Raw genomic sequence first — 1,090,788 nt, 5'->3', positions numbered from 1 at the left:
GTTGGGGACGTGGCCATCTTGTGCTAATCTCATCCGTTGAGGCATCACTCTAAGTTCAACTGCACTCACAGTAAGAATACAGATTGCCCGCCCCTGAAGCTGACATCACCAGTCCATCCGATGAGCACCACCTATTTTCGTGACATTCACAGCCAGCATAGCCAAACGTGCACAGTCATCACCCACGTCATAACGTTATCTAACGCAGAACCAGGAAGATAAACACACACATCCGATCACAGCTCTTCACTTTTCTTTCTTGTCCCCAATCTGAAACCTTATATTTCAAGAAAACAATTAGTCTGCCATGTAACGAGTGCTTTTATTAAAGAACGCTCACAAGAGAATATTAAGTTCACGGAATGAATGATATTCTTTTGCCGTAGAAGTAAGAGTCAGCGAACATCGAATGATTCGAATTTTGCGCTCAACGATCCATTAAGTCCAGTAATCAAAATCTTTTGTGTCCATGTGTCACACCTGCAAAACATTTGAATGACGATCATTGTCTGCACTTTCAACGGCAAAGTTTTCTCCTCATCACAATGTGAAATCGTGAATGCTGACAGGTTGCTCCTTGTTACTGGTAACGCCAAAGGGCACGTTGGTCCCTGTCGGTCGTCACACATGACAGTGACGCTTTAAGCGCTGTGGATGGTGATCCGCCACTGTTGATTGAAGAATCCATCTGACGGTAGCTTGAAACTGGCATATGCAGAACGGTACAATATATCTGCGTAGATAACAAAATAAAAATAAATTTTAGTCGCTGTTCTGTAATCGAATATAACAAGTTAACGTATAATTCAGATAAACGCCACAAATGTCCATCCCCGGCCCGTTAAACCAGCACCCCGACTTTATGGTGCCCAAGGAGGCAACAGAGGATGCAATGGTGGCAGCACACCTGGGTATTCCACTGGACAAAGGGGTTTAGATATCACTAGCCTGCATACGGGTTCTGGTTGTCGATCGATTTATCACTACTTGTCACAATATGATCCAGCGCACATCCCATTTCCAGGCTGATAATCAATACTGACTAATGAAATCTTCATTCAGCCCTCTTTAAACTATTGCTAGGCGGCGGCTGAGGGGGCTATAGCCCCATGGATTTTGTTTGTAGCCCCGGATAGAAGCTCAGGGGCAAACAACCAAAAGGCTGGCTAGCCCCGAGTCCCGACAATAGCATAGCCCCAGATCTTTTGCAGACTTAGCAACACCACTGCTATACATAAATATCAATCAATATTAGACAGATAGTCCGTGAGTTAGGCACTCGGTTTCTTAAAATGCACAATATAAATATAAATCGGCATAACACATCGCACTGTGTCCATTATTTTGTTTTGCTCTCACATTCGCACGTCGATGAATAAGTTATGCATCAAGCACAGGTGCAATTTTAATCGCAAAAACATTATGTAAAGTTGAACTCACATAATTTTGGGATATTCCATTTTCTAGATCTCTCCAAGTAACCGCTCCGAATAACAGCTCACAGGAATGGAAACTAACTTCCCGTATGTCCACTTGCAATATAGTAAATGTTATATTTTGTGTGTCTTTTGAGCAGTTGTAAACTTTTACTCACGGCCAAATAACAAAACGCTGCATTGTCTTTGGAGATGGAAGACAGAGACTGCTAGGTTTCGATTTTGTGAAAGAATGCTAAAAAACTAACAGGACGCCTCAGTTTGATAATGGTTCTGAAAGCCAAGGACAGTTACAAACCACTATGTACATTTTGTCTCATAACATGAACGTTTGAACAATTGTGAAAGGAATGTGTTGCTGATACCTCTGTGCATATATCATCTCTGTACGAAAATGTAATTGAAACCCATCCTCTCCCTTCTCCTGCACTCTTTCATGGGAGAAAGCGCAGAATGTGTTTGTCATTGGGAGTGTTTCTCCCACCCTTCACCCATGCAACATCTGATGAGCATTCCTGGTGCATTGCGCAGCGGGTTAGTAATAGACTTAGCATATTATCATGCTTTTCAAAATGTAACTTATGAGAGACCTGACAATCACTTCATGGATAGATGAGCCTGGCCGATGCACATTTTAATCTACAATCGGCCAAGAAACAAACCAGTTGTGGCCTGGCATCCCCTATGCAGCATGCTCATGTATACTGTCTAACCAATCAACTGTGCCGGCGTCAGACCCTATGCGTGATGTGATTACTGACGCTGTGGCCTCCCAAAAGGCACCAACATTCACTGCGGATTCAGAATGTTATAGAGCAGCAGAGACCATTGCTTTTTTGTTATTCTGTATGATTTAACCTTGGTTCACTGAAACAGGTGAACTTTCTGGACAAGGCCGACCAATCGATGTGGGTTGGCATGCGGTCAATACTAAGGGCCTGATTCACAGAAGTGCTTTATAATGATGCAATTACAATATGGAAACATTCTGTGAATTGGGCCCTTGGTCTGGGGAGGGTTGATACTGATCGCCTGCCCCGTTACTCCACATTGCAGTAGTGCTTGGATCTTCTTGGAAAGGCTGTGCAAAGTCAGGAAGGGGCTGTGGCGATGAAGAATATGTTCCCACTATTCGAGTAGGCTGTGCCCTTGGCGGAAAATCATTTCTCATGAGATGAGAATAGCTTGGGAGCGCAGGCCAACCAAGCAATTATCGAATAGCTTTACGGGATATTTGTGTGTCAAAGTTACCGTCATGAGTTGCAAGGGCTTCACTCATGTAGTCAATTAGAGCAATTTGATAGATTTAATACACGGAATGGCACGATTGTTAGCCCTTTGTACTAACCTTTGTTCCAAATTGTCGACAGCACGCACCTCCACTAAGTGCATAAATAAAACAGATACCTTATTGAAACAACTTATTGGGTTGACTACGGGGAGGCTGTTAGTGCAGTTTTTCTGAAGTCGAAAGAAGGGCTTATTGAAAGTATTCAACTAAAGCATTCCAGGGCACCAATTTTAATATAATGTTGTACCACTCAAGTTCAAGGTTGCGTAGGCAGAGCAGCCAGGTTTGTCGAAGGATGGAGAGGGGGCCGTGGAATTAGTTCAAGTGATATTGCAATACAAACATTGCAAAGAAACCCTGAAACACTATGTATTCAAAAAATAAATGGTTTATTGAAATCAGAGTAGGCCTAGTACATTCTCGGTGACCTCAGCCATAAATGCACAACATTCCAACTATGATTAGACACGCCTATGTGTGATATGTGTTACATTGTCAACCGCATCTATGTTAACATACGGCCACTCCCTCATTAACATAGCCACACAGGCTGGACCATAGATGCCACTTCTAGCCCATATGTGCCTTGCCATTAACTGTTGAACTTCGCCTATATGCGCCTTTCTTTGACTGCTAACTTTAACTTTTATGCGCCTCACCTTTGAAGGTGATTTTAGCCCATTTGTGCTCTGCCATTGAGTGATGATTTTAGCCCATTTGTGCTCTGCCATGGATAGCTGATTTTAGCCCATTTGTGCTTTGCCATTAGTTGATGATTTTAGGCCATTTGTGCTTCGCCATTGACTGTCAAATTTAGCCTTTATGTGCCCTACCACTGAAGGTGATTCTAGCCCATTTGTGCCCTGCCATTGATTGTCAAACTTAGCCCACATGTGCTTTGACATTAGCCGGCAAACCTAGCCTTCATGCGCTTTGACACTGATTGCTGAATCCAGCCCATAGGCACCTTTCCATCCATTGATTGTTGAACTCAGACCATATCTGCTATACCTAATTAACCATCTGGGGCCCTTACCCCTTTACCCACATACCAGTGCTGACCTAATATTAGAATACAGTTCCCTATACTGATACACCATGAGCATTATAATACTTTGCCTCTGGTCTATCGCCCTTCTAGCACACTCAACCGGCCTAACAGCTGACAATAGCCAACACCACATGTTTAAGAATCGCCAACTTACTCAATCTTGCATAGCTATCGCCTCTCTCATCACCATGGAGGAAGTTAACCCCACCATTAGACCAAGGACTGAAGCGATTATTGAACGCCCGAGCAGCCCACCTACCAGAAACTCCAGGCTCAGAGCAAGACTCACCAGATTATACGAGCCTTTGACCAGATCTCTCCTGGCCGCCAACAAAAGAACCATTACCCATCAAGTTAGCACTACTAATAGCAAAACTAAGACCGCTCCTACCCCCCACACTAAAACCAAAACCACCACTGCAGCCCCTCCTCTGAAAGGTGGTCTAATAAATGCCAGATCCCTAACAGCACATGCCACGGACATCTGCGAGATTATACTGTCCAACAAATTGGACTTCCTTGCTGTCACAGAGACCTGGCTGCATGAGGCGGCAGGACCCTTATCTCTAGCAATCCCAGACGGCTATACCATTCTGAGATAAGACAGAATTAATATGCAAGGCGGCGGTGTTGCTATCATCGCCAAAATCAGCCTAAATATGAGAACCACTGTCATTCCAGATTCCAACTCCTGCGAAGTGTGCGCTATCAAACTCCCACTTCATAACTCACAGACCTTGACCATCTACCTCATTTATAGGGCCCCGGGCCCGCTGGGCACATTTGATGAAGATACCAACTGCCTATTATCTATCAACCTTCTTCACGCAATTACTTATTCTGGGAGACCTTAACCTAAGCTATAACGACCCCTTAGACAAACATGCCTCCAATGTGGCTAATACCCTCACGGAATTGGGACTAACCCAAAAAATTGTGGAACCCACCCACAACAGAGGGAAACCCTCGATTGGCTAGCAGATTATAACTGCTCTGCAGTCATTGCTTCCATCTCCCCGCTATTATGAACGGACCACTACCTGGTCACCTTTGATTTATCCACCATCAGGCCACTCCTACATGCAGCCAATATGGCCCCCTCATGCCCGACCAGGAACAAAAGAGTATCACTAAAGACAAAGGGATCCCTGCTATTCTACCCACCCTGAACCAACTAGATGAACACCTTAACCTGGAGTTACTTGTGGAAGAGTATAACAAAACCTTACGTTCCACACTTGACAACATAGCTCCCCTCAAACTCAGACCTAGTAAACCAAAAAACCACTGCAATAAATGGTTCACCCCTGAACTAAAAGACCTCCGTCAACTCAAAAGAAGTTGCAAATCGTCCTGGAGAATCTCGCCCACAGAAGAGCATAAAAATAGACTTACCAAAATCTCCTCAGACTATAAAAAATAAATTGTCCTGGCAAAACAGAACCCTTATAATAAGCGCATAGCCACGGCCAACTCAAGTATGAGGGAGCTGTTTTCAATTCTAAAAGAACTAGTCGCCCACTCCCATTCCTGATATATGTACAAAAGGCAAAGCCTGGTGCACAGAGATACAACAAGCATTGACCAACAAAGTCACCATGCTTCAAAAGAAAATTGCAGCTAAGAAAGCTACTCCCAAACATACCACCAATACTTAACACCAACCCACCCCCACTGGAACAAAATACAACTAACCAATTCAGATTTGCCAAAACCTCTATCTATCCTGGAGGTGGAAAAAACTATCCTCTCTCTTCAGCCCTCCAATTGTCAAGGTGACCTGTGCCCGGCACAACTCATAAAAGATGCTGCCAGAGAACTTTCACCCTTCATATCTAAGCTCGTGCATGCCTCATTCACCTTGGGCATTGTGCCATCCAACCTGAAACAATCATGGGTACTGCCTCTACTAAAAAAACAATCCCTCGACCCCCTCATCCCACCAACTACCGCCCCATAAAAATAGTCCCCTTTCTGCTAATAATTCTGGACAAGATAGCATACACCCAAATGCAAACATTTCTAGAACAACATAAGCTCCTAGGAACAAGGCAGTCAGGCTTCCGCCCACAACATGGAACCGAGACTGCGCTCATCGACTTGAAGGCCCAAATTGATGAGTTAAGAGACAAAGGTCAAACAGCACTCCTTCTACTTTTTGATCTCTCAGCCGCCTTCGACCTTGTAGACCAGAAAGTCCTCTGCAACCACCTTAACTCTGCAGCTCACTTCTCCAAAGAAGCCATACGATGGGTCGAATCTTTCCTGAAGCGGCGGCGGACCCCCCCTCAGATGCAGCGGACCCTATCCCCATCCTGTGCGGTGTTCCCCAAGGCTTCTGCATATCCCTGACACTATACAACATAGTTACCAAGCCCCTTTTTGATGATCTGGACCTTCTTGGTATCACATACACTAATTATGCAGATAATACCCAGATTCTCCTCCCACTTTCCAGGGATTACAACAAGGATTTGGCCTTGGTAAATAGGGTGTATCTCATCATCCAGGCACCCATGGTCTATGCCTGAAGGATGACAAAACCGATGACAAATTCTAGGCACACACTCCACCCTCAAAAAACTAGGCCAGAAATATCATACCTTCGAGATCGATGGAAACACTATCAATGTTGCCAAGGAAGTGAAGACTCTTGGCTTTTACCTAGATGCCACCCTCTCCTTCAACAAACAGGTGAATTCTCTGGCCTCAGCCACAGTTTACACATGTAAGCTTATGAGAGCTGGTAAACACTTCATCTCTGATGAGAACTGTTTGATCCTAGCGAGAGCCCTCATCTTTTCCAGACTTGATTATTGTAATGCCCTATATATTGGGGCCAACAAATTCATCCCACATAGAATACACATTATACAAAATAATGCCCTGAGAGCAGCTCTTGGCATCCCTAAACGAACCCACATCTCCAAGACAAGGCGGAATAACAACTGGCTGTCGACCCAAGACAAAATCTTACTGAAAGTTGCCTCCCTCACTCTCAAAGCCCTGAACAACGCAGCGCCACCCTATCTCTCTGATAGATTCATGGAAAGAAGATCATCCAGACCCTCCAGAAGCACCTATGCCAATACCGTTATCATTCCGAGATTTAAATTGACTAAGGCCGGAGGTGCTAGCTTCCCCGTCCGGCGGCCCAAGTATGGAATTCACTGCCCCAAACTATACGTGCTGAGAAATCCTACCTTAAATTCAGAGCCAACTACATCAATCACCTGAAGCAATCGATCAACTAACCACTACCCCCTGCCATCCTCTTGCCTTTATTACAGATACAGATGTATACTGTAAATTGCTCTGTACTATTTTGCCCGATGCTACACTACCGGCAAGCATTACATAAATATCATATCCTGTATATAACTTATTGTTTCCTGTATATAATGTACTGCATTGCTGCCTATCCTGTCTATAGTATTTTCACCATGTAAAGTGTAACTTGTAACTATTGTAACCCTTGTAAGCTTTGCATACCCTGTACTGCTGCACCCTCTTACCCTCGGGTCTGGTGTGCATTATAAATGAATAAAACAAACAAACAAAACAAATAAGTAATAATTGATTATATACAACCACTTTTATAAAAGCACACTATGCTTCAAAGTACACAGACCGTAGGATACCACCTTATTTGGAACACAGAACATTATTTGGAACACAGAACAGCAGTTATTTGGTAGCCAGAACCAATTGTTACATTTACATTACTTTCATTAATACCAGGGCAGTCGACCATATCAGTTGCACATTGACGCTCAGCAAGAAATCACATACTACAATCAACTGGACAATATATTTCTCAGATTTGGTGAAACTCAGATAATAGGCACGGTATAAATCCAATTAGTCTTATTCAGTGTGTAACAGTATTTCTCTGGTAGTTGGCCCTCGGTAATGTTTATTTATAAAGTGTCTGTGTATAAAGCGTATGTGCAATTCGGTCACTGTGGGAGGGAAGACCAAGTGCACCAGGTCAGTGGATACTGTGGCAAGTGCAAAGAACCAGTAATGAGGATCTTGAATTTTATCCTTGCAAAAAAGGGGAGCCAGTGAGGGGATGTCGGCGCGAGAGAGATGCAGTCCATGGGCTTGAGGCCAAGCCCAGGGTAGAAGCTGGGAGGTTGAGCAAGAGGCCTATGGAGTATTACAGCCTAGAGAGAACCGGGGTACTGGTGACAGAGAACCGCTGGGGGAAAGTGAGAAACAGTAGAGTACCTCTGAGGAGGTGTAGCTGATAGTTACACTTTTTGGAGATTTCCAGAATTTTAGAAGAGAAGCAGAGAGTGGAGTTGAAGATGACCCCAAGTTTTATTAGCTTTGCCGGTGGGCGCTGGTCCAGGGCTCAGGGAGGCTAGCCAGATTGAGAGTGGGAAAGCGGAAGCAGGGGTCCCAATGCGAACAATCACAACATTGGGGTGTTATATTCAATTACAGTTTACTGTCAAATGTTTTTGCAAGCAGATTTCGAATACACCTACAAATCATTTAAATCTGGAAGTCAACCTTTCCACAAGTTCCGATTTAGGAGGACAAGGCTCATTTGCAATGTTTTGTGGCATTGTATGTGTCCTTGGTACAAAATCAGGATCAATTCCCTGAGTATGCATGGGCCAACACAGTCAATGTCAGATCTTTCACAAATTTAAAATCCATTTCCTGATAAATCGGCTTGGCCACCCATTGTTTCCCTCTTTTTGTAAAGGCCATGGGGTAATGAAGCATCCCGAATGTTCCTGCAGTTTTCGCTTGTTCCCTCCCAAAGTTTTTGTTATGTTCAAGTACAGCTAGTCTTGTTCTTGCCTCCATACCAGCTATGCCAAAATGCAACCTTTTGTGCCTGTACTTTAGGCACATATTATGGAACACTTGATGTCTTGATCTCCTCTGACCACTCCTCTCTCCTGGAGCGATCACTCCCTCCTCTCCTCTCATATCTCCCTCTCTTACCCCCAAGCCAAGCCTGCCCCAACACGGCCACCTACCTTCTCAGACATCCAGCCCATGAAGCGTGTGTCAGTTGAGGCTTTTGCCACCACTTTCTCCCCCCCCCCCCCTCCACCTTTGGCTGTCTGACATCCTGACACAGCCCTGTCTCTGCTCTACTCTTCAATTTCTGATACGCTTGATGCTCTTGCCCCTGTCATGAGGATCCGTTTGAAGTCCAAAGCCAAGTGCAATTCCTGGTATGACTCTGTCCTAGCTACACTTAAACTTATGTGTAGGGCGGCTGAGAGGAAATGGAGGACTTCCTGTTCATCCACTAACAAACTGGCCTGTCGCCTGCTACAAAGGCAATACCGACTCTCTGTCCTCACCAAGAACACAGTCCACATTCAAGCTCGTATCTCTGCGGCATCTAACAACTCGGCCGAACTCTTTAAAATCTGCAAGGAGCTGGCCAAACCTGCTGCAGTCTCTATCCCCCCTTTAGCGTCCCTGGCTCTTTGCAATGCCCTTGCCTCTCACTTCATTTAAAAAACCCAGGACATCCTGTCCACCCTCTCCACCCACACCCCCACCTCTCCCCTCTCCATCTGTGCTTGCTTACCCTCCTTTAGCCACCCCCTTACCATCCTTCTTGTCCTTTCCTCTTTTCTCCCCTGATGAGGTCGCTAGACAAGTCCGATCTATGAAAGCCTTGTTCATCCCTGTTCCTCTAAAACCATCAAGGAACGCATTGACACCCTCTCTCCAACCCTTGATGATTTTTGCAAACGGTCCTTTGCCTCAGGATCCTTCCCCTCCACTCTGAAGCACTCCTTTGTGCATCCTCTTCTCAAGAAACCCACAGCTGATCCTTCTTGTCCAGATAACTGTCGCCTAATTTCCATTACTCCCTTTCTGGGCAAACTCCTGGAAAAGTTGGCCATCTCTCAGCTTAACCTTCATTCCAATTCTGTTGGATGTCTGCATGACCACCAGTCTGGCTTCAGAGCTGCCAGAAGCACGGAAACTGCTCTTCTGAACATCCATGAAGATCTGCTCTCCAACCTTGACTCTAACATTCCCTCTGTCCTCATCCTCCTCGATCTCTCTCTTCCGACTTCGACACGGTCAACCATACCATCCAGCTCAGCCGTCTCTGTGATAACCTGGGTATCACTGATCAGGCTCTGGCCTGGCTGACCTCTTTCCTCTCAGATCGACCCTCCCAGGTCCAACTTGGGTCCTTCATTTCATCGATCTTCCTCTCTACCTGTGGTGTTCCCCCAGGGGTCTAACCTCTTGCCCTGGCTTTTCAACCAATACCTGGCAACTCTCGCCAACTGCATTGCCACTTTCTGCTCAAATTTCCAGTGCTACGCTGACACTCAACTCATTTTCAGGCTGCACTTTGCCACTGTAACGCTCACCTGATTCCCACGGAGGCGCAGGTCTGGCTTCGAGTGCTGATGCTTCTTCAATGGTGAAGCGCAGGACTCTGAAGATGGATAGGAAGGGCCCTCTACTCTGGCTTCTCCGGCTCGCAGGAATATTCCCCTGTGCGTGAAAAGGGAGTATTACCTACTGACTGAGTTATGCTCAAGCCTCCCACTCTCTTCCAACCCTCCACGATACCCTTCCACGATTCCCCGTGAAGTCTCACCTTAGGGTCTGAAAGGACGAGCTCTCCATCCTGCTTCTGACGCAGGGGCGCGTTGAACCCAGTTACTTCACTGGATTGAGGTTGGATGGGAGTTCAGGTAAGCTTGATTACACTGGTAAGGCGCTGTAAAAGTTTTGTTGCAAGCTCAAAAGTTCAAGCTTTAAATAATAATGTTCATTGTCTTTTTTCAGGTGATGAATGAAGATTCCTTTGGAGACTTCTTGCAACAAAGCGCTGACGTTGATGTCTTTTCCCCATAGGGGCCGGGGTTCGGAATGCCGGAGATATGGCGCCGACCCGAAGTGAAACGTGCAGTTCCAGTAAAGATCTGGTAAGTCCTAGATGAGCGCTCAGGTAATGTTTTTGCATTCGCTCATCTAATGTCTTTGTCTTTTTTCCCCATAGGGGCCGGGGTCCTGCTTGGAAGCAGCAAGACCCGAAATGAAATGGAAATGACCCAACAGGTAAGTCTTAGAAGGAAACTGAGCTTTTCCTAATCCCTTCCTTCTCTCACCTCTTATTCTTGTCTTTTTCTCTAGGCTCTGGGAAGTGGCTGTGTATCCGGATGATCGCTGCTGAAGATGGAGGAACCCAGGAAAAGTGAGTGAAATGCAGCGCTGCAGCGATTGTAACGAAATGCTTTTAAAAATGATGTCTTCCCTTTCAGGATCGTCGGTGATGTCTCCGTGGTGCAGATTAGCTGGTAGGTCTCTTGTCTCCCTTTGCAGGTGACCCAGGATGCTGACAGGCGTGGCTGAAGTCCAGATGCAGGAGCTGACACGGTGAGCGTCCAGCTGCGAGGAGCAGAACAACGCGAAGCGTGAGTTGCTGATCGGGTGTGGTTTAAATAGCTTTGGAAGAAGTTCCAAGTGTGTATCCTTCCTCCGATCGGGTATGTATCCTTCCCTGACCACACCCGGGTGGAAAGTAGTCCCACAGGGTAAGTAGTTCCTATTCAGGCCTCAAGAGGGCCTGGATGTGGCAGCATGGTCTGCATCAGGTAAGTGCACATTAAAACACTTGAACACATGTCTAGCTTTATGAGCCTGGCGCCTAAGGCGCCTAAAGCGCCAGGACAGAGGTCCAACATGTGCCTGGCACCTAAGGCGCCAGGACTGTGTCCAAAGGGCCCCAGCTTGGGCCCGCTGGCACTCCCCTGGGGGAAATGATGCCTGCCTCTGGGGTTGCTGGGTCGGACCTGGCTCCTTGGAGGTAGGCATCATGACAGCCACCTCCTCTCCCATCGCCTAACTGCCATTCAAGATTGGTGTGCCGCCAATGATCTTTGTCTGAATGCCAGCAAGACAGAGATCCTCCTCATCGGCACACCTTCACCATCCTTTCCCCTCACTCTCTGGCCGGCCTCCCTTGGCCCTCCTAAGAACCTCAGGGTCATCTTTGACTCCACCCTTTCCTTCTCCGCCCACATCTCCGAGGTCTCTAAAAAGTCAAATTTCCTACTGCACCTCCTCAGAGGTACACTGCCTTTCCTCTCCTTCCCCCAGAAGCTCATAGTATTGTCATGGCCACTTGTCAAGGGGCCAGTCCTTCCTCGTAACCATGGTCCTATTGGTCCTCTGGCGCCAGGCTCATGTAAAAGTGTGCTCTGCACACTCTATGCCAAGGGCGTGTGCAGCAGGGCCGGGCGTGGCCATAGAACAGAACTGGAAAACACATGCTACAGTCCCAAAGAAGGGCAAGGTGGAGTCGGTAGGAGGGGCTAAAGGGAGGTTCCTGAGCCAGCCTGTATAAGGCCAGCCCATCCACGTGCCTTCGCTTAAAGTTGTTCTGCTTTCAGCAGCGTAACGCTCTCCGCTGTGCTTACCAGCGCATCACTGGATTCCTGCAGCCCCACCCTGAAGATATTCCTGAGAGCGCTCCTTACCTGCAGTCTACCGCGACATCGCCGCGCGCGCCTTTCACCCCAATTACTCCATCGATGAGGGCGCGCCTTACCTGTTGCCAGTCGCTACATCGCTGGGCGTGCATCTTACCCACTGCCAGCCACTACATCGCTGGGCGGGCATCTTACCTGCTCCTAGCCACTACATCGCTGAGTGTGCTTCTTACCTGCAACTCATCGCGTCCGGAGCCGGACTCTTCTTCTTACCTGCATTCCATCACGGTCGGAGCTGAAGTCTTCTTTCTCACTGGCATTCCATCACGGTCAAAGCCTTCATCCTGCAACCGCAAATCTTCATCGAGAATCCGGACACCATTCTTCATAGTCGGCCTGGACCTACGAGGTAATAAGAACACAACAGGTTAGAACTCATATTCATATCGAACGCACGGCCGCATCATACAAGAGACTAGTTCCCTTTTAAAGACCAACTTACCTGTCACTGTTGAAACTCCATCAGCCTCTAAGGTCTTCCGGACTCTCTTCGGTCCCGATGTACTTCTCTGTACCTATGGAAATGGAATGAGATATTGCAAGAATTATTGTTAGACGAACTACAGATAGTCTAATCGAACAATATTCATAACAAAAGACTTACCTTCTAAGTGGATTGGCCGCTGCTGGTCTGGATCAACACTCCCACGGACCAGTGAAGTAACTTGGTCCGTTCTACGCGCCCCTGCTAGGATAAGCAGGACTGATAGCTCAACATTACAAAACTGCAGGTGAGCTTATATGGGAAAGCGCTTGCACACTGTATTTTGGCACGAAAGGGCTGGGGGAAGTCACGATATCCCCACTCCATTTTCATTGCCTCTCCTCTTCACCCAGGGGCAACGCCCATCTCCCGAGCCGCAGGTCCAACCGCTATCTGGAGGTAAGGCGATTCTGAGGAGTCAAGTCAAGGGAGGGCTCCAACCGTGCCCCAACGCCCCGCGGAGACCAGGTGAGCGTAACAGAACGCAAAGCCGCTCCAAATTTCCGCCTGGGCGTTAGGCAAACTTCTGAAACTGACCAGTTAGCCCAACTATTGGGAGAGCTAAGGGCCGAGGTGCATGCCTCAAGACAGGAGACTAACTCCCTGAGGAGAGACCTTAGTGTAGCCTGAGAACGAACAGATGACCTGGCAAGACAAATGCTTCAGGCACACGCAGGTCAAGTACCGTTACCCAGAATTACACTAACTCCGTTGCTGCAGCCCTCACCACCAGTACAGGTGATACTCCCAGGGGCAGTTCCACTTGCTCCACCCAAACGCTTTTTTGGCGGCCCGAACAAATACGCTGTGTTCATTAATCAGTGCCTCCTCCACTTTTTGTGTCGACCAGGAGCCTTTCATTAGTGGCTCAGGATGATCCCATACTTCAGAACTTTGCAGAATTCCAACGGGAATTGGAAAAACTGTTCGCCAGACACACTCAAGGGCAAGCATTAGACAACAAACTACTGTCTCTGAGGCAAGGAAACCATGACTTATTGACTTATATTGCCACCTTCAACCGCCTCGTGGCACAGACCAACTGGCCGGAGGAGAAAAGGACCACATTGTTTTACTGGGGGCTTTGTGGCAAGTTAAAGGACGTACTAGCTCAAGTTGTTAACCCACCCGAGTGCTGTGCAGACTATATCAACCTAACTGTGCAGTTAGATCACTGGTTACAAGACCGAAAAATGGACCGCACAAGAGCTGAAGGACGATCAGTCTACATAAGGCCTCTGGACACTCAGACCAGGGGTTATGAAACCCCTGAACCTATGCACCTAGGGGGATTACGGGCTCCCATTTCTAAGGCTGAAAGAGAAAAAAGAAGAGAGCAGTGGTTTTGTTTATATTGCGGAAAAGCTGGACATTTCTTACGGGATTGCCCTACAAAACCCCCCAAGAAGGTGGTAGGTGCCATGGACAATGACAACAAAGACTAGGAGCAGGAGGTGGAAAACTCGGACTCCTGGCAAGTGCAGAGGTCCACTTTTCAAGCGGAATCAGGAAAGTTGTAACAACCTCACACATGGTCATTCCAGTATTAATAGCCCACCCTCAACAACCATTGAGAGTACATGCGCTAGAAGCCTACATCGGCAGTGGTGCAGTGGGAAATTACATCGATCAGGGGTTGGCTGCACGGATAGGTCTTCGACTTCAGCGAAAATCGCACTTCGGAAAAAGTCACTGCTGTGGATGGCTCTCAGCTGTCTTCGGGGCCAGTAACTCAACACACCGACGAGGTAACGCTGACATGTCAGGATGGTCAGCGGGAAAGCATTTTGTTTGATCTCATAGGGGCCCCCCGGTTCCAAATGATTCTAGGAATGCCGTGGCTGGAAACCCATAACCCAAGGATCGACTGGCGCACCAGAAAGCTGACCTTTCCTCGCGAATGCACCAGCTTCTACTTTAAGGATGTGAGTTCATTACAACACAAGGAGAAACCCATCCTGGGAATGTCAGGCTCATTGCCTGCCGTATATCAAGACTTTGCGGATGTGTTCCAAAAGGTACAAGCTAACACCCTACCACCACACAGAACTTACGATTGCCAAATTGATCTGGTCCCTGGGGCACAAAGTCCCTGCAGCTCAATCTATGCTCTGACTGAGCAGGAAAATTAGCATCTATGAACATATCTTTATTCAGTATCTAGCTAATGGGTTCATCCGCCCATCCAAGTCCCCAGCATCTTCATCTCTCTTCTTCGTACCTAAGAAAGAAGGGGGACCTCAGGAGCTGCATAGATTATAGGGCGTTAAAACAGATTACTGTAAAAAATTGGTATCCTCTGCCACTCATTCCAGAGCTACTCGACCAGGTAACGAATGCTCAAATCTATAGATAGTTAGATCTACGAGGAGCTTACCACCTGGTCAGAGTGAAAAAAGGTGATGAATGGAAGACGGCATTCCAAACCATATATGGGCTTTTCAAGTACCAGGTTATGCCCTTCAGGCTGTGCAATGCACAAGCCGCATTCCATTTCTTCATGAACGACGTACTCCACAAACTGCTAGACGTCTGTGTCCTTGTTTATATCAATGATATCCTTATTTATTCGGCATCCAAAGAGGAGCATGTGGGCCATGTCAGAGCCGTTTTGGAAAAACTCTGTAAGAACCAATTATTCGCCAGACTAGAAAAATGTTTTTTCCACATTACAGAAGTCGAGTTCTTGGGCTTTATGCTTACCCCACGAGGGGTGCACATGGATACTCGTAAAGTGGAAGCAATTCTTCAATGGCCCTCTCCGACATCAAACAAAGGAGTGCAGAGCGTTCCCAGGTTTGCCAATTTCTATCGACGGTTTATTCCGGGATTTTTGCAAATCGTCCACCCTATCACCTCTTTGCTAAGAAAGAATAAAAAGTTTTCTTGGACCTCCAACGCTGAAAAGGCATTCCAGGAATTGAAATCGGCTTTCACTTCAGCCCCTGTTCTCCGGCATCCTCGACCCGATTTACCTTATGTGGTTGAGACCGACGCCTCCAATGTAGCCATGGGGGGCGGGGTCATCACAGAGAGACCCAGACACCGGACAGTTACATCCTATAGCATTTTGGTCCTGCAGGTTTACAGCACCTGAGAAGAACTATGCTATAACCGACAAAGAACTATTGGCAATCAAAGGAGCCCTTACAAACTGGAGACATTACCTCCTGGGGGTTAGGCATACTGTCACCGTTATTACGGAGATCGCAACTTGCAGTATTTAAAGACAGAAGGCCCAATCATCTCGTCAGCTTCGCTCGGCTCTCTTCTCAGAGTATGATTTCATAATCACGTACCAACCTGGAGTGCGGAACGGAAAAGCTGACGCTCTATCACGAATGGGCAATAACCAGGACGCATTTATACCATCAGAACCAGTACCCATTATTCCGGAGGAACAAATTCAGAACCACATTGCAGTAACCGCATGTTGGGAAGAATTCAAGACCGACCTCCAATCACAAATGGATCAGACTGCCCAACAAGAATGGTTGAATAAGGGAGATCAGTACTCTGTCATGGACAACTTGCCCTATTTTCAGGGGAGGCTATACATTAAGGATAAAGAAACCCAAAACAAGATCATCGCCAACTACCACGACTCACTAGTGGAGGGGCACCCCGGGATTACTAAAACACGGGCCAAGATCAGGAAGAATTATTGGTGGGCAACTTGGAGAAGGGATGTGGCCCAATTCATTGCGACCTGCGGAGTCTGCGCACAGCAAAAATCTCAAGACCAGTCCAGCAGGATTACTACATCCCCTAAGCATACCACTGGTTCCTTGGCATACTTTGTCCATGGACTTCATTTCAGACTTACTTCCTTGTGATGGCTTCAACACCATTTTAATAGTGGTGGACTTATTCTCTAAAATGGCACACTTTATTCCAATAAAAGGACTTCCTACTGCTGGAATCCTGGCCACTGTGTTCCTGGAACAAGTAGTCAAATTGCATGGCTTCCCCTCAGTACTGACCTATGATCGGGGGACACAATTTGTCTCAGCCTTCTGGAGGAGTTACGCAAATTGACCTCCGCCTTTCTACCAGTCAGCACCCCCAGACCGATGGTCAAACCGAAAGGACTAACCAGACACTAGAGTAGTACCTGAGGTGCATGCTGCAACAGAGCGAAGGATCCTGGAAAGATGTTCTTTGGCTAACGGAATTTGCTTACAATAACTCTATCCGCAATAGCACGGGACAAACCCCATTCTACATCATGAATGGTTGGCACCCCCGGACATCTTCCTTTGACGAGCTGGAAATGCCGGCAATTACCTCCCTACATTAAACTATTACTCAAACCCTCAAGGAAGCAACCAAGAGCTTAACTAAAGCCAAAGAACAACAAAATAAGTTTTCTGACCGGCATAAACGGGAAGCTCCACACTACCAAATCGGAGATAAAGTATGGTTAGCCGCCAGAAATATCCCGCTAAAAGGGCCTTGGGTCTTCCGCTCCAGGTATCTTGGGCCCTATCCCATCAAAGCCATCATCAACCCGACCGCAGTAAAGCTCGAGCTACCTGACAATTTGTGAATCAACCCTGTATTTCACGTTTCCCTTTTAAAGCCTGTGAATTTGGGAAGCACTTTTGGCAAGTGTTTTTGCCTGCTGTCTCGCTGGAGAGCTGGGAGTGTGGAACATATTCCATCTTTACAAATAATCAAAACATAACATGTAAAAAAAGGGTTTTCATTGTGGGCTCTAATATTAACTTTTTAAAAATTAAAAAAAACAATGGAGGATTGAGCCCTGTCTAGGAGCAGCCAATACAAGGGTAACAAGTATCTGATACTGCTGCTTTGATGCTTTACTGTGTACAAGTAATAGATAAGCACATTTTTTGAAAACTCCTTTAGAAAGCATACATTGTTAAGCAGCTTAATGCTTTTGTTATAAAGTTAAGTGTACTCTTGAGCAGACTAAAGTGTGTTGGTATCATATTATCATTTTACAGTGAAAGAGGCCATTTGGTGGCGCACATAAGTCAGTAGTAGGTTCTTAACCGTGTTAAAATGGAAAAGGGCCCATATACGTTGAAATCTGTTATGCCTGTTGTGAATATGTCACTGTTTAAAGAAGGAAACACTGTGAACCCAAAAGACACTGTTGTAAACCTGCACACGCCAATGAACCAACAGCCAAAAAAAGGTGATAACTCGCCTAGGTGATAAGAAAATGGTGAATAAAAACAGGAATCGTTTGACTTCAAAGGTGTCTGACATCTGCTTATATTAAAATCAGAGTTGGGGTCTGGGGATGAAGCCCGGCAAACGCATCAGATGGAAGGTAGTCTTGCAAGTCAAGACAAACTCCTTGAGTTGAATTCCCGACTTGACATTGAAGTAGCTGCGATTAAGGCCAACGTGCCAGCATTGTTAAGTTTGGGTGTTGGCAACATAATATCGGACACCACTATGGAGCACGAAAGTAAACGTTGTGAGGAGAATAAAGTACCGACACATGATACCCTTGAAAAGATCATTGAAAGTCCTCCCAAACTCTCTTCTGTGGAGTCGCAACAAAGACTACGGGAAGCCTACCAAAACTTGCATATATCAGGAAAAGTGGATGAGGAAGCGCTCAATTTCATGAACTTGAGCTCTGTCTCTGTCAATGAGGGGGAAGTTGTTTTTGTCCACTCTAACACAGGGGACCTAATGCAGGTAGATAACCTGTCCCCAATTCAAATGCAAAATCCCAGCAATTCTATCATGCCGAGATTTGAGGAGGAGAACGTAACAAACGGCAGTAAGTCAAAAGACTAAAACCTCCCTTGACTTGTCTGAGTGCTCAGAAGAGGAAGCATTTGTAAATTCACTCCCTTTTGTTCCCCCAACTCCCAGGTAGCCGAAAAATCCTTGTGAAGGATCTCGATCATTGAAGCCTGCTGAAAATTATGCAGAGGAGGCCATAGGCCAGGCAGATATGAGTATGACTCTATTGGCCATGAATACAGCTTTAGCCAAGTTGTACGAAGCTATGGATCAAAAGCTAAATTACCAGACTATACTATTAACCAAATTAACAAATCAAAATAATGGCGGCCAGGCAATGGGTGAAACAAGAGTGTCAGTCGGAGTATGAGATGTTTAGACACTGCGGGTCAAAAGACTCGGAGACGCAGACTGAATTCCTACATGAACAACGAAACAAGACATTACTTCAGTTCAAACAGTTTAACTTCAGTGGGGTAACTCCCCCAAAAGAATCTGTGGAAGCTGCATAATTATAGCCACAGATTGGTGCGAATGGTGATATTGGTAGGCAGCACACAAATATTATAAATACAGGGATAAGTATTGAGGATATTACCAGTGAGAAAAAACAAAATGGTGTGCCCAGTGTACCCCCAAAATCGGCGATAGGGCATAACAACCACACCGAAGAGAGGCAAGTACCGAAAAATAAGACAAAAAGGGCAATTGCCGCTGAGAAGGCCTGTAAAGTAAGGGCAAAAACCAGACAAATTTTGAAGATAAGTGCTGCAAAAGTAACTGCTGAAAAGCAAAAGGTGGGCAATGAAAGTAGTGGTCAATTGTTACTTCTGGTTGTAAGTAACAAAGATAAAGTTACCCCTAGCTAGTTCTACAAACCATTGAATGATCTAGTGGCTGAAGAAGCTGCCATGAGAGAGAAAGAAAGACCTCAATCCCAGATACCCCTTGTTGTTGAACCTGTGGAGCCAAGGTTAGGTGGGCTAACTGAGGCTCAAATGAGAGATGAAATAAACAAAACTTTAGAACGATACATGGCCAACAGGCTAAAAGAAAATACTCAAATTGTAATGGACAAGGAAGTTCAATAAAATCTGACACACAGTTCTTCAGTGGGAGGTAACTTGACAACCTCAAGTAGGAAGCCATTGGATACCGACAATACGAGGCAATCTTTGCAATGGAAAAAAAATATGAATACGATTGAAGATTATAAATTCAAATCAAGCGCAGTTGCACAAAATAACAACCATTGCTTCCTATTGGAATGTAGAGATCACCCATTCCATCAGTTTGATTTGAATCGATCAAGTGTCATAAACATCTGCAAGGAAATACCCCAACTAAGGAATATAACGACATCAGATATGGACAGAGTGGAGTTGCTGGACGATCAAGAGCTTTCTAAATCCCAAATCTCTGTCCGTTCGACCATCCTTGCAGATTTAATGTGGCATGCAAGGGATGTTCTCTTCCAAATGGGCTTTAAATTATATCAAGAAGTTCCGCAAACAGAAGGAGTAATGTTGGGATCCAAGAAGTGGACCCCGCGTATCTATGGCACCAACACTAATGGCCAAAAAGATGCAGGAAGCTACCAGTTAGCCCATGAATAACAATCCACATTAAAAGAAACAATCCAGCTAATATGTTGGAACACACGTGGATTTACGCACTTTACGAATGCACAAACAACAGAGCTTGATGGATTTAATATAGTGGTTTTGCAAGAAACCTGGCTTGTGCAGGCCCCCACTTGGGATGGTTACGAGATATTCCTAGAACCAGCCCTGTGCCTGCCGCGAGGCAGACCCATGGCAGGACTAATGATAGCAGCCAAAAAATCGAGGGGATTCAAAGTATCTATGTATGATTCTAATACGCCCTTTATCCAAGCCATCAAGCTGAGAAGTAATACACATTTGTTCTTAATTGTTAATATCTACTGGGGAAGGTCGCACTTGTCACTCGACTGCTTTTTTTACCTACTCCAAGAGGTTTTTGTTAGGATTGCCTCTGAAAAAAATGTTGATTATATGTTGCTTATGGGCGATCTACATCTTCACCTCTTGTCCATGGGTCAAAGGAAAGTAGCAGTGGAAGAGCATAGATGGTCTAAAGTTATGAAAGACATGCAATTATTCATGGTAAATGGCACAGTGGAGGGTGACATCCCAGCGTCCAGTACGTGGCATAATGGTTCATTTGAAGCAACATTAGATTACATATTTGTGAATGGAGCAATGATGAACATAGTCCAATCCATGACCATAAGGTCGAATGGCAAAAGTGATCATAGCCAACTTTGTCTGGCTTGGGAACTAGAGAAAAGCCAGTTAGAGGGAAATCGTGGCAATTACAAAGGTAACATAACCACAAATAACATGAGGAATCGAATTAAATGGTCCAGTACATCATTGAGCAATTTTGACAAACATTTATCTTTATGTCCAGGACTGGACTATGTTGCATCTATGCAAACATATGTGCATGTAAAGAACAGTGTACAAGGTCAGAGCTATAAACACACCCATGTTTTTGACATTGATGTTAAAATCAAAAAAGCTGACATGAGAAGGCAGATACGCCTGTTAAAATATTCAACACTGGAAGAGAAACTGACACAAATAAAGCATATACGTACAATCTATAAAAATTGGCTAAGAGGAAGGAAGGCAATATGCTACCAGAGGGATAGCGAGGATATGTTGAAAAAGATTGCATCCAAGTCCTCTGCCGAAATCTGGAATGTTTTGATCATATACAAAGATCAGGCCTCTGTTCAGGTTAACTCTATTCCAGCTAAAACCTGGTGCGATTACTTTCAGAAAATATACCAGACTCCAATATTGAATTACCAGGTGTCCATTAAGATTGAAAACTGGTATCACATGATAAAATTTGATCAAGAGGATGTGCTATTTTACATCTCAAAATTGAGCTCTTCTAGGTCCACAGGCCTGGATGGCCTTGATAATAGAATGATCAAGGAAAATGCAGGAGTCTGGGCTTCAATATTAATGAAAATATTTGAGGAAGTAATGCATGCAGGAAAGTTACCTGAATCATGGAAAAAGTCTGTACTGATCCCGCTGTTTAAGAAAGGGAACAGACTCGATCCTGCTTCCTATAGGCCGATTGCTCTCCTAGACTGTCCGGGGAAGATATTTGCTTGATTGCGTCTCCGTGAGTTCAATGCTTGGCTAGATAGAGAAAACTTGAGGGATCCATGGCAGATGGGTTTTCTTAAAGGCTTGGGCACAGGCATTAATTTATTGACGATAAATGCGATTATTGCTAAACATTCAAGCAAGAAACTACCTTTGTATGTCGCATTTGTCGACTTCAAGACTGCCTTCGACTCTATCCTAAGAGAACTACTCTTCATGAAGCTAATGAGGAGCAGTTGTCCCTGGAACATCTTAAAGTGGATCATTGGGTTTCATGAGGATACTTCCATGCAGATAAGGCTAGACAGTGATGGGTCGTTGACTGATCCCATTGATACATCAAGGGGACTTAAACAGAGATGTATACTTGCCTCAGCAATTTTCAATTTTTTTTATTTTGGATATGGGCAAGGAATTTCTTGGTGTCACAACTGATTCACCTAAACTCGGGCATCACAAGATTAAATGGCTATTATATGCTGACAACCTCCTTTTGCTATCTAAAACACTGATGGGGTTGCGTAATATGCTTCAGGCATTGGAGAAATATGTCAGGCTTAATCGAATGACCATAAACATCAAGAAAACAAAGTTGATTCAGTTTGAAAATTGTCAACAAAGAAACAAAAAATATGAGTGGCTACTAGACAACGCAACAGCTAGAATTGATGTGTGAGTACACCTACTTGAGTGTAAACATTAATAATAATCAAAATGATATCCCGTATGAGACCACTATGATGATGAAATGGAATGGTTTAACATCACAATCATAAATTATTAGTGGTAAATATTGTAAATTCACCATTGATAATATATTATAAGCAAAAAGCTCTCCCTATACTGCTATACGGAGCTGAAACAAGAGCATGCAAACCAAGCATATATTGGGATAAAAAAGAACAGGCTTATTGGAGAAACCTTTTGAAGCCCCCTAAATCTACACCTGTGGCTGTTATAAGGCATGAACTAGGGCTCATATCAATACATGCCATTTATAAATGGAAAGTATGCATGCTGTATAGGAAATGTGCTCTGGAAAATCATGAGGATGGGTTGGTTACGCAGTTAGCAAATTATGTGAGAGAGCCAAGGGACAGCTTCATCAAGCAATGGAAGTCGCAGGCGCAGGAGTTCATGCAGGGGGTGGACATAGAGGATGATCTGCTGTTACAAAATCCAGAGAAAGCAAAGAAAAAATGTGGGAAATGGACTGGATCAGGACCAGGGAACTGTGTCATCTTTATAAATGCTTTAAACAAAATCCTTTTGCCTTAGTATTTCTGAACCCCTGAAACGTATCTCTTAAAATCACCAAATGTCATGCATCGGGCAGGACTCCTGCGCTTGAGGCTGAATCAGTGGAAAACCAGAGAAGTTACATCGAAATGGATTGTTGATAATGAAGGAAATAACATTTGTCGGTTCTGCAATATACACAAAGAATCTTTGGAACATATCATTACTGTTTGCTCGGAATTGGAACCCTTAAGAATCAAATACTTTAAAAATCGTTTTAAACATCTAACACATATGGGGCCGGAAGATCTATGGAAATATGTATTTCATGTGTATTTGAGAACAGTACATTTTTTTAATTAACTAAAACTGGAAAATGACGATAAGAAAGGGGGAAAAAGCTGAAATTGCAATGGTATAGCTGCGGTGTAAGTTGCCTCTTATTTTAAGCTTGAGGTTCGCTTTCATGCAATTGGTTGATCACACTTTTCATTTGCTTATTTTCATAATTTTGGGCCGTCATTTTTATTTATTTTAGTCAGTATTTTTATTTAGGACACAAATGAATGTGCATGTAAATGTTAATTGATTTTAAAGAAAATGAAATTTTTGTTTAAATGTTTGCTCATATATGCCTATATATGTTTTATATTTGTGAATAATAGTAGAAATGATGTGTTTTGTATTGAAAGGTTGAATTTTTCAGCCAAATCAAATAAAAAAAAAAAATAAAGCCTGTGAAGCCTGAGATAAGAATTACACAACCACCAGAACCCAAAATTATCAAAGGAGAACCTGAGTATGAGGTTAAGGACATCATGGACTCTAAAATGGTGCGGTCAAAACTGTACTACTTAATCGACTGAAAGGGTTATGGACCTCAAGATCGCACTTGGGAGCCTGTGGAGTTTATCCATGCACCTCGACTAATCAGGGGGTTTCATCGCAATAACCCCAGCAAGCCTGGACCAGGGAGAAGATCACCTGTGAGAGGGGCCTTGCAGGGGAATGCTGTCATGGACACTAGTCAAGGGGCCAGTCCTTCCTCGTTCCCAGGGTCCCATTGGACCCAGTCCTGGCGCCTCTGGCGCCAGTCTCAAGTAAAACTGTGCTCTGCACACTCTATGCCAAGGGCGTGGCATTAGAACAGAACTGAAAGGCACATGCTACAGTCCCAAAGAAGGGCAAGGTGGAGTTGGTAGGTGGGCTAAAGGGAGGGGCCTGAGCCAGCCTATATAAGGCCAGTCCATCCATGTGCCTTCGCTTTGCGATGTTCTGCTTTCAGCAGCGTAACGCTCTCCGCTGTGCTTACCTGCGCATCACTGGATTCCTGCAGCCCCATCCTGCAGATATTCCTGAGAGCGCACCTTACCTGCAGTCTACCGCTACATCGCCGGCTGCGCCTTTCACCCCAACTACTCCATCGCTGAGGGCGCGCCTTACCCGTTGCCAGCCGCTACATCGCTGGGCGTGCATTTTACCCGCTGCCAGCCGCTACATCGCTGGGCGTGCATCTTACCCGCTGCCAGCCGCTACATCGCTGAGTGCGCATCTTACCTGCTCCCAGTACATCGCTGAGTGCGCTTCTTACCTGAAACTCCTTGCGGCCGGAGCCGGACTCTTCTTCTTATCTGCATTCCATCACGTCAGAGCTGAAGTCTTCTTTCTCACTGGCATTCCATCACGGTCAGAGTCTTCATCCTGCAACCGCAAATCTTCATCGAGAATCGGACACCATTCTTCATAGTCGGCCTGCACCTACGAGGAAATAAGAACACAACAGGTTAGAACTCATATTCATATCGAACACACGGCGGCATCATACAAGAGACTAGAGTTCCCTTATAAAGACCAACTTACCTGTCACTGTTGAAACTCCATCAGCCTCTAAGGTCTTCCGGACTCGCTTTGGTCCCGATTTACTTCTCCGTACCTATGGAAATGAAATGAGACATTGCAAGAATTATTGTTAGGTGAACTACAGACAGTCTAATCGAACAATAGTCCTAACAAAAGACTTACCTTCTAAGTGGATTGGTCGCAGCTGGTCTGGATCAACACTCCTACGGACCAGTGAAGTAACTTGGTCCGTTCTACGCCACCCCTGCTAGGATAAGCAGAACGGATATCTCAACATTACAAAACTACAGGGGAGCTTATATGGGAAAGTGCTCCACACCTTATTTTGGCACGAAAGGGCTGGGGGAAGTCACAATATCCCCACTCCATTTTCATTGCCTCTCCTTTTCACCAAGGGGCAACACCCATCTCCCGAGCCGCAGGTCCAACCGCTATCTGGAGGGGAAGGCGAGGGAGGGCTCCAACCGTGCCCCAACGCCCCTGCGTAGACCAGCTGAGCGTAAACGGTATCCCAAGCTCTGGTTCTCTCTAGCTTGGACTATTGTAACAGCCTCTTTCTAAATCTACCTGCCTCTACTCTCCATCCTCTGCAACTAATCCAGAACAGGACTGTGAGACTTGTCCTTGGCCTCAAGCCCTGGGATCGAATCTCTCCAGCTCTGAAATCTCTCCATTGGCTCCCAGTGGATGCAAGGATTAAATTCAAAACCCTCTGCATTGTCACAAGGCTTTCTGGGGCCTGGGTCCAAAATACCTTCAGCTATCCTTCCGCAAATACCTCCCCTCTCGAGCTCTTTGCTCCTCTACCACCAACTCCCTCAGGGTCAGTCATTTTTCAAAGAAACGAGCTGGGGGTAACTCTCTGTCTTCGGCTGGGGCCTCCCTCTGGAATAGCCTCCCTGCCACTCTAAAACTTGAGGAGAACCATCTCTGGTTCCAGAAGCACCTCAAGACTTTCCTCTTTTCTTCTGCCTTTGCTCCTCCTCTCCCCTGCTGATCTGTTCTCTCTTGGCACCGTGCACCTGGCCACCCTCTGTCCTCCGTGCCCAGGTACCTGCTCACCCTGCCACCCTCCCGCACTGCCTCGGGGCCACCCCTTGCACTGGGGTCTGAATCTGTACCCATACAGCCCCCCCTTTTCTACCCTGTCTGCTGCCTTAAACCGAGCACTTGCAAATTGCTGGCTGCACTACCACTGTTTGTTGCCTTTATTATTTATTTATTGTTATTTATCTGTTTCCCCTCTGCTTCGCACTTTCCACTTCTCCCCCCTTCCGTGCACTTTTCCCCTCCCCCATGCACTTGCGCATTCTCTATGTCACTGGGCCTAGTAAGATCGCTGTTTTGTTCTCCCCTGTTCCCCTCCCTTGACTTGTCGCGCTCTGAAACACTTGTGTACTAGCGTGATAGAAATAAAATATCAATGTCAGTATCAGCACCTCCAAATCTCCAGTATGACAGAATTCTGTCAGTCCCTTCAGGTCTCTTGAAAGTGTGTTGTCATACACAATCTTCTCGAGTGCTTTGTGTGGAGGGGAACATGGCACCAACCACTTCTTCTTGCGTTGCTGCTCCTTCGATAAAGGTCTGCGTGCACATTCGTGGAAATGGTGGTTTTTTTGTCCATGAGTGTACGTTGGAACAATGGTGCATCAATGAACGCCATTTTTCCAGTAGAATTTCAAAAGACCAATCACAAGTTTTGGAGGTCCACCAAAGATGGTTGCTGATAGACTGACACCACTTTAAAAGATGTTCGGAACCTTCTTTTTACCAGCAGCTGTAATTTATTTATTGATTGATTTTGCAACGTGCCATACATCATATTGCTGCCAAATGTGTGGAAACTGCTCTTGCATGGCCTTGGCTATAGAAATGTGCCGGTCAGTGGCTATCAGATCTATTTGCATTCCCTTGGATTCAAGACGTTTCGATGGATTAAATGAACGCATGTTTCTCCATGGCCACAAAAGATGTACATTCAGACACCTGCATGATCACAGAGCCGACAAATTTTTTTTTTTTTTTTTACTTTCCATGTGTTGAAAGTGGTATGTGCAGTACTTAGCGGAAAATCCTGGACTGTCACACTGTCTGTCGCCAGCTAGCCTGAAACGTTTGCCAGAGAATGTGCTCTCCATTGACATCTGTTCAACTTTCCAGGCTTGACTAATGGTGCGGAATAAGAATTCCCTTTGCAATTTGTAGTACTGTGTTTTAGCAAGGAACTCCTCAAGTCCCACAAATTGACAGAAACTGGAAATCTTACTGAAAGTCGATCCGCTGAAGAGTAAAGCTCCTGAACAAAGTAGATTTCCAGCGGGCACTTTGCCGAGCATCGGTTGAGCAGACAATGAATATGTATTATGGAGGTGGACACAGCTGGCATGGATTTTGAAGTTGGTACCTTGTAATACACGTGACACATTCACCAATGGCTCCCCACATTTGTTGCAGTTTAATGTATGATCACATTTCAGCATTTGTACTATCTCTAGCAGGCAGCTGTTGAATACAATGTATTTTTGCTCTTTTAATAGCCAATCATCTGGCAGTACTATGTTTTGTGACTCGACAGTGGTGGACAAGTACCCCAAACTAGGTAGTTGAAATCTTGAGCCAATTCATCAATTAATTGCATTGAATCTTCAGCCTCTGTGACTCCAGGCTGTGATATTTCCGCATGAATTGTAGAAACAGGTAACATTGATTGTTTGGTGGAACATTATTTAGAGGGTATTGATTGTGTGAAAGGTTCTGCAAGCAATTGCAATGTATTATCATTGTCTTCAGTTTCATCTGTTCTCGGTCGCACATAGTAGCAATGGTCCATGGTAACTTTGTACGGTTCGCAGGTGAGATTCCATTAATTTTCCGGCCACTGGACAAGTGCATCACAAGTCTGAATATTGACCTGCCCACGCTGCGCCTCAAATAGTAAATCAGTTTGGCAAGAGACATCTTTGGTTTCAGTTGTTGTCTCAGTCTTTATACTCCTCTCCCTTCTAGGCCTCAAACAGATTTATAGAAAAACATGCTTAATGTACAGCACACATACAGAAATACGATTTCCCTACAAAAAACTTAATATGACCAAAACATCTGGTTAAAAAATTCTCCACAACAAACTTTGGTTCTTTACCCTTGATTTCTTAATTTGCTTTGTGACCGTGGCCTTCTCTTTCCCGACTGCAACATCAAGCTGACAAAAGCCTAGGGTTGAAAGCAAGCAAATCTCAGTTGCACGCAAACATTCAATAGTACATAGTTACAAACAGAACCCTCTTGACAGACTGAAAAACATTACTACTTTATAAAAATGCATTGCTAATGCAATGTGATGCCCATTTCTATTTCATAGTGGGTTATATGTACCTCTGGTCCATGTGTCTCATCTATTTCCACATCTTGAGCACATTCCTTGAATGGAATAATCATTAAAAGAAAAAGTCAATCGTACTGAAAATTAAAATCTTACATAGCACAGAGCACTTCGCACAAATAACTCTACAATCGTTCTCCATATTCTACATGGATTGTTGTAGCAACACAAATCTAACATTCGTATGAACATACACTCCAAAAAAGTGTACGTGATTTGCTCGTAACATACATTTCTGATATCACCTGATAACCTTCAGTGATGACACATGGACCTGATCTGAGATCACCGTGTATAACATATTGATTATAATGTTGCCTTCAAAAGTTGTTGTAAAGTAGTCTGCTCTGTAATGTTTCCTTTGCAACCAGTTCTGCATTATGGAAGCGTAACGTTAGAACAAAAATCAGAAAAGTTTGATACAGTGCAAGGTTACATGCATTTCAGTCTCGCAGTATATCCTTGTAGTGTTCACTTTCATTCTAGCAAGTGAAGTGTAAGTACGCATACCTCATACTCTGGACCGGTTGCAAAGGAGGAAGTGATTGTAGTCGAAGTTCCAGTATCCCCCTATAACACAGTATATGTTTTAATATGGATGAAAAAGTGAAATGAAACTGAAAAAATGTGATGCAGATGATGGTACATACAGAGAGACACCCCTAACATGCCACTATTTATGTAAATAAACAATACTATGCATCATCATTTTTTTTACATTTTACAAAATTCAAGCATAACAAACACATGCACGCAGTTCAATCGCATATAAAGCACTAGTACAATATAATTACTTGATAGCCGGTTGAGGTTGATGTTGACTCCAGTAAAGAAATTGATGCAGAATGTTGATCCTTCATTTTCAGCACATTGGCCCTCATTACGACCCTGGCGCAAAGCGAAAAACGATGGCGGTAAATACCGCCATCGTCTTCCGCTAGGGCCGATTACGACCCGTGACCGTAAACTACGATGTCATTAGCGGCATCGTAGCTAACGCTGCCGCTGACTGCGCCAAGGGCGCGCGCACGCGAACATCCACACCGTACTTAGCGCCATGGCGGAAAGGTACGCGAATGTCGACCCAAGCGGACATGCCCCTAACGCCATCACCCAGCCCGTTAAGTACCTTACCGCCATGGTGCTAATTACGCCATCGCGAACCAACCGTAAAGGGCCATGTAAAGTGAATGCAGCTGCCACAGGTGCACAGAAACAGCACAGGTGAAGGCAATACAGAAGTACAAAAAGAGCACACCCCACCCCTTCCCACACCCAGTCACACTCCACAATGATACCAATAGGACCAGCAATGTTGGGGCTGGAGGACCTGATAGCAATGCGAGTGCTACAACAGCAACTACAACAACAAAAACAACAGGCTGCACAGAGGAGACGCAGGAGGAGAAGGAGGGCAAGGCAGGCCCAGCAAGCCCCACCAGCACAGCCAGTGCCACCACGCAGGCAGCCCCCAATCCCACGCATCAGAGCCAGCCCATTCAACCTCACCGCTGAGCAGATCCACACCCTGTACCGACTGGACCGGGACACCATCACCACCATTGTGGACATGATACACAACGACATCGTCAGCATGATTGAAACACCCGCTGCCACCCCCCCCCCCTACTGAAGGTAGTGTCCGTGCTCCACTTCCTGGCCACAGGCAGCTACCAGCACACAGTGGGGCACTTGCATGGCATATCACAACCATTATTCTCGCGTACACTGATGCAAGTGCTCGATGCCCTCCTCAAGCACACAGATGACCACATCTCATTACCACGGTCTGCCCAGGAGATTGGCAACACCAAAGTGGGTTTCCATGCACTGGCCGGCATACCTGGTTGCATTGGTGCCATTGACTGCACCCATGTTGAATTGGTGGTCCCACATGCCATGGAGGTACCGTACCGCAACCGTAAACATTTCCACTCAATCAACGTGCAAATGGTCTGTGACTCCAACAGGATCATCACACATTGTTCTGCCAGATTCCCCGGATCAACCCATGATTCAATGGTCCTTCGGAACTCCACAATACCACGCTACATGGAGCGACATGCAGGCCCAAGATCCTACATACTCGGTGAGTCTAATGTCATGAGCATGGAAATGCAAAGTGGGTGTTGAATGACGTACCAATGCATATTTCATCTGGCAGATACAGGGGGGTGATGCATACGTCACATGGGTGCAACTAGCAGTAGCCAGATCATTCCCTGTGGCAGCACTGACGTCAACAGAGTAGTGTACACATTATGCCTGACCTAATCATCCCAACATGTGAATGAAAGTGTATCCCAAAAACGACACAACCATCTGCAAGTGCATTGTGCAAATTGTGACCGCATTGACCCTAAAGAAAACCACCAACATGCACGTCACCATGCACCAACTACTGAAAGGCCTGTCCCCCACAACTGCGCACAAAGGAGGCACATGACAGACAGGAACATCAATGCACCACTACAAGACCCACAAACTGTCCCCATTGACACCAGTAATGCTCACTGGGGTCATAATGAGCCACACATCAATGTTGCTATCATGTGAGCTTCAAGCTCACAGGACACGTGCAAGGTCACATGAATGACGGCCTGAACAGACACAGTGGATGGCCATTCACAAGGCAATCGTCCCCCCTGCATTGTGTTTTTGCATGCAAAACAGTACATGAGAGCCATGAACACATACTGGTTGCACAGTGTAAATCCATTAGCACAACTCTAATTGGTGCACAGTAACAGTCGGAATCAAGGCATGGTTGTGTGTCATGTTCACAAATCAATCTCGTTCCTGACACATTCATTTCTCACATTTTACAGGTGATGCGGGCTATCCCCTGAAGAGGTGGCTCCTCACACCAGTGCGGAACCCATCGAACCAGCATGAGGAGGACTACAACCGTGCCCATGCACGTACCCATGTGGTGATAGAGCAGGCTTTTGGCCTACTGAAGGCACGTTTCCGCTGCCTCAGCAGGACTGGCGGGGCACTCCTGTACCGCCATGAGAAGGTTGCAAAGATCGTCAGGGCATGTGTCATGCTACACAATATGTGCATCAGACGAAACGTGCCTCTGCCCCCTGACGCAGAACCACAACCACCTGATGATGGGGATGATGGGGATGGGGCAGCACCTCAGGGAGGCAGCGATGCACAGGAGGGGCATATAATGCGTCAGTATGTCATTGACCGATACTTCTAGCACACACAGCGTGTGTGTAACATATGGATGGCACTTGGGGCACTGTGTGTGTCTGGTATGTCAACACTGTGGACTGTAAAACAATAAAGCACACATACGCAATGAGCAATGTCCACACATTTCGTTTGTGAGAAATGAAAAAGTGTATTGTTCTTTTGAATAGGTATAACAGAACCCCTCCCCCCTGAACACTCCAACAAACCCAATTCCCCCTCCCCCTCCCCCCTGAACACTCCAACACACCCAATTCCCCCCTTCACCCTCCCCCCTGAACACTCCAACACACCCAATTGCCCCCTCCCCCTCCCCCCTGAACACTCCAACACACCCAATTCCCCCCACCCCCTCCCCCCTGAACACTCTGCAAACATGTGACAGTGCCCGTGGTGAAGTGTGTATAGTTTTGCACACCATTGACTGCCCCCTCTCCCGGAACCTGGGGCCCCCCTGCCTGTGCTCCTCAGGGTCCTGGATGACCTGCGGACGGGAGTGGCTTGTGCTGAACTTGCAGCTGAGGATGTACCGGGCTGCTCAGTACGGCATGTGTCCACAATTGTCTGGATGAGCTGGCTCATCATCTGCCGCACTGCAGCAAGTTCGGTGCATATGTCCCTGCTGGCAGTTTGGATGGCAGACCTGATGCCATCAGCACTCCTCTCCATGGCTGCACTGGCACTTCCACATTCTGCAACATGCTGCGTGAGGAGTGTGCCCAGTACTTCCTGCCTGTTGGCAATCTGCTCCAGCGACAGCTGGAAATCTGGCCCAATGGAGGGTGCCAATGGGGGACCAATGGGACTACTCCCATCTTCCCCAACTCCCACTGGGCTTGGAGTTGCTGGCCATGAATTAGCAGGCGATTGGCCCTGGGTGTCATCTCCATGATGGCTGATTGGGGATAGGTGTGGTGAGTGAAGTTGCATGTTGTGGTCAAGTCCAGTGTCATCCTCCACATCACTATCGGAGCAGGCAGCGATGGCTGCAGTCTCCCCAACAGTACTGCTCCCTGTTGACACATTGCCCTCAGTGGGCAACAGTGGGTGTTGTTGGGCTGCAGGCGCTGTCACGACCCCTTCCTCGGGGGACTTTGCTGCCCTGGCCTCTTCAGCCTGGCGTGGTTTCGGCCTGGGTCCAGCAGAGGTGGATGCATGGTTCCCTTCTCCCACTTTCCTGGCCTTCTTGGCTGGGTGCTGGTGCTGTCGTCCCTGCCAGTGTCCGATTGCGAGCCTGTGGTGGAGCAGAGGAGGGTGACTGTTATTGATGGTTCAGCGGACATTGAGCAGGCATTGTGAAGAGTGTAATGGATAGATGGTGGAGTTAGTAGCCCGTGACATACAGGTTGCCTCCCTTTAGGTTCGGTTTTGCATGCAGGTGTGTGTCTGCCTACTGTACAGTGTACATGCTGCATGTGCGCAGGGTGTGGCTCATCTGCTGATGTGTTGCGCCTGCCACATTGTGATTGTCACGTGCAAGTGTATCAGGGTGTCTTGCAAGGCTGGATATGAGGCACCTACCTGTGTCTCCAGATGTCGGGGCCCCTCTCTCCATCTTGCCGACACCTTCGATGCACTCAATGCCAATCAGAGAGGCACATGTCTCCTCCCATGGCTGCATCTTCAGTGGGGAGTCTGCTCCCCCGCCAGTTCCCAGGGCCAGGTTTTGGTTGGCAGACATAATGCCCCGGACCCTGATCCGCAGGTCGTCCCACCTCTTGCGGCACTGTTTGGAGGTGCGTGGGGTGGTTCCAACAGCACTGACACGTTGTGCCACAAGTTCCCACACCTCCTTTTTGCGGCCTATGGCAGACCGGGTCATCTCAGTGGAGAACACAACATCGGCCTTCTCCTGGAGCGTGTCTGCAAGCATTTGCAGTTCCTCACGACTGAAGCACTCCTGCCGCTGCCTGTCACATGCCTTCTTCATAACTTTTGGCATTGGTTGGGTGAGGAAATGGGTGGGTTATGGGAATGACAAGGTTTGACGGTTGGTTGTGGTGTGGTTGGGTAGGATGGCAATGGATTGTGTTTTTTAAGATGTCCGCTGTGCTGTCTCCCGTTCCGCCGCGATTACGCTATTTCCGGTTCCGCCTAATTGCGGTCACCGCTAATTACGGTGACCGCTGACTACGGTCGGCGCAATGATGGGTGGCGGTAGGTCACCCTGCGCTGTTAACGAGGCCGGTAAGGGCTATTTACGGCATGGCGTAGTTTACTTTACCGCCATGGCGTAATGCTCGTGCGCGATGGGTCGTAATATGGAGCTCTTATCGCCATCGGACCATGGCGTTAACGCTCATTACGCCATGGCGGTAATTTCGATTACTTACCGCCTGGGTCGTAATGAGGGCCATAGTCAGAAAATAGTACAATGGAAAAGGTAAATTAGAATTAGAAATGTGGCCACAGCCTACACTCTAAAATATCACTTTGTGGAAGTCGGTTTGGCTCACCATTGGAATACTAGATGTGTCTGTGGTTTTGTCACTGGTGAGGGTCTGTGCTTCCATCAATGTGCACTATGTAAATGATATGTCAACCCACACATTGCGAACAGATTATGCGACTTTTATCGTTCAGTATGGTAGTTTTTACTAAGGGTTACATTCCAGTGAATTATTTGAGACTCCCGAAATTGGGGATAGATGAAGTAGTGTGAAGTGAAACATTTAAAAAGTCTCTTGAATCTGGGAACTATTGAAACTTGAGCAAGATAATGTAGATGTAAATAAACCACAAAATCTGTAAACCATTCATAACGTTACCACTATTTAAATAAAACAAAAGATCATAGAGAATACTTATTAATGCAGACCATCGTCCTAGACACTAGCAAACATAACAATTTCATTGTCCACTACTTACCTGAGCCACAGTGGGCTTAAATTTATTTGGAATTGCATTTGGAAGCAATTTACTAAGGATTCTGGGTGAATGCCTTTTTGTCTACTTTGATTGTTCATACATAAAATTGGCAAAGTGCAGGCTGCAGAGGCGAATGAATTGGACCTCACGTCGTCCTTGACAACCTGGGCTCTACTTCCAATCTTGTACGCTCGAAAACCGCAAAATGTAATCCATCTTTTGATTAAATCAATATCCTTCGGCAATGTATGCAGGACTGTGCCCAGAGTTTTGGCATGGCTCAAAGAAGGGCAACCGAAGACAATACACAAAGGCATTATTTCAAAAGTCTGTAAGATCTGTATAAAAAAATGTAATTAATAAAAAAAATAGTACTGAATGAGAATAAATGAATTATAACTATCTAAAAAAAATTGGGAAAAAAGAAAGAAAAGTTGTCTCACCTAGTCGATGAACTCTGCAAATTCTGATATTCCACAACTCGTAACGTGTTACTCGTCCAATGAACTAACTTTCAAGCATCAAAAGAAAACTTGCTAGCAAACATGGACCACAAAACATTCTATTCTATTACAATGCACAATGGTGCAATGTGCTATTTACCGAGATAAAAATACATCAAACATTCGATAATGGTGAAGTCTTTGAGATAAATGCACATTACAGTACTGAGTACATTAGGTGGAATTTTATACAAACTTGCAGAGCAGTGATCGATGAAATTAGAGAAGTAAATACGTGACCTACCCTTAGTTGGATGCACAAATGAGCTGATTCAGCAACCAGGGGAACAAGCGGCAGTGGAACAGGTATCCGTGTAAAAGGTAGCTCGATCACGTTATACCTTGAAGATCTCCGAGATGTTCTCCTGGTAAATGGCAAGGTGTTTATAAAGGCTTAGAAAAGTGGGTGTGTATGTGAATTTGTGATGTGTTCGTTAACACCCACTGCACCTCGATGCCAATCTTTCACTTCTGACACACCCACCCTTCCAGCACCTTTGAGACCGTACAGGCATAGACCTGCTCGTATACCATATAGGCCAATAGGTAGAAGGTTGAAACACAAATGCAAAAAGCTTGTGTGGGTGGTTTTTGTAAAAGGAAACTGACATACTTTTTTAGGACGTGCGTGCCAGTTTGATGAGTTACTTCAATATGAGGATATTAGTAGTGAACACTGTGGCTGAATATATTTTGTTTTAGATGCACAATTTGCATCACAATACCCACCATTTTGTAATGTTCAAACTATGCCCGAAAAGGAAGGAATAGTGTCTTCGAACAGTGTGCCACATTTTCATTGGTGCCTGAGAAAATCCTATGGCGCGGACAGACCCTGCCCATAGGTGCCAACTTCCATTGATACTAGGGAGGAGGATGGATGGGGACGAGGTGAGCCAAAGGGCCCAGAACACTGCTCAACGGACAAAAACATATGTTGATTGCAGGATTGGAGGTCTTGAAGCAGGGATTCTGGAGAAACTGGGTCTGGCCTGGCCATGTGGACAACGGATATCATAGGGCTGTAAGGAAGCTGCCAGCAACGGCACGAGATCTCATCAGACAAGATGTAGATCCCCAACACATGGATCTGAAAACTCACAATCGGGGCAGTCAGTGAGCTACGAAGGGCCACTTCCAGTTTCACGGTAGAAGTGCTAAAAAAGTACATGATGCCCACTAGTTGATTTGTGACAAATACATTAATCTTGTTTGGTTTGTTACTGTTATGTTTAGTAGACTCCACAGACTTTTGTTGCAAACATCAAAACAAAGAGTATGCATAATCTTATATGATGCGCAATGTATATTTTCTATGCTACAAAGAGGGTAGATATTGAACAGCTGGTGGCACCTTGTGCGTCCACAACAACTGCGCTGCCCTTCGACCGCATGTTCATAGGTGCAAACTGCCATCGATATTGAGGAGGTAGTGGGAGGAAGATGGATGGACTTGAAGTGTGGAGTCTGGAGACACCGGGTCTGGGGAGGCCATGTGAACAATGGTCCCTGTGCAAAGTAACCCTTTGGGGTATACATGGTGTTTGACAACTGGAGTGTTCCCACCCACCCAGCCCCTTTGGAAGCACACACACATAGGTGTGAACTGCCATTGATACTGGAGGGGGGGTGGAGGGGCATGAGGTGAGCGAAAAAGGCAGCAAACACTGCCATAGGGACAGAAACCTATGTTGATTGCTGGGGCGGGATCTTGAAGTGTGGAGTCTGGAGACACTAGGTCTGGGGAGACCATTCTAACAATGCACCCTGTGTGAAATAACCCTTTGAGGTGCACATGGTGTTTGTCCACTGGAGTGTTCCCACCCACCGAGCCCATGTGGGAGCGCTCAGCCATAGATGTGAACTGCGCATGAGGCGAGCGAAAAAGGCCAGGAACACAAACTTATGTTGATTGCTGGGGCAGGGTCTTGAAGAGGGGAGTCTGGAGACACAGGGTCTGGGGAGGCCATGTGAACAATGGACCCTGTGTGAAATAACCCTTTGAGGTGCACATGGTGTTTGTCAACTGGAGTGTTCCCACCCACCCAGCCCCTTTGGGAGCACACAGCCATAGATGTGAACTGCCAGCCATAGATGTGAACTGCCATTGATACTGGAGGGTGGATGGGTAGGCATGAGGCGAGCGAAAAAGGCCAGGAACACTACTGAAGGAACACAAACTTATGTTGATTGCTGGGGCAGGGTCTTGAAGAGGGGAGTCTGGAGACACAGGGTCTGGGGAGGCCATGTGAACAATGGACCCTGTGCAAAGTAACCCTTTGAGGTGCACATGGTGTTTGTCAACTGGAGTGTTCCCACCCACCCAGCCCCTTTGGGAGCGCTCAGCCATGGATATGAACTGCGCATGAGGCGGGTGAAAAAGGCCAGGAACACTGCTGAAGGAACACAAACTTATGTTGATTGCTGGGGCAGGGTCTGGGAGAGGGGAGTCTGGAGACACAGGGTCTGGGGAGGCCATGTGAACAATGGACCCTGTGCAAAGTAACCCTTTGAGGTGCACATGGTGTTTGTCAACTGGAGTGTTCTCACCCACCCAGCCCCCTCAGGAGCGCACAGACATAGGTGTGAACTGCCATTGATACTGGAGGGGTGATGAATGGGCATGAGGTGAGCGAAAAAGGCCCGGAACAGTAGTGAAGGTATACAAACTTAGGTTGGGTGAGGTTATGTAAACAATGGTCCCCTTGCGTAAGATCCCTTTGAAGTACACCTGGTGTTGGGGAACTTGAGAGTTGCTGCCCACACAGTACCAGAGGGGGGTTGGATGGGGATGAGGTGAGCGCAAAAGGGCACCAACCATTGTTTCATGACACTTATAGACGATTGAGCATGTTCTTGGCTCACTAATACATACAAACTACTATTCGTGTGTGCTCATTTGCTTTTTATTTAATTTGATGATGTTGATGGCACAAACCAACTACACATTGTATACTTGAGGTTGCAGCACAATTTGTGAAAATCCCCTGTACTGTTCGCTGTCACTGGGGAATTTTGCTTGAATTGCTCCGACTACACAGGCGGGTATTACTCGTCGAACGCGGAATCCAAGCCGCCCATAAAACCACAATCTAAACGAACGGTAGGCCACCAGCCTGTACCACCTGAGAAAGAAAAACATACATATTGTAATTAAATAAACCGGATAAGTGTACCACCTTACTTGAAAGTGCAGCCTAAATTCTATAGCATAGTTGCCCTTAGAAAAGTAACTTTCTGCAAAATTGACATTGGTTTTTTGAAGTATAGACACATTACAAAAGTGAACACTGATTCATGCCAAAACTGTTTGGGCCATAGAGAAATATAGATTTTTTGTTTGTTTAAAGTGAAAGACACGTAAGCGATGAACACTCTGATTCCCAAAAAGCAAGAGAAATGTATTTAATTTACACACTACATTTGATCGTCAGTGATCGATCAAAGTTCCGGCAATGTAGGAGACCAACATGAAATGGTAGTCATATCAGTGATCAAAATGACATAACATCTAGGGTATACTTACTTGTTAATTGGATTTCGAGGCCGAAATGTTGCGCGAAGTTCGCGCCTAAGCACCATCATAATCTTCAACACGGGCCTTGTGAGGCAGGCTGCCCTGAAGTCATGCAGCTCTGTAACGCATGACAGTGGTGTGCCTTCATCGGCTATGTAGGACAAGCATCCAGAGTTTTCTCGGCAGCAGCAGTTCTCTGCCTTGGTTGGCATGACCTCGCAATGATTGCAGGTACACCAGGTTGAAACATCTTCCATGCGACTAGGCTCAGACTCCTGCTCCGGGGATTCATCTTATCTTCCCAACTATCGTCTGATTCGCCATCGTTTCCACATCTCTCGTTCCCTTAGTTCCTCCTCTGAATACTCAGGCTCGTATTGGTAGGGCTGTATTGTTGCCATTATAAGACGGGTATTTAGATGAAATACAAGAAACGAGTGTAATCAATTATGCTAGTGCAAGTACCTGTTTACAGGGACTTTGTACAAGGCAAATAGCTGAACAGCGCAGAAACGATTACTAGGCGATCTAAACTAAATACAGTGAAACGATTGGCGTGCATTCGAAGTGGGCTTTTAAGTGGCTGTTCGGCTGCGGACGCCACATTTTGTTGATCCTGTTCTATTCTGCTGAGACGTGCTGTCGTGTTCCCGTCTGCAAGAGGAATACATAAAGCTGCCGCAAAGCGGACTTGCTAAATCAAGTAATAAGACATTGTTTTGTGTTTGGGAAAGTGTGATTAGTACTAGTAGCGCCGCGGTTTTACTGCGGCTCTTTGTGCCTCGTTCTGCAACATAAGCACTTACCAGAGTCCACCTTCTTCTCCTTCAACAGCGCCTTCACTTTTCTGCGCCCTCTGCCCCCCGACCGGACTTGACTCCGCCCACTACAGCCTCACTTCCTACTTCTAGACTGTGCGCGCGCATTCCAAGTGGGTTTTTGAAATGGCTGTTGGGCTGTTTGGGTGTGTGGGGGTGCGAAGGTAAGGGAGCCAAAGTCTGATTGAAGTGTGGTTAGTTGTTCCTTGGCTCTTAACACATAATGTGTGTTGCCCAGGTTAAATTCTGATATGGTCTCAGTGTATGGTTTAGATACAAAGCCTGATACTTTTTGCTTAGAAAGACACGTTGGCTAAGAATTGATTTTGGTTGATTGTGTAAAGTATTTACAGGGAATGATCACGTATCACATTAATGTTCTATTTAGGTGGGCTTATTTATATAAGAAAGTGTAAAGTTAGCTCTGTGATACAGGTGGTGGAACCTCATTATGGCGAACATTTACGTATTGGGAAACGCTGTTTGAAAAGTTCCCTTGGGACTGCAACTGAGGGCAATGCTTCTGAGGATGAATATAATGATGAGCAAATGAATCAGGTAAAAAAAAAAGGTTGTAATGTTGGTTCTGAATTATCTATACAAATAACTACTCAAGGAGGTAACGAGTTAGTTAACCCTGAGCTACCTAGTGGTTTGGCAAAAACAGACCCCACGACTCATTTCCTTGCCTCTTCAAAGGTTAAATCCCTCGTGCCTACTGATAGCATCACATACCCCAAGAACCTACTTTTGCAATGTACCAATTAATGATAATTCATTGCTAGGTTCTGTTAGTGATATTTCAACTTTTCCTGCTTCAGATACATCGCTAGTGGCTCCAGTTGTCCTAGCCGAATTACACAGCCGTACGAGACTGTCCAATGGTCCATCCACTCCTGCAGCGAACTCTCATGGCCTTAGAGAACAAGTCCATTTTCATGCTGCAATTGCATCCAATTTAAGACAATTTAAAGAAAACACGAAAATTGATGTGCGCTCATCCAAAACAAAATCCATCCATACGGCTAGCTCTCCAGCTCACGACTGTACAGTTACTCATGAGGATTTGAACCATCATCAATTGCCTATTTTAGGTATGTACCTAAATCAACAGAAAGAAAGAAATGAACACATACGTTTTCCAAATTCATCTCTACCACTTTATCCACTTGAGGATACGATGATAGACTTGAATAACCAAGAACTTCAAAATGTTCCTGTCTTCGCAAGAATCTTGAACTTGCTTGATAAAGGCCATGAGTATACACACGGAGCAATCCATGCCTTGAGTACTTCTAATGCTGAAATTATGAACACACTAAGCAGAATTGAAGGGTTTATGATGTCCCAGGAAAATTGTAATAATTTCTGGGCGTTGCAATTGCTGATTGTAAAGCATATGGAGAACAAATCAGAGAGGCAAACTTTAAATACTTATTGTAACAAATTTACACAAACTGAAGTAGGTCCTGATGCAAACACCAGCTGTCCAAACATACAACTTTAATCTGGTAATAGGCAGAGTTCAGTCCCTGTCCACGAGTACCTTGAGATTGCCAAGCTTCAACATGATCGCCTATTGGTCCTTGAAAACATCATAATGGCCGCAAACTTAGTACCTCCTGAGATAATTGAAAAAGATTGTCGAACTTCATCGGCAACATTGGAGGCTGACATTGAAAGACTTGATAGCCCTTCAGCACTAACCGATCTTATTGATCTCAATATTGCTAATCAATTACTGTTAGAAGAGCGAATAGAGACTAATGAAGTACAAAGTGATTTACAGCAATCCACGTTTTTCATGTCCAGGAAGGCAAAAAAAACTATTTGCAAGAGCTCAGAAAAGAAAGGGAACGACTACTACTCCACTAATTCCTGTAGTCATGCCCGAAAAATCAAAAAAGAATTCTAAAAAAACAAAAAATATAAAAACGTGTTGTCCTAGATCAGCTTATATTTGTGGTGGACAAAGGCAGTTGGATGACATGGGCATTGATTTAAATCAATTGAATAAAGAAAGTCAGTCACACTTAGAAGTGAATGGAGCTCAGGGGGAAGTTAATTTTCCCCAATCTCAGTCACTGGAAAAGAGGCAAGAAGTAGTATTTGGACCAAAAGAAGCTGTTACAGGAGGGTTATATGAGAACTCTCCAATGTTAATACAAACCCAAATGCAAAGATTTTTCGAGAAAATGGATAAGAAAATCATGTCTATGTCTGTTCAGGCTATGAATGTACCAAATAGTAGTACAGGCGATGTTGAACACAAAACAACACACAATGAGAGGGGCGACCAAAATGATAAAGCTGAAGGTGGTTCAGTGTTTACCTTGGATATAGTTGCCGGCCTATGAGAGTGGCCTTAGAAACATCGCAAACCTGCTCGGTCACAAATGAGAATATAAGAGATGTAGTAGAAAAACTGGAAATTGAGGTGCCAAATAAAGAAATCCCTCTAGAAATGAAATCAGTGATGGGATGGTGGGCCGACATAACAATGATTGACAAACCCAGCTTAAATCGTGCTGCTGTAATGAAAATCTTTCACCAAATTCCAGCTCTATGCAATTTGGTATCAAATGACATTGATTGGATTAAACTGCCTTTTTCACGTAACCATCGAATGATATGTAAGTTTCAATCACCTATCATTGCATCTTTAATATGGACCCATTACACAGACCTTGAGTTTCTAGGCTATAAGCTATTTGACTTTCACTCAATGGAAGATGTGACCAGCTTTATTGACTATCAAGAAGTAGAAGTACAGCAAACTCTGAAAAATGACCCAAGGGACACTCAAATTACAATGTTGCATGAAAAGGTAATGGCACAAGCAGAGTCTGTCGCACAAATCATAAAAAGTCTTGCTTGGTTAGAACCACTTATGACATCTATCTTTAAAGAGAATCCGGTGGAAAACAAATTATAAAAAAATGTCTTTACAGTAAAATCCTGGAACTGTTGCGGGTATAATAATTTAAAGGCATGGTTTAGGACATTATTAGGCCAAAAACAACCCGCAATTATTGTCACGATGCCTGCTCCCGGGGAGCTGGCTCAGGCCCTGCGTCCCTGAAAGCGGACATCAAGTCCGCGGGGAAGGTCCCAGCAACCCCTTATAGGGGCCCTTTGGACAGCGTCCTGGCGCCTATGGCGCCAGGCTCCTAGAAAACGTCAGTCCTGGCGCCATAGGCGCCAGGCTCATTATGAAAGTGTTTGGGTGCACTTACCTGATGCAGACCATGCTTCAGAACCCCAGCCTCCTTGAGGCCTGAAAGGAACTACTTTACCTGTGGGACTCATTTACCACCCGGGCGTGGTCGGGGAAGGATACATATCTGATTGGAGGAAGGACACATTCTAGGAACTTCTTCCAAGGCTATTTAAACCACTCCCGATCAGCCACACGTGCTTCGCCTTGTTCTGCATCTAGCAGCTGGACGCTCACCGTGTCTGCTCCTGCATCTTGACTTCTGCCACACCTGCCAGCATCCTGAATCACCTGCAAAGGAAGGGAACAAGAGAACAGAAGAAGGAAAAGGCCTCACCTGCTAAATCTGCATCCCAGAGACATTTCGCCGACAATCCTGAAAAGGAAGAAATTTATTTTTAAAAGCACATCGCATCGATCGCTGCAGCGCCGCATTCTACTCACCTTTACAGGGCGTCTCCATGTTCAGCAGCGACCATCCGGATTCGCAGTCGCGCCCCCGTGCCTAGGGAGGAAAAGACAAGAACAAAGGTGAGAGAAAGAAGGGAAAAGGGAAGCTAAAACTCCATGTCAAGACTTACCTGTTGGGTCATTCCCTTTTCATTTCGGGTCCGCGCCGCATCCAGGCATTTTCGGACCCCGGCCCCTAAGGGGAAAAAGACATCAGCGTTAATGAGTGAATGAAAAGACATTACCAAAACACTCATTAAAGTCTTACCTGATTTCCACAAGGATTTCACCGCTCACCTCGGGTCGGTGCCTGTTCCCCGGCATTCCGTACCCCGGCCCCTATGGGGAAAAAGACACTAGCATTAGAACATTAATGCATGGACACAAGGGGAACCACTTATAGAAAAACTTACCTGGAAGCCAAGCAAGTTTGGTTCTCACCCATCCGAAAATCCAGTGACGTAACTGGATACCAACGCGCCCCTGCATCAGAAGCAGGATGGAGAGCTCGTCCTTCCGGACCCTAAGGTGAGACGCTACGGGGAAGCACAGAAGGGTTTTGAGGAGGGTGAGAGGGGTAAGTGGGAGGCCGATTGCATTACCCCGCAGACAGTTTTCCCCCTATTCTCACCTACAGAAGGATACTTCTGCGAGTCAGACAAGCCAGATTTGGGGCCCGGTCCAGTCCGTCTTCCGAACCCTGCGCATCACCTTAGACGAGGTCACAGCAGCGCGAACCAGGCCAGCGCCTCCGTGGGAGTCAGGTGAGTGTTACAATTATTATGCTTCAAGAAACTATGGCCATCGCAGATATCTCTGTGGAGGGGTTTGCTGCCTTTTTTAGTCATGCTCAAAAAGGTCTAACAGGGCGTCCAATGGGTGGCTTAGCCATTTTTGTATCCTTGGCGTATAATGTAGAAATTAGGCAGATTTACTCATCCGAAGAAATGTTGGCCATTGTTTTATTGTCAAGCAGTATGTTGAATGTTCCCTTGTTAGTTATATCTCTATATTGGAACCCTAATAGAGTCTCTATTGATGGTATTCTTGAGAGACTGAATGCATTATTGGCGGATGTAGTGGATGACATGCCTAATGTTGAAATTATCCTGGGTGGGGATTTTAATTCAACTCTTTTGCAGAGTCATTCAGAACATGAATTTCAGTATGATCGGTATGCAATTTTATCAAATGAGAGAGGACAATTGTGGGTACGCTTTTTTGATGAATGGAACATGCAAATTATTCCTTTTGCAATCAAGGGGCGGAATATGACCTGGCAAAGAGGACCATATAATTCAATTATTGACTATATTGTCATATCAGACACTTTTGCTAGGACAGCCCCTCCTTGCATAATTGAAGAATCAGCTCTTAGTGACCACTTTTGTTTGGAATTTACACTGGAGCCCAAATTGGAGGTACATAAATTGTATACACCATTAATTTTACCTAAAATTGATAGACAGATGTTATCTTAAAGATGGGATCTAAATATGTGTCGACAACTGAATGGCGTAGTGAACCATGATATGTTAAAAATTTAACCCAAAAATGTTGTCTATGGCAGAATGTAGGTCAATAGACCTTAGAAATGAGGATATGATACGTAAACATCTCAATCAAATAGCCAGGGGGTGCAAGCAGGAGTCGTCTACCAATGTAGCTGCCGGCTTCGATCTGGGTATTGCGAGAAGAAAAAGAGAGAAAAATTTGGAAATCAGGGCCCTGAAAAGGGTTAACAACATCTCACTTGAACATGCAATGCTTAAGAAAAAAGCTATTTTGGTTAAGTATAAAAATGACATTAGAATCTTGAAATTTAATGCATATCTGAAAAAGAACCAAAAAATGATTAATTTAATGCTTGGAAGGAAAACCCTGGAGATCTGGGGAATATTAAGAGGCCCCATGGAAAGAACCCAGGCTCAGAAAGGCTCCACAGTGAGCGGGGCTGCATGGGTCGAGTTTTATCGGAACAAATACGCTTTGCCTGAACAGTTTAAACATCTCAGGCATGACGGAAGTGTAGGAGATTTACCGGACAGATGCCCATGGAGGGTCGAAGCAATTGAGTTAGTAATCACTAATCTTAAGTTTTCAAAAGCAGCTGGCCCTGACGGAATTCCACCGTATCTATTGAAGGATGATCCGAAATTTTGGGCTGCCTACTTAAATCGTTGTTATGATACCATCTTTATAACAAAAAAGCTTCCACCGTCTTCATTAACTGCTCTGGTTATCCCCCTGCATGAAAAGGGAGGAACAGCAGACCCAGCCAACTTTAGACCGATCACCTTGATGGATACCTCAGCAAAGGTGTTCGCTGCTCTAATTCTTAGAGAGCTGAATACCTTTATATCTGATACACGGATTCTGTCACGTTTTCAATCGGGATTCCGGAAAGGAATGGGAACACAACTAAATGCAACAATTCTTGCGCATTTATTGAAGAGCTCGAGGTAAGATTTAAAAGGTCCGATTTATATGGCATTCGTTGATCTGTCTTCAGTGTTTGACTGCGTTATTAGAGAAATTCTGTGGGATAAGATGCGTGAATATCAGATACCTGCTAATTTAATAACAATGATTGCCATGCTTCATTCTAACACTAGTTACAGGGTAAGAATTGATGATGCCGGTCGGTTTACTGATCCTATAAGTACTCACATTGAGGTAAAACAAGGGTGCAATTTAGCGGCTACTCTTTTCAATTTGTATTTATCTGATATTGAAAAGTTGTGGAAGCACTCTATATGTTTCCCAGCAAAATTGGGGGACCTGTGTACAAACTGGTTGGCATTTGCCGACGATGTAATCCTATTAGATCAGACGCCCTTTGGACTACAAAATAAAATACACTTGTTCTCAAATTTCTGTGAAAAACATAATCTTTCTGTTAACCCCAGTAAATCAAATATAATGATTTTTTCCAATAAAAAGAAAACAGTGTCATTTAAATGGTTAATTAATGGAAATTTGATACCTCGCTCTTTGGGGTTTATCTACTTGGGACACAACCTTACCAACTCTGACTCGCTGTCAAAATGGCAAGTGGCGATTTCAATCAAAGCCCTCCCATTGATCGCCCAGATGAAGATCATCCATGATAAGCTGTGTGAATTCTCACTTATTCTTGTTATTGAGTTCTATCTGCTTAAGGTAGAATCAATTATTTTATATGGTCTAGATCTATGCACATTATCGATTGGTCACATTCTAAACGCTCTGCAGGGTAGGATATGGAAAAAAGTATTACATCTACCAAACTCCATCCCGAATTCCATCATCATACACGAATTAGGATTGTCATCCCTAGCATCTAAATTGTTATGGCGTAGATTAGCAAATCTGGCAAAAATTTTACAGCCTATTGGTAATTCCCTTTATGAGGATTTGGCAGTAATGATGATGAAAGGTAAACCAATCTCATTAAAGAAGGTATATAATGAGTTACAACATGCCTTGGTTTTGATTGCGCAGAGTACAACAGACTTGGTTACTGTACCACAAATTGTAAAAAACAAACTATTTATTTATGATTGGGCAAATACTGCCGATTTGATTGGTCAATATAAAAGTTATACAGAATACTCGAAATTTCGCCACAAGCAGAGACCTTTACTTATGTATAACAGGCAGGTACCAAGCAAGGTGGTGAGAGTAATGTATATGCGTTTTAAATTTAATTTGTTAGCAACTAAAGATCGTATGAAATACTGGAAAAATAATAACAACGATCAGTTTGATGTAAGTTGTATATTTTGTATGACCGGTACAAGTGAATACCTGAAACATTTGGTACTAGATTGCAAATCTTTTGAAATAGACAGATGGAAATATTTGAGAAAGTATGCCTACTGTATTAATGGTGTTAATTTAGAATCATTGTGGGTTCAATGTATGTGGGGATTTAGGATATCTCTGGTAATTGCATTGGTTCCTCTTCTGCGATGCATTGACAAAAAACTTGAATTAGCAAATGTACAGCTGGTTTGAATTAAGTCGCAGATTTGCTTGGACACCGAATCAATCTGCCATGAGGTGAATTTTTGAAACAGAAATAGATCCACTCGTGTTGTAAACCTTCGCATAGGCTTGGATGAGGTTGAACCTATAACCTAGAAATATATATGGAATTGAACTTTTAAATGTTTTTAAGTGTGTAAAAAAAAAGGGACAATGTTTGATAATTGTATATAGGTAAAAGTGAAAAGGAATTTTGTGAATTTTTGGATATATGGCGGAAGTTTTGTATAATTGTATGTTGTAAAGATGTTTTCATCGAACACAATAAAAAAATAAAATGGCAAAGCAGCTCCAATGTTGTCTGATCTGAAAGGGTCTGTTTACACTAGTTGAGGAAAATGGCATCTCCATCGAGACATGTCAATAGCATGTGCATAGAGAACGTTGACACGAGACGTGCTTTGGCTTTGTGAAAAGATCCGTACGCGTCTAGTGATGTCAGGTTCCGGTGTGGGTGATCTGAATTCTTGCCGTGAGTGCACTTGAACTTAGAGTGATGCCTCAACGGATGAAATTAGCACAAGGTGGCCACGCCCAACCCGTTGTTTTCGCATGTGTAAAAGTGCGGAAAACTAAGGTAAGATGCATGGGAAAATGTTTTAGGATTGATTGCAGTATGCTTAAAAAAACATGCCGGAACGATCGGGACAATAATATTTTTGAGCGCACTTCCCCTTTAATGTCCGCCAATCTCCCGGGAGGTCCGCCAAAGACAGGGTGAACAGCATGGGTGCCAGCACACACCCCTGCTTAAGTCGCACAGAGGTGGAAATGTCCATAGTGCAGGCACCCATACTACTCAACTTGAGCACTGGTATTTTCATGCAATGTTCTAATGAATTCAAGGATGACCTTGTCCAGGTTACACTTCTAGGCCACGCATTGGTCACCGGCAGGCGAAGCCAGCCCACCAGCACCAAGGACCACAGAACAAGGACATCACCTTTTTTGCTACCTGTTTACTGCCGTGACTGCCATCTGCCAGACTCCCTGGCCGTTTCCCTTCGCCCTACCACAAGGTAACATTTGCAGCCCTTCTCTGCACTGTCACCGCATATGTTATGGGTCAATATTCACCACTATTATATCTCCACTCGCCCTTTTTTTTGTTATGATTCCACACTATTTTACATTACTCACCAGCGCTATACCGCCTTTGCAAATACGGTGATCTTCAAATTTCACTTGCTAAAATGCCATTATGTTGTTTCTAACCGCACCTGCTAAAATCACACTTAGGCTGCCTGTAAACTTGCATCGCTTAGAATTGCATTAATTTACTGCTTTGACTTCTTGTGTGAATATGCTGATTTCAACCTCGACTGATAATGTTGCTCCTAGTCAGCCTGGAATCTGGTCACCCCTCAATTGTTTATCCATGCATTTTAGCCAAACTGCTGCATCTCGAATTTAGCTGCTCACCCCTTGCATTTTAGCCAAATTGACTCCTCTTGAACTTAGTGGTTTATCCATGCATTTTAGCCAAACTGCTGCATCTCGAATTTAGCTGTTCACCCCTTGCATTTTAGCCAAACTGCTGCATCTCGAATTTAGCTGTACACCCCTTGCATTTTAGCCAAACTGCTGTATCTCGAATTTAGCTGCTCACCCTTTGCATTTTAGCCATACTGCTGCATCTCGAATTTAGCTGCCCACCCTTTGCATTTTAGCCATACTGCTGCATCTCGAAATTAGCTGTTCACCCCTTGCATTCTAGCCAAACTGCCACACCTCTAAGCTAGCTGTTTACCCAGGTACTGCGGCCAATCCGCTCTGCCCAATCTAGGTGCTACTCAATGTATGCCGACCTCACCATCTAGCATGTGTCTATTCACCACTAACTTGGTTGCCTACTTCCTGATTAGCCTCAATAATGCTTTACCAATCAAGATGGCTCCACACTCACCCAACTTGCCAGCCCCTTCCAGGTCTAACAACCAAGTGCCATACCTAAACCTAAATGACCCCCAGGTACTGCTACTGTCCAGTCACCCACGCACCACTACAGAAAGGAACCTAGGACTCAGAACCAGACTAGCAAAAATCCACAAGCCCCTTGCCCACTCATTGCCCTTCACTCAAAATTCTAGAACACCGCCATTCCGACCTAATCCCTCCACACAAACTAGTAACCCATCAGAAAACCTTCACCCTACACCCCTCCTTAACTCCCTCATCCAGGGCACTCCTGAACCTAAACAGGACAAGCGCCATACTACTACTTCAAAGAATTCAACCACTACCTCAAAAAACTCAGTTTGCCCTAAAATTAAGGGAGCCTAAATAATGCCAGATCGCTAGTAGCTCATGCTATAGAAATTGCTGACTTAATCCTCACTGAAGACCTCGACTTCCTGGCCATCACTGAGACTTGGTTACACCCAGCTGCGGGCCCTATGCTCGTGCTGGCAGTCCCAGACAATGACTCTATCTTAAGACAAGACCGCTCCAATTCCAGAGGAGGTGGTGTCGCCATCATCCATAAGTGCAGTCTCGCCATGAGACTAGCTACCTCTACTGATGCCCTCTCTTGTGAAACACTAGCAGTCAAATTAACACTCACCAACTCCCAAACTCTTAACATCTATCTGATCTATCGCCCACCAGGCCCCATTGGCACCTTCGAGGAAGACCTTAACTCGATTCTATCTAACAACCTCAAAAGCTCCACTCAAGCTCTTACCCTAGGGGACTTTAACTTGGGCTTTAATGACCCGGATGACCATCCCGCCAGCGCCATAGCTAACACTCTCACTGAATTAGGCTTCGTGCAAAGTTGCACGACACCCATGCACGCAAAAGGCAGAACACTCGACTGGGTGGCTGACCACAACTGGCTAGTGAAAATCACAAATATTTCACCTCTAGCCTGGACTGACTACCACTTGGTATCATTCATGCTCTCCACCGACAGACTTCCACCCCCACCCATCATTAAAGCCCCACCCACTCTCACCAGAAACAAGAAGAACATGACAGTAGAAAGACTTATCCCTAATCTACTCCCTACAGTTGGACCCTGAGTCACTGGACGAAGAATACAACAAGATTATGGCCTCCACGCTGGACCGCATCGCCCCCCTTAAACTTAGATCCAGTAAACCAAAAACACACCTCAACAAATGGTACACACCATTCCTCAACAACTTAAGGCAGAAAAAAAGAAACTGTGAGGCCACCTGGAAAAAATCCCCTTCAGTCTCTAACAAATTCAAACTCTCCAAACTAGCTGGACTCTACAAAAAAGAAATCTACCTAGCCAAACAAGCCTCCTATGACTCTCGTATATCCCAAGCCAAATCCAACATGAAAGAACTTTTCTCCATCTTTAAAGAAATAGAAACCCCCATAGCACCCCTTGACACGTGCACCAAAGACAAAAATTGGTGCTCAGAAATTCAAAGTGCCCTAGCGAATAAGATCTCCAACAAAAGAGCCACCCTGAATGACACACTCAACCCAAAAATTCTGGATAAGCTCATGCCCACAGACCCCACTCGCTTCCAGTTCTCCAAAGTCAACACCCTGGAAGTTGAAAAAATTATCCTGTCACTTAAACCGTCTAACTGCCAGGGAGATCTGTGCCCAGCACAGCTCATTAAAGATGCTGCCCGTGATCTCTCCCCTTTCATCACGAAATTGATTAATGCCTCCTTCGCTACTGGCTCCATCCCTACTAACCTAAAACAATCCTGGGTACTCCCACTACTGAAAAAACCCACACTTGACCCAGCCATACCTACAAACTACCGACCTATAACAACTGTTCCCTTTTTACTAGAAATTCTGGACAAGGTTGCCTATGTACAAATACAGAAGCACCTGGAAGAACACAACCTCCTAGGATCTAGACAATCTGGATTCCGGCCCCAATATGGGACTAAAACTGCTCTTATTGACCTGAAAGCACAGATAGATCTGCTCAGAGACAATGGACAAGCTGCCCTTCTCCTCCTCCTCGACCTATCTGCAGCATTTGATTTGGTCGATCACTCTGTCCTATGCTCACACCTCCACACTTCAGCTCACTTTTCCACTGAGGCCATTACCTGGATCACATCCTTCCTTAACGGCAGGACTATGAGGGTCTTCTCTCCCACGGCGGCAGCTGACCCTATATCCATCACCTGTGGTGTTCCTCAGGGGTCCTGTGTCTCCCCCACACTATACAACATATTTACCAAGCCCCTTTTCGATGATTTGGATCATCTTGGTATCACCTACACTAACTATGCAGATGATACTCAGATCCTCCTTCCGCTTTCTGGAGATTATGGAAAGGATTTGGCCTTGCTAAATAGGGTGTACATCATCATCCAGGCATGGATGGCCACTCATGGACTATGCCTGAATGATGATAAAACAGATCTTATCATCTTAGGTACGACATTCAGTATAAAGAAACTTGGCCCTGCATATAATTCCTTCGTGATTGATGGGAACAACATCAAAGTCGGACAGGAGGTCAAAACACTGGGATTCTACCTAGACTCCAATTTCTCCCTCAAAAGACAAGTGAGTTCTCTTGCAACTTCCACGGCTTATATGTGTAAATTAATCCGCGCAGCCAAACCCTTCCTGTCGAACTCCAGCTGCCTGACACTTGCCAGAGCTCTCATATTGTCTCGCCTCGACTACTGCAATGCCATTTATTTGGGATCCACCAAGGCCACCACCAGAAAATTGCAAACCCTCCAGAACAATGCTCTCAGAGCAGCTCTGGGCATTTCCAGAAGAGAGCACATTACAGGATTCAGCCAACAGAACAACTGGCTCTCCACTAGAGATAAAATACTCTTAAAAATAGCATCACTCACCCACAAGTCTCTTAACAATGCTGCCCCAACCTACCTGATCAACAGATTCCACAGACAGTCCTCCTCAAGACCCGTCAGAACTGCATACAAAGACTGTTTATCTGTTCCCCACTACAAACGGGCCACCATAGGGGGCAACAGTTTCCCGGTAAAAGCTGCTAAACTCTGGAACTCGCTGCCTCCAAACCTTAGAGCAGACCTTCCCTATCAGAACTTCCGATCCAAGGTAGTCTCCTGGCTGAAACTGGAGACCCATTAAGATTATGAAGTGCCCTGCGCTCTCCACACACGTTGTAACCACGTGTGCCTTCTTGCTTACCCTATATTACGGCCCTATAACATGACTGCTGACTTGTATATAACACTATGTACCTTATTTTTGTATCATGTATATTCCCTGTGTATTGTAACCAAGCTTCGAAAATTCTTGTAAATGCTGCACTCTGATACCCCCGGGTACGCTTGCGCATTATAAATAATAAAAACAAACAAACAAACTTCTTTAGCTTTTCCCACATCAAATTACTCTTAACGGAATCAAAGGAAGTCTTAGACAACAAATAAAATACACAATGGAGGATTATCATTTCGTAAGGCTAATGTGAGCTGTAGCAGAACCGGCTCAAAATCCCTTTAGACATTCACTGATGATGCAATTTGCTTCATTGAAGTTCCCGGAAAAGGAAGATTGCAAAAATGTGCTTGTAACATCCAGGAATAAAAACAATCGATAATTCCTGGGGTCCTCTCTGGCGTTTTTCTTGTGTACTGGTATTAATATAGATTTCTTCAATGAGTTGGGTATGATCCCTTTTCCACATATCTCGTTAAACAAAGTTGTTAATATGTCCGCCCATAACTCTGGCTCTTTTAACAATATGATGTTAGCTAGTCCCTCTGGCCCAGGGGCCTTGGATTTCTTAAGTCTCTTAATTATAGTCAGAACATGTCACGCCGAGATTACTGCGATGTCTATGGACACCTCAGTCCCCAAGCACCGGTCAGGGAGAAATCAAAGAATGCTCCCTAACCAGTTATTGAGACCACAGGTGCACAAGAGGCAGGAGCGCGGGTACCAGGTAGCTGCAAGGGAAGCAGGTTAGGAAATCGTGAGTACAAGGTCAATAATCACGAAGGGCAATAGTAGGAAGGAAGTAAGAACAGCACCTACCAATGTTGTAGTGTGAGGAGGGAGCGGGTAGTCCCCAGGTGGTGGAAAATAATAGAACACCCAGAGGAGGACGGGTAACCTGGTTCCCCTTGATGAAAGAACCTGAAGTAGTGCTCAGCGTTCAAAGGACAGAGTCCACAAAAGCAGAACGATATCCAGAGGCAGTCCTAAATCCGTGAGCCAAAGTTCCAAAATCCTGAGGAGCAAAAGTTCCAAAACGCCAATTCCGAGGTACAAGCAAAGGCAGTCCAGTAACACGAAGCACAAGGTCAATAAATCCAAGAAAACAGAGTTCCAAGCAACAAATCCAAGGGAAAAAACGAAAGCAGTCCAATTCCAGAAACTCAAGGTCTAATAGCCAGAAGAACGGGATCCAAGCAAAACGAAACGCCACTCGAACACTGTTGAACAGCTGAGAAGCGGAGTAGTCCATGATCAGTGTTCCTTTATGCCAAAGACCAGATCATGTGACTGCAACCCCATCAGGTCACATGGGCGGCATGGCGTGTCACGTGATAGAGAGGAGCAGGAAGCGGCAACGGGATTCGTTGGGCGAAATCTCCTAGTATCACGTGACCAGTATTGGATGGCACGTGACCAGGAAGTGGTGCCGGCGTTTCGTGATGCACCCCATCGCCATCGGGCCACAATCGCCAGGAGCCTGATTGATGTTTTCCCAGCGCAGAACTCCGCGCGTGATGGATTCTGGGGATGCGAATCCGTGTGGAACGTCTGGAGCAGGTATCAGGCGGGGTGGTCTGGATTGTACGTGTGGTTCGTGTGGGTGTCATGACAGAACACTAGCAGGTTCAAAGTTCATTTGCAAGTCACTCTGTGGTTGTTTGAGCATAAGCGGGCTCCTGGGCCCCATATTTCTTCACAATGTACTTAGCCCAGATTTCCTTACTCATAGCATTGGTCACCATACTATCCTTTTTACCCTTAACACTTACCAGGGTTTCCCAAACTTTCTTGTTGCTACCCATTGTAAGCGTAGCAAACAAACTCTGCCTTTGCATATTTTTGATCGAATACCTCCTTCTTTTATTCCAATTATTAGATCTATTTTTTCATCAATTGAGCCAGTTTTGCCCCAGGTGGGCAGGTATTCTAAATATGCCTTATTTCTGACGGAGATGGCACTTCACCCTTTTTATCTCAACATCATATATTGCTGAATTTGGCCTGCCACTGAGCACCTTCTAGGCATCCCCAACCACCGGCACAGACTCCACCAGCCCAGTGATCCACTGCAGAATTTCATTACCAGTCATGGACTGCAGTTGATTTAGACTAGATACATGATCGTGGGCCAAAAGGGTACGGAATGCAAACATTTTCTTATCAGTACAACTCAATCCTTTACCCCATTATTCACATACAAATATCGTACTCTAGCTTTAGGTTACTGCATTAATTCAATCTTATTAACCAGAAGCTGCCTAACCCAGTTCAATAAAGGTGTATTCACATACACTTAGTCCAATGTAGCACACTTACTTACATGAAACCAGGTATGTTTGCCCGGTATGTCAGCCGTAGTGTGCCCATTCAACATAGTATGGTTCCACTCTTCTAAAAATTTTGACCAGAGTTTCACTTTATTTAATGTGTGCCATAGTACTGCTGGACTTAACATTCACAGTTTCAACTATTGTGGTGCTGTTCTTACAAGCATCGAGATCACCACCCAACAGAATCATACCATTTTCATTTGACATCCACCATTTCATCAACAATCTGTCAATAACTTCATGAATGTTATTAGTACATGCTAAACCAGGCGGGTCATAGGCATTTAAAACCAAAATCTTCATTTCCTTATCCCCAACAGTTTTTAGTTCTACGGCCAAAACCTTGTGTGCATTACAAGGGGCCTTGAGTTCGGCGGCAGCCATATTATGCCGCTCTACCCAAGAGGCCTTCTTTGAAATATATCATACCCATCAAGCAAAAAGCAGTTGTCAACCAACATTCCTGTAAAAGGAATATGTCACAATTTGTAAGAAATGTATGTCCACAACTATTGCTAGTAAAATGCCTATGACCCTGTTTATTCCATACAAGCACGTTGTTTAATCATGGCCTTTATGTGGATTCACAAGGAAAAAAACGGACAGCCACCTCCAATCGTTGGCTTCCTTTTGCCCTTGTCCAGTACAGTTGCCATTGGCCCCCTGTCTGCCATCTTTTGTCATGGTGACTTTAACAGCACGTTTAGTGTCTGAGGCCTGCCCTATATCGGGCCTCTTAATGTTGGTTACGTGCAAATCGTATCCCATTTTAAAACATTGGGAGTATGTGCCATGATTAAATCAACTGACTCTCTTGTATAGCAATGAACCATTGTAGGTATTTCAGCGTGATCGACAAAATCAATGAAATTTATGTAGTGGAAAATAACAACCACACATGATTCAGGTAAATTGATGAACACTTTATTAGTAAAGCGATAGCAGAGACATAAATCAACATGAGACTGCAACACAAGTGAACCCCCCCTACCCTTCCGGGTCCAGGTATCTTGTACTCACAGGAATACATGAGTGTCAATGACAGGGGGAGGGAGGTAGTCTCAGCCTGGCGAAGTCACACCTTGCTACTTCATTGCTGACCTCATTGTACAGTCTTTCGATGTCGGCTGCACTTGACAGCACTTGTTAGTATTATCAGTAAAAGGAGCACAGTGCAAGGCATTTCTTCATGTGAATAGACTCCCTAGAGCTTCACACTCTCCGTGAGGCAAGCGAGAGGTCTAGTAATATGACATCCGCCAGCTAAAGCCGCCTTTCAGTAAAAGGCGAGAGCAATAAACACGCTTAGCTATGCCAAAACAGATATATGTTGGAAACGTGAACAGGTAAGGCGAGCATTCTTAAGTGGTGCTTGAAGCACTGTTCTAAGGGTGACGTGCATTGTACCATCCATCTTTCTGCAGGCTTTAGACAGTGGTTTAAACATGCTGTGACAAACCGCATATTGTGGTATATGGTGATCATATAGCAGGGGGGTACTTAACTGTGTTTACAGTATTACTTATTTTTCCTCCACAGTCCCCTCCTATGAGACCTTCAATCCAGTCTCATTGCACACTTTTGTTAATAGAGCAGACTTCACATGCAGGCATGTCGTAGCAAATGCTGTCTTCAGTAACCTGGCAATACACAACTTTAACAATTTGAGTGAGTGACATCTTGGCAAGAGCTGATTACACGTTGACAGAGGCATTTACAAACCATGGAGAGGCAGGACAACTGTAAGCGTAGGACCACAGCTATCAATTATCGCGCCTAGCGGTCCTAATAGCCTTACAATCCAAGACCCAAAAGACCAGGCAGACTCATTGCTGCTGTGTAGGGGGTCACGGTATGACAAATGTGCATGATGTCCACCCTTCCACATCTCTTTCGCAACTGTCCCATATTTTGAGTGAGACAGCTGATAAAATTGCTCCTCTGAGATTTGCACAACCACGTAGATTGCCATCCCAACCGTGGTTCTTGGACCAATTAAAAAGTATTAGGCTGAAAGTCAGACAAGCCGAACGTAAGTGGCGTAAATCCTATGATCCCCTTTATAAGGACCACAAGCCGAACGTAAGTGCGCAAATCCTATGATCCCCTTTATAAGGACCGCTATAAGGCTTGCCTTGCAGCTTATCACACAGACATAAAAGCTGCAAAAACTTTGTTTTTCTCCCAGAAGATCGAAGCTGCCCTATGCAAAACGAAAGCACTGTTTTCAGTTGTCAAGTCTCTCTCCTCATCTGATACACTGACAGAAAAGGTTAGACCCACGCAAAAACTCTGTGGCGACTTATCCCAATTTTTTTATAACAAAGATTGGTGACATACGTCGCATTATTGCCAGCACAGCTTCTATTTCCCTTAGCTCTACTAACCATCTTGACCATTCTATGCATACAGCTGAATCTGCCGAATGGTCCTCCTTTCCTACGTTCTCAGAGGACAGCGTCTTGGCAGCAATCCAAATGATTAAATCCTGCTCTCCATCAGATGCCATTCCAATTGACCTTATGAATTCCATCTCCCCTAATCGTGTGACAGTACTCACAGTTGCTGTGAACAATTCTTGTCAATCTGGTCTGGTTCCGCCTGAACTCAAAAAGGCTATAGTTGCCCTCTTCTAAAAAAAAAAAGCCATCGCTCGACTCCACCATCCTAGCTGATTTCAGTCCCATCTCTCTTCTTCCCTTTTTGGCTAAACTAATTGAATCACCCCTTTTCTCCTCATTCCTTGAATCCTCTCATCGGCTTGATCCAGCGCAAGCTGGATTCAGGCCTGACAGAGGCACAGAGAGTGTACTAGTTGCCATTCAGGACAATATGGCCAGGCTGGTAGACTCGGGAGTGGAGGGGGTGTGCAGGGTTTGGAGACCTGATATTGTTAGATCTGTCAGCGGCCTTCGACACTGTCATCCACCCCATCCTGCTGTCTCGACAGGCTCAGATAGGGATATCGGGCCAGCTTCTAGCCTGGTTCACCTCGTTCCTGGAGGATCGTAACCAGACCCTCTGCATGCCACCTTTTCTATCTGTTCCCTGCTTCTCACTTGTGGTGTTCCACAGGGCTACCACTTGCCTCCGATCCTATTCAACATATACATTTGGGCACTTGTGTGTCTCATCCGCTCCTACGGCATCAATTGTTACTCGTATGCCGACGACACCCTGATCCGGTTAGACCTTGATGAGGCTGCAATGTCGTCGCGCCTGCAGGGATGCCTGGTGGCCGTGGGCGAGTGGATGAACCACAACTTGCTTAAACTGAACGGAGACAAGACAGAGGTCCTGTTGGTTGGGTGTCCCCCAGATCCCACTCTCGGGATTTCTTCTTTTCGGCCATCCTCTCTTTGTACTCTCCCCACCCCAGAGAGTAAAGTAAAAAATCTGGATGTAGTTCCCCCGGCATCTCTTTCTATGGCTAATCAAGTCATGACTGTGTGTCAGTCGGGGCACTTCCAGTTGAGAATTTTGAAGAGGGTCCTTCCCTTAATTCCTGGGTCCTTCCCTTAATTCCTGGGTCCTTCCCATAATTCCTGCATCCCTGCACCCCTTTGCGGTAGCAGCGTTAATATTATCTCAGCTGGATTATTGTAATTCTTTGTATCTGTCCCAACCTAAGGGTCTCACCCAAAGATTGCAATGCCTGCAAAATCTGGCGGCTCGGATGGCAAGGGGGACCCCCTACGGAGTCGATATTGCTCCGGTTTTACGCTTATTACACTGGCTTCCTGTTGGCCAGCGTATAAGATTTAATGCTCTGTGTATATTGTACTGTGCCATCCATGATTCAGGCGTGGAATTTCTACAGGCCAAATTCACAGGCTATTATCCCAATCGTCAATTACGCTCAGCTACGGCGGATCTGCTTATCGTGCCACCCTATCGTCGCACGAGAATCGGTGGTAGAGTTTTTTCTATAGCCGCTGCTAGATTATGGAGCGAACATCCAGTCGCCATAAAGCAACTTTCAAATCATCTGGTCTTTAGGAAAGCGATTAAGACTTTTTTGTTTTAGCCAGTGGCTTCGCTTAGTGGCTTCGTTCAGTGATTCTTAGTGGATGTCCTTCTCTCTCTCTCTCTAGCTCCAAGATGCCTTGCGCGATAGTTCCCTCTTAAGAAATTTCTAAAATCAATCATGTCAGTAATATTGCTTGCGTAATTTGGTATAAAAGTACAAGATATACTTTTTATTTTTTTTAAAAATTGCATAAATCATTCTCTGTCTACTGCTTCCCCTTACCTCCCCCCCTTTTTGAGCCTACTCCACTTCGCTGTTCCCATCTACTTCTTCTGCAGGGGTTCCATTTCCCATGTCCTCGCCAGATTCTTGCTCGCTTGACCAATTCTGGGAGGGTCCGTATAATGTGGCCACTAAATTTTTCCAGGCTGACAAGGTTTCTGCCTCTTCTTCCCCACCTCTATTGCCCGCTTCTTGCCACACTGCTGTTTCAGCTTCAATCCATTTCTGTAGGTCTGTCCTCCAGGCTTCTATCCTAGGTCTGTTGCATGCTTTCCAAACCATGCTCCTGCCAGGTCTTTTGTACAGTTTCTTTCTAGAAGGGGTATTGCTCTTCCTTTCTGTTTAGCTTCCCCAAGTTCCCCTTTTCATTTGGGGTACGTGTATTTTCCTTCTTCCCCAACTACTGGCACTATAAAGGTTAGCCACGTTGCAAGCCACAGGGATTCACCTCCCACTTGTGCTTAGGAGTGCCTTCTCCCACTCACACCCAGTGCCCCAGCTTTCTACTATGGGCTCACTGGTGCTCGAACGGTTTCTGTAGCTTCTGTGGTCCCCTTTCGGGTCCTGCTTTGCGCCTGCTCTCTCTCTTTGGTTCGGACGGTTCAGCTCTGTGGCAGATGGAGTTCTGTGTGTCTCCCCAGCTTCCGTTGCCGGCACAAAGCTTCCTCTCAGTTTTGCGTCCCTCGTCAGCGTCTCTGGTACCTGTGGGAGGTGTGCCGCCAACACAGACGCTGCCTTTAGTTCCCTCTGTTCCGCTCTTCACCTTCCCTAGTTTCCTTCTTTTTCTCCATGGTACACTCGCATCTCTGTGCTCGCCTGTTCACCTGACAGCGTGGCTTACCTCGCGTAGGCTAGCCAGTAAGATCTCCCTGTGTTGCTCAGCTGTTCTATCTTTGAACTCCCGCGTTCAGAAAGGGAGATCCTTGGAGTCCTGGAGATGTTTTTTCAACAGAAAAAGGTTAGATTTTTGTTCCAAACCGAGCCTTTGTTCCAAACCGAGCCTTTCTGCTATTTTCTCAATCTGCCAATAGCGGAAATCCGTTGTTGCTGATTTCAGTGTCCCTCAAGGGCAAAGATCGTCAACGTTTCCAGAAGGCCATTGGGCCTACTTTATACCCTCTGACCATGACAGAGGAGAAGAAAGAGGGAAGGTCCCTCTTCAAGCCCTGCACTCAGTGCAGGCTATGGAACGTCTTTATGGAAGACAAGCACCTACAATACCTCTACTGCCTACACCCAGTCCATAAGTAGGTGGAGTGCGAGTTACGCCTCGGGTTCTCCAAGATGACGAGGGACAGGCACAGTAGACAGGCGGCGTGGCTTAATGCTAAGGCCTCTGCCCTGTTCCCCGAGCAGGGTCATGTCTCACCCAGGACCGGTGGGTCCGAGGAGCGGTCGTCTAAGTCCTTTGAGCACGCCTCATCCGTGAAGCCCAAGACAAGGTCAAGAACTGCAAGTCTGAGTCCACCGAGGTCACCGCGGAAGCGGGTCCCAAGGTGGAAAGGGCGCGATCGACATCACCCTCCTCCTTCATTGCCAGCTGGCAATCGAGCTCATCCTCAAAAAGGAAATCATCTACCCTGGTTAAACTGCAAGAGAAGTCTGAGAAGCTGCAGAAGGAGGAGAAGAAGGCCAAACTGCCCAAGCAGGTACAATCGGCGCAGGCTAAGACTTCGTTGACGATAGAATTGGTGACAGCTGCTCTCACGACGGCTAAGGGAGCTGACCCAGTGAAGGTAGCCCCCTGCGGCATAGAAGGTATCTTGCACCCTCGAGGCGACACCGCCACAGTGATTTTGGCAAAGTTTGCTGGCACGTCAGAAGGGGGAAAACTGGCTCAGGCCCCGGTTCAATCCTCACACGAGGGAAAAAGGGACGGACGAGGAGACCCCGAAACAGCCCTGCAAGGCCGTGGCTCAAGCCATGAAGGTCTCGTCCACAGACGAAGAGGACCAGGAGTTCTTGCACACGGTCCACGAGGATGTCGAAGAGGATGATGACAGAGACGATGTGCAGGGCCTAGTTTTCCCGATTCTGCCAGCTCAGCCGAGAGATGTGTCGCTGGACATTCTGTCAACCCTTCACACCTTGGTGTCGGAGATCCAGAAGAGGATTCCACCTGGCCTGGTTCCAGTGGTCCCCCAGGCCCCTGTCCAGCCTCCAACAAAGAGGAAGCATCATCTGACGCCCCCATTTCAGCCTCTGCATCCGTGTCGGGCCCCTTCTCCCCCAGACATGGGTACAGGGACGGAAACCGCCACGACTACAGGCGAAGACGCGAATATCGTCGCAGCAGGTGGCAAGTCTCTGTATTTGGATGCGCCACCTAGGGTGTCCCCAGCAGACAAGGTGGGGTCATTCCTCTCCATGATTGCCAGAGCCTCCAAGCTTTTTCAGCCTGTGCCCGAAGAAACCAGGAAGGAGGCTTTCTTGTACCAGAGGAGCGAGGCCAGGAGGAAGACAACCATGGCAGTACCCTTTCTAGACGATATGTGGGAAGAGGGCCTGGCCCTCATGAACCCTTGCATGGCTCCAGCCAAACGGGATAGGCTGAAGAAGTAGTTTCGGGTGCCATTCTCCGCACCCAAATACCTGAGGTTGCAGCCATCGCCGGATTCTGTGTTATCGGCAGCGGCAAGGAAATGGTCGGCTAACCCATTCTCGTCGTCTTCGGTCCCTACGGTCAGCAGGGGGAAGAAGTTGGACACCATGGGAAGGAAGGTGATTTACACTGCGGCATCCACTATCAAGGCGGCCAACACACTTGCGATCCTAGCCAGGTATGACAGGGAGCTGTGGTACAATCTGGGCCCTATTCTGGAGTTCCTCCCAGACGATAAGAGGATGGAGGCTATCACTCTTTTCGAGGAGGGGAAGTTACATCTGATCACACCATTACAGTGACGTTGGACGTCGCTGACACGGGGTTCCGGCAGATGGGGAACAGTGTCTGCCTTCATGGACAAGGCTGGATGAAGACCACACATTTCTGGTAGGAAGTCCAGGCAAAGGTGTTGGACATGCCCTTCGACGGAGACAACTTGTTTGGGAAGGTCATTGACGAGTCCCTTGAGGCCATCAAGGCGGACACGGAGACGATCCATTCCTTGGGCACTCTCCAACAGCAGGGCCCTTCTTTTCGCTGCTCCAGGGGAAAGTCGATCAGGTCTTCCAAAGGTTTCTCCTATTTGTACCGTCAGCCTTCCAGGTCCATGAGCCAGCAAGCCTACAGAGGCAGTTCCCAGGCCTAAGGTAGCAGAGGACAGCGTCGCCATCACTCGCAGGTCAGGATGCCTGCCCTGAAACAGACTGGAACCGGCACGGACGTCGGGCTCCCACACGTGCACCCTGGTGGGTGGGCCAGCTGACGAGGTTTGTCAGCGAATGGAAGAAGATCACCACCAACAGATGGGGCTGGACGCTCTCGCCCAGGGACACACCCTGGAGTTTCAATGTAGGTGTCTGCGGATCCCTCCAGTGTCCCGTCAGGAGCAGCACATCCTGCAGCTCCTGGAAGAGGTACGGGCCATGCTGTTGAAAGGGGAGATAGAGCTAGTTCCCCTACAACTCTGGGGCTCCAGAGTCTATTCCAGATACTTTTTGGTCAGAAAGAAGACAATGGGCTGGAGGCACATCCTAGACCTACAACTTCTGACAAGTACTTAAAGTCCCAACAGTTCAGGATGGTAACGTTGAAGCACATGCTCAGCCAACTGGAGGAAGGAGACTTCTTGGCATCGCTGGACCTGGACGACGCATATTTCCACGCCCCCATTCACAAGAAACATTGAAAGTTTCTGCATTTCAAAGTGCAGGGCCAGCACTACCAGTTCAAGGCCCTGCCTTTTGGATTGAAGTCGGCCCCTAGAGTGTTCAAAAAGTACCTGGCGCCGGTGGTGGCCCATCTACGTGTGCAGGGTATACACGTATAACCATACCTCGATGACTGGCTCATCCGGACCCGCTCGTGAGGGTTGCCCGTCGGACACACAGAGGCGACCATCCAGTTACTGATGGATCTGGGATTCTCCATCAACTATCCAAAGTCCTGCTTGACACCATTGCAGAATGCGGTGTTCATAGGACCCAGACTCAATACGGTATTCTACCTGGCGTCACCCTCAGAGGAGAGGGTAGGAGAGGGTAGCGGCCATTCAAGGGAAGGTGCAGTGGCTGTTTTTGATGAAGATGGCCACGGTGCGAACCATCAAGTCATTGCTCGGCATGATGTCATCTTGCATCTACCTCATCCTGCTCTGCAGGTTACAGATGCAACCTCTTTAGGAGTTCCTGGACGCTCGCTGGATACAGGAGTCTGGGAGCTTCACGGATAAGATCCACGCTGGATGACGAGTTCCATCCAGCGATAAGGTGGTGGGGCGTCTGCTCCAACATTGCCTGGGGCACCAGGTTTCAAAACCCTCAATACCAGGAAACGGTCACCACGGACGCTTCCCTGGGAGGCTGGGGAGCCCACACTGGACGTCTGCACGCCAGAGGCCTGTGGCTGCCAGAGGAGAAGGATCTCCATATCAACATCCTGGAGCTACGGGCAGTGTTCTGGGCCCTCAAGTCATTCTTTCCATCTCTGTAGGGCAAGGTGGTGAGGATCTTCACAGACAACACCACTACAATGTTCTACATCAGGAAACAGCGGGCACTCGATCCCCAGCGCTCTCCAAGGAAGCACAGGACTTGTGGCACTGTGCCAACAGACAAGAGATGTTCCTCTTCACCTAGCAGGAGTCATGAACACCATTGCAGACTCCCTCAACAGGGAATTGCGCTCCTGCCATGAGTGGGAACATCGGCAGGACCAGGTGGACCGCATCTTCATCAAGTGGAGCTGGCCCCAGATCGAAATGTTTGCGAGGCGGAAAACTCCAAATGCCAGATGTTTGCCAGCGGATTCCACCAACTGAGGAGCCAGGGGACGCGTTCTCCTTCCCATAGCAGTAACTGTTTCTGTACACATTTCCTCCGTTGCCTCTCCTGCTACGAGTCATCAACACAGTCAGTGCCAGTGCAGGATGATACTCATCGCCAAGGCAGATTTGGTACCTGGACCTTCTCAGCCTGTCAGCATCGCCTCCAGTCAAGCTGCCAGTGGTTCCAGACCTTCTCACCAGAGAAGGAGGCAGAATCCTACATCACGGTCCAGGATCGCTGAACCTGACGGCTTGGCTCCTGCATCCCTAGAGTTTGGAGGGTATGAGTTGCCAGCGGACTGCAGGGAGGTCCTCGCAAAGGCCAGGGCGTCATCAACCTTGAAGCAATACGGTCAAAAGTGGAAGCGTTTCGCTACATGGTGCCGGTCACAGAAGATTACCCCTTTTGAGGGTCACGATCTCACCGATCCTGCTGTACTTGCTATCCTTGGCAAAGGCCGGACTGGCAGACACCTCCATCAAGGTGCATCTGGCGGCTATCTCCTGCTACACCAGTTCACCAGAAAGGTCTTCGCTTTGTTCCCATCGACTCGTCAAGGAATTTCTCAAAGGTCTTTTCAGATCTTTCCTGCCGGTGAAGGCTACAGCCCCGGCGCAGGAACTCAACGTGGTTCTGATGAGGCTCATGGGTGCCCCTTTTGAGCCTCTGCATCAGTCTCTGCTCAAGATCCTCTCGTGGTAGACGGCTTTCCTAGTGGCCATCACCTGTGCCAGGAGGGAAGGTGAGATCCAGGGCCTATCCTACAAACAACCATACCTGACTTTCCAGGAATTGAGGGTGGTGCTATGTACGCACCTCTCCTTCATGCCGAAGGTTCAGTCGAAATTCCGCCTCAACGAGCCTTTGGTGTTACCTGTTTCATTCCTTGAAACCTTTGTCGCTGGCAGAAAGGGCTTTGCATTTGCTGGATGTTGCTTGTGCCCTGAAGTTCTATGTCACACGCACAAAGTGTTTTCGGAAGACTTCACAGCTGTTCGTGAACTTTGGTCCTGTGACCCATGGGAAGGCCTTGTCAAGACTTCCATTTCAAGATGGCTCTCTGGCTGCATCACGCACTGTCATCGGTTGGCTAACCGACCACTGCCCGGCGGTCCGGTAGCCCACTCCACCAGAGCGATAGGTGCGATGACGGCGTGCCTGTCTGGCTTGCTCCTGCTTGACATATGCAGGGCTGCTACGTAATAGCCAACTCACACCTTCACAAAATTCTACTGCGTCGACAGGGATTCCAGGGAGTAGTCCAGAGTCAGCCAATAAGTGCTATGCAACCTGTTTGCTTGAGGTGAGTCTGTTCCAGGGGTAAGTGTAATTGCTTCTGTCGAGCCTTGCCACCTTCCGTGTTTGTGTAATATACTGCTATGTAATAGTTATTCATGAGCATGTGAATCCATGCCAGACCCCATGCTGGAGAAGGAACAAGTTACTTACCGGTAACTATTGTTCTCCAGCATTGGTCTGGCATGGATTCACATGCGAACCCTCTCTCCCACCCCTCTGCGGATCTTCTTGCTCGTACTGCCCCTTTACGTGTTTATCAAATCTGAAGATGGCTACCAAAGGAGTGGTTTAGGGAGAGGACACTCATTGGATGGGGGCAATATATCCCAGAGGACAGTGATTGGTTTAAAGGGGAAATTTAGTTTGTAAGTGAAATTGAAAATGTTTTTTCTTTTACCAAGGATTTACAGCCTGACTGCAGGGAATTTTCAGCAGCATGTGAATCCGGACCAGACCCATGCTGGAGAACAATAGTTACAGGTAAGTAACTTGTTCCTTATCACTGCTAAAACAATTACCTTCAACACTAGAATAATGAATGCCAGCTCAAATTCTCAGGAGATCTTTAGAATCCTCAGAGTTAGAAGCACCAGCCATTCATGAACTTCAAAGGGTTTGATTGTAAAATATATGATACCTTCGGAGGATCCTAGGACGAGTTGATAAAGTTTTCAAGAAGTCCTATGGGGTGTTGGAAAAAGAGTTCGGATTCACGGCATGTTATGGTTCGAGGAGTTCAAGAAGGTGGAATTGGTTACCCCATCCTAGGGAATTACTGTAAGGTTTTCCTCTTTATAAAAAAATGTTTATCTTTTCTAATGATGATTGGGATCCGGTGCCTTGGTGGGTACAAATAGAAATGAAAATGTTGGAACCATACCATGTAAAGAGTTTATATTCCCTTGGAAAGCTATTGGGTCAAGCTATGAACTTGAAATCAATTGTCACAAAAGATGCACTAGTTTCACTGATAATAAACAATGCTCAAGGGCTATATATTTATAAAGATGAGTCGCTCTGGGGTAACCCAGGACTACAGGTGAATAATAGGATGTTAAATTGGAAGAGTTGGAGTAATAAGGGTATTCTAGTGATTGGTGATGTATGGAATGATGATGAAATGGTTTCCTTCGAGTATCTGAGAGAAAAATATGGACTGAATAGGTGGGAATTGAGAAGATATAAAATCTTGCAGGATTTGATTTCTGATAGGCAACAGGTGTTGGGAACACGAATTGTACAGAAAACAGATATTTGTAAATTATTCTCTGTAATGCAGCAGAAGGTGTCTAGTTTCATGAAGCTTATGCCTTTGGAAAGTCTCTGGTTAACATCATGAGAAAAATTAAGAATGACCTGGTCTGTGGAGTTGGGGAGGAGATTTTGGTGAAGGAATGGGAACACATTTGGAGAGTCCCGATAAAGGCAAAGCTTGACTTGAACTTACATTACATTCACCGGAGAATGTTGGGTAGGGTTTATTGGATCCCTGTCCGCATGTGTGACTTAGGGCTGGTAGAAAGTGAATATTGCTGGGGTTTTCGGAAGGAAAGGGGTACTCTGTTACACATGTTATGGAACTGTGATAGGGAGAAGGAATACTGGAAAGATGTGCTCGACAGAATTGATGCTGTTTGGAGCATCAACATTTCACGAAAGTCTTTGTTGGAGATCCTGCAAACCCCAATGTACGGCCACAATATTGATTATATTACAAGAATCTGGATTTGTAGAGGTGTACTTGTGGCAATTAAGCTGGTATTAAAAGTTTGGAAAACGAGGAAAAAGCCTCTAGCTGAGGAATGGCTCTATTATATGAAGATTCTTTCAAAATATGAAAAATGTTTGTTTTATAAACAACGCAAGGAAATAGTTTATGAAAATCTTTGGGGTCCGTTCAATGAATTTTATGGAAATTGACAAATGAATATTGGGGTGTGAATTGAGCATTTTGCCTTATAATATGGGGAGGGCTGTGGTTATGGGTATGTTTTTGTTGTCTTTCGTCTCGTCGTGTCTCTTTATGTTGTCTGTTTTGTTAAGTCAAGTTGTACCTTAAAAGTATCTGAGTTTGGTTTCTTTTTAAATAGTGGATATACTACTGTGATTTCATGTAATTTTGCTTGTACAAACTGGTTATTGTAACTGTACATAGTTCAAGCTGAATGTTTGGTTGTTACACAAGTTAATTGTTTAGTGAAAATCATAAATAGAGTTTAAAAAAAAAAAACAGAAACACCAGCCATTCACCCTACTACAATCCTCAAAGACGAAGCATGGTGTGTTGATATTCAAAATGCTATGCACTCCAAAATCACTTGTCTACAACTGAAAATAGAAAAGAAACAAGCCCTGATCACCACTCCTATCCCACACCCCCTCTAATCAGCGGAGTTACCCAAGGTTCCTGTACCGCTCCAACCCTTTACAACAGTGCCACGGTGCCCCAGGGCTGCTGCGCGCTTTATAAATGTTAATAATAAATAAATAATCACACAGTTTTTCCACTTCAGAGAAGTGTCAGAAGTGGAAACAGCCAATATTCTGAAAAAGCTCAAACCATCCAGTTGCAAAGGAGATACCTGCCCTGCTAACATTATTAAAGACTGTTCGGAAGACCTACTCCCGTTCATTACTAAGTTTATCAATGCGTCCTTCTCCACGAGCCAACCCACTTGACCCGGCAGTTCCCAACAATTACTGCCCAATTCCTATTAAAGATCCTTGACAGAGCAGCCTACGACCAAACGCAATTATTCCTTGATGCTAACCACAACCTAGGGATGTGTAATTCAGGTTTCCGGCCAGGTCACGGAACTGAATCTGCACTACTAGATCTGAAAAACCAGCTTGATACCATCAAAGACAAAGCCAAACCAGCCCTCTTACTTCTCCTGGACCTCTACGCTGCCTTCGATTTGGTAAATCACCAAACCCTGTGCAATCACCTTATTGATACCATCAACTTCTCCTGAGAAGCCACGACCTGGGTAGCATTATTCTTGGAGGGCAGATCCATGAGAGTCTTCTCAGCGATGGCCAGCGCCCCTCCTATCCCTACTCAGTGTTGGGTGCCACACGGGTCCTGCATCTCCCACTCTCTACAACATTTTCACCAAACCCCTCTTCGACCTTTTGGTCTCCCTCTGCATAGCCTACACTAACTATGCCAACGACACTGAAATCCTACTCCCTTTACTGGCATCTACAACTCTGACTCCCTCACGATCAACAGAATATACTCAACAATCCAAGACTGGATGGCTACCAACTACCTCTGCCTTAATGATAACAAGACTAAGATCTTACTAGTGGGTTCTCCTGCCATGCTCAAAAAATTGAGCACACAATTCTCAGCATTTACGATAGATGGTATCCACATTCCGGTCTCAGCCTCAGTAAAAACCCTGGGCCGTCTACCTGAATGCTTCCCTCACCCTCTCCAGACAAGTGAACGCTATTGCGACCTCTGCTGCATATACAACGAAGCTCATCAACGCAGCCAGACAATCCCTCATGCCCTCTAGCTGCCTCACCATCGCCAGAGCCACCATAGGAGCGAGAGTCGATTACTGTAATGCCCTCTTTTTAGGGACCTCAAAACAAAATATTAACAAAAGGCAAGTAATACAAAACAATGCCCTATGTGCAACACTGAACATACCGAAAAAAAGATCAAATAACAGCAAGAAAGGAGGTGCACTGGCTCCCAATCAAAGAGTGAATTATGTTAAAGCTCTCTACATTACACACAAATGTTTGGCGAATGTTGCCCCAGAATACTTGTCCCTGAAAATGGTGCGATCCAAATCCATCAGACCTGTGGGAGCCCTCCACTGCCAACGCCTCCAGCTTCCCGGTTATGGCAGTGCATCATTGGAACACTCTCCCTCCTGCCATAAGGGCAGAGGAATCTTACTGGCCTTTCCGTAAGGCTTTAAAGACTTGGCTCTTTGCCTAGATTTCTGGTTATGACAAGTACTGATACTGAATTGTCTAATATGTAGGTAAACTTTCTGCCTTGTCTATGTCTCTGCGTGTAACTGGTTCCTTACAGCGCCCTGATACCCGCGGGCTTAACTGCTTTACGAATGTAAAAAATAAATAAATAAATGTTCATATTTGAAGAGTTACAGTCTCCATCGAGGTAACAATATTAAACAGTTGAAGATATTTTAAAAGCATCTGTAAGTGAACGGAGGATAGTACAGGGGCAACATGCTGGTCTTGGAAGATTCGAATCCCAGATCCGTGCTTAGAAACCAAGCTCAGGCATGGTATTAGGCGCATTATAAAAAAACAATAAAAAAATATCTAAATATAAACAATGTTCACAGAGTAAATACATGAAGGCAGACCAGTGCACAAACAAAATAAGCTAAGGGTCGATAAACCAAATATTTTAAATGGCAGTAACATATTGCTGCAGGTTTACAAGACCAATCTATAACCACTGGCAATTATTTACCTCTGATCAGTATACATATTTTATGTTTATGAACTATAGACCTTACAGGTAGGTCATGGCGGTCTCTTAGGGCAGGGACTTTACCACACGATACAGCCCCGGTCCAAGCCTCCTCAGAGCTGCCATCATCCCTCTCCAGCTTGACAGATAAGTGTGCTTCCCCATGCCCCTGCATCCCATCCCCCCCATACCCGCTCCCTTTCCACACATTTCGGTCCCTCTACACTTAGCTTCGTAGTGTTCCCAGCGCAGCTCTTACATCCGAATGGCTGCCATGGAAAGGGAAATGGGACTACATGAAGTCTCTTGTCCCGGTCCATGGCGCCCATTTTAAATTTATTTTTTCGATTATTCCATCATTTCACAACTTAATACCATTATTATCCCGGTACAGCATGCTGGGATACTAACAGCAATAAACCCCTCGCTGGGTGGCCATTACTGTGTCAGGCAATGCTGTGGAGCTTCGTTAAGGCCCTCGTTTCACTCGCCCCTTTAACTGTGGCTCTGGAAAATTATCTGACGTGGTCATAAAGCTTGGGGTTTATTGCCTAAATAGAGCTTAAAAGTATGTTCCGATGTCATAAAGATAATGAAAGGCCATTTAATTTCTAGTAAAGAAAGAAAGTTATTCCTGATGTCATAGAAGGTCTGTTCCTTATTGTCATATCTATATTACCTTCTTATAGATGGCCCGCTTAGTGAGGTTGTTTAACTAAACATAATATTTAGAAGTTTCTTTTGCATATCCTGATAATACGGGCAGCAACAGCCCATCTAGTTGTGTATTAGTTATAGTTTATCCCTAAAAGATTGTTCAGCATTTTTCAGCTGGGTTATTTTTAATCTAGCTTCTCTTATGTTCCTACTACATTCTCTTCTCACCATTGTGAGCGTGAGACTTCATATTACAGTGCTTTCTTCCATTTATGCCTTTGCATCTAGGGATGGTTTGTTTGGAATATATTTGAGATATTAACAATTTGTATAACATTGGGATGGATATCTTCTGATCCCAGATACATTTGGAAGTAAGAACAGAAGAGAGTAGATCTTGGGTGATAATGCAAATGTTTTTGCAACATATCGTTGCAGTTGGAGATATCGCAGATATTCAGAAGTAGGTAATGAGAAGTGAAGACATTCTTGAAAGGACATTATCTGCTCAACTTCATTTAGCAAATTACAGGTTTGAGTTATACCATGGTCTATCCATATCGGCTAGTTTAGAGAGCAATTTTGTATTTTCAGAGCAGCATTACACCGGATGGGTATGCTTCTCTTTGTGGGAAAGAGTGCATTCCTAATGGTTTGTGTGTTCTTTTCCATGTCAACTTGTTTTAAGAATTGAGTGACCAACGTTGTATAATGGAGAGTGAATGATATATTTTGAGTACCATAGGTCTTTGATAGCAATGCTCTTTCAAACTATGTCCATTTGGGGACATCACTTGTAGTATATGGGAGTTGAAGTATTTGATGGATTTGAGTTTCTAGGAAATATACTTCTAAGTCTGGCATGCATAATATACCTGCAGTTATTTCTGCCTAGAATTTCTTTTCACTAAATCTCAGTCTAGATTTTTCCCAAAGGAGACTGTTGAGTTCCATATTAATCACTTTCCACAAAGAGGTTTTAGGAGAGATCAGAATCATTCCAAATCTATAATTTAATTTTCCAGTTTTTTCCATTTTAATATATCGAATCTTTCCCCAAAGTGAAATGCTTAGTGTCCCATTTCTTCATATGTAGGTTCACGTTCTCCCAAACCTGTTTCAAATGGTCTCCAATGATATCGGTTAGTCCTCGGTTTACTGTCATTCCTAAATATTTTAGATACTTTTCCACATTTAAAGCAAAAATGTGCAACCTGCGCTTTATCTGATCACACCAAAAGGGTGCTTTTATGTAAAGGAGAGGATGTTTTGTCCTGAATGAAGGCTCTGGGGGAGTCATGGGGGCTAGGTTCCACAACCCGCTATGTGATGTAGGGCACAGGGTCCCCAGCTCTTTATCAGTCTATGAGGTAATACTGCCAAAGAAAGGGCTACGGAACCAGAGAATGAGAATCACTGCGTAGGCTGGCTTCACATGATGGTGGAGACCATCAACAGCAACATGCTGGGAATGGTATGAGATGCAAGAACGGCCTTAGCCCCCTATTGTAAAGCAGCTTCTTGAAGCCATGCAGAAAGGCGAGGATCAATGTACAGTAGCTGAGGAAGCAAATTCGGGTAACCAGTCCAGGCACTCTAGGGTCTCTGCGCTACAGCAGAGCGGAGTAGGGACCGTATGGGCTTGAGAGGTGGGTAGACACAATTATAAAATCTTACCTAAATCCAAGGTGAGTGTGGATTTTGGATGGAGGTAAGTGGTGGCACTATGAGGTGAGGAGAGTGAGCAGGGAGTGATGGTTAAGCAACAGGGTACAAAATAATTTGAGTGTGGGGGGACAGAGCTGGTGATAAAAGTAGGGAACAGTGAAGGCAGAAGAGATCGGATAGATCTGTAGTGAGTGTAGAGAGGCAAGGAGGTAGAAACAAGTAGAGAGACCTGGGGGAAAAAGTAGTGGGCAAAAGCTAAAGAATAAAAGTGAAAACAGGGAGTACGGTGTGAAGAAGGGGGACAGTGGAAGGACACAAGAAGAAAGGAAGAGGAAGTCCGGGGACTGAGAGCCAATAAGAAGTAAGGCGAAGAGGTGAGTCCATTGTGGAGAAAGACCACAGCCACCCACGGGGGAAGAAGAGAAGTTAAAAGGGGAGATGACTAGGGTGCAATCATTACAGGGCATCCAAGAGGAAGAGTTGGGAGATTGAGGATGGGTCTAGTGAGGTCCTGTGAAAAGAGCACCTAATTATTGCATGCAACAACTGTGGCAGTCATTTGCCCGTTATTCCTGGGCGGATGTTCAATGCTCCCTATACCAAGTGAGATTTGGTGAAACGCAGCCCAGGTGTAGCAGCCAGTGAATGAAGCCCAAGCCCTTCGAGTCTGGCTAGTTGGGTCGACTGCCTTGAGCGAACTCAGCATCTGGACTCTGACAAAACCGACAAACCAAGAAAGGAGAGAGGACAATTAAAACCCCATTGACTATTAAGGACTTTTATTTTGCCTCCAGAAGATGGAGAGCCAGGGAAGTGAGGGATAGACTGATGGGCTACAGTTCTGAAGCCAGTTGGCATTGCTCAATGTTCCATTTCTTGGAAAACCGGCAGTCATTTACCTAGTCCATCCCAAGCCCTGGGAGTAATTGCTTTGTAAAATAAACCTAATTGAACCACATTTCTTGCGTCCTGAGTTGTCTGTTGACCCCTTAACCATGTCAACACCCGGTAATGGGTGTACACCTTATGAGTAGATGGTATTTATTAATGCTGTATATCGCTAGCCACTTCATTTGATACACCCTACACTTTTTCCTTCTCCACAGCTACACCACCAGCAAATTCAACACTATCCACCCCATCTCATTTAGCAATGGAGCTCAAGCTTGCCAGCTTCATTAGGGGAAAACAGAATTCAATCTGATCTCTGCTTCCTATATTTGAACACCTTGATAATTATGAGAAATGGAGGCAAGGCTTATATGCAGGGCCTTTGCCAGACAAAAGATAGTGTGCATTGTTCCAAAAGCCATTGGATATAGATCTTTGGAGTAGAACTGAGGAAACAGTATTAAGTATTTTCTACTTTGCGGCGAAGAGATCCATCATTGGAATCCTGAATAGCAAGCATATCTGGAGAAAACGCTTCCTGTAACAACCTGATGTTTAGGGAGCATTGAAAGGCATTGCTGAGTCTGTTGGCCACTTCCATCTCTGGAATATGTATTACTGACAAGGCTCCAAGTGGCACAGGCAAGCATTCATTCGGAAATGACCGATAGAGCTTTGTTAGGAGTTTAGTGGCAATTCCGTTGACATGATTGGCAAACTTGTTTACTGTCACTTTTGCAAGTAGTGGTAAATCTGTGTTATTCCCTAGTTTAGAACTTCATAGGAATTTTGTCTGAATTACTGTGAGCGGCAGTTCTGGTGATCTTTGCAGGTAAAGTGGAGGATTTACCTCGTTATATATTTTAATTTGGTTCTTTAAAGTATGTCCAATGTTGCCACATGGATGCTCTCTTCCCAAAGGCGTGACTTCATGATTAGCTTCTGGGCTGAAACGAAAACTGGTACGGCTGATGTTTCATCTAAATAAGGAAATTAGACTTTCTGCACCCCCGCCGTAACTCATCATTCCATTAGAGAGAGTAAATGGAAAAGGTGGAGTTATGGACTGGATTAGCCAGGTTAAGGATTTGAAGCAAGAACCAGAAACATATTAAGTTGGGGGGGCTATTATTCTAAAAAATGGAATAGGGAGATAAGCCACCATGGAAGGCATCATTGACCCATGAAGATTTTGACTTCGTGGGTCCTTGTCTTTAGTATAATGTATAAAATTGTATGGATTTTATGTGCAAGCTGAAGTCTCTACAGATAAAGCAAGTGGATGGTTATCGTCATTACCATCATCTTATTAGCCATGCCATATAGTCATGCCCTACAGCTGGAAGACGTGGGATTATAGTTTACATCCAAGTCTGGAATGTGTTAAGTGACCTGTTTCGGGTGGAATTGCATTTGTTCTTCCTTTCATTCTCAATGATATGGCTCAGCAGTAACAAGCAATACGATTTTAGAACAACATTTCTAACAGATCTGTTACAGTCGATAGAAATTGCTCGTAGTAATGCTATGCCTTCCTTTATGGTACCCTAGTGAACCTGGCCCTTCCCATAAGGGAAAGGGGACTATGAGGAGGTTTACTGTTAGAGGACATCCTGAATAAAAAGAAAAATGATTGTCCCATGGACTGGATAATAGAAGCGGTTGTGAGCTGCAGGCGATTACTGGAATGACAAAATGTTCCCTTAAGGGAGTACCATTTGTTAAGATGTTCATTACTTTGGAACCTCAATATGACTTCAAATAATTCTCAACCCAGCAGATCTCATTTGGCCACTGGCTGCTGTAATGAAAGTACAGTATGTGGATCAACTGTGTGTGCAGTGTTTCAAGGAAGTACGTGCTGCTCACATGGGTTGTACTTGAATACATGGGAGATAGCAACAATGGTGGTTAAGGTTTGCTCAGTAACAAAGTTCTTTGTGGAATGGTCTTACAATGATCACTGATTGTTTATGTTGGCATGAGAAATTTCTTCCAGCCATTGCTTCTCTTCTGGAGTCATGTTCTGGCTCTCTTTGCAGAGTGGCCCATGGGCTCCTTTGTGACAGGCACTAGACACTGAGAGTTGTGATGAATCCACATGGTTAGGATCAGCAAAAGGGGTTTAAGAGATCATAGGGTTTTGGGGAAGACCATCCGCTATGTCATGTTGACCTTAATCCCCAGGCACACCTTCCTCAACCTGGTCTCTAAATGAAGAGGAAATGGTATACCTTGGAAAGACTCACAACCATGCCATTGTTCATGGGAGTGTGCAAGGTCACCCCATAATCCTGGCCTGTGAACTTTGGGCCTCGTGATCTTACAGATATACAATTTCAAAAGAACATGAACCACATCTTGGCCCTAACTGCAACACCTGCCCACTGTGGTTTTGGCTATGCATAAGCAGAGCGCTAGTGATCAACATGGGTCCACCAGGGAACCATTCTGAAATACGGTGAACACTGTAATAGGGATCCTTGTTACACGTTGGAGTGGTGCACACATCTTTATGTGCTGGACACACAGAACTGTGCCGTGATTAGTAGCCATTCACAATCTTTTGCATTGCTGCTGGGGGCAGGGTGTATTAAGTGCAACTGATCACAAAGACAAGTTCAAAGGTCCCTGCAGGTACATACACATGTACCACACCCCATTATGGGGAGAATTAACATAGGCCTAACTTTAAAATGGAATCCCATGCAGGATGTGATGTAGGAGTTTGGTGGGGTACAGCAAGAGTGAAACAGATGAGGAGAAAAGGCGTAAGTTAAAGGGGACGAGAAAAGAGAACTGAGCCAGACAGTGATTGCTGTTTTAGGAGGACAATGGGGTCAGGCAGTCATTGCTGTCTCAGGAGAACACTGGGGACAGGCAGTGGATTATGTTTTAAGAGATAGAGAGGAAGCGGTAGTGGGGAAAGGGGGAGAGAAGGGAACACTAGAGGTAGGAAGAGGCTGCTGGTCCAGGAGGGGCTGAGGAGGCTGGAGGAGAAAAGAGTGAAAATACGAGGAGATAAGGAATGAACATGAGAAGTAGGCGGAAGGAAAAACACTGTCGGGGCAAATAGAAATAAGGAACCTGGCTGAGGAATATGAGTGGTCCTCTCCAGCCCAGGGAACAGGAAGATTTAAGTTCACACTCTCATAAAGAGGCTCCACCAATAGAAGGGGCAGTAGGTGCCTCCCCCAGATTTCACAGCAGCCCAGTGGAACCCCTACCTTGCAATTGTCATTCCAACCAGTGATTCCATTAGAGGAGGGACCAGGGAAACAGGATTGCTTCTTCGTGGAAAGGAATGTTTTTTCGGGGATAACAATATTAAGGGAGCAGGGCCACCAAATATCAATTTATAGTTCCCCTAACCTTTAAACAAAAATCTTAAAAACTGTGCATTTGCCTGTAAACAGGAAGATTGCTAAAGCAAGAGTGTTTTCTCATAGGATTCTATTGGCAAGGAGTCTATCAACTACGATGATGCTGTGAGACGTACCCCATTTGTCAGAAGACCTGAGTTTACCCGATTGAGCACCTTCCTATCATTGAAATACCCTTAGCTTGACAGTGGTATTATGGGGCCTCTCTCACCTTCCAAGGCCAAAAGCGGGTACATCTTCGTAATCATGCCACCCACAAGTTGAAGCGTTTCCCCTCAAAAACACATTTAGTGCCTTTTTTCACATGGGTTAGTTTTCCCCGAGAGATTCTCACAGATCACGTGCATGCCCAACCTCATGGAGGAGGTAAAGGCCATGCTGTAAATAAATACCACACACCTCTCTTTGCAGGGACCAAATAGATGGCTTAGTCCTACTGGCACAATTCAACCAAAGCCTGTACATCTTACCGAAGTTGGTGGTGAAAGACTCACGGAACTGGAATGATCTCTTACCACGAGCCCTGTCCATGGGATCCTCTCGCTTTGAACTGGTATGTGACCAAGAACCATGGGATGGGCTGGACGTTCTGCAAGATAGTTGGGAAGACCAAGGAAACCTAGCAGTAAACACTGCCTAGTTCATACAACGGACAATGGAAAAGTTGAACCTTGACCAAGAAATGGTCCATCAAAACCTGAAAGAAGCCCAGGATGAACAAAAGAGGACCTATGATTACAAAACCCAGCTATGGAAGTTGAAAGTGAGAGATAATGTCCTTATATGCCTTCCCACTTCAGTGAATACATTATTGGCCCAATGACATAGACTCCCTTTAACCAAAGAGGCAATTAATGATATAAACTACTAGTTACAACTAGACTGGAGGAAGCTGCCTCCGATATACTATTTTAACTGGCTCAAAGAGTAGAAAGAGAATGAAGACCCCCCCACCTGTCGACATCGCATAGCAGGTGGTCTTCCCACTCCACCGTTGAATACCTGGGTTTACAGGTTGGTAGCTGTCTTGCACAACTCTCATCCATTGAGGTCAAAGCAGCGGATTCCCTTGTCCTCCATGGAGCATTGAAGGCTTTCGTCAGTCTAGTAAGATATTGCAGAAGATTTGTTCCAGGTTTTTTTTAACTATTACCTGCCCTCATGCTAGCGTGGTGGGTTTTTCACAATCACAAAAGCAAGAACTACAAGATGTCATTACTCAATTTTCAGACAACCTCTCAGAGAAACCCAAAAAGTTTAAATGATTCATGGCTTTCATATGATTCCAGGTAAGTCTATTTCCCTAAATCCCTCCCGGATCTCAGAGGTTCAAAGTCAAGTGATTCATGAGGAAAACCGGAAGATGCTAGATCTCACATGATTGAATGTTCTCAGAGGCAATGGTCCTCCCCAATCGAACTGTTGGGGAAAATGTATGGCACCTGGGGATTCTGCTCTGATTTTAGTAAAGTCAATTAAATGTCCAATTTACATACATAGTCCATGTCTCACATCGACAAGGTGACTGAAAGAATTGGCGATTCCTCTTACATTTCTAAACTGGATCTCTCTAAGGGATACTGGTAAGTTCCCTTAGCCCAAGTAGATAAAGAGACAATAGCATTCTAATCTCTACCCCGTGGAGTCACTTCACGCTGCTTCCTTTTGGTCTACATAGGGGTTCAGAGGCTTTTTAGCAACTCATGGATCACATGATTCCCCTGCATCAAGAATATGCCGGAGTGTCTATTAAGGAGTCTTTATCCACAGTAAACCTGGATTTCAATGCAAGTCGCCTATATTTGATGGCCCACACCCTCTAGAAAGCAGGTCGTATGGCAAATCCCACAAAAGGTCTCTTACTCCAATCCACTGTTGAATATCTGGGTTTATAGAGTGATCAAGAACTCATCTGTATGTCTTGCTTAACAATGTTTGAGTTTTGAAATGCACTCACCCGAAACCTAATGTTACAGCGAAATGTAATTATGTTTGGCCGTTGTTGATGAGACGTGAATCGTTCAATAAAGAAAGTTTTTTAAAAAAGAAATAATACCTGCTTTTACAGGATGGTAGCTGTCTTGTGCAGCTCTCATCCATTGAGGTCAAAGAAGTGCAGGGGATTCCCCTGTCCTCTATGAAGAAAGCATGGAAGGCTTTCGTTGGTCTAATAAGATATTGCAGATGGTTTGTTCCAGGTTTTTTATTTTTAACCATTAGCTGCCCTCATGCTAACCGACCAACCAGATCCAACGGGAGCCATCAGGAAGAACATCTTTGCAAAGTTTGATTAGTTCACTTTGACATATACCTTTTCTTATAACACTGGACGGCTCACAATCCTTCATTTTACAGCCACCCTATCGATTGGGCTAGGAGCTGCAGTATCACAAGAAAGAGATATTAGCATAAAAATATTCCCCAGAGAATGAGTGCCTGGAAATTAAGTGGGCTTTGCATTGCTATTTGACTTGTCACTGGTTTAAACACTTTAAATAAGGACACTTACACCCAAACCATGAGCTGGCAGTTTGCCTCGCAACCATTCAACATTACAGTCCGGCATACACAGGGAAACATCATTCAAAGTACATTTTCCTAGCTGCTGCACCCTTCCCCACCCAGAAGAAAAATCTAGGGGAAGCCAAGTTGAAAGGAAAGGAGTTTGGGACAAAGTCACGTGGTTAGGAACAGGAAGCAGAGTTTACGAGACCCTGGAGACAGGGGTTGAAAACCTGCTATGTGGTGTCAACATTGAGGTGGTAAATGGAGTACCCTTCAGGGTTTCTCCTGACCACTAAAATTTGAAGAAAATGGTGGGCCTCAGAAAGCTGCAGAACTGCTCCATTGTTTTCCGGTTCGTGGAAACCCTTATGTTGAACCCACGATTGCAGGCCATGAACCTTGGACCCCACGATCCAAGATGAACGCACACCTGCACACACAACCTCATAATGGGGGCAATTAACCCAAGAGAAGGTTATAAAAAGGAACACGATTGAGGCAGTAGTGTGCGAGTTTTTAAGTAGCTAGCAGGAGTGAAATGGAAGTGAGAAGAGGGAGAGACAGGGAGGCTTAAACACAAGGATGAATGGAGGAGGTTTGTGGAAGAGAGGTCGCGAGATGAGAGAAAAGAAAACCTGAAGCAGAGTAGAGCGGAGGAGAAAGGTTGCAAGCAGAAAGAGAATGGGTAGAAGATAAAAGCAAGGATGGGATAAGATAAGGAGGAGGAGGGAGCAAATGTTCCCGCAATTAGCCAAGAGGCCAAAGACTAAAGGGGAAGACAGGAGCCAGTAGTTGGAGCAGTGGAGGCCAAAGTGGCGATGGATGAAGGTAGCCCGTGGAGAAGATTGGTTAACCTCGGCTGAGACTCAGTGGTGCTCAGACCTAAACACTCTTGAACAAACAGTAGTGCTGGTAGCCATGGGAAGGTTGGAACTGGTGGAATTGCAAGTCCACCAATGATACTAAAGAACACTGGGAGAGTGCAGAAGCTCCTAGATCACACTACCTTGATGGAGAAAGGTAATCGACAATCATCAACAGCACTTACTGCATCAAGGAGCTCTCACACGCTGGGAGATGACCAAGGAACAATGAGTGACTTTACATGGTGCTCCCTGTATTTCTATGAACACTTGTTGAACCTTTCCAATGGAGAGACTGGCTAAGTGTCTATTTATAGCTTTCCTACCTCACTGTGTCTTACGATTTATCCTACTTTACTTTCTTCTCCGCTTGTGCTCCTACCCTAATGTACAACTCAATAAATATGTACTCTTTTGATAAACATTGCTTTAGAGTCATTTACTCATCTTCTGCACTGCTACAGCACCCGTACATGGACACCGTCAAATGAAATATCCATCAGTGTAGTACCCGTTCTCCTAACCCAACAATTAAGATCGTTCCACATGTTGGACAACCAAATCTCATAAGGCCTACATTTCAATTGAACTCTCAGAAACCCTTTGTTTTGTCACTCGTCTGTAGAATAGTTTCTTTCATGTGCTTATAAACATTTTGCTTATTGACATTCAGATTAAAAATAGCTTCTGCATGCACAACATGTAAGTATCTGTACAGGACATACCCCAGTTTCTACATTCCTTTAAAACCACAATTATACAGTAAACAATCTCAGAATCAGCCAAGTAATGGTAGCACAATTATTTTTGTAGCCGGATGGTTAGTTCACAGATTAAGCCCTTGCCTATGCCCTGGAGCCGGCCTGAACTTCGAAGTTTGAATCCCACGTGGGTCACCTTCAGCATCCTTCTAAGGTCGATACATTTATTACCATTAAACTGGGGAATTAGCGACTGTTGTTACAGTACTAAATAGAATGGGGACCAATCAACGTAAAGTGCCATATAAAAACTGGATATTAATATTATTTCTAAAGACTATTTTTTAAAGGATATGGAAACAGCTTGTTGAATTTTGAGCAAGACTCAGCCAATTCAATCAGACGGTTCTATCTGAACTAGTCCTACGGTCCAATTTTATTCATAATTATAATTGTTCTTTTATAACGCGCTTAATACCGGAGACCAGTTTCTAAGTTCGTTTTCTTGCTTCCAAGACAACCATGTTGCCCCTGAGCTATCCCAGACATTCTGTGTTCTTTGTCATGGTCCATTTTACAGAACTCAAAGTCAAGTTTTTGCTTCATTGGAGCAAGTGTTCTCAGCTACTCAGGTTTTTGGGGATGAATTGCTTGCATTTCTGCAGTACCAGTAGGGTATTGCTGCATGTCCCAGGAAGAAAGGAAATATTTGACAGTATTGGTTAGTTTGTCGGTCTACCGGTAGGGGAACTTGGGACTGGTACTTATGCTTATCTGCAAAGGAGCACAATCCCAATCCTGGGGAAAGAATCACTATTCCCATCTTTTACTACTGTACTCAGGGCCGAGGGTTTCTTTCTCCATCCTGCTTCAACTTTCTCTTTCTAAGTATCCTCATATGTCTAGATGCTCAAATAGTTGAACTATTTTAGGTAATAATATGTGGGACTGCGGGCTGCACCAGCCAATAACAGCACGCCACCTGAGTTAAGGGCTGAAGTGAAGCTAGAGCGCATTACATTGGCTTAGCAATGCTGTAATCGGCTGGAATGGTCTTCCTGCCCCGACAGTTGCAATCAAAGGTGATTAATACAGATTTTCCATACTAATGTTCAGGAAAGTCATGATTATATTAAAGACACAGAGGCAAAGTAATATGCTTCTCTCTCTGTCATCTCAGAGTACAGAATCATTAAAAGTAACTAGTTAAACTCTCCACAAGACTACATTTCCCAGATACCTTTGCTGGAATGAGTCCTTTAATCAAACAAATAAACACATGACTGTCTCCTCCAATCACAGTCCATCTTCCCATATAATGTCCAGCCAACCAGAACCACTTCCTCTTTCTTTGAAGCAACTTCCTCTGCATCCATTCAACTAACACCATTCAGAAATTGAACTCTTGCTCCTCAACGGTCAACGTTGCAGTACTGTTCCTATTCCCCAGCGTTAAGCCCTGCTGCATTGTCTTCATCTCCATTCCTGAAATTAAGCCTATAACTCATAATTAAAATTGTGTGGGTTCTTCAATGTCATATATCTTAACCACTGACAATACGTTTCAGAACCTTCTTTAACCTCTCTATAATATCATTACGTTTTCATGACATTTAATTAACATATAACAATCATGTGCAAATGCCATTTTATTTATTTAACTTGGATCCACGGTGGGATAATATTTCACCTCCGTGTCTTTCATAGAATCATGACTTTCCTGAACGTTAGTATGGAAAACCTGCATTCTATGGCAAGCATGGACGCTCTTATTATATTCGCTCAAAGCTTACTTACCACCAACGAAGCAACAATCGGTTTAAAGTAGAACGTTTTAAATGCTGAATCCCCTGACGAGTCCACCGCCTTCATAATGTCTTCCAGTCTGGCACCTACCACAAAGGCTTTGTTGAGTGTGCACCGTAATCCTTGGTATCTACTCCTGCTGGCTTCATAGCCCACTTGACCCATCTCGCTACAGTAGCACAGGAGACTGTTTTATGCGGTTTAGAAAGACTTATTAGCAACAGTGACTCCACATTCAGCTTGAGCTGCCTCGTTACTTCTTCATAAACTTTGGGGCACCTAACAACGCACAACTTGGGCTGATCTGAGAAAGCTGTATATGCTGCGGTTCAGATATTCATCTTGGTTTTCCTCATAATATAAAACGTAACTCCTTCTGGAGAAAAACTCCTATTCGTTATCTCCAACGCTTTCACATCTGAATCTCTCTTATATGAGATCAGAGAAAGGAGCGTCGTCAACTTCGCTGCCACGGCTTTCCTAGACAGTTCCTCGTTGTCTGGCCAATCCTGGAAAAATCTCAACACTACATTCATGTCCCAGAGTAGGGAATGCCTATGGGCTGGCGGTTTCATGAGTCAAATGCCCTTCATCACTCTCTTTATGAAGGGATCCTCTCCCACTGGCGTTCCTTCGGTCATGGCATGTCTCGCTGAGAGCACTGACCTATAGACGTTGACTGTCCTGTAGGCATGCCCCTTGCTACTAGGCCTGCCAGGAAATTCGCTATTGCATCCACATCTGCCGTAATTGGATCAACACTGCTTGCCGCACCAACTTTTCCAACTATGCCAGGCTAACCTATATGACTTAGTCGTCTTGGAACCCAGGAACACTAAATGAATCACCTACCATCTTCCGAATGTCCTGGCTTTCTCCAGGCATCCCGGAAATCATCACCCGGCCAGGATCAGCGATCCATCTAGCACCATGGGGTGCAGGCGACCGGTCGGATCTTGCAACATCTGCTGCATCTGCAGCAGCTGAATTGGTATCTATGTTGAGAGATCAAGAAGGTTGGGGAACCATGGTTGTGTCTGCCACAAGGGGGTAATGGTCACTACCCTGACTTTGTTTCTGCGCACAAATGTGAGGGTACGACTGATCATGGTGAAAGGATGGAAGGCATACGCCTTTCCTGGTCCCAATGGCTACATGAAGGCACCCGTCGCTGCCGCCTCTGGGTTTGGTCTCCAGCAGAAGAACCTCGGCCGCTGACTATTGGTCCGTCTGATAAACAGATCTGTGTTGTACGGGCCCCAGATCCTCATCAACCTCAAAAAGACTTCTCTATGCCGCTTCCAATTGCTTGCGTCTGTCAAGAACATAGAGTTCCAATCTGCAACTGTGTTGGCTAGCCCTGGCAGATATTCCGTCATCACAGAAATGTTCCTTTCCAAACACAGGTGCCAAAAATACTCATCTAGCTATGCTAGGAGTCTCAACCGCCTCCCCCCTAGGTGACTTACATATCTCACCGCTGAGACATTGGGCCTCATTACAAGTTTGCCAATCCGGTAGTAACAGTGCCGGTAAGCTACCGTTACTACTGGACCGGCAAACTACGAGTTGTGATCGCGGGTGCCTTTCTGTCCGCCAGGTCTGACCTGGAGGGCAGACCGGCACCCGCGAGCACAACTCGATGGATGCACCGGCACCATTCATGAATGGTGCCGTTGCATCTGGCCTCCCCATTCCCATTGAGCCCTATTGAGCCCTATTGGGCTCAATGGGAATGGGGAGTAATGAATACCGGCACCCGGCAATGGGGATGGACCGAGTCCGTCGGAGCTGGAATGCCCCGGTACTTCCCCATTGCCGGATGCCAGTAATTTCACGAGTTTGGCGGCCGCCATGCCGGTTTTACTGGCACAGCTACCGCCAAACTTGTAATTAGGCCCTTTGTCCATCCAGAGAAGGACGCAGCACTACACTGGCCCTCATGCCGAGTTAGGAGGTAAGTTCCATTCATTACCGGCATGGTGGAAATAGTGTGTCCGAGCTGGCAGTAGACTGCTAAAAGCGCCCTATTACGAGTTTGCGGGCACAAGCTTTGCGCCATGCCGGTAATGAACGTAGTGGCATGCCGCAAAAGGGCCTGAAAAACCCCCTACCGGCATAAACGCACCATAGCTAACACTCCCGCCTTAGCGCAACGCAGCATTAGCGGTGACCGTAAATATCGGTCACCGTTATTTACGGTCACCGTTACATTACGGAACCGAAAACAGTGTCATCGCACAGGAACTGGAAGGAGCACGGCGGCCATCTTTAAAAACACAATCCATTGCCATCCTCACCAGACAGGACCCCTGGCAAACTTTCCACACTGTGGAAACATCCCATCATCAAGGAGGAATGCCAAAAGCACCAAAAAAGGGAGCTGCCCGCCTCAGGAAGGAGCGCTTCAGCCCTGATGAGCTCCAAGTGATGGTAGACACCCTCCGCGAGCATGCCAACACCATATTCATCAGTGACATGCGGAGGGTGACGATAATCAAGAGAAATGAGATCTGGGCTATGGTAGCGCAGAAGGTGAGAGCCGTGGGAAACACCCCCCCGTACCACTAAGGACTGTAGAAAACGGTGGGGTGACCTGCGGGTGCGGAGCATCCTCTCGTCCAACAGAAGCCAGGCCCTGGAGACAGGAGGAGGGCCAGGTTCCCCCATGAAATTTATGCCGTGGGAGGAGACGTGTGCGGCCACGACAGGCCCAGAAGCCATTGAAGGGTTTGGGGACATGGAGTGCGGGGCAACGTCATCCGCTGATGAAGGTGAGTGTCCAAAGTCAATACTGCAAACGCATTTGTTATGAAAGTCACTGGTAAGGGTTGGGCAAGTTGTCATGTCATGGTCGGCAACACCCCCTCCCCTTTTAAACATGCCGAAACAATTGAGACCCAGGCTAGTGCCAGGGGCAAGGCTGTAACCTATATGACACATACCACACGAAGAGGCCCATTCCGTGAGGCACACAGGGCAGTTCATGTAAACAGTGTGCATGTGAGCCAGCACAGTACCCGGCCAACATGAGTGACACAGACACATGCATGCATCTACCATCCAAGCATAGATCAATGTGCCGTTCACCACCCAAATGCCGACAACCCACTAGAATCTGATTGTGATATTGTAGGCATGTCAAAATGCTGACTCTCAAATCATCACTCATGCCGTCCCTCTCTTCCACCCCCAGAGGCACCGAGCATGACAGCGAGGACCAGGCAAGCAACCGGCCCAGCACCTCCAGGGGCCAAGTCAGGGCCCGCCGTCTACCTGCGAGCAGGAAATCACCTCAAGCCACACGACCGGCTCCAGCAAGGCCGTGGAGGGTGCACAACCCCCACCCCTACCCCACCCTGCACTGGCGGCAGACACATTTCCTACAGCCACGGGCCCCCTCGATTTCCCGACAGCCCCTCATCCACATGCGGAGCAACAGAGGAGGACACTTATGAGATTGTCCACACCCCTGATGGCCGAACCAACCCCCAGGTCTCATATAGTGACTCTGGTGAGAGTGATACACCTGGGTTTACGAGGCAAGGAGCAACACTGGAACATGCCAGTCCTGTGGCCAGTTCCCTTAGTGACGCACCAGAAAGACATGTGAGCCCGATTCCCGGCGGGCCATCCACATCAACCACATCAGCCATTGATGCAGAGCGGGCTCAGCAGCTCACAGGCCTCATGAATTAGTTCATGCAAGACAATCGGCAGGCCAGGGAGGAGTGGCGGAATGAACTCAGGGCACTGGGCAAGGTCATTACAGTCAGTACAAACCGGCTCTGTGAGGTCTTTGGCCGGATAGCAGATGCCCTGGAGGCTGCACCTCCTGCACCGACAGCCCCAGCAGGAGGACACACCTTCTCAATGCTCCTCCACCCAGACCAGCCCACTCCGTCGCTCCCAATGTACATTGCGCCACCAGGACATGGCTCCCCCTGGCTCTGGGAGCGCACAGTGACAATGCTGACATACACATGTGGCCTATGTGGTCCTTATGGGACTAGTGTGGGGTTGTTGTGGTGGGAGGGGGAGGGAGAGGGCGAGAGGGGGTGAGGGTGTGTTTGGGAGTTGTGGGGGAGGGGGATCAGTGTGTGTTTGGGAGTTGTTGGGGGAGGGTGAGGGGGAGGGTGGTGGAGGGTTTGTTTTTCACGTTTGAACCTTCTAATTCAATACACTGGTTGTTCATCAAAAAAACAACAGAGTAGACATTCATCATTGCGCATGTGTCATTAAATGTTGCACAGTACATAGTGTACATGTATTCCCACACCCAGTGCCCGATGTCCTGACATCCTCACACCCTCTGCTGACTTGTGTGTCAGAAATATTGTCCAATCAATGATTACCGCATGGCATGTCCCTTCTGTGCATCGGCACCGTGATGCTGTCCTGCCACTTCTTCCTCTTCCTCCCCTTCATCATCATCAGGTGGTAGCAGTTCCATGTCAGGGGGCAGGGGTACGTTCCGACGGATGCACATATTGTGCAGCATTACACATGCCATGGTGATCTTGGACTCCTTCTCATGGCTGTCGATAAGTGCCCCAGCCGACCAGCTGAGGCAACGAAATCGTGCCTTCAACAGGCCAAAGGTCTGCTCAATCACCACACGTGTACAGGTATGGGAATGATTGTAGTCCTCCTCGTGCCTGTTCTGTGGGTTTTGGACAGGGGTCATGAGCCACGGCTTCAAGGGATAGCCACCATCACCTGCATGAGAGGGGAATGAAGGTAAGTGTTCGTACATTCATGGCGGACAACTGTACTAGTCTTACATGGCAGCGGGTCATTTCTGCCCATATACACATGTTCCTGGATGTATTGCCCCCATTTCTGGGCCTGCTATGTGTCCTGTGCAATGGGATGATGGAGGGGGTAGCATCTTCAGGATGGGTTATGGTGTGTACTCACATCTTGTTGCACGTGCATTGTATATGCATGCTGCAGTGTTGGAGTGAAATCATTGATGTGTAGTGTTCTGTGCGATTTGGTAATAGGGAGTGTTGGCTGTTGTCAGTAACATATTCGTAATTCTGCACTGATCAGTACCATGGTGACTTGCAGCACTCCTATGGGTGTGCGGAACCAGTGACACGCTGTGGTATCCCTGCTAGTCTCAGTTCAATGCACTCCCAGGGATGACTGTCCGGTGTGGTGATATGCTGGAGGCAGCGACATAGTGCATATGAAGTGCATAGTGCTAGATCCCCTTACGGTGTGTGAGGGCCACCGATGAGTGGTGCATGTGTTGTGGGATGTGGCCTGGTCACCTGTTAGTCATGTAGTGTTAGGTGTCGGCCTTACTTCATCACTGTGGGATTTGGTAGTCATGTGCCTTTTCCTTGGCTCTGGGCCACAGTGTTTGGTGAGGTGCACATCGTGCACTGGCGTCAACATTTCCACCCAAGTGGAGTATGCATCTCCCCCCCCCTTCCCACCCAAGTGGAGCATGCATCTCCCCCCTTCCCACCCAGGTGGAGTATGCAGGCACCCACCTCACAACCCTGATGCACTGCCATGGCCCAGTCAGGCAACTCACCAAGCAGCCAGGCACGTCGTCCAGCATGTCGCTCCATATAGCGTGGTAGCATGGAGTTCCGCAGGACCAAAGAGTCATGAGTTGATCCTGGATATCGGGCACAGCAATGTGTGATGATCTTGCTGGCGTTGCATACCATCTGCACGTTGATGGAGTGGTATTGCTTGCGGTTGCGATGCGCCACCTCCATGGGATGCGGGACCACCAACTCCACGTGGGTGCAGTCAAGGGCACCTATACAATTTGCCATGCCTGCCAGTGCATGGAAGGCAACTTTTGTATCGAATATCTCCTGGGCAGTCCGTGGTAGGGCTATGTAGTCCCTTGTGTGCTTGAGGAGGGCATCCAGCACTTGGTTCAGTATCCAGGAAAATAAGGATTGTGACATGCCATGCATGTGCCCCACTGTCTGCTGGTAGGTGCCTGTGGCAAGGAAATGGAGCACAGACACTACCTTCAGTAGAGGGGGGATGGCGGTGCGTATTTCGATGAGGCTCACTATGTCGTCATGTATCAGGTCCACTATGGTGGTGATGGTGTCACGGTCAAGCCGGTACAGGGTGTGGATCTGCTCTGGTATTAGGTTGAAGGGGGTGGCTCTGATGCGAGGGATTGGGGGCTGCCGGCATGGTAACGGTGGCTGCACTGGTGGGGCATGCTGGGCCTGTCTCACCCTCCTTCTCCTCCTGTGTATCCTCTGTGGTGGGGGCTGTTGCTGTTGTTGTTGCTGCCTTGCAAGCAGGGCCTCCAGCTCCAGTAATGCTACTACTATTGGTGTCATCTTGGTGTGGGAGGGGGTGTGGTGTGTGGGTGTGCTCCTTTTGTGCTGTGCCAGATTACATTGCCTCCACCTGTGCTGATTGTGTGCACCTGTGGCTCTTGGAATCACTGCTCATGGTTTTTAACACCTTCTCGGAGATGTCGGTATTTACTCCATGCTGGTAAGGTATTTTTCGGGCTTCAGGAGGCCGTTATTTGCATGTCCGCATTACTTGGGATCAGCTCTGGTTTACGGCATGCTGCTAATATCAGCATGGTGTGCCGCGCGCGCGCCCTTAGACCGCTATTTATGGCATCGTACTTTACGGTGACGTAATTAGCGGTCTGGTTGGTCAGAATAGCCCGTAGCGGTAAGCGATGCCAGTAATCCTTTACCGGCATCGTTTTTCCCTTACCTCCAACCTCAGAATGACCCCCACTGTCTGCGGGGTCAGAGCCCTGATCGCAAATGAGCCCGCTAGCAGCTCCAGACAATTGATGTGCATCTGGAGTTCGTCGGGTGTCCACTTTCCTCCCGTGGTCACCGAACCACATTGGGCTCATCAGCCTGACCTGCTGGCATCTGATTCTATCACCACATCTGGGAAACGCCCGAAGATTGCTCTCCCATTCCAAGCCTCCATATGGTCTAACCACCAGATATTGCCCTTGTGTCCTCGGATATCAGCACTAGCTGGTCGTATCCCAGATCCTTGTGTAAGTGTGGTATGTTGAGCCATTGTAGGGCCCGATAATGCAGTGGGCCTGGGAATATTGCCTGGATCAAAGAGGCCAATGATCCCACCAGCCATGCTAGTTGTAAGGGAGTCATGTCCTCCCTCGCTAGCATCACTTTCATCTCTTTGAAAATAGTTTGCATTTTGTGTGCTGGCAAGCTGAGTGACGCTGCTACTGTGTTCAGTTGGAACCCCAGAAATTCCATTTTGTGAGCCGGTGTTAGCTCTGACTTCTCCCAGTTTATCATGAATCCTAGCTCTTGGAGAAGGGACACCGCTCTCTGGACTTGTGTGACCAAAAGCTCCTTGCCCTGTGACATGAAAATCATGTCATCCAGATAAATGATCATTCTGGTTCCTTGTTCGTGGAGCTTGGCTGCCGCAGACTTTAGGACCTTTGTGAAGCACCCCAGCGCTGAAGTAACACTGAAAGGCAGGCTAGAACCATGGTCTGTCCTGCCCAGCAGAACCGTAGAAATTTCCTGTGTGGCTGGAAGATCGGGACCACTATGTATGCGTCCTTCAGATCCAGCTGAGCTAACAAGTCCCCTGTCTGCAGTAGATCCCTGAGGAGGTGTATTCCCTCCATCTTGAAATGTCTGTAGAGTAGGTACATGTTGAGCGCTTTCAAGTTTATCACTGGCCTGGCCTTCTCCTTTCTCCGTACTAACAAAACGTTGTTGATAAAAACCGTCTTCCCGCGGGACTACTGCTTCTATAGCATTCTTTGCAACTAGCGCCTTTGCTTCTCTGTCCATCAGCGGGGTCTCTTGTGCTGCAAACCTGATCAGGGAGGAGGGCGCGCTTGATAAGGTTGCGTTAGAAATTCGAATTGCAACCCTTGCACTCCTTGGAGCACTCACACATCTGTTGTCAATTCTTGCCACTTTTCTACGTAAACGCTAGCCTGCCCCAGTCAGCCTCTGGCCCATACTCTTGCTCACCTGCAGGGGCTGGCAGCTGTTTCTGTCCTCTCCATCCTCTCTCTCCTCTTCACCTCCCATGGTAAGGGAAGAAGGGGCATGCGTTCCATTCTGTTTCTTTGTGACGTCCATGACCTCCGTGGAACCTTTGATGGGGAAAGCGGCTGGACAGGTGTCCCGGCATCGCCCAGCCCTGTCGAAAATCGTATTTCTAAATACTTTTTTCATGGATAGCAGTGCTTAATACAGAGTGGTTTAGGTACTCACAACGCTGCTCCTTTCCTTGACGAACGTATCGCCAAATAGCTGCCCTTCTGCTTTCTCCCTTGACTCCGAATTAGCCAATTCACTGAGTTTAGAGCCCATTTTTATCAGGATATGCCGATATGGTGCAATTTGTGTTCCCCAGCATGCACGTGGCCCTCTGGTCCCATCCCATGAGCACCACTGGGCCTATTGGCTTGCTGTGCTCTTTGGCCTCCCAGGCCATGTCCATGATTTTATTTAGAGGCCTGAAATGTGTCCATCAGCGGGGTCTCTTGTGCTGCAAACCTGATCGGAGAGGAGGGCGCGCTTGATAAGATAGCGTTAGAAATTCGAATTGCAACCCTTGCACTCCTTGGCGCACTCACGCATCTGTTGTCAATTCACGCTCCAGAGTTCCTTAAATATTAACAGTACAGGATGGAAAGGGCGCACTCTGGTTCCCTGCAGGATGGGATGATAGGATAGGTTCATACCAGGAGGAACTGGTGTCTGTGAGCGTTGTTTTGCATGCGGGAGATGGTTCGAAAGGCCCTGCATGTTGTAACCATACAGGTAGGACTTAGTGCCTTTGATCTGTTCTAGTGTTTGTGTTGGGTGTGTGTGTTGTATGATGTTGGGGTGAGGTTTGCGGTCATGCACACTGATTAGTTGTATCCATAAGGGGTCCAGAGATAACTGTTAGGAGTTTGATTGTATTGTGTTGGTGTGCATTGTGGACTATGTGCAGGTGTGTTCCCTCTAGTGTTATTTCCATAGTCTCAGAGAATTGGTTGGGTGGGGGTCGGTGTGTCTGTGTAGTGTGGCTAGTCCCAAGTCGTTTATAGTGGCATTGGTTATATTGGAGGAGCAGGAAAGGTGCAAATTGGTTAGTAAATCTGTTAGTTTGACCATGCCTCTGACGTGCGTATTTGGTTGCTGCTCGGTGGTAGATTCCTTACAGAGCCTCACTGCCTTGCGCGCCTCATAGATGCCACATTAGGTAAGTGATTCGATCTGCCTAGTGACATTATAGTGCGGTTCGACATAAACTAGATGCGACAGTGTGCATACCGCTAGACTCCATGCTTATGCAGCCGGACAATCCCTTGTAATTACAACTGTATTCCCCGGTTGACATCGCCATTATGCTTGCGCTTTCCGCAAAGTGGAACTCATTTACATGGACCATGCGCTCATGTTATGTTGATTTTGAAATGCATAGCAAAAAACCATTATGATTTAGTTCCGCGGGATGCCGCTATAAGAGTAATGACAAGGTGTATATGTTCACGCAGTTCCATGCGAATCTATTTCCTGACTGCTGACACTATACAAGAAAGCAGTGAATATGGATATATAAAACAACATAGTTTGCTAACTCACTGCCCTGATACAACATTAGAGGCTATGCACAGATGCTCATGTGGCTTTGTTGAAGTGTAGCCCTACACATTGCACGTAATGTAGTAAAGCAGTGTATATGCATATAGAATACAACATGGTTTCTCAATTCACTTCTTTACAGCTCATTGTGGTCAGGATTGAGTCCAAGTAAAAAACCAAGGAACATTATCCGTTCCCACCGTGCCTTTTGAAGAAGAAAATTTAACATCATAGCTGGAATGAACATACCCAGAGGTATTTCCTGCCTATTCTCGCACGGTGGCTAGAACACAAAAAACTATAAGCATGCCCGAGTCACTGATGCCCCTTCATTCTCCATTTTCTGTACACGATCACGATGTGGGGTTACATTTGAAAAAAGAAGGTGCACAAGGGAATTGCATGCACAGACCATTAAAAAGAACAAAAGATAAGGGTTTTTCTTTGCGCCATAGCCCTAGGCACGATGCACATACCCCACACCAGCTGTGTCGGGACTTGGGTTTTTAAATGCCTATAGAGCCAAAAAACGTTTGGAGCGGCAAAAAAGAGCATACATGCTCAAACTAATAGACATAGGTTGTCCTCCTGACCCGGCTGCTAAATAGGTCCGTTCTCTCCCTAGGTGGTTGGTGGCCCCGCTACTACTTGCGGATAGAAGATGCAATCTGAACAGATAAGAAATTGGTCCCGAAGAAGATGATAATATCAAGATATCATCGAAACTGGTCGGTCTGACATTCGACAGATGTCTTCAACAGAAAAGATACCGTCCAACAATAACTGACATTTTATAATGCCTTGTATCTAGACGATATTTAAGAGGCACCTCGGATCCATTCCTAAAGAATGCCTGCACCTATCTTGTAAACTGGCGCTAGATACATTGTTTTAAGGTTTCCACAGGAGTAATTAATACTTGAGGTATAACCATAGATAGAGGGGGGAAGCACACACCACAGAGGGTGAATAAAGCTGGAAAATCCCCCCCTGGGTGCTACTTCACCCCATTTTTTCTGTCTTTTAAAATTTCTAATTTTTAATTTTAACAATTTTTGGTGTGTTTTGTGTCCAAAGATAGCCCAGCCATCTTCTGGGCTCCTTTTGATCAACCGTCCATTGTAGAGCTAGGGTCAGTTCCCTCTCCCACCTATCCACTGTTAGATAGGGGGACCACCATACGCATCCTAGGGACAGTTCATCCTGCAGGGTCAGGGTGTTCTTCCAGTCAGGGTCACAATAGGTAACATAATTAAATTAGTCCTTGCTCTTCAAGTTGTTTGAAGCAATTATACTCAGTATGTTGGCCTACACTCTGTTTTGTGTGATACGGTGGTATCTTCCAACATTCTTGGTTGTGGTCCGTCGGTTAATCCCACCTCCTCTCCAAGCATGGGGGCTAACTTCCCCTATGGGTTTGAGGGTAGAGGGTTGGTTGTACCTAGTGTGTTCCTGGTTACTCTGTAGGGGTATAGTCATAGCAGTTGGGATTGGAACTGTTGTGCAGTGGCTGCTGAGTGGGTGTACAGTTGGTATAATAGGTTGAGGAAGCCGTGCATGACCGGTTATGTGGGTGATTCTTTAAAGTGTTACATGACTGGGCTTCCCGGGGGAATAAATTGTGCTTGGGTGTTCCCTAAGTCTGTCTATTGAATGAGCCACTACTCTTAATCGATCACTCTAGTTGTGGGGGAGGAGTGGAATGTGGCAGCAGGGTATCTTTCCTTGATTGTGCTGCTGTTATCTGTGACCGTGTCCCTTAGTATGTTTCTTTTGGTGTGAAATGTTTTTGCTATCATTGTCTGTTGAATAACCAGGTTTTATGCCGTTTCCTGAAGGTGATGTGGTCTTCTGTGGTTCTAGTGTCTTTGTGCATGGTGTTCCATAGGTTAGCAATTAGGCGGGAGAATGCTGTTCATCTGAATTTCCTCTTTTTGTACTGTTCTGTTTCTATTTGTAGGGTGTCAATTGATCTTAGGTCCCTTCTTGGCTGGTAGTGGCCGATTTTGGCCTGGAGGAATTCAGCTCATTGTCTGTATAATAATTAGTGGGCGATGCAGAGGACTTTGAATTTGATGTGTTTTTTTTACTGGTAGCCAATGAAGGCTTCTCAAAGCTGGAGTGATCCAGTCTCCTCGGTTTAATCTTAGTAGAATCCTGGCTGCAGTGCTTTGGACCCGTTGGAGTTTCTTGGTGAGTCTTTCTGGCATTCCTAGGTAGAGGCAGTTTGCGTAGTCAATTCTTGTTAGTATCATGGATATGATTGTAAGGGTCCTGCGTGGAAAGGAGAGGTATGGGAGCAATCCCCTGTATATTCTTAGGAGGTAGAAGCACTTTTTAGTGATTGCATTGACTTGCGGTTCCAGGGCTAGGCCGTTGTCCATGAGTACTCCTAAGCTATTTACTACATTAGAAGTCCCCAGCTGTGATCCCATGCCAGCAGGCTAGTCCAGTTGTGGGTTGGCTGAGTTTATTTCTGTGGGTGAGAACATTATTTCTGTTTTTGCCGGGTTTAGTTTGAGGTTTTTCGTTGTCATCCAGTTGTAGATGTCTGAGACAGTCGTTGAGGAAGTTGTTTGGTTCCTGCGTTGTGGATATCTTCAAAATCAGCCAACACACTTTTCTGCTTGCGGGGGAGTTAAGAACCTGGACATTATATTAAGATTCCCCCATTCAGATTGTATGGGTCTCATTCTTCTCCACAGAATCCCCATGTACATTATAATACAATGAGAAATGCCCTTCCGATCCTTTCACCGTCCATCAAAAAAACTGAGCGTACTCAATCCTCCATACCCAAAAATCAGCATTATTATCAATCAAATATGACAACCAACCCTTGTGAACTTCTTGACTGTACATCACTAACAGCTCAATACTGCTAATATGGCATAAATGCCTTTGAAACAATAACTTCAAAAATAAAACAGCTCTGTACTGGAGACACATTAGGTTTAAAATAAAAAATAAAATGAAGTATGGGTGGGTACTCATGATGCCCTGCCAATAGATTCAGATTTTAATGAAACTGCAACTTCCTGGAATTGAGCCATTGCAAAAATAAGGAGCCCCAAATTCCTTCCCGCTGGCCCTAACCCATTGCCTCAGTCAGATGCCAACCCCATCGCTATGTGGAAACCTGGATCCTGTCAGGGTCTTCATGTGGGTCCCTCAGCATCTCTGCTCCTTTCTCGCCTACTCCGATCTTTACAAGATCGTGGTGTAGAACAGTCATTTCTGGAGGCATTGTCCTCCTATCTTTCCATACACTGTAGTTCTGCATTCGGAATCCTGAGGGTCTTGATCGCTGCCTGAAGAGATGTGAACTTGAAGAGGGATGGGAAGCCCACCCCACCTCTCCCTCCTATGAAATTCATGACAAGGAAGAAGGCCAGGAAGCACTGCAATCACCCATTCTATTTTGGACCGATTCCCAGTGGTCCCATGATTAACAAGTATGTTGAGAGATACCCCCAGCCAACCATACTCCCTCAACCAGCCCTACAGACCAGGTACAGTGTGAATTTACCCCAGCGTGGACGAAGAGCCACATACCATGATCAAATACACTTCTATTGACAGCCTGGACTAAGCACCACAAAACCATATTACTGACATTGTTAGAGACACCACGATAAAGCAGCGTTAGTCATGAAGCACATGTGCCATCCACACTTCAGGACACAAACACCCACTCGAATACATGAAGAACACGAGCGTACAGTTTTATAGTTAAAGGACAGATACATATACATACTGTCATTACTTTTATTATTTTTACCATTAGCCAAATGCAGTATGCAAAAACCACAAGAAGCAAGAGATCCTGAACAAAGTTTGCAGATGCTTATATGAGAATAACCCCATGGAACTGCATGAGAAACTATGGGACCTGACAGAACCAGGTGTGACTAATCTATGGAGAATGTAGTACAGCATAGACACTGTACAACCTGCATTATAAGGGTTGGGAAAATTACAGCAGGCCTCGAGCCTCAGAGCAAGAGACGAACTGAGCCGATTCAGCCTGGACAAGAAGCAAGACGTGTGACACAGGACCCGCAGCCAAGGCCACGAGATAAGGATGACATTCCAATCCACAGATGACAAAGGCACCAGCTGCAGTAAATGCACATAATTCTTCAAATTTCAGAGCCACACAACTCAAATTCGTGGTCTCTGAACACGTGACGAGTCCGAAGCAGACAGTGGACAGCAACCAGCGGTGGGAAAGCGAGACGGTCTCAAGGCTACCAGACATAAGACCACAACAAATATGCTACAATGTGAGACAAGTGTTGCTCCGAGCAGGAGAGCACTCTCATAGACTAAGGTGGTATGTACAAGTTACAATGCAGACACATAGTCATTCTTATTACCCTGAAAAGATACACAGAGATCTAGGAATCTTTGCAGATTGCAGGCCTGGGGACCAATCACAGTTTAGTACCCTAGAGGTGGGTAGCAGTAGGCAAGAACTAATGGCAAACCCACCACACTGCAACATTGCTGTAGATAGTAACTTGGGGATGGACCAGGCCAGCCACCTGACATGTGAGGGCCAGTAGAATAACATGTATAGTGTCCACTATAGGTGGTAAAGTGCTCAACACTCAATCGTGGAGCCCGATAGGTTTTCTGGAAAAGGGCCCAGGTTGTGACACACTCTGACTGATGTAACTGTAGTGTAAAACTGTCCTGCAAGCCAAGGAAGAGCGAGTTGTGCCTGGATTTTCCTTGTCCCTCTGCTGATCCCTGTTGGTTTTGTCTGTAATAAACCACAGTTTGAACTTGCTGTTCACTGAGGTCCTCCATTTGCCTGGGAAGGAGGGAGTTGGGCACTCCTGCATACCTAGGAGTTCTTCCCAACAGGTTGGTAGCAGAGGTGATGGTTGGCTGTGCCAGCCAGGCACCAGGTCATCTCCTTCGCCGCCGAAACTGAGAGGCTGTGGGACCCTCGCATATTTCGAGAAGACAGGAAAAGGCCATCAGGAGCCTCTTGTGAATCATCCTGGCCGAAGTCAGCAAGTTGTCCAGGGATACCAGGGCGGGGAGGTGAGCACCTTGAGGAGGAGTCCGCAGCCGAGCAGCACCAGCAGACCTTGGAGTGTAACTATTGACCCAGTCAAATGGCAACTGTGGGTGTGGGAGGGTATTGAGTATTGTGAAGTATTGTTTAGTAGTGTTGAGTATTGTCAAAGTATTGTTTAGCACTGTTAAAGTAATAGGGACAGGAGGTGAGGTAGAAGTCCCTTTTCTATGTTTAGGGCACATTCGGTCTTAGAGGGAAAAGGTTCTGACCTAGACTATTGACTTGAGGGCTTGGATGCCAGAAGATATGTAAATAAAGGTATTCCGGTGGGTTGGCCGTTTTAGCTCGGATCATAGATGACGGTATTCCCGTAAGGGTTAGCAGAGGAGCTGACGTAGATTGCGTAAGGTGAGTTGACTGGTTAAGTATCCTGGAGTGAGACATTTTGCACGCTAGGCAATGCAGTGTGTGCAGTTCGACCACAAGAGAATATTGGTATACTCCGCCTGGAGCCTTAGAAGACAGCTGTGGGGTTTTTGTGTGGTTTGGGAGTAATGGGCTATTATACTGTGGGCGCTGTATTTGACCTTCCTATATTATCCTGTTAGCTTGGTAACATCACCCTTAGGTTTTCACATAGGACACAGAGAGCTTGAGATGGGAGGAGCTAGTATTGGAAACTTGGGTTTGGCAGATGAGGTGAACTAGCGTCGGTGCGCAGAAGGCGCATACGCAAGATTGTGGATGTGCCTGAGGAGGCAACAAGTGTGAAGGAGGGGCAGTGGAGATCGAGGGGCTCGTAGAAACTGGAAAAGTATTGTCACGATATTGTGCCTTTCTCCCTTAACAGCGGACTGTCGAAATCCTCGACTTGAAGTCAGCTAAAGGTACTGGAAAATGTATCAGGGAAAATGCGGGGGCATGCCCCTTCAGCACTTGTGTAAGACATTACTGCCTTATAGATAGAAAACTTGTAAATATAGCATAGAATGGTGCAAAAGTACAAAGAGGAAGTTGACAAAACCATGGCCACCTTAAGGAAGTTTCTCCAAAGACGCGCAGCAATCCCTACTGACAAACATACAGGGCACCAACAAGGGGAAGAAACTGACCAGGTGCATGGCTATATTCAAGCTATGGCGCATGTTTCATGAGGGTGAGGGAGGTGCAGCGAGGCGTCAGTGGATGCTGAGCCAGAAGGAGGTGAAGGATCCAGGCACTCATCCCTCTGCACCTCCCCCAGCCCCTCTGAGTGTAGCATCCGATGATCCAGATAGTGAACAGGGGATGTATCCAATGCAGGAACTAAGGGCAGTAGAGGGGTGTTCAATCCGACATATAAGCAGCCACCATATACAAAGGAGGAGAAGCCGGAAGGTACAGGGCAGCCATCTATTGACCTGGGTGCGAGCAGTGAGGCGCAGCAGGGCACAAAAGAGGGGCTCGAGGGCATAACTATGAACGAATGATTAGCAGCACAGGTATTCTTGAAACTTCAAGGGAAAACAAATGGAGAAGCAGAAGGGGCGACTGAAGTGATAGAAGGCCTGAAGAGGAGCAGCAAAGCAACAGATTGGGCAGAGATAATGGACGAGGAAGAGAGGAGGGAAAAGGATAGGGAGGAGAGATTAGAGCGCGAGAACAGGGGGAGAAGGAGAGAAGAGAATTTGGAAAGGGTGGATAGGGAACGAAGGAGGTAGGAGGAAAAGGAACATATGCAAAGGGCACAGGAAGAAAGGACCGAGAAAGATCTCAAAGAGATGAAGAGAGCAGAAAGAGAGATGAGGGAGAAAAGGGAAAGGGAGCTGGAACAGGTGGAAAGACGGAGAGAGAAAGCAGAGCAAGAAAAGCGCAAGTTAGCTGAGAGAGAGCAGAGGAAGTTACAGTTGGACAGACTGGCAAGGGAATGAGCAAGCAGGGAGTAGAACGACCAAAGCAATAAGGGCGGTAAAGACACAAGTAGCACTAGATGGGGGGGAAAGATAGACTTGAGAAGGACAGACGGACAGAGCCAGACGCCACAAACTCTTGGGGCAGGAGCACAACAGAAGAAGGAGGAGGAGGAGCAGGCCTAGGGACCTGGGCGCGGGAGGCAGTAGGTACGACCTGAGAGGCATTGATATCAGCATGAAGCCCAACACAGACGTCGCATCGAGGAGACTGAGTTTTGCAGATGATTTCCGTAGCAACATGGACACTGGATCTGAAAATGAGTACAAGTACAGTGGGACGAGAGGGGGGAGCAGTTTAATCCCCTCATTCTGTCAAAACTTGACTATTGTAATATCCTCCTGGCTGGCACAGCTACTAGCAGTATCAGAAAATGACAGGTCACTCAAAACAACACCTTACGGGCAGCACTAAACATACTTAGAAGAGAACACATCTCTGAAATCAGGCACAACGTGCGCTGGTTACCGGTTCAGGACTGGATCAAATTCAAAACAATGTCAAAAGCCTCCCTAACATAGCTCCTAAATATCTTACCAACCTTCTTACTCCAACCCAAACCACAAAACCCGCATGCATTCCTTCTCACATTTCTGAAATTCAAAAGAACCAAGGCTGGGGGACGTAACTTCCCAGTTGTGGCAGCCAAAGGCTGGAACGCCTTACCACTAGACATCAGGACCGATCCTTCTCACACCTCATTTTGTATGAAACTTAAGGCCTGGTTCTTCACCTCCAATGTGTGACTCAATGCTCACAGTACCTTCACTATACCATATGCTTCTGGAAATACTTCTGTTCTATGGCATTTGTAAAATATTTATGCTAATAGATTGCACATGTAAATATTACTGATTATTATACTTATGGGACCAATGTATCTGTAAATATCTTATGCCTGTAAATATGATATATGCCAAACTTATGTTTCTATCATTGCCTGTACCATATTACCTGCTCTCCAGCGCCCAGGTCCGACGCATATAGAGGGAGAAGGAGGGGGCAGTTTGGAGGAGCAGGTACAGCAGGTGAATGACTTTTGCACCTCACACAGCACCTATATCAATAGACTAAGGGATCTCCCAGGACAAAGGAGAGGGGAGACAGCCATAGCTTGTTCAAGGGGACAATTGACTAGAGTTATGATGACAACAGGAGAGTGCCCATATTAGAACCAAAAGATGTATGCGCAGGCATCGAAGAGCAAGAGGGTGGCCGTCAAGTGAGAATGATTGACCAGGACACACGAGGAGGAGGCAGCATTCACACAGATGCCCTTATTAGAGAGAGGAGGGGTGCGACCTCAAAATGTGCCATGGAAACACACAGACAAGGAGAATGTGAAGTGTAGGTTACGATTGTTGAGTGCAGGAGAGGGTAAGTGGATATATGAGATGGAGAAAATTACAGCTGGCCATAGGCTAGCACTGGGTGACGTAAAGGGACTTCTAGTATCGATCTTAGGAGATGCAGCTGATGACGTATGGAAGAGGGCTGGGTTCCCAGGGGTGACGACACAAAACACAGCCCATGACGGGCCACCATTTGCAAACTGCAGGGCAGCCATATGGCAAGCACTGAGGACACAATACCCAGACACATTAGACATTGGGGCCATTACGTCACACAAAATGAGGGAAGATGAAGACCCTGTGCAGTACATTCAGGAGATTCAAGAGCTTTGGCGCCTTGAAACTTGAGGGCCTTGGGACAAAATAGTAGCAATATTCTATCATATACTAGTGCAAGGGCTGCCAGAGGAATTGCAGAAGAGTCCAAGGAAGTTAGTAGAGATGGAAGCGAAAGGATGGCCAGAGATAGAGCTCACGATAGTCCACCATTGCAGGCTGTGGCAGGAGAAGGTGAAGAAAAAGAAAGAGGACAGGAAGGCAGATGAAGTGAAACTAGTACAGAAAAAACTATCGAAGTATACGATGGAAGGGGTGGTCATAACCAGCCCCACCCCACAAGAACAGCAGCCGCAGCAACAACCACAGCAGTTTGCACCGCCCATGGGAGGAGGGTACATGGGATGGACCGGCCCACAACAAGGGTTCTGAGTAAGGGGAGGCAGGCCTTTGGGTCAAAAATGCAACACAACCAAGAAGGTTCTCTTGGGGGGTTTCGGGGATATGGGCAAATGATGTAGCAGAACCCAGGGCATTTTTTGGGGGGGTTTTCAGGGGCAAGGAAGAGAGCCACCACAGTGTTGGACATGTGGGCAGATAGGACGCATTTCAAGAGTGTGTCTATACAGGAGAATGCAGCTGAATTGGGCAGAGCAGTGCCAGCAGCCCTACCGAGGACAACAGGATGACTATAATGCACAGGACCAGCAGCAGCAAGGGCAGATGCAGAGCATATATCAACAAATGGCACAAGCACCACCAGCACAGATGCAGCTACCGCAGATGCCAGCACAAGTACCACAGTATCAACAAGCACCACCGATTTGAGGGACCACACAGCAACTAGCACAGATACAGAACGAGGATGCACCAGCACACATGACACAGTAGAGACAGTACCCGTCAGATAATTGGGGGAAGTGACCCTGGAGGGGAACAACCCCTTTACAGGAAATGGGATGTCCTTGTACCCTCAATAGGACAACCCACAGACGAAATTAATGTGTCCCATCCTGTCGATCACACCCAACCCTGTGGAGGAACCTCGCATAGGGGTGGCGATAGGTGACGAGACGTTTTCATTTCTCATTGACACCGGGACGACTAGGTCCTGCACTAGGGAAATGCCATGAACACTAAAGGATTCTCTGGGGCTCGGGAAGGGGTTCCTTTCACAGATAATATCTCACTTTCTATCGGAGATCACGATCTATCTCTACCTTGCTTTACTCTCGACAGACACCTGTAAACATTCTGGGATGAGACATTATGAGCAGACGGAACATGACAATCTCATTCACAGACAAGGGAATAATATGTTCCACACCAAGAATACACATGTTAAAAGTAAGACAGATTGTCCAAGCATATTGTGGATGCACAGTACAGACCGGGGTGCCTGTGGACCCATAGATGTTCCAGTATGGAAATGACATTGCCATTGCATGGCTTCCAGGCATTGCAGGGAAAATGTGGCGAGTTCCAAACGAGTACCTATTCAGGCCAGAAACACCAATGGATGAGCCAGACGGAACAATAGTGCCAACAGAAATAAAGGCAGTAGTTGCAAGAGAGGATTGGATTGCAGTACATGTGATGGATGACACAGGACGGGCATAGAGAGCAGTGATCCCAGTGTTGGAGGGATGCAGGTTGACAACAGTAACAGACGACGAACATTTCAGAGAATAGAAGCTGGAAATAGAGATGGTGTTCGAAATGAGTGTGACCTACTGGTTACAGATTAATTACAGAGAAGTGCCACAGAGAATGGCACTGGTGCTGGAGGTGCCACCAGAATTCAGGGATGAGGACTTGACCAAGGTACCCAGCACCCTATGGACAACAAGTCCATTTGACATGGGTTGCATAAAGAGTATGCGGGAGTGAAGATCAAGCTGAAGTCAGGAGCAATTTTACCAAGAGTAAAGCAGTATACCCTAACCAAAGAAGCAGATGAGGGCATTTATGGGAGTATAACAGCCCTGATTAAGAAAGGCATTCTTTTACCATCAGAATCTTCATGTAACACTGTGGTGTACCCATTGCATAAGGCAACAGGGGGGTCATGGTGTTTCATCCAGGATTCAAGGCCTCTTAACCAAATTGTAGAAGCGGAGTATCCTTTAGTTGCAAATCCAACAACAATTCTGTGCAATATTCTGGCGGAAGCTGCCTGCTTCACAGTCATTGATTTGAAGAATACATTCTTCTCAGTGCCACTACACCCAGAATCACAAGACTTGATCTGCTTTATGAATAGAAATCAGAAGAGGAAGCCCACTCGTTTACCACAAGGGTACTGACTGCGAGTTACCATCTATCTTTAACAGAGTGATACAGATGGACTTGGTTCGACACCCAAAATAATTACATACTTTAAAAAAAGACACCTAAATAATGAAACAAGATACATTTCTTTCTTTTTAAAAACAAAATTGGGAGTCCCATCCCCAAGCTCCCCGTTTCTATTGCCTTATTACCCTCCCCTACCTCCCCACCCCTTTTAGTCCCTTACCCCACACCATATGTACTTTTACTTTAAAACCTGACTTTTTTTGTTATTTAGGTGTCATTTAAAAGGTTTGTCATTATTGTTTTTTATTATAAACACTAGATACCATGGACTTGAGCAACATACAGATGGAAAGCACAGTTTTGCAATATGTAGATGACATTCTTATTTGCAACATGACAGAGGACCAGTGTAGCAAGAAATCAGTTCACATGCTGACTGTGCTAGCTGACAAGGCGTACAAGGTGGACAAGGCCAAGTTATGGTACTGTCAGAATGAGGTGCTACACATTGGACAGACGTTATCCCAAAATGGCTGACAGATCACCCCACAGTGAACAGAGACAATACGCAAGACACCCAAGCCCACGACCGTGAGGGAGATGCAACAGTTCCTAGGGTGGTGCAACTATTGCAGAGCATGGGTCTTTGACTACAGCACATACACAAGGCCGCTATTAGGGGCACTGAATGAAGCACAGAAGGGACCACAGAGATGACTGAGGCCTTTGAGGAACTGAAGGAGGCAATAAGCACCACACCAATTCTAGGGATCCCCGACTACACAAAGGAATTTTTCCTATTCTCCCATACGCAAGGGTAGTGATGAAGGCGCTACTGACACAAAAGACAAGCATGGGCCATAAGCCAATAGCTTACTACAGTGGCCAAGTCGACCCAGTAATGAGAGGACATTATCTGTGCGAACAAGCTTTGGCAGTTGCCACATTCACAGTGGAGAAACCAACATCAGTGACAATGGGGTGCACCACCACTCTTTACGTGGAGCACAGCCACTTTGCAATACTGTAGAAGCCAAAAAACACACTGACAACACAGAGAGCATCAGGGTACGAGGTCATACTATGAAATGTAGGCTTGAAGATAATGAGATGTAAGACTGTAAACCCAGCAACATTTTTGGCAGATATCCACCAGGCAGGAGACTGTGCACACAACTGCACAAAGAACATAGTGATGTTCAGTAAGACATGCAAGGTAGAGGAGAACGCACTTGAGGGGGGAGATGTGCTCTACATTGACGGTTCTTCAACAATTGATGAAACTGATGGGGTCAGACCTATTGGGACTGCAGTGGTAAGACTGAAGGAAGACAGGACAAGTGAGGTGGTTGCAAGTGCATGACTACCATCCCATTATTCAAGTGCATGACTACCATCCCATTATTCAGGACAAGCAGCAGAACTAGTGACTCTAATACTAGCACTGGAAAACAGTGTTAGAGAGGGAAGTGACAATCTAATCTGACTCTGCCTACATGACGTCGACAGTACACTCAGGACTGGCACAATGGTTCAGGAGGAGGTTCAGGAGAGCAGCCGGGACTTCAGTGCAGCATGTACTATTACCAGACAGACTGATCGAGGTAATTGCTTATCCAACAGAAATAGCAATAGCGATGTGCCAAGCCCACACAAAAGGGAAAGATCCTATCTCAAGAGGGAATGAAGCAGCAGATTTTGAGGCAAAATGCGCAGCTTATTTCGGGGAACTATAGGAACTAAGAAAGAGAGACACAGTGCACAAGGAAGAGTGAGATGCATGGTGCTAAAGGTGGGTTACAATGTATTACCAGAGACGCAGAAGATGGAGTTGCAGGGAGCTGCACCCAAGGAGGAGAAGGAACTATGGGTGAGGAGGGATGCTCAATGTCTCTGACAGATGCCTTATGGTGACTGAACAACACATGAAAAGTGGTCATGCCACTACCACTATTGAAGACAGCATTAGCACAACTGCACTATCCCACACACATGGGGAATGAGGTCATTGCTACACGCATTGGAGAAACATGGTTCTGTCCTGGTTTGATAGAACATGTGGCGGAATTTGTAACTAACTGCTTGACTTGCCAGCAGTTTACAGCAGGTCATACTCTGAGAGTTGTGAGAGGAGCCGTACGAAGACCAGTCAGCCCGTTTCTGCATTTACACGTGGATTATGTGGATATGATCCAAGTCTGCCAAGGATACTGCTACATGATAGTGGTTGTCTGCCCATTCTCCAGGCGGATTGAAGCAGGTCCCTATTCATATGCTGATGCCCTTAAAGCGACTAAGTTCTTGGTTAGGGAAGTTTACCCGAGATGGGGCATGTGTGAGGTCCTGCGGTCTGACAACAGCCCTCACTTCGGCATCGAAATGTTTCAGCACATCACAGCACTGTTAGGCATTCAGCATAGGTTCGCCTATGTCTACCACCTGCAAGCAAATGGAATGTGCAAACGCCTGAATGGGTGGGAGTGCATAGCCAAAACAGGGCAAAGCACCAAGAAAAATTGGTTGCACTGCTTGCCTCTTGCACAGTTTGCATTGCACAATAAGCCAGGATCCAACCATCATTTAATTCCCCATGAGGTGGTGACACGACGGCGCATGCATCTTCCCCTGGCTCCTCCCACAAGGGCACTGAAAGACTGTGAGAGTAGTGCAGATGTGTTATGACAGGAAATGTATGAATACATCCCTTCTCTGGTGGCTAGCGCTGCTTTTATCTCTCCAGGCTCCAGGGGGGCCCAGAAGACAGTGAGGAGATCGACTGCGACAACGCACCATAAGACTTTGAACTCAAAAACACTGTGAAGGTTGGTGACATTGTCCTCTTGCGTAATTTTATTAGGCACTGGAACGTGCCCCGGTTCACCGGCCCACACATGGTCAAAAAGGTGGCAGACTGTGCTGTCAAGTTAGTAGGTATGAAGGTCTGGAACCACCTACAAGATATCAAGCCTTACAAAGCAGTGGCTTTGCCTGGCAACAAAGACTCTGTGACCGACAGGGCCAACGTTTAGGAACTAGGAGAGCTCCAAGTGCGTTCTGAACGTACATGTCAAAGGAGACCAGGACATCTCATGGTCACACGCTCCCAAGCAGCAGAAGAAGTAGTTACTTACCAACTGGTAACGTTCTTTTGACTGGATGTTCCTCCAATGTATCCCTCATCTATGACATGTAATGTCCCCAGCTGTGCTGCTTCGGAAATTCTTTCAGCATAGGGCACCCTGCGTCAATGGCGTTGGGTCGATGTTGGAATACGTTGGAGGAACATCCAGTCGAAATAACGTTACCAGTTGGTAAGTAATTTGTTCTTTGGATGGATTGTGTCCTCCAACGTATTCCTCATCTATGACAGACTCCCAAAGCAGTGTCTATGAAAGGAGGAGGGATAAGAATTTAGACATACCCAATCAAATGGCAGAGTAAAGCACTGCCTTTCCAAAGGCAACATCTTGAGCATGGAAAGTATCCAGGGAATAATGCTTAACAAACGTGTGGCTGGAAGACCACATTGCAGCATCACAGATGTTCTTCACTGGTACACGCCTCTGCAGGGCAGTTAATGTAGCAATGCCCCTGGTCGAATGAGCCTGCAAGCCCTAAGGAGGGTCCTTGCCAGGCGACCTGTAGCATTCAGAAATAGTGAGGCTGATCCACCTAGACAAGGTCTGCTTAGAAACAGGCTGGCCCAATCGGTGTCCAGTATACCCCACAAAGAGCTGGCCGTCCACTCGGATTCTGGATATTCAAGAAAGATAAAAGCTCAAAGCTCTCCTAGGATCCAACCTATGGAGTCTCTCCTCGTCCTTACTAGGATGAGGCGGAGGATAGAAGGCAGGGAGCACCACCTTCTGACTTAAATTAATACTGACACTACCTTAGCTAGGAATGAAGATCGTACTCGCAATACAACCCTGTCCTAATGGAACAAAGTAAAGGGTGGCTTAGAAGAAAGAGCCTGCAACTTGCTCACTCTTCGAACACATGTAACTGCAACCAAGAAAACAGTTTTAAATGTCAACAATCTCAATGGACAAGAGTGCAAAGGTTCAAACAGAGCACCCATCAGAAACTTTAAGGTCAAATTAAGGTCTCAGACCGGCACCTGGAAAGGCAACGGCGGGAACACATTCATGAGCTCTTTCAGAAACTGACTGATCAGTGGAATCTTAAAATAGAAACAGTCCTTGGACGAGCACTTAAAGATAGAAAGCACTGCTAGGTAACCTGTAATGGTTCCCACCTGAAGACCCCTGTGGGCCAAAGAAAGTAAGAAGGAGAGAACCTCCGGAATTGAGCACTGAAAAGGATCAACATTTTGTCTGCTGCACCAGTCGCAAAACTTACACCAACAGCAACGGTACAGGGACTTTGTTGCTGGCTGCCTGGCTGAAAGCAACACTTCCATCATGCTCTCTTGGCCCAATCCAGAGCAATGAGGATCATGCGGGACCTGAACTGCTGTAACCTCCTGAGAACTTGAGGAATGATGGGGATTGGAGGAAACGCGTACAGAAGTGGGAATAAACAATCCATGACAAACGCGTCTCCTAGAGCTCCTCTCGGATGAAATTCCCTCGAGCAGTACCTTTCGCACTTCTGGTTGGTTCCCCAAAGGGCGAAGATCTCTTGAAGGACTTCCTGAGCTAGTTACCACTCGTGGGAGACTGCACCCTGCCTGCTCAGAGCATCCGCCACCATGTTCTCTTCTCCAGCTAGATGAACCGCTGCTTGGGAGATCGCCTCTTTAATTGCCCAGAAACAGAGCTGCATTGCCTCCCGGTACAGAGGGATTGACCCTACACCTTCTCTCTTGTTGAGGTAATGTATGGCCACCGTATTGTCTGTCATTATCAGGACAGTCTTGCCCCGTACAGACGGCAGGAAAGCCCTCGGTGCTAGCCTGATTGCTCTCAGCTCCAAAAGATTGATTTGTAGTTTGGACTCCGATGGAGACCAACGACTGCTGATGGTCAGATCGTTGGCATGAGCCCCCCACCCTGTGAGGGAAGCGTCCATCACTACCATCACCTCCAGCCACGATTGCCAAAAAGGCTCCCCATTCATAAGGTTTTCCTTGCTAACCCACCACAGAAGATCCTGGGAGACCACAACAGGAACATGATGGAGATCTGACATCTTGCTGAGAACTGGGACCATTGAGTCCGGAGAGCCCACTGAAGAGATTGCATTCTCAACCGGTCCTCTGGCACCAGAAAAATGCAGGATGCCATGAGGCTGAGCAACCTTAAGTATTCGAAAGCCAGAAGACTCTGGGCTTGGTGAAATTTGGAGACCATCTGGAGAATGTGTTGAGCCCTCACCTTGGGTGGCGACCACATCCCCAAGGACGTGTCCAACACAGCCCCGGTGTACTGGAGCTGTTGGGAAGGTGTCATATGCGATTTCTTGAAATTGAGGGAGAGGCCCAGTTTGTGAAGGGAGTGGCAGGTGATGCTGAGATGATCCAAGGCTTGTTCTGGAGAATGCCCCCTGATCAGCCAATCGTCCAGGTAGGGGAAGACGTGAACCCCCCCTCCTGAAATACACTGCCACCACCATCACCATGAGCTTGGTGAAGAACCTCAGGGCGGAGGTCAACCCGAATGGCAAGACCCGAAACTGATAGTGCGAGCCACCAATTGTGAACCACAGGTATTTTCTGTCCTTGAGATGGATAAGCACATGAAAATAAGCATCCGGCAGGTCCAATGACACAACCAATCCTGAAGTTGGAGGGCTTGAAGGATCTGAGAAAGAGTGACCATCTTGAACTTGTCCTTCATGAGGAACTTGTTCAAGCAGCTCAAGTCCAAGATGGGTCTCAGTCCTCCATCCTTCTTGGGAATCAGAAAATACAGGGAATACCAACCCTTGTCCTTCTCTGACACAGGCACTGGTTCTACAGTGCCTTTCTCCAGCAGGGTAAAAATCTCCTGAACAAGGAGCAGATGTGGAACCCTCAAAGAGTGCTTCGCGGTGGATTGTCGCTAGGCCGTTGTAGAAAAGGAAGGCAGTAGCCATGGGCTATAGTCTCCAGAGCCCACACATCTGAAATAATGGCTTGCCACTCTTCTAGATACTGAGATAGCCTGCCCCCCACCGGTGAACAATGAGACAAGGCCTCAGAGCGGTTTTGAAGCGGCAGTGGCAGTGCCTCATGGCAAAGAGGCTGCTGCCTGAGCAGCTTTGGCACCTCTACCACGAGGAAACTTACATTGGCCTCTGTGACTGGCTATCCCTCACAATCTTCCAAATGAGGAGCAGTAGCGAAAGAAACCCTCCATTGCTGTCCGCTAGGATGAAAAGGCGGAGGTTGACAAACAGCTGCGCCCAAAGATTTAGCAGCTGCTTTGGATGTCTGCAACCTCTCAATGCTCTCGTCAGCCTTGCTGCCAAACAAATGCGACCTGTCAAAGGGCATGTTGAGAAGACAGGCCTGCACATCTGGTGCAAACCCAGACTTCTGCAACTACACAAACCTGTGCATCACTGTGCTCATAACCATGGACCTGCTCACACTATCCGCAGTGTCCAACCCAGACTGAAGGGATTCACACATGGCATCCTTGCCATCCTGCACAATAGCTAGAAAGCCATCCCTTTCCTCCCCTTCGGGAACATGCACAGCTGCTAAAGAGATGCAATTCCCAAGAGTGTGCGTAAATTTTGCTAAGGCACAGGTGGAGTTGGCCAATGTCAAGGCCAGATTCCCAGCAGAAAATAGCTTGTGTGCCCGTCTATCCATGCGCTTATCGTCCCTATCAGGAGGGATTGTAGGGTACGCCGCCTGCTTTGAAGTGGCCGTAGCCGCCTGGACCACCAAACTCTTTGGAGTGGTGTGTGTGGACAGGTAGCCGGGGTCGCAACTGGTTGGGTGGTATTTCTTTGTTAACAACTTGTTCATCGCCTGAATAGTCTCTGGGGTGGGCCAAGTAGCAGCCACCCTCTTTTGCAACGCCACATGAAATGGCAACACTGAGTCAGTGGACGGACCCTGATCCAAAATATCCGTAAGATCCTCTTGATCAAACTGCATCGGAGGCCTGGACCAGCCCAGGTACTCCACAACTCTCAACATCAGCCTCCGATAAGAGGAGTCTGCATGCCCCCCTGGATCCAGCTTGCCAAACTCCACCTCAGGGGACATGTCAAGGCCTCTGGCATCATGCAAATACTGACACAGATCCTCCATCTTACTCTTCTGAAACAAGTTCATCCGGAACACCAGTAGTCCCATACGGTAGACCAAAAAGCCCAACATCCTCATCGGACCTTTCTTCGTCCTCATAAATGTCCTGGAGGGATTTAAAGAAGTCCTTCGTTGGGAGAGGGGTAAAACTTTTTTCAGCTACCGGCCTCACAGACTTAGAAGTAGCCTTCCTCAGAGGGTCCACAGTCACAGGGACCTCCACTAGCAATCCCGGCCCAGATGGCACTGAGGGCATTGACGGCTCCGATGGCATCGGCGTCAACGTCGACAATGGCGCTGATGGCTGTGAGGGCTTGCTCGGAGGCAAAGACCTGACAACCTTCAAGGGTGTCGAGGATTTTGAAGGTTTTGACGATTTCGACGAAGACTGCGACCTGCACCTGGCACTTCTCTGGTGATCCCCCGATGCCTTGTCCGGACGGGGCCTTGAAGACTCCCGATGCAAGACCGTTCCCTCCCGGCTTCGTCAGAAGGCGTGGATGGAACTGTGCCTTGGGACTGAAACAAATGCATCATCTGCACCCGGAAAAATCCCTCTCCTCTGGGGTCGAGGATTTAGTGGGGCAGGTCACCTTCCTCGAAGAGGCATTGTCCGACGAGGAAGAGGAAGGCAAAGAGTGACGCCTCTTCTTGGACCGCCTCGACAAAGAGGACGAGTGGCGCGAACCACTGTAGGACATGGAGAGCATGGACCGCTTCCAACAAGGAGAGCCGCCCCTTGACTCATCGGTTAAAAGACCCAGGCACCACAGACAAATCTTATGCAGATCTGTTATCGACATCTTGGAGTCGCAGTCCCGATATTTCTTGAAGCCAGACAGTGGGGTCACCGGGGTAGAAGACATTATTCGGTAACAAAACAGTAACCACGAGGCACGCCGAGTTTTACAAAGCAAACACATTTGTGGAAAAAATGTAAACGAGGCTATGGGCGCCGTGCGTGCTACTTATAACATCCGATGACATCACCCTCAACGGAGGCCTTTCAGGGACATCGACCCGATGCCATCGACGCAGGGCGCCCTCTGCCAAAATAATTTCTGAAGCAGCACAGCTGTGGACATTACATGTCATAGATGAGGAATATGTTGGAGGACACAATCCATTCGAAGTGGCGACTGGAACACTTGTAGACATTGATTAAGGATACACTGTCTGTTTGTTATTTTTCTCTTCTGCACACACAGAGTCTACGCGAAAGCCGAGAAGACTGTACTGTTTGTGTATATTCATGTTGCCTTCTACCCATCACCCAGAAACATTCTCGAACCAGTTTGTCCACAATGTAAGCAGACTGAGCAGATTCCGTGCCCGGTCCCCTGGATTAGATTACCTTGTCTTCATAGAGTATTTGGCCCAACCATAACCACAGCTTGAGCACAGTGATCCCCCCCCCCAGTACTTGCCACTACAAGAGACCCATCAGTAAGAAGGCTGTGGGAAGAGGGGCTTGCTTTTGCCATCAGTAACTAGTCGGTCCGCGGGGCTTAAGAGTGTTTTACAATACTAACACAATAACGCATTTCTGTGCACATTTCAGGCGGGCAACTGTATCTTCAGGCTACAAGGATCAAGCAGCATAAGTGGAAATGAGGGAAACAATAAAGAACACTATCATTATGTCGTGTCGGTTACTTCCCAGTGGGTTGATGGGATTCGTATTCTGGCAATTACATATTGACCCAAGCAGGTGGAACGGTCATGTCAGGTGGACAAGAGAACACTGTTGATAAGGTAAGGAGAGGTAAGCGCTGGGTGGACACAGACATGAAGGGAGTTGACATGTATCTCACTGACACTGCTTGAGTGTCTAATAACATGTGGTACAAACACATGAGAAAAGTAGGTAAGGAAACCACTGGGGAGAGCGGTTATGTCTGCTCATTAATCCCCTATACAATGAGTGCCTCCAGGACATTCGTAGCAACTGAAATACCCACATCAAGAGCACAATGTCTGATGTACCTCTGAATGGTGCCAACTGAAGGAAGATTTCAAGGGAAGACAGCCACGCTGAGATGGATGTCCAAGGGGACATTCCCGAATGAAGATAATTACATAAAGACATTGGACATGATGAACAATTACTGGCAGCTAGATGAAGGGTTACAGTACATTACTAACAGATCCAAGAAGGGAGAAACAAAGACCATCACCTTGAAGGAACTGCCATGTCCCTGGACGAGAGTAAGGGAGACAGGAGAAGAACCAGGATGTTGGGAGAGACCACACATACTAGTGTATGGTCAAGTATACCCAAACGATGGATGGCAAGATGGAGTGCTGGGGAGCAAAGCACTGACACTAGCACAGTCGCCCATGAACAAAGTACAGGATGAAAATGACAAGTGCCTGAAGGAATGGAAGCTAGTGCGAAGTTGCTGACATGGGTGGAGAACAAAGCTGGTCCAATGCCGATAATACCCCTGAAGACACCAGCACTGTGCTATCAGAACAATGGCGGAGTTGAAGTTGGCGAGAACGTTGGGTGCAAAACAATTGAACAATTCGCAGCTATGAGGACGGGAACATTAGTGCTGATGGATCACTATTGGGCTTGTGGATCAAAGGTATACGACAAGCTGCCAACTGACTGGGGAGTAGTCTGCTCGTTGGTACACATCAACATGCCTTCGTTGGTCGTGCCCAGAAAGGATGTGAAGCTCGATGATTTTCCATAGATGGACAACAACAAACGAAAGAAGAGATCGATTTGGGTGGCCCCCACTGTCAAAGCAGAGGAAATGGAGAAGCAAGTGGGATTGAGCAGAGTAAAAAGAGGAGCAATTTACTAGATGAAATTCCAGCAGAACACACGCTGTGTAGCAGGACACAAATCTTTTTTGCATCAATAATACCCTCTGTGCAAATGTACACCAATGCACTCGCTGGGAGCTGATAGTAATTATTAATTTCACTGTGAATGGGTTCAACGCAATAAAGGAAGAACTGAAAGGAATAAGTGGGTGGCGCTCCAGAATAGGTATGTTCTGGATCTCCTCACAGCCATGGAAGGAGGAGTTTGCGGAAAAATAGGGAGTTCCTGTTGCACATTCATACCTGCCAATGATGAAGATAACAGGACCCTATCAGATGCAGTGGCACGAATGACGCAGATGCATGCCAAGATGGAAGATGAAGCAAGGGGAGCAGGGAAGGACAAGAGCTGTGTGGCGTACCTGTGGTCATGGATGACATCATGGCTGGAAGACGGACTGAAGGTGATAGCAGGAGCCCTCATGTTGGCAGCAGTATCAATGTGTGTGATCAAAATCTGCATGGCCAAATGCAAGAAAACGGATGAAGAGGCTATCGGAATGCAGATCCTGATGGATATAAACATAGGGGGAGCAAAGGACGAGATTGTTGCAGAAAGAGACAAGCTCAGAGAAAAAACTATTCCCAAAAGAATCCATGAAGCTGGACAACCCCTGCTATCCAAAGTACTATGGAGGGAAGGGGGTCTGGTGCAACCCCGAAGGAGTGTGCTGTTAAATGCACTGGTCGTTTGATGACCACACAAACTGCTATGGGCACCTTGGAGGAATAACAAAGATATGAAAGCCCAGAGCAAAAGGACTGCCATTTAAGGATGTGGTTGACAGGTCGACCAGAGGGGGGACTGAAGAGGGATGGGAAGCCTATGCCCTCCTCCCCCTCCTATGAAATTCATGACAAGGAAGAAGGCCAGGAAGCACCGCAATCATCCATTCTATTTGAGAACGATTCCCAGTGGTCCCATGATCAACAAGTATGTCAAGAGATATCTCCTCAGCCAACCATACTCCATCAACCAGCCGTACAGACCAGGGCAGGTGCAAATTTACCCTAGTGTGGACGAAGAGCCACAGGCCATGATCAAAGACACCTCTATTGACAGCCTGGACTAAGCACCACAAAGCCATGTTGCTGACGTTGTTAGAGACATCACGACATAGCAGCATTAGACACAAAGCGCATGTGCCATCCGCACTTCGGGACACAAACACACACTCATATACATGAAGAACACAAACGTACAGTTCTATAGTTAGAGGACAGATACATATACATACTGTCATTGCTTTTATTATTTTTACCATTAGCCAAAGGCAGCATGCATAAACCGCAAGAAGCAAGAGGCCATGAGATAAGGATGACATTCCAATCCACAGACGCCAAAGGCACCAGCTGCAGTAAATGCGAATAATTCTTCATAATTCAGAGCCCCACAGCTCAAATACGCGGTCTCTGAACATGTGACGCGGCCGAAGCAGACAGTGGACAGCGACCAGCGGTGAGAAAGAGAGCCGGTCTCAGACAACCAGACATAACACCGCAACATATATGCTACAATGTGAGACAAGTGTTGTACCGAGCAGGAGAGCACTCTCATAGAATAAGTTGGTACACACAAGTTACAATGTAGACATGTAGTCATTCTTTATTCCCTTGACAAGGTACACAGTGAGCTGAGAATCTTTGTAGATCCCAGGCCTGGGGATGTCAGCTCTAGCCAATCGCAGTTTAGTACCCTAGGGTTGGGTACCAACGGCAAGAACCAATGGTAAACCCAAAACACTGCAACATTGTTATACATATTAACTTGGGGATGAACCTGGCCAGCCACCTGACATACGAGGGCCAGTAGAAAAACATGTATAGTGTCCACTATAGGTGGTAAGGTGCTCAACACCCAATTGTGGAGCCTGTTAGGTTTTCTGGAGAAGGGCACAGGTTGTAACATCACTCTGATGTAAATGTAGTGTAAAACTGGCGTGTGAGCCAAGGAAGAGTGAGTTGTGCATGGATTATCCTTGTCCCTGTGCTGGTCCATGTTGTTTTTTTTCTGTAATAAACCACAGTTTGAACTTGCTGTTGACTGAGTCCTCTGGGTGTCTTGGAAGGAGGGAGTTGGGCTCTCCAAGTCCAAGGACTTCCAGTGTCCATATGGCATACCTGGGAGTTCTTCCCAACAAACTGATGTTGCACTCCCTCATTTTCGTATGATTCAAAAAGGGTAACACCACCAATATTGGACTTCTTTATCCGCCAGCCCACAATGTTAAAGGATTATTCTGCTTGCGCCCTTGAATGGTTCCTTGCACCAAATCCTGAAACAGCGTAATAGTACTGCCCCTAAACGATATTCCACGCAATGATCTGATCTTCTTGAATATTTGCACTTTACTTTTACAAACGTGCCCCCGTATAAGGACGTGTGGAAGTAAATTCTGGCACTTTTGGAAGTTGGACAACACTCTATGGATGCGGTCCAGTATAAGGTCAGACTCTGTTGCATCCCCAAGGATTTCAGCAAAGAGATCCTTAACATAGACCTCAAGCTCTCGGTCCACTACCTCACGAGGGACTCCTCCAATTAAAATGTTATTTCTGCGTGAGCGTTTCTCACTATCCTCCATCTTCTCGTCCTGGGAAGTATGATGCACCTCTAGTGCTGCAACCCTTCTTTCCAACTTGTCATAGTTGTGCGTGTGGTCGCAGAACGCATTTTCAAGATCCTGCAGTCTATTTTCGGCCTGCTGCAGATTGGTAGCCAATTCTTTAAATGAGCCCTTTAGTTCATGAACTGTAGTTGCCATTTTTGTTGTCTAGATTGGAACAATTGGGATGTCTCCTTTTGTGTCAGGCTACGAGTCTAAAGCGGCATCTGACACCTGTTCTGAAGCAACAATCCCAGCCACGGTGGGTCCAGCTGGTTGTAACAGGTCCTAGGCTTAATGGAAGTTGTGGACTTATCCTTATGTTTATTGGCCTTCATGTGGCTCCTGTATAAGATATGCACCTCTCAGGCTGGCCAACTGTTAGAGAGTTTTATGCTTGCCCAATATTGAGATGAGGTCTCCCAACAGCAATCGCACTCGCTATTTCACCGGGCTCATCAGACTGAGCCGGATCCACTGCTCAATGCTGATATCGAGACCCAATGCGTTGTGTGGAAAGAGCAGCTTTGGGCTATCCAGGCAGCAGCCCACTACCACAACTGCAGGAGTCTTCCACATTTCCTGGGGGTGGGGGGGGGAGACGGAGGTCCACCTCTGCTGCCAAGCGCAGTCTCACAATCCTGCTCCCATCCTACTCTGTCAAATACCCTTGCCGGCCACAGCGGGATTGGGGGGCAGGAGAGCCGTCAAACCGTCAAACAGTCTCAACGGCTCAGGTCACTCACCCCCCCCCCCTGCTCACCTGCCTCTTCTATTCCCAAGCCGAATGCCGGCTCAAACGACCTCCGCCTCCTGCGTTAAGGCATCTGCTGCTTTCGGAGCCCTGACAGCTAGGCCCGGTCTTGCTTACTACGGAGAGTGACTGCGTTAGGAGGCCATCTTGCATCACCACAGCACAGGCATCCGAGGGGTCTCCGGGCCACTCTCCTCAGCCGTTAGGTCGATTTCTTCAAAATGTCCCCAGCAGTGGCTACAGGGCCTCCGATATCATCCCTCGAAGTGCTGGGGCAAAAATCACTGCTCGCTCGTGCACCATGGAAGTCGCATGTAGTCAGGCAGGGCTGCGGAGCTCACAAGTCTCACGACTCCATCAACCTACTGCCAGGCCACACCTTCCAATGCGAGTCATTTTACCTGGAATCGTAGACGTTATGAATTTGGGGAATTTGTATATTAATTAGTAAAACCTGATATGTACAGTGATGGGTAATGATGAATTAGTGATATGTATTGGTTAATTAGATTGAATTTTAGAAACGTTTATATGTATTGTACATGTGTGTGATTTTACGATGCATGTGTGAACTAGACTGAATTTTAGAAATTGTTGAGATTTAGGGACCGATTCACAGAAGGGTTTTATAACGGGGCACTCCTATAGGAAAACACTGTGTGAATCGGGCCCTTCATCTGTTTGGAGTGATTTTATGTTGTTGTAAAGTGTCAGAATGACGTCGAAAAAATCAAATGTAAAAGTCATGTGTACCTTTTAATGTATTAAGTTTTGTATTAAGATGTGTTATAAGCCATATATACAATAACATAAAAAAAGAAAGAATAAAACTGCATTCTACATGTGTCTACACCTTTGAATGCTACACATTTAGAATAGTACACATTGCTGCATAAATGCACAATGTCTGGCTTCCATGAAGCCCTTCTGCAATGCGTAAATCTGCCGGACAAGACCCCAGGATCCTGCAGGTATTTGGCTAAATAAAGGCTATAGAAGATGATGTAAACAAAAATGTGAGTATGGAAGTGGTACCTGGACTTCACTGCCCTTTCTACTGTATGTTGAACTTAAAGTGCCTCTCAGCTGCTAGGAGGTGTGACAGTTGCAAATGCATGTGTTCCCTACGAAAACCACAATTGAATTCTACTGAATGCGTTTTTATTTTTTTAAACCCCATTAATGTGGACAGTTTTGTGAGGCAAACTGAATACTCTGTATAGCGACAGATACACCTACAAACCAATTAAGGGATTAATCCATTTACTCCTCTTGCCGTGCTTCTCTTTCCCATCTCTCTTTTGCCCCTTTTCCTTTAAGATTGGAAATCCAGATTCTGGGGTCTTGAGTCCAGCAAAGAACTGCTGAAGCTTTCATAATTTTCAGAATGTCCGTCTACCCAGGGCAGTGGTCGAAGTGCACGAAAAGTAGTAGTGGTACTATGTTGCCTGCTGGCCTGCCCTCCTGCCTCCCCCCAGCCCCTTCATTGCCACGCCCCCTGCCACGCGCAATCCAAACCCCCACACACCTGCAGTTTAAAGGAATTTTCAATGCAGTGCACTGAGGTGCAATTTGTGACTAATGTAGATTAAAAGTTTTTATTCTTTTCTTTTTTAAACAAACAGGAGCAAGAGTTTTGAACTGGGAGCAGTAGGAGGTCTCCTCAGCCAGCTTCAAACATGGGCATGTGATCAGTATAGCCAGCATTCTGAAATTGTTGATTGGCTGGTGACTGAGGTGGGTCACACTATTTACTGTTACTGTTTGATGGTAAGGTTTGAAAGAGCGACCTCAGAGATCCCGGGAGGATGTGTTTTGTGCGGGGAGGGGTAGGAAGTGGGTGGGAATGGATTTAGGGATTAGCATGGTCATCAGCAGTCAATGTGTGGGTAAATAACCAAACACCACCTACAATCTTTGTGTCTCTCCTCGTATTCAGTGTAGTAACTTTGCTGAAAATGTTGGGGGGGACAGGGGTGGGGTGAAGAGAGGGTGGGTGGTGGCTCTTAGGGATCGTTTCGGCCAAATTGTTTGATAAAATTTGGTTGAATGATAGATTTTACTGAATTCGGTCATCACCATTAGTTCAAAGCCGAAGATACCGAACATTAAGAGCTGGGGTTGCGGGGATGTCCCCCGCTCTCCATGTTCGGTATTTTTTAATTCAGCAGTGTCCCCCGCGTCCTCAGCTTTAGTGGCAAAAAAAGGGACCCTGCAGCGTCAGATCCGACCTGCGTTAGATGGATGGATCAGACGCTGCAGGGTACGGGAGAGGCGGCGGATGGAGAAATGGTAAGTGGGGGGGGTTATGGGTGCACTGCCAGTTTGGGAGGACATGGGTTTGGTTTTTTGTACCAAGGTAAAAACGTGTTCGCAGCAAAAATGAGTACGGTCAATTTCGCTGTGATTTTGTACCTTGGTCAAACAACCTAAATCCCTGCAGGATAACACTAGACTACTACACCACAAGAGTCCATTGCTGAAGCTCTGTTATAACTTTCATAAGACTGGTGGCCTATATTTAAAATTCAATTTGGCCCCCACACATCTCCAGCCGGCCTGCCATGCACCTAGTGACACAACATAACATTCATAAGATTCCATTAGAACATACAAACAATGCATTATTTATCATTCATTCAGACATAAAGGTCAACACACATATGCTTGCTTACACTCTCACAAAAATGCACCCATCACCTCCATTGACATAAACTGAGTGCACACAACAGTTGTATGTACATATACAATAACACATGGAAACAGCGGCGCAATGACCATTGAGCAGATCAGACTTTATCACCGCCTGATCCCTGACATTTTGGACTAGGTTGACTTGACCTAGCTGAACTATAAAGCCATGGCCAAAAGGAACAGATTCACTGGAATGTCAGCAATTCCCTTGATTTTTCCTTTCATTCAAAGGCAGAAGCCATCGGTTAATGTAGTGCAGTGGGTGACCAAGTATACTTGGTATCAATTTTTAAATGCCATATATCTCCAAACTTGGGGTCTACACAGCACCTTATATGTGTACGTGCTGATAGATTTTTTTCTACAAGATTCTGACTGATTAAAATTAAGGTATGTTTTCCTGTGTTCAAATGGCTCCAAGCAGTGGAGTACCAAGCGGGAGAGGCGGAGGGGCAAGGTCCCCCCCGTGGCTTTTTTAAGAGCCAGACTGGGACATTTGTCATTGGGACCCCTCTCCCATTCCGCACATCAAAGAGGGCGCCCAACGGCAAAGGTGTCCCGCTGGCAGGACAATGTGTGCTGAGCAATTCCTGCTCAGCACGCTCATTATCCTGGCAGCAGGACACCTTACCCGTTCTGACTGGTAGAACAATGTCTTAAGGAGCTCCGGGCAGCAGAGGGTCATTGCGTTGCTCTGTATTAACAGAGCATTACAATGTGAGTGATTAGGCACTGATGGGGTGGGGGGATACTATTAGCAGGGACTTTTGTCCATTTAGAAATGTGAATGGGAGGGAGTGATCAGAAGTGAGAAGGGTGCATAATGTTGCATGCTTTTTGAAATAATGACTATGGCTTTAAAACCCAAGGGGGTTTTGTTAGGCTCACATTAATCTACATGATGCTATTGTGACTTTGCATGCAGAATGGGGAGAATAAAACTAAAGTCATACTCCCATTACTCAACATATTTCTATGACAATGTATATAGTGTATGGTTAGTTTAATATGAAAGGCTAGTTTATTATATAATGTGGTTTGCTTCCAAGGCATTGCTATAAATAATTATTTAAGCACATGAAACGTAAAGCAAAACCTCAATAAATATCTATATCAACTAAACCTGGAAAGATGTGCGCGGTCACTTAAATTGTCTACATTATTCTAAAGTCCCTTCCATGGTGCCTCCAAGTATCAAGGACTGATGATGCGCCATTCAATGTCCTTTTTTGTGAAGTCACTTCTGTTGGTGCAATCCATATAATAATTAGGATGTTTGCATGTATTATGCCCCAGAGGGCTTGGACAGAGCTCTAATAGATGAGTTTCCTGCATCTGGAATGAACCCACAGTTTTATTTTTGTTGTGTGTTAAAATGCCATCTTCCACTAAAGTTACCAAAAAGGTAGATTGGGGCAGGGGTGGGCGGTTTGGGGGTGCCAATGAGACCATGTGGAATTCCACACACTGCATTTCGTTGCTACCCCCTAGCCCCCACTCTTACAATGCTGATACTCCCCGGCTTAGTTTGGTAAGTGAAGCAGTTTTTGGTGGCCTGTAACCTGAACCCTGACACCCATTTACTAATTTGGACCAAACCGTCCAGAAAATGTGTCTGCAAAACACAAAATACTTTTTGCCAGTTTGCGGAAGATTATTTTTGGCGGCAGAGGGAAACGTTATACAGGGCTCCTAAAAGTGTGCTTTTAACACAAAATTCCATACGGTTCCGTTTGCGCACCTAGAGAAAAAACTGCTTAGCAGAAGTTCACCATGTTTGGAATGCGTATAGCACTCAAATTAATTTCACAGAATTTGCAGAGTACGACAGTTTTGGGTCACAGGTTTTCTCAGCTTGACTCTTTCCACTCGGGGAGGGCACACATTCCGCCAACTTCTTTTTGAAATTAGGATGGTGGTGCTTTAGTAGCATCTGAAATGTGGCAAGACTAATTTTAGAGGCGTTGCACAGCTGTGGCTTGCCACAGAGAATGCACCATTTGTTATTGTTAGTGTGTCTTCATAGCTGGGGCCGTAATGTGTACTGTGAGCTCTGCTCACATTGTCCAAATGTGACACGCGCCCTCACTAGGGTCAGCCCGCAGCCCAGTCAACCAACAAACATACACAAACACAATTAAAAATTATAATTATCTTTTTTAATGTACCTATGCTCTGCTTTCAAATGCCGCCCGGGACACGTCTCATGTTACACTGACCTAACCTCTTCGCACTCACGCACCTCCAGACAGAAACCAGCAAGCTGAATGAGCTTCCTAGTTCCTGTCTGTGTGTCGCACGCACACAAAGCCGTAAAGCGATTCGCTGCGCCGCGGCGCCTGGAAGTGCTGCTGCTAGCGTGGCAGCACAGGCGCCAGGCCTGCAACACCCAGTTCAGCACCCTGGCTGCTGACTTTGAGACAGGCCAGCCAGGGTGAGGGACTGAGCCATGCAGGGCATCCCGGCCCTGAATGTGTTGCAGCGCGGCTGCAAGGCATCTCAGCATTATGTAATGAGACAGCGCAAGCTTTGCTGGGCACCCCAGCTGGGCTCACTCTGTCCAATTACATAATTGATGATTGTGGCCCCCCTGCCCTCCCTCAAAAAGTTGGGGGGACAAAAAGGAATGCCACAGAAGTTGGGGGGACAAAACTCCCTGTCCTCCCCTATAATTACGCCCATGCTCGTATTCCATTTCTCCATAGCTGCTCTCTAATGGAAAAGTTTCGGCTTAGTAGCCAAAACTAAGAAGTGAAAAAAAGATTAAAATGGTTTTAACTAATTGCCAGATACCAGATAGTAAAGCCATGCAAATAGAGGGATGTACTTCAATTGGGGTTGGCCAAAAAATAAAGGATCTAGCTGGTAATAACCTGCTGTCCAATTCACGGAGCGGGCATGTACACCCTGCGCGAATGGGCTGCCCACCATGCTGGGTATTACCGCCATTGCTCTCCTGGAACAACAAACAGTGAAAATGCAGGAAATCACTACCTTTGTCTAGCTTTCACCCCTCTAATCACAGGTTTGAATTATTTATTTTATTTGTACAGGAATTCCATGCAAAAATACAGAGTGTTGGGGCCATAAAGCAGGGAATACATTTCCCCATCAGAACACCAGGGAAGTGTCTTCAGGGGGAGAAGTGTCAAGGATGCAAGAGGTGCTGCTTTGGTGTTTGGGGTGTTCTCTTTCATAATGTAGACTGTGCAAGGGGCACATCATTTGGCGGCCTTAATGGATTTCAGCAATTCAATGATTTCTGGCATCTTAGTGAGTGTTAAGAATTTGAAAGCAGAGTTTGTTTCCTGTGAGGTTTGCTGATATGCGGGATGGTAGCCTGAGAACTTATCCTAGATTGAGTGGCGAGGATTTAATTCTGAAAAACAGTGGCAATTTGCTTTGCATACTCTGGTGTTCTGGATATGGCTTCTTTCCTTTTGAGGGTGAGTGAGTTGTTGAGATAGCCAGAATAATTATTTGGTCTTGTTGGGTGCCTCTAGTATCCTTTCAGAAAAATAGGGTTGTTTCCTTCACTATATATAGCACGTGTGTAGCCTTTAACATGGGGGTGGTAAGCAGGTTCCTAGTCGGGCACACTGGATAGGTTCCATTCCATTTCTAGTTGTCTGCCCTATCTTTTAAAGGTGGCAAGTTCAAGGCTGATCTACTTATTTCTTCTTGTATGGGGGCTAATATGTCTACAATCTGGTGCAGCCTCTTATGGATGTTTTAGGGAATGTTGATTGGTCCAGAATGGGTTGCTGGCATTAGGTTGTGCGGCATTAGGGACCTAGGCCAAGATGGCATCTAGTTGATGCCTGTCTTTGGGTGAAGGGATTGGCTACAGTGGATGAAGCCCAGAGAGGTCAATGAGGGGAGGGACTGAGATGCTGCTTTGTTTTGAGGGCATTCAAGCCACAGATTCAGCTCACCCATAATGATTTCATTTGATGCATTTTAGAGGTCAGTTATGAGGTCCTCTCATCGTTGTAAGTTTTACTGTTGCTTCAGTTTCTCTTTAGTCTTTGTGACTAATGTAGATTGTAAAGGGGCTAGCGTGGCTACAAAAGAGAAAAATCATTCAAAGACAAGTTTTTATTCTTTCTTTTTTTTCTTAAACAAAAGGGAGCAAGATTTGTGAACTGGGAGCAGTAGGAGGTCTCCTCAGGCAGCTTCAAACATTGCCATGTGCCGATCAGTATAACCAGCATTCTGAAATTGTTGATCGGCTTGTGACTCTACGAAGGTGCTAATGTCCTATTAGTTTTCAAACGGAGCCAGGACTAAACTTTTCAGAAGACAACTGATAGGACAATCGGTTCACGTTTATTGCCAAACCTGCAAAATAAAGGTCATTCAGTCATATTTACATTTTCCCCATTGCACAAGATCAATGTTGAGACAGATACAAATTAGGGGAAACATCCACTGCAGCAGAAAACAAAAAAGTAAAATTTCTCATGATACTCCAAATACTGTACATAGCCTAACACCCCAAGAAATCAAGACACAAAAGCTTACGGAATGCAAGCTTTAGCAGCAGAATACTCGATGTGAACTTAAACCGAAGTAATGAGGATGCAGGAAGCCAAAATAAGGCAAATGATTTATCTATCGTACAACACTGAGGCCCTTACCTGGGACCACTGTAGCCCGTGGCCCAGATAATAGGGGTATGTGCTTGTCCCCTAAGGGAACACCTAGAAATAAAGACTCAGACATCATGGGGGGAGCAGGGGGTCCGGAGAGAGGAGAGAGAGAGAGAGAGTACGTGCCCACTGATTGGATGGTGAAAAACATGAGGTGCGTCATATTTTTGGGAACCGTCGCCATGTTGGATGTCGCGGACAGCTGCCGGTGTCCGTGAATAGCACGGTGGGGAAAAAGCCTACAAAACACATTTGGGGTTATTTGGTGGCTGGAAAGGGTGGAGGAGTGGAATAAAGTTCATAGGGTGCTATTTTTATAGGTTTAAAAAGTTTTCTGGTGATGCAGAGTCCCTAAACCCGCATATGCCATCCAGGTCTTTTAAGGGGGATTAGCCAATAAGGTTTTGTGTGTCTGGAGGATGATTTGAAGTGTACAGGACTACAGAGTAGGAAGTGTTTTCTTTGTTGTGTTTAGTGAAGATGGCTATGGCTGTGAAGAAGCAGAGTGTGTGGATGGTGGGTGATTCCTGGATCCATTCATTGAAGGTTTATAGTGAACGTTGTGGCATCTCTGCTACTATTGGATTGGACGAAGTGAAAGTTTCGATGTATGCAGATTGTGGGTTAAACTGGGTAACCTTATTACCATTCTGTGAGAGGATGGCTCACTTTAAGCGTCCAGATATTATTGTTGTGCATTCTGGAGGCAACAGTTTGGGCTATGTGCCTGCAGGATCTTTGCAAGTTGCACTGAAGGATATGTTGAGAAGCCTAGTGGAACTGTTTCCAGCTGCAAAGATTATTATTTCTGAAATCAATCGAAGACAAATATGGAGACGTCCAAATTTGTTTTGTCCTCAGATGGAAGAAGGTAGACAGCTTGTGAATGGAGGTATACGTGCTTTTTAATGTGCTTTAGCAATGGCATCTTTTACAACGAAAATATCAAGTTGGATGATGTAAATATTTTTTGAGGAGGTGGAGTGAATTTGACTGATTTCGGAAACAGATTTCTTTTTCAATATCCATAATGCACTGAAACAACTTTAGTGAACTCGTGAAATATGTTGTGAAGTATTTTTTTAGTAGTTTTAGTAAATAAAAAACAAAAACAGATTAGAAGCAGTTTTTGGGAATGTTGGACAAAATAAATAACTTCAGTAGAACATTTGTTAGTTCAGCATATAAAACCCCCCCAAAAATACAAAAAAGGTTCTTTGAAGAGCCACCATTTTGGAACGAAAAACCATTTAAATGATTTTAATCCCCCCACCTCACTCTTGGAATTGTCCAGGTGTCCACAGACTATCGTACTGGCTGCGGACCATAAAGGCTGCTAAAAGTCCTGTGATTTTCTTTTTTAGTTCTATATTTTAACTGGGAGAGGTGGCTCCTAAAGGAACCTTTTTTGTGTTTCTGGCTTTTATACATTTGTTCGGATTTAGTTTTTTTTGTAGGTCACGCGAGGAGGTAGGGAAGAGAATCAACCATAGATATTGAAGTGCTGGTGGACGGTTGAAGATGTTGGGTTGGCCTTAAATGTAAGGTAGGGGGCAGTGTTTCTCGTGCTCCTTGACTGAACCCTCAAAAGTACTTTAAAACGGCTACGCCCTGTAGAGCAGTGTGTCACACTACATGCAGAGAGCTATGACCCTTGAAAGGTAAGGATTGACAGCCTCCTGTATGGCCTGCAAGGCAGGTGGTGGGATCCTCTGCCCCAGAGGAGTATGCTGTGTGGTGGCAGGAGCAGTTGAGGAATATGGGGTAGAAAACATTAACCGGCTTCTCACTGAGAAAGAAACAGCAGTTCTGAGAGCACCCAGCTGGTTGAATCTGTGCATGGAAGTGGTCTCAAAGGAGTACTGCCATGTTGTCTGCAACTGAGTATGACCCCACACTGAATGCATTAAACATGGGCAGCCCAAGCCTTTGGGATCCCCCCCCTGTGGTTTTAAAGAACAGCCACACCCATGACTCTCTCTGTGCGCTGGATGTAGGGCACTTCCTCTACCTATTTTTCGTGTTCTTCGTCATCCTCCTATGCATCACTTTTAGAAAGAGTACTTTTTGGCAGCTGATCACTTTGGCGCTATTCGACGAATGGTCACCAAACTTTGCAGAGAGGTGCATGCTAATTGGATGTTTGAAAACGTGAGGTCTGTCATAATTATTCAAACGGTGGCCATGTTGGATGGGCATATAATGGCCTTTTTCCGCGGACAGCGCTGTGAGGAAAAGAAGTCTGGAAAATATATTTGGGGTTATTTTGTTGATGAAAGAGGGCTTCGAAAGGGTGGGGGAGCGGAAAAAAGTTGACATAGAGCTGGTGAGAAAAAATCTGTGTAGGTGATGGTGTGTGCACTGTGAATGATTGTGTCCATGGAAGTTTTTGGAAATGGGGGTGACGGAGGGGTCTGGGTGAGTCTTGTTATTTGAAGGTGTATTGTACATACTTGTTATATGGTTTAATTGTATTGTGGTGGTTGTGGCCAATGGGCAGCTACTTGGGGGCACGGCCTACGGTCGTGCCCCCAAGAATCTTGCCACTGGCCACATACACTATAGTAATATGTGTATAGTTATTATATGTAGTATAAGGGGAGTATACTGTATTTGTAATATGGCATAGTGATATAATTGAAGTGTATATCGTACTTTTGATTGTAGTGCAATTGAGGATAGTGCTCCTTGATCTCCCCTCCCCCTTTGACACAGTGAACCATTATATCTTTATTGAAAGCTCCATGATACCTTTGGCATCAGAGACCGGGCACTGGATTGGATGACCTCTTTCCTGACTAACCGCCCTTTGCAGCTGCAACTGAGACGTGTGTCCACCACCACCTAATTTTCTACCTGCAGCGTCTCCCAGGGTTCTATCCTATCGCTGTGGATCTTTAATATGTATCTCGTCCCTCTGGCTCACTTCATCTGCTTCTTCTCTCCTAATTTCCAGTGGTATGGTGATGATACACAGCTTTGCTTAAACTTCCCTCTACTACTTTCTTATCTGCCTCTCTGATACCCGATCGTCTGACCGCCATCCATGCATTGTGTGCGGCTAACGATCTCTGTTTTAATGCCAGCAAGATGGAGATTTTTCTTATTGGGACACCTGTGCCCTGTTTCCTTCCTACTTTGTGCCCACTGCGCTTGGGCTCTCTATCCTCACCATCCTGTGAGGCCATCTTTAACTCCAGTTTTTTCTTGACTCCTCACATGTAGGACCTTTTGAAGAAGGGCAATTTTGAGCTTTACCTCTTTAAAGGAATTCTACTTTTCCTTACATTCCCTCAGAAGCCAAATGCTTTGAGAGCCCTGGTCTTCTGTAGGCTGTACTACTGCAACAGCCTCTTCGTCAACCTCCCCCTATGTGCTGTACGGCCCCTTTAGCTAATCCAGACTAGGGCTGCAAGAGTTATGCTTAGCCTGAAGGCTAGGGATCGTATCACGGCAGCCCTAACATTTCTACACTAGCTTCTAGTGGCTGTAAGGATGAAATTGCATCATCCACAAGGCTTTCTGAGGCTTGCGACCACGCTATTTCCAAATTTCTGTCCCTAAATACTCCCCTGCTAGAGCCTTGTGCTTCTTTAACTCCAATTGTCCGCTTGTGAAATGCTTCTTCAAACAGAGAATGTGAGATAGATATCTCTGTTTATCTGGTGCCTTTCTTTGGAGCAGTGTCCCTCCCCCTTTTAGACTTAGAGTCAGACTTTGTAAGTTCCAAAAACCTTTAAAATCTCTGCTTTTGTCTTCCTCTTTACCTCCCTCGTTTGTCTGCTTACTCATCCCACTGCTACTGACACTGGTGGCTTACTGCCTCATTAACTTCACAGGTTCGAGGCACTATACCTAGTTGACACAAGTACCTCCCCCCTTCAGCACGGCCTCTGCGGCCCACTGCCTGGCCGTTGTGCACCCCACCCTTGGGACTCTTCCGCCCCAGCACTTATATATTGGCCTCTCACATTGGCACCCATTTGCTCTTCGTTCCCGGGCTTCCATCAGAACTTGCCCATTCCTACTCCCCCTTTCATTAATTCACTTCTCTTACTGAACAATGCATATGTGTATTTATAGCACTACTGTGTACAATTTGTTTGTGGCGCGAGTTATGGTTGCTTAGATTTCGGTTTTACTTGTAACCATAACATTCTTCTAACAATGTTTTTTCACTGAATTGATAGGTTTTTATCAGTGCAACTTCACCATAACGCCCCTTTAACTACTTTTTTTCACTGAATTTCATAGGTTTTTATTAGTGCAACTTAACCAGAACATGCCTTTAACACATTTTGTTCACTGAATATTTATATGTATATATTTAAGTATTTTTAAGTAGAATGTTAAGTAGGGAAAAGTAGAATGGGGGTTTTATAGAAATGGAATGTATGTAGACCTAAATGTGAAGCAGGGGTAGGACATTAACTATATATATATATATATATATATATATATATATATATATATATATATATATATATATAGACATTAAGAAGAAAAAGGGGGTAGAAGGGAGGTACCCTGCCGTGAGGCAGGGATAGTGTAGCGGCCTGCCTGAGGCCTCCTAGCAAGATGGGACCACCCACAAAGGCCACTTCTGGCCTCACACTACATGCGGGTGGTACCTGAGTGTAGGTAAGGGGTCTGTTTTGTCAGACTCACCCTAAGGGTCCCAAAGACCCCTCCAAGGAAGGGTGAGCTGACGTAGCAGGTCGCCATTTAGTTGGTGCTCATTCCAGAGGGAATCCTATGGAATTGGAAATGGAACAGTATTTAAAAGTATAATTGTTTATCATAAATAAAGCGGGGTCCCTCGTTGGGATCCCTGTAACATTCACTCTGGTGTCTTTGTCCATTAGTCATCTAAGAACTCAGGGTATAGGCCATCTCCTGTACTAACACAATTTAATTGCAGGTTGCTCCGCACCTCACTGGAACAGCTGCTCTGGAATGGAAGGGTGGTTCCAGTGTGGTCCATTGGTGGCCCGGGGTAACCCTATTATTGTGCACCCCGAAGGCCAGAAAAAAACTGCACCACTCCCTCTTCCTTCAGCTCCATTGGCACAAAACCTTGAATCCTCCCAACGTTCCATCCATGTTCTTGGGGACGACCTTGTGCTAGTGAGATTCCAACTAAGAGCTAGCAATGTTCACCGGCTCAATAAAGAACACATCTGTCCCCCCTGCCCACCTCACCAAAGGAACTATTCCACAACTAGAGAAACAACAAAAGAAACAAAGGCAAAGAAAATATAACAAAAAAGAACAATACAAAATTTAACTTCAAAATATTTGATGAACCCAGAGCAGAACCCTTATCTCCCTGACACACTGCATGTAAGAAACGGTGCCACCTGATCCGTGAGCGCGTGTTCCTGCCTCTTGGTCCACATGGGCCTTGCCAAATCCCTCATTGAAGTCTGCAGTCCAGTCTCCTTTGACTCGCCTTCGCTCAAATTTGCAACATAACCAATCTGCCATTCCCCAATGCCTGCTGCTTGACGTTTTGTGGAACCTGCTGATACCCTGCTTTCCACACCAGTATTTCTTGCATCACGCATTCCCACTTGAGTCTAACCCATTCATCCCAACTGGCCTCCTTCAATCTCCCACTCATACTACACTTCTCCCATCTCACTACCCTGTTGATGTGTCGTACGGTGTCCAGTCAACTGGTCGACGACAAACTGGTCGACTGCAATTTGGTCGACACCATTTGGTCGAATGCCAAATGGTCGAATTATTTTTTTTTATATATATGTGTTTTGTGGGTTTTCGTGTGGGGAAAAAAAAGAAAAAAGAAAAAAAAGGGGGCTGGGGGGGGGACCCCCCCCAAAAAAAACAAAAAATGGGTAAAAAAAAAAAAAAAATTCGACCATTTGGCATTCGACCAAATGGTGTCGACCAAATTGTCTGTCGACCAAATGTTTTCGACCATTTGACTGGTAACCGTGTCGTACTGCTCCACCTTCCACTTGTGCAGCATTGCAGGACCATTTTTCTAAGTGGACAGGAGTAGAGAACTTGGACTGCACCTTTCCTTGGAACCCTACCTCACCTACATCCAGTCTCATAAACCTTCACCTACTTGACATCCGGGGAGTTTGGTTGCCTTGTCATAAGCAGCCTTGCTAATCCACTGCCCATGTTCTATTCTTGTCCTGAATGTCTGCAGGACCAGCTCTTGCTTCCTAACTTTGTCTACCCAGTTTAGGTTGAGATTGGTGTTTACTTCCCTTCCTCTACTCAACCTGAAGGGGTTCACCTGCGTGGGGCCATTGGAAAAGGTGTGAACGCTTCATTAGTTCTCTTCCACAGAAATTCTTACCTATTGCCTGCTTGATTGATTCACCAATAACTCTATTGAAGAGTTTCACCATAACGTTATGCTGGAAGCGGTACACAGACGAGTGGCACTCCTCTATCCCTTTTTCTAGGCAGTATTTCTTCACATGTTTGCTTGGAAATGATCACCTCTGTAAAGACTTCCCTCATAAATACCCCGCCCAGAAATCCAATAATTACAAGCCCAATAATCACCTCAACCATGACCGCCTCGGCCCACCTCGAAATGTGGTCAATCTTGGTGGTGATAAACTTTTCTTACATACATTCTCGTATGGACCCATGTTGGCAATGCCTTGTCCCTGCCAACTTCCCTCAGGTACAGTAACGGGACTGAGAGGCTTCCTTTCAGTTGAAGGCCTTTACCGGATTTGGGACATGGCCACCATTCCCTGATTGCCCTCTCCACCTTCATGTCCATCAGCAACTGGAGTGTGCCTCGTGTTTGGCCATTGAGATGCTGTTGATGCCCCCACTCAATGATCCTATTTCTTCAGGCTGCCAGAGTTCTCATTGTTTGCCCTGCGACTAGCACCCGCTTCTCGAGCGACAGCACGCTCCTTACCACCCAAAAGCCCCAGATCATCTTCAGGGGCACTTTTCCTACGGCAGTCCATTATATGCCCCTCTCTTCACCGCATCTAGAGTCCTGGTCAAGTTCAATTACACATTCCCCCTTGGAATTGCACCCTGACACTTAGATATCCCAGCCGCAATGTACTCCCCCCTCTGCCTTGGGGGATGCCATTCACCCAGTATAGGGAGGGGCATCTTAGAGGGGAAATCTTCAATACAGTTCTGCATCCCCGGGACGCAGTCGTGCACTGCATCTATATACTCATATTCTTGTAATTTCACACTTAATCTAGATTTGACTCTTGCCAGCCCTTTCACTGTCCAAACCACCATACTTGGTTTATGGTCAGTAGGGAATAGTTGTTCTATATTCACAAAAGTACTTTCCCCGAAGCAACATGCTTGCAGCTCTCTATTATGGAGTACCTTTACTCCGTCCCCATCCTCGCCCTCAAAGCGTAGGAAATGATCCTTTCTGCACCTTCAAACTCCTGGGAATGTATAGAACTGGTATTACCCAAATTGACCTTTTACAATTGACATTTTGCACAATTGACCTTATTATAGTGGTCCTAATTGACCTTTTGCACAATTGACCTTTATATTATTTTAGTTATTTTCTATATGTATTGGGTTGGTTTTGGAATATAAATAATCTAAGGGGATTGTGTGGGGGGTTGCAGAGGGTTTTGGATTGGGTGGGAGGGTTGCGGGGGGTTTCCCCCCCACATATATGTCCTAATTGACCTTCTAAATTAGGTCAATTCTCCCGAGGTCAATTGTGAAAAGGTCAATTAGTATACAACCATAGAACTCAAACACTTAATGCTGGTGTCAACTGTGATGATGGCTCTGCATTTGACCTCTTTTATTTCATGGAAAGGCTTCTGACATTCCTCCCCCCACGTGAATTCAACCCCTTTTCTCGTGAGCTGCCTCATCCCATACGAGATTGCTTCAAACACACCAATAAATCTACCATAACATTCTGTCAGGAAGGACCACAATTTGCCCTTGCGCTGTGTATCCGACAGTCAATGGTGACCTCATGACAATGAGATTCCAACAAAAAGTTATGAATGTTCACCAGCTCAAGTTGCAACATAAACCAGCTCAAACAAAGCTCAAAATGATTGAAATATGACACAGTCAAACAGCAATACATATTGCTATAAAATGGACAACAATGAAAACTCTGAATAATTCTGATTAAAAAAATAATAATACAAAGAACAAACTCTCGAAATATTAATGTATTCAGTGAGAGAAGTGTGAAACAAGGAATGCTGGACCCATAGCTACAATGTATTCAGAAAGGGGACACTCAAACAAAATAAAACACACAGTCAACACTTGTATCCTGGGATAGTCGAGAGGCACAAATTCTACTTTGGCCGGGACCCATAGCCAATGGTAGACTGGTTGGTGAAAAAAATGAGTCAAGTGGGGCCCCTGAATGACGGGTCTGATTAGGGCAGAGTCATCTGTATGTCAGACATGAGCTGATATGTGGCTAATTCTGTCCCAGGCCAAACAGAGACTTAGTTGTTCCATCATGCTAGCAAATTTCTAAAATCTTCTGACTGGCCCGCCTATTCTCAGGTAATTCAACAACTTTGGCATTGTACTTGGAAAAAACAGGCAACATTTTGGTGATGGTAGTCTTTAATTGTATGCAAGAGTTTTAATACACTGTAGGTTGGCGGTTTCTGCATAGGGAAGGGTGGGTAATTTAACTGTGTAAGCAGCCGCCATAGCGAGAACACAGTGTCCATTCTATAGTCCAGCTTGCCAGGTAAGGTTTGATCAACTGACACTTTAATGACATGAAACAGGCAGTATCCATAGGCCCACATCATGGTTTGATCCTGTAAGTGCATACGGACAATGCTGCCATGTCGCGGTCATAGATAGTGTACACCTTCTTGGAGCGCCGTGCCCTAAGTTTCTGCACTAGCAGTTGGCAGCTATAGGTGGATGATGTGAAGTAATACATGGCTGGGTTGAGGCAGGAGTTAAGGCTGACAAGTGCTAGGGTCACTCGGCGCAGCTTGTAGATTGAGTTGGCAATGGCACAGCTGGCAAAGAGCTCCTGTCGCATGAGAAAGTGAAGTAGGTGCGTAACATGGTAGGGCAAGAAGCAGATGATGGAGATGAGAAGAATGAGGTAGATGGTTCGCAAGGCTTTTTTCTTGTGGATGCTGGCTTGGATCTGGGAGATGCGTTTGGCAATCAGCGGGTAGCAGATGGAGATGATGCTAAAGGGGATGACAAAACCGAAGACCAGCACGCATATATTGAACGGTGCCATGCGGTCCTTATAGTCATGGACCGTGAAGTTCTCAAAGCAGGTGGTTCGGTTCCCATCTGTGTTGTGCAGAGGACCTCCCAAGACCAATGGAACCACCAACGCCACTGCCAAGGCCCAGACAAGCACAGTGATCACAATGCTGTAATGGCTGACTTTGATGCGTATGTAGGTCAGCGGATGCACCACAGCGATGTAGCGGTCAGCACAGATACAAGTGAAGAAACCAATACTCAGGTAAATGTTGCTATAATACAAGGTACCAGTGATGCGGCATGCAACATCACCGAAGATCCAGTTGTTGCCATTGATGTGGTAATGGATGCGGAACGGTAGCATGCACACAAAGATGGTGTCCACCATGCATAGGTTGATGAAGTAAATGTACGACTGGGTGGTGTTTTGCACTTTGCACGTGAGGATAAAGAGAGCTAAGAGGTTGCACACCAGGCCCACAATGAACACCAGGCTGTAGATGACAGAGAAGAGGTGGTATTGAAAGTCAGCATGCAGACTGCAGTTGGACCTGGAGATCGAATGCATTCTCCCATAAAGGGCTGAATGCCCAGTCTACTTCGATAGGCCCTAGTGTGACAGATGGAACTCCGAGAGATTTGTATTTCTGAAGGCACGCCCACTGGCGACCACAGGCCAAAGAAACACGATCGTCAGTTTTCACTACTGTTGACTCGATGTTCTCATGAAATCAAACCCTAAGGAACAAAAACAAATATGTGTACTTAGTCAACCGAATCACTCAGGCAAATATGCAAAAATGACAAGTCTAGTTAGACAGTTTCAGGCAGATGGTGTGTTTACCCCTAACTGCCTGGCAAGTCATTCCTCTAATGTAAGTGTAGTTTTTCTTTCTTACAACAATCATTTTTGTGTTATAATAGAGTCATTATTCAGACCTAAGGAATAGGGGTAAGCGGGAGCAGGCAGACCCCACTTTACATGGCATCAGAAAATAATATTAATTTAAGTGCTTAATTTTAAGACATTTGCTGCGTTTTAGAGCCCCTATGAAGAGCAAGTCTAGTTACACCCCTCAGTTCATGTAGGAAAATGGCCCTTTATCCCTCAGGAGCTCCTTCCATACAGATCGGATATGAATTGCTTATTATGACATCATAATTCATTTGTTTACCCTGTGCTGCTTCCACATTCCTGCTGCAAAGCCTTGTCGGCATTCATAGACGTTCAATATATTTACATGTTCCGCAAGTATATTGGCAAACCCAACAGGAGCTGTGGACTTGAGGCTACATTCTCAACTGTGGACTGGTAGTCCAGAGTTTAAATTGTGCTTCACACCTGACCACTTTGTATGATTCCAGGCAAATTATGTTTAGCCCACCCTTCATGAAAATCAAATTGACATATTGCACAGTGTGTGTGGTGAGTCTGTGGTAAGTCTGGAATGAAAGGTAGATGCTGTGTGTGGTGAATCTGGTATGAAGGGGAGATGTTGTAGTGTAGTCTTGTCTTGCCACTGGCCTGGGTGCTTGCTGTAGAATGTTGGTGCATGAATGTAGAATGTAGCTCATGAGAATGTTGGGTGGATCTGTGTGTGAATGTTCTGTGGGTGTCAGTTGGGGCCTGAGCTGGGTTGAATGGATGACCGGTGGGTCAGCTCCTTTATAAGTAATGTTATACCTTCCCATGTTCCTGTCTATGTCTACGCGTGCTGTAAATACAAGAAGAGTAACTGGAGTATTGTACATATTGTACATATGTGAAATAAAGCCTACCTGGAACCAATCTAGACTACAGCTGGTCTGTGATTCAGAAGTGCACTCTGGATGTCTAGCATTAAGGCTTTGCAACACACAGTATCTTACGGTCACCTTTTTTTTGGACAAGTTTCACTTGTTTTTGAACTTAGTGTAAAATGTATTTTAAAGTTTCCTCCTACAATTTAAATCATTTGGGCCCAGTAGCACAGTGGCTTTTTTAGGTCTAATTTTTCCCAACGGCATTAGAACTATAGACATCGCTCTGTATAATTCATCAGTCTCCAGTTGTGGCAAATTACCTTGCACAAAGAAAATAGGAATCCGTGACATGCAGTTATTGCCGAACATTGAATACATGAAGCCAGTGGCAGGTAACTTCTTTATTGCAAGACAAGTTGACTCTCCATTGGTCCTGGCACAGGCTCATCCACTCTCGCCGTCCCAAACATTGTCCAGTTACACTAATTGCCCCCAGCCGCCTTAAGGGACGCACACATACGTAGCACCTACATCACTCCCTCATTCGACAACATATAATAATCCATTAATAAAAGATAAAACACGTGTTAGATCAGGTAAACAAACTAATACTAACAGGCAAATGTAACATTATCTTAGATACATTGGGGGTCATTACATGGTAGGAGGTAACCATGTTGCTATTAGCGGCATGGCTGCCCCCTTGCCATGTACCGGGTCCGGGTTCCTAGAATGAGGAATTACCGGGCCATTCCGACCTTGGAGGACCCGGTAATTCCTCATTCAAGGAACCATCCCCATTCCCATTCGAGCCCCCATAGGGCTCAATGGGAGTGGGAAGGGTGCTAACAACGGGCCCGTTGTTAGCACCCTGGTCTGCTCGCGGGACCCGCTAAGGGCGCCTGGCAATACCAGGCGTCCTTAGCGGGTTCCCGCGAGCAGACTCGTAATGAGGTGGTAAGGGGTTGACGGCTCTGGCACCTTTCTGCTACTCTTCACCTCTGCTACTCTTACTGGACTTGTCAGCAGCTTTTGATCTGGTGGACCATGCAGTCTTATGCAACCACCTCAAGCTGGCTGCCAACTTCACAGGAGATGCTATAGCTTGGGTCCAATCCTTTCTAGCCAACCGGACTATGAGAGTGTTCTCCTCCACCACCTGTGCTGACCCCATCCAAATCACATGTGGAGTCCCACAGGGTTCCTGTGTCTCACCCACTATGTACAATATCTTCACCAAGCCATTGTTCGACAAGTTGGACAGTCTGGGCGTCACCTACACTAATTACGCAGATGACACCCAGATCCTCATACCCCTTTCGGGCAACTACGAAGTGGACCTGGCTCTGGTGAATAAAATTTACATCCTCATTCAAGCATGGATGGCCACACATGGCCTCTGCCTGAACGACGATAAAACTGAAATCCTGCTCCTCGGTTCAGACCACAAACTATCCAAACTCACCCCGGACTACACCTCATTTAACATTGATAGCAATACTATTAAGGTTATGCGCGAAGTCAAAACGCTGGGTTTTTACCTTGATTCAGCTCTTACCCTCAAAAAGCAAGTGAATTCCCTCGCCTCCTCAACCACCTACACGTGTAAACTCATCCGTGCCGCCAGACCCTTCCTGTCCAGTGCCAGCTGCCTCACCTTGGCCAATGCCCTTGTCATGTCCAGACTCGAATATTGCAACGCCTTATACTCAGGTGCCAACAAGTCGGTCACTGACAAACTCCAGAGATTGCAAAATAACGCTCTTAGAGCTGCTCTGAACATCCCACGCAGAGAACATATCTCCAATCACCGGATTGTAGCCCATTGGCTAAAGATAAAGGACAGAATCCTTCTTAAAACAATTTCCCTCACTTCTAAATGCCTCAACAATCAAGCACCCCCCTACCTAGCGGAAAGAATCAACTGGAGACCCTCTAACCGACTGACGAGATCTGCCAATACCTTCCTACTGGAAGTCCCCAGATTCAAACTTACCACAGCGGGCGGTGCAAGTTTCCCAGTTAGAGCTGCACAATCATGGAACACACTCCCACCCGACCTTAGATGCCCTTTACCCTACACAAGATTCAGATCCTACGCTCTCAAATGGCTGCACAACAACGACATGCAACGTCCCTCACCCTAGTGGAAACGGCACAACCTGTTATAATGCTGCTCTTTTTGCGTTTAAACTTGATATTTTATATGCATTGTATCACCTACTGTAACCAACCACTGTTTTTCTGTAATAGCCTGCGTCAGGCTTTGTAACTAAGTTTCGAGTCCTCTTGTACTGTTGCGCCCAGATGCCCACGGGCTCGGAGCGCATTACCAAATAAATAAACAAACAAACAAACAAACCTTTACCTCACTCATAACGACCCCCATTGACTAGTTTACCCCTGAGGTGGACAGTGAGTGTGATGCTTCTATGAAATCACATTTGTGCTCAACTCCTTCCCAGCCAATAATCTTTCAAGTGTTGCAGCGTGGTCCCATTTCTGCTTGTTTGTTGGCATGGCTCAGGCCCATGGGCTATCAACGCTATGCCAGTTTTATTTCCTGATTGCATAGCTATCTCGGAAATCACTACACTCCTATCACTAGGATTAGGTTGCATGTTCCATAACTCTTGTGACGAATCCTTAAGACGTCATTAATTCTCCCTGAGGGGATGCCCCTTCCCATGAGGCCAGGGAGGTGAGGCTGCTACCTGATAGTCCCACTGGGGGTGGTACTCAGCGGGCGGATCTCATGGGGAGAGACTCCCCTATGGGTACAAGGACGATCATCTAGGGTATAGCCCTGATAGAATACTCACGCCCTCACATATCCTAGCCTCTTTTCCATCTAATGACTTCATGACTAAAACCATACTGTTTTAAGACAGGGGATGTTACTCTTCTAAAAACTACTGGGACGAAGAAGAGTTAAAAGATCCGAAGGAGCACCAGAACATTGGAAGCATAACGAATGAAGCCCAGAGAGAACCAGAGCTGTATACAATTCCATGGAGGCAGGGCTTCCCGACCATCATAAAAACTAAAGAAGGCTCACGAGGAGAGCATCTGCCAACCAGGACGTACAGCCATGAAGCCCAGGAACTGCGATGGAGACGCCAGTTAGACACTCTGCTCCCAAGATCACGGTGAGACCGGAGCTCCTTTACCCTGTGACTTAGACGGAGTCCAGGAGAAGAGAGGCTGAAGGACGGAGGTGTACCGAGCAAGGGTGGCACCTGCATCTTCCAGAAGATAGCAGATCCTGAGAACGAGGGGAGACAGGCCGAGAGACACAGAGAATGCCACGGCACAAACCAAAGAGAAACCAGACCCTGGGAAGAATCGGCCAAGCGTCCTGAAAACCCAGAAGGTAAGGGGAGACAGTTTGAGACTGGCATTGGAAGAGGAACACGGAGGTCGAAACATAAGGAATTGAATTACCCTCCTTTTCATCGCAGTACTTTGCAACAGTGGGAACCACGTTTTATCCCACAAATAGAGAGAGAAAAAACAGAACAGAAACAATGGAAAATCAGAGGTCTAATATCCTCTTCCTCGTGGCTGTACTTGTCAGAAGAGGGAAACAAGTCTGCCAAGTTACCCAGACAGAGAAATACGGGTCTTGGACCCACACTCAAACAAGAAGAAAGAAGATTCCTCTAAAGTCATCTTCTTGGTAGCAGTGCCTGGCAGGAAAATGAACCAGGTCTGACAAAATTGAAGCCTGAGAAAGAAATGTCTCCTACTATTGTGAACTACAATAAGAAGATTAAGAAAGGCCAGGGGGAGGGAGACATTCTCCCTACTGTTGTGAGCTGCAATAAGAAGCCTGGGAAAGGCCAGGGGAAGGGAGACATTCCCCTACTGCTGTGAACTACTACAATAAGAAGCCTGAGAAAGGCCAGGGTAAGGGAGACATTCCCTCTACTGTTGTGAATTGTAACAAGAAGCCTTATACTATTGTGAACTGCAGTAAGTAATCTGAGAAAGGCTAGGGGAATGGAGACATTCCCCCTTGTATTGTGAACTGTGAAAGTAAAAACCAAGAGTGTGAGAAGAAAGCCAAATAAGGCCAGGGCAAGAGAGATATTACTGACATTATAAAGTGCAAACGCAAGTGAAGGGAGAGTCCAGGGGAAGGGAGTCATTCCCCCTGGCTGTGTGGGGAGAAAAACACAGAGCCAGATACCGGGAGAAGGGAGGCATTCTGCAGGAACCCAATAGTGAAGAAGCAACCATGGGCAATAAGGAATGTTGATGTTTCAGCTGGAACTTTGCCCATTGAATTTGAACGGAGAACTTTGCTGCTGGTTGGCATTTCAACCCAGAACATTGTCTTGTACTTTGCAAAGGGATAGAGACCTGGGAAGGGAGTCATTCCCACAGGTGAAGGTCCCAGCTGCACTTGGAACTTTGATCCATTGTCCAGAAGAATGGAGTCATTCTTCTGGACCAAGAAGATCCACTACCACTTTAGTTTAGTTACAAGTGTAAGGGATAGAAGAAGAGTATTGGCACAGGACGGTGGCCTCTTGAGCTACATGGACATCCTAACTGAATCCTTAATATTTTGGTTGAGGAAGGGAAAAACCTCTTAGAGTTAGGGAGAGATAGGGTTTCTCTTTATTTTACTGGTTATTAAACGTTTATGTCAACAACCATGTCACCCGTGTGTCAGTCTCCTCTTTCTGCACGCTTAGACTCCTTTATACATACTTGCAATCCTATCTTCCTTCTTTCAGATCCCGACGAATTTAGGATATCTCCGACCTTATCTAAGCTGCCATATTCAATCCTCACTGCATAGGGGAACCTTTCAATAGCTCTCTTTAGTTCTGAAAATGTTGACTTTCCTTTCTTACTCAATTCTTTTTCTTAGATCTATTTCTCCTATCGCTACTTCTTGTTTCTTACTTGGAATGTGTTTCTCAAACACTTGTTTGCACTTGCCTTGAGCCTTATGTTTCATTTGTATCACTTCTGCCTAGTCTATGATCTTGGCTGGTAAAACCTTATTAACAAAAGTAGGATTGAGTATGCAGTTTGGTTTCCGCCTCACTGTGTATTTATTGCTTGTTCAGTGGTTGCTGCAACAACTTGGTTGTATCGCTCTACCAAACCATTAGACGTAGGTGGTACACTGTGGTATATTTCCACTTGATACCCTTGCTCTTGGCATATTGACCAACTAACATACTCTTGAACGGTAGGTCATTGTCGCTCACTATCTCCTACTCGTATTCTTGTCTACGAAACACACCATTCAAAGATTCCACCACAACCTTCCCTGTTGCTTCTTGGAACTTTTTGACCTTGAGCGCATCTGGAATAGTAATCTGTCATTACCAGTAGAAACATTATTTACCTCCTTCTGTGTGATACTGTTCTATGTCAACGCTGTAGAGTACCACTCAACACTCACACCAGAAAAAAATACAACCGACTAGGGAAAAAGGCCCAGCACACCTCTTGCAAAGAGAAAAAGGTTTAATCTCACAAAAAATACAAGTACGTGCCAGCAAATAACTCTGCTATCACAGAGTGCTCTGACAAAAACAGCATAAGCAATGGGTTTTAAAGGTACACAGCATCACAGTTGACGTACATCACATAGGTTACAAATCCAGGTAGCTGGTTGGTGCGACCCTATACACATATAGCCTGCTCCATTCGGGATGCCAGGCAATTTGTCCCAGCATGTTCTGACCATCTCCTTCCACATGGGGATCTTCTTCTTCTGTCATCAATTACAAAGATTCTAATTGGCAATTTGGTTACACAATTCATTATTTCATAGGTCTACAGCGCACCTGTTACCAAGGACATGAGCGAGGAGGCTGCTTTCGAGGTTGTGATAACTTCTCTGAACTACACAAACTCCTGCTTCAATTCCAGACATGCCAGCACCTCCACAACCTTCCCACCCACGTTTTAAATTTGCTACCTTCTCGGGGGGCGCTGTTGCGCACAAGCAAGATGGCTGCCTGATTTCGGATCTCCCGCTCCACCGCAATATCCTGTGCTGATTTATCCGTCTGGGGGCTGTCTAGGAAGCCGGAAAGCTGTTCTGCTGATGACCCGTGCGCCTGGGCGCAGTCAGTGAAAATCCTGTTCCACTGCGATCTAGCACTGGCGAGATATGGCTGGGTAGAAAGCTTCAGCTGCTGGCACCTACCTGAGGCCCCGTGCCCATCGGATGACCGGTGCTGTTCTGGCTGCAGGGAGACGAAGGGGAAGGCACGCCTTGCCCTCCCGTGTGCGACGATCGGTCGGAGGTCCTGACAGCGACGGAGCAGCGCGGCGGGCACTTCAGCTCTCTGGCCCACGCTTGTCCCCTGGTGAGGTACTGTGGGTGGCTGGGCGGGGGTGGGCCTTCGTCCGGCTATACCTGGGTCTCCTGTCCTGGCCGCGACTGCCGCTGCAACGGCACTGTTTGCTGTCCGGGAGGGCCAGCGCCAGCGGGGTGAAAAACATCCTGTGCTCTGCACATTAGGGGCCGCCTCACGTCGGCGAATACAGCGACAGTCCACTGTTGATCGCACTGACCCCTGTTGGACACTGCCGGCTGCATCTTGATCATTTTGTGCAGGGGAGCCAAAACATTTAGATACCGCGGCCCCCTATTACCGGGAGGCGCGCGGGAATCGCCCCCACTGCCCTCTACCAAAGGGGGGGGGAAGAAACACCTGTGACACATAGGGACTCTGCAGTCGAACACTGCGTTTGTGGCCACAATATCCTGCAACATAGATCAAATACGTGTAAGAGCACAGTCCATTCATGCCAACAAGCTCCAGGGACGCAAAACGCAGAGGGAACACAGGCGCACTTAAAACCCCATTGCTATCCGGACAGGCGAGCCAGGGGGTGACGCTGTGAGCGCCTATAATAATTACTGCCATACCATACGGTGGGAGTGACACACGGTTCCTCGCTGTTATGGGGGAACCACATAAAGCAAGCAAGACATCCAAGACCCGAGGTGGCAAGAAAAAAGGCCCAATGGACACCTACACTAGCAGCCAAGGCCAAACCACTGCAGCCGAGGTACATTCGGAACCCCTGGTTTCGGGAGAACATGACGGATGGGAGCGTGAAGACAAACTTGCAGCCTGGTGCAAAATGGGGTCTTGGCAGTAAGTGTGAAACTGGATGAAATAGTGGCTACCATAGGGTCCATGAGGGCCAGGATAGATGAAGAAAGCGCACGTGTCACGGAAACTGAAAATAGGATAAGCGCTAACGAGGACACTATTGCTCACCACAGTCAAGACATCTCTCAAATTAAAGAAACGATGAGCAATCTGCAAAACGAGTGCGAGGACCTCGAATCCCGATCGAGGAGGAACAACGAGTAGTCGGCATAGCGGAATCCTTTGGAAAAAATCTGATGGAGAAACAACTAGAAGGCCTGTTCAATTCCCTATTTGGTCCTGATGCGTTCTCTGCCCATTTTCTGGTTGAAAGAGCACATCGCACGCTAGTGCCGGTGCCCAAACCTGGTTCACCACCACGTACAATAATCGCACGTCTCCTGAATTACAGAGACAGAGACACAATCCTTCGCCTGGCAAGAGAGGCTGGTATACATATATATCCAGACTTCTCCTCAACTGTGCAGGCCAGTAGACTATCATACGAGCCAGTTAAGAAACTCCTGAAAGCTCAACAGATCACATACGCCTTAATGTTCCCGGCCAGGATGAGGATTCACCATGCAGGAAGAGCGCACTATTTTGAAATTCAGACTGAAGCTTTAGCCTACATAGAATCTTCCTCCCAGAGGGGGCAGACCCGCGCAGAACAACAGATCGCATCCGGCAGATTGAGGTCTCGTACTGGCTGCGCATATGGCTTGGAGAAGGGACTCTTCTTTGACCCGTAACGAAGCTGGCGGCTTGTTGGGCGGCCCCGTATTGGACGGAATGGTGTGGCGGTGAGACCCGGAGTTGGTGGTCATGTGGAGCAACATGGCTACCCCTGGAATACTCCACAAGTTGGATTGGAACCATCGTCAAGTTGGGGGTGATGATGAGGGAGGGAGGGTGGGGGGAGGGTGTGCAATGTTGTGTTGTTGTTGTTGTTGTTGTTGGCATATGGACTCTTGTACCGAAACGGTGACTGGACCCCATGATATGGAGCCCCGTCAGGAATGGGACATGAAGGAAATAAGTTGTTTGGTATTCGTTAAATTAGTGGTTACACAGATGCTAGCACCACCCACAATATGCATATGTTATGGTGTCACGATACAAGATACAGGCGGAACATTGCCCCATGCAACACCGGTGACGGACTAAGTTAAACTGCTATTGTGGAATGTAAGAGGTCTGAATAATCGATTGAAAACTAAAAAAGTTTGCAACTATATCTCTAGACACTCCCCCCAAATTGTGATGCTGCAAGAAACACACCCAATCCAGGGGGGTCATTACTCTTATTTATCCTGGCATAGGGTTCAAACTGTTAGGCCAGAGAATTGACCAGCTCGGCAGATATGTATTGGTTTGGGGTGAAATTGCTGGTAAGGAGATGTTATTGGTTAACACGTATGGTCTGAATGTTGATGATCCTACTTTTTACATGGATATGTATCAATGAATTGTGTCAATTAATGTTACTACAATAATATGGGGGGGGGGATTTCAAGTTGGCCATGGATCCCGAGCTGGACAGATCCAGCGGTGTTGTCAGAGCTCCTGCCAAAGCTGCTGTCACTCTCAAACTCATTCTGTCACAGCTTTCCCTTGTTGACACCTGGCGCTTGCTGCACCCGGACAATAGGGCATACACATACTACTCCTCGGTCCATAACTCTGAGTCTAGGATCGACTATTGGTTTATCTCCCCGGATGTGGTTGCGATGCTGAAACATGCGAAATATTACCCCGCATATTTTCTGATCATTCCCCTGTTGCGATGGAGGTAGCGGTTGTTGATTCCCCTGGGACAATTAAAAGATGGAGGATGCCGGGAGGAAAGCTGGGAGACCCTGGGGTAGTGGAGGAATTGCACATAGAAATTGCAGAATTTTTTACAAATAACATTGGATCTGTCGACACATACGCCACGGTCTGGGAATCCTTTAAGACTTGGACCAGGGGCACTTTGATATCCAAATGCGTTGGTCTCCTTAAGGAGGTTCAAACTGAAATGACAACTGAACGCAAATTGGGGGGACTCGAAACAACCTACACACACACACACACACACACAAGCCAAGGCAATACTGGCTGAAATCCAGACTCAACTGCAAAAATACAACTCGTTGGCCGCCAGAGAAGTGAGCTATATGGCGGCGCCGGTCTGCGCCCACAGATATGGGGAAGGGAACAAGGCGGGAGAACACTGTCCAAACTACTCAAACAAGATAGGCACCACAACCAGATTACCAGTATACAAACATCACAAGGGGAGGTTCTTCTGGATGAGAGGGGGATCAATAATGAATTCACTAAATTCTACCGGGAACTACATAGTAACAAAGATACTAAAACAGAATCTGAAATTAAATCCTACCTGGAGGCACTCTCATTGCTTAAACTACCTGAAGAGGCCCGGCTGGCAATGGAACAGCCTGTGACCGCTGAGGTAATTGCTGAGGCGATTAAAACATTGGCGTCGGGTAAGGCTCCAGGGTCGGATGGATTGGGGGCCGAATTCTATAAAGAGTTCAGCGAGGAGCTGGTGCCAGTGCTCCTGCAGGTCTGGGGGGAAGCTCTCCAGAGCAACATACTGCAACGACAATGAGGGAGGCTGTAATAACCATCCTCCCTAAGCCTCCGTGACCCTCCCAAGTCATATCTTCCTATGGGCCCCTTTCCCTTATAAATACCGATGCCAAGATATTTGCAAAAATACTTGCCACTCGGCTTCTCCCAGCGGTCCAGACACTTGTCCATCCAGACCAAAACGGATTTATTCCCACAAGATCTACCGCCCTTAATCTCCGCAGGCTTTTCATCATCATGGCGCAGATAGATCCTGGAAGAAGCGCAGTGGCCATATCCCTAGACGCTGAAAAGGCTTTCGACTCGGTGTCATGGGTTTACCTGTTGGCGGTTCTGGAGGCATTTGGGATAGGCCCTAATTTTATTAGATATGTGAAGCTGCTATACACGGAACCTGGTGCTAGGGTGTTGACAAACAGATCCACCTCTGAATTATTCCTTCTGGGTAGAGATACTAGGCAGGGGTGCCCATTCTCACCTCTACTATTCGCACTCACGATAGAACCAATGGCAATCGCGATTAGACTTAGACACTCAGATAAAGGAATAAACCTTAAGGGTGCAACCCAACTAATCTCCCTATATGCGGATGATACGCTCTTATATGTGCGGGAACCAGAGAAAAACATCACACCCATAATGTCGGAAATCAAAGAATCAAAGAATCAAAGAATCTCAGTCCACTCTGGCTACACTATAAACAATAGTAAATCAGAGATATTCCCACTTACACCAGCAGCCAAATGTCCTGTTTCCCGGTGTGGCCTTAAATGGTCCGACCAGACTATCACATACCTGGGGGTTCTTGTCTCCAGGGACAGACATACATTGTACACAGACAACCATGAAAGCGCTCTGCACACATTAAATACCAAACTACTGATGTGGGGACGCCTCCCGATCTCATTGTATGGAAGAGTCGCAGTCCTTAAGATGATAGTTTTACCCAAATTACTATACCTTTTCGTGAATATCCCTATATGGCCGGGATGCCCCTTCTTTGATATGCTCCGTACAATGGCGGTAACCTTCCTCTGGAATGGGAACACTGTGTCAGGTCCCAGAGTAAATAGATGGGTAATTAAAACATTATTAATATTATGATATTATTTTAGTTTCGTATTATTAGGGTTAATGTTTTGAAAGTGTTCTTTTTTTTTTTTTTTAGATTGGTTTGACCGTAACCTTATTTTCAGAGTGTAGGTGGGACCCCAAGCCAAGATGGAGGGCAGAGGCAGGAGTGTTGATTGGGTGACAGAAAGACAATGATCAAATGCCAACATTCTAAACTGCCTTTCATTTGATATGTCTCCTGAGTAGGTCATGTTTTAGTCTCTCTCTCTCTCTGAGTATTTGGCCTAGAGTCTCTAAGAAGATCTTTATGAAGATACATAATCAAGATCAAGATTCAACTCTTTTAAAAAAGAAAAGATTGCTTAAAATAAATGAAAATTTATTTACAAGTCTTCAGCGGCAAGTTCAAAGAATAAGCTAAGTATTCTAGAAGTTGTATTCAGTCTTTTTGCTTCCCGTTAAATCTATTCATTTTAAAAGTTGTTAGCAAAAGTATTAAACCTCTCCCTGGACACTCTGCGGTTAAAATCTCCATGCTACGTGGGAAACGTTTTTAAGAAGGATCGTCACGTATAAATCAAAATGGCTGCACGCGTGCGTGTGTTTATTTAACTGAAAGTGTTTGCTTACCTTGTTAGTTGATCGCCGCGGGATAATCCTGAGAGTGGATGTCGGCTGCATTGCGTTTCAAGTTTCCTTTTAATGAATGTTTCCAGCAGCGATCGGTTTCCTTCGTGCCTGCGTGTGAAGTGAAGGAGAGGTTGTTTTCTTTCGCGCACCGAAGGTGCGAGCGTGTTACTAGACGAGCGTTCGCTGAAAACAAGGTAAGCCTTTGTTTATTTTTCGTTGCTCCGTGTGTTTTTTCTCCAGCTCCATATTTTGCGTGGTAAACAAAAGACTAAAAGTTTTGAACTTAAAAAGAAAACTATGAAGTCAGTGACTGCATCAATATGCTTATGAGAGACAATTCAAGTTCTACTTCAGCACTTGCTAACGTTAATTGAAAAAGCAATTTCAAGGTGTTTGCTGTTCTAACATACATGTTTCAAAGGAACAATTATCAGAGAGTGGCAGCACAAGCACATATGGTTTTTTTTTGGAACAATTTTAAGTTATGAAATCTTAATTCATAATTCTATTAGGAGCAATTGTCAAGGTTCTGAGGCAGCAATAACACGAATCTAAAGGTGGAACATTTCTTGCTCAACAATATATTTTTTTTTACTTTTATAAGTGTATAAGACTATGTAAATAATGTTTTTATTAACCTATCTTTAAGAAGACAGGAAGGTGCATCTAAAGTATTTGCTGAAGACATTTTCAATTGTCAAGAATGTTTATGTTTTATCTTTTGAAACTGCAAAAGAGACTCTTATTTTCACTCTGACATTTCTGAACTGCTTTAAATAACAAAAGAAAAGAGTTTGGTTTTGGGTCTTAAGAGTGCAAGGAGGCCATCAAATTGAACTCATGAAGAAAGAAGATCCAGTGTCTGAATTTATTATTTTCTCCACTTTCCCGTTTCCCCCCGGGGTGTCAAGAACTCAGCTGTTCAGTCCAGTTGTGAGTTTGACATCTTAGTGGGATTGTGGGACTCAGCAGCTCCTGTGTTGAATTTGAGAGCAAGATCTGGCACACTGCTAGAATAGGGTGGGGAAAAATGATTGAACCATACTCCTCTGGCGGCATAGCGGCGCCTGATTTCGAGTTGTATTATTATGTTGCCCAGGCTCAATTTGTGAAATACTGGTACGATGACACTAATTATCCACCCCATACATGGATAGAAGAACACGCATCCAACGAATATTCAGTCTGTAATTTTTGATACACGCTACAGAGATACATGCGATTATAACCCAGTGAGCTGCACGGTCAGAGCATGGAAGGCTGTATTCAAAAGACTGGGCATGGAAAACCCTTATAACCCAGAAGTTTCCCTATGGAACTATCCGGGTATACCACCAACACATGACAACAGTCTACGAGAGGCTTGGGATCCCAATGGGGAAATGAAACTAGGTGACATGTTCATTGAGGGGAAATTTGCGTCTTTAAAAGACATCCTGGGGGCATTCGGTAGGGGCCCACTTAGGACACTCCAATACTACCGCATGAGGTCAGCTTTCCAGAAGCGTTGGCCACTCTTCCCAGATGAGCCTGTCCCACATCCTTGTATACAGCTGGCAACTGCCAAAGACAACCTGGGAATTTCCAAGCTATACATGGCGGTCCAGGCACATACCTCTACGACTAATCTAGTCAAAGACAAATGGGAAAGAGACCTGCAGACCCCTATTGATGACAAACAATGGGAAAGATACTGTTCGCTCACCAAGAGGGTGTCCTTAAATGCTGGTCTGCGATTAATCCACTTTAAAATCTTAAACAGGTTACACTATACCCCGGCTAAAATAGCCAAATTCACGATGAATGGGCTGGGTGAATGCCCTAAATGCAGAGCGCCCCAGGCTGGAGCATTACATATGTACTGGGAGTGCCCGGTGTTGAGGGACTTCTGGAGGGAGTGGGCTGAGATGCTAGAAGAAATTACACAGGTTCCCCCGGTACTGACCCCACAGAAACACCTATTTGGCGATATAGGCAAGTGCTCCGAAAAGATCAGGAGATTGTTTAACATCTCATGTGCGGTGGCCAAAAAATGCATCTTGCAAAACTGGAAAAGTACTGGACCACCTACCATGAAAAAGTTCCTTCGGGAACTAACATATGTAACCGAATCGGAGGAGCAGTTTGTCCTCACCCGGCCAGCTGCATGCAGACCCAAGGATATATGGGGCCCCTTCAGAATGTACTTGTGTGACATGATTTCTGACAATGATGAGAAAGATTAAGCTGCAAAATTCAAATGTGATATGTATTGTATAACTGTTGTAACTATGAACGTGAGGTGATAAGTGCTGTGTACCTTTTGTGACCACTGATAATAATAATTTTTAAAGTTTTTTTAAAAAAAATGTGCTACCTTCTCACCTGGCACCTCCCAGCACAAATCACATGAACCAATGGTGGGGGCAGCTGGTCCCTACTCTCTGATCTTCCTGATTGATTGGCCATGTTCCAGCTTTATGGACAGGGGTCATGGGCTGGTCAGTGCACTGAAATGTTTGAGTGGGGCTTGGGGATCGTGGGCCTTTATAACTTAGAGATATCCTAAAACCCTCACCCCCCTTCTCGTGGGATAGCTCTTCAAGATCCACTGCAACCCTCTCTCGGCACTGCAGGGAATATTCCTTCTGGGTTACATGAACTAATGATAGGGCACAATAAAGAACTGTGTGCCTTTGGGAAATTAACCTTCTTCAGGGGTACCAGTGCTGTGAGCAGAAATCACACACACACCCTTCTAACCTTCGGGAAGGGATTGTAACCATACTGACATAGCTATGGCACTAGGCCTCAATTTCAAGATGGCATATAACATCTAAAATGGAGTTTCATTACATACGTGCTACTACTACCGAAATTCTCTTCATTTCCACTTCAGTCCAGCTTCTATGGGTGACATCCCTCCCCTCTCCATTCTCTTGGCACCCCTACAACATCTCCTTCTACAATACCTTGTCCTAAATCGCTGAGGGGCGAGGGATGTATGCCCCTGCTCCCCAACAATGCCTAACAGTTTGCAAATGCCTGGAGGGATAGTCAACGAAGAGAGAGGTAACTTATTAGTTCTCTTCCCCTTGGCCAAGTTCTGGTAAAACCAGCATTCTCTTACCTTATGATCTATAATGAAGCCAGTACCTTGCCACTAATAGTTTTCATGCACATTTATTTTTTGTGCAGGTGATCCCAGGATGCCCTTAATGCGAATGCAATATCAACTGACCTTGTAATGCTTTTGATAGAATTAACTTGTGTCCTTCGACTAATAATCCTTCTTCTACTGACAAGTCTTCCTTTACCTCGCAATATGGTCTTAATACATGTGACACTTTATCTTTATCCGGCCAACCCTCACACACATTTTCCAACATCAAGTTTATGTCTGCTCTTGCTTGCACAACCCATGTGTCCCATGAGATCATCTGAATGTATGGTGTCACTAAACTTACCACAATTTCTCTTCACCTTTTTCCTCTGTTCCTTTTTGTGTGCAAGCATCTGATGCAGAAAATTGCTTGCGGGATACAAAACCAGCAATCTTGCTTTGTGCACTGGAAGCGTATATGGACAACTTTTAAGACACTCGCTACGGAAAACCTCACTCCATTCTAGTATCCCTCAAGGCCACATCGTATCCAAAAGACATCCTCCCTGCCGCTGTACTCAAGAGACTTTCAGCTGAAGCACTCTGTCCTTATCTGACATTCATCAACAGCTCCCCAACTCAAGCCATCTTTCCCTCGACCCTCAAGACTGGATAAAGCCCACCCCTTACTCAAGAAACCAACACTGAACCTTGATGACCTCAGCAACTACTGCCCCATTACCCATCTTCCCTGCTAGGTAAAATCCTTGAGAAAGCAGTAGCCACACAGCTCCTCTAACACATTGAAGCCAACAACCTCCTTAAATCCTACCTTCGGACCTCGATGCAGCAGAGAAACGGTGACCATCAAGGTGAACGATGATGCCCTTAAAATCCTTGATGATGGCCATCCTTGCCTCCTAGCTCTTCACATTTCAGCAGCATTTGACACAGTAGGCCACCAGGCACTCACATACAATTTTCATCACTGCATGGCGATCAGTGAGATCGGCCTCAGGTGGTTCAAATCATACCTTTCTAATCAACACCAGTTTGTTCAAATAGATTCCTCGAGATCACCAGCTCTCCCCATCACCTGTGGAGTCCCGCAAGGATTCATCCTCTCCCCAGTGATCTTCAATCTTTTCATGGAACCGCTTGGAACCCTCCTCACTCCACACAAATTCCACTTCCAGCAATATGCAGATGATACAAAGCTCTACCTCTAGATATCCACCATTGAAGACATCCACAGGCTCAAGGCCTGCCTCTTATTGATCCCTTCGTGGATGTCCAGTGCTTTCCTGAAGCTCAGCCCCTCCAAGACTGAATTCCTACTGCTGACTAACACTGAACACCCGGACACCCAGAACTGGCTCTCTGCTATGCACACCAGTTGGTCACCTGCACCAGGTCCCTTGGGATTTACATCGACAGACACCTCTCTTTCAAACTGTACATAGCAAGAAAGATACATACTGCTTGGTACTAACATTCTTTCCTGTGGAAAAATCAAGCCCTTCATCCCAGAATACAGCTTCAGATCTGCTGTCCAAGCCTTGGTCCTGTCCCACCTGGATGATGGCAATGCACTTTTGGAAGGCCTGCTGGTGACTACCCCGGCTCCCCTGAGATGTTTCCTGCATGCTGCAACACAACTCATCAAAGGACTTTGCATATTCAACCATATCACCCAACCCTCATCACCAGATTGCTCCCACTGCAAGCCCCTATCATCTTCAAATCCTGCTGCATCATTTACAAGATTGTCACCCTGAAGTTCCCAAGCTACTTCACTGAGAAATTCAGCATCTCCGGAGGCCTACGATCCACCAGAAGTAAGGACATTTGCAGACTTGAACTGTGGCGATGCTGGAAGGAATAAACCAGAAGACAGGCCTTTTCAAGTCTAAGCTACAAGACTCTGGAACCTCCTCCCCATCATCATCTGATTTGTCCCCCTGCTGCTACAGTTCAGGGAGGAGCTCAATACCCTCCTCTTCAAGGAATGCTCCTTCCTAACACCTCAGTTCATACACGTCCACTCCCCACCATACCTGAAACTGGGTGCTCTGATCCCCACCATTTCCTCCCCTGGACACTTGTAGATCCATTTCTGACATTTGCTCTTCCTCCCGTAGTGTTAGATCACCAGTCCCTTTTTTCTCTGCTCCCTAACCGTGTTCTTCCCCCATGACTGTAAAGTGCTCCATGTAGGGGGGGCATGGTATCACAAGTATGACACTGACACAATGGGTACAATTTGTAAAACCTTTATTGAAAGTGTTGGGGTTGGAGATACTCCTATTCTGCCCTATATTTAAGATGGGAGTAGTCTCAACAATCAAATAATAAATAACGTAGTCCTAGTGGAGTCTGTCAAATCAAAACGGCCTATGCTAACAAAACCTAATGTCTGCCCTACCTCGTGTACAAAAAAGTGTAGAGGAGAAATGTGTGTAAAAGGAAAAGTCAGTGTTCAAATGAATAAAGATGATTGAACCAGCTTTACTTCCCATGTTAGACCTCACAGAGTAAGGCTGTCCCTGCAGGCAGGATGACACACTCTGGCTCGGCTTCCAAAACAAAAACAGTTCCAGGACATGGATCAAGGGTTGTATACGAATTGTTCGTATTACAACTCTTCGAATGACAATTGACCTTTTCACAATTGACCGAATTGTGAAGGTCAATTGTAACATACATGCAGGGGGAAACCCCCCGCAACCCCCCACCCAACCCAAACCCGCCCAAAACCCTATATATATATATATATATATATATATATATGTGCGGTCAATTGTGAAAAGATCAATTGTGACCCTTTAAATTCGGTCAATTGTTCATTCGAACAATTGTAAACGAACAATTTGGGTCATACCGGATCAAGGCCTGTCTGACCTTCCACATTTAAGTTTCTTTTCTCAACTTCAAAAGAATGTTTCAACCTAAATGTTCACAAAGGTCCCCCTATGTTGGGCTCAGACCTTTCACCACACAGTTCTCGTAGGTCCCCCTCAGCTGGGCTCAGACCTCTCACGATACGGTTCAACAAGAGCCTGCTGGGGGGGCTCCCTTCCCCAAGCTGATTTCACTTCAGGTTTCCGTCTGTCGGGCTGCGACCACTTTCGGATGTTAAAAACATTTGAATGTGCATGGTTTACTTTTCAGACCACTGTATGACCACTTTGACTCAAAGTTTACAGTTCAAATTTCACTCGCCCCTTCTCTAGGAGTTAAACCTCGCTATTTCACTTTTGCTGTTCTTTCGTTTTCTTGCTTCGAACAATTTACTTTTCACTGAGACTTTCGAGTGGGCTACTCTCTTTCGTCGGACCACTTCATTACTTAGTATTGCTGATTTTGCAGCTATCTTTTACTTCAACGTTCATTCACAGGTCTGCCTTTCCTCACGTCTCACTCACACGTGTGCAGACTTCACTTGTGATAAAATGTTGCTATTTCAAACTTTAACACACACCAGTCTCCCTGGTCGCTTGCCAACTCACCGGCTCTGTGCATCTTTTTCTTGGTTTTGTGATTCCCAATTCATAAGTCAAGGTTAGTACCACAGGCTTGGCTTCGTCTCCCCAACTCTGCCGTTCACCTAGGAGTGTCGCTGGCGTCCTTGAAACACAATGCAGTCTTCACTTGTGGGATCTGGCCTTCTCCACATGTTTTCCGCGGCATGTCAGAGGCAACGACCTCCAGTAGGGAACTCTTGGGGTTTTCAACCCACTGCTCTTGCCATTTGGTCCGACACTCTGCTCCAGTAGGTTTGCCTTTGTCCCGGAAGTTCTGCTCATACTCGTTCCGCCTTGCTCAGAGTGTGTCTTTGGGTTCTGTCCTTTATTCGTGTGAGGAGAGCTAACTGGTATCAGGTGTATGCACTTAGTTTAAAGTGCCCGACTTTGCCTGACCTGATTTACAGGACATGTCCAGTACGATGTGAGAGAGTTAGTGTGGTTACTCTCAGTCACCCTCTTACTCAGCCCAGTGTTTGTGTAAAAATGGGGGCAAGTTGGGACCTCAGAGCATCCTAAAACATAGGATGGGTTGGATAAACAAAATAAGGGGGAATATCGGCTATCTCACGGCAACTCCCCGAAGACCTCTGACCAAGGTGATCCTCCCATACTGGTCTACCCTCAGGATCTGGATCCAAAGGCGATGGCCGTGCCCTGGCCACTTGAGAGAGAGATCCCCGGGGACTAGCCGGTGAGACACCCTTTGGTTTCTTACAGTGGATAGAGGTCGGGGTGGCTGGATAGGTCATGCCATTAGTGACCAGGCCTGAGTGGATAGAGGACCGGAGGGTTGAGTGAGGTGCCAATGTCAACAAGGAGCAGGTAGGAGTAGTCTCCAGTACGAGACGTGTGGTGGTTTTCAGGAGGAGGACACTAGTAACACCAAAGAAGGGAAAGTGATGATCAGATGGCTTACGGAGAGTCTATTGAATGCCTGCAGGGGGCTGATGCAGGGGATTTAGAGACTAATGACCCAGAGAAGGAGGTTAGGAAAGATATAAAGGAGGTTGGTGACAGTAATAAAGAGATAAGATCTGGAAAAACCATCAAGAGAGGTTGAGAATAAGGTTGCTGAAGAAAATCAGGAAGGGCATGGTGGCAAGTTAAAGGAGATTAGTGGAGACACTAAGCAGGAGTATGGAAGCTATCATGAAGTTGGAAGAAGGCACCAGAAGTTTGGAATGCAAAAAGAGTCTTGTGCCCTTGGCAAGAAATGTGTACAGGAGGATGGGGGCGAGAGAGAGTGATGGAGGTAGTATATGATGAAGGAAGCAGGAAATGAAGGGGATGGCAGAAAGAGTAAGATGACCAGATCAGGCAGGTTCCCGTGGGCCCGGTTGACCCCTGGCAAAGGATAGAGGCAGTTAGAGAACCAAGTACCCAACGGTATCAGTCCATTATTGCGCCAAGGGAAATGCTGAAAACGAAAATACGGAATTGCGAAATGCACAATTCCATGCAATTATATGTGGGGATGGTATATGGTAATAAAATATATAAGGGGAGCAAGGGGGGAGGCTGTGGGATGTGTCTCCCGCATATAATTGTGGGGGGAAAAGCAAATTTGGCATTTTCGTATTCTGCATTTTATTTGCGAAATTATCACACAGACCCATACGCAACAAGCACTGGCGTAACGGGGCCCCACGCTGTTGTGCGCGGTGGTTGCCCATGCCAGGGGGGGGGAGCCCATATGACCCCTTAAGAAAACCTAAAGTGCGAGCTCCGGGGCTTTCTGTAAAAAAATAATATGAAAAAAGCATCTTTTAAATTTTTGTTTTCTTTCAGTACGGGGCGCCTGCCTTTCAAGAAGAGCTGACATTGTTCCCCCCCGCACTGGGCGCAGACTGAAGTCCAGAAGCAGCGTGTGAAGTTGATGCAGTGTTCGTATTGTTTGTGAATGTTTCAGACAGTCAGCCTCATCACGAGTTGGACGGTATCCCGACTGGAATACCGCCCAACTGTATTTGCGTTACCGCCCACCCACCTGACGGTATTACCGCCGGATCACAGTTTGGGCGGTAAACGTAATTCCTCATTCCCCACTTGGTCCATTGGACCCAATGGGGAATTTTCGGCGCAATTAGCACGCGTTAATAGCGCAGCGCTAATTGTGCCCGAAAAGTGCTATTTTTCCAGTGCGTTTACACCCAGCTCTGAGCTAGGGGTAAACACGCCAGACCCATGTTTGGGCCGACCCTTAAATACTGCAGTAATAGAATTACCGCCACATTTAAGGGCTACCGCCCCACTCGTGATGAGGCCCAGTGTATAATTTTGTGTAAGATTTGTTATGTATGTATGCATGCAGGCCCAGTTGAAGAAGTGCGGGGTCCCATTTAAATATGATAGTTGAGCCCTCCCCTTTGATCAGAGCGGGCAACAGGCACCAGTGTGTGCACTGGGGGTGGAGGGGGGATTCATTCAAACCATTCAAATTTTGATCAGCGCTAATGTTAGAGCCCCTTTCATTTAAGAAGGTTGAAAGGCCCTGATGCCGTCCATGTATGCATGTATGTGTGTGCGCGCACAGGGCCGGCTGAAGAAGTGTCATTATCCAATGTGGGCTGGCCAGTGCTTTAAAGTGTGCTATGAAAACGAGCAGGGCCTCTGAAAAGGGGGCATGGCAAAACTGGTGGGCATGGTAAAGGAAGGGAGGGCTTGGCATGACCACCACAAACTCTCATGCATTCAGTTTAATGGTGACAGTTATGGGTGGGGCGGGGGTGGGGGTTTGATAGCTGCAGATTACCATCAGCTGGGCGCTGAAACACAATCTGCAATTAATCGGTCATGGTCATCAAGGGGCTAATGTAAAGGAAAGTGGAGTGGAAAGGCAACTAGGTGATCAAACTCTTCCTGGATACGAAGAGAGGTAAAGGAATGTAGCCAATGCAGCACTGCAAAGTGCACCTTTAAAGTCCTGAATTAATGGAGCATCTTGTTGTCTCCTGGGACTGCTGACTGCCAACGCGGGGGCAGCTGCAGGGGTCCCCCTAAGTATTGATCCCATTTCAACTGGAAAGGTTGAAAGGCCCAGATGCCTTTCCTGTGTGCAGGCAGGGCCGGCAGCTGATGCATGCTTTAAATAATAACAAATAAAGAAATTAGACCTGTAATACATGCACCACTCCTTTATTTGGTTCATTTGTGTGAGGTTTTAATGTGTGTAATAAATATAAGAAGGGGGTTTAGCATTTGTTCTTAACTTCATCTGCAGAACCAGTGTTCTCACTTTCCTGGGTGAAAGCTCTTGCAGTCTGTACCTGTCACCTGTTTCATCATTTCTGCAAACAATTAGCAGCTAAATTAACACCAGCAAAACAAAATGTTTATGCAACTGAAGGCTATGCGTGTGAATATATACTAATGTGAGTGCAGGCGGGCCTGCGCCGCCACATATGCAGAGGGCTTTCTTTGTTTTTCTTTATACATTAGACTGTGTCCTGTTGTTAAATCAAGCTTCTGCAGACTTGAGTGAGGATTCAGTGAGGCTGCCTCTTTGCGGTATGAATTGATGGCCTCAGGCTTGGACTGCATTGTCCCCCTTATCAGGTCCACAAATCAGGAAACGACTGCTTGGCCCTGTTCATCATTTTGCCATGAATTTAATTTTAGTGGCCTATGTGTAGCCGCATTATAGTTTTGGGCGGCCCCATCCTTGAAGCTGGAAAAAAAAATGCAATGCACCTGTGAGGTGCTTATTATAATGGGGTGAAAAGAATGCAGCAAGAGGGTCAATTGCTGTAGATTATAAGGGGACGGACAGACAGCAGGGAGCTGAAATACTAACTGTTCACTGAAAAGGTATTAATCACTTTTTTGACAGCAGGGCACTAATGTAGAGGATACCAGAGTAAAACGGCAATGAGGTGATAAAAACATTGCTGGATATTGCAAGAGGCCTGCGCAAGGTGACAGCCTTCGGATAGCAGAAAAGGTAGTCTGAAACGTGAACGTTACAAAGCACACAATCAATTTCCTGAATTAAAGGAGTGTGTTACTGTGTTTTATGGCTGCCAATATGGGGCAGCTGCTATGAGCCCATTTCAACTGAAAAGCTTAAAATGCCCTGATGCTGTCCATACATGCAAGAGAGATACATGTTATGTTATGTTATTTTGCACTTATATAGCACCTTATATACCATTGGTATGGTATGAAGGCGCTGGTAGGTTGAACGCCCTTGGGAACCGAAGTTCAGGTCAGTAGAAAGAGTAGGGAGAGTCAACGGCGCGTGTGCGCACCGGGTATGTGTGCAGCTGGTGGGGTATTCGTTAAATAGCTGCTTCTTAGCGGTAGGTGTGGTGGTTGAGGTCAGGGGTATGTGTTCGTTCTGGCAGACCGACTGTGGCTGCGTTAGGCCTGAGGAGAACGCCTGCCTGGGGGGTGTGTAACCAGCAGTGTTTACTTAGATTGATGGGGAGTGAGCGGGAGGTGTTGGTATGAGAACAGTTATACCGAATGGTGTCATAGTATATCTGTGTTCTAGTTGAGTGGTGGTGTAAAGAAGAGAGTAAGCATGGGGTGTGATATGATGGGTTATATTCTCTTTCATACGTTCTCTGCATTCCAGACCATACTATGTACGTCACGCAGTTGTATGCGCTTCTGTCCGTTCTATGGACTTTTATTCATTCCATGCGTCCGCGTCAGTGCAACACACTCCGATATGCTCGATGCATTCATGCATTCGAGTCCGCTCCGCTTGCTCCTGACTGCCCCACGCATGCACTCCTGTCTGCCCCTCGCATGCACCCTGTCTGTGCCTGTACTTCGCTTTCACCCACCGTGCGCAGTCACCTGCTCCGCGCATTCTCCCACTCCCGGCACTCACCAGCTCCCTGCACTCACAAGCTCCGCACACTCATCCGCTCTAAGCACTCATGCTTTCCCCGCATTCCACATTAGTATGCACTCATCAGCCCCTTAGAGTCATTCGTTAGTACGCAGTAGTTCAGTTCTATAAATTCATTTGCTCTCTAACCTCATCCGCTCTCTAGCCTCATCCGCTCTATAACCTCATCCACTCTACACGCTCCACCACTCTACACGCTCCCCCACTCTACACGGCCCCCCACTCTGCACGCCCCCCACTCTGCACGCTCCCCCACTCTGCACGCTCCCCCACTCTGCACGCTCATACGTTCTGTACAATCTGGCTGCCGCATTTTGTGCCCTTTGGAGTTTATTCAGTTGGTACGCGTGGAGTCCGAGGTATAGGGGGTTTCCATAGTCCAGTCTTGACATAAAGATTGATTGGACCGCTGAGAGTCTGTTAGGAAAGGAGAGATATGGAAAGATGCGCCTAAGGGTTTTAAGGTGGTAGTGGCAGGATTTTGAGACGTTGTTGACTTGGCGCGAGAGTGTTAGGTCGGAGTCAAGGATGCATCCAAGATTTTCCACTGATTTGCAGGGGGTCAGTGAGCTGCCCATGGCGGGTGGCCCGGGTAGTGGTTGCGGAAGAAGCTCGGAGTTGCCACATACCATGATTTCAGTTTTGGAGGGGTTTAATAAGAGGTGGCTTTTGGTCATCCAGAGTTCTATGTCGAGGAGGCAGGAGGCCAGGTCAGGTTGGGAGTTGGGATTTGAGTTCATTAGTTTTAGAATTAGTTGAGTGTCGTCAGCATAGTTGTAACACAGGATGTTGTGTGAACGAGCTATTGGAAGGAGGGTGATCAAGTAGAGATTGAACAGGAGTGCAGATAGGCATGCTCCTTGTGGGACTCCGGTGTCGACTGGTCGGGCTTGGGAGGTATAGGTGAAGAGTATCGTTATTTGATACCTATCTTTGAGGAATGAAGCGATCCATTTAAGAGCGGTTCCACAAATTCCTAGGGAGTGGAGGTGGTCTAGGAGGATTGAGTGATTGATTGTGTCAAAGGCGGCAGATAGGTCAAGAAGGATTAGTACCGCACATCCCGCGGAGTCTGCTGTCATTTTAAGGTCATCCCAGATTGAGGTTAGGGTGGTTTCGGTTCTGTGACGGGCTCTGAAACCTGATTGTGCAGGGTCTAGGAGATTGTTGGCTTCGACAAAGGCATTCGGTTGGGAGTAGGCGGTTTGGTCAATGAGTTTTGCAAGGAATCTGGTGTTTGAGATGGGGTGGTAGTTTTTGGGCTGGAGAGGGTCGAGAGAAGGTTTTTTAATTAGTGGTTTAACATGAACCGTTTTGAATGAGTCAGGAAAGATACCAGAGGAAAGGGAGGCGTTTATGATGGATCTTGCGTGTTCTCCTGCGCAGGTGGAAGCGAAAATTTCTTTGAGGGTTGTGGCCGGGCAAGGGTCCAGCGGGGAGCCAGATGGTTTGCGGGCAGATAGAAGTTTGAGAAATTGCTCTGGTGATATTGGACTAAAGGATTCGAACGTTGGTTGCGTAGTGGTCGCAGCTGGGGGGTTGGCTGCTAAAGGGGGAGTATTGCCTGGTGGCTGTGAGAGAGCCAGTTTGGTGGCTAGAGTATTTGTTCTTTCGAGAGCCGTGGTGTAAAAGTGGAGGGAGAGTGAGTCACACAGTGATTGTGAGGGGGTTGGGACGGCCGTGGTGCATGCTGGTTTGGTGAACTCAGAGATGATTTTGTGGAGTTCCTTGCTTGGCTTTTTGCAGTTTACGATTCAGGAGATGTAGTGGGCTTTTTTTGCTTTCCGGATTTCGGCCTTGTACTGATAGAGGTGTCAGGCCAAGATGGCCCTGTTCTCCTTGGTTTTGTCTTTCTGCCATTTGCGTTCCATGTATTTATATAGTTGTTTAGTGGTCTTCAACTCAGGAGTGAACCATCTGGGGAAAAGGCCATGGCGGGATGATGGTTTACAAGGGGGTGTCAGCGGCATCAGAGATGCGTTGAGCCATGAGTCAAAGGCATCAGGGGTCAGTTGTTTAGTCAGCCGGTAGGTAGGTGGAGGAGATTGGATGAGTGCGTCGGCAAGGTCTGGGATGATTATTAGTTTTTTCCAGCATTTGCGTAGATTTGGTGGTTCAGATTCGAGTACGAGAGTGGGGTCGGGTGAGTGAATGGCGAAAGAGAGAATGAAGTGATCGGACCAGATGATGGGGGCGAGGGGGTTTAAATTAATCCGGGTGTTGGAGCTGAAGATAGCATCAAGAGTGTGTCCTTTATAGTGAGTCGGGGTTGGAGGTTAATTTCTTCTAAACCGTCAACCAGAGAGTGTGTCATGGGGTTGGTGGGGATGTCGAGCCAAATGTTGAAGTCTCCAAGAAGGGTGAGGCTGGGATGGTTTAGTTGAAGGGTGGCGATTGAGTCGCAGAGGTTGTTTGCGAATTGTCTATCGTAGCCTGGGGGCCCGTAGATTATTAGGAAGCTGTGCGAGAGCGATGGGGAGAGGGATAGTTTAACGAGGAGTGATTCGCAGGAGGGAATGGACGGTTGGTTGTCGATGATTGAGGCGTGGAAGAAAGACTTGTAGACGAATGCGACTCCCCCTCCTCTAGAGGGACGGTTCAGTGGGATGAGGGAGTAGTCAGGGGGGAAGGCTTCACTGACGATTGGTGTGAAGTCGTCAGAGAACCAAGTTTCGGTGATGAAAACCAGGTCTGGATTGTCAGAAGTGAGGAGGTCAAAGATGGAGAATCTGTTTTTTGCTACGGATAGGGCATTAAATGGGATGCAGTTCACATCGGCAGGCGAGGTTGGTCTCGGGGCTGGGGCGGAAGGGGGTAGTGGCGGAGAGGGGGGAAGCTGGAGAGGGAGGGGGTGGGTGATGATCAGTGGGAAGAGTGGGCGGGCAGAACGATTGGCGGGCTTCGGACGGGATTGGGTGGCTGCGTGTGCTCGGATGATCGGGGTTGGCTCGGGGGATTTGAATGTGGGGTGTGGGCGGTTAGGAGTTTCCATTACAGTTGATGAGAAGTCGATGGAGAGGGGTTTCAGGAAAGGCGAAGCTACGGGGGACGGAGGTGATTGGGGGAAAGTGGAGGTGGGTCGGGACAGGGGAGGTGAGGAGTGCTGAGGGGGACCAGGTGCGATTCCTTTTTAGTTTCCTTGTTGCGATTGGGGTGTGAGAGAGGGAAGGGGGTTCAGAGTGGGAGAGGGATGCGGCTTCGGTTCTTGCTAGGGCTAGGCGTGCAGTTTTTAGGGACAGGAAAGGGTGTGTTCGGGGGGAAGGTGGTGGGGGTTTGTGGGCAAGGCGGGGGGTGGATGCTTGCAGGGCAAGGTGTGCCCGCTAAAATAGTGAGGGGAGAGGGCGTGGTTAACGTGGGCTGGTCGGTGGAGGGGATCAGGGGAGGAGTGGTTTTAGGGTGGTTGGCTCACCATCGTGCCCCTCTGGCTTGGTGTTTGGAGAGTGGAATGGTAGGGCGTGCAAAGGGGGGTGGGGTGATTTGGGAAGGGGGTATGGGGCAGAAGGCATTGAGGGCAGTCCACGGTGGCCATTTCCCACTCCAACAGACTCTGTTGGAGTGGGTGCACTCATGCTTAGTACGAGCTGTTAGGAGTGGTCTCAATTGAAACTTAAGTTTATTGGACTTTAAATGTTTGGCTATATCACTGGCTGTGAGCAGTCTTGATTTCAGGGTGGTACTAGTTTATAGATATTAGGCTGTTTTGAGGTGTAGCTAGACCCTAGGCTATGGTAGTTAGGCAATCTATTTAGTTGTAGCTAGAGCACAGTTACGCAGTTGGAAGAGTTTCTTTTAGTAGGCTGGCATTCTTCTAATAAACTGGAATATGGGTAAGCTGTTTAAGGAGAAGTTGAATGTAGCAACACTCCAGGTATGGTTTTAGTTGGACGTTTAGGTGGAGTTTAGGAGGGATTTCTGATTGTAGTTCTAAATTCAGTTAGGTACACTTCCAAGTTCAATTTGCACAGAGATGATATTAGACTTTTGGGTGCACTTCTGGCTTCAACTGTACACGGAGATGATGTTAGGGTATTAGGTACTATTTAGTACACTTCTAGATTTGACTGTACACCAGAGGTGGTATTGGGTCTACCTCTAGATTAAGTTTTGTATAAAAGGGATTTTAGACTATTAGGCACAGTACTAGATTCTACATTATGCAGATGATATTAGACTATTAGGATATTGGGCACACTTCTAAGTGCAATTTTCTCAGAGAGGCTATTGTGCCCAACTTCTGAATATAAACGTAGGCTATTGGGTACACTTCTAAATGCAACTTTTCTCAGAGAGGCTATTGGGCCTAACTTCTAAATACATACATAGGCTATTGGGTACACTTCTAAATGCAACTTTTCTCAGAGAGGCTATTGCGCACAAATTCTAAATACACACATAGGGTCTTGGGCACAACTTCTAAATGAAACTTTTCTCAGAGAGGCTATTGGGCACAACTTCTAAATACACACATAGGCTATTGGGTACACTTCTAAATGCAATTTTCTCAGAGAGGCTATTGGGCACAACTTCTAAATGGAACTTTTCTCAGAGAGGCTATTGGGCACAACTTCTAAATGCAACTTTTCTCAGAGAGGCTATTGGGCACAACTTCTAAATACACACATAGGCTATTGGGTAAACTTCTAAATGCAACTTTTCTCGGAAAGGCCATTGGGCACAACTTATAAATGCAACTTTTCTCAGAGAGACTATTGGGCACAACTTCTAAATACACACATAGGCTATTGGGAACACTTCTAAATGCAGTTTTTCTCAGAGAGGCTATTGGGCACAACTTCTAAATGAAACTTTTCTCAGAGAGGCTATTGGGGCACAACTTCTAAATACACACATAGGCTATTGGGTACACTTCTAAATGCAACTTTTCTCAGAGACGCTATTGGGTACAACTTCTAAATGCAACTTTTCTCAGAGAGGCTATTAGGCACAACTTCTAAATGCAGCCTTTCTCAGAGAGGCTATTGGGCACAACTTCTAGATGCAACTTTTCTCAGAGAGGCTATTGGGGCCCAACTTCTAAATACACACATAGGCTATTGGGTACACTTCTAAAAGCAACTTTTCTCAGAGAGGCTATTGGGCACAACTTTTAGATGCAACTTTCTCAGAGAAGCTATTGGGCACACTTCTAAAATTGGACTTTTCTCAGAGAGGCTATTACACACATAGGCTATTGGGAACACTTCTAAATGCAACTTTTCTCAGAGAGGCTATTGGGCACAACTTCTAAATACACACATAGGCTATTGGTTACACTTCCAAATGCAACTTTTCTCAGAGAGGCTATTGGGTACGCTTCTAAATACACACATAGGCTATTGGGTACACTTCTAAATGCAACTTTTCTCAGAGAGGCTATTGGGTACGCTTCTAAATACACACATAGGCTATTGGGTACACTTCTAAATGTAACTTTTCTCAGAGAGGCTATTGGGCACAACTTCAAATACACACATAGGCTATTGGGTACACTTCTAAATGCAACTTTTCTCAGAGAGGCTATTGGGCACAACTTCAAATACACACATACGCTATTGGGCACACTTCTAAATGCAACTTTCACATGCAGAGGACAGAGTTTCTGAATGCATATATAATGAATTTACGGTGGTGATGCTTTGATAGATGAGTAGTAGGGCAGTATGGCCTGAAGTAGATGCTTCTGGCCCGCCCTTGCCACGCTTGCCACAAAAAATGCATGTTTTTTATGTGGAGGGTGAAAAAAGAAGTGATTTTTATTGACTGGTTTTGAAATATATTGTGCTTGCAGCTTAAGGAGAGATGTACAGTCACTACACTAGCATATATTGGCCCTCATTACAAGTCAGGCGTTAAGGGTTTAACGGCGCCGTCGGCGCCGTTAACCCTTAACGCCTGATTAAGAGGTCCCGGGTTTTAACGCCTGCTTTTTGCAGGCGTTAAAACCCATGCCGCAAAGTGACCTTGGTGCGAAGTACGGTGCCGCAATTTGCGGCACCGTACTTAGCGCCTTTCCCCATTCCCATTATGCCCTATGGGGCAAAAATGGGGAAGGGCAAATGGTGAACGGGGAATTACCGCCCCACTCACCTTGGAATGGGGCGGTAATTCCGCCATCCACCATGCCGGAGTCCGGCATGGACCATGGTGCTAATAGCACCATGGTCCACCGCCTGACTTGTAATGAGGGCCATAGTGTCCACATGTTAATGGAAAAGTGGTTTGACAGTTCCTATAGTGGCAGAATGTGTGGCCGCTTGTTCATGAATGTGATATACAGTCACTATACTGTCGTAGATCGTGTCTCCACCTTTCTGAAATGTATTCATAGTGACAGATACTGGCATAGATAGATTGTGGCCTCAGCTTCATAAAAGTGACTTACAGTGGCAATGCTCGCATACGTTGTGGGCACAGGCATCATGAAAATGTAAAATACTTCCCCTGTTCTGTTGGCTAAATAGCATCTACACAATTGTTTTTCATGTATTGTCCTAGAGAATAGTAAATTGCGTGGCTTTTTACCCCATTATTCTCAAGAATGTAGCCATATAATGTATCATTTCCAAACATGACTTTAAACATTTTCTCAGAGAGATCACCACCTATACCTCCTACATTACTACGGATCCCTCACTACGCTTGGTGGCTCACACCAATGAGAGATGTTAATGGGCCTCAACTCAAAACATTCACCTGCCAACACTGGGCTTGAAATGTCAGTGCCTCCCCTCTCCAGGATCCACCAACCCTCCCGACACCAAAAAGCAGACTATTAGCATGTGTATACAAATGTACTGGTTTGCGCATAGTTGTGGCTTGTACTTTTAGACACCAGGGGACAGAAGCCATGCTACTACCTTGTTCTTAAAGTGGGTGAATGATGTAGGGTTTGATTTTTAAAAAATGCACTTCTTTCACCAAGTGCAGTGCTCAGTGCCTCCCATCAGCAGCACAGTAATATGTGCTTTGCCATGCCGCCAGGGGCCCGAGGTTGGGCCCTGGAGTCTGTATCACTCCCTTTGCTTCTCTGTGAAGCTTGGCAGTGGTGGGGGGGGGGCTCAGCAGGGCTTTTAGGGGGGCCGCGCACATTGTGTTACGCCACTGCCAACAGGGAGGATATTCCAGGCTCATAGTGGCAGAGCAGTCGACTGAGAGTGAAACCCTGGGAAGAAGCAACAAAGCGATCTGAGATACTCACTCAGCCCTCAGGTAGACCAACCAAAAGTGCCCCCACCATGGCTTGGCTGCCCACCAAAAGACCACATTCTCATAGAGGCTGAAATATCAGAGCAGTAGCTGGGCACCCCTGTGGCAGTACAATTCTAGCACGACTTCTGCCTCCTGGAGGAGGCACAACAAGACCTACAGGCCGGGGACGGACCTGCCTGTAGACACTAATGTTTTCTTGTTGCTGGCTTTTTCTGTGCACTCTATTCTTCCGGGATAGGGGAAGCTCTAGAAAACCTGCAACCGCCAGACAATGGCTAAAACCTTTTGGATGGATCTTTCTTTTAGTGCACCATTTTCACTGCTATGCACATTATGAACTTTGGCTTTCCTTATATTTCAGTTACAGCTCACCAGAGCATCCTGACATCTTTGAGTGACAGTTCATGTGTTCCCCTGTTTGTTGTTTTGACACACCACTGTACTCATCTGAAAGAAATTACGTTGAACTAAGTTGAGGGAGTCTGGTTTGTTGATTCCCCCACTCCCTATGTGACAACCATAATTCTTCCATTCTTTGGGAAAGAGTTTATGGCTTGTATGGGAGTGGGTGCTAGAACCCATCACCTTATTAATATAGAATGGTGCCAAATCATACTCTGGAACGTCTGTTTGAGGGGTGAATGAAGTATGGCAGTGTGAGGACTGGTGGAGGGCAAACAAGTACTTCAGATGTCTGAAGTCCTCCTTGGTCGTTGTTGTCCATGTAAACCTGTTGTATATTAATCCTTTAAGCAGGTCAGTAATAGGTCCTGCAAGAGTTGACATATGTGGAATAAACCTCCAGTAATAACTGACTGGGCCCCGGGAAGACTTGTAGCTCTTTTTGTGGTAGATGGTGGAACCTTTTGGCTCACCTCAACCTTGGTTTTCAGTGGCTGAACAATGCCATTCCCTATCCTAAAGCAAAAGCACTTGACTGATGGTATTTCGGTATTTTTTAAAGTCTATGTAGGGCCTCATTATGAGTTTGGCAGTATTCTGGCAGTAAGTCCGTCGGCATACTGCCAAACAGAATTACCGTTACTGACACTTAGTCCTGTGGGTTAACCATGGAATTACAAGTGGTGGTAAGGCAGTGTTAGTCCCCATTTATGGAATACTATCGACTCCATTGGGGATTTTTGGCAGAATTACCACCGTCAGAATTACAGAGTGGTAATTCTGCTGATTTTTGGAGGAAAATTGTAAGATTTATCTCCAGCATCGAGCTGGATGTAAATGCTCCACTTTTCCTTCAAAGATCGGCGGAATTACTACTTGCTATTTCCGCTGGTGGAAATTCCACCTAATTTGGTGGTGCGGGAAAACTGTCGCAATGGAATTACTACCCCTTTTTTTACTGCACCACCAAACTTGTAATGAGGCCCTATGAGTCACAAGATACAGATGGTGCATGTGTTATGGAGAAGGTTCACTATATATCCCAATATCATCCAGCTAGGCCCTAGCATACTCCTGGCGTGGTTGCATGTTCCTGTCCAGTTGGAAAGTGGCTGGAGCCACATAATATCAAATGGAAATACTGTGAACTGAAACAGGGCCCCAGGGGTGGTAAAGGCTACTTTCTCTTGATCTTTTGGGGGCCAAAGGTACCTGCCAAATGTCTTTTGTTAAGTCAAGGTTTAATATGTAGGTGGTTGGCCATATTCGCTCCACCATTTTGCCCATAGGTATGATATGGCATTTATAACGCACCTATACACAAGTGTTTCAATGCGTGACGAGGCAAGGGAGGAGAAACAGAGGGAAGACAGAAACAACGATCCTACTAGGCAAGGTGACATTGAGATCGCGCAAGTGCAGGGGAGGGCGAGAGGGAAAAAGTGCAGGGAGGAAGGGGAGGGGACAGTGCAGTACATATACTTCAAATCTTGAGATGTCATTTACTTTTGAAAGAAATCGATGCAGAATCTCCAAGACCCATCTGGTTTGCCCACTAGGATGATCAGTGAGGACCAAGGACTTTGCAATGGTTTGATAAACTCTAACTCCAGCATACAGTTCACATCAGTCAGGACCAGCAGGCTCCTGGCATTTGGCAACCTGTTTAGGTAGAATCAGTGCGAAGATTCCGGGTGGTGATTCAATGAGGTGACCAAACCTGCTGGCGCTTCCTGTTTTATCCACAAATCTGTAAAATGTGTCAGTCCCGATGATCATTAGCGTGGGTATCCTTCACTGTGCAAGGAATGATTTTCAACAGGCTGATGTTTAATCTAGCTTCACTGTGCATCTCAAACTGGCTGTCAGTGTTTACTCAGTAGGACCTTTCCAAACCTTGAGCCACTTGATGTGGTGGTCTTTAAACGTTTGCCTGTTTAACACCATGTTGCACTCAGAAGTTGAAATCTCCCAACACATTTGTGACTTGGTAGAGAGTTTGTGCCATCACTCACACCATGAGTTTATTCTTGGAAGTAGGGAAAAACACCAACACCTGGTCTCCCACCCTCAATGTCCTCACAAGGGCTTCGTCGTCACACAACCACTCTGCTTGCCTTCATTTTTATGCAGTTGTTGGAGGAGCAAATCCCTTACCAATCCCAGCTGTTCTCAGGTGGTCTGCACAAACTGGGCGTTATTCTGCCCTCTAATCTTGATGTACTCGCACTTGCTTCAGCATATCCTTGGCGTCTCAAGGCTGCCTTATGTAAATCATTTAGAATGGGGAGAATCATTTAGAAGGTTGGGAACTTTTTCTTACTGCAAACAGGGTCCCAGGAAAATGATCATCCTTATTCCTGCCATCTTTGTCAACCACATTCTGTAGAAGGTTATCAATAACCCCATCAAATAAATAAATAAATAAATAAATAAATAAATGAATGAATGAATAAATAAATAAATGTGAAATTAGCGGATTATGCTTTTTTTCTATGCTGGGGTTTGGGTCTGGCTTGGAAGTTTAAGTGAGTCTCGAAGTGTGTTCACTTGATGTGAATGTGTCTCTGTTAGTGTTAGGTCTGTGCCCCTCATGCTAGTGGAAGGGCGTCTGTGATTGAACCTTGTGTGGACCTACATATTAGCATAAGGAGGAGGGTTATGAGTGTCCCTGTGACTACTTCCTTGCCGGTTCGGCAAATGGATACGGATGGTGGGGGGGGTGGGGGAGGTGCATATTCCTGTGCTTGCCCCCGAGTGTTTCAGCACATTGATAGGAGGGTTGGAGTTAGGCACATTCCTGTGGCTATCGCCCTGGATTTCCATCCTATCTCTAGGAGTGGAAGGGGTGGTGAGTATTTCTGGGACTGCCACTTGCCTTAGTACAGAGAAACAGTTGGGGTGGTCTGAGCATCCCCATATACGTACTCCCGGTCCAGGATCCATTAGCTTGGGGGCAGCCCTGCCCCCCTTGACCACCCCACTGCCAGTCCTCAGGGTCAGGAAGACCATTGCATCACACAGGGAATGGAATTTTATATGATCTGTGGAGTAAAGTTACTGCTCAACAGAAAGTCTTCCGGGGTTACAGGCAGCACAGGAAACAATACCAAGTACATATTGATTTCCCACTTTAAAAGGGCTAAAGGGTCCCATAATGTCCATTCCTAAGTGAGACCATGGAATGTGTGTGATGGGTAGTGTTTGCAAAGGGGCACAACCAAAATATATGCAAACGGTTTTCTACCTACTGGGACACTTCACAAAGGTGGCAGAGGTAATCTACTAAGAACCTGGCCCCAGGTCTTCGCAAAGTACCGATGCGCCGCGGCCAGATGGAAACGGCTGGAACCAGGACTGCTCTCCTAGAGGCGGTGGCACCAGCAGCTGATATCAGGAGTGCCCAGTTCGGTTTACATTGCTCCCTGCTCTATGCAGGCGGCCCTTTAGTTTTTGAAAGAGTACAGTGGTTTCTGCTCCTGCCTGCCTCTACAAAGATGTGTTTGGTCAAAAGCAGACTGAAGCGAGATCATTCCATTGGACTAGGGAAAACTGTGGAAAAATAGGTTAATGAGTTCTACCTCTGATTCTGTTCGTGGCAGGGGTGGGTGTTGACCAAACCCACCCCCAACACCCCCCTCTCAGTTTTATATGAAGCTCTGTGATTTCTTGTCACTGAGGCTTAAACACGATTTAGCAGGGTAATTGCCCAATCAGGTCTTCTTCTTATACCACATACATCGCCTTCATGTGGTTGAAAGTCAGAATTTGCACTGTTCCCTGTCAGTCTTCGTCCCAACATCTAGCCCAAACTTTACTGCAAGGCCTGATTTAGCCGCTATCCCCCATAGTTCCCGAGGGGATGCTGCACCTTTATTCCAATAGAATTAAAGCCCTTGCCTCCCGCTGGGATATCATCGCCATCAACTATGACATGGGTCATAGGCAGCCAGTCCTTGTGTTCCCTTAGAGCAGGGTTGTTGGTTGTCCAACTCCAGGCCTCGAGGGACCAAATCCTGATGGGTTTTCAGAATATTCCCTCATTACTATTCATCAGAAGAAATGTGTATACATTTAGAATTATTGTATGCAAATTTATCTCATGAATATTAATGAGGGGTGTCTGAAAATCCGAAATGTTTCCAGCCTCGAGGCCTGGAGCTGAACAACCCTGCCTCAAAGGGAAGCTTGGCTTGCTTAGCTACTGGACAAATCTTCAATGCAGGGCGTGATGGCACTTCTTGGTCAGACCCAACTAAAATAGAATCAAATAAAAGTAGCAACATGACTTATCCTTAAAGTTCAACAAAACACAAATAAAGTCCTTGGGTTCAAAATGGCTTGCAAGAGTGGCCCCTTCCCAGCAATCCTTGAGAGGTCCATTTACTCCGATTCTTAATTGTTGTGGTGCCCGCTGTACTTCTTTCCTTGACTTTCGAACTCTTCTCCTGTCTCATTGGCTGGCTTGGTTGTGGGGAACCTTTTCCACAGATCCCAAGTGCCTGCCATCCACACCTTGGCAGTGATTGGGAGGATGCTGGGAGCCACCAAGGCCATGCTCTAAAGGTTTCAGCAGGGCGATGGCTGCTCAGACTTGCTAGGTAAAGGTTCCCCTATTCCTGGCGTATGGACCATGTGTCTAGTTCCCAAGCTCTTCCCTTCTCCATGTTCCTCGCCACTCCTGAGATGTCATTCCTTGGGAATTCCTCTCTATTCCCCTCTCTCCTCTTAACACTCTGATTCTTACTCTTGTTTTCCTTCGCTCATTCCTCGTCCCCTCCACTGTCATCCACTAGGGTGGTTCATCAGAGGCTCATTCCTCGTCCCCTCCGCTGTCATCCACTAGGACGGTTCATCAGATGCTTATTCCTCGTCCCCTCCAATGTCATCCACTAGGGCGGTTCATCAGATGCTCATTCCTCGTCCCCTCCACTGTCATCCACTAGGGCGGTTCATCAGATGCTCATTCCTCGTCCCCTCCACTGTCATCCACTAGGGCGGTTCATCAGATGCTCATTCCTCGTCCCCTCCGCTGTCATCCACTAGGGCGGTTCATCAGATGCTCATTCCTCGTCCCCTCCGCTGTCATCCACTAGGACGGTTCATCAGATGCTTATTCCTCGTCCCCTCCACTGTCATCCACTAGGGCGGTTCATCAGATGCTCATTCCTCGTCCCCTCCACTGTCATCCACTAGGGCGGTTCATCAGATGCTCATTCCTCGTCCCGTCCACTGTCATCCACTAGGACGGTTCATCAGATGCTCATTTCTCGTTCCTTCCACTGTCATCCACTAGGGTTAGGACACACCTAGGGTTTTCAACTTCTCTAAGCCTTTTTAGGCTATTCCTTATCCCTGCCTCTCCTCCCCTAGATTTGATTCTGTCCTCTTTTCTCTGTCTCTCCACCTCCTTCTCAGACTCCCCTTCTTAGGTCATTGCTTCCAATGCCACTTTGTCTGATCTTTCAGCTTCTCCAGCCTCGTCTTTGCTCCACCTGCTGAAACTCCTCCTAAGTCCCTGCTACCTCAATACTGCTCTGTCTACTCAATCCCCTTTTATAAGGGACTAGCCCAGCCTCCTGGGATTATCAGCCTCCTGGGATTGTCTGAATACAACCGTATTCAGATGGGAGTTCTCTCTTGTTTTGGAATGGGACTGGTTAGCAAGGTCGTGGCCCAGAAGGATCCATCGTAATGGCATTTACGCCTAATGGGTTCCCTGCATGAAATGTTCTACTTTTGCAAAATGGAGTAATCACCATTACTCCCCGTTTTGTAAACAATGTAAATGCTACATGCAGATTACAATTTGCACACAGCATTTACAATAGAATGCAGATGCTAAACCAGGTGGATTCCATAGGAATCTATTTGTTTTATGTGTGCAAGAAAATCTCATGCAGACATGAAACTAGAGGATTTTGAATGTAGAGCAGCAGTGAAGAGAAAGCGTATTTGGTATGTCTCGTTTTACACTTATTATACCGCATTGCAGCTTTTAAAATAAACAAAAGTAAGTAAATGACCCTAATTCTGTAAATAAATCACCTATAAGAGAAGGTGAACGAATAGCACCTGGCTACTTTGCATACAAACATAGAGCATTTTGGGAACATAGTTAGGTGCTACAAATATTTAGATTTGACAAATAGGTCTTTTTGGCACCACTAAACGCATACAAGTCAAGGACAATTCAGTTTGTGGTATGTGTTACACACATTGTAAAACGGCTTTAAGACGCGGGATACACTTTTTGTGTGGTGACCAGTCAGAGACTGGAACTTGAATCATTGCTTGGTCGCGATTGGTAGGGTTATGGGTCAGTAACTGCACAAATAGAACGTCCAAAAGGTGGACAGTGCAGTTTATCGTGGAACGAACAGCAGTCCCGCTTCATCGGCACGAGTGCCGCTGTGTCCTTCAGAGCGGGTACTCGGGAGCTGTGAGGGGTGATCATGGCGCACCGACGGGAAGTGCCAGGGACTCGAAGCATGTAGACTGGGAGTGCAGGGAGCTTGGGCCACTTGGTGGGCATGTACTTAAAGGACAAGAGTGGACTTTGAGAACATGGAAAACGGTGTTATTTTATGTTACTTGGCATTTTTATATAGCGCCTTATGTATCATTGCCATGACTTCAAAGCGCTGGTAGGTTGAACGCCCTCGGGAACCGTAGTTCAGGTCAGTAGAGAGAAGCATGGTGCGTGGGTGCACCGGATATGTGTGCAGCTGGTGAGGTGTAAGGTGATTGAGGAGGACGGACAATGTGCGGAGCTTGCAGCGTGCAGGGCCTGCTTCCCATGCACAGAGAATATATGTCAAGCTTCGAAAAACGGACATAGAGGTGGGAAGCTGGTAGCACAGGGTACAGCTTAAGGGGGCGCCTGTGCCCCATGAACAAGCACAACATACGAAGCTAAAAGCACACGGGCAGTGTGAGGCATGTGCACTTAGGACTCTACCCTTCAGCACCCTCGGTGAGTTGACTTTAGTGAGCCCTCGTGCCAACGCATGATTCTCTTTTCAGCCTGTTACATGAAATCTATACTATTATGTGTGCCCTAGCTGTTGCTTCGATCTGTATCTGTACCAATCGGTGCCACCACCCACCTTGATTCCATTGAGCCTCTGACATGGCCGGGCATCCACCCCGCTAGGCCGGCGATATGGATTGATGAGGGATGATGATAAGAGCCTAATCTGGTCTCGGTGTTGGGGGCAGGGGTGTCACCGCATATAGAGGAGGAGAAAGAGGCGTGACCTATTCAATTGATTACATTGTTCCCTGTGGAAGCGACAGAGTTGAACACTCATCATGGCACCTCCAATTGACCAAAGTGTGTACTCCTGGACAAATCACATCAGCTCCCGATGCAACTGTTTCATTTATTGACAGCATTCGGAGTACTTAGGGGTCAGAAACCAGCTACCCCTAGATCAAAGTTACAGTCCAGTCCCACAAACCACCGGCCACTGCACGCACCATTCACTTTGCCGCCTACCTCAGGAAATCTAGCCGCCGCGTCAATCTCGCTGCGCAAATTCTGAGCTCACCTTACACCTGCCAGTCACCACAGCCTGCATCCAAGGCAGCATTCGTGCGGCTGTCAGACACCTGACCTGTGCAGTGACTGCACCTCTTCTCAAAGGAACTGTGCTGCAGTCATACCAATGACATCTGCACGCTAAACAGAGCACCTCTCACACATCTATGAGGCAAACACGCATAGGTATACGTGTAATACAATACGCTGTATCACTAGTGTATTTATTATTTCAAGTACAATGTTAGTTCAAGGCCTCACGAAGAGCGTCTTTGGCACATTGTCTTTCTGCCGAGCCAAGTTTGGAAACAGCTTGGCTTGTACATCAGGCACAGCCGGCGGACGGAGGGCGCCTGGGGTTCTGCAGCCAGCAACCAACCAACCGACCCAGCTAACACTTTTCGTTTGTTATCAATAGAGCCTTTCTTATGCGTGATGGCTGGGACAGTAGCAACTAAAGATCCCTCCCCCACACACACAGAACCAGTTGCTTAGCAAACCTGAAAATGGTAAAGCTTGTTTGTTTGTTTTATTATTTATAACGCGTGCCAGACCCGAGGGTATCAGGGCGTGGAAAAGAGGCAAGAACATTCTCAGCTTGGTTAGAGTGCTGTACACAAGTATACAATAGGGCGGTAGTCAGAGGTGTATACAAGAGTCGATAGAAATAAGAAATTATATACAAGTAGAACAAAATATTATACAACATTTGAAACAAGATAATAAATAGAATCGAAGTCTGTCTATGTACAATATAGGCTGATAAAGGTGGACGTCAGTAATGGAGCATTTGTGAGTTAGTGGTCGTTTTCTTTAAACCAGTTAATGATGTTCAGTCTGAAGTGTGGGTAGGTTTGGTCTGCTCTTAGGGCAGGGTGTAGGGAGGTCCACAGCTGGGCCGCTTTGACTGGGAAGCTACACCCTCCTGATTTGGCTCGTTTAAATCTGGGTATCGTCAAGTGGTTCGTGTTGGCCAGTCTTGCAGGACAGTTAGAGGATTGTCTTGTAAATCTTTCTATGATGTAACGCGGGCAGTGTTATTAAGGCATTTATGTGTGAGTGAGGCTGTTTTTTTAGAAGGATTTTGTCTTTGGTTGTGAGCCAATTGTTGATTCTCCTTGTCTCTGAGATATGAGCTTTTTTTGCAAAGCCCAGTGCAGCTCTAAGGGCATGGTCTTGTAGGATCTGGATTTTATTAATGATATGTTTGTTGGCACCCAGATATAGGGCATTGCAGTAGTCCAGTCTCAAAAGGATCAGGGCTCTGGCCAAAGTGGTAGAGCTGGGCGTTGAGAGGAAGGGCTTAGCTGCTCTGATAAGTTTACATGTGTAGGCCGTGGCAGAGGCCATGGAGTTGACCTGTTTAGTGAGGGAGAGGGTGGCGTCTAGGTAGAAGCCAAGTGTTTTAACTTCTTTGGCAACTTTGATTATGTTGCCATCAATGTGAAAGCTAGAGTGTTTGTGGCCGAGTTTACTGATATTGCGGGAGGCGCTAAGGATGATGAGGTCTGTTTTGTCATCATTCAGGCATATACCGTGGGTGGCCAACCATGCCTGGATGATGAGGTACACACTATTGTCCAAGGCCAAATCCTTGTCATAATCTCCCATCAACGGTAAGAGGATCTAAGTATCATCTGCATAGTTAGTGTAGGTGATACCAAGACCATCGAGATCATCAAAAAGGGGCTTGGTTAATATGTTGTACATGGTGGGTGATACACAAGAACCCAGAGACACTCCGCAGGTGATGGGAATGGGGTCGGCAGATGCTGTAGGTGAAAAGACCCGCATGGTCCTGTCTTTCCGGGAGGATTGTATCCAACTGATGGCATCCTGAGAGAAATGCGCAGCCGTGTCCAGGTGGTTGCAGAGGACTTTGTGGTCAACCAGGCCGAACATGGCTGACAGATCAAGCAGGAGCAGTAGGGCGGTTTCACCATTGTCCCTAGGAGCATCAATCTGTGCCATAAGATCTATCAACACTGTTTCGGTTCCGTGTTGGGGCATGAATCCTGACTGGCGGACTCCTAAGAGATGATTTTGTTCTAGATATTTTTAAATTTGGAGGTATGCTACCCTATCTAAAATTTTGAGCAGGAAGGGAACTGTGGTGATGGGTCTGTAGTTAGTGGCTATGGAGGGGTCTAGGGATTGTTTTTTGAGTAAAGGGAGTACCCAGGATTCCTTAAGGTTGTTAGGGATGGTGCCAGTGGAAAATGATGCGTTGGTGAGCTTCGAGATGAAGGATGATAAGTCTCTGGCTGCATCTTTAATAATTTGGGCTGGGCAGGGGTCTCCTTGACAGTTGGACGGCTTGAGAGTGAGGATGATTTTTCTCAACCTCTAGAATGGAGACTTTGGTGAAGTTGAAGCGATGGGTCGGTTTCTGTGTGGAGGTAGGTATGCTATGTTGTTGGGGTGGGTTCAGGAGGTTGTCTTTTTTTGTGGAAATTCTGTTCTGTAGGATTACTACTTTATTGGATAGTGCTTTTTGAATACTGGTACACCAGTTTTTGTCCTTCACGCAAGTGTCTGGGCCAGGTAATGGAGATTCAAGTTCTTTGAGTATTATGAATAATTCTTTTATGCTTGAATTGGCTTGCACGATTTTTTTGTCGCATGTGTCATGTTTGGCTGTAAGAATTTCCTTCTTGTAGAGGGAGGATATATTGGAAAGATTGATCCTGTTATTGTCCGTTGGAAGTTGTCTCCAAATAGCTTCACTTTTTCTTTTTTCTAGCCTTAGTGATTTGCAGTGTGGGGAGAACCAGGTGTTTAAATGCTTTTTAGGTTTGCTCTTTCTGATTTTTAGCGGGGCAATAGAGTTGAGGGCTTTGATCATTATTTTGTTATATTCCTCAACTAAGTTGGTGGGAGGGGTGGAGTCCGGAAGAGAATTGAGAGTAGGTAGTATTAATGGTTTTAATTTCTCGGCTGTGATTGTTTTTTATTCCTGGTAGATCTAGAGGGGGCCAATGGGTTGTTTTTGGGGGACAGTGTTATGGCTTCTAGAGAGAATGCTATGAGGTGGTGGTAGTCCAGGATTGAGGGTTGGTGGGTGTGATGGTAGCTATGCAATTGTGGTCAGCCACCCAATCAAGGGTTCTTCCTTTATTATGGGTGGGAGAAGTTACTTTTTGATTGAAGCCTAATTCAGTGAGGGAGCCAGCAATTAAGTCTGCCTGCTGGTCTTTGGGGTCATTGAATCCTAGGTTGAGGTCGCCTAGTAGGACTTGTGAGGAATTCTTTAAGTTGTCTGAGAGGATTGTAGTTAGGTCCTCTTCAAACTAGCTGATGGGGCCAGGGGGTCTGATTAATAAGTGGATGGTAAGGGTATTTGAGCCGGCGATAGGCAATTTGGCGGTCATGAATTCACAAGATTTAACATCAGAAGGAGGAGTTAGTCTCATAGCAAGGTTGGTTTTAGTTATTATGGCTAAGCCTCCACCTCTGGTCGTCGTTCTGTCAGCTCTAAGTATTGTATAGTCCTCTGGGACGGCGTGCATGATGGCTGGGCCGGCTGCCGAGTGAAGCTCCTGAGATAGCTGATCTTATACAATCAGAAAAATATGATTTCCTAGCCATCACTGAGTCAGCTGATCTTATACAATCAGAAAAATGTGATTTCCTAGCCATCACTGAGTTCTTATACAATCAGAAAAATGTGATTTCCTAGCCATCACTGAGTCAGTGATGGCTAGGAAATCATATTTTTCTGATTGTATAAGATCAGCTATCTCAGTGGCGTGTGCCACTAAAGAGCGGGCATTTATTAAGGCCCCCTTGAGATGTGGGGCGGTCTTTACTTTAGGTGGTGGTAGTGGAATATGAGTGATAGTTTTACTTTCGAGGAGTGCATTGAGTAGTGTGTTCTGTCGGCAGTTGATTAATGGGTGGGAGTTCCTAATATTAGTATTGGTAATGGACCTGGCAAGGGGTTCAAATAATTTAGGTAGTCTGGATCGGAGTCTTTGATTTCTAAATGTGATGCTACACGGGTTGTCCGTTTTGAGGTTGTGCAGGAGGTGAGTGTTAGGGGTGTGTGTCCTTACTAGATTAGCATTATTGTGTGGAGGTGGTGTCAGAGGACCCTTCGTGAGTGTTGGTGTTTGCTCTATCATGGCTGAGCAGGGTATGGGTGAGAGGTATGGTTGAGTAGTGGAGGTCATAGCGATCAGGTTGAAAATGGTCCTTACTAGGACTGTGTAAATACCTGTGACATACATATTGTTTGTTTGTTTGTTTATTTATTTATTTAATATGGCACACAAAACCCAGAGGTAACAGGGCGCAATAGAGAACAGGAAAGTAAGATTACATAAAAGCTTAGTTGCTGGATAAGGCACATGTGAGTATAAGGCATAGCATTACATTTCGTAAAGGCTGACGAGAGGACATATTTACATATATATATATATACAGTTAATTACATTGCAGTGGGTCAGTTAATGAATGTACATAAATACAGTCAGGTTCGCATGGTTTAGTCATGGGAATCATTGGATCGTAGCCAGGAGAGAGTGTTTCGCCTAAAGCTATAGTATGATTGGTCTGTTCTGATGTTGAGTGGGAGAGCGTTCCAATGTTGAGCAGCCATGACCGGGAAGCTACTGCCGCCCGTTCTTTTCTGTCTGAATTTGGGCACCTGAAGGCAGTAAGAGTTAATCATTCTGGTGGGGTGGATGGAATTTCATTTTACTATTCTGGCTGCGAGGTAGGGGGGTGCTGCATTGTTTAAGCATTTGAAAGTGAGTGATGCTGTTTTGAGTGAGATGCGGTCACAGATTTTGAGGCATTTGTGCTCTCTCCTTTTATTGGAGATGTGTTCCTTGGAGGGTAGGTTAAGGGCTGTTCTGAGTGCATTGTTTTGCAGTGTTTGAAGTTTGTCGGTTATGCATTTGTTGGCTCATAGGTACATGGCATTACAATAGTCAAGTCTGGATAATATTAAGGCATTGGCGATGATGATGCAGTTAGCTTGGGAGAGGAATGTTCTACTTGCCCTGATTAACTTGCATGTGTAGGCAGTAGAGGATGCTAGTGAGTTTACTTGTTTTTTTTGTGACAAGGCTGAGTCGAGGTGAAAGCCTAAGGTTTTTACTGTTTTGGTAACTGTGATGGTGTTGCCATCGATGTTGAATGCCTTGTAGTTGGAGCTGTGTTTTTTTAGATTGGCGTTGGAACTGAGGAGCAGGGTTTCGGTTTTGTCATCATTCAGGCATAGGCCATGTGTGGCCATCCATGCCTGAATGATGAGGTATATTTTGTTTACCAAGGCCGTTTCTGAATCAAAGTTGCCCAAAAGGGATATGAGGATCTGGGTGTCATCTGCGTAGTTAGTGTATGTGACACCCAGTCTGTCCAACTTGTCAAATAGGGGCTTGGTAAAAATGTTGTAGAGGGTGGGGTAGACGCAGGAACCCTGGGGTACACTGCAGGTTATTTTGATACGGTCTGCTGAGGCTAGTGAGGAGAAGACTCTCATGGTTCGATTGTCCAAGAATGATTGGATCCAGGTTATGGCATCATTTGAAAAGTGGGCAGCCGTGGCCAGGTGTTCGCATAGGATTGTGTGATCTACAAGGTCGAAGGCCGCCGATAGGTCGAGGAGGAGTAGCATGGCGGTGTTTCCTTTGTCATTGATCTCATTAATTTGGGTTTTAAGATGGATTAAGGCCGTCTCAGTGCCGTGCTGCGGTCTGAATCCCAATTGTCGGGTGCCTAGTAGTTTGTGAGTTTCTAGATATTGCTGGATTTGCAGGTATGATACTCTGTCTATTATCTTTAATAGGAAAGGTACCGTGGTGATGGGCCTGTAATTGGTGGGGATCGCGGGGTATAGATTTTGCTTCTTGAGGAGAGGCAGAACCCATGATTCTTTGAGATTACTTGGTATGGTGTTGGAGGAGAAGGAGGCGTTGATCTGTTTGGTTATGAAGGGAGCTAAGTCCCTGGCAGTATCCTTGATTATCTGGGGTGGACAGTTGACCCCTTTGCAGTTGGATGGTTTAAGTGAGGCGATGACTTTTTCTGTTTCTGGGATGGATATTTTAGCGAATCTGAAAGGGTTCAGGTCAGAACGATTGGTTGTTTCAGCATGGTTGCTAGGAGATGATTCGTTAGTGGTTAGGGAGTCTTTTTTCAGTCAGATTTTAGATTGGAGAATTTTGATTTTGTTGGTTAGAGCGTTTTGGACGCTGGTTCACCATTGTTTGTCTTTAGTTATGTTCTCTGGTGGGGGTTGTTTAGGAGTGGTATTGAGGTAGCACAGTCTAGAATACTGCCTGTGAGTAAGGGAACATGGATAGGTGAGGTGCGTTAGTTCAATGGACTAATGTGCAGGGTGGCAGAGAAAGACAGGTTCTAATTGCTGAGGTCAGCGACACAGTTTTAGCGGTGTAACCTAATTCAGAGTCCTGCTAATAGTAGATAGAACACAGTAGGCTAGTTCGGAATACTAAACAGAGTTAGCAGAACAGGCTGGTACAAAATGTTAGGGCTGGTCTATGGCACAGTACATTGCAGAGTAGGCTGGGTCAAATGCTAGGGCATATGGCACAGTACATTGCAGAGTAGGCTGGTTCAAATGCTAGGGCATATGGCACAGTACATTGCAGAGTAGGCTAGTTCAAATGCTAGGGCATAGTCTGTGGCACAGTGAGAGATGCTAGGGCATAGCAATAATGCGGGACATTGGTTTGGCAGGATAGGCTAGTTCAAAATCCTACTAATAGTAGAAGGAAGCCGTTTGCCAGAGTAGGCTTGTTCGGCGTACTTAAGCATAGTTAGCAGAACGGGCGGATTTTACAACGTAGAATTTTTTTGGCAGAATAGGCTAGTTCGGCCTTAGAGTGGGCAGTGCACAGTATGCAGAAGGTGTGGTAACAGGCAGTACCAGCGTTATCAATGAGGGCCAATAGCACTTTGTGCAGAGTTCTTCATGGTCAGGAGCATTGAGTGGCGTGAAAGGTGGAGTATGGATTGTTGCTAGTGGGGTGTTTCAGAGGTTGCTAGAGGTTTCACAAGGTGCGTAGTGGACCTGTGTTTTGGGATTGTACTTACGCTTGTGCGCGTCTCTGCCGGCGTCCCTCCGCAGACAGCTGCAGACAGTCCGTGTGCCTTTGAAGTCATGCCTTGGTGGGTCGGGCTGCTGGCTTTCGCCACCCCGTGCTTCTGGGTAAGGCAAATAGGCACTGCAGGCAAATCCGGAGCCTCTGCAGCGACAGAGGTGTGTCGTGGATGTTGCTAGGCAATGGAGAAGCCCCAAGGTGCGGCGGCCATCTTAGAGGGATCTCGTGGGTATTTGCAAGCAAACATTTCAGAGAGCTGGTAGAATGGAGGCAATATTTGTCTTTAGATTGCTGTAGGTGAATGTAATTTGGCATTGGGCAGTGCGAGGGGAAGGATTGCGCACTAGGCCTTACCAGGGATCAGGATTGCAGCGGGAAAGTGGTGATGATCGACGGCATGAGGCTGGTGAGGGAAGGCTCCTGCCCTCTTTCCTAGTCAACGGCATGCAGGTAATGGAGTCCAGGCAGACAGTCCGTGTCCCTTTGTAGTCGTGCCTTGGTGGGTCAGGCTGCCAGCTCTTGCCTTCCGGTGCTTCCGGCTAAGGCAAATAGGCCGGAGCCTCTGCAGCGACAGAGGTGTGTCGTGGATGTTGCTAGGCAACGGAGAAGCCACAAGGTGCAGTGGCCATTTTAGAGGGATCTTGTGGGTATTTGCACGCAGAAATTTCAGGGAGCTGGTAGAAGGGAGGTAATCTTTGTCTGTAGATTGCTGTAGGTGAATGTAATTTGGTATTGGGCAGTGCGAGGGGAAGGATTGCGCACTAGGCCTTACCAGGGATCAGGATTGAAGCGGGAAAGTGGTGGTGAACGACGGCATGAGGCTGGTGAGGGAAGGCTCCTGCCCTCTTTCCTAGTCAACGGCATGCAGGTAATGGAGTTCAGGCAGACAGTCCGTGTACCTTTGTAGTCGTGCCTTGGTGGGTCAGGCTGCCGGCTCTTGCCTTCCGGTGCTTCCGGCTAAGGCAAATAGGCCGGAGCCTCTGCAGCGACAGAGGTGTGTCGTGGATGTTGCTAGGCAACGGAGAAGCCACAAGATGCAGTGGCCATTTTAGAGGGATCTTGTGGGTATTTGCACGCAGAAATTTCAGGGAGCTGGTAGAAGGGAGGTAATCTTTGTCTGTAGATTGCTGTAGATGAATGCGATTTGGTATTGGGCAGTGCAAGGGGAAGGATTGCGCACTAGGCCTTACCTGGGATCAGGATTGCAGTGGAAAAAAGTGGCGATGATCGACGGCATGATGCTGGGGAGGGAGGGCTCCTGCCCTCCTTCCTAGTCAACAGCACGCAGGAAAATGTAACACAATAGTGCCGCATTCTACAGATTCGTTTTTACCCATGATGCCTACCAGCTTGACATGAACCCAAGGCAGGTTTGCTTTTATGTTGGTAGTCAACTGTTCTTAAGATCATGCAAAACGACGAGATGGACGTTTGTGACAAAGAATCTCCATAACCAAGTGTATTACACAACATACGTTAGTGTTCGTCTTGAAGTGCAGAAAGCAGACTAAATAGGGGATTTTTCAGGCTTGCATTGTGTTGCATTCTGGGACTTCATGCTTTCCATTCAGAATACTGCAAAAAAGTTGCAATGATGTTCCTTTGGCTTAACATATTTCTATAAGGCTGTCTATACGGTTTCACGTTAAGTGCTTTATGATGTAATTTGTGTTTTTTTTAAGTAAACTCTTGTTATAGGCCTTGAAATCCAAAACGTAAATATTTGTACCAAGTAAAAACAGGAAGGTATGTGGGTCATGTGGTCAAGTTTGAAAATTGCTGCTTCACTGATTGGCCAAAGTATGTGAACCGAAGCAAATCATTTAATCTCACTGATTTAAATGCAAAATGTGACCTCTTGTCAACCCCCCTGTTGCTGCCAATCAATGATGTTGGTTGGGCCATCCAGTGCTCTGCCCCAAAGGAGAAGGAGTTAAACTATTTTCTATGCCCTGCTATGCTATGTTATTGAGTCTTGCATAGAACGCCTGTCATTTTCATTCTAGTAACTTCAGGTTCTGCAAGAGGTTGGGTAGAGGACTGCAGAGCAAGGTTGTTTTGACCCAAAGTTTTTAAAATGTGTATTGTTAATTTATAACACGCTTAATACCAGCTAGAGTGGTTTGTAAGCACGGGATCGGGATTCAAACCTGTGTTGTGCCAGATTGTCTTGCTTCCAAGACAAACGCGTTGCCCCTGAGATATCCTTCCTCCCCAGTTGATGTGTCCAGATCGGAAAAGATAGGGCTCTCTCTGGGATGTACACTTTAGATATTTTGTGAGTTGCCTGGCACCGTTGTGTACTCCAGGTTGCTACGGTAATTGTTAGGGTTTCTGTCAGAATGGTACTTCAAGAGTTCAATGAGTTGTGTTGGTGTATATGAGGTGGAGTAGACTGACGTTTAGGAAGATTTAGTGCAAACACTCCCCTTCATGTGGTGTACAGTAGTGTACATTTCATTGTGTAACCTGCATTGCTTAGGTGGAAGAGTTGTGCGTTGAGATGGGTTGTCGGTTAGAGTGGGAGATGGAATGATTTTGAAGTGGTTATTGTTACCAGTTGTTCCTCCAACCTGTGCAGAATGTTGTTGCATGTACACACCATGAAAGCGTGGGAATCTGGGGCTTTAAATATACACTTTCGGCAGCAACAGCACACAGAAAAAAGGAAGTGTTTGTGTTTTGCTTGTTTTGCCAGTGATTAACCAGGAGCCAAGGACTACAGAAGAGTGACTCATCACAGCAGCCAAGGACCAGAGAGGCAAAGGAACGGAACCTGTAAGGACCACAGAGGCAAGTGACATGAGGAACCAAGGACCAGAGGAGCGACAGACCAGAGGAAATTGACTCATCATGGAGCTATGGGCTAGAGCGGTGACAGTTCAGAGGAGCAACTCACAAGGGACTGGGGCTGCCAGATGTCACGATGGACACGCTTCTCCATCGTTGACTTTGCTTTTACCTTTGTTTTCCACACCTCTAATTTTATTCAGTTGAAGTGACTACAGACAGAGGATTATAGGCAAATATAAAGTCTACTAGTTTTAAGATAGAGTTATGGGCTTGCTGAAAGCATTGCATTTCTGTTTTGCTCAATTACTGTAATTTATAAATACAATTATTTATTAAGAGAAAATGTTACAGGAATAATATAAAATGAACATTAAAGAGTCACCTGTCATACCTGGGTTGACTTTCTGCACTATTCATGTGGGTAAATAAAATGCTTTCCTACTGACACTGTTTAGAGCCCTGTGCAGTTCTAATTTAATGTCAATCACAAAATGTTTCAACTATGTAAATGATGACTCACAGACAAAAGTAATAAACATGCTCTAAAGAGATATGCGTTTATAATAGTATCATGTTTCATTTGCGTGCATAGTTGGATCAAAGATTTCTATTCATTAATATATTAAACCATGCCAAGCCTATTTCCCCTTTAGTGGCCTCTCACCTCAGTGTGTCAACGAGTCCTTTTACTCTGCTTGCTATCCCTTTATTTTCAAAATGGCAACAGCCATCCCTCTCCTAAGAAAGCAAGGGGCTGACCCTAACCTACCAGCTAACCTTCACCCTGTGTCTCTCCTTCCGCATTACTCTGCATGAAAGAGTTGTGTTCAACCGTCTTACCAATTTCTTCGAGACCCCCTACAAGCAGGTTTTGCTTCCGTCACTCCCCGGAAACTGCACTCATGATTGCTCCCAACTTCATTGCCTCTACTAAGCACTCCAACCCATCCGTTATCCTAATTCTCCTTGACCTGTCTGCTGCTTTTGAACACCTCTCAACCCACTCCTCCAACTGTTGGTGTTCTGCAAGGCTCTGTCTTGGGAGCTCACCTCTTTGCACTCTACACCTCTGCTCTTGGGACACTAATTTCCTCCTTTTAGTTATCATACCAACTCTTTATTCTTCTCTTTTCCTGAACTCCACTCCGATCTCTATCAAAATGTCCAACTGTCTCTCTGCCATTAAATATTAGATGGCTTGAAACTCTCTGAAGTTAAACTCTACCAAAACAGAGGTGCTCTTCTTCCCTGGCAAACACTCCCTCATCATCTCTTCCCCTGCCTATCCAGTTCCCACCCCACACACTCCCCTACACTTCTTCAGCAGGAAACCTCATCCTTATCTGTGACCCATCTCACACCTTCGCTATATATGAAGAAAATGAGGCACGGCCTTCCTTTCAACACTGCCAAGCATCTCTTAACCACTCGTCTTCTCTAAACTGGACTACTGTGCCAGCATCATCTTTTGTCTCCCCCAACTATGCTTTCTATCATCTCAACAAGATCATGAACTTCGCTACCAGGACTTTCTTTGAACACCCTCACTTTATTATTTATTTTTATAGGGTATTTATAATGCGCCTATACACAGAGTGTTTCGAGGCACAACAAGACAAGAGGGTGGGGGAAAGGGAGGACAAACAAAAGAACAAGTTACTTTCTTACCTGGTAACGTTCTTTCGATGGGATGGTCCGACGACGTATTCCATATCTATGACATATAATCACCACAGCTGTGCTGCTTCGGAATCTTTTTTCGGCGTTTGCGTCCTGCGTCGATGACGTCGATGCGCCGTCGTCGAGGACCTCCTCCGACGTCCGACGTCATCCGATGTGATAAGTAGGACGCACGACGCCCGTAGCCTCAGTTGTAGTTTTCTCCCCCAGAACGTGTGACATTAGTCAACTGCCAGTCAGACACAAAGCCTTGCGGAACGTAAGCTGCAATCGCAAAAGAAATTCTGCAGCGGGGAAGGCAGGGCGGGAGCGATATGGAATACGTCGTCGGACCATCCCATCGAAAGAACGTTACCAGGTAAGAAAGTAACTTGTTCTTCGAGGGGATTGGGTCCTCCGACGTATTCCATATCTATGACAGACTCCCAAAGCAGTACCAGAGCAAGGAGGAGGGAAAGAATTTAGAATCAAAATTTAGAATAGCCAATCAAATAGCAGAGCAAAGGACCGCCTTGCCAAAGGCCAGATCCTGTCCTCGGATGGAATCGAGGGAATAGTGACGTACAAATGTATGTACTGAAGCCCAGGTGGCTGCATCACAGATGTTGCGAATAGGAACACCCCTCTGCAGGGCAGTAGATGCAGCCATACCCCTGGTAGAATGGGCCCGCAAGCCAGCCGGTGGATCCTTACCCGCCAAACGGTAACACTCCGAGATGGCCAAAATAATCCAGAGAGACAAAGTCTGTTTCGTCACAGCTTGCCCCAAAAGCTTTCCAGCGTAACCAATAAAGAGTTGATCATCCACTCTGACCCGGGACATGCGTGAAACATAAAAGCTTAAAGCTCTCCTAGGATCAAGCCTGTGGAGCCTCTCCTCTTCCTTACCAGGATGCGGAGGAGGATAGAATGCCGGAAGAACAACCTTCTGGGCCAAATGAAATTCCGTCACTACCTTCGGAAGAAAAGAAGGACGAACTCTAAGGACAACCCTGTCCTTGTGAAATACAGTGAAGGGTGGCTTAACTGAAAGTGTATGTAACTCACTCACTCTGCGAGCGGAAGTAACCGCAACTATAAACACAGTTTTCAGAGTTAACAGCCTCAAAGGGCAAGAATGTAAAGGCTCAAACGGAGCACCCTTAAGAAACTTAAGAATAAGGTTTAAATCCCAACCGGGCACCAGGAAAGGTGACGGAGGGAACACATTAGTGAGCCCTTTCAGAAACTGTGAAATTAAAGGGATTTTAAAGACGAGCACTTAAAGATGGACAGCACCGCCAGGTAACCTTTAATGGTACCCACTTGCAAGCCCCTGTGGGCCAAAGAAAGTAAAAAGGACAGAACCATGGGGATGTCACATGCAAAAGGATCCATACTCTGAACTCTGCACCAGTCGCAGAACTTACGCCAACGGCAACGGTACATAGACTTTGTTGCTGGCCTTCGGGCCGAAAGCAACACCTCCATCACGTCTTCAGGGAGGTCCCAATCCTTATACCTCAACCTTTCAGAAGCCAAGCGTGAAGGTTGAGGGATCTGACCTCTGGATGGAGAACCTGACCCCCCTCCCGTGAGAGCAGATCGTCTCGGTAGGGAAGACGACGTGGAGGGCAGATGGACAAGTCGAGAAGGTCGGGGTACCACGTCCTCCGAGCCTACGCCGGAGCAATGAGGATCATCCGGGAACCGAACTTCCGTAACCTCTGCAGCACTTGCGGGATGACGGGGACTGGAGGAACGCGTACAGCAGCGGGAATGACCACTCCACCACGAACGCGTCTCCTAAGGCTCCTTTTGGAGGAAATTCCCGCGAGCAAAACCTTTTGCACTTCCGGTTGACACTGGAGGCGAAGAGATCCACTTGAGGGGTCCCCCAAAGGGCGAAGATCTCCAGGAGAATCTCCTGAGCCAACTCCCACTCGTGAGAGATCGCGCTCTGCCTGCTCAGAGCATCCGCCGTCACGTTTTCGTCTCCGGCCAGATGAACTGCCGAGATCGAAACTTCCTGCTGGATGGCCAAGAACTTGAGCTGCATCGCCTCCCTGCACAGAGGAAGTGACCCTGCCCCCCCTTTTTGTTGAGGTAGTGCATGGCCACTGTGTTGTCCGTCAGGATCAGGACACTCTTTCCTCGCACAGTCGGCAGAAAAGCCTTCAGGGCTAGCCTGACGGCCCTCAGCTCCAACAGATTGATATGGAGTCTCCGACGGAGACCAACGACCGCTGACTGTCAGCCCGTTGGCATGAGCTCCCCATCCCGTGAGGGATGCATCCGTCACAATCGTCACCTCCGGCCAGGGAAGCCAAAATGGAGCCCCCTTCATCAAGTTGCCTTCGACGGCCCACCACAGAAGGTCCCGGGCGACCGAGGGCGGCACCTGAACCGGGTCCGACATCCTGCTGGAGGACTGCGACCATTGCGTCTTGAGTGCCCACTGCAAAGATCTCATCCGCAGGCGAGCCTCTGGCACCAGAAGAATGCAGGATGCCATGAGGCCGAGCAACCTCAAGAACTCGAACGCTGGGAGCGTCTGGGCATGCTGAAACTTGTGCACCATCTGCTGAATGTGAAGAGCCCTCACCTGGGGAGGAAAACACTGCCCCAGGGAAGTGTCGAGCACTGCTCTGATGTACTGGAGCCGCTGTGTTGGCGTCAAATGGGACTTCTTTAAATTGAGGGAGAAGCCCAGCCTGTGAAGGGAGTGGCAGGTGACGGACAGATGATCCAGGACTTGCTCGGGAGAGCTCCCCCTGATCAACCAATCATCCAGGTAGGGGTAGACGTGAATCCCCCTTGCCTGAGATGCGCTGCCACCAGTACCATGAGCTTGGTGAAAGCCCTCGGGCGGAGGTCAATCCGAACGGCAGGACCCGAAACTGAAAGTGCGAGTCGCCAACCGCGAACCTCAGGTACTTCTTGTGCTTGGGATGGATCGGTACATGGAAGTAAGCATCCTTGAGGTCGAGTGACACCAACCAGTCCTGAAGCTGAAGGGCCTGGAGGACTTGAGAGAGAGTTACCATCTTGAACTTGTCCTTCCTGAGGAGTTTGTTCAAACCGCGCAAGTCCATGATGGGTCTCAATCCCCCGTCTTTCTTCGAAATCAAAAAATAAGGGGAATACCATCCCTTGTTCCTCTCCGCTACAGGCACCAGTTCTATGGTGCCTTTCTCCAGCAGGGCTTGAATTTCCTGTGCAAGGAGCGGATCCGGACTCTGCAAAGAGAGGTTCCCCGGTGGATTGTCGCGAGGCCTGTGCCGAAAGGGAAGACAGTAGCCGTGGGTTATGATCTCCAGAACCCACACATCTGAAGTAATGGCTCGCCACTCTACAAGATGCTGCGCCAGCCTTCCCCCAACCGGCGAACCATGGCACATGGCCTCATGCCTGAGTGGGAGCGGCTGCGGCATTACCTGAGGGCAAAGAGGCAACTGCCCGAGCGGCCTTGGCACCACGGGTACCCTGTCGTCCACCTCTGGTACCCCTGCATTGGCCTCTTTGACTGCCAGCTCCTCTCGCTTTACTGAAGGACGAGTAATAGTGAAAGGAACCACCCCTCCATTGCTGTCCCCTAGGACGAAAAGGCGGAGGTTGGCGAACTGCAGCGCCCAACGACTTTGCTGCAGCTTTGGAGGTCTGCAACCTCTCAAGGCTCTCGTCAGCCTTGCTGCCAAAAAGGTGCTCACCGTCAAAGGGCATGTTGAGGAGCCGGGACTGCACATCAGGAGCAAACCCCGACTTCCGCAACCACGCAAACCTGCGTATCACGGTGCTCGCCGCCACAGACCTACTGACGCATTCAGCTAAGTCCAAACCCGACTGAACGGACTCACACATGGCATCCTTACCATCCTGGACCATAGCAAGGAAACCATCCCGTTCGTCCCCTTCGGGAATATGTTCAGCCGCTAACGCAACACAGTTCCACAGAGTGTGTGTGAAACGAGACAAGGCACAAATGGAGTTGGCCGCCTGAAGCGCCATACCACCAGAAGGAAACACTTTATTCGCCCAGCCATCAAAACGTTTGTCGTCCCTATCAGGAGGGATGGTAGGGTACGACGCCTGCTTTGCCGGGGCCATGGCCGCCTGCACCACCAAACTCTCCGGAGTGGGGTGCCTGGTCAAGTAGCAGGGGTCGCTACTGGCTGGACGGTATTTTCGTGACAAGGATCTTCCCACCGCCGGGAGACTCTCCGGAGCAGTCCAAGCCGCCACCACCCTTCTCTGTAAAGCCATATGGAACGGCAGTACTGGGTCAGTTGGGGGACCAACATCAAGGATGTCCGTTAGATCATCCTGCACAAACTCCCCTGGGGGAGCAGACCATCCCAAGTACTCAGAAACCCTAGCCATAAGGCGCCGGTACGAGGAATCGGCATGAGAGCCAGGCTCAGGCCTACAAAACTCCACCTCCGGAGAGGTGTCCAGTCCACTGGCATCATGCAGTGACTGCCTCAAATCGTCAAACTGACTATGGCCCGAGACAATTTCATCTGGAACCTGACTAGGAACCAGGCCATCAGAATCCTCATCCGAAATATATTCCAGGTGGCAAAAAGAAGGCACCCGAGAGTGCTTGCTCTTAAGCAGAGCCTTCCTAGGGCGTTCCCCCGTGCCACGGGGTACCTCCGACACGAAAGGCTTCGATGGCGTCGAGCGAATCGGCGCCGGTGTCGAGAGAACAGGCATCGGCGTCGACGTCGAGGAAATCGGCGTCGACGTCAGATGCAGCGCCGCCAGCATCGGCGGCGTCCACACAGCCCTCGAAGCCGCAGCCCCGAGCGTGTCCTTCGACGACCTGAGCGTCGACGGCTTCCTCGGAGCCTCGAGAAAGCTTGTCGACGCCCTCGACGCCTCAGACGTCGATGTCTTCCTCGAAGACCTCACAGGTGCACACGGGCTCTAACGCGTCGAAGACAGGGACCTGGAACGGGTACGTCGAGAACGAGTCTCCTTGTCCGAACGGGACCTCTCCCGTGACTCGTGCCGACCACTCTTGCGAGCGGTGTCTCTCGACCTCTCACGACCGACCCCACTCGGGGGCGCGGACGGCTTAGTACCCTGCGACTCGAGAATCGCCAGCATTTTCTTCCAGAAGGAAGCCCATTCCTCCAGCGTCGCACGGCTGGTGGGGTAAGCGACGTGCCGGGCAGAGTCCACCGAAGAGGACCTGGAAGACGACCGGTGTCGGCGCTTCCGAGAATGCCTCGACTCATCCGTCGAAAGCCCCGCAGACTTCGACTTCCGGGGCTTGGACACCCGACCTACCGACAACTTCTTCTTACGTTCGCGTAAGGCTTTGGACGTGAGCGACTGGCAGTCGATACAGTCATCCGTGTCGTGGGCCTCCCCCCGAGGCATCAGAGGCAGGCGTTGTGCGAGTCCGTCACCGACATCTTGGACCCACACTCCCCGCACTTCTTGAAGCCCGGACGCGGGGTCGAAGACGAAGTAGAAGACATCTTCACACGAAGGATTTTCACAAAAACAAACAGGTTCGAAGAACCGAGAAGAACAGAACTCCAAAGAGTCGAGGCGTTAACCGAGATTCACGAAGCAACACGTTCGTGGAAAAAACGGAACTGAGGCTACGGGCGTCGTGCGTCCTACTTATCACATCGGATGACGTCGGACGTCGGAGGAGGTCCTCGACGACGGCGCATTGACGTCATCGACGCAGGACGCAGACGCCGAAAAAAGTTTCCGAAGCAGCACAGCTGTGGTGATTACATGTCATAGATATGGAATACGTCGGAGGACCCAATCCCCTCGAAACAATCTTACTAGGCCTTGTGACATTCGGATCGTGCAAGTGCAGTAACGGGAAGTGCAGGGGAGAGGATGGGTGGGAGTGCCAGTTAGGGCAGAAGGGCCTGTGAGAAAAGCGAGTGTCAGGGGAGGCCAGGTGGACAGAGCCAGGGGAAAGTAGAGAGTGCAGGTGAAGGAGGGTCCACAAGCTAAGTGCAAGGTAAGGGCCTGGAAAGGCTACAAGGGTGAAGGCCCAGCCAGGCTAGTGCGGGCAGATGGGCCCGGAATGGCAAGTGCAAGTTTATGGGAGGGGGGAGACAGGGCAGACCAAGTGCAGGGGTAGACTGGACTAGAGGGGCCTGGTGCCCTGTAAGACTCTGAAGGAACCAGGCAGCTAGTCAAGGGCAGCTGGGGACATTAGCAGAGGAGGGGAGAGGGAAGGAAGAAGAGAAAAGGAAGGTCTTGAGAAGCTTCTGGAACTTAAGTAGAACCGCCTCAATTCCGAGAGGGGCATGGAGGCCATTCCAGAAGGAGGCACCTGCAAAGGAGACAGATCTACCCCTCCAATCTGTACTTGGAAATGCGTCTGATCTGCAGAGAGTTAGAGCTAGACAACCTAAGGGCTCTAGCAGGGAGGTATTGAGGGAGAGAGAGATGGATGTAGGGGGGTCCCAGGCCCCAGAAAGCCTTGTGGATGATGCAGAAAGTCTTGAACTTCATCCTCGCAGCAATGGAGAGATTTTAGGGCTGGAGAGATGCAGTCCCTGGGTTTGAGGCCAAGGATAAGTCTTGAAGTCCTGTTCCGGATTAGTTGAAGGGGGCGAAGGGAGGAGCTAGGTAGATTGAGGAAGAGGCTGTTGCAGTAGTCCAGCCTGGAGAGAACCAGAGCTCTGGAGACACTGGGCCTCATTATGAGACTGGCGGTAGCCATGCCGGTAACACCGGCAATGCTCCGACGGTATAATTTTTTTTCCAGCACCTGTGAATGGCCAAATAGCGACTCATTGCGGCCCTGCTGGTCCTGGTAATTGCCCATTCACGGACACCGGAAAATAATGCTCCCCATTCCCATTTGAGCCTCATAGGGCTCAATGGGAATGGGGAGGTCGGATGCACTGGCACCATTCATGAATGGGGCCGGTGCATCTGACATGTTCTGCTTGCGGGTGCCGGTCTGCCCGCCAGGTCAGACCTGGCGGGCTGAAGGGCACCCGCGAGACAAACTCCTAGCTTGCTGGTATAGAAACAACGGTACTGTTGTTGCTGTACTGGAAAACTTATAATGAGGCCCACTGAGTTTCTGGGGGAAGGTGAAGAAAGGGAGAATGCCTCTGAGGAGGCTCAGCTGAAAGGGGCCCTTCTTAGCAAGGTCTGTGATGTGAGGAGAGAAGGAGAGAGCGGAGTCGAAGATGACACCACACCTACTTTGTTGTACCAGGCTGGATGGTTGACGCAGCAAAACAGTGCCAGATTTAAATGTCTTCCCCCGGTTCACAAATCTATCCGTGGTAAGGCACCACCGTATCTATCCTCCTCTATTCAACTCTACAAGCCTTCTCTTAATCCTCGCTCAGCCTCCTCAACTACACTTTTGGTACCTCACCATCCCTGTGTTTCATCTTGCTTCCACTCGTTCTCTCTTTTTGCTCCACTTAGAGTTCTCTTCCCCCATACATCCGAGAAACAGTCCACACAGATTTGTTCAAAACCAAACTAAAAGCCTACATCCTCTCCTCCAAGTTACCCTCTTAACCTAGCTCTCATCTGCCTTCTAGCTAACATTTCTTCCTCACCTTTAACCTGCCTCTGTCCCTCATTTTCTCTGCCTTCACTCTAGTCATCCAACAGGGTCACATCCCTAACACAGCTGGCCGTATCACCTACGTGCACTTTCAAATGTCTAATTTTGGTTGTCCTTAATCTATGTAGGTCCATCCATGTATTGTCCCCCTTGACTGTTACCATTTACTTCCCTCCACATCCTGGTCAGAACGTCACTTTAACTCACCCCATTCCAAGAAGCTCACTGCTTCCCATCAAATCTGATGTCTACCTATTGTATACTATCTTGTGGGCAAAAGAGCATTGTTGCTCCCTATGTGTAAAATTAATAAAAAAATATTTGTATTAATTTGAAGAACAGGTATGCCAATTTTGATCAGAAATGACTTGCAATAACACATTCATAGAGGGCGGGGAAGCTCCCTCTTTAGCAAGTAAGTGGAGTTTAAGCCGAGCTTTGAAGAGATCCACAGTTGGGTTGGCTTTGATTGTTATGAGCAGTGGGTTCCAGTGGAATGGGCAAGTAGAGAGAAAGAGTGGAGGTGAGAGGAGGCACAGGGAGGTTATGCGACAGTGAGGTTGAGCGCAAAAGATGATCAGAGGGAATGAGAAGGTGAATAAACTGAAATACAATCAGCCAGGTACTGGGTAGCAAGACCATTGATAGTTTTGTACACTAGGCGGAACTTCAAAAGAGAGTGGTCGTGCATGGGGAGCCAACCAGCATATGGTTTTCTAGCTGGAAGTCGGGGAGGATCTGGGTGGGTAGGTAGGAAGGAGTTGAGAGGAAGACCAAGGAGTATGCTTGAGCAATAGTCAAGTTTTCTGAGCATGAGAGTGTAGATTTGAGTTTTGTAGAGTGGTTAGGAAGAAAAGGACACATTTTCCAAGTGCTGAGGAGGGATGAAGCAGCAGAGGCAGGGATGAATGTCTGCAGTCTGAGGTCGCCAAGGAACCCAAGATTGTGGGTCTTAGATGAGGGAGTAAGAAGTTCAGGCAGGAAGGAGATAGGAGTAGGGAGATTAGTGATGGTATTGGAATCAGGGAAAAAGATGACTGCTGGTCAGCATGAGGCAGCGGAGAGCCATCCAGTGACAAATTGAAGTGAGACTGTTCGTAATCCATTCCAAGATGGCTGGGGTAAAGGAGGGAAAGGAAACAAATATTTGAATGTCATTAGCAAAAAGGTGATAGTGAACACCAAAGGATAAGCCAAGTCTTCCTATGGTAGACATAAAGAGGGGTGAAGAGCAGATGTCCAAGGACTGATCCTTGGGGGACAGGGAGAGGGGTAGGGTCAGAGGTTTGCTAGTTCCAACAGATTTTAAAGGATCAACCTTGCAGGTAGGAGGCAATCCAGGTAAGAGCAGATATGTGTATCACAAGGTCCTGGAGAGTGAGGAGGAGAGAGGAGTGGTTGACAGTGTTGAAAAAAGCAGAAAGGTCCAAAATATGAGTGTAGAAGAAAGTTTGGATTGTTCAGCATTAGAGAGAAATTTGGAGACATGTATGAGTGCTGACTCGATGGAGCGTTTGTTACAGAGGCCAGATTGAAGTGCATCTCCACGGTCATTATCCTCAAGGTACTTAGTGATTCGATCGAAGACCACCAACTCAAGGACTTTGGAATAATGGGGAAGAAGAAAAACTGGATGATAGTTTGCTGGGATGTTGGGTTAGCACAGAGTTTCTTCATTAGGGATAAGACAGTTGCAGATTTGTAGGTGGCAGAGAAGAGTCCAGCGGAGAGAAAGCTTACATGGATATGGGTAAGTGACTGAGACTAAGCCTTTGAGCATTTGGGGAGAAAAAGGGTTGATAGGAGCACGATTTGGGTTGGCACTGCGAATGATGGGGGCTAATGCAATAGGAGAGGTAGGGGAGAAGTAGTCAAGAGTAGAATAGGTTGGGGGTGTGATGAGACAGAAGGAGAGTTAGGGAGGAGAGAAAAGGGCTATGAGAGTGTCACAAAATGTTGAGATTTTAGAGGAAACGTGGTGAGCGAAGTCATTCGCTGAAAGGCAGGATGAGATGGATTTTGGCGGGCAGGTATGAGCAAAGATTGGAGGGTAGAGGACATTTTGTGGGGGTGATTGCAAAGAGAGGAGATAATGTTTGTGAAGTAGGAGGATTTGGCTAGTCCAGTGTAGAGATTAGGGCAGTAAGGCCTCCTGGTCAAATCACCTCATTTCTCTCTGAGTGGGCAGACCTCTCCTCCTCCTTCCTGGCCTCTACCACTCAACTCCTCGGTGACCTAAATATACATTTAGACTCTCCTTGCTCCTCCTCTGTACTCTTCTGTGACCTCTGCGACTCCCTCTCCCTGTCCATCCTCCCCTCTGGCCCGACTCACTCTGCAGGGCTCACACTCGATGTCTTGATCTCCTCTGACCTCCCCCTCTCCATCCCACTTACCACTCCTCTCTCGATCACTCCCTCCTCTCATCTCATCTCTCCCTCTCTTCCTCCCAAGCCAAACCTACCCCAACACTGCCACCTACCTTCTTGGACAACCGGCCCATGAAGCGTGTGTCAGTTGAGGCTTTTGCCGCTACTTTCTTCCCCCCCTTCTGTTAGGGAGAATTCTCTCTTTAGGCTGAATTTCCTAACCTAGTGAGTCTCCCCCCAGCAGCTTTGCTGGATTTCTGGAGTTTGTTTTTTTCCTCCTGCCAAGAGTGAGACTCTTTTTCTCCCACTCTTGGACATGATTTATGGTGTTCCTTTGACTGTTAATATGTTTTATGGGCTATGGGGTCCTTTACTCCATAGGGTCTCATGTGTTTTTATTATGTGTGTTACACAGCACCCTCCGTGCAGTAACACAGGGGTGTCATAGTGACCCCCCACCATAGACTCCATACCCTGGGACTGACTACTGTCTCCCAGGGCATGTAAAGTCACCATTGGCTTCACTAGTCCCAAATTATTAACAGAAACCAGTACAAACCATCATATTGTGGACGTACTGGTCCGGGCAATTCGATTGCCCCGGGGTCTGTTAGTCGAGGGGGCATGTCTCCGTCCCCCCTGATCGAGTTTTGGCTGGTGGCAGTGGAAACTACTTTTTATATTCGACCGTGAATATTTTCCTATGGGACTTTCCCATTGTTCGAGGCTACCAACTTTAATTATTTAATTCTCATAGCCTCGAACATACCACCGGTTTATTTATTTAATATTAATTCGCTGGTTGGTATTTTTTGCCAGGACTCGATTCTAAAATGGCGTTTGTGTTCTCTTCTGTGACTCCAACCCAAGTCGAGCCCTTTGTTCCACTTTTTGGCAGGCTTCTCCACAGAAGCCTCCAAAGGTGGTGCCACTCTGTCTAGGTACCACAGGGGGTGTGGGAGGGGGTTTAGGCACCCTGGACTGAGTTACCTTGGTAACTCAAGTCGCACTCTTGTGTGATTGGCCCAAGTGGTGAGCCGGCCGGCTCACCACTTAGCATGTTTGATTGACAGCTAGGCTGAGTGAATGGGGGTATGCTGCATAAAAGCAGGGCTTTGGGGACTGGAACTTCAGAAGTCGCCACAGGACCTGAGAATCCGACGAGGGAGAAGCTGAGCTGACCTACCACGACGACACCACCGGTGGAGCCCTGCGGAACCGACTCACCACTTCCCGACGACAGAGAAGATCTCCCGGCTGGAGAGGCTTCTTCCCCTGACTGGTGGGCACAACCAGTTTTTACCTTCCTTCTTCGCACCTCAGACCGGTTTGTGGTCGAACTGCCCGTGCCAAGCACCCCAAGTCCCTCACCACTGAACCGCGAATCAACGGACCGCTCCTTGTACCTGAGAAACTCTGCGGCTGGTTTCTTCCCTGGCAGTGCAACGGACTCCTGTCTTCCTCCACGAGAACCTCTCTTCCCCCGGACGAAGCACCGACTTGCATCCGCTGCTAGGAACAACTGCCCCCGCTGGAGTCTTCTCACCACTTTAAGGTACCGTGTCCGCCAGGTCTCCCTTTCTAAAGATTGCTACAAGGTAATAATAACTCCTTAACCTTCTGGTCTGGGCTGGCCGCCTTGACCCTCTAACTGGTCCCTTTCTTTGGTCCAACTCCTTTTTGAACCATTACAAGACTTTTGTGCACTGCAACCGTGTGACCTTGGACACATTTCGTTTGATCCCCTGAAAGTGGATCCGGCCTATTGAACTCTAACTTCACGGTTTTCCTTTGCCTTCCTCTCTTGTTATGTTCTTATAAAAGTGTTGAGATCTGTTTCAACTTGTTCTCTGCTTTTCTCTCCCTTTTAAAAATGAACTATTAGAGTGCCATCTACTTTAAGCGCTCACCGCTGTCTGAAACTAAGTGGGGCTTTACTTAAGACTTGCCTAATATTCTTTTAAGGGAGTGTATATCTTTTAGTGACCGTGTTTTTGAATTGCTTACTATTAGTGCCTGCGTGTTTTTCTAGATGTGGTTTTTAAATAAATCATTATATCTCTTTTACACCAAGCCCTGGTCAGTGTTTACTTGTTCTATTTTGTTCTCTTGACCTATTGTGAATACTCTGTATACTGCCTAACTCTTCTTGAGGGAAGTCTGACTGCTCAGCCACAGCTACCAAGTGAATATCTGTGGTACAGACTGCTACCAAGTGGGTTTACTGCCAAACACCTGTAGTCTTAAATCTTTTGCAGTGGTCCCAGAGGGAACTGCACAGGGATCTGCCTAACACCCTCCACCTTTGGCTGTCTCTCATCCTGATACAGCCCTGTATCTGCTCTACTCTTCAATTTCTGATATGCTTGATGCTCTTGCCCCTGTCGTGAGGATCAGTTTGAAGTCCAAAGCCAAGTGCAATTCCTGGTATGACTCTGACCTAGATACACTTAAACATAAGTGTAGGGCAGCTGAGAGGAAATGAGGACTTCCTGTTCACCCTCTGACAAACTGGCCTGTCGCCTGCTACAAAGGCAATACAGACTCCCTGTCCTCACCAAGAAGAGAGTCCATATTCAAGCTTGTGTCTCTGTGGCATCTAACAACTCGGCCAAACTCTTTAAAATCTGCAAGGAGCTGGCCAACCCTGCTGCAGTCTCTACCCCTCCTGTCCACCCTCTCCACCCACACTCCTCCTCTTCCCTCTCCATCTGTGCTTGCTGACCCTCCTTTAGCCACCCTCCCACCATCCTTCTCGTCCTTTCCTCTTTTCACCCCTGACAAGGTTGCTAGACAAGTCTGATCTATGAAAGCCTCTTCAAAACAGGTTCATCCCTGTTCCTCTAAAACCATCAAGGACCACATTGACACCCTCGCTCCAGCCCTTGCTGATTTTTGCAACCACTCCTTTGCCTCTGGATCCTTCCCCTCCCCTTTGAAGCACTCCTTTGTGCATCCTCTTCTCAAGAAACCCACAGCTGATCCTTCTTGTCCAGCTAACTATCACCCAATTTGCATTATTCCCTTTCTTGGCAAACTCCTGGAAAAGTTGACCACCTCTCAGCTTGACCTTCATTCCAATTCTGTTGGCTGTCTCCATGACCACCAGTCTGGCTTCAGAGTTGCCAGAAGCACGGAAACTGCTCTCCTAAACATCCGTGAAGATCTGCTCACCAACCTTGACTCTAACATTCCCTCTGTCCTCATCCTCCTCGATCTCTCTTCTGCCTTCGACACGGTCAACCATACCATCCTGCTCAACCGTCTCAGTGAAAACCTGGGTATCACTGATCAGGCTCTGGCTTGGCTGACCTCTTTCCTCTCAGATCGACCCTCCCAGGTCCAACTTGGGTCCTTCCTTTCATCTATCTTCCTCTCTACCTGTGGTGTTCCCCAGGGGTCTAACCTCTCGCCCTGGCTTTTCAACCAATACCTGGCCACTCACGCCCACTGCATTGCCATTTTCTGCTCAACTCATTTTCAGGCTGCCCTCTGCCACCTCCTCTGCCTCTCTCATCTCTGATTGCCTAACTGCCATTCAAGATAGGTGTGCCGCCAATGATCTTTGTCTGAACGCCAGCAAGACGGAGATCCTCCTCATCGGCACACCTTCACCATCCTTTCCCCTCACTCTCTGGCCGGCCTCCCTTGGCCCTCCTCCTAGCTCCACCTGTGAGGCTAAGAACCTCGGGGTCATCTTTGACTCCACCCTTTCCTTCTCCGCCCACAACTCTGAGGTCTCTAAAAAGTCAAATTTCCGACTGCACCTCCTCAGAGGTACTCTGCCTTTCCTCTCCTTCCCCCAGAAGCTCATGGTATCTCAAGCTCTGGTTCTCTCTAGCTTGGACTATTGTAACAGCCTCTATCTAAATCGACCTGCCTCTACTCTCCGCCCTCTGCAACTAATCCAGAACAGGACTGCGATACTTGTCCTTGGCCTCAAGCCCTGGGATCGTATCTCTCCAGCTCTGAAATCTCTCCACTGGCTCCCAGAGGATGCAAGGATTAAATCCAAAACCCTCTGCATTGTCCACAAGGCTTTCTGGGGCCTGGGTCCAAAATACCTTCAGCTATCCCTCCGCAAATACCTCCCCTCTCAAGCTCTTCGCTCCTCTACCTCCAACTCCCTCAGGGTCAGTCGTTTTTCTAAGAAACGAGCTGGGGGTAGATCTCTGTCTTCGGCTGGGGCCTCCCTCTGGAACAGCCTCCCTGCCACTCTAAAACTTGAGGAGAACCATCTCCGGTTCCGGAAGCACCTCAAGACCTTCCTCTTTTCTTCTGCCTTCGCTCCCTCTCTCCCCTGCTGATCTGTTCTCTCTTGGCACCGTGCACCTGGCCACCCTCTGTCTTTTGGGCCCAGGTACCTGCTCATCCTGCTACCCTTCCGCACTGCCTCCGGGCCGCCCCTTGCACTGGGGTCTGTATCTGTACCATACAGCCCCTCTTTTTCTTCCTGCACTTATCAGACCTACCCTGTCTGCTGCCTTAAACCTAGCACTTGCAAATTGCTGGTTGCATTACAACTGTTTGTTGCCTTTATGATTTATTTATTGTTATTTATCTGTTTCTCCTCTGCTTCGCATTTTCCACCTCTCCCCCCTTCCATGCACTTTTCCCCTCCCCCCTCTCCCATGCACTTGCGCATTCTCAATGTCACTGGGCCTAGTAAGATCACTGTTTTGTTCTCCCCTGTTCCCCTCCCTTGCCTTGTCGCGCTCTGAAACACGTGTGTACGAGCGCGATAGAAATAAAATATCAATCAATCAATCAATCAATCAAAGGTACATTTTGTAGGATAGGAGTAGAGTAGATGTCTGTAATTTGCACCAGCGTTATAAGTCAGAGGACATGTTTGTTTTGAGGGCCCTATTCCAGAGGTGATCCAAGGCTGAGGATGGGGAGAGGAAGGTGTGAAAGTGCAAGAAGAAGAGTGTTGGTCAAATGGAGTCATAAATGCATAGTGAAAGTCAACGAATGCACAGTCAATCATAGAGGTGCTCACATCATCATGGCAAGGGGCAAGAGTACCTTGCCTGAATTTCCTCTTTGTCATTGAATAGGAGAAATGAGGAGTAGATGGTGGAGTGACAGAGACGTTAAAGTGAACAATGGAGTGATAAGAGTGAGAGGGATCAATGGAGAGGTCAGAGGAGGAGAGTGAATTATAGAAAACGACATGGTCAAGAGTGTTCCCACTAGAGTGGGTAGGCTGGTCCTAGAGGGAGTGGTCAGATAGGAGTTAAGTTCAAGGTATAAAGCTGCAGAGGGATTGGGGAGGTTAAAGTCCCCCAGTATGGCACTAGGGAGGTCAGTAGAAAGTGGCTCAAGAAGAAGGGTCAGATCCGGGAAGACAAGTTGAGAGGACGAGGGGTCGATAGAGAGCCAGAACTGTGAGAGGTGGAGGAGGGAAGAGTTGAATAGTGGCACATTCAAAGGAGGAAAAGTTGATGTCAGAAGGGAGTAGAGGGGCAGCATTGCAGGCTTTATCGATGAGAAACCCAATTCTGCTGCCCTTCCCAGGAGGTCAGAGAGAGTGGGAGAAGGTAGTGGAATCAGTGTGGAGAGTTGCTAGGGTAGCAGAGTCATGAGGAGAGATGGAACAAGTTACTTACCTGTAACTGTTGTTCTCCAGCATGGGTCTGGCATGGATTCACATGCTCATGAATATTCCCCGTCGTCAGGCTGGGAATCCTCGGTAAAGAAAAAATCAGTATCAGTTTCGTTTCTGATCTGTCTTTCTTAGTAGTAACCAATCACTGGTCTCTGGGTCATACTGTCCCCAGCCAATCAATGCCCTCTCCCTAAGCCCCGCCCCTGGCAGCCATCCTCAGATTTGGTAGCACGTAAAGTGGCAGTATGACCAAGTGAAGAGCCGCAGAGGGGAAGGAGGGAGGGTTCGCATGTGAATCCATTGCCAGAACCATGCTGGAGAACAACAGTTACAGGTAAGTAACTTGCTCCTTCTCCAGCATGGGGTCTGGCATGGATTCACATACTCATGAATATAAGAATACATAGCAGTACACACATGCACAACCACGGGAGGTGGCAAGGCTCAACATTAAGCATTATATAAAACTCAACATTAAGCATCTCTTACCTCCTCACCAGGCCTACCTTAAAGGGATAGTCCAGTAAAAAAATGTATTTAAAAAATAGATAGGCAATATAAAAAAATAATACTAGCACTATTTTTTTTAAACTTTCTATAGAAAATGTTGAGCTTTCAAGCTCAAAATTCGCAAAAGCAAGCACATGGGCGCATCCATTTTGTGAAATGGATGCCCGCCTGTGCTGGCTTTTGCTGCACTAATGAAGGAAAAGCCAGCCAGCTGTAGTAAACAAAAGCTACCGCTCGGTGGCTTTTCCTTCATTGGTGCCGGGACTCGGAGGACGCGGACCGGAGACCAGAGCAGGAAAGCTGCAGCTGAATCTCGGTAAGTGCTATTTATTTTTTTTTAAAAATAAGCAGTAGCTGCGTTTTTTTTTCTCAGTTTTCCGGGATTGGAGGAGCCCGGAAAACTTAGAAATAAAATCGCAGCTTTAAAAATGTATTTATGTTTGCGGTCGCTTTTGAAGCGACCGCAACCATAAATACAACATTGTGTTTGAAAACGCTGTGGTTTTTCTTTCAAAGTTTCTCAGGCTCCTCCGGCTCGGAGGAGCCTGAGAAACTCAGAAAGAAAAACTGCAGCGTTTTCAAACATAACTGTGTTGTGTTTCTGCCTGCTGTGGCTATCACTTTGGGTCTCCGGTGCTCCAATAGGGGAGCACCGGAGACCCAAAGTGAAAGCCAAGGCAGGCAGAAACACAACATGGTTGTGTTTACATGGCGCAGTGTTTCTGCCTAAATCTGTTTTCCCATTTGGGGCTCTCGGGCTCCCCACGGGGGGCCCGAGAGCCCCAAATGGGAAATGCTAAATGCTGCAGTGTTTCTGCCTAAATCTGCCTTCCCATTTGGGGCTCCCGGGCCCCCCGTGGGGAGCCCGAGAGCCCCAAATGGGGAAGCAGATTTAGGCAGAAACACAACCGTGTTGTGTTTCTGCCTGCCTTGGCTTTCACTTTGGGTCTCCGGTGCTCCCCTGGGGGAGCACCGGAGACCCAAAGTGATAGCCACAGCAGGCATAAACACAACGCAGTTGTGTTTCAAAACGCTGCATTTTTTCTTCCCGAGTTTCTCAGGCTCCTCCGAGCCGGAGGAGCCTGAGAAACTTGGAAAGAAAAACTGCAGCATTTTCAAAAACAACGTTGTATTTATGTTTGCGGTCACTTCAAAAGCGACCGCAAACATAAATACAACGTTTTTAAAGCTGCAGTTTTATTTCTAAGTTTTCCGGGCTCCTCCAGCTCGGAAAACTTAGAAAAAAAAACGCAGCTAGTGCTTATTTTTTTATTTAAATAAATAGCACTTACCGAGATTCAGCTGCAGCTTTCCTGCTCTGGTCTCCGGTCCGCGTCCTCCGAGTCCCGGCACCAATGAAGGAAAAGCCACCCAGCGGTAGCTTTTGTTTACTACAGCTGGCTGGCTTTTCCTTCATTAGTGCCGCAAAAGCCAGCACAGGTGGGCATCCATTTCACAAAATGGATGCGCCCATGTGCTTGCTTTTGCGAATTGTGAGCTTGAATAGCTCAAAATTTTCCATAGGAAGTTTAAAAAAAAAATAGTGCTAGTATTATTTTTTTATATTGCCTATCTATTTTCTAAATACATTTTTTACTGGACTATCCCTTTAAGCGAACAGGTTGCGCAGCACTGCCTGGCCGACTCTGGACTCCTCCCTTGAATCCCGGTCGACGCAGTAGAATCTCATGAAGGTGTGCGTCGACCTCCACGTAGCAGCCCTGCAGATGTCCAGCAGGGACACACCAGACAAGAACGCCGTGGTAGCAGCGATCGCTCTGGTCGAATGGGCTCTCGGACGGTCAGGCAACGGTCGGTTTGCCAACTGATGACAGTGCATGATGCAGCCGGAGAGCCATCTGGAAATGGAAGCCTTCGAGAGAGCCTTCCCTTGGTTCACAGGTCCAAAGTTCACAAACAGCTGTGATGTCTTCAGAAAACTCTTTGTTTGGTCTACGTAGAACTTCAGCTCTCTAGCTACATCCAGCGAGTGCAAAGTCCTCTCGGCCGGCGACGAAGGTGAAGGGAAAAAGACTGGTAACACCAAGGGCTCGTTGAGATGGAAGTCTGATGGCACCTTGGGCATGAAGGAGGGGTGCGTCCTCAGCACTACCCTCGTCTCGTGGAAAGTCAAGTATGGAGGCTTGCAGGATAGGGCCTGAATCTTTCCCACGCGTCGTGCAGAGGTGATGGCCACAAGGAATGCTGTCTTCCACGACAGGAACTTCAACAGAGCCGAATGCAAGGGCTCGAATGGCGGGTCCATGAGCCTGGTCAGCACCACGTTGAGCTCCCATGCCAGGGCTGGAGCCTTCACCGGCGGGAACGATCGAAACAGTCCTTTCATAAACTCCTTCACCAGGCGATGAGACCACAGGGACGACCGTCCTGCAGTTCTGGTGTATCGGGAAATCGCTGCCAGACGTATCTTGATGGAAGCATGAGCTAGTCCAGCTTTTGCCAGCAACAGTAAGTATGGTAGCACTTGAGGGGCTGTAATCTGTAGAGGGTTAATCTTCTGTGCATGGTACCAGACAGAGAACCTCTTTCACTTGTGTCCGTAGCACTTGAGAGTTGAGGACGCCCTGGCCTTTGCAAGAACCTCTCTGCAGTCAGCCGGGATATCGTACCCTCCAAACTCTAGTGCTGCAGGAGCCAGGCCTGCAAGTTCAGCGACTCCGGGTCGTTATGAAGAATGGCGCCTCCTTCTCTGGAGAGAAGATCTGCGTCCGTCGACAGTTTGACTGGTGGGGACGCTGAGAAGTCCAGGAACCATATCTGTCTCGGCCACGCCGGTGCGACAAGGATCATCCTGCACCGGGACCTCTTGAGTTGGTTGATGAGCCTGAGCAGCGACGGCAACGGAGGGAATGCATACAGGAACAGGCCGTCCCAGGGGAACGAGAAAGCATCGCCCATGCTTCTCGGCCGGGGGAACCTTCTGGCGAACCTCTGGCACTTGGAGTTCGTCGCCGTCGCGAACAGGTCGATTTGGGGTTTGACCCATCGCCGGAAGAGTTGATCCACTTGATCCTGGCGTAGTTCCCACTTGTGGCACGAGCGCAGCTCCCTGCTGAGTGAGTCGGCGATGGTGTTTTTTATCCCTGCTAGATGAAAAGGTACAAGAAACATCCCCTGGGCAACGGCCCAGTGCCACAGATCCTGGGCTTCCTTGGACAGGGCTGGGGATCTGGTTCCTCCCTGCTTCTGGATGTAGAACATCGTGGTGGTGTTGTTGGTGAAGATCCTCACCACCTTGCCCTTGAGGAACGGGAGGAATGACTTGAGGGCCCAGAACACTGCTCGGAGCTCCAGTATGTTGATGTGGAGCAGCCTCCCTCTGGGAGCCACAGGCCTCCCGTGTGAAGATCTCCGGTGTGCGCTCCCCACCCCTCCAGGGAGGCATCCGTCGTCACCTGGTACGCTGGGGTCTGAAAGTCTGTGCCCGCAGCGAGATGCGCGCGGGTGCCCCACCATCGATTTGCTTGGCGGAATACTTCGTTGAGCGAGATCTTGTCCTCGAAGCTGCCCGTCGCTTGCATCCTCCTGTAGAGGACGCATCTGAAGCCTGCACAGGCGCACCAGATTGATGCAAGAGGACATCATCCCGAGAAGGGACTTGATGGACCTCACACTGGCCACGTCTGTGGCCAGCAGAGGCTGCACCTTGCCCAGGATGGCCTTCGTCCTTTCCTCCGACGGCAAGGCCAGTAGCGCCACTGTGTCGAGCTTGGCTCCCAGAAACAGTGCGACCTGCGACGGAACCAGGTGGGATTTTAGTGCCGCCCTTGGACTACGAACCTGAGAAACCTTCGGTGTCTTTTTAGGATGGGGATGTGAAAGTACGTATCCTCCAAATCCAACGACGATAGGAAGTCGCCTTCCTCCAGCTGGCCCAGCACGTGCTGGAGGGTGACCATCCGGAACTTCTGTGCCTTGATGTATTTGTTTAGCCGACGCAAGTCCAGGATGGGACGCCAACCTCCTGTCTTCTTTCTGACGAGGAAGTATCTTGAGTATACTCCGGAGCCCCGGAGCCTCTTTGGGACGAGCTCGATGGCTCCTTTCTTGAGCATCGCCCTTACCTCCAACAGCAGTTGAGGGACGTGGTTTTCCTTCCTGGCCACGGGAGGAATTCGTGGGCACTTCTTTAGAACTTTAGAAATTCCAGAGTGTGCTCGTGGCCAGGGCATCCAGCACCCAACGGTCGGTGGAGATGGACTCCCACACGCTGATGAACCTTGTCAGCCGGCCTCCCACCGGGGTGCTTCGGTGGGGGCCCGATGCGACGGGCGGTTCAGTTTTGCTTGGAGGCGGCCTTACCGCCTTGGCCTCCCTGACGACGACGGCGAGATCCACCTGACTTGCCTCGTCCCCTGTAAGCTTCTTGCGACGAGGAGTGGGCCGCCTGACGGTACGTCGAGGAGTAGCCGCTGAATCCTATGGAGGCACCTTGCTTGCCTTCGGAGTTCCGAAAGGGCGGCCGCCATTGCTACAGAAATCCCAAGGCCCGAGCCGTCTCTGTGTCGGTCTTGATGGCCTGCAGTGACTCATCCACTGTCTTTCCGAACAGATTGTTCCCGTCGAAGGGCATGTCCAAAACCTTGGCTTGCACGTCTTGGCGGAAATCCATTGCTTTGAGCCACCCCTGCCGTCGAAGGCAAACGCCATTGCCCAACTGGTGGAAACCGGTGTCGGCAATGTCCGTGGCCACAATTATGGCGTGGTCCGACGCCACCTCACCCTCCTGTAGGATCGCCAGGGCCTCTGCCCTCTTGTCGTCTGGGAGGAAGTCCAACAGGGGCGTGATCTTGTACCACAACTCCCTGTCGTAGCGTTAGTTGGCCGCCTTAATCGTCGTTGCCGCCGACGAGATGACTCGTAGTCCCATGGCATCTAGTTTCTTTCCCTCGCCGTCCGGTGGGGAAGTTGAAGCCAAAGCCCCCCCCCGCTTTCTTCTTGGCCGCTGCCGAGACGACCGAGTCCGGGGTCGGTTGTGCTCTAAGGCACATTGGGGCACCGTCTGGGACCCGGTACTTCTTCTCATACCGGTCCCTTTTGGCAGGCATCGTGGACGGGTTCTTCAGGAGAGCAAAACCCTCGTCCCAGATGTCATCCAGCAACGGCAACGCGAGGACCGTCTTCCTCTTGGCCTCGCGCCATTGGTAGAGGAAGCCTTCCTTCTTTTCTTCGGGGCAGAGCTGAAAAAGCTCGGACGCCCTGCCAATCATGGCGTGGAAGGAGCCAATTTCATCAGGCAGAGACGCCCGAGGAATCGGAGACAGGTCAGTCCCGTCGTCGCTGCCGTCTTCATCCGTCCCCGTCGTGGCCGTGTCTGTTCCTGTGTCATCCCTCGGGACCGGGGAAGGCGACGAAGGCTGAGAAGGCCGTGAGGGCTGAAGGGGAGCCGGATGAATTCTCCTCCTCTTGTTTGCAGGGCTTCCCAACGGACCCGGTTCAGCTGGGTTGTCCGTCAGGGTTAGGGGGAGTCTCGTCCTTATCTCCGTGCATAAGGTTTGGATTGCCGTCAAAATGGCCGCCGAGTTATCTTGTGGCTTGGGCTGTGACGGGCGTGCCGGGAGCGACGGTTGTTCCTCCTCCACGGGAACCGCGTCGTCGCCACCCTCGCTCTCGTCGTACCCCTCATCGGGATCCCTCCCGTGGGACCGGGCCTCTTCCAAATTTTCAGTCAGTTCCTCCCTGTGGTTGTGTCCGTAATGGCCACCGCCCCCCCTCTTTTTCCACCGGGGTCTTCACGGGGGTCTTCTCGATGGGCTTAAAAGAGGATTACCTCCGCGGAGGCAGGGAAACTCTGGGCCCCGAGGTCGCCTCCACTGGGATAGCCTCCACAGGCTTCGCCAGGGCCGCAGCGACTCCTTCAATCGAGGCCTTGGCCGGGATCAAGGCCTTCATCACCTTGGGTGTGCTTGAGGCCTTCACCTTAGGGGGAGGGTCACCGCCTCGCTCCCCTTCGGCCTGTTCCTTTGAGATCAACCGGGGCCTCTCCAGAAGCTTAGCCGGGTTCTCGGGTTTTCTCTTCCCCAAGCCAGAGCGTTGGCTCGCGGTTGATGACGTCGGTGAAGGTGCGCCCTGCCTGGCAGCCGAGGAGCCCGACCGTTCAGCGCTCCCGGTGCCCACGGACTCGCGGTGCTTTGCCTTCTTTTGGGCCCCTGTCGCTGGGGCGGCCTCACAGGATTTAGAAGACCGCTCGGACGACTTCTTCTTCTCACCTGCTGGGCTCTTGCCTTCAGCCAGTTGGAGAGACGCGACGATCCCTCATAGTCCGATCCGACATGTTCATGCAAAACGCACAGTCCTTCTCCACGTGTGTTTTGTCCTCATGGAGGCAGTAAAGGCATTTCGAATGCTTGTCCTCCTTGAACTCATTTTGTAGGTGGCATCCAGGGCAGATCCTGAACAGTTTGCCGGGAGTCGAGCTTCCCTTCTCCTGGGCCCTGTTCCTCTCGTCCGCGAGGTAGGCCTCAGAAACTTCTAGAATCCTCCAAGAAGCGTAACTCGACGAAAACTTCACCCTTGAGGGGAGTAGATACATCCGAAATGGGTCCCCGTTGATCGGAAGTAGAAACGGTGGAGCTTGAGGCTCGATTAAACCGAAAATGAGATAAATCTCTTTGAAAAAGCGAAAAACGCAGTAAAAGCTCGAGAGCTAAGCATGAGGACTCCCAACACTTGAACGTGCAGTAAATATCTGAGGATGGGCGCCAGGGGCAGGGCTTAGGGAGAGGGCATTCATTGGCTGGGGACAGTGAGTGGTTACTACTAAGAAAGACAGATCAGAAACGAAACGGATACTGATTTTTTCTTTACCGAGGATTCCCAGCCTGATGACGGGGACTATTCATGAGCATGTGAATCCATGCCAGACCCCATGCTGGAGAACCAGGTTTCTGTGATAGCAAGAAATGAAAGTTGAGGGCGATGAAGTTGAAGCGGCCAGTGATGTAGAAGACTTGTTGCAGAGGGATTGTGAATCCCAGAAGCCAACTGAAAGAGTGATAGGAGGTGGGGGAGAGAAGCGGGTGTTGTGCGGTAGGCGAGGGGAACAGATGAGGTTGGAGATCCTGTGAGAAAGGGAGCATATTATTTGAGGGGTGTCTGTACAGGGGGAAAGGAGAAAGATGGGGAGGCCAGAGAGTGATGCAGATTAAAGACCAAGTTGAGGCTGAAGGCTATGAGAGAAGGGAAGGAGAATAGTGAGCAGAAGGAGCAATGAAGTGCCGTCAAGATGCATGATAAGGGGTATAATAAATAGGCAAGTGAAGACAGTGAACAAAGGGTGCAGAGAGGGAGAGAGAGGGTAGGTGGGTGAGAGGAAAGGGAAGCTGTGGGTGGTTGACTGTGAAGAAGCGGATGTAGGTTCTGACTTAAGCTAGAATGGGGCAATAGGTAGCCAAAAGAGCAATGTTCCTTGGTCTGTGAGGTCACAGAAGCTATACGATAATGGATGAAAGGAACCCCATGTGTGGAAGCAGAAGTCAGGTAAATGGTGATCTCAGTGAAGTCATGGCTTGATCAGGGGTTCTTTGCAGCCCCCACAGGTACAAACAGGAAATTGCCCCTTGCTGCTTTTGGCCCTTGGCTGCAGACACTTGCGTTGGAAACCCAGGGGAAAATGAATAAGGGAGACAGTGTGTCACATGTTGTTTTGGGTGACAATCGCAGTGCTACAGATGGCTTGCATACTTGTAGGCAGAGTCCTGGGTGTTGCAGGCCCAGGGAAGCATAGTGTTGCATGGTTTCTGTATATATGTCGTGATGATGTTTCTATTGGATGATTCTGTTGCCAATTGTTATTATTCAAGGCATTGCCCAGTGAAGAGCTAATGTAACAAGAACCAATGAAGATTGTAAACCAAATGTCAAGCCCTGGTCTACCCCATCATGCCACTCTCCTTTAGCCCACTCCCTCCTTTCTAGATGCATCCCGAGTACCCCTAGTTCCTTTTCTCCACTTCCACCACTGCAAAAACATGCATTGTTTTTTTGTGCTGAGCGTGTAGACACCTCGTAGATGAAGCACGATTCGAAATCTGAGATATATAATAGGCTTGAGGCTGCAGGCTGAAGCGTCGTAGAGGGAGCACATCAACTGCTTGGTGATCAAATGGAAAGATTATCTAAAAACAGCTCTGTGAAGTACAACCATTTGCACATATAGTGGTCATGAAATATGAGCTTTTTTTCCATTAACTCTCACTTCACAAATGTTTTTACCCAGCTTCCTGACTATGATGTCAAGATCACTTTTTTCCCAAATAAGATGTTTTCAACCAGTAGTCTGTCAGATGCTGCCCACAAAGTCAGTCATTGACATGCGTAGAATGATATATAACATTCTTATAGTTTGCGCTCACTGACAGTGTTTCAGCTTTGTGGCCATGTAAATGACATGCATTATTATGGACCAGCTTAATGGTAGTCATTTTATCGATTTTGGAAGATGAAGGAAAAACTCAGATTCAAACCTATCACCTATTATGTACGTACAACCCAACCCCAACTATGCAAGCAGTAACCCACTGGACTACCTTGCTAAAGATAAGCTGTTCTTGCATTAGACTGGCGGTTCACCGGGTGTGCAGCTTAACATGGCAAATGTGCGTAATGTTTTCCCACACTATTTTTGATTGCTTCTTTTGTTGCATCTTCAAGCAAGAAAAGTGCACGATTCCTAACTGCATGTGCTACTGAAAATGCATTTTGCAATTTCGAAAAAAATCGTCTAAATGATTAGCATTTAATTTTCTCTTGCTTATCAGTGGATTGAGCACCCACTGTAAATATACTCAGACTTTCGCTCTTCCAAGGTCGGTCAAATAAACAGCATTGAGTTTGAAACGCTATTTAGGCGCCAATAGGCATTTCCGTCTGTGGTGTATGCTGGTCTGTACTTAGGCAATATAACCCGAGGGGCTGGGGCATTACCGGTAGGGTAATAGTGAGGGCTTTAATGAAGACCCGGGGGGCATTACCCTACCGGTAATCCCTCTGCGAGGGTTATATTGCCATTAGTACCCCGGCTCGTCGTAAGGGGGTACTAAGAGCAGTTTTTCTCGAGTTTAGAAACAGTGTTACAACCGTTTCTCGACTCGAGAAAAAAAAAAATCGGTCACATAGTACCTTCTCCCTTTCCATGGCGGCCATTGAAATGAATGAAAAAAGTAAACATACAAAATGGCCACCATGGAAGGGGAGAAGGGGATACACGTAGTCCCTTCTCCATTTCCATGCCGGCCACTCGTGGGAAAGAACTCTGTGACGCTGCAGCGCTCATTGACCCTCGCTGGGTACTAATGAGTAATACTCCCTGGGGAAACACTATTCCACATGACATAGGAGCAAGTTCGGACTGGCTTATAGGGCAATGCCCGAAGAGCACACCCAATATGCTAGTGTGGGCTCGTTAATTGGGTCAAAGTAGGCCAGTTTTATTAGTTACTTCACTGTGTAGCTGGTAATTTTGATCAATGCCACTAAACAAATATTCCTTAAAATTCACAATTTACAACACATTTTGCCAAAAGACTCCCCCTTGGGTATTACTCGAACAGTCTGTCACAAAAGGGAGAAATTGCCATTTGCGATTCTGGGACACTTTTTCATTGGTGCCCGAGCCAATTTCATGCCCCACATGACCCTGCATAGGAGTGTCGTACAGTAGGCTAACTATGGAGTTAGATTTCCAGTTAGTAGGATCATTCAATGACCGTAGCCAGAGACTTTCTCTCCCTCCTTTTTCTTCAGCCGCTTGCTCTATTTCTATTCAAGGGCTCTGCCTTGTCGCCAATGCTGTTTAACATCTACATATGGCCTCTTGCCCACTCCTTCGGCCTTCACGCTTACGACACCCAGATCTTGCTCTGTCTAGATCTTGACCAGGCTGAGGTGTCATAGCGCGTTAGCCAATGCTTGGCGGCCGATGGATTTACCACAATTGGCTGAAGCTTAATGGTGATAAGCCGGAGGACCTTGTGGTTGGTGCTCCTCCTTCCCCTTCACTGTGGACACACTCCTTCTGGCCTTCGTCAATCAGTGTTCTTCCCTCACCGTTAACGGTGGTTAGAAATGTAGGTGTTATCTTCTCCTCAACACTTTCCATGGATGCCCAGGTGGCTGCTGTCTGCAGAGCTGGACATTTTCATCTCAAGAATCCTCTACTTCCTCCTCATCTCCACCCTTCTGCTCTCGTGCCGAGTCGTATTGATTACTGCAATGCCTTGTATCTTGCACAACCCAAAAGTCTAATCCACCGACTTCAACTGCTGCAGAATCTTGCCACCCATGTGACGATGAATATCCCTTATGGAACTCATATGATGCCTGTGCATCATGCCTTCCACTGGCTTCTGGTGGCAAGAAAAATTGAATTCAAATGCTTTGTTTGGTGCATCGGGCCTTCTATGGCCTTGGTGCCAGCTATATACAGGATAAATGTGTACACTATCTGCCTAGTCGCTCTCTTCTGCTCGGCTGGCCAGGGTCAGTGGTCGTGCTTGTTCCGTGGCAGCAGCCACATTTTGGAATACTTTACCACCCTCACTGAGGAAAACTTCTAATCATCTCGAGTTCAGGCGTTTCCTGAAAACTCTTCTGTTCTGAACCACTGTTGTTTGTCTTACCTAGTTCTATCCTAGCACCATTGATAACTCTGCGTGATAGTGCGCTCTATAAGTCCTGATAACATAACATTCGCCCTCATGGAGAAGCCATGAAGTATGACTCTTGCTGGGCGGTTCTTGGTCCCTATTGTCTCCCCTCAACCTGCACCCACTGTGGGCTTCCGGACGGTAAAAGAAGAAGCGTACTCTTAGGTGGCTGGGAATTTTAAAGGCGCTCAGAGCAAGAAGGATGCTGTTAGCTGGCTTGGCTACGCCCCCTCCGATTCCAGCCTTCCCTCGCAAGGAGTGAAGGTGGAAAGGATCTTGGGGGCCAGAGGGGCTGACCACTATGCCAGCTGCCCCTCCATTGTCCTCTTTCGGGGGCTGGCCCAGCTGCTGATTATATCCTGGGGGTGCTTAACAAATCTTACCTGAGAATTCTGGCCTCCACACTTTACGGGAGTTCTGTGCCTCCCTTTCCTAAAACCGCTTTTCTCTACTCCTCACGTTCTGCCTTTCTTCTTCGTCCATTAATTAGATTCTGGCACTCCAGGGTGGGGGCACAAAACGCTAATTTCTCACACAAGTCGGCAGAGCTGCAAAACCCTCTAGATTGGGGCGCATAGTCGTGCCCAGGGAGTGGCACGTGCTACCCCTGGAATCCGATTAGCCACTCCATTATCCTAAACTAGTGTGTGTGTGCAGTAGCGGAGGTAGCTTTTGGTGCCGACCAATAGGGCACCAGGTGAGGCCGAGGGGGCGCCCCCGCCCCCCAGCTCCGCCACTGTGTGTGTGGTGTGTGTATTGGTACTTTATGCCACCCCTGCATAAATCACTGCCCCACTTTACTCACCCCAGTCAAAAGAGTCTAGACACGGCACTGCGGGAGAGCAGACAAAAAAAATCATCTTCAGGTTCGAGAAAGCGAAACAAAAAAAGGTTGATGGCCGCGTGTCAGATCTGATCACCCCTGCACATTTGCAAAAGTTGCAATTTGGACGAAGGAAGAGTGGGCCCAAAAAATAAATAAATAAAAGAGTTTGGTGATAATGTATGCACGCAACCATGACTGGTAAATGAACACTGTAATGAAGCAAAGGACAAAGTGAGTGTTTAGAGAAGGGAGATGGACTTACCAGGTGTTCTGCGTCCGATGACCCCCCCCCTGGCACCAAAGGAGACAGCTTGCGCGAATGGAGGAGAGCCGTCTGCAGAACTTTCTCCAAGATGTGACATTTGGTTGAGTTACACCACCGAGTTCGTCAGGTTAGCAGGAAGAGAAAGAGGCATACCACAAGATGCAGAGCTACTTGCAGCCTGCATCCCCACAACCACAGGAAGCAGCGCTGCTGATAGGCCCCGGGACCAAGCAGCACTGCCCCCCACCCCCTAGAGTTTCCGTGTGGGCCGCGCTTGCCAAAAACAACGACGCTCTCCATCCCACACACTGCTCAGAGTGCAGGAAGAAGCACGCTGTTTACCTACCTACTTGGGACTGCTTCTGTTTGTCCAGCCTAAAAAGGGGGCGGGTTTCTTCTGTGTGTGGAGAAAGACTAGGCGGTCACTCACGGAGACCTAAAGTTGCCCCGCCCTGTTACAAAATGATCAACTACATGCACCAGAATTGAATGTTTTTTCATCTTAAAAGTCAACATGTATATATTTTATTATTGTTGTGGTATGGTTTAACAAGTACACCTTTCACAAACATAAAAGACTGAAAAACAGTTGAAAGAACAAAAATCAGTACTCAACTAAAACAAAATACATTCTTCGTCAGTTGTAAAGATTAAAAGAATATAGCAAATAATGGCAACGAAAAGAACTCCTAGACGACCATATAAAAATTACAAGTTACTCAGAACATTAGACACATATTTTAGAGCGGCAGTGGTCCAGGGTGTGTTTCCTACTCAAAATACAAAGCCACAATCTGGGGCAGGTGAGAGTATCACTGTTATGCACAAGGGCAGAGAGATGAATGCCTAGATGACAGGGGCGTTTGGAAGGGGCCCCCGAGATCAAGCCCACCTGCAGAAGCTGAAGGCCTGGATGGGGCATGAGCGAGATTAAAGCATACCTGCAGGAGGTTAGGAGAGGTGCATGGGGTTGGGGAGATAAATGACTAGATGAAGGGGACGTTTGGCTGGGGTGGCTGAGGTGAAAGCCCACCTGTAGAAGCTGAAGGCATTGATGGGACATGAGCGAGATTAAAGCATACCCAAGGGAGGTTAGGAGGGGTGCATGGGGTTAGGTATATAAAAGACTAGATGTAGGAGAGGTTTGGCTGGAGTCACTGAGATGAAATCCACCTGCAAAAGCTGAAGGTCTTGATGGGGCATGAGCGAGATTAAAGCATACCTGCAGGAGGTTAGGAGAGGTGTATGGGGTTGGGGAGATAAATGACTACATGAAGGGGAAGTTTGGCTGGGGTCACTGAGATGAAAGCCCACCTGCACCTGCAGAAGCCGAAGTCATCAGTGGGACATGAGCACGATTAAAGCATACCTGCAGGAGGTTAGGAGAGGTGCATGAGTTTGGGGAGATAAAAGACTACATGAAGGGGAAGTTTGGCTGGGGTGACTGAGGTGAAAGCCCACCTGCAGAAGCTGAAGGTCTCGATGGGGCATGAGCGAGATTAAGCATACCTGCAGGAGGTTAGGAGAGGTGCATGGGGTTGGGGGGATAAATGACTAGATGAAGGGGAAGTTTGGCTGAGGTCACTGAGATGAAAGCCCACCTGCAGAAGCTGAAGGTCTTGATGGGGCATGAGCGAGATTAAAGAATAGCTGCACAAGGTTAGGAACGGTGCATGACGTTGGGGAGATAAATGACTTGATGATGGGGATGTTTGGCTGGGGTCACGGAGAAGAAAGTCCACCTGGAGCTGAAGTCCTCGATGGATCATCAGTTAGATTAAATGATACATGCAGAGATTTCAGACCTACTTGGGACCGGAGAGATGCATTAATGCACGCAAGGTGTTAAGGCTAGGCTCGTGTCAGAGCAAGGATGCACTGGGAACCAAAAGTGGCCCTGGAAATGTATTTCAAAACAGACCTATTTTAGAACATGTGAGCAAACACAACTCCTCTAAGAGGAGCAGAAAACAAGAGTAGCCTCACAAAAGAGGCCCATGGTACAGAGGCCCCATGAGAGATCTCCAGAGTTGCTTGTAGGCATGCCCAGCACTGGATCAGAGAGAGAAATCTCCAGATGCAGGGGGTGCCTCGGTGAGAGAGATGAGAGCCTGCATGGAGTCAGTGTTGAATGACTGCCTGCAGTTCAGTGGCCCTTTGGAATACGTAATTATTGACCATTGCTCTACTGAGTTACTTGATTCACTGTGCACTAGATGGTGAATCACTTTATCCGTCCCTTCACCAATTACTGAACAGCACTTAGCGACTTGAAGTGCCCCTTTTCTTCAGAGCACATACACATGAAAGGTGGGAGCGTATTCAAATGATTACAAGCTTTAATAAATACAACTTGTTCTTATAAAAGTTCTATAATCCTGTCTGCTTCTGCATTTACATTCCACTGTATTTTTAGCAGGGCACACTGCAGAGCTTAGAAATAAAGATTTGAAAAGTGTGCTATACATTAACTCCTTCATCCTTTTATATGAGGTTCAGCTGTATTTTAGAGGAATTTGAAAACCACCTTTGAGATAAAGAGCAGTCATTGTGAATTTTGAATACCTTTTCAAATGTCCCTCTAAGGGGAAGTGGTTGATGAGGGCCTATAAATGGGGTTTTCAACAGACTACACTGCGAGATCCTCGAACTCATATGCAGGAGAAATTAAATCCTCCTAAAGCCATAGTGTCATGGAGAGAAATCGAGCAGTGATCTAGTCACCAGTAAATGGTGCCCCAGGTTTATAAAACCTATCAGTCAAGACTTCAAGGCTCCTTTCCGGATCCAATTATTTGGGGATGACTCATTGGTCAATTCCATCATATTCCACGTTCTTCAGGAAGAGTCCGTCAGGCGGGGCCATGGCATTTCCAGGAAAAGCCGCTGTATCCCTGATCTCCAGCAGCTCTTTCACCTGAGATGGAGTCAGGCGGCCCTGGCCAACAGATACAAGAATGCCAGTCATCCTCCGCACCTGCAACGACAAAGTCAACAATAGGTGTCTTGGGAAGAATAACACACAAATGATACTCACTGGGGGAAATTGTAATTTGTATAAAGTTAAGCCCGCTAAGCCACACTGCATCAACAACAAACCAACAACACATAAACAGCACCAACAACACACAAGGTCTCGCCCCGGTCCAATACTTACACCAAAGCTCAGCGCACAGTGTATACCGAACTGAAGCCGCCAACAGCACACCACCTCTCTCACTCTCCTAATCCCTCTTCTCCCGACTAACCCAACCCCGCCCGCCTTCTTGTTTTACAGATCCGCCAGAGCACCTGAGGACCAACTGCGTTGGTGACAGTGTGCAATATAAATACCTTTAACATTTAAACATCAGGGAAGAATGGACTAGTTTGTGAGAACTCTATTGGTCACAGGAGTTTATCTACAGACAAGGAATGATGCTTGTATTTTGGTAGAAATACATGTTAGCTTTATCCCTTATTCATCATGTGTGGTGGTGTACAAAGAATCTCCATATTTACGCTCCAATCTTCTACTTCGAATTGTATAGTTTTTAAAAGAAGCTAGTGCAGAAAGCTACTTGTTAAAGGAACACTGGGTTCCACGAGGTAGGGGGGGTCTTTTTTTAATAACCTATTTCATTATGAGTTCATTACCACCCTGAACAAAAACATAAATACAGAAATTAAGAATGCATCACCAATTGACATTATCGTATTGTTGAGAGTCTCATCCCTGATTTCCTTTCCCCAGTCCCCTTCCCCTCTGTGGATGCTCCCATGTGTAGCGCTTTGACTTACTGCGCCTACAGACATCCAATTCTTTCGGGGCTACAGTAGATCAACATTTTTTAGGACTAACGGTTTGTGGTACAACTGTTCCCTGGCTTGTAATGCTGTAATTACTGGGAGCCAGGGTCCGTAAAAGGCTTGGAATGCCTTGTTTAGAATTGCAGTAATCTTTTCCATAACTATTAACAACCACACCCTTTGTGCAATGACCGGACACTCCTGTACCTTCCATGACTGTGCTAATGTCAGCCTGGTGGCCATCAAAAGACGCATGACCACTTCAGCTGTTGGCCCTCGTAGCGGGCATATGCCTTCCTTGTCAGAATCTGAAAGTGATTTCAATCTGGCACTTCACCTAAGTCAATGCCTAGCGTGTAATGCACAACTGAAATCCTTATTTATTTATTTGTGTCTAAAAGTTATTTTATTCTGAACGATGTATCACTTATATCACACCCCTCTCTTGGCACCTCCACCCCCCCCCCGTCACAATGAACCAGGAATCAGGCTGGTTTGCAAAGTTAAAATATTTATTTATATATTCACAATATAATCACACTATTTTTGATGGGAATACAATGATCACCAATGGGGTGATGTCACACTAAGCAATCTCTTTAATCGCAAGGAGTAATAATGAGCAAAAACAATGCAGCACAGCAATAATATTTTTGTGGTTGTGTGTTCAAATGAAATGGCAATGTGGTTACTATTTCCCCTTGCACACCCCTCAACCCCCCAATATGCAGTGTAGAGATATAGAAAGAGAGAGAACAGGTTTCAGGAATGCAGAATTCAAGCAAAAATATCAATCCCAATTTTGCCCCCCAGCAAACACACGAGAGAAACAGAATTGATTGGCAAACTGTCAAAAATGGTTTTAAAGTTGGCTTTGAATGGAATAGGTAAAACACTAAATATGGGTTAAATGACTGGAATAGTTTAAATTCTAATAGGAGCCGCTTTATCTGGTTGCAGACAAACACTAGCAATGATTTCAGCCTTCTAAGCAATGTGCAAACTTAATTTTGAGGTCGGGGACAATGAAAAGCTGTTTTACACGTTATAGAAAATTCCAAAGGCAAAATTTGCGGCAAACATTTCCACGCGCGGTAATCACGATCGCGGGAGAACTATAAGGATTTGAGATGCGGATTTTGGTTCTATGGAAAGCTTAGGATGTTAGCTACAAGCAGACACTTAAATTTGAAGACGTTATGGACGTTTTCGTGTAGGTCGTTTTTTTCAGATAGAGGCAAATTGGAAAACAAGGATGCGCTTTTAAAAGACAACAGGATTTCTTTACACTAGGGATGGACTATGGAGAAGCAAATACTACAAGACAGCACAGCCACCAGAGCAGGATATCTCTGGATCAGGTTTTTGCCTGCCGAGATGCTTGCCTTCTCCAGATGAAATATATCAGCGCAAAGATCGGTTTAACAATATTTTTACAGAAGGAAGATAGTAGGGATGAGATAGTAGTAGTAGGGATGAGATAGAGAGTTCAGGCCGTTCAAAAATATTCTGACAATGTAGTTTTCAGTATAATAGAGGATGGATTTAGATAGGGATTGCTATGGACAGTACATAGGCTAGTGACAGTCCTATACTAAGGATACTCACTACATATTCTGGTAAGTCAAAATCAGGGATTCTGGTCAGAAATTCTGCTGGGCACACCGGACTGGGACAGGCTGCTGGGCACACCGGACTGGACAGGGTCGGCAACTGCTCTGGTTCACAACTATCTGGTCACAGCACGGCACCATTGGGTTGGGTCTTTGGATTCTGGTGATAATTCTTAGCAGGAAAGCAGTACAGCACAGCACAGCGCGGCACAGGATTGGGTTTAATCGGCCCTGGTTGCTTATGAAGATAATTCTTTGGCAGGCAAGTAGTTACAGCACAGCCAGGCTGTTCTTTGGTTCCCCTTAGATGTCTGGGGTAAATTCTGGTTTCTGGAATTTTAAGGCCAAGCTGAGAACGGTTCAGCTATACAAGTGGGCCTTTCTGCTTGCCAAGTTTCTGGAGTCTGGACCAGGGAAGATGTCAAGTTCTCTCGCAAAGTGCTCCACCAGCAATCAGTTGGTGGGTGAATCCGTCTGTCCTTCTAAGTTCTCAGCTGTCTCTTTTTATGCATTTGGTAAAGGGGTGTGTATGCTGGATTATCCTAAGCGCGCCCCCTAGATTGGCAATAGGTTAGAATCTTCCCTGTCCCTTGATTGGAGGAGAAAACAGGGTGTCACCATGATGATGTTGTTTTATGAGTCAGGGAATCCTCCCCTTGCCTTTTGAACATGAAATCTACTTTTCGTATAATACATATTTACAATGTTGCAGACTTTATAACAATAACATATCTAGATCACATTTTTTGTGGAGCAAGTGCTCTTCCAAGCCCCGTCTTTATAGGATCTTGCGTCGGCTTTTGACAAAATTCTGCCCTTTTGGGCCATAACACAATATCTAGTTTGTCCAAAAATATGTACAACTGTGCGCATTGCATATGGGCATAAGTGTGTGAAGTTTCATACTTTGGACATAATTACATTTGCTATAAACCCACAATTTCAACAGTTACGTCTCAGAACATAGCACAGTTCTGGCTTCTCTTAAAATGTGCAGCCAAAATTTAGATTCAGAAGTCCGGGGTTTCCATATTTTCTACAATTATACACAGTAAATTATCAGTCTTTTTAGAAATATGCTTTTGGTCCATTGTGAATCAACAAAAGTTGTCTGTCCCCGCCTCCTTTTCCTGCTTACAGCTCAGGAGCAATCTCCGCCCCCTCCCATCTGGCAGAGGCCCTTTACAATCCTTCCTGATTAGCATCTCCTTGCCTGAGAGGAAGTCCATTGTGTCCTTCCCAGAGCAGCCCAAGTGCTCCTCCCATCTTAATCACCACAAGAATGTGAGTTCCTGGTCTAGAGGGCAGAAGGGAGGTGACTGGCCCGGTGGGGGAAGTTGTTTGTAGTTTTGGCTTTGGAGTCAGGCTTACTTTAAATGTCATTTTGTTACATCTTTTTTAAAATAAACTTGCAATTTTAAAACAAACATCTAGAACACTGATTCCAGGCTCTAAACCATGAAGTTTAAATAGTTACAACCTAGGTTACTCTTGATGACAGGCCACTTAGATTTTAGACATTAGATCTTAATGGTACAAGTTTACAGTTTTAAAACAGGCTTTTGAAACAGTCCTTCAGGCAGCCGCTGGTACTGCGCCCACATTTTGACAGATCTCATAGGCAGGCAAACTGGCTGTGGATGTTTTTGTGACAAATGCAGCTCTCCAGGATATTGCAATTTCCAATGATTTCTTGAATTCAGTAAAATATGACACCCAACAAGAAGATTGGATGTTTGTGGGTGTTTGGCACCAGCATTCTGTATTTTCAGCAACCAAGAAAAGATTTAAAATGCAAGATTTCGGATTTCTTCAGCAAGCACTGCTTTTCATGCAGGCTCCATTTTTCCTTGTCAGGCAGCCCAGTGACATGTTTCAGCAGTGTGGTCTCCGTTCCACCACTGACAACATGCATGGTAGATTTGGCGGCCATCTTTTTGTGCTTTGCAGAGCGCAATTTCCTTAGGTTTTGGCGTGCATAGGGCTTTTGCGGCCATTTTGATGATTCTGGTGCCACCAGCACACCGTGATGCCGCAGGGCAGATCATAAGTGGGTTAATACATCCCACAAAGCTCCCCCTTGCGACTTGACATTTGACCGCCCCTCAAGGGGAAGTCGGGAGATTGGGATGTTCAGTTTTTCTTTTTGGTCCAAGTGGAAAAATGTGTCTGCTTCTCCCATCAGTGCTGGATCGACAGGTTCTCCTCGCCGGTTCTGGATGAGAGTATGGAGCGATACCCCAGGCCCCTTGGGTCTTTCCTTCCGGTCCCTGAGTGGTCCTCCTTGGTGCTTAGCATCCATGATTTCAGTCCCAGGACGACAAAACAGAGCATATTTTTAGACATTTCCCCACCACTATTCATGTAGTGGGGCAGAGCATACCTTTGACATATCAATGACAATCTTTACCGCATATAATTATTACGGATTATAACAGATGGAATGGTGTTTTACAGTCGGAATTTTCCAGGGAGCTGGAATGTCCCCCTGTGGGTTTCCAGATGAATCCTCTAGTTGCCGCAGAGTATGCCTAGGATGGCAACACTTCAGCTAGTTGATGTGGACCCACTTATCTTCCCCTTCTGCCAAACCGCCTTTGGGGATACAGATTTTGTAGGCGACTGGTGAGATTCTGTCTACAATTTCAAAAGGACCCGCCAGCTAGGAAGGAATTTGTGCTGTTTGGCCTGGTTCCTTTGGAAATTTTACAAGTAGACCTGGCCCCTTACTTGGTATTCTTTTCTAGTTGTCTTCAGGTCATAGTGGGTCTTCATACTGTCTGCGGATCTTTCTAGATTCCGCTGAGCATAGGCAAAAGCATGTTGAAGGTGTTTTCTCAGATTCTGAACATACTCATGAGTTGTGGAGGCATTTATCAAGGTCTGCTCTTGGGTTCTGTAGAGCAGATGCTGGGGAAGCACCATCCTTCGTCCAGTCATCAGCTCAAACTGTGACATTTTTGTTGCAGAAGAAGGGGTAGATCTGATGGCCATCAGGACAAGAGGTAGTCGAATGTCCCAACTTGGCCCAGAATCTGCCACAAACATTTTTTAATATGCACACAATTGTCTTGTTGTATCTCTCAACTCCACCACTAGAGGCTAGCCGGTAGGCAATGTGTAGTTTCCTTTTGACCCCAAGTATCTCCCACATCTTTGTCATCACTTCGCTAGTGAAGTGGCTACCTCGGTCTGACTCAATCCTTTGGGGTAGTCCAAAATGCAAGAAGATGTGATTGATCATCAGGGCAGCTGCTTGGGGCCGGGAGACATTCCACCCATTTAGTGAACAAGCATGTCACGGTCAATATGTACTTGTTCCTCCAGAGGAGCAAATCACTGGCCCGATAAAATCGACTTGTAAATCTGACCAAGGCAGTCTCATGCCCCTCTTTTGGAGAGGCGCACAGTGTGTGAGTGATGTTGGATGAAATTGTGCACACACAAGATACCTCTTCAAGTATTGGTCGAGGTCCTGCCCCATGTGTGGCCAGTATGCAACCTCTCTCAAGATTTCTAGTGTTGCATGAAACCCCCGATGACCGGCTGTGGCCGCATCATGGGCGTGACTTAGCATCAGGCTTCAGAATTAGGTGGGGACCGCACCCCCCTCTCATGGCCAGCTATGGATCTCCTTACCAACAAACCGTCTTGGATTCAGAACATTTTTGGACATTTCATCAACTCTCTGAGGCCCTCTTTCCCAATGTAATCGGTATCCTTCAGGGGAAAGTTCTCAGGGTCCTCAATGTGTTGATAAAATTTACCAATTATTGGATCCCCTTTTTGAGCCGTAATCAAATCAGAATCTGGGGTCTCCTTACTCCATTGTGCAGTTGAGAGTTCATTATGAGCATTTGTCTGGGACCTAGTGATAGCAGTGACCTGGATTTCCACCAAAAGGGTTCGATCTCAAGTAGATCCCCTTGGATGGCTCTGGTTTTGGCCAGCTGGTAAGCTAGGTCATTTCCAGTTTTGTCTGGTCCCTCTACTTTAGAATGACCCTTGATCTTTTTCCAGTAGATGGTCATCCCATTCGAGGTGACCAGATCATCAATATTTTGAATTAATTTCCCATGTTTCAATGGTTTGTTATTAGCACATAGCATGCCTCTGGTTTTCCAGGTGCTCCACGAACCCGTTCCATACATAATCTGAATCAGTGATTATGACCAGTTCGTGGAGTTGGTGTTGGACAGCAGGGAGGATGGCTTGATGAACAGCCATCAACTCTGCCACTTGACTACTTCGGGGACAGATTTTGTACCCAGCGGAGGTTCTGGGGCATCATTCACTCATGCATTCCCTACGCCGGCCACAAGTTCTTTTTCCCCGTTGTTGTCAACATGGTAGGAGCATCCATCCACATAGACAGTGGGCATTCCCTCACACTGGTCTTCTTAATAGACTTTATGTGGGGAATTAAGGTATGCCTCCATGTTTCCCTTGATTTTAAGACTTTCGTCCTCGAGACAGTTTTCTCTGGCACAATCATGCAAGTCAGCCAGAGCTTGCGCGAGGGGACTCTTCTTGTTTTGACCATATCTGACCTCCACAGGAAAGCCTTGCATTGACAGAATCCAGGAAGTAATTCGGGAATTACTCACATTTCCAGCCCAGATTTTGTCACTTTGGAGATAATGCAGAGGCTGCTGTGGAGTCTCCACTGTGATGTGTTCCCCCAGGATAAATGGGCGGTAATTCTTCAATGCCCACACCGTTGCCAGGAGTGCCTTCTCACAATCGTTGAATTTTTCCTTCACCGAGGATAACGTTTTACTCGCATAGGAGATCACTTTATTGACCTTGTCATGCTTTTGATATAATACTGCAGTCAAGCATGTATTTGAGAACCCTGTCTCCAAGAAGAACTCCTTGTTTTTGACAGGCTAAGCAAGGCAAGGCGCTTGTGAGAGGCTTCTCTTTAGTTGTCTTACTGCCTCGGCTTGTTCTGGACCCCACTCCCACTTGACCCCCCCTTCAAAAGATGGATCAGCGGTCTGGTTATCTCTGCGTAATCCTCAATGAACTTTCTGCTGTAATTAGTTAGTCCAAGGAGGCTCCTTAGTTCCTGCAGAGTTGTGGGGCCTTTTATTTTCTGGAGTGCTTCCACTTTCTTTTCCTGGGGACAGAGACCCTGAGGAGTAATCTCATGCCCCAAGAAATGGACACGTGTTCTGCACCACTGTGCCTTTTGAAAGTAGAGTTTTGCTCCGGCAGCCCTCAACTGTGTCAGAACATAACGGATCTCCGCTATGTGTTCCTCCACAGTTGAGCTTTTGACTCAACATCATCTACATAGGGCAGGTTACCCCTTTCACCCAGGTCGGGCATGGCCTTGCGTAGAAAAATGTTAAATTCATTGCCGGAGTTGATGTATCCGAAGGGAGTCCGGGTCCATTGTGTACTGCTGCTCCCCGAAGGTGAAAGCCAGCTTTTATTGGTCCTTCCTACTGACAGGTACAGTCCAGTACCCATTGGTCAGGTCAATGGCAGTGAATACCTTTGACCCCTGGATGTGGGCCAGCCCTTGGTCTATGTAGGGAAAAGGCAATCGGGAAGTATGGACCCCTTTTGTTGAGCGACCTAAGGTCAGCACAGAGTCTCCACTGGCCGTTTGGCTTCAAAATCCCCAGCACCGGATTATTGAAGGTGCTGTGGACTGGACGAATTATCCCACGGGACTCAAGGTTCTTAATTATTTCAGTAAGGGACTCCATTGATGCGAGAGGCAAGCGATATTGCTTCACAAACACTGGAGTCATGCCAGGGTCCATGGGAATTGTTGTGTGGATGTGGGTGCGACCACAGTCATAGGAGTCCACCGCAAAGAGATCTTGAAAATCTAAGAAAACTTGTTCCAATTTTTGCTTTTGCTCCAGATTCTCAAAGGCATCGGCTAGGTTGACTCTCTCTTCAACCATCTGCTTGAAGCCTGGAAAGACGTCCGGTTTTGCTATCTCAGCGGCCTCCTCCAGTCCCTGGTCAAAGTGCTGATTTGGACTGGCGGCTTCAGGTGGGTAAGGCAGTCCTCGTGGACTTGGAAGATCACCTCATCCCTCCTGAAGTCGCAGATCACATCTTCTTTACCATACGGGCAGGAAGTGTACACCAGGAAATTCTCCCCATGCCGGGTGAAGATCCTGTCTGGTGTTGCGTCATCGCCGCTATCACTGTCAAAACAGTCCTTGGGGATGGGTCCTAACAGTTCATTACCTAAATATATGGAGAAATGTCAGTCATCAACCGCCATTCCAATAATGGTGCCTGCGGCTAGAGTGCTACTCTTTAAGTCGCTGTTATCCACCTCTATTGGAATGGTGTCATGTTCTATGTTGACTAGTGGTTTTGGGTTTACCCCCAACCTTTGCTGTTGGAAATGAGCATTTAGATGGACATAGGCATCAGAGTTTTTCAGTTTCTGTTCTCTTTTAACTTTCACTTCAGAATTGTCGGGTCCGTTCTGGGATGGTGACTTCCTCTCCAACCTGAATTTCAACTGCATAAGGCAGCAGCTGAGCTGACCTAAATGCTTTCTCTGGGTCATCAAAGTCCATGGGATTACCCGCTAATCGGGAACAGGCTTTGAAGTTTATTAGGTCCAAACTAATGGCAAAGCGATTAATGTCACTGCCTAAGTAAAATGCGGCAGGGGTATCTCGCACGACCCAACAATTATGGACTATGCTCTTGTGGCCTATGGAAATTTTGAGCATACACCTGCTAGGCAGGAGATGTTTGGTATTGGGTGTTTCCAGGTCCATTTCCCATTTGTCTAACATTTTAAATGTGGGAATGGCTGGATCTTTTGGGAGTTTGCGGAACACGGCTTCGCTGATGAAGCTCTTACTGTTGTTCACACACACTCGGGCGAGAACAGAGTCCTTCCCTTCATTTACCTGAATAGGGATGATTCTCCAATGTCTCCAATTTTCTGAATATCAGCCAAGCTTTTAGCTAATTTCTCATCTTTCTGGACTATAGGAGTGGGATTTTCAGATTGTGAATTTGTAAAGAATTTCAGAGTGTTTTCTTTCAGTGCGGAATGCCACCTTAGACTGGAAGGAAGGTTGATTTTCAGAAATAGGGAGGACCCACCATCACCAGTTTGTTGTCCTACTGCAATTACTGTCATGTCTGGGATTTGATTATTCTGGAAGTGAAATTCTATTTGGTCAGGTTTTTGTTCAACCATGTGGCATGTGCTGTTTAAACTAAATGGTTGACACTATGTTTCAATTTTATTGGTCGGCTAGTCTGGGTCCAGAGGACCTAGTTTACACAATCTATGAGGGGAGACAACCTACGCAGGATGTCATTCCCTAGTAAACAAGGTGTGCTCTCTGGAGTCACCACTATGACCGGGTGCTTCACCTTGTGTCACCCAATTTTAATGTCCAAATCCGCAGTGCCCTCGACGGGAATTTCCTTCCCGTCGAAGTTCTGAAGTTGTCCAGGAAGAGGGGTGAGAGGAATATGGTATTTCTCCCCCCCTCCCGAATTCAGTTGATGAAAGGCCCTTTTTGACAGAAGGGTAGCTTGGGATCCAGTGTCCACCAGTGCCAAAATTGTACATTGCCCCTGTATTTGGACCGGGGCATAGAATCTTCCCTCCTTCTCCTCAAGGGGGCAAAGATAATGTACATTTTTGGACAACTGGTGGGTTAGTTTCTTGGTTTTGGACACTGACAGGAAGGTGATTTGGGCAGGATTCTGCTTGGAGTCTTGGGAATCTGGAAGAAAAAGGTGACAGCTAGATATGGGGGAAGTTTCGAATTCCTCTGGTTCTGATTATGGGCTGCCCCCCCTTTTTGGAGGCAGTCGCCAGCATGGGTTTGAACCAGGGGATTTTCGTGCTGGTCATTCTGGGGTATGATGATGAGCGGTGCTAATTCGGTCCCCACATTTATCAGTCTGGATTTTTCTTTGGGAGGAGTTCCCCCATCTTTGAAGGAGAAGATCCTTTTCCCTGGATCCTCTGAGGACCCCTCTCCTTCAAACTGGAAGATTTGTACCCCCTCCTCAAAATCGGTCTTTTTAGGCTCTTTATTTCTCCTACCCCTCCTCTGCTCCTTGGGTTGCAGACTTTCAGGGGCAGGAGATTTTGGTTCCGGTTCCTGGGTTTCCAGGGGCTTTTTACAAGTGGGGAAGGAAGCTTCCTCCAAGGCTTTACACCCCCCTTCCTCTTGTGCCTCCTCCCTGGGAACCGGTGGGTTGTCAGGGTTCTTCCTCCGTCATTGCTCTGGAGCACCAGGTCCTGGATTTGAGGCCTTCTGTGCCGCCATGCTCATCTGAGGGTTCTGTTGAGCCCTCAGCATGCGACCCAGATCCTGTTGACCATGTTCTGGACCTGGCGCTCTAGTTGGGACACCCGCTTTGGCTGGTACGGGGTCCTCATGTCTCCCCTGGGTGGATCTCGGGAAGGGTAGCTATCCCTTCTCCCAAAATACCCAGGGTTGGGAAAGTTTGGGTACTCCTCCACCCTTGGCCTCCCCTCCCCCGGATTGGGCTGTCTGGGCTCAGGAAAGTGGGGAAAGCAGGATGGATTGTTTTGGGGGTTAAAGTTTGGCGGGTACCTTGGGAATAAATTCAGTCCGGTATTTGGGCGATTACTACCCTCCTGGGGGAAGTGAGGGGGGAAGTTCCCTGGGTTAGCTGTTGTCTGGTTGGACTCCCCACCCCCTTGGGCTGGAGGAGTCCACACATAACCCAGGATGGGTCTATTCCCCTTGTAGCGCGGGCTGATGTAGTCAGGGGAGTTAGGGTCCCATTCGTGGGATTACCTCCCTGGCTCCCTGTTTGTGATTGGCCTGAGGGCCTTCTGGGTTTGGGATTGTTTTGATTCTGTGCAGGCAGGTTTTTATGCCCCCCCATCTCTAAATCTAAAAGGGGGGCAACCTTCACCTCCGCCACTTTAGCAGCAGCAGGGGTGGTGGTTGTTTTGGAGCTTTTGGGATTATTTTTATTTTCCACTGGCGTTTGCACCTCATAAATGCGCGTGGCTTGTTCAATGACCCAGTCTAGTGATCTTTTCTCGTGAAAGTCCTCACTAGTTGGGTCATGATATACTTAGGGAGAGCATGGAAGAAAGTGTTTACAAACTGTTTGCTGTCAGTGCGCAGCCTTCTTGTGGTCTGCGCAAAGGCACGTTTTGACTCTTGAACAAATTCTTGTGGGGCCTGATCTTCCCCACATTGCAAATTATAGGCTGCCTTGCGAGCCTCCTGAGAATTCCTGTGAATAGAAAAATGTTTCAGGATGGCCGCCTTATAGGTGGACCATCTGGAATGTTTCTGGTACTTCAGCCTGCAAAGAAGCTGTAGTACTCAGGAGAGAAGGTCCACTTTACATATTGAATACAGCTTTGGCTGTCCTTCAAATGGAAAGTTTCCATCATTTGCTCAAATAACTCAAGGTGCTCCCAAACCGAATATTTATTATTCTTATGATAGGGCGTGATGACGCTCCTAATGGCTTTTATTTGTTTTAGGGGACCCTTGAGCAAGGCCCTCCTGATCTTGTTGGCTTTCTTAGTTCGGGTGACCCTTGTCCACTCATTCTCTGACTCAGAGGCACTGCTACCAGAGGTGCCTGTCTGGTCTTCTAGGCTCTCCCGGATTCTGCGAGCTTGGGAATGGCTGGCAGAATGTGGGGGCCTAGTTTCTGGAGTCCTGCGCTCAGAAGAGTCTTCTGATTCTTCCTTGCACCCAGGATTGGCTGAGTACCCGCCCCCCCCCCACTGTCCTAGCTGGGAAGAGGTTTTCAGGATGCCCTTAGTGGGTCTACTCACATGGAGTTCCCCACCAAATTTTACCATCTGGTCTCTGGGTAAATTATATTTTTGAGGATCCATTTCCCTGACCCTCCCCCCATTGGAGTTTCCCTGATCAGAGAAGATGGTCCTAGCACTTGGGAACCCATACACAGATGCCCGCCCATCCATTCCTGGGAGGCGCTGATCTATGAGCCCCATATTCCTCATTGGGTTGAAGTCTGCCATCTCTGTGGCCCTTGGCTCATGTGCGCCAGTGGACATGGGGGTGGCAGAGTCCAGGGAGCTGAAGAGATGAAATTCTCTGGTACTAGGGTTCCTGAGGTTATGCTCAGGTGTTTCCCTCTCCCAGCGGACCTCATCCCTCTCTGCCCCTGCTCCCTGTTGCCATGCAAGAATCTGGCCCTTTTCCTCTTCTATCAAGGCCTTACTAGTCTCTATTAGTTGTTGCTGCATAGCTATCTGTCTGTGGAGCCTGTCATTTTTCTCACAGATAGCCTCATTGTCTTACTGTGCTTCCTGGGTAATTTTGGAATATTGGGGCAATTTTTGCTGCAGGAGATTTACCTACTGAGTCCTGTCCTTACTGGCCTGGTCCTTCTTTGCTAGAGCATCTTCCACCCTCCTGGCGGGCTCTAACAGTTTTTCGTGGTCTTTTTTGGAGTTCACCCAGTCCCTGAAGGGCCAGGTGATTTTCTTCCATTTTAGCTTTTAAATAACTGACCTTGTGGCTTAAGGTGTCCCCGTGCTGAATGAGAGTACCCCTCTGTGCAGCCAGGTCGTCCCTTTGTTTTTCAATTGCACCAGCTTTCTCATCAAATTCTGACTGGGTGTCAAGGTCTTTGAGAATTAATTTATTATTTTCTTCTTTTACTTGGTCTTGGGCGGTTTTGCAGGGTGACTATCTGCTCTGCACATACTCTATTGTAGTTCAATTGCTGTTCCAGCTTTTGTTGGCTCTGTAATAGAGAGTCCAAACATTCTTGGCACTCTTTTTGCAGCGCCAGTACTTTGGTATCCTGCTCTACCATCTTCTGCTGCAGGATATCCAGATCTCCTTTTATTTTTATCAGGTACTGCCTGGGTCATTCTCTGATTCTAGACTCCTTTGTAGCCTTTGCTCTGCAGAGTCCAGATAAGTTTGGGCTTTTTCTAGTGATTGTACTCGCCTATTTGCCAGATCTAGGTTTTCGGCATAGTTTACCTGTATTGCTCCTATATGGAGGTACAGATGTGCCGCTATTCTGGCAATTTTACTTTGCTCTTCTTTTACCTTAGGGGCCATGTACAGTTCACTCAGTGCCATGTGTAATGGACCCTGATCCTGCCATATGTCTAATCCTGTGGCAGTGGCCTGTTCTTTAATTTCCTGAGACCAAACATTCTGATCCTGCTCTGTCCATTCACCCCTGACAAATAATTTGTGCAGTAGGTGTTCTTTTTCAGATTAATTTCTACTATGGTCGCCATTCCGGAAATATTAATTTCCTTTCTCACTTACAGGAGTTATTTTATTTTTGCAAAACAGACCAAGTCCTTAGAGCGTTCCTATTGAAGGGTGTTTTTACAGTGTAACACAGTGTGGTAGCCCAACAGGGTTTACGTACCCCGTCAGTTAGCACGCTGTTTTAGACTGTCACAAGTGGTATGTCTAATTCAGAAATCTCGTGACGAGCCCCCAATCTGTAAGTGATCTCAATCCGGCACTTCACCTAAGTCAATGCCTAACGTGTAATGCACAACTGAAATCCTTATTCATTTATTTGTGTCTGAAAGTTATTTTATTCTGAACGATGTACCACTTATATCACGCCCCTCTCTTGGAACCCACCCACCCCCGGTCACACTGAACCAGGAATCAGGCTGGTTTGCAAAGTTAAAATATTTATTTATATATTCACAATATAATCACACTATTTTTGATGGGAATACAATGATCCCCAATGGGGTGATGCCACACTAAGCAATCTCTTTAATCACAAGGAGTAATAATGAGCAAAAACAATGCAGCACTGCAATAATATTTTTGTGGGTGTGTGTTCAAATCAAATGGCAATGTGGTTACTATTTTCCCTTGCACACCCCTCAACCCCCCAATATGCAGTGTAGAGATGTAGAAGGAGAGAGAACAGGTTTCAGGAATGCAGAATTCAATCAAAAATATCAATCCCAATTACGCCCCCCAGGCAAACACAAGAGAGAAACAGAATTGATTAGCAAACTGTCAAAAATGGTTTTAAAGTTGGCTTTGAATGGAATAGGTAAAACACTAAATATGGGTTAAATGACTGAAATGGTTTAAATTCTACTAGGAGCTGCTTTATCTGGTTGCAGACAAACACTAGCAATGATTTGAGACTACTAAGCAATGTGCAAACTTAATTTTGAGGTCGGGTGCAATGAAAAACTGTTTTACACGTTATAGAAATTTCCAAAGGCAAAATTTGCAGCAAACTTATCTGCATGCAGTATTTGAGATGCGGATTTTGGTTCTATGGAAAGCGTTGGATGTTAGCTACAAGCAGATACTTATATTTCGTTTCTAGCATGAACATTGAAGAAGTTATGGACGTTTTCGTGGAGGTCGTTTTTTTCAGATAGAGTCAAATTGGAAAACATGGATGCGCTTTTAAAAGACAACAGGATTTCTTTACACTAGGGATGGACTATGGAGAAGCAAATACTACACGACAGCACAGCCACCAGACCAGGATGTCTCTGGATCAGGTTTTTGCCTGCCGAGACGCTTGCCTTCTCCAGATGAAATATATCAGCGCAAAGATCGGTTTAACAATATTATTACAGAAGGAAGATAGTAGGGATGAGATAGAGGGTTCAGGCAGTTCATAAATATTCTAACAATGCAGTTTTGAGTATAATAGAGTATGGATTTAGATAGGGATTGCTATGGGCAGTACATAGGCTAGTGACAGTCCTATACTAAGGATACTCACTATATAGGTTTGAACAGAACCTTCAGGAATTCTGGTCCGTCAAAATCAGGGATTCTGGTCAGAAATTCTGCTGGGCACACCGGACTGGGACAGGCTGCTGAGCACACCGGACTGGACAGGGTCGGCAACGGCTCTGGTTCACAACTATCTGGTCACAGCACGGCACCACTGGGTTGGGTCTTTGGATTCTGGTGATAATTCTTAGCAGGAAAGCAGTACAGCACAGCACAGCGCGGCACAGGATTGGGTTTCATCTGCCCTGGTTGGTTATGAAGATAATCCTTTGGCAGGCAAGCAGTTACAGCACAGCCAAGCTGTTCTTTGGTTCCCCTTAGATGTCTGGGGTAAATTCTGGTTTCTGGAATTTTAAGGCCAAGCTGAGAATGGTTCAGCTATAGAAGTGGGCCTTTCTGCTTGCCAAGTTTCTGGAGTCTGGACCAGGGAAGATGTCAAGTTCTCCCGCAAAGTGCTCCGCCAGCAATCAGTTGGTGGGTGAATCTGTCGGTCCTAAGTCCTCAGCTGTCTCTTTTTATCCATTTGGTAAAGGGGTGTGTATGCTGGATTATCCTAAACGCACCCTCTAGGTTGGCTATAGGTTAAAATTTTCCCTCTCCCTTGATTGGAGGAGAAAACAGGGTGTCACCATGATGATGTGGTTTTATGGGTCAGGGAATCCTCCCCTTGCCTTTTGAACTTGAAATCTACTTTTTGTATAATACATGTTTACAATTTTGCAGACTTTGTAACAATAACATATCTAGATCACACATTTTGTGGAGCAAGTGCTCTTCCAAGCCCCGTCTTTGTAGGATCTTGCGTCTGCTTTTGACAGAATTCTGCCCTTTTGGGCCATAACACAATATCTAGTTTGTCCAAAAATATGTACAACTGTGCGCATTGCATGTGGGCATAAGTGTGTGAAGTTTCATACTTTGGACATAATTACATTTGCTATAAAACCACAATTTCAACAGTTACGTCTCAGAACATAGCACAGTTCTGGCTTCTCTTAAAATGTGCAGCCAAAATTTAGATTCAGAAGTCCGGGGTTTCCATATTTTCTACAATTATACACAGTAAATTATCAGTCTTTTTAGAAATATGCTTTTGGTCCATTGTGAATCAACAAAAGTTGTCTGTCCCCGCCTCCTTTTCCTGCTTACAGCTCAGGAGCAATCTCCGCCCCCTCCCATCTGGCAGAGGCCCTTTACAATCCTTCCTGATTAGCATCTCCTTGCCTGAGAGGAAGTCCATTGTGTCCTTCCTAGAGCAGCCCAAGTGCTCCTCCCATCTTAATCACCACAAGAATGTGAGTTCCTGGTCTAAAGGGCAGAAGGGAGGTGACTGGCCCGGTGGGGGAAGTTGTTTGTAGTTTTGGCTTTGGAGTCAGGCTTACTTTAAATGTCATTTTGTTACATCTTTGTTTAAAATAAACTTGCAATTTTAAAACAAACATATAGAACACTGATTCCAGGCTCTAACCCCTGAAGTTTAAATAGTTACAACCTAGGTTACTCTTGATAACAGGTCACTTAGGTTGTAGACATTAGATCTTAATGGTACAAGTTTACAGTTTTAAAACAGGCTTTTGAAACAGTCCTTCAGGCAGCTGCTGGTCCTGCGCCCAAATTTTGAAAGATCCCACAGGCAGGCAAACTGGCTGTGGATGTTTTTGTGACAAATTCAGCTCTCCAGGATATTGCAATTTCCAATGATTTCTTGAATTCAGTAAAATGTGACACTAAACAAGAAGATTGGATGTTTGTGGATGTTTGGCACCAGCATTCTGTATTTTCAACAACCAAGAAAAGATTTAAAATGCAAGATTTCAGATTTCTTCAGCAAGCACGGCTTTTCATGCAGGCTCCATTTTTCCTTGTCAGGCAGCCCATTGACATGTTTCAGCAGTGCGGTCTCCGTTCCACCACTGACAACATGCATGGTAGATTTGGCGGCCATTTTTTTTGTGCTTTGCAGAGCGCATTTTCCTTAGGTTTTGGCGCAAATAGGGCTTTTGCGGCCATTTTGATGATTCTGGTGCCACCAGCACACCGTGATGCCGCAGGGCAGAGCATACGTGGGTTAATACATCCCACAAATCTCCCACAACTATGACCTTAGGGTCCCAGGGTAGAGATCTCTCCAGAAGCTCACGACAGCTCACTACGGAAAGGTTACTACCCCACCTACTAGTTCCGGCCTTCTGGGCCCCTTTCGCTACCGACCCCGCAATTCTCGCACAATCATACAACAATGCTATCAAACTAGCAGTGGACGCTATTGCCCCTCTCATGCCCCGCGAAAGCCAAACGCACCAGCCACACTAATGTTTGGTTCAGCACTGACCACCTTGAACTTCGGTCAAAGAAACATGCAGCCCTATCCCTATGGCAAACCACCCACTCGGACGCTGCTAAATTGGAATTCCAAAACCGTTCTAAAGAATACATGAAAGCCATCATCCGATCCAAAGCCAATTATTTCAAAACTAGGATCTCGGAAGCAAAGTCAGATACCAAAGAGATATTCTCTATCTTCAGGGACCTAGAGACCCCTACCACCCCCTGCCTCCAGAACATCACCAAAGATAAGACCTGGTGCGACGGAATACAAGCAGCCCTACTCAACAAACTGAACACCCTCCAATCCAAAATCAAAACGACCACACAAACCTTGACTAACCTCCCCCCTCCAAAACAACACAATCCACAGGAACAACCACCACATTCTCCTTCAAAAAACTTGAGGAACATGATATAATCAACATCATGAAATCCATCAAACCCTCCAATTGCAAAGGGGACATCTGCCCTGCAGCAATTATCAAAAACTGTACCAGCACCCTCACCCCATTTCTGACAGCCTTCGTTAACGCATCGTTTGCCACCGAGAAGGTTCCCTCCTGCCTCAGGAAGCCTGGGTGCGCCCTCTCCTAAAAAAAGAAAAAAAAGAAAAATACTCTGGAGCCCATGTCACCTAACAACTACAGGCCCATAATCACTGTCCATTTCTGCTGAAAATACTGAAAAAAGCTGTTTACCTGCAAGTGCAACAATTCATTGAGGAGAATAATCTCCTTGGCCTGCGCCAATCTGGATTCTAACTGGAGCACAGTACTGAAACGGCCCTTTTTGACCTTAAGAATCAGATGAATGATGCAAGAGACTCAGGCAAACCTGCTTTACTCCTACTCCTTGACCACTCTGCAGCATTTGATCTCTACGGCCAACTTCTCACCTAATACCACCGCTTGGATCACTTCTTTCCTACAAGGAAGCACCATGCAAGTCTTCTCCGACCTAGCCTCCGCCTCACCCACCACCAACCTATGCGGCGTACCACAAGGGACCTGTATCTCGCCCACTCTTTACAATATTTTTACACAACCCCTCTTCCACATTCTGGACTCACTAGGTATCTCCAACACTAACTACGCGGACAATACTCTAGTCCTCCTTACACTAACAGGTGACTATGATACTGACTCCAGAGCCCTCAAAGCCATCTACTCTACCATACAGGCCTGGATGGCTGTGAACGGACTGTGCAAAATACTGACAAAACTGAGCTTCTCCTGATAGGATCCACTAAAACACTTAAGAATCTCAACTCAGCCACTTCACCATTGATTCCATCACAATCCCAGTCCTGGACTGTAACTTATCCATGACTAGGCAAGTCAATGCCATTGCCTCCGCTGCAGCATATCACGCCAAGCTCTTAAACGCAGCCAGACCCTTCCTATCCAAGGATAACTGCATTACCATAGCAATAGCTGTAACAGGGTGAAGACTCGACTACTGTAATGCCCCTTTCCTGGAAACATCAGTAAAAAAACATGGAAAAGCTGCAGGTCATCCAAAACAGCTCCCTTCGTGCGGCTATTGGCATCCCCAAAAGGGAACACATAACTGCCACCAGGAAACAGGCGCACTGGCTTCGGATAAAAGTGCGTGTCCTCTTGAAAGCCCTTACCGTGACTCACAAATGTGATGTAAAGATATATATATGGGATTGTATCACCATGCAACATGCAGAATGGAGGTGCAGCCATATGTAAGGATATGTGGGGTTTTATCGCCAACATGCAGTAGACAGCAGAGAAATACAGCCAGTCCCAGTTTTTTCAAACTGCAGGCATTACTTCAGTAACAGCCAGTAACAGCCAGCAGCAAGCAAGTTTTCAGAAAACTTAGTAAAAAAAAAAAACATTTTAGCATGGTGTGCTGCTAGTTAAAATAAGGAGGTGCACAATTTTATATTGGATGTTTCATGTATGGAAACTGCATTAGAATACATAACTATTTAACCTTGCACTAACATTACTAAAGTACTAATTTCAACTTCTCTAACAATATAATGCAGTCTTCTCTGCACAATGAAATACAGTCCATGTTTTGAGTGCACTGTTTGAAATTCATTTGTTCCATGAGGAAGTGCACACTAGCATTTTCTTCAGCTTGTGGAGAACAGAAATATGTAAAATGCAGGAAGGAAAATGAAACAGTGTGTTGAAAATGAAGTCTTCATTGTCTTGAAAAACGAAGGCTGATAAAGGGCACATTCTTTTTATTCTGATTGGTGGGGATTGTAGGTGAATAAGCCACGTCAACAGAGGGTTGAATCAGAGTTTTTTTTTAAAGAATGAGGAGAAGGGAGTGGGCAGTTCATGCTGGGACCAGGAGACGGACGGTGCCATAGCTGCTGAACACAAAGTGGGTCGAGCGCTGGCTACGAGCCTTATCAGCTGGCAGCTCCCCACACATACAAGGGGGGGTTTGACATGGAGCCTGGGTCTGCGAAGACAGCCAGGTCGTGCGGGGACTTCAGATTTCACTGGCCTTGGTAAGATTGGTGCCAAGTGAGGAAAAAAAAAGGATGATGTGCGTGTGTTGCTAGAATTTATTGGCAGTGCAGGGAGGTTAGAAAAAAATGCATGTTTATTTTTCTCTCTATGTTCAAGGCGTGAGAACATAAATTTGTGTTTCCAAAATACTTGCTTGTTTCTGTTGTTCTTTTATCTTGCAGGTGATGCTGTAAATATCATGTGGTAAGATGTTTTGCGGTTTGTAATTGTCATGTAATACAAAGTACAGATAAAAAAAACTGAGACTTTGGTGTCATTCATGCATCTGTGAATCATTTATATATGTGAAGCACAGAGGTGATGTTTATATCAGTGTAGTAGTGCATTTACCAATTTACCACTGTAGTTAAAATAGCAAACAAGAGAAAGTCAGTAGTAAATATCTACAAAGTAGGAAGGTGTGTGTGTGTGAAATGTAATGAGTGATTCCTTCCTTGAATGCTGAAGGGAAGGGGTGCCTAATCTGGCACTTAGATTACTGGATGTACATAAGCCAGTAATACCAGCCACAAACTATAGGTGGCGGTCTGAATAAACCCATTGGGTTCTCTGAAGTGTCCTAAGTCTGGGGCTCTCTACAGGCGACTAGAAGACATTCTAATAGAAAGGAAAGGTTTGTTTATGATGGGGCTGTAGCATAACAAATAAAAAAACATGCTCACCACTATACCATAAACATGAGGTAATTCTGAAAATACCACAAAATAAGACACCACTAAAATTACCATCAATATATAGCTAACAATATATTATCACCAAAATAGAGTAATACCAAACCCACTCTAAGTGTAAGGCCAATTTACTGCCAATTTACCACCAAGAGTTTATGGTAAGGAAAATACCTCCAAATCCCGAATTTACCCCAATAAGACAAAATCTCTTACAGATATGGTGCGTTGGCTGGGAAAATAGACTGTAGAGCATATACTGGGCGTGTCATGTGTGTCTAACACTACCATACGTGCATTAGAGGGAACGCATTTTGTGAGAGCAGTGTGACACCGGAAGTGAATCTCAGAATTTCTCAAATGGAGGCCACATTCACAGAGTTGGTGCAATATCTGGAGGCAAAATTATATGCACATGGAACATGGTCATCAAATAATGCCACAGAGTGGCATGACCGTATATATGGGGAAATTCAGAAAGAACCTTTGGACAACATTTTTGAAGAAGGTAGCATAATTCAGGTCTGTCTTCTGAGATTATTAAATGCTGCTGATAAACATGCAGAGAAAGATTGTCTGATACGGCTATGTGCCAAAACATGGTTCATTTTAAATAGGTCCCTGCGAAATGCAAGAAAACAATGCCAAGCTAATTATCAGACTAAAAGTTGAATTAGATGGAGCTAGTGAACAGGAGAAAAAGTTAAGAGCAGAACTGGAGGTATGTCAAACGGACATGCAGTCAAAGTGTAAAGAACTCCACACTCAATTGGCCCAAAGGAAGAAACAATTTGAGAATAGTGTGCAAGAATTAAAACACTTGAAAGGATTGGTAGGTCACATTAGACAAGATAAAGACGAGGCTATTTTGGAAATGCAAATTTTACAAAAAGAAAATTTCGAGAAAGAAGGTGAGCTTCAGAATGTTGAACAAGAGATAGCTAAAATGTTTCAAGAAAGAGACAAGCGAGACAAAGAGTTTAATGAATGTCAAATGCAAATGAGCGATATGCTAAATGTGATTAATAAGATGGGTGATGAAAACAATTACTTGCGTAAGGAGGCAGATCGACTCCTTAAAAAGTTCAAGGATTTGGAACAGCAGATATGCACTTTCAGGTCCCAGGACAAACGAGAGGGCATCACATTCAATGGAATTGAGGTGAATTCCATTTCTACACAGGAAGATAGTGCCCCAGTGGCTGTGCTGGTGTCTGAGCTTGGTTGCAGCGCCTTTGGGGGGTTTGACACACCCATTGGTGGTCGCCACCAATTCGCATACACCTGAGATAAGGGTTGAACCACAAAGTAGTGCACTCCCAAACATAGCGCCAAGTAGTCCTATCAAGATAATTAAATCAATCAAGGCTCTGATCAAACCATTCAAAAAAGGAGGGGAGTGCTGTATAGAGGACCACTTAGAAGTGGTGCACAATATATATTTAAAGCCCTCCACATACCTAAGGAACAATATAGACAATACTTTCACTTAACTCTGGATGCTCCCACAGCGAGCATCATCAGGGCATTAAATGAACAGCAGAACATGACATGGGCAGAATTTGAAAAAGAGATTAGTCATCATTTCTCTCCATTCCAGTCATTACAGGAGGCAAAAAAAGTTACAATTACAGCTGGGCCAAATACGTCCCCTCGCCAATTTCTGCAAGTTTTAAAAAGGGCTTTTTCTCGTTTTGATGTATCTTTTGATCCCAATTCAATGAGTTAAAACTGTTTATTGTTATGGTTTGCAGAAAGAAATTATATCACAATTAGTCCGCAAATTTGATTGTGAGAAGTCCAGTTACGCTCACCTGGACCCCACAGGGGTGTCGATCGGACCCGGACAGCTGCGGTCTCCTTCAACGTGATGCGTAGTGCAGAGATGACTGTCTGGATTGGCCCGACTAGTCTTGTCTGCTGGACCCGAAGAAGTATTTTCCTGCAAGTGGGGACAGGGATTAACCAGCTGTGGGTTTGAGTGATGGCCTCCCAACTGTTCTCGCTCTCCCCCACTAATCACCTCTGATATCCCCTTAGTAACCTCACCTTATGTTCATAAAAGATGAGCTCTCCATCCTGCGTGTCTTGCAGGGGCGCGTAGATACCAGTTACTTCACTGGTTTGAAGGCGTTGGAAGAGTTGCGGTAAGAATTGACTCTGAAGTCCCTTGCGGGATTGGTAAGTATCAAGTTCAAAGAGTTCAATGTGCCCGATGTTCACTCTTGTCCCCTTCCTTCCTTAAGTTGCAACTGAGTTTGTGAGAAGAAGGTCTCGTAGCTGCTGCTGGCGTTCAGGTAAGAGTCTGTGTTACCCAACGCTGTCCGGTAACTATTGCAAGCGTTAACGTGTTGTTTTTCTATCTCTTTACAGATGCGGCATATGAAAATGTGGAGAGTTATGGAATAATACCACCGGTGGTAAGTCTATGGTGGTAAGAGGTTGTATTTGTTGATGCCCATGGCTCACCTTGTTTTTTCTTGTGTCCCCTAGGTGCCGGATTACGGGGAAGAAATGATGGAGACAGTGCTGGATCGAAAGATGTTGTGAGAAGAACTGGTGAGTATGGAGCCGTGCTGGAGCTGGCGAAGCGACGCGTGCAGGGCTGATGTACTTTCCAGGTCTGGAGATGAAATGGTTCCGGAATTAGGTGAGGAATTTGAAATAAGTTCGTTTTCTAACCTTGTCCTTTTCCTCTTCTTTATTCTAGGAGCTCCGGATTCGAGGCGGGCGTGGCAGAAGACTGGATGCTGGCTGGAGGCACGGTGAGCGTCACGCTGCTGGATGCAGAATAACGCGAAACATGTGCTGCTGTTCGGGTGTGGTTTAAATAGCCTCCAAAGTAGTTCCAGGTAAGAAGTTCCCTAGAGCCACGCCCGAGTAAAAAATAGTCCCTGTAACAAAATAGTTCCATCCAGGCCTCATGTAGGCTTGGACTCTTTTGCAGCATGGTCTGCATCAGGTAAGTAAAGTCTATGAGCCTGGCGCCTATGGCGCCAGGACTGATTTCTATGATGAGCCTGGCGCCTAAGGGGCTAGGACTGAACCCAGACAGCCCCTAGCCGGGGCTGCTGAGGTTTAAACAAATGTCTGGATGCCTGCTCCCAGAGCTGAGGGCCTTGGTCCTGATGCCCTGGGGTAGGCATCATGACAGTACTCCCCCCCCAAGGCCCCTCCTAAAGTTGTTCTTCCCTCTGGCCCCGGTTTGTCTGGGAAGTTCCGATGGAATCTTTTCACCAACCGAGGTGCATGAACGTGGTCGATAGGCTCCCATGATCTTTCTTGTGGTCCGTAGCCCTTCCAATCGATCAAATAAAAAAGTTTTGATTTAATCATCTTGGAGTCCAGGATATTGTTTCCCTCGAATTCAGGTTCTCCATCTATCAAGATGGGGTCAGGTGGTTTGGTTAATCTTGTCCCTGGTTGAACTGGTTTTAGAAGTGAAACATGAAAGACAGGATGAATTTTTATATTAGAGGGTAATTCCAATTTGAGGGCCACCGGGTTGATAATGGCCTTAATGGTGTAAGGTCCCAAATATCTAGGATTAAAAGTCCGAGTTCCCTTCAGAGGTATATGTTTTGTAGCCAGCCAAACTTGATCCCCAATCTGGTATTGTGGAGTGTCACTTCTATGTTGATCAGCATTTTTCTTGTATTTCTCTTTTGCTTGTTTCAAATGTTCTGTGGCTTCCTAAAGGCTTGTGTAATAGTAGAGTGAAAATGACTAACTGCAGGCATTTCTAAGTGCTGAGGCGAATCGAGTTCTGAGGTTCGAGGGTGATGTCCATATATGGTATAAAAAGGGCTTTGTCCGGTTCCTGAATGTACAGAGTTATTGTATGCGTACTCGGAAATCCATAAAATATCTTTCCAATTGCTTTCGCTCTGGTGTAGCATGCAGCATAGGTACTGTTCAAGGGTCTGGTTGGTCCTTTCCATCTGACCATCGGTCTGGGGATGGTGACTTGTTGATAGCCTCACGTCGATTTGTGCCAGTTGACAACATTTCTTCCAAAAATGCGAGATAAATTGACTAACTCGGTCAGAAACCAATACGGAAGGGAATCCGTGTAATCGAACAATGTTTTCGAGGAACTCCTTGGCCAGAATCGAAGCAGAAGGTAACGCCTTTAAAGGAATAAAGTGGGCCATCTTGGAAAAAAGATCCACAATACCTAGGATGGTGTTAAATCCATTACATATAGGTAGATCTGTAATAAAGTCTAAAGACAAGGTGTGCCATGGTGTAGGTGGAATATCCAAAGGTTGTAAAAGGCCAGCAGGTTTTTTCTTCTGGATTTTGTTTTGTGCGCAAATGCCACAAGACATCACAAATGACTTTACATCTTTTCACCAAGTGGGCCACCAGAACTGTCTCTTAATTTTCGCTTCAGTTTTTGCGATACCTGGGTGCCCTTCCATCAGGGTGTCATGGTAATTGGAGATGACTAGTTCTTGTATTTCCTTGTGTGGTAGAAATAGTCATCCTTGATAGTAAAGTAGGTAATTGACGACTGAGTAGTCCGAGCCTTTCTTTACCCAGTCCTGCAGGGTTGCTGGATCGAAGAGTTGTTGGATTTTTGAATGAATATCTTCTAGTGTCTGTAGAGTAGTTATGCCAAGAATTCTTTGCTCGGGAATTATTGGCACCGGTTCCGGGTTTGCATATGCTTCTCCCATCCCTATTCGGGATAAGGCATCTGCTTTGCCCTTTTTGCAGCCAGGTCGATAAGTGATCACGAAATCGAATTTGGCAAAGAACAATGCCCATCGAAGTTGTCGCGTTGATTGGGCTTTGGCTGTTTTTAAATACTGCAGGTTACAGTGATCAGTGATTACGGTAATAGTATGCCTGGCACCAAGAAGATAGTGCCGCCAAGCCTTAAAGGCGGATTTGATGGCTAATAACTCTTTATCGGTAACCGCATAGTTTAACTCAGGTGCGGAGAACTTTATGGACCAAAGCGCTACTGGGTGAAGTTGACCGGTTTCAGGATCCTGATCCTTCTGGGACAGGACAGCTCCCATGGCTAAACTGGATGCATCAGTTTCTACTATGTATGGAAGCTCAGGGCGTGGATGCTTTAAGACAGGTGCTGATGTGAATTTCGCTTTCAGCTCTTGGAAGGCCTTTTCAGTCTCTTCGGTCCACAAGAAGCGTTTGTTTTTTCGCAAAAGTGCTGTGATGGGGTGTACAACATGGGAGAAGTACGGAATGAATCTGCGGTAGAAATTAGCAAATCTGAGCATGCTTTGTACCCCTTTGACTGAACTGGGTGATGGCCACTTGAGAATTGCGTCCACCTTTCGAGAGTCCATTCGGACTCCTTTTGGAGTCAAGATAAATCCAAGAAATTCAACTTCCGTAGCATGAAAAACACATTTTTCCAATTTTGCATATAACTTGTGCTGGTGTCGTTTCTCAAGGACTGCACACATCTGCTTAACATGGTCTGATTCTGAGGAGGAGTACACTAGAATATCATCTATGAATACGACGACACAGACGTCAATGAGTTCACGAAGGACATCGTTAATAAAATACTGGAAGGCTGCTGGTGCATTGCACAACCCGAAGGGCATCACCTGATATTCGAACAATCCGTACTTGGTGCGAAAGGCAGTCTTCCATTCGTCGCCTATCTTGACATGTACCAGATGATATGCCCCTCGGAGATCTAACTTAGTGTAGATACAAGCATCCTTTACTTGGTCTAGTAATTCGGGGATCAGAGGCAATGGGTATCATTTGTTTACTGTAATCTGATTTAATGCGCGGTAATCTATGCACGTTCTAAGGTCACCTTCCTTTTTTGGCACGAAGAATAAAGCTGAGGATGCAGGAGACTTGGAAGGACGAATAAAGCCATTAGCAAGGTATTGGTCCAAGTATTGCCGTAGGTGACGATTTTCAGGTTCCGTGAGGGCGTAGATTCTACTACATGGGGTTGTGCACCGGGTAGGAGGTCGATTTGACAATCGCATGCTCTGTGAGGAGGTAATGTATTGGCCTGTTCTTTTTGAAAAACATCCTGAAATTCTTGGTATTCATGAGGTAACTGCACGATTGGGTTAATGACTGTAGCCAGGCCTTTGTTCAAAGTTTTCTCCGGGTAACAGGTGTGTGCACAATCCGGGAAGGTTACTCTCTTCTCTCGCCAATCTATACAAGGATTATGTGTTTCCAACCATGGCATCGCCAGTATTGTCTGGAACTGTGGGGCTTTGATTAGATCAAACACAATAGACTCTCGATGCCCATCTTGACTCAACAGTGTCATCTCTGTAGTGGAATGAGTTACAGGCCCCGAGGCAATCTCAGTTCCATCAACTGTGGTGATGACATCCGAAGTGGTCTTTTTGCAAAGAGGTAGATTCATTCTTGACACCAATTCGTAGTCCATATAGTTTCCTACGGCCCCGCTATCTATGTAAGCCCTTACTGCGTGCATACGTGATGGCTGCCTGGGATCAAGTAGGACCATTGGGATGATCAGATGCGAGATCTGAGTGTACTTCTTTAAGCTCGGCAAGCGGACCTCTACGCTTGTCAGGCGTGGTCGTTTCCCGAATCAGGCTCTATGTGGCTTTTATCAGCAACTCCTACCACCTTCTTGGGTGGTTTTGTAGGGCAATCCCGTAGAAAATGTCCTGAGTTTCCACAGTACAGACAACTGCATCTGTCGTCTTCTTTCTCTTTCCTTTTGAGTTAAGGGTCCTTTAACCCCCCCCCGATCTGCATAAGTTCAGATGCATCTGTTTCTTTGGGGGCAACGTTGGGTTTAACCAATACCCGGTTCTAGAACTCAGCTCGATCAGTCTTTCGGTTCTGAAGTCGGTGGTTTAGCTGGACCACTAAGTCTATAAATTCTGTGCAATCCTGAGGTGGGTTAACAACTTGAGCCAAGACATCTTTGAGTTCTCCCCGAAGTCCACGATGAAACAATGTAATTTGTTTTTCCTCCGGCCACCCGGTTTCCACCACCAACCTATTGAAGGTTGCAATATAGGTTAGCAGATCCTGGTTACCTTGTCGTAAGGATAAAAGTTTGTTGTCCAGGGCTTGACCCTGTGAGTGGCTGGCGAATAGCTTTTCCATACTCCTTTGAAAACCCTGAAAATCCCGGAGAAGAGGATCATCCAGGTTGACTAATGGAATGGACCAATCCGCTGCGCTGCCACTAAGATATGACAATACAAAGGCTACTTTGGCTTGGTCATTTGGAAACGCTCCCGGTCTGCATAAAAAGTGCAAGCAGCATTGGTTCATAGACACGGCTTACCTTTTGGGGTCCCCAGCAAAGCGTTCGGGTGGAGCTAACGGAATATTTCCTGGTAAAACCACTTGCACTGGATTGCTTGATGAAACGGGGGTTGGGTTTCCCCCCATATCCAGGTAGGGGCGTTTGCCCAGCTTGGTTTTGCAGTAGTTGTCTAGCCATATCATCCGTGTGCTCCTTTGAGACAATCAGTTCTCTCCTGAGGGCATTAGTCTCTTGGCGAGTGGCATGTACTTCCACCCTAAGTTCCCCCAATAATTGGGCCAGTTGGTCGGTTTCAGAGGTTTCCATAACACCCGGGTGGGTATTTGTAGAGAGGCTTTGCGTTCTGTTACGCTCACCTGGACCCCACAGGGTGTCGATCGGACCTGGACAGCTGCGGTCTCCTTCAACGTGATGCGTAGTGCAGAGATGACTGTCTGGACTGGCCCACCTAGTCTTGTCTGCTGGACCCGAAGAAGTATTTTCCTGCAAGTGGAGACAGGGATTAACCACCTGTGGGTTTTAGTGATGGCCTCCCAACTGTTCTCGCTCTCCCCCAGTAATCACCTCCGATATCCCCTTAGTAACCTCACCTTATGTTCGTAAAAGATGAGCTCTCCATCCTGCGTGTCTTGCAGGGGTGCGTAGATACCAGTTACTTCACTAGTTTGAAGGCGTTGGGAGAGTTCCGGTAAGTATTGACTCTGAAGTCCCTGGCGAGATTGGTAAGTATCAAGTTCAAAGAGTTCAATGTGCCCGATGTTCACTCTAACTGAGTTTGTGAGAAGAAGGTCTCGTAGCTGCTGCTGGTGTTCAGGTAAGAGTCTGTGTTACCCAACGCTGTCCGGTAACTATTGCAGGCGTTAACGTGTTGTTTTTCTCCCTCTTTACAGATGCGGCATATGAAAATGTGGAGAGTTATGGAATAATACAGCCGGTGGTAAGTCTATGGTGGTAAAAGGTTGTATTTGTTGATTCCCTTGGCTCACCTTGTTTTTTCTTATGTCCCATAGGTCCCGGATTACGGCGAAGAAATAATGGAGACAGTGCCGGATCGAAAGATGCTGTGAGAACTGGTGAGTATGGCGCCGTGCTGGAGCTGGCGAAGTGACACGTGCAGGACTGATATACTTTCCAGGTCCGGAGATGAAATTGTTCCGGAATTAGGTGAGGAATTTGAAATAAGTTAGTTTTCTAACCTTGTCCTTTTCTTCTTCTTTATTCTAGGAGCTCCGGATTCGAGGCGGCGTGGCAGAAGACTGGATGCTGGATGCAGGCACGCGGGCGTGGCAGAAGACGGTGAGTCTCACGCTGCTGGATGCAGAATAACGCGAAGCATGTGCTGCTGTTCGGGTGTGGTTTCAATAGCCTCCAAAGTAGTTCCAGGTAAGAAGTTCCCTAGAGCCACGCCCGAGTAAAAAATAGTCCCTGTAACAAAATAGTCCCATCCAGGCCTCATGTAGGCTTGGACTCATCATGGTCTGCATCAGGTAAGTAAAGTCTATGAGCCTGGCGCCTATGGCGCCAGGACTGATTTCTATGATGAGCCTGGCACCTAGGGCGCCAGGACTGAACCCAGACAGCCCCTAGCCGGGGCTGCTGAGGTTTAAACAAATGTCTGGATGCCTGCTCCCAGAGCTGAGGGCCTTGGTCCTGATGCCCGGGGGTAGGCATCATGACAGTCCTTTGAATGGATTGTGCACCAAAGTACAAAACTATATGAAGTGCACTACTGTCATGGTAGAGAGAGTGATAAAATGCAAGATACAATATCAAAATCTAAAGACTCCTCAGCAACAGTAATGGAGATCAGGTCAGCTAAAATGTCACTTGAGTCCACTCAAAGTCTAGGCAAAAATAATGTGACACCCGAACAGAGGGGTACTCCATAGAGGTTGCCGACCTCTGCACCGATGTTTCAGTCACATGATCCTAATAATAGGGAGGGTTACATTAGCCCTAGGTATTTAGGAGACAGGCCCCAGGCAGGATATTTGCCTGATATGTCAGGTATGAACAATAATCAGAGACAAAATCAAGATCAAAGAAGTAATGGTCCCTAAAAGACATTGGGGACGCAGAGCATATTTAACCCCAACACCATGATGTATGGTAACCAGGACAGACCCCGGTATGTGGATTGATTTACTGAAAATGAGAATCAGCATAGGGGACAATACTCACAAAATGAGAGACAGGACAGGAGGCAGAATATGAATTATGCTCCACGTCAATACAATCAATCACTACCACCAGGGGATTACAACCAAAGAATAGGTACACCCCGCTCCCTGCCCCACATGAATCAAGAGTTCAGAAACCACTTCAATAGTAATCACTCTCCCTCCTCAGAGATACCAGAATAGATTTAATCAGGGGGAAAACAAACAATATGGGCATAGGCCGCAAAGAGAAGATTCTAGAGAGATGGAAATATTCCAGTGTCTCGAGGCCCAAATAGAAATGTTGGCTGAACAAATAGGAAAACTCTGTACGGCTCAAAAACAGTCATCAAAGGAGGGGGCAGAAGGTCATAGAAGCGACCTGGTGGCTTCTGATAATAAGTGACTAAATATTCATGACACCTGCAATGATAAAAAGACAGATTTCCCTGCTGTGGTTTTGCATAATGACTCTGAGCTGCTTAATGATTTAAAAACGACAATACCTGCAAATGAACATGAGGCAGAAATTGCAAATACATCGAAAAAGAGGTTTGGTTTAACCTGGAGTTAAAACAAACGTTGGAAATTTGCACAAATGAAAAAGGAAAACGAGAAAAACATAAAATTCCAAAAGAACAAAGAGACAGATTTAAGAAAGACAACTCATGCATGGATAAAATAATTGATAAGGGAGTAAGTGTGGATGTTAAAACGCCCTCCCTGGAAAATCAAGATGCTAATAAAATGCAGGCAGGAAGAATAAGTACTAAAAAGGAGGGTACAGATCAATCACCTGAAGAGTTCCTTAAGCCACAGATTTTTGAGGAAATTAAAAAGACTGGTATCATGCCAAATACCCACAAATGTCCAAAATTAGAAAATGACAACTTATCAGGTGATGTTTATACACATATACAGTTGGAGGATTGTAGTGTGAACTCTGATGATCCCCGGATGGAAGGGCGAACAGTGGCCACACGCCAAATGACCTCTGAATATGGTGAGATGAGTAAGGTTTCTCAAACGGAAATGGACAGAAAGGAGGGAAAGATGTCCTTTCATTTACCGATGTGCTTAGCCAAGAGTGGGAAGGGTCTGAGAAAGGTGAATCCTGAAATCAGTAAGAACTCGCACTTTTTGTGTGTATTAGAGGAAGTTGAAGACAGATATTATGCTCCCATTACTGTGGAAGAGAAGTCTGTGTGCAATGATTGACACAGGCGCACAGGCCACAATTATGTCCAAAGAATTGGTAAAAAGTATCAATGAAGGGAGGTCTCCACAGAATCAGATCAAAGTGAGACAGAGTGAAGGCCCAGTACATAACTTTAACGGTGAGGAGGTGCCTATCGAGGGCGTCACTGAGGTTGACATAAATATAGGAAAAAACAGAATGAAACAGGAAGTATTGATCACATCTATTTGTGAAATTCCATTCTTGATGGGAACAGATTGCCTGAAAAGATTGTTTCCTCTCATTGATGGAGTAAAGGGGTTCTATGGTCTTTAACCAAAAAACCATTAAGGTCCAAGAAAAAAAAGTCACAAAACAGCAGCGTAAATGAATGCCTTACTGTTGCCAAATCGAATGATGCAGTGGAGGTGTACCTACAGAATAGCTGTGTGCCTACTGTCACCGTTATTTTGATGTGTCAGGACAAAACGCGAAATGAAAGGGAAAAACAATCTGTGCAGATTTATTTGGACCCTAGGAAGAAATGTCAAACTGAAACAGATGAACACACATTGCGCTTCTATTTAAAAAAGAAGTACAAACAGAACACCATTCCTAAAGCCGACACAGAAAAACACATCACCACCCTTGTCGAAATACATATGGAGGATGAGCAGCCATGGATTCACATTAGTATAAATGGCCATTCTAAAATGATAAAAGCCACTTTGGCGCTTGAACAGGAAAGGAGTTTTATTAATGAGAAACTACTGCAGAGAACAATGGAAAGGGAGGAGATCCCGGAATTTACAATTAAAAACCAATACATCTCTGGTATAGACAATCCAGATTTTGAAAATCGAATTGCAGGAAGGTGCATGCTAAAGATTAATGTTGAACAAAAAACCATCTACCACAAAGTGTGGATAGTCAGCGGCACACAAAATGATTTTTATTTGGGTAATGATATCATGCACAGAATGTACATGGTGTTAGATTTCTTTAACCAAAAAATATGGTCCCGCCTAGGTGTGCACAATTGGTACCATATGCAATTGAATTACAGGTGAAGAAGGATATTACTATTCCTGCATTCACCAAGCAGATTGCTATGACATTAAAGCGCAAGAATGGACAGCAAATTAAGGATTCTGATGCATTTGTGTGCTTGAATGAATCCATGAAACAGCAAGGGGTGGATTATGAATATGCTCCATTGAAAGATGTTGTGGAGGGGTCTGTCAAAATTATGGTGGATAATAAAGGATGTCAAGATAGTCATTTAGAAGAGAATTACTTACTAGGAATGGCCATACAAAAATCACATTATACTGCAGATTTCAATAACATGGTGATTGGAAATATCCCTGAGAGATATGTAGATGCACAGGGTGTGTTGCCAGAGTATCTGGATTCTAAACACAAAGGGATCTTCAAGATTCAATCTGTGTACCCTTATGATTCCAATGAAACAGTGTGCTGTCACCAGGAGAATTGTATAGTATTTGATTTAAATGAAAATGAAACAGGAAATCAGCACATTGAAATGGCGGCTGATATGCCACAATATTTAAAAGTGGCAGCTTTGTAGAGAGATACAGCCACACAATTGGTAGAAAGCACAGAGGTTCCTCCACTGGAGGATATCCCAGAATTTTCAAAAATGGTAGAGGAGCAGATTCCGTTAGCAGATGCATGTGTTAGTGAAGAGGATAAGAATTAATTGAGAAAAATATTTATGGAATTTAAGGAAGTTTTTGCCAAAGACGGATATGATTGCGGCCTAACTGATCTACATGTTGCCACATTACCAGAGGGGTGTGATAGAAATCCAGTATTTGTGCACCAATATCAATTGCCACTGGCATGCTTAGAGTCATTGGCAGAGATAATTAATAACTTGGAGTGTTACGCTCACCTGACTCCCACGGAGGCGCTGGCCTGGTTCGCGCTGCTGTGACCTCTTCTAAGGTGATGCGCAGGGTTCGGAGGACGGACTGGACCGGGCCCCCAAATCTGGCTTGTCTGGCTCGCAGAAGTATCCTTCTGTAGGCGAAAATAGGGGATTAACTGTCTGCGGGGTAATGCAATCGGCCTCCCACTTTCCCCTCTCACCCTCCTCGAAACCCTTCTGTGATTTCTCGTAGCGTCTCACCTTAGGGTCTGGAAGGACGAGCTCTCCATCCTGCTTCTGATGCAGGGGCGCGTTGGTATCCAGTTACTTCACTGGATTTTCGGATTGGTGAGAACCAAACTTGCTTGGCTTCCAGGTAAGTTTTTTGATAAGAGGTTCCCCTTGTGTCCATGCATTAATGTACTAATGCTAGTGTCTTTTTCCCCATAGGGGCCGGGGTACGGAATGCCGGGGAACAGGCACCGACCCGAGATGAGAGGTGAAATCCTTGTAGAAATCAGGTAAGTCTTTAATGAGCGTTTTTTGGTAATGTCTTTTCATTCGCTCATTAACGCTGAATTCTCTTTTTCCCCTTAGGGGCCGGGGTCCGGAAATGCCAGGATGCGGCGCGGACCCGAAATGAAGAGGGAATGAATCAACAGGTAAGTCTTAACATGGAGATTTAGCTTTCCTTATTCCCTTCTCTCTCTCACCTTTTGTTCTGGTCTTTTTCTCCCTAGGCGCTGGGGCGTGACTGCGAATCTGGATGATCGCTGCTGAACATGGAGGCGCCCTGTAAAGGTGAGTGGAATGCGGCGCTGCAGCGATCGACGCGATGAGCTTTTAAATAAAAGTCTTCCTTTTCAGGATTGTCGGCGAGATGTCTCCGGGATGCGGATTTAGCAGGTAAGGACTTTTCCTTCTTCTGTTCTCTTCTTCTCTTCCTTTGCAGGTGATCCAGGATGCTGGCAGGCGTGGCAGAAGTCAGGATGCAGGAGCAGACACGGTGAGCGTCCAGCTGCTAGATGCAGAACAACGCAAAGCACGTGTGGCTGTTCGGGTGGGGTTTAAATAGCCTTGGAAGAAGTTCCAGGTATGTATCCTTCCTCCAATCAGGTATGTATCCTTCCCCGACCACGCCCGGATGGTGAATTAGTCCCACAGGTAAAGTAGTTCCTTTCAGGCCTCAAGGAGGCCGGGATCCTGCAGCATGGTCTGCATCAGGTAAGTGCACCCAAGCACTCCCATAATGAGCCTGGCGCCTATGGCGCCAGGACTGATGTCCTTTATGAGCCTGGTGCCATAGGCGCCAGGACACTGTCCAAAGGGCTCCTATATGGGGTTGCTGGGTCCTTCCTTGGGGACTGGATGTCTGCTTTCGGGGACGCAGGGCTTGAACCGGCTTCCCGGGAGCGGGCATCATGACAGCACTCCCCCCCAAGGCCCCTCCCAAGGTTGTTCCCTCCGGTGGTTTTGGTTTGTCTGGGAAGAGTCGGTGGAATTTCCTGACTAATCGAGGTGCATGCTCATGGTCGCTGGGTTCCCACGACCTCTCCTGAGGTCCGTACCCCTTCCAATCAATTAGGTAGAACAGTTTTGACCTAAACATTTTTGAGTCTAAAATGTTCTTCACTTCGAATTCGGGCTCCCCATCTATTAGAATAGGTTCTGGAGGTTTGAGTAGTCGGGTTCCGGGTACCACAGGTTTCAGAAGTGACACATGAAAAACAGGGTGAATTCCCATGCTAGCTGGTAAATCAAGTTTAACAGCCACTGGGTTAATTATTCCCGTAATAGAATAAGGTCCCAGATATTTTGGGTTAAAAGTTCGAGGCCCTTTGAGTGGTAAATGTCTGGTAGCTAACCACACTTGATCCCCAATCTGATACGGAGGTGCTTCACTCCGATGTAGATCAGCATTCTCCTTGTATTTTCTCTTGGCTTGTTGTAAATGCGTAGTTGCCTCTTTGAAGGCTTGGGTAATTGTAGAATGCAGATGTTCTACTGCAGGCATTCCGAGGTTCTGAGGTGAGTCAAGGTTTGAGGTTCGAGGGTGATGGCCAAACAAAGTATAAAAAGGACTGTGGCCAGTTCCAGAGTGTACCGAATTATTATATGCGTATTCGGCTATCCAAAGAATGTCTTTCCAGTTGCTTTCAGATTGCTGTAACATACACCGTAAGTACTGCTCAAGGGTCTGATTTGTCCTCTCGGTCTGACCATCGGTCTGAGGGTGGTGACTGGTCGATAATCTTACGTCGATCTGCGCCATTTGACAACATTTGCGCCAGAAGTGGGAAATGAATTGGCTTCCCCGGTCAGAGATTAGTATAGATGGGAATCCATGTAGCCGAACAATATTTTCGAGGAATTCTTTGGCTAGGACAGAAGCTGAAGGTAAACCTTTCAAAGGAATAAAGTGGGCCATTTTGGAAAACAAATCCACAATTACCAGAATAGTATTGTACCCCGAACAAGGAGGCAGGTCCGTAATAAAATCCATTGATAGGGTGTGCCAGGGTGTTGGTGGTATGTCTAGAGGTTGAAGGAGACCGGCTGGTCTTTTCTTTTGACTTTTATTTTGGGCGCAAACACCACAGGACATCACAAAAGATTTAAGATCTTTTCGCCAAGAGGGCCACCAAAATTGTCGTTTCACCTTTTCCTCTGTCTTGGCAATACCGGGGTGTCCCTCTATTAATGTATCATGATAACCGGAAATAACTAGTTCGTGTAATTCCTTATGTGGCAGGAATAAGCGTCCTTGAAAATAAGGTAAACCATTATCTATGGTAAAGTCTGATCCCTTTTGTATCCATTCCTGTAAGGTTGAAGGGTCCAGGAGTTGTTTCACTCTGGCTTGAATGTCTTCAAGCGTCTGTAACGAAGTCATGCCTAGAATCCTCTGTTCGGGAATTATTGGTACTGGTTCTGAGTTTGTATCAGATTCTCCCATTCCAATTTGGGATAAGGCATCTGCTTTGCCATTCTTGCAGCCAGGTCGATAGGTAATCACAAAATCAAATTCAGCGAAAAACAAAGCCCATCGGAGCTGCCGTGATGACTGAGCCTTGGCGGTTTTCAAATACTGTAAATTCCGGTGATCAGTGATCACTGTGATGGTATGTCGAGCGCCAAGCAGATAATGCCGCCAGGCTTTAAAAGCGGACGTAATGGCTAACAGTTCTTTGTCCGTGATTGCATAATTAACCTCGGGTGCCGAGAATTTTCTGGACCAAAATGCTACGGGATGCAGTTGGTTGGTTTGGGGATCCCTTTGGGACAGGACAGCTCCCCTGGCTAGGCTGGATGCGTCAGTCTTGACGACATAAGGGAGATCTGGACGCGGGTGTTTCAATATAGGTGCGGAGGTAAACTTAGCTTTTAAATCCTGAAAGGCCTGCTCGGCTTCTTCAGACCATTCAAAACGTTTATTTTTCCTCAAGAGTGCAGTAATGGGTTGTACCACGAGTGAAAATTCCGGGATAAACCTGCGATAGAAATTGGCAAAGCCGAGCATGCTTTGAACCCCATTTACAGAGCTAGGTGATGGCCATTTGAGGATGGCATCCACTTTTCTTGAGTCCATTCGGACTCCTTTGGGTGTCAGGATGAAACCTAGAAACTCGACTTCTGTGGTATGGAATACACATTTCTCCAATTTAGCAAATAGTTTGTGTTGGCGCAGTTTTTCAAGTACTGCCCTGACGTGTTTTCTGTGATCAGATTCCGAAGAGGAGTACACCAGAATGTCATCGATATATACGACAACACAAACATCGATGAGTTCCCGAAGGACATCATTCATGAAGTATTGGAAGGCAGCCGGCGCGTTACACAATCCGAAAGGCATCACCTGGTACTCGAATAATCCGTATTTAGTACGGAAGGCAGTTTTCCATTCGTCGCCTTCTTTAACTCGTACCAGATGATAAGCCCCCCGGAGATCTAACTTGGTGTATATGCAAGCGTCCTTCACCTGGTCAAGGAGTTCAGGGATCAGAGGCAGAGGATAACGGTTTTTAACCATTATCTGGTTCAATGCGCGGTAATCGATACAAGTTCTAAGGTCGCCTTCTTTTTTGGGCACGAAGAACAAAGCCGAGGATGCCGGGAACTTTGACGGGCGAATAAAACCATTAGCTAGGTATTGATCCAAATATTGTCTCAAATGCAGATTCTCAGATTCGGTAAGGGCATAAATCCTGCTACAAGGGGGTTGTGCACCGGGCACCAGATCGATTTGGCAATCGTACGATCTGTGAGGAGTTAACGTGTTGGCCTGTTCCTTTTGGAAGACGTCCTGAAAGTCTTGGTATTCCGGAGGTAGTTGCATGGAGGCAGAGGTTACAGATGCTAGATTAATCTTCAGGTTTTCTGGGTAGCAGGTTTGTGTACAATCCGGGAAGGTTATTCTCTTAGCTCACCAATCAATTCGAGGATTATGTGTCTCTAACCAAGGGATTCCAAGAATAACCTGAAACTGTGGATCCTTGATTACATCAAACACAACACCCTCCTGATGACCGTCGGGACCAATAAGAGTCACCTCAGTAGTGGAATGTGTTACCGGTCCAGAGGCAATTTCAGTTCCATCGACTGTGGTGATGACATCTTTGCTGGTTTTAGGACGGAGAGGGAGGTTAATCCTAGAGACCAATTCACGATCCACATAGTTTCCAATAGCCCCACTATCGATGTATGCCTTTATTGCATGCAACCGCTTAGGCTGTTCTGCATCTACGAGAACCATTGAATTGGCTTCCCCGGTCAGAGATTAGTATAGATGGGAATCCATGTAGCCGAACAATATTTTCGAGGAATTCTTTGGCTAGGACAGAAGCTGAAGGTAAACCTTTCAAAGGAATAAAGTGGGCCATTTTGGAAAACAAATCCACAATTACCAGAATAGTATTGTACCCCGAACAAGGAGGCAGGTCCGTAATAAAATCCATTGATAGGGTGTGCCAGGGTGTTGGTGGTATGTCTAGAGGTTGAAGGAGACCGGCTGGTCTTTTCTTTTGACTTTTATTTTGGGCGCAAACACCACAGGACATCACAAAAGATTTAACATCTTTTCGCCAAGAGGGCCACCAAAATTGTCGTTTCACCTTTTCCTCTGTCTTGGCAATACCGGGGTGTCCCTCTATTAATGTATCATGATAACCGGAAATAACTAGTTCGTGTAATTCCTTATGTGGCAGGAATAAGCGTCCTTGAAAATAAGGTAAACCATTATCTATGGTAAAGTCTGATCCCTTTTGTATCCATTCCTGTAAGGTTGAAGGGTCCAGGAGTTGTTTCACTCTGGCTTGAATGTCTTCAAGCGTCTGTAACGAAGTCATGCCTAGAATCCTCTGTTCGGGAATTATTGGTACTGGTTCTGAGTTTGTATCAGATTCTCCCATTCCAATTTGGGATAAGGCATCTGCTTTGCCATTCTTGCAGCCAGGTCGATAGGTAATCACAAAATCAAATTCAGCGAAAAACAAAGCCCATCGGAGCTGCCGTGATGACTGAGCCTTGGCGGTTTTCAAATACTGTAAATTCCGGTGATCAGTGATCACTGTGATGGTATGTCGAGCGCCAAGCAGATAATGCCGCCAGGCTTTAAAAGCGGACGTAATGGCTAACAGTTCTTTGTCCGTGATTGGATAATTAACCTCGGGTGCCGAGAATTTTCTGGACCAAAATGCTACGGGATGCAGTTGGTTGGTTTGGGGATCCCTTTGGGACAGGACAGCTCCCCTGGCTAGGCTGGATGCGTCAGTCTTGACGACATAAGGGAGATCTGGACGCGGGTGTTTCAATATAGGTGCGGAGGTAAACTTAGCTTTTAAATCCTGAAAGGCCTGCTCGGCTTCTTCAGACCATTCAAAACGTTTATTTTTCCTCAAGAGTGCAGTAATGGGTTGTACCACAAGTGAAAATTCCGGGATAAACCTGCGATAGAAATTGGCAAAGCCGAGCATGCTTTGAACCCCTTTTACAGAGCTAGGTGATGGCCATTTGAGGATGGCATCCACTTTTCTTGAGTCCATTCGGACTCCTTTGGGTGTCAGGATGAAACCTAGAAACTCGACTTCTGTGGTATGGAATACACATTTCTCCAATTTAGCAAATAGTTTGTGTTGGCGCAGTTTTTCAAGTACTGCCCTGACGTGTTTTCTGTGATCAGATTCCGAAGAGGAGTACACCAGAATGTCATCGATATATACGACAACACAAACATCGATGAGTTCCCGAAGGACATCATTCATGAAGTATTGGAAGGCAGCCGGCGCGTTACACAATCCGAAAGGCATCACCTGGTACTCGAATAATCCGTATTTAGTACGGAAGGCAGTTTTCCATTCGTCGCCTTCTTTAACTCGTACCAGATGATAAGCCCCCCGGAGATCTAACTTGGTGTATATGCAAGCGTCCTTCACCTGGTCAAGGAGTTCAGGGATCAGAGGCAGAGGATAATGGTTTTTAACCATGATCTGGTTCAATGCGCGGTAATCGATACAAGTTCTAAGGTCGCCTTCTTTTTTGGGCACGAAGAACAAAGCCGAGGATGCCGGGAACTTTGACGGGCGAATAAAACCATTAGCTAGGTATTGATCCAAATATTGTCTCAAATGCAGATTCTCAGATTCGGTAAGGGCATAAATCCTGCTACAAGGGGGTTGTGCACCGGGCACCAGATCGATTTGGCAATCGTACGATCTGTGAGGAGTTAACGTGTTGGCCTGTTCCTTTTGGAAGACGTCCTGAAAGTCTTGGTATTCCGGAGGTAGTTGCATGGAGGCAGAGGTTACAGATGCTAGATTAATCTTCAGGTTTTCTGGGTAGCAGGTTTGTGTACAATCCGGGAAGGTTATTCTCTTAGCTCACCAATCAATTCGAGGATTATGTGTCTCTAACCAAGGGATTCCAAGAATAACCTGAAACTGTGGAGCCTTGATTACATCAAACACAACACCCTCCTGATGACCGTCGGGACCAATAAGAGTCACCTCAGTAGTGGAATGTGTTACCGGTCCAGAGGCAATTTCAGTTCCATCGACTGTGGTGATGACATCTTTGCTGGTTTTAGGACGGAGAGGGAGGTTAATCCTAGAGACCAATTCACGATCCACATAGTTTCCAATAGCCCCACTATCGATGTATGCCTTTATTGCATGCAACAGCTTAGGCTGTTCTGCATCTACGAGAACCATTGGCACAATGAAATGCGAGGTCTGAGAGTTAGTTTTCAAGCTCGGCAAGCGGACCCCTACACTTGTCGGGCGGAGTCGTTTCCCGAAACAGAGTCTTCATGGTTTTTATCAGCGGCTCTTACCGCCTTTCGGGGCGGTTTTGCCGGGCAATCTCGTAGAAAGTATCCAGAATTCCCGCAATAAAGACATCATTTTAACTGCCGCCTCCTTTCACGTTCCTTTTGAGTTAAGGGTCCTTTAACCCCTCCAATTTGCATAGGCTCAGAGACATCAACTCGATTGGGATTAGCATGGGTCTTGACCAACACCCGGGTCTCAAACCTGGACTGATCTGCTTTTCTGTTTTGAAGTCTGTGATCCAATTGGACCACTAAGTCTATATACTCTGCGCATTCTTGGGGCGGATTTACAACTTGGGCCAAGACATCTTTAAGTTCTCCGCGAAGGCCTCGATAAAACAACGTGACTCTTTTATCCTCTGGCCATCCCGTTTCCACAATTAGTCTATTAAAGGTTGCAATATAGGATAGGAGGTCCTGATTGCCCTGTCGCAGGGATAGAAGTTTGTCATCCAGAGCCTGCCTCTGAGAGTGTCGAGCAAATAACCTTTCCATGCTTGCTTGAAACCTTTGAAAATCACGGAGAATCGGGTCATCTTGAGTAACCAGTGGAATTGACCAATTGGCAGCGCTGCCGCTGAGATATGACAATACAAAGGCTACCTTGGTCTGATCATTAGGGAAGGCCCCAGGTCTGCATAGGAAGTGCAAACGACACTGATTCATGAATACGGCGAATCGTTTGGGGTCCCCAGCAAAGCGTTCGGGTGGGGCCAGCGGCATGTTTCCAGGTAGATTAATCTGCACAGGGTTACTGGAAACCACAGGAGCGGGGTTCCCTCCGGAACCGGGTAGAGGAGTTTGCCCAGCTTGACCTTGCAAAAGCTGTTTGGCCAGGTCATCAGTTCTTTCCTTTGATATTATTAATTCCCTCCTGAGGGCATTAGTCTCTTGACGAGCGGCATGTACTTCGGCCCGTAATTCCCCCAGTAATTGGGCCAACTGATCAGTCTCAGAACTTTCCATAGCGCCTAGGTGGGAATTTGTAGGAAGGCTTCGCATTCTGTTACGCTCACCTGACTCCCACAGAGGCGCTGGCCTGGTTCGCGCTGTTGTGACCTCTTCTAAGGTGATGCGCAGGGTTCGGAAGACGGACTGGACCGGGCCCCAAAATCTGGCTTGTCTGGCTCGCAGAAGTATCCTTCTGTAGGCGAAAATAGGGGATTAACTGTCTGCGGGGTAATGCAATCGGCCTCCCACTTTCCCCTCTCACCCTCCTCGAAACCCTTCTGTGATTTCTCGTAGCGTCTCACCTTAGGGTCTGGAAGGACGCGCTCTCCATCCTGCTTCTGATGCAGGGGCGCGTTGGTATCCAGTTACTTCACTGGATTTTCGGATTGGTGAGAACCAAACTTGCTTGGCTTCCAGGTAAGTTTTTTGATAAGAGGTTCCCCTTGTGTCCATGCATTAATGTACTAATGCTAGTGTCTTTTTCCCCATAGGGGCCGGGGTACGGAATGCCGGGGAACAGGCACCGACCCGAGATGAGAGGTGAAATCCTTGTAGAAATCAGGTAAGTCTTTAATGAGCGTTTTTTGGTAATGTCTTTTCATTCGCTCATTAACGCTGATGTCTCTTTTTCCCCTTAGGGGCTTGGGGTCCGGAAATGCCAGGATGCGGCGCGGACCCGAAATGAAGAGGGAATGAATCAACAGGTAAGTCTTAACATGGAGATTTAGCTTTCCTTATTCCCTTCTCTCTCTCACCTTTTGTTCTGGTCTTTTTCTCCCTAGGCGCTGGGGCGTGACTGCGAATCCAGATGATCGCTGCTGAACATGGAGGCGCCCTGTAAAGGTGAGTGGAATGCGGCGCTGCAGCGATCGATGCGATGAGCTTTTAAATAAAAGTCTTCCTTTTCAGGATTGTCGGCGAGATGTCTCCGGGATGCGGATTTAGCAGGTAAGGACTTTTCCTCCTTCTGTTCTCTTCCTTTGCAGGTGATCCAGGATGCTGGCAGGCGTGGCAGAAGTCAGGATGCAGGAGCAGACACGGTGAGCGTCCAGCTGCTAGATGCAGAACAACGCGAAGCATGTGTGGCTGTTCGGGTGGGGTTTAAATAGCCTTGGAAGAAGTTCCAGGTATGTATCCTTCCTCCAATCAGGTATGTATCCTTCCCCGACCACGCCCAGATGGTGAATTAGTCCCACAGGTAAAGTAGTTCCTTTCAGGCCTCAAGGAGGCCGGGATCCTGCAGCAAGGTCTGCATCAGGTAAGTGCACCCAAGCACTCCCATAGAGAGCCTGGCGCCTATGGCGCCAGGACTGATGTCCTTTATGAGCCTGGTGCCATAGGCGCCAGGACACTGTCCAAAGGGGCCCTATATGGGGTTGCTGGGTCCTTCTTTGGGGACTGGATGTCCGCTTTCGGGGACACAGGGCTTAAACCGGCTCCCCGGGAGCGGGCATCATGACAGGAGTCTGGAGGAATTATCAGACCCATTCATAGTACATCCAACCCTCCTATTTTAGGTGTATTAAAGCCAAATGAACAATGACGTCTGTGTGCAGACCTGAAGGGATTAAATAAAAGAGTGCCAGTGCCTGGATGACCGCTGCCATTCATTGATGAAGGCCTTGCTCAGTGCATGGGTCAAAGGTATTTATCACATTAGATCTTACATATGGGTACTGGTGTGTGCCATTGGCAGAGGGCATTCAGAATTTATTTGCATGTTCATTTGATAAAACGCAATACGCTTGGTCTAGAACACCATTTGGGTATGTCAATAGTGGGAGGAAATTTGGCATATTTTTGAGAAAGGCTATGCCAGATGCAGCGGAAAGAGGGACCATAGTTTATGTAGATGATGCCCTGATAAAAAATGAAAACTTAAAAAATCATTTTGATGAAATTAGACATGTACTTGACCAATTACAAAAGGCGGGGGCCAAAGTATCTTTGCAGAAAGCCCAATGGTGCAAGAAAAAAGTGAATTTCCTAGGCCATGAAGTAACTGACCATGAGTTAAATTCACAAAAGAAAAAGGTGGAGGCCATACAAAAATTGAAAGATCGTAGAAACATGAAAGGTTTAAAAAGCTTATTAGGAATGATGGGATATAATAGGAAATGTATTGAAAATTATGCTGAAATCACTCAACCATTGACTAAACTATTGAAGCTGAATACGCCCTGGAAATGGGAAAAGGAGCAATCTGAGGCAGTTGCTAAATTGAAAGAATGCCTCATAAAGGCACCATGCTTGGCGTATCCCATAAAGAACAGAGATTTCTTTATAGAAATAGGATTCACTGAGCAGTGTATCTCAGCAGTGTTATCTCAAAAACATGATTTGAACCACAAAACTATTGCTAATGCGAGTAAGGCATTTTCTCACGTTGAAATTAAATTCAGTGAATGGGAAAAGGCTCTTCTGACCAATGTGTGGGCATTGCAACATTTTCGTCCCATTGTCCAAGGGGAAAAGGTAATCATTGAGACAAATCATCAACCATTGCAGTTTATACAGAGTAAAATAATTAGGTCAGGCAATCTAGCTCAATCCAGAAATACTTCATGGACATTGGCATTGCAAGGCTTCCCTGTAGAAGTGAGATATGGCCAGAATAAAAAGAGCCCAATTGCTCAAGGGTTAGCAGATTTACACGACTGTGCAGCTCAATGTGTATCAGATGAAGTAGAGGTGGACTCCAGTTTGCAGGAGTTTGAACAATCACCACACAAAGCTTTTGATGAAAATACATGCAAAGAATTGCCAACTGTATATGTCGATGGATGTGCTTTTCACATTGAAAATGACAGTAATGAACAGTTGGTGTCAGGGATAGGAAATGTCTGGTTGAGATGTGAGGATATTCCTAGTATAGGAATGAGAATTGGGGCTAGAAGTAGCCAGGTAGCAGAGTTAGCAGCCATTTATAAAGCAATCACTACTGCAGTTGAGAACAAATTCAGTGAAATTGTTCTAGTGACTGACTCTGATTATGCACGAAATAGCTTTGTAGAATATCTTCCTGGCTGGAAAACAAGAGGCATGCTCACATATAATAAAAAGCCCCTCAAACATGGGAAAATGATACAAGCTATAGACAAATTAGTGTCAGAGAATGATTTAACAGTATACTGGAGGAACATTCTTGGACATTTGAAAACACCAGGAGAGGATAGGGAGGGAAATGATAAAACAGATCAATTAGCCAAGATTGGGGCTGTTATGGGAGAGTTGTTGCCCATTGAACACTTAATTGGTGAAATACAAATAGATGCAATTACACGCTCTAAAGCTCCAAAAGAAGTTGAACAACCCGTAGTGCAATGGAGTCATGATACACCAGATCAAGATCTGATTAGGGTGCAAAAAGATGATCCAATATTGGGGATCTATTATAATTATTTGATGGACCCTGAAAAAAATCCTTTAACTGAAAATGATTGTACAGGAAAAGAAGAGTTGAGAGTGTTATTAAAGAATACAACACGGATTAGATTACAGGATGGACTGATGATCAGGGAATCCATAACAGGACAGATACAGTGGGTGGTACCTCTTTCATTCAGAGGGCTAATGTTACACCATGCACATGATGCAAAAACTGCAGGACACAGAGGTTCACAAAAGACCTTAAAGATACTGAAAGATTATGCTTACTGGCCACACATGTCCCAAGATGTGGAATTATATACCATGGGGTGTCTGGCATGTGCACAATTTAAACCTGCTTCACCAATGCATAGAGCTCCATTGATGAAAAGAGGTTTAACTCTTACATGGTCAGATTTGCAAATTGACTATGTAGGGCCTGTAAAGAGATCGAGTAGGGGAAACCGGTATCTTTTGACAGTGGTTTGTTTGATGTCAAAATGGGTAGAATGTAACCCTGCACCAGATTGTAGTGCGCAAACAGGAGCTACATTGCTAGTAAATCATATATTTTCAAGATTTGGATTACCACAGAGAATAGAGTCAGACAGAGGAAGTCATATCATGAGCACCTTAATGAGCAAGGTGTGGCAGATATTAGGGGTAAGAAGGAAACTGCATATCACACATCGGCCCGCCTCTTCTAGAAAAGTTGAATGTTGCAACAGGTCTGTCGTGGAGATATTAAAGAAGTTTGTAGCGGAGGCAGGTTCTAGTTGGGATTTACGATTACCTCTGGTTTTGATGGCCATTAGATCGACTCGGTCCTCATGAGGGGTTAACAGGAAGAAAAATGGTACTGCCACAACATTTATTATACAGAACACATGAGCAGACACTTGTGAGTGCATCTACAGTTCACAAATATGTGGAAGAACTGAGGAAGCATTTAAACATGCATTTGCATTTGTGCAGTGAAATTTGGAAAGAGCTGCTGATATTGCAAAGTCATATTATGATAAAAATACATCGGTGAAAGAGTATAATGTAGGTGATCGGGTATATAAGTTTCATTTCATTTCAAAGGTCTATATATAACTTGTATTTCTATTACCTATGTAAATAAGCTCTGCACCAGTAACAGCGCCCCGATGCCTAAGGGCTGTTTGCACGCTATACAAATGTAAAATAATTTTTTTTTAAAACAATATGTTTGTGAGCTCTTTTATGTGTGATAACACTGCTTTCCAATAGATTTGCGACACCTTGCATGACCACCACGGGTGACCAATTGTAAACCTTTCCCCACATTCTCTTCAGCAACCTGCCAAGATATTCTTGTTCATTCCATTTAGCCTGCTTGGGTACATAAACCATCTGAGGACGATTTTATAAGCACACTCCTTATGCTGGTACAGAGCAATGATTTATGCACCTGTTCACTGATATGTTCCTATGATGCTGCCTGGATTTCAATCCCTAAGCCATCTTCCCATTTCTGTATATATGGATGTTTATCAGCATTATCTGTAGGATGTTATAATGTAAACACTTTTCCAGCCGCCCCTCCAAGATCCCCTCTGCTAAAGATTACTCTAGCCCTTTAGGCGCCCTTGCACCCCTTTTCCTGACTTCAGGATTAGTAATCCATTGACAGATCTGTATGCACCTATATCTCTCATTCTACGCTAGCGAGAACTTAGTTGTGCACTGCTTGTATGTGAGCGGGACAGTGCCCTCGTACAGTTGCCCCAGTCTAAGTGTACCACCTGCTTCCCATCCCTTATTTGCCTGCTCTTCTCTCCCTGGTGTGAATTCAGGGTTCCCCATGATTGGTGAAAGTGGGCCCATACCTTTGCTAATCTTTAGCACACCACATCCCCTATCTCCGAATAAAAGAGAATCTGCGGTGGAGTGAAGGAGTGATTCCCCCCCCCCCCGTGCGGAGTGCTATATGAGGAGAAGATTGCTGAGCGGTAGTGCCGTAGCTCCCAGTTCTACTTCTACCCACTTCTTCCGATCGGGCTGACACCAATGAAATATCATGCCAATTTGGGCTGTGGTCAGAAATATTCTGATTGAGGGTAGTCCCAGACCCCCCTGCCAAAGTGACCGCAAAAGCGTTTTCCCCTTGGGTGATTCTTGCGTCAAATATATGCCGAAAGTTTCCCTTGAAGCTGCTCTAGCCCCTTCCTAGAAAACCTCACTGGGAGGGCGTTGAAGGAATAGAGTAATTTGGGGATTAGTGACATTTTCACTGTTGTGATTCTACCCAGCCATGAGATACATTTCCAGTCCCACCTCTCTTACTCTTCTTTGCATTCCTTAGAGAGAGGAGGAAAAATGGCCTTTAGGGTATCATATGTGGGTATTAGGGCACACCTACATTTTCTAATTTATCATTAGTGCATCTGATTAGTGAGGCAGGCTGTATTGTCCTCAGCATATGTTCAGATTAACTGCTGTTCATCCCTACCGATTTATCATAGGTAATTGAGAGTTCTGAGAGCTTCCTGAAACTTTCTATAACTGTGATGGCTCTTGGTATGGATTCTTTAACATTACCCAAGAACAGGATAATGTCATCCACATACAGAGCAAACTTATGCTGTGTTTTCCAAACTGATAGGCCCGTGATTGTGTCATCATTCCTGATCTTGTGTGCCAGAGGTTCCAATGCTAAAGCAAATTAAGTGGAGATGGCAGGCAACCGTAACGAGTAACTCTCCCAATCCTAATTAGTTAAGTAAAGTTTTGATTGACCTTAATTCTTGTGCATGGTGATTGGAAAATGGATAGGACCCACCTCATAACATTTGGGCCAAACCCCTATGCTATCAGCATTTCCGCTATAGAATGCTTTGTTTGCGTCAAGTGATAGGAGGATTGTCTTCTTGGGCTGGATGTCCATATCTAATCCATGTAGGGATATGGCTCACCGCAAAAGCTCAGGGTTCTCCCCTTGCATGGTCATTAACCATCGAAGAGGCCGGTGGTCTGTCTGGATCGTAAAGTGTGACCCAAATATGTAGGTTTCAGCTTATTTACGGCCCACACGACCGCATGAGCCTCTTTTTCAACGACAGCCCAGTTCCTTTCCCTTTTTGTCAATCGCTTGCTAATGTTGGCAACAGGTTGCTCTACCCCTTCAGAGATCAGTTGCAATAACACTGCTCAAATCCCCAAATCACAGGCGTCTGTCTGGATAATGAACTCCTGACCATTGCCTGGCACTTTCGGAACTGGGACCCTGCACAATTTATGCTTTAAATTCTAAAAGGAGGTTTGACAGGTGGGTGTCCAAGTTACTTTATTCAGCATTTCCTTGGAAGTTACATCATTCAGGGGCATGGCAATGATACAATACCCCTTGATGAATAACCAGTAATATCAAGTGAGACCTGGAAAGGATCTCACTTGCGCCTGTGTGGTGGGGATGTCCCAATCTTTCACAGCCTGTACCTTTGCTTAGAGAGGTTGTTTCTTACCTTCACCGACCAGGTGGCCTAGGTAAGTCACTGTGCCCTGCACTATCTGGCACTTCATGGCCTTTCTAGTCAGACCTGCGTTCTGCAGATCCTGAAGCACTTGCTTCAGGTGGGATAGGTGTTCTTCCCAGGTGTGGCTGAACACGGCAATGTCATCTTAATAGGCAACACTGGCATTTTCCAGACCAGGCAAAACCTGGTCAACTATCCCCTGCAAAGTGTCAGGGGCATTCTTCAATCTGAAGGGCATCATAGTGAACTGATAATGTCCTTCTGGGGTTCAAAATGCTGAACTCTATCTCGCTCCATCTGTCAAAGCGACCTGCCAGTATCCTGCCATGAGGTCAAAGGTACTCATGTACTTGGCAGCGTCAAGCTGGTCAATGAGGTCATCTGCCCAAGGAATGGGGTGAGCATCTGTCTTTGTGACAGAATTGAGCCCCCTGTAGTCCACACAAAAGCAGACTTCAGTCTTCCCACCAATGGTCTTTATAGGGACCAGTACCACTGGGCTAGCCCAGGTGCTGTGGGATGACTATTACTCTTAGGAACAGCATCTTCGAAACTTGCTCCTTGATGGTGTGTAAAGATTGGAGGGGGTATCTGTACTCCTGCCCTCTACATGGCAGAGTAGAGGCACAGAGCACCCAGGCCACGATTCTCAAAAAGGTAGCCATGGATGAGCAATCAAGGCTTAAGCTCTCAGGGGGTGATGAAGACTGGTTGTTAAGTACAGTGTAATACCCAAGCACCCACAAAGGAATGTCCACACACTATGTTAGTGAAACCACAGTTCATTATATAAATAAGGTTCAAGTTATATACACAATCACAATAACACACTATGTACTCTGGCAATACTAAAATGGAAACTATATAGGGACCAGTAACACTGGGCTAGCACAGGTGCTGTGGGATGACTCTATCTCTCTTAGGAACAGCATCTTCGAAACTTCCTCCTTGATGGTGTGTAAAGATTGGAGAGGGGTATCTGTACTCCTGCCCTCTATATGGCAGAGTAGAGACACAGAGCACTCCAGCCAAGATTTTCTGTAAGGTAGCTATGGACAAGCAATCAAGGCTTAAGCTCTCAGGAGGTGATGCAGACTAGTTGTTAAGTACAGTGTAATACCCAAGCACCCACAAAGGAATGTCCACACACTATGTTAGTGAAACCACAGTTCTTTATATAAATAAGGTTCAAGTTATATACACAATCACAAAAACACACTTTGTACTCTGGCAATACTAACATGGAAAATATATACAGTTTCTATGTGGTACCACTATTACTCTGATTCCATTAAAATGCATCACCTGTACTCAGTTCAAATGTCATACAAATCAGTTAATAGAGTGAAAATAAAATAGACATAGGAGGAAGACAAGTTGGATAAACGATTGGCAGAATACTGGGCCCCTACCCTCTGTATGAGGATCCCCCCACATGGGCAACCTGTAAAATAAAAATATAATACAAGCCCAGTCCATAAATTGTTTATATGAGCCTTATTCCCCTCTAAAAAGGTTCTACCACACCAATGTATCTGGAATAGCAGAGTTCGATGTAGCAGAGTTCGACGTCGGGTCATCGGCGGATTCTTCCTGAGCGGCTCCCTTTAAGCCAGGAGCCACAGATCGTCGAGATCCTGCGAAGAAATGATGAACAAAGACGTCAAGGCAACAGCTTCGGTCCTGGCGGTGCTAGTCGATGATCAGTCGTGGTGGATGTCCTGAGAAGATGAGGCGTGCGGTTCACCTCGACGACGATAGTTTGTTGCTGCAAAGAATCACTGAAGAACTTTGACCAAGCAAGGGTGTCGGGTCGTCGGCGTCTCTGTGGTCTTCGGTGGCAGGAAACCCACAGGCGGATGCTCCTCGCCACATCGGCGGCCCCGACTTCGTCCGGTGGGACAAAGCGGTCTGCGGTGCTGGCGAGAGAGTCCTTGAATTCCAATTGTCTTAATCAATGGAGCATTGCTGCTCCGTTCATCGGCAGCACGGCGACAAGCTGTCCCCGCTTCTGGCCAACATGGCTTCGACGGGCCTCCGGCAGTTATAGCAAACCTGCGAACCCTGGTCTACGACAGTGGACGGCTGTCCGGGTGCTTCTCTTCGGATTCCTCAGCGGTCCCCGTCTCTGGTCGACAGTCTTTCAAAGGCTGGCTTCCAGGGCACTTCGGCGAAGGTTAGCGGTGCACGATGGTCCCTTGTAGCTCGGGAAGAGGTCTCGTAGCCAGGTCCTCTCTTGGATCAGTTTCAACGGCACGGCAGCTTTCATATTGTGGTGAAGGTAACAGCAATCAACCTTCTTCCTTGGGCTTGGCTTCGAGATTAAGCATCAGTTTCGACTTCCGCATCAGAACGATTTCCATCAGTGAGAGGTCCCCTGATATACTGTTTGGTCTCTCATTTACTCTGCTGGGTCACACTCAGGCAATAAATCATCCAGAAGGGCATTCATGCAGGCAGGCAGCCCATCAGGCTCACAGTGCATTCGGGCCATTCTCCTCCCTCCAGATACTCACGCAAGCACCCGGCCATTCAGCACTCAACACTGCATTCATACCAGTTTCGGGCAGGGCTGTCTCAGTCTTTGTGTCACATACCAGAAACCAGACACTCATTACATGCAGTGTATATTGGTCACACACTCCATTCCCCCAGGTCCCACCCCAAGGGTGTACACACAACATACAGTCCCTGGGAAGGCTCTAGCCAGTCGAGCCTGGACTTCCCCACAATACCATATATGGAACTTCCACCCAATAGCCAGTCAGAGGAAGGGACAGAGACAGGGCATCCCAGAACTTTGGGAAAGCAAGGCAACAGACAATAGAAAGCAAGAGGCCACAGGGGTCATCTTGTCTCCTATCAGGAATCAACTGATTCAAATGGCAGGGTCTGGGTATACCAAAATGGAGGATACTCAGAGCACCTGCCAAATTCAGCATGGAGCTGCCACCAGCCCATAACCTGCTCTGTGGGCCATACACAGGTGCCCAAAAACATACACTAGGAGTACAGGGTTGTACCCCCACCCATGGGTGCCAAAAGGGTATCCCAAGGGTCTGTTCACTAAACCAAAAAGAGGAAGAGCTGCACTGCCAGGAGTCCCACATGGACTCCTGTGCAGAAAATAACACAGAACACACATGATAAAAGAAGTACAGGACAAGGACATGGAGGCCCTGTCCCTCCAATGCATTTCCTTGACCTTATCGGACATCCGGTGAATCCTACTCTTCACCAGTTTACTGTCTCCAGTGTCCACATCATGGGTGCACCAATCTGCAAGTCCTGGAGTCAGCGAAAACAGATTGGCAAATTGTCCCAGTAAACAGTGAAAGTCTGTCAGTTGCTGTTCTGACAGGTCTGTTGCAAGGTGGACACCTTCAACTGACCCATCTGTGGCTCCAGTGTGCAGGAGGTCAAGGGAGAGGATCGGTCTCCTCCTCAGACTCTCCATCTGTCCCTAATGCCATGACCAAGTCATCCCAGCTATAATGGGGTTTTAGCCGGTTGACATGAAAGACCTTGCACATCTGTTTAGGTCCTTTCACGTCAATGAGATAATTCACCTCAATGATTTTTTCCAGCACACAATAAGGCCCAGCCCACTTGTCCTGAAGGGCACTGGCTTCATCAGGCTCCGTAATACACACCCACTGGCCTGGAGAATAGACTGTCACTGTGGCCTTCTGGTTGTGCCAGTGCGCCATCAGCTCCTTGCTGGCCTTTAGGTTTTTCGTCGACTGTTCCATGTACTTTGCCACTCTAGACCGAAGGCCAAGTATATAGTGCAACACATCTTGCAGGGGATGAGGCCTTCTCATCCCTCTTTCACTAAATTGAGGGGACCTTATACAGGGTGTCCAAACAGAAGCTCAAAGGAGCTAAACCCTACTCCGTTCAGTGTAACCTCCATGTAGGCAAACAGACGGAACGGCATGAGAATATCCAATTTTCTCCTCTGCTGCTCTTTCAAGACACCTATCATGCTTTCAGGGTCTTGTTGAACCGCTTAACAAGCCTGTTTGTGGATGGAAGGATGTAGAGAACTAGTAGGTGACTCCACACTCTTCCACACATAGCCTTCATATATGCTGATATGAACTTTGATCCCCTGTCAGAAACAACTTCCTTGGGGAATCCAACATGGGGGAATATCCCAATCATAGACATTGCAACCACAGGGGCTTTGATGCTCCTCAGAGGGGCAGCCTCAGGGTACCCTGTGGCATGGTCTACCACCACAAAGATGTATCTGCTCCCTGAGCTGGTTTGAGGATCCAAAGGACCCACAATGTCCAGGCCTATTCTCTCGAAAGGCCACCCAATCACGATAAGTGGAATTAAGGGGGCCTTTGCGGCCCACCTGACTTGCCAGAGGTGTAACATATTGGGCAGGGCCGGATGAATTCCTTAACTTTTATGCCAAACTGCTGCCAGTAAAAGTGCGCAGACAACTGGTCCGATGTCCCGATGTCTTAGTCACTTCCAAGTGGCCCGCTAGAGGAATTTGGTGCGCCAAATCCAAAAGGAACTTTCTGTGGCATTGGGGAATCACTAATCTTCTGGTGCCCTCACGCTCAGAGTCTTTTGGCTCACTGTACAGGAGTCCATCCTCCCAGTACACTTTGAACAGTGCAGGGGCCTCGTCCTTAGCCTGCTTCCGCAGACTCGCCAGAGTGGGACAATCTTTCTGGTCTTTAAAGAAGTCAGTCTGATCTGGGCCCCCAGCAGATGCAAACTCATCCAGATAGGGCAGGCTTTCAGATCTGAGCTCACCTGGTCCTCAACCTCACGTTCCTGTGCTGCATCAGGCAACTCTGAAGTCACTGAGACCCCTGCCACCAAAGTAGGTTCCGTTGTCGCTACTTACCCCTTTCCCACAGGAGTATGCGACTCAGCAGTATGTAGAATGGACCAGGGGCTACCAGCCACGTCGGTCCCTCCAACAAGCCCTCCGGAAGCACTCCAGGTCCTAAGGCTCCGCGAGTGCTCAATCTGGCCATCTATTTGGGCTTCGATCGGATAGCCACCATGACGATCTTACGATCAGGAAATCATTACTCAGCAAACATGGGACAGGGATGGAGTCTTTCGCCCCTTGCATGGCGCTGGGTCATTTCACTTCACCAGCTGAACTCTACTATCGCCAAGGGGCATTTTTTCAGTCAGACCCACTGATTATACAATCAGGCCCATCGATATACTGGTCTGGCTGTACCCACTGCCGGGTGACAGCAGTGAGGCTAGCCGCGGTGTCTCGGACCGCAGGAGTTATGTGCCCATTGATATACATATGTTCTAAATAGAGTTGAGTATTATTGGGAACTGGGATCTCTTCTGGAGACCCGCTACCATTCCCACTCAGTGAAACCAATCCACATTTAGCCACTCCGTGGCCTAGTGGGAAATCCTCCTCTCGAAGGCCCACACTAATGATGGCCTCCTCTATGAGTCCAACATTCAAGGCCCAGCTCCTTGTGCACGAAACTGTTGTGTGTGAGAGCATAGGTGTCCCAGTGTTAGGGTGTCTGTGCTCTTCTTTTCTGTGTGTATGGCTGAACTAACAATTCAGACCCCTCTAGCGACTCTTTTTTAAAAAGCGACTGGTGACATATCTAGCGACTTTTCCTTATGTTATTGGAGGCTTTTGGAGACTCTATATAGAGTCTCCAAAAGCCTCCAATAAGTCGCTAAATTGGCTTCTTGCGAACCCCTGTTACAATGTGTACTTTGCTGCGTGTTGTGCCCGACTCTAAAATGGGTGTTCAAAGTGTACCATAAACAAGTCAGTGACGTAACGTTTCGTCTGATTCGTCTCCGCCTCATGAATGCGCAGCTTGCCTTCCTTGTTGCTTAATCATCCAAGCTACTGTGTGGCCCAGCCTGGCCCCTGCCCCCGTCTCAAGCTGTCACTAACAGGTGGCACAGAGGGCTAGGCCGCTGCCATAGCTCGAGATAGAAGAAAGTTATGCATAATGGCCTGAGGCAGCCTCCCTCACATAACATCATGTGGTGCATCATATGTGGTGCACGAACCGTCGCGTGAGGTGGAACACTAACGGGCCCCAGCAGGTTTCAGGGATGGAAACTCTTCTCTGTAAATGACTCAGGATTTAAAAGCAGAGCCAAATTAAATTTAAAAAAACAAAACACGAAGGGAAATTCATTCTCTAGGTCTCTTTTGCTCAGGTGAAAGTGAGCACTCCACTGACGCCCCCGCCCCCGCCAGCCAATGTATGTATGTGATCCTCTCACCACACCACAACCAGGAAAATAGCCTGGGGCTTGCAAATTGGGGCAGTTCTGGGCCTGTGAAAGGCATTTCATGCTGGCACAGCCAACCACCTATCGGGCCGTGTCCTCTGAAAGGCCAGCATGCTGATGTCCAGTCACTCACATGTCAGACCTTTGAAAGGCAGGTATGGCTACGCCAGTCTGCCATTGACATCACTAAGATTCCCTGGGTGGCAACAGGGGGGCAATAGGTTTTGGTGCTATGATTCCAGAGTGTGAGGAAAGATGGCACTGGGCTCTGATGTGTGGGATCTCTGGGGTTGGCAGGTGAGATGGTGGCTCAGTAAGTACTCACGGAAGACGATTCCTCCATGGCTGTAGAAAGGGTCAGCAACTGCACAAAGAAACAAAGGCGCTGGCTTCCCAAGCAAGGTTGAACATCAGCAATACCAACCATGCCCTCGGCAATCATCCATCATGCACATGGCCAATTATGCAAATTAGGTCATGATGTCATTTAGCTACTTCTAGCTATGTTTAGGACAGCCAATAGCTACTTTCCTTACTGAGGAGTTGTCAACACTGCAGAGGACACCCCTCCTTGTATGCCTCTCCTAGCCCCCAGTCTCCGTGCAGAGGCTCTGACTCACCCCACGCCTCCAGGCCAGCCGAATGGGCTCCCCTGCTGAACCGCTGCACCTGCCCCCCTCTCTCATGTCTGAATCTTCACTTTGTAGTGGTACGTTGTTGCTCCATCTGGTCTCCACCCTTAGGTGGGTATGCTTCTTTCCACCACTGCCGGAGACCATAAGGGAGGGAGGGAACTGCATCTCCCTTCCCCCTCCCGCCTCAATGGCCCAGCCACCATCTAAGGATCTCATGTTGTTCTCCAGCCCACTCTCGAAGGGCCAGATCTCTGTGAGCTGGCCACCAAATTGCCCAGGGGCACCTCAGAGGTCGACCTGTTAACTATGGGCCCATGTTGGGGGGGCACCCGCATCCGGAGGCTCCCATCGGTCCCTTTGGTACAGAAGCTCATGGAAGCCGAGTTTGCATGGCTCGCCACTGCCACGCCCCAACCGGGGGTATCTTTTTTAATGTCTCTTTACTGTGACTCGAACCACGGACACTCAACAATATGTGGACACTAGCACTCCATCACTTGGCACTCTGTACCATCAGAGACCTTGCACATTTATTTTATTTATTTGCATTTGTATAGCGCACAGCGGCCCTTGGTCACTGTGGCACTGTTAAGGATACTTGCTTAGATAAACATCATAACTTGTAAAAATTACATAATCATACAGCAGTGTAAGCATACATTTCAGTTATGGTATAGGCATTTTGCATACATAACCACAGGTGCAGATGGGAGGGGTGACACTTTTTTTGTAAGGTGTGTCTGAGTTGGCTATTAGTGGAATAGTTGAGTTTTCAACATCTTGCGGAAGACTGAGCGTGATGTCTGTTTCCTGAGGGTAGGTGGTAGTGCGTTCCAATTTCTTGGACTGCAAAACTAGCGCCTCCAGCTTTAGCTCTTTTAAAGGTAGGGATGGTGAGCAGGTTGCAGTGTTGGGTGTGTTTAGGTCATTCTGAAGTGGCGCGGTGAATGGTTTCTGAGAGGTAGGGAGGTGCTGTGTTTGCTAGGCAAGCCTGTGTAATAGGATGCGCTCTTTGACTGGGAGCCAATGGGCATCTTTCTGGCCTTGGGAGATGTGCTCCCTTTTGGGTATGCTGAGGGCTGCCCTAAGGGCCTTGTTTTGAGTGGTTTGGAGTTTATTTAAGTTCTTGGCTGAAGTGCCTAAGAGGATGACATTGCAGTAGTCCAATCTATCCCCTACTGTGGCTCTGGCTATGGACAGGCAGTTTTGAGGTGAGAGGTAAGGTTTGACAGCATTTATGATTTTGGTGGTTAGAGCTGCTGAGGAAGCGATGGCGCTAACTTGTCTTGACATGGATAGGGTGGAGTCTATGTGGACTCCTGGTGTTTTGGCTGTTTCCGATGTAGTGATGGGAATGTTGTCTATGTTGAAGGAGGAGTATTTGCCGTCTAATTTGTTGAGTGTTTGTTTGGTACCTACTATGAGTACAGGATACCCCAACCTTCTAACACAGTGGTGTATGTAGGCTGCACTTATCTGGGGTTAGCAAGGGAAAATCTGTGGTGGCACTGGTGACCCTGTTCTTTTCTGGCATTCACATCTCTCGGGCTGCGTGGGGCTGTTTCTATGTGATCCCTATTTTAGGAGATAAGGGAATAAAAGCACATGCAGATGCAGTAATTCACCCAAGATAACACAATGTGCTGAAGTGGGTCATACAAGATTATAACCCTGGCCTGCTGATTCCACTGCTGATGGTTTTCGCCACTCGCCAGTAGCTCCCATATGTATTGCCTTAGGGGGTTTCCTATCTATCACTGTCACCTCCAAGGTTGATGAGCGGCCAGGACAGGGTGAGAACCTGGTATGTGACCTAGAAGCTGACTAAAGACAACAGTCTGTTTGAGATTGTCCAATTTTGTAGCTCCCTGGTTTACAAAGCAACTTTTCTGGACTCTCATGCACTCTAGTCAGACTGTTGCTTCAGATTACTCATTCACATCTTACCTGATCCTCCATGGGCCACTTCCCCTGCGCCCACCAAAGATTCTTGAATGATACACTTCTTATCCCTCCAATCCAGTGATGGAAAGGCAAGCAATTTACTCTCAACCCGTAGCTCAGGGAAAGTGGGGGTGGGGGAGTAGTTTAGCAGTAAGCCAATGGGTCATGGTGACAGTCGTCGATAGGCTGACTTAGCTTAGTGAAATGTGTTTCATGAATCCATCATGTCCGGTATAGCAGGGCTCCTATACACTTAATACAAAAGTACCGACGCTGTTTTAGCAGGTTGGCTATTCTACTAATATAATAGTACTGTTGTAATGATGAGCAATGCAGTATTAGGCGAGAACAGCACCATATTTGCCAATTAGAGGAAACACAGCTGTGGCTATAACATATCGCCTCACACCGTTCTAGAACAGCCAGGTAAGGCCAGAGAAAAGGGGGAGACGGGAGATGGGAACGGAAGGATAAGGGAACGCAAGCAGTCCGCGTGCCTCCGATGGCACTACACAACATAATAAGTACCAATATTATCCATCAGGTTTGCTTTATGTTTCATTGGCCACCACCAGCCCTTCCTTCTATCACTGCAGGTCTTATATGGCTATCCTGTTATACTGTACTTTATATGTTGTTATGTTATTTGGCATTTATATAGCGCCATAAGTATCATTGGTATGACCTCAAAGCGCTGGTAGGTTGAACGCCCTCGGGAACCGCAGTTCAAGTCAGTAGAGAGAGAGAGAGAGTGTCGTATGGTGCGTGGGCACGCGGATATGTGTGCAGCAGGTCTGGTTGTTGCATGATAGCCGCTTCTTAGCAGTAGGTGTGGTGCTGAGGAAACCAGTTGGATGTGTTCAGTCTGGAGGGTGGACACCCAGACTAAGTTCTGGCTGTGTTAGGCCTGAGGAGACGCCTAAGATAGCTGTTATGTGCTCTTAATAGGATGATGAGGTGTTCGTAGGGTCATGTTAGTATGAGAACAGCTATGCCGAATGTGTCATAGCATAGCTGTGTTCTAGTTGAATGATGGTGTATAGGGGAAAGTAAGCGTAGGGGAAAGTAAGCGTAGTAGTGTGATATGGTGGTTATCAGTAAATCGCCTGCGACCAAGCACATGAGCAGGACATGGGGCGTACATAGCAGCATACGTATATAAAGTGAAAGGATGGATAGGGTTAAACATGTGATACAGATAACATGGGGATACAGGTACATAGCATATATATTGCATAAATAGGAGATACAGAGATATATCTACTCCATCCACTAAGCTTTACCACAGTGATGATATTAGGCACACTTTCTAAATTCAGCTATACTACAGTGACGCTATTAGGCACACTTTCTAGATCCAACCCTAGCACAGTGACACTAATCAGGTACACTATCTGAATTCAACTATACTGCAGTTAAGCTATTAGGCACACTTTCTGAGTTTGAGCTTTTGGCACAGTGATGCTATTAGGCACACTTTCTAGATTTAAACTTTAGTATAGCGACGCTAATTAGGCACACTTTCTAGATTCAACTATACCACAGTGATGCTATTAGGTACACAACAGACAAACAACAAATAAACCGCACCAACAGCACATGAGGTCTCGCACCGGTCCGATACTCACTCCAAAGCTCAGTGCATGGTGGAAACCGAACTGAAGCACCCAACAGCACACCACTTCTCACACTTTCCTACTCCCTCTTCACCTGACTAACCTATCCCGCCCCCTTATTGTTTTACAGATCCGCCTGAGCGCCTTGGGACCAATTCCGTTGGTGACAGTGCGCGGTATAAATGTTGCAGAAACATCACATCCTGGAATTTGTGCTTGCCCCAGGTTAGGGTACCTGATTTGGCTTTAGTTATTTTGGTGACGACAGTTCCCACAGGGCAGGAGGGAAAAGAGAGGCTATGGTGGGAGTAGCGTTTAAAACACATGACCGTTTGGAGTCTTGGCCCACATTTGAGAAATAATGGACGAAGTGCTCCATTTGCAGAAGTACGATCAGTTTACACAGTGCTTGCACACACAATCGAATATGTGCCATTAGCTTCAATGGTAGATTAGGATTTTGCCAATTTCTTTACAGCAGTGGCAAAATCAACAATGGAGGGGTACAGAATCAACAATGGAGCGGTTCAGATGGGTCAGCATTTAAATTACATTTTTTTGTAGTAACAAATTGAAAATGTGATAAAGGTCACAAGCAGAGTATCCATTGTGCAAGTGAAAGTGCATTCCAGATGCAGAATCTGAAAGGAAGCGATGATTTAGCTGATGCAAAGGACCTTGCTATCATGCAACGTAGTACATTACGCATGTTATATTTGACATGTGTGGCCTGGGGAATAATTGATTCTGCCCCCAAATACACAGTTGGATGAATGCAGTGCAGATTATAACGAGAACTACCCTTTAAAGTTGGTACTGTAGAGGTGGGAGCATAATGCACACAGATCACTGAGAATGAAAACAGTGCAGCAGGCAGAGAGCACCATTGCATCTTGCAATGAAGTGGTGGTAAAGCGAGCGCGTTCATGGGAACAGGTGAATTATAGGTGATCGGGAGAGATATTCTTCATTGGGCTTGTGGTTCTTAGGTACATGAGAAAGTGGAGAAATGTTAGGACAGGCTACAGAGCACATGGGGGCGGTGAGGGTGTTGGCCAAGAAGGAGGGTATCCTGCCAGACGAATTAGACACAGAAAGGGTATCTTCATGAAAGAGAAGAGTCTGACTGCTCCTTGGCTGCTTTAACATATGGATATGATTGTGATTGCTTAACACAGAGACCCTGTGAATCTAAATATCTATTGGTATAGTAGATCTCTTTGAGTTAAAAACAGTGAACGACCTGGTAACATACAAAAAGGCATCTCCAATAAGGAGAACGAGGCTCAGAAGATTGCAGGGTGTCCTTTCTCAGGCTTGGGGAATGATTATGGTGGTCCATGGACCAGCTGATTCGTGTGGATATCGAATTACTAGCAACCCCTGAGTTTGCCTCTAATGTGGTTCAAATAGTCTTACAAGTTGGAGCATGCTTGAGGCAACTGGGTAGCAGTAACTGCCAGTAGGCGTTTGAATGCATGGAATGGCACCGCAAGAACATTTTCAGATTTCACCCACGCGCTCATTACATGGTGATGGCAGTGGCTAGAATGCTGGAAGACGCCTGCTGTAAAAAGAGTGCTAAGCTATGGCTAAGCTCTTTTGAAGGAAAATAATGGGATGATCGAACATATTCCAACACCCAAGCCTGCCACTTTTGGTGGTACATATAAATAACACTAAATACACACGAAAGAACACAGTGCCATCATTATCAACAATAAAATAAATACTACTTTGCAAGAATGGGTGATTACATTACAGCATCCATTAGTAATGAGAAAAAAGAATCGTAAGATTTTATCTTTTGATATGAACACCCAGGGTCGTCCAGTGAACAGCCCCAGCAATTTTTGAATATTTTCAAGGAAAACATATTTGAGGCATACGCAAGGCAGTCATAGCAGAAGCGAACGGGGGATAGCACAGGTGCAACGTGCTGTTCTCGGAAGCAAGAACACGCAGAACAAAAGAGGTTTAAATTCCGGATCTGCGTTTAGAAACCAAGCTCAGGTATTAAGCATGTTATAAAAAACAATTACAATAAATAAAATAAAAATGAAGGGGAAGAAAACTCATGCTGCAACCGCCTGAAGTTTTGAAGGGGTCCCATGTTTCATGGCCAGCAGCTTCGGATGGAGCATGCAGACCTTGGTGGTCGTGGTTCACCACACTTCTTAGGGTAACCTATGCTATTAGCATTTTCAAGGTTGTAAATACTGTATTCTTTGCTGTGCATTGCTAGATGATTATATTATGTGCAATGATTGATAGAAAAGTTAGGGAGCTGCAGTTTTTACATGGCTTCGGTCCTTTTGGGATTGAGATTCATGGGGGAATGTTAGGAGGAGTATACATATGCAGTCTGGGTTAAGGAAAGAATATTTGGGTAGTGGTTTATACCTGCACTTATCAATAGTGTATCGTAGACATGATGAATAGGTGCTATGTTAGGTTTGGGACATGTCTTTGGCAATGCTTGTGTTCACAGAGGACACTCATGTCTTATTGTTCTTCTTTCCATACTCCGAGGTGCAGTACACCCGCCACCCTGATCGTCTGCTAGGCACTCCACCCGGCCCCTCTCTGGGACTGGCGTGCGATGTGCTTCCTCGGCACCTTGTGTAGGCAACATTCCCTGACTAATCTTGGGAGCATGGCCGGGAAGCTTGGGGTGAGACTGCACATGAGCACAGCCTGTTGGTCAGTACATAGGCATAAGTCCCCCATAGTCTGCTATGCTGGTCCTGCTGTTGGCGTCTCTTGTTTTTGCATGACTAGTGGCTGAGAACAGGATGGATTGGGCCAGCCTACCGTTCCCCGGTCTACTAGGTGCTGCTGGGATATATAAGGCAGAACTGAGTAGCCCTTCATTTCTCACATCATTTCCTAGGGAGCGTGGGCCCCGATAACGCTGTTTATCTCCATCCTCTGCGTCTGTGATTGGTTGAGGCAAGGCAGCCGGGATGTCCAGGGTGGGGTCAAAGAGGCAGAGAAACCAATCCTTACACAATTCACCACATGGATGTGGTCTGCTGGAAGACCTGGGATAGGAATATCTACTTTTCAACACTGTATTCACCAAAAATCTCTCCTTTCAAAAATACCACCCGACTACCAGCTCCCACTTGAACCAAGAAGAAAACCCCAATTCTAGCAATTCCTTTCAAATGCAGCACTCTCAGTAATCCGGAACATTCCAGCTGAGGCAAGCACGCAAACTGGGAACATGCTACACTGAGAGCAGTGAGGAAAATAACAAGACCGGAGTCTACCTCATCACTGCCCACTCCATAGCAAAACATACTACACACGTGCATGACCCGCTTACCCATGGCAACATGGACCCCATATTTACAGTTGAAACCTTACTCAGCATTATACACTTGGCCATGCCTTGAGGAAACATAATTAAACCAATTAACAGAAAAGTTAAGAGAAGAGCAGGAATCAGACTGGCACACAAAGATTCCATCAATATTAATATATGTCTTTATTTATTTATTTATTTATTGTGCATTTGTAAGGTGCTTATACAGAAAGAAATTGTGTTTCAAAGTGCCCACAGGGCAAAGGGAGGGAACGTGGGACAAAGGCAGTAGAATACAATAATGAACAGGAAAGAGGCGGTCCTACTAGGCCTTATGAGCATTCGGATCTTGCAATTGCAGAGAGAGAGAAGGGGAAAGGGGGTAAATGCTAACGAGATTCCCTGGAGGAGGAAGAGCCAGGGAGTAAGTTGCCGGGAACCGGTAAAGTGCATGGCAGAGGTCGCATTGTAAGGAATGGTCATCTGCCAATGCAAATTGCAGTCCTGTGAGGAATCGCGGGCCAGTGGGCGCCCAATGGCAAGTGCTGGGAGTGGGAGAGGCTGAAGGTGATTGGGAGGAAGGCCATGGCCCAGGAGGACACATAAGGGCCAAGGCCACTGTGATGCTGGAAAGGCATTGGAGGGCCAGGGCCTCCATGTCCTTGTCTTGTAGTCCTTTTATAGTGTGTGTTCTGTGTTATTTTCTGCAGTGCAGCTCTTCCTCTTTTTGGTTGTGGTGAACAGAACCTTGGGATACCCTTATGTAACCCATGGGTGGGGGTACAACCCTGTACACCTAGTTTATGTTGTTGGGCACCTGTGTGTGGCCCACAGAGCAGGGTATGGGTTGTTGGCAGCTCCATGCTGAATTTGACAAGTGCTCTGAGTATCCTCCATTTTAGGATACCCAGACCCTGCCATTGGCATCAGTTGATTCCTGATAGGAGATCAGATGCCCCCTATGGCCTCTTGTTTTCTTTTGCCTGTTACCTTGTTTTCCCAAAGTCCTGGGAAGCCCTGACTCTGTCCCTTCCCCTAATTGGCTGTTGGGTGGAAGCTCCATATATGGTATTGTGCGGCAAGGCCAGACTGGCTGGAGCCTTCCCAGTGACTGTATGTTGTAGGTACACCCTTGGGGTGGGACCTGGGTGAATGGAGTCTGTGACCAATATCCATTTCCTGTTATGGGTGTCTGGTTTCTGGAATGTGACATAGACTGAGACTGCTTTGCCAGAAACTGGTATGAATGCAGTGTGGAGTGCTGAATGGCTGAGTGCTTGTCCCAAGCCACATTCCCTGTTGTGAGTGTCTGGATGTAGAAGAATGGCCTGAATGCCCTGTGAGTCTGATTGGCTGCCTGTCTGCCTGAATGCCCTTTTAAATGATTGGTTGCCTAAGTGTGACCCAGCAGAGTAAATGAGAGGCCAAACATTATATCTGGGGACCTCTCACTGATGGAAATTGTTCAGAAGCTGAAGTCGAAATTTGATGCCCATCTGGAAGAAGAAGGCTTTGCTGCTGCTTTCCTTCGTCGCAATCCAAAAGCTGTTGTGTGTCCAAGAACTGATCCAAGAGAGGACCTGTCTAGGAGGCCTCTCCCCGAGCTACGAGGGACCATCACGCACCAGTTAACCTTCACCAAGACTCCCTGGAAGTCAGTCATCGAAAGGCTGCCAACCGGAGACGGGGACCGCCGAGGAATCTGAAGCAAAGCGCCCAGACATTGAAGTCCATCGCCATCGCCGACCATCATCGCCGACCGGAGCCGCAATGCTCTGTTGCCTAAGACATTTGAATCAGAGACTCCCTTGCTCATCACCGTTGTCAGCTTTGTCCCACCGGAGAAAGTCAAGGTCGCCGACGAACCGAGGAGAATCCGTCGGTGGGTTTCCCGCCACCCGAAGTCCTCAAAGACGCCGACGAAGATCCAAAAGTCAGCCATGGTCGAGTCCCGATCACCGATGCCAAATGCTAATGATGCGACGCCCTTGCTGGGCCTACGTTCTTCATTGAATATTTGCGGCAACAAACTATCGTCGTCGAGGTGCATTACACGCCTCATCTTTGCAGGACGTCCACGACCGATAATCGAAGAGCAGCGCCAGGACCGAAGCTGCTGCCTCGATGCCTTTGTTCACTCTTTTCTTCGTGGAATCTCAACAATCCGCTACTCCTGCCTTAAAGGGAGTTCACTCAAGAAGAATCCGTCGACGACCCGTCGTCGAACTCTACTAAACCAGGTACATTGGGGTTTTCAGAACATTTGTAGAAGGAAATACGACTCTGCTAAGCAATATATGGACTGGGCTTGTCAATACATCTTTTATTTACAGGTTGCGCAGGTGGGGGGGTCTTCACACAGAAGTGTGTCTAGATAAAGGGGGCCAGTTTTCTGCCAATTGTCTAACCAACTTGTTTTCCTCCTCAAGTCTATTGTTGGCTCAAATTATTAATTGATTTGTATGTCATTTGAAACTGTCTACAGTTGATGCATTTTAATGCAATCTAAGAAGTAATCATGGTACCACATGGAGACTGTTTATATTATCATTATCGAATTGCCTGAGCACAAAGTGTGTTATTTTATGTGTACATAATCAAAGCCTTATTCATATAAAGAGCTTTGTTTTCACTAACATAGTGTGTGGACATTCCTTTGTGGGTGCTTGGGGACTACACTGTACTTAAGAACAAGCCCGCATCACCTCCTGAGAGCCTGAGCCTTGATTGCTCGTCCATAGCTACCTTATAGAGAATCTTGGCTGGGGTGCTCTGTGCTTCTACTCTGCATTCACACTGACAGTTGTGCATCACTGGACGCAGATTAACCTCTGGAGGAAAAGAGGAAAAAGCCTGCATATAGGGCCGGGAAGTAGACATTCTTGGTGGATACAGAGAGATAATCTGTTAATGGTGGACATCCTATAGTTCTCCATGACAAACGATCTGCCTCTATCAATGCCCCTATTCCAGTTGCTCATTCAGGCGCCCTGAACTTCTGAGGACAAACCAATCCAGGAGGCTAGGCTGGGCTCTGCCCCAATCCCACCCATCAGACAGAGCTGAGATTGAAGCACTAATGCAGCATTCTCTGCGCAGTTACCGGGTGGTAATACCTCGTGTCCCAAGTTAATCAGTCAAGGCTGAGATGGCAAATCCCAGGGGACACAGACTGTGCTAACAGCATGGAATGCAGGCTTTGATTTGTAGATTAATTCCATGTTCCATAGCAGCTGATAGGCCTGCCAATGCTCCCCATATGCTAATTAGGGATCTATAAACATACTCTGCATTTTTTTGCCAAATGTCAATTTCCTTGGGGCTGATTTTACAGCTATTTTTTACCACAAAAAGGGGGAGATTCCCCACATACCCCCCCACCCTTTTTTTTATATACCTCACCCAAACATACATCTATATTTTTGGGATAAAAATACAGCTAGAAATTAGGCAAAAAATAACTTGGTCGAATTGCCTATCGTAAAAAAATGGGTGATACCCTAAGCAGTAATAATTATTACTAATAATACAATATTTAACAATTATGATAACACATTTTCCACTCTTACTTTTCTCTCTGTTCAGAAAGCGCAGTTCAAAGGGCTATCACTGTGAACACAGCGAGCAAAAGAACATCAAGTTTAGACGAACCAGGGCCTATACCAACAATCACTTGTGCATTCTCTACCTTCTGTTTCACTTCCACACAAAAGATAGACATAAATCAGTTAGTTTAGCAAAAGGCGTGCACGTAGGCAGGGTTGTGTGCAGCTTACACTACCCTGATTTCTCTGTCGCTCTCCCCATTTTAGGAGGTAGTACAAGAACTGTTGCACTGACTCCTCATGTAACACAAGGCAACAGATAGTTTTCAAAGTTTTGCCACTGTGCTTGGAAGCATTTGCTTTGGCGATGCACCTCTTTTGGCTGGCATGAACTTCCCATTTACATGTGCTGACTGAGAAGCTCCTTTAGAAACACAATCCAAACCCAAAATCACTGCCTCAACACTGTTCTGTCAAGTTCCTGTCCATTTCCAGCAATGCTCCAATTATGGCTTTCAAACACACAAAAAAAGATGCACCTGCGTTGTATCCAGGCCACACTGCATAAAATGTCTTAGGCTGACGAACAAAAGTGCACATTTTATGCAAGGATCTATGAAGTGGTGTCACAGAATTCCAACAAAGGCTCTGGATCTGTACAATTATTATCCAGGTTCCCAGCTTTGGCAGCAGCGTTATATAATGTTGACAAACAATATATATTTAAAACAGCTACAAATATAACCTATACTAACTTGAACTCTACAAACGTTGGAAATGTCAGTGCTAGGGTCACTGCAAACACGCTGTGTTAAATAAAGATTTCCAAAATATAACACATGTTAAGAGGAAGTAGAAGAATGGCGGCGGCGGTGGAGACAAAGAGCAGAACAGAGGGTCTGTAAACTGCGAACTGCGTTGCTCTCCGGCCCTTGCAGCCCCCCCCATCACCAGTGTCTGGCTATGTGCTGAGAACCCTGTACAGCTTCTAGTGCTCTGTGAGCATCCTGTAAACCCTTGGGGAATAGATACTCTGCCTCATTACGTGTTTGATGGTATTACGGTTTACCACCTAACTCACTAACCATTGCCGTCATTCAGTGCCGCTGGCTTATGAGTGTTAATACTCATTGTTAGAGTCCATAGGACTCTACGGGGATTTTGTTGGATTCAGCTGTAGAGGAAATTCTGACGTGGTGAATCTGATGATTTTTGGAGTGAAAGGAGTAGATGTATATGACATCCAATTCTATGTAACCTTAACTGTATTGTATGTGATAATACACACACGCACACGCGCATACTAGTAGCGACTCTATGTAAGGTTACACCACACTTTCCATAGGAAACGGAACAATTTGATCATAAATATAAATACTGCCACAACCTACTGCATTACACTTTACATAGGAAAGGGAACTCCTTTTTCACTCTGTAACATTTGACCGCATCTGTGAAGGTTTACCCAATTTGGCAAAGCAGCTGATCTGGCCAGATCAGAACAGTAATGCCAAATTTGGTGACGTATCATGGATGCTTCTATAAAAAAAAAAGTTGCGAAATGGGCGTTTCTTTGCCCTTGGCTGACACTGATGCAAAATGCAACAATTCTGAAATTCCATTCACCGAAACAGGACATATTAGCTTTTTAAAATCCCAAACCTTTATGTCCGCCCAAACAAATAAAACACACACTTGCGCATACAAACTGACAGCATCACCCACAAAATATGTGTAGAATTAACGTCTGTAACAATCTGTGTATAATAGGCCGTGTGTAGAATACACCTATGCACCCATCATTCACACAGAACATACCAGAGCACAGAAGGAACAGAGAGAATACGCAACACAATATGTGCAACGACATAGCAGACACATCCTACTGAAACACCACTCACACACATACTCTAAACCCAGCACACACACACACATACACACCCACACACACACACGCCCCCTTCCACAGAAGAAGCCCTCTGTGGCTGTGTGTATTGTGAAAAACAGAGAAGCTATATAAAAAAAGGTTCATTGGGAGAATTACAGTTTGTTCCAAAACACAACGTAAAAGCTTCAATAGAACAGGATGGCCCCACCTTGGGTTCAACATCTGTGAATCTCAGTCTTTGAACTCCCAGGGCTTCGACCAAGGCAGGCTCGGGCTGAGAAAAATGCCTGTAGCCTTCAAAGCCTCTACCAAGGATGTAGCGGCTCCCCCATCTGCCCCCTGACAAGTTGCAGCGATCTCATGCATATGGACATCTCTTTCGTCTCTCTCCTGACCTCCCTTTCCTCTTCTCTGACATTCGCCACCTCCATGACACTTTGCCTCATGCTCGCCCCTCCACCCAGCCCTGGCCCACCCTGCATAAACCTAGGGGTTGCATCTGCCCCCGTCACTTCCCAGTTCCTCTCTTTCTTCCAGTTGTTAACCTTCCCTTCCACCTTGTTATTCACTCCACCCTCATTTTTATTAACTCCAACCAGGGGTGTTGCTAGGTCTGGAAAAGATCCGGGGCAATGCTAATTTTGGGACTGTCTACAACCAAAAGACCTGGGGCTATAACTCCCTCAGCCCCCAACCCCACCAGCAAAGCCAATGACTCAAACCTCCTACTTATAATTAGCTCCTTCAAATTTACTACAGCATCCTCCTTGTAAGTCACTGCAACCTCCTTCTTATAATTAACACCAATCTCCTCCTTATAATTAATGCCAACCTCCTCCTTAATGCTTTTGCCACGCCATCTCTTCTGCTATCTCCACACGTCCTCCCTTCCCCCTTGAAGTTCTTTCTCTCCCCCTCCTTAGTAATTTTGCCCTGCCTGCTCTGCTCAGTGCTCCTTCCATCTTCCTCTGTTACTCCACATCTCAACTGTTCCTCTCAAACTACTCTCTTCGACTGTAACCTCTGTCTCTCATTCGCCAACTCCAAACGCCCACACTGCAGTTCGCCAGCTTTGCACTCCAGAACTTCTTTTCACTTCTGTCCTGGGAGCTGGCTCTTGTATATGGCTTTGGTTGAATGGCACTTTCCTGATTGGCTGGAAGGGTCATGCGAGCCATCAAAGCTCTGTAAATCACTGTGATGCCTTGTAGTTCTGCCTCTTGGGAGGAAGCCTTTAAATTGGCCAGCCACCATATTGAACTCTATGGAATGTGTAGTAATGTGCTGGACTGCACATGCACATTCCGTCATTGGAAGCTTGTGCATGGAATGTGTTTTGGAATGCTGGTGGCTGGTTGAGTGAGTGTACTGTCAAGGGCAGTTGGTGGAAGCTTGCTTGGTGGTGTTGGTGTGTCACTATGCCTAAATTTATACTACTGGTGTACAACTTGACAGAATAAACACACAAGTTACTTACCTGAGGTCTCCAGACTGGTGTACCAAGGAAGAACCCCCGGTAATTTCAGAATGTTTTCCCTGGTGGATGGGCTGCAGCAGCTGCTATGTGTCACTACCTGCTTGTGGAGGACTCCTAATTTTTGTCTCTTCTATGTGGCCAGCAGGTTGGTGCATATGTCTTGAACTCCCTTAGGAATGTAGGAAGTTTGAAAACATGGTTCCCTTGCATTTTCTCTAGTGTTATTGTTTTTTCATTGATTTTAGTGACGGGAGTGGCTGCAGGGAGCTCATTCTCCAAAAATGTAACTGCATTTCCTGGATTTGTTCAGGGCTTTCCTTCCACGAAAGAGAGGAATGATGGTAGATGTAGTAGTAGTAGGAGTCCTTGTGACCTGGATTAGCTACGTGTTTTCCAACATTCATCCTGGCTTTGGTTACCCAGTGAGGGACTCCCCATTGTCTTCCACCTGCTGAATCCATAGTTGCCTCTCCCAGATTCGGTCTTCCCTGTGACGAAATTGGAATTCTGGGAGCCGTAGTTTGTATACTGATTTCTGAAATTGCCTGGGTGACCTAGCCGTAGATTTTAGGGAGTACAGTTGTCATTGAGGATCTAGAGATGACACTCGCATGTCCATGTTGGAATGACTGCGAGGTCACTTCGGCATATAGATTTCAGTAAATGTATTTGCTTCTTAACCGGAAGGGTTGGGCAAAGACCTATTGGGCAGGGATTCAACTCAAACAGGGACATTCTAAGCAAACAGTGAAAAGAATGGGTTATAAGCAAGTCCCATGTAGGGCTATTCTAAGAAGTCCTAATGTCCAGAGTCCAAATTCCTAATATAACTCTCAATCCGCTGAGTGCCAGCTGAGGGTGTGGGTGTTCAAGTTACTCACAGTCACAATTAACTGTCTTTGCGTTGGTCTTTTGTTGTTGCTTTCGTCTTTGCCTTGGTCTTTATATCTGCCCTCTGTAGTGTGCGATGGCCTCAAGACTGTGCTAGTGGCAAGCCTGAATTCTTCAGTCGGTTATGGGACAAACCTGTCACTTCCCCTCTTGCCCTATGGGTTCTTCTTTGCATTTGCAGGTAGGAATTCAAACCCTACCAGGGTACATACAAGTGCGATTTTCTGTCACCCAACCAGAGTTCGTAAAGATTACAGGATTTTTCAGTTAAGCTGGTGACCTTACAACTGCCACCAAGATGTGGGCTAAAGCCCACTGGTGACTCCTGTGCTCAAGGCCTGCCTCTTGCCAGCCTTTGGGCCCAAGTTGCCAGCTGGCACTCCAGTCTGTCTTTCTCTTGAAATTGGTAGTCATCTCCTGTTCTGTGTTTTCCTCTATCTTGTTGGCCTATTTATCTTGGCCAAAACAGGTTCTGACTCTCTGCTACTCCTTGTCTTTCTTCACTCACTGTAACACAACTCTCTCTCTGGAACACCGTTCTAACAACCTTATTGTTAGGAGTTTGGTTTCTCTTGTTATCACTACAGATAGAGTATTTGTCCCAGTGAGTGTTCTGGTTGGCAGGTCCATTTTCCCATTTGTGGCACTTTTCCTGATAGGTCTTTCCTAATTGTTCCACCTCCTGTGGGTATTCTCACTCATACTCCCCTTGGATTCTCTGCGCAGGTGGCCAGGGAAAGGCCATCGTTCTTGGATCCTGACCCAGGGTGTGGAGAAGCGGGGGAGGATCACCTGGGTGGAGGTCCTTGAGGATTGGGGGTGGGGTGCCCGCGGGTGAGACATGGTACCCTTCTTTCCTATTGAAAACCAACCTGACCATCCCCCAACCTTTATGGGGTATTATAAGCCAGCTCCCCTCATTTTCCCCACATACAACATTGACAGTACTGAGACGAGAAAGAGGAGTCAGAGTAATGAACACCAGACACTCTCACCACTCTAGTGCTGGGACGAAGAAGAGGCAACCGAGAGCAATGCAGACTACACTCTTTCAACATTCTAATACTGGGACAACGAAGATGCCTGCTGAGAACTGTGAGGGTCAGGCACGTCCCCTTAATCCACACCTGCAGCCTGTCAAGGGGCTGTAGGTGTATAAAGGGAGGCCAGCCCAGCAGGGAAGAGGGCAACATGCAGACCTGTGTATGGATGAGCAACAGGAGATGCTTATGATGAGGCAGCCATGATGGGTCCGGAGACAGAGCCAGGACGCCAGCACTTATCCCAAGTGGGTTGTGTGTTTTCCCCAGGTCTGGAAGCCTCCATCTCTAAGTGCGAGCAGCAGGAGCTGCTGAGGAGAAGCCCGGTGCAGAGAGGATGTGCCTGTGTCTGGGAAGAAGCCTTGGAGCCGACCTGCAGAGAGAAACACATGGCACGCGAGCGGGGCTCGAGGCCGGTGGGTTTCCCGACTTCGGGAATCAAGAGGAAGTCGTGGGAGTCGCTGGGAAGACGTATAAAAGGCTAGTGAGCGTCGGGAGGACATGTAAGCACTGGGGCGCTCCTGTGGGGCCGTAATTGAACAACAGTCCTTGCATATAAGCCAATATGTGCATATTGAATATCGAAATAAATGGAAACTTTACTTTGAAGCCAATACATGCATATTGAATACCGACCTACTTGGAAACCTAGCTTTGAAGCAAATAAGTGTATATTAAATACCGAAATGAATGAGATCTTACAATTAAGCAACATAAGTGCATATGAGACACCGAACTGAAAGGAAACAATATTAAATGTATGTTGCACCACAATTTAAGGGAAACCATGAAGTTAAGTACATTAAAGGTTAAAGGGAGCCACACAGTGAACTTTGATGAGGGACTGCAGTGCGGCAAGGCCACGGATTGGGAAGAGGTTTGTGATACATGGTGGCAGTGCCACAAGGCTTACAAAGAGAAGCCAACAGAGTGCAATTCTACACATAGAGCCAAGAGGCTGACAAAAGGAACTAAGTGAGGGTGACTTGGTGCATAGGAGCAAGTGCCAAGGAACCTGTGTGGGCTGAGGAGTCCAGGGATCCTAGTTGCGCGACCTGTGATTGGCGCACTGTGCGGTCTAACAACTGTTCCTAGACCAGTGAGCCATGTATGGTGAAAAATAAGGACACTGTGAAATAGACCAATGAAACCAACACAGATGAACTGGCGGGGTAAGCCAGAAGGAGGGTCAGGTTGACCTGGAATTTTGTTAAGACTTTTTTTGGAAAAGATTAAAACAAGTGTACGTCGCTGCATTGAAGTCTTAGTGAAGGGAACTCTGAGACTTAAAGGGGCCACACTTGTTGTCTTTAGAACATAGTCTGAAGTTCCCTTTTGTTTTGAACTGTGTTTCTTGAAACTTGGGGAAGGAAGCCCTAAGGAGTGACTTTCAACTTTAACATCTTGAACTGGAGAAAGGTAATCGTGAGACTTTTTCATGGAACTTTCTTGTGCTTGGAGAAGGGGGAGCTGAAAGAAAGCTGTGAGCTCGAGGGAGCTCAGAACTTTCAGTTGAACATTATTTATTTTGACTTTGATATGCCTACACATTGTTTAGCTGAAGTTGTGAGGGCAAGGATAGGTTTTGGACACAAACCGACTTTTAAGTTGAACTCTTTGATTCAGACTTTCCTTAGTTTTATTCAGGTAGGGAAATCCCACCTTAGTAATTAATGAATTATAATTGTTCTTTTATAGCACGCATACTACCAGCAAGTGGTTTCTAAGCACAGGATCGGGATTGGAACCTGTGTTGCACTGTGTTGACTTGCTTCCAAGACAAACGTGTTGCCCCTGAGCTATCCTTCCTTTGAAGTTAGGCCTTCAATCATCCTGACATTTAAATTGATAAATATCTTTTGTTTCAACTTTAAGTCTGTTGTCTGTGTCTTACTTTGTGATGCCTTCACACTCCTCAGCAGGGGTCTTGCCTTCACTTCCAATTGCATTCATTTTTGAATCCAGGTTCACTAGATGGGATCAGCCCGGGCACCTCAGCACAAGTTTATAAAAGATCTTTCCACCATATTGGGATCAGGTGTTAGTATCATGGAGGTTCACTGAACCTGTGTTATTGCTCACTCATCTGCAAGTCGGTGTGTTTCCCGGCTGTCAGAACCCTCAAGCAGGAACCCATTCTGTGTGTTTTCCCACTGTGACATAGGATCCGTTTTTGCCATTACATAGATCAATAAACATATATAAAAGTTGTACATGTATGTGGGACATTCACAATGGGGATAGGCTTGGGTCAATGTGTGAGGGCATGAGGAGGGGCGAGCCACTTCACTTAGTGAATCTTGAATTTCATTATAAACAGTTCTAATGATGTACAGGCTTTAATGTCTGGGGTTAGGGCATTCCAGCAGGTGGGGATGATAAGAGAGAAGAAGAAAAAACAGGAGGAGACACATGGAAGCAGGGGATGGAGCGGTGGAGGAGAGAGGCATTTGCAGAGTCCTAGAGGAAGAGTAAGGATTGATGCAGTCAGCTAGGTAGTGGGAGCAAGACCATGGATAGGATTTGTTAGACAAAGAGTAGGATTTAAAAAATGAGCAATTTTGCATGGAGAGCGACCTGGCGTGGTGATGGGGTGGGGAGTGTATCTTGATGGGTTGTAGAGGCTTCATGTAGCAAAGCTGAGAACTTTGTTTAGGAGAGAGTAGGAGTAGAGGGAAGACAAGGAGTAGGCTCGAATAGTAGAACTAGTTACTTTCTTACCTGGTAACGTTCTTTCGACGGGATGTTCCTCCGATGTATTCCTTATCTTTGACATACATTTCCAGCTTGCTGGCCTCGGAAATTTTTTCTCTGCAGAGGGCGCTGCGCGTCGATGTACGCCGAGTCGATGTCCCTCGACGGCCACCGTATCGGCGCCAACGTCACCATGCCCATATATAGACACGCGCTACGTCCGTTGCTCAGTTCTGTTTTGTAGTATAAGAAAGACATGCCTGAATTGGTTAGTAACCTTGAAGGAGCGAAAGCTGCAACCACAAGGGAAGTTATCACTGCAGGGATGGACAGGAGGGGCGATAAGGAATACGTCGGAGGAACATCCCGTCGAAAGAACGTTACCAGGTAAGAAAGTAACTAGTTCTTCGAAGGGATTGTGTCCTCCGACGTATTCCTTATCTTTGATAGACTCCCATAGCAGTGGTATGTAATTGGAGGAGGGAGTGATAGTGTTAAATATCCCTTTAGGGATGGACCGAGTGTAATACGGCTTTCCCAAATCTGGTCTCTTGAGCAGTGGAGGAATCCAGATTGTAAAATTTTGTGAATGTATGTGCGGACGACCATGTGGCAGCCGCACATATGTCCCGGACCGGTACCCCTCTCTGGAGAGCCGAAGAAGCTGCAATACCCCTGGTTTAATGAGCCCTGAGGTTTTGGGGTGGCTCTTTCCCTGCTAGTCTATAACATTCCAGGAAGGCCAAGATAATCCACCTGGAGATGGTTTGTTTTGTTATGGGTAGTCCCAACTTGTGACCTGAGTATCCTACAAACAGCTGGTCTGCTTGCCTGATTTTAGCCATTCTGCTGATGTAAAAGCTGAGAGCTCGCATAGGGTCCAGCCTGTGTAGCCTTTCCTCCTCTTTCCCCGGATGGGGAGGAGGGTAGAATGAAGGCAAGGTAATTTTCTGAGTAATATGGAATTCAGAAAGTACCTTTGGGAGAAAATTAGGCTTCACCTGGAGGACAACCTTGTCCTTGTGGAAGATTGTATGTGGGGGTTTACAGGAGAGAGCTTGAAGCTCACTCACCCTCCTAGCCGATGTTAGTGCTACAAGTAGGACAGTTTTAAGTGTGAGAAATCTTAATGCGCAAGAGTGAAGTGGCTCGAATGGAGTGCCCATTAAGAAGTTTAAGACTAAATTTAAGTCCCATAATGGAACCTGGAATGGTTTTGGAGGGTAAACATTAGTCAGACCCTTGAGAAATTGTACCACTAGTGGAATTTTGAAATACGATGGTTCCTCCGCAGTGCGCTTGAAGATAGAAAGCGCTGCGAGATAGCCTTTTACAGTGCCAACTTGAAGGCCTGAGTTTGCCAAGTAGAGTAGAAACGATAGCACCGTTGGTGTACCGCATGAAAAAGGGTCGATATTCTCTTCCCTACACCAGCTGCAAAACTTGTTCCAACGGCAGCGGTATAAAGACTTTGTTGCTGGTCTTCTGGCCGAAAGCAACACCTCCATGACGTCATCAGGGAGATCCCAATCCTTGTACCTCAACCTTTCAGAAGCCAAGCGTGAAGGTTGAGGGTTCTGATGTCTGGATGGAGACCCTGACCTCCTTCTGCGAGAGAAGATTCTCTTTGAGTGGAAGACGGATTGGAGGACAGATGGACATATCTAGAAGGTCCGGGTACCACGTTCTCCTGGCCCAGTCTGGGGCAATTAGGATCATGGTTTTCCGGAATCTTCTCAACCTCCTGATCATTTGAGGAATAACAGGGACTGGTGGAAACGCGTAGAGGAGTGGAAACTCCCAGTCCACTACGAACGCGTCTCCCAGAGCTCCTCTCGGGGGAAATTCCCTTGAACAGAACAGATTGCACTTCCTGTTGGTGCTTGTGGCGAACAGATCCATCTGAGGGGTTCCCCAAAGGGCGAAGATCTCTTGAAGGACTTCCTGAGCTAGCTCCCATTCGTGGGAGACTGTGCTCTGCCTGCTCAGAGCGTCCGCTGTCAAATTCTTCTCTCTGGCTAGATGGACTGCCGATAGAGAGATTCCTTCCCGAATTGCCCAAAACCAGAGCTGCATTGCCTCTCTGCACAGTGGTAGTGAACCTATGCCTCCTCTTTTGTTGAGGTAGTGCATGGCCACCGTGTTGTCCGTCATTATCAGGACATTTCTCCCCTGTACTGATGGCAGGAAAGCTTTCAGCGCTAGTCTGATCGCTCTCAGCTCTAATAGGTTGATATGTAGTCTGGACTCCGATGGAGACCAACGACCGCTGATGGTCAAGCCGTTGGCATGGGCTCCCCACCCTGTGAGCGAGGCGTCTGTGACTACTGTTATCTCCGGCCATGGTTGCCAAAACAGTTCTCCTTTCAAGATGTTCTCTGAATAGGCCCACCACTGAAGGTTGTGGGCTACCTTGTCCGGAATCCGGAGGAGGTCTGACATTCTCCCTGAGAATTGTAACCACTGACTTCTCAGTGCCCACTGAAGAGACCTCATTCTCAGGCGAGCCTCTGGCACAAGGAAGATGCAGGAAGCCATGAGGCCTAGCAACCTCAAAAAGTCAAAGGCTGGGAGACGTTGGGCATTTTGAAACTTGGTGACCATCTTTAGAATATCTTGAGCACTCACCTCTGGTGGCGAGGCTTTTCCCAGGGAAGTGTCCAGAACCGCTCCAATGAACTGGAGTCTCTGAGATGGTATCATCTGTGACTTCTTTAAATTGAGGGAGAAGCTCAGTCTGTGAAGGAAGAGGCAGAAATAATCTAGCTAGGTCCGGCCCTGTTCTGAAGATACGGCCCTGATCAGCCAATCGTCCAGGTAGGGATAGACGTGGATCCCTTCCCTCCTTAGACTCGCCGCCACTACCGACATCAGCTTGGTGAAGACCCTCGGGGCGGAGGTCAGCCCAAATGGCATAACTCGAAATTGATAATGATAGTTGCCAATTGCGAACCTCAGGTATTTCCTGTGCTTGAGATCGATTGGCACATGGAAATAAGCATCCTGAAGGTCCAGAGATACCAGCCAGTCCTGGAGCTGGAGGGCCTGAAGGATCTGAGAGAGAGTTACCATCTTGAACTTGTCCTTCCTGAGGAACTTGTTCAATTCTCTTAAATCCAGGATGGGTCTCAGTCCTCCGTCCTTCTTTGGTATGAGAAAGTAGGGGGGAGTACCAGCCCTTGTTCCTGTCCGCTACAGGTACCGGTTCTATGGCACCTTTCTCTAGCAGGTCCATAATTTCCTGCAAGAGGAGCGAATCTGGAACTTTTCGGGAGCTGTTCCCCGGTGGATGACTCTGAGGGATGTGTAGAAAGGGTAGGCAGTAACCTTGGGCAACTGTCTCCAATGCCCAAGCATCTGACGTTATAGCCTGCCATTTCGTCAGATGGTGAGTTAACCTGCCCCCTACAGGTGTCTTGTGTGCAAAGGCCTCAGAGTGGTTTGGGGGCGGCTGATGCAGATGCCGAGGGTAAAGAGGCACCTGCTGCGGTTTTAGTACCTTTGACCCGTCCACCTCGGGTGGACCTTCTTTGACCTCTTTGAGCCGGCTGTCCTCTGCCTTTTCCGAATACGGAATAATAGCGAAAGGACTTTCCTCTCCCAGAGGTTCCTGAGGGGCGAAAAGGAGTTTGGCGGATAGCAGCTCCTAATGATTTTGCTGCTGCTTTAGAAGTCTGTAACTTTTCCAGACTGTCATCAGCCTTTTTTCCGAATAACGAAGAGCCGTCAAAGGGCATATTCAAAAGTCTGGCCTGTACATCTGGAGCAAAGCCAGACTTTCGCAACCACGCATGCCTGCGGATTGTTGTACTAGCCGCCATGGCCCTGCTGATACTGTCAGCGGAATCGATGCCAGCTTGAAGAGACTCGCCCATGGCATCTTTGCCATCTTGAATGATGTTAAGGAAGGCTTCCTTCTCCTCTCCATCGGGTATGCAGTCAGCCGCTGATGAAGCACACTCCCATAATGTGTGACTGAACCTGGCGAGCGTACAGGTGGCGTTGATGGACTTCAACGCCATACTACAGGCAGAGAAGACTTTCTTTGCCATAGAGTCGTACCTCTTGTCATCCCTGTCCTGTGGGACAGTAGGGTAAGGAGTCCTACTGCTGGATGAAGTTGCCGCTTGAACCACCAGGCTCTCTGGGGTCGGGTGTTTTGACAGGTATTCAGGTTCAGCAGCCACTACCCTATACTTTGTCGACAGTCTTTTATTGACTGCTGGGATGACTTCGGGAGTCTCCCAATTGGATCCAATTTTTCTTTCTGCATGGAAGGGGACCACCAGGTCCTCCTGTGGGCCTTTGTCCACTATATCCGTTAGATCATCCTGTTGGAAAACAGGTGAAGGCGCAGACCAACCCATAAACTCAATTATTCTTGCCATCAGGGTTCTATATGGTGTTTCTGCATGTTCCCCTGGGTCTGGCTTTACAAATTCCACTTCTGGGGAAGTGTCGAGTCCACTGGCCTCATGAAGTGAGTCCTGTAGTTCCTTCAGCCTCCTTTCTTCAGAGGTGAAATCCTCTGCAGCAGGCAGTGAGGATCTCTGTAAACCAAAAGTTTCTTGGTCAGAGTCTTCTCTTTCTTCATAAATTGAAGAAAGACCAGGGTATTCTTTCTGAAATGGAGTAAAGCCCATCTCTAGGGCTGAAGGAGCCAAACTCGTCGTTATTGGACGAGAAAATGTCGAAGTCGTCGACGCCGATGTAACCGGCCTCGAAGGAGCCGAAAATGGCGTCGAAAAAACTGGAAGGGGCCTCGAAGAATTCGAGAGGATCAGGATCCTACTCGAGGGCATCGATGATGGTCTCGGCGTCGTGCCGGAGGCCCTTGAAAACACCGTTGGCTGTGGAGCCTTGGTCCTCTCTTTCATCGGCGTCGACGTCGGCGTCGAGACTATCGACCGATGCGTCGAGGAACCCTTCGACAACGGCGTCGATGGCGCCGACCCGTGCGTCGAGGGAATCTTCGACGACGGCGTCGAAGACGGTGCCTTCTTACCCGATGGCTCATGGCGCTCTCGGGTGGAATGTTTCGCCGGGTGCTGCGACTCGCGGCGGTTTGATTTTTTGGGTTTTTCACCCGGGGTATCACCCTCAGCTGTCTTCGAGGGGGTCGAGGCCGCATTTTCGAAGACGCTTAACATTTTCTTTCTGAATTCCTCCCACTCAGTTTGAGAACTGTGTTTGGTGGGACAGGAAACTCTTTCTGGGGACACCGAAGACGACGAGGAATGGGACCTTCGACGTCTCTTTTTTGAGTGTCTAGATCTCGACGAATGGTGGGAGCTGCTTCGAGATCTAGAATGTGAGTGTTTTCGACGGCGAGGAGACGAATGCCTCGACTCGGCCGACGAAACCTTCGAGGAGGTTTTGGCTGACTTACCTCTCTCGAGCTTCCCCTTTCGCTCCTTCAGGGCTTTCGCCGTCATGGACATGCAGTCCTCACACTCTGAACAATGGTGCTCGGACCCCAAGCACCATAAACAGACCCTGTGTGGATCCGTTATTGACATTTTTTTACCGCAGTCTCGACATTTCTTGAAGCCGGATCGCGGCGTCGTCGGTTCTGATGAAGAAGCCATCGAGAACGATAAGGAATATTCGTCGAATTAGATTTAGATAAACCTGACTGAACTGAGCAACGACGTTCCGAGGCCCCACGAAGCGCGGAAAAACGGAACTGAGCAACGGTTGCAGCTATTGTCTATTTATGGGCATGGTGACGTCGGGGCCGATACGGTGACCGTCGAGGGACATCGACTCGGCAGACGTCGACGCGCAGCGCCCTCTACAGAGAAAGAATTTCCGAGGCCAGCAGGCTGGAAACGTATATCAAAGATAAGGAATACGTCAGAGGACACAATCCCTTCGAAATTAAGTTTATTAAGTGGAATGGTAGAGATTCGAATTTTGGTTGCTTGACGATGAGGCGGGCAGATTTTTCTCATTTTTAGGAGGTTAATCCTAGCAGTGTGTGGTTAATGTTTTATTTGTATGTGGATTTTTGTTTTATTTTTTATTAGGAAAGTTGCTGTAGTTGACTTGGATTGAGTGCTTGAACATTAACATTGGCAGTTCCAATGTTGGCAGCCTTATCTTTTTATAGATAACTAGCAACAAGTACCTGTTCTCCAAAGGGGTTCTTTGGACAGACATGACAACACTCATCACTTGTTGAAAATCCATGATCCTGTAGGTCGCTGTTCCGATTCGCTTATCGCTTGATGTGCCTTGCACTCTGAAGTAAACTGCACTGAGAATGGGTGTGTGTGGCTGGCTGACATAGCCAGGAGCAGACGCTGGGGGGAGGCGAGAGTTGGTGTGCTGCTGCATACTGGGACCTACTGTGCTCTCCCCCCACCTGTTGCCTCACCCTGGCATGGTGCAGTTCGTTGTGGTGCATTGCAGTGCAAATGCCCCAGAAACCATGCATTCTAGGGTTGAGGACCAGTCCTTCAACAACCACATTGATGTTTCGCCGATTTCAGGCAACCGTCTCCTGTGTGAAGGTGATGGAATCCAGGGAGAGGGGTGGGGTGTCCAAATGTCACATAGCATGTCACATAGCAAGTAATGTCTGGAGGGCCCTAACAGGTAACCATGCAAACTTTGGTGCAGATTGGTGAACGGTGTGGAATTGTATAAGGAACAACGCTTCGCCAAGCCACAAACCCACACATTTTTACATGTGTCCTAATGGCATGTGGCCAGTATCGTCCGGAGGGTCCTAACAGGTAACTATGTAGAATTTGGTGCAGATTGGTGAAACAGTGTAGAATTGTATAAGGAACAAAGCTTCGCCACAAACCCACACATTTTCACTTTTATAAATATAGATAGATAAGCCTTAGTGCCTTGTAAAAATGTTATCTGTATATAGATATACACATATATACAAAGCTAGAGAGGAAAGAATTTGCTCACACTGTTTCTGTTGTAAATAATACGTTGAGCCGCTTTGTTTGGCCATGCCAACCAATGAACTGCTGGTTGCGGAAAGATCTCAACTCAGCTGTTTTATGACTCAAAAATTGGCACCTTTCATTGGCTTTTTAGAATCTTGTTCCTTTGGCTTTAAATATAATTGCATGGAATTGTAATCAGTCTCAGACAGATAAAGACTGAGCCGACACTGCAGTGGTTCAACTACATGACGTGCAGGTTACAAGCAGATCTCCGCAGTGGGCACAGTACCTGCAGTGAGGTATTTCAACAACTATTGTATACCTAATTATATTCACTAATACTGGACCACTCTGAAAAATCGCACACGGACCCACAATAGAGATTCAGCGGGCAGAGCCGAAGCACTGAACGCCTCGCAGAGCTTCTGCACGTGAGTAGCACTGTAGCAGGAGGAGGGCAGGGGATGTGGTAGTTAGACCAGAAGCCGCAGCAGTGGTTCCGCAGCAGTACAACTCAGTGTGCCAACTCACCCTAGCCTTTTGGCCGCATTTTTTTTTGCTGCATTTTTATGGGGGCAAGCCCCCCATGGCCCGCTCTATACCCCATACTCGTCCCCAAATCTTACATTTTTAAAAGCAATATATCCTAGCCTCGCGCTCACCCCATATAAATGCAACAAAAGCGCCGTGGTGAGTTGGCCACTACCAGATGGCCGGTGCAGTTAAGACTCCAGGCTGCACCAGAAAGCCTGCTGGTGAGCTGGATATCGAGGGTGACAGGGGCCAGACGATTACTTGATCATGTGGCGATGTGAGTCATAGGGTTGGTATACCCCAAAAGTTGCAGAAACAAGTCAGGAGCACCACATACCCTGAAGTTCCTGAGGCGAATGAGGGGCACTATATCCCCTGAGGTGAGTGGGGAGAGGAAGTCAGGCTGTACACCCCCAGGAGTAAAAAGCGAGACAGGAATACAGCGATCAGTGGGACCCCGACAAGACTGGCAGTGGTTAGACCATCAACACCACCTCAAAAGCCCACAATCGCTGGAGTAAGGACGTGTGGGAATCCTACCTGGAAACAAACACCTAGTGGGCGGGGAACCTACCTGCACTGCCCAAATAATGTCAACAATGCATGGGAGACCCCTAGGACAGGAAGGAGAATTAGACGCATAGCCCAACCAACAGACTGCATGACTCCAGTGGACAAGGGGTCCAACCATGACCTCCTGCAGTCCTAGAAAGCCACGTGGCCTAAGCAGACACGAAGTCATGGAAAACCTGCCCCCACCAAGGATAAAGAATAGTTCTGGGCTGAGTGACTCTGTAGGACACTTTCTAGGTCCTGATCACCCAGGAGCTTTCTAGATTAGGGCACAGGCCACTATAGAAAGGGGAACTCCATGCATTGGTTTCCCATCCTGACATGTTTTGATCACGATAAGATTTATTTTTATTTTGTTGCACAACAAAACCCCAAGGTTATGTAGGAGTTTAGTTCACCTTTCCTGTACCAGAAGCCTGTGAGGGGTAATCATGAGGCACAAGGTCTGTGGCAGGCGTAAAAAGGGGAGCCGTGGAGCTGAAACAAATGGACTTCCCTACAGTTCTGTTAGCCATGGGCCCTATGACATGCTACATATAGTTCCCCAGCAGGAAGGCTGTGGGGAATATCGAGCCTCTATTTTTGCTGTTGCTCAAACCACATTCCCCAGAGGATACCCATTGCTTTTGTGTGAAACACCCCCCAATGTTTATTGATTTAACTAGTGAAAATGCTAGCTGACATCCTACTGTTCGTGTGTCTCTTTCTTTGTGGCAAGCCCTTTTCAATTGTTTACGTTTTGGATCACCTTTTCTTTAACACTCTCCCTTACACCCCAAAAAGAAGAAAACAAGAGAAAAATGTTTTTTTTGAAAACACTGTCATTTTTTTAAAATCCCTTTCCCTTACACCACCTCAAAAAATATATTTAAGACACTACTTTGAAACCATTAGTATTATAAAACTCTTATGAAATATTGCCCTCTTTGCTGCCCTCCAAATCCCCAACACAAGTGCTATGGTACAAGCGGATCTCTTTGGGGGCAGCTCGTCCTCGGGTGAAGAGGAGGGACAGCAGGAGGTGGAACACAGGGGGACAGAGATGAAGGGGACAACAGGAGAGGCAACATGAAGAGATTGGATGAAGGGCAGTTTGTGGTACATGAATAGCGGAACAGGAAGGGGCAGGAAGAGGATGAGAAGGAGGTGGAAAATGAAGCAGATGCAGGACAGGAGAAGAATGCAGAGAAGGAGGAAGAGAAGACCCATGGAGCTGATGCTGGGGACTCCTGTCCTTTGAAGGGGGTAAAATGGGAACACACAAAGGGGTACTGCTCGAACACTTTCTAGTCTGAGCCCCTCCTGGCAACGGCAATAGTTCACCCTGCCTGCAGGGAAGGTAAAGGCAGATCGTGCACAGCTGTTGGCAAGCTCTGCAATAAGTGTGGGCATTATGTATTCGGCACAACTGCAATACGTAGGCATAATTGCCAGTGGCATGGACCGACATTTATGTGTCATCTGCTGCCACAGTGACTTCAGTGATGCGGAGGAAGCATCTGTCATCTTCTTTGGAGATGCAGGTGGTTCTTCGTCATCAAGTGGAGCATAGTGGCAGGAGACAGAGGGCCATACTGGGGGAAGAGATGACTGCCTCCTGTACGTGATCACAGCCGTGTAGGCAATGCCTGTCCACATATATGTAACGTGCTCGCCCCTGTGTATAAAGTACCTTACTATAGAATTGTGCTACATCCGTGCTTCAAAGGTAACGTGGATTGAGAACTTCCAAGCAGAATCAACGTTACTCTATCACAAAGCAAAGTACGGACAACACAAGAACAACACAGTTACATGTCAAATAAAGATGTATTAGTATCAGTTACAAATGGGGCAAAAATACATTTCAAGTACTTCCCAAAATACCTCAGGACTTTCCTAGAATAACTGACAGGGAATCCACAAGCTGGTCCCTCTTGGGGCAAAAACAACAAATAGGATGGCTTCTTCCTGGGTTTAAACAGTAGACTATGTGGATTGGCTTATGTGATGATGCTCCCGGCCTGTCCATTGGTGGGTGTGCATGGGGACAACCTACAGGGCTGGTAATCACCCATCACCTTGTGCTGTAGGGTATGGGGTGGTAAGTAAAGGATCCCCTGGTCTCCCCACAACACAGTGGCCAAGGGGCATGGGCTCAGCACACGTGCCGCATAGCTGGTGCTCCCTTTAAAGTGAGACTAGTATTATGCATGCAATTCACAGAGGGAACCGTACCATATAGGCTCTAAAACACTTTTGTAAACGTTGCATCAGGGGTCTGAAGACTTTGGCTCTACAGCTGTTTTGAACAACTCCACTTGGCCACACCCAGCATAGTGAATGGTGAGTGATCAAGGGAGTCACAATCCAAAACTTCTGGAGCGCCGCAGGATGCAGTCCCCTGCCCTACATCAAAGAATGCTTTTGTAATTCTCACCCAAAGTTCCTTAGCACAAGCACATTCCTAAACAAGCAAAAAACAGAGAGCAGCCAGTCAACCTCTGGAAGAACATAGCTAGCCCTGTTCGTGAGCTACCGGCATTCACATCACCGTGAGTGCGTGGCAAGAGGAAATCCAAGATGGTGGACCAGCCTCTTGCTGGCTCGGTAAACCCATCATGCAGCCTACGCATTCCCTCAACTGATTTCAATCAAGACATGTGCAGTTAGCTTGTAACCAATCGCGCGCTCATAATAATAACAGAAAACAGGTTCAGAAACTTATTCTAGCCTGTCCTCAGGGGTGGAAAAAACAACTTAATGCAGCATGGCACCAAGCAGGATAGCAGGGGAGAAACCAAGATCAGGAGGACGATGTGAAGCAACAAAGGTTGCAGGACAGGACAGAGATGAATGAGAGGATGGAGGGAGATGCAGAATAGGTGGAAATAATAGATGCGGTCAGAGGTTAAAGGTATAGGAAAAGGTGGCGAAGCACGAGAGGTTGGAGGAGTCGAGGTACTGGAGGGAAGTGAACAGCAGGAGGGTAGAGAGAGAGAGAAAAAATGGAGTTAGGGAAATAAACGTGCCAATTCAGGGGGTGGACGTTACAGACAGAAGCAGGAGGAAGGAGGCAGGATTCGAGGAGTAACATCAGTAGAAAATAAAGGGAAAGGATGTGGAGAAGCCGAAATGAAGAAGAGGTCAGGAGAGGAGTGTTTGTGAATCTCCTGGAGACATAGGGAGAGTGCTAATGAGGACAAAACAAAAATCACATCCCCAAATTGTGTAGGACAGGTATGAAGATGAATGAGAAGGTTTTGGAAGGTCAAGGAGGCTGGAATAATCATAGCACAAAGGCCAAACGTGGGGATAAGCTATGCTTCCATAGGCATGAGAAACGATCAGTGTATGGAAGAGGAGAGTAAGAGTGGGTTAGGAGGCAGTCTAATCAGGACCATGGGGCAGGGAGGTGACCTGGGCACCCAATAGATAGCTCTTAGGTCCACATAGCTAACATCCCTTCTGGATGAAGCTGTGGAACCTGATGGTCGGAATTTAGAACTACCAAATGACTTGCTGAAATACATTAGCGATGCTACACAGACCTGAAACTACTTTGTCCTCAAAGGTGAACTTCACAAGGAGGCTGTGGGTGACAGAAGGGAGAGTCTGCCTTGAAATAAGACAGTTTTTGTCTGGAATCATAGACTAATAGTTTGTGTCATGTCTGGCCTTATAGTTGCCTCTTAATTGTACGCAGCCCTAATAAAGTAATGCAAATTGAACCCTTGAGTTGAGTCTACCATGGAGTTCATTTGGCTCTGTAACAGATGGTGTCAGAGGTGGGATCCACACAGGCCGACTGGAGGCCCACCTTCTAGCTCCAGATGAAACTCTCATAGCGGCTAAGATAGACAAATGCACAGCTACCTTTCCAAGTAACACCAGAAGCTGTTATTCAATCAATGTGCTGAGACATTTGCAGTGCAAGGCGGGAATTTGTAATCCAAATTATATGTGAGAAATACCTCCTAAGCGTTCTGGAAGAAACTAACAATGTCAGGTACAGACACAGGGAATCAGTGTTTTGGGACTAACTACCTGCTTCAAAAAGACCAAAACAGGGCCAATCTTTTCCCGACATTACAGAATATCTGAAGGCCCCCAGAGAATAGGCAGGGAACACAGAACAAGTGCCCCGACTTTGCAGAAACTCAAAGATAAGAACAGTCCCTTTGGTTAACATCTGACCATGGTATCTCTGAAGAGGATGAAGGGAGTCAAACAGCTCACATTTTATGGAGCACAGGTGGTTACTGTACATGGTAGAGAATAACTCGACTGGGAATGGAAAATGGTGCAAACAATTGCGAGTCGCTCCAACATTAAGGCAAGTGGTGTTAGACTTTGCCCCTTTCCACTTAGCAATAGGACATCAAGGAATATCTTACACCCAAGACCACGAGTTAAGCCAATTTTTCTTGCAAGAAATGATATGTTACTGTGAAACATGTCCAATCTGTCAGAAGACTGCCCTGTGATGTGGACCGTGCCGCATTAAAACCCCTCACTAATATTGATGCCCCCTTTTCTCAGGTGAAAACTGCCAGCATGGCATCCATCAGCATCTTGAAAAATGTGAATAAGTATATTCTACCTCTGTTAGTCTATGCTACAATGATCCTGCTGCTTTCCCTATGCAAAATAAAAGTAGGTAGAATATTCTCAAACATCTTGTATTTTACTTAGTCCAGGTGGGAATCTGGAGGGAATTCCTGACTGGCCAGAGCTCCACCTTTATGGCTAAGCTTAAGAAGTGCAAAAGAAACAGATTTATGTCCGAAAACTTAAACTAAAGAGATAAGTGCCAGGCTATTATTGAAGTCTATGTAAAAAGGACGAGTATACTCGTCCTTGGCACTTATTGATATTTTATTTCTATCGCGCTCGTGCACAAGTGTTTCAGAGAGCGACAAGGCAAGGGAGGGGAACAGGGGAGAACAAAACAGAGATCTTACTAGGCCCAGTGACATTGAGAACGCGCAAGTGCATGGGAGAGGGGGAGGGGAAAAGTGCATGGAAGGAGGGAGAAGTGGAAAGTGCGAAGCAGAGGAGAAACAGATAAATAACAATAAATGAATAATAAAGGTAACAAACAGTGGTAATGCAGCCAGCAATTTGCAAGTGCTAGGTTTAAGGCAGCAGACAGGGTAGGTCTGATAAGTGCAGGAAGAAAAGGGGGAGGCTGTATGGGTACAGATACAGACCCCAGTGCAAGGGGTGGCCCGGAGGCTGTGCAGGAGGGTGGCAGGGTGAGCAGGTACCTGGGCCCGAAGGACTGATGGTGGCCAGGTGCACAGTGCCAAGAGAGAACATATCAGCAGGGGAGAGGGGGAGCAAAGGCAGAAGAAAAGAGGAAGGTCTTGAGGTGCTTCCAGAACCAGAGATGGCTCTCCTCAAGTTTTAGAGTGGCAGGGAGGCTATTCCAGAGGGAGGCCCCAGCCGAAGACAGATCTACCCCCAGCTCGTTTCTTTGAAAAACGACTGACCCTGAGGGAGTTGGAGGTAGAGGAGCGAAGAGCTCGAGAGGGGAGGTATTTGCAGAGGGATAGCTGAAGGTATTTTGGACCCAGGCCCCAGAAAGCCTTGTGGACAATGCAGAGGGTTTTGACTTTAATCCTTGCATCCACTGGGAGCCAGTGGAGAGATTTCAGAGCTGAAAAGATACGATCCCACGGCTTGAGGCCAAGGACAAGTCTCACAGTCCTGTTCTGGATTAGTTGCAGAGGGCTGAGAGTAGAGGCACGTAGATTTAGAAAGAAGATGTTACAATAGTCAAAGCTAGAGAGAACCAGAGCTTGGGATACCATGAGCTTCTGGTGGAAGGAGAGGAAAGGCAGAGTACCTCTGAGGAGGTGCAGTCGGAAATTTGACTTTTTAGAGACCTCAGAGATGTGGGCGGAGAAGGAAAGGGTGGAGTCAAAGATGACTCCGAGGTTCTTAGCCTCGCAGGTGGGGGTAGGAGGAGGGCCAAGGGAGGCCGGCCAGAGAGTGAGGAGAAAGAGTGGTGAAGGTGTGCCAATGAGGAGGATCTCCGTCCTGCTGGCATTCAGACAAAGATCATTGGCGGAACACCAATCTTGAATGGCAGTTAGGCAATCAGAGATGAGAGAGGGAGAGGAGGTGGCAGAGGGCAGCCTGAAAATGAGTTGAGTGTCGTCGGCGTAGCACTGGAAATTTGAGCAGAAAGTGGCAATGCAGTGGGCGAGAGTTGCCAGGTATTGGTTGAAAAGCCAGGGCGAGAGGTTAGTCCCCTGGAGAACAACACAGGTAGTGAGGAAGATAGATGAAGGGAAGGACCCAAGTTGGACCTGGGAGGGTCGATCTGAGAGGAAAGAGGTGAGCCAGGCCAGCGCCTGATCAGTGATACCCAGGTTTTCACGGAGACGGTTGAGCAGGATGGTACGGTTGACCGTGTCGAAGGCAGAAGAGAGATCGAGGAGGATGAGGACAGAGGGAATGTTAGAGTCAAGGTTGGAGAGCAGATCTTCACGGATGTTCAGGAGAGCAGTTTCCGTGCTTCTGGCAGCTCTGAAGCCAGACTGGTGGTCATGGAGACAGCAAACAGAATTGGAATGAAGGTTAAGCTGAGAGATGGCCAACTTTTCCAGGAGTTTGCCAAGAAAGGGATTGATGGAAATTGGGCGATAGTTAGCTGGACAAGAAGGATCAGCTGTGGGTTTCTTGAGAAGAGGATGCACAAAGGAGTGCTTCAGATGGGAGGAGAAGGATCCCGAGGCAAAGGAGTGGTTGCAAAAATCAGCAAGGGCCGGAGCGAGGGTGTCAATGTGGTCCTTGATGGTTTTAGAGGAACAGGGATGAACCTGTTTTGACGAGGCTTTCATAGATCGGACTTGTCTAGCGACCTCGTCAGGGGTGAAAAGAGGAAAGGACAAGAAGGATGGTGGGAGGGTGGCTAAAGAGGGTCAGTAAGCACAGATGGAGAGGGGAGAGGAGGGTTGTGCATGGAGAGGGGTTATAAGATGAACAGGGTGTTTTAAATTAAGTGAGAAGCAAGGGTTAAAGTCAGGGAACAGGTACTGGTCCTCCGACAGACATTGGATAACATTCTTAACAAGTGGCTTGGGCGAACCAACATTGTGGAATTCGTGGTGGATCTCAATTACTCAGTTAACCAGGATCATAGATCTAAGCTATCCCAAGTCTACCATGTGAACTGGTTGACGACAAACTTGATTAAACATCAACAATACCTGATGTATTGCTTTCAGATGACTTTCTGCATCATCTTTGGAAAATTATTTCCGAATATCAGAATACTTCCCATGAATCTAACTTGCAAGACTTCTTGCACCACTTCCAAAATATCTTTGTCAACATAGCAGGGGAAGCTAAGGAATTTGCCAATTAGGCTGAAACACCCCAGGGCAAGACAGTGAGATTTTGTCATATCGACTACCAGGAGTCTGACACCAGGCCGTGAAGGAAGAAGTCAAAACACTATTGGAGCCTGGAGTGACCAAACCTTCAATGAGCCAATGGTCCATGAAAAATGTCCTTGTGGGGAAAGCCATATGTCAGTGGGAGGGTCTGTTTTTACTTCAGCAAGATTAAATAAATCTCAATGTTTAATACTGAACCCATTCTCCAATAAAATGATCGAGTGAATTGGGCCAGCCCTCTATTTAGCTACCCTAGACTTAACACAATGTTACTGGCAGAAGACCAAGAAAAAAAGCACCAGAAGACCAAGAAAAAACAGCCTTCTCTACTCCTAGGGAGCTGGAACAAATCAACTTTTTACATTTCAGCCTCTGCAGCTTTCCCGCAAGTGAGGATACAATCCTGCTACTTCACCAATAATATGCTGGAGCATAGCCTGATGACATTGTCACATAGAGCAACTCAAGGGGGGAACATATGATACACTTACCAAGTTTGCCAAAGTCTGCACAAGTCCAGTCTAAGAGATCCCAGTAAATGTCTTCTAGCCATGCATAGCACTAAACACCTTGGTTGTAAGGTTGGAAAAGGAATGGAGCAGCCCCAAGAAGCCAAGGTGGAAATGGCACAGAGAATTCTGATACCAACAACAAATAAATATCTGCTAGCCTTTGGAGGAGAGAGCAGCGGTGCAGGAGAGGCTCAGGGCACAGGAAGGCAGGAGGAGGTGAAGTGACCGAGGTTGGAGAAGCAGGGGCGTATAGAAGTACAGAAGACGTTGGTAGCGTGTGTGATGAATCCCAGGGTATTGACACTGCTTCCATGGGGGAAGCCCCTTCCCATAAGGCCAGGGAGGTGAGGCCGCTCCACGATTGTTCCCCTGTGGGTGGTGTTCAGTGGGTGGATCTCATGGGAAGGGACACCCTCCATGGGACCAGTGATGACAGCCTTGTGAGAACGTGGTATTCACCCTCTCCATTGTTGCCCCCATTTTCCTTAGACCCCATTCAGTCCCCTCTGGTCAACCATACCTCTATGTGTTTCAATAGAGTAGAGGGTTTCATTAAACATACTGGTATGGGGAAGAGTGAGGTTTACCCGGGTAAAATACAAATCACTGTGGAATATTTTTACCCGTGCCAATGCACCCTACTACACACCTTTACCAATGGGGAAATAAAACTGCTAAAAATGGAGGCACTAATCCACGTGCGCGACAAATCTGCAAAACTGCACATGGTTCAGTATCACAAAAGAGCTGCACAACCTGCCACACAAAGTCAAAATTGGTGTAAAAACAGGAATCACTGAATGTCAACTGTCACCTGTCACCTGAACCAAGGCCACAAAAGTGGGCTAAAATCCGAAAATGCCCTTAAATACAGCTCCCTAATCAATGGCAACCTTCAAAGTGCTGTTTTGTCACTAAATTCAGTAATTTTCCCAGTGAGCTATTAAAATGAAAAGTTGCTGAAATCACAGATTCTACCGGTGGCTCAGAGAAAGCCGGGCCTCCCTGCCCGACAGCTGCTTAAGGAAATTAGCTGTCAAACCCAGTTTAAAGGTGTTCTTTTTCTGGAAGAAATTGCAAAATCCGCCTATTGAAAGCATGTTTGTGAAGGGTTAATTCTTTGAAATGTCTAAATCCCTTATGAACTGTGCTTATATTTTATATGTGTGAAATGAAAAGACTTTAATTTAAAGGAACCCAGTCTGGAGCTAATCAACTATTTAATTCTGATCTGACAGCCCAGCCTGGGAAAGTTGACATCTCAGCTTGACACTCCCTTGAAAACAGGAAGCCTAATGGTTCCTGCATAATGACAACAAGAAGCACAACAAGTCTGCATCAGATATTCGTCTTGTGGCCAAGCCCAGAACAAAGGACAGGCTGAGCATTGACCTCTGCTGGGAAGGAGATACTTCCCTCTCCAGGAAGGGGACACACCTCCCTGATCAAAGGACTGGACAGCTGTTGCCTTGAAGGGGAGGTACAAAGAAAAAAAAACTGCTGTGACATTTTAAATCCTTATTTGTGATTAAAGTTGAAACTCTAACAACCTAAAGAGGGATAAATCTGAAAATTGGTAGATGTTAACCTAATTTTAGGCCAATACTTTTAAGACATTGATGAAATCTGTACCACTTAAGGAATCAAAGTTATGAAAAAATTCTCATTGTAGCAGAACGATTAACATTGCAAACCGAAGATTGAATGTACATGATCCACTGATAAGCACCCAGAGATGGACGGAATTAGAAATTATTAATCCAAACGTGATGGTTAAAATTGATAAAAATCCAGAAAATGACAAAGACATCTTTCACAAAGATGGGGATTGCATGTGAATATAGACAATCAAATATGAAATGTATGTGTCCAATTTCATTAGGGTACATAATCTTAGAAATGTACATTTGAATCTGGGGGGCGCTGTTGAGCGCCGAACAAGATGGCCGCCTGAGGCTCGAGCTCCGGAGCCGGCAGATCACGAGATCCTGAATCGGCACTCTTAAACGCCTGATAGCCGATCCCGGCTTATACGTTTCTGGAGCAGCTACCCCAAGGACCCAGCGGATCGAATCCCGTCAAAAATCGGAGCTCCGGAGCGCGATTCCTGGACGCCGCCGCACCATCCACCCACCTGACTGCAGTGCTTCCGCGCCAAAACTCATCCTCTGGCGGAGCGGATGGGCTCGCCCGGGGGCCGGCGTTGTGCCCCCGCCTCGGTGGATGCACGCTGCCGGGTGGCAGTCCGCCTCCCCCCTGTCTGGTGGTGCGATTGGAGGCGGACGAGGTACGTCTTGAGCCCGCGCACCGCCGGCTCGAGCGGCCGCGGCCCGGGGCACACTCGGGGGGACGCCCGCCCTGCATCGGAGCTCCCCTTTCTTCGTCTGCTGGACCTCGCCGGGGCTCCTCCCACCCTCCCCCCGCCGACAGCGGGACTCTGGCACCCGGGAGACACACGTGGTGCACCGGATCCTTGCAGCCACCAGGTACGTGGGTCGGGGAGGCCCCCGCAGACTCTTCCTGGGCAGCGGCATTGCCTCGCCCCCTCCATACACGGGGCTGCGGATTACCCGCCCACGCCCCCGGCCTCTGGGCCCATTGCCGGTTGGTGTTGCCCCGGACCTGGCGCCTCCCCGGCCTGCATTTGTCCTGGTGCCCCCCCGGAATCTCTCTCATTCCCCCGCTCCACTGGTCATCGCGGGCTGTGGGTGTCTCCTTCCTTGGGGGTCTCCTGTGTTCGGAGGGGGCCGCGGCAATCTTGCCGTCACTACATCGCTCAGGACCTTTAGCTCACCGGCTGCCTGCCCTATCTTCCACCACTGTGCTCGAGGCTGCGGCCTGTCTACCCTGTGGGCATTGCGCTGGGAGGCGCCCCCCCATCATTGATCGCACTCGACCACCCATATCTGGATCCAGGCTCTCACATTGTCCGCTGGGCGTCATCGCCCCCAACCCTGGGACCTATTACCCCCGAGGTCTCCTCACGTTTCTCCTCGCGCCTCTCTGGGCTGGCTGAGACCTCATGGCCTGCACTGGTGGCCGCAACATCACATCTACACGGATTCACAGCCACGGCTCCCCCTGCATTACTCCCTATCTCGTGCCACACTTTGCACTCTGCCTCAAGTGGTACAGGGCCTGGGCTCCCCCCTTCTCCCCACTCGACCTCCAACATCGCCAGGATGATCAAGGGATGGGCGAGGAAACAGAGCTCCATCAACATGTTTGCTAAGGCTGCGTCGAGATCATCAGAGGAGACCGTTGAGCAGACCCCAGCTGCACTTCCACCCGACGCAGTACCGGAATCCCAAAATATGATGGACTTCATTCGCGAGGGCTTCACCGCACTCCACTCAAAACTGGATGACATGAACGGTACTATATCCTCCATTAAGGCCAACATCGAGCGGACTGACAGCCGGGTGTCAGAAGTCGAGACACGGGTCGGTTCCGCAGAGGATGCACTGTGAGCCCTGCGCTCCGAGGTCACCGCTCTTTCCAACCGAGTCCTTGAGGTAGAGAAGAAGAACGAGGACTTGGAATCTCGATCGAGGCGTAACAACCTCCGCATTATCGGTGTTCCCGATAACGAAGTGCATGAACCGATGGAGGACTTTGTCGAGCGCACATTGGTCTCGCTCCTGGATTCTCCCAAGCTCTCCCCGCACTTCGCCATTGAGCGGGCACACAGAGCTCTGACGGCTAAGCCCAGACCTGGTGCTCCACCTCGCCCATCATAGCCCGGGTGCTGAACTTCCGTGACCGGGATGCCCTCCTCAGGGCAGCTAGGCTAAAAGGGGAGCTACTACTGGATGGTGCAAGGATTCATCTTTATCCGGACTTCTCCACGGCTGTCCAACGCGAACGCAAGACTTTTCAGGCTGTGAAGCGCAGGCTGCTGGACCAATCAGTCAAATATGCTATGCTCTACCCTGCCAAACTCCGCATAGAACACGCCAACCAGGTGTTTTTTTTCACGATCCCGGAGGAGGCCTCCAGGTTCATCGACGAACATTTCCCTGGTTGACCCCTCCCCCCTGTTCACGGTTTTGTAGTTATCCTTCTGTCCCGACGCAGAGGGGCCAGGCAAGGCCGCCTTCCTGCATCTGGGTTACTTGATCCTCTATTTTGGAATCTGCTTGTTGTGTTCATTTTTACAAATGTGTGCCACATCACCATGTGCCAGAACCCTGTTCAAGTTATTTGCTAAGGTCCACTGTGGGCACCTCTTGTCTCATTGGATCTGCCGCAGCCCGGACTACGGCGGCTAGTCCGGCCCTCAGGCCCCCAGGCGCTGATGCCCTTGGTTTGGTTTTGGTTGAGGGGGGTTGGGATTGTCATCCCTCTGTTTGGGGGGGGATGTGGGTGGGGGTGGGTCATGTCAGGGTTTTTGTTGTAAAAAAGTTGGCGTTGGCGGCGAAGGCGAGCCACGAGGTGGTGCTCAGGACTTGGTGCTGCAGGGCCGTGAAATTGGCCCGTAGGGTACTGACATTTGTTCTTTTTCGATCACCACTGTATTTGTGACCAAGAGTGACCTGACCTTCATGAGCTGGAACGTAGGTGGGTTGGGAAATTATAAGAAGATGAGACAGCTCCAGCTGCAGGCCGAGCGTCATGGGTCCAAGATTTTGTTTCTACAAGAGACACATGCCCGCGCGGAACAGTGTATGCGTTTTGCCAAAACCTGGGGTCCCCATAGATTCTTTACCGATTTCTCTACCCAAAGCCGCGAGGTCATGACCCTTATTCACAAAAGCCTCAAGTTTTCTCTTATTTCTTCACAAATAGACCCTCAAGGCAGATATGTACTGCTTCATGCTACGCTTCAACACAGGGAGGTGGTCCTGATGAACATTTACGGCCCTAACCTAGATGACCCGGATTTTTATGTACAGGTCACGTCCCTCCTTGAAGGCTTCCCCCTGGTTCCCATCCTTTGGGGGGGTGACTTCAACACGATTTTCGATGTGGCCCTGGACAGATCTGGATCGAGGTCCCGTCTACTCTCTAGGGCAGCCTATGCTGCACTATCATCCCTGCCCCGTCTTGCCATGGTGGACGCGTGGAGATTCTTCTACCCGGACTCCCGTGTGTTCTCTTTTTACTCCTCAGTCCACGACTCCTATTCCCGCATTGACAGATGGGTGATCTCCAACGAACTGGTTAAGAGCGTTATACAGCTAATGATCCTCCCCAGAACCCTGTCTGACCACTCTCCAGTCACTGTGACCATCGGTTGGGGTCCCGATCCCGGCCGGACACGTAACTGGAGGCTGAAACCCCTGTCCTTACTGGATCCGGAGTTCTGCTCCGAGCTCGAGCGGTCGATTGAGGAATTCTTCGAGACTAATGCGGGCTCAGTAGCCACCCAGGCCACTCTATGGGAGTCATTTAAGGCTTATATCAGAGGGATTGCGTTGTCCAAAGAGAATGGGGTCCTGAAGTCAATCCGGAGGGATCTGGCTGCTAGTGAATCCAGATTCTCTACCCTGGAAGCTACATGCTCACTTCACTCCACCCCGGGCAACCTGGCTGACATAGGGTCGGAATTGGACACGTTTCGATCCCTCGCGGATCGCGAACAAAGGTTTTTGGATAGTCCTGGCATGGCGAGGAGATATGGGGAGGGGGAGCGCCCTGGTCGATTTCTAGCACGTCTGATCCGTCATGAGACGGGGTCCCCACACATAATCAGGGTCGAGAGACCTGACGGCTCCATGGCGGTCTCCTCGCAAGACATCAACAGGGAATTCTTCACATTTTACGAAACCCTATATTCTAACTCAGATGAGGTGCCGGTGGCGGAGATCGACTCCTTTCTCAATGCCCTCCCTCTCCCAGCCCTGTCCCCAGAAACCGCGGCCTCCCTCGACTCCCCCCTTACACTGGAGGAGCTGTTGGACGCTATTGACTCCTTATCCTCGGGGTGTGCCCCTGGTTCGGACGGTATTACAGTTGAATTTTACAAGCATTTTAAGTCACAGCTGCTCCCTCACTTGCTAGCTCTCTGGGAGGAGTCTGCGGAGTCCGGTGTATTCCCCCCTTCACTCCGGGAGGCCACAATCACAGTACTACTTAAATCAGGTAAATCCCCCCTGCAATGTGGCTCATACCGGCCGCTTTCACTCATAAATTGTGACGTCAAGGTATATGCCAAGGCTCTGGCGCTCCGGTTGGCTCCCCTCCTGCCATCTATCATCCATCCAGATCAGGCGGGTTTCATTCCCGGTCGCTCCACCTCTCTGAGCCTGAGGCGCCTATTTAATATAATTAACAGAATTAGTCCCGACACGCAGGCAGTGGCTGTCACCCTCGACATGCAAAAGGCGTTTGACTCGGTCTCCTGGGGGTACCTATGGCGGGTTCTCGATAGTTGCAAATTCGGCCCCTCCTTTCTCTCCTGGGTCAGATTGCTTTACTCTTCCCCGGTGGCCAGGGTCCGCACCGACGACCACTGCTCCCCCCTCTTTGAGATCGCCAGGGGGACGAGACAGGGGTGCCCCTTCTCTCCCTTGATCTTCGCTATAGCAATAGAGCCCTTCGCTGATATGCTCCGCCAACTTCATGCTCACAGAGGCCTCCGCACTGCGGGCCAGTCGGACATAGTGTCCCTATATGCGGATGATGCATTGTTGTTTGTGCGCTCTCCCACATCAACTTACCCCCAATATTGGAGGACATCATTCGGTTCGGTCGAATCTCTGGCCTCAAAGTGAATTGTTCAAAATCCATTCTCTTTCCACTCACAGAATGCACTCTCCCTCCTCCTGATACCTTGGGCTTCACATGGGCTCAGTCCACATTTACCTACTTGGGTATAGTGGTGACGCGCCAACAGGCGTTGACCTTCCAGGAAAACTATCAGAAGTATCTCACACACCTGACGGCTAAGGTCCGGGCCTGGGACAAGCTCCCGATCTCCCTGGCAGGCAGGATAGGGCTATTGAAGATGGTGGTGTTACCCCAGTTGCTTTACAGGTTCACTAACATACCCTTGTGGCCGGGGGGGGGCTTCTTCTGGGACTTGACTCGCACTGTGAATTCCTTTCTCTGGCACTCGGGTGCGGTCCGCCTTAAAATTGACACCCTATCCACTCCCATCTCTAACGGGAGCTTCGGTGCCCCTAACTTTCTCAAATACTGGCTGGTATCCCAAATCCAATATACTTCTCACTGGTTTAATACAATTGACCCTCCGCCGCATGGTCGACTCGAGAAGCTTGCGGTTTGCGACCGGGATATTCGCTCCTTGGTGATACAACCCGCCCCCTTGGTATTGGACTCACGGAGCCCGGTCGCCTGCACTTCCATTGCTTTAGCGAAGATGTGGAAACTAGTCAAAACTACTTACGCCTTCCACGGCAACCTCCCTCTCTGGAATTCCCTCCCAGGGGTCCCGCAGGTCCCACCGGGCACGGTTCACCGCTGGGCGGACGCAGGCTACGAGCTGCTGCGTGATGTGTTTGACCAGGGTATATTTGTTGAATGGCCAGATCTCCCGTTGCCCCTGAGGAGTGACCAGGGTGCATGGCTTCAATACGCATCCCTCCGCAGGACCCTCAAACGTATTTACCAAACGTTCCCTGCGCTGCCCCCGGACGACCCGGCTATTGAAGAGCTCACCTCACCTGGGCCCACAAGAGGTAAAATCTCTAGGTTATACACGATGTTGCAGTCCAGATCTGTCCCAGATTTCACTAAACTGAAGTGTGTGTGGGGGGTAGACCTGGGTGTTGAAATGTCGGACGAGCGCTGGGCACATCTATGCGAGCGTACGCATCGAGTATCCTTTAACTCCCGTCTTAAACTCATTCAATTCAAAGTACTACATAGGTTTCACTACACCCCGATCAGACTACATCGCATGTCCAGGGATCACCCTTCCAGCTGCCCTAGATGCTATCGAGACGACGCTGACTACATCCACATGATTTGGTCCTGCCCTCGCCTCTCACAGTTTTGGGAGGCAGTTTGCTCGACGATGTCTGCGGTTCTCGACCGGCCCATTGTTCCTTCCCCGTTGGTATGTCTCTTTCACGATCTCCCAGGCCTTTCCCGGGATTCCAAAAAATTAGCCGGCCTTTGCCTCCTGCTGGCGGTGCGCTCCATCCTGCTTTGTTGGCTTCGCCCCTCGCCTCCCACACACGCTCAATGGCTGAGGGCGGTTACTTGGGCCTCGGACTCTGAGGAAGCCTGGTCCCATATACAATCTGCCCACTCCAGACCTAGAAATGTATGGCTTAAGTTCCGCTCTTACATGTCCGATCTAATTGCGACACCGGATACCTCCCCCCGCCCTCTTCCCCCCACCTGCCCGGGTCCTCACCCCTGTTGTGCGCTGCTATTGCCCAATCCATGCTGTGATTGTAACCATTGATTGTGATATTATGTGAAATAACCTCTGTGCACCTACATTATGTATACGGTATTCATGTTGTAACGCCTCATGCTGTTCGTTTGTGTTTTGCTGCCACGCTGAATAATAAAAAGAAGTTTAAAAAAAAAAAGAAATGTACATTTGTGCAAAAGTTCTGTTTTGGTAAAAATCAATGTGGGAGTTCCTAAATCCCATCATAAAGATGACAGCTCTGTTCTGACTACCAACCAAAACGAAGCACATGCCTGCAGCCACTCACAGCCGTGGGGGTGTGTTTTGAAATCCTGCCCACACCATAAACTGGGGGATGGCATTTCATAGTATAAATATAGGAACTTCACTCCACACACACACACTCAGCTTCCAGAATCCATCCTGATTTACGTGCAGCACCTTGATCCAGAACTCTTCATCTTGTAGCTGACTCCAGACTTCTTTGAAGAGCTAGATTTCTTTGCAGAATCTAGACTTTAGCATTGCTGAACTCTTGCTAACTAGACCCAATTTTAAACATCCAAAACTTAAAAGAATAATTCTGATTCAGCTTGGCTTGCTACCATTAAGGCTTGCCCGCTGAAACTTGCATACTGTAATCTGCCGTGTCCAGTGACCAGAAGGGCCCATCCAAATCCAGTCTGAGGTGCAGTCCAAAATTGACCAGAACCGCGCTGCTGATCCGATCCCTCCAGAAGTGCCCTGCTGCCGTTAGACCTGACCCAATCCAATGACTAGAGCTGACGGTCGAATTTAATTACAAAGGACTGTAACTAGTAATAGGAAGAACAGTGACCCATAGTATTTCTGTATTGTATTATCCCAATCTCAATCCATCCCATCTTTAAATTCAGAACCCTACTATTGTTAGAATCCTTCTTGCGCTGACTTTTCTCTCATCTTTGTTACAAAACTAGAACTCCTTAGTGATTTTGAGTAACTAAAGTAAATCCCAGAACAAAATCGATTATCCACCACATGAATGGTTGCGCTGGCCACATAGCTGTGAAGATTCATGTGTGGCCTACTCTTTTTCATAGTCATTAATATGAATCTACCTATCTGTCATTTACAAAACCGAATTCCTGTTCCATTTTTGCACATATTTTGCAAAAACGCCTCTCACTAAAACCTCTATAACTTCTTCAATTTTAAAGATAGAAACAGAATTTCAACTCTCACTGGTATCTAAGACCCTTAGCTACCTCCACAACGAGAAACCGCATCGCAGAACAGTGCATGGGACCTGTTTTTCTCCAATATCGCATAGTAAAAGTTTGCCGCAAGTTTACACGTGTCTTTTCCCCATTTCAAAGTGCTTCTTCCATCCCATCCTGATCAAAAGTGTGTACTGTGTTTTATATTATATCTCATGTGTGTAAGGACATGTTTAGTGTTGCTTTCTTTAGAATTATTCTCCATTTAAGCATTTTTGCACCCTTTTGCATTATTTTACAAAGCGATTGTCACCTGTCATTTTAAAAGTGTCACATTTAAACTCTAGACATTGGGGGTCATTACGACCTTAGAGGTAACCATGCCGCAAGTTAATAACGGGCCCGTTGTAAACTCCCTGGTCTGCTAGCGGGACCTGCTAAGGGCACCTGGTTTTACCAGCCGCCCTTTGCGGGTCCCGCCAGCAGATTCGTAATTGGGCGGTAAGGGGTTGACGGCTCTGGCACCAATACCGGCGCCGTTAACCCCTTACTGCCAAGGTCGTAATGACCCCCATTGTCTTTCATTCCTCAATACCTGCTGATTATTTACATCTGTGTAGGATTGCTCATTTGTATTTAAACAAAACTTTGCAGGGGGAATATTAACCTCAACGCTATCTGTTCACAAACCAAAACTGTTCTTTTTCCTGCGTTTTCTATGTTTCATCATTATAAATGAATTCAATTGCTTTGCTTAGTTTCTGAATTGGATTGTCACCGCTAGGTGATTGCTGTCCCATATATATATATATATATATATATATATATATATATATGTATATATATATATATATATATATATATATATATATATATATATATGATACATTACTCAGCGTAATCGTATTTCTGATGCTTGTATCTGCTTAGATTCACATGCTGTGCATAGGCCGACATCTAGTGGAAGCTGCAGAGTATTACAGTTTGTTTTTCGAAACTCGAAAATGGGCGTCGACACAGGGCGTGCCAGTAATACTATCCCTAGTGTGACGTCCCCTGTACCCATGATCCCTCACGGGTCTAGGACCCTCAGATTGTATTTTTTCTGACATGAGGTAGCATGAGGAGTAGCGTGAGTACAGATGATCCAAGCAGATAGAAGATAGATAAGATAAGACTACAAGCATCCATGCGCCTTCTCTCAGAGGGGAGGAAGGGTGGGTCGCATGTGAATCTAAGCAGATACAAGCATCAGAAATACGATTACGGTGAGTAATGTATCCCTTCTGAGGCTTGTGGAATCTGCTTAGATCACATGCTGTGCATAGATTAGCGAGCAGTGTTAGAAGGAGGTGGGATTTGAGAAGGGTCATGAGCAAATAAATGTCTTAGAACCGCTTGTCCCACTTGAGTATCTGTCTTGGAATGGGTGTCAATGCAGTAGTGCTGAGTAAAAGTGTGAATAGAGCTCCAAGTAGCTGCTTTGCAAATGGTGTCAAGGGGAACATTTGCAATGAAAGCCAGAGTGGCCCCAATGCTTCTTGTCGAGTGGGCTCTGGGCGTAAAAGGCAAAGGTTTGTCAGAAAGAGAGTAACACAACTGGATACAGTTGACAATCCACCTGGAGATGGCACCCTTACAGACGCGATCTCCCTCCTTGCCTGTGGCTACGGAGACAAACAGTTGATCTGTTTTCCTAAGCGGTCTGGTCTTGTTTATGTAGTAAAGGACCGCCCTACGCACATCTAGGGTGTGTAGTTTAACCTCAGCCGAGCTTTGTGGGTTTTGGAAGAAAGCCGGAAGCTCGATGGACTGGTTTACATGGAATTTGGAAATAAACTTAGGTGAGAACCTAGGGTGTGTCCGTAAAACCAGCTTATCCTTATGAATAGTACAGAAAGGATCCTGCACTGACAGAGCCTGAATTTCACTGACCTTTCTTATGGATGTAATGGCTACTAAGAAGGCAGTCTTATAGGTCAGGTGTTTCAGACTCGTCTTATGCATGGGCTTGAATGGGGGGCCCATGAGTTTAGATAGCACCACGTTCAGGTCCCATCCTGGTGGTGGGTTAGAAATAGGAGGGTGAAGTCTCTTTACTCCTTCCATGAAGGCCTTAACTACTGGTACTTTCCACCACGACACCTTGTTATGGGAAGTGGTGTTTGCTGACAGGGCTGCCAGGTGAACCTTCAGTGAGTTAAAAACCAGCCCCGCATCCAGCAGGTGGAGCATGTAAGTAACAATAGTGGAAGGAGTGCAATCAACTGGGTTGATTTGCTTACTCTGGCACCAGATTACGAATCTCTTCCATTTGTCAAAGTAGCAGTGCCTCATCTTGGGCTTCCTAGCCCCTTTTAGGATGTCCATACACCTCTGTGGTAATTTGAGATGTCCAAACTCTATGACCTCAGGAGCCATGCTGCCAGGTTCATTGAGTTGGGTTGAGGGTGCACTGTTTGACCTTGGTGTTGGGACAATAGGTTGTACCAGCTCGGAAGTCTGATGGGTTTGCACACCGCCAGTCTGCGTAGGTGTGGGAACCATGGTTGTCTCGCCCACATGGGAGCAACCAGGACGAGTCATCGATTCTCTTTTCATCTTGTTGACCACCTTCCTGATTAGAGGAGTTGGTGGAAAAGCGTACGCAAACATCCCTGACCAGTTCATCCACAGGGCGTTCCCCTGGGAGTCTGGTTGGGGGAACCTGGATGCGAATCCTGGGCATTGGCTGTTTTCGCTTGTGGCGAATAGGTCTATAGTGGGGAAACCCCACTGAGAAGATGTCTTCTACGACTTCTCTGTGTAGACACCACTCGCGTTCCTCTGGGAGGGGGTCTCTGCTCAGAGCATCCGCTAGGGAATTGAGATCCCCTGGAACATGTTGTGATGACAGGAAGATGTTCCGTCTGAGTGCCCATATCCAGATTTTCTGGGCAAGCTTGGACAGATTTGGCGAGCGTGTCCCTCCTTGTTTGTTCAGGTAGAACATGGCTGTAGTGCTGTCCGTCCGGATTTGCACTGACAGGTTTAAAAGGTAGGGTTCGAAAGCTTGAAGCGCTCTGAATACTGCCAGAAGCTCTAGAAGGTTGATGTGATTCTTGGCCACTGCGTGAGACCAGAGACCCTGAGCTGTGTGGTGGAGATGGTGAGCTCACCACCCCGTCAGGCATGCATCGGTTGTGACTACCGCCTGTATCTCGGGATCGTAAAAGGGTTTCCCCTTGGACAGATTCTCTCTTGTCCACCAGTGAAGGCTTTGTACCAGTGTTTGGCGAAACGACCACTAGATCGTCCCACTGACCACTTGCCTGAGACCACTGTTTCGCCAACCATTCCTGCATGGGACGCATGCACAGGCGCGCGTGGGGGACCAGGTAAATACATGACGCCATCATGTCCAGCAAACGCATTGCTTTGCGTACCGTTATCTGGCGACCGGACTGGTATTGCGGAATTTGCAGCAGTATTTTCCGAATTCTTTCCTCTGAAGGAAAGGTCAACCCCTCTTGAGTGTCTAGGATAGCTCCTAAGAATTGTTTGGATGTGCCTGGCACTAGACTTGACTTTTTCTCGTTTATTGAGAAGCCCAATTCGAAGAAGAGGTCGATAGTCCTTTGAATGTTTGTTCTGCAAATTACTGGGTTTTCCCCCGTGATGAGCCAGTCGTCCAGGTAAGGGTACACCGGGATTGCCTCCCTGCGTAGGTGTGCTGCCGCCACCGCCAGTACCTTGGTGAATACCCTTGGGGCCAAAGCTATCCCGAAGGGCAGTACCTTGAACTGGTAGTGCCGACTGTCCACCTTGAAGCGCAAGTATTTTCTGTGCGCTTGGAACATGGAAATATGAAAATAGGCATCTTTCATGTCCAATGTTGCCATGTAATCCCCCTTTTTTAGGAGGGGGATTACCTCTTGGAGAGTTGTCATGCGAAACTTTTGGGGCTTGACATACTTGTTGGCAGGCCGTAAATCCAATACTGGGCGCATTGTCAAATCTTTTTTTGGCACAAGGAAGTAAGTTGAATAAATACTCTTGTTTACCTGGTATCCCGGGACGAGTTCTATCGCGTCCTTTGCTAGCAGATTTGACAATCTCTTCTAGGAGGATCTTCTGGTGTTCCAAAGAATGTATTTTTTGTCGTGGAGGATGGTCTCGGGGACGCTCTAGTAGTTCTATACAGTACCCCTCGGATACTGTTGACAGCACCCATCTGTCTAATGTGATCCCTTCCCAAGCTTGGGTGAAGTTGGAAATGCATCCCCCTACTGGGGTTGCGTGAGAAGGGACCCTGAACGGAGTGTCACTGTTTCGGTGGAGGCGTGCCGCCTCCTTTATTGGGGCTGCCTCTACCTCTACCACATCCTCTCTTATTCCCCCTGCCGTAACCCTGGGTAGACTGCTGGTTATTATTGTTCCACTGTGTACCCTGCCCCTGGGAATAGTTAGAACCTCTTTGGGAATTTTGGCCGCGACGAAAATTGCCATTCCCTCTCTGATTAGGGGGTTTAGTGGTTAGCTGGACTAGGGATTTGAGTGTTTCATACTCGTCCTTGGCATTCTTTAGTGCGTCCTCGACCGCCTTACCAAACAACAGATCCGGCTCCACCGGTTTGCCCAATAGTGACGCTTGTTTTTCAGCCTTGAAACCAGACTGGCGTAGCCAAGCGTGTCTCTTAATAACAGTTCCTTCTGCTATTAATCTGCCTGCGTTATCCGTGGCATCAAAGGTTGCCTTTAAAATGCAACCGGACACGGCTCTTCCCTCTGCTGAAACTCGTGCCAATTGGCTCTTTAAGGGTTCTGGTGCGGAGTCTATGAGTGCCGCGACCTCTTCCCACTAATGGCAGTTGTAGCTGGCCAACAGGGTGGTGGAGTTGGCAATCCTTGCCTGGTAGGCGGAAGTGGAGGCCACTTTCCTGCCTAACCCGTACAGTCTTTTGCTCTCCTTGTCGGGAGGAGCCTCGGACGATGATAAGGGTGTTCCAGCTCTCTTACGGGTGTTAGTAACAACCAGAGAGTCTGGCTTCAGATGCCCTCTTATATATAGTGGGTTTGATTGGGCCGCCTTGAAAAGTTTTTCAATCCTAGGGTTCACTGCTCTGGTGAGGTTAGGATTGAGGAGTGACGGGTCTATTCTTCTTTGAATAGATTTTAGGATAGGGATGGCCTGAGCAACAGGCCTCCTCTCCCCCACTAACTCTTCTGCGAAGTCTCTTTCCTCCTGGGCACCCTGGGTGTCGATGTGGAAATGTTCAGCTGCTCGAGACAGCACTTCATTCAGGAGTCGGTGGTTGTCGACAGGGGAGTCGGTAATGGGGGCCTCTCTTTCTACTGGGGAGTCTACCCTGTAGGGGTCTTCCTCCTCCTCATCTTGATCCTCATCATCCCCATAGTAGCCTGTCCCAGTTTGTTCCTCCACAAAGCCCAAATCTGGATCCTCAACAAAGGATGTCTCTCCCTGGTAATGAGAGTAGGGCTGGACATAGAAGGGGTCTGAAGACCCTGTTGGTGTCTCAAAGTGGGACCTTGCACTTGGAGGTATAGGATCCTTAGAGCCAGAGGGTGCTGACCCGTCGGGAGTATAAGCAAGAAAGTGTTCTGGGTTTTTTGCATAAAAATCTGCCAAAGATGACATTCTTGACATTACCCTATCTATGTCAACACTGGTCAATTCTCTGGAACTGGGAATGACCCTTTCTGGGAGTTTTCCAAATGTATCCTGACTAGACTTGGTAGCCTGTGCAGGGGTTTTGGTATTATTAGAAGACGTGGACTTGTCTTTCTGTTTTTGAGGAGTGGAGTGTTCTACGGGTTTGGAAGTGGGTAGAGACTGCTTCCTTTGCTGTTTCCCTCCCTCCCCGTGACTGGAGGAGTGTTTCCCGTGTGTTTTAGGGCCCTCTGAGCTTTTCGACGCCTGGCGTCGAGGTTCGGGGGTCTTGACCCTATTCTTCGAGCGTGGAGGTAGGGGTTCGGGATCGGTAGTAATTCGGTCTGCGGGCGCCGACTCTTGGAGTGCGGCCTGAGGGTGGAAGTCGGCTTTGTCTCCCGACGATCGAGCTTCCGTGACCTTAAGGAGCGAGGCACTCTTGGCAATAGTGGATGCTTGCCTGGCGTCGTGTGGCGATCTAGATCGAGAGCGCCCAGAGGACGCCGATTCGGACCGTTCTCTACGTGCCTCTTTCCAAGAACTCGGCGTGCGCGTCGAGTCTCGGTTAGACTTTGTGTGTTTTTTGAAGGTGTCATGGGAAGCGCTCGTGTCGCCGGGGGTGTTCCCCATAGCCGGCCTGCCGGTCGACCTTCCGAGGTCGGGGACTTGCGCTCGGCTGTCTTTCGACGCCATAAAGCCCTCGCTGTCCGAAAGTACGGCGTTGCTGCCGTCACTGAAGGCGCCCTCCGCTGCCATGGCCTCTTGACGCCTGGCGTGGTGGCCCAACGCTTGATTGAACGGTCCTTAAGTGTTTTAGGCTTAAACCTACTACAGGCTCTGCAATTTGCCTCGGGGTGGTCCCTCGGCAAGCAGAATCGGAAAGGGGTACCCTCCATACACACCTTGTGGCTGTTAAATGTAGGAATATATAAGTGTGTCTATATATTACAAGAGTGTAGAGTATGACCACCCCCCACTCTCCCTACTTGTAGGGCCTCGGCCAGCGGCCCATGCCCGGGCCGAGACGGAAGCCTCAAGGCCCAAAGTCGTCGTGCAGTCGACGGTCGAAATCCTCTCCGATCCGGCCTCGAGTGTAGAAATTCGGCATCTCGACGTTGGGGTGGAGAAGGGGTAAAATTATCAATATTTTGCAAAATTATGGCTTAGTGCCAGGAACTCCGCGAAAATGCTTCCGACCAGTACGGTGGAAAAAAACAATCTGAGGGTCCTAGACGCGTGAGGGATCATGGGTACAGGGGACGTCACACTAGGGATAGTATTACTGGCACGCCCTGTGTCGACGCCCATTTTCGAGTTTCAAAAAACAAACTATAATACTCCGCAGCTTCCACTAGATGTCGGCCTATGCACAGCATGTGATCTAAGCAGATTCCACAAGCCTCAGAAATAGATATGTATCATATATATATATACATATATATATATATATATATATACAACTTATGTATGATTTGAATATTAATAAATAAATACATATTTACCTTTACAAACTAGTCTGATTCCTGGTTCAGTGTGACCTGGGGGGTATTTTGAGAAGGGTGTGATTGAGTGGTATATCATTCAGAATATTGAACTTATGGACACAAATAAAATAAGGGTTTCATTGCGCACTAGATGCTAGGCAATGTAGTGTGTGCCTGATCGAAATCCCTTACATCGCCACTGACATGAGGAAGATGGAATAAGGAGGCAAAAGCCCTCCGCGCAACCAACACACGCGGTGCAGCTAACAAGAGGCAGCCTCAATCATAAAAAGGGAAGAAGGGCTCAATAGAGCATCAAGATAGCCATGGAGAAGCAAGCTACAAGACACTGGTTCTGTGGTGTGGGACCCGAAGGCTGGAAGCGGAGACAAAGTCAAGGAAAGAAGTGACTCTCCAGGATGTCCAAGCTACAGGGACCTGGCCCATCTGCAGAGAGAAGGGACGCTGACCTGTGAACTGCTGAACTGCTCACTGTGCTTAGAGAGGCTCAGCTTCACCTCACTGATGATGCCCAACAAGGCTGAAACACGTGTATGGGGTTGCTGATGGTACTCTTGTTCAGAGAGGAATTGCCATAGCATTTCGGTGCTGGACTGCCCTTGTGGGCGGGACAAAGACTGATATGCAAATGGATATTTCCCATCTGTGAAGGTACAGTGAGCAAAAAGCAATGGCTGCGAACTCTCAATGTGGTTAATAACCACTGAACAGGTTATCATGCCGTGTTCTTTCGAGAGAGGGGCGCCTGCTACCTTTTTTGTATTTTTGAAAGGAACTTGGGGTTGGTCACCCTAGGTTACCTGGGGGCAACCAGACGTGGACTCCCTGCTCACTGTGCTTAGAGAGGCTCAGCTTCACCTCACTGATGATGCCCAACAAGGCTGAAACACGTGTATGGGGTTGCTGATGGTACTCTTGTTCAGAGAGGAATTGCCATAGCATTTCGGTGCTGGACTGCCCTTGTGGGCGGGACAAAGACTGATATGCAAATGGATATTTCCCATCTGTGAAGGTACAGTGAGCAAAAAGCAATGGCTGCGAACTCTCAATGTGGTTAATAACCACTGAACAGGTTATCATGCCGTGTTCTTTCGAGAGAGGGGCGCCTGCTACCTTTTTTGTATTTTTGAAAGGAACTTGGGGTTGGTCACCCTAGGTTACCTGGGGGCAACCAGACGTGGACTCCCTGCTCACTGTGCTTAGAGAGGCTCAGCTTCACCTCACTGATGAGGCCCAACAAGGCTGAAACACGTGTATGGGGTTGCTGATGGTACTCTTGTTCAGAGAGGAATTGCCATAGCATTTCGGTGCTGGACTGCCCTTGTGGGCGGGACAAAGACTGATATGCAAATGGATATTTCCCATCTGTGAAGGTACAGTGAGCAAAAAGCAATGGCTGCGAACTCTCAATGTGGTTAATAACCACTGAACAGGTTATCATGCCGTGTTCTTTCGAGAGAGGGGCGCCTGCTACCTTTTTTGTATTTTTGAAAGGAACTTGGGGTTGGTCACCCTAGGTTACCTGGGGGCAACCAGACGTGGACTCCCTGCTCACTGTGCTTAGAGAGGCTCAGCTTCACCTCACTGATGATGCCCAACAAGGCTGAAACACGTGTATGGGGTTGCTGATGGTACTCTTGTTCAGAGAGGAATTGCCATAGCATTTCGGTGCTGGACTGCCCTTGTGGGCGGGACAAAGACTGATATGCAAATGGATATTTCCCATCTGTGAAGGTACAGTGAGCAAAACGCAATGGCTGCGAACTCTCAATGTGGTTAATAACCACTGAACAGGTTATCATGCCGTGTTCTTTCGAGAGAGGGGCGCCTGCTACCTTTTTTGTATTTTTGAAAGGAACTTGGGGTTGGTCACCCTAGGTTACCTGGGGGCAACCAGACGTGGACTCCCTGCTCACTGTGCTTAGAGAGGCTCAGCTTCACCTCACTGATGATGCCCAACAAGGCTGAAACACGTGTATGGGGTTGCTGATGGTACTCTTGTTCAGAGAGGAATTGCCATAGCATTTCGGTGCTGGACTGCCCTTGTGGGCGGGACAAAGACTGATATGCAAATGGATATTTCCCATCTGTGAAGGTACAGTGAGCAAAAAGCAATGGCTGCAAACTCTCAATGTGGTTAATAACCACTGAACAGGTTATCATGCCGTGTTCTTTCGAGAGAGGGGCGCCTGCTACCTTTTTTGTATTTTTGAAAGGAACTTGGGGTTGGTCACCCTAGGTTACCTGGGGGCAACCAGACGTGGACTCCCTGCTCACTGTGCTTAGAGAGGCTCAGCTTCACCTCACTGATGATGCCCAACAAGGCTGAAACACATGTATGGGGTTGCTGATGGTACTCTTGTTCAGAGAGGAATTGCCATAGCATTTCGGTGCTGGACTGCCCTTGTGGGCGGGACAAAGACTGATATGCAAATGGATATTTCCCATCTGTGAAGGTACAGTGAGCAAAAAGCAATGGCTGCGAACTCTCAATGTGGTTAATAACCACTGAACAGGTTATCATGCCGTGTTCTTTCGAGAGAGGGGCGCCTGCTACCTTTTTTGTATTTTTGAAAGGAACTTGGGGTTGGTCACCCTAGGTTACCTGGGGGCAACCAGACGTGGACTCCCTGCTCACTGTGCTTAGAGAGGCTCAGCTTCACCTCACTGATGATGCCCAACAAGGCTGAAACACGTGTATGGGGTTGCTGATGGTATTCTTGTTCAGAGAGGAATTGCCATAGCATTTCGGTGCTGGACTGCCCTTGTGGGCGGGACAAAGACTGATATGCAAATGGATATTTCCCATCTGTGAAGGTACAGTGAGCAAAAAGCAATGGCTGCGAACTCTCAATGTGGTTAATAACCACTGAACAGGTTATCATGCCCTGTTCTTTCGAGAGAGGGGCGCCTGCTACCTTTTTTGTATATTTGAGAATGAGAACAGCCAAGGATGTGAGGAAGAGTATAACGCTGCAGAGCCAACACAGACAGAACACTAGTTGTTGACACAGAAGCACCTCTCTGCCTCAAGGAGAAACCGGGGACTGCACCAAGACTTGCCGAAGCTAGGGAAAGGGTCAGACCTGCTATTGGGGCGCACAGGGAGCTAAATGGATTAAAGCGAAACAGATATACATCCCGAGAAACACAAGGTTATAACAGAGGAATTATACAATTTGATGCAAACCTTGTGAATCACATAAATACATCCAGAGAAACACAAGGGGATAACAGAGGACTTGCAAACTTTGTGAACCACATAAATGCATCCCTAGTAGTAAAAAGAGATAACAGATGAATTAGACACTTTGATTCGAACTTTGTGCAAAAGCCTACGTCGAACAGTACACCAGGTCTGTTCAAGTGGGCATTAGGTGAAACAGGGACGTGGATCCCACAGAAATAGAAGATCAGGGTTTGGGACCCACATGAAAGCAAGGAAGCCCCACCAGTGCACACCAGGGCCTGGGGCTCATATAGGAACGGGGGAAACCACCAGGGAAGCATGCAAGGGACAAGGTCCAAGAGAACATCGAGCTAGAATGGGCGGCAGAGCATTTTCCATTGCAGTCAAACGTTTATGGAATATGCTTCCTCTTTCTATGTGAATGACAGCCAACCGCTTGGCTTTTCGGCATCATCTTAAAACTCTCATATTTAATTAAACTGTTGTATCTTCTTTGACTACCCATCTGCTCTCACTGCATATCCTTAAGCACCAGGTTGTATCCGGGTGTATGTTGCACTATATAAAACAGTCTAACATAACATAACAAGGACCCACAACAGCACAAAGACATTTACAATCAGTGGGCCTGGAGCCCAGAGTGAATCAGGGAGACCCTGAGAAAATATAAAAAGATCTGCAACAACAGAAACAAGCAGCAGAACACATCAGCGAGACCCAGAAACAGTCCGGAGAGATTTGGGGTCAAGGTCGAGAAGGAGAAGAGGCGCTAGAGACCGGAGCAAGGGGTCGGGGACCTTTTGCCAAAAGAGAAAAATACATTTTGGAACTCTAAACTATGTAATCAAATCTGGCAGGATAGTGAACCAAACTTAATAACGCATTGGTGATGTAGAGAGATTTGGAAACTGTATTTTGAAAAAAGGAAGGCTACAGTCATGTCTGGCAGGATATTTAACCAGATTTGATACCACATTTGTGACCTGGAGACACTTGGAGAGCGTCTTTTGTGAATAGAAAGGCCACATTAGAGCCTGGCAAGATATTGAACCAGATTTGATACCACATCCCTGACCTGGAGATAGGTTCGACATTGAGTTTCTTTTGTGAGGAGTAAAGTCTACGGTCAAGGCTGGCAGGCTAGTGAACCAGACCGGATAGACCCTATCCGCCTAGTGAAACACAGACAGACGAAGAGGTTCCCCACAGAGGCCTGGGAATTGCGTTGTGTATATGTTGGAAAGAATATTCAGGAAGTGAACATTGAAGTTAAAGATTCTGTTACAAGATTGAGCCTTGGAGTCTATGTCCAGAATGAGAGGGGCTTCCTTCTCAATTAAGAAGCCACCCAGTTTTCTTTATTTAGTTTAACATGTAAGGGACAGGAATAGGTTTGGATACAGGACCGTGGAAATTTTACTTTACGGACATCCTGACAGAGTCCTTAGTATTCTTGTTGAGGTAGGGCAACCCCTCATATTAATAGGGCAAGGTAGGCTTTTCTTTTTCTTTCACTGTTATAAATAAAAGTCTTTGCCAACAAACATACCACTACTGTTTCAGACTCGTACTTCTGCACCCTTACATATGGTGTCAGTAGTGGGATGCTGTGCAGTTGATACAAACCGGGGAACCCACATGAGTAGTAAGCTGGATCATATGATCTCTAGCACCAAGGTTGATATACCAGGAAAAGAGATGACCAGTGTCCTATTTTCTGCCAGTATGTCATCTACTCTAGAAACAGACACCGATCAACCCTACTTCATTGGGTCAAGACCGCAAAGTCAGGGTCGCTTGAGAAGCCATGAGCCCCACAGCCATCGAAACCTTAGAATGGGAATCACTTTCCACTTTTTAACTTCCCAGGCAATTCTTCCGGTGAGAAAAACTATAGAGGGGAACAGTTATTATCATTTTTTGTCCCAGAAAATATCTAGTTCCTGCCAGAGATAAGATCCTCAACTCTCTAGACCTACAGGTAAACCTCCCCACTAATGTTTGGATGAGGGAGGGTCTAATCCCATCCCTGCTCCCCCTCCCACAAGGCACACTAACCGGAAGAAGAACCGAAGGAACCATGAGCGTTCATACCACTTCGGACAGATTCCTATTGCTCTCATGGTAGACAGGTACGTTGAAAGGTACCCACTCAGACAATCATATAGCACAGGAGCAGTGCAAACATTGCCCAGAGTGAATGAAGAGCATCAGGATGCGACTAAGGACACTTCCATTGACAGTCTTGACTAAAGCCCCAAGAAGCCATGCATGGCGTTGTTAGAGACATCACGACATAGAAGTGATAGACATGAAGCACACGTACCATCCGCACATCGGGACATAACCACGCACCCAAATACACGAAGAACACATGCGTACCGTTCTAGAAGTTAGAGGACAGACACACCTACACACTGTCTTTGCTTTATTATTTTTCCATTAGCTTAATTTGCAGCAACGCCGAAACCGCAGGAAGCAAGAGATCCTGAAAAAGCTTGCAGATGCTTACGTGCAATTAAACTATTGCAGGAACACCTATGGGACCTGACAGAGCCATGTACGACTAACATATGGAGGATATAGACTAGGACAATGCAGAAGCCATGATATAGTTTAGGAAAATTATAACAGGCCACAGACACTCGGCAGGAGCTGAGATCAGTGAATTCAGGCAGCACAGGGGAATGAAGGTGTGGGACAGGGTCTGCTGCCAAGGCCACAAGATACGAGTGACATTCCATTCCCTGAACTGCAGTAACACTGACACAGTAAATGCGAATAAATCGGAGTAGCTACAGAAGCTCAAAACACGGTCTCTGAACATGTCAGCTGGCCGAGCTGATGATGAACCGAAACTAGCAGCTGGGAAAGATGAGAGATCTCACACAGCCAGACAGAAGCTGCAACAAAGTCGTTACAGGAGAAGCTGAATTTTGCATGATATGGACGGGCACCCTCATAGTCTTTGGTGGTGCACACATGTTAAAATGCAGACACATAGTTGTTCTTATTACCTTGAAAAGGTACACTACGAGCTGAGAACCGATTCGGATCGCAGGCCTGGGTGCGACAGTTCTAGCCAATGGCAGTTCAGGACCCTATGGGTGGGTAGCAACGGGCAAGAACCACTGATCAGACCCTCACACTCTGCAACATTGTTTAAATGTAGTAATAATGGGATGGGCCAGTCCTGGCGGCTGACATGGGAGAGCCAGTGAACTAACACATATAGGGGCTGCTATAGGTGGACTACCACTCAACGCCCAATCCAAGTGGTCGATAGGTGTCCTGAAGCGGGGCTCAGGTGATGATGTCATTGTGACCTGGTATTCCATCAAAACTGGCCTGTGAGCCAGAGATCACTGAGATGTTCCAGGAGCTTGTTCCTTGTACTGATCCCTGCTGGTTTTGGCTGTAAAAAAACACAGTTGAACTTGCTGTCTGTCTGGGCCTACTTTCCTTTTGGGGGAAGGTGTTGGGCTTTCCATGAGTTCTGAGTTTGCGAACTCCCAGTAGCCCCAGGCCTACCTGGGATATTTCCCAAAAAGTTGGTCGCAGAGGATGGTTACCTGCGCCAGCCCGACACAAAGCCGACCCCTTGGCCGCTGAACCTTAGAGGCTGTGGGACCCTCGCGTGTATTTTGAGAACAACGGGAAACGCGTATCTGTTTAGAAGTTGTCAGGAGCCATTTGAAAATCATCCTACCCGGAATCGGCGAGTTGTCAAGGCAGACCAAGATGGGGATGTGAGTGCTTTGACGGGGGAGCCGGCAGCCGAGCAGTGTCCGTGTAACACGGAACTTAAGTATTGGTTCAGACTAACAGCAATTGTGGGGGTACGGGAGGGGGTTGAGTACTGTGGGGTAACAGTGGGTATTGTTGAATATTGGGGGAAGTATTGTGTAGCAGTGTAATAGTACTGTTTAGTATTGTTGTTGTGAGTAGGGACTGGAGAGGAGATAGATGTACCCTTTTATATGTTTAGAGCACGTTCAGTCCTAGAGGGCTTGGATGACAAGAGTTGTAGATGAAGTATTCCTCTGGGTTGGGCATTTTAGCTCGGGTCATAGATGATGGTATTCCCGTGAGGGTTAGCTGGAGATATCCTAGATTGCGGAAGGTGAATTGGCTGGTTAAGTAAGTCTCCCGGAGAGAGGCGTTTCACACGTTAAGCGACGCACAGGTGCGGTTCAATCACAAGAAATTTTTAGTATACTCTACCTGGAGAACGGGAAGACAGCTGTGGGGTTTTGTGGGGGTTTGGGAGTAACAGGCTATTTTGTGTGTGCCTGATATTCAATTTAACTGTGCTGTGATATTAGCTTGTTGACGTCAATCTTAGGTTACACATAGGACAGAGAAATTGTGGATGGCGAGGAGCTAGTATTGTGAACTTGAGCTTGGCAGACGAGGTGGACCAGTGGCAGTGCGCAGAAAGCGCATGCGCAGGATTGTGGTGGTGTGCCTGAGTAGGCAGTGATTGTGAAGGAGGGGCAGTGCGCGAAGCATGCCTGCTAAGGTGCAGAGCCAAAAGAGGCTCGTAGAAATTGGAACATATTATCATTGTATTGTGATTTAATTCCTTGAACAGCGGATTATCGAAAGCCTCAACTTGAGGTCAGGTAAAAAAGGGTACCAAAAATGTATCGGGGAAGGAGCGGGGCAGTCACCCCCCTAAAAGATTGCCAAATACATTATAGAGTGTTCCAAAAACACTGAAGGCAAATTGACCAAACCATGGGCGCCCTGCAGCAGTTTCTCCAGAGACGTGCAGCAATCGCTATTGACACACATACACGGTACTTACAAGGGGAAGAAATTGACCAAACGCATGGGTGTATTTGAGTTATGGCTCATGTTCCAGGAGGGAGCGAGGGAAGCAGCGAGGCGTCAGTGGATGCTAAACCAGCACGAGATGAAGGAAGAGGGGTCACACCCTTCCGCACCTCCTCCTCCCCCTCCAAGTGTAGTATCTGATGACACAGACGATGAGCAGCGGATATATACAGTGAGGGAACTAAGGGGAGCAGCGGGGTATTCAAATCCAACATATAAACCTCAACCATACACTAAAGAAGAGAACACAAAAGGTGCAGGGCAGCCAGGTAGTTGCGTGCGAGCGAGGAGGGGCAGCAGCGCGTGAAGGCCGAGTTCGAGGGCATAGACACGGACAAATGGATAGCAGAACAGATACTTTTGAAACTCAAAGGGAAGACAACAGGGGAGGCAGAAGGGGCAACTAGGGCAACTGAGAGCCTACAAAATGATTGTGGTACACCTGATTGGGCAGAGATAATGGAGGAGGAGGATAGAAGGAAGAAGGACAGGGAATTGAGGTTAGAGCGGGAGGACAGACAGAGGAGAAGAGAGGAGAAACTGGAGCGGGAGGTAGGGAGTGAAGAAAGGGGGGGAAAGAACAGCTAGAAAGGATGCGAGAAGAAAGGATAGAAAGATCTCAAGGAAAGACAAAGAGCAGAGAGGGAGAGGAGAGAGAAAAGGGAGAGAGAAATAGAGAAGGCATAGGGATGGAGGGAGATAGCTGAGCATGAGAAATGCAAGTTAGCAGAGAGGTAACAGAGAAAGTTGCAATTGAATCGACTGGCGAGAGAACAAGCACGTAAGGAGGAAGATGAGCAAGCAATAAGAGCAGCAAGGACACAGGTAGCAGTAGACTGGGAAAGAAATAAACGTGAGGAAGAGAGAAGGGCAGAACCAGATAGCACAAATCCACGAGGCAGGAGAGAGCGCGCCAGTGGACAGTGGAGCAGGCCTAGGGGCCTTGACAGGAGGGAGCAAATATAACCTAATGGACATTGATGTCAGCATGAATCCCAACACAGACCTGACATCGAGGAGACTAAGTTTTGCAAGCGACTTTTGTAGTAATATGGACACAGGATCTGACAATGACAACAGACACAGCAGTGATGAGAGGGGGAAGCAGGGCAAACCCCTCTCCATGGGGATAGGAGGGGGAGCATCATGGAGTGTATGTCCCACAGACAGGGAGAAGGAGGGGCTGAGGATGGGGAGCAAGCACAGCGGGCGAATGACAGGTGCACCACACATAACACATATGTTAAAAGACTCAGGGATCTCTCAGGGCGCAGGAGGGAGGAATAGGGACGGTTGTCTAGGGCCTAGGACGAAAGCAAACGAGTACCTACCCTAGAACCAGTAGATATATGTGCTGCTATTGAAGATGAAAGGGGACCTATACAGTACCGAAGGACACCAGTGGAGAGGACAGCATATTCACAGATGCCATTATTAGAAAGGGGAGGGGCAAGACCTCAGTATGTGCCCTGGAAACACACAGACAAGGAAAATGTCAAGTGCAAACTGCCTTCTCTAAGTGCAGGAGCTGGGGAGTGAATTTATGAGATGGAGAAACTGACGGCGGGTCACCGACTGGCAGTGGGTGACATAAAGGGATTACTGGTCTCGATACTGGGTGACGCAGCTGATGACATATGGAAGAGGGAGGGATTCCCAGGGGTAACGATACAAAACACTACATATGACGGGTCACTATTTGCAAATTGCAGAGCAGCAGTTTGGTAAGCATTACGCACACAGTACCCAGACACGTCAGACATTGGGGCGAGTACCTCATGCAAAATGCGTGAGGACGAAGTTCCTGTGCAGTACATTCAGGACATCCAAGAGCTTTAGCGCCTTCAAACTCGAGAGCCTTGGGGCAAAACTATAGCCATATTCTATCATATTCTAGTGCAAGGATTACCAGAACCAGTACAGAGGAGTTTGAAAACATTAGTGGGGATGGAGGCAAAGGGATGGCCAGAAATCCAGCTCACAATAGTACACCATTGCAGATTGTGGCAGGAGAAAGTAAAATAAAAGGCAGAAGAGAGAAAGGCAGACAAGGCCAAACTAGTGCAAAAGAAGCTATCGAAGTATGCCATGGAAGGGGTGGTTATAACCAGCCCCACCACACAAGCACCAGCAACACAGCAACAGTATCCACAGCCGCAACAATACGCACTATCCATGGAAGGAGGGTATATGGGGCGAATAAGGTTCCAGCCCGAGTTCCGAGGGAGGGAATTGCACAGGGAGTGTGGCTTCGGGCCACAAACGCATCACAATCAAGGGGGGTTTTGGGAATATGATCAACAGATGCAGCAGGGATCAGGAGATTTCCAAGGGGGTTTCCGGGGGCAAGGGAGGGGCACAGCAGAATGGGGGCATAAACCAGCAGATGCCACACGCACAAATGCAAGCACTAGCACCATCACAGGTACAGACACAAGCAACACAAATGGCAGCACCTCTACCACAATATTTGCAGGCACCACAGATCAGAGGGAACACACAATAGCTAGCACAAGTAGAGGACAATGGCAAAACAGAGCCCATGGACACAGTGGCAACAATGCGAGATAGAAGGCTGGGAGAGGTTACCATGGTGGGAAACAACCCCTTCACAGGGAACTGGTTATCATTGTACCCTCAATAGGACAGCCCACAGACGAACTTGATATGTCCCATCCTGTCAGTCACACCCAGTCCGGCGGAGGAACCTTGTATAGGGGTGGCGATAGGTGACAAAACGTTTTCCTTTCTTGTTGACACTGGGGCGACTAGGTTATGCATCCCCGCAGAGACATTTGCATTGTCAGGCGATGCCATGAATACTCAAGGATTCTCTGGGGCTCGGGAAGTGGTTCCTTTCACTGATAACATCTCGCTATCTATAGGAGATCACGACTTATCACTACCTTTACTTTACTCTCGACAGACACCAGTAAACCTACTAGGACTTGATATCATGAGCAGGCTAAACATAACCATTTCATTCACAGACAAAGGCATATTGTGCTCAACACCAGGCATATGCATGTTGAAAGTAAGACAAATTGTTCAGGCATATTTTGGGGGCGCAGAACAGATGGGGTGCCAGTGGACCCCGAGATGTTTCAATACGGGACAGACATTGCCATTTCATGGGTGCCAGGCATCGCTGGGAGGGTGTGGCGAGTACCAAGCGAGTACCTGTTCAGACCTGACACACCTTTGGTTGAACCAGAGGGAACCATAGTGTCAATAGAAATAGAGGCAGTATTGGCGAGAGAGGATTGGATTGAACTACATGCAACAGATGACACAGGAAGGGCATGGAGAACAATTATTGCAGTTGCAGAAGGGTGTAGGTTGACAACAGTGACAGATGAGGAGTTTAAAGAGGAAAGACAGGAAGTGGAAATGGTGTTTGAAATTAGTGTAACATTCTGGTTACAGATCCATTACAGAAAGGTGCCACAGAGAATGGCGATGGCGCTGGAGGCTCCACCCTCATTCTGGAAGGAGGACATGGCCAAAGTACCTGACAGCTTGTGGACCACAAGTCCTTATGACGTGGGGTGCATCAGGAGCATAGGGGGAGTGAAGATTAAATTGAAACAAGGAGCAATATTGCAGAGAATGAAACAGTATCCCCCAACCAAGGAAGCAGATGAGGGAATTTATGAGAAATTCAACGCCCTTATTGAGAGAGTCCTTCTGGTACCATCAGAGTTTCCATGCAACACTGCGGTGTACCCCGTCCGCAAGGCCAACGGGAGGTCATTGTGTTTTATTCAGGATTTAAGACCTCTTAACCATATTGTAGAAGCAGAGTATCCAGTAGCAGCAAATAAAGTGACCATTTTGTGTGGCATTCCAGCAGAAGCCACCTGCTTCACAGTCATTGATTTAAAGAATGCATTCTTTTCAGTACCACTACACCCAGACTCTCAAAATCTTACCAGCTTTATGTACCGCAACCAGAAGTGGAAATACAGGGGTACTGCGAGTCACCTTCTATCTTCAACATGGTAATCCATATGGATCTAGGGAACATATAGACAGAGAGCACAGTCCTACAGTATGTTGACGACATTTTGATTTGCAGTGAGACAGAAGAGGAGTGCAGAAAAGAGGCAGTGCACATGTTGACAGTGTTAGCTGACAAGAGGTACAAGGTGGACAAGGCCAAACTACAATACTGTTAGAAGGAAGTGCTATATATTGGACAGATGATATCCAAGAATGGCAGGCACATTGCCCCAAAAAGAGCAGGAACAATATTTGCCACACCACATCCCAAAACAGAGAAGGAAATGCAATGATGTCAGAAGGGCCCCTGGGTTTCTCTGGAAGCAGTGGAAGATTCATCATCCTCGTCACGTTCAATGGAATCCAAGATGGCCGCTACTTAATCATATTACCATTAACCACCGTCACCGGTCTAGTCTTCCATCCAAGATGGAGGAGTCAGATCCTCAACTCCTTTCACTTCTGCATATGCTGCGGGGGAGAGACAGGTAATTGCGTTGCTACTCCGTCTCTCTGCTTTAGCATTGCTCCTGCTATCCCTCGTGTTAGCGTTCTGTTCGAAAATTTTCTATTACCTTTCTTCTGATTTTCATCAGATCTTTCAGACTTCTTGTCATTCCTGTTCCTTTTCCTGCTCTTACTTATCTTACTTCTACTTAGCGATCTATTCTTACGACCGCCCCTTCACCCTTCCGTTTTCTTTGCCGTTCTGTGTGGTGCCTCCTTCCCTCCCTTTGCCGTGCTTTCGGCTCCCCTTTTATTTCGCGGCACCCCTGCCTACTTTGCCCTCCGTTCACGCCTTCGTTCTCGGCATGCCTCCCCCTTTGCTTGCCATATTCTTCCTATACTGACCTTTCTTCGTCTTCTGTCGCTGTTTCTTTAACGGCTCTCTCCTCTTCTTAGTTTGCCTTTCCGTTGCCGCCTTTCCTCGGCATTCACCGTTCTTCCTCTAATTCTGTTTTCTTTGGCGTCTTCAGTCCGGTGCCTTTTTTCCTTTTGCTTCGTTGCCACCTGCATTTACAGCTGAGCATACAGATTGAGGAACTCCTTCTATCTGCAACCCGTTGTTTCCTTGAGGTTGCGCCGCTCATTTTGGATTACAGACACTTGACCTTATTGAGTGCTTCACGTCCTCTTGCTATTGAAATTCGTTTGACCAGCTCTACAGGAATTCCCACACCAGCAACTCCTTCATCTACTGGGTTTTATTCCCCAAGAGGGTTTCCCAGGGGTTCGCCCCCTGGGTTGCACAGAGCCCAGTGTTCTGGCCTCTGGACGCCTGGGGGGGCATTCCTAAATTCTTCTAACCGGACTGCAAAAACCCGAAGACTTGTGAGTACCCTTCAATTGACTGTGGGTGTAAGAAATGATTCCTGGGGTTGTGCAATTACTGCAGAGCATGGGTCTTTGACTACAGCACATACATCAGGGAACTCCAGACTGCACTAAAAGAAGTCCAAAAGGGAACAGAGACACTACAATGGACCACAGGGATGACTGATGCTTTTGAGGAGTTGAAGCTGGCCATATGTGCTGCTGGAGTGTTAGGGACCCCTGACTACAAAAAGGAATTCTTCCTGTTCTCCCACACTGACAGTGTAGTGATAAAAGCAGTACTGACACAGAAAACAAGCACAAGCCACACGCCAATTACTTACTACAGTGGACAACTTGACCCAGTTTAGAGAGGACACTACCCATGCAAACAATCATTGGCAGCTGCAGCCTTCGCAGTAGAAAGGGAATCAGCAGTGACAATGGGGTGCACCGCCATTCTTTACGTGGCGCACACCCTGTTTTCGATACTGCACAAGCCAAAGAGCACACTGACTACACAGAGAGCATCAGGGTATGAGGTTATACTATCAAATGTGGGACTGAAGATAGTGCTCTGCCGGGCAGTGAATCCAGCTACGTTTTTGGCAGACGTGTTCAAGCCAGGAGACAATGCACATGACTGCAAAAAGAAAATAGAGCTATTCAGTGAGACACACAAGGTGGAGGAAGATGCACTTGAGGGGGAAGATGTGCTGTACATTGATGGTTCATCGACTATTGATCAAACTGATGGGATCAGAAGGACTGGAACTGCTGTAGTGAGATTGGAGGAGGTCTGGACAAGTGAGGTGGTTCTGAGTGCATGGTTACCATCTCATTACTCAGCACAAGCAGCAGAGTTAGTGGCTCTCATATTGGCCCTAGAGCACAGCGTAGAAAAAAAGTGTGACAATATATTCTGACAGTGCTTACGTCACATCAACAGTACATTCAAGATTGGAGCGATGGCTAAGGAGGGGGTTCAGAAGGGCAGATGGGACCCCAGTGCAGCACATGCTCTTAATGGGCAAACTGATTGACGCCATTGCATATCCAAGGGAGCCTGCACTAGTGAAATGCCAGGCCCACAGAAAAGGGGAAAACACAATCTCAAGGGGAAATGAGGCAGCAGACTATGAGGCAAAGTGTGCAGCATACTTTGGGGAACTGTGAGAACTGAAGGAGAGACCCAACCCCCCGGGAGGAGTGAGGAACATGGTGATGAGGGAAGGTTACAACAACATACCAGAAAGACAAATCATGTAGTTACAGGGAGCTGCACCACAGGAGGAGAGTGAGCTATGGGTAAAACGAGGATGCTCTATGTCCCCAACAGATGCCCTATGGCAACAGAACAACACAGGGAAAGTGGTCATGCCACCAGCCTTATTGAAAACAGCACTGGCTGTCATGCTCGCCTGATTCTCTGCAGAAGCGATGAAGTCCTCCTGTCCCTTCTCGTGTCTTCAATCCACCCCCTGGGTATTGGAAAGATTGCCTAAAAGGGAATGACAGGATTGTTATGCTAGGGGAATAACCCTAAGAGCCCCTTCACCCCCCTTTGGTTCTCTCCCAAACTGGTATTCTGTGGTGGTGCGAGGGCTGAGCTGCTCACCTTTTAGTTTTATGTGGCGAGCTCTCCTTCCTGCATCTGCAGGGGCGCTATGGCCTCGATGTCCTCTCTGGGCGGGATTTGCTGTTGCAGCTGCTCTGCTGCATAACTGGTTGTAGTTTGAGTTTGGCAAATGAACTGCCGCACAGTTGCTCTTTGGTTTAGTGTTCCGGGAGCCAGTTCCTGCACTGGTTCCTTGGTTGCAGGGAAGCTGAGAACTCAGTTGAACTCACTAAGTCCTTATTCGGTTAACAAGTGTTTGCTGGAACCCCTTCCCAGTTGCCTCACTACGTATGAGGGTATGGATTGATCAGGTAAGTTTGCTAGATCTGGTAAGTTCTTAAGTGTTGACTTATAAGTTCTGATTCTAACCTGTTTGCTCTCTTTCTCTCCTTGTTACAGGTTTCGTGGCGTTGCACTGGAGCCGGATGGAAACCGGCGATTGGAGAAGGCGCAGCAGATGCAATCCGAAGAGCCCGCGCCCGTGATGAAAGAATCCAGAGTCCCGCAGAGCAGTTTCACCATGCGTGAACACTGGGGAGGTGAGTATGCCGACGGAAACTTCAGCAACGTACTAACACTTTCTTCTTTGTCTTTTCAGATGCATGGAGTCCGTGACTTGAAGAACGCCCAGGCGGGGCGCATGGTCAAGGAAATGCTGGATCGGGAATCAGGTAAACGTGTGCCTCAGTCTACAGATTACACACGAAGCACGATTTGTTCTCTAGGCGTGGCTTAAATAGGCCCCCACGCCCACAGACTGGAACGTGCTGTACAAATCTGAACTGGCACTAGAGGAACCATGTTGGAGGAAACAGGAAGTGCCCTTTTGCCTTATGAACACTGGGTGTCTATGGGATGTATGCAGGATGATTTGTTCCTGGCCTGCCAGCCTCTCACCCAAGATGCTCCTGCTTGCGCTCCCCTTTTACCAAAAGTGGAATGATCCAGACTTATACCCATGACAGTCCTCCCCCTCAAGACCCCTCCCAAAGGTGTGTTCCCCAGGCCTGGTTTGGTGGGATTGTCTCGATCGAATTTACGTAACAATCGTGGGGCATGGATATTCTCACTGGGTTCCCAAGATCTATCCTGGGGTCCATATCCCTTCCAATCTACTAGGTAGAACAAAGTCTTTCTTACTATTTTGGAATCTAAGATTTGGTCTACTTCGTACTCAGGTTCATTATCCTCAGCGATTATAGGGGCTGGAGGTGTTGGTACCCTGGTTCCTGGGTGCACAGGCTTCAAAAGAGAGACATGAAATACCGGGTGTATGCGCATTTTGAGAAGGCAAGGTCAGTTTCATGGTCACCGGAGAGATCACAGTTTCTATTGTAAAAGGTCCTAAGAACCTATGTTGGAATTTTCTGGTTCCTTTTAGTGTGATGTACTTAGATGCTAACCACAGTATGCTGCTTGGTAGTCAGGAGCCTTTTTCCTATGCTGATCGGCGTACATTTTCTGTGTTGCCTTAGCTGTCTTTAGATGTGTCTCACTGCTTCTTTGGTTGCCTGAAAAATTTGTTCATGCAGAGTTTAGATGGCTGGCATTTAGATGCTTTCTGGTGGATCATATGCAGACTTTCGTGGGTTATGCCCATGTAGAATATAGAACGGAGACATATGTGTGGAGGTATGTGTTGAGTTGTTATACGCATATTCAGCCATCCACAGGATTCCCACCCAGGAGTGTTCGGTTTGGTGCAAAAGACAACAGAGGTATTGCTCCAGAGTCTGATTTGTGCGCTCTGTCTGTCGGTCGGTCTGTGGGTGGTGGCTTATGGACAATCAAATTTCTACTCCAGCAAAGGTGCAGTATCTTTTCCAGAACCGTGACACGAACTGACTTCCCCTGTCGGAAATTATCACTGATGGAAACCCATGCAATTTTACAATAGTATCGAGGAAGGTTTGAGCTAAGGCCTGGGCAAACGGGACACCCTTTAAAGGGATAGTCCAGTAAAACATTTTATTTAAAAAATAGATAGGCAATATAAAGAAAATAATACTAGCACTATTTTTTTTTAAACTTCCTATGGAAAATTTTGAGCTATTCAAGCTCAAAATTCGCAAAAGCAAGCACATGGGCGCATCCATTTTGTGAAATGGATGCCCGCCTGTGCTGGCTTTTGCTTTTGCGGCACTAATGAAGGAAAAGCCAGCCAGCTGTAGTAAACAAAAGCTACTGCTGGGTGGCTTTTCCTTCATTGGTGCCGGGACTCGGAGGACGCGGACCGGAGACCAGAGCAGGAAAGCTGCAGCTGAATCTCGGTAAGTGCTATTTATTTTAAAAAGAAAATAAGCACTAGCTGCGGTTTTTTTCTAGGTTTTCCGGGCTGGAGGAGCCCAGAAAACCTAGAAATAAAACCGCAGCTTTAAAAACGTTGTAGTTATGTTTGCGGTCGCTTTTGAAGCGACCGCAAACATAAATACAACGTTGTGTTTGAAAACGCTGCGGTTTTTCTTTCCAAGTTTCTCAGGCTCCTCCGGCTCGGAGGAGCCCGAGAAACTCGGAAAGAAAAACCGCAGCGTTTTCAAACACAACCGCGTTGTGTTTATGCCTGCTGTGGCTATCACTTTGGGTCTCCGGTGCTCCCCCAGGGGAGCACCGGAGACCCAAAGTGAAAGCCAAGGCAGGCAGAAACACAACACGGTTGTGTTTCTGCCTAAATCTGCTTCCCCATTTGGGGCTCTCGGGCTCCCCACTGGGGGCCCGAGAGCCCCAAATGGGGAAGCAGATTTAGGCAGAAACACTGCAGCATTTAGCATTTCCCATTTGGGGCTCTCGGGCCCCCCATGGGGAGCCCGAGAGCCCCAAATGGGAAATCAGATTTAGGCAGAAACACTGCAGCATTTCCCATTTGGGGCTCTCGGGCCCCCCGTGGGGAGCCCGAGAGCCCCAAATGGGAAATCAGCTGTAGGGAGAAACACTGTGGGATGTAAACACAACCGTGTTGTGTTTCTGCCTGCCTTGGCTTTCACTTTGGATCTCTGGTGCTCCCCTAGGGGAGCACCGGGGACCCAAAGTGATAGCCACAGCAGGCAGAAACACAACACGGTTGTGTTTGAAAACGCTGCGTTTTTTCTTTCCGAGTTTCTCAGGCTCCTCCGAGCCGGAGGAGCCTGAGAAACTTGGAAAGAAAAACCGCAGCGTTTTCAAACACAACATTGTATTTATGTTTGCTGTCACTTCAAAAGCGTTTTCAAAGCTGTGGTTTTATTTCTAAGTTTTCCGGGCTCCTCCAGCTCAAAATTCGCAAAAGCAAGCACATGGGCGCATCCATTTTGTGAAATGGATGCCCGCCTGTGCTGGCTTTTGCTTTTGCGGCACTAATGAAGGAAAAGCCAGCCAGCTGTAGTAAACAAAAGCTACTGCTGGGTGGCTTTTCCTTCATTGGTGCCGGGACTCGGAGGACGCGGACCGGAGACCAGAGCAGGAAAGCTGCAGCTGAATCTCGGTAAGTGCTATTTATTTTAAAAAGAAAATAAGCACTAGCTGCGGTTTTTTTTCTAGGTTTTCCGGGCTGGAGGAGCCCAGAAAACTTAGAAATAAAACCGCAGCTTTAAAAACGTTGTAGTTATGTTTGCGGTCGCTTTTGAAGCGACCGCAAACATAAATACAACGTTGTGTTTGAAAACGCTGCCGTTTTTCTTTCCAAGTTTCTCAGGCTCCTCCGGCTCGGAGGAGCCCGAGAAACTCGGAAAGAAAAACCGCAGCGTTTTCAAACACAACCGCGTTGTGTTTATGCCTGCTGTGGCTATCACTTTGGGTCTCCGGTGCTCCCCCAGGGGAGCACCGGAGACCCAAAGTGAAAGCCAAGGCAGGCAGAAACACAACACGGTTGTGTTTCTGCCTAAATCTGCTTCCCCATTTGGGGCTCTCGGGCTCCCCACGGGGGGCCCGAGAGCCCCAAATGGGGAAGCAGATTTAGGCAGAAACACTGCAGCATTTAGCATTTCCCATTTGGGGCTCTCGGGCCCCCCGTGTGGAGCCCGAGAGCCCCAAATGGGAAATCAGCTGTAGGGAGAAACACTGTGGGATGTAAACACAACCGTGTTGTGTTTCTGCCTGCCTTGGCTTTCACTTTGGGTCTCCGGTGCTCCCCTAGGGGAGCACCGGTGACCCAAAGTGATAGCCACAGCAGGCAGAAACACAACACGGTTGTGTTTGAAAACGCTGCGTTTTTTCTTTCCGAGTTTCTCAGGCTCCTCCGAGCCGGAGGAGCCTGAGAAACTTGGAAAGAAAAACCGCAGCGTTTTCAAACACAACATTGTATTTATGTTTGCTGTCGCTTCAAAAGCGTTTTCAAAGCTGTGGTTTTATTTCTAAGTTTTCCAGGCTCCTCCAGCCCGGAAAACTTAGAAAAAAAACCACAGCTAGTGCTTATTTTTTAAAAAAAAAATAAATAGCACTTATCGAGATTCAGCTGCAGCTTTCCTGCTCTGGTCTTCGGTCGCGTCCTCCGAGTCCCGGCACCAATGAAGGAAAAGCCACCCAGCGGTAGCTTTTGTTTACTACAGCTGGCTGGCTTTTCCTTCATTAGCTCAAAATTTTCCATAGGAAGTTTAAAAAAAAATAGTGCTAGTATTTTTTTTATATTGCCTATCTATTTTTTAAATACATTTTTTTACTGGACTATCCCTTTAAGGGTATGAAATGGGCCATTTTGGTGAACAGGTCTACTACTACTAGAATGGTGTTGTACCCAGAGCTGGAAGGCAGGTCTGTAATCAAATCCATTGAAATGGTGTGCCAAGAAGTAGGGGGTATCAGCAGTGGTTGCAGCAGGCTGGCTGGTCTTTGTCTCGAGGCCTTGTCCTGCCCACAGATTCCACATGAGTTGACAAATTCGCTGATATCTTGTCACCATGTTGGCCACCAGTAAGATCTTTCTATCTTTTTGGCGGTCTTGGCTAATCCAGGGTGCCCTTTGATAGGTGAATCGTGATAGTTGATGAGTATTTCCTTTTGCAAAGGACATGTGGGGAGATAAAGGCGATTTTGATAATATGGTAAACTGTCTCCAATGGAGTAGTGGGTTTATTTCTTATTCCATGACTGTAGTTCTTCTGAGGGCAGGTTATCTTTGATTCTCTGCTTGAGCGATTCCCATGTAGACAGGTCCTCTCCACAGATGCCCAGGATCTTATTGCCCGGAATGATATCTACCGGGTCAGAGATGCTGTAAGCTTGTTCTCCCTTACCAATACGCGATAACGCGTCTGATTTGCCATTTTTGACTCCGGGTCGGTAAGTGATCACGAAATCGTATTCTGACAGAAATAGCACCCAGCAGAGTTGTCAGGAGGACTGCGCCTTTGCTGAGCGTAAATACTGAAGGTTACGATGATCAGTTATTATTGTGACTGTATGTCTAGCCCCGAGCAAGTAAAGCCTCCACTCCTTGAGGGCCTCGTTGATCGCCAGTTGCTCCTTTTATGTGATGGAATAATTTAGTTCGGCAGGAGAATTTTTTTTTTACCAGAATGCTACAAGGTGTAGGTGACCTGAGTCAGGATTCCGTTGGGACAGGACCGCCCCCATGGCAACGCTTGAGGCATCGGTCGCAACGATGTATGGTAAATCTGGTTGTGGGTGTTGTAATACAGGGGCTGAGGTGAATTTGTTCTTAAGGGCATCAAAGGCCTCTTCTGCTGCCGGAGTCCATTCAAAATTTCGTTTTTTCTGTAAGAGGGTGGTAATGGGGTGTACCAAATGTGAAAAACCAAGTATGAATCGTCGGTAAAAGTTTGCAAAGCCGAGAAAACTCTGCACTCCTTTCAAGGACATGGGTGACGGCCAAGTAAGAATAGCCTCCACTTTTCTATTGTCCATCTTGATGTCTTGTAGTGATAACACAAATCCTATAAACTCCACTTCGGTGACATGGAAGGAGCATTTCTCAAGTTTGGCATACAAGTGGTTCTCACGTAATTTTCGGAGACCTGCCGTACGTGCAACACATGTTCTTGTAGGGTGGTTGAATAAATAAGGATGTGGTTTATGTATACGACAGCGCAAACGTCTAGTAGCTCTCGCAGGACGTCATTCATAAAATGTTGCAACGCCGCCAGAGCATTACATCATTACATAGAGCGAACAGCATTACCTGGTATTCGTAGAGACCATACCGGGTGCGAAATGCGGTCTTCCATTTGTCCCCTTTCTGGACGCGCACCAGGTGATAGGCACCACGGAGGTCTATCTGTGCCGGTCTCACTTGATCTAGCAATACCGGGATTAAAGGTAACGGAACCTGTTCTTTATCGAAACCTGGTTTAACGCCCGGTAGTTGATGCATGTTCTGAGGCCCCCTCCTTCTTGGGAACAAAGAAGAGAGGGGAGGTCGCCGGGGATTTGGAGGGTCGGATGAAACCGTTGGCGAGATATTGATCTAAATAGTTCTTCAGGTGAGCATTCTCCCCCTCAGTTAGGGCATATTTTCGACTGCAAGGAACCTTTGCCCCTGGTATCAGGTCAATTTGGCAATCGATGTGGCAGCATTGTGTTAGCTTTTTCCTTGGCGAATACATCTTGAAACTCTTGATATTCGGTTGGCAGAACTACTAGTAACCCTAATACTGATGTTGTTTTAGGGGATATGCATAGTGGGTCTCGTGATGATTGCTTTAACCCATAACAGCGACTGCACTCCTTTGGAAACGTCAGTGTTCTTTTTCGCCAATTTATTAGGGATTATGTCTTGCAAGCTAGGGTATTCCTAGAATCATTTGGAACTGCGGGGCTGAGATGAGGTCAAATGAGACATCTTTCCTATGACCGTCTTGGCAGAGCAGAGTGACCCTTGATGTGCGATGGGTTTCTGGGCCGGAGCGCAATTGAGTTCAATCTACGGCTGTCACATTGTCCACGGTGTCCTTGGAGCAAATGGATAATCCAATCCTGTCAGCCGTTTCCAAATCCATGTAATTTCCGATGGCCCCGCTGTCAACGAAGGCCTCCAGAGCGTGTAGCTTGGATGGAGATCTTTGGTCGATGATAATTACTGGAATGGTGAAGTGTGAGGTCATGTGGTCCCTTACTGAGCTCGACAGAGCGACCTCTATGTCTGTTGGGCGTTGGAGCTTTCCGTCACAGCAGTTGGTTTGTCTCCATCCATGGTCCCTACTGTCTTTCGAGGAGGCTTAGCTGGACAGTTACGAAGGAAATGGCCAGACTGGCCACAATACAGGCATAGCTGTTCTTGTCACCTTTGGTCCTGCTCTGCCTTCGTGAGTGGGCCTCGGACTCCGCCCAGTTGCATTGGTTCAGGATGTGTCTCTACGGGCTGCCGGACTGGAGCCTCCTTGGGCCGCAGGTAGAATGTTCGGCTCTCTGAAAGTGCGCGAACAGCTCTGCTGCTTTGTAGGCGATGATTGAGTTGAATGGCCAAGTCAATGTATTCAGCGCAGCCGTCTGTGGGGTTTACTACCTGTGCCAGAACATCCTCAAACTCCCCTCTGAGGCCTCTGTAAAACAAGGTGGTTCGTTTCCGTTCGGGCCAGTTCGTTTCTGCTACCAGGTGGTTAAATGTTGCTACATAAGCCAAAAGGTCCTGGCTACCCTGCCGGAGGTGACAACAACTCGTCATCCAAGGCTTGTCCTTGGGTGTGTCGAGCAAAGAGTTTTTCCAGTTCTCGTTGGAACCCTGCGTAAACCCAGAGTAAAGGATTGTCTCTGTTTACAAACGGCACCAACCAATCCGCAGCATGGCCCCCCAAATACGATAATACCAAGGCCACCTTTGATTGAACGGATAGGAACAAACCTGGTTTGCATAGAAAGTGCAAGCGACATTGGTTGATGAAGGTGCCAAAACTCTTGGGATCCCCCAAAAACTTTGGTACATTACCCGGGATGACGACCTGTACTGGTGCTATGGGTTAAGGTACTGCTGTTGGTGCTGATGTAGCCCCGCCTGGCAACGGAGCCAGTCCTGCCTGGGTCTGTAATAATTGCCGGGCAATCTCATCAGAGTCGTCCCTGTTCACTATCAACTCGCGCCTCAGTGCATTTGTCTCTGCAAGGACTGCATGTACCTCCTCCCGTAAGTCCCCCAATAATTGGGATAACTGATCTACTTCTGAGGTCTCCATCGCTCAGGCGGAGATGTTTAAAGTGGCTTCGTATTCTGTCACGCTCACCTGAGTCTCCGCAGAAGCGATGAAGTCCTCCTGTCCCTGCTTGTGTCTTCAATCCACCCCCGGGGTATTGGAAAGATTGCTTAAAAGGGAACGACAGGATTGTTATGCTAGAGGAATAAGCCTAAGAGTCCCTTCACTCTCCTTTGGTTCTCTCCCAAACTGGTATTCTGTGGTGGTGCGAGGGCTGAGCTGCTCACCTTTTAGTTTTATGTGGAGAGCTCTCCTTCCTGCATCTGCAGGGGCGCTATGGTCTCGATGTCCTCTCTGGGCGGTATTTGCTGTTGCAGCTGCTCTGCCGCGTAACTGGTTGTAGTTTGAGTTTGGCGAATGAACTACCGCACAGTTGCTCTTTGGTTTAGTGTTCCGGGAGCCAGTTCCTGCACTGGTTCCTTGGCTGCGGGGAAGCTGAGAACTCAGTTGCCTCACTGGATATGAGGATATAGATTGATCAGGTAGTTTATTAGATCAGGTAAATTCGTAAGTGTTGACTTATAAGTTCTTATTCTAACCTGTTTGCTCTCTTTCTCTCCTTGTTACAGGTTTCGTGGCGTTGCAGTGGAGCCGGATGGAAACCGGCGATTGGAGAAGGCGGAGTGGGTATGATCCGAAGAACCTGCGCCCGTGATGAAAGAAACCAGGGTCCTGCAGAGCGGTTTCACTGTGCGTGAATACTGGGGAGGTGAGTGTGCTGACGGAAACTTCAGCGACATACTAACACTTTCTTCTTTGTCTTTTCAGATGCATGGAGTCCGTGACTTGAAGTACGCCCAGGGGTGGCGCGTGGTCAAGGAAATGCTGGATCGGGAATCAGGTAAGCGTGTGCCTCAGGCTACAGATTGCACACGAAGCACGATTCGTTCTCTGGGCATGGCTTAAATAGGCCCCCATGCCCAGGGACTGGAACGTGCTGTACAGATCTGAACTGGCACTAGGGTAACCATTTTGGAGGAAACAGGAAGTGTCCTTTTGCCTTATGAAAGCTGGGTGTCTATGGGATGTATGCAGGATGATTTGTTCCTGGCCTGCCAGGCTCTCACCCAAGATGCTCCTGCTTGCACTCCCCTTTTACCAAAAGTGGAATGATCCAGACTTATACCCATGACACTGGCACAGTTGCACTATCCAACACACTCAGGGATGGAGGTCATTGCTACACGCATTGGAGAAACACGGTTTTGCCCAAATTTGAATGAACATGTAGCTAATTTCATCGGTAACTGCTTGACTTGTCAACAGTTCACCGCAGGACATACTTTGAGAGTTGTGAGAGGAGCCATACCATGACCTGAAGGCCAATTTCTGCACCTCCATGTAGATTATGTCGATATGATCCAAGTGTGTCAAGGATACCGCTACATGATAGTGGTTGTCTGCCCATTCTCAAGGTGGATAGAGGCCCTGTTCACATGCTGATGCCCTTAGGGAGGCAAGATTTCTGGTCTGGGAGGTATTCCCAAGATGGGCCGTGTGTGAGGTCCCGTGGTCTGACAATGGGCCTGACTTCGCCAATGAACTGTTTCAGCAGATCACAACCCTGCTGGGAATAAAACACAAATTCACCTGTGCATACCACCCGCAATGCAAATGGAATGTGTGAACGCCTCAATGGCCTCCTTAAAGAGTGCATTGCCAAAACTCAGCAGAGCACAAGAAAAACTGGCTTCACTGCTTGGCTCTGGCACTGTTTGAATTGCGCAACAATTCAGGGTCCGACCACCATTTAACACCCCACGAGGTTGTGACAGGACGGCGCATGCATCTTCCCCTTGCTCCTCCCACTAGAGCACTGAAGGACTGTGAGAATAGTGCAGATGTGTTAGGGCAAGAGATGTTTGAATATATCAATTCCTTGGTTTCTAGCGCTTCTTTTATCTCTCGCCAGATACAGCGGACACAATGCAGGCCTGAAGACAACGAAGCCACAGATTCTAATGACCAAGACCAAAACATTGGACACCCCCACTCAGTAAAAGTGGGGGACCTGGTCCTCCAATAAAAAGTCCTGGCCCCCATGTGGTCGAAGCAGTAACTGACAGAGCGTGCGGCGTGAAGGGAAAGCAGTTTGGAACCACATCCAGGACATCAAGCCCTACAAAGCAGTGGCCTCGCCTAGCAACACAGTAACAGTGATCGACAGGGCCAACATTGCGGTTCTTGATGAACATCAAGAGCTAGGGAGACCAGGCCATCCTATGGTCCGAAGATCTCAAGCAACTGAAGTAGCAACTGTCATACTTGTGCACATTGACAGCTGAAACACTGGGCCTCATTACAAGTATGCCAGTCTGGAAATATTGTTGCCAGTAGATCCGTACTGGCACCTTTTTCTGGACCGGTATAGTCCGAGTTGCGATGCCGGTAACACCAGCATCGCAAGTGACCCACCGCTCCTGGCAACACCGTTGCCATTATTTGCAGAGAGACACGGCAGCCGTGCCTGAGATACCGGCATGGAATCAGTAAATGCACATTCCAAGGTGCACGGACATGCAATCACCGGCATGGACATGCCGGTAACAAAGTGAAAATGATACCAGGAAACACTGGCATCGCGGACCAGGCGTTAAGTGGATTCTGGTGTGTAGAAACATGCCACAGGTGCTTAAAATCAACACTGGTGATCCCAATGGGCTGTGCCACAGCACAAAAGGACCACTCCCACTCCCTGCACCCCTTCCAACACCACCATGCTAGCAGTGGCTGTAGCTGTACTGGAGCTGGAGGCCATGCCTGCAGAGCTATTACTTGAAGAGGCAGGGAGGCAGGGGATGCAGCGGAGGTGCTTGAGGAGAAGGAGGGCTATCATGGCCCACCAAATCCCCAATGTCCAGCAGGTTGCAGCCCGCAGGCAGCCACACCATTCAACCTCAGCCAAGGTCAGATCCACACCCTGTACCTGCTAGACGGGGACACCATCACCTCAATAGTGGACCTGATCCATGACGACCTGGTCAGCCTCATCAATATCCCCCCTCCCCCTTGCTGAAGGTAGTGTCTGTGCTACACTTTCTAGCTAAAGGCACATACCAGCACACAGTTGGTGAGCTGCATTGGATCTCGCAACCCTGTTTCTCCCATGTGCTATTCCTGGTGATTGATGCCCTCCTGTGTCACGTACAAGACCACATCAGCCTACGCAGGACTGCTGACCAGGTAAATGGCACAAAAACAGCCTGCCATGCCCTTGCAGGCATGCCTAACGCCATTAGTGCCTTGGACTGCACACATGTGGAGCTGGTGGCCAGGCATGCTGTGGAGGTTGCGTACCACAACAGAAAACTGTCATTCGCTGAACGTGCAGATGGTGGTGTGTGATGCTCGCCTCATCATCATCCATTGCTGTGCCTGATTTCCGGGTTCCACCCATGACTCCTTGATGCTGCGCAACTCCACGCTGCCTCGGTACATGGCACATCACGGTGGACAGCGTACCTGGCTGCTGGATGAGTACAACTAGTAGGCCATGAGCACTATTGAATTGGGGTGGGGGGTGGCATGAAACAGCATAGTATACATGGCTGCTGGGTGTGTCCAACTAGTAGGCTATGAGCACAATTTAATTGGGGGAGGGTGGGCATGAAACAGCATAGTGTACCTGGCTGCTGGGTGAGACCAACTAGTAGGCCATAGGCACAATTAAATTGGGGTGGGGGGCATGAAACATCATAGTGTACCTGGCTCCTGGTTAAGTACAACTAGTAGGCCATGAGCACAATTGAATTAGGGCGGGGGGGGCATGAAACAGTATAGTGTACCTGGCTGCTGGGTGAGTACAACTAGTAGACCATGAGCACTATTGAATCTGGGGGCCATGTCTAACACACATGACCCGTGGTTGTGCACTTAGAATACTTATTTCCATCTCACATACCACTTACTGGAACTCCATAAATGAGAAATACACCATGAAATGGAACATGTGCAGGATTTGGAGCGGAAAGGGAAATGGTTGCCATGATTAAGAATTCCAGGAATCAAGTCCATAGTACTACATGTACATTCACTAACTATAAGAGGACAAGTATGTAGTTTGTGTTGTGCGTGCATAAAACATGAAAGTGTACAGGTGTGACTAAAGCTATTACACAGTCATCGCATGCCTGACTGCAAGCCCTTGACATGCATGCCTGCAACTTAGATATCTATCCAGTGCATCTATGGCAGCAGCCAATCTGAAGAAACATGAACAAGAAAACTACATGTACTATAATGCACCACAACAGATTTGAAACATGTAGGAATAACCCATTTTAGCAGAGACACACCACCTGACGGACAGACAGAGAACACAGCACACAACCACATAGCAGTGTCAGCCAACACACCAAATGCTCATGTCACCTTCCTCATCGAACCACACAATCACACCTGCTACTCATGTGAAACGCAAAAGTGCACTCACACATGGACATGTTCAATTTTCCTTCATAACACAAGAATGATACACATGCATTTTTTCATAGTGCATATCAGGTACCTGAAACAGGACATATGTTAGCTTAAATGAATACTGCATGTGCATATGTGTCCACTGAAATCATCACTATATAGCCTGTGCCAACATGACCTGGACAGTGGGATGACAATGTACACTTTCTGTTGGCCCCATGCAGGTGATGCTGGTTACCCCCTGTCGCCATGGTTGGTGTCCGTTGAGGCAACCACACAACATCCACGAGCAGGCATACAATCGGGCCCATGTCCGTACTCGGGCCACAATTGAACAGACATTTGGCCTTTTCAAGGCAAGGGTCTGCTGACTGAGCAGATCGGGGGGAGCACTGATGTACAGTCCAGAAAAGGTGGGTAAAATAGTGCTTGCCTGTGCCATGTTGCACAACATGTGCATCAGACGCAACATCCTCCTGAACCCCGACATGGACATGCACCCACCTGAGGCAGAGGATGACAGTGATGATGATCAGGAAATCGGCAAGCCCTGTGATGCAATGGATGGACATGTTGCACGTGATGGGCTTATACAGCACTACTTCTAATCACTTGTCAGACACGTGGCACAGGCCACCTTGGACACTGGGCACTGGACGTAAATAAATATATCACACAGAATAATGATTGTGCAGTCATGAATTACATTTGCCACACCAACTATATAATCTGATTACAAACTATGTACAAATGTGATTCCGGTATAAAAGTCGCCACACCCCCACCAACTCCCCAACTGTCCCTCCCCACACCCCAACTATCCCCACACCTCAACCCCTCCCCAACTGTCTATGTGCATATCATGTCCTGCATAATTATGTACATTGGCAGAGTAAGCAGACAGGGCAGCTATGTATCCATGCTCTATTTCCGGCCCCTTTTAGATTCCGGGGTGCACCCTTCTACAGGCCGAGACAGCCGCTGTGAGCGACGACTTGGGTTGCTTTGTAAGGAACTCCCTGTTGTGGAACTAGTGTAGGGAGCTGGTGGTATGGACAGGTGCCTTTGGTCCACGAGGGCCTGGATCAACATTGACATTGTTTCAACAATGGAGGACATTACACTGTTGCCCTCCGTCACACGGCGTGACATTTGCAAGATGGCACTTGTGCATCTGCCCAGAGCCCGTGCATTCCTCCTCGAGCTGGCCTGAACACTCCCCAGCATGAGTTGTGCCTCATGAAGGTGCTGTTGAACAAGTGATGTAAGGGAATCCTGCCGTTGCTCCAAACGTGATAGGCACCCTTCAATGTCCCTGACACTGCGTAAGGGTGGTGGTTGGGGCTCATTGGGCCCACAGGACTGAAGGCCATGGCCTCCTCGTAGCTCTGGTCAGTGTCCAGACTTTCTGCTCCAGCCTACTCACCAGTGTTTTCATCAGGACCCCTTGTGGACATCCTTGCGGCTGGGTTGCAGGTACCACTGGGATGATGGGCGGCTGGGCTGCAGGTGCCACTGGGATGTTGGGCGGATGGGCTGCAGGTGCCACTGGGATGTTGGGTTGTTGGGCTGCAGGTGACACTGGGATGGTGGGCGGCTGGGCTGCAGGTGCCACTGGGATATTGGGCGGCTGGGCTGCAAGTGCCCCTGAGATGGTGGGTGGCCAGAGGGAAGCGCATGTGGTCGCAGGTTCACGTCTGCCAGAGGATGCTGTGGAGTCCCGTGTGGACATGGTGGTGGTCCGTCTGCGGTGAGGCCTGGTGGCCCTGGATGTACCTGGCTGGCCAGCCTCTTTGCCAGATGATGTGCCTGAGGGAGTCAGACAGACAGGGCATCAGTGATGGGCGTGGATTGATGAGACAGACATGAATGCTAGTACTTTTTGATGACAATGCTGTGTCAGGGACCTGGTGGTGGCCATGGCATAGTGCACACATGCTTGTGCCAGGGATACTGTGCAGGTGCATGTGTGGTGTGTCTACATGGTGTGTGCAGTGGCACTTCTGTGGTATACTGGTGTTTGCCGGTTAGGGTGTTATGGGTGTGGCACACAAGTTGGATGTGTTCAACATGTGACTGCTGTCTATGGCACTTAATGCGTCAGTGATGTTTTTAAACATGGGTCGTGGTGGATGGGACGAGGGAGCCACATGTTTCATTGCTGTGTGCGGCAGGTCATTTGCTGGTGGTGTAGGTGCTTGGCACTGACGTGACTTTGGGCCTGTGCTAGCACGGCGATGACAAAACAAGTTAGGCTGTGTCAGGGGGAGGTGTGACTGCGTGCCAGCAGGAGCATCTTGTGAGGGCGATACAGGGGGCTGTGTTATATTCGCTGTGTGAATGGTGTTTGAATGAGGTTTGGGTGCAAGGCGTATGTGGATGTGGGCAACCAGCTTGAAGGGGGGGTTCTGCAGGCCGGGCTGTACTGGCGTTGGGCACTTCATACTTGACATGTTTGCCCGCTCTATCGTATACAGTGTGGGCAAGGTGGATGATGTGACATTGAGCTTATGGGTACTCACCAGCCTCCTCCAATGTCACGACTCTAGGTGCAGCATGCTACTGCAGGTCTCCTCCCATGTCTGCAGGTGGATGGGGGATGCAGTGCCGCCTTCTGTGGCCATGCCCTGGGTGCGCTGGGCCGACAGGAGGTTTCGCACCCTCAGACGAAGGTCGTCCCACCTTTTGTGACAATCCCGGACAGTCCGTGGTATTGTTCCGACTGCCGTGACCTTCTGGGCCACCTCATCCCAGATTGCCTTCTTGCATACCTGGGCCTGCCTTCTGAGGTCGTTGGTGAATATTTGGTCTGCATGCTCTACTACAGTGCCTGCGAGCATGTTCAGTTCAGCCTCGCTGAAGCGCGGCTTGCGCCTCCGGGTTGTAGGTACCCTTGCAGACATGTCTCCTGATCAGATTATGAGCTCAGGATGTGGGTGTCCCTCCTGTGCTCAGAGGAATGAAATGGATTGTGTTTTGTTAATGGCCATCAGTCCGTTTCATTTTCCGGCGAACACGTTATTTCCGGTCACGGTAATAATGGCACCGTTGTTACCTGTGCCGGTGAGTCCAATAGCGTGGAGCCGGAATCAGAGTCACCGGCACCAAGGGTGGTGGTGTGGTGTTTTGGGGGGGTTGGTGGTATTACCAGCATGCTGGTGCAACCGTTTCCAGCATGCCGGAATGCACGTGCACGCTAACACGGAATCAACCGTTGATTCCGGCAGCAGTGCTTCACGGACACAGTAGCACTGGCATGCCAGTAATTAGGATTTTTTACCACCAGACTTGTAATGAGGCCCACTGTGTTTGTTTTTCTCTTTTCTTCCGCACATGGATGTTGATGCAAATGTTGTTAGAACTGTCTAGGGAAATGCCCTGATGATATCTCCCATTGACCACACTGAAGCATTCTCTAACCAGTCTGTGCACTATATAAGGAGGCCCAGACGATTCACAGCCCGCTCCCCTGATGTATATTTCCTTGTGTTCATAGAATACTTGGCCCAAGCATATCCACAACTCTAACACAGTACATACCCCGTCCTGCCCACATTAAGAGACTCATCTGTGAGAAAGGTCTGGGAGGAGGTTTTTGCCTTTGCAATTAGCGACTATTTACTTTGCGCAGCTTGAGGGTACTGACAAGTACTAACACAGTAACGCCCTTCTTTGTATTTTCAAGCGGGCAACTTTATCACCTCATCAGCTGCAAGAATCGAGCAGCTGAAGTGGTCATGTCGGAAACAATAAAATTAGTTTTAACACCGGTGTGTTTACTGATTCCCACTGGAGTGCTGGGTATTATAACTTGGCAGCTCTACTTTGCTATAAGTGCTAGCACTGTATCCCATACTAACATTTCCCCGACCCAGGCAGGAGGAACTACCATGTCAGCTGGACGAGAAGACACTGCTGATAAGGTAAGGAGAGGTAAGTGCATTGTTGATACAGACATTACGTGAGTTGATAGGTATTTCACTGACACAACACAGGTCACAAACAACATGTGGTATTAAACACATGTCCAAAGTAGGTAGGGATACCGCCGGGGAGAGCTGGTATGTCGGCTCCTTAATCCCCTATGCCAAGAGTACTTCTAGAACGTTCATTGCAACTGAAATACTTGCAGCAAAAGCACAGTGCTTGATGTACCTCGCAATGGTCTAAACGCGGGGCCGATTCCAGTGAAAGACAGCAACCTTAAGATGGATGTCCAAGGGGACCTTCCCATATGAAGACAGCTACATCAAGACACTAGACATGATGAACAATTACTGGCAGCTCGATAAAGGGTTGCAGTACATAACTGATGGGCCAGAGAAAGGAGAGTCAAAGACTATCACACTGAAGGAATTTCCATGCCCATGGACAAGAGTAAAGGAGACAGGAGTAGAACCCAGTAGAACCCAGTTGGTGGGAGAGACCACAGATATTGATCTATGGACCCGTGTACACTAATGATGGTTGGGAAGACGGAGTGGTGGGATGCAAGGCACTGACCCTAGCCAAGACACTAGTAAACAAGGTGCAGGAAGAGAATCACAAGTGCCTGAAGGAATGGGACAGAAGCGCAAAGTTGCTGACATGGGTAGAGAACAAAGCTAGACCAATGTCAATAATTCCCCCGAAGACACCAACGCTGTGCTACCAGCACAATGGTGATGTGGACGTTGGTGAAAATGTGGGATGCAAGACGATTGAGACCATCCCTGCAATGGGAGTGGGAACGGCAGAGCTGATGGATCACTATTGGGCAGGCAGATCTAAAGCATATGACAAACTGCCACCTGACAGGAGAGGGGTATGCTCCTTAGTACACATCAACATGCCTTCATTGGTGATACCCAAGAAAGATGTGAAGCTTGATGACTTTCCGACGATGGAAAACAAGAGCAACAAGAGGTCACTACAGATAGCACCACAAGTCCAAATAGAGAAGGCTGTCGAGCAAAAGGGAATGAGCAGAGTGAAGAGAGGGGGGAGTTACTTCTCAGGCAAATCAGAAGCAGCAGTGGATGAAGAACCAGTAGAACACAGACTGTTTAGCAGACCACAAATGTTCTTTGCCTCACTCATACCAGGAATACAGGCATATACAAATGCCAAGTGGTTACAGATCACTAGCTGGGAGCTGATGGTGACAATAAGTTCAACAGCAAATGGGTTCAAGGCCATAAAGGAAGAGCTCAGAGCAATAAGGTAGGTGGCGCTCCAGAATAGGTACATTCTGGATCTCCTCACATCGATGGAAGGAGTTTGCGCAAAAATCAGGAGTTCATGTTGCACATTCATACCTGCTAAAGATGAAGATAACGGAACTCTCTCGGATGCAGTTGCACAACTAGCACAAATGCATGCGAAGATGGAGGACGAAGCACGAGGAAGTGGGAACGACAAGAGCTGGATGGCGTATATATTTATTTATTTATTACATTTGTTGCATGCCCAGACCCTTACGTATATGGTCATGGATGCCATCATGGCTGGCAGATGGGCTGAAGTTGATTGCTGGAGCACTAGTGCTGGGAGCAACATCAGTACGTGGAGTGAAGATATGCATTGGAAGGTGTAAGAAGACAGCAGAAAAGGCTATCGAAATGCAGATTATGATGATGTGAACATAGGAGGAGCGATGGATGACATTGTGAGGGAGAGAGACAGGCTAAGGGAGAGGATCACAATGTGTGATTTGTTTCCGACAGGATCAATAAAGTTGGACAATCCCTGTGATCCAAGGAAGTATGAAGGGAAATGGGTTTGGTGCAACCCCGAAGGAGCGTGCTGTTATATGTACTGGTCCTTTGATGATCACACAAACTATTATGGACACCTCAGAGGAGTAACGTAGATAGGGCGACCCAGAGAAAATGAGTGGTTCTTTTTTGAGATGTGGTCGAAAAGTTTACCAGAGGGGGTACTGAAGAGGGAGGGTGGAATCCCACCCCTGCTCCCCCTCCAACAAGACACACTAACCGGAAGAAGAACCGAACGAACCATGAGCGTTCGTACCAGTTCGGACTGATTCCTACTACTCTCATGGTAGACAAGTGCATTGAAAAGTACCCACTCAGCCAACCATATAGCCCAGGAGCAGTACAAACATTGCCCAGAGTGAATGAGGAGCATCAGGATGTGACTAAGGACACTTCCATTGATAGTCTCGACTAAAGCGCCAAGAAGCCATGCATGACGTTGTTAGAGACATCACGACATAGCAGCATTAGACATGAAGCACACAAACCATCCGCACATCAGGACATAACCACGCACCCAAATACACAAAGAACACATGCGTACCGTTCTATAAGTTAGAGGACAGACACACCTACACGCTGTCTTTGCTTTATTATTTTGCCACTAGCTTAACTCGCAGCAACGCTGGAACCGCAAGAAGCAAAAGATTTTGAACATATTTGGAAATGCTTACATGCAATTAATCTATGGAACTGCAGGGACACCTATGGGATCTGACAGAGCCATGTACGACTAACATATGGAGGATATAAAATAGCACAATGTAGAAGCCATGATATAGTTTAGGAAAATTACAACAGGCCACAGACCCTCGGCAGGAGCTGAGCTAAGTGAATTCAGGCTGCACAGGGGAACAAACGTGTGGGACAGGGCCTGCTGCCAAGGCCACCAAGATACGAGTGACATTCCATTCCCTAAACTGCAGTAACACAGGCACGGTAAATGCGAATAAATTGGAGTAATTCAGATTGAAACACTTTTGAAACACTTTTGTATAGGCGAGTTATAAATGCCATATCATATCAGAGCTCCAGAAGCTCAAAACACGGTCTCTGAACACGTGACCCAGCCGAGCTAATGATGGACCGAAACTAGCAGCTGGGAAAGAGGAGAGATCTCACACAGACAGAAAGAAGCTGCAACAAAGTCGTTAAAGGAGAAGCCAAATGTTGCATGATATGGATGGGCACTCTCAGTCTTTGGTGGTGCACACATCTTACAATGCAGACACATAGTTGTTGTTATTACCTTGAAAAGGTACACTCCGAGCTGAAAACAGAAACAGGTCCCAGGCCTGGGGGAGACAGCTCTAACCAATGACAGTTCAGGACCATAGGGGTGGTTAGAAATGGGCAAGAACCAATCATCATACCCCACATTCTGCAACATTGTTTAGATGTAGTAATAATGGGATGTGCCAGGCCTGACACCTGACATGGGAGAGCCAGTGAACTAACACATATAGGGGCTGCTATAGGTGGACTACCACTCAACGCCCAATCCAAGTGTTCGATAGGTTTCCTGGAGAGGGGCCCAGGAGATGACGTCATTGCGAAGTGGTATTCCATCAAAACTGGCCTGCGAGCCAGAGATCACTGAGATGTTCCAGGAGCTTGTTCCTTGTACTGATCCCTGTTGGTTTTTGGCTTTAATAAACCGCAGTTGAAATTGCTGTCTGTCTGGGCCTACATTCCTTTTGGCGGAAGGTGTTGGGCCTTCCATGAGTTCTGAGTTTGCGATCTCCCAGTAGCGCCAGGCCTACCTGGGATATTTCCCAACAGTTTCCATCTATATTATGCCTCCTGGTGGAAGTGGCCAAAAGAGACAGCAAATGACTACCCCTCCTGTCCTGTAGAGAGGAAATTAAGTTTGCCCTCTTGAATTTCTCATCACGCCCAGTTAAGATTGGAAGGGGCGAGTTGATGGGGCACTTGATATATGAGAACTTCGAGGAGTTTTCGTCCAGCCCGACCCATAGGGAGAAAAAGCGAGTTTACCCTGAGAATCAGCCTGGGGAGAATGGAACTCAGGAAAATATTTTCCATCACTCAGAAAGGGAGGGTGAGCTAGACTCTGACTTTGATCATGACCAGGCAGAGGGCGACTCCTCGTGGGAAAATGCCAACCTTCCCAATACCCTAACATCTTGGAAACGTTTCTTTCCTCTGGACATAGAAAACCATAAAATTCAGGAGCCTGCAGCCTCAATGTCCTCCAACAGGAGTGACAATGTCATGGTACTTGAAGGAGAGAACAACACCATGCCATGCCACGAGGAAGTTAAAAACCCTGAACCACAAGAGAAAGCCCGAACCACTCTCCAGGCTAGTGAAACCATAGGGATGACACATGACAGGGAAAGCATTAACACCCCTAGTTCCCCGTTAATGCCATTATCCTCCATTGGGGAACCTGTCTATAATATAGGAGAAGAGCAAGAGAACATGACCTACCCTCTGTTCACTCCACCCACACAAGTACAGCTCCCCAAACTGGAGGAACAAGATCCAGATCTGTCCTTCCCCACAGATAGAGAAGAAGTCCTCGAAATCCCTCCCTCTAAGATTGTACACCAACATGTCTTCCAGATAGGACAGGAGGAGAAAGGAGAACCATCTACCCTTTTAAAACATCCTCATAAATCCCAGGAATTAGAGACATCCACAAAATACAGGGACAGTAAGCCAGATATCAATGCCCTCAAAGTATGAGATGAAGAAGAAGAAATGCCATCCTCTATAACCCAATCGCCTACTCTAGAAAAAAATTAATTCTCTTGCAAGCAGTTTGGCCATAAGGTGACGGATTGACCCTGAATAAAATGATTTTCCCCACTATCTCCTCATTTAAAGAACAATGTCAGGAGGAGGAAGTTGAGAAATTGATTACCAAACTACCCTTCGCTAATATCCTCTATGCCTAGCCCAGTGAAATAACACAGTGGGAAGGAAATTCAGAGAATTCTAAGTATAAGAGGAGGAAAAATGAAGGTAGGAAAGACCTCAACACCCTTTCCTTACTGGGAATAAGACTCAGTATAGAGTTCCCGCCACCGTTCAAGGAAAGAAAATCTGGGCCCAACTAGATAGTGGGTGTGGGGGTCTAGGCATGCTAGTATTCACAATTCTATCCAAGTCTGGACATGCTAGTATTCACAATTCTATCTAAGTGTGGACATGCTAATATTCACAATTCTATCTAAGTGTGGACAGGCTAATATTCACAATTCTATCCAAGTATGGACATGCTGGCATTCACAATTCTATCCAAGTGTGGACATGCTAATATTCACGTTTCACCTGAGTGCGAGCATGCTAACATTCAAAGTCTGCAGGCCAATGTTCACAATTCAATCTAAGTCTGGACATGCTAGTATTCACAATTCTATCTATCTAAATCTGGACATGCTAATATTCATAACTCTATCTAAGTGTGGACATGAGGAGAGAAAGTGTCAGGTGTGTCCATGGTAATGTGGTGAGGTATCCCCAAACCTGAATCCCCATCAACATCCTGGGGAGGAGACTATGGATCAGGGTGACAGTGATTCCCAATTTGCCCAGCCAATTAATCATGGGTAGCACAGTACCCCAATTCAATCAGCGGATGGCTCAAATAGCTAGAATCAAAATGAGAACTGAAATATTGAGTAGTGAGATGACAATGCTGAATATACCAAATGGCGAGAAACCCCAGGAAACTCTGTCTTCAACTCTAGATGGGGAAGCCTTACTCATGAGGGGAAAGGTATGTGACGAATCCCAGGGTATTGTTACTGCTTCCATGGGGGAATCCCCTTCCCATGAGGCCCGGGTGGTGAGGCCGCTACCTGATGTACCCCCGGGGGGTGGTGCTCAGCGGGTGGATCTCATGGGGGAAAACCCTCCATGAGACCAGTGATGATAGCCTTGGGAGAGCGTGGTATCCAGCCCCTCCATTATTGTCCCCATTGACCTTACACCCAACTCAGCCCCCTCAAATCCCCCCTCATACCTCTATGTGTTTCAGTAGAGTAGAGGATTTCATTAAACATACTGGGACAAGGAAGAGTGAAGTTTACCCAGGTAAAATACAAATCACCACTGACATGAGGAAGATGGAACAAAGAGGCAAAATCCCACAGCGGAACCAACACACGTGGTGCAGCTTACAAGAGGCAGCCTAAAATAATAAAAAAGGAAGAAGCACCTGATAGAGCGTCAAGCCAGCCCTGGAGAAGTGAGGAACGAAACACTGGTTCCGTAGTGAGGGACCGAAAGCTGGAAGTGGAGACTCTTGTCAACGAGAGAAGCGCCTCTCCAAGAGGTCCAAGCTACAGGGACCTGGCCGGTGGTGGCGAGAGCGACGCCCGACTGGTGAAAGTAAACTGTGAACAAGAATGGATGCAGCCACGGATGTGAGGGCGAGTCTAATGCTGCGGCGGAGGCGCCGAATACAGAACACCGAGGGCATCAGCGACACAGAAGCCCGGCTCTGCCTCCAGGAGGGACCGAAGACTTCCTGAAGGTAGGTAAAGGGTTGGACCGGCTATTGGGGAACTAAGTTAGCTAAATGGATTAAAGAGGTACAGATATACATCCCTAGAAACACAAGGGTATAACAGAGGATTTATACAATTTGATGTGGAGTTGTGTGAATCACAAAAATACATCCTGAGAAACACAAGGGGATAACAGAGGAATTGCGAACTTTGTGAATCACATAAATACATCACGAGAAGTAAAAAGGAATAACAGAGGAATGAGACCATTGGATACAAGAAAGATACTAACCCAGAAAGTTCTTACCCCAACGAATAACAAAGGAAGGACCCTTGACTGGGTCACCACCTTGAACTGCGAAACCACTATTAATAAAGTTACCCTTCAACAGTGGACAGATCACTACCTTATTGACTTTTCCTTAACCCTTGATAAACAAATCACCAAAGCCAAAGCCATGGCTCCCCCACTTCCTACCAGATCCAAAAAAAACATCACCCCTGAGAACCTCCTGCCACTCCTACTCCCTACCATCAATGCTCTTCCCGACAACCAGGATCCCGAACACCTTGTGGAGAGTTACAATAATGCCATGAATAAAGCCGTTGATGCCATTGCACCATTGAAGTCACGCAAAAGCAAACAACAAGCCCACCTTAATGCCTGGTTCACCCCTCATCTTAAAGAATTAAGATTACAAATAAGGAAATTATCTATCTTTCTATCTGACTTCTTTTATTGCGCCACTAACCCAGGGGCCTCAGGGCGCACACAAAAAAGGGGAAAAAGAAGCACATGAACAACAAACAACAACAGGGAAGTGGGAGAAAACAGATAGACATGGAGAATCAGGATTTAAAAAATGACCTACAGAGCCAACACAAGATATTGGTGGATGCTACCAGAATCCCAATGGCGACATACCCCTTCTGAAGAAAACAAATTGCTACTCAAACACTTTGCTAAGAATTACAAAAAAGAAATCCTACTCACCAAAAAGAACCTTTTCAACGAAAGAATATCTAACGCAAGCTCCAACACCAAGGAACTATTTACTATTTTAAGGGAACTGGAATCCCCTGTACCGCCGCTTGACAATACACCTAAAGATAAACAATGGTGCACCAGCATCCAACACGCACTAGCCAATAAAATGTCAACACTTTAAATCAAAATTTCCCAAAACAAAGCCAACCTGCCTCATAACGAGATGCCATCTACTAGCCCCACCACTAACACCCCCAGTTTAGATCCTTTTAAATTCACCAAAGTTTCCATGCAGGAAACAGAAAAAATGATTACATCCCTTAAGCCTTCAAATTGCAAAGGTGACAACTGCCCAGCCCAACTAATTAAGTATGCAGCAAGAGACTTAGCCCCCTTCATTACTAAATTGATTAACGCCTCCTTCTCTACTAACACTATACCAAGCAATCTAAAAGAGTCATGGGTTTTACCTCTCCTTAAAAAACAAACTCTAGACCCCTCCATCCCGACTAACTAGAGGCCCATCACCACGGTACCGTTCCTTCTCAAGATAATAGACAGAGTAGCCTACCTGCAAATCCAGTGCTATCTTGAATCTAACCAACTCCTTGGTGTCCGCCAATCTGGGTTTAGGCCACAACATGGCACTGAAACAGCCTTGATTGACAGCAAAACCCAAATTGACGAGCTCAACGACAAGGGAAACACTGCCATGCTATTCCTCCTTGACCGATCGACGACCTTTGACCTGGTGGACCACACAGTATTGTGCAAACACCTGGCATCGGCGGCCAATTTATTAAGTGAGGCTATAGCTTGGGTCCAATCTTTTTTGAACAACCGAACCATGAGAGTCTTTTCCACATCGGCATCAGCAGACACCATTAAATAACCTGTGGTGTACCCCAAGGCTCTTGCATCTTGTCGACTATGTACAATATATTTACCAAGCCCCTATTTGACAAATTGGACAGACTGGGAGTCACCTACACTAACTATGCAGATGCCACCCAGGTCCTCATTCCCCTTTCGGGCAATTTTGTCTCTGATACGGCCTTGGTAAATGAAATATACCTCATCATTCAGGCTTGGATGGCCAATCATGGCCTCTGCCTGAATGATAACAAAACTGAAATCTTACCCCTCGGTTCTGCTACTAACCTTAAGAAACTCAGCCCCAACTACTCTGCATTCAACATTGACGTCAATATAATCACAGATGCTAAAGTAGTGAAAACATTAGGTTTTCACCCTGAATCTACCCTTGCGCTGAAAAAATAAGTAAATTCCCTAGCATCCTCTACCTCCTACACCTGAAAGCTCATCAGGGCATGCAGAGATTTCCTCACTCAAGCAAGCTGCATCATCCTAGCTAACGCCTTAATACTCTCTAAACTTGACTACTGCAATGCATTGTATTCAGGAGCCAACAAATACATCATTGACAAACTGCAAACTTTACAAAATAACGCCCTGAGAACTGCCCTCAATCTACCTACTAGAGAACACACCTCTAAAGTAAGAAGAGAACAACAGTGGCTAAAAATTAGCGACAGGATTTCTCTAAAAACAGCCTCACTAACATATACATGCTTTAATAATGCAGCTCCCCCCTACCTTGCAGAGAGAATAGTGAGAAGAACATCCACCCATCCTACCAGAGCCTCCAATTCCTATTGCCTACTGACACCAAGATTCAGGCTACAAAAAACAGGCGGTGGTAGCTTCCCGGTTAAGGCAGCCCAGTATTGGAACTCTCTCCCACTTGACATCAGAATAGACCAATCCTACTACAGCTTCAGATGGAATATTCTCAGATGGCTACATTCCAATAACTCCTAAGATTCACTGCGACCTACCTTTAGCCCTGAACCCTGCCTTGACACTAACTTCTATGATTGTACTTATGTATATTGCCTCACCAGATTTGCCCTTCTATTTATTTGCAAATGTTTTCTTCTTCCTCATGTACCTTGTGTCTTTCTTTTGTAACTAAGCTTAAGTATCTATGTATTCTGTTCTCTGTTGCGCCAAGTTACCTTGGGTTTGGGGCACCATACAAATCAATAAACAAACGAACAAAACAAACAAACAAACTTTGTGAAAAAGCCTATGTCGAACATACTGGGACAAGGAAGAGTGAAGTTTACCCAGGTAAAATACAAATCACCACTGACATGAGGAAGATGGAACAAAGAACACCTGGCAGGACAGTACACCACAGAAACAGAAGATCAGGGTCTGGGACCCATATGAAAGCGGGGAAGCTCCCGCCAGTGCACACCAGGGTCTGGGACCCAAATAGAAATGAGCAAAGCCCGCCAGGGAAGCATACTAGGGTCAAGGACCCACAACAGCACATAGACATTTACAATCAGAGCCCATAGTGAATCGGGTAGACTCTGAGAAAGCATAAAAGATCTGGAACTCTGAAAAAAGAGAATCAAGCAGCAGAACAAATCAGCAGTCAACAAATCAGCAAGACCCAGAAACAGTCCAGAGAGATATGGGGTCAAGGTCGAGAAGGAGAAGAGGCGCTAGAGATCAGAGGGGACCCTTTGCCGCCAAACAGAAAAATACATTTTGGAACTCTAAATTACGTAATCAAGTCTGGCAGGAGAGTGAACCAGACTTGATACCACATGTGTGACTTGGAGACACTTGGAGATTGTCTTTTGTGAATAGAAAGGCCACAGTCAAGCCAGGCAAGATATTCAACCAGATTTGATACCACGTCAGTGACCTGGAGATAGGTTCGACATTGAGTTTCTTTTGTAAGGCGTAAAGTCCATGGTCAGGTCTGGCAGGCTGGTGAACCAGACCTGATAGAACATTTGTGAAATGAAACACGGACAGAGGAAGGGGTTCCCTCCAGAGGCCTGAAAACTGTTTTCTGTATATGTTGGAATGAACATTCAGGAAGTAAACTTTTAAGTTAAACATTCTGTTACGACATTGAGCCTTGGAGTCTATGGGCCTCATTACGACCCAGGCGGTAAGTTACCGCCTGGGTCGTACCTTTACCACCATGGCGTAAACTATGTTTACGCCATGGTGGTTGGCGGACTTACCGCCCCATTCCGAGGTTGGCGGGGCGGTAAGTCCCCAATCCCCATTTACCCTTCCCCATTCCCATTTTTGCCCCATAGGGCATAATGGGAGTGGGGAAGGCGTTAATTATGCCACCGTAAATTACGGTGGCGTAATTAACAACATGGTCCCTTAGCGCCATGGATTTTAACACCTGCTAAAAGCAGGTGTTAAATCCGCCATGGCGCTAAGGGACCTCGGAATCAGGCGGTAAGGGTCGGCGCTGTTTACGCCGCCGTAAACCCCTTACCGCCTGGGTCCTAATGAGGCCCTATATCCAGAATGAGAGAGGCCTACTTCTGGATCAAGAAGACACCCAGTTTTCTTTATTTAGTTTAGAGTATAAGGGACGGAAATAGGTTTGGACACAGGACGGTGGACATTTAACTTTACGGACATCCTGACAGAGTCCTTAGTATTTTTGTTGAGGTAGGGCAACCCCTCACAGTAATAGGGCAAGATAGGCTTTTCGTTTCTTTCACTGTTATAAATAAAAGTCTTTGCCAACAAACATACCACTACTGTGTCAGACTCGTACTTCGGCGCCCTTACAGGTGGAAGAGGTGTAAAGAGCAGGAGGTGTAGAGGTACATGAGAAGGTGGTGAAGTGGAATAGCTTGGAGGGGCTGGAGGGAAGTGACCAATAGGAGGGGACGCGAGAACTCAAGGAGGAAAAGTGGAGGAGAAGAAAAGTGACAAGTTATTAGGAGGTCTGAGACACAGTTGGAGAGACGAATGCTATGGAGAGAAGCTGGGCGATGGCATCGGGAATTGAGAAGCTGGGCTAGCGGAGTCACATGAGTGGAAGGGAGGGAGGTAAAGCGGAAGTGAAGAAAAGGACAGGAGAGGAGGCGAGTTGGGAATGTAACGTGAATGAAGGGAGGGTTCCAGTAATATCAAAACGCAACTCACGTCCACAGGATGTGTGAGACCTGTGAGCAGAGGAGTGAGCATGGGGCAGACAATCAAGGAGAGACGCTTAATTCATGCTCTTGCCTTAAAAAATGTGAAGACTTTATATTTGCACCTTTGAAAGCAACAAGTATTGGGTGTGGCCACAAAAAATGGTGTAGTGAGTTACAGCCACTGAATGTAAGCGTCTACTGCCTTAAATGTGTCAGACCAAGGGAGCACTTGATATGGAGCGACTTGCCTCGTCATGTAGATGACGAAGTCTTCCAAATAATGCACCTGTCTGGCTATTAGAAATAACAACCAGAGTGGTCTATTACTGGAAAGACAGGAGACCGATGACCCAGGCGCCGTAGAAGTGTAGACACGGTATACAGGAGGACACACCACCAGCTGAAAACAAGGCAAGTATCAGACTTTGCATAAACAATAAGGCCAATACAAAACAGCATACACGGAATACCACTAACCTGCTAACGCAGGTAAGAAAGTTAACCGGCTGGTAATGCTGACACCTGCAGTCTAAGCAAAGAATACGGCAATGAGTAACTTATCAATAAGCATCAACAGAATAACTAGGAGTCCCTAATTACTTTCATAGTTTTACCGTGTTGGACTCCTGTCCAGTGGTAACAAGGGTCCGGAGGGGCAGAGGAAGTTTGTAGCAAACCTCAGTAGCGAGGCTTAAGAAGCAAGCAACCCACAACGTACACCTACGGCTCTAGTCCGTGTACTTGTGAGTGACGAAAGCTAGGAAGTTCAAAAACCAAAACGAAGCCAAAATCATTCAAGGTGAGGTAGCAGCGTGGAAGCAATCCAAGGCAAAAGTCCAATAACAATCCAATGTCGTGCCGGGAGCGAGCAAAGCAGACCAAATCAGTATCCAAGGCAATATCCAATGTCAGGCCAACGTCGAGCAGGGAGCGAGCAGTGCAGACCAATTCAGAATCCAAGGCAAAATCAGGGACAGTCCGAGTTCAAGAGGAGGAAGGCAAAAGATCAAAAGGCAAATTCCAAAGAGCAACCAAGCAGTCCGAAGTCAAAACCGGGAGGACCAGGAAAAAACGATGATCAGGAAACAGGAATCGAATCCAAAACGCCACCGAAGAAAGTTCAGAAGCGCCGGTGATTGTACAGGGAGGAGCTTATGAAGACTGTATCACGTGACTTGGTTTGCGTGATACCGTCACAGCAGGACGAGTGCTCCTGTAGTATAGAGGACGCCAGCGTTGCCAGGCTACCTTCCAGGCACCGCGCTGCATCCAGGGTAAGTGAAGCACTCGACTGCTAGGATACACTTTAGTTTTGCGCTGAAGTATTTGATTGTGGATGCGCCGGTGAGCAACTGGCGACGCCGTGCTTTCTTTCCCAGCTAACAGACTGGAAGGGCAGAGAGATCTAACAGTATCCTCCCCCAAAGAGGCCCTCACCCTTCGGGCAGACCAGAACTGGGACACTAGAGCTGGAGCATGTATATTACACGCCGGTTCCCAGGTACGATCTTGCGGACCGTACCCCTTCCAATCCACCAGGTAAAACCATCTACCCCTGCGTATCCGTGTGCCCAAAATAGCGTTCACTTCATATTCATCTGAACCATGAACTCTAATAGGAAGCGGGCGAGAAGGAAGCCTGGTAGAAGGATGGCAAGGTTTAACAAGAGAAACATGAAACACTGGATGGATTTTCTAGGTAGATGGGAGCTTCAACCGGATAGCCACCGGATTAATGACTTCCGAAATGACGTACGGCCCTACAAATTTAGGTGTTAGAGCTTTGCGACCTGGTATTCGCAGGTTACGCGTGGACAACCACACCTTGGTACCTATTTTGTATTCCGGGGCCAGAGATCTATGAGTGTCTGCCGTTTCTTTCATTTTTGCTTGAGCTTGGAGTAAATGTTGCCGAACTTTTCTGCGTGTTTCAGACAAATCCCTCACACAAGCCAGAGCTGCAGGGTTATTCAGTGGAAGCTCAAACTGTATAGGAAGGGCTCTAGGATTCATTCCGTACATAGCAAAGAACGGAGAAACACCTGTCGCAGTATGTATAGAGTCATTATAGGCGTATTCAGCAAAGGACAGAAGCGAGACCCAAGGACCTTGAAGCTGACTGATAAGACAGCGTAGGTATTGCTCCATAGTCGCGTTTACGCGTTCAGTCTGCCCATCGGTTTGTGGGTGATATGCACTGGAGTATCTACTATCAATACCTAGGGTAGAGGTTAACGCTTGCCAAAAGAGAGAAGTGAATTGTGAACCCCGATCAGTAATGATGATTGATGGAAGACCAAAACGCCTGAATACATGCTTCAGAAACAGGCTCGCCAGAATAGGAGCTGTAGGGATTCCTTTGCAAGGAACGAACAAGGCCATCTTCGTGAGATAGTCAATGATAACCCATATTGTGTCATAGCCTTCCACCAGCGGTAGTTCCACTACAAAGTCCATGGAAATCATGGTCCATGGCAGTTCGGGTATGGGCATAGGCCGTAACAAGCCTACTGGTTTGCCATGAAGGGACTTGCAGTGGGCGCAAACCGCACAGGTTGACAAATGGTCTGCAACATCTTTTGCCATACATGGCCAGCAACACCAACATTTTAGTAAATCCAGAGTCTTCCGGATACCCGGATGGGCGGCAATAGACGAATCGTGGCACCATTGTATCGCCTGTTGTCTAGTAAGAATATCGGGTAGATAGACCTTCCCATCTTTATAAGGGAGGGACTGCACTATCTCCAGCCCCAGAGTGGATATTTCCGTGGGAGATGTCTCCACCCAATCTCGAAGCTTGTCTATGAAGCTTGTCTATAAAGAACGGTTGGAGGGTACAACCACATACCACCTGGTTAGGTAAAAGTGGAACCCCATCCATGTTACTGGGCTCAGGACTACCATGGTTACAGGAAAGTGCATCAGCTTTAGAATGGAGGGCTCCTGGGTGATACGAGATAGTGAAATTTAACATTGAGAAAAACTCGTGCCAGCGAGCATGCCGAGCTGTAGTACACTTAACGGACTGGAGTGCAAGCAGATTTCTGTGGTCGGTAAAAACCTGGACAGGTTCTCAGGTACCCTGCAAATTGTGCCTACATACCAAGAAAGCATCTCTTACTGCCAACAACTCTCGTTCTGTGATAGTGTAATTCCTTTCATATGAGGTGAGTTTCCTGGAGTGATATGCAACCGGGTGAAGTCCGTTTGTCTCGGGGCATAATTGCGACAGTATCGCTCCAAAAGCAATACCTGAGGCATCTGCTTCCACAATGTAAGACCTTGCCGGGTTGGGATGCTGGAGTACAGGTGCAGTAGTAAATGCGGTCTTAAGACTTTCAAACGCCTTTTGAGCTTCCCCATTCCAGCAAAAAGACTTTTTGGAACTGGTCAAAACCGTGAGGGGGGCAGCAATGGTTGAGAAATCCTTGATGAAGCGTCGGTAGAAGTTAGAGAACCCCAGAAAGGACTGAAGCTCTTTCAAGGTCACAGGGGTCGGCCATTGCAACACTGCCGATACCTTAGAGGGACTCATTTACACCCCATGGTTGGTAATGTTGTAACCTAGGAACTCAACCTCCTGTACATGAAATATGCATTTTTCCAATTTGGCGAATAAATGGTTTTCTCTTAATCGCTGCAATACACTGGTTACATGTGAAATGTGTGTTTCCAGAGAGGGTGAATAGATCAAAATGTCATCCAGATAAACCACCAGATAACGGTCCAGCATATCATGGAACACTTCATTGATGAAATACTGAAAGGTGGCCGGGGCGTTGCACAGCCCAAAAGGCATCACGCAATACTCAAAAAGCCCATATTTGGTTTTGAACGCGGTCTTCCATTCATCTCCCTTGCGAATTCTCACTAGGTTATATGCCCCACGCAAGTCCAGTTTAGTGAACACCACTGAACTTCCGAGTTGATCCAATAAGACAGAGATCAGCGGGAGTGGATATTGGTTTCTTATGGTAACCGCATTCAGAGCCTGATAATCAATACAAGGGCGTAGGTCCCACTCCCTTTTGGGGACAAAAAATAAGGGAGAGGCTGCCGGGGACTTTGATGGGCGAATGAAACCAGTTTCTAAGGATTTCTCAATATAGTGCTTTAGGATTAAATCTTCTTTGGGTGTCAAAGAGTATATTCGCCCGGATGGTATCTTTGCCCCAGGTACCAGTTCTATTGGACAATCATAAGTCCTGTGGGGTGGCAGAATGTCTGCTGCAACTGAATCAAAAACATCCTTGTATTCTTGATATTCTTTTGGTAAAGCTGTGTTGATAACAGCTCCCACAATGGAAGCGGTATCAAGCAAGGCGCGACTAGGTTTCGATGAGTCGGGAGTACTTTCCAAGCAGTTGTTTTCGCAATGATCAGAAAGGAACATCACCTCCCCCGATTGCCAGTCAATTACGGGGTTATGTAACCGTAACCAAGACAGTCCCAATATGCACTTAAGCTGCGGAGCCGCAATGAGATCAAAAGTTATATTTTCATTATGCCCGGAGCTAGTGGTCATCATCAACGTGGCTGTACACTCTGTTACGGGACCTGAAACCAATGAAGACCCATCAACAGCACTCACGGTTTCAGGTAAAGGTTTAATCACAATAGGCAATCCCAACTCTCGAGCATAATTTTCGTCCATATAACAGCCGGTAGCCCCCGAGTCTAGGACGGCCAAGACCTCTTTTGGACCACCTGTGTCAGAAGAGAGAGTAACCGAGAGGTAATAAGGGGTGGAAGAATAAGAGTACATGGAAGAAATGCCCGGCAGCTGGACCCCTTCTACTGCCGAGCTTTGGTGTTTCCCTGCTTCTTAGCTGGTTTCTTGGGACAAACACGCAAAAGATGATCTGAGGCCCCGCAATAGAAACACAATCCGTTCTTCCGCCTGTGTTCTCTCGTCTCAGCGGAGAGAGGTCCCCGTAATACGCCTATTTGCATAGGTTCCGAAGGACTAGGCGTAGGAGCGGGAGGTGAAAAGGACATGGGAGGAACAGTTCGTTTTTCCCCTTTTCTTTCCGCTCGTCTTGAATCGATTTGTAATACCAAATCAAGAAGTTCAGGGAAGGTATTTGGCACAACCGGAACAGTGGCCAGGGTATCTTTCAGGGGTTCCGAAAGGTCTTTGTAAAACAGGGATGCCTTCTTATCTTCAGGCCATCCGGTCTCTGCCACTAGTTGATTGAACTTGGCCAAATATGCAAGAAGAGGCATCTCCCCTTGCTTGAGGCCCAATAACTCTAGATCTGTAGCTTGAGTAGCATATCGTGCATCAAACACACGACTCATTGCCTCTATCAAGGCGTCACAATTGTACAGCAAATGACTGCCATCCTCTAGCAATGGGTTAGCCCAGGCGGCCGCTGTACCACCCAAATGGGACAGCAAAAAGGCGGCCTTAGTCGTAGAGTCAGGAAAGGAAGCAGGTCTACAGAGGAAATGCAACCTGCATTGATTCAAAAAGCTCCTGTAAGATTTAGGATCTCCGTTGAATCGTTCTGGGGGCGCCAATGGGAACTGTGTCGTCATGTACACTGGCCCAGCCCCTGGTGTCGGTGGTCCTACACCTGACCCAGATGCCATGTCAGACGGTGGCAGTTGTGCGCCTGGGGATTGCATACCTGCTTGTAGCTCATCGATCCGTCGTTGGGTGACGGAATGGGCAGCAGTCATATCATTACGAAGGTCGGCCACTAATTGCAAAATAGTGGTCAAGGTCTTGTTCGCGTCCATATTAAAGGCTTCTGAATCTGTCAGACCAAGGGAGCACTTGATATGGAGCGACTTGCCTCGTCGTGTAGATGACGGAGTCTTCCAAATAATGCACCTGTCTGGCTATTAGAAATAACAACCAGAATGGTCTATTACTGGAAAGACAGGAGACCGATGACCCAGGCGCCGTAGAAGTGTAGACACGGTATACAGGAGGACACACCACCAGCTGAAAACAAGGCAAGTATCAGACTTTGCATAAACAATAAGGCCAATACAAAACAGCATACACGGAATACCACTAACCTGCTAACTCAGGTAAGAAAGTTAACCGGCTGGTAATGCTGACACCTGCAGTCTAAGCAAAGAATACGGCAATGAGTAACTTATCAATAAGCATCAACAGAATAACTAGGAGTCCCTAATTACTTTCATAGTCTTACCGTGTTGGACTCCTGTCCAGTGGTAACAAGGGTCCGGAGGGGCAGAGGAAGTTCGTAGCAAACCTCAGTCGCGAGGCTTAAGAAGCAAACAACCCACAACGTACACCTACGGAAGTCTCTAGTCCGTGTACTTGTGAGGGACGAAAGCTAGGAAGTTCAAAAACCAATACAAAGCCAAAATCATTCAAGGTGAGGTAGCAGCGTGGAAGCAATCCAAGGCAAAAGTCCAATAACAATCCAATGTCGTGCCGGGAGCGAGCAAAGCAGACCAAATCAGTATCCAAGGCAATATCCAATGTCAGACCAACGTCGAGCAGGGAGCGGGCAGTGCAGACCAATTCAGAATCCAAGGCAAAATCAGGGACAGTCCGAGTTCAAGAGGAGGAAGGCAAAAGATCAAAAGGCAAATTCCAAAGAGCAACCAAGCAGTCCGAAGTCAAAACCGGGAGGACCAGGAAAAAAACGATGATCAGGAAACAGGAATCGAATCCAAAACGCCATCGAAGAAAGTTCAGAAGCGCCGGTGATTGTACAGGGAGGAGCTTATGAAGACTGTATCTCGTGACTTGGTTTGCGTGATACCGGCACAGCAGGACGAGTGCTCCTGTAGTATAGAGGACGCCAGCGTTGCCAGGCTACCTTCCAGGCACCGCGCTGCATCCGGGGTAAGTGAAGCACTCGACTGCTAGGATACACTTTAGTTTTGAGCTGAAGTCTTTGATCGTGGATGCGCCGGTGAGCAACTGGCGACGCCGTGCTTTCTTTCCCAGCTAACAGACTGGAAGGGCAGAGAGATCTAACAACATGAAATATAAGATTTTCTAAACAAGCAAAAATAATTTCGTATGGCAGCAAAATGATGACACAATCAGAGACATTGAATGAACATGCTCGCCTAAAAAGAATCCTGTGCGTTTATTTTATGCAAGGTAACTAATTGCCACAAAAAATTGCCTATTGTAGTTCATAGCTTTACCACTCCCTCACCTAAGTGCGACTTCTGTTTTCTATCATCGCCCAAGTGAATCCTATTTTAATTTTCTACCTCTCCCACAAATAAATCCTATCTATTCCTCAACACTTTTTTCGTCTTGCTGTATCAGAATGTATTTTCGGTATATCACTGGTAACCGATGATTCACGCTTTTTGAGCTGTTATCCTGTTCTTTGATCACTCTGCTATCTCTTATATGATTGTTCAATAAGACATAGCAGAGTGATCAAAGACCAGGAGAACAGTTCAAAAAGTGTTAATGACCGGTTACCAGTTATATATCAAAAAGAAATTATGATAAAGCAAGGCGAAAAGTATAAAAGAAATGGGATACTAGCAATAAATGAGGCTCTCTATCCTGTACAAAAGATTGACGATATTGAATCAATATTTTTTTCACTGCACAGCCTGCACTAAGACTAAGGGCCTCATCACGAGTTGGGCGGTAAAGCCGGCGCTATTAGTGCCGGCGTTAATAGCCCTAACGCCAAACCCCCGGTGCTAATAGCGCGGGATCACGGGTTTGGCAGAACGGGTATTGCCCATTCCCCACTGAGCCCATTCGGGAATTCCCCATTCCCCATTGGGCTCAATGGTGAATTTTCGCGCTCTTACCGCCGGCGGATTTCCCGCCAGCGGTAATAGCGCAAAATTTCGGCGGATTTCCCCCCAGCTAAGAGCTGGGGGGAAATCGCCCAAACCCGTGATTTGCCGGACCCTTAAATCCGGCGGTAATAGCGCTACCGCCGGATTTAAGGGTTACAGCCAAACTCGTGATGAGGCCCTAAGAGTGTTCACAAACAGATCGACAACTGGGGGTGCACAACTGTCTTTACTGGAGGGCCGCAAGTAATTTGCGAGCCTTCTTGGTGGGCCGGACCGTCTAAGGGAGTCCTGCAGGCTTTTTGCGCCAGAAAAATGTCACGATGAAACAAGACAAAATGCTGCATTGTTGAATGTACTTTTTATATAAATATGTATATGGTGTTTCATTTCCTAATTTCGGAGAAAACCATGTAATAGTTCATAGGAACATAATGAAAACATTAAAGAGGAAGGTTCTTGAGGCCTATGGTTAACAATACAAGGATGCTGACAAAATAACACTTAAGATGTACTGTTGCCCGTAACTGTAATTGTGTTTGACTTTGGGAGGCTTTTTAAAGAAAAAAAAATGACTTTGCAGTTTCACTTATCCAATACCATGTTCCATTTCAACAGCCATCCTGTGTAATATCTACAATACCAAAAACTAAATATAATTTGGAAAAAAATAATGTGATCTAGGTAGCGTTTGAGATGCTGTCCCTTTAAAATGCAAGTATTGTGTGCTTTAGGAGACTTAAACATTTTTTGAAAAACGTTTTTGTTTCACTTTGTTTTGTGATTTTCTTCTTAGATGTAAAAAAATAAACAACTATGAAATTGCCAGCCTCTTACTTCTGTTACTTTGTTTGCTCTATAACGAGGAAATGACAAGAAAAGGGCTGCAACTTATTCTTGCACTCCTCTGGCCTGCAGGGCCATAAATCATGAAGTGAAGGGCCGCATATGGCACGCGGGCCGTATGTTGTGTACCGTTGTTCTAGTCTGAGTCTGACATCAAGCAAAGTTCACGTCCTGATGAAGGCCAGATAATAATTTGAATGAGAACGCTAGGAAAAGGCGTATCACATTTGATGGGCCGGCACATGTGTCGTCATCCATATGACTAGAGAATATTTGTCTAGTGTTATATTTTTTTCCAGAAAGGATACCGTAACATCTGTCCAGAAAGAATACTGTAACATCTGGGTGTTTGTACTATAAGTACTATAAGTAATGTATGTCTGTATGACAAAACCTATGAAAATGGATAAATACGTTACAAGAAAATGTACCGGATATGAAAAAGTCACCCTGTACTAACCCCTATGCACATATTTTTTAGAGCGTTTGTTAGCAGTTGAGAGATTGTAGGTTTGAATATGGTTGTATCTATTTGTATATGTGAAAAAAAGAAATGACTTAAGAACAACGAAATAATAAACAAATATTTTTTTAAATAAAAAACTGGTGATTGATGCTGAATATTTGTTAAGCATATAGTCGGGTAGTAGCACACTCACAACTGATGTGAAAGTGTAAGGGGGGGTAACCAATATCCACTGTATACGTTGTGTATCTCACACCTACCCATTTTAAATTGGTCCCCAGAGAACAAAAAATTAGGAAGCCAACCACACGTACCCACTCTTGGTGCAGTTTACTTCAGAGTGCAAAGCATATCAAGCAAAAAGCAACTCGGAACAGCAACCTACAAATTTTGACTTTTGCTGAAATCCGGCGAAAGGAGTGGGGGTCTCCAAATGTCATCTAGTCAGTAATGTCCAGAGGGTCCTAACAGGTAATTATGCAAAGGTTGGTGCAGATTAGTGAAATGGTGTGGAATTGTATAAGGAACACCGGCTTTGCCACAAATCCCACCACAAACAAACAAACAAACACATTTTGACTTTTATATATATAGATGTATATTTAGATAATGTTTATTATTTATCAGCTCCACTTGGACCATTGCCATGAGGTTTTAACAGTAGATAACCCTCTCAATAGTATCCGGGAATCAAGGGACAAGGCCTTCTTGTTAGGAGGAAGCAGTGGGTGTACCCATCATTGGAAGACAGTGATCGAAGTGTAACAAATAAGTAGTGACACTCGAGCCTTGGCAAGGGGTTGGGGAATAGGATGAGGATGTGTGGGGGAGTTGGAGAAGGGGGTATATTGAGGGGGGTGGGATGGGCCCATTCACCTTTTGTTGTCTGGCCTCATTGGACAAAACAGATTTGTTGGAACAGCTGCTGGTATGGGGACATATATTTATCAAAGATAAGCACCCATCACAAGCATGCCACTGTCTGATGTGGGCTTGTCACGTGTATAAGATGTAAACATGTGGGTAACATGGCCCAGGGAATTGTCATGCTTCTGGTTGAATGAGCCTGGATGCCTGGCAGCACAGTGAGACCCTGAATCCTGTAGGATAGACTTACAGTGTCCCACAACCAATGTGTTAGAGAGGTTGTGGTCCGTTTCCCCATATTGATAGTCCCAAAAGTGATGAACAGACTCTTGGATGGTCTAATGTAGCAGACCTGTTCAAATTAACAGAAAGGGCTTTTTTATGCAAATTTTATGCTAGCCCTTTTTCTCAGAAGAAGAAAAGGGGGGCAAAAAAGAATGGCACCACCAGTTCTTGATTCATGTGAAATTTAGGTAGGACCACAACTGAAGGTTGGGTCACAGCATACAATCACCGATTCTTCAATGAATATCCGAGCGAGGGTCATGCAGAGCAGGGAACCAAATTTGCAACCAGGAATAAAGTCTCGAATGTCAGGAACCCGATGTTATGTTATGGTATTGTGTTCTTCAACTGCATCAGATCACCATTGCAGTAGTCTTGTCCGTGTAGTTGGAATTCGAGGGGTATCTGGAATTTCTTTTGGCTGGCGGAAAGAAAATGAGCACGAGAAATATATGAGGATGAGTAGGCGGGAAATAGACATTACAAACACAGGAAGTGAAGGATATAGTGAGGGATAAAGTGGGAGGAAGAATGTTTTGTGATAGCATGGGCACATGTCCCCCCTGTTAGGTGGACCAAAGTTGTGTGTAAGGAAGGAAACCGATATATGTCCTAAAGTGTTGTGATAATTGGGTTGTATTTATAGAGCAGTCTTGAAGTATTGCAAGTTGGATGCTTGAGGGGCTTGAGCAGCCTTGGGAAATCTTAGAAGTTTGGTGGCTTATTTTCCTGGCAACTCTATACATTCTACTTCCAGATCAAAGTCCTCAATGTTAATTCTGTATCGCATGATAAGGGGGGTTCAAAAGGCAGATTTTGCAAGATGGCTAGGATTAAGGGGAGATCCCATGGAGTGATGAAATGCACTGTTCAGCTGACCTATGTAGGAAGCCCCGGCACAGGGTTCACTAAATTTCTTAATGGCCATCCACTGGTCTCTACGGGAAGACGTTGCCATACCCAAGGAAAATTCATCACGTAGGTATCAGAGAATATCTGTGATTTCACAAGAGGCTGGGAAAAGTCTCCAGGGGGAGACCATGTTACACAGCAGCAGCACCAGTGTCTACTGTAAGCATTCAGAGGACACAGTCTTCAAGATTGTTGAATGTAAACAACAAAGTCCTTGAAAATGGCTAACCTTTAGAGTGCTAGCCTTCCAACCTTCACATTGCATCACATTGCATAATCCCAACTGTTTAATGATAGGGAGGCTGTAATCCCCAGGAAAAAAACTCAGAAAGCAGGATAACCCTCAAAAGGAAGCCTGAGAAAGATGAGAGGCAAAGGGAACTAGGACCTCCTGGGGAGCTGGGAGGGGGGGGCGGGGAAGGGGGCTTCATGATCATGTCTGCACCTCACTTCTTAAATTCTGGAGGACCTTGGGAATAAGGGGAAATAAAGGGAAGACTTAGAGGAGGCCTGGGGGCTATATCCGGAAAAGGAGGTTCCCAAATCAAGCTTGTGCGTAAAGAATGCCATGCAGAGGATGTCTGCTTATGTAAGAGAAGCTGCAGTCTTGTCTGTTAGAATCAAAACTGTTCTACCCTCCAGCAACAGTCAAAAGCATTCTAGGGCTCTCGAAATGGCACTTAAATCCCTTCAGTTCGTAGATTGTGTTGCTTTGAATGGAAGCCGCCAACCTTGGGAGGATAGAACCTTCAATAAGCCCCCCCCCATATGACTGATATCCGTTGTAAGAATGAGTGGAGGAGGAAGGACCTGAGGCCGATTTATGGGACCATCCACCAATGTAGATACCACATCTACCAAGGAAAGATGGAGCCACTTACAGTGAGTAGTCATACTCCTGACTCTCCAATGAACAGTTCTTCTAGATGTACAAGACAAGTGGACAGAGGTGGGCCCTGACTGATTGAACCAGGAAGACCCATGAGGCCATGTGTCCCTGTACCCAAAGAAACTGCCTAACCGCAGCTTAATGAAGAGACAAGAAATTTCAAGACCAAACTTGTCAACTTAAATCTTGTTGGTGAGGGTATCAAATTGCACTTTTCCCATTTCAGGAGAAACCCCAGATCTTGCAGATAGCTCTTACTGTGTGATGCATCCTGTGCCTGTAGAAGACAGTCATCTAGAAAAGAAAAGACAGAACTCCCATTGTGATGCATACGTGCCACACCTGGGGCATGACCTAGGTGGAAATCCTCAGAGAAACCACCTTTGTGAAGGTCATAACTACACATTGTAAATAACAGTTATACCACAGCAAACCAAAAACAAGTGGAATTCCCACTTTGAATAGGCAAGTGAAGAAGGGCATCCATCAAGTCAAGTGATGCTAATTAATTGTTCCGGGTGATGGGCGGTATAATGGATTGGAGCATCTCTATCTCAAAGTAACAGGTGATAGTGAAGTTGTTCAAGTCCTTGAGGTCAAGGATTAGTCTGAATCACCCCTTAGGCTTTGGTGCTACAAAAATGGATTGCTTCTCCTGTGGTGTGGGATGAAGCCCCATGCTGGTGGCTGGGTGATGGGACTGGGATGCTACACACTCCATTTTGTGGGCCCCAGAGGAAGTTAATGGGACACTCCTGAGGATCCCTGGCCCATCATCTGCCTCAGTGTAAAGACTAAAGTCGGGTCCACTGAAAGCTATGGGTCCACTAATCTTAGAACCCCTCAAAACTTCCAGGACCCAAAGGTTTTACAAAAAACACAAACGAGGGGGCAAGGAATGGGAATATGAAAGGTCCTCTTGCCTACTAGTCAGATTAGAAAAGACAACATCCCACAGTTGCCCATGGGCACATCCAGAGCAATAACTTGGCTTCCAAGGAGGGGTAAGGATTATTAACTGGACTCAGGTAGAGAAAGTGACACCAATCATCAGTGCCCCACTCAGCTCCACTGACACAGTGACCTCCAATTCTGGTTTCTTTGATGCCACAACAAAGAGGTCAATGTGGAGAGAATTGTTGTTGATAATGCCAGCACAGCCTGTCCTAAAATGCCCACAGAACCTGCTCATGTGATATTAGAACCTAAAAAGTGGACAGACTCTGTCAAAGGACACCTTGAGCCAGTGCAAACATTCCATGCCATGGTCTCCCCTTCAATACTGGTTCGACCATTTGCAGTGAGCGAAATAATGGAAATGTAGAATCCTGGCTTAAAAAGAATCAATATTCACTAATGTGCCTAACTGCACATCTGCTTGTGGACCCATCTAACTGAGATTCATGTAGAGCAGCTTTGCATGAGAATGCAGACGATTACAAAATGTTTGGAAGCCGGACTGCAAGCTTCAACGGAGCAACCTGACCCATTAAAACAAAATGAAATAATCATAAATGTTAGCCACCACCTATTAACCACCCGGACTCTGTAGCTGCATCACTACACAGGACAATCAGACAGCCGAGGTTTCTTGGTGCCACAACACTGCTTCCATTTTACCTAATCCATTATCATTTTCCTTGTTTTCATAAAGACTCTGAATCCTTACGGTCTTGGCTTCCACTCTAGGTGGTCCTGTTCTCGCCTTCAACCTTTTCCAAAACAGCTCCTATCTTCTGTTTCCTGGATCCAGCTCCTATTCAATCACTTCCAATCTCAGATTGAGCCCTGGGTTTTTACAGGGCTTTTGCTCCACCTCTCAGCATCCCTCTATGAAAGGCGTGTGTCAGCTGGAATGGGGATTGACTGTTTGGCACCACTGACCCGGGTGCTATTTTATTAAAGATCCTTCTCTTTCCCTCTGTAGAAGGCATTACTGCACGAGCGTGATGAGAGCAGCGTGCACCAGTTCTGCAGAACCAAAGTTCCTCTATTCCCTTAAAGGTCCAATAGCTACCGAGTCACCATTTTCAGTCAAAGCGAAAGCATTGTGCTATGTATGGGGTTGAGGAGAGCCTGATTTCCCTGATCCTGTATGATCTGCGCTTCCCAGATGTTGGGGCAGTGCCCATTCATTCATTCATTCTTCCCTTTTAATTATTGTCCCAAAACGCTTTTGGTTGAGTGCCCTCAGAGGTACCGGATTCGAAACAGTTGGGAGAATTCGGGAGGTGCTATGATGCGTGTGTGTGCATTTCAGCCATTAAAGTTATGTGAGCGTGGCCAGGAACCTACTAGTTCCTCTTGTCTAAATGGAGTGTGTATGGGCGCAGCATGGGCCTACTATGGACTAAAGGGGGGATTGTGTTTAAGGACACAGAGGAAGCTATGTGGTAAGCTATGGTTCAAATATTTATCGTTGAAAGTAGCTCCATTCTTATGGCAGAATTGATGTGCAAAAGTGTCTGTGTTATATGTGAATGCAGCGTGTGTGGAGTGGCCCCATGCCTTCCACTAAGTTGTGGAACTGCAGTGTGCGAGAGGAGAAGTGGGTTAGCTGTACAAACAATGTCTACTTCCTGGCTTCCATTTATGTACAAGGAGCCACACATGCGATCTAAGTGCAAGATGAGTGCATAATACTCACCTTCTGAGAGGTTGTCAGAGTGAGTAAGGGATTGCCATCCCAAGTTCCTTCTAGTGCGAAAACAAGGTCCTCATTACATGCGGCGGCACAGCCCACCCTCCTGTGCTTTTAGAGCTATATGTGGTGCCAACCACGAGTGAGGGGGCAGAGGTGCCCAATAGTCTGCCTACAGGATGATCAGCATGGCTTTTCCAAGGTGCATTATAAGTGTGATGTGTTTGCCCACCCTCCAAGCCCACAAGAGTGGAAAACCTAGCCCACTGTCAGGATTCTTCCAGGCACAAGTTGTTGGAGGGACTACCATGGCCCTCCATGTGTGAATGGTGTCCCACTAGGAAGGATGGGTTGCAGAGCAGAACGGTTGAAGGGAAAGAAGAGGCTAGTAAATTACAGAAGGGCAGGAGATGAGAGTGTGCGGGGGGTTAAATTACAGAAGGGCAGGAGAGGAGAGTGTGCGGGGGGTTAGGAGGACTGCAGGATTAAATGCGTGTGCGAGAGAGAGAGAGTGGGTGCGGGGAGGCTGGTGGCTATAGTCGGGTTTTAATGGCTTTCCTGAAGGCCAGGTGATCCTCTATGCAGCGGAGTGCAGGGGGGAGGGAGTTCCAGAAAGTGGGTGCGAGGACAGAGTAACAGGCACCTCCTAGTCTGGAGAACTTGAAAGAAGGAACTACCAGTAGGTGTGTGGAGCCTGATCTGAGGATCTGGAGGGGCAGTAGCGAGCGAGTGAGTTTGTTTAGGAGAAATTCTGGGGCTTTCTTGTGAATTGCGCGGTGGCTCATGCACATGGCTTTGAAGGAGGCCTGTCGACTGATGGGCAGCCAGTGGAGTATCCTGAGTGCGTGGGAGATGTGTGCTCTGGGGGAGAATGATAGGAGGAGCCTTGCTGCAGAGTTTCAAATCCATTGGAACTTTCTCAACTGGTATGGTGAGAAACTAGAAGGTGTCTCATCCACTAGTCCCCAGGGATCTATCATCCAGGTGGCCAGGACACGGCCATCGCTTTCGGTCCAGTTCCTGGGGGTGGACCAGTGCAGGAGGATCACCTGGATGAGGGGTTTTCGGGGAGTGGGACACGGATGGTGAGACGCAGTAGTCCCTTCTTTTTACCACCTTTACCCCAGCATACCAAGTAGGATATTTAGGAACTCCACCCCCGCCCCCTTTACAACACAAACACGTTCTCACAGACAGCCCGCTACGAGAGAAAATGGACTAACACTTGAGCTGTATACCTGATGTGTCCCAATACAATGGTCAGGCAAGTCCAGACAATTACCGACCTCACACACACACACACGTGACTTCCATTAAGCATCCCTACACGGATAAAAGGCGGAGCATGAGAGCACACTCTGAGCGCGGTAAAGCAAACGAGAAAACAGCAGTTCAAAGTTGGAAGTTTAACAAGAGGAGAAAGATGGCCAAACAGAAGGGGATTGCAAGGAGGGAAGATCTCTTGACCTTTTCGACAAGGAACCATTGCTTTCATGAGCCCTCAAGATTGGAAAGCGTAAGACCAGGAAAACAGGCTGAAGAATCCTGCATTGTGTGTCAGAGATACCTGGGGCCCTCCCGAGTCAAGAATGAAGTCGGGGAGAATTAACCGCTGTGGTACTGTCCTTGGCTCTAAGAACAAAGCAGCGCCAATGAAATCAACACAGCCGGTGAGTTGGGGAGGCCGATACAAGACCGGTCTGTGTTGAAGCCAAGGTTGCAAGCAGCAACATTGTATGGCGAGCGCTGGAACGAACATTGTTTGAAAAACATGTGAAAAAAGATGCAAGTAAAGTTGAACTGCTGATGAGCGATTGAACTTTGAAATGAAGATACAATACCTTTGACAGAGTGGTCTGGCACCACGTGGGTGCTCATTCGAAGGTCTCTGCAAAGTATCCAGTTGAAAAGTGAAAGAGTTGTAGAGAGTTGTGAATCAAAGTGTGGTCCTGCGACGGGTCATGCAAAACCCTGCGTACAATCGAAAGTCTTCGATGTTGATACAGTAAAGAACATTTGTTGATAAAGTTGGTCTGAGCCCGTCAGAGGGGGATCAATTGAAAGTTTTGTGTTAAAGTGGCTCTGAGCCCGGCAGAGGGGAGGCCCGTGTGAAGAGAAAATCACCCGAGAATTTGTAGGTGTGAAATCCTAAGAATGTGGGTCTGAGCCCGGTGGAGGGGGACCTGGGTGAACAAAAAATCACCAGAGAATGTATATGTGTAAAATCCTAAGGAGAAAGTAACTTTGTTCTTTGTCGTATTGCATCGGACCCTCTGGAAAGGAGACTTTGAATGGCGAAGAGACTATGGCACAGAAGGCCGTGCTGTTGAAGTTTTGAATTGCACCCTCATGCTAGAGAAGCAAGAGACTGTACTAAGCTGGAGTGTGGTGCCTTGTCCCCGGCTGAAAACGTGTGGCAGGGAAGCCGATGGCTTGAATATCCTGATATATCATTTCTTGAACACTTTTCTTTTGCATAACATTGTTTCCCACACTATTTCTATTTAGAATTAAGGAATGGAAATAGGTTTATTAGTATAGGCCCTTTTATTTTGACAACACACCACTAGGACTGCGTTATTATTATTTAATGGTCATAGCTTGCTCCCATCTTTAGATTTAGATAGGCATTTTTCAAACCCAATTGAAGTTCAATAAACACCCTTGAACCACTTATGTCTGTTTTACGGTTTGATACCATGCCTTCCTTACATATGGTGCCAGGAAAGGGATTTGATTCAATTGATAGAATCGTTGAGCTCCTTGACACTGACCGTGTATCTACTCTTAAAGAGGTCTTGCTCTCACAGCTGCACGTTCCAACTGGTCCACAAGATTTGTTTTTTCAAAACCCAGTTATTAGATACCCTTCCACTGTCCCACTATAACATCCAACAGTGGGATGGAATAATCTTAAACACATGGCCAGCACACACCTCCATTAGACCTAGTGCTCTAAATTCCCCTTGTCCCAAATCTATTTTTTTTGGTACCAAATTAACTTTGATCCCTGGTCCATAAGGTTTAGAAACCAATCTATCTAGATCCTTCCCTTTGGCGGAATAAGACTCGGAGGAGTCAGACGACTTTGTAACTCAATCAGAGGGAATCGAGACCTGTTTCTTTTCCGACTCATAAAAAACTACAGAAGGAACCCTTACCCTGCTGGATTAAATGACTGACTTGGCAGCTATCATGGCTCATCTGCCCACACATCAAATTCAGGCCAAAACTATTGGTTGAGTTACAAGCAAAACCCCTGCTATCTCAAGGGATACTCCATCCATACCTATAGGGTGAAGATCTATGGAATTTTTTTCTGAATTTCGAGCAAGTAGCCAAACAATTACGATGGGAAGAAAATTTAAAACACTTATCTGGGAATTCTGCTGAAATGTGAGCTACAGACGTCCTATCAGCTACTTAATCTTGCCCTGGGAGTTACCTGTATATCCATAAAAGAGGGGCATTTAAAAGAGGTACGCCAAACCTGTACCTTCTATCGGCAAAAATTAAGGGCCATTAGACTAAACCCGGGAGAAACCCCCCCTTAAAATGGGAGAACAAATTAAAAACACAGTCACTCTTTGGATTAACAACAAAACAATGGAAGAATTAGTAGAAATGATTACTTTAGAGCAATTCACCAATTCTTCACCCCCCTTTTTGCAAAAGGCATCATTACAACTACATTGACCTAGCCTAGCCATGGCTATATTGAGACTGTCCAAAACCACTCAGATGCAGCTAAAGACTTCCACTCAGTACACCGAAGTCAGGAGCGGAAAGATCACAAACCTACTCACCAGGCCCAACCCCAGGTATTAGATAGGGGAGGAGGATCCTATAAAACCAAGGAATGGATACCGAAAGAAAGAATGAAAGTTAAAAGACGTGACCCTAGAGGTAGAGAGGAAAGTAAAAGAGAAGAACCTAAGGGATGCAAACCAGCTCCTCCTATCTGCTATTCATGCAGAGAGACTGGCCATTTGACCAGACACTGTCCGAAAAAATGTAAAGGAAGAACCCATGGAAATAGGCAGTCTAAAAGGGGAAGAGTGGAAGCACCCGAAGAAGATCTGGGAACCTTTAGCATATGTTTGTTTCAGTGCTCCGCTAACTTCACATATGAAAGGCCTGGATAAATTGGAAACAAGTAAAAGCATTAATTGACTCAGGTAGCAAACAAATCGCCATAAGGCTGATTTGGTCACAACAATGAACCTCGAGAATGCCACCCTAGTTAGAGTTACATGTGTACACAGGTATAATGAAATATACCCAAATATACCCGTATACCTTAACATCAGGGCCGAGTCATATCTGATATCATCAGCTATCATTCCTGGGCTCCCCAAAGAAGGCAGTGTGGGAAGGGACATCCCTGCATCCTCCACTCTTTTGCAGGAATCCCCAACAGCCCAAAGGGAATGTATACCTCAAGACTACTGGCCCTCTAACGGTTACTCCCAAACCTCTCCAATGTGGACTTGGACGGAGACAGAACATCATTAACCTACCATTTACAAAGAACCTTCCACGAGACATAAAGAGCACCTAAATCCAGGGTCACCCCCTTGAGGTATCTCTATATATTATCCCCACCAAAAATATCGCCGTACATATGGTCATTTGTCTCACCATAGGCAATATTTTTGGGGGATCATTTGTGGGAGCGAGGGCTGGGAGGGTATCCCCCGCACATTTAAGAATAATGCAGGGGTTGCGGGGGTGTCCCCTGCAGGGTCCATGGCTCAATATTGCAGCAAAAATCTAACGATATTTTTGTATCGCAATATTTTTGTATCGCAATATTTTTGCGGGGATATTAACACATGGCACCCCCCTCGAGGCCAGTTTGTGGGATACAATAGAGAGACTAGAAACAACTCGCCTCTGCCAGCACAGAGGAAACGAAACCCGTGGGATATGCGAGAGTCCTTGGATATATCTCGTTCTTGTTCTATCCAAGGTCTTCAAACTGAAGAACCTAGACAAAGACCAAGTATATCCACCTTGCATAGTGGAAGGGCAATTGAGAAACCAGAAGGTGTCTCACCCACTAGTCCCCGGGGATCTGTCATCCAGGTGGTCAGGACACAGCCACCGCTTTTGGATCCAGTTCCTGGGTGTGGACTAGTGCGGGAAAATCACCTGGGGTCTTCGTGGAGTGGGACACCAGATGGTGAGATGCGGTATCATCCTCCTCATAACACCTTTACCCCATCCGACCAAGTAGGATATTTAGGAACTCCAACCCCCATCCCCTTTACAACACAAACACTTTCTCATGGACAGCCCGCTATGAGAGAAAACGGACTAACATGCGAGAAGTATACCTGAAGTGTCCCAATACAATGGTCAGGCAATTACTCACCATCACGCACACCTGACTTCCATTAAGCTTCCCCAAAAAGATAAAAGGCAGAGAACGAGAGCACACTGAGTGAGGCAAAACACACGAGGAAATAGCAGTTCCAAGATGGCAGTTTAATTAGAGGAGAAATACGGCGAAACAGAAGGGGATTGCAAGGAGGGACCTTTGACCTTTTCGACAAGGAACCGTTGCTTTCATGAACCCTCAAGATTGTAAAGTGTAAGACCTGGAAGACAAGCTGAAGAATCCTGCATTGTGTGTCGGAGATACCCGGGGCCTTCCCGTGTCAAAAATCAAGGAGGGGAGAATAACCCACCGTGGTACTGCCCTTGGCTCCAAGAACAAAGCAGCGCCCGTGACATCAAAACAGTCGGTGAGTTGAAGAGACTGATACAAGACTGGTCTGTGTTGAAGCCAAGGTTGCAAGTAGCAACACTGTATGGCGAGCGCTGGAAAGAACATTGTTTGAAATAAGTGTGATAAAAGACGTAAGTAAACTTTAACTGCTGATGAGCGATTGAACTTTGAAACTAAGATACAATACCTTTGACAGAGTGGTCCGGCACCACGTGGGTGCTCAATCGATGGTCTCTGCAAGGTATCCAGTTGAAAAGTGAAAGAGCTGTAGAGAGTTGTGAATCAAAGTGGTCCTGCGATGGATCAAGCAAAATCCTTAGCACAATCAAAAGTCTTCGATGGTGATATAGTAGAAAACATTTGTGGCAAAGTTGATAAAGTTGGTTCGAGCCCGGCAGAGGGAGATCAATTGAAAGCTTTGTGTTAAAGTGGGTCTGAGCCCGGCGTAGGGGGACCTGAGGTGAACAGAAAATCACCAGAGAATGTAAACATTTAAAGCCTTAAGGAGAAAGGAAGTTAATTGTTTGTCGTATTTATTTATTTATGACGCGCCAGTTGCCCGCAGGCATTGTGGCCCTCACAGAAACAGGACAACAACAAGAGATGTAAAAAGAAACAAGACAATAAATGAGATCAGATGAGGAAGAAGAAGTTGATTTATTTAAAAAGTATTGTTTTTAGCATTTTCCTGAAATGCAGAAGGTTCATTTCCTGTCTTAGGTTCCTTGGGAGGGAGTTCCACAACTGGGCAGCACAGACTTGGAAGGATCTGCCCATACCCCTTGAGCGTTTGAAAACAGGGCAGGAGGTCAGGGCCTGGTCTGCTGAGCGCACCCGTCTACCTGGGGATTAGCGAGTTACAGCTGTTTGAAGGTAGGAGGGAACATTGCCATACAGGCAGCGATGAAAAATGGGGTATTACCCAAATTGTTCGTTTACAATTGTTTATTTTTTAAAAAAAATTATTTAGTTTATTACAAACCTTTAAAAAGCGAAAAAACACATCATCATTACTCATTACACATCTTACAATCTGTCCTGACAACAGGGATAGTCCCCCTTTTTTTTTTTCCTTTAAAAGAATGATTTTTCCACTACAGCATTCGTTAATTAAGACAGTTCATCACCAATTTAGATCACAGACAATATTTTCCGGGAGAAGATAGCTTCTAAGAAAAAAGTCAAGGCTATAGTAAGCCTTCTGTCACTTTCATCAAAAAGAACCTGCCACCAGTCCTCGAGACTCAATGATGGACGTGCATTGCTGAATTTCCCCAGGTGATTGCATCTTTCACCAGATAAGGCTGGGCATGTCATTATTAGATGTTTAAGTGATTCTTCCGATTCGTTACACAGTCTACATAATTCCGGCATGGTAGCATCGTTCACCCATAGGCTAGAACGTTCTCTCGTCTGAAAAGCATTTAGACGAAATTTCATATAAATTTTCCTTCGGTGTATATCCGGAAATTTCACTAAATAGTTTTGAATTTCATTAACACTTCTTTTCTTTCATTATGCGATGTTTTTGACATTGCTCACTCGTTAAAATCCAATCTTGTCTCCACAACTTTAATTTAACGTGGTTAGGATTTGTCTGCAGAGTGTGAGTGTCAGTGCCCAAATCCTTCAGGATCTTCTTAGAACGCTCTACCCACATGGAAAAAACAAACACTATCGTTGTTTGATTCGCCAGGTTCAGAATCTCAAATTGGGGGTTTTGGGAAGATAGTGTTATTTTTCGGTACAAGTTAAGCGTAGACCAACAGACTCTTGCATTGAGTGAAATCAGACTGAGCTCATGCCTGATGCAGGCTGTTGGAGTACCCCGTGGAAGAGATAAAACATGTGACCAAAACATATTTTCCAATTGGTTCCATAAACCAGCTGAGCACCCAAGAGCACACTCTGTTCCATATAGAAGAGCAGGTACAGCTTTCTGTTTATAGAACGCTAACACCGGTAAAAGCGAAAATTTGCCATATTTTTTGTTGAGCCAAGTCGCTTGATTTGACAGTTTCTTACATTTCGTTTTGATGTTGCTGACCCATGGTGCATCGTTTATGTTCGAATTAAACAAAGTACCCAAATATTTAATTTCCGATGTAGTGGTTAGCAGTTTGTCACCCAAGTACCATCGAAAATTTTGTCGGGTTCGTGCGTGGGACCCTTGTAGCTTTTGCAATACTATGATCTCAGATTTAGTAGTGTTAATAACCAAGTCATTATTTTTCACGTATTTTTGAAGGGCATTCAAACTGCGTTGTAAACCAATCGGCGTTAAATCGATCAAAATGAGGTCATCTGCATAAATCATTAGCCAATATGACAACCATTGATTTTCGGGGGAAATGAGGCAGCTTCCTTCAAAGTTTGATCCACATCTGACAAAAAGAGATTGAAAGTGATTGCTGCCAGGGGGCAGCCCTGTTTTACCCCACAAAATGTCCGGATGGCCTCAGACAGTCTACCAGTTTTATCCAGCCTAATACGTATGTTTGTATCGGTATGTAGATCTTTAATGGCAAGGATTAAGCTGGCAGGACAGTTCCATTTGGACATCTTTTCCCATAGTAATTCGCGATTAATACTGTCAAAAGCGTGGGATAGATCAATGGATGCAATATAAATTTTTTCACCAACTTGGAGGTTGTTCATTTTCAACAAATTAATTAACAAAAGGTTAAGACTACAGCCAACACCTTTAATGAACCCAGTTTGTCGGATGTCTGTGTGATTACTAGATAATGACCATCTCCGTAGATCTCGCTGTAGAAAAGTTGCATAAATCTTTCCCAAGACATCGAGTAAGGCAATGGGTCGATAATGACTAGGATCTAAGCGATTGCCTTTTTTAAAAATTGGCACGATAATGGCACTTTTCCAAGTGGTAAGGGTTTTGTTTCAAGGTGAAATTGGTCAGACCATCAGGCCCAGGGGCTCGAGATGAACTTAATTTAGTAATGGTCTCCAAGATGTCAGATTTCTCAAATTTTAAGTCCCAACAATTCAACTCTGGCACTAAAGATCTTTTGGTATCGCCTTTGGAACTATAGAGTAATGTATAATGATTAATCCAGCTTTCCTCTGATACCATATTTTCTTGTAGGGCGTCTCGAGGAGCACTAAGATTATTTACAAGGTTCCAAAAGTCTCGGGTATTTTTATTTGCCAGTTTTGACATCATGGCTTCCGCATCAAGTTGGAGCAGATGGGCTCGATACTGTTTTAACCAGTTTTTGTATGATTGCTTTATTTTTTTCCTTTGCAAGGTGGACATACTGGTTGAATCTCTTGGACATCGTCTAATCTCCATTCTCATTCGGCGTTTACGTTTCAAAATATTCGAGTCAAAGACATGGGATCGTTGAAACGTTTGACTTCTTGGTCCCTTGTTAGACTCTTTAAATTGTGTTAGTAAGTGCCGATATTCAATTTGATTCGGCTCTTTTAGGAATGCTTGATTTATGTTTTTAACCTCTTTATTTGCTAAACGCAGACGGATCCTGTTGGATTCGACAGAAATATCGTGTTCCCAATGAGCAACTGGCTTATCATGTGCGGAAATTACCAATTTCAATAAGTTATGATCACTTTCTTTTTTTTTCCACCACCTGAAGTGACTGCACTCTAGCATGAAGGTCATCAGAAACATAAAAATAGTCAAGATTAGATTTCTGAGCCATCCTTTTCCAAGTAGGTTTCGCAGGGATGTCTCCAGTAGTACATCCATTAAGCATCGACATTCCTCGCGCAGACATCTCTGCAACCCACAACAAGACATCATTTTGGGTAGTGCTTGTCACATCCATTGTCCTAGTCTGTGCTTTTAGGCAATCGATACTTAAATCCCCGCACAAAACAATTTTAGGAGACAGTTCATTTTCATAGATGGTATCAAGAAGGGTTGAAATTTGATCAATAAACATATTTGCACTAGACGCTTGATGTTGCCAATACACGTTAATGATTGATATTAAGTCCACAGGACATTTTGCTTTGTTCTCTAATCTAACCGATACAAATTGAAGATATGGTGTTATATTTCTACTCTCTTTGATTTGATACCCAGAGATTTTCCTTATCATAGTGAGCAGACCGGCCATAGGTCTACCTCGTTTGTTCTGGATTGCAGGATTTAAGGCCACTTCGAACTCATCACATAGCGGAGACTCTGATAGCCATGTCTCCTGGATACACACAAAGTCCAATCCCATAAGCCAGGAGTGTGAAAACAAGTGGCTAAACCCACGAGAGTTCCATGATGCTAGTGTTACAAGAGTTCGTTTTCCAGGTTTTAGGCATTAGCTTCGTTGATTATTAGCCAAGGATTTGGCGATCCAATCCCAATCATTCGACTGTGTAGGGCCGACTGCAATGACATCCGTAGCGCTGTTATTGTTTGCAGCAGATCCGACACAAGAAAAGGTTATTTGAATTTGTTCACTCATCCGGGGTGCATTTGTTGACTTGGGGGGCAGACCATCATCAACATTGAGGCTCCTCGAAGGGTCGATTGCAATCCCCATGAGGTGAGTTGACCCAAGACCATCAAGGCACCCAACAGCGTCCTTTGATTGCAATTGGGAATCAGGTTGAATTGTCCTTGAAAGGATACAATCTTTCTGAACAGATGGATTGGTTTCTTGTGTAATTTGATCTTCTCGAATGTCAAAGCCCATTGATAAAAGAACAGCAGCAGAGTCCAAAAGGATGTTACGTATGATCCCAGAATCAATATGCAAACGGACAATATCGTTTTGTGGTTCTTTATAGAATTCCACAGTTCTAATATCCCCCGTTTCAATTGTCCGAAGATTAGGTACATAATAGAGTAAACGGAGGACGTTGTTCCTATTTAGTGTAAGACCATCATTATTCGACGCTATACGTTCCAAAATCAGTTGGTATTTAGAAATCGGCTTTTTAAAGAATGGCAGTTTGGTTTCATTCTTCGGGGAAGATGCTTGTGTTAAGGCATGCTCATTTGTTAGAGCTCTTGGAAAAAGATCCTTCCTGTTTTCACTTTCTTGTTTGTTAGCAGACATAGTGTCAAAGGGAGTAATTATAGAACTCCCTACCCGACTGTACACATCATTGGCAGTTGAGTCCTTCAGTTTGCCATGTTCGTCCGTTGATAGGTTTTTCCATATTTCTCCCAGATTAAGAACCTTCTAGCTTTCAGGTTTCAAAATACCAACGAGTTGTGATTCTTTCGTGGGCACAATGACGCACAGTCTTGAATTCTGCAAAGTTTCAGATAAGATGATGTTAGGAAGAGAAGTTCAAGCCAAGTTAACCTGGTTTGTGCCGTTTGAACCTTTTGATTGAATTTCTGTCACAATTTCAGAGTCATCATTATGATCATGTGTTGAAAGATCTAACAAATCTACATCGGATTCAGGTAAGTTAGTCACAGGTTTATCAGAGATGACACAAACTGCAGACTTTTCAGGCTTAACTAAGTTATCATTTTGTTCTTTGTTGATTGTAACAGGATTGAGGGTAAAGCTTATAGCTTTTAAGTTACGCAAGAACTTACGAGAACCATTCATAGCACGAGGCTTCCTCTTGGTTATATTCTTTGATTTTTTTTGCTGGTTTACTTTCACACTCTGATGTTTAGCATCCAATTTAAGCTTGGTGTTAAATATGTCAAACAAAGCCTCTTGTTCATCGGAAATAACAACGGGCTCTGTAGTAGTTTTATCTGCCAATGCTTCCCGGATAACAACCTTTTCTGCAACCTCGAGTGCTACATTAGATGTTGTAGGCTCCTGGATATCTTGGTTTGCACCATTATCAGGTTGCTTAAGACTTTGTAAAGCAGAAGAAAAGGAATAAACTTTACTTACTGGTACAACACTTCCCATAACACAGTCCTTAACACTAACGGGTAAATCAATGGGCTGTGTTTTATTTGCCGGATCTGAGTTTTCCACAGCACAGACTTTGCCAGCGTCTGGTAGAAGAGTGAGATCTGGGGGCAATAAGTCGCTGGGTGCTGATGGAGAAATAGTAATTACTTCAGAAACATTTAGTCGGCCACTCGAAGAATTACAAGGCCTTGTAAATGGTGCTTCAACACTAGGAAATGAGGCAGGTTTCGAACTTTGTCGTTGTAGGATACTTAGAGCCTGTTTGGCCACTTCAGCAAGTAATTTCTTGTCATCAGCATCTTTTAACCGTTGGTCGTTCGTGTTTGTTAAATTGCTGTCCATTTTATCTGACATTTTACCTAACAACTGAGTGGACGACATACTTGCATGTTCAATTGCACACATTTTTGTATTCAAAAGTGCAACTAGCATTGTCAAATCTTTCACACCATCTTGAACCTGCTCATATAATTTGACAAACGGTGAAAGTGTTATAGACATAGAAGACATCAGGATCGGTAAAAGTTCTTTAGAAATTTTTTCCATCATCTGTGCATAATCAGGCTCACAAGGAATTCGATCTGCTGTTTTATAATAAGTTCTTCGAACTTTAGGAAATGCACGTTCCATAATTGACGATTCAGAGGATTCATCATCAGAAGAGCAGTCTGTTGTCTGACTCTCAACATTCTCAGTATTTGTTGGAATGGTTAATGTATTGCCATTTCTGCTTACACCAATAGGCTGAAAAGACTGAACCTTAGAGAGAGAGGGCTCAAGAGTATTTGCAGACTTGCTATTAGAAAGTCTAGGTCTCGATTGTGAACAATGTATTTCTGGAGATTTACTGACTTCAATCCTACTTCGTTTGATGGAACCAGAAAAACAATTACTATCAGCCTCAACCATGAGAGTGCCTTGACTATTACTTATATTTAAGGCTTGTGTTGACTCAACAGGTCGGGTCTTATTATGTTTAAGACTAGCACGAGCTATGTTGATTTGTTCTAGATCAACCAAAAGTTTGTTAACAATTTCGATAGAATTCCGCCTGTTGGGAGGCTCAGGTAATGAAGAAGGAAGTGGAACAGGATCCATTACAAAACCACACTCACCAGAGCAGTGGTTAAATTCCTCACAAGGCGCGTCTAAAACAGAGACTGGTACCAAAATGCTCTCAAACGACAGATGAGCTTGCAATATCTCGGTCACCATGCGAGCCAAAACATCCAACCTAGGTACAGCAAACACAGCAGAAAGTCTAACGGGAACAACATTAGGCCCATAGTCATTCACAGCCTTCATATGCACTTTTATCTCTTTTGCCAAGACGCTGTCATGTGATAATAAATTCAATTCGTCAGCAAGAACAATCGGGCAAGGGGTGGTCAAATCCAAGACACCCGCTCCTACCCATAACCTACTTGATGAAAAAGCATCTGCATTATATTGCGTATCAATGGGCTCTTCAAATGTCTCTTCCTCTACAGATCTTAATTGACTTACTTGACTTGCATCAATCACTCAAGGCAACTGGGGAGTGAGCGGTAATAGGTGTTGAATGTTCCTCTCATTCTCCCAATGTTGTTGCAGACGTGTAGATGGATAAGACAAGGTCCTTAATTTCCGACGGGTGCCTTCTGTAGGGGCAGGCACCAGAGGTTTGGAGAGCAAGTCATTAGCCAGAGACACAGGCTGCATTTTGAAGCCCCACAGCCAAACAGCAAAACAGAATCTCCTCGCCCTTGCTCCTAAGGGCTTACGCCGCAAGGGTGGTTCGCGGCTCAATTTGAGGTCGCTGTTTTCACACATGATCAGTCACGTGACTTGCCTCAGGACCGCCTCCTCCAGGAAGCGGCAGCAGCGTCCAGCAAGAGCTCAATGCAGCTCGCAGTGCTGGCAATGTGAAACGAAGGAAAAGCGAAGCAGATTATCAGTTCGAGCTTCCAAGGCAGAAGAAACACAGAACAATTGTTCGAATGTATGAACCAATTTGGCTAAAAGATGGCGCTCTCCCTCATTTAGTGGCTGGTGCTAGGAAAACGAATTCAGCCAAATTCGTATATATAAAGAAAACGCACAAGCCCCTGCACGGTTGTAGCACTCCACAAAAACGCCCAGCAGGCATATGCAAAAAAGTATTCCAGCACACAAGACTTTAGCTATTCTAATTTTATTTAGGCATAATACAGCTCATTACATAAACAGGAGTTAAATAGTACACCCCTGTGACAGACGCAAGGTATCACAAAGCACTCACCCCACGGGTGGATGAAAAGTCACGCGTTCCGCCTGAATGCTCACGCTTCCTCGGACCTTTTAAAATCCAAATGCGGCTTGCACATCATGGAGTATAAAACCAAAAAGCAATTACAGAGCGCCTCCGTGCGTTTCACATCACGTGCGTGTTGCGGTCATGTGACTGCTGCAAGTACAAGAGATGAAATCTCTCCAACTCAATGACCTCCATATTGGAATGGTCAAGTATCTATAAAATAGATATATATAATAGCATAATTGCAAAGACATAACTTGCTGGACAAACACTAGGACTATTTAGAGGCCACCACAATGAAAACTGCACGGAGGAAAAGCTTGAAACTGCTTATATTTAAAAAATGTCATCATTATTTAATGTGTAAGATCTGCGCACAAGTGTGCTCATATATCATCAAAATGACTAACAATGGCTCAAATGGCCACTACTAGGCATCCGCCCCCCCATATGGGGTAAGTGCTCCTAAACCAAGAGACTACGAGCTGAACAACAGCAACCTGATTATAAGAGGGAAAATGCCCTATTGTTCCAACTTAAATAGATAAAAGAAGTGGATATCCACTAATATTGTGTATGTAGAAAATAATCATAATCTTCCAGGCAAGTGCCCTTTCTCAAGTCAATGTATAACCAGAGTATAAAAAGAGAACAGCTACAAATTGATTAATCATATAATCGCTTCTTACAATGTGCAAATAGCCAATAACATTTCCTATGTTAGTACCTCAGTGCAAATCAATAGCAGCTCAATTCTGATAAATTACCATAAAGTGCAATATATGGATGTTCCTATTTTTGTCCATTTCAACATGTAAATAACAATTCCTCTATTCTACATCCGTTAGATAAAGTGCAGTGCACAATGTGTAACCATTACTCTTCACAATGTGAAGATAGCAAATCCTATATTAGTAACACAATAATACCGCAATAAATGTAACAGGACTCAAAGATATAAAAATGTATAAAGGTATAAAATATCATCTCATTCCTAGCCGGCTCATGATTGCAAAAACACATACAATTCAGCATCTATACTCAGGCCTTTTGGTTTCAAGGTGTCAAATTTACATATGAGTGTAGCTTCCAACTGTCTCAATTTCAGTTCACGGTTACCTAGTCTTTTGTTAGGTGGTACATGGGCCAACCCCGTGAAGGATAGGAATTACACATCACCATTATGCTTGTCCTGAAAATGACTTGTCAGAGGATATGTTAGATCCCCATTTTTTATGGCTTTATAATGTTGAAGGATCCGCATCTTTAAGGGACCAATTGTCGAGCCTATATAGTCAAGACCACAAGCACAGGTGATGGCATATACAACATATTTGGTGATGCAAGAAATTCTGTTTATATTTCCAACATTGGCCATTTGCACTCTTAAAAGGAACCATAGATACATGCTTGCACAATTTACAATGGGCACATTTATATAAACCAAAACTATTCCTTTGAATCATCCCTGTATTTACTGCTGGCCTAGTCTTGACCATACTTGGAGATAACATGGTTTTGAGAGTGGGAGCCTTTCGATAAGTAACCTGTGGAAAATCATCCAACACTGACCTAAAATGAGGATCAAAGAGCGACACCTTCCAGTGTTTTTTCATAATCAATTTGATTTCTTTGGCATGATGGTTGAACCCTGTAATAAGCCTGATTTTTCTGTCTTTTATGGACGGTAGCGTCCATGTAGTTATGGTTAAGTTGGTGTTTCCATAGGAAGAGCACTTTTTGGGTGGCTTATAACTTTGCTCCCTCTGGACGAATCCTCACCAAACTTTGTATATGGCCCACTCTGATTTTTTTTGCAAAGTTTGGAGAGGTTTGGTCCAGGGGGGGCAAAGTTATAGGGGGGGTCCCAAAACTTTTGTTTTTTCCTATAGACATAATGGGAAAAAACTTTGTGCACGGCTACAGCCCAAACCGCTGGACGGATTTACACCAAATTTGCGGCAGGAGCGGCGGCTTGGTCCAGAAAGCGTGCTTTTGCAAATTTGGTGTAAATCCGTCCAGTAGTTTTTTTTAAAAATGACCAAAATGTAAGGCAAAAAAATTAGTGATATCTGTGTTCGCTTCGCGGACGGACTTCCCTGTTCGCTCCGCGGACAGCACCCCAATTGGCCCATGGGTTTGCGTCATGTCCGCGGACATGCGACGTGTTCGCTGATTGGGCGGCGTAGGGCGTGATGCACGTCAGATTTTCTGTCGCGCCCGCCATCTTGTATTCGCCGTCGACTGCGTACAGCGCGGTGAAACTTGGATTAAAAATTGTACTTAGTGGAGTGTGTTGGTGTGTAAGAGTGTTTGGGGAGGGTGGGGAAGTATGAGATAGGTTCAATGTTTTGTTTTTTTATGTGCTATATGCTTTTGTTGTGTTCGATTTGTCCGCGGAGAACATGGCTGTTCTGACATTTTGTAAATAAACTAAATGGTGGGGTGTTCAGAGGACGGAGTATGTGTCCTTTTTGTTTGCAAAGAAGGTAAAATTGAGTTAAAAACACTTGCAGTGTATTTAAATGTTCGTAAATACACAAACTGGGGGTGTCCTGAGGACGCTGTCTGTATTGTAATCTGTCAAGTTGAATGTGTTCCAAGAACACTTGCGGTGTCCCGAAATGGTTGCAATTACACAAAATGGGGGTGTTCTGAGAACGTTGTTTGTATTGTTCGTTGTCAGGTTGAAAGTGTTCTACGAACCCTCCTTTTGTCCGCTGATAGTACAATTTCCTATGGGCCTCACCCGACTTTTTGTCCACTAAAGAAATGATAAATCAGACTGGTGTGCGCCGACATTATGTGATAATCCTATGACTGGCGCTATTGACCTGGCTGACTTGCTTTTGCGACACTACATCATATCTCCCGCCCCTAAGCCTGACATTATGAAAGCATTCATATTCCCCGCCTCTCTCTGTGACGTTACAGGGTGCGTCATCAAACGCGCCCAGTCGTCTCCAGTCCTACGCGACTTTACACAGAACCCGGAAGACAACACACATTATGTCACAACACAGCGCGCCACAATTCGGAATATGAAACTGTGATTTAAAAGCAAACAGCAAGATTGTAAATTTTGTAAAGTACATTTATTTGACATCAAATGTTTAGAGAATATTCAGCGATTTGCATTTGTCTTTGTTGTCCATCCGCAAAAGTTCATGTTGAGCCACGCGATGTTCCTTTGCGGTACAGAGGGTGTTAGATCAGCTTAGAACACAGTGCGCCACAATTCGGAATATGAAACTGTGGTTTAAAAGTAAACAGCAGGATTGTACATTTGGTAAAGTACATTTATTTCACATGAAATGTTTAGTGAATATTCATCGATTTGCAATTGTCTCTGCTGTCGATCAGCAAAAGTTTATTTTGAGCCACGCGCTGTTCCTTTGAGGTAGATAGGCTGTTGGTTTATGATAAAAGCAGTAAATGGTCGCACTGATAATCGGAAGGTTGCTTCAACAACAAGGCATTAGACCACCATAATGGTTGGTATGTTGCTTCTAGCCGCTAGTACTGCGTAAGGGTCCTTGGCGATTGTCCCATAAGGTGTGTGGTGCTCATTTATCGAACACGGAAGGATGAAAGGCTGAGTTTGGCCGTGCCGGGATTCGAACCTGCGTTAGCAAGCTGTGCACGGATGTAAAAGCGAGCGCTCTACTCGCTGTGCCACTTGACCGGCTACAGTGAAGTGGCACAGCGAGTAGAGCGCTTGACCGGCTACAGACCGGTTAAATTATTTCTATTAACCCACCCTGTGTCGTCTGCCTTTTTCAGAGCCCTCTAAACGACAGGGGATCAATTCGGCGGTGATAGTGCGCAGTAGAAAACAATATGCCACATTGAACGAACGCGTACAACTTGACTGGGCTTTAATGCCACTCTATTGTTATTATATTCCGGTATAAAATAATCTAAAGGGTTACTTACATTATAATCGCATTTTCCATTGTCCAAGTGTAGCGCAGTCCCAAAATACAACTCTGCGTGTGCCAACGATCTTTCTCAAAGTGATATAATATACAAAAGTGGTTTCGTTTCAGAAATTTCATCTTTATCGTGTCTTACGTTTTTGCTACACTTCTTCAAAAGAAGTCTTTCAGCACAATCTCTGTCTGTCAAGGTAAAAAAAAAAATAGAACCTTATACTGGGAGTCGTGGGCCTCTCCGGGCCGCGAGAAAAAAATGGAAGCAGCTAACCTTCACTGTGAACGAGCATAAATGCTTACTTTGCAACATTCTGTGTAAAGCCATCTGTGAGAACTTGCTGTTTACACTACATCTTTGTATATTGTTTGCGTGCTAATAAAAAAAGTTTGTTTAAGGGACGTTATGGTTCCAAGTAAAGCCGAAAAACCCCTGAAATTCGCCAGTTATGGTAAGCTAAGCAACCATAACTCACGCCACCACCGTGCACTGCTACGACTAACACCCAGGACATCAAAGATGACATTACAAATGTTATTGTTGACATCACTGATGACATCACATGTGCATTTACTTTTCATGAAATTTGTGTACTAAGGATTTTTATTATAATGTTGCGAAAAAAGTGTCAAGGATCATTGCAATAAATATCATACCGTAATTAGTGCTTTGAACGATGCATTGATATAAATAGCATTGTATTATGGGGTTCTATCTAGTATACTGAGCTACTAATGGAGAAACATAGCATTGTGTGCAGCGTACAAGATGAAAGTATAATATTTGTAATGTTAATATGTTGAATAATGAAATCATAATTGTCCTGAAATGTTCGAAAATAAACAAAATGGGGGTGTTCTGAGGACGTTCTTTGTATTGTGTGACGTTTAGCTGTATGCAATGAGGGAATGGCACAGAGAGTAAAGTGGAAATGCTAGAAGGGGTGTCGAAGAGTTACGCGGTTCGCGGACACCGTGGCTGTCCGTGGACAGGGCGTGCTACATCCGGGGTTTTCCAGCAAATCCAACATGGAAAGAAGACTGTACGGATTAGCCAATCAGATATCGAGGTTGTGGATTTGTGTTGAAAGAGACTGTGTGTGGTGAAGATGGCAGAAGTAGAGAAAGTCAGGGTGTTGGTGCTTGGAGATATGTTTGTGCATGGTTTACAACAGTACGCTCAATGCAGGCATGTTGAAAAGAACTTTGATGTGAAAGGAGTGGAGGTGGTGTGGAGCACTGTGCCCTATTGCAATGTACAGGGAATTGTACAAGTTTGTGAGGATATGGCCACGATGAACAGTCTGCATGTGGTAGTTTTGCACTATGGTGCTTTCCATTTTGGCAACGTCAGTGCCCCTACTTTGTTGGCTGATTTGGAACGCTTGGTTCAAGCCGTAATGAAGATCCTTCCAAATGCGAAAGTAATTATTTCTGGATTACTAACTAGAGCAATATGGGACAATAGTTCCGTTTTTTGTCCTCAGCAAAACATTGCTAGGTGTGTCATCAACCGAGGCATGTGTGCCTTCATGCTTAGAGCTGGTATGTTCTTCTGTAATAATGAGAATATTGATGCCAGTAATACTGTTAATTTTAAAGAAGATGGGATCTCTTTATCTTTTACGGGAAATGCCTTTCTATTTTGGAATGTAAGGGTTGCTTTGGAGAAGGTTATGTGAAGATTTTAGGAGTAAAGTAAGAAAAAAAACAAGGAGAAAAAAATACAAAATAACAGGTGTCTGTCAAGCATCTGTAAAATAAAACAAAAAAAACGGCTCTTTTCAGAGCCAACTTCAAAGGGGAAATGGGGCACACTATTTAAATTTACATTCACCACGCTCAGATTCTCGATATGTCCGCGGACATGGCGGTAGTCCGCGGCCATCAAAATCACTACGTGGGGGTTCAGTATGTTCTATGTTACATGTATATGAAGTCAGGGATATTATGGTTAAGTTGTGCTACTAAAAACCTATGAAATTCAGTGAAAAAACTTTGTTAAAAGGGACGTTATGGTTAAGTTGCGCTACTAAAAACCTATGAAATTCAGTGAAAAAACTTTGTTAAAGGGACGTTATGGTTAAGTTGCACTACGAAAAACCTATAAAATTCAGTAAAAAAACGTTTTTAAAGGGACGTTATGGTTCAAAGTAAAACCGAAAAACCCCTGAAATTCAGCAGTTATGGTAAGATAAGCAACCATAACTCGCGCCACCGGGCACTGCTAACACTAACACCCAGGACATCAAAGATGACATCACAAATGTCATTGATGACATCACTGATGACATCACATGTGCATTTACTTTTCATGAAAACTCTGTACAAGGGATTCTTATAATGCTGACCAAAAACTGTCAAGGATCATTGGGATAAATACCATGAGCTAATTAGTGCATTAAGCAATGCATTGATATAAATAGCATTCTGTTATGAAGTTCTATACAGTATACTAAGCTACTCATGCAGAAACATAGGCAGTGTGTGCAGCATACATGATGAAGGTGCAATATTCATAATCTTGTCATGTTGAATAGTGAAATGATAACTGCTTTCTTATTAGAGTTTTGCGTACTGTGAAACATGTAATAAGTAGATAATAAAACCCACTTAATACATAATTATTACAGACAAAACACAAAGAGACAACAACACATACACATATGAGTATATACAGGGACAGTGAATTAAACAAAAAAGCAGAAGTAGTAGCAGAAAGAGTTCATAACCTAACTGATTGTCTTTATGCAGAGAAACTATTGCTCTGTTTCAAAGCTGCTACTTACCATATGTATGTGTTTCACATGATGTGACTGCACCCAAAGGAAAGGAGAGTGAGTACAATGTATACAAATATGAGCATTTATAGGGAAGGTAGAGTAATAAAAATAAAACTATGAGAAAGTGCTGATAACCCTAATGATTATCTTCATGCACAGAAAGTATTGCTCTCTTTCAAGCCTGTGTCTTCCGCTATGTATATGTTTCATATGATTTGACCCTAAGTCTACAAATATAGTACCTTTTCAATTTTTACTTCCTGACTGTTACTGAAGAAAACTATGTGGCCTAGATATGTCAGTAAAGGGGAAAAAGGGAGAGCCAGACATGTGATGTCATCAGTGATGTCATCAATGACATTTGTGATGTCATCTTTGATGTCCTGGGTGTTAGTGTTAGCAGTGCACGGTGGCGCGAGTTATGGTTGCTTATCTTACCATAACTGCTGAATTTCAGGGGTTTTTCGGTTTTACTTTGAACCATAACGTCCCTTTAACAAAGTTTTTTTACTGAATTTCATAGGTTTTTCGTAGTGCAACTTAACCATAACGTTCCTTTAACAAAGTTTTTTCACTGAATTTCATAGGTTTTTAGTAGCGCAACTTAACCATAACGTCCCTTTAACAAAGTTTTTTCACTGAGTATATATATATATATATATATATATATATATATATATATATATATATGATACATTACTCCATTACTCACCGTAATCATATTTCTGATGCTTGTATCTGCTTAGATTCACATGCTGTGCATAGGCCGACATCTAGTGGAAGCTGCGGAGTATTACAGTTTGTTTTTCGAAACTCGAAAATGGGCGTCGACACAGGGCGTGCCAGTAATACTATCCCTAGTGTGACGTCCACTGTACCCAAGATCCCTCACGCGTCTAGGATCCTCAGATTGTATTTTTTCTGACATGAGGTAGCATGAGGAGTAGCTTGAGTACAGATAATCCAAGCAGATATAAAGAAAGGTAAGACTACAAGCATCCATGCGCCTTCTCTCAGAGGGGAGGAAGGGTGGGTCGCATGTGAATCTAAGCAGATACAAGCATCAGAAATACGATTACGGTGAGTAATGTATCCCTTCTGAGGCTTGTGGAATCTGCTTAGATCACATGCTGTGCATAGATTAGCAAGCAGTACGTGAAGAAGGAGGTGGGATGTGAGAAGGGTCATGAGCAAATAAGTGTCTTAGAACCGCTTGTCCCACTTGTGTATCTGCCTTGGAATAGGTGTCAATGCAGTAATGCTGAGTAAAAGTGTGAATAGAGCTCCAAGTAGCTGCTTTGCAAATGGTGTCAAGGGGTACATTTGCAATGAAAGCCAGAGTGGCCCCAATGCCTCTAGTAGAGTGGGCTCTTGGCGTGAAAGGCAGAGTTCTTTCAGAGAGTGAGTAACACAGCTGGATACAGTTAATAATCCACTTCGAGATGGCACCTTTAGAGATGCGATCCCCCTCTCTTCCTGTAGCTACGGAGACAAACAGTTGATCTGTTTTTCTTAGCGGTCTGGTTTTATTTACATAGTAGAGGACCGCCCTACGCACATCTAGGGTGTGTAGTTTCACCTCAGCCGAGCTTTGCGGGTCCTGGAAGAAAGCCGGAAGCTCGATGGACTGGTTTACATGGAATTTTGATATAAATTTAGGTGAGAACGAACCTAGGGTGTGTGCGTAAAACCAGTTTGTCTTTATGGACAGTAAAGAAGGGATCTTGCACTGACAGAGCCTGAATTTCACTGACCCTTCTTATAGAAGTAATAGCTACTAAGAAGGCTGTTTTATAAGTCAGGTGTTTGAGACTGCTTTTATGCATGGGTTCGAAAGGGGGGCCCATGAGCTTGGCTAGCACCTCATTAAGGTCCCACCCTGGTGGTGGGTTTGAAATAGGAGGGTGAAGTCTCTTTACTCCTTCCATGAAGGCTTTAACTACTGGTACTTTCCACCACAAAACCCTGCTATGGGAAGTGGTGTAAGCCGACAGGGCTGCCAGGTGTACTTTCAGTGAGTTAAAAACCAATCCTGCATCTAGCAGGTGGAGCATGTATGTAACAATAGTGGAAGGAGTGCAATCGACCGGGTTGATTTGTCTACTCTGGCACCAGATAACGAACCTCTTCCACTTGTCAAAGTAACAGTGCCTTGTGTTTGGTTTCCTAGATTCCTTTAGGATGTCCATACACCTCTGTGGCAAATTGAGATGTCCAAACTCTATGACCTCAAGAGCCATGCTGCCAGGTTCATTGAGTTGGGTTGCTGGTGCACTGTTTGACCTTGGTGCTGGGACAGTAGGTTGTACCAGGCTGGAAGTTTGATGGGCTTGCACACCGCCATCCTGCATAGGTGTGGGAACCACGGTTGTCTTGCCCACATGGGAGCAACTAGGACGAGCGTCATCGACTCTCTGTTCATCTTGTTCACCACTTTTCTGATGAGAGGAGTTGGTGGAAAAGCGTACGCAAACATCCCTGACCAGTTCATCCACAGGGCGTTCCCCTGGGAGTCTGGTTGGGGGAACCTGGATGCAAATCCTGGGCATTGTCTGTTTTCGCTTATGGAGAATAAGTCTATAGTGGGGAAACCCCACTGAGAGAAGATATCTTCTACGACCTCTCTGTGTAGAACCCATTCGTGTTCCTCTGGGAGGGAGTCTCTGCTCAGAGCATCCGCTAGGGAATTGAGCTCCCCTGGAACATGTTGTGATGACAGGAAGATGTTCCATCTGAGTGCCCATATCCAGATTTTCTGGGCAAGCTTGGACAGATTTGGCGAGCGAGTCCCTCCTTGCTTGTTCAAGTAGAACATGGCTGTTGTGCTGTCCGTCCGGATTTGCACTGACAGGTTTAGTAGGTGGTGCTCGAACGCCTGAAGCGCTCTGAATACTGCCAGAAGCTCTAGCAGGTTGATGTGGTTCTTGGCCACTGAGTGAGACCAGAGACCCTGAGCTGTGTGGTGGAGATGGTGAGCTCCCCACCCCGTCAGACATGCATCTGTAGTGACTACTGCCTGTACTTCGGGATCGTAAAAGGGTTTCACCTGTGCGAGATTCTCTCTTGTCCACCAGTGAAGGCTTTGTACCAGTGTTGGCGAAACGACCACTAGATCGTCCCACTGACCACTTGCCTGAGACCACTGTTTCGCCAACCATTCCTGCATGGGACGCATGCGCAGGCGCGCGTGGGGGACCAGGTAAATACATGACGCCATCATGCCCAGTAAACACATTGCTTTGCGTACCATTATTTGTTGACCGGACTGATAATGCGGAATTTGCAGTAGTATATTCCGAATTCTTTCTTCTGAAGGAAAGGTCAACCCCTCTTGAGTATCTAGGATTGCTCCTAGGAACTGTTTGGAGGTGCTTGGCACCAGGCTTGACTTGTTCTCGTTGATTGAGAAGCCTAACTCGTGGAGGAGGTCGATAGTCCTTTGAATGTTTGTCCTGCAAATTCCTGGGGTTTCCCCCGTTATGAGCCAGTCGTCCAGATAAGGGTACACCGGGATTGCCTCCCTGCGTAGGTGTACAACCGCCACCGCCAATACCTTGGTGAATACCCTTGGTGCCGAAGCTATCCCGAAGGGCAGTACCTTGAATTGGTAGTCTCGACTGTCCACCTTGAAGCGCAAGTACTTACTGTGCGCTGGGAACATGGAAATATGAAAATAAGCATCTTTCATATCCAAGGTTACAATTGACCTTCACAATTCGGTCAATTGTGAAAAGGTCAATTGTAATTCGAACAGTTGTAAAACGAACAATTTGTATGCAACCAAAAAATGGTACATGATTTGAAATTAATGCGGTCCTGTATGGACAGCCAATGCAGACGTTTCCTGTGTTTAGAGATGTGCTCCTTCCACAGAATCCTTTTAATGATTTGCACGGCATCATTTTCGATCCGCTGGCATCTCTTTATACTGGAAATGCTGGCCCAAGGAGTAGCGCATTGCAGTAATTCAGCTTTGGCAAGATGACTGCACGGGTGATGGTAACTACGTTTGCCTCTGTTAGGAAGGGTCGAATGTTTCTAATGAGATGATGGTAGTGTTTACAGCTTCTACTGATCATTTTGAGTTGTTCGTCCGCATTTAGGGAGGATTCAAGAGTGACTCACAGGGTTTTTACCTTAGTCTGGACAGGTATCAAGGATTTGTTTATGGAGAGACCATCATAGCAGGTGCTAAACTTGCTCCTGGCTTGTGAGGAGCCGAAGATAAGAAAGTCAGTTTTACCACAATTTATACACATCCAGTTCTCAACCAACCAGGATTCCACCTGGTTATAGATCAAGAGAAGGTTGGAGGAGTCTTCTGAATAGTTCCCGCTGAGTTCCATGACCAGTTGTGTATGCTCCGCGTAGTTGGTGAAATATATACCCAGGCTCTCTAATAAGGCACAGAGTGGCTGCATATACATATTAAACACCACGGGCGATAGGCTGGCTCCCTGGTAGGAGGAGAGAGAGTGTCTCACCGATGTATCCTGGATGCACGGTCGATCAGAAAGAATTTGAACCATTCAATGGCTCCAATAGAGCAATTTCCTCTGGGTTTGTGGGTTTGTAGGAGGCGCTGGTGGTCAAGCAGATCAAATGCTGCTGAGAGATCCACGAGGATGAGCAGACCAGATTTGCCCCTCTCTGTGATCCCCAGCATGTGAGATTGCAGATCTAATAAGGCAGTTTTGGTCCTGTGGGCCGGCCTGAAACCGGATTGGCCTCCATGCAAGAACTTTTTAGTTTCTACGTGGGTTTGTTAGCTGGGATGTTACAACTTTGTCCAGTATCTTAAAGAGGAAATGGCAGTTCGTTATAGACGTGAGGTTTGTGGGGTCTGTAGGATTGTGGCCAGGTTTTTTGGGTAGTGGGGTAACAGTAACTGCTTTTATTGAGGTAGGGATATGTTTGTCTCGAAAAGAAGAATTAACAACCTGTATTAAAAGAGGGGCGAAGATGGTGCTGTGCTCTAGAATAAGTTTGGGAGGTAGGGGGTTTTCAGCACAGGAGGTGGGTTTCATGCTTCAAAGGGTGTTTTCCATTTCGGGTACCGTGATGGGATTTAGAGCAAATTTGGGTGCATTAGAGAGGTCCCTTGGAACCGTCTTGTCGTTACTAGGGCTTTCACGGGTGTTTTGTGTGGTTAGAACTTGATACCTTGCTTTGGTAATCTTTTCCTTGAAGGTCAATTGGACCATCTGGCAGTCCTCCACAGAGGGGGCATGAGCTGTGGTGAGAGAAAATCGGTTTTTCTAGAGATTTAAAGATTTGAAGAAGTTTACTTGGTTTGTTCGGGGCCTCCTCTATTTGTGTATTAAAAAAGTAATTTTTAGTTTCGACTATCTAGGCTTTGTAAGACGAGTCCATGGCTTTCCAGGTTTCCTTGTTTTTCTTAGATGGATCTTTCAGCCATTTAGCCTCAAGTGATCATTTCAGTTTTCTTGAGGATGGACAGCTCTGGGGTAAACCAATCCTTATGTCCCGGATTGGCTCTGATAAGTCTTGGTCTAAGAGGGGCAATGTGGTCAATCATGTTTTGCATTGATTTAGTGTAAATTTTTACTGTGATGTCCACGTGGTCATCATCTGAAGATGTCTGCATGATCGTATTTAGGCATAACTCAATGTCAGGGGTGGATATCTTTTTGAATTCCGACTCATGACCCTCTTACAGGGATTGGGAAGTTTTTCGGAGATGGTCTTGCAATCAATGGAAAATTCAATAAGTAGTGGTCAGACCAAATACAAGGGGTTGTCTGACAAGTATGTACTGATAGATTTCTTGCCAACAGCCAGTCAATTGGTTGTTGGTATCATTAGTTAGTTCATTGTTCATAATTTGGAACTCAACATTTGCAAGAGAATCCTCCAGATCAATGGCATTTTTCTTCTGCAGGGTTACTCTGCCAAAGATTGAGATCGCCTAAAAATGGGGCGGATGTGTTAGGGCCACACCATTTATTCAACAAATGGGTGATTTCCTTGTTGAAATCAGGCATAGTATTAGGGGGATGATAGATCAAAACAAAACTGACACATGACCAAGTGGAAGGTGTCATTTTAAGATGGAGTATTTCACAACCTGAGCAAACGCACGGGGAGGGAAACAATTTTAGATTGTTCTTGCCTACAATTGCCACCCCACCACCCCTCTCAATCTCTCTGTTTTTACTAAAGAGGGAGTAACCTTCGGGAGTGGCCATACTGAATGAGGGGCCACTAGCTTCCGTGCCCAAGGTCTCTGTGATGCACATCATATCCAATTCCCTTTGAATGATAAGATCATGGATGTTTTGTGCATGATTATTTAGGAACCTCATGTTTAGAGGGGCCAATGTTCGGATTTTGTTCATAGTACTTTGTACAGGGAAAGTTTTATTGGGCATCGGGCCCTATGGAAAAGAGACTTTGATTGGCAAAGAGACTATGGCACAGAAGGCCATGATGTTGAAGTTTTAAACTGCACCCTTGTGCTAGAGAAGCTAGAGACTGTGCTAAGCTCGAGTGTGCCGCCTTGTCCCATGCTGAAAACGTGGGGAAGGGAAGCCGACGGCTTGAATATCCTGACATATCATTTCTTGAACACTTCTCTGTTGCATAACATTCTTTCCCCCACTATTTGTATTTAGAAGAACAAGTTACTTCTTACCTGGTAACGTTCTTTCGAAGGGATGTTCCTCCGACCTATTCCTTATCTTTGATAATTCGTCTCCAGCGTGTTGGCCTCGGAAATGTTTTCTCTGTAGAGGGCGCTGCGCGTCGACGTCCGCCGAGTTGATGTCCCTCGACAGCCACCGTATCGGCGCCGACGTCACCATGCCCTTAAATAGCCACGCGCGGTGTCCCTTGCTCAGTTCCGTTTTGTAGCATAAGATAAGTCATGCCTGAATTGGTTATTGACCTTGAAGGAGCGTAAACTGCAACCACAAGGAAAGTATTACTGCGGGGATGGATGGGAGGGGCGATAAGGAATACGTCGGAGGAACATCCCATCGACAGAACGTTACCAGGTAAGAAGTAACTTGTTCTTCGAAGGGATTGTGTCCTCTGACGTATTCCTCATCTTTGATAGACTCCCAAAGCAGTGGCATGTAATTGGAGGTGGGAGTAATAATGTCATGTATCCCTTTTAGGAATGAACCGAATGTAATACGGCTTTGCCAAATCTGGTCTCTTGACTAGTGGAGGAATCCAGGTTGTAAAATCTTGTGAATGTATGTGCGGACGACCATGTGGCAGCCGCACATATGTCTCGGACCGGTACCCCTCTTTGGAGGGCCGAAGAGGCTGCAATACCCCTGGTTGAATGAGCCCTAAGATTCTAGGGTCGCTCTTTCCTTGCCAGTTTGTAACATTCCAGAATGGCCAAAATAATCCACCTGGAAATGGTCTGTTTTGTTATGGGTAGTCCCAACTTGTGACCTGAGTAGCCTACAAACAGTTGGTCTGCTTGCCTAATCCGGGCCATTCTGCTGATGTAAAAGCTTAGAGCTCGCCTTGGGTCCAGCCTTTGTAGCCTTTCTTGCTCTTTCCCCAGATGGGCAGGAGGGTAGAACGAAGGTAAGGTAATTTTCTGAGTGATGTGAAATTCAGAAACCACCTTTGGGAGGAAATTAGGCTTCACATGTAGGACAACTTTTTCCTTATGGAAAATTGTATGGGGGGGTTTACAAGATAGAGCTTGTAATTCACTCACCCTCCTAGCAGATGTTAGTGCTACTAATAGGACAGTTTTAAGAGTGAGAAATCTCAGCAAACAAGAGTGGAGTGGTTCGAAGGGAGTACCCATTAGGAAATTTAAGACTAAATTTAAGTCCCATAAGGGAACTTGGAATGGTCTTGGAGGATAAACATTAGTTAATCCCTTGAGAAATTGTATTACTAAGGGTAGTTTGAAATACAATGGTTCCTCCGCAGTGCGCTTGAAGATTGATAGCGCTGCAAGATAGCCTTTTACAGTGTCAACTTGAAGGCCTGAGTTTGCCAAGTAGAGTAGGAACGAGAACACCGTTGGTGTACCACATGAAAAAGGGTTGATATTCTCTTCTCTACACCAGCTGCAAAATTTGTTCCAACGGCAGCGGTATAAAGACTTTATTGCTGGCCTTCTGGCCGAAAGCAACACCTCCATGACGTCATCAGGGAGGTCCCAATCCTTGTACCTCAACCTTTCAGAAGCCAAGCGTGAAGGTTGAGGGTTCTTATGTCTGGATGGAGAACCTGACCTCCCTTCTGCAAGAGAAGATTCTCTTTGAGTGGAAGACGGATTGGAGGGCAGATGGACATATCCAGAAGGTCCGGGTACCACGTTCTCCTGGCCCATTCTGGGGCAATTAGGATCATGGTTTTCCAGAATCTTTTCAAACTCCTGATCATTTGAGGAATAACAGGGACTGGTGGAAACGCGTAAAGGAGTGGGAACTCCCAGTCCACTACGAACGCGTCCCCTAGAGCTCCTCTCGGGGGAAATTCCCTTGAACAGAACAGATCGCACGTCCTGTTGGTGCTGGTGGCGAACAGATCCACCTGAGGGGTTCCCCAAAGGGCGAAGATCTCTTGAAGGACTTCCTGAGCTAGCTCCCACTCGTGGGAGACTGTGCTCTGCCTGCTCAGAGCGTCCACTGTCAAATTCTTCTCTCCGGCTAGGTGGACTGCCGATAGAGATTCCTTCCTGAATTGCCCAAAACCAGAGCTGCATTGCCTCTCTGCACAGTGGCAGTGACCCTACGCCTCCTCTTTTGTTGAGGTAGTGCATGGCCACCGTGTTGTCCGTCATTATCAGGACATTTCTCCCCTGTACTGATGGCAGGAAAGCTTTCAACACTTGTCTGATCGCTCTCAGCTCTAATAGGTTGATGTGTAGTCTGGACTCCGATGGAGACCAACGACCGCTGATGGTCAAGTCGTTGGTATGGCCTCCCCACCCCGTGAGTGAGGCGTCTGTGACTACAGTTATCTCCGGCCATGGTTGCCAAAACAGTTCTCCTTTCAAGATGTTCTCTGGATAGGCCCACCATTGAAGGTCGTGGGCTACCTTGTCCGGAATCCGGAGGAGATCTGTCATTCTTCCTGAGTATTGTGACCACTGGGTTCTTAGTGCCCACTGGAGAGATCTCATTCTCAGGCGAGCCTCTGGCACAAGGAAGATGCAGGATGCCATGAGGCCTAGCAATCTCAAAAAGTCGAAGGCTGGGAGATGTTGGGCATTTTGAAACCTGCTGACCATCTGCAGAATATCTTGAGCCCTCACCTCTGGTGGCGAGGCTTTTCCCAGGGAAGTCTGCAGGACCGCTCCGATGAACTGGAGTCTCTGTGATGGTATCATCTGTGACATCTTTAAATTGGGGAGAAGCCCAGTTTGTGAAGGAAGTGGCAGACATAATCTAGCTGGATCTGAGCTTGTTCGGAAGATACAGCTCTGATCAGCCAATCGTCCAGGTAGGGGTAGATGTGGATCCCTTCCCTCCTTAGACTTGCAGCCACTACCGACATTAGCTTGGTGAAGACCCTTGGGGCGGAGGTCAGCCCAAATGGCAGAACTCAAAATTGATAATGAGAGCTGCCAATTGCGAACCTCAGGTATCTCCTGTGTTTGAGATGGATTGGCACATGGAAATAAGCATCCTGGCCATCCAGAGTTACCAGCCAGTCCTGGATCTGGAGGGCCTGAAGGATCTGAGAGAGAGCTACCATCTTGAACTTGTCCTTCCTGATGAACTTGTTCAATTCTCGTAAGTCCAAGATGGGTCTCAGTCCTCCGTCCTCCTTCGGTATGAGAAAGTAGGGGGAGTACCAGCCCTTGTTCCTCTCCGCTACAGGTTCCGGTTCTATGGCACCTTACTCTAGCAGGTCTACAATTTCCTGCAAGAGGAGTGGATCTGGAACTTTTAGAGAGCTGTGCCCCGGTGGATGACTCTGAGGGATGTGTAGAAAGGGTAGGCAGTAACCCTGGGCAACTGTCTCCAATGCCCAAGCATCTGACGTAATAGCCTGCCATTCCGTCAGATGGTGAGTTAACCTGCCCCCTACAGATGTTTTGTGTGGAAAGACCTCAGAGTAGTTTGGGGGCGGCTGATGCAGATGCCGAGGGTAAAGAGGCACCTGCTGCTGCTGCGGCCTTTGTACATTTGACCCGTCCACCTCGGATGGATCTCCTTTGGCCTCTTTGAGCCGGCTGTCCTCTGCCTTTCCCGAATGCAGAATAATAGCGAAAGGACTTTCCTCTCCCAGAGGTTCCTGAGGGGCGAAAAGGAGTTTGGCGGATAGCAGCACCTAAAGATTTTGCTGCTGCTTTAGATGTTTGCAACTTTTCCAGACTGTCATCAGCCTTTTTACCGAATAAAGAAGAGCCATCAAAGGGCATATTCAAAAGTCTGGCCTGTACATCTGGAGCAAAGCCAGACTTTCGTAACCACGCATGCCTGCGGATTGTAGTACTTGTAGTACTTGCCGCCATGGCCCTGCTGATACTGTCAGTGGAATCGATGCCAGTTTGAAGAGATTCGCACATGGCATCTTTGCCATCTTTAATGATGTTAAAGAAGGCTTCCCTTTCCTCTCCTTCCGGTATGCAGTCAGCCGCTGATGAAGCACACTCCCACAGTGTGTGACTGAACCTGGCGAGCGTACAAGTGGCGTTGATGGACTTCAAGCCATACTATAAGCAGAAAAGACTTTTTTTTGCCATAGAATCGTACCTTTTATCATCTCTATCCTGTGGGACAGTAGAGTAAGCGGATCTGCTGCTTGATGAAGTTGCCGCTTGAACCACCAGGCTCTCTGGAGTCGGGTGTTTTGATAAATATTCGGGGTCAGCTGCAGCTATCCTATACTTGGCTGACAATCTTTTATTGACTGCAGGGATAACCTCAGGAGTTTCCCAATTTGATTAAATCTTCCTTTGTAAAGCTGTATGGAAAGTGACCACAGGATCCACCTGTGGACCTTTGTCTAGTATGTCTATAAGGTCAAAAACAGGTGAAGGCGCAGACCAACCCATGAATTCAATAATTCTTGCCATCAGGGTTCTATAGGGGGTTTCGGCATGTTCCCCTGGGTCTGGTTTGACAAATTCCACTTCTGGGGCAGTGTCCAGCCCACTTGCCTCATGTAATGATTCCTGTAGGTCTTTCAACCTTCTTTCCTCAGAGGTAAAATCCTCTGAAACAGGTGGTGTGGTCCTCTGCAGCCTGAAGGGTCTTTCTTGGTCAGAATCCTCCCCTTCTTCATAGATTGAAGATAATCTGGGGTACTCTGACCTCGGAAATGGTGTAAAACCCATTTCTAAAGCAGAGGGAGCCAAACTTGTCATTATTGGGCCGATGTGAAAGGCTTCGAAGGTGCCGAGAAAGGCGTCGAGAAAACTGGAAGAGGCCTCGAGGAACTCGAGAGGATCAGGATCCTACTCGAGGATGTCGACGACATTGTCAGCGTCGTGCTGGAGGCTCTGGGTATTACCGTTGGCTGTGAAGTAGCCGTGGTTTTCTCTTTTATCGGCGTCAATGTCAGCGTCAACGATGGCGTCGATTCGATCGACTGATGCGTCGAAGAACCCTTCGACAACGGCGTCGATGGCGCCAATCCTTGCGTCGAAGAGATCTTCGATGACGGCGCCGAAGATGGTGCCTTCCTACCCGATGGGCCGTGGCGCTCTCGGGTGGACTCTTTCGCCGGGTGCAACGACTCGCAGCGTTTCGATTTTTTGGGTTTTTCACCCAGGGTATCACCCTCAGCTGTCTTCGAGGGGGTCGAGGCCACTTTCTCGAAGACGCTTAGCATTTTGTTCCTGGATTCCTCCCACTCAGGCTGAGAGCTGTGTTTTGTGGGGCAGGAGACCCTTTCTGGGGAAACAGAAGATGACGAGGAAGGGGATCTTCGATGTCTCTTCTTTGAGTGTCTAGATCTCAACGAGTGGTGGGAGCTACTTCGAGACCTAGAATGGGAATGCTTTCGACGGCGAGGAGACGAATGCCTCGACTCGGCCGAAGAAACTTTCAAGGAGGTTTTGACTGACTTACCTCTCTCGAGCTTCCCCTTGCGCTCCTTCAAGGCTTTCGCTGTCATGGACATGCAGTCCTCACACTCCGAACAATGGTGCTCGACTCCCAAGCACCACAAACAGATCCTGTGAGGATCCGTTATCGACATTTTTTTTCCGCAGTCTCGACATTTTTGAAAGCCGGACCGCGGAGTCGTCGGTTCGGATGAAGAAGCCATCGAGAACCAGTTGGTTTTATTGAGGAAATATAAGAGGTTTATCTGACTGAACTGAGCAACGATATTCCGAGGCCCCACAAAGCGCTGAAAAACGGAACTGAGCAACAGACGCCGCACGTGGCTATTTATGGGCATGGTGACGTCGGCGCCGATACGGTGGCTGTCGAGGGACATCAACTCGGCGGACGTCGACGCGCAGCGCCCTCTACAGAGAAAAAATTTCCGAGGCCAGCAAGCTCGAGACGAATTATCAAAGATAAGGAATACGTCGGAGGACACAATCCTTTCGAAGTAAGGATTGGCAATACGTTTATTAGTATAGGCCCTTTTATTTTGGCAAGTCAGCACTAGGACTGCATTATTATTATTTGATGGTCGTAGTTTGCTCCCATCTTTCGATTTAGGTTTAGATAGGTGTTTTCCAAACCCAATTGAAGTTCAATAAACATCCCTGAACTGTGATCACTTGTCCGTCTTACTGTTTGATACCATGCCTTCCTTACAGTATGTAGGCACGCCTAGATAGAGCGAGTTGGGGTAGTCTAGGCATGAGAGGATGATGGCCACGATTGCAGAGACTCTGTGGGGGTAGGAGAGAGAGGCTGCTGAGGTGGAAGGTGCACGATATGGGGACAACATTGATGTGGTGGGAGAGGGGCGGGTCTGAGCTAAAAGTGCATCCTCGGTTTTTGACAAAGACGGATGCAGTGGGTGCGGGTCCTAATGAATGAGGCCAAGGGATGGGTTGGGGAAGGAGAGCTGTTTTGCTGCAGATTAGTATTTCAGTTTTTCTGTGGTTGAGGAGCAGGTGATTTTTCATTATCCGGAGGTCAATGTCTGAGAGGCAGGATGCCAGGTCTGGGTGGGGTGATGAGGGGGAGTTGGGAATCTTCAGGATGACCTTGGTGTCGTTAATATAATTTTAACAAGTGAGATTGTGGAAATGGTGGAGCTTGGCGAGGGGTGGAAGGTGGAGGCTGAAGAGAAGGGGGATAGGGAGGCTCCCTGGTGAACTCTGGGTGACTAGGCAGAGGAGAAAAGATGGAGAGCGACTATATGGGAGGGGTCAGAGAGGAAACAGGAGATCCATCTGAGGGCAGAGTCCCTTATGCCTAGGTCAGAGTCTGTTCGTGAGAATGGAGTCGTAAAATGTGCCAAAGGCTGCTGAGAGGTCAAAGAGGATGAGAGCAGCGCAGAACCTCAGAGCCTGCTGTTCTTTTCAGGTCATCCCAGATAGAGGCCAGGGGGGATTCAGTTCCATTGAGGCATCTGAAGCCAGACTGGGCATGGTTGTGAAGGCCATGGGCCTCAGTGAAGCGGCTGAGCTGGGAGTATGCTGTGCGATCTAATAATTTGGCCATGAAGCGGTTGTTGGAGATGGAGTGGTAATTGGAGGGGAGGAGAGGGTCAAGCAAGGGCCTGTTGTATGCTTGTGAGAAGATACCTGCTGTTAGTGTGTGGTTGATTATAGATCTGCCGAGGGAGCCTGCACAGGTGGAGGAGAGGATGTTTTTGAGGAGGGCACTGGTCTCCCGGGGAACCTGAAGGGTGGCTTTTGGAGAGAATCCTTGAGAACTCGGGATGGGAAATTGCAGAAAAGGAGCTGAAGAGGGTGTGAGTTGGCGGCAGTGGGAGGGGGGCTGTGGGTGCAGGGGCATAAGGGGGTTGGAAGTTTAGCGAGGATGGCGAGGTTCCTTTCAATGGCTATGTTGTAGTAATGTTCGGAAAGGGTAACGCACAGTGCCTAGGAGACGGGGTGGAGAGGAAGAGCAAAGTGGGTCTTGAACTCAAGAGATGATCTTGTGGAGTTCTTTGCATGGGTTGTTCGCATTGGCGATGCAGGAGGTGTAGAAGGCATGTTTGGCTTTTCTAATTTTGAATCTGTAGGATCTCATCTGTCTAGCCTGGGTGGCTTTGTTTTGGGAGGAAGGGTTGGTCCGCCAGTGTCGTTCCAGGCAATGGCTGAGGGTTTTGAGGAATTTAATGGTGAGTGCTGAGCCACCTGGGCTAAGGCCCTGTGTGGTGGGATGAGCATTTTGTAGGATTTACGGGGGACAGAGTGTCTGAGAGCCATTGGTCAAAAGGGTCTGGGGAGGGGGTTCCTCCCTGAAGGAGGAGGCTGGGAAGGGAGGAGAGTAGGGCTGAGGTAAAATCAGAGCAAATGGTTACCTTGACCAGAGCGGGATCCTGGGAGAGGCGGCAGAGGGCGGGGAAAGCCCGGGAGTCTGTAAAGAAGGAAGAAGCTGAGGGAGAATAAAGGCTGGGACTGGAATTTAACTAGCAGGGATTCACAGTCATCGGTGCAGGGTTGTTTTTTGATCTTTAAGGGTGTGAGGTGAGGATTGTGGTGGATGGCTATACCACCAGAGGATTGCTCTGCTGGCTCTGTTGTGGGTGATTAGGGAGTATGGGGGAAGGCCTCACGTGCAGAGGGGAAGAAGTTTTTAGAGAAACAGGTTTCAGTGATGAAAAGGATGTCAGGTGTTTCGTCAGAGATAAGGTCATAAATCCTGTGTTTGTTTCTGGTGACTGATCTGGCGTTGATGAGGATACAAGAGAGGGGGTTGAGGGGGCAAAATCCTGAGCAGGGGGTGTGGGATTAAAGAGGGAGATGCTGCGGTTTGAGCTGGGGGCATGGATGGGATAAGAGGAATGGGAGGGAGAGAGAGGGGAGAGGACGAGCATGGTGGAGGGGCTCAGTGTGTAGCAGAGTGGAGAGGAAAGGGGCCTTAAGGGAAGAGCAGTGGAGGAGTGCGTCTGGTGGAGGCTAAGAGTAGAAGATCTTCTGCACATGAGCCGATGGGGGTGGGCTGCCAAATGTGTGAGTGAGGGGGAGGGTCCTGCAGAATCCGGAGTATTGGCCAAGGCTGTGCGGGCTGTGCTTAATGATGCAAAGGTTGAGTAGCTAGGCGGTAGGGATTGGGCCAGGAGAAATGGGGGATTGACAGTGGAGAGTGAAACAGGGGTAAGTGGGATTATCAGGGGAGAGGGAGAGAGTATGGACAGAGTTGAGTAGAAGGGGTGGGGTGAAAGAGAGGCTGAGGTGGTGGAGTCGAGGGGGGAGGATGGGGAAGATAGCAGAGGAGGTTAGAGGCGGCTGATGAAGGAATGTCTTATGATCCTGGGTCGCAGACGGGTGTTTGTCGGTGAGGGTCAGCTGAAGGGGAAGATTTGGCCAAGGCTGTGCGGGCTGCACTGAGTGAAAGGAAATTTGAGTGTTCGGCAGGAGCGGCTTGGACTGAGCGAGAAAGGTGGGAGGGTGTCGGGGATGGACCTAGGAGGGTGAGCGGGAGGTGTTGCTAGGGGGGTTGACAGGTGACCGGGGGGCCAGTGGAGGGTTTGGCCAGGGGAGGGATGGTGCTGAGAGAAGTAGTTTTGGGAAGGGGAGGCAGGATGGGAGAGAGTGAAGGATGTCTTTCAGTGGGGAGGGGACCATCTCAGGAGAGGTGGGTGGGGACACTAGTAGGGGATGAGGAGGAAGGGGTGTAGGGGTGGACTTCTGGTCCCTGATGTACCAGAGGGCTCCTCTGTCCTAAGGCATGGTGGAGGACTTGGCTAGGAGTGGGAGAGGTGACTAGATTTGGACGCAGATGGGCTGCATGCAAAATACAGCTACAGTGCAGAATTAGGCTTATTGCAGAGTATAGCTACCTTGCACAATTGGCTAAATGTAAGATATGGTTGACTAATACAGAAGGGCTAAAACAAGGTTTGGCTACCTTACCCCATGTTGCTGAAAGCAAAGATATGGCTACCTTACACAAATTGGGCTAAAGGCAAGATATAGCTGACTAACACGATAGCTCAAACTGCAAGGTAAGATTACCATACACTATTATGCTGAATGCAAAATATGACTGACTGACACAAATGGGCTAATAGGAGTGCAAGGATACCTTACACAGATGGGCAAAAGGCAAGTAAGGCTACCTTGCACAAATGGGATAAATGCATAAGGAGGCTATCTTACACGGATGGGCTAAATGCAGGATATGGTTGACCAACACAGATGGGCTAAAAGCAAAATAAGGCGACCTTACACGCGTATCCTAAAGGCAGGAAAAGGCCACCTTATACAAATGAGCTAAACGCACAAAAGTGATACCTTACACAAACAGGCAAAATGCAAGATATGGCTATTTTACAAACTTGTCCTATATGCAAGATAAGGCTACCTTATACAAATAGGCTAAAAGTAGTAAAGGCTACCTTACACAAACAGGCTAAATGCAGGATAAGGCTATCTTACAAACGTATGCTAAATGTAAAATAAGTCTACTTTACAAAATAGGCTAAACGCAATAATGGCTACCTTACACAAACAGGATAAATGCAAGATAAGGATACCTTAAATAAATAGGCAAAATGCATATGGCTATATGGTATTAGGTAATAAGAGTGGAGGGGTTTTACTACTGTACAGTAATGGCTGTAATCCCCACCTACACCACACTTACCTTATAAGTCACTGCTGGTTGACTGGGGAAGGCGTCCCTGGTGAACACAGACAAACACATAGTGGAGTTGCTTGGTCGGGAGCTGCCCTTTGCCTTGTGGTCCTTTGCAGTGGGCTGCCCTGGGAGATTGTCTTAAAAAGGCCACACAGGCCCATCCCCGGTTGGTGGGTAGGATGGGAGGCGGGGGCAAGAGGGAGACCAGGAAATGGGTGTGGAGGGGAGCCGAAGAGCAGAGAGAGGTGCAGAAAGTGCAGAAAGTTAAAACCAATAGAATACAAAATAAAATCAAGCCATGGAAAGGGGCTTGCAGGGACAAACTCTGCTGTACTCACCAAGGTCACACAGGTCAAAAGTGCGCTCCAAGAGTGCATGAGGTTGCCAAACCCTTGCTGGTGTTGTTGCTGGGCCACACGGGCCAATTATATGTCGGTGGGCGGTATAGGGGACACAGTTCCTACTTGGTGCCACATGGCTAGCCCCTAGCCTGAGATGGGGACTAAGTGGGGGCATCCAAGGGATCCTCCCCAAACCGCCCACAATCCCATCATCTACCAGTACTGGGAGATACCGCCCCCCTTGGCCACACAACTCAAGGTCTCCATAGCAAAGCAGGGTACTTTGCCACAGGAGTCATAGGTATATGTGGCATAAATGCTGGAATGCATGGCATTGTAGATTCCTGCATAGGCCTTCTTTAAAGAGGATTCCATTTTCTTATCTACTTCTCTGAAGGAGGACTTGTCTGCTGACATGGATGAGTGATCAGTGAGACTGGCAAGCATGGTGTTCATCACCATTATGACTGGTAGTGGTTTTTATTCCCTGTCAGAAGGTACATGTTCACCATAGACAGTTGAAATGTGATACTCCCTTGCTCTTTACACTGTTTAAGGAGTTTGCTTTAAATGGAAAATATTAGGGAGAATCATTTTCTAGCTGTTGGTTCATATGGTGTCATGGTTGCACTCGTCATTAGCTTCTGGGGTAGGAGAAGACTAAAAGGGCTTTTAAGGTGCTACATGAACAAAAACCTTGGTGAGTTCTTCCCTGTTGAGGTATTTCCCCTTTGGCACCACATCTTCCTCTTCATATTCAGATGAAAGGAATATTTCATGAGATGTTGAGATAGATGAGGAGGGATGTAGAAAACCACCTCTTTTTCTTATTAGAACCACAGGCCTCCGACAGTAATTTGATCAATTTAGCCTTTTATTTGGAAAAGGTAGAGGAAGATGTACTGTTCTTAGCCCTTTTCTACTTATGCACCTATGGAGAAGAGGCAGGTGAAGAAGATGAAAGTTCAGAAGAGCCTGCAGGTGAAAAACAGATCTATGTGTTTTTCCTAGTTTCTTTTTTATGATCTTCGAGCTCCATGATCCTTACTCACCTCCTACTCTCTAAATGTAACTTCAAAGAGTTTTCTTCAGATTCCATTTCTCTGACTTAGCGGTTTCCCCCAACACTGCTTATTTGTTAAAGCATTCCCTTCCCACATTATTTGGAGAAAACCAGCTATCACTCTCTACCACATGCCCCTGCCCACCTGCTAGCCCAACCTTTTACATCTGTGTTTGAAGGAGTGGTTTACCCCCCCCCCCCCCCCCAGCACCTCTTCGGCCCCTTCTGACTGCCCTTTCGTTCTCATCAGAAGCTTGGTGATCCCCAATAAAGTTTAACCACAGTGCCCTGCACCAGAACCCAGAGGCCCGACTGCATGCACTGCACCAAAATCCTTTAGGAGATTAACCGATCCTGAACATGGGGCAGCGTGGAGTCTCCCCATGGAGCCCCATCCACAGCCTATTCAGTGTATGGCTTTGCTACACCACACCACACTTCCCAGTAACAAAGGAAGGACTACAGCTCCTCCTATTCGTTCACAGTCAATTTGGTGTGGAGAGGACCACGTCTTGACAGGGTAGTGTGAGAAACCAAAGGCCAGGGCCATCGCTTTTGGATCAATTTCCTGGGGGTGGACCAGTGAGTGAGGATCACCTGGGTGAGGGGTCTTTGGGGAGTGAGGGTGAGATAGCTGATAGTGAGACGCCATATTACCCCCTTTTTTGTTCATCTACACCACCCTATATTTTAGGCTTTTCCGAAGTTCCAACTCCCTGTCATGCTTCGTCCCTCCTGGAGGCTGTGGAATCGGTGGCGCGCTGGGCACCATTGATTTCCCCGCTACGCCGCCCTCAACGTGCCGGTAGCGGTCTAGTGGTTTTCCCAACTTGGCTGCCGCCGGGAGCTTCATAGCATTCCAGCCCCCGGCGGTCGGCGCGTCTCAACCCTCGAGTGCTTCTCGCTTCTTTGGGTTTGTATGCTGTGTTTTCTCTTTGGCTCCGCTGAGCCCAGCCCCTGCCTTCACTGCTCTCTCTCCGTTCTCCCGGTCGCTCCCCCTTAGTTCTCCCTCTGCCTTCTCTGCAACCCGTGTTCGGCTCTCCGCTTCTCTTTCTCTCCTACCCTCTTTTCTCTGCCTCCCGTTCCCCGGGCCTTCCTGCTTGATTCTTCCCCTTTAGGCTTACTTTCAGCTCCCTCTGGTTTCTCTCAGGCTCATCTCGCTGGCTCTCCCTGGATGCTTTCCCTGCATCCATATTTTCTGTTGCTGCCTCCCAATCCTTCTGGACGCGATACTGAAAGTCTTCCTGCATCTTCTGGGACCGCTCATCATCAGCTGCACCTTAAGGACATCATTAAGGGTTTTTTTGTGCCTTGCGGCTTTTTCCCCTATTGGCTACTCCGGGAGCTGATCCACCGGACCTCTGGTTTTTCCAGAGGTCACTGTGGCGGCTTTCCATGGTAGACCCTTTCTGTATAAAAAGATTATCGAAGGAAGAAGACGTCAACCATCAGCTCCGGGAATACAGGTGAGGAGTTGGGGGAACTGATGTCAGAGAGTGAGCCTGATCCCGAAAGTCCTGACAGTTTGAGACGCCAGAAGAGTTCGGCAGACCCAATGGCTACCCCAGAACAGATACAGGAATTGGTAGCCGCAGTGCATAAACTCAACCTAGAAATGCAGAATGTGAAAGCCGAGAATGCCGTCCTCCGACAGATGGTTGCAGCCAGAGACCATCCTCCGCCCGAGCTCCCGCCCATGGCCCTTTCCTCTGGCAAGTACGACGACTCACCTAAAAGATTGAAAGAGTTCTTGGACACTTGTACGGTTCATTTTGCCTTTCGCTCCACCACCTTCATGTCTGAACATGCCAGGGTGGGTTTTCTGATCTCCAACCTTGTGGGGAATGCCCTCGCTTGGGCTACTCCCTTAGTCACCCGCAAAGATCCAGTCCTGCAGGACTATGGGGCCTTTCTGGCCTTGTCAAACAGACCTTTGAACGCCCGGAAATAAGTTATGGGGTCTGCGAAGCGTTATTGGACATTCAACAGGGGTCCTCTGATCTGCTCTCCTACATAACTAACTTTAAACGGTTAGCGGCAGAGGCCGCTTGGCCAGAACAAGCTCAATTCACCATATTCCGGAGAGGTCTCCGAGAAGAGCTAAAAGATGAACTAGCTAGGATACCTCGTCCTTCCACATTCGGGGATCTGCTATTAGTGGTCCTTCAGATTGATTATCGTCTGAGTGAAATAAGAACAGAAAGAAAGGAAGGAAAGGCTCCCTGTTCACCTTTATCTGCTCCATCAGTTTTTCCCTCTCCGCCTGTTTCCCGACAACCGAAGGACGAGCCTATGGAGATCGGGTCCACTCGAGCACCGCTCACTCCTGAGGAGCGAAAACGCTGACGGGACTCTGGATTATGCCTTTACTGTGGGTCAGCTACTCATTTATTACGAGACTGCCCCGATGTGCCTCCCAGACGTCCGAGAAACGGGTGACCTCGGTCTTAGGCGGGACGGAATTCCGAGGTCCGTTCTTCAGTCCCTATGTATCAGTGGCAATTACTACTCCTGAAGAGAAGGAAGACACACGTCTTATGGTGATCAAGATACAGATAAATATTAAGGATCAGAAGATCGACACTTTGGCCCTTCTAGATTGCAGAGCTGCTGGCAATTTTATGGGCACTCTCTGGGCCAGTAAAGTAGGCGTTCAGCGTGTTGAAAAGAGGAAGAATCAGAAAGTGGAAGGGGTTGATGGCACTCCTTTATGCTCAGGTCCCATAACCCATTCCACCGAACCTCTCCAGATAAACATCATGCAACATACCGAGAGTCTGAAATTCGACATCATCCGCGCTGCCCATTTCCCTGTGATATTGGGCATAGCCTGGCTATGCAAACATAACCCAACCATCAACTGGTCCGATAATGTGCTAGGTTTTCATTCCTCCTTCTGTAGACAACACTGTCTTCCTAAACCCGAACATCATGAAGTTATCACGCTACCCAGCCCTCCCTTGGAAACCCGGACTGTGCACTGCATCCCTGCAATATTTAGTGAATTTAACAGTGTGTTTCCTCTTGTCTTACCCCCTCATAGACCAGAAGATTGTGCCATCAATTTGCTGCTGGATGTCTTAGTCCCTTTTGGACGGATGTTTTCATTGTCAGTTATCGAAAAGAAGGCTTTACGGGACTATCTAGACACACATCTTGAAAACGGCCTCATCCAACACTCACGTTCACCCGCCGGAGCCTCATTATTTTTTATCCCCAAGAGGGATTCTTCCGAACTCCGACCATGCATAGACTATAAAGGACTCAATAGAGTGACCATTCGGGATAGGTATCCCATGCCCCTCATCTCTGATATTCTCAAAGCTGTTCAGGGAGCTAGTGTCTTTTCCAAATTAGACCTTCGGAGTGCTTATCATTTGTTACGTATTAGAGAAGGTGATGAGTGGAAGACGGCCTTCCGGACACCCTATGGTCACTTTGAGTAGCGGGTAATGCCTTTTGGTCTCGTCAACGCACCAGCCGTCTTCCAGCGGTTTATGGACCGTCTTTTCTCTGACCTCCTGTTCCACACTGTTATGGTCTATTTAGATGATATACTGGTCTTCTCACCCTCAAAACAAGAACATGTCCAGCATCTACTGTCAGTGATGGCACGCCTGCAGGCCAACCACCTGCTGGTCAAACCCGGAAAATGTCTTTTTATGGTGTCTTCGGTTCCCATCCTCGGTTACATCCTTTCCAAAGAAGGTATCGAGATGGATAAACGAAAGATACAAGCCATCCTGCAGTGGCCAGTCCTGTCTTCAGTCAAAGAAGTCCTTGCAGCGCATGGATTGTATCAATTCCCAGCAGGCTAGATGGGCGCATTATTTCTCCCAGTTTGACTTTGTAATTACCTACCTCCCAGGGTCCCAGAACATTCTGGCTGACGCTCTCTCTCGCCGAAGCAACCTTGATGCTACCTCAAAGGTCCTACCCGATCCTTTTTTTCCCAGAAATCGGATCATTGCACTGGTCTTGTCCTTTATGGAAGAAGTCAAAGAGGCTACGGTTGGCTCTGGACAATCCATCCCCTAAAAGATATCAAGCCTTGATGGAAAGGAAAGAAGGGTTAACCATAGGCTGTTCATTCCAAATCCCTCTCTACGCCTCAAGATTCTCTCGTGGTATCAGGACACAAGGGCGCAAGAGGTACCCTTGAATTGACCTCCCGTTCTTTCTTTTGGCCAGGTATGACGGCTGATATTAAAAGGTATGTGGAGGCCTGTCTCGTCTGCTCTAAGAGCAAACACCGAACTCAAAGACCCATCGGATTACTTGAACAACCTGAACCTCCCACCAGACCATGGAGCCATATTTCCACTGATTTCATTGTGCAATTACTCAATTCAGAAGGATGTCCGTGCATCATGGTAACGGTTGATTATTTTTCCAACCTAGCCCACTTTACTCCTCTTTCTGGACTGCCCTCCACATCCAGGACGGCTGAGGTATTCATTCGAGAGATATATAGACTGCATGGCCTGCCAGAAAGGAACATATCCGATAGAAGCAGCCAGTTCACCTCGAGGTTCTGGAACGCAATATGTGTCAGATTGGGGATAGAGAGGGCTCTATCATCAGGTTTTCACCCTCAATCCAATGGGCAGACTGAGCGCCTAAAAAGCACCTTGGAACAATACTTGCGTTGTTATGTAAACTCACAACAGGACAATTGGGTTTTCCTGTTACTTACGGCAGAATTCTCCTATAACTACTCGGTTCATTCTGCCACGGGATTATCCCCCTTCTTTTGTACGTATGGGCTACATCCTCGGGGTATAATTACGGTAACCTCCTGCACCTCCAACATGCCTACCCTTGAATCATTCTTAATGAAGGTGGCTGAAGCCCATCGCGTTGCCAAGAAGAACTTAGTGATCTCTCAACGTAAGGTTATGGTTTTGGCGGACCGCAAACGCTCCCCAGGTCCCAACTGGGAAGTGGGTTCCAAGGTCTGGCTTTCTACCAAGTACCTTCCTCGTTGGGTTTGCCCCTCTAAGTTATCTCCACAGTTTCTGGGTCCTTACGAAATAGTGGCACGGATAAATCCAGTGGCCTATCGTTTGAAACTACCTGCAAGTTTTAGGCGGATCCACCCGGTGTTCCACTCATCCCTCCTTTGCCTGGCAGGAGGCAATGTCTCAGCCCGTCCGGTCCATACAAAGACTGCTAGCAAAGAGACATACACTGATGAATATGAAGTCTCTCAGTTTAGGGATTCCAGGTACCATAAAGGCAGACTTGAGTATTTTATACATTGGAAAGGTTACCCCCATTCTGAAGACTCGTGGGAACCGGCTTTTTATGTTCATGCCCCTGAGCTTCTCCGTAAGTACCATCGGGCTCACCCGGGGAAACCTGGGACTCCCAGGGCAAAGGGGAGGCATACTGTCATGCTTCTCCCTGCTGGAGACACTGGGATCGGTGGCGCGGTGGGCGCCATTGATTTCCCTGCTACGCCGCCCTCAACGTGCCTGTAGTGGTCTAGTGGTTTTCCCAACATGGCCGCCACCAGGAGCTTCATAGCATTCCAGCCCCCGGCGGTGGGCGCGTCTCAACCCTCGAGTGCTTCTCGCTTCTTTGGGTTTGTATGCTGTGTTTTCTCTTTGTCTCCGTTGAGCCCAGCCCCTGCCTTCGCTGCTCTCTCTCCGTTCTCCAGGTCGCTTCCCCTTAGCTCTCCCTCTGCCTTCTCTGCAGCCCGTGTTCGGCTCTCCGCTTCTCTTTCTCACCTACCCTCCTTTCTCTGCCTCCCGTTCCCCGGGCCTTCCCGCTTGATTCTTCCCCTTTAGGCTTACTTGCAGCTCCCTCTGGTTTCTCTCAGGGTCATCTCGCTGGCTCTCCCTGGACGCTTTCCCTGCAACCATATTATCTGTTGCTGCCTCCCAATCCTTCTGGACGCGATACTGAAAGTCTTCCTGCATCTTCTGGGACCGCTCATCATCAGCTGCACCTTAAGGACATCATTAAGGGTTTTTTTGTGCCTTGCAGCTTTTTCCCTTATTGGCTACTCTGGGAGCTGATCCACCGGACCTCTGGTTTTTCCAGAGGTCACCGTGGTGGCTTTCCGTGGTAGACCCTTTCTGTATAAAAAGAAAGATTATCGAAGGAAGAAGACGTCAACCATCAGCTCCAGGAATACAGGTGAGGAGTTGGGGGAACTGACGTAAGAGAGTGAGCCTGATCCCGACAGTCCTGACACTCCCTCCTCCTTTTTACACAAACACTGGGCCAATGAAGAGGGTGACTGAGAGTAACCAAAATAACTCTCTCACATCGTACTGATATGTCCCGTTAATCGGGTCAGGCACTCTACCTTAAGTGCATACACCTGATACCAATTAGCTCTCCTCACACGAATAAAAGGCAACACCTAAAGACACACTTTGAGCAAGGTGGAACACGAGAGCGCGCAGAACTTCCAGAACGAAGGAACACCTACTAGAGCAGAGCAACAGACCAGGGGACGAGAGCAGCAGACCGAAAGCCCCAAGGCTTCCCTACACAGCCGATGAGTTGGCAAGAGACCGGAGAGACCAGTGAGTGTTAAAGTGAATGAAGATGCAACATCATATCATATATCAGAAGTGAAGGCTGCACGCGTGTGAATGAGATGCAAAGAAAGGCAGACTTGTGAATGAACTTTAAAGTAAAATACAGCTGCAAAATCAGCGATACCAAGTAACGGAATGGTCAGGTGAAAGGAAGTAACCCATTCAAGATGGGGTTGTCTAAAGTTGGGGTCTTGTTTTTCTTTTTTCTTTCTAATTTTCTTTTTTCTCTGATTGTTTTATTATGGTTGCGCACCCTAGAGGTGCCTATGTATGGTGATCATGTTGAAAAACCAAAAATAAAAGTTTAAAAAAAAAAAAAGGAAGTAACCCATTCAAAAGTCTCTGTGAAAGGCGCATTGTTTGAAGCAAAAGGGCGAACAAACAGCAATAGTGACAGTAAATAGTGAATGTTGAGTCAAAGTGGTCCTGCGGTCTGTAACGAAAGCCACGCACATTCGAAAAATTTCGACATCCGAAAGTGGTCCAAGCCCAATTGAGGGAGACCCGAAGTATATTAAGCTCGGGGAAGGGAGCACTCTTGCAAATTTGTGTGAACTGTATCGTGGGAGGTCTGAGTACGGCAGAGGGGGTCCTACGAGAACTGTGTCGGAGGCCAGGCGGGACTCGATCCATCAGTTTGAACTGTGTACTCTTTTGGAAGCCGAGCCATTGTGTCATCCTACCTACAAGGATCAGCATACCTCGTGAAGCCTAATGTGGGGAGGAGAGCTAGTTAAGCCACAACATCATTTGAAAACTTTTCATTTTCCATACATTTTCTCCTTTTTACGCTTTTTGTACAAGAGATAGGGCAGGCATTAGGTTTCTGTTAGCATAGGCAATTTTGGTTTGAAAGACACCACTAGGACTGTTATGTTTATAATTTGATGGTCGGGACTACTCCCATACTAGTTATAGGGCAGAATATGAGTTTCTCCAACCCCAACATTTTCAATAAAGGTTTTACAAATTGCATCCATTGTGTTAGTGTCAATACTTGTGAGACCATGCCTTCCCCACAGTAGGCATGCTGAATGGGAAGAACAAGGAGTTGACAAGTGTGTTGCTGATGAACATGGGTAAATCTGAAGAAAAAAAAGATATCCCTATACCCCTAATCTGGATGGCAGCTCTGGGAAGGGGGCATATCAAGTAAATGCAGGAGAAAAAATAGCCCAGGAAATCCTTTTTATGTTATTTGAATATAGTGGTGGGGCTAGATAGCAGATAGGTTATGGACTGAAGGCTACCTTTGTTTGTTGATGACTGACAAGCACCCTGGGTTTACTTTATAGGTAGGGGAATTCCTCATAACAATAGGGACAAAGAGGTATTTTTCTTTCTGTTATCATTAAACACATGTAACGTGTCATTCCCAAGCCTGGCTCCATTTTCTGATTCGCCACACTACCTTCAACTTTCATTGCACTCTCTGTTCAAATGACAGAGGGTCGGCAGTACCTGGGCATAGCTGTTGCATTTTTTATGTTATCTACAGATCCAGAGAGAATCATGGCTACACCATGACTGGATGATGCATCTGGGACAGCAGTGGCACAGCAGGAGCCTGATAGTTGGAACAGCAGAAACGACACAAGCTCTGGGAGCTTCAGGCTGCACGGTTTCCCCATGCCTCCACACCAAACTAAACTAGCAACAAGAAAGGGAAGGGCGCAACGCGCCCAACTCCTGAGGCTGCCTCCACAGCCCTCACACTGGCCTTAAATGCCCACGTTGTCAGAAATGTGAAACTGAATGTGTCAGAGTTTAAAGAGATGGGGAAATATCTATTCAACAGAAAGGATACAATTCAGATAAGTGTTAGGTCTTAGATGCCTAAGTCTGGGAAGGTGGGGAGGATGTAGGAGCAGTCAACCATATGAAATGCTGCAGATAGATCAAGGAGGATGAGAATGAAGAACAGTCGAGAGGGGTTGGCAAAGGTGATGAAATTGGAGACGTGTCTAAAAGCTGTCTCTGTAGAGCGTCTGCATCCATATTGGAATGGGGTCGCATACGTCATTGCTCTGTAGGTAGTTGTTTATTTTGTTTAATAGTACATATTCTGGGATTTTGGAGTAGGGCAGAATTGTTTGCGTCAGCAGAGGGCTGTTTGAGTAGGTAGGGAAGATCCCAATAGTGAGGGAGAGTTTCAGGAGCAGGGAGCGGTAATGGGTGCAAGCTTCTTTGTTCGTCTGGGGGAAAAGGGCTCTATAGTAGGACAAGATTTACTGGTTGCCCCAAGGATGGGAGACTCCTCAATAGGAGACGCTAAGGGCTGGACCAGGGGATAGATGTAGATGGGGTATGTGACAAAGAACCCTGCCTTATTCTGGAAACTGGGGATGACCAAGAGGGAAGGAGACTTCCCAGAGCTAGTTGATGATGAACCCAGGGGCAGTATGGGGAGTTCACCCTCACCCCTGTCATTGGGCAGGGGACAGTCACATTGCTGGCTAAAAAGAACACTTGCCCTTTAAAGGTATTGAGGAGGGATCAGCAACCTTATGTGGTAATGGCTCCAAACTCTTTGAATCAGGCATCGAAAGACATAGGGTCTCATTACACGGTAGGCGTTATGGATTTACAGATTAACAGAATACCGGTAACGTTAAATCCCCATGCGTATTACGACCCGGCTCACCGCTATTAGCGGCACCGCTAAGTACGGTGCCACTAATAGCGGGCAGGCCGCGTGCGCGCGACCCTCCATCCTGTAAATTACGCCATGCCGCTATTAGCACAGCATCACAAGGCTAGTGGACATGCCAATAGCGGCATGGTAAAGCCCCCCAAACCCCTTACCGCCATGGTGCTAATACCGGCATCGCAAACCACCCGTTAAGAGAACGGAGCAGTGTTCCCACCTGCCACAGGTGGACACAATCAGCACAGGTGGAGGCAATGGAGACTGTGGCAGCTCAAAAGGAGCACACCACACCCCTTCCCACACCAAGATGGTTCCAAAACTGGCAGCATTACATGGCCTGGAGGACCTCATTGCAGCGCAGCTGCAACAACAACAGGCAGCACAAAGGAGACGCAGGAGGAGGAGGAGGGCAAGACAGGCACAGCAAGCACCACCACGGCACCTAATCATACCACAGAGGCACCCACCAATCCCCAGGATCAGAGCCAGTCCATTTAACCTAACCCCTGAGCAGATACACACCCTGTACCGACTGGACCGGGTTACCATCACCAGCATCGTGGACCTGATACACGACAACATTGTGCGCCTCATAGACATCAGAACTGCCATCCCCCCGCTACTGAAGGTGGTGAGTGTGCGCCACTTCCTGGCCACAGGCACCTACCAGTATTCTCCCGCACGCTGAACCAGGTACTCGATGCCCTCCTCAAGCATGCACCTGAACACATATACATGCCACGGACTGCCCAGGAGATTGCAAACACCAAAGTTGGCTTCTATTCACTGGCAGGCATCCCAAGTTGCATCGGGCCATCGACTGTACCCATGTGGAATTGGTGGTCCCACATCACAATGAAGTAGTCTACCGAAACAGGAAGCAATTCCACTCCATCAATGTCCAAATGATATGTGACGCCAACAAGATAATCACACATTGCTGTGCCCGATTTCCCGGATCAACCCATGATTCCATGGTCCTGCGGAACTCAACTATCCCACGCTACATGGAGCGACAAACCGCACGACATTAGTGGCTACTTGGTGAGTAGCAGGGCAAGCACATGGCAGCGTGATTGGGGGCGGTAGAGATACATACTCCAACTGGGTGTGATTGGGGGGGGAGTGATACATACTCCAACTGGGTGTGATTGGGGGGGAGTGATACATACTCCAACTGGGTGTGATTGGGGGGGAGAGATACATACTCCAACTGGGTGTGATTGGGGGTGGGGGAGATACATACCCGAAATGGGTGTAGCTTGTCGGCTGTCGGCAAAATGCACATACAGATGTACGCCAATGTCCATCTGGGAAGGCGGCAATGTACTTGAGATGAACCGACATGAAAGTGTAAACTACACAACACAGATGACATTCCAGGTCTAGTAACATTAAACATCCATCCACATACACATTGCACAACATTCCAGGCCACAAAATGCAAACATTTAACACATGCCATCAAGATAGTCATCCGGAATTAGTCCAACACAACATCAATATTGCAATGTGCCCTATAATGCATGCAAAGGAATCACCCCTAGCCATAGCATTTCACCACGCACCTATAGCATCACTGAAGTGATGCCTCTCTGCATGGCAACATCAATGTTGGAATGGCAGTACACCAGCAATGTTGAACCAAATTTGCCTGGGCCCAGGGACACCGAAGCCCTCGCCTCACCCAGGACATGTCAATTACTGTTGGAGGCATTAATGGGGCATGCCCACTTGCAGGGTCGACCTCCCCCTTGCACATTGCTGTCACACAGACCATCTCATGTATGCTGTTAATTGTGTACTTGAATCACAATGCAATGTCAATTTGTGTGATATGAACAGGCTGCTCTTGAGGTGAACAGTAACAGGACCCGGTTTGTTCCCCCATACAGGTGATGCGGGCTATCCCCTGAAGACCTGGCTCCTTACACCTGTACGGAACCCACAGAACAGGCACGAGGAGGAATACAATCGTGCACATACCCGTACCCGCATCGTGATCGAGCAGACTTTTGGCCTTTTGAAGTCAAGGTTTAGGTGCATTAGCAGGCATGGTGGCGCTCTCCTGTATGGACATGAGAAGGTGGCCAAGATCACCATGGCATGTGTCATGCTGCACAATATGTGTATCAGATGGAATGTGCCACTGCCCCCTGACGTTGAAATAGAGGCACCTGATGAGGATGATGATGGTGATGAGGACGGAGGTGAAGGGGATGCAGGTTTTGCAAGAGGGGATGGGCAGGAGGGACGTGCTGTGAGACAGCATCTGATCAACCAAATATTCTGAGGAACATGTTTTCGTACTGTCACAGGGATATGGGTAGTAATGCACTGGTGTATGTTTGGAAGCACGAAATGGACCCTGTCGCCAATAAAGTACACAAACACAATGAAGATGTCCAAGCCTGTGTTTTGATCAGAAACCAGTGTATTGAGTAACGGAAAGGTGAAAAAGTGCAAGTCCCCAAACATCCCACCACCCTTCCCCCCACCCCCCACAACAGACCCATAACACCCTTCCCCCCACAACAGACCCATAACACCCTTCCCCCCACCCCCCACAACAGACCCATAACTTCCCCCAACCCCCACAACAGTTCCTCATCTGTCTGCCATGTTTGTGTTGGCCCATGCACACAGAGGAATCGCCATTAACCCCCTATTGGCCATTGTCTGTAGCAGCATTTGGAGGATGGCCAGACGTGCGCCTGGTGGTGCGTGTCGAGCGGCGGAGGGGGCTTGTCTGTGTTGAGTCGGAAGATGACGATGGGGCAGACTGGCCTGGTTGTGTGAAGTGGCAGTCCATTTTGTCGGCCATTCGAGCAAGGACCTCCCTGAGCCTGGATATCTCGTTACACAGCCTGTCAGTGTTTGCGTCCATCCTCTCAGTGGAGTGCCTCGCCGTCTCCACGATATTCTCCCTGAGATGGGCAGCCTCCTCAACATGCTGGCCAACCAGCACAGCCAGTTCGTGTTGACGCTGCAGGATGGTGGTCAGTTGGAGGGCAGTGCTGGGTGATGTTGTACTGGATGCTGTGCCCTCAGATGTATCCACTGCAGCAGGTGAAGCCACCATGGGGACATTATGGCTGGATTGTTGTCCTCAACAGTCACATCAGACCCAGGTGTCTGGAATGGTGCTGGCTCTGGGATTCTAGGGGGGCTTGGGGTGTGCATCTCCATTGGCCCATCTAGGGTGTCCTCAGGATCAGATAGGGGGGCAGTGGCGGCTGCCTCACCAGCGGAGCTTGCCGCAGCTGATGGTGGGCCCTCGGTGGCTGGTATTTGTGCCTGTGGGTTCACCTCCGGTGGTGGGGCTGCAGTTTGTGGTGCAGCTACTTCTGTCCTGGCAGTGGCACTCCGACGATGTTTCCCGCTCATCAGGTGTGACCTTCCCCCCTTGCCCCTGGATGTTGTGGGGGTGTCCTCCGAGTCCTGTGCCCTTGGCCTCTTACTCGTGGCTGGTGCCTGGGATGCATTAGCGGCATCCTCATCATCTGTATGTGAGCCTGTCAGGGACAAGAAGGGGGATGGCATTGGTTGCGTTTCAATGTACTTAATGCAGATTACATAAATGATGCAGTTGTGGCCATTGGGACTTAGTAGTTGTGTATGCAGGTGATGGTTGTGTTTGGAACTTGTCTCTGGTTATGTGTGCATGTGTGTGTTTGGGTCTGACATTGACATGGCGAGGGATGGATGCATGTGTGGATGTGTGTCCATGCATGAGAGGAGTCTGTGCTCACATATGGGGGGGAACAGTACATTCACATCGCATCCTGTCATGTGTACACTCACCTCCATCCGAAGTGGTACCCACGCCGAGCTCCATGGTGCCTACTCCCTCTATGGATTCCACAGCAATCAGGTTTCCACAGGTCTCTTCCCATTCTTTAAGTCTGATTGGTGAACCAGCTCCATCTGCACTGGCAATGCGGTGGTTTTCCGCAAGGATGCCCCTCACCCGCAGTCTGATGTCGTCCCACCTCTTCCTGCACTCACGCACCGTGCGGGTGCTGGTGCCCACTGCACTCACTTTGACAGCAACTTCCTCCCAGATGGCTTTTTTTTTTGTAGTGTTGGCCGCTGCATGTCATTGGCAAAAACTACCTCTGCATTCTCAGCCAGGGTCTGTGTCAGCATATTCAATTCCTATGCTGTGAATTTCTCCTTGCGCTGCCTGTCAGTGCTTTTTTTAAATGCCTTGGGCATGATGCAGGTGTCCCGGATGGTTTAGAACTGCTGAAGACTCAAAAAAGGTCCAGGGGGCAGAGGATGGCATTGGATTGCTCTTTCCCGTTCCTGTGCGATGACGCTATTTCCGGTTCCGCTATTTAACGGTCACCGCTATTAGCGGTGACCGCTATTTGCATGTAGCAGGAGGGCGGAGGTGCAATCTGCACTTTGGTCGAGGGCGGTAGGTGACTTTTTTGGGTCTTTACCGCCATGGCGGTAGGGGGTTTACCGGCATGGCGCTATGCTTGTGTCCGCGTACTCGTAATAGTGCGTTATTAGCGCACTCTTGTGAGGGCGGACACGTTGATAGCGCCATGCCGGTATTTTGGAATTTTTACCGCACAACGTGTAATGGGGCCCATAGTATCATGCTTCCCCAGAAATTATTCTGAGAATAGCACTGCAGTCGTCAGATGCAGATACCCGGGCTGGCACAATCAGGGAATACAAGGTGGCATTGCAAGCATTAATACAGCTTTCACACCAGGTGGTGTGTATCTGGGGGATATTTATTTCCATTCAAAGACTCGTTTGGTCATCAAGACGGCAAACATTTATGGATTTATGAGTTTTCATTTGAAGCCATTGTCTGTCTTCCTCTCATTGAATTTAATGGGACCCCATCATTATCACACTCAGGTTCAAACACCAAAACCGGATTTGAAAGGAAGGAGGGGCCCACAGAGTGTAAAAAGGTAGGCTCAAAGAAAAGTGGGATAGCTGCCTGGAGAAGGTTGTGGCAGGAGTTTGGAGTAGGATGGTTATTGCAGGAGGAAGTTGAGTGAGAGATCGGAGAGAGCAAATGTGGTTGGAGACAAGAGAACGGGAAGAGGGAACAGGAAGCAGCAGAAGGAAAACATCAGAAGGTTTTAAGAGAGAAACCCCAGCAGGTGGTTGACGAGAAACATCAAAGGTGGTAGGAGGTGAACCAAAGAAGGTGGTTGGTGATAGACACTAGATCAATGGTATTCAAACTGTGGGGCGCGCCCCACCTAATAGCCAAGTGGAATTGGGTTGCAGCTGCTTTTAATGCAGCCCAATCAAATATGGCCCTGCCATACATGCTCAGTATGACGGGGCTAGATCATGGAGTCATGAGGCGTGGCCTTAGACGGAAATAAAGACAGCTTCGAAGCAAGTTTCGAACACCTTCCAAGCTGCGTTTATTGTTTGTCTTTAAGCATCTAGCGCACCCTGCTCCAGATGCTGAGCCCACAGGATCTTCCCTTCATCTTTGCCCCCTCTTCCATGCCCCCGTCCTCGAAAACGTGATTTTGGGGACAGGCAGACTTTGGCACCAGGCGCCTGACCCTGTTACATTAAGATTCAGTGCAATAGGGACTGGGGCATGGAGCAGAGGGCTGCATGCACCCAAAAGCACATTTGTATGTTAGTGAGTGGGCAGGTACCTGCACCGGGGGCTGCCTGCTCCCAAAAGCTCCATTATTTATTGAATAATGGTACTTTTATGAGCAGGCAGACCCCGGTGTAGGCCCCTGTCCTTGAACTTCAAGAGAAATGTGCTTTTAGCGGCAGGTGGCCACTACTGCAGGACTTGCCCCAATAGTAACTAAAAAAGGTTTTTGGGTGCAGGTGACCTGGAGCTGAGGGCCGCCTGCCCCCAAAAGCACACTTTTGTTAGTGATGGCGCAGGGGCCTTCACTTGGGGCGCCTGCCCCCAAAGGCACCATTATTTACTCAATAATTGTGATCATGGGGCAGTTGGCCTCAGTGAAGGCCCCTGCCTCCACATTAATACAAAATGGCTTTTGGGGGCAGTGGTCCCTGGTGCAGGCCCCTGCCTCACATTAACAAAAGGGGCTTTTGGAGGCAGGTAGCCCCTGGTGCAGGCTCCTGGCCACACATTAACTAAAAAAAGCTTTTGAGAGCTGGTGGCCCCTCGTGCGGGTCCCTACTCCACATTGGGGGCAGGTGGGCCCTGGCACAATCCACTGCACCATGAATAGTAAAAATTGCTTCTGGTGGCTGGTGGCAGAAGTGAAGTGATTGTCTTGTTGGCAGACAAGAGAAGGTGGTTGGCAGGGGAGTAGCTTAGTCAATAGTATTGAGGGTGGTGGTCGGAATTTTTCCCAGCAAGCTATGCAGTCCACCCACCTAAAAAGGGGAGAGTGGCAAGTGGTAACCATCACTTTATTATGTAATTTACTGTGACTGCTGTGTATTTGAACGTTGTTGTACTGCCCCATATTTGCAGGATGTATCTTAGTCTTAACCACATCCTTTCCTGTCGCCTACACAAAGTTCTCGTTTGTACTCTGAAATCAGCATCCTACACCAACAATACTAACACCTGCCCCGGTAATGACCCACCACTGCAAGGGTTATATTGCTATTATGCATGTTATACGGGTACTAAGTGTTTTTTTTTTTTAATTTGAGAAACAACGTGTTTGTCGTTTCTCAATTAAAAAAAAAAATACAAAAAAGATGGGCACCATGGATGTGGAAGAAGGGAAATACCCATATTGCTTTGCATGACGGCTGTTAGCATCTAAGGGACGGGCCGGGAATACGACTGTTCCCAGCACCAGCAAGGGACAAGGAAGCTCAAGCTAAGTGTGGCAGAGTTGCAGGGGTTAAATATGTGCAAAAGAGGGGTGGGGACATGGGGACACAGGCGCGCAGGGGAGCAGTTACCTGATTGTCTGGCAGGAGAAGATGGTGGCCACCCGCTCCGAGGAGGCTCGGAGCGGAAGCTTTACCATGTGGTAAAGCCCCGGTTCTGAGCCTACTCATTGGCTGCGAGGCTGAAACCACGCTCCCGCTGGGTACTAATATTCTACGTATTGAAACACTGCAGTCTGCTAAACCATGTGCAAGTGGGAGTATCACTTCAAGGAAATAATAATTTAGTCAGATGAGGAAACTAAGGCACAGCGAAGGTCAGTGATTTGGCCAGGATCACATACTTTAGTTAAGTGGGTAAACTGGGGTTTTAGGCCAGCTTTCCTGGTTCTATAATTTGTAATTCAAGAATTAGACTATTGGGTAATTACGGGTATGGTGTTGGGGTAAAAAGTGGTGGTAACAGAATTAACGCCATTTTTACCACATTGCAATAATTAGAGTTTGGAGGTAAAGTGGAGGAAATACATCCAGCACTTAGCTGGAGGTATTTTCTCCACTTTAACTCCAAAACCTGAAGGAATTACTGATGGAATTACCACCTACGGTAGTTCGTCAAAAACCCTCAATGGAGTTCCTTTGGACTCCATGAACGGGGACTAACGCCACATTACCACCACTCTTAATGAGGCAAATTTACCGCTGATATGTGTAACAATAACTGTAAATGAGTATGGCAGTCTTTCTGTGGGAAATATTGCCACACTTTAACACCCTTTATCTCCTCCCATTCCATCTTAATTTTTACATTAATGGTCAATGCTTTCTACATAGTTGTCCTTCGAAAGCTATATTAGTACGATGTGGTCAATAAGGCTGACTTGCAATGCACCAAAACACATGGTAAATCAAACTGAAAATAAAAGTGTGATTCCTTTAAAAAGTGCAAAAGAGCACAACTGAGAACGTGCATCAGCAAAATGATTACAAGGCAATCCAGCAAAGATGCTGGATTGAAAGTGCATATGTCAGTCTCCACACTACAATTTAAGGAAGGAAACAAGGGTCTATGTATTAAAATTAGCTGCCTACATTGATTTACCAAGAGTAACAGTTTGAGAAGTTGAGAAACTAAGAGAAATCCATACGTCTACATATCATTTAGCAAATAATTAGTGTGGTGTCTACAGATACATACAACCACATATACCTTCAAATGCAAGACTGTGATGGCAACGCATCTCAGTGGACTGAGGACCTGCTGTAGGGATGTGTGAGTGTGCGTGTGATCATCAAATCACAGATACGAATCTTGGTAGGAAAGATATTTATTTCTTCTGAGGTCAATAAAACAATGATCATAGCATCTACTAGTGACATGCAGAGAGAATCAAATCTGGGGGCCTTTTGATAATGTGCACACATTCTGCCACTAAACTCCTTTGAAAGGCTCACTTATGACAAACTCTCATCTATTAGATCAACTCCCTTTGTTCGTGGGGAAACAAAGTTGAGATCCCCATCTACCGGGTTATACTGAAATGGGCATTTCTTTGCCAAAACCTATTGGGGTGTAATTATTAGATTTACCATTAGCAGTTTAGGGGAAGGGGAATACCTTGGACTGTTTAGCCACACAATAGACTACATGAAATGAAACATTTTGAAGGACAGAAATGTTGACAAACTAATGGCCACTTTTGTCATCTTACTTAATTCCTTCATTTCCAGCCATTCCTGAAAAACATGCAGAACCAGAGCTACTGTGCTGTCCAACGGAAGATACAAGATTTTCTGTGGGTCTTGTGTTTGTTTTAGCTCATGCCATTTTGCTCCCTTACACAAAAGTTTAATTTTCACCCAATTTAAACACTGATCTACAAGTAGCAGATGTACAAGGTGAAGCAGGGCTTGGGGCCATAATGGGTGGAGTATCATAATGCTTGACATTCGGGCCGATTGCTATATATCATATCTCTCAACTTTCCTGCGCTTTCCAGGTATCCACCACTCAAGCAAGCCCCATACTCCTCCACAGACGCCAATGCGCTCTCAGCTGTCAAAAGCAATGTGATCCACTGGCCTGTGATTCTCAATAGGTTGGGAGATGAACAAGTTACTTACCCCTGGTAACCTTAGTTGCTTCAGGGAAAAAGTGATTAAGCAGAGGGTGCTGTGCCTTGATGCAGTCGACTCGATGTCCCTCGAGGGCCTCGGTCTCGAGGTTGACGTCATTACTAATATATATAGCATGCACAGCGCCCGTTAGCTTCAGTTCTATTTTTACACGGTATCCAGTTAATGGGCCTCATTACTAGTTAGCCGGTCCGTATTTAACAGTGTCGGTAAAACCGTACCGGCACCGTTTTCCAGACCGGCTAACTACAAGTTCTGTGGCCGTGTGGTGTTACACCCGCCAGGTCTGACCTGGCAGGCGTACCGCCACCGCCGCACATGGACGTGGAAACACTGACACCATTACCGCATGGGGTGAGTGTTTCCACTGCCTACTGTCCTACTGGACTCCACGGGAATGGTGAGTAAAGGAATGCTGGCTTCGGAATTACCGGACCACCAGGGCTGTAATGCCCCGGTGATTCTGGCAAGTCCGGAGCCGGTAAATCCCCACGAGTCCGGCGGCGGCCTGCCGGTTTTACCGGCACAGCTACCGCTGGACTCGTAATGAGGCCCAATATATCGAAAACATTACAGAGTGGTAAATTTCAGAGTGGACCATAATACCGAAAAGCACTTCAAACATTAATTAAATAAATAAAGGCCAGTGGGGTTAAGGGGCTAAAATTGGTCGGGATGGGGGTTGGGGTGGCGTTGAAAGGGTAAAACAATGCGCGGCTATGGGTGAGGACTCCCCCAAATTAAAAAAAATAAGAAAATTGGTATTTTGTACGCAATGAAATTTACCATTCTGTAATTGTGGTTGGTAAAATCACATATAACCTTTTGTCGCCTTTTTCTAGAGAACTCCCAGCATAAGCGTGTCCAAGACAGTATCAGAGCTTGAAAGAGTGTAAGGTCTAATGCACAGAAATTCTACTGCGGGGTAGGTTGGGATGGGTGATGAGGAATACGTGGGAGGGACATACAGTCGAAAGAACATTATCAGGGGAATTAACTTGCTCTTCGAATGGATTGTGTCCTTCCACATATTCCTCATCTTTTTCGATGGACTCCCAAAGCTGTGTCAGTTCTGGAGGAGGGAGTAGGGAGGAGGGAGTAAGAATATACAGATTTATCTTAAGATTTGTCATGGACAGAATGTAGGACTGCCTTTCCAAATCCTCCTTCCTAGTCTGAAGAAGAATCCAGCCAGTAATATTTTGTGAATGTGTGAGTAGTAGACCAGGTGGGTGCCGCACAAATATCTCTTATGGGGACTCCTCTCTGGAAAGCAGAAGATGTTGCCATGCTCCTAATGGAATGGACCCTTAGGCTTTCTGGGGGATCTTTCCTGGCAAGCCTGTAGCATTCCGTAATGCCCAATATTGTCCTTCTGGATAATATTTGTTTTGTAACTGCTAATCCCAATGTGTGTCCAGTGTACCCTACACATAGGTGGTCCTCTTGATGTATTTTAGCCATCCGTGACATGTAAAAGCTGAGCCCTTTTGTGATGAAGCCTGTGTAGCCTTTCCTCTTCCTTGCCAGGATGAGGAGGCAGATAAAATGCTGGTAACACCATTTTTTTTAGATAAACGGAAATCCAACACAACTTTTGGCAGAAAGGTAGGCTTAACTCTAAGAACAACCTTGTCCTTGTAGAAGGTTGTAAATAGTGGTTTACTAGATAGGGCCTGTAACTCGGTCACCCTACGGGTGGCTGTTAACGCTACTAACAAGATGGTTTTAAGCGTTAGAAACCTTAATGAAATGAATGGAGCGGCTCAGAAGGAGCGCACATAAGACATTTTAATATGAGATTTAAATCCCAAATAGGGACTTGAAAAGGTGAAGGAGAGAACATTTTAGTGAGCCCTTTTGGAAATTGTATGACCAATGGCATCTTTAAATATGACACCTCTTCCGATGTGCGCTTGAAGATTGAAAGTGCTGCTAAGAAGCCTTTGATATTTCCAATCTGGATCCCCAGTGTAACAAGAAAGACAACACCATAGGTGCATTGCACTGAAAAGAAAGGGTCCACATCCTTTTCCCTGCAATAGCTGCAGAATTTGCTCCATCGTCAGGGGAACAAGGATTTTGTTGCTGGCCTTCTGGCTGAAGCAAAATCTCCATTACGTCATCCGGCAGGTTCCAATCCTTATATCGCAACCTCTCAGAAACCATGCGTGAAGGTTGAGTGTCTTGACCTCTGGATGGAGAACTCAACCCTCCTGTCGCGAGAGAAAGTCCTCTCTTTGCGGAAGATGCATTGGAGGGCAGATGGACATGTGCAGAAGGAACGGGTACCACCTTCTCCTCACCCAATCTCAAGCAAATAGGATCATGGATTTCCTGAACTTTCTCAACCTCCTGAGGACTTGAGGAATGAAGGGGACTGGAGGAAACGCGTAAATGAGTAGAAATACCTAGTCCACTACGAACGCGTCCCCTAGAGCTCCTCTTGGAGGAAATACCGTGTAGCAGAACAGCTCGCATTTCCGGTTGACACTGGTCGCCAACAGATCTATTTAAGGGGTTCCCCAAAGGGTGAAGATCTCTTGAAGGACTTCCTGAGCTATCTCCCACTCGTGGGAGAATGTGCTCTGCCTGCTCAGAGCGGCCGCCTCGGCATTCTGCTCTCCGGCTAGGTGAACCTCTGATAAAGAGATTCCTTCTTGAATTGCCCAGAACCAGAGATGCATTGCCTCTCTGCACAGTGGTAGTGACCCTACACCTCCCCTCTTGTTGAGGTAGTACATGGCCACTGTGCTGTCCATTGTTATCAGTACATTCTTTCCACGTACAGAGGGCAGAAAGGACTTCAGCGCAAGTCTGATTCCCCTCAGCTCCAACAGGCTGTTGTGTAGTTTGGACTCCGATGGAGACCAACAACCGCTGACCATCATATCGTTTGCATGGGCTCTCACCCTCCGTGAGTGATGCATCCATAACTACTGTTAGTTACATCTCCAGCCATGGTTGCCAAAAGGTTTCTCCCTTCAGAATATTGTCCTTGCAGGTCCACCACAGGAGATCGCATGCGACTCTGTTTGGAACCTGAAGCTGGTCTGACATTTTGCCCGAGAACTGAGACCACTATGTCCTGAGAGCCCATTGGAGGGATCACATTCTCAGGCGAGCCTCTGGCACCAGGAAAATGCAGGATGCCATGAGGCTGAGTAACCGCAAAAAGTCAAAGTCCGGAAGAGGCTGGGCACTCTGGAATTTGGGGACTATCTGCAGAATGTGTTGAGCCCTCACCTCGGGTGGCGAGGCTTTTCCCAAGGATGCATCCAGGACTGCTCCTATGAATTGGAACCTTTGAGATGGTATCATGTGCAACTTCTTGAAATTGAGGGAAAAGCACAATCTCTGGAGAGAGTGGTAGGTTATACTGAGATGTTCCAGGGCGTGCACGGGAGAACGAGCCCTGATCAGCCAATCGACCAGGTAGGGATAGCCGTGAATCCCCCCTCTCCTGAGACTCACTGCCACCACTGCCATCAACTTGGTGAAAACCCTCAGGGCGTAGGTCAGCCCAAATGACAGAACTTGAAACTGATAATGAGAACTGCCAATGGTGAAACTCGGGTGCTTTCTGTGCTTGTGATTAATAGGCAAATGAAACTAAGCATCCTGAAGGTCCAATGACACCATCCAATCCTGGAGCTCGAGGGCCTGATGGATCTGAGCAAGGGCGACCATCTTAAACTTGTCCTTCCTGAGGAACTTGTTCAAGCTTCTAAAGTCCAAGACAGGTTTCAATACCCTGTTCTTCTTTGGAACTAGCTAGAACCACGCTTTGTTCTTCTCCGTCACAGGTAATGGTTTTATAGCACCTTTCTCCAGCAGACTCAAACTTTCCTGAAAAAGGAACGGATCCAGAAATTTGAACAAGGGGCTCCCCGGTGGATGATCCTGAGGCCTTCTTAAAAAGGAAAGGCACTAACCCTGGGATACTGTTTCCAATGCCCACGCATCTGAAGTAATACCTCGCCATTCTTGCAGATGCTGTGAGAGTCTTCCTCCCACTGGGGTTTTGTGGGCTAAGGCCTCAGAGAGGTTTTGAGACGGCTTAAGCAGCGGCTGTGGGTAAAGCAGACGTTGCTTGGGCGCACGTGGCTCTTCTCCCTCATCCACCACAAGGGAATTTTCTTTGGCCCCTTTGACCGGCCAGTCCTCTCGCGCTGCCAAAGGAGGAGTAGTAACAAAAGCACCTAAACCTCAAAGCAGGTCCACTGGGGTGTGCTGGTTGTGGCTGTCTGATAGCGGCGCCAGGCAATTTGGCTGCCACCTTCGAGGTCTGCAGCTTCTCCGGGCTCTCGTCAGCCTTGCTGCCAAACAGTTGAGTGCCGTCAAAGAGCATGTTGAGTAGTCTGGACTGCACGTCCGGTGCAAATCCCAACTTCCTCAACCACGCAAACCTGCATATCACTTTGCTCGCTGCCATGGCTCTGCTGATGCTGTCTGCAGAGTCCAATCCTGACTGAAGAGACTCACACATCACCTCCTTTCCGTTTCTTACAATATTCAGGAAGCTGTCTCGTTCTTCCCCTTAGAGAATGTGTTCAGCCACCATGGATATGTAGTCCCACAGGGAGAACGAAAACTTTGCTAGGGCGCGGGTGGCATTAGCTGACCTTTGCTCACTGTTCTGAGAGAGGCACAGCTCCACCTCACTAACGAGGCCCAACCAGGCCGAAACACGTGTCTGGGGTTGCCGTTGGTACTCTTGTTCAGAAGAGAATTGCCAGGCATTTCGGTGCTGGACTGCCCTTGGGCAGGACAAAGACTGATATGTAGTGGAAATTTCTCTTCTGTGAAACGATGGTGAGCTAAAGACTCTGGTTGAGACTCTAACCCGGGATATAGGCTGGTAGTAGAGACACTCCCAGAATCCCCTTGTTTTTGCATTAGCTGACTTTCACGCCATGCTTCCGGCAGATAACACATTTTTAGCCATTGCGTCGAATCGCTTGTCATCCCTGCCTGGCGGTATTGTTGGATATACAGCTTGCTTAGATGTCAATGTAGCTGCCTGAATCACTAGACTCACTGGTGTTGGGTGCTTCGACAAATAATATGGGTCACAGCTTGAGGTCCTGTACTTTCTGGAAAGGTTTGTGTGTACTGCCGGACTTGTTTCGGGTGCCTCTGAGTTTGCTTTAACCCTTCTTTGTAAAGCAACATGAAAAGAGACCATAGCGTCCACTTGGGGCCCTTTATCTAAAATATCTGTAAGGTCATCTGCCCAAAAGGAGGAGCAGGCGTGCCCCATCCCAAGAAATCTATCACCCTGGTCATAAATTGCCTGTATGATGCATCATTGTGTTCTGCCGGGTCTGGTTTGCCAAATTCGAACTCTGGGGAAGTGTCTATGCCACTTGCAGACCGAGGATTCTCATAAACATCCTTCATCCTGGACTCTTCGGAAATCAGGGCCTCAGGAACATTGGGTGTCCCAAACTTCAAACCAAATGGAGGTGTATCCTGGTCTGAAGGTTCATGTTCCACGTAAATGGATGACCGATTTGAAAAAATCCTTTCTAGGAAGTGGTTTATCATAGGTTTTTTCAACCTCAATTGAGGTTTTTGTCAATGGCGGCGGCAATGTCTTCGACGCTGTTGACGTTGATGGCATCAACGCTAATGGCGTTAATGGTTTTGACAATTTTGGCGCTGATAGAGCCCTCGAAGGGCTAGATCCTTGACTCTATACGAGTCTTCGATGATGTATCGCCGAGTTGAGACCTCAACGGTTCTCGAGGGGTTTAAGGCTCGACACCCGGGCTCGAGGGTACGCAGGATTTAGCCTTAGCCCTTTCCTTGTCGACCTTGATGGCTCGACAGAAGCATGGCTTCTCATCTTCTCCTTCGAAGGGGTCGGGCCTCTTTCTAGAATATTTGGAGCATTTTTTGCCTGAATTTCTCCCATTCAGCAGGAGTGGCTGACTTAGTCGGACAGGCTATTCTTTCAGGTGAGGAACTGGAGGAAGTGGATTGAGACCTGTGACTTCTCTTTTTCATCTTCCTGAATGAAGATGAAGTGAGAACCACTATTAGAACATGAGCGTTTTTTAGATCTCTCTTCCTTCGAGGAGAGTTACTTCTCGGAGGAACGCCTTTTCGATGGTGTCATCGAAGGGGATTTTGTTGGGTGCCTACCCGCAGCTAATTTCTCTTTACGCTCTTTCTGACAGGACCCACATTCTGCCGTTCTATGCTCGATGCCAAGACACCACAGACACACCCACTGGGGATCCGTGAGAGACATCTTGGCACTGCAGTCATGGCACATTTTGAACCCGGTCTTCGGTGTCGATGAAGCCGATGATGAAGCCATTATTTTCTAAATGTCGTAATTTCAGATGAAACCGAAGCACACCGTATTTCTCGAAGTGTTAGCTATCCCAGAAAAATGGAACTGAAGCTAACGGGCGTTGCATGTGCTAATTATACAGGGGAAGATATCTAAAGATGAGGAATACGTGGGAGGACACAATCCATTCGAAATGACATCTACAGAGAAGGGGTTGCACTGCAAAAAAACTTTAGATATTGCTAAGTGACCCCAGGACATGTCTGGCATCTTCATACAGAAATGGCTGTTCAGACAAGAGCAGTTTGTATTCTCAGATGCGTAGTTACCTTCCTCTATAGGGGCTTTGAAACAGATATAATTCCCCACATCATATCCATAACTTGTTTGTTTCTTTACATTGTTGTACCTGTAAAGTATGCATTTTCCCTATAGGTTTAGAATTATAGGTAGTACTAGAATGCAAAGAAAACATCAATAGACTGGACTACTCACATGTGACACTGGACAACTTCAGTAGTCTGCAGTATTTTAGTGACAGGGTCCAGAGCACAATTAGACTGATGGCATGTGCAGCAGTTTTATTGATTTATTTTGATCCGTAAAGGTGCTACACGTGACATTTGCTTCAGATACCCTAGACAGCTAACACAGATATATAACTATCCTTCATGTGGAGTGAGAGTGATGCATTCTCTGCTGTGTGTTGATCTGCATGCTGGTCCTCATAGTTTTGCCGGTTCAATTATTAATGAAGATCTGCAGGTGATAGAATATAAGAAAAGGAGGGAGGGCTGGATGCCCTTTTCACATGTGATGCTGAGCAATTTGACATGACAGTATAGTGTGCTGTTGGTTGGTTATATTATATATTAATGTTGCTTGTTTTCTCATTATTTGGAACAAAAAGGAAAATGTTCTGCATTATGCAGATAAAAAGTGCAGCTTTGCAAAAAGTCTTTTTTGCTTGTAAACAAGAAGGCAGCTTTCTACATTTGTAAAGGTATGGCATGGGTGCAGAAGGAGGAGACTGACTCAGAGGTGACATGGTGTTGGCTATAGACTTTTATGAATACGAACATAAAGAGAAAACCCTATTTTCCCTATCTTCTAAGAGGGGTTTTGCCTGCCTCAACTAAATACTAAGGATTCCTGTGTCCAACCCCTATTTCCGTCTCTTACACTTATAACTAAAGTAAAGAAGTATTATGCCTTCTTGGTCCAAAAGAATAACTCCCTTCTTCTAGTTAATGGAATAAAGTTCCAGTGGTTAAGTGGGACTGTTTCCTGAGGGAATGACTCCAATTCCCAGGTTGCAATCCCTTTCCAAAAGAACAAAACAAAGTTTCAGGTTGGAAGCTCCAAAGTAGTAAAGTTCTCAATAGGTACAGTTCCCGTTCAAAACATCACCATTCCTGATTGCCCATAGTTTCCTCACAATTGGGTTTTTAGAAAATACCTCCTCTCTCCACGTATCACGTTTCTCGTTTCTTGATTGATTACCACCAGGGGGAATGGTTCCCTTCCACTGGTGTAGGTACCCCAGGACAGCGCCTCCCTTGTCCTGGTATTCCTGTAGCACTGTCTCTCCACACCAGAGGGAATGTCTCCCTTCCCCTTCTCAAAGTTCCTCCAACTTGGTTTACTCGCCTTCCAAGTATGGTTGGTTTCTCCCAATAGCTTTTCGCTGTGGTGACCTCTCACCCTGTATGTTTCGTTCTGCAAGATCCCACTGGGACGAGGATGATTTCTCCACTCTTCCTTCCTCTGATGACCACAGCCCTCAGGGTTCCCCAGCGCCTTCCCGGGCACCCTGCATGTACCTTTTGAATCGGCTTGCAGGGCTTCCGGTCTCTTCTGACATCTGTGGCTCGCCTCAGCTTCCCTTTGGCTCTCGTGGTCGGTTCTCGTGCTCTGGCTTTGCCAAGCTGCTCTCTCCCCAGATGTCGGGTCTCCTGCAGACTGCTTGGTTCCCTGCCTGTCCCTCTGGAACTGGATGTCAGGTTCTTCAGCCTTTACGTAAGTCCTCCTATCTTCCTTCTTTGGACGATGAGTACCTGCCAAACGTGCTCCAATCTGCAGTGTCTCCCCTCTGCTCCCCTGCTCGAAGCTCCTCCAGGGCCGGACTGACACCCGAGATTTTCCGTTCTTGCCTTTTAACTTGTGGTTTGTGCTGCTTTTTCTTTGCGACTATACTGCTCGCTGTAGTTGTTTCTGATGTTGATCTTCAGGGCGCTGCGCTTCTCCCTCATCCCAATATTACTACTGTGGTCCTCCACTGGGTCACATGGATTTTTCTTCGTCCCAGTCCTTGAGTCTATGTCAAATGGGTAGTCCCTACTCTTCCTCGTCTCACTACTTCTCACGAAGGAGGTTGGGTTTCCTATTTTACACACGCACATGGAAGTGTGGGCTGCTAAGGTGACATGGGTATCAGAGGAGGGTGAGAGGGTGTGTGATGTGTGTACATACCACGTTCTCACAGGATAGTAGTACCTATTCCTGTAGGGAGGGATCCCTCCCCATGAGATCCTCCCGCTGAGTACCACCCCAGGGGAACTATCGGATAGTGTCCTCACCTCTCTGGCCTCATGGGAAGGGGCTCCCCCTAGGGGAGAAGGGATGACATCCAATAATTTGTCACAGTATGTAATTGGCCTCTTCTTTCATAAATTAACCAATCATCTTCTATAGGCTGCTGGAAGCAGTTGGCCTCAAATGTATATGGACCATCTCAGTTAAAGGTTAGCACTCCTTCTAGAGAATTGGAATATCGCACATGAAAGGATCACCTAAAGAGAGCCTTGCCCCCATGACGCATTTGTCATTAATTTCTCTGTGGAGTCTGGACCTGACAATCGAGCTGTGAATCACAGCTCACAGGAATGAATTCATGACAGCTCTGATCACACATTCAGGCCCGACTGCACAACTGTGAAAACATTGGGGGCGTGGTGTTCCACCCCCCAAAACCCCTGCTGAAGCTATGTCCTGGTGGTTGGAGTGAAATCTCAGAAGGTGGTAGGAGGGAGACAAGAGGAGGCGGTTGGAGAGAAACATCAAACATCAACCGTTGGCTGGAAACAGACATCAGGAGGCGGTGGGAGAGAGATAACATGAGAGATACCATAAGGATGTTGGGAGCCCGGGGAGAACGTGAAGGCTGAGCAAGATGGCAGCTAGCGAGAGCAAGAAGAAATGAGAGGACGCATATAGCCCAATGCAGTAGGTATGGGTGAGACCCATGGTGGCAGGAGGAACAAGCACAGGGTGTGGTGTTGAGGAGGGGCAGGAATAGAACAGCAGTAGAGAGAGGCTTCAGAGGGTAGAACTCAGGACCCTAGGCAAGGAAGTTGATAAGACACTCCTAGGTGCCCCTTTATGGAAACTGGGCCCCCCGACACCATTGGCACTACCAGCCAGTGGAAAAAAATTCAAAGTGGGTCTGTGGCTTGAAGAAGCTTTATTTGCATACAGTCTTTCCCCTCTTTCTATAACCTTCCAGTCAACACCTCTTATTTGGTTTTTGCCCAACCAAGTTGTTGGAAGGTCTGGAGGTTCTCATATCCCAACGACAAGAGGAGATCGCCTAGAGCAGTTTTGGAAGGAGAACCACAGAGTGCGAGCAATGGAGGAGTCCCCTGAAATCTCGTGAACTGTAGAAGGAATTATTCAAACTGGTGGCACTGTTCACAACAAACTGTATTAACATTTTTCTTAGAGAATGTGGGGGAAGAGGAAAGAGCCCTAGAATTTGGAGACCCTCACAGCGAAACCTGCTGTAGTCCTTTCCTTTGCTGAATGAGACTTTTAGGGATTCGCTTTGGCACAAGAGAGAGAGAGATGGGAGAGAAAGAAAGGAAGAGAGAGCGAGCGTTACAGAGATAAAGATAGAGAGGGAAGTCCCATATTCCACTGAAGTCCCAAGAAGTGTGAAAAAGGACACCATCTTGATCGTACGAGAGTGGAGATTTTTTGGTTACAAATTGATAATTGGTTTTCAGTGTGCATGAGTTTCATTACAAAAATATAATGATTGTTTTGAAACTGTGCATGCGTAAATCTTAAAATATCTGAATATTTAAGCAGGAAAGTCTTACGAATTAAAAGAGATTTAACCGGAATATCCGCCACTGCTTATGGAAAGCTACAGTACACCGAGAACACATCAGCAATTGCTTTTAAACATTTCTTTTAGAAAGTTATAAATGTTTGATGGCTCGAGTATGCAACCTCTCGTGTTTCTGGCAGGTTACAATCGGAATCATGTTGGCATGCAATTACAAACTTGCCACCCTTCGCTGCACAGCGATTTCTTCCCCCACAAAATAACGCACACCTGCGCCTGAGTGCGCAAGGGTGGCACTAATGCCAGCTTTGCTGTCACGAAGTGCTGCTCCCTGCCCACATGTTCTCTTTGTCATCGCCGTTGGCAGTCCTCCTGCCTCTGCATCTTCCACTCCTCCAGAAGCACTGCGGTACATGTTACATCCTCCGCAAGCACTCATTTTCCTCACTGACATATCAGGCCTACCCGAATAAGAGCTTTTAAATCTCCAATACAAGTTTACCTTGTCTTATAGTATGAAAGTTAGGGAAGTTTAATTCAGAATCCATACAGCATGGTCCAACATTTCAACTCTAAATAATTCTCTCATTATCCATTTATTGCCAATATAAGTGTATCCATTCTTATACTATATGATGGAGTATGTGGTTTATATTCCTATATTCCTTTAGTTACAGTCACTGATATTTGCAAAACCATGCCAATCTTATATTTAATTTTTAGGCACAGATACATTACGCATGGAGAAATATAAACACACACACATCCAATCAGAGAACAGTCTGCCGTTTGTCACCCCTCCTTCCCCCACACCAGATAAACCAATAGGTCAATCTAGGTGTCATCAATATTAGGCCGAAACTTCCACTGTGACAAAACCCACGAGGCAGACAAGGGCTCAGTAGTATCTGCAAGGCAACATGTAGTACTCTGCAAAGCCTCCAAATAATGGCCCTCCCAAAATCACCTGGAATTGGGATAAAGCACTGCGTGAAGTCAGCATAGTTGGTGTAGAATATACCTTTATCATCCAGCAACTCAAAGCACAGCATGGTATTGTACAGGGTGGGAGAGAGGCATGGCTTCCGAGGAATGCCATAAGGAAGTTGAAACACATCTGCAGTGCCACTGAATACCCTAGCAGATCTGTGATAGAGTTGGGATTAATCCAAGGTCACTAAACCAACAGAACTGAAGGGCCCACTGTGAAAATGACCTGCCAGCATTCAAAAACCTTTACGCTGAAAATGGGCCTATTTAGGCCGACTATGTGGGTGTCTTTCTGCAGTTGAAATCCACAGAAAGCTAAAACAAAAATGTAATCCAAATGCATATTGGAGAAGCCTATCACATTGCTGGTTGAGAAATAAATGCAGCTTTTTCACTGAAACTGCCACACATCAAAAGGTCGTGCACTGTGACAATTCAGACCCACTTTTCACCATAGAAACGAACAGCAGGCAATTAAAAGTGTATTTTATTGATGACTGAAAGAAACAGCTCTGTACTTTCAGCTGTCAGCTTTGAAAAAACTAATGCTGTGTGAAATTAAAGAAGAAATCTCTCAATGCAATCTGTAAACTCCTATCAGCCAAGGACCATCTGTGGCCTGCCTGAAAGATGTTGAAAACAAACTTGAACGAGGGATTGTTGGAAACGGCCACAGTCACTGCTGTTTGTAACAGTGTGAATCACGTTGGTGCGGCTTGACGATCGGCTCTACGCACCTCGTCACTCGTGGCCGGGTGCTTTCCTCTAACGACCTAACGGAGGCATTGGAAGCAGAGCGGTGCAGGAGCGGAGAGCGGAGAATGAGCTACCGCTATGGAGGGGATGTGAGGCTTGGTCATCCTGCTCTTCCTATCCTCCTGAGCTGCCGCTGCCTTCGCCGCCCTCGAGGGATCAAGCTGAAGTAAGGGGAACTGAGATTACGAGTGTCTCACCCGGTGCTAATGACTGGAGAAGGTGAGGAGGAGCGGCAACAGAGCGGTACAATTTGAATCAGTACCGTTTGTTTTACATGCTCTATATGTTGACCTGCTATCCCTTCTGACAGTGGCTCCAGCAATTTAAGGGCACCAGCAACTCAGCGGTTCACCAGGAGGGATATCAAAGCTATATGAGAGCCGTATTTATATGAATACGTACATTGGGTGCCCCTAGTGTGCTTTTGTGTGACCAGCAGCCACTTCTTTCAGGGGCCACAGTAATTCCATAGCTCTCCAGACGTAGATTTGGAGGGTACCTTGCAGATATACTTCCCTCCCCTTTCCAATTACTTTCCCCTGTCCTTTCCCTGCGACAGATATTGGCGCTATTTGACTGCCTTTCCCAGGAGACTGTGGGCAACGCCTTTGATCCTGGGGCTATACTCAAGGTATTAATAATCATACTAATAAGCACTTGAATCTTCTACCTGGCAGACTGCAGATACCTGAAAGGGGTCTTAAGCGTACTTGAAATAGTGATAAGTCGCCTCACAGTAATAGACTCTCCGATAATAGGGAAACTGATCCTCATTATCAGTACTGCCTGGCTTTGTCTGGTCTAAAGGGACAAGAGGCACACAAACCTACGGTCTCTAAGGCAGTGTGGCTACTCAGCCCCTTTGTTAGCAATTTTGCTGCACAGATCTTTGAGTGATCATTAATATAAGCGGTGTCGTAAGTTTAACAATGCTTACAGTCAAGAAGTGCTCAGCGACGAGATATAATTTGCGCAACCAGAGGAGCAAGACTTCCACATCTAATATGAATGGATGTAAAGGACTTAAAGCAGCACCTGTGGAGAGAGGTGCAATCACTGACTTTTTTCCGCCCCCTGGTACCTCAAATACAATAAGCTGTCAGCCAAAGCATGAACAACACTACAGACACAGTAGATGCATTAGGAGAAAGTGCCATCGATAACAACTCATTACTGGAACTCTGCCTATCTAGGCAGAGATCCATGACCCCTTTACTAGGAAGTAATCCCAGCAATCAGACCAATAGCTATCAACATCTGCTTACTGATTTACAACGAGAAACATCTAACAGACTATCTGCCTCTCCCAATCTGGATGTACAATTGGAATCATCGGAAGCAGATAGCAGCAGAGAGCATGGGGAAAGTCAAACGACCTTGGGGGATCTGCAATCCTCGGTCGCATCTTTGCAATTTGCTCTAAATATCCTGCTGAAGATGTGCGGGAGGATACTAGAAGTTACCCTTACCTTGCCTGCAAGAAACACAGCTAATAACAGCAACCTGGAGTCTGTACCAACGGAAGGGAACATCCCCCTGCCAGAATGCCCGGAAACAGCAGACTATGATCTAAATACCACTACTAATGTGGATGTATTTTTCTCACGCAAACAGCGACGAATGACCAGAAGAGTGATTGCGAGGAAAAAGCGTCAATTGGCCACTATAATACTACCCGAAAAAGCAGAGCCGGAAGAGGAAATATCCATACCCACAGAAGGTAGCGCCCCCAAACAGGGTCAGAGAAAAATAAAACGGAAAGTGACCCGAGTGCGTAAAGGTACCACGGGCAAGGAGGGAAAACTGACCAGCTGGCTCATCCTCAACTAGAGCACCATCGCACAGCCAATTGAAGAGGCGGACCTAAATAAGAATAAAGCCTCAAATCCAACTGATGAGATGGATATAGAGCCCTCATTCTGCTCAAGTGAACAGGAGGTGAATTTAGCTCTGAATGTCACAAATAATGATCCAATTAATCAATCTCAAATTGACATCTTGTCCACACCATTAACCGCAATGCCAGATGATGACAAAGGTAACACAATATTGCCCAAAGGCAGAAGGACATGCATTATTAAGAACCTGTATCTGAACAGTGACCATGATTGGATCTCCAGATCAGCGCTGATGACCAAACTACACTCTATTCCACAACTGAGAGTGCCGAGATCGGAGGACTTTGAATTTGTCGAACCACTGAAAGTAAGGAACTCCAACACATCAGCAATTCACTGTAAATTTTTAGCAACAGCTAACCTGATGCGCAACTTTAAAGCCAGTCTATGGGAAGTGGATATTGAAGTTGATGCTGACCCTAACATAACAGATCCACAATGGCCAATGCAAGTGCCAAGTACCAAAAGTGAATAAATCAATGTGCCGCAGTTACCAAAAGGCAACTCAGTACAGCTAGCAGATGTTCAGAATGTTCTTAAATGGCTAGATGAGTCTCTCCCGGCACTGTCACTAGCTCAATGAGTTAAATTACATGGAACTGTCGGGGTTTTAGCCATTTATTATCCGAAGATGGCTCTAACCCCATGTTAGCAGGTCATACCTGCATTTGTCTGCAGGAGACGTGGCTTACCTGCCGGGCCCTTTTTAATGGCTACACTATCCATCAGGAATTAGCCAAAAAGGGACCCAGGGGAAGACCATATGGGGGCCTCCTTATTGGAATCGTACATCCTTTAAAGTCAACTCGGATCCACTCTAACATGGATGAATTTGTGTTGGCGGTTGAAATAGAACTCCCCAGCAAAGACAAAATGGACAAAATGTTATTGATCAATCTTTACAATCCACCAGTATCTGCTAGTAGAGACCTTATACAGGAAGCTTACCACGACCTGCTGATCGATTGGATGATTGACACAGGAAAAAATCTTGTAATAATTGCAGGTGATTTTAACTGCCATATTGTGGGATCTGTGAGCAGAAGCAATAATCCTTCATTGAAGAGGATAGGTATGATGCGGCACCCAGAGGCGAACTCCGAGGGACTTCTATGGCTTAACTTCCTTAATACATGGGATCTCGAAATCCTAAACGGCCGAACCAGCAGTGATTATCCAGGGCAACCTACTTGGAGGAATGGCAAATTCAGAAGTACTCTTGATTACATCTGTGTAAGCCCCTGAATGGCTAAAAGGGTAATCGATATGAGAGCCAATAACAACGACTGTAGTGATCATGCCTCACTAATATCATCATTTGACTTCATGCTACAGCATGCTCGACCTAGACCTATTTGTGATCTGAGCACGAATCATTCTTCTTCAAACATTCGCTGGTCCGATAAAAACATCTTGAAAGCAGCTGAAGCCACAATAGACATGACAAATGGGGGATGTGAAGTCCTCCTACCTATGACCTGCAATGCGATCGAAGAGTGGAGTACATCTTTCTCACACAATTATGCAACAGCTAACACTAATATGTTAGCCCCAGACGCCAAACCAATTAACGTTTTCGATGTTGAAATCAGAGACGCTAAAAGAACATTAAGAGCAGAGCTCAGGAAGCTACGGAAAAATTCCATCACATGGGATAGCTACCAGATTTCAAGCAAGAAGCGCAAAAATGCCTTTAGATCATGGCATAGACAGAAACGCTATGCAGCCAAATTAGCTAAATGGCAAAAGACGGTCCAGGTACTCTGCGCTGGGAACACCCGCTCTATATGGGGCCTACTGAGACAGGCAAGGGGTGACACGATTAGTTCCCTCTATAATCCTATTGGGATGAGCCAATGGGAGGAATTTCTGAGAAGTTGTAACTATAATTCTGCGGGACTCTCCCAGGAAATGACAACTTCGGACCGACCTTCTCCCCCTTTTGGGGTGACGGCGGAAGCACTGACTGCCATGATAAAAAAGCTCCAAGCATCAAGAGCACCCGGACCTACTGGCCTGGCAAATGTCATACTGAAAAGTAATCCGGAATATTGGGCAGAGGTCGTGAAAATATTATTCGATAAGACTCTACAAGATGGGCTTATTCCGGTATCCTGGCAGATAGCGATTCTGGTCCCGATCTATAAGAGGGGAGATCGGACAGATCCTTCTAACTATCGTCTTCTCTCCATGCTCGATTGAACGGGCAAATTATTTGCGACGTACTTACTCCATGAACTCCAAATGTGGGTGGACAAGGAGAAGATCCTGGATCGATTCCAATGCGGCTTCAGGAGTGGATACTCTACAGTGCATAATTTAATTGTAATGGACATGCTACGTAACAGAGCCAGAACTTCTGGCAATCCTCCATTGTATGTATTATACATTGACTTTAGGACGGCCTTTGATTTAGTCCCCAGAGATCTGTTGTGGGCCAAACTTGAGACCTTGGGCTGCCCGAAAGGAATACTTTACTATCTTAAGCTGTTACATTGCAACACTACAGTCTCTTTGAAATTAGGCACAAAGGTAAATATGACCAACAAGATTGATCAAACCCGTGGCGTAAAGCAAGGTTGCGTGACGGCTCCGATCCTATACAATCTCTTTGTTCACGACATCCTGAAAGTACTATCAGCAGAACATAATTGTCCCCCCAAGATAGGCTCAGTTCACTGCTCGGTGCTTGCCGACGTGATGACCTGGTCATCGTGGACCATACAGTCAGTGGTCTTCGAAATACCGCAGAAGGACTTTGGACCTATGCCCAAAGAAACGGCTTAATAATCAACCTGGACAAAACCCAGATGATGGTTTTTAACAGCAAGAAGATCGCACGTGTGAATGTTAAAATACATGGGACTACAATACTATATACACCCTATTACAGATATCTGGGCATTGAGATAGAGCCTAAAGGGCAATACACTATGTGTAAGCAAGCTCGAATTATGTGAGCAGCCCAAATTACAGCCCTGAAACATCGCTACTCTTCTTCTCATGGCGGTTACACTGTCTGGGCAGCACGACAACTATATCAGCAGGTATTAACTCCCATGATCATCTATGGCCTAGAAGTCTTACAGCTGATAGATCTGGGATGGCTCCAAATACTTGAGGGGAAATTTTGGAAGAAAATAATTGGACTCCCGAATTGTATACCCATGTCAATCCTTAGATTGGAATTGGGCCTCATTTCATGGAAAGCTCTAGTACTTAGAAAAAACGCTGAACTTTAGGTAAAAATGTCACCTCAATCAGAGAACCCTCTGCTGAATATTATGCACAGTGAAATTAACAAATCTTCTACACTCCCATTTATGAAAAAACAATTGACTGATTACCTGGGAAAGATCGGCTGGATCAATAGGCCTTATGGGGATCAAGTAGAGATAATAAGGGAAGCCTGATTACTGTCTATGGCCCTTCAGGCAATTCTATAGTGGGATAGAGAAAAATGGGCCAACTAGACCAAAGATGACAGCTATCTATTGTTTAAATCATAGTAGCTTTCTGTTTATTGTACAAATACATACCATATTATACAAACTTATATACAGTGATTATATTCATATAAAATTTAACTCCAGATACCAAACAACACATCCCTCCATACACAGCTCATTCACAACTTCTTCATGCATTCATCATATTCACAAAGGCTAGAAAAAACAGAAGTGATATCTTATTCATATCACAGTGGTAGATCAAACAATTGTAAATTAGACACTCAGTTATTTTACAATGAGTCCCTCTGTCTGTATTCAGAGGGTTGGAAAACTGTTGTCACATGTTTCGGTTGAGTTCTCTTGGCGAGGAAAACCGATCCACTGATAAAATGACTTAATATTCAACCTTCTTCAGGACAGGAGAGCAATCGCTGAATCCGCGTTGCCTCTTGGTGGAAACAAAAGTGGGGGGTGTGTGGCAAGGGAGCCTTTGATCTAGAAAATAGTAAAAAATAAATAGAATTGTCATCTCTGTGTTAATTCAGAAACCCTTCACTGGGTAAGACATACAGCTGTCTGGTTTAACTGTATAGCAACCGCTCACCTCCTCTGAGACTTTCAGGGAATGGTGAACCGGTGGAATAGAGTAGTTCCCGTCGTGAATGCTTCCAAAAAATGGTGCTTCATGTTGTATTCAGTGTCCTATAAAAATGAAAGGACGTATATATTCAGAAAACTGTAAAGTGGAACCAACTGTGGTAATTCCAATTAGTGGGTTGGTACTCACTGTTATTTACCCATGTAGCTAATCTATACATGGCAAAGTTTGAATCAAGGTTTATTGCTGAAATCCTTAAAGATCAGACAAATGGACAGTTGAAGATGTGGCGTCGCTACATCGACGATGTGTTCATCATTTGGGGAGGGGACAGCATATCCCTACTTACCTTTCATAAGTGGCTCAATACGTGTGATCTAAATATAAAATGTACAATCGAGTGGAGCAGAGACCAGGTAAGTTTTCTAGATCTGATGATTAGGAAACAAGGGAACAATGTAGCCACTTCACTCCACAGAAAAGCTACAGATAAGAACACTCTACTGCACTACTCCAGTTTCCACCCCGAGAGCCTCAAATTTAATTTACCTTATGGTCAATTCTTGAGGATTCGACGAAATTGTACCGACAAGGAGGACTACAATACAACACATCCCACACAACTCAAAGAAAGGCTGGGTACCCGGGGGTATCCGAAACGACTTGTCAGAAACAACCTAAAGAGAGCTGCCAACACAAACAGAGAACTCACTCTACAAGGCAAGGGCAACAAATCCAATGAGAGACTGGTCTGTGTGACAACATTCAACCCTATAAGCAACTCAATCAGAAAAATGTATTTTTTACTATTTTCTAGATCAAAGGCTCCCATGCCACACACCCCTCACTTTTGTTTCCACCAAGAGGCAACGCGGATTCAGCGATTGCTCTCCTGTCCTGAAGAAGGTTGAATATTAAGTCATTTTATGAGGGGATCGGTTTTCCTTGCCAAGAGAACTCAACCGAAACCTGTTGACAACAGTTTTCCAACCCTCTGAATACAGACAGAGGGACTCGTTGTAAAATAACTGAGTGTCTAATTTACAATTGTTTGATCTACCACTGTGATATGAATAAGATATCACTTCAGTTTTTTCTATCCTTTGTGAATATGATGAATGCATGAAGAAGTTGTGAATGAGCTGTGTATGGAGGGATGTGTTGTTTGGTATCTGGAGTTACATTTTATATGAATATAATCACTGTATATAAGTTTGTATAATATGGTATGTATTTGTACAATAAACAGAAAGCTACTATGACTTAAACAATAGATAGCTGTCATCTTTGGTCTAGTTGGCCCATTTTTCTCTATCCCCTTATGGGGATCAAGCCAGTGCATTATGTGCTTTGTCAAAAAAATCTGAGCTAGATGACTGGATTGATAACTTTGCACACTTGGAAGACTTGAAACGGTATAAATTCGTACAACATATGGGATACAATTTCAAGAAGCCATCACCATATCTGTCTCTGTGTCCTTCACCTCGACTGAGACGGTTTATTCTTCTGCTGAGGATTGATCAATTACCGGTATTGGCTATTAGCGGGATTATGAGCAATCTCGCCAAACCAGAACGTTTCTGTCGACTCTGCATGAATAGATCCATCATTGAAACTGGTAAACATGTCCTTACTAGGTGTTCTACCTTGATAAAAACCTATTCAACATGTTAGGGGGACTTTATTCACAGAATGGATCATATCAGCAGCAATTACTTTTGGCTAAGGGCGCTTAATGCACCTGGGATGAAACTCTACATTGCAATGTATAATGTGTGGCTGATAGTAGAGAAACAGCTGGATATAACTATATAGATGCTACTTTTTTCCTACTCTTTTCCAATTTCTTGTTGGGACCAAAACTTTATTTTTTAAACTATTAAGTATTTAATAGAGAAGTGGGAGGACAAGTGGTCCTTTGTGGTGCATTCGTGGTGCATTCTGAGTATTTTCGCAGTTACCATTATTTGGAGGCGGAGCTTTGCACCCGTGAGCAGCAGCAGACTCTTCAAAACACCATTTCCAGCGCGGAGCGCGAGCGGACAAGTGGGAGGACAAGTGGTCCTTTGTGGTGCATTCGTGGTGCATTCTGAGTATTTTCGCAGTTACCATTATTTGGAGGCGGAGCTTTGCACCCGTGAGCAGCAGCAGACTCTTCAAAACACCATTTCCAGCGCGGAGCGCGCGTGGACAAGTGGGAGGACAAGTGGTCCTTTGTGGTCACTTGTGGACTGCGGTGGACAATATCCTAGGACCTGGGCGTGGACTTGTTAAAGGGATATTTGAAGAGCGGTAAGGTAAACACTGTTTGTTGACACCGAGGCAGCGCCCCGGCCGGGAGAATGTGGAGGGTATTCCCCCTCTCTGATTCCGCCTGAGGCTTCACTACATACTGTGGGCTGTTACTCTCTCTGGCTGTCCAGCGACACCTTACAAAGTATCTGTCTACGAGGTATCACTTACGGTATCCCTACTGTATATCAAGGTGCGCCCGGTAACAATGGCTAAATCCAAAACAGGGAACGCAAGATACAATCTGCGTAAAGGCAATGGGGAAAAAGGGGAGAAACAACTTTCAAAGTCAGCAAAAAAGGCTTCCGCTAACGGAGATTGTGGCCCACCAGGGAAAGGAACCATCCCGGCCATGTTTGGGAATGGAGTACCTAAACCCATTATGGGGGGGATATGGTGGAACCTGAAAAAGAGACTCTCTCCCCCCCACACAATGGCAGTGGGGTGCTAGATTCCACCAACTACCAAGACATCGACAACAATTCATTGTTGGATCTCTGTCTATCGATTCAAAAATCAATGGCAACTTTAAACGAACAGCCTGCTCATGTTGGGAAAAGCCCAATTATGGTGGAAGCGCAGGTTCTGAGGCCTGCCCAAGAGGAGCATCAAAAAGACAGTGTGACTTCTAACCCTAAGCACACGGACAATTCGATCTCCGACTTATCTGGCATCCTTCCTATTCAGCCCATCCCTACATCCCCAGTAGAGCCAACATTGGGCCGACTATCGGCATCCCCTAGCCTCTTCATCGACCCAGAAGAGCTGGAGCATACGGATGAGGAGCGTAAGGGGTTGACGGAAGACTCCAATGGCATGGCAATAAGTGAGCTGCAGGCTTCTATGGCGTCAGTACAATTTGCGCTGAAAATTTTACTAAAGCTGTGTGGGAGGATCCACACAAACACCATTATTCAGCTTAGCCTATCAAACCCCTTGGGGAGTTTAGATCTAGCCCCATCAACTCCGTCTGTAATAGAGGAAGTCTCAATCCCTACGGACCCAAGGGACAAAGTAAATTCTGTAGAGCCTGAGGAAGCCGTTACGGTCGTCCCTTTGACCAAAAAGCAACGCAGACATCAGAAGCGGGATACGGCTAAAAACGCCGTAGTAGAAATTGCCTCTCCCTTACCAGCTACCATCCCGCCGGCGGCTCGTACAAAAAAAAGCAAAAAAAGGGTCGGAAAGCGAAGAAACGTGCCAGAAAAGGGGTGGGATCCCTATCTGGCTGGATTATCCCAGACCCAGTACAAGAAGCTGAGAGTGCGGCCCAGGAGGATACGGATTCCGTAATGTCGATTAGCATTATTGGAGAATCCACTAAATGCTCGTCGCCTGGGCGAAATGAGGAAAGTAAGGGGGAAGAGTTCTTTACATCCCCTCCCATAGACGAATCTGAAGAACAAGAGGATATTCAAGCAAGTAAAATCTGCATAATTAAAAACCTGAACCAGAAAAAAAGAGATTTATGGTTGACAAGAACTGAAGTTCTGGCCAAACTGCACTTAATTCCTCAGTTTCGTGTAATACGCTCGGAAGATTTCCTCTTTGTCGAACCATTGGAGGTGTGTAACCCTAATGTCTCAGCCCTCCACTGCTGTGTTCTAGCCTCGGCGCAGCTGATTCAGACGCACAAGAAATCCCTAAAACAGATTGGCGTGGAGGTTGACGCGAACAAAGAGAAGGAAGATCCATCCCTCCCCAGCAAGGACTAAGTGGTACCTAAAAACAAGGCTGGTATACCCCCTCAACCACCCACCGAGAAGGTCCAATTAGCTGATATCCAGAAGACTCTGAAATGGCTAGCGGACTCATTGCCCATGGTGTTGCAGCAGCCATGAGATTACTCTATGCTGAGCTGGAACACTCATGGCCACCAACACCTCCTTTCTGACAAGGGCTCGCTGGCTCTTATAAACGAACATCCAATCATTCTACTGCAAGAAACTTGGCTGACATCTGCCACAGATATGGATGGATACAGGACACATCACACTTTGGCGAAGAAGGGAGAAAGGGGGTGTCCGTTTGGGGGCCTATCCATTGCAGTGAGGAACAAGATTTCAAGCAGACAGATTCCAGTTCTTAACTGTGACTATATTTGTGCTGCAGAAGTGACGCTTAATATAAGATCCCCAAGCGAAAGAATGCTATTTGTTAACATTTACAACCCACCAGGAGCAAGGACAAGAGAACTTATTCAAGATACTCTCCATGATCTCCTTGCTGAATGGAGAACGACCAATGAAAAGTTTCTTGTCATTATTGCCGGGGACCTAAATTGCCATATAAATTGTGGTGAAGGTACCGGCAATAATCCCTATTTGTCCAGGAATAGTCTCTGGGACCTCCCGTCCACTGACAAGGAGGTGGAGGGCTGGTTGGGATTCTTTGGCTGCTGGGACCTGGAGATAATTAATGGTCGGACTCAGAGTGATAGGCCTGGCAAGAATAATTGGAGTAACGGAAGATCGGGGAGTACTCTTGATTACATCTTCACTACTGGGGAGGTTGCCTCAATTGTGCACGATATGTTGGTAAAAGAAATTGAATGGAGTGACCACGACCCTCTGATCCTGACTATGGGAGTGTCTGTCCCCAGGGGGCCGGAGGTAAACCTGGGACAACTGTCTTGTAATCACTCCTTAAATCGCATCTCCTGGTCGGATAAGAACATAGCAAATGCCTCTAGGGCTACTGCAAAATGGGGCCCAGAAATGATTGACCAACTCAATTGTATGTCACCAATGCAAATTGAAAAATGGATTAGTGATTTTTCGGGTGAGCATGGCGCCCGTAAGGCGCGCACGGTGGTGGGGAAGATCCCGAAAGAGGTTAATTATGACAGGGCCATTAGAGATAGAAAGCGAAAATTGAGAAGAGATATACGTTGGACCAGAGATGGCCCGCTATCTAGAATGGCCGCTGCCATAATGACAAGGAAGCTGAAAAAGGAATATTGGTGGTGGCTGAAAATACATAAGAGAGCGAGAAAGTTGGCTAATTGGCAGGCAACACACGGTTAGCACACTATGTAGCAGAAATACCCGGAACATCTGGTCAGTTTTGGGGGAGGCCAAGGGGCAGAAATCATCAAATATGGTTAATCCCATAGCCCATAATGATTGGATTTCTTTCCTGGAAAAACGCAATGGTGAGGCTGATAATAACACTAGTAACACCATGAGGAGGAAACCTAGGGCTCCCCCTTTTGTGACCTCCACTAAAGAAATCCAAAGCAGAATTGAAGAACTTAATCCCTCCCGTGCGCCGGGTCCGAATGGTCTCTCAAATGTGGTGCTGAAGGAAAATCCCCCCTTCTGGGCATGCCTGCTTAATATACTGTTTAGGAAAATTCTCCAGGAGGGTCAAATACCACCATCTTGGCAGACAGCAATCCTTATTCCGGTGTTCAAAAAAGGTAATAGAACGGAACCGGAAAATTACCGGCTATTATCCATGCTGGACTGCACTGGAAAGATGTTTGCTGCCTTCATACTCAGCAAACTCGTAAAATGGGTGGCAAGTGTTGGCATTCTGGACAAATTCCAAAGTGGCTTTAGGGCAGGCTACTCTACCACCCACAATTTGTTCATAATGAATGCACTTAGAACTAAAGCCTTGAGACACTATAATCCGCCAATATATGCACTCTTTATAGATTTCAGGGCCGCTTTTGACTCAGTGAACCGATCTCTCTTGTGGGAGAAGCTCAGGAGATTTGGCTGCCCTGAAACGCTATTGTATTACCTAGAACTTCTTCATACGGATAACACGGTGCAGGTGCGTCTGGATAACTGCGGGACAATGACCAATCCCATACCCCAGACCAGAGGGGTGAAGCAGGGGTGTGTCACAGCCCCCACTTTGTATAACTTATTTGTGTCTGATGCACCAGATTGCCTACAGGGAGTCAACAACTGTCCCCCCAAAATCGGCTCTAGCCATTGCCCCATGCTTGCATATGCCGATGATCTGGTGATTTTAGACCACACCTTTAGTGGACTCGTAAGATCTGCAAAGCAATTATGGACCTACGCCGAGACTAACGAACTTGTGAGTAACATCAATAAAACAAATCTGATTTTGTTCTCGGCAGGGAGAGTTGGTAGACCTCGCATGACGATTGGGGTGACCGAAATTGACTACACCCTTAGCTACAAATATTTAGGTGTAGAGTTTGATTATAAGGGCAACTACTCCACCTGTATTCAACTGCGGAAAACCAAAGCGGCACAATTGACAGCACTTATTTATAAATTTACGCGAGAACGTAGTGGGTTCTCGATATGGGCGGCTCGCCAATTGTATATCCAATGTTTGGCCCTGATGGTTACCTATGGTTTAGATCCTCTCTACAATATGAATCTGGGATGGTTACAGCTTGTAGAGGGTATCCTTTTGGAAGAAAATTTTGGGTCTCCCCCAATGCATACCCATGGCCGTGATCAGACTTGAACTGGGAATTAGTTCTCTCAGGGCCATGGTGCTAAAAAAGCGGGTGGAATTCTATATTCGCCTTAAGAATGTACCGACAAATGACCTTCTGAGGTGCATTAGTAAGGATATGGAAATAGGCAAGTTGGAAAGCTATGAATTCCAGCTGACTAAATTATGTGAGGAAGTGGGATGGCAACCGGAGTGGGGTTGTGAGAATGAATGTCTGTTCAATAAGTTTGGGTATCGACTCAGGCTATGGGACTGGCAGTGCAACTATGCCCACCTTGAAGGCCTGAAAACCTATAACTTTATCACATATGTTCTCTACACCTTTATGAAGCCACAGCCATATTTAAATCTATGCCCGTCGGATGAACTGAGGCGTTTTCTCCTACTCCTTTGCATTAATCATCTACCATTATTGGCTGCCAGGGGTCAGGAGAAGGGTCTAGTTAAAACAGATAGGTTCTGTAGAGTATGTGATCTCCCTGAGGAACCTGAAACTGCACGACATGTTTTCACATTGTGCACTGGGACGAGAGTCAGCCGCACTAGACACCTGGGCGGATTTGTTGATAATAAAGAATACATTGAACAAACAGAATTCTGGACACAGTGTGTCAACACCCGCAACCCTAAATTACACATGGCACTATTTCAGGTCTGGCGGGATGTTAAGGTCTGTATAAAACATAGTCCCAGAGGGTCCCTTGGATTAATGTAGTAGAGACCGTGCTTGTGCTTGTGCTGTCTATGCTAATGGTTACAGTTACGATAAGAGTTGTTGTTTGAACACGACGTCAATTATGCGTAGGGGGCTGTATGGTTTCAATTTATTTATTTAGTTTATCCTATTTTATTTTATCTATTCATTTATTTTAGATTTGCACATAGAACATGGTATGTTTAGTGGATTTTAAGATGATTTTTCTTCTTCCTTGTATATTTATTTCTCCTTCCTTTTGTATGGTTATTATGTGTAAGGTTTGTACTTCTGTACTAAACTATATCACATTAAAGAAAATAATAATAATTAAGTATTTGTGCCAACAATTTGTTTTCAAGAATTGCTAATTTTAAGAATCTGAATGTGACACAAAAATACTTTATATAGGCAAACAAAGCACAAAGTTGATGTATTGCACAAACATCCTTAGGATGGAATTGTAATCTTAATCTTCTTCTTTTGTTTTGTTTTTGATATTTTGGTATAATGTGATGAGTATTATTTATTATTCTTATTTTTTTTTTCTTCCTTTTTATGGTTTTTTGGTTAATTATTAAACTTAAACCAGTTCTAATATAATATGTTTAATGAAATTATAATAGTACTTACTTTTGTAATTTGTAATGATTTATGTTATGTGAAAAGCTTATGTTAAGCTGTAACACATTAATACATAAATTAGAAAACAAACTTTCTCCAGACCTGCTGTCTCTGAAGGCTCATTTCTGTGAATGGCAAAGGGCCTAGCCAGTGTGTGACTGGAATGTGGGAGGGGCTGCAATCAAGGGAAGCTGAAACTCAGTAAAAAAATACAGAATAATAGCAGGCCTTCAGATCGAAATGGTGGCCCTTTACAGATACAAGGACAGGGTGCCAGATGTCAGCAGCGCCTCCTCACATCACAGGGAGCTCATTATCTGAAGTGGGGTATCTCTGTGTTGCCAAAGCCTTCCAACTATTTACAACCAACAGCCTACCAACTTCAAACAACAGAATGGCAAATGGCTGGAAGAAAGGAGAGAAGATGTGCAGACATATGAAAATTCCCCATTAATTGAAATGGACTATCACAATTGATACAACCACAAGTCACACATGTACGTTTCATTTTAAAGATAATTTCAGGGTCATTTATTGAAATCAAATGTGTCCATATGCGACTTAAGGAAGTGTAATGGCAACTAAAATGTGTTTCTGGCTGCTATGAACATGTCCCGAATTTGAGAATTGGCGTGCTGGTGGAGGGTAAAATTAGGTACTTGGAGAGTAAATTGCATGTGAATAAATATTATGCTTTTTGTAAAAAAAAAAAAGGTGTAGAAGTTTCAAATGCTCCTGCAACATGGTGTGGATCCGGCTGTCGATTTATTTAATTTCCCATAAGTAGCTGAATTAGAATACATATATACATTATGGCAGTTACTAGTAAATCACAAAGTTTTGCCATATATTTACTTTTTGGCTAAAGTTGACATAAGAAAAAAGGGGAATTTCAAATGTGAGTTGCCATATTTCTGTTCTAGACTCCTAAACCAATACTTAGGGAGAGGCCGGACTTGGGGAGAGGGAGAAGGGTAACTGTCCGATCCTCATTGTGAGAATTCATGCAGGGCACTGTAAGGAACTCATGATGGCAACAGTAAAGACAGACACAAGTGATCACAGTTCAAGGGTGTTTATTAAACTGTATGCAGGTTGGAAAAATGCCTAATCTAAAGCTAAATCTAAGATGGGAGCAAGCGTCGACCATCAAATGAAAAATAAGGCAGTCCTAGTGGCGTTGTGTCAAATAAAAGGGCCTATACTAAGAAACCTATTGCCAAATCTTACAACTAATACAAAAAGGGTGTGGGATTGTTTTCAAGAAAAGCAAAAAGTGTTCACAAATAATATGTCACGATGCAGTAGCTTGGGTCTCCCTTCCCCAAGTTTTAAGCACAGGCTAAGGTGGGATCTTGAAGCACAGCACACACTCAAGCTTTTCCCAGCACGAGTCGACAGTTCTGTTTCAGCTTATCAGGAACCTCGATGGGCAAGTCACTTTTACTAAAAAGTCTCTTTCCTTCGCGGGTCGGAAAATAAACAAAATAATTTCAGTTCCGAATGTTCGTTGGGCGACTGTCTCACCCAGGGGTCCACCCCTTCCGGGCACTGACCCAAAACATTTCTCAGCCTCCCTCCACTGAGTTCGCTATGGCTTTTGAGGGTGATGGTCTTTCACCATTGGGCCCCCTTCTTCTGGGCTCAGTCTCTTCTCAAATCTTAATGTCTTTTTAAACAGTTCACGTGGACATCCCTCAACCGGGTTCACCAACATACTGTTTCTTGTGACTTTTAGACTTTGCCCCCTTTTACGGATAACCCTTTATCCAGGTCACTCTTGCTATTCACAATTCCTTTTGTTTTAATCTATGCGGGATTCAGTTCCCTTGCTTCTCTCTATACAATAGTCACTTCCCTTGCTTCCCTCGATGCAGGATTCACTTCCCTTGCTTTCTTTACAAAATTGGTCAGAGACTTTCGATTGTACAGGGATTTTGCTAGACCTCCTGTATGACCACTTTGACCTGTCTTGGCGGATCTCTTTCGTCCTTCTGGTATCTGTAGTTTCATCAATACGGGATAGACCAGGGTTTCGCGAGACAGCACCTACGTGGTGCCGGTCCCCTCTGCAGCTGGTCTTTATTAATTTTCCAGTTCTTTCAACTTCTTTAAATATGCCATATTCTATGCAGGCATTCCTATCGGTTTTCCCCTCTACTCACTGGCTGTCATGAACTGCTTGGTTTTCCTTCTATCTGGACTCAAGGCCAGTACCACGGTAGCAGGAGTCTCTCTGGCTCTGGCTTATCGGCATAGGCATGCCCCGTGTACCATTGACATCTGTTGCAGGACTGTATAGCTATTGTCCTTGGGCTTACATTCTCCTCCTTGAAGGTTTCGCGGGTTTGAGTTGGAAAGGGCAAGGTTACTTCTCTCCTTGTCTCCCTCTCGATTCTTACCCCCTTTCTCTTGAGCTGCCAGGGTAAATTAGCCGTCTTTTCATGCGGCCTGCCTTGCTCGTACTGTGCTCTCTTGCTCCACCTTTTATACCTTTGGGGAAGGGAAAGGGCTGTCATGTGTGTTTGATTCTGGTCAATTGCTTGATCCTTGTACTGGGACATGTCAGGTAAACGGCTCTGGTGTTAGTCCATTCTCTTGTGTGTTGTGTGAAAAGTGTTCATATCGGAAAGGGGGGCAGTGTTTTTGAATGTCCTACGTGGTAGGATGGGGAAAAGGTGTTGAACGAAGGGGGATACCACGTCTCACCCATCGGTGTCCCACTCCCACTCCCCAAGGACTACCCATCCAGATGATCCGCCCTCACTGGTCCACCCCCAGGAACTGGATCCAATAGCGATGGCTGTGTCCTGGCCACCTGGATGACAGATCCCCGGGGGCCAGCCAGGGAGACACCGTCAGGTTTCTCACAGCACTGCCCAACATTGAAATCTTGATGGTGTCATCACTGGTATATAAAGAGAATGCGCTATGAGGGAAGGAGAGAGCTGCTAAAAATTGCCAACTGACAGCCACAAGGAAACACCAAAGGAGATTTGCTGAAATTGCAACTGGGTGGAGCTGCCTATTGCTGGGGAGGGCCAAAAAAACTAACTGGGCCCAATGTAAGTAGTGGAAGTGGGCTGAACATCCAAAATTCTTAAATCATCCCAATCTTTATTGTCAAACTTGCCCAACACATGCCTTTAAGTGGAGGGGGGCTGTACATCCAAACTCCTAAGCCATCCCAATTTATGTTCACTGTCCAACTTCCCCAACGCAGGCCTTTAAGTGGAGGGGGTCGGGGGGGGGGGCTGAACAACATCGAAAATTCTCAAATCATCCCAATTATTACTGTTCAACCTCCCCAAAAAAGGCCTTTTAGTGGATGGGGGCTGAAAATAAAAAATTCTTAAACCATCCCCAATTTTCACTGTCCAACTTCCCCAACACAGACCTTTAATGAGGGGGGTCTGAAATACAAACTGCTGAATCACCTTGTGTTGATTTCAATGCAAACGTGTGGGTGAAATAATAATTGCCATATGCATTCGCACAAATCTGCAAATCAAACCGCTAGCCTATTAAGCGTGCAAGAAAATCGAAATTGCAAAGTACATGTAAACTGACTGTGTTAATTGACCAGTTTTCATTATTTCTTGAAGTGAAATCTGTAGAAAGTAAAGTAGCGTGGTTTGTGTTTTTCCAACCAACTTGTGTGATTTATTCACAAAAACAAGTTTACTACCCCATTTGCTGTTAGGCATAGTAATTGTAGAGCCTCCCTTCTATAGCTATCTTGCCCTCCCCTTACCCTCTCTCAACTCCTCTTATCACTCTTGCACTGCAACAAATGTTGTCAGGCATAGTAATGCTACTGCTAGTATTGTTCTCCTTTTTTTTCTTCCTCTCCTCTCCCTTATTGTTCCATGCACTTGTACTATCTGTTATGATTTGATAGTTATTCTCAAATTCTGATTTGTTTCAAGGACCAGTAAGAATGTAACTGTATTTTCCCATGTTCCCTCCCTCCTTGAAGCGCTTTGAAGCACATTGTGCATAGGCGCTATACAAATAAACAGTCAATCAATCAAACCGCATAGAAGGTGGCATGTGTAGTTTTAGTGTGATCTCTATTACCTACAATTCAAATAAATATCTGCTAGTCTCCAAATTTCAGAGTGCCCAGCGTCTCCTGGCCTACCGTTTTTTGAGGTTGCTCGGCCTCATGGCATCCTGCATTTTTCTGGTGCCAGAGGCCCGCCTGAGAATGTGATCCCTTCAATGGGCCCTCAGAACACAATGGTCCCAGTTCTCAGGGAACATGTCAGACCTACTTAAGGTTCTGAGCAGGGTCGCACAGGATCTCCTATGGTGGACCCACGGTACAAGGACTCTGGTTGCTGGCTTTCTTGAAGAGTTGGAAGTCTGGATACATGCATAACAGCAGACGTGGTCAAATAAAACCGTGATCTATAGCAGAGGCAATGCCCATCATTAAGCTGGGACATGAGAAAAAGTGTCCATCGGGTATATTCTACCACTTAAAGAAAAATAAATCACAAGGAATACTGTGGCAGGAAAAATGCTCACTTAAAAATATTGTGCTCTCAGGAGAAATATTGCCCCAGAACTGTACATCAGAACAATGGGCCACACATGAATGCCTGCAATGTTTATCCACGAGTGTGGGAGAACCTCACATGTCACCCAGCAACAGCACATGCTGTCAAAGGAAAACACAACTGTGTTGCAAAATGCAGAACATTTGTGGGTCAATGCCTGATAAATTGAGACATAGAAGGAGAGGAGCTGGGAATGGCCTGGTGCATAAATCATACCAGTTTGCATTGTATCTACTCTCGAGGTTAAGAGGGGAGTTTAGAAACCATGCTCATTCACTCATTGCCTTCTCTGCTGAGACTGGGAATGGTTACTTCCACTTTACCACGAGGCTAAGGCAGCTCTTAGAAGGGGGGCCTGGAACAGAAATCTGAAAGTATAGCTGCCTCTTGAGGAGTGCTGATACTGTCAGTTAGGAGGTATTGAGCCCTGCTCGAACATACGGATCCAGTAAAACTAAAGCTACAGCAGCAGAAACACTGGAGGTGAGTGACAGTGTTCTCCAATTAATTCAGGACTAGCCATGCTGAAAAGGTCAAATACTGTCAATCACAACTTCACCTGAGCTGCTGAGAAGTATCAGTGCTATCCCTTCAGAAGTCGAAGAGGCCTACTGACAAGTGATGTACAGTCCCATTAAATATATAGCAGCCCAACAGCAACACGTCTTAGTGTCTTATTAAATGTATACCAGCTCTGCTAGGAAGTTCTCTAACATCCTATTGTGGTATAGCAGATTTGCTGAGAAGTGCTGGTATTCCTTCCTCCAAATCAATGTCCCCTCTAATTAGTTTATTATGTGCTGAATTACAGCATGCATGTTCACTGTTGTTGGCTATGTATACACACCTAAGTGACATGGTGAATACTTAGCTTCCCTCTCAGGAATGGACTTGTGGTGGGTTCCCAACACAGAATTGCCTAAACGGTGCATTCTAAGGCACAGTTTTGTAACAATGGGCCTCAAGTATGCCGAGCTGGAAATAGCTTTGCCGTTATTACCGTAGACGTGTCCTTTACCGGACAGGTGTAGCTCGAGTCGCGAAGCCGGTGTTACCGGTATAGGCAGGGAACCGCTGTGCCCGGCCACAATGTTGCCGGTATCACCGTTCACACGTGGCACAAGTAAGTCCACATTAAGAGGCGTATGGACATGCAACCACCGGCATGCACATGCCGGTAATAACGGGTACAATGATGCCGGAAACATCGGCATTGCAGACCAAGCATTAATAGGAATCTGGTGTGCAGAAACCTGCCAGAGGTGCTCACAATCAGCACAGATGGAGGCAATGGACTGTGGCACAGCACAAAAGGACCACTTCCACACACGACACCCCCTCCAAATCCACAATGCTACCATTAGCACTATGTCATGATGCCTACCCCCGGGCATCCGGATCAAACCCATCAGCCCCGGGAGCAGACATCCAGACATTTACAAAAACCCCAGCAGCCCCAGCTAGGGGCTGTCTGGGTTCAGTCCTGGCGCCGTAGGCATCAGGCTCATAATAAAAATCAGTCCTGGCGCCATAGGCGCCAGGCTCATAGACATTACTTACCTCATGCAGACCATGCTGCAAATAAATCCAAGCCAACGTGAGGCCTGGATGGGACTATTTTACTACAGGGACTATTTTTTACTGGGGTGTGGTCCTGGGGAACTTCTTTCCTGGGACCACTTTGGAGGCTATTTAAACCACGCCCGAACAGCAGCACATGCTTCATGTTATTCTGCATCCAGCAGCGTGACTCTCACCGTGCCTGCAGCCAGCATCCAGTCTTCTGCCACGCCTGCGTGCCTGCAGCCAGCATCCAGTTTTCTGCCACGCCTGCCTCGAATCCGGAGCTCCTAGAATAAAGAGGAAGAAAAGGACAAGGTTAGAAAACGAACTTATTTCAAATTCCTCACCTGATTCCGGATCCATTTCATCTCCCGACCTGGAAAGTACATCAGTCCTGCACGCGTCGCTTCGACAGCTCCAGCACGGCGCAATACTCACCAATTCTCACAGCATCTTTCGATCCGGCACTGTCTCCATCATTTCTTCGCCGTACTCCAGCACCTAGGGGCACAAGAATAACAAGGTGAGCCAAGGGAATCAACAAATACCTCTTACCACCATAGACTTACCTGATTTACCACCGGCGGTATTATTCTCCATATCTTCATATGCCGCATCTGTAAAGAGGGAGAAAAACAACACGTTAACGCATGCAATAGTTACCGGACAGCGTTGGGTAACACAGACTCTTATCTGAACGCCAGCAGCAGCTACGAGACCTTCTTCTCACGAACTCAGTTGCAATTTAAGGAAGGAAGGGGACAAGAGTGAACATCGGGCACATTGAACTCTTTGAACTTGATACTTACCAATCCCGCCTGGGACTTCAGAGTCAATGCTAACCGGAACTCTCCCAACGCCTTCAAACCAGTGAAGTAACTGGTATCTACGTGCCCCTGCAAGACACGCAGGATGGAGAGCTCATCTTTTACAAACATAAGGTGAAGTTACTAAGGGGATATCGGAGGTGATTAGTGGGGGAGAGCGAGAACGGTTGGGAGGCCATCACTAAAACCCACAGGTGGCTAATCCCTGTCTCCACTTGCAGGAGAATACTTCTTCGGGTCCAGCAGACAAGACTAGGCGGGCCAGTCCAGACAGTCATCTCTGCACTACGCATCACGTTGACGGAGACTGCAGCTGTCCGTGTCCAATCGACACCCCTGTGGGGTCCAGGTGAGTGTAACACACTAGCAGTACTGGACCTGGAGGACATGCCTGCACAGCTACTCATTGAGGAGGCAGTGAGCCAGAGGATGCAGCGAAGGTTCATGAGGAGGAGGAGGACCATCATGGCCCAGCAGATACCCAATGTGCAGGCAGTTGTACCCCGCAGGCAGGCAGCAATCCCTCGCCTAAGGGCCACCCCATTCAATCTTACCCCAGCTCAGATCCACACCCTGTACCGGCTGGACAGGGACACCATCACCACCATAGTGGACCTCATACATGAAGACCTGGTGAGCCTAATAAATATCCGGACAGCCACCCCCTCCTTGCTAAAGGTTGTGAGTGTGCTACACTTCCTTGCCAGAGGCACTTAGCACACAGTGGGTCAGCTGCATGGAATTTCCCAACCCTGTTTCTCCCGTGTGCTCATCCAGGTGCTAGATGCACTCCTGTCCAACATTAGCTTACACAGACTGCGGAGGAGGTGAATGCAACCAAAATAGCATTACATGCACTTGCAGGCATGCCCAATGTAATAGGTGCGGTCGACTGCACACATGTTGAGCTGGTTGTCCGGCATGCTGTGGAGGTGGTGTTCCGCAACATGAAGCTGTACCATTCGCTCAATGTACAGATGGAGTGTGATGCCCGCAAAATAATCACATATTGCTTCACAAGATTCCCTGGCTCCACAACTCCATGGTGCAGCACAACTCCACCCGGCCCCGCTACATGGCATGACATGCTGGACATCGTACCTGGCTGTTAGGTGAGTCAAACCACAGGGCCATGATGAGTGTTGAATTGGGGGGTGGGAGGCAGTGAACGGCATAGGCAACCTGGCTGCTGGGTGAGTCTAACCACAGGGTCATGAGGAGTGTTTAAACATAGCACAGCATGGCATGCATGAAGAGCAGATGTGCACACTGCATGCATGAATCCATCATCACTCATGCAATATTCTGTAACCGTTACCAGGTATCCATTGAAGTGTGCAGAGACCAACAGAAGGCTAAGGTAGATGAGGAATAACACCAAGCAACCCCATCATTCACAACCTGCACAGCATCCAACCTCACACATAGTATGGAACAAGACCAGACACATCGTACTGGGTGCCTTGAACTTGTTAATGTAACTGAATGTGCAACACAGCAATAGCATACCGAAGCGCAAGGCCTTCCAAGCTGTGCCTCCATGCATTCAACAGACAGAGTGCTCACATCAGCACATGTATTAGGATCATTACAAAACAGGAACCACATGTACCACAATGCACTACTGAGTAGTGTCAATGAATGACATTAAAAAACACAGTAAAATAACTCACAAGTCATGATGCACAGCCAGAGAGAAGACCATCTGCCACACTGAAACAATGGTGACTGCACTCACATTCCACAGGTACACCGCTGGTCAGTACGCCTGTCATGTCACCTTAAGGGACACCTTCAAGTAGAATGCATGAAGTCCAAGATACAAGAATTCAACAAATCTTGACTACCACCAATACATGATTGGGAGGTGCCGGCCTCAACCAATGTAGCTTGAGTCAACCATGCCAACACCCATCCAGCCGTAATCTTGCTATGTAACTCTTTACCCGTGGCACATACTACAAATGGATATCTCACCTAGTCATATGGGTAATGTCGTCGATGGATATGTACATGAAGCCCTGTAGATGTAGAATGCATACTGTGAGACCACTGTATAACAAATGAAACTGAGGCCAATGTCTAAATTGCCACTGTATAGGCACAGTCCACTTTCATCCATAACACAAAAATGAGATCTGAGTCCATTGTTGTGAGTTGTACTTGATTTGTGAGAGTGCAGGTTCACAGTGAATGGGCCACGTGACAGCAAATGCACCTACCTCCCCACCCCCCATGCATCTGCCCTAAGTTCACCTACCGGGTTCATAGCCAATCACACATGCCATGTACAGTTATAAATGCCTGTGCTCTGTTGACTTTTCAAATGTACACTGTACAGCCTGTGTCAACATGGAATTCCCAAATAAATCACAAGTACCCTTTCTCTTGCTCCCATGCAGGTGATGACGGATATCCCCTGATGGCATGGCTCATGACCCCCATCAGACAACCACAGAACAGGCACGAAGAGGCCTACAACCACGCACATGTACGCATTCACTGCACCATCGAGCAGATGCTTGGCCTGTTGATGGCCAGGTTCTACTGCCTAAGCAGATCGGGGGGGGGGGGGGGAGTACTCATTTACGGGCCACAGAAGGTGGGCAAAATTGTGCTGGTATGTGCCATGCTGCACAACATGTGCATTCGGTGCAACGTCACCCTGCCCCCTGACATGGACATGATGCCACCAGAGAATGAGGATGAAGAAGCTGTAGGAATTGCTTAACGCCACAATAGCAATGATGGACGTGCCACACGGCAAGCGTTAATTCAACACTACTTTAGATGGACTGTCAGAGACACAGCAATAGGCATGGGCCACACTGAGCACTGGACAAGGATTGCACTGAGCCCTGGACACTGTACATGATTAAATACACTCACAATGAATAAGCAATGTCCAGTCATGTTTATTTGAAATACCAGGTGTATTGCAACAGGATTGACTATGTACAGTTGGATTCCCTACCACTACTACCCCCTTGTACTGATCCCTCCCCAACTACCCTCCACCCCCTCCCAAACTGCCACCACACCCCCTCCCCAACTGCCCCCACGCCCTCTCCCCAACTACCCCCCACACCCTGCTCCCCAACTGCCCCCCACACTCCCTACCCAACTGCCCCCACAACCCCTGCCCAACTAATTCCTACCCACATGCACTATAACCATGGCCTATTTACGCCCCCTTTTAGGTGGATGGGGGTGCCCCTCGGGCAGGCGATTGAGTCGCTGTGAACGATGCGCAGGGCTGCTTTGGATGGAAATTGTTGGCGCTGTGCTAGAGGATGGGGCCAGTGGGGTGGTAATGTGGCATTGTTCCGCAATTGCGTTCACCAACAGGTTGAAGCACTCTGCCATTGTTGACATGGTACTATTGCCCTCCCTCACACGCCTCACCAGGTGGTACACCCCCTCTGTGGCCCTGCCCAGCATTCGTGCTGTGTTAAGGAAGGTGTCCTGACTGGTCTGCCGCATGAGTTGTGCCTCGGTTAGGTACTGCGTCACCAATGCATGCATTGCCTGTTGCTTTTCCTCCATCCTTGTGAGGTGCCCCTCAATGTCTTGTATATAACTGAGTCCAGGTAGTGGCATGGGTGGTGGGCTCCGAGGGTCTGTGGGACTGACACCTGCATCATCCACATGGCTACCGTCGCTGAGTGTGTCCAGCACACTGGCCTCCACAATGCTGTGGGCTCCAGCCACTTGTGTTGGTGTTGCAGGCTCATCCTGCTGGCTGGGGTTGGGGGAAACAGGCTCATCCTGCTGGCTGGGGTCTGGGGAAACAGGCTCATCCTGCTAGCGGGGGTCAGGGGACACAGTCTCCTCCTGCTGGCTGGGGTCAGGGGAAACAGGCTCATCCTGCTGCCGGGGCTGCTTGGCAGCAGGTGTTGGTGCCTGCTTGGCTGCAGGTGTTGGTGGCTGCTTGGCAGCAGGCGTTGGTGGCTGCTTGGCTGCAGATGGTGGCTGCTTGGCTACAGGCATTGGTGGTTGCTTGGCAGCAGGTGTTGGTGGCTGCCGAGGCTGTTTGGCAGCAGGTGTTGGTGGCTGGCGGGGGGGCTGGGACAAAGGTGTTGTGGCACTCTCCGATCTTGTGGTGGATGTGATTGGCTCCTGGCTCAAGGTGGTGGATTTCCTGCACGAGGGACATGTCTCCTTGGGCCTGGATGTGGTTGCATGTTCCCCTTCGCTGTCAGATGATGTGCATGTGGGCTCAAATGGGAATGTGGATGGTCTGGGTTCCCTGAATGGGGAAATACCGGGCCCTCCAAGGTCGGAATGGCCCGGTATTTCCCCATTCAGGGAACCCGGACCCGAGTTTGGGGGCAGCCATGTACTTATTAAGGTCATGGCTACCTCCAAACTCGTAATGAGGCCCGATGTATGGAAAAGCACACCGGCCTGGTAGCTTCTAATCGGTATCCACTATCTATACTATGGCATGTTCACCTTTCTCTTTACTTCAGATCTGTCTCCTAGATTGGTGCTTACGGCAGAGCCCGCTGAATATGTTGCAGGGCGGGTGGGGCCCATTTCATAATGTGTGGCCCTCTCCCTCCCCCTTGCCCTAAAGCCACCAAAAACAGCACCATGGGGTGATTCAATGATATTGAATTCAAAGAATGCAGTGAGATGGCTCATAGCTGCAGATTATCATGGGAAAGGCATCCAGCAGGGATCTGAAGCACAAAATGTCAATCATTATTCGACAGCTGAGCGCTAATGTCGGGGAAACTGGAATAAAAAGGAAACCAGGTGCTAAGAACTTGCTAGATACTGCAAAAGAGAGGTGAAGGCATAAGGGTGCCAGCAAAGGCAGCAATGTAACGGGCATGCCGCGCACAGTTAACGTCCAGAATTAAAGGAATATGTTTCCGTTTCAAAAGACTGCCAACATGTGGTAGTTACTTCGGGGGACCCAGAGCCCTGGTGGCCACTTCAATAGAAAAAATGGAAATGCCCTGACACCATCTCCCTGGATAAAAAGACTTGAAGGGACTACCAATGCTTGGATAAAAAGACTTGGAGGGACTAGCAATGCTTATTCTGATTGCCGCCAGGACAACATATCAACCTTTGGGGTGTGATCATCAGGGATTCTGGATCCCTTAACCTCTTTGATTCCGGGAAGGTGAAATGTGTCTGCGCCCGTAAATAAGTGGGTGCCTTTTCTTGTGTGCCTCCAGCTGTCCAGGGGTAACAAAGAAACGCACACATCGCTGGATGAGGAGCCGCTTCACCTCCGATGAGAAGCTCTGACATCCGGCGAGTGTGACTCTATGAGGAAGGAGAGGCTGATTGGGCACTAACCATGTTTCTTGTGGATGTGGAGGGGGCAGATGGTGGACGGGGTAAAGGGCGATTGCAAACTGTGCAATGGCAACACGTGTGCACCACCATAGTCCACCATATGAGGCCCAGGCCTGATAGTTTATTTCTCCTTGCTGTGTACCCAGGAATCCTGCAGAATAAAAGGGCAGTGTGCTGTAAACTGAACGCACCCTAAACACAAGTCCATTTTTGTGCCTTATTACAAGGGCGGTGGCAACCCGCTGGTGCTACCGGCGGTTTGCAGCCGACCTCGTAACACTGTTTCCGACTCTTGATATCCCAGTGCCACTGGGATATTCCAAGTCTCGGAGGCCCTGGGATGTCAAGTGATGGGAACTGTAAGTCTCCATTCCCGTGGAGGCCCATAGCACATGGAAGCACGATTACTAATGGTGCTAGTGCTTTCAAAAAAAAAAAAGGCCTGCAGGGCCCAGCAGGCATTCTCGTAGAGTGGTCTGGAAAGGGACCACAGACTTGTAATGAGGCCAGGTCCTCGTCAGGCCAAACGCTTAGGTGTGTGGGGTCTTAGGTACCCTTCGAAGTATGTTTTACCTAACCACAGTTCCTCCAGGAACCCACTACACCAAGTGAAATGAGGGACGTGTACACGACAGACCTCTGGTGCCCTACCCTCCCGCTCTCTCTTCAGACCTTTTCTTGGATGTTAAGTGTATTAGAGAAAGAGAAGGAGAGAGACGGATAAAGGCATAAAGAAAGAAAGAGTGAGCAAGACAGAGGCGGATAGGGAGTAACGAAGAGAATGAAAGAGTAAGGGAGGGAGTGAGAAAGACAAAAGGCGAGATAGGGAGAGGAGGGTTGGCCGTCTTCCTGTGCAAAGAGCCCATTCTGTTTTTTCCTGTGTCAGTCTCCATTATCAGCCCCTAGCCCCCATTCTCAAATGCCTGACGCACAGCCACGCCCTGAATCCAGTGCCTAGTACCCTCTCCCATAGCTCTCATTTTACCCTCATTTGGAAAAAGTCACTCACTATCTTGGAAATTATCTTCGCATTCCACACAAGGCAAAACCTTGGAAAGACTTCAATTGACCTCTGATCTTAGGAAACAATCACCATCAAACAACGGTTACATCCATTGACTTTAGTGTGACCATCCCCCAAAAGCATTGTACTTCCCGTGCGGTGGCACTGAACAGGCTAGAGTGGCATCAATCATGCCTTCTGCTCTTACATAAGGCACCTCTCTTCTCAAGATCGTGGCGAAAGGCGAGTCAGGTTGATCGCTTTTTGCTACCTGTCCTGGACAGATTCATTTCATTAAAAGTACCTCTTTTAACCAGTGAATGAACGTCTTCTCGTTATACTTATCCCACAGATTTTTATTCGTGTTCACTGCGTTATATTTCCGTATTCAACTCTTTTTCACCTATATTAGCATACACACAATTTATAATAGGAAGCAAGGGTAATTCCTGTGTTCATCACTAGATGGCGGTGCATCCTATCTTTAACTATATTCCCTGCCGCTTGCATGAAGCGGCTGGCTTTTGAGAGCAGGGATGCGCCAGAGATTTGTGGTATATGCAATTGTGAGTTCTAATCCTTTAAACAAATAAGTAAGAAGACGAATCAAGACACCCACACACACGGATTCCTATTTTACAGCGGCGACAATAGTGGAAGTTATCATTATTTGAAATAGGAGATAGTTGTGACTCTCGAGTCTCGACGTAGATTTACATGCTTAGAGCAACAGGCCCATTGCCAGATGTGGCTTATTTTTCAGAGAGACAGGGTGTTTGGGGAAGAAGAGATGCATTCTATACCCCGCTGCTCCACATGGTACCGTTCCAGAATCTTCGGCGTCTCAGTCCATCCCATAACCGTGACCATCCGAGGCGCTCTGTAAGAAACCATTAACTCGCAGCTCGCCAGATTTTTGGGACTTCGACCACCGTGATTCCCACACCACTGAATTTGCTGCATAAGGCAGAGGGGAGTTGTAGTACAACACATCTGGTGTGCAACAATTTGTAGACCCCTGCGCAAGCGGGCCCTCTCTAATTCACGTGTTTGGAAGCACATCTCTTCCGGTTCGTTTTTTCGTTCCTTGCCGTGGGAGATGGGAATCTGGAAAGGGCCATGTCTGGAATTCCTACATGAGGCCTTTCATTACCTTCAGAAGACAGGACAGCGCGTGAAGGTCTGCCTTGATGAACACGCATGCCTCAATGTACACACCCGCCCATGTCCTGGGGAGGGAATTATCCCCAGGAGTGCTCCCTGAAGCATCTGGACTATCAGCAGCACTAGCAGCGAGCTGTGCACTCTCACTCCCCCAATCACTCGCACTCCCCCAATCTGTAAAATCGTGAATTTGACTTGGAACACTCTAATCCTCATGGCCACCACTGGAGGTGGTCTCTCCACTGACTCATAACACGTTCATGCCGATCTGCGCAGATTTCCGAGGCCCCTGTGTGTGTACATGTATGTTATAAATGTCCATCTGCTTAGATTATTTTCTCTAACATCTGAGGGGACTGCATTTCTGAATTGTGCAGTTAGGGGTGTAACCTCATTTCGAAGTACTTTTATCCACTGTCTGATTACTTTCATCTTGAGGGATGTGCATGTAATTGACAGGTCTCTTACTTGGACACGTCATGCATCCTCTTTGGATAAATATGGCAGTGCAGGGTACAGCGCTCCGTTCCCAGGATCCTGCCCGATATTCAAACAACTGCAAAATGAGTCACCATTAAGGATCAGGGGATTTCATTGTTACCTGGAGGATTAAGGGAGGGAGCCGGGACCTTCAGCCTCACAGTTGAAGACACTCTCGTACCCACATTCATCTCGTCCAGGTTTTTGGAAGAAAGTGTCCCCTGATTCCTTGCAACTCTTTTTTCCGACTGTACTCCCAGCTCTCTGTAGTATTCTAATGCCTAATGCCATGTTATTGTCAGAAGTGCCGCGGCTCCACGCCTGCGCGTGTGAGAGATTGTTGGGTTAGAGCGTGAGGGCGTGAAGGGATTCGAGAGAGAGACGGTTGAGAAGGATGTCGAGTGTATGATGCGGTTGCAGTGTGGGTCGCCGGCTTGTATGTTTATTCAATAAAGTAAATCTCAATTACTTACCGCGTCGAGCATACTTCACTCTCCTCTTAACCACTGGCATGATTCCTGCTGGTCCAGCCCCAGCAACCTCTACATAACAACTCTGTATGCAATCACCCCTTCCAAACAGATCACGCTCCCCCCTAAGAAAAACCCAGGCAAATGATTTACCCCAGAAACCCTCCACTTCCAACGTTTCTTCTCTTGAATGAACCCGGTGCCACTGCTGCAGACCATCTGCAAAACCTGCCTACATCTCCCACCCGAGAGACCAGGAAAGACAGAGCCAAGATGCCAGGAGAGTCTACTTCACCACCAGCATCTGTGAAGCCCCCAACACATCTTAAGAACTCTTCAAAGCTCTCTCTGCCCTCTGCACCCCCCTCACCCATGACTCCACTGCATTTGTGCAAAACATCCCACCTTCCTTATTAAAAACCGTCGACCATCCATCACAACATCTCGCTCACTAAGCTGGGCCCCACACCAGTTCCCCCCACCTTGTCCCTTCCACTTAACATCCTTTAATCTTCTCTCAGGAAATTAGATCCTCATCTCTGCCAAAGCATTCGGATCACCACTTGATCCCTGCCCCACTTCAAGAAGACTGCATCTGCCCTCCCCAGAAGGATATGTGTTCTTCTCAACTCCTCGCTGACTTACATCACTGCACCCTCCCTTCTTCAAGCAGGTGTCATTGCACCCCTCCAGGAAAAGCCACTCAAGTACAGCTTCATTTCTAATCCCCCCTATAACTCCAATCATACTTGGTGGCTAACAACCTAGTAGACACAAACAGGCTGCTTCTGGCTTCTTCGTGGAACCAAATCTGTGATCACATCTGTTGTGGATGACATGCTCATCCTAGCCAGGGATGATGATTTGGCCTCCTTGACCTGTTGGCTCCTTTCTACACTATTGACTCCCATGCTCTCCTCTCCTGTATTGTTCTGCTGGCGCCTTGGACTGTGCGCTCATCTGGATCTCCCTATTCTTGTCCACAAGGTCCTAGATTCTTACTTTCTGTCCTGTCCATTCTAAGTCTCAAGCCCTCACATGCAGCGTTCCCCAAGACCATTTGCTTTCCTCCTGCCTTTTCAACATCTTTCCAAGACCCTCGGAGACCAGTGAGTGTGTGCCCAGCAGCGCCTGCTCACCTGATATTTTTATCAGCCCGTTGCCTGGTGGGCCCGTGCCCAGAAGCAGGCCCTTGCACCCTTCCCTCCCCGCACCCCTTCCTGATTCCCCAGTCTGCCCGCCCGCCTGCCCGCCTCCCGACCCGCCCTCCCTCCCTCCCATTGGTGCATCCAAGTTCGCATCGAGTCTAGCGACTCGCAAGGCCCCCACCGGCTCCTTTCCAAGACCCTCGGAGCCCGGTGAGTGTGTGCCCAGCAGCGCCTGCTCACCTGATATTTTTATCAGCCTGTTTCCTGGTGGGCCCGTGCCCAGAAGCAGGCCCTTGCACCCTTCCCTCCCCGCACACCTTCCTGATTCCCCAGTCTGCCCGCCCGCCTACCCGCCTCCCGACCCACCCTCCCTCCCTCCCATTGGTGCATCCAAGTTCGCATCAAGTCTAGCGACTCGCGAGGCCCCCACCGGCTCCTTTCCAAGACCCTCGGAGCCCGGTGAGTGTGTGCCCAGCAGCGCCTGCTCACCTGATATTTTTATCAGCCCGTTGCCTGGAGGGCCCGTGCCCAGAAGCAGGCCCTTGCACCCTTCCCTCCCCGCACCCCTTCCTGATTCCCCAGTCTGCCCGCCTCGCCCACCCTCCCATTGGTGCATCCCGCATCCCTCCCCGAGCGTGCCCCTGCCCCCTCTTGCCTCCCAACCCGCCCACCGCCCGTGATTGGTTACTGGGCTTCCGGGCCCAGGGTCTAGCGACCCGCGCTGCAAGCGCTCGCTGCCTTTCACCATCCAAAGCCCTCCTCTCCCAGCACCGTTCTCATTGGTCCCCCCAGCCTTTATCACCAGTCCTCCCAGGGCAGCCCTCTGCCCGGCAGCCCCCAGCAGCTAAGGGCCCCGAGGCTAAGGGCGACTCCAACAGAGGCGACTCCAGGAAGTGTCAGCAGGTGTCCGCAGGGGAAGCCAAGCCAGTGGCCAGCCGTCAACCAGCGACTACAAGGACCAGTAAGGTAGGAGGGCCGGGGTTGAGAGATGTACAGCTTTACACTAGATACCTAACCTCGTTGCCCCAAACTGTATCTGATAGAAGGGCTGCCGTGCCCAATCTGCACTGTCTGTTCTCCAAACTGCATTGATAGGCCTCTCTCCCACTATACAGGTGTCTCAAACTTAGCAGGTCCACCGTGCCCAAATTGCATTGTCTGTTCTCCAAACTGCATTGATAGAAGGGCCGCCGTGCCCAAATTGCATTGTCTATTCTCCAAACTGCACTGATAGGCCTCTCTCCCACTATACAGGTGTCTCAAACTGAGCAGGGCCGCCGTGCCCAGATTGCATTGTCTGTTCCCCAAACTCCATTGATAGAAGGGCCGCCGTGCCCAAATTGCATTGTCTGTTCTCCAAACAGCATTGATAGGCCTCTCTCCCACTATACAGGTGTCTCAAACTTAGCAGGGCCGCCCTGCCCAAATTGCATTGTCTGTTCTCCAAACTCCATCGATAGCAGGGTTACCGTACCCGAATTGCATTGTCTGTTCTCCAAACTGCATTGATAGAAGGGCCGCCGTGCCCAAATTGCATTGTCTGTTCCCCAAACTCCATTGATAGCACGGCCACCGTACCCGAATTGCATTGTCTGTTCTCCAAACTGCATTGATAGAAGGGCCGCCGTGCCCAAATTGCATTGTCTGTTCTCCAAACTGCATTGATAGGCCTCTCTCCCACTATACAGGTGTCTCAAACTTAGCAGGGCCGCTGTGCCCAAATTGCATTGTCTGTTCTCCAAACTGCATTGATATGCCTCTCTCCCACTATACAGGTGTCTCAAACTGAGCAGGGCCGCCGTGCCCAAATTGCATTGTCTGTTCCCCAAACTCCATTGATAGAAGGGCCGCCGTGCCCAAATTGCATTGTCTGTTCTCCAAACTGCATTGATAGGCCTCTCTCCCACTATACAGGTGTCTCAAACTTAGCAGGGCCACCATGCCCAAATTGCATTGTCTGTTCTCCAAACTCCATCGATAGCAGGGTCACCGTACCCGAATTGCATTGTCTGTTCTCCAAACTGCATTGATAGAAGGGCCGCCGTGCCCAAATTGCATTGTCTGTTCCCCAAACTCCATTGATAGCACGGCCACCGTACCCGAATTGCATTGTCTGTTCTCCAAACTGCATTGATAGAAGGGCCGCCGTGCCCAAATTGCATTGTCTGTTCTCCAAACTGCATTGATAGGCCTCTCTCCCACTATACAGGTGTCTCAAACTTAGCAGGGCCGCCGTGCCCAAATTGCATTGTCTGTTCTCCAAACTGCATTGATATGCCTCTCTCCCACTATACAGGTGTCTCAAACTTAGCAGGGCCGCCATGCCCAAATTGCATTGTCTGTTCTCCAAACTGCATTGATAGGCCTCTCTCCCACTATACAGGTGTCTCAAACTTAGCAGGGCCGCCATGCCCAAATTGCATTGTCTGTTCTCTAAACTGCACTGATAGGCCTCTCTCCCACTATACAGGTGTCTCAAACTCAGCAGGGCCGCCGTGTCCAAATTGCATTGTCTGTTCCCCAAACTCCATTGATAGCAGGGCCACCGTACCCAAACTGCATTGTCAGTTCTCCAGACTGCTTTGACAGGCCTCTCTCCCACTATACAGGCGTCTCAAACCTAGCAGGGACACCGTGCCCAAACTGCACTGTCGCTAAGGGAGACGGAGACTAAAGAGAGCCACTGTTAGAACCCAACTATATGACTATACAACCCCCAACTCCACCCTTACACCCCGACCAAGACAACTACTAGACTAAAAACAACTCGGAATCGTACAATGCCGCGCAAACGACCCACCCAGAGGGAAAGAAGAGAAGAAAGAACAAACACCCCGAAACTTCAACTAAGAACCGCAACAACAGAACACACCCCCACAGACAGGTTCAAAGATCGGACCAACACTGAAAGAAGAGACAAATCCCTTTACCTAACTCCATACCTCGCTGAGACCTACTCACCAGATCGAACCAACGCGACGCCAAAACCAACTACACTGAACAACCTACCAACATCACGAAGAAGGACAAACCCCACCAGATACAACAAGCACACAACTGAAGCAATAACACCATACATCACCAAAGCAAGAAGAACCCCCAACCCACAACCATGTCCCCTGGAAGATGAACCAGATGAAAACAAAAACCCTAGACTAAACCTAGAAGAACTACTCGAGAACACCGACAACCTGAAAACTGCTCCTGAACAAGATCAGAAAACGACCCTAACAAAACAAGGCAAACCAAGCTACACCTCTAAACTCCACTGCAATCTAATAAATGCAAGATCCATGTCAAAACACTCTACAGAGATCTTCGACCTACTCGACGACAACGGCATCGACATCCTCTTCATCACAGAAACTTGGCTGGACGACAACTACAAAATCAAACTCCAAAGCTGCCTTCCAGCAAACTTTAAATGCCTTCAAATAAACAGGAAAAACAAAAAAGGAGGAGGCATCGCAATAGCATTGAAAGAACAGCTGAAAATAAGTACAGACAAACCACTCAACATCCCCAACTGCGAGTCCATGATCATACACCTAACAGCTAGCCCAAAAACCAACGTCACATTCATCCTGGTGTACAGACCCCCAATTTATGATGCATCCTTCGTCGACAACTTCATAGAAGCCATAACCAACATAGCCATCAACCACGAACACCTAATCATACTGGGGGACTTCAACATCTGGTTCGAAGACAGTCATGCCAACTCACAAAACTCACTGATTGAACAACTCGCCACCATGAAACTACGACAACTAGTAAAAGGGGCAACTCATTCGGCAGGACACACCTTGGATGCAATATTCGGAAAAACTCATTAGCACGGCACCGCCGATACAAATACTGTGGAGCGACCATCTCATCATCCCATTTGTAATCACTCTGCCTACTCAAGCCTACATCCAACCTCCCAAACTCACAGCCACCACAAAAAGAAACTGGAAAGATGTCAAAAAAGGCAACCTATTCGAACAACTGGAGTTAACCAAGCCCTCAACAACAGAACTAGACCTAGCTGACCTAGACGGGAAAGCTGAGATACTACACAAATGGGTTACAGATACAATTGACAAGATGGCCCCAAAAAAAACATTCACACCATCAAAAAAGAGAGCAATGGAAAAATGGTTTACCCCACTACTAAGCACCATGAAAAAAGAAAACAAAAAGATGGAAATGGAATGGAGGAAAGATTACAACCCAAACATAAAAACAATGTTCCAGAAGCAAATTCGCGCATACAAGAAGGAAATTCAAAAGGCAACGAGAAGGCATTATGATGACAGAATCACAAATGCCACCAACACACAAAAAGAAATGTTCTGTATCATTAAAGAAATGAGAAACCCACCAGGCTGTGATAACACCCCAACCCCCTCGGAGAAACTATGCAACAACCTTGCAGACCACTTCAAAAAGAAAATCAATGACATCCGACAAACCATCCAACAGAGACCAACCAGCAGCGACTTACAACCAAACGAACCTAAATCAGAACCGCTGCACAAACTCAATAAATACCCAGAAATATCAACAGAGGCATTCGCAATGCTGATAAAACACAGCAAGAAAGCGGGCTCACCGATGGATCCCTGCCCCCCGGACATCTACAAATCAATCCTCGGACAAGGAACACCAGCAGAATACTTCAGAAACCTTCTAAATCTATCACTGGCAACAGGAACAGTACCAAGGATCTTCAAATCAGCTTACATCAAACCACTTCTGAAAAACACAAGCAGGGACGTAGATGACCTCTCCAACTACAGACCAATCTCCAACATCCCCTACCCGGTCAAACTCCTCGAAACCTACGTATACAAACTAACCCAAGAATACGTTGAAGAACACCACCTGCTAGACTAAGCTCAAGTCGGCTTCAGACCCACAAGAGGTACAGAAACAGCTCTACTATCCATCTGGGATGACCTAAAAACAAACGCAGACTCCAACACAACATCTGCCCTTATTCCGCTCAACCTCTCCGCAGCCTTCGACACAGTTAGCCATGACACCCTAACCAAAAGACTAGGATACATAGGCATAACAGACACAGCGCTACGCTGGACTAAATCATTCCTAGCAGACAGAACTGAAACCGTCTGGATCAAACCCTTCAAATCCACCCCACAAGTCAACGACTGTGGAGTACCACAAGGATCCTCACTATAACCACTGTACTTCTACCAAACCCCAGTAATCAGAATTTTCAAGAAACACAACATCAAATGCTACAACTACGCAGACGACACTCAAATCATCTACAAGATCGAAGACACCCAAGCCGATCATTCAAACTTAACCGACTGTCTAAAAGAAGTCTTCAACTGGATGAATGCCAACAACCTGAAAATCAACCCAGGAAAAACCGAAATCATGATCATATCCAAAGACCAAGAGAAGGAAACTGCCATCCCTTGGCCAACGGAAATGGGATCTGCACCATCACCATCTAAGGTAGTAAAAAATCTGGGAGTCCTGATGGACAACACCCTAACCTTAGAACCGCAAATAAACGCAACAGTCAAGAAATGCTTCTTCCTCCTCCACACGGCAAGAAAAATACTACCTTTCCTCTCCTTCACACATAAAACACTCACCATCGTCGGCCTCATCATGTCAAGTATCGACTATGCAAACAGCCTCTACCTTGGTATACCGGAATACCTACTGAAGAAGTTACAACGGATCCAAAACACAGCAGCCAGACTACACCTCAAACTATCCAGAAGAGACCACATCACCCCAGCCCTAAAAACACTACACTGGCTGCCAGTAAAACAGCGTATCATCTTCAAAACAATGTGCATAACGCACAGGGCAATCAGCGGACAAGGAGCAGAATTCCTACAAAAAAAAAATAACAATCTACAAGCCAACGAGACCGCTCAGTTCAACCAACGAAATCCGATTGGAACAAAAACCTTACATCAAGAAGAAACTCGGAGGCACCGCTTTCTACCACTTAGCCGCGAAAACCTGGAACAACATCCCAAAAGTAATAAGGAACACCAAAGATCACCTTAAATTCTGAAAATTACTAAAAACCTACCTCTTCAACACCAGAGACTAAAACCGAAAAAAACAATAAGACAAACGACTCAAAAAAAGGACATTGACAAACCCCTAGTACTCCGAGCACCAGTAGGGCTGACGCTGGACACAGGGGTCCACCCGCGAGACCTAGGGAGACGGAGGCAACAACTCCAGCCAACCCTTACCATCCCCCACCGCCCGTACAGCCACAACTAGGTACCACAGGGTTGTGGAACGGACGAGATACCAACAATCACAAGTATGGACACTAGCAGCTGCGCTAATCATGTGGGGGGGGGGGTGAGGAGCATGCAAAGTTATTAAGGGAGCGGGCGGAGGGGACAGCTAAATCCTCAAACGGCCTCGAATGCAAAAACGGGCACATACCTCCTGAGGCACATGGCGTACAAGCATCCCGTCGTGTAAGATTACACGAGCCCAACTGGCTCAATCCAGGATAGAGATACCAACTAACCAATACCACTAACAATTTCCTTCTCTGCATACACCTCTCAAACTCCAAATCAAACACAACCACAAACCTCTAGCGCAGCAAACCGCAAGAACTTCACTACACTGCAACAACAAAACAAAACACACATAGACTCGCACATCAGCACACAACGACTACCGGCCGCATACACCCCAGGCCCAGCCGACGGAACCACCGGGCTGAAGCTGCCAACAGCACATCACTGCAATCTTGCACTTTTCCAGCCTCCACCCACCAACCCACCCCTCCCTCCCTCTTTCAGAGCCGCCAGAGCGCCAGGGGACCACTCCGGTGGTGATAGTGCGCGGTACAAATGACCTTTAACATTAACATTAACATCTCATGGTCCCACTTTTTCGCTCCTTCAGAATAGATCAGAATGAACAAAGACCTTGAATCCACCACAGTAAATTCCCTCAACTGCACAACTGCATGCCTGCCATCCCTGGGTGGACCTTTGGAAATGGTCTCAAACTCAAAAGCTTCTTCCCTGCCACAAACCTCAATATGGACCACCAACGGCCCATGCACAGCATCTCCCATTCTACCAACATCGCAGGCATCAAGCTCTACTCCGACTCCCAACAAGCCACTCCTACCCCTACACCCTCTCCAGCTCTCTTGCCTCCCTTGGCTCCCCTAAACCCCCGCACTCTCCTCCTTCCTACCCATAGCACCTGATGAGATCTCTAAAGTCGTCCGCTCTATGAAGGCCTCATCCAAACAGGTGCTCCCCTGCTCTTTCAGAACTATCAAGGACAACATCTCCTCTCTTGTCCCGTCTCTTGACGATCTCTGCAACCACTCCTTCGCTCTGGCTCTTTCCCTCATTCCCTCAAGCACTCGCCTGTGCACCCTCTCCTTAGAAAGCAGTCTCCTGACCCTTCCTGCCCGGCTAACCACCACCCCATCTCTACCACCCACTACCTGGGCAAAGTCTTGGAAAAGTTGGTCTTCCCCAAACTGATCCATCATACTGAACTTACTAGTTGCCTCCACGACCATCAATCTGGATTCCGGGCATTGAGAGGCATGGAAACTGCTCTCCTGAACACCCATGAAGATCTGCTCGATAATCTTGAATTAAACTCTCCTTCTGCTCTCATTCTCCTCGATCTCTCCTATGCTTTTGACATGGTCAATCATTCTATCCTCATAACAAGGCTCTGCGACACCCTCGGCATCCCGGACCGGACACTGGCCTGGACTGGCTGACCTCCTTCCTAACTAACCGCCCTTCCCAGGTGCGACTGGGCCCTTTCTCCTTCACCGCATCGCTCTCAACCTGCGGTGTCCCCCAGGGCTCTATCCTGTTGCCTTGGATTTTCAATATCTACCTCACGCCTCTTGCCCACCTTATCTCCTCCTTCTCTCCTCACTTCCAGTGCTATGATGATGACACTCAACTTTCCTTCAAACTTCCCTCTACTACCTCCTCCTCCCTCTCCCTCCCTCATACCAACTGTCTGACTGCTATACAGGCATGGTGTGCTACCAATGGCCTCTGTCTCAATGCCAGTAAGACTGAGATCCTTCTTATTGGGACACCTGTACCCCGTTTCCCTCCTGCCCTCTGGCTGCCCTCCTTGGACACTCTACAATCACAATTCAGTGAGGCCAAAAGTCTTGGAGTGATCTTCGACTCCTCGCTTTCTTTCACACCTCACATCTTGGACCTTGCCAAGTAGGCCCACTTTCAACTTCATCTCCTAAGAGGCATTCTTCCTTTCCTCATCTTTCCTCAGAAGCTCAATGTCTCCAGACCTCTGGTCCTCCCCCGGCTGGACTACTGCAACATCCTCTTCCTCAATCTGCTTCTTTCCTCCCTCCGCCCCCTTCAACTAATCCAGAATAGGGCTTTGAGACTTATCCTTGGCCTTAAACCCAGGTACCACATCTCTCCAGCCCTTAAATCTCTCCACTGGTTCCCTGTGGCCGCAGGGATTGAATTCAAGACCCTCTGCATATTTATTTATTGTGCATTTTTAAGGCACTTCTACATCAAGAAATTGTGTTTCAAACTGCCCCATAATCCACAAGGCTTTCGGGGGCCTAGGACTACGCTATATACAACTCACCCTCCCAAATACCTCCATGCTCGAGCCCTCTGCTCTTCTAGCTCAAACTCTCTGCTGATCAATCGCTTCTCCAAGCAGAGAATGGGGGGCAGGTCTCCTTGGCTGATGCTGCTCTCTGGAACAACCTCCCTGCCTCCCTCAGACTTGAGCTGAACCTCCTTAAATTCCAGATACTGCTAAAAACTCTTCTTTTCTATACCTCCTTCCCTCTCACCCTACCCTGCTAATCACCCTAGTTCCGCTGAGACTGGTGGCATGGTCCTCATGAGTCTAAAAGGTTACCAGGGCCTCTGCCCAGTCGACACCAGCACCCTCAGCACTTCCCTCTGGACCACTCCCAGATGGAGGTATACCCTCTTGGGTCACCCTTGCCACTGCACTTGGCCAGTGGCCCCCAACCCCCTGCTACCTCTTGGCACTTCCCCTCCTGGGCCCATTCAAGTACTTGCCCTACCTTTACCCTTACCCCCCACCCTCCTTTCCCTCTCCCCTCACCGCCCACCCTCCCTTCCCTCTCCCCTGCACTTACTTGTCTGAATGCCACAAATTTATCTGGGGGAAACCAGACGTGGACTCCCTGCTCACTGTGCTCAGAGAGGCACAGCTTCACCTCACTGATGAGGCCCAACAAGGCTGAAACACGTGTATGGGTTGCTGTTGGTACTCTTGTTCAAAGGGAATTGTCATAGCATTTCGGTGTTGGACTGCCCATGTGGGCGGGACAAAGACTGATATGCAAATGAATATTTCCCATCTGTGAAAGGTACAGTGAGCAAAAAGCAGATGGCTGCAAACTCTCAAAGTGGTTAAAAACCACTGAACAGGTTATCATGCCGTGTTCTTTTGAGAGAGGGGCGCCTGCTACCTTTTTTGCCTAGTAGGACCATTATTCTTTGATTACTTACTGTTTTACTATTGTTAATGTTCCTTCTTAAGGTAACTGTGCAAATACACTCTTCTTTTAAAGACTCAACCTTTGCCTCCCCTTGTTGCACATCGGCCAGCTCCTTCATGCCCAGAACACTGTGGCCTGTACCTTTGATAAAAAAAGGTTAAAAAAAAGGTGACCACAAGATAGCCCAATCACTCGGCACTGAGCACAAAGCTTTCAACAATGTTGGACCACTTTTCATCCACTCTCCGGTCCAGTGAATCTCCCCACTCAGAAACCTCAGTTTTTCCATCAGAAAGCCTTCCATATGGTCCTCGCTTCGGCAGGCAATGCTTCCGGCGTCCTCACCCCCAGCCACAGCATCTCCCTTAGCTCAATTGGTTCTGCAAGCCCCAACAATCGTGGCTTTTCGATCAATAACTGTTCCACCTCTCTTTTCGATCAATAACTGTTCCACCTCTTTGACGCCCCTCCAAATGTTCATCATAGTGCCAATAGACCACTCTGATAGTGAATCACACATTCTAAAAACTCACGGTAAAGAGAAGGATGCTGTGACCACTGCCTCATGAGCCAACAATGTCCATGTGGGTCTCATCCTTTTGAACATGAGGGAGGACCAGTCGCTGCTATATAAGTGGGCCATCAATCGTCCAGTGACAGGCTGGCAAAAGGATACAGGCATATCTATTCAGCCACCAAATTAAATTCTCAAAATATGTTTTCCAATTTTCAAGCTCCAGAAGAAGCTGCTGCAAGAGGAAGACTTATCTTTCCTTGGACCGAAAGCACATTTAAGATTTTCATCCATTATCACAGAAAACACCTTATATTGGAGAGCACTCACGAAAGACCTACTGAGAAAAGGCTGGGGAGTATTTGTTGGGAGTATACATGTTCAGAAAGGGCATGCAATGACCTGCTAAAGCAACAGGCATTATTTTAAAACAGACACACTCTATTTTAAAACCACCCCCCAATGCAGAAGGTACAACCACACACCGGATATGGACACAATGCATAATGATTATTTTTAAATGTAGACAACTCTGGAGTTACCCATCTTAAAAAGTTGATTGGTGCACTAAATGCAACAATCTTTGGAGGCGCCCAGCAGTGGTAGATTTATCTATGCATTTAAGACCTCATTGTGAGTCTCATGAATGAGTCTGCAGCATTGTCTGAAAGTTAGTCACACTGTGGGAACAGAGGCTGGATTTATGTGGTGCGATACAGAAAAGTGGGCGATAGGGCCTGGTTCCTTGGTGAAGTGTTGGAGAGAGTTCTCACAAGATCGACTTCATCAATGACATCCATAGGCTCAAAACCTGCCTCTCGCTGATCGAGTCGTGCATGTCTAGTGGATACTTGAAGCTTAACCCCTCCAAGAGTGAATTCCTACTCCTCAACAACAACAGTGAACACCCAGACATACAGACCTGGCTCTCACCATGAACTTTGAGGAATTCACACCTGAGCTCACCTCCTGCGCCAACTCCCTCGGGTTCCACATCGACAAACACCTCTCCTTAAAGACAAACATAGCTAAGAAACCTCAGACAGCTCGGTATCAGCTCTCCCTCCCACAAAAATTCAAGCCCTTCCTTCCTACGGACAGCTTTAGATCCACCGTTCAAGCACTGGTCCTGTCCCACTTGGATGGGGGCAATGCACACCTCGAAGGCCTCCCATCCTCTTCCCTTGTGTCCCTGAGAAGTGTCCTACATGGCCACTCCTGCCTCCTGTTTCTACTCTACCTACCAGCTGCTTTCGACACAGTAAACCATACGGACACCCTACATCGGTGCATTGGGATCAGCACGGCTGCATGCCTCACCATGGGTCTACGCAGATACGACCAAATCACCCCGGCCCTCATCGACCTTGACTGGTTCCAACTGCATGCATGAATCACCTTCAAGTCTTGCTGCATCATCTATAATGCAGTCACCCTCAAATCATCCAGCTACCTTGCAGAGAAACTCAGCATCTCCGGCAGACAGCACACCACCAGAAGCCAGGACATGAGCAAGATGAAATCCGCCGCTGCATAAAGGCAAAGACCAGAAAACAAGCCTTCTCTGCCTATGCCTCAAGATTATGGAACCTCCTCCCCGCCAGCATCAGACTCGCCCCCACGCTCCTACAATTCAGAAAAGAACTCAAGACCCACCTCTACAAGGAACCTCTCTGCCTCAACATCTGGGCCATCACGTCGTCCCTTGCCCCACTTGCTTACTAGACCCTGCCCGCCCCTCTCCTACCCGCCACCCGGTGCAGCTGGGGCCCTCCTCTGTATCCCACCCCTGCTCAATATATACCATAATAATAATAATTTAAAAAAATAGTAATAAATCATTCAGGTAGTTCCACATCCTGGTACGCAATATGCTTGAGCTCCTTCCTCCAGATTTCTTTATTACCAATCTTTTCGGATTGATCGGGCAAACAATATGAAACAGTGCTCATTTTATTCGGTTACATGTCTTTATAACGAAGTAATTTATAAAGAATGCCCAAATATCGAATCTTTTACATTGAAAAATTGTATAATGAATGCCCTTTTTTTGGGGCGGGGGGATCCGCCACCCAAACCCCCGTTTCCCATCCCTAAAAATAAATCCATCCCGATTGTTTCTCCAAAATATGTAACTCTTTACCCCATCCTAAATACATTCACTATAAAAGTTTTCGATATAAAATATTCGATATGGGCATTCTATATAAATGATTCAATATAAACACTGTATACCATTTTATTCCCATTATAAGAGTGAACTGTGGCCAATCAGTACGAATTCAAACCCTTAGTTGCAACCAGGTGAATGCCATGTGGAAGAAGCAGTACACCATAGCTAGAATGCCAAGAACCTCCCAACCCCACGTGACCTTCTTGCTCCACATCCTAGATAGAAGATCACTACTCACTGAAGAAGCAGGTAAACATGAGAATGGTAAAACAAAAAACACCCAACCCTTTTGCTCTACATAAATGATAGAAAATCCATGCTTGCTGAAGAAGCAGGAAAACCTGTCTGGGATGCCAAGAACACCCCAACTGCACCGAATCACTGATCGAAAATCCCTGCTTGTGAAAGAAGCAGATCAATCTGAGCATCCCCAGCACCCCACACCTGACCCGTTTGCTCACCATTCCTGATAGAAAATCTCTGCTCACTGAAAAAGCTGGTCAACCTGAGAATGCCAAGCAACCCACACACGACCCACTCACTCTGCATCACAGATAGAAAATCCCTGCTCACTGAAGAAGCTGGTCCACCTGAGAATGCCAAGCAACCCACACCGACCCTCTCGCTTTGCATCCCTGGTAGAAAATCCCTGCTCACTGAAGAAGCTGGTCAACATGAGAATCCCAAGCAACCCTCACCCGACCCTCTCGCTCTGCATCCCTGGTAGAAAATCCCTGCTCATTGAAGAAGCCGGTAAACCTGAGAAGGACAAGTAACCCACACTCGACCCACTCGCTCTGCATCCTTGATAGAAAATCCCTGCTCACTGAAGAAGCCAGTCAACGCGAGAATGTCAAGAAACCCCAGACTCTACGCTCTTGCAGTGAATCTCTGATAGAAAATCCCTGCTCACTGAAGAAGCCAGTTAATCTGAGAAAGCTAAGCAACCTACACCTGACCCTCTCGCTCTGCATCCCTGGTAGTAAATCCCTGCTCACTGAAGAAGCTGGTCAACCTCAGAATGCCAAGCAACCCACACAGCACTCACTTGCTCTGCATCCCTGGTAGAAAATCCCTGCTCACTGAAGAAGCTGGTCAACCTCAGAATGCCAAGCAACCCACGCACCACTCACTTGCTCTGCATCCCCGATAGAAAATCCCTGCTCATTGAAGAAGCCGGTCAACCTGAGAATAGACAAGTAACCCACACCCGACCCACTCGCTCTGCATCCTTGATAGAAAATCTCTGTTCACTGAAAAAGCCAGTCAACCTGAGAATGCCAAGAACCCCCGAATCTACCCTCTTTCTGTGAATCTCTGATAGAAAATCCCTGCTCACTAAAGAAGCCGGTCAACCTGAGAATGCCAAGCAACCCACACCCAACCCTCTCACCCTACATCCCTGACAGAAAATCCCTTCCTACTGAAGAAGCCGGACAACCTGAGAATGATAAGAAACACACACCCGACCCACTCGCTCTGCAACCCTGACAGAAAATCCCTGCTCACTGAAGATGCCATTCAACCTGAGAATGCCAAGAAGCCCTTCACTGTACCCTCTTGCTGCGCATCTCTGATAGAAAATCCCTGTTCACTGAAGAAGCCGGTGAACCTGAGAATGCCAAGCTACCCACACCCGACCTTCTCGCCCTGCATCCCTGACAGAAAATCCCTTCTTACTGAAGAAGCCAGAAAACCTGAGAATGACAAATAAGCCACACCCGACCCACTCGCTCTGCAGCCCCGACAGAAAATCCCTGCTCAGTGAAGAAGCCAGTCAACCTGAGAATGACAAGAAACCCCTGACTCTACCCTCTTGCTGTGAATCTCTGATAGAAAATTCCTGCTCACTGAAGAAGCCAGTCAACCTCAGAATGCTAAGCAACTCACACGCCACTTGCTTGCTCCAAAACCCCTATAGAAAATCCCTGCTCATTGAAGAAGCCGCTCAACCTGAGAATGACAAGTAACCCACACTCGACCCACTCGCTCTGCATCCTTGATAGAAAATCCCTGTTCACTGAAAAAGCCAGTCAACATGAGAATGCCAAGAAACCCCCGAATCTCTTGCTGTGAAACTCTGATAGAAAATCCCTGCTCCCTGAAGAAGCTGGTGAACCTCAGAATGCCAAGCAACCCACATGCCACACACTCGCTCTGCATCCCTGATAGAAAATACCTGCTCACTGAAGAAGCCAGTCAACCTCAGAATGCCAAGCAACCCACACCCCACCCACTTGCTCCACATCCCTGATAGAAAATCCCTGCTCATTGAAGAAGCAGTCAACCTGAGAATGACATGCAACCCACACCCGACCCACTCGCTCTGCATCCCTGATAAAAAATCCCTGCTCTCTGTTTGATAGAGTCTTCATGTGACGAAAATAGTCTTGATAACAAAGGAGAGCAAGTGCATCTCAAGAGCACCTCCCATCAGGGAGACATTTATAATAACGATCCAGCATGTGCCAAAACATCAAAATGCTCAACTTAAAAGTTCTTTCAAAGTAGCTGAACAAACACATGTAAAAATAATTATGAATTTGAATTCAGATCTCACTAACCTTATTTAAGAATTACACATCAGAAGACAAAGACGGTCCCTTTTAATAAATGAGGGTGTATCTGGCCCCTTAAGATACGTTCTCTTGATTGACAGCGTTACCGTTTTTCACTTCTACTACGCAGTTGTCTTCTCTATAGAAAGTAACTGCAGGGGAGGAAATGCGGGATGCCAATGAACTTAGTGAAATTGACAAACTATTGTCCACTTTTGAACGGGTAGCCAATGGTTGGTCTTTAATGCTGGTATGATGTGGTCCTGGGCTTTTAGCCATAGGCTAATTCTTGTAGCCTTGTTCATTACCAACCACGGTTAAATGACTACTTTTGCGTAGGCCCCAGTAGAGACCATTACGGTAGAGACTATTAAAGTAGTTTAGTTTGGGGAGGGCCAAGGCTTCCACTCTGTGGATGATGATTAAGAAGTGCAGACTATGTTTAGTACATGTTGGTAACTATGGGTTCATAGCAGTGCTGTACTTAAAATGAGCAGTAGCCCTGGTGCTGAAGGTTCCTTAATTACATGTTGCTCTCCTTGTTGTGTTTCAGCAGTTAGCCAGGGAGGCCACTTGACCTTCACATTTTTTAGTTTAGGCAGAAACTATGCTAGACTTATCTTAGAGCTTCTGGGACTGTGTACTGCTCGCCTGTCTTTGTGTTTCAATGCAGAAGAAAACACACATAACGTAAAGTATTTTGTAATTCCCAGATGGCTAGCAAATGTAGGCAGTGTCAGCAAGGCACAAGGACCAGTTCTATGATCTCCATGCCACCTACTTGCACTCTTACCCAGGAGCTTTTCCTATCTTTGCAACTCTTTCGCCACTCTCCGAGAAATCTGGGGTTTGTGATTGTCTTCATCATCCTGCATTGTTCAGACACTCTCCCAGTAGAAAGACTGGATGGGGAGATGAGGGGGCAAGGGGGCACATAGTAACTGGTTGTGTGCAGAGTGTGGCACAGCGAGTGCACAGCATCTCTGAGGGTATGCGGTGCCATTGCAGGGGTTTGCACAGAATAGCTGGCGTGGGCAGAGCAGTGTGCAGAGCATGACTGGGGTGTGCCAAGTATTGATGGAGGTGTCTGCAGGACGTGTCTAGGGTGAGCCACACTTATCCAGAGCATAGCAACGGATATACAATTTAGTTGTATGCTGCTTACGATGTATTGTGTGATTGTTGATTAGGGTATGCAAAGCAGGGGTCAAACGACAGTGGCAGGCCCAGGGTTCATTTGAAGTACCATTACAACGTGGGCTTGTTACTTTTAATGTGGGCTGTTAAAAAAACAGGTGCCAAGAGACCAATGGTCTAACAGCAAAAACACAGTCATTGGATCCTCAGCGAAGGTTGTGTAAAGCGTTGCATCAGTCGTTCATTCTTTGATAACCAATCACATCCAGGCATCATACCTGCTTGTACAGAAAAGACCTGCTCTTGAATGTCACCTCCCAAAACTGCAATTTCCTAAAGAAAGAAGGAAACATTTATTTAGCAACATGGTTTGACCTTTAGTTAGACAGCAGCACTGTATGTTGCAAAAGGTATCAGAAAACAAAAGAGCAACTTCGTGGCAGCTGAAACCTGTCTGTATTGTGGCTACCTTAAGATACTCGAAGGCAATCTAATACTGGCTAGCTTGTGGTAAATTTAAAGCTGTATCCTGGTTCCCTTAGGAGACTTTAGGGAGCTCCTAGACTGGAGAGCTTGAGATGCATTGGAAACGGTATCCTGAATGCTGTAGGAGACTTTGTGGAGCTCCTACCCACGGTAGCTTTAGATGTATTGTAAGGACTATCATGGTAACCTTAGAATACACTGGTGAAATCATATCCTGAATTGCATGAGGTGCTTTGGGAAGTTTATCCTGGATACCTTAGGATACTTTGGGTAGCTCCTATCTTGGCTATCTTGATATGCACTGGGAGCTGCATCCTAGAGACCTTAGGAGCCATAGGGCGTGCCTATCCTGGTTAGCTTGAGGTGCATTGGGAACTCTATCCTGTTACCTTAGGATACTTTGGGTAGATCATATCCTGCTTAGCTTGAGATTCATTGGGAATTGTGTCCTGGTTAGCTTGAAATTCATTGGAAATTGTAACCTGGCTAACTTGAGATTCATTGGGAATTGTATCTTGGTTAGCGTGAGATACATTGGGAATTGTGTCCTGGCAAGCTTGAGATTAATTGGAAATTGTGCGTTGGCTAGCTTGAGATCCAGTAGGAATTGTATCCTGGCTAGCCTGAGATTCATTGGGAACTGTATCCTACCCCACTCTAAACACTCTCTCAAAACCAGGTGGGGCCCACAAGCGACCTAACTCGATGAATGACGTTAACAGTCTTCATTACAGAACACAAAAGATCCACACAAAGCCAAAATGGTCAACAAAAGGTCTCAGGAAAAATAACAGTCTCTCACCCTTAGTGCCCACTTCTCACGTCCACAAGGAAGTTGCTGCTCATTCTTGACTAAATAGTTATAGGCTTTCCTGGCTCTGGTACCCAGGACAAGCTAACATCAAGTGTTCATGCAAAGTTCGATCCATGTTGGTTTCCAGTAGTCCCAAATGGGGATACTCTGTACCTCCTTAACCAGCTGGAGATATAACTCAAGCTTGTCAAAAGTTTGCAATTGGAGTCATGAGATTCCACTCCCAGTTGTCACACCCCAGGCCCCCTCTCTACCTTCAGAGATGTATGACTGGCCCTCCTGCACTGTTCTCCTACTAGATCCACTACCACCTCCTGCCTTCTCAGCATGCATTGGACCGACTTGGCATCTCATTCCTTCCTGCTTATAAGAACTTTCACACCACCTCCTCCAATTTGTCTACCCCTCCAATTCTTCTCCACCGTCTGCAGTTGCCACCTCCACCACCATCTTCCACAACCCCCTCCTCCAGATCTTTACCATCTTCACCCCCTCCTTCATCTTGTCCTACCTCCACCCCTCAATCTTCACCACCATGTCTAAATCTTTATCAGCTCCAGATCTTTACCACCTTCTTCACCAACTCCTATGAACACCTCCGACAGATCATAATAATAATAATTTAGCATTTATATAGCGCTATGAACCCTCAGGCATCTGAGCGCTGCTTTATATTACCCACGCTGTGTGGTGCTCATTTATAGACCTCAGAAGGGTGAAAGGCTGAGTTTGGCCCTGTTGGGATTCAAATCTGCATCAGCAGGCTCGATACGGATGTCTAAGCGAGCGCTCTACTCGCTGTGCTATCTGACTGGCATCAACAGTTCATCCTAACTCCACCTCCCGATCTTTACCATCGCCTCCAGATTTTCAACACCCCCTTTGACTACCACCTCCTCCTCCTACTACCATCCTCAGGTCTTTACCTCCTACCTCTACTATCACCTACTCCAGATTTTGATCACCTCTTTCTGGCTCTTTCTCCCTCTCCTACCTACCCACAGCCTCCACTTCACACAGTCTTTGTATACTGGTTGAAATGTCTCCATTCTCCATCCATATTCTAGTGCAACGACCCACTACGAGCAACTAGGAATGATGGCTAATATACTCTCGTCCCTCCTCCCACAGGTGGTCTCCCCCCACCCCGAGGGTCAGCACTCGTTGAGGAGTAAGGGCTGTGATTGGCTCTTGCTTGATAATGGCAAATGGGCCAGGGCCAAACAATATGAGGACCAGGCATGATTTTGGAATGTCTTTCACGTGTTTCCATGCTCCCGCTGACAGCTTGGACCTAACAGGGTCCTAGGGCACAATTACCAGCTGAAGTGTGGGCCCAAAGTGCAACTGGCAATAGATGGACGTTCTGCGGGTTCTGGACTTCATGGGCAGGGTTTTAGCTTAAGCACTACATGTTCCCCTATCAGGAAGGGGGTAACTAGTATTGGGGTTCTGAGCACTTTGATGCAGTAAGGCTGCCCCCTGCCAAATGGTGGGGCCTTTCACATATGAAGTGATAAAACAAACACATATTGCATATCTGTAAACATAAATGTGTCATACATTAATATCCAAGGATGTACTACAGTCTAAAGGCACATTTACCCCCTATTTCAAATCAAAATATCTTTGCTTACCCTTAATTTTACAAACTTTAAATAACAAATGATCAGGGCGAACCCGTAAGCCAGAAGGACCCAAAAACAATTTAATAAAGATTTTCACAATGACAATAAATGTCATAGTTCATACAATTAAATAATACCCACAGATAAGTGAACCCAACCACATTCCCAACATTTAACATACACTGTAATTCATAGTGATAGTGACACATTGTACATATAGCGAGTATCAGGTAACTTATTAGTAAAGCCCGAGTGGTTAGGACAGGGGAGATTATACAGGTTTTTTGCAACAAAATAATGAGTGCCCGGCCTACGTAACGGGCACTGTGCAGTATAAAAGTGGACATTACTGTGTTTCGACCTAGTGCTATTCTTTTGGCTGCAAATAAGATGGCCTTCACCAGGACGAGGAATTGCTGTCTGGTCTCCAACCGACTTTCCTGTGGTGGTGTTCGTGCCTCAATGCTTCTAGCATGTCGGTTCAATGATTGAAGTAACGCATGTGGCGTTATGGGTGACGACTCACCAGTATTGGGTGCCCATAAGGGAAATCCCACTGGTGAGTGGTCTTGAGCACGAGAAATCTTATGCACGCACCTGGTTGGGAAACCTGTGGATGAATGTCCTTTTGTGATCCAAGTCTCCCAACATCCGCTCGTGTGTCTCTGTGTGTGTTATTCCTGCTTGTACAGTGGTCAGTGCTGCTGTGCTGGTCTGGACGATCTGTAAACTGCGATCCCTTAAATTTACATCCATGAATTATCAGAATACAGAAGTGGCCGAGAGGTGGATGTGAAAACTGTGACTTGTCCCCAAACGTTTTAATAGATTTTTCTTTAATGCAGGACAGCACTTTAATGAGACTTAGTAAGGGGTGACAATGTGCTCATCATCTGTAGTGCCCACTCACTCACCACCTTTACATGTAATGCATACAAAGGTCAGAAATTAGCCTTTTGTGCATTACAAAACATGTACAATAGTTGTATCAACCAGTACGGTACATTATCTATTTCCACCATCAAAATAAAAGTAAAAACGGAGAGAGAAAAAAGTGATTCCAGCAATTCCACTGCTTTTACCACTGGGTCACTGATAACCTCAGATTTAGCGGATTTTAAGTAATACCGGCTACCCTAATGGTAATTACCTCCGGCGTTATTCCTGCGGAAAAATCCCCCCACTGCATAGTGAAGTGCTTAATGAGTTGCATCCTGAACAGTGTGGAGATGGTTTCATGCCTCTCAGAGGAACTGTATTCTGACAGCATGGTGCATGTTGTTCCTTAGATTGTGCGGTGGCTGGTTCATACTTTACAGAGATGAATCCTACATACTGTGGAGGCTGCCAGTGTCCCCTAAAAATCCATCCTGGATAGCACACATACTGGTTTGTGCCTGTCATAGGAAGTGTTTGTTGAATAGCAGGAGAGATGACTCACAGGTAGTGTGGAGCCAGTTGTGTGTTTCTCAGAAGAGCTGTATCCCAGTTAGCGTAGGAGTCGGTTCTTGACTTAGAGAACTATTATCCTTAATTGGGAGCCTCATTGTTGCTTTTAGAGGGGATGTATTCTGGATATCGTTGATAATGCTTCATGCTTTGTAAAACTCTAACAACACAGTGTCAAGGCTAATTCATGCTTCTTGGAGGAGCTGTACCATGGATAGCATGGAGGATGATTCATGTAATACAGAGCTGTATCCTGAATAGTCAAGAGGCGCTATATCTTGGTCACCGTGGAGGTTGGTCAAGACTTTCAGAGGGGTTATCACACATGGACCTCATCATGAGGTGGGCTGTATCCCGGCGCTAATACCACCAGGATACCACCCAACACTAATTGTGCTACCGCTACTCGGTCCGGTGCAATTTGTGCCGGATCATGAGTTCTGCAGGGAGGGCGGGTTTTGGGTGGTAAATCCCAATTCCCCATTTGGTCCATAAGATCCAATGGGATTGGGAAGCGCTATTACCGCCGGCGGAAATAGTGCCCAAAAATGACCCGAAAATTGTAATTTTTACCTCCAGCAAAAATCTAGAGGTAAAAAAGCCATTTTCCACCCAACTCGTGATTTGGCCAGCCCTTAAAAGTGGCGGTAATACCGTTACCGCCGCATTTAATGGCTCAAGCCAAACACGTGATGAGGGCCATAGTGTGGAGCATGCTTTATTTGTCTCAGAGGAGGTGTATCCTGGATAAAGTGGATACTGATGATGCAAGCCTATCATAGCTTTACCCTAGATAGCACGGCAGCTGATTCATGCAATAAAGAGCTGTATCCTGAATAGAAGGGGCAGGGAGATTCATGACTTACAGAACGGTATGGTGCAAAGCACAGTGGCGGATCATGGCTCTCAGTGGGACTGCATGTTGGACAGTGTGGAGGCTGCTTTTTGAATTACAGACGTGTCTCGTGCCTTGCAGAGCTGTATCCTGGATGAAATGGAGGCTAGTGTCTTCAGAACTGAGGTTGCAGAATATGTCAGCGAGGACGAGCGATGATTATTGAGGCCTGTCACTACCCCCTACCAATGCCAACCAGGACACCCAGCGAGACGCTTTGCCAGTGATGCTGAACAGCTGGAAATCTATCCTAACAGACTCTCATGTGATGCCTACTTAATAAAAAAAAACATTGGTTGCACATATGTTTTCACTTATGTATGAAGCTGAAATATGTCTGGTTATTTGAAAGTGAATTATTTCCGGATGTTTTGTGGCTGTTGTCAGCACAATGGTAATATTCTCTGCCTGGGCAAATTACAATAGCTCTGCACTCCGCCACAGATCTTTTTCTGGCACCATCGTGCACCGATATGCATAAAACACATGAATGCTGTCAATGTATTTAGACACGTTAAATATCTCACAATATAACATGATTGGCGTTCAGTCACTTAATGAAAAAAGAGCAGATGAGTCTCCTTTTCTCATTCTACTGTTAATAACTTTTGATTTGTATGATGAATTAGGAAGAAATATTGAAGTTGGTTAAGGATGTGTAGGCCCCTGCAGACTGCAAAGTTTCGTAATGATGTGTACCGCTGGACGGATTTGGACCAGGCCCTAAACAACTTGTCACAAAACATTTAAAAGAGGTGCTTTTGTGGTTTGGGGTTTTTCCGTGCAGTCCTTTTAGAAATATTTTCTCAATGCGAGAGATAGTCGTGGCTATAGCTGAGGATATCTGAATATAAAAAGCAGGGAAAAATCCCATTTGCAGGTAAAAAATAATTGTAAATGTCATTAGTTTAAAGGCATGGGGGTGGGGAGTGGCAAGAGGTTACCAAGTGAAATTTGGGAGTTAGAGGGGTTCTAGGGATTGAGTTTGCAACACAGAGCTTTTCTGTAACCTCGGCTATAACCTCAAATATCCAACATCTCAAAGCAAACTGCGTCACAGAAACAGTGTTTGTTGTGGGGGGAAAGGGAGAAGATAGAGGTGAGGAGGCCATCTGAGGAGTGGGGGAAGCTGGGGCATGGGGGCAATAAAGGTTTTTTTCCAGACGTTTTTCCTATATTCGCAGCTATAATAAACTACAGATAACCACAGCTAACTGTAGTTCATCTATATGAAATGATTACACATAGCCGTGGTTATCTGTAGTTCTGTACCCGCGGCTATAGAAAAAAAGATGTTTTAAACAATATTTTGACAGGTACAGTGATTTTGGGGCTTGAAAATTGGCCATGGCTAGTGACACAATGGGCATCCAGAACTCCCATCCAGGCAGAAACCGTGGCTGACCATGCTTAGCTACAAAGTAATGTAGCGGGGGGAACCCTTGGGCCATGTTGCCTAACTAATGTGCACATTCCACGCTTTGAAGCTAAGCAGGGTCGGTCCCAGCTACTGCATGTATGGGAGACAGTCCACAGTTCTGAATGCAAAGTATTTTCTTAGTTTTAAATATCTCCTGATGCACTAAGAAAACAGAGGGCATCCACATTCTTTTTTTTTTTTAAATGTGCTACTGTTAGTACTTGAAAGTATTGCACTTAGAAACCATTATTTTGCCTTTTGGTGAATTGCATTGTGGTATTTGTAAATTCCCAATCAAGTGGAGGGTGATAATAATGCCACAATTGTACACTTTTTGCCTTACATAGTTCGATAATGATTTATATATTTTAGTGAATATATTGTATGTGTACTTTTTAAGTTATCTTTATAAAGCAGAGTATTGCTGAAAGCCAGATATGTGGGTGAGGAGGGGAAATGAGGAGAGGGCAAATGAGTCATGTGTGTTTGCCCATGATGTGGCAAGAGAGTTTGCAAACCTGGACAACGGTGCAGTTATTTGCCCCTGATTCTGGCTTATTTTCAGGGCACAAGTAAAGGACACATTTGGGTGGCAGCGTCACTTTTTTTCAGAGGGCAGCCGCAACTGAGGTTGGAAAGCTTGCTCAAGTTTTTGGCTACCAGGATTTTACTCAGGTTGTCATGTTCCTGGTGCAGACACTTACCCACAAGACCACAAGCACTTGTTTCATATTGGGATGTTGTTTTCCAGGGACAATTTCACGACCGTTGTCTCGGTTTAGAAGGTGAGCACCTTCCCCTCTCAGGTTATTTTTGTGATGTTCATTCCTTTTTTTAAAAGTCCAATTCTATTTTGTCTTGCGCCCTTTCCAAGGTGAAGGTCAATTGAACAGCATTTGTATATTTCACTTTAAGATATATGTTCACTTACTGAGCGTATATTCATGGATGTCAGCTTTGGATTTAGCTATGGGGCAAAAGTACCTGGGCATATTTTATTCAGGCAGCCGGTAAAGAAATTGATATTTTTCGCATGGCAGTGACATTGGGATGAAAAATCACTGGTGACCCGGGTCTCCCATCCATGCAGTAACAAGGACCGACCCTGCTTAGCTTCAAAGTGAGAAAAAGGCAAGCCACCTCAGGCTATGTTGCATAATAAGTGAGCCCCACTTACATGACCACTAAGAGCAACATGGCCTGAGGGGGCTGGCCCCTTCTTCACTTTGAAGCTAAGCAGTGTTGGTCCCGGTTACTGTATGGATGGAACACAGTCCGGTGTCCTGTGTTGTGTTTGTTTCAAATATCTCATAACACACCAACAAAACACATGGCATCTGCATTCTTTTTTTGTAAACCATGCCACTCTCAGTCCTTGAAAGTATTGCACTCAGTGGCAATTGTTTTGCCTTTTGCCAAATTGCATTCTGGTATTTTCAGTCTCACAGCCAAGATGGGGGGAATAATGCCATAATTGTATGCTTTTTGACTAACATAGTTCAATAAAGATTTATATATTTGAGTGACACTATGGAATGTGTACATTTCAAGTTATCTTTACAAAGAAGAGTATTGTTAAAAGTCAGACATGGGGGCGAAGAGGGGAAAATGATGAGACGACAAATAAGTCCTGAGTATTTTCCCAAGATGTGGTAAGAGTTTAAAATCCTGAACACTGGTGCAGTTATTCTCGCCTAATTGTGGCTACTTTTCAGGGCACAAGTAAAGGACACATGTGGGTGAAGAGCGTAACATGTATTCAGGGGGCGGACGCAACCCGTTGTTTTTTTTTTAGGTTGGCAACCTTGCTCAAGTATTTGGCTACCAGGATTTTACTCACATTGTCATATTCCCAGTGCAGACGCTTACCTACAAGCACTTGTTTCGTATTGGGATTATTTTTCTGGTGTTCAATACTTTTGTCAAATGCTATTTTGACTTGCGCACTTTCTTCTAAGGAGAAGGTCAAATGGACTACATTTGTATATTTCACTTTAAGATGTATGTTTGCTTACTGTGCGTACATTCATGGATGCCAGCTTTTGATTTTTGCTATGGGACCAAAGTACCTGGGCATATGTTATTTTTGCAGCCGGTCCTGTTTTCCTTTTTCTGTGCTGCTTAAATGCAGTTAGTTGGGGTTGTGCGATGTATCACAGCAGTCATCAAAGGAACAGCCATAAAACAAGGGGCTTGTAGTACGCTGATTAACCAAAGTGTGTGGTCCATGGAAAATACTTTAATCTCACTGTGCATTGCCTAAAAACATTGTGTGTTCTCAAACTGCTGCAATTTTTTATGCCATAACAATACTACTGTCAAAGCAGGTCAAAATCAGTTTGTAAATGATGAACGTCTTTGTGCGATGGGTGCAAGTGTTTTCAAATATAAAGTGGCTGTGCCGAAGACCATGGTTAGTGGTCTGGTAGTGTTTTTAAAATGGACAGTGGGCATGGCCGAAGGCCATAGCTAGTGGTCTGGAAGTGTTTTAAAAATGTATGGAATAACAAAACCCTTGAAATTCTTAGAAAAAACTTGAGTTGCAGGGACGTTAACGTGAGAACTTAACGCAACAAAACCCCTGAACTTCAGCTAAAGCCACCTTAACTTCACCCACCCTGTTGCTCAGCCTATGACCAAAATGATGACATCACAGATGACACCATCTAGGATATCACTGATGACATCACCAATGACATCGCTAATAGCATCATAAATGACATCAATGTTTATTTAACTAATGCATCAGACAAAAGATCACTCTACGTATTTGCTCTATGTTTCTACAAATGTGATAGCATTTTAGAATAGTTCATAACAATGAGTACATTGTTTAAAATAGTAACCAGCTACATATGCATCATATCACTACTTGTGAAGCTTTCATTTGTAGTACGTTAGATGATATCTGAATTATAAATAATACACTGATATTCAATTGTTTTATTGTAAGAAAAATGTATACACGTATCATTTTCTAAATGACATGAGAAGTGCTTTAAAAAAGGGAACAACCAAGTATTAGGATATATTTGAAGAATGTTCATTCATGGATATTGAAAAAAGGGATTATTACTCTAAATGTAAATATGTATAGAAAAGAAATGAAGTTTTAAAATTCAACATTTGCTTGAAAACATGCTCACATGTATATTTCTTTCTGTGTCTTTTGTAAGTGATTAACGTGTTAAAATTGAAATAAAATGCATACTATACAAAGTAAAAAATATCTGTACATAGTATCCAATTTTCTAATACATTGACTTGTGTGTATGTCATAGATGATTTTTTAGCTGAATTTTAAGGGCTTTGTTGCATTAGGTACTCACCTTAACGTCCTTGCAACTAAAGTTTTTTCCTGTAATATACATATATATATACATAAAACCGCACTGGATGGAAGAGGCGCACTCTGATTCCCTGCACAGTTCACCTCCACAGCTACTGATGTTCTCCTCTGACCGGTTTCTGTGCTCATCACATCAGGGAGGTAGTCTCACTTGCAGCCAAAAGGCAGTGCAGATGTAATCAATCAATGTTGATTCTGCTGCAAGGACTTATGGTAGCTGTAGTCATCAGGTTTGCAGGGAACCCGCTCACACCCAGACACCCACAGTGGGGGAGGGTATATATATATATATATTACATTTTTCGCTCAAGTGGTTGCTCAGCCATAGACAGTGAGACTAGGTTGTATTTCACACTCCAAAACAGAGCACACACTTGCTAACAGCCCTCCAAATAAGCTGAGTACTTGCTGACTCCCTAATATTAGAGGCGTCAGCAGCACATGCCACACATAGCTCTACTATTGTACTATGCAATCTGACAAGGGCTTCCCAGATAACACATATCATAATGTGTAAGAATTGTGTGGCAAACTATGTGTCACAACAAAAATATGTATCTTTATAAAAGTAAAATGTTTTTTACTTGCCTAAAAATACCCCAGTCGACAATGAGAATGATCTTTTTTACTCGCTGAAAAATCAATTTAGTACTCATTTACAAAAACAGGGAAAAAATAAGATTAAATTACCACCCCTCACAAAAGGACAGGCACACCAGCAAATAGATTCCCGTCAACTAGAAGAGAACATCCATCAGATCACAAGTGTGAAAGCAAGTAAAGGGGAATTGGTGGGATTAAATGAAAAGTCTTCAGTTCCTTCCGGAAGCTAATACGACGGGTGACCTGATGAAGCCGGACCAGTAGGGCATTCCAATTGAAAATACCCTATACAGCGAAGCTTCGCCCCCCCCCCACTGGTCATTTATCGAAATGAATGGATGCAGAAAAACAGATTGTAAGGTACTATTTGGAACATGAGGGGATAATGATGTGATATGATATGGCATTTATAACGCGCCTATACACAAGTGTTTCAAGGACTTGCTAGGTAATCTGGGCCCATCCATGAAGGCACTTTTAGACCAGGCAACAAACTTTAAACCCAATTGTTTATCAGCGGAAGCTAGCGAAGCCCCTCTCCAGAAGGAAGCCACTGAATCTGATTTGCTCAACCCATATACTGGATGGACGGCAGCGTTCTGATAGATTGAAGATGCGCTTTAGAGCCCAAATCAGAACACCATAGGGAAATTGGCATAATCCAGCCAGGAATTGATGGGGGAACCCACCATCATCAGATGTAGGATCTTCCGGACAAAGGGAACTGTTTCAGTTGGCACAGAGTGAAGTGAGAAGCATTCACTACTGAGCCTATTTGAGCCTTACATCTCAGATCGACTTCCTAAAGCACTCCAAGATTTTTTAATTTTGGTGGAGTAAGTCACTTGAAGAACCAAGAAATTAGAGGGTGGTAGGCAAACCACAGGAGTATTCAACAGACAACCGGGCCTGCAAACGTTTTAAAGGCATTAAGCGTGAGGCCACTTTCCTGTATCCAGTTCTGCACTTGTTTCAGCCTAGTTGATAACTCTGAACTCCTCCATAGGGTTGTTGACCAGTACCAAAATAAGGGTGATATCTGTATGAGGAAAAAAAAAGAGATTGCTGGTGCACCACGGGAGAAGAGAGTGGTGTGCACCGATGTCCAGCCAGGTAAGGGGTATGGCATAGCTGAGCAGAGGCGAGCAATTCCCGGAGAGAGCAGCTGTGTGTGTTGTCGAAACGAAACGAAGGTAATCGGCATTGGGGTGGTGTAGCAAGGAATGTTGGCTGCGCCCAGCTATTGTGAAGCAGACATTTCAGGCACATCCATTACATAGTGCTGGTTATGCCCGTTCCCTGACTGGCTGGACTACAATCAATGCTCCGAAAAGGATGCTAAGAAAACTTTATAGACCCGTTTCGTGGGCCGTAACCTAGCATTATAGGCCCTGAAGACCGAGTTTCAGGCTAGAGTACAGAGAGAGCATTTATCAGGGTCGACACGCCCATAACACCCAGTATAGCCTGAGGCTATTACAACCAGACCACTCACGAGGAGTACTTCTTAATTTAAAATGGAAAAAACAAACCACAAGAAAAAACAGGACTGGATTGCTTTCTCAAACACGGAATGGGGAAACTTCAGAACTCTGTTATAATCTGCATCACTCTTTATGTGAAAGAAAATAAATTGTTTAAAGGTCATAAAGGGTGAACGCAAATATTTAATGTATATGCCTATAAGAGAGGTGGGTTAGCATTCGCTACTTCCTTGGTGTAAAGCCCACTGTGCTTTTGGTATTTACATTAGCATCGGCAGGTAGGGGCTGTTGATAATGTACATCCAGCTGGGCAGTCGTAGAACATTGGCTGAGGCTATGCTCTGTTTTGCTGTTAGGCTTAAAACGCAGTAATCCGAGCAATCTAAGGGTTATAACAGATAGTACAGCCCGCATGACTGTCCCGTGAGACATTCCAGGGTTACAATAAGAAACAGGAACAATAACTCCAGGGCTCTTAGCTGAGCTTCAGAAATACCCTCCACTTGCGTCTGTTCTTGCTGTGGTGACTGCCCCTTTAAGGGCACACACATGCAGAAGAGTGACGTAACTCCGCCGCGTGTGCCTGTAATAAACGTGGTGTTTTCCACGGCCGCATCAGAGCAACCGTGGAGCCCGGACAGCAAGCACGTTTCAAGTGTGCTCTGTGGCTGGGGTGGGCTCATGAGGGCCAGGGGGCAATCTGCCCACATACAACAGGGGCATGTTATGTTTATACTAAGGTATGCAGGTAAGCTCAGATCCATTGTAGAATGTTCCTTTGGAATGTTTATGTATGTGTTCAGGGAACGTTCCTTTGAGAAGCAGTTGGGAGCCTGCTCTGGTGTATACTGGACCGGTGGATGCCTTTTCCCTGCCTTCATACTTACCTGTTAACTTCTAAATAAGTATACTTATAAAGTACAGAGCGCGTGTTCTTCATTCTGACATAACCTCAATGGACAATCTAACATTGGCGACGAGGATGGGATTGAGGAAAGCAGCAGATGTCCACTCAGAAGAAGGAGCGCTTACACAAATGGATCACATGAAGTATACGGAGAAAAAAAAGGAAGGCACTTGTAATCTCATCAGCAGAGACGAAGAGAAAGAAATGTATGAGGTAAAGGGAATTCCGCATGAAAGGCCCGAAATATGGGGAGGCATCCACCGGGTCCATTACCCACCCCTTCCCCTAGATAAGGAGTCCGCTATGGAGGGGGTGGAGAAAGTCGTTGAAATATGGCAGTGTGACGACTTAGTGTGCAGTGCTGGCAGATTGGGAACAGCTCTGAGCGCTCCAGCTGTGAGAGTCATGGGAGAAATGGAGAGTTTTCACTTGTGTTCTGTGCCGTTAAGCTGCTGTGTCCCGTTAAACATGAGCGGAATGGGAGAAGAAAGCAGTTTCTGGGCTGTATTCAAAAATACAAGAGTGAGAGAGCAAGCTTCTCCTTTCGATGTTAGGAGGCCTGGTTTGTGTCATGCGGAGTCTCTGCTTAGGCTGACTGCAGAGGGTCCAATGATGATGTTGCTGGCTGGAAGATTAACTCCATCGGCTCACAAGAGCGACGGTTGGCCAGATATGAAGAGAATGCCTCGCATAGAAAAAAATAGGAAAACACGTCCATTTGTTTCTAAGGTTCATTGGCCTCACACCACTGCTACCAGTCATTGGAGATTAGGTGTACTGCAAGACTCTCAAAGTGGAGGGTGTGATTGTAACATATCGAATGATTTGAAGAAAGGTCCTATTTTGTTTCCGGATGAACGTCGTGTAAGTGAAGACACCAACAAGCTTTTACCTAGGCGCTCCATGAAGATAAACTATGAAACAGTAAGAGATAATGACTGTTCATGTTTTAAATTAATGCTGCCAGATCACGATAGTGAGTTTGTAAAGCATCAAGAGCCAGCACGGAGGCAGCTGGACGGCGTGCCTTTCATTTACGGGTGGATTGATGACATTTTCGGAAGCTTCAAAGAGCCGCCCTCACGAGTTTCTGAATACTCTGTGGGCTCTGCTCCAAAATATCCTGTTAACACAAAGGAAAAGGAGCGTCATAATTTGGCGTGGTTTGATGATATATTTGGGCAGTTTAAGGAGCCATTGAGAAGGAAAAAGTATTGCTAGTGTGGCTCATGGGAGAAATAAAGGGGGTGACAAGCCATTCACTAATTGCACTATTACAATTGTGTTTCGTATTATTAACCTTTCTTTGCAGCATGGAAAAAAAAATGTATTGGAGAAAAGTGCAACAGTGGGGTGACTATTTGACTTTGGCGGACAAAAGTCCTCGCACTAAGTGCATTTTCATGAGTGAGATATTTTGGTGGGACCGGTTGTCCCGGCACAATGTGCAGTTTTGTTTTGGGGGATTGGTTGTCCCGGCGCAAAGAGTGCAATTTTGTTTTGGGGGATTGGTTGTCCCGGCACAAAGAGCGCACTTTTTTGGTGGTCTTCCTGGGTTCAGGTGGTCGCACCACAGTTTGGGGATTGGTTGTCCCGGCACAAAGTGTAGCTTTTGTTTTGGGGGATTGGCTGTCCCGGCACAAAGAGTGCAATTTTGTTTTGGGGGATTTGTTGTCCCGGCACAAAGAGTGCAATTTTTTGGTGGTCTTCCTGGGTTCTGGTGGTCGCACCACAGTTTGGGGATTGGTTGTCCCGGCACAAAGTGTAGCTTTTGTTTTGGGGGATTGGCTGTCCCGGCACATTGTGCAAGTTTTTGGTTAGTGAGAATATACTAATTGCATCAATGTGATAACATACAGTTTTTTTTACAGGTAACATCACAAAGGACTTTGCAGCTGAATGTTTTGGACTCAATTGATTTTGCACAATCTTGTTTACCAAATATTATATGCGCAAATTGCCTAAGTGTAAGTGTGTTTCTGTGAGAGAGTGTGCAAAAGGAAGGACGGTTGAGATTGAGAGTACTTTGGTGTGTCAAATTGTGGGGGATGATAAATCCCGGCACTGTTTCAAAGAAGTATCTTTCCAAATATCCATCCCGCAAACTACTAGAAGAAAAAAAAAACTGTCATTCCCCTCAACATCACAAAGTCCTTTTGCGAAGTGTGTGATGTGATTTTGTGCAAGAGTGGAAGTGAGCGAATGGAGTATTAAGTGTTGGTGGGATTGGTTTTCCCGGCACATGGTGCATGTTTTTTGGCGGTCTTCTGGGTTCAGGTGGCTGTTCCATATTTTCTGAAAATGTAGGTCTACCCACACATGGAAATCATAATATTGGCTTTTATGGTTTCATTGATTTTTCTTGTGGTTGGTAAAGATTCTTTATAGAAAAGGGCGTAATTCATCTGTGCCTAGTTAGTACCATCTTTGGTAAAAATTATCAGTGATTCAAGGTTCTTGTTTGTCATTGGTGGATAAGGGTGTAGTTGATTGTGGGCTGGTTCCCTATTGCGAGGATGTAGTGGTAATGGCCTGCCACAAATCACGTGGTTTTGTTAGAGATGTTGAAGGTACTATGAAAGTGTTCCTGATGTTCATTTTATTAATTACTTGCAATGCACTGAAGTAATTCTGTGTCAATGAAATGTTCAACAATTTTTTTTGTACACTTTATGAGAAGTTTGATTTGTAATGTAAGTATCTTCACTTGATTAATTATTTGCATTATAGTCATGAGTGCTTTGTCAATGAAATCTCTCACTATCTTTTGGTACACCTTGATGAAAAGTGTTTGTTGGGCAATTTTACATTTTGCCTTAATTATTAATTGGTCAAAGGTTAAAGGGGGGAGATGTGTTATGTTTATACTAAGGTATGCAGGTAAGCTCAGATCCATTGTAGAATGTTCCTTTGGAATGTTTATGTATGTGTTCAGGGAACGTTCCTTTGAGAAGCAGTTGGGAGCCTGCTCTGGTGTATACTGGACCGGTGGATGCCTTTTCCCTGCCTTCATACTTACCTGTTAACTTCTAAATAAATATACTTATAAAGTACAGAGCGCGTGTTCTTCATTCTGACATAACCTCAATGGACAATCTAACAGGGCAACAAGTCGGGGGATTGATCTAACATGGACCTGGGCGCAGGCAGTGAAAAGAAACGTGGAGGCATTTTTCTCCAGTTTCCAATGCCGCAAAGCCGGCAGAGTCCACGTGGTCGGCCGCCATCTTGTCCATGTGGTGGTGAGGGTTGCGGCTCCTGCTACGAGTGCTTGTGTGCCCCCCACGCGAAAGTCCCCCGGCGCTGCTTGTATACATAACATAAAATAAATAACATTGTCCCTAGCCAAACACCCCAAGGAGCTGATCAATTTGCACACTGCACAGTTTCTTTCTTTCCCTGATGAGTTAGTGAAAAGAAAATCCTTATGAGGGACTGACTGCTTATGGAATCCATCCGCTCATGCTTACACAGGCCACTGTTTCGGATCACCTGCGATTTTGAACAACTCTCGCAGGGTTTCTGCTCTGAGGCTGATGTCTCTTTGTGAATGAGTACTATTGCTGCCAGCACCCAGATGCGTTGTGGCCTTGGTTCGCACTTAACAAATATAATTACGTGACAATACGTGCAGGAATAAATATATTACGAGTCCAAGAACACTGGTGTATTTAATCATTTAATGAGAAATTGACAAAGATGGGGACTAGATTATCATTGCACTGATGGATCTAGCAGAAGTAATCGCCAAAGAGAGGGAATAAAAAGTAGTAGTACTTCGTACGCAAGCAACTCTTCCTTCCACAGTACCCGCACAGCATAAACACTAGTGACATGGTATATAATGGTAAATGAAATGCCGATAGTCACCTCCATGCGTGTTTGTTTCGCATTTGTTTTATTTCTGTTCTTTGTGTAAAGGTTTCTCTTTCATTCGGGTCAGGACTGCTGATTACCAGTGCTGGTCATTGGCCCGGCTCTCGGCGGATCCGAGATCCGGCACCAGATGTGTAGCCGGATCTCGGGATCCGGCCAGAGTCAACCGCCCAAGCCTATGAACCGCGCTCTAAAAAAGAAAAAGAAAAAAAGCGCCCGTGATGGCAGCATTGCCGTTTACCGCCGGTTTTGGCACTGGTGTGCAATGCACAATGCTCGCTACATGTACAACTGAAAGGAATCAGTTGTACATGTAGCGAGCATTGTGCATTACACCAAAGCCGGCGGTAAACAGCAATGCTGCCGTCGCAGGCGTTTTTTTTTTCTTTTTCTTTTTTTGGCACTACAAAATGAGCCAGGGCTCATCGAGGGGGCGTGGCCTCACTGCAAGGGTTCTGCTGGCCCTTTAGTCCACGCTCCCCTGAGGAGCCCGGCTCAATGGGCCATTGGCACCCCTGCCAGGCATCCTTTTCTAGTGATCAACACCCTCTCCCTATAGGGGAGAGGTTGTTGATCTCTGCATTTATTTTCTATAGGCTTGCCTGGCAGGGGACAGGGCCTCGTCTATTCAGCCTTAATGGTGGTGCTGCCCTTTGCCAGCTGGGTAGGGGCAGCGTCACCATTAAGGCTGAAAGGGTGAGGCCGCTGGAAGCTGAGGCCGTTTTCCTGAAGACTGAAACTCCCGTGAGTTTCAGTCTTCAGGAAAACGGCCTCAGCTTCCAGCGGCCTCACGTTTTCACCCTAATGGTGGCGCCGGCCCACGGGCATCTCCTGCTTAAAGGGATGCCTCGCAGGTGCGGCGCCACCATTATGGCTGAAAGGCAATTTTTTCTGGAGCCTGAAGCTTTCGCACACGAGCTAGAGCTTCAGAATAAAATCCTTTTCGTGTAGTGGCCGGGGCTCGCAGGGGAGATTAGTGGGCCCCGCAGGACCCCGCCTCAAAATGAAATTTCTGAACCTGACGGGGCTGAGCCCCGGCAGGCTCCGGCCCACTTAAAGCCCTGGTCGGCGGTAAAAGGCAATGTTGCCGTTGTGGGCACTTTTTGTTTTCTTTCTTTTTTTAAGTATTTATCTGATCGGATGGCCACTACCAACCCCACCGCCCTAGACCACGCACCCTCTGCCCCCCCTCCCCCAACTCCTCTCCCGCCCTGGCACTTGAGGGATCCCCCACCACATTTTTTCTATTTCCACCACTGCTGATTACACAGTACATACAAATCCAAAATGTTGATAATCTTTCTCTGGGCACATTTATCCAGGTCCACTAGCCCACCCCGGCCCCCATAATGCTAGCACCACCCACCGTTTTGCTCTGAAGGCTTGTGTGTGTTCCACCCCAGGCACGTACTTTCCTGCTCATTCCAGTGGTGAAGCATGATCTTCTGTAACTACGGACACAAAGATAATGCTGGGGACATCTGCCAGTCAGAACACCTGAGGCGTTCGGCACCCTTGTAAAGAATGAATGGGCTAACCAAGGTGCTTAAAAGTCTACCAAATGTGATTGTGTTTGGTGCTTTGATGAGAGCCAACAGGTCAATGACTGCCATCTCGAGCTTTGACGCAGCATAAGGACGATGTAAGAGCTATATAAGAATCCTCTCCTTATACCCAGCAGTACATATATTGGAAGCACACTCTTGCAGGAAAGAGTATGGTCCGGATCACAAGTGGGGCGCTATCCCGGCTGAGATACCGCCCAACTTTATTAGCATTAGCACCCACCCGTCTGGCGGTATTTCTGCCGGATCACGGGTTGGCCGCTAAATGTAAGTCCCCATTCCCAATTGGGCATTTTCTCTTAGTGTTTGGGGGTAAACACGCCATACTTGTGATAGGGCCAGCCCTTAAATGCAGCGGTAACACTCGTGATCAGGCCCAATACAGACAAAGAGACCCACACACAAAATGGAGGTTTGGAGAACTATTGGTTTATTGGCTGAACACAAACTTCGGCCAGATAAAAAATTCCAACAAAACAGCAGAATGACTTCTCTGTTGCTTCCAACAAAGAAATATCTTGGTTTCGTGAAAAAGGTTTCCAAGCTCTGGAAAAAGTCTCCCAACTCAGAATTCCCACAGAGAACCAACTCACAGTATGAGGTTATAAGTATCCCCACACTTATTTTTCGGTTCCTGGTTCCATATTCTGCTTATCGTCCTGGTGTCTGTTACTACTGGGAGGCCCATTCTGCCAAGTTCTCAGGCCGCTGCACTCTAGGCCATAGCACTGGCAGTAGAGACGCTGGAAGCCACCAGGCCAATATCTCAGAGCTTCCACCAAGGTTGGGCCGGTATCACTACAAAATACTGAATCCCATTACTGTGAGGTAGAACATCTTGCATGCAAAACAACGATTTTCCCCAAACTAATAGATGGGGGATTGGGTAGGGATACTTAATAAAGTGGGGGGGGGGGTGTGGGAGGGGCTGAAGGGGTCTCCCCCACATTAAAAATACCCAAAATGTGTTGTTTTACATACCAGATTTTCCACCCCCCCCAGTAAAGAAATGTGGCATTTTAACTTGGATCCGGTTGGGCTACATGGGCTCGTCGGAAGACTGGGTGGACTTTTGCACCACTACTTGGTACTGGTTTCCATCAACGCTCCTCATCCATCTCCTTGAATAATCAGGATGGTTCCATATCGATGGGAGCCTTCCCATTTCTCCTCTCCTCCTTCCTTAACTACCATATCCTGCTTGTTTCTCTGACACCTTCTCAATGTTGCGTCAGGTGCAATGCTCATAACCTTTACCCTTTTTAGCTCACTTTTATCAGGCATATAAGTTCTCTTACTTCTTCAGACCCTCGTTGTCTGCTCGTTACGTCTCGCTCCTCCTCTTTCGATTTTCCTCCACGTTCCCTTCATATGTCTCTCCACTCGTTCTCTCCTGAGGTCTCCCTCGATCTCCTTGAACTCATACTCTAGTCCTCTCTGGCTCCTATCCACCTTTTGACTCTCCTCCACATCTTAATCTTTGTCTTCCCTCCTCATCCTTCGCCTTCACCATCGGATTCACCTCCTGCTTTTTAGTTGTCACCTACATTTTACTTGAAACCTTCTCTTCACATTTCCCCACCTTCTCTCTAGCCATCTTTCTCCAGCTTTCTCCCCCCTCCCCTGCCCCAGCATCAACTTCTCTGGCCATATTTCTCTCACCCTCTCCAGCTCCACATCCTTTTCTCTGACCTCCTTCTACTCATGCCTCCAACAAGTTTCCACACCGATCCACTACAATCTCAAAAGGCACTCACTTTCTTGACAATACTTTTATGGAGGGGCCTGGCCGTGTCTAGGACAGGGTATTCCGTCCTAGATTTACTATGCTCAGGTGTGTAACATTTTCAGATCTGCCAATTTAGCTAAGGGAACTTGTTGTAATATAGGAGAGAGTAGTGTAAAATCAATAATGGGACCCAGGTAGAGTAGAGAACTACAGCAGAATTCTGCGTGGGATTGTGGGCGCTGGACTTGCGAGTCGAGGGTAGTGGAGCAAACCTGTAAGAGCCAAGCACTGTTGGGCACACATACATTTTGAATACAGAGGAGACTGGCAAGGCAGTGAGAACCCCACAAGCATGGAGCTATGTAGGATGAGTATGTGTTTGTAAACGTTAATTGTTCAGTTGACTTTATTTGAATACCAAACTTGTTTGGAAAGTGGAGAAGTGTTTTTGAAGAATTTTGAAATGCTACTATATGTGAATGTTCTGGCCGAAAAGCAGCAATTTTACCATTCAAGTAAACTGCGTTGCTTAGATAGAAGCAATCATAGAAGGAATGTATTCAAAATGCCTGGTATCTTTTAGAGTATAATATATATAGAGAGAGAATTGATTATGTAAACGAGTGCTTGTAAGATTCTTGAAGGCAGGGAACAAATTATTTTGCTAAGGGCCTCATCAGAAGTTGGCCGGTATATATGCAGTAAATCTGCCGGGATGCCGCCCAATGCAAAAAGCGTTTCCGCAACTCGTTCTGGAGCCATTAGTGCTGGATCCCGAGTTGCGGCAAGACTGTAAGTCCCCATTTTTATAGTGTCTTATAGTTGTTCAGGTCCTGAAGGCTTTTTGTTGCCTCTCTCTCTCTCCTTTTGCTGGTTCCCGGGTTTCCAGACCAGGAACACAGATAGTATAGAGCATTGCAGTGCTTCTCTCTCACTGCTGTTTGAAGCACTGGTACGAGGGTTATGTGTAGCACTTGATGATCAACTCTCTCTGCTGCCTACTCCCATCAATCTTTTATGTTAGATTTAGCAACAAGAGAGAACATCTGGCGAGCATTGTTCTTAAGGCGTATGGCACTGCCCAGGTATAAGCTTGAACTTCAGGGGTACAGGAACTGGGGAATTCTCAACTGCCCCCGCCTCCATCGCGGGTAAGTCTGGCGCTGGATTACTCCCTCCATCTGGGGTAAGTCTGGCGCTGGATTACTCCCAGGTAGGCCTCCCACCCTCTCCTGACAAGGTAAGAGTAGTGACCTTTTCACAGAACGCAAAGGCAGTGTTAGGCACAAATGCATTTTGTAGGGAGGGAATAACGCCAAAACAAGCAGAACCACGTGTACGTTTGAAGGAAGAGAGAGTCAGCCAAAGCAGGAAAACCACACATGTGTTTTGCAGGTGGAGGGGAAGAACAAAGCAGTGTTTGGCACACATACATGCATTTTGTCGGAAGGGGAGAACACCAAGCCGGGGTGAACCACACCTGCATTTTCTAGGCAGAGAAGTCCAAAGCAGTGTTAAGCAAATTTGAATTTTGTAGGCATGGGGGAACCCCAAAGGAGGGAGAAGCAAAAATGCGGTTTGAAAGTGGACGAAAATGCCAAAGCAGGGAGAAACACGTGTGTTTTCTAGGCAGAGGAAAACAATGAGGCATCGTTAGGCACACCTTGGTTTTGGAGGAGAGGGCAAATCAGTGTTAAGTAAACGCTGGAATGCTAGAGCAGTGTTAGGCATACATGCATTTTGTAGGCAGGAAGAATTCCAAGGCAGGGAGAAGCAGGCGTGCAACCCGTAGGCAGAGAACTCCAATGAAGTGCTAGAAACAGGGGCATTCTGTAAGTGGGTGGGAATGCCTAAGCAGAGAGAACCAAACACGCATGAGAACATCCCTGGACAAGGACGGCATTCTGGTGTGAGAAAATACCTACAAGAGCACAATCTGCTTCTGAGAAGCGTACTAGAGACCATTTGGAAGGCTTGCCCCATATTCAGCCATGAGAAATGCATCTCAGAGAAAAGAAAGCAGCTTATCTGGGTCATAAATTGACACCGGACGGAGTGAGACATAAGCATGGCACATTGGGGCCTTCACTTCCATGCCTGAACCAGCCAGAGCGTCCTCGTTTCTAGGGCTGGTGGAACTGTACCCCAAAATTCATCAGAAGCTTGGCTGATGTGACTAGGGAGATGAGGTGTCTCACAAATAATAGCCATTTGCGTGGTGCCCACAATATGATGATGAATTCTACCAAATCAAGGAGGAAATCTGTAAGGCACCAGTCATATCCAGTTTTGACGAGGACAATGAGACCATCGTATACACTGACGCCAGTGAGAATGGCCTTGAGGCTGTCCTAATACAGACTGATGGACGTGAAGAGTATACATCATATTTGAATCCAGGGCTCTAAGGAGGGCGTGATGCAGACACTCCATCATTGAGCGAGAGGCACTAGCATTTTTGTGGGCAATTAATAAACTCCAACTGTACCTGTGGAGAGAGAGTATACTATAAGGAGTGAACACAAATCACTAGTCACCAAATTTAACCGCAAAGGGACCAATGGGATATCCTGCAGGATTGGAAAATGGATCACCACCATGTAGAGCCTAGACTTCACCATGGAGCATGATGTGGGGTGGAATAATGTTGTGGAGGATGGGCTGTCTTGCAATGCCATTGTATGTGATGCAAATGAATCTGAGGGTGTTGGTGAGGAACCAAATGCAATGCAGCTATTTCAGGTTCCCAAGTACTTCATGGATGTGTTGAAAGAAAGGCAGTTTGAGGAATGCCACAAGTGTTTAGAGTGTGACAAGAATTTGACCTTCGGGACACTGCCTGTGACCTGTTTCTCCACCATGGAAACGATGTGGGATGAGTTGACTTTGGATCTTGTAGGTCCCCTTAATTTTAGAAGGACCCTGAACACCTATCTGGTGGTGAGGAGTGTTGAGGTGTGGTGTAGATTGCTTTATCAAAGACTATGTGCCTGCTCGACCAAACTTGTCGCACATTGGCTCACTCACATGGGTTTAGAAGTAACTTCCCAGATGATAGAAATAACCACAAATGAGCCATGCGTTGCCCATGTCCTCACTCTCAAAGTGACCTAATTCCTATACCAGCACCCACTACTTGATGGGATTGTAAGTGCGGCTATAAGACCTGCACCGAATTTAGCCACTCCGACATAAATGAAATATGTTAGGAAAGCTGCAGTCACACCACCATCTAACTTACAACCAGCTGAAAACCACAATCGTGTCTCAGTGGAATTCAGCCCTCCATATGCTAGGGTGTCTGTGAGAGCAATGCAGTGCCCAACTATTACAATACCTAGAGAGAGCAACTGTAAAGTGCTTAGCTAACACCTACACAGTGGCAAATGTCAGACAATATTGTTCATTAATGCAGCACATTGAAGAGGTAGCCTAGAGGGTTAGCCGATATATTACATCTCTCTGCAAAGTGCTGCCATGGGGGAACCTGCTGGAATTAGAACTATCCAACATAAAAAAGTCACATGACATGTCTGGCGAGGCAGGAGGGCACCTGACCATTTAACTATTCTTTACCTCCCAACAGTAGCTATGCATTTTTGTGATGAAGGGGAACATGGAGTACCGCCTAGCATCTTTCCTTGTTCCATGGCTTCAAGTTAAGGAGGCACCTTTTAAAAATGCATGTGTGTGAGGATGACAAGGAAAAAACACAAAGGATTGCTATTTGCAAGATGATATGATATCCATGTGTAAGGATGCAGTCAAGAGAAACTTAAATGCCTAGATGCAACAAGAAAAGAGAGCCAAATGTCAGAAGAAGAACCTTGAATGGAATGTCACAGCTGCAAAGAAGGTTGCTGAACAGTGCACACTCATTCTCCTAAACGTATGCTGCTTGTTGAAGTGGGCACCATTACAAGCTTTCATATGATGTGATATTTTATTTATAGCGCACCCACACACAAGTGTTTCAAAGCGTGACGAGTTGGGACGTGGGAAGGGGGAAAAGAAAACAATCTTAATAGGCCCAGTGACATTGAGATCGCGCAAGGGAAAGGAAGGGGGAAAAGTGCAGAGGGAAGGGGAGGAGGAGAGGTGCAGGACATAGGATCATAACAAAAGAACAGAAGTGTGGCCAGCAGGTGGCAGTGCAAGGTTAAGTGCAGAACGAAAAAGTGATTTATAGTGCAGGTAGGGGGAGAGTAAAGTTACAGATACAGCACCAAGTGCAGGGCTGCCACGGGGCAGATGTGCAGCAGGGAGGGCAGGGTTGTAGGCCCGTGGTTCAGAGGGTAGCCAGGTAACAGTGCAGTAATAGATAGGCGATCAGCAGGGAAGGGGAAGAGAGAAGGCAGAAGCAGAGAGGAAAGTCTTGAGCTGCTTCCAGAACCGAAGGTGGTTTTGCTCAAGTTTCACAGAGGCAGGGAGGCTGTTTCAGAGGGAGGCGCTCGCAGAAGAAAGAGATCTGCCTCAAGCTCATTTCTTGGAAAAACGCCTGACCCTCAAGGAGGTGGAGGAGCAAAGGGCTTGAGTAGGAAGATACTTCAGAAGAGAAAGCTGGAGATATTTTGGTCTCAGGCACCAGAATGCCTTGTGGACAATGCAAAGGGTCTTGAAATTGATTGATCCTTGTAGCCACTGGGAGCCAATTGAGAGATTTCAGTGCTGGAGAGATACGATCCTTTGGCTTGAGGCCAAGGACAAGTCTTGCAGTCCTGTTCTGGATGAGTTGTGGAGAGTAGAGGCAGGCAGATTTAAAATGAGGCTATTACAATAGTCGAGGCTAGAGAGAACCAGGGCTCTAGAGACAGTGAGCATCTGCGGGAAGGAGAGGTACAGGAGTGGAAAACTGTAAGAGGTTGTGGTACAGATTCCTCCACCAGTCTGGCTTCCTGTATTTATCAGAGAATTCGATAGGCCGATTGTAGAACAGATGTTTAATGCTTATTTCCGGCACTGCCATTCTTGCTTAGCAATCGTTCAGTGTGGCCATCCGCACTTGCACAATTATATGTGGAAATCCTGAACTGCCCCGACTAGTGTACAATGTGAATGGGTATTTAGCACTTCTAGGACTATTATCTGAAACCACAGGAGACACCTCAATGACACACACGAGAGAGTTAACTTTCACAAAAATAAATGAGCATCTCATTGCTGGAGACTGCTTCGGGAGGAAACACCAGACCCATCACGTGGAAGACCAAAGAACGGATTATTCAGTTTTAAGATTTTTGTGCAAGCCAACTACAAACGCATGGGTGGAGGGCCATGGGGAAAGGTGATGGTTTCTTTGACTCTGACAATAGTGGTTAACATGCAAAGATCCTCTGAAATGCTCTCACACATCAAAAACCCTGTAACTCTCACAAACTGTTGATTCGGCCACAATGTATTTGGCTCTATCAACCAGCTCCCTAACCTCTATCACCATGCTTACAACTGGAACTTCTGCTTCAGTTTATTTGGCTCTACAAGCAGCAGCGTGACCACCCCCATTAGTGTGCTCTCAAACTGCCTCAATTTATTTGGTTCTGAAAACCAGCTGAGCTACTCTCTATGTCATAGTACCACACTCACACAATGGAGGTATTCTCTAATCACTACTAACCCACTCACATATTGGATGATCTCGCACAAATTATTTAGTTGTATCAACCAGTGTAGTCAGTCATAAACTTCTAGTACCATGCCTACAAACTGGAGGTTATGCCTCAATTATATTGGCTCTATCTAGCAGCAGTGCTTTTTTTCAGGACTGTCCCCGTTGTCTATCTTTCCCCTTTTACTACCTCCTTGCCCAATAACCCACAATTGGGTGGATGGTGCCGGTGCATGGGCTTCTAAGTAGCATCTACCACTGCAATAAGATACAGTTCACTTGACTTAGAGACCTCAGGCAATGCAAGGAGTTGGTGCTCGAATTTCTCATCACTCTGCCTCTCCTCTCATGCCCAAATGATACCATGATCTGATCTATGCACCAACAACAGGATTCTGCAGTGCAAGTGCTGGAAAAGCGGCCCAGGTATTGGATGATGCCAGTGGGTCAGGCTCTGTTGGGGGATGAGAAGATGTTTGGGCTGGCCCAGAGTGAGAGTAGAAGAGGGTCACTTGCCACAGGATGCAGATGACATCTTACCTGCCCTTCACCTTTGCAAGAAAAGTCTGAACCTGCCTAGCCCTCTTTGCTCTCACTACAAAGGAAGACAATAGTAAAGTGGACCCAGTCTACTCCTCGTGAGCCACCTGCAGGTGGACCATCTCTGGCTCCTCCACCCTGTTCTTTTCTGTCTTCTGCAGTGTCACCACTTTCTGCTCTCCCGTCTCCCTATCGTCCAGCTGTATCTCTGTGGCTACCTCTCACTGCTGCTGTTAGGGTAACACCACCTACCATCAACTCAAAGGTCCATCTAATGGCCTATGTTCTGCAGCTATCCCAACTTTTCACTGATTGGTCGCTACCTGCTCCAAAGTATGCACCTCGCTAGCTCCTTCAACCACCAAGTTTGTTCAAACGTCTACATGACCCGACATGGTCCACTCCAAATACCAGCCTCTTCCACTGACCCCTCTCCATGCTGCATCATCCTCAACCTTCACCTCCCCATCCTCAAGCACTGTTGACATCTCTCTCTCCACACTATGGCCCTCATTACAACCTTGGCGGAGGACCATGGTGCTATTAGCACCATGGTCCATGCCGCTAAGGTTACGATTCCACCATGGTGGATGGCGGAATCACCGCCCCATTCCAAGGTGAGGGGGCGGTAATTCCCCATTCACCATTTGCCCTTCCCCATTCCCATTTTTGCCCCCCAAAGGGCATAATGGGAATGGGGAAGGCGCTAATTACGGCACCGTAATTAGCTCCAAAGTCCCTTTGCGGGTTGGATTTTTAACGCCTGCTTTTACACCAACCCGCAAAGGGACACTTGTAATCAGGCGTTAAGGGTTAACGGCGCCGACGGCGCCGTTAAACCCTTAATGCCTGAGTTGTAATGAGGGCCCATATGTCTTCCCTTATTGGCTGACTACCTCAACCTCTGACACTGAGGTTTAGAAGAAGTCCAGCTCCTCGCCCACAAGGTTCCCCAGAACTCCCTCCTGGTCTACAATGTCAAATACAGAACACGACTGTGACCAAGTGAAACAAATGGATTCAAGCAAGACTCACAGAAACATTAGCAAGGGTGCCTGACTAATACACAACATTGGATGACTTCTTGAGCTCATGCGCAGGTTTCAACAAATGCAGGAAAGCTGTTAGAAACTTTTTTAATGTTTGGGTGTCAGGTGGGAGAGGTGCATGAGAAAGTACAAGAGTACCGTTGTTATACTTTTACAAATGTTTTATGGGAGTAAATGTAAAAATGTGAAGATTATAAAGGGGGCTTGAAAAACCAAACTCCAACAGATAAAGGGGATACAGGTGGGATCAGCAAACACCAGCAACACCACAAACATCTTCAAAACCTCAAATTGACAAAAAGGGTTAAAAAAAGAGATTGACAAATAGCATAAACACCACCTGCAACTATCAAACTTCTCCTAAACGCTCCAAAAGCATGCCAACACTCCTCCAAATCCACCGATATATGTGCCTGTCCTGCCCACTCCTATGAGGACAGCCACGTAAAACCTACAAAGAAAGCAAAGGAAGTGAGCCGAGCCTTTTAAAGGCCCACAATCCTATTTAGATGGCTCAAGACTGCTGATTGGCTGGTGGAACTCATATTCTAAGCATTTAGCCCCCAAGATGGACAGTAGGGCTCAAACTCCACTTCAAGACCAGCGGCAGGGTTCCACCCAGAATTCCTGATGGAATCCCATGGGGCAGGCTGAACCCACCAAGAATGGATGTAACTTCCCACGGGTCACATTCATTGAAGTTGCAGAATCCCTAATGCTCACAGCACCGGGTTGTGTACACACTGCCAATCACACGTGTGACCTGTTGCAAAGCAGAATTAACCTTTCAACATTATGAGCTCGATAAAATAAGAACATCTAAATTTGGTGATAATTATTTAAGTGGCAAGAGTCATTTCAAGTTTATGATGTGGTTGGTGAAAACGGTTAATATGATTATGTTATTCGCGATTACAGTGTGAAGGACGCTTTTGTGAAAACCAGAAGCAGTGATAACACCGTCATGTTGCATGCCCCCGAGTGCGTCATGCTTTCCGTGAGTATGAGGATGAAGACTGATGGGGGAGCCCTCTGTGTTATGGCGCAGGCCCAATGGTACACAGGCTCAGCGCCATCAGAAAAGAGACACCCACACAGGTGTAAGTTTAGGCATTAACTGCCATTCTTTATTTAACGCTCTTCCCACATCCATGTTGGTCACTGACCATTGCGGCTCCACGTGCCCACGCGTCATGGGGTTCCACGTGATGCAACATCACATCTCTCCCCAAAACAACAATCTCCTACCCCATCTCGATCCAACGACAGGGTCTTTCTATGGTCCGGCACAGTCATCCATCGGCTCGGGTGCGTTCCTCGCTGGATTCACCTCCTCCCATCTCATCTCATGTGTATGCCGACTCTGCTCTCCTGTATTCTTCATAGTCGCTCCCCGTTTCTTCTCCTTCGCTCTGTGCTTCTTCCACTCTTCTGAAGAAGGAGGCGTTCCTAGTCACCTGTTTATCAGTGCACGCCGCTGTGATCATTTCTCTGTTTTTGTGCGTTATTGTCAATGGGCGGGGATCAAAGGGCGGCATGTCCTTGTGCATGACTGTTTGCTTCACGGTTACACTTTCCCCTAGCTGGAAATGGGAGTTGTGAGCTTTCCTGCAGTGATCAGCATGCTCCCGCATTTTTGACTTGGCATCTTTGTCCCTTGCTGTGAAGTGCTGTTCACGGCTGTTCTCTGCTTTCTGATCCACATTATGGGGCAGTCTGATGCGTATTGGGCGACCAAACATCAAGTCCGCAGGGAATGCTCCTGATGAACTGTGCGGGGTGTTGCCGTAGTCTCGTAGGAGTTGGTAGAGTGTTTGTTTCAGGGGCTTGTGTGTGATGTTTGCCACACTCAGTGCCCTCTTCACATTGGTCATGAACCGCTCAACAGCGCCATTACCCTGTGGCCATAGCAGAGTTACCTTTCTGTGATGGAAGCCCATGTATTGAGCAACATCTTTAAAGCTGGAACTCGTGAATGGCGGTCTATTGATTTTACCACTTTTGGTAAGCCGTAGGTTGAGAATATCCTGCCCAGCGTTAGAATCATGCTGGTTGCTTCTGTGGATTGTAGGATCTCCACATCCAGGAACCGGGAGTGGTCTTCAAGGGCCACTAGTATATATTCAATGGACTGAAGGGGCCCAAAGAATTCGATGGCTACTTCTTCCCAGACGTGAACAGGCAGTGGCGTTGTTTGTAGTGGCTCTCGGGTTGTGTGAGGTTGTAAATTAAAGGAATGGTTCGGTCAGAAAATATTATTGGCCAAAAAGATAGCCAATAATAAAACAAATACCTAAAATATATATTTTTTTAAGTCCCTATGCAAAGTTTTGAGCAAATGAAGCTCAAACTTTAAAATTGCAAGCACTAGGGGGCATCCATTTTGTGATTGCAGGCAACCTCCTTGGCTCTGCCTTTGCAGCACTAAACAAGCAGCAAAAGCCCCTTACTGGGAGCTTTTGCTTACTGCAGCCTAAGTAGAGCTGAGGAGGCTGCCTTCACTTTCATTTTACGTTTTCTGTGCTCCCCAAGCCCAGGGAAGCACAGAAAATGTAAAATGAAGGCAAAAAGCCGAGGCGCACCAATTAAAAATATAATGTTGTATTTGTGATTGCCGTGGTTGGAAAACCACGGCAATCACAAATACAACAACGTTGTTATTCTGAGAGCGGCAGCTTTCGCTGGGAGTCTCCTGGGCTCCCCCAACCCTGATTGAGTCCAGGAGACTCTCAGCGAAAGCTGCAGCCTTCAGAATAACGTTTTTGGATTTGTAAATACTGCGGCATTTACAAATACAACAATGTTGTATTTCTAAACACAGCGGCACGGAAACACAACCGCGTTGTGTTTCTGCCTACAGCAGCTTTCACTTTGGGGCTCTTGGGATCCCCCGGGGGAGCACCGGAGACCCAAAGTGATAGCCATTGCAGCAAGAGAGCTCCAAAGTGAAAGCTTCTGCAGACAGAAACACTGCGGCATGGAAACACAACCATGTATGTTTCTGCCTGCCTTGGCTTTCACTTTGGGTCTCCGGTGCTCCCCCAGGGGAGCACCGGAGACCCAAAGTGATAGCCACGGCAGGCAGAAACACAACGCGGTTGTGTTTCCAAAACGCTGTGGTTTTTCTTTCTAAGTTCCTCAGGCTCCTCCGGCTTGGAGGAGCGCGAGAAACTTAGAAAGAAAAACCGCAGCGTTTTTGAAACACAACAACGTGCCCAGAGGGCTCCAAGATGAAGCTACTGCAAACATAAATACAACGTTTTAAAAGCTGCGGTTTTATTTCTTAGTTCCTCGTGCTCCTCCAGCTCGGAAAACTTAGAAAAAAAACGCAGCTAGTGCTTATTTTTTTTAAAAAATAGCACTTAGCGAGAAGCAGCGGCAGCTTTCCTGCCTGTAGTCTCTGATCCCCGTCCTCCGAGTCCGGCACCAATGAAGAAAAAGCCACCCAGTGGTAGCTTTTGTTTACTACAGCTGGCTGGCTTTTGCTTCATTAGTGCCGCAAACGCAAGTACAGGCGGCATCCATTTCACAAAATGGATGCCCCCTAGTGCTTGCAATTTTAAAGTTTGAGCTTCATTTGCTCGAAACTTTGCATAGGGACTTAAAAATATATATATTTTAGGTATTTGTTTTATTATTGGCCATCTTTTTGGCCAATAATATTTTCTGACCGAACTATTCCTTTAAGGCATATGTCGCATGATTTGAGTGTGTCCTCGATCATGTTGTCCATGCCTGGGAACCACACTTTCTTTCTTAATTGTCTCTTGGTTGATACAATTCCTCTGTGTCCTTCGTGGGCTACGTCCATCGCTCGTTGTTGAAGGGGTGCTGGCATGTTATGTTAAGGCACTTGAATAGCACAGCATTCACCAACTGGGGCATCAAGGCGCTAGGCAAAGAAAAGTACTAAGGTAGCATAGAGGTAGAGACAAAGCACTGATGAATTAGACCGATGGAAAAAGTAGTGTCTTCAGCTGGCGCCAGAAGGTAAGATGGTCTTGAACCTAATGCAGAGAGAGGGGAAGGAGATTCCACAACTTAGTAGCACAGACTGAAAATGAACGACCTCCGAAGCAAGCAAGTCGAATACGGGAGATGGAAATGCAGCAAGAAGAAGAATGAAGGGAACGAGAGGGGATGTAATGTGTAAATTTGGCTTGAAGATAGAGAGGTCCCTTCTTATAGAAACCGCAGTGGACAATACACAAAGACTTAAAATCCCTATCCTATCACCCATCAGAAATAGGTCCGATAGTGTGAGGGATAGTGTGTCTCTCAGTCTCACAAGTGTCTTCCACAGTCTTGTGCACTCTGAGGCACACAGCCGTTTGGCGCATAATAAAAATTGAAATAAAATAAAATAAAATAAAATAAATTATGTCCACAGGCGGGTTCAATTTTACAGCTTGTTCCACCGCCTTCCATTTTCTGTCCCTGATGCAGGACACTTCATGTTCTAGGATCGGGTCTTCTGCTGTCTCCCGTTGCAACTCCTCTAGTGAGATCGCTTGTGGTATGGCATGATGGACCACGTAGTTAACATACCCATTAGCTCTGTTGTTTGGCGGTCGGGAGCATGCCCGGGCATGTTGGGATAGGAAGTTTGCAGGGTTGGCTCCTTTGCCTGGTTTCTGGACTATGTTAAATCGTTATTCTTGTAGGCAGAGGTCCCATTTGACGATGCACGGAGGCATCTGGGCTGTAGGTTTGCCATAAATTGTGATGACGGCTTGATGGTCGGTGACAATGGTGAATGGCTTGCCATAGAGGAACAGGTGGAAACGTTGAAACACCCACCTTCTCGGCCTGCGAATACTGTTGCTCTGTCTCTGTTAGGCTCTTGCTGGCGTATGGCACAATCCTCCTTATGGCGTGGTCGCGCCAGAATGTTGAGCTAGTATGGAGCACAATCCAACAGGGATCGCGTCCACAGTGACTTCAGTTTTTATGTTGTGGTCAGTGTATGACATGCACACAGAAGTTGCAATCTCTTTCCTGATTCTGTCAAATGCGTTTTGATGTACCTGTGTCCATGTGAAATGTTTTTTTTCATCAGGGAACTTAGTGGGGCACTGGTGGATGCAAAATCCAGGAGGTAGCACGTGCAGTAGTTTGCTAATCCCAGGAATGAGCAAACTTGTGGCATATTGGACAGGAATGGGGCTTCGATCAATGCCTTGATCTTTTCCGGGTCGGGTTCTATTCCTGTGTCGGAGAATATATGTCCAAAGAACTTCAGTGTAGATTTATTAAACGTGCACTTCTCCTTGTTGAGGGTGAGATTTGCTTCTTTAAGGGCTCGGCACACTTTCAGTTGGGTGGCATCATGGAATTCCTGTGACCATCCAAAAATGAGTATATCGTTACTGTAGTTGATACAGTGTGGTATGTGATCACTTTCAATTTCTTCTTCGAAAATTTCAGCTGCAGACAATGCGCCGAAATGTAAACGTTTATATCGGAACAGCCGAGGTGTGTGGTGAAGGTAGTATGTATTGATACTCCTCGCTCAGCTCTATCTGTTATCCCTTGTTGAGGTCGAGTCTCGCGAAGACTGCAGCCCCCCTTTCAACAGGTGTATCATGTCCGTGATGCATGGGGACTGGTGTCGTTCCCTCCTTATTGCGTGGTTCGGAACGCGCATGTCCATACACAGACGTATCTGTCCTTCCGGGCATTTCCTTGAGATGGGCACAACAGGCGAAATCCACGGGGTGGGGCCAACAGCTAACTCTCTGATGTCGGCTTCGATGAGAGCTTGGTATTCCTTTTCAAACTGGTGTACTATGTTAAAGGGTATGCCCCTGTAGTGCTTTGCCGCAGGCTTCACAGACGTGTCAATGTGGAGATGAATCTTCCACCACTTCAGCCTTCTGATCCCTTCGAATAGCGTTAGGAATGCTGCTCCGACTTTCTCTGCCGACGAGATGAATTTGCTGCCCATGAGATTGTACAGGATGTGAATGAGCCCCATCTGTACCGCTAATCTGAAGCTGAGGATGCATTTGCAGACGGCTTCCATAGCAATGACATGGATGGTGATGCAGTCTTGCTTCTCCTTGTGTGCGCAGGTTGCTGTGCAGGGTAGCGACCGTTTAGCCCCATAGGTATAGATGTCGGCCTGTGCTTTCTTGAGGCGGAGAGGTCGTGCAATCTTTCGGAATTCTTTCTCTGGCATCACATTCACGGTCGCTCCAGAGTCAATCAGGAATTCAAATTCAGTTCCTTGCACCGTGAATGGGAACGTCGGGCTGTGTTCCGTTGCTGTGGGATTTCCCCGGTCATACAGATATCCTCTCTTTCTCCACTCTGTGCTGGACATGGACTTTGACTTGCTCGTGGAGGGGGGGCCATGCGCATGTGATATATTCTCCTTTGTCCTCTCTGCCGTGCTTCGGTGATTGTGAACACCCTGGCCTGTCGCTGCGTGTCTCTCTGGTCTGGTATTTCCTCTCTGACTATTTGTTTCTGTCAGCACTGTCTTGATAAGGGGGTGATTTGTACCTTTGTGTCTTGTGTCTCGCGGGTCCTGGACGAGATTTCCTCAGTACGCGGCACATAGCCCTCAAGTGATCTTCTCCACTGCACGCAGAGCATTCCTGGCCTATGGCCGGGCATTTGCGCTTGTGAGGGAATTCGTATCCCCACCGGGTGCATAGACATCTATCGTCTTTCGCTGTAGGTGGCTGGGTGGTTATTTTGTGTACAGCTTCTTCCTTGATGGGGACCGGAGGCCCAATGTGTAGTTTGGTCCTGGTCGATACTTGAAGCTCCAAGGCTGTTGCCGTCATCGCCAGGAGTACTGTCTCGGCTAGGGAATGGGGTTTTTGTAAAAATGTTTTCTTGAGGGCCACTGATTGGCATTCCTGCGATGACTTGCAATTTTATGGCTTCTTCGTTGGAGTATTGGTGAACATTCACCCTCACTCGTGTCCCAAATATGTCCATGGTTTTGCCTGGTAGCTGCATGGTGGTATGGAAGACATGACGCTCATAGCCGACGTTCTTGTGGATGACAAAATGTTTGCCTAGGATGTGTTTCAGGTGCAGATATGTGTACTCAACATTTTCTGGTAGCACTTAAATGATTTCTCTGACTTCAGGGCCAGGCATCATGGTGGGTAGCCCAGTCACCCGCTTATCAATGTGAGGGCCCAGGGCTGCCAAGTACACATCAAACTCCCTGATCCATTTGGACCACCTAGGTCCTAAATTGGTGGTGTCCGTGGTATCAAAAGGGAAGAGTGTGGGTTTTGGAGAAGAGTCTCTCGCTTGCTGTGCCAGCGGTGCTGGAGCTTGTTCAGGTGCTTGCTCTCCCATCTTGCACACATGTTTTCTTAGAGCTGGGGGCCTGAATTCGGTTCTGGGCTTGTCGTTGTTCTTGTTGCCCCTTTCAGCGCAACAGCCCAGTGGGTGTGCAGTGCCTGTTGCCATTCCCTTATGTGGCTTCCTCTCAGGTGTCTTCACTCTGCAGGACACAGTAGTGTCTGCCCACATTCTTCTCTTTGCTATAGTGCAGGTGATGGTGGGTGGCCAGGCAGTTAGCACAGTCACTCTAGTCACACATACATTTCCTCTGTATCAGCACTTCCTCTTTGTCAGTGGCAGCTGGGCTGCTTTTCACGTCACTGTTGTGGGGTTGGGCTGTGCCGCCTTCACTTTGTCGAGCCGTTAACAGGGCCGGGTGTCAGGCAGCTTGCAGGAGGCAGACGTAGCATATGTGGGCCTGGTGGAGTGAGGTTCTGTCACCTGGAGCGCTCACAGGGAAGCAGGTGGTCTCACGTTACCTGGGGGCAGACTGACTACATGAGCTAGAGCAGCGGCCGGTCTCCAAATAGCAGGAGCGGTATCAGGTAATGTTATCCCCATAAATAATGTCGCCATATATATGGTCACCGGGAAATGGCTTAGGCAACTTTATTTATGGGAATAATTTATGGGGTAAATGGGAGCAGGGGTTGCTGGGTTGTCCCCTGCAGGGACCATTGGTTAATATAGCCACACAAAAAAACGTGCCATTCTTGTATGGCGACATTTTTGCAAGGGTATTAACACATGGAACCGCAGGAGCACCAGCGATCCTCGTCACCAGTGTTATGGCGCAAGCCCGATGGCACACGGGCTCGAAGCCGTCAGAAAAGAGACACCCGCACAGGAGTAAGTTTAGGCATTAGCTGACATTCTTTATCTAACACCCCTCCCATATCCACGTTGGTCACATGACCATCACGGCTCCCCATGCCCCGCATCACAGGTTCTCACGTGATGCAACATCACACACCAGAGCCGTTTTAGTTAAGTGGTGGGGCAAGAGGAGTGTGGTGGTGGGGCTCAACAGGCAACCCCACGAAATGAACAAGGGAAAAGAGGGAATGGCAAACGACTGACCTTGTGAGCTGACATCACGTCTGCCTTCCGCAAAGTCAGTCTTTTTTGTGTGTTTTAGACCCTTAACCGATATTTGAGCCTACAATCTATTAGTTCATGCTTTATGACAAAATGTTAATCTCAGTATATATTAACATAAGCAATCAGCATTATAATATATCTTTTTTAACTAACCCTGCTGTTGTGAAACAGTTTGCTTTTCGAAAAACAAAAGAAAACGAATTCTACAAGGATAGCTTTCTAATGCTAAGGGAACATCTTGGCTGCTGTCTTGTAGCACCCAGAATTTCTCTTCCAATGGTGGTTAATCCTACGTGCAAGTGACCAATCTGTGGAACCTGAATGCTAGCAACCAAAAGGCTGGGCTAGCCGATTAAAATGATCACTTTCTCAACCTCTAGACAGAGAATGTAAGGCAATCCTAATTTGTATTTTTCATAATAAGCACAGCCTTTAAAAGGCTACAGGAATTTACGCTCTGCAGGAAGCCCAGCCATTTTTTCCACCCCACCTGTATTTGTTTTGAGTCCTTTTTTGTTGGCTGTGGATAAGCAGAAACACAGTGGTGGCCAATGGATTATTTTGATCATTCGGATTGCAAAAAGCACACCACCCTAGCGTCAGACCCCCCACACAGCCTCCCTCTCAGCTGCTCCATCTTTACTAATTAATGTCATCGAGGCTGTTTGTTTATTTTGCAGAACCGGCCCTGCTAGTCACTAAAATACGCTGCATGCATGTTTAAATCACTGTCTATACGCAGATGACTAGGGCCCAGGGTTAATTGGAGTGTAACTTTAAATCTGGAGAGGTTACAGAGATCTCAAGCTGCCCCATCCCAGTGTGAGAGGATCAGCCAGGTTTGGCATTGACACCGCATTTCTAGCTGAGAAAATAAAGTTGTATGTGTTAAAACACCAGTACTTACAGAAAATCCCATCTGGCAAAGCTAATTTGAGAACTGAGCTTCTGCATATTTTTGAAAAGTGCGTGGGTCCGCGCGTGTGCGTTTGTGTGCAGATGACAGTAGGTGAGAAAAGCGAGCACTAGTTTGTCTACATGATTATCTATAGCGGCTCTATGTTGTTACATCACCAGTTATTTTTCGATGAGGGTTTTGCCAAAGTTTCTTTTTCCAAAAATCTCATTGAAACATTTATTTTTTATGTGTGGGTTTCCCCCACCAAGCTTCCCCTCTCATATTATGTACGCCCTAATCACCCCAAAACTGATATCTCCTTAACCACCCCACCACCTATATTTCTCAATGAGTTTTTTCGAACAAATGTGCGGCAAAAAAACTCATCAAAAAATATACTGACAATATAACAACGTCATACCACTATAGCGGGCGTCAGCATTTACTTACTCAGCCGTTACTTTAAAATAATAATATCGATGATAAATTCTAAAAAATTCATAATATGAAGATTATTATGTTGTAGAAGAGACATAATTTACAACTGCCAATCAAAACTTCATTTCGACCCCCAAAGATCTGGCCTCCACCTAGATGTACCTGTCCGAATTTCGGCAGCCTTGACACCGCTTTTACATGTCAGAGGTTGAGAAAACGAGCACCATTGCACTGTGTAATAGTAACACATTGGCCCTCATTACAAATCAGGCGTTAAGGGTTTAACGGCGCCGTCGGCGCCGTTAACCCTTAACACCTGATTCACACTTTAATGCCTGCTTTTTGCAGGCGTTAAAGTCCAAGGCGCTAAGCGACCTTGGTGCTAATTACGGCACCGTAATTTACGGTGCCGTAATTAGCGCCTTCCCCAACCCCATTATGCCCTATGGGGCAAAAATGGGAATGGGGAAGGGCAAATGGTGAATGGGGAATTACCGCCCCACTCACCTTGGAATGGGGCGGTAATTCCGCCATCCACCATGGCGGAATCCGGCATGGACCATGGTGCTAATAGCACCATGGTCCACCGCCTGACTTGTAATGAGGGCCATTCTATTTAAAGCACGATCAATTGGCAAAACTGCTAGTACACGTTATAGAAAAGCCAAAGTATTAATGTTATTCAGGACAGTTTTGAGAGGGAACTCAATGGATGCACCAAGGATTGAAAGGTCTGCCAGAAGTTCAATGCCTTGGGTGAAGGTTTTCCAGGGCGTTAAGGTCAGGTGGCATCGGTCATGAAGACACGAGGGTACAGTAAAAGGCATACATTCTGTTTAAACGATGTTCTGGTTGCGCAGAGGAAAACAAATTAGTTTTGAACAAGCACAACTGCTATACTAGGGTTGCTCTTAGTTTAGCACAGGTGGCCCTAATCTGGACATTTCTGCCCAGTTTAGCATTCCTCCCCTCTTCTGTTGAGCTGTCTTTAAAGTGTAATTAAAGTTGGTCAATTTCTCCCAATTAGTGGCAAACAAATAGTATTTGATCAGTCTCTAACTCATGTGTTCTCTGGTACAATGGGGGCAGGGAGCTAATGCAAAACAAGGGCCCCCCCAAGGGCACAGAAAGCAGTTATTTAAATATAAAACTAACTTCAGTTTTGCAAAACAAAGGTCTTTGAGGTGCAAGTGAAAATATTCCACTTTCAACAGAAAAAAAGTCTCTTCATTTTTCCTGTACCGTTACCCGGTATCACTCATCGTCTTTAGGTTTTCACAGCCTTGGTAAAACCGGAAGTTCTGAAGCCACTGGACCAATAGTCTTTTGTGGAAGCTTCTTGGTGGTGTCGATACCCCATGCTCTGGGGTCTGGTGCCAGTGGAAGGCAGTCTTCCCAGAGGCGTGCTGAGGCTTTGGACCTAAACTGACGGCTGGTGGGAGCAGTGCTGGTCTGGAGAAACCAATGGTTTTCTCCCACTCTCATGTCATCTAGTTACTTTTGGGATCCCAGGCTGACAATCTGTCCACCTCCCCCACCCGTCTTCCTTGCTGCTACCTAGGGGTCCACTTGCTAATCTTCTACCGGTTCCCTGCTTCTTTACTGTCCCTTCACGCACCTCCTCAATGATCCAGAACGTCATTGTATTGCTTTCCACCAATCTCTGACACTCCCTTAAAATGGGGTGATTCTGTCCCTCTCTCCACATTGCCTCTTCCACTCTGTTGTTCTGTTCTTCCCTCTCAGGTTTTCGTCCCTCCAGTAACTCCTCTGCTCGTCCTTTTAACATCTCATTTGATTTTATTCTCTCTTTCATCTCCTCTGATCTTCCTTTCAACAGCCTCCTCCCTGCTAGTCATACTTCTTCACCTCCTCTGCCCCTCCGCTATCCTAACCTCCAAATACGTACCATTTGTCTATCAAAACTCCCATATCCCTGCTTTTCCTGTGTTCCCTTACTTTTGGCCCCATACCCTCCCCATGGCCAAGCTGTTCATGAGGGTCTACTTGTGTGCGACTTTTGTTTATTGTGGGGCATTGATTATATTTAAAAAGCGTTTCAACTCTCGTGACACTGACGAGGAACGCAGGGCCGAAGTAATTTCATGCTAGTTCGCCATTTTGGTTTCAGTCTGCCTCCCGTGTACGGCGCTTGTCACTCATGCATGTGCAGAGGTCTGTACCTGTCAAATGGAACCGGCTGCTCTCTGGTAGGGGAGCCTACGGACACTGGAACGAATGACCTCCCCGTAATTGTGCTGGCAAGAGGGGCTAACGTTGTTGGGCATGTATATTTTCCAACACCGAACCGGCTCTTCCACGGCGGGACATGTCACTGATATGCCCCTACTGTCTCTTGCTACGGTGTGAAATGAAAGTCCAAGCAGCCATGTGGGGAAATTACTTTCTTTACTAAGTTCCAGGTGACAAGGTATATACGTAAATATATTTAAGAGACAGAGCTCAAAGACAGGTTGTACATCAAACTTCACGGAGTAAAAAAACTTTAAAATCTTTAATTTAGTACACATAAAAAGGTTCTGAATCACTCAACTAATAACAACCAACACTAATTCATCCATATAATATCTAGTTAAGAACAACAACTAAAAAACCGGGATTTCGTCAATTTCCATCAAATGGTCAGGTGACACATAAATATACAATACATTCAACAAGCAAATGACAATGTATTTCAGTTTCTGGTTGCCATTTGATAACATCGGTTATTCTAATCCTGTACATATCCAGGACATTGTCTCGACATGTTTCTGTTCTTGGAAGGTTTACTCAGAGAACATTCATCAGGGGAGTTTATCAAAATTACGGAAATCCAACTTAAAATCATCAACTGTTATGCAAATAGAACGGTATGGTGTACACGTGCAACCTGTAGATATAGAGAGAAAAAGGGGGACAGATGAGGAGCTACGTAATAGCTAAGATACATCTGTCTATAACCCCTAAAAAGGGGAAATAAGAGAACCAGACGATGGGTTATAATTACCTTTCGTGGTGCTCGTGGGGGCTTATCAACTCTCTTCACTCAAGAGGGTCAGACTGTAGCCACTCTTCCTCAGTCAGTAGAGCTGCAGAGAAAGGCCCGTGGCCAGGAGACTCTAAAACAAGAAACAATTGCAAAGAGGGGGGTTCTTAGATGTAATCCATGAACCGATAGATATAGATGCCGTCTCTATATTAGAGGGGCCACAACATCAAAATAGAAAAACGTATGGGTCAAAGGGAGCTAGAAATAGCATACTTCCCACATGGGGGGGTTTCACATCTATGTCTAGTACGTTTGGGTGGAGGCCAACGGTGTGAATCTGTGAACGACACCCCGAGAGTGTTAAGGTCGGTGGGTGCGATGCCAGACATATGTGGTGCCTCTGGGGCCAAACCGGTATATGCGCAGAGAGATCCAGGGGCCCAAAACCATTGTGTGCAGGTTAACTGTGCGTGGGTACGGCACCCGTGTGAAGCAATCAACTGGTGCAGAGAAATGCTTACCGCCTGTTGAGTAGGCTGCGTCGGCTCGTGTGTCACACGAGTAGTAGAAACTAGCAAAATGCTGAGTAGCGATCCACAACCAAGCTTTGTGTTTACGTCTACAACGACACAAAAGGGAAATATCCGTGGCTATAAATATTCTAACCATCACACGTATTTACTATAAAGATGCTGCTCTAAATTGAAAAAGAAATGAAAGATTTCAAAGTGAACAATACCAATGAAAGAATACAACGACTTAAAAAACATCTGGCTCGTTTTGCACATGAAAAAGCGTTCCCGTATGTCAAAACTGAATATGTTAATAAGACCTTGCAACAAAATGGGCCTAACAAGAATAATAGACGAGTAAGATTTAGAAATACATCTTACAGTACAAGTAATGATAGCACTGACACTGATGATAGTGGTGAAGGAACCTCTACTGGGAAGAAACAACAAACGAATAGAGGGCGAGGAGGCAATGGGAACAGAAGAGGCAACCAGGGCAGTTTTTTATATCAGGCCCAGAATCGCAACAACTAGGACGAGGGAGCGAAACAAACCCAAAGCGGGAATTGCTTCTGATTAATCTCTCGAATTATCAACCCACAGAGGCAGAACTAAAAGTGCTGAATAAAGGATTAGGGTATGTAACAACCAAAGAACATGATCCATTCGAGTTTCGGATGGAATTCAACAAGTTACTTAGAAAAATTCACCTACGGGAATTCTTTGCACAAGAAACCAACATAGACTGTGACAAAATGGTGAACCAGACAGGACTCTGCAATCCTTCTACCTTTTTTTGTCCACCCTCCTGCTGTTGTTCTCCTAAATCCCTCATTTTTGAGAAAAGAGTCATTACTGAAGTGGCAAATCTTGAAGCAAATCACCGCAAGCCGTTCCAAAATCTGACTAAATCTGAGCAGGGAGCAATAAACTCAATAGCCAACAACCCCGCCATCATCATTAAAAAGGCTGATAAGGGTGGAGGTATCGTGATGCTCAATCGGTCTGACTATATCGCTGAGTGTGAAAACCAACTGGATAATACCCACTACTATAGACGACTAAAAGAAGATCCCACTAAAGAACTCCCGGGTCTAATAACTGAGAAAGTGACTAAAGCCAAAGATCGAGAGTGGATTTCCAGACAAGAGGCAGAGTTCCTTATTAATACTAAATCCACTACACCTATTTTCTACACTCTCCCGAAAGTGCATAAGACTTTGATTAAACCTCCGTGTAGACCTATCGTGGCAGGGATTAATTCAATTTTAGAACCCCTCTCTACGTTCGCAGATCACTACCTGAAAGGGTACGTACAGAAAATGACCTTGTAATTGAAAGATACCAGAGATGTGATTAATATCTATGAAAATCTCATTTCTAACCCGGAGGCGATGCTTCTACTGGGCTTCAACATTGTATCCCTCTACACTAATATCCCACAACAAGCGACTTTAGAGACAGTGGAAGAAATTCTACTCAATAGACTAGATCATGATCCAGTTCCTACCTCGTTCATACTCTGGTGTGTGGAAGTCGCCTTGAAAGGAAACTATTTTGAGTTTAACGGGACGTATTACCAACAGGTGGAAGGCACGGCGATGAGGGCCACAATGGCCCCGAGTGTCGCCAATTTATACGTGGAAACCTTTGAAAAGATCAATATATATAGCGGTGGAAACCCGTTTAAACAATACATCAAAAAATTGAACTGCTATATAGATGATATCTTAGTGATATGGGAAGGAACCAGTGAGCAAGCAACTAACTTTCTTACATGGATGAATAATTTGAATCCCCACCTTCAATTCACGATGACTGTGGACAGAGAAACTACAAACTTCCTTGACTTGACCATTTTCCATGCTAATGGGTCCCTACAAGCAAAACCTTATCATAAACCTACTGATAAGAATTCGCTTCTCCAATATACCAGTCACCACATTAAACACCTACATGATAATTTACCTTTATTTACCTTTTGGGCAATTTTTACGACTGAAAAGGAACAGTTCCAACAACAGCGCCTATGAAACTGAAGCCAGAGTGTTGAGTAAAAAGCTCAAACAAAGGGGTTACCCTAAAAAACGGATTAAACATGCAGCCAAACGAGCATTTAACAATAACCGAGATGCATTGCTAGAAGAGAAACCCAAGAAACCCAAGGATGAAAGAATGGTATGCGTTAACACTTTCACGGATCTCAGTCTAAAAATTAAAAATGTGATCACCAAAGAATGGAAAATCTTTAAAACCTCTAAAACACTGTTACCCACACCAATGTTCGCCCATAAAAGAAGTACCACCATTGGAAACAGAATAAGTGGAAGTAGACTTAAATCACAACCCCATAAGTCAGTGGATTTAACAACACTTTGGGGCCTGCCGTCAATAAGCAGCCACTATCCGTGTGGAGCCTGCAGAGTTTGTAAACTGACCTGCAAAAGTAAAGAGATTGATGTAGGACTTTCCACACCTTGGGCACAGAAAACCTTAACTAACTGTAAAACCGACTATGTAGTTTATCTTATCAAATGCAGTTGCGGTCTGATGTACGTAGGCAAAACTATACGCAAGATAAAAGTACGGATCATGGAACACCGAAGCTGTCTCAAAAATAAAACCGATAATGCACCAATGGTTAAGCACTTTATTCAGGCAAAACATGAATATGAAGATTTAACCTGAACTGTACTTTTGACACTTACAGGCGGAAACCCACAGACATTGGATAACAGACTCCTAAGGAAAGAACAAGAAATGATTTTTAGATTACAAAGCGATACTAGGGGTCTGAATGACTCTGTAGAATGGCATAAAATTCACTAACAATCTTGTACTGATTAGCATAAAAATCAAAAATGGAGTCAACATGCACAGGTTTTTGTACAGAACCAGCTTTGAATATTTGTCTATTTGAATATTTGATTATCAACTCAACATATGTCATGTAATTCTGAATTGTAAGACACAAGTGAACAAGTGTTGATAATAGTGTCCGTGTGTAGATACTCTTAAAAACACAGTAGACTCCAGTTTATGCATTATACCTGTAAGGGTAATAGGTGATAGAATGATTGACACCACATGACAGATAAGATGCCTTTTTATTTAATTTTTTTAAAACTAGATGGATGGAATTGTGATAATGTGGATGAGAAATGTTTAAAAACACTAACGATAGTCAGGAGCCTGCTAACAACTTTCTATGAAACTACAGATCATTGATATGAAAGCGTAACATTGCCATGGTAAGCTAATAAGTGAATTTTTGCAATTCTTTTATCTCTTTTGAATAGCATACCTTAAGGTCACAATATATGCGTTACTCGCTTTGTACATCCTGGTCTGTACATATATCAATTATATGATACATGTTTTTACAGCAGCATGCTAATACATCTAGCCTTAATGGTATCCGCTGCTAGACGCGTTCTAAGATGGCCTTTTGTTTTTTTTTCCCATTCTTGTCTTACACTTCCGGATAACTGTGCGCATGATCGCTAAGTTACCATAGTAACTATTATAAACAGAGTCTGCGGCTAATCGCGCTAGCTGCAGACGCTGCATGATACCGCGGACACTGCATTACAGGCTTGCCCAGTATCTACGTGCGGACCGAACGTTTAAAAGGTACATGAATGCCAGACTCTGTTCGGATTAGAGCAGCATCTTTATAGTAAATACGTGTGATGGTTACAATATTTATAGCCACGGATATTTCGCTTTTGTGTCGTTGTAGACGTAAACACAAAGCTCAGTTGTGGATCGCTACTCCGCATTTTGCTAGTTTCTTCTACTCGTGTGACACAAGAGCCGACGCAGCCTACTCGACAGGCGGTAAGCGTTTCTCTGCACCAGTTGATTGCTTCACACGGGTGCCGTACCCACGCACAGTTAACCTGCACGCAATGGTTTTGGGCCCCTGGATCTCTCTGCACATATACCGGGTTGGCCCCAGAGGCACCAAATATGTCTGGCATCGCACACACTGACCTTAACACTCTCGGGGTGTCGTTCACAGATTCACACCGTTGGCCTCCACCCAAACGTACTAGACATAGATGTGAAACCCCCCCTGTGGGAAAGTATGCTATTTCTAGCTCCCTTTGACCCATACGTTTTACTATTTTGATGTTGTGGCCCCTCTAATATAGAGGAGGCGTCTATATCTATCGGTTCATGGATTATATCTAAGAACCCCCCTCTTTGCAATTGTTTCTTGTTTTAGAGTCTCCTGGCCACGGGCCTTTCTCTGCAGCTCTACTGACTGAGGAAGAGTGGCTACAGTCTGACCCTCTTGAGTGAAGAGAGTTGATAAGCTACCCCTATCTCCTACTGCCAAGTCTATATGTACTAGTCCACGCATAGACCCACAATTAGGTGAGCACCACTGCATTTACATTTTCTTACTAGTGGTCATGACTAATTTGAATTCTCGAACACCGTTTTTTAAGCTCTTTCGAAAAACAGTGATCGAGGTTTTTTGTGTATTTATTACAGTTTTTCAGCATGTGTCTAGCTGATTGCAACGTTATTGACCTAAGTTGTGAGCCCCCACGAGCACCACGAAAGGTAATTATAACCCATCGTCTGGTTCTCTTATTTCCCCTTTTTAGGGGTTATAGACTAATGTATCTTAGCTATTACGTAGCTCCTCATCTGTCCCCCTTTTTCTCTCTATATCTACAGGTTGCACGTGTACACCATACTGTTCTACTCGCATAACAGTTGATGATTTTAAGTTGGATTTCCGTATCATTTTGATAAACTCTCCTGATGAATGTTCTCTGAGTAAACCTTCCAAGAACAGAAACATGTCGAGACAATGTCCTGGATATGTACAGGATTAGAATAACCGATGTTATCAAATAGCAACCAGAAACTGAAATACATTGTCATTTGCTTGTTGAATGTATTGTATATTTATGTGTCACCTGACCATTTGATGGAAATTGACGAAATCCCTGTTTTTTAGTTGCTGTTCTTAACTAGATATTATATGTATGAATTAGTGTTTGTTGTTATTAGTTGAGTGATTCAAAACCTTTTTATGTGTACTAAATTAAAGATTTAAAAGTTTTTTTACTCCGTGAAGTTTGATGTACAACCTGTCTTTGAGCTCTGTCTCTTAAATATATTTACGTTTTCCCCTCCCGGGCATAGACAGAGTAGTGTGTTGGGTTCCACGCTTGTAGTGGACCAATAACTACCGGGATTCCTTATGAATTAATAGTGACAAGGTATATACAACAGGTAAGTCCAAGGGTAAGTAAGTAGGAACATATCGGAGAGACATCCACCGGCCTCCACTCCCACAGGCTGCTTCACTCCAACTGACATTCATGGAACTTACTGGGGCACTCACACCACGACATTCCAAAGGCATACATTCCACCAGGTATTCTATCAAGCAAGCATTCATGCAGGACCAAGGCAGGGAAACACAAGACAAAACATCTCTCCATCTAGTTTTCACCTTATTTGAACGAGCATTAGTTTTGCTTGACTGGCTGCCTGGTTCTTTCGGAGTCTTACAGGGTACCGGGCCACCCTAATACATTCTACCCCTGCAGCTGTCCTTCTGGGCTCCTCCCCCCGCACTAGCCTGGCTGGGCCTGCACCGTTGTAGCCCTTCCAGCCCCTTAACTCGCACTTAGCTTGTGGACCTTCCTTCCCCTGCACTCTCTACTTTCCCCAAGCTCTATCCACCTGGCCTCCCCAGCCCTCTTTTCTCACTGGCCCTTCCGTACTGACCATCACTCCCCCCTGCCGCCTGCACTACTTGATACTGCACTTGCACGATCTGAATGTCACAAGGCCTAGTAGGATCGCTTTAGTTTTGCCCTCCCTGTTCCCCCACCCTCTTCTCTTGTTGCACCCCGAAACACATTGTGTAACGGTGCATTATAAATACCCAATAAATAAATAAATAGGACTTGAAATCAGCGTACCACCAAATAGAATTACATCCGTCATCAAGGAACATCACTGCGTTTATCGCTCCGGTGGGTTTGTTTCAGTGCAATGACGCTTCGATTAGTCTCTGAGGCTGCTGTGCTTCAGCGAGTGATGTATCAACTGTTTCACGATGAGGAAGGTGTGCTATCCTTCCAAGATGATGTACTTGTGTATGGCAAGGATTTAAAGGAACACGATGAAAGGTTAATCCGTGTGTTCAACAAATTGAGGAATGCTGATCTCACACACAGCAAAGAGAAGTACGAGTTCCACAAGGAAGTAATAAAGTGTTCAAGACGTGACATATTGAGGCATGGTATCTGAAACAAATATTTGATTAATGGCATTGAAAATGTTTCCAGTCCAAGTAACAAAGAGCAGGTTGTTTTGTTCCCGGAAATGGCGGCGTATTACACCAAATGTGTTCCCAACCTGGCCAGGAAGACTCACAACATGAGAAAGTTAGTGAAGAAGGATGTACAGTTCCAGTGGGATGAAAGTGTGAGGCAGAGTTTCGAGAAGTCAAAGTAGCTTTCAACAAGGCACCCACCATGAGTTTTGACTGCAGGAGGGAGAGTATTTCTACTACTGATACAAGCAACCATGGCTTGGGGACGGTACTGTCACAGAAGAGTGAAGGAGGAGAGAGCACAATAGCTTTTGCCTCCAGAGTGTTAAAGGAAACAGAAGAAAACTATTCAACTATAGAAACTGAATTGTTGGCAGAAGAGCGGGCAACTGATACATTTGGACATTTTGTGTGGGGTTCAAGATTTGTGGTCTGTACTAATCACAAACCGTCAAGGGAGGTGCTCACCACGAAACAGTGAGATAATGTATCCTTTAGAATAAGGAAGTGGATCATAGGGTTGTAAGAGTATACAAGGGAAGTAGAGTATGTGCCTGGTGTGCGGTACAAAGCATCTCATTTTCTTTCCAGATTAAACATTTTGGTAGAGGAATTGGATGTAGTTGATGAGTGTGATGATCAAGTGTTGGAGATTAGTTAAGATGTGATGTTGGAGGAGGAATGCAATGAAGCCATGCTTGCAGATCCAGTAATGATGGAGATAAAGATTAACATTGGTAGTGGCTAAACAATGGTGAGCAAATACGGAAAGGTGTCATTCCTGATGCTGTGAGGATATTTGATGAAATACATGTGAAAGGGAGCACAGTTCTGATGGGTGACAAAGTGTTTCCCCCAGAAGGAGTGAAGAGCAAGATTCTGGAAGTCACGCATGATGGGCATCAAGGGATTTCCTAGACTAAATGTCTCATACGACAGGATTATTGGTGGCCAGGGATGGATCCATAAGATGAGCGTTTAATCAGAGAATGTATTGCATGTGAGAACTCTGCTAAGGATTGCACCAGTAGTGTCAAGCCAATGACACTAATTACTATTCCGTCGATACCCTGGGAACGTGTGGGGCTAGATATAGTGGGTCCAGTGAGAATTCAAGGGTTTTTCTGGTACTGTATTGTGCTAGTGGACATGCTTTCGAGATGGGTAGAGACGTAACGGGTCGCAGAACATCTATACAGGAGATATCATTACATTTCTAGATTTGTTTTTTAGGAAGGTGGGCTATCCCTCTATATTGGTGACAGACAACAGTGTGCAGTTGGTATCTGAGGAAATGGAGAGTTATCTGAAAAGGAATGCTATAGAGAACCAGACCAGTGCAGCGTACCATCCCAAAGCGAATTGTATAGTGGAGCACTTCAACAGGGTTATCAAGGACAGTATTTGCACTGCCATTTCAGAAGGGGGTGATTGGAGGAAGGCTGCGGATGACACTATTGAGATGCTGAAGGGGAAGAAATCCAACACCAGGGTATGCCCCCCATGGTTAGGTTGAGCTGGGCTCAGTAAGGTAGCTTTTGGTGCTGTCCTGATGAAAATTAAAAGGAGACAGCCGTCAAAGGAATTGGATGTCGGAGCAAGTGAATGGGTGCATGTAAAGCTTCCGGTGAGAAGAAGAGGTTGGTCAGATCCGATGAAAGTGGTGAAGACGTTGCATGGGTCTGTTCGGACTTCAGATGGATGAGTATGGAACTTAAAAAAGAGTGTGTGAGAAGTCAGACGTGAGAGAAGAGGGGGGAGTATGGTGTAGGAAATGATATGATATCATATGATATATGATATGGCATTTATAACGCGCCTATACGCAAGTGTTTCAAGGTGCGACGAGGCAGGGAGTGGGAACAGAGGGAAGACAGACAACGATCCTACTAGGCCAGGTGTCATTCAGATCACGCAACTGCATGGAAAGGGGAAAAAAGAAGAGTGCGAGGGGGAAGGGAGCGGGGAAAGTGCAGTACATGTGATAGTAGAATAAATAAGATAAATAAAACGACCAGCTGGTGGTAAGTGCAAGGAAGTGCAGACAAAAGTGCTGGTAGGGGGACTGTGTGGATACAGAAAACCGTACCCAGGTGCAGGGGTTGCTAGGGAGACAGTGCAGGTGTGCAACTGGCGGGGCCTGGGCCCGAGATCAGAAAGGGTGGCCAGGTAAGCAGTGCAGTTTCAACCAGGAATTCAGCAGGGGCGAGGGGGAGATAAAGCAGAACCAAAGAGGAAGATTTTGAGGTGCTTCTGGAACCGGAGAGGGTTCTCCTCAAGTTTCAGGGAGGCAGGAAGGCTGTTTGAGAGGGAGGCCCCAGCAGAAGAGTGAGATCTACCACCAACTCGTTGCTTGGAGAAGCGACTGACCCTGAGGGTGTTGGAGGCGGATGAGCGAAGAGCTTGAGAAGGAAGATATTTAGGAAGAGCGAGTTGAAGGTATTTCGCCCCCAGGCCCCAGAAGGCCTTGTGGACAATGCAGAGGGTTTTGAACTTAATCCTTGCAGCCACTGGGAGCCAGTGCAGAGATTTCAGTCCTGGAGAGATACGATCCCTGGGCTTAAGGCCAAGGATAAGTCTCGCAGTCCTGTTCTGGATAAGTTGCAGAGGGTGGAGGGTAGAGGCAGGCAGATTTAGATAGAGGCTGTTACAATAGTCAAGCCTAGAGAGAACCAGGGCTCTGGAGACGGTGAGCTTCTGGGAGAAGGAGAGGAAAGGAAGAATACCTCTGAGGAGGTGCAGCTGGTAGTGTTACTTCTTAGAGACGTCAGAGATGGGAGGAGAGAAGGAGAGTGTGGAGTCAAAGATGACCCGAGGGTTTTTGCCTTGCCGGTGAGAGCAGGAAGAAGGCCAAGAGAGGCCGGCCAGAGAGCTGCAGGGAAGGAGGGAGTGGGTGTGCCGATGAGTAGAATCTCAGTCTTACTGGCATTTAGGCAGAGGTCATTGGCGGCACACCACTCCTGGATAGCAGAAAGACAGTCAGAGATGAAGGAAGGAGAGGAGGAGGCCGAGGGTAGCCTGAAAATGAGCTGGGTATCATCTGCATAGCACTGAAAATTGGGGCAGAGAGCGGCGATGCGGTGGTGGGCAAGAAGTGCCAGGTATTGATTGAACAGCCAGGGAGAGAGGTTAGCTCCCTGGGGGGACACCACAGGTAGAGAAAAAGATATCGGTGAGGAAGGACCCAAGTTGGACTTGGGAGGGTTGGTCAGAGAGGAAAGAAGTCAGCCACGCCAGAGCCTCACCAGTGATACCCAGGTTATCACGGAGACGGTTGAGCAGGATAGCGTGGTTGACAGTGTCAAAGGCAGAAGAGAGATCAAGCAAGATGAGGACGCACGGGGAGTTTGAGTCAAGGTTGGAGAGCAGGTCTTCACGGACGTTCAGGAGAGCAGTTTCAGATGGTCATGAAGACAACCAACAGATTCAGTGTGGAGATTAAGCTGGGAGATGGCCAGTTTCTCCAGGAGCTTGCCTAGGAAGGGAGTGATGGAGATTGGGCGATAGTTGGCCATGCAGGAAGGGTCAGCAGAGGGTTTCTTAAGAAGAGGGTGCACACAGGAGTGCTTCAGGGGAGATGGGAAGACTCCAGTGGCGAAGGAGTGATTGCAGAAATCAGCCAGGGCAGGAGCCAGGGAGTCAATGTGGTCCTTGATAGTTTTGGAGGAACAGGGGTGAACCCGTTTTGACAAGACTTTCATAGATCGGACTAGTCTAGAAACCTCGTCTGGAGAGAAAAGGGTAAAGGCAGAGAAGTAGGGAGGAGGGGTGGCTGCAGAAGGGCCAGAGGAAGAGGAGGGAATAGATGGGGGGAGGCGATAGGAGGAGAGTGAGGACAGGATGTCCTGAGTTTTAGAAATGAAGTGAGAAGCCAGTGTCGTGCAGAGGGCCTGGGAGGGGATAGGAGAGGTAGAGACCGCGGCAGGACTGGCCAGTTCCTTGCAGATTTTAAAGAGTTCAGCCGAGTTGTTAGATGCTGCAGAGATGTGGGCTTGGATATGAGCTCTTTTCTTGTTGAGGACGGAGAGCGGCTATTGTCTTTGCAGCAGGCGGCAGGCCAGTTTGTCAGAGGATGAGCATGAAGCACGTCATTTCCTCTCGGACACCCTGCACTTGCGTTTTAGGGTGAGGAGGTCCAAGTCATACCAATGAGAGATGGAGGAAGAATGCAAGGGGAGGCAATAGGGAGGTGAGTAGGAATGTCAGGGCAAAGAGTTTTTTGAAGGAGTATGTGAGTTAAATCTTTTCCTACTTTATCATGTGATAGTAAAGGTTGTACAGTCAGTAGTATTGGTTCTCCATTTGTCATTGTATATCGTTAGGGTATGAATGTTAGATTCTCTGTTTTCGTTTGTTGTATTGTATGGAAGGCATGTGTGTAGCATTCTTACATTCCAGTGGGAGAATCAGAAATACGAAAGTGTGGAATCAGGAGTGTGGGCGTTCATAGAAAGTCAGTTAACAAGAGCTTGGTGAGATGCCGGTGGGGACTAATGAGGAAGCTGAATAAAGAAGAATACTGACTTACCTGATGTGTATGTTTTGGTCCTTTCAGAAGGTTTATTAGTATGACACCAGTTGACCATGGGAGTTAAAGTATGTCCTGGTTGTATTCAGTGACAAGCTAATCAGTCCCTTCCAGGTTAGAAAGCAGGAGCTAAATAGCTCCTAGCAATTCCTAACCCTAACGAGCGTGCTATGAAAACTAACCATTCTTTCTGCTGGTATGTTCTGAATGGATGTAAATAAACTGGGGGCATCTCAGATTGACTGACTTCAAACTTCAGCCAAAACAGTTCCAATGCTACAGCCAAAACAGGTACTCTTTCCTGGTATATTGTGGGGGTGGGGGTGGGGAAATACTCTTTCCCACACCTACAACCACCTTTACAAACTCCACCCAACATCTGAACACATATGCTATTCAATACTTGATAACACCGCTCAACTCACTGGGGAACATATAGAGTGTGCAAATGCTTACCATTATACTTGAGAATGGGATCATTCTCCTAGAATATTGGCTTCCTTGATGCATACGCTGACATCACAGATGTAAACAGAAATTGACTGTCAAAATGCATCAACTGCACTTACAAAGTTGCAGGCCGCCTCATGCCCCACGAATCAATATCCATCAACACGCATCAAATTTCACAGATGTACATGATCTAGCTTTTCATTTTGGCCCAGATTCAATTGGAATTTCTAGAATTCGATTCTGCATGGACCGATCCCTTTGAGCACCAGTATCCTGCTGACTCAGTGTTCCCCATGCCCTCACCCATGGAACTTTGCGCCTCAACCTGCGCTGCTGGCCAATATCTCACTGTCTGTATCTCCTGGCCTCCTTCAAAGAATCTCTCTTTGCTCGCACTACTTTTCGGGACTCAGCCAGGTCCAATAATTACACCAACTGCATCTTTCTTTGCTCTCATCCCCACAATCTATCCATGACCCTTCGATCATGGCTTGACTCCTTCCCCTGCCTTTCTTCACCTCATTCTCAGGTGACTACTTTGCCAGCTACTTCATCAAAATATCTAACATAGAGGATAACCTTATGGCTCTCCCTTCTCCTCCTCCCTCTTTGTTCATGTCAACCCTTCCTTTACTATCGGACTTCCCATCGACCTCCCTGAGTTTGTACTTATCCTCTGGGGTGTTCATGCGGAACCCATTGAGGCACAAACAGTGAAGGAGTTGGCACCCTTGCCCTGCTCCTACCTCTCACTTCTCATCAACCTTTCTCTTTCCCCTGGTATCGTCCCAGCCTTTTTTAAGGTGGCCACCATAATACCCATTTTAAAGAAGACCAAAAGCGAACCCCAACAACCCAGCCAGATATCAAACTGCCTCTTTCCTTCCACACTATACCAAATGTTTTTGAACACAAAGTTGTCAATCGCAACCCTGACAGCCTATAGGCCACCAGACTCCGAGACACCCTCCAACCTGGGCTCCTCAGTACACAATCCTGTGAGGCACCACTTACCCATGTGTTTAACTCGCTCACCACTGGTAGCCATCTATCCACATTCTCCTTGACCGATGTACTGTATTTAGCACAGTTGACCACCCCCCTTTTCACACTCTTTTGTTTCTTGGCTTTCAGTGCGCTGTCCTCGTTTGGAGGACTCCTTCATGGTTGATCGCTCATATTCATTCCGGTTTATAGTGATTTTTTCGAAAAAAAAGTTTCGAATAACAAAACATTCGAAAACAAAGTTTCGAAAAAAAAAAAAGCTTTGACAAGCTATATTTAACATGCAAAAATGCATTTCTCTCGAAACCAATCCATTGACAATAGACATGGACTGGTTTCAACTGAAATACACTTTCACATGTTAAAAGTAGCATTTCAATGCTTTTTTTGTAGCTTAAAACGTACATGGAGCTGTCCAGTGCTGATATTTCAGCACTGGCCAGCCCCTTGTTTTAAAGTTGTGTATATTGGGGGGTTCCCTCCTCACTCCCCTGCCCCCACACCACCCCCATCGCCCAACCCTAACCCAAGCCCCAACACTAACCCTAATTTAACCCCTAAAATAACTCTAGCCCCAACCCTAACCCTAATTTAACCCCTAAACTAACCCAAGCCCCAACCCTAACCCTATTTTAGATCATTTTTCATTTAGATATATTTCGATAAGATAATCGATTTTTTTCTCAAAAAAATGACTATTCGAAAAAATGACTTTTCTACAAAAACTATTCTCAAGATTTGTATTTGAAACTTTGTGTTTTGAAAAAATGACTGGTTACCATTCATTCCTAAGAACACGGAGACCTCTCTAGTTGGGGGTTCTGAAAGGGTCTGTCCATGGATCCCTCTCCTTCACACAGTGACACGTCTTCTTATTGCACTCAATCTATCGTCCGAGTTTGCATCAGGGTAAGGATTGGTGGGGCAGGTTGCATGGGTCACTTTAGAAGTATACAGGGCTACCCATTACAGCAGTGTACAAAACCTTGTATTGCCGGGAGGTGAGGTGCAGTGACAGATTAGTACAAGAGCAGTGGAGAGGATTTTGAGGCATAAAGGTCCACCTAGTGACACAAAAGGAAAAGGTACAGAGGAACTGGGACAGGGGGCAGTTCGATGCAGGATTGGGAGAAGGCTATGGAGGGCTGAGAAGGGGATCCTTGGGACATGAGAAGCCCCAAAACAATGGAAGTAAGTTGCGGTGATAGGTAGGGACATCGGCTGAAGATGGGGTGTGAAAAGAAGAGGGGCAAGAGGCTAGTTGGGAGATGTAGGCAGGTAAACCCTCCTCTGAAAAGGAATGGGAAGACTGGCAGAAGGAAGAGCCCTTCGAGGGACGACAGGGCAATGAGGGATGGGTGGATGAGGGGTATGTGGCTTGCTAGGAGAGATGGAGGGAGGAATCCCCCCACAAAATTAAGTGACAAGTCACAACCAGGAACAATGTTGTTAGCGCGAAGGAGGAGCGGCTGATGGAAAACATGGAATGATAGATTTGTACTAAAAGAAAACCGGATAGTATGAAAATGATATAGAACTTTTCACACTTTACATTTTCTCTCTCAGCAAACTCATCTACTTTGGATTCTCAGGTCATTTAGCTGCAGATGATACTCAATCATCTGCCCTTATGTCTCCTTCACCCCAGAAGGTACCAGAGAATTAATGGGTAAAGCCGAGCCAGTGGTGAGCCAAACACAAGCAGAGCTGATAAAAGAACCATACCTGGGGCCCTGCCTCCTGATGCACCCTAACAAAAGACCCATCCTTGGCTTTCTGCCTCACCGCCCCCACAACACAAGACCTGCATCTGCCATCCAATCCTCCACAATACATAACCCATACCTGGTGTCCTGCCGCCCCACCCCTAATCCATACAAATCCTATACCTTGCATCTGGTCTCCTCTGACCCCACTGCACTAGACCCTTAAACCTAGCGTTCTGCCTTCCCACGTCCACAACACAAGATCCATACCTGGTGTTTGCCATACGCACACACCCACATCACCATATCTGGTGTCCTGTGCCCCAAACCCCACAACACAATACCAATACCTGCCATCCTGCCACCCCACTCAAACAAGTCATGGCTGTTACCACTTCAACCTCCTCACTGTCTCCCACTATAATCTCGACTGTCAATATTGTAACCCACCCGTGTAGACTCAGATGTAAGCTATATAACTTCTTATCCTGCAAATACACCCACTCCCCATGCCTCTTACACTGTGCACACTGGCAGAAGTAATATTCTGGCATATAGGATTCAGACATCATCTGAACTGCTGTAGCGAAAATTCCATGGTCTAATGACACTAATTGTTTTTACTGACGTGTAATGTTTGAATTGCTTTTCTTTTTTCAACACTGTAATTGTACTTACTTTCTTCTCTAGAGATATGTACTTGAATATTGATAAACCCATATATTTCTAAAAGATCCAGTAAAAACATGTGTAACTGATGAACTGGAATATCCCACCATAGTTTCAGCACAGCATCCTTCTCTCCTCATACTCCCAGTAGCCAATAGACACACTGGCCTGGTGCCCACTTTAAAATGGACTTTGAATAAACGTATTCTCACTCTCATTCTCAAGTGACGTCGCACAACACCTCCCGGACAGCAGCATCACTCCCCCCCCTTGCCCCTGCAGCTTTGTGAACTTCTCCATTCTGCTTGTAATCGCCTATCATGGCCAATCAGAAAGCCATTAGAGTGTCGCTGTTTGCCACGAGTGAATATGAGATTTTATAACTAACTGTTGCTCCCAGGGGTGGACTGGGACAAAAGTGGTCCTGGAAATGATTTTAAGTTGGCTCCACAATACATTGTGCGAGCGGAAGTAGGAAGTTGAACAAACCCCTCTAAGTAAGGTTCAGGGACGTTCTCCCCAACATGGTTCGAATGGTGAATATAAAAGCACTTTTCCCTCGATACAATTTAATAACTAGTTAAACATAACAAAAAACGTACACACATTTGTTAATAGTGGAGATCCACTGGAAGCATGTTAACATACTGGAAACTTTATAACAAATTATTTAGTTCACAAATTCTCTCTAGCTGGCCACAGAATCAGTCTCTTGCACTCACATACTCGTCCACATCCTCACAGAACCCAGCCACAAGCCAGCTCGACATGGGTGTCTAGCAGGGACTTGGCCACCCCTACCTACCTTCGTATTGGCTAAAATGCACACACACATTCTAAACTCCTCTGACGAATCCACCATACCACGGACTGCGGTCGCCTGAATGGGCGTTCACCTACAGCACTTTGAGGCCATAGCAATGGGAAAAGGTGTTATACAAATGCTAAATTACATTACATTAGTTCAAGTGAATGTAGATTAGGAGGAGATATGAAAGAATAGTGCAGAGTGGATGGGAAAGAGGGCAGGAGAAGGAGAACAACATGGTATCCACACAAAACAGGCCCATGGTGCAGACTTCCCTGTAGGCCAGTCCATCACTGGCTGCTCCCTCCCAGAGACCTCATGGTGCAATTTGGCTCTCATCAGTAAACGTGACTAGGTGATGCATCTAAAATATCCACAATACATTGCTGTATTCATGTGTTTAAACTGATAACATCAGATATTGTTCCTTTATGAATGTGTTCTTTATTCTAAGGTCAGAATGTTCTCCTTCCTTGCCAGCAGGCACCAGAGTGGTGCACGGAGCGCAGTAGAACACTTGCAGTCTTAGCAGGATGGCTGGTGCGTACTGCTCTACTCCACTCTGCATCCGTGTCTGCACATATTACTCTCAGCCTCTCACAGATAAGAGGATGAACAGCCACAGTCCACAGGATTGTCATTGTTCCCTGGTCTCCTGCTCCTAACCATTGCAGAGCTGTCCTGGCAGGAAAGAATGGCTTCTTTTTCCAACACGGTGTGAGCAGATGTTCCATGGGATGAGCCGGCAGGGCTTTGTTTAAGTTTTCGATCACTAGTGACTCAAACATTAGGTCAAGCGTGAGGCACCAACTTGGCACAGATCGATCCAGGCCCCGCTTGGCTCCCCTTCCTCTAGTATGTGCCACTGGATGCTGCTGTGCTGCTTGATGTTCATTTTCTCTGAAGTGATCCTTTTCTAGGCCCACAATGCTGTTCCATTTATCCTCTCTACCACATCCTTTCCCAGGGACTTACCCTATCGCACAAGGCTAGCAATCTGGGAGTCCTTATTGTCAGCGACCTAAAGTTTTCATCACTGGCTCCCGATCAATGGATCTACCCCAAGAAATTAGGAACATTCCAACAGTGACAGGCTTCAAGATCGTCCTGAAGAAGCACCTCCTTTCCCAGTATGTAGTTTCAGAGATGGAGAGTTCTGTCATCTCCCAGCCCATAATCCCCAACCACCAACACCACTAGATTGGATGTCTAAATACTGTTAACACTAATGATGTAATTTAAATCCATCTTGTGTGGTCCCCATTAATTTTTCCAGCACCTTCCCCACCACCCGACAATTTAATGCATTAACAACTATAGCATAACCTTGCAAAAAGAACTTGAAGTACATCCATTGATTCCTGTCAGACCAGTGTAATCAGGGGTCTACAAATTACAGTATAAAAACCCACATACTCAAAAAGTAGAGCAAACACCGGGCTAGAAGCAACGCTGTTTATTACAGCTGGGTGAGCACAAATCAACAGAACAGTTGATAGGCTCTGATATCTGAATGGAATACAAACAGATGTTTTATACCCAGAAATACAAAGGTCGGAAATCCATCGAAACACTTGCAAGTTGGACATTTAACTTTTTCTATATTCCCCAGGGATTTTATTGGTTCGTAGGCATCAGTACCTCGAAGTTTATGTTGATTAGTGAAGCATAATTGAAGCAAACAGTTTAACAGTTTCCCATTACAATGCCTCCCCATGTGGTACCACATTTATTCACATCTCAGCCGGAACAACTTGATATTACTGAAGTAACATCTGTGCTGCCCGCCAGAACTTTAATACATTGCCATTGGTCGGCACCGTTGAGAACGGAACACAAGACCCTGCAGCAGGTGGGAAAGGGGACATTCACACGATACCTGTTAGATGACCTGGGCAAACTCTGTGTTAGATACTTTGGAGGCTGGCCACCTCCCCACAGCTCAAGAAGAACAAGTTACTTACCAACCCGTAACGTTCTTTCGATTGGATGTTCCTCCAACGTATTCCACATCTTTGACATGTAATGTCCACAACTGTGCACTTCGGAAACATTTTCACCAGAGGGCCTCCTGTGTCGATGATGTCGGGTCGATGTCCCTCAAAGGCCTCCGTCAAAGGGCGACGTCACCGGATGTTATAAATAGGACGCACGGCACCCGTAGCCTCAGTTTAAGTGTTTTAGGTATGTGCTTTTAGTTTCCATTTTCCTGGTATAATTCCTTTTCACCCGTGCATGAACGGCTCCCTGCTCTAATTCTACATTCATATCATCCCTATAGAATTCAGGTTTACATACTTCAGGAAGACACTATTCTATCCAGTTCCCATATGGAGCTCCGGCACTGGCTTTGGGTCATCTTTTTAAATTGCGCACATCTGACAAAGTACACTCGGGTAAGTGTACAATTATGAGTTTTCTTGAAGTAGGTAATAGCACTCTGTCCTTTTGGTTAATTGGTTTATGGTGATGTTGAAAGGCCAGATACATATATGTTACGGGGAGACCCCCGCAAACTCCCTTTTTGTTGATTATACTACCTTACCATGGCGGCCCTATCTTTAGCTAACTTAGGGACAATTATTTAATAGTCTACCGCAGACTCACAGTAAAGAATAGATCCCTTGGTCTTTCCCAAGAAGATGAGAGTTCAGTTTAGTTCTGTATATGCACTATAAATTGAATTAATGCAGGGTCTATTGTCAAAACATTCTGATTTTTCTTCAGTTGTTACTCTGGTGAATTAACCGAACCTAAAGTATCTTTTGTTCTCTTTTTCCTTCTATGTTCTTCCCTACACCTCCATTTTAATGATTGTCTACAAACATGAAAAGCAGTTCAGGCTTCTGAAGAAGAGGATTTTCTCCTTCAAACGCGTTAAGACGGCAATACTGTATATATTGAACATGTGCTTTGTCTCTCTTTACATTGAATGTTCTTTCTAATTAAAACTAATGATGTGCTTTTACAAACTTTGTGTAGAAGTAATGCTTTCAATGGCTTATGAAAACTTTGGTTTAATCCCAATCCAGTGAAAAGGTTGTGATTTACAAACTAAATTTCTTTACCCTTTTTTGTGGTCCCTTGAAAGTATGCATGGGACGGGAGGAATCCGTATTAGGTTCCTTTTTCTCCCTTTTCTTGTGTCCTCCAACGTATTCTACATCTTTGACAGATTCCCAAAGCAGTACCGGTAAATGGAGGAGGGAAAAAGAATTTAGAGTACCCAATCAGATTGCGGAATAAAGAACCGCCTTTTTCCGAAGGCCATATCCTGAACATGGATCGTATCCAGGGAGTAATGTTTAACAAAGGTGTGGAGCGAAGCCCATGTAGCAGCCTCACAAATATTCCTAATAGGAACTCCCCATTGGAGGGCAGTGGAAGTAGCCACACCCCTAGTGGAATGAGCTCGCAACCCTTAAGGAGGGTCCTTACCCACCAATCGGTAACACTCCGTAATAGTGAGGATAATCCACCTGGAAAAGGGCTGTTTGGTAACAGCCTGACCCAATTGGTGACTAGCATATCCTACAAAGAGTTGATTGTTCACTCTGACCCTGGACATCCTACAAATATAAAAGCTCAGAGCTCTCCTTGGATCCAAGCGATGGAGTCGCTCCCCTTCCTTACCAGGATGGAGGATAGAAAGATGGAGGAACCACCTGCTGACTCAAATGAAATTCAGATACTACCTTGGGTAGAAAGGAAGGACGTACCCGCAGTACAAACCTCTCCTTGTGAAACACAGTAAAGGGTGGCTTAGAGGATATTGCCTGCAATTTACTCACTCTGCGAGCGGAAATAATCGCAACCAAGAAGACAGTCTTGAAGGACAATAATCTCAAAGGACAAGAGTGCAAATGTTCAAACGGAGCACCCATGAGAAATCTCAAAACCAAATTTCAATCCCAAACCGGCATCTGGAAGGGTGATGGCAGAAATACATTAGTCAGACCTTTAAGAAACTGGGGAATCAAATGAATCTTGAAATAAGAACATTCTTCAGAGCGCTTAAAGATAGACGGTGCCGCCAGGTAACCCTTAATGGTACCCACTTGAAGGCCTCTCTGGGCCAATGAAAGTAAGAAAGACAAAACCATAGGAATGGAGCACCAGTCGCAGAACTTACGCCAACGACAACGGTACAGGATTTTTGTTGCAGGCCGCCTGGCTGAAAGCAACACCTCCATCACGTCATTCGGGAGGTCCCAATCCTTATACCTCAATCTTTCAGATACTAAGCGTGGAGGTTGAGAGTCTTGACCTCTGAATGGAGAACCTGACCCCCCTCGTGCGAGAGCAGATCCTCTTGGTAGGGAAGACGGCATGGTGGGCAGATGGACATTTCTAGAAGGTCCGGGTACCACGCTCTCCTGGCCCAACCCGGAGTAATGAGGATCATGTGGGAACCAAACCTCGTAACCTCCGCAACACTTGAGGAATGACGGGGACTGAAGGAAACGCATATAGCAGCGGGAATGACCAATCCACTACGAACGCATCTCCTAAGTCTCCCCTCGGAGGAAATTCCCTTGAGCAGAATCTCTCGCAATTCCGGTTGACACTGGTGGCAAAGAGATCCACTTGTGGGGTTCCCCAAAGGGCAAAGGTCTCCTGAAGGACTTCGTGAGCCAACTCCCAATCGTAAGAGACCATGCTCTGCCTGCTCAGAGCGTCCGCCACCACATTTTCTTCTCCGGCCAGATGAACTGCCGAGATCGAAATTCCCTGCTGGATGGCCCAGAACCAGAGCTGTATTATTGCCTCTCTGCACAACGGGAGTGACCCTACCCCACTTTTTTTGTGAGGTAATGCATGGCCACTGTGTTGTCTGTCATGATCAGGACATTCTTCCCCCGCACAGACGGCAGAAAAGCCTTCAGGGCTAGCCTGATGGCCCTCAGCTCTAACAGGTTGATGTGGAGTTTGGACTCCGACGGAGACCAACGACCGCTGGCCGGTCAAGTCGTCGGCATGAGTGCCCCATCCTGTGAGGGAAGCATCCCTCACTACAGTCACCTCCGGCCATGGTTGCCAAAACGGCTTCCCCTTCATCAAGTTCCCTTTGTTGGCCCACCACAGAAGATCCTGGGAGACCGAGAGTGGAATCCGAACGGGATCCGACATCTTGCCTGAGAACTGCGACCACTGCATCTTGAAGACCCATTGCAGGGATTTCATCCTCAGCCTGTCCTCCAGCACCAGAAAAATGCAGGATGCCATGAGGCCGAGCAACCTTAAGAATTCGAAAGCCGGCCGACTCTGGGCATGTTGAAACATGTCCACCATCTGCACAATGTTATGAGCCCTCACCTTGGGAGGCAAATACTTTCCCAAGGACGTGTCTAACACAGCCCCGATGTACTGGAGCTGTTGGGAAGGTGTCAGATGCGACTTCTTGAAATTGAGGGAGAAGCCCAGCCTGAGGAGGGAGAGGCAGGTGAGACCGAGGTGATTTAACGCTTGCTCAGGAGAGCGTGCCCGGATTAACCAGTCGTCCAGGTAGGGGTAGACGTGAATCCCCCGTCGCCTGAGGTACGTTGCCACCACCACCATTTGCTTGGTGAAGACCCTCAGGCTGAGGTCAATCCGAATGGCAGGACCCGAAACTGAAAGTGCAAGTCTCCAGCCGCAAACCTCAGGTACTTTCTGTGCTTGGGATGAATCGGCACATGAAAGTAAGCATCCTGTAGGTCCAGGTACACCAACCAATCCTGAAGTTGAAGGGCCTGGAGCACTTGAGAAAGAGTAACCATCTTGAACTTGTCCTTCCTGAGACTTGTCAACCAACGCAAGTCCAGGATGGGTCTTAATCCCCCATCTTTCTTTGGGATAAAAAATAAGGAGTATACCATCGCTTGGTCCTCTCCGCTACAGGCACTAGTTCTATAGCGCCTTTCTCCAGCAGGGTTGAGATTTCCTGCGCAAGGAGTGGATCTGGAAGCTTCAAAGAGAGTTTCCCAAGTGGATTGTCGTGAGGCTGCTGTAGGAAGGGAAGGCAGTAGCCGTGGGCTATGGTATCCAGAATCCACACATCTGAAGTAATGACTCGCCACTCTTCGAGATGCTGAGACAGTCTGCCCCCCACCAGCGAACCATGGGACATGGCCTCATGACTGTTTGGAAGCAGCTGAGGCAGTGCCTGAAGGTAAAGAGGCAGCTGCCTGAGCGGCTTTGGCACCTCCATTTCCCCGACCACCATGGGTACCCTTTCGCTGGCCTCTTTGACTGGCGGCCCCTCTTGTTCTACCAAAGGAGGAGTAGTAACGAAAAGAACCTCCCTCCACTGCTGTTCCCTAGGACGAAAAGTTGCAGGTTGACGCAGAGCTGAGCTTAAAGATTTTGCAGCAGATTTCGAGGTCTGCAACCTCTTAAGGATCTCGTCAGCCTTGTTGCCAAACAAATGTGTGCCATCAAAGGCATGTGCAGGAGACGGCTTTGCACATCCGGAGCAAACCAACTTCTGCAACCATGCAAATCTGCGTATAACGGTGCTCGCAGCCATGGGCCGACTAACACTATCTGCCGTATCCAAACCCGACTGAAGGGATTCACACATAGCATCCTTTGGTCTTGCACGAGAGCCAGGAAGCCATCCCTTTCTTCCCCCTTGGGAATATGCTCAGCTGCTAAAGAAACGCAGTTCCACAGAGTGTGTGCGAACCTTGCTAAGGCACAAGTGGAGTTGGCCGATTTCAAAACCATGCTCCCCGCAGAAAATACCTTCCGAGCCCAACCGTCTAAGCGTTTGTCGTCCCTATCAGGAGGGATGGTAGGGTACACCGCCTGCCTCGAGGTGGCCGTGTCCGCCCGAAACACCAAAATCTCGGGAGTGGGGTGAGTAGATAAATAGCTGGGGTCGGTAACGGAAGGGTGGTACTTTTTTGTCAAAGATTTATTAACAGCCAGAAGAGAGTCCAGTGACTGCCAAGCAGCTGCCACCCTTTTCTGTAAGGTGAGATGAAACGGTAACACCGGGTCAGAGGACGAACCTTGATCTAAGATGTCCATTAGATCATCCTGCACAAAGTCTTCAGGAGGACTGGACCAGCCCAGATACTCCGAGACCCTAGCCATGAGCCTCCTGTATGAAGACTCAGCATGAGCCCCAGGCTCAGGCCTACCAAATTCCACTTCCGGAGAAGTGTCCAACCCACTGGCATCATGAAGCGTTTGTCTCAACTCCTCCAACTGACGGTCTCCAGAAAAAATTGGAGCCACATCACGTTCACCAGGGTCCTCAAAATCAGACCTTTCTTCCTCTTCATATATGTCCAGAGGGAGATGAAACCCTGGTCTGGGGACAGAAGAGGGCCTGGAGTCCAATACAGGCCTCCCAGACTTTGCAGTAGCCTTCCTATGAGGATCCACCACATCGGGGTACTCCAATGGTAAATTTCGGGCAAACATCCCCAAAGGCGTCAAGGGTGCCGAAGGCTTCGACGCCGAGAGCATCGACAACCTCGCCCTCGTGAGTGCCGAAGGCTTCTACGTCGACACTGGTGCCACCGGCGCCATGGGCTGATAAGACAGAAAAGCGTTGACATCTGAGTCGGACGGACACGGCGCTGACCGAGTCGACGCCGGCTTTCAGCCCTTAGTAGGTTGCAACGGTCTCGCTGGGGACGAGGACCGAGACCTAGAAGCATGTCTCTTCCGACAACCCGAAACCTTGTCCGAACGGGACCTCGAAGGTTCCTGATGCGAGTCGCGTCGCGGACCCGAGCCTGACGACGTCCGAGCCACGGTACGAGACCGATCCTGGCCGGCTTCGGTAGAAGGCGTGACCGGACCTGTGCCCTGCGATTGAAATATTGCTAACATTTGCTCCTTAAAGTCAGCCCATTCCTCCGGAGTCGAGTTCTTCGTCGGGCATGCCACTTCTCTCTTGGCTCCATCTTCTGAGGGGGAAGGGGAAGGTGACCAGTGACGGCACTTCCGAGAATGCTGCGACGAGGAAGAAGAATGGTGGGAACCACTTCGAGACCAAGAACCTCGGGCCTCCTCCCGACACGGACACCCCTTTGGATTTCGACTTGGATTTACAGGACGTACTGGGCTTAGAACCCCTACCTACCTGGAGCTTCCCCTTCCGCAAGGCCTTGGCAGTTAGCGACTGGCATTTCGAACAGTCGTCGGTGTCGTGACTCTCACCCAAGCACCACAAACAAATGCGGTGATCGACATTTTCGACTTGCAGTCCCGGCAGGTCTTGAAGCCAGACCGCGGAGTTGGAGCGGTCGAAGAAAAAGACATCTCAACCATGAACACACGAGGTGCGCCAAGTTTCATGAAGCAACATGTTTGCGGAAAAAACAGAACTGAGGCTATGGGCGCTGTGCGTCCTATTTATAACATCCGGTGACGTCGCCTTCGAGGGACATCGACCCGACGTCATCGACGCAGGATGCCCTCTGCTGAAAAAGTTTCCGAAGTGTAAAGCTGTGGACATTACATGTCAAAGATGTTGAATACATTGCAGGACACAATCCATTTGAACTTACCATCTAATTGGTCCTCCCAGGAATGCCGCTCCATCCAATGTTCTGTTCCCATAGCCGCCTGCTGATGGGCATCGGCGGTCATGTGACCTGCACACTGGTACTGAGCCACCCTCCCCGCTGCTGTGTAGGGCAGCTAGTTAGGCTGACCGCCCTGTAATTACATCCCCCACTACTAGCTATGTTGGCTTTCTCGTGATGAGCAGCTTGAGCCCCACCCCCCTTGCAAATCCCTGTCGTATTGGTCGCATGTTTCAGGTCGACGTTTCCCAGGTGCATCCTGCCAGATGCATTTCCCACTACGTGTGTTTATGATGGTGCTATTTTTGTCCTTTCCCTTCTTTAGCTAATCATAGGACAGTTTGTTTATTAAATGTGTAAGGCGCACTGAACCCGGAGGTAACTGGGCGCAACGAATACAAAGAATACTTTAAGCTTAGGTTACATAGAGAAGAACAGGAAAGGCAACAAGATTATACAGAAAGAATACAATAGCTTATACAGTAGATGACACAGAGCAGGTGGGTGGAGCATATACAGAGCAATAAGTACAGCACCAATTATGTGTCATTGGATCGCAACCAGATCAACATATTGAGTCTAAAGCTACGGAAGGATTGGTGAACTCTAAGTGACAGTGGTAATGCATTCCATGTCTAAGCGGCTTTAACTGGGAAGCTGTTACCTCCAGATACCTTAAGCTTAAATCTGGGTATGTTCAGGCAGAAGGAGTTGGATGCTCTGGTGTGACGGCTGGAGAACTTTCGGACTATTATCTCCGATAGGTATTCTGGTGCTGCATTAGCACCTTTAACATACCAGTATCATCTACTTTATAGAATGCACTCTTTATACTATACTGCAAATCTAACCTGAGCTATGAAGGCTAACAATAAGACAAGAAAATAGGACTGGTTGCCTAAAATACGAACAATAATAATAACAACAACAACATACCAAATGTAAAAGGAGCCTGGAGGAGAAGCCTAGTGGCTTGGAATATGGCAGCTCTTTCCAGTAGCTCCTGACTCTCTTTGGGCCTATGCAGTTTGTGGAGCCTCGCGGTGGACTAATAACCAGGTACGAGGAAATGGAATGACTGGCAGAAAGTGATCAGCCTTCCACGCCTTTTAAGGTACTTTCCTTTCTCTCTCGGTGGAAAAGACAGCTGCACAGGTGAGTGGAGAGCAGTGAAATAAAGATAATGGAGGCAAAGGCCCTCATTACAATATTACCGGTAAGCCGGTAATCTCTGCTTACCGTTTCTGCCACCCGATATCCTGGTATTACCGGAAAATTACGGGCGGTGGAGTAAGTTCCCATTCCCATGGATTCCCATAGCCACTGAAGCATCAGCACCCTTCTTAACGGTGCCGGTGCTTCAGTGAAATATCTACTGATAGGGGCCTAAACTACTGGCAGGCCATTCCTGTCGGTAATTCACTGCCCGTACTGGCAGACTCGGAGCATGCCGGTCCAGAAAAGGTGCTGGTACACATTATTACCAGGACTTTTTTCCAGTCCGGCATACTCATAATGAAGCCCAAAGAATCCTCGCCAAATAAACGAGCCACAGGGAGAGCAGTTGGAACGATCTTTCTGATGAAGACACTAGAGTGGTGGGAGACCTCTAGGGACCATCAGCATCATCTTCTAGGCTTCTGTTTCTCCAGTTAGGCCTGCACAAGCTGCCTCAAACCACCAGAGGTGATGGCAACCTCGAGCTGGTACAGAATTTCTTCCATGTTCACAGCAGAGACTGGCGATAGAAGGCACCCAGCTGACACAATTGGAGGAGAGGGTGTCCGAGAATGCATTGTAACTTTAAACACTTTTGAGAGCAAGGACAGAATGGTCAACACAGCGACTCTCTTAGATGGAAAGCTTGAGGCCGCTGAAAATCTGAGCCGTACTGTGAGGAATTCGACCAACCGCACAGTTGGCATGTGCTCGCCTGGGCTTTTTGAAATTTTTAATTAAATGTAATGATGGTAGGCCAACCTCAGGAAAATGTGTGGGGTTAATCCACACACATTTTGCTATGCTCACACCACAACAAACGCATAGACCATGTACTGGGTGGACACAGCCTACAGGCACAGTCCAAGTGTGTCAACCTGAAGCCTGCTCCCGCCCTCAGTATCAAATAGAGTGAGCTGTCATGTCTGGGACAGCCGTTTACAGTAAACCACCACGCTAGGGGGACTCCAGTCATAAGGTACGAGAATGCAGGAGCCTGAGAGTCTGGTCTCACTGCAGCTTCAAGGGAGACCTGCCGCTTTAACAGGGTTCACATACAGATGACCATTAACCAGAGAGACTCTTTGATCAACGACAGACAGGAAGATGGGTGGGACTTAGTATCACAAGGGAGTGTGGCCAGAGCTCTTTCTGCTGAAAGCAGGATTCTGCCATTTTAGTTCTGGTGCACACCTTGTTCCTGTCTTCACTCCTTACCTTTCCTGTTGAAAAGCACTCTGGCTATGACCTCATGCATACAGGAGATTGTTGGCAGGGACCCCAGGATTGGTTCATTAAGGTAGGCTTAGCCTACACCAATCACTGTGGTCCACTTGGCTTTAAAATAAGGCTGAACCCCTCTTTTGGCAGATCATCTGAAGACTTCACACGAAGCAGCAAAAAAAACTCATCATTGGACCCTGGCTGAAGGTACAGTTTGCCTTACATCTTCTGCCAGTAAAGGAAGGCCAGGATATCTAAAGAGGGAAGCACAATCCCTCCCCATAACATCTCCCAGGGAACAGAGGGAGATACAGAACCTAGAAGACCCTTCAGCCACTCCAGAACAGGTACCCAGCCAGCACACAGCATGCCCTGCTAGAGTCTGCAGCAAGCATCCTGATTAGGAAGTGCCGGTAGGTCTCTGAACCTACAACCAAGAACAAGACAGCTGCCTGCGACACACTCCACAGCTGTGGGCCGTCTTCCTTAATGGACGATACAAGCCCATTGAAGAAGCTGGGAGAAGTGCTTCGATGAGCATCTACCGACGTACGCCTTGAAGGACATTTCTGAGCCAGTCGAGTTCCTCGATCTGCCACCGAAGGCAACCCTAACCTTTGTCAAGCCGCCATTGCATAAAGACATCTGAGACGTCTCGACCTGTGCTTCAGAACCACTGATCAGCACTAAGACAACAATTCCTGACCCTGAACCACCATGTAGGCCAGCCTGCTGCCATTCGTTCAGCTTCGCTCCCCGAACTGCTGTGCCGCCTGATACCCGGAGCGATTTCCGTCTCAAATTATGTCACAGAAGCCTGCACGGCAACCTGAAGCCGACTCAACCCTGTTGAGCACCAAGAACACCTAGAGCACAAGGTACGTTGTGGTTCTGACCCCCTTGCCCTTCCCAGAAGGCCCCTAGAGATATATTAAGACCATTGTTCCCTTTGTGCTGAAGCCAAGTAAAATTAAACTGTTGTGGTTACTAACCATACCGACACCCTACTGCCAGAATCCAGAGTGCATCCCTTTTACTTCTTTGAAACTGTCTGTCCTCTGCATTCCTTTACAGGGTGGGCTGTATTTCGTAGTGGTACTAGAACTGGCTGTTGTGATATAAATAAAGTCGATATTATTGATACACATTGACTGGACAGTCCCTTTTATCATTGGGCAATAACTGTATTTTCGCTGTGTTGCAACTAACCAACGATCCACGACCTTTTGGAGATAAGCCTGCCATTCAGTCCACGTTACAAAATTGGACATGGAGGTTTATAATTTCCTTGTTATTCCAATCTGTTCGGATCCCTTCTGGTGTATTAGAGGTGTGGGGCTGATTTGGAAACTGATATTTACCCCTGAACCACTGGTACCCCAGAAATTGATTTGGCACACGTACAGCAAACTTGAAGGTTGAATACCTGTTGATGTGGCTTTCGATAAGCTAAGTGAATTTCTGCAATCTCTACTGGATCATGAAATCAGCTGACAGGAAAATGGTGATGCTTTCTGAATCGGGGAGGCATACAGGCACCCAACACACAAGGCACCTTCAACTAACATGTAAAGCATAGCATTTTAGTAAGCAATTTTCCAATGTCCCATTGGTTTTATTGATTGGATTTATACAACATGTGCCACGCTGGGAAGCAACAGTGCACTGTACCTGGGGGATGCACCCAAGAGTTACAGTGAAGGTGTGGGGTAGCAGAGCTAGCTGGGATGGGTAGGTGTAAGAGGTAGGGGGGAGGTTGTGTTGAGAGGAGGAATTAGCAATTTGAGTAATGTTTTTTGTAGAATAAGGATTTCAGCTCCTTCCGGAAGTAGAAGATGGAAGGGGCCGTTCTGATCTGTGTTGGCAACTTGTTCCAGAAACAGAGGGCATAGCAGTAAAAGGCCAATTTCCTAGATCTTTCCCTATTGCATTTCGTTGTTTCCACTCTGGCAATATCATATCTTGAGGTGATTTGGGGCTTCCAGAGATGGTGAGCTTAGGGGCAAGGCAGAGAGGTGTTTTGGTGGTGACTACTGTGTAAGTAATGCAGGCTGCCTTGAACTTGCTGCATACTTGAAGGGGTTGCTGGTGCAGCTCTCTGAGGATGAGGTTGAGGCGCTCAAATGCTTGAAGTCATGTGATGAGACATACTGAAGCCTGGGTCAATATGACATCTGGGAGTCCTGCAAGTAGGGTGTTGCGCCAAGCCAGATGGGAAATGACTGGGGCTTGGACGGATATTCAGAAACTTGGGGTGGGAATAAACGGCTTGACTTACAAACATAGCACAAGCTGGTACCATGCTGTTTGGGTCATCTTGGAGATGTGTGCTTTGAACGTCACGGCACAAATGATGGTAAAGCAGAGAGATTTTGCATTGCGTGAATGGCGTTGGGTGAATATGTCATGCTCATTTTTATGTGGCAACTTTGGGCTCGGGCATGCATGGTGGGGTTGCCTAGGAGAATTAACTTGATCTTTGTTGCATTTAGCTTCAGGTAAGGGCCTGAAATTTAGGCTTGGGTGGGGACAGACAGTGCTTCAGTTGACGGATGCCATTGATGCAATTGATCTTCAGGTAAAGCTTCATGCCATCTGCTTATTGGTGTATCTTGATGTTGTTGTGTGCACGTGAAGAGAATGTTGCGGTTTAGGGACAACCAATAGTATCTGTGAAGATCTTGTAAGAAAATATCCCAAGGCATTTAGAGGACACATTCAAGTCCAAAAGGGGTAGGCACAGAACAAAGCTCGAACAAGGTGTCAAACTAGTGATACATAGGATTAGGCAACTACTGATGGGTGCCATCAAGAGAAGTTCAAAGCAGATTCAGCTGAGCTTCGTGATGGGAGAGTCATAGAGCCAAGAGAGGTGAGTGACATGTTGGATTAGCCTCTGCGAGTGCAGTATTCCTGCGTATCAAGAAAAACCTATTCCCAGATGGGTGGGGAATGCAGTGCTTCCATGATAACATTCTGGTGTGTGCAGAGACAGAGTGTGAACAGAACAGGTTGTCGTGCTTAGTGTTGGAGAAGTTACATTCTGTGTAATTAATATAAAGAAAGTAGAACATGATTTCAAAGTATATCACACACCTGGGGCATGCAGAGGAGTAGAAGCTACATTTGTACTGGAAGAAGCCGTGCTCAAAGCAATCGAGATCTGATTACATCTTATTCCAAATGTATAGAACATTTTGCAGAGAGCAAAGCATTGCTAAGTGACATACTGAAGAGCAGCATGCTGTTTAAATGCCCAGAGGCTATGAAAAAGGCATTCAGGGTCTGTACATTGATGTTACCAACACTCCCATTCTCCATTGTTTTTTGCTTGGGGTAAAGACTAGTTACGGTAGATGCCAATTACAGTTTAATTAAGGCGGGTGGAAGTCTCCATGCCAATTTTGAGTTGAAAGCTCTGTAAGGGAATAACACACATGTCTATGTCATAGAGGAGGAAGTATGGGCTTGCTCTTTGGCCATACAATATTGCATATGATATATGTGGTGTAAGCTGTTCGTCACCTAAACTGATCACAAACTTCTCCTGTATATTTTTACTATGTGGGGCTGGGGCTAACCAGTTACTGCATCGCACAGAGCCCAGCTAATGTGCAGCAGTTTGATTGTGTAGTGGCAGACCTGCCTGAAAAGAATAATCAAGTAGCAGAATTGCTTGCTGCAACTGCCCGTGGTCACGGGCGAGGGCCAGAAGAGTGATCAGATGAATTCTTGGATGGCTGCTCTGAACAAAGTTGTCAATGCTGTGGCAGCTAAAGAGATGTGGTCACATGAGTTGGCAGGGAATGCAGAATGGCAGGGTCACAGGATCAGTGCAACTGGGATGGCTCACAAGTCTTGAGTGTGATAAGAACAGGTTATCAGTCTGTGAATTGGGTCTGGTGTGAGAGGATGACTCGTTGGCTTTGCAGCCTTTGGTACAATTTTGTGGAAAATACACATGAAGGCCACAAAAAGGAGGCTGGGCCAAGGGTATTGGTAGACCGTGATGGCCAACAGCGTAGGGATGATAGTTAAGAACTGTAGTGCATGTACAGAAGATATAAGGCTTTGATAACCTGTGTTCCACCCACTCCACAGCAAGTAGTGGATGTATGTGTGAAGATTTAAAGCTGGCAGGGGATCTGAAAGGGCTAATGGAAGCTTTGGAGGTGGTGATCATTTTGCTGTGGTTTTGTAGATTACTCCTCCAAGTGATGCGAGTTCAAGTTGTTCTGGGTTGTAACAATTGGGGTAGTAACGGATTTCTTAATAGAAGTGCTCTTTCACAAAGAGCATTTGACTGCCACTGTTGCAGATAATGGGGTGCCGTTTCTGTCAAATGTCATGAAAACCTTTGGGAGGGGTTGGGGATGTATGCACTGCTGTATATCCATTAAAGCATTGGGGCTGTGGAACAAATCCACCAGATCATAAAGGAGAATGGTCAGCTGGCTTTTGCCAGTGCATTGTGTGGGAGAAAAGTGCTGAAAGAGAAGAACGCGGCCTGTCGGCTGTGATAAAGTCCAATGTGTTAAGCTTGCGGATGGAGCTGTGGACACCATGGGGTCAGGAACCACATTCGACTCCACTAAATAGTCTCTGGCGGAGATGTATGGAGGATCTCAAAGGTTCCCGAGTCCACCAACAGCATTCTTTGGTTGAGCTCCGTGCAACCCTGGTAGATTATCCTTGGCGCAATTCTTGCAGTGTTTTCTGCTCTCGTTAAAGGGAGGTCTCTCGTAATGGTCAGAGAACATTCGCTGAGAGAAATGGCACTTATAGACTTCATTGAAGACTTGCTCTTCATGCTGAAGAGAAAGACATCTTTGATAGGCAGAAGAGACAGGTAGAAGAGATTTGATAGTCTCGCACTAGTGGGCCGTAGACCTGCTAACAGGCGTGCTGGCAGAGCACGGGGCAATGCTGTTTAAGATTACCTTCAGCAAAGAAATTGGTCAACAGCTGTCTAATGAGCACACCCACTTGAACATGGTTCACCAATGTTCAGAGGAGCATTTGCGAGGCAAAATAATCCTTGCTCACCAAACCCCAGCAAGGAGGAGCTCCAGAACATGCAGAGCAGCTGTTATGATGTGAAGTGTGAACAGCATAGAAGTAATCTTGGCTGGAGGACCTACACACCAAATAACAGCTGAGACATTTGCAGTCCTATGGCGAGCACCCCTACCACTGTGCCCACTCGCTGCATCCTCACATGTGAAGTCGATCAAGCAATTAGGAGCCCCACAGGTAATACAGTCTATGTGGAAAAAGGTGAGGGTGACAGAGAGAGGTGTTGCAAGCATGAGTTGAAGGACGGTGTATGCCGAGCAACGATAAGGTAAAAAGCAGGCAGAGAGCAGCAAAGGTGACAAGGAGTAGTATAAAGGACGAGGAGAGAAAACCAGCAAGAGAAAGTGGAGAGGAGGTGAAGAGGCGCAGTAAGGAGGTAGAGAGGAGAAGATCAGAGATTGCAAGAGGAAATGAAGTGAAGGGGAACAATAAGGAGGAGGGAAGACATTCGAAGAGAAAGGAGGAGGAGAGGACGAGCATTGGAACACCAGAGGATGGAGGAGGAAAGAGAATGGAGATGGACATGAAGGTACCACCAAAGGGTGGGGTGAAGAAAACCTATGAGGAAGAGAGTCAAGTGAAGGATGAGGTGATCAGAGCATGGAGGTGAAAGTGGAAAGAGGAGGTAAGGACCAAATTGGAGGGAGTGGGAAGTGATAATGAGGAAGTGGTGCCAAATGGAAGAAGCAGTAAGAGAGGGGGGCTGGTTGGTTTCCAGGCTCTTGGAATGACTCCAACCCAGGTGGACGAGCAGCACCCAGAGATTATCTATGCATTTAATGGGGTTAAGGCTGACCACCTCAGAGCAAAATGTAATCTTGGAAAAGATCTTAGAGAGTGTGTCACCTGGTCCATGGTGGAATGACCTAATGCACCAGGGATGGTGGGCCTATGCTTTCCAGAGCAGAAGTGTAACATACTGAGAACATCTATGAAGGCCAAGCAAAAGATAACCAAGTAAGAATTGCAAGGCCCTTAACTCCCAAAATTCAGAATGACGTTTTAATTCCTAAGAAGAGGGGAAACAGACAAGGAAGGAATAAGGGTAAGGATCCTGTAGAGAATCCTGACTTGTTTATGTCTTATTGTGTTTGCACTAAGTGATCCCAGTTAAATCTAATCTCTTATTTTTCTGTTGGCTTTAATACAGACACTTCGATCTTAGAACTTGGCTTTGAGTCACCTTGTGATCCCTCGCCGTCACGCGGCAGTGTCCCTTTACCCTGATGAGCAGCAGGGAGTTATATTCCAATGAGAGTCCTCCTTGGATGAATGGGATGGAAAAGTAAAGACAAAGTTGTGAGGTATCCAAGGACAAGCTACAGAGCGTCCGTCGATTAAAGTGGTGCTGCCGAACTTAAGCGGGAAAGTGGAGTTTGGCGAGGGGGTTAGAATAAGGAAATCTTTTCATGTGAGGAAGAGGGATTATATGTTCCTCCCTCCTCTCAAAGTGGAAAAACTGGGAGAGAACCATGTGGTCATTAAGGCGGAAAAAATTGAATATGGGAAGCGTTGCTAGAATGCATGAACCAGAGTGTGAGCTCAGTCGAGCATGTCTAGCATGGCCAGTTGGGCCGTGGTAGAGTGGTCTGTGAGTCACCTAGCAGCAGAGCCCGGACTCTGAATCTGGAAGATTTCGGATTGATAATATCTTGGCAGGCACCTCCCAGGAAGTTACACTGTGAAAACATGCTTGTGCCATTTGTAATTTTTGTTGTATTATTTAGAGTCTGCCATGTGCAACCCTGGTATGTTGAATATAGCCACAGGAAGATTCAATTTCCTGGGCTTAGGGCAGTTACTATTTATTTTATTTTTATTTTTTTACATTTGTATAGCGCACAGGGCAGCCCCTACGCATCGCGGCGCTGTTACTTGAAAGTTTACAGCTTAGTTACTTGCTTAGTTACAGTAGTAGTACATTACATTTATGCATTTAGGTGATTAATAAAAAAACATTATGCATTCAGGAATTTATACATGAGCGTGATAGAGTGACAGGTGTGTGGCGTGATCAGGTGAAACTGATGGCTGGGGAGAGGATGCTGCCTGATAAAGGGTTTCACCAACACGGTAAAATAGCTCAGCGGGTTGAGCGCTCGCTGCTGTGATCTGCAGGTCACAGGTTTGAATCCCGGCAAGGCCAACTCAGCCTTTCATCCTTCCGAGGTCGATAAATGAGTACGAATATCGGTTGGGTGATATTGTATGTAAATATGTGCTCTGTAAAGCGCTTTGGATTAAGGCGCTATATAAATAACACATCATTAACATTAAAGAAAGCTTACCCCTTATCCTGTGTAAAGCGGTCTTCATTTCACTCAGGTATCCCATGTACGCACCATGGAGGGGTTGTATACACAGTCTTTTAGAAGAATGAATTTTAAGCACGAGAAAACCCCCAATTTCCATTCACTAGAAATATAAGTAAAGTGCAAGATTGAGAGGAAATTTAGGCCACTCCTGAAAGATGCTATCACCTAATTAAAAATCGTTTTTTCCTACTACTGTTGTGAAACACGACGTATGTTTTGACAAGTGTGTCATGTGCAACTCCCCCAACAATGTCAGAGCTGTTCCGATACTTGTATCAAATGGCAAATCCCACAATTACAGCATTGTTTTAACTTGTTACATTCTGAGATTCTAAAACGGCTTGAAAAAAATGACATTGAAACAGCTGCAGAATGTCCACCCTCTCGAAAATCTCTTGTATGGCGCAATGTTTCCAATCACAGTGGTTCTGCGAAATTGGTTGCTGCATGCAAGTTTACCTTCCTTTTCACTATAAATATGGGCTGTTGTTGACTAGAACAGCATAGCCTAGAGGTTGGACTACCTTGGTCCCGAACAGGGGCAAGAATAATCCTCTGCTTGTGGCCACAGATCTTTGCTGAATCAGGTGTCTGTACAATCTAGAATCGGGTCCTCCTGCAAATCTATGCAAGCTTGTCCACGAGATGAGAACCTCCACCTAATCCCATATCATTTGTACACCTGCTTTGGTCTTGTAGCACCTACTTCAAGAGCCATGCTGTGTGAGCACTGAAAGATCAGTGAGACCGAAGAAGCTTACCCTGCAGAGACCCTACCCTTAAACATTGATTGTGTCCAAGTACCTATTGGTAGCACCTAAGGAGAGTTTCTCTCAAATTGCCTGTGGCTTGCAGCCCGATCTTGTCAAATCCAGATGTACTGCCTGCTGTCCTTGTGGCGAGGAAACTCAGTTTGTCTGGATGATGCCCAGCAAGTGAAGATTTCATACTATAAGACATGTAGTGGCATCAAGGGTCAAGTTGTAAGGTTCAAGTTGTAAAAAAAAAAGTGGGGGTCTCATTAACACACCAATTGAATGTGGAGTCACCCGAAATGTGCCTATTAAGGTTCCCTGTGAAAAAAGGTGTGTGAAAAAGGTGTGTGTGGGGGGGGACTCCAACCACCAGCGTGTACTGTGAAGGCATCATGAAGTAAAACACAGACAACAGATTCAAAGTTCAAATAGAAATGGTTTATGAACTTAAAAGTCAGGATGTTGTGAGGACTAACTTGCCCTATGCTAAGGTTGTATTTCCTTACCTAAAGAAACTTAGGATAGTCTGAGTCAGTAAGTTCAACTCAAATGGCTGTCTGGGTCCAACACCTATACTTGCCCTCACAACTAAAGCTAAACAATGTGTAGGGATGTCAGCATCCGAAGAAACAGTGTTCCAAATAAAGTTCTGAGCTTCTTCCAGCGCTGGGCCTACTTTCCAGTTCCCCTTCCACAAGTTCAAGACAGTACCACAGTCTCAAAAAGGAATCTCAGGTTTCCTTCCCCAAGAAAACAGTACAGTTCCAAATGAGTCTCGGGATTCTCCTTCCCCAAGACGCCAGCTTTCTCAGCTTACCAACTTGTACTGAAGGTCAGTCTCTCAATATTCAAAAACCAGTTCCAGGTCCCCTTTATACTCCTAGTTACTGATAGTTCATACAGATTGCTTTCTTCCGCTTCACTTCAGCAATCTCTTTCAGGCACTTGTAATTACTTTCTGTATATTTCTTTGGCTTTCACAGATAGGGTATGCCTGGGCTAGGTGCAGGTGTCAGACCACAGAGTCCACCCGTCACAGGTCACGCAACCGGTCACCCTAGGCTTGCTTGCCCACACAGGTTCTTCTGTAGCTGCACATGTGTTCTGATTCACATTCACTTGGCTCTCTCTTTGCCAGCCTTTTGGCTTTGCCACAGCGTGTTTCACTCTTTACAAGTCTCTGAATTTTGCCACCATGAGTTTAGTTATACAGTTCACTTCCTGGTGCTCTTTTCCTTTCACCACATTGCTCTCACACTCCCTAGCAATGTTCCATACTTGCTTTATATTACATTTCATCAGATTTGCTCTTAACTTGCAATATATGGCATTCACTCTTCACACCAACTGGTCGTTTGCACATTGGTTTAGTAAAAGCTTTCATATGCTCATCAAAAGCTTTCATTCACTTCAGTATTCAATAGTTTCCAGTTCTTATTTGCCCACACTTTGCAATAATCATCAAAACCATTTACTTTGGTTCACTGTATCTAGCACTTTAATTCTTGTTCATTTGGCATTCCCTTTTGCCACGTAACAGCCCGAGGAGCACCACGGTTTGAGTGATCTCTTTTCCTCACTCACCAGTCTTTGGCATCCCCTCTGGGCGGCTGTCACCTCCTACTCCAGTTAGCTCCTCCATCCCTCTCTTTTTCTCTCTCGGTGGGTTGCCGACAGCTCCGCTCATGTCCTGCGGATGCTGCCAGTGACTTAGAATGATTGCACTTCTTCAGCTCCTGCTGCAGTCACCAGCCAGTGAAGCTCCTAATACAGTGACCTTCGCACGGCCCTTCCTGGCCTCGGTGCCACAGTTTCTTCCAGTTCTTGCTGGTGGCCTGGTTTCACGACAGGACCACCCTCGGCTGCCTTGTACTCCGCAGGATTTCTCCCTGTGCAGTCCTCCCTGCTGGTCTCTCTCTGTTCTCTCCAAATCCACCTTTTATACTCCTGCAACCGTTTAACAGGCTGCAAGTGTCAGTCTTCATGCCCAATTGACTGACCACAATTAGTGAAGCATTCTGGACATGCCATACTGTTACCCTTTTGATCTGTAGGCCTCTTTCTCGTCTCAGTAGTAGAATGGTGAAAGGATCTATTAGTGTGCATTACTCCTAGTCGCCTCTTCTTCGTCCCAGTACTATAGTGAAATGAATTAGAGGAATTGAGGTGATAGTGTTTACAACAGCCTATAAAGGCAAGGGGAAGGCAATGCTGGTTCTCATTTTGAAAAGTGGGATACCATGTCTCACCTGTGGATATCTTCTCCCCAATCCGCAAGGACCCTCCACCCAGGTGATCCTCCCTCGCATCTATACCCCCACAGTTAGGAACCAAAAGCGATGGTCCTTACCTGGCCACCTGAGAGGAAGACCCAAGGGGAGTAGATGGGAGGATGCCCTCAGGTTCCTCACAGTACCCTCGACTTGAGCTCTGAGTGCCATCCACTTTTTGTGTGTTCCGCTTGGGACATTTCAATTGATGTGTTGCAAAATCAATGTAAAGTCCCTGAAACTGCATAATTGTAATGTGCACATTTACTACCACTATCTAGACCGTTACCCCCAGACTGTGAGTACACCACCTTGATACGATACCAAACAGATCCACTGTAGGAGAACCCGCAATTGAACATTTACTGCTGTAACTGTTCATTGCCTCCAGGCTTACTCCTCATTAGCCAAACTTTTCACTGACTGAAGTGTTCACGAGAAATGATTCTCAATCACTATTGCCTGGAAGGACTGTAGCAGTGAGAAACTGATACACTTTGTATTCCAAGTATATGTATTTTTCCCATTTTATTAACATGTATTTATTTATTGTGCATTATGTCAAACAGACTTTTTACATAGTTCTTTTAAAATTAAAATGAGTAGAGAATCAATGGAGCGAAAGGTAAGAATCTAAAAAGAAAAAGGATAAAATTGAGTTTTTACAACATGTTCATTTAGGAGTAGGAGGAAGAAGGTATCTTTTCATTTCATTTTTCATTACAAGGACATTTTTATAAGGTGCATTTCATTTAACAATATCAGAAGCTCTACTGATAAGAAGATTTCCTTACAAGATGACAGCCTGTGTAAAAAAACCCTGGATGTTTAACCACTCAGTATCCTGCACAAATCTTGCAAGATATTTTTCTCTGGGAATGTGGCTGTGCAGGTTATTAAGAGATGTCTTGTGTGAACCCTTAGCCACATAAATCACATTCCCCTTCTTTGCATTCTAAATGTTGCCATATTGTCGCAGTTTCATTCGTTTTTACTAGATTTAGACGAAAGCGCAGAAGTTCAGCTCGCTATATGGGGTTGGGAAATCTTCTTAAATATGACAGTACATATTTGCTTGGTTTCTCGCAGATGCTTAGTTTAATAGCAATTTTCAAATTGGTAAATGACCCTCTAATTGTGATCCGATCATTACTCAATAAGACACGCTTAACTTTATCTGGATTTGTAATCAAGTTCTCACTTGTTACTTCACAGTTTTGAAGAATTTAGTTGGCGTCTCTTTGTAATTGGGTCAAAAGGTGCTCTTGTCGGAGAATGGTCTTTTATATTCTGATACATAAAGTGTTTGCAAGGATCTAAAATAAATCTGTAAATTAATCATAATTTCCAATTGAACTGTGATTGTAGTGAGTGCAGGCCGAGTTCGTATCTAAGGGGTGCTATAGGAAGTGACATTGGGAGTGAAGGTTTTTTTCCATATTCAGACTGCTACAATTGCCCAGTCAAGTTTGCGGGCGCTGGGATTAATTTCCATCCCGTACAGTATTGCTGGTATCACTTTTCCTTTGTAGAACTTCAACAGGGGGAGCAACAAATATCTACACAATAATTTCAATAGTTTTTTTAGCTGGCGTATGTAGTGTGTGGAGCTGACGTATGCAGTGTGTGGTTTTTAACTCTAAATCATCAGTCAGATATTTTAGCGACTGGGTCGTTCTAAGAGTAAAGCCTAGATATTTTATCCTTTTTGCGAGTGGTAAGGTGTAGTTATTCATGTACCATATTGGTGCTTTTCTTCTATTCGGTTGTTTGCCAAAAATCACTATGTTAGATTCTGAGGGATAAATTGTTAGCTCATTTGCACTGGCATACTGTTCCATAGCCCTGATTAGATGGTGTAGCCCCACAGGAGTGTGGTCTATCAAGGCTATGTCATCAGCTTATGCCAGAAAATGAAAGGGACTTTTGCCTATGTTAGGGCATACGAGCGTGTTAGCCAGCAAGAAATCTCCTAAATCTACTAGGTTGGGGTTGAAAAGGAATGCAGCTAAAATACAGCCTTGTCTAACCCCATTGAGGGTCAATATGTCAGGGGAAAGATCTCTTTTTAGGTACAGTTTCGCTTGAGAGATGTTATGTTGGTGAAGGGCTAATATGATTGCAAGCAAGCCTTCACGAATTTCCCCTGTTCGGAGTTTGGTCCACAATTTCGCCCTATTCACTAAGTCGAAGGCCTTTGTGAGATCAATCAAGGCAATATATGTAAGTTTCAATTTGTTGCATGCACTTAGGTCTTTTACTGTATAGAGAATTCTTCCATTAAGTGTTGTAGAAAGAGCTTTTCGGAAACCTTTTTGTTGTTTAGCGAGAATATTTTTGGGCTCGGCCCATTTCTTTAGATCTTTGAGTACTAGGCCTGCAAAATTCTTGCTGTCACAGTCAAGTAGGGCTATGGGATGATAGTTGATGGGGTCCATTCTGTCTCTCTTTTTATAGATAGGAATGACAATGGCTCGTGTCCAAGATTCAGGCAGTGATTTCCTCTGAATTTATTTTATCAACAATTACAATTGCTGCTGAATAGGCGCTTGAGAGGCACAGACCTCTGCAGGAGCGCTTGATTGCGAAGCGCTGAAACCCCAAAATACCGCCCAATTGAGACATGAGGCAACCTGCAGTAGCGTTTTAAATTGAGAGGTGCAGAATCCTGTAAGTAGTGGTTGAGCATGAGAGGTGCTAAACCCTGATGTAGTTATTATAAGAGAGGCACTGAATCCTTATGTAACCCTTTACTGAGACACTCTGAATCCTGAAGGAATACTTTAAAAAAGACGTGGCATGTTAAAGTAGTAGTAGAGCCAATGAGGCGCTGAACCCAGAAGTAGATCTTGCGGGAGAAATGCTGAGCCCTGCAGCCTTTTAGATTGAGAACTGCAGAATCCTGGAGTAGTGGCTGAGCCTGAAAGGTGCTAAATCCTGGGGCAGCAGTTGCATGAGAGTCTCTGAATCCAGAAGAGGCACTAAACTGTAAAGTAGTGCTTGAGCATGAGAGGGATTGAACACTGCAGTAGCACTCGAGATTGAGAGCAGACGATTACTGAAGTAGTAGATAAGCCTGAGATGCTGTACCTTGATGAGTGGCAGTAAATCTGTAATGCTTTATTGAGAGAGGCTGAATCCCCTAGTAATGCTTAATTAAGAGGTGCTGAAGTAGCAGTACAGCCTAAGGAGGTGCTGAACCCTGAAGTAGTGCTTGAGTTGAAGAGGCGCTCACACTTTTGAAGAAGCTGTGAAGCTTGACAAACGTACAGACACCTGAAGTGACTTTCGAATTCGGGAGGTGCTTTCGGAACTCTGAAGGGGCGAGTGAAAGCTTAGGGGGAACTTGGAAATGAGGGTTGACAGAAACTGAGCTGGACTCTATTGTATTTCAATGGATCCTGCCCGTATGTCCTAGCAAAGGGTGAAAATGTACAGAGACCAGGGGAAGTCTCCTGTCTGAGTCTCTAGGGGGTTCATTACAAGTTCCACGGTGCTGAAAAAATACAGGTAAAATTGCTGGTAATTCCGGCAATTGCATTTTTTCCGGAACGGGGAAACACAAGTTTGATGGTGGGGGCACTAACTTACCGACAGGCCTGACCTGCCAGTAAGTCAGGCCCCTAGCAGCAAATAAATGCAAGAGTCCCCAGCAGCGGTACTACCGGTGCCAGTGATTCTGGCAATCCCATCCATGGAGTCCTATCGGACCACATAGAATGGGAAATTACCACCCTTTCCACTGCTTGTATCATCCCGGTAATACCAGGATATCAGGTGGAGGAAACGGTATGGGCAGTTTTCCAGTACCTCGACGGAATTACCAGGGGGACACCGGAAAACTCGTAATGAGCGCCCTATGTCTTGAGATAAAGAAGGCCGAGTGAAGCGAAAGTTGTGAGGAGAGAACAAACAGAACTCTTACATTGCTAATTATGGGGCAATTGGATTCCTTACCGGACTGTGGAAAAAAACCAAGACTATGGGAATAAAGTTGGAGTCCAATGATAATTCTAACAAAGAACTTGAAGAAAGAGAAAAGTGAGTAAAATGTGGTATTAGAGAATGGACAGTTTATAAATAGTCACTAGAAGGGGATAATAAGCAGGAAGAGAGAGAAGAAACCTAATACAGGGGAAGAAAGATGCGTTTCCATGGTTGAACTACACTGGTTGAGAACAGCAAAACATAACAAATAGCTTAGAAAAGAGGGCTGCTGCATTCCGCAGACAGCATAGCAGAAAACAAAATCGCTTAACATAATAGCACACCACGCTCGGCTGGTGGTGCGTTCCCGATTGTCCTGCCATTAACTTCGCGTCTCTGATATTCGCTGACGCCCACGCTGGAGTGCTGCTGGGATCCAGATGTTTCTGGAATGTTCCAGTGGTTCAGTCAGCACTTTCCCCTGAAACCTCAAGAATGTGGCGCTTAATGTCAACTTTCACTGCGTTTCACTAAGGAACGGGCGATCGGTCAAGACAGAGTCTGTCGCTCTTCTCGCTGAACACCACCTGACGCTATTCCGTTGCTGCGCCGGCAAGCCAGCCTGTTTCTCTGCTCAGTGAATGCAGCCAGTTGCTGTGCTTGCTGCAGTGTGCTTCTCTGCTCTCAGGCCACGGGGTCTGCCTCTGTCCTTGCTCAAACGAAGTGGAGCTAATGTTCCTGAATCATGTGTAAAAGTAAACCATAAGCATTTTACACATGAATTTGACTTCACTCATCAGTTTAACGTATTTGTATTGTGGAGAGAGGGCATTTATCGTTATTTACGATTCCACCTCCCATTCTTTTCCGACACACTGATACTCCAGCATTTACACACGCATGACATTTCCATCCTGGTGTAAATGCTGTGGATTCCTTTGGAATCAGCCGTCTTTTTACACCAGCAAAAAGCAGGCAGATTCCATCGGACTTCATTGTAAGCGCTGCCCCTTTACATGGCAAACAGCATTTACTCAATTTGCACAGCAGAGTGGAAAAGGGTGGGGTGAAGGTGATTTTGCCTCCTCTTTACACCCCCCTTGCGCACTCTGAAGGGAAAATGTAGAAAATTATGAAGAGGGGATCTCCTCATAATGTTCGTAATTTCTCATAATTGAACGTAAATGCAAACGTATGCAATCCCCTCTGCGCAATTCACGGGGACTTTCAAAATGAGCACCAGTACGTCGTTATGCTTCTTGAATGTAGAGACTGGCATTGTGCTTTTTCGGAAAAAGGGTATGTCGCTCCGGTCTCTGAAAGCACCCTGTGCTACTATCACCGAATACAGTCTATTCTTATGCTGCCTGAGCAGAGCGCCTATTTGCTCCATGAGCAAAGTCTGTTTGTCTGCTCCATGAACACCGGGGAGGTCGTTTCCTAAATGGAGTAAAGTCAAAATCCTGCGTGAAAGGCATGCATAACACTTTTTCGCATACGTTCTACCTGCTTCGCTTCATATTTTCATGGATTAGTATGCAGAGCTGGGACACAGAGCGGAAGTCCCCTTTCCAGCACCCTCAGCCACTCCACCATGCACATCAGCATGCATTGAGCCAGCATGATGCTTCCACAAACTCCAGTCACAGAGCGGAAGTCCCCTTTCCAGCACCCTCAGCCACTCCACCATGCACATCGGCATGCATTGAGCCAGCATGATGCTTCCACAAACTCCAGTCACAGAGCAGAGGTCCCCTTTGCAGCACCCTCAGCCACCCCATCAATGCATTGAGCCAGCATGATGTTTCCACAGGCTTTTGCTTTCAGTGCTGCAAAACAGTTTGGCAATTGACACGAAAAAGCAGGCTAGCGAGGCCTCCCACTGATATTCCTCTTCTTATTTCCGACATTCTCAGCATCACTACATTAACCAATATTGTTATTTCACATTAGCACCTGGAAGTGGTTATTGATCTCCGGTCAGCCAATCACAACTACTGGTATTGACTGCATTCTGAATATTCAGACTTGGAAGCAGACAGGTAAACATATATGCAACTTTCAGGTATGATTTACTTTAACGTAGCACTCCCTTATCTGGGAGTAACAAAAGTTATATTGCATCGCCCAATTTACCACACAAAAGAAAAAGCTAAAACATGTGTAAAGCTTTCACTTTCTTAAAGAGAACCCGTTTATTTGTAAATTACACCTTATGCATGATTATGGTAAAACCTTTCCAGTGCAACAAAGTTTGACATTAAAATACTTAACATATGAATAAACTCTAACTATTACAAAATAAAAGCACATTGACTTTACTAACAAGGATTGAGTATTTAGGGCCTAATTCACAGAAGCGTTTTATAATGGCAAAACCCCATTGGAAAACGATCTGTGAATACAGGCCTTAGTTTACCATTAAAACCTTTTCTACTTTAAAACTGTAACTATTACAAAATAAAAACACATTGAATTTACTTACAAGGATTGAGTATTTAGTTTACTATTAAAACCTTTTCTACTTTAAAACCACAACTCTGAAACCTATATTGCAATTACCAGTATATGCTAATAGCCTTATAGACCTCAGGAAGGGCAATAATCGCTGGGGTTAATGACCCTTGCCCAATTTATGGCCATCGGCTTCGGCCTTGCCCATGAATTGTGGGCGGGTCATTATCCCGTTATAATTACCCTTCCCCTCAGTCGATAGGACTCTAACAGTTGCTTCATTATTTCTGTGTACGGGTGCTCAATCAGGGGATTGACCTCTCTAAAAATCAAGTACGACTCACATCAAATTATAGTACACACACAATGACCAACCCATTCCATTACAGGCCAAATGCATTATGGGGGCTCTTATGCCACCGAAGACACTTGGCCCTCATTATAAGTTTCCTGGTCCGGAATTAACAGTGCCGGTAGAACCGTACCGGCACTGTTTTTCGGACCGGCAAACTGCGAGTCATGCAGGCGGGTGCCATTCCGCCCGGTCTAACCTGGCGGGCGGAATGGCACCTACCCGCAGAGATGCACAGCAACACCGGCACCATTACGACATGGTGCCAGTGTTTCCGCGGTCCCCATTCCCGTGGAGTCCTATGGGACTCCATGGGGGTTTCCAGAATTGCTGGCGCCGGATTTACCGGACCACCAGGGCTGTAATGCCCGGTAATTCTGGCAAATCCGGTGCCGGTAATTCACTGCGGTCTGGCGGCAGCCTGCCGCTTTTACCGGCACGGCTACCGCCAAACCCGTAATGAGGGCCACTATCTCTAGTTTTGGGCTTCACTGACCAATAACAGTAATCATCTTAACCTGACTTGTCATTTGGCACTTTGAAGTGGAACTCCCACGTGGTGGTATTTTATAAAACTGTAAAATAAAATGTTGCTATTATTAACTTATTCAAACTATAGGGGGCTGAGGAACTGACCTGTCTGGACTTGCGATTCGATCCAGTGACCTTCAGATTACATGAAGATCCCTGCACAGGAGGGTGTGCACCCCCTTGCATCAGCGTGAGTGCTACCCCTTACTGACCACAGAAAGCGATCATCAGAATCCCGCCCCCCCCCCTCCTCCCTAGAAGGGTTTCCCCCGCGGCAGTCTCTTTACCCGCATTGCTTCACATTTTCAAACAGAAACACGCGGAATCTTGGATAGGGTTCTGGCGAGGATCCCGTTTCCCTTTTCCAGGCCTGGGAAATGGCGCGTCGCACTGGGAATATTACATTGCAGGCTCTGCCGTCAGCAGCAGATGCATTGTGGCGGGGCTGAAGTGGGGACGAGGATGGGACGGCAGGAAAACTCCCGTCGGCCGGTGGTCACAGCATTTTTGTTGAGTTTCTCACCAACCAGACAGGCATTCCACAGTTGTGGAATCCAGTAAAATAGCCCTGAGGGCTTATCCTTCCTTCCTTATTCTATTCCTCTTTAAAAAAAAAAATCCTACTCCACAGTGCGGAACACTGGCATCCCACAACAGGCCAGTGGGCCTCATATATTTGATGTACTGGTTTCCCACCAGACTAACATTTACACTCCTTGCAAACCTCCCAAACTCTCCCCAGCACTGTTCTGCTTATTTTGCAGCTTCTCAGGCGCAGAGAAGTCTGGATAGAAGTAAGTGCTGCTATATAGACATGTCTGCCTGTGGTGTGTCGAGACTCTTTAGACCAAGGAGGCCCAAGTGGGACACCGACTTGTGCAGGGGTGGCATGAAGTACTAGCACACATACATATATAATGATCATAGTTTAGGGTAATGGGGTGGAACCTGGGGTGGCCAATCAGATTCCTGGGGTAGCACGTGCCACCCCTAGGCCACTCCCTGGGCACGCCTGTGATGCCTGACTATGTTCTCTTGTAACTATTAGCTATTGTATCATTGGTCTTCAACTCTGCCCCCATTTCTTTCTAGCACACAGATTGAAGCCTTGCCATGGTGTTGAACCCACACATCTTAAGTCGGTGTCAATTCATCCTTTACAATATCTTGTCTAAATGCTCAGGACTGGCATTACACATGTGTTCCCCGTTTTAAGAAACTGGGGGATCAATCAAGCATGGATACTCTTGTGCCATCTCCTTGCACTTTATGGCACGGACACTGCACTTGCTCATTGTCAATTTACTAAGCGCACCTTGTCTATTAGAACGTAGACCAGATTGGCCATGAGGTTCAGCATTATATGGAGTCCATTTTATTTCCTGTATATTTGTACTTTGCGGTTTATTCATATTAAGTGAACACCACAAAGTAAGAGAATATATGGCATTTCGTCTGGCATTTTACTGTACCCTTAAATAGTTTGCACCACGTTCTGCGTACTACTATACTCAATGATGAGGGCGTTATGCCAACTTGAGTAAACGACTTGAAACATATGGAACCTTTGTTACTTTATTGGAACGATGGCCGGTGTGTGTGGCCTTCAGTTACATTTTGACAGGGAAGAGCCGGAAATGGCCAATGGGATGGGAACCAGCACAATAAGGAGATTGTACCCAAAAGAGATGAGGGGGGACAAGCCAGCTCAGTGGAATCTAGAAGCACCTACTGTCAAGAGTCTAATCCCTCCTCGAGGTTCCAAGCTGCAGTGTGTCCAGCCATGACCGAGAGCTGCAGAGATCTTAAAGTGTCCTAGCACACTTCATTATCTGTGCCTTTGCCTTGGTTGAGTTGGTCTCGGCTCCTTGTCTTTATCCGCTGGATGAGGCAGCAGGCTCGAGTCTTCTACTGGGGCAAGCCCTTTATTGCGCTCTAGGGGTTTCTCTTATCTAATGTGGGTAGGAAACAGAGTTTTTGCTAATGGCCCAAAGTACATAGAGATGTTAAGCTGAAGGAAAATACAGTAAAGCTAAGCCCAACTTTCACTTTGGGGTAATGAACCAAAAATACTGCTTGCTCCCCTCGTAATTACTGAAGCTCGAAAAATTGAGAAGCACAATTGTTTTCTTTTTTTCCCACTGCTCCTGCCAAGCTATTTTAGCGGGCCATTCCGAGGATTTGTAAGAACGCTTGATTTGAGAGTGGCAATTATCATACACTGACCATGAAAATATACATGCTAATGGGAATGGTGAGCCTGATACTTTTTTGAGCGAGGATTCATATTTGAACATCAAAGATGGGGGTTCTCGGGGATGGGGTGCGTTCATTAAGGTTTGATGGGTGGTTGCAAAGGCTCACTCAGAACGTTGCGACTGTCATCTCTACACAGCTCTTCATTAGTTCAACCAACGTACTTGATGGACCAATTGCTAATGAGTATCCTCAGTACGCTCAGAAGCGAATTGCATCATGTGGGTCTCTGTGACCACCGTCTCCGAGTCAGATGGCAGTAAAGAGAGTTCATGACCAAAAAACGAAAATCAAAGAAAAAACACTTTACCATAAACATTGTCAATTGAATAGATCTGGCCCCAGAATTGAGATAGTCAGCGATCATTAACAAAGGGTTGTGCTCTGTGGGTTAAGTTATTCTTAATTGTGGAAGGAGAGCACCTGGGTTCTAATCCTAGCTTATCTGCTTGGTCAAACTGTATGATTCTGTTCAGAGCACATACTCTACCAAAGAGTAAGTTCCCAAATCTTTTGGCACTTACTCTTTGGTATTGCATATTAGTACAGTCCAAGTGCCAGGACTGGGTTTTCTCCCCTGCACCTGAAGTTTCATGCACATTTGAGTGAATCTATATTATTTTTCAGATAGACAACACCGACCATATACGATAACAAAGGAGTGCATTGTAGACTATTAGTTGTTTGCAAAGCACATACTCTCCCTGGAATAGGGTTCTGCTAAAACAGAGTTACAAGGCAGAGGCAGAAGGCTGATCACTGACAAATGACATTTAACCAGGCCTAATCCCGAAAAGTGTGGACCCAACACTGGGCCATAGATTCTCAGTACCCCAAAAAGTAATGACGTTAACATTAACCTCTTTGTGGAATGATTTGTGCATCCAACTATCCTCTTTGTCTGCGTGGTAACTAAATACTGGATCTATCCCACAAACACACCGTTGTTGCTTTTGCTTGTATATCCGAGCATGGGTAGGACGGTTCTGTCAGTCCTACCACTGTAGTAATAAAGGGTGTGTGCCTTAGAACTTACGCTGAAAGAGACTACAAATAGAAATGTCTTGGAAGTGTCTCTTGCAGTTTAGATAAGTGAGAATGAGACAACCATGGGCTTATTTGTGGCACGGGATGCCCGCATCTGAACACGCAAATCCCGGAGTGCCCACGAGTGCCTGTTTGCTGTTCGGAGGGTCGTGGGGGAGGTGGGGTGAGTTGACACTCGCGCCTCCGCTGTTCTTACACATGTAATATTTATATGCAAGTTCAAAGAGGTCTTATTGCTTTCAGGCCGCCCCACAGATTTTAGTCTGCACTGTCAAAGGGGAAATGAAACCAAATACAAGAACCAGGAAAGAGAACTCAGATGGGGCGGGGATGTACCATGATATTTTGTCAACTTCCCTAGTTTTCACCCCGAAAAGAAACACCATGGCGAGAGCCCAGGCACTCCCTTTGCCTCCTTCACCCCTCTCCCAATCGAAACTGGAGGAAGCTGTATCGGTTCATCAAGGAGGGGAGCTCTCGTCACTCTTGTTGGAATCAACGTCCCCTCCCCCTATGCCTGCATCTGCGACATGGCCTGCCATTTAAATCCATCAGAAAGCTCTATCCCCTACTGGTCCAGTAGATTTGTCTTTTATGCACACACCCCCATTTTTGGTGTAGGAGAAATTTCACTCCTGGCCCTGTCTGAATATCCGGACAGGGAGAGGGGATGGATGCTTCCCTTCCATCGGGTCAAGTGCCAGTCACAATCCCGGAAGAAGTGTCAAACTCAACTGATTCGGGGGCGGGGGGGGTGCAAGATTCTATCCTATCGGAATTAAGGGAGTACACAAAGTGCTTAAGGCTATCATTACCCACCTATTTGGCCTTAATACCTTGGGTAGAGAGAGAGATCAAATCAATGCTGCGCAATCTATTCCTCTGATATTGTGGGCTTGCCGATGTCCCCACACTCAAATGCCGAAATGGTAAAAAAACAAAGGGATGGTTCCATAGAGAATAGGGAAAAAACTGTTAAAAAAAATAAGAATAATCAATCCCCCAATCTGTTATCCAAAATTGTAAGAGGACCTCAGGACAACAGTCCACAATGAGAAAATACATCCAGTCTAAGGGATAGTTCTAATCTGACTAAAAAGGGGCGTAAAAAGAATAAATCTGGAGACTATACTAGAACGAAAAAAATCGGACCCCCGCAAAGGTATTTATAAACCTACTAGAAACTTTTGTTGAAATATGTTAAGGGAGGAGACTGCGGATACTCTCGATATCAATTCTGACTGTTTGTTAGTTAGCGAGGTGGATGATTGTACCGAGATCGCAACCACTGATAAAATACATCTGGAGGGGGTTTTCCCTCGCAGTGATAGGTTATCACAGGGTCTCCTCATTTATGCCATGGATTCCTTGACAAATGCAATGAAACACAAAGGGAAGAAAGCAAAACAAAATCAATCTAATTTGCGGATGGTCTCTGCAAATCAAAACCAGGAAAAAGGAATTTATAATTTGTTTACAAAAAAAAGTGTAAGGTTCCGAGGAGGTTAGCGAGACCGCGCAGATAACTGGTCTTAAAAACAGCACTGCCAAAACCAATGACCCTAGAAATAGCGTTGAAATTGGTTCAGGAAGAAATCTTGAGGCTAATAGCCTGAGAGAGGACCAAATGTCTACCAAACTAATGATGGAGAAAATGGTGAAGGACACAGTGAGAAGTATGATTGATCAGTGGGCTACGACCGGATCATCCGTAAATGAAGATCTTCTAGGCAGGAAATTGCTTCTCTCAAAAGGGCAGGAGGTAATCCCTTCGAATCATCCCATGTCAGCTCAAGGACTTGAATCAAAAATGATTACTGTTGCCTTGAGAATTCAGCGTTGCGATTCATATGGGACACTTGCCTTAGATGATGGGAGCAAATGGGCTCCAATTGAGCCAAAGGGACCAGATAGTCAATCCCAGGGTAGCGTCTGTAATGATCTTAGGCCTGTGGAGAAACCAGCACTGAGTTCGGCTAATAGTGAGGGCACGAGGGAGCATATGGGGCCCAGGTCAGTTTTCAATAGTATTCTAAACACAATCCAATGGAGGCAACCATGCTTCCCGGATGATCCGAGTTTGATCTTGCATAATATGTTTGGCTATGAAGGCCCACAGTCTCTGAATAGGTTGAGATTATTAGTGCTCCTAAACAAAATTCCGAGTCTTAAACTCATTGCCACGGCAGATATAAAATTGGTCTATTTTTTTAAAAAATGTTATAGTTTGATTTTTCAAACTTTTCATTTGTCTCCAGTTTTCCAAGGTTTCCTTTTAACTTATTACAGGTTTGTCAAGACTTAGAATTTCTTGTAGAAATTGGCATATTGTCAAGATGAGTTTTCATGATCTGCCGTTAAGCATTTCCATCCATCTCTCTCTGTCTCCATCGTTTGTTCTCCGATCTTATAGTAACTGCCAAATCTGGATCTTTGTTCTGAGAGATCATTGCATTCCATTAGTAGGTGGAAGCGTGTTTCAGATTTTTGGGTATCTGAACAGAAGCGGCAGAAATGTTCTTTTGAAGCAATTTGTCTGGTTTTGGCTAGATAGAAGCGTGTTGGTATTGTGTTCGTTCGGACTTTCAGGTATATTGCACGCATTTTGGCATCAGGAAAGATGGTCAGGTAGGCTGGTAATTCGTTGATGGATCTGATGTCGGTCTCACATTGTAAGTTGAGGGTGTATTTTGTTTTTTCCTCTAGGGTTTTTATCCAGTCATTTTCCATTATTTTTATTTTTGCATGTTGAGGGCATAGCGTGAGCATTTCATGTGAAATTTCTTCTGTTTTCATAAGTTGCTCCAAATTATCTTTCCACTTAGCGAGGATTGTGTTGTTCATTGCTCCGTCATGGGACTTCAAGATTTGAATTGCTGGTGTTTTCTCGTCGGTGAGGAGCCTGCGGTATAGGTCTAATTGTTTCCATAAGACAATTGAGCTGATGGACTGTACTGCTATTTCGTATCTGATCCTAGGCATAGGGAAAGATGGTGGCAGCTGCAGGATCTTATGCCAGAAGAGTGCTTCTAGTTTTGTCCAGCCGTAGTCCGTTGCGTATATCATGGCTTCTGTTCCATAGACTATTGTCGGGATCACCTTTTGCTTGTAATATGTGGTTATTGGTTTGAAAGAGTATTTGCCAAATTTGCGCTGGATCACACATCCTTGTCTTGCCAGAGATTGAATCCGTTGTTCCAGTTTCAGAGTCCACTCTTTTTCAGATTTGGATTGGTTTATATGGATGGCCAAATACTTGAATGTTGTTACTTCTTCAAGCTGTTTGTCATTTAGATAGATTTTTAGTTGTTTTCCGTTGTTGTTTGTTGGTCTGGACAGCTGCATGATTTTTGTCTTTTTTGTATTGATGGTGAGTTCATTGAGATTCATGTAGAGGCTTAGTTGGCTGATGCTGTTTTGTAGACCTGATGGTGTCTTATCCAGGAGAATGATATCATCCGCATATGTCATGATTTTTAGGGGTATTGAGTTGATCTTTGGGGGGTTGAGGGCATCGAACTGTAGGCGAGTCTCGATGTCTGCAGTAAAAAGATTTTACAATGTAGCTGCTAGAGGGCATCCTTGTTTTAGTCCGTTTTCGGCTTTTATTTTTGATGTTGTGTGGCCTTCTCTTGTAAGTCTTATTGTTATAGATGTGTTTGAATAAAGTTGTTTGATTGGGCCTAGTATGTCGTTAGGGCATTCCCATTTTTCAAGTTTATCCCAAAGTTTTTGCCGGGATATCCCATCAAAGGCCATGTGAAGGTCTATGAAAGCCACGTAGATTTTTGTTTTGTTATGGATTGCTTCGTGTTTTATCAGATTTAGCAATAGTAAATTGATATTTGTCCCGACATTTGGGGTGAAGCCAGTTTGTCTTGTTGCAAAGCGCTTTGTTTCAGTTGCCCACTGATTGAGTTTTTTCAAAAGAATCGACGCAAACAGCTTACCTAAGGGATCCAGTAAAGCAATTGGGCGGAAATTTGTCAGGTAGTCCCTCGGACCTTGTTTGTGAATGGGCAGTTTTCCATGATGTAGGTATCTGATTGAGCATGTTTATGAGTGTCATGATGTTTCTCATGAGATTGGCCCATGAGTGCGGATGTTTCTTTATCATTGCGTTCGATGTCCCGTCAGGGCCTGGAGCACGAGATATATTGAGTTTTTGAATCATCTCAAACATTTCTTGATAGCTGCAGCTTACTGTCCACTTTGTGTTCTGTCTTTGTGAATTTTTTCCAGTTTCTGATGGCCGGGCTTTGTATATTTTTGTATAGTGTTCTATCCATTGATGTTCTGTCATGTTTCCTGTCAGTTTTTGTTGGTGTACTGCGTTGTTGTTCAGAAGGTTCCATAGGTCGCAGAGATTGTGTGTTTTATAAGTTTCTAAGATTGCTTCTGCATCTGCTTGTAGTAGCATCATCTTGTGCGTTTTGATCCCATTTTTGTAGGTTTTTTTGGCTGCTTTTATTTTGGGGAAAGTTTCCTTGTCTTTTTTTTGGGTCATTTGCCGCACTGTGTTTCTCAGTGCCCTTTTCCTCTCGGCAAGCTCCTTGTTGTAGGAGTGTTGGTGAATCTGTAAGGTTTGCGGTTTGGCTGGTTTAAAGTGGGGTTGGAGTAACCATTGGTAGTTTAATTTCCGGTCTTCAGTTAGAGTTGTATGCATAAATTGTCTTGTAAGTAAGCTTGTTGCTTGTTGGGTTATGCAAAGTTTTCTCCCAGCTGTACAGACTTCTAGTGGGGTAGGACGATTGGGCTGAGGTTGGCGCGGCATATCTTGTCCATATACGACAGGTTGGTTGTGGTCGCTCTTTGTTGTTGCAATTATGCTTGTTGTTTCTACTGCAGCTCTTAGTTCTTTGGAGAGATAAATGTAGTCGATTATGGCAGATGATTTGCCTCGGGACCAGGTGGAGAGGGGCTTGCCTGTTTCGTCTTTAGGATAATCGATAAGTAGTAGGTTACGGATGTTGGTTTCTTTAATCCATTTTTTTGCACGGTTTGTTAGTTTTTCGTTAGGAGTTGGTTGTCCGTCTTTTTGCCATAAGTGTAGGTTTAAGTCTCCACATAACATGAATTTGATTCTTGTATGTTTGAGAATGAGGTTGTCAATTGTTAGAAAGACACCATCCAAGAAAGCTTCGTTGTTGATTGCTGCTGGATTCCAGTACAGATTCATAATTGCAATTTTTCTTTCATGCTTAGGTGTCGATGCAGCAGAATCTAGGCCTCCATTTGTCGTTATTTTTATGACTGTGTTTTGTATCCACGGGTTGATGTTTGTAGTATGCAGTATGGACCATGTAGGGTCGATCTTGATTAACGTCAGTAGACCGGATGAGGGTCTTCCTTTGGTTCTTGTCGGAGTTGGGTTGAGGAAGGCTAGAAAGCCATCACAACATGGGGTGTTGGAGAGCCAGGTTTCTTGAAAACAGATGATCTGATATCAGTCGAATTCGGGTGATGGGTCATTAAACAAGTGGGAGTTTCCCTGTGTATTCCATGACACAGGGTCCAACTGTTTGATGTGTCGATTGATGGTTATGAGATATTGCTCAGCTCTGTAGTGTCTGAGTAGTTTAGGCTATCTTCTGATGCATACTGACGTCTGATTGGACAATCGTTGTAGCTCGTCCTTGTTTCATCTTGGTTATATATACTGTCTTCAAGGGTGTGCTGTCGTCTGACTTGGCGATCACCGTTGTTGTTTGCGGCCTCAGTATGTTCAGTTTTGGAATAATGGCCTGTGGTCTTCTTAAAGTGGTCAGACACAGTTGGATGGTTGTTTGGATAGTTATGTCTCTCTTTTGGCTGATTTCTCGAATGTTCTTGACTATGATTTGATGTGAAGGCGTTTTTGGGGTTTTCCTTTTTGGTGATTTCTTCGTATTTCGCTGAGATGTCAGGCGTACAGCTAAAACCCAGCTTGTGTAGCGCGTCTCTTGATGTTAAGATTTGCTCCATAATTGATTTATTGTGCAGTTTTATCAATATTTTGTCATTAGAGTTTTCATCTACAAAGATGACTAGGTCAATGTCTCTGGAACGTACTTGAATGAGATTTGGTATATTTTATCCATCCTGATCGATACGACCACGTCCGTTTGGTCCTTCATTCTTGTGCAATTTACGACACTTTATTGGCAGAGGTAAACCAATGTAATAAGTTAGGAAATGATATCCTAAATTTCAATCCAGGGTTTACGAATCTGCAGCAAGCCAGATAAATCGATCCTTTAAAATCAGGGAAACAGGACGGGGAGGTAGAGCTGAAGGGTGGTAGCTATGCTGAAGGAGATGAGCAAGACCATAATTGGAGGTGGCTTGCCCTCAGTCAGCTCCAACTCTTAAAAACCGACCTTTAGCCGGCACCACAAGGTTTCTTTATTATCTTGGAATTCTAGAGGTTCATCGAATGTATGTGTCTCCTCGGAATTATGTTACTTGTTAAGTCAATATTCAATAATATGTATCTAAGAAACATGGTTAACCACCTCCCAAAGATTAGATGGTTTTGACATACAAGCAGAACTAGCTACTAAGGGGTTGAGAGGGAGGCCGTCAGGCGGTCTGATACTTGCCATAAGAAATGGGGCTGATATTGAAGTGAAGAAATGTGTTCATGTATCCAAAGGAGTGTTGGCTGTGTTGTTGGAGTTAAAGTTAAGATCATCTTGTCAATTTATCTTGCTTTTAAATATATATTGGAATCCTCAATCTAATCTTCTTGTGACCATAAGAAAGATAAATGATCTCATTGAAGATTAGTTGGTCAATTCAAAAGGGGCACAGATAATAGCGGGTGACCTAAATGCAGAAATCTTGACACATAGAATGAATGGTGCTGACCGTAAGTCGGGCTTAGGACTGTCGACTCCAGTCCAACTCAATAATCAAAACATCATATTGGGAGGCCCCTGGGGTGTAAAATGAAGACTCTCCAAGGTCAAATCTGGCAAGAAATGTTTTCAAATTGGGGTCTCTATTCTGTAAATGCACTTCAGGATATAGCTGCGACCCCACTACATGGTCAGATAGTAAGCAGATATCAACAATTGACTATATATTCATGTCAAGAGCCCCAGTTGATCTCGTAAAAGAGTTTAATATAAAATACACCAAGATTAGTGACCATAAGATGTTGGAAGTTATCCTTTTGTTTGTCCCCGCGGGGCGCCGAGGAAACATTACAAGGTACCACTCCTGAGTAATAACAAATCAAGAATTGTCTGGCATAAGGGGAATGTATTGAAATTAAATACATTATTCATGGCTGACTTCTGTGCCTCTAATATGGATTCTTAACTGTAATTATGTACACATACTTGTTTTGGTCCCTATATTGAGCCTCTAATTAAAAGAAATCTGTGAAGAGACCTCCTGTGAAGCCAACAACTCAAAGGCATAAACATGATTTTGATAGTGTGGGACAAGGGGAGAAATAAATATGCCGCAAAGAAATTCGTCAGATTTGGAAAACATGTAACTCATAAAAGCTAAATATGAAGCGGTCAGGAAGGCAAAACAAAAGCTGAAAAACTGGCTAAAGGGATATCGAGCAAGTATGTATCAAAATGACAGTGAAAAAATGATTGCTGCGCTAAAAGATGGCAGCTCCAGGCAATTTTGGGTATTGGTAAATGCTGTAGAAACTACACAATCGATAGCTCAAACCAATACTATCTCAGAGGAGGTGTTGGCGGGGCATTTCGGCTCTCTTCATGAATGTAAGGACCAGACGCACCCTAATCTGGAAGGTTATAAAGACTGTGCCTGGGATGTTAAGTTCACCATTGAGGACATTATGAAATGAATGAATAAGGCTAGTTCCTCTTGAGCTGCAGGCCCTACTCAGTTAACAAATGCAACCTTTAAAGGGAATCCTGATATATGGGCTAAGGCACTATACCTATTATTTAAGGACATCACTCTGACTAGCTGCGTACCAGTCTCCTGTCATATTTCATATGTGGTCCCAATTTATAAAAAAAGGTGACTGGGGCAGTCCTTCGAATTATCGCCCAATCACTTTATTGGACGCTGATTCAAAAATCTTCTCAGGTATTGTCCTAAAGCACGTACAGGGCTGGAGTTATAGGAATGACATTCTTGCGATGCAGCAAATAGACTTCAGAAAACAAGTGGGCACCGATGCTGGAGGGCTCTTAGTGCGTACTCTGCAATGGATTGCCTGGAAAGGGAGAAGTCTCCCTATACACCTGGCCGCTATGGACCTATCCCCTGCCTTCAATTTGGTGGACAGAACCACACTTTGGAGAACATTTTAAAAACTAGGCTTGCCGGGAGGTGTCTTATCCTACCATTTGCATGAGGGTTCTGAAATTCAAGTTCGTTTGAATAGTGAGGTTCTTCGATCGCACACTATTTGTACGTCTAATGGCCTCCACCAAGGATGCATTTTTGCACCAGTATTATTTCATTTATATATTTCTGACGCTAGCAAAATACTGGACGAGGCAGCGATTGGCCACCTAAGATTGAGGGGACTAAAGTATGTTGGTCAGCTTCCGCTGAGGATTTCCTTCTAATGGACCATATTCCAAAGGGCTTGCAACGATTAATAACTGCATTTAATGAGTACATTGTCTATAATTGTTACGCCGTCCGCTGGTCACACCCCGCAGACGAGCGCCCATAGGTCTACCGTTCCTTCCCTCTCTGGTTCTGGTCCACATTCCCCTTCTACCCCCACATCTCCACTCTCTCAGGCAGTGCGGCAGCTGCGGGTTTTAATATACAGGAAGGGCACACAAAGGCATCCTGTTGGCTATGGGCATACTAACCTGTTACTTTCACCTCATCAGTGGCAGCTACCCTGGCGTCTCGCAGCCGGCCGGAGGAGCCGCCGACTCCTCCCACTGCATCGTCACGCCTCCAGGAAGACCCGGCAGCATATTGATACTTTGGGTCACATGACGAGGAAACGTGCCGGATCACATGACACTCCTTTGCCCATTCAAAACCTGAGAGGGAACGCTCATTCAGTGCTTCACAGCTGGTTCATTAGAGCACTGTTTGGCGTCTTCTTGTATTTCTGTCACGGTATTGGACTACGGACTGTTTTCCTGGATTCCTCTTGTCAAGCTCTTGGTCATCGTATTGCTCTGCTGTTTGAGGACTCTTTGGACTGTTTTTTGGATTCCTTTGGATTTCCCCCTGGCTTCGACGCACACGGCTGGTCTCGACCTTGGAACTTTTCACGGACTGCATACGGATCTTCAACTCTACACGGACTGCATACGGATCTCCAACTCACGCAGGTTTTTGCAGTGCTATACCATCTCAATTGCCTTCCAGTGTGACACCTTGCCCGCTGCTGCTTGTCGCACTCTGCAGCTGCACGGAACACCTCCATTCCATCTGTGCTATTCAGAACCCAGACCCCTCCATCTTGGTAAGCCCCTTGGTATTCATTTACGCCCCGTTTTCATTGTTTTGCTTGCCATTGTACTTACCCATTGCTTGTCTTACAGCGGTCGGGGGGTCTCCGGAGTTCCTGGCATTTCCAGGACTCAAAAAACCTGTGGCCTCAAAGATCGCTGAGGGAGTTATTTGTATCTTCCTGAGTGATACTTGTGGACAGAGGCCCCATAATCTTCACGAACATCAAGTCATAACACTAATGGACTAAAAGTGAATCCAAAGAAAACTGCAGTGATGAGGCTAAGCCGACGTTCTACACCAATTGGCTTTGTGTGGGTTTGAATCATGAAAAATGTGTTAAAGGACCTCCATGATGTACCTTGGGTTCCCAATAGTTCATGAACCAAAACAAGAAAGTACACCAACAAATTGCATACATGAAAAAAATTGATAAAAAATATGGCACATTTTCAATGCTTCCATTGATGCGTTTTTACTCTGCAAAGATAATACCACAATTGTGCTATGGCCTTGAATTGTTCACAGTTTGAGTAAAGGATGAGATGAATAAACTGGAAGCCCTAATTTGGTGTTCCATTATATATTGCCTACCAAAATCTGTTCCACTCTCAGCAATCAGATACGAGCTGGGATGCAATCTGTCGAAAGTATGGTGGTATGGAGACGGTTGTCCTTGCGTCGGAAACCCTATAATAGTCAGACCAAAACTCTATATGCACTATTAGTTAAGGGGCTATGCCAAGATTTGACAGAGATAGGTTATGTATAAATGTTAACAGAAGAATGTTCTCAGTCTCTTGTAAAATTGGGCTCAACAGTTGATACTCTCCTATTCCATACATTAAGGGTGAAAAGGCTTGTGCAACATAATGATTGTGCCAGAACAGGGGGTGCGGTATTGGCTTCCAAACTGTATTCCCAGCTTATCTGTCATTAAAAGAAAATGGGGTGCCTTGAACCTTATCTCATAAGATTCCCAGATAAGAATCGACGACAGGATTTTATGAGGGTAAGATTTAATGTTTTGAAAACAAGAGAGATCATGGGGGTATGTGGTGACGTAACTGCAGAAATGTCATTCTTCAGATTCTATAGTGTGACGGATTGTAAGGAAACGTTCTTGCATCTGTTGACAGAGTGTCCAGCTCTTAGGATGGAGCGTATTCAACAAATCAAAAATGTTGTTCTGAATGAAGAACGAGTTTATGTGGCTATTTTATGGTGGGATATGATCCGCAGTAAATCAGTTCTGATAAAAAATAGCGGTATTACGCTTTCTTTCTGAGGTCTATAAACTATTTTAGAAGTCAGACTGACACATTGATGCTTGTAAATATGAATTTTGTTTGCTTATATTTGTATTTTAATGTGTATTGAGGAAGGTCTACCATTAGATCTGTCCTTTTTAGATATTAAGTGAATGTTGGTGTATATGGTAAATGTTTGATTTTCTGTGATCTGTGTGAATTATTCAATATAACGGCTCATAATGTGTTATGTGAATTTGTAGAACGCAGTGTAAGTTTTATTTTATGATGAATTATTAAGCTTGTTGTTTTTACTTAGTATTCTGTTCTTTTCAAAAATGTCCTTTTCTCTTTTTGTAAAGGTTATTTTATAACCAAAATAAACATATGAATAAGACTAACCGGGACGGCATGTATTGTGAATTGCAAGCAGCAACAAAGCAGAATGGTTACCACATAGTTATCACAAAGCACCCATCTCTGTCACAGCGCAGCAAAATGATTAATGATCTACAAGCAAATCTCAGAGAGATGAAAAATGAAATACCAGATTCATACAACCACCTATAATTGCCTACAAAACGACCCTTATATCTGGAACAGGTGCTAATTGGAAGCACGCACCCATTTTTTAAGCAGCAGACGAGAACAAGAATACTACACGCTATAGCAACCTGTCCCCATGCAAGCCCTAACAACAGGTGCACATTATCCACCATTACTGAATTATAGATCTCCCACCCTTTTATACAAAAACGGCCATGAAAACAAGATGTCGGCGAGACCAAAAACATACATTCTAATCCCCCCCCCTCCATTCAGGAAATGCTTGTACATTTTTAGATTTTTTTTTTTTGCTCTGTCGGAATTGTAGTTCTGGTGTTAAAATGAGAAATCCGTCAAGTATCTTTCATACACATATTTATTGCACAAGAACTTTTGCACACTCCTGATACTGCCTCATCTCCCCCTCCTTCCCTGGTCTATAGTCTATCCCCGGCCCCGTTCCTTACTCCACTGCGTTTCAAGCCCCCTCCCACACCACAACCTTCTTCAAATAACCTTTGCAATCCTGGGGGCTGGAGGGGGTTTGAAGAACACCTCCGTTGAAGCTCCTAAACCCTGTGACTCCACCATCCACTCACCCTCTCTCCGCTGTCCCCATTGTCCATATGCTCCACTTGCGTGTTGCTTCCAGGTTTGCTGGGCCCACTGCCCTGTTCGGTCTTGATGCCCTTTCACCAAGGGTTTTCTGCAGTGGGCACCGGAGACTGGGAAACCCAGGACTACATATCCCAGAATGCAAAGAAAACACCATGCATCGACAAGCATATCCCTAATGGAACAGAACTTGTACCACACAAAATAACGCAGTCAGGGTTAACCTTCGCTTATTTGACACAAAATCCAGGTATGGTATGGTCCCAAACTCCTCCATGATGCATACCACCAGGATTCAGGTCTCAATTAACAAGCTCAATAAGTGATGCCCATATATACGCGTAAGAATCTCCTTCCCGTCGCGCCTCACATTCATCAACTTCCCATACTTTGGCAGGCCTTTGAGATCAATGACGCAGTCTTTCACCTCTGGGTTTTTGCTAATATTCAAAACCTTCAGTATCTGCTTCTAGGCAACATATAAAGCCCTGCTGATCCAGTCATGATGGCCATTGCCAACACATTGATCAATAACCTGTCAGTGAAGAAAAGCCAAGGCCGGGTACCCAATCATGAGACCATTCACCACCAAGTTCCGTCGGTGCATAACCTCAACCCAAAACCCTTTCACTCTGTCACAGTCTCAGAGCATGTGCCACAGACTGTCCTTCTCACTCCCATACCCCCAGTATTACTCATTGTTAAGCAAGCATGCATGCAGCGTCTGCGTCAATTCAGGGGTCCAGTATAGACAGCAAATAATGGTAATTGTGATATAGGGTGTACAATGGACTTTGTAGAATTTTGAATCTCGTACCAATATTTGTATTCTATAACATACCACTAACAATTCAACACTCAGCCTCCCGAATACTAGAAAAATAGCCTCTACCTGCAAATTGTAGTTCCTTTACTTCAAAATGATCCACACAATACAGTCAAGAGAGAGCAGGCCAATGGACTCAAGCAAATACAGGGACGGGTTCCATGGGAGCAAAAATAAAGGTCTCATCTCTGGCCTCCATTCTTAACTTATCCACTCCACTCCAGCACTCTTCCATTCTCACTTTCTCCATAGCTAATTTTTTTCTCTCCCTGCCCTTTCCTCTCACACGTCTGCTTCTTGTCTCTCCTCTTTCTCTATCCAGCTCTCAAACTGGGTTGCCATACTAAGGCTCTCTAAAGGGTACTCTTACAAGGTAGCTGCTGCTTCCAGGTTACTCATTATGTCGGCCTCCAGATGTTTTGGACTTCAATTCCCACCATCCCTCTGCTGCATAGTCAATGGTGAAGGATCAGAGAGGTTGTAGAGCAACACACCTGGTGGGTCACATGAGGAGTAACCCTCTGCTACTTCAACCTCCACAGCTGTGTCTCGCAGCTTACTCACATAAGAACACGAAAACTATCTTAGAGCAAACAGCCGTAAAGCCTTCTTCAATTATACATGTATTCAACCATACACCTACTCCTATGCGTCACATGCTTTGGCCACCATAAGCCTTTTCCACAAAGCTGTCTCCCGCTTCCTCTCTGGATATCTAAAAAGACGGGCCGTCCTAGTTAAGACGAAACGCCTTCCATCAAGCACTCCAGGAAGCAGAAGAGAGGTTGTCACTCAAATCTGCCTTATACATAGGCTCTGAGAGGCTGAGTGTGGGTTGCTAGTTCCACAAACCTGCCCTGCACACAGCTCTCAGAGAAACCGACGGCGGGGTGTCTTTGTTAAACTAAGCTGCCTTTCGCCCGGCTCTCAGAAGGCCGAAGGGAGGCCCTGTAGCCCTCAGGGAGGCTGTAGAATGGAGAGTGCTGCTTACACAAATCTTTCTTCTGTCTAGCCCCAAAGGACGCTAATCCGAAGGGGGAGTCCTGGCTTCCATTACGGGGACCTCCAAGATCTAAACCAGAAAACACTCCATCTGAAAGTGTTGGGGTGCTGTGGTGGAAGAAGGGGCAGAGGTGAGGCCCCAGCAAAATTGTTTGCCCCAGGGCAAAGGCTCGGCATCGGCTATCAAGTCCTTCCCCCAATCTTTGATACTATTGATCATGCCCTTCTTCTATCTAGATTGAAGATATCTGGTATCTCAAGGTCAGTCCTGGAATGGTTGAAGTTTTTTTGACATCACGTACGCAAATGGTTCCGCTTGCTTCCCTTAGATCTTCTCCTAATGCTGTTACCTGTGGGGTTCTGCAGGGCTCTGCCCTTTCCCCTCTGCTTTTCAACGTGTACATCCAGCTAACGGCAGCCCTCATTCGCTCCTTTGGTTTTCATTTTATTTCTTATGCAGATGACACACACATCTTGTTCAGGCTTGAGCTGGATTGGGCAGGAACTGCTGATCAGCTGAGATCCTGTCTAGAAGCGATCAGCGACTGGATGAGAGCCAACTAGTTAAAACTGAACGGCGAAAAGACAGAGGTTTTCGATTATTGGTTCTGCTGCCGCTTCGTAAGGCTGAACCTCTGATTTTTGGCTGCTATTGTTGGGCCCTCTCACTGTCCCAGCTAAAACAGTTAACTAACCTGGGCTGAATCAAAGGTCAGGCTCTGGCGTGGTTAACCTCCTTCCTCTTCGACCGTCCATCCCATGTGGAACTCAGAGCCTTGCATTCAACTATCACTCTCTCAACCTGTGGCGTTCCCCAGGGATCTAACCTATCCCCCTGGTTCTTCCAAGTCTATATGGCTGCCCTGGCACGGGTGATTGCCACCTTCACCTCTAGCTTCCAGTGCTATGCGGGTGACATGCAACTATCTTTCAGGCTACCCTCAGCCGCCTCCTCGCTCATATCTGACTGTCTGTCCGCTATACAGTCGGATCTGTGTGATTTTTCAGTCGTGGAAAAGTCAGCGACAGAAAAGTTTGCATGAAAAATGTGCGAACCACAAAAGGTTTGAACATTTCCCATGCGAACACACATTCAAAACCCCTACATACCCACACACCCACCCACACACACAACATACCCACAACACTCCCCCAACCCACACCTCAACACACCCGAACCCACACCCCCAACATGAACAAACCCTACTTAACTTTTTTACAGGCTGAGTCCATGCAGCGCCACTTCCCGTTCAGTTCCATGATCGGGAACCGGCTCCGCAGGGTCCTTTTCTTTTTTCTTGTTTTTTTGTTATTTTTCGGGAGCTGCAGGGGTGACCCCTGCAACCTCTGCTCACTATACCACACAGTATAGTGAACAGGGTGTTGAGGGGGACACCCCTGCAGCCCCCATTTTTAACACACAGTATAGTGAGCGGGGTGTTGCTCACGATAGTGAGCGAGGTGTTGTGGGAGACACCCCCGCAGTCTTTTTTTTTTATACTTTCCTACAATGCTACCACCAAAGGTTCGAACTTTTGCTGTTCGAACCTTTGATAGTAGCATTTTTTGGACTTTTTGTACAGTCAGACCTTTTTTTCGATCTGATCGTACAATTCCATACAGTCATGATGTGCTTCAAACGACCTCTGCGTCAACGCCACTAAGACTGAGATTGTGCGCATTTGGACCCCTGCTCTCTCTTTCCCACTTTCACTCTGGCCGGCTTCCCTTGGCCCTGCTCCTGCACCTACCTCCAAAGCAAGAAACCTTGGGGTCATTTTTGATTCCACTCTCACCTTCTCCTCTCATATTTCAGACATCTCTAAAAAGTCTAACAATCAACTACACCTCCTCAGAGGTATTCCACCCTTTCTCCCTTCCCCCCAGAGGTTCACTGTCTCCAGAGCCCTGGTTCTCTCCAGGCTGGACTATTGCAATAGCCTCTTCCTCAACCCTGCACCCTCTGCAACTCATCCAGAGCAGAACCGCAAGACTTATTCTTGGCCTCAAACCCAGGGACCGCATCTCTCCGGCGCTGAAATCCCTCCACTGGCTCCCCGTGGCTGCAAGGATAAAATTCAAGACCCTTTGCATTGTCCGCAAGGCTTTCTGGGGCCTGGGACCTACCTACCTGCAACGCTGCCTACCTAAATACTGTCCCTCATGAGCCCTCCGCTCATCTACCTCCAACCTTCTGAGACTGAGCCGGTTCTCTAAGCAGAGATTTGGTGGGAGATCCTTATCCTCAGCAGGTGCTCCCTCTGGAATAGCCTCCCTGCCGCCCTACCTCTTGCGCCGGATCTCCTGGTATTCCATAAACTCCTCAAGACCTTCCTCTTCTCCTCTTCCTTCTGTCTCCCTCTACCCTGCTAACCTACCTCTCTCTCCTTACCCTCTCGCACTCCTATTTGTTACAGCATGCTGACTGGCCGCCTTGTGTGCCTCAGAGTCTGACTGGGCCCCGGCACCCCCTGCTAGTCCTCTCGCACTTGCCTCAGGGCCCTACACCCCACCCTCACTCAACACACTGAGAAATTAACCCAAGCGAGTGGCTCTCTCTGCACTTACTGCAGTCTCAACCGACCGGGTGCACTTGACCCTCTGTGCACTTCTAGATCCGTACGCACCACACCTGAAGATCATCTCGTCTGTTTCTCTCCTGTCTTCACCCCAATTGTATGGTTAAATCTGCAGAATCGCTGTCAGGCCTATTTGCTATAACTCACACTGTTAAATCTATTTTATGCACTTACTCTGCCTGTGCAGACTATTATTGTCTCAGAGTTTCAAGGGCTCTGAGTGACTGTTGTTTTTTTCCCTGTGTTCCCATCCTCCTTGAGTGCTTTCAAACAATTGCCTGTGTATAGGTGCTATATAAATAAACAATACAATACAATCCAATTAAAATCTTGGCCTCACGGACTATGGAAACCCATATTAATACTATCTGTAGCTCAGGTTTTCTTAAACTAAAACAACTCAGGAGAATTCAACCTTTTATTCCTGAGGATCTCCATGATCAAGTGGTAACCGCCTGCCTTAACAGCAGTCTTGAGTACTGTAATGCGGCCCTTCCTTCTCAGCCGGCATATTTACTGCACAGTTTACAAGTTCTGCAAAATGCAGCAGTTTGTCTGGTGAAGGGCATTCCCTTCGGTCACCATGTCTCTACACCGCAACGTGCGCCACGCTGGCTGCCTGTGCCAGCTTGGATTCACCTTAGACCTTATACATTATCCATCGGGCATTAAATAGGAAAGGCTGTCAAGATATACAGGAGAAGATTTGGTTATACTGCCAAGGGCGCTCACTTGGCTCTGCTGATGCAGTGTTGCTGAAGGCACCTGCCTAACACCGGGGGCGGATTGGAGGTAGGGCCTTCTCTATTGCTGGACCAAAACTCTGGTAATGGTCTGCCTTTAGCTCTTCGTCATACTCAAGACTTTGGTCTTTTCAAACATAGCATAAAAACTCACGTGTTTGCCTAAAGGTATTTTTTCACTTCCTCTGCATCTAGACATTGCCATGATGACTTTGTTGACAGTTGCGCTTTGTAAAAGATCTCATTGATTGATTGATTGAGTCTCTCATTACACTTCACTATCTCCTACTCTCTTCTCATCAGTAATTGTAATTGGTTATTTATAACGCACTTAATACCCAGAGGTTTCTAAGTGCGGACCCGGAGATCGAACCTGTGTTTCTCCACATTGTCTTGCTTCCAAGGCGAGTGTGTTGCCCCTGAGCTATCCTCCCCATTCTCGTCCAGTGCAGCCCTTTTCAATTTTGGCTTTGACTGGCAACTTCGTTGCAGGTGAATGGCATGCTCAATCGCCGGCATTGGGAACAAGTGGCATGGTTTGAACTAAGCACCAGCAAGAGCAACTAGCTGGTTCTCTTTGCTTTGCCTGTGTGCTGCCCCCTGGCTAATACTAGATACCATCGCGATATGGTTCATTAGCCATTGGCTTCATTGCTAAACACAGTTTTTGTACGTGTGGATCTTGGCACACCTTAATCACAGTCACTCTGTTTGAATGCAGGAGTAAAAAATGAGGACCTCGCCAGCTCATGGCATAAAGGAGAACGGGCCTCTTGCACATCTGTCGGCCAGAAATGCAGCAAAAAGCTACAAGCCAAGGGATCCATCGTTGCCAGTCTCACAGGGTCTCAGACAAAACTTCAAAGCAAACTGCTGCTGTCTTGATGCACAGCTTTGCACTTACAACGTGCATTATTTGGTTTTGAGCAGCTTCTGTTATTTCATTTGTACCACTGTGTCCTGCTTTTTGTGAGAAGGCAGCCCCTCTCTTTATGGAAGATGCAGTTTGACCGCATAACTCCCGTTTTAATGGTCTCTTCATACTAGAATTGTTTTGAAATGGTTCTTTGGTGTACATAAAACAATTTACTTGAAATCCCCGTCTTATTTGATAGATACATGGAAGACCTTCGTGGGATCGAGGCCTCACCAGTCACGATTCTCTCCCGTACAGGTGTGTACGTTTAGGCACACCTGCACATTTTTTCCGGAACTCTCTGCCGATCTACACTGTGAACAGTTCCGTGCACTTGATGTTTAGGCGAGTTCTCAAAACGTGGCTGTGGAAATGCTGCTTTCTGATTTCATTTTGAATTTAGTTTTTTTTCTCCATGATCTGCTTTTCTATCTTTTAATTCAAAATTGTTATTCATTTTATTGTAGTTGTATTGTACTGATAAATGTCTTTTGTACACTGCTCATTGCATCGTTTGCGTAGTGAACGAATTAATACATAAATGCAACCACTAAAAATGAATTTCTTTATAAATATGAATCTCTAATTTATTGTTTCAACAGCATTTTGCTTGCATATTTCAATCACACCTAAAAGCACAACATTGTTGCTGATAACACGGGGATTCTGGCTCAAGGCGGTTTAGATATTTGCCATGATGACACATCGGGGTTAAATAGTACCAACAACTACACACCGGGCTCAGGTTACCATTTTTATATGATGCTATCTTGTAGAACTAGCTGTTCAATATGAATGAGGCATAAAGGAAAGAAGCTACAAATAACACATTTACATTGCAATGGAATATATGCACCTGCTCCAACAAGTAGCCGCCCAAGGACTATTCCTTGTACTGCATTTGTTGCGTTTGCTCTTACTGGCATACCGGGATGGGGACACTAGTGGGAAAAGAAAAGCAAAGTGCACAGCGTTACACAAGTGCAGAGGTCAGGATTCAACGTCAGACCACCAAAGACCACGGTAACCCATTTAGCCACTAGACATCTCCTTCCAAGAAGAAGGGGCTTACTGGCCACAGGAAAGGCAAGATCTTCCCCAACAGGCTCTGCCTGGCATATGTATGCCTTAATGTGCTTTGGCGCCCAAGGGCTTTACTACATGCCACAGTCAGCCTCCACCTAAGTTTTCAGTCGAGAGCTTACATGGTCTTTCGATTTTAGTGGCAGCATTCAGATAACTCCATGCAGAAAGTGTACTATAGTCATTCAAGAACTGTATTCCCCACTGGACGACATGAAGCAGCCTTGGTTCTGTCAATGATGCCAATCTGGCTCCAGTCATTTTCAATTGTAGCTATTAGGTTTAGTCTAAGCACCACCTATAAGTGGAAACGAGTGCATTGGAGTACATCAGTTAGGGTGATGACGTTGGGTGGGACACATAGTGTGTAGGTGTTTGGTTATGTACCCATCCATTGGCTGACCATGGTCGTTCCCAACCACTACCTGCCCAAAGCACATTCTCCAGGAATCTCTTTGGGGTAGTAAGCAGTAATATCAAGCTTTGGCCTGCCAGTGTTATTTCTAAGAAGCCTGTTCAGAGTAAATAGGCAAATTGCAGCTGTAAGCACGCTTCCAGTGTAATAAAATGTCTTAACTACGGGTGCTTCGGGCACTTGATAAATAGCGGATCCTTGCACTTAAGTCCTGTTAAAAACAACCATTGACAAAGCCAAACGTATTGCTTGCAAATGGGTATTAGCTAGGTATTTTCCAGGCACTGCTATCATATTCAATTAACTTTCCAGCTGCTGCCATCTTATTACCAAGAGTTGCCAATATGCTAATACATGGCAAATGCCTAGCCCAAAACGGTTAGCTTTGCCAATATTTGTTTTATTCATTAGCAATAATTGTATACTGCCATTTAGCCGTTTTCTAATAGAACCCACTCTTGCCAGTTAAGGGAACCGGGATTCAGGGAGATAAAGAGATTTGACAAGGGACACGCATTTTGTTGATGTGATGAGCCATGATTAGAACTAGGGTCACCAAGAGCCCAATCACCAACTTGGTAGCTGGTCTACATCTCCTCCCAAACAAAGGCGTGTTGGCCTAAAGTAAAAAAAAAAAAAAACAATATTTCCAAACACGCTTGTTATTTTTGAAAGGCTGTTAAGGCTGGCAGAGGTTTAGTCGCACGGAGGAGTTTGCTGGTCAAGCCATTTCCTAACACGCAGTTATTTCTGTAAAGTTAATTGGGTGGTGGCAGAGCAAGTTACATGCTTGCACGCTATTGCGGAAAGGAGTGGGAGAGGGGTGAAAGGCCCCGCCCTACCCCTGACCAGTTCTTGCTCCTGGCAAATGGTCTGAGCACCTGGACGAAAGATGGCAACACCTTGACAATGGTGTGGGCATCTGGGCAAATAATGGCAATATGTGCAACATGGCAAGTTCATCTGTGAATATGATAGCAATAGAAATGGTGCTAATATATGGAAAATAATCTTGAGTACCTGGGCAAAACATTTCAGCACTTGGCAAATGGTGAAATTATCCTGGCATAAAGTGACAAAACATGACCTATGTTGTGCGAACCTGGGCATTTAGGCCTGTGGATGTGTGAGAGCAGTTTAGGGCTTGTGGGTGACACTTGGGTAGTCATCTGGGAGAAATGACCAGGGATTCTGGCTCTTGACCCCTGTGAATGCATGTCAAACGCTAGTTACTGACTCAACTAGCAAACGTCCAAGCTGGTCAATGAGCGCAGCACCTGATCAAGTTAGAGTGAGCTCTTGTGATGACTCCTAACCCGCCAACCAACACACTAAGCAAGATTAAGTTGTTGCTCGGGGTGCTCCTGTCTCAATAAGCCCTTTCTCTGCATTTTATTAGTTGGAATAGCAGCAGTGTGCACCGCTGCTCTCCTTTTTTTTAATTAACAATTTTTGCTTTTAACATAAACAAGTGCATCAACATTCCACACACACACAATGCCAATAAGCAAACAAAGCAATGGACAATTAAAAAGAAAATAGGTGCATTGGGGAGTAGGAGGACTAAATAAATAAATAAATCCCACCCTTACTCTGAATTGAAAAGTCTTGCCGCCCAAAACGGTTTCCCTTTGCCTTATATATGATATGATAGGTTATTTTTAATGCGCTTAATACCCAGAGGTTTCTAAGCACGGAACCGGGGATCGAACCTGTGTTGCTCCGTGTGGTCTTGCTTCCAAGGCGAGCACGTTGCCCCTGAGCTATCCTCCCAAATACATGCGAAATCCCACATCCAAGTTGCACACAGGATACAAAGTATTTAAATGAGAGGAAGAGGGAGAACGAAAGAGCAAGGACAACGGGGAGAGAAGGAGAGAGCAAGGAGAGGGGGAGGGTCGAAGAGAGAAAGAGAGAGGGCAAGGGGGAGATAGATGGATGGAGAGAGGGACAGAAGGGGTAACCGATAGCGAGCGAGAGCGAGGGTTGAATGTGGCAGTGTGAAAAAGAGAAATGAGACCTGTATGTAAAAGAGCAGTGGCATGGGATAAGAACACCAGGTTGTTTTTCTTTGTGATGACATTCATAACTTGTGCAAGACTTTCTCTGTCGTATTATGATTAGCTTTATGTGGTTTCAAGATTGCCTGTGCCTCTCACCAACCTAATCACTGTGGCCTCCGACTGCTTCCCCCACTATCACACAGAGGCGGTATATTCCAACACAATAAATGCACACCAAGTCACTGAACAGACATCAAACATCAGAATACTACACCTCTACAACTAACTCACATACCACATCCCCAGCCAATGCATCTCAGCAACGCGCACACAAGGCTACTCTTCAGACACAAATGTCTCCATGCTCTTTACACAGAGCACAGATCCACTGGCTCCCATGCAGAGCTCAGGGTTCTTCCAGTCTGCAGGCAACAACATACCAGCAAAGCTATCTTTTTCCACCACTGTCAATTAACCTAGACTACCTCCCCTTCTTTCAGATCCGTCAAAGAGCCTGGAGACGATACAACAGCATGGCATAAATCCCCATAACATAACAGCACCATGCATGACCAGGCTTTAGACAAGAGCTATCGCCCTAAATATTACATACTGCACCCTGCCAGGGCAGGCTTCAGATTGCAGCTCCGGTTCCATAAATCGCACATAATACACTGTTGATGGCCAGGCTGTAGCCAGCAGAGCGATCCCCCTAAATTGCACATACTGCACTGTATAAGGTTGTAACTGAAAATTCAGCAAAGGATAATGGCCAAAAATAAAGTGAATTAAGAAAAACCTTTATGAAAGAGCAAGAGAGGCACCAAATACAAATTATGTCATGCGTTGGAAATTTTTGTCTCTTGTTTATTTTATTTTATTTATTTCATTTATAAAGCGCACAAACAACCCTGGGGCATTGAGGCGCTGTCACAGGTAAATGTCAGGTTAGCATGGTTTGTCATACATCACGGGAATCACATCAGTAATGAGAGCAGATGACCAGTTACCAAAAACAAAAGTAGCATCATGCATGTTATTGACAGAGTACAGTTAGCATATACAGGTCAGGGGGGTGAGTGAGAGGGTTGCAATAGGCGAGGATGCAGGTTATCCAGAGAGCTGTGTTTTGTGCGCTTTGCGGGATAACCAGTAATATTTCTCAGCTCTAAGGGTAGGCTGCAACGTCCTGCTTTACATCTTTTGACTTTGGGCGCGACTAGGCAGTCGGTGTAGGGGGACCTTGTAGGTCTAGAGGTAGGCGCCTTGGTGATTCTGTATGTGAGGTACAGGGGAGCTGTGTTGGATAAGCATTTCTGGGTGATGGAGATGCTTGTAAATCTGATGCACTCCTGTATGGGGAGCCAAAGTGCTCTTCCACGAAGTAGAAAAACTTGTAGCCTTATTTGGCTTACTTTTACTACTGTGATGAGGGAGATGGCTCCTGCTCCACTCTACTTAGGCAGCATTATTGAGTCAACCACTGCAATGAAGGAGATGTCTCCCGACACAGTCTGCTTGCTCAGTGTTATTGGTTGACCACTGTGACGAGGAAGATGATTCTCGATGTTCTCTGCTTGGGCAGTGGTATTTGGCTGCCCACTGTGACAAGGGAGATAACTCCTGATCCACTGTGGCTCAATGGTATGGTTCAGGTTGTCTCCACTGTGACAAGGGAGATAACGCCTGATGCACTCTGGCTTGTTGGTTTGGTTTACCGGACCCCTCCCTGTCTTCCCACTATTCCCGTTACCTTGTTCTCTGTCGGAACACAGCTCCAGTTCTTCCTGGGGTCGTTGGTACCTGCCTTTACGATTTTGGACACCTGCGCGGCTCTGCAGCAGGCTCCAGCTGGTGATCACATCACTGTTTTCAGACCTCACGGTAAACCTTTCTGCGGTTGCGCCACCACCTCAATTGCTTCTTCCTTCTAGCGAGTCGGCTCTCAGCTGGCTCCTGGGACGTTGTAACAGCGTCCAATTCTTTGTGCCCCCCACCTGGAGGAACACCTTCTTTGCATCTCTGGTACTCCCATTTATTATTTATACAGCGCTTATACACAGGTGAAGTGCTTCAAAGCGTTCCAAGGCGGGATGGGAACAAGGGAATACAGTAATCATTCTTAGGCCTTGAAGATTCCGAATGATCAACACAGAAAAACTAAAATAGTAGGCCTGACATCATTTTTTCTAGTTCAAGTGCATGAAGTATTAAGTTGCCGCCAAGCTCTGGGGGGAATCACATCAGTAATGAGAGCAGATTCCAGAGCCTCTGGCACTAGGAAGATGCAGGATGCCATGAGGCCTAGCAACCTCAAAAAGTCAAAGAATGAAAGACGGTGGGGACAGCATCATAACTGGTCCTAGTACATTTAGGTAATGCATACATACAGATGGAGGTGCGGGGGACAGCGGGTTGAGGGGAACAAAATGAGTCCGGTTCAGCCAGACCCTGGGTTAAGTGCAGAGAGGTTGCCCCGCTCATGGAGCATAAACTGAAAGTGCAGTAATGCTGAACAAAGTTCAGTGGCCCGGAGGCAAGTGCAAAAAGACTGGCGGGGGAGCCTGGGACCTTTAGGCTCTGGAGGTGAACCAGGCAACCAGTCAGCAAAATCTGAATAGAGTTAGGGGAAGAAGGAGGGTCGAGAGAAAATAAAGGAGGTTAGCAAGGGAGAGGGAGAGGAAGACAAAAGGAAGGTTTTGAGGAGTTTACGGAACTTAAGGTGCTCCTGCTCAAGACAGAGAGGCAGGGAGGCTGTTCCAGAGGGAGGCAGGAGAAGCGGAGGACGCTAGAGGGAGAGTATTTAGGAAGAGAGTGTTGTAGATAGTGCAGGCCCCGGCCCCAGTAAGCCTTGTAGATTATGCAGAGGATCTTGAACTTGATCCTTGGAGCCACAGGGAGCTAGTGGAGGGATTTCAGCGTCAGAGAGATGCGGTCCCAGGGCTTGAGGCCAAGGATAAGTCTAGCGGTTCTGTTCTGGATGAGTTGTAGAGGACAGAGAGTAGAAATAGGAAGATTGAGAAAGAGGATGTTGCAATAGACCAGCTTAGAGAGAACCAGGGCTCTGGAGGTGATGAGCCTCTGGGGAAAAGTTAAAAAAGGTAGAATGCCTCTGAGGAGGTGCAGTTGGTAGTTGGACTTTTTGCAGATGTCTGAGATGTGAGAAGTGAAGGAGAGAGTAGAGTCGAAGATGACCTCAAGATTTTTTGCTTCATTGCTAGGTGAGGGCGCAGGGCCAAGGGAGGCAGGCCAGTGAGAAAGTGGGAAAGTGGGTTCAGGGGTCCCAATGAGTACGATTTCTGTTTTACTGGCATTCAGGCAGAGATCATTAGCAGATCACAAAAAGTACAATTGTCAGAAGACATGTACAGACTTTCTTTGCATTCTTATTGCTTCTCAGTTGTTCAAACACCAATCCCTTCTAGAGAGATTCATTTCAAAACTCATGCAAAATTATTTTGGATTCAATTTATTCTTATTTTATTCCTATTTTCTTTTTTCTCTTCCAATCATCATCATATTCATAGATATAGAAACAGTATACAGAAAGTGACGATTATTAATAAACAATCTTTAAAATTATTACTACTGAATGTAATAAAATATTCAGCTAATCAATTAATGCAATTCCATTGTATATCATCATAACACACCATACTGTAATCACACATACCTATTCGTAAACCTCAATCACACCCATCCTCATTCAAAACAAACCAATCATACTGTGGAAAATAACGCTATTGTAAACCTTTGTTTCTGAACACATAAGGACTATCTATTAGACCGTTGATGCAAATTCATATTTAACATCTAACCAAGCATCAATGAATTAATATCATATTGGCACATATTCTCAATTGTTCTAACATGTACAATTCACCATATATATTTATATAGACCAAAAAACAGTCGAAATCCTAAAAAGGAGAAATAGAATAGTATTCGTGTCGACTCGTGTTTCGTGGCTGGTTGCCAGTGAGGTATTCCAACCAACACCCTCATCAGGACATATAAACAGTCTTTGGCCCTCATTACGACCCTGGCGGAAAGGGGAAAACGATGGCGGAAATGCAATACCGCCATCGAATAGCGCTCGGTGCGACTATGAACCGTCACCGCAAAGTACGAAGCCATTAGCGACACCGTAGTGAACGCCAAAGCTAACTGCACTAAGCACGCGCGCGCGCGCCATGCCAAACCGCAAACACCACCATGGTGCAACGGTACGCCAATTCCGACCCCAGCGGACATGTACCTAACGCCATCAGGCATGGCGGAATGGACCATTCCGCCATGGCGAGAAGTACGGCATCGCGAATCAACCGTAAACGGCCCCACTGAGTGCCTGTACACCGCTCCCTGCCCACAAAGTACAACTCCCTGTAGGTGCAATGAAGTCACAATGCAACCAGTGAAATGTACAAAGCACCCATGCATGCCAACGAACAAAAGCAACACAAGAGGGGCCAATGGGAGCTGCAGGTCACAGATGGCACGAATACAGAAGCCATCCCAATGGACATGACCACAGTCCCCCACCAAGAAACGCACGCAAACAAAGGCACCTGTGACCAGCAACATTCTGAAAATCACATCATTCCACCAGTCCACCTGGCTGACCGCCATCTGTCACACAAAACCCAATCCCCCGCCCCTGAGCATGACAACATCCAAACTGTCATATAGGCAGCCCCCATCCCTGACCTCACGGGCTCAGTAGGCAAACGCGCCCAGCACAGTACCACGCAACTAAACCCCGAAGCAGGAACCCAATGCAGATCTCCTCACAATACATCGCCCCACATATAGGCACATGCCACATCACTTGCAAAGAAAAACGCTACACGGGCCAAATCAGAATAGAAATTTAATGCACAACAAAATCACCAAGCCCATACAGCCATCAGGCCATGAACTCCAAAACACATTTCACCATTGTGGGCTGCATCCGCAAGAAATGACCAGCCACTACTTGTGTGACGCCCTGTCCCATCATGGTACACAGAGCCACAATCACGTACGAAAAGGCAAAAAGGAAGCGCACACAACCGCAGGGCCGTCCCAATGGGGAGGCACTAGTCCAGCTGAAAGGCCGAAATGTCGCTCCGAGCCACCAGTACTGCGTAAGGGCATGTGGGCCACTGGCGATCGTCCCATAAGATCGTAATGCTGCTCCACCGATTAACACGAAGCAGCAGGTGTCGGGAGTAAAATCCATCTGCAGGAGTGGCATACAGATGGCAGTGGCAAAAGGGGAGGAGATACCTGTCAACCAAAAGAAAAGAACAAGAACAGAATGGCCATCAGAACTACATTCGAACAACTCACTTCAATGAGCACACGAAATCCACAGCCATATGCATGCTAGCCCACTCCAAAGGATCATCACCACCCCAAAGCCACTTGCGACTCATAACCATCTATACCTAGGTGTAAACACCATCACGAACGAGTGTACCTGTGCATGCGTCTGCCAAAACAGAATCCATCAGATGGGAATGTTAACGTGCATGGACACAAGTGTCTGAGGGCGCGTCGAGACAGGGAGGGCTCAACAAGGCCAGATAGACGATGGTCCCACTATGGCAGCCCTGCATCACATAGCGTAGGGGAGGCGGATAGATCCCAAGAAGCCCTGTACATGGCAAACTCTGCATCAAATCACCTGCCCATGCATCCATTCATCATTCCCTCATCCCGGGATCAAAACGCCTGAATAATTACTCACATGACATTAGAAACGTCCATTGAGTCTGTGCGTAATGCAGCCTGCTAAATCCACAGTGCCCCAGCCCGTAAATCCAGTGTTGTGAAGTAACATGTATTTGGGAATGGCCGGCCTCATCGCCCACGTAGCTATTGCGCATCCCAAACTATTCATATCAATCATTGCTCCCTCGCCATGGGCCCTGTCTCAAGGACATAGAACAATAGAACGTTATATTTGCAGTCAGACCTGTGGGCATCTCCTCGCCGCTAGCTGGAAACCGAAAGCGCCGCCCTTCGAATTCCTCATTTGCAACATCACGTCGAAAAGGCATCTGTGGCCGTTTGAAATCACTAATTATTCCATCGAGTGCGGCTGTGTGTGAAAATGGCAACTGCCTTCACCCACAAATGGGACGCCCCGCCCGTCGTTGCAACTCGGTACAGTGATGCATGAGGGCCCACCGTTACTCGAGTACTACGTTCCACTGACCCTTCACAAGTCCGTTCGCGACTGCACAGATAGTATGGGAAACAATGGGACCACAGCAGAATGAACATATCAACCAATCTTACACGCCCATCGGGTACAAATACATGATTGCAATAGCAAGATACCATTCCCCGAATTGCAGCGTAGTGCGCGGGACGTGCTCGGCCAAAGGGGAGAGCAGTTTGCACAGGTGGAATCAATCACCACAGGTGGAGGCCATACAGCCTGGAAACACATAAATTGCACACCCAGTCTCCTCCCACAACCACAGCGAAATGCTACCGGCAGGACTCGCGATGTTGGCCCTGGGGGACCTGATAGCACTGCAAGTGCTCCGACTCCAAGAAGAAGACGAACAACAACTACAACCAGCCGCACGGAGGAGACGCAGGAGGAGGAGGAGGCCAAGGCAGGGCCAGCAAGGCCCAGCAGCACAGCCACTACCACCACGCAGGCAGCCCGCAATCCCACGCCTCCGAGCACATCCGTTCAACCTCACTGATGAGCAGATCCACACCCTCTACCGTCTGGACCGGGACACCATAGCCGCCATTGTGGACATGACACAGGCTGACCTAGTCAGCATGATAGATAGCCCAACCGCAATCCCACCCCTACTGAAGGTGGTGTCTGTACTCCACTTCCTGGCCACAGGCACCTACCAGCACACAGTCGGACAGTTGCATGGCATTTCTCAGCCACTGTTCTCACGGACACTATTCCAAGTGCTCGATGCCCTCCTGCAGCACGCAGACGACTACATCTCCCTACCACGCTCGGAGCAGGAAATAACCAACACATAAGTGGGATTCCATGCACTTGCCGGCATACCGGGTTGCATTGGTGCCATCGACTGCACCCATGTTGAATTGGTCGTGCCACATGCCATGGAGGCCCAGTACCGCAACCGAAAACAATTTCATTCCCTGAATGTACAAATGGTGTGTGACTCCAACAGGATCTTTACGCATTGTTGTGCTCGATTCCCTGGATCAACCCATGATTCCATGGTCTTGAGGAACTCTACCATACCACGCTACATGGAGCGACACGCAGGGAACAGATCCTGGCTACTCGGTGAGTCTCATTGCATGCATGATGATGTGGGGTATGTGATTTGGCAATGTACTGGCAGGAAGGGGGGGGGTGTGCGTACGTATCAATGGCATCCCACATCCTACGTTTCTCGTCCACATACAGGTGATGCTGGATATCCACTGAAGAGATGGCTCCTCACACCAGTCCGGAACCCACGGGACCAGCATGAGGAGGACTACAACCATGCCCACTCACGTACCCGTGTAGTCATTGAGCAGGCATTCGGCCTACTGAAGGGCCGTTTCCGCTGCCTCAGCAGGTCTGGCGGGGCACTCCTGTACCGCCATGAGAAGGTTGCAAAGATGGTGATGGCATGTGTCATGCTCCACAACATGTGCGTACGTAGAAATGTGCCCATGCCCCCTGACGCAGAACTGCAAGCACCGGATGATGGTCATGATGAGGGTGGGGATGTGGCAGCACCTCAAGGAGTCTGCGAGGCACAGGAGGCCCGTGACATTCGTCAGCATCTCATTGATGTATGCTTCTAGCACTCATGCCTGGTGGCTGATACATGGACACGGGACACGTGGCACTGTGTGTGTCTGGAACATGCACGAAATGGACTGTACGCCTATGATGGCCTAGTACACAAAGATCAATGTCCACACATCTCATTGGTTGATCGTGCACTGTTTATGGCATATGTGATATCATGTTGTACACCCTATCGACCCGCCACCCAAGTGAGCCCAACACACCCCCTCCACCCTCCTACCTCCCCCCCGAACACCAGTGTTCAAAGATGCTCATTGTCAGTGGGCTGTCGCTATTGCATGCCCCCTCTGCGGGTATCAGGGGCACCCCTGCCTGTGGAGCGCCGGGTCCTCCCAGATCTACGTTGGGGGCTGCCCTGGACGGAACTTGCAACGGATGATGTGTCTGCCTGCTCACGTCCATGCATGTCCCTAAGGGTTTGCGAGAGCTCAGTGAGCACACGGCGCACTGCGGCAAGTTCGGCACATACGTCTTTGGACGTCGCATGCAGTTCCCCCCTCAGGCTCTCGGTGCTTCTCTCAATTTGTGACCTTAGCGTCTCTGTGCCTCTCTCCATTTCTGCCCTAAGTGTCTCAGTTGATGTTTCTATGTCTGCCTTGGTGCCCCCACATTCATCGGCATGGTCCTTGAGGAGTTTGGCCAGTTGCTGCTGTTGTTCGATCAACTGGTCGAGGGACTGTTGCCTCTGCTGGGCCATGGCCATTTGCGGGGGTGTCGCAGAGGGGCTGTTGACCTCATGTTGCCTTCCCACAGGGCTTGGGGGGGATGGCCAGTCGTCGTCTTGTGGGTGCCCCTGCGTGGTATCCTCATGTTGTACGGGATGGGACAGACAGGGGGATTGGGACAGGTCATGGATGGATCTGACTTCGGCATCCCCGTTTTCTGTGTCCGAGCATGCTGCCATCAATGGGGTGTCACCTATGGTGCTGCTGCCACCAGAGGCAGTGCCTTCTGTGGCATCCATTGGGGGGACCTGTGGTGGTGGTGTTGTGGGCATGCTGGCTGCTGGGGTGCCTGTTGATGTTCCCTCCTCTGTGCTGCCACCTGATTTGTGCTGCTGCCGTGTCTTGATGCGTGCAGCTGAGGTGGAGGGTCTCTGGCCGTTGGTCTTGGCCCTCTTTGCAGGTGTGCTGGTAGGGGTGTCCTGTTGCTCGTCGTTTGGATCGGACCCTGTGGTGGAGTAAAGGAGAGCGAGGGTCATTGATGGGTCTGTGGGAATTGGAATGGCATAGTATCACATGCTTTGGGGTGGTACCTGAGGGTGATTTGGGTCGGGGCCTTGGAGGTGCTTTCATTTGTGTGTGGAGTGAGGGTGCAGTTGTTTGGCAGCCTGCAGTTAGGGTGTGCCTGCTGCACGTGTAGTGCGTGTTTTAGGGGTTTTTAATTATTTATGTATTTATTGTGGTTTTTAACGTGCGCTATCAGGCCGATGTGTGTGGACGTTCTCCTGGACATGTGTTTCTGTTGCACTATGTGGACGCATGGTACTTCACATGGATGGACTGTGTGGATTGTTTTATCTGGCCCACCTACCTGAATCTTCGGATGTCTGCACTCCTTTCTCCATCCCTCCGACTCCCTCAATGCTCTCCATTCCGATGGTGGAGGCACAGATTTCTTCCCAGGGGGTCAACTTGATGGGTGATTCAGGACCTCCCCCGGTGGCTGTGGCAATGTTGCGGTTGGCAGAGAGTATGCTGCGGACGCGTATCCGCAGGTCGTCCCATCGCTTGCGGCATTGCTGTGGGGTGCGGGGTGCGGTCCCCACCGCACTTACCCGCTGTGCAACCAGAGCCCATATGGCCTTCTTGTTTGCAAGTGCCGTCCTGGTCATTTGCGTGGAGAAGACTACGGCAGCATTCTCCTGGAGGGTCTCTGTTTGCACGGTGAGTTCCTCACGGGAGAAGTGGACCTGCCGCTTGCGGTCGCACGCTTTCTTCGCTGCTTTTCCCATTTTTCTTGGTTTCGCTAGGGTGGTTGACGGGGTGGGGTGTGTCTCAGGGTAGTGTTTTTAGTGGTTGTGTGGTTTTAGTGTATTTATAGGTGTACGCCGGGATGTTTCACGTTCCGGGCACGTGTTTTAACTTCCGTTTCCGTATATTTCCGGCCACCGTACTTTCCGGTAGGCGCACACTGCGGTGACCGCTAAGAGGGGTGGCGGTATTGCACCTGGGGCGCCGTACGGCGGCGGTGTGGGCCGTTTTGGGGTCTTTTCCGCCATCGCGGACTTTGCACTTCCGCCATGCCGTGGTGCTCGTGCCCGATGGGTCGGAATGGGCCGCACTTTGCTCCTTCGTGCAATGGCGGAAACGCTATTTACGCTGTGGCGCTCCGGTCAGTCGATTTCCGCAAGGGTCGTAATGAGGGCCTTTGTTTTTTTATCACAAATGTGTGTGTGCAATTTGCTTGAGCAAACACATTCTCTGCAAAGGTATCATAAAAAAAGAACAAACGTATCCAAATCAGTATTCTCAAACACTAAAATTATTTAAACATCATTAACTATGTACATCTATAGAATTGATTTCAGGAGTTGAAGCACAATCCTCCTAAGCTAAGCTTGAGTTAAAAAACGCCCGATAGTGAATCAGGCTGTCACTCTTCTAGCTTGTTTCATATTGTCACTCAAAAAAGTTAAATCAAGACAACTGTTATCTTTGTAGAGGTTTGTGTAACCATCCACGTTCACTGGAAAAATCCCCCGGACCCACCTAGGACAACACTACAACCAGAGGGAGAGGGATGAACTGAAAACGCCACCTAAAACAGTATGGCCCAAAAACCATGGAGAGAAACATTCGACTCTGTAGACCAAGACCTGGACAATATCCTGGAAAAGCTTGTTCGGGTGTATCTGACCGAGACATGCTGTTTTTCCTATCTAAGTTTGGCATTAAAGGCATACTCTAGTAAAAAATTTTATTTCAAAAATAGATAGGCCACATTAAAAAAAAAAAAAATCGCATCCTCTGTTTTAAAACTTCCTATGTAAAATTTTGAGCTATTCAAGCTCAAAATTCGAAAAAGCAAGCACAGGGGGGCCGCCATTTTGTGAAATGGAGGCCCTCCTGTGCTGGCTTTTGCTTTTGCGGCACTAATGAAGGAAAAGCCAGCCAGCTGTAGTAAACAAAGTCTACCGCTGGGTGGCTTTCCCTTCATTAGTGCCGGGACTCGGAGGACGCGGACCGGAGACCAGAGCAGGAAAGCTGCAGCTGAATCTCGGTAAGTGCTATTTTTTTTTTACAAAAAATAAGCACTAGCTGCGTTTTTTTTTCTAAGTTTTCCGGGCTGGAGGAGCCCGGAAAACTTAGAAATAAAACCGCAGCTTTAAAAACGTTGTATTTATGTTTGCGGTCGCTTTTGAAGCGACCGCAAACATAAATACAACGTTATTGTGGTGGAAAACGCTGCGGTTTTTCGTTCCAAGTTTCTCCGGCTCCTCCGGCTCGGAGGAGCCTGAGAAACTTGGAAAGAAAAACCGCTGCGTTTTCCAACACAACCGCGTGTGTTTCTGCCTGCTGTGGCTATGTTTACATGCCGCGTAGTGTTTCTACCTGCAGCTGATTTCCCATTTGGGGCTCTCGGGCTCCCCGTGGGGAGCCCGAGAGCCCCAAATGGAAAAGCAGATTCAGGCAGACGCAACGCGGTCGTTTTCCGCCATGCCGCGTTGTGTCTGCCTGAATCTGCTTTTCCATTTGGGGCTCTCGGGCTCCCCGTGGGGAGCCCGAGAGCCCCAATTGGAAAAGCAGATTCAGGCAGACACAACACGGTAGTGTTGGAAAACGCTGCGGTTTTAAAACCGCAGCGTTATCTTTGATGTTACCCATTCCAGCTTTTCAGTAGAGGGCGCTGGGCATCGACGTCCCTCGAGTCGGTGTCCCTCGACAGCCTCCATATCGGCGCCGACGTCATCGGGAGTATAAATAGACTCGCGCAGCATCTGTTGCTCAGTTCCGTTTTGAAGCTTAAATTTGCTTTGCATGAATTGGTTAGTAACCTTGAAGGAGCGTAAGCTGCAACTACAAGGGATGTTTTACTGCGGGGATGGATGGGAGAGGCGATAAGGAATGCGTCAGAGGAACATCCCATCGAAAGAACGTTACCAGGTAAGAAAGTAACTTGTTCTTCGAAGGGATTGTGTCCTCCGACATATTCCTTGTCTTTGATAGACTCCCATAGCAGTAGTGTAAAGAGGAGGTGGGAGTAAAAATTAAATATTTCCCTTTAAGAATGTACAGAATGCAACATAGCTTTCCCAAATCTTGTCTCCTGGCTAGAGGAGGAATCCAGGCAGTAAAATTTGGCAACGGTATGTGCGGACGACCATGTGGCAGCCGCACATGTCTTTAATTGGGACCGCTCTTTGGAGAGCCGAAGAGGCTGCGATACCCCTGGTTGAATGAGCCCTAAGATGTTGAGGGGGTTCTTTTCCTGCCAATTTGAAGCATTCTAGAATGGTTAAAATGATCCACCTTGAAATGGTCTGTTTCGTGATTGGCAATCCTAATTTGTGCCCTGCATATCCTACAAACAATTGGTCTGTTTGCCTTATCCTAGCAAGTCTGCTAATATAAAAACTCAAGGCACGCCTTGGATCCAGCCTTTGTAATCTTTCTTCCTCTTTCCCTGCATGGGGAGGAGGATAGAACGAAGGTAAAGTTATTTTCTGAGTAATGTGGAATTCAGAGACCACCTTTGGGAGAAAATTAGGCTTCACTTGTAAAAAAACTTTGTCTTTATGAAAGATTGTATGAGGAGGTTTGGAAGATAGAGTTTGTAATTCGCTCACTCTTCGGGCAGATGTTAGAGCCACTAGAAAGACTGTTTTAAGAGTGAGAAATCTTAATGAACAGGAATGGAGTGGTTCAAAAGGAGTACCCATCAGACATTTTAAGACTAGATTTAGGTCCCAAAATGGAACTTGAAAAGGCTTTGTGGGATAAACATTAGTTAACCCTTTCAGAAATTGGATTACCAAGGGTAATTTGAAATATGAAGGTTCCTCAGCAGTAGGCTTAAAGATTGACAGCGCTGCGAGGTAGCCCTTGATCGTACCAATTTGAAGACCTGAATTTGCTAAGTAAAGCAAGAAAGACAACACCATTGGTGTATTGCATGAAAAGGGTTCAATATTCTTTTCTCTACACCAGCTGCAAAATTTGTTCCAATGGCAGCGGTATAAAGTCTATGTTGCTGGCCTTCTGGCTGAAAGCAACACCTCCATGACGTCATCAGGAGATCCCAATCCTTGTATCTCAACCTTTCAGAAACCAAGCGTGAAGGTTGAGGGTTCTGGTGTCTGGATGGAGAACCTGACCTCCCTTCTGCTAGAGAAGATCCTCTCTTTGCGGAAGACGAATTGGAGGGCAGATGGACATGACCAGAAGGTCCGGGTACCATGTTCTCCTGGCCCAATCCGGGGCAATTAGGATCATGACTTTCCGAAATCTTCTCAACCTCCTGATCATTTGAGGAATGACAGGGACTGGAGGAAACGCGTACAGAAGTGGAAACTCCCAGTCCACTACGAACACGTCTCCTAGAGCTCCTCTCGGGGGAAATTCCCTTGAACAAAACTGATTGCACTTCCTGTTGATGCTGGTGGCGAACAGATCCACTTGAGGGGTTCCCCAAAGGGTGAAGATCTCTTGAATGACTTCCTAAGATAGCTCCCAATCGTGGGAGACTGTGCTCTGCCTGTTCAGAGCATCCGCCATCAAGTTCTTCTCTCAGGCAAGGTGAACTGCCGATAGAGAGATTCCTTCTTGAATTGCCCAAAACCAGAGCTGCATTGCCTCTCCGCACAGTGGCAGTTACCCTACGCCTCCTCTTTTGTTGAGATAGTGCATGGCCACTGTGTTGTCCAACATTATCAGGACATTGTTTCCTTGTACTGATGGCAGAAAAGCTTTCTGCGCTAGTCTGATTGCTCTCAGCTCCAACAGGCTGATGTGTAGTCTGGACTCCGATGGAGACCAACGACCACTGATGGTCAAGTCGTTGGCATGGGCTCCCCACCCGTGAGTGAGGCATCTGTGACTACTGTTAACTCCGGCCATGGTTGCCAAAACTGTTCTCCTTTGAAGATGTTCTCCCGACAGGCCCACCACTGAAGGTCTCGAGCTACTCTGTTCAGGACTTGTAGGAGATCTGTCATTCTCCCTGAGAATTTCGACCATTGGGTTCTTAGTGCCCACTGGAGGGAATCTCATTCTCAGGCAAGCCTCTGGCACTAGGAAGATGCAGGATGCCATGAGGCTTAGCAACCTCAAAAAGTCGAAGGCTGGTAGATGTTGGGCATTTTGAAACTTGGTGACCATCTGTAGAATATCTTGAGCCTTCACCTCTGGTGGCGAGGCTTTTCCCAGGGAAGTGTCCAGGACTGCCCCAATGAACTGGAGTCTCTGTGATGGTATCATCTGTGACTTCTTTAAGTTGAGGGAGAAGCCCAGCTTGTGAAGAAAGTGGCAGACATAATCTAGCTGGATCTGAGCTTGTTCCGGAGATACTGCTCTGATTAACCAATCGTCCAGGTAGGGATAGACGTGGATCCCTTCCCTCCTTAGACTTGCAGCCACTACCGACATTAGCTTGGTAAAGACCTTCGGGGCGGAGGTCAGCCCAAATGGCAGAACTCGAAATTGATAGGGAGAGTTGCCAATTGTGAACCTCAGGTATTTCCTGTGTTTGAGATGGATTGGCACATGGAAATAAGCATCCTAAAGGTCTAGAGATACCAACCAGTCCTGAAGCTGGATGGCCTAAAGAATCTGAGAAAGGGTTACCATCTTGAACTTGTCTTTCCTGAGGAATGTGTTCAATTCTCGCAAGTCCAAGATGGGTCTCAGTCCTCCGTCCTTCTTTGGTACTAGGAAGTAGGGGGAATACCAACTATTGTTCCTCTCCGCTACGGGTACCGGTTCTATGGCACCCTTCTCTAGCAGGTCCAAAATCTCCTGCATAAGGAGCGGGTCTGGAAGCTTCAAAGAGTTGTTCCCCGGTGGATGACTCTGAGGAGTGTGTAGGAAGGGCAGGCAGTAACCTTGGGCAACTGTCTCCAATGCCCAAGCTTCTGACATAATAGCCTGCCATTCTGCCAGATGTTGAGTTAACCTGCCCCCTTGTGGTGTCTTGTGAGGGGAGACCTTAGAGGGGTTTAGAAGCGGCTGACGCAAATGCCGAAGGTAAAGTGGCACCTGCTGCTGCGGCTTTTGTACCTTTGACCCGTCCACCACAGGTGAATAGTTTCTGGCCCCTTGGAGCTGGCTGTCCTCTGCCTTTTCCGAATGTGGAATAAAAGCGAAAGGACCTACCCTCCAGGAAATTCCTGATGGCCGATTTGGAGTCTGCCGAATTGCAGCCCCAAGGGATTTCGCTGCTGCCTTGGATGTTTGTTATCTCTCCAGGCTGTCATCAGCCTCCTTTCCAAATAAAGAAGTGCCGTCAAAGGGCATGTTCAGAAGTCTGGCTTGCACATCTGGAGCAAAACCAGACTTCCGCAACCACGTAAATCTGCGGATTGTGGTACTTGCCGCCATGGCCCTGCTGATGCTGTCAGCAGAATCAATGCCTGTTTGGAGGGACTCGCACATTGCATCCTTTCCATCCCTGATGATGCTTAAGAATGCTTCCCTTTCTTCTCCTTCTGGGAGACAGTCAGCCGCAGATGAAGCACACTCCCAAAGTGTGTGGCTGAATCTTGCTAGTGTGCAAGTGGTGTTGATAGATTTAAGCGCCATGCTACGTGCCGAAAATACTTTTTTCGACATGGCATCAAATCTTTTATCATCCCTGTCCTGTGGAATAGTAGGGTATGCCGACTTACTGTTAGATGAAGTCGCTGCTTGTACAACTAAACTCTCTGGAGTTGGATGCTTGCCCGGATATTCAGGATCTGAAGCTGATACTCTGTATTTAGCAGAAAGTTTCTTATTTACTGCAGGGATAACTTCAGGAGTTTCCCAATTTGCAGATATGTTTCTTTGCAGAGCAGTATGAGAAAGAACAACAGGATCCTCCTGTGGACCTTTATCTAAAATATCAGTAAGGTCATCCTGCTGAAAAGAAGGTGTAGGTGTACTCCACCCCATGAATTCAATTATTCTGGCCATCAGAACCCTATAAGGGGTTTCAGCATGCTCTCCAGGGTCTGGCTTAGCAAACTCTACTTCTGGAGAAGTATCTAAACCACTTGCCTCATGTAGAGAGTCTTGAAGGTCTTTTAACCTGTTCTCTTCAGAGATTAATTCCTCTGACATGAGTATTGTAGTTCTTTGTAAACCAAAAGGTCTCACATTATCAGAATCCTCCCCTTCCTCATATATAGAGGACAAGGCTCTAAAGTAGTCAGACCTAGGATATGGTTTAAAACCCATTTCCAGAGCAGAGGGAGCTAGATTAGTTGTCACTGCCTGAGAAAACGTTGAGGTTGTTGGCGTGGACGTCATAGGCTTCGACAATCCTGAAAAAGCCGTTGAAAAAGTTTGAAAAGACCTCGATGAACTCGAGAGGATCGGAATCCTACTCGGTGTTGTCGAGATTGTCGACGTCATGGTCGGAGCTTTCGACACCTCTGCTGCCTCTGACGTAGTGCCAGTTGTAGGTTTGTCTTTTATCGGGGTCGACAGTGGTGTCGAAGACGGCGTCGATGCAACCGATTTATGCGTCGAAGGGCCCTTCGATGACGGTGTCGATGACGCGGTCTTAACGCTTTTACTCGAAGGCTCATGACGCTCTCGAGTACTTTCTCTCGCCGGGTTCAACTACTCGCAGCCTTTTGATTTTTCGGGTCTTTCACCAGGGGTACCACCTTTAGACGTCTCTGAGGGGGTCGAGGCCGCTCTCTCGAAGAGGCTAAGCATTTTTTACAGAATTCCTCCCACTTAGCCGGAGAGCTGTGTTTCGTGGGACAGGTGACCCTTTCTGGGGAAGTAGAGGAAGAAGAAGAGGGAGATCTACGACACCTCTTCTTAGAGTGTTTTGATCTCGAAGACTGATGGGAACCGCTTCGAGATCTCAAACGGGAATGTTTCTTTTGTCGACGAGGAGACGAATGTCTCGATTCAGCCGAAGAAACTTTCGAGGGAGTAGAAGTTTTAAAGTCCTTAACTCTTTCCAACTTTCCCTTACACTCCTTCAAGGCTTTCACCGTCATGGACATACAGTCCTCGCATTCCGAACAGTGATGCTCCGATTCCAGGCACCACAAACAGATCCTATGAGGATCCGTTAACAACATTTTCTTCCCACAGCCAAGACATTTTTTGAAACCAGACCGTGGAGTCAATGGTTCGGATGAAGAAGCCATTGTTAAAAGATAATAATCTTCTAAAGAATAAGAAGGTTTTTCCTGAAGAAAGGAACCAAGCTTTACATTTGCGAGGCCCACGAAGCGCGGAAAAACGGAACTGAGCAACGGACGCTGCGCGAGTGTATTTATACTCATGATGACGTCGGCGCCGATACAGAGGCTGTCGAGGGACACCGACTCGAGGGACGTCGACGCGCAGCACCCTCTACTGAAAAAATGAAGATAAGGAGTACGTCGGAGGACACAATCCCTTCGAAACATCCATATTCAATTGGAAAATGTTCATTGCCCAGAGCAAGACAAGGTCTGTCGCAGTATCTCTGCAGCAAAGAGACCCGGCACTCTACTTTAATGTTCGTGTACTTGCACACATACATCTCTGTTGTATATAAAGAACAAATGAAAAAAGCTGAAAAGAGCAATGCCAATTAGCCGTTCAGTTCTTCCAAAGAATACCACACATTTGGTTACCTTTGCAATGGAGAGCTACGTCACAGTCCACGGGACAATTCCATGTTCAACTGATGTGGAGGCAATTTGCCACAAAATTCTTTGCTTCTAGGCTGATGGCAAAAAATTGGCCAAAAAGAAATCGCCCCAATGAAATCTGGTGGAAGATTGACATAGGGTTTGAAAGTGCTTACAAAAAAGTCCCTTTACCAAAATCATTGAAAACAATTGATGAAAACCCACTACCTTTTCAGCTTACTTTTACTCGGTCGTGGTGGTGAACTTAGGACCCTTGAAATTATTAAAACTGTATCAAGTTGACCTATTTATGGCCACACTTACTACTCAGACCCTTATGCGCAAGCTGGTCCGCAAACATATGTATAATTAGCGACTTGTGCCTGGCCCGAACAGAAACCATCTGTCGCCAAGAAATTAACCAAATCAATCTCTGGGGCCAGCAAACCGATTGCTGCTCCCCGAGAAAGGGCAAATAGACATAACGGGCCTGAATATGGCAAACGAGAACATGTAATGAGTACAATATTGTAAAAGACCAATTGGAGCCAAGCCTGCTAATCGGAACCAACAGCCAAAAAGGTGGAGCAGTCAGAGCCCTAACTCAGGGCTAATTGGAGGTAAGTCTCTGAGGGCAGCAAGCCTGTTGCTGAACCTGGAGCTCAGCCGGCAAGCTCCCGGCCAGACTTGAGCCCGCTCTATTCCTCATCATTGCGTGTTTCTGCCATGGACAAAGTGCAAAACCTCCCGTCAAATACTTTCCATAGTTATTAAGGGTTATCAAATTAGCTAAGTGGGAAACGTAAGCTATAATTCCACCACCTCTTAAAGGTGGGGCACCGGGGATCAACAATCCATCAGGTGACAGGGCGTGTATCCCTTTTGAAAAAATCCGGCCATCTCAATTGTACAGGCTTAGAGATCATTAGCAGCACACCATGCCTGAATTGCGGATAGACAATCAGGGATAAGGGAGGAGGAGGCTGAGGCTAGCCTGAAAGAGAGCTGCCTGTCATCCGCATAACACTGAAAGTTAGAAGTAAAGGTAGAGATCCTGTGCACCAAGGGGGCCATGTAGATATTGAAAAACCTGGGTGAAAGGATAGATCCCTGGGGGACACCACAAGTAAAGAGAGTGGTAGAGGAGAGAAAGGGGCTGAGTTCCACCTGGGAGGGCTAGTCAGAGAGAAAGAAGGTGAGCCACGCCAGGGACTGATTTGTGATGCCCAGGGTATCACGGAGACGGGCGGTTAGGAGATGCTGTGGTTTACTGTATCAAAGGTAGAAGAGAGGTCAAGAAGAATAAGGACAGAGGGAGAATTAGCGTCAAGATTTGAGAGCAGGTATTCACGGGTGTTCAGAAGAGCAGTTTCCGTGCCTCTGGATGCTCTGAAGCCAGATGATGGTCGTAGAGACAAAGAACCAATTCGGTATGGAGGATAAGTTGAGTGATAGCCAGCTTCTCCAGGAGTTTTCCCAGGAAAGGGGTGATGGAGAATGGGCGATAGTTTGCAGAATCAACGGGTCGGTGGAAGGTTTTTTGAGCAGAGGGTGCACAAGAGAGTGGGTGAGAGGAGAGGGGAAAACTCCAGTGGCAAAAGAGAGGTTGCAGAGTTTGGCCAAAGCTGGAGCGAGAGTGTCAATATTGTCCTTGATGGTTTTGGAGGGGCAGGGGTCCACCTGTTTGGAAGAGGCTTTGATAGATTGGACTTGTTTAGAAACGTCATCAGGTGTAACAGGGCAGAGGGAGGACATAAGAGGGGTAGGTGTGGTGCCAGCCGAGGGGGAACCAAGAGATGTTGGTGCGGGGGGTCAGGGGCAGAGGAGAGGGAGCACAGGATGTCCTGTGTTTTGGTGGATAAGTGTGCGGCCAGGACCGAGCAAAGAACCTGGGTGGTGTAGGAGAGGATGCTGCTGCGGTAGGGTTGGCTCTTGCAGACTGCACATTTCCGGCCGTGTTGTTAGATGCCGCAGAGATGCAGGCTTGAAAGTAGACTTTTCTTGGAACGGATGAAGACTCTATATTGCCTATGAAGAAGGCGCCAGGTCAGTTTGTCAGATGGTGCCCTTGAAGATCCCAATTTCTGTTCCACTGCTCTGCACTTTCATTTAAGGGCAGCCAGATCGGAGTTGTACCAAGAGTTGCACTTTTTGGCAGGCTTTAGTCAGACCTTCATGACAGGGGCAAGGATGTCAAGAGTGTTGGAGATGGAACGTTGAAAATTAGAGAGGGCTGTATCATGGTGGGAGGCAGCGGCAAGAGTAGAAAGAGGAGAGTAGGTGGAGGCAAAGGCAGCCACTGACACTCTTTTCATGGGTCGAATGACCTTAAAAGCAGGAGGTGGTGTAGGGTGTGCTATTGCCAAAGCAGAAGAGAGCTTCAAGCGAGAGGCGAGAAGAGAATGATCAGTCCATGGGAGTGAAGTAGTGAGAGGAGCAGAGAGTGGGATGCCTGTGGTGATGGGAGCATCCAAGGTGTGGCCAGCAGTGTGCATTGGACCAGAAGGTAAAACGGAAAGAGAAAGGGAGTCACATAGGTGTCGGAAAGGTCCAGGCGAGCCAAGATGAAGATAACCCAGCAGGAGGAAGAGAGGAGGGGACAGGACAGTCCATTCCGAGAGGAAGAGGGTGGACTGGCCCAGCAGCTGATAGAAGGTGGCCAGAGTAAGAGAGGCGACAGGTGAGAGAGCCTGTAGACCAGGCATTCAAAGGATGAGTAGACCTGAGTGGGAATAGTGGAAACAGGGATCCACTCAGGAAAGATCAAGGCTACTCTACCTCCTGGCCTGTTGGGTCTGAGCATGGAGAGGATCTCATAACCTTCAGGGAGGAGTGTGTCAAAGCTCGTGACAGAGCCAGCCTTAAACCAGGTCTCAGTAAGAGTAGGAACATCAAGGTCCAGGAGTTCCAGGAGGAGGCAGATGTCAAAGGATTGCTTGACAGCAGTGTGAGAGTTTAGTGTGCCGACATGGAGCAGGTTGCCACTTTTGAAGGACTTGCGTGGGGGGATGCAGGGAACAGATGTCCCCACTGCAAGCGGTAGGGGTGCCTGAGAGATAGAGTTAGGAAAAGGCAGAGGAGGCAAGGGACTTCCAGATGCGGTCACAGTGGGTGGCTAGGACAGCAAAGTGGAAGAGGCTGACAAGGCTGTCCGTGTAGTGTGAGTAGGTAAGGGAGCCTGACAACGTTGGGAGCAACAAGTAGGGAGATGTGAGCAAGGTGATGAGGTTGGAAGAAGGCAAGATAGCCAGGGTGGGCACAGTTGGCAAGGGAGCCTGTGCGGCCATAGAAGCAGGTGGCAAGGGAGCCTGTGAAGAGGAACGAGGAAGGTTGATAAGTCGAGGAAGGAGCCTATCCAAAAGTAAGACGTTGGGTTGACGCCCTTGTACTAGGATGGTGCCATTTCGACAGACATATATGATGTCCCTGGAGGTGGAAGAGGAGGCAAGAAGGGACTCCCAGCGGGTGCCACCATTAATGTGTGATGAAGAGTGAGGAGAGAGCAGAGCAGCCGTATGGAGAGTCCATAGGTTGGGAGAAGGAATGACAAAGAGGATGTCAGTGAGAGTCTCTCTGGCGGAAGCAGTGACGTAGGTGTCAGCGATAAGAAGGTCTGGGTTCGTGGCCAGTATGTCCTTCTTCAGTTTCTTACTGCCAGACTTTCTTGCTTTCTTCTTTATATTGTTGACTCCACCCTCGCGCACCATCTACACCATCTTGGAAAGTCTCTTTCGCACTCTTCATGCCTCCAGTGAGCCACCTCATTGCATTACTTGGCTGGTTTTGCATATGGCTTCTAATGTTCTTCTTCATCCCAGTATCTAACTCTATCTATCAAACTAAAACATTTTTGTATTGTGCCACTCGCCTGAAGGACTCAGGGCACCCACAAGACGGACAGAAAATAAAACGAAAAGAAGTGGTGTGGAAAAACACGCAGGAAGAGAAGAGAAGAAGGACTTGGATGCATGCAGACCTCAGATGAACTAATAGTTTTAATCCAGTTTTCTGTCAAAGAAGAATGTTTTTAACTGGTTTCTAAAAGGTTGAGTTGAGGCACAGCCTTGGATGTCCAATGGAAGGGAATTCCAAAGAGACAGGGCCTAAGCATTAAAGCTTGTTTGAGCGCAGGGTCCGATGAGTAGGAGTTATTTTTACTCCTAAGGAGAGATATCGTGGGGCTTCACCCATCAAACATTTAAACACCATAACAGCGCCTTTAAACTGAATACACTGTTCCACCGGAAGCCAGTGCTGTTTTCTGTAGGATTCAAAAACATGAGACCGACGATCGAGTCCACAGACAGCTCGAACTGCACCATTTTGTGAAACTTGACGTTTCTTAATATTGCCTTGCGATGTCCCAAGAAGAAGACTGTTGCAATAGTCTAACTTCGTGTTCACTATGGCCGCATCAATCAGAGCCCTATTAGATTCTGATAAATAGGGGCCAATCTGCCACAGCACGTGGACATAATATGAACACAAAGATTTTAAATGGAAACATGTTTTTGAAAAGAAAGACGAGAGTCAAAAAAGACTCCCAATTTCTTTACTGAATAAAACACTGGGATAATGTTCCCGTTTATCTCAAATCTTTGCATATAAAAGATATTGTGTGTCTAGATTTTTTAGTCTATGAGGTGTTCCAAAAATCAATAATTCTGTCTTCAAATTATTCAAAGCCAGGGAGTTCAAAGCCATCCATTTCTAGATTGCCTTAAAAAACATTGTTAACACATTCTACATCATCTTTGTATACCCCAAATAGCTTAAAAACTATCTGGGTATCATCTGCGTAGTTAGCAAATTTTACTCCCAGGTACAACACAAGATCACATAGGCATTTAATGTATATTTTAAAATAATGGAGATGGACAGGATCCCTGTTGAACACCACATGTAAGGGGTGCCCGCTGGGATTGAGCCACTCTGCCAGGAACACAAACCATTCCTGGCCCTAAAAAGGATTTAAACCAAGATACCGCCAGGGGAGAACATTTCTCAACATGTGCCAATCTTTCCGCTAACAGGGCGTGGTCAACCAAATCAAAAGCTGACGATAGATCTAATAATAACAGTAACGCCACATTTCTATCTTCAATGATTTCAGGAATATGAGTTTTTAAGTCTAATGAGGCTGTTTCCGTTCGCCAGGCATGGTTTGCCCGGAAACCTGATTGCTTGTTTGCTATGATATCTGGTGTTTCCACAAAGGCCTTGTATTGAGAACATGCCACCTTATCAATTATTTTCAAGATAAAGGGCACGTTTGTGATTGGCTGATCCAGAGGGTGAAGATTTTACTTCTTCAGTAACAGAGTGATCCATGCCTCCTTTATAGTCTCTGGTACATGGGCTTCCGAAAAAGAAGGGTTGATAAACTTTGTAACCCACAGTCTCAATATAGGTGCAAAGTCCTTAAAGAGTTTTGCTGGAAAAATGTCGCCTTTGCAAGATGTGGGTTTCATCTTTTCAATAGTTTCTAAAACCACCTGCTCTGAGACCTCGCAGAAGGAGAAAAGGCTTGTGCCATGAGTACAATTTTCAGGGAGCTACGTAGTACAGTCGTTTACATATTGATGATCCTCAATCTGCTTCTCAATATGTATTTGGTGTTGTAGAGTCTTCTGGCAGAACCCATCAAGAATGCTTTGACACCAGTCATCATCCATGGCAGGAGGGGACTCGATAGTTGAACCTTTCAATTCCTGAAGATCTGAAAAAAGTTCTTTTGACGATGATGATGCCCCTTCTATCCTGGCATTAAAGTTATATCTCTTTGCTTCAAAGACCACAGTTTTATACAATCTAACAGCTCGTTTATAAGCTGAGATAAAGCTATTTGATGGGTGACTTCTCCAGTGATGTTTTGTTTTCCCTTTTTCCCTCTAGCTAATAGGACCTCAAGAGTAAACCATTGATTTCGTCCGGCCAGTTTCTTTTGTTTAGCTGGTCAGAGAGGAGCTAAAAGAACAAAGGCTTGATTTGTAGCTGATCTAAGAGAAAGCGTAAATTCCTATAGAGATACATTCTCTACTGATGATGGCAATAATGGTGCCACTGCTAATTCAAATACTTTAGAAGTGACTTTCTTGTAGTTACGGAATGAGTCAAGTGAGCTAGCTTGATTGTTTAGGAATATTGTCAAAGGAGAGGGAGACCTCAAAATGAACTAGAGTGTGATCGGGCCAGATACATCTCTCAACCAGATTAAATAATAATGGCTGTTTTTTTTATAGTATCCAGTCTAAGGTATTACCTCCCCAATGTGTGAAGGTAATAACAACCTGATCAAATCCCATAAATTTAAGGATTTGTAAAAGGGATGTTGCTTCAGAATCCTGTGGTTTATTAGCCCACAGGTTAAAGTCACCTAAGATAATGAAGTCTGTAGTATCTTTCGATATCCCTCTGTTAAATGCCACCAACTGCTCCTCAAAAAGAGGTGTAGTCTTTGGTGGCCTATAAAAAATCAAAATACTGAGTGAATGGACTCGGTCTGTGTTTAGTTTTGACAACATTGCCTCACATGAATCAAGGCGGGGGAGATGGAGACATAGAAATTCAAATGTTGTCTGAAAATCATGGCAACTCCACCCCCTCTACTGTTCTTACAGTCAACATGGAGGCACCTATATCTATGCCAGTGTTACAGCATGGCGTGCTGTCTAGAATAAGCAGGTCTCAGTAACTACTAATACATTGAAATTATTGTCTGTAATGCAGTTCACGATTTCCACTGCATGTGATACCAGGAAATTGTGTTAAGTAAGCCACAATTAAGTGAAGTGTTGAGTAAAGAATTAACACAAGAAGAACCGACTAGGACATGGCATTTACATTTGTCGGATCAACCAAGGAGTCTTGTATAGGTGGGCTTCTAACAACGTTGCTGACATTGTGCTCAGATGATCAGAAAGTAGGGACACAAAGGTAGTGAAACAACAATTTTCTGCAGTTCCGGTGAGACCGCTAGTATGTCACTTTCTATTATATTTTCATTAGCTTGTAGTCTCAGGTGGGCTTGATGGTTCCTTTGAATGTTTGCCACAAGGCTGCAGTGGTCCATGATATTACACAAACCTCACGGTTTTAGTAAAATACAGTAAATCAAAAAGAAGCTACAGCCTATGACCAGCAAAACAAAACACTCACCTTGTCACAAGCCGGCACAAACCGGCTTCTACATGACGGCGCTGACGCACCTGACGTGATATTAAATAGAAAGGAGGACTACAATATTTATGGGAAATGTAGTTCTACAGCAGATTCACAGCCCGTGGGCAGCAATCAACCGTAAGAATACAAGATTAGCAGCGATGTCTCTGAAGCGTTCTCTCCCACAAAGGGAGGGAGGATAGCTCAGGAGCAACGTGCTCGCCTTGGAAGCAAGACGAAGCGTAGCAACACAGGTTCGATCCCCGGGTCCACGCTTAGAAACCTCTGGGTATTAAGCGCGTTATAAATAACCTATCATATCATAAAGGAGCATAGAGGTCAATTATAAAGCGACGCAGTGTAGCTAAAAAGTTTTCTAAAAATATTTTCTAATAAATTTACTAAAATCCTGCCAAGTACTAAAATTATATCAATAATCGATCTAAAACAGTTTCACACAAAATAGAAAGTCAGCAAGCAAATGGGTCAAGTAATCCTACAATCTACATTTGTCACAGTCATACAGTCACAGTTTACACTAACGCATGGTTCCACTATCAATGGTAAGAGAAAAGGGTGACCATGAGGGTACGGGGTTTTGTGACAGGGTTGTAGGGAGACATTTCCCCAGTTGGACGTCCTTATCCCCAAGAGGGGAGCCCCTCTTTATGAGGTCTTCCTGCATATTACCACCCAGAGGGGGACTATTTGGTAGCAGCTTCATATGAAAGGGTTCCCCTATGGGGAGAAGTTCCAAGACCTGGTGAGGCATCACAGAGCCCAAAGGAATTCTGCCTGAATACATATTGATATAATAAAAAAAGGAGTATACAGGAGATGCATCAACAGAGTCCTCTGTAGACTAAAGCCAACATGCATTCACTTCCAAAATGGATGGGAAAATCCATGTCGCTTTTTATAAGACAACACTTTAATTATTCAAAAAATGGTCTGTGATGCGAGGTCCGATCAACACAAAACAGATACTATTTTGTATATTAGAAGAAAAATGGGAAAAACACGTATCTCCTGAAATATTTGACACAGAGTGATGTTCTGCATCTTCAATCGTACCCACTGATATATAGAGTACAATGATACTATTTGTATTAGGATTATACATTTAATTCCAAGGTAATATAAAAAACTAAATTACCATTTTCCATAAGTTATGGAATCACTACTGCCTTGTAGGTCATGAGGCTGGTAGAAACCATACCTCTGTCACAAGCTCTGGGAGGATTTAAACACTATACAATAAGCATCTGCATAGAAGCTATATTGTTATGATGAAATATGGGGTGATGAACATTGAAGATTTTGGATACAACTGGATGGAGGGAGCAGAGCTGAAACATTTGGATACGTGGGTTCTAGCCATGCTGAAGAAAGGAGCGATTTCAGACAGATGAACAACCCACACAGGGAAGGCTCACTTTCCAGACAGCAAGCTAAAAGGTGCCTTACTGAGGCAGTACCTCCAGATTGGGAGTCCAAGATGTGTCTCCAAAACAAGAAAAGCTGCATTTAAAATGTAAGCATAGAAACCCCAATAACTGCAAATTGTCCTTGCAGACTGTCGAGGATAAACACTGAGGGAATAGAGAGTGGGGGCCAAGGGGAATATTGAAGATACAGGTGCAGTCTTAAATATAGTGCCCCGTCTCTCTTAATGTTGAATATAAAGTGACATGTAATTTCCTTAAAGCCCAATGCATTTCATATGGAGAGGTGAGATTTAAAAGTGAATATAACTTTGATGCACTTAAATACAGACTATTTTTGTAAACTTAAACATCAATAACACAAACTATTGGCTCATTCCGGCATAGCATCACACAGGCCATAGCATGATTGACCCACTATCTCCTTGTGCGATGTGGTATGTAAGTCTTCACCCACTGTGAGTATAGTCATAATTCATATGCTTGTGAAGAACCGAAATTAGAAGATCAGATTCTTAGAAAATAGTGCAATGTGTAAAACCTTGCAGTCCCTTACCTTTGAATTCATAAACTGATCCATGCGTAATGTGACAGGGAAAGGATGTTTTATCATTGTACATTATGCAGTGGGAACGATTACATCTCCAGCCCAAAATTGTTGAGTTGAAGGAGAACTCAATATGAATAGATTGAAAGCAGTGCAAACACACATGCATTTAAAGCTGCATTGGTTGATTCAAAGTAAAACACTTGAAAGTCACACACACACACATGTTCATAGAAAGCTTCACAAACTAATTCTGAAAGGAATGCACATACATGTGTTCAGAGAAGAGCGTACTATTCCGTGAACATTTTTTTTATGATTCAAACCTGCAGGAGCCCGATGTATACAAGCCTTTGCCTCCATTAAAATGGCCTGCATATAACCTAAGGAATTGAATAAATGCATACACGACTAAAATATGTTGTTAATTCCAAAACCAGAAGATGACCAATGTGTAGGCACATACAATGTATCAGTACATGTTAATATATGTTGTCTTTCCGGATAGGGCTGATGTTACATAAAGAAAGAAGTAAAAATAAAACCGATGAAATGACATATCTGCCAGAAGGGTTGTGGTAACATCATAAAAATAGAATATAAATAGCTTGTTAAATATGTCTTCTTGAACCACATATGAGGTGGAATTACCCTATGTACTGATACGAGAATGATATTTATTATGTACCCGGTATATAATGTTTGTGTACGAAACTGACATTTGAGACAGCCCATGTACTTTAGGAAATGACGTGGCAGTGACCTAGATCTTAGGCTTGGGAGACTAGTCAATCTGACTCATAAATCTCGCATTTTTTCCATCCAAGTGGTTTCTGCCTTGATGGTTTTTTCATTATGATTAAGGAACACTTTGTAATATCACTACGATCTATATGGATATGCATGATTACGCCAAAAAATAATAGTGTTTATTTATGGCCCATCCGTATGTTTATGCCATAATAAAATAACTGCTATAATATACACTGCTGCCTCCTCGTAATGTGGTATTTGTGATATATTAAATAGAGGCTGGCCTAATGCGTTTGGTTGACACGGACCTCTTTTGCACTTTCTCTCGAAACGGTATTGACTACGAGTGCCACCGTGAGCAGTCCATTTTTGTATGTCTGGTTGAGACCCACGGTAAAACATAATGGTCCATTTATTGTGTCTAGTGCAGACCCAGAGGTTAAATAGAGAGTCCTTTCTCTATTACTACCCCCACGAATGGCGTGTGTACGAGTGGCGAGGTACGGCAGCAAGTTAAAAACACTGGTAAGTGTATTAAAAAGATGCCGTTATGAATGCGATACAAGCGGGTTTAAAGCTGAGGCTGTATATTAGACGGCTGCTTACCGATTGGGCTGTTATGTAATACTCAAATATTTTGCATATATGCTGAGAGAATTGGTCGAGTGGGCAACACCATACTACATTTAAATATGTGTTACCTGTTACTAAGATGCGAACAAGATTTAAATATAGACATAGATCTATGTAGATGTCTCATGTCGCTAACCTACGAATGGGTCTTTAATACAGACACATACCTATGGATATGCCTAAGTGGGGGACGTGACTAAGAAACAATGTTGCAGTAAAGGTACCCAGGCATGGGACAGCATTTGCTATTTTAGCACACGAAGGGTCAATACCTATATGGTGGCTGACACCCTTTTTGTAATGTTGTTGTTTTTAGGGAATCCATTGCCAAATTACTGGCTGGAGTACCCGACATCAGATGGACCAACAATTTTCGTTTGTTCCCACACAGGAGTGTGGTGAGGGTAAGCTTACAGATATACAGTGCATACGCATTGTGTATTAAATATGGAAGGTAGAAACTAAGTAGACATATTGGTATTCTATTATTGTTCCCTTAGATTGGAGAGTTCTTGAGGCCGGGGGCCTATTTTTGAGTATCGTAAAAGAGGAACACCGCACATATCTACAAAGTGGAGTATGTAACTGCACTCTATATACACCTGGTGGTGGTTGACACTGTATCCTATGTTTTAGCAATATGTATAAGAACAGAGAATCAATTGTCACAGGTTTTCCGCTAGGTCTTGGTTACCAGTGGAGGTTTGATTCCGTCTACCTACCCACTTTCCCTAGAGTTTATAATGGGGGCGAGTAGGTTCCTACGTGCTGATTAATCACTACACATGTGACAATATCAGTCACCTTGAATAAGAAATAGGGATGACACCATATCCTATAGGGATGACATCATATCCTGATGGAAGTTTTATGTATGTTTTTATTAGATTTGAATTTGGCCTTTACCATTCCAGAAAGGTGGATCAACCATATCCTGCCCTACGTCCTGAAGAAGGTCTTTATAAGAAGAGAAATACTCATCTCTAAGTGGACCGAAACACGTGTCGACGACTTTTTGAATAATCTGGAAATCAAAAAACAGATTTTGATACGACACCTGATATTAAGGACTGGGTCACTAATACACGATTGTAACCTATGGAGATTTCTGTGTAAGAGTATGAATACACAGTATATGAAATGCCAAATTGGTTTTATTGCTGAAGAGGTTTGAATGAGGAAGTATGGGTTTGAGAATGAATGTCTGAGAGAGATGCTGACTAAATGATTTTTTAAACTATACATGAAGTCATTGTTACTATATGAATATTGATTAAAATGAAGATGTTTTGAGAAATTGGTGTCATCCCGTTCTACTGGTTCACCTTCCTATATATATATATATATATGTACTTTACCTGAAGGACCAGAGACTGAATTGCAGGTACACCCCTATATATTTGCATATAACCTATACATTCACTACCTCACACTTGTACAGGGGGAGCCAAATTGAATGTACATATGTTGATAAATATTATATGATCAATTAAAGTTTCTTTGATGTCCTACTTTTCTGGATGCTGAAGAAAAGCAAATGGGCCTCAATACGACCCTGGCGGTAGAGTGATAACGGTGTTATCACTCTACCGCCACATTAAGAGTTCTGCTTGCGGGGCCGCCCTGTACGCCTGCTCAGACCAGACATGCAGAGCGGCACCTGCTAGCAGAACAAGATGCTAACAACGGCCCGTTATTAACAGGACCGTTGTTAGCATCCTCACCATTCCCATTGAGCCCTATGGGGACCCAAATGGGAATGGGGACGTACCAGGTCCAGGTCCCGCGAATGGGAATTGCCAGGCCCGCAAAGGTCAGATTTGCCGGGTAATTCCCATTTTTCGGATCCCGGACCTGAGTTTGGGGGTAGCCATGCCGCTAAACACGGCATGGCTACCTCCAAACTCGTAATGGGGCCCAATGCCTATAAATTGTTCTAATCAACCAACACATACACTAGCCGAAAAGCGGCAACATTTTATCACTTAAATACAGTGTGTTGTCTAGAAGCAAACCTAGGAGGAGTGTATTAGAATGCCTAGTATCTTTTAGGGTATATATTTCCTTGTCGAAATGAATGCTTGTGTGAGAGGAATAGTGAGACTCATGTAGGCAGGTACAATCTTGTTTTGTGGACATATTGTATTTGAGCCTATAACATTGTGGTGGTCTCCATGGTGTAAAGCTGGAGACCACCTTTGACTTTATTCTCTTAAATAAAGTTTGGAATTTGAGAAACTGTCTGTTTATTGCCCAGAATTGTGGGGTGGGACCGTATATTAGGGGACAGGAGATTATACATTTTCCTTTCTGAATCTGTAAACCCATATTTTAAAACTAAGAATTCTACAAGGTTGGGCTTTAGAAAGCAGAGAGATCCTCCTAATTTAGACATACCACACTCTTCACGGTCAGGCTTTAAAAAGCACTGCTATAATCTAAATTTCACTTACTGCACCTTACATGGGAAGGCTTTAGACTGCAGTATTTCCCCCCTAAATCTCGCGTACTGAATTGTCCATGGTTGGCTTTAGACAGCAGCACTACCCACTGAAATTGTCATACTGCACAGTACAGGGGTAGGCTAATTTTCACATACTGCAACCTGAGGGACCATTTGGCAGAAGAACTATCTGTTAGATTGCACATACTGTACAAGAACAGGGGTTAGACAGCAGAGCTATCCCCTTAAAATATTTCCCCTTACATGGTCAGGCTTTAGACATCAGAACTATCCCCTAAATCGCTCATAGTGCACAGTTCCTGGTCATGCCTTAGATAGCCAATCAATCCTATAAAATGCCCATACTAAATTTCAGGAACTCACATGCAACACACCCAATTGATATGGAAGAGAATGAATTCCACCACAAACTTCCAACAGACCATCCTAATCATTTTCATGGATGAAACCGACAACCTTGCTATAAAATGGAGCCCAAAGTTTATTTCCCCCACCACTTGTTCTTCTCTTTTACCTACTACCATCTATTACCACCTAAATGCATGCACGCTAAAATCTCCCTCACTCGGCCACTGCAACCTAGTCATTACCACATGAACATTGATTGAGCTATGACGAAGCTTTCCTCTCGAGCCCTATCACACTTCCCAGCTATGGCCAGCTAGATCCAAAGCTCTCCAGTCTAACAGGCTTCGACTCTTAAATTCGAATAGCATATTGCCAAGTGTTTTCGCTGGAACCAAAGAAACAGATTGGCCTTTAGGTCTTGGGTACTTCTGATCTGCATCCATCACCACCATAGGTTGCACATCTGCCTCTCCCGATATTCCACCAACAATTCCCTCCCTATTTTCTTGCAGAGCCACCCATAGCAAGGACAACTAACATGGCAGAAGGCGCTACACAAGACCACTTTACATTTGCACCCGTGGGAAGGGCCATTGGCCATTCAGGTGGCTGGAACAGCGGGCGACAATATACATTCTCATATGTTGCCTCCCCACCCCCTAAACTCTCCAAACCAAACAAACCCTCTCCACCACCGCCTCCCTCCACACTTACTTGTGGGACCGGATCTTTGAGCTCCAGTTCCGCAGCACCACCCGCACCAGCCACCGCCATATAAATGGAAAAGGGACACAGCCCTTTTGTCTATTGCAGCAGTCATCTTTTTTTTTTATCCCCCCCCCTCAGGAGATTGGCTGCACAAATATCCCAAAGGAGAAAAAAGGAAAGCCATTTGCACCCCAGGGTTCATCACTACGCTCAGGCTTACCATGGCTCGGGCTGGTGGTCATTCCCGGCCATGTCTGCCCCCCTACCAGGGCGTGAAAGCCTAATTACATTACATATAAAATCAATATTTGGCAAACAGTTTCAATTTGTGTCATATGATATGAGTACTGAGCGAAAGGAAGGAGATACGAGGCAAATAGTAAGGATAGTTGAGAATATTGTGAAATATATGCCAAATAATGTGATCACTTGGCCATATGATGGTAATAGCTGGCAAATGTGTGAGCGCCTTGGAAAATAACGGCAATAGCTACTAAATGGTGTGAGTAGCTGGAAAAATTATGACAATCGCTGATAAGTGGTGCATGTACATGGATATATTACCTTCCAGGTGGTGCAAGCACCTGGCCACCTGATGGCAATAAATATAAAGTGACATGTGATATCCCTTGACATATAATCACCATAATTGCCAAAACAAACAACAACATAACCACATGACGCAAATTCCAATAAAGTGGTGTGCCTGGCCATATTTGGGAAATGTCTGGTAAACTGTGTGAGTACCTTGCCAAAAGATGGCAAATTATGGCAGCACCAGGGCATTTGTTGCCAATGTCTCCGAAATTGCATACCTGGGCATGAGATGGTAACAGGTTAATCTGGTGAATCTGTCATCAGTGTAATCACTTGGTAATATGATGGCAATGCTTGACAATAATGCAAGTACTTTGCCATTTGATGGCAAAACCTGGTTAAAGAAAGCTATGCCCACCATATGAAGCCAGTAACTAAATATATTGCAACAGGATGATAGAACCATGGCAGAGGATGGGAATAGCTGTCAAATGGTGTGGCTATCAGAGCATTTAATGTCAATGCTCAGCACTAACACCTTCACTTGACAAAAGCCACAACCGCCGGCATTGCCAATGCTGGTCTTGTATCTTTTCATCCACCTCTACCACTCTCTCCCTCAATCTGTTTTTCAGGTTCTCCATCTCTCCCTCACACGCTCTGAGCATTAATAATGCCAGGGAGTATGAGGAATCTGAAGGCGTCCTCACTTCTTTCCCCAATATATCCTCCTCCCAGGTACTCTGGGAAAGGCCATTGCTATCGGATCCTGTCCCTAGGGGTGGATTTGCGAGGGCAGATCTACTGGATGGAGGAGACTTAGGGAGCGGGGTTGAGGCACCCTCGGGTGATATGCGTTATCCCCTCTTTCCCTTTTATAATGAGTCAGAGGTCCTCCAGCCCTTTGTAGCATATTATCAGTCTCTTCCCTATCCTTTCTGTAAATCATCTCCCAGTGAACACCAGTCAGGTACTGGGAAGAGGAAAAGACACACCAGAAACATACATCCTCTCGATTGTGCATGATTAGAATGAATTAGAAATGTCTGAGGGAGAAAAAAAATGTCATTTAAACAAAAACGACTATTTTCGTTTTTTTCTCACACAAACATTTCTAGTTACCTGCACCCCGCCCCCTTATTTCCCTTTATGGTGGCAAACTTCACTGTGTGCCACCGACTTCTCCATTCCTCTGCAACGCCAGTTACCTTCACTTACATGCATGGGAACCAGCGCCGCAGGGTCCCTTTTTATTTTTTTTAACTTTATTATTTAGGTCGTAGGGTCACCCCTGCAACACCCAATAGGACTGTAGTGAGCAAGGGTGCGGGGGACACACCACTCCCCTTGCTCACTATAATCGCACTGAATGGGATATCCATTTCACATTTTCAGCTGTTCGTAATTTTCGTACACCTGAAAATCGAATAAATATCCCATTCTTTTTTTTTATTTCGGTTATTTATATGGATTTCCCATCCTCTATTTATTCTTACACACAAAGACACCACCCTGGTACTGGGACAAGGAAGAGGGATGCTGAGTACCAAGATCGTTTAATGAGTGAACAAGTGTTTACGTTCCCAGCAGAAGAGTATACTGGGAATTGTGTGTTGATTCATACAAAGTGACTGATTTGAATGAATGGTGCAATTCCCTAACAAAAAGAAAATGTTTAACCAGAGAGACTAATTATTGGCAAGCACCATGAGAATATAGGGAACTGTGTACTTTGAAAGAAAAAGCAGTGGCAAGAGCCATGAGAATATGTGAAAGTGCAACAAATGAATGGTGGCAAACCAAACAGTGATAAAGCATCAGGAGGATGTGAAATGAGAATAAGTGAAGCAATTGTGAAGCTGAAACAGTGGCCAAGTGCATATAAGGAAGGTGCAAGTGTGTCGGTTGTGTGACCTGTTATAGGTGGACCGTGTGGCCTGACAAATGCGCCTAGACCGACTACACCCACCTAAGGAAAAGCCACTTAAATTACAAACAAGCTTGTAACTGAATATAAAGGAAAATGTGTGACCTGACATTAAGAAACTGAACTATATGAAACTGGTGAAAGGGAATCACGCCAGAGAGCTGGGAAGTATCCCAAGGAATTGTGTTGTTTTGGAAAGTTGAGACACTTGAAAGCTTGTGGAAGGGAACCCCTCTTTTGTAACTTGAACTATGTGAATGTGAACCTTTGGGAAGGGAAAGCATTTTCCAACCAAGAGCTGGAAGAAGCCCTGAGTTTTTATTTCAACACTTCTCATTTTGATGCTGACATCCCTACAAATTGTATACAATCAGATTTGAGGGCAAGTATAGGTTTTGGACACAGACAGACATTTGCTTTGGACTGCCAGACACATACTACCATTAGTTTAATTTAGGTAGGGAAATTTCGCCTAAGCACAGGGCAACTTAGGCCTTTTTCCAACCCTCCTTTTTATTTAATAAAAGTTTATAGCCCAAACTTTATTTCGTTGTCTGTGTCTACTTCATGATGCCTTCACGAAAGGCACATTAATGCACCAGAGGGGAACACTAAGGCGATTTTCCCATAAAGATGCACTTGAGGGAGGGATGGAAATGAATGAGCGGAAAAACAACAAATGATTCATGCAACAAAAGGCAGAACCCCAGAAGGTCAGTCATATGTCAATATCACAAGGGAGTGAATTCAGTGTGCTTTCTGACAGGGCTGCTGCTCCCCAGGAACCTTTCAGAAACACACAGTAAAAGAGGGGTTGGGAAATTGGGAGACTTCCCACACGCGGGAAGTCTTGTTTCCAGTCCTGGGTTTCCGTTAGCAAATTGTTGGCACCAAGCACTTAAGTGAATTCTCTCTCCTTATGTGTTTACAACTCTCTTGTGAATGCTCTCAAATGTTGGCATGTCAACTAAATTCATGCTCTCTGCCTCCTTTAACAATAACTCCGAGGCACTGACCAGGCCCGGAAATTCTGACGGGCCATTTGCCTCAAGTTGACGCATTGGAGTTGGAGTCAGCAGGGCTGACCAATGGCATAGGGGGTGGGGGAGTGCGGCAGGCAGACGGTGCCTTTCATGAGGGGCGCAGAGCACTGGAATAAAGCCTCCATGGCTGGCGCCCACTCCAATCTATCTTTCGGAGGCGTGCAGCGAGGAGAAGGTTATTGCAGGAGCAACTCAAGCGTGCGCGGCCAAGGTTAAGTTCAGAAGCTGTGACGCAGTTTATTCCAGTTTATTCCAGGGCCCCTCTTACAGCAGAGAACACGCTGTAACAGTCTATTGCACTCAATAATGTGTTTTTTTGTGGTTGCCGTGTCTGGAATGGACTGGTATACAGCATTAACAATGCCTCATTTTAACAGCGAAGATGAGCACAGCCAGGCTCACATTCAGGAAACATTTCAATCATGGTTGAGGATATTCGTTTTAGGCTGGTAAAATGTTCAGCAGGACTTGAAAAGGTTGCATAGATTGGAACTGTGTGGGCGAGGCTGGCCTAGCTATAATAAGGTGGCTTTCTTGAATAGTAATTCTATAACAAAAATCTATATTAAATAGATTCCACCGAGTTTGGGTTAGGCACCTCTCCCTATTTAGCTCTCTGTCATTACACAGCGATTGCATATTAGCCACACTAATTATGGAGTGTCTTCGTTATTTCTTCCCGTTATATATATTTTTTTCCTTTGACCATCTCAAGAAAATAACCATTAATTCACACACTAGTGAGGTAAATTGAGACTGTTGCACGTCAACAAAAAGCCACCTGTCAGTTCCACATCCTTGTATTATTTTATTTTAATTGCAGAACGTGCTAATCTATTTCTTGTGCTCGTCACTCATTCCGCAAACGAAAATGACATGCTAACTTCAAAAGCATGTACCCCTCCTTTTCATTTCAGGATGGCTAACTAGGCCCCTCTCCTCGCTATCTGTTCAGGCTCGAGCTGCCTATAGGACAACAGGGTAATGCCGAACCAATAAACGCAATATGATAGTGTGGGCCCGTTTTTTGGGTCAAAGTGGGCCACTTTTTTGGCCAATGTGGACCAGTTTGATGAGTTACTTCACTATGCGGCTAGTAGTTTTGACCATTAATGCTGAATACATATTCTTTAAATTGCACAATTTGCATCACATTTTATCAAAACACTCACCCTTGGGTACTATTCAAAAAGCCATTCACAAAAGGAATGAATTGCCATTTGTAACTGTGGGCCACTTTTTCATAGGTGCCAGATAGCATTTTATGTCCCAGTCCCGCCTTGCATCTGATTCGCAAGGCCCAGAAGAATTTCCCTGAAGTCTTCTCCCTACATAATCAGTGGGCTCAACCAACTGAACATTTCTATGTACCAGCCTTGAGTTTCCTTTGTTGCACTCATTACATTTTCTTATTTATATTTGAACTATCAATGATGTGTCACATACTTATTGCTTTTTTGAATCAAAATAGAATGCAAAAGAACAAGCAACACATTCAAAAATTATTTTCTTTTGAGGAATGGTCGAATAAGTGATTTGAGCCATGGCATATATGCAGCAGCGCCACTCAGAACTGGAAGTTCACCTCTAGTTCAGAGCCACATGAGCAACACATTGTGGGAATGCAAATTTGCCCAAACACAAACCATTAGCTGCGGAACACTGTCTTTGTCTTACATGGGAGCTCTATTTTATACATAGCATTCTCAACCCAAGACAGACATATGTCACGACTCCAGACACCTGCATGCCTGGTTCCGCCCTTATTATGGATCATCAGTGCAGTATAGTCTGACATCCTTGTGGTTGGATCATTGGGGCATGTGCAGCAAACACCAGCAAAGTTATTACTTTGTTTTTTCTTTATTTATGGTTAGATGCTTTTCTATGGAATATTGCTGAAGAGCACTAATACATCATAGGATGCATATTGCTGTTTGGCCGATTAGAGCAGTATCATCTACATAAGAAATACTTTCTATTTGGTGTTGACCCCGTTTTGGTGGGGACATTCCAGCCCAAAGAAGGTGTGGGGGAAAATCAGTAAGATACAGGATGAATAACAAAGACTCCTAGGCATATCCTTGTTTCAGTCCCTTTTTTGTCTCATCATTCAGGGCTGTACCCCAGTTACCCCCTCTCTCCTTTATCCTCTCCCTGGGATCTCTCCGTTCACTCTTCCTAGCCTTTTCCAATCAACTCGATTCTCTTTCTCAGACCTTCGGCTACATCCTCCCTTCTTTGTCTTGGGTTCTCCCCAACTTCCTTGTTTCGCTCTCTTAGATCTCTCAAGCCAACTCTCCTCTTGCTGTGAGGTCTTCCTCAATCTTCTGTCCCTTTATGCACTTCACCTCCTTCTTCCTATGTCTTAGATCTTCTCCATTCTCCTCTTTTCTGTCTCAAAATTCCTCCAGTTTCCTGCCTTCTTTCTCGCAAGCCTTCTCCAACCTCCTCGCTTTTTGTTCCACTCCACCTCTTTTCATTTTTTCAGATCACCTGCAATCTCCCCTTTCTTTCACCAAATCAACTCCATCGGGCCAAGCTTTTGTTTTCTTCTATTCTTCTCTCTTTGAGATTCTCTTTTCCATCTCTTCATTCCTCTTCTTCCACCTTTTTTTCTAATTTCAACCTCCTTCCGGCACTTACCCTTGTCTATTCCCAAAGACTTCTTTCTCTTTCTTTGCCTATCCCTCTCCTCCTCTCCCGCTCCTTCTTTACTCCAGCCTCCTTTCCTTCTACTCCTTGCCTCCATTCACCACCTTCCTTCTACTCATTGCCTCCATTTCAGCCCTGCCAATCGACCTCCTAGTCTTTACACCATTGCCTTTGTCCAAATGGCTGCAGCTTTTAACTGGTGCTAGCCCCTCACCTGGACAGGCCCACCATGAAAGAGACCATATATTTGTATCGTAATTAAATCTTTCTGTCCGATTGGTGCAGCGAGATTTGAGGATTCACTGCACCGGTGTGTACTGTAGGGACACCGCACTGCGTGACACCACGGACCGAGCCCTCTTCAAGGTTGCCTGCCATCTTGATTCTAAAACCTGTCCTGGTGCTGCAGTAGTGTGAACCTTGCTCACACATGACTCCTCCGCTGGGCCCCTACAGCATCTATGCAGCATGGAAAGCAACCGGCACAGCCCCATCAGCACTCAATAGTTTTGTAAGTCTCGTGGCTACATTCTCCAGCCTGAACTGCCTCTTAAGGGGAGGTTACCTGGGTCAACACTGGGCTATTGGTCTTTCTCAAAACCATGGTGATTTTTAAAAGGGTCCATGCCCTGGTGTGTAGGTCTCCTGTGACAAAATGGTCCTGGGGATGTAATATACCGCCTCTGGACCCAGCATCACATTGCAATGTTGGTACCCAGCCTCAGTGAAGGTCCCATCCACCACAACTAGGCACAGGCTGGGAACACTGTCACATCATGCAGGGGTGGTGCATGAGGTCATTGCTCAGCCTGGCAGTACTTAGATATTACAGTGTGTGTTTCTTTAAGATACTCTTTGCCTTCACCGGCCCCTTAGGCCATGAGGATGGCCAGAAAGTGGTCAAGAGATCAAATATAACAGCCTATGCTCATCACCCGGGGGGAACCCTGGCTTGTGTCTCTGCCTAGCTTCCCACCAGATTACAGCAATTTAGGGGGAGGAGGGGGGTTAAGAGATCTCACTTTGGTAGATACAGGCCCCCGAAATGACCAAAATGGAGGATTCCTCAGGATTACATGATATGGCTAGGAATCCATGTTTCTGCCCTCAGTGATTACACACACTAATTCCAGGGAATGTGGTCTACCCTCCCTAGAGTTGGTGCATACGCAGATCCCTTCCTACAGAACACAATGGGTTAATCTGCATGTCCTAAAATGAAGATGGAATGTCTATGTTCTTGTTGCCATAAATCCACCTGTGCCCAGACTGTAGACATGGAGACAGCAGCATTATTTTCAAAGTATGGCAGAGATATCACTAAATGGTGGCTACGGCCTGGTCGATGTGCCAGGATAAATTGTTGAACATCACATGACCACGAGTCAAAATTGTGGACTTGGCAGAGAAGGCAAAATTCACAGAGGAAACCACGTACCCTGCTGAGATTAGCAACTGAGACCAACAGGCTCTTTGCAACCTGGAAAATGCAAATTCTTTCTTTCCCAGGAAAGACGGAAGGGCATCTTAGTTGAGATTAGGAGGATGGTTGAATCAAAGAAGCCCAGGGCTAGGGATATATTGGAGAATTTATGTTTGGAGCAGAATCTGTTAAGGAGCTAGGTCATCCTGTCAACATCTTTAAATCCTTAGACAAGTTAGAGGTCTCATTAAGAAAGATTTTTATCCCACAAGTCTATTAAAGGGCTAGTCGATGCAGGGGCCAGTCAACCGGTCGCATGTCCAGAGGTAGCAACTTTGCTGGCCCATAGAGAGGAGAGACCCAAAGGGGCCAGACCCTCTGTTTTCATCAGCGAGGACAGAACTTCAGGAAAAGAGCCCCCAGAAAGGTGGTGGCAGAACCAATGAAGATTACCCAGGCTTACAGCACAGGGAGTCTTGAATCTATTAAAGACACACAGGCGAGCATCATGCTTCACATATTTAAGCAGCTCTTCAAAACCTATTTAACTATATATCTTTTCTGTTTACAACTGTATTGAAAAACAACTCTGAAAACTGACAGAAGAGAAGTACACATCCCCATGAGTCTCTCCTTCCAGTACTTTTCTGCTTTTGAAAGGTTCACCAATCAGAACCCTTTCCTTTCTTTGATGTCAGGTCTGGACCAGGTCCTTTCCTATTCTTTTTGATGCCTTGAAACTGGTCATCTCAACATGAAATAGCCAGCATGAACGGAAAAGACAGTCTCGACCAGTAAAGTCTGGACAACCTCCATATGTACTCCTCATTGTGTCGATGCTTTACACCCACTGGCAATTGCGAAGATCAGTCTCACATTGTTCCATCAACCTCATCCGTTTTTCTGATCCTCACCTGAAGATATGCATGTTTAGAATAAGGGAGGGAATGCGCTGTAATGTACACATAATCATATGAGCATTCGTTCTGAGCTCTCCCTTCAACCTTACATGATGTGTATTGTGGGAGGGATAATACTTGCATTTGTGTCTTTTATAGAATCAAGACTCCCTGTGCTGTAGGCCTGGTTAATATGAATTCTAGGTCAAGACCAGAGGTGAGCATTATGCTTGTTCAAAGCTACCAATTACTGCTGTCGCCACTGCAGATACTGGCTTAAAGTAAAATGTTTTAAAGGTTGAGTCGCTGGACCATCGGCTGATTTCAGGATGTCTTGCAATGAGACACCCTGCTGAAAAACGCCCTGGATGCCATTGCCCCCCTGACAAAATGTGCACCAAAAACTGTAACATTTATACCAGCTATGGTCATTATCTCTCTCACCCTTCTAGCTATTGCAGCTGCTGCTACAGCGTGGAAAGTCTTCCTGCATGCAATAAGTAGCCGTGATACTCCATGCAGTCTTGTATCCGCTGTGAACCTTTCATATTCTTTGATACATTGTGCCACATATAATTTAGTATTAGCTGGGAAATACGGGTAGGAAATAACAGTAGAGTTACTTTTCGTTCACTTGGCAATGTTAAATACTACTCCGTCGGGGTAAAATACCTTCTTGTCTACCTCCGAAGCTTTGACATCTGACACCGTCCTGCATGACATTAGGCAGAGCAAAATGGCTAGTTTTCCAGATAGCTGTTGTTCTGAAAGCTGGGCATTGCTTGGCCACTTTGTGAATAGCGTTAACACCTTATTCACATCCGATAGCATAGAATACTTAGGGATTGGTGGCTTATTAAACTTCACTCCCTTAAGCAGGTGCACTACGGCTGGCTGCTCGCCAACTGGGGCGCCGGCCACGTGATAATGGCCAGATGAAATGGCTGATGGATATACCCCCACTATCCTGAAAACTTTACCTTCTTCTGACACCAATTCTAGGAAGTGGAGTATCTTTACTACAGGGGCAGAAACTGGATGAACACTTTGTTGTATGCACCAAGTTTCCCAGCGCTGCCATGCAGCGCCATAGCTTCTGAATGTGGAGTGGTCCCATGATTCTTTGATGAATTCAACAGCTCATCTCGAAAATCCTACCATACTCCATCTTTGCCCAAAACTCTGCAAGCCAACAGCGGGAGGTTCTGTGACTGTATAAGTGGGTGAGACAGCCCTGTCAGACCCGTCAATAGGTCCTGTTGGTGATGAATCGTCCTCAGGAAATCCGAGGAAAGTTACATTAGAACTGGAAACCAAGCTTGCGATTTCCATCCTGGCACTATTATCACTACCTCTGGCTTCTCCCTAGGTATTTCTGTTAGGGTTCTGCCAATAATCATAAATGGTGGGAAAGCATATTGTATTGCTCTGGTCCATTCCTGTAGGAATGTGTCCGTACACTACACCTCCCAGTCTAATCTCCAGCTGAAGTATTTGGGAGTCTGAGCGTTCAACTTGTAAGGAAAGAGGTCTGTATCTAGAGGACCCCATATGCTCTGTATTTTAGCAAACGCTCTGCGTAGCATCCAGTCGCTGGAGTCTTGTAGGAAGAAGTCCATCTGTTTCAGGTCACTATTGACTCATTTTCACTTTGTTTCAATATGTGCCTGCAGCTTAGCATCTTTGATTATTAGGCCCCAGGGCACGAAAATAGAGGTGACACTAATCAGACTAGAGCAGATGAAAGGTGTTATTTTGGTTAAATTTGCATCTCCTTAGGTATGCTTCTAGACAACCCCTCGAGAATATAACATGGGTCTCATCCTGAGAAATTACTTCATACTTAGAACAATCATGTTTCATGCCATTACTGAGTCAAGCATGATTAAAACTTTGTGTGTGATCAAGACAAAACCTCACATACTAGTCATATGTGGAGGTGGGGGTGTCAGTTAAAAAAGGAAACACAACTTGTCTCAATAAGACATATATAATGTTATGTGGCCATACTAACTAATGTTGTTCTTGTGAGAGAAAGACTTACCACTGATGTAATAGTGACTCTGCACCAATTCAGTGTTTTAATATTACTCCATATAATGATGGTTTATCAAATGATTATTCATGAAACCAATAAATATTTTTGTATTTTACGTCAACTATTTTTTGTTCATCTCCGGACGATGCAGTACTTCATCTTTCGTTATACTCCAGCTACTGTGAATTTCTTCCATGTTGCTCGAGTCGAATTTCTTAAGCCCAAGGTGTTGGTAACTGGATCATATTTTGACTGAATTTAAATAGCTAATATTTGTTATAGTCACACTCTTCTTAAAAGAAATGTCTTAATGTTTGCAATTTAACTTCATCTTTATGGTCATTAAGAATTCTAGCCGATATGCCATAGTATTTCTCTGTGGACTCCTTTGGATTCATGTCTTCAACTTCCTTTTTGAGATGCAAACGTGAAACAAATGCATTTTAGAAAGCCATGCGCTCTAACAATATATGGACAACAGAATTCTGTCATGTTTACAGCTATGCATCTTCCTGAAGACGATGCTCACTCTGATAAGATGGGAACAGAATTGGAGCCATGCAACTATGGAATTCCAAAAGCGAGCACCAGATTGACAATATCAAAAATAAATTGAAGATGTGAAACTATGGCATAGTCAATGTAATACTCAAGGGGCATCAAGTTAAATTGCAGAAAGTATGTTTTCTGAGAAGAATGAGGCTATAAAAAGATGGAGTACATAGAAATAGGATCCGCTACCCAACTTTCAGGGCTCAAGAGATTCCACTCCTTGGTTATAGAAGGAATTCAAATTTCTGAAGTATCATGAAAGTAACATTTATTGGAAGAATCTGAGAAGAACATACAATATTGTATGCAAATTACAGAGGCATTTGCTGGATCTATAAACAAACATTGGCTAGAACTACCATTATAGTGACTAATTCTAAAACATGAATTAGCGCTGAGTTAAAGTTGCATAACTGATAAGTCTTTTCCTCAAATGCTCACATTGGGGCCTTTGTACGAGGAGCCCCAGCACAGACCACTGCACTGCAGAATTCGCATGGAGTTCGAAAATAAATGAAGAGTTGGGAACGGGCACTGCCATTTACTCCCAGCACACATGTTCTAATAAGCAGGGTTGCTTTCATGTTCCGTATATATCTACTTTATAGAAGGAATGAGCTGCGGCTTTCTTTCCACACCTCCTTTGACTCCTCACCCCCCGACTCCCAAAGCACTCTTTTCCTACTGAGGGCATCTCTTGGCTCATGTGCTGGAGCAGTAAGTGTGGTGTGTGTTGGCAGAGCACACCATTCCAGAGAGACGAACAGTTGGTAACAAGGAAAGGGGAGGAGCCACTCCCGGTATATACACAAAGCTTGTGAAAATACCAAAGCAGTCAACTAGAAAATAAAACAATTAATTAAATAATGTAAAGCTATTTGAATTATTAAAAAAAAACATTAGACTGCAAGCCTATAAAGTTCTTTGCATAGTTGCACCCAGATAGTAAGGCTCCACACTCCTACCTTTGCATCTGGTGTGGCATCAGTCGCCCACATGCAGGTGCCACCTCCACCTGGTCCAAGGTCTTCACTGGCGATGAGGATACGGCATCCGAACTCGGAGATCGGAAGGTGCTAAAGTCGTGTGTACCCAAGAGGACCTGCGCTGCTTCCTGCATGGCCGCCACATCCAGGTTCCTGCAGCAGAAGAGATAGAAAATGTAAAAGAAGAACTATAATTTCTCTAATACACACTGCAAATTGAATTTTCTTAATGTGATGCCAAGCTGGCTTGCTGTAGGGGCAACCAATATCTGAACTTGCACTGCCATAATGACACGTCGGTGTCAAGCTCGGCTAGTGACCAGATAGTCATTTACCATTACTTACAGTGACCAGGAGAAAACATTCTCAACTACTGTTGCTTGAGTGCCATACAAGTGAGAAATTGCTGTACTTTTTTGTGCAAACCCTACTTTAGCTAGTCTATTACAAAAGGTTACAACTTTTCTGCAGACTTTAGTCATCTGTAGTTCTGCTAAACAATACGTTTATGTTATTCTACTGTGCTTAAAAGGCTAAATATTTATTTTACCAGCCAAGTCCGAATATACTTATTGAAATTACAGCTTTTTAAAATTATTTTTTCTTAATATTTTCTTTGTCGCGACCACTAAAGCTTGATTAATCCACTGCTCATATTTCTTAGTAATCTCACATCTCCCTCTGCATGACAACAAAACAACTTTAACAGGAGTCCTTCGGAACGTGATATTTAGCACCATATCTACTCTATCCAACACTTCCCTCCAGAAACATCGAACTCTTGAACAGTCCCAAAGCATGTGTAACTAAGTGCCTCTGCTCAGGCATAACGCCAGCACACATCAGTATCCAACAGCCCTGATCTACAGATTTCTTTGGATACACCTCAAATTCATATTTAATTTGGCCTTCAATACAGCTTTTTGTAAATGATTTCACTCTTCGGGTGAGATGTCATAGTTTAGCTCATTAGCTCAAGTTCGCCGCAGTTCATCCCAGGATTCCAGATGCAAAGGTCTCATAGGCTTCATATTCACACACACAACATCCACCAATACGCAGACGACACACAGCTATACCTCAATAGCGACTCCATCAAGGGCATCCATAGGCACAAAACCTGCCTCTTGCTGATCCAGTCTTGGATTTCCAGTGCATACTTGAAGCTCAACCTCCCCAAGACCAAATTCCTACTCCTCGCCAACAACAACAAACACCCAGACATACAGCCTGGCTATCAACCATGAATTCTAAGGGATTCACACCTGAGCTCACCGCCTTCTCCAAGTCCCTTGGGTTTGACATCGACAAACACTTCTGCTTCAAGACACATAAAGCTAAGAAAACTAAGCTTGGTATCGGCCCTCCCTCTTGTGAAAAGTCAAGCCCTTCCTCCCTCCGGACAGCTTTAGACCCACTGTTGAAGCACTGGTCCTATCTCACCTGGATGGGGGCAATGCACTCCTCGAAGGCCTCCCCTCGTCCTCCCTGGCGCCGCTGACAAGTATCCTACACGCATCTGCACCAGGGCTGGCTCCAGCAGGGAGGCCAGGGGGACCAGGCCCACCGAGAGTCAGCCTCTGGCCCCTCCTAGAAAGAAAACCATGTCAGTGGTGTTACACACCACTGGTAACCGAGGGAATGGGGGTGGTTGTCATTCTATACATTCAGCAGCCACCTCAGAGACATCATTCTGTGAGGCTAAATTGCAGGAGGCCTGGCCAGGATTTGATTTCTTGCCCTAGACAATGATTTATGCCCCCACAGCCATAAAAGTACAAATTACAAGGGAAATGGAGGACCATTCACCTCTAAGTGAGGTAGCACAGTTATTCAAGCAGGCTGCCCTAAAATCACAATTTTGGTTTCTGTAATTTAAAGTATGTTATTTTTTTGTGGGAATATAGTGGTTTTTCACATCATGCTTAATAAAATGGTTGACTATATCAAACAATAAATGACAGGTAAAGTTGCTGCAGAAGGTGCGTCAACTGACAGGGGGCCCTTATAAATTACATTCAAAGTATATATTTTGCTGCATTAACTACTTGAGTATAAGTGAAAAGATAAGGTTGGTAGTAACAAAAACGTAATTCTGTAGGGGGAAGATTAGTAAAATCATAATGTGATAAATGCAAGGCCTCGAATTAAACATTACCACTACCGTTGCTCTGCCCAACATTCCATGCCATAATTCTGTAGTATGTCTGTGCGATTAGAGAAGGGGTCAAGCCATTAGCAAATGACTTTTGGTGCTGCCACCAAAAGGTGCAGTTCAATCAGTTGCTAGGCCGTGTTCCATCTGCACTAGAACACAAACAACCATATGTATTTTTAGGTCCTGTGGGCTAGCATTTTGGGAAGGGCTTCTGGCATTAGTGACAGGGCCAAGGCTGATATGCAAACAATGGTATGGAAGGCTGGCCAGAGCAATGATGGTGGTTCTAATTGATTCAGAAACATTTTACCTATTAGGTACAACCAGAACGCATGCTGTGGAAGACAGATAAGGTGCAATAAAAAGTGAGGAGAGACACACATCCCATGGGTGCGCCGGGCCATTTACCCACCTAACGACTAGCCATGGCTATGCCAATGCCTCACCACCAAAACCTAACCTTTCTAGAACTCTTTGAGCAAGCTCTATCACAAAGTAACACCAAACGTGTTGCTTTATAGGGCCTGCCAATGTTATATCTAAGCATTCTTTTAAGTGTTTAATTACTTAAAGACTCTGTAAATGAGCTTGAGGTGTAGTACAATTCTCTCAATGTGTGGCTTCAGCCAGATGATTTTATAAGCAAAATATTTGTCAATGCCTCTGTGACTTGCACTGAAGTCCTGTCTTAAACAAGCAATCACAAAGCCAGCAGTTTTGGCTTGTGTATAGGTATTAGCAGACATTTGCCAGGCAATTCCATCATATGCCCAGTTACTGGCACCATTTTCCAGCTGTTCTCATCTTATGGCAGTGCCTGGCAAATGCCTATCCATACCTAAACAAAAGCCCACGCTGTTGGCTTTGCAGATGCATGTTGGCTTCCGTTTGTCTCCCTAAGTGAATGGGTATATGCCCAGATGTGGGTGTCTTGTTTGCTACGCCTAGGGAATCAAGCTGCACCTCACTGAGCTGGTCCAACAAGGCCCTACCTGAAAATGATAAGGCTAGGTTGGCAAGTATTGACTTGTTTCAGATCTTCTCATGCATACTTACCAGTGGGGCTCCGACCTAAATAGAATGTACCTTTGGTGGAAGCCTAGTCTACTCTGACAGAACGTTTCATGATTCAAACTGATCAGTACTGACTTGGTAACCTCATTCTGTTTGAGTATATTTACAGAGTTTGCATGCAAACAGAATATGTCATGTGTGTTGTGGGATTTGTTTGGAAAGTATGATGTAAATCCTGGGTGCTGGGTGTTTAGGCAATGCTGGAAATGAAACATGAACACCCGTAAAATAACAAAAAAGAGCGTTTTCTATAATGTTGCAGTGCAATCAAAGGTGGATTTAACATTTGGACCCAACCAACCTTCTGCTCTACTCTCTCCCCTCAAATACAAACAACAGAGCTGATCAGGCCCTACCAGTGGGATCTTATCTATTTATCATGTCTCAGAGACAGATTATTTACAACAGGAAGTGATTAGAGAGGAGAAAAGGTAAAAAGGTAAAAAGGCAGTGCCCAATGCTGTGGCACTTAAAAAAATATATATAGGGTTTTAAGAAGCTATTTAAGGGTGATTGTTGGGTGATTAGTAAGTAAGGGGATACAGAAAAAGCTGTGTGAAACAATAACCTTGTCATGCATTTCATTTCACTTTGTGTCTGTATTAGATTGTTTGTAAGTTCTCATTAATTGCTATGCTGGAGCTTGTAGGCTTCCATTCAGGATGGGGAAAATACAGCTACAGTCATAGGGGATCATTTTCCAAGTCAAGTGAAGTGGAGGAAGTGGTGTTAAATGCATGTAGCTCCACTTTTCATGAGCGGCAGTGTTTTGTATGATTTGACAGGTGAAGTTGGAGAGCAGATCAGACTTAACAAGGTCCCCCTGCCAAATCAGATTGGTTGTCAACCAGCATATATTTTTACATTGGCGGAAAAGCAATAGATTCCTCTGGGACCTGCCTGACTTTTGCACCTGGAAAAATCGGGGAGAGTCTAAAGGAATCCATTGTGGATGGCTCTCGCAATCGTTAATTGTGGAAGTGATTTACACTTTTCCAGACACGTAGTGCTAAAGTAAAGAGCAAAGGCGATTTTCGGCCTGTGTTTTACTCTTTACTTTTCCAGTACTTGGTGAAAACAATTAAAATTAATGAATGGCCCCTTTTGCAAAAAAGTGCAAACAGGAGAATTCAGATCTGTGCAATCTAGGATTCAAAACAAAATTCCCCATTAATCTTTTCATCAACATGTTTGTGCATTTTTAAAGTAATCATTCTGTATACAATGTAGTATTATTTTAGGTATTCAAAGCCAAACTTCAACACATATTTGTATCAACATGAGCTCGGAAGATGTGTGGTCAAGTATCTAAATTTCAGGCTAGGATCAAATGATGGCTTTACCACTTGACCAAAGTGTGTGATCCTGGGCATATTTTTTTATTTCACTATACCGTACCTGTTAAAATTAGTGATTCAGTTCGCATTATAAGCTATTCCAAAAAGCCTCACTTATGGTTTAATAGATGGGCAGCACAGGGATTAGGACACACACACATCTAACTTTGAAAATATCCGGGCCACATTTATTGAACATAATTGTGTCATTCAATAGTAAATCAGAGTAAACACATCAAACACGAGTCATCTATGTCCATACATTTGCATATTGTAAACAGTATGTACCAGAAATGATGTACAGGGGCATGCCTCACCAGGAACGATACCAGGAGACCGCAAAACCCCTCAAACAGCACTGTCTGCCTCCAGATGCAGCCCTTACAGCGCTAGCACTCCCTTGCACTCTGAACTCAATTAAAATGTGCTTTAAAATGCAACAAAACATTTTTAGACATGAACCATTGTTGGGAGATATTCAGAATGGGACTACTGTAGGGGTTCAGTTGGAAAGGAGGGGGGAGGTGGTTTTGGAATGGGTAGGTGAAGGGAGGATTGTATACATGTGTATGTTATAGTAGGATATGTTGCTGTGCTCCAAATATTTTTAAGATCAACACGACTACCTGTATTGATTGGACATGATATGTTCTGTTCTTGAAATTTAAAGAAGTTTGAAAACAATGTAATCTTATAGGAAACTAAATCTATTCCTTGCTTCAGTACTCTGGGTGGGGGTCTATCTTTCAAAACAAGATGGACGGACCACAAGCATCTCCTCTGGGGCCTGCTGGTAGTAGCCACAGTGCTCAGGAATATATTGTTCGCAGACACCATCTGAGATGGTACAAAGACGGGGGGCCTCACTGCTTAGCCCTCTCAGAGGAGGAGGCATCACCCTCAATTCTCCAAGGCCAGTCCAGGAAAGGCATGCTCGGTGCTGGTGTGAATATGTGGGTGGGGAGGTAAATGGGAACGGTGGTTAGGGCAGCTGAAGGAATGTGACTGGACGGTGAAAGGTGAAAGAGGATCAGATATAACAGAAAGGGGAGAGCAGATGGGAAGGGATGATAGGTAGATTGATGTTGTAACACTATTTTCCTTGCTTCTCTTTTGCTATGCACCGTTTTTTCTAGAATGCAAATGTATTTTTTCAGATCTGGGAAGAAATTTCTTGCTCGATCACAGATCTGGATCAATGCCAGCACTTTGTTTAGGGTGCTCCGAGACTCATACCCAATGGAATGTGGGGCCCCCTGACCACAACCATGGCCCACCTAGATGAAAATGCCTGATCTTCACGCCTTATCAAGGGTCAATTCAGATATAACCAACACACCCCGACCCTCATCGACCTTCACTGGCTCCCACTGCACACTTTGAATACCTAAAATAATATTAAATTGTATACAGATTACTTTAAAAATGCACACGTCACATGACCTTCACTGGCTCCCATTGCACGCACAAATCACCTTCACGTCTTGCTGCATCATCTATAAGGCAGACACCCTCAAGTCACTCAGCTACCTTGCAGAGAAACTCAGAGCATTTCTGGCAGACAGCACACCACCAGAAGCCAGGACATGTGCAGACTTGAAATTCGCTGCTGCAAAAAAGAAAGAACCAGAAGCACCTCCCCCTGTCAGCATCAGACTCACCCCGACGCTCCTACAATTCAGAAAAGAACTCAAGACACTTCAAGGAATCTCTCTGCCTCAACACCTAGGCCATCACATCGCCCCACAAGCCATCTGACTCGCTAGATCCAGGTCTCTAGGCCAGTGAGGACTTGTGGTGCAGAAGGAACCAAGAAGCCTGGTGCCAGGACCTCCCCTAGCATGGCTAACATACTGGTAAGGGGGCTTGGGTGTGACAGCAACTTCAGCATGAACTAGGGGTCCTTATGGTGGCAGCACGGACCGAAGGAATTATTTCCCAACTCGCCTCCTCTAGAAAAAGCTATAGCTCAGCAGTAAGTTCTACTGTCGTTACTGGATGGAAGGGAGGGGAGGGTACCAAATGAGGCCCCTGGTAACACCAACTTTTCCAGAATCTGTAGGGTCTTATTTAGAGCATAGGCACATTGAGCTACCAGCACTGAGAAGTCAAGTAATGCTACCATCCAGGGTCTTTTAACTCACTTAACTAAGGGCTGCCTACCCATGGTCTGACCGTTGAGTGAAACAGAAGTGAAATAGAGCCGTAAACTCTTATTGCAGCACAAAAGAACCCGTCAAGCAAACCGTTGCCTATGTATAACAATGAAGACTGTACCTGAGGTAGGTCCTGGAGAAGGACAGCAGACACAAGAAAACCCCTGGTAACGCTCTTTCTACTGGATGTTCTGCCTGCCTATTTCTCATCTTTGATACTTGTTGACCAGCTTCAGCTGCTCCGGCAACAAATTTCGGCAGAGGGTGATGTGTGCCGATGGCGTTGAGTCAATGTCCCTCGAAGGCCTGATTCAAGGATGATTTCATTGAAGGCATATATAGCACGTGCAGCGCCCGTTGGCCTCAGTTCTGTTTTTCCTCCTCTTGCAGTAGAGATACCCATAAATACGGGCATGACCGGACTCAGCCTTGTTGGAACGGAAGCTGTAATAGCACGGGAAATTCTACTGAGGGGTAGGTTGGGAGGGCGATGAGAAATACGTGGGAGGAACATCCACTTGAAAGAACGTTAACTTGTTCTTCGAATGGATTGTGTCCTCCGACGTATTCCTCATCTTTGACAGACTCCCAAAGCAGTATTAGGTTTGGAGGAGGGAGTACAATTATAATTTATACATGTTCACGGATAGAGTGAATTACTGCCTTGCCAAAAGCACCATCCTTACTAAGTGAAGAATCCAGCCAATGATGTTTAGTAATCATGTGGATGGAAGACCACGTTGCAGCTTCACAGATGTTTCTAATTGGAACGCCCCTTTGAAGGGCTGTAGATGTGGCCATGCCCCTGGTGGAATGGGCTCTTAAACCTTCAGGAGGGTCTTTTCCTGCCAGCCTCTAGCATTCTGATATCCCCAGAATTATCCACATAGATAAGGTCTGTTTGCAAACAGCCTGACCTACTTTGTGTCTAGTGTATCCGACAATGAGTTGATCATCAATTCGTAATTTTGACAATCTAGAAATGTAAAAGTTTAACGCTCTTCTAGGGTCTAACCTATGAAGTCTTTTTTTCCTCCTTACCAGGCTGAGGCAGAGGATAGAAAGAAGGTAGAACAATTTTCTGACCCAGATGAAAATCCAAAATAATTTTGGGCAAAAAAAAAGGTTTGACCTTCAAAACAACCCTGTCCTTGTGGAAGATGGTAATGGGTGGCTTGGATGACAGTGCCTGCAACTGGCTCACTCTACAGGCTGATGTTAGAGCTACCAACAGTATGGTTTTAAAGGTTAACAACCTGAAAGGACATGTGTGCATTGGTTCAAAGGGTGAATACATTAGGAACTTTAAAACCAGATTAAGATCGCAAACCGGAACCTGGAAAGGCGATGGAAGGAACACATTAGTGAGCCCTTTCAGGAAATGAGTCACCAGTGGAATTTTGACCAGTTCAACCTCTGATGAACCCTTAAAAATGGACAATGCCACCAATTAGCCTTTAATGGTACCAATCTGGAACCCCAGATTTGCCAAGGATAGAAGAAAGGATAAAACATCCTGTATTTTACATAGAAAAGGATCTACATTATTTTCCTTGCATTAGTTGCAGAATGTATTCCAACAGCAATGGTACAAAGACGTTGTTGCTGGCCTTCTGGCCAAAAGCAACACCTCCATTTCGTCATCCGGGAGGTCCCAATCCTTATATCTCAGCCTTTCAGAAACCAAGCGTGACTGTTGAGAGTCTTGACCTCTGGATGGAGAGCCCGACCCTCCTCTTGCAAGAGAAGGTCTTCTCTTTGTGGAAGACGCATTGGAGGACAGGTGGACATGTCCAGAAGGTACGGGGTACAACGTCCTCCTGGCCCAATCTGGGGCAATTAGGATCATGTGTTTCCCAAACTTTTTCAACCTCCTGATTACATGAGGAATGACGGGGAATGGAGGAAACGCATACAGGAGTGGAAACTCCCAGTCCAATACGAAAGCGTCTCCTAGAGCTCCTTTTGGGGGAAATTCCCTTGAGCAATATCTTTCGCACTTCCAATTGATTTCAGTCTTGAACAGACCTACCTGAGGGGTTCCCCAACGGGGAAAGATCTCTTGAAGGACTTCCTGAGCTAATTCCCACTTTTGGGAGCATGTTCTCTGTCTGCTCAGAGTGTCCGCCACCCTGTTCTCCTCCCTGGCTCGGTGAATTGCCGAAAGGGAGGTTCCTTCTTGAATTGCCCAGTATCAGAGCTGCATTGCCTCTCTGCACAGTGGTAGTGACCCTACATCTCCTCTCTTGTTGAGGTAGTACATGGCCACTGTGTTGTCCATCTTTATCAGGACATTATTTCCTCGTACAGAAGGCAGAAAAGCCTTCAGCGCTAGTCTGATTGCTCTCAGCTCCAAAAGATTGATGTGTAGTTTGGACTCTGATGGAGACCAACAACGTCTGTTCGTCAGATCATTGGAATGGACTCCCCACCCCGTGAATGAGGTGTCCGTCACTACTGTAATCTCCGGCCATGGTTGCCAAAAAGGTTCTCCTTTCAGAATATTTTCCTCGCAGGCCCATCACAGAAGATCCTGTGAGACTCTGGGTGGAATCTGAAGTCGGTCCGACTTCGGTCCTGAGAATTGGGACCATTGTGTTCTTAGAGCCCATTGAAGGGATTTCATTCTCAGGCGAGCCTCTGGCACCAGGAAAATGCAGGATGCCATGAGGCCGAGCAACCTCAAAAAAAAAAAAAAAAAATCGAAGGCGGGGAGACTCTGGGAACTCTGAAAGTTGGTGACCATCTGAAGAATATTTTGAGCCCTCACCTAGGGTGGCAAGCTCTTTCCCAAGGATGTATCTAGTACTGCTCCGATGTACTGAAGCCTTTGAAAAGGTGTCATAGGGACTTCGTGTAATTGAGGTAGAAGCCCAGTCTGTGAAGAGAGTGGCAGGTAGCGTTGAGATGATCCAGGGCTTGCTCTGGAGAACGTGCCCCGATCAGGGAATCGTCCAGGTGGGGATGGACGTAAATCCCCCCTCTCCTGAGACTCGCTGCCACCACCACCATCAGTTTGGTGAAAACCCTCAGGCGGAGGTCAGCCTGAATGGCAGAGCTCGAAATTGATAATAAGAACCGCCAACCGTGAACCTCAGGTATTTTCTGTGCTTGTGATGAATCGGCACATGACAATAAGCATCTTGAAGGTCCAATGACACCAACCAGTCCTGGAGTTGGAGGGCCTGAAGAATCTGAAAAAGTGTGAACTTCTTGAACTTGTCTGTCCTGAGGAACTTGTTCAAGTATCTTAAGTCCAAGATGGGTCTCAGTCCTCCATCCTTTTTGGGAATCAAAAAATACCAACTTGTGTTCCTCTCCGCTATAGGCACTGGTTTTATAGCACCTTTATCTAGCAGGGTTAACATTTCCTGCAGAAGGAGCAGATCCAGAATCCTCAAACAGTGGTCCCCGTGGATTGTTCTGAGGTCTCCTTATGAAAGGAAGGCAGTAACCGTGGGCTACTGTTTCCAGAGCCAAAGCATCTGAAGTAATGTCTTGTCATTCTTCTAGATGCTGTGACACTCTGCCCCCCACTGTAGAATTGCGACTCAAGACCACAGAGTGGTTTTGCGGTGGCTGATGCTGTAGCCGATGGTAAGGAGGCTGCTGCTTGAGCTGGCTTTGCACCGCTACCTCGTCCACCACGAGGGAATCTTCTCTGGCCTCTTTGACTGGCCATTCCTCTCGCCCTTCCCACTTAGGAGTAGTAACAAAAAGATCTACCCCTCCAAGGTTCTCCACTAGGACGAAAAGACTAAAGTTGCCTAATAGCGGCGCCTAACGATTTGGCAGCCGTCTTTGAGGTCTGGAACTTCGCAAGGCTCTTGTTAGCCTTTTTGCCAAAAAGATGAGACCCGTCAAAAGGCATGTTGAGAAGTCTAGATTGCATATCAGGGGGAAAACCCGACTTCCTCAACCACGCAAATCTGTGCATAACGCTGCTTGTAGCCATGGTTCTGCTGATGCTATCCGCAGAATCCAAACCAGACTGACGAGTCTCACACATGGCCTCTGTGCCTTTCTTAATAATAGCTAAGAAGCCATCTCTTTCATCTCCTTCAGGAATGTGCTCCGACGCCATAGAAATACAATCCCATAGAGAGTACGAAAACGTAGCGAGGGCACACAAGTGGAGTTGGCAGACTTTAGTGTCATGCTTCCTGCAGAAAATACCTTCCTCACCCATCCATCTAGGCGTTTTTCATCCCAATCAGGAGGGATGGTAGGGTACGGCGCTTGTTTGGAGGTAGCAGTAGCTGCCTTCACCACCAGACTCTCCAGTGTGGAATGTTTTGACAGGTAGTCGGGGGTCACTACTGGAAGGACAGTATTTTTTTGTCAAGTTCTTATCAACTGCCGGATTGGACTCCGGAGTTTCCCAGTTCCTAGCCAGCCTTTTTTGTAATGCCATATGAAAAGGCAAGATTGGATCAGATTGTGGGCCCTTGTCCAGAATGTCAGTGAGGTCGTCCTGCTCATAAGGCAGTGGAGCCCGTATACTCGACCACTTTTGATATTAGCTGTCTGTATGATGCATCCACATGCCCACCAGCCTCTGGTTTTCCAAACTCAAGTTTGGGTGAGGTATCTACCCTGCTTGCTATTTGCAGGTTATCATAAAGGTCCTTCATTCTGGGCTCTTCAGAGATAAAACTCTCTGGTACATTGGGAGTACAGTACTGCAAGCCAAATGCGGCCTCATCATCCTCAGATCGCTCCTCTTCTTCAAAAATTGAAGTGAGAGATTTAAAGAATTCCATTTTAGGAAGTGGAGCATACATTTTATCTGGTTTTTGGACAATGGGCTTTGAGGACGTCGAAGTCGTCGATTATTTCTTTATCAGCACCGACTTAGGAGGGGCGCATGACATGGACGGCACAGCTGGCAAATGTGGTGCGGCTGGCATCGAAGGCTTTGGCGTCGATGTCGACGTCGAGTGCCTGGCGGGCATCGAAGGCACCGCCGGCGTCGAAGGTGTCGATGGTGTCAACGACCTTCACTTTTCTTTGTGTTTCGAATGATCATCAGATCGAGGCCTCACGATGCGTATCAGGCCATTTTCCTGGGCTCGTGGGTGCATGGGATTTCGGACGAGACCTTTCCTTTCCAGCTTCTTTCGAAGGCTCGGTAGGAGCATGGCTTTGTTTATCAGAGATTTTTAACATTTGAGCCCTGAAGGCTTCCCAAACAGCCAGAGTGGACTTTTGCCTAGGACAAGCAAGCCTATTACGGGAAACGTCCGACAACAAAGTCGACGAAGGCGACCTGCGGTACCTCCTTGATTTCTTCGAGGACGAAGAAGAGTGGTGGGAGCCACTCCTTGACCTGGACTCGTCGGTCGAAGGTTTAGCGGATCGGGTAGGGGATTTCTTAGGGCTTTTTGCTACCTGCAGCTTCCTCTTCCGTTCCCTCAAGGCTTTTCCAGTCATGGACTGGCATTTTGAACAGTCAGAGGTGTTGTGGTCCGCTTCGAGGCACCACAAGCAGATACGGCGCGGGTCGGTGAGTGACATTTTTTCGACCTGCAGTCCCGACACTTCTTGAATCCGGACTTCGGAATCATCGGAGTTGAAGAAGACGACATATTCAAAGACATGGAGTAACAATACGTCACAAGATAAGACGTGCCGAATTTCGCTCTTAGCTATCGCAGAAAAGTGAAACTGAGGCCAACGGGTGCTGCACGTGCTATATATGCCTTTGATGACATCACCCTCGACAGAGGTCTTCAAGGGGCATCGACTCAAAGCCATCAACACAAAGCGCCATCTGCCGAAGTATTTTTCCGAAGCAGCTGAAGCTGGACATCAAGTGTCAAAGATGAGGAATACGTGGGAGGACACAATCGATTTGAAATATGGTTTTATCCCAGACATTTTAAAAGCCTGTGTCGATCCTTGTGTATATGCCATATTGGCTTCAGGTGCAAACAGGCGCTCTTTTCAAGGGGGTCCTCCTATTCATTTGACCTGCTAACGTTAATAATAATAAGATAGTTGTGGCCCATTTAAAACCCAAGGGAAATTGGAGACAACCATATACACAAAAGAAACAGACAGAAACAGCATATTGCATGCCAGCAGCTTTCATCCTAAAAAAACTGTAGAAAGCATACCATTCAGTCAATTTCTAAGATATAGAAGAATCATATCGGAAGAATCTGAATACATTAAAAAATCACGAGATCTGAAAGAAAAGTTTGAGAAAAGAAGCTATCAAGCAACAAATATAACATATTTCCTAAACAAATGTTCACTAGACTTGATTCTTTTAACAATTGAAGAATTATCTAAATCATTAGTCATCATTGAATCAGACCTTGACAAATTAAAAGCAACACTGGCTAAGTTGAGTACAAAGGAGGAGCTAGTAAACATACTATAAGAAACAAACAGAAAATTAGACGAGTACAAGAAGGAAATTGAAGCTAAAAAAAAAATCTGAACATTTCGAAGAGACACTTTGGATTACAAACTTGATATAGTTTATTCCTGGAAGGAATATTATCAACATAAAGACAATTCCAGAAGTGGGAGAACCCCTTTCAACAAAAAACCTCCAACCACGGGCAGTGCCTCATCTGAGGCTTCGAGTGCAGAATCTGAAATACCGGAACAGAACAACAAACATCCACAGAAAGGGAGAAACAAACACCATCAACATCTAAAGCAACTAAATCACCATCAGAAAATATTGCTTCTTTTTTAGATCGAGAAAACTAGAAGAGGCAAGAAGAAAAAATCCATCTCGGAAAATGAACTTCCTACAAAAGAAAAATTAGTCAAACATCTCTGACAACAGATTGAGTAGGTTCGAAGAAAAAACATTACAAAAAGGTATTACATTTGTCCCGCATCACAACAGCTCTCTTTTAGAAGAAAAAAATTGATTTTTTAAAATTAACTCGCAAAATGAAATTGAACCTATTTTTTGACACCTATGAATGGGGAACACCTAAAGAGGATTGTAAATACCTTGAAATGAAACCCAAAAGTACATTCATACATCCAATACACAATCCAATTATTGAGGTATTCCAAAAACAAGTTCTAAAAGACCTGGAAAAATTGAATTACCAAAGAAGATCCAAAACGAACTTCTTGAAGAGAGAACAACATGTTCTAAAGAAACTGTGGCAGAATCCAAATTTAATATTGAAACCGGCAGATAAGGGAAGAGCCCTAGTGATGATGAACTCTGAATATTACAAGAAAGAAGTGGAAAGAAAACTAGCAGATGAAGATACCTATCTGCAAATTCATGAAAACCCCACAGAAAAAATCCAGAAATTAATCAAAACTATATTGGACGAAGCAGAAAATGATGAATTAATTAGTCATCACACCAAACATTTCTTGATGAATGCACATCCATCGGTTCCAATTATATATATAATCCCGAAAGTGCACAAGAACTTAATTAATCCGCCAGGCAGACCCATCATTGCAGCGAACAATAGGGTGCTGGAACCATTAGCACAATATATAGATCGAGCAATTCAACCCCTAACTCAGAAATGTAGAACCCACATTAAAGACACCAATGACTTTCTGAACAAATTGAACTCAATCGAAATTAATGAAGAGCAAGCTATCCTCTTTACAATGGACGTCGTAAGTTTGTACACAAACATCACCCATGAAGGGGGTTTAGAAGCCATGGAATGGCTTCTGTTGAAACCTGATTCAAATTGTGGAGCTGATAAATTGTTCATCCTAAAACTGTTGAAGATTGTACTGCAGAACAACCTCTTCATGTTTGAAGAGAAATACTTCATACAAACATCGGGAACATCAATGGGGGCCGCGATGGCCCCAAGCTATGCAACCACATACATGGCTTATTTGGAAGAAACTAACATCTTTAATGATGCAAGATGGACTGAACAACTCAAATGTATCTACAGATTCATTGAGGACATATTTGGTATTTGGTGGGGCTCACATGAAGAACTGGACACATTTTTTCAACATCTGAATCAAATGGCACCAAGGATCAGACTAATATCAAAAACAAGCAAAGAAACAATAGAATTTTTGGATGTACAAATATATAAGAAAAGAGGGAAATTGGAGACAACCATATACACAAAAGAAACAGACAGAAACAGCATATTGCATGCCAGCAGCTTTCATCCTAAAAAAACTGTAGAAAGCATACCATTCAGTCAATTTCTAAGATATAGAAGAATCATATCGGAAGAATCTGAATACATTAAAAAATCACGAGATCTGAAAGAAAAGTTTGAGAAAAGAGGCTCTCAAGCAACAAATATAACAACTAGTGCAGAAAAGGTTAGGAAAATCAGCAGAGAAGACGCTCTGAAACATAAAACTAAGAACAAAGTGGACAATTTGGTATATGTTACTACTTTTCACAACAGAGTTCCAAAATTAAAAAAATCATCAAAAAAAACTGGACAATACTGACACTGGATCCTATGATGCAAAGACTCTTCCCTGAACCTCCACTTTTTGCCTACAGCAAAAGCAGATCGATCAAAGACCAGTTAATTAAAGCGGACTTCGTAGCAGCAAAGACAACAGAGGAAAACCATAAAGGGACGATTGCCTGTCATAATTGTAAAAACTGCAACAACCTAATAAAAGGCAGCACCATCACTCATCCTCATAAAGGATATAAGATAAATCTTCAACATTCTACTACATGTGATTCTAAAAATGTAATATACGGCATAAGATGCCCATGTGGGATATATTACGTCGGGATGACAATGAGAAAAGCTAAAACAAGATGGGCTGAACATAAGTCTAATATAAGAACAGGAGCCCTGAAGTCACCAGTGACACAACATTTCAAACAAGAGAGACCCAACATTACCCAGATGAGGTTCATCATCCTGGAACAAGTGAAAACCCCAAGACGAGGAGGCAATTTAAATAAAATGCTGCTTCAGAGGGAAACATATTGGATTGAAAAACTGGACTCCATGCAACCCAATGGCATGAATGCAGAATGGGACTTAAGTTGTTTTCTGTGAAAACTGAATGTATGTAGAAAGATTGAAGTATGAAGCTAAGTTCACCAGATTTCAAGTTGATTGAACATGCAGTATCAGTATTTTACAAGAACTCTACTGCAAGTAAATCCATGCTAAAATGGCACCCGAGCATATCTAACAGTAAGTCGCCTCTTCTAATCCAACAGTGACTCAGTTACCATAACAACAGAATGAACTGGCGACGCCTCATTACAGTGAACTGCTTTGCGCACACGGAAAATCACGGAGAGGGAGAGAAGAGAGACCAGACGATCAAATGGGGAATAGCGATCAGCCTTCACACGGCGGCACCGCCACGTTGACGAGAAACGAACACGGCGTTACCACCACGTTGACGAGAAAGGAACACCACGGGAATCCAACATCAGAGGTGAGCACACGCATCGCATGCGCTCATAAAATGACCTACCAGTAAACCGAAAGAATTAGGGTTTTGAGACTGGGACTCAGCGCTATTACAAAGCGACTGATCCCGGTGCAAAACCCGCACCAAAATGTAAGAAAAAAACACATAGAGTGAAAACAATCCGTTCATTGTTTTCCAAACAGATACAACAAAAAGATCCCGCGTTGCACGCTCGAGATAAACAAATCTCCATGAGAGAACCGGCTAATTGAAAGTGTGGAAAGAGTTTGGAAGAACATTTGATATTCTACATCAGTGAAACTGAAGGTCAGAGTTATCTTTAATTTATAGCCTGAGGAACAGTCATATAATATCGAATAATTTCGAGTAAAAAAATGAAACTGATTGGATCCTTTTCTATTTAAATTTCAGAAACAGAGTTACCAGCATTTGAGTATTGCCCGCACCTGCTGAAGGGCAAGAATTGCCCGAAACGCGTTGTGCACTAAACAACAGCTTAAAGGTAAGTTAAGTGAAAGAAATAAGCCTTACATTTGGACTATATGACTGAATTCATTATTATATTACATGCAAAAAGAGAAATGTTTATTTAGGTTATTGAAAATGTACCATGTGCATAGAAAACTGTTAATGTTGAATGCATTATGAGAAACACAGAAATTCAATTCTTTTCTTTTTTGAAACACATTTATACTTTGTCTCAGACATTAAATAATCGAAAAAATTACTTTTGAGATTGAATTCATAATTGAAAGGCTAAATAGAAATTTGCATAGTGTTATGCTCAAATGTGTGCACAGAGATATGGTCACTCATGTGTAGAGTGGCCCTGTTTATTTTGTCCATTTAAAACCCAAGCCAAGTTGCTTTGATTTGTCTTTCTTTGCTTACGAGTCTATTTCAGTTTCTATTTTCTGTGTATGCATATGCTACTATGTGTGGATAGACACTGAGGGTGGAGGGAAGACCTAGGCGTAGTGCCCTCATGGGGCCTCCCCGAACCCCCCAAAAAAGTTTCCTATTCTAAATGGGGAGTCATATTCAAAATGTGTTTTTCTGTTTTGAGGTAGGACCTTCTGTTTTGAGATCAGATGTCAAGTTTCAAGTCATGAATTTCTGTGTGGAGTTGGGATTTTCTTCTTTGGGAAAGCCTTTGACATTGCAGATATGTACATGATAAGCTTGCATTATAACCCATCTGAATGTAATGAGCGTGGAATGTGCCAGTTGGTTAAAAAGAAGAAACAGGGTCGCTCACAAGACTGATTCAGAATGGTGGCTCTCATTTGAGCTCTACCATCCAGATATTAATCCTGTCTAAATCCTGAGGGATCATGAACCAGATTGGATCGGAGCTGTGCCAGGCGGCTAAGGGAAGTGCCTGGCAGCAGAGGAATGCTCGGCAACCCCCTAGGTGTAAGTTAAGGTGGGGGGGGATTGATCTGTTCCTCGGAGGCAAAGCGAGAAATCTGAGGCTCCAACGCCAGAAAGGAAGGCGCCTGACCACTGCCTCGATTGGGGACATGTCCGACGGCACACCGAAACAGGGAGTGCAGCTGGTGGGAGTCCCCCGGCTGGTGAGGTGAGACTGGCGACGGCAGAGAACCTGAGAGGAGCCTGCTCTTGTGACATCCAGAATCCCCTTAAGCCTGACGGATGTGGGTGCCACGTGGGCTCGACTGCAGAGGCGTCAGGATGCTGAGATTGGATGTGTTGTCGGATTGAGCTCCTCATAGCTGGTGCTGTCGGGGCAGTGCAAGAGTAACCTCGTACATGAAGAATTTGATTGCCAATTTGTTATTAGCAACCTGCAACAGTCATGGAACCCGAGATTCATAGCGCTCAGCTGGTGTGGATTATGGGTCAGTGAAACACCAGCCACGAGTGAGGACCCCACATGATCCTGCTGGCGGCTGTGACTTTGCCAAGGAACCGCTGTTCGACAGAACTACCCTCAGTGTATGTGGGCTGAAGGTGACTACACCAGCACACTGGGCCTCACATTATCTGACCAGAACCATCAGCACCCACAACCCCCACAAGCACCCTGATGCATCTGGTAAGAGAGGGCTGCTTCAGTGGGTTGCTTACAATGCAAGAGAAGAAGCCTGCACTCCATACGAAGATGGTCGCCACCATCCTCATCAGGCCGCTTGGCCCTGACGCTGACACCAAAGACCTGCCTCCAAGCTCCTCTGATTGGCTGCTGCCTCACCAGCCCCCAGCAGCAAAATGGAGCCGGCAAGCGAAGCCGGCAGTTCCCCACAGTGAAGCCTGGGCATGAATGGTAACCCGGCAAGCCCCCTGCCTCCAGTTCTCTGCCCGGCCCCATAATCCTGGCTCCCACCCCGCTCCACTCGCCAACACGTGGTTTGCTATCCCTCTGCTCTGCCGTATGCTTCCCTGAGTTACGCCTGCAATACGGGTCCCTCCAGCCCGATCCTCGCCTTACAAGGTAAGCCTTTTCCTCCTTCTTTGCCTGCAACCCGGGGCAGTACTCGAGGTGGTTACGCTCCCGTTACAGTCACCCTCTTTAGCACCTCGGGCCACCCCTTCCGCCTCCTTTCCACATTCATCATCCAACACCTCTGCACCCACACGGCGTACTGAACCCTACTAAGCCTGGTGGTGTGCAATGCTCCCTCTATGTTCCTACTACTAATTCCAACCTCAGCAGTTACCTTATCCACTTTACAAGCAAGCCCTTCAAGGCTGAGCCACTGCTCCCCAAACCCACCCCTTTCCTACCTCATTTCATCAGTTTCACAGCTCTCCCTTTACCTGCCCACTCCTACCCGATTCCTACCACATCTGAACCTCATTGCCACTCCTTTCCTCCCATGCAACATCCTACCACGCTCTCTCCCTCCGCTCACTCCCTCCTCATTCTTGCCCCGCCTAGGTGTGCCAAGAACAGCCAATATGTGCTCACAGACGTCTGCCCCAGAGTGTCCAACCCGGCACTACCCTATCCCCATCACTGGTGCCCCCAGCCTCAACTGACTCTCTGCCCACACACACCCCCCAACCAGCTCTCTCCACCCCAGCCCCCAAAAGAGCAACACTAACTCCATTGAAATTGACAACATCACACAGCTTCAGGATCCCCTGATTAACGCCCGTTCCCTCTGCGCCCATGCCACCCACATTCACAAACCTATCATCTAATACCACCTCGATTTCCTGGCCGTAGCGAAGTCTTGACTCCACAGCGTAGCAGGACCGGCCATCTCACTCGCCATCCCACCAGGCTACTCTATCTTTAGAACTGATTGAGCTGACAAACCAGGAGGCGTTGTGGCTCTCATCGCTAGAACTTCTCTTGCCATCAGAGAGATCCCCACACAGCCAGGCTTTGAAATGCTACTCACTAAATTACTTCTCAACCCACAAACGACCATTAAGGTTCTACTCATTTACCACCAACTAAACTTACAGAACTGGACATTCCTCTTTTCCTCTTCACCTTCATCAAAGCAACTATCAAGTTTATACTCCTAGGGGACTTCAACTTAGGTTTTAATGACACTGCTGACTCCAGTGCGTCTGATCTCACCAACAAGCTCACATCGATTAACTTCGCCTGAAGCACTCCAAAGGACGCATCCTACACTGGCTCTTTACGCTTAATAACACAGCCGCTGTCACTGCCATCAGCCCTGTGCCCTGGTCAACCACTCTCTAAATGAGTTCTGTAAGAAACCAGAAGGTGTCTCATTCACTAGTCCCCGGGGATCTGTCATCCAGGTGGCCAGAACACGGCCATCACTTTTGGATCCAGTTTGTGGAGGTGGACCAGGGCGGGGGAGAATCACCTGGATGAGGGGTCTTCGGGGAGTGTGACACTGGATGGTGAGATGCGGTATCCCGTTCCCTATAAAACCTTTACCCCATCTGACCACGTAGGATATTTAGGACCTCTACCCCCTGCCCCTTTTACAACACGAACATTTTCACATGGACAGCCCGCTATGGGAGAAAACAGACTAACACCCGAGCAGTATACCTGACTTGTCCCAATACAATGGTCAGGCGAGGTCAAACAATTACTGAACATCACACACACCTGACTTCCATTAAGCTTCCCCACATGGATAAAAGCACACTCTGGGCGAGGCAAAGCACATGAGGAAACAGCAATTTTGAAACGGCAACTGAATGAGAGAAGAAAGATGGCAAAACAGAAGGGGATCACAAGGAGGGAAATTCCCTTGACCTTTTTTCGACAAGGAACCGTTACTTTCCAGAAACCTTGCGATTGGAAAGCGTAAGACCAGCAAGCCAGGCTGAAGAATCCTGCATTGTTTGTTGCATATACCCAGGGCTCTCCCATGCCAATAATCAATGTGGGGAGAAGCAAAAACCGCTGTGGTACCGTCCTTGGCTCTAAGAACAAAGCAGCGCCAGTGAAATCAACAAAGCCGGTGAGTTGGAGAGACCGGTACGAGACCGGTCTGTGTTGAAGCCAAGGTTGCAAGCAGCAACATTGTATGGCGAGCGCTGGAACAAACATTGTTAAAACATGTGTGATAAGAGACGCAAGTAAAGTTGAACTGCTGATGAGAGATTGAACATTAAAAGCAAGATACAATACCTTTGACAGAGTGGTCAGGCCCCGCGTGGTGCTAAATTGAAGGTCTCTGTAAGGTAGCCAGCTGAAAAGTGGCAAAAATGAAGGTGAGAAAAAGGTTATATCAAGAAGAGAACGAGTAATTGTGAATCGAAGTGGTGCTGCGATGGGTCGAGCAAAATCCTGCGCACAGTCGAAAGTCTTTGATTTTGATGAAATAGAGAAAGTTTGGAAAAGTAGATCAATTCGGTATGAGCCCGGCAGAGGGAGACCAATTGAAGGCTTTGTGTTAAAGTGGGTCTGCCCCCGGCAGAGGGGCACCCGGGGTGAACAGAAAATCACATGAGAAGTTGTACATGTGAAATCCTAAGGAGAAAGGAACTTCAATGTTTGTTGTATTGCATCAGGCCAACTGAAATAAGAGACTTTGAATGGCAAAGAGACTTTGGCACAGAAGGCTCTGATGATGAGGTTTTGAACTGCATCCTCGTGCTAGAGAAGCCAGAGAGTGTGCTAAGCTCGAGTGTGCCGCCTCGTCCCATGCTGAAAAAATGGGAAAGGGAAGCCAACAGCTTTAACATCCTGACATATCATTTCTTGAACACTTTTCTTTTGCATAACAATGTTTACCACACTACTTGTATTTAGAAGTAAGGATTGGCAATAGGATTATTAGTATAGGCCCTGTTTTATCTTGACAGACTCGACTAGGACTGCGTTATTATTTGATGGTCGTAGCGTACTCCCATCTTTAGATTTAGGATTAGATAGGTGTTTTTCAAACCCAATCGAAGTTCAATAAACACCCCTGAACTGTGATCCCTTGTGTCTGTCTTACTGTTTGATGCCATGCCTTCCTTACAGTTCCGATTGTCCAACTCCCACTCTTCTTCTAACCCTGCAATCCCACCTCCCCCTATCTTCGTCTGCAACCCCTTCGGGTTTACAGAAGAAGTTCTCGCCCGACTCCCCTCTATCACCTGTCCCACCATTTACCCACGCTGAATGGCCCACAGGCGCATGCCTCCTTGATCCTCCATGCCCTCACACGCACCATTGAGTAACATGCCCCCATGAAAGCTAAAACCCCCAAACCTGGCAGATGTGCAAACACCTGGTTTACTGAATAGCTGATCTCCTTCCGCCATCTCAAACGGCTCTGGGAACATGTTTGGAGAAAACAAAACCACCTCTCGAATCTAGATGCCTTTAATTCTGAAGCTAAAACCTTTAAAAACACGTTAATAACCACCAAATCCAACTCTTAACACCAGGATCGCCAAGGCCAGCTCTAGTTCCAAAGAGCTCTTCAACCATCCTTAAAGAGCTGGAAAAACCCCTCTCTACCACCACAATGGCCCACTCTGACAAATTCTGGTGCTCGACCATCAATCAGCTCCTTCTAGCAAAATTGAGAAGCTCAAGAGACAAACTCTCAGCAAAAAAACTCCAGCTCTTGGCCAACCCTACGGTCTCAGGAATGCCACCTCCTCACACGCTACCTCCCTTGCCTCCCAAGTTCAACTTTTCCCCAGTCACCACGGAAGAAATCCTCAATACCATCAAAAATCTCAAACTCTCAAATTGTAAAGGAGATGCCTGCCCAGCCGACATAGTCAAATTGTGTGCAGCCACTCTCGCACCATCCATAACTGACTTCATCAATGCCTCCTTTGCCTCCAACACCATCCTGACCTGTCTCAAAGCTTGGGACTCCCCTCTCATTAAGGAAACCTCCCTGGATCCACCTCTCCGAACCAACTAACGGCCCATAACTACAATACCTTCTTCCTCACAATCCTGAACCGCATAGCCTATTGAAACGCTTGTGTATAGGCGCGTTACAAATGCCCCATCATATCATACCATATAATTCCCAGATCCAAACTTTCCTCGAAAAACACCATCTACAGCGTCCGCGATTCTGGCAATATCGCCATCCTGCTCCTCCTCAACCTCAACTTCTCAGCAGCATTTGACCTTGTTGATCATGATATCCTTTGTCAACATCTCTCATCAAACTTCCATTTCTCCCACGAGGCAGCACTCTGTGGATCAACTATGGCATTCCCTACACCAAGTTTGTCGACAACCCAATCATTCTTCCTATTCCCGGGAAGTACACCCAGGATGTCGTTACCATCGACCAGATTTAGAGCATCACTCAGAATTGGATGGCCTTCCACATCCTATGCCTTAATGAAGAGAAAACTGTGCTTCTCACTGAGGGCTCCCCACAACGCCTAAGCTCCCTGGATCCGTCCTACTCCTCTTTCTCCATTGACGGCACCACTTTCGAGGTTTCCAAGTTTGTCAAGAGGCTCAGCATTTATATTGACTCTGAACTCAACCTGTACCGCTAAGTAAATGCGCTGGCCTCCATTACAGCCTACACAGCTAAACGTATTGCCCCGAGAAGAAAATTCCTCTGTCCATCTAACTGCCTGACTCTCGCACAAGCTATCATATGCAGCATATTGGATTACTGCAATGTGCTTTTCACGGGCACTTAGTCCAAGAACCTCACCAAAATACAACTTCTACAAAGCAAGGCCCTAAAGACAGCTTTGTGCCTAAAATACTCAGATCACATCTCTACCACGAGACGCGAGGCACACTGGCTACCTATCAAAGCACGGAATTCAAAACCCTGGCGATCACGCACCGCTGTGTGCACAAGAGCGTCCCCTCTTACCTCATCCCCCACAACTCAGTGAAATCCTCTGTGTGCCCTCTGTGCTCCTCCTCCAGCTTTCTCTCCGAACACCCAGATTCAATCGCAAACCAGCTAGAGGATCTAGCTTTTGTGTCACAGCTCTCACCTTGTGGACCTCACTCCCCATCCATATCAGCAATTCGCCCTCACACCTCGCCTTCAGAAAACTCCTGAAAACCCGTTTGACAAATATGACAACCTGTACTTCTGTCTTTTTTGACTTGCTTATTGTTTTACAAGCGCTGTGATACCTTCGGGTTTTGGTGCTACACAAATGCCTAAATAAATCCATGTGGTGGGGCCTGTGTCTGAAGCACTGTGGTGATTGCTACTGCTGAAGATGTTCACCTACCTCCTACACGCGTGCAGGGAGGTAGTAGAACCCAGAGATTTCAGCCGTCTTCATTGAACTGTTCACGGAGCAGGTAGCATGTCTTATCTGAAGGACCAAAATACGCTAGGGACTGTTCAGGGTGTCAATCTGAAGACCTCCCTCGTTAACTTTTTCACACAATAAAGTCTTCTGTTTTTATGATTTTTAGTCATTTTCATTGGCACGAAATGTGGCCCTTGTCTAACTTGCCCTTCAACCATGCTAAACTATACCCTTGTGTGTTACTTGCCCTAGTTTGCGCTGATTGCTCCGCTTATCTAGGGGTTATTGCCATCTAGCAATCGCAGGCGTCTATGAATGATTGCAATCGGGGTAGAGCAGTGCTGTGACATACACCATTTTGTATATCCATATTTTGCTAGCCGGACCAACGCAAATAGAGTTTCTCCATTACATGCAGCGCACTAATCCAGCGGACGGCGAATGGAAAGAAACAACTCTCTCCAGTCTGCAATTAGCAGCCTGCAGCGTTCATTCGATCAATAGAAGACGGCCATCTAAAGTAAGAAAATGTTGGCTCTCGAGATGATTAATTACTTGTATACGCCCACAGGGGGCTTCACTACATAAAAGGTGACGGTCTGTTCCGTTATGTCGGATACCCTCCTCTGCAGGTGCACCAACCAAGCACCTAGATAAATGGGCAGTCATTTTTGGTTTTTGTTTGGCGAAGTTGGTCACTCAAGAATAAGAAACATTAGTGAGTACCAGTTCCCTTTGACATTATACACAGCCTTTCTAACATGTACCAGACAGTCTTGTGAGCCTCATGTCCTTTCTCAATCATAGGACTTCCAACACGACGGGAGGCACCACAAGTTTGAAGCACACACGTCAGGATATATTCCACCACACCTGTTTCCCAGCCCCTGGAAGTCCAGAGGAGGTGAGCCGATATTAAATAGCTGAGTAACACAGCTATATCCTTTACCAAGTAAAGGGATTTAAATAAATAGAGATGACAAACTGAGTATTTACAGTTTTCTATATTTTTATTCCCCAGAATTGAGGCTCTTTTGCCACACACACCTAAATTTTGTGTTATGAAGAGGCAACGCAGAACTGGCGATTGCACTCCACCCTGAAGAAGGTTGACCACAAACTATCTAACAAGGGAATGCTAACCCTTGCTGAGAGAACTCAACCGAAACATGTTGACAACAGTTTTCTGAACCCCTGAATAGAGACAGAGGGTCACATTGTAAAATAATAGAGTGCTAAATTGACATCTGTTTGATTTGCAATTGTGGTATTAGTATTATATCACCTTTTTTGTCACAATGTATGTGAGTATGACAAATGCATGTGGAAGTTATATCGAGGGATGTGCTGTTTGGTTTATTGAGCTGAATTTTGTAAAATGCAATTGCTAACAATTCTATATGTATAAAGATTGAATTTGTACAATAAATATGCGACTATGATTTAAATAATAGTCAGCTGTCATCTCTAGTCTAGTTGGCCCACCTCCTTCTTACCTTGCCATTTAATGAGCAAAACACCTTCCTCAACTTCACAGAAACACACAGCCCGGTGTCGATCCACTTCTTGGATATAAATCCTGAAATTAGGAACAAACTCATCACGACCACAGTATTCAATAAACCTACTGATAGGAACTCGCTGCTGACCTTCAACAGCTATCACCCAGCCAGTCTGCGCAGCAATCTGCTCTTTGGGCAATTTCTTCGTTACAGAAGAAACTGCTCCAATGTAGCGGACTACGAGCAACAATCGAAACAACTAGCCACTAAGCTCCTGGCCCGTCAATAGCCCGAACACCTAGTCAGAAGATCACGAAAAAGAGCAAGGAACATCCCATAGGATATTACCCAGGAAAACCATGCCAATCGTGATAAACCAAATGGAAAAATAACAGCAGTATTGAGTTTCTCACCACTGGCTAAAGACATCAAGAAAGAGGTTCTGAATCTCTGGCCAATTCTAACTTTATTGTGTGAAAAAGTTAACGAGGGAGGTCTTCAGATTGACACCCCGAAACAGTCCCCAACATGTTTTGGTCTTTCTAACAGCCACTGGCTGTGGACTGTAGCTCTGAAGAGTGAAGGAGCAACCTACTCCAGTGCCTACTCAAACACAGATATATAGTAGTAAGGTGAATCGTATCAAGTAGCTTGGACAACAAAATACAACTATAGAAGACTAGCAACTAATCATAAGAACAATGGTGGAAGCACGATGCCTAGCCTTCGCAGAAGAACTAGTAGAAGACATTATGGGCCTCATCATGACTTCGGCGGTAACCCTTAAATCCGGCGGTAGCGCTATTACCGCCGGATTTAAGGGTCTGCCGAATCAGGGCTTCGGCGGATTTCGCCCCAGCTCTGAGCTGGGGGGAAATCTGCCAAAAATTCCCGCTATTACCGCCGGCGGGAAATCCGCCGGCGGTATTAGCGCGAAGATTCCCCATTGAGCCCAATTGGGAATGGGGCATTCCCGAATGAGCTCAGTGGGGAATGGGGACTTACATTACCGCCGAACTCGTGATCCGGCGCTATTATCGCCGGGGAGTTCGGCGGTAGGGCTAAGACCGCCTGCGCTAATAGCGTTACCGTTACCGCCCAAGTCGTGATGAGGCCCTATGTCTAGTCCATCAATCTTGGGTGTAGAGAACATCCCAGCCACAGGCACCAACGCAGATGAATGGAATGAACTGGAAGTTCTCAAAAAACATCAAATTAGAACCGAACTTCATGGAGCCATAATGACGGAGTACCTACGGGCCCATGCTGCACCAATGGGTCTCATTATTAGAATCGAGCCGCAAATATATTTGGAGCAAATACAATTCTGAAAGGACTGGAGTTATATTTCCAACAAGTGCACAAGAGACTGGCTGGTCCTAATTATCAGTACAGCAAAAATTGTATCCGAAAAAACGATGAAAGAGATTGAAGAAAAGCAAGAAGCTCTGAAATCATCGAATGTCCTGGCAAAATACAAGAAAAGTCTAGAAGACTTAGAAACATCTATGAAGGAATTTAGAGAATTTAACTTGAACTAAAAAGTACTCAAATTGAAGAAGGATTTGTCAACATTCACGCAAGAAAAAATGTATCCTTACATAACAGATGCTTACTACGAGGGCCAGAGTAAGAACACACAGATACCTGGCCAACAATTCAACCAGTTCAATAAGAACAGAATCCAGAACACACGTCCAAGACCGAATAACTGGACTTTTCAAGTGGGAGCTCCAACGGAAGTGGCTCAAGCACAGCTGGCTCAAATCGCTCATTGAACAACACACGAAGAAAATTTGCTCAGCCGGACTCCCACTGAGCTTTGGAGACGCCCTTAATGTAGTCAATAATACTGCAAAATGAGTGGTACATTATTTAAATACCTCAACATTTTCTGTGTGCGTTCAGCCGGTGGGGGTTATAAAAGATTCCCAAATTCCTTGATGTTTTATGCAGTTGTGCAAGATGAATCCCAGCAGGGAATCATGGGTGTTGGAGTCCAATATGTGGACCGTACGCTATTTGTCTAGTAGATTTCCAAGAGGTGATTCATCTACTCTTTGAGGCAAGGAGAAATCTCTCAGTCACTCGCATATAGCAGAAGTAACGAGTAAAGATGAATGCTGATTGCAAACCCGGAGTGCGCACAGTGTGCAAACAGACTCTACATGTAATGTTGCATCCACGTTGCCAATGAAGATAAGATACTGGGGCATTTAGTTAGCTATTTCTAACCGCGCACTCCTCTTGTTATGTGCAAGTATCTAAACCATCAAAAAAAAACATATAGAACCTCAATATTCATGTTGCACTAAGGAGGGGTAGAGTCTATACAATATTGAATCTATGGATATCTCTGGTGAGGGTGCTGGACACGAGAGGCCACTGCTCGGGTGATTGAATGCACTGCACTATCCCTTAAGTAATCACAATACATGATACTGTGGATAATAAATTCTGAAAAAAAAATTATGCTTTACATACAACGGACCAATAAGGCGCATACTCGTCAGCCTCAATATTCTTAATCGTGCCATACTGGTACCCTTACAGCCCAGTTGCTAGTGTGTACAGGGTGTTGACCCTAGTTGTGTACCTAGAAACGGTTGCCTGTTAAGGCAACCTATTCGTACATTGATACGTGAAAAAGCAACTTGAAGGTGACCCTTACCTGAATCAGTGACCAGGTGCTATGTAGTGTGCAAAAAACATATTCCTCAGAAATATAAATGTCCACATTGGATTACATACAATGTATATTACAAAAAACAGTGTGTATTTAGTTCTTCATTTAACCCAGACGGGGTTACAGATTCAAGTTTATGAGTCCAGAAAGCTTCTCTTTGTTCAAGTTTCTTTGAGATACTCATGTTCAAGTTCTTGTTGTTGATGACTTCTAAAATTTGAAAACCAATCTGTGAAACTTGGTGCTTGTATTCTTGGAAATGTCTGGCTACTGAGGAGTGTCTGTTATTGGTTCTTATGTTAGATTTATGTTCATTCCACCACAGTTTTGCCTTACGGCTTGTTTGCCCTACATATGTGAGTCCATATGGACATTTGATAGCGTAGATGCAATTTTGGGTATCACAAGTGGCCTGGTCCTTCAGAGGTATCTTCACTCATGTCTGGGAATGTGTGATGATGTTCCCTTTGGTGAGGGTTTTGCAATTATTACATGAAAGACAGGGATATGTCCCTGGATGTTTGCTTGTTTTTTTCTTCATCGTGTCAGTTTAGTGTCACATGCCAATATCGGCCAATGTTTCAAAACGGTCTTCTTAAATTGGGTTGTTTGGATGCTGTATTTGGTTACAAATACTAGGGGAGTTTCAGATACTATCTCTTTCTCTTTTGGTGCCAACAGATTGGTACGTTCTTGCACACTGACTTTGGATTGTGCTTCAACCAGTTCTTGGTTCTTACAGCCTCTTTTCTTGAATTTATTCAGCATTGCATTTGACTCAGTTTCCCAATTATCATTCATGTGGATGATGAATTTTACTCGTAACAATTGACTGTACGGTAAGCTTTTTATGGTTGAGGGTGGGTGGAAACTCATCCAGTGCAGAACACGTTCAACAAAAATGTAACCCTCGCAACCCAACCTTTTTTTCAACGGGGCCAAGGAAAGACCAAACACAGAGGCAGAGGACAATGGCAACCACAAGCCAACTGGCAGAACCAAAACCAGTGCCCCCCGAGTGACGCGGAGCAGAGGCCAGGCACGGACAGCACCACCACTATAAATAGACGAAGGATGCAAGATACAACCGAGTGGAGAGAATGCGTACCGCATAATGACATACCGACTACCAAGAATACGCTGGTGATGAATCTATCCAACTATATATCCTGAACTACGACGAAATCAACTTACTGGAAAAGGGACTTTCATTTGTCCCCAATGCTGACCATGACCCATTTCAAACACGCTTTGTTACAAAAGAAACTGCTCCAATGTAGCAACCTACGAGCAACAATCGAACAACTAGCCACTAAGCTCCTGACTTGTGGATATCCCGAACACCTAGTCAGAAGATTACGAAAAAGAGCAAGGAACATCCCAAGGAAATATTACCCTGGAAAACCATGCCAAACGTGATAAACGAGATGGAAAAATAACGGCAGTATTGAGTTTTTCACCACTTGCTAACCAAATCAAGAAAGAGGTTCTGAAACTCTGGCCAATTCTAAATGTGGGGGATACCACTCAGGAAACTCTGAGGTTCGCTATGAATAGAAGACGCAACCTACATGACTCACTAATCCACACGTATAAAGAACCAGAGCTTAGATCCAACACCATCTGGAACCAGACCCCACCATCTGGACACATGCCATGTGGGGGTGTAACGCGTGTACCACCACAAAAAGAACTTTAACCATTGACATCGGGTGGCATTACCCATGGAACCAAAGAACGCTCACGAATTGCAACAGCAATAACGTCACCTACTTAATCACGTGCCCTTGCCAAAAACGCTATGTGGGCATGACCAAACGACCCCTTAGAACCAGAATGGCAGAACATAGGTCATGTATTCGAACCAAAAAATTGACTGCACCTATGGTGGAACACTGCATAGAGAAACGACATGGGCCAAACGACCTCACCTGGACAATCATTGAAAAGATAGCTTTACCCAGAAGAGGTGGAAACCTGCACAACCTACTCTATAGAAGAGAACAATTGTGTAACTTTAGTCTTAAAACAGACACCATCGGCCTAAATGAACCAACCAGCTGGCAAACACTGGCCACCCTCTAATATTCATCACAAGGACGGCCCATGCAAGTTACAGTCTCACCAGGAGTGGTCTAGCACAACAACTAACTTCTAGTACCATACTAGCTAAGAGCGTGTGTTACGTGGTACATTTCTGATTCTGCACTTTCTTTTGGTTCGAGATACATCACATCTGAAGCAGGAACACTGGCCTAATGATTTGACATCAGGACTGGCCTAAACATCTAACAGCCATGAAAGCAGATGTCGCAGAGAACCACCAGAGCACAACCAGCCCAGCTAGCTGTGGAATGCCGCAGGCCTCGCAGAGACGGGCATGAACAGCCCTCCCTTCGAGAATGTACACAGTTCGGATGCTGCTGGCTCAAGTCCCAAGGTTGATAAGAGCCTGACTTGCAAAGACAATCTGAAGTTACGAAATGTACCTGATTGCCTTTTCTTCGGCGAAATGAACTATTGTTATGAATACGTACGGCTAATGGGAGGAGATTAATATGTAGCTTTGCATTGTACATAAGTATGAGCCAGGCCTGGGAGGGGGCAGAGTCGATGCAGCCCTCCAGAGCCTGGTGTGTGTGTGTTAACATTACAGCACTTTTACAACCCCACTTCTGGCTTTGTGGGTTATTTGTGTCCGAGTGCCAAGTGCCTGGAATGCCTGAGACGGTGCGAGGGAGCTGGATTTGCACTAGTATCGGGAAGAGCAGGACGAACGATTGTAACATATGGTGCCGAAACCCGGGAGCTCTTCTGTTCATCAAGTGCACAGAGATAACAGCAATACAACGGGTAAGTGAAAACATTTTCGCGGACCCTGTTGCATGTTGCGGTAGTGGAATTTGGGGAATTTGGAGTCTTCAGGGACTCTAGGAATAATACAAAGATAGGGCAGAGCATTCTTAGGCACCTGTAATACAGTCAGAGCACCGGGGCGTGGAGAGTGGGTGTAGGGTCGATGCTGTAGAGGGCACAGAGTGGGAGGTCTGTCTGAAGGTTGAATAAAAGAGGAATAAAAGAGATTAAAGAATACAGATTACAGAATACAGTTTCAGTGGCAACATGGCAGATGCCGGTCCACTGACAAGGCAAGAGGCGGGTGAAGATCTGTCATATAAGTCGGGGGCAAGGGCTGTGCTGGAAAGGCTGAAGAGCATGTTGCACAATTGGGATGTGATCCCCCAGTCGGTACAAAGGAAGAAGGAGTTTGGGGCTGCCCACGAACATCAGTTACAAAGGGTGGTGAAGGGAATGGACAAGGGAGGAAGTGCTGAATCACAAGAAAAGGTACAGAGTGATCAGAGACGCTCAGATTTTGAAGTAATGCTTACACAAAAGTTCATGATCGGCACAAGATGGCAGCTGCTAGTAGAGATAAGGAGGGTGGTTGAAGGGAATGTGGAGGAAAGGTTAAGATCCGCCAAGGGGTGGGCAGACATTCTGAATGCAGCTGATGACGCATGGCTGAAAATGAAAAAAACAGTGTTAGTAAAGGAGGGGGAGGAGAGAGGACACACAGAGGGGCAGGAATGTGAGGTGCCAGCACCAGTGCCTTTGGGGGTTGGGGTGGATGACGCACAACGCTGTGGGGATGGCTCTATGTATTTCCGAGAAAGGGAAGGAAGTGGGGGAAGATACCGGAGGGAGGACATTTTGGAAGAGAGAGATGGAATGACTGATTTGGCAAACGGGGTCCTGACAAAATGGGGGAAGGCATGTCCAGACAAAGGGGCAATAAATAAACTGAATTTCAGAAGGACAGGTGACTGTGCAGTGTGCACCTTAGACAAGGAATTGAACAAGATGATAGTGAAAGGTGTAGTGTCAAGCGAATACATGCCAGAGAATGTCAAATCACAACAAGACGCTTTCAGGGCATGTGCACCAGAGAAGCACATTGACAGGCCCACATATGAAGTTGGTGGTCAGTGTCAGCGTCACTTAATAGTGTTTGGGGGGGAAAGAGCAAAGCATGGTGAAGCACAATCAGTGGTGCTGCATCTGGGAAGAAAGATGGTAACGGCATCTGAGCGAGAGTGGCCCGTGGCACCTGACAATGATCCACAGCCAGAGCTAATGGCATCCATAGAAGATAAGGAGTGTCATTTGATGGAGGGGCCACAGCTTGAAGTGGTGGAGATTATCTTACAGAAGAGCAAGAAGCAGGATCAAAGGAAATGTGAGCGCCTCCTGGGTATTTGGAAAGCAGAGGATGAACTAATGATTCAGCTTCTCAATGCAGAGAAAGGGCAAGACAATGCATTTCAGTGCCCGACAGAGAGGCCCTGGGGGCCCACAGCAAAAGATGAGTGGCAGGAGCACATGGACATTTGTGTGGCTCAATGGAAGAACAAACAGAAAGAGGTGCCCAAGAAGGAGCAGTTCAAACAGATGGATGAGAAAGACACACAGTGGCAAGACTGGCTGTCATTTGTTCTCCATGGACTGCTGAGAGAGTTTTCAGCGACCAGGTATTCACCATGGAAGATGCTACTTGGGAAAAATATGACAAGCACTGACAAGTGGCTGCTGACACTGACTGCGGGTGCACCTAGGGAATGGGAGGTACTAGAGGGTTACTATCTATTGGAAAGTAAGGGAGAGTTTGACTTGGACAGTGCAAACAAACATGACAGGCACATGTATGTGGTGTTGCTGAATGTGAGAGTGACAGGGATGCTCAGAGCTGGAAAGGGCGGGACATGTAGTTATGTTTGTTTTAGATGCACTCTAGATTATGGCTGAGGTTAATAGGTGGCAGTGTTTATGCAATACAGTACAGTGAAGGGCTTTAGATGAGTAAAGACATAAATAAGCTGTCTTAGTTTGGTAATGTTTTTTGTTATTTTTCTGCTTCTTTATTGAGTAAGAATAGTTTTATTACAATGTGCTTATGTAGAAGTAGTGCAAGGGTTTTGTTAGTGATTGATAGATAAAATAAGAAGAGATGAAAAAAAAGTGGGCACATGTTACGTGGTACATTTCTGATTCTGCACTTTCTTTTGGTTCGAGATACATCACATCTGAAGCAGGAACACTGGCCTAATGATTTGACATAAGGACTGGCCTAAACATCTAACAGCCATGAAAGCAGATGTCGCAGAGAACCACCAGAGCACAACCAGCCCAGCTAGCTGTGGAATGCCGCAGGCCTCGCAGAGACGGGCATGAACAGCCCTCCCTTCGAGAATGTACACAGTTCGGATGCTGCTGGCTCAAGTCCCAAGGTTGATAAGAGCCTGACTTGCAAAGACAATCTGAAGTTACGAAATGTACCTGATTGCCTTTTCTTCGGCGAAATGAACTATTGTTATGAATACGTACGGCTAATGGGAGGAGATTAATATGTAGCTTTGCATTGTACATAAGTATGAGCCAGGCCTGGGAGGGGGCAGAGTCGATGCAGCCCTCCAGAGCCTGGTGTGTGTGTGTTAACATTACAGCACTTTTACAACCCCACTTCTGGCTTTGTGGGTTATTTGTGTCCGAGTGCCAAGTGCCTGGAATGCCTGAGACGGTGCGAGGGAGCTGGATTTGCACTAGTATCGGGAAGAGCAGGACGAACGATTGTAACAGCGTGTCACTTCTATTTAGCAACTATGAATACTATTTCCTAGCACCCTCTCCAGATCTGCATTGACTTTGTGGGCAATGCTGTCATGATGCCTGCCGCCGGGCATCCATACCAAGTCCATCAACGCAGGAAGCAGGCATCATGTCATCTGGAGCAAGCCCAGCAACCCCTGTTAGGGGCCATCTGGGTACAGTCCTGGCGCCTGTGGTGCCAGGCTTATATGGGACATCAGTCCTGGCACCATAGACGCCAGGCTCATATGTTTAAATTTACCTGATGCAGACCATGCTGCAAGGAATCCAAGCCCTTGTGAGGCTTGGAAGGGACTACTTTACCTAGGGAACTATTTTGTTACTTGGGCGTGGTTGTGGAGGAATACTTATCTGGAACTACTTTGGAGGGCTATTTAAACCACACCCGAAGAGCAGCACATGCTTCGCGTTATTCTGCATCCTGCAGTGTGACGCTCACCGTGCCTGCAGTCAGCATCCAGCATCCTGCCAAGCCCGCTTCGAGTCCAGAGCACCTAGAAAGGAGGAGAAAGAAGAAGAAAGGTTAGAACAAGAACATTACTGGATTTCTTATCTGATTTCAGATTCAACTCATCTTTGAGCCAGAAAAAGACTTCATTTTAAACGCTTCGCCAGCAGCAGTGCCGCTCCATACTTACCGTTCCGCGCAGCACCACCACGGTCCGGCGCTGTCTCCATCACTTGGTTACGCATTCCAGCACCTAAGGGGGAACAAGGAAAAAACGACAAGGTGAGCCAAGGGAACAAACAAGGACAATCTCTTTCCATCATATATTTACCTGATTTTACCGCCGGAGGTATTAATCACCAGCACGCCAAATCCTCTTTCGCCGCACCTGCGTGAAAAGAGAAAGCAACAAGTTTAACCTTGAACTTTTACCGGACAGTTGGATAACACAGACTCTTACCTGATCGCTTTCAGCTGCCACAAGACGACCTTCTTTTGGATCTAAGCTGCAACAGAAAACAAAGGAATTGGACAGAGTGATTACTCAGACATTGTGAACTCTTTAGAACTCTTCCAATATCTTCAAGCCAGTGAAGTAACTGGCCATCAACGTGCCCCTGCATTCCTCGCAGGATGGAGAGCTCAGCATTCAAAACTATAAGGTGAGCTTTGTGAAAGGGAATATCGGAGGTGATAAGTGGGAACGCAGTGAGGTGCTAATACTCGAATCCACATGTGGCTAATTCCCTTTCCCTGTCTTTAGGAAACTAATTCCAAGGGTCAAGCAGACAAAGCTAGGTGGGCCAGTCCAGTCAGTCATCTCTGCACTACGCATCACACTGGTGGAGACCGTGGGAGTCCAGTTCCGTCCGACACCCATGTGGGAGCCAGGTGAGCGTAACAAATACACACCCCTCTTGGTAATAGACAGCATAACATGCGCTCTTCTATCCACCCATCTGGACACTGACCTTGGCGCACTCCCACTTAAACTGTAGCAAGTCTTTATAATTTATAATTTACAATTTATAATTCACTATTTCCAATATCCTAGGTCGTGTGATGCATTGTGACCCATGTGAATGCAGCCCCTCCGGGCATGAAGAGATTCCGTCATTAGCGCATATGCCCAGGAGGGAAGGCCTTACAAACATTCACACATTTACACATAGCCATTTGGAGAAGGCACGCTAAACAGTAGTTTGTGTGGATGATTGTGTGTGACAGACATTTCTCATTCCGAGTACCATATCTAAGCTCCAGCGCATGCGCCTGGAGAGCAAGCATCTTGCCCGTGCACATTCGCACCAATAACAAGCAGCTCGCCTTCGCGCATACGCACGGAAACAATCCAAATGAACAACAAACAGGACGGAGCAGACGCGTAATCATTCGCGGAACGCTCCGGACAACAGAAGGAGACAGACAATCTCCCATTCAGTTGTATGTAAGGTAAGAGAGCTCCCCTTCAACACCACGATCTCCGAAACTGCTTGATGCCGCAGTTGACATCCGAACTTAACTGAGCAGTCACTCACTGGGGTAAATGTTTTATGAGTTTGATGAGATTCACTTTCTACACGTATATATCTATTGATGAGTACCTAGAGACAAAGTCCTTCGAGCGTGTCTCTTTAATCAAAATACAAACACTGGAGAAATAAATGTGAAAGAAATCACGTTTGTGCTAAGAGTAGCCTAGTAATGCATTTACAATCATTCTATGTACGATGGAATGCCAGCAAATGGGGCACCCAGGATGAAGACATCCAACAAATTAAACCACACTCTGCAAATAACTATTCTCTGAAAGTCTCAACAAAAGAGTAAGGTAAGCAGCTATAACTCTCTCTTTCTATGCCTGCCACAGGATTGTGGTTAGTCTAGAGACATAGAGATCTAATCGAGACATGTATCTCTTTCCATAACCCATACACCTTACAGGTGGGGTACCTCTTAAGGTCATACATACACAGCTAAAAATGATTTAAGCAACATTCAGAATCGTACTGTAATTTAGCCCTGAAGAAAGTGGCGTAACTATATTTGTCCAATGAAACCATCAGGCTCTTTCTGGTCTTTTCAGAAGAATGTACCAGTGACATGGTGAAAAGCTGCATATAGATCCAACAAATTTAGGAAAGAGTCAGATTAAACCACAGTTTGAGACAAAGAAAGGGTAAACACAGTGTGGAATCCATGGGGTTGTACTAAGAACTACAATTCTGTCTAGAAATATCTGACAGTAGTAGTGTTTAGTCATGTGTCTTTCACCTAACCCACAGACACCAACTGAACAGTTTCTTTTTGAAAGGGGATAACACCCTTTTTTTTAATAAAAATCTCAGAGATTTTCATCCACTTTTTATATTTTTTCTGCCGAACAAAGAAATCTAATAAAATATATGAACTTCTTCATTTGCAAGGGAGACGATACATGCCCTGATGGTTATGGCATGTACCTATTAAATCTATTTGAACAATTATACTGTTCTCTTTGAGTCTGCTTGGAGGTTAGTGATAGGACACGCTTCTTCACTTCTATCCTTTAACCCTAGATAAGCGGAGCAATCAGCGCAAACTAGGGCAAGTAACACACAATGGTATAGTTTAGCATGGTTGAAGGGCAAGTTTGACAAGAGCCACATTTCGTGCCAATGAAAATGACTAAAAATCATAAAAATTGAAGACTTTATTGTGTGAAAAAATGTCTAATCTGAAAACATTGGCGTTAATACCCTGCCATGGGCAAAGGTGATATGAACCAGCGCAAGCTTTCATTCGACGGGGGAGCTACAGTGAAAAACTGCAAACACTTGACGTCATTCCCTATGTCGTTGGAGGTCACAGCAGACAATATGGAGTCATTGGAAGAGCCAGAGGTGGGTGTTAAAGAAATCCTGCTTCATCTCAGAGCGGGCATAGGTTGAATTTACTCCAAGCTGGATGCCTTCATAAGTAAAGTCGACCTACTTCAGTTGCGTCACGATAAGCATGGAGCTAGACTGGATGAAGCTGACTGAGAACTGAATATCAGAGCTGGAGGATACGTTATGGACGGCTGCTTCCAAGATGAAGGCACTGGAGACAGCCATCAAAATAGTAACAGCTAAGAATGAAGATTTATAGGGGCGAGGTTAGTGAAACAACATATGACTGGTGGGGATACAGGAAGCAAAAAAAGCACCTAAAAAGATGTAAGAATTTGTGGAAACAATTTGCACAACACTGTTCAACCTAAATGAGCAATCCTTGTTGTTCATTGTGGCGAAAGCACATAGGATCCCTGCAGTCAGACCGGTACCAGGTGCCCTGCAATGACCAATCATTGCTCGTATCCTCAAATACCGTGAATGAGATGCCATACTGAGACTGACGCACATGGAAGGGGAAATGACGTATGATGGAGGGTTGTATACGAATTGATCGTTTTACAACTGCTCGAATGACAATTGACCTTTTCACAATTGACCGAATTGTGAAGGTCAATTGTACCATATATGTGGGGGGAAACCCCCCACAACCCTGCACCCAACGCCAAAAAAAACCCCAAAACCCATATATATATATATATATTACCAAACCTATATATATATTTTCGGTCAATTGTGAAAAGGTCAATTGTGACCCTTTAAATTCGGTCAATTGTTCATTCGAACAATTGTAAACTACCAATTTGGGTAATACCTGATGGAGACCAGCTACAAATATTTCTGGGCTTTTCAGTTACAGTACAGGCTACAAGAAGACCGTGGGAGGAGTTAAGCGCAAGCTTCATGATAAAAACATTAAGTACTCCATGCTGTTTCCTGCTAAATTGCGAACCCAACATAAAGGTAAGGTCCAGTTCTTCACTTTGCCAGAGGCCACCAATGTATTTGTGGAAAAGATTGCTAAGTCAATGCCGAAGGGGGCCACAAAGTTTCGAAATGGTGTCACAAGAAGTGACAGTAACATACCGGCTGATTCCTTACTCCCTGTAGATGGCGATTCATGGGTCTATGATGGGGAATGGTGCTCCTAGATGAGCCCTACGGAATGAGGTTGGTGGTGGCTGGTGTGGTCCTCTGGGGAACGCTGTTAATTCATTGTTCTTTTAAGTCGATGCCTGGTGATTACATGTCTGGAGAAGGTACCTGCACCCTGTGCATTTACCACTAAATTGTGGATATGGGAGGAGAGGGAGCTACTGAACCAGACTAGTTGGGGTTTTGCAGGTGGGTGGATAGGGAGGATAGGGGAGAGGCTATTTTGTTGCAATTATTGTTCTTCAGAGTGCAACAAGAGAAGTTCTAAAATGAATGTAATGCAGCAGATGTTGTCTGTAGGCATGTGTACAATAACTGCCATGGAATCGGTGTGGCCATGAAGATGGCAACGGCTTACAAATATGGCCCCTGTGAAGGGCGAGACCCCGGCTGTAACAGATGACATTTCAAGGTGGTTGCCTGGAACATACGCAGAGGGAACATGTACTTGAAACTACTCCTGTATTTGTAACGCCACACTGTCAACATCGCCTTTATTCAAGAAACACATTTTACACAATTCAGGGAAAATAGGTGGGCCAAGCATTGGGAGAGCCACAAATACTATTCACCCTATTCTACTTATTCCAGGGGGGTTGCCATACTCATTCACAACTCCCTCAGATTCCGTTTACAGGAGGGGCTAAGGGATCAGGAAGGGAGAGTCCTTATGGTAACAGGGCTCCTGGAAGGCACCCAGGTTATCATGACTAACACATATGCCCCAAATGTGGGCGTCCCATGGTTATTTGATTGGGTGTTCACAAACCTAGCCTCGAAGTGGAACTCTGCAGTGAACTAGGGCAGAGATTTCAATATGGTTTGGGACACAATGATGGACAGGTCCAGCTCTGGCCGAAATGTTGTGCTCTAAAGCCAGTCAATAAATAGAGGAGCTATGTGCAATGTATAGCTTGATTGATATTTGGAGGTTGCAAAATACAGCACAGAGGTGATACACTTCCCAATCGTGGGTTCACGGTGCAGCTTCACAAATAGAATCTTTGTTAGTTTCAAGGTTGGTTGCATTCAAATTTTGGAAGGTCAAGATCCTCCCGAGAACCTTATTGGAACATTCCCCCGTGACCCTAGAGTGTCTTGATCCCAAATTAATTCATAATGAGAGTCATTTGTCACTTGAAATCGGATGCAGTTTTTCATCAGGAAATTTGTGACGAGATCACCTCCTTTCTTACGATTAATACTTGTTTGATGAACTCGCAACGCGTTCTGTGGAAATCCTTTGAAGGTTGCATTCATGGGGTATGTATTTGCAAGGAATGTGGAATTTTGAAACTGATTCGTAGAGAGTTAACTTCTAATGAAGCGAGGCTCAAAGAATTGGAGGATAATTTTCAGTCTACCGGGATTGAACTCACTCTAGCAGATATTCAACGTGAGCTCGATAGTTTTCAAAATAACGCGATGCAGGAAGTAAAATACTTAAGCAGAGCTCATCTCATATGATAATATGGGGAAGGTCAGAAACCAGGGCTGGTGTTGCCACGAATGCTTGCTGCAGCGGGAAAAAAATAATTGATCTGATAAAGGACCAACTAAGGGAGCTTAAATTCGAAACTTTGTTTATAGCCAAAGTTGTTCACCTATTCTACAGTGATCTGTACACCCTGAAAAAGATCCACTCTCAGGAAATTACACAACATTATCTAGAGAATAATCGAGCGGTATTGGTTGAACAAGGAACAGCGGGAGGCCCTAAAACAGGAATTCACTGTAGAGGAAACATTGGGAGTTATCAAAAAACTGCCACGGCCAAAAGCTCCCGGACCGGACGGTTTATTATATATATTTTGGCTCCCCATTTACTATGGATGTAAGAAGAATCTATTCAATTAGGAACCCTCCTGAAAATGCTTAGAGAGGCGACGATTACTTTACTGCATAAGAAAGGGAAAAAACTTGAGGGTTGTACACCTTAAAGTCCAATTTGCCTCATAAATTTGAACAATAAAAGATACACTAAACTTCTAGCAAACAAACTTCTTTCTCTTATGCAGGGTTTGGTTTTAGCCGACCAATCAGGGTTTGTTCCTGGGAGAAATACCACTTATGGTCTATGTAGGGTTTTTGGGCTTCTCAAAGTAATTGACCAGGCAGTTCCAGCTATATCGGTACATCTGGATGCCGAAAAGGCTTTCGACACAATACATAAGCGGCAATACTGGGTTTTGGTATTAAAGAAAATGAGTCTGGGCCTGAGATTTCATGACTGGATACAGTGTGAAATACATACAGCTAGTAAATAAAATTGGAGTCTCTACCCTGGGGGATTACTATGTGGACGGCAAATTTTTGTCATTAGAGGAATTTAGGTGAAGGGGAGGGACAACCCCATTGGATGTCTTTATGTACTTTCGGATTAGGAAGAGTTTAAGAGACGTTTTCCCTCCTTTCCTGATCAGCCACCGACTTCCTCACTTATGCATGATGCCATCACTGCCCGGGGTGAGGGCCACTTGGTATCACAAATATATGCCAAACTGATGTCAGAGATCGACTGGAGGGTGAAACGGCCAAATACAGGTGGGGGAATAGTTTGGGGATTGAAATTCTGGGCTTTTCAGTTACAGTACAGGCTACAAGAAGACCGTGGGAGGAGTTAAGCGCAAGCTTCATGATAAAAACATTAAGTACTCCATGCTGTTTCCTGCTAAATTGCGAACCCAACATAAAGGTAAGGTCCAGTTCTTCACTTTGCCAGAGGCCACCAATGTATTTGTGGAAAAGATTGCTAAGTCAATGCCGAAGGGGGCCACAAAGTTTCGAAATGGTGTCACAAGAAGTGACAGTAACATACCGGCTGATTCCTTACTCCCTGTAGATGGCGATTCATGGGTCTGTGATGGGGAATGGTGCTCCTAGATGAGCCCTACGGAATGAGGTTGGTGGTGGCTGGTGTGGTCCTCTGGGGAACGCTGTTAATTCATTGTTCTTTTAAGTCGATGCCTGGTGATTACATGTCTGGAGAAGGTACCTGCACCCTGTGCGTTTACCACTAAATTGTGGATATGGGAGGAGAGGGAGCTACTGAACCAGACTAGTTGGGGTTTTGCAGGTGGGTGGATAGGGAGGATAGGGGAGAGGCTATTTCATGACTGGATACAGTGTGAAATACATACAGCTAGTAAATAAAATTGGAGTCTCTACCCTGGGGGATTACTATGTGGACGGCAAATTTTTGTCATTAGAGGAATTTAGGTGAAGGGGAGGGACAACCCCATTGGATGTCTTTATGTACTTTCGGATTAGGAAGAGTTTAAGAGACGTTTTCCCTCCTTTCCTGATCAGCCACCGACTTCCTCACTTATGCATGATGCCATCACTGCCCGGGGTGAGGGCCACTTGGTATCACAAATATATGCCAAACTGATGTCAGAGATCGACTGGAGGGTGAAACGGCCAAATACAGGTGGGGGAATAGTTTGGGGATTGAAATTCGGATTGAAGATTTGTCATATATCATGGGACAAACCAAAAGGGTTTCTTTGAGCGCTAGATATAAATTATCCATTTTAATTGTATGCACCAGACATACTACACTCCGGCTAGGCTACACAGATTCTACCCAGGAACCATAAAAGAATGCATGAGATGTCACGCGACCCCTCCTGATTTTTTTCACCTGGCATGGACATGTCCCCTTATATGTAAGTTCTGGGCAGAGGTCTTAGAGGCAATGCCTCTTGTCTCAAAAGAAAAGGTTGAAATAGATCCGTTACTAGCACTTCTGGGGTTAACTTGTGCTCTTCCCTAGGTGCACCCATAGATTGGGGGGACTACTCCTGGTATTGGCCCACAGAAGGGTGGCTATTGGCTGGTGGAAGGGATTGCCCTGGAAAAAATACAGCATGGCTTTGTAGTGTGGGGATTGGCGTATGAATGATACAGAGGGTAAGTTCGCATATATAACTAGATATTTATTACAATTACATTAACTATTCCAACAAGTATTAATGTACCGGAAAGAAAGGAGTGAGCTAGCTGCGCCATACGAAGCTGGAAACTGTTGCCCTTCAACCAGCGTTCCACATTCCACGACCCGAGCAAAGGGCCCGTGTCACTCCTCCACCTTGCTCGCGAACGCATGCTGCCATGGTTGGGTCAGGCATGTCTCTCTCCAACCAGGCAACCCTCCTATTATTCAGTTGAGATATTACACATCTCCTTTCCTTTATATTGTTCACAACGAAGTGCTTCAAAAAAAATTTAAAAAAACAAAAAAAATAAAAAAACAAAGAAAGCAAGGAAAAATGAGAGTCACACATAGGCCTCCATCCGTTTAGGCAGGCGATATGGTCTTCCCCATCTAGACTTGCGACCGTTCTCTCTGGGACAGATTGACAAGGAAACATCTTTTGGCTTAGTTTTGTTCCTAAAAACATCCTTCCTCTCCTTCACATCCAATCAATCACCACCGTCCTGACCAACACCCCTCGCATCGATACTGACATTCTCTCTGCCATTCCCATTGTGTTTTCCGTTGCTGTCCTCACACACCCAAATCCTCTCAACATTCCAGACCCTACTATCTTCCGTTCTGACAGCATGCCTAAAAGCCTATACCACCCTAATAGGCAAAGACCACTTACATGGGCCCACTCTAAGAGCGGACGGAAGCAAAACTCTCACCAATTTACCCACAACAGAAGTCCTATCATATTTGCTACTACACCTTTTCCTGTCATAAACCAATTTGTTCCTCTTCTGAACTCCTCTGATCTTCTCACACACACTACCGAAATCCTTCTCCGCCCCATTACCTTTGGTATCTAACCACACAGGTGCCAATTTGGTGTTGGCTTTCCTACCCCTACTGAGTTGAAATGGCGAAAGACCTGTGCTGGAATGCGGTGTAAAGCGATGAGCAACCACCTTATCTCTGACCGCTTCCTCCCAATCTACACCATTAGACCAAGACATCCTAATTGTCTCTTTCAGAACTTTGTTGAAACGTTCAACTATCCCATTTGATATATCGAGCTTGTTTTATGCTCAATAGAGTATCTTCGGCAGAAATCTGCTACCTCTCTGGACTTGAATTGGGTACCATTATCCGAGAGGATGCTCCATGGGTATCCTTCCCTTTCACATACGGTGCAAAGAAAGTCAGTAACTGTTTTCCCCATAATACTAGATGCTATGAGCACTTCCACCCACCTAGTCAGGAGATCTATAATCACCAGACAATACTTTTGCACACGGTTACTACACACTGGGCCCAAGATATCCATGCCCACATCCTTCCATACTCTGCTAGGTATTTCCGTAATCACCATTGGTTGTTTTACAACCACACATTTTGTCTCGCTATTATGACAAAGGATACAATTTCTGATGTGGCGCTCTATCTGTAAACCGCATCCTGGCCACCAGAAGTCATTCCTTATTCTTTGCTTGGTCTTTATAATGCCCTGATGACCTTTGTATCCTAGTTCAATGATCTTCCGGCATAGACTTGACGGAGGAATCACTTTGTCTCCTCTCATAACAAACTTGTCATGAACATGTAGCTCATCAGCAACAGGCCAAAATCCAACACGTTTTCACCTTTAAATTTTGACTTGTTCTAGGAACCTTGACAATTTAGTAACCCCTTTAGACTTTTGAGACACTCATCATCTTGTTCAGCACTGTCCCACTCGGACTTTGAAATCGATGCTGCCTCAATACTTAGAACAACTTCCATATCATCTTCCTCATCAACAGTTTCTGAAACATTAGTCAGACGAGAAAGACAATCAGCTGTGACATTTCTTACTCCAGGAACTCCACTCCACTGTGTAATTAAATTCTTGCATCATCATCATCACCCATCTTCTGATTCTGTTAGCAACTCTGTCCAGACCCTTTGACATGAACACATGAGTCAGTGGTTTGTGTTCTGTTCGAAATTCAACCCCATTTCCCCATATAAAACTTCTAAACTTTTCAGCTGCCCACTTTATCGCCAGGGCCTCTTTTTCAATTGCAGCATTCGACAACTCCGCTCCCTTAAGCAACCTAGAGGCAAAAGCAATCACTACTTCACATCCCTTGTCCTCTTGGGTGAGAACTGCTCCCAAACCAACATTGCTGGCATCAGTCTTGATGATTATTTTCTTGTTGTTGCAGAAATTCTGCAGGGCAGGAGCGGATCCTATAGCATCCTTAATAAAATTGAACTCCTCTTCACAATCATCGTCCCATTCAAAACTCCTCCTCTTGAGCAATTCCCGCAAAGGAACCGTGTGAGCAGCAAAATCTCTGACAAATTTGGAATAATACTCTGCAATTCCAATAAATGTGCGAACTTCTTCCTTGCTGCACGGCCTTGGCATCTTATTGATAGCATCAACCAATTGTGGCCTTGGAGAAACTCCTTCCGCAGAAATCTTGTGACCCAAGTACTCTATCTTTGAATAGTTGATTTTGCATTTGTCCTTACCTAGAGTCATACCTGCTCTGTACAACTTCTCGTACACATATTTCAGCCTCTCATCATGCACAACTTGATTCTCGGCATGGACCAGAATATCATCTTGAAAGCAAATCACACCAGATGCACCTTCAAATAAATTATGCATTACTTTCTGGAACACCGAAGCTGCAGATACTAAACCAAATGGCATCCTCTTGAACTGATAGAGCCCATCAGGCGTAATGAATGCAGTAAGATTACAGGAATGTTTGTGTAGTTTAATCTGGTGGTATGCAGAAGTCAGATCCAAAGTGGAAAAAAACTTCGAGGGTCCAATTGTGGAGATTATTTCTTGTATATTGGGAAGGGATGACACATTTATTCAATTCACGCATATCGACACAAATTCTGTGTTTCCCTGATTTCTTCCTTAGGATGACGAGTGGCGAAACCCATTCGCTAGCATCGATGCTTTCAATGATTCCCATTTCCTCCATCTTCCTTATCTCCTTTCTAACTTCTTCCCTCATGCAAAGAGGGACACTTCTCAATTTCTGGGCTACGGGATTATGATTAGGCCTTAATCGTATTTCATGAACATAGCCCTTAAGACATCCCACACCATCTCGAAAAACAGCTTGCACCATCTCCGCATTGTTCACTTTATTCATGACAGGATCCTTACTTGGTTCACCCCTATCATTGCTTATAGCAAACACAGAGTCTTCAATGGTAGAGTCCAACTTAACATGCAGTTTGCTCTGATGTGTCCAACTTAGGAGTGGTGTCCTGCCCACATTTGTGATGTCAATTTTGCCCTTGGCTCTCCTACCTTTAAACTTCAATTTCCCCCAGTACCACCCTATGGTGTTAATTTTCACTCCACCGTAAGCCCTGGGGTTGATATCAGTCTCATGGAGATACTCATGTTTTTCTTTATTCCATAGATGCAGTGGCAACAACGTGTATTTGGCACCAGTATCGATCATCATATTTATCTCCACACAATCGACTAAAACTATGGCTTTGGGACTCTCCAAAACTTCCTCGTCATCATCACCAGTTATGACAAACACACATTCTTCACTTTCTTCTGCTCCGCTATGGCTACTATCCGAATTACCTCCTATCCAGTTCGTAGAGGTATTCCGGAGTCTGCAACACCTTGAATAATGACCTTTACCTTTGCACTTGCTGCAAATGATCTTCAAAGCTGGGCAATCTGGGTCATCGGCCCATTGGTTGGTACTGTCACACCTATAACACCTTCCTTGGCGTCTCCTCCTCAGATTCATGGACTGCTTGTCAGGACTATCTTTTCTGTTCCGATCACTCACGGCTCCCTTATGACTAGTCTTGTATTTCCCTTTATCAGGTTGCGATGACCCATGCTGTCTGTTAGATATTTTCCTTCTCGTAGAGATATTATTGATCATGGATATGGCGTCGCCTTCTTCAGCAGCATTATCAGACGCCCTGACAGATTTAATGTTGCAATTCTCAGGTTTCATACGTATCATCTTATTTTCCAATTCCTTCACACATTCCTCTGTATGTTCCACTTCCTTCGCTACACGAAGTACGGTGTCCAAGGATGGATCATTTTCTGACCCAAGTTTTTCTCTCACTTTGGTACTACGACATTCTAGCATAAACTGGTCCCTAAGCCTTTCATCACGTTGCTCATTAAAATTGCATGACTTGGCTAGTTTTCTCAGGGCAGTAATAAGCTTCTCAACGCTTTCTCCCTCCTCTTGTGTTCTCTTTCCAAATGTATACCTTTCCAAAATAATGCTTATTTTTTTTTCAAAATGTTTGTCAATCTTCTTGACAGCATACTCATATACACTCAACTCAGAACCTTCTTCACTTCACAGCTCTGGCAAAGTTCCATATTTCTCTTGACCAGCTGGGCCCAGGCAGTGCAACAACAATGATTTCCTTTATTCTGCGCTGCAATTGGGGCCGCAAACAACTCCGGCATAATGCTCAAATGACTTTATCCACCTCTTCCACGGAACACTAGGTTCATCAGTACTTGGCATAAAAAACGCAGGCGGGGCACACTGCTGAAGGCCATGTTGCACTGCGGCGATAGGTGATGGAAAAACTAATGCTATGTTGTAGAATGTTGTTTAAAGAGTCCTTTGATGCATAAGACAAATATTGCTGTGACACTTGATATGTTTTCTTCTGGGTTGGAACTGATACTGCCTTGCAATCTTTGCAGTTCACTACGAAAGCTGCTGTGGCAGTACATTGAGGTTTGAATGTCAGTATCCTTGTACAAATAAAGTTCATGAAATCTCTGTCTTTAATCTTGCTAGCTTGCACAAATAGCTTATTGGTGCCAAACTTGCATGTTATTATTTTTTTTACAGGTATAGTGTCAGTGATTAAGAAATGCACGCTGTGCCTTTAAATATAGTTCAGTGTACACCTTGAAGCCGTGTAAAATCCCCCGTTGCGTACTCGCATTACATTGTAGCAGAAAGCAGGCGATCTGAAAAACTTGCGTATTTGCCTTTAAAATATCCACAGGCTGCACAATTAAGCAGACGATGAGTGCGCATGTGCGCTGGATGAACAGGAAGATAAAACGAAACAAGCTGTGCAACGGCTGACACCTTAATTGGCACACAGAGCAGCGATCCTGTTACTCGTTAGTGACACCAGAAGAGAACATGACAGCACAAAAAGAAGCGCGTTACCTTCAGGGCACACCGGGGCCGCTGCAACGCTCGGGCATGAGCGGAGCAGCTCCGTGTGAATCAGCTGGTCAACAATCACTGAGAAATCCTCGTTGCCAATTGTAGTGTGGGGATTGGTGTATGAATGATACAGAGGGTAAATTCGTATTTATAACTAGATATTTATTACACTTACATTAACTATTCCAACAAGTATTAATGTACCGGAAAGAAAGGAGGGAGCTAGCTGCGCCATACGAAGCTGGAAACTGTTGCCCTTCAACCAGCGTTCCACATTCCACGACCCCAGCGAAGGGCCCGTGTCACTCCTCCACCTTGCTCGTGAACGCATGCTGTCATGTTTGGGTCAGGCATGTCTCTCTCCAACCAGGCAAACCTCCTATCATTCAGTTGAGATACTACAGGCTTGAAGACATTGCTTATTGTTATGAATTGGATCTGGCGTTTTATCGCACTATGCCCTTACATGCCCGCCCTCCTGATGTGTGGGGCCCTATGTACAATACCTGATGTCTAGGCCGAATATAGTTGCTAATGCTGATCACTGAAGCCTAACGTATATGTTTACTATTGAAGCAGACAATATTTCGGCGATATACAGTATGCACTCTGATGTTGTTAAATTGTTAAGCGCTAAGAAAATCAAGAAACAAATATTCAAAAAAATACATACACAGACTGCAGAGGCCAGCAAAGATTCCTCTCAAATACTGGCAAGTGTGAGCCATCTGGGCACCCAGTCACTAGCCGGTACATATAGGTCCGTGCCACCGCCCTGTAGCGTGCGTGAAAGTCCGGAGGCACACGATAGACTTTCAGTACACTGCAAGCAAAAGGGGATTTTTGTTTTGTTATTACTGTTCCAGCTTTATAAAGGAGGTAACCATGCATAATACAACTAACATACAGCATCGATAAAAAGTAGTACAAATGCGAAGAACATTGCTTTAATAACATTTCTTCAACATACATCTTATTAATATTATTATTTTGCATATTTTATTTAGTGCAAATCTAGCTTGGCAGCAGCAGAGCATTGTACAGGTCATAGAGTAAAACATTGGAAGCGAGAATTAAACAAGTCATCAAGTAAACATTAGTAGCATTATCAAAGTATAATATAAGGATGCAGTGTTCACAAGAAAGCTGGAATCTAGGTTACATCACAGGGCTTGTAAAAAAAAAAAAAATCATAAAGCATCCTCATTATCTCCACACTATATTTGCAGTCATATTGGAAAATGAATGTATTCATTAGCTTACTCAGATATTTTTGGAACGGAAAATCATTACACGGACATGACAGAAGATTTATTTACAGTTGTAATTGTACAGCAAATACCTGGCGAAAATTGGGGCCATAGAAGGAAAAGGGATGCATTAAAGTTATTTTTTCCCACACCAGGCAGCTGTTCCCCCCTGGATGAACATTGCTGCAAACAGCCTACCAGCTCTTGGCTAACACCACCATCTTCATCAGTGCTGGAAATGACTTGTTTTACTGGGGATCCCACCTAGCGTAGGGGCAAATGGGGCGTCGGAGGGGTCAGCGTGGGCCACGCTAGGTGGGGGACTAAGTCACTGCAATAAACTTTGCCTCTCTCAGCCCCTCAAATGATGAAACATGAACACATGGAAAAATAGCCAAATTTCTTCTAATGTTACCAGCAAAGCCCAAAATGTGCACACCTTTTAAACTCCCCAAAAATGCACAGAAATATTTTCTGTACATTGCAAAATTGACACTGGATTTCAGAGCACTCCTGTTCAGACCCTCAAGTGGAATTGTGGGGAAGTGTCTTTCCTCTCAACCTAGCAACCACAGTTCAACGCACTCACCGCAGTATTCACAAAGGAATGTAGAGTGCACACAGCAGTGCACATGGATTCCCCAGGATGGGAGGAGGTATGTTTTAACGATCACAGATCCGGGAAGATCCGGCCCAATGACAGCACTGGTCTTCATTTTAAAGAGATTTCGGGTGCTCTTGTGCATCGCCCCACTAACCTGTAAAACCAACCTGACTGTCCGAAAGTAACACAGATGAAGCAGTAGACAAAACCGAAACTACGTGCCCAACCTGCAAACATGGAGCACTGCCTGGCCGAATTGGTCAGCCAGGAAGGGACTCTTTTTCTCTCTCTCCCAATGGGGCATGTTGGCACTATAGGTCGAGTAATGCACAGGACAGTGCACTGCTCCTTCCAGCCAAGTTGCACGCAGGTAAGGGGGGAAGCGAATGGGCAGTACAACAGCCCCTGGAATGTTGATATTGCGGACTGTAATGCCTGGGACATCCAGTTGTTACATGCTTGAGTGCATGCACACATTCATGCTCTTACACAGGTGGTACCAGAGCTGGAGTAATGGATCTAGCCTTCACGCTGGAAGGACTTCAGAGCTGGTGGGCCCCAGCGGTGTGCTTGATTTGACAACCTTATTGACTAAGTAAAAAGAAAGGGGTGATAACTGAGAGGTTTAGAATTAATCCTAACCTCTGGCATTGCTCTGGGCCCACATACTTGCGCTCCCCACCCCTCCCCCCGCCCAGAACATCGTTCTTCGCCTGCCAAGCCATTACAGAAGGGGAAAGATCATATGCAAATTAGGCTTGGTCCCACCTCAAAGGGGCAGTCCAGCCCGAACTGCTAGGTCACATCCCTTCTGCATGAGACCACAAGCATCCCCAGACATGTTTCGGCCTCATTGGGCATTATCAGTGAGGAGTAGCTTGGGTTTTAGGCTTGTTCAACCACACTTGGATTCGTGCATTACCTCTTTTTTTAAGTGTATTCCTTTTTGGAATTAATAGGGTTGTTTTTTTCATTACTCAATGGATATTTGCCACAAAATGTTTTTTCCAAGATTCAGTTTCCTCACAGACTACTTTTTTTAACGAATCGATTGCTTGACAGCATCTTCTGGGTGGAGGGTAAAATGAGAGGTAATTCGGGATTTGCTACAAAGGAAAATAAGCCGGATTAATTTTTGGGATAATTAAAATCAACAAGTCCTAATACAGTAGCGCTACCTCTGATGCCCCCGTGCGGATGCCCCGCGTGCCTGCATATCCGAAATACCCTAAGTCCTTGTTATCTGTGCAAAACTGCACTTCGGAGAATCCGTAGCTCTTGCCCAGATCCCAAACAGGAAGTGGTTGGTTGCAGAACCACCTGTACTAGAATCCCTGTGGGCAGAATTTCTGAAACTCCGTCTCAGATACAGAGCGGGTTCTGATTTAGCACACTTTAAGTTAAGCAGTGCTGGCTGCGCAATTCCCCTCAGTGTCCCCGAGTTTGCAATCGCAACCACTGCTTAAGTCCTGGACTCAGTACAAGTTTCTGGTTCTTGCAGCTCCCATTCTGGCATTTTTCTTCTTTCAGTTAGCAATTCCTGTGTCAGTCTAGCTTTGCATATTCCAAGTACTAACAGGGCCCTGCCTGTTTCTCCTTAATCCTTAATGCTAAAGTAGGTTGGACCCCATATCGGGAGGCATGTCGTCCTTTTGATTGTGTTAAAGCTTCATTTTTCACCAAAGCAAACATCTGAGATTGGGCTAAAAACCATACCCACCTCTCTACACTAAGAGATTACAGTCAGGTTCGGCACGTTTCCCACTGCTACATGAAACCTGAACCCTATCTCCTCTTGAGTCCGTGCCCTGGTGTAAGGTACTTCATGTTGAGGCTGTGAATTAATGCTCTCCCCCTTGTTAACAATTACGGGGCCTCAGCTGGGTATTGATAGAGCTCAGAGACTATGTCGAATGTCCAAAACGACTACTCATTTCGAAACTGCTAGACATGTTCTGACAGAGTGTAGCACCCTGGGTTCGACCTATATGTGCTTGCTAGGTGAAGAGTACACGATTATGAGTCGAACAAGTCAGACCCTTTTTGGACCTATTGTCTAAACACTGACTCAACTCAAATGCACTTTGCACTTTATCCAGTCCAGAAAATAGTTGAAAAGCACTCTAGATCGTATCAGACTGCATAAATAATAGAGATTGCATATAAAGTCAAAGCCGAAGTTGTAGAGTTTTGTCCTATGATGATTTGCTTTATGAACCGTTGACTTAATGTTCTGAGGATACATTGATGAATTTTATTAGGTTTTTACATATGATACACCTAAAGTTTTATCCTATCTTAAAATGTATTGGATGATATATATATATATATTCAACGTCTCTACACTATGGGAGAGCCTGATTTTTAACGGCTTACATTTTATTTTTGCTGTGTTGTTTATCATTAATATGAATAAAGTTAGTCTTTTTGCAATGAAGACATGGTATCAGATGGTTTTTGTCCTACAATTATGGAGAGTGCCGCTCACCCTGCCTGATGATTATCAGAGTTCAACAAAAAAAATATATATATGTGTGTGTATAATATGATTTTGTTTTTGTTTGTTTTGCAAAAATTCTAATTTTAACTATATATAAATAATAATAAATAAATTGATCATTATACCTTCTGGAAACTGCCTCAACCTGCCCTTTCCATGTGCTATAAAGACTCAACCTTGTCTGTCCTGTTTCTACCTGTACCCTGTCATCCCGTTACTCAAAAGGGTGATGCTTGCTCCACCCGGTATCTAGTTATTCCAGTGTCCCCTCTGGCTAATGTCTTCACCCATTTCCCTACAGCATTACCTCCTTCACTTTCTGTTAGGCTATTTCCTGTCGTTCCCATCCTTGTCCTAAATTGTGATCCCTCTCACCAGGGACCGCCTCACCTGCCTTCCCTGTGGGTTGCCTCCAAATGTATAATTTCCAATAAGTTGTCACGAAGGAAGTGATGCAGGGCCCTCAGCACATGTATCATTAGGGATAAGAACGGCTTATCTATGGGCACTCCCAGTGCCAATTCTCTCTAGGCTTGGTCTGACCTTATCTTCCTACAATTTGTAGCCGGATTTTCTGTTCTCAACTCCAACAACAAGATTTCAGGATTTTTGCACCCTTGGGGCTCCCTTCAATTCACTCACAGTCTCAGAGTATAGATAGCAACCCAGCATGGTCCTTACTTGGCCTTGATGGTAGTTCCGGGTGACGAGTCCCCTCCTGGGCCTTCTAGACATCGATCCATAATAACACAACCACGGCAAAGCTATATAGCTTCCTGTCATGCTCTAGGGGATGCCTTTTGTACAAGAGGGCAAAGTGACCTCTGATGGGCCCATAGGATCAGAGCTCACCCTCGAGTACTTTAAGACGAGATAGCTGCACCTTGAGGTGGATGGGATGCGGGATTCTCTTACTCCAACACCAATCAATAATGACAACTCAATGGTTTGGCAAAGGGAAGTCTGTTTAATAACAAGTACAAAAAATGGGGAAACATGTAAATCAACAGTGATGCGATCGCCCGTCTCGCTTCAACCCCCACAATTTTCTTTCAAACAGCAATAGTTATAGTAAAAATTTGTCATCATTGACGTGTAGCATTCAAAAGTTTGTCATACAATTCTATTGGTTGGAAAAGTTAACTTAAGTACAGGTGCTATAACTGTATATGGTAACGGAGTGTGAGGACTGGATAACTTATCGGGTAGGCATCTATGCCCTTCCCTCTACATTACTCATGCAAAACGTCACTAAAAGTACGTCTCATTGGTTCTAATATCTATAGGACCTTAGATTATGTGGCCCACTGTGATTGGGCTGGCTACAACCCTAAGTATAAATCTCCACTTTAATTAGCAGCATGCAGAATGGTCACCCAGATGCGGAATGCCCCAAGATTCACCCAGCCTCCCTTCCATCAATCATTACTTTAGGGCTATGTGTCAACTAGTTGGCTGAGGTTGGCCTCGAAACTGTAGCTTCTTGTTAGGAAATGTTATGGTATCTTCTGCTTTTGAGTGACATCAGACATTGGAACCTCTTCACGCTCGGCTGGTCCCGTGTTAGTACACCGTGAATCTGCTTCTTTTTCCTTCTATTTGTGGATTTAATTCTCCTTTAGGCCCGCCACCTGCATGGACCTCCTTATCTCGACCTTCGCGGGCAGGCTGCTCTGTTCTCAAGTTTCGATTCTCCGAAGTTACTGTCTGCCTCCCTCACTTGGTTTGACCTCGACTTCCCAGGCACGAGCTGCCTCTTGCTGAGTTTCGATTCTGGCCTCCTGTCTTACCTTTGGCTGGAACATGAATCCTGGCCTGCTTTGACCCTTAGTAGCCCGGGTTAATTCTGCTATTTTATAAAGCGGACTCGCACTTATATAATGTGCTTCGTTGAGGTAGATATATAGTTGGCGCTTGCCGCTCTATTCTTCTACTAAGCATAGAAAGCCGCACCATTTTCTTGAGCTTCTTGCGTTCCAAGCCTATGTACAGGCGTTAGCTAGTTGCATACTTTCATCCAGCATTATAGTTTTGTTTCTTTGTATTTCAACATTGTCTCTTCTTCTATGTCGACTACGTTATTTTTATACATTTCGTCTTAGTGTGTCACCCTTTTGGTTGCATTTTCTTTCATTAATGAGTTTGTCCGGGCCCTTGTGTCATCACCATTCGCCTTCAATTAATGCCCTTTCGGTCTCTTCTGGGACAGTTTGTAAGTAGTCTCCATTTCGTGTCAGCATCTGATACGGTTGTCTCAATGGATACCTTACTGCCCATGGTTGTCTGGTTATTGGCACTTCAAAAGGTGTTGCTCTTCTGATGGGCACTGGGCAGGGCCCTAGTGCAGCTCTCTGCTGATTTATTTGCTCATCATACATCACTTATCTTGGTTTGTATGTTCCTGGTACTTCAAAATGGGTGGCTGGAGTGCGGGCCATTTCTGGGACCTCCTCTACACTCCCCCCTCAGGTCGGTTCATCGACCACTTCTGCTTCCTCCTTTGGATTCGTCTTACCTGGTTCTTCTGTATCCATTTCCTCGTCTTCTGGGTTTGTACATGATGGTGTGAAGGAGTGTGTCTTTGGAGTCCATATTTTTATCACTCCTTTCAAACTTCCTGCTGTTTTTACATGTTCGTCTTTGTTCCAGGTCATTAGATAGCACTGTCCATTTGGGCAAACAAAATTTATGGGGATGCCCAATATCACAATTGGTCCTGCAGGCAGTTTACTGTGAAACAATATAAATTGGGACAATCGGGAAGAGGGGTGTCCTCTTTAGTGGATATGTGGTCTCTTTAACAAATTTCGACCAATAATTCAATTAAATGAACCAAATTAAATCAGATTTATTGTGTCATACACATTTTAAAAACATATAAAAAACAGTATACATTATGCAAAGAATAATCTTTTTGTTTTTTTCAATTTTAGATATCCACCTTGTGTGTTCAAAAGAAAAATCAATATATTCCGAATACACAATTTCAAAGACCAGGATCACCTATCACAGTGCACTACCATTCATTCTCTCTCATTCTACATTCCATTTATATTCTCTCTTCTCAATCTAACCCTTTATGGTTAGATATGACCACTACGATGCAAGTGCAGCAACCTTCTTCAGGACAAATCAACAGCAAGGCTTCTGTATGCTGTCTTTTCCTCAGGTGAGCATCTGCTTTCGGGGAACTGTCAATATTAATGTCACTTTTCGGGATCACTAGTGCTGGAACATGGACATTCACTATTGTGCATATGCCTCCCCAGTTTCTCAGCAGCCTTATGTATGCTTTGGATCCACACGCCCAATAATGATCCTTAATTATTGCCGTTCCATGAGTCATTCCTGGAGCTTCAAAGATTCGTCCGCAGTTCTGATTCTTCCCCATCTTCCTTGTGCTATTGTTCCTGAAGCACAATTTTGGGCTTTCCAGTGGCACTATCTGCAAGGGTCCTCCTCTGTCTTCGACCCATGTCAGTAATTTTGTGAGTTTTGGCCATAGAGGTTTGCACAACCTCTGTGAGTTTTCTATTGCTTCTTTGCAGGCTCCAAGGACCATCCATGCTCGGCAGATCACCACTCCTTCTTCCCATCTGTCTGGTGAAAGCACTGTTCCCCAAATCTGCATTTGGCCTCCATTCTCCCAAATTTGGGCCTCTTCTGGGGTTTTTCCTTGGACGTTCAGTCTCAGGTTTATTTCCCATCTTCTTCCTGCTCCTTTAACTTCAGGCTTTTCATATCTGATCACGTGATTCATAGTATGGGCTCTGTTTCTCGTCTTAATGTCCTGAACATAATCATCTTCGTCGGCATAATCTGCTTCAGTTGCCCATATCAATGAGGCATCCCTCCCCATGAACTGGCCTCTGGTGTTGCACATTGCTACATGTGACGGACAATGGGCTGTTGGGACATCAATTTTTACAGCCACGAAGATCTTGGATTTTCCCATGCTGTACGGTAGACGTGCACAAACAAAGCATTCTCCTTCTGAAGTTCGCCTTCCAACTTCTTTCATGTGCTGGTACCAAATATTGTTCCCTAGATGTGGTCTGCTGTCCAGGTAATCATTCAGTTCATTGCTATCTTCATGTGGGCTTCTCTTGATTCTTAGTGTCTTCCTGTAGTTTGCTATAACTACATCCCTAAAAGCGTCTGTACGGCTTTTCCTTGCTGGAGGACTCTCAGGCATTCTGGTCCAAGGTGCATGTCTCTTTATCTGCATCGATGGGGTAGATGGAGGTTTTTCAGTTCTCTCCTTCTCTTCTTGCATTCTTTTCCTGCCCTCTATAAGTGCCTTTATCAACCCCCAGCCTGTTTCTGGCCCAATGTATGGCTGCATCGTAGGCCTGGTACGTGTCCCTTGTGTTGGAACTTGTGTGCTTGTCAATATAGTCTCTGTGGTTCTATTTTTCAGTTCCTCATGCAGTTTCCTCGCTCTAGCAATGTACAGGAATAAAAGATGTATTAACATTTGTGTCTTTGCAGTGAGTTTTTCTGCAGCCGCTTCTGTCTTCTTAAGGGCTTCTGTTGGCCTTTCTCTTGATTCCTCTCGGTTTCTCTCATTTTCTGGGACTGGTTTTTCGGTATGCAGTCTCATCTTCTCTGTTCTTTCGTTTGTGGTTCTGCTGCTCTTGCCATCTGGCCTGGTTTGTGTGCATTCAATGTGTGTGTGGTGTAGTTGTTAGTACCTTGTCTTCGTTTTTATTCGAGCCGACCCCGTTTCCGGCTTTCCTGCTGCTTTGTTACCACAAGTGTGCATACCATTATCAATCACGTTCATTTCAAGTTCATTTACTTTACCATCAGATTTTCTTGGGACTGGAATAACTATATTGGGTCTGGATGCTTTTGTGGGCTTCATGCGTACATCATCAGGTAGGTGCACTGAAATTGGAACACTTCGTGCACCAATAAGAAATGCAGTTCTGATCATCAATGACAGCAAAATAATGATAAACACAATGCATAAATACATGATAGTGCGGTAAGTAAGGCAGCAGCATTTTCTTCCAGAGAAGCAAGAGTGCCCCTCTGCTTGTGGGAGGACCAGGTTACTGTTCTGGGCCCCCATCTCGATCATTTACCAAACGTCAATGTTATTGTTTTCTCTTACTCAATGTTGTTCTTTGAACAGTTTGTGTCATAAAGTGTCACGTGCTTCACAAGTGCCCCCCACTCTTGCGGAAGGTAATTGTCTCTTGATACAGGATACAGTTCCTTTGCTAGTATGGGAAAAATAGATTAGTATACTTCTCTCGATAAGTCACTTTTACTGTGCATGTTCAAAATAGGCGAGTTCCCAGTCCACCCCCGAATCTGCTTCAGTCCTGAGGACATGCCAGACACTGATCAATGTGAAGAAATGGGGAAAATATCAACAAATGCAACAAACAAAGGTTTTGATTCTGCTTCCTCGATCTGTCCCTCGGCTGAAAGTTTCTTCAGAATCTCCTCAGATACTCACTCTGAACGTTAGAAAGCTCCACTTGCAACATTATGCCATGGAGGAGCATTCCCATCTGTGCAACAACAGCTGGATCTCTGATGAAGGTGAGGACGTCAACCTTGATAGGTCTCCCCACCATCTCTGGAAAGTCAGTGACTAAGCGAAAAAGGACGTTATGTGCCAGTCTGCTGTCTTCAGGTAACAGGGACATTTGCCCTGCCTTTCTGGGTTCAGGATTATAGGCTCTTCTCTTGATGGGAGCAATGCTTGCACTGTCCGGCTGCGTGGAGTGCGACTAAATAACTAATTTTGTTCAGCAATTGGCTCAAATGTTCAGTGTTTGCTGGATCTCGAATAAAGGTCAGAGTGTCAGTTGTTTTCCTGACAATAGCTGTACAGTCTTCGATTATGCGAAAGAAAAGTGTATTGATGAGTTCATCTAGAATCGTCTGTGGTGGAAGCATTGGTGTCCTTTTCACTGTACTCCGGGAGTAAAATGAAGGCTTCCGCAATGACAGTAAGCAGGTGCCAGATTACTTTCTTGTTGGCAGGATCTTGTAGAAAGTCTGACACTGGTGCCCTTTCCACCAGCGACGGATATGATGCCAATACTAAGTGAAAGTAGGTGAGCATGTCCTTTATTATGTCTCTAATGGGGGACACCATAAGTGCTGTCAAACAAAGTCTCGATATAGCAAGAATCAGGAGACTGTATTTTGCTTTCAAAATGTAAAAAGTGCTTGGTCAACGTTGTTATGGTCTTTTCATCAACAAGGCTTGGTTCAAATGTTTGTGTCAACAAATGTGCTGTGGCTTACATGCGCAATTTTCTTCTTCACCCTGCAACTAGGATGCACAGAGTGTCTGTTTCTATGTCCTTATCCTCTTTTTTGCTTAGAGAAAATGTCCAATTTAAGCCATCATTTTGCAAAAGGGTTCTTTGTCTTGCTTTACTGCTCATGCGTCCTTCTTCCTCGTCATGGATCTTGTCTGCACGTGCTGTGGTTCTTCCCCGTTGTCTGTGGTCTCTTCGCGGTGAGGTGCAGGCAGGGCGCTTTCTCTGATATATGGCTTAATGTCATTGAGAAAAATCCATGCTCTCCTGCCCTGTAGTTTCACAGCTGACGGAGTGCAGTCCTCCATAATGAAAGGACTACTTGAATCTTGGCTCGTCCCAACTTTTCCTTGTATGGTTTTTCACCAACACAGAATCTCCAGGGAAGACGAGTGGAACTCTAGACCTTGAGCTGGGTCTGTTGCAGCGTCCCTCTCTGTGTTTTGTGCTGTGCTGCACCCTTTTTGTTGACACTGCAGCTGGTCTGAAATTACAGTAAGGCTGGATGTCATGCAGTTCAGGTACTTTTGCATTTCGCATCCCAGGACCTCTCGGGTTGGCTGAGCATCACATCTAGCTCTATCTCGAGGGGTAAGGGGAGTCTTCATCCTCCTCTCATGTGGCGTAAGATGATGGTCGGTGCCTGGTTGGTTCTGAAGAGCATACAATGCCGATGGAAGGCAGTGCAACCATCCCCTCTTTAGAGTAAGCTTCAACTTGGCTATCCAACAAGCCGTTGAGCCTCTCACAAATGCCATTACCTTCTGGATGATACGCCAACGAGAACTTGTGCTTTATACCAAGCGACAAGCTGATACGATCAAAGACTGCATTTACAAAATGAGCCCCATTATCTGATCTCATTACTTCACACACCCCCGACCTAGGGAACACTTCCCTTACTAGGAATTTGGCCGCACAGGTAGATTCTGGGTGTGTACATGGACCTGCTTCTATCTATCTACAGAATGGACACACCACAACAATTAAGTATCTATACCCGTTGCAAACTTGAATCATGTCGACATAATCGACATGCAGATGCTGAAGGGACCATTTGGCCTGGGGATAACTCCTCTCATTACTTTTAATGTGTGCCCAGCTGTGAATTGCTTGCAGATTATGCAGTTCACCATAAAGAATGTAACATGCTCAGCTAAATTCGGTATGAACCAGTCTTCTGCAAGCGTTGCTGCTAGATTCTCTTTTGACATATGTATCAGGTAGTGTAACTGTTCCAACGCTATTTTTAGTAGGGCTACAGACATTACTGGTTTACCAGTGCTGTCTTGCCGCCACAATCCGTCAGAAGGATTTAAGGAACACCCTCGACGTTTCCACAGGTTCTTCTCATCCTGTGGTGCCTCCCCTTGAAGCTCTATTAGTTGTGTCTGCCCCAGATTGCTATAGGCTTCAGGTGTGGTTCGTGCCAGCATCATTCTCTCATGGGTGCACGCCACTTCCACTTCCATAACTGTTTCATTTTTGGATGCCATACGCTTGGCTTCCGTGTCTGCTGCGTGATTTCCGTGCAACACAAAATCTGTCCCCTTTGTATGGGCGGCGCATTTCACGACCGCTATGGCCACTGGGAGCTGTAGTGCCTTAATCAGCCTGTCCAATAAGGCTCCGTGCTGTACTGGCGTGCCGTCTGCTTGGAGGTAGCCCCTCCTTTTCCAGCACTCTAAACCTGCGTGCACTGTCGACGTCACATAGGCGGAGTCACTGTACACCGTTACTTCCTGGTCTGCGTGATTCTCAATGGCGAGTATCAACGCCAATAATTCTGCAGCTTGTGCTGAATAATGAGATGGTATTCGTACACTGACGAGTACTCGAAATTCTCCATTTGCTATGTGTTTCATTACAGCAATGCCTGTATATCTTTGTCCATCAATGAAGACAATCTCTCCGCCTGTCAAGGAATTTTCTTTTAACATGGGGATTTCATCATAGAATTCTTCATAGTTTACACAGTCATGCATCGGCTCTCCTTCAGTGACTGGCTCTGCTATGAACGTGGCTGGGTTCACTGTTTTACATCAGATTATTTTGATCGATGGATTTGATATGATCACTTCATACGCAGAAGCTCTCTGAGACGTCAATGTGCCCTTTGGTTTCTCTAAAATGGCAAATAATGAGTGCTCAACGTATAATGTCATGGAACAACCCATTAAAATGGTTGTCGCCTTCTCTATGGCGAACGCTGCGGCAGCTAAACTTTGTTCGCATGGGAATTGGCCTTTCATTACTGGGTCCAGGTTCCCACTGTAATATGCCAGAGGCTTGTACCCCAACGAGGTACTGTGAGCGAGCACTGCCGTCATAACGCTGCCATCTGTGTGCGAGAACAGGTAGAATTCCTCTGCATAATTAGGAATTCCGAGAACTGGATCCGTAAAAATCGCTCTCTTGAGTTCCGCAAACCCTTTCTCCATCGCATCAGACCATTCAATCTTTTCCTTTGTCACCTGGGCCTTCTTTAGAGCCTGAAGCAAGGGTTTAGTAAATGAGCTGTAATCGAAAACCCATGCTCTGACATAGTTGCACAGGCCTATAAAGTTCTGCATTTGCTTTATCGTGTGTGGTTTAGCCGTGTTCAATATTGCTTCAGCCCTTTCTGGGGTCACCTTCGTTCCTTCATGAGAGATCAGTTGGTCTATGTACAGCACTTCCTGTTGACAATATTGTAACTTTTCCTTGTCAACCTTATAGCCTTTCTCTGCCAGTATAGTCAGTAGTGGAACAGAATCGAGTCTGCATTGCTCTTCCGTGGTACTGCAGATTAGAATGTCATCCACATATTGCAAAACAACACTTTCTAATGCAATATTGCTTAGGTCCATATGTAGGACTCTATTGAAAATGGACGGGGAATCACAGTACCCCTGTGGCAGCCTCGTGCTTTTCAGGCGCATTTGTCTGAACGTGGATGACATCAGATCTTGTGAGTCAGGGTGCAACGGGATTGAGAAAAAAGCATTTTTCAAGTCAATCACTGTGAAATATTTTGCCTATGGGTATATTACATATAATTGTAGATGGATTAGGGAATAAAAGGGAACTCGGCTTCAACAATATCGTTCAATGCTCTTAAATCCTGTATTAAACGCCAAGACCCTACCTTTGATTTCTTGACAGGATAAACCACTGTGTTACATGGTGACTCTGATGTCACTAAGATGCCCTGGTCCATCATGGTGGAAATTGTTTTCGCAATCCCTTCATCCGCCTCTCTGGACATGGGATATTGTCGGGCTCTCGGTAAAATTGCTCCTGGTTTCAGTTTAATTTTCACTTCTCCCACCCCCTTCAGGAGGCCTACGTCATAAGGTCCTGTAGTCCATACTGAGACAGGTACTTTAGCTATATCCTCAACAAAATATTCTGGACGCTTCAGCGCCAACATCATTCTCTGAGGCACTTCTATTCTGATCATTTTTACCCAAAATACGAGCCTCACTTCCACCCTTGTCTCTTCTGAGTCTGGTTGCTCTTCAAACAGATCGTCATCAGTGACGCCAGTCACTCGATACCCTTCTTCTATGACGATAATCGCGCGCCTTTGTCTGCCTTCATCATCGTAGCCTTCGACCAATGCTACTTTCCCTCGCATTGCTGCAGCATGTATCATCAAGGGAAATACTGGTCCCTCCTCTTCATGCATGGGTATTCTTGGTCTGAATAAAAACTCATCAGGGGTTCTATCTGCGAGGCCGGGTAATCCTGCAATAAGCACACGCACGCCATATGCGAAAACATCTGGCTCTAATGGTATAGCTCTCATGGCTACCTGTCCTGGGTATGCTCTGATCATTTTGCATACATTTGAGTAATGCATTCCCGGAGTGGAGCATATTATGCCCTCCTCCGTGAACAAAATCATTATGTTCAATTTTGCCATTAAGTCTCGACCCAAAAAACCAAAATGTTTACTGGGGTCTGACGTGAATACACCAAAGGTACATTAATTTCGCACTCGCCTACGGAGACTGGGAGTGCGTCTGTAAAGGGAACTCGCCTGTGAGCTCCTGTAAAACTCTGAGTATTTATGACCTCGTCGGACAAGGAAAACTTGACTTCTTGTATGCACGAGCGTGTTGCACCCATGTCAACTAGGAAGGAATTTTCTTTACCCCCTATAACGACATTCACCCTAGGTTCCCTATTAGGGTCTGGTGTCACTGATAGGATAGAGCACATCAGGGTTCCCAGTGAACTGTCCTAGTTCATAAATAAGTTCGGCCCACTGTACACTTGTGGATTTTCTCCATTCCCAGTGTTGCCTCCCTTCCGGAGTTTATGCCCTGAGAAGGTTGCGGTGGTGCCTGTTGGGATTGCCCTTGTGGCAAATTTCCCATGTTCGGTGGTTGTACCCCTTGTTGCGCACCTTGCTGCACGCCTGGCGCTTGCTGCTGCACCGTGTGATTCTGTGTATCGCCCTGTTGTGAGACTGCAGGGTGATTACCCGCGCCTGCTCCCATTCCTTGGCTATTTTGCCACACGCCTTGACTTCTGCACGTGCGCGCCAAATGCCCTGTCATTCCACACAGCCAACCTACTGGTGGTAGTCGGATTATTTGTCTGTTTGACATATCTGGATTGCCCATTTGCATGTTTTGAAAGCAACCTTTCGAGTTGCCTCCTTTTTTCGATTCTTTTCTTGTAACAATCTACAGTAATGTGCGATAGTTAACTGTATTTCAGCCCACGGTTTAGCCTCAACTCCTACCAATTTCTTGAGCTGTTTCTGCACTAGTTCTGGCAACCCTTGGCACAATATGTGATAAAATACAGGTATAGATTTTGTCCAAGATTCATGCGTTTCGAGTACCCACGCGTCTTGGAAATTCTGGATATAAAGTAACGGATCTTCTGATTCCTTCATTTTTTGAGTCATTATAGCTCCCATATCGGAAGTGTCTGGGTAAAGCACTCTTAGCGCCTTCCCTACTGCTGCAATTGCTAAATGACGCTCCGTTGTGCGCAGTGTTAATTGTGGTTACACCAGGGTAGCCTGCCTGTGTCCACACATCCGCTGCCCTCTCACCAAGTATGGCGATCAGGAGACCTTTAATGTCCCCTAAGGCTAGTGTGTTTCCTCCTGTCATTTTTTTTAACTCATGTATCCACTTTCCGGCTCCCGATGTCAACATTGGAAGCTTGTTCTTCAGGTTTTCTCGATCCATGTGTGGCCATGGAATATATTGTGGTTTTGCTCCCCCCTTTTCTAGTAGCGGAAATTGGAATGGGCAGCCTTCTTTCTCTTCTCTCATAGCTCTCCTGTCTATCGCAGGGGTAATATTCCTGCATCGCCGTCTACCTGGCAATGTCCTTAATCTGTCTACATAGGCTGGTGACGACACCCCCTTCTGACCATAGGGTGTTCCTTCATGCCAGTCAGACTGTGCGGCTGACTCTGATTTCCTCGGTGCGGACTCGCTAGCGTCTGACCATCGTACCCCTTTGTCCCTTGGGAGCCGCCTTTCGCACCTTCTCCCTTCTTCATTTGCCGCGCGCTCCTCCTCTTTGGAGTCGGACATTGGTTGTTCCCAATTCACACAACTCCTTGTGTCATCCTCGTTTCTACTGATTTCTAATCTGTCCAGAGACAGTTTCCTACTCCCACTACTTCGGGTGACATCCTCAGTGTCGTATAGCTGAGTGCTCTCCAGGCACTCGTCCTCCCCTCCCCCTTGGGGTGATTGTTCTAGTCCCATTTCATCATATATTTTATCAATTGTTTCCCTGATGCTTCTGGTGTTAAAGTCATCATCAATATTCGCCCTAGATGTACCTGGTACTGAATCGCAAGCAGAAATTAATTCTTTAATGTCTTCCCAGTCTACCAGTGGATCAGGTTTTTTAACTTCCCTCTCCAGATATTCAAGATCGCGTGCCCCCTGTCTACGTTTACATTCGATATCATCATCAAATTCTTTGCACTTCCTCGCCTCGTCTCAGACTCTATCTTCTTCTCTTCTTCTGCTCTCTGTTTGTGATCAAGCTGCTTTTCTTGCTCTTTGCGAAATAGCTGTTCTCGCCTCAGCCTATCTTTTCTTCTTATCCTTTCGCCCCTTAACTCCTTCTCTTTCTCCTTTCTCTGTGCCTCATCTAACCTCTCTTTAGGTCTTACTTCATCACTTCCTTTTCCATTGAGTTTCAATAGTATTTGTCCTCCGATCCATTCGTCTTTTGCGAATGCTATCTCATCAGTTCTGTCTTCACTTCCTTTCCATTTCTTGCCCTCTCTCTCTCCTTATCGAGAAATGCACTTGTCTGTGCCTGATCCTTTCTTTCATCATTGAGTCTCTCCTTATCCTGCAGAGGTAAGATTCTTGTCCCTATCCTTCCCTTGCTTTTCGTCACTGCTGTACGTAGGTGACTCATATGCAGGGTTGCTATACCCTGTGGCTGCTTTAAGCTCCCTTAATGGGTAGAGTCCCTCAGGCTTACTTCCCTCGGTTTCTGTTTCAGGCGGGGCAGGTGGCATGGTGGGCATCTCACTCCCCTCCGTGCATACATTTAATATCCAGTCTGGAGGTGACTCTTCCTCCTTTGACTGTTCGAACATTTTCCAAAGTTTTAGAACAGCAAGGCATTTCTCTAGCTTCTTACCTGTATTTGTGGCGTGCAAATAAGTCGTCATATGCTGTAAGACGGCTTTAGCTAACGACCCATTTTGTGGCCATGGCATAAACATCTTGTGGGCAGTACCCATAACCCACTCTGTGCTATATTTCTTAAGCTTGGGTGCGTGTTTTGGCAGTTGCTTACATAAGTGTGCTAATGGAGTAATGTCTTCCATGCTTAAATCTGTTCTATTTCCCTCTTATACAACACTTTTCAGTGCTTTCATGGAACTTTAACACTGCCAACAATATGAGCGAGCACCAAACACCGCAAGCTCCAATCCAATTCTTTTCTGCCAAAATCTCTTATTTCACCAATTTACTCAAAACCATCAATTCTTACTCATATAACCAACATTTTTTTTTTCTTTCATGTGACACACAACAGAACATGTACGACAGACACTTAACAGACTACACAGGCACCAGCTGGAAACAAATATCTCTGCCTCTAATCATTACCCCTACATGGAGTTTAAACAAACCCTGTTCACGACGTCTTTAAAAATGGTGGTAGCCTAGTCGTCCCCTATTATGTGGGGCTTTGAGTTCACGTTTCTCCTGACTGCTATATTAAAGCGCAGGAATAAGGCGTATCCTCTCTCTTCTCAGGTGTCCGCCCTGGTATCCTCTCTTTTCTCGGGTGTCTACCCCGGTAACCTCTCTCTTCTCAATTATTCTCTAGTCATTATCCCCCTATGTATATATACAGTCTTGTATTCTTCTGACTATTTTGTTTTCCACCTCCCTCCGTTACCTTTTCCCTTTACTTGTTCTAAAGCCTATGGCATTTGCCAAAGCACTAGATTTTCGTTTCACTCACCGATCGCATCGTTCCTCTCTGGACCCTCAGGATCACTGCCTCCGCTACCGCCTCCTTCAGTTTTTCGCCTGATCCGCTGCCCGTAGGAATGGGAAGGGTTATGGTTTTTTAAAACGGGTCCCTTCAGGCCCCACTGCAGTTTTGGGACAATTATACTACCATTGTCCACGGGAAGCTTCACAGTCTACTCAGCCGAATGGCGAAGGACTTGTGATATTGCCGAAGACCTAGAGTTACTTCGTGTCGATGGTCAATAGGTGTCTTATTTTAATCAAAAATCAATAATCGATGGAAAACAGCCATCCTCTGCCAACAAGTGTACAAGAGGGCGAAGTGACCTCTGACGGGCCCAGAGGATCAGAGCTCACCCTCAAGTACTTTAAGACGAGATTGCTGCACCTTGAGGTGGATGGGGTGCAGGATTTTCTTACTCCAACACCAATCAATAATGACAACTCAATGGTTTAGCTAAGAGAAGTCTGTTTAATGACAAGTACAAAAAATGGGGAAACATGGAAATCAACAGTGATGCGATCGCCCATCTCGCTTCAACTCCCACAATCTTCTTTCAAACAGCAATAGTTATAGTAAAAATTCGTCATCATTGATGTGTAGCATTCAAAAGTTTGTCATACTATTTTATTGGTTGGAAAACGTAACTTAAGTATAGGTGCCATAACTGTATATGGTAACGGAGTGTGAGGATTGGATAACTTATCAAGTAGGCGTCTATGCCCTTCCCTGTACATTGTTCATGCAAAACATCACTAAAAGTACGATGTCTCATTGGTTCTATCTATAGGACCTTAGATTATTTGGCCCACTGTGATTGGGCTGGCTACAACCCTAAGCATAAATCTCCACTTTAATTAGCAGCATGCAGAATGGTCAACCAGATGCGGCATGCCCCAAGATTCACCCTGCCTCCCTTCCATCAATCATTACTTTAGGGCTATGTGTCAATTAGTTGGCTGAGGTTGGCCTCGAAACTGTAGCTTCTTGTCAGGAAAAGTTATGGTATCTTCTGCTTTTGGGTGACATCAGACGTTGGTACCTCTTCACGCTCGGCTGGTCACGTGTTAGTACACCGAATCTGCTTCTTTTTCCTTCTATTTGTGGATTTAATTCTCCTTTAGGCCCGCCACCTGCATCTCGACCTTCGCGGGGCAGGCTTCACTGTTCTGAAGTTTCGATTCTCCGAAGTTACTGTCTCCCTCCCTCACTTGGTTTGACCTCGACTTCCCAGGCACGAGCTGCCTCTTGCTGAGTTTCGATTCTGTCCTCCTGTCTTGCCTTTGGCTGGAACATGAATCGTGGCCTGCTTTGACCCTTAGTAACCTGGGTTAATTCTGCTATTGTATGTAGCGGACTCACACTTATATAATGTGCTTCGTTGAGGTAGATATATAGTTGGCACTTGCAGCTCTATTCTTCTACTAAGCATAGCAAGCCGCACCGTTTTCTTAGCTTCTTGCGTTCCAAGCCTATGTACAGGCGTTAGCTAGCTGCATACTTTCATCCTGCATTATAGTTACGTTTCTTTGTATTTCAACATCGTCTCTTCTTCTATGTCCACTACGTTATTTTCATACATTTCGTCTGTGTGTGTCAGCCTTTTAGTTCCCGTTTCTTTCATCAGTGAGTCCGTCCGGGCCCTTGTGTCGTCACCATTCGCCTTCATTTAGGGCCCTTTCAGTCTCTTCTGGGATAGTTTGTAAGTAGTCTCCATTTCGTGTCAGCTTCTGATACGGTTGTCTCAATGGATACCTTACTGCCCATGGTTGTCTGGTTATTGGCACTTCAAAAGGTGTTGCTCTTCTGATGGGCACTGGGCAGGGCCCTAGTGCAGCTCTCTGCCGATTTATTTGCTCATCATACGTCACATATCTTGGTGTGTACGTTCCTGGTACTTCAAAATGGGTGGCTGGAGTGCAGGCCATATCTGGGACCTCCTTTACACTTTAAGATTGATCAGTTGGAATGTCTACCCTCTGCCGGGGTGAGTTTCTTATTGTAGTTACTCTCACCCCTTAGCCAAGGGTTATTCACCTGGGCGTGAGGATCTGATGATCTTTCTCAGTTTAGTTCTCAGTTTTCCAGTGCCCACCAGGCTCCAACCAGCAGGTTCTAATCCTATTTGTTTTGTACTGTTGATCTCAATGGCCCCTCCAGGGTCTGGGCTGAAGCCCATGGGAATCCTATTGCAGCCGGATCGCTTAATAGCTTCTGCTATATGTGCGAGAGAGACCATGGAGTAGGCTTGTACAGAGTGGGAGACTCTCCACCAGTATGATGTTTCCTGTCAATCCATACATTGATGTGCTATGATTTCTTTTTCCCTGGCACCCCACCATTCATGTGATTCCACAGTGCTGGCCCTCTCCCTGCCGTGCAATACATCCCATGGTGGATTATATGATGGTTAGATAACTGTGGGACTCATTATGAGATGGGAGCAGAGTGCCTGTGTGGACTCTAGTGGATTCCCATTTCCCAGCGTGTAGGTTTGCATTACATGGTGGGTAGCTTCACCTGTCCACCAAAATCCATCATCACGTTCCTTGACCGCCCCCCATTCCCTTAAGAGAATCTGTGATATGGTCTAATGTGCTCTGTGCATGTTCTCTAGGATCCAGTGTTCCAAACCTAGCAATCAATCATTCCATGTCCTGCTGTTTCCACTGGCAAAACCTGTAGTGTTGGTCATTTTTTTGAGTTACTGGAAAGTGGTATCCAGTTGCAGTGCAAAAACAACCCCATCCTTTCTTAACGGTGAATGTTCCAGACTGTATTTGTAATATCTTACACCAGCACTGAAGGATTTAAGGTGCTTTGTATTCTGGGGGTTCTTGATTTTCATTGTATTCTAATTGGCAGATGTTCTTACCATACAACCCTAGTATTGCATAGTGATGCATGCACCAGGAATGTATTGCTTCCTTTCACAGTATCCTGTAGATTCCACTGTCTGCACCTTTGTGCCAATTCTTGTCAACATTTTCTGCGTCTCTTATGCATCAGAAAACCTTACTCCTAGATCTGCATAGCTTTCCAGCTGAGAGTAGGCCTGTCACTCGTCTCAAGGGCTCCCCTAATGAAGTTAGAGTCAGAATCCCGTTTCCCTACTTAATGCTGGCCAGGTCTCTGACAGGACGAAAGCCAGCTTGTGACTTAACCTAACCCTTTGTGTGGCATGGCATAGGGCATATAGATTTATTTATTTGGCAATTGGAAAAACATATTGAGCCAAAAGCATCAATTGTCATGAACCATCGAACTCGCCCCTTCTGGTCCTCCTGGTCCCTGACACGTCGGGCCTTACACTCCATAATACTACCAACATGGCGGCAAGCTCAGAACGCTGCTCACCAGTCTTCACGTTCTACGCAGCGTCCTCTATAAAGAAACCACACCCCCGCGGCCCCGCGCATCTTAACGCTGCTACTAGCTGTGATCGGACGTGTGCTCCGTACCTTCTCTTGTGCTACTTGTTATCCCCTGGCCCCTGGATTCCCTTCTCCGACTTCTTCCTTCTTATCCAATCTTCCCTGAATCCCTGTGTCGCTTCCGCGTGCCCCCCTACTCCTTCTTGAATATTCCTGGAGTTTTCCTTTGATCCTGGACATCGAAGCTGAATGTAATCTGGAAGCCGAGGACGGTCGAGCGCGCTTATTTAAGTCCCGAACCATACGAAAGAAGACTCCGCCTAAAGAGGAAATCAGGCAACACAGACAGGTGAGAAGGGGGGAACCTGTGACAGATTGAGACGCCACCTGACAGAAGTCGATATAGACATGGAGGCGGCCATCCAGGATCTTATGCGTGGCATGCAAGAACTAACAACCGAAGTACAGAACTTTAAAGCGGAGAACACCGCGCTAAAACAATTGGTACTTTCACGTGACTCTGCCACAAAGGACAGTGTGCTATTGGGCGGCATTGTTGACAAATATGATGGCTGTGCAAAAACCCTCTGGGGATCCTTGGATTCTTGTTTGGTCCACTTTACCTTTAAACCTTATTATTTTTCCACCCCCAGGGCTAAAGTGGGCTTTATTATTTCTCACCTTTCCGGGAATGCCTTAGCCTGGGCCACACCATTAGTTAACACCAGAGATACCCTTTTGGATGATTATGATGGCTTCATTCAAGCACTAAAAACCATGTTTGACCGCCCAGAACAGGTGTTTAGTGCTCAAGAACATTTACTCGATTTCCAGCAAGGCTTTCAGGACATGCTCACCAACGTAACTCGATTCAAGCAATTGGCTAAAGAAGCAGGTTGGCCTTCTGACGCTTGCTTCACCCTCTTTCGAAGAGGGCTAAATGAAGATATTAAGGATGAATTAGCCAGGGTAGCACATCCTAGTTCTTACCAGGTACTTATGGATCTTGCTCTACAGATTGATTTTCCCATCCAGGAAAGAAGGGCAGAGAAAAGGAAGACCAAGTCACCCATCCAAAAAATCCTCTTGTGGGCCCTTCAAAATCCAAAGATTCTCCTGTTCCTACAAATGAACCCAAACCCATGCAGCTAAGGGCCTTCCGTGGACCCATATCCCCCCAAGAAAGGTTGAGAAGGATCCATACTGGCTTATGCATGTACTGTGCCTCGGAAAAGCATTTAGTCAGAGAATGTCCCTTAGCCCCACCACGGCATTTGGGAAACGCCAGCTCCCGATCCTAGATGGAGCTCAGTTTCGGGAGAGAGATGCAGGCTCCAGATCTATACCATCCTTGAACTCTCCTGGACAAAACTCCCTGGTAATCTTACAGGCCTTCCTATCGTCATCCAAGAAGGAATCCTACCTGGCACTAGTGGACTGTGGGGCCATGGGAATATTCATAGATCAGGAATGGGTCCTTTAACATCATATTCCCTACGAATCCCGGAACGCCTTGCAACCTGTAGAAGCAATTGATGTAAGACCTCTTTCTTCTGGACCCATAACCCTTCAGACTAAGGAAATTGAGCTTGCTATAAACCATCACTGAGAAAAGATAAAGTTTGACATCATAAAATCTGCCCATTACCCAATGGTATTGGGAATGCCCTGGCTACAAAAAAACGCAACCCATACATCAATTGGACAGCAAGTTCCCTGTTCCTAGGTTCCGTAATTTGCATGTCCTACTGTCTGCTCCTGCATCCTTCACCGACAACATCAGAAGAACGTTCAACAACTCAGCAAGGTCCTCTTATGGTCTCCAACATCATCCAGGTTCCTAAAGCCTACCAGGAATACGCCGATGTGTTCTCTTCTGCTATTGTCCAAGCCTTACCACCCCATAGGCCTGAGGACTGTGCTATTGAAACCGAACCTTCAGCTGTGATTCCCTTCGGAAGGATATTTATTCTGTCTGAACCCGAGAAAAAGGCCCTTCGTTAATACCTAGATACTAACCTAGAAAATGGCACCATACGCCCATCCAAGTCTCCGGCTGGAGCCTCATTATTTTTTGTTCCTAAAAAAGACACCAAGGAGCTCAGACCTTGTCTTGATTATCGAGGTCTTAATCAGTGCACCCTTAAGGATCGTTATCCATTACCCTTGATCTCAGATATCCTGGAAGCCGTAAGAGGAGCCGTAATATTTACCAAACTGGAACTCAGGGGTGCTTATCATTTGATTCCTATTAGAGAAGGAGACGAATGGAAGACAGCCTTCAGAACACCCTTTGGTCATTACGAATACTTGGTCATGCCCTTTGGACTCTCTAATGCTCCGGCAATCTTCCAACGCTTTATGGACTGGGTGTTTTCAGATATGCTATTTCTTTTCGTCATCGTCTACTTGGACGATACTTTGATATTCTCTAAGGATCCTCTCAAGCATGAACAACATGTTAAAGCAGTGTTACAACGGCTACGTGAACACAAGCTTCTAGCAAAACCCGAGAAATGCCTTTTTCATGTTTCCACTGTTCACTATCTAGGATTTGTCCTTAGCCCAGATGGCATAGGCATGGATCAATCCAAGGTTAAGGCCATACTATCCTGGCCAACTCCGACCACCGTAAAACAGATCCAATCTTTCCTGGGCGTGGCCAATTTCTATCGGAAGTTTATACCATCCTTCTCCGAGATTGTTTAACCGATCATCTCCTTGTTGAAGAAAGATACTCCCTATCATTGGACCCCAGCCCAGGAGAAGGCCTTCCAAAGCCTGAAAACAGAATTTACACAAGCCCCCATCCTGGCTCAACCTGATATAAATCGACCATTCCTAGTGGAAACGGAAGCCTCTAACTATGCCATCGGAGCTGTTCTGAAACAGAAACTCGATGACGGGCTGGACCATCTTATTGCCTATCTTTCACGGACATTGACCTCCAGTGAAACTCATTACACAGTCTTAGAAAAGGAACTTCTAGCCATCCGTCAAGCCTTCACCGAGTGGCGTCATTTACTTCTAGGAGCTAAACATCCTGTCCAGGTTCAAATGGACCATCGAAATCTCCAAGTGTTACAGGCCCTGGAATGCAGGAACAGCCGTCAGACCCGTTGGGCATTCTTCTTGGCCCAATACCAGTTCCAGAATCACCATGTTCCGGGAACACAAAACGTAATCGCTGACGCCTTGTCTCGGCGCCCTGACTATGAACCTCCTGAAGACTGAACATTTTCCAAGATGTTTCCCCACACAATATTTGTAGCCCAGGCGACCAGCCTCCTAGGTGAAGTCTGCATTCAGACTCAATCCTCAGAGCTCTGGAAAGATATCCCGGACAAGAACCAGTGGAAATTGAAGACCAAACATGGATACATGTTCAAAGACAATGCCTTGGTCATCCCAACACAAAAACTACAGCAAAGGATAATAAATCTCTGTCACGATACTCTTTACTCTGGGCATCGTGGTATTACCAATACCCTCTGATTAATACAAAGGCAATTTTGGTGGCCTGGAATGAAAGCTGACGTACAACTGTATATTCAGGCATGCTCTGTCTGTAATAAAAACAAACATGACAACAAAAGACCGGCAGGTCTATTGAAGCAATCTCCACTTCCAACAAGGCCTTGGGAATTCATAGCGGCAGACTTCATTGTGGAATTACCACCTTCCAGGGGATACACAACTATCATGGTCACCATTGATTTGTTCACTCATGTGGCCCATTTTACACCACTGTATAAACTGCCATCCTCGTCAGAATTTGCTGGAATTTTCCTGGAACACATATTCCGACTGCATGAACTTCCTTCCAAGATCATATCGGACAGAGGGCCCCAATACATTTCTCAGTTCTGGAAACATCTTTGCCAAATACTAGGAATCCAACGTGCTCTTTCCTCAGGATATCATCCCCAAACCAACAGAGCGCGTAAATCAAACGTTGGAACAATACCTCTGTTGCTTCACTACCAAGGTCCAGGACGATTGGTCCCTTTTAATACCAGTGGCTGAATTCACCTATAATAATTCGGACCACTCTGCTGTTAAGACCAGTCCTTTCTCTGTAGCCAAGGATTCCACCCTTCGGTTCTACCCTCCATCCTTCATCATCCTACACCTGTTCCAACAGTCGACTCCTGGATTGAAACACTCATTAATGTTCAAAGAGAAGCCAAAGAACAATTAGAAAAGGCCAGGATCCAGACCAAACTGTATGCGGACTCCAAACGAAGACCAAGCCCCTCCTACACAATAGGGGATAAGGTTTGGCTATCCTCGAAACTGCTGCCACGGCATCTGCAACCAAATAAATTGGCTCCTCTATCCTTATAAAGGAAATCATCAACCCAGTGGCCTACGACTCAAGTTACCAGACTCCTGGAAGAAAATCCACCCAGTCTTTCACACGTCCTTAATGAAGCCATATGTCCAGACCTCTCGAACTAACCTTCGGCCCAAACCAGTACTCGTCAATGACCAACTGGAGTATGAGGTCTCCAGGATTTGCGATTCTAGATATAGACGTGGCAAACTCCAGTACCTGGTGGAATGGAAAGGATATCCCCCCAGTGAACGCACTTGGGAACCTATCTCAAATCTAAATACCCCCAGGTTACTCAGAAGGTTCCATCTCATACACCCGGGCAAACCCGGTGGAACGAGTTTCCGGAGGAGGCATGCTGTCATGAACCATTGAACTCGCCCCTTCTGGTCCTCTCCATAATACTACCAACATGGCGGCAAGCTCAGAACGCTGCTCACCAGTCTTCACGTTCTATGCAGCGTCCGCTATAAAAAAACACCCCCCCGCGGCCCTGCGCGTCTCACCGCTGCTACTAGCTGTGATCGGAAATGTGCTCCATACCTTCTCTTGTGCTACTTGCTATCCCCTGGATTCCCTTCTCCGACTTCTTCCTTCTTATCCAATCTTCCCGGAATCCCTGTGTTGCTTCCGCGTGCCCCCCTACTCCTTCTTGAATATTCCTGGAGTTTTCCTTTGATCCTGGACATCGAAGCTGAACACAATCTGGAAGCCGAGGACGGCTGAGCGGGCTTTTTTAAGTCCCGAACCAATACGAAAGAAGACTCCGCCTAAAGAGGACATCAGGCAACACAGACAGGTGAGAAGGGGGGAAACCTGTGACATCAATAATACACAATAAAGAGATGCCACTTTTATGTTTCTTGAAATCCAGTCCTTTATATCATTCATGGTGCAAATTTGAGGGAAGCTTGGAGCTATTTAGATCCTACTTGTAGCCCAGAAGAACCAGGTAAGCTTGACACCAGCAGCAACACAGTTGTCCCAAACAGATTCAAGACATTATTATGACCCACATAACATAGAATTTCAGTGAGAGTTGGTGGTGGAAGGAGACAGGAATGGGGAAGCAGGAGAGTGGAGGCTGGACAGGGTTGGCCAGAATGAGTGGACTGAGCGGGAGAAGGTGGCGAGAATGAGCACTAGTAGGAGGGAGCTTATTGGAGAAGAAGTTGTGGAAGGGGAAGAAGGAGGAAGAAGAGTAAAAAAGGTAGGCAGCAACATCGAGAGGGGATGAGAAGTGCCTTGAGGAGGTGGCCAGAGGAGATATTTGAAGGGGAAAGGAGGAGTTTACTGAGGAGGGCTTTTGGAGGCAGAATCACGAGAAGGGAGGTGGGGAACATCAAGGTGGCGGTTGCTGAAAACAGCAAGGAGGGAGCTGGGGATACAACAGGTGGACAGGAGGAGAAGGCAGAGGAGAATATGACCAGCAAAGTGGGGGTTAGCGAAGGTGGGTAGGAGGAGCAGGCATGCTACAAGCCCAAAGGGAAGGATGGATATAGAAACATGTAGTAAGGCATCAAGGAGGCACAGGAGGAGGTGAATAAGAAAGACAATTATAGGACGACAGGAGAGGCTCCCCTAGGCAAGAGAATTTTGCAACTTGTCAAGAAGGTAGAGAGGGGGGACTAGGGGTTGTGGGAGCCGGGGTACTCTGGCGCACATGTGGTGGCGCAGTCCCAAGGTACACGTGTTCGGGAAAGATGTGTTGAGGTGGATGGAAGCGCTCATGGGGGTTGCGTTAGGCCTGGACGCACTGCAGTCTTTACTAGGGCTACCGCAGAAAGATCGGGGAGAACATAGATTGCCGAAGATGTGGGAAGCGATGTTAAGAGCGGGGAGATTGGCCATAGCCATGTTGGAAAAGTGAAACGCTCCCTGTGAAAGTAATGTGGGAAGGAAAAGTGCAAAGCATGATGATAATGGAGAGGCTTACTGCGGTAGTGAATGATAAAATAGAAGAATTTCAAGCTGAATGGTGTGCCCTGCTGCTCAAATGGGGAATGGAGGAGGGTAATGAAGTGGACTAGCCCAGTGGGTGGGCAGAGTGGGAAGGGGAAGTGAGGGGGAAGGTCCCAGAAGGGAGCCGATAATGACTATACACAGACCTTTTGAAAACCTGCTCCTCTGAGACATTGATAGAAGAGACTTACACCATTGCTTGAGAGTTGATTTGGACGGGGGGGGGGTGGTTGCCGGTGGGAGGGGGTGTGATGAGGGAGGGGGCAGGGAAGGGGGGAAGGTTGGGTGAATGAGACTGTTTTTTTCTTAAGTGGGTAATGCTATTATTGTTTGTTCTATTGAAAATGTCTTGTCCTTATAAATGCTAATAAAACCAGGTTTTTTAAAAAAAAGTTCACTAGCGCACAAGTTCTTAGTTCATAACAAGTTGCTGTTTGCAACCTTCACTCAACACCGTCCGGTTTACTATCAGTTCTCCCTCGGACTCTGGTTGTGCTGACCTCCTTGTCGTTTCTTGTCTCTGGAGTCAAGGACAGTACCACAATTATAAGCATTCCTCCCTGCCTCGGTTATCATTACAGGAGGGTCCTGCGCACCATTGGCATCTGTTACACCACACGTAAGCTATAGTTCCCGGCAGTGCCTTAAGTGGCACTGCTAAATGAGCCGGGGCTAATCAAGGGGGTGTGGCCTAACAGCAGGGGGGTCACCGGCTGACCCGTTGGGCAAAGCACCCTTGACGAGCCCCACTTAATGGGCTACTGGCACCCCTGCCAGGCAGCCTTTTGCTGAGATCAGCACCCTCTCCCCTCAAGGTGATCTCTGCATTTATTTTCTATAGGCTTGCCAGGCAGGGGACACACAGCGCCTCGCCTATTTAGCCTTAATTGTGGTGCTGCCTCTCGCCAGCTGGGGAGGGGCAGCGTCACCATTAAGGCTGTAAGAGTGAGGCCACTGGAAGCTTAGTCCTTTTTCCTAAAGAATGAAACTCCCACGAATGCGCAGGAGCTGCAGAATTTAGAAAACAAGGCCTCTACTTCCAGCTGCCTCACATTTCTCTCCATAATGGCTTGCAGGTGCGGTGCCACCATTATGGATGAAAGCCATTTTTTTCTGAAGCCTGAAGCTCTCGCACACGAGTGAGAGGTTTCGGCTTTATAAAATAAATCCTTATCATGTAGCGGTTGGGCTGCCAGGGGAGACTAGTGAGCCCCGGCAGGGTCCCGCCGCAAAATGAGATTTCAGAGCCTGTCGGGGCTCGCCCTCGGCCCACTTAAAGCCCTGGTTCCCGGTATTATGATTCCTTTCACAGAGGTTTCACAGGTTTGGGTCGAAAAGGGCAAGGGCACTTCCCTCCTTGTCCTTTCCAGTCTCGCCGCCTTTCTTCTACCTTTGAACGGCCATCCTGGAATAGCTGCTTCCTCGTGCGTTTGTCCTTGTTCAAAGTGTGCTCTTGTGTTCCGCCTTTTATCCCTGTGGGGAAGGCACAGGGCTGTCGGGTGTGAGTAGTTATTGTCAGTTGCCGGACCATGGTGTTGGGACATGTCAGGTAAACGGCTCTGGTGTTAGTCCGTTGTTTTTCACAGCGTAAGAAAGTGTTTGTGTCGAAAGAAGGGGAAGTAGAGCTTCTAAGTATCCTATGGGGTAGGATGGAGTAAAATGAGGAAGGGGGTACCACATCTCACTGGTCGGTGTCCCACTTCCATTCCCCGTAGACCGCCCCCATCCAGGTGATCCTCCCCAACTGGTCCACCCCCAGGAACTGGATTCAATAGCGATGGCCGTGTCATGGCCAGCTGGATGACAGTTCTCCGGGGACTATCAGGTGAGACACCTTCAGGTTTCACACAAAGGGAACGTCATACCCTTTAGTCCCTCATGCTTTGACCTCTGGCCATAAGGCAGTGCAGGAGGGGTGACCCAACTGGCTACTCTGAGCCAGTTTTCAGGAACAATGTGGGCCAGTTCAATTACTGCGCAGCTGCTACTTGTAACCCCTAATTGGCCCAACGTGCTATAAATGACACCGTTTTCCACACATTTTTAGAAGAAATATATTTCCCCGTAACACTCAAACACACTAACGGGTGCCATTCAAATATTTTGTGCAATCGTGAAAAATCACAAAATGCAATTTGGAGTGTGGGACACTTTTTTGTTTCCCGCCCGACAGTGAATGTGAAGAAATGCCCCTCTTTATATTCTCCGAAGGCCCCTCAATCAAAGGACTTTTGTCCAGATGCAAGTTCCGGGGTGGAGCCTATAGATAACCTATTTTCCTTGAGAAACGTCTACCTGTAACTTTACCAAAAGCCGCACAATCGTTTAAATTAATGTGAGCCATTCCTGTAACACGTCTTGTTTCCCTGGTCAAATAAAAAGTAATTATAATTACGTTGTAGCCGAGCGCCCGCGAGACTGTTGGCCAATCGCGTGGACTCGGGTTGCGGGCGGTGTCGAGCGTTAATGATAAATAATCTGGACTCAGCAGAAGCGCAGGCCATGACTTTCACCCGCATCTGGATTCGCCAAGGGCAGGCCACGCGCCAGCTGTTTGCGGAAGCGCATTAATCACTGCGCAGCATTAATCACAACTCCGTATTAATCACCGCTCCCCGGCAGATGGCGCGATGGTGAAATCTGGGTCACCCGATTCCTGAAACTGCCACATAGTTCCCCTGTACCGCAGCACCAGCCCTAGTTGCAGGTGGGAGTTCAATAGCAAGGAAACTGTGGCCCGCCAGTCAAAGCGCCCTCTTCCGGTGCTTTGAGACTATCAGGGCTGCTTCCTCCAGCCTCTTCGATTTCCGCTTTTATAGCGAAGTTGTTTAGTCGCCTCGGGACCTAAAGAGCCAAGTGCCCAACAAACCTGGCAGGACTAAGATGCCTTCAACTGCTCCCTCCTTGATGTGAAAGATAATTATTTCTACAAAAAATACAGGGGAAAGGAAGGAACAAAGAGGAAGGTGGGAGTAAAGAGATGAGAAATGTATGGATAAATAGAACAGGCGTGGCTGTCTGAAAGGATGATATAGGGACAAAGAATTATGGATAAAGGAGAAGGGATGAATGGATGGGTAAAGGAAGGGTGAATATAAGGCTGGATAAGGACAAAAGGATGGATGGATAAAGGGAGAATGGATGGATGGATAAAGGGAGAACGGATGGATAATGCAGTACGGAAAGATGGGTTAAGGGAGAAAGGATGGCTGGATACATTGAGAATTAAAACATTTTTTTTTAAACGGTTGTACAAAGTGAAAAGGAATGTATGGACGGATTAAGGCCAATGGAGGGTTAAAAAGGAAAAGCAGAGATTATGGACTGACGGCTGCTTAAAGGTTGAATGTATAGATTGACAATGGATCAATTAACGCAAATATGGGAAATTGGATGGAAGATTAATAAATGTGGGAAGGCTGCTTGATAAGGAGATGAATGGAACAACACAAAATAAAGAGGACCTTCCACAAAATGATGCGAGGAGCCCCTGATATTCATCTACCTAGAGACATACACAGACCTTGAACCAACAGGGGGGTCTCTGAATCAGGGGTCCAAGTGGGCGGGAATTAAAGGGGACGTTCCCTTACTTTTCTAAGAAATCTCTCATCTGTGCCCTTACTTCTTTCTGTCCAGACCATCATTCCTGCATGGTGGGAGAATGTCACTTTTGTTTTGTGAAGTTCCCCTGCAGTGAATCGAACCTGTGGTTTGCATATAATTGTGTCATAGGTCACTGTGCTATCTTGCAGAGATAATCTTGCTACACTGTAATTCAGTTTCATTCTCGGGACATGAATCCCCTTTCAGAATAACCACAAGAAACAGCACTGCAGTGATCAGCGTTTTGTCTTCTGCAATTAAACACTATGAAGGAGCAAGTTACTTACCTGTAACTGTTGTTCTCCAGGATGGGTCTGGCATGGATTCACATGCTCATGAATATTCCCCGTCGTCAGGCCGGGAATCCTCGGTATAGAAAAAAATCAGTATCAGTTTCGTTTCTGATCTGTCTTTCTTAGTAGTAACCAATCACTGGTCTCTGGGTCATGCTGCCCCCAGCCAATGACTGCCCTCTCGCTAAGACCCGCCTCTGGCAGCCATCCTCAGATTTGGTAGCACGTAAAGTGGCAGTATGACCAAGTGAAGAGCCGCAGAGGGGTAGGCGGGAGGGTTCGCATGTGAATCCATGCCAGACCCATGCTGGAGAACAACAGTTACAGGTAAGTAACTTGTTCCTTCTCCAGCATGGGGTCTGGCATGGATTCACATGCTCATGAATAAGAGAATACATAGCAGTACACACATGCACAACCACGGGAGGTGGCAACAGGCTCAACATTAAGCAATACAACAACTTAACATTAAGCATCTCTTACCTCCTCACCAGGCTCACCTTAGGCAAACAGGTTGCGCAGCACTGCTTGGCCGACCCTGTACTCCTCCCTGGAGTCCCGATCGACGCAGTAGAATCTTGTGAAGGTGTGTGTCGACCTCCACGTCGCAGCCCTGCAGATGTCCAGCAGGGGCACACCAGAAAGGAACGCCGTGGTAGCAGCGATCGCTCTGGTCGAATGGGCTCTCGGACGGCCGGGCAGCAGTCGGTTTGCCAACCGGTGACAGTGCATGATGCAGCCGGAGAGCCATCTGGAAATGGAAGTCTTCGAGAGAGCCTTCCCTTGATTCACAGTCCCAAAGTTCACAAACAGCTGTGACGTCTTCCGAAAACTCTTTGTGCGGTCCACGTAGAACTTCAGCGCTCTAGCTATATCCAGCGAGTGCAAAGTCCTCTCAGCCGGCGACGGAGGCGACGGGAAGAAAACTGGCAACACCAAGGGCTCGTCGAGGTGGAAGTCCGACGGCGCCTTGGGCATAAAGGAGGGGTGCGTCCTCAGCACCACCCTCGTGTCATGAAAAGTCAAGTATGGAGGCTTGCAAGATAGGGCCTGGATCTCTCCCACTCATCGTGCGGAGGTGATGGCCACGAGGAAAGCTGTCTTCCATGACAGGAACTTCAAAGGCGTCGAATGCATAGGCTCGAATGGGGCCCCCATGAGCCTGGTCAGCACCACATTAAGCACCCACGCCGGGGCAGGAGCCTTCACCGGCGGGAATGATCGGAATAACCCCTTCATGAATTCTTTCACCAGGCGATGAGACCACAAGGACGCCCGTCCCGTAGTCCTGGTATATCGGGAGATTGCAGCCAGATGTATTTTGATGGAGGCGTGAGCCAGTCCAGCTTTGGCCAGTGACAGTAGGTACGGCAGTACTTGAGGGGCCGTAATCCGCAGAGGGTTAATCTTCTGTGCACGGCACCAGACAGAGAACCTCTTCCATTTATGTCTGTAGCACTTGAGAGTTGAGGACGCTCTGGCCTTTGCAAGAACCTCTCTGCAGTCGGCCGGGATGTCGTACCCTCCAAACTCTAGTGCTGCAGGAGCCAGGCCTGCAAGTTCAGCGACTCCGGGTTGTGGTGAATAATGGCGCCTCCTTCTCTGGAAAAAAGGTCTGCGTCCATCGGCAGCTTGACTGGTGTGGACGTTGACAAGTCCAAAAGGTCCGTGAACCAGATCTGTCTTGGCCACGCCGGTGCAACTTGGATCATCCTGCACCGGGACCTCTTGAGCTGGTTGATGAGCCGGAGCAGCAACGGCAGCGGAGGGAACGCATAAAGAAATAGGCCGTCCCAGGAGAACGAGAAAGCATCGCCCATGCTCCTCGGCTGGGGGAACCTGCTGGCGAACCTCCGGCACTTGGAATTCGTCGCCGTCGCGAAGAGACCGATTTGGGGTTCGCCCCATCGTCGGAAGAGTCGATCCACTTGATCCTGGCATAGTTCCCACTCGTGGCATGAGCGCAGCTCCCTGCTGAGTGAGTCGGCAATCATGTTTTTTATTCCTGCCAGATGAAGAGGCACCAGAAACATCCGTTGGGCGACGGCCCAATGCCACAGATCCTGGGCTTCCTTGGATAGGGCAGGGGACCTGGTTCCGCCCTGCTTCCGGATGTAGAACATCGTGGTGGTGTTGTCGGTGAAGATCCTCACCACCTTGCCCTTGAGGGACGGAAGAAAGGGCCTGAGGGCCCAGAACACTGCGCGGAGCTCCAAGATGTTGATGTGGAGTGACTTCTCCTCCGGGAGCCAAAGGCCTCTAGCATGAAGATCTCCGGAGTGCGCTCCCCAACATTCCAGGGAGGCGTCCGTCGTCACCGCCCCCTGGTGAGCTGCGCTCTGAAAGTCCGTGCCCGCCGACAGATGGGAGCGGGTACCCCACCACCAGATCGCCTGACGGAACGTCTCGTTGAGAGGGATCCTGTCCTCGAAGCTGCCCGTTGACTGGACCCAGCGGCCGTCGAGGAACTCTTGTAAGGGGCGCATCTGAAGCCTGCAAAGGCGCACCAGATAAATGCAGGAGGACATCATCCCGAGGAGGGACTTGATAGATCTTACCCTGGCCATGTCCGTGGCCAGTAGACTCTGCACCTTGCCCAGAATGGTCCTGGTCTTTTCCTCCGACGGCGCCGCGCCACTGTGTCGAGCTTGGCTCCCAGAAACAGGGTGCCTTGCGACGGAACCAGGTGGGATTTGGAAAGTTGATGGAGAATCCCAGGTCCGTGAGCAGCTGGACGGTTTTCGCAGTGTGCTCCACGGCGAGCTCCCTTGTCCTTGCCTGGATGAGCCAGTCATCCAGGTAGGGGTAGACGTGGATCCCCTGTAGGCGAGGCACTTGGTGAAAACCCTGGGTGCCGACTTCAATCCGAATGGGAGGGCCTTGAACTGGTAGTGCTGCCCTTGGACCACGAACCTGAGGAACTTTCGGTGTCTCTTTAGAATGGGGATGTGGAAGTGCGCATCCTCCAAGTCCAACGACGACAGGAAATCGCCCTCCTCCAGCTGTCCCAGCACGTGCTGGAGGGTGACCATACGGAACTTCTGTGCCTTGATGTACTTGTTCAATCGTCGCAGGTCCAGGATGGGGCGCCATCCTCCTGTCTTCTTTTTTACGAGGAAGTACCTAGAGTAAACTCCGGAGCCCCGAAGCCTCTTTGGGATGAGCTCGATGGCACCCTTCTTGAGCATCGCCCTTACTTCCAACAGTAGTTGAGGGACATGATTTTCCTTCCTGGCCACGGGTGGAACGCGAGGGCACTTCTTCTGAAACTCGAGGGCGTGCCCTTGGGCCAGGGCGTCCAGCACCCAACGGTCGGTGGAGATGGACTCCCACACGCTGACAAACCTCGCTAGCCGGCCTCCCAACGGGGTGCTTCGGCGGGGGCCCGACCCCACGGTCAGTTGTTTGGAGACCGTCTTGCCTCCTTGACCTCCCTGTCGACGACGACGGGCACCACCTGACTTGCCGCGTCCCCTGTAGGCTTCCTGGGACGAAGATCTTGCCGCTTGGCGGTACGTGGAGGAGCCACTGCCGGATCCCTTGGAGGCACCTTGTCTGCCTCCAGAGCTCCAAAAGGATGGCCGTCGTCGTTGGAGCACTCCCAGTGCCCGGGCAGTCTGTGTCTGTCTTGATGGCCTGAAGGGACTCATCAACCGCCTTCCCAAACAGGTTGTTCCCGTCGAAGGGCATGTCCAAAACCTTGGTTTGTACGTCCTTGTGGAAATCAGTGGCCTTGAGCCATCCTCGTCGTCTCAAGCAAACGCTGTTGCCCAACTGACGGAAACCGGTGTCGGCCATGTCCGTTGCCACCGTGATGGCGTGGTCCGAAGCAATCTCACCTTACTGTAGGATTTTAAGGGCCTCAGCCCTTTTGGCGTCCGGAAGGAAGTCCACAGAGGGGCCATTTTGAACCACAACTCCCTGTCGTAGCGGGCTAAGATAGCCAGGGCGTTGGCCGCCTTGATAGTCGTCGCTGTGGATGAGATGATCCGTCGTCCCATCGTGTCCAGCTTCCTGCCCTCGCCGTCCGGCGGGTAAGTTGATGTCGAGGCCGATGCCCCCCCAGCTTTCTTCTTTGCCGCCGCCGAGACGACCGAATCCGGGGTAGGTTGCGCCCGAAGGCACAAGGGGGCAGCGTCGGGGACCCGGTACTTCTTCTCGTACCGGTCCCTCTTTGCCGGCGCCGTGGCAGGGTTCTTGAGGAGGGCGAGCCCCTCATCCCAGATGTCATCAAGAAGCGGTACGGAGAGGACCGTCTTCCTTTTAGCCTCGCGCCGTTGGTAAAGGAACCCTTCCTTCTTCTTCTCTTCTGGGCAGAGCTGGAAGAGGTCGGATGCCCTGGAAATCATGGCATGAAAGGATCCAATCTCGTCGGGCGGGGACACCCGAGCAGGGGACGACGGGGGACACGTCCCGTCGTCGCCTCCGTCGTCATCTGTACCTGTCGTAGCCGTGTCCGTGCCTGTATCATCCCCATGGGTAGTAGACCGGGGGGAAGGCAGAGCAGGCCGCAGAGGTGGGAGAGGTGGCGTAGGATGCGTCCTCCTCCTCTTATGCGGTGGACTTTCCGAAGGTCCTGGCTCCGGTTCCCCCGTCGGGTCTGGCTCAGGTACCTCCGTCGGGGGGAGGGGAAACCTTGTCCTCATCTCCGAGCATAAGGACCGAATCGCTGACAAAATGGCCGCCGAAGTGTCCTGCGGGGCCGGAAACGACGGGCGCGAGGGCTCTTGAGGAGCCTCGTCGGCGACACCGTCGCTCTCGTCGTCGCCCCCGTCGGGATCCCTCCCGATGGGCTGGTCCTCTTCCATGACTTCGATGAGCTCTTCTTCAGAGGTCGTGTCCGTATACACGAAGGCCACCAGCCCCTCCCCCACCTTTTCCAACGAGGAGTTCGTGGGGGTCTTCTCAATGGGCCTGAAAGACGACTCCCTCCGCGGTGGCAGGGAGACTCTGGGTCCTGAGGTCGCCTCCACTGGTGTAGCCTCCACAGGCTGAGCCAGGGTCGCGGCGACATCCTCAATCGAGGTCTTAGCAGGGTGAATTAAGGCCATCGTCACCTTCTGTACGCCAAGGGCCTTCACCTTGGGGGGAGGGTCCAAGCCTCGCTCCCCCTCTGCCGGAATCTTCGAGATCAACCGGGGCCTCTCCAGAAGCTTCACCGGGTTCTCGGACTTCCCCTTACCCGAGCCAGAGCGTTGGCTCGTGGTTGATGGCGCCGGGGAGGATGCGCCCTGCCTGGCAGCCAAGTAGCCCGATCGTTTGGCGCTCCCGGTGCCTGCGGACTCGCAGTGCTTAGCCTTTTGTTGGGCCCCCGTCGCCGGGGCGCCCTCACAGGACTTAGAAGACCGCTCGGACTTCTTTTTCTTCTTCTCGCCTGACGGGCTCTTCCCTTCCAGCCAGTTGGCGAGACGGAGGTGACGATCCTTCATGGTCCGCTCCGACATGTTCCCACAAAACGCACAGTCCTTCTCCATGTGCGTCTTGTCCTCATGGAGAGAGTAGAGGCATAACGAATGCTCGTCCTCCTTGAAAACATTCTGAAGCTGGAATCCAGGACAGGTCCTGAACAGCTTCCCGGCCGTCGAGCTTCCTTTCTCCTGGGCCATGTCCGGGGTAGGCCTAGGAACTTCTGGAATCCTCCAAAAGCGTAACTCGATGAAATCTTCACCCTTGAGGGGCGTAGAAAACTCTGAAACGGATCCCCGTTGATCGGATGTAGAAACGGTGGAGCTTGAGGCTCCATTTAACCGAAAAAAGAGAAAAATCTCCTGAAAAAGCACGAAAACGCAGCAAAAGCTCGAGAGCTACAGCATGAGGACTCCCAACACTTGAATGTGCGGTAAAAATCTGAGGATGGCTGCCAGAGGCGGGGCTTAGGGAGAGGGCAGTCATTGGCTGGGGGCAGTATGACCCAGAGACCAGTGATTGGTTACTACTAAGAAAGACTGATCAGAAACTAAACTGATACTGATTTTTTTCTATACCGAGGATTCCCGGCCTGACGACGGGGAATATTCATGAGCATGTGAATCCATGCCAGACCCCCATGCTGGAGAACGGTACATCTCTACAGGTAGAGATGTGTGTGAGAAATGGGGGTTGGGAGGGATAGTGCTTGGTATGCCCCTTAAGAGGTGCCAATGGAGTGGCGAGTAGAAAGGGGAGAGGTGTATAGAGGTTAATGCTGTGTGGAATAATGACTCAAAAAAATGCTGATTTCAAGATGCGTTTTCTTTCACTGAGTTTCTTTCAATCTTGATAGCAAAGGTGTAAAACACAGTGTTGGGATCTATAGTGGGGAAGAGGCAGGACGCCAGGTAGGAGGACTTTGTATTGTGGGGAAATGGGTGGGAAGGGCGTCCCGGGGACAGGGGTGTCAATGCCACGGGGGTGGGGAAACGGGGTGTACCACTAATTTTTTGGTACACTTTGACCCCTGCCCTGAATAATGAGGGTGTCTGTTCTGTCCCTCTGGAAAGGAGATGGGATGGATATCAAGGGTGATGAATGGATAGACAGAAAATGAGCTGAGAGGAATGGACGGATGGTTGGAATGTAACACCACAAAAAAATGTTAAGAGCTGGCCAAACATTTTTTTTGCATAGCTCACAACCTTTTGTGGCCCCTTGGTGGTTAAAAACACCTGATTTAAAACATTTGCCAGCAGTTAATGCCCATGTATACTATCGCCTTTTCATTCATCGCTCATTCTTATGATGTATCCTTTACATGGACCACTATCAGAGGAACCTGACAGGGAAGAGGAAGCCTGCACAAGTCTCAGTAATACAAAGAGCACTAATAGCGTTCTAAGAAAGAATAATGCACTAACAAGGCAATACGTGGTCCCTAATAATGCGCTGGTTGAGCATTTTGTCCAGATGGTGTTGCATATGACGGATACATCATGAGAATGAAAGATTAATGAAAAGACAACAGAGGATTTGGGTTTACATTAACTGCTGGCAAATGTATTTCTGTCCTAATGAACCATTTGTGAGAGTGGTCATCAATGAGGAAGTCTCTGAAAAATGTGCGGTAGAGAGGAGGACACATGACATGACGAAAGCAAAAACGGAGGGATGGAGTTTTGTTGTTGAAAGTATGTTTTTTTATTAAATGTATGCAATTCATACCAAGAATCGGTAGTCAATGCCAATGTATACTCTGACAACATTCATAAAGTAAAGGTTGTTCAACACGCTATCATTAAAAAAAACTCCTCTCATTACAGTTTCTGAAACGACAGTAACACTTACGAGCCGAAATAGTGGAGATTCTAGAAGTAAATGAGAATAGAATTCATACCACCCCATCGGCATACTTTGCAAGACAAGTCGCGGCTATAGGGTATGAGTTACTGTTGTCCCACTCCTTTATGAGAACAGACCTTTGTTTGTACATACCCTGTCTCTGTGTTAAGGGGCATGTTACATAGGGGCCCCATTCTCCTCTCCTCTGTGCTCACCTCCGGGGGCTACTCAGAACACCCCCTCTTCAGCAGTAGCAAATAGCCATCTTCTGTCAGCTTTGAGTTGAGTGCCCTGGCCTCACGCGTGTGTCCCCTGGTCCAGTGTATCTCGCTTCTTCGGCTTATGCTTGCGGACCGTTTCATAGGGTTGTATTAGCCAATATTAAATCCCCATAATAGGACAAAGACTCCTGATCTTGTAATTACGCTATTCCCCTGGCTATCACCACCTAAAGACCTATCTTTCTGATGTACTACTCACTCCGCAAGTGTCCTCTTCCTCCAGTGCTGCTGCTGATGATTATACCAGTGGGTTGTTCTGGAATTGACTAAGACTGCAAAAGGACTAGGAGAGCAAAGAACTGACAGCAATTCATAACTGAACAGTAACAATACAAAGGGTTCCAGTCAACTAGGGGAGCCGACTACACCCCCTCTGCCACCCCCATGACCTTTCTCTTTCTTCTAAGGAAGGTTACATTTCAATTGGTAGCTCCACCATTGATGAAAGGTGTGGGATAGACAGAACGAGCTGCATTACTCTAGTTCCGTGTTGGCTCTCATCATCTCCCTTGGGTATGTTGTAGGTACCTGCCCCACATGACCAAGAAGTCTGCTTCTCTATCCTGTGCCCTGTATATCACTCTCTCATACGCTGGCTGCCATCTTTGTTAGCTCTTCTTCCCAGCTTTAGACTTGAGGTTTTTTTGGCATGCCCCATATCCTCAGTATGACCTGTTTGGGCATCAATAGTGCTGTATTTACCCACCGGCGCTCCTGGGTATTGAGACCAGCAACACATGCCATGTCATATAATATGCACAGCCTCTAGCGTGTTGGTATTGTTTTACACAGCAGTTCCTGTGCTTCCTCATGGATTTCCGTCCAGTATGTTTTTAGCTTCGCACAAGACCACAGCATAAGCAAGATGTTGCTATCCACATGCTGGCACCTCCAGAATTCAGCCTGCTGCCATAGGCCAGCAGTCTACAGCCTTCTGGGGGTCCAGTACCATCCCTGTAGTATTTTAAAGTGTGTCAGCTGAAGTCTTGATTCTCGAGCTCCCATTTCATAGTTTGTCATGATGCTGTCTATGGACTCCTCTTCCCATTCTTCACCCAGGAATTTTTGCCATGTCTCTACGACTCTCTTTTTGGTATCACCCTCATAGAGAGAGTCTCGTAGTGTGGCGTACAGATTGCCTTTTAGTGCCTTCTTGTCCCACCATTCTTTTATCGCTTAAGCCACTGGAGAGCTACGTATGATAAGATCAGGTTTGCTGTAGGCCGTTTGTATGCTGTGTGTCAACTGCATACATTTCCAAATTCCAGATGGGCCCAGGTCAAACCTAGCGTCTAGATATTCCTAGCTATATGGTTTTTCTCCCTCCATTACGTCCTTAATTCGTTGCATGCCTTAGGTTTTCCACTTTGCCCACAATGCACTGGTCACCCCTACCGTAATACTCCTGTTATTCTATATAGGGGCTTATATGTGCCAATAGCTGTCCACACACACAAGAGCATGGTCACACCTCCAGGCATTTACAGCTGCTTTTAGTATCAGGTGGTTTTTGTCCACCTCACTCTCATCATATAGCATTGCAGCCTCTTCTTTCTGTTGCATTGTTTGTTCTAACTGGGCCCATGCTGGTGCGTCTCTAGGCCCCTGTTATGGTAATACATGCACAAGTCTTCTCAGAACCTTGTGCATGTAGATTCCATTTGAGAGTGCCTCGCCAGTTGATGCTTCCACTGCAGCTACCTGGGGGCCTCAAATAAAGCTCTTCTCTTCTCCCATACCTTGTGCCTCTTTATTTCATATGGCGACGAGGCACTGTACCCCGAGGCCCCCGGGAGCGTATTAGGTCACCTGATTGGGCGCAGCCCCCCCCTTTTTTCGCTGCCGCCGACTTCTGCTGCCAGCGCCTGCAGCGGCCTGCCTGTCAGCTGTGGAGAGCCAAGAGGAACAGCCAAGAGAGGCCTCGACATCACCTTTCAGCTCTCCACTGTAAAGGGTGCCGCTCCTCCCCGCTGGGAGTCTAGAGCGGCACACATTGCACTCCTGCCCTACTCCAAAAGTGCTTCAGACAGCAGGAGCTGTCCATCTATCAGGTCAGAGGAGGGGGGAGGACGAAGTGAAACTTACACTTTCCTTTCATTTGGCATTTTATGTGTAAAACGGACAAAATTAAACGTACGCTTTCCTTTTATTGCCATTTTTTTTGTGTAAAACCCTCACTGCTGCCCTGAGCAGAACCCTGCATCATTTTCAAAAGCTGATAGCTGTTGCCCAGCAACACACACACAGCATTAGCAGTCTTCATTCTCTCAATGGCTACTCTGACTTTCCGGGACTAATCACTCACTATCTTGGTCCATTGTGACATCACAACTGAACATTCCATCAGGTCTTCCCTGAACCAGCCAACCTGCCTCCCAGCCCATTGTGAGGTCACAATCTGTACTAAAGACCATCCATACACTGAAGCCTAAAGACCCTGCAGTACAGATACACCTGGGCATTCTCTGAATGGGGTCCCACCCTGCCATTCAAGCAATTCTATAAAGACTGTATCCCAGCGCCTCCTTGCTAACTCACCTGGACATTCTCTGAATGGGGTCCCACCCTGCCATTCAAGCAATTCTATAAAGACTGTATCCCAGCGCCTCCTTGCTAACTGCCAACAGTACTGCAAACCTCTGCCTATCACTACAGCAACTGGTGCCACTCAAAGCCATTCCTCAACACTTACAACCTAGAATCAGGCACACCACCATGCAGGGCGTTCCGCCTCCCACCAAGTTTCTTCCATGCCCTGGGAGCCCAACCTGCCCATGGGAACAATGGATCGATGGATTCCACGTCTACCTCAGAGCCATTGGGGGCAGCAAATTCAATGATGACCTCAAGGAGGCGACCCTCTTGAACTGCATAGGGGCAGAAGCACTGAGACTTTTCAGGACCCTTCCCGAACCCGGCAACATAGGAGGAGATGGCAACCGCAAGTTTGACATAGCATTGGCCAAACTCACCAGTCATTTTGGCAACAAGACCAATGTAGTACTGGAAAGATACAGGTTCTTTTCCAGAAAGCAGCTCAAAGGCGAGTCTATTGATTCATACATAGCGTCCCTCAGGGCGCTTATGTCAACCTGCAGTTTCACAGGTGTCTGTGATGAGTATTTGAGAGACCAATTGGTGCTGAATGTGGCTGATCCACGCATCCAACAAAAATTGTGGCAAACCAAAAATCCCACCCTGGACCAAGCCACGGAGATAGCAAGGAGCATGGAATTGGGAGATCGATGCATGAGGGAAAGACGTGACCACACGACCAGTGTGGAAATCAAATGTGTCAGCCCTGAGTCCGAGCCTTACGAGCCTCTAGTAGCAGCAGTAAGAAAGACTCCGCCATCAAGGGGTTCGAAATTTGGCTCAAGCAGAGCGAGGCCATACAACTCCCAGAATCCAACACGCTGCCAGAGGTGCGGATGGTACAAGCATGCAAATCCTGACAAAGAATGCCCCGCCATCGCTGTGGAGTGTTATAAGTGCAGCCAGTTTGGACACTTTGCCAAAGTCTGCAAGAACACACGGGGAAAGACAACCAGATATGGCAATCTCACCAGGCGACCTTTCATCAGACCGTCCTCTGTGAGAGTAATCGAAAGCAACCAAGAGCACAATGACATGTTATCTATCAGTCCAATGCAACAAAAGGTACAAATACTCACTGTAACATCCCAACAACAGAGCAACGGTCCCTGGGTCAAAATGCAAATCAACGGCATATCATTACCTGTAATGGTAGACACTGGCTCCCCCTACACCATCGTGGATCTCAAGACCTTTTTGAGTGTACTCTCTGGCAAGATATATGACCTGCGAAGCACTTGTGTAAGAGCTACCGGTTATGGAAAAATGCCCATCGAGATAATGGGATATGTGTGGGTGAACCTCAAGTTCCATGACAGAGAAACATATTGCAAACTCTTTGTAGCCAAAGATGGCTCCTCCGTTGTGGGATGGGAAGAACAAGCCGCTCTTCGAGTAAGAATACACCCTGGAGAAGAAATCCCTGTGCTGAGTGTGCTCAATAATGATATGGACATCAAATCTGATCTAGCAAAACAATTCCCCAAGGTGTTCTGCGACAAGATTGGACTCCTAAAAGGTTTCCAACACAGAATAATCCTCAAAAGAGGTGCTGTCCCAGTGGCCCACCGAGTCCGCAGTATTCCCTTTGGAACAAAAGAGGCGTTGAAGAAAGAACTTAAGCGCCTCTGCGATGAAAATATCATACAGCCCATCGAAAGTTCAGAATGGCTTGCCCCAATTGTCTTAGTAAAAAAAACGGACGATTCCATAAGAATGTGCGTCGACTTGAGAGACCTAAACAAAAACATATGGGTTGACAGACACCCACTTCCCAATATATCTGAACTCCTATCGACCATGAAACCTGCAAAATACTTTACAACTCTGGACCTCTCCTCAGCCTATCACCAGATTGCTTTGGAAGAGAGCTCAAAGAACCTAACATCTTTTGTCACACCTCTCGGTGCATTCATGTTTAACAGAATGCCATTCGGACTCGCTTCAGCCGCAGCAGTCTTTCAGAGACTCATGTCACATCTATTTGGAGGACTTGATGGCATACACTGCTTCCAAGATGATATCCTCATATCAGCCAGTACAGAAGAAGAGCACAACGCAAAACTTGTGGGTGTCCTACAGGTCATACAAAAAAGTGGGCTCACACTCAAATTAGAGAAATGCAACATAAAGTGCGACCGAGTTTCATACCTGGGCCATTCCATTGACGCCAACGGCATCAGCCCCAAGAGGAAACTCATGGACACCATAATGAATATCGCCGAGCCTCAAAATAAAGACCAATTAAGGAGTTTCCTCGGGATGACAGAATACTACTCCAAGTTTATAAGCAACTATGCTGATAAGACCAAAAACATGAGAAACATCTTGAAGAAGGCAACCAAATTCATATGGTCCACTGAATGCAAGAACGAATTCGAAGAAATCAAATTTCAAATTAACCAAGCCCCAGCCTTAGGAATGTTCGATTGTAAAGCTAAAACCGTCATATCCGTAGATGCAAGTAAAACCGGACTAGGTGGTGTCCTAGAACAGCAACAAGATAAGGACATTGTGACGATCGCATTCGCATCGAGAGTACTGAGGGGAGCCGAACTAAACTATTCCACCATTGAGAGAGAAGCTCTAGGTCTGAGGTGGATTCTTCAGCATTTCAGGAACCTAATTTGGGGCTTACCCGTCATACTGAAAACAGACCATAAACCTCTAGTAAATGTCCTTCAGTCCAAAACTCCTCACCTTATATCACCGAGAATAAGACGTTGGTTCCTCGACATCATGCAATACAACCTCCAACTATGCTATACTCCTGGTCCACAAAACCAAGTAGCAGATTGTCTTTCCAGATTATCAACCAACATCGACACTGAGATTGCATCTCCAGATGAGGACATCATAGCTGTCGTAAACCCTGCCATCTCGAGAGATGAATGGAAAATTAATGCCAATACTGATCCGGAACAGCAGGAAATCAGGGAAGCGATAGCTAATGACTGGGTGGAAACGGGAGAGGCTTTAACAACCTTCATTCCCTTCAAGGAAGAATTATCCATGGACGATGAGCATATCTTCAGAGGCGATCGAGTAATCCCACCCACCCAACTCAGAAAAAAAGTACTCCAACTGGCACACGAAGGTCACCTAGGAAGAAGCTTGACGAAAAACAAGTTGAGAAACAACTACTGGTGGCCAGGAATGTGGAAAGAAGCAGAAGAACTGGTCAAAAATTGCTCCATGTGTGCCTTGAGTGACAAGTCCAAGATCTTAAGAAAGACCCCCTTACAGCCTATTGGACCTCCCAAACATGTGTGGTCTAAACTGGCAATCGACATCATGGGTCCATTCGAGAACCTCAAAACAGTCAAAGTATATATCATAGTACTTGTCGATTACACCTCTAAATGGACAGAATGGGGAATAGCTGAGGACAATGTGACCTCAAAGAAAGTCATAGATTTCCTGACAGAGATCTTCAGCAGGGAGGGAGACCCCAAGGAATTGGTTTCGGACAACGGGTCTCAGTTCATATCTATGGAATTTGCTGATTTCCTCAAGAAAAGGTCCATCAGCCACATAACAACATCTTTGTACCATCCAATTTCCAACGGACTTGTGGAACGCATGAACAGGCTCGTGAAGAGCGTAGTCCAACTGGCCACGGCCAACAACCTCCCGTGGAGAGAAACCCTCAAAGAAACTTTGCATGCGTATAGAACTACCCCACACACCACCACGAACATAGAGCCCTTCACCCTCATGCGAGGTAGGGTTGCAACTAACCGATTTAGACTGGCGTGGATGTTCTTATACACAGGAGAAGCAAGGGTGAACATGGATCTACTTCAAAAGACAGTAAGAGAAAAACAAGCAAAATACAAAAGACAATACGACTCCAGACATGGAGTAAAAGAGATGATGGTTCGTGAAGGAGACTGGGTACGTGTCAAAGAACCGAAGAAAACTCTCAAGGGTGAATCCATCTTCAGACCTCCACAGAGAGTTGTGAGTTGTCATGGGAAGTCTGTCATCCTCAATGATGGAAAGAGATGGTCTGGAGATTATCTCATAAAAGTAACAAAAGACATCCAAGAGACCAGCATATCGAAGGACAACAGTCCTGACAAACCATCACAACACACCTCACATTCCCCAAGAGAATCCCTCTGTGAACATGTGGACAATGACAGACCTCACTCCATGCATCAAGGAGTCCCCACTGGAAGAATGTCCAGAAGGAACCGCAAAATCATCCAAAACTTCAACAATGACTATGTTTATTACTAATGTACCCCAGTTTACCCATCTTCCCTCTGCCTCTCCCACATGACACCCTTTTTTTTTTCCCTTTCACTTTCCCGCTTTTCCCCCACCTGTTTTTCCTTTTTCTTTTGCCTCACGTGGGGGAGATGTTATGGTAATACATGCACAGGTCTCCTCAGAACCTTGTGCATGTAGATTCCATTTGAGAGTGCCTCGCCAGTTGATGCTTCCACTGCAGCTACCTGGGGGCCTCAAATAAAGCTCTTCTCTTCTCCTATACCTTGTGCCTCTTTATTTCAGCCCCTTAAGAAACGCTGCTGCTTGGGAGATCTGCTGCGCTAAATAATATAATTCTACATTCAGTAAATGAAGGTCCCCTTCCTGCTGAGGAGGGCATCATTTCTCTAGTTTCAGTTGCGGACTGAAACGTCCCCAGATAAAGTCCTTTGCTTCATGCGTTATTTATTTCATCAAAGTGGCTGGGACATTTAGGGGTGTCATGCTAAAAGTGTAGTTTAATCGCACAATTACAACAATGTTTACAATCTGCACCCGTCTCCACACAGATTCAGTGCAGCCCACCTAGACATATCCAGTTGTAATTTGTTCCATACTTGGTTTGTGTTATAGTTGACCATGTCCACCAGCCCTTGGTTGACGTAAATTCTGAAGTATTTAATGTCCTTCTTTACCCATATGAATTTCACTTCTGCAATGCATTGATTAGTCGTATTGTTATTCAATTGCATAACCTCACATTTGTCCCAGTTTATTTTGTATACTAAGAAGGTGGAGAAAGAGTGTACTGCAATCATGAGCACCTTAATGGAAGTGCTAAGGCTGGACATAGCAGGATCTCGTCCACATAAAATAGGGTTTTCAATTCCCCTATCAGTGTCTGTATCCCTGCAATTTCTGTGTTACTGTGGATAGCAATATAGAGGAATTGGAACGCCAAAATGAATATAGTTGTGGTGAGAGTGGGCATCCCTGCCTAGTCCCCCTGCTGGTGGGAAACTGCCCTGATATGAAGCCTCCTGCGTTGACGCTTGCAGTGGGCTATGAGCGTATGATTTTTAACTTCCTTATGTATTCTTCCCCATGACCGTATTTTTGGAGCATTCGGAACAGATACCCCCCCCCCACTCAACTCTGTCAAATGCTTTCTCTGCGTCTAAAGAGAGAGCGACACTAAGTTCTTTCCCATCCCTCTCCTGCCAGAGAGCATGCAGTAGTAGTCTCATGTTGTCCCTTGCTGAGTACTCAGGAATGTATCCCACTTGGGTGATGAGTACAAGTTTCACTATTACCTTCCTAAGTCTCGCCAGTAGTATTTTTGCAAAGATTTTATTGTTTGTGTTTATCAAAGATATTGGGCGATAGCTTCTGTATTTCCTGGGGTCTCGCCCTGGCTTAGAGGTTACCTTTATTAATGCCCTGTTAAATTTGGCCTCTGGTCTTCTTCTTCAGCCACCTCATTGAAGAAAAGTGTTAATGTTGCTGTAGCTTATCTCCCCCTACCTTATCAAATTCTATGGGCAATCCATCTTCACCCAGAGCCCTCTTTGCACCAATATCCTTGGCAGTTTCTCTAACCTGTCCTATTAGAATTGGACCATATAACATTTGTCTATTCTTCCTTCTTAGCTTGGGAAGGTGAATGTTGCTCATGAAACTGTCCTCTCCCTCCTGATCTGGGGGTGGCTCTGCTGTATACAAGTCCTCATAGAACTTACAGAATTCTTTCCCAATTTCATTTGGGCCTGTGATATTTCTGCCCGATTCATCATTTCTGATTATGGCAATCCCTTCCTGTTCTTCTGTCTGTCTTAATTAGGCAACCAGAAGGCAACCCACCTTCTCTCCTTGTTCATAATATGCCACCTTTAGATGAAATAAAGCATACTCTGCTTTTTTCTTGAAGAGCGTATTCAATTCAAATTTCGCCTTCCTTATCGCCCCCAGGTTGTCTTTTGTCAGGTGTTTTTGTACTCTTGGAATAGGCACGTTATCTCCTTCTCTAGTATTGTTTGGCACTCTTTGCTCCTGGCACTTTTTTGCATTAGTGCCCCTCTTATGTAGGCCTTCCCTGCTGCCCAAAGGCTGCTTACCGTACTGTTTGAGTCCTCATTACTACAGAAGTATTCCCTTACATCTTCTAGTAGCTGTAGTTAGACCGCTGGATATTTGACTAGATTAACATTCAAACGCCACCTCCTCGAGCATGGCTTTTTCAGGGATATGTCCAGGCATATGTGCACTGCACTATGATCTGAAATACCTCCCGGTAACATACATATACATATTTTTACTTTTATTTGTGGGCACACATGTTAGGGCACAGCATGCAGTCAATACACTACTGATAGATTTGGAAGCTATAGACCGATTAGTCTTAATTTTTTTAAAATAATATATTTTATTGATTTAACAACAAACACAATCAACAAGAAAACAACGAAACAAAATCAAGACATATGCATTCAAAAAGAGTGAATCAATAATAAAGCATAGTTGAAGTCTGACAAATTCCGTCTATAGCCGCCTCCCTATGTTCAAAAGCGTGTTCTTTTGAAATGTCAAAGATTACCGGGAGTCGCGGTCCTCCCATTTCCCCCAAATTTTGGATGCTTTAGTAGGACAGTCCCTTGGTTTGTAGACTCTGTGTTCCAGCATTGCACATGTGACCATATCATCTGCCCACTGATCCAGTGTTGGGGGTTCCGGATCGCCCCATTTCTGTGCGATGTTTCGCTTCATTAGTCCTGCGGCCGTTGCGAGGAGCAACCCTTCCCATTTGTTCGCAGTGCTTTCGTCAGGTTTACCCAATAGCAGTATTTACGGATTTAGTGCTATATTGCGACCTAGTATTCCAGACAGTTTGCTGCAGCATTCCCCCCAGAAGGCCTGAATACGAGGGCATTCCCATCGGATATGTATAAATGTTCCAGTTTCTCTACCGCATCGGAGGCAATACGGGTTTGGGGCACGCTTCCATTTGTGTATCATAGTTCTAGGATAGTATATTCTATGTAGGATTTTTAGTTGCACCAGACGGAGCCTGGAAGATATGGTGATTTCCCTGGGGTGCATTAGGATCTGGATCCAGTCCTCCGGATCTATGACACCCACATTCTCTTCCCATTTAGATTTAAGGTGAGGGAGCTTCAGAGTGGCAAAGGAAGAAATGGTGTTATATAATATAGAGGTGCATTTGGCAGGAATGTATGCCGGGAATAGGTTACGTTCTATGGGTGTATACTCTGGAATGGCAGAGCCTGTCTGGATATGTGTTCGTAAGGCGTGAGCCAGTTGGGTATGGTGATATTGTTCGGTTGTTGGAAGCTGGAATTTTAGTCGCAGTGCTTCGAATGAGGCGAGCTTCCCGCCCGCTAGGACGCCCCCGATCTTGGTGATACCGGCATCCTCCCACCTGGACCATGGCTTAAGTTTCCCAAGCTCTGTCAGATTACCATTGTGCCACAAGGGATTTGCGGTGGTGATCTTATCTTTCCAGCCCACAAAGGTGTGTGCCCATTTCCAGACCATAGTAACATGTGCTGCCATTGTTTGTGGAGGGGGTCTGCGGAGGGGCTGATAGAGCAGGTGTACTGGATCTATATCGTGCATGGTTGCAATTTCGGCCCTTATGTGTGGTAACTCCCGGTCCCCATGTAGTAAGTCGTTGACCACCGCTAGCTGGGAGGCCCAGTAGTATGCCCAGAGGCGGGGCACGCTGATTCCTCCTTCCCAGATTGAGCTCTGAAGCGTGGCCAGTGCAATGCGGGGCTGACCCCCCCCCCCCATATGAGTTCTCTAAGGAGATTATCGAGGCTGTTGAATTCGGGGTCTTGGATCTCAAGCGGGGCGTTTTGTAATACATAGAAAAATCTGGGCAGTGTAATCATCTTGAATAGGGCGGCTCTGCCCATAAGTGTCAGGGGGAGGAGTTTCCAGTGGTGGACATCATCTCTAAACGGTCCATTATTGGTTGGAGGTTGTGGGTTGTGTACCGTGTCAGGTCCTCAGATACTAAGATCGGCAGATATCGGAATCCGCTTGGTTCCACTTTGTATGGGCATTCCTGGGGGATGGCTTGTGTACCACCCTTCACCGGAAAAAGGATAGACTTGCTCCAATTGATTCTCAGGCCACTGAATTCACCAAAGCAGATGAGCATCTGCGTTACTATGGGGCAGGTTCATATCGGATCGGCCAGGTAGATCAAGAGGTCATCAGCGTACAAGGACGCCCTGTCCTCGTGACCCTCCGGCCATCTGAATCCCATCCAGTCCCGGCCATAAGGCAAGTGTCTCTATTGCAAGGGCACAAAGAAGGGGGGACAGGGGGAATCCCTATTGTGTGCCCTTAACAAGGGGAAAGGGCTTAGAAGGCCACCCATTTACCCTCACTTATGCCTGTGGTTCTGTACAGAGGAGTTGTACCCATCCCAGAAAATTGTCACCAAAGCCCATTCTCTGCATAGTTTCCCAGAGGCTGTCCCAGCGAACCGAATCGAAGGCCTTCTCAAAATCTATAGATAGTAATGCAAGCGGTTTGTCTATAATTGGGGCCCTTTCTAATAATAGATGGAGGCGTCGTATGTTCATGCGTGTTGATTTATATGGCATAAACCCACATTGGTCTGGGTGGACCAAGGAGGTAATGACCGATTGTAGCCGGTTAGCGTGGAGTTTGGCAAGGACTTTGGTTTCAGTATTAAGCAATGAGATGGGCCTATAGGAGGCGCATTGTTCAGGTGGTTTACCCAGCATGGGAATGGCAACAATCGTGGCTTTACGCAAGTCCGGCGGGAGAGCGCCCTGGTCTCGAGCCCCATGTAACAATTTGTGGAGGTACAGTGCTAACCTTTCCCTGCCCAGTTTTTTTCAGATCTCAACAGGGAATCCGTTGGGGCCCAGTGTTTTCCCAGACTGTAATTGGGCTATAGCCTCCGCTATCTCTGTCTCGGCAAGCGGTGCGTCCAGTTGTTTTTTGTTGTTCCGACAGCTGGGGCAGAATGATATCATCTAACAGGGAGGGGTTCAGTGGGGATACCGGGGTGCTGTATAGAATGGCATAGAAGTCTGCAAAAAACTTTGCTATTTCACGGTCTGAGTGGCATCCTCCGTCTTGCGGGGTTATAATTTCTCTGACATGGCGTTGACCCTCGTCTCTCCTCTCAAGCCAGGCCAGCATTTTCCCAGCTTTGTCCCCTTGTTCATAGACCCTTGTTCTGGACACCCGATGGGTGTGTTTAGCGTTATCTAATTCGATGTACCGAAGCCTCTCTCTAGCGCCCTTAAAGGATCTGAGGGTCTCAGAGCTCGGGTCAAGAACCTATTTGGCCTCCCAGACACTCATTTTGGCTTCTGCCTTCGCTAGCTCCCGAAGCCATTCCTACTTTTTGTTTGCCGTCCAGGAGATTACCTTCCCCCTCAGCACTGCTGTGTACGTTTCCCAAATAATAACAGGGTTATCTACCGTACTGGTGTTGGTTTCAAAGTATTCATTAGTTGCTTCCGTGAGTCTGTCGACAAGCTCGGGGAAGCCCAAATAATAGTTATTCAATCTCCATGACTTGGGGGGAGCCACACCCCGCATGCCCAACACTATCGTCAGGGGTGAGTGGTCTGAGATGCCGCGGGAAAGTAGATCCGCAGCGCTCGCTCTGTGTATGTCAGTACTTGGGAGGAGGAATCCAGTCTGGACAAGGAGCCATGCGCCCTGGAGTGGAACGAGTAAGCCTCGGTGTCAGGGCGAAGATGTTGCCACACATCTCGGAGGCCCAGGGTTGTTGCAAATTTGGCTAAATTAGTGGAGATATTCGGATTGCGGTCCCTGATGTGAGTGCAATCTTTACTGTTACACATGACGTCATTAAAGTCGCCCCCCACCCCCAAGACCCACATGTGGGGTTGGTGTTTTGCCATGAGGACAACCAGGTCTTTTAATAATTCTTCCCCCAACCCCGGCGCAGAGTACACTGGTGCAATGGCTAAAGTTTCTTCCCCTAGCTTTCCAATGGCCACCACATAGCGACCCCTGGGATCTCGCTCAACTGTCAGTACCATGAATGGAAGGCGCTTGTGTATCAGTATGAGTGTCCATCTGGATCCCATAGAATATCCTGCATGTAATGCCACTCGGTGGTTGGTTCTCCAAAAGAGGGTGCAGTTAGTCCCGGCTAAGTGTGTTTTGTTAAGTAGGGCAATGTCTGGGGAGTGTCTCTTCAGGAATTGCAACACAAGACGTCTCTTGATTCCGGAGCCTAGTCCGTTCACGTTCCATGTGATCAGTTTGAGAGACGTGGGTCGCTCAGGAAGTGGTGAATGGGTCAGTGTGGGTGCCATATGTAGTTTGTAGGGTCGGATTCACAGGTTTTGTGGAGTCGTTTTATGGGGGCATTATGCAGGGGTTTGTCCCAGAGGGGGTGTGCTGCCATCTGGGGGTAGCCTCTGACGGTATGTGCTGGTTCGTTGATTCATTCACCTCATGAATGCACAATAAATTTAGGTTAATACAAAAACAATATAAACTATCCCATTCCCCCACCCTATACTCCACCCCAACACGAAGTACCTGTCACCCGACCATAGTGGCAATGTAACTTACAAATACAGGTCCACCACAAGTGGTGATAACTATCATGGGGGGTCTGTGCTTACCGGGGTCGCCAGCTCTACTTTAAGCACAACCCTCCTCCTCGTTGTCAGGACGGTCGAATGTCGAATGGCGACCTTTTGGTTCCGGATTCTTGCGAGTATCGTTTGCTTGAGCAAGTCTGAGTTACTTATCAATCGTTGCCTTCATTCGGTGGTGCATCTATCTCTCGTTGTGGGTGCTCCAGCGGCGCTCTCTCTGGTCTCGGTCTGTTTCTACAAATGTCTTGTCTCCGATACGATCTCCAGTCGCCTTCCAGGTTTGTTTCGGCCCAGTTCTATGCATCCTTAGGATCAAAAAAGTGCACAGTTGCACCATTGAGGTAGATTTTCAATTGTGCGGGGAACATAAGCCCGTATTTAACATTGAGGACTTGCAGGCGTTTTTTAAAGTGGGTCGAAAGACAGTCTCGCCTTCTGTACCTCCCTGGTGAAATCCAGGAAAAAGGCAATTTTGAACCATTGTACGTTATTGTGCCCTTGGTTCTGGCCATTTGCAAAATGGCATCCCACCCCTATAGTTCAGGAGCTGTGCTATCACCGTACATGGAGGGCCCCCTGGGATCTGCCTGCCCGCCGGTATGCGGTGAGCACGCTCGATGGAAAAGAATTTTGATAGTGTCTTGGGAGCGAAAAGGTCTGCAAGCCATGGCTCCAGGAACAGTTCCATGTTTGGGCCTTCAGCTTTCTCTGGTATACCAAGGATGCGGATGTTATTCCACCTTGCTCTGCCTTCTCCCTCTTCGAATCTCTCTTCTAGAGCTTTAAGTCATGTGAGCACTCCCGTCATTTGGTGGCCTACCGTTCTTAGACCATCCTCTGTTTCCGATATACGGCCCTCGGCCTCACCTGTTCGAGCCGTCAGCTTTTGCAGGTCGTGGCATAATAGGGACACGTCTGTGCTTATGCTGTCCATTTTCTTTACCATGGAGGTTCTTGAGCAAACGATAGCGTTCATCACATCTTTAAGAGATAAGCTGTCTTCTTTCGTTCCAGTTGTATCACTAGATTTGGCCTGCTCCTGTGCGGGGGCCTGCGCAGTGGTGATGTACTGTTCCATTTTGCTCTGTGTTGTTGTATTTTTTGTCCTGTCTTTCCCCATTTTGAGCAAGTGTACGTCGGAGTACAGCAGCCTTCAAGTCTAGTAACCTTTCTTCACCCAATCCATGAGGTCTGTTGGGGTGTTCTGTTTTGGGTGCGACGAGGCGGTTGGGGCACCCCCAGACTGCAACAGCTTGCCCCCGGAGTCTGTGGGGGGGGTGGCCAGGTGGCTCACCAGGAGTTCTCAATGCGGCTCATCAAGTGTATTACCCGCCACTCACTGCCGGTCGGTTTTGCCCATATGTAATGGTCTTCCTTGTCTCAGAGACGGTGGAGACACGAGTTTCAAGCGCTGTCCCATCCGGGGGCCGCTATCATTTAGTTGGGAGCCGTCCCCCACTCTCCTTTCCGTTACTTTGCGTGCTTTACACCCTGTCTATGTCCGAGGGAGCTGCAGCTGGTAATTGCGCTCTCATAGCCTCGTGTTGGTTGTTCCGGGGTCTAATACAGTTGGTTCCCAAATGTCTTAAAAGGAACTTGTTCTCAGTACTTTCTGTTCAGGCGGATGGCTCCAGTTCAAACAACATAAGTCCCGAGGCCGAGTCAGGTAACGTTCCCGCTTTTTCTTTTCACTAGTGGAGTTCTTAGCGTTATACGCGTGCCACCGCCTGATCAGCTAACGTGATTTTAGCGTGCTCCCCTCCTAGTCACAGGCCATTTCCTCAGCCTGCAGATTGTGGCGATGGGTGTGTTTTTTGGGCCTGCACCACCACCACTAAAGCGAGGGGGGGATGTCCCGGTAACAGCGTGTGATCCGGGTCTGCCCCGGAGCAGTTGTGTACCTGGAGTGAGCGGTCCCCACCGCTTCCGGAACACAGCCAACAGTTTATTTTGCTCCGTCCTTTGGTGTCAGGTAGCCTGGTGCGATCAATCGTCCCCTGGGGGGGCCGGCTCTGACCGCGGGCATCGCACATGTTGCCGAGTCAGCGAGGGGCTCCTCACCCCCTCGTCGCCCCTGGTTTTGCCGAGCCCCCGTAGGGGTACACCAGTAGACCAGCTCTCCCGCTCTCCGTCACTCCGGAGGTCAGCTGCGTTCAAACACCCGGAGCCCCGTCCGGGCAGCAGTCAGGGGATCATCCGCTTCGGCGTCTGCAGTCGGGGAACACGCACCCTCCCCTAGGAAGCCGGAGTTGGCGCAGGCACCAATCACCTCAAGACACAGTGCAGCGATGGAGGCCTCTTCTGCGTGGTGTCCTAGGCAGTGGGGCTGACGCTGTGCTGCGTGTTCTTCAGTCAGTGCGTCGGTCAGCGCGCGGCTTCATCAGCCATCTTATTCATGGTGCGCAGTGTGTTGCATTTACTTTCTTTGCTCGTATCTTCGGAGCGCCGCACCGATTCTCATTCACAATGCAGCATTTTGTTCTACAAAGGTTCCGCCGTCGGATGGTGTTGCTTTGGGTAGGTTGTGAACAAATGGTGTCAGGATAATTGCAGGATCTTGCTGGCAGCCCGGGAGCGACGGGGGATCACATCCTCATCCCGTGGTCGCTGGCCACGCCCCCGATTAGTCTTATTAACACGGGCATAAACATTTTGGCAAAGATCTTGGCCATTAGATTGGAGAATCTTCTCCCAAATTTGATCAATGATAATCATTCTGGTTTTGTGAAAGGGAGGAAAACATCCAGCAACATCAGACGACTATTCCATACAATTAAAAAGGCGGCAGATGATTTGGAGGATTCAGCTCTTTTTTCATTGGACGCGGAGAAGGCTTTTGATCGTGTGGAATGGGGATTCCTTTTCTTAGTCATTGAAAAATTGGGATTTGGAATGAATTACAGATTGTGGATTAGACTATTACATTCAGAGCCGACAGCTGATGTTAATACCAATGGAAGTCGTTCAGATCCTTTTCAGCTGGAAAGAGGAACAAGACAGGGATGTCCCCTTTCACCACTGTTTGTTCTGGCGATCGAACCTCTGGCGGCAGTCATTAGAAATTATCCTGGTATGCACGGAGTGTCATGTTGGGGTTTACAATAAAAATTGTGGTTGTTTGCTGATGACATTCTTTTGGTTCTGTGGGATTTAGATAATTAATTACTGACTTTAATGGAAGTTTTGACTTCATTTCACACTTTTTCAGGTTATAGAGTGAATTGGACGAAATCAGAAGTGATGCCGCTAGTTCCTGGTTGTGGTAAAAAAATATGTTACAGACCTGGGATTTCGTTGGTGCCTAGATAGGATGTTGTATCTGGGGATTTGGATCCCTCCGAACATTTGTGATCTGGTGAGTGAACATGAGTGTGATTAGTTTGGCTTTTAAAAATGATTGGAGCGCTGGGGATTATTGAATCTTTCACTTTGGGGGAAGGTTAATGCTTTAAAGATGGTGTCCACCCCTAAGACCAATTATGTCTTGGATATGATCCCACTAAATATTGAGGCTCGTTACTGGAAGGATTTGTATAGGCTTGTGCAAGGGTTTTTATGGGACAAGAAACCACCAAGGTTGAGTTTGTGGAAGTTACAATTGCCTTTGGAGAAAGGTGGACTAGGAGTGCCAAACCTCAGGGCCTATCATCTAGCCTTTAATTGTGCTTTCATAGTTGATTTCTTGGCACCGAATCCTAATGAATGGGCTATGGCAGAGGTGAGTTTTGATGTTCCTTTGTCACAGAGGGCTTTATTGACCACTGAATCGAGAGGTGTGAAAGATCCATTGACTGCATTTTTGAGATGTTCCTGGAGGAAACTGACTGGATTGTTGGGTGTGGATGCATGCAGAGATCCTGTTGCGTCGTCGTGGTTGAATCCCTGTGTTAAATTGGATGGCAAAATGCTATTTTGGCCTGACTGGTTTTTGGGAGGTATCAGCTGGATTGATGACCTCTTTAATGAGGGGAAATGGAACAGTGCTAGAAACATACAACTGGAATTTCATATTGAGGTTTTCAGATTACAGAAAATTGAAGATTGCAGTTGGTGAGATTGATTTCCAGGCTAGATTGAATCTGGACTTTCTTACGAGGAAATCTTTGGTGGATGAAGGTGGCTTAGCTAGCCGGGTATACAGGCAGATTCTACATGATTACAGTAGCAATTATCTGCTAAGAATTGAATGGGGTCAGAGAATTGGCTCTGACATTACAGTGGAGACTTGGACGAGGATGTGTTCTAATATCAAACTTTGTTCCTTGGGTTTGACTGAAAGGACGAGACAAATTAAGATCCTGAATAGGGTTTATTGATCCCCAGAGATATTATGGAGGAGAGGTTTGAAGGATGATCCAGATTGTTGGGCTTGTGTTCAAGAGAGTGGTACGTTGGAGCATATGTTGCGGGATTGTGGAAAAGTAAGGGGGTTTTGGAGCGGTATTGGTGAAATTTGTGAAAAAGTACTGAATAACAATTCATTTTAATTTTGAAACATTAATTTTGGGGAATGATTCAATCTTGGATGAACTCACTCAATGGCAAAAGAAATGGCTATTTGGAGGTGCTGCAGTAGTGTCACGCCTTGGGGGAGATGGCGGGTTTGGAACTCTGGAATAGCGGGCCGAAATTGACTGTTCCGTCACGTCTCCCATTACGGCACGTACGGGTCTAGTTCTTTCTTATGCGCGTCCGTCACCGGTAGTATTTATTCAGCTACTTCCGGGTTACGGACGTGTTGCAACGTTCCTAGATTTCCTCCTGTTGTTGCTATCACTTGCAGTGTTTTCCATTTTGCGGTCTTGTCCGCTTTTCACCTGTTTGTTGCCTTTCCACTCCTCTTTCCAGTTTACTCCTGCTCTAGCTCTCTCTCTCTCTTGCTCCCGTCCTTCCCCTCCTCTTCCTGTCGTTTTGGTCTTTGTGCTGCCTTTTTGTTTTGCTGTTTCCTCCTTGGTTCTGTCTTTCTTTCGCTTTATTTTTCTGTTCCCTTGCCGCTTTGGACTGCCATTTACATTCGTCCTTGTGCCATTCTACTCACCTGTGTACCGGAACCCATTATCTGCTTTTGTACTGCCACTACCTTTTGCCTCTGTACCATTATACTCACCCGTGTACCGGAACCCATTACCTGCTTTTGGACTGCCACTGCCTTTCGTCTCTGTGTCATCCTACTCGCCTGTGTACCGGAACCGTTGCCTGCTTTGGGATTGCCTGTGACCTACGTCTTGCTTCATTCGGACTTCCAACGTACCTAGACTGCCCTTCTTCAGCCCTTGGAAGTCTCATTGGAGTTTTTTGTGCCGCTGGCTTTTTCCCCTTATCGACGGTCACGGAGGATTGCCCACCGCCCACCTATACGGTGGCGCTGTGGCGTCCTTCCATGGACGTCCCTAGCTACATCAAAAAAAGTAGAGACCCGGGATCAAAGGGAAAAAAGAAGCCTGAACCCAAGTGGAAGAGTAAAGGTGAGAAGGAAGGGGAGGGAGGTGAGACGGAGTCCTCTTTTGAGGAAGAGGACATTTCAGACCCTTGTGACAAGTAGGTAAGGAAATCATCCTTAGAAATTGGAAATCTAATGTTACATTAGAGAAAGAAGTTAGGTTGAATGAGATGCATGTTTTGGGGGATATGGAGGAGCGTTTATATAGGAAACAGGGCAAGAATGGTTTATTTGCAAAGATTTGGGGGACATTTTTGGCATTGTATTGAATCGGACTTTGTATATAATATGATGTGATCTGTGGGTTTCTATGGGGTTTGCTTTGTCCTGTGGTTATTTATGATGTTTATGTGACTTTGTATATGAATTTTGTAAATAGGTTGTCATTTTTATACTGATGTTTTATACTGTAAATAAAGTTTCTCAACACTACTGATACATTATACAGTTGACATATAGGTGTACATTAATAGAGAAAGAAGGAATGATTAATAAGACGTCATAGCATTCAAGAGTAATCCTGTGAAACCAGAGGCATCTTACCATCGGCAGCAATATCAGATATATTGTTGAGGTAACTATTGAAAGAGGACCACACATTCTTGGGGCGGGAATGTGCAGGAAGCATCATCAAGTATTCCTCCTTGCAGGACCGGGACCATGCGAGTGCACCAAGCCACTTCTGAAAGGTAGGGGGGGAGACGGCTCTTCCAGCCCTGAAGCACACATTTCTTGGCTATCAAACAGCTTATATTTAGAAATTTAGCAACTTGCCCAGCGCCCTCAATCCCCCAGACCCTGAACAGGACTCCCAGCGGACAGTTATCTACTTCTACACCTGTGATATCAGTTAAGGACTTAAGGATCCCCTCCCAGAAGTCATCCAACTTGTGGCATGTCCAGAACATATGTAGGTGATCGGCGCCTTGCTCTCCACAACGGGCGCATGATTGTGTATCAGTGTTCGAGAACCTGGAGATTCGGCGGGGAGTTTAGTACAGTCTGTTAAGCAGCTTAAATTGCATGGCACAGTGGCGGAAATTCAGGCAGACTTTGTGTGTGAGCACATTTTCTTCCACAATTGATCTGATAGTTCCATCCCAGTTCATCCGCCCATTCAATACGTGCCCTAGATGGCAGGTCAGGTATGCTAGCTAGCAACAACTTGTACAGAGAGGAGACGACGCCACGAGTGCCACCTGAATTGGCTATATAGGCGAACTTCAGAGTGTCAGGGGGTTAATTCGGGAAGGAGGGCCATCTGGCGCGGAAGGCAGCTCGGAGCCTATAGTATTGTAACATCTCAAGAGCAGATCCAGAGTGGCCCTGTCTCCACGACTGTGGATCAATGAAACTCCAGTTGGGAACAAAGTCAGCAATAGCATGGTAGCCTAGGGCATCATATGTGGGCTTCAGTCCCGGGAATCCCCAAGTAGGGAGCCATTTGTAGTAAGGGCATGAGGTAGTAGCTCCACTTAGGAGGCGGTTCCACGCAAATAGGGTAGCCGCCACTGGATCGAGTGGGGAGTCGGAAGAGTATTTGCGATGAAAATCAGGGTCATAATGTTGGTTTTATGAGCAGCTAGTGTTTCCAATTTTATGTGTGGACGTATTAAAGGACCTGGATACCAGTACATGGCATTGTGCTGCAGTCCAGTATAACAGCAGGTCAGGTGCTGTGAACCCCCCCTTCTTGTATGGGAGTACCATATCCGACATTTTTCCCGAACCGCACCCAAGTGCCATAGGAACTGTGTACAAGCTTTGTGTAGGGACGTGAAGTACTGTCTACCTGGCCAGACAGGAACGTTACTAAAAATGCACAGAAGTTTAGGGACCAGAATCATTTTCATGAGTGAGAGTTTCCCGGCGAAGTACAGAAGGAGGGAGCGCCATATAGCCATTTTCGATTCGGCGAGCTGAGCAACAGCTGCATAGTTGGCTGTCAGCAGGGTGCGTCTAGTTAGGGACACCTGGACACCTAGGTATTTGATACCACCAGGGGAGCAACGGAGTGGATACTCTGAAATGGGTTGTGGAGTAGTACAAGTCAGAGGGAAGATTTCTGACTTGGAGTCATTTATTGTGAACCCTGAGCAGGTGCCAACGCGTGTGATGTCACGAAGGATGGGATCAAGGTGGGTGGCGGGAACACTGATGTATAGTAAGACGTTGTCGGCATATAGTGATAGTATTTCGGGGTTGCCCGTCAATTGTATCCACCTATGAGAGTGTTGTGTCCTGACATGATCCGCCATAGTTTCTATAACTAATGCAGAAAGAATCGGGGAGAAGAACAAGTTACTCTCTTACCTGGTAAGGTTCTTTCGATGGGATGGTCCGATGACGTATTACATATCTATGACAGTAATCACCACAGCTGTGCTGCTTCAGAAAATCTTTTGGCTTCTGCGTTGTGCGTCGATGACGTCGATACGCCACCCTCGAGGACCTCCTCCGACGGCCGACGTCACTGGATGTTATATGAAGGACGCACGACGCCCGTAGGCTCAGTTGTAGTTTTTTCCCAGAACGTGTGGCACCAGTCTTCTGCCAGTCTGTCCACACAAAGCCTTGCGGAAACGTAAGCTGCAATCGCATAAGAAATTCTGTAGCAGGGAAGGCATGGAGGGAACGATATGGAATACATCGTCGGACCATCCCATCGAAAGAACGTTACCTGGTAAGAGAGTAACTTGTTCTTCGAGGGGATTGGGTCCTCCGACGTATTCCATATCTATGACAGACTCCCAAAGCAGTACCAATGCAAGGAGGTGGGAACATTTAGAATACCCAATCAAATTGCAGAGCAAAGGACCGCCTTGCCAAAGGCCAGATCCTGCCCACAAATGGAATCGAGGGAGTATTGACATACAAAAGTATGGACCGAAGCCCAGGTGGCTGCATCACAGATGTTACGAATAGGAACACCCCTCTGTAGGGCAGTAGAGGCAGCCATACCCCTGGTAGCATGGGCCCGCAAGCCGACCGGTGGGTCCTTACCCACCAGGCGGTAACACTCAGAAATAGCCAGAATAATCCTGCGAGACAAAGTCTGCTTAGTCACAGCTTGTCCCAAATACTTTCCAGTGTAACCAATGAAGAGTTGATCGTCTACTCTGACCCGGGACATGCGTGAAATATAAAAGCTTAAAGCTCTCCTAGGATCGAGCCTATGGAGCCTCTCCTCTTCCTTAACAGGATGTGGAGGAGGATAACATGCCGGAAGAACTACCTCCTGGCCTAAATGAAATTCCGACACCACCTTCGGAAGAAAGGAAGGACAAACTCTAAGGACAATCCTGTCCTTATGAAATACAGTGAAGGGTGGTTTAACTGAAAGTGCCTGTTACTCACTCACTCTGCGAGCGGAAGTGACCACAACCAAAAATACAGTTTTAAGAGTTAACAGTCTCAAAGGGCATGAATGCAAAGGCTCAAACGGAGCACCCATCAGAAACTTGAGGACAAGGTTCAAATCCCAACCGGGCACCTGGAAAGGTGACGGAGAGAACACATTAGTGAGCCCGTTTAGAAACTAAGAAATTAAAGGAATTTTAAAATAAGAACACTCTTCAGACGAGCGCTTAAATAGGGACAGCGCTGCCAGGTAAACTTTAACCGTACCCACTTGCAAGCCCCTGTGGGCTAAAGAAAGCAAAAAAGACAGAACCACAGGAATGTCACATGCAAAAGGATCCACATTCTTAACCCTGCACCAGTCGCAAAACGATCGCCAACGGAGGGATTAGTTGCGGGCCTTCTGGCCGAAAGCAACACCTCCATGACGTCTTCAGGGAGGTCCCAATCCTTATACCTCAACCTTTCAGAAACCAAGCGTGAAGGTTGAGGGATCTGACCTCTGGATGGAGAACCTGAACCCCTCCCGTGAGAGAATATCGTCTCTGTAGGGAAGACGACGTGGAGGGCAGATGGACAGAAGTCGAGAAGGTCCGGGTACCACGTCCTCCAATGAGCAATGAGGATCATCCGGGAACGGAACCTTCGTAACCTCTGCAGCACTTGCGGGATGACGGGGACTGGAGGAAACGCGTACAGCAGTGGGAATGACCACTCCACCACAAACGTGTCTCCTAAGGCTCCTTTTAGAGGAAATTCCTTTCGCACTTACGTTTGACACTGTAGGCGAAGAGATCCGCTTGAGGGATCCCCCGAAAGGCGAAGATCTCCAGGAGAATCTCCTGAGCCAACTCCCACTCATGAGAGATCGCGCTCTGCCTGCTCAGAGCGTCCACCGTCTCGTTTTCGTCTCCGGCCAGATGAACTGCCGAGATCGAAAATTCCTGCTGGATTGCCCAGAACCAGAGCTGCATCGATTCCCTACACTGAGGAAGTGACCCTACCCCCTCCCCCCCTTTCTGTTGAGGTGGTGCATGGCCACTGTGTTGTCCGTCAGGATCAGGACATTCTTTCCTCGCACAGTCGGCAGAAAAGCCTTCAGGGCAAGCCTGACGGCCCTCAGCTCCAACAGAGTGATATGGAGTCTGGACTCCGACGGAGACCAACAACTGCTGACTGTCAACTTGTTGGCATGAGCTCCCCATCCCGTGGGGGATGCGTCCGTCACGATCGTCACCTCCGGCCAGGGTAGCCAAAAAGGAGACCCCTTCATCAGATTGCCTTCGACGGCCCACCACAGAAGGTCCTGGGCGACCAAGGACGGTACCTGAACAGGGTCCGACATCCTGCCGGAGGACTGAGACCACTGGAGCTTGAGTGCCCATTGCAAAGATCTCATCCGCAACCTGGCCTCTGGCACCAGAAGAATGCAGGATGCCATGAGGCCGAGCAATCTCAAGAACTCGAACGCTGCGAGACTCTGGGCAAGCTGAAACTTGTGCACCATCTGCAGAATGTGATGAGCCCTCACCTGGGGAGGAAAACACTGCGCCAAGGACGTGTCTACCACTGCTCCGATGTACTGGAGCCTCTGAGTTGGTGTCAAATGGGACTTCTTAAAGTTGAGGGAGAAACCCAGCTTGTGGAGGGAGTGGCAGATGACTGACAGATGATCCAGGACTTGCTCGGGAGAGCGCGCCCTGACCAACCAATCGTCCAGGCAGGGGTAGACGTGAATCCCCCCTTTCCTGAGATGCACTGCCACCACTACCATGAGCATGGTGAAGACCCTCGGGGCGGAGGTCAATCCTAACGGCAAGACCCGAAACTGAAAGTGCGAGTCGCCAACCGCGAACCTCAGGTACTTCTTGTGCTTTGGATGGATCGGCACATGAAAATAAGCGTCCTTGAGGTCGAGAGACACCAACCAGTCCTGAAGTTGAAGGGCTCGGAGGACTTGAGAGAGAGTAACCATCTTGAACTTGTCCTTCCTGAGGAGTTTGTTCAAACCGCGCAAGTCCATGATGGGTCTCAATCCCCCGTCTTTCTTGGAAATCAAAAAATAAGGGGAATACCATCCCGTGTTCCTCTCCGCTACAGGCACCAGTTCTATGGCGCCTTTCTCCAGCAGGGATTGAATTTCCTGCGCAAGGAGCGGATCCGGACTCTTCAAAGAGAGATTCCCCGGTGGATTGTCGTGAGGCCTCTGCCGGAAAGGAAGACAATAGCCGTGGGCTATGATCTCCAGAACCCACACATCTGAAGTAATGGCACGCCACTCTACAAGATGCTGCACCAGCCTTCCCCCAACCGGCGAACCATGGGACATGGCCTCATGACTGAGCTGAAACGGCTGCAGCGTTCCCTGAGGGCAAAGAGGCAACTGCCCGAGCGGCCTTGGCACCTCGAGTACCTTGTTTTCCACCTCTGGCACTCCTACGGTGGCCCCTTTGACTGGCAGCTCCTCTCGCTTTACCAAAGGATGAGTAATAACGAAAGGAAGCTCCCCTCCATTGTTGTCCCCTAGGACGAAAAGGCAGAGGTTGTCGAACTGCAGCTCCCAATGACTTTGCTGCAGCTTTGGAGGTCTGCAACCTCTCAAGGCTCTCGTCAGCCTTGCTGCCAAAAAGATGTTCCCCGTCAAAGGGCATGTGAGGAGCCGGGCCTGCACATCAGGAGCAAACCCCGACTTCCGCATCCACGCAAACCTGCGTATTACAGTGCTCACGGCCATGGACTGGCTGACGCAATCTGCCATGTCCAAACCCGACTGAACGGCCTCACACATGGCACTCTTGCCATCTTGGACCGTAGCAAAGAAACCATCCCGTTCGTCCCCTTTGGGAATATGTTCAGCCGCTAAGAAAACACAGTTCCACAGAGTGTGCGTGAAACGAGACAAGGCACACACAGAGTTGGCCGCCTGAAGCGCCATACCCCCTGAAGAAAACACTTTCTTCGCCCAACCATCAAAACGCTTGTCGTCCCTATCAGGAGGGATGGTAGGATACGACGCCTGCTTTGCCTGGGCCGTAGCCACCTGCACCACTAAACTCACCGGAGTGGGGTGCTTGGTCAAGTAGCAGGGGTCGCTACTGGCTGGGCGGTATGTTCACGGCAAAGACTTGCCCACTGCCGGGAGACTCTCCGGAGCAGTCCAAGCCGCCGCCACCCTCCTCTGTAGAGCCATATGGAACAGCAGTACTGGGTCAGTTAGTGAACCTTGGTCGAGGATATCCATAAGGTCATCCTGAAGAAAATCCCCTGGGGAGCAGACCACCCCAAGTACTTGGTAACCCTAGACATAAGGCGCTGGTACGAGGAGTTGGCATGAGTGCCAAGCTCAGGCCTACAAAACTCCACCTCCGGAGAGGTCTCCAGACCACTGGCGTCCTGCAGGGACTGACGCAGGTCCTCAATTTGGCTATGGCCCGAGAGAATCTCATCTGGCACCGTATCAGGAACCATGCCATTATCAGAGCCCTCATCCACCTCTGAAATAAACTCAAGATGGAGGTAAGAGGGCACAGAATGGGGAACAAAGCCATGCTTGACCTTGGCCAGAGCCTTTCTAGGGGGTTCCACCGTGCCTCGGGGTACCCCCGTCGAAACAGCCTCGAAAGGCGCTGAGGGCGTCGAGTGAATCGGCGTTGACGGTGAACGTGGCGACGACAGCATCGACGGCGTCGAAACAGGCCTCGAGGGCAGAGCCCCGAGCGTGTCCCTCGACAGCCTGGGCGTCGATGACTTCTTCGGAGGCGGAGCCTCGAAAGAGTCCGATGACGACCTTGGTACCACAGGCGTCAACGTCTTCCTCGAAGACACTACAGGTGCACACGGTCTCGAGCGTGTCGAGGACCGGGACCTGGAACGGGCATGACGAGAACGATTCCCCTTGTCCGAGTGGGACCTTTCCCGCGAATCGTGCCGACCACCAGAACCCGAAGGCGCACGAGCGGTGTCTCGACCGATCACGACCGACCCCACTCGGAGGCGCGGACGGACCAGTGCCCTGCGATTTGAGAATCGCTAGCATTTTCTTACCGAAGGAAGCCCATTCCTCCGGTGTCGCATGCTTGGTGGGATAAGCGATCCGCCGATGGGCGGAGTCCTCGGATGAGGACGGAGAAGGCGACCGATGATGGCGCCTCCGGGAGTGCCTCGAAGAGGCAGAGGAGTGGCGGGACCTACTCCGGGACCGAGACCCACTGCACTTCTGACGACGATGTGGAGAGTCGCCCCTCGAATCGTCTGCCAAAAGCCCCGCGGACCTCGACTTGCGTGGCTTGGACACCTTACCTACCGATAATTTCTTCTTGCGCTCCCGCAAGGCTTTAGACGTAAGCGACTGGCAGTCGACACAATCATCCGTGTGATGGGCCTCCCCGAGGCACCAAAGGCAGGCGTCGTGGGACTCCGTCACCGACATCTTGGACCCACAGTCCCCGCACTTCTTAAAGCCCGGACGTGGGGTGGAAGACGAGGTAGACATCACGAAGGATAACTTCACAACCGAACAGTTTCGAAGAACCGAAAGAACAGAAACTCCAAAGAGTCGATGCGCGCCGAGATCTCCGAAGCGAACATATTCGCAGAAAAACGGAACTGAGGCTACTACTTATAACATCCAGTGACGTCGGCCGTCGGAGGAGGTCCTCGAGGGCGGCATATCGACATCATCGACGCAGGACGCAGAAAGATTTTCGAAGCAGCACAGCTGTGGTGATTACTGTCATGGATATGGAATATGTCGGAGGACCCAATCCCCTCGAATGGGCAGCCTTGGCGGGTGCCCCTAAAGAGCAGGAATATGGCGGAAGTCAAAAAGTTGATCTGGACCCTGGTCACGCTGGCAGTGTATAATAATTTGATGTACCCTATCATGTTGGGCCGATACCCATAGTTTCCAGGACCAACCACGTATATTTCCAGGAGACCATGTCAAATACTTTTTGAGCAACCAGAGTAACAGCAATGGCATTCGAATCTTGGTCAATTCTCGCCATTACATTAAAAAGCAGCCAGATGTTATGGGAGGTGGATCTCGCAGGCACAAAGCCTGCTTGGTCTTCGTGCACCAGGTGGGTCATAATTGGGAGGAAGCGATTGGCTATGACTTTGGCAAAGATCTTGGTGTCAAGGTCCATAAGAGAGAGGGGCCTATACGATCCACATTCATCACTAGGCTTGCCAGGCTTAAATAGCACTCTGATGATGGCTTTACTCAGGGAGGGAGGGAGGACAGCAAGATGGAGTGATTCGTCCCACACCTCTAGTAGCTTGGGGGCGAGAATGGCAACATGCTCCTGATAGAATTTGGAAGTGAGCCCGTCAGGGCCGGGTGCCCTTCCCTTCAGGAGATCTGAGATTGCTTTGACTATCTCTTCTAATAGGATGGGAGAGTCTAATTGGTCCCTTGTAGAGTCAGAGATGTATGTGGTGGGGATCTGGGCCAGGAGGTCTCTCATGTGTTGTTCGCTGTGTTCTGGGGGCTGGGAATAGAGATTAGTATAAAATTCTGTGAATATTTCCATTATTTGTCGGTCTGACCACTGAGGAGTACCCAGCATGTTCTTAACAGACACAATTTGGGCGTGACCCCATTCCCCTGTCGCCAGCCTAGCCAGCGTCTTCCTAGGTTTATCACCCTCCCCATATCGGCTCGCAGCTTGCGGGCACCTAAAACAGTGGACTTCCCTTTCTGCATGCGTCTTGAATACCTCGCGTTCTTCGTTGATTTGTGCCAGTTTGGCGGGATTGGCAGCAGTAGTGTAGTCTAGCTCCAACTCATGAAGCATAGATTTAGAGCGAGTGAGGTTGTTTCAGATGGTCTTCAGCACTCCCCATTCCCTTGAAATGGACATCCCCCTAATATACACCTTGAAGGCCTCCCATCTGGTTCCGGCCGTTGTGGCCTGTAAAGTGTTACATTCAAAGAAAGTGGTAATATCTGCAAGTATATCAGCCCTGAATACTATGTCCTGGAGGGCAGCAGACTTAAATCGCCAAGTGCTGCAAGTGAGCGCAAGCGAGCCGAGTTCCACTGATAAGGTGATTGGCGCATGATCTGATAGAGTGCGGGGAAGGATCTGGGCTTCTGAAATCTTCCCAATTAACCCCTCGGATACCAGAAAGAGATCAATTCTGGATGAGCTGTCATGAACAGCGGAGTCGGGGATGGAGGACCCTCCACATGTCCCGGAGCCCTAGGTCAGCACTGAGTATGTGTAGATTGCATGCTCCTCGGGATAGTGTCCTGGGTGCCGTTCCAGTTCTATCCAAATTGGTGTCGAGTATGAGGTTCATGTCACCCCCCCAAATGATCTGGACATCAACATAGCCCATCAGGATTGTAGAAACAGTGTCGAAGAATTCGGGGGAATCAATGTTGGGGGCATAGGTGTTCACCAGTAGGTATTTCTTGTTGACTAGTGTGCAATGTAATATAACATATCTATCTCCAGGGTCCACATAGCTTCTGTGGAGGGTGAACTTAAGTGACCTGTGGATCAAGGTCAGTATGCCCCTGGCTTGAGTGGAGGAGGTAGTATAAAATCTATTGGGCCCCTAAGAAGGAGCAATAGTGGTAGTGAGGTGAGCATGTGTTTCCTGTAGCATCAATAGTTTAACGCCATGTCTTTGGGCATAAGCGGCAATTTTGCGAGCCTTAGTGTAATTACTAAGCCCCCAGACATTGCAGGACATCACCTTAGTGAGCACAGTGTGAGTTCAGGGTACATCCCAAGAAGTACAGTCCAGTGTGTATTTCTTACTGTGATAGTAAACACCACGATAATACAACATAGTATGACCCGCTGCAAAACCCCTGCCATTTTCAATGTTAAACCCCAAATGTACCCAACCCCCCTCACCACCCAACAACGTTCGGGAGTGTTCCCAACTTCCCTATCCCCCCACAACCTGATCCCGCCAACAAAATTCTGGTGGACCCACCCCAACTTGGTCCAGCTATTCCAAAGGCCCAACCGGGGCCAGTAATTAAAGAACCCACAAGTAGAGTTGTTGCAACCGCAGTGGGGGGGCTCTGTTACCGTGCAGACAACTATGCGGGAGCTAGGGGTACCAAAACTGGTACGAGGATTGGTGGTGGATGTTACTATGACACATTTTCCAGCCACCAAAACATTTTAGCATAACAGTATAACAGTGAGGAATGAGTGATAGTGAACACAGCACAGTTAGATTGAAGAACATGTGTGGTGGTGGCTGGAGCATGGGTGAAAGCGACAAGCTGTATGGCAAAGTCAAAGTTAAACATTTCTCAATAAGTAGCAAGGTGCAACACAGAGAGCGGGTGTCCCGTGTTCAAACAGAGTTCATGCCCATGCTGTGGAGAGGTGACATGATCAACAGTATTGTTGGCCCAGTAATAGGTGGATATCAATTAACGTAATAGAGGCAATAAGAGGCCAGCCGAGCTATGACTCAGTCATTGTCCATGAGGTCTTGAGCCGGATTGTGGCAGGGTATTTGCGCCTCTATAAACCTCACTGCTTCATCTGGCACGGTGAAAAAGTATAACTTTTCCCTGAAGGTGAATTTGAGTCGAGCTGGGAACAGCATTGCATACGGGATGTTTTGCTCTGTGAGCAGTTTTTTCACGCCAAGAAACTGGCGCCTCTCCTGCTGCACTCCCAAAGAGAAGTTGGGGAAGATCCTGATGACCTGGGAGTCAAGGCAGGGTTCACCCTTATCACGTGACAAGCGGAGGATGAGGTCTCTGTCCCTATAATTAAGGATCCTGGCGATGATGGGCCTTGGAAAGTCTCCAGGCTTAGGCCGTGGTGCCTGGGAGCGGTGAGCGTGCTCAACAGTGAAAAAAGGGGACAGATCAGGATTGTCCAGCAGGTCCTTGAGCAGATTCTCAACCGCCAGCTCCATGCGGACCTTGAGTGCATTTTCCGGGACCCCAATAATCCGAATGTTGTTCCTGCGTGATCTTGATTCAAAATCATCGCATTTTGCTTTTACAGTCTTCATGTCACGTGTAAGGGTAGCAACAGTGTCCTGAAGGGTGTGCAGGCTATCTTCAGTGGCTCCGGTTCTGGTTTCTGCCTCAGTGATCCTGGTCCCGGTCTGGTCCAGTCGAGACGTGAGCAATGCAACATTGGCATTAATGTTGTCCAATTTCTCGTGGAAGGAGGCAACTTTCTTTGCCATGGATTCCATCATTACAGCAAGGTCGGGGGTTGGTGTGCTCGGGCGTGAATTAGTTTAATCTTGAGTCGAGGAAGACTGACTGGACTCAGCCCTGGGTGTTGCTTTGGTGAATTTATCCATAGTCCCCACTTTATTTGTACCGCGGGATATGTTAGACATGATTGGGTGACTGGGAGTTGGAGAATGTTGAGACAGTGATAATTAGGGGACAGGGGCAGTCTCTGCGGACAAGATCGGGATGATTGACACACAGTTGTAGCTGCAGGGGGCAAAGAGATGTCGAGGTGATGACTCAATAGTGTACAGTTACAAGGCTGTGGGGACTAGGCCCTCTGTAGACAGGGACGGACTTAGTTATAGCAGGTTGGCCACCTCGCAGCGAGATGCAAAGTGTATAATAGTGGACGACCCAGAGTTCTTGGTTCCGCAGACTAGGTTAGTAGTAGTAGCAGTGTAGGTGTATAGGCAGACAACCACCGCCAAGTGGTGGTTATAGCAAGTGAGGCGAGTGAGACTTGAGCCAGAATCATTGCAAGGTGTAATGCTGGTCAATGCAGGAGCCTTAATGGTGAAGATTGCGCCCTGATGCCCTTAGGGTTTAGTGGGATGTCAGCCGTAGGAAGCCCCACGCAGGGCACGAGCCCCACTCCAGGCGTTGAAAAATGGTGATGGAGAAAGGTGGACCAGTGCCCAAGGACTCCACAAAGAGTAGCGGTGCCCAAGTCCAATGGGGCAGGGGTCGTGCCAGATCAATGTCAGGGGTGGTTTTTATACCGCTCAGCAGGCAGCCCCACCCAGCTCCTCACCTATGTTGATGCGTGTCCAGGTCCAGGCGATTGTTAGGGCGAGCCTCAGAGCCCCGCAGGGAGAGGCACATCTGCCCAGCAGTGGTCCAGGGCCGTGGCAGTGGGTCCAATTGGGCAATGTGATGGGCCACCAAGCGCTCACCGCAGGGCCGCCGCGCAGCCAGGGCCGAAGACGGACAGAAAGCGCCCACCACACACCAGAATCCCGCGGCGGGTGCAGGATGATGCGGTGCAGCGGAGGCCACAAGAAACAAAGCCCACAGATCAGGGGGGCTGCCCACAGCACCGGCCCCCGGCCAATTCGTGGAAGGGAGACAGGCCCGGTGGCATCCATGGCGTGGGTGGGGTACAGGTCCCGGGCAGCAGTCAAGCGGCGGAGGAGGGCAGGGGCGGCCACAGCCCTGCGGGGCGGCACACGGGTGAGGCAGGAATCGGCTGATCGAGCCGGGGCCTGCCGCCTCCGACGTAGGGCGCAGCCCGATAGAGGCACCAGGAGGGCACGCAGGAGCTCCGCACGGCCCAACCAGGGGTGGCGAGCAGCCAGGCCGCACAAGTAGTCGAGAGGCAGGTAGTCGTTACAGGGTTGTGGAGCTCCGATTTCCTTCGGGATTGGGAGTGTATGTAGCTCAGGACTTGTCCTGCACACGGTGAGAGGTTCCAATACAGGATAATGAATCCAGCCGCAGATGGTGTAGGATGAGCGATGTCAGGGCACAGAGCTGCAGAGCTAGGCAGCCACCGCTAAGGCTGCTCAACAGCGCCCCCACCTCCCGGTAACATTTTGCATTGTTGTATGTGTGTGATTAGTGGTGGGATGATAACAAATAGTCAATTTGCGACTGCGTGCTGTGTACACATGAGATGAATGTACATTCTTTGACTGAGGGGTTCAATAGTCTCCCGGGATCATATAAGCCATGGGCTTCCATTATTTGTCTCAGAGTCTCCCTATTTCCTTTACTCCCGTCTAAGGGTCTTTCTGATTTATCTACAAAGGGATCTAGTGGTAGATTCCAGCCCCCATCCCCAGTAGTATTTGACATTTGCCTATCTCTGTTAGCGATCTGTGCAGACCTAATATAATAACTTGCTTGCAGTCTTCCTCTTCCCTATGTGAACCTTAGCTGCGATAAACCTACCACCTGTCTATGTCCACGTCTTGGACACCCTTATCAGGAGCAGTTTACGAATAAGGATCGCTACCCAGAATTTTTTCCTTTTCTCTAAGCTCCTATGGAAGACCTACACCACCCAATCTCTACGCAACTTGTCTGCTTCCTTCTTGTTAGGGTGTGTCTCTTGCTGGGGTGTGATATCAACCTGTTTTGAGGCAAGACACTGCAAACGTCATTGCGCTTAATATAGTGATTCAAGCAATTAACCTTCAGTGACAATACTCTGAGGTCGTTATTCATTGCCCTGGAAAGTGCGTATTTGTTGTAGCAGTAGCTGCGTGGTTGCTTCCGGCAGTTTTATCTGATGTTGTAACGTAACCACCCTCCTCCTCATACATACATCTCCCAGATTCTAAGTATTCTTCCACATGTAGAACGAATCCTGGAGCCCATAAACTGATAAAACAACCAACACATAAAACCATGACCTCTAACAAGGAGGTCCAGCTTCCTGAGCCTCTTTCTTATTTTTTTGATTGACTCCACGCTGCCTAACGTGTCTTAATACCGGCTAGGTCCTTACCTTCTAGCCCATTTTCCTCTTTTAGTAGTGAAGGTACCTTCCCCCTTCATGGCGCTCCCTCCCTTGTGTCCCCCCACATTACCCCTACTCCCCATGCATTTGTCAAATATGATGCGTTTGGTTGCTGTATTGCTCGCCCAGAGTGCACGGACAGTCATTAATCACCAGTGCAATTGCAGAGCCAATACTTTGAACGCAGGTAATCGACGCAATGACTTACAACCACACGCACGCTTAGAAAATAATGAGCACTTATACGGCTATTTATTCAAAGCTTGGAAGCAACAAGTGATAACACAGAAATAAATCACAGAAAAGACAGAGAATTCAAAAGAAAATACATCTTAGTGGGCATAACTGAATCCCTCATCTCGCCAGAAGCGGCTGGAAGAACCCGGTAACAGCCAGGCCAAGAGCACAACAGCCCACAGGTATGCCGGACAAAGACGTCCCCCTTCTGACTGAGGTCTTTGTACTTGTCCCGTCTGGCCGTTGAGGGGTTCCGCATATATGCACTCCTCAAAAAGGGGTGGTAATTTCTCGAACCTTCTGGCAATGCACTTGCGCACTGATGGGTAACCGTTGGTTGCCAGCTGGGTCAACCGACAGTAACCTCAACGAGCAAAGCGCTTCCCTCTCCTAAGAACAAACGCCTTGGAAAACAGTCCCATAACTCATAACAAGACATAACAAAACAGGCTTTCCCAGCAGAATGTCCTTGACTGCATACCAGGTTTGGAAAGCATGTTTTCTTCAGCAAAGTAAATTCAGCTCTCAGCAAAGTAAGTAGAGCTTTTCACTGAGGCATGGAGTAAATATCCATTATGGCTCTGAGTGCCCCCAGAATACACTGCGCACCAGCGCCATGTTTTAGCTCAAGCATAACAGTTGCGGGCTATCATACTCCACCAGTGTCTTGGATCTTCCTGATCTGTCCCCCCCTTCTCTTTTTACTCAGTCCAGTTCCACTTCCTGGGTATTGTCTGCTTTCTATGCTGCTGATTCCATCTTCTGACATTTCTACAGCTGACCATAGCCCCAGTTCATCGTATCAAGCCAGTTCCTCGTAGTGCTATTCTTTTTCATCCTCTTCTCTCAGTTATGAGACTTTACCAGTGACCTGGATTTTCCTCTAGGTCTGTCAACATTGATATGATATGATATGATATGATAAGGCATTTGTAACGCGCCTATACACAAGTGCGCGACGAGGCAGGGAGGGGGGAACAAGGGGAGACAGACAACGATCCTACTAGGCCAGGTGTCATTCAGATCGCGCAAGTGAATGGGTAAGGGGGACGGGAAAAGTGCAAGGGGGAAAGGGAGAGGGGAAAGTGCAGTACAGGGTTAGTAATGAACAAGATAAATAATAAGGGCCAGCTGGTGGCAAGTGCAAGATAAGTGCAGACAAGTGCTGGGAAGGAGGGCTGTAGGGATACAGAGACAGTCCCGCAGTGCAGGGGTTGCCAGGAAGGCAGTGCAGGGGAGAGTGGCTGGGCCAAGGACCGAGATTGGTGAGTGGCCTAGTTGCTGATTCAGTACAGTTTCAGTGAGTTAGTAGGGGAGAGGGAGAGAGAAAGCAGAAGCAAAGAGGAAGGTTTTGAGGTGCTTCCGGAACCGGAGATGGTTCTCCTCAAGTTTCAGGGGGGCAGGAAGTCTGTTCCAGAGGGAGGCCCCTGCTGCGGAGAGAGATCTCCCCCCACCTCGTTGCTTGGAGAAGCGGCTGACCCTGAGGGAGTTGGAGGCGGAAGAGCGAAGTGCTCGAGAAGGAAGATATTTAGGAAGGGAGAGTTGAATTAGTACCTTCCTTTGCCTGTTGCTTTTCAATTACCAGCTTGTGTCAGATTGTTAGATTTCTGGCCAACCTTGTTTCATCTCTTGTTGGTATTCCTCTCAACCATATATACTTTAATTTTGCTGCTGTGAGGTGTCCATTGCTTGCGTTTCTAAGACTTGTAAGAGCTCCCACAACTCTGATGGGTCTGTGCATTCCCTCGTCTTTTGATCTTTGTTACTGGCATTTTTGCCGGGTCTAATAGGCCATAACTTAAGCCCCATTTTCTCAGAAGCAGTCTTGTGTTTAGGAACCTTTTCCAAGTATCTAGCGTTTCTTTTGAGAAATCTTGCGAGATGGAGATCTTTAGGCTTTCTCATATTATGGATTCCTCTTCTTGGAGATTAATAGAATTTGCTGCACCTGCTGATATCTCAGGAAAGAGGCGACTGTTGGCCTTGGTGCTTGAGGGCTGCTTCCATTTCTCCTTCTCAGGGAAAAATGCGCCCACTGTATCTCCAGACACTCCGTGAATTCCATTTTCAGGGTCGTTGGGATCCATTTTTCTAGTAAGGCAACTGAATCTGTTGCCTCAATCTTCTCTGGAAAGTCAAAGAGCTGTATGTTGCTTTTCCGGCTATAGTCTGCCAACTCATTTTTAGCCATTTGCAAATTCTTCTACTTAAGTCTGCAAAGAGAAGACTTTTTCTGCTACCTCCTCGACCCCGCCAACCCTGTCCTCAGTTTCCACTATCCTGTCAGTAATTATGCTCAGCTCTGCCTTCACACTGAGAATTTCTCAGTGCGTTTCTTTCACTCTGATATTCATGCCCGCAACTGTATCATTAGGTTTGGCAGACTGCTGTGGAATGAGGTCTAATTTGGAAGTCTCTGACATCAGGCTGTATCCATCTGATAACTGGGTCGCCATTTTGCCTGTGTCGAGGGGTGCAATTAATTTCTTCTATTTCAGTTTCTCTCTCCCCTTACACCCTTCCTGTTTGGTGTACTCCTTCCAGTCTTATATTTGCATGACTCCTTATGAGGGAGCACTGCACTGTGTGCCACTAGCTTCCATATCCCTTCACGTGGCCAGATACAACCTCCTTTCTAGTGATACCCAACATTCGCCTTAATAGTTTTGGTGTGCTTACTTTTCTCTCTTATGCTGAGTGGCATGCGGTCAGTCCTCCTTCTATTGCCATGCTCCCTGGGCCCCGTTGCTAGGCACTGCCGGAGTTTCACTTCATCCTCATTCCTCAGCTGGGCACCTGATAAGGAATTAATGATTGTATGTGGCAGGGACCTTAATCTAACGTTGGGTAATAGCCCAACAGAAGGTCTTTTTGACTTGGAGGAAGATGTGTTAGTGGGTGTTCCTCCTCCCCAGATGGTGGACTCAAGAATGTGTGGAGCATGGCTTAAGTTTTGACATTGGTTGATGGAAGCTTGTCTGAGAACCACAAATGGTACAATCACGAACGGTATTCCAAATGCAACTACTTTTCGGAGAAAGAGGGGAAGCTCAACCATAGATTACTTCCTTGTCATTACCAATATATGGAGTATGTTTGCTAATTTCCGAGTTAATCCAGATCTGCTCAGTGATAATAATGCCCTTGTTTTGGTTTTGAAGTGGAGAGGTTTGGAAGCAATGGAGAATAAATTTGAACATCTGACAGAGATGTCCTATCAGGGAAATACTACAAAGAGATTAAACTACAAAACAAGGGCAAAGGATCATGAGGGTAAACATGGCATTTTATTTTTACATTACTAAATCCTGATAACAATCCGGTAGCGATTGTATAGATTGTTATGAGACTAATGGGGGATATTCAAGTCAGCTGCATGAACATGCGAACAAATAAGCAAAAGAAGGGTACCAAGGTTGGTTGGTTCGACAAGGATTGTAGGGTGGCAAAGAACCAAAGAGACCACCAAGGGGGAGATTGTGCGGGCTAGAGCACATTATAAATGTCAGATCAGAAAATGTAAAATAACCCTGAACCCAGGCTTGGGATAAATTAGATAAGCAAGTAAACGTAATGATTCTAAAAATGTTGGAAAAGCAATAAATGGTGGCATGATCTATAAAGAGCATTTGGCCGGGCTGGAGTCAAGTATTGCAGACAATAGTTCTGCAGAGTATTTTAGTAATGTTTAGAAAGCCCAGTTAGGGGAAGAGGATGCTTGGTCTGTCCTCACAACAAATATGACTCAAGAGGAAACTTACAATGTTGAAGTCAGATTTCTGAACAATGCAGTGACCAAAGTAATCACGGCTGCAAAACGTATCAGAGCACCAGGTTCAGATGGGGTACCAGTTGAGTATTATCAAGATAGCATTGAAGTCTGGAGCCAGATCCTGATTATTCTGTTTAACGCCATGTTAGAATCTAAAAAACCACCAAGAGAATGGACAAGAGCCATTATTGTTCCTATTTTTAAAAAAGGGATGCAGAAAAAGTCTTCAATCATATTGGCTGATCTCCCTACTAAAGACTAGTTTGATATTGTTTGGGAAATGTCGTACATTCAACTGCGGTTTAGGCCTAAACTGGGTACCATGGAACAGGGTCTAAACCTCTGTCTGATAATTGCTCACTCTGTGTTCATCAGAAAAGAAGACATTTACCTTGCTTTTATGGACCTGAGCACGGCCTTCGATAAAGTTAACCGTCGTAAATGACGGCACATGCTCAGGTCCTGTAACTGCCCACATACTATTTTGGAAATTTTAAAGACCACACATAGTAACAACGTAGCATGTATCAAATCAGGTAGTAGTGGCCATTGCACCCCTTGGTTTGGGTGTCAGGCAGGGGTGCACCTTGGCACCCCTGTTTTCCCTGTATGTGAACAATTTATCAGAAAAACTGGACGAGTGTAAAGCAGATGTCCCCAAGTTTGGAGGGATGCCACTTCCAGCCCTGACTTAAGCCGGTGACACAGTTCTCATTGCTTGAACCCAGTGAGCCTTAAAGGTCTTGGCCACAAAAAGTGCTTCTTGTATGAAGAGATCTGGATTTGCAAGTGAATTCGAAAATGTCAGCAGTAATGATGCGTTGTGGGAAAAAACAAAACCATGAATTGGGCCGGTTTGATTATCTTGGTATTTGCTTCAATGAGAAATTCACTGGGGACGCACAATCTATAAAACAGGCCTAACTGTGGGGGCGTGGCGTGGAGCTGCCACGATCGGCATGACTTCGTAGAAGCTCCTGGCTGGCCTGATGCGCGGAACATAATATTGCCGTCTCCAGACCCTGTTTTTCACCAAAAAAGAACTGCAGCGTGGGGGAAGCTCTGGAGCTGCAGTACGGAGAGTGGCACCCGGATCGGCACCCAGCCTGCCACGATCGGATGCATTTAGGGCCCGGGGATCCCTCGGCGGCAAGATGGCGGCCGCTTCACTGAACCACGAGAGGTGGCGGAATTGGGGAGGGGCAGCCGTATGAACACGACAAGGGCTGCCGAGGAACTGTGGACCCATGCATTATGGTAGTGGCGTAACGAGGAGTGCTGTGTGCTAGCAACCCTCCAGCCAGTCCCGGGAGGCGGGCGGCACTCAATATCTCACCGACAGAAGGCTCCTGGAAGACACTCCACAGCGGAGCAGTGAGGATCTCTAACGGACGGGGGAGCGTCTCGAGAATCCCTGGGCTCTTCCCTCGCACTTCGGAGGATCCTGCCTGAGCATTAACCCACATCCCTGGTCCGGATTGCTGGAAGGGAGGAAAAAAGGCCGCAGATGGGGCACTGCACGCTCCGAGCCAGGGATCGAATGCTGTGGCGAACGGCGTGATTGCGAAGCCATTGCACTGCGCGTTAGTGCGCAGGTAAAATCAGGCTCGCCTGCCCCCCCCCGCAGCCTTGGAGATTGGAGGAATAAAGCGAACACGTCAGTACTGCGGAGACCATAGGTCACTGTCGCCCCTCACCCGGCAGCAGAATAAACAAGCGTAAAGAGTGCCAAAGGGGGGACTCAGAGTCTAATCAGGGGCAAGGATGTCTAGAAGTGGGAAGATGTCAAAGTAAACATACATTGCAGCATTGATGGCCAATACCCCGAGCGAATGCTCCAAGAAAGGGGAAACGCCTGAGACTCTCCCCAGCGAAAAGAACTCCGCCAACGAGGCATCGGCGAATAACGCAGCACAAATGGTAACTAAGAATGACCTGCAGGAACTGCTCGCGGCACTGACTAAGGAAATTCATAAAAGCACAGAAGAAGTAACCCAAAAAATAAACTCCCTGGACAAGAGAGTGATTGAGGTGGAGAGAAGGACAGCGGAGCTCGAGTCAGAAGTCTGCGAGCAGTGGTTTGAAGCTGAGATCGGCAGGGATAGAATCAGAGCTCTGGAAGAAAGGTGCAAACTCTTAGAAGCGAAGCAAGAAGACGCCGAAAATCGATCACGGAGAAACAACATCCGCATCCGGGGGATACCAGCATCCATAACGGACACAGAGCTAAGAAACTACATCTCCCAACTGCTTCGATTCATTCTAACCCTGCGGGACGAGTCTTCCCTGGAGTTGGACCGGGTGCACAGGGCGGCTCGGAGGTCGACTTCCAACTTTCCCCCAGATGTACTGTAAGGGTCCATTTCTACCAAATCAAAGGAGAAATCATGAACGAAGCAAGACAAATGGCCCAAATAATGTTCCAAGGATCCAATATCACACTATATCAAGATTTGGCAAACTCCACGCTCCAGAAACGCAGAGCCATTAAACCATTCACAGAGTGGCTGAGGTGGAAAAAGATCACTTATCACTGGGGATTCCCAACGTCGGTCAGGTTCACTTGGGAGGGGACTCAGAGACAAATCCATTCACAGAAAGAGGCAGACAAATTCATGGGCATCGGAGAAAGAGGTGGAGGATCAGACTCTGAGGAACCGTCCCAATCTCAACACAACAAACCTTCCGATGGAGAGTGATCAAAACCTGCACGGCGACGTAGACCCCGAGGGCCACCTAGAAAAATCTCTGCTCCTGACTGATATTTAACTACATACATCCATAAAATCCCCAGATGATAGAGCTTTTACAACAGCATGAACTAACTGAAAATAGGTAAGATGGTCGGATCCTCGGGTCCAAATAAAGATGAGAATCCCATGTTGGAGCTTGCGCTCAACAAGGCACAGGAATAAACAGAAGGGGGGCACGCGGCAGTGCTTTTCTAAGTTTACAGTTGACTCGGTGGCCCAGTTGGCAAAGATATGCGCATCGGCGCCACGAGTTCCCGGTGGCAGTAGGAAAATGTTCATCCTACATGTTTGTTCTATAGGGGTGGCTTTGGGGGGGGAGAAGGAACTTTCGAAAGACAAATGGAGACCCTGGGTCTGAAGGCCCCTGCTATTCAAGCACATCATGACAGATCAACAACAGCAACATCGAAAAATTACAAAACATCGGAGCTACTACAGCTACGGAGGATCATTCTCAGCAGACGGACATAAGCTCACACTCAGAGGGAAAAAAGGAATAAGAGAATATGGCTGATAGGAGTGCAATAACAATTCTCTCATGGAATGTTCAAGGGCTCAACTCGCCACAGAAGCGGAAATCTGTAGAACACAGGTTGGGTCAATTAGCGGGAGACATTGTGCGGCTTCAAGAAACTCATTTACTGCAGGAAGGCGGTAAGATTTAACAGGTACAAAAGGGCATATTTTGCCACCTCGGGTAAAAAAAAAAGGGGAGTGGCAATACTCTTAAGCGATAGGATACCCCTAACAAAAGTCACCATAAAAAGAGATCCAAATGGGAGGTTCCTCCTACTCAAAGGGATGTTTGAGGAGCTCCCAATCAATATAGCGTCAATTTATGGCCCCAACTCTACTCAAGCTGCCTTCATCACAAATTTAGTCCCAACCATTTTAGCATTCCAAGAAGGGCATCTGATCATGGGTGGAGACTTCAACTCAATGCCAAATCCCCAGATGGACAAGAGCCTTCCGCCCACCAAAACTGACTATACACAAGCGCTCTCACTAGCCAAGCTACTAAGGGAAACGGAAACAGTGGACGGCTGGAGGCTGTTCAACGGGACCTTAAGAGACTACTGCCATTATTCTCAGGTGCATAAAGGCTACTCAAGAATCAACCCTATCTTGATCTCGGGGGTCATTTACCCATGTTTGGAAGCAACGGCAATACACACCTGCATGATCTCGGATCACGCCCCAGTGTCTGCGAAAATAGCTATATCGGGGCAAAAGCTACCGGCACAGAGACAATGGAAACTGAATGATGCATTGCTATTGGATGAATGCATTAAGATGGAAATAGAGAACACAATAGTCAACTACTTCAATGAAAACACCACAGAGACGTCGCCCATTAACATCATCTGGGATGCAATGAAGGCAGTTGTCAGAGGCTCTCTAATCAATGCAGGTGCGGAACAACGAAGGGTCTCTAATATAGCCGCAGCCAGACTGGAGGAGAAGGTGAATCACTTGGAGACCGACCTGAAAAGACGATACTCCAGAAAGGCTGAGAGAGAGCTAAGAACGGCCAAAACAGCCTTAGAAATGCACTGCGCCGACCGCACCGCTAAATCCTTAGCCTTCACAAAACAGTTCTATTATATGAAGGGGAACAAAGCAAATAGAGTATTAGTACAAAAATTGAAAAAGACCCGAACCAGAAACAACATCCTCACAATAATTGGGGCGGATGGCAAAGCCCTCTACACCGATGCGGACAAAATGGCGGAATTATCAAGATACCATTCAGAAATCATGAGAGGGTCACCAACAGTGCTAGATAACTTACCAAAGTATCTACAGTTCATACCCAAACGGAACGCAAATCAGCTGGAGCACCTAGAGAGGCCTATCTCGGCGGAGGAAATAATCAACGCCATCAAATCATTGAAACCCACGGCTCCCGGACCTGATGGCTAATCCGCATCATTTTATAAGAAGTTCTGTAGGCTCCTGGTCCTTCAGCTGGTGGAGCTATTCAACTCTTTCCTGACATCTGGCTCCGTCTCCAGATCTATGGCGGAATCATTGACAGTTCTACTGCACAAACCCGGAAGGGCTCCTGAACTAGCTGCCTCCTACCGCCCGATCACGCTTATGAACAACGACGGTAAGATGTTTGCTAAAGTGCTGGCGGGCAGGCTGGGCACGGCTCTACCGGGCCTAATTGACAGTGATCAGACAGGGTTTATACCTGGGAGAGGGACGCATGACAATATTCGAAGAACAATAGACATTATTGAACATGTTCACAGGTCTGGGGACGGAATGGCAGTGATTTAATTAGATGCTCATAAAGCATTCGACATGATGGATTGGGGGCACATGCGGGCGACCCTGGAACACTTCGGATTCGGCCCAAACTTCATCAAATGGGTCATGGCCAATTACCAAATTCCCTCAACTCAATTAAGGGTTAATGGCAGAAGATCCGAGGCAATACAGATATCAAGGGGCACCAGACAGGGGTGTCCACTGTCCACACTAATTTTTGCTCTATCTATGGAGCCCTTTGCCGCCAAGATTAGGCAGAATACCAGGATAAGGGGGGGCCAAATAGGGGGCCAGGAATTTAAAATTGCGCTGTATGCGGATGATGTTTTAATAACAGCATCAAACCTGGCAACATCCCTTGATTCCCTCTGGAAGGAAATTGACGAATTTGGAGTATTGTCAGGGTTCAAAATGAACCTAGATAAATCATCATCCCTAGCTATCAACGTCACTGAACTGGAAAGAGCAGCCCTCCGCCTGTTAATGCCAATTCCATGGGAAAGAGAGGCGATAGATTACTTAGGGGTGAGAATTACTAAGGACCCAGCCCAACTATACACCGCATATTTTCCGCAACTGATTACAAATCTAAAAAATGACCTAAAGTCCTGGTCCTCCAAGGAAATTTCCTGGTTCGGCCGTATCTCAGCCATAAAAATGAACATTATCCCCAGATGGATATACTTTTGCACCGCAATACCGACCTGTATCCCGGGCCCGGTACTGGTGGACATGCAAAAGAAACTGCAGGGATTTGTCTGGGGTGGGAAAAAGCTGCGCATCAGTAAACGAATAATGATGTGGGACAAAAACCAGGGGGCCTGAGGGTCCCAGACATAGCCAGATACACCTTAGCAGCTCAACTATCACATGCCTTCTCATGGGTGCAAGAAGAGGATCCCCCAAAATGGACACAGATAGAGGAGTCCTGGTGCCTGGGCAGCCCTGCGGACCTCCCGCACCTACCAGAAAGGAAAATGCAGGCTAACACAGGCCCTCTGGCTGCTACAATCACAACAGCCCGATGTTGGAAAGCAGTGGCTCAGAAGTGGGGTGGTAGGGGCACGCTGGGCCCTCTATCCCCGATTTGGAACAAGCCAGAGTTTTCGCCAGGCTGTAGCCCCAATAATTTCCAGTCTTGGAGGTAGGGGGGATTACTTAAAATGGGTGACTTTCTGGAGGAGGGCATACCCATCACATTTGAAAGATGCAAAGTGAAATTTGGGGTGGAAGAGAGGGAAAGGTTTCATTTTACCCAAATAAGACATTGGTTATCTAATAGTGCAGTTCGCGAGAAATGCTCGAGAGAGCTAACGGCTCTGGAGAGCACCCTCACAACCCCTACAAAAAGAAGAAAAATATCTACACTGTACCGTCTCCTGGACAGGGCAGACCCCAAGAAAAAAGAAAGATACATGACTGAGTGGGAGAGGGACCTGGGACGGGAAATAGAGGTGGAGGAATGGACAAAAATATGGACCAGACTGCATAAAAGTTCACAATGCATCACAAACAGGGAGAGGGGCTACAAGTTTTGCTATAGATATTACGTGACCCCGGTCCAAATCAACAGAGCTAACCCACATCTCTCGGACCAATGCTGGCTGCATTATTTCACATGATATGGACCTGCCCAAAGGCGGAGGCATACTGGAGGGAGGTGATTAAACACATTAAGGACATCACGGGACTCACTATTCCTTGGGACCCGGGGATCGTTCTCCTAGGGGAAACAGGGGAAGGGGCATTACCGATCTCAGGCACATACCTCGTTTGTGCACGCACTTACTCCTTGCAGCGAAAATTGCCATGGCCCCTCTGTGGAAGCATGAGGAGGGACCCTCAATAGCATTATGGTGGCACAAATGTTGGGACATTGCAGTAGCAGAAAAGGTGACCGCGATCCGGAACAACTCATTCACCAAAAACATGAACATCTGGGATCCTTTCATGGCTATGCAACGAGATTCCCGGCCCTGTCCAGAAGGCCACCACTCACCAGATGGTTACAAAGCAGCCCCCTCTGTTGACCAACCCGGAACCCTCAATCACAGTCACCCTTCCCAGAACTCTTGACAACTCCGCTAAGCCCAAATGAATTATCGGACATTCGAGCTAGGCCGTCCAAAGACTATTTTCTTATCCTCCATATGAACTTATATTTCTGATTATTGTGATTATTGATAAATTTCTGTTGTTGATGTATTGATTACTTTATGCACCTTAATAAAATGTTATGAAACAAAAGAGGCCAAACTCATGAAACAATCCATTGGGGGATTGCTAGGTTTATGAAACAACATAAGCAGCAATACTTAAATATCACAAAAAAGGTCTACAATGCTCACACCCTGGGGGCAGGTAGATACGTTGCAGCAATTTGGGGTTTGGTAGATAACAAAATGATGCAGAGAGAGTAAAATGGTTTCCTAAAAAGGCTCTTAGGCATCCCAATTTCTGCACCAAACTATGCTGTGCATAGGGAGCTAGGTTTGAGTTTCCTTGAGGATTCACTGACCCTGGAACCCTCCCTCTTGTGACTCTGCGTATGGTCTAAGGAACAAGTTACTTACCTGGAACTGTTGTTCTCCAGCATGGGTCTGGCATGGATTCACATGCTCATGAATATTCCCCGTCGTCAGGCCGGGAATCCTCGGTAAAGAAAAAATCAGTATCAGTTTTGTTTCTGATCCGTCTTTCTCAGTAGTAACCAATTACTGGTCTCTGGGTCATACTGCCCCCAGCCAATGACTGCCCTCTCCCTAAGCCCCGTCTCTGGCAGCCATCCTCAGATTTGGTAGCACGTAAAGTGGCAGTATGACCAAGTGAAGAGCCGCAGATGCGTGGGAGGAATGCTTCACATGTAAATCCATGCCAGACACATCCTGGAGAACAACAGTTACAGGTAAGTAACTTGTTCCTTTTCCAGCATGGGGTCTGGCATGGATTCACATGCTCATGAATATAAGAATACATAGCAGTACACACATGCACAACCACGGGAGGTGGCAAAGGCTCAACATTAAGCATTACATCAAAACTCAACATTAAGCATTTCTTACCTCCTCACCAGGCTCACCTTAAGCAAACAGGTTGCGCAGCACTGCTTGGCCGACCCTGGACTCCTCCCTGGAATCCCGGTCGACGCAGTAGAATCTCGTGAAGGTGTGCGTCGACCTCCACGTAGCAGCCCTGCAGATGTCCAGCAGGGGCACACCAGCCAAGAACGCTGTGGTAGCAGCGACCGCTCTGGTTGAATGGGCTCTCGGACGACCGATGACAGTGCATGATGCAGCCGGAGAGCCATCAGGAAATGGAAGCCTTCGAGAGAGCCTTCCCTTGGTTCACAGGTCCAAAGTTCACAAACAGCTATGATGTCCTCCGAAAACTCTTTGTTCGGGCCACGTAGAACTTCAGCGCTCTAGCTGCATCCAGCGAGTGCAAAGTCCTCTCGGCCGGCGACGAAAGCGACGGGAAAAAGACTGGTAACACCAAGGGCTCGTTGAGATGGAAGTCCGATGGCACCTTGGGCATGAAGGAGGGGTGCGTCCTCAGCACTACCCTTGTATCGTGAAAAGTCAGGTATGGAGGTTTGCAGGATAGTGCCTGGATCTCTCCCACGCGTTGTGCGGAGGTGATGGCCACCAGGAACGCTGTTTTCCACGACAGAAACTTCAACGGGGCCGAATGCAATGGCTCGGATGGCGGACCCATGAGCCTGGTCAGTGAGTTTCCACGCCGGGGCTGGCGCCTTCACCGGCGGGAATGATCGAAACAGTCCCTTTATAAATTCCTTACCCAGGCGATGAGACCACAGGGATGACCGCCCTGTAGTCCTGGTGTATCAGGAAATCTCTGCCAGGTGTATCTTGATTGAAGCATGAGATAGTCCAGCTTTGGCTAGCGACAGTAGGTATGGCAATACTTGAGGGGCCGTAATCCGCAGAGGGTTAATCTTCTGTGCCTGGCACCAGATAGAGAACCTCTTCCACTTATGTCCGTAGCACTTGAGAGTTGAGGACGCCCTGGCCATCGCAAGAACCTCTCTGCAGTCGGCCGGGATATCGTATCCTCCAAACTCTAGTGCCGCAGGAGCCAGTCCTGCAAGTTCAGCGAGACTGGGTCATGATGAAGAATTGCGCTTCCTTCTCTGGAGAGAAGATCTGCATCCGTCGACAGCTTGACTGGTGGGGACGCTGACAAGTCCAGAAGGTTCAGGAACCAGATCTGTCTCGGCCACGCCGGTGCAACGAGGATCATTCTGCACCGGGACCTCTTGAGCTGGTTGATGAGTTGGAGCAGTAACGGCAACGGAGGGAACGCATATAGGAACAGGCCGTCCCAGGGGAACGAGAAAGCATCGCCCATGCTCCTCGGTTGGGGAAACCTGCTGGCGAACCTCTGGCACTTGGGGTTCGTCACTGTCGCGAACAGGTCGATCTGGGGTTTGCCCCATCGCTAAAAGAGTCGGTCCACTTGATCCTGGCGTAGTTCCCACTCGTGGCACAAGCGTAGCTCTCTGCTGAGTGAGTCGGTGATGGTGTTTTTTATCCCTGCCAGATGAAACGGCACCAGAAACATCCCTTGAGATAGGGCTGTGGATCTGGTTCCGCCCTGCTTCCGGATGTAAAACATCATGGTGGTGTTGTCGGTGAAGATCCTCACTACCTTGCCCTTGAGGGACGGGAGAAAGGACCTGAGGGCCCAGAACACTGCCCAGAGCTCCAGTATCTTGATGTGGAGCGGCTTCTCCTCTGGGAGCCAAAGGCCTCTCGCGTGAAGATCTCTGGTATGCGCTCCCCACCCCTCCACGGAGGCATCAGTCGTCACCGTCACCTGGTGGGCGGGGGTCTGAAAGTCTGTTCCTGCCGCCAGATGACCGCAGGTGCCCCACCACCGGATCGCTCGACGGAAGGTCTCGTTGAGAGGGATCCTGTCTTCGAAGCTGCCCGTTGCTTGTATCCAGCGGGCGTCGAGGAACTCCTGTAGAAGGCGCATCCGAAGCCTGCAGAGGCGCACAAGATAAATGCAAGAGGACATCATCTCGAGGAGGGACTTGATGGACCTCACCTTGGCCACGTCCATGGCCAGCAGATGCGGCACCTTGCCTAGGATGGCCTTTGTCCTCTCCTCTGACGGTGAGGCCAGACGCGCCACTGTGACGAGCTTGGCTCCCAGAAACAGTGCGACTTGCGAGGGGACCAGGTGGGACTTGGGGAAGTTGATGGAGAACCCCAGGTCCGTGAGTAGCTGGACGGTCTTTGCTGTATGTTCCACGGCGGGCTCCCTTGTCCTTGCACGGATGAGCCAATCGTCCAGGTAGAGGTAGACATGGATCCCCTGTAGGCGCAGATGCGCTGCCACTGGAGCAAGGCACTTGGTGAAAACCCTGGGTGCCGACTTCAGTCCGAACGGGAGGGCCTTGAACTGGTAGTGGCGCCCTTGGACCACGAACCTGAGGAACTTTCGGTGTCCTTTTAAAATGGGGATGTGAAAGTATGCATCCTCCAAATCCAACGACGACAGGAAATCGCCCTCCTCCAGCTGTCCCAGCACGTGCCGGAGGGTGACCATCCGGAACTTCTGTGCCTTGATGTACTTGTTCAGTCGTCGCAGGCCCAGGATGGGTCGCCATCCTCCTGTCTTCTTTTTCACGAGGAAGTACCTTGAGTATACCCCGAAGCCCCAGAGCCTCTTCAGGACTAGCTCAATGGCACCTTTCTTGAGCATCGCCATTACCTCCAACAGCAGTTGAGGGACGTGATTTTCCTTCCTGACCATGGGTGGTATGCAGGGGCACTTTTTTAGAAATTTGAGGGCGTGCCCCTGGGCCAGGGCGTCCAGCACCCAACGGTCGGTGGAGATGGACTCCCACACGCTGACGAACTTCGCCAGCCGGCCTCCTACTGGGGTGCTTCGGTCGGGGCCCGACACCACAGTCGGTTCAATCTTTCTTGGAGGACGCCTTGCCGCCTTGGCCTCCCTGGCGACGACGGCGGGGTGCACCCGACTTGCCTCGTCCTCTATAGGCTTCTTGTGACGAGGAGCGGGCCGCTAGGCGGTACGTGGAGGAGCCACCGCCGAATCCCTTGGAGGCATTCTGCTTGCTCCGGAGCTCCAAAAGGACGCCTTTGTTGCCAGAGAACACCTAGGGTCTTAGCTGTCTCCCTGTCTGCCTTGATGGCTTGGAGGGACTCATCCACTGTTTTCTCAAACAGGTTGTTCCCGTCGAACGTCATGTCCAAAACCTTGGCTTGTACGTCCCGGCGGAAATCCGTCGCCTTGAGCCACCCTCGTCGTCTAAGGCAAACGCTGTTGCCTAGCTGGCGGAAACTGGTGTCGGCAATGTCCGTTGCCACCCTTATGGCGTGGTCCGACGCCACCTCGCCTTCTTGCAAGATCTCCAGGGCCTCGGCCCTCTTGTCGTCTGGCAGGAAGTCCAACAGGGGGGCGATCCTGTACCATAACTCCCTGTCATAGCGGGCCACAATCGCGAGGGAGTTGACTGCCTTAATCGTTGTTGCCGCTGACGAGATAACTCGTTGTTCCATTGCATCCAGCTTCTTTCCTTCGCCGTCCGGCGGGGAAGTTGACATCCAGGCCGATGCCCCCCCGCTTTCTTCTTGGCCGCCGCTGAGACGACCGAGTCAGGGGTCGGTTGTGCCCTAAGGCACAAAGGGGCCGCGTCGGGTACCCGGTACTACTTCTCATACCGATCCCTCTTAAGAAGGGTGAGACCCTCGTCCCAGATGTCATCCAGCAGAGGCACGGCGAGGACTGTCTTCCTCTTGGCCTCGCGTCGTTGGTAAAGGAAACCTTCCTTCTTCCCTTCGGGGCAGAGCTGAAAAAGCTCGGATGCCCTGGCGATCACTGCATGGAAAGATCCGATCTCGTCGGGTGGGGAGGCCCGGGCTGGAGGCGATGGGAGCTCCGTCCCGTCGTCGGTACCCGTCGTGGCCGTGTCCGTTCCCGTGTCATCCCCAGGGACGGGGGATGTGGGCAAAGGTTGAATAGGCCGGGAGGGCTGAAAAGACGGGGCTGGATGGGTCCGTCTTCTCTTGTTTGGGGGACTTCCCGACGGGCCTGGCTCTGGCTCCTCCGTCGGGCCTGGTTCCGGCTCCTCCGTCGGTGGTAGGGGCAATCTCGTCCTTATCTCCGAACATAAGGATTGTATTGCAAACAAAATGGCCGCCGAGTTGTCCTGCGGCTCCGGAAGCGATGGGTGACTAGGACCCTCACCGGTACCGCTGTCGCTCTCGTCGACCTCTTCGTTGGGATCCCTCCCATGGGACCGGCCCTCTTCGACGCCCTCATCGAGGCCCTCTAAGACTTCAACCAGTTCCTCCTCGGAGGCTGTGTCCGTGTCCACAATGGCCACCGCCCCCCCTCTTTTTCCGCTGTGGTCTTCAAGGGGGTCTTCTCAATGAGTCTGAAAGAGGCTTCCCTCCTTGGAGGCAGGGAGACTCTGGGCCCCGAGGTCGCCTCCACTGGTGTAGCCTCCACAGGCTGCGCTTGGGCCACCTCGACTTCCTCGATAGAGGCCTTGGCCGGGTGAATCAAGACCTTTACCACCTTCTGTTGGTCTGTGGCCTTCCCCTTAGGGGAGGGTCACCGACTCGCTCCCCCTCGGCCGGATCCTTCGAGCTCGACCGGGGCCTCTCCAGAAGCTTCGCCAGGTTCTCGGCCTTCCTCTTCCCTGAGCCAGAGCGTTGGCTCGTGGTCGATGGTGCTGGAGAGGATGCGCCCTGCCTGGCAGCCGAGGAGCCCGACCGTTTGGCACTCCCAGTACCCGCGGACTCACGGTGCTTTGCCTTCTGTTGGGCCCCCGTCGGCGGGGCACCCTCACAGGACTTAGAAGACCGCTCGGACTTCTTCTTCTTACCTGATGGGCTCTTTCCTTCTAGCCAGTTGGAGAGACGAAGGTGTCGGTCCTTGATGGTTAGTTCCGACATGTTCCTGCAAAACGCACAGACCTTCTCCACATGCGTTTTGTCCTCATGAAGGCAGTAGAGACATTTCGAGTGCTCCTCCTCCTTGAACACATTCTGCAGCTGGCATCCAGGGCAAACCCTGAACAGCTTTCTGGGCGTCGAGCTTCCTTTCTCCTGGGCCATGTCCGGGTAGGACGCAGAAACTCCTGGACTCCTCCAAGAAGCGTAACTCGATGAAATCTTCACCCTTGTGGGGCGTAGAAAAATCCGAAACGGATCCCCGTTAATCGGATGTAGAGATGGTGGAGTTTGAGGCTCTATTTGACAGAAACATTAGAAAATCTCTGAAAAAAGGGCGAAAAGGCAGCAAAAGCTCGAGAGCGAAACACGAGGACTCCCAACACTTGAGCGTACAGTAAAAATCTGAGGATGGCTGCCAGAGGCAGGGTTTAGGGAGAGGGCAGTCATTGGCTGGGGGCAGTATGACCCAGAGACCATTGATTGGTTACTACTGAGAAAGACAGATCAGAAACGAAACTGATACTGATTTTTTCTTTACCGAAGATTCCCGGCCTGACGACGGGGAATATTCATGAGCATGTGAATCCATGCCAGACCCCAAGCTGGAGAACCCGATGGCAATGTTAACCCAGACTTTGTTAAAAGACTTACTGTGAAAAAAGTATATGAATACAATTGAGTGGTTGACTAACCTAAGGAAGATGTTGGTAATATTGATGCCAACAACCTGTTTGATAATCCAACTCAAATAAAGATGAGTGTATGCCACATTGTTAAAAAGAAAAAAAAAGGAATGGGTTTATGAGGCCAGAGAAACACAATAGCTGACGAAATCCATTAATGGACATCTGATGATCATATGAAGTAACACCACCAAGGACTACCTTACTTGGTCCAACTATAAAATACAAAGGGCGTCCATCAAGAGAGTCCGGTTTGAGTGCCTATTCCTGGGTGATGTGTTAAGCAAGAGGTTGGGCCGAGGTTTAGAGGGTAATTGTCAGGCCGGCCTCGAGGATATGGCAAACGTCCTCCTCTTTTATCCTTAGTATGACCATCTTACGAGGAAGCACTTGGTTCCGTTTCTCAAGGGTAGCGGCTTTAGGCAGTACCGTAAAGCCCTATATTTCCTGCTGGATACAGTATACCCTGCCATAGCTTGGTCTTTGTCACTATTCATCAGAAATGCATGGAGACTTCAAGAAAAGAAAAAGTTAATGGAAAACGAATATTTAGTTGAGCTATGGTCTAAAAAGGTTCTCTTTATATATCATGCTTAAACATCGGTCGGTATAAACAATTATATAGATTTGTGAAACAACGAATTGGGGCCACCTTAGCGTGTCCACGCACATTTATCTCTAGGTAGTGGCATCATAGCAAATACTTTGTCCGTATTTCCACATTTAATTTAAGATTTCGAACAATGATGTATATGGGAATCTGAATGTGTACAAAATGTTATGAACTGCAAAATATTAATGGTATGCTGCTACTGTACAGATTGTTTTTATTATTTTATAGATTTGTTCTTTTTATCGAATGACTAAAAATTCCAAAACGAATTATATGGATAATCTTTTATGGATTGTATTTTTCCGAATAAAGATGAACTGTCACTGTCCTGTCAGTAATTTTGCTCAGCTCTGCCTTCATACTGAGAATTTCTCAGTGCGTGTCTTTCACTCTGATGTTCATTCCTGAAACTGTATCATTAGGTTTGGCAGACTGCTGAAGAATGAGGTCCAATTTGGAAGTCTCTGACATCAGGCTGCCTCTATCTGATAACTCGGATGCCATTTTGCCTGCGTTGAGGGGCGCAATTAATGTCTTATATTTCAGTTTCTCTCTTCCCTTACAACCTTCCTGGTTGGTGTACTCGTTCCAGTCTTATATTTGCATAACTCCTTGTGAGGGAGCACTGCACCGTGTGCCACTAGCTTCCATATTCCTTCACCTGGTCAGATGCAGCATCCTTACTAGTGATACCCAACGTTTGCCTTAATAGTTTACTGTGTGCTTACCTTTCTCTCCTATACTGAGTGGCAAGCAGTCAGTCTTCTTTCTATTGCCATGAGTGCTCCCTGGGCCCCATTGCAAGTCACTGCTGGAGTTTCACTTCATTCTCATTCCTCAGCTTGCCACCGATATGAAGGGTTTTTAATATAAGTATTCTGAGGCCGCAATTTTGCGATATTCCTATGATTTGCGCTTATTATCGAGGAAACTTGGAAATAAGATTGTTACAACCCTTTTAACAGTTTACGGACACCTGTTCATTTCAGCAAAACACTATATATGCACTGAAATCACAGAGAAGACATACCGAGAAAGAGATACAAGTATAAGATATTTGGCATCATTATTATGAAAAATGGGAGACTCTCTCTCTTTCATGATATATAGCAAACACCCGCAACGTTACGGGTGGGTTTAAAAAGTCTTGAAAATAAAACCCTTTCACCTGAAATGTGGAATAAGAATAAGACATTTGAGCCAAGTCAAAAATGCCACAGCACCACCCTGTAGCCATCACTGGAAGTTCACCTCCTCTTCAGAGCCACACGAGCAAAGCATTGTGGGTATGCAAATTAGCCTCAATGCAAGTCTTTTGCTCCAGAGTATTGCCTTTGTCTTACAGGGCACTGATATTTTATACATAGTTTGATCAACCCAAGACAGTTCTCAAAGATACAGACAACTGTATACCTTGTTTCACCCTTATTAGGGGCCATCAGTACAGTATAGTCCGAAAGCTTTGTTGTAAGCAGTGTCCTGTAAAATGAAGGCACTTTTCTGTAGCAAATGGCTTGCATAAGAGACCATTTGCATACCCACAATGCTTTGCTCATGTAGCTCTGAACTGGAGGTGCACTTCCAGGGATGCCACGCTCGCTACGCTGCACCTTATTGCTTTGCTATAGCAGACTGATGATTACACTGAGAGAAACCATCTCATGCAGCAGACAGTGGGGATCGTAGAGAAAGACAACCAACAGCAGACCAGTAAGTCTAGGGTCTGTGATGCATCCCTGGATGTCATCCTTTCTCCCCTAGGGGGAGCCCCTTCCCATGAGGCTAGGGAGGTTAGGCCACTACCTCATAGTCTCCCTGGGGTTGGTATTCATGGGGAGGGAAGCCCCCTATGGAATTAGTGACAAACTGGGAGAACATGGTAACCCTATAACCCACCCAACGCTAACACACCTTCCTATCCCCCTCTACCATCACTTTTGCTAGTGTTCATATATGTTTTGCCATACCACAAATATAGGAAGTAATGGGACAAGGAACAGTGTGAACTCCTCAAGGGACAAGTACTGAGACAAGGGAGATTGACTCCCTGGGAGACCTCAACATCAGTACTGGGAGAAGTGCAGAAGCATAGGCAGCACTTCTGAGAACGTGAACAGTCTAGTTTCTCTTGAAGCCTGATTGGGCAGAGTCCATTAAAAACTGAAGAGGGAAACCAGGAAAGGGAAAGAAGCCATACCTGGAGGAACCGCGAGAGGGGAAGCAAACCAGAGTGGAGAACAGGAGAAGTTGCTGCTGTGGACGCTGCCATGCAGGGGGAGCTGTCCCTATCCGGTCCGCGTGCAGAGACCGGCCAAAGCCATGGAGAAGCAAGCGTCCAGGAACAAGGAGCAGCTGGAACATGCGGTCGACAGGAGACGCACAGCCTGCGAGTACCCAAATGCTGCAGAGCTGCCACAGCACACCCGAAAGCTGCAGGGGCCGGGAGAGGACGAAAGCACACAGAGGAGAGCCTGCGACCGACCGAAGAACATCCGGAAGCCCCTTTCAGGTAACCGAGTTGCCGGGAAGGTTGTTGGGCCTTCAGAAGGGCTGACAAGCATTCGAACATGGGTAAGGGACCTGCACCCTTTTATGAAGAGTAACCTTGTCTACATAGTCACAGTACCTGGAAAAATAGTAAACCAGGATTAGCGCACAAAAATAGAAGGAATACACAGGTCTGGGACCCGCACCCAAGTATGGGAGCTCATGTGGAGTGTGAACTTTTAAAGTGCAAAGCAAGCCAGGGGAAGAGAGGCATTCCACCTGGTTAATACTGAACTGCGTGAGAAACCTTAGGGTTTCCTGACATCTACTCCATTTAGATCCCCTTATCAGGTGGCCAAGGAAAGGCCATTGCTCTTGGATCCTGACCCTGGGGGTAGAGAAGGGAGGAGGATCACCAAGGTGGAGGGTCCTTGGGGATTGGGGAGAGGACATCCCTGAGGGAGACACACTATTCCCCCTTCCCATTCCATAATGGACCCATAATTCAATAGCCTTTGTGGGATGTTGTTACCCTTTTTCCTCTGATCAGGGTAACATCGGAAAAAATTATAAATCTCTGAGACACAGAACGAGGGTGAGAGAGAGAGGAGATTACCCACAGACGAGACATGGTATCCTCCTTTCCCTAACCCTTCCCTGACTTTTATGGGCTACTACAAGATCTCTCCCCTCATTTCCCCACATTTATATTTTGAAATTACTGGGACGAGAAAGAGGAGACTGAGAGTAATGAACACTACACCTTCATTTTACCACTCTAGTACTGGGACGAGGAAGATACCTGCAGTGTATGGTGAGAGTCAGGCATGTCCCCTTAATCATGGTCAGACAAACATAATGATGGATCCACACCTGCAACATGTTAAGGGATTGCAGGTGTATAAAGAGAGAGCCAGAGTACACCAGAGGGAGAATCAAGGAGGCCTGTGGGGAGGAGGCTAGCAGGGTTTTTGCAGGAGGCCACTGTGGTGGGACCTGTGGAGGAGCCAGGATGCATTTGTTGAATACCATACTGAATGAAACTTTACAATTAAGATTATTGAATCTGGATTTGAGTAAAACATTATGGGCAAAAGCAGATAACAGAGAATAGCCAAAGAGAAAGTGTACATATGGAAACAACATTGAGGTAAGAGTGCAAGTGTGAAAAGGTGCCATAAAAGGTGGGACATGAGCGAGACCACCACAATGTGAATTTTATGAGTAAATGCCATGAGGCAAAGCCAAAGACTTGCAGGAGGTGTGTGCCACATTATGGAAGAGCCAAGAGGCTACGCAGGAGAAGCCAGAAGAGTGTAAATACTGTACATAAAGCCAAAAGGCCAAACAAGGAAAGTAACTCTGTACACAGGGACAAGTCGAGAAGAACCTGTGTGGGCCAAAGAGTCTAGGGATCCTGGTTGTGAGACCTGTGATGGGTGGACTGTGTAGGCTAATAACTACACTTAGATCAGTGAGCCCTGAACTGTTCGATCTGAAGAAATTGTGAAATAAACTAAAGAGAATCTCTGCAAGTGAACTGGTGAGGCAATCCAGAAAGAGGGTCAGGCTGACCTTGAGTTGTGTTAAACCTTTTGAAAGACTGAAACAAGTACACGTGGCTAAGCTAAAGTCTTGGAGAAGGGAACCCTGAGACATGAGGAACTGCAAGTATTGTCTTCAGAATGAAGCCTCAAGACCCTTTTCTTTTGAACTGTGTTGCTTGGAACTTGGGGATGGGAACCCCGAGCATTATGTGCAACTGTGTTACCTTGAACATAAAGGTAATTCTGAGACTTTTGAGGAACCTTCTTGAACTTGGAGAAGGGGAGCTGAAAAGGAAGGTAAGCGCTGGAAGAAGCTCAGAACCTTTTGTTGATCACCATTACTCTGATTATTGACATCCCTACACACGGTTTACTTTGGTGTGAGGGCAAGCATAGGTTTTAGACACAGACAGACTTTTAAGTTGAACTCTTTGACTGAGACTTTCCTTAGTTTTGTTCAGGTAGGGATATCCCACCATGGCATAGGGCAAGTTAGGCCTTATACCATCCTGACAGTTAAGTTAATAAATAGCTTTTGACTGTTGTCTGTGTCTCGCTTCATGACGCCTTCACAACTGCGACTTGTGAAAGCAAAAGGGGCAAAGAAGCCAGGGGAAGGGAGGCTTTCCCGCTGGCAGTGTAAACTGCATGCTAAAATCTAAGAAAGGCCTGGGGGAAGGGAGTCATTCTGCCCAGCCCTTATGTACTATGAAGCCAAGAGACCTTGGGAGAAGGAAGCAATACCTCTGAGTGGTTTTTCTAAAGATTGTGTATCGTGAAGCCAATCAGAAGGAAAGGCCCAGGAAAGGGAGTCATTCCCCTGGCACCGTGAGAACATTGAAAATAGAATACATGGAGAAGGGAGGTATTCTCCAGGAACCCAAAGGGAAAACAAAACTATGGTCAATAAGGAATGATGTTTCAGTTGGAATGTTTTCTTTTGAATTTGGAACTGAAACCTTACAGCACCACAATCTGGAATGTTGTTTCTTTTCCTCGGAAAGGAACTAAGATCAGGAGAAAGGTTTCATTTTCGCAGGAGAAATTCCCCCTACGATTGGAACTGTGGCTCATTGTCCAGAAGAAAGCAGTCATTCTTATGGACCAAGACAATCCAATACCCATTTCGTATTAGTTACAAGTGTGAGGGATAGAAGTAGGCATTTTGACACAACACTGAACTCATTTTATTTACTTAGACATTCCGGCAGGGAAACCCCTCTTAGAGTTAGGGAGAGAAAGATTTCCACTTTATTTTTGCCTGAATACAAGTCTTTTCCAAACACCATACCACCACTGTGTCATAACCATAATTCTGCACCCTTACAGGTCACAGAAAAGAGGAAAGAAAGGGGAGATGTTCCAGTACTTACTTAGAATCACCAAAGGATCCAGAACAGGGCGGGTCCTAAATCCAGAGTATTTGGAAGACTTTTCTGTTGTTACAAAAACCTTTCCAGGGAAGGGAACCCTGAGAACAACTTGGGGTTGGAGAGAAGTCGTTTTGGAATTTTTAACTTCCCTGAACAATTAGTCCAAGCCATCAGACCAATCCTGACATTTCAACTCTGCGTTATTCCTACCCAAATAAGTATTGTTGTCCTCACAGTGTAAAGGTTTCCTTAAATTTATGAAAGCTTACGTTTTCTGTGTGAGTGTGGTCATTTGATCCCTGCCATGGACAAAACAATAGGGAATGTATGGATTTATATAGGAAAGAAACGTGGTTGTAGACTCTCCTGAGTGGAATAAATTTCATAGAACAGGGTATTTGACCCATGTTCGTTCTTAGTTGGAGGGCTCCCACACTCTTTTGTAACTTAGCAAAATAAATATATATAGGATTAATGGGTGAAAGGTTGATTTATAAATGGAGGATGGATGGAAAACAGAAGGGTGGATGGACTACACACGAGATGGAACGCTTGTTCATAGGGATGGATGGATGAATAATGTGATGGGGTGAATGAAGGGGAATGGAGATTCGATAGCTAGATAGATGGGATAGGTGGTGGGTTTATCTGGAAGGGATAGGAAGTGGGATGGATGAAAAGGAAAGGAAGCAAGATGGATGGACGGATATGAGGAGTTCAAGGTGGGATGCGTGCACAAGAAGATACAACAGATTAATGAATGATGAGAAGTAATAAAGGGAAATGGAAATAAAGAAAAGGAAAAAAGATGGGGTAAAAATAAAGAGAAAGAAAGAAATATAAGTGGGAATGGAGTGATAAACAAAGTAAGTGGAAAAGGGAACATGGAGAGGAAGAATGAAATAATAAAAGACAGGTATAACCCCTGCAACTCTCCCATCACATGGCTTTGTGTTGAGGTGATGGGTGCTTGTGGTGGAATTTCAAATTTGGGTAGGGAGCATATTATATTCAGGAATGCCTGTAGGATGTACGTATGGTGTGTAATTGAATGCATACACAATGATAGGGATTGTGCAAGGCAGTTGGAGGACGTTTGCAGGGTGCATCTGTAAAACAGTATACAAACACAGACCGTGCATTTTAATGTTTGTATGTGAGAGTGAAAATATGCATGTTTCCGATATCAGTATGCATCTGTGTCAATTGCATGCCCATTGTGTTGATGAGGGTGCACAGATTTAGGGTATCGGAATGAAGCAATCATACCATGCTCACCTTATGGGCTCCGGTTTAAGGTGATAATTCAGGGCGTTGGCTAAAATATTCTCCGAGAATGGTGGCTTCCCATTGGTCCTCTGGATATCAATGTGCGCAGAGTTGCAGAGTGCATGCACCCCGCTGTCTGTCCGGCTGGAGATGAAGAATCTGATAGGGACTTCAGGCTTCAGTTTCTGTGCCGCAAGCTATAAACAAACCAAAGCAGGAGAAGCTTAAAGATGCATTCACAAAAACCTTGCTACAAAAAACTGCCACACATTCTAGGTCCTGGGCATGCAACTTGTGGCTCGTCAGATGCTTTGGACCATCACTTCCTTGATCCCTCTCCATCGACTATGCGGACTAGTGCGATGGAAGCTGTAGTCCAAAACATCTGGAGAACGACAGGTTGAATATTCCTGGTCTAGAGGGGTTACGAAGGTGATGGGGATCAATTATTAAATGAAGATGGAAATGCAGTGTAAACTATTATTTTGTCGATTAAATCCAGGGAGACCAAAACAAAAATTGGGGACTTCTAGATGTCCACCAAATAAAAGTGCACTGGGGTCTTACTCGGTTAACCTGCACGCCGGCACATGTTCAACCTTAAAGGGGTTCCCACACCCTTCATCCCCGTTCTTTTCATGGTATCTCACTGAGAACTCTGGCTTAAAGAAACCACCCCTTTTGTCTGTGGGGTTCACCTCCTGCCTTGATTCTAAATGTGGGGCTGAAAGGGTTTCCCTAGCCTTTAACCCCCTTCTTCTCGGGCTTGAAGGATTTCCTGCACCCTTCTTCTCTGTGCTCCCAGGTCTTCTCCTACCTTTCTTCTCATACTTGGGTTTAAGGTGTTCCTGTACCCTTCTTCTCTGGTCTTTTCAGGGTCTTTTGTCCTTGGTTTTTCAACATTTCCATGGACACAGGAGGGTTTGACTCACCTTTGGCTTTAAGAACGCAGGCTTAATAAGTTGTTATTCTCCTACTGACCTTGGGGTCCTGACTACTTCTTTCTTCTCCACCTCTCTACTTTTATGCTGGTACCTCTCCTCCTGGCCACCATGCTTGTCGTTCTCCTACCAAGGGCATGGCCACTTCAGATCAAGGTCTCGTCCCAATTCACAAGCTTGCGCATAGAATACCCTCTATTACAATGTTGGCCCTGTCAGGCTCTTTCTCTTCCTCGTGCAGTTCTCTTCCAACCACCTCTTTCTGACACAATCCTACCCCTACCCCTGCATATCTTAATTCAACAGCCTCCTGATGACTTAATCCAACCTCCTTCTGCCACAACCCAACCACCTCCTGCTGACTTAATCTAACCTGCAATGGTTTCAATCCAACCCTCTACAAATGGCATAACTCAATCCCCGTCTCAAACCAACTTCTGCCAATTAACAACTTCATCCAAACTAGTCTACTGTCTCAATCCAACCTCCTGTTTTAACCCAATCTCCGCCAGAGGATGTATCTCCCCTCTCTTTGCCAACCTCCTCAAACTCCTTTCTTGCTCTCCAACCTGATTCCAAACTACTTCCTCGCTCGCCAACCTCCTCCAAACACTTGATACCAGCTCTTATTTCAAGCACCCATCTTGCATGACTGAGACGATGTGACCCCCTACCCTGGGATTGGGCTTCCTGTGAAGGTGTGCATCCATGGATGTGGATGAATGTGGGGCTCTGATTTGTTGTGTATAATTAGTTCACCTGTGTGTGCTTTGGGACTTTGGTGCTGAGCCCCTTTAAAAGGCTGACATGCCATTTTGGAATTCTCTTCCCTCTTCTTCACTTCTACAGGCTCCTCTTGCATCCCCCTGGTGTAGAAAGATTGTAGACCATCAGCCCAGGATATGTAGTGTTTTATTTAAAGGCAGGCAATTTGAAATCATGTTTTAATGCATCACTGGTTCCCTGCAAGAGCTATGTTTGCTCATGCTGCTTGGGATATAAAGGTGGCATCTCGTACTGCAGCTGACGCATCGCTTGAGTAAGACAGGAGAGTGGGTTTGCCCACAATGTCTGTGAGGGCTTGCTGAGGGACTGCAGTAAGAAAATGTAATGTGCCTTTGATGTCCGAGCAAGCTCATGGGACAAAAATGAATGTGCCTCTGATGTCCAAGTGGGCTTGAAGAAACTCCCTGAACAACCAGGGGAGTTGCTAGGTCTGGAAAAGACCCGGGGCTAAGCTGCTGTCGGAACTGTTGGGACTGGGGGCTAGCTGGTCTTTTGGCTGCAGCTCCTGAGATTCTATCCGGGGCTACAACCAGAAGATCAGGGGCTATAGCCCCCTTAGCCCCCCCCTAGCAACGCCCCTGTGAACAACGTTCTCGTGAACCGACAGTAACATCCAGACTTCAGAGAAGTTCATCAGAACAAGCCAATGCTTGCTATAGTAATATTAGCACCAAAATTCAGCTTGAAGAAGAAACTGATTAAATACTGAGAAGAAGAATAGATGTGAGCGGGGAAAAATGCTGATCGCTCAATGGTTGGAAGCTAACAAAACTGGGACGATGAAGAATGAACGAGCAAGGGAGAATGTACAACAAAAAAAGAGAATGGAGTTTAATGTTAACCTGGGGAGGACCCAGAAGTCTAACATAAAAATGGAAGATGGACTCATGAAGATGAATGAGATCCGGGAAGTTCGAATCTGCGTGGATGCTGCTGAGCACCGGGAGATCCTTTGTCGGGAGGGTCTGGCCAGTGGGTGTAATCAGGAGGCATGGAGTAAGCAGATGGCTGAGCCATGCAAGGGAAAGAAGCCCCAAGAGATGGAGAACTGAGTGAGCAGTGGTATGACCAGTGAGAGGTGGACTGTCCAGTGCTGGAACAACGTCGAGCCCGCCACAGCATGGGCTCTGTGGAGCTGCGAGGAAGAACCAAGAAAAGTCATAGTGAACGTAGAAGATGTTCAGACTCGAGTGTCGTCCCGATCCTGGAGAAAGAACCATTGATCCTAGCCCGCGAGAAAGAAGGTAACGGGAGAGGCGGGAGACCGGGGAGGGAATGTGGGGATCACAAGTACACTCATGGACAAATATCCCTAAGAGTGAAAATAACTACAGGACTAAGTCTACTCGTCCCAGTACATGGACGTGTTTCCCTAAGAGTGAGAACAACTACGGAACTCAGCCTACTCTTCCAAGTACATGGAGAAGTATTCATAAGAGTGAGAAAAACTACAGAACTAAGCCTACTCATCCCAATGCATGGACAAGTATCCAAAAGAGGAAGAATAATCAGGACGCAGCCTACTCATCCTAGTGAATGGGCCAGTGTACATAAGAGTGAGAATAACTCTAGTAGTCAACCTACTCATCCCAGTGGATGCACAATGTAGCCCCTGTTTTATGAAATGGGTGAATCACAAGGACACCACCCCACCATCACAGTCCACCTGCTCTGGTGAGGTGCCCTCAGCAACCTACAATGAAAAGGTTGATACAGGAAATGAGCCACAATGCTGAGTTCTTTGATGTAAATAAGGGACAGTACACCGGAGGGGAGTTTTAGTGCCCTCACAGGCTTTTATATAAAATAACATGCAATGGTTAAACATAACTGATTCCTTCAATCCAAATCCCCGCCCCAATCTATAGTCCCATTCCATGTTGATGATGCATTAATACAAGTAAGGGATACCCATTGCTCAAACCACTATGCATATTAACCTTAAACATGTTATCAATTACTTCACTCTAGGCAGCACTATTAATACGTCATCCCCATATTCCACATATGCTTTAACACTGCGACACTTTGAAGAACCGTGGCAGCTGCAGTCTGCCCTTTTTAACTAAACCACAGTCCTCTTTGGTTAGTCCTAAAACAAAGTCAGTAAATTACAGAACCTTCTGCTGGTGCCGTCTCTGTCCTTCTGCACACATGAACACAAACCCCTGCTCTGCCCAGTGTGGCTGTCACAGGGCGTATTGGTGGCTTTGGCAGCCCTGTGTCCTGGTTGGGCTTTGGAAGCCCTGTTATACTTATGGGTTAGTAGGACTTTGGGAGCCCTTGCATTCATAGTGGGCTTTAGATGCCCTTGAATCCATGCTGGGGCTTACAAGCCCATATTTCCTCTGTGATGGTGAAAATGCTGAGTAATAGGAAGTCCTAGGGCTTTGCCAGCCCTTATTGTTAGTTTAGGCTTATGAGCCTATGGACTCCCTACTAGAAAGTGCAGGGTTACATTTCCTATGTGGCAGTGTTTTTATTTTGAAAGGGCTCTGGCAGCCATAAATGTTTGTTGGGGCTTATGAGCCCATGCTACCTGCTGGCAGTGCAGCGGTCAATGCTTTATTTTCCTCCATGGCAGTGGTTTCCCAGGTAGGGAAAATCCTTGTTGGACTCCGCCCAGGCCCACCCACCTGGACGGAGTCAGCGCCCAGCCGCCACACATCCCCCTGAGTTTTGGTCGCACTAGACATCTTGACTAGGGCGCCAGGTAAATTCTGCTTCTCCGCTTTCCCCGTCTGGCCCTGGGGAGAGCGGATGCTGGAAGGACCCCCGCGGGTGCTGGTGGACTTGCCCTCTCCCCGCCTGTGCCGTCAGTGGTTTCTTCCTCTTCACCACCCGCCCCGCTTGGCCACGGGTTGGGCGGGCTTGCTGACATGGCCATAATCTTCAGCTGGGCCGCACCACACATGCGACCCGGGACTTTTCATACCTCTGGCCCGCCCGGACTGGCCCCCGGTGGCCTACAGCCCCCAGCCATGCTCCAGTTTGGGTCGCGGTGAGCACGTGGCCCGTGCCAACGTGTTATTTTTTCACCCAGGCCACACTGCACACGCTGCCCGGGACTTGTTCTACTTCTGACCCGCCCGGGTTGGCCACTGACTCCACTGCCGCCCAGGCCACGCTCTCGCCCGAGGGCCGCCCCGCACATGCGGGCACGGGCGTTTGTCTACGCCCTTGTCGGACCACGCACATGGCCCAGGACTTATCTTCAAGCCGAGCTGCAGACGCAGCCCAGCACAGCCCCATCAAAGGACCCCCGGGGACCACTCGAGGCTGCGACCCCCCAGGGATTACAGCTCTTTTTTCTCTTTCTGTCTTTCTGCCTTTTTACACTCTCCTTTGCTGTCACTGCCTTTCTCTTTCCTGGCTCTCCTCTCAATTGTCACTCCCAACAGTTCTTTTCCTTCCCCCAGGTGAGTTCAGTCCATGTCTCTGTTGGTTGACAGGGGAGACCTGCCATTGTCTTATAGCCTCCAGTGTCCCATGTGTCCCCCCTGGTGGAGAACATGGTACAGTCGAGTAAGTCAGTCAGTGTATGTAAAACACATACATAGTTAATAAAAGCTTTAACAAAAGTCCTAATGTGTTTTGTCTTTATTTATTTATACACTTCCATAATCCCCTATCTATTAGGGCCTCTTTGGGGTCAGGGGTTACAACAAGTATCCATCAGAGTGAGGATAACTCTGGAACTCAGTTTACTCATCTCAGTGAAAGGTCTAATATCCAAGACGAGAAGAATAACAGTGGAGCCTGTATTACTTACAGCAACAAGACACGAAAGGAACAAAGGAACAAATCCAGTGGGCTGGGCTGTCGTAACCACCCCAAAGAGAAAGTCAGTTTATCAAACCAAGAGTAAGTTGATATGAAACATATTGTTCAAGAGGAAACAAGGAAGCAGAGGGATACAGAGAACCAGGATCAAGCGAAGAGGAATTTCAGTTCCCCTACAAAATGGGAGAAAGGGAACTTCAAAGAGACATTTCAAGAAATTAAAGTACAAAGGGACCAAAACCCAAACACAGCATGGAGACAAAGTTTCTCTACAGAAGGAAAAGGGATGCCAAAAAGGTGGAAAAGTCCCAGAGAGGAACTGAACAAGTTAATCCAAGAAATAGCCAATAACTATTTAAAAATGGTTAACTAGGGCTGGAAAAGGCTAGCCAGGAAAAGGGAGTCATTCTCCTTGACTTTTGTTTTGGTTTTCTCCTAGTGGTAGGGTCAGTTTCGATTGATTAGCTTTGATACAGAGGACTGACTGTTTACTTTTTTGGACTTCACTACTGACGACGAATAGATCATTTGTTGAACATACTAAAATTGGTCTGTCTCATTTGTCTGACCTACCACAATATGCATATATGCAAGTGTGCGTCTGTCTGTGTATGAAAAGACATCCCACATTGATGATGCCTTTCTCCAAGTGTTCAGACCAGCAGAGAAGACACATTGCCAGACGCATATCTCAAGATCTTCACTACATCACACAAACTCTCTACTGATTTCACCAGAGAAACAGAGTACTAGCAGAGACACAGTACAAGTAGACACTATGGGTTTGCATATTCTGGTATTCTGGCAAAGGAACAGCTCAGAATAATGTCATAATATAAGGCAGTGTGAATTTGAATGGGAAGGGACGATCAACAATGATGCTAAAGAGGGGTTCCTGCAGAGCAGAAATTTGCATGTTCACATCTGCTTCTGCGTCAGCATGGGAATCCAAGGGTAGCAGTGGTGAAAGGGCGTACAGCATAATGGGGAAAGTGCTTTATCCTGTGTAGTAGAGTGTATTTATGTGAGGAGGTGCTAGCATTATTAACTGGACCCTATACAACATGGAATTCACATGCATTGAAGCATTCACATTTTTGGGTACTTTACAATGGTTGATGAGTAATAATAGGGCATAAGGACAGCACAGATAGACAACATGCTTAGTATACATTGAATACAAGCTTTTTACAATTCGGGGCAGGGTTGGTGAACAAGGGAATTATGCTTGATGCACAACTATGTACGGGTTTGCACAGGTGAGGACAAGCTTGGGTATCAAGAGAGACAACAAAACTTTGACTCCCATGAGCCCCTTTGCCAGTAAGATCATTCTTGAGAGCACCTTTAAAGGCCTGACGCGAGATAGCGTTCTTAACATCTAGAAGCGAGACAAATTACAGCGGAAGACCTTGCAGGGTGGGCTTGGACAACTTGAGTAGGTCTGGGGATTGCAGGACGTTAGAAGGGGAGTATCAGGAAGCAGAGTTAGCCAGTTGAAGGGTCTCGGGGGAGGGCGGGCAGCCCTGGTGAGATTTAACTACAAGGAGGAGGAATTTAAAGAGACACATGGAGAGTATGACAACGTGTCCCATTACAACTGCAAAGGAAGACCTAAGGACATGGAAAACGGACATCAATTTAACCATTCCCCCCTTTCCATGATATCTATAAGAGGAAATATTGAACAGAGAGAAGGGGGTGGAGTAATGCAGAATTCCTTAGCAACAACTGGAGGAGTGATGGCTATAGAGGATTGTACACAGAGCACATACGGAGAAAGAACGATGGAGGATCTCACCATCGGTTGATGGCAGACATAGAACGGATGATATTGTGCAACGACAAGAGGATCAGAACAGGTGATAGATGCTATCGGGAAACTGAGACGAGGTGCAAGAACCAAGAGAAGGACAATAAAACAGTGCACTCTGAGAAAGTGAGGGAGTCCAGCACAAGAAAAAAATCATCTGAAGTGCTCCATTTGGGGAAACGGAGTACAGTTCCAGAGAATAAAGAAGACAATAGAATGAAACCTAGTGCAATGATCAATTTTAGTTATAATGAATTATAGCTGCGCTGCATAAACTATCCCACATGAAGTGGAGGGGCAGTTGAGGTGGGTGATGAACATGGGAGCCTGAAATCAGTGTAAATTGCAAAGTTTGGCCTCCTATTGAGAGCACACCATAGTACAGATAATGAGGCAGGCGGAGGTTAGAGCAGTAGTCAAGTTGGCTGAGGACAAGAGGGGAAATTAGGTAAGACTGTTTGGGGAACTGGGGGCCTATTATAAATGTAATTAGTAGGTTTGTCCTGTAGGCGTGGCAGTAGAGGTAATGGATTGAAGCTTTAGTTCGCTATCCAAGAGAATTCCAAGGCTGCAAACATTAGAGAATAGTGTGATGAGCTCATGGGGAAAAAGTAGGATTTTGAGAACAGGGTGGTGGTAGAAGACTTCAATTTTAGACAACCTGTGCATTAGACACTAAGGTGGCACCCAGTGCTGGATGGCAGAAAGACAGTTGGCTATAGAGGCGGAAAGCTCAGCGGTAGAAGGTGAAGCTTTCATGTTCATCAAGGAGGAGCCAAAGGACATAAGGCTACTGTGAACAAGTCCCATTGAGCAAACTCGGGGTAAGGTCGTTCGGAGACTTTGAGAGCTATGGCAGGCTGATCGCTGCGCCATGCGACACCTGAAAACGGGGCTCTCCCAAAGCTTCTCAATCTACCGTGACCTCAGACTTTAACTAGGGCCGTAGATCACAGAAATTTGCAAGGAAGAGCAGAGAACCTTGGGGTACACTTTGCTGCCCACAAACGCGGACCGTAAACTGCTGGTCCAGAAGAGTTGGGTGTTTTCAAGTATAACTGATTGGGGATGGCTGTAAGGCTTTGAATTAATCTTAAACACAGGTATTGATCTGGGGAATTAGGCAGAACATTTATTTCAGCCTGTCAAGTTAACGCAGAAGGGGAAAGAAATACCATATGCAAAAATGGACGACCTTGAAAACAGGGAGCGTCAATCCAACATACGCATAATGGGCCTAAATGAAAAGCCAGGTGAATCCTCATCTTCCCTGGAGGAACGAGTGAAGGCCCTGAATGGTTCGCTTTTTGACCCCCCGATGTCCACATATATAGAGTTTGATAGAATTCACAGAGTTGGGGGTCCAGAGAACGGCACGAGGACCGTCCTTGCCAAGTGTCACTATTTTAAATAAAAAATTGACATTTTACAAAAAGCAAGGGAAAAAGAAAGTATTCAATTTGAAGGATCAAGCATCAGAATATTCCAAGACCTGTCTGCGACTACTCTCTTCAAGAGAAAAGGCTGCTGGCCGCTCACAACTTGGCTGCAGGAGCAAGGTGTGCGATATAGATGGGCTTCCCCTTTTCATTAAACCTTGAACATGGTGGAGAGGAATATCGTATAACCTCGGAAAAAGAAGCTCAAGGAGTCTTGGTGGGCCTGCGAACAGGTACTCAAGGTACAAGCCGGAAAGGCTCTTGTATGCCTCAGCGTCTTATTGATAAAGCAAAGACCTATTCACCATGGAGAGGCCACGAACAAGGCTCCAGGAGGTACAAACGTTTTAACACTCATAAGGGCTGCATACACAGTGAATTCTTGATAAACAAAGAGTTCTCTTCTTTCTCTTTTTTCTCCTCCCTCAGTCCGGCTTCAGGAGACTGGCCCAGCACATTTAAGAAAGATCTTAAACTCTAAAGACAGACCTAGAAGGAATGGCGAGGTTCAAGATGGGCAAAAGAAACCTCACTATCCATGCTCCTGTTTTTGGTCCTTCCGGTGTTGTTATGTTTGTTTGTGAAACATTAAATTACAGTGGTTAAGTGTTCCTACCATTCTCAAATTAGGTAGACTTATGTTGCATATTGCTCAGTGAGGGGCTCCTGAAGTGTGGCCCTTTTTATTCTAGGGCATCTCTGTTAGAAGTGAAGTGTCGATGGAGGCACTTTTCATTGGAGGGGAATGGGTTTGGGGATGGGGGGATTTACATTGGGTAAATAAGAATGCTACCAGCAACACACATTTGGTGAGAAAGAAACAGCCATGTAAACATATGGTCCTCAGGCACTCTACTCCTCTCTGTGAGATCACTTGGCATAGTAGCCAATTGACCACGGCAAAAAGGAAGCAACTGACACGTGATCATGGGGTCAGCTGATGGGATGAGGTTTGGGTCCCTTAATGTTAAAGGCTTAAACTCACTGCAAAAATGCTCCGTGCCAATGAGGGAACTCAAACTCTCCAAATTAGACGTGTTGTTTGTTCAAGAAATGAAATTCAAAAGGGGAGAAGAGTTTAAAGTGGGAGGGAAGGAATTGGGAGGGGCACTGTGAGTGTCAGGTCAACACAAAAGAGGAGGGGTGGGTATCATATATAGGAAGTCCATAGATCTCCAAATAACACAGGTGTATAGAAATGAGGATGGGAGATACATTGTGGTTAATGGGATGGTGAGATCGCGCGCAGTGACTCTTTGCTTGACAGACGCAACCAATCAAATCCAACTTGCCTTCAGTAGAGAACTCCTTACTTTTTTGTACAGCTGGAAAAGGGGCCTCTTAATATGTGGAGGGGACTTTAATGTTATATCAGATCACACTATGGATTGTGATTCCATGAGGCAGGGAGCAACTTCCCCACTGTGCCCAAGCACCAAAAAATTCCCTGATCTCTTGAAAGCTAACTATCTGATTGACACATGGAGGGAGATGCACCTGCATAAAAGAACATTTACCTTTTATTCCCCCCCACACTTGATATATTCACAAATTGATTACGCCTTACTAGAAGCCACATACAAACATGCCATAATCACAGCAACTATTGAGATCGTAGGATGGTCTGACCATGAAATGTGTCTGTTGGAACTTGACTTAGGCCCGCCACCACAAACAGATCGTAGATGGATTCGTAATGATACCCTCTATAAGCACGTGATGTTCAGGGACACCCTTGCTGACGATATTAAAAGTTACTTTACCACTAATGACACTGGGGAACTCACATTAAGTACAGTATGGGAAGTGGCCAAAGCCACGTTCCAGGGTGTCCTGATAGCGCAGAAGGCTTTTAGGAACAGAACCAGGTTGTTGAGGGGATCTGCACTAAAAAAATAAATCAACCAGAAAGAAGAAAAAGTTACTTTCTTACCTGGTAACGTTCTTTCGATGGGATGGTCCGACGACGTATTCCATATCTATGACAGGTAATGTCCGCAGCTGTGCTGCTTCGGAAAATCTTTGGCGTCTGCGTCCTGCGTCGATGAGCCGTCCCCGAGGACCTCCTCCGATGGCCGACGTCACCCGATGTGATAAGTAGGACGCACGACGCCCATAGCCTCAGTTATAGTTTTTTCCCAGAACGTGTGCCACCAGTTTTCTGCCAGTCAGACACACAAGGCCTTGCGGAACGCAAGCTGCAATCGCAAAAGAAATTCTGCAGCGGGGAAGGCAGGGAGGGAGCGATATGGAATACGTCATCGGACCATCCCATCGAAAGAACGTTACCAGGTAAGAAAGTAACTTGTTCTTTGAGGGGATTGGGTCCTCCGACGTATTCCATATCTATGACAGACTCCCAAAGCAGTACCAAGCAAGGAGGTGGGAAAGAATTTAGAATACAAATTTAGCATGCCCAATCAAATGGCAGAATAGAGAACTGCCTTGCCAAAGGCCAGATCTTGCCCTCTGATGGAATCGAGGAAATAGTGACGTACAAAAGTATGTACTGAAGCCCAGGTGGCTGCATCACAGATGTGACGAATAGGAACTCCCCTCTGCAGGGCAGTAGACGCAGCCACTCCTCTGGTAGAATGGGCCCGCAAGCCAGCCGGAGGGTCCTTACCCGCCAAGCGGTAACACTCGGAGATAGCTAAAATAATCCAACGAGACAAAGTCTGTTTCGTCACAGCTTGTCCCAAACGCTTTCCAGCGTAACCAATGAAAAGTTGTTCGTCCACTCTGACCCGGGACATGCGCGAGATATAAAAGCTTAACGTTCTCCTAGGATCAAGCCTATGGAGCCTCTCCTCTTCCTTACCAAGATGCGGAGAAGGATAGAACGCCGGAAGAACAACCTTCTGGCTCAAATGAAATTCCGAAACCACCTTCGGAAGAAAAGAAGGACGAACTCTAAGGACAACCCTGTCCTTGTGAAACACAGTGAAGGGTGGCTTAACTGAACTCACTCTGTAACTCACTCACTCTGCGAGCGGAAGTAACCGCAACTAAAAACACAGTTTTCAGAGTTAACAGCCTCAAAGGGCAAGAATGTAAAGGCTCAAACGGAGCACCCATAAGAAACTTAAGAACAATGTTCAAATCCCATCCTGGCACTTCCGGTTGACACTGGAGGCGAAGAGATCCACTTGAGGGGTCCCCCAAAGGGCAAAGATCTCCAGGAGAATCTCCTGAGCCAGCTCCCACTCATGAGAGATCGTGCTCTGCCTGCTCAGAGCATCCGCCGTCTCGTTGTCGTCTCCGGCCAGATGAACTGCCGAGATCGAAACTTCCTGCTGGATGGCCCAGAATTCGAGCTGCATCGCTTCCCTGCACAGCGGAAGTGACCCTGCCCCCCCCTTTTTGTTGAGGTAGTGCAGGGCCACCATGTTGTCCGTCAGAATCAGGACACTCTTCCAGCGCACAGCCGGCAGAAAAGCCTTCAGGGCAAGCCTGACGGCCCTCAGCTCCAACAGATTGATATGGAGTCTGGACTCCGACGGAGACCAACGACCGCTGACTGTCAGCTCGTTGGCATGAGCTCCCCATCCCGTGAGGGATGCGTCCGTCACAATCGTCACCTCCGGCCAGGGCAGCCAAAATGGGTCACCCTTCATCAGATTGCCCTCGATGGCCCACCACAGAAGGTCCCGGGCTACCGAGGGCGGCACCTGAACAGGGTCCGACAGCCTGCCGGAGGACTGAGACCACTGGAGCTTGAGTGCCCACTGCAAAGATCCCATCCGCAGACGAGCCTCTGGCACCAGAAGAATGCAGGATGACATGAGGCCGAGCAGTCTCAAGAACTCGGATGCTGGGAGAGTCTGGGCAAACTGAAACTTGTGCACCATCTGCTGAATGTGAAGAGCCCTCACCTGAGGAGGAAAACACTGCCCCAGGGACGTGTCGAACACTGCTCCGATGTACTGGAGCCGCTGCGTTGGTGTCAAATGGGACTTCTTTAAATTGAGAGAGAAGCCCAGCCTGTGAAGGGAGTGGCAGGTGACGGACAGATGATCCAGCACTTGCTCGGGAGAGCTCCCCCTGATCAACCAATCATCCAGGTAGGGGTAGACGTGAATCCCCCCTTTCCTGAAATGCGCTGCCACCACCACCATGAGCTTGGTGAAAACCCTTGGAGCGGAGGTCAATCCTAACGGCAGGACCCGAAACTGAAAGTGCGAGTCGCCAACCGCGAACCTCAGGTACTTCTTGTGCTTTGGATGGATCGGCACATGAAAATAAGCGTCCTTGAGGTCGAGAGACACCAACCAGTCCTGAAGTTGAAGGGCTCGGAGGACTTGAGAGAGAGTAACCATCTTGAACTTGTCCTTCCTGAGGAGTTTGTTCAAACCGTGCAAGTCCATGATGGGTCTCAATCCTCCGTCTTTCTTTGAAATAAAAAAATAAGGGGAATACCATCCCTTGTTGCTCTCTGCTACAGGCACCAGTTCTATGGCGCCTTTCTCCAGCAGGGCTTGAATTTCCTGCGCAAGGAGTGGATCCGGACTCTTCAAAGAGAGGTTCCCTGGTGGATTGTCGTGAGGCCTCTGCCGAAAAGGAAGACAGTAGCCGTGGGTTATGATCTCCAGAACCCACACATCCGAAGTAATGGCTTGCCACTCTACAAGATGCTCCGCCAGCCTTCCCCCAACCGGCGAACCATGGGACCTGGCCTCATGACTGAGTGGTAGCGGCTGCAGCGTTGCCTGAGGGCAAAGAAGCAACTGCCCGAGTGGCCTTGGCACCTCGAGTACCTTTGTTTCCACCTCTGGCACTCTTACGAGGGCCTCTTTGACTGCTAGCTCCTCTCGCTTTACTGAAGGACGAGTAATAGCGAAAGGAACCTCCCCTCCATTGCTGTCCCCTAGGACGAAAAGGCGGAGGTTGGCGAACTGCAGCGCCCAACGACTTCGCTGCAGCTTTGGAGGTCTGCAACCTCTCAAGGCTCTATTCAGCCTTGCTGCCAAAAAGGTGTTCACTGTCAAAGGGCATGTTGAGGAGCCGGGACTGCACATCAGGAGCGAACCCAGACTTCCTCAACCACGCAAACCTGCGCATTACGGTGCTCGCGCCATGGACCGGCTGACATAATCCGCCAAGTCCAAACCCGACTGAACGGCCTCACACATGGCATCCTTGCCATCCTGAACCATAGCAAGGAAACCATCCCGTTCGTCCCCTTCGGGAATATGATCAGCCGCTAATGCAACACAGTTCCACAGAGTGTGTGTGAAACGAGACAAGGCACCTATGGAGTTGGCCGCCTGAAGCGCCATACCCCCAGAAGAAAACACTTTCTTCGCCCAGCCGTCAAAACGTTTGTCGTCCCTATACGGAGGGATGGTAGGATACGACGCCTGCTTTGCCGGGGCCATAGCTGCCTGCACCACCAAACTCTCCGGGGTGGGGTGCCTAGACAAGTAGCAGGGGTCGGTACTGGCTGGACGGTATTTTCGTGACAAAGACTTGCCCACTGCCGGGAGACTCTCCGGAGCAGTCCAAGCTGCCGCTACCCTTCTCTGCAAAGCCATATGAAAAGGCAAAACCGGGTCAGTGGGTGGACCGAGATCAAGGATGTCCGTGGGATCATCCTGAACGAACTCCCCTGGGGGAGTTGACCAACCCAAGTACTCGGTAACCCGAAACATAAGGCGCCGATATGACGAATCGGCATGAGTGCCAGGCTCCGGCCGACAAAACTCCACCTCCGGAGAGGTGTCCAGTCCACTGGCATCATGCAGTGACTGCCTCAGGTCATCAAACTGACTATGGCCCGAGATAAGGTCATCCGGAACCGGAACCAGAACCAGGCCACCATCAGAGCCTTCATCACCCTCTGAAATGTACTCCAGGCGGGGAGAGGAAGACCTCTGCGGACCAAAGCAGTGCCGGACCTTAGCCATAGCCTTTTTAGGGGCAAACCCTGTGCCACGGGGCCCCTCTGACACCACCGCCTCGAAAGGTGTCGAGGGCGCCGAACGAGTCGGGGCCGGCATCGACAGAAAAGGCGAAGGCGCCGAGCGAGTCGGCGCCGACAGAAAAGGCGTTGACGTTGAGCGAATCGGCATCGACGTCAGCTGCAACGCCTCCAGCATCTGCGGAGTCGACACAGTCCTCGAAGCCGGAGCTCCGAGCGTGTCTCTCGACAACCTGGGCACCGACGGCATCGGCGGAACCTCAAGAGAAATCATCGACGACCTCGTCGCCACAGGCGTCGAAGTCTTCTTCGAAAACGGCACCGGATCACGCGGTCTCGAGCGCGTCGAGGACCGGGACCTGGAACGGGCATGGCGAGAATGGCTACCCTTGTCCGAGCGGGACCTCTCCCGCGAGCCGTGCCGACCACCCGAGCCCGAAGGCATACGGGCGGTGTCTCTCGACCGGTGCCGACCGACCCCACTTAGAGGCACAGACGGACCGGTGCCCTGCGATTCCAAAATCGCTAGCATCTGCTTCCCGAAGGAAGCCCATTCCTCTGGTGTCGCTTGCATGGAGGGATAAGCGACCCGCCGATGGGCGGAGTCCTCGGAAGAGGACGGGGAAGACGACCTATGCCGGCGCTTCCTGGAATGCCTAGAAGAGACGGCAGAGTGGCGAGACCGACTCCTGGAAGGAGACCCACCGGACTTCCGACGACGATGCGGAGAGTCACCCCTCAAGTCATCGGTCGAAAGCCCCGCAGACCTCGACTACTGGGGCTTAGACACCCGACCTACCGACAGTTTCTTCGTGCGTTCTCGCAAGGCCTTTGCAGTGAGCAACTGGCAGTCGACACAGTCATCTGTATCGTGGGCCTCCCCGAGGCACCAGAGGCAGGCGTCGTGCGAGTGCGTGACCGACATCATGGACCCACAGTCCCCGCAGTTCTTGAAGCCCGGACACGGGGTCGAAGATGAGAAAGACATCGCCACGAACAGGTCTTCACACCAACCGAACAGGTTCAACGAACCGAGAAAGAAAACAGCAACTCCAACGAGTCGAGGCGTACCGAGATTCACGAAGCGAACACGTTCGCGGAAAAAACAGAACTGAGGCTAAGGGCGTTGTGCGTCCTACTTATCACATCGGGTGACGTCGGCCATCGGAGGAGGTCCTCGGGGATGGCGCATCGACATCATCGATGCAGGACGCAGACGCCAGAGATTTTCCGAAGCAGCACAGCTGAGGACATTACCTGTCATAGATTTGGAATACGTCGGAGGACCCAATCCCCTCGAATTGCTCGTTCAAACTGAAACTGCCCTTAAAGATGAAATTCTAACAAATATATGAATGCTCTGGGAAGAATTAAGCGATATATGGCACAACAAAGTGTTAACAACTACTGGTATGCGTCCCGAGGACAAAATGTATCTCTAAAGGGGATAGAAGGTTCTCTGTATTTGGGCCCAAACTCTGGAACCAGCTGCCCATAAGCATTTGCTCATGCACTACTCTGGAAAGATCCAGAAAGGAATTGAAAACCTTCCTGTTTAAATTACCCTCTCTCCTCTAGGACCGCCGTTACTTCAGACTCGCCAAAGCGATATATCCAATCCTTTAGTTAACATCTGCGCCCGAATGCAGTTATCTGCCTGGTGCGCATAAGAAATTAATCAAAATCAAAAATCAAATCAAATCAAATTAATCCAGCTAAGGTTTTTGAAACAATTTTTTTTTGAGAGGCGCAACATGGCCCATACCATGCTGGCCGCAGACCTGTGTAACCAGAGAGCAGACAGGGCTGTATATAAAGTCAAAGATGAGAATGTCAAAAGAACCGACTAACCCTGTTGAGATCACTAAACGCTTCGCCCAATTTTATGCTTCCCTATACATCGCTGAGGGGGGGGGGTACCAAAGAGGAAATGGTGCGATACCTATCGAAACTTCCTCACGTTCCACTGGCTAATGATAATTTAGTACTACTAAATGCCCCGATAACGATTGAAGAGGTCCAAAACGTTATATCTAAGCTTAAAGCTGTCTCGGAACCGCGCCAGGACTGCTTTATACCAGTCTTTTATAAAGCATATAGTAACTCTTTAGCTCCTTTCTTAGTGAAACTCTTTAATAAAATATTAGATTAGAAACCAGTCAAGCACAACCATCATTCAGAGAGTCTCGAATTATATTGATTCTGAAGGAGGGTAAGGATGGGACGGAAAGCGCTTCATATCGTCCCATATCACTAATAAGTGTGGATGCCAAGATTTACAATGTTTTGGCAGGCCGGCTTTCCCAGGTCCAACCTCAATTGGTACATACTGGCCAGGTTGGATATCTTAAGGGCAGGCAAGGTGCTGATAATATTCACAAGGTTGCCCCTTATTACAACCCCTTCTGTTTGCCCTAGTCTTGGAGCCACTTGCACAAGCTATTTGTGTAAATGTCCAGATAAACAGGTTAGTAAAGTTTGGGCATGAATTCAAATTCGCATTATTTGCTGATGATATTATGGTGTACATAACCCAACCAACAGTGTCTATCCCAGCCCTCTTTGCAGAGTATGGTACACTAACATGCGCTAATCTAAAAATAACGGAAGCGCTCACATTGAAGCAAACCTCTACCTTTCTGCGTCATTTGGTAGTAGATTGGGGGTTACAACTGCAAACCGAAGGAATTAAGTATTTGGGAGTTGTAATCACTAAAGAATTAACAAATCTGTTTTGTGTGAACTTCCTGCCCTTGTGGGAAATCATTAAGGCTGATGTGCAGAGGTGGACTGGGATAACGCTTTCCTGGACCGCCAGATTCACATCTATCAAGATGAATATTCTACCAATGTCATGACCTACAGAACACGCCCCTTTTGGACTTCCTGGTCCTTGTCTCAACGGGGCTTATACTCCCTTGTAATCCCAACATGGCCGCCCACTGTGAAACACCTTTCTCGCTCTACATGTTGGATGTAGCGTGTTCTATTAATAGACCACGCCTCCCGCGGCGCCACGAAGCAATCGACGGAAGACCCCTCACTTCAGGACCCATAAGCCTGCAGATAAAAGAGATCCAGCTTTCTATAAACCATCACCAAGAACGGATTACATTCGACATCATTAAGTCAGCTCATTACCCCATGGTGTTGGGTATGCCCTAGTTACAGAAGCACAATCCGTATATCAATTGGACAGCAGGATCACTATTCCTAGGCTCAGAGTTTTGTATGACCCACTGTCTATTCCTGGATTCCTCCTCGACACCCCCTAAAGAACCACCACGAGACCAGCAAACACCACTCATGGTTTCCAATATCATACAAGTCCCAGAGGCCTATCAGGGATATGCTCATGTGTTTTCAACTGCCATAGTCCAGGCCTTACCCCCTCACAGACCTGAAGACTGCACCATAGATACAGATCCCTCATCAATGATTCCCTTCGGCAGAATGTTCATTCTTTCCGAACCTGAGAAAAAGGCCCTCCGAGAATACCTGGATAACAACAGCACCATAAGACCCCCAAAATCTCCAGCGGGTGCTTCGTTGTTCTTTGTTCCCAAGAAGGACACCAAGGAACTCAGACCTTGTCTCGACTATCGTGGCTTAAATCAATGCACCCTCAAAGATCGGTACCCACTGCCCCTGATCTCGGATATCCTGGAAGCTGTGAGAGGTGCCGTAATATTCACCAAGTTGGATCTCCGGGGTGCCTATCATTTGATCCGTGTCCGGGAAGGAGACGAATGGAAAACAGCCTTTAGAACACCCTTTGGTCACTATGAATATCTAGTCATGCCCTTTGGACTAGCTAATGACCCTGCAGTTTTTCAACGTTTTATGGATAGGGTGTTTTCTGACATGTTATTCCTCTTCATCATTGTCTATCTGGACGACATGTTGATCTTTTCCAAGGATCCTCTAAAGCATGAAGAACATGTAAAGGCAGTATTACGACTCCTCCCTGAACACAAGCTTTTAGCCAAACCTGAAAAATGCTTGTTTCACGTTACTTCTGTTCACTACCTAGGATTCATCCTTAGCCCAGAAGGAATTGGCCTGGACCCTTCAAAGGTAAAGGCCATACTGGCAGAGTTAAGGAAGGATATTTATTCAAGGACAATGCACTGGTCATTCCTACACAGAAGTTACAACAAAGAATAATAAACCTCTGTCATGATACCCTTCACTCCGGACATCGTGGCATAACCAACACCCTCCGTCTCATACAAAGACAGTTTTGGTGGCCTGGAATGAAGACCTACGTACAGCAGTACATCAAAGCTTGTACTATCTGTAGTCAAAATAATCATGATAACAAGAAACCGTTGGGTCTTCTACTGCAACCTACACTGCCAACAAGGCCATGGGAATTAATTGCTACAGACTTCATTTTGGAATTACCACCTTCCCGAGGATACACGTCCATCATGGTTACCATAGACTTGTTCACTCATATGGCTCATTTTACACCCCTGTGTAAGCTTCCATCCTCGTCCGAGCTTGCTGGAATCTTCCTGGAACACATATTCCGTTTGCATGGACTTCCTTCCAAGATCATATTTGATCGAGGACCTCAATACGTCTCTCAATTCAGGAAACATCTCTGTCGCATTTTGGGAATCCAACACACCCTCTCATCTGGTTATCATCCCCAAACCAACGGGGCCACAGAATGTGCTAATCAGACCCTGGAGCAGTATCTTCGATGTTTCGCCACCAAGGTTCAGGATGACTGGTCGCTCCTGATACCCGTCGCTGAATTTGCCTACAATTCCGATCATTCAGCACTTGAGACCAGTCCCTTTTATTGTAGCCAAGGTTTCCATCCATCGGTTCTACCCTCTTTTCTCCCTCATCCAACACCAGTACCTACTGTCGACTCCTGGATAGAAACCCTCATCAACGTACACCAGGAGGCCAAAGAAAATTTAGAGAAGGCCAGAACACAGACTAAGAGGTATGCAGATTCCAAAAGAAGACCAGGTCTTTCTTATGCAATTGGTGATGAAGTCTGGTTGTCCTCGAAACTACTACCCCGACATCTACGGCCAAACAAGTTGGCCCCTCGGTACTATGGTCCATTTTCCATCAAGGAAATTATCAATCCAGTTTCATAACGGATCAGACTACCAGACTCCTGGAAGAAAATCCACCCAGTATTTCACACATCCTTATTAAAACCCTACACCAAATCCTCCTGGAAATCCTGCCGACCTCCTCCTCTGCTGGTCGACAACCAGTTGGAATATGAAGTATCCCTGGTATAAACGGGGTCAGCTTCAATACCTGGTTGAATGGAAAGGATATCCTCCTAGTGAAAGAACCTGGGAACCACTTTCTAATCTCAAGGCCCCTCGACTACTCAGAAGATTTCACCTTATACACCTGGGCAAACCCGGAGGAACGGGTCTTCGGAGGAGGCATGCTGTCATGACCTACAGAACACACCCCTTTTGGACTTTCTGGTCCTTGTCTCAACAGGGCTTATACTCCCTTGTACTCCCAACATGGCTACCCATTCTGAAACACCTTTCTCGCTCTACACGTTGGACGTAGCGTGTTCTATTAATAGACCACGCCTCCTGTGGCTCTGCGCGTCTCAATGCTATTGCGAAGTAGCGACCAGACGTGTGCTCCGTAGCTCGCGGTATTGTTTCCTTGGTTCTTTCCCAGCCTACCCCATTCCTAGTCCCTTTCCTTCCCTTCTTGCTTCCTGGACTCATGTGCTAGTAGCGCACTCTGTAAATTTCCTGGATTCCTGGACCCTTGCATCCCGGAACTTTGAACGCACGCTGGAGTCGGAAGAGACTTGTGCAGCCTTATTCAAGACCCGATCCGTCCACAAGAAGGCATCGACCAAGAAATCCAGCAAAGATCGAACTCAGGTGAGAAGAGGCGAACTCCTTGACAACCAAGGTTGTTATTTCTCTTCCAAAAGCTTTCAGTGGTGATCCCGGAATTATTTAATGTAGAGGCAAAGCGATCATTACTCAAGTTTCTGTGGGCAGGCCCGAAAACCTCGGATATCATACAAAACAATGATAATGCCTAAGAACGAGGGGCGTATGGGCTACCCAGATAGCTTTGAATATATAGAGCATCACAATTACGCATACTTTCAGACCAGCTGTGGGAAAACACAGAAAAGCAGTGGGTAGGTCTGAAAATTGAATATTCTCCCTGGTGACTCTGGGCAAATGGTTATGGGTCTCCTATAATTCCATACCCCACAGAATTTGTGAACACACAGTACTCGCAGTTTCATGGTCCCTTTGGCGTCCATCACAGGGTACGCATAGAGTGACAGCATGGCCGTCTCCGATTAGCTGCATTCAGACCCCTTACTTTAGAGATCTGTTGGTCGATCCAATCCGTTTTCAGCCTCAATATGAAGACGGTCTGGTGAGAACAGGGCAGATGTGGAAGAATGGCACCTTTGTGATGAAAGATGAATTAGAATTAGCTCAGCAGGGCACTAGCATTCCACCCCTGCAATACCTACAACTGTGGATCCACGCTGGGGCGAGTCCCTCTGACGATCAGTCACTCCCTTGCAACGCACCCTGAGCGAACGCCGTGGCTCCAGAGGGTTAATTGCAAGGTTATATGCTTCCTTAATTGACAGGGGTCATTTACTGACGCGAGGCACACAAACCATATGGGATGCGGAGTTGGGTTTACAAAACAACTGTGACACCTGCGCAGTGATATACAAAGCTGTATGGTCCACTTCAATCTCCATGCAGTACAAGATGCATAATGGTAGGTTACTAATGCAAAGGCACCTAACCCCTCAAAGATTAGCAAAAAATGTACACAGGTGTCACCCGAATTGTTGGAGCGGTTGCCCCGAAGTTTGTGATTACTGGCACCAGTGGTGGAGCTGTCAGAAAGTTCAGACATATTGGAAAGAAATTCCTGGTTGGATGCGAGCCATTGACGGAATTCATAGGAACTTATCCCCATTATTGGTATTATTCGGAGTAGAAACGGATGCAGAGGGGATGAACACAGTGTTGTCGCATATGCCTAGAAATATGCTTCTGGCAGCGAGAGTCTGTCTTACAATTTGCTGGAAACGCAATATGCTGCCCACAAAGAAGGAATGATTGAGTAAAACCCACAAGATATTCCAGATGGGGAGCATCACAGCTGCATTGTTGGAAACACACTGCCAATATCGACATGGCTCCCCTTTCTGGAGTGTTACACAGCGCATAAAGACAGGCAGCGTTGTAATATGTGAAAGGTGACCCAACAACTTATGAATGATCACACTATCCATTTAGACACATGGGCTTTTGTCGAACAAAAAGGTGTAACAGTTTTTCTTATCCCTGAAACTAACATGCTACAAACGAAGGAAATGTTGTGTTGTAAAATTAACAGAACTTGTATTAAAGATTTAGTTTTTCCCAATGTGACGGGTTGGTTGTTGGGGTTTGGGAAGTGGGGGAGGAATACTTTTTTAGTGACCAAAAGCAATAATGCCATCAGGGTCGCATTCTACAAAAGAGAAGTTTCTTGATCAGTTTTACTCCAAGAAATATTATACATACTTTGTAATGTTCCACAGTGTATGTAGCATCTGATACGGCTGTACCTACTTGTTGGTTGGACTAATGTTGGTAACAAAATCAATAAAAATACTATTTAAAAAAAATAAAATCATGATTATTCACATTGTTTTTTACCTGGGACGGGACGATAAGGCCAGATGTTCCGTCATGTAGAGGGCTGGCTCACGGACAATTGGTTCGGCTCAAATTGGGTCAAAACAGAGATTTCACAAGTCTCAAATATCTGCTCCTTGAAAAAGAACATTGACCTGTAGCCCAGTGTCTCCTACACAGGTACATCTATACCCGTTTAGAAGAAAGTAAAATCCTTGGGGGTGATTTTTGAACCTGCTCTCACCGAGGACTGACAAGCGAACAGCACTGTAAATCAGTTAATTATTACCTCACCCTCCTTCTTCATCATATACTGAGTTGGTCACACTGTGCCTGCATCATTATTATTATTATTATTATTATTATTATTATTATTATTATTATTAGGGCATTTATTGAGCAAAGACCTAGCTTTGGGAAGCAAAGGAGCGCATGGGATTAAAATGGATCATGGTAAATGTTTCTGGGGATAATCAATCCACCATTGACTGTCTAGAGGTACCACACAATACCGCTGCCAGAGTTGTATCCAGGGGGCAAGAATTCAAGTTACAAAATATTTTCCAGACATAAAAAAGTCAATCACCACCTCAATTCTATACATAGACGCAACAGACCATTTGTTACTCACCAAGAGATGAATATCACTAGCCAATGCCTTGTGGCGAGTGCACATTGTGCACCCTCTTTAATTCTCAGAGATGGGCCATATATCTTTTATCTTCTTAAGCAATTAGACTGGCTCCCAGTCAGGAGGAGGGTTACTTCCAAATAGTAACCTTGATACACAGGATCTAGTATAGATCCACACAGTCCTATTTGAAGGAGGTTTTGCGCTTGGCATTCAGCTGTAAAACTACACTCATTATTTGCAAGAAAAGGCAGTACAGATTCCTTGCTTTAAGCATCCTGGGGCCTGGAGCAGATCTTTCAGCATGCACACCGCCAGAGGATGAAATGCCCTTCATCAGGAGGTGTAGCACATGGAGAATCTTTTACTTTTCTAGAAGAAAATTAAATCTTTGTTGTTTTAACTTCTAATATCGTCTCTTCTGTTTCTGTGTTTTATCTTTTCATATTGGCGTCACTGGAAAGCACTTTGATACCTTTGAGTCATTAGCGCTACGCAAACATTACAAAATACACTGAATAAGTTACACGTTGAAGAATGTATGGTTCATATATTGCACAATAAATTGTAACATAAGCACAATAAGGAGAAAGTAATACCCTATTCTTGCAAGTTTGATTTTCAGTTTTCATTTATTGAAAAATATTTGTATTGGCATTTGTTAATGAACAGTTACATTTACTCATATATCAACCGCTTCCCAATTCAAAATGTGTGAGCTTTCACATAAATTTAACAATCTAATAACATGACACAACAACAAACTTAAACTGTCTTCACATATCAGGCAACGCCTGGAAACTCACATGTTAGCAATTTGTGCGAGTGGCCTGTGTGCCCTGCGCCTAAATCAGATACAGCGTTTGAGGTACCGCCTAAGTTAGTACCACTGGTATTTAGTCTTCATTTACCTCATTTATGGATAACTACCCTGCGACACTCGAGCATTCATGGGGGTTTATCATCCGAGGGATGGAACATATCCCAGACCAGTGATTTCCAAGCTGCATATGTATCGTTCTCATTGGTTTCACATCTAGTAGCCACACCGCCCGCACTCTGGTTTCTCCTTCTGCCCAGCGTTCAAATTCTTTTAGCCATCTTGTGTATTGCGGGCCCCTGGTTGATTTCCAGGCCATCGCTATGGCTCTCTAGACCAGTATGCATACCATGTCCATAAAGTACACCCCCTTGTTTGAACTTGCTGTCCCAGGGGTCCGCACCCAACAGGCATTCCTTCGGGGTCCAGTAATATTGTTGAATCCCAGCCCTTCTACAGGCCTGTTCTACTCGGGACCAAAACCTCTGCATATGTACGCACCCCCAGAAGATAAGCGTCAGTCACATTAGGGTTGAATCCGGCTATCCTGAGAGGTGTCATATAGGTGTGATACAGTATGTTAAGCTGAATTAATCTAAGGCGGGAGTTCCGGGACACCTCACAGGGATATTGGAACACTTGTTCCCATTCTCTCTCCATAAAGGCCACTCCCAGATCTGTCTCCCAGCATTTTTTCAATGCTGCGCTCCTGGGGTTAGGTCTGTCTATTAGTAAGCAATATATTCTGGTCACCGGTTTCCACCCATCACACAGGCTATACATTAGTGTCATGAGGGGGTTGCTTGCCGATGCCCCTGGCCACTCTGTCCACCTCTCCCTCGCCACCCTCCTTACTCTTTGGTACCACAAAAATTGCCCCTTGGGCAGCTCTTCCATCTTAAGTAGCGTGGCAAAGTCCCTGAAAACACCTTCCGCATATAAATCGCCCCAGGCATAGACACCCCATCTTTCCTAGTATCTTACCGTTGCCAGATCTGCTTTAACCCTGCAAACATCTGCCGCAATAGGTATCTCAGGAGATTAGGGACATTTAAACTTCAACAGCGTCAAGGCCCTGTGCCAAACTTCACTCCCCAGTGTCACAATCATAGGCATGCTTGCCAAGCACTGCAGTGGCAGCCATAATGCTTCTTTAAAGTGTACCAGTGCACCAATTGTCAAAGCAGCCCCGTTTCTGACTTGGCCTCATCTGAAAGCCATTTAGTTACAAAACTAAGTTGAGCTGCCAGATAGTATTTCTCCAAGTCCGGTAATTGCACACCCCCCTCACTGTGTGGCAGGTACAATGTTGTAAGTGACAGCTTATGCCTGGTCGCACCCCACAGGACTTCCTGCAGAAGGGCTTCTAGTAGTCGGAACAAGGAGGCTTTAATATAGTAATGTACGTGATTTTCAGTTTTCAATGTCTACGATTCACAATAATTTCTTACTAGCAATTTATTACAACATTATTATTACATATCTGTTACATTTTGACAAGGCTACTATTACTGCATCAATAAACAAACTGGGAGAAACTCTCAACTAAGAAAAAATAAATACTGTTTTCTTTGGGCTGTGGCCCACTAGGAAGAGCCACAACAGTGTCAGCACTCAGTTCATTTGACAGAGGAGATTATCCATTGCATATCTGTGTGGTCCCAACCACAAGGGCAGTCCAGTACCAAAATGCTAGGCATTCTTCTCTGAACAAGAGTACAACCAGCAATCCGAGACATGAGTTTCTGATGGTTGGGTGTCATCGGCGAAGTTATCTGAGCCTGCAGAAAACTAGGAGCAGGAGGTTCATGTCCGGATTACCCCAACACAGTGGGATCGTTCTTAGAGAACAGGTTATGTAGCCATGTTCTCAGTACCGAAGCTCTCACACTTTTGGCAAATTTTGGAAAACTTGGTGTTTCGACATTAGTTAGTAAGCGTAATGCAAAGGTGTACCCCTGCACCTAAAAAAACACAGCACTTCGGCCACACCTCACTGATGACATCAACAAGGTGGAAACACGTGTTGTTTGGTGTTGCTTTTGGGACTCTTATTTTGTGTTTTATTTTTATTTTTTAAAGCGCAAACCTAGCTCGAGGCCAGCAGAGCACTGCTCAGGGTTTGTGAGCCTGCATTTAGGCTGGCTTCCTTCAACAGTAGCGCAGTACTGTGAGTTGCGTTCTGTGCATCCACTGCAATTTGTCCATGGTCAGGTGCTGTGGGAAAAGCAACGTTTTCGAGATTTGCAAAATTGCAGAATTGTGGGGGCATTCCAAGCTGATAATGAACTCGAGCTCCAAAACGCTGGTTTGTGACAAGAGAAGAATTGTTTGCGGGTCCTCTCTTTGTGTACTAGTTGTGATTCAAACTGGTTGGTCAATTGCTGTGCAACGGGCGTGTGCCACCAGATATGTGGAGCTTAGCCACCAGGTACGCTGGTGTGCTACTCTTGACTACTTTGTAGATGATACATGCAGTCTTAAACAGCATCCTGGCCTGGCGAGGAAGCCGGTGCAGTTTGCGTGGGACAGGGGTGATTTGGTCAAATTTCCACACACCTGTAATAAAACATGCTGCAGCGTGGTGGACTGCTTTTAGGGGAGCCAAGTGAGCAACTGGGAGTCCCGTCAGGAGGGCATTTCTTCCATCGATATGCAAGCCAATAAGGGCCTGCGGTATGGTCCGGAATTCCTGCAGGGCGATGAAGGGTTTGATTTTGCAAAGGGGGGATATTTGGAACCAGGCTGTTTGAGCCTTCTTTGCTAGGTGTTTCTGGAAGGACAGGCTGCTGTTAATGGCAAAGCCCAAGGATTTTGCTGAATCTGAGAGTTGCAAATTAAATGCTTCTACGTGCATATCATTGAGCCATTGTTAAACAAGTTGTTGTTTAGTGGGGGGACTGAAGAGGACGGTCTTGGCTGGGTAGGCTTGAGGTAGGCAGCTGACATCCAGGACTGGATGATGGCTAGGTAATTGTGGAGACTACTGATGTACTGTGGGCTTTTTTTTCTCATGTACAACTGAGTATCGACCGCATATTGATGGGTGGCTATACTGGGGTCTCTGAGGAGTGTACCCAGAAGCACCAAGTAAAGATTAAAAAGGCTCAATGAGAGGAAGGAGCCTTGGGGGACTCTGCAGGAGACTGGGAGTCGGTTAGAACACAACATGTTCATCTGGACAGCCTTGTGTCTGCCCGATTAAGAGAATCTCATCCTGTCAGTGAGGTGGGAGAGGAGGATATGGTGGTCAATGCAACTGAGAGGTCAAGAATGGCAAAGAAGCATAAGTCGCCCTTATCCATGATTTGGAGGGTATCATCCACCACAAGGATGCTGGCCATCTCGATCATACACTGGGGACGGAATCCTGTACTGGGGACGGAATGCTGCACTGATAGTCGTTAATGACGGGTAGTTGACTGATTCTGGTGAGTAGTGGTGTAGCGACTACCTTTTCCGATTTTGTCAATAAACTCGTGGTTTGTAATAGGCCAGTAGTTGGCCAGGTCACCTGGGTCTAGGGTATATCTTTTCAAAAGAGGTTGGATAAGAACAGCATTGAAGGTGTCTGGGAACTAGTCTTCTTTGAGATAGACATTAATGATGCTGAGTAGTGCATTGAGCACCGGGCCCATCAATTGTTTAATGATGAAGGCCGGGGTGATATCATCAGAGTAGGAAGTAGGTTTGAGAAAGGCAATTGTTTTTAGGAGGTTTGTGGGAGAGAGAGGAGAGAATACAGTCCAGAGGGGCACTGTGTGCGTGCTGGAGTGCAGGGGGAGGGCTTATGCTGTCGGATGTTGATTAGATGATTTGTCGAATTTTTGTTTATTTTTTAATGAAATATTTGTTAGTTGTTGAGTCTATTCTATTTTTCCTGAGTTGCTTGCACCTCGGGGTCGAGTGAGGGTTTGGTGCAATGCTTTACTACTTAAAAGAGGACTGTGATAAGGTTAGAGGCTGCCACAGTGGTGGTGGTGTAGTAATCAGGTTCCGAAAACAATTAAAGAATTACCTGCTCAACTAGGGTCCCCACCGGTTGCCATCTACCTGTCTAGCGCCAAAATGCAATCGGCTTATAACCAGCACCTAGACGCCCTTGGGCTTAGTGCACTCCTACAAATGTAATTATAAACAAATAAATAAACAATTAATAAGTAAGCAACTTTGGCCTCAGTAATCAGAATCCCATGATTGGGATAGAGAAACGTGGCATTGGTAAGATCTCCAGGGTTACACTTTTTGCACCACCGTTTCTCTAGGGCTATGATTGAGGGTTTGTTGGGAGGACACATGCCTGGCTTTTGGTGCGGTACTGCCATTGTGGCTGGGAGCAGACTGATATGAAAATGCATGTTTCTCCTTGAGTGCAGACTCTCCTGTGTGAGCATTTTCCCACAGAATAGGTTATGTGGCAGTGTTGGTTCTCAATATAGAGGAGCTCACATTTTCGACATATGAATAATGTACCATTGGAACGCGGACATGGAAAGTGTTGCCAACAAAACATAGAAGAAACACACAATAGTTGTGGAAAGAACATGGCTATGTACATAATAACACCTAAATCTAGAACACGAAATGTTATTTTGAAAAGGAATGAACAGCAGCAGAAAAAAAGACAAAGCTAGAATGGCGACAAAAAAAGTAATTTTGCACCTTTCACCACAAATATATGTACTGTGATTAGGTCCAACGCTTGCAGCTAATGGATAAGACTGGGGGGTGGCCGGGGAACACCATCGCTCTGGGATTAAGACCCTGATGCAGTATATGCAAGATCAACCAAGCTTCCCAGTAAATCCTCACCAAGTTGTCCCCAGCCATTATGGGCATCACAATCATAGACCATGTAGTTAGCAGGGCTGCATAGAGCAGGCCTCTGCATGTTTTCTTGTAGTGAGGCCTGGCTCGAGAAAGGCAATAGCTCAACAGATCGGCTCGGCCCACAGCCCAGAGACCTTGGTCAATGCCTCTCACATGCAACGGGGGCCATCAGAACATCAGAATCCTGGGGCGATGCGGCTGATTAGAAAGCACGAGACTCTGGCACCTAGATGCAACAGTAGTAGTCAACACATGGAAAATGTATTGAAGATGGCGGTCATATTTTTAATCATATTGGTTAGTGAAGCCAAGGCATGTACCACTAACTCAGTGTTAAAATCTGCAAAATCTGCTGTCCACAAGAGTCCTGGCCACTCTCTCAGAAAGCTCACATGGCAGTCAGACACTGTTGTTTCCGGACCGGCACACTACAACTCGTTTTTACGGAAGCACAGGCACCGTTAGCAACGGTGCCGGTGCTCCTGTGTCCCCATTCCCATAGAGTCCTACAGGACTCTATGGGAATGGGGACTAACAAAATTACCCGCGCCTGACTTCACGGCCACCAGACTTGGAGTAGCCCAGTAGTACCAGGAAGTCAAGTACCGGTAATTTGTTACGGTCCGGCGGCAACCCGCCGGTAGCACAGGCAGGGTTACCGCCGGACCCGTAATGAGGCCCATAGTCTTCAGCCTGGCTCAAGACATATTGCTGGTGGGTTAAGAATCCTTATAAATGGTGCATTGTGGTGTTTGTTTTACTATCCATACTTTGCTAAAGTGTACTGTGTGATACTTTTCTGTGCATAAATGGTTCTAATGTTATATCCAGAGTTGCCGATTTATTCAAAACCTTACACACAACACTGCACTCTTTTATATTTTTACACTAACCTCCTTTTATTGTATTTAATTACTATGTTTGCTTCTATGTGCCATGATGTAATATCAAGCTGTCCAGCAGCGTTTGATAAACTACGCCCTAAAAGTTCTGTTTTGCTACCAAATGTGAATCAGATGTTCTGGTAAACCCCTGGCTTGAATTGAGATGAAGAGTTGCATATCCTGGGGCATCTGGGAGCTTGAGGAATACCCTTAATCTCTCCTAATGCTGGCCTCGCCCTGGTCGCACACTGACAAGATTAGACCAGGTTTGCAGAAAGCTCTAAATAAATATCCCAATAAAGCCCTAGCTTTATTTATAAGCATCCATTAGTTTAACCACATGTTCACTGTACAAATGCAGGAAGAAGTCCTGTAAGTTTAGCTTTCATCAACACAAATGTAGCCCCTATTTTTTTTTCTTTGGACCGGGTGAGCACAGTATTAAAAATACAACAATGGAGGAGGGGGTCTAGACCAGCTGGTTATGGGCGCTTAGGTTTATTGATAAATTTAACTTATCCAATAATAAGAGCAGCTGCAGATCCCGGCACCAGTTAGGCTAACACCTGCCTAAAAAGTTCACAAAATTAAACAGAAAGTTCCATCATCTAATGTGCTTGTTCCATAATATGGCAAGCTAGTGTTCATCGATGCTATTACCTTAACCCAGAAAAGACCACTTGTTTATATATTTTTTGTCTATTTTAATAAACCCATTCATCCATGTAAAATATAAAGTACAACAATGATTGTAAGAGTGGATGTACCACAATTTACAATTACTACACTTTTCCTAATGGTTGCTACACTTTGCCAACACGTGGTTCGACCAACATGGTCTTTATCAAGGCAGAAATCATAGATCAACAACACTGTTTATAATGGAATGTATACTGATTGAGAAAAAATAAGCGTAGGGATGAGGAATTGGCAGACTCAGAGGACTATTTTTAATGATTTACTCTCTCTGAAGTGGGACTCTCTACTCATAAATTGGGTTGCTGATCTATGGTTATGCAAGTCAAAAAAGGACTTAAAATACCATCTATTTGCACAGATTTCCCTTACATAATTAAGGCATTTCAAGACTGCAGCATCACTTTTTCTAATGTACGGAAAGCTTAATCAGAAAAGTGTCAGTCTTTTAAGAAATGTTCACAGTGATACAGCTGCGTACGCTACCGCCATGACCATATATGTAAACAGCTTTTCCTGCTGGAAAGCTCATTTCCCCTCTAAACCTTCCACCCACCTCAGAAGGGTGGTGCTGCAAACTGGATAGGAGAATGTCGGCTTTCTACACTACTTTAATCCCGAGCTCACTCAGAATTGGCCAATTCGTGTTTAAAGGCTCAGTTCATTTTGAGGTTAATTTTGGAAGACCTTTTGCATCACACTTATTTGTCCCTGCTTCTTTGAACATAATTTGGCGAAGCAAGTTTTTGTTCACTTCAGAGATCTGCGTGCAACCTGCAATCAAACACTGGGTTTCCAGCAAGGCTGACTCAGCCTTTCATCCTTTCGTTGTCCACAATTTAAGTGCCATTTAAAAGGGGTATTAATACCTTTTATCAAATTGGAGTTGCTATGCTAAATAGAGCGCCACTGCCAAACCAGCATGGGGCAGCCTTTGAAAGGCAGCCCCTGGTTTAGCAGCAGTGCCCTATCGTAATGAAAAGCACCACGTTCATGTGCTGGAACGCCCAGCGCCAGCACGAGAGCGGGTCGCATTATATTTAAATAGGGCGCCTCCACGCACCAAGAAAGCTCGGGGGAGTCCTTGAAAAAACTCACACGAGCTGGCGTGGTATGGGGTTAATGTGGCACCCAAGGCGACTGCCCGATTCGCCCATGCATAAAGCCGGCCCTGAGTGCACCACAAGGCACTCTACATTACTATGCGGAAGACGACGTGTCCTGCCTGGTGGGGGGGGGGGGGGGCAGTACAGAGCTTTCCCACCACCCGAGACTACATGATCTTTGGAGCTCCGATTCTTACTCAGTGCAACGGCTCTCACAGGATATAAATTCCATAAGGCATTCTATGTTTCTCAGTATGGATGACCCCAGATAAATATTTAATGGAATGTGTGCCACATTCCTCCGCAGAGACCCCAGAGGATGACATGTCTCGGCATGGCATGTCTCAGAATGCACAATTCATCGTACAAGATAAAGGCCTCACATGATTACGTTTCCCAAAATGCATTGTGCCTTTCTCAGGCTCCAGTGGACTACATGCCCCAGGATGCAATACATCTCTCATATCAGAGATCCCCATAGGAATACATATCTTATAATTAAATCTTCCGTAGCAATACCTGCTCACCCAATGACTACAGACCCTTGTATGCAGAAAGATTGTGATCTGTCACTGACGGGGTCATTGGCTTTGGACTAGTGGAATGAGTGTGAGGACTGGAATTGGAAGGCTGTAGAGCAGCTTACTTGCTCAGGAAAGGCAGGAGCAAACAACAAGCTAGCGTGGAGACCAATGGCTGCCATCCTCTGTCTGTCCCTCCACCTTGCCACACAAACTCCTAAATGAAAGGAGGCTCACTGGCCTGCCAATAAAAACCGGTGCACCAAGAGTTTTCATCATGATGTGCCCTCTTTCGGAGACTTTCTGGTTTCCACAAACATTAGGTCTTGCAGAGAGGTAAAGGTTTATTCTCTACAGACCTAGACAGTCCAGAAAGACATGTGCCGTTGCTTCTTTGAAGCAATGGCATTTCTGGAACAAAGATGTCTTTTGGGCCGTGTGCGCTAGCAGGACACGAGTCTGGTTTGCTGGCAGCCCAGACAGAGGCCGATTATGTCCGGCCTTAGATGGACACGGGGATGCGCTGTATCCCGCTAAGTGGAAGTCAATGAAGGCTTTATTAATGGGGTGTTTGCTCTCTGTCTATTCTTCCAGTCTGATAGAAACAAATCCAAATCCGAATATCCAGGTTTTAGGGTGTGTATATATACGATTTAATGAAAGGGTCTGACCCGCTCCCAATGCTGGTAGATAAATAAGGGAAATAAGGTACCGGACTACGGAGGCCGGACAGCACAACTCTGGGGAAGCAGAGATTCAGGTTAAGAAAAGGTATCCGGGCTCCCCAGCCAGTGCTTTAAGCGGAGCCTACCATGCTTTGGTATGGGTTCAGGACGAACATGCTTGCCCAATTGCTTCGCCTCTTCTGCACTGTATCTACTATGGTGCCCTGGACATCTCGGGAAAAATTTCCCCATCTCCTGTTTGCTCATTTCTCTATCGTTTCGCAGCCACTTTATATTATAATTGTTGTTACCATATTCTTAAGCTTAAAGCGCCCAGATGCCTCAGGGTTCGGTGCGCTATATAAATGTCAACATAAATAAATACATATGTAACCATTTAGATGAGTTTCTGGGGCAATGCTGTTTACTCTGTCTTGCAATGGCAGTAGCTTTGTATCCAATCTCTGTGAATACCTGAAGGCTTCTCTTAAGCAGCTGGAAAGACCATTTTAACTTGACCTTTTCTGTAATGTTTTGCTTATCTAAGCTTGAAGATTGCAATGTTTAACTGTTGCGCATATTTTCTCTGCATTTTATGTCTTGTGTATATGTGGAATTGCTGTTGGTTTTGCCTGATTTCTTTGTAAATGGCGTAAGCCGAATAAAAGTATTTAGCTACCTAATGCATGAAGAGGACTGCAGTTCAGATAGTGGGCCTCATCACGAGTCGGGCTGTAGACCTTAAATGCGGCGGTAATGGTATTACCGCCGCATTTAAAGGCTGGCCCTATCCCGAGTTGGGCGCTAAATGGGCTGTCTTACCTCCAGCTTTTTTCTGAAGGTGAAAATCCCATTTAGCGCCATGTTTTCGGCGGTATTACCGCCAGCTGTATTAACCCGCAGCATTAGCGCCAAAAATGCCCCATTGGATCCAATGGACCCAATGGGGAATGGGGATTTACCGTTAAAGCCCAACCCATGATCCGGCGCCAATACCAACGGACCAGTGAGTGCTAAGGCTATTACAGTCGGGTGGTATTACAGCCGAGATACAGCCCAACTCGTGATGAGGCCCAGTGTTTTTTTAAAGCCAACCGGGGTTATTTATATGTGGAGTAGAATATTAAAGGAAAACATGCACTGTGATGTGCAGTAGAATACTTGCATCCCTGTGTGAAAATGTACACAGAGTACAGCCCCAAGACTCTATAGTGGAACTTCCTCCAGAATCAAAGCATAAAAAACATATAGGGCAATCCACGTCAAGCGCTACAGGAACAACCTCGCTCTTTCACCATCAGTGGAATCAGTGACAGGGGATGGCACCGCAGGAGGGCGCCAAAACCACTGGGCACCCAGGTCTCCTCATGTCACAAGTCATGTCTCGGCAAACCTGCAGCTTTCCTGATGCATTGCACTACAACTATCATGATCCCTCACCAGTCATTACACATATGGGCTGATGGGAGTTGTAGTCCAAAATATTTGGAGAGCCAACGGTTGCAGACCCCAGAAAATTAACACTATCAGCTAATCCTGATTTTTCTGCGACAATACGGCGGCTATGTGGCCCATATTTCTAGCAGCACCAAGATATTTAGATACAACATTAACTGTCACAACCTGAATACAGGCAACCACACAAGCCATCTGAACCCAGCCGCAAGGTAATTTCCCAGCCTAGTAATGTTAAACGTGTCTAGTCTTCTCTGCTAATGCAAAAGCCTCCATGTTCTGCTTATTACCTAACGCTATGTTTGAGCATGGTCCTCCAGAATTGCAGATATTGTACTCAGCGCTTTGAGGCTATACGAACGGCAGTTAAGCACTTTAGAAATGCAGCACACCTTTAGAATGGCACCATAAAAACTAAGCATTGTTAACAGTTTCTCTCTTCACTGTGCTCTGGGGATCAAGGCGACTGGCCGACAGCTAAGCAATAGGGTTTCCTTTCTACCTTTCCATGGGGTCACAGTGCTAGACGTGGCTGAGAAGTCAAGGACACATCTAAGGAGGGAAGTGTGTTAAAATACAGTAGAGCACACATGGAACAGTCAATAAGTGAATGTCCGCACAAAGATGTTCGGAAAATGGCAGATTATCTTCTGGAAAGAAGGGGAGTGGCATTAGGCAGGTTACATCTAAATTCAAATTTCAGAGAAAGGGTTTGGAGTGTTCTGGTGTGATGATTACCAGCCCGGGTCGCCTGCAATGTGCAAAGTCCTGGGGAAACTTTGGATGAAACATCCTGTGGTCAGTGTCCTGGGAATGCTCTAGGGTCCATATTCATTCAACTTCAGGTCAGTCTTTCATAAGAATGAATGGGGGAGACGGACTGGCTTCTGATCGGCTAAGCAGAATATGGTCCCACTGATGATCATAGGAGCAATGCTAGGAATAGGGCTCAGGCACCTAGGCTGGTAACCGTGGCAGGCAATATACCATGGTACCCAAACAGTGGCTGCCAAAACAATAGACGGTAGAGAGGTCATAGCTCACCAGTGACATCACTGGTCACCGTTTCTTTAGCAAAGGCTCTGGAGGGGACAATGCAGTGCTTCTGGCAAGCTGGACAGCAACAGACCCCGATGACGATGGTGCTGAACCTGAAGAAATCGGATGGGGCCCATTGTGAGTTAGGAGGTAATGGTAACTCTAGAGGTGCTATAGCAAAATACAGATCTAATTACCACCATCCAGACCAATGTTATGAATATGCTACCACCCACGGGCGGTATTCCAATGGAATGCCGCCTGAGGTAAAGTCCACTGGCAGATTTTAGCCAAAGTCCATCTATTTTTACAACCACCCACAGAGTCGGGATGGGGTGTCAACCTGGCTTAGGCACCAATGAAAAAGCGGCCTACAGTCGCAAATGCAATTCATTCCTTTTTTGATAGCCTATTTCAGTAGTACCAAGGGAGAGGGTTTTGATAAAATGTTCTGCAAATTGGGCATTTTAAAGAATATTTGATCAATAACACTGGTCAAAACTACTAGCAGCATAGTGAAGTGACTCATCAAACAGGTTCAATTTGAACAAAAAACTGGCCCACACGAGTATGTTGGTCCTGCAATTCGGACATTGCCCTATTGTTCTATAGGCCTGTCCAAACCTGACCACCGTAGCGGTGGTGGTAAACGTCCTAGAAATGGCATCACAGAAAGTCACTTATGTACATGCAGCTATTAACTAATTTAAGGGGGTGAAAGAATGGGCATCCATGATGCCCCCACTGATCAGATCAGCGTGTGATTAATACAAATGTCATTACTGACACTTTCATGCTGCATTGATACACTGCACAGTAGTGATATTACCCAGTGCTGTACATTATCCACACCCAGCTTCATATTGAAGATGGTAATGGACCTTAAAAAGAAATTACTCCAGATGTTACCACTGGTATTTCTGGAATATCACCTCTGGCATTCCAGAAATATCACTATCGCCAGTGGTAAACTCCGAATAGAGTGGATTTGCATAGAAACTGTTGGTGGATGGGATATTTACTGCCAGCGATTCTTCGCCACAGCAATCTGCCAATTCCTAATAACACAATGGCCCTCATTACGACTCTGGCGTTAACCAATGGCGCTAACAGCGCCATGGTTAACGCCGGTAACTTACCAATTCCGCCAATGGTAAATGGGGAATTACCACCCCATTCCAAGGTTGGCGGGCAGTAATTCCCCATTTACCATTGGCCCTTCTCCATTCCCATTTTTGCCCCATAGGGCTCAATGGGACTGGGGAAGGCGGTAATTACGGTACCGCAAATTGCGGTACCGTAATTACCTCGAAAGTCCCTTTGCGGGTCCCTACTTTAACGGCTGGTCCAGACCAGCCGTTAAGGTCAGGAGCCGCAAAGGGACCTCTTAATCAGGCGTTAAGGGTTTAACGGCACCGACACCTTTTACGGCACTGTTAACCCCTTAAAGCCGGGGTCGTAATGAGGGCCAATAACTGTTGAAGCAAGGGGACGGTGCAGGGTTGCTGTTTGCAGTCAGTGCAGTCCCAGCCCTAGATAGTGCAGTAGATGCGGTTCAGTCACAGTTCAACTAACTCCTCAGCCAGAATTGTAGAGCTCTTTATTGTTTTCGGGTTGTGTAATGATAGGATATGGGATCTATCCCTTTTAAGTTAGTGCTATTAGGTGGCAGAGTATTCGCATACAGATAGGGAGAAATGGCATAGGAGGAGAATGTTAGGGACAGTCTTTCTAAAGTTGAACTAAGGGCTTCATAAAACCATATCTGAGGCAATACAAAACTCCACTCGAAGGGAGTGTTTTATAATGGCACAATCCCATAGGAAAACGTTCCATGAATCAGGCCCTTAGTATAAAGCTGTTCCACCTGAGAACATTTGGTAGTGTAGACAGAGCAGCCAGGCTTATTTTAGGAGGGAGAGAGGGCTGTAGCTCGGTACAAAGAAACTGTAGCATACACATGGTCCAAAGAAACAATGAAACACAATGTATTGTAAAAATAAAGGGTTTATTTAAATACAAGTAAGGCAAGATAAATCTTGTGGAAGTAAGTGCTATAAAATAACAAACACAATTATAAAAAAAACAACTCAAAACTTATGGTATACAAATCAAAGTATAACCCTATTTAGATCACAATAAGCAGTCAAAGTGAGTTATACCTATAAGACATTCAGCATGGCCTTAAACTATTCTTTGGGAGTAACACCAGGTTAGGTATATGTGAGGGATCCGCAATTCGAGGCAGACAACTTTTTGATGATTGTTCAAAACATGTCAGTTTATCAAATTGTAAATGATATTAAATGCCTCACTATCCCTACTCTGATGAGGATTTCCCCGCCTAACAAAACTAAGGGGAAACACTAACACAGGATGTCTAGCCCTCACACTTAAACATCAAATATACAAAGAAAACATATGGCAATTCAATTAACATTAACAGTAATATTCACAGTTTCTTGATACCCTCTTAGTAACCTGGGTGAACTCCCTTTCCGGGGATTCAAGGTAAATTCAGCTCAAATGTTCAACAAAAAGAAACAAGAAAATCCATATAGGTGGTACAGAAACAGATCAGTTCTTGATGTTTCAATATCAAGGTAAAGTTTTATTAACCAAAGTTCCAACAGCAGCAAAGCTTTTCTTCTTGGTGAAATAACAACTTTTGACTTCCTCAAAACAGCATCAATGTTATTCACAGCCACACAATACTTTGCCACCACTTCCAGTCATCCAAGAAGACTTGCCACAGTTCAAAAGAAATTACCACTTCTAGAAATGTTAGTGAAACACAAGTCTTGGTCAACAGTTATTATGTCTCTATTCACAAGATTAGAATTCACAGTAGATATGTTTGCCAGGATGACTTACAGTGCTGCTTCAAAAAATTCTCTTCTTCTACAGTTTAGCATGAAGACATTCTCCTTTCTCTGAGAGTATTCCACTTCACTGTCTTGCATCTACTGCCAACCAGATATATCACCACAGCTGCAGGTCTTTGCAACTCAAAACAGGTTTTGGTTCTGACACAAATCTCTTTAAGGTACTTCAACACCTTCAAAAAGGCAAGGCACTCTTCCTATGAATCTCTCTCTTCCTAAGGGGCAGCCTATTTGCCCCCTCTGTCTGCCACAGCAACAACCTAAGTTTATCTCTAGGACCCACTTATCTCTTTCTGTTAAGGTCTTTGGGAATATAGATTGTTTTAACTTCATATAATATGCATAAACAGCAAGTTTCCCTTCCCCAACTTTGCCTTCATCTCTCTGCCAATTGTTAGCCAAGCTAATTACTCAGAAGCCTTGGTGCCACTCTCTTGGCTTCAGGTAATACTTGCACACTTGTATCTTAGGCAAGGTTGAACATCTATTGGGGTCACAGTATTGGTTAGATTGTTTTCTAGCTTTGAGAAAGGCTGCTTTCAGTCTTAATAGTAGAATACTCTTAGCTTGGGCAATGCTCGCTCTTTCTCCAACTGCAGATACATGGCCTCATCAGGGCCTTGGTGGTATCCCAGCGGTAATTACGCCGGGACATCACCAACTCAAATAGTGTTACTGCTATTCGGTCTGGGGCTATTAGCGCTGGATCCCGAGTAGTGGTAAGGCAGTAATTCCCCATTTGTTTGAGAGTCCATAGGACTTTATGGGGATTTTATGTGCTATTACCGCCGGCAGTAATAGAGCCAGCGGCAATCGCACCGGAAACAGCCGGAAAGGTGGAGATTTACCTCCAGCACAACCCCTAATAAGGCCAACAATGTTTAAACACTTGACGTTTCTTTGTGAGTAATTGTCGCTTGAGTGAATACAGATTCAAAGTTCACTCTTCCCTGGAAAGGGGACATTAGGCACACGCGACCACTTCTTCATAGGTTTTACAGGGTTCAAATGTTCCAACAATGGCATTTTGTAGCGTTTCCTCTTCACGTGAGTGTAAGAGGAAATACCTGATCACACGCGAGTGCAACATTTCAATTGACCCATTGTTAAGAGCTCAACTAACAACTTCAGCTTGCTTCTGCTTATACTTGAGTGAATATTAAGCTGGATAATGTGGACGGCAGTGCTCGCGCAAGGAATCAGAATACCAGGTTTGACTCACCGGCTTCTGTGATTCTTGTTCCATGTGTTGCACAACTTCTACTGCTTCTGGCTTCACTTTGGACCCACACCCTTCCTCACTGAGGGTGTCTCTGGTTTAAGACAATTAAGGAGACCCTCTCGCTCCTGAGACTCACGGCTTTACAACAGCTCCTTGCCTTGGTCTCAGACACGCTTCTTGCACGGCAACCTCTGCAGTTAGGCTCACATGGGGGAAGGCAGCCTTCCCACACACTTACCGCTGCGCAGCATCTGCACCTCAGAGTTTGGGGGAAAAGGACTCTCACAGAACAAGTAGGTTAAATCTGCTGCATTAGAGTTCCAGCATTCCTTCTGTTCTCCCACTTCTGCCTGGATTTCCAACACTGTGCCTTCTTCTTTCTGCCTCTGCTACTACTGCACACACTCCAGTTCCAGCTCCTTTCAATTGCCTGCACCTGAGGGGGGCTTTTATTCCTCTCAGATTCCTTCAGGTGTGGGCTGGTAGGATTAATTTCCTGACTACTACTACAGCTTAACTCTTCAGTCCTCTTTCTTGTCCCAGTACATATGGGATTATGGGGCTTGTAGTCTCCAACAAAGAACAAGTTAGATATTTTTAGTAACTTCTGGGTTGTAAGGGTAGATTAATTTCCCTTAAAGTTATTTAAAGATGAACCACTAGAATTTGTTGTTACAGAGGAAGACAATTTACTTAAGGCAATATTCCTTGATTCCTTTCTATTATACCTTTGGGAGTAAGGAAGATTTCTATCCTGAAATACCTTGAATGATCTTTCTGTTATCAAGGCTTGTTCAGGTTTCATGGCATGTGCGTCCAGAGCCACAGATCTTATATGTGGTTCAGATGCATTATAATGACAATAAGCCATTACCTGTTCTGGCAAGTTTAAAAGGTTCTCCATTTTAAAGGACAAATACCGTTTCTCATCCCACGGGATCTCCTCATCACCCTGGCCCTTGTCTCCTCCCAGGTGATCCTCCCGCAGTACACCATCCCCAAGGCCGGGATCAGCAAGGTGTCTGCCTTTCCCTGGGCATCTGGGAGGAGATTTTAGGCAGGGTTTTAGTGAGGGATCCATTGGATTCATCACATATACTTTTAAAATACAATAAGTAATTCAAGGAACCTGGGGACGCCTCACTTCTTTTAACACTGTATCCTCTTCTTGGGTGGCCAGGGAAAGGCCATTGCTTTTGGATCCCGAACATAGGGGTGTATATGCGAGGGAGGATCATCTGGGTGGGGAGAAAATGTCCTTAGGAGAGATATGGCATCCTCCGTTTCCCTTTTGTAATGAACCCTCTATCCCACAAGCCTTTGTAGGCTATTTTCAACCCTTTCCCTATTCATTCTTCCAAATTGTCATTAAGAAACAGCAGCATAATACTGGGACGAGGAAGTGACCAACTAGGAAGAGACATCCTCATTTTGGTAATTCAGATCCATATCAGCCTCAGCTGTGTACTGGGACAAGGACAGCACGAGCAAGGCAGAACTACTATTGTAATGGTGAGCGGTCTAGTTTTTCCTGGTCTCATTTTGATGGCGGGAGCTTTATAAACCGACATCCATTTAGAAATGGAGTCAACTGTGGAGGCAGTGAAGCAGACTGCTACATGCAGGAAGACCTCTCCAGATCGGTGGTGTGACAGGAGAACCGCTCGGGACCCATTTGTGATTGTAGAGTTCATGCAGCAAAAAGCAAAGCAGGAGAATGCTCGATGCCGGTAACAGACCGCAGGAAGGAGATTAGCCTGACCTAGCGAAGAGGTCGGAGGAATACAGAGCTGCAGGTGGAGCAACGCTGGGTGAGTGGAGCCACGAGGAGCCGCTGAGAGAAAGAGCGAGGTTCTGCATGGAAAGGAGAAACCCTGTGGCGGTCGAAGACCTCGCTAAAGAGCTTTAAGATCCAACTGGTGAGTGAAACCAGAAGGGGGAACAGCGGGCTGGCCAGTGCATATGACAATCAGGATACAAACATTGCTTTACAAAGAACTGAAAGCAAAGCAAATATTTTTGAATATCGAATGAAGTGAAAAGCTGAAGTGTGAAAGGAAGTGCTTTTGACGATTTAGTGAAGTCTAAAGCCAACCAAGTGCTCTTGAATATCGAATGAAGTGAAAAGCAAAGCAAGTACTTTTGAATATCGAATGAAGTGAAAATCAAATATAAACACTTATAAATGCCAAACAGAGAGGATGCAAGCTTTGAGCATTCTTGAACATTACACAGAGAGAAAGAAAGATTAGAAATCTGCCTGATACACGGAACTGTGCATTAGATGAGCAAACAAGTATTGGCAAAAGCCAAGAACACTTAAGAAACTGTGTATTATATGAGAAACTAAGCATTGGCAACTGCCAGGAGAGTGCAAGAAAGTGTTACAAATGCATGGTGGCCAAATAGGCCATGACACAGTGTCTGAAGAGTGTGACACAGATGAATGAAATAGACACCTCACGGTCAAGTTGAAGCAGTGGCATAGGGTTGATGGAAAAGAAGCTAAGAAGGGGCATCGGTTGCGTGACCTGTGATGGGTGGACCGTGTGGAATGACAACTGCACCTAGACCGAGTACACCTCCACTGAAAAGAAGCTTGTGTTTTATAACAATCTCTTATGTGTTTTGAAGTCAAGGAACAAAACTGAACTGGTGAAAAGTGACAATATCCTGAAAGCTGGGAATTGTGTTATTTAAAATGCTGGATGATTTGAACTCTTGGGGAAGGGAACCCATGTGCCTTTTGAACTATTTTCAACTTGGAGAAGGGTAAACTGATTATACGCCACAAGCTGTTTGAAGCTCTGTACACTTTTTGTTTTTGATGCCGACATCCCTACATATTGTTTTCAGTTAAACGTGAGGGCAAGTATAGGTTTTAGACACAGGCAGACTTTTGACTTTCTGACACAGACTATCCTTCGTTTATTTAGGTAGGAAAATCCCACCTTAGTATAGGGCAAGTTAGGCCTTATTCAACCCTGCATCTTAAGATAATAACACTTTGTGGAATAAACTTGAACCTGTTGTCTGTGTCTGCTTCACGATGCCTTCACAAAGGTTAGTAGGCCCTATTGATCATCCCAATACACAGTGTTATTCAGTTATATACACACTCAATTAGAGCAACACAGTTACAAGTATCTCTTGCAACATATGTAACTTTCTTTCATCAATAATGGGAAAGCACAACCCAGCAGGTGTGTAATTTACCATGTACTCTTCTAACCACAAATGGAGTGACTTCAGTCAGGCCAGTAAGAGTACTTATTTGAATTATCTCAGAAACCTTACATTTTGAGAAGAGCAGCAGCTATTCAAGGTCAGTAAGTAACTTATTATTATGTAAACTTATTATGCTATTTCTATTATAGGAATAAATAGTTTAACCAAGGATACTTTTCAGAAGCGTAATATACATTCTAAGGTAAGTAGGAACTTTATGACTATTTTAGAAGTGCTGTAAAGCAGTTCAGGGAAAGCATAAACCAATGATAAACTTTAAGAAAGACGCAATGTATTTCAAGGTAAGTAAGGAACCTCATATACTTTTAAGAGGGGCTACAAGCAACTTAAAGACAAGTATTAACTCCTAGACTGTTTTAGAAATGCACTAAAGCAGATCAGAGAAAGCAAAACCCAATAACACACATTTAGAAGAGCACACAGCTCATCAAGGTGGGTAAATCCTATTGGAAGACTTTTATACTCATTTGCTTTAGAAATGATAAAACTCTACCAACTATATTACTTTTTAGAAGTGTGAACCACAATTCAAAGCTTGTAAAATAATGTCTGTACTTTTTAAAGGAGCAACAAGCAACTTAAAGGTAAGTATAAACTTTTAGACACTTTGCAACTTATTCTATTGCAGAGATAGTTACAACACTAACTCATTTACAAGTAAGTACTTTTACGCATGTTATAATTTCCAGACAGAAGCCTTCTGATCAAAGTCCTTTCCTAGTCTACAGCATGAGTTTTCTCAGCAGCAGAAGAGGGACCCTAGGGGTCTACGAGCCAGCTGTAGGCAGGTCAGGATAGGGGTCAGTTGCAGGAAAGTCAGAGTTCCGGAGGATATGTTCAACAAGTAAGTATTAGCTTCGGAGTTAGTTAAAAGTGTTTAGGGACTTCACAGAAGGCTCCCTATATGCGTTCCAGCATTAGGCCTTGGAGAATGATACGGGCAAACACCCAACCACACAAATCACCCACTCAGCCTCACAGGATTAAGGTAAGTATTAACCAAACCAACACAGTACCTCAGCAAAAAAGAAGAGGTTCTGGGTGGATGCTTTCAGGATGCAGCCGCACAGGTCCCGGTCCTTGGGTTCTTGGTCTGGAGACTGAAGAAATGGACACTGAAGAAAAAATGTCAGCAGTCATCGAGGCAGGCGGCTTCCAACAAAGGATTCTTTGCAGCTCCTCGCAAAGCTATGGATTTTGCGCCCTTTTACAGTTACCTGATGAAGAACGAATATCGCCAGTCGGATTCTCTTCACTCTCTCGGTCCTGCACGCTGGTGAGGGGACTTCAGGGATTCGAATCGCGTCTCTGGAGGTCCAGCAGGAGTCCACCAAAGTTTTGGACAAAATTGGACCTCAGAAGACCATACACTGCACTCGAGGTTCCCTGGTATTAGCGTTTTGCAGTTCAGCAAGGTCATAGCACGTCAAGTGTTAACTCGGTTTGGAGGTCATCTTGAGACTAGTGGATTTCATCAGCCTCCGAGTAGGATTCATCGCATTCGGGATCCCCAGCACACTAGGAAGGGTTACATCAGGCTTCAGTTACACAGTAGGCTCTTCGGTCGCTGGAAATCATTAAAGCAGTCTTTTCTTCATCTCCCTCTTTGGATTTGGTTCCAGTGGTCAACTTGTCAGCAGCTTCCAGGATCGCAGTATTTATCAAGAACTACAGCACAACCTCTGCAAACTCTCTGCAGAAAGGGGCGGTCTGGCTGTCCAATCAGAACAGCCTGCTCACCAGTAGGAACTGATTCCTTTCAGGAAAGGTAAAAGACAAAGGGCTGCAGAGTTTTGGGCTCCTCCCTCGCTTCCTGCCTTCGCAGATACTCTGGAGACTCGGTGGGGAATCCAAAGGATTCCCGCCGGAGACATAACTTCAACCAGGGTCGTTCCCACCTAGAATAGCCGAAGAAGACCAGAGAAACAACAAGCGAATGAGAAATGGGGAAAAAAGAAGGAGCCCACGATTCAATCAGAATGGTGGCCTCCTGTGCATTACCACGGCTGATTTGATAGCATGCGAGTAATAATAAAAGTAATAAAAGTAGTTTTACTGCCACCAGCCGTTCAAGTAAACTTGCAATTATAACAAATGTTATCAGGTAATTGAGAAAGGGGATACAGTGTATCTCCTCAGCACTCCACATAAGGTGGGGTGTGCTGGCTCACTATATAAAATGTAAAGTGGGTGAAAGGCCTTCTTTACTCCTTGCGAACAGTATTAATTAAAGAGAAATTACAAAGGGAAGCCAAAAGGGGCAACCCAGCCTAAGCCCAAAAGTTATAGGGAACTATACATCCAAACACACACTATGGAGAGACATACAAAGCAACCCATAAAAAGAGTAAAAGACTTGGTGAGAGGGGAAAAAGATTCCCTCTCACCTACGGACAAGACAAAATAATCAAGTCCAAGCAAAAAGTTCCGAGGTTGACACAGGTCGGAAGATTATTAAAATTTATGAAAATCGTACCTAACGGAGGGACACACAGCTTGCAGCTGTTGTTTGGTTATTTGCCCACCCATTGACTGCCCATGGTGGTCATGCTAATGCCTATGGCCATTCACACCCAGTTCCTGCCCCTCCCCGCCCAAAACACCTCCTCATGGGAACTCTTTCAACTCGCCTTATCATGCCTTACCATCAGACCTTGTGCTTGAAGTGCCTGCATGTGGCGTCTGAGAGTTAATAAACAAGCTAATGGTGTCATAAAAATTACTAAACCTGGTCTACCTTGCACCACTCAATTTATAAGCAGCACTATGTGCGTCCATTACTGAAGTCCTGTTAAAAACAAGCATTGGCAAAGCCAACAGCTTTGGCTTGCGTATAAGTATTACGCATTTGCCAGGCACTGCTATTAAATGCCCAGGTAATGGCACCATTTTGCAGCTGCTACCATCAATGGCCGGTTATTACCACTTCGGCAGCGACTGGCAAGTGCCTTTCCCATGCCTACACAAAAGCCCAAACTGTTGGCAAGGTCAGTGCTTGTTGTGTATGAGCTGTAGACGGATTAGCTGCCAGACTACTTCTGGAACAGAGGATCCATGAGGCTTAAAACCCATCTGTGCCCGCCCGGTCAGAGGAAGGGAGCACAGATCAGTCGTTTGCTTCTGGTCTCTCGAGAAGTCCAGTGTCAGTGGACACTGGCAGAGCTTCGTCAGTCTCCTATGGGCACGATGCAACAACGGGGTCCAAGGCTTAGATAAAATATGGGTCTGGATACTGATGTGAAATAGGAAAACTGACAGCTCACTGTAAAACCAGCTTCTAATCAGGTGGGCCGCTGCATTCAAATACTTGGAGGCCCCTCACTCACTGGTGAGCGCCACATTCAAGCGTTGGTGGGCTACTCCCACTTCACTTGCGAGGTGGATCTTCAGGTATCGGGCTAGATCAAGTCTCGCTTTCACCCTTCCATGGTAGGCAGAAGCCATGACCGTTCATTGTGTCACCCATTTCCAACAAAGTTTGGTCAGGAACTGATACTATATTTCTAACACACGGGTAGTCTTTAGGGGCCCCATCGGGATACATAGTCATTGCGCCACCAGCCCATGGAGTTACAGCTAACTGTGCAAAGTTACTTCGCACAGGGAACATGGTGTGTTGAAAAACCCTACACCTGAGAGGCCAAGTGTCCATCAGGATGCACATCACAGAGTCGCATTCGAGATATAGCCATAGACGTGAATTTAGCCCGGAAAATGTAGGTGAATCAGCCGGAAGTGAACACAAAGTTCAGAGCATCTCCAAAGAGGAACTGTTTAGGATTTTGAACATCGCACAAATCCCTCAAGTAAAAGTTCACTTCGCTAATTCAGTAGTACATGAAGTCGTCATACAAACCACAGAGCCACGTGGCATACGTCAGCAATGATTTAGAAAAAAAAGAAAGGGATGGATGAAAAACGAGCAAACCCTTTTTAGGATTCCCTATAGGTAATTTAACCTCACACGTACAATCACAGAAAGAGGGCAATTCTAAATCCAGACAAATGAGCATTATTGGCATGACAAGTTATACCAGTGTTGCCAACGTTAATAGATGACATTCATCGACACGGAAAAATACCATTTAAACCATACACATGTTGTGGTTTCCCGCCTTTTATTTACGTCTGCGGCAACTGGTAGGCCTTGGTGGTACAGTGGAGGGCATGTGCTGACTTGACTCTACATTTGCTGCAGGAAAGAAACCTAGTTTTAAATCAGGCCATAGCCCTGCAGACATTTTTATTAGCATTTAATGTGCCCGCAGGCCCCTCCACGCCTTATCAGGAGACAGGAGTCTGGCCTCCCAGAAGGGAGCTGCATTTTTTGGTGGAGGGAATACAAAATAGGTCTCATAATTTAGCCTGTGGCCCACTCCTGGGAACTGGCGGTGACCCCTCAGACTTTTTTCTCTTACCACTACTGCGGCTTATACACATGTGTGCACAATTAGCGGCGGGGATCTGTATTTATTGACCCTGCAGCGGGAGATGGCAGACCAGAATGTGTTTGTTTTAGGTTCAGACATTATGTTTTAGCAGTTGGTGGGGGGGTCACACCAGAGGGAGTCAACTTTGTGCTATTCAAAAGCATTAAATAAATGCATAGATTAAGAAACGTTTGCAAAATTGGCAAAATAATATCATGGGTACATTTACAACTTCCTTCTTCAGCTCTGTGAAATAAAGCCTTTTTAAAGGAATATTTATGTTGTGTTCAATTTGTAATTATTTGTTCCGTTTGTTCCTTGTTCATATTTGCCATGCATTTGAAAAGCCATGTACAGGTGTGGTGGCGTTATATTGTTTTTTGACATAGGGATATGTGTTGTATCTTTTCAGTTTGCACTACACCTGGAGAGATTTTCCATTGGCAGCTGGCAAGCAATGGCAATTGTAGTTGATTTGGAATTGTTCAAAGCATTAGGCTGGAATTGCGCGAACGGGAAACTCCCTAGGAATGTCAAATTAGGAGCTTAATGAAAATGTCAAAATGAGTGGGAATGACAAACAGGGAGTTTATGGGAATGTCAAGCGTGGTGGAAACGTCAAAATGGGAGATTACCGGGATCATCACATTTGCTAGAAGCTAACTGAGAATGTCACGCTTACTGGGAATTACACTCTGGAAGCTCACCTGACATGTCAAAATGGGAGCGCACTGGGAATATCAACCTGGGAGTTGTAATGTCCAATTTTTATGCCCATCTATCTCAGCATGTAAGGACAGGCTTTCACCTGTCCCCTTTTTACTCTGGTTGTGGGCTGCAGCCCACCACGTAGGGAGAGAGGCTGGGTTACCGCCTAACAGCAGTTCGGGTTTGCAGATTAAAGAAGGTTGAACCATATTCCACGGCTCCTGCGTATTATTTATATTAATTGTTTCAATTGTCATATTATATTGAATCTGATTCTGCGGATATAACATCGGCGACGAGGCTGAAACCTGCCGTGCGCATTCGATCAAAGACACAATGGAAGCCCAGGCCGCTGGGGAGGTGCAAAGCAGCAGAACCAGGAGTGTTTTCCCCGCTCTGACTGTGAGCCAGTGTTACGGCTCCAAGCGGTACCAGCGCACATGAGGAATACCCGCTTTGCATCAGCAATCCTTGCTGGCGCTGTACAAGCCCGTGTCATTTCGCACAGAGGTGGGAACACGCAGCAGCAAGCAGGCTCTGCCCCTGCTCTGGAGCCTGCTCCTGCCGGCACGTGCAGCGTGCCCAAAGTCTTCCCCGCATCGCGTAGCATTGCCACAGGGGAAATCATAATAATCTGCATAAAAGTAAGAAAAGGAGCGAGCACGTGACCTGGAAGCCCCTGTGTTCACCGGCCTCTACAAACATTGCTGCCAGCAAGAACAGTCACACATGGAACACGAAAAGATTAGCAACGGTCAGCCTCAAAGTGAGATTTTGCCTCAATCCTCTGAATTAGACCCCTGCCATCATGTCAGACAATGAGGGTTTTATCAGCTCACTGAGCCCTCCAGCAAGCTCAGCCTCTGGAAACCCAGTGCCCAGGAATGATGGAGGACATGAATACCTGCACCTCCAGGCCATACAGCCATTTTACATCTCAGATACAAGCAGGTTGGCACCACGGTGGAGCAGGTGGCTCAAGGAAATTAGCACATATATTGATGTAACAGGCGTCAGGGAAGAACCCCGTCTCAAAGGCATACTTATGCACTTGCTAGGCCCTATTGAGAGAGATATTGTATTTGGAATGCCGGAACATTCTACTGACACCTTCCAAGGTATTATTGATTCCCGAAATAATTATTTCGCCCCACCAAAGAATGTAGATTACGAATGCCATATCTTCCACACAACTACACAAGACAAAGGGGAGAACATGGACAATTTCGTCATGAGACTACGCAAAAGGGCAAAATATTGCGACTTCGACCGCTAGTCAACAGATGAAGCCCTAAAATCGGAAGCAATTGCAGGTTGCAAATAAGCAGAATTTAGAAAGAAATTATTGCAGAAGAGCAGGACCCTTGAAAAAATTATACAACTCACCAGAGCGGAGACCGCATATCCCTGCGGACTGAATCTTTAAGCAACATTAATTTTAAAATCATGCAGGCTGCCACAACGACATCTCTGTGTCCCGTGCGCACATCCAAACGCAGCCAAGAACAGAAGTAATTGTATAGGTCTGGCTACAATTTCTCACACATCGGCCCGGCTGTAGGCCACAACTGTGACAAATGTGGTGGAGAAAAACACTTTCAATCGGTGTGCAAAAACATCAAATTCTTCCAGAAGGCTGAAAACCACAGAGAAACCAGATGGCAGGAAAGTCACGTCTCAGGTGGGAAAGCCCTTGCCCCAGAACGTGGCGGTCTCCAGCACCCAGTAGACTCAGCTCGCACAGCAGAAGCAGAGAATTGTCACACAGAGACAGACGACATGAAAACAGAAGAGGAGATGCTGGGCATTCACGGCCCAAAGGGGAATCGCAAAGGACGGCAGAAGACAAGATATTAAGAGGCCTCATCGAGGCGTCACAATTAGTCAGATTCATCATCGTCGAGTGGCGACCAGAAACGGGGCTATGTGCATGCAATAGGAAACAGCTCATCAACTCAATACAGCCTGACTCTGCTGTTACAGATAAATGGACATAGTTGAGAATTCCTTATAGATACTGGAGCCAGAGTTAACGTAATTAATGAAGAGACCTACAAGTCCCTCAACAATAAGAAAGAATTAAAGACGGCAGATATCGACATCTATCCATAGAGCACAAACACACCGCTAGATTGCAACGGAATGTTCAAGGCTACGTGTACATCCAAAGACAAGAGCATGAAGGGCCCGATATATGGAGTCAAAGGTGAAGATGCAGGGGGAATCATTCTTAGCTTCTGATCAGCCATCCAGATGGGCCTGGTGCATGTGATGTATCCGGTCATGTCAGCCTACATGACCAGCCCAAAATAGATGCTAACAAAAATGTTGCTGTCTCTATTCAAAGGTCTAGGGAAGCTGAAACGGAAGCAAATTAAAGCTGCATATCAACACTCACGTCAAGCCGATAGCGTAACATTCCCCGGGAATACCTCTCAACATTCAGAAGCATGTGGAGGTTGAAATACAGTCTCTACTAGACCAGGACATCATCGAACAGGCATCGGGACCCACACACTGGGTGTCGCCCATAGTGCCAGTACCCAAAAAGGAAAATAACAAAAGCATTTGCATCTGTGTGGACATGAGAGCACCCAATGTTGCGATTGGAAGAGAGAGGCACATGGTGCCCCGAATGACCGACATGATGCACCTGCTGCATGGGGCGAAATTCTTTCCAAACTGGATTTAAATAAAGGCTATCACCAGTTTGAACTACATCCGGACTCTCGTTATATAACTACTTTCACCACACACTTAGGGCTCTTCAGCTATAAACATCTCAGTTTTGTAGTATCCTCAGCTGCAGAGATTTTCCAGAATGAGATACATCAGGTTATTAAACACACTCCCCATTGTCTGAACTACAACATGACATTCTGATCTCCAGAGCAACACAAGAGGCCCATGATGATACGATGAGGAGAGTGTGCATGGCACTCAACAGCGCGAATATGACCCTAAATGCAGAGAAGTGCGAGGTAAGCAAATCAACGCTCAAATTCTTTGGGCACATCTTTTTCGCACAAAGTTTTGCAAACTGATCCAGAAAAAGTGCAACCGCTGGTAGAAGCTCCAACACTAACATCAGTGCCTGCCATCAGATCATTCTTAAGGCATGACAAGCTATTGCAGCACGTACATTCAGGATTTTGACTTGGTCAGAACCCCCCCGCGGTTAACTCACTGGCAAGGGACAAGAATTTGCCTGGTCAGCTGACTGTGAAGAGCCGTTTCAAGAAATTAAAAGACGTATCGCCTCTGCCTCGTGCATGGTCTACTATGACCCAGAACTAGAGACTGAACTAACAGTTGACGCCAGTCCCGTTGGCCTTGGGGCGATCATAGCACAAATAAAACCAGATGCGTTACCATCTTCGGCAAGACGCATAGTCGCCTATGCAAGCCATAGCCTATCTGCAACCGAGTGTGCGTATTCGCAACCCGGGAAAAAGAGCCTTGCTGTTGTATGGGCTTGTGAGCACTATCATTTGTTCCTGTACGGTCAGCCATTCACGATCGTGACAGACCACCTCACGACCATATAAGGAAAGCCCACAGCCAAGATGGCACCTTGCATCACGAGATGGGGACTCCGTTTACAGGAATATTCATTCACCATCATGCGAATGACTGGGAAAAGACAGTAACCCCAATGATTTTCTGTCCAGATATCCTCTACCCGCCAAAGATGAGAGACAGTCCATCAAGGCAAGTCAATGGGCCTCATTACAAGTTTGGCGGTAGCCTTGCCAGTAAAACCGTCAGGCTGGCGCCAAACTTGCAAACATTTCCGGTGTCCGTGAATGGGCAATAACTGGGTCATTACGGCCCTGCCAGACCTGGTAATTGCCCATTCGCGGGTGTCGGAATGGGGAGGTTGGATGCACCGGGACCATTCAGAATGGTGCCGCTGCATCCGACATGCTCTGCTCGCTGGTGCCGGTACGGCCGCCAGGTAAAACCTGGCGGCCGTAACGGCACCCGTGAGCAGAACTCGTAGTTTGCCGGTCTGGGAACTACGGTACCGGCAAGCTTACCGGTACTGTAGTTCCCGGACCGGCAAACTTATAATGAGGTACAATATCTAAATTACATTATGAGCAATGCACTACCAAAATCACTCACTATACCACAAATACTTGAAGGCATAAAGCAAGACCATCTGCTCACAACAGTAAAAGACTGCATAACATCCGGAAAGTGGCATCAGAGAAACAACCACGAGACACCCAAGTCGGAAACAGAGGAAAAACAACTCCAGACTTTCAATCTGATAAGGCACACTCTGCCTGTCTCCCCGGAAAGACTACTTTTAAAGGAGAACAGAATAGTAATCCCTGTAAACCTACAGGATCAAGTAATCGACCTGGCTCACAAGGGACACTGTGTCATCGTATCTACAAAGAGGCAGCTCAGAACAAATGTATGGTTCCCACAGATGGATGCCAAAGTTGAACAGACGCTGGGGAAATGCATAGCGTGCAAAGCAATCACTTCACACACTTTCCTCGAACTACTCAAAATGGCAACGATGCCCCAGCAAGTGTGGGATGAGGTTGCCGTCGACATGTTTGGTCCACTCTCCAATGGCAAATACTTACTAGTAATCATGGATGAAATGTCCAGGTTTCCGGAAATACACCCTATTCATTCCACGAGTGCTCATTCAGTCATCCCAGCGCTGGACAAAACATTTGCAGATTACGGAATCCCCACCATTGTGAAGTCAGATAATGGACCCCCATTCACCGGGCATGATTTTGCAATATTCGCAGAACATCTAGGATTGCAGCGCTGCAAAATCACACCACTCTGGCCCCAAGCAAACGGAACAGTGGAGAGGTTCATAGCCCATCTGAAACATGCTCTCCAAATCTGTTCGCTCACAATGGGATCGTTCATGCAGGCCATCTGCACACTTCTCCGGGACTATAGGAACACACCACACAGCTCCACGAGTGTGTGCCCGTCGGCGTAAATGTTTGGTCGCGTGGTGAATACCACTCTTCCGCACAACACAACCAGCGAGATATCCAGCAACAGTGAAGCCACGGCCAGAGCGAAGGATTGGGAAAGCAAGCATAAAATGAAAGAATATGCCGACCACAGAAGAAAGGCAAGGAACAGTGGATTTCAGATAAGAGATCAAGTATTAGGGCATCAAGCACAAGGCACCAACGAAACACCAACATTCAGTCCAGAGCCCATGATAGTGACCTATGCCAATGGAACCATAGTAACGGCTGCAAGTCCCACAGGCACTGTCACAAGAAACTCCTCATTCTTCCGATCAATTGAAGGAGAGCAGACTCATTGGATAGAAGATTATCTTGGGAAAGAAGATTCAACTAACTTTGAGGACTCTTCTGATGAAGACTCTGAGTTAATGGACAGCGATGTGGACACAGATGACAGTGAGGATGACCGCACCAACGCCAGCACTCCCCCTTGCGAATTCCGCCAAGAAGGGTGATTCGCAAACCGTCAAGATGGATTGAAGAGATGAGTTAACGTCCCAAGTTGTTTGTTAAGCAAGGGGGAGATGCAATGTCCCATTTCTATGCCCATATGTCTCAGCATGCAAGGATAGCCATTCACCTGTCCCCTTTTTACTCTGGTTGTGGGTTGCAGCCCACCACGTAGGGATAGAGGCGGGGTTACTGCCTAACAGCAGTTCGGGTTTGGAGTTTAAAGAAAGTTGAACCATATTCCACGCTACTACGTATTACTGATATTAATTGTTTCAATTGTCATATTATATTGAATCTGCTTCTGCAGATATAACAGGAGTTGTGGTGTAATCTACCCACACAAAATAATGCCAATTATGTCGACGGATAAAAATCTGCATTAAATGCATTTAAGAAAATAAGTTTTGAGCCTCTCTGACTGGTTTGCGGGATGCAAGAGGTCACTGCTGCCTCCACCAGTCTCGAGTCTAGTCCCTACTTCTGGGTTTCTCTCCCCTCTGCTAGGATACACACATAAGATGCTGTGCTCTCTCCCTCTCCTTCTTGGGCTATTACTGTGAAAGTGAGGTTATTTCCCAGTATACGTCTTTCAGATCTTTCACATAGTTTTGAAAAAGTGTGGAGCTGGCTATAATTATTTTCTCCCCAGAACACAACAAAAGACTTCCTCCTCTGCCTCTTTCTTGGGTTTGGGCTGGGCGCATGCTTCCTTCTCCCAGCATGCCAAACACTTTTTTTTCACAGCTCGGCAGTGTCTAACATTTCATTCTTCAGCAGATAATTGATCCCTATTCCCGTTCAGTCGACGTGCAACAAATGATTCAAGTTCACCCTCTCTTAATTTACAGTTGGGTTGACATAGGACTTCAGGTTCCCAACTTGCAACAAAGTATTCAACTTCTCTCTCAGTCCGTGGTAGACTTGTGCTATGCTCAAGGCTTCATTTGCCAGAATGTAACAAATGCTGTAACTTCCCTCTCAGTCCTTTGTAGACTTTTGCTATGCTCAATACTTTGTTTACCAGAATGTAACAAATGCTGTAACTTCTGTGAGAAACCTGAAGGTGTCTCACCCGCTAGTCCCCGGGGATCTGTCATCCAGGTGGCCAGGACACAGCCATCGCTATTGAATCCAGGTCCTGGGGGTGGACCAATGTGTTAGGATCACCTGGATGGGAGGTCTTCGGGGAGTGGAAGTGGGACACCGAAGGGTGAGATGCGGTATCCCCCTTCCTTATGACACATTTTCCCCATCCTGCCCTGTAGGATACTTAGAAACTCTACCCCCCACCTTTTCCAACACAAATGCTTTCTCACACCGTGAGCGACAACAGACTTATACCAGAGCAGTTTATCTTACATGTCCCAACACAAGGGTCAGGCAGGCAATTGCCAACAACTACACACACCTGACTGCCCATTCCCTTCCCTACTGGGATAAAGGCGGAGCACAAGAGCGCACAGGGAGCAAGGCCGAATGCACGAGGAAACAGCTATTCCAGGACGGCAGTTCAAACGGAGGAGAACGGCGGCGAGGTCTGAAAGGACGTCAAGGAGGGAGTTGCCCTTGCCCTTTTCAACCCAGACCCGCGAAACCTCTGACAAAAGAAACATAAGACCGGGAATCGCAGTAGGCAAATGGTGTGATGGATGTCAGCGATACATGGAACCCTCCCGCACTGAGCGCCAGGGCAGGGAGACGCGGTTGCCATCATGGTACCATCCATGACTCCAGCGGCAAAATAAACGCCAACGAGTTCAGCACAGCCGGTGAGTCGGAAGAACCAGATAGTGGGCCGGACTGCGTTAGGCTCAAGTTTGCAGTGGCAACAGAAAGAAGATTAAGATACAGAGGTCTTTTGTGAACGAACTTGGTACCAGAGATAGAGTTGTCCGGTGCCACGTGGGCGCTCATTTAGAACGTCTCTGGCTGGTGACCCACTACTGAACAAAGAAAGTTACAAACTGAAAGATAGTGAAACTACAAGAACCAAGAGGCCATAGAGAAGGCCAGCGTGAGGTGTTAAGGTGGTCATAAAAGGGTCAAGTGAAACCCCTTGTACAATCGAAAGTCCTTGACACCTTGTAGAAATTGTGAAATTGGCGTTTGCGCCCAGCTGAGGGGAACGCAGTGCGAACTGTGAAATTGTGAAGCACGCACTTGCCATAGAATAACAGAGTGACACAGCAAGATGTTGTTATGTTGTTGCCCCCCAAAAAGCCTTTGTTTAAATAGGCAAGTGCTTGAGAGGCTAAAGCTGAAAGAAGGATCGGAGCCCGGCTGAGAGGGATCCTAGGGTGAAGAGTAATCACCCAAAGGGAAGGTTACCATAAGGAACTGTTTGTTCTGTTGTTCTTTGTGGCATATCAGGCCCTCTGAAGCAAGAGACTTTGCATAAGAAGAGACTTGGGCACAGAAGGCCATGATATAGAGAAAATTAACTGTAAGCTTGTGCCGGAGAAGCCCAGGAGCATGCTGTGCTCAAGAGTCCCACCTTGTCCCGTGCTAAAAATGTGGGGATGGGAGACCCTGGCCATAACATCCTGACTTATCATTTGGTGAACACTTCTTTCTTTTCTTGTGAAACATTACCCCACACTATTTTGTAGCATAGCGGTAAAGATCGGCAATAGATTCTTTTAGTATAGGCCCTTTTTGTTTCGACTAGACACTACTAGGACTGTATTATTATCATTTGATGGTCGTAGCTTGCGCCCTTCTTAGATTTAGGTTTAGATTGAACTGTGATCACTTTTATCTGTCTTGCTTTCATACCATGCTTTCCTTACACTTTTCTCACATTCCTTAGTACTCTTGTGCTATGCTCAAGGCTTCGTTTCCCAGAATGTAACAAATGCTTTAACTTCTCTCTCAGTCCTTGGTAGACTTGTGCTATACTCAAGGCTTCTTTTCCCAGAATGTAATCGATGTTTTAACTTCTCTCTCAGTCCTTAGTACTCTTGTGCTATGCTCAAGGCTTCTTTTCCCAGAATGTAATAAATGCTTTAACTTCTTTCTCAGTCCTTGTTAGACTTGTGCTATGTGCGGATCTATGTTATCACAGTGCAATTTTTACTGCGCATTCCAAAATGTCGGATTTTTTGTTTTACCACATTTCACTGCTTGTATATGCAGTGAGAGACCCCGAAGACCCCATACCGTTCACACTTATTATTACCTTTACCCATCGCCTCACATATATATGCAACGAAATGGGGCTTTTAAAAGTTGATATTTTGGGATGTGCAGTGATGGGATGCGAAGTAAAGGGGTGCTACCCTATACTCAAGGTTTCCTTTCATAGAATGGAACACATGCTTTAACTTCTCTCTCAGTCCTTGGTAGACTTGTGCTATGCTCAAGGCTTCTTTTCCCAGAATGTAACAAATGCTTTAACTTCTCAATCAGTCTTCTGTAGGCTTGGGCAGAGCATAAGCATTGATTTCTCAGCATGCAACAAAGGATTCTACTTTCTCCGTTTTTTGTAGACCTGGATTGGGCATTTTACTTTTTCCCAGCATGAAACAAAAAACATAAACCTCTCTCTTTTGCAATCTTGGGCTGATCATATGTGTTACATTCTGATCATGCAACAAAAAAGTTGTTTCGTTTCTTTTCACCTGGGGATGCCATTGGCCCTTTGTCAGCCCCTCTTGGCCCTCGTCTTCTTTTGGCTTTGTTTTGTCCTTCCTTCTTGGTCTTATGTGTTGGCTGATTCCCTCGTTCTGCTATGCTATGCTGTGGTGTGGTCGCGTGTCACTCCCTAATCAGCAGTACACTCTCCTCGCTTTCTGAAATGCCTTTGTTCCCGGCCTCTTTATCCAGCGATTTTAGACGTAGCCTCTTCTGAGATTTATGGCACTATTTGCCAGTCCTGCCTCTATTCTCATACCTGGTGACTTCTTCCACTATCACTTTTCTCACCTTTAACCACATGTGATTCTCCACAGACCTTACTTGTCGAGCCAGGCCGTACCATGAGATACTGTGACATGAAATTGTGGATGATAGATCATGACAGTATGGCCTGACAAATAATGGCATATGACATGAATTATACCATGACATCATGACTGACTAAATGACTACTGCTTTGCAGGAGTACAGGATGAATAGTGACTAAACCGCCTTCACAGCTCCCCACCACTACTAAACCAGAAGTAATCCAAAATCATACAGGTGAAACATTCACACTCCAAAAGGTATACCTCATTTGCATTTTGTGTTAGCGTAGGCCGAAGGCCGAAGGCAGGCTAGATCGTGAGCAGAGGTGTGAGCTGACAACAGAAGGAGCACAAACAGTAATAATACAATGACTCCAAAATAAAAGAATGGCCAATCAAGGTTATACAAAAATATAGACTTTCAATTAAACAGCAAAATGCAAATAACTAACTAGAAAAACCCACCCTGCAAACGAAAACACAGAGAATGCAGACTTTTGTGAAAGGAATTCTGGATAGATGAGCCAGACCAGGCAACAATATTAATGTTCATTGTTGCAGAAAAAGGTAGCAACGGGGCGGCTTAAATTTCACTATGGTCCCTAATGTGGACCTATTTGCAGTAACTTAATTATTTGTCTTGGATGCTAGACAATCTCAGGCCGAGCTTCTATGAGCTTTCCCATAGTCGAGTCGGTGTCTAGGCAGAGTGAGTCATGTTGTTCCAGTGTAAAGTCTACCTAGAGACGGGGCTATTTGTGGATGGAGTCAGTGCTCGAGAGGATGCAATTGGTGTTGGTGGTTGGGTAGAAAGGATGCTTCCTCCAGGTCAAGTCATCATGCTAAACTATGGTTTCCAGCAGGTTGTGTCAGTGATTGAATCGTGATGAGATAATTTACTGCTGGCTCGAGAAGGTGCTCGGAATGCAGCAAGTTGGATGGTTCAACACCAGTGGACTTGCGTGCAAGTCACTGAAGCAGTGCTCTTTGCTGGTGCAAGATGGAATCGAGATAGCCCAAAGTGGCAGAAAAGCGGCTTAATGTTCAAAGAGTGGCAAGAGCAGCACAGCAGGATCTGTGCTGGCTCGAAGGGCATGGAGTACAGTTGAAGTGGATCAAAGGGGTCTTGAGGCAGTAAAATAGGACTCTGTCTGCTAATGAACAGCTGGGTCACTGGGAGCCCCACTCCAGGGGCTCCAGCAGAAGGTGAGCCCTACTAGTCTGCCCTCCCATTCCGGGCAGCTGGCTCGCAGATACAGGGGTTCCTTGACCTCTGGGGATGGTTAGGGGACAGAGCCCGCCTCTGCCTTGGATTCCTTCTGTCTTCACCTCTATAGCAGAAGACTTTGGAGTAGACTGTACTTTCAAAAGAAGTCAGAAGAATCCTTCCTGTTCTTGTAAGAGTTCAAATAGTTCTGAGGAAAGGTGCAGCCACGGGTTAGTTGGTCTCCCAGGCACCAAGAGTTACCTGATTTGGCTCCTGAAAAGCTCCCTGGTCACTTACAGGTGACTGAAACGTGTGACAACCCATCAGATTATTTGTACTGAACCCAGGTGGGTGGAAAAATGAAGGAAACATTGCACTCCTTTCAGTCTTGCCAATGTACTGGTAAATCAGGAGGTGGAACTGAGACTCCGTGAAATCCACTACCGGGGCTGGGTAGTCTTGCGAGAGGATAGGGAAATCTTCGAATTTGGGATTGCCCCAGGAAGTCGTATCTGACAGGGGACCTCACTTCATGTCTTTGGCTATGGAGATATCACAGAAAGGTCAGCATGCCTCTGCCAGCCCAATATCTTTTTAGCACTGGAAAGGTGGTTTGAGTAGAGCACCAGTTCTAGAGTTCAATGGGACAGATGCATGCAAATTCAAATGGTAATTCTCAATTTCAGAATTCAATAATTGATTAATATTTCTGGTGCTAGGAGAATAGAAGGTTTTGTAGATGAAACCTGTAATAATTACTCAATTGAAACAATTGCCTTTATCTGTTCTTGATGAAATGATATATGGGCAGGCTGGAGAAGCTTTTAAAGTGACCACAATTAGGATTATCACAACCTGGTTGCAAAATATGAATTAAAATAAGAACAAGAACGATATCATTATACTAAGACTAATTGAGTAGACAAAACACATTTTCAATACAAGTCTTATGGACATTGAGTAATACCGTTTTGACTCACACTTATTGATATTTGTTAACAGCATAGAACAAACATATTGTGGTGCATCCAGTTTATTTGAGAAACTTGAAATTCAGAAGCAGGTCAATAGATCTCATAGAACTTTGCAATTTGTTTTATATATATATATGAATTCATAGCTTAAATAATCAGCCAATCTATTATTGGTTTTCAGGGAAAGTAAAGTGGATAAATCCCCTGAAGAAGAATATACAATAATTCGAAACATGCTAGGACAATATATTTTTGAAAGTACGCTTATGCTTGAAGACATTTTGAAAAGAAACAGCTAAAGAAGTTTGTGACAATGATTTTTCTGAATACTTTTTACGAATGAAAGTATTTTTATGTTTTGGCAAGATGTGTTACTATTTTGTTAGAACATGATAAAAACCATTGTCAGTGTTTTATGAATATATAGAAAGTTTAGCAAAGATATTCATAATTAAAATAACACTAAATGTTGTCTAAATCTGATAAATGTATGCTGTCAAAAAAGCTTAAACACACTTTGAATGGTATAAATGGTAAGTACATTTCATGGAAGAGCATTGTTCTCGGAGTAGAATGCAGGAGAACACCAGTCCTTTTGTTTTTGACAATTGTTTCAACCAGTTATAGAGTTGACAGACTGCGGAAAGGGAATAATACACCAGACAGGCACCTGTAAATCTGTAATTGGAGCCAACTCTGCGCAGTTGTGCTCCCAAGGGGTGATCGACCCATTACATACCTGATGGGAAGATGGAGAAATTGGGCCACAGTTCAGAAGAATCCAGGGATTTGGCACTATACCACATCTCTATAGAGATTCCATATGGAGAGAACACCTAAGCCTGGATCTCAACCCTTCAAGGCAGATGTCCTCTGAATATTTTCACACCTCAAGGATGAGCCAAACCATTTGAAAGGTACGGTTCAACCTTTTCGGCTGGGGGTAGGAAGGGCATGTGATGGATTTCCATCTGCGGAGGGTGGAATAGACCAAGCTTTTTTATCTTCATAAAACGATTCAGGTAATTGTTTCTGAACGGGTGGTATGCCACTCACACCCCCTTTCATTAATGCTCTATGCCAAACATTTTGTGTAAACAGGTGCCTTCACTATGATACCCTATTGACGCCCTGGACCGCAGCTCAGTGGTGGTACAGAGCAGTTTCGAAGGTCACAAATGCATCCGTGACAGCTGCTGCAACACCAAGTTCCTGTGGGCAGAGGTGGTCTTAGTCTTCTGCACCTCTAATCTAATGTAAATTATAATAATGATATGCGTAAGTCAGTGTGGTGGCATTCAAATCTTTAAAACGAAGCCATACCTGGTTATGGCTTAGTGCACACAGGTCTATAACCACAGCAATTTGATATCACAAGAGTCCAGCTCTGTGAGCAAGGCCTAGCTATGACAAGACTGATGTATATTTGTGTCTGGGCTGACTGTCTCCAAAGCTGCCATGTGTAACAATAGCCAGGATGCTTCTTCGATTTTCCTGCAGGAAGGATAGCACCTTACAAGAATTTCCCCCAAGTGGTTGCCTTAGCAAAGCCAGCCTCACACCAGGGTGCTGTCGACTGGAGTCCATTTGAAGTCAGCATGGGGTGGGCTTAGAGTAGCCAGAGAGGGATGGTATGCCTGGAGAAGGGTCGCACCATCTTGGTTTCCATTAGGCGTCTCTTACCTTTACTTCCATTTACTGCAGACAAGGGACTCTGGGTATCATGTCATAAGGCAATCAGCACTTGCTATGGCAAAAAGGATTTGACCCGTTACAGCAGTTCACCATCCCGATGATGTGGTAAGCTTCGACAATGGAAAAGCAGGATTAACACGCAGTGGGTGCGTCGATTTTGCAAGAGAAGCAAAAGGTGCTGATATAAAACCCCCAGGCTTAGATGAGGACGATGGTGAATGTGTTCCATATAAATGAAGTGCACGTGCGAGTTTGATTCAATTTTGCCATTAAAAATTAAACAGATAGTGGGGCCGTGGTTAGGCGTGCCATCGGTCAAGATGGCTCCCTAAGAGCCTACGACAGGGATAATACACCCAGGTCCCCCCGGATGGGAGGCCCGGGGCCGTAAGCTGGGAGGTGGGAGGTTTGTGCCAAGTCCGGTGGGGCAGCACCTTTTAGCCTTACTTAGCATGCACATGGTGGGGGCGGGCAGCTGGGTCCCCAAGACAAAGGGGATCCAGACTGCAGGACGCCACTACAGGAAAGCGAGGTGACGGGGCAGGGGACAACAGGTAGGTCCTGCCCTCTGTCACCTCACATCAAGGGTCTCCCTTCCCATCCGGGCGGAGCGGGGACCTTTGAAGATCAAAGAGCGGCCACCTTGCCCCAGGCAAAATTAGGCCTTTATCTTGTGCGGGCAAGGTAGCCCCTCTCATTCTTTCCCCCCTCCATCTGATGGCGACAGCAGCAAGGACGGCTGCACGGAGAACCAAACAATGTGGATTTGCAGAGGTCTCCAGCCGAGGAGGACTACCAGAGGACGGCCGGTTTGCAAAACACCGGCATCAAGAAAGTCCTTGCTGGACGTGTCTCACACCGGGCGGCTACTGCCATATTTAAGATTGGCAGACAAGGCTTGCAGTGACCAGGCAGCGCACCCGAAGATGTGGCAAAGGAGAGGGGAGAAAACACCGCCGACTGCTGCAATCAAACAGCAGGCATTCCTTTCGTCGGCAAAGCAGGAATTTTAAGATTGCAGGAAACCAAGTCTGGATAACACTGCCGTTGCCCCGTGTGAGGTGTTGAAAAACAGCTCCTAGGGTACAAGCCGTCCCACGCAAGAAGCGGACCTTGATAGAGTCACCCAACCACATGAAAACACAGTGCAGCCCCAGAGGCGAGCGAAAGGGCTGACTTCTCCCTGGCCCCTCCGACACCGCTGGAAGCCTGCCAGCAGCGCTGGGACAACCGCGGTGGAAGCTGCCCAAACAAAAAGAATCAGACAGCCTGCGGCCGGAGCAATAATTAAAAAGGCTCCATTTGGAAGCAGGTCGACGCAGAGCACCCTCGAGGGGGGGAGAAAAACTCGAGCGGTTTAAGAAAACGTTTGTTTTTTGACAGAGAACCTTCTGCATTGGTACAAGCTCACTTTACCTAAGTCAGCTCAGCAGAAAGTGAGCAATTCCCTCCAGGAGGAGTTGAGCAAGGTGCAAACAATAAGCCGAACGACAGGGAGCGAACAGCTTTACACAAACCCCTGTATCCAGGCCACTCCTTCACAGAGCAAGTCCACGGTGTATTTTCCCGGGCCGTTTTTCCAAACTGCGGCACCGGCAGGCGTTTAAAGAGAACGCCTACAGTGCGCAACTCTGCGAGAGGCGCACATTTTGGAAGCAGGAAGACACGGAGCAATAATTATAACTGCCACAGGTACCTTAAAGGAGAATAAAAGGTGCCATACATTATATTGTGGCGCAATACCCCTGGCAGCATTGGACACAGCGAGCACGTAGGGGCACGGCACGCTGAGTGTGCAACGCAAGAACTGTCTACTACAAGCCGGCACACAGAGGTCCAAAGAGGAAAGAGATGGCCGACGCCCTATCCCTGAAGGAAACACTACTCCTGGAATGGGCTAAAGCAGAAGAGGCAGTCCATGGCATGGACGTGGTGCAGGAAAGAATGGCCGAACTTGCATCCACTAGTTTCAATGCTGACAACGCAGATGCACCTGAGGAGGAGGACGACAGCGATGATGAGCCAGCAGAAAAAGAACAGCCGTCTAGGAAGAAGCAGCGCCTTGACGTCCGCAGCATGCCTGCATCTTCAGACACCCACCCCGGCACCAAAAGAAAAGCAAAATCAGGTACTGTGAAAAGTAATGATTTGGGGCCAATGCTTGAACAATTTTTAAAATGGCACAAGGATGGGGGTGTTGGGAGAAAGAAGAGGCACAGGGATGACTCGAGCAGCTCCAGCAGCGAGAGTGACAGCACGGACACAGAGTCTGATTCAGGGGGCGAGGATGACCATGGCCACCTTAAAGCATGGGTTGGGCCTAGCACTGATGTTGTGTCTCCAAGCCCACAAATGACTAAATATGGGAGGCGCCCAGCCGGCAAAAGTGTAAATAGAAGTTTAAAAAAGACTATTGCATGGCACATTGAGCGCAAAATTAAGAAAAAGATTTGGAAGAAGCAATTCATTGATATTTTTTGCCTATTGGAATATGAAGAATTAGGTTTTGGTATTTCCAAAAGGGATAAGAAAGAGGAAGAAAAAGAGAGAGCGAAGAGGCCTAGCTTGGAAAAGAATATTCAGAAGTGGGAGGCCTCGTTTCAAATCCTGTCAACAATCATTTTAGAGAAATTCCCAGAAGAGGGCACTGCACTGATTGCCTACCACCACATAATTCTGGAGATTCATAATACTTTTGGGGGGGAATCATGGCTGAACTACGATAGGGAGTTCAGGAAGGAGATGCAGAGATTCCCTGACCTAGGCTGGGAAGAGGAAGACCCCAAACTGTATATTTTCCATGTCTTAAAAGAAAACTCAGCTCGGAGTGCACAGAGTAATAAAGACTAAGAGCATCAGAGTAACAGAAGGGGTAGAAACAGGCAGCATAACCAGCGCAGGCAACAACAAGACAGTGCACATGCCAACAAAAACAAGCCCCCCTTTCGAAGACCGCCCCCAGGGGGGCAGAAAGCGGGGCAAACTCAAGGGCAGTTTGGCAACCGCAGCACCGGTGGGGCCAAAGGGAGCACCCCGGGGATCTGCTGGTACTCCAATAGAAGGTCCTGTAATAAGGGCACTGAGTGCAGGTACAAGCACCAATGCAGCACATGCAATGGAGGCCACAGCAGCAACAACTGCACAAAAGCCTCGCCCTCCAGGCCCAGCCCTAAAGTCACAGAGGGTAAACACATCCACTAGTTATAAGATGGGGGCCTCACCAATAAACATTGACCAACTACTAAAAATGATTGAAAGCTACCCCGACCCAGCAGCTAGAAGATTCTTGGGTCAGGGCGTCAAAGATGGTTTTCAGATCCCATTCAAGGGTCATGGATCCCCCATCATACCCAAAAACCTAAAATCTGCCACATCCCTAGCCCACATAATAAGAGAAAAAATTGGTAAAGAACTAAAACTGGGCAGGATAGAGGGACCTTTTCAACACCCACCTGACGGGGCCCATAGGGGACCCTTGCGTATGGAAACAAGGCACAATCACCACACATGAACTGATAAGCCAGACACAAGGTTCAATTCCCAAAAGCTAGGGTTTGTTGCAAAGCAAATAGTCTCAGTTGGCCAACTGGGTCTCACGTCCCGCAACGTGTGTCTCCAGACCCCGAGGGACGCAAGAGAGCGAGCATTTTACAACAGTTACATATATACAAAACGAACATCTCACTATCAGTAATGACATGTTCAATACCGCCCATAATGTATTTCCTTTGAAATGGATTCGATGATTGACAATTGTGACAAATATGACACCTTCAGACATTCATTTAGCAACAGTTTGCAATCTGCGGACTTGTAGACATGATTCTTTGCTTTAGGGAACACACTGCTCCTGTTCTTACAAGCAAGCTGCGTGCAGGGGAGAGGCACATTTAGGCCTTGCTATCTTCTAGTATCTATTTGTGTGCTAGGCGTCAACTCGCTCTCCAGGGCTCTACAGGCCTCAGTGAAGGGGAGCCAGAAAAGAGAGCATAATTCAAGCCATTAATTATTTGTTTCTACCCTTTCTACCACATCAGCGAGACTAGCTGGCACCTGCGTAGTGATTAAATGCCTTGTTTCTTACTTCCAAGGACTTGTAAGGGAGGAGACCGGGCATTGCTGTCTGGATTGCCTGCATTGTGTTTCCACATGTATCTTGTGGCCTTGCTCTATGCATGAGCAATAATGAAAATAACGGAATAGAATAAGCTTACAGCAAAGCAGTTTAAACAGAAAGCAAGAAGCGAAAATTAGACAAAATGGCGAATTCTATTCCGTCAAAATGGACGCATTTTGGTCATGCTTATGAATCTGTATTACTAATACCGAATATATGAGGCGGTTGGTCTTCGGCCAACAGAATACATTGCTTATGTTATGGGAGGGTATTTTCTGGACTCACACACCCTTCACAGAGTTTTTATGCTCCCCCCCTGGGCATTGTGCCCAGAAAAGAGCATGGGGAGTTTAGGGTGATCCGCCACTTATCACACACACCCGGGAGCTCCTTTAACGAAGGCATCCCTGCCACAGAGGCTGATGTCTCTTACAGCTGTGTGCAGGACGCTGTTGACCTAGTAAAAATGTCAGGTAGCCACGCTTTCATGGCAAAAGCGACATTAAGTCAGCATTCAGGCTGCTGCCCGTGCACGGGAGCACCTACCAGTGGCTGCGTTTCCACTTTGACAAAAAATTCTACTTTGATAAATGCCTCCCCATGGGCTGCGCCATCTTGTGTGCCTACTTTAAACAGTTCACTTCATTCCTACAATAGACACTACAAAATGCCATGCCCAGATCTAGAATGGTACACTATCTGGACGATTTCTTCTTCACTGGCCCAGCAGGGTCTCCTCTATGCAGCTCATCCATCAAAATATTTAGTGAAACCATGCAGGCATTAGGGGTCCCACTGGCCCCTGAGAAGACAGTAGGACCCACCACCACGTTGTCATTCCTAGGAATCGAGATTGACTCTTCCAAAGGGGAATACTGCTTACCCAACGAAAAAATAGAGGACCTTTTAAAAACAATAAGGTTGATGACAGGCAGGGCGACCCTGCGGGGACTACAATCCCTCGCCGGGAAGCTCAATTTTACTACCAGAATCATCCCCCAAGGCCGGGTCTTCCACAGGAGCCTGGAAATAAAAATGAGGGGGGTTACAAAATCACACCACCACATCAGATTGGGCAAGGAAAGAACACAAGACCTAGCAATATGGGAATCATTTCTTAACAATTTCAATGGCCAGGTGATATGGCGCAAGCCCATGAATGAGGCAGACAAAAGGTCCTTGTTCACAGATGCAGCTGGCAGCAAGGGCTTTGGGACATGTTTTGGTAACACGTGGTGTGCTGGCCACTGGCCTCCCCGCTGGCAGAAGCGGGGTTGGACCAGGAACATCACACTGCTAGAGATATTTCCTTTATGGCTGGCACTCTTTTTATGGGGGAACCTGTTGGCCAATACAGAACTGGTCACAAGGTCAGACAACATGGTGGCTGTTGTACACGTTTTAAACAAGGCCTCTGCATCCTGCCCTCTGGTACTAAAAGTGTTGAGAGAAATGGCAAAAGCCAGCCTGAAAAACAACATTGTAATAATTGGACGGCACATTGCAGGCAAATGACGTTCTGTCCCGTTTTCAGTTTTCCACTTTCAGGGCACTAAACCCACAGGCAGAAGCCATGAGGCCAGCAGTTCCAGAGGAGGTTTGGGCCATCATGGAAATAACCAGGCCAGCCCCCACCAGCCATCCAGTCACAGCTCTCCCACGAGATGCCCTCTTCCAGCTCAATCCCACCCGCCGGGCCCAGGCAAGTGGGGTGCCCTTCGCGGCATCACACTCCAACAGGTGAGCCAAAAGGGGTCTTAGAGCAATTGGCCAAAAAAGGCACTGGCACAGAAAACAGCCAAGCGGTACAAGTGCTTGACGGATTTTGGAAACATCACAAAAGTCATCAACATCAGGGACATCCAGGAGAGCCATGTCAATGACTTTATGGAGTGGGCTTTCAAACAGAGCAAAAAGAAGGCATGGGCTTCATCCCATCTGGCAGCAGTATCATACTATACTAGATTAGCAGGGGCACCCGACCCCACCCACGGCGCGCTAACCAGATATGCACTCAAGGGTTGGTCCAAATTGGAAGGGGTCAAGGCAGACACCAGACGCCCCCTCAATTTTGCAAAATTAAAAATGCTGCTAGACAACCTCCCTGTAGTATGCAACAATGCCTACGAGACCGCCCTATTTAGGGCAGCCTTCACACTCAACTACTTTGGGGCTTTTAGGATTAGTGAGATAGCCTCCAAAAACACAGGATCAGAGGAAGAGTGGATTTAGGCGACATCCACCTGGGGAAGGACTCTATGGCAGTAAAACTCAATAGATCCAAAACTGACCAACTAGGAAAAGGGAGGATTATCAACCTTTTACTGCATTGAGGAAACAGAATACTGCCCCATCTGCACCACAAGGGCTTTTCTGAGCAAACGCCCCGGCCGGGAGGGGGGTGGAGGGGCAATTGTTCACACACAAAAATAGGTCTGCCCTCAGTAGATTTCAGGTGAGGTCTATACTCAAGAAGACTGTAATAGCAATAGGGTGGAATCCCATTCCTTTAGGATAGGAGCAGCCACTTCAGCCTGGATAGGGGGGTTGCAAGAAAAAGCCATAAAGAGATTGGGGGCTGGAAATCGGGGTCTTACAAAAGATACATTAGGAAAGTCTTGATTTAATAGTCTTCCCCCCTCCCTCTTTCCTCTTGTGATCACAGGCAACCTCCCGTCTCAAACGGCATTGGATCATTGGCCACTCTTTCCTCACCAGGGCCAGCAGATGGCTGGAGGAAACCCAGGTCGGCATGCATTTCCATGACACCATCACTTACTGGTGGGGCAAGCCGGGCATGTGCTTGGGAGACCTCCACGACAAACTGGCCGGCCTAGTGGGGGCATGCTCTCCTCCCCCTGAGTATCTCATCATCCACCTCAGGGGCAATGACTTGCCTCAACTGGGCAGGAAGCTCTTCCTGGCAGAAATCTGCACCTCCCTCAGATCCCTAGCTCACATGTTAAGACTTCGAACAGAAGTGATGATGTCAGAAATCATCCCGCGCCAGCATTGGCATGGCGCAGAGTGCAACAAAGCCATGGAAATATGTAGGTGCAAACTGAATAAAGCAGCGGCCAATTTCTGCCTTTTCTCAGGCCTCAAATTCATTAAACATGGGATCTCGGTGCACAACCAGGCCATGTTCTGCAGTGACGGGGTCCACCTGTCCATTGAAGGCATGGACGTCTTCACCAGGAACATTTTCTGGACCCTGGCTGCCAGGAACTGTACATAAATTATGGCTCCTATTTTGGGGGGACCTGGGGGCTGCTGGTCAGCATCCCCTCAGGGTGGCGGCGGGGATCAGCCTCGAGCGGGCCCTAATTGGGAGTAGGGCTCCCCGCTCACCTGATCCCTCTGTCCCCAAAATATATTGTTATTCTCTTTATGATGGTGTTATGGTTGGTTTTTCTTTTGCACCATGGCTGGTACTAAAATAAAGCTTGTGGCCAAAGTTTTTCCACCTCACATCCTTGTTTCAGTCTCCTCATTCCGTTACTGTCATTACTGTCTTTACGGTCATGTCATACTTGTCGTCCATAACACCTGTCACCTGCATGCCACTCCCCGCAGAAAAACACTTCCAGGCTTATATACCCGCCCCCCCCCCAGATGGGAGGCCCGGGCCGTGAACTGGGAGTTGGGAGGTTTATTCCAAGTCCGGTGGGGCAGCAACTTTTAGGTGCTGCCCTACTTAGCAAGCACATGGTGGGGGCAGGTAGCTGGTTCCCCAAGACAAAGGGGATCCAGACTGCAGGACGCCACTACAGGAAAGCGAGGTGACGGGGCAGGGGGCAACAGGTAGACCCTGCCCTCTGTCACCTCGTATCAAGGGTCCCCCTTCGCATCCGGGCGGATGCGGAGCGGGGACCTTGGAAGATCAAAGAGGGGCCACCTTGCCCCAGGCAAAATTATGCCTTTATCTTGCGGGGCAAGGTAGCCCCTCTCATTCTTTCCCCCCTCCATCTGATGGCGACAGCAGCAAGGACGGCTGCATGGAGAAAAAATACCTCCCTCCGACCCTGCAAATAGCTTCAAAGAACCCCACTGGCGGGGGGGGCAGGTAGATTCTAGAACACAAACACAAGCGGAGGCTAAAATGCCTCCCTAAAAACCAAAATTCAACGCTAGGAAGGGCTTTAAAACACACCGGGGGGTTTTATTTTTTAAAATACTCAGCCATGTAAGACCCACGCGCACAGAAGCCACTGCCCAAGATAACAGAGCCATTAAACCTGAGAGGGGACCAGAAGAGGGTGGGTCAGGAGCGGAGAGAAAATCAGTTAGGCTCTAAGAACCCTCCCTAGAGGGAAACTAACCAAGTAAAGCGCCTACAGGGGTTTTTTCAGTCATAACATAAGTGGATCACGAGCCAAAAGGATTCTTAGTAAGGCTCCAGGAGCCCACTCCAGCTAAAAAATCAATGCAAGGTAGCACTCTAGGGGTCTTACAAAACACAAATGGAGCGAGGATCATGAGCAGAAAAATGTACTAGTAAGTCTCTAGAACCCACCTCCACGCACGCACAGGGGGGTCCTACTGCAAGTGGATCAGGAGCAGGGTAAGTTCCTAGTTAGGCTCCGGAACCCACCCCCCATGCATAAACAATCCAAGGAAAGCGCACTGGTGGGCCTGAACACAAGTGGATCATGAGCAGGGTAAGTTCCCAGTAAGGCTCTTAGAACCCACCCCCAGCGGCAAAATAATACAACACAAGCGCTGAAGGGGTCTCACAATACAAGTGGATCAGGAGCAGGGAAGACCCTAGTAAGGCTCCTAGAACACACCCCTGAAGAAATAACAATCCCACAAAAGAGCGTGGGGGCTTCAAAAACGTGGATCATGTGAGTAGAAAATGCCAAATTCATCTCCAAAAGGTTACACCAAAAGGCTAAAACGCCTCCATGGAAAACTACAAAACACATGATCGGAAAACTCAATGGCTCAAAGAACCCACCCGAGGAGTATCAAATGCAAGAAATCGCAGAGGGGGGGGTGGTTTCAGAGAAAAGCGGATCCATAGCCATAAGGACAGTTAAAATCACCCTGTGAGCATGCGAGGGTACAAGTGCTAAACCCGGTCGGGGTGGACTAAAATGAAAGGCATATAAAGCGCATACCTCCCCACCTCACACGGAAAAGACAAGTGAAAGCAGGGAAGACCTGCTGCAAAAGTCAAGTATGTTATGAACAAGACACAGCTCACATGCTGGGTCCAACATATGTCACAAGCATTCATATGAAGGGCGGCGGGGATCAGCCTCGAGCGGGCCCTAATTGGGAGTAGGACACCCCCGCTCACCTGATCCCTCTGTCCCCAAAATATATTACCGTTATTCTCTTTATGATGATGTTATGGTTGGTTTTTCTTTTGCACCATGGCTGGTACTAAAATAAAGCTTGTGGCCAAAGATTTTCCACCTCACATGCTTGTTTCAGTCTCCTCATTCCCGTTACTGTCATTACTGGCTTTTACTGTCATGTCATACTTGTCATCCATGACACCTGTCACCTGCATGCCACTCCCCCTGCACAAAGTCAAATTCCCCCTCTTCTGGCAGCCCAATGCGGTGAGAAAAAGCAGATGCGACCAGCTTACACTTCTTTGCTGCTGTTGCCCGCTTTTCCGGAGTCTAACGATGCCTGCATGGTGAAGATCTGAGAGGATGAGGAACGGTCTGCTAGACAGTGAAATGGGGCCTCCTGGTCTGATTCAGGTGGTGAGAAGGGTGCAGTGTGTGCGGCTTCGACCGCTATTGAGACTGGACTTGTTGCTTGGCATGATCCTTTTGGCTGTGCTTTGTGGCACGGCTTCTGCTGAGGGAGAGCCCTTGCAAGCACAGAGCTGAGGGCTGCGGCAGTGTGTGCGACTGGTGAGCCTGACATTGCGGTCCGACCCGACAGCTCTGTGGCACCCCGCAAAGGCCTTCAGCAATCGGCTGTTAAGTACGGGCTGCAGTAATCGGCTCTGCTACCCCCCGCCCCGTGGCAGAATTACTGCAGACATGGCTACGACTTGTTGGGACTCCCAGGCCGTGAGCACAGCAGTGAAGTTGGTCTACTAGTAAGCTTGGTGGGGGCGCTGCTGCAGTGCTCTGTGACCCACTTCCAGGCTTCCGTGCTGCACTCAATGAATCCAGCGGTGCCCCGGCTCCAGACTGAACTTACTGAATCCAGCATGCCCCTTGGTTCACTGGCGTTATTCTGGGCACTATCACACGCCTTCACTTAGCAGGGCTAAATCCTCCTGGCTCACGCTAAAGTGGACTCCCTCACAACTTACAGGATCCCCAATGCAGTGGCGTGGACTGCAATATGTGGAGCAGATATGGCTACCAGGTCTCTCTAAGCGAGGCACTTGCATTACTCTACTGGCATTGGGTTTAAACTAAGTGTGGTTACTCATTGAAGACTGTGCACCACGCACTTTATGCATGATTTCTGCCATATTATCATCCTTCACTCTGTATTATATGACAGTATCAAGTAGAGGACCACCACTAGCAACAGCATCCTCAGGCTTTTTATCTCACAGCCCAGTCTGAGCATTGGCCTTCAACAGACCCTATTTGTAATAAATGTGCATATTGGTGTCTTGAAGCGCTAATCAGTCTTGTGGGGGGAAAAGTTCTATCTTGCACTTCTTGCATCCTGCGCCACAGGCAGCGGCAACCCTGCAGAGTGGTGGCTTTGGTGTTAGCTGCCTTGGGTCATAGATTTAAGATGCTGGAAGTGTGTGCCCTTGCTGGGAGGAACGTTGCGGGCCTAACTCTCAGGGTCTTTGGACTCCTGCGTCCGTGATGGCTGCTTGGGGTGCTATATTATTATTTTTTATTATTTATTATTTATTGCATCTATTATACGCCCAAACCCCGGGGTGTCACGGCGTAGTTAAAGACATCTTGCATATATAAAACAGTAGTAAGAACATTACATTTACAAATGGAAACAATCAGAATTCGCAATTCATTCATAATTTACAGGAAACAGATGGTCAGAACAATAGTGGAACATCGAACAGGAGAAAGCTGGTGAAGGAATGTGCAACGATCGGTAGGCGAAGGGAGGGGCGTAGCCTAATCCTATCCGTGATTGATATGAGGGGAAGGAGTATATGTGTGATTAAGGGCTGCAGGGATGTTCCCCAAAGCCACCCGCCTGCAGACGGAAATGGAAACACAGGCACCGTTAATTGCGGTGCCAGTGTTTCCATGGTCCCCATCCCCATGGGAATGGGGAGTAACGTTATTCCGCCTCTGGAATTACCGGGCCGCCGGGGGCTGTAATGCCGCTGTAAATCTGGTAAGTCCAGAGGTGGTAATTAATTCTGGGTCCGGCAGCAGCCTGCTCGTTTTACCGGCATGGCTCCTGCCGGACTCGGAATGAGGCCCAATATCACTGTTTGTAACAAGGAAAGGCGGGTTTGGTTTTGACAAAGAGGAAGGGGTGACAAACTGACAACATACCACGTTCTCTGCGAATACCATAAGGGGTTTCCTCTCCCATGTGACCCTCCCTCTGTACACCACCTCCAGCGGGACTATTGTACAGTGGACGCACTGCCCTGGACCCATAGGGAAAGCCTCCCCCTGGGGGAAAAAGGGTCAACATCCACAGATTTGTCACATCACTTTGGTTTGAAATGCCGTGACTGGTTTACGGTAAAGATATCGGGTCCGAGAGCAGCCGTTCATATGCATAACTGGGCTGGGGTCCTTCAGGCAGCGTATCTGAGCATATGTGGCATGAATGCACGTGTAAGTGCATAGCACAGAGGGCCACTCAATCAGCTCTCCATCTCCTTTTTCTCTGTCCGATTACCTCACCATCCTGTTCTTATTTAATAGAAATTCGGTGTTCTTCATTTTATTTTGTTAGAAATCAGCGAAGTAATTATACGCCTTTCAGACACGAGGGGCTGCCCGTATTAGATACTGCTACCTATTGCTTTTAATTTGTTTGACGCTGTTTCAATTAACAGGTCGTTAATTGAAAGATTTAAGAGGCCCCCACATGCCCCAAGGGCTCCTTAAAGGAGGACACACAAAACTTCCTGGCCTAAAATATGTTTCAGTTTACTTCTTTGAAAGTCCACTGTTTCTGGTGGACCAGAAAACCTTTAAGATATTTGTGACTCATGTACTAATTTCTCTGTTAAAACAAATTCTACCCTCACCTCCAAAGAATCTACGTTTTGAGTAAAATAAAATCACGTTTTCAGTAAAATAAAATCAACAGTGCAGACACAGACTGGCCTGTAGGGACAGCCTGAAATCTCGTGATTTCCACCAAAAGTCATTATTATATTTAGGTTATTTTGTTAGCACGTAACTAGCAACGGAGCAATTTACAAGTCATAGTGGGAAGCACACAGCGAGGAAACAGAGTGCAAGGGATCAATACAAGGAAGTGGGGAGCTAGCGATGGTGAATGGGAAGGGCAGGCAATTTGGCAGCAACGTATCTACAAGCAACCAGGGGAGCGAACAAGGGGGGAGCAGATCACCCAGTTTCAGCTTAAGTGGGGAGTAGAGTGTGTGAGGACCAAAGTGTTAAGTTGTTACCCCTAAATGGTCGGTCGAGAGAGTCCAGGGATTGAAACGGCTGAGACCTGGTAAGAAATGTCCCTCTTTATTAGGGTATCTAGATTTAAAAAATAAAAAACAGACATACCACCAACATAAAAGTTAGTCTACAACTTGACAGTGGCTACTAGTACTCGTGGCAAAAGGTATTCGGCGGAGGTAAGTGCATTCCCAGGGATACAAACTGCGGATTTGACTGGGACTCGAATTGCTATTTCAGGCCTTCCTATGAAGCCCTTTCTCAAGGAGTCTCTGTGGACAATCAATTAAGGCGTGTGGATGGTAACTGGAAGGTTAAGGGTTCGAGCCCACCCCTCAGTGACTTTTATGCTAATATATGATTACAAAATTATAACAACGTTTATCTTGTTTATAAATGTTGGGAAACAATCATTCTGCTAAACTTAAAAAGTCACAGATGTAATTACCCAAGACAAAGAATCTAATTTGAAAAAACTATCTGGATGAGGATAGAGTTTCAAAACTGTCACCCTACTCCTTGCAGCTGGGAAGAGCCTAATGAGCTTGACACAACAGCTACCAGGAGCACTGTAACTCCCAAGGCCGACTGATGCAACACAAACATACGCATCCGTCAATAAGTGTGCATTTGGAAAGGAGTATATAATAGCAGAGGACCTCAACAAAAAGGAATTTAAAGACGGTTTCCATGGACCGAAATAAAGATTTTAATACGAGGAGCTAAAAGCAGCACCAGCATATCAGGCATTGCAGAATAAGCAGGAGCTCCACGAGGACCTACTACATAATGTGTCGCAAACGTTATTTTGCACATCAGCTACAAACTCTAACCTTTTGTGTATAATATGCGAAACATTATGCTTGAGTCACTGGGTGCTAGAGGAGGTTCTATGCAGATTTGCAGCTAAAATAGCGCTCTGCAACCCAAACCTGACAGTGAATTCTGCTGCAGACAAGATCAATTACACCCGGCTGCTCTCTTCAGCAGCAAAAAAACGCCAGCCTCAGGTAAGATATGGCACAAACATGGAGCAGGCAGCAAACACGCCAGGTCCCCTATTGAAATAAGGATTACGCTATATTCGTTTTACATGGCGTTGTCCGTGTATGCATGATTTACTCTGCAAAATGACCCCTCGGCCCCGTGACACCTAATCTATATATTATTTTGTCTAGGTGCCAAAAGTTCAGCTACAGCTCGATAGGCTGACCCTCCCTTATCTTTTTCCTCATTCTTATAAAGAATTGATTAGTCCCCAAGACCAGCAGTACTGAGAGACTATGGCGAGGTTGCTGGAAAGCCCACCGGTAGTCGGTGGGTTTACGGCAACCCCGTAACAGCTGTACTGCCACCTGATATCACGGTGCCCCCGGGATATCACAAGTGGCGGCGGTAACGGTTACTCCCCATTTTCAGGGCATCCAAAGGGTCCAAAAACACCTAGGGCAAAACACTACAAGCGTCATACAATTCTATTGCATTCCTCCTGTTATTATCAACAAGTTTGAGCACAAACGAACGGGTAATGGAGTATATGACTGAAATATGAGTAACTCACATAGTGATTGTCACAAAACATATATAAGACTGTTCCTGTCCAGAAGCACAGCTTGACCCTAGCCAGGGCAAGCTCTCCCTAGGATGACCGGTGATGTGCCACCAATCTAATAGGGATAGCGAGATATCTTTCCCTCATCTATAAGCAACATGGATAATAGTCACCAACAAATTAAAAAACACCAATTTAGGTATGAGTGGAGAACGTTAACATTAGATCATCTCTCTGTTTTGTTTTTTGTATGGAAGGTACTTCTCATAGGAATTTCCTCTATATAGTTTTAATCACCAATTAAGACTAAACCTATCCAACCAACAAAACCTAATACTGGGTCATTGAAACATCAGACAACCACAGATGATGTGGAAGGCCCTAGGAAAGAGCCCTACTAAGGCAACATATTGATTTTGGCGTGTTCAATTTCACTCATTAGAACATCGACTTGGTCATAAGGGGGCTCATAACCCTATGGTCGATCGGTTTCGATGACCACTCTCATTGGGGTCATCTTCTTCAGGACCAGGTGGTTTACCATAGGCGTCGCTCCATGAAAGGTTCGCTGTGGCGGATAAGGTGGTGCCTCCGTCTTCTGGGGAGAGAAGAGACAGGTAGAGAACTGAGGTGAATTCCCAGTTTCTGAACACTCTTGTAGTGTCAGAGACTGTTTTATGGGCAATCTATATGTTTGTTATTAGTTTAGCCTGTGTACTTTAGCATTATCTACTGAATAGGGCTTCCTTAGTGCCCAGCAGAGGATGAAAGGCTGAAAGAAGATGGGAAGGTGGTGTGAGTAAAAAGGTCAGGACCCAGAGTCCCCAAAGTCATATTGTCATTGTGATAAGGGCAACTGTAAAGGTATCTCCTCAAGTGACCCGTGCTGTGAGGTCATAGCACTATGCCACCTACCAGTGCTCTATCAATGAATGTGGCTCTGGGAGGCGACTGTCATCTGCCAAACGTTGCGCGTAGAACTATATAGTATATCTCGCACGTGCTATCTGGGTCGAGAAAACAAAGGACTCTTATGAAAATCGCTGAGTACATGAGTCCCATTTGTGTAATCAATAAAGGTTTTGGTCCCTTACCTTCAGCGCGCTTCGGATTGACTGAGTGCGCATTAAAGTCTGGCCGGCTGTAAGTCTTTCGTATCTATAAGGACAGTGAGGGGGTCAGACAGTCACGCTTACTAGCTGATGTGCAGCGTGAATGCCCGGTTTTTGGTTTAGGCTTACCTAACAGGATCCGGGCTGTGGTTCCTCTAATCCACGTGCCGTACGCTTGCATGGAGAGGGCTACTAAAGGTGGAAAGCATGCTAAGATGGTTGTGCCACAAAGGTCTTGCTTGTCCTTTGGCCATATTGTTCTTTGCCCTTCTTCCTGTCTTCTCAGGTCAGAAAAATTCATATATGGAATGGCCTTTCTGGGTGAAAGCTGCTGCTTTCACTTGCAAAGGGGTGATTTGTGTGATCCTGGATGTGGAGGCTGAGAATGTCAGATCCCAGTACACACCAAGGAGTCTGAATATCTGTTGCTGGGCAGATGTTGTGGCCAGTGACTATCCATGATTGGATAGCCACTGTCTGTTTGAATCGTGCAGAGCCTTACCATTGGTAGGCTTGGGCAGGCTCCCAGTCAAAATCTTGGGATGAAAGGAAGGCTCCTGCAGCTATTCGACAGGTCATTGTTGGAGCCAAGTCCTCTGTGAAGACGCCAGTTGACGACTCCTGCAGCTGACCAGCACCAGCTCCAGTGAAGTCCTGGTGAAGCCCTGCTTCTCTGCCTGATCTCAAGAAGACCCTTGTCTGTGCTTCAACCCAACCTCTGGATCAGTGAGAACATCCAGTCTCCGAGGATCAATGCCTTCTGTGCCTTTCCGAAGTATCTCTAGAGCAGCTGGTGGACTGACCAGCTCTCTTTTAGGTTACCTTGCTGCAGCGGTCACTATTCCTAGTACTGTCACTATTCCTAGTGCATCCATGTAGCTTGGAGGATCTTCAACTTGTAAAAGAGGCCTGCTCCTGCATTTTCAGCCTTCTTTCATCAACAGAAGCTGTGCTGGGTCTGTTCCTTTGTTCGTACATTGAAGATTGCCTGTCGCCGCCTAATCATGGTGGCTCACATTGCAACTGCTCATCGCTCCATATAGGTGTCCTGAGGTGGTCTGCTCTGCAGAAGTCTTCATCTTTTCTTCATTTGGGTTTTCAGCTGGAAGGTGCCTGAATAGATTCATAAGCGCTGCAAACAACAGAAACTAAATCCCACAGTGACAAGTGACCTCTCAGACCACAACCCCTGGGCCTTCTTCAACTGGAATAGAAGACTATCCCCAACATATTCTGACACCTCAGCAGTGGTCTCTGAAGAAATCAGAGTCTGGGAGGTAAGTTAACATACCTGTTTCTGCCCCCCCTCCCCTTCACCTTGTTCTCCATAGGTTACATAAATCCTGTCCTTAAACTACTCCTAGTTGACTTGGTGGGTGCAGGCCTAGTCAAGGTTCCCTTCCTAGGCTATCCTAGTGACTGGGATTCAGTAGTGTGAGGGGACAGAAATGAGAGGCAGACACAACGTGGTAATATTCTCAACATTAGCCATTTTATTAACAAAACAGGGTTTGGATGAAGGTCTAACTTTCCCTATCCTAACGTGAATATCCCTTCCTATGAAACTAAAACTAAACCAGACTGACCTTGTGTCAAAACTAAATCTGACCCTCACACTAACATACACAAGTAAATGGTGCAAGGTAAATGTTTCAAAGTTCACCTCAACAGAAATGTGCTAAAACTCAAACATATAACTTCAACCAAAACAATCTGTGTGTCCAGGATTCCCATCCCCCTGGATTGTTTCAGGAAAACTGTTCATAATGTTCTGTGTCAATACCAGTCTCTTAAAGGCAATACAAAAGTCTTTTGTACCTAATACTCTCCTCATAATGCTAAAACAAATGTCCCTTCCACAACACAGGCTGGAATATGGCAAAGGAAAGTCTTTCCAACTTTTCAGGATGGCTAAGCAAATGTCTTTTCTCCAATAGTGATTCAAGTATGGCAAAAGTCTCTGGTTGACAACATTTTCAATTGCAATTGAAACAAGAACTTAATATGACCAAGTCTCTTTTCAACACACCAGTTCAAAATGGGGTTTTCAGTACGCTCTCCTGCCACAAAACCTATCAAGTGAAAACTCTTGATATCCTGGTTTACTGTGCTGCAGGGAATATCCCCCTTTTGGCTCACATAGATCCCTTGGTGTACTTTCCTGTCAGGTATCTCTTTCCAAAAAGGTTCACTACTTGATACTCTTATCAGGCCTCTATGGAGCATTCACATTCTCCTTAGGTATCACACAATTGTACTTCTTCCATAACACGACTTTGTGGACTTCAGTTGTTACTTGTGCCAATTTCCCCCATGCTGACATCCCATATATGAGGGTTTGTTCAAGCTCTGCCTGTCAACCTTTCTTCCAATATCTCTTGGGTCTTGGCAATGCTTGTTTCAAGTTTCCGTCAACTGACATCTTGCATCATGAGAATTGTACAACTCTTGCCTCTTTGGTTCTCTGACAGTGTCTTTTGGCTTATGGCAATGCTGGTTCCAGGTTTACCCCAACTGACCCTTCATGTCAGGTGAATTGTTCCATATTTGCCCCTGTTGCTCTTTTGGTAATGCCTTTTGGCTTAGGAAATGCTGGTTCCAGGTTTCCCTCAACTGACATCTCATGTCAGGAGAATTTACTATGTTCTCGTTCTCTTTTCAGTTCTATTTGGTCGGTATTCAAAAATGCTTTCAAATCCCTTTTTAGCGTGTTTGCACGCCCCGGGCCCCCTATGCTTCTAGGCTGACCCACCAGCTCACTGTGTGACTGCTGCAAGGAGCTTGTGCAGGGTTAGCTTCCCTTCTTGGCATAGTCTCGTTTGGTTCCCATATTGGCTTAGAAGTCCTTCGCTACCAGAACCAGTGAAGCTCTACAGGACCATGTCTCCCTGGGTCTTGCTGCACACCTTTCACCTCAGTGTTAGCGAAGATCCTGCTCTCCGGTCCCGAACGGCGCTGATCTGCTGCTGGCTGATGTCTCCACTTCTCCCCATGGTTCTTCTCTGTGGGATTGCCTCTGCCACTGGTCTCGCTTCCCGCTCCGCATATTCTGAAGGCTAACTCCTCGCTCCTGATTCGTTCCTCTTGCTCCAGGTGATCCGTGGGTTTAAATGACCCATGTAGCTCATTAGTGTTGTGACAACTAGACTGCACATTACACTTACTGTCACATTTTCTACACATGGACTCCTTGCTCCTCCTCCTCACCGCACTACCTGTGGCTTTCTGGGAATTGGGAGTCCCAGGAAGTTTCAACTGATTTCAAGTCACATTGTTGAACAGTTGGATTTAAGATACAATCACCATAAACATCAGATGTTTCATATATTCTAGGTTCACCATGCACACATGAAGTCAGAATAGTGTTTTGTTTAAATAAAGTTGCTTTCTGAGTTTTACAATTAGATGGTTCTGAGTAATGACAGCAGTCCTTTAAAAACTGTGGAATTAAGGGATCGTCCTTACATGAAAGAGAAGTATATCGCTTCTCTCCTGTTGGAGTCACCACTCTCCCCTGACAGCCATCTTCACCCATGTGATCCACCCTCAGAATACCACCCCAAGGGTCAGGATCAGGTAGTGGCTGCCTTCCCCTGGCCAAATGGTAGGAGACCTTACGCTGGGGATCAGTGATGTCTCCACAGGATTCATCACAGTACGTTTACTTGCCTGACCGTTACTTAACTTTTTGACTTTGTAATCATAACCACTGCATCTTCCAATCTCTTAATAAATGTACCTGTGAACTTGTGTCTTTAAAGCACAAGGTCACGAACCTTCTAAGGTTGGACTCATTAAGTGTTAGGGAACAGTTCTGTGGTTCCTCTAAGTGCATTTACTACACCTCATGCACCTAAGTACTTTCCTTTGTTGCACTGGTTATTGTGTTTTATGCTTCCTTTCTTTCTTCTCATAATCGTCAATGTACAAGGGAGAGCTGCCTATGCCTTAAGTCCATCACTGGATAAGGGAGATGCAAGAAGTCCATCATTGATAAGGGATAGCTGCCTATGCCGCAAGTCCATGCCTGGATAAGGGAGATGCAAAAAGTCCATCACTGTTAAGGGGAGAGCTGCCTATGCCGTAAGTCCATCACTGGATAAGGGAGAGCTGCCTATCCCTGAATGAATGAAAAACAGAGATGTTGATCGTAAGCAGCAGTAACCAACAGTCCCATTTGATAAGATCATAGTTCATCCAGTGGAAAGAACCAAGAACCTGAGTGTTCAATTCAACTAAGGCCTTTTGTTCTCTGACCAGTTGCCTGTGTCCAGATCATGACCCATCAATTCAACAACATTAGGAAGGCGCTCCGGCTACGGAACACAGACCAGCAAATTGACATTGCCAGATCATGGATATTAAGGCTGGAACATTGTGCACCCGGTCCTCCCAGAAATTCAAAAGACTTTAAATCAAAACTGCTAGAGGGTGCCAATAACTGAAGAAACAAAAGCACATATCGCCCAAACTTTACTCTACACAAGGCATCCTTAAGCAGGGCCCAAATTACCCAAAGAAACTGCCAATTCACTACACCCATGAGGAACCAGCACTAAAGCCATTTCAATTTCACCCAGTGAGAAGAGCCTGAAAAAAAGATATAGAGGGGAGGGACAAGAGGTTTGCTGGGTGCCACATTGTGGGACAACCAGACTTGCTGTTAACGGCACAATAGATCAATGAAAGATACCGATCATGATAGGACCCAAAATTAATTGTTACTTCACTCTATCTAACTCGGACATTGCCAAACCACCTCCCAGAGGGAAAGGGTTCACATATCACATCACCAATGTCAGAAAGATGCAGGAGGGGGACCCCTGTAGATGCCAACACGAGGGGCCGCTTGACATCAATGATCTGACCTTGAAGGGCTTGCTGCACTGCCATGCAGGGGGGATACACGCCACACCTTAAAAAATTCCAAACTAATGACGTTTAATCCAATTCAAGTGCAAGTTCAAGCAGTCCTTGACCTGCAGCCTCCCCTAAATGTGGGTATTGCTCATTATATCACTCTATAAATAAATCATTATTTAGGTTTCGTTTCTAAATAAAATGCAATATCAGTCCAGTAAAGAGTGATATGCCATTAACAACTGAATACGGATGGACTTCTTGAGATTAAGACTCAATTTGCTACCAACTTTGGAAATTCTTCATATCCGTTACGGCGACCGATATGCGACAGATATTTGTGATAAATGCGAAACAAATGTAAAGCAAACTATTCGCCATCTGCTGTTAGAATGCTCTGGAACCTGGCCTCTTAGATTATTAAGATTCCAGAGATTTGTTCATGACCCCCATTTGCTTGTCTCAGATAAGTTTTGGGACAGGCTGATCTCAGGAACTGAAGTTTTTCTTACTTTAGAGGTGGCCTCCCTCCTCAAAGATCTTAGTCTCATTGTTAATAAGGGGGTCCTTTCTGCTAATTCTTTGGTAGACAATTGATAATTGCCTCTTTTTTTGATTGCCTGGCTATGTAGTATGATCTTTGTCTTTTTTTTCTCTTTCACTCTTTTTATATAATTTTTTTTCTGTGCCTGCTTCTTGTCTTTTTATGTATGAATAAGAAATTGATATTTTAGTATTGTATAATTGAATTTTGATTTTAGATTATGAATTGTGAAAAAGTCATGTTTTTTTGGCTAATGCACATTAAAAAATAATAATAAAAAAAATAATTAACAACTGCAGGCGAACCACCACCCTGATAGGTCTTACTCATATAGAAGCCCTGTGTCTTGCAGTTTGTTTGAAGAGGCTTGCTTAGAAAAACAGGTCAGAAGGAAACATTAATGTGCAATAAAAATAGGCAGTGCCCACAGTTAAGCTTGGAATCAGTCCATAGGCATGTATGTATTTATTTGGTGATGTTCATATAATGCTTTTACACAAAGTGTGTCACATATTGCTAAAAACAAGCACAATAACAATGAATAGCACAGTATTAACACAAAAATGTATGACCAATTATAAAAGATAGACCAACAGTTATGACTTGTAAGTAACAGAATTAATCTCTAGTTCATGATAAATAATCTTTGCAAGACTTTTTAAACAAATACAATAGGACAAGAGCAGATCTCTTAAGGGCATGAACACCTCAATTTAGGAGCAATTAGGTGGAAGGAACGAGAATAAGCATGATGAGAAGACAAAGTTGAGAGGGAGATCATATTGATCGAGTAGGTTGTTAAAGAGAAAGAAGATGAAAAAGAGGGAGCTTGTTTATGAACATTTAAAAAAATTATACATAAGAGGGCACAACGAATATGGCCGTTTAAGCAAAGAGCTCAACACCCGGTAAAATCCTGATCTCAATAAATCCTATAATTTGCCTGAATTCCCATCACTCGTTGCCGTGATGGCTGACAGATACTGCTGGGCAGGTGATCGCTGACTCGTGGGCAGATCAGTGGCTGTAGTGCAGAGGAGGCAACGCGCAAACTCGCAGCAGGTAGTGCATGTGGCTGGATGACATTTGCGACTGCTTGCTCCCTGGCATCAGAGCAACTTGACCACCGGGCTGAGAGGCGGCCTGCTGGTGATGGGCACAGAGTGAAATGAGAGTCCCGGTGAAATCCTATGCTGGTCGCTGTGGCTAGCATTACACAGCAGTAACCTGGTGGTGCTATGTGACTCCCGATCGTACAGCGCAGGCCATCAGCGGGGATAGGGAGGTTCTTGCTGAGCTCCATGTTGACCAGGACTCCAGGTGTGAATCAGAGGATCACCATTAGCAGATCCTTTTGCCCGTGAGAGTTGACTGTGGTGGTGGCGGCACCAGAGCCTTACATTTCATCTTCCTGCATTTGTCGGAGCGGAGGGCAATGCAAGTCGGGGAAGGCTTGCAATCACACATAGTGTTGCCGCTGACATCTGACTGCGGTGTGATCAATTGGATTTGGCTGCTGTGAAGGCCCGGCTCTGCAGGGGTTTGTGTAAAGGATCCTGTCCACAATATTTGTGAACTTACCTCAGCACTGCCATGAGGGAGATTGAAGTACTGTGCCGTTTACCATATCAGGTACTCTGGGCCTTTTGCAAGTAGTGCGGGGGGCTGCATTTTTATCATGTCATTATTTCTTGGTTCCCTAGACTATATCTGAGGAGAGACCTGCTTGAAGGCATGAATACGTGGTGTTAACTTGACAGGGTTTTTTTCCCTGCTAGTACTGCTCCTTTATTATTTCATGGACGACCTGCCTACAGTTCCAGCAATCGGTGGGTTAAACCTCCATGTGCTACTCTGCCCTCCAGTAATGACGAGTAGGGCCGGGAAAAAGCATGGGCGATGGACTTCTGTTCCAGCAGCATCAGTAAGGAGTTCACTATGGAACCCGCCATATGCGCTGCCCCTGTGTGTGGCCTAACAGCTCCTGCTGGTACGGAACCCCTAATGGCAGCACAGCAGTCCGGTTTTGCCTCGGTTAACACTTAACTGGACGATTTAGTTGCTAATATCAGCTCCCTCCGATCCAGATTGGATAAAGAGAGTGGGCGCATTACTGAGGCTGAAATACGGGTGGGAGACCTGGATGACAAAAATGAATCCCACAATCAGCTGCTAAAATGGGTGAATGCCCACTTTCAGCTGCATCTCCTCAGAGGCATTCTCCCTTTCCTCACCTTCCCCCAGAAAATCAATGTCTCCAGAGCGCTGGTCCTCTCTAGCTTGAACTACTACTGCAAGAGCCTCTTCCTCAATCTGCCTAAATCCTCCTTTCGTCCTCTTCAACTAATCGAGAACAGGACTGCAAGACTTATCCTTGGCCTCAAGCCCAAGGACCACATCCCTCCAGCCCTAAAACCTCTCCACTGGCTCTCGCTTGCTGCGAAGACCATCTACATCATCCACAAGGCTTTCTGGGGCCTGGGACCCGGCTACATCCAACTCTCTATGCCTAAATAGCTCCCTGTTACAACCCTTCGGTCTACTAGCTCCAACTCTCTGCAAATCAGATGTTTTTTCCAAGCACAGAGTGGGGGGTAGATCTATCTCTTCCGCTGGAGCTTCCCTCTGGAATGGCCTCCCTGCCCCTCTCAGACTTGAACCGGATTTCCTTAAGTTCCGGAACCTTCTCAAGACCCCCTTTTTCTCTTAGTCCTTCCCTCTCCCACTCCCCTGCTAATGTCCCCTTCTGCCGCATCGACTGGCTGCCTGGTTCCTTCTGATTCATACAGGTACCATGCCACATGCCCTGCTCGCTCAGTCTCCCCAGCACTTCGGTTTGGCCAGACCCCCACCACCCTTACCTGCACTTGCCCTCCTGGGGATCCTCCACATGCACTAGTCTGGCTGGGCCTGCACCCCGTATAGAGCCCATCAAGCCCTGTCCTCGGATTTATCACGTGGACCTTCATTCCCCTTCACTCTCTGCATTCCCCTAGCACTTGTCCACCTGGCCTCCCCTTAGCACTTGCCTAGTCCAGGTTCCTTCCTCCCCGCTTCTCCCCCAACACTTGCACGCTCTCCACTCCAACCTGCCCTTCCTTTCCCTCCTTAGTATCAGCGCAAACCGCTCTACCGGCACTCCTCCCCCAACCCACTCCTCTGCACTTCCCCCTTACCCGTACCGCACCACCCCTCTGCACTTCTTGTTACTGCACTTAAACGATCCAAATGACAAAAGTCCAAGTAGGACCGTATTGTTATTCTTCTTCCATATCCCACCCTCCTTGTCTTGTTGCGCCTTGAAACACAATCTGCTCTGTAGGCGCATTATAAATATCCAATACATAAATGAAATAACTAAGAAGGAACTTACTGTTGTCCGAGCAAAATGTGAGGCTTTCGATTTGCAGTCTCGCCTCAATAATGTTGTTCCTGAGAGCGTGGCGAAAGGGCCTATGGAGCAATTTGTGGAGGATCTTCTAAAATCTCCTTTTTGAAATGTTCAATTTTCAGCGCAGTTCTTGGTAGAACATGCCCACCAAGCACTGGTCCCTGCTTCGAAACCTGCTGCGTTGCTGCGTATGATTGTTGTGAGGCTGCTGAATTATTGGGACAGATATCAAATGCTACGCCTATCCAGAGAACGTGGATCTCTCCAGTTTGATTCATATTTATCCAGACTTCTCTGATGGTGTCCAGGCACCCAGGTGAACGTATGAAATCTAGTATGCTCTCCTTTTCCTTACCAAGCTGCCCATACAACATGGAGGCAAAGCGCATTTGTTTGAGAGTCCATGGGAGGCATCAATTCCTCTCCCTGTGTGACAAGTCTCGTACAATACGTGATTAGTCATTGTTTCATCGCTGGCTAAAGCTCCTGCTGGGGTTTGACCGCAGCTCATTGAATTGATGGAGGCCCTAATTTTATACTGTTACAGGGTTTAAGGATGTATAGAGATTCTAAAGCAGTTAGTTCTCTTGTTTTATATTCAGTTGCTGCTCGCACTGTTTTCCTTGAACGTTCAAATGGGTTGGGTGTGCAGCAACACTGTCTGGATGGGGGAGACTGAGAGTGGTGGGAGGTTGCGGGGGGGAGGGGGTTAACTTAAGAAGTTCGACAGACGCAATAATTATTGTCATGTTAACGGATGTATTGATGTGGTAGGTGCTATGGAAAAAAGCAACTACCTATGGCGGGTCATGATAACACTGGAATGGGTGAACCTGTCACTTTATTTACATGGACTGTGTGGGGGGTGAATAACCCGGTCAAAGTGAGAAAGCTTCTGGCCAATCTTGCCAGACATCAGCCCAAGATCCTTATGCTGCAGGAAACACATGCACTGAGAAATACTCAAAAGGCTGTGAGAAACCTGAAGGTGTTTCACCCACTAGTCTCCGGGATCTGTGATTCAGGTGGCCAGGACACAGCCATCGGATTTGGATCTAGTTCGAGGGGGTGGACCAGTGCGAGAGGATCACTTGGGCAAGGGGTCTTCGGGGAGTTGAAGCGGGACACTGGATGGCGAAACACAGTATCCCCTTCCCTGCGACAACTTTACCCCACTCTACCAAGTAGGATACTTAGGAACTCAACCCCTCCTCCCCTTTTCCAACACAAACACTTTCTCATGGACAGACCGCTATAAGACAAAAAGGACTTAAGACCCAAACCATACACCTGACATGTCCAAATACAATGGTCAGGCAGGGTCAGGCAATTACTGACCATTACACAAACCTGACTTCCATTACACTTCCCCACACGGATAAAAGGCGGAGCACGAGAGCACACTCTGAGCAAGGCAAAACACACGAGGAAGCAGCAGTTCCAAGATGGCAGTTTAATACAAGGCGAAAGACGTTAATGCGAAGGGGATTGCAAGGTGGGAAGTGCCCTTGACTTCTTCGAAGAGGAACCGTTACTTTCAGGAACCTTCAAGAGTGGAAAACGTAAGACCAGGAAACAAGGCTGAAGAATCCTGCATTGTGTGTCGGAGGTACCCGGGGCTCTCCTGCACCGATAGTCAAGGCGGGGAGAATCGCTTGCCGCAGTGGTACTGTCTTTGGATCCTACAACAAAGCAGCGCCAGCGAAGTCAGCACAGCCGGTGAGTTGGGAAGACTGATACCAGACCGATCTGTCTTGAAGCCAAGGTTGCAAGCAGCAACATTGTATAGTGAACACTGAAGAGAACAGTGTATGAAGCGTATGTGATAATCAAAGCAAGTAAAAGTGAAGAACAAACGAGTGATTGAACTTTGAAGCCAAAATATGATACCTTAGACAGAGTGGTCAGGCACCGTGTGGGTGCTCATTTGAAATTATCTGTAAGGTATCCATCTGAAAGTGAAAGAGTGACAAAGAATTGTGAATCGAAGTGATCCTGCAATGGGTCAAGTAAAATCCTGTGCACTATCTAAAGTCTTCAATGTTAATAACGTAAAGAAAGTTGATGACAATGAAGTTGGTCCAAGCCCGGCAGAGGGAGACCAATTGAACATTGTGTTAAAGAGGATCTGATCCCAGATGAGGGGGATCCGGGGTGAACCATGAATCAGCCGAGAAATTGGATGCATGCATGACCTACGAACATTGTTTTGAGAGGATCTGAGCCTGAAATTTAAAAGAGGAAAAGAATAGATGGTTTGTTTGTCGCATCAGGCCCTCTGAAAGAAGAGACTTTTGAAAGGCAAAGAGACTTGGGCACGGAAGGCCCCGATGCTAAAGATTGAACTATATCCTCATGCTAGAGAAGTCAGCGACTGTGCTAAGCTCCAGGGCACTGCCTTGTCCCATGCTGAAAACGTGCAGAAAGGAGGCCAACAGCCTGAACATCCTGACATATTATTTTGTGAACACTTCTTCCGTATTCGTAAAACTGTTACCCACACTATTTGCATTTCGAGGTAATGATTGGCAATAGGTTTATTAGTATAGGTCCTTTTATTTTGAAAAGACAACACTAGGACTGCGTTATTATTATTATTTGATGGTCGTAGGTTGCTCCCATCTGTAGATTTAGAATTAGATAGGCGTTTTTCAAACCCTTATTGAAGTTCAATAAACACCTTTGAACTGTCGTCACTTGTGTCTGTCTTACTGTTGATGGTGTTGCCAAAGATATTATACTAACTACTCGTCGCAGTCGAGGGAGGTACTCATCCTCATACATCATTTGATTCGATTACAGGTCATGAAAAGCTGCGTGGACCCCATGGGCCGCTATGTGATAGTTTGGGGGAAGATCTTTGGTTAAGAGGTTGGATTAGTTAATACCTATGGGCCCAACATTAAAGTCCCTGCATTTTATAGTTCTGTTTTTGACATATTGGTGAGGGCGACAGTCACCACCATCATCTGGGGTGGTGACTTTAACACAATTCTTCATGATATTCTTGACCAATCTACTGCAGTCCCACTTGCATTGTCTGCCACAGCAAAGCCGCTCACCCAAATAATACACCATTTACAGATATCTGACATTTGGTGGTGTCTACATCTTCATGAGAGGGAGTATTCCTTTTATTTCTCAGTCCACGACACAATGCCCAGAATAGATTATTGTCTCCTCTCCTCTGAGCTGGTAGCGAATGTGCGGCAGTGTGATATTACTGTGCATGTTGTCCTTGCATTCCTCGACTGACAGCCACAGCGCGTCCCATGTGGAGGATGACCCCGTCCATGTTTCTAGACCCAGGACTGGTTGCTAGCCTTCAAGATAAAATTGATGATTTTATCACATTCAATACTGGGTCTGTGTCCCTACATTCAACTGTCTGGGAAACATTTAAAGTATGGATATGGGGAGAGTTGTTGCTGGTCTCGATTGGGACACTGAAATCCATTTTGGCTGCCCTGTGTGAGGTCGGACGACAGCTGGGACGTATGGAAAATGAATAAGGAATGACAAAGGATAAAATGTTACTGGGTGTGATAAAAGGGAAAGTGATTAAATTCTAGGAACTGGAGAAGTGATGTATATATTTAAACTAATGAAGGCTCGGAGATATAGGGAGGCAGAAAGACCTGGCAGGTCGTTAGCCATTGCTGTCAGAGCTGAGAGTAATGCACAATCTATTACAGGTATTCAAGGGCCGACAGGAAAGGTGGCTGTCACCAATAAAGGCACAAATATGGTATTTCAAATTTACTATACTATGCTGTATGCCAATGCAGATACATGCTTGGAGGCAAGCCTAGAGGACTCGTTAACTGATATAACTTTCCCAGAACTTCCCCAGGAGGCTCAACTTGACCTTGATCATCCTGTGACAGTTGAGGAAGTGTGTGATGCTATATCATCATTGGCATCGTGCAAGGCGCCTGGGTCGGATGGTCTTAGGGTTGAATTATACAAGGAATTTAAATTAACTCTAGCCCCCGAACTACTTCAAGTATGGGAAGAGTTGTTAGAATTTAGGGAATTACCAAACTCCCTTAGAGAATCCATTATTACTGTATTATTAAAACTCAATAAGCCTCCTAATGAAGTTTCTACGTATAGGCCATTGTTCTTAATCAATGTGGATTCAAAGGTGTTCGCTAAAGTATTGGCCATTTGTTTGGTTCTGTACATGAGCCCAGCTGGTGCATCCTGACCACATATCAAGCCAGTTGTTATCTCACTTGATGCTGAATAAGCTTTTGATTCAGTGTCGTGGCTGCATCTATTTAAGATCCTGAAGCAATATCAGTTTGGTCAATATTTCATTAACTGCCTACGACTGCTGTACTCCTGCCCCACAGCTAGGGTTTGCACCAATAACAATATGGGAGGGGATTTGAGGGGTCACAAATGCGAGACCGACACAAAGGTATAGTTTTCTCAAAAGCGGTGAGATAAGCGCCTATATTTCCCTATCCCAATGAGCATGTCCCTACCTAGCAAACTAAAACTAAAGAAAGATGACCTAGTGTCCAACAAGTCTCTGACCCTCACACTAATACATACAACAAAGGTATACAAGGAATATGTGGCTGTCTTCAGTTCAACAAACAGTGTAAAAGTTCAAACTTATAGGTTTTAGAAAGTACTCCTTGTAACCAGGGTTGGGCTCCCTTCCACTGGACCAATTCAGGAATACCCTTGGAAAAGTTCTGATTCAACAAAGTTCTGTTCAGTTCAACACAAAATTTCTTTTCCTTCCACTGTGTCCTTCCACCAGGAAAAGTAAATGTCTCTTTCACAAACATGTGTTCAAAAATCAAAACAATTGTTGTTTTCCATAGTATCCTACTTGGTAAGACAAATTCTTGGTAAGACAAATTTTCTCTCACAAAACACAAGTTCATAAACCAAGGCAATTGTTTTCCTCTGAATGTAGAACAATTACTAGCATGTCACACTTATTCTTTTAATGGAATACCTTTGGGGATTCAAAAGTTTGTCAAAATAATAATAGAGTTAACACGTTCTTTCCACCACCACCACACGTCTTCAAAACATCTTCTTTCCTTATATACTCACCTGCCAGGAAGAAAAACGTGTACAATTGATCTTAGTGGCAATATTTGTTTCAAGATTCTCCACACCACTATCCTATGTGAGGAGGGCTTAACAACGGCTGCCTCTTTTTATAGTTTCTTGACAATGTGGGTTACAGATTTCCCCAAGTTGGTATCCCTTGAAAGGAGAATTGTGCCCTTGTTGCCTCTTTACTTTATTTGTTCGGTATTCAAAATTATGGGTTACTGCCAAATGTCCTGCTCAGAGCGCCCCGCCTGGGTTACCTTTGACTTCAGGCCAACTCACCGGTCTCCTTTGGCGTCTCCCCTTCGAATCCAAGTGATTTGCCAGTTGCTGAAAGTAACGCGGGCAAAACGTTTGCATGAGAAAGGTACGAACTACCAAAGGTTTGCACCTTTCTCATGCGAACACACATACATTCTCACACCCACACACACAACACACCCATAACACCCCCATCCACCCACACCCTCAGCAGACCCCCACCCAAACACCCCAACATTAACAAACCCTGCCTAACTTCATCTTCACGCTGGGTTCCTGCAGCGCCAGTTCCCTTTTACTTCCGTGATCGGGAACCGGCGCTGCAGGGTCCTTTTCTTTTCTTTTTTTAACGGAAGGCTGCAGGGGTGTCCCCCGCAGCCCCTGCTCACTATGCCATAAAGTATAGTGAGTGGGGAGATGCGGGGGACATCCCCACAGCCCCCTTTTTTTTTTAGAATGCTACCTTCAAAGGTTCGAACTTTTGGTGTTCGAACCTGTGGTAGTAGCATTTTTAGAACTTTTGGTCGTTGCGACCATTTTTTTTTTCTGGAAAATCGTCCTAAACCTCCGCTTCACTTTCTGCTGCTGGGCAGAGCTTTTGCATTCTGCCTCTCCATTGTCAGCTCCCATGTAACTTCAGCGGTCTGCAGGGCTCTTCAATGACAGAATGCCATTAGGTATTTGGGAATTATAGGACTCTCATACTCACAAAATGAATACTGCGTCCCTCCCAAAGGAGTCACCACTTCCCCCTGACAATCATCTCCTCCCACGTAATCCTCCTTCATGATACCACCCCCAGGATTAGGATCAGGTAGCGACTGTCTTCCCCGGGCCACGTGGGAGGAGATCCTGAGCAGGTGCTCTGTGATGACTCCGCAGGAGTCATCACAAGGAACACAACAGAGATGTCTGCTATATCCCCATTACTCTTTGCTCTCACCATAGCGCCGTTGGCAGCAAGTATAAGTGCAGAACATGGGCACAGGAGCTTCTGCATGACTGGACCACTGCAAGCGATCTCATTATATTCAGATGAATCTCTCCTATATGTCCGTGACCCAGAGACTAACCTAGGGCCCATGATGGAAACAGTACATGAGTTTACCAGATACACCAGGTATAAAGTGAACAGATCCAAGTCTGAGCTATTTATGCTCACTGACTCCACCACAGGATTTGATGGGTTTAAGTTGGTTCCCTCATGACTTAAGTATCATTTCCAGACTGCAGCAATAACTTTATTCTGATAATCACGCAGGATACTTGCAGCTGCTTGTTGCTAAACTAAAGGTATGGCCGAACTCCCTCTTTCATTGTACGGGTGGCTTTCTCTTCTGAAAATTATTGTACTTTCCAAATTATTGAATTTTTTCTGTAATGTCCACATGTGGCCGGGGAGGGAGTTTTTTACACGGCTGAGATTACCAACACTGGGGTTTCTTTGGGGGAATGGGCAGCTATGATTATCTGGGAACAACTTGTAGAACCATATGAACGTGGAGGGCTGGCTGCACCAGATCTTGAATTTTACTATCTGGTAGCACAGGCACACTTTTCAGGGTACTGGTAGTCATCAGTGTTAAAGGTGGTCCATCTAACCCTAGAGATATATGGAGCAGTGACAACAAACATTAAATCGGTTATTTTTAGTGATAGGTTCGTTGATTCCTGCTCTTTTGACCCTGTGCACATTATGGTGAACACGCGGACTAAGATATTGCATAAATTAGCTCTTAGAACTTTTACAACAGGGGGTTCCTTTGTAGCACTACACAGGTCTCCCCCTGTGTATGATGCTGAAGTACATAGGTTATGGGATGGGGTTAGGCAGATGGTGCTTGGTGATTTATTCCCTGAAGGTCAATTCGTGATGTTGGACGAATTTAGGGCTGAAATGGGTGATCATTTTATAAAAGGTATTGCAATATTATTGTATTAGTGCAAACACCCAACGGTTCTGGCCATCCTTCCCGCTGGAACCTGAAACATATGACTGTATCACAGCAATAACTGATGGGAGAGATAATAGATGTATGATTTTGAAACTCTATAATATTGTCCAAACTCGATAGATAGCAAAAACAGAGCGGGGACAGGACCTAGACTCCAAATACAGTGGAAGAGGTGTTGTCTTTTATCCAAGGAAGTATCTATGAACGCTGGCTACCGGTTGATACAGTTCAAAATACTTAATCAATTGCGCTACACTTCAGCCTAAATAGCTAGGTTTTCCCCTGAGGCAGAGGATGTATATCTGAAATGTGGTATGACTCCAGCAAACTCACTCCATCTGTTCTGGAATTGTCCACCCATTACCCAATATTGGCATAGTGTGGCTGAAACATTAAGAGTGATTGTGGATGTTCCCCCTACTATGTCCCCTATAAAATATCTATTAGGGTATACTGGTAAAGTGCAAATAGTTCTCAGAAGGTTTTTTAATCTTGCCTTCGACACTGGAAATCGAAATCGGCCCTGAGCTGTGGGAAGTAGCTAAAGAATTTGCTCTATACCAAGCAGAGGGAGGAGAACGTTATCGCTATGATAACCCCAGCCTGTAGACCTTAGGACATTTGGGCTCTTTTACATATATATTTGGCTCGAACGGAATCCTTGACATTGTCCATCATCAAGATTCATAGATGGTTGCTGCATCAACAGACAAAAATGCTTTGTTACATTATCAGAGTTCCGATGCCAATCATGTTAAAAACAACTTTCCATTCGGGCAATTTCTACGCCTGAGAAGGAATGGATGTAGATGAAAATATCGAATTGAGAAATTACACATTTTCTTTTCTTTTTTTTATAATGCAGGGGAAGACCCCCAGCCCTTTAACTATTACCCTTGCCCCAACCCACGCCTATATTTTTAGAAAATGGCCCAAAATCTTGTAAAAAAGATGCAGTCATTTCTCAATTCGATATTTTACTTTCGACCATTTCTGCGGATACCATAAAGAATAGCAGGACTAGACAATCTTTTAAATGTGAAGTTGAACATCTGAGGAATAAACTACAAACCAGGGGTTAATTTGTTATGCACTACATGAAGCAAGTTTATAATAATAATCGTGAAGCTCTACTAGATGAAAACATTACCATAAAACGTGCATCCTCCAGATTGGTGTTTGTTAATACCTTCACCAATTTGTCTTATAAAATGAAGTCCTTAATCAACAAAAATTGGATAAGGTGTTTCAATAGAACTGTACCTGTATCACTGTTAGTTTATAAGAAAAGCACCAATATTAGAAATGTGGTGATACATAATGACATACAGTTTGGTCAAAACAGGCATCCTACCATCACTGACATGTGGGGCCTTGATCCCGTTATGAAGTACCATCAGTGCAGGTCCTGTTTTCTTTGCAAGTTGACAATGAATACACGAACTGTTGATTTGGGTCTGACCAATATATGGGAATTGAAAGACTTCACTAATTGCAATACAGCTAATGTTGTATATTTGATTAAATGTCGTTGTGATATGTAGTACATAGGAAACACCAACCGTACATGTAAGACACGCATTATTGAGCATATAAATTGCCTCAGAAACCAGACTGAAACATCACCACTGGTCAAACATTTCATGACCAAAGGACATTCCTGCACAGGTTTCAGATAGATTGTATTAATGTAGATTGAGGGTCCAAGCCAGGTTGTTATCAACCGCAAACTATTGCAACAGGAACACAAACTCATTTTTCTCACTAAAAGCCACCTTGTGGTAATGGTTGTTGAGTGCCTGCCCTAGTTTGTGGTGATGGAGTTAATCGTGATGGGTAGAGGCTAGTCTCAAATAACTAAACTCTCTGATCTTTTGAAGTAAGTTGATACACAAATCAGTGACTAGATTTAATGCAGTGTTCAATGACAGACCTATGAGTGGTTGATGTGCTGGGGTGCATTTTTGGTGAATTTTTTGTATTTTTCAGTTTCTTTATGTAATTTAAGTAAGAGACACCATTGGTGTTCATTTGAGTTTTTGGTTATCTTTTTGTGTATACTTTCATGTTGATTTTTTTCTTCACCATTTTTCCACTGGAGACCCTGATAGTGACGGTTACTACCTCATTGATTTTTTACCTCAGCCTGCGCGGAGGAAGCAGTTGTGCTACATTCGTATTCATGTGACATTGTTTACTGCATCCTGACATCACGTACATGATTGCGGGCTGCCTGTTCCCTCTTCATGGGAGGCCCAGTTCCGTCTTCCTTGCATTTTTAACAATGAACATCATTTTTGGACAAGTCACATGTTTTATCACGTGATAAGCATGAACGTTTTAAATACGGTCATCTCTTAGCGCGCGCACCCTGGGCGCCCCACTCGTAGAGGTTGATTGAGGTTGCTGAGAGCCTCTTGTAGTGGCCTGACAATGATGACACCAAGCCTGATAGTTGTGTTTATGTGCAGTTTATTTTACTTTAGCACAAACACTGTTAACACATAATAATGATCTTTCAACATACACTACTATATCTATTGATGTAAGTGATAAACTCCTCTTGTGGTTTCTATGCTCAGGAAGTACCTATTGTTCAAGTAGGAGGTTGTGTGGAGAGCTGTGAGGCAGTTTGCTGCTCTGCTGCCTGCCGGCTCAGAATGCCCCGTGAGCAGCACTTCCCCCGGGGACTTCCTTTGGGACTTCTTAAAGTCCTTTACTCTACATACCTCCTTTTGTTGGGCGAAGTTGGCTCTACTCCATCATGTAGTCAGTGTACTTCCCTGGTCATCTTCTTTCTCTCTGTGGTCGGCCGTTCTCTGGATTTTCTTGTTGTGGCATTGCAGCCCTTTCGCTGGTTCTCTCTTGCCTCGTAGCATTCCTCCTGGGACTGGTTTCCACTTGAGAGGGTGTCCCTATGTCCTCCGTCTCTGCCTGTCCTGACGGTTCTCCTATGGTCGGGTTCTCTTTGGCCAGACTCTCTTCTTGACTTCTGTGATCTAATGTTTCAGAGTTGTGTTCTACTCCTACTCCCCTTTCGTACAATGCTACTCTTTCTAAATTCCACCGCTTGCCGTCTTGGGTGCATACATGGTTTGGCCCTCGTTGCACCACTTTCAACTGTCTGCTGAACTTGGACCCCGTCTCTGGATCTCTATGCACCATTTTAGCTTTTATGAGATCTCCTTCTCGGACTGTGCTTTGTTGGGGCTATCTCCTTTCATCGCTATCTCTTCATGTTTTCTTTGCTCTTCTTGACTCGCCATACCAATTCTTCCATGTCCACCCTTTCATCCTCTCTCACGCTTGCCAACCATGGCGGGACCAGGGTAGACACTGCCCTGTGTCCTCTGAGGAGGTGGAATGGCGATATGTTCATGACCCCATTGGGGGTGAGGCGAGGCGCAGCTATGGCTTCCTTGACTGTGCAGAGCGGCTCGAATCTCACTGCTGTGGCCAACTGCAACACTCCCTTAATGAATCTGTTGGTGCGTTCCACCAACCCATTTGCTTGTGGGTGATATAAAGCTGCTTTAATTTGCCTGATATTGTTCTCCTTCAGGAAACTGTCCCTCTCTCTGGATAGGAGTTGCACTCCATTGTTGGTGACTAGTTCTGTAGGTAATCCTTCCCTCTGAAAGATGTTTTTAAGGAACTGGATCACTGTGGCTGTGGTTGTGGTTATGTTGGGTACAAATTCAACCTCTACCCACTTCGATAAATAGTCCACCAGCACTATGCCATACTTGCTCTCATGCTCCATGAGTTCCAGCTGGTCTATAAAGTCCAAGCCCAATTTTTGTCACACTCCTTCGGGCACTTCTGTGGGGTGCGGTGACGCCTGCCTGACTTTGAGTCTTTTGTCACTATTCACACACTCGTGACACCTCTCTGTCATGGTCTTTATTTCCAAGTCCATGCCTGGTCACCAATATGCTTCCCTTACTCTCCTTCTTGTCATATTGTTTCTAAGATGACCAACGTGAACTCTGCATACGATTTTTCGTCTCATGGCTATGGGTGGAATCACTTGGTTGCCTCTCATGAGCATCCCTCCATTTTCAAATATTTAATCTGGCACTTTCCAGTAGGGACGCAACCCTTCTGGAATGGATCTCTCATCGGACCCACTCTGTGATTTTTGTTGTGGTGTCATCTTTGGCTGCTTCTTCTATCCAGTGTCTCATGCTCATTTCGAGGAATTCCCTGCTCTTTAGGTCCGTGAGTGTCGCGACAATGCATTTGTCTTGTAGAAAGCTGGCTTCCTTATCTTTAAGCTGCGGGAGTCTGGACATGCAGTCCGCTTGGGCATTTTTCCATCCCGCAATGTGCTGTATTTGGTATGTGTATTCTTGCAGCTTGGCGGCAATTCGAGCAAGCCACGGTGTCGCTGTGCGGGTTCCTCCCGGGCTCAATAGGTGCACTAGGGGTTTGTGATCGGTAACCAGCCAAAATTTTGTACCCCATACGTATGTGCGTAAGTAATCAACTGCCCATGCACATACTAACATCTCCTTTTCAATGGTGGAGTAATTTTTTTCTGATTGTGAGATGCAAAGGCAAAGATGCAAAGGCGACAATGTGTTCTTCATCGCCCTTCTTTCGCATTAGCGTTTCTCCTATACCGTATGCACTGGCATCTGTGGTAATCATGGTCTTCCATTGGGAATTGAAAGGTTGCAAGCAGGGCGCATGCATTATTCCTTAACATCTTCAAATGCTGTGGTTTGTTCTGCATCCCAGGGTTACTCTGTGCATTTCTTAAGTAATTCTCTCATGGGAGCAGTGGTCTCTGAGAAGTTTGGTATAAATTTTGCATAGTATTTTGATAGTCCCAAAAATGATCTCAGCTCTTCTTTGCTGGTTGGGGGAGGCGCCTTAACGATTGCTTGCAGTAAGTCTTTCTTGGGACTGATAATTGCCTCGGATATGGAATATCCCCAGCTATTGTACTTCATCTGCCTGCAGTACACATTTGTTGTCGCGTAGTCGCACTCCTGCTTCCTGCAATTTTGCCAAAACTTTGCAGAGAGCTGCGTCATGTGTCTCTTCATCTTCTGCGTATATTAATATATCATCCTGGAATTAAGAAACGTTTCCAATGTTCTTCAAGAGAGAGTCCATCATGCGCTCGAACGCAGAGGCTGCCGAAGACAACCCAAATGGCATTCTGGTGAATTGATACGTTCCAAATGGCGTTATGAACGCCGTGAGGGGTCTGGATTCTCGATGCAAAGTGATTTGGTGGTAGGCATCCCCCATGTCTAATTTTGAGAATATTTTAGCCTCTTTCATTAGCAAGATCAGTTCGTTTATACTCGGTAATGGATAACTGTCCGCCACCACCTCCAGATTTAGGCTGCGCAAGTCGATGCAAATACGCAAGTCGCCAGTATGCTGTTTTGTTATAAGAACCACCGGGCTGAGCCATTCAGATGACTCTACCGTCTCTATGGTTCCTTCCGACAACATCTTTTTGAGCTTTTCATGTAGTGCAACTATCGCCGTTGCTGGCACGGGTCTCATTCTATGCTTGACTGGTACCGCTCCTTGTTTCAGTTTTATCCTGTGCACATAGTTTTTGATGGGTGTCTGAAAACAATTGCGGAAATTCTTCTTTGCTGATTGAGCCGCCATTTTTGTTTATGGACAGGACCTGTTCCTCCATGCTGGGGTCGAGCCTGATTTGCAGTTTTGCTTGGTCATCCCAGCCTAACACTGGTGGTCCCTTTTTTGCCAGATATACTTTTGTTCTGGTGACTATGTCCTTGAATTCTACTGTCGCTCCGACATACCCCAAAAGGTTTATACTGCATCTCCATACACCGTGGGACTGACAGTTGTTTTGTAGGCTTCTACTCTTTTTCTTCCCACCAAGCTTTTGTACAAATTTAAGGGCAGTATGGTGAGGTTGGAACCCGAGTCTGCCATCACTCTTGTTTCATGGCCATTGATTTTGATGGTGCAGTGGGGCTTTTCTCTCCGACTCGTGCCGCCATTCACCATGAGAACTGTGGTGCATGCTTCTTCATCTGAGTATGCCTCACCTCTGTTTTCTTCACTCTGAATTGCTGTCACAGTTTTCTTCGCTCTCCATGTGCACACTGATGCGAACTTTCCATACCTTCTGCATTTTGAACATTCTTTACTCCTTGCCGGGCATTCTCTGCTGTTGGCTAAGTGGCTTGTGCTGGCGCACCTGTGGCACTTCAATGGTTCGCATTTCACTGATGCGTCATCCCTGGTTCCGCGTTGTCCTCTGTCCCTTCTGCCTCTGGATGGCACCCACTGTATTTCGGGTGATTGCGCAGCAATTCCCCACTCTTTGTGCCTGCTGGACGACCCCTCTACTGCCCTCGCAATCTGGATTGCTTTATCTAACTGAATTTCTTTTTCAAGAATAAATTTGTCTTGTACTTTTCTGTTGTTCAATATTTGTGAACTTACCTCAGCACTGCCATGAGGGAGATTGAAGTACTGTGCCGTTTACCATATCAGGTACTCTGGGCCTTTTGCAGGTAGTGCGGGGGCCTGTATTTTATCATGTCATTATTTCTTGGTTCCCTAGACTATATCTGAGGAGAGACCTGCTTGAAGGCATGAATACGAGGTGTTAACTTGACAGGGTTTTTTCCCTGCTAGTACTGCTCCTTTATTATTTCATGGACGACCTGCCTACAGTTCCAGCAATCGGTGGGTTAAACCTCCATGTGCTACTCTGCCCTCCAGTAATGACGAGTAGGGCAGGGAAAAAGCATGGCCGATGGACTTCTTTACCAGCAGCATCAGTAGGGAGTTGACTATGGAGCACGCCATATGCGCTGCCCCTGTGTGTGGCCTAACAGCTCCTGCTGGTACGGAGCCCCTAATGGCAGCACAGCAGTCCGGTTTTGCCTCGGTTAACACTTAACTGGACGATTTAGTTGTTAATATCAGCTCCCTCCGATCCAGATTGGATAAAGAGAGTGGGCGCATTACTGAGGCTGAAATAGGGGTGGGAGACCTGGATGACAAAGATGAATCCCACAATCAGCTGCTAAAATGGGTGAATGCCCACTTTCAGCTGCATCTCCTCAGAGGCATTCTCCCTTTCCTCACCTTCCCCCAGAAAATCAATGTCTCCAGAGCGCTGGTCCTCTCTAGCTTGAACTACTACTGCAAGAGCCTCTTCCTCAATCTGCCTAAATCCTCCTTTCGTCCTCTTCAACTAATCGAGAACAGGACTGCAAGAATTAACCTTGGCCTCAAGCCCAAGGACCACATCCCTCCAGTCCTAAAACCTCTCCACTGGCTCTCGCTTGCTGCGAAGACCATCTACATCATCCACAAGGCTTTCTGGGGCCTGGGACCCGGCTACATCCAACTATCTATGCCTAAATAGCTCCCTGTTACAACCCTTCGGTCTACTAGCTCCAACTCTCTGCAAATCAGATGTTTTTCCAAGCACAGAGTGGGGGGTAGATCTATCTCTTCCGCTAGAGCTTCCCTCTGGAATGGCCTCCCTGCCCCTCTCAGACTTGAACCGGATTTCCTTAAGTTCCGGAACCTTCTCAAGACCCCCTTTTTCTCTTAGTCCTTCCTTCTCCCACTCCCTTGCTAATGTCCCCTTCTGCCACATTGACTGGCTGCCTGGTTCCTTCTGATTCATACAGGTACCATGCCACATGCCCTGCTCGCTCAGTCTCCCCAGCACTTCGGTTTGCCCAGACCCCCACCACCTTTACCTGCACTTGCCCTCCAGGGGATCCTCCACATGCACTAGTCTGGCTGGGCCTGCACCCCGTATACAGCCCATCCAGCCCTGTCCTCGCATTTATCACGTGGACCTTCATTCCCCTTCACTCTCTGCATTCCCCTAGCACTTGTCCACCTGGCCTCCCTTTAGCACTTGCCTAGTACAGGTTCCTTCCTCCCCGCTTCTCCCCCAACACTTGCACGCTCTCCACTCCAACCTGCCCTTCCTTTCCCTCCTTAGTATCAGCGCATCCCGCTCTACCGGCACTCCTCCCCCAACCCACTCCTCTGCACTTCCCCCTTACCCGTACCGCACCACCCCTCTGCACTTCTTGTTACTGCACTTAAACGATACGAATGACACAAATCCAAGTAGGACCGTATTGTTATTCTTCTTCCATATCCCACCCTCCTTGTCTTGTTGCGCCTTGAAACACAATCTGCTCTGTAGGCGCATTATAAATACCCAATACGTAAATGAAATAACTAAGAAGGAACTTACTGTTGTCCGAGCAAAATGTGAGGCTTTCGATTTGCAGTCTCGCCCCAATAATGTTGTTCCTGAGAGCGTGGCGAAAGGGCCTATGGAGCAATTTGTGGAGGATCTTCTAAAATCTCTTTTTTGAAATGTTCAATTTTCAGCGCAGTTCTTGGTAGAACATGCCCACCAAGCACTGGTCCCTGCTTCGAAACCTGCTGCGTTGCTGCGTATGATTGTTGTGAGGCTGCTGAATTATTGGGACAGATATCAAATGCTACGCCTATCCAGAGAACGTGGATCTCTCCAGTTTGATTCAAGTAAAATTCATATTTATCCAGACTTCTCTGATGGTGTCCAGGCAGCCAGGTGAACGTATGAAATCTAGTATGCTCTCCTTTTCCTGTCCAAGCTGCCCATACAACATGGAGGCAGAGCGCATTTGTTTGAGAGTCCATTGGAGGCATCAATTCCTCTCCCTGTGTGACAAGTCTCGTACAATACGTGATTAGTCATTGTTTCATCGCTGGCTAAAGCTCCTGCTGGGGTTTGACCGCAGCTCATCGAATTGATGGAGGCCCAAATGTTATACTGTTACAGGGTTTAAGGATGTATAGAGATTCTAAAGCAGTTAGTTCTCTTGTTTTATATTCAGTTGCTGCTCGCACTGTTTTCCTTGAATGCTCAAATGGGTTGGGTGAGCGGCAACACTGTCTGGATGGGGGAGACAGAGTGGTGGGAGGTTGCGGGGGGGGTTAACTTAAGAAGTTCGACAGACGCAATAATTACTGTCATGTTAACGGATGTATTGATGTGGGAGGTGCTATGGAAAAAAGCAACTACCTATGGCGGGTCATGATAACACTGGAACGGGTGAACCTGTCACTTTATTTACATGGAATGTATGGGGAGTGAATGACCCGGTCAAGGTGAGAAAGCTTCTGGCCAATCTTGCCAGACATCAGCCCAAGATCCTTATGCTGCAGGAAACACATGCACTGAGAAATACTCAAAAGGCTGTGAGAAACCTGAAGGTGTTTCACCCACTAGTCTCCGGGATCTGTCATTCAGGTGGCCAGGACACAGCCATCGGATTTGGTTCCAGTTCGAGGGGGTGGACCAGTGCGAGAGGATCACTTGGGCAAGGGGTCTTCGGGGAGTTGAAGCGGGACACTGGATGGCGAAACACAGTATCCCCTTCCCTGCGACAACTTTACCCCACTCTACCAAGTAGGATACTTAGGAACTCAACCCCTCCTCCCCTTTTCCAACACAAACACTTTCTCATGGACAGACCGCTATAAGACAAAAAGGACTTAAGACCCAAACCATACACCTGACATGTCCAAATACAATGGTCAGGCAGGGTCAGGCAATTACTGACCATTACACAAACCTGACTTCCATTACACTTCCCCACACGGATAAAAGGCGGAGCACGAGAGCACACTCTGAGCAAGGCAAAACACACGAGGAAGCAGCAGTTCCAAGATGGCAGTTTAATACAAGGCGAAAGACGTAAATGCGAAGGGGATTGCAAGGTGGGAAGTGCCCTTGACCTCTTCGAAGAGGAACCGTTACTTTCAGGAACCTTCAAGAGTGGAAAACGTAAGACCAGGAAACAAGGCTGAAGAATCCTGCATTGTGTGTCGGAGGTACCAGGGCTCTCCCGCACCGATAGTCAAGGCGGGGAGAATCGCTTGCCGCAGTGGTACTGTCTTTGGCTCCTACAACAAAGCAGCGTCAGCGAAGTCAGCACAGCCGGTGAGTTGGGAAGACTGATACCAGACCAATCTGTCTTGAACCCAAGGTTGCAAGCAGCAACATTGTATAGTGAATACTGAAGAGAACAGTGTATGAAGCGTATGTGATAATCAAAGCAAGTAAAAGTGAAGAACAAACGAGTGATTGAACTTTGAAGCCAAAATATGATAACTTAGAGTGGTCAGGCACCGTGTGGGTGCTCATTTGAAAGTATCTGTAAGGTATCCATCTGAAAGTGAAATAGTGACAAAGAATTGTGAATCGAAGTGATCCTGCAATGGGTCAAGTAAAATCCTGTGCACTATCGAAAGTCTTCAATATTAATAATGTAAAGAAAGTTGATGACAATGAAGTTGGTCCAAGCCCGGCAGAGGGAGATCAGCTAAGAGATTTTTGGTTAAAGCAAGTTTGTGTTAAAAAGTTAACTTGAGGTTGGTCCGAGCCAGTCTGAGTGAGACTAATTGAACAGTGTGTTAAAGAGGATCTGAGCCCAGATGAGGGGGATCCGGGGTGAACCATGAATAAGCCGAGAAATTGGATGCATGCATGACTTACGAACATTGTTTTGAGAGGATCTGAGCCTGGCTGAGGGGGGCCGAGGTGAAAAGTGAATCCTCTGAGAAATTGAGTATTTATGAAATTTGAAAGAGGAAAAGAATACATGGTTTGTTTGTCGCATCAGGCCCTCTGAAAGAAGAGACTTTTGAAAGGCAAAGAGACGGGCACGGAAGGTTCCGATGCTAAAGATTGAACTATATTCTCATGCTAGAGAAGACAGAGACTGTGCTAAGCTCGAGGGCACTGCCTTGTCCCATGCTGAAAACGTGCAGAAAGGAGGCCAACAGCCTGAACATCCTGACATATTATTTTGTGAACACTTCTTCCGTATTCGTAAAACTGTTACCCACACTATTTGAATTTCGAGGTAATGATTGGCAATAGGTTTATTAGTATAGGTCCTTTTATTTTGACAAGAAAACAATAGGACTGCGTTATTATTATTATTTGATGGTTGTAGGTTGCTCCCATCTGTAGATTTAGAATTAGATAGGGGTTTTTCAAACCCTTATTGAAGTTCAATAAACACCTTTGAACTGTCGTCACTTGTGTCTGTCTTACTGTTGATGGTGTTGCCAAAGATATTATACTAACTACTCGTCGCAGTCGAGGGAGGTACTCATCCTCATACATCATTTGATTCGATTACAGGTCATGAAAAGCTGCGTGGACCCCATGGGCCGCTATGAGATAGTTTGGGGGAAGATCTTTGGTAAAGAGGTTGGATTAGTTAATACCTATGGGCCCAACATTAAAGTCCCTGCATTTTATAGTTCTGTTTTTGACATATTGGTGAGGGCGACAGTCACCCCATCATCTGGGGTGGTGACTTTAACACAATTCTTCATGATATTCTTGACCAATCTTCTGCAGCCCCACTTGCATTGTCTGCCACAGCAAAGCCGCTCACCCAAATAATACACCATTTACAGATATCTGACATTTGGTGGTGTCTACATCTTCATGAGAGGGAGTATTCCTTTTATTCGACAGTCCACGACACAATGCCCAGAATAGATTATTGTCTCCTCTCCTCTGAGCTGGTAGCGAATGTGCGGCAGTGTGATATTACTGTGCATGTTGTCCGTGCATTCCTGGACTGACAGCCACAGCGCGTCCCATGTGGAGGATGACCCCGTCCATGTTTCTAGACCCAGGACTGGTTGCTAGCCTTCAAGATAAAATTGATGGTTTTTCACATTCAATACTGGGTCTGTGTCCCTACATTCCACTGTCTGGGAAACATTTAAAGTATGGATATGGGGAGAGTTGTTGTTGGTCTCGATTGGGACACTGAAATCCATTTTGGCTGCCCTGTGTGAGGTCGGACGACAGCTGGGACCTATGGAAAATGAATAAGGAATGACAAAGGATAAAATGTTACTGGGTGTGATAAAAGGGAAAGTGATTAAATTCTAGGAACTGGAGAAGTGATGTATATATTTAAACCAATGAAGGCTCGGAAATATAGGGAGGCAGAAAGACCTGGCAGGTCGTTAGCCAGTGCTGTCAGAGCTGAGAGTAATGCACAATCTACTACAGGTATTCAAGGGCTGACAGGAAAGGTGGCTGTCACCAATAAAGGCATAAATATGGTATTTCAAATTTACTATACTATGCTGTATGCCAATGCAGATACATGCTTGGAGGCAAGCCTAGAGGACTAGTTAACTGATATACCTTTCCCAGAACTTCCCCAGGAGGCTCAACTTGACCTTGATCATCCTGTGACAGTTGAAGTGTGTGATGCTATATCATCATTGGCATCGTGCAAGACGCCTGGGTCGGATGGTCTTGGGGTTGAATTATACAAGGAATTTAAATTAACTCTAGCCCCCAAACTACTTAAAGTATGGGAAGAGTTGTTAGAATTTAGGGAATTACCAAACTCCCTTAAAGAAGCCATCATTACTGTATTATTAAAACTCAATAAGCCTCCTAATGAAGTTTCTACGTATAGGCCGTTGTCCTTAATCAATGTGGATTCAAAGGTGTTCGCTAAAGTATTGGCCATTTGTTTGCTTCTGTACATGAGCCCAGCTGGTGCATCCTGACCAATCGGAATTCATCCCTTTTACATCCACGGTGCTGAATCTTAGGCAAATGTTTTGCAACTTGTCTCAAATTAACCCACATATCAAGCCAGTTGTTGTCTCACTTGATGCTGAATAAGCTTTTGATTCAGTGTCGTGGCTGCATCTATTTAAGATCCTGAAGCAATATCAGTTTGGTCAATATTTCATTAACTGCCTACGACTGCTGTACTCCTGCCCCACAGCTAGGGTTTGCACCAATAACAATATGGGAGGGGATTTGAGGGGTCACAAATGCGAGACCGACACAAAGGTATTGTTTTCTCAAAAGGGGTGAGATAAGCGCCTATATTTCCCTATCCCAATGAGCATGTCCCTACCTAGCAAACTAAAACTAAAGAAAGATGACCAAGTGTCCAACAAGTCTCTGATCCTCACACTAATACATACAGCAAAGGTATACAAGGAATATGTGGCTGTCTTCAGTTCAACAAACAGTGTAAAAGTTCAAACCTATAGGTTTTAGAAAGTACTCCTTGTAACCAGGGTTGGGCTCCCTTCCACTGGACCAATTCAGGAATACCCTTGGAAAAGTTCTGATTCAACAAAGTTCTGTTCAGTTCAACACAAAATTTCTTTTCCTTCCACTGTGTCCTTCCACCAGGAAAAGTAAATGTCTCTTTCACAAACATGTGTTCAAAAATCAAAACAATTGTTGTTTTCCATAGTATCCTACTTGGTAAGACAAATTCTTGGTAAGACAAATTTCTCTCTCACAAAACACAAGTTCATAAACCAAGGCAATTGTTTTCCTCTGAATGTAGAACAATTACTAGCATATCACACTTATTCTTCCAATGGAATACCTTTGGGGATTCAAAAGGATGTCAAAATAGTAATAGAGTTAACACGTTCTTTCCACCACCACCACACGTCTTGAAAACATCTTCTTTCCTTATATACTCACCTGCCAGGAAGAAAAACTTGTACAATTGATCTTAGTGGCAATATTTGTTTCAAGATTCTCCACACCACTATCCTATGTGAGGAGGGCTTAACAACGGCTGCCTCTTTTTATAGTTTCTTGACAATGTGGGTTACAGGTTTCCCCAAGTTGGTATCCCTTGAAAGGAGAATTGTGCCCTTGTTGCCTCTTTACTTTATTTGTTCTGTATTCAAAATTATGGGTTACTGCCAAATGTCCTGCTCAGAGCGCCCCGCCTGGGTTACCTTTGACTTCAGGCCAACTCACCGGTCTCCTTTGGCGTCTCCCCTTCGAATCCAAGTGATTTGCCCGTTGCTGAAAGTACCACGGGCAAAACGTTTGCATGAGAAAAGTACGAACTACCAAAGGTTTGCACCTTTCTCATGCGAACACACATACATTCTCACACCCACACACACAACACACCCATAACACCCCCCTCTACCCACACCCTCAGCAGACCCCCACCCAAACACCCCAACATAAACAAACCCCACTTACCTTCATCTTTCACTTCCGTGATCGGGAACCGGCGCTGCAGGGTCCTTTTCTTTTCTTTTTATTTTTTTAACGGCAGGCTGCAGGGGTGTCCACCGCAGCCCCTGCTCACTATGCCATAAAGTATAGTGAGCGGGGCGATGCGGGGGACATCCCCACAGTCCCCATTTTTTTTTTTTTAGAATTCTTCCTTCAAAGGTTCGAACTTTTGGTGTTCGAACCTTTGGTAGTAGCATTTTTAGAACTTTTGGTCGTTGTGACCATTTTTTTTTCTGGAAAATCGTCCTAAACCTCCGCTTCACTTTCTGCTGCTGGGCGGAGCTTTTGCGTTCTGCCTCTCCATTGTCAGCTCCCATGTAACTTCAGCGGTCTGCAGGGCTCTTCAATGACAGAATGCCATTAGGTATTTGGGAATTATAGGACTCTCATACTCACAAAATGAATACTGCGTCCCTCCCAAAGGAGTCACCACTTCCCCCTGACAATCATCTCCTCCCACGTAATCCTCCTTCATGATACCACCCCCAGGATTAGGATCAGGTAGCGACTGTCTTCCCCGGGCCACGTGGGAGGAGATCCTGAGCAGGTGCTCTGTGATGACTCCGCAGGAGTCATCACAAGGAACACAACAGAGATGTCTGCTATATCCCCATTACTCTTTGCTCTCACCATAGCGCCGTTGGCAGCAAGTATAAGTGCAGAACATGGGCACAGGAGCTTCTGCATGACTGGACCACTGCAAGCGATCTCATTATATTCAGATGAATCTCTCCTATATGTCCGTGACCCAGAGACTAACCTAGGGCCCATGATGGAAACAGTACATGAGTTTACCAGATACACCAGGTATAAAGTGAACAGATCCAAGTCTGAGCTATTTATGCTCACTGACTCCACCACAGGATTTGATGGGTTTAAGTTGGTTCCCTCATGACTTAAGTATCATTTCCAGACTGCAGCAATAACTTTATTCTGATAATCACGCAGGATACTTGCAGCTGCTTGTTGCTAAACTAAAGGTTTGGGCCGAACTCCCTCTTTCATTGTACGGGTGGTTTTCTCTGCTGAAAATGATTGTACTTTCCAAATTATTGAATTTTTTCTGTAATGTCCACATGTGGCCGGGGAGGGAGTTTTTTACACGACTGAGATTACCAACACTGGGGTTTCTTTGGGGGAATGGGCAGCTATGATTATCTGGGAACAACTTGTAGAACCATATGAACGTGGAGGGCTGGCTGCACCAGATTTTGAGTTTTACTACCTGGTAGCACAGGCACACTTTTCAGGGTACTGGTAGTCATCAGTGTTAAAGGTGGTCCATCTAACCCTAGAGATATATGGGGCACTGCCAACAAATATTAAATCGGTTATTTTTAGTGACATGTTCGTTGATTCCTGCTCTTTTGACCCTGTGCACATTACGGTGAACACGCGGACTAAGATATTGCATAAATTAGCTCTTAGAACTTTTACAACAGGGGGTTCCTTTGTAGCACTACACAGGTCTCCCCCTGTGTATGATGCTGAAGTACATAGGTTATGGGAAGGGGTTGGGCAGATGGTGCTTGGTGATTTATTCCCTGAAGGTCAATTCGTGATGTTGGACGAATTTAGGGCTGAAATGGGTGATCATTTTATAAAAGGTATTGCAATATTATTGTATTAGTGCAAACACCCAACGGTTCTGGCCATCCTTCCCGCTGGAACCTGAAACATATGACTGTATCACAGCAATAACTGATGGGGGAGATAATAGATGTATGATTTTGAAACTCTATAATATTGTCCAAACTCGATAGATAGCAAAAACAGAGCGGGGACATGACCTAGACTCCAAATACAGTGGAAGAGGTGTTGTCTTTTATCCAAGGAAGTATCTATGAACGCTGGCTACCGGTTGATACAGTTCAAAATACTTAATCAATTGCGCTACACTTCAGCCTAAATAGCTAGGTTTTCCCCTGAGGCAGAGGATGTATATCTGAAATGTGGTATGACTCCAGCAAACTCACTCCATCTGTTCTGGAATTGTCCACCCATCACCCAATATTGGCATAGTGTGGCTGAAACATTAAGAGTGATTGTGGATGTTCCCCCTACTATGTCCCCTATAAAATATCCATTAGGGGATACTGGTAAAGTGTCAATAGTTCTCAGAAGGTTTTTTAATCTTGCCTTCGACACTGGAAATCGAAATCGGCCCTGAGCTGTGGGAAGTAGCTAAAGAATTTGCTCTATACCAAGCAGAGGGAGGAGAACGTTATCGCTATGATAACCCCAGCCTGTAGACCTTAGGACATTTGGGCTCTTTTACATATATATTTGGCTCGAACGGAATCCTTGACATTGTCCATCATCAAGATTCATAGATGGTTGCTGCATCAACAGACAAAAATGCTTTGTTACATTATCAGAGTTCCGATGCCAATCATGTTAAAAACAACTTTCCATTCGGGCAATTTCTACGCCTGAGCAGGAATGGATGTGGATGAAAATATCGAATTGAGAAATTACACATTTTCTTTTCTTTTTTTTATAATGCAGGGGAAGACCCCCAGCCCTTTAACTATTACCCTTGCCCCAACCCACGCCTATATTTTTAGAAAATGGCCCAAAATCTTGTAAAAAAGATGCAGTAATTTCTCAATTCGATATTTTACTTTCGACCATTTCTGCGGAGACCATAAAGAATAGCAGGACTAGACAATCTTTTAAATGTGAAGTTGAACATCTGAGGAATAAACTACAAACCAGGGGTTAATTTGTTATGCACTACATGAAGCAAGTTTATAATAATAATCGTGAAGCTCTACTAGATGAAAACATTACCATAAAACGTGCATCCTCCAGATTGGTGTTTGTTAATACCTTCACCAATTTGTCTTATAAAATGAAGTCCTTAATCAACAAAAATTGGATGAGGTGTTTCAATAGAACTGTACCTGTATCACTGTTAGTTTATAAGAAAAGCACCAATATTAGAAATGTGGTGATACATAATGACATACAGTTTGGTCAAAACAGGCATCCTACCATCACTGACATGTGGGGCCTTGATCCCGTTCTGAAGTACCATCAGTGCAGGTCCTGTTTTCTTTGCAAGTTGACAATGAATACACGAACTGTTGATTTGGGTCTGACCAATATATGGGAATTGAAAGACTTCACTAATTGCAATACAGCTAATGTTGTATATTTGATTAAATGTCGTTGTGATATGTTGTACATAGGAAAAACCAACCGTACATGTAAGACACGCATTATTGAGCATATAAATTGCCTCAGAAACCAGACTGAAACATCACCACTGGTCAAACATTTCATGACCAAAGGACATTCCTGCACAGGTTTCAGATAGATTGTATTAATGTAGATTGAGGGTCCAAGCCAGGTTGTTATCAACCGCAAACTATTGCAACAGGAACACAAACTCATTTTTCTCACTAAAAGCCACCTTGTGGTAATGGTTGTTGAGTGCCTGCCCTAGTTTGTGGTGATGGAGTTAATCGTGATGGGTAGAGGCTAGTCTCAAATAACTAAACTCTCTGATCTTTTGAAGTAAGTTGATACACAAATCAGTGACTAGATTTAATGCAGTGTTCAATGACAGACCTATGAGTGGTTGATGTGCTGGGGTGCATTTTTGGTGAATTTTTTGTATTTTTCAGTTTCTTTATGTAATTTAAGTAAGAGACACCATTGGTGTTCATTTGAGTTTTTGGTTATCTTTTTGTGTATACTTTCATGTTGATTTTTTTCTTCACCATTTTTCCACTGGAGACCCTGATAGTGACGGTTACTACCTCATTGATTTTTTACCTCAGCCTGCCCGGAGGAAGCAGCTGTGCTACATTCATATTCATGTGACATTGTTTACTGCATCCTGACATCACGTACATGATTGCGGGCTGCCTGTTCCCTCTTCATGGGAGGCCCAGTTCCCTCTTCCTCGCATTTTTAACAATGAACATCATTTTTAGACAAGTCACATGTTTTATCACGTGATAAGCATGAACGTTTTAAATACGGTCATCTCTTAGCGCGCGCACCCTGGACGCCCCACTCGTAGAGGTTGATTGAGGTTGCTGAGAGCCTCTTGTAGTGGCCTGACAATGATGACACCAAGCCCGATAGTTGTGTTTATGTGCAGTTTATTTTACTTTAGCACAAACACTGTTAACACATAATAATGATCTTTCAACATACACTACTATATCTATTGATGTAAGTGATAAACTCCTCTTGTGGTTTCTATGCTCAGGAAGTACCTATTGTTCAAGTAGGAGGTTGTGTGGAGAGCTGTGAGGCAGTTTGCTGCTCTGCTGCCTGCCGGCTCAGAATGCCCCGTGAGCAGCACTTCCCCCGGGGACTTCCTTTGGGACTTCTTAAAGTCCTTTACTCTACATACCTCCTTTTGTTGGGCGAAGTTGGCTCTACTCCATCATGTAGTCAGTGTACTTCCCTGGTCATCTTCTTTCTCTCTGTGGTCGGCCGTTCTCTGGATTTTCTTGTTGTGGCATTGCAGCCCTTTCGCTGGTTCTCTCTTTCCTCGTCGCATTCCTGCTGGGACTGGTTTCCACTTGAGAGGGTGTCCCTATGTCCTCCGTCTCTGCCTGTCCTGACGGTTCTCGTATGGTCGGGTTCTCTTTGGCCAGACTCTCTTCTTGACTTCTGTGATCTAATGTTTCAGAGTTGTGTTCTACTCCTACTCCCCTTTCGTACAATGCTACTCTTTCTAAATTCCACCGCTTGCCGTCTTGGGTGCATACATGGTTTGGCCCTCGTTGCACCACTTTCAACTGTCTGCTGAACTTGGACCCCGTCTCTGGATCTCTATGCACCATTTTAGCTTTTATGAGATCTCCTTCTCGGACTGTGCTTTGTTGGGGCTATCTCCTTTCATCGCTATCTCTTCATGTTTTCTTTGCTCTTCTTGACTCGCCATACCAATTCTTCCATGTCCACCCTTTCATCCTCTCTCACGCTTGCCAACCATGGCGGGACCAGGGTAGACACTGCCCTGTGTCCTCTGAGGAGGTGGAATGGCGATATGTTCATGACCCCATTGGGGGTGAGGCGAGGCGCAGCTATGGCTTCCTTGACTGTGCAGAGCGGCTCAAATCTCACTGCTGTGGCCAACTGCAACACTCCCTTAATGAATCTGTTGGTGCGTTCCACCAACCCATTTGCTTGTGGGTGATATAAAGCTGCTTTAATTTGCCTGATATTGTTCTCCTTCAGGAAACTGTCCCTCTCTCTGGATAGGAGTTGCACTCCATTGTTGGTGACTAGTTCTGTAGGTAATCCTTCCCTCTGAAAGATGTTTTTAAGGAACTGGATCACTGTGGCTGTGGTTGTGGTTATGTTGGGTACAAATTCAACCTCTACCCACTTCGATAAATAGTCCACCAGCACTATGCCATACTTGCTCTCATGCTCCATGAGTTCCAGCTGGCCTATAAAGTCCAAGCCCAATTTTTGTCACACTCCTTCGGGCACTTCTGTGGGGTGCGGTGACGCCTGCCTGACTTTGAGTCTTTTGTCACTATTCACACACTCGTGACACTTCTCTGTCATGGTCTTTATTTCCAAGTCCATGCCTGGCCACCAATATGCTTCCCTTAGTCTCCTTCTTGTCATATTGTTTCTAAGATGACCAACGTGAACTCTGCATACGATTGTTCGTCTCATGGCTATGGGTGGAATCACTTGGTTGCCTCTCATGAGCATCCCTCCATTTTTACATATTTAATCTGACACTTTCCAGTAGGGACGCAACCCTTCTGGAATGGATCTTTCATCGGACCCACTCTGTGATTTTTGTTGTGGTGTCATCTTTGGCTGCTTCTTCTATCCAGTGTCTCATGCTCATTTCGAGGAATTCCCTGCTCTTTAGGTCTGTGAGTGTCGCGACAATGCATTTGTCTTGTAGAAAGCTGGTTTCCTTATCTTTAAGCTGCGGGAGTCTGGACATGCAGTCCGCTTGGGCATTTTTCCATCCTGCAATGTGCTGTATTTGGTATGTGTATTCTTGCAGCTTGGCGGCAATTCGAGCAAGCCACGGTGTCGCTGTGCGGGTTCCTCCCGGGCTCAATAGGTGCACTAGGGATTTGTGATCGGTAACCAGCCAAAATTGTGTACCCCATACGTATGTGCGTAAGTAATCAACTGCCCATGCACATACTAACATCTCCTTTTCAATGGTGGAGTAATTTTTTTCTGATTGTGAGATGCAAAGGCAAAGATGCAAAGGCGACAATGTGTTCTTCATCGCCCTTCTTTCGCATTAGCGTTTCTCCTAAACCGTATGCACTGGCATCTGTGGTAATCATGGTCTTCCATTGGGAATTGAAAGGTTGCAAGCAGGGCGCATGCATTATTCCTTAACATCTTCAAATGCTGTGGTTTGTTCTGCATCCCAGGGTTACTCTGTGCATTTCTTAAGTAATTCTCTCATGGGAGCAGTGGTCTCTGAGAAGTTTGGTATAAATTTTGCATAGTATTTTGATAGTCCCAAAAATGATCTCAGCTCTTCTTTGCTGGTTGGGGGAGGCGCCTTAACGATTGCTTGCAGCAAGTCTTTCTTGGGACTGATAATTGCCTCGGATATGGAATATCCCCAGCTATTGTACTTCATCTGCCTGCAGTACACATTTGTTGTCGCGTAGTCGCAATCCTGCTTCCTGCAATTTTGCCAAAACTTTGCAGAGAGCTGCGTCATATGTCTCTTCATCTTCTGCGTATATTAATATATCATCCTGGAATTAAGAAACGTTTCCAATGTTCTTCAAGAGAGAGTCCATCATGCGCTCGAACGCAGAGGCTGCCGAGGACAACCCAAATGGCATTCTGGTGAATTGATAAGTTCCAAATGGCGTTATGAACGCCGTGAGGGGTCTGGATTCTCGATGCAAAGTGATTTGGTGGTAGGCATCCCCCATGTCTAATTTTGAGAATATTTTAGCCTCTTTCATTAGCAAGATCAGTTCGTTTATACTCGGTAATGGATAACTGTCCGCCACCACCTCCAGATTTAGGCTGCGCAAGTCGATGCAAATACGCAAGTCGCCAGTATGCTGTTTCGTTATAAGAACCACCGGGCTGAGCCATTCAGATGACTCTACCGTCTCTATGGTTCCTTCCGACAACATCTTTTTGAGCTTTTCATGTAGTGCAACTATCGCCGTTGCTGGCACGGGTCTCACTCTATGCTTGACTGGTACCGCTCCTTGTTTCAGTTTTATCCTGTGCACATAGTTTTTGATGTGTGTCTGAAAACAATTGCGGAAATTCTTCTTTGCTGATTGAGCCGCCATTTTTGTTTATGGGCAGGACCTGTTCCTCCATGCTGGGGTCGAGCCTGATTTGCAGTTTTGCTTGGTCATCCCAGCCTAACACTGGTGGTCCCTTTTTTGCCAGATATACTTTTGTTCTGGTGACTATGTCCTTGAATTCTACTGTCGCTCTGACATACCCCAAAAGGTTTATACTGCATCTCCATACACCGCGGGACTGACAGTCGTTTTGTAGGCTTCTACTCTTTTTCTTCCCACCAAGCTTTTGTACAAATTTAAGGGCAGTATGGTGAGGTTGGAACCCGAGTCTGCCATCACTCTTGTTTCATGGCCATTGATTTTGATGGTGCAGTGGGGCTTTTCTCTCCGACTCGTGCAGCCATTCACCATGAGAACTGTGGTGCATGCTTCTTCATCTGAGTATGCCTCACCTCTGTTTTCTTCGCTCTGAATTGCTGTCACAGTTTTCTTCGCTCTCCATGTGCACACTGATGCGAACTGTCCATACCTTCTGCATTTTGAACATTCTTTACTCCTTGCCGGGCATTCTCTGCTGTTGGCTAAGTGGCTTGTGCTGGCGCACCTATGGCACTTCAATGGTTCGCATTTCACTGATGCGTCATCCCTGGTTCCGCGTTGTCCTCTGTCCCTTCTGCCTCTGGATGGCACCCACTGTATTTCGGGTGATTGCGCAGCAATTCCCCACTCTTTGTGCCTGCTGGACGACCCTTCTACCACCCTCGCAACCTGGATTGCTTTATCTAACTGAATTTCTTTTTCAGGAATAAATTTGTCTTGTACTTTTCTGTTGTTCAATATTTGTGAACTTACCTCAGCACTGCCATGAGGGAGATTGAAGTACTGTGCCGTTTACCATATCAGGTACTCTGGGCCTTTTGCAGGTAGTGTGGGGGCCTGTATTTTATCATGTAATTATTTCTTGGTTCCCTAGACCATATCTGAGGAGAGACCTGCTTGAAGGCATGAATACGTGGTGTTAACTTGACAGGGTTTTTTCCCTGCTAGTACTGCTCCTTTATTATTTCCTGGACGACCTGCCTACAGTTCCAGCAATCGGTGGGTTAAACCTCCATGTGCTACTCTGCCCTCCAGTAATGACGAGTAGGGCAGGGAAAAAGCATGGCCGATGGACTTCTTTACCAGCAGCATCAGTAGGGAGTTGACTATGGAGCCCGCCATATGCGCTGCCCCTGTGTGTGGCCTAACAGCTCCTGCTGGTACGGAGCCCCTAATGGCAGCACAGCAGTCCGGTTTTGCCTCGGTTAACACTTAACTGGACGATTTAGTTGTTAATATCAGCTCCCTCCGATCCAGATTGGATAAAGAGAGTGGGCGCATTACTGAGGCTGAAATAGGGGTGGGAGACCTGGATGACAAAGATGAATCCCACAATCAGCTGCTAAAATGGGTGAATGCCCACTTTCAGCTGCATCTCCTCAGAGGCATTCTCCCTTTCCTCACCTTCCCCCAGAAAATCAATGTCTCCAGAGCGCTGGTCCTCTCTAGCTTGAACTACTACTGCAAGAGCCTCTTCCTCAATCTGCCTAAATCCTCCTTTCGTCCTCTTCAACTAATCGAGAACAGGACTGCAAGAATTAACCTTGGCCTCAAGTCCAAGGACCACATCCCTCCAGCCCTAAAACCTCTCCACTGGCTCTCGCTTGCTGCGAAGACCATCTACATCATCCACAAGGCTTTCTGGGGCATGGGACCCGGCTACATCCAACTATCTATGCCTAAATAGCTCCCTGTTACAACCCTTCGGTCTACTAGCTCCAACTCTCTGCAAATCAGATGTTTTTCCAAGCACAGAGTGGGGGGTAGATCTATCTCTTCCGCTGGAGCTTCCCTCTGGAATGGCCTCCCTGCCCCTCTCAGACTTGAACCGGATTTCCTTAAGTTCCGGAACCTTCTCAAGACCCCCTTTTTCTCTTAGTCCTTCCTTCTCCCACTCCCTTGCTAATGTCCCCTTCTGCCACATTGACTGGCTGCCTGGTTCCTTCTGATTCATACAGGTACCATGCCACATGCCCTGCTCGCTCAGTCTCCCCAGCACTTCGGTTTGCCCAGACCCCCACCACCTTTACCTGCACTTGCCCTCCAGGGGATCCCCCACATGCACTAGTCTGGCTGGGCCTGCACCCCGTATACAGCCCATCCAGCCCTGTCCTCGCATTTATCACGTGGACCTTCATTCCCCTTCACTCTCTGCATTCCCCTAGCACTTGTCCACCTGGCCTCCCTTTAGCACTTGCCTAGTCCAGGTTCCTTCCTCCCCGCTTCTTCCCCAACACTTGCACGCTCTCCACTCCAACCTGCCCTTCCTTTCCCTCCTTAGTATCAGCGCATCCCGCTCTACCGGCACTCCTCCCCCAACCCACTCCTCTGCACTTCCCCCTTACCCGTACCGCACCACCCCTCTGCACTTCTTGTTACTGCACTTAAACGATCCGAATGACACAAGTCCAAGTAGGACCGTATTGTTATTCTTCTTCCATATCCCACCCTCCTTGTCTTGTTGCACCTTGAAACACAATCTGCTCTGTAGGCGCATTATAAATACCCAATATATAAATGAAATAACTAAGAAGGAACTTACTGTTGTCCGAGCAAAATGTGAGGCTTTCGATTTGCAGTCTCGCCCCAATAATGTTGTTCCTGAGAGCGTGGCGAAAGGGCCTATGGAGCAATTTGTGGAGGATCTTCTAAAATCTCTTTTTTGAAATGTTCAATTTTCAGCGCAGTTCTTGGTAGAACATGTCCACCAAGCACTGGTCCCTGCTTCGAAACCTGCTGCGTTGCTGCATGATTGTTGTGAGGCTGCTGAATTATTGGGACAGATATCAAATGCTACGCCTATCCAGAGAACGTGGATCTCTCCAGTTTGATTCAAGTAAAATTCATATTTATCCAGACTTCTCTGATGGTGTCCAGGCAGCCAGGTGAACGTATGAAATCTAGTATGCTCTCCTTTTCCTGTCCAAGCTGCCCATACAACATGGAGGCAGAGCGCATTTGTTTGAGAGTCCATTGGAGGCATCAATTCCTCTCCCTGTGTGACAAGTCTCGTACAATACGTGATTAGTCATTGTTTCATCGCTGGCTAAAGCTCCCGCTGGGGTTTGACCGCAGCTCATCGAATTGATGGAGGCCCAAATGTTATACTGCTACAGGTTTAAGGATGTATAGAGATTCTAAAGCAGTTAGTTCGCACTGTTTTCCTTGAATGTTCAAATGGGTTGGGTGAGCGGCAACACTGTCTGGATGGGGGAGACAGAGTGGTGGGAGGTTGCGGGGGGGGGGGTTAACTTAAGAAGTTCGACAGACGCAATAATTACTGTCATGTTAACGGATGTATTGATGTGGGAGGTGCTATGGAAAAAAGCAACTACCTATGGCGGGTCATGATAACACTGGAACGGGTGAACCTGTCACTTTATTTACATGGAATGTATGGGGGGTGAATGACCCGGTCAAGGTGAGAAAGCTTCTGGCCAATCTTGCCAGACATCAGCCCAAGATCCTTATGCTGCAGGAAACACATGCACTGAGAAATACTCAAAAGGCTGTGAGAAACCTGAAGGTGTTTCACCCACTAGTCTCCGGGATCTGTCATTCAGGTGGCCAGGACACAGCCATCGGATTTGGTTCCAGTTCGGGGGGTGGACCAGTGCGAGAGGATCACTTGGGCAAGGGGTCTTCGGGGAGTTGAAGCGGGACACTGGATGGCGAAACACAGTATCCCCTTCCCTGCGACAACTTTACCCCACTCTACCAAGTAGGATACTTAGGAACTCAACCCCTCCTCCCCTTTTCCAACACAAACACTTTCTCATGGACAGACCGCTATAAGACAAAAAGGACTTAAGACCCAAACCATACACCTGAGATGTCCAAATACAATGGTCAGGCATGGTCAGGCAATTACTGACCATTACACAAACCTGACTTCCATTACACTTCCCCACACGGATAAAAGGCGGAGCACGAGAGCACACTCTGAGCAAGGCAAAACACACGAGGAAGCAGCAGTTCCAAGATGGCAGTTTAATACAAGGCGAAAGACGTAAATGCGAAGGGGATTGCAAGGTGGGAAGTGCCCTTGACCTCTTCGAAGAGGAACCGTTACTTTCAGGAACCTTCAAGAGTGGAAAACGTAAGACCAGGAAACAAGGCTGAAGAATCCTGCATTTTGTGTCGGAGGTACCAGGGCTCTCCCGCACCGATAGTCAAGGCGGGGAGAATCGCTTGCCGCAGTGGTACTGTCTTTGGCTCCTACAACAAAGCAGCGCCAGCGAAGTCAGCACAGCCGTTGAGTTGGGAAGACTGATACCAGACCAATCTGTCTTGAACCCAAGGTTGCAAGCAGCAACATTGTATAGTGAACACTGAAGAGAACAGTGTATGAAGCGTATGTGATAATCAAAGCAAGTAAAAGTGAAGAACAAACGAGTGATTGAACTTTGAAGCCAAAATATGATAACTTAGACAGAGTGGTCAGGCACCGTGTGGGTGCTCATTTGAAAGTATCTGTAAGGTATCCATCTGAAAGTGAACTAGTGACAAAGAATTGTGAATCGAAGTGATCCTGCAATGGTTCAAGTAAAATCCTGTGCACTATCGAAAGTCTTCAATGTTAATAATGTAAAGAAAGTTGATGACAATGAAGTTGGTCCAAACCCGGCAGAGGGAGATCAGCTAAGAGATTTTTGGTTAAAGCAAATTTGTGATAAAAAGTTAACTTGAAATTGGTCCGAGCCAGTCTGAGTGAGACCAATTGAACAGTGTGTTAAAGAGGATCTGAGCCCAGATGAGGGGGATCCGGGGTGAACCATGAATAAGCCGAGAAATTGGATGCATGCATGACTTACGAACATTGTTTTGAGAGGATCTGAGCCTGGCTGAGGGGGGTCCGAGGTGAAAAGTGAATCCTCTGAGAAATTGAGTATTTATGAAATTTGAAAGAGGAAAAGAATACATGGTTTGTTTGTCGCATCAGGCCCTCTGAAAGAAGAGACTTTTGAAAGGCAAAGAGACGGGCACGGAAGGTTCCGATGCTAAAGATTGAACTATATTCTCATGCTAGAGAAGTCAGAGACTGTGCTAAGCTCGAGGGCACTGCCTTGTCCCATGCTGAAAACGTGCAGAAAGGAGGCCAACAGCCTGAACATCCTGACATATTATTTTGTGAACACTTCTTCTGTATTCGTAAAACTGTTACTGTTACCCACACTATTTGAATTTCGAGGTAATGATTGGCAATAGGTTTATTAGTATAGGTCCTTTTATTTTGACAAGACAACAATAGGACTGCGTTATTATTATTATTTGATGGTTGTAGGTTGCTCCCATCTGTAGATTTAGAATTAGATAGGCGTTTTTCAAACCCTTATTGAAGTTCAATAAACACCTTTGAACTGTCGTCACTTGTGTCTGTCTTACTGTTGATGGTGTTGCCAAAGATATTATACTAACTACTCGTCGCAGTCGAGGGAGGTACTCATCCTCATACATCATTTGATTTGATTACAGGTCATGAAAAGCTGCGTGGACCCCATGGGCCGATATGAGATAGTTTGGGGGAAGATCTTTGGTAAAGAGGTTGGATTAGTTAATACCTATGGGCCCAACATTAAAGTCCCTGCATTTTATAGTTCTGTTTTTGACATATTGGTGAGGGCGACAGTCACCCCATCATCTGGGGTGGTGACTTTAACACAATTCTTCATGATATTCTTGACCAATCTTCTGCAGCCCCACTTGCATTGTCTGCCACAGCAAAGCCGCTCACCCAAATAATACACCATTTACAGATATCTGACATTTGGTGGTGTCTACATCTTCATGAGAGGGAGTATTCCTTTTATTCGACAGTCCACGACACAATGCCCAGAATAGATTATTGTCTCCTCTCCTCTGAGCTGGTAGCGAATGTGCGGCAGTGTGATATTACTGTGCATGTTGTCCGTGCATTCCTGGACTGACAGCCACAGCGCGTCCCATGTGGAGGATGACCCCGTCCATGTTTCTAGACCCAGGACTGGTTGCTAGCCTTCAAGATAAAATTGATGATTTTTCACATTCAATACTGGGTCTGTGTCCCTACATTCCACTGTCTGGGAAACATTTAAATTAGGGATATGGGGAGAGTTGTTGTTGGTCTCGATTGGGACACTGAAATCCATTTTGGCTGCCCTGTGTGAGGTCGGACGACAGCTGGGACCTATGGAAAATGAATAAGGAATGACAAAGGATAAAATGTTACTGGGTGTGATAAAAGGGAAAGTGATTAAATTCTAGCAACTGGAGAAGTGATGTATATATTTAAACCAATGAAGGCTCGGAAATATAGGGAGGCAGAAAGACCTGGCAGGTCGTTAGCCATTGCTGTCAGAGCTGAGAGTAATGCACAATCTATTACAGGTATTCAAGGGCTGACAGGAAAGGTGGCTGTCACCAATAAAGGCATAAATATGGTATTTCAAATTTACTATACTATGCTGTATGCCAATGCAGATACATGCTTGGAGGCAAGCCTAGAGGACTAGTTAACTGATATACCTTTCCCAGAACTTCCCCAGGAGGCTCAACTTGACCTTGATCATCCTGTGACAGTTGAAGTGTGTGATGCTATATCATCATTGGCATCGTGCAAGACGCCTGGGTCGGATGGTCTTGGGGTTGAATTATACAAGGAATTTAAATTAACTCTAGCCCCCAAACTACTTGAAGTATGGGAAGAGTTGTTAGAATTTAGGGAATTACCAAACTCCCTTAAAGAAGCCATCATTACTGTATTATTAAAACTCAATAAGCCTCCTAATGAAGTTTCTACGTATAGGCCGTTGTCCTTAATCAATGTGGATTCAAAGGTGTTCGCTAAAGTATTGGCCATTTGTTTGCTTCTGTACATGAGCCCAGCTGGTGCATCCTGACCAATCGGAATTCATCCCTTTTACATCCACGGTGCTGAATCTTAGGCAAATGTTTTGCAACTTGTCTCAAATTAACCCACATATCAAGCCAGTTGTTGTCTCACTTGATGCTGAATAAGCTTTTGATTCAGTGTCGTGGCTGCATCTATTTAAGATCCTGAAGCAATATCAGTTTGTCAATATTTCATTAACTGCCTACGACTGCTGTACTCCTGCCCCACAGCTAGGGTTTGCACCAATAACAATATGGGAGGGGATTTGAGGGGTCACAAATGCGAGACCGACACAAAGGTATTGTTATCTCAAAAGGGGTGAGATAAGCGTCTATATTTCCCTATCCCAATGAGCATGTCCCTACCTAGCAAACTAAAACTAAAGAAAGATGACCTAGTGTCCAACAAGTCTCTGACCCTCACACTAATACATACAACAAAGGTATACAAGGAATATGTGGCTGTCTTCAGTTCAACAAACAGTGTAAAAGTTCAAACTTATAGGTTTTAGAAAGGACTCCTTGTAACCAGGGTTGGGCTCCCTTCCACTGGACCAATTCAGGAATACCCTTGGAAAAGTTCTGATTCAACAAAGTTCTGTTCAGTTCAACACAAAATTTCTTTTCCTCCCACTGTGTCCTTCCAACAGGAAAAGTAAATGTCTCTTTCACAAACATGTGTTCAAAAATCAAAACAATTGTTGTTTTCCATAGTATCCTATTTGGTAAGACAAATTCTTGGTAAGACAAATTTCTCTCCCACAAAACACAAGTTCATAAACCAAGGCAATTGTTTTCCTCTGAATGTAGATCAATTACTAGCATGTCACACTTATTCTTTCAATGGAATACCTTTGGGGATTCAAAAGGATGTCAAAATAATAATAGAGTTAACACGTTCTTTCCACCACCACCACACGTCTTGAAAACATCTTCTTTCCTTATATACTCACCTGCCAGGAAGAAAAACTTGTACAATTGATCTTAGTGGCAATATTTGTTTCAAGATTCTCCACACCACTATCCTATGTGAGGAGGGCTTAACAACGGCTGCCTCTTTTTATAGTTTCTTGACAATGTGGGTTACAAGTTTCCCCAAGTTGGTATCCCTTGAAAGGAGAATTGTGCCCTTGTTGCCTCTTTACTTTATTTGTTCTGTATTCAAAATTATGGGTTACTGCCAAATGTCCTGCTCAGAGCGCCCCGCCTGGGTTACCTTTGACTTCAGGCCAACTCACCGGTCTCCTTTGGCGTCTCCCCTTCGAATCCAAGTGATTTGCCCGTTGCTGAAAGTACCACGGGCAAAACGTTTGCATGAGAAAGGTACGAACTACCAAAGGTTTGCACCTTTCTCATGCGAACACACATACATTCTCACACCCACACACACAACACACCCATAACACCCCCCTCCACCCCCACCCAAACACCCCAACATAAACAAACCCCACTTACCTTCATCTTCACGCTGGGTTCCTGCAGCACCAGTTCCCTTTCACTTCCGTGATCGGGAACCGGCGCTGCAGGGTCCTTTTCTTTTCTTTTTATTTTTTTAACGGAAGGCTGCAGGGGTGTCCACCACAGCCCCTGCTCACTATGCCATAAAGTATAGTGAGCGGGGCGATGCGGGGGACATCCCCACAGCCCCCATTTTTTTTTTTTAGAATTCTTCCTTCAAAGGTTCGAACTTTTGGTGTTCGAACCTTTGGAAGTAGCATTTTTAGAACTTTTGGTCGTTGTGACCATTTTTTTTTCTGGAAAATCGTCCTAAACCTCTGCTTCACTTTCTGCTGCTGGGCGGAGCTTTTGCGTTCTGCCTCTCCATTGTCAGCTCCCATGTAACTTCAGCAGTCTGCAGGGCTCTTCAATGACAGAATGCCATTAGGTATTTGGGAATTATAGGACTCTCATACTCACAAAATGAATACTGTGTCCCTCCCAAAGGAGTCACCACTTCCCCCTGACAATCATCTCCTCCCATATAATCCTCCTTCATGATACCACCCCCAGGATTAGGATCAGGTAGCAACTGTCTTCCCCGGGCCACATGGGAGGAGATCCTGAGCAGGTGCTCAGTGATGACTCCACAGGAGTCATCACAAGGAACACAACAGAGATGTCTGCTATATCCCCATTACTCTTTCCTCTCACCATAGCACCGTTGGCAGCAAGTATAAGTGCAGAACATGGGCACAGGAGCTTCTGCATGACTGGACCACTGCAAGCGATCTCATTATATTCAGATGAATCTCTCCTATATGTCCGTGACCCAGAGACTAACCTAGGGCCCATGATGGAAACAGTACATGAGTTTACCAGATACACCAGGTATAAAGTGAACAGATCCAAGTCTGAGCTATTTATGCTCACTGACTCCACCACAGGATTTGATGGGTTTAAGTTGGTTCCCTCATGACTTAAGTATCATTTCCAGACTGCAGCAATAACTTTATTCTGATAATCACGCAGGATACTTGCAGCTGCTTGTTGCTAAACTAAAGGTTTGGGCCGAACTCCCTCTTTCATTGTACGGGTGGCTTTCTCTGCTGAAAATGATTGTACTTTCCAAATTATTGAATTTTTTCTGTAATGTCCACATGTGGCCGGGGAGGGAGTTTTTTACACGACTGAGATTACCAACACTGGGGTTTCTTTGGGGGAATGGGCAGCTATGATTATCTGGGAACAACTTGTAGAACCATATGAACGTGGAGGGCTGGCTGCACCAGATTTTGAGTTTTACTACCTGGTAGCACAGGCACACTTTTCAGGGTACTGGTAGTCATCAGTGTTAAAGGTGGTCCATCTAACCCTAGAGATATATGGGGCAGTGCCAACAAACATTAAATCGGTTATTTTTAGTGACATGTTCGTTGATTCCTGCTCTTTTGACCCTGTGCACATTACGGTGAACACGCGGACTAAGATATTGCATAAATTAGCTCTTAGAACTTTTACAACAGCGGGTTCCTTTGTAGCACTACACAGGTCTCCCCCTGTGTATGATGCTGAAGTACATAGGTTATGGGATGGGGTTGGGCAGCTGGTGCTTGGTGATTTATTCCCTGAAGGTCGAATTGTGATGTTGGACGAATTTAGGGCTGAAATGGGTGATCATTTTATAAAAGGTATTGCAATATTATCGTATTAGTGCAAACACCCAACGGTTCTGGCCATCCTTCCGGCTGGAACCTGAAACATATGACTGTATCACAGCAATAACTGATGGGGGAGATAATAGATGTATGATTTTGAAACTCTATAATATTGTCCAAACTCGATAGATAGCAAAAACAGAGCGGGGACAGGACCTAGACTCCAAATACAGTGGAAGAGGTGTTGTCTTTTATCCAAGGAAGTATCTATGAACGCTGGCTACCGGTTGATACAGTTCAAAATACTTAATCAATTGCGCTACACTTCAGCCTAAATAGCTAGGTTTTCCCCTGAGGCAGAGGATGTATATCTGAAATGTGGTATGACTCCAGCAAACTCACTCCATCTGTTCTGGAATTGTCCACCCATTACCCAATATTGGCATAGTGTGGCTGAAACATTAAGAGTGATTGTGGATGTTCCCCCTACTATGTCCCCTATAAAATATCCATTAGGGGATACTGGTAAAGTGTCAATAGTTCTCAGAAGGTTTTTTAATCTTGCCTTCGACACTGGAAATCGAAATCGGCCCTGAGCTGTGGGAAGTAGCTAAAGAATTTGCTCTATACCAAGCAGAGGGAGGAGAACGTTATCGCTATGATAACCCCAGCCTGTAGACCTTAGGACATTTGGGCTCTTTTACATATATATTTGGCTCGAACGGAATCCTTGACATTGTCCATCATCAAGATTCATAGATGGTTGCTGCATCAACAGACAAAAATGCTTTGTTACATTATCAGAGTTCCGATGCCAATCATGTTAAAAACAACTTTCCATTCGGGCAATTTCTACGCCTGAGAAGGAATGGATGTGGACGAAAATATCGAGTTGAGAAATTACACATTTTCTTTTCTTTTTTTTTTATAATGCAGGGGAAGACCCCCAGCCCTTTAACTATTACCCTTGACCCAACCCACGCCTATATTTTTAGAAAATGGCCCAAAATCTTGTAAAAAAGATGCAGTCATTTCTCAATTCGATATTTTACTTTCGACCATTTCTGCGGATATCATAAAGAATAGCAGGACTAGACAATCTTTTAAATGTGAAGTTGAACATCTGAGGAATAAACTACAAACCAGGGGTTAATTTGTTATGCACTACATGAAGCAAGTTTATAATAATAATCGTGAAGCTCTACTAGATGAAAACATTACCATAAAACGTGCATCCTCCAGATTGGTGTTTGTTAATACCTTCACCAATTTGTCTTATAAAATGAAGTCCTTAATCAACAAAAATTGGATAAGGTGTTTCAATAGAACTGTACCTGTATCACTGTTAGTTTATAAGAAAGTCTTAGTTACTTACCTGTAACTGTATTTCTCCAGCATTGGTATCTTTCATAGATTCAGATGCTTGAATATTCCCCGTCGTCAGACTGGGAATCCTCGGTGATAAATTAAATAATAATAATACATTTCTTTTTTTTTTAAAATATATATATATATATATATATATACACTGCCACCTAGCAGTGCATGTACATAGCCCATTATAGCCTATGAGCCACTTCATTGTGTAGTCCCTCCACCTCACTTTGGTCCTTTATGGCCCCAGCCAATGAGGTGGCAGGGCTTAAGCTCCGCCCCCGGCAGCCATCTTCAGATTTTGAACCGTAGAGATTACAGTATGATGGATGCCGAGCATAGGAGCAGCCTCTCAGGGGAGGCGGGCGGGCGCATGTGAATCTATGAAAGATACCAATGCTGGAGAAATACAGTTACAGGTAAGTAACTAAGACTTCTCCAGCATTGGATCTTTCATAGATTAAGATGCTTGAATAGAATACCAAGCAGTTAAAACATGCCACCATTATAAACAGATATGCATAATTACAGAAAAACATATTTCTGATCAAACCTTTACCATGCAGCAACACAACGGTTACATACTTCGGGAAAGGTGGGAAAGGAGGCTGGTCCTACCTTACACAAAGAGATGGCGGAGCACTGCCTGTCCAACTGCAGTTTCTTTGTTGGTATCTTCAGTCAGGCAGTAGTGTTTCGCGAAAGTATGCAGAGTGCTCCACGTGTCTTTCAAGGCCACCCCTGCGTGGAATGCTGTTGACGCCGCCCTTCCTCTGGTGGAGTGCGCAGACGGCGGTCTAGTTAAAGGGTCGCCTTTCAACTGATGACAGTGGGTGATGCAGGACGATACCCAGCGTGCCAGGCTTTGTTTGGATATATGTTGGCCCTTGGTACGGCCAGAGAAGGAAATGAATAGCCGGTTTGAGGAGCGGAACTCCTTGGTTCTTTGCAAGTAAAACTTCAACACCCTAGAAACGTCTAGAGAGTGTAATGTCCTTTCCGCTTCCGAAGCGTGATTCTGGAAGAAGGTTGGTAAAACAATGCGCTCAGTGAACGACATCTCCGAAAGTACCTTGGGGAGGAACTTCGGGTGAGGCCTTAAGATGACGCGGTCCTTCTGGAACAAGGTAAATGGAGGTTCCGAAGACAAAGCTTGCAACTCACTGATCCTTCTGGCCGATGTGATGGCTACCAGGAAGGATGTCTTCCAGGACAAGAATTTCATATCGCATCTATGTATGGGCTCGAAGGGAGGTTGCATGAGGGCTGTTAAGACGGTGTTGAGGCTCCAGTCCGGAACTGGTGTAGGTGTAGGCGGATAAGTACGCATCAGCCCTTTCAGGAAGATCTTGATCGCTGGTAAGGAGAGTAAGGCGTGCGTCTCCGCGGTTACTGTGTAGGCCGCTATGGCTGACAGATGGACCTTGATAGAGGACAGTGAGAGCCCTGATTTAGCCAGGTGCAACAAGTAAGGCAGAATTTGATCAACCGAGGCCGTGAGGGGATCGATCGCAGAGGTCTCGCACCATTTGGAAAACCTGGTCCATTTTCTGGTGTAGGTGAGTTGCGTGGACGGGGCTCTAGCGGCCCTGATGATATCCCAGCATTCTGATGGTAACTTTAGGTGCATTAGTTTACGCTGCACAGGAACCATGCTTTGAGGGACAGGCTCCTCGGGTCGTGGTGGAGGACCTTGCGGTTCTGTTGTGTCAGTAGATATTGATGTGATTTGAGACGAATAGGGGTTTTGCAGGATAGATGTCTCCGCGTCGGGTACCAGACTTGCCGTGCCCAATCGGGTGCAATAAGAATCAGGGAACAATCCTGTTCTTTCACCCTGCGAAGTACCCTCGACATGAGGGGAATGGGTGGGAAGGCGTAGAGGAGCTTCCCCGACCAATCCACTGAGAACGCGTCTCCCAGCGATTGGTGCTCGGGGTATCTTGACGCAAATCTCTTGCATTTTTTGTTGTTCCTAGTGGTGAAAAGGTCGATCTGCGGATGGCCCCATAAGGCAAATATCCGTCGGGTTTCTCTGTCGTCCAACTCCCACTCGTGTGACGCTGTGTATTCTCTGCTTAATCTGTCCGCTAGGACATTGTCTACTCCTGGAAGGTGCTCTGCCCTGATCTGTATCCCGTAGCGCAAGGCCCATGCCCATAGCTGTTGGGCTTCTTGCGACAGAATCTGAGACCTCGTGCCTCCCTGCTTGTTTGTATAGTGCATGGAGGTCGTGTTGTCTGTCTGGACCGTAAGAACTTGACCAGCAATAACCGGTAGGAAGGCTTTCAGCGCCAACCTTACGGCCCTGAGCTCCAACACGTTGATGTGGAGCTGGGACTCTTGTGCCGACCAAGATCCCTTGGTTTGGAGGTCCGCAAGATGAGCGCCCCAGCCTGATAAGGAAGCGTCCGTCCACAGCAGGAGGGTCGATGTCGGTGCTTGAAACGGCATTCCCTGTAGAAGATTCCTCGGAACGTTCCACCATTGAAGGGCCTTGTGCAACGTCGATGGAATCTGGACAATGTCTTCCCAGCATCCGAAAGCTTGTTTCCATTGGTGGTCCAGAGCTTCCTGAACCGGCCTCATGCGAAGCCTGCAGTTCGGTATGAGGAATATGCATGATGACATCATGCCCAATAGGGATTTGTAAGAGGGTACAGATGTTGTCTCTTTCTGTAGGAAGTTCGAAGTTGAGCGTAGAATCGCTGCTATTCTCTCTGTGGATGGTCTCACTCTGGGAATGCTGGAGTCGAGCTCGGCTCCCAGGAAGAGAGCTACCTTGCTGGGAACGAGGCAGGACTTCGTCTGGTTGATGGAGAAACCTAACTCTTTTAGGAGGTTGACCGTCCTCGACACTGCCGAACGAGCCTTTGCAGCTGAACTTGCCTTTATCAGCCAATCGTCCAGGTATGGAAAAACGTCCGTTCCTGCTCTCCTGAGACTTGCCGCTACCGGTGCCAGGCATTTCGTGAAAACTCTTGGCGCCGATTTTAGACCGAACGGAAGCACTTGAAACTGAAAGTGGAGCCCTCCCACTGTGAACCTGAGGAACTGCCTGTGTGCTGGATGGATCGGAATGTGGAAGTATGCATCCTCCAAGTCTAAAGTGGCCAAGAAGTCGTGCTTGTTTAACCAAGGTAGCACCCCTTGTAGAGCTACCATCTTGAAAGTTATGCGCTTGATGAACTTGTTGAGAGCCCTCAGGTCCAAGATGGGCCTCCATTGACCGTTTTTCTTTCTGACGAGGAAAAATCGGGAGTAGAAACCTTTTCCCCTCTGAGAATAGGGTACTGGTTCTACTGCTGCCTTCTGGAGCAGTTTTTTCACTTTGGACATGACCTGTCTTAGCATATGCACTCTGCGGGGAGTTGGAGGCAGGGAAGGAGGTTGGTCCAGAAATTCCAAGGTGTGACCCTTTCGGATCACCTGTAACACCCATTTGTCCGATGTAATTGACCGCCAGTGCTGGAAAAACCTGCTCACCCTTCCCCCCACCGGGGCGTGGCGAAGGGGGGGGGGGGAGATTGGTCGTCAGTTCTGCTTGCCTTGCGACTTCCCTTGGGCGGAGCCACGTCTGCCTCTATGGGCGTATCTGTTGGATGATTGATATTTATTGGCTTGGTACGTGCCGCCTTTTGCTTTTTGACCATAGGAGGAACGACTGTATCCCCTGAACTTGGAAAATGAACCTCTAAAGGGACGAAAAGACCGATGGTCCTTACTTTTGTCCTTTAAAGAACTGATGGCTCTGGCTGTGTCAGTGTCTGTCTTGATTGCCTTCAAATGGTCATCTATCTTTTTCCCAAAGAGATCTTGGCCGTCAAATGGCATGTCTAGTATCTGCGCCTGAACTTCAGGTCTAAAGTTAGTAGCCTTCATCCAGGCCTGCCTTCTGAGCACTGTGCCGTGCGCCATCTGTCTGAAGCCTGATTCGGCCACATCAACTGCTGCGTCGATCATGTGATCCGATGTTGCTTCACCATCCGCGATTATGGATTTTGCCTCCTCCTGGAGCTCCGGTGGTAATTGTTTCGCCAAGTTAGACATGCAGAGCCAAAGCTCGCAATCGAATCTTGCGGTCATGGCCAGTGCATTACCCGCTCTGATTGTAAGTGATGCAGAAGATGATACTTTCCTGCCCATGGCTTCCAATTTACGTCCGTCCTTATCCGGTGGGGCCGACAACGGTGAGGAGGGGTTGGCGAGTTTCTTTCTGGCCGCCACTGTAATAACTGAGTCCGGTTTCGTATGACCCCTTAAACAAAGCGGTGCCGAATCCGGAGCTTTATATTTCTTTTCTGGCCTGGACACCAACGCCGGAGTCGATAAGGGCGTAGATAGGATCTTGGATCCGGAATCCCAGATGGTATCGAGGAGGGGAATTGTGGTCACTGTCCTCCTTCGTTTGTCCCTGTGCTCGTAGAGCACTGATTGCCTTTCCTCCGAAGAAACCTGAATTTTAAACAGTTCTGCGGCTTTACCTATTATGGTGTGGAAAGAGACGAGATCATCCGGTGGTGAGGCCTTGCCCGGCGAGTCTCTCCTCCTGGGCTTCTCGACGACGTAGTCATCCCAATCGTCTGGCTCCTGAGTAATTTCTCCTTCTTCTGGTTCCGAAAATTCACCAAAAGGATCCTCCTGCCAGTTTGATACCGAGATGGTGGACGGTACCATGGTGGGATCTACGTCCGGAGATCGCGGTCTGTGCGATGACTGTGGTGACGGGACTCTTGTAGGTGAAGCACTGTGGGTGCTGCTCCTCGGTCTTCGAGCAGGTGATCTCATCCGTTTTTGCGGTCTACTCCTGTAAGGAGAGCAACCCGATGTGCCTGGAATCGGGGATGACTCTCTAGGAATGGGATTAATCAGAATTTGCTTCTCCCTTTGCCGTTTGTAAAATTCTTCTACAATCCTCTGCACGGATAACATGAGCACCGGGTCATGAGGATATTCGGATTCTCCCGTGGACGGGTGCTAAGGAGGGCTGTATTGTTTCGGTAAGGGACCGATGGACTCTTCCACCACTTCCGCATCGGAGAATTCTTCCTGAAGAATTATATCCGGAAGTTCTGCCATGTGCCCCAAAGGTGAAAATTGCTGTTCCAGAGGTTCAGTTACAGTATTCTTCTCAATGATATTGCTTGTAATGACAGGAGCTTCAAGAGTGAGAGGCAGTAATTCCTCTGTAACTGCCGAAATTTGCGGTGCCTCTGAAGGCGTTATGGATGATGTTATCCTCGTCGACGACTGAGATTTTCCCGTCGACGAGGGCTTCGCCGTCGACTGAGATTTTCCCGTCAACGACAGAGATTGTCCCGTCGACGGAGGCTTCGCTGTCGACTGAGCTTTTCCCGTCGACGACTGAGATTTTCCCGTCGACAAGGGATTCGTCGTCGACGACTGACCTTTTCCCGTCGACGAGGGCTTCGTTGACGAATGTGGAGTGTGTTCCGTGGACGACTGCGTCATGGAGGAATGCTTCGTGGACGAGTGGTGTTTCTTGCTCGTCGACGATTGCTTCGCGGTCGACATGTCCGATGACGATGATCTAACTGTCGACGATGTCTTTAGCGTCGTCGTCGTCGTCGATGCTGGTTTTGTCGACGGTATGGCCGATGACGGGCCTTTACCTTTCCCTTCATTCGTGGGCGGTTTACCCGCCGACGACTGCCCCCCCCCCCCCGTTTTTTGCAAACTCCTCCTTACCTCTGGAGGCAGATTTTGCTGACTTTTTCTGGCTTGATAGGTCAACTGGAGGCAGAAAGGGTATCAATTCCAGCTTCCTCTTTTTGGATTTGGGAGAGGAACTCCTTTCCACTTAAGAGGCCCTTCTCTTTGAAGTTTGCCTCTCAGATGGAATGCTGGATTGGACAGGAGCTGTTCTGACAGACTCTTCGTCCGAAGATTGATCCCTGGATTCCAGGTATGAAAGGAGTCTTCTATGCCTGTCATGAAGGGTCTTAGTGGAAAAGGTTTTACAAATCTCGCATTTTTTAATGTCATGTGGGTACAGACAATAAATGCAATGCTCGTGTGGGTCCTTGTAGTAAACCAATTTCTTCTTGCACCTCGTGCAGTCCCTGAACAGGGAAGGCTTCCTGACAGCCTGAGGTGCCTCCATTTCTGAAGAGAAGTTCAGTCGACGATTTTGAGAGGAAAACAACAAGTTTTGCCACCAAGGTTAATTGGAAAGAAAGCCCTTAAGAAGGGGAACAAGATGGAATATATTTTACAAATATATTCCACACAAAAGTAGAAAGAATTTGAGAAAGCTCAGAGAGCTTGAGGATTCCCTGTGTCTGATAGACTGCGGTGAAAAATCTGAAGATGGCTGCCGGGGGCGGAGCTTAAGCCCTGCCACCTCATTGGCTGGGGCCATAAAGGACCAAAGTGAGGTGGAGGGACTACACAATGAAGTGGCTCATAGGCTATAATGGGCTATGTACATGCACTGCTAGGTGGCAGTGTACATATATATATATATATATATATATATATATATATTTTTTTTTTTTTTTAAATTGTTATTATTATTTAATTTATCACCGAGGATTCCCAGTCTGACGACGGGGAATATTCAAGCATCTGAATCTATGAAAGATCCAATGCTGGAGAAAGCACCAATATTAGAAATGTGGTGATACATAATGACATACAGTTTGGTCAAAACAGGCATCCTACCATCACTGACATGTGGGGCCTTGATCCCGTTATTAAGTACCATCAGTGCGGGTCCTGTTTTCTTTGCGAGTTGACAATGAATACACAAACTGTTGATTTGGGTCTGACCAATATATGGGAATTGAAAGACTTCACTAATTGCAATACAGCTAATGTTGTATATTTGATTAAATGTCTTTGTAATATGTTGTACATAGGAAAAACCAACCGTACATGTAAGACACGCATTATTGAGCATATAAATTGCCTCACAAACCAGACTGAAACATCACCACTGGTCAAACATTTCATGACCAAAGGACATTCCTGCACAGGTTTCAGATAGGTTGTATTAATGTAGATTGAGGGTCCAAGCCAGGTTGTTATCAACCGCAAACTATTGCAACAGGAACACAAACTCATTTTTCTCACTAAAGGCCACCTTGTGGTAATGGTTGTTGAGTGCCTGCCCTAGTTTGTGGTGATGGAGTTAATCGTGATGGGTAGAGGCTAGTCTCAAATAACTAAACTCTCTGATCTTTTGAAGTAAGTTGATACACAAATCAGTGACTAGATTTAATGCAGTGTTCAATGACAGACCTATGAGTGGTTGATGTGCTGGGGTGCATTTTTGGTGAATTTTTTGTATTTTTCAGTTTCTTTATGTAATTTAAGTAAGAGACACCATTGGTGTTCATTTGAGTTTTTGGTTATCTTTTTGTGTATACTTTCATGTTGATTTTTTTCTTCACCATTTTTCCACTGGAGACCCTGATAGTGACGGTTACTACCTCATTGATTTTTTACCTCAGCCTGCCCGGAGGAAGCAGTTGTGCTACATTCGTATTCATGTGACATTGTTTACTGCATCCTGACATCACGTACATGATTGCGGGCTGCCTGTTCCCTCTTCATGGGAGGCCCAGTTCCCTCTTCCTCGCATTTTTAACAATGAACATCATTTTTGGACAAGTCACATGTTTTATCACGTGATAAGCATGAACGTTTTAAATACGGTCATCTCTTAGCGCGCGCACCCTGGACGCCCCACTCGTAGAGGTTGATTGAGGTTGCTGAGAGCCTCTTGTAGTGGCCTGACAATGATGACACCAAGCCCGATAGTTGTGTTAATGTGCAGTTTATTTTACTTTAGCACAAACACTGTTAACACATAATAATGATCTTTCAACATACACTACTATATCTATTGATGTAAGTGATAAACTCCTCTTGTGGTTTCTATGCTCAGGAAGTACCTATTGTTCAAGTAGGAGGTTGTGTGGAGAGCTGTGAGGCAGTTTGCTGCTCTGCTGCCTGCCGGCTCAGAATGCCCCGTGAGCAGCACTTCCCCCGGGGACTTCCTTTGGGACTTCGTAAGGTCCTTTACTCTACATACCTCCTTTTGTTGGGCGAAGTTGGCTCTACTCCATCATGTAGTCAGTGTACTTCCCTGGTCATCTTCTTTCTCTCTGTGGTCGGCCGTTCTCTGGATTTTCTTGTTGTGGCATTGCAGCCCTTTCGCTGGTTCTCTCTTGCCTCGTCGCATTCCTCCTGGGACTGGTTTCCACTTGAGAGGGTGTCCCTATGTCCTCCGTCTCTGCCTTTCCTGACGGTTCTCCTATGGTCGGGTTCTCTTTGGCCAGACTCTCTTCTTGACTTCTGTGATCTAATGTCTCAGAGTTGTGTTCTCCTTCTACTCCCCTTTCGTACAATGCTACTCTTTCTAAATTCCACCGCTTGCCGTCTTGGGTGCATACATGGTTTGGCCCTTGTTGCACCACTTTCAACAGTCTGCTGAACTTGGACCCCGTCTCTGGATCTCTATGCACCATTTTAGTTTTTATGAGATCTCCTTCTCGGACTGTGCTTTGTTGGGGCTATCTCCTTTCATCGCTATCGCTTCATGTTTTCTTTGCTCTTCTTGACTCGCCATACCAATTCTTCCATGTCCACCCTTTCATCCTCTCTCACGCTTGCCAACCATGGTGGGACCAGGGTAGAGGCTGCCCTGTGTCCTCTGAGGAGGTGGAATGGCGATATGTTTGTGGCCCCATTGGGGGTGAGGCGAGGCGCAGCTATGGCTTCCTTGACTGTGCAGAGCGGCTCGAGTCTCACTGCTGTGGCCAACTGCAACGCTCCCTTAATGAATCTGTTGGTGCGTTCCACCAACCCATTTGCTTGTGGGTGATATAAAATTGCTTTAATTTGCCTGATATTGTTCTCCTTCAGGAAACTGTCCCTCTCTCTGGATATGAGTTGCACTCCATTGTTGGTGACTAGTTCTGTAGGTAATCCTTCCCTCTGAAAGATGTTTTTAAGGAACTGGATCACTTGGTTGTGGTTATGTTGGGTACAAATTCAACCTCTACCCACTTCGATAAATAGTCCACCAGCACTATGCCATACTTGCTCTCATGCTCCATGAGTTCCAGCTGGCCTATAAAGTCCAAGCCCAATTTTTGTCACACTCCTTCGGGCACTTCTATGGGGTGTGGTGACGCCTGCCTGACTTTGAGTCTTTTGTCACTATTCACACACTCGTGACACCGCTCTGTCATGGTCTTTATTTCCAAGTCCATGCCTGGCCTCCAATATGCTTCCCTTACTCTCCTTCTTGTCATATTGTTTCCAAGATGACCGGCGTGAACTCTGCATATGATGCTTCGTCTCATGGCTATGGGTGGAATCATTTGGTTGCCTCTCATGAGCATCCCTCCATTTTCAAATATTTAATCTGACACTTTCCAGTAGGGACGCAACCCTTCTGGAATGGATCTCTCATCGGGCCACCCTTTTCTGACCCACTCTGTGATTTTTGTTGTGGTGTCATCTTTGGCTGCTTCTTCTATCCAGTGTCTCATGCTCATTTCGAGGAATTCCCTGCTCTTTAGGTCCGTGAGTGTCGCGAGAATGCATTTGTCTTGTAGAAAGCTGGTTTCCTTATCTTTAAGCTGCGGGAGTCTGGACATGCAGTCCGCTTGGGCATTTTTCCATCCCGCAATGTGCTTTATTTGATATGTGTATTCTTGCAGCTTGGCGGCAATTCGAGCAAGCCACGGTGTCGCTGTGTGGGTTCCTCCTGGGCTCAATAGGTGTACTAGGGGTTTGTGATCAGTAACCAGCCGAAATTCTGTACCCCATACGTATGTGCAGAAGTAATCAACGGCCCATGCACATACTAACATCTCCTTTTCAATGGTGGAGTAATTTTTTTCTGATTGTGAGAGGGCCTTAGATGCAAAGGCGACAATGTGTTCTTCATCGCCCTTCTTTCGCATGAGCGTTTCTCCTATACCGTATGCACTGGCATCTGTGGTAATCATGGTCTTCCATTGGGAATTGAAAGGTTGCAAGCAGGGCGCATGCATTATTCCTTGACATCTTCAAATGCTGTGGTTTGTTCTGCATCCCAGTGGCACTCTGCGCATTTCTTAAGTAATTCTCTCATGGGAGCAGTGGTCTCTGAGAAGTTTGGTACAAATTTTGCGTAGTTTTTTGATAGTCCCAAAAATGATCTCAGCTCTTCTTTGCTGGTTGGGGGAGGCGCCTTAACGATTGCTTGCAGTAAGTCTTTCTTGGGACTGATAATTACCTTGGATATGGAATATCCCCAGCTATTCTACTTCATCTGCCTGCAGTACACATTTGTTGTTGCGTAGTCGCACTCCTGCTTCCTGCAATTTTGCCAACACTTTGCGGAGAGCTGCGTCATGTGTCTCTTCATCTTCTGCGTATATTAATATATCATCCTGGAATTAAGAAACGTTTCCCATGTTCTTCAAGAGAGTCCATCATGCGCTCGAACGCAGAGGCTGCCGAGGACAACCCAAATGGCATTCTGGTGAATTGATACGTTCCAAATGGCGTTATGAACGCCGTGAGGGGTCTGGATTCTCGATGCAAAGTGATTTGGTGGTAGGCATCCCCCATGTCTAATTTTTAGAATATTTTAGCCTCTTTCATTAGCAAGATCAGTTCGTTTATTCTCGGTAATGGATAACTGTCCGCCACCACCTCCAGATTTAGGCTGCGCAAGTCGATGCAAATACGCAAGTCGCCGGTATGCTGTTTCTTTATAAGAACCACCAGGCTGAGCCATTCAGATGACTCTACCGTCTCTATGGTTCCTTCCAACAACATCTTTTTGAGCTTTTCTTGTAGTGCAACTATCGCCGTTGCTGGCACGGTTCTCACTCTATGCTTGGCTGGTGCCGCTCCTTGTTTCAGTTTCATCCTGTGCGCATAGTTTTTGATGCGTGTCTGAAAACAATTGCGGAAATTCTTCTTTGCTGATTGAGGCGGCATTTTTGTTTATGGACAGGACCTGTTCCTCCAAGCTGGGGTCGAGCCTGATTTGCAGTTTTGCTTGGTCATCCCAGCCTAACACTGGTGGTCCCTTTTTTGCCAGATATACTTTTGTTCTGGTGACTCTGTCCTTGAATTCTACTGTCGCTCTGACATACCCCAAAAGGTTTATACTGCATCTCCATACACCGTGGGACTGACTTTCGCTTTGTAGGCTTCTACTCTTTTTCTTCCCACCAAGCTTTTGTACAAATTTAAGGGCAGTATGGTGAGGTTGGAACCCGAGTCTGCCATCACTCTTGTTTCATGACCATTGATTTTGATGGTGCAGTGGGGCTTTTCTCTCCGACTCGTGCCGCCATTCACCATGATAATGGTGGTGCATGCTTCTTCATCTGAGTATGCCTCACCTCTGTTTTGAATTGCTTGCTATCACAGTTTTCTTCGCTCTCCACGTGCACACTGATGTGAACTGTCCATACCTTCTGCATTTTGAACATTCTTTACTCCTTGCCGGGCATTCTCTGCTGTTGGCTAAGTGGCTTGTGCTGGCGCACCTGTGGCACTTCAATGGTTTGCATTTCACTGATGCGTCATCCCTGGTTTCGCGTTGTCCTCTGTCCCTTCTGCCTCTGGATTGCACCCACTGTATTTCGGGTGATTGTGCAGCAATTCCCCACTCTTTGCGCCTGCTGGACGTCTCTTCTACCGCCCTCGCAATTTGGATTGCTTTATCTAACCCAATTTCTTTTTCAAGAATACATTTGTCTTGTACTTTTCTGTTGTTCGTATGTACGATGAGCATGTCGCAGATTCTTTCCTCTGACTTTGCTCCAAATGCGCATACCGCAGCCAGTACTCTTAGCTTGACTACGTAGTCGCCCACGGGTTCTGTCGGCTCTTGCTTCCTGCCATAGAATCTGATTCTGTGTAGCACTACGTTTTCTTTACACGGGAATCTTTTGGCTATTCTCCTTTTCGCTTCTTAATAGACGCCATCACGTTCTCCTGTCTGGGTTTCTGGGTTCAGGCCTGTAAGTTCTTTGTCCTTCGACACCCAGCGCGTTTAATAGCATGGCCTTCTTACACGCCGCTGGATAGCCTGTTCCACCCATCGCTTCCAGATAGGATTGAAATAAAGGCTCCCATTGGAATCATGGAATCGCTGGCTTGCCTGGGACGTGCAGGAACGGTGGTGGTGGCGTTGCTCCTTGCGTCGTGGTGCAGCTGGGCCGATCCCGTCCTTCGTCGCCAATTATGTAGTGGCCTGTCAATGATGACACCAAGCCCGATGGTTGCGTTTATGAGCCTTTATTTTACTTTAGCACAAACACTGTTAACACATAATAAGGATCTTTCAACATACACTACTATATCTATTGATGTAAGTGATAAAGTCCTCTTGTAGTTTCTATGCTCAGGAAGTACCTATTGTTCAAGCAGGAGGTTGTGTGGAGGGCTGAGAGGCAGCTTGCTGCTCTGCTGCCTGCCGGCTCAGAATGCCCTGTGAGCAGCAATTCCCCAGGGAACTTCCTTCGGGACCTCTTCAGGTCCTTTACTCTACACCTCTCTGTGAGTCTTTTGTCAGTGTGCTTGTTGCCTTCTTGGTATGAATGGAGCACGCTACGAGTCATTCGGAATGCAGGGTTCTCATTACCTCATCGGTGTTTAGACATTCTTCCATTTTGGAAACCCGGTTGTCGAATTGGGAAATTCAACCCCAGCTTGCCTTTGTGTGGTTGAGCAATTTTCCTATTACATCTAATTTGAAGACTTTCACGTATGATTTGTTATGTTGTTTATTCAGTCTTAAGTATGGTTTGGTTCTGGTGTTTCACTCTGGTGATTGTCATCTCTAGTCACATGTGGTTTGAAGTACTGCACTTGGGTGTTCCTTCTTGTTTTGGGGCTTAGTTGGTGTTGTGATGGGCCCTTCCACGTGCTGTTTTGTGTGGGGGTAGTGTTATCTGCATGTGCCCTAGTTACTAGCTTGTGTTACTTATTAATGTTCTTTCTAGCACCTTACATCTATGGCTATGCTATATTAAGGTTGCCTTGCTCTTATTTACAGAGATGGGGGTTTCTTGAGACAACATTGGATCCCATGAAATTGACACATTCAATGTGTCTCTGCATTGATGCGTGTTGACTATCCTGATTAATAATTTAGCACAGGTATGGTCATGGAAGTAGTTATTTTTCATGTTGCCGTATTTATTGGATTAAGTAAACACATCATTGTTTTTATATTGAGCACCTCTTAACATTTTTGTTTATTTGGTTTTGGTCTTTAGTCATGTGATGATCTAAGATAACTTTCGTGGTCTGGGATACCGCACTGATTTATCTACCTTGAACATGTGTAACGACCACCATTGAAGACTCTTTGGGACTCATCACGAGTTGGGTGGTGTCCAGGCGGCTATTAGCGCCGGATCATGGGTTTGGCGGAACGTAATTCCCCAGTCCACATTGAGCCCATTCGGGATTTCCCCATTGGGTCCAATGTGGAATTTTTGGCGCTATTACCGCCGCGGTATTAGCGTGCAGTAATAGCACTGAAAATCGGCAAATTCGTGGCAGATTTAACCCCAGCTGACAGCTGGGGGTAAATCCTGCCAAACCTGTGATTTGGTGGACCCTTAAATGCGGTAGTAATAGCGTTACAGCCGCATATAAGGGTTACCACCAAACTCGTGATGAGGTAGTTTGAGTTTTACTTTGTGAAGTAGTACCCTGTAGACGTTTGTTTGCAGTATTTGGAGGAGATAGACCTTTTACGTTTGAGCCCTAAGGATTGTCTGGCATAGATGCTTATAGGACAGAAACATGTTGGATTCATGCCGTGCTATGTTTAGGCATTAAATGCATACACTAATAGTATAATGAGTACTTCTTATATTTATATCAGTGTCAGGTAGAGGTCTTTTAATAAACATACAATTCTACTCGAGACCATCTGTTCTCTGAATATCTGGGTGTACAATGTAGGTTGCCATTTGTTGCAAGTAAGGTGTACATAATTTGTGCAAAAATGTCTTATTCTAAACATTCATGTGTGATGCTGATTGTTTTATGTTTCTATAAATAAATGTGTTTTTAATTGTAGATATGTTTGTTTGGCACTCTTTCTGGACACTGTCTTTTTTGTATGTGCTCTTCTATTATCCTGCTAGTAAGCAGTGTCTAAACACCTTCAGTGTATTGGGTTACCCATTACTTCAAGTTGCTGTAGTCAATGTTAAAGTTGATATCAACATGCCACTACTAACTACTAAGAAAATGTGATTCTGAAAAGAAAAGGTACCATTAACAAATTAAACCTACATTCTTGATGACCTTGTGTTTGTTTTTTCTTTCCATTACAGCTCATTCCTTCCTCCAATTTGATATGTTAACGCTACCTATGAGCGCCCTAGACACACTGCCAGAGAGGGACAAACCAAACTGCCATTCAAGGGACAAGACTATCCCTGTCTGGCCAGGATCACTGAGAGCACTTCCATCAAACACACCAGACCTCCATGCAACTAAAGATACTCCAATCCAGCTAAGCCCTGTGGGCTTGCAGATGATTGTACCAAGCGTGGGCTCCAATGCAATATGGCTGCAGCGGCAGTCCTGTGTGCTTAATGGGACCTTATGTGGTAAAACCAAGCCTCTGCAGTCGGCAGATTGGCTGGTGACATGTTCATGAATTCTTTCCATCAGGGGAGCTGGGAAACAAAGCCAGCCTCCTCAAAGGGCGTCATTCAAAGGCCAAGACTATCCCTGTCTCGGCCTGCCAGAGCCAAGAAGGCCTCCGGCATGACTGCTCACTAAGGTATGTGCCGTGTACTTTCTCTGTGTACTAGCTACCCAGACATGTTTACTGCTACTTCACCAGTATCCGACTATACCTAACCAGCGTTGCAACACCTTACTATTGTCTCCTGTATCCATCGTTTGCACCGCTGACGTAGCCCCCAAACGCCTGGGTACGGCTTTTCCAGCATGCGCCTCGTTTCACTGCCCTTATATTGCCCTGCTGTGCCCCTGCCACAACCACCATACATTTCCTTCCTAGAGAAGCTAGCACAATGTCCTGTAGTTATTGTCTCTTTGATTCACATGACTATGTTGTTTAAGGTACAACCTATCACATTCTTTGTCATGCAACTTGCAACCGATCGTTACTGTCACTATCCCAAATGCCTCATGGTATTGCTCTTCCCTACTCTTACCTGTTGTGTCCCCACTTCGACCACTGTGGTTATCCGGACCCATCAGGCAGGGAATTTCGTCTCTCTCCTCGAGACAATGATCACAAATTCCTGCACTTACCGCATCTTTGATATTGTTTTCTTCTTGAACAACTGCCATACTCTTGTCCTGTAACCTGCAACTTGTAAACTCACTTGTAACTGTAACTAGCAACTAGAGGCCTCAGGGCTTGGTGCGCTACTATAAATGAAAAAATAAATAAACAAACAGCATAACCCAGCCTTTTAATTGTGGTGACAGGTCCTAGCTCTGGTCATCACCACGCAGGTAAGCATGTGTGTAGCCTGAGTCACAGAGGTTGTCTACTTTGCATTAACAATAATGGCCAAATATGACATGCACACCAGTCTGAGTTGCCCCTCTTGGCACGTAACAAAGGTATCAGGTTAGGGGATACACTGTCACCTCCGTTCACCATGCATTTTTTTTGTACTTGCTTTTTTCATAGGACAGAGGGCACTGTGCTCCCACCAAGGTTACATACACTCCTTCCGCTAGCCACCACCTGCCTGCTTGGCATAGAAAAGCAAAAACAAACCTCTGCTGAAACTTGCCCTAGTGTTAGCTTGAACCAGAACTCTCAATTGCAGCTGATAGAAGGTGAAACTGAGGCCTACAGCGGATATTCAATCCACTGAGCTACCGCCTACCTTACATCTAAAAACGAAACCCATGATTGAGGCCACTTGTGTCATAATCAAAGTCAGGACACAACTGCTAAAAAAATAAGCGCGGGATCCAATTGGGGGAGTCCACCCAGTCCCCTCCCCTGCAAACTCACAACTTTGCCCAAACTCAAAGTGAATCTAATGCAGATTAGAAAACACACCAAGACCGAGGCAAATGCAGAAAATACTATTTTCAACATGATGTGGACCATTATGAAAAAAATGCTTACAGAAATCTACTCCCAAAACATAAATCTGTGACATGTGGAACATTCTTCCAATTTCACAGATGCCTAAAAAAACTCATGACACCCACAAAGCTCGAATAAGAGCTAATAAATCCCAGCCATAGTCTTAACATCCTTTTTTTGCTTGAATAAACTAAACATACGTCTTTGTTGTGTTCCGGCCCAGTCAGATTCTTGGGCAGGCAGCCGAAATGCCATTACTGCGCCTCGGCCATCCTGGGGGGAGACATGTGGCCATCACTGGACTCCACTGTATATATCTGGAGACCTCCACAAGAAAGCGCTCTGTGGGGATTCTCCGCGTGCTGAGCACGGGACAGACATGAAATGTGCTTGGATGAGTGATGTCTTTAGGAACTGTTGAATAATATGGCTGTGCCCGAGATAGGCCAGATGGTTAGGAGGGAAAGGGAGGCCAAATAGGCAAATATTGCAAGTGACATGCATGGTTACTTTAGTTGGCACGGGGCCAGGTAGTTCAATGTATGGATGCTGTCAATGTCAGCTGTGTGTTGTGTAGTGCACGGGTTGATATGGCCTTGCAGACAGTGCTGGATGTCTGTGCAGAATGCAGGCTCTTAGTCTGGTGTATAGATGAATGATGTCTTAGATGCATATTCCCTCTACATGGTGATAAAGTGGGGCCGGGAGGGATTCCTGCGACCAGATTGCACTCATGTAGGCACTGAGGTGTGTAGTAAGTGCAGTGAAGAGTGTAGCCTCACACTGGTATTGGGCTCCTCAAATCCTTCCACAAAGCAAGTGGCAGGCGATTCCTGTAAAAATGAGGCCAGCGTTGAGTGTCGCTATGAGGATTGGCGTTGCCTGGATTAAGGTGTATCTGAGGTTTTTGCGCACAATGACCGATGTCTGCTCTGTACATGACTGTGCATACTAGTGCTATACGGAATATATTAAACCAGTAAAAAGAGGCACGTCCACCCTGTGGATCTGTCTACGTAAAGGGCAATTCCACCCGAAGATAGATCTCTACCTAAGTGCTCTGCATATCACCAGCCATCACCATACTATGATCAAGAGATATTTCACACCATAAAATCAGAATTCCGCCACTTCCACACCAATGTCTAGATATTAATTATAAAGAACAGGAATAATAATAATAATTTAGCATTTATATAGCGCTACGAACCCTCAGGTATCTGAGGGCTGCACGGTGTGTGGTGCTCATTTATCGACCTCGGAAGGATGAAAGGCTGAGTTTGGCCCCGCCGGTATTCGAACCTGCGTTTCAGGCACTGCACAGATGTCAAAGCGAGCACTCTACTCGCTGTGCCACTTGACAGACACCGAGAGAAAGAGTCCTTTCTGCAGATAGGGAGGAGAACCTCCGCCTTAAGCAACCCCAGTTCCAAACTCCAGAATATGTGCAAAACACTGGGCCTGCTCTTTATAAATGCTTGAGTCTCAGTGGGCCAATTTTCGCCCACTCAGGAGCAGCATGAAAGACCATGGAAGTTCAGACAAACAGTACTAAATAATCAAAGCATTCATTCGTAATCAAACCCCAAAGTCGCTGGTCCAACCACAAGCTGACATACTATGTCTACACCGAAAAAACGAGGCCAACAAGACTGCACACCACCACAACAAATACTATACAGACTACCCCTGATGTACAAATGGGCACCACACCGCAAAGCTCACTTGTAGAAAAGGCTTCAGAGAGGGGAAATAGAGACCTTGACAGTACCCTTCCTTCATAAGAAATACAACACAAATAAAGACAGAACAGGCCATGCAAAGGTCTAATAAAAATATACACAATATTAAGAATACAGCATTAACAAATGCCAGTAACTAAAAAAAGACACGAAATGAAAATCCCAAAATAGGTGGTGTGGCTCAGGCTGCCAATTCCTACATAGCTACCTGAGACCTTTGCATAAATAAACATACATGCTAGAGGACATCAGATATATCAGAAGAGACTGTGCAGGTCCAAGACACTCACAAAGAGGAACACATCAAGATAGGAACAAAACAACTCTCAGAAATAGAAGAATCACTAAAAACGAACACATTCTGGCAGCAATTAACTAAATGTAATAGCAAGAATCAAGGAAAAGAAAACTAAACCTAAAAAGTTGAAACGTGGTAAAACACATCTAGGATGTCTTTAGTGATACATCAAGAGAAATAAAAACAGAGCAAACTGTAGCCGTGGAAACATCCCTGGCCCAGAAAGAGCCACACAACACCAAACAGGCCCTCTAGACAAATAAATAACACTATGAGAAACAGTAAACCATCTCCAGAAACTAAACGTTGGGCAGTCCAGCGGCACAGACACAATACTAGAGGAAGATGTTAAATGTAGTCCCAATGGAGATGCAAGAATGCCTTACAATATCCTATGTAGCAGATACCTTCATACAGCATGGGCTGAAGGCCTCATCACTCCTTTATGCAAAAACAGTGACAGGCTTGACCCAAAAAACGATACAAGTAAAAGTGTAGTGTACAATAAAGCTATTTTTCTGAAGCATCCTAAATGTGTGAATAGACTTTTCTCCCAGAGAAAGATATCCACAGGGTTCGAAATTGCCAGCATGTAGGAGCCATTAAGCCTGGTTTACATGACACCAAAAGCTACCAGATAGCGACCAGCTACCTTTGACTTTCAGGTCAACTAGTGCCACATAAATATATCTCTGATTTTAAGAGCGCCTGGAGACTGCCCGTGGGTGGTAGCGGTGCACGGTATATATCAACATAACATTAACTCTGTGTGTCTGAGAATATGTATAAAGTTCAACTAGGACAGATCTATAGAACATTGAAAACACCATGGGTCATATTTAATGAGCAAAAAGCTAAAGTTTGCCTCTCATGTGGAAGTTAGATTTGCAAGACACTGCATACTAGCTCCTGCTTAGTGGGTGATGAGAGATAACCAAGAGTGACCTTTAGCTCCTACTCAGCAAATCCTTATTTAAATCTATGTATCCTAAATAGGAGCGAAATAGAGTTATTTCCAAAACACAATACAACACACCACAAATACACTCTAGACAAACACATATGTGTACAGGACTATGTATGGAATATTCTTTGCACAATTTGTAGATTTCTAGAAGGCTTTCAACTCTATCTGGAATCCAAGAGCGCTCCGAAAACTCCTCCAAAATGGCAGCAAAAGGAAAGATGTATGATGTGTTTAAAGACTAGAGAGGGTTTCTGTACTACTACCCACTATATGGCTGGGGTAGAGGCACAGAGGCACCCCAGCCAAGGCTTTCAATTGGTAAAGGTGGGCGAGCAACCAAGGCTGAGACTCAAGGGAGGTGATGCAGGCTGGTTCTTAGCTACAGTGAATCCCTCAAACCCCACAAAAGGAATTTCAACATGATATGTTAGGTGTTACCCTTGATCGTGTTTTAACTAACATGAAAATGATGTGGATATGTACAAATAAATAAGACCCACTTTTGTACTCAATATATACAATTCTATGCGGTAACACAGTTAACCCTCAGATTCAATTATAATGCACAACTGCAGACAGTTATAGTTATTAAAAAGCATAAAAATATTAGGCAATGTTTAACCTCATAGGCATTGATGTAGAAATGCAGTTAATACTAAGAACATTGGCAGAATGCATGCTTCAGTGTGAAAATGAAATACTGTGTGAGGCTCCCCACCTGGTCAACCTGTGAGAAAAAGTTGTACTTTCTTTGTATATTACAGCCCGGTCCTTATTTGTTCAGTAATTATCTGCTTTTGTTTCTACAGATCCCACCACTCCAAACTGCCTGGGAAGCCACAAGAGAAGAAGATCTAAGATGAATCTCTGACCCCTGGATGAACCCGGATGATGGAAGATGCTTTTCCTCGTCACAGTAGCTTTGGTGCCCAGGAAGGCGAAGTGGTGGAGTTTCCCGGTTTCACTCAATAGTGCCCCTCAAGGATGGACCCCCTGTGGAAGAAGGAGTCGCTGGTACTTCGGTGTCCAGCAGGAGAAGGGAACCAAGCAGTGTCCGAAAAGCAGCAGTGACGGTCTGTCATGGTGGTCTCCGTGGTCAGCTTCGCCTCTTCTCCGCTCTCTTGTCTGGTCACCGAGGTTGACGGGCAGCACCTTGCTCTCGGAAATGCCAGGCAGAGCTCTGGCTCTTGCATACCTTCCTCTCAGGGATACCGAGAACCCCTTAGAGTCGGACAGCAGTTTGCCTGCTCCTCCCCCTTCACCGGACTTCGCCTGCCGCCAGGCTCTCCACGAGGTTCTTCTGATATGAGCAAATGTGTCAGGTATCTCTCTCTGCCCTGACTAAGCTGTTGGGGGATTAAATATCTCCGCTTTGCATGCCTCCTTCCAACAACTAGAGCGTGGTGTGGGCTTCTGTGCTCGAGTGATATTCTCTTCATAGCTCCATTCCTCTTCCTCGTGCCAGTATTTCCAAAGGATTCCTATACATGGGATTGATGTCAGTTTTTGTCATTCTATTTTCTGAATATTGTAGAATGCCATCAGCAAGTCTTGTAGGTTGTTGAAAGAAGGGGTTACCAAAGTATGCCATCAAGGCATGAGGCATGGAGGGGTTATTCCTAAAAGGAAAAGGGAGATAGCATTTCTCAATTTCTCACCTGATGACGCCTGTGTACCCCCTGAGGGTCGCCTCCGCCCATGTGGTCCTCCGTCATATAGCCACCACCAGGGTCAGGATTAGGTAGCGGCTGACGTCCCCATACCACATGGGAAGAGGCTACCTCAGAGAAAGGAGTGATAACATCATGAGATTCATCACACTTCCCAACAGTCACAAACAGCCTTCAGACCCTAGATGACACTGGTAGACTTCCTGGGCTCAAGATATCTGGTCACTCCTCTAAAAGACCCACGAAGATACCTCTGCAGGATGGCAGGCACACAAGACTGGCTTCCAGGACACTTCGGGTGAAGAGCAGCAGTTGCACAATGTACTCTCGTAGCTACGGGAAGAGGTTGCCTGTCCAGGTCCTCTCTGGTTCAGTCCTTCAATCAGCAACGCAGCCTTTGGGTTTCTTGAAGAGTTGCAGCAGCAGAACTTCTTCCTCCAGGTGGATTTAAGGTTCAGGCTTCCAGGAACACTCCAAGCTTCTGACTTCAGGGTCCAGCTTCTGACCTCTGATACAGATGTATGCGAGGGGTCTCCTGATATACAAAAAACTCCCCATTCACTCAGGCTGAGCTAGGCTCAGTCAGCCAATCACACACAAGTGCATTCATCAGGCAGCATCCAATCGGGCTCACAGGCATTCAGGCCATTCACCCAAAACCAGACACCCAAAACAGTGAATGTGTATTGGAGGCAACTCCCTTCCGTTCAGAGCACCCAATGCGTTAATTCCAGTTTCAATGGGGGTTGCTCAGGCAGACCACAGGCATTGTGACAAACAACAAAATCAGCCACCCACAACACAGAATGTGATTTGACTCCTCTCTCCATTCATTCAGGTCCCACTCCTAGAGCCAAAAATGGAGGAAAACCAGGGCCACTACAAAGTTAGCATGTAGCTGCCACGAACATGTGGGCAACACGCAGGTGCCCAAAAACATAAACTAGGAGTACAAGAGTGTATCCCCGCTCATGGAAGCTATAGGGGTATCCCATGGGTATTGTTCACCAAAAGGAAAAGATGAAGAGCTGCATTGCCAGGGCTCCAACTGGATCCTGTGCAGAAAACACATCCAGAGAAGTGGTAGGACAAGGACGAGGAGGCCCTGTCCCTCCAAAGGCATTTCCAGCATCACATTTGTCCCCCCGCAGACTGAAGCTAGGGTGGACTAATCTCCCACCCTCATTCAGATGGTCAACATACCTTCTAGAAAGGACATCTGCATTGCCATGACTCTTCCCAGACAAGGTGAAGTCTGGCTAAAGGACCACCTGAGCAGTTTGGGGATTCACCCATCATCTGCATAAGTCACGTTAAGGGATTATGGTCAGTTTGGATCTTGAAGGCTGACCCAGTAAGGTAAGGTCTGAAACGCCTAAGACTCTAAACTATGCTAAAGCATTCCTTTTAAACAGTGGCCCACCTAAGTTCTCTACCTTTCAGTTGCCTACTGATCAAGATTATGGAGTGCTCTCTCCCTTTGTCATCCAACTGGGACAAGACAGCTCCAATTCCTGTGTCAATGGCATCAGTTTGTACAATAAAAGGTCTACTGTAATCAGGGGCACACAACACTGGTGCCCTACACAGACTTTCCTTCAAGCCATCACAGGCCCTCTGACAGTCCTCACTCCAATGAAACTTCCTGGATGCTTGGGTGATGTCAGAGGGGAAGCAAAGCATAGTCTGCCATGAAGTTTCTGTAGCACCCAGTCAGGCCTAAAAATTGTCTCACCTGGGTTTGAGTAGTGGGGATCTCCCAGTCCTGTACAGCGTGTACCTTGCTGGGGAGAGATTGGATTTGACCCCATCCTACCTCACGACGAAGATAAGTGACCTTCCCCTTGGATATCTGACACTTGGTGGCCTTAATACTGAGGTTGGCCATTTTCATGGCCTTCAAAACCTGATCCAAGTGAGTAAAATGCTCTTTCCAGGTGGAACTGAAGACAGCCATGTCATCAAAGTAGGCCACATAGAAGGCCTTCAGTCCACCGAGAGCATGATTGACCAGCTTTTGGAAGGTGTCAGGGACATTCTTCAATACGAATGGCATGATCCTAAACTGGTAGAGCCCACCAGGAGTTTAGAAAGCAGGTTTCACCTTGGCCTGGTCTGTCAGAGCTATTTACCAAAAGCCTGATGTGAGGTCAAAGGTGCTCACAAACCTGGCAGCACGTATTCTGTCCATGAGCTCATCAGCCCTGGGCAGTGGGTGAGCACCCATCTTGTTGAATGCATTGACTCCTCTGTAGTCAACACAGCACCTCCAATCTTTGGTACCTTCCTAGGAACTGGCATTGGGAACAAGGACCACAGAGCTGGACCATGGACTGGTTGAGGGGTCAATGACACCCAGATCCAACATCTTGGCAACCTCTGCCTGGATGTGATTATTTACAGTGTCTGACATCCTATAGCATTTGCTGTCACCAGTGTCTATCTTATGCCTGCGCCATGGGGTGAGGTCTGGTGGCAGTGAGAAAAGAGGGGCATGTCAGATCTGGGGAGAGATTCACTCCTTTCACTGAGCCATCCTGAGGGCTGCTATGTAGCAGGTCAGGAAGGGGCTCACTCGCATCCTCCTATTGCCCTGAAACTAGCAAGAGACATGAGACTTCCCCTCTTCGGTGGCAAGGCTTGAGCCTGATAACATGGAAGACCTGAGGGGCTATCCCAGGGATACCCATGTCAACCGAATAGTTAACTTTGCCCATCTTGGAGATTATCCTGAAGGGTCCAGTCCACTTATCTTCCAAAGCTCTGGGCTTTGTGGGCTCCATAGCAAGGATCTCCTGGCCAGGAGTCCAGTACCTCCTGTGATGCCTTAATGTCATGCCAGTAATTGTTCAGCTCCTGGCTGACCTTAAGATTGGCTGATGCCTGGCCCATCATCTGTGGCCTCCTCCTTCTGAGGCCCAACACATAGTCCCCCACTTGCTTGGCAGGATCTAGAGGGGTGGCTTCCAAGCCTCCTGAAACCACCCTCACTGGATTTCCAAAGAGAAGATCAAAGGGTCTGAATCCAACACCCTCCCGAGGCAACTCTCTATAGGCAAACAACCGGCATAGTTATACAAAGTCTCCTTTCCTCCTCAGGGGCTCTTCCAAAGCACCAAGCATGGTTTTGAGAGTTTTATTAAATCTCTCAACTAGACCTTTGGTCTGGGGTTGGTAGGATGCATAGAATGTGTATATTACACCACATTCCTTCCACATTGCTTACATGCAACTAGACATGTAGTTGAATGCCTGTCAGAGACTACCTCTTTAGGGATACCCACTTTTATGAACATGTCCAGGAGGGCCCTGGCAACCACCTTGGCAGTTATGTGTGAAGGGGTATAGCCTCGGGGTACCTGGTGGCATGATCTACCAGACCCAGGATGAACCTGTGTCCATCTGATGTGTGAGGGTCTAAGGGACAGACAATGTCGATGCCACCCCTCTCAAATGGTGTTCCAACCACTGGAAAAGGCTGTAGTGGGACAGTGACACTACCGCCAGTCTTACCAGACAATTGGCAAGTGGGCAGGTCTTGCAGAAGGCTTCCATTTCTACCCCCTTCATGTGCCAGTAAAAGTGGGCTGAGAGCATTTGCTTGGTTTTAGTAGTGCCAGGATGGTCAGCAAAGGGCACCTCATGTGCCAACTGCAAAAGGAAGGGCCTGTAGACATTGGGTGCAACCCACCCTTCAACTGCACCGGGTTCTGGCTCAGTGGGCTCACTATAAAAGAGCTCACCCTCCCCAAAAATCTTGAAGACGCTAGGCACTTCACCTTGTCCCTGGGCCTCTCTCCTCAGACCCTCAAGAGAGTGGCACTCTCTCTGCCCCTTACAGAAATCTGCCATAGAGGCCCCTCTACCCCCTTTAGCCAACAAGCACTGAAAGTCAGGGTGATCATCTGGGGCGAGTACCTCTCCCTGAGGAGGTAGCCCTGGCTCTTCCCCCTCAGGAGTAGATTCTAGGGTCACCACTGGGCCTCATCCATTAAGAGCTTGGTTCACAGTGGGTGCTGCAGATGAGGCAGGTAGAGAAGGGGCTCCCTTCACAGTGGTGGCCTTCTTGCTCTTTGTTCTTGACTTGGGTTCCCCCTTTCGGTTTGAGTAACTGACTATCAGTCAGACCCTGTTTGGCCTTAGACCTAGTGACTGCAGCAGCAGTCAGGAGTGGCCCATCAGAAACCAACCCCAACTCAGCTAGGCCCTTACCCCCACAACACCTGGGCAGGCACATAATCTTGTACAATTACAGGATTTGCTTCTGTCTTATGATCCACCTGGATGGTGACTAAGGCTACAGGGGCAAGTTTGGGAGGCCCATCAACTAAACTGGTGCGTCTCAGAGGAGCCACTATATAGTCCACTGACTTGAGCAGGATCCTCTCCACCACTGTCATGCTAGCCCCAGTGTCTCTCAAACCAGTGAAAGGGTGGCCAATACAGTTCTCAAATATCTATGGATATTCAATGGAACAGTAGCCAGTACTTCTGAGTACTGGTCCCAGGCCCCAAGGTAAACTAAGGAGATCTCTGCAGGAACACCAAAGGTGATTCCTGGAAAGGAGGTGAGGGCTGTGGCCTCTACCCCATGTATAGGGCAAAGGTAGGTCAGGCTGATAGCCTGCACACAAAGTGCCTTACTCTTACACTTAGGGTCACCGTTTTTGTGATCCTGGGCCTCACACTATCAACAGGTACCAGGGATGCAAGCAACTGTATTAGGATCTCTGGGAGTGCATGGGACTTACCAACACTAGATTTCTGGACCTTAGAGGGGGGATGTTTAAGTTTATTTGAATGTGGTTGCTTTTTGGACTTGTTCCTGAGAGGTCCAGATTTCTTTGTCTTTCCCACTCAGATCCTTGGGGGGCACACTGTGGGAGACCCATTTGTCAGCCAGATTGGCCAACTTAAAATAGTCTAAAATGTTCTGGTAGGCAATGTACTAACACAGCTATGGTGAACAAGCTTTAGAAAAATGGTCAAGAAACAAGAGGTGAGACAAATCAACAAAAGTGTTCACCTTGTATCCATCAATCCAGCCCATCGTGTTCATGTGTGCAGCACTCACCTATTCAACCCAAGATACTCTCCTTTTTCTTATGTTCCCTGAACCTCTTATGGTACTGGGCAATTGTCTTGCCAAACTTGGCCATCAAACCAGCTTTTATACACTCATACTGGCCCCTCTCTTCCAGGCTCAGTTTCAGAATACAGTCATAACCAGCCTGAGATACTCTGCTCAGCTAACACTTAACCCAATCCTTCTGGTCAACATCACAGATGTCATAAGCCATCTCAAACGCCTCTAATCATTAGAAAGAATCAGAACCCTCCACATACACCCACCAAATCTTTCATAAACTTGATGGCAGAACACCTGACACTACCAACTGGTCAAGCTAAAGTTTCCAGCTGGATTCCTTGGCTTTCAGTGTCTCTGTCTTTGAGTAGTACTTGTGCCAATTCATCCTTTTTAAACTCAGCTTCAGTCTCTAGCTTTTTGTATTGAAAGGATAGCTTTTCTCTTTTTAGCTCCAACTTCAATAGTTCAGTTTTCAGGGCATACCCCTGAAGAGCAACGCTGGGTTTTGTAATAGACTTGGCAGGAGAGGTGGCAATCCCATAGGTAGAATCTGTAGTATCCTCAGTGGCAAGGTCCCCCATTAGCATCTTCCCCCTTTCAACAACAGTATCAGAATCTGCTTGGTAATCCACAAGGGCAATTGTCAGCTCTGCTCTAGACGTATCCTCAAAGTCGAATTCTCTCTCTTCACAAGTACTCTGTAGAGCTTCTAAGCTCATTCTGGTTACTTTACCATTAGCAATAGGCTCCATTGTTTGTAGTGATGTCTTTTGATATATACCATTAAACTTTAAAACAAATAGAAAAGTTGTAGAAGCGTTGCAGGTAACATGGGTAAACACAGAGGCCCTCATTCCGAGTTAGGACTACACCATGGAGTAAATAGCTCCATGGTTGGCAACCATGGAGCTATTTACTCCATGGAATACCGGCATGGTGAATGGAGTAATTACCGGTCCATTCCAAGGTTGGATGGACCGGTAATTCCCCATTCACCATAGCCCTTCCCCATCCCCATTTCTGCCCCCATAGGGCTCAATGGGAATGGGGAAGGAGGTAATTACGGCACCGTAAATTACGGTGCCGTAATTTACTCCAAGGTCACTTTGCGGGTCCCGTACTTTACTCCTGCTAAAAGCAGGAGGTAAAGAGGGACCCGCAAAGGGAACTCGGAATATGGAGGTAAGGGATTACCGCCATCGGTGCCCTTACAGGTGCCAGTAATCCCTTACCTCCAACCTCGGAATGATCCCCAGAGTCCTTAAACCAGTGATCCCACCACTGCCACCAGTGTAAAGACTGGAGGGGGGAGGGGACCATCTGTACTACTACCTACTATATGGTTGGGGCAGAGGCACCCGAACTAATGCTCTCAACTGGTAAACATGAGTGAGCAACCAAGGTTGAGATTCAAGGAAGGGGATGCAGGCTGGTTCTAAGTTACAGTGAATCCCCAAACCCCCACAAAGGAATGTCTACACAATATGTTAGGTGCTACCCATGATCCTTTATTAACTAACATGAACCATTGATTCCTATGGCAGGGACTGAATGTACAGTGACAAGAAGTAAAATGGGGGACCTCTTCGCGGCTTACCATGCATTGCCGCAAGTCTCACGCCAGCTCAGTCAAGAGAGAAAAATCTGTGCATGGCTCTTGCAATGCCCAGAAGAAAAGAGAGTAAATACATTCCCACTACAAGAAAGCTATACAGACATATCTGTCAACTCACACGATGAATTCATTCACCCGCCAAGCCTTGTGTCCATCCATTAATTTTAATGGGCTCTCACCCGCCCAAAACATAATTCTCCTTTTCTCCAGCCCTGAGGAATTAAAAGGTTGAGAGGGTCTATGAGCACTACTAAGTAAAGGTGGCTTTTGGTTGTGGGTCCTGTGACAAAAGTCACATTACTGCGGGTGGCCTGGTGCCACCCTGACCTTTGGGCTCCTCTGGAGAGCTGGGGCAGACCTACTGTCCAATTCCTGACATGAGTCTATTGGAGAGAATAATTGGGAAGCGGGGTGCATTATATTTTTACCTGGGCAGTAGTCAGAACGACTGGTACTGTCTGGTGTGTGGAGGAGCAGTTGAGGAGGTGCCAAAGCTGGAAAGGAGCGTGAAAGAGGAGAGGGGCATCTAAATGGGATTGACCTGTGTGGATTAGAGGAGCAGGACCCATGAGGAAGCTTTCTACTCCACTTTGGCGGAAACATTTGAGACTGCTGCACAGCCCTGTGTTTTCTGGGTTTGAAGGGGGACGTAAATGAGTGATTAAAAAAATGCCTTTATCCATAGTGTGTGGGTGGGGACTGCTGCCCCAATGTACACCACACAAAGTTCACAGTGGTTTTGCTTCCTCATTTGTGTGGGGGTTGAGGGGCACGAGAGCCTCTTGGATAAGGATTCCAGGATTTGGAGCCATTGCAACGATCTCCAAGTACATTCTGAAATGGCACCATGCAGTTAGCTGGAGAAAGGCTGCAGCTATGGACTAGATTCAGGCATTTTTGGGACTCCACGCAATAGAGCGCAACGAGTCGTCTCCTCTCAGTCACGTGAGGGTAATTTTCTCAATGGGCATGAATCCGGTTTCTCCAAGCACCCGGAGCGCCATCCGTCCATTTGGCATTGGCAATTTGCCATTGTTTAGGGACATCCAAAGCCAGCCCTCGCGTGGGAACTGCAAAGCTCTGCAGACGATGCAGCGGATGACATTGGCGTGACAAATGAGGACCACATAGGTGTCCTTCTCCTGTTTGGCATCTGCTCGGTGAATGAATCGTCAGAACGCAGCCTCAATATGGGCACCATCTTCATAGTACACTGCATCTGACTTCCAATGCGAGATTGGGGGGTCTGGTGGAATAGGTGATCCCTCCCTCAGCAGATCTGTACTGGTTCTTTTGACGCCTGGAAGGTACTTGCTAATTATTTCTGTCGTCTCTGTTGCTCTAGTCATGGAGGAGTGGACTATTTGATCATATTTCAACCTCAAACTCGCCAACCGTTGCCCAATCATTTCAGATTGCTCAAGACCCATAAGTGTGAGGGTCCTGTCCGTATCTGCGCGCCCTTCCAGGTTGTACTGAGAATGGCGGACCAGAAAGATATGGCTACTGGCTTTAGACTTAACTTTGTTGAGTTCGGGAGCCAGTTCCTCCTCGCCAGTCTCCCGATTTCTCTTCTGGAGATTGATGAGCGATGGCGGCTCACGCAGGCCCCATACTGGTGCGACTGGGCTGTTGGTATTAGAACCGGTGGTTTGAGTGGCAACACTGTCACAGTTGTTGTCCCAGGCTGAGCCTCCTCTGCTGCGGGTCTGTGCTTGCGGCCGGGGGCGCCGGCTCTGATTCCGCCACCCAGGGCTTCTTCACCACGGCCACGGCAGTGAGCAGGGCTGCTGAGCGCCCAGCCAGGCCGCAGGCAAGGTGCAGCGCATGGTGAAAGGACATGTCGAGGGAGATCAGGCAGAGGCGACGGGGCGCGCACTGGGACAATCTACTACCTCGGGAGCAACTGCGCACGGAGACAGAGAGCCAGAGCTGGAGATGCAGGCAGAAAGTTGAGTTTTGGGGGTGCAGCGAGGAAGTGCAGTGGCTGTTTTTTTTACCACAGACAGGGAACAAATGGTGGGGCTGATAGCGCAGGGATGGTAGAGTGTTTGAAAGTATTGAGGCCGGTGAAGTGGGGCATCAAGCCATTATTCCTCTTTGATGTTACCACTCCCTTAGCTGGAGCCATCTAGGTCATTACCTTCAGTTATTACCAGGTCCCTGCTTGCAGGGTTCCAAATTGCCTGAGGCTATTTCGTTCCCAATTCCGGCCTAAAAGAGCCTGGTTAGCGTGACACCACCAACTACCAGTAGCTACGTTGTCTCCCCAGGATAACTGTTGCCATACCACACACTTATAAGACATTAACTCTAAGCGTTTGGGAATGTGTATAAAAGTGCCAAAGGACACATTTAGAAGACATTTAAAAAATGAGTCCTATATATTGCATATGAGGTTATAGTGTGCATTTCACGTGGAAGTATGTTTTGCAACTCCTCGTCTATTAGCACCTTGTTACCCCCAGATAGCTCCTGCTTACAGGGTGATGCCGGATACCCAGGAGCTGCTTTCAGCTCCTCCTCAACAAGCCCTTGTTTTGATCGCTGTACATGGACAGGCGTTTATCCAACTTGTTGTTTAGCAAAGATGCAGAACTATATTTCCAGCATAATGGGTGTTCTGTTGGTTTCACATCATCACATACAGTGTCAAAAGGGGGATTAACAGAACTTAATAAAACAGTCAGCCTCTATGACAAGGAGATTGGAATCGAGATTCTGTACATTACTAAAGGCCTAGAGGACTCTGAGAAGGAGAGACAGGACAAATGATTTTGAGCAGGTGGCACAAACATCTTTCTGAAACAACATATTTAGATGCCATGATTCACCGAGAAAAGGGAATCTTGAACACAAGGGCTTCTAGGACCCGAGATACTTGCAAGCTATGTGAAGTGCTCCGTGGAGGTGGATTACAGAGTATTTCCCCATGTCCCTCCACCCTTCTTATTGGTGAGGTTGTCCTCGATTAGAGGATGATGTTGATTCATCCTACAACTAGCTAGAGTCGGACTTTAAATCGGGTCACTACACAACAATGGTTTTAGGACCACCTAGCAGGCATGATTTGACTTATCAATGGCATCTACATAGTGCACTATTATCCCAACGGGTTTCACGACAGTGGTGTCCTACTTGCCTAGGAGAACAGGTGTTGGTTGAGGAGAGTTTTGAAATCAACCAAAGAACATTGCAGAATGAATCCCAAGTTGTAAACCATTCCAGAATGTTCGACCTTGGACATCAAAAGCACCCACCACCCCCTTTAAACCTCAGTCTGAAGGGGGAGGGTAGCCAAGCATTGGTTTTTGCTACAAGTGGAGAAAGTAAGGCTGGACCTTACAGGTGAGATATGAAAGGGAGGTAGTGTTGAGAGTGAGCCATATCTTTCTCCCCCTTCCTATGTTTAATGACATTCAGAGGCCCCCGGATTTTGTACTTCTGGGCAGAGGCCAAATCAAACTAAGGACCAACTTGCAGACTGAAGGACCCCTCAAGCCCCATGAGTTATACACTTTGGGAAAAGTAAGAGAAGTGCCTCCTTGGTAATTGGTTGTAATCTCAGCTATGAATTTCAGAATGTCCCATTCATTTGAAAAAATGGGACCCCATAGCTCACGCAGCCTTAGAGGACCAGAGAAATGAGGATACATCCCTTGAAAGACCTAGAGAGGTAGAGTAGTCCTTTTTAGGAGGAAGACTGTATTTTTACCAAAATAGAATCCCATTCCTAGACCTTTCTGGGTCAATCCCTGTAAAGGGCCTCTGCAATCAGAACAGGTTTTGGGAGCCGAAAAGCATCAACCAGTACTGGTAGACCCGGTTTAAAATCTCATAAGGAGGAGCTTTAAGGAAAGCCAGAGTGAATGCGACAAAGTCACATTGTTGCCAGTGTCCAGGAGAAGCCCCTACCTCAAAAGATTCCTGTGGAGAGCTGGGGAGACCTACTGCCTGTAGTTGCATTCCCGATATGAATTCACATAGAGAATAATGGTGTAATCTAAGGAGTGTGAAGTAGCAGAGAGTAGGAATCAAGAAGGAGAGTGGGCAGCTGTGGCAGAGGGGCAGTCTCTGCTGGTCCCCACCTGAGGAAGGAAACGTCACTGGGGTTTTGGGTGGGTGGTTTTGCCTGCTAAAGAGCTGACTTGGTCTTGGGGGTCGGCGCTGGGTTGGCTAGCCAAACTAAGTCTTCTAGATCCCACTTCTAACATGACATAGTGGAGAGCTAGGACAAAGAAGGGCACCAAGACAGTGTATTTGATTAAGCACTTTATTCAGGGTTATGTACACCGGAGCAACAAGGGCTAGCACGTAGCAGCTGGCCACGAAAAGAAAACAATATAACAACTGTCCAGTGGTGCTTCTGCTGAAAGTTATTTCCTTGTCTCTGGTGGCTGCCAGCCATCAAGGCTCTAGCATCAGAATTCTAATCTCTAAAACAACTGTGATGTTAGGTCTTTTCCTGGCTCTTGGAATTTCTTAACCCTCTTCCCTGTCTTTTCATGTGAGTCTCTTTCTCCCGCTACCTTCAAAAGCCAGGAATCCTCCTCAGTTCTGGGCGTCAAGTTTTTGGTCCTCAAAATATTGTGGAGGTTGCACTATCTCCCTCCACTTCAGTGATGGGAGGTCACAGGGTTCCTGAACCCCCTATTTTTTGATGTCACTAGATGCAGTCTTTTCAGACTATCACAGGTGCAGACAGGAGTTTGGGCTGTTTGGCCACTCTTGCCAGTGGCGGAAGAGACAGAGAGGCCGTAGGTCCACTGTGCAACCCATGGAGACTTGACCTTCCTCGCCTTTAAGCTACTGGTATTCTCCCTTGCCCCATCTCATTACCCCTCCCATCGTCTGTACCTGCCTTGGGCGGCCTAGCACACCAGAACTACCTCCTCCTATTATAATCTCCTCCATCAACCTTCTTCTGCTCACTATTTCCACCTATCAATTTGTTCTGTTCCAATTACAATCTTCTCCACAGACTTTCCTCTACCAACCACCTCCAATAATAACCACATCATTCAGCTAATGTAATTTCTGTCCATCACCTCTCCTCTGCCAATCTTTCGCCAGGCTTCTCCTCCATTCCTGCTGCATTCTGGTTCTCCCCTGCCTTTTACTCTTGAGCATCCTTGCCCTCCTCCTCTGCCTTCTCCTTGTTCTTCTCCGACCTACCAGACTCTCTGCCAGTTTCCTCTTCCTACAACTTACAAGCTGGCTCTGGACTACTTTGCTTTTATATAGTGGTTCTTCTAACCCACAAGGGACTTCAGTTGAGGTTCTGCAAATGGGGGAACTATTGAGGGTTGAACATTGTCATATGTAGCCCCATATGTAGCCCCTCCTTGTGGGTCAGGGCGAGATAACTGGTATGGTGGCCATTTTGGATTTTGTCCAGTTGTCCGATAGTGTGGGGGAGAAGGTGTAGGCTGATTGTTCAAGTGTGAGCTGAAAGTGACTGCTTTCAGGCAGGGTCTTATTCCCTTCAGGATGCTAAAGAATCCTCTGGACATCCTGTGTATCCCCCATCAGACTGCAAGGTGTGAGAAACCTGAAGGTACTCTCAAATCTACTCCCCGGGGATCTTCTGTTCAGGTGGCAAGGGAGGATTGGAGAGAGGATACCCAGGGGTGAGACATGGTATCCCCCTTTTATGATACTGACCTACCGTCCCCTCCATTAGCTTTTAAGGGCTATTGTAAATATCATTCCATTCTCCCCTATAGTTTCCGTTAAGTACTGAGAAGAAGAAGAGGAAACTAGGAGTAGTGCAGATTTCCTAGTATAAACACCACTCTGATACTGAGACGAAGAAGAGTGTTCTGAAGGTTTGTAGCTATGAAGATCAGGCATGTCACACTAATAGAGTCAAGGCGGGTCAGGCAATTGTGGATACCTCATTTCACCTGCAGCCTATTAGTAATAGAGGAGAGTATAAAAGGTGGAATCCAGAAGCACATAGGAGGTACAGTTGCAGAAGGAAAAGGGAACTGAGGAATTACCGTGTTGAGGAGCGAGAAGCTGAGACAATGACACGCCGACAAAGATCCCGAGTGTCTTGCCGAGGTCACTGTGCAGGACTGGGAGCCCCTGGGAGGGAAGGCGTGCAGCGGGCGCTGCTAGGGGGCAGAGACAAAACAAGCATGCATGCCGGCATGTGCTGAATGGAGTGCCCGGCGAACTGAAAAGTTGGTTTTCCTGCTCGGGGAGAAGCTGCTCAGTGAAGTTACAGAGACCCGGTAAGTGTCAGGAGGCACTAGGAATGCCGGAGCGCTCCAAGGGACCTTGGAATTGGTTACAGTCCATGGAGGTAGCGAAAGCTGCTTTTATTGAATGCCGAAATGTGTGAAAAGTGCTGCTTAAACCCACACAAGTGAAAACCAACGTTTTGTGAATACTGAATTGCATAAAAGGTGTTATTCAAGTTTGCACAACTTAAAGTTACATTTATTGAAAGCCGAACGGAATGAAAGGTGCTATCCAGATGAATCTAACACAACATTAGATATCCTGAATCTTGAGCGGCAGGAGAGTCGTGGTTTGAGTGAAAGCAAGTAAAGGTTACATTTGTGAAATACTGAATGAAATTAAAGCTGTTACTTGATTAGAATATGAAGTGCTAAAGACTATCAGGGTAATTCATAGAAATTCGCACAAAAGTTGTCCATGCCGCTGGCGTACAGTGTTCCCGTGCGAATGTCTGCACCAGCATCGTGCGCTAAAATCGATTTCCGCGCACAGCGTATTCATGGATTTTAGCCTCCAAAAGCAGCCCTGGCACAGCGACCCCGCAGCAGTGCCAGTTACGCCCCCAAGAACGCCCTCGCGCAAGGAAAAGCCATCAAAATCCCCAATCCAGCGCAACTGGTAACTTCCACACGCGAAAGGGCCTGTGCGAGTGGGGTACGTGTATAACTGTTGTTCGCGTGAATTTTTACACGTGATTGGCCTGGGTACGTGTATTCCAGGGGTGCGCGGGAAGTTTCACACGCGATCGGGCCTGGGGGAGCGGAGTACGTGTATTTCAGGGGAGCGCGGCAAGTTTCACACGCGATTGGCCTCGGTACGTGTATTCCAGGGGTGCGCGGGAAGTTTCACACACGATTGGCCTGGGTACGTGTATTTCAGGGGCTCGTGGGTAGTTTCCCACGCGATTGGGCCTGAGGGAGCGGGGTACGTGTATTTCAGGGGTGCGCGGGTAGTTTCACACGCGATTGGCCTGGGTATGTGTATTTCAGGGGTGCGCGGGAAGTTTCACACGCGATTGGCCTGGGTACGTGCATTTCAGGGGTGTGCGGGAAGTTTCACACGTGAATTGGGCCTGGGGGAGCGGGGTACATGTATTTCAGGTGTGCGCGGGTAGTTTCACACGCGATTGGCCTGGGTACGTGTATTTCAGGGGTGCGCGGGAAGTTTCACACGCGATTGGCCTGGGTACGTGCATTTCAGGGGTGTGCGGGAAGTTTCACACGTGAATTGGCAGTGTGGGTCCTCCCAGGTGTCCCCTCTACCCCCTCCATCGCCCCTGCAGGCAGCCCACACCACAGGGGACTACCCTGCACCCCTGGTCATGTCCCGCAGGCAGCCCATCCACCATGGGCATGCCCCTCAGCCAAGCCACATGTCACGTTGCAATATGATCACCAACTCATGCCCCCCAGCACCCCCACCCCCCAGCAGTCAGGGGCACCTGCCAGCAAGCCCCCACTCATGTCCCCTAGCACCCCCACCCCCCAGCAGTCAGGGGCACCTCCCAGCAGGCCCCCACTCATGTCCCAGTCATGTCCCCCAGCAGTCAGGGGCACCTGCCAGCAGGCCCCCACTCATGTCCCCCAGCACCCCCACACCCCAGCAGTCAGGGGCACCTGCCAGCAGGCCCCCACTCATGTCCCCCAGCACCCCCACCCCCCAGCAGTCAGGGGCACCTGCCAGCAGGCCCCCACTCATGTCCCACTCATGTCCCCCCGCAACATATCAACATGACCCACAATCATGGCCCTCATGTCCACCAAAATCCCACTGCACGCCACCCCTGCCCAAATAACCAACCAAGCATAACATACACCCCACATTGAAATGCCCATTACATGAAACAACCCAAATGGCATGTATGAACATCAGCACATGTCCGTCACACACACACAATGGGTGCCAGTGAATGTGAACACCCACATCATGACATGCATGAAACCAATGAGAGAATACCACACATTGAAGTACGGGAACAAATGTATTGAACAAAAAATGTGGTGAAAGAAAATCAAATACCAAACAATGGACATAAGGAAAACAATGCAGAATGTCACATAATGATAAAAAAAGGAAATCAGAATCCAAAATATATGAAATCAAAAATGTCTCCAAAGTCTCCTTCCAACAAAACAAATCCAAACCGAAATGAAAAAGTAAAATCCATTGCTCCATGGAATAATCAAAAAAGAAAAAGCCGACAAATGCACGCTCCAACTATTTACAAGGATGAAATCCTGGGTCCATGAGCCCAACTGTCCAAAGGAAACCTACAAAAAAGCCTACAGAATAAACAACTATATACAAAAATGTGGGGCATAGTCCATGCGCCCCAAAGGGAAGAAAAAAATAAAGGAAACTTAACACTAATGAACTATAGACCATGGCGGCGGGCAAGTCCAACGGCTCACTGGTTGATGTCATGGGCCAGGGCATCATCGAACTCCTGTTCAATGGCTTGGAGGCGGGCATGTTCACTGGCCCCGAGGTCTCGCAGGGATAATGCGGTGTCCAGCTCCAACTCCCTGCGAATACCCTCGAGGCACTCAGCCCGCCTCAGCGCCCTGCGCATGGAGTTCTCTGCCCTGACCATTGTGAGCCGTTCCTCCTTCGCCCGCCGCCTCCGCACCTATCTGCTGGTCCAACCGCTGCCACACGGAAGACACTCCCATTCCAGGGTTCTCCTGCCCTCAGGCCGATGCCTGCCCCTCTGATGTAGATGGCCCGAGCCATGATTCCTCCCACGTCGAGCCTGCCGCTGCCTCCGACGCAACTGCCTCTGCCAGCACGACGGCATCCAGGCTGATGGAATCCACCGACGCCGTCGTGCACGTGCCCTGCCCGATGATGCTGGCACATCCTCCATCTGCTGGGGTCCAGTTGCTGGTGTGTCCACCCCTGCTGGACTTCCGACTCCCGACTGTGGCAGGGATGGGAGCCCCACCGAGCTGGCTGCGTTGGTCGGGGCAGGTGCACAGGGGGCCCTGGTGGCATCTGGGCCAGGAAGACAGCATGGAGAACTACTGGCGCATAGCCTCCACAGAGGAGGAGAGGGTCGCCAGAGTGGCCGACACATTTACGAAACCCCCGACCATGGTCGCTCCCAACTGGGCCATGCTGGCACGCTGCTCTTCGTAATGACGTGCGTGCTCCCCCCGGAAAGCACGCACATCATCACGAATGACACCCGTGCGCAACGCGACACCAATCAGGACCTTCTCCATATGGCCATGGGTCCCCTCGTCCGCAGGTAGAGGAGTGTCAGATGACATGGACATCCCCCCTACCTGCGGACAGGCCTGGGATGGGGCATCTCTGCTGGTGCAGTCACAGTGTCAGGGACAGTGACATGCACAGGCCCCTCCATGGCAACCTGTGCTGCCTCCTGCCCCTGGACTGCACCACTTGCACCAGTGGTACCACCCCCACCAGGCCCCATGTGCAGCTCAGTAGCGGCCTCCTCCTCCTCCTCTGTGGAAACCACCAACCTGGATGGCTCCACACCGTCTTCTGCCATTGCAAGCCCCTGTGGGGGCTCACCCCCCCTTCCGCTGCAGCTGTGGGGGCATCCCCGCTGCTTTGATCCACAGCGCCGTCTCCGCCCTCTTCTTCACTTGCCACTGTGTAGAGGGAGACATAGAACACAAGCATCAGGGTACTGTACAATGGTCCCCTAGACAGGAAGCAATGGCAGATGAGTGGCACTGTCAAACATCACTTCCATCATGTCCCTCCACAACACATGGGTCAGTGCAGGCAAAACACATTCAGTAACAGGCATGGCGCATGCTATCGACATTAGCATACATGTCCAAGGGACTCTTGAAACATACAATGTTGGTTTGAAACTCACATGCATCATTGGTCATGCCTATCACATGCACACACTTCACCGTAGTTTCACCCATCTGGCCTCGTACACCCCAGACACAGTGGATACAAGGATGACTAGGCTTCATCAGTGAATCTGAACATTGTCACAGACATGTGTCATGCATCCATGGCATTCACAAGTCACAGACACGCAGGTCAGACACACAGACATGGACACCATACATGTACGTGGCATCAGCACTCATCCCTCACCCCCACCCATGTCCAGGAACAGAGACTGGCATGCTCTCATGTGTCCATTCCGCATAGAGCTCCCATGTTGCATTTAAACACATGCACCAACCATGTGGTTCACACATTACTGGTTTCACATGCATGACCATGATGTCCCTGCACACACACATACGTACATGGCCTATGTCACACATACAGGCAAGTATCAGACAACCAGCACACTGCAACATGCCCTGTCTCACACAGCAATGCTTGGCCACTTACCGCTCAACTCCAGACGGGTCTGCGTCTCAAGGATATGGGTGTGGAGCGCAGCGCGTACGCGTTCCAGGACCCGCAGCTGGACGGTACTCATGCGGCCCCGGCCCCCCTCCACGAGGCATCGGGCCTTTAAGAGGGTCCTGGACCTTAAGTCCTCCCAGCGCTTCTTGACTTGCTTGATGTTGCGGGTTGCCACCCCCTCCGCGTTGATGGCAACCACAAAGTCGTCCCAGATCCTGTCCCGTCCTTCCTTGTTGGCGCGTGATGATCCGAAGAGGGCATCATAATGCCCCAGGACCAGCTCCACCAGGACACCAACTTCCTTCTGACTGAAGCTGGTGGCCCTCTGCCCCTCTGGCTGGGGGTCGCCAGCGGTCTCAGATGATGTTTGCCCCGACATGGCGACCCCCGTGGCAGGCGTGGGTGGGCAACTGGGTCCTGGGGCTGGGCTGTGGAGCGATGGTATACCAGTGGGGAGTCTTCTGTTCCAGCAGGGGTGGACACAGCAACTGGACCCCTGCAGATGGCAGATGTGCAGGCACAAAATGGCAGGGCACGATGGCAGCAGGCAGGCAGGCAGCAGCAGATGGCTCATGGGAGGCTGGTCGGGGCTCTGGGGGGCAGTAATTCGGCCTTTTGGGTAGGAGCGTGGTCTTCCGTGTGTTTTCGCGTGCCAGCTTGATACGGAGTGATTTGGCATGTGAAATTCTTGCACGTCAGCGTGAAATTCGAGGAAAGTCCCTTAGCGCATAGGCGCCTCAGCACGCATACGCGATTTCATTGGACCAAAGGCCTTCAGCGCGTAAGCGCATCTGTGACGTACCGCGCACGGGCCTGTACGTGCTTTTCGTGGGGTGCGGTGCATGTGTTTTCCAGGCGTTGGGGTTCACACGCTATGGGTGTTGGTTACGCGTTCTTCTACACGCAAGGCAGACGGTGAGTGGTACCCCGCTCGCCCATGCCCAATCGCGTGTGAAACTTCACGCGCATCCCTGAAATACACGTACCCAGGCCAATCGCGTGTGAAACTTCACGCGCATCCCTGAAATACACGTACCCAGGCCAATCGCGTGTGAAACTTCACGCGCACCCCTGAAATACACGTACCCAGGCCAATCGCGTGTGAAACTTCACGCGCACCCCTGAAATACACGTACCCCGCTCCACCAGGGCAAATAGCGCGTAGAACTTCCCGCGCACCCCCGAAATGCACGCACATGCTATTTTTCACACAGCGGGTGTCCGTGTTTGTCGCGTACCCCTTTGCACGATGTTTTTCCTAGAGGCCCACAGTATGGGACATTCTACATAGCTGTATATACCTGCTTTTTGTGGGCGCACATTTTGGTGCACATTTTTTTCACGCGCAGGGACGCGACCGCCTTCCTTCGTGTGGCGGATGGGTTTAGGCCTGTGCGAGTCTTTGCCCGCGCGCTGTTTTGCCCTATTCGATTCCATGAATACGTGTTGTAGGCGAGCGTGTGGGCGTTCTGCGCACTTGAATCCTGTACTTCCCCCGTGACGCCCACATTTTCACAAGTTGTTCCCCATTCCGCGTGTCACGACCCGTGTTCCGCCCACTTTTGTTATGTGCGCCGCGCAATGTGCGCTTTTGCTGTGGCCTTAGCGCACGCCGTTAGATGACCTGTGCGCCGGCGTGCGCCACACACTTTTTCAGCACACATCCCAGATTTTACTCGCGCACGACTTCCATGAATTGATGTGCGCTGGTTTCCCTGCGATATTCGCACTTGCACTGCGATTTTCGCTCTTTCACTGCGAATCGCACGTCTTCGCACGCTTGCGCCGATATTTTCAGCGCACATTAATTCCATGAATCGGCCTGTATATAAACATTCTGGAACAATCGAGTATATCAAGTAGACCACTATTACAAAAGCACTTTAAGAATAATGTGAAAGTGAAGAGTTGTCTTGAACATAGGTACCAAATGACGGCTTTGGGGAAACGTATGGTTGCGTGACCTGTGATGGGTGAACCGTGTGGTCTGACAACTGTAGCTAGATGGTAGCCGCAGAAGAATTCGAATGAAAAAAAACCTAGGCAGAAAATGACTATTTTTTTATTTGAATTTTTTGACTTTTTAGCAAATTAATAGATGGGGAGTTGGGTAAGGTGATATATTAGGGTAGGATGAATGTTGGGAGGCTGCAGGGGTGGGGAGGGTGCATTTGAAGTCAAAATCTGAATTAAAAAAGTTCAGCATTTTCTGCCTCTGTATGTTCTATTCAATCTCTTCATGGACAACCTGCCTAGACCGGGAAGTTTCCTCACATTGATATTACTAACATCAAGAGTCAAAACACAGACAAGGTATGCGGTTGCTGGTTGCGTGACCTGTAATGGGTGGACCTTGTGGTCTGATTACAGCACCTGGACCAGAAACAACTACATATTGGAAAAGCAGCAAAGAAGTTGGTGTCCTGGGTGAAGCGAACTAAAGGGCAGATCAAACAGACTCTTATGAACTTTTGAACAGAGGAAGCAAGCTAAATGTTTAGTACAAATCTTGGGGAAGGGAACCCTGAGAACCATAGAACTGGAGTGTGTTTATCTTGGGGAAGGGAGTCCCAAGATCACAGTGCTGTATGAATTTAATTACATTTGAACTTGTGGAAGGGAAACCCAAGACTTTCTTTTGATGCAAACTGTGATGCCAGTGAACCTACAGAAGGTAACTTCATAACGTGATTAAACCTCCTTGTAAAGAAGTTACACTGGAACTATATTGAACTTGATCACTCATATTTGGCTGAGACCATTTCCCCACTAAATGTTGTAGTTGTGAGGACAAGCATATGTTTTGACAGAGACAGACTTTTGGTTTGGACTTATAGACATAGACTTTCCTTAGATTTCTTTAGGCAGGGGAAATTCCACCGTCCCAGTACTTTTAGCATTATGGGAGCTCAAGTCCATAGAAGAATGTGTAACATTAAGTTGTTCCATGTTATTTTTAATTAATTCAGACTGTTGTATGAACTGAGAGTTATTAGAATGAGGGGAGGCTGTGAAAAGAGTTTGTAATTCCACATTAGAGTGAGGATTTCTCATTAAGGCAGAATTATGACAATTCAAGGTTTTCAGAGTCTTTGAGATACCAACGTTGTTCTGTTTGACTGACTTTTTATAACAGGCTCTTTGGACATTGATATTAGAGGGATTGGTACATTGATAGCATGCCAGGGTTAGGATCAGGTAGCTGCTGCCTTTCACTGGCCATGTAGGAGGAGACTTTAGGCTGGGGTTTGGTGATGACTCTGCATGGTTCATCACAGTGCGCTCTCCCCACCTATTGCCACACCCTGGCACGGAGCAGTGCGTTACAGTGCAAATATCTCAGAAGCGGGGCATCCCTGGACCTTGAAATGTGATTTTTCGAGGTCCCTATACCATCAAGTTTTTTTCCTTGCACAGAGTCGCTTAAAATTAGCCATTGTCCATGACCACTTTAATGTTTTCACCAATTTCAGGCAACCGTCTCATGTTTGACAGGGCTGAAATCCAGGGAAAGGGGTGGATTGTCCAACTTTCATGTAGCCAATAAGGTCTGGAGGGTCCTAGCAGGTAACTATGCAAAATTTGGTGCAGATTTGTGGAACAGTGTGGAATTGTATAAGGAACAAACTAACAGATGCTCTGCTTTATATATATATATATATAGAGATAGGATCAGTGCCTTAATGGCACTGTAAAACGAGCCAAACTCATCATGGGGTTGTGGCGTAATGGTGGGGGTCACCTGCTGGCTCATTAGGCCACATCCCCTTAATGAACCCCGGCTCAATGGGCTACAGGCACCCCCACCAGGCAGCCTTTTGAGAGATCAGCACCCTCTCCTGCCTTGGCCGGGATACTAACGGCAATATAACCCTTCGAGAGGTGGCATTACCAGTAGGGTAATGCCCCTGGGACTACTTTAAAGCCCTCTCTTCGCTCTGGCTTCCAACTATGGCCCTGGGGGCATTACCCTGCAGGTAATGCCCCTTCTCCTCGGGTTACATTGCCTGAGTATAACATGTTCCAGCAACCTAACATGGCAAGACATATTGAAGCATTCGTAACTTAACACAGCATAGCATCGACATAAACATACCATAGAGTAACAGAACACACTAAAGGAGAAACAAACATTGCAAAGCACGATAGCGTCACAAAGGTACTAGCATGTCCAAAATAAGATTTTACAGTCAGAGCAAGGAGGCGAAGGTATAGAAAACCAAGGATGAGCCCCAGAACATCAATCGACAGACAGACATACACACTCCCCTTGCCCCGATGACTCACTGAAGCCCATTAATGTATTGATAGTGACAGATGCAGCGGTTCGCTGTGGTCTTTTAAGGTGCCACAACTGAGAGTTTGCGGTTTATATTTGGTGCCAGATAGCGTCACCTAGAAAAGTGCTACACAGGTTCTCGCACCTCGTGTACGAGCAAAGTGTAAGTGACCATGATCAAAAGTTGTCCAAAGCAGTCCTCGCGTGGCGTGGCGCACCTGGAATTCCTTGAGATTAGCCAGAGGCCTAATTTTTCGACAGTCGTCCGTTGAAAGCTCTACTAGTTTGCTAGAGCTCGGGTACTTAAATGCGGCATTTGTCGCGCGCGAATCTGTTACCCCCTGATTTAGTGTTACTCCATAACCCATCCATTCATGCAGGCCTCTCCGGCCTCACCTCCTTCTTCGTCCACATTCGTCCACACTGGCATTCACCAGCAAGTCAAACAACTGGGATCAAATACCATAGCGACATACTTTTAGGCTCGAGTTAAAATGTTTGCATTTTCAGTTCCTCAAAAGAAATGTGTAAAAAATAGCAGTTATCTTTGCAAATGTTTTCGCGAGGTGGTTGGGCCGAGTAGCTTGTGGCTTGCTCTCACGTGGTGTTTTAGCAGCTTCTGATCAGCATATTCACAGACCGAATAAATCAAACAATATCATAACCCCGGTCAAACAATGGAGTGAAGTAAATAATTGGTTTACGATAGTAGGAGAGTTGTAAAACATGCTAATATACATTTATTACCTGATTCATGGAATTATTTGCACGTAAAACGCACATTTGCGTGCCTTTCTGCCCGAAAATCCCTGTTTGAGGTATGGGGATTTTCGGGAAGAAAAGAATGGCACGCAAATAATTCCATGAATCAGGATGTCAGTGTTCTCTAGGTTGAAGTTAGTTTTAACTATTCAAGTTAAAGTGTTGCCTCTAGTGGGAAAAAAACAGTACCTCGTTGTTTTAAAGAAGTGTTTGTGAGGTCGTAGAGAGAAATCGTCGATCCAGGGATACTGTGCTTGCTAGTTTTTCAGCAACCTCAGAAGAGCCAAGCAAAATGCAGCACCGACACCTATCAGAAAGGAGGCGCAAGGGGTGATCCCTGCAGGATCCAGCCCACAACTAATGCAATGGTAATAGCGGATACACTGCAACCTTTAGGAACAGTAACTAAGGGGGATGATTACTAGCTAGTAGGGGTGAACGGGAACCAACAGTGGCCCTGGAATTGTGTTTTGATATGGCCCCATATTACGCCATATTACGAATTGTGTTTTGATATGGAAAGGCACTTGCCAGACGTTGCCGTAGTGTTATTAACTGGGCATTGGTAGTAGCAGGTGCAAATTGGTGCGAGTACCTGGGCAACTAACAGCACTGTTGGGCAAATGCCTAATACTCATACACAACCCAAAACTGTTGGCTTTATCAATGCTTGTTTTTAACAGAACTTTAGTGAAGGACTCATAGTGCTTATAAATCGGGTGGCTGGAGGCAGACCTGGTGTAGACAGTGTATTGCATAAGTAGTGTGTTTACAACTCCAATTAAGTCATTAACTCTCAGAATAGAAAAAACACTGGCAGGTACTTCAAGCACAAAGTTTGAGGGTAAGGCTTGAATAAAGCGAGCTCAAAGAGTGTCTGTGGGGAGTTGTTTTGGGCAGGGAGGGGCAGGAAGTAAGTAGGAATGGCCATGGGGATTAGCATTGCTATGATCAAACAGTCACCAAACAACACCTACACGCTGGGTGTCCCTCCTCATATGCCATTCCTTCCTATCTGCACTCTAATGCAATAGTTTCAGCTTATAGGTGGCTCTGCTTGGCTAAATCCTTGACTTCAAAGGGAAGGGAGGGAAGAGGAGAGATGGAAGAGAGGAATTAGGGTACATAGGAGAGAGGTGAAGAGGAGCAGAAACCCATGGTTCCCACACAAAAGAGGCCAGGGGGCCGAGGCCCACCGTAGAAATCTCCAGAGTTCCCTGTATGTTATGTTATTTGGCATTTATATAGTGCTCTATGTAAGCCAGCCCACCCTGCTAACTAGTGGCTCGTCTCACCCATGATCAACACAATGCTATCCACTATCCAGAAGCGTACTGGGCTCTGGTAAAAACGTTTTAGGCTGGACTCGGGAACACTACCCTAAAGGAAGCCTGACCAATCGGTTTTACTTGAGAACCCTTACCCTGGAAGGCAGCCCACTTGATCCTAATCTTCTGCTTTCTTTGGTATACAATAAATAAACCGTAGCCGTGTACTGTGACTGCGGGTTTTCCTTTGATCCCTCGATCTTTCGGATGGGTCCTGCACAGGGTCTAAGTGCATATATGAGCACTGTAAAAGATGGCACAGTGGTGTTGCCAAAAACAAAATACACAGATGTCCCCATCTTTCAACTCAACATACTATTTTGGTGAAAAGTGGAACGCGGTACAAAATGGGGAAATCAGAGTACCGTGCCCTGGTAGCCTTATAGGTTACTCAGGGCAGCGCACACAAATTAAGTTGCAGCCTTCAATGAGGCTGTGGAAAAAGCCTCGCTAGCGGTAAAAAAACAAAAAAAGTACGTGTGAGGCATCACACAAACCAGCAAAAGCCGGTGGACCAACTCCAGTTAAATTAAAGCATCTCTAGTGCCATATGGTACCCCACAACCCATCCACGCAATACTTGGAGTCCGTGCTATTCATTGCCGAATTACCTCGTTTAAAGGGAACAGTTTACATTGTATTTTTTAAGGCACAGGTGTGCGTTTATTTGTTGATAAAGTGATTTCAGACAGAAACCAAAAAAGTGAATTAATACTGTGAGAAACCTGAAGGTGTCTCACCCGCTAGCCCCCAGGGATTTATCATCCAGGTGGCCAGGACACAGCCATCGCTATTGGATCCAGTTCCTGGGGGTGGACCAGTGTGGGAGGATCACCTGGATGGGGGTACTTTCGGGGAGAGGAAGTGAGACACTGAAGGGTGAGACGCGCTATCCCCTTCCTTATGACACCTTTTCCCCATACAGCCCAGTAGGATATTTAGAAACTCTACCCCCGCCCCTTTTCCAACACAAACACTTTATCACACCATGAGTGACAACAGACTAACACCAAAGCCGTTTATCTGACATGTCCCAACTCAAGGGTCAGGCAGAGTCAGTCAATTGCCAATAACTACACACACCTGACAGCCCATTCCCTTCCCCGCAGGGATAAAAGGTGGAGCAAAAGAGCACATTTTGAGCAAGGCCGAACACACGAGCAAGCAACTATTCCGGGGCGCTAGTTAAAATGGAGGAGAAAGGCAGTGAGACCTGAAGGGACAACCAGGAAGGAATTACCCTTGCCCTTTTCAACCCAGACACGCGAAGCCTCTAACTAAGGAAACGTAAGACCGGGAATCGCAGCTGGCGAGTGGTGTGACGGATATCAGCGGTACATGGGACCCTCCCGCACTGATAGCCAGGGCGGGGAGAAGCGGTTACCATTGTGATACAACCCTTGACTGCAGCGGCAAAAGAAACACTGAGTTCAGCATTGTCAGTGAGTCGGAAGAAACTGATAGTGGACTGGACTGTGTTAGGCTCAAGGTTGCAGTGGCAACATTGTACAGGAAGAAAGAAGATAATAGACAGAGGTCTTTTGTGAGTTAAATTGGTACCAGAAAAGGGGTGGTCCAGCTCCACCTGGGTGCTCATTCGAAGGACTAACTGGTACCGTCTCCTGAACAAGGAGAATGAAGCAAGGCTAACATTGTGGAAACTACAAAATTCCAAGAGGCATTAGGGGAGGCCAGCGTGAGGTGTCAAAGTGGTCATACGAGGGTCAAGCCAAAACCCTTGTACAGTCGAAAGTCTTTGACACATTGTATACAACAAATTGAACTGTGTTATAATGTCAAGCGTGAACCCGACTGAGGGATGTCTGAGAATTGGGGTGAATAGTAGCACACCCGTGAACATTGCGACAAGCATGAAAACAACTGAGGAATGTCCACAATGAGTTGTTGGTCTGAGCCCGTCTGAGGGAGGCCAACGATGAAAGAAGGATCGGAGCCAGGCTGAGGGGGCTACAAGGGTGAAGAGTTATCGGCCAACGTGCAGATTAAAAGAAGGAACTTTTGCTGTGTTGTTTACGATATATCAGGCCCTCTAAAGCAAGATAAATACTATACACTAGGGGTTTTCCTGCAACAACAATCCATGGTCCTTCAGGAAATGGACTTCTGGAGTCGGGTGGTGATGCAACTTGATACCTTTTGGAGGCTCGAGGATAGGCGCAGCGGTTTCTGAGACATCGAGAACACGGCTTTGATGACCTATAGTGACTGAAGTAAGTCACATTGGAAAGCATTATCCACTGGCTGAGACTCACTTGAAAGAAGACAGAGACAAAGGTTGCATGTCTGTTATGAGTGGTGACTAGAAGACACCAATCCAGAGACGACTTGGTGGTTACAGGACAATAGGCACCATAGAAGGATTTATTCCATTACATCTTTCTGTATCCCCAGAGTTACTACATGGGGATTTAAAATGGCTTACTTCAGTCCATGAGAGGCAGGACTATTAGATTTTGCCTCATGTCATGAGGAAGGTCTTGAGAAGAAAAGGACATAATTGGTGTCCATTTGACCGAAACACTTGTTGACGACCACAGGAACCGTTTGGAAATTATTAACAAACTGTATATGACATTTGTAATAAGGACAGGGTCAGAGAGAATAGATGATGAAATGACAATATCTGTGTAACATTTGGTATTGTTTCACTATGAAAAATAGGCCGTTAAGGTTTTATGTATGTATGCATGAATGATGGATGGAGAATATGGAGTTGTGAAAGAATTGTGATTGTTTTGTATTAAATGAATTTGTTGTTTTTTAATGGGACCTACAGATTGATGTTTATATGTGAATTATTTAATAAAATGTGTATTCATTGAGAATAGCGAGTTGTGTCACCCTGATCCACTGGTCCATGCTTTGTTTCCTCTGAAGCAAGAGACTTTGCATAAGAGACTTGGGCACAGAAGCCCTGATAATGAGGAAAGGAAAGGCCCTGATAATGAGGAAAGGAACTGTGCGCTCGGGCCAGAGAAGCATAGGAGAGTGCTGTGCTCAAGAGTCCCGCCTTGTCCTATGTTAAAAACGTGGGGAAGGGAGACCCCGGCCATAACATCCTGATTTATCATTTTGTGAACACTACTTTCTTTTCTTGTGAACATTATTCCGCACTATTTTGTAGCATAGCGATAAGGATTGGCATTCGTTTTCTTTTTTTAGTATATGCCCTTTTTATTTGACTAGTCTCCGCTAGGACTGTATTATTATTTGATGGTCGTAGCTTGCTCCCATCTTAGATTTCGGTTTAGATTAGGCGTTTATCTCACCCATTTTACAGTTAAAAAACACCCTTGAACTGTGATCACTTGTGTCTGTCTTACTTTGATACCATGCCTTCCTTACATATGGTGTCAGAGTGGGATCTGACTCAGTTTAAACTAATTGGGGAACCCTATAATATCATTTCAAAAACGTAGGTCATAGAGTTTCTAGCCCCTCTGTTGTCACAAAACAATAAATAGGTTTCGATATCTGTAGCAGTAGGGAAGCCGTTATCCCTACTGGGAAAAGAAGAATGATTCCTACAGATTTGGTTTTGATACCCCCTTTGGGGTATTACATAAGGTTGGCCCCATAATCTGGCCTACTGTGTTCGGTATAGATGTTTTAGCCGGCGTCATCGATCTCGACTTCCACTGAGGCATAAAGCTTCTCTTACCCAATCATGGGGAAATCATATTTGAAGTATGTTGTGGGGATCAAATTGCTCAAGGAATTTTGGAAAGGGCTCCATTTCCTCAGTTTAAAGAAAGCGAACCAGACGAAAGACAAAGAGGTACATTAGGCTTTGGGGAAGCTGATAAAAGTTAACATCTAAGAAAGGAAGGGAGAAGAGCCTACTTTCTATCCCAACCTAGCCTTCACCCAGTGAAATGATCTAGCTCTTGCTGAAGCTTTTTCACAAGCTATTAAAGAAGGAGAAGTGCAGAGAAGGGAAGCCCCTTTTTCTTCTTAAATCAGGGATTGTTATACTGAAGATAAACATCTACAGAAGGCTTAGTAAAGACACAGTTGGTAATCCCCAAGACCCACTGAAAGGTTGTACTGGAGATTGTGCATTCCCATCTTACCGGGGGACGCTTAGGACAATCCAAAACCCAGGCACATATCAGTGGGAAGTTTTACTGGCCAGGTATCCACGCTGATATAAAAAGCTTTATTCAGACATGTGAAATATGTCAGAAAACCAGCACGCACATCCCATGACCTGCCCCTCTGAATCCTTTACCAATCATAGAAGTCCCCTTTTCAAGAATCGGGATGGACATCATTGGACCTCTAGAAACATCCAGACTAGGCAACAAATATGTCCTTGTAATTGTGGACTATGCAACAAAATACCCAAAGCATTCCCATTGCGTACTAATACCACACAACAAATCCTTAAACACCTCTACCATATTTTTCCCGGGTCGGCTTGCCCAAAGAAATACTAACCGATGAAGGTTATAATTTTATTAGTAAGCTTATGGCAGAAGTCAAAGAGCTACTCCATATTACCACCTTACGGACTTCTGTGTACCATCCCCAAACCGATGGCTTGGTAAAAAGATTCAATAAAACTCTGATATTTATTGTACGGAAATTGGTAGAGAAGGATGGGAAAGACTGGGCTGAATGATCCCATTGGCACTATTTGCAGTAAGGAAAACTCCTCAGGGCTCCACGGGATTCGTTCCTTTTGAACTACTTTATGGTAGAGAGCCTAGAGATGTCCTGGATATGCTCTGTGAACCTTGTGAAGAACGAGAAGAGGCACTCATTCCCATCTGGCAAACCGCTACTAGAATGCGAGAACATATGAGACTTGTTCGAGATCTAGTCTGTACTCGCATGGAAAAATCCCAGAGCCAGCAAAAATCCACTTACTACAGGAAGGTGAGCTTAAGATCGTTCTCCATAGGACAGAAAGTACTAGTCCTCCTACCCACCTCAGAAAACAAGCTTGTTTCTAAGTGGCACAGACCCTACGAAATATTAGAACGGACAGGACCCTGTACTTATAAAGTAGCCCAACCCAATAGGAAACAGCAGGTCCATTTATAGCACATAAATCTCTTGGAAAGAGAACCCGTCAACCACTCATGGCAAAGTAATATCCTGTTTGGTTTCAGAAGAAATAGACAACTTTGATTTAATTCCTCTAGAGCTCCCTATTCAACAACAAGAAGATCTAAAAGATGTAGTCACATCCTTTCCTGATGTATTTTCAGAGAAACCAGGAAGAATAAAAGGCACCTACCACTTTATTAGAACACCTAAGGGAAACGTGGTTTATTTAAAACCTTATAGACTCCCAGAAGCCCGTAAACAGATAGTGGTCGAGGAAATAAATAAAATGTTGAAAGCCAATATTATCGAGCCTTCTTTGAGCCCATGGTCCCCCCCAATCGTGTTGGTCACTAAACCTGACCGTTCCTGGAGGTTCTGCACAGTCTTCCGTCAAGTGAATGCAATTTCCGACTTCGGTGCATACCAATGTCACTCATCAATGACCTAATTGATAAACTCAGACCAGCCACCTTTCTATCCACCTTAGACTTAACAAAAGGGTACTGGCAAGTGCCAGTATACGGGCCAGATAAGGTAAAGACAGCCTTTTGTTGAAAAGGCTGTCTTTTCCTTATCTGGCCCCTAGGACTGTTTCAATTCAAAGTCCTACCTTTTGGCTTACGTGGCGCGCCAGCCACTTTCCAACGCCTCATGGATAAAATCTTACAACCTTATTCCGATTTCTGTAGAGCTTCTATTGACAGTAAAACCTGGGAGGACCATCTCTTCCATCTTTATACTATAAACAAAAGTCCTCAGAGAGGCCGGCCTAACTGCTAATACATCTAAATGCAGACTGGCCCAATCAGCTGTGAAATACCTCAGCTTCTTCGTAGTGAATGGGAGCGTCTAACCTCAACATGAGAAAGTGAAAGCCGTCCTACATACACCAACACCCAAAACTAAAAGAGATCTTAGGGCATTTCTAGGGTTCATAGGATATTACCATAGGTTTATTCCAAAGTCTTCAGACAAAACAGCTAGACTGACAGATAATCTCAAGAACGCCGAACCCCATAAACTTCATTGGACAGACGAGGGTGATATGTTTTAACACCTTAAAACAAACCCCGAGCCAGATCCCGATCCTAAAGGTAGTAGATTTCTTTAAAGAGTTCATATTGGAAACGAACGCCTCCCTTACAGGTTTAGGAGCAGTCATATCTCAATTTTGCGACGGATTAAAACTGTTAGCTATGTAAGGTTGTACCCCTTAATTTGTATGTAATTAACGTATAGAGGCAACCACACCAGTGCTCAACTTAGAATTTACCGGCGCCTGACTTTCCGGAACACCAGGGTTGTAATACCCTGGTGTTTCCGGCAAGTCCAGCGCTGTAAATATTACGGGTCCGGCGGCAATGTGCCGGTAGTACCGGCCCGGTTACTGTCGGATTCATAATGGTAGTCAGTATCCCCTGCCTTGTGACACCTTTTCCACATCCTGCCCAGTAGGATATTTAGAAACTCTACCCCCCCCACGTTTTTCCAGCACAGACACTTTCTCACACTGTGAGTGACAACTAACACCAGAGCCGTTTACCTGACATGTCCCAACTCAAGAGTCAGGTAGAGTCAGGCAATTGTCGAGCAGATACAAGAAATAATGAGCCACTTACCTGGTCTTCGTATTCTGCATGAAGACAGGAGAAGCTCACCTGATGCACTCTCTCCAAGCCTGAACAACTGGCACCGAGAGAGTGCGCCAGGGAAACCCTTGTGGGGGAAAAAAACCCTGAGCTGCTTGAGAGCAGCGGTAACTTGGCCAGGTATTGTGGTTTTTGAGAACGTAGAATTATTCCGACAGGATAGTGAGGAGGGGTGCTCTGTTAAGTCTCTTAACCAACAGAAAGACTGTCAAATAAAGAAAAGGATTAGAGACGGTTAATGATGTTGCTGTCTGTTCCTGTCGGATCTGATGCGTACCTTTCTGTGGAGCAGAAGGGACCGTTGTTAAGGAGACGGGAGACAGGACCTTGAATGCCGGTAATCAGGTAGGATCCTTGAATAAAGTCGAGCGTTAGGATTGGGGGAATACAGAAAGAGAGAAAGAAATGTGTAGTTGTAATCCCCACCTACCGGAAAGGCAATTCCCCAAGAACGAAAGCGATGCAGAGGAGTCTGTGGAGAAACCTCGTTGGGTGCTCGGTATTGGAGTCTCAGCTAGCGCAATCACAAACACAGTCTAAAAAGAGAATAGCATGTTACCTCGAGTGAGGGATGACTTGTGTTGATGTAGCTATAAGGAAATAAGACACCTACGTTATTGAATGGATACATGGCAGATTGTTCGGTTGCCCAATTGCTTGCGGGAGAAATTGACAAGCCACGGAAGAACAAAGGATCCCTGAGGGATGAAAGGCGATGGAAGGATGTCAGAGAGACTGGAAAGGGTGTAAGCATAAACAGAATAGTTAGCATTACCAAGGCGATTACTCACGTAGCGCGGCCACATAAAGCAGTAGCAACGCATTGCTGTGCTGGCTCCAGAATCACATGTACTGCATTAGGGTGTGGAGGAGGAGCTCCATGCACTCCAACCTGCAGAAGTGAACAGTCACTGAGAGAAGCGGACGCCATCTTGGGAGAAGTCACTTGAATGCAGGATAAGTGATGCCAACAGGGCCACAAAGACCAGCCCCGTAGTCTCGTCATAACAAGAACATCCCTTCTTGTTTACAAGTCGCAAGCTTTTCCCACGTGAAAAAAATTACTCCGTGCTGGAACTAGAGGCCCTGGCCACCAAGTGGGCCATTATCCACCTTAGATACTACCTTTTAGAAAGGAAGTTCACACTCGTCACGGACCATTCTCCCCTAGTTTGGATTAGCCAACACAAAGACTCCAATCCTCATGTCATGCGATTGCTTCTAGACCTGCAACCCTACTGTTTCACTGTGGAACACCGAAAAGGTAAACACCAGGGAAATTCAGATTTCCTTTCCCGGTTCCCCTTTGAAACAGATGTGACAACATCGCATGGAGGAAGGGTATGTGAGAAACCTGAAGGTGCCTTACCGGTTAGTCCCTGGGGTTCTGTCATCCAGGTGGCCAGGACACAGCCATCGCTATTGGATCCAGTTCCTGGGGGTGGACCAGTGTGGGGACATCACCTGGATGGGGGTTCTTCGGGGAGAGGAAGTGGGACACCGAAGGGTAAGATGCTTAGGTCCTCATTACAAGTTTGCCGGTCCGGAAACAACGGGCACCGTTGTTTCTGGACTGGCAAATGACGAGTCTGCCTGCCGGAGCCTCTTTGTTCGAAAGGACAGACCCGGCTGGACACAGCAGCCATGGTAGGCAGACCGTCACAGAAGCACCGGCACCGTTAATAACAGCGCTGGTGCTTCCGTGGTCCCCATTCCCATGGAGTCCTAGGACTCCATGGTAATAGGGACTTACAATTTACCGGCGCCTGACTTTCCGGAACACCAGGGTTGTAATACCCGGGTGTTTCCAGCAAGTCCAGCACTGGTAAATCATTACGGGTCCAGCGGCAATGTGCCGGTAGTACCAGCCCGGTTACTGTCGGATTCATAATGATAGTCCGTATCCCCTGCCTTGTGACACCTTTTCCACATCCTGCCCAGTAGGATATTTAGAAACTCTACCCCCCCACCTTTTTCCAGCACAGACACTTTCTCACACTGGGAGTGACAACTAACTAACACCAGAGCCGTTTACCTGACATGTCCCAACTCAAGAGTCAGGTAGAGTCAGGCAATTGCCGATAACTACACACCTTACTGCCCTTTCCCTTCCCCACAGGGATAAAAAGCAGAGCACATTTTGAGCAAGACCGAACGCAAGAGGAAGCAGCTATTCCGGGATGACAGTTCAAACAGAGGAGAAAGGTGACGCGACCTGAAGGGACGACCTGGAGGGAATTACCCTTACCCTTTTCAACCCAGACACGCAAAGCCTCCAAGAAAAGAAACGTAAGACCGGGAATCGCAGGTGGCGAGTAGTGAGACGGATGTCAGCGGTACATGGGACCCTCCCGCCCTGATAGTCAGGGCGGGGAGAAGCGGTTGACATCGTATTACCGCCCTTGACTCCAGTGGCAAAAGAAACGCCAAGTTCAGCACAGCCGGTGAGTCGGAAGAAACTGATAGTGGACCGGACTGTGTTAGGCTCAAGGTTGAAGTGGCAACATTGTACATGAAGAAAGAAGATAATAGAGGTATGTCGTGAGTTAAATTGGTACCAGGAACAGAGTTGCCCGGCGCCACGTGAGTACTCATTCGAAGGACTCTAATGGGTACTGTCTCCTTAATAAGGAGAATGAAGCAAGGCCAACATGGCGGAAACTACAAATACAAAGAGGCCTTAGGGGAGGCCGGCGTGCAGTGTCAAACTGGTCATACGAGGGTCAAGCCAAATCCCTTGTACAGTCGAAAGTCTTTCACATGTTGTAGAAAACAAAGTGAACTGTGTTATATTGGCAAACGTGAACCCAACTGAGGTATACCTGCGAATTGGGGTGAATAGTAAAACACCCGTGAACATTGTGACGACAAGCGTGAACCCGACTGAGGGATGTCCATAGTGAGTTGTTGGTCTGAGCCTGTCTGAGGGAGGCTAACGACGAAAGAAGGATCGGAACCCGGCTGAGGGGGATCCAAGGGTGTAGAGTTATCGTCCGACATGCAGATTAACAGAAGGAATGTTTGCTGTGTTCTTTACAATATATCAGGCCCACTGAAGCAAGAGACTTGGGCACAGAAGGCCCTGATATTGAGGAAAGGAACTGTGAGCTCGTACCAGAAAAGCCAAGGAGTGTGCTGTGCTCAAGAGTCCCGCCTGTCCCGTGGTAAAAACGCAGAGAAGGGAAACCCCAGCCATAACATCCTGACTTATCATTTTGTGAACATTATCCCACACTATTTTGTAGCACAGCGATAAGGATTGGCAATAGTTGTTTTTAGTATAGGCCCTTTTTATTTGACTAGATCCCAGTAGGACTATATTATTATTTGATGGTCGTAGCTTGCTCCCATCTTAGATTTAGATTAGGCATTTATCTCACCCATTTTAAAGTTTAACAAACAACCTTGAACTGTGATCCCTTGTGTCTGTCTTTACTATTGCCACCATGAGTTCCTTACAAAACCAAACTGAATTTCGATTAATAATAGAGTTTCTGGGTTGTCAGGAATAAAGGCCCAGTCTGGGTTTATATTGGAGTGACAGTCGCTCATTAGAGTCTTAGTGTCTTTCTTTCAGTTGTCAAGGGCAGGGCACACCCTGATATCAGAGGCTGCTGCAGGATCCCGCGTAGATGTAATGATCACAGGGAACAGCTACGGCCAACATCTGGCAACAAGAATGAAATACACATGTAGGTGGGGTTGGGGAGGGTCCTCGCTATTCCTCTGGCCAACACCTACAGATTTCCTAGCACAGCACGAGACCAGCCAAAAGAAACTTCAGCATATATCCTCTACTGGCTCCTGGTTCCTAAAGGCATTTCTGGGATGGTAGGATAATAGGGGCAGTCTGACTGGAATGACCCTTCTAGGATTACGTTCTATGCTTATGTCCTGTGTCCGTTTGGGCAGGACTTGGCAGGGAGTGCCATGAGCAGCCAGCTCACAGCAGCTCTGGCTAGGCAGTCACCTTCAGTTGACATCCTCTCCTCCCATCCACACGAAAACTAAGGAGAAAGGGACCTTTCATTTGTAAAGCCATTAGTCATACAGGCAGAATTAAGGGCCTGATACATGGAACGTTTTCCTATGGGATTGCGCCATTATAAAACACTTCCATTAATCACTTCCATAAGTCTCAAATGGATACGTGACCAATTACCACACAGCTTCCGGCCAGGATAAATACATTGTTTTTAATCAAGATACATAGTTTAAGTTAACACACACAGACACACCCCCACATACATGCACACTGACATGCGTCCGACCGGACCTGTGAAGGTCCAGTACAATAAATGGTGAAAGGTTACATGGGGAAAGTTAAAACGTTTCAAGCAGGGCACATTGCCACTGTCTGTAGGACAGGGCCTACCTTGCTTTCAGAGTGTAGATTCAATTCAGCCTGTAACAACTATGGCAAGTTTCCTAAATAGTTTGATTAAAGTGAAAGCTTTTGTTTGCAGCACCTTGCCCTTGAGACACCGCGACTGACCAGTGCTTAAATTGACTAAATAAAAAAAATAACCACAAGGACTCTTTGGTACACTCCAAAATATAGATTTATCTTCTAAAGTTTTGTATTCAAAGTCATACATTCCTTAAAGTTCAATCTGGTTATTGCCTTTCTTATGTATTCCATTCATACATGATAATCATACATTTCTTCAATTGTCTCACATTTCTTTGATTATCTCAATTTTTACGAACTTTGTTTTCCTCTTAATTAAATTTTTATTCTCAAACTGGATTTTGCAGTGTATGCATCTTTTGTTATCTTTTTCTTTTTCTTTTCTCCCTCTACACGTGTTTCTCCATCCTTTCAGAGGGTTCATCAGGAGGCTTTTTGTGCCTTATGGGTAATTATTGTCTTGGAATTATTTTTCTGTAAGGTATGGGAACAAGAATATACATGTGAGTGACTTGAAAGCACATTGGGTCCGTGTTTATATAGTTGACACTGAGCTTACGAAACTGATTGACCATGTGTACTTACTTCACATGGTGGTTCAATATTGCAGCAATATTCCGTTTCAGTATTGCTATTATTTTTTAAGCTGTTGCTGTAGATATTCCCATATGTACCATGCGGTGTGGCTCAAACTGTTCTCATGGTATTGTGTTTGCCATCTATTCAGGAGAAAAGGGTAAAGTTTATTTAGTCCTTTCCCCATACTGTCTGCTATCTTTTCCTATCATTCCCATTTAATTTAGATCGATAATTTGCCTGTTTCCTACCTCATTGTAGTCTTGGGTACAGGTTTATCTTTGGACTCCCAAGCCGCATGGAGAATCTGATCGTGTTTACTGATACTTCTTCTCAAAATGGCCGTCTATTTATGTGCGTCATTACGCTAGAGGGTGATGACCTCATTACGTACGTGCTGAATGTCAATTACGAGGTGTGGGTAGTGATGTCACGGCGTGCTAAACGTCTGTGCGCGTCACGATCGCCGATTGTAATTAGAACATTTTTAGACACGGGCCTAAATTTGTGTGTTTGTTGACAAATGTGGAGAATTCTTGATTTCGCATTTTATTGTTCTTGTCACAATGTATGTGTGGCATTTATTTGGCGTTTGCTTCTACAATATATGAGTGTCAAAATCGTACATTTAGCAAGTATGGTGTAAATTACAGATATTATGCATTGCCCATTTTTTATTTTCTTATTTTTTTAGATGTATACACAGTGGTGGAAATGGAAAAAATGTGGTGGGGGATCCCACAAGAGCGGGTGGGGGAGGAGTTGGGGGAAGAAGAGGGGGCGTGGTCTAGAGGGGGCGGGGTTGGTAGTGGCCATCCGATCAGATAAATACTTTAAAAAAAAAAAAGTGCCCACAAAGGCAACATTGCCTTTTACCACCGGCCAGGGCTTTAAGTGGGACGGGGCCGGGGCTCCGAAATTTCAATCTGAGGCGGGGCCCTGTGGGGCCCACTAATCTCCCCTGCCAGCCCCGGCCACTACAAGAAAAGGATTTTTTTCCGAAGCCTGAAGCTCTCGCTCGTGTGCGAAAGCTTCAGGCTCCAGAAAAAAATGCCTTCAGCCATAAAGGTGGCGCCGCACCTGCGAGGCATACCTTTAAGCAGGAGATGCCCGTGGGCCGGTGCCACCATTGTGGAGAGAAACGGCCTATTGACCTTTTATGTATGAAGATTTGTATACATTTCCATACCTCCTATTCCTGTAATCCTGAATATTTTTTCTCAGGAGTACCCACCTCTAACAGCCCTGTACATATTTGTATATTTGTATATTTACCCCTGCATAGATATTGACTTTGTATGTATGAAGTTTTGTACATTTCTTATTCTGTAATTCTGATTATCTCTATCACTACCTCAATGTGTATATTTCCGCAACATTGTAAGCTTCGAATTATCTTCTGCCTGCGCCCTGTTGCCCCTGGGTAAGGCGCGCCATACAAATAAATAAACAAACAAACAAACAAACAGAAACGTGAGGCCGCTGGAAGCTGAGGCCGTTTTCCTGAAGACTGAAACTCTGTGAGTTTCAGTCTTCAGGAAAACGGCCTCAGCTTCCAGCAGCCTCACCCCTTCAGCCTTAATGGCGACGCTGCCCCTCCCCAGCTGCCGAGGGGAAGCGCCACCATTAAGGCTGAATAGGCGAGGCGCTGTCCCCTGCCAGGCAACCCAATAGAAAATAAATGCAGAGATCAACACCCTCTCCCTTGCGAAGAGGGTGTTGATCACTACAAAAGGATGCCTGCCAGGGGTGCCAGTAGCCCATTGAGCCGGGGCTCTTAAGGGGGGCGTGGCCTAATGGGCCAGCAGGACGCCTGCAGTTAGGCCAGGCCCCCTTGATGAGCCCTGGCTCATTTTGTTGTGCCAAAAAAAAAACGCCCGCGAGGGCAGCATTGCCTTTTAAGCGGCTCTGGCGTGTAAAGCACAATGCTCGCTACATGTACAACTGATTCCTTTCAGTTGTACATGTAGTGAGCATTGTGCATTACACATCAGTGCCAAAGCCGCGGTAAACGGCAATGCTGCCGTCGCGGACGCTTTTTTTTCTTCTTCTTTCTTTTTTCCAGCGCGGTTCATGGGCTTGGGCGGCTGACTCTGGCCGGATCCCGAGTTCCGGCTACACATCTGGTGCCGGATCTCGGATCCGCCGAGAGCCGGCCCAATGACCAGCACTGTGTATACACATTGGCAATACGAGTGTTGCCCTTAAGGGTATTGAAGACAGCATATGTCTTGCATATTTTTTGACTAAACCTGTTCTTATGTATTAATCATATGTATTTCATCTATTTGGGTTACATACATTTTTTTATCGTGAATCTTTCTGATGCGGATGTTATGTGATTGCGATAAATACCCTCTATCTCCAATAGTTTACCAGTATCATAATCATTCAACATAGTTTGTGACTTAAATAACATTGCTACCTTGTTTTCATACATGAATCAAGGATTTCAACATGCACTGTTACTCAAGATGGGCTGGACCAAAAGAACGCAATGCTATCTTCAAACAGAATGGACTCCTAGAGCACTTATGAGGGGCGACACATGATGCATAACTGCTTCCCACAGGGCAGAAACTGCTATAGAGTGCCATTTCTCTGCTAGTTACCAATTTCCTCTGAAGGTAACTTTACCATTCACAGTAAAACACAAATTTAAAAATGAAAAAAAAGCTGGTACTGTGAGTTTTCGCAAAATCTCTAAAGGGTCACCCCTGACATGTATCCATAGAAAGGACAGCTAGTAAAGAAAACGTAGCATATACCCTGCACTCATATGCCTCAAATAAGGGACACCTCCGTCTATATAATTACTTTATATTGCATAATAAATACTATGGCACACTCTTTAAAAAAAAAACGAAACCTGTAATTTGATGGTGTTACTTCTACAATCTATCAATACACAGACAAGATGCTATCCTTAAACAATGTATTACTATTAATACATCAAACATGACTAACTCAGACAGTCTCTGTGAACAAGTGCAGTAAAGTGCTACAAAAAATAACGAAGTGTAAATTGCATGAAAGTGCTTGCTTAAAGTGCAACAGTATTTCAATGGACTGTGTGTAGGTATTGTATAAGAGTGTCCAATTGAACTTATTTTGAACATGGTCCCCAGCTGATCACATGTATGATTAACACAATTCTAATCATAGATGGACACTCTTACCTAACACGTACCATTCATTAGCGTTTAGGATACTGCATAACGCACAGGGAGTCTGACCCCCCTTCCAGGGTGGCAAAAAGGGTCGTCACACATTGAACGTTGATATTCAGGTGTCGACACTGCGTGTTTCGGCCCAATTAGGGCAGTATACATTAATCTGTGATGTTTCCTCCAATGTCACAAAGGGCCTTCATCAGGACGTATACCAATTTAAATGGTGAAATGAATTCATGCACATGTTGGAGTAGAGACTTTCTGTTCCAAAGTAATCTCTGTGAAATAAAAACATATAGCAAGATTTGCTGACTTGATTCTTGAATCTGTTCAAATATGGAATTGAAAATAAAAAGCCCCATGCCCAAGTGCAACACCAATTAAGGTTAGTCTGTTGGTTAAGTGGCAAATCCAAAAATTATTAATGAAAACTTAAACCGTTGGGGTTTTAGATCTTTTACAAATCTCTCTATATGTTTTTATTTCACAGAGACTACATGACTGCCACCACATGCCCTGGCAAAGCCTCTATCCAATATTCAGAGTGTCAAGGCGAGAACATTATGCCACTGAGCTGCACCACACATTTTGGTTAGTAGAATCATCTTCGAGCAGCTTTGCACACATCACAAAACCCTGCAATCAGACACGTCCAGTTGGCTCATACCCTTTTGCTGTGTATTCAAAGTATGTCAGATACCTCAGCAAGCAATGTGCAGCTTGAGTGTAGAGCCTCAATACCTCACCTTTCACACTGGTACTAGCTTCGAGATTCTCCCTCCAGAAGTCAGGAATGAGAAATGCTGTCTTCAGGAAAACGACTTCCAAAACCTAGATGTGCTTCGAAAGCCTGGAAGGCATTTAAGCACTTGAGAGAGTTTCCGCTATAGGACTGTGCCTCTGGAAGACAGTGAGGGTTTTAGAGAATCGGCCTAATGGGAATGGAGGAATTGGGCAGGATTTTCCCAGATCCAGAATCCGGCAATAACTGTCTCCCTGCATCCTAGATCCAAAAACACTAAAAGCCAATACACAAGCCACCATAAAAAAATGCAGCCATAGTGAACAGATGTTCCCAGCTCCCCGAGACTACCTTCCGAGCTCAGAAGAGCTCTGCTCTCCATTTCTTTTTTGGTTTTGCATTTAACAATTTTTAAGTGTGATTAGTGCTTGATGACTGCCAACAAATCAGTGAGTGGGCAATGTGGAGTGGCTATGGACAGGTGCAAATGTTGGGTGACAAACTGGGAAAGGTGCATACATTTGTACACTGCTCCGTTCAGCCTCGATACAGGAAATTCTTCAAACTCACATTACTTTGCATACTGGCAATTGTGGACTTCCATTCAGTATGGGGAAAAATAAAGCTACGACTATATTCATTTGCTCAACATGTTGCTAAAGGATGTGTATATTGTTAGGGTGGCTTATTATGTGATTTGTGCACGTTTGTGGTCTTTTTTACAGTTATTTTAGCCATGCTGTTTTTTTTTTTTTTTTACAGGCTTTACAAGTCTCTTACTATACTGCAACTCTGCTATAAACCAGCCCACCGATGTTTCGGCTGTCTTTTGTGCACTGATAAATAATGTATATTAAAAGGGTATGCTACATGAATAACCGCTCATTGAGTACATAGAAAATCCATCAGACCAGATACCTCTAATCCGGTTGTTTCCTTCTGTTTTGGATTGAAAATGCACTTTACATTTTGTGCAGCCCATGGCGTGAATATTATTTGTGCACTGATGCTACTGGCGCAACTTGTGGAGACACGTAAAGCAGGTTTAGTGCAACCCATTAAACAGGTAACCCGAAGCGCAGCCCCTACTAGGGTGACTCGCCAGAACCAGCTCTCCCGCCACCACTGACTTCCGAGCACCTCTGGCATGAGCTATAGTAATAACACGTGTAACTTTTGCTGACACTTGTTACATTCTGGTACGTTTAGGGGATGACGCAGATGCATATTTTTTTAAACTATGAAAGATGAATTACGATGTGCAATGCAACATATGAATCGAATATGTCATGATTATGCAAAGTAATATGATTCTACATATCTAGAGGGTTCAGCATGTGTTCACTCAAGATCAGAAGACTGCAGCGAACCCCCTCGACTTGCCATCGCCGATTACCTTTCTCGCATCGCATGGGCTGGTAGGCGGTATGGCAGAAAAGGTCAATCAAAAACTGCCCACCTTTATACGTTCAATGGGGGCAGCATGTGTTTGGGCGTCTTTGGCAGAATTTAGTTGACAGTCTGGCTAATGACTGATCATGAAACATCAATCAATGCTCTCGAACACTTTAAGTAATTCTCAGTACACTATACTCCCTCCTTCACCAAAATACTCACACTATGAACCATTAGCCGAGCTGCAAAACCCTATACCCAGTTCCCTTTTTTCTTTCTACCCAACATGGCCACAGTAAGCCCCTCCCACACCTCCCTACCTCAGTGCAGCTCCATGTTTTTTCCCACTCTGGCTCGGGTAGGCAACGTATTAAAAATACCCCAGGTCAGAACTGTAACACACTGGCACCGCCCCGCCATCGGAGACCAGCCGTTGTGGTGAGGCGCTAAGAAACCTGCAAATAAAATGGTTAATACAGGAGATGGGCTACACCCGAGTTCTTTGATGACTAATGGACACAGACACCAAAGTGAATTTCTTTACAAGATCCCAATGGGGACCCCTCTTAATTAAACACCTTCAGATCTTAAAACCTTACCCCAGGATTCCCCTGGCATGAGCTATCTGAGCAGGGACTAGCTACGTCAGCTCACCCTTCCTTTGGAGGGTTCTCAAGGACCCTTAGGATGTGCCTAACGCAACCAATACCCTTCCTAACCTCAGGCCCCACCTACATGGAGGGTGAGGTCAGAGGATGTGGGTGATCCCACCTTTCAAGGCGGCCTCAGGCAGGTCGCCACTCTACCCCCCTACCTGAGGCCAGAGTACCTCCCCCTCTACCCTTCTTTTAAAATACTAACCATCGATAGAACTTTTTATTAGCCTGGCTTGTGTAGCTGACCCGCTCTTTTCTGTATTCTGGCCCACCTGGACTAGCCCCCGGGCAGGCCACTGTCTCCCAGGCCATACTCTGACTCGGGGTCCGGCCTGCACATGCAGCCTCGGGCACAGGCATTTATCTTACCAATGCCCCACTGCACACAGAGCCAGGAGCTTAACTTCACGCTGGGCTGCAGCTGGCAGACGCAGCCTGGCTCGACTCCTTCAAAATGCCTTGGTGGGAATGGAGTTGTTCCTTTCTGTTTTTCTGCTCTTCACCTGCTATGATTTTCTTCTCTGTCTTTCCACTAGCACTCCTTCCTTCAACTGTCACTCTCCAATGGTTCTTCCCTTCTCCAGAACGTTCTCCAGGTAAGTCTATTGTTCTGGGCAGGGGAGACCTTCCCAGTGTCCCACAGTCCACTGTTCCATGTGCATCCCCCATGGTGGGGAACTTACTATATTCAGGTAAGTCCACTGTTAAACACAAATACAATTTACCACAAATAAACATGTTTTTTGAAAACTCCTTTGTGTTTTGCCTTTTCTTTTATATATTCATGAATAACCCCCTCCCTGGAAGACCCATTTGGGCCGGGGGTTACATCAGGCATAATGGGACACTGTAGCCTGGCTCCTCCTGTCACAACCAATGCCTCCAATTTACTGGTTTACTGGATATGTTTTGAGGGTGGTGCAGGTTGTGACAAGGGAGGGAGTCCAGCATAATGAGGATTACCGGAAGTCATTGCGAACATTGCCCCCACTTACTTCCCTCGCCACAATAGTCACCCTTTGAAGATATACCACATACTAAATGTCCAGTAAAAAGGCAAAACCAACATGGTAAATCAGGTATGCAACACACCTGAATTTGAAGCACACTTGGTCAACCTTAGACAGTCATAAATGCATACAACACCGTGGGGGCTACAGAAGCCTCCTTTAGACTCCCACCAGAACATGATGTTTGTGTCAGAAAAGTATGAGAACTCCAGGAAGTAGTTCTACAAATGTCCACCAGGATGAAACTAAAAGCCCCCACTCAAGATGCAGAAACCCTACTGGTGGACCACCACTGAACAATCTGAGTTAGCATCACTGCCAAATATGCCCTGGCAATCATTGTGCCCACCCTTCTGCTTACTGATTAACTAATCTTTTAGAACACGTGATTCAAACCTGAGTTGCGCTGCACTGTCTTGCTTCCAAGACAAACATGTTGCCCCTGAGCTATCCTCCTAGCTTGTGAATGCAATCGAAGTCTTCAATCCCTTCTGACCTCCATCAAAAGCCACAAAGCGACTGTCAGACTTGCAACCCTCCTGGGCTTTAGCCACACATGGCAACACAGACACTACTCCTCGGGGGAAGAGGAAGTAGGACGTAATACAGGAAGCAACAATTCCTGTTTTAAATGAAAAGAAGAACTCATTTGAGCTAAATAATGAGGTCCTGTTCGAAGCAAAAAGTATTAGAAGACAGCTAAAATAGGGCAGTCTACAGACAAATTCACTGACATCCCCAAGACTAATCATGGACGAGATGGTCACCAAAGAAAGTTTTATACATGTATAAATGCTGGGGACAATCGGCCTCAGGCTCAAATGGAGGACCATGCAAAAATCTCAACTCCTGTAAATCCCATGGTGAGTGAAACAGCTTACATGCGGAATTCAGGAGTAAAAAAATAAAAACCTGGGCATCAATGTATCAAACGACTTCCAGCCCCAAAGGGAACGCTGAAAGCCTTAATGGCTGCACACTGGACCTTAAGGGTCGACACTACCAGTTTTTTCTGGTTCAGTCTATAAGAAAATGCAAGAAGATGCAGTAAGATCCATTTCATAACATCAACTTTCGAAAGACATCAATGATGAAAATGCTAATTCCTAGTACACAACCTTCTAGAAAACAGAATGCAGCCTCAAGCCTTTCCAGAACATCCTATAGACGCATCAGCACCTCTTTCTCAACAGCCATTGCAAAAGATTGTGCTGAGACACCTTCCGAGATGAAAGGAGGGGAAAGAAGAGAAGGGCGGGAAAAGTTCAACACCATCATCTCTGATCCCACCAAATTCACCATGGAGGTAACGCATGAGCAATGATTCCAGCATTGGACCACCAGAATCAAAGAGGCTTTCTCCTGACTGAATTTCAACATCACCCTGGAAATCTGGGGAAAGGGAGAAAACGCATACAGTAAGCACTCTATTTAGGTCAAGAAAAAGGGCTTCTGAGTTCCATACCAATGTTTTCGGGGAGAGAGAGCATAACATCCCCAATTTCTGTTCTAGTGAGAGGCAAACTGGTCCAGGGATGTCTGCCGAACCTCTCGCAAATCTGCTAAAAGAACTGTCCATAACAGACAGTACTCCGTGGTGGATTGGAAAATATGGCTTAACCTCTGTCCAGGAACCCCAAATATATGCCACCAATATAACAAAAAAGTTTGCTTCTAACTATTCTATGATCTCATCGGAGCAGGCCGATTGTGTCCTGATCCCTGTCCCTTCTTGTTTGGTCAGGTAGGACTTGGTCACCAAGATGTCCGTTCACATTAGGACTCGCTTCCCCTCCAGGAATCTTGCCGTGCATATAAGGGCCCTGAGGACTTTCTCTTTGCTTCTGCCTTCTCTCTTCCTCTCCCTTGCTGAACGCCTGCCTGATCCATACACTGGTCACCTGGTCACCCTCTGAACTTGGTTCCAGGTCCTGGCCTGTCTAGCTGCAATCCCGCACTGCCTCTTGGCTCCCCTGCACTTGTGGTCTGTATCTGTAACCCTACAGTCCCCTCTCTTGCACTTATCCGCCACCCGTTGGCTGCACTTATGAATACCCGCACTTGCCACCCATTGGCTGGACTCTTTGTTTTCTCCTTTGTCCCGCGCTTCTCCATCTTCCCCCCACACTCTGCACTTCCCCCCCCTCCTCCATTCCCTGCTCTTGCACGATTTGAATGACACAAGGCCTAATAAGATCGTTGTTTTGCCCTCCCTTTATTTCCCACTCCTTGTCTTGTCGCGCCTAGAAACACTTGTGTACAGGCACGTTATCAATGCCATATCATATCACTACACCCTTTCCTTTCAATTCAGTATGTTCCTCCTCCCCGAAGGGGGGACCACAACCCCTGGATCACCTCCACCCTCCAGGTGGGAGACCAAGCTATTCTGCTTGCATCAAATATGACAATCACTTGCAGAGGCATATCCAACAGAGTCCCCATTGAGGATTGATGATAACGAGCCACCAGGCTAGCTGACTTCCCTAAGAAAATGTTGCCTTGATCTATACCTCATACAAACCCCAAATCCAATTTCCCGGAATGTGGTTCACTAAAACCTTCAAATAGAATCCATCCCATGGTACTAGGAACTGTGATGAATGCTATGGAGTCATTAGTAATCGTCAGCCGAATGCCTCCTCCCATGTGGCATGGGGAAGGCAGCTGCTACCTGATCCTAACCATGGGTGTGGTATTATGAGGGAGGATCACATGGGAGGAGATGGCTGCCAGGCATATGTGGTGACTCCATTAGGAGAGACGCAGTATTCATCTCTTCCTTGTGAAAAGCACCCTATAATTCATAGATTCCTGATGGCATGCTGTCATTTTACCAATCCTTCCAGGCGTAAAACCCCGAGACCATCTCTGATCAGAAATCCTCAGCAGGCTACCACTCACACTTCGTCCTACACACGTGGATGCTTCTCATTCAACTGATTTTTCAATGTTCTTAGATTTCATTAATTCCAAAATAAGTACTCATAATTCCAATATTAAGTTCAATTTTCTTGAATTACATTCATTCAAAAAATGTATGCTGAAAATTCCACTGTTTTATTGATTCTTGCTTTCAATTTTGGTCCCAAATGAACATTTGTACTTGTTGCATGCCACTATTGCTTCATAATGGCATTATGTGTATGTTTTTTGACATAACCATTTTCCAAGACAATAAGGGACTCGCCAGTTGCCGTTTTAGGCTGGTTAAATCTCTTCCATTTCAACCACTCACACTTCATATGTAAATGACACACATTTAACATCTCCGATTTCCAATGGCCTTCATTTTTTGAAACAATACAACCTTAAAGATCCTCAAACTCCTATGGACTTCCTCTCCCATAAATCCTCAAGTACTGAAACGAGGAAAATGAAGGAGGAGCTAATGTGGAATAAAAGAAACATTGATCCAAACGTGCTGTCTAGATGTCATGAGAGAACTAAGCTGCGCAGCATCTGCAGGTGAGGAGAGGAGAAGCTAGCTGAAGGTGGTGCATGGAGCCAGGAGGGTTGCAGGCAGCTAAAGCAGATGTGAAAAGGTGAACTGTGCGGGATGGAGTAGATGCTTACCAGCCTCTGGATGGAAGCGCCCAGTACCCGGAGAGATGTGAGACCGGGAGAGGTGCCGCAGACGATGCAGAGGGACAGCTGGGAGTGCAACAGCAACAGCAAGGCTGGTGTAAGCGCAGTCTGATGAAAACCCTTCACTTTCACCAGCACACAAGCGCAGAGCCGGATGAAGCTCTCCAGTAGTTGCTGCTTCGCCACAGCAGCATGCCACAGTACCAAGACGCCAATCAACATCGGTAAGTGTGCCCAAAAGTGCTTGGAACCCTGGGGCATGTGGACAGGCATATGAACAAATCTTTTGAATACCGAGCAGGTAAATTGAAGAGACTGAACTTTTACAAATACTCATGTTAAAGAGAGCCATATGGGGAAAGACGGAACAAATGTTATCTACAGCAGATAAGCATTAATGGGGAAGTTGGAGGGCATAATTTGTACAAGTCTCCTTACATGAGAGGTCATTTTGGAGGAGGTTGGAACAAGCATTGGCACAAGCTACCGAGGTCTAAGCAGTGAGGAAGACTAACTGATACCAAGAAGAAAAGTGAACATTGTAGAAAGTCCTGGTGAAAGGATCGATCAGGCAGACAAACCTTTGGGAAACGATACCAGACAGGAGAATACACTAGGGGATCTGCAGGACCAAAAAGGGAAAGAAAGTATTGTGAACACTGTAGAAAGTCCTGGTGAAAGGAACCATCAGGCAGTCAGTCATTTTGGGGAAAGATACCTGGCACGAGAGTATACCAGGGGGTCTGCAAAACCCAGAGGGGGAATTCCTGGCAAAGGAATGCAACAAGAGTTTCAAAACCTTATTAAAGAAGAAAAGACACTTTTGCCACCCTGAAGAAAGACTTGCTAAGGAAGAGATACATGTCATGTATCTTTCATGAGTGGGCAATGTGGAGTGGCTATGGACAGGTGCAAATGTTGGGTGACAAACTGGGAAAGGTGCATACATTTGTACACTGCTCCGTTCAGCCTCGATACAGGAAATTCTTCAAACTCACATTACTTTGCATACTGGCAATTGTGGACTTCCATTCAGTATGGGGAAAAATAAAGCTACGACTATATTCATTTGCTCAACATGTTGCTAAAGGATGTGTATATTGTTACGGTGGCTTATTATGTGATTTGTGCACGTTTGTGGTCTTTTTTACAGTTATTTTAGCCATGCTGTTTTTTTTTTTTTTTTTACAGGCTTTACAAGTCTCTTACTATACTGCAACTCTGCTATAAACCAGCCCACCGATGTTTCGGCTGTCTTTTGTGCACTGATAAATAATGTATATTAAAAGGGTATGCTACATGAATAACCGCTCATTGAGTACATAGAAAATCCATCAGACCAGATACCTCTAATCCGGTTGTTTCCTTCTGTTTTGGATTGAAAATGCACTTTACATTTTGTGCAGCCCATGGCGTGAATATTATTTGTGCACTGATGCTACTGGCGCAACTTGTGGAGACACGTAAAGCAGGTTTAGTGCAACCCATTAAACAGGTAACCCGAAGCGCAGCCCCTACTAGGGTGACTCGCCAGAACCAGCTCTCCCGCCACCACTGACTTCCGAGCACCTCTGGCATGAGCTATAGTAATAACACGTGTAACTTTTGCTGACACTTGTTACATTCTGGTACGTTTAGGGGATGACGCAGATGCATATTTTTTTAAACTATGAAAGATGAATTACGATGTGCAATGCAACATATGAATCGAATATGTCATGATTATGCAAAGTAATATGATTCTACATATCTAGAGGGTTCAGCATGTGTTCACTCAAGATCAGAAGACTGCAGCGAACCCCCTCGACTTGCCATCGCCGATTACCTTTCTCGCATCGCATGGGCTGGTAGGCGGTATGGCAGAAAAGGTCAATCAAAAACTGCCCACCTTTATACGTTCAATGGGGGCAGCATGTGTTTGGGCGTCTTTGGCAGAATTTAGTTGACAGTCTGGCTAATGACTGATCATGAAACATCAATCAATGCTCTCGAACACTTTAAGTAATTCTCAGTACACTATACTCCCTCCTTCACCAAAATACTCACACTATGAACCATTAGCCGAGCTGCAAAACCCTATACCCAGTTCCCTTTTTTCTTTCTACCCAACATGGCCACAGTAAGCCCCTCCCACACCTCCCTACCTCAGTGCAGCTCCATGTTTTTTCCCACTCTGGCTCGGGTAGGCAACGTATTAAAAATACCCCAGGTCAGAACTGTAACACACTGGCACCGCCCCGCCATCGGAGACCAGCCGTTGTGGTGAGGCGCTAAGAAACCTGCAAATAAAATGGTTAATACAGGAGATGGGCTACACCCGAGTTCTTTGATGACTAATGGACACAGACACCAAAGTGAATTTCTTTACAAGATCCCAATGGGGACCCCTCTTAATTAAACACCTTCAGATCTTAAAACCTTACCCCAGGATTCCCCTGGCATGAGCTATCTGAGCAGGGACTAGCTACGTCAGCTCACCCTTCCTTTGGAGGGTTCTCATGGACCCTTAGGATGTGCCTAACGCAACCAATACCCTTCCTAACCTCAGGCCCCACCTACATGGAGGGTGAGGTCAGAGGATGTGGGTGATCCCACCTTTCAAGGCGGCCTCAGGCAGGTCGCCACTCTACCCCCCTACCTGAGGCCAGAGTACCTCCCCCTCTACCCTTCTTTTAAAATACTAACCATCGATAGAACTTTTTATTAGCCTGGCTTGTGTAGCTGACCCGCTCTTTTCTGTATTCTGGCCCACCTGGACTAGCCCCCGGGCAGGCCACTGTCTCCCAGGCCATACTCTGACTCGGGGTCCGGCCTGCACATGCAGCCTCGGGCACAGGCATTTATCTTACCAATGCCCCACTGCACACAGAGCCAGGAGCTTAACTTCACGCTGGGCTGCAGCTGGCAGACGCAGCCTGGCTCGACTCCTTCAAAATGCCTTGGTGGGAATGGAGTTGTTCCTTTCTGTTTTTCTGCTCTTCACCTGCTATGATTTTCTTCTCTGTCTTTCCACTAGCACTCCTTCCTTCAACTGTCACTCTCCAATGGTTCTTCCCTTCTCCAGAACGTTCTCCAGGTAAGTCTATTGTTCTGGGCAGGGGAGACCTTCCCAGTGTCCCACAGTCCACTGTTCCATGTGCATCCCCCATGGTGGGGAACTTACTATATTCAGGTAAGTCCACTGTTAAACACAAATACAATTTACCACAAATAAACATGTTTTTTGAAAACTCCTTTGTGTTTTGCCTTTTCTTTTATATATTCATGAATAACCCCCTCCCTGGAAGACCCATTTGGGCCGGGGGTTACATCAGGCATAATGGGACACTGTAGCCTGGCTCCTCCTGTCACAACCAATGCCTCCAATTTACTGGTTTACTGGATATGTTTTGACGGTGGTGCAGGTTGTGACAAGGGAGGGAGTCCAGCATAATGAGGATTACCGGAAGTCATTGCGAACATTGCCCCCACTTACTTCCCTCGCCACAATAGTCACCCTTTGAAGATATACCACATACTAAATGTCCAGTAAAAAGGCAAAACCAACATGGTAAATCAGGTATGCAACACACCTGAATTTGAAGCACACTTGGTCAACCTTAGACAGTCATAAATGCATACAACACCGTGGGGGCTACAGAAGCCTCCTTTAGACTCCCACCAGAACATGATGTTTGTGTCAGAAAAGTATGAGAACTCCAGGAAGTAGTTCTACAAATGTCCACCAGGATGAAACTAAAAGCCCCCACTCAAGATGCAGAAACCCTACTGGTGGACCACCACTGAACAATCTGAGTTAGCATCACTGCCAAATATGCCCTGGCAATCATTGTGCCCACCCTTCTGCTTACTGATTAACTAATCTTTTAGAACACGTGATTCAAACCTGAGTTGCGCTGCACTGTCTTGCTTCCAAGACAAACATGTTGCCCCTGAGCTATCCTCCTAGCTTGTGAATGCAATCGAAGTCTTCAATCCCTTCTGACCTCCATCAAAAGCCACAAAGCGACTGTCAGACTTGCAACCCTCCTGGGCTTTAGCCACACATGGCAACACAGACACTACTCCTCGGGGGAAGAGGAAGTAGGACGTAATACAGGAAGCAACAATTCCTGTTTTAAATGAAAAGAAGAACTCATTTGAGCTAAATAATGAGGTCCTGTTCGAAGCAAAACGTATTAGAAGACAGCTAAAATAGGGCAGTCTACAGACAAATTCACTGACATCCCCAAGACTAATCATGGACGAGATGGTCACCAAAGAAAGTTTTATACATGTATAAATGCTGGGGACAATCGGCCTCAGGCTCAAATGGAGGACCATGCAAAAATCTCAACTCCTGTAAATCCCATGGTGAGTGAAACAGCTTACATGCGGAATTCAGGAGTAAAAAAATAAAAACCTGGGCATCAATGTATCAAACGACTTCCAGCCCCAAAGGGAACGCTGAAAGCCTTAATGGCTGCACACTGGACCTTAAGGGTCGACACTACCAGTTTTTTCTGGTTCAGTCTATAAGAAAATGCAAGAAGATGCAGTAAGATCCATTTCATAACATCAACTTTCGAAAGACATCAATGATGAAAATGCTAATTCCTAGTACACAACCTTCTAGAAAACAGAATGCAGCCTCAAGCCTTTCCAGAACATCCTATAGACGCATCAGCACCTCTTTCTCAACAGCCATTGCAAAAGATTGTGCTGAGACACCTTCCGAGATGAAAGGAGGGGAAAGAAGAGAAGGGCGGGAAAAGTTCAACACCATCATCTCTGATCCCACCAAATTCACCATGGAGGTAACGCATGAGCAATGATTCCAGCATTGGACCACCAGAATCAAAGAGGCTTTCTCCTGACTGAATTTCAACATCACCCTGGAAATCTGGGGAAAGGGAGAAAACGCATACAGTAAGCACTCTATTTAGGTCAAGAAAAAGGGCTTCTGAGTTCCATACCAATGTTTTCGGGGAGAGAGAGCATAACATCCCCAATTTCTGTTCTAGTGAGAGGCAAACTGGTCCAGGGATGTCTGCCGAACCTCTCGCAAATCTGCTAAAAGAACTGTCCATAACAGACAGTACTCCGTGGTGGATTGGAAAATATGGCTTAACCTCTGTCCAGGAACCCCAAATATATGCCACCAATATAACAAAAAAGTTTGCTTCTAACTATTCTATGATCTCATCGGAGCAGGCCGATTGTGTCCTGATCCCTGTCCCTTCTTGTTTGGTCAGGTAGGACTTGGTCACCAAGATGTCCGTTCACATTAGGACTCGCTTCCCCTCCAGGAATCTTGCAGTGCATATAAGGGCCCTGAGGACTTTCTCTTTGCTTCTGCCTTCTCTCTTCCTCTCCCTTGCTGAACGCCTGCCTGATCCATACACTGGTCACCTGGTCACCCTCTGAACTTGGTTCCAGGTCCTGGCCTGTCTAGCTGCAATCCCGCACTGCCTCTTGGCTCCCCTGCACTTGTGGTCTGTATCTGTAACCCTACAGTCCCCTCTCTTGCACTTATCCGCCACCCGTTGGCTGCACTTATGAATACCCGCACTTGCCACCCATTGGCTGGACTCTTTGTTTTCTCCTTTGTCCCGCGCTTCTCCATCTTCCCCCCACCCTCTGCACTTCCCCCCCTCCTCCATTCCCTGCTCTTGCACGATTTGAATGACACAAGGCCTAATAAGATCGTTGTTTTGCCCTCCCTTTATTTCCCACTCCTTGTCTTGTCGCGCCTAGAAACACTTGTGTACAGGCACGTTATCAATGCCATATCATATCACTACACCCTTTCCTTTCAATTCAGTATGTTCCTCCTCCCCGAAGGGGGGACCACAACCCCTGGATCACCTCCACCCTCCAGGTGGGAGACCAAGCTATTCTGCTTGCATCAAATATGACAATCACTTGCAGAGGCATATCCAACAGAGTCCCCATTGAGGATTGATGATAACGAGCCACCAGGCTAGCTGACTTCCCTAAGAAAATGTTGCCTTGATCTATACCTCATACAAACCCCAAATCCAATTTCCTGGAATGTGGTTCACTAAAACCTTCAAATAGAATCCATCCCATGGTACTAGGAACTGTGATGAATGCTATGGAGTCATTAGTAATCGTCAGCCGAATGCCTCCTCCCATGTGGCATGGGGAAGGCAGCTGCTACCTGGTCCTAACCATGGGTGTGGTATTATGAGGGAGGATCACATGGGAGGAGATGGCTGCCAGGCATATGTGGTGACTCCATTAGGAGAGACGCAGTATTCATCTCTTCCTTGTGAAAAGCACCCTATAATTCATAGATTCCTGATGGCATGCTGTCATTTTACCAATCCTTCCAGGCGTAAAACCCCGAGACCATCTCTGATCAGAAATCCTCAGCAGGCTACCACTCACACTTCGTCCTACACACGTGGATGCTTCTCATTCAACTGATTTTTCAATGTTCTTAGATTTCATTAATTCCAAAATAAGTACTCATAATTCCAATATTAAGTTCAATTTTCTTGAATTACATTCATTCAAAAAATGTATGCTGAAAATTCCACTGTTTTATTGATTCTTGCTTTCAATTTTGGTCCCAAATGAACATTTGTACTTGTTGCATGCCACTATTGCTTCATAATGGCATTATGTGTATGTTTTTTGACATAACCATTTTCCAAGACAATAAGGGGCTCGCCAGTTGCCGTTTTAGGCTGGTTAAATCTCTTCCATTTCAACCACTCACACTTCATATGTAAATGACACACATTTAACATCTCCGATTTCCAATGGCCTTCATTTTTTGAAACAATACAACCTTAAAGATCCTCAAACTCCTATGGACTTCCTCTCCCATAAATCCTCAAGTACTGAAACGAGGAAAATGAAGGAGGAGCTAATGTGGAATAAAAGAAACATTGATCCAAACGTGCTGTCTAGATGTCATGAGAGAACTAAGCTGCGCAGCATCTGCAGGTGAGGAGAGGAGAAGCTAGCTGAAGGTGGTGCATGGAGCCAGGAGGGTTGCAGGCAGCTAAAGCAGATGTGAAAAGGTGAACTGTGCGGGATGGAGTAGATGCTTACCAGCCTCTGGATGGAAGCGCCCAGTACCCGGAGAGATGTGAGACCGGGAGAGGTGCCGCAGACGATGCAGAGGGACAGCTGGGAGTGCAACAGCAACAGCAAGGCTGGTGTAAGCGCAGTCTGATGAAAACCCTTCACTTTCACCAGCACACAAGCGCAGAGCCGGATGAAGCTCTCCAGTAGTTGCTGCTTCGCCACAGCAGCATGCCACAGTACCAAGACGCCAATCAACATCGGTAAGTGTGCCCAAAAGTGCTTGGAACCCTGGGGCATGTGGACAGGCATATGAACAAATCTTTTGAATACCGAGCAGGTAAATTGAAGAGACTGAACTTTTACAAATACTCATGTTAAAGAGAGCCATATGGGGAAAGACGGAACAAATGTTATCTACAGCAGATAAGCATTAATGGGGAAGTTGGAGGGCATAATTTGTACAAGTCTCCTTACATGAGAGGTCATTTTGGAGGAGGTTGGAACAAGCATTGGCACAAGCTACCGAGGTCTAAGCAGTGAGGAAGACTAACTGATACCAAGAAGAAAAGTGAACATTGTAGAAAGTCCTGGTGAAAGGATCGATCAGGCAGACAAACCTTTGGGAAACGATACCAGACAGGAGAATACACTAGGGGATCTGCAGGACCAAAAAGGGAAAGAAAGTATTGTGAACACTGTAGAAAGTCCTGGTGAAAGGAACCATCAGGCAGTCAGTCATTTTGGGGAAAGATACCTGGCACGAGAGTATACCAGGGGGTCTGCAAAACCCAGAGGGGGAATTCCTGGCAAAGGAATGCAACAAGAGTTTCAAAACCTTATTAAAGAAGAAAAGACACTTTTGCCACCCTGAAGAAAGACTTGCTAAGGAAGAGATACATGTCATGTATCTTTCATGAGTGGGCAATGTGGAGTGGCTATGGACAGGTGCAAATGTTGGGTGACAAACTGGGAAAGGTGCATACATTTGTACACTGCTCCGTTCAGCCTCGATACAGGAAATTCTTCAAACTCACATTACTTTGCATACTGGCAATTGTGGACTTCCATTCAGTATGGGGAAAAATAAAGCTACGACTATATTCATTTGCTCAACATGTTGCTAAAGGATGTGTATATTGTTAGGGTGGCTTATTATGTGATTTGTGCACGTTTGTGGTCTTTTTTACAGTTATTTTAGCCATGCTGTTTTTTTTTTTTTTTTACAGGCTTTACAAGTCTCTTACTATACTGCAACTCTGCTATAAACCAGCCCACCGATGTTTCGGCTGTCTTTTGTGCACTGATAAATAATGTATATTAAAAGGGTATGCTACATGAATAACCGCTCATTGAGTACATAGAAAATCCATCAGACCAGATACCTCTAATCCTATACCTGGCACGAGAGTATACCAGGGGGTCTGCAAAACCCAGAGGGGGAATTCCTGGCAAAGGAATGCAACAAGAGTTTCAAAACCTTATTAAAGAAGAAAAGACACTTTTGGCACCCTGAAGAAAGACTTGCTAAGGAAGAGATACATGTCATGTATCTTTCATGTATTCTTAAAGGCTCACTGACTGAGAGAGACGCTCTTGCTATCCTACCTGAAATAATCCAGGGGAGGGGAACCAGACCCTGAATGCAGAAACTATTTGTTGGATTTTCACATGCTTATTTTTATACACTTTTTATTCAAACAAAACAAACACTCACCACACCCCTTTAATTGTTCATTTCTAGTGTGAGAGTCAGATATCTTTTGGACACAAGGACGTTTAGTATAATTTTGACAAGACAGAGACTGATCTTTAGTTTTACTTTCCTAGGTAGGGAAACGTTTTTTTGCATTGTGACAGGAAGGCTTTTATCCAACACCTTTCATATTTATAAATATCTCTGATGTTGACAGTGTTACAACTTTCTGTCCGCCTCTCATTTCTGACCCTTCACAGAACATGGTCCCTTGACCATGTCCCAATGGGTAGTAAGCTAACTCTTGGCCAGTGAGGACAGTAGTTAGGAACTTTAATCCTGTCCTGGAGATTTTAGGCATGATCTGCTGCAAGGAAGACTTCTCCCAGATCCATCAGAAATCAGGCTCCTATAAATAGGAGGTTCCTGGATGGTGCCAGCTGAGGCTTCTCCAAGTGAATTACAAATTCTAGCAAACACATACTGATTGTGTCCTGGCTAGTCTTTTCCAGAGATGGGTCATGGATGAGCCATTCGTCAAGTTAGGCGTGAACCTGCATGCCATCCCAATGTATAATCCCAAACATGGGAGCCAAAGTCTGGGTAAAAATCATCAGAGCAGTCTTCAACCCAAAAGAAAGTACATAGAATTGATAGCGCTGACCTGCAACGGCAAACCGGATAAATCACTGGTGAGTCAGATGATTTGGAGTAGGACAGAAAACATTGCAGAAATTGATAGATGTCCTTATCCCCTCTTCTACACTATCGGAGTAACGAGTTACAGAGTGAGTTACAGAGTATCCAATGTGGGCTTTACTGTCTGAACCCATTGATTCAACTACTTTATATTCAGGATAACCTCGAGCTCTCTCTGAAGTCTGCAGGATGAGGAAAACAAATGAAGAGAATACTTTATTCGCCCTGCTCTCTCCTGGGCCAAGGGAAGATGCCCTTCTTTCCAGGGGTTTCATGATGTTCTACAACAAAGCAATGGCTTTCTCCCAATCCCCTGTTATTAAAGTCTAGATACCCTTAGGAATCTCCAAGAATTTGATTGTGTTTTCCCTCTGCACAATATCCTCTTCTTATTTTAAAGTGCAAATTCCTGGAGTTGACTCCCCTACCAAGAGAGACATCCTCTTTTGAGTTGAATGGTCAGGAATTGTTCTTCCCTATGCTAGCAGAGGGTTTGGGGTTGAGCTGGCCCCCATCTGCTGAAAAACGCACTACCTCTACCCTGTTGACTTCCATTCTCTCTAGATCACAAGTATTTTTAAATACCGCAGGCTTGCAAGGGTACCTCTTGGGAGGAAACCCGCTTTCATTGTAGGGTACATGCTGTCTGTCCTCAGAGGTCTTTGTCAGCATCACATCCAGTTCCGTCCAAACAGCATCTCTTCCTAGAAAGACATATGCAAAACCCCATTCCTCTTTGATGTGTCAATCTTCCAATCCCTGATATGGATATTGCAATGAGCCACAATGGATGGGCTGCTAGTCACAGCCGCCACCGATATAGCATTCACAGCTGTGTCTGACATAAGCTAGACCTGCCTCTCCATGTTGGTCAGCATAGCTGCAGTCTGACTCTTCATCCATCTGACAATACAGCTTCTGAAAACTCTTCAGAGTTTATTGAGCCAGATAAACCATGTACATGCTGGATCATAAAAAGAGATCCAGCATACGGCTTCTTAATAACTGCATCAACCTTTTCATCATCATCATCCCTGGGTACTGTCATAGACGCGTTAGCCGTTAATTAAGGTGTCATAGAATCTACCTTGAAATTCTCAGCTAACATGTGGCTGTACCCTTCATCAGGTATTTCTTCGATAACAATTTAGGCAGGACTACCTTCTCTGGTTCTGCCATTCCCTGTTAAGTACCTTCTGGATGGAGTGAAGAACTGGGAACTTTCTGCTTGATGTGATGTCAAATCTGCTTAATCAGTCCTTCTCTTTCTTCTCTAGGGCCTCAGCAGGGAATTCTAGGTTCTCCCACTCATGGGCCCGCACCTACAGACATTTTCCCATTGTTATATAATGTCCTTTAGCATCAAGGTCCTCATCCCCTTAAGGGTTGACCCTGGTGGATGCTCTCCTTTTCCTTTCTGATAGCAATTGCCACTGCACCTGTAATCATAACGTCAAGGGCCTTTTCGCCATAGGCAGCCCAGCAGACGGAGGCCTCTTCCTGGGCTGGCTTTCTTCTAGCTTCGGGTCTCTGGGAGTTCGGTCCCCTCGGGGAACATTGGCTGGATCTGGACCTCTGCCACTACTGGTGCCTGCTTCCTTCATGTCTAGACCTACTCCTACAACTGTCACCTGCGGAGGGAGTCATCAGCATGCCTTTGGCAAGAACCCCTGAGTCTCACCCTATACTGCCAAAAACAATACTCTCACAACTGCACCATACAAGATCTTAAAGCAGGACTTTGCATCGCCAGCACACTTTTGCTCTTACGGGTAATGCACATCTCACAGGAGCGATGCCATCCCTCAGCCAAGCATGCAGCAATCTATGACAACCAAAGTGGTGTCTTTATAGTTGATTTTAGGGAGATCAATAATGAAGTCCACGGAAACCATGTACCAAGATTTATGAGGAATGGGCATGAGTTGCAACAGCCCAATGGTTTAGCACAAGGACTCTTCCCCTGTGCACATACAGCACAAGAGACCACATAATCAACCACGTCTCGTTTCATGCGAGGCCACAAGCACCAGCAATTCAACAGTTCCCATATTTTATGTTGTCCTGGTTGGGCAGCGTCATTGGAATCATGTGACCATTTTATAGTTTGATTCTGCATTGCAGGTAACAGGAGATATAGATAACCTTGGATAAATGGTACTCTGCATTTCATTAGTTGAGATCATCGGGGTGTTACCCAATCCCGCAACTCTGTGACAAGCTATGGTGAAGGAGTGCAGACACAGACCACATGTTCTAATTTTAGAACAGTCTTGGTGTATAGAGGCAGTGAGTCACCACCTGAGGTACGAGACAAGGCATCTGCTTTGTTGCGGTAGGAACCGGGGCCGAATTTTCGGACAAAATCGAATGCGGCAACAAAACAAACGCCACTGCCCCCGACGACTGTTGGGGCATCTCAGGGCAGTTTAAGGTGCCAGAAATGACACGTGGACACATCGGACTCATGATGATTTATATAAAACTTTACTAAACATTAAAGGGGTTGAGAAATGCCTCACTATCCCTAATCTTTCTCTACCTCAACCAAAACTAAGGGTCTGTCAAGTGTCAAGATGTCCAAAGCAAAAATGTCCTGTGTTCGAAATACTGTCCTAGCCCTCGCATTCCAAAACTAACTCTAAGGTGTGATGGGTATTATTTTTGCCTTAGAAAATGCACAAATGTTCAGGTTCAACAAAAGGTATAACTCCAACAAAAGTTCCCAATGGATAATGTTCATAGGTCCAAAGGGGATGACACCCTTCCACAGGATTCTCTCCACCAAAACAAAGGTTCAAAGAATAACCAAGTTATTGATAGCCCAAGAGGATCACCCCTCCCTCTTGTGTGGCAATTCACTGCAGGGGAAATTACCCCCTTCCCCAGGCCTTCCTCAACATTTAATACAATTCACATTTTAGGGGCCTGAGTCTTCCTTATGATTCCCTTTTCAACACAACTTGGGTTTGAGTCCCAGATTCACAAAACACCTGGTATGCTCACCTGTCAAGTTCTCTCATACAGTTCCTTTCACAATTTGGGTGCAGGTCCCAGGCTTGCAAAACACCTGCTCTCCTGCCAGGACTCTATGTTGCAATCTCTGTTAGATATTAGACTATTTCTTATAAGGACAGAACATAACACAATACTTGGCACTCAGAAAATGACACCCACCTCCGTCCAGGTTTTCAATGGTCTTATGCCGTACTTGCAGTCTTTGGACGAAAATGCGGTCCTACTCGGAATCCCCTCCACGGTCCAGCCAACAGGGGCTAGAACATGGTGGGGCCTCCAGGGAAAACCCCCAAAGGGGAAAAAACCCTGAGATGGGCTGCTAGGGTGCGTGGGTAACAGTGGGTGGCAGTGGTAACAGCAGCCGGTGTCTGTTACGGGATGTGGATGTCTTCTTGCGAGGAAATCTAACAATAACAGAATGACAGTGTGATTGAAAGGTAGAACAAGAAGGAAAGGAAACAGAAGGGGGTAAGAATCAAACAGGTTAAAGAATAGAGCTTACCCTACACCTAACGGTGTGTTCCTGATCTCTCTCTGTCAGACCGAAATCCCCTTGGAGAATGAGCTGATAAACTAGTCAGAGGAAAATGATAGAGGGAAATGTGAGTTAAGATCGTTTAGAATCAAGAGAGGTGTAGAAGAGATGTTGTAATAGGGAATTAGAGTTTGTGCCTGTCCTTACCGGACGATAGCTATCCTGCAGGCTTTGGGCGAATACAGACTCTAGGCGGAACAGGAGAGAGGACCGTAGGAATCCCCAGCGGCCGATGCCTATTAAGAGTTACAGAGGTCAATGATACGCGAGATGCAGCTAAACAGTTCACACGCTGACTGATATTTAGAAAACAGGTGTATACACACCGAGCGAAAACGATCCTCTGGCTGATTTACAAAGGCAGATCCCAATGTCTCGCAAAAGGCGGGCTTGCGTGCGCGTACCTGAACAAGCCGAGAAAACAAGAATGAATGCGCAGGATAAGAGGTTGAAATATAAGGCAGTAAGGAGTAACAATAGTTTCAGAAGGTAAGGGGTAGACTAGGTTAGGTGTCGTACTTACGGAGCGTGGCGAAACTCTGGAATGAGTAGCAATGCGACGATCCGACTCCCAGTAGACTGTATATGCGGTTCCGGAAGCCGGGGGCGTGGCTACTAGCTCAGCTCTAGAGGGCAAAAACACTAGACCGCTGCGGGCGGTTCCGGTCTCCTCCATACTGTGGGTGATCTGTGGCGTATGAACAACGTGAATAGATGGAATTGGTGGAATCGCACAGAGAGATGTAACAGTATGCCCCTTCCCAGGGCTATCGCCCTCTGGATTTCCTGGATGGTTCTTATGGAATTGTTTCACCAACCGTGGAGCATGAATAGAGGAACGGGATTCCCAAGTCTGGTCGGCTGGAGTGTACCCCTTCCAGTCAATAAGGTACTGTAGTTTTCCGCGATGAATGCGTGAGTCGCTTCTCCCAGAGACTTCATACTCTGCTTCAGAGCGGAGTGTGACTGGTGCAGGGCGTGGAGAGGTGACAGGATGATAGACGCTTCGTATATCAGGCTTCAATTGGGAAACATGGAATACCAGGTGTATCCGTGCCCATGTTCTGGGTAATTTAAGTCGGAACGCAGCTGCACCTACAGTTGCGGCCACCCGGAACAGACCCATGTATTTTGGCGATAATTTGGAAGGCTTGAGGTGCATGGGTAAAAATCGGGAGGAAAGCCAAACCCATTCCCCGGGCTGAATGTTAGGAGCGGGGGTTCGATGACGATCTGCTGTCCTCTTAGATCTTTCCTGAGCCTCCTTGAGAGCCCTCGCAGCAGCGTCTTGACCCTGGTATATTTGTTCCAGGAGAGTTCTCACATCAGGGAATTTATCCCCTGAGAATCTCTTATCCGGAAAGGATGCTGGATGGAATCCATAGGAACAGTAGAAAGGAGAAGACTTGATAGCTGAATGAAACGCAGTTATAAGCGTACTCGGCGATGGGTATCAGATTTAGCCAGTTGTCTTGTGCAGCGGAAATGTAGCTCCTCAAATAACCTTCCAATGTTTGGTTTAATCTCTCAGTTTGGCCATTGGTCTGGGGATGATAACCGGAACTCAAGGCCCGAGTGATGCCCAGTATGTGACAGACCTGCTTCCAACATCTAGAGATGTATTGGGAGCCTCTATCTGAGATTATAATCTCAGGCAAACTGTGTAGAGAAAATATTCGGGATATGAAAGTCCGGGCCATCTGGGCCGCAGAATGAAGGCTTACGAGTGGTATGAAATGAGCAAGTTTAGTAAACGAGTCAATGACAACCATTATAGTTGAATGTCCACCTGAAGGGGGAAGATCCTCTATGTAGTCAGTGGAGATGATTTTCCAAGGGCGTGCAGGTAAAGGCATCTTAACCAAGGCCCTGAAAGGTGAATGCCTAGGAGTTTTGTTCTGTAAACAGACAGGACTTGACTCCACATACCTATGGACATCGCTCCTTACGGAAGGCCACCAAAAATATCGGGAGACCAATTCACGGGTGTTGATGTGACCCAGTGTCCTGCTGGTTTGGAGTCATGACACATGCCAAGTACCTCTTTTTGTAGGGTTTTGACCGGTACATATCCCTGTACAGCCGTAGAAATAACATCCGTCTTTCTTGACCAGGTGGGATTGCTCCTTTTTTGTCAAACCCTTCAGTACGGAGGGTCCTGAACTTTGTTCCAGTCGCTTAAGAAAGTCGGGAGATTTGCAGCGTCGAGAAATACTTAGAGCACACCGAGGGAATATCGGTTCGGTCTTCACTGGAAGGTGCTAAGTCATTTCTTTGCAGGACAACGCATCTGCCTGTAGATTACACCTTCCTGGTATGAAAGTAAACACGATCCTGAAAGGTGAAAAGAAATGTGCCCATCTTGCCTGCCGGCTGTTACACGTCTGGGCATATTGAAGAATCCTTAGATTCTGGTGATCAGTCCGGACCTCCACTGCATGTTGTGCTCCCAGAAGTAAGTGTCTCCATTCTTTGAAGGACCTCTTGATTGCCAATAGCTCCTTCTCGAGAACAGTGTAATTCAATTCTGCCGATGAAAGGGTCTTGGAGAGGTAGGCTATGGAATGTTCTAACCCCCGTTCATCTTCCTGTAGCAGTATGGCCCCCAAGGCTAATTGAGAGGCATCAGTCTCGAGGATAAAACGACGGGAGTGATCAGGAGTCATGAGTATAGGAGCAGTGTTAAACCTCTTCTTGAGAGTCTCAAAGGCCTGTTGTTTTATCTTATCCCAGACGTATCTGACTCCTTTTTTCAACAGATTGGTTAAAGGATGGGTGAGAGCCGAAAAGTTTGGAATGAACCATCGGTAGAAGTTGTAAACCAACAAAGCATTGTATCTCCTTGACGGATATGGGTATTAGCCAGTTCTTGACGGCTATGACCTTTTCAGGATCCATAGCTATGCCTTGTGCGGATAAGATGTATCCCAAATATGTTACCTTGGTTTGATGGAAGGAACCTTTTTCCAAGTTACAAAATAGATGGTTTGTCTGAAGCCTGTGTAATACCTCTCTGACATGGGATTCGTGTTCTGAGGTTTCTTTAGAGAACACGAGTATGTCATCAAGGTACACGATGACAGAGTGTAACAGAAGATCAGAGAACAAATGGTCCATAAACCTCTGGAATACGGCAGGGCCGTTGGACAGCCCAAATGGCATCACCTGATATTGGAAGTGGCCAAAAGGTGTCCTGAACACGGTCTTCCATTCATCCCCTTTTTTTTTTATCTTGATAAGATGATAAGCACCCATCAGGTCAAGCTTTGTGTAGATGATGGCTCCTTTTACAGCTTCCACAATGTCCGGAATCAAGGGCATAGGGTACCTATCAGGGATGGCTATTCTGTTGAGACCCCAGACGTCAATGCAAGGTCCGAGTTCCTGAGTATTCTTCTTGAGGACGAAAAACAGAGATGATGCTGCGGGTGAGGTTGATTCAGTGATTAATCTGTTTTTTAAGTTCATGTCCAAGTACTCCCGAAGGACAGCCTTTTCCGGTGTACAAAGTATGTACATCCTTCCAAAGGGTAAGGGTAGATCCGGAATAAGGTCTATCGTGCAGTCATCTCTGCGATGAGGTGTCAACAGTGTGTATTCGGAGGTGGCGAATACCTCCGCATATTCCTGGTATCCAGAGGGGAGCCCAGCAACTGAACTGATGGTGGTAATCTGTCTGAGGTCTTCTTGTTTAGCACAGTCCGTCATCCCAGTGTGACCCAAGCAGTGAATCAGACAGAACTCAGAACCAGAAAGAATGAACCCACAGACCAGTTAATGAATGGATTATGCCTTCGTAACGAAGGCAAACCCAGTATAACTAGGTAGTGAGCAGCTCGTATTATGTCCATGGTAATGGTTTCCTCATGCGTAGCTATTGCCATGAGTAAAGGACCAGTCTGGTTCACTATGGGGCCTGAGGACAAAGGACTGCCGTCGACACTCTCGACCGGTATGGCTTCTTTCTTTGGAAACTGAAGAATGTGGTTGTGGTTTGCCCAACAGTTGTCCATCAAATTCTCTGCTGACCTACTGTCTACTAGCACTGATACCTCTGGGAAGACCTGATTTCCAAATTTGAGAGTAATGCGCAGCACCAATATTTGTGTGTGAGGAAAGTGGCTCCCTAGAGAACTATGTATACTAGAGGAGGAACCTGTAGTCAGAACAGGATCCCGGATCGTAGTTCATATTACGACAGGGCGTTGGCGTTTCCCGGCCGCCGTAATGGGACACTCCTGGACAGTATGGGTATTTGAGCCGCAGTACATACACAGCCCTTGTGTCCTTCTGCGTGTTCTCTCCTCTGGAGAGAAAGGACCTCTGGTTGTGGTCCCCAGCTGCATGGGCTCCTCGGTTGTGTTCCCCCTATGTGTTGCTGGAGATGTGGTGAAGGTGCGGGTGGTGACTTTACCCTTGCGTCTCTCACTACTCCGTTCCTTCATCCTGTAACCGATCTGCATGACAACAGTTATGAATTCTGCTAGGGAAGTTGGACATGGTACCCTAGAGACCTAGCCCTTCAAGTCTTCTGACAAGCCTCTTCGGAACAGGGTAATTTGTGCATCATCTGACCATGTTGACTCACTGGCTATCTGCTTGAATCTAGAGATATACGTCAGAATGTCCTGATTCCCCTGTCTCAAGTCTAGTAAATGTTCTTGAGCAGCTATCCATATCTCTTACCTCCCGAACATGGACTTAATACTATTACAAAAGGCAGTATGGGAATCAAGTATGGGATTATTAGTCGTTACTAGAGGTGTGGCCCAAGTCAAAGCAGGACCCACCATTTGTGATATATCCAACTCTATTGCACGTGCGTCCAGAAAAGCCTTTATCTTATGCGGGTTCCCGTCAAAATGACCTCTGGGTAAGGGTCCCGGAGGAACTTCTGAACAGTGTGAAACCCTGCTAGTCGTAGCTAGTTGAGCGGCCAGCTGAGCAGATTCTTGTTGGGCCTGTTGTTGAGCTTGCCGCAAGTTGGCATTCTCTTGCTTAAGGGTCTGAACCTCTGAGGTAAGAGACTGAAATGCTGAATCTGCTAATCCATGACCGGATGACTGGATAGATAGTGGTGCCCTTTAAGGATGACGAGTGTTGTCTGAGTCAAGGCCGATTAGGCGTTGCTAACTGTTAGATATTAGACTATTTCTTATAAGGACAGAACATAACACAATACTTGGCACTCAGAAAATGACATCCACCTCTGTCCAGGTCTTCAATGGTCTAATGCCGTACTTGCAGTCTTTGGACGATAATGCGGTCCTACCCGGAATCCCCTCCACGGTCCAGCCAACGGGGGTTAGAACGTGGTGGGGTCTTCAGGGAAAACCCCTGAAGGGGAAAAAACCCTGAGATGGGCTGCTAGGGTGCGTGGATACCAGTGGGTGGCAGTGGTGACAGCAGCCGGTATCTGTTACGAGATGTGGATGTCTTCTTGCGAGGAATTCTAACAATAACAGAATGACAGTGTGATTGAAAGGTAGAACAAGAAGGAAAGGAAACACGAAGGGGGTAAGAATCAAACAGGTTAAAGAATAGAGCTTACCCTACACCTAACGGTGTGTTCCTGATCTCTGTTTGTCAGACCGAAATCCCCCTGGAGAATGAGCTGATAAACTAGTCTGAGGAAAATGATAGAGGGAAATGTGAGGGAAATGTGAGTTAAGATCGTTTAGAATCAAGAGAGGTGTAGAAGAGATGTTGTAATAGGGAATTAGAGTTTGTGCCTGTCCTTACCGGACGATAGCTATCCGGCAGGCTTTGGACGAATACAGACTCTAGGCGGAACAGGAGAGATGACCGTAGGAATCCCCAGCGGCCGATGCCTATTAAGAGTTACAGAGGTCAATGATACTAGACATGCGGCTAAACAGTTCACACGCCGACTGATATATAGAAAAGAGGTGTATACACACCGAGCGAAAACGATCCTTTGGCTGATTTACAAAGGCAGATCCCAATGCCTCGTAAAAGGCGGGCTTGCGTGCGCATAACTGAACAAGCCGAGAAAACAAGAACGAATGCGCAGGATAAGAGGTTGAAATATAAGGCGGTAAGGAGTAACCATAGTTTCAGAAGGTAAGGGGTAGACTAGGTGTGATACTTACAGAGCGTGGCGAAACTCTGGAATGAGTAGCAACGCGACGATCCGACTCCCGGCAGACACTATATGCAGTTCCGGAAGCCGGGGGCATGGCTACTGGCTCAGCTCTGGAGGGCAAAAACACTAGACCGCTGTGGGCGGTTCCGGTCTCCTCCATACTGTGGGTGATCTGTGGCGTATGAACAACGTGAATAGATGGAATTGGTGGAATCGCACAGAGGGATGTAACAATCTCGCTTCCTCATTCATTACAAGGGGGCATGGGTCTTTCCCAAGTTACTTTCTGGCAAAGTACTGTGACGATGAAGATGACACTGATTCTAATGAGGATTACTCTCTTCCCCACTCTTATTTATTTTATTAACGTATTTTGTTTCTTGTAGGGCGCTACATGCCCGTAGGACTCAGAGCGCAGCATGAAAGATAGGAGGGAAAACCTGGGATGAAGAAACTTCTATTTAGGAAGGTTAACCAATTTACTCTTTCGGGGTCTCTTTGCCTCAGTGTCGGTGTTCCCTTCTCCCCTCTGCGTTTGCTGACATATGCGTTTTTTTACTCCAATCGCACAAATGAGGGTACTTGCAAGTTACATCCGCTGGACTCGAGCGGCTTTCGCCAGTCAGCAGCATGGAGTGTTCTCGTGCCTCATACTGGAACGAAGCCCGTCCTGGCTTCCAGTTCCTGCAACAACTTCCCTCTTCTTCTGGTGTCTCTACACTCAACTGCCACTGCTTCACTCTGCGGCTGGTCTGTAGCTCGCCTCAGCACCTCCCCTCTCTGCGGTAGTGATCTGCAGCGATGGCTCTCAGTCCTGTCAGCTTCCTGGTCTGCCCGACTGGCCAGGAATACTTGGGTCGGCTTACTTTCTCGCTGCCTCTACTCGCCTAGCTTTGGGGTGCGGTCCTGGACTGGGTATTGTCTGCCCTGCACTGAAACCTGAGTCCCATGTCAGTCTCCAAGCCGATGCTTGGAAAAGGAAGGTCTCTCCATTTTTTCGCAGCAGCTGATTTAAACTCCCGTCACAGGCTGACAAAAGTCTTGGACCAATTACATTCTTCACAACACTAGACTGTGCATTCCTCTTCCTCGTCTCAGCACATGTCGTTTTTCTAAGTAAACAATGTTCATGAGTTCTGTCAACAGCTTTTGCAGGATGTTGAAGGAGGTTGTCACAATATGCCATCAAGGCATGGGGAATGGAAGGGATATTGTGGTAGCTGTCACACCTTGTTCAGAAGGCTGTGAGGTCACAGTGGAACGTGGAATGTGGTGGTTGTCAGTTGGTGGGAAGGACCTCCAGTTGTTGGGAGTGACGCTGCAGGGTTTCAACAATAAAACGTACTTGATCCCTCCTCCTGGTGTGCCTGCGCCCTGCTTCAGATATCCCTTAATGGAAAGGTGGGTTACCATGTCTCATCTGATGATGCCTGTCCATCCCTCTGAGAGTCACCTCCCCTCATAAGATGCTCCCTCGTATATCCACACCCAGGGTCAGGATAAGATAGCGACTGCCGTCCCCTGGCCACATGAGGAGAGGCTACCTCTACTATGAACGTCAAATTGGGATTCATATGCTGCAATACAGGAGCAGTTGTAAAATCTTTCTCCAAGTTGTCAAAGGAAGCCTGCGCATCCCGGAACCAGTGAAACATAATCAAAGGACTAATCAGTGTTGTTAACAGTACTGCCAACACAGAAAAATTCCGGATAAAACAAGGACGCATCTAAAGGAAACACAAAACAAGGAGGAGCAGAAGAAGGACAGTCCAGAAAACAGATCCAGGGTGGGTACTCACAGATGCAGGGGAATCCAAGAATGATCAATCCAATATTCAAAAGACAGAGTCCAAATCCGAGAGAGACAAAATATTCAAGGGTAATCCAAAGACAGTCCAGTATCCAAAACCAAAGTACCATAAACTATCAGAGCGAGAAAAATGCCAAAACCAAAAAAGAGATCCAAAGCGGGGTGCAGGAATAGTCTGATGTCCAAAATAGAGCGATATTCAGAATATAATGAAATGCCAAGCAACCGCGCAAGGCAACAGTTGAGAAGTGCTGTGTGATAGTCTCAGCAGGCTTTTTAACCCACTGTTTTCCCGATGAGTGACGCGCGTCGTGCCTCACATGACGGTCTTGCACCCTGCGTTCCCTGGGAGCTGCTCGGAAATAGAGTCCCAATCTGTGACGGGTCTCCCGGAGGTGCCACGGTAAGTACCATTGATGCTGGCCAGGCCCATGAATCCTTACACAACTGCAGAAGGCAATGTCGAAGGTATTTGGGGGAGGAAAGCATGGGGGGGGTCTAGGTCAGCCCAAGGTAAGTCAGGAAGGAGAGTGGAGGTCCAAGACTCTGGCAGGGAGAAAAGAACATAAGCAGTGGCGGCCCAAAAAGAGATAGTTCTCAATATATGTATTTGAAGGTCGAGAGTGGATCTGCGGTGCAGCAACGTATAAAAGGGACACCTGGCTTTAACTGAGGCCACTGAGAATCTTAAATTATATCTCTAACTGGTCGAGGAGGCACACACGTGTCTCAACATGGAACCACAAGAAGACCAACATGGACCAGAACTTGGTGTGAATATTCGGTGTTGGTAAAACCTGTGTATGGAATCAAAGAAAGGCCGGAACTAGCAAATCGAAAACCAACATCAACCACAGTGTTGACAAGAGGAGCAGGCTCCCAGGATTAGAGACTTCATGCAGATATTCCCAAAACCATTATGTTGACTATTTTGACTATTGTGTTGATCCTTTGTGTTCTGTAGAAACAAAAACTCTAAATCTGAACTTCGAGTGTAGCCGTTTACATGTCCCACTTGGCCACTGTGACAACTGCTTTACGATGAAAGAAAGAGACAGCCCTGCCAGAATGTTTACATATTCATGTATCCTCCTTATCTGTGTAATCGGAAAATGCTTGCAAAGTAACTGCTGATTCCGAACATTCTAAAACCTTTTAAAGCTGGTAATGAGGAAAAACACCATCCACATTTCTCACCTAAGATCAACGCTTCACACATACTCCTGTTCTTAAAACTCTGCAGGAACATTGCTCTCAAATCAGTTCCATAGATCCTGGCATTTGTAAGGCATAAAATGTATTATTCCTGTGTGCCTGTGGTCTGCAAGCTTTGGCTCGCCAGACGATTTGACCACAACACCCCTCAGACTTACCCAGCATAGTCAATAGGGATTGGTACACCAGAAATAACTGTAGAGCCGCCAATTGCAGACCCCTACAATACACATTACCAGAATGTAATATGATGTGAGCCTAAAAGCCAGTAATGATTATAGCAATAACACCAAATCCGGCGGGCCAGATCAGGTGGTAACGTCCCAGGACCCCCCAATTAACGATGGCCTATCAAATCAGGTGTTATTGCTATTAGCACCCCAGGTTCTTAATCCGAGAACCCGGGGTGCTGACAACAATAGGTTTTTGTTTGAATGAACGGGACGCTGCAAGTCCCGTTCATTTAAACAAACACAATACTGACTTAAGAGGGCTGCTGTGGAGATGGAAGGCAGGGCTCCAAGAGGAGCCCCTCTTCTATTTCCACAGCAGCTCAGGGTGGGAGCGGCAGCGACCACCGTCAAAAGAATTAGGTGAGTGGGGCGGGGAGGGAACAATGCTCGGAGGGAAGAGGATGGTGGGGGGAGGGGAGATGGCAGGGTCAGACGCCATCAGGTTGCTTGGAATGCTTGGAATGCAGGCTTGGATCGTGGGGTTAAGCCCACGATACAAAAAACCCGATTGGCTGCCTCTAGCAATGCAGTGCTAATTATGTGTTCACACTTGAAACAGCACGACTTGATATCTATGCAAATTACACTTTGGTACTATGTTCAGACATACACAAACCCCAGGAGGGCCTGTTTGATAGTCATCTGCTTGTAGTCATTGCTTGATCCATGCACGTATCTTGGCACTCTGCATAACATTTGTAAATCAGCAAAAACAGGAGTTAAAAGCAATTTTAACAGATGCAGAGTTAGAGATTCCTGCTTAAGTCTGAGATGGGAATATTCACAGCTGATACAGGGGTTTGTTCCTAGTAGCATGGTGTAATAACTTGGTACCTGAAGAACACCCGGAGCAGCAGTTAAGTTATTTGTAGGTTTATTTTAAGAGAGTTGCCAGGAACAACATTGGCATGTCCCTTTAAGCCAGCATAGCTCTCAACTGTAAATCTTAGAACCAGCTTTCAGAGCATAACATCCCCAACACTCTGCACACTCTGACATCACTACATTCCATACAACAGTGATGTCACCACCTCACCTCAGATAGACATTACAACACATGGCCTTTCAACAGAGTCCTGTACTGCTTTCCCCATGAGTGAAAGAGCTCGGATTATGAATGCACTGCTCATTTATCCACTTGAAAATTGTGCAATAAGCATTGAGCATCCTGCAGTCAAAAAAGGGTTCTTCCCAATATGAGGCGTCTTTTATCCTGTGGCCAGACTATATTTCCATCCAGGGAAGACACAGAAATAAATGTGAAATTTGTTTTGTCTAATGGAAGAAGCCGAGGAAGGAGGGCCCTGTGGCCACAATGTCTGCTGTTCTCCATTATATTGTGTCTGCCCCTTTCAAGTTAGTTAATTTATCTGCACACCGTGTGCAAGATTAATTAACAGCGGCAGCGGATCCTTTACACTCGCCCTTTCCCGTGCATGTACTGTGGCTGGTTTGGCATGCGTGAAGTAGAGGACTGGCCTTTCCCCTGAGGCCTTACCTGTTCTACGACATTGGGCCGAGGTGGCAAGAAGACAAATTCTTATTGCACATTCCTGTTAACATTAAGTAAATAATACAGTAAATAAATAGTAAAAAATGGGTTTGGCAGCACACATAATACGAGGCCTAACTCAGTTCATATCACCGTTGGCAGATTTAGCGCATTCACTTTCTGCAGATTTCTTCAGACACTAGGATCTGACCAAGCTTGCCCAGGATCTCACAGGTTAGGGTGGATAATAGCAGAGAAGGCTGGCTCACCCTTTGAGACGTGGTCAAGATCCCATTGCCCCTTTTACAGCACACAAATTTAAGCTACTTGTGATGAATCCAGTGGAGTCATCACAAATTCCCCGGTATTGACCTACACCCATATGGCATGGGGACGGCAGACGCTACCTGATCCTGATCCTGGAGGTGGCAATATGAGGGACGATCACATGGGAGGAGAAAACTACCAGGGAGCTATTGTGACTTCACTGGAAGAGTCACAGTGTCCCCCTTCCACATGAGAAAGACCCTCTTATAGCAGAGTTCTTGATGGCCTATTGTCATTCCAGTCAGGCCGCAACCTTTCACCCAAACACCATAATTCACATAAAATACCTTTTGGTTTAAATGTACCTTTACGTGAAATCCATGAGAAAAAACATTTGGAAGTTATAAGCCCTAAGACAGTTACGGACTCCAACTCCGATAACCACGCAGGTACTGAGACGAGGAGGAGGACAAGCCAGTTTTTGCAAAGCGACAGGTGCTCAAAGCCCTACTTGCGAACTAGTAGTGTTTCACCACAATATTGAGACGAGCAGTGCAGGAGGAGATGTTGCCATCCACGCTGAGGGTCCTGAATACGAGGCACACCGGCAAGGCTGGAGAGGCAGAGAAGACCGCCGGGACCGAAGAGATGCTGCATGTGAGCCGGAGAGGCTGTGGAGACGCCAGGAGTTGCGTAGGATCTCCTGGAAGTGTGCCCGCTCGACCAGACAGCCTTCTCCACACCGGGCCAAGAGGGAAAGTTGGTGTATGACCACAGAGGCACTCGGGAAGAATGACTGCGCACTCAAAACTGGAAGACAGGTGAAGAAGTCACCCAGCAGAAGAGCGAGTAGCATCGGAGGCGCTGGGAAAAGCCATTGAGTCTGCTCAAAGCAGCTGGGAACCCTGGGGCGTCCGACAAGCGCACCAACAAGTTATTGAATGGTACAAGAGTGCTAATGCAGAAAACACACAAAGTTTGTTTAACTGCAGTCGGGCAAAGTACAAATTCAACACCCAATGAGAAGAATGTTTGAATGCAGACAAGCCACAGAGAAAAGGCAAAGCTTGTTTGAATGCAGTCAAGGCAGAGCACAAACTCAAAGCTCAATAGGAAGACTGCTTGAATGCAGACAAGACACAGTACAAAGACAAACCCCAAACAAGTTGAAATGCATGAGATACCAATGTGGGGAGAAGTTTGAGTCAATACATTTGATCACATTTTACCACAGATAGATATGGTATATGCTATTGTGGAGTATCAAGGAACTGTGACACATAAGAGGTCCTGGCAGTCGAGTACATCAGGCAGTTGAAGTTATAGTACACCAGGTAGCTGAAATTGTATAAAGATTCCTGGCAGGTGAGTATACCAGGTAATCTGCAAAGTTACAAGAACTGCTACAGAAAGACTGGTACAGAACATTATGTTTGAATCAGAACTTTGTGAGGCAAGTGAAGACACAAAGGAACTGTTAGCTAAAAGATACATTTTTGCCATCCTGTTTAGGAATCCTCTAATCCAAGGGTCTTTACCTGGAGAACATTTTCAGTGGAGGTACTCTTATACTTTTGGTCTTCAACACTTTTTGTCAACATCAAGTCAATTTCCTTGCACCCTTTTGTATGTTTATAGTGTAAGTGGTAGGATAAAATGTTTTGGGCACAAGGATGGAGTTACTGACATCCTGACACAGACATATCCTTAGTTTTAGTTTGTAGGTAGGGAAGTTCCTCTTTAGAATAGGGCTAGAGAGACGTTTTCCAACCCATTTTTATTTAATAAAAATGTCTTTGAGGAAAAATATAAAAACATTGTGCCCGTCTCTCATTTCTGGCCCCTCACATACTACAGTAAGTGACGGGTTAAATACTTGACTAATGCTACGCTTACAACTACATATTTCGTAAGAAATTTCATCAGGTTTCTTAAAGGATGCACTTGGCATAATACAGCAGCGGTGACAGTGTTAAAGACTTTGAGTTGCTGACTGAGCTGAGGCTATGGACTCGGTGGACCAATAGCAAAAACTAACCAGCGCATGGTGGTCCAGTATGAAGGATTAAGGCATGAGCCTTTGATTACATGGTGATCCAGTTGAAAAGGTCCTGCCCGGAACATATGGGATAAATCTACTAGAACAGATTGAGGAAGATACGATTAGCCGTGGGGGCATAACAGAACTTCAAACGATGTTTCCAATCATGCGAAAAAACGCGATAGGTGTGTGTTGACAAACCCAGATGGACACGCAATCTCTCTCTCGCACAATATTAGTACAGTGCTTACAATATGGTGGATGGCGTTGGCACAAGGGTCGCCAGAAGCGGAAGCGGTGAATTGTGTCAAAGAATGCTTCCAAAAAGACCCTGGCAAAGGTTTATAAATTTAGGTCAACATATCAATGCAGCCCTATTTCAGGTTTGTCCATCGAAGTTTGGACCATAGTCATGTTAGGTCCACTCACTCAGGAGTGAGGTCATTATCCCAGTCAGCCATTTTGTTGTGGTGTCAGTATGGTATGGTTAAAACGACAGGTGCATCGTGAGCAATGGGTGCCGGATACTGTGCTTCCTGGATAAGTGTCATTCCGTGATGGAAGGGAACTTACCTTGTTTACTCCATATTCAGTGTCTATATTTACATAGTTGACAACATGACCCGTTCCAATCTGTAGGTGCGTATCTAGTCCTGGTTCTTTCTTTGCATTCTGGAACTTGTTGTCAGAGTTTTATGATGGAACTACAAGTCCCAGAATGCAAAAAAATGGGACTGGATAAGCACCTACAGATTGGAATGGGTCAAGATGGCACGTATGCTTAAAGATACAGAATACGAAGAACGTTTTTAAAAAAGTGTTGTTTCATCTCCGGGTGCAGGTTTTCTTCTTTTCCACAGAGCCCAGAATCCTGCTCCCAGTGAGGAGTGGGGTATTATAATAGACAGCTCATGAAAGCACTAGCTATTAAGGGCACTAATAACGCTGGGAGTATCCGTCCAATTGTTTACGCCACTTTCTTTGCACATGGAGAATGCTACTGCACGAAACTGCCATCTGCCACTGGGCATGCGTCTTAGGGCGACTGGTCGCCACTAGGATTCATGGGGGAATTCCTCACTGCACTTTTCCCCCATACGAGTGTTGTCGTCTGTGGCTAGGGCATACAGTAGAACACTAGCAGTGGGAGTGTGCGATGGATGTGCATTAAAAAGTTTCAATCAATAACAATTCATACATCCCTCCTAATTCGCAGTGCAGGGGTTATTTTGGGTTGCCTTAGTAGGCACGAGTACCACACTCCATATTACACAAGAGAGCATGAGAGAGTGTGTGAGTGTGCAACTGCCCAGCCCTGGTAAAGGGTAGGCCTGCACAGCTGTGGCGGTACGACATGGGGCCGATCATTCTCGGTGCCAGAACACACCTGTGGAATGCTTTACCAACTGCCCTGCCGGCCATTGAAAACCACTTAGATTTTAAGCATAAGCTCAAGACTTTTCCATTTCCGACCTGAATAGGGCTGACTAAGGGGTCGGGCGGGAGTGTTGTTTGGTTGTGGCGGGCTGGGACACTGTGTACCTATTTGTTCAGCGCTGTGATACCTTTCAAGGTGTATGTTTGAGCTTAATAAATACTATTCCATACCATACAATGGGGCAACCAATTAGCAGCAACACAGCTGAGAAATGGAAGAAGTCACTCAGTCAAGGTTAATGTGCTTTCGCTGACCCCCGACTGTTCGCATATTCTTTTGCAGTTTTTTTTTTACCATCTAAAGATAGATGGTGGGTTAGCAATATTGGATGAGAAGGGGGGAGTAGTACAATAATTCAAACAGTTGGAGTTCAGTGAAAAGACATCAAACCTTCACCAGTCAAATTGGCAGGGAATTTGATTGTGCATTGAAAATAGAGACAACCTGCAACAATAGAGAGACAGCAGAACTACAGAACACATACCCTCTCTGGAAACTTATCATACAGCTCTAACGCAAGTGAACTGAAGTGTTAAGGGCCTACAGCCAATATTCAGCAAAGATGATGTGCAGAGAGACATCTACAAGGAATCCCTATGAATTGCATGAAGCAACCAAGAAAACTAGCACAGTCCATGACCCGAAATGCCTTTCTATTAGATCATGAACCAATAAGACCACACTTATGCATGGCGATGCAAAACCTACCAGCATATCTATGCAAAACCTACCATAACAACCCCACAGAATCGAACAATAGAGCTACAAAGGACCTATAATAGCAAATCATAAAACATATTTAGAGTGCATTTGGTTAAAACAAACCTTATTTATTTTGACATTTGTTAAGCGCACTTAGCCCAAAGGCATCTAGGCACTGGTTACAGAAGCGTGGTGGTTACAATGGTTATCTTAGGTTACATTTAATGCGGTATGAGTACAGGTTACAGCAGCAAAAGTTACAACAGATGACAGTTAATTAACAGTTGTTCTTAGCTTACATTTAGCAATTAAGTCTGATGGACTGAGCTTTGGCGAATTGACTGGATAGATATCTAGGGGCCCTCTTAGAGAGGCATTTGTGAGTAAGGGATAGAATTTTAAATGTTATGCACTCTCGGACTGGGAGCCAGTGGATTTTTCATCTAGCTTCAGAGATATGATCCTTTTTTGGAATGTTGAGTGCCGCTCCGACTGCATTATTCTGAATGATTTGCAGTGTTTTAATGTTTCTGGTGTTGGAATGTGCAAAGAGGGAATTACAGTAGTCGGTCTCTGACAAAACCAACGCTCTGGCGAGGGTGACGCATTTGTCCGTGGTCAGGAAGGGTCTGCTGGCTGTGATCAGTTTGGCAGTGTAGGCCACTGCCGATGCAATAGCATTGACTTGCCTGGTCAGGGTGAGTGACGAATCAAGGTAAACACCTAGTGTTTTCACCTCATTGGAAGTGGTTATATTGTTGCTGTCAATGATGAAAGATTTATAGTCGTCGGAGAGGTTGTTAACCTGACAGCGATTCCCAATGAGGAGAATCTCAGTTCTATTGTTGTTTCTGACAGAGCTCATTGTGCTCCACCCAGGCCTGAATGGTTAGGTATATTTAGTTAAGGGCATTGGAGTCATGGATGTGGTTGCCCTTGATGGGCTGGAGAATTTGGGTATCATCCACATAGTTGGTGTAGGTGACTCCCAGTTTGTCTAGTAGGTTGAACAATGGCTTGGTGAAGACATTGTATAGAGTGAGGGAAACACAGAATCCTTGGTGGACTCCGTAGGTGACTGGGGCAGGGGGAGCAGCCGCCATGGTTGCGAATACCCTCATGGTGGGGTTGGATACAAAGGATTCAATCCATTTTATGGTGTTGTCAGATGAGTGGGTGTCTGTAGCTAGATGTCTGTACAGTATCTTATGGTTAACCAGGTCGAAGGCTGCTGAGAGATCCAGTATTGTACCATAAGCACCAATTTAATAAGATTATCAAAAACATACAATTATTTAATACAATATTTAAAAAATAAATCCATCAATAATAAAATATAATAAATAACTGATTTGACAACGCAATCTGCACATGAACATAGTGTAAAATAAGACATTAAAACAACATGATTCATGTTAATTGGATCTTTATCAAAGTATACCAAATCCAAGCATACTCACGAGTAATTGTGTGGACTAAAGTGACGCGTGCAATTATAGAAAGAGAAACCAAGAGAAGCTCCATAGCACATGTATTCAAAAAAAATGTGCGTGGTGAAGAAGGAATGAAGCTCCTTCCAAACGTGAAAAGCGGTGGTAGTAATGACCAGAGATTCCGCACTATAAATACTACTCCAGAATTGGTCAGATTCTATAAACCTTACTGAAACTGGCAGGTGCAAATAACTTTTTACATATTGGTTTCTCCATTTTTCACAAGCTGTTAAACATGACAAGCAGTTTCCACAGTTAAATTACAAAGACGACAAGTCCTATCTTTATGTTGGAGACCGATCCATCTACCTGTGTGCTCACACGTAGGTAAAATGTTGAAACGTAGATAAGTAATAAAACGGCGAGTTTGTAAAGAGCACAACTTGATAAGATCGGGGAGTCGTTAACCTGAAACTCTGGGAGCTGTAGCTGTGGTGCATCATTTTCCCAGAGAATGCCGTAATGTTATTCACCATATTCATATCCATAGTCTTCTTTTTTTAGTAGGATGTCCACAATGGGAGATTCGATTAATTCGGCAACAGTAATACCGATTTGTGTCAAGTGATTACAAGCTGTCAGACGTAATACGTCTAAAAAGGGATTGAGACAAGTTTGTTCGCTCTGACTAGCTATACGCTCCAAAAAAGAATGTGGACAAAAACAGGAAGAAAAGAGAGATAGGGCCTCATCACGAGTTTGGCAGTAACCCTTAAAATCGGCGGTAATGCTATCAGCGCCGATTTTAAGGGTCCGTTGGATCACGAGTCCAAATACCGCCGGCGCCATTACAGCCGGCGCAAGTACAGCCGGCTGTACAAGCGTCGGCTTAAAAGCGCCAGTAACCATTCGCGCTAAAACATTGCAATCACGAGTCCGCAATCCACGAGGCGCAATTAACGCCAGAAAAGCGGCTGACAATCCGCCGAAAATACCCCCAGCAAGAAGCTGGAGGTAAAAGAACACAGGCCACAGCAATAAGGGCCCAGGTGAAAGCAATGCAAATCAGAGGCCTACAAAGGACCCACCCATGCACAACACACCCTCCCCAACACCATTCCACCAGTAGGAGCAGGGAGGAGACAGCAATAAGGGCCCAGGTGAAAGCAATGCAAATCAGAGGCCTACAAAAGGACCCACCCATGTACAACACACCCTCCCCAACACCATTATACCAGTAGGAGCAGGGAGGAGACAGCAATAAAGGCCCAAGTGAAACCAAAGCAAATCAGAGGCCTGCAAAGGACCCACCCATGCACAACACACACTTCCAAACACCATGCTGCCATTTGGAGACGGGACCCTTGATGTGGACTTCTACCTGCTGCGCCTGGAGCTACAGAGGCCTGCCAACCAGGCCAGGGCCCAGGGAGTGCAGGGGGTGGTGGGGATGAGGAGAAGGAGGAGGAGAGCAGCACCCGTAAGGCGGCCAGCCATCCCCAGGGTCAGGCCAACACTCTGGGCCCTGACTGATGGCCAGTTGGTGACTGAATATCGGCTGGACAGGGCAATCATCACCCAGTTGCTGGACACAATCCAGGCAGACATCGGCAGACGCATAGCCATCAGCACAGCAGTACCTCCCCTAGTGAAGCTCGTGTCTGTGCTACAATTCCTCGGGACTGGCAGCTACCAACACACCATTGCCATGATGCATGGCATGGCCCAGTCCACATTCAGTGCCATGCTGGGGCAGGTGCTGGATGCACTGTTGAATCATGTGAATGAGTACATTGCATTGCCAGCCACACAGGCACAGGTGAACCAGCTGAAGGGTCAATTCCATGCCATTGCCCAAGTCCCAAATGTAATAGCAGCCCTGGACTGCACACGTGTAGCACTCGTACCACCCCAGGCACATGAGGCAGCCTACAGAAACCGGAAACAGTACCATTCCTTGAATGTGCAGATGACATGTGGCCCTGACCTCACCTTCAGCCACTGCTGTGCCCGCTACTCAGGATCTACCCATGACTCCATGGTCCTGCGCAACAGTACTCTGCCAGCGTACATGGAAAGGCACGGAGGCCAAAACACATGGCTCTGGGGGAGTACAAATGTATACCATAATGCATGTTAATTCACAACTGATGGGCCTGGTCACACACAATGAAATCCCTGAATGTCAATAGGCAGCACCACCAGTGCAGCATTCCCAATCAAGCACCTTGCACATGAAATCTTGGACATGTCCAACACAGCAGAAGACACCCATTCAGGATGTAAAAGACATGTGGCAGCACAGTGACATATGGAAGGCCTACCACCACAAAGCCTCCTGTGTGAGTAGCACTATGCCTTTCAACACTGACACAGTACAGACATCCCACCCTGCCCACTTGACAGTCATGCAAATGTAACACAGAAGTCCCCACATCCACAAATGCACCACGCATAAGTAGCCTGAGTAATGGCAATGTACATCCCACAAACCCTGTTCCCTGAATGGCCAATGAAATGCATGGAGAACAGTACAGAATAGTGACAACCAGCAGATGCAACTGCAGACAAAGGGAATGGCAATCACACATGAGGTAGCCACTTCTCGCATGCACAAGCAGATGGAAGGGCCCCCTTACCCAGTGACAAGTGAATGAGTACTGTCACATACTGAAACAGAGGCGCACCAAGTTGTGAGTACCTCACTGATTCAATGCTGCTCGTAGCACAACACACTCCACAATGTTATTGACCAAATGACAAGTATGGCAATATGACACTAATGACTGAGCCCTGTACACCCACTGAAATTACCTTGTCCCCAAACCTGCTTTCTCTCCCCTGCAGGTGATTCTGGATATCCCCAGTACACATGGCTCATGACCCCTGTGCGTCATCCACACACTGCAGCGGAGAGGGCATACAACATTGCCTATGCTCGTACACGGATCTGCGTGGAGAGGGCATTTGGACTGCTGAAGGCACACTTCCGGTGCCTAGAACGTACGGGAGGGGCATTGATTTATGCACCAGAAAAAGTTGGAAAAATTGTACTGACAAACATCTTCTGTTGCAGGAATGTGCCACTGCCCCCTGATGCTCATGTGCAGCCACCTGAGGATGGGAGTGAAGGTGATGACGTGCCGGAAGGTGCCGCACGTGCACAAAGGGTTGGGCTGAGGGAGGGGAGGTTGGCCAGACAGGGATTGATTGATGTTTTCTTTTTAAACTGGTGACGGCTAGATTTAACAAATGTCACTTCCACATTAAATAGCACTTTTCACAATCACTACTGTCCATGCTTTGTGGTTTTTGAAACGTGATTTATTCTCAGTGTAACAATCCCCCCTCCCCCCAGTGAACACCCAGAACGCAATCCCCCCTCCCACCAGTGAACACCCAGCACACAATCCCCTCTCCCCCCAGTGAACACCCAGCACACAATCCCCCCTCCCCCCAGTGTACTCCCCACAACAGTGCAGGTAGGTGCATGTTTGTTATCAGGGCACCCACAACGATGCCATGCCCGACTAGGATGGTCGTGGACGCTTTCCTTGACCAGGCCCCTCTGGTGTGTGTGACCTCAGGTGGCGCATTGAACAGAATCTAGGAGACGGGCCAAGGGATCCCTCCGTGGGTGTGGTGGAGGTTGAAGGGACTGACCCGGTTGCCTGCATGTGCTGTTGGAGAAGGTTGTTCCCTTCCCTTGTCTGCTCAGCAAGTGCTGACACTGCCTCGCATAACTCCCTCACCCTTTGTTCAAACCCTGTCAGGGTTGCGGTGCATTGTTCTACCACTCTGCGTGTGCACGCATTGTCACGCGCTATGTACTTGCATCCATGGCGTATGGATGCACTGATGGCCTTGATGTGCCGGCTGTGCACCTTGGCCATAGATTCAACTTTGGCCTGTTTGGCCTCAATCACGTCCAGTCGGCCCATCACTGCTGCCCCGTGATGAAGGGTACCCCTTGTGTGGCAGGTGCCGGCCTGCCACTTGTGCGTTGTTGGGGGGGGCTGCATGGGGACATGTTGCCGGGTGGGATTGGGCTGCCGGGCTCTGAGTGCCGGTCTTCAGGGCTGCCATATGATGGCGTGTCCTCTTCTGGCTGTGGTGTGCGGACACGACGCACATGCACACGTGGGGTTTGTGCTTGCTGTGTGCCTGGCCCTGGAGTCCCCTGTGGTGTGACCATCCCTTCAGCGTCACTGCTTCCGGGTGAATGCAGACATCCTGCCTGATGCGCACGTGGAGGTATCACTTCCACGTCGGGCTCCGATCCACAGGTGAGTCCCTCTGCATCGGGACTATGCCTGGTGGCTTGGGGCGAGCTGGCGGTGGACGCCCTGCAGGCATCTGGGTGCTGCAGCGGTCTGGTAGGGCTGTGTTGTGGTGGAGTGGGAGGTGGCCTGCGTCGGTTCCCTTCCGTGCGGCCCCTTTGTGGGGTAGTGGTGCCGGTGGAGGCTCGCTGCCTCGGGCGCTGTGATGGTGTGGCCTCCTCCCCCTCATCTTCATCCCGTGGGGTTTGCCGTGTGCCTGTGGGATACATAGGGTGTGGTTTGAGTTCAAGGCAGCCTACATTAGTATCATGCAGTTCATGCCATCAAGTGGGATTGAAGACAGTATCAATCATGCATTCAACTTGCATTTTGTTCAGTCGCCATGTGGTGCTTGGTGTGAGTGTGAAGGTACACTGCATGGGAATGTTTGTGTGACAGGATTACATGCGGGGTTGGGGTGCACTGCGCTCAGGGTCCTGGGGGTGTATTCTTGCACACTCACACTCTACCAGGCAGTCCCATGGCTATGGATGTCTATCCCCTGCCCCTTCTATTGATGCACTGCACGTGCATGGTAGTCTAGGCAGCACTACGGTTCAATGGAGAAAAGGGTCACTTATGGGTGTCTGCAGTGCCTCACAGGCATTTCTTCACATTCATTCACTCGGTCTGCATTTGTGGTACTTTCAGTTGCATGCATTTGGGGTGGGACTCACCTGCAGTTGGATCAATGCCAGTGCCTGCCTCCGCTCCACCAATTCCCTCGATGGTGCCGATGTCAATCAGGGCACTCATCTTCTCCTCCCAAGGTGTGAGTTCGGGTGGGGGTGGTGGTGGCCCTCCTCCAGTGCCCCTGCTTGCACTCCTGTGCTGTGAGAGGATGCAGCGGACTCTCACACGCAAGTTGTTGAGGCGCTTGTGGCAATCCTCCCCATCCCGGGGCACGCATTCCATTGCAGTGACCCTTTGGCTGATGTTGCGCCAAATCTGTGCTCTGCGCTGGCCACTGGTTTTGCGCTGCTGCAGCTCTTCGTGATGGATCTCGGCCTCCTCCACCAGTACAGCCAGCTCCTGGTCGCTAAATTTGGGCTTTCTCACCGTGTCCAGGGCAGACTTGCCCCTAGTGCGCTCCTGTGACATGATTTGGTGTTCAATTGGGTGGATGGCTTCCAGGGGCTGTGATATCTGACGGATTGTGATTTCCAAGATGGCCGCCGCTTTGTTTCCCATTCCGGCGGTGACGCGTTTCCCCGCGCACTATTTGCGCAATGTGGCGGTAGCGCACGGTGCGCCGGATTTACGGGTTCTACCCGTTGCACGCTATTTGCGCTACCGCGATGTCCCTGTGGGTGTGCACGAAAACTCTTGATCTGGCGGATTATCCGCCGGGGGGCTTGGCGTTAGCGCTATTTAAGTTTGACGGGAAAACTGCTGCATTACCGCCGAACTCGTGATGAGGCCCATAGAGTTTGCATCTCTGTATTAACCAGAGGGAATGTATAGATGCAAGACCTAATTCGCATCTTAATGCTTCCACCAATACAGAACACGGTGCGCCCAATATCGAACGCAATAATTTCCCTCAAGTTTTTCAAACCAAAGGACTTTAGACTCTGGGATAGGCACCAAACCATACAATATTCCCGGGACTATACTGAGTCTATATATAGCTAAAATACCCTCCATATTATAAACACATTTTTTAAAACAAATATTCTTCATAATAGCCACTTTTTCATAGTGTTTATGATAATAAAATTACCATATAAATTCAGTTTGTGACAATGCACTAAACACAATCCCCAAATAAATGTAACTATTTACAATTTCCAAAGGTCTAAAATCGATCATCCATTTAAATAAAAGATACTTGGTCTGATGCCCAATGATCAGAATCTTAGTTTTAGTAACATTAATAACTAAACGATTGCAAGTCGCATAGGAATAAAGTGCAGTAATTGAACGCTGTAGGCCAATAGGCGCAAGATCTAATAAAACAGTGTTGTCCACGTATAGATTATATAAAGGGGCCAGCACACAACCCTGTTTAAGACCACAATTGTTGGGGATGAGGCGTGTGATTTCCCCCTTCTGACATACCCACACCGCCACTGAAGTGTCTGTATATAGAATTTGAAGAAAATATAACAGGAGAGGATCAATGTCCAATTTGGTCAGTTTGTCCCATAAAAGGGGGGCAGGAGACAGTGTCAAAATCCTTAGAAAAATCAATAAAACACATTTGAAGCCTTTGTGTTATTATTCTGGGTGCCTGCTATAATATATTTAAGAGGACCAAGATTATGCAAAGTGCTACGCTTACTGCCTAAACCAGTTTGAAACATAGAAATGAGCCCTTTCCCATCAGTCCATTTAGTTTGTTTCTTCAGTAGGATAGTTGCAACGATTTGTTGGCTAGCATCTATCATTGCCAAAAGGCGATAGATAGTGGGGTCATCACAGGGACCTCTTTTAAAAACTGGAACTAGGATTGACTCCGTCCAGCTAATAGGAATTCGACTGCTGCTCATTATCCAATCAAAAAGACGGGTTAGGAGTGACACCCAAAAAACAGGTTAGCATTTAAGACCACATTGGCCAAAGAGTCCGGTTCTGGAGCCCTCACATTTTTTGGAGCTATCATTATATCAAAAATACCATTGGAATCGAAACCAGGTATTGAACTAGCTGGAGGAGAATAAGAATGGGTAGCAAGTAATGGGAGAACGGAATCATAATATAAATTAGAAATTGCTGCAATCCATATGTCGTCACTATGGGATTAAGCTCATGAGCTGTCTGTCCTGTTGTAAAAAACCTAATGAGAGAGCAGAATTTTCTATTATCATTGCTTCTAAGCAAATGAAACAGACATTTCCAGTTTGCAGTTGTGGTGGAATATTTATGAGATCTAAACCAATGTTTAAACCATGTGTTAGTGTTCGTGAGTAGTTCACCCTTTTCATTCATTGTTAGGTAGGGATTCTTTTTAATTGCAAGCTTAGATCTGTAGGAAGATTTTTTTTCTCTTGATAATTAGCAATACCAAATATGCTCTGTTTTGTTTGTACAAAAGAAGGACCGCTACAATTAAGCTGCAAAGATTAACCCAATATATACATCATACTGCGCAAATTCCAGTTATTTGAAACGAGCCAACTATCAAGCTCCAATGTGTCGGATAGAATTCATGTAATTATTTAGTTTAATAGCATTCTTATTACTCCATTTGATATGATTTCCTTGGGCATTTACAACATTTGGATCAACATAGATGATACTCCGAGGGTTACAAAGTCTCTGCGACCAGCTCAGCAACGCATGGTCGCTAACCGTAGTTTGTAAAATGTAGAAGGGGCATCAGCAAATACATAATCCAGAAGAAGCTGTGCCATTAGACCAACCTTTACCAGAACAAAGAGGGGAACCATGTTTGTAATTGAGGCAAAGGAAATCAAAGGATGCAGCAAATTGTTCCCAAACAGAAAGAGACTCAATTAGGAATCCACCTTCAGACCAGTGTGAATCATGTGTAGAGATGTCAACAAGCAAATGTATGTGAGAGTGGAGAAATGGAGCATTCAAATCACTTGCTATGATCACACCCCCACCCGGGCAATACTCATACCAATCTGATAGCATACTTTCAATGGACTTATAAATAGACGTGGTAAATAGTTTGCCAAGGGGGTTGTAAATGTTAATTATTAATATTGGGTTTGAGGTGGCCGAAAGCTCGAGAAAAGCACCAGGTAACACATATAAGGAAGTAGAGACACCTAAAAATGGTTTTAGGCTAAAATGTGTTCTGCCATCCATGGCCAAACCACCAACTGGGCTCCCCTTAGATCTATTTAGAGCCAGCCGCTGGATTTTATGGTAACCATGAATTTCAAAGGGCTTAGTGGCCCATGTTTCCTCTAATAAAAAAAGGTTGCAGGACACAATGTGAGCACGACCTTCAGGGTGGACTAAAAAAGATCGAAAACCTCTGGTGTTCCAACAATTCCACTTAAAAGAGACAAGAGGGTATGTAAATATTTTTGCATTCATAAATTGAGGTTCAGATATCAAAGGAATTATTTCCTGGCTCATTTACCCACTGGAAACAGAATAATAGACGTCCCTATGCCATTATGTGATGCCAAGGATTGTGAATTTTGAGTAACCAATGGAATAAATCTGGAAGGATAGATTATGTTATTGTGATTTACTTGTATATAGGATAGAGGCGTTATATGTGTGATTGTGTCACTACTAATAACAAGTGATTTATTTGTGGCCATGTTCACAAGATCGCCATGTTCAACAAAATTTCCTGTACCAGATCGAATAATGGGAAAAATGCTGGTTGTCGTTTGATTTAAAGAATTAATGCCCACCATGTGAATTGCGGGGTCAGTTTCAGTGAAGAGGGATGCAAATTGCGGAGGTGGAATAGGCACAGTGTTTAACCATTTATCTAAGGGGCCCTGCAGCAGCACTTGCCTAACAGTTTGTTTTGTTTTGTTTTGTTTTATTCGTATTTACATAGCGCACAACAGTCCGAAGACATCGTGGCACTTGTTACAGTACAAAGCTTAGTTACATAGTCATTAGCAATATATATACAGGGTACAAAATAGTTATATAGTCATTGGTAATATATGTACAGGTTACAATATATATATATACATTTGTATTATATTACAATCAAGGGTGCAAGGCTAGTTGAGGAAAGTGGCCTTGAGGTTGTTGCGGAAGACAGTGATGGAAGTTTCGGCGCTAAGGGAGGCCACGAGAGAGTTCCAAATTGTTGGTGCAATGTAGGAGAAGCCTAGACCTCCAGCTGTAGCTCCCTTTATGTGTGGTAAGTGTAGCTGGTTGGTGTACTGGGCTCTGGTGGGGCGAGTGGATGTGGTCCTGGATAATGCTTCAGATAGGTATGTTGGGGCGGCTTTGTAGATACATCTGTGTGTGATGGTGAGGATTTTCAGAGTGATACGGTCTTTGACCTGGAGCCAACGTGCTTCACGTCTGGCGTGAGATATGTGGTCTCTTCTAGGGATGCTCAGCGCGGCTCTGAGTGCATTGTTTTGTGTGGTTTGTAGTCTTTGAATGTTCATGGCAGAGGTGCCAGCTAAGAGGGCGTTACAGTAGTCGAGTTTGGTGCCTATAGTAGCTCTGGCTATTGCCAGGCGGTTGGGGGTGGATAGGTATGGTTTAATGGCATTGATGAGTTTGGTGCTGAATGCAGAGGCTATGGCACTGACTTGTTTGTTCATCGATAGATTTGCGTCAATGTGAATACCTAGAGTCTTGACAGTAGATGATACGGGGATGGTAGTGTTGTCTATATTGAAGTTGGCGTATTGGGGGCTTAGCTTCGTTATAGCGTTTGTTAGGCCAAGGATGAGGATTTCAGTCTTCTCCCCGTTAAGACACAGGCCATTGATTGCCATCCAGGTTTGGATAGTGGTATAGATGTTGTGAAGGGTCATGGTGTCTTGGTGATAGAGTCCAGATAGGGGAATAAGTACTTGTGTATCGTCTGCTTAGTTGGTATATGCTTTACCCATAGAGTCCAGTAGGTCGAAGAGGGGTTTTGTAAAGAGGTTATAGAGGGTGGGAGCTGTACAAGATCCTTGGGGGACACCACAGTTGATGGTAGTGGGGTCTGCGTTTGCTGTGTCCGAGTAGACCTTCATGGCTCTACTTTCAAGGAAGGATGTGATCCAGGATGCTGCTTGTTTAGAGAAATGAACTGCATGGGTGAGGTGAGTGGTAAGAGTTTGGTGATCTACCAAGTCAAATGCAGCTGATAGATCGAGTAGGAGGAGCAGTGCAGGTTTGCCTTTATCCATGATCTGAGAGATTTGATTTTTTAGGTCCAATAAGGCAGATTCTGTCCCGTGCCCAACACGGAATCCGGATTGTCTTTTGCCTAGTATGGAGTTAGCTTCTATGTATGATTGTATCTGGTTGGGAGCTGCCTTGGCTACGATTTTTAAGAGGAACGGGATTGTCGTTATAGGTCTGTAGTTGTTGGGATTTGTTGGGTCAAGCGTGGCCTTTTTTAGGAGTGGCCGTACCCAGGCTTCCTTGAGATTGTCTGGGACGGTTCCTGTTTGCAAGGATGCGTTAATGAAGGCAGTAATCAGGGGTGCTAGGTCATTAGCGCATTCCTTGATGAGTTTGGGTGGGCAGATGTCAGCTTTGCAGAGGGATGGTTTGAGGTTTTTGATGAGATCGAGGACCTCCAGTTCAGTGACATATCTGAAAGTGAATTGAGCGTGATTGGGATTACAACACTTGTCTTGAGAAGAGCGGTTGTTTTCCCCTTGTGCACAGTGCCATCCCCTTGTGCTCTAGTGACCTTAGTCTGTTCAGATGAAATGCAGTCTATAATACAGTCGGCACTTAAAGGGAGGGTAGCAGGTACTGGCCCAAACCTGATTTCAATATATTTTGCAGACTGAACGGGAGACTTTGTACGCCAGCGACGAAAGCACTGTCTTTTCTGGGCATTAAGAGGACCATCATCCACCTTTGCTCCATTCTGGGTGGCTTAAACTATTACGTATGAAATCATATTGGGTTGGCCTGCCGACAATTGATCAATAATATCAGTGTTCCCTGGCACCAATGGTTGGGCAATGTTTTGTGTCAACGATGATATGCCAGAATTGAAAGAGTGGCAAACTGAAAAATCTTCGGACCGTAAGGGCAATAAAATGCTGGCATCAGCTAATTGCATTGAATGCACACTAGCAAGCTCCTTGGAGTCACCCAATATAGGCCCTGATTCACAGAGCGTTTTCCAATGGGGTTTTGCCTTAATAAAACACTTCTGTGAATTAGGCCCATAATATCAACAACTTTGACAAGAATCCTTTTTAAGACACGTTGTTCCTCGGCCATATTTGTGCACAAGTAAATAATGCATCCACTATGGCGGCGTCAGACTGTAATGCAGTAGATTCAGATATAATGTCCTCTGCGTGAATAAAATAAATGTTATGCTCCGGGGGGCCATCGTCCTTTATGTAGCTTTCGTTTCACTTTCAGAAGATTCAGAGGAAGAAAGCATCTTCTGAAGGTCGGGTCTTACAGAGAGGTTTGTGCCAATATCATCATCATAGCACGCAGATGAGCTCAAGCAAGATGTACTACCCCCAATAGAGTTTCTCTGGTGACGAAAACTGAGATTGGGCAGGGAATTATTTTTTTCAATGGTGGGAAATCCTACCACTGTGCAGTCTGGTAATAAATCAACACCATTAAGAAAGGATTGTAGGTTATTCACGTTGGATCCCCTATTAATTCCCTCCGTATTGACTGAGTTCAAGGTGTAAAATAAACACGTTATTTTGGTTTGTAGTTCGCTGATGGAATCAACTTTGTCTTTCTTGAGGGTCGGGGTGTCAGATGCTCCTCCACTGTAATTAGGAGAGTTCCGTGCACGTTTGCCTGTGCATATCTTAGCACTACGTAAGCTGTAATTCACTCTCCGCTCCTGGATAAAGGAGATTTGCAGCAGTATCTTGATAGATGTCGTGGTGAAAGAGAAAAACAGTCCAAACCCGCAAGGGTCCTAGACAGCAAACTCCTCCGGCAGCGCGGACCAGCTCACCCACCTCACCCAAGTGTTCACTTCACGCAGTTCGCCACTTCGCTTCCGGAGCAGTTTATAAGGCAGCAAGCCTTAAAAGACCAGCGCTCCTATTATTCCAGACGCAGAGACTGTGAGCACCACGAGCTGTCAGGATCAAATACGGCAGTAATGATACAGGAACAAGCAACGCAAATCATAAACCATTATATACGTCTTCCAATTTAAGTAGGTTGATGAGAAGTGCCACGAGTTGTGTGAAAGAATGAATATACATCGATACGACTTTTCAAACTACAAAACATAAACACCAGTAGGTGTCCACTTCACAAAGGATGGACACACACTCCAGGATCTGTCGGTGAGGGTTTTGATAGGTAAATTGATCTTATTGAAGTACTTGAGCTCCCACATTCTTCCTGCATGCAGTAAGCTACCTGACTCTGATCCTGGTTGTGGCTATCTACCAGACCACAAGGGGGGAGACAGTCCTTGGACGAGGAGTGAAGAATCACGAGATGAGACCTGGTATAGCCCTCATACCCCACTGCACAATAACCCCCCCGTCATACCCCAAGCCTTCATGGCATACTATCATACTGGAGCAGAAACTGTGAATGAGAACAAGTGTCAACCTTATGCTCTTCGCTCCTTCTGTAATACTGGGACGAAGAACAGGGCCAGAGTAACAAAGATCCATAGAGCCAGGAAACCAACGCTGCACTCTAGTTGTTGGAAGGAGATACATGGTCCCGGGATATTTAAAGCCAGCACAGCTGTCACGTGATGAGAAGGAGGCTTGTAGACTGCTTCTATTGATCCGACGCCGGTCGGGATGCAGGAAAGTGGCGAACTGGCACCCGGTGCAGGAGACCTGCTGGAGACTTCGCTGCACTGAGTCAAAGAACCAGAGGTCTGCCGCTTAGAGGTCGCAGACAGCGGGAGGCAGTCAGAAGATGTTAAGAGACCAAACGTGAAGCAGAGGCAAGAAGGCACACTCCTCCATACAGAGGGCAAGCTGCCGCAGCCATGTATGACACAAGGAACACAGAAGCAGCCAAACAAGACCAGTGAGCCCAGAAGGTAAAGGTGGGACACTGTGGCACCTCGCTGCGAATATTGCACTCCATGGGCAAAGCTAAAAGATGTAGCTCAGAAGGCGGGAACCCCAAACAAGTTAAAAGGGACTAACGCACAGCAAAGAAAAGAGTTGCTGACCCAATTTATGAAAGAGGCATTCTTTTTAACATGGAGAAGGCTGATGCCAGATAAAGAGTGTGATTCTGGCACCTGCACCCAATTTTGAAACCATGAGCAAGGAAGCCAATGGAAAATACATTCCTCTGTAGCTCTCAAAGTAGACAAAAAGGAGAGTAAACCAGGTGCTGTGCCAGACTGTGACCTGCACCCAAATACATTTAGAGACCTTGTGAAAAGTCATGGAAGGAGAGTAAACCAGGCACTCTGCGTCTGGGACGTGCACCCAAATACCTTGCTGAAGTCTTTTGTTCAAGTGAGTACAAGATCTATTTATTTATTTATGATTTATAGAGCACGAACTATGCCCGAAGGCCTCAATGCGTTGGTAACAAGATCCAAGATCCAGAGGAAGGGAGTCATTCCCCCTGGAAGTGTAAGACCATTACTAAGCCAAGAGGAGGGAATCCTCTTCTTGGCAAACGTGCTCATTTTTGTTGTGGATCAAGAGCCAGGGGAAGGGAGTCACTCCCCCTGGAGTAGCTAAAGGAAGGAGCATATCCTTCATATTTTGTGTTGAGGTAGGGAAACCTCTCCTAGTGTTAGGGATAGTGAGGCATTCTCCAACTCCAATTTGTTTTCAATAAAGGTTTATTGCAACCACTATGTCCTCCATGTGTCCGTGTCTTACTTCTGACCCCTCACAATACCCATTAACATCTTTACACTCTGTGTAAGGTAAATGTGAAACAATACAACCTTCTTTCAAAATGGGTACTTTTAAATCTTTTATTTCAATGTATTTCTAAAATAACATGAATAATAGTAGGGCCCCTTTAAGGTTGCTCGTGCCCAATTTTGTGAACATATTACACGAAGCAGTTTCCTATGAATATTGTAGGCCTTATTAAAATTTAACACCAGTCGTGCTAGAATTGTGAATTGGAACCGCTTGCAACCCATATAAACATTTTTTTTTCTTTTTTTTATTATTGTTTTGGCTGAGCCAACTCAACCTTTCAATACCATCCATTGACTTAAGAATAATTTAAAATTAAAAATAAACATTGAATCACCAATGCACATAAAATTCACAATAGTATAGTCCATGTTTAGGATAAAAGGAAATGAACTTCCCGAATTACATTTTCAAATTAGCTTATGGATTCCTCACCCTCCTCCTTCGTGCTTAGCTCCTGGAGTCGACTCATGGTTGTTAAAAGCACATGAGAGGAGAATCAAAATGCATCCCCTGTATACATGAGTTAAACACTTTCTATATGAACAACCGATTAACATCACAATATGGCTCAATTTTTACAGTTTGTAGAAAGTTCACAACAGCATATCTGATTACTTTAGATTTGGTATGAAAAATAGCTTCCCACAATTCTTCAGCGAGTAAATTATTGTATTCTTTAAAATAAGGATTAAAATAATAGATTTGCCACATCAATAATTCCGGACATACCACCATAAGATGTTTTATGATTTCAGAAGTTATGTGACAAAAGGGATACAATAAATTTCCTCTGTCAATCAACTGCTATCTTGACTTGATCTCGTTAGTTTTGCCATAGGTTTAATTTGAAGCGCACAAATTTCAATCAGTGTTTTGGGCTTGGAGATTTCACTAAATACGATGCCATGATACCATATTTCTTTAGTAGGAAGGGATTTGCCTGAAAATCTTTATGTCGTACATTAATTTCTTGTTTTTATCCAATCGTATTGCCACAGTTTTAACTTTGCTATATCCGGATTAAGTGTTAGCAATTCAAGGGAAATATCAGCATCTTGTAATATGTTGCACACCTTTGATCTGCACAATTTTATGAATAAGTAATTCGATGTATTGACATAATCAGATAGTATCAACAGTAGTCCATTCGCACTAGACATTAAAATACATTTGCGAAATAGTGAACACAGCTTCCACTCGTATATGGCATTTAATGACAATAAGCCTAGTTCATACCTAATCACTGAAACTAGCTTTGAGCACAGTAATTTTAACATGGCTCCCCAGAATATTTCCCTTCTATCCTTTCCCAATACGTGTATGGCTTCCATTCTTTTGTCTCCACGCCATACAACAAAATTGGTGGGTTTTTTGTTTATAATACGTTATGAACGGAACTATGGAGAATTTGCAATATTTTCCACCAATAACCTTTGCTTGGGAAATAGCAGTGGCCAGCTTGTGTTTTATAGCCATTTCATATGGGAGATCCATTGGATGATTATTGACATTAACTCCTAGATAAATATATCTTGTAACCACTTGTAACTCAGTTTTTTGAAGACACCATTTACTTTTTCTGTTCCTCTGTGTCACATTCCCAAACTGTATAATCTGAGTTTTAGATGTATTGATGGTCAAAAAACTATTTTGCGCATACTTGTCAAGCGCTGCTACCATAATCTTCATGCCTTTAGATGTTTTAGCTAGGAGGAGAAGATCATCCACATATAGCAACCATCTTAATATCTGTCGATTCAACGTGGGCGAGTCAGTTACCAGTCCCTCAAAGCATTCATGCAAGTCTGAAATAAAAAAAGTTGAAAATGTCTGCATCCCTGCTTCAGCCCTCGCTATGTTTGTATTGGCATTGATAGTTGACCATTTACATTTAAGTGTATCTGTATAGACGTTTCAGTATGAAACTCAGTCATTTCAAGATGGACCATGGACAATTACAATCTATCAGTTTTTTGAAAAGCAGCTCTCTAGGCACTGAGTCAAACGCTGTGCGAAAATCAATAAACGCCATATATAGTGGTTGTTTCAGTTGATGTTTATGCGCTTTAATGGCATTAAGGGTGAGGAGACTGATGCTCGTTCTTAGGCCAGGAATAAATCCCGTCTGAAACGGATCTCTCAGCCTTTCCTTAGTTAGCCAGGCTTTGAAATCTCTCAGCACCAACCGGGCGAAGATTTTACCTGGACTATCCAACTGTGTAATTGGCCTATATGCCGATGGCTCAATTCTGTCCCCCTTTTTGAAAAGTGGAATAATCACTGACTTCTTCCAGGACACGGGTATTAGGCCTGTACACAGGACTCGATTAAAATCAGATGGAGAATTGATGCTCAAATTTGTGGGTGCCGCTTCAACATGCTATTATTGAGCCCATCTGGCCCCGGAACCCCTTAATGAGCTCAATCTCGAGATGCTTACTAGAATGTCATCATGATCAATTGCGATATGCTGCATATGTTTGATGCTATTAAGATTTATTTCACAGTCCGGCAGAGGCGTTTGATACAAGGTTTTATAATAATCCTTCCATTGTGATTCAAGGATAGGATTTAATTGTACTGATGCTTGCATGTTATGAACTTCCTGGTTCAATAAGGACCAAATCCCTGCGGAGGTTCTATTAGCCATTTGTTTAAACATTTTTTTGCCATCATTTTGATGTTGAATAGCCTTCCTACTTCTAAGCCAGTTCTTATAGGCTGATTTAAGGTGCTTTGGTAGAGTAAGCCTATCTAATATAGGTAGGTTAATTATTTCTCATAGGTCCCGTCTCACGCAGGCTTTTCTAGCTTTAAGTATATGATCAAACGCATGTAGATGTTTATGGACGACTCTATTATCCATAGTTGTAATCTGCCAGTACTTTTGCATAGTTGAAACATAACACCCCTCTTTCTGTTGGCTGTTGAATTGGCCATGTTTCTGTAAGCTTTTTTCAAAGTCCAGCAGAGACTTGGGCGTCCATCTTAGACGGTTTCTACCGTTGTTAACACGCAACTGGGTTTTGTAAACCGAGCTCAGTCAGCTAGATTGTTGCAAAGGCCATGACCATGTTAAACAAAGCTTGTTATGATCGCTGTAATCATTACTTTTTATTTTCAGAGTATCTGTGATATTCATGAAGTTTCAATCGCTATAAATGGTCGATAATTGCTTTCTGATGTTCACGCTGCCAGGTGTATTGTGGCAGTAAGTCACCCTGAATGGTACCATTAAGCAATACGAATTTCCATTCAGACATTACATTTTTCCAGCGTGTTTCATCAGAATCATCTTTGACATTAACATTCGCTAAACAGTGCAAATTGAGATCACCCAATACTATGATGTGGCTAAGACCAGGCTCAGGAGCAAGAGTATTTAGGATATCTTCGATATATTTGAAAAATAATTTGGACTGTAGTTGCGCTCAACCCCAATATATATTTATGAGCGCTAACGTATATGTCTTTTCTGATTTTAACTATTTGTATATACGGAGTAGGGGAAGGATACCCTTGCAATTTGAGTCCTCTGGATATTCTGGTAGCCATCAAAAGGCCTGCCATGGGGCGATCTCTTGGTTGCGATATTACAGGAGTTATAATTACATCCAAGTCTTCCCAAACAGGGGTAGAAAGCAGCCAGGTCTGCTGGAGGGCAATTATATTGAATGTATGCAGTTCATTGGTGGAGGAGTTAATTATATGTCTGTAACCCCTTGTGTTCCAGGACACTAGACAAAATGATTCCCAAGGCGGGAGTTGTTATGCCTGCCCTTCAAAAGTGTTAGTAGTGTATTGGGTAGGTGTTGCTATAGTACTCGAAGCCTGATTAGAAAGCATATTACCAACACTAAAAATTCTCGGGACTCTGTGTGCTTGAGGATGGTCTGTCACCACACCAACATTACAGATGTCTTGGACTACAATAAAGCCCAACTCATATAAGGGCGATCTTGCTGCCCATATTGCATTTGTTACCATGCCAGAGCGAATGAACATTCTTGCTTCCGTTAGATCATTATCATTGGTGAACTCTACAATGTCAATGTCTGATGTGATTATGTCTTGCAAGCTAGTCATTTCTTTTCTCATATTCAATATGCTAGATCTATTCAGATCATACTGTCTATAAGGATGTCCCCGACATTTTATCACTAAACGGTTGAAGTTCTTTTGATGTGCCTGTTGGAAGTTTGATGGTGCCTGTCCATTTTTATTCCTCCAATTTGATGCCACCATGTCAAATCTTTAATGTAAAGGCCTGTCATTGTACACAACCCTTTCCTGATTTGCGTTACTCATGCCCGTCAATTCTAGGGCTTTTGGGCCCTTCAATATTGGATTTAATGAAGGGACTGGTAATGATTTTTGCAAATTTATAGACAGCTTATCTGCCATTTCTGCATTTGCCTTAATGTACTGCTCCATAGATGGTTTTTTCTCTCTTCTCGTATCTGGTCAAGCGAGGGATGTGTACTATCTGAGTTTTGTGGCTGGTGCTTCTCAGCATGTTTGTTAATTTAATTTTTACTGCTGTTGCTCAGGCCATGATTGATTGTAGCTAGTGACAGGGGCATTTGCGGCTCTGCCCGTGCATGAGATTCAATAAGAGGCAGGTCAGCTTTACTACTACATTGTGATCTTTCAAGGTTTTGAGATATTTTTACAAGATCGTCTAAAGGCCGATATTTCAAAGAGCATGCAGCTATTGCTGGCTGACTTGTATTATCTTTCAAAAGCACACCTCTCGCCTTTTGCATGCTCGCTGCCACTTGACTACTTGCAGCTCTTTTTGGAGTAGTTAACACCTTGATGAACCTTCTTGTCCTAGTTTGTGATTTTCCCTTAATTTGCATCATTTGTATGTTTTTTGTTTTCCGTACATTTATTGTATTCTTTTCTGTTCTACTCTTCTGAGCCATGGAGGGGAGCTTGCTAAACATGTTAAATGTTAATGCTTTGGTTACTAATTTTTAATATTTAACTATACCCTGTTCAGGCCGGCTGGTTGTTTCTTGTTTCGTACTTTCCTCAGTATTGTCTACTGTTGTAATTACTAAGTTAGTTCTCTGAATTTGGGTTCCCACAATCTTTGACGTCTCTATATTGTTATTTCTGTTTAATGGGGGGACCCAGGGAAACACCTCCACTTTGTGTCATTAGTGACGTGTGTTCTGTCTCACCAGGAAAAGGGGCATTGCCAGCAGAGCTCTCCAGATCAGAAGCTTCAGTCTGCGTGCCTCTCGGATGAAGAGCGCGGTCTTGACAATGCTCCTGAGAGCCTACATTGGAAATAGAGTGAACATAAGGAGGCACAACAGCCCTCTCACTAGTCAGTTGCACAATGAGGTCTAATTGATGGTTCACTTTTTGGTCAATTACTTCATATAACCTTGCAATTGACAGTAGAGCTGTATTCATTGCAACTAAGGTATTGTTTAAAGCGAGGGTGTCTGGTGATGGAAAGCGGTGTGATGTTTGAAAACCTGGAGTTATGGGAACTATGCTAGGTCGTCTTGGTGTCGGCTGAGCAAAAGATATAGTATGATTGGATGAATGGTTTATAGAGTGAGTGAAAAGATCCGGTGATTTGAAAAAATTTATATCAATTCATGAGTAATCACACTCCTGCATGTGCACTTCTGATGGCTCAATTGAGGGGGCAATATCAGTGTCCAAGGACATACGGGTGTTTGTCACCATTTCCATGTTCGATGGTGCCAGCTCCCCTGAATTCAAATGTACAAATAATATTTCTTGTGAATCCGAGGAGTTACTATTTTCTAAATCCATGAAAGCCAGGGTTTCGGCATCAGCCTGCCCAGCAATTGTTAATGTGTCGTATGCTCTGCGCAATTCGACTTGGGCAGCAACCGTGCAGAATGAAGGTTCTTTAGGTCCCTGTTCAATGGCTTGTGTTAGGCAGAAACCTGTGCAGTTCCCTTATTTCTAAATCCATGAAAGCCAGGGTTTCGGCATCAGCCTGCCCAGCAATTGGTAATGTGTCGTATGCTCTGCGCAATTCGACTTGGGCAGCAACAGTGCAGAATGAAGGTTCTTTAGGTCCCTGTTCAATGGCTTGTGTAAGAACTTCTGGCGATTTTTTGGCCGGTTCCAGGTTTAATTGTACCCTCCCAGGACCTTGAAGGTCAACCCCCAGCACTAAGCCTGTAAATTCTGAATGACGGCATTAAAGTTGGTGGCCACGTTTGATACTTCATCAAAATCGAAAGCCACCAATTGCGAGTCACTCACTACAATGCCAGATTCTTCGACTGGGTCGTTATAATCAGTGTTTACAGCGCCAGCCTTGGGCTGCGCTGCTCCATTGCTGTAATACAATCGAATGTCGGGCTCCCATTGAATGAGGCCGACGTATAGATTTCAAACAGCATGTTTTACTGCAGCTGTTGCTAAAGATTTTCATAGTGACGTGTGCATATTTGCTGTCCCATTTGTCATATCTGGCATTCCAGATTTCAGCGAGTATAATTCAAGTGCCATTGTAAACGCAAGTAATCGGTTTTAAAGCCAATGATTCTTCGGTCCGCGTGCAAAAGTTCTAAGGAAAATTGAACAAGGACAGTTATACAGACAACAAGCAACAAGTATCACACACGCTAGTGAAGACTTTTCGATTACAAGCTTCCCAATTCAACCACATGGAGCAAGGCAACGTGAATTTAAGGTGAAGTTCAAAAGAGCTCAGTGGGAACTATCATTTGGGGGTTATTTTTACACCATCCTCCCCTCCAAGACAGCCTACGACAGCCATTGCCAAACAGCCCTTCACAAAAAAGCGCGTGTCCATTCAGTATATAGAATTGTGGGTATAGTGGGCGGAGGCACAGCACTTAGAAAGATTTCAGTGCCTTTGTATCCAAACTCCCTATAACCGAAACAAGGTCAATTCGAGTCTCAGTCTTTAGGTTGATGACTCAATGCTGTGCGCCGCCAAGCATACCGTCATTTCAGGATGTTGTTGCGGACTGGAATCCATGTTAAAGGATAGTTCCGGGACTTTTTTTTTATTGTCCCTACGGTTCGGCCATGTGTTTTTAAGCATAAATCGGTAGATCGTAGAAAACTTTCCTATGGACCTTACCCGACTTTTCGTCCATTAACGCACTCGAAATCAGCCGCCATTTTGTGATAACCCTATCATTTCCCCCCATCGACCTGGCTCACCTGCGTTTGCGGCACTAAATCAAATCCCCCGCCCCTGAGCCTGACATCAGCAGACGCGTACCGCCCATTTCCCAACGCCAAAGCACGTTTCGTGTCAACAATCGCTGCGCCTCAGCTAATGAAGTGTCGCCATGGAAATGGCAGGACGCCTCTTTCCTCAATAAGTATAAACACACCGTTTCACAACATACAGCAGCAGATTTTCGATTCCATTCCTCTCTCTGTGTTACTTTGAGTATGCTGTTACTCGTTTCTGTGCTCTGGTCAGCTACCTTCGCCGCTTCTAGGCCTTGTGAACACCTGTACCATCTCTGTAAATTATTTTACTTTCTTTACCACACAATGGCTACAATAATGCCGTATATGTACGAGCCCGAGTACACCGAGGAGGAACTACTGGAAAGGCAAGCACGCGAAAACGATGGGGATTCGGACGGCAGTTGGGAGGACCAGTCAACGGATGAAGAGCCTGGACCATGTCGCATGGACGGCGTCTCCACCTGGTGCACGTGCAATCGGTGCGAGCTAATGCCAACTGAGGAGGAGAACTGCTGCTACCGTGAAAATTCCGGGTGCTTGGCCTACATTTCGGAAGGCGAGCCAAGTCCGCAATGCATCACCGAGCTGCCAGAGTTCAGGGAAGCCTGCCTCTCACGGACCGTGTTGAGGATGATGATGGTGCTTATGCACGAACTTCGCGGCACTGTTCGTCCGCGTAATCCGAGTAACGAGTAAGTATACTCTGGTTGTGATGTCAGTGATGCCACTTGGTTCCATATTGTGCATTTTCTAGATAGAATTTTTTTCAAAGCAGAATGACATTTTTTACCTGAATCGACATTGATAAGAAAGTTTTGTCATTTTAATACAGTTTGCATCTTTCTTTTTCACAGGTGGTACAGGCTGGTGGCCTATCGTTGCTTCACTTGGTGGCTTCACGGGAGGCTCGGACACCGCGTTCGGAGAGTAATACCTGCCTGTGCGGTACTTGCCATTAGACAACATTTCCCCAGCGACAGTGGACAATACCGCGGATTTTCCTTGGATGTGTTGCAACCGGAACTTTACAATGTGTAATGTGTAATGTTTATTATTTATGTTCAATTGAAAATAAGATCTAAAATAAAACCCAACATATATTTTAACAATGGTTGTTACCACACCACTTTGTTCAAGCGTTGGTAATAAAAGGCCGTTGGATTTTATTGATACAAAACATGGTTATAGGTAAATAATCAATATGGTTGATCATAATAAATCATCCTTTTGGGCACCGGGTACAGAGATTACCCCCTCTGGCCCGTGCCGCCTTGCCACCACAGGCCAGCCTGCTGCTGACTAACTGCCTAGGCATCCAGGGTCTCCAGGGTGAACTGCACCCATATATTCTCCTGGGAGGGTGAGGTATTTATAAACTCACCCCCCTGCCTTCCATGTACTAGATCCTGCAGCCTGCCTCTTACATGCAGTTAGATGGCCTCTCCTTGGTGAGGCCCTGCGGCAAACGAGTCTTGTCTGCACGACCACCGCCCCAATCCACCCCCCCGCCCTATCAAAGGCAGTTCGCACCGGGGTACTGGAGCTGTGAGGGAGCGATAAAGGCCAAGAGGTGCCAAAGACCATGTACACTTCAAAGTGGTCTATAGAGCATGGGTTGTTGTTCCCAAGTCTACCTCCAGACCCCGTGTCTCCTACCAAGCATCCCCCCTCACGCTGGACGCCCCCCTGCAATCCACATAAGTGTGTCTCCATTCACGAGTCTTCCTGTGTCTTGTCTGCACGACCACCGCCCCAATCCACCCCCCCCCGCCCTATCAAAGGCAGTTCGCACCGGGTACTTGCGCTGGCAAGTGGAGCTGTCAGGGAGCGATAAAGGCCAAGAGGTGCCAAAGACCATGTACACTTCAAAGTGGTCTATAGAGCATGGGTTGTTGTTCCCAAGTCTACCTCCAGAACCCGTGTCTCCTGCCAAGCATCCCCCCTCACGCTGGATGCCCCCCTGCAATCCACATAAGTGTGTCTCCATTCACGAGTCTTCCTGTGTCTTGTCTGCACGACCACCGCCCCAATCCACCCCCCCCGCCCTATCAAAGGCAGTTCGCACCGGGGTACTTGCGCTGGCAAGTGGAGCTGTCAGGGAGCGATAAAGGCCAAGAGGTGCCAAAGACCATGTACACTTCAAAGTGGTCTCAAAGTGGTCTGTAGAGCATGGGTTGTTGTTCCCATGTCTACCTCCAGACCCCGTGTCTCCTGCCAAGCATCCCCCCTCACGCTGGACGCCCCCCTGCAAACCGCATAATGCCACGACATATTCACGTCATTCATTCACAAACACACCCCTGTTTCGAATTCTTTATAACCCACTTCATATTTCTAATGAGAACTTCTTTGCGCTTTGCTAGTCAACCCGTGAAGGTGCTGGTTATCTGCTCTTCGTCTCTGTGAACTTCCGTGACCACTTTGAGCAAACTCATCAGTTTGCAACCTGTGAACTGCTCCCTGTTCTACGACAAGAAACTACTCTGATCCCTGCATCTAACAGTTTGTTCGTCAAGGTAAGGCCATGTACCATAATCATTTTGCGTCCAATTTTTTAATTTATATCTATTTGCTAGTAAACATCAAATTGCATCCATGTTTTCTTTTCGTTCAAGACAGTACATGCAAGGAACTAGTCACATGTTCTGAGTTTAGTCAAATTATTTTTCTATTTTTTTAAAGTTATTCAAATACTTATCCGCATGTGAATAACGTGTATAGTTCCAAGAACCAAAACGAACCTTGCATTGAACCTTTTATGTGTCATTTAATTTTTTAACACATTGGTATTCATAGAGAATTGTTGATCTTTACTTTTCAGAACTTTCCACAATGCCTGCCTGTTCCATTGGCGGTTGCCCTTCGAAGACCCATAATAAATCTGAAGGTACTATAATGCATGTTTTCCCTAAGACAATAGATCAGATAAGAGAATGGGTCAGATATTGCGGATATCCACCGTCTGAGCTTGAAAGTAGAGTCCTAGAAGTCTTTGCGGACAAGAGGGGTGATCGATACTGCATCTGCAGCAGGCACTTTAGCTCAGACATGTACTCCACATCATCGCTAATAAAGAAGAACACACCGCGAGCGAGGCGAAAATTGCTCTCAACCGCTATTCCCACTCTATTCGTCCACATCCCTCCACTGGTGAGTCAAGTTTACGGATCTAGCTCTCGGCCTTGCGGTAGTGTGTAGCATTAGCTAACAATAATTTCCCCATTTATGTATCCACTCAATATGAAGGCGGAAGATTCTCCATCCGTGTCGTTATTGCAGTCATCAGCCACTTCAAGCGCCTATCGGGTAATCTTACTTAGCTATTCTGCCACTGACTTGTTTTAGGCATGTAAATCAATAGTTTTAATTTATCGTGTAATTATTTTACCTAATGGTACACCCTAGTACTCGTCCTCTAGTCTCTTTTTTCAGTTATAATTATTGTTATCCGAAATAATGCAAGTACTGTCTTTCAGGGAGATGCTGAGGAGTCCAACGTATTGACGACAACCGTTGATGTCACTCAGATGCTCGAGGTAGGTTTCCGGACAGTTCCATCGATGGAGATCATCAGATCATGCATTCTTGTAGCGTGATTGTTACACACAATGTTTCTTTCGTTTCTAGCCATTGATATGTCCTTCTGTCGTCGCCCTCCTATGTGTCTTCTTTTTTCAATATTGTGTTCATTACTAATGAAAGTACTATGTTTCAGGGAGTCGATGGAGCATTAGTCCAAGAAGAAGGGGGAGCATGCAGTTACGGGTCGGCGCAACAGCTTGCAGAAGTGTGCACCGCAGTTACATCGTCCCTTGATGTTCTTATGCATTTCGAGGTTTGGATACTGACAGTTCGATCAAGCGAAATCATATGACATGATTACATCCGCTATACTTCCTTCTTTATTAACGCAAGTACTATGTTTCAGGGAGATGACGGAGCTTCTTCTACAAGAACATCACCCCTAGTAGTTGATGCAGATCTCTGGGTGGTGACCCTTCCAACGATCGAGCAAATCGAATCATAATTAGATATCCATTATTTATTTTAGACAACTGATCATTTGTGCAGGTCTATTTAGATGAGCCGTTGACGCCTGCACAAAGTTTATGTTCTTTTTAACAAAATAGAAAACCATACTAATGCAATTACTGTGTTTCAGGGAGTTACTGAAGCATCATCTTCAATAATATCATCAATGGAAGTCTATGAGGAGCCCGAGGTATGGATCTTGACAGTTCCATCTAACTAGATCAACAATGCGTGAATCATTGTCGTTTGAATGTTCTACACAATGCGTTCATTCGTGTTTTGCTATTGAGATGTACATGGGTATTGGTCCCCAAGTACATTTTGTGTTTTCAATATTATTATACATACTAATGAAAGTTCTATGTTACAGGGAGTCGATGGAGCGTCAGTGCGTGATGGATGTGCTTATCATGAAAATGTAGTCGTTGCAGCGCAAGAGGAAGTGGAGACATGCACACACGAGTCGGAGCAACAGCGTCCTGATGTTGAAGTTCGAGGCAAGAAAGTTTCAAAGAAAAGAAAGCAAAAGAAGGTTAGTGTCCTGGTCACTATATTATGTTGTTTTTCACTGTTAATAGTTCAATACTGTAAGTTGTGTTTAAACTGAACATCCCTTTTCCAATCTGTCCTCTAGTTGCGAGTGGGTGTACGAACTAGATCTACACAGACAGTGAAGCGAACGAGAGATGTTGCTTGTCAAACCTTTTGGCAGGGACTTGAGACTGGAGATGCATTGTGCCAATGGGAAGAATATGAAGTGATTGACAACGGAGCTATACCACCACCAGCCATTGAAAGTGAATGTCCTCCTGGTAGTTCGGATGCAGTCGGAGATCAATTCACAGAATCCACACCCGCAAAAACTAAGACCGCGAGAAAGTTGAAGAAATTGTTTTATTCACCCATCGCCGGAGAAGGAACAGATGTTGCAATGGAAGAGAATGAAGTGGACGACAATGAAACACCATCAATATCACTGAACATAGCGGAAGACGATATCAGAGATTCTACCTTTCATGTGAGTGACATGTCGTCAACGTTACAGGCCGAACCAGCTGGGATGCAGAGTGACAGTATAAGGAAAGAGGCCAAATTCATTGTATTCGATAGTTGTTTGATTGATATTATTATTATGCTGAAATGCAGGCATTTGGTTGGTGGGGAAGTATGTGGGGAGCCATTGATTAATGTGACTCTTGCAATTCGAGGCACTAACCTCAAAATACATGCCACCTGTACAAAATATCATCCTTTCTCATGGTCTGCACAACCCATGCTGGGGCAACTGCCAGCTGGCAATCTACTTTGTGCAGCGGCCGCACTTTTTAGTGGTTCAAGTTTTAAAAAGTTGGAGTATTTCTTTCAGTTTGTGGGAATCCATTTCCTTGCGAAAACTCAGTTCTACAAATACCAAATCGATTATCTATTTCCAGCCATTAGCGAAGCTTGGAGAATGGAAAAAATGTCTATTGATAGTACATTTGCGGGCAAACGGTTCAGGCTAGCCGGTGATGGACAATGCGACAGCCCAGGATTTTCAGCCAAGTACTGCACCTACCACTTTCAGGACATGGAAAGTAAGAAAATTGTGAGTTCGGTGGTCGTGCAGGTGTCACAAAGTACATCCTCAGTGGCCATGGAGAAAGTTGGCTTTGTAGCATCATTGCAAGAACTACAATCGCGGGGAATGGTGATCGACCTGATAGCCACGGACAGACACGTTTCAATTGCCAAGACAATGAGAGAAGAGTACAAAAATATAAATCACCAATTTGACGTGTGGCATCTTGCAAAAACAATCAATAAAAAAATGTCGGCTGCAGGTAAAAAAAAAGATATGCAAGGTATTTCACAGTGGTCCAAGTCAATCAGCAACCATCTTTGGTGGAGCTCAAAAACATGTGGAGGGTCGTTGGAAATTCTACTGGAAAAATGGCGGTCAGTAATGCTACACTGTAGCAACGTTCACCGCTGGTCCACGAACCAACATTTCCACAATTGTGAACATGGCCATTTGTCCACAGAGGAGGCACGGAAGAAGAAGTGGTTGATTCCTTCATCACCCACTCACAAAGCCATTGAAAAGATTGTATTTGATAAAACTATAACAAGAGATTTGAGGGGACTCAGGGAATTCTGCCACACAGGAGATTTGGAGGTGTTCCACAATATGTGCCTAAAGTACAGGCCAAAACGATTGCATTTTGGCATGGAGGGCATGATAAATCGGACTCTTCTAGCGGTCTTGTCACATAACCATAATGTTGGCCGTCAACAAAGTAGGACGACCGGAACTTTAGGGACGCTTCGCTACAATAAGGCCTTCACTAAAAGAAGTAAACAATGGGTGATCAAACCAGTGTTTCAGGATATGCAATATGAGTTTATTGAGAGACTTATTGTTGATGTCCTAGATAGGCACATACATGGAGTTGTGAACGAACCTGTGCAGGGGACAACTGCATTGCCACCCAACATTGCCTCTGTTCCATGTCCACCTAAAGCAGAGCTCATTGAGAAATACACATCACGGTTTAAATGATTGTAATTTCATTGTCTGTTCTCTCGAGTCTCCTCATGTTGCAGGCCAATTGAATATGTGTATCTATGTAATGTGTAAATAAAAGTGATTGCTCAGTGTACATGCAATGTGTCTCTCCACCCTTGCCCCTCCCTTCACCGTGCAGTAGTGCGAACCACCCGGGTGTCACCTGTGACTTTGCTCTCGAGTCTCCTCATGTTGCATGCCCATTGAATATGTGTATCTATGTAATGTGTAAATAAAAGTGATTGCTCAGTGTACATGCAATGTGTCTCTCCACCCTTGTTCATTTGCGCATTGAATTAAACCAAACAGTAATATAAATCATTTTTCAAAATATATAGAATGTCTCCGTATTTATGGTTCTCTGGGGCTGCAAATACACGCACACAAAATGCAAAGATGGAGTGTAAATTTCAAGTCCTGTGAGATGGCCTTACACTGAATGTAGCTAACTAGGAATGTGTGCTCGTTCAAAGTGAAGGTCAGCTGCTTTGATTTTTTTGCTCGGGTGCCGGAATGGCCCACGACTCAGTATAAGGTTCTATTGTTATTTGACCTTGACAGGCCGGGACCATCCCGAAAGACTTCTTTTTGGGGGTGTGGTGCAATAACGCAAACGATAATGAATATAATTTCAGAAACGAAAGCCATTTAATGTTCGTTCATTAGAAGAAATAACGTCGGCATAGAAGGAGTGGTATTTCGTGGCTGCCCGAAGCACAGACACAATGGAAAATGCAAATATAATGTAAGTAACTCTTTAGATGAGTTTATACCGCAATTTAATTACTATACAGTAGCTTTAAAGACGGGTTAAGTTGTACTTGTTCGTTCTATGTGGCATATTGTTTTGTACCGCGCACTATCTTGAGGAAAACCATCTCCTATTACGGAAGCACCTCAAAACCTTCCTCTTTGCTTCTGCTTTCTCTCTCCCTCTCCCCTGCTACAACTGGTCCACTGTCTGCGACCTCGGTCCTGGGCCCTTCCACTCTCCACCTGCAATGCCTCCCTGTCAACCCCTGCACTGGGGGACTGTCTCAGTACCCTTGCACTGTCCTAGCTATGAAATAATTTCCCTACCTAATATATAAAATGAATAATTTTAATAAAGATCCGATGGTGAGACTAATTTCATTTTTTATGTTTTTGAAACAGGTACTTACTTCATTATTGTCTGTGTCACGAGTACCAGACACCGGCGGATGGCTTTTACAGCCGCCAGTTGCTTCTCCGCGTGAACAACGTTACCACCCTGACCATTTTATGGGACGATCGCCAAGTACAAGTATGCCCTTATTTGATTTAGTGCCGCAAACGCAGGTGAGCCAGGTCGATGGGGGGAAATGATATGATTATCACAAAATGGCGGCTGATTTCGAGTGCGTTAATGGACGAAAAGTCGGGTAAGGTCCATAGGAAAGTTTTCTACGATCTACCGATTTATGCTTAAAAACACATGGCCGAACCGTAGGGACAATAAAAAAAAAGTCCCGGAACTATCCTTTAAGTCCACAAGCGAAGTAAGAGGCAGAGCGACGTACAGCCTACAACAGCCCATAAACATTTATAACATATTCATAACATTTAGTGTCTCAAGGTTTCTGTGTGCGCATCATTATGTGACTTCTATGTGGAATTGGAGGTGGGGGAGTGTGACTCAGCACAGGCCCTCATTCTCCTCACAACTGACACATTTTTGTACTCCGAGGATGCATTTACCTGAACCTGCCAGGTGAGCAGGTACAGAGTATTCACTAGGCAGGTAACCAAAGGAATGAAGCCCAGCCTTGCCCGAGTGAGCCACGCAACTATCCTGCCCATAGAAAAGGGGCATTACTGGGTGTTTAGGAAGCTACAGAGAGATCAGAGGCCCACTTGCAGTCAGTGCCCCAGATAGGATTTTGAATTGGGAGTATTTTACTCCCCATTTTTTAAAGTTGGCAGTAAAAATGATTTTATGGGAGTTAAAAATTGAGTATTTTATAAGCAAGTCAAACTGTTTTAATTGTAAAGCTGAATTTTTCTTTCTAATAAATATTGCTTCGCACGTAGGTATTCATGCACATTAAAAGGTTAATTTTTACCTATTCTGATTAGGCAGCAACAATAGTCGTTTCTTCCTGTAGAACTATGTATACTACTGGCCCAAACATATCAATGGAGCTCTGTGGGTGAAAGCAGGATGTCAAGCTCTTATGTGTTGGTTTCCCATTTTGTGTTGGGAGTATTTTTACTCCCTCTTATTTTCTGGGAGTATTTGCCTATTTTCAGGGAGTAAAAGTCGCCAATACACCCCTTATATCTGTTGGGCTGCTTGCAGTTCCTTTGGTGCACATATTGTCAAATTGTTTGCCGTGTCTGTCGTAACCCTGCTGTTCTGATAATTCTGCATGCTTTAAGCATCTCGGAGCAATGTGAAGCAGCCACAAGGCCACTTGTTAGAGCCATTAATATGGGCAACCAAACATGCACACTCACATAAAACAACTAAACACCACGAGCATGGAGGACATTGTTCAAAGTGCTTGGCAAGTCTAGAGTGCTGATTAGCTTTGGCATGCACCCAGCTACAAAATGGAATCATATCACTCTAGAACCATAATCCTTCAGTTCAGTAATTCCTACCTCTAGGTAATTCTGCACTCCACGAACAGCCTGCGTATCCGGAGCCGCCATAACACCACTGTGAGGCAAAAGAAAATGGAAGATAAAGAACAGTAGGAATTCCCATTAATTTTAAGTGTAAAGAAGTAGCAGTTCTATTAAAGACACAGAAGTGAATACAATGTTTCACTTTCTTTACTTAACGTTTTCAGCAGCCAAGCAAAACTATAACAGAAACCACAACTCCTAGCAATACCTGGGATTTTTCTGAAGTTGAACTCTTACATCACATGGTGTTCTCAAAACCAATATGAACCAGTCCATCCCTAGTAGGTTGCATCCTAATTCCAACTCCTCTTCATTCCTTGCACATAGAAAATGCAAATTCATATTACCAGAGTCCTGGGAAGACACAGGATCTGCGGTTCCATGTCTTTAAAACGACACCCAAAATAATGACATTCTTTTAAAATGATACCTAAATAATGAAAAGAGTTGATAGATATTTTTAAATGCCCCCCTATTACACCATTTCTACTGCCTTTTTACCCTTCCCCCTACTGCCCCCAACTCTTAATCCCTTAACCCACCCCCCATATATACTTTTACTTTTAAATTAAATTGGTCGTTATTTCTTTTTCGTTATAAACCCTGGATATCAGGATCTGCACGTGTCCCAACAGCAGAAACAGTCCAACTAAATCAACTGCTACTGCGGGCAACGAATACAGCAGGAGGAAAACCCTATCAAGGTCTGGCAGGCCAGTCAACATGACGGATAAAACATTCAGGACAGTAGGTGAACAGTCCCATCAGCCAGGGGCCTTCTGCTATGAATCTATCAAAAAGACACAATCAGAAACGAGTGGTCAACAAATGTCCATCCAGATAATAATGAAACACATCAAAAGGCAAACAGGCAAAGTACAATGAGTCACCAGTCACTTTTAGTACTGATAGGGAGGGATAATATGCACCTATGTGCCATTTCTTTAATAGAACTAGAACTCCCTTTTACAAACTAGCACTGGGAATTTGTATTCTATGTGAAGACACAGGGAAGATAGATTTTTATGCTAGTTCATAGCTTGCCACAATAGGGCCATTTCCGAAGCAGGCTTGAAAGAAAAGTCTTTAAAATATGGTGTTGCTGGACATGTCGACCACTTTCAGAATCTCTTCAAACCTGACCCTAACACTGAACGCTTCAGAAGCCACACTCCCGTGGGCAGAACACGCTCCAAACAAAGCTGTATCAATATCAATACCTGGCTGATCCATGACCCATTGCACCCAACAAGCAAAGACGGGGAGAAAACTGGTCAAAAAGGCTTCCTCAGACGTAGGAATAACTGTTTTTTTTAATTTTATTATATTTATAAGTCGCCTTTCGCCAAAAGGTCATCCCTGACACTCTGTCTGGACTGGATACCTTCTGATATTCCTTGAGGCAACGAACCACACAAAGGCACTGGTGGCCTGGGAAAACTGTGTCTGAAACACACGACCTCTGAGATACCATCGATGCAAGAGGAGGAGGCCCAGCCCGCCAAGAAAGGAGACATCCAGCGCTTTTTCCAGTCTCTGCAGAAAGAAATGGCGGCAACGGCACAAGTTATTAAAAGCTCCTTCCAGGAACTTTCTCATTCTGTTCAAAAAAACGAATCTAAGCTGGATGACCTGGAAACAGAGTTCTCTGGGCAGACACAATCTATGATCAACACGAGCAGAGGGTGGTGGCACTTGAATCTCACAGGCGAATAGCGGAAGAAAAGCTGGAGGATGTTGAGAATTGTTCCCGCAGGAACAATGTAAGGATAAGGGGAGTCCCGAGAGACATCCTAGACCGGGATCTGGAGGGATATGTTTATGACTTATTCCATGAAGTGCTGGGGGGGCGACGCTGCAGATTTAACACTGGACCGTACACAGTGTATTCTCCAACTATCAGACGAGACAGAATCTCATCCCAGATGTTCTGTTACAAGTCAATTTCTTCAAAAACAAGGATCTGCTCTTTCAAAAGTCCTGGGCATTGGGTGAAATACTATCCCGGGGATCGACCATCCAGCTGTTCCAAGATAATTCGCAGGGGACAAAACAACGCTGCACACAAGTGAAGCCGCTAACGACATGGCTCTCTGAAAAGGGGACCCGCTATAAATGGGGCTACCCATTTCGAATTCTGTTTCAAATGGACGGAACTCAGCATCAGTTTGTTTCACTCAAGGCGGCGGTGGAAACTCTGAAAATTCCATAAGCGGAGATACGGATATACATGTACCAGATGAGAAGGCAACAGGAGCATCAGCACCTCCATGGACACAGACAAAGTGGAGGAAAAGCAGACGTCGCAACCGTAGAAGGCCGTCAATGGACAAGAGAGAGGAGCAGGGACGAAGCAGCACCAGACTGAGTGGCAAAATGGGCAAGTTGATTGAAGGTTGCTCCTATACGGGCAGCATTAGTTATTTGGGGATCCAGGTACTTGTGTAAATAGGGTACCAAAGAAGCTGAACACCAATGATATTAATTGGGATGGCAGCAAAAGGTTGGTTATTTGGCAATGATCAGATTTAGAAGGGCGATAGGAACACGTGCCCTTATTCAAGCAAAGTGCTTGATGTTGACCCTGGTTAGGATTGCTTTAGGATTAAGTTTTGTATTTTTATTTATTTTTTACTGTGTGGTCATGCGATTAGAAAGACGACAGAATGGCTTACTTCATTGAGAGGGGGAACATAGTTCAAAGCCCATAATTGGCCCCACATGCAATAACAGCCACTGGTTATCCAAATATTTTGCTAAATAGGCACTGTAAGGCTGCAGACTATGGCTGATGTGAAAATAGTGTCTATAAATGTTCAGGGCCTTAACTCAGAGGAAAAGAAAGGGAATCCCCACGAAATTAATAGAGCTCAAATCGGACATAGCTCTCTTTCAAGAGACCCACTTACTGAGTAGAGATGAAATACGAATGCGATCACGCTGGTTCCCACATCAATACCTTGCTTCCTCAGCCACTAAGAAAGCGGGGTTGGCTATTCTAATAGTGAAATCTTTACAGTTTGAGCGGGTTAAGGTGGTAAAAGATACCGAGGGGAGATATATTGGGGTTGTATTACGCATAGGAGGAAAAGACCTTACAGTGATATCAGTGTATGGACCTAACCAACAACAAGCACAGTTTTACCCAGATCTATTTCCTCGAATTACACAACTTCAGAGGGAGACTTAGTGCTTTGGGGGATTTTAATTTGGTATTGGAGGGCGGCATAGATAGATCGGGCCCAGAGTCCTCGGCTGAATCGGCAATGGCGATCCCTCTTAAGAGAGCAATAGCTGACTTAAAACTGGCAGATGCTTGGTGGAGCATTCATCCCCAAAGCCGAGACTATTCCCATTTCTCACACGTTTATCGCACGTATTCTAGAATCGACTATTTCTTGGTGTTCCAATCCCTGTTGCCGGAGATCTCAGCAGCCACCACAGAAGTGGCCCTAGTGTCAGATCATCCTGCATCACATTGCAGTTATATGGATATGGTTTGGGCAGTAGGGAGTCCATGGGATCGAGATTAAATGACTCACTTCTCACTGACCCAGCCATATGCTCAGATCTCACTAGACGGATTACACAATATTTTCAAGAAAATCTTACAGGGAAGATTCCTATTTCAGGGGTGTGGAAATCCCTTAAGCCTACACTTAGAGGAGAGTTAATCAGTGTAGCGGCAGCCCGGAAAAAGCTGGTGTCCGCTCAGAGGGAACAAGATGAGGGAAAAGTGCCTGAATGGGAATCCTGGTAGAGAGCTGGGGCCAGGAAAACGTATCGACAACTGCAAGTAGCCAGAACAGAGTTAAAGGCATCATGGGCAGGGGACATTTCACATAAATTGCTCTGCACTAAGCACTTTTCTTTTAGCAATCGGTTACAAACTGATGACACAGAGAAAGCTCAGGTCCTGTCGCAGTACTACTCTGAATTGTTTACTGCAGATCCCTCTGCGAGTCCACAAAAGGAAGCCTTTATTTGGGGTGCCCAACTTCCCTAGATCAAAGAGGAGCAGAGGCAAGCTTTCGACGTGCCAATCACGATGGAGGAAATCATATGTGCTATACGTTCCCTCCCAGGCAATAAAGCGCTGTGTCCTGACGGTTTGACAGCCACCTTCTTTAAAAAAGAAATCGACAGTACTCTCCCCTTACATGGCAACTTTATTTAATTCCTTTGCAGATACAGGAACGATCACGCCAACAATGGGGGAATCAAACTTAATGCTGCTCGCTAAACTAGATAGGGACCCCACCCTTTGCTCATTTTATCGACCGATTGCAGTCCTCAATTATGACTCCTGAATGTATTCAAAAGTGGTGGCCATGAGACTAGCCTGGTTGCTGCCAGAACTAGTGAAGCCTGATCAAACATGGATTATACCCGGGCGCCAATCGCATGATAATAACCAACGAACAATAAACATCTCAGCCTGGGCCCATAGACACAAGCAAGCACTGGACATACTCTCAATCGACATGGAGAAAGCGTTTGATCGGGTTGACTGGTCATATCTATCGAAAGTCCTAAAAAAGGTTTGAGTTTGGCAAGCGCTTTCGTAAATTGCTTATGGCCAACTTTGTGTTGCCGACTACGAGGATCAAAGAAAATGTGATTCTCTCTAACCCAGTGCACCTGCATGGGGAACCCACCAGGGATGCCCATTCGCCCCCTTAATATTCACCTTATCTATGGAACCATTAGCGTGTCAGGTACGCTCATCCATAGACATTATTGGGATTAAAATAGCAGGCTACCACCATAAGCTAGCATTGCATGCGGATGACCTCCTTTTCTGTATGCAGAACTCCAGAACCACGATACAGCAAATTATCACAATTCTGCAAGGTTTCAAGATCAATTAACTATACTTAACATTACAGAGTTGCCAGATACAGTAACACAACTAAAGAGACCCCGCAAACTTTGCAATACCTCGTGGGTGAATCTAACGGCAAAATACTGTGACCTTTACAAAGCTAACATCACCACATTACTCAGTAGAATCAAGCAGGGTTTGATAAGATGGAGGGGAGTGGAAATATCCTGGTTTGGGAAAATAACAGCAGTTAAGATGACACTATTGCCGCGCTTGTTATATATATTCCAGGTGTTACAGGTTTGAATACCAAAAGCGCCCTTGAAAGATTTGCAATCGCAGATATTTAACTAAGTGGCCCGGCACACATTGATGGCGTCTAAAATAGCAGGCGATTTAGCGGTACCATATATAGAGAGTTACTTGTATGCGGCTCTGTTGGCGCCAATCTTGGAGTGCTACGAGGGGTGTCAGGGGTCAGGTAATCAAACATTGGGTGAACATTGAGCAGGAAGCCATAGGGGCCCCACTACATGATGTATGCTGGATCTCTCCCAAACTTCGTAGGATCGGAAACACAAGGTCTTCTGACCGCCGGGGCCACATTAGAATACTGTGATAGAGCGGCGCGCAAAAATAAAATAATTACATACCCCTCACCCAGAACGGGGCTGTGGGGAAATAGGGAATCCCCCCCCCGGGGTTGGATAAGGGTAGGTTTGAACATCAATTATATAAAGACAATCTTCCTCTCGCATTCAAAGAGCCTCTCTCTCTTCCTCTCTCTCCGCAAGCCTATGGGGTGGCGGAGAGAGACAGATTTGAATATTTGCAGTCACATCACTGGGCTGTCCAACCAAGGGTAGCAGCATTGGGGAAACGTGAGACAACCATATTTGAGGACCTGTTTTGTGGAGATCCCCCCAAAGCCAAGTTAGCAAAGTTAAATAAGGTGCTCAATAAAATTAGATTAAACCCCCACACACTTACATGGACAGATAAATAAAATTAGATTTAAACCCCCACACACGTACATGGACAGATGGGAGATGGATATAGGTAGGCCATTGGATGACCTTACATAGTTCAACATTTGGACAAGGGCTAATAAGACATCGCAAGCGGTTCATCTTAGAGAAAACAGCTTTAAACTTATATTCCAATGTTATCTGACTCCCGAACACATACACAAAATTACCACGACATACCCCCCACAATTGTTGGCGATGCAACGTATCCATTGGTTCCTTCTTCCACATGCCCCCAAGTGCAAATATTCTGTAGTGAGGCAATTGGGCACATTCAAGAAATTTGTGGCTTTGAGCTGGTAATGGATCCATTGGTTTTACTGTTAGAGAACGAAGATATTCAAGGACATTACACAGCTAGGAGCTCCATATTGGTTACCTTCGTCCTAGTGGCAGCACGTTTAATAATAGCGCAACACTCGAATTCACAAAATGTACTGGGCATTAAGGAATGGTGGGCCAAGGTTTGGTATGTGGCAGCAACGGCCAAAATTGAGGCAGCAATGCGGGGAACAATGACAAAGTTTTTAGCAGACTGGGCCCCACTAATCACATTTGTGAATGCATCGGACAATCCCGGTATCCACCACAAACCCCATGAGATGTCCTCCTTTTCACTACTTTAGGGAGTGACTCTAATGGCCTGGCCTATGTCGGCAATAAGGTCCAAAAGCACGAAGTACTTATCTCTAATGCAGGGCCAATTAGAGTATGGAATACCCACACAGATCGTATTGTTTTGTGTTATGGCTTATTATTTCTCCTTTTATTTTTTCATTATCTGAAACCATTGCTGGATAAGCGATTGTGGAATTGTTTGGGATGGTCAATACGATACGTTTAGTAGAAAACAGTATTTTGCAGCACAGTACAATGCTAACTAAAAGCGGGAGTTCTGGGTCACTGGGTATTTTAAGTTGGAATTCTTGTTGCAATAACGGACAGTGTAAGCACCAGAATTGTAATGATGAAACTCTTGCTGTAGATGACTTAATAAACTTAAATTGTAAAACAAAAAAAAGCAAAACTGTTGGCTTTGCCAATGTTTCTTTTTTAAGACTGCTTTCGAATACCACTGGAGGGCACTTCCAGCACAAAGTTTGATGTTACTCTTTCATAAAGCCAACTCAAAGAGATCCCAGGAGGACGTGTTTTGGGTGGGGAAAGGCAAGAAGTGGGTGGAAATGTCCATAAGCATTAGCATGGACATTGGCAGTCAAAGGGTGGTTAAATAAGGAAACAACACCTACAAGCTGTGTGTCCCTGTTCTATTTTATCTCCCCCCTAGCTATACGCCAGTGCCATAGTTTCAATGTATAGGTTACCAACATAAACCAGACGAGGGAGACCCTTGACAATTAACCACTTAATTAACATGGGGGGTGACGTTACATAAAGTAGGGCCACAAATATGGGAAAGTGGTGTATGTGCATTGAGAACATGGTTAAAAAGTTTGTGGCCTTGGCAAAGGAAAAATATCGCCGACGCATTCCGAGAAAATGACAGTATTTGGCCAGGAGTGTAGGCTGCATGAAGGGTACCTTCGCTGGTGGTTTAACAGCCTGCGCAACTAGAATTTTTTGTAACTCTAAATATTTGTACTGCGTTTCAGCTGTTTATGTGCTATGTTTATACCAGAGGATATTTCCGAATGCTCGCTCCAAAGGAAAAGAACATGACTGTCAAAGTGACGGGCCCTTTTCTTGGCTAAACACTTCTGAATCCCAGGTACCGTTCTGTCTCCAAAATCCATCCTTTATTCATGAAAGGGGAGAGGACAGATTCCACCCATTAGAACGCCCCTCTGGGTTTATTCAGTGTACATAGATAGACCTGGGGGAGTCAGAGACTTTATGAGAAGGGCCGCGCCAGGGCCCAACAGGAGCCAAGCCCAGAAAATGGCTGCGCAAAACAGAGGGTGGAGGGGGTGGGTGTTACGGTCCAAAAAAGAGGCTGTGGGGGAAGGAAAGGGGTTTGGGCAATAAAAGAGGCTAAAGAGGTTTGGGGGCAACAAAAGGGACTGGACAGGGACGTCATTTGGGGGTCGCCAGGAGTTGCAGCTGTGACCCCTGAGTTCTCCCTTGCTACCCCAGTTAAAAGGTTTTTTTTTTTTAGACGTAAACTCCTAGGGTAGCTAGGGCCCCCCCACACCAGGTCTGGGGGTGCCCCAGCGCAGTCCTCACCCATTGTAGCGTGAGAAGGAACCGCTCAGTAGGGGTTGGAGCTGACCGTGACATGTGTCACGTGCCTTGTTCAGCTCCAACCTCTTCTCCTCCGGCTTCCTTGTGGCTGAAATACCGGAACCAGGAAGCTCTCTGGGGGGGAGTGTTAGGGGACGATGTGCGTGCGTGGGCGTGTGTCTTAGTCTTACATTGAAACCATGGCTTCTTATTGCAACATGTCACATTTAATGGCCAAACCAACTGGCGTATTTACTTACATAGGAGTACTGGCATATATTGGCAGAGCAGGATTTGTGCCAGTAATGAGCGCATTCCCCTGCAGCTGCAAAATCCTCATGGACATTGCACACACATGGTGGTCTGGCCTGGCCTAAGGTGCAGCATGCCCTATGCTTTGTTAAGGAGATTGGCGGAGCCCTCAGCATGCCTCACAGTGCGGCCCCCCGAATGTTTTGCTACCCCACTGATAAGGCTCTGCTCACCTTGAACGCACTCAAGTGTGATGTGAATTGTTGAGAGGGGCCGCACACTCGACCAGGACCCTGCTCTGGTGAACACTGTTTCAGAAATTAAGCTTTGGACACACACAGAGTTTCAGAAGTGAGAGAGCCATGGAGTGACCCACCCCTCCCTACTCAAACTCCTACTTGGAAAGGGCTTTGTGGAAGCTTCATTCAAGAGCCGGTCCTGGGGGAAGAGCAGATCATTGAATAAAGCACCTCGCACATAGAGCTCTAAAAATCCTAGATGCATTGAGTCCCACTCTTGAGGGAAGTGCATCACCCCTCCCCACAGCTCACACTGTTAAAAAAGATTGAAGAAGAGTCATGTATCAAAGCCTGGGACATTAAAGTTTTATATTCGGCTCTGGGTTGTGGGGGACAACATGTGGTTGCTTGTCACATAATTTAAAGGTAAATGCACACAGAGACACATGGCCTCATCTTACACCCGCACAATAGGTTTGTTTATTCATAGTGGTAGCTGACTCATAGATACATTTATAACCAGGGAATTTTATTGATACTAAATCCCAGTCAATAACTTAATTTCTGGCCTTGCTCGTGCAGCATTTTGTTCCTGGCTAAACAAACTGTGCACGCCTCCGCATGTCAGTGCTTTTTGGCTTGTTTAACACATCAATGCCACAGATAACAATCACTTCTGGGTCCATTGATCTATATATGTTTCATACACTAGCTTTAGCCTGCGTTAGAGATTTTGGTTACCCTGTTACAAGTATTGCATTATGTATGTTGTACATATAGGTTCCATGTCAAATCTGGAAAATTACATTCCCCAAATGCGTGATCTTGGACAAATCTCACCTCCCTCTGTGCCTTGATTCTTAAATCTGGCTGAAATGAGAGCGCTTGGAAACACGGGTGTTAGACGCATCTGAAGGTCATGTGCCACCACTTCTCGTGATGTCACTTGGGGTGTCAAATGACATCACTTCCTGTGATGTCATCAGAGGTCGAGGGCGGTGTGATGCCACTTCCGCTGGCATTTTGGTGAAATGACATTGCTGGGAATGGAATGAGAAAAGGGGCTAAATGGATCAAGAAAAGGGACTAAACAGTACTGGGGAAACACAATTGGCTAAAGGGGTCCGGGGGCAACAAGGGACAAGAACAGGGGATGAAGGGGGCAAGAACAGGTGCTAGGTGCAAGAAAAAAGGGCTAAATGGAACTGGTGGGCAACAATTGGCTAAAGGGTTTAGGGGCTACAAAAGGGGCAAAAGGGTGGCGGGGCAACACACGGGCCTGGGGCAACAAAATGGTGCTAAATGGGACAAGAACAGGGATCAAAAGCGACAAGAAGAGAGGCTAGAGCAACAAAGGGGGCTAGATCGGACTGGGGGGCCAAGAAAAGGGGCAAAATAGGCCTGGGGCAGCTAAAAGGGTTAAGTGGCAACAAAAGGGGTTCAATGGGACTGGGATCAAGAAAAGGGGCAAAAGGGGTCTGGGGCCGCTAAAAGGGTTAGGGGCAACAAAAGGGGCTACATGGGACTGGGGTCAACAACAGGGGCAAAACAGAGCTGGGGCAGCTGAAAGGGTTAAGGGAAGGAAAAGGGGATACATGGAACTGGGAAAGGCAAGAAAAGGGGTAAACGTGTCTGGGGCAAAAGGGTAAAGGAGCAACAGAGGGGGCTATATCGGACTGCGGAATTACGAAAAGGGGCAAAATGGGCCTTGGGCAGCCAAAGGGGTTGGGGCAACAAAAGTGGATAAAGGGTACTGTGAGGGAAAACAAAGGGGCTCACATACTTTTTTTGAATTCACTGCTGCCTCACAGCACCACCGGGAAGTGTTCCAGTCGTGCTTTGGTGGGGCTAAAAAGAAAGACGTGCTCCTTGTGTGGCAGCAGCACTACCAGAGCATGTCTGCCTGACTTCCTGTCCTGCTGCCCGACTTCCTGTCCTCCCCCAGCCATTCAATGAGTGGCTGGGGTGTGACCGGCAGTCAGGCGGCTGGGACCAGAAGACAGGCAGACATGCTCCTGTAAGTGCTGTCGGCACATTTACAGGAGCGTGTCTTTTTTTGTTCTAAGCTAAGGAGTGGGCAAGCACCTGGTGGGGCTTGTGGCCAGCCCCTGTTTTGGGCAGCTCTAAATGTACATGATTTGAAATAAAGCAGGCTATGTTGGCAGGTTTTCCACTGTAAGCTTCTCCCTTTGTGTACCTCTATAATGTGTTTCTGTTAACATTGTCACCTTGCCCCAGGCCACTTTCCCTTTATTTCACTGAGTTTTTAATCCATCATACACCAATTTAGTGGTTTCACTTCATTGGCCCGTACATGTGCATGACTGTCCCTAAAACACTACAAAAAGGTGACTTCATTAGAGTGGATGGGTGCAGGACCTTACAAGCATTTCAAATAAAAGGGGCCTGGTAGGGCCCCCCGGGAACTGCCCCCATGTTGCCAGTCAACAATCTTATAATACAGCAATATATTTCGTTATGGGGCTTCAAATGTGCGCTCTGCAGTAATCGGCTTACAAGTTGCATTGGCTGGAGCCCTTCTTCCTGTCACTTCCCTGGGGTATATTGAAGTGTTATCACCTTGTTGCCTTTTAACACCAGTTCCTCCACACTAGCCCCTTGCTGGCAAAGAAGAATGTAAAGCGTTTCAGTGGGCATTTACTGTTTAAGCTCCTTGCTGGCTGTCTCCTGATAATCAGCGGTATTAACCTTATCTTTGTCGCCATTATAATCTATGCAGCCCAGGGGTGCTTAGGTCTGTTTTCGCCCTAAGTAAGGGGGGCCAAAACCATCCACTTGAAATGAGCATATAGTTACGTTACAGGAGGACGAAAGTGGACTGGATTACTTTTGCTTGGATTCTTCCTTCCGCTCATCAATATTCTTTTGTTGAAAATAAAGCCGATCCAATAATAATGTTATTGTGTTCTCATGTAGCGAATGAAGTCCGACTTTTCAGGCTTTCAAGCAGTATGATAATATGTTTTCGTATTACCCCATTTTGAATGGTAGTTGTTTTTTCAACCTCTGAAAGATGAAACGCCAAGTCGACCGGCCATACCACGGGTTTTCAACGTGCAAGTGCAGGATACTCGCATGTCAGATATGTTCGAGACCAACACCTTACCAACGTTGCTATCAACCCTTGGCAATACCTTTAAGCAATACTTCATGTCTGGTGTACATCCTGGGCGGGCTCCTGACACTACTTAGAGGTGACAGAGCTGTTAGTATACACACATTCACTCTCATTCATTCATACACACACACACAATCTCAAACCCACTTCCATACTTATTTCATTATTTCATAGCATGACATTCTTGATAAACTCGGAATTCACAAACAGCTTTCCTTTTCAGATTTCCCATGAGCTTCCAGGCAAACATTACCAGCAGGCTCTCTGTGTGCCATTCAAGGTAAATTTAACATTCCCATTTAGATCCCAGTTCGGCATTTCCAATAAACGTTCAGACTAACTTTCCCAGTAAGCTTGACATTGCCAGTAAATTGTCCGTTTTTCATTCACAGTAAGCTCTTACGTTGCATTTCCCAATATGCTCCCAGGTTTGCATTCTTAGTAAGCTCCCAGTGCAACATCCCTGCTCACAAAGGAGAACCCCATTTAGCAAGCTCAAACTAAAAGCAGGGTTCGAAATTAGCAATGGATAAATAGTAGCTAAAAGCAGCATCTGCGTATCCAGCATTAACCACTGTGCAGGAGCTATCACTGGGGAACGAGGCGTTAATACACAGTGTCCCACATATTTAACGTCCACATAAGATGCAAACTTAATCATTTTGTCCATTATTTATGACCCCTTATGCTTTGAGTGTCACATAGATGCATACTAATGCTTATTTATAGAGTGTCCAAAACATATACAGATAGTGTCTATTAGGTGTGGTTGTTCGGCATCAGTTGCCTTGGGAAACTAAAAGAAGCCGTTAGTTGCTGTTACCATCAAGTTAACCAGGCTCTTATAAGCAACAAGCAGGAGCTAAATAGCTCCCAGCTCCCCTCAATTTTGAACCCTATAAGACACAAATAATCTTCTTATGTTCCATAGAACATTAATGCATGCAATGTAATGCAGCTTGGAGCTCGTCACACAGAGCGAATGCATTTAATATTCTTGGGATAAAATAGTACTTACAATGAAAGAAGGCTAAAACAACTTTGTTCTTGACACTTTTATGGTGCATGGCAAACGGCACTAGATTAACAACAAGTAGAAGATGCGCTTGCACTGTTTATTGTGGGGTTGTACAAATCGTGGAAGCACAAAATGTACTAATGCACAATAAAGTGCACAGTTAGCGGTTTTTCTACAGTCAAATCACGAATTTCTGCAAGCAGAAAGTAAGTCATTGGGCACGGACAGTCCATGCAAATTGAAGAGTGATGGTTGGAACGCTTTAAAATCAATCATAGTCATGCACTGCTGTGAGCAATACTCTAAACCTTGTTTTCAGCTTGCTGCTCCACTAAAGAAGGGAATATTCAAATCAGGCTCGGCCCCACCCCAGAAAAGGGGGGGTCGAGGATGATCCCAATCTGCTAAGTCATAGCAAGCAGCAAGACCATTAATATTGTCAGAAGGGAGCTATACAGGACCCCTTATATTGCATTACATCCCTTCCACACAAGACCACAAACAACCCCAGCCTCATCAGTGAAGTGTAGCTTTGGCCTCTAAGCACAGATGGCTTAATGTATGCAGCACAGAAGGGCGATGTGTGTTTGGTTTTGAATCAATCATAACGACTTCCAATGTTTGGGATTCTCCAACCTTTTGTTTTTAAGCCTTCTGTGCCATTACAGAAGGGGACATCCATATGCAAATCAGCCTTCGTCCAAACCCAATAGGGACAGACAATAACACATACAAAGGACATCAAGACCACAGAACATTTGCCGATTTAGAAAATTAGAGCAAAGGACTGTTACTATGCATAACTGGGAAAAGGTTGTACATTTACGGGGCACATTTATGCAGTACGTCTGATGGCATTAAACTGAAGTCACACCAAAGTGCCATGCTGATCATGGGAAAGAATGTTACATAAGGATTTATAATGCAGAGAAACACAGTTGGAAATAATTAGAAACATAGCAACGATTTGACAACAATAATAATCGTTAAGGTGGATATTGGCAATCATGATATTAGTAATAATGCAAATCTGCTTCACACCATCCCACGCATTTCATTTTTATGACTACCATGGATATTGGTGGGTCGCTGAAAGTCAGTCACAATGTTTTTTTGGGTAAATTATAACAAAATACACATGCACCCATGTGTAACCAATAGCAAGCTCTTGTGGCCAGGAGGTCATTAAGACAAAGTTGCACATGAGCAGGACAGCTATAGGCAACCTGCTTCTTGCACATTACAATTTTGTGTATTATGAGCTTCTTGACCTCATGCAACGTTCTCAATTATTTCTTAGTTTTTTTGCATAGGAGTAACTTCTACTGAACCTGCCTATCTTGCTGTGCGGAATTGGGTGGGATTTCCCCAGATTTCGTTTTTTAATTTTTTTTATTACTGTGATAGTTCATTTAGAACTATTCACATATCAAAAGATCACAGATAAAAAATAAAATCGCACACAAAAACAAAGCAAAGAAAAAAATCACATAATATTTACAAAATCACATTTTTAAATATCGTTCAAATACCTTTTGTTAGCATACATACAAAAATATACTATTCCATCAGATATTCACAGTACCAAATGAAAACACGTTACACACATAAAAGATTATTAAACATCATCAAGTGATTAATTCCTTGTTAAAAGAGGACCGTGTTCCTTGGGGCTTAACGTGTTCTTGTTCAAAGGGTCGCCAGACTCATTTATGCAATAGGTTGTGACAAACTGCATCCTGATAGGCCATTAACCCCATACAATTCACTCTGCGCCTCTTATAGTCCTTCTGCTAAATGCATATAGTGTCTCACGTCCTGGTCACAAAACACCTAGAGCTACATTACAGACCATCTGGTCCTAATTCCATTGCTGTCGTTAAAGAACATTATGGTAACACTAAAGAATGGTATTTAGGAGAAATAAGATGAGGAAACTTATACATGAACAACACTCTTCCTTATTAAGTGACACACACACACTGACTGTCCCTATTATGTAGGACACCCTATCCCTATCCCAATGGATCTCTCCCTAGGAATCGGATGGTGCACCGCCGATCCAAAAGGGATAGTAAGAGATTTCTCCCTATCTGACAGATATACTCATCCACCTGTAAAAGGTCAGACACAAGTATTAGGTTACATAATTAAAACATTTAACATTCAAATATGTCTTTCTCTTGAGTGTCATGGAAAGTACTACTATCTGAAATTCCTCTCTATGTTTTAATCACCAATTAAAGTAGGGATCCTGTCATCTCAAAACTTGTTCTGATCATGTAAAATATTGGGCCCCACAAAGACTAGAAACTATGCAATTATCTGGTCATAAAACACATTCTTGGTGACGAGTACACATTTCTTGGGTTGGACATCGTCATCTGCATAAGAAAACTCATGCATGATTAGGTCGGCCGGTTTCGATAACCATAGTAGAGGGAGGAGGGGGGAGAGGAAGAGAGAGAGGACATGATGTCCTGAGTTTTAGAGATGAAATGAGAAGCCATGGCCATGCAGAGGGCCTGGGAGGGGACAGGAGAGGTAAAGACTGAAGCAGGATTGGCCAGCTCCTTGGAGATTTTAAAGAGTTCGGCCAAGTTGTTAGATTCCGCAGAGATGCAAGCTTGGATGTGGGCTCTCTACTTCGTGCGGACAGAGAGCCGGTACTGCCTTTGGAGGAGGCGGCAGGCCAGTATGTCAGAGGATATACAGGAAGCATGCCATTTCCTTTCAGCCACCCTGCACTTGCTTCTAAGGGTGACAAGGTCTGAGTTGTACCAGGAGTTGCACTTGGCTTTGGGCTTCAAGCGGATCCTCATGACAGGGGCAAGAACATCAAGAGTATCAGATATAGCAGAGTGGAGCAAGGAAAGGGCGGTGTCACGGTATGAGTCAGCCAAGGGGGGACGGGGTGAGAAAGTGGCGGCGATAGCCTCAACTGACACACAATTCATGCTTCAATACACTGTTATCAACTCCACAGTACAGTTAGATTGCTTCTTAACTCTGGAAAAGGTTGGTTTCAGTGTGAATATGAGGAGACTCTTGGCTTGGGCAATGCTTGTCGTGTCCAATTGTTATACACTTCTTATAAAAGAAAGGTATTCCATGTTAGAATAAAGAATAGAATTCAGTCTTTGTTTGAAATTCAGAATGAGGCACATGCAACCACTTCCTGATTTAGTTTTTGGGTTTCAAGATTGGTATTCAACTGAATTCCTGTGTTAAAGTAAAGGATAGAGTTCAGGTTTCCTTTGGGAATCACAATTGGGCACATGCAACCATTCTCTGATGTAGTTTCCTTAAGTTAAAGATTGTAACTCTTGCATTGTTAACGTTAGGTATTCGGTAATGGTCCCAGTAGTGTTCCCGCTGCGTAATCAGGGACACGCAACCACTCCTTAAAGCAATAATAGTCTTAGAATAGCAGAACAATGGATTACAGTCACTTTATCCTCTCACATGAGTAAAAGAGTTTACCATTGTACGTGAGTGCCGCATTCCCATTGTTCAATATATTTTAGAAGCAACAAACAACTTCTACTCGCTTAAAGTCTTACACGAGTTCACAGGGAGCTGGATACTGTTACAGGCAAGTCTTGTGCAATTTGTTAGAATGCTGCACTTCACTCACCGGCTTCCCTTCTTAGACAGTTGTTCTGTGGGTTGCACTGCTTTCCTGACTTCTGCCACAACTTCTACTGCTTCTGGCTCACTGGAGACCCACACCCTTCTCCTGAAAAGGCATCTGTGGTCCGACCACACTGTTTGGGAGCGCCTTTCACTCCCGAGACCCAAGACTGGATAAGGAATTCTTGACTCAGTTTCCTGCACTACTGCAGCTCGGCAACCACAGCTATCAGGTTCACATGTAAAAAGACTTCTCTACTGCATGGCTTCCAATACACAGCCTCTGAACTTCAGAGTTTGGGGGAACAGGACTCTCTCAGAACAAGCAGGTGAAATCCGCTGTTTCCACGTTCCGGCGTCCTTCTTGTTCTCCGACTTCTGCTTGATTTGCCAGCCTTGCGCCTACTTCCTTCAGCTACTACTACTACAGCTCGCCTTCCAGTCACTATTCCAGCTCCTTCCACTCCTTCTAATTGCCTGCACCTGAGGGGGCAATTTATGCCTTGCAGGTTCCTTCCCGTGTGGGTTGTTATGCTTAATTGCCTGACTACTACAACTGCATACCTGTTCAGCCCTCTTCCTTGTTCCAGTACTTCTAGGACTACGGGACTTGTAGTCCCCTTCAACAAATTTAGCTTTTTCAACTATTAAGCTATTTTTAAGAGTATTTTTAATTCCCCTAAACTCATTAACAGATGGGCTTTTAGGGTTGGGTGTTAAGAGAGGAAAACATTTGGTTTAAGGCATTTTCTCTAGATCCGTTTGGATTATACCCTAGGGAGTAAGGAAGGTATTTATTCTTAAAAGGTTTTTCTGTTGGCAAGGTTTGTTCAGATTTAACAGAGTTTGTACCCCGGGTCACAGATTTTATGTGTGTCAGAGACACTATAATGGCAATACGCCATTAGCTGTTTTAGCAACCCAGAAGGCACCTCCTTTCAGAAGTCAAATTCTGTGTCTCATCTGACAGGATCTCCTTACAACCCTGGGCCTTGTCTCCTCACAGGTGATCCTCCCGCAATACACTATCCCAAGGTCACGATCAGGAAGCATCTGCCTTTCCCTGGCCACTTGGGAGACTTTAGGCAGGGCTTCAGGGAGGGATCCCTAGGATTCTTCACAGATGGGCAAGGGAACTGATATATGTACTTCTGTGCTTTAAGACAGGGAAAATATAGCTTAGCAAAAGTGCACAGGGATGGCAGCCTCCCAACATAGTCATGATTCTGGGCCCAGTCCCATAATTGCACTTTCTTTTTAAAGCACCCCAAGAGGACCCCCATTCCCAAATTCCAATCAGAGCTTCAAGAAACATTTGCAAAAGAAACACACTATTAGCGGTAGACATATGATATCTTTTTAACCAGTTCCTGTATCTATTTCGCAAATTCCTTATTGCACCAAACCATTCATGCCCAACTGATATGATATGGCATTTATAACGCGCCTATACACAAGTGTTTCAAGGCGCGACAAGCCAAGTGAGGGGAACAAAAGGGGGGACAGACAACGATCCTACTAGGCCAGGTGTCATTCGGATTACACACCTTCCTAATATCTTGTCTTAATGTGCACCTTTCGTGGTCTATTATTTCATCACAGAGGTGTGGATGTTTTAGGCTCTGTTTGGTTGCAGATCACTTACTTCTTGTCAAAAAGCAGATATTAATGGAACTGATCCATTCTATAATTCCGTCAGGGTTTCTGAGATGTTTGTAGACAGTATAAAGATTCCCCATGTATTTTATTATAGCCCTAAGGTTTCTATCGAACCAGCCAATTCTGTTCAAACCTTTGTTCACAACCACATATCTCACTCTTATCCCGATCACGCATAATGACCCCACTATGATCCAAATGTATACAAAAAATGTAATCATTAAACATTACGGACATCACACCCACTCTTGTAAAAAGCGATACACTTCAAATGGTGCACTTAACATTAACGTTTCTCCAAGTCTTGGCAGCTGGTACATCCCCAGGGCACAGCTGTTAATCATCTACAAACCAAGATTGTGGAGAAAGACATACTGACCCAATCAGCTTCGTCCGTCTTTTACCAACTATTTCCAAAGGTAACACTCCCTTGCTGTCATAATACAATCTATACAGGATGAGTTGAATACACCCCCTACCAATATTTCAACATCGGCTGACATGGTTAGGATAGACAGCTGCAAGGTTTCAGTGAAATTCCCACCTGGTGGATCATATATATTTACCACTAATAAGCGAGTTTCATTGCTTAGTCACACTTCAGTTATCAAGATATTAGGGTTACTGGGTGTTACAGTTATTTCTCTCGATGTAGGAGACTTTGAACACAGTGGGCCTCATTAGGACCCTGGCGGTACGAGGTTAACGGCGCCGTAAAAGGTGCCGGCGCCGTCTACCCCGTACCGCCTCATTACGAGGTCCCCTCGCAGGACCCAGGAAACCAGGCGTGCCTACCGGGTCCCTTGAGGGGAAGAGGGAGCAAACAACGGGCCAACTCGTAATGGCCCGTTGTTTGCTCCCTCTCCCATTCAGCCCTATGGGGGCTGAAATGGGAATGGAGAAGGACCGGGTCCGGGTCCTTGGAGGGAGGAATTACCGGGCCTTCCGAACTCGGAATGGCCCGATAATTCCTCATTCTGTGGACCCGGATGCGATTTCGGCGGCAGCCATGCCGCCAATAGCGGCATGGCTACCGCCGAGGTCGTAATGAGGCCCAGTGTCACCAAGCCAACAAATGGTCGACCTTTGGCCCATCTAACATGAATTTTGAAAACACATACAGCCGTCAAATATCGCCTCTCCCATCAACCACGTCTCCTGCAATAATAATATATCAAATTTCAGGAGACGGTGAAACAAGCTCTTTACAAAAAATAAGTGGGCACGGCCCGAGTGTTCCATGATTTAATAAAGAGCCAGTGTTTAGGTACGTTTATTAGGGACTGGGAGGAAGGAAAGGAGCCATTCCCAATGAGATGTAGCATTGGGGTCTCCAGTCCTTCCGACCAGCTGGTGTGAGCTAAACGGATTTGTGCCGGGTGTCACCCTGTACCTGAGAAAGTAACTCTGGTTTACTGCCAGCACAAACTTGCACTCTGATTGGCTTAATATTTGGTAAATATCAAACCCCCATTTTAGCAATGATGCTGCATTTCTAAGTACCATAGCTGCGATTTCCGAATCTGCCCAGTGTACCCTGGTAACAGCAGTGCTATAACCTTCCATTTCCATGCACTGCTCTGCAGCACATGCAATGATGGCAAGTGACCAAAAAGCTCCAACAGACAGCTCCTATTTATAAGATGGTTACTTTCTCAAACAACTGATGAAGGAGTTAGGTAGAAGCCGCCCTGTGGTGCTCACTCAGTCGTTTTTTGGTACCCTTGTAGCGATCTCAGCCATGTTACACCTAGCCTTTGTTAAAGCAATGGCACTCAGATCAGAGTGTCCTCCTCCGACTCCATCGATTAAACAGACTTGTTCCCTGGTCTTTTACGAGATTATCTGGCGCAGGTTTTAGGTTACGAGTTTTGGCTTATTTCCCTTTTGCAATCTTAGATAGCTTCCGTCTTTCTCACCTGGATACAATAGAGTCACAAAAGGGCGCATTGACCTCTCCACCGTCCTGTAAGGCACCAAGTATCTCTGCTGTCGCTGACTCAAATGGTTAAATATTCCTCAGTGCCTGCTCTGCTAGTGATGAAGGCCCTGTGGGTACTGGAGCCAGAGGGCTATACACTATTTTCTTTTCACCAACATTGCCAATGACAGACCTAGGGATTGTCTCCTATGCCACCAGCTGTTCCAGCAATAGTGTCTGTCTCTGGGCTTCATTAGATATAAAATTGCACAATTTTAGCAGAAATTTCAATGCAAAGTTTGTGGCCTCATTATGTAGGCAAATGCCTTCATTCTCACCAATAGTGGAGTTCTGCAGCTCATCTTGGTCATCAAGTAACATACTATGTAGTGCCGATCAACTGGGCGGGTTTTCGATGAGGCCAGTTAGTCGTGGTGAACCAGACAATCTTTGATTAGAGAACGGTGGATCAATTTCTTCTCTTGTATTACTTTTCCCCATTACCGGGCAATCTGGTTCCTTTGGGTCATTCAATATAGGAAACTGCTGTACTACAGCTTGGAGAGACAGACATACATTCAGAAAGGAGTTGTTATCGATCTCTGTGGACCCATTTGCTGTGTTTGTTGGAAATTGAGTATCACGTATAGCCACAGTCGTTACTTCCTTACTTCCATCCATTCCTGGAGCCTTAAAGTATTTGGCATAGCTCTCAACTCACCCGCTTTTGGCGGGTGTCACCCGCCAAAGCATCTACACACCCGCCAGCTCATCTGTTTCACCCGCCTTGGCAAAGGTGGGAGCTACGATTCATATTTTTGCCGGGACCCGATTTCAAGATCCCGAAATCGGGTCCCGGCGCGACTCTTCCTGCGCGAATGGAGGCGTGAAAAGCAAGTGTCATGCTTTTCACGCCCCCATTTCCTCCCCCTTCCCCTCCCTGGCGCTCTCCTCCAATGAGAGGATTGTGCCTGGGAGCATTCCTCCCACCCCCCTCCCGTAAAAGGTCAGCGACATAGAAGTAGGACTGCCGTTTCATGTTTTTACGGCAGTCCTACTTTTATGTTTATGGCCTTTCTGGGTTTTCACCCGCCTTGGTATCAAAAAAGGTTGAGAGGTATGATTTGGTCATTTTGGTTGGGCAAGGAGAGGGCAAATTAGACTGGTGCAATTGCACCTGTGCTTTAAGTCTGTTCTCAGTTCGGCGGGTGCGCCCCTCAGAGTCTACAGGAGCCTTTCAATCTTGCTTAGCCAATTTCTGCTTTCCCCACAGATTATAAATTAATTTCTCCGACATGCATTACCAATGCACACACTGTACACGTAGCGATGGATATTATGAATTGGTAGGTCCCGGAACGCAGCAAAGAGCCACAGCCCAATTCACCCTTACTCCCACTCAGTCATCGGTGGCTATAGTCTTGATCTGGTTACAGACGTTTTTGGAGTGTCTCAATTGCACTTTGGTGCCACAGCATACAATGGCTGCTCTCAATCAACAGGCTCAATAATGGGCAATAACGACCCCTCCACAGGGTACTAAATTCTAAGTAAGTGCAGGTAAAAGTCCTTCTGCTCGCTTGTGGCTCTCGCGGTTTACACGCCTGGGATTTCGTAGGGGGAATTGGTTAAACAACAATACCACTAAATGATTAGTGCAAGCTATCATACATCATCCTACATCATAACCGCATTGTTTGTTTAGTATTCCACTGTTCTCTCAGCCTATCTGTACTCAGCCGATGGCTAGACCAATGTAACCCAGGTCGACCCTTCGCTCACTACCATGTATATCCTCTTATGTATTTATGCCTTGTCTGTAACATGTTAAGTTCTCCAGCACCCAGTTACCAAATCGTGTGACCGTTCCCACAATTATGAAAGGAAAGAGCAAGCAAAGCAAACAGCAGACAAAATTAGAGCAGAGCGCCTCCCGCTGCGTCGCTGTACATATCAATTAACTCTCACCGCTGATGCAATGTTGCTGTTGAAACGGGTTGACACTCGACAGGATCTGAGGGGCCTAGGTCTTTCCGCTCCCTTGCAGATCACAGTAATTGATGCACTCCACCGATACAATGTTGCGGGCACAGCGCAAACTGCAAAAACTGCGTCTACTGCCGGCGCTGGAGGCCAGTGGGTTTTTAAGCATGTTAGCACACTGGTGTGGTGGTTCAGCTCCTCATTCAACGCGGTTCACAGCAATTCAGATCTTCTTTAGGAAAACTGCCTCTACTGTTGCCGCTTGAGGCCAGAGGGTTTTAAGCATGTTAGCAGGCATGTGTGCTAGTTCAGCTCCTCCACTAACGCGGTTCATAGCAACTCAAATGTCCATCATGAAAACTGCCTCTACTGCTGGTGATTGAGGCCAGAGGGGTTTTAAGCATGTTACCACGCTGGTGTGCTGGTTCAGCCCCTCCTCCACCCCGGTTCAGAGCAATTCAAATCTCCTTCAGGAAAAAGGACACTACTGCTGCCGCTACGTGGTGCTTGTCAACAGAGGGTTTTTAAGCATGTTAGCACTCTGGTGTACTGGTTCAGCTCCTCCTCCAATGCTGTTCACAGCAATTCAAATCTCCTTCAAGAAAACTGCCTCTACTGCTGCCGCTACCCCAGATTTGAAAACTGGGAGAAATGCCCATTCATGAAACAGACTGCACCTACAGTTATTCGATGTTCCCGGTGCTCTCAGATGAACTTCCAAGCTCAGAAAGCTCTGCTATGCTTTTTTATTTTTTACATTTGGAGCACAAGAAACAACAATTCATGTGAGATGGCTACAGAACCAGCAGTGAGTGGGTGGTTGTAGGCTTCTGGCAGGATGTGAAAAATACAGCTGCTTATCATACTCTTTCTACTCAACGTATTGTTATAACAGGTTGATTGATTATGTGATCCGTGCACGGTTCAAGACATCTCTTTAAAACGATATGCTATTTAATCTGCTTTTGTTTTTTTTAAACATATTTTTATTGATGGTCTCGACAGTTGCATTAGCACACAGTGAACACAATATACAATCGCATACATAACAATATTTTCGTTAAATGATTAACAGTTGTCATTTAAATAGTGTTTCAGTATCTGATAGCATATCACAGAGGTATGCCCTAAATGGGCCCCAGATGTCTTTTGGCCTGCTCATGCTCGATTGGGTCAGTACATATTCCTCCTCGCATTCGTTTATGTAGGTTAACTCCTATAGGAAGGTGTCCATTGTGGGGGCGGCCGGGCTCTTCCATGCCTTCAATATACATCTTTTAGCTATGACACATGACACATTAAACATCCTTCTGATTTTTTCGGAACATTTACCGATGTCACCGAATAAGTATTTTTGTGGGGTCAAGTGCGGGGGGATCTGTGTGACTTCGTTTAGCATATTCGCAACTCCTTCCCAGAACCACGCCACGGCTGGACACTCCCAGTACATATGATAGGACCCCACTGCCAGGGACCCACACTTGGGGCACTTGCCTGGGTCGTCAGGCGTGAATGTAGCTATCCTAGCAGGGGTATAATGCAGTCTGTTTAGAATTTTAAACTGTATTTGACGAAGCCCGGCATTAAGGGAGACTTTTTTCGTAAGCGCACAGTATCTTGCCCACTTTTCTTCTGGTTTGGCATTTTCATGTCGGTTTCCCATTTCTCCCTCACCTGGTTTACCACAACGGAATGAGTCTGTATTGCCTTGTAAAGTTTGGAAATTCCCAACCCGCCCTGTGTAGTGGCCAGCCGCACGCACGGGTGGGACGGGGGTTCATCTGGAAATGACGGCCAGCGTCTTTGATATGCAGATCTCATTCGATAATACTGCAATGTCTTGAGCTGCCCACCTCCCATGCACCTAGTGAACACCTCAAGGGTCGAAAACTTCCCCATGTACATGTCACCTATTTTCATCTCCATACCAGGGTCCCAGGTTTCCTGTATGTCGGTATCAAACGTGGGGGCAAGGTCAGGGTATTTCCACAGGGGTATATCGGGGTTATATGGGATCTCTATTTTCAGTCTTTTGTATATTGCTCCCCAGGCTTTCACCGTACAACTCACGGGGTCGAATTCGCAAGAGTCTTTATGTCTAGTATTAAAAATCACTGACCTGATGTTCGTGGGCTCGGTGGTGTATTCTTCTATTTGCGTATGAGGGGAGTTGTCACATTCATCGTACCAGTACTTTGCAAATTGTGCTTGTGACACAGTGTAATAAAGCTCAAAGTCTGGTGCAGCTATTCCCCCTTCTCATATGGCTCTGTCATCTTCTCCCACCTGATTCTGGCTGTCTTCCCGTTCCACAGAAAGGACACCACCATGGAGCAAAGTCTAGAGAAGAACTCTCTCCCCGGCCATATCGGGATATTTACAAATAAGTATAGTAGTTTCGGAAGTACAATCATTTTAAGAATGGCAATTCTACCGTGTAATGAAATTGGAAGACGCCTCCAGACCTGCAATTTAATGTTAAGTGTATGCAGCGCCTGGTCGTGATTATCAATGTATAATGTTTGTTTATTGCAAGAGACCAGCACCCCAAGGTATCTGATGGGTGTTCCGACCACTTAAGGCCACACATGTGAGCTGGGCATTTTGTGGAGGGGGTGAGCGGGAACACTTCTGATTTGGAGCTGTTGACCATGTATCCCGAGTATTCTGCAAATTCGTTGATGTCTGCCATGATGGGAACAATGTTTTTATCGGGTTCTCGAACATAGAGTAGCGTGTCATCCGCATATAATGATATTATTTGGGTGGCTCCCTTCAGCGTTATGCCCCTGTTGTCATGCCTCAACCGTATCGCCGCTGCCATGGGTTCAATTGTCAAAGCAAAAAGGATAGGGGAGAAGGGGCACCCCTGTCTGGTACCCCTGCCCAGTTCAAACATTTGAGACATAGTTCTATTCGTGTATACCTTCGCGCATGGGGCTGTATAAAGCAACTTGACATATTGAATGAAATATGGGCCAACCCCAAATGCCTCCAACACCAAAAACAAATACTCCCAGGAGACCGAATGAAACGCTTTCTCAGCGTCAAGGGAGATTGCCACTGCTTGTTTGTTCGGGTTAATCTGTGACATTATGCCAAATAGCCTACGCAAATTTAGAGCAGTGGACCTTTGGGGAATAAATCCGCTTTGATCTGTGTATACTAATAATGGCGTGATGGGTAGCATACGGTTTGCCAGCACTTTCGCAAAGATTTTGCGTCCACATTTATCAGGGGCAGGGGTCTATAGGATGAATTTAATCTGCTTTTTTAAATAGGAGCGCCATCATTGGAATGACCTACCTAAGAATATACAACAAACCACCTAGCATTCAGGAAACTCCTCAAATCATGGCTCTTCAAAGCATAACCACAACGGAGACGCACTAGAATGCCCAGACATTAAAACCATGACAAAAATAACTCCAATCTCGACCACTCTCAAATTGGACAAACACTCAAACCAAAGAACCAACCACCCGACAGAGCATAAGACATCATGGAAAATAGCCACAAAGGAAGGCTGCAGACACGGACCACATACCTAGACCCAGACAAAAGCCTCAAGTGACTCCCCCACTCGTACATACCGGACGAACATATCCATACGCATCTAGATAGACGCTGGCCTGCGTCGCATCTAGATAGGATCGATTGAAGGATAACATGCCCGTGCCTAGAAAAACGTGAATGCTAACATGTGCCACACCTAGAGTTGTGAACACCAGCCTGAGTGGCGCTCAGATGGAGTTGTGAATGTTAGCATGCCCATACCTGGACGGGTCTCTAAACACTAGCCTGCGCCGCATCCAGATAAAAGTGGGAATAATGTTGGCATGACCACACCTGGATGTCCTAAACATGGGCCTATGCCGCGTCTAGATGGAAACGTGAGGGCCAACAAGTGCCACACCCAGACAAAACTGTGAATGTTAGCATGGTAAAGGTCAAGTAACCCACGAACCAATATAAGCTCAAACTCTGCATACTTATCTCACTCAAAAACTCACACAACCATCTCTCGCACAACAAGCCGCACGCACTTCACAACACTGCAACAACACATAAGCCGGAACAACAGCACACGCAGACTGACTCCGATCCGATACCCGCACCAAAGCTCAGCACCCGGTGTATACTGAGTTGAAACTGCCAACAGAACTCCACTCCTCTCACTATCCTACTCCCTTCTTCACCTTACAAACCCATTCCACCTTTATCGTTTAGAGATCCGCCTGAGCGCCTGGGGACCAATTCCGTTGGTGACGGTGCGCGGTACAAATACCTTTAACATTTAACATCATTCCAAGCCGATCTCTGCCCTATTAGTATTGTTATGTGACACCCTCCCAAGTGTGTTGCCCTTTCAAGGAGGAATATTATGTGTGCCCCTCCTGAGTGTGTTGCCCAACCTAATAAAAGAAGCTTCTGCATTCACATGCCTCTGAATGGCTGCAGACTCCAACAACGGAACTGCTGACTCTGTCTCTCATTCCGGGACTGCGGGCCCCAACCATGTGACCTGGGCTGGAGGCCCACATCGTGTGGTCACGGTGCTTCTGGTCCCTGCTGGTCTGGGCCACCCGCATCAGCCTGTTGCCCTGGGTCCACTCCAGGCACCATCCATCCCAGATGCTCCCAGCATCCATGGTGGCCCCGGCATCCAGGCCATGTACCCATGGCCTATCGGGGCCCCGCTCTGCAACGACTGTAAGCCGGGTGACCCCAGCAATCCAACAAGGTGCTGGGCCCCCCCACCACCTGATGCCGACCATGTGTCCACCGCCAGCCCCACAATAATGGCAACAAGGAGAAGTACCCCTGCGGTGGGGTCACCCGCCTGAGGGGGAAAGGAGGAACGGCATTCACTGCCGTGATAAGGAGAGAATGCAATGCCTAGGGCCCTGCCGTCGGATCCTCCCTTGCTGCGGCCCTCTGTGAAGAGGGTGCTCGTGTGGCCCGGGGTGAGGTCAGCCCGCAGAACTTTGCAGCTTTCATCGAGTGTCATCAGGTGATCTGCTCCTGCCATGGGAGAGAATGCCTAGCTTCAGGATCAGAGCCCCGAATCAAATGTAGCCCCTGAGGCATGCGCCGCTCATTGTGTGCCTGCTCCCGCCGGAGAGAAGAAATGTGCCCCCAAGAAGGAGAGCGCAGTGCGAAGATGCCAATCGGCCTCTGCCGCAGTATGGAGGGAGATTGTGGTGCTGGCGGCGCTGCCACAATGAACAAAGAAATCTTCTGCCGGAGTGTGAAATGGGTCTGTAGGCCAGCCCCCGCCAAGCAAAGGAGAAGGTGAGAGCCAGCCCGCACCGCAAGCGGCAACAGGATCTTCCAGTTTGCAGCCCTGGCGAAGCCCTCACCAAGATCCCGGGCCAGGCGAGCGGCAGTGAACATGAGAGAACTCTGGTAACGGAGCTGGGAAAATAGAAGCCATGCTGATTCTAAGAAGGCCCGGCCGCTGGGCGATGAATAATGTATGCTCCAGTTGGCTGCCCGTGGCCTATCAGGGTCCCGCCTCCTTGATACTGCGGGCAGGAATCTGATCTGCCGGCAACCTCTCCTGCAGTAATACTGGGCCACTGGCGGTGAAAGTAGCAAAGTCGCTGCACGTCAGCAAAATTGACAACATATGGGGCCCTCTGTAGATCCCAGGCCAGCCGGCGGTGATCCTGTCTGTGGGAGGGAAAGTACCCTCAGTATCATGCCAACAACCCCAGCCTGGGAGGGGGTGATAAGGTGAACATTGTGTGCCTGTGCATTGGAGCAGTGTTAACAGCGTCAGTAAATGGATGCAGCTTCTGCCTGAAGGGGGGAGCTAAATAAGAAGCAAGTGGCCCCAACACCCTGCCACTAGTGTCGCCCTGCATGCCCTGCAAGTGGCCCCAACACCCTACCACGAGTATCGCCCTGCCTAGCCCGCAAGTGGCCCTAACCCTGCCACTAGTGGTGCCCTGCCTGTCCTAATATCCCTAGACCAGGCCGATGTGGCCCCAGGTGCAGGTTTCTGCCAGCCCCTGAACTGGGACATCACCTGCCTAATTCTCCTGCCATGGGAATGAGCAGCTGGAAATGGCCAGGACCGTTGCCCCATCATCTATTGCAGCGACTCCTGCATGAAGGAGGGAGAGACAGAGAGCGGCCTCCTGCTGCCTTGGGAAGAACACCAAAAACGATTTAGATCAAATTTCAGCCAACCTAAAAGTTCGAGCGGCAGAAAAATGTGATCAAATGTCCCATTCGGTGGCACTATGATGAACAAGAGGAGCAGTGGTGCGGGGTGTCCCCTGCACCCTTGTTCACCATGTCAGCGGGGGTGTCTCCCATACCCGTTTGCATAAAGTAAAAAAAAAAATTAAAAAAGGATCCAGCTACACCTGTTCTCAATCACTTCTGTGATTGGGAACTAGTGTCGCAGGGACAAAGCAAGTCGGCAGCACACAGCGAAGTTTGCCGCCAACACGTAAGTAAGGGGGTGGGTGGGATAGGGGTATGGCTGCAGGAAGAAAAAACAAATGATATTTTAGAACAAATAACATTTAGTGTTTTCTTCCTCAGTCATTTTGGATGCGGGAAACGCACCCAAATTTGAATAGCACCAAGTGCAACTTCCCGACTGACAAGTGGACAGCCCTTTCTGCACCGCAAGGCACCTACCTGGCTGCAGTTCTCACACCATGAGAGTGCTTGTGTGACCAGGTCAGGAGGTATGCCACAAGACCTCCTGCCGAGATGAGGGGTGAGTAGCATGCTCCCACACCCTGCCCTGTCAACACCCAGAGGCATTCCCGCCTGGGGGAGCTGAAATATGGTGCAGCCTAGACGCCCTGCTACCCGCGTCTCGCTGCCTGCCCCAACATCAAGGGATTAAGCCAATGTGGCCCCTGGTGCTCCCAGGTGCGGCTTTGCCGGTCTTTGTTCTGTGTCATCAACGGACCTTTGACCTGTGTTAGTGACTACCCTGAACAGACACTGAAGCAAAGGGAACTGGTCTCTTGCAGTGCTGCAAGTGCTTGAAGAAGACTCAGTAAATATGTGTTCAGATGCTGTGAGCCTGCATGTAAATTATATGCTTAAAGTGGTCCCAGTTAAAACAGGTGCAAAGCTGTGCTCCCACAGTTTGTAGGCATGCTCTAAATGGTGCCAGCAGCTAACAATGGTGTCATTCAGTGGTTGAAGTTCCACTTACCCAAAGCTGTAAAATGTGTTGGAACTGCCAACATACCACTAGCAGGTCGCCAACCATGAATGTCACCCAATGAATATGTGTAGAGTGCTTCATATGTGTAATATGTCTGTAACTTCCTGAGTCCCTATGTATGTATCATTGATCTATCCTATGATTCGTCTACCCTACAATTTAAAAGAGGTCTACGTATTATTGTTCTTTAACGGGGGGAATCAGTTTAGGTTTCAGTAACATTGATCTTTGTTCGTTATGTATGACCATCCCAAGTGTGTTGCCCTTTTAAGGAGTGTTATGTGTGACCCTCCCAAGTGTATTGCCCTTTTAAGATGAGCCCTGACTCTGTCATGGCTCGACCTAATAAAAGGAAGAACTCCTGCATGCACGTGCCTCAGCATGGATGCAGACTCCAACAATGGAACTGCTGACTCAGTCTCTCATTCCGGTCCTGCAGGCCCCCACTGTGTGATTACAGACCTGCAGGCCCACACACGGTCCTGCAGGTCCCTGCTGCTCTGCCCCCCCCCCGGATTAGCCTGGTGCCCTGGGTCCACCCCAGGAACCCTCCAACTTGGATGCTCGCGGCATCCAAGGTGTCCCTGGCACACAGGCCATGCCCCCATGGCCTATCTGGGTCCAAGCCTGCAACGACTAATTCCGGGTGACCCCGCAATCCAACCGGGTGCTGGGCCCCCCAGCACCTGTGAGGCTGGCCGTGCGCTCACCGCCGGCCCCATGGTAAGTATGACCACACTCACTGGTGGTATCAGAGTATTTGTTTTTCATATCCAGGAGCCCTGCTATATTGCACTACATAAGGGAATTATACGCACATCAAGAATATGATCACGTTTTGCACAGGAAAGGCCAAATTCACAAAGATTTGATTGTTTGTTTTATTTATTTATAAAGCGCGCCACACCCTGAGGTATCTGGGCGCAAGAGAAGATTTGTAGCGCAGTAAAGACCCGACCTGCTCACAGAGATCATCTCAGATTTACAGCAGCAGTTTTCTACCGTATGCAAATGTCTTCACAATGGATGTAATCTGGGCTTGCCTCTTTTTATGACGTCAACATGCACATTGTATTCACAAAAATTAGAAGTGGATTTTGCATATAATACAGGCATGTCCAGACTAGCTCCTGAGCAAACGGATCTCTGTTACCGGCCACTCCAGGATTAAAGGCAGCCCCCGCCGTTGGAGAGGCGGGGCCCAGTGGCGTTGTTGTTGGGGGAACGGGGAGTTCTGGGTAAGGCGCGGAGAGCCCCAGTTAATAGTTTGTACATCCAGAATAAAGACGTGTTTGCAAACCTCTCTCTGTGTGTGCGTCCTCCTTTGCCCCGTCAGAGGCAACACTGGCAATGAGGTAGTTTCCCGCACACAGCATGAGTCCTCCTTCTAGCTGTCACTGCACTGCTAAGGCGTTCGGACTGCCCGCTGAGCCTCCTCCCCCTTCGACAACCAGCGCGGGTGCGCTGACTGGGGCGACCCGCCAGGTCCCCTCCTTCGCTGCACAAGCAGCCGCGACGCCCATCCACTGCAACCCGCAGAGCCTCCTACTCCCCCCACGCATTGTGAAGTTGTGAGCGCTCAGAGAGCGCGCCAAGCCCTGGCAGTCCGCCAGGCCCTCCAAGGACACGCGTTCCATACGCACGAGCCGGCATTCTTCCTCCTCGCAAGACCAACGCTCTGCCGCAGAGACGATCAGTTTTATACATATATACAACTTAATGGGCAGCACGTGCCACATGGATCTTCCCTGCTACAGCTCACACATGCACCAGTGAGTGGATTATCTTCTCAAACCTGGAGGCCCAGACCATATAGGTCGCCATAGCACTACAGGCCAGGCAGGCCGGCACAAACACACCTACGCCTGATTAAACAACAGCTGTACACTCAAAGCCAAGCTCCCACAAGCAGGACACCTTGACATCCACCAGCTGGTGAAGTGTGTAGAACATCTACTAAACACAAATCATGAGCAATCCTGCGTCCCCCCAGCCTGCCCGCACAGCAAAATCCATACAGCTGAGGATGCCTCCGCCATTCACCATGACGCCCCATGCCACGAAAGGGCCCAGATGGATTGAATGGATTGAGGACTTTCAGCACTTTGTGAGGGGGTTAGGAGATGGTGACTCCCCCAACATCAGAGACATTTTTCTTAATTTAGTAGGCAGAGAAATTAAGACTATCGTGAAAACAATTCCCTCAGGTGAACAGAACAACTTCTCAGAACTGATCAAAGCACTAGATAAACTCCTCATCATTGAAGTGAATCGAGTCAACGAAAGGTACCTATTCAATCAATGTACGCAAATGCCACAGGAGACAGTGGATGAATTCATAACCCGCCTAAGGGTGAAAGAGGCACTGCCAGTTCGACGCGTTCTCCCTCGAGGAGGCGATACGGCTGAGGGTTATAGAAGGCTGTCTCTCCCCCACACTCAAAAAAACAACTATTAAAAAAAACCCTCACCATTCCCAAAGTCAGCGAGCTTGCTCGCATCTATGAAAGGGTCGACACCCAAGCCGCATCCATGGGCGGCACCGGCAACCCCAAACAAGACACCAATGAACTCATTGCCGCCATGCAGCCACCTCGCCAGGGTGACAGAGGTTCACACGCATACAGAACGCAAGGTCCACAAGTCCCACGTCAACAGAGGCAATGCTATCGCTGTGGAATTACTTTTCCACACTCAGGGTCTTGCCCAGCTCTATCACAACGATGCACAAACTGCGGGAGAGAAGGACATTTTCATTCAGTGTGCAGAGAAGGAATACCGTTTCCCCCGACGCGCACGCAAGCGCCCACCAGGACACCATTCCGGCCACCATCTCCACAATATAGACAACCAAGATACTATCAACAAGAGCAACGGTGATACGTGAGAGCCATCAATGAATACCAAGAACCAGGATATCTGACAATCCCCGACCAAGCGGATCAGTCTCGATACCTAATAGACGAATATGATAACCCACCCGAAGAATACAGGGCTGAGGAATTCTATCAGGGCGTTCCAACATCCGCCTATAACGCACATTATGACCCATACAACCAAGACGAGTTAGTCAACCTCATACTCGACAAAGAGGAAGCCAGTGAGGCCCCTAAGATCCCGATCAAGATGGGAAACTTCCTATTTCATTTGATGGTAGATTTCAGAGCGACTGTAAATATCATGGGTGAGCAAGACTATGCCAAGATACCAAACCCACCAGCTCTCGACCCATCACATTCACAAATTTTTCAGTGGGGAGCTGCCACACCTCTGCAGACCATGGGGCACTTCACACGCCGTTTCCTCCTAAACGGCCACCAAGTGGACACTACCATCCATGTCATTGGCTCACTTGCCAGGAGTCGGTGCCTACTCAGCTATCATACAGCCTCTCGTCTGGGCTTGATTGAAATCCACATAAGGGCGGGAGACACCATCACCGGAACATCAAACAAACAAAACCCGACAGACTCAATCGGTACAATCATGTGCAATGAACCCCAAAACGTTATCACGCAAGAAGACATTACACGGAAATTCCAAAAGCTATGCACAGGTCTGGGGAAACTCAAGGGTCCCCCTATCACACTTCACATAGACCCCTCAGTGAGACCAGTGCCACAACACCCCAGAAGGGTTGGCTTCCACCTCCAGGAGGCAGTGTCGAGAGCACTTCAACAACTGCTCTCCGACGGCATCATCGAACCAGCGACAGGACCGACGCCATGGGTGACCCCCTCGCGATTGTACCCAAAGAAGAAGGCAAGATACGCTTGTGCGTAGATATGAGGGTAGCTAACACCGCTATCCAACGCGAGAGGCATCCAGGTCCGTGCATTGAGGACATGATAGTGAAGCTAAACAACGCACAGATGTTCTCCAAACTCGACCTGATCCAAGGTTCCCATCAACTGGAGCTGCACCCCGACTCCAGAGCGATCACGACATTCGCAACGCATGATGGATTATTCAGATATAGCAGACTGAATTTCGGGATCTCATCCGCAGCTGAGATCTTTCAGGAAGCCATACGCGAAATCATCAGACCCTTACGTGGAGCCCTGAATTATAGCAACGACATTCTTGTTTTTGGATCGTCAAAGGAATCTCACGACTGAGCACTGCATGCCACCTGTGAAGCACTGCAAGCGGCCGGCCTCATGCTCAACATTGCCAAATGCCGTTTTAGCAAAACGAAGCTCACATTTTTCAGACACATTTTTTCCAGTGAAGGGATGATGACGGATCCCGACAAAGTCGACACGATCACCAACCTCAGTGAACCTCAGCAGGTCGCAGATGTCCGCTCCTTTTTAGGCATGGCGGGATACTGTGCGAGATACATACCTCACTATGCGTCCCTCACCGAGCCGCTCAGGAGACTTTTACAAAAAGCTGCAGTGTTTGACTGGACACCTGAATGTCAACGGTCTTTTACTGACATCAAGCAGGCCCTCACCGAGGCTCACCGCCTCACTTATTTCAACCCGATGTGGCACACCGAGGTGGTTGTGTACGCAGGCTCGGGTGGCCTAGGAGCCATACTAGCCCAGACCAGCGGCACAGATGTCAACCCCAGGCACATGGTTGCCTACGCAAGCAGAGCCCTGTGAACCCCAGAAATGGACTACTCCCAGGCAGAAAAGGAGAGCCTGGCCGCAGTCTAGGCGTGCAAACACTCACAACTTCTTAATCGGCAAAAAGTTCACCCTAATCACGGACCAACAGGCGCTTCTCTCCCTTTTCGGGAACCCACACACCAAGATGCCCCTGAGGATCGAGCGTTGGGGCATTCGCCTCCAAGAATACAACGACATCATCCACCAACCGGGCGGCGAACTATACCCCGCTGACTACCTGTCGGGACACCAGGTCGGAGCCCTGGTAACGCGAAAAGGGGATGTGGCACACGTGCAATATATATCGCATCGAACTCTCTACCACCGGCACTGTCACTTGAGACGGTCGCTGCCGCATCGGCCGCAGACCCCACAACTGCTCTCGCTATCAGCTTCATGATGACCAGCAAATGGAGAGGCCACCGGAGAGCAATGTTGGCCCACCCGGGGGTGAGTAAGCAAGAAATCGAGAGACTGGCTATAGTGCACAATAAATTGGCTGTAAAGGACAATAACATCCTACTCAGAGGGTGCCAGATCATCATCCCAGCCACTCTAAGGAGTGAGGTTGTCGCACAGCCCATGAGGTGCACAATGGGGCTGAAAACACACAAAAAAACTGAGGTGCCATGTCTGGTTCCCATTCCTAGATGCCGCCGTTGATGAGTGGGTGAAGAACTGTCACGCCTGCCAATGCACATCACCAGCCGAAACTCCTCCACCGTTAAAACACACACAGGTACCTGATCGTCCATGGGAACGGGTAGCCATGGATTTCTATGGACCCACAGAAGCAGGTGACTATCTCCTACTCATGATAGATGAACATTCTAGATTTCCGATAGTCAAAAAGGTTGCCACCACAGCTTCCCCCAAGTAGAAGCGGTATTGGAAGAAGTACTAAGCGAGTGGGGGATCCCCAAAGTAATCAAATCAGACAACGTACCACCGTTCTGTGGACACGAGTTTGGGACATTGGCAAAGCACTTAGGATTTAATCACATGAAAATGACTCCGCGCCACCCGCAGGCAAATGGGATGGCGGAACGTTTCATGGCGTCAATCAAAAAGACAATACAGAGGGCCAGAATCGAAGCAGTCAACCCGCACCAAGCACTATGTCGACTCCTGAAAGACTATCGGAACACACCACACAAGGCCACGAACAAGACACCGGCCGAGCTCATGTTCTGCTATGAAGTACGCACTCGCATCCCGCAGAATCCGTCAGTCGACGAGCCCACAGATGCAGATGTCCTCCAAAGAGACGCAGAAGGGAAAGAAAGGGCTAAACGGGACACTGATGCCCAACGCAGAGCAGTGCCGAAAGACTTCCAAATAGGTGATGATGTTCTCGTACAACAACCAATGTCAAGGAAGACAGACTTGCGTTTTGCCCCTAGCCCCATGAGGGTCACTGCAGTGAAAGGGACGATGGTGACAGCTGAGTATCAAGACAAAGCCATAACTAGGAACTGTCAGCAGTTCAAACATTACGTTAAGAGGGAAGATAGAGAGATACCTCAAAGACCTGTTACCCCGGAATCATGCATCCCGAGAGAAGACCTATGGACCCCTCCTGAGGGAGATCCCGGAGGGACAGAACAAAACACAGAAGCCCAGAACACCTCGAGGTCAGAAGCTCGTGATGGGAGGCCACGCCGTATAATCAAGAAGCCTGCGCGACTAGTTGAAGAATGTTAAGTTAATGTTCGGACATATTGTCCGGGGGTGGTGTTACCAGCCACTCCAGGGTTAAAGGCAACCCCCGCCCTTGGAGAGGCGGGGCCCAGTGACGTTGTTGTTGGGGGAATGGGGAGTTCTGGGTAAGGCACGGAGAGCGCCAGTTAACGGTTTGTACATCCAGAATAAAGACGTGTTTGCAAACCTCTCTGTGTGTGCGTCCTCCTTAGGGAACTATACGCATGTCAAGAATATGATCACATTTTGCACAGGAAAGGCCAAGTTCACAAAGATTTGATTGTTTGTTTTATTTATTTATAAAGCGCGCCACACCCTGAGGTATCTGGGCGCAAGAGAAGATTTGTGGCGCAGTAAATAAAGACCCGACCTGCTCACAGAGATCATCTTAGATTTACAGCAGCAGTTTTCTACCGTATGCAAATGTCTTCACAATGGATGTAATCTGGGTTTTACCTCTTTTTATGACGTCAACATGCACATTGTATTCACAAAAATTAGAAGTGGATTTTGCATATAATACAGGCATGTCCAGGCTAGTTCCTGAGAAAACGGATCTCATTGTGCTATAAAGTCACTACATCTCCAAATGTGTTCGAGGTAGTCTTTAGTTTGTGGATATTTCCGAAATCGACAATCCTAAATAACTGGCGTCCTTGCCCAAGGAAAAACACTTAATGTGAGCAAGACGCTATGCTAATATGAAAATCAAATCTTAATATTTTACACCACTTGGAGGCAGGAAGCATAACGTGTGCACATCTTTTATTTTTTAAGGTATTAAAATAGTAAACACTAATAGGCTGAGACACCCAACCCCATACATATAAACGTGGACCTTCGTTTTAATCAATTTCGGCCGTTTTCGGATTCTGCACTGATGGGGGAATAAAAATGCCGGCCACATACCTATACCTCGTACCACAATACTGGAAGAGAATTAAATATCTGGCCACGGAAGAACTCATGATGCACAGAGAATATCTGAACCCATGCGTTGTGCGACTTGTTCCTATTAGAAAAACGGCCTTGGCAACGTCGTTCGTCACATGACATGAGTTCCGTTCTTTTCCTCACGTCAAGTTTCCACATGATCATTCTAGGAGCATGTTACCACAAAGAAGCGGTTGGTGAGACACGTACACGGACATTGCTCAGAGGCTGAAACAGATCCAGTCCTTCCCTAGCTCTTACCAGGCGGGTGACCGGGTGCTATGATTACTTACTGGTAATCTTCATTACTCATAGCCATACTCTTCCTCGTCACATTACTTTCCTTTGAGTGCGTTCCCAGGAACTCTTTTCCGAGCTTTCTTTTCCTATGGTTCATCCTTTCATAGGAGTTATAACCTCCCACTTACCCACAAATATGTAGTTAGTCCAAATGCAGAGATATGGGCACCTTCACCCCAGGGTGGGAGAGGAGTGACGTCTGTACGGGTACGAGGAAGAGTAAGACTACGAGTAAAGAAGATTGCTGGTAAGTAATCAGAGCATTATCTCCACATCCCTCTTCCTCGTCGAGTACTTAGCTTTGAGTCGTACCAAAGATTAAACTAGAACACAGGAAGGTAGCCCAGGCCCAAACAGACAGATACCAAGGGTAATTGTAATAGTTTATTTGTAAAGCGCTTATACACAAGTGAAGTGCTTCGAAGCGCTTCAAGACGAGAAGGGAACAAGGGGATATCATCGTCATTCTTAGGCCTTGAAGATTCTGAATGATCTAAAAAAATAACTAGCATTCTAGGCTGGGGCATTTCTACTAGTATAAGTGCGTGACAAAGAGTGGAGGAAAAAGGGGAGGGGGAACATACAAGGTAAACGGTTGGTCATCAATGCACCTATGCATGCAGGCATAACAAGCTACTGAGGAGAAACATGCTAAACCTAGTACATTCAAGGTCGTGCAAGTGGGCAGACAGAAGTGCGAGGGAAGGGGGGCACAAGTGTGCCCAGTCCAGCAGGGGCAGGGTTAAGTGCAGAGTGGATGCCACTCTCATGGAACGTATTCCGAGTGCAGTAGTGCAAGGCAGAGTGCGAAGGCCCGGAGGCAAGTGCAGGACTAGCGTGGGAGCCTGGGTCCGGTGAGGTTCTGGAGGTGCACTAGGCGACCAGTCAGATAACTGAGCAAGTTGGCGAAGAGAACGAGGGAGGGAAGCAGGAGAGAAGAGAAGGAGGAGGTTAGAGTGGGAGAAAGAAAGAGGAAGAGAAGAGCAATATCTTGAGGAGTTTCCCAAACTTAAGGTGGTCCATCTCAAGATGGAGAGAGGCAGGTAGGCTGTTCCAGAGGGAGGCACCTGCAGAGAATAAGGATCTACCACCAAATCTCTGTTTGGAAAAACGACTCACCCGCAGAGAGTTGGAGGAGGCAGAGTGGAGGGCTCTGCAGAGAGAGTAATTAGGAAGAGAGGGTTGTAGATAGTATGCGCCCTGTCCCCACAAAGCCTTTTGGTCTGTACAGAGGGACTATAACTTGATCCTTACAGCCACAGGGAGCCAGTAGAGGGGTTTCAGCACCAGAGAGATGCGGTCCCTGGGCTTGAGGCCAAGGATAAGTCTGGGAGTTCTGTTCTGGATAAGATGAAGAGGTCAGAGAGTAGAGGTGGGAAGATTGAGAAAGAGGGCCTGTTACAGTAGACCAGTCTGGAGAGAACCAGAGAACGAGGGCTCTGGGGAAAGGTGAAAAAAGGTAGAATACCTCTGAGGAGATGCAGCTGGTAGTGGAACTTTCTGGACATGTCCGAGATGTGAGAAAAGAAGGAGAGAGTAAAGTCGAAGATAACCCCCAGATCTTTTGCCTCACTAGAAGGTGAGGGTGCAGGATCAAGCGTGAAAGTGGGAAAACGGGACCAGGGGTCCCAATGAGGATGATCTCTGTCTTACTGGCATTAAGGCAGAGATCATTAGCAGCACACCAGGACTAAATTGCTGACAGACAGTCTGGGATGAGCGAGGAGGAGGAAGTGGCTGAGGGTAGCCTGAAGGAGAGTTGTGTGTCATCCGCAAAACACTGAAAGTTGGAGGTGAAAGCAGAGATCATGTGGGCGAAAGGGGTCATGTAAACATTGAAAAACCAGGGGGATAGATTAAATCCCTGGGGGATACCTCAAGTAGAGAGAGTGGTAGCAGAGAGAAAGGAACTGAGTTCTACTTGGGAAGAACGGTCAGAGAGAAAGGATGCTAGCCACGCCAAGGCCTGATCAGTGATGTCCAGGGTCTTACGGAGACGGGAGACCAGGATGTTGTGGTTTACTGTATCGAAAGCAGAGGAGGGGTTGAGAAGAATGAGGACAGAGGGAGAGTTAGAGTCAAGGTTTGAGAGCCAGTCTCACAAGTGTTTAGAAGAGCCGTTTCCGTGCCTCTGGACGCTCTAAGGCCAGACTGATGGTCATGGAGACAACCATATTCAGTGTGGAGTATAAGCTGAGAGATAGCAAACTTCTCCAGGAGTATGCCCAGGAAAGGAATGATGGAGATCGGGCGATAGTTAGCCAGAATAGTAGGGTCGGCAGAGGGTGTTTTGAGCAGAGGGTGCACGAGAGAATGCTTGAGAGAAGTGGGGAAGACTCCACTGGTGAAGGAGAGGTTGCAGAGGTCTGCCAAGGGTGAAGATAGTGAGTCAATGTTGTCCTGGATGGTTTTGGAGGGGAAGGGATCCAGAAGCTTTCATAGACCGGACTTGTCTAGAGACCTCCTCAGGTGTGACAGGGGAAAGGGACAAGAGAAGAAGGGGAGTGGTGGGGCGGCCGAGTGGGGCCCAGGAGATGATGGTGCACGAGTGGGTGCGGAGGAGAGAGAAGACAGGATGTCCGGTGTTTTGGTGGTGAAGTGTGCAGCCAGGGCTGAGCAAAGGGCCTTGGTCGGTGTGGTAGAGGAAGAGGCTGCAGTAGGATTGGCCAGTTCCTTACAGACTCTGAAAAGTTTGGCTGTGTTGTTGGATGCTGCAGAGATGTGGGATTGAATATGGACTCTTTTCTTGGACCAGATGCAGAGTCTATATTTCCTTTACAGAAGACGGCAGGCCAGCTTGTCAAGGTCAGGCAAGTCAGAGTCGTACCAAGAGTTTCACTTTTTGGCAGGCTTCAGTCGGACCCTCATGACAGGGGCAAGGATATCCAGGGTATTGGAGATTTAAAGGTGAAAGTTAGAGAGGGCTGTATCAGGGTGGGAGCCAGCCGCAAGAAGAGGAAGAGGAGAGTAGGTGGAGGCAAAGGCAGCCACTGACACTTTTTTCATGGGTCAGATGACCTTGAAGGTTGGAGGCAGTACAGGGTGTGCCAGTGCTAAGTGAGAGGAGAGAAGAGAGTGATCAATCCATGAGAGTGGGGCGGTAAGAGGAATAGAGAGAGCAATGTCTGTATAGATAAGAGCATCTAAGGTGTAGTCAGCAATGTGCATCAAACCAGAAGGTAGAATGGAGACAGAGAGCGAGTGCATAGGTTGCGGAAAGCACCTGAAGAGTTAGGAGAGATCCCGACTGGATGTTGAGATCCCCCAACAGGAGGAGTTGGGATTTGGGAGGAGGAGTAAAGGACAGAAGATGTCCGGTCAGCCCATTCCGAAAGGAAGTAGGTGGACTGGCCCGGTGGCCGATAGAAGGTGGCCTGAGTAAGAGAGGCAACAGGAGAGAGAGAGAACCTACAGACCAGGCATACGAAAGAAGAATAGGCCTGAGTGGGGATGGTGGAAATAGGGATCCACTCTAGAAAGAGTAGGGCAACTCCACCTCCTGGTCTGTTGGGCCTGGGTTCTGAGAGAATCTTGTAGCCTTCAGGGAGAAGAGTGTCAAAAAGTGTGATAGAGCTGTCCTTAAACCAGGTCTCAGTGAGAGCAAGAACATCAAGATCCAGTGTTCCACGAGGTGGCAGATGTTGGACTAGTGCTTGACTGCAGAGCAAGAGTTAAGTGTGGCAATGTGGAGCAGATTGCCATTTTTGAAAGACTTCTGGGGTGGTGGAAGGGACAGTTGATAAGGCAAGGGAGGAGCCTATCAAAAAGAAGGAGGTTGGGTTGAGGCCCTTGTACCAAGACGGTACCACTTCGATAGACATTTATGATGACCCTGGAAGTCAAGAAGAAGGCAGAAGGACTTCACATAGTGGGTGCCACCATTGATCTGTGAGGAAGAGTAGGGTGAGGACAGAGCGACCATATGTAGAGTCCAGTGGTCAGGGGAGGGACCGACAAAGAGGATGTCAGTGAGAGTCCCTCTGGTGGATGCACTGACATAGGTGTCAGCAATAGGAAGGCCTTGGCTGGAGCCAAGTGTGTCCTTCTTAAGTTTCTTCCTGCTAGACTTAGTGAGCGGTGAGGGATAGGAGATAGAGAAGCAGTTAGAGAAAATAGGAGAGATAGAAAGCACCATTGTGAAGGGGGACAAAGTGTGGTGCACTTAACCAGGCTGAGCAACTGGGGCACATGGGAGGGAGTTGACTGGAGGGTGCAGGCTCACAAGGAAAACAATAGGAATGGGAAAAAGCAGTGGGAGCTAAAAAGGGGGGTACAAGGGAGCAAGAAGCAGAGACAATACAATAGCAAGGAAGTATATTTGATATCTAACCAGCAGAGCATAATAATGCAGGGTGAAAGCACACCTACATTCGAGTTTTTAGACAGACACAATCAATGCAGGATGAAAACACACCTAAATTCGATTTTTTAAACAGCAACACAATCAATGCAGGATGAAAGCTCCACCACCCTAACACCCAGTTCATTAAGCAAAGAAGGAAGGAGGCAGAACAGTGAAAGGAGCCCCGGCCACCAGTTAACCCCCACAACAAAAGGACTAGAATGGGGCTCATCAACATTGAGCTAGTAGTGTCTAATAAAGGTTTTGGGTGTAGCCCAGGTGGCAGCCCAGCAGATGTCTAACAGAGGGACCCCTTGAACCTTTGCCCAGGAAGCGCCCGCCTCTCTCGTGGACCGACCCTGGATCCAGCACTAGGACAGCAATAGGCCCGCAGAGACGTTATCAATTGGCTGATAGTGGGAGTGGAAGCCCTCTGGCCACAGCCCTCAGTGCCAAAGGTCAAGATAATGCAAGACCGCATGATGGAGGAACTGTAAAATATCAGGAAGACAACAAAGCAGGGCCTGGAGACCCCTTCGGTCACACCATGAAAGAAAATTAGCCCAATGTCGATCGTAGGTCTTAAGTATGGAGGACCGATTCACCCTATTGAGTCCCCAGCCACATTGGCAGAAAGACCTAAGGCCTGTAGTCGGAGGGGGAGGGAGAGGAAGGGCATTCCACCCCCAAAGGGGAGGGCCACTGGGGCAATACTCAAGGGGGAACCAACTGCAGCTCCAGGAGGCTCGGGAACCACCCCCTGCTGGGCCTGTAAGGGATCACCAGGATAATCGCAATCGGGCTGAACTGGATAGTCCAACCCCTTTGACTAGTAGCAATTACCCTAACGATGGATGGGGATGTAGAGTTTACTCATACATCAATAATATAGCAGACTCAGGAAGTTGACAAAAGGGAGACTGTTTTAATATCACTTTTCTAAAACAGGGAGAATAACGAACATCAACGCAATCGCTAGATCCTCTATGTCAATGTACTTAAGAAAAAAACAGAACTTTTATAAGCAATATTCGTCACCAATGACGTTAACCTATGTGTGTACTAACGTCATCCTCCGTGGCAAACTACAAAACCATATAAGCATGGGTGATTGGCTCTAAGTGAACATCTAAGTATATGAATCATACTAGTCTAAAAAAGTGTAACTATGTGATTGGTTACTTAACATCAGGTGGGACAACTAAGCCCTCCCCTAAAAATGAAAGTCACTAAATACACGACATACCATTGGTTTACACACTATAGGACCCCTAAATAAGCAGGACCTCTACAATTGGTTGGCACTCCACCCTCCTTCAGTACTTTTCCACCTACGTTATCAGCCTGCAGGCTGGCCATCCAGGTGCTGGTGAGGTTGCCTTAACTTTAGCTTCCCACCAATTAGCATATCAATCTATCATCTCCTCAGTGATCTACTGTCAATTAGGCTTTTGAAGCTCGTCATTGAGAGTGTTCTTAGCTCTGAGAAAATCAGAGAGTGAGAAGCACAGTCTGCCTCCGTGCATAGGTGTGACCATCTCGTTTCTCAAACTTCATGCTTCCATGTGACTAGAGAACATGGAATCGAGCCTTTTTGTGCATTTAATATTATTTTCTAATAAGCCTCTGATGTCTTCCTTGTTATGTTCATGCCTTCTGAACAGATGTCTTGTTCTTTCACACAAATTTGTAGCCAATGTCAGTACACTCCAGTTTGATAAGACTGTGGCTTCTTGGCTCGTCCAGACTCGCCTTCTGAAATACACTTGTAATTGAACTTGCTTTTTAACTTCAACACACTGAAATTAGGCCTTTTTGCTATGTCCAACCTGCTATAATACATTTAGTGGAAACATCCATATTTCTCTCATTCCTATATATGAATACGTTGGCGCTTGCCGCAATCTACTCACTATAAGATAAAAGCTAACTTTCATAATTACTTTACTGCTTGCGTTTCTTTTGCATCTGTACACGTGTAAAATAACTTGATATCTTCATCTGTTTCCGTGGCATAAGCTTTTTCACCTTGATCCCAAGATGTCAGTTATACCTATCACTTTCTTGATGCCTTATAGAATGTCTGCATTCTCTGATCACTGCATCTTGTCTATGTACATCATCTTCAGCTCCAGGTAACATATACCTGTGATGATTAGTAGTGTTACCATTCATCCTTGCCACTTATTGGCTCTGCTTCTTCAGGGACTTCATTCAAACGGCCATCATATTTCTTTGCATACAGATATGGTTTTCTCAATGGGTACCTTGGTTCCCAGATTCTCTTAGATACTGGCACTTTCACTGGTACTGGATTGAGTCCATACTCTGCTCTTTGTGATTCAACTGGTCTGTGTATGTCACATACTCTGGTTTCCAGCATACAGGTAAAAGGGGCGGGTCGGTTGAGGTGGGGGTACTTGGCTCCTCGTCTACACTCCCCCATCTGGGCGATTCATCGACCACTCTCACATCCTCCTCCACATCCAGACATCCTGGCTTAAAGAAAAGCTTCTTTGGGACCCATATCTTTATGACTCCCTTCAGGCATCCTGTTGTTTTCACATGCTCATCTTTTTTCCATGTCATGAGACTACATTGTCCACTTGGACTAAAGTAGATCCATCTTCCCACATACTTCTTGTGATTCTTTGGATACAGAAACTTCATCCCCTCGGGTGCATGGATACTAGCCTTCACAAAGTCCCTGATTTCTTCATCTGTCAGGCCTTTGGGCTTCCATCCTGATTCAACATCGATCATAATCTTCATCCCTATGGCTTTCTTTGCTGTCTTCTTGCATTGTGAGATTATTATCTTGATCACACAAAAGCCAAGCAATATCATCACTATGAGGGCTCCAAGAAACTTGAAAATGTCTGCCATCCATTGTGGAACCCAAGAGAAGAGTGAGCCAAACCAGCTGTCATAGAAATGTCTTCTACTTCGTCTATCATCTGGCCATGGAGTTTTGTCAGCATGTCTATGGCCGCTGTCAAGGTTCCATTCTCGTCATCATGAGAAGGTGTAAATGTGCAACATGATTCTCCGATTTTTGCACAGACACCTCCATCCATTGCTGTATTCATATCCAGGACGAATCTATTCTGAAGAGTCATCAGTCGTATAGCTCTCATCTCTTCTCTGATCGCATTGAATCCCTTTATTGTAGTGTTAATTGTCTGTAGCAATTCCCATCTGGTAATCTGGAGCCCACTGGGTGTTTGCTCCTACCTGGATACTCGGCATGAGGATCAACTTGAACACATATGAGGTCTGGCTGAATAGCCTATGCTCATATGGTATGGCATCAAACGCTTCTATTGACTTGGTGAGAAATAGTTCTCTCTCTTCATCCTCTTTATTAGCTTCACAGATCTCCTCTTCCTCAAGTGAGCATCTGCTTTCGGGAAATTGTCAAGGTGCAAATCACTTTTTGGAATCAACAATGCTGAAACATGGACATTCACCAAGGTGCATATTCCTCCCCAGTCCTTGGGTAACTTCATGGATGCCTTGGATTCACAAGCCCAACAATGATACATGATCACTGCTGTACCATGCACCATTCCTGGAACATCAAAGATTTGACCACAGTTCTTATTCTCTCCAACTTTTCTTCTGTCATTATTTCTGAAGCACCGCTTTGAACTTTCCATAAGTACTATCTGCAAAGGCCCTCCTCTATCGTCGACCCAAGTCAGAAGCTTAGCAAGTCATGGCCATAATGGGTTTCAGCCATTCTGCACGATGTCAATGACCGGTTTATAACTTCCAATGATCACCCAGGCTCTGCAGACGACCACTCCTTCCCATCCATCTGGTGATAATTCAGATCCCCAGATCTGCATTTGTCCTCTGTTCTTCCATCTTCGAATGTCCTCTGCAGATTTTCCTGCAACCTCCAGTTTCTTGTTCACCTCGCATCTGATTCCAGCTCCTTTTACTCCAGGCTTCTCATATCTGATCACATGATTCTTAGTATGGGCTCTGTTTCTTGTCTTGGTATCCTGCACATAGTCATCTTCATCTGGATCTGTCCATTCAGTTGCCCATTTGAGGTAGGCATCTCGTCCCATGAACTGGCCTCTGGTTTTGCAAAGTGCTACGTGTGAAAGACAGTGAGCTGTCTGGACATCTATTTCGATAGCTATGAAGATTTTAGACTTCCCCATTCTGTATGGCAGGATGTATTGCTCGCCAAGAGTGCACGGACAGTTATTTATCACCAGTACATTTGCAGAGCAAATACTTTGAATGCAGGTAGATGGAACAGTAACTCACACCCAGACTCGCAGTTAGAGCATAATGAGCACTTATATGGCTATTTATTCATAAAGCAATAAGTGATAACACAGAAATAAATCACAGAAAAGATAGTGAATTAGAAAGAATACATCACCATGGGCGTAACTGAATCCCTCATCTCGTCAGAAGCGGCTGGAAGACCCTGGTAACAGCCAGGCGGAGAGCACAAGACCCGTCCCCTTTTTTGACAGGCCAGAGTGGGTTGTTCCACACGGTAGTAATAGGGCGTAACACACCCGCCTCTACGTACTCTTCGATGGTGTCTGAAATTTCCTTGTGCCCCCCAGGAATGCGGTATTGTTTCATCGCTACGAGCTTGGTTGCCACAGGCACCTGCACTGGGGGCATCTTCAATTTACCTACGGTAATGGGTGTGCAGGTCAATGCACTCACCCCAAACTGATACGTTTTACCTCCAAGTCCCAACGTCAATCCTTCTAGAATGTCAAAGCCAATTATGTACTCAGGTATTGGGACAATCAACACTTGGTATTTCTGCCTAGTCAAATTGCCTATTTTCATATCCACTTCTGTTTGTACTGCGGCAGTCTCCTTCCCCCCTAGCCCTGTAATGGTAAAGTGTCTGCCTTTGAATCATGTTGGATTTCCATGAATCAGAGAGGCCTCCGCACCGGTGTCTATCAATGCTCGCACACCTTGCGTATTTCCTGGCCCCCCAAAAATCTTAACATTAACGTGGGGTCGCCTGTCAACTTTTATGTAAGCGGACGCTGCCGGAGCTTGGCTGTACCCCTAGTCAAATTTTGAATGAGCGCAACCTGACCCTGCCTCTAACATTGCGCTCAACACCTTCCTTAAATCAGCATATGTTGGCTGGTACGGGGAAGGAATCCCCATAGACCCTTCTTCCTGTTCTTCCTCAGGAGGGGCAGAAGGTGAGGTGTTCCCCTGTGGCTTAGTCACCACCTGTTTCTTAACCTGTTTATAGCGCTCTTTGGCTGCAAGCCCCCTCTTTTTGTACAGTTCATACATTACTCTGGTTTCAATACCATCTATTTCTTCTCATGGCACACCATCTTTTAGCAAGGCCAAAAACATGTCATTCCGGGACACTCGGGAGTCTCTACTATCTTGCCTCCTGCCTTCAGTTCTTCTCTCACTATGCCCCTCTCTCCCCCGCGGCTTGTCAACACTCTTGTGCCACTACCCTAAGTCTGCCAATTGCCGGATGGCATCCACTACTTCATCAGTGGGTTTGCCCGTCATACCTACGAGCAAAGTCATAATGACACTTTTGTATGTGGGCGTAACAGTTCTGATCACCATATTCCTGGTTGAAACTGAAAGCGGCACAACCCCCCATGTGTCCTGGTTCATCTACATGAATTGCCTCCTTCATAGCATGCTCTCTGACCTTTTGAATCGCCTCTTTCAAAGTGTACCACTTCTTTTCCTCGCTAGGCCAATCTGTGGTAATAGGATACTTGCGGTTACATGCCTTGGCTGCTAGGTGCAACAGAGACACCTGTGAAGCTTGACCATTTTCGTCAGGGGGTGGCCCTGCCCTTAAGACCTCCTGTACATTGGTGTCAGTTGACAAAGGCAAAAAGCGCAGTGAGTCTGTGGAATCTACCAACAACCCTGCGGCACCCCCATCTAGAATTCTCACCATCCATGTCAGTAAAGGTTCCCCTGACTTTTGCCTCAAACGAGTAATGATTTCCCCAACCTCCTGCTGGGTGTAATCTTCCAGCGTGGTTAAATCCACAACCCTGCCTGCAGGATTCTGCGGGTGGGGTCCGGCACGCCGTCTTCTAACCGGCTTCACTGCCACTGTCTTTTGATTAAGTTCTGCTTTGGAATCTAACTCATTTGCCGAGCTGCTCTCTGGGCTTGTTGAGTCAAAATTTTCTCCATCCCACTTATCAGGGTCCCAATCCACACCTGCGATAGCAATTACAGCTGCCACTTTCCTTTGGTGACCCCCCCTCGTCATATTTTATGCTTGTACCGGGATACCCTAACTTCTGCCCTCTCTGCCACAGCCTGATATTTATCAGCCTTGTCTTTAAAATGTTTCATCTGAATTTCCTGCATCAACGCTATCTGCTGCTTGGCAGCGAACTCTTTTTCTAATTGCAAAATATGCTCTTTCATTTCTACATTTTTAAAATGTATTTTCCTGTAGGCATGCAAGAGGACCCACCCCCACCTGCCTAATGCGGCGCATTTCTTTCCCCTCCCTACTGAAATCTGTTGTAAACAAAACATTACTTCTGACGGACCACATTCTCCCAAACCATCGTCCCATGTTTCACTCAGCCCAGCTCCACACGCCCACACCTGGGCTAGCTTATCATATGGGCCTTTAGCCCACCCTGGAATCATAACCTCGAGACATTCACCGCCAGCCGGAACGCCCTTTTTCCTGAACAAGCTATTCATCATTACAGTAATTTTCAAAACCTTTTTTCTTTCCACTCTGCAGTCACTCGCACAAGCACGCACACACAAAAAAAATCAGATTAATACAGTCCGACACTCACTGCCAAATGAAAACAAACTTTTGCTTGCAATGTAAGCAAAGCCTATCTGCGTTCAAACAGATTCTTTAATATTTGGAGCAATTCATCACAAATATCCCATCCTCGTCGCCAAAAATGTATTGCTCGCCAAGAGCGCACGGACAGTTATTTATCACCAGTACATTTGCAGAGCAGACTAAATACTTTGAACGCAGGTAGACAGAACAATAATTCGCACCCAGACTCGCAGTTAGAGGCTAATGAGCACTTATATGGCTATTTATTCGTAAAGCAATAAGTGATGACACAGAAATAAATCACAGAAAATATAGTGAATTAGAAAGAATACATCACCATGGGCGTAACTGAATCCCTCATCTCGCAAGAAGTGGCTGGAAGACTCGGTAACAGCCAGGCTGAGAGCACAACAGCCCACAGGTATGTCGGAACAAGGCGCCCCCCCCCCCGACTGAG

At 46.5% G+C, this 1,090,788-nt stretch overlaps 2 protein-coding genes, 2 long non-coding RNA genes and 1 pseudogene across 5 annotated transcripts; 1 reads left to right on the top strand and 4 right to left on the bottom strand.

Moving 5' to 3' along the window:
* Positions 1-131,095: 131,095 nt before the first annotated feature.
* Positions 131,096-211,620, bottom strand: LOC138472108 (lysophosphatidic acid receptor 6-like). The gene is made up of 2 exons (XM_069610103.1): positions 211,288-211,620; positions 131,096-132,877 (listed from the first exon to the last, which is right to left on the bottom strand). Exon 2 carries the CDS (start codon positions 132,705-132,707, stop codon positions 131,712-131,714), a length of 996 nt encoding a protein of 331 aa, XP_069466204.1. The 5' UTR covers positions 132,708-132,877; positions 211,288-211,620; the 3' UTR covers positions 131,096-131,711.
* Positions 211,621-211,775: 155 nt separating this feature from the next.
* PUSL1 (pseudouridine synthase like 1) lies at positions 211,776-1,078,946 on the bottom strand. Its single transcript, XM_069610102.1, has 7 exons — positions 1,078,855-1,078,946; positions 1,042,520-1,042,577; positions 790,842-791,029; positions 694,369-694,518; positions 646,435-646,608; positions 493,582-493,636; positions 211,776-214,267 (listed from the first exon to the last, which is right to left on the bottom strand). The coding sequence occupies exons 1-7, from the start codon at positions 1,078,911-1,078,913 to the stop codon at positions 214,097-214,099; spliced, it is 855 nt and encodes a 284-aa protein (XP_069466203.1). The 5' UTR covers positions 1,078,914-1,078,946; the 3' UTR covers positions 211,776-214,096.
* Positions 630,715-633,057, top strand: LOC138472107 (uncharacterized). Of its 2 annotated transcripts, none has more exons than XR_011268560.1 (3): positions 630,715-630,767; positions 631,192-631,279; positions 631,763-633,057. It is a non-coding gene; the product is annotated as an uncharacterized lncRNA (long non-coding RNA). The 2 variants fall into 2 exon arrangements; XR_011268559.1 differs by lacking the exon at positions 631,763-633,057 and adding an exon at positions 631,376-631,740.
* On the bottom strand, positions 944,246-945,146 carry LOC138473616 (serine/threonine-protein phosphatase PGAM5, mitochondrial-like; annotated as a pseudogene).
* On the bottom strand, positions 971,604-972,293 carry LOC138473615 (uncharacterized). Its single transcript, XR_011268814.1, has 3 exons — positions 972,236-972,293; positions 971,994-972,127; positions 971,604-971,882 (listed from the first exon to the last, which is right to left on the bottom strand). It is a non-coding gene; the product is annotated as an uncharacterized lncRNA (long non-coding RNA).
* Positions 1,078,947-1,090,788: the final 11,842 nt, after the last annotated feature.

Source organism: Ambystoma mexicanum, chromosome 8 (genome assembly GCF_040938575.1).
Source record: "Ambystoma mexicanum isolate Mex_15411 chromosome 8, UKY_AmexF1_1, whole genome shotgun sequence".
Classification (NCBI taxonomy): domain Eukaryota; kingdom Metazoa; phylum Chordata; class Amphibia; order Caudata; family Ambystomatidae; genus Ambystoma; species Ambystoma mexicanum.
The sequence above is the reverse complement of the archived record's forward strand: the minus strand, read 5'-3'. Positions and strand labels throughout refer to the sequence as shown.

Excerpts from the sequence above, each read along its gene's own strand:
- LOC138472108 (XM_069610103.1), bottom strand. The coding sequence starts at position 132,707 with ATGCATTCGATCTCCAGGTCCAACTGCAGTCTGCATGCTGACTTTCAA.
- PUSL1 (XM_069610102.1), bottom strand. The coding sequence starts at position 1,078,913 with ATGAGTTCTTCCGTGGCCAGATATTTAATTCTCTTCCAGTATTGTGGT. Across the intron at positions 646,609-694,368 it reads TGCTGGCCTCTGCAGTCTGT|GAACCTGGATGTGGCGGCCA; the intron begins GTATGTATTTTT and ends CTTCTGCTGCAG. Across the intron at positions 214,268-493,581 it reads GGTCTTTTCTGTACAAGCAG|GTGCGGAGGATGACTGGCAT; the intron begins GTATGATGCCTG and ends TTGTCGTTGCAG.